Source organism: Ursus arctos, unplaced genomic scaffold (genome assembly GCF_023065955.2).
Source record: "Ursus arctos isolate Adak ecotype North America unplaced genomic scaffold, UrsArc2.0 scaffold_4, whole genome shotgun sequence".
In the NCBI taxonomy this organism is placed as follows: domain Eukaryota; kingdom Metazoa; phylum Chordata; class Mammalia; order Carnivora; family Ursidae; genus Ursus; species Ursus arctos.
The window spans coordinates 63998624-65152056 of NW_026623056.1; the positions used below are offsets into that span (position 1 = coordinate 63998624).

General features: G+C 36.3%; 1 protein-coding gene and 1 pseudogene across 1 annotated transcript; one reads left to right on the forward strand and one right to left on the reverse strand.

Annotated features, from left to right (window-relative positions):
* Window positions 1-47298: 47298 nt before the first annotated feature.
* Window positions 47299-811130, forward strand: ROBO1 (roundabout guidance receptor 1). Its single transcript, XM_057306889.1, has 31 exons — window positions 47299-47432; window positions 319853-319936; window positions 488493-488819; window positions 673310-673467; window positions 700562-700682; window positions 701033-701171; window positions 703775-703902; window positions 726673-726681; window positions 730745-730869; window positions 733463-733634; window positions 740480-740685; window positions 742198-742279; window positions 742449-742617; window positions 742705-742871; window positions 748663-748784; window positions 749440-749671; window positions 750645-750766; window positions 753855-754026; window positions 758496-758693; window positions 763191-763217; window positions 764681-764723; window positions 770889-771043; window positions 773600-773935; window positions 775762-775869; window positions 778528-778672; window positions 782018-782266; window positions 791458-791864; window positions 794938-795090; window positions 802322-802630; window positions 807960-808156; window positions 809453-811130. Exons 1-31 carry the CDS (start codon window positions 47324-47326, stop codon window positions 809465-809467), a joined length of 4986 nt encoding a protein of 1661 aa, XP_057162872.1. The 5' UTR covers window positions 47299-47323; the 3' UTR covers window positions 809468-811130.
* LOC113255561 (B-cell CLL/lymphoma 7 protein family member C-like) lies at window positions 112535-114900 on the reverse strand (annotated as a pseudogene).
* Window positions 811131-1153433: the final 342303 nt, after the last annotated feature.

Consider the following 1153433-nt stretch of genomic DNA (forward strand, 5'->3'; position numbering starts at 1 on the left):
CCTGGAGGAAAAGATGCACAGGTAGGGGGGAAAAAAGCCTCAAGTGAGGCAGGAACTTCCCTAGAGAAAAGTCTTTGTTTTCACGGCAATTTTGTGGTAAGATTTAGAAAATTGAGTGTTCTAAGTATTGAGGGGAGAGGATATTACAAGGATAAAATGGCATGTGCAATTGATTAAAAAAAACTGACTTCAGGAACTATCTATTGAATATTTCTTGAGTGATTAGTGGGCATTCGACCTAATTGTTTTTGAGTCTAGCACAAAGAATAAGAAGTAAATCTAAATGTGAACACTGGAAGTAGTTGTATCTCATTTAGGTAGAGAAAACTTCATGTCACCTCTTTTTGTACTTTCTGTGGAATAATCTTACTATACCTTTAAAGGAATCAACTAAAAATGGTTAGAAATAAGGAGAAAACAGATCCGAATACAACTAGTGATCACAGCATTCTTCCCTTTAAACTGAAAGCCACTTACCATGCTGTGACTCCACCTCCCCAAAATACTCTATTGTTGCCTGCAGAACTTTTGTTTGACACTCTGGGTTTGGGTAAAATAGTGACTTTCTTGTTTCTTAGTAAATGTTTTGATGTTTTCACCGAAGTAAGTTAAGCTCCCTATTAAGTCAACAGATTGAGTTAAAGGCTTTAGGAAAATGCTTAAAATCTGATCATCAAAGGTCTTCTGATTAAACTGTTCAAAGGACCAAATGCTTGATCACCTGTTAATCCTCAAAGCCACCTTACTTTTCCATTAGATACATTTTAATGTCTAATTAATATCTTATTTCAGTGAGGGTGGTAGAAGTTAAAGATAGCACATTAAGAGAATCAAACTGTAAAACTTCCGCTCAAGCAGACTTCAGAATGTCCGTACTGTGGCTGGAGCATCAGTGCAAAGTGAAGCTTAGGTAGAAGGAGCTTCATACAAACTGGAGCTGCTCAGCAGAGGCTGGCTTCAGGATGGCTAGAAAACTCATGTGGGCACGTGTAGCGCGATTCTGGAATTTTTCTTCTATCTAATATATAGATGGAAGCTTAATTATATGACATCTTCGAACATTTTAGAGTGTCATGTTTCGTATCCCATAATCATCCTTAAAACTCTATCTGTGTGACGCTCAAACGTGACCTCTTTTCTTAAATAATTGGAAATTATCAGTCATCACATAGGCATCATGGAAGGGAAAAAGCTCCTTATTGAGCCAAATGCTTCAAGCAGTTGTTTTGAGAGTGTAGAGAAGTAGCCAGTGCATCTCTATTTGTAGATTTTGGAGATTTGATTTGAGCAACTCATGAATCAAACAGCTCTCCACTGTATCTGCGTTTGAAATTCAGGAAAATTACTCAGAGCTTTACAATCAAAGTAATTATAATGATAGATATAAGGGAATTGCAGATGAGTGTGTCAGTGTTTTCATAAAACACTTCACTACTGAAATGTTTTACCTATGTTTTAGAAACTGTTTTTTAAATGCATTGAAAACTACTCGCAGCATCTCTTCTTGAAACGACTCACCTATTATGATATTTTATATTATTTTTTCAAAAAAGAGGTACATTTGTAGTCTTGTAAAAAAAATTACGCAGGAAATGGCAGAACCGTCAAGGCATCTGGTTCATAATGAGCTGGATTAACTGAAAACTAAAGATTGATGTTAAATGCTGCACCTCACCTGTTCCGCGGAGGTGAGCGCTAAATCTCAGGGTCTAGCTTCAGGCTCTGCTTTCTCTGCTGTAATGAGTCACTCTACAGAGCAACACTGCGTGTTCTGTTGCAAAAGTCTTCTGTGTGCATATTTTAGCCTTTTTTACAAGGTGTGAATTGAAACTCAACTCGCTGAGAAGTTTTTAATAACTTCAACCAATTAGGTAATAAGAAAAGATATTCAGAGTGAGCATATTAAACTGTAATCCCTCTTGAAAAAATAGGATACTTAGAATATGCCCTGAGAAACTTGTGCCAACCTCTGAAAGCCAGTTTTGCTGACTTTCCCCAGGGGTGTCTACAGGGCTGACTAAGTAGTCAAAGCAGAATAAGGGGCCGTTCTGATACCCACATGGTAATCAACAAATTCTGTGCTTTGCCCTGCATGCGATAGCCCACCAGAACGATCTGGGCTCTACTACTGCTTCAAGGACGTGTTTGGCTGGGAGAGCGGATCTTTTAGTGGAAACTGATGAAACAAATGTAAAAAAAGATGAAATGAATGGAGGTGAGACAATGGGAGTTTAAAATAAAAAGGATCACATAAGTGAGGGAGAATCATAGTTTAAGAACAAACAAAATATCCACTTTGGGATTTTCTTGGGCACTGGTTCATAGAGATCAGAGTTTTTGACCACTGTTTTTCTCCAAAGTTTTAAATCTTCCTTTACCTTTGAATGACATTCCCTTAATTCATGCTAGAATGTATTATGAGGAATTTGAAGCTGTCTGTCAAATGAAAGACAAGGTGAATTAATTGTTTATGTGTGTTTAGTGTTTGCATTTTTATTTTCTTCTTCAGTTTATAGCTATAAATCAAAGTTCACGTCAAGTATAGTAGGTTTCCCTTGTAATCATGGAGTACCTGAATGAACATCTAAAAATAGTATATCAAGTAAAAAAAAAATGCCTTACCAAATGAATAGAAAATGAACAGTTGCAGTACTCATTTCCCTGTCTTTATTTCTCAGTAATAATATGCTGTAATATTTAATTTTTCTTCCTTATGAAATGAAATCATTTCCAATTACTTTTCTGGTTTGTCCTAAATAGTATACTCTGTAAGGCAAGCTGTGTTTAATATTTTGATGAAATCAACTTAAATATAGTTATATAAACTAGGACATTTCTCACCCAAATACCTTCTTTTTGAAAAGCCAATGAGACCTTAGCTGAGAATCAGGCTTCTCTTTTCTTCACAAAGTCATATCTGACTCTAGTCATAGACTTTGGTTTATTTGCTCAGGCTGACCAAGTACTGAGAGGAGTTCCTGTCACAACAGAAAAGTCTAGAAGAGGCAGAGCTGTTGTGATCAACAATTACTACAAAATCTGTCTCTCGCAGTTGGTGTTGTCTGATCCTTCATCTTCCATGACTTTGTCCATTGCATGAAGATGCACTGGTTTCTGAGATTCGCTATAGTTTTTTGAAAAGCTACTTTGCCTTGTCCTTGGATGGTTATTTCCTCCAAATCTGTTATTCTGCTCTGGCCCTTTGACCACCGCATGTCTCCTGCTGTAATTTATTCTAGGCTTGCTGCTTCTCATTTTCCCAAGTTTTCAGCACTCTACTTTTGATGTGGGTCTTGCTTGAGGTCTGAATTTGGTCTGAATCCTGAACTAGTCTCTGAAGCTACTAATAGTGGCTCCCTCCCCCATGACTGCCCAACCTGCCTTTCTCACAATAAATTCTTCAACTTCATTACACTTAAGTGACACTTTTTAAAAACACATAGCTTAGAGCTACAACCCCACCCAAAGCTTCTGTGTTAGTTAGTCTCGGTTAGTTCTGGGATATTTGCATTTTGACAAAACTGCATGGTTCTGTGATCTGACGACCACCTTTTGATGTCTTTTATCCTTCTTTTTGTTGATGCTCCATTCCCTTAGGTCAGGAAAATGGAAGAAGGGTTTCAGTTACTCCGTCCATCATGGTGACTGTTGATATCCCATTTGGCAATGCCAATTAGTCTTTTGAAATTGATTGCAGATGTTTCGCTTTGTCTGGAAGCCCTATCCTTAGAATTAACTTCTGTAAGAGCATGATGCAGCTTTAAGGTCTTACCTCCCTTCCTTGACTGTTTGAGAGATGAGCATAGGTTCACAGCTTGATTCTGGCCACTCAGGGCACCTGCCCACCTCCTTTTTCTTTCTTTTCTTTGGGAAATCAAAGTCAACCTCTCTCGCTCCATATATGTATTTATATGTAAGTCTCCTTCTCCCCTGTTAATATCCTGCTCCTCTCTCTTTCTGTATCCCTTCCTTCTTTATAAAAAACATCAGGATTCTGGAAAACAATAGCCAGAAATGTATCTTGTCAGCGAATAACTTCTGTTTTATGCTTTACAACAAAAATGGAGAGATTCTCTCTTGCCCTGCATGGATTTCTCTTTGAAGACCCAGTGAAAGAAGTTTGACTTTCTCTCTCAACACTATCAGTAATAGTTTCTGGATTGTATTTATTAGCTCTCATTGGTCTGACTTGGACAAATGCCCATTTATAAACCAGTCATTTTTTTTTCAATAACTTTATGGACAAATCCATTGGTTTAAGAGTCAAGTCATAAAGTCACTTTTGGGAGAGTTTTTGCTTCTCTGCAAATAAATTTAAGGGGGGAAACTGTGGAATCATCTACTTGAGGTATTTATTCACAGTTCAGACTGTGAAGTCAACCTCCGTTCCTCATGTGAAAATGAGGACGATACTCGCACCTCACACATACAGTACGTGACACACCCAAACATCCTATGTTTGCACTGCTGAGAGACTTACATTCAGTAGCACATGGATTTTTGTTTAAAATGATTATTTCATTTTTAAAAAAATGTAGGTTTTAGGCTAAATGGGTTAACTGTTTATGTATTTATCTTCAGACTTCTGTGTGACTTTCTTTTTCCTATCTCATTCTAGAAAGAAGTAACAAATATTTTATATATAGTTTTATGAATACTTATTAAGACACTCGAACATACCATGATTGAAGAGACTAATGTGTTTGTATGAATATTTCTATTCTATCATCAATGTATGCCTTTAGTTGATTCTTGCTTTTTTACCAAATATATACAATATGGAGGCAAAGGAATTTTTCCTCCCATGTTCTAATTAGAGTACATATACTAATAGATTCTCTGTAATGAATTACTGTTCTTCAATTAATATTTAGTGAATTTTCTTTTGTAGTTCCCTCCTGAAATGAATGTTCTACCAATATATTTAATAAATCCAAAAAATCATTTTGGTGATTTTTCCCAATTTGATAAAATATTTGGAAAATACAAAAATAAAGGATTTTCTGCGGTGCCTCAGTGGCTCAGCTGTTAAGCGTCTGCCTTTGACTCAGGTCATGATCCCACGGTCCTGGGATTGAGCCCCACATTGGGCTCCCTGCTCGGCAGGAAGCCTGCTTCTCTCTCTCACTCCCCTTGTTTGTGTTCCCCCTCTCGCTGTCTCTCTCTGTCAAATAAATAAATAAAATCTTTAAAAAAAATACAAGATTTTCCCTACTTTATTCATGTCTAGGTATGCTCCCTACACATATTGTTGAACCTTGTAGGTAGAAATTGCCATTCTCTAGGCTTGGGTACACATGTGGGAAGAGAAGGAAGCAGTTATCATTGAACCAGGTATATGATGGCTAATTCGTTCAATCACAGGTTCTTTTTAATTTTTAATTTTTTAAAGATTTTATTTATTTGAGAGAGAGACAGATTGAGAGAAAGCACAAGCGGGGGGGGGGGGGGCGGCAGAAGGAAAAGCAGCGAATCCACTGAGCAGGGAGGCTGACGTGGGGCTATATCCTAGGACCATGAGATAATGACCTGAACTGAAGGCAGATGCTTAACCGACTGAGCCACCCAGGCTTCCCACAGTTTGTTGTTGTTTTCTTTTTTAATTGCATAATTTCCCAGGCTGTGAAATGTTGATACCCATGGAAGCTGCTACTTTTGTCCTGGCAACTGCAGTGCCTGGGTGGTTCAGTCCGTTAAGCGACTGACTCTTGATTTCGGCTCAGGTCATGATCTCAGGGCCTTGAGACTGAGCCCCACATGGAGCTCTGTGTTGAGTGTGGAGCCTGGTTAAGATTCTTTCTCTCCTTCTCCCTTTGTCCTTCCCCCAACTTGCTTGTGCATGCGTGTGCTCTCTTTCAAAAAAAAATTTAATTAATTAAAAATTAATTATATGGTAACCATGACTGATTTGTTAAAAGTCATTAATCTTCTTGATATTAATAAAAGAAGAAAAAGGTCCTTATCAACTTTGGTATTTAAATGACATCGAGCTCATATTATGGTAAAGAGAACTACTGTCCGCAGAAACATAAACTTGGGTTGTGTGGTGGGGGGGTCGCGGGTACCCTATCATAGGCAAGAAGACTAAAACATAGTGGAGGACAAATACAAAGCATGATCAACCAAATAATAGGACCTAATCATAACTGTTAAGACTATAAAAATACTAGGTTGCATAAAGGACACTTGCAAAGCATGAGAAAAATAAATGAACAGAATTAGCAAAGAGACTGTGTTTATAGTTGCTTAGTGTAAATTTGTGATTCGGATGATATGCTACATTTGGAGAAAACTTCCTGCTATAGATGCATATTACTTTTATGTTAAAAAATCACACTCATAGTTCATTTGAATCTTTTCTTTGATTAGCTTATAGATTAATAAGAGCATAAAGCCTGAAACCATTGCCTGATTTCAAATGTTGGTCCTGCCACTTTTAACCTATAAGATCTAGGGTACGTTGCTTACCTAAATTTGCTGGGATATAGTTATCTTTAAAATGGAGTGAAAAAATAAATAAACAAAATAAAATGGGGCTAATAATAGTACCTCCTTAATAGGCTAAATGGTTCAATTTATATAAAATTCCAAGAAGAGTACCTAGCATATGACATCATAACAACTGAATAAATGAAATTCTTGGCAGTAGTGTTAGTAGTAGTACTAGTTGTAATAGAAGCCACAGTCATAGCAGTAGCAGCAGTAGCAGTAATAAAAGTGGTCTTAGTAGTAATCACAGTACCACTATTAGTGGCTGCAACATCAGTAGTATGGTGGTACCGATGATCCCAATAACCTAAGCCCGTTGTTGTGTCACTGACAAAAGTTGAAAGAGCTCAACAAGCTGTTTCTTTTTTATTTCATACATTGTAATTATTATTACCTAGTGGTTAGGAATAATAAGCCACTCAACCCAATGTGTATATATAACATTAGCATACTTAAGAATTGGTTTTTGTTTTAAGGCTGGCTTTTATAGTTTTATATTTACCATCCTCAAGTATAATTGTTTGATTCAAATTAACTCAGGTTGTGGTCAAATCAATTTAATCTTTAAACTGATTGTCTAGATTCTAGAAGCTTATTGCTTTTGGTTAAGCCTTAAGCGAATAAGTCATATAACAATATCTGTCGTATAATGCAATGGATCTAAAGTCTGAAGAGAGGCGAACAGTTTATTCGTTGAATCCCTATACAACACTTGGATTCTTTTTACAGCGACATTAATTTTGTTCAGATGGAACATCCGTTGGTGGAGACAACATTATCCATTCCATTTTTAAACAGTTTGTTTTGTTAGGACATACTTTCTGTTGAACTTTCCCTGTAGAGCCACTTAAAACAAGTGCAGCATTCATCTGTAGGAGTGACTGCATTATTGGAAATCTTCTTTTGTGTCTGTCCCATCTCTCTGTCGTCCAGGTCACACAGTCTCATTTCTTCAGTGAGGCTTATAATGATCTTAAAATATTGTTTCATCTTATCACTTGTCTTTCTTTTTGGAAGTGGTCCATTTTGTCAACACTTATATTAAATCGTAAACTATCAGCTCCTGTTCTAGACGTGTTTCTTTCTGTTAATGAAACCCAAGATCACGTTAGTTTAATTTTCTTCTGTTTGTTTAATGATAATGTATGCATCTATGTTATGCTGTTTAACCAAAATTATATTTAAGTCTTTTCCTCTTGTGCTCATTTAACACACATTTGTGTTCCCTTTTATACTTGGGTAGTTAATATTTAGATTTATTTTCAGGATTTTATGTGACAAGTAGCCATTTGACTTTCCTCTTACTACATGCACCCACTTTGACCTGCTGATTAAGTCAGGGTAACTTTTAATTGATATCTCCCTCTACTCTGGTTGTCACTGAAATCATATTAGAGTTATCACAACAAGATTTTAAATTATGAAGTATATGATCAAGTTAAACATATTTTCCTGTTGATTTAAAATTTATATATTTTCTTTAAAAAATATATAGAACAGGTAAAAAAAAAGTGCTACATTTATATTCTTAAACCAAGAAGACTAGAGTAAAAGAGTAGAATGTCATCTAAAATATATGGATATGGTCCAAAATTTATATTTTTATAGCCATCATTGAATCTCTTATAAGTTCACTGTGATATATTGTAATATTATCATTAGCATGCACATCAAGAACAAGATATACACCATGGTTTGTAAATAAACAGATGTTCTCCAAAATAATGTGACATCTTGATGGGGGAAAATCCTCCATTTATCATATTTTAATTAAGTTTTGTACATATCTATTATAAGCAACACTAATTGCATCATGATCTTAATTATTTTAAAACACTAAAAATTGTCTATAATGTATATAGTGCCAAATTCAAGTGACTATTCGAATAATGTACTGAAATATTATTACACAGGACATGTTGCATAGTAAAATTTCATGCATTTATTTTAGGAAAGATAATTTGCAGTTATGGACTCATAATTTGATTTATGATAGATGAAATTTTAGAGCATTGTAGGAATTTGGAAAATTTGCTTTTGATGTTACCCAATGGAAATAAAAGCTTGCACTCACCACTTAGATTAGCTCAAGGTTTGTTTAGTGTAAGGAGATCCAAATGGTAAAATGAAAAGGCAAGATGGATATTTATGTCCTTGTAAGTAACAGAGAACAGGCCAAAATAATGAGGAAAAAAAATTCTATATCATTTAGGAAAACTAAGCAAATCAGAAGTGGAATATGATCTATGAAAATACTATGCACATAATTCTACTCATGAATTTTTAGGGATGAACAGACCACTGATGTATTTTTGGTGTAATCAATGTAATTTTTTTTTAATAAACATTTTAAAAGTTTACTCTGGGGTTAAATAATGAGGCTCAATATATTTATATGTGTATTATATACAGTATGTTAATATATAGAGATATGTATACATTAATTTGGATGTGACATGCATAACTGTATATATATGTATGTATATATATAATGTATTGTGTTGAGCAGAGTATGGTATACCAGTTATCAATCTGAAAGGAGTTAGGTACTTGCATCAGTTACCAATCCCAGGAAATGACTCTAAACACTCCTGCCCATTGGATCTTGGTAGTGGAGTCACCAAGGAAAACACAATGGAGTCAAGCACTGGATGGAACCATGCTTTACTTAGAGAAGAGACAAATCAAGATGAGCTTTAAAAATATGCTTTGGTCTAACATGGCCAGCGAGTCTCTTCCAGCAAATGTTGCAGGGCAGCTTGCCTGTGCACAGCCCTCTGGTGCTGCAGAGAAGGGACCCCGTGCACTCCCTGTGGAAGACAGACATAATAGTGGGGTTGGCCAGGTACCATATGATGCATGTGCTTCAAGGAGAGACAAAGGAACATTCACTGAACCTGAAACAAGTAAAGATATTCCCACACAAGGTGACTAGCCAGCATAGGCTGTGTGGGCTCATTATTAGTGAGGAAGTGTTGCAAGCCTATCCAGCACCTGTTTTTTTTTTTTTTTTTAATATTTTATTTATTTATTTGAAAGAGAGAGAGAGAGAGCACAAGCAGGGAGAGCGGCAGGCAGAAGGAGAGGGAGAAGCAGACTCCCGGCTGAGCAAGGAGCCCAATGTGGAGCTCGATCCCAGGACTCTGGGATCATGACCTGAGCTGGAGGCAGACTCTTAATGGACTGAGCCACCCAGGTGCCCAAGACCTGTTTTAACAGGCCAAGTTTTGGGAGCCAAGAGACTACATGCACAGGACTGCCTTTCCCAACATTTTGTATATCAATAAAAAAATAATGGGACTCCAAGCCTGAAATTAAACTAGATTATAGATGGGCATTTACCTGTGTGTAAGTAACTGGGATAATGCAAATGGGGTACAATAGGACTGACAATAATGAAATAGACACTGCTGAAGTTATCAACTACGGAGGTAAAAAAAACAAAACAAAAACAGAAAACAGTCGTTATCAGTAACTTAGGATCCTCCCTGCTCTAATCTTTCTCACTCACAGCCTTCCATCACAATTATGCCTTTGTGTCAATCTTTCTCCTGCCTTTCCTTATTGTTTTCTTTTTTTTCTTCTTATTCTTTATTTGAGAGAGAGAGAGAGAAGATGAATGGGGGGGGGGCAAAAGGAGAGGGAGAGAGAATCCTCAAGCAGACTCCCCGCTGAGCATGGGGCCTGACACAGGGCTCACTGGATCCCAGGACCCCAAGATGATCTCCTGAGCCAAAATTAAGAGTCCAAAACTTAACTGACTGAGCCACCCAAGCACCCCCTTATTGTTTTAATGTGTATGAATTGTTGACTTTGCTAGTTGTTAAACTTAACATGAATGTGCTCCTAGTGTATGTATTTTTTCATGACTCCTTCCTTTCAACGTTTTTTTTAATATTTATGTTGACACATGCAGCATTATTAAATTTCTGTCATTGCCATGTAGTTGTCTACTGAAAATACATTTTATGTATCTATCTTACCATTCATGGACATTTTATTTGACATTATTTTAAAATAATAAAATTTAAACAAAGCTTTTTTTATTTTTAACATATTTGTGTTGGTACTCATGTTCAAAGTTTTCTTTGGGATATAAATCTAGGAGTGAAATTGCTTGATTGTAGGACATATGAATGTTCAGATTTCTTAGGTAATGCAAAATCTTTCCAAAGCTATTTTTTAAGTTTACAGTCTTGCCAACAGTGGATGAGAGTGTCAGTTTCTCATTATCCTTGTAAACATTCGATATTGACTAGCTTTTACATTTTTGCTAATCTGGTAATTGTGAAATGGTATCCCATTATAGTTTTAATGTGCATTTTCTTAGCTGCTCTTTATATGTTTATGGGCATTTGGATGTCTTTTTAAATTAAATATCTATTCAAGACTTTTGCCCATTAAAAAAAATTCTTTTGTCTTTCATCTTATTTTAGATTGGTAGCAGTCTTTATAAAGCATCAGTATTAATCATATGCCTGTAATATCTTCTCTTCGTTTGTGATTTTACTTCTCATTCTTTTTACAATGCTTTTCATGAAAGGAAGTTATTAATACAGTTGAAACTAACAGTTTATTTCAACATAGTTTGTAATTGTGTGATCTTTAAAAAAGGCATTTCATCTCATGGTGATAAATATATTCTATGTGGTCTCCTAAAGTTCTATCATTTAGCTTTATATTCAAATTCTTAATCCATTTGGAATCAATCTTTGTTATTGGTGTTCAGTTTCACTTTCTTCATGCAGATTTGGGACTCGATTTAATTTTTTTCATGCAGACCACCAATTATCCTACCTTTATTTCCTGGAAAGTCCATCTTTTCCTTTACGGACTTGAAATGTCCACTGTTATAGATCAAGATTCCATATATGCTTAATTTTTCCTGCATTCGCTATCCCATTCCATATGTAAGTTTTTCTAAATTTAGTAGCAAAACCATCTTTTAAGATGCAATAAGTTTTTATTTTCAGTAGGGTAAATTCTCCATCTTGTTATATTTTTGGCCCTTTATCCATGTAAATTTCAGAACAAGTTTGTCAACTTCAGTGGAAAACATTGATGGGATTTTCAGTGATACAATATTGAATTTTAGATCAAATTGCAAGATTTCATATCATTGTAATATTTATTATTTTAACAAAAATTGTGTTGTATATTTCTCCATTTACTTAAGGCATCTTTAGTGTATTTCTATAAAGCATTTTTATTTTATCCATAAAGATCATGTATATCTTTTTTTAAAATTATATCTAGGTATGTATTGATTTCATTACTGTTGTAATTAGTGCTATTAATATCTTCGTTGACATCATAGATTTTTTTAAAGGTGGCTTTTTGGGGTGCCTGGGTGACACACTCCATCAAACTGCCGACCGTTTCGGCTCATAATGTGATCTCAAGGTCTTAGGACTTAGCCCTGTGCATGGGCCTCCGTGCTCAGCATGGAGTCGGCTTAAGACTGTCTCTCCCTCTGCTGCTCCCCCCACTAAAATAAATAAATAGATAGATAGATAGATAAATAAATAAATAAATAAATAAATAAATCTTAAAAGAAAGGTGGCATTTAAAAAATTCAGCAATATTACTGAGCTGCTATTCTATTCCAAGTATTTTATTATTATTCATAGATTCTTTTGGCTTTCAGCTTTTTGTAATATATTACTAGTACTAAACTTTTTGAATACACATATTTCTGTTTTACAAAAATATTAATTTTATGCTCTTTGATTTTTCTCACACTCTTGTCCCTCAAATGTATCTAATCCAATTTTCCTATTTTATGAAGAAAAATATTCTTTTTCATTAAACTTAGGAAATTCATAGTTAATATAACCTAATTCCATACATTATTTAAAAATCTAATTTAGTGCTTATAATTATAATATGAAAAAGAAATTAAAGGAAATTATATGTAACTATAAAGGCCCTCCTTTTGATATATAAATTCTCAAGCAAAATATATGAGACTATCTAATTTAGTAATAAGATACTTGCCCTAGGCTCACGAATCCAACGTCATTTATGTGACAGCTTAAAACACTGACAGATAAATGGTGCTTTGTATTGATGATTTAAATATGAAAAACTTTGTGGTCCTTGGCAATCTGATTGTCTGAAATGGTTAATTGTTCAGGATAAAGTTCAGGATAAAATTATAATCTTTCCCCATTTATGTATTATTGCAATTTAGTTCTGTTTAAACAATGCAAACTTCCTTGTATTGGTTAAGTGAAAGGAAGTTAATGTTCTAGACACTATTATTAAAGACAGGCTATTTTCCTGTCAGTGGTAGGTGGGACATTCTCAAGCCTTGCTTGGTACACATCACAGGACATCTATCCTCCTTGTTTTCCTTCTATTAAATTCTAATATGTCTCTGTGTTATTTAGTCACCACAAAGTGTTTCCCCCAAATTCTCAAAGAGCACCTTTCTATAGGAGGTATACCTGCCCCTGTTGGGAACAGCCACAATTCCCTACAGCTGGGATATGGACACACTTTGGGGAAAAAGGATTTGGGTGCAGCAAAAATAGGACCCACCATCAAAGTATATTCTGTTAAGTCTGAAAATCAGTAGTTGAAATTGACATCTTAGCAATCATATATATATATGTATAGGAATGTATGATTATTCTCTAAGTCTATGAGATAAATAGAAACCAGAAAAAAAACCTGAGAAATTTCCACCAGAAATCCTCATTAAAAAATACTCTGAAATATATGGGACTGTGTTTTCTATATTATCTCCACAGTAAGTGCAGCGATATATAATATATGAATTTTCTTATATCTCTACTCAGTACCGGTTGATAGTATTCTACCAAAATGCAGTTCAGGGAAAGAAAATCTATGAAAAGACTGGGAAATGGTACTTGAATAACTCTTAATGGTTTGAGTTGATCCAAGGGCGTCACCTAGAACATAAAAATAAGGACAGACTGCATATAGTCAGGCAATTCTCTATGAACATTATTTATTTATTTCTATTTCGCATCTGGGCAAAATCAAAAACAAGAATTGGGCCACTGAGAGGTTCTAACCTTCTATAAGGATTGCCATCATTCTATGTTGTTGTTGATTAAAAATATAATGATGAATAATGGAAAAGGGGTCCAATTACATTTTTTCTCCTCGTGGAGAAATCGGTCTTTTTATTTTCTTAGAAGTCAACCTCTGAAGCCACTATGTGATCGGCATAACTTACTTCCTAAAATCAAATTCTGATATGCCTACAGCAGATAAATTTATAGAACTATTGCTATGTTAAATACAAAATCATTTTATGTTGTGGTTATAAGTTCAGTCAATTTTGAAGTAATCTCTGGAGCACAGATTCATGCCTTTGGAGTGCCCTACCTATTACTACTTCTAAATCATTTTAGTTTTTTTTTAACCTTCCTTTACACTAGCAATCTGCAGACTCTGGGAAATGAGATTCATTTTTTTTTCCTTTTGACATACTATACATGTAGCCTCACCAGAGTCATATCATTATATCTAGGATGACCAATTGCTTTTTTCTGAGACTAGTAATTCAAGATGTGCCTCTTTGAAAGACTAAGGAGAGTAATGATGGATTTTTCACGTGTTCATATTCTATTTTCTTGCTGTGAAAATGTTTAAAACAGATCTATTCCAGCTCCATAGCCTATCCCATAGAATAGAATCACCAAAAGATGCTATTAAAATGATACTAAGCTATTGACTCTAAAACTGATTGGCCATGATTATAAGAGATGGTAATAGGGCTACCTTAAAGGAACACTAAGATAGTTGAAATCATAGAGATACAAATAAACATATACAAAATATCAGAGAAAAAGAACAAAATGTGGCCCAGTGTTTAGTATTTAGTAATTAATCTGTTTACTGTTTAATTAATTAGACTTCCATTTGCAGTTAAAATTGTCAGGGCTCATTGAATGCCATTTCATGTCAAGTAATTTGTTAACAACTGCCTTTTTAAAAATGGTTGAAGTTGTCTGTTACTAATAAATATAATATACTCTGACAAGTTTTATACTCTTTTGAAATTCAATCTCAGCATCTCTTATTGAGTGTCTAGGCTCTAGAGAGACTCTAACAACCATAATTAAAGAGACGTCCATGTAGCACATATGTGTTATGGGTGACAAAAAATATATAAGCATGACTTTAGTTAATAAAAGCAATATGAGTTGTTCTCTGCATAAAACTCTAATTTGATATGAATCTTCCCTATTTAAGATTTTAAAGTATAAGTTGGATCAATGATCTGCTGAAAACATTTGCCAGAATGCCCATGAAAATAGAATAGAGATCCAATTTCCTGTGATGGCATCCAAAGCCCTCCACATCAAACCACTGTTTCCACCAACCATTTTCTTCATCATTCTTAAGGCTCTTCATCCCTCTTCTGCACCTCGACCACAGAGGATCCCCAGACAATGTCTGCATTCTTTCATCTCCATATCTTTGCTCGATTCTGTCTAATTTAATATCAACCAAAACAAATGAATTCCTATCTTGTATTAGGTTCTAAATGAAGAAATTTCAGGTCACCCAGTAGCTAGGATCCTAGGGAGGAACAAACAAGCAGAAAATGTATTTACCATTAGAGCTAAAAAGTGTGCTTAGGGTAACATATGAACAGAACTTATTTGAGGACAAGGACTATTCTAGTCCTCACGGGGGCAGCTACATAAAGCTGGTGAGCTGATGAGTGATTTTAATCTTACTTTAGTTTATCTTTGGTTATCTTTGTCTTTAGTTATAGCTTCTTAGCATTTGTACTTTTAGTCAAGCTTGTTCTGAAAGATGAGTGAAAATCAGGGACATCAGTAATGAGCAAAGGTCATTGGAGAGAAAAAATGAAGCCTATGCCACAATATGGTGTCTCTGGGAAACTGCAAGTAGTTTGGTATGTCTGGGGTAAGTGCGGTGGGGGGAGGAAGAGCTAGTAATGGGAGAGGGGGCTGAAAAGAGAAACTGAGTCCAGTTGATGATAAACATTTTCATGACTTACTAAAGTGTTGTTATTGTACATTCAGCCAGTGGAGAGGGTGACCGGAGGCCCTTTGTCTCCTTGAGAGATCACTCTCACAGCAATGTGAGATGGAGTTCAGAGTTAAGACCTTGGCGGTATAGAGACAGAGTATTGAACAAATTTCCCAATTCTCTCTTCCATGCCTGAAATACCCTCTGTCGTTTAGCTCCGTATGTTGGAGTCCTATCTGTCTTTCAAAGTCTGACTCAAATGTTACCTCTCAATGAAGTGTCTTCCTAGATCTTTCTTCCATCAAATATTGTCACCCTCTTCCAGTTATTCCCACAACTTTCCCTCCCTCCCTCCCTCCTTTTCTCTCTAATCTTCATTTTAGCTCTTGAAGTAAAATTTACATAGTGCTATCTTTCCAACTAGGAATGAACATAAAAAGGGAGTAGCCACTCAATAAATATTTGCAGAACTGGCACTTTGAATGAAGTTTTAAAAGTCATATATTTACATTAAAATCTGAAAAGAATACACTGTTTAAAAGAGAAGAGAGGTTTTGGAAACTATATATGTAAAATTAATTGTAGGTGTTATTTATAGTATAGCTCTTAAGTTTGTTTCTGTTGTTACTTCATTAGCTCTCGGCTATATACCAGTTGGGGAACGAACTTCCTCTTCTGTCAAATAATTGTTGATTTAGAAGGCAAAGACAAAATCAAGTGTCCTCTCAATTTGCTTAGTACATTAAAAAGAATGTAGGCATGCCTAAAAATAGATTTAGTTAATAATGCTTTCTAGTAAATTCATTTCTGTCAGATATTTAAATTACTGTTTTCTTGAGAGGAGGAGGAAATGTGAATTCTATACCCAAAATAGATTCTCCACAAAAGGCTGCCTTACCTCTGAAGCATTTTCCCCTAAATCTAGGATCTTATTGACTTAAGCTAATTATCAATTGTCCTATTCTACAGGACCAGATCTGCCTGTCTTCACTTTGTAACACAGAATCATATTTTTATATAAGTGTTTTAGAGATATTTTTCTAAGTTATATTAGGTTCTATACTTAGAAGTAATTAATATTTATGAAGCCTAACCTGAACAACATACTTAATTTTTTCCAAAGTATTTAAAAACACAAAATAATTTTTTTTCTAACTCTTATCTAAACATTTAAGATCCTGATGGTGAAGTTGTAGAATATTGGGCAGATTTTCTCGTTTAACGCATCTGGAATACCCTTCGTCTTGCAGTCAGTCTACTGGAAGCCTGGCTATCCTAGCGACCCTCCACATTTCTAAGCTCCCTGGGACTGCAGTGATTTAACGAGGCAAAGGAATCAATGCTTAAAGTGAATGATTTCACTTTAGAATATTAGCTATTTAGAATATTAGCAAAGAGCTGGCGCACATCATTGGAATTTGCCAGACCTGTGAATTCATCGAGCCACTAATTGTTTACTCAGGTAGCACACTCAACAGCCAGCTCTTGCTTGTGGAAGGAAGGAAAAAATAACATTGATCTAATTGGTTTAAAATGGTTTTATATACCCAAATATTGTATTTTGATTTAAACGAAAATGAAGGATTCTGATCCACAGAGTGTACATGAACGCATGACGATAATTTTGGAGAAATAAGTAAGTCGCTACCATCCCTCTCTATAAAAAGGGAAATAAACGATTGAGTCGCATTCCCTGGTTTCCATGTGGGTACTTATGAATACACACCAAGCAATTTCACATCTATACTTATAAGTACCAATATCACAGTTCAGAATGTTTTAGTCTATATAAGTAAGAATATTTTAAAATAGAAATATTCCAATTTTTATTTTCTTGGTACACTTTATTTTCTCATCCAAATTTGACTTACGGGACATCATATCTTAATATCGTACATTTTAGATTTTTAAAAGTGCGTTGAGGGAAAAAAAGACATTGTTTTGTGATGATGTTTTTTGAATAATATATCACACTGTTCAACATAAATTGAAGTAGACATTTTGGTTGGCAATATCAAAAGTCTTAAAAGATCAAGACTCTTATAACTGTACATGTCTTTGATTCATAAATTATTCTTCCAAGAATAAAAAGGAAATAATAAAAATGCTGACATTTAAATTATGGTATATTGACATGATGGAATATTAAAAATTATACTTAAAAGACAAGTGTAAATAGTTCATACAGCATTAAGTGACATACACAGTGAGGGGAAGATAATAGATAGATAGCCCAATTTATGTCTCTGCATTGTATTAGCATTTATTTTATTTCAAAGACTAGATGGAAAAAATACCAGAAGGTTAATAACAATTATGTTTATGAGATTCTGATTTTTTTTTTACTTTTCTTATTTATTATCTAAATTTTCTATAGGTGTGTGTGTTTTTTTATGGAAGTATAATATACATAGGAAAGTAGGTAAACCCCGAATGTGCAAATTCATGAATTTTTGCACAGTAAAGACACGTTTTCTGTATTCAATAAAGAGAACATTATCAGATCCCCAGCAGTGCCTCTCACGCCCCACTGTAGCGACTGCCCCTCTCTAAACATAACCACTATCCTAACGTCTATCACTGTGGATCGTTTTGCTGTTTTTCAGTTCTGTAGAAATGGATGTACTTTTTGTTGTTGTTGTTTTTGGCTTATTTCATTCAACAATATGTGTGTAACAGTTGCCCATGTTTTTGTGTATAGTATCCCATTGTAAGAATGTATCACAATTTACATATTTTACTGTTGATAACCATTTGTATAGCTTTCAGGATTTGGCTAGGACCCATACAGCTTCTATGAACATTCTTGCAAATATACTTTGGCTAACACACGTATAGCTTTCTAAAGGGAGTATATTTGCTGGGTCATGGTATGTCTGTGCTTGGGAGAAACAGGAGGGAAGGGAAGGGGACAAGAGAGGAGGAGAGTGAGTGAGTGAGTGAGGGAGGGAGGGAGGAAGGAAGGAAGGAAGGAAGGAAGGAAGGAAAGAAGGAAGGAAAGAAGGAAGGAAAGAAGGATGGAAGGACAATCCAGAATTTGAAGGACAGACCATATACAGACAAGCTTGCCGTTCACATTAACTTGGGCAGTATTAATGGTCATTGGTCCTGGCTTATCAATTATCTCCATCTCTTTCATTTGGTTCTGCTCTGCTGGTAAGGTTGACGAAAGCTGATGGCCTTTTTTCTGTATTATTTATAAAGCGGATCTGTCTCTTTGATTCTCTGTACTCTGACCTCACCTTGACTTCTATTAGCAGTCACTAATATAAGAGGGACAGTCTGTGCCAGTATTATGATTTAAAAATTAATGACGACATGTAGATCAACCATTATAATGCATGTTTTAAATGCACAAAATTAGGTTTTTTGACACTAAGTCACAATTTAGAATCCAGAATGAGAAAACTCTGAGATTTACCTGATCAGGATATCAAGGCACAGGACAGAAGAGGTGAAGCCATATGCATGATGTGAGAGGAAAAAAAAAAACAACAACAAACACTCTAAACCTCACGTTAGGGGCACAAGATAATGTTTTAATCTCTAAAGCTAACTTTTAGAACCCCAAATGCTACAAGCATCTTTTTATAACCACACTCACTTTTCACAATGCTTCTTTTGATACCAAAAAGCCCAGCCTGAAGTTTTTGGAATGATCAAAATTAAGAACATGATCTTCATTTTTGTTGGCCCAGATATCTGCTTTAACACTTCAAACACTCTTTTAAAATATCTCACACTGTATCAAAAATAACTTTCCTTAGCCACAAGGAAATCTGAGAGCTCTGTCAGTCAGCAAGCCCATATGTAAGTGAGAGAGAAATGTGCTGCTTAGTTTACATGACAACCTGCAGATCAAAGCCCAATAAATAAATAACAGTGAGTTGCCTAAGCCTTCTCTTTCTTTGGGAATAAACATTGAATATAAATACTTTGAAATGGAAGACTGAAGACACTGTTGCTATCAGTATTGGAGGAAGATAGAAAATAAATCATTTTTAATATGGAATTATAATGGTCACCAAAAAATACAAATCAGACGTGGTATAGATAGGTAGACTAAAATTAAAAGGTTTTGTCCATCAGTAGAAATCTAAACATTGCTGTGGAAAAATAATTTGGGTTTCTAAATGCAAACTAACCATATGCAGTTTGTTTGGCTTCGTTTAATTATTTTTAAAAAATGGTATTATATTCATTAACACATATTATTGAGTTCAAATGAAACCATGATTTATAGGATGAAAATCTAAGTTGCCTCTTTTTATTTCTTTCTCTCTTTTGTTTCCTGAGGAGTTCCTACCCTTTCTTTACAAGGGTCCAACATGTTTTCCTGGAATACAGGGGTGTTACCCTTTGCACAGGGTTTTATGGCCACAGTGGTTTGAATTATTCATGAATGGCTCCAATTCTCATGGTAGTCTCTTCCTTTCTTTAGGCTTCAAACTTTAGGATTAATCAGCTTTCTCAAAGATGTATCGAAAGGAGCAATCTCCTCCCCTTAGAGAAATAAGCTCAAAAGAGTTAGTAGAGGTTATTTTCAGGAGGGCTCAATTATCTCCCATTCGGTCTGCTCTTGGCCTACTTAGGAGCTGTGAAAGGAAGGGTGGTCCTCATACATGTTTCACAGGAAGTCTGCTCAAATTAAGAGGATACCCACAATGTCAGAAATTTTACAAGGATTTTACAGAATTTTACAGAATTTTACAAGGAATGCCTCAAGGTGCTCTCAACAAAATCCCTTTATTTAATTTGATCAATATTTTACAAAACTCAAATTTAGGTTGTTCCTTCTAGAAACTCAGTGGTGTTGTTGGTGATTAATCCTGTGCAGAATGTGGTTATTCCTACATTGGATTCTCCTCGAGTACCATGAAAACTCCTCTTTGTTACCCAGGTAAAAGACAAGAATAAACTTGAAGAAGAGCGAGCCTGCCACTCTGGTAGGCTGAAAATTAAATAGGAGGCAGTCCAGATTTGTAGTGGAAAAACTGTATGTAGAAGTAAATACGATTCAAAACATTTTTAAAAACACAAAATTTTACTTTAGTTAAATTTAGTGTACCTAACTTTCCTATTAGAACATATTAACTCTTAGGAAACAGTTTTGGATTTAATATCAAGGATAGCGCTTTCCAGTATTTCAAAGCCAACGATAATATGGAGCTTACATACATTATACATGTGTTGGTAATATTTAATCAACCAGGATGTCATTAGTGACCCCTGGGCAAAGAGAAATATTTTAGCATTGATTAAGAAAAAAAAAAATAAGAAAGCATGGTCCATTAAGCAGTCTAACAGTAATCCGAACTTTGTGGGAGGGTCATGTAATTTGGGAGCAGACCTTAAGACAAATTCACTCTCTGTTTCTCTTACGTGGGCTGTGATTGTAGTTGGTGAAGATCTTTAAGAAGCACCAGATACTTCTTTGCAATAGAATGAAGTAGTTTAAAATAGTTATCATAGTTTTTTCATTGTTGTCTGTTATTTCCTAGGATATTTTTAAGTGCATTAAGATTAGGACTGTGCACCAAAGATGTGTAATATTACTTTTCATGGTAGAAACCTATTAATTTAATAATTAATTAACTAATTAATTTAAACTATTAATCTCCACTAAAGTGTGAAATCCCACTGAGTGATTCAGTGTCCTCAAGTTTATTCCCTATACTTTGGGCCAAAGTATCCCAATCCATTTCACACAGAACACATAAAAATATTTATATGGCAATCAAGAGCAAATTGGAGAGAATTTGGAGTATCTATATGCAGTTTGTTGAAAAACATAATGTTATGTTTTCTTGATACTATTAAGATAAAATGCAAAACATTAGAGAAATTGTAATAGTGAAATTGTATAAACTGTAAAAATAAAATATTTTCATTTTAATGAAAAATCAGCTTGCTTTTCTAAATATAATATTTCATAAATTCCATATCTTTGAAATAGTTATAATAAGTTCTAGATATAGAGTTTGTTTTTTTTTTTTTTTTTAAAGATTTTATTTATTTATTTGACAGAGATAGAGACAGCCAGCGAGAGAGGGAACACAAGCAGGGGGAGTGGGAGAGGAAGAAGCAGGCTCACAGCAGAGGAGCCTGATGTGGGGCTCGATCCCACAACGCCGGGATCACGCCCTGAGCCGAAGGCAGACGCTTAACCACTGTGCCACCCAGGCGCCCCTAGATATAGAGTTTTTGACAATGATCTTTCAAAGTCATCATAGTCAGTATGGACAAACTGAACAAATGAGTAAATGGTAGCAAATGTCAGGAAAATACCATCACTTCTTTTTTTTTTTTTTCTATCACTTCTTTTTTATTTAGCAAAAAGAATTTTCTTACTTTTAACAAGAATTCAGGTAATTTGATCTGCTTAAATGGGATTTGATATGTGACTACTTTTTAAGCTTAAGAACTCTTTTGTTTTCTTCTTGACAACTGCAACATTGAAATTAAAATTTGAATTTGAAATTTCCAGTGATAATGCAAAAGGACATTGAATTCAATCCAATTTTTTCCAAATGAAATATTGCCAGATAAAGAAGGTACTACTCTAAATAACTTTTTAAGATTCAGTAAGTTTATTTAGTATTTATAGCTGATAAACTATTTTTACCCTTGTTTTTCCAAAACTGAATTTTTACTTTGACTCCATAAACTTTGTTTGTACATGTTGATATAGTTTCACATGGGCATGGCAAATTTTTAATTAATTTTATTGTGCTGCTGGAAAATATCAAAATAAGCCTTTCTTCTAAAGCCAAAAGCTATCCTTCAAAAATTGTTTTCAAGTTATTTGCTCATAAATTCTTGACAAAGTTCTTCCTACAACAATGCACTTTGGTGTGAATCATCAGAGAGTTTTTTGGTCCCATTTCTTCATATCAAATTCAAAACAGAAATGAGTGCAGTGGCCTGGATTGCATTAGATTAACTATTGTGATGTTATCATTTAATGTGTAATTCGGGTGGACAGACTTTTTATTTGCAAGATTTTTTGTGAGAAAATATATGTTTATATGAATATCAAATTTCCTTTCTATCAATATCTAATTTATTACACCTCTATAATATTTCATATATTTTAAGATGTTCATTTACCATTTTGAATACTTGATCACTGATATTTTTATTTTGCTTCCTATTTGAAGAATAAATCATGTTACACTGAACTTAAATTCTAACTAGGGATATTAGCAAAGCATAGTTAATAACATCTACTGATATATCAATGTGTAGTGAAAACTTTCTTTACCAATGCAATAATTAAATTATCATCTTACACATTGTTGTTGTTTTTTTTTTTTATAAGAGTGTTATTCAAAAGTGACACCTTTTCTATTTACTTTGTTCTTAGTCCCAAACAGTGCAAGCTTGGAAAATGAGTAACTCTGTAATGGTGTAGCACATTCTGGCATCGACTATAAATTGTCAGAATTTGTGATGTGTCATGCTTGAACAGGTAATGTCAGAACTCACTCATAGAAGATACAGACATTTTCAGTTCACTGTTGTAAAAATGTGAAGTGCATCTTTCTGCAAAAACTATTTTGCTATAAGATGTCTGCATAGTACTTTACTTTCATTGTGTAATTTGTTACTTTCTATATTTCCTTACAAATTAAATATTTAGGCCAATTAGAAGAAGAAATATTCAGGTATAAAGTTTCAGTTATATAAGATGAGTGAGTTCTAGAGATCTGTGTGGCATAGTGCTTTGAGTTAACAATACTGTACTGTATACTTAAACATTTCTTACAGGGGTAGATCTTACATTAAGTGTTCTTATCACACACACACCTGAAAATAAAAATAATAATAAAATTAAAGCGAGTGAGTAAGAGATTTTGGAAGTGATGGATATGCTTTATGGCACAGGTGTGATAATGGTTTCATAGGTGTATACTTATCTTCAAATTCATCAAGTTGTACACATTACATGTATAGTTTTTTTTTTACGTCAGTCATACCTCAAAGTGGCTTTTAAAAAAAGAAGAAATATTTGTGCAAATAAATGCATACGTGATGTAATTTTATTACCCAGTAAGTGCTTTGTACTCCTTTTTCTGTACCATGTTTTGTCTTCTGCATCTCGTGAGTTTTCACCTTTAATTCTTTTTTTAAAAAAGTCTCCATTACTGTGGTATCCCGGTCAGGGCTCAATGCAGAAAACAGAAAATACTAGTATTCTTTGAAAAAGAAAAAAAAAAATTAACCCATGGACTAGAGTGCCTTACAAACTTGCTGGAAGAGCTGGAGCGGTGAAAATGGGGGCACACCTGTGAGATTGGAATAAAGGTGCCTCTTTAGCTGTGATCAGGGATTCAGAACCGAGTGCTGCTGTCTCTACCACAGTGGGCTCTCCTGCGAGGTTGCTGGTGACCAGACGGACGTGTGTAGCACAGAGAGCAGCAAATGCCTGCCACCTTCTTTTGCCTTTCGAAGGTCACGCAAGCACATCTACATGAGGGAAGCCTATTTATATCCAAAACCCTAGCTGCAAGGGAGTCTGGGAATGTGGCTTCTAGCTTTACACCATCTTCAACTGCAGATGGTCCCCAACTTATGATGGTCTGACTTATGATCTTTTGGCTTTATGATGCTACAAAAGCATATGTATTTGGTAGAAATTATACTTCAGGGCGCCTGGGTGGCTCAGTTGGTTAAGCGTCGGCCTTGGGCTCTGGTTACCATCTCAGGGTCCTGGGATCTAGTTTCGCATTGCGCTCCTGATCTGCGGAGAGTCTGCTTCTCCCTCTGCCTCTCTGTCTCTCCTGAATAAATAAAATCTTGGAAAAAAGGCAAATACTCTTTAAAAAAAAAGAAATTATACTTCAGATTTTGAATTTCAGTCTTTTCCAGAATAGCGGTAGGCATGCAGTAAGATCCTCTCTCGTGATGTGGGGCAGTGGCCACGAGCCACAGCTCCTAGTCAGTGTGGGTAAACAACTGATACATGGACAACCCTTCTGCACTCATAGAGCCATCCTGTGGTTCATGTCCAGTACAGTATTTGATGAGTTACATGAGACATTCAACCCTGTAGTATAAAATAAGCTTTATGTTGGATAATTTTGCCCAACTGTAGTCTAATGTTAAGTTTTCTGAGCACAATTAAGACAGGCTAGGTTAAGCTATGATGTTCAGTGGTCTACATGGAATAAGTGTTTTCAGCTTACAGTTTTTTCAACTTACAGTGGGTTTATCAGGATGTAACCCCACTATAAGTCAAGGAAGATCTGTAGAAGCAAGTTGGAATGGAAGTAGAGAGGGCTAACCCAGCATCTTCTACAGTCCATACCTTCAGCTATTTACATTCTTCTGCAAATAACTAAACTTCCAAATAGAAACGATAACAATTTGATCTAGTCTAAAATAAGGTAACTCTACCAGATATACGTGTTTCTTTCTCCTCTTGAAAATGGAGAGCCCAAATCCCATCAGTAACAGAATAAATCTCTGAGTTGTATTCAAGCTCTTACGGTTTAGTTGCAATCCCAATTTCCCATCCTGTAAAATCTTTAAAAATGTAGGGAACAGGGAAAGGAAGAAAGTTGGAAATTGGTTAATATATACAAATACATACAAAACAATGAAATGAAAATAATATGGAAATCAACCTCTTCTCATTTCTGCAACTTGTCACAAAATTGTAATCCATTTACAACTCTTGTACTCCTTCTTCTAGCACTTGAGCTTTTTGGTATTTTTACATGGTAGAATGACCAAAAGCTTGATTTCTTAGGGATTTCATCAACTAGGAGAAATATAATTTTCTATAAAATGAAATTTATTTAAGTTTAAAATCCCTAAAGGGATTCTAGGCATTTAGAACTTCAAAGATTTTTCATGTTTGTTTTCTTGCTTGTTGGTATATGTTGTCTGTTTTCTTAAAAATGTTTAAAATTAAATTATAGTAAAAAATGTCAAGAGTCAAGCACAAATTAAGCAGAATAAAATGGTTACTCATTTTTTACTAAATAAATTTCTGAAAATTTACAAATCTTCTATATTGCTTATAATTTAGTGACCACATATTTTGAAAAATCAATTTTCTTAAGTTTTATGATATGTAGTACCTTAATGAGTTGACTTATTTAAATTGTATTCATTTTTATTTGTTTCATAAAATTGTAGAACACTTTTAATCATTAAAAATTATAATGATCAGTTTTAAAGTTGCATCACAAGTCAGACTGGCTAGTTGTGAACATCAAATGCCAATAGGAAGGTAATAGAAAAAGAAAAAAAGTGTGACAAAAGAAAGAATGGTGTAACAATTCAGAAAATTTATAAAAGCACATACAGGAGCATCCTGTATATAATAACAGTCACCGTCATCATCATCACACGTATATTGTATTTAAGAAGAAAATGAAATAAGAACAAAATAAATCCAAAGAATGCTATATTGTTTGCTAATTGCTTGTAAAACAGATCTTCCAACTAAGAAAATAGAGAAGTTAACAGACATGAATCGGTAAGAAGGCCTAATTGGTGCTATATGGAGTAGTCCATTCAGAGAGGTATGTGACCCAAAAATTGTCTTTGAATTGCCACTGTGACAAGATTCATTGGCATGTTGCCAACAAAATTTTCTGGCTCCAAACTTGCATGGTTTATTAATTTAGTGACAACGGGCTGTTTTGTCGTTTGCTGCCATGAACTTACTTGCTTAGCTCAATGCCTGCTAACCACGAGTCTTTTGCCTCTTGAGGCTTTTAAACTCACCCTTGTCAATAATTCTATAAACTGGAATAAACTTTTCATCTTTCAGGATTCTTAATGAATCAAATTCTCTGACCCAGAGCGTGAGGATTGAGGTGGGTTTAGACTTCGAACAGAACTAGCTTTATAGTCTGGCTCAGGAAGGAATGTTTTAGGAACAGCTATAAACTTTGGGGACCTAGCTTGATGGTGACATAAAGTTTTAGGATAAACCAGAAACTCCAATCATGGCCTCGGCTTTAGCTCACAGGAGTGTATCTATGACCCTTGGAAGCCTACATTAATATTTGCACCTATTCCTGTGTGGTAACTTGACATGCACAAATTCCTGGTTTCAGTTTTTTATGTCAGATTATTGAGGTATAATTCATATGCATTAAAAGTCACTCTTTACAGTTACACATTTCTGTGAGTTTTGAACAATATAGTAATGTGACCATCACAGGAATGAAGATATAGAATATTTCCATCATGGCCAAAAGTTCCCTCATATCCCTTTGTTGTCAATCCCCCTGGAAAACTTAGATGACATTTCTGATAGTTCAACCTTTTCTACGGTATCATCTAAACCAAATTTTATAATATGTAACTTTTTCCTTCTGGATTCTTTCACTTAGCAGAATACTTTCGAGATCCATCCATTTCGTTGCATGTATCAGTAGCCATTCTTTTCTTGTTGATTAGTCTTCTGTCGTATGGATGTACTATCACTTTCTCATCTACTCACCAACTGATGGACAATTGGTTTGTTTCATGTTGCAGGTGGTTATGAATAAAGCTGATATAAATATTCACATAAAGTCTTTGTGTGGGCATACGTTTTTTTTTTTTCTCTTGGGTAAATACCTAGAAGTGGAATTGCCAAGTCTAGGATAAGAGTTGGTTTGATGTCAGGAAATGGTCCCATTATGTAAGCATACTGGCTTTAACATTTTGCATTTCGACCATAACGTTAATAAGTCAACCACAGCGATGATAGCAATATCAGCAACAAGACTGATCTTACTGAGCACCGATTCAGCCCCCCCATGTAACAGCTACTGTGCTAAATAAACACTTTGTATCTATTTCTGAGGTCACAAGAGCACAGGCACTGTAAGGGGCTTCTTATTGGAATGCACATTATCTCAGCCCTTCTGAAAGTCAATATAGGAACATGGTTCAAAAGACTTAAATATATGCACATACCTTGACCCTCAAAAAAATCTGTGGAAATTTGGGGGCATGTATAGTTCAATGAATTTTGATACATATGTAGATTCATGCAACCAACACAATAAGTATAAGTCAAAAAACTCTTTTGTGCTATTCTTTTATAGTTACCCTCCTCCCCCCACAATCTCTGGTCACCATTGATTTGTTCTTCAATCCCTATAGTTCGTCTTTTCCAGAATGCCCTATAACTGGAATCGCACAGTATGGGGCCGCCTTTCACTCAGCACGATGTATTTGAGATTCATCTCAGTTGTTGCATTTATCAATAATTTGTTTCATTACTGGTAGTGTATTCCATTGTATAGATGTGCTATTGTTTGCTTCTCTGTTTACCAATTAAATGAGATTTGGGTTATTTATAGTTGTTGGCAATCATTAACAGAGGTGCTACAAATATTTGTGTACAGGTTTTATGGGAACATAGGTCTTCAGTTCTCTAGACATCCAGGAGTGGGATTGCTGAGTGATAGAGTATGTACGGGTTTAGCTAAGAAACTATAGGATTCCAAACAGCCAAACTGTTTTCAAGATCTGCACTCCCACCAACAATGTAAAGACGTCCAGTTGCTTCACATCCTCACCAACACTCAGGATTATATTATTCATTTCGGTCTTCCAATAGATGTGTGGTGGTGTCTCAGCATGGTTTCAATGTGTGTTTAATAGTTAATGGTGTTGAATGTCTTTTCATGTGCTTATTTGCCGTCTGTATATTATTGCCAGGGAAATGTCTGCTCTTGAGTTTTGCTGATTTTTTATTGCTTTTTTATTGTTGAGTTTGAGAGTTCTTTATATATTTTGGATACAATTCCTTTGTCCGATATATGATTTGTAAATATGTTCTAGTCTGTAGCGCGCACGCGCACGCGTGCGTGCATGTGTGTACTAGTGTGACATGTGATGCTTACGGCCCTTTATTGAAACCAACTGGAAATATGCTTGTGTCCAAAGTGGTCCTTGTACAAAATGTATCAAAGCCAGTTTCTGGTGTGATTTGTGCTCTGCCTCTGCCTCTTAACATCCCAAAGCATCCCACCAATGGCTATAGATCCCCATTTTCCAGATCGGGACACTGAGGCACCAGCTATTGTACTGGTGGTTGCACAGTGTGGTGGCTCTTAGGAGTTGCCCATTTTTGCCTGGCCCATGGAGAGCGGCCAATGGGACTGTGGGGGCAGGTGTTTTGGTGCCTGCCTCAGTCCCTAAATAAGGGAGGGAAGATACGCAGGACAGGATGTCGGTGGATGTGGAAAATATCTTGGGGGCTGTTAAACGTCTGAAAGGGAAACCATCTTTAGGAGAGGCAAAGACTCTGCTGCCAAGTTGGGAGGTGGGTGACAATAGGCTGGTGCTGCCGGTGGGGAAGCCTGATCTGGAGGCTGAGTCAGAACGCTCACTGTGGCCATGCTTGTGGGCAGCTGGGGTCATCTTCCAGCCAGCTGCTTGGAATTTGATGATGTCTAGCAGCAGCAGCTGGGCCAGGGAGCTGAGGCCGGTTGCGAGTAGGAAGCCATACCAGATTAGGACAGAGAGCTCATCCATTCATGCATGTGCTTCTGTCCATCTTCAGCTGCACCCCCCACCCCGACACCTGATTCAAGTGCAGCCCCAGACAGTCTACCTCTTCCTCCTCCTCCTTTTCCTCCTCCTTGCTCAGACTATTGAGCAGGACCAGCCGGAAGAGGTAGGCACTATGCTAAGCACTTTGTATATTTCTAATTCATTTCATCATCACAGAGATGCATGAGGTAGATACTATTATTGTCATCTTTATTTTTAAAATGATGAAATTGAAAGCCAAAAAATGTCATGTAACTTGCCCAAATTGTCTCAGCCTACGAGTGGTAGACTGATATTCAAACCTGGATAATGTGGCTGTAGGATTGACTCCCCAAAACACAGTGTCTACTGCCTCTCCTTTTACTGGTAAAATAGACATTAGGGCTAATACAGAGTGGGCCAGCTTAAAGAAAAATAGAAGAATTCTAAGAATTGCATTTCTAAGGAGAGTGTTGAAAGGCATCTCAAGCAGAACATAAACTGAAAAGTTAGCATCCAGGAACCTGAGAAAATGCCATTAGTAAGTGTGTACAATAGCCATTCATATGTACAAGTTGCCCTATTTTTTCTGTATTTACACAATCCCTATTCATACAGGAGCTGTTCTCTGCAAACTGATGTGAGGTTTGGATTGAATATAAAAGACCTAAATTTATAATCAGAAAGAAAAATAACTTCAATCTTGGAGAATAAGAACAGAGGTTAAAAGAGTCAGACTCCAATAAACAAACAAAATTCTATTTAATCTGAGAAATAAATAGAACATGACATATTTTTATTAAAAGCAGGAGGAGGATTTAATGGAATAATTAAAATAGACTTTATATTTTTATTTGCAGATTACATAAAACTGCTCACGGCAATTGACAGACACTGAATAGTTTGGTTGGCAACTTCATGTTGCCCAGAATTATTTGTTTTCATATTTTGGTTAATTAGTTTGGAAAATGGTTAGGGCCTATTTTTTAACAATGTATACTTTAAACCATTTTTTTTTCTTAAACTGCATTAGATGGTTTTCTTGTAATTTAGTTGAATGCAAAGAGAAAAACAATGAAGCTGTTTCTGGCAGACCTGGCTGTAACAGCATCTTTGAAGATCAGCATGATAAAAATATATGAAGAAAGAGGAAAAGTGACAGTCATGTTGGCATCTGAGATTATGTGTCTTACATATATTATGTGTTAAGTGACAATATACAAAAAGGCATTACCTCTTCTCTCCTACTTGAATATTTTTGTATCAGGTATTGATGCGAGACTATTTTCACCCTCACTGTTTTTTAATAAAAATTCCGAGTGTAAGTTCCGATATGGTATTGATGTAACAATAGTATACCTAGACTGAATTAATCAACTGTGGCAGCTACTTATCTCGTCAGCTCATTCTGGGTGCTAAATGTATGTAGACAAGTAGGGGGCATTCTGCCTAGATTGCTGTAAAAACTCCTCAAATGATTTTCAAATCTTTGTGAAGATTTAAAAAAAACTGAGAATGGCTGATTCAAAAGTCATGGCATGCAACCAAAATATATACAGTTATCAGAGCACAAAACAGTGCACCCACAACAATCAAGATAGTGTGGAATCTAGGTTTTTATTTCTTATTTCCTGTTTATATGGATTTGAGGCTAGGAAAATGATCTCTAGAATTCTGGTCTGGTCTGTAGCATCCAAATTTTAGAACCTCTTGTGTGTGTGTGTGTATCCATGTGTCCCACACTGCTCTTATTCTATGCTTTTTTGAGACATGGTCTTAACTTTTTCAGGAGATTTCAAATCTGTGCTTTATGTAGAATTTATCAACATAAAACTTTGCATCTGTCATGGAATTTTTTGTTTGTTTGTTTCTGATGCTAACCAGGGGAAATCTGGAATCTCTAACCAGCCAGTGGTCTTCTTCACCTTTATTTCTGCTATGTGGTACTTACTATTGGGGGGCAAGTTGAAAAGAATCCTAAATCAGGTAGAAACCTGAACTGTCACAACATTTCAATATCTCCCCTGGTTTATGTAGATCAAGGATGTTTAAGCATTTTGTTCTTAGTGTCACTTGAACACCATTTATTTATAAAGCAGTTATGTTGGGCTCTTGAATAGACCAAGTGAAATAAATTATCATTAAAATGGATACCGCATTATCAAGGAAGCATTGTTCATTTTCTAACAAATTTTTTTCTAGGACTTTGTTCTCCATGTGATCCAGTATAAATGTACATCTTAATGAATGAATACAGTGTGCATGGGTACATAGTTGCAATGGAAGGGAAAAATTATATGCATCTTTAGCAGATATGCCCTTTGTTTAATTTAAGCTCTTTGTTGCAAGATGAAGAAGTCCAACCAGAGTTAACACCAATAATCAGAGTTTATTGTAAGGACACATACCCATGGCTTCCAAGGAATACTCCTCGGGAAAAGCAGAAATAGTATGAAGGTCACTCTTCAAGAAGTGTATGGGATGTTTTACACCTGGGTCAGGCAGAGCCTAGCTCTAGAATGCCAGGCCGTTTTAGAATGCTAGGACATTCCATCAGCTGGTTTCCCCAACTTCTACTCTTCTCCGTTTCATGGTTTATTCTTTCTGGGCTTTCTACTTCCTCCTAGCATGACCTCTGCTCTCTAAAAAATCTCTTCTTACTTCATTTCCTTTTAGTCTCTGTTCTTGTATTCTCTCAATTGCCTCTTTGTATTTTAATTCATATTCTTAAGAGTTAAAGTCTGACTAACCCAATACATCTTCACAGAACAGATCATTGGCCGAACTGGATTGGTTTCCCTTAGATCAAGTTCCTACCAGACGGTCAGAGGAAGTTACATAGTAAAAACATTGCCTCCTGAGTTACTCCTTCATCAGGGGCTGTGGTGTTGGGAAGCACCACTTTTGGATATTTTCACGAAAAGTCAAAGGAGAATCAAATATAAGCTCCATAAGAGCCAGGATTTTTTGTTTTTGTAACACACCGTTATGTCTCCTGTTCCAAGAACAGTATGTGATACAGTGTTAATACTCAAATATTTATTGAATGCATGAATAAAGGAATGACTAACAGATCATTTGGATTTGCTTAAAGATTGTGCAATGACCTCAGGATGGTGTGAAACCAGAAGATCCAACCTGGTCCAGGTCATGTTCACTGCGAATCAGCTTTAAATAGTTGCTTAGGTGTGGATCCAGTGAATAAATCTTCTTGATTAATGTGAGGGATATCTCAGACTAACCCAGACCAGAGAACAGAGTGCCTCCGTCACTTTCTTCCAGGTTATGTATATCTGAATATATCTTCCATATATTATCCGTATATTTAATTTGTTGTTTAGAATATCAGAAGATAATCAGGTCAAGAGCACAGAATGCAGGCACTGTCTCTTGAACCACATACAGCCCTAGCTACTAGAAATGTTGCTTCAGAGGCGTCTGTAAGAAAAGCAAATTCAAGAATAATGTTACTGAAGATGTATCCAAAGCATCATAATCACAGAGAAACAAAACTCTTCTACATCCCTATATTTGGAAGGTTCAAATGGAACTCTACCAAGAAGGAAGGGAAGTCATATGGACGAAACTGTATATTAATATGGCCACTTGGGAGAAATCTGAAAGAAGTATTTTTAGCATTCTTCATCTCATCCATGTCCATCCCTGTCCTTCTCACTCTTCTCTGCAGTTCTACTGAACAGAAGTTTCTATGCATTTGTGCCCATGAATCTCTACATTATATTTCCTGAAAGCTACTCTTTACATTTTTTCCCTCAAAATGCTAAATGCTAAACCATTCAATGCTCTGCTCTTAGGAAAACTAATACAAATAGTCCTGGCATGCTTATTTGCAGTCATAAATCCTATGCCCATGCATCATATCAATTGAGCCACACAAAAATGTGGTGAGCATTCTTAGCACACATCTCCCAGGTGAGAAAACAGAGGCTCTCCCAGGAGGGAAGATCTACCCAGATCTATTGATCCAAGAGTGGTATCATCACCATCTGAACGTAGGCCTTATAACACCATTAAAACTGTCTCTTGAGATTTCACAATTTATGGAAGTGTGAAAACAATTTAACATGTCACTACTTCCTATGAATATTTACACTTTAATGTGAAAGTAAAGACTGGCAATGTATAACCCAAAGTTTCCGTAGTGGTAAAAAATAAAATATTTTGACAACCCTAGAGATTTTATGTGTAGGGTGGGTTATCTTTCCATTTCCTAAGGGTGAGGTGGACTCAGCCCCGATTAATCCCACTTATTTCCAGATTCCTCTTTGTCTGCAAATGGTGAAACTGGAATTCTGATTTAATTTTCATTTAATCTCTTTTTATTTCTGCAATATTGTAGATTGATTCTGTTTGATTTTGAATGCTTCTTTCCATTGTAATTCATAAGTTTGTTTCAGAATATATCAGACACTTGAGCAGAACAGATAATTTTCTCATGTTATCTCAAGGTATTTTCTTCTGTGCAATGTACTAAGCAAATTGTGTTGAGAGACTGACTTGCACTGGGATAATATGAATTGAGCTCAAGGACGCACAACCAAAGAGGGAGAGGGAAGAATTCTTAGTGACTGGGAGTTTTACCATGTGCACACACACATGCATACACAGTGAACCAACCTAGAGAAGTCCTGATTGTACTTCATTATTACTTCCTCACACACTTATTTTGCTCTGTTTAAGAATTATACCAATAGCTTTAAGATGGTATGGGGACTTAGGTATGCCATCTGCCAAAACCCAAGCAAATTCTGATTTGGGCATCCAAGTAGGATTTAAATAGAGCCCTTACTTTTCATTATGTCATCCTATTTCTAAACTCATTGGAAAATCTCTGATTCCTTTTCACTGTTCTGTACCTTCACAAAGGTGCTAATTCAAGCATTTGGACAAACATGGCAATAAATGAATATTTTTATTTTCTATGGTGAAAGACTCAATGGTAGAGCCAGCAATCCTCCTGAAGATGGTTAGAATGAAGGAATTAGTACATTAGCTGAAGGGCTCAACACCGGTTTTGAATTTAAATGTTGTCATACACCCTTTGCCAAGGGTGATTACTCCGTCACTACCATAATCTCCAGTTCTTTGAAGTCCTTAATCAATTTAAAGCCAGAAATGCTCTGGCTACATTGTTGGATTGAAATGAAATAGGCACAATTTCTATTGCTGGTTCAAATGGTTTTAGTGACTCAAGTGCACGATTTGCTTTCTCACTCTCAGAAAGTGACCGCGGTAAAGGAGGCAAACCTAGTATAGAATTGAGTGCACGTACTCCCAAGAATGTTGATAGAAACATATTGTAGACATGAACTCAGATCATTATAATAAAAAAGTGTCATGCCTGCAGGAAATCATTCAATTATCAAGAAAATATCAAATAAATGCAGTAATTAAAGCAAACGAAGGTAAAGCATTATTTATCATTCTCTGCATTTGTGCGTGTGGTTTGCACGTTACGTGAACGTTTATATACTTCTCCAAAAATCAACATTGTATTTTTTATACAGGCTTCTTAAAATAAGCTACAAGTTCTAGTGTTAACTTTTATCTATAGTATTTATTTTCAAAGTGTTTTTCCATTTGGAGGAAAAAAAGTATCTTAAAATGTTTTGCAGTTTCAGCCATGTAGCTATTTTTTGAAGTTTAAAAGGATGCACAGATCTTTTTTAGATAGCTTGAGACACAAAATATTTGAAGAGGTGTACTGCTCTTTCTCCATACAGAGGCCTGAACCTTTAAAAAGGAACCCTGTTGGCTTCAATTGTATTGAACAAAGGCACTGAAATGTGATGTAGCTTAAATATTTGATCGAAATAGGGATGTAAAGGCTGTCTTAAGAGCAGGTAATAGGATGTATAAAGTGTCACCAAAGTAAGAGCTGTAAATATGAATGTAAGAGATGCAATAGAAATGGTATGCCTATATCAGTAAGCTAACGCAAATGATTTTCTTTTTTCATAAGCATAAATATTATGATTCAGTAATTCAATTTACAATTTGTGCAAAATATACACATACATAAACATATACATTTCCATATAGATACCTATATGCATATGCATATATATGTATACATAAATTTTAAATTCTCGTTATAGTGTATTTTTTTTTTCTTTACCCCTTTATCCATTTCACCTGTCCCCCACCCACATCCCTCCCTCTGGCAACCGCCAGTTCTGTATACTTAAGAGTCTGGGATTTTTTGTTTGTTTCTTTTTTCTCTTTGTTCATTTTTGGTTTTGTTTTCTTTGGGTAAATACCCAGTAGTGGAATTACCAGATCATATGGTGATTCTATTTTTAATAGGAAGAGTGGCTGTACCAGTTTGTATTCCCACTGACTGTGCATGAAGGTTCCTTTTTCTGCACATCCTACTAACACTTGTTATTTCCCATCTTTTGGATTTTAGCTGTTCTGACACGTGTGAGGTGATATCTCATTGTGGTTTTGATTTGCACTTCCCTGATGATGAGTGATGTTGAGCATGTTTTTATATGCCTGTAGGCCATTTGTATGTCTTCTTTGGAAAAATGTTTATTCAGGCCCCCTACTCATTTTTTAATCAGGTGATTTGGGGGATTTGGGGGCATTGAATTGTGTAAGTTCTTTATATGTTTTTAATATATGCCCTTTATCAGATATTTCCTTTGCAAAGATTTCTCCCACTCAGGAGGTTTCCTTGTCATTCTGTTGATGGTTTCCTTTGCTGGGCAAAAGCTTTTTATTTGATGAAGTCCCAATAGTTTAATTTTGCTTTTGTTTTCCTTGCCTGAGGAGACATATCTAGAAAAATGTTTCTATAACCAATGTCAATGAAATTACTACCTATGTTTTCTTCTAGGAGTTTTATGGTTTCAGGTCTCACATTTAGGTCTTTAGTCCATTTTGAATTTATTTTTGTTGATGGTGTAAGAACGTGATCCAGTTTCTTTCATTTGCACGTAGCTGTCCAGTTTCCCAGAACTGTTTGTTGAAGAGATTGTGTTTTCTCTATTGTATATTCTTGCTTCCTTTGTTGTAGATTAATTGACCATATATGCATGAGTTTATTACTGGACTCTATTCTGTTCCATTGACCTGTGTGCCTATTTTTATGCCAGTGCCATACTGTTTTGATTATTAAAGCTTCATAGTGTATCTTGAAATCTGGAATCGTGGTATCTCCAGCTTTGTTCTTCTTTCCCAGGATTGCTGTGGCTACTTGGGATTTTTGTGGTTCCATACACATTTTAGTATTGTTAGTTTTAGTTCTGTGAAAAATGTTATTGTTATATTGATATAGATTGCATTAAATCCGTAGATTGCTTTGGTTACTATGGACATTTTAATGATATTGTTTCTTGCAATCCATGAGCATGGAATATCCTTCCTTTGTTTGTATCTTCAATTTCTTACATCAGTATTTTATAGTTTTCAGAATACAGGTCTTTCACCTCCTTGGTTAAATTTATTCCTAGATGCTTTATTATTTTATTTCTATTTATAGTAACTTAACTTTTAAATTGACTGTATGCCATGTTCTTGAAATATCAGAACATTCAGGAACAAAATAATAATGATAATAATAACGACAGAGAAAATAAAATGCATTGTTTTAAGATTTATTTATTTATTTATTTATTTGAGAGAGAGAGAGAGTGGGCACAGGAGCTGGAGGAGGGGCAGAGGGAGAGGGGGAAGCAGACTCCCTGCTGAGCAGGGAGCCAGAGGCAGGGCTTGATCCTAGGACCCAGAGATCATGACCTGAGCTAAAGGCAGATATTTACCAGACTGAACCTCTCAGGTGTCCCCGGAAAGTAAAATTTAAACATACTTTGTAGATGGTGGCATTTGTTAGTTTCGGTCTTTTATAGATTTGCATTGTTCATAGTTGTACAGTCAGGAGTTTTTGTTTTGGTGTGCTTGTATTCTTTTTAAGATTGATTCATTCATTTGAGAGAGAGAGAAATCACATTCACGAGCAAGGGGCAGGGAGGACAGAGGGAAAGAACAGACTCCCCGCTGAAGGCAGAGCCAGATTTGGGGCTGGATCCCACCCTGAGATCATAACCTGAGCTGAAAGCCAGACTCAGTCGCCCAAACAACTGAGCCACCCAGGTGCCTCTTGGTGTGCTTATATTAATATGCATACTAAAAACTTAAGTCCTGGTTATAAAAAAATAAGTTTTATTAGTTTAAAGATTGATTGAATATATGTAGATGCTCGATTCTCCCATTTTCTCAGTCTTCTAACAGCTCATTTTTCTTATAAATGCTTGGACTCTCTAGTGAATGTACTATTATTAAAACTTAACTAATGTTCTTAGGACAACAGAACAAAACTTGACCTCTTTCATACATGTGAAAGCAATAAAGCAAAATGGTTTCATTCATAAAGTCTTCTTTAATGATAATAATTTCTACAGAAAATTAAGCCACTACATACTGAATGGACTTCACATACATCTATGCAATTCATCTTCACATTTACTTACACACACACACACACACACACACACACACATAAATGAATTCTGCAATATGTAGCTATTATTTTCCTTACTGTGCAGAAGTAAACTGAGGCATAGTGTTTATGCCACTCATCCCAGGCTGCAGTGCTAAGAATTGATGGAGTTGGTCTGAGCACAGTCTGACTCTTTAAACCGAGGTTTTAACATTAAACATGTACCCTCCTCTAGGATATCAAGTGGGAATTTTCACGATAGAATATCAAGATGAATTAACATACCAACACAAGAAAGAGGTATCTGAACCCAAATGGTATGGGTTGTACCATAAGAATGCACTCATCGAGTGGGTATTTATTGAGGTCCGTGAATATAAAAATAGGTAAGACACTGTCCTGCTTTCTGTGAGCTCACATTCTAATGGGAAACACATAAAAACTTTTGAAACACATATCATTTTGGCAATAATATGTTGATAATAACAATAAGAGCAGAGAGAATACTTAATAGCATTCAAAGAATGATGAATGGACCTTCACAGAGGAGGAAATTCAGGGCAGATCCAAGTAGTAAAGGTCACTGTCAGAGTTGCTGCAGGAACAGGAGGGCAAAGTCATCAGAACCAGAGAGAACAGCACACAGGGTTGGCACAGAAAATATGGGCTAACATGTGGGGCGAGTAGGAGGAGAGGAGGCAGAGAAGAAGACAGGTAGGGAGAGCCTGGCACGTCGGGCCAAGTCATATCAAAATGCTTGCTTTGTCACACTCAGCTAATTAAAATATGAACTATATTATCTATGTGAGCTCATCGAGCACAATGGCTGGACATTGTATCCTGAATAAATCAGAGTCACAGAGTGGATGCAGAGGTGTGTGGTAGTTAAGAACTTCGATCCTGGACCAAAAAGACTGGCTCTGGACTTTAGTTCCACAGCTCTGGGGCTTTGGGAAAAACATGTGATCTCTCTGAGCCTCAGTTTCTTTTTCTGTAAAAGACAAATAAAAATTGCCACAACAGCAATAATAACTGTAATGAAATTGCTTACTAGCATTTTATTAATGCTTGCTTTATCCCCCGTAATGTTTTAATATATTTCATTGCATTTACTCATTTAATACTTTAATATTCTCAACCACCTACAAGTAGATAGCATTGTTACCCTCATTTTACAGAGCAGAAAAATGAAGGCCAAAAGGGGGTCGAGTAAAAACACAGAGTTGAGCATGTATGGATTTAACTCAAAGAGTCCCAATGCAGAACACATACTGTGGCTAAGAAGTGGAAGTGGGTAGAGGGGTCCACGGCGCCTTGCCCTTATGTCTGGCAGCTGGTACCATCCGTCGGCCATAATGCCTCACTTATCTCCTCATGGCCCCTCAGCCTCCAGTAGAAGAGACTGGATGCTTTTTGTGGTAGTCCTCAGGCCACGTTCCAGAACAAAAGCAGAGGCACAACCTCAGAAGTCAGACATGTCACTTCCGCTCTATTCCACTGGTCAAGTCACAAGGCTAATCCAGCTTCGAGTCGGGTTGGAATAGACTCAACATCTCCATGGGGAGGTTTGCCGGAGCAACATGTAAATGAGCATTAGGACTGGGGGCAGCTGGTGCGTTCGTCTTTGCAAACACTACCACAGATTTTCCAGGGGTGCCCTCGATTTTGACCAGTGGACACATTCACCGTTCTGTGGGAGAACATTGATGACATTCAGATATCATGAGAGCCTCAGCTATTAATGGAAAATTAAATTTGGTATGCTGGCTTAAATATTTATTGGTTAGACATATTACAGAGAGGTTTTACTAACATGTTTGGAGATTCTCTAGTTTATTCTCATTTAACTGGAAAATTAAATTGAATAAGCATTATTTTTTATGAATATTCATTACTTAATATTCCTATGTATATAAACCTCTCTATTCTTCTGTCAGTGATAAAAATTAGAGCTTTGACTATTGCTATACTAAAAGTGCAGAATACTGTGAATTCTGAAACACCTGTACAGGTAGGAAAATACTGATACTTTTAGATTGAGTTAAATAAAATCTGATGTCATGCAAAGAAGCACATGGTTTTTAGTTTCATATTTGTGAGGATGTATTTTTAAGTTCTAGCAGAAATCTTCATTTTTCTGCCAATGCTGTCATGTGTTTCAATGGTTTATTAGAAGGCCTGTAGTACATTTTGTGGATAAGAATTGGAAATATTGGCAATACTGTGTATCTGATGGATAGTCAGCTCTCTATTATTTCAATGTTGGAATGATAGTAAGGCCAGACTCAAAAGGTTAGTATTCCAAAAGTTAGTCTTGCTAAGAATTACTCTATTTAAGAAAAATCTTAATCAGTGATACTCAAACTTGAATGTCAGATATGCTTTGACCATGGCGTAATCATGCCTCTCGCACAAGGATGACCTACAGACTCCTTTTCCCATGCATTTTCCAGAGCAGTGTCAAGATGTACATCAATTCCCTGTCATCAGTTCCCAATAAATGGGCCCGGACCCTCTCATAGCATTACATTTTTAGTAAATGAGATCACAGACTTGGAATTCAAAATAAGCCTTTTTCACTTTCACTAAACTCTGTGCAAAAAGGCCCCAGAGTTCTGGGGATGGAGCTCACCAGACACAAGCAAAGTAAAAGACACTCTTTAGTTTCTTACCAGGTTCCAATTGTAGTTTTTCATTTATAGAGACACAACCTCAGAATCTACTTGAAAACTTGACTTGTCACCCAACAGAGGGTGGAACTTGTAATACTCAGGAAAGGGAAACCTGATACTATGACCAGGTGATTAAAAACATGACAAAGAAAAAAAAATTAAATTTAGAAAAGGGGCACCTGGGCGGCTCAGTCAGTTAAGCGTCTGACTCTTGATCTCAGCTCAGGTCTTCTCAGGGTCGTGAGTGCAAGCCTCATATTAGGCTCCACACTGGGTGTGGAGTCTACTTAAAATTTTTTTAAAAAAATACATGACAAAGAGATCATCTTGTTTGTCTAATTAAACATTAAGGATCTATCAATTTGCTGGGACACTCCCTTTCCATTTATGATAGTGGTGGACTTATTTCTCACACTGCCTTGCTCAGAATTTGTAACATTTTCTCCTTGTTCTCAGACATAACTCCATGCTCCTTGAATCAGCATTGTTTGTTATATGACTGCTAACCTGCCCTTCACTGTGGCTTTCCTACAAATGGTGTCAGCCCCAGCCACAGGAGGCCCTCACATGGCCTTACGAATGCACATCTAAGACTCTTTTTCTCCTTTTTTCACTCCTGTACTACTTATTCTAACACTGGTCATCATTTGTCCTTGATGAATCTTTCATTTACTCCTGCTTATGTCAAACCTTCTTTACACATTTCCTTGATACGTACTCTATTTCCCAGACTCCTTTAGCATTGAATGTTTCTTTAATTCTTTAGAACATGATTCATTTGTGTTTTTACTTCTTTTTTCTAAGTTTTCTTGCTGTCTGGTTAACTAAATCATGAGTTAATGGGGATAGTTATGTCTAATACCTGTTTAGGACTCAACACAGTATCTCTGTACATCTATTAATGTATGTATATATCATTCTTGTATAGTTGCTAAAAGAATTTCAGGCTTGCTAGTAGCCTATTTTATATATCCATGTGTCCAATTAAAATTTGGTGTTAATGTTATTTGCATAAAACAGTTCTTTTTATTTGTTTGTTAATTTATTCATCCAATTAAACAATTATTGAGACTATGTATAAATAGCTGTTCTAATTACCGATGCAAAGAATGAGACACTGTCATGGCCAAATATTTTTCATTAATCATGGCATTAGGGACACAATGAAATCATTTTTGCAAAAGTATTTTTAGCCCACATATATCTTTATAGATCTAATTGGTGGACTCTGCTTCAGGTGATATAACTTTAATTGTGGTTGAATTTTAAGTTCATGTCCTTCTCTAATGTTCTACAATACATTGATTATTGTAATGTGATACCAAAAAAGCAGTGGGTGGAATGTTCTTTAAAAATGGGGAATCCTCTTTCATAAGACATAAAAAAAATTCACTGGTGTCCTTCTAAAAAGCAGGTGCCAGGGATGGATTTAGGGCTTCCAGGAGAAAGTAAAAATAAATAAATAAATAAATAAATAAATAAATAAATAAATAAATAAATAAATAAGAACACCACTACTCACAATTTTTATCCCATGTTGATGTTCTTCCCAGGGGAAAGCCATACCGATGGATCATTTATATGAGATTTTGAGGGTCTACGGTGTGTCTGATGCCGTCCTCAGGACCTGATAGGAAGAGATCCCTTAGAAACAGGGCATTTTTTCAAACCAGAATGATGGTTACCAGGGGCAGGAGAGGGAAAGAGAGATGTTGGTTAAAGTACACAAACTTTGAGTTACAAGGTGAATGAGTTCTAGGGATCTAATGTACAGCATAGTGATTATAGTTAATAATACTGTATTATGGACTTGGAAGTTGCCAAACGAGTAAATCTTACATATTCTCACCACCACAAAGAAATAGTAATTATGTAACATTATGCAGGTGTTAGCTAACTCAAGGGTGGTAATCTTTTTGTAACTTATAAGTGTATCAAATCAACACATTGTGCACCTTAAACATACCCAATGTTATATGCTAAGAATAGCTCAATAAAGCTGGGAAAGGTAATTTTTTAAAAAAGGAAATAGAGAATCTTATGTAAGAGAGTGACAACATTTTTGTAATAATGCAGTTACAAAATATGTTCTGAAACTAGACCTGTAGCCTAAATGTGCATGGCCATCTAGTTGGAGTGAAAAATTAGAAACAATTAGGAATTGTGACTCTATGCCTGCCTAAACAGATGCAAATGCAAATTTTCAAAAATACTTTACTAGTCAAACAAACAAAATAAAACACAAATCCAAATCGAGTTGTGATATTATCCTCTAGACAAGTTGTAGTTGTGATATTATCCTCTAGACAAGTTTCTTATCCTATAAAATATGTTACGGGGACATCTCACATGTTATTGATACTATTGTTGATTTATAGCTGAAGAAGCAATCACTAGTATTACTCATGGCTGGGCCATACTGTCTGTAACTGACTTTTATGGACACATGTTTCCTAACCATAAAGCAACTGTCTTTTCCATTTTATTTCTTACAACTCTACACATCTGTGCATCTCTATAGCCAGAAACCCTCGGCCATTATCATATCTTGCCTGGACTGCTGCAATAGCCTTTAACTGATTTTCCAGTAATAACTCTCACCTCTTCAGATATATTTACCACACTGTAGCCATTGTGCTTTATTTAATTCAAATCTGCCTTATATGAGAACTAAGACCTTTATATGTTGTGGACAAATAAGTCATTTCTCACTAGATGTAAGGTCTAGTTTTTTATACTGGTGTGTGTTTTTCTTCTTCTCACACAACTTTCAGTATTCCTTCCCTATTTGGTTTGAAATGATAGCGACATTTTGGAAAGTTATTTAACAAAAAGAAGTAGGAGGAAGAGGAGCAGAAGTTCGAAAGACCCTTCTCTTCACCTTTGATCCTAAGTCTGCTTAGATAGCTCCAGCCCTAGAAGTCCACCCCAGAAGCCAGCAGCAACCTTGGAACCCCTTTTCCCACAGTCTCTGTGTGCAGTTCACCAGCCAATTTTATTGATCCTGCCTTCAGAATGTGTTTCTAATCTATTTATTTTCTATTTATTTTTCTTTATTTCTATCACTGCTATCACTCACCAAGGAGATGGTCTCCTAACCAGTCCTCCCTCTTCCATCTTGACACCCTCCAACTTATTCTCTCTATTAAAAGGAGAGTAACCTTTTAATGCAAAAATCTGTTTTTTCTGAAAACCTTAGAATATGTTCAGAATCCTTAATGTAGCTCCCAGGGCCCAAACTGAAAAGGTCTCCCCCTACCTCCCTAGCTATTCTTTCGCCCTAGTATGTGCCAAGCTCTTTTATGCCTGAGAAATTTTTGCATAAGCTTTCTGTTTGGCTGGACCTATTTTCTGCTTTTCCAACTTTTGCCTTGTATGTGCATATTCGTCCTCTCTCTGCTTATGAGTTACTTCTTCAAATAACCTTTAATTCAAGTCTCCCTGTTATAATCTCTTTTTGAAATCTTCTTTTTCACTTCATTGCAGAAGCAATTTTAAAGTCTGTATCCTAAAAATAAAATAAAAGTATGTATCTACTGGTGGGATTGTATTATGTGGTGTCTATTTCCACTCACTAGAATATCAGCTCGATGAGAACAGTGACCGTAGCCATTGATTTATTGTAACTTCTCAGTAATTAGCCTAGCACCTGACACATGTTGGATGCTCAGAAAACATTTGTTGAATGAATGAATGATAGGAGTCTTTTGACTGCTCCCATTAACTTCCTTGAGTCAGGATTGATTTATTTGGTTAGTTGACTGATCACTTTCACTTAGGAAGAATGAAACAGCTCAACTCCATTGGCTAAGACCAGAGTGTGTGTTTGCATAGCTCAGTGGAGGCAGTGCTTGGAGAAGGAAGGAGGAGAAGGTGCAGAAATGCACTTTGCCTATTCGATGTCTTAAGTTGAAATAGCTGTGGACATGTGGAATTTAGGATGTGAGTGCCAAATAACTGGCTTTGTACCAGTTTGTAATTTTAGAGCAGACGAGGCCCATCTGCTGATAATCTTCAGTGCCTTTCTGTTAAAAAGTTTGCATATTTGAAAGCTGGTCTTAGAATGTGTCTGCAGATTAGAAAACTGGTCTTAGAATGTAACTAGGATTTCCTTTTATCTGTAACATCTTGTAACACTAATGGCCAAGGAAAGCAAATGATAGCATATAAATAAATGTGTATCGAATATTCATATTGCTCCCTTTTGATGATCTCCTGATTCTCACCACCTAAAAGTTAATACAGAATGTAAGTTTTAAGCTTTTACTAGTGCAGCGTAGATCATAGGAGACTAAGATGTGCTTTTATTTTAAGGTGAGAATTGACTATTTTTTTATTTTTAAGGTTTTGTTTTTGTTTTGTTTGGGGGGGGCAGAGGAAGAGGGAGAAAGGGAGAATCTTAAGCCAGTATGGGGCTCGATCTCACAACCCTGAGATCATGACCTGAGCCGAAATCAAGTGTCGGACGCTTAACTGACTGAACCACGCAGGCGCCCCTAGAATTGACTTTAATTGAGAGAGAATGCATATACGTACAGTTTCCTATTTATCTCTAATATTTTGTAATACTAATGCCCAAGGAAAGCAAATGACATCGTATAAATAAACACATGTCCAGAGCATGAAAGAAGTTATCCTGGCTGTTTTAAAGAGTTAAGGAGGGGACATGTGGTGATGAGCACTGGGTGTTATATGCAACTAATGAATCATTGAACACTACATCAAAAACTAATGATGTACTATGTGTTGGCTAATTGAACATAATAAAAAAATAAATTAAAAAAAGTTATGTTTTAATTTTAAAACTTACTAACTCAAATTAAAATCCATAACATGGGAAAATGTACCATCAGTTCAAACTTTTAGTGAGTTTCTTCTGTGTATAGCAATCATTCCTGAATTTAGGGATATAAAGAAAATATAATACAGTCAAGCTCACAATGAAGTATACACCTAGTATTGAACACACACACACACACACACACACGTGCTTTTAACCTTTAAAATAATTGCTGAGATCTCTACTTCCTGGTGAATAAGTCATGAGAGAAATGGACGGTTGTACCTGAGAAAGTCTGAGAAGATAAACTTGTATTAAGGTATTAAACATTAATAGGATTATACAAAGTAATGATGGGGAAAAGGTATTTTAAGTAGAAAGATAATATGTAAAAAAACTTGACAGTCTGGAAGTTCATGCTCTTTTGGAGAACAGGGAGTTTCCTAGTATGGCTAGATTTTATGGCTCATAACAGGAATGAGAAAAAATAGAAAGTCTTCCTTAATGCCCCCAGTCAGACTATTTTCTCTTCTGTGATTCCACAGAAATTGCATATGAGTTTTCACTGCATTTATCATACATATCAAATGAAAAATTATTCGCTTAAATATGTCTCTCCCAGAGGTGCCTGGGTGGTTCAGGAAGTTAAGTGTCTGCCTTCAGCTGGGGTCATGATCCCAGAGTCCTGGGATCAAGCCCCACGTCAGGCTCCCTGCTCAGCAGTGAGCCTCCTTCTCCCTCCCGCTCTCTCTCTCTGTGCTCTCTCTCAAACAAATAAATTTCAAAAAATATGTCTCTCCCTTTAAACTGTGAGCTTAGTATATGAATATTTTGTATTAATGTTATATTGGTATGTTATAGAAATTCGAAGAATATTTTTTGAATCGAGGAGTCTGGAAAATTTAAGTTAGAACCAAATTCAGAATGCTCTGTCTCTGTAACTAGTTAAAGTGTTTAGAGTCGTGTCATTTTTGCTTTAAAACTCAGGAGCTTCCTCATAATCTGAATTTCTATCATCTCATTAAATTTTGAAACACCTGGCACCCCAGCAGGTGGCAACGTGCTATTGAAGTTGAGTGGCGGCCACCGTCTTTCACGGGACTTTCTCTGCACGTGCCCCAATCCTCACTTTCCCCTCGTGTCTTCCGCTCAGCCTGTTGGCTCGATTTATGTTATCTGCTTGGTTGCTGTAGACTTTTATTTTCTTCCTTCTCCTTTGCGGCAGTGCAGGGGATAACAGTAAACAGCACATTCTCAGGTATGTGTTCTAGAAATATGTTTTGGCAGCTGTTGGAACTCTTTCACTGAAGATGTAGGTCAAGTTGTAGAATATTATTATGTGGTTAGCAGTATCCCAAAATAGCTTGATAGGCTTGTTAAAATAAATATAGGTAGATTATTATTCTGTAATGTTCTTAGGGGCACAAAATTATTTTTATTATTAAAAAAATATAAGTTTGGCCCCAAAGTGAAGGCAAGCTTTTTATGTCATTGCAGCAGAGTTGCAAAATAATCCACAGTATTGCAATTTGTCCACGGGAAATAACTTAATTGTAAAACAGAGAAGTATAATTTGCTGAAAAATCTGCTCAGCTTATGAGGTGATAAAAATCACTCTGCAAGAAACAGGGGAGACAGAATATACGAACATGTATTTACAAAGCGAACAAGTGTGTATGATACAATGCAGATGATCCTTGACTATTTTGCCCTGCTTCATGGATTTGAGATATTTTTGGCCAATTGTCTGTTGACGTTATTCTCTGAATAATAACACACACACACACACACACACACACACACACACACACAGTGCAAGCTAAGTTGGAAAGATGACTGTTTACCACTCCCTTTTTTCAGAGGTATTTTTATCATGTCTTAGCAGCAGATATTTATATACCTAATCCCTCCTTAAGACGCTAGATAGAGTTTTGAGAACAAGTGTTTTTCCCCCCTTTCCTTCACAACCACCGCTGTTTGAAATGAGGTGTGTTTGCAGTGCCAAAATTAAATATTCAGGTTTGTCAAGTACTATAATCTGCGGTACAGGAATGGGTAGGTGGGAAAATGCTGAAATCTCAGCTGCTTCTTGTTATCATGTTATGAAAAATGTTGACAAACACTTGGAAGAAGTGAGAGTTGGCAGGAGCAGGTTAGGAACTGGTAGCTGCAGAGAGACCAGAGAAAATTGTCAGCTTATCTCTCCTGACATTTTGCTTATGGATAGAGGAAGGGTTTACATCCCTTCTAATTTTTTTTAACATTCCTGCATAATTCAAATCGAGAGCCTGATGAGAACATACCTGCTTTTTCAAAATTTATGGGGAAAACAGCGTTTTTGCATTTCTGCTGAGTGAAATGACAGGATTGGCTCCAGGTTTCTAGTCCCAGGAAAAGCCTCAGGTTCGTCTGTGACAGGACTCTCCACAGAGGTTATTTTTACCTGGCATGGCTGTGCTGTTACTGACGCTGCTGCTCTCGATGGCAGAAATAACTTCTCCTGCGGGTGTCTCGGGCAGAATGAAAGCTGGGTCAAGGTGGAGAGGTGAAAAGAATCGTGAGTAACCAGGATTTTTTTACTCTTGGTGCATTTCTTATCTTTCTTCTTTATATTTAAGAATGCATCGGATATGCCTAGCTCTGCAGTTCACAGCATTTCCGAGAGGTTGTTTTAAGACTTAAAAATAATTTTACACATTAAATATGCATGCAGAATAAATGGGCTCCACCTTCTGTGGGCTCCACACATCTGCAATATTGTTCTGGATTTCACTGCAAGACTTTTGCTTGGCTTTCCTCATTAACTCTTACAATTCCTGACACTTGTAAAGACGGAGCAAATAGATCCAAAGGCCACGTATGTAAATTAACATCACCTCTTCCTAAAGTTCCAATATGTTGCTGACATTTGTGGAGGTTTGGGTGCTAACCGTGTAATAAAATTCTTACATATACGCATTTGGTTTTGAGGGTAACAAGAAAGGAAAATGAGAAATAGCAAATGTCATAGAGCTCTGATTTGAATGACTTAAAGAGTTGAATCTGCTTTACAGTTGGGAGTTGCAGGTTGATAAATGTATCGCTCTGCCGAGACATTTAGTTCTTCATTCTCTCAGTATGAAAATGCAAGACCTCCACAATTTCACTATTAAATTTGTTCATGTACTTAAGGTATATAGTGTTTAAATTATTATTGTAGTTTTTGAACTGAATCTCTTTCTGGTATCATTGGAGGAGAGAGAAATGGAGTTGATATTTGTTTCCGTCTGAGCTAATTGGCCAGACCCAGGCACTGCCCTTTCTCCCTTTTACCAAATCCTATTGGCCACCAGAGGTCCCACTTCTCTCTCTCTCTCTCTCTCTCTCTCTCTCTCTGTGTGTGTGTGTGTAGAAAGCTGACATGTAGATACATTCCTCTTCGCCAATTTTAGAAGAAGTTTTCCCCTTCTCGAAGTCTCTTTTCAAAAAAGAGATACAGAAACGGACCCAGAAATCTGTTTGGAGAAGAGGAATCCTTCTCTTCCATGTCACTGAATGTTCAGAGGAGGCATGCCAGTGAGCTTATTTCACTGGAACTCCCTCCAGAAGATTCTAAGTAACCTTAAAGCTAATTGCTAAGCTTATGTCTTCTGCTTCAATCGTGTCTTTGGCCAATTCATGGCTCTGTTTTACTGAGTTGAGTAGGAGTCGGAATGCTCTGATGGCTAGATCAGTGGGAACTGGAAGCCACTGAAGGTGGAAAAGTTGCCGATTTAACGACTCAGCTTCCAGTCAGATTTCTCAGTGATCAGTTGTGACTGATGTTTTGTCTTCCTTTCTCTTACTCCTTTTTTTCCCTTTAATCTGTCTCTTCGTTCTGCTTCTTGTGATTCAGAGAAGTCTTACCTGTAGGTCTGATATTTACAAATAAGTGATTGGTCTTATTGACCATTTCTTCTCTGCCCATGTAAGTTGCTTTAATGTTTCCTCCCAGTGTTCTAAGGTATGACCATGGAGTCTAAATTGTGTATCCCCAGGAGGAATTCATTTCTCCCCAAAGTCCAAGATTCACCCCTTTCACTACACACCTTGGACTAAAATCCAATCACTCTGGTCCATGATATTTGTTATAATTTTTGCCTGGGTAGCCTTATAAGTTCATAATATTTTCATATCCATTACAAGACAATATATATTCAATAATCTCATGATTAGCAAGGATAGATACAAATACTTTCATTTAACGAAGAGGAAATTAATACACCAAAAAGTTGAATGACTGGCTCCAGAATATTCACCCAGTTAACTTACAGACACAACTCTATAACCAAAGTGTTTAGACCTCTAATTCAGGGTCCTGTCCATTGTGCAAAGCTCCCGCAGAAAAAAAACTAACTGTGGAAAACCTATAACCAACCCCGAGAGAGCTTTGGGTCCCCCCGCTCTCAAAGTCTTCTTTCTGGTTGGACATGAATAAATATCTTTATAGGACCAGTAGCAAGCTACAAATAGCAATTTTGAAAATTTCCAAAGTTAAAAAAAAAACATTTTGAAGGAAAAAATGCTTGGAAAAATTAAGGATGAAGATGGGTTCAGAAGAAAGGGGATGGAATTATGATAAACTATTTTTACTGTAGAGGTACACTTTTCTGTCTTTAGATTGTTTGACTTCTCAGGGGGTTCCTACACTGTAATTTCCTGTATTATGATCACTATTGTGGCCTTCACTATGGTAGTTTTCAAAAGAAAGAAAGAGAGGAGAAATAAAACCAAAATACAAAACAAAACAAAATAAAACAAAAAAACAGGAGGCAATACAAAATCCTAAACTATGTTTCAGCCTTTTACTTTTAATTTTTTTATTTAAGTTTCTTTCTTTTTTTATATAATTTTTATTTTGTTATATTAGTCACCATACAGTACATCCCCAGTAGCCTTTTACTTTTTAGATAAACCACTGGGAAATACAAAATTGAATAATCCAAGCGCACCCTTGCTCTACATAGTTTGGGTAAGGAGAGCGGAGGGAATTTGTTGAGAATTTTTCAGCTAATAGAGTATCTCAGCAAAGAGAATACAGATCAGTTAATTCCCACCATTAAGTAAATTGTGATAGAAAGCTTATATTCAACTAAATAGATCTCTTCTGAGGGAATTAGTGACATATGTTTGGAGGGATATTACATTTTCTAATAAACTGAGAGTTATATACTTTATATGGCAGCAATGAAAGTTAAGGTAAGAAATCTCAGTCAGAATTTTTTATTTCCAGAGAACATCAATTCACAAGTTTGGGTATGGATCCGAATATCCTAGAATGTTTATATTCGTTGTTGCTTTTGTCAGAAACTGCAATTGTTTTGTAATATTCTTTTCATTGACTTCTTTTTTTTTTTTTTAATGTTACGTTAGCCACCATACAGTACATCATTAGTTTTTGATGTAGTGTTCCATGATTCATTGTTTGTGTATAACACCCAGTGCTCCATGCAATATGTGCCCTCCTTAATACCCATCACCAGGCTAGCCCATCCCCCCACCCCCCTCCCCTCTGAAGCCCTCAGTTTGTTTCCCAGAGTCCATAGTCTCTTGTGGGGGGTTCATACCAATCAAATTTAAGTGTATAAATTAGTATATATATATTATAAATTAAATTTATATATATAAATTAGTATTCTATATATATATAATTTAAGTAAATTCTTTAGAATAGGAATAATTATTGAATATGGTCTTATTCTTTGACAAAAAGTATTTATGTGCAAAAATATCCATCAAACTATTATTACAAAAGGTAATAATAGTTGACAAAAAGTAAAAAATAGTTTATAAAATAATAGTTTACAAAAAGTAAATAAATGTAAAATGTAAAATATAGAAAGAAAGATAAATAAATGTAGTAGATCTTGTAAAATATAATCATTTTCAGCCATTAAAAGTGAATTTTAAGAGGGGTGCCTGGCTGGCTCAGTCAATGGAGTGTGCAACTCTTGATCTCAGGGTTGTGGGTTCGAGCCCCATGTTGGGTGTAGAGATTACTTAAAAATAAAATCTTTTTTAAAAAGTGAGTTTTAAGACATAATGCATAGAAAAAATGCTTGAATGTAACATTTGGTGAAAAACTGTACAGATTTATATACATTATGATTCAAAACAGGAACTCAAATAGGCCTTCTTAGATTAGTAAGAACTACATGCCATCTAACTCCCAATCCTCTAGTTCGGTTTTTTTTATAGCACTTACTGTCTAACTTCATTTAATGTATTTATTTCTATGTTTCTTTCTCCACTAATAGAATATAACTTCCAACAAGCCAAGAACTCTCTCTTGTTACTGTTTCTTTCCTCAGCTTTAATATAGAATGTAGGAGAGACAGTTATTCAGCAAATATTTTTTGATTAAACAATGTTTCAAAAGAAATTCAATGAAAAAGAAATGCTCCAAGTTAAGGAGAATTTTCATTAGGTATTATTATTATGTAAAATCTCTACTTATTTTTAAAATGCTCTTTAAGGGGCCCCTGGGTGGCTCAGTCGTTAAGCGTCTGCCTTCAGCTCAGGGTGTGATCCCAGGGTCCTGGGATCGAGCCCCGCATGGGGCTCCCTGCTCTGCTGGGAGCCTGCTTCTTCCTCTTCCATTCCCCCTGCTGGTGTTCCCTCTCTCGCTGTGTCTCTCTGTCAAATAAATAAATAAAATTAAAAAAATAAATAAATAAAATGCTCTTTAAGGCTTTTCTCACCATTTTTAAAAATAAACATATCAGTTTTGGTTTTTTTTTAAGATTTCATATATTTATTTGAGAGAGAGAGAGAGAAAGCGAGTGAGAGAGCACCACGAGCTAGTGGGGGGTGGTGAGAGACAGAGGGAAAGGCAGAATCTCCTGGTGAGCAGGGAGCCTGCTGTGGGACTCGATCCCAGGACTCTGGGATCATGATCCGAGCCAAGGCAAAGGCTTAACCACCTGGGCCACCCAGGTGTCCCTTGTTTTTCTTTTTTATTTATTTTTTTTTTATTTTTTTTTTTAAAGATTTTATTTATTTATTTGACAGAGATAGAGACAGCCAGTGAGAGAGGGAACACAAGCAGGGGGAGTGGGAGAGGAAGAAGCAGGCTCATAGTAGAGGAGCCTGATGTGGGGCTCGATCCCGGAACTCCAGGATCACGCCCTGAGCCGAAGGCAGACGCCTTAACCGCTGTGCCACCCAGGCGCCCCTGTTTTTCTTTTTTAAAGCAGCCATATTATCCATGGAAAAGTCCATGGATCATAGTCATAGGATAGATAGATAGATAGATAGATAGATAGACAGATGGATTTGATCCTTTAGAATAATTTAACAAATATTTTTATAAAGGAAAAAGTAAGTCGCTATGTCATAGAACTGCAACAACAATATGACAAGGAAAAGAAATAGAACATTGGTAATAAAAAACACTAATTTTACTGTACATCGATGGTTAATAACATATATACCTTAATGGTATATATGTTATTTTAGTTTTATAGTTATTTTAGTTTATAAAATATGCTTATCTCTAGCTTCCTCAGTCTTTAAAGTAGATAACAATAAATCAAACATAATAAATACCCACTATTTTGCAAAGAAGAAAAACGAATGAGTTATTAGTATGTTTATCTTTTCTAAACAAACCATGTAGAAACTAAAACTACCACCAACAAGCACAACTACAAAAACTTTAGTAGTAGACTCTACTAGGAAAAGAATTTGAACCTCTTAAAATAGCATGTGTTAAATAATAGTCTAAGCGGGGAAGAACACAGAAAGGAAATCATTGCTAGAATGAAATGAAGTGTGCAACAATGACTTGGAAAGAATTTTATTAAGGAAGTGATATCTATTGTTCAGATTCATACAAGTGGAACTCAACACAATAAGTGCCATATTTGTAACATTTATTCTTTCCCCCAAAATTAGAAAGGCAGGCTTTCAATGTATTATAGGAAAATAAAGTTTCTAGGAGCTTTTCAAAAAGATGAAGCCTCAGAACTGTGAATCTATGTATACCATCTCTTCATTGCCACCTCTGAATGGCCATGTGAGAGATATGAGCATCCACATTGTCCTTTCTATTCTGTAATTTCATATTTTAAGAAATGTGCTAGTAATCTCATGTTTCTATCCAATTTGCAGATAGAATTCTACAAAACTATAATGAAAGAAAAAAGGATTATGGATAAAGAAAAAAGAGAGCTGGATCACATTATTAAATCTCTATCTTAATCAGACAATTCCCAAAATCTTTATACAAATGCTCCAAGTGTGAACTTTATTCTTGTCCCTAAACTTGTAAACCGAACACACATATTTCCAGAAACAACTTGCTGTGGCTGAAAACCCTTAAGCTTAATTTGTACCATTCATTTATGGAACTCTCTGCTATACAGACATGCACGCATGCCCACTGCAACTTCTCTTTAAGATTGCCAAAATTTCTATCCTCTAGGGGAAAAACAAAAAAAATTCCCCCCAAATATATCATGCATTTTTTTTTTTAAGATTTTATTTATTTGAGAGACAGAGAGTGAACCAGCGAGAGAGCACAAGCTGGAGGAGGGGCAGAGGGAGAGGAAGAAGCAGGCTCCCCGCTGAGCAGAGAACCTAATGCTGGGCTCGATCCCAGGACCCTGGGATCATGACCTGAGCCGAAGACACATGCTTAACTGACCTAGCCCCCCAGGCATCCCCCCCCACAATGCATTTCTTATTTTGATATTTTACTTTAACCTCCCATCTGAATATTTTCAAATTAACTCTTTTGAGTTATTTTTAACCATCTACTCCTTTTCTTCTACTAGTAGCTACAGGTCAAATGTTTATTACAGTAAAATTTTGAAATATTAGGATTATTCAGGGCAGGGTCCTTCAGAGATGTTCTGCAATCATTTAAAATAAAGTCTTAAAAGCTTAACACAAAACTTGCTACCATTACTCTTTCTCCAATTTTATGTTCATCTTTGCCCCTTTATTGGCAATATCAGATACAGCACAATCCCCCAAGTGCTTATGGCTGCAAAAACAGTTTCTAACTCTTCTTTAAGAGTACTAGTTTTGTAAAACTATGAGACATTTAAATAGGCTTATAATTTTTTCTACTGAAAAACAATGTTTCGCCATTTATTCTTTGTCTCTTTTCTTCCCCAGTTCTTCACATTTTACGAACTTTGGAGAAAACCCTCTTGTAAAGAAATACCATTTCAACAAGTTAAAATACCATCTAGCTTTAATCCACAATACAAAGTTCCAAGAATCTTACTATTTCTTGTTTCTTTTTTATACTCGAAGAGAAATTATTCTTGTAATGTTGATCAGATAATGAGGTTGATACCAAAAAATCAATAGATTTATGTTGAACTAAAGTGTACGTAGTGAGTTACCTCCAGTCAGAGATTAGTATCCCAGATAAACCGCAACAGGCTGAAACTGACAGTAGAATGCAGACAACTGGGAAACATGAGAAACCGATAGGATTTGCCAGTGAGGAGCCACAGGGGTGATTGGGCCCTATCAGAGAAAGAGCATAATGTGCTTCTTTGAAGATAAATAGGCAGACCTGGATGTCATAACATATAACTGACACTGTTCCTTTGCAAGCAGATCTTCCTTTCTGCAACCACGTGAACTACCAGTTGCACTAGAGATGATTTCTCAAGAGAATGACCTTTTATCATGATACTTTAAAAATATGCAGTGTATCACAGTGAAACTCTGGAAAGCGTGCCACATTTTGTTTTAAGGAGAACAATATAGTGTTCATGCCCACGGTCATTTGTGGTATGGCATTTCTGGAGGACGAGTGTGTTCTCTATCATTAATTCTTTGTAAATTAGAGCTGAAGTAAATATGATTTATGTCAGTGGGACGATTTCAGTGGGACAATTCAGGCACTTTCCATTCAACTCAAGGTGATACAGAGTAATTCAGATATTTAAGCTATTATTTTTTAATAGAAGAAAGATACAGTGAGCCTTCTTTAATAGTTATGGCTAAAACAGAACGAAATAAAATGAATTTGATTACACATATCAATTTTATTGCTTTGTTTCTTTAAGATATGTTTGAGCTGAAGCTGAGATACATTTGGGCTGAAGCTCAATTAATATTTTTTAAAAAATAATAAATTATTTTAATAATATGTAAAATAATATTTTTTAAAACACCAAGAATTTCGTTGAACTCTGGTTTTAGTAAAACAATAATAGACTTTATAGACAATGAAATTATTAATGTAGCACCACAGGCCTGTTCTACCTCTGTCCTTTCCCATTTGTTCAGAAAACCAAGTTTAACTGATGGCAGAATATGAGCGGCCTTCAGTGGCTGACACCAAATCATTTTATCTACTCCCGAGGAACTCAAGGACTGTAGCAACATAAAAGCAACTTTGTTTCATCCCATTTCTCCAGATTGCTTGCCTGTTGTCTGAAGATGAATACAAATACCAGATGACAGATAAAGACTTTACCCGTAGTTAAGTTTGTAAGACTGCTGTTTCAATTTGGAGCTTGCCTATTTTGTATTTTGTATTGCCCTGAGCCTCTAACACACCCCTATGGTGCAGATAGTTGCCAATATATATGTGGAGAAGGTGGGGAAACGAGAGTTATAGATGATTTTACCCATAGTTGTGCCACAGAGGTCAATAACTTAAAGCTGTAGCAGATGAAGAGAAAGTAAATTCCTTGATCATATGCATTCCAATGAACTTTGTCGCCTCAGGCTCCTTTAGTCTCAAATCTGGGGACCAGGAGAAAGAGCTCAGCTGTTTCATAGATGCTTAAGAAAACAGCTGAACTCAGCTGTCATGCACATGAATAGAAGAGCAATTTGCCAGGTAATCCGTTCTCAAACAGTTCCACACTGAAAGGTTAAAATTCTACAGAAGCAGAATTTCAAAATAATAAACAACAACAACTTTGATTTCATTTTGATACAAGTAATAGGAATTAAATGTGTACAGATATTATAAAATGGTGAGCAATCCAACAGGGTGAACAGGATGAGGAGACCTCAGTTTTGGTAAATCCAACATTCATCCTGGCCTTTGCCATAGAGAAATTACCCTAAACTTTCCACCATGATGATTTTTTTTTAAAAAGATTTTATGTATTTATTTGACAGAGATAGAGACAGCCAGCGAGAGAGGGAACACAAGCAGGGGGAGTGGGAGAGGAAGAAGCAGGCTTCCAGCAGAGGAGCCTGATGTGGGGCTCGATCCCACAACGCCAGGATCACGCCCTGAGCCGAACGCAGACGGTTAACCGCTGTGCCACCCAGGCACCATGATGATTTTAACCAACCCCTCTGTAATTTTTTCAAATATAATGTTTTGGTTCTAACATATTTATGAATAAATTTGAAGAGACTAAAAGAAAGGGAGACTATAAGATTTTTTTTCCTTATGGTACAAATGTGAGCCCACAAATTTGGCTATGTAGCTTATTTCTGTCAGTTGACTACTATTTTCCAACTGACTTTGATTTTAAAATTAGAGATTTGAAGTCATAAAAATTTAGCCCAAGGGTATAATAAAGCCACACCTAAGAATATAATGTCTTTGAAAACGTATTTTCAAAAAGAGAAAGATTCAAAATTTTACTGTTCACTAGTCCACCTTAGAAACCAACCACCTATTATTTGCTATTTGAAATTGTTCTTAGGTTACAGAAGTGTTAAACTTTTTTATGTGCTACAGCTTAGTTAGTTTTGGACAGTGTAACGAAGTAGAACAGTGTGCCTAAGGAAATGTGGTGATGAATATATCATTGCTGTAACTTGTCCAAAATCCCTGCCAGTGTAGCCACATTTTTTTCTATGAATCTGTTTAACACTCTCATCATTAAGATTTTCACACTATATGTCACTTTGGTGTTGTTTAATTAATGTAAGAAAATGCTGAGCATGCTCAAAAGTAATATGGTCTTGGTTCATCTCTCATTTTTTCTGTGAAGAAAAAAAATCCACGAAATTATTAGCATTAAAATCTCTAGCCTTGTTACAATCAGAGAGAAATAGAGACAGAGGGAAGAGATGGTGGTTCTTAAAAAAAGTAGAATTGAGAAGTGGATTGAGAGAGTGAGCTATAATGTGAAGACAATTAGGCAGCCCATTAACTTAAACCATTTTTTTGTTTGTTTGTTTGTTTTTGTTTTGTTTTGTTTTGAGATAGGGAGAAAGAGAGCTTGCTCATATGAGAGAGTGCAAGCAGGGGAGGGGCAGAGGAGAGGGAGAGTTAAGCAGGCTCCCCACTCACTGCAAAGCCCGAGGCAAGGCTCAATCTCACAATACTGAGATCATGACCTAAACTGAAATCAAGAGTCGGACACTTAACTGACCAAGCCAGCAGGTGCCCCTAACCTGAGCCATTTAATGGTTAAAACATCCTGGAGTGGCATGGTAACCTGAACAAAGTTTATGGGCAAGAAGGCTATGAGCACCACCTGACATTTCATCAGTCACTGCATGAAAGAAGGAAGTTTCTTCAATAAATGAAGTCATTATGAAAATAATTACCAAAAGCATTTCCCATGAGAAGTAATACATAAGTTAGAGTAAAACAATGGTCAGTGCAAACCCAAATTTAATTTTGAGGAAAGCAGTTAAGAAATCTCCAGTATGTTTCAAAATCATTATGTCGTATGGAGTCTATAAGAGCAGATACCCTGGAGACAGACATACCCAGGTCCAAATCTCATTCTTCCACCTAGAGGTTGTGAGAACTCGCATGATTTTTCTGAGTCTCTTTTTCTGTTAAACGGAGATAACACTATGTTCTCTCCCACAAGTTGTGAAAGTTTACCACACTGATCATAATGTTTTGGACATAAATATTCTAACACTGCTGATTCTGATTGTGGTGATTATAATTGATTATTGGTATGATTATTAATATTAAATTTTTCTTTTCATAAAAATGCCTATTAATCTGTTGTACATTCATCTCTGTAATATTTACCAACAGGAAGATAGCTGTTTCCTGAGAGCCTATTGCTGGGTTGGTACAGAACCCAGATCACTGTATGTAGTGGGAAAATGTAACATAAAGATGTCAGTGAAAGGAAGGGTGATATATATTTATTACAGTCTGTAACATCAAAAGATACATTGGCAAGAGACAAATATAATTAGAATATATTTTAATACAATAAGAAATTTTCTGTAGGCTGAAAAAAATAAAATTCAAATCAAACTACAAGTTTAATCTTATTTATGTTTATTTTCTCTAATTCTCACATAAATTCATATGGTACTGTGGGATAAACGCTAAGGAAAACAATTACCTTGTATTTTGAGATCTACACTCTCAAAACTTAATATAAAACACACTGACAAATAGGTGATATTTCATATCAAATAATTGTAAAAAGAAAAAAGAGTCAAGATGTGCTTAACAAATATAAATTGGTAATCAGTTAAATATGTTGCAAACATAGCACATACGTGCACACACACACACACACACACACACACATACATAAAATCTCTGAGTATTTCTCTCTGAAAAGTTGCTTGAAAGATCACATAAGATTCTCATAAATGATGCCAGGATTAAATCTAGAAAAAAATTAGAGAAATTTGTTCAGTCTTTGCCAAGAATTCATTTTATTTTTATTGCTACATATTTTCATTTTATATGCTAGAAATTATTGAAGATCTCTTGGTTTTATTTGCACAGTCCCCATATTTATCACCCCCCTTCTTTTTCTGATATTCATGATTAAAAAGTATACTGTACTTCACTGATCACTGACTCATGATGGGTCTATACTTATGTTTACAAACACACATTGAAGGGATAGGAGTATTCAAAGTCACTGAAATTCTTTACAGAACCTAATTGATTAAAATACCTCAAACATAAGGGATCCTATCTCTTCCTCTTCATTATCTAAAATATTCATCTAGGCAACATTAGCTGTTTGCTAAAGACCTTAATTTTCCCTCCTCTATTGTTAAACATTCCTTATGAGGAATAAAGCAGACTCCATTCACATTTATAATATCTACTCTCAGAAAACTTTGAGTGCTTCAATTAGGAACATGTAGAAGGAACATAAGTATCAATTCTTACACTTTTAGCCTTTAAATTGTAGCTAACTGTGGCATCTTCATATTAAAATCCAATTTAGCAACACATTTCAGAGACTGGTCCTTAATAAGTAAATAATAAATTAACCATTAGCAGATATTAGGGTACTTGCTTTAAAAAAAAAATTGATTCTTAGACTATGGACTCTGGGAAACAAACTGAGGACTTCAGAGGGGAGGGGGGTGGGGGAGTGGGATAGGCTGGTGATGGGTATTAAGGAGGGCACGTATTGCATGATGCACTGGGTGTTATACGCAAATAATGAATCATGGAACTTTACATCAAAAACTAAGGATATACTGTATGGTGACTAACATAACATAATAAAAAATTATTATAAAAAATTGATTCTTAAAACCTAGCCACTAATTTAAAAAAAATGTAATTTACAAGTGATTAACTTTTAACAAAAAAAGAAAACCAAGTGATTAACCTTTGACTTGAAACCCATTTTGAAATTTCTTCCTTATCTCAAATTTGAATATGGGTATATATATCCTCAGCTTTTAAGCCGTGCTCTGGTAAGGAATCAATAATATTCAGCAAGTAATAATTGATAACAGTCCTATTTCTTCTCCTTCTGTAAAACTGTAATTATAAAATTAAAATTATTACAAGATGAGTGGATTCAGAAAATTTGAGGAAAACTAAGAGGCTGTGTTAGAATTATCTTTTTTTTTTTTAAGATTTTATTTATTTATTTGACAGAGAGAGACAGCCAGCGAGAGAGGGAACACAAGCAGGGGGAGTGGGAGAGGAAGAAACAGGCTCCTAGCAGAGGAGCCTGATGTGGGGCTCGATCCCAGGTCTCCAGGATCACGCCCTGAGCCGAAGGCAGACGCTTAAAGACTGAGCCACCCAGGCGCCTCTTATCTTTACCAAATCATTGACTTACTAAATGAAACTCAGCCATTTAGAAACTTAGACAATAATTAGCCAAAATTTTAATACTGATATTTTATTTGTTTTAAGATTTTGTATTTATTTATTTGAGAGAGAGAGAGCACAAGCAGGGGGAGCAGCAGGCAGAGGGAGAGGGAGAAGGAGGCTCCCCCACGGACATGGAGCCCAATGTGGGGCTCGATCCAAGAACCTTGGGATCACTGACTAAGCCACCCAGGGGCCCCAATACTGGCTTTTTAAAAAAAAGAAGTTACTTTATGTTTCCATCAATATAATATACTTATTTTAAGAAATATCTATTTATACTATTTTGAATTGACATTTTTTGCCCATATGAGACCCATACTATATAAACTGACATATAGCATTCTAATATAAATGCTTTGAAATCAAGTTCTCATTCTTAAATACTAACTTATTAAACTTGGGAAAAATTGAAAATTACTCTCATTATGAAAGTTTGCCTTGAGGTTTGTAAAGTGAAAGCTTCAAAGTAGAAGTGCAAAATTTTAGTGTGTTGGAGTTGAGTAACATATTTTCACATTATAATTTTTATATAACCTAAAGTGTGAGGTTAGTTTTGGGGATTCACATACAAAATTTTATCAGATATTTGTCAAAAGAAATGCAATTGGAGCATATGTTTCCCTGATGTTATCAGTTGTTAAATATGCAGTCTGGGGTGTGTGTGTGTGTGTGTGTGTGTGTGTGTGTGTGTGTGTTGTGGGGGTTGTTACAGATGTATTTCTTATAGAGTGACTCAGGAAATTGATAGAAAAACTTGGAAAAATATTTTAACACTTTGGCTTTTATGTATAGGAAATAATGCAAACTGTCGAATTTATTTTAACTGATTGCAGTATTTTTCTAATTTAATAGTTTGGCTGAGAACTCACATTTACCATATTTTGACATAAATTTACATTTGGTGACATAATTTGGAGAACTGATCAGCACACACCAAGCTTTTCTGAATAAGTAATTAAATATATAAATGGGGTAAATGTGCACCCAATAAACTTAAGTATTATGAGTTCTGCTTGGTAACACAAGGATCCAGTGTGAGTGAATCAGCAACTTAGGTCTTTAATGTCATTTTGGATCCTGTTTGGAAAACACCTGTAAAAAGTCTATCACAATCTCAAGAATAAAGGACAATGTCAGTGTTTCACAGTCACATTCATGTAATGTTATATAAATAGAAAATGAAAATATCTACAGGTGGAAAAATATGAAACACCTTTTCATTTATGCTCAATGCAATGAGCCCGTGTTCTTCTGTCAACCTGAAATCGTCAGGGTTTTTTTCCTATTAAAAACAATCTTGATGTTTTAAAGGCAAATTTTATGGAGTGCTAGATATGTGGTCATTTTCAGTTTATAAGTATTTTAAGGTATTCTGGCAGTCCTCAAAGTAAATGTATGCATGCTAGAATAATCAATCACCTTTGATTTCAAAATATATGTTTAATCAGTATATATTCACTCATCAAACAAATTAACAGACCTAGAAGAAGTAAGCAAATAAGCTCTGCTCCTATCAGAGGGAAGAATGTTCCAAAAAGAGGGCTAAGTAAATGCAAAGCATTGACTATTGAATGTGTGCATGGCTTGTTCATGGGAGTGTGCTCAGAGATGAGAGGGAGAGTAAAGGAGGAATCCATCATGTAGAGCTGCATAGGCCAAGGTCAAGGTTTGAGGTTTTAATCTAAATAGAATGGGAAGCCAGTGGAAGGGTTTGAACAAAAGAGTGAAATGATCTGACACCATTACAGACCACTCTGGTTACATATGTGCACAAAATTATGGCATCTCTCATTTCTCTATTTAATCATGTGTCGGGGAGCTGCAGACCTAGGAATGTGTTATTGATCAGAAGACCCCAGTAGGCAGCCCAGACTGGACTCTGGCACTACAGAGTACTGGCTTTCTCAGCATGAGCTGTGGTTCTCAATCGGGGGTGTTCTAGTCCTCTTAAGACAGACATTCTTTATGGGGAAAATTTTGACCCCAAGAGGGAGAAATGTGATCACGTGATGTAAAAAAATCATACTTTTGTATGTAGAAAGTACAGTATATCTATGCTATTAAAATTTCATTGAGGAAACACCACTAGGATAAAAATGTTTAAAAGGCTTGGCGGTGGGGATGGGGGTGGTGGCAACAATAAATTAAAAAAAAAAACAGTTTGGAAATCTGCATGGACATTTGGTTTTTGTAATTATGAAAGAGTCATTGCTATCAGCATCCAGCTGGTAGAAACCAGAGTTGCTACATGTCCTGCAGTGCTTAGGGTGGTTCTCCCAAATAAAAAACTTTCAAATATCCCACTAAGAATTCCTGTAGGCAAAGTTCTGCCTGAAATTATCCAAGTATAGAGGTTAATTCTTTTTTTTTTTTTAAGTCTTACTTCAAAACTACCTTGTGAAAGGAGAGATTTACTTTATTTTGCATAGATCATCGCATCACAGACAAAGGTTTCATTTTCCGGGTTGGATTCAGCAATTGTCATATTCACAGTGTTTCTCTATGAATAGTCAGTGCAAACATCTGATTACTTCATTATACCTTCAGTATATGACTTTAATATATATTGAAATACACATGATTTTACTGGAATTCATTTTTCTTTTAATTTACATGATAGCTTATTACATACTTTATTTTCAGGACAAAAAAACAGTGTAATCGAAAGGGTGTACTGACCTGGAAGGAAGAAACAGAACAGGGGAGACAACCCTTGATTCTTCAAACTGTAGAAATTAAGTAATTGAAGAAAAGTTTTTTTAAAATCTTATTCTTGCACTATCAGATAGAAATTTGGCAGAAGATAATAATAATTGAAATCTAGTGATATACAGAAAATAACAATTGTTTCCTTTCTAAATATTAACTGGTAATTGCTAACTATGTATGATATTTTAAATTTTATTAAATGCTCATTCTGGACAAGTCCTGTTGTAAATACTTAATCTATTTTAATTTATTTAAATTCTTCAGTTAACCCAGGAGGTTTTTCTCATTTTCCAGATAGAGAATATGAGGCACAGAGAGATTAGGTAACATAGCTGAAAAACACATTGGTAGGAAGTGGTAGAGCTGGCATTTAATTAAGAGGGTCTTGGTTCAAGTTTTATCGTCGTCATTTGTCTGGTATTAAGCTTCCTTGGCCTCTGAATGTTTGTTGGGTTTTTACACAATATCTCAGGCATACCAATTCCATGGGTCATGGTTAATTTGTCCAAATCTTTGCCTGCTCATTTCTTTGGCTGCTTGTTTTGAATTTAAGGTTAAGTTGCTCATTTCTGTTTTATAAACAAGTGAGGATTTTTTGTCACATTGGATGTGTCTGATCACTTATTAAAGTTGGTCTTAGTGAATCTTCTCTGTCCAGTGTGCTGATCCTTCTCTGATGTTTCTCCAGAACTAGAGTATGGTAGGAAAGGTTTGTCCAACATCACAGATGGTGAAATGTTTGCCAACTGAAAAATAGTATTGATCATTGCAGCAAGACAGCTAATGAATGTGTCTAGCTTCTGAACTGCAAATTTAGCAGTAGTCTTTGGAATCTACTGACTAATAATATTAACAAATACAACAAATGTGTATGTACTTTAAGTCTTCCAATATCCTTCTAAAGTTTTATAAACTAGAAGTATTCTTATATAATATATTCGAATAAATTTGGATTTCATTAGATACATTTTTAGTCTGTTTTTCACAGAGAATTTTTTTTCCCTTTTTGGTCATCAGGGAATATTTTGAATGAATGGCAGGCAGATGGATTGATATCTCATGACAGAGGGTTAGTTAAATAAATTGGAACATAATTCTAGTGAATCCTATAGCAAGTAAAGTGACTACTTTATATGAAGATTTCTCTTTTCTTAATAGTACCAGAAAAATTCATATTATGTGATACCAGAAAGAAGATATGAAATTTTTTATTTAGTGTACTCTCTACCATATAAATAAAATATATGCCTGTGATTAGGATAGAAGAAATATTTTGAAGGACTTGTGTATAGATGTTAACAGTGATTGTAATTTTAAGAGTTTTACTTCCTACTTCATATCTTGAGACTTTATACAATGAGCATATTAAATATCATATTTGAAAAAAGTTAAATACTTTTAAGGTATTTCTGCATATGTATTTCTTTTCATTTACCCTCTCACCAGATCAAAAAATTCTTATCCAGTGGGGTCCTGAAAAGAATATGGAGATCTGTAATGCCAAAATTGAAACCCTTCTGCTTTAAAACACTAATATAAGACACTGAAGTCTTGTTTCTTATTATGTTAACTATCACAAATAGTAATGATATTCTACTGATGCAGATCCCATAAGTTCTTCTCGGACTGATTAACGTAGGTAAAACTGCATTTTGTGTCACCGTAAGATGTGCATTGTGCTAACAAAGGAGAATTTATATATATTAGAAAATACATACTAGCAGATCTGTTACGATAACTAATTAGGATTGTGAGTCCAATTTTAAAGTATTCTACGTTATTTTAATGCTCACTAGCACCTGCCTATTAATATCCTTAAAGATGATGGTAAGTTTAACTTTTGTAGATAGCATTTCTATCAGGAATAGGAGGTCCAACAGTAATTGCATATAGTTCACTAAGAAAGAATGACATTAAGGTTATTGTGTCTCATCAACATTATTAAAAATGAATAATAAATAAAACATAACACTTTATATATCTTCTTATATAATTGCTTTCTTATTTCTAGAATATTGTAGGTCAAAGAATATACTTATGAATTCTTATAAGAATACATGTGTGTGTGTGTGCCAATGGCATATATATAATATAGAAAGTATATACAATGTGTTATTTCATTTAATACATTTGATTCTTAAAAGAGCCCTGTAGTAGCAACTAGATATTTTGAGGGTATTTAAGTGTTTTGCTGAAGTTTACTTAGTTTATTTGTGCTTTCTGTTAAAATTAATTCATCTTACTGCATTTTTTAAAATGTGACTAGGAAGATCAAATGGTGAAAGCATTTTAACTGGACATACACACATCCTCAGCTCCTCAGTACATATAAGCTACTCTACTCTTTTCTGATCTGATTTTGCACTTATGAGCCAGGTCTCTTCCAAAATTTTTAATTAAAACAAGCAACAAAAACGACAACAAAATTCTAGGTGTTCTACCAAAACTGAGATCTTATTTGCGTCTAACCTCTTGATTTGCTTCATCGAGTATCCCCAGCCGTCTCATCTCTTCCCCCGTACTGAGATATCTGAGTTTGCAGACTCCCGTTCATTACCCTGTCATTTCTTTCCCCTGCAAAGTCCTAAAGCATTCAGTTTTACACAAGCTGCAAGGCTTTGTTTTGGTTTTGGATTTTTTTTTCTATTTGCTTAAGTTTCTATCATAACTGTGGCAGCGTCTTCACAGAGTTCCTCCACTTCATCCAGATGTTTAGGTTTTAGTGACCTTCCTACAACAGAAATCAATTACCCACCCCTTCCAGGCTGACGTTTGGTATTTCCCTTCCCTTTCTTGCTGATTGTAGTACATTTATCAGACACATCTATTGCCTGTTAAAAAGATATCCTCTTTATAATAAGACTCCACTTAAGTATAGTTCCCTTCGTACGGGTCCATTCCTTTCCCATCAGGTCTCCTGTGCCTACCATTTGCGATGGACATCTTGGCAGGTTGTAACAATCACTTTCCTTAATACATACCTACTCCATCATAATTGACAGTAATTCCCAAGATTTTAACTATATTCTCTCTTGTAAAGATTTCCAAATTTGTTTTTTAGTTCTCACCTCTATTTAATGTCAAACTAATGTTTTTTAAGAACCAAATATGTTTAGGGGTGCCTGGGTGGCTTGGTCAGTTAAGCATCTGCCTTGGGCTCAGGTCATGATCTCAGGGTCCTGGGATCAAGCCCTGGTCAGGCTCTCCCTTCGCCCCTCCCCCCAACTCTTGTGCTCTCTCTAGCTCTCTCTCAAATAAATAAAATCTTTTTTAAAAAGAACCAAAATATGTTTATTTTTTAATCTTCTTCCAGTTCTCCACAGATATCTCTTCCATGTCAAGCGGCTCTAAGCTGTTTTTTTTTTAATGTTTTTTTATTATATTATGTTTGTCACCATACAGTACATCCCTGGTTTTTGATGTAAAGTTCGATGATTCATTAGTTGTGTATAACACCCAGTGCACCATGCAATACGTGCCCTCCTTACTGCCCATCACCAGCCTATCCCATTCCCCCACCCCCTTCCCCTCTGAAGCCCTCAGTTTGTTTCTCAAAGTCCATAGTCTCTCATGCTTCATTCCCCCTTCTGATTACCCACCCTTTCTTTATCCCTTTCTTCCCCTACCGATCTTCCTAGTTCTTATGTTCCATAGATGAGAGAAATCATATGATAGTTATCTTTCTCTGCTTGACTTATTTCACTTAGCATTATCTCCTCCAATGCCGTCCATGTTGCAGCAAATGTTGAGAACTCGTTCTTTCTGATAGCTGAGTACTATTCCATCGTATATATGGACCACAACTTCTTAATCCAGTCATCTGTTGAAGGGCATCTCAGTTCCTTCAACGATTTAACTATTGTGGACAATGCTGCTATGAACATTGGGGTGCATATGGCCCTTCTCTTCACTACGTCTGTATCTTTGGGGTAAACACCCAGTAGTGCAATGGCTGGGTCATAGGGTAGCTCAATTTTTAACTTTTTAAGGGACCTCCACACTGTTTTCCAGAGTGGCTGTACGAACTTGCATTCCCACCAACAATGTAGGAGGGATCCCTTTTCTCCACATCCTCTCCAGCAATTGTTTCTTGCCTTGTCAATTTTGCCATTCTAACTGGCGTAAGGTGGTATCTTAGTGTGGTTTTGATTTGAATTTCCCTGATGGCTAATGATTTTGAACATTTTTTCATGTGTCCGTTAGTCATTTGTATGTCATCATTGGAAAAGTGTCTGTTCGCTAATTGAATAGTGTTTGCATTATATGCTACCATAGGCATTGTTCTTATGTTCTTTCTCTTAGGTTTGTGGACTTTAAAATATCCTTCTCTTGACCTACCTAAAAACTCTTTTCACGTCCCTTTTTGGCTTTTGTTTCTCTTTTCTTAACAGCATTGCTCTATACATCATTTCCTTAGTTACAATATTTTCTGTTCTTTTCATTGTTTTCTAACTATACACAAATCCCAATTTAATAGGTTTTCCAAGTTTGCCAACAGTTTACTCCAAACTTTTTTGTTCCTCTCATCTCTCATCACGGACATGTCCAGTTCTCCGCTGTGGTCACCACAGTCGGGTAAAATGATTCACCATGATTCTTTGGTGCTTTGATTTCATCCTTTTACCATGATGTTCCTTAGAAAACCTTCCATCAATTCAAATAGTATTCCCAAGTGATACTAAGACTTTTCAACCCATTATCTTTTATTGTAAGAGACAGAGAAAATACAAATAAGATATATTTTGAGACTCTCTTATAATCATAACTGCTGCTATGGATCACTTTATGTGGCATTTCAGTGTTACTATAAATTTCAAATGGCTTTAGATAGTGAAATATTAAGGAATTTCTCTGATTGAGAAATTCTTCATGGACTAAAATTTCAAACTGCATTAGGAAGTCATTGAATTGTCAAAATGAGTTTTAACTATTGAAACTAGAATGGATCAGTTCTTTTGAAGATTTGACATTCTAATAAATTTTGAATGAAGTTTATTAAAATGTAACTCTTTGCTCTGTGATAAATAAATCAGTCAATTCCATGATAAGACCTACAATGGAATTTTCTCTCTTTAGATAAAAGGTTAGTACAACAAGTCATTGCGTTAGAATGGTATTGTGTGTATTGTATAATGAATTGAAAACCAAAATATCTTATTTTTATTTTTTATTGCTTAAATGTCATTCAAACTTGCCATATGCCGAATTATAATAACTGCCATCTAAAAAGAACAGATTTTTTTTTTAAAGATTTTATTTATTTATTCGACATAGAGACAGCCAGCGAGAGAGGGAACACAAGCAGGGGGAGTGGGAGAGGAAGAAGCAGGCTCGCAGCGGAGGAGCCTGATGTGGGGCTCGATCCCATAGCACCGGGATCACGCCCTGAGCCGAAGGCAGACGCCCAACTGCTGTGCCACCCAGGCGCCCCTAAAAAGAACAGATTTTTACTCATTTTCCATTCGTGGTCTCATATTGCTATGTAGGACATTAGCTGTGGGTTATATGAAAATAATTGTCAAAATAATTTTAATTGTCAGACTTTTAATTTGATAAAACTTCTTGTTTTCTCAAAGCATCAGTAGGGTTTACTTTGCAAATTAGAGTTCATAAGGGATGAGTACAATTCTCCTTGGTCATTTCTTTGTCAAAGTAGTAACCTTATGGATATGTGCCATTATTATCATCCTAATTTTCAGATAAGGAAACGAAAGTGTAAAAGTTTAAATAACTTATCCATAATCACATACCATATTTGCCTACAGTAAATAATTGAACTTGACTTTAAACTCATGTCTTGTAACTTTTAATCTCATGTTCTTTTCTCTAAAACTCATTGCTGAAGATACAAGTAGCTACATTGCCTGATAACCAGTGCTACACCGTAGTGAGCTAAGGACCCTGTATATCTTAGAGACTTCAGAGAGACACAACTTGATGCCAAATGTAGAATTATCAGAGAGCTAAAAAATCACACACAAAGGGCTATTCAAAAAATAAGGTCTCGTCTTTGAAATAAGAAAAATAGTTTGAGAATTAGAACATTACTATAGAAGTCCTAAGATCTTACTTTTTAACCTCCACCCTTTAAAAATCAAACTACCAGGGAACCTGGGTGGCTCAGTCAATTAAGCTGCCAACTCTTGGTTTCAACTGAGGTTATGATCTCAAGGTCATGATTTCAGGGTCTTGAGATCCAGCGCCTCATTGCACTTGGCACGGAGTCTGCTTGTCCTTCTCCCTCCCTTTCTCCCTTTCCTCCCCTCTTCTCAGCTCATGCTCTCTCTCTCTAAAATAAATAAATAAAATCTTAAAATAAATAAAAAGTAAAACCAGGCTACCTTCCTGGGTCCTGGAAGGGAGGTGCAGTATTTGCGGTGGACACTCACAGTGATGGCAAACACTCGCCGGTCAGTGTGCTCTCTCTCCAGGAAAGGTTTCAGTTAGATGATCCCACTCTCTGAAAGATGCAAAAGTTATTAGGTTCAATGTGACCTTAAATTATGTGTCTGCACGACGTTATCTAAAAAGTTCAAAGTATAAGTATCAATAAAACATTAAACCCTTTAAGCTAGGCGTGGAAGGCCTATGTCCACGTAAGGCCAATATAATCAGTTAAAAAATAAATCCAGTCATCAAGAGAATTTCAGATTGAATTTGAAGAATTATTCTATTACCTTGGCACCTATTTATCTATTTATATGCGTATCATATTGCTATATATACCATCACTCCACCCATTGCCCTTTCAAGATCATGATATTGTCATTTATAGTATTCTCCTGGGTCTATCTATTGCATTACATAGTACCTGCCTCATAGGGTCAGTGTCCTGTCAAACAGTTCTCTTCTAAAAGTACTACTTGGTCCCATGCAGATATAGTTTTGGTCATATAAATATATCAGTTATCTTTTATCTTTTCTTTTCTTTCAGCTTCCTAATGACCAAAGTATTCTTTTAAGTCCTTTGACCTCAGTTTCTTTACCTATAAGAGACTTGGGTCTCCTGTTGACTGTTTAGATCTCCTCCAGCCTAATATTTTCATTCATTTCTTACTTTTTCAACTAGATATTCCACAAAATTGATTAACACTGAATATGAAAGGAATTCCCAGTTTGTTGTCTCTGAAATGGGTCTACTTTTCTTCTTAAAACATAGCAATGCAATTGAATGTTTCAAATAATTTACTTAAGTTTAAACCTAATTTTAAATTTCAAAATGAGTCATTTTAAATGGCCTTGTGTGACAGTCTGTCCCAAGATAAACAAATGTATCAAAGATGAAATGAACATGAATCTTAACATTATAATGCTCTAACAAATAATGCTCTGTTATATTCTCCAGTTGTGTACTCCCAGTTAAATATTTTATTAGCTTCTTTATCCCTAAAATGGAATTCTCCTAGGTTTTTATTTTAAAGTGTACACAAGTTGTTCTAATTTGCAAATAAAAGTATTTTATTTTTTATTGAAATATAATTGGCATGTAACATTATCATAGTTTCAGGTGTACAACATAATGGTTTGATATTTGTATATATTGCATAATGATCACAATAAGTCCAGTTAGCATCTATCAACAAACATAGCTACAAAATTGTTTTGTGTGTGATGAGAACATTTAAGATTTACTCTCTTAAGAACTTTCAAATATACAATACAGTATTATTAACGTCAGTCACTATGTTGTACTTTATATCCCCATGACTTATTGATTTTATAACTGGAAGTTTGTACCTTTTGACCCTTTTCACCCATTTTGCCCCACCCCCTGCCACTTGCAACCAATTTTCTTCTTTTTTGTTTCTTAGGTTCTGCATATAAGTGAAGTCATATGGCATTTCTCTTTCTTTGACTTACTTCACTCAGCCTGTTGTCCTCAAGATCCATGCATGTTGTCACAGATGGCAAGGTTTCCTTCTTTTTTATGGTTGAATTATATTCATAATATACATATACACATACCCACACATACAATGGAATTTTTAAGCATGATAGTTCCATCTTTTTTATCCATTCATTCACTGATGAACACTTAGGTTGCTTCCACGTCTTGGCTATGGCAAATGAAGTTTCAGTAAACATGGCAGTGCAGATATCTTCTCAAGTTAGTGATTTTGTTTCCTTTGGATAAATACCCAGAGGTGGAACACTGGTCATAGGGTAGTTCTATTTTTAATTTTTTGAGGAACCTCCAGACTCTTTTCCACAGTGGTTGTGCCAATTTACATTCCTACCAACAGTGCACAAGGGTTCCCGTTTCTCCACATCCTTGCCAACACTTGTTAATTCTTGTCTTTTGGATAAAAGTCACTCTAACAGGGTTGAGATGACATCTCATTGTGGTTTTGATTTGCATTTCCCTGATGATTAGTCATGTTGAGAATCTTTTCATGTACGTGTTGAACATCTGTGTTTTCTTTGAAAAAATGTCTATTCAGATCCTCTGCCTGTTTTTTTTAAATTGGGGTGTTTTGGAGTTTTTTGCTTGTTTTTTGCTATTGAGTTGTGTGATTTTTTTTTAATGTATTTTGAACACTAATCCCTTATCAGCTTTATGATTTGCAAGTATTTCTCCCATTCTGTAGGTTGTCTTCCCCCCCCCCCGTGGTTTCCTTTGCTATGCAGAAGTTTCTTAGTTTGATCTTACCCCACGTTTATTTTTGTTTATGTTGCCTTTGCTTCCAAATTTATTGCCAAGATCGATGATAAACTTACTGCCAATTTTTTTTCTTCCATAACTGTTATGATTTCAGGTCTTATGTTCAAGTTTTTAACCCATTTTGAGTTAGTTTTTATGTGGTATAAGATAGCATTCCAGTTCCATTTTTGGCATGTGGCTATCCAGTTTTTCCAGCACTTTTATTGAAGAGACTGCCCTTTCCTGGTTGTATATTCTTGGCTCCTTTGTCATAAATTAATTGACTGTATATGCATGAGTAAAATTATTTAAATGCTCTTAGCAAGTTCTCATTTGTGATTAAATTGAACCATAGGAAACTTGATATTCAACTAACCTTTTTTAAAAAGGCAATTTTGAATAGTTCAACATAATTCATGTATAAGTGCCTGGTCAATAACCCCTAAAATCCAACTTATGTATATAAGTTATATATAATTTAGATATAAATACCTAAAAGGGTAAGAATAAAAGTACAAAAATATTCAGATTTGTATTTTGGAGTATAGAATTAATATATTATATATATGTATATATATATATACACACACACATAATGTTTTACTGATTTTGCATTTTAATGTTTTTATTGATCTTTGTATCTTCTGTTTATGTCCATCCTTAGTCCTGTATTGCCAATGTTAGAGGGTAAGGACTGCACTTAATATACTCCACATGCATGGCTCTCTAGAGATAGTGGTGATTAAATTTGTATATAGGTTTAATGAGATATTGGCCCACCCAAATATAGTTTTAGAAATAGACTCTTAACTATAGAGAACAAACTGATGGTTACCAGAGGGGAGGTGGGTGGTGGGTTGGGTGAATTAGGTGATGGGGATTAAGGAGGGCACTTGTTGTGATGAGCCCGGTATTATATGGAAGTGTTGAATCACTACACTATACTGTTTGCCTGAAACTAATATTATATGGTATGTTAACTAACTGGAATTTAAATAAAAACTTTTAAAAATCAGGAAATTAATTATACTGTCTATAAATTTGTAAAATGTAGATCATTAAAAAGGTTATATTAAATTTTACAGGCTACAGCTTTAAGTATTTCAGTTGCTATTAAAAATGGAGAAACTGTAAGTACTAAATATATAGCTTTATATAGAAGAAAGAAAATTTCAATACTGGAATTTTCACAAAATTTATTTTTTGGAGAGTATATTTTCTCCTCCTTTGAATAGCAGACAAATTCATTTGGATATTTCTATTCTTGACCAAAACATTTATTAATAATAAATTAATTGGGTAGGAGAGAGAAAAATAGTAAGAAAAACAATAGTCACACACATTATATGGTGATTGAAACATGCTCACATGATCACATTTGAGTTTTACAGGTGCCTTAATGAGAGGTGCTAGATAGTGTCAAGAAATGGTGAAGTCCACTAACATTTATTTCATCAGTAATATTGTAGAAAACCAATACTCCATGTCTACTCTTTATTTAACTTACATTCTCTAATGTTAAGTCATTACCCTGCTTTTACCTAAAGGTAGCAGGGAAGAGGGATGCAAAAATGGAAAATAGTTAGAAGACTGTTGGACTCTGTGTTGTAGAAAACTGAGAAAGAATGAAAATTTTTATGAAGGTGAATAACAATACCAGGCTTGTTTTTAGGAAGATCATTTTAGTGGCCATTTGGAGATCCTCAAAGAGACTGTTGACATTGTCCAGAAAGGAAGAAAAAAAATGCCTGTGCTACAGAGGACAGAATGAAATATCAAGACTGATGACAATTGTGAAGTAGATTGGGTGCCTAACATGATTAGGATAATCATATAATTTATCACCCACATCATAACACTTTTGAGAGTAAAAGAGACTTCTATTAATAATGGAGACGAAATGGCAGGTATCAATTGGAACCATCCCGAGCAAACAGGAATGAATTGTCATTCAAGTCATGCTGGAAGGGAAGAATCAAAGAAGCCTTTGAGAATTTCAGTGGCATAGATGGAGATAAAATTTCTAAAGATAGGGAATCTAGGGAAGATAGTTCCAGGAAGATGTATTGAGTTCTGTTTTCTGGTCTCAGGCATTAAAATAAAAATATGCATAAGGCAGTTTGAAATTAGGCCTATCACTATCTCTGGATTAGTTAAATACTAGAAATGTACACCAGAATCCCTGGCATACTGGGTGGTTGCAAGCTTTGAAATAAAGTGTATCATCAGGAAAAAGGGTAGAGAGGATAGAAAACGATGGTCTAATACATAAAGTGCTGTGGAGAGCGGGGGTTCACAGAAGTCGAAAGAGGACAGAATTTGAAGACACTCAGAAAAATAAGCAGCATCAAGTGTTTGGAGCGTTGTTTGTTTGATTGTCTGTTTTAAAGATTTTATTTGTTTCTGAGAGAGAGCACAAGCAGGGCGAGCGGCAGGCAGAGGGAGAAGCAGGCTCCCCACTGAGCAAGGAGCCTGATGGGGACCTCGAGCCCAGGACCCTGGGATCATGACCTGAGCCGAAGGCAGATGCTTAACCGACTGAGTCACCCAGGTGTCCCTGTTTGGAGTATTGATATAGAAGAGGTATTAAAAATGGGCCACTGAATTTGTCATTTAGATGGCCATTAGTGGGGCACCTAGGTGGCTCAGTTGGTTAAGCATCTGCCTTGGGCTCAGGTCATGATCCCAGGGTCCTGGAATCGAGCCTCCCATCAGGCTCCTTGCTCCGTGCGGAGCCTGCTTCTCTTTCTCCCTCTGCCTGCTGCTCTGCCTACTTGCATGCTCTCTCTCTCTGTCAATAAACAAATAAAATCTTAAAAAAAAAAATAGATGGTCATTAGTGACCTTTACAAGAGCGGTTTAGTGGAATGACACAGAAGAAGCCAGATTTTAACAGGATGACAACAGATTAGGGACTTGAATAATGCCCAGTAAATATGTTATTAACAACCTAAAATTTACCTTTTGTTATGTGCTTATTCTTATTGTAAGTGCTTTACATAAATATTCTCACATAATCCTCAAACTGTCCTTGTGAAGCAGTAGTTGCCCAAGATCACTGCTAGTAAAAAGTGGAGCCTAGATTCAAACCGCACAGACTATTTTAGAACCTATTCTTTTAACCACTGAGTATTGGCTATTTTCTTATCCATTAAGAGGAACCAACACACAGCAGTTAAGAGACTATGCTCAAGATTCCCACTATTCCCTTGAATTGTTAGAAAGTCATCCTCTCCTTAGAAGGTGACTGTCAAAATTCCTGCATCCCTCAAAATAGAAAAACTCTAGTGTTCTACACCAACATCTCTCAGTTTCCAATTTACTGTGTCAGAGACGCACAAGGGCATTGGAAAAGCATATTAATTCTACCTGTAACCCATGATTTATGGGACAAGGATGGAAGACAGGCTAAACATGGAAGTGACTTCTGGGCAGAGAAGAAAGGTCTTGAGTAATTTGTCAGGGGTAGACACTGAAAGGGTAGGAAAGAGAAACAGTCCACTAGGAAGACTGGAGCAGATTATGTTTCAAAGGGAAAGGAAGAAACTTTTTCAGTCTTGACTACGTTAGGTTTGATGCTGACAGCTGTTCATAATTTGTGACCTTGAGCAAGTCATTTAATTTTTCAGTCTCAGTTTTTTTGTTTGTAAAATGAGAAGTTTGATCTGTAATGTGTCTTCCAGTTGTAACTTTTTAAAAATAGTTTAAAATATTTGCTTAGGCTTTGCATTATTGTATTTGATGATATACTCTCTGTGTAAAAAAACAAAAACAAAAAACCAAACCCCCTCCCAAAAGTCCTATAATTGCCTGGGGGAAAACCACATGAAAATATTGATTGGGAAGTGAAATGGGTCATGGTGTTTGAAGTTTCACGAGAGATCTTTTATTTAGTCATGCTATAGAAGCATATTTTTACATCTGATAAGCAGAAATGCCATTAGTACATCGCCTGTTGTAAAACAGTGCCACCCACTTTTGGAATATTTTCTCCCTGAAGTTACAACCCATTCAAATAATCTCCTCCATATTGTTCCTATTCTTCCTACTTTAATGTCTTTTTCTTGAAGTGCTGTCAAGAGAAATTTAAAGCAGCAACAGATTCATCTGACCTTGTAATTACGTGGCTTATAGCATTCTCTCCAAAACTGTAATTATTTCTTCCTAAAAGTAACTTGTTCTGGAAGCTTTATTCTTCTAGGAAGACACAAATGGTTTCTTTGACCAAGATCTGTTTGTCCAACCAATGTGGCAAAGCCACGAGGGGAAGATTAAAATTATCCATTTTGATGATTGGTAGGCCTGTGCCAGATTTTTGGGTGCTCATTCTGGGATTGTTTCTGTGGTACTTTCTCAGAGGATCAATTCCTTGGGTGATAAACAAGAAATGGACCACTTTTTTTTTTGGCTCTACTTTGTTTTCGCCCTTTCAGGGGGAGTTCTGAGGAATAGAAACCCGGGTTTCTGGTGTAGTGTTCTTGACTGCTTTGTAGTGATTCAGCCTTAAGATCGGAGGTAACACACCTTTATGTGTGGACACACCAACTGGGAAGCCAATTTGGATAAAGATTAAGGGGAAAATGATACTTTTTGGTTTGCCTTCTGGAAGCCACAGTTTCATTTGATTGTTGATTTCTCTTTCATCTTGTCATACTTTGTTTAAACCCAAACTGAAGTATCAGTTTGCAAACATGATAGCTAAGCATACAGAACAATTAAAATAATCCTTCCTAAGTGATTCTCAGTTACATCTTGTGGCCTTAATGACGTATCTCTCTGTCCCTCTTATGCTTCTAGGGATAACATCAGCAATGACCTTCACTCCTCAAAAGGTCATGCCTCAAACTAATTTAGAAGAATACCATATATGGTTTATATAAATAAGTATCTCTGCAAATTATAGTGAAAATTTCAGTTCTCTTCAGTTCTTTCTACATTTGCTAAGAGGAGCTATTACAATGGACTGCCACCCTGGGGTAAGAATGGGGGAGTGGGACGTTCTGGAAATTCATTGGCTGAAAACATCAGTGTATGATCAAAAGACATCATTCCTCACTTTATCATTGGATTAGGGGACCAAAGTAAGACTTATGCTATGGTCTCTTGCTGCTATTTTTAGTAATTCAATAAGAACTATCCTCTATCCTTAAAGAAGTGCTTTGGGGTAGTCTTAAAAATGTCTTTCTCCTTTTCCATCTTTGCATGTGTCACAACACAGCTGCCCAGCTATGATACTATGATACTACCATCCATTCCCTGCACGTATCAGAACTAAAAGTATTGCTTTGTGAGTCAGGCAAATATGTACTGAAAATTGGCTGCCAGTCCTATTGCTTTTTGTTCTGGTTTCATTTTCCATGTTCCCACTCTCTTTTCTCTCCACAGGCCTCCAAAACCTCCCTTCACCATTGCCCCTGCCTGAGGCATGTGTGCAATGGATGTATACACTCTCCTACTTTGAAAAGTAATCAGTAGGAATGATTTTCATCTTGCCATTGCCTAATCTGCTGAAGTACCTCCATATAGATCTCAGCTGTATCCGTATTTCATCCATGTTCTCTCCCTTCCTCCTTTCCACCCACAACAGTACAACTCTCTGTTTTGAAAGCTACATTGCTCCGGACTGATCGTCTCTTACCTGAATGAGAATATGTTTTCTGGAGCTCCAGTGGCACAATTGGTTAGCGCGTGGTACTTATACGAGAATATGTTTTCTTTAGTCATGTTTTTCCAACATCATTAATATCTCTCTTTCAAAAGGATCATTCTTGCCATGCTCTAGCATCCTCCCTTTAAAAAGGGAAAAAAAAAGTCTCTCTTAGAATGAGGTCTCTCTCCATGGTCTCTTTCCAGCAGAACTTCTTAAGAGCTGTTTCTGTGTCCTCTGCCCCTTCCTCACTACAGCCTCTCCTATTCATATCTGATAGGTGCCAACGCTAAGCACTTCACTGAAACCAGTTCTACTCAAAACATCTGCCTTCAACATATTGTCAAATATGATCATCACTTCTCATCTTACCATGACTTCTTAGCATCCTTTGACAGTTATCCACTTCTCTTTAAAACGTTTGCATCTCTTGGCTTCTACGACACCATACACACCTAGTTGTCATGCCTTCCTACCTTGTCCACTATTCTCGCTCAGTCTCCTTCCCATGTTTCTTCTCTTCCTGAATCTAAATGTTGGAGTGACCACAGGTTTGGAGGTTGTTTCTTCTTCTTTACAGTCTTTCTCTAAAAGATCTCTTATAGTCGTCACCTGCTCATAAATATCATTGTACGTGTTTGTAATTCCCAGTTTTTTGTCTCTAACTCTGGACTGACTTTCTTTCTTCCTCCCTCTCTTCTTTCCTCCTTCCCTCTTTCCAACCCTTCCTTCCTTCCTACGTTCCTTCCTTCCTTCCTTTTTTATTCTGTATTCCTTTTTGTTTTTGTTTGAGCTCTGTTATCTTATATCCAACTATGTTCCAGATCTCTCCAATTGAATGTAAAGTAGACATCACAAACACTATGCAGCCAAAATAAAATTTTTGATTCTTCTTCCACTCCATCTCAGCCCGGCCCTTCCTCTCTTCCATCCCAACGTTCAGGACTTCCATTCATCCAGTAGCTTAAGTGAAAAGTATTTAGTTTATCTTTGATACTTCTTACTCTCCTCCATCCAAATGTCAGCAGCCCTTGTATGACTCTATTTCCAAAATATACCCTAAATTAATCGACCTCTCTCCATCTCCACTATTATCATTCTAATCTGTGCTTGTACTCCTACAATCTGTTTCTCACACAAAAACAAAATGATTTTTTATAAAACCTAAATAAAATCACATCCCTCCCCTACTTAAAGCTGTCCAAGAGCTGTCCAAGAGCCTACTTATTTCACTCAGATGAAAATCCAAATTCCTCTTTTGGCCTCAGGATTCTTCCTAATCTGACCACGCCTACTGCTCTGAATCCAGCTTCCACTGCTGTCCTACGAACTAGACACACAGCACCCGCTCACCTCACAAGTCTGGTCTCATCTCAGGGCCTTCGTATTCACTATTTCCACTGTTCAGGGTGCTCATCTCTGAAACTGGATCGCAGATGGCTCTACTTAGATATTTAGAGCTCACCTCCAAAGTTGCCTTTTTTCAAGGTGACCTTTCCTGGTGGTAATATTGCCTTACTTATTATCATGTGACTCTGTTTTGTTTTCACATTAGATCTTATTGCTATTGGAAATTAAATTATGTGTTTCTGTTTTCTTATTTATTTTCTGTGCCCCCTAACCCCAATTCCATATTTGTAGCTCCATCTTCCGTAGTGAGAATCCTGGTCCCCAGCCACACTAATATATGCATTTATTTGTTCTACCCTACAATACACACAAAACATCTACTAACAACGACAAACCTACCAAGTGCAGTTCTCATTTCTTTGCAGTTCTTTTTGTCCTGAGATTCTGTGTTGTCGAAGGTGTCCGGTCAGGACTCCGTGTTCAGAAGTTCCATAAATTCTTTTTCTCTGTGGTTGTATTACCTGCTTGACATACAGTTACATTCATTTGTTGATAATTTCAATTCAAGTTTAAGAGTAGCTTTTCATTCTTTTTTATTGAATACTGTTTCTGAATATGGAAAACACTTAAATAGCACATAATTCAAAAGTTATGCTCAAAGAAAACTTGCTCCCATCCCAATTCTAGTATCTTAGAAATCATGGCAAACATATGATTACTAATCTTTTAGTTAAAACTTACCAATTCTCCCACTGTTGTACTTTCAGAAGTTTCTTGTCCTTTTTCTCTTTAAATTATGCTGGCATCAACAAATGTGTCTTTTAAAAAAATTCTTGATATTTTTCTGATCTTTTGTTCTAACTGTGATACAGAATATTTGCCATTATGAATGAAGTTTTTGCTATTTATTGTTTCTCTGTATCAGATATCTGCAATTATAATTAGTATAATGGTTAGTCCAAATGTAGGGGAATATTAGCCATTACAGATGATAGAATTTCTCTCTGTATATACACATAACAAATTCAGAGATTGAACTTAGGTTCCTTTCCCCCCATTTTACCTGTGCATATGGATTTCATTTAGCTTAGTGTAAAGTGGGCTTAATAGTACCTCCCTTTTGGAGTTCATTACACAGTCAATCATTCTCCTGACCTGAGTGATTTTTCCAGAAGTAGCCTATATTCTTTACTAGTGGTCCTTTGTTTAGATTCTTTCAAACTCACAGTCTTAGGCAATAATCTGTTTTCTATCACAGAGCTGTCTTAAAAGTGAAGATAATTCTGACAGACATGTTTTCCTCTCCACCTGCCCCTCTCACACCTCCCCCCAGAGAAGCTGATTAGAGGTTGTGGGAGAGAGAGAGAGAGAGAGAGATACCAATGTACTAGAGTCCCTGGATCCATCTATCTCTACAGATATCTCTATCCCTATTTAGTAATACAAACATATGAAGTCTCATTTAGGTAGTTATATTAATATTATATATTCCCCTCTCAGAGAGTTTACATTTTAAGTTTATCTAAAACTTAATCGTGTGTTACATGGCTAATTATAGCATAAGGCAGAACAGTACACGGACTGTAGAAATATCAAGTGTTCTGGAGAAGAGAGAAAAGATTTTAATTTGAGTATGAAGGATCAGTCAAAAGATGCTGTTAACAGTGGTTTCTTTAAGAGGTTAACCAAGAAATGAGTTTGGGAATATTTCATTCAGTTTAACAAGTATGTATCAGCCACGCCAATAGGCCTGTACATACCACATGGTGTGGGTTCACGGCACTATGGGAATCACTGGGCATACAGATATTAGGCAAAAAAATAGCATCTGCTTGCATAGAAGTGTAAGACTATCCATATAATAGGTCACATGGACTGTGCTTGAACATCAACTTCCAAAGCCATTATCCTACTCCTGATTTATCCTGCACACTGCAACCGGAATAATGTGGCTAATGCAAAGTTTTGAACATTTGGTTCTTTTACTTGAAAAGTTATAGTGGCTTTCCATTTTCTAGATATAGTCTAAAACAAGTATTATATCATCTTATAAATACTTTTTTTTTCAAGTTTGAGCACTTCCCATTGCACTTTTGTTTTTTATTTGTAAAATACCTATATATATCCTTGTGCTACTGGGCATAGTAAAATATACACAAACAATAGAGAAAAAAATAATGAGATAAAAAATGGGATCAACATGAAATAAGTCATCTAAAAATATCCTGTCAACCATGATGGTATTTTACTATAATTAGCTAATATTTGAAGGATATATAATATTTGAAGGCAATATACATATGTACACATACATACATACATACATGCAGGTAAAGTATTTTAAATAGCAGTCTGCACAGAATCTTCTTTTGATTTTTAGAAAGCAATTGTTTTTACTCAGTAATGTGATCGATGAAGAACTCAGTCAAGTATTAATAATGGTAGTAGCTATTAGTTAATTATTAGTAACTATTAGTAGTAAACTATTAGTATTAATAATCCTAATTAATAATATTAATACTAATATTAGTATTAACAAGTTACTACTATTATTAATACTAGATCATGAGATATACTATAATGCTATCATAATAACAGCAGTGGAAACAATACTACCATTGTTTCCACTGCTATTTTCTGGTTTACTTATACCAGAAAAAAAAATATAGGTCCATTATTATTTTTTTTTTTACCTTATTACCCCAAAACATCACCTTTCCTACTCAGTAAGATGTGTGTATTCTATCACACGAAGATTTAAGCCCAAAGTCCTTTATCCGGCTTCAGAATTCTCTGTGACAGGACTCTAATCTAGTCATCTTCATCCAGGCAGTAGTTATTTGGAAGGATTGCTCCCCATCTCATGACCGGCCAGCCTCCTCTGCCTCTGTGCTTTGATTCACGTTCGGCCTCCACTTGAATGACCCGTCAGTTGTGATGGGAGAAGAGTGAGCACCTCTCAGTTGGGTTTCACTGCCACGTATCTAGCACAATCGTGGACAAAGAACACAGACTCCATTAAGAACTCACTCTTGACCTTACTGTATTGGTTGATAGTAAGACCTCCATAATTTCAAATTAGTGAGCTTTTTACCCTCCTATTTGCTATTTCTTCTTCCATTCATGAATGGGTCAACCTCAGTATTACCATTATATCCGTAAAATTTCTTTTTTTTTCTCTTCCCTGTTTTTTTTTTTAATTCTCCATTATATGGTAAGTTTATATAAAATAGAAAGTATTTGGATAAATGAATCAGTAGGTGAACGCAGTCTCTGGAATTCTTATAAACTGATGTTTATAGCAGGATTTTTTTTCTATATATTTTTAGGTAAATCACACATTCTGATGTGCTGTGTTTCTTTCTCATTAAAATCTCCCCCAGTAGCTCATGTGAAAAGCAATTTTAGGCACTAATCATGGGTAAAAATTACTGTAAAGTTATAGTATCCAGGCATTTCGATACTGGGAGTCTTCAACTATTTTCCTAAAAATGTCAGAAACAAGAAATTCACATTGGCACATTGGATTCAATATCATGCCCTGTTCAATTATCTTACAAAAGAAAATAATTAAAAATTTAATTTGTAAAGAGCATTTTAATTATTGGTACATCTGTGCTATGGGTGCTGACTCCTTATTATAGCTTGTATCACTTGAAGATCTGTACTTCTGGAAGCTATCTCCTTGAAGTTTTCTATTTCTTTGCTAGAAAATTTTTATATCTGTTTTTTGTTTGTTTATTTGTTTGTTCTTTCATCTTCCAGTTAAGTCATTTTTATTTATTCTGTCTTTTAACATCTACCAACTCATTCACAAGGACCAAATGAGATTCTTTCTTTTACAGAAGTTCAGTGTCCAACCCAGGGAGGTTTCACAAGGAGTTACAAGCTCATGACTGATTATCGCATGAGAGTTGCGGGTTTCACATTTTTATCCAGCAAACTTTATGTCGCCTTTAGGATTAGCTGGTCTTGTGGAAAGATAACCCATGAAGACGCGGAGATATTCTATGCAGCCGGCTAACATTACAATGATGATACTACTTATTAAAAAAATCCTGTTTAGCGGGACTTTATCTTCACCAAATACCAGTCCCTATGCTCTTCAGCTCCAGGCGCCATGGCCATAAACTTCTTGAATTTGCAGTCCTAAAAAAAGCATTTTTCCAAACATTTGTGACAACACTTGCACATAAGGAGACATTGGATTTAGGATTTAGATATATACAGAAAACTTGAAAATAACTGAAACCATCTAATATTGATGAGTATGCATTGGGTTTTTTGTCTTTTTTAATTCAAACTTAACTTCAAGTGCCAAAATTTAAGAAACACGAACAGCCGAAGCCCTAATGAGTGAAAATTATTCTCACTCACTCATGGTTGGGATAGATCTTTCTGATCATAGGACTGGAGACAAACAAGCTTTTTTAGGCACCCTTCATTTCAGAGTAGCTGACCTTTATTTCAGAGCAACACTATTGTGATTGTCTCAGTATCATCAAATTGAAAATATTCTGTCAATAAAATTTAATACAGCAGTTTCTGTTTCACCCTCGCTGTGAAAGAAAGCAAGAGAAGATACTGAATTTTCCTGTATCAGACAAGGTTTCCCAAGTAATGACTAAAGCTCCTACCTTCTCTTCTTAAAATAGGTATTATGAGACCATCTTATTCTTAATTTAACAGATTCGTAACGCATACTTCCATGTAATCATGTATATGTCCGTAGATGCTTGAAAGAAATGTGTGTGCATGTGTAATTTTCCATAACCTAAACACACATAGATCTTAAAGCAACAGTAGGACTTAATGTCATATTTGACTTGCTAAAAGGGATTAGGCAAGTAAGCCTTAGAAGGAAGTATTCAAAATCAAACTCAGCTTTATTATTTGGTGATAAACTCTTGTATAGCTCGTAATACAATAATTTAAAAAGTCTTTTCTGTTCAGTGCCTAATTGAATTTTCTCAGATTTATGTGCTCTCTTCCTCATAATTTCTTAGTTTTTTCCAATTCTTATGTAATTGGCCTTTACTCCATGACATAAACTTCTAGATGAATGGCTATTTATATATTGTTTTCATCTCTGTGCATATTTGCTTTGGTATATGTTTTATATTTGTTTTTTCTATGTATTTTAAGACAGAGTTTCAGAAAATAATTTTGAACGTTATGTTTTCTATGCATATGTAGAATTCAAAAATAGAATTTTAAACCGAGAAGACACAATGTGATAAAAACTGAAGAATAGGGCACCTGGGTGGCGCAGTCATTAAGCATCTGCCTTCGGCTCAGGGAGTGATCCCGGTGTTCTGGGATCGAGCCCCACATCAGGCTCCTCCACTGGGAGCCTGCTTCTTCCTCTCCCACTCCCCTTGCTTGTGTTCCCTCTCTCGCTGGCTGTCTCTGTCAAATAAATAAATACAATCTTTAAAAAAAAAAAAACTGAAGAATAACACATTCAACTAACTAATCATGAGTTATAGAAATAGTCTTAGCTTTAAAAACAAAATAGTAAGAGTATATTTTCTCTAGCTCCGGAATATTATTAAATTGCTAGTTAACCCACCAATATTTTCTTTTTTGGCAGCAGTTGATTGCTCCCAATAGCTTGTTTTTAAGGAGATAAGATGTTTTGATGTACTGCATATGTGATAGATCCAGTCCATCTGTTATGAAAAAAAAATTGAAATTATCTCTATATTAGACCAACAAACCTCAAAATAAACAACTAAATAAATATATAAGGCATATGGCACAAACTATTACTTTGGTGTATTGGCTAATCTTTAAAAAAAACAAAAACAAAAAAACGTGATAACTAAGCATTTATATTGTAAATCACAAAGAACCACAGCTACTCACAGATAAAGTGGCAGTGAGCTGACCTGCCTCGTCTGTACTGGCAATTCATTTAATGAAACTTAACATGTGAAAGAAGGGGAAATTACTGGTATAAAAACTAAATGAGACATGGGCTAGCTGAGTACATGGATTTCGAAAGAGACTGGCAACTTCCATGCCTGCTTTTCCTTTCCAGGTTTGCTATAGGTTAATAGACTAGAAAACGTTTCTTTCTGGAGAAAGTTTGGCCAAGGAAGAGAAGGGGAAAAATGTGGCTTATTTCCAGCTCTTAAAGAAAAGCAGGGCTGAAAGGAACAAAGAGATGAGTCTGACTATCAGGACGTGTTTATAATATACCATCTCTAAGAACCACATTAAACTGAGCCACCTTGTCCATTGTTTACTTGGTTTCTAGCTGTTTGATGCTACTTACTGCATTTCAGTTAGAAAAAGTAGATGAAATTACTTATTCTCACATTGTTAAACATGGGCTATCTTACAGAAATTCTTTTCCCATTCTATTATCAACCTTTCAGAGTTAAAAGTGTGTGTGTGTACCCAGATACAGAAATAAATAAATAAATAAATAAATAAATAAATAAGCAAATAAATAAATAAATAAATAAGAATACTTAGAGCTCCCAAGTGGAAAAAATCAGTACAAAAGCTCTATGCAGCATTCGAAGTAGTCAAAAATAATGACATTTCATTGTATGGCATTGATCTTGCATACTTTAACTTTGATTTAAAAGGAAATCTTGGCAGGCAATTAACCTACATATAAAGATTTGTATAATAGGAAGCTCTTTTTGAATTGCTAATAGGTAATTCCTTTTCTCTCTAGCAGCCCATCGAGGACTCCTATTTTTTAATGTGAACTCTGTCTTCCATAGTATATTAGCATCAATTCTTTCAGCTGTCCTTGGTGTCTTCTATTACATGAGTCCTCCACAGAGCCGTCTCCTCTTTCTGTTTCTTAGGAGATAGATTCTGTGTAAGGGGAAAATAGTTGAAATACAAAGCCCTACTGGAAAATCCCAGCATCTGAATACGTATCTCATTGCCTATGCACCTTGTCAACTAAGAATTGATTAAAAGGAATTAGAGTAGAAGGAATATAATAAGATTTGAAAAACCACAGGAATTAGATGTCATTGTTTTAGAGAAACAGACATCATACACCAAGAAAGACCAGTTGTTAATCAAGAAATTTAAGAATATAAATTGAGACTGTGATGAAACTTGGTTCACATGTCTAAGAGAAAATGCTAGGAAAATATCAGTATCAGCCTTATTAAGAATCATACCTTTATAAAAAAAGAATCATACCTTCAAGTTAATCGTTAATAACATCTGGCCTAGGAAACATTAAATCTCTCCTTATATCCTGGGGCTATATTCAATATTATAAAATTATTCTATAAGAAAATTGTTCAATTCACAGCATCTATTAGTTTATAGTATCTTAATGTGTGCAGCATCTTAAGCCCTGTATTCAAAACCTTTGAAAATCTGGTCCTATCACAACTTTCAAAATTTATGTCCCAAATCTTTTCCTAGACAAATCTATCTTAGCCAAATGAGTCTACTGATTTTTCTTGAAGTATACCTCTATCATTATTCCTACCTCTATTTATTTCTTCTTGCCAAAAGTCATTGATTCTAAATTTTACAGTAAGTACATTGTTATTATTAAGTGCACTGCTTTCCAAATATATTCCTGATAAAGTTTACTTTTGATAGTTTTAATCATTACTCCAACTTTTCAATATTTAGGAGAAAGAGAAGGGGTATGGCTTCCTGATTGTGTCATTCAAAGTGCTCCCTATCTCTCCAACTTAACGTGAGATCTGATTTGATGGCTCTGTTCTTTCTGTCTCCATGCCGGTTGAAAGATGCAGTGATTCAGGTATGAAGTGATAAGAGTTAAACTAAACTGGTGATAGTAGAAATGGAGATTAAAGATATCAAAGTCAATATAAGAGATGAATTAAGGATTAAGAAATGGTTGTGAAACACGAGAAAATATGGCTGTGGGCAGACGGCTAGATCATATGGAAAAACAATGAGTTCTATTTGAACATATTAAATTTGAAGAGATGTACAAAACTACGTTTGGTACATGTATTCTTGATGACAAATACATTAACATATAGGGTTTCATATATAAAGCCATGAATTCTTCTATGTATAGGCAAAAGAATAAAGCTTCAAGTATGATTTTGATACTTCGCGATTTTGCCTCAAGTCCTGTTATTGGCCCCTGGTCATGATCTGAATGCACTTCCATCCTTTGAGACTAGAGATTAAGTAAGACATTAGAGCTAAAGATAATACTATAAAGTGATATTAAAATAGAAGTGGCAGTTGAATACCTTCAGGATAAATTGGCACAGTTAGTAAGGAGGGTGAAACAGTGATGGTGACACCTACAGCCAAGAATTACGCTATAAAAAAAACAAAAACAAAAAAACCCGAAACCTTCTACTTTTGTATCAGTTAACTATTATATCACAAATCGTAACAGGGGCGCCTGGGTGGCTCACTTGGTGAAGTAACCCACTCTTGATTTCAGCGCAGGCCATGATTTCAGGGTCCTGGGATCAAGCCCTGAGTCAGGTTCCTCATTCATTGGGGAGTCTGCTGGAGATTCTTTCCCTCTCCTTCTCCCTCTGCCCCCCCCCACCAACTCATGCTCACACTCTAAATAAATAAATAAATAAATAAATAAATAAATAAATAAATAAATAAAATCTTTCAAAAAAACAAATCATGCTAAAATTTATGGTTTATAGTAACCGAAATTTATTATTTCACAAAGGTCTAGAGTCATCTGGGTGTCTCTGCTGATGGAGGCCACACTCACCAGACCTCAGCTGAGCTCATTCATGCATGCACAATCGAATGCAGGGTCAGCCGAAGACTGGCTAGTCTAGCCAGGCCTTGTTGGAAAATCTGTCCTAGCTCCCCTTGGCCTCTCAGTCTCAGGCAGGCTGTCTTTGTCTTATTATTATAGTAGGGCCATCATTTCAAAAAGCAATGAGCAGAAGTGCTCAAGGCTTCTTAAAGCCTTGACACAGCCCTGGCACACGGCACATTGTTTTTGTTAAAGTAAGAGTCAAAAGGCCAGTCCAGATTAAAGGCATTCAAGTTTGCACAGGAAGAGAGAGAGCTGCAGCTAGATAGAGTTCAGGCCTTTCCCTGCTCCTTGGCTCTTCTCATGGTACTGTGCCCCAGAGTATCATGCCGCATTGCATTGAGGATGCAACAGTATGACAAATAGTTGTTTCTGCAACAGTTTTACTTTTCTTCTGAGAATAGAAAGTGTAAAGGCATGAAATTATCAAACTGAATGCATGCAATTTAAAAAATAAGAAAATAATAAAACAGGTCTCCCACGGCAGCATCTGATTAATTGCAGTAAGTAAGAATTCCACAGAGAAAGAGATTAAAATAGCTGGATGAAATGCCTTATTAATCAGTTTTTAGAATAAAATTTGGAACATTTTGTGGAAAAGAGAATACGAGAAGAATTTATGTATTCTCTGAATCAATCGGAGGTTCTTCACCCCACTGCATGAGCTTACATGTGAGATGAACACAGAGCAGGACGTTGAGGAATTCAGGGACAAAATGGGAAGTTTGGATGGGGTAAGGCATAACAGGGCAGATTAGAGGGACGCCTGGGTGGCTCAGTCAGCTAAGCGTCTGACTTCAGTTGAGGTCATGATCCCAGCGTCCTGCATCAGGCTCCTTGCTCAGCAGGAAGCCTGTTCCTCCCTCTGCCTCTGACCCTCCCCCTGCTTGTGCTCTTTCTCTATCTCTCTCTCTGACAAATAAATAAATAAAACCTTGAAAAACAGAAAAACCCAGTGCGGATTAGGAAGTGTTGCTAGGAAGGCATGCCTGTTGAGGGTGCTGCAATGGGGTGCACAGGACACCAAGACCTTGGACAAGGCTCGGGGCATGGGAAAAGAGATTTCCCAGACTAGTTACTCACTTCTGGATGGTTCTAAGGCAAGCCCAGATGAGGGGCTAAAGTGGACAGAGCTTCATGATGTGTGTGTGTGTGTGTGTGTGTGTGTGTGTGTGTGTATGAGAGAGAGAGAGAGAGAGAGAGAAGGAGGAAGGGAGGGACAAATAGGGGGGAGGTTGATTCCATATGTGCTTTAAACAAATATATAACTTAAAAGCATATTAAATATTTACTTTCTCTGCAATCAAAACTGTAAGTGCATGTCAGAGGCAATGCGGTAATGTGGGCCGGGGCGGGGGGGGGGGGGGTTAGGCAGGCACTGAGGTTGCTGCGTGGGAGAGAGGACATCAGAACCATCCTTCCAATTAGTCACTGTTTTTACCTTGTTACGGAATCCCCACTAATCTGCTTTGTTAAAATAGTCAAGTCCTTGGTCTATACTGTTGGGATTATCAAATTTTAAACCTTTGAAATGTTGCTCAGGTTTATCTTCTCTGATGTGCTAGCAAGAACACATTGCTCCATATGAAGTTAAGAGAACAGGAGAGGGTGGCTGGAGCACACAGGACCAGAGCAGTTGGGCTCTGATGAGCCAGAGGATATCAAGGGAAACGCACTTAGCTGTTCTTAATGACCACCTTTCTTCATTAGTGCAAACTATGATGAATTACTGAGTGATACATGGGACAAAATAATATATGACACCGAGATAATGAAGAGGATAAACATGCATGTGGAGCAAAAACTACGTCTAATAAATTAATCAGAAATAGGTAGTGATATTTTAAAATAAAAGTAGTACAGTTCTAATGCAAAGTGGTTCTGCAGTGGTTTTTCTGCTCATTGCTCAATTAGGTCCCCAACTACTACTAAAAATCATTTTGTATTAGAATAATTGTATAAGGAGAAACATTATCTAAATACCCTTGCTGTTTCCTTAAAGATATTTGGCAGGATTGGATTATTTGTACAATGTTATATTCTGTCAAGAAATTATTGGAGAAAAGCTGTTAAAATTTTAATTTCTGCCAGAACGTGTTAGGTGTCAGGAAAATGAACTTTTTAATACCTTGGCAAGAGATTAAATAACATCTTTAAATATGGCTTGACATTTATTTGAAAGAGTTGTGTATTTTTTCCTCTTTTTATTAAATTATGGCTGTCACCACATAAAGATGGAAAGAATATATTTTTTAAAAGACAGCAAATACAATAATCAGCCATCAGGTGTTTCTCAGTATATTGAAAAACTTGCTTGTCTCAGCGGGTTGGCTTCTTAATTATCTTACCATTTTAGGGCTCTGCTATGTATTTTGCTTAATGAACTAATCGTGTATTTTTATTTTCCCCAAACAACACAGTTGTTGACTATAGGTGTTTCTGCCATTTGATAAATTATCTTGGCTTCCTGTTCTTTATTTCCTTTGAGATAATCCCTTCATCTGTTCTTTTCTAACCAGGCTTCTTCATAAGTTTGAATAATAACTACTAAACTCATAATAAATAGCTATTAAACTAATAAGTTTAAAACACTACACATTACATATTGCCATTTTAATATGAAGTAAATGGATGAATTTAAATTCTAGAACTTGAGGTATCAATAAACATATCTTAAGAAGAGCTTCTGATAAAAGCTTCTGAAAGCAAGCGTTATAGGTACCTAAGTCATAACATTGGCTTCTGATGGACCCTTCATTAGTAACTAGATGTGAGCAGTGTTATATACAATACAGGGGTTTGGGAAAAAAGAAGAACTGTGTAGTTTCCACATGATTTCCAATAGATTGAGAGTCTCAAAAATGAATTAAGTGCAGTCTTGGAGAGGTGTAAGAAGTGTAAGAGTGCAGAAATATATTAAAATAGCATCCTCTCGTTATTGAAGCTTAAAATAGTCAAGTTACACGGATTGGAAATGATGTACAATATAGATACTGATTACCAGAGAAAAAATAACCCTCCAGAACATTTTTTTAATTGAGTATAGTTGAAAAATGTTGCATTAGTTTCAGGTGTACAACCTAATAATTCCACAAGTTTATACATTATGCTGTGCTCGCTGCAAGTGTAGCTCCCAGCTGTCCGTGTGCAAGGGTATTGCACTATCACTGACTGTATTCTTCATGCTGAGCCTTTCTTTCTGGTGAATTATTCACTCCGTAACTGGAAGCCAGTATCTCCCACCCCCTTCACTCGTTTTGCCCATTTCTCACCCCTTCTCCTCTGGCAACCATCAGTTTGTTCTCTGTATTTATCAGTCTGATTCTTTTTGTTTATTCATTTGTTTTTTTAGATGCCATGTATGAGTGAAATCGTTTGGTATTTGTCTTTCTCAATCTGACTTATTTCACTTAGCATCATACCCTCTAGGTCCATCCATGGTGTTGCAAATGGCAGGATCCCATCCTGTTTTACGACTGCATAATATTTCCGTTTGTGTGTGTGTATGTGTGTGCGCGACATCTTCCTTATCCATTTGTCTATTGATGGACACAGGCTGTTTCCATATCTTGGCTATTTTAAATAATTCTGCAACAAACATAGGAATGCATGTACCTTTTTCAAATTTGTGTTTTCATTTTCTTTGGGTAAATATCCAGGAGCAGAATTATTGCGTCATAAGGTATTTCTATTTTTGATAATTTGAGGAACCACATACTGTTTTCCACAGTTGTTGTCACAATTTATATTCTCAGCAATAGTGTATGAGGGTTCCTTTTCCTCCACATCCTTGCCAATTATTCTTATTTCTTGTCTTTTTTATTTAAACCATTGTGACAAGTATACAGTGATATCTCATTGCGGTTTTAATTTGCGTTTCCCTGATACTCTCATCAGTGATGTTAAACATCTTTTTATGTGTCTGTTGGCCGTTGAACACCATACACAAAAATAAACTCAGAATGGATTAAAGACCTCAGTGTGAGACCTGAAATCATAAAAACCCTGGAGGATTCTGAGCATAGGCAGAATTGCTCTGACATGGGCCATCAGAACATTTTTCTAGATATGTCTCCTAAGGCAAGGGAAACGAAAGCAAAAATAAGCTATTGGGACTATATCAAAATAAAAAGCTTTTCACGGCAAAAGTAACCATCAACAAAATAAAAAGGCAACTTACTGAATGGGAGGAGATATTTGCAAATGATATGTCTGTTAAGGGGTTAATATCAAAAATATATACAGAACTTATACAATTCGACACCAAAAAAAAACAAAAAAACACAAAAAAACACTTCAAAAATGAGATGACCCGAATAGACATTTTTCAGAGAAGACAAACCCTTCAGACCTTCTGATGTCACCTCACCTCTAACTTCTGTGAAAATTCACGGCACTCTGGCCCAAACCTGATCTATAATACAATGTATACTTGCTGTGCACTTCTGAGAAAGCTCTTAATTCTTTCATATGTATTTAGCCTCAAAAACAAGCAAAAATATCATAGTTTCACATTTTTCAGTAGTCCTTTTTGTAAAGGTACAAATCCCTGTCTTTCTAAATAAAATTCATAATACTATTATCATCTAGCGGAACTGAAGAGAAGCATCTCTGATGTCCATCAGTTTTCAGCTCTAGGCACTTCATTAAATCTCTGAGTTTTTCAGTGGCCAGCTGTTGCTTCATGTCTCAGACACTCTCAGTGTGGGTGAAAAATGCTGATTTAATAGGCACGTGCCTGTTAGTGGTCCTCTGCTCAAAGCCCTATCAGATCTTTCAAGCTATTCCAATGGCAGCTTTACATAAATAGATCATTTGATCTAAACTTCTAGTATTCTAACAGAGTTGTTTCACATTAGTTGGTTTCCAACATGCTACTGTATTTGGAACGAAACAGGATTTGGGAAATAGAAGACTTGGGTTTACGGTCTGGTTGTATCATTTCCTGGTTCTTTGATGGTAACCTCTTGCCTTGTTCTAGCTCTAGCTTCTTAATCTGCAAAATGTTACCACTGTCAGTGCTGTGGAGACTGAAGACCAATGCTATTCCATTTAACCATCTACGGACATCAGCTTTTCTTCTTCTGGTGTTATTATTCCCAGTTCACCGAAGTTTCCTCTTAGAAACTTCTGTCCTAGTCCCAACCTGAACTGCAGCCCTGGGGGCACCTAAGAAGCATGGAATTTCTCTCAAGGGAATAGACCGTGCCATTATCATCAGGGCCACTGGCTGGTGACTATTTCAACTCTGAGCCCTAGAACTGAAGTGTAGATGTTTCTGTTACTGGACTTTTTGCCCTTGTCCTGGAACTGGCAGGGAGGTGCTCTCTTCTGACTAATGAATGGTCACAATCCCATTGTTAAGAAGTAGGAATTTCAGGGGCGCCTGGGTGGCTCAGTCGGTTAGGCATCTGCCTTTGGTTTAGGTCACAATCCTGGGGTCTTTGGATCCAGCCCCACGTCAGGCTCCCTGCTTGGTGGGGAGACTGCTTCTCCTTCTTCCCCCCTCCTAGTGCACGCGCTCTCTCTTTCTCTTTCAAATAAATAAAATCTTAAAAAAAGAAAAAAAAAAGAGGTAGGGATTTCAGTTCACCGCATTGGGCCATAGATCACTCTGCTGCTTGGAGGCCATCACAGTAGGCTCCCTCCCTCCAGCACCACCCGCTTGCCTTCCCTTACCTCCTCAAACCTGTCTATCTTGCTTTCATCAGACTATGGAGTTGCCAACTGTTTTGAGCCTTAACAACCCATAGGATAGCATGAAGTTCCCTGACCCTCCAACTAAGAGGCATCTTTCACATATCTACACTCTAGATTCGTATCCCGTTTACACCACTTTACAATGCATTTGTTGACTATTTGAATTTCCATAATAGATTTGAAGACACAAATTTTTTCATCCTGCGATGTTTGGGACTATGTTTTAAATATAGTTAGCACTGAATAAATAAATGTTGAGTAAATGAATCAGAGAGTGAATGAATGAATAAATTATGTTGAACATACTCCTTAAATATGAATCTCTTCAGTAAGAATGAAGAACCATAAGGCAAAAGTTTACTGCCTAAAATTAATTTCTTGGTATATTTTAATTCTCCTGGTTGCATATGACCTTAAAATGTTGGTTCAGTAAAAGCTATTGGAGAGGATGACAGATTGTCTCCAGGGATTGAATTTAAACCATTTTTGACTACCAAGTAAAGCCCCCCAAAAACACATTAGGCATCCCTTCTATTAATATGAATAGGAAAAATGGGATACATGCCAAATCATTATTCCAACCAAAAGTTGGGTTCAAATTAACTTTTACAACGTCAAATTTTCAAGATGGAAAAAATTTTTAAAAAAATCTTGAGCTTGAGGTGCTGCATTCCTATGTAAGACAGTGATACCATTAAAGTATTTTACAAATGGTCAGTGCTTGTGTATCAAAGCCAGCTTCTAAGACAACCAATCATTTTATGCATGGCCATTTAAAATATGCACATATCTTAAGATTCAGAATAATATCAAATTAGACCAAAATTGTTTATATTTTAATGACTGCCCCTCCCCAAAAAGTGAAATATGATATTTTCCTTCTTTTTAAAAATTAATTGCTTATTTTCATTGGTCAATGTCACTAAGTAGCTTGGGGATAGGTATCCTCTTTCTAAAGGAGAGAGTCTTACATTTTAAAACATGTATTCATCATTTTATGTTTAAACATATCCATGTGAAAGAATGTCGGAGCTGTAAGATTATTTATTTTAATATTTTTTATCCAGGTGTCTGTGAAATTATTTTCAGAATCTTAACATGACAGTCATTTACATATTCCACAAGGGACTAACATATTTGGAACTGTCATTGGACTAGGGTGATAAATTAAATTCAGCTGAAACATTAGCCTCTATACCCTGAAGGAACAAGTTCCAAACTTCACCCCTAAGTGGCTCCATGACTGATACTTCTTTTTCTTTTTGAGTTCCACTTTTTAAAAAACCCTTTCCATCCCCATCACTTTTTTATGTAGTTCTTCAATTGTTACTAAGACTTGCTTTTGCTTTTAATATAATGTATGGCATAATTACTAAATAAAAAAATAAGAATGATGGTCCTATTAAAGAGTCAATATGAGATAAAAAGCCAATTAAAACCCCAGATGGAAGTGATGCATGAGAGAAAATAGTATAAATGGATAACGGTAATCAGTTGATTGGTTTATAGATCAAAGTTCCCCAGGGGATGTTTTAAATCCACAGAGTGGCCTAGAATGCTGAATTTTGCATTTGGGAGCTTTTATTGAACTAAAAGATCCTTAGAAGGCTATGTTCTCTCTTGGCTTCACATCCAGGGAAGACTCAAAAGTAAGTTAATTCAGTCAGGGTCTGCAATAAATTGCACACAATAAATTCACTTTAGAAGATCTTGTCAAATAAGCTGGAGGCTGCCCCATTATAAAATTCTAAAGATCAGATACAAAGCCACAATTTTAGGGAAATGGCAGAATTTCAGTGGCTCAATATTTGACAATTTATTTATTGTTCTCTGTAGAACTGTAGTCATTCTGTGTATTTCTGTAGACTGCAGGATGATACAGCTCCCCTGACTAGCTATGCTCACAAGCTTTGACAATAGAGAAACATTTGTGATCTGTTATTCCCCTTCTCTGTAAGCTATTCAAAATTAATAACACAGTCTCTCAAGTGTTGTAAAAGAGATCATAATCCATAGATCATTTGCCATCTGTATTCTGGGTCAGAAGTAAGGCAAAATAAAAGAATAAAGGGTAGACAGGGGACCCAGTCAAAAGACATATAGCTTACATATAGGAGGAAAAAAATTATATTTTAACAATGAAATACAATACTTGAAGTATGAAGCAAATTGAAGCAGACACTTAGCTTTGCCTCTTGCTAATTACAAATATTGAAGTTTTTTTTTTTGTTTTAATAAAGGTAAAGGAGTTAGGATTTCCTTGTCTATTAAGAAAAACCCTAAACCTTAGTATTAAACCTAACTTCAGCCTCTGCTTTAGTCTGTTCATGCTGCTATGACAAAATACCACAGACTGGGCAGTTTAAACAACAGATCCTTATTTCTTCACTGTCTGGAGACTGGGAAGTCCATGATCAAGGCGCTGGCAAATTCAGTTTCTAGTGATAGTTCGCTTCCTGGTTTGCAGATGACCGCCTTCTTCTCTGTGTGCAATCAGGAGGCAGAGAGAGAGCTCTCTGCTGTCTTTTTCTTTTTTAAATTTTATTTATTTATTTAAGAGAGAGAGTGCGCATAGAGAGAGCACAAACAGGGGGGAGGGGCAGAGGGAGAGGGAGAAACAGACTCCCCGTTGAGCAGGGAGCCCTGAAGTTGGACTCAGACCCCAGGACCCTGGGACCACCACCTGAGCCCAAGGCAGACACTTAACTGACTGAGCCACCCAAGGTGCCCCTCTGCTCTCTTTTTCTGTAAGGGTGTTGGATCAGGGCCTGACCTGTAAGATCTCATTTAACCTTACTTCCTCAGAAGCCCCATCTCCAAGTACAGCCCCTGGCGCTTGTGGTTCAACGTATGACTTTGGAGGGGACACAAACCTTCAGTTCATAACAGCCTCAAAATAAATAATTTAGTTCTCACGTACCTTCTCAATCTTCAGTGTTTATGTATTAGCCCTTCTTCCGCATATTCCTTCAAAATCCAACATATTTTGTTTATATTTGTGCATTTGTATTTTGGTATTCGATACCTTCATATGAATTTAAGCTTTCCTAAACCAGATTTATATTTATTAGGAATTATCATGGCTTTTTCTTATCTGCTTCATTTTTCTCTTGTACATCATTTTCTATCTTCTACATAAATGGAATATATCTACACAGTATCTTAACTTCTTTTACATGTCTTTAGATTCTCCAAAGGATACACTAGTTTATATTCATTTGAAACTTGAAATTCTATCTTCATGGAAATAGATATTCAAATATGTTTCCAGAAGACATATCTTGCAGGTTGGTTAAATATTTATTGTCACTGAATGTAAATCTTAACATTCTGTTGAAGAAATAGAGGAGGTGAGAAGAAATTAACATAGTACATTGGCAAGACTTGGTTTTCAATGTTAGGTTTGACACTTTGTGGATGTGTGATCTTGGGCTGGTCATTGAGCCCACCCACCAAATTTCTGTGTCCATTTCACAAAAATATGGACATTTTATAATAGTTGTCCTACCCATGCACAGGGTTGTTGCAAGGATAAAAAGAAACAATGCATATGAAAAATACCACACAAAAGTTGGTTATTATTCAGGGAAGCAGTTAAGCATAGGAACAGGTTTCATATATTTTTTCCTTTTCTTCAAAAGAAATATAAACAAGAAAAGTATAGAATATGAACTTGTATGCATTCAAAAAGTATAGCAGGATTCTCTCCCACTTCTATCAAGTTTTGAAATTTTCTCATATTTGTAACTTATATTTTACCTGTATTTTCACCTAACTTTTAAATTTAGCAACTATGTAAAATGTTTAGAACTGACAATTGGATGAATTATTTTTAGTAAAGAGTTCAGTTTTACTTGAACAAATTTAAGGAATATAAGTGACATACTTTTTCATATTACAGTGTCATTTCTACAATGGCATAATATTAGAAATACACCAGAAATCTGCACATGCATTTAAGACCCTGCCTACCCTCTTAAAAAACTAAAATTTGCAAGAAGGAACCATGCAAATGGTTGTATATTCAACACAATGTAATTGTACAATGAAAGATTTTTCTGAGAAGTTTGCTCACTGACCTACAGATGGCAGAACAATGTAGCAAATGGAAAATAGGTGTGTTCTCATTGTGCTTGCAAAAATCAAAGCAAGGGATTATATCTAAACTACCTTTGTGAGAATTGTATGAGGTCAGAAAAGGGAGAGTCAGGAAAGGGAAAGAGCCACTACCACTTATTTTCTGCTTTTTTGTGGATTTTGGTAGGCAAAATCCAGGGATCTTCTTTGTGTTGAAATATATTGAGAGTAACACTTAGACTGGAAGCTTGGTATTCAGTAAGTGCTATGAGCTGACTTTTCCTAAAATGTGTAAGGGAAGTTGCTTGTGTAAGTGGGCCAAAGGGACTTCACACATGGAACTTATTTGGGTTTTCCCATATTATAGTCTTTCTACATGGGGAGTTTAGATTTCTATGTGACTAAGGATTTGCAGATTTTCCACAGCTTGCCGTATTTTAAAGCAGGGAGGAGAAAAAGACAGTATATTCCTAAATGGGGTTTTGTGGATCTCTTATGTCTTTTCATTAACGAGTGCAATTGGTTTAAGACACATTAATTTTGGTGATGTATGCACAAAAAAAGATTTTCTAATTTGCTTCCCACTATTCAGATGGCCTTATAGATTGTGTAAACTCACTTCCATGAATGTTATGGTATGAATTCACAAGGTATTTGAAGGTATTAGTTTAAAAAAAAATGATGTGTTCTTGCAAAGTTTTGTGTAAATTAAACATGAATTAGTTAAATCAGATTTAAAAAAGCACAGAGGGGCTAGTATTACTTAAGGTATTGCTCTGAGTTCTCTGAAAAAAAATCAAACTTTTAATGGTATAAAATATTTACCAATATTTTTATCTGTTTGGGAGGTATCTAAGTGACTGAAAGTATGGCTTGCCTATATTTAGTAATTTCTTTCTGGGTGAGACGGGAGCAAAAACAGTGGAAGTGGATTTAAATGGCCAAAATCAGAACAGGTAGTTTAAACCACAGGCTGCAATCTGAGTCGGATGTGGGGGAGGAGTGAGGACAGCAGACAGACAAGCTGCAGAGGGTGCCTGGGGGAGAAAGGGAAGTGGATGTTTGCAGCAACAGAACACGTTCCTGTGGTTAGCGAGGGCAAGCCTGGTTCTCAAGCATAACAGCCTCACACCTGGCAAAATTTTAGGAGGTTGGTTTGTGGGAGCTCTGAGCCCCCAGAAAACTCCATCACCAACCCCTGAGCCCACTGAGTTTCAGTTTCCACAGATTGCAAATGCAGTCTATTCTCTTTCAACGTGCAGATGGTAGTAATAGTATCTATCCATCACTTGCATAATAATGTGCAGGTATTTTTAGAAAGTGATTTCCCACAAAGTCACGCTTGTGATCCTGGCAAAGAGGCTCTAGGACTTCAGTATTGAATGAGTTTATCAGGTACCTTTCGAAGCCACACTTGACTGTCTGGTTTGGGAAAAGACAAAGGAGAGGCAAAGAGACAAGCGCAGAAAAGAAATCGTTCATTCATCATTTGTTCATCCATTCGGCATTCTCTATGTGCCAGGCAGTGTGTCAGCACAAAGCAAACATCATCCCTGTCCACTTTTCATGAAATGCATAGCCTCGTACAACAGAGTAACATTGAACTAATAAACCCATAACACTCAATTACGAATTGTAAGAAGAGTGGTTAAGTGTTGATCAGGGAAGGCTTCCGAGGAAGCCATATTTAATCTAAGATTGAAATAGTAGTATGTACTCAAATCTACCCCAGGAGGTGCTGCTATGATCCACAGTCCTTGACTGTGATCATCATCTATCTGTATCTTAGAGTGGAAAAAACCAAGTTGCTGAGAGGTGGAACGAACGTCCCGGCGCACGGTTTAGCAAGCCGCGAATGTAAACCCGGTATCCCGGCTTCAGTGCACTTGCTTAACCGCGGCACGCTGCTCCTCGCCGCTGAGGAGGGACACACAGCACTCCGACAGGTCTCCAAAGCAGAGAAATCTGGAGATCAGCTTCCACCTCTCAGTCTTACGTAGGTCGCCTTGACGCTCAAGCTGTACAAAGTACCAGAGTCAGCATCCCTGCAGGTGATATTATTGGTTATAAGCTCAGGGACTCGAACTGCAGACGTCGTCTGAAAATATGCTTCCCGGAAGGAGAGCCTCGCTGTAGGTGGCCCCTGAGCCAGAAGTCACCTGAAAGCTGGAAATTCTCTTATCCCATTCAGACTGAGCCAGCCTTTATCTCCTTGTGATAGAGACCAAGGATAGTGAGTCAAGAGGGGGAAAAAAAAATTACTGTACCGTAGATGACACTTCCTGCGTGTAAGATTTTTTAATTGTGTTCAGCTATTTAGTATAATTACACCTAATCACATAATTTCTGTAAATTGGTGAAGTAACATAATTTAAGTGTTTAACAAGAAATGTAGATTAAATAATTATAATGTATAGCTGCAATTTATGGATAATGATGGGCAAATTTTAAACTTTGCAAAATTGTGTAATTTGAACCTTCATGAAACTATCTCACCATTTTGGTTTCCTATTTCTGACCAAGTGCAACAGCTTTGAAAGCTACATAATGTAAACTTCAGGGCTTCTCTCTTTCTAGGACATTCTTAGTATAGAGTATTCTTAAGAGACTAATGTGGTTTTAGCCTCTTCCCAGAAATCTAATATGAAATAAAGTGCCTCAGAAGGAATTCAGAACTCCAGCTGTTTCTTGAGTAGAATGACCATTCCAATGTCAGAAAACTGTAGAAATAAATGGTGACTTTGACCCTGGAGCTCTCATTCGTGTGTTAATTGTTAAGTCATGCAACATACATTTATCGGTGGCTATTATGAGTCATGTGCTGTTCCAGCTGAGTGCTGGACATCCTATAGAGAACAGAGTCTAAGGGAGCCAAGAAAAGAGAGAGGATGAGTCAACAGGGCATGTCCCTGCATTATCTTATCAAGAGAACAACGAAGATAAGGGTCTTTCAACAGCGACCTGATGTTGGTGACTTTTATGGGACTTTGCAGTAGCGTGGTGAATGTCAAAGCCAGAAGGAATAGCTTGCGAGGCAAGTTAGAGGTGAAAGGGAGAGACCATTTCTTTTAAGAAGTTTCATAGTGAAGCACAAGAGTGGAATCAGATAATAATTGAAAAGAGGGGAGGAACTTAAGGGAGACTGCTCTCCTCCCACACCCCCAATGGGACTGGTTTATTCAAATCGAGTTGGGAAATACAGTGATAGCAAGATTTTATCCAAAGCATTCATGCCAAATTTTTACCTGATCCATTATTTTCATTTATTCATCACTCCAACCCTGTGAGGTATTTGCTACTATTATCCCATTGCACAGGTGAAGAAACTGAGGTTGAAGAAGTTAAATATCTTACCCTGGATTGCTAGCTAGTAAGCAACAAGTCTATAAAGAGCGCCAGGTCTGATTCAGAGTCAGCATAAGCAGCTTTTCAATAGGTAGAGTTAAACATAAAAGGATGAGAGCTTATAATCAAAAGCTCCAGGTCCCTGGAAGTCTGGAGTAGATGTAATCCAATGGAGAAGGGGAGAGAGAAGACTCAATCATCTAAAGCAAAGCAGTACCATTTTAAAAGAAGGGAGAATTTAAAGTAGAAGTATAGATACAAGTTGATGGATTCAATGGAGGAAGTCAGTGATATTTTCATGTGATGGTTTCTACTTCTCTCTAGGTTAAAGGTGCTCTGATGATAGAACAGAGAGATAAAGGAGCTAAGATTTCAGACTGAGTGGAAAATAGTCTATAGTCTCAACCACTGGGAAGAGAAGAGGGCACTACTACAGAATTGCATTTGCTTGTTCTCCTTCAGGACCAAGTATAGGTTATTGACAATGAGTTTAGTATGGATGTGCAAATGTGAAGGCCACGAGTTGGACGGATATACGGTTGTCGCTTTGCCAAGCAAGTGACAAAGGAGATTAATGGCACAGGGAGAGCAAGAATACTGGTACAGTCTGGTTATGATCATAGATGAACCTTAGACTTTAATCATGAGAGGAGAGGAAGTGAAGCAAGGAGAGAGCCTATAGAAAAGATGGAAGTAGAAGATTCTAAGGACTGGAACTTCTGATGCAGTCCATATTTAGATATGTTCGGGAATTGAGTGAGAGAACTGAAACATTTGAGTCTGTAGTTACAGTGAAGCATGATTGAACTTTTTATTTCAGAACTCAGCCAGAATGGAAATTGCCTCCACGTATTAGGAGAGAAGATAGCCCCTACAGGGTACGATTTCTAAGAATATTTACTCTCATGGCTTCAGAGATACATCAGTACCACAGTATGTCCTCAGCCAATTCCTTGGAAAAGGAGTATGCATTCAGGAGATATCCATGCTTATTAACATGTTAAAACTAAAGTTTTCTGACATGTGCTTAACATGAGTAGCTGTAAAAAATGTTTTGTATGAGTTTTTGATGTCAGTAAGTTTTTGATAATGAAAGTATTTTAAGTAAAAAAGAAAAACGCTTGGTTAAGAGCCAAAACTATACAAAAACTGGATTGAGTAATCCCTGCTAATTGTGACCATATAATTTAAATTATGACAGAGTAATTAGCAATGACTTAAAATTTATGCTTTCTAGAATGTAATAATTCACCATATTTAAATTGAACTTAAACTCTATTTTTTAACTTTCATTATATTCTGATCCTTCAGAATTTGAACCATGGTCCATATGGTGAAAATTGCTTCTTGGAAGATGATCACTCAAATGATGATTTTTATAGTGAACTTGGTATTGGGGCTTTCAGCTTGTATGTCAGAAGGAAGAAGGGATATGAGGGGCAATATGTCTGTGTGTGCTTATGTATGCATAGGCGTTCACATGTGGGCATGAACAGGAGCACGTGTGTATGCCTTGTGTACGTGTGTGCGCGTGTCTATTTGTAGGCCCTCTGGTATCATTCTCTGTAAAGAATTAGCAGTCATGAATTAATTATACACATTTTATTTATATGGTCTTGCAGGTAAAATTTGTCGATAACCCTAACCATGTAACTCTGATTTGTGCCTGATTCATGAGGTGTAATCTTAAGATTGTCCACATAAAAGTAGCTTCACAAAAAGTTATAAAACCGTTGATATCAGTAATGAGGAGATGCACAATTATTTTACTTTAAAACGACAACATTACCACAGTTCCCCACATTTCTTTCTTTCTTTATATGTCACGGTCACGTTGAATACAAGGCAAGAAAGGAAAAAAAGGGCCTAACTGAAGAGAGTATTTTTTGAAAAGGAAAGAAATTGCAGCTGCTTCTGTGTTTCAGAGGCAGACCAAGGAAAGTCATCGCGGTTAAGATTGGGGCGAGAGAAGCTGCCTGAGTGGTCTTATTCATGGCTCTGTGTTTCACATAACCATATTGTTTCCTCTGAGTGGCTGAGGAAAAGAATGGCTCTCCCCTTTTCGGATAGCTCATTTGGAACATATAAAAGCCTTCTTCATCAGGTTGAGAAAATTACATCACTGATAAGTCAACCTTCTGTACCCTTTTGGATCCTAGTCTCTAGATAGAAAATGTGGCATTTTTAGGCATTAAGACTATTTTGGATTCTTTTGAATTCCTCTAAGAGCAATTGGATCTGATGCAATGGGTTTTTTCCCCTTGTCTCCTGGGCTATGAAGAGCTCTTTCATCATCACGGCATTTGAGTTGGCTGAGTCCCTGGAATAGGTCAGAAAAAGCTCCTACGGAGATTTTTATATTACAGCATTGTTAGCTAAATTAATCCTTTTGCCTAGATTTTCTTCACTGAAGAGAAATTTTGTAAAGTTAATTGGAGTCTCAGGAAGAGAACTAACAAAAGGCAGAACTTCAGTGGGGTCAAACAGGCATATTATCTCAAAACCAAAAAGATGAATTATAAGGGAGGATACTTGGCTTTTAACACAATTAAAGCCTGAAAGGAAACTTAATTTCATCTAGTCCATTCTTTTTTCCTCATGTTAAGAGAGTTCATGAGCATTTCTAGAGGAATACATTTTTATCTATTACTCAGGATCTACAGTAGAGAAATTATATAGCTTTTCATGAAGTCTCATGGTTTCAATATTTTGCTCCATAACTTCTTTTCTCCAGCTTAAATAATCATGTTTGAAATTCTGTCAAATTTTTGTCTAGTCTCTCCCAGACAAAAAACAAATTGTCGTTTTTATTGTGAATTATTAGCCATCTTATTTATGATAACCTTAAGCATACTCTTGACACTGAAAGCATACTTCATTCAACTGTTTTTAAAAACTGATAACCCTTTCTCCATATAAGGTCTTGTTTATCCATTAAAGCTACCTTCTTACATATTTCACACATTGATTGTCTATGTCTTAGATACACATAACTCCTCATTCTTTACTAAATCATTAAATATTAAACTTTTAGTGTAAGTATTGCATGTTTGTCTCATTATTATACACTGAACTAAATCTCTTGAGGAAGTAAATTTGCATTTTAAAATTTATACCTATATGTGTGTATGCTATCCATACATAAATATGATACCGTGTGTGTGTGTGTGTGTGTGTGTGTGTGTGTGTGTGTGTATGATACAGATTTGTATCATTGGCATCCTCTACCCTCTACTGAACTTGATCAGAAAAGATAATCTTAACGGGGCTGGTGGGCGGGGGGGGGGAGGGGGGAGATAATCTGTGAACTAGTTTTGCCACTAGATGGCACTGATCTGCCTTTGGAAGCTGCTAAGGACACTTGCCTAATTGAGAACAATTATTTTTTTTTTAATCAAGAACTATATCACCTTTCTTAACCAATAAGCTTTTAAGTTTGCAATGAGTTTTAGTATTCACAAATATCTGATATTGCTTAGAGCAACCATAAAAGTTAAGATATCAAACAGCAAACGAGTACTGCTCTTTTCTATACTAACATCTTTAATCCCTCCAGCTTTATAGTTTATGTCGAGAAAGTAGAGTTCAACATTGAATTTAAACATTTTCAGCCTTGCCAGTTTTTATTAGTATCTTCTAAAAAGTTACGCATTTCTTTCTCCTGGTTTAAAGTAACTATTGATCCAAGAGTTAAATTTTTAAGATATTTAATAGACTCTGGTTATGCAAGTGTGACTATCAACTTCTTTTTAGAGAAGATATTTGCTTGCTTTTTCTCCTTTAACTACCTATAACAAATCTCATATGATTGTTTGCTTCTGTCCTGTTTGCCTGAATTTTTTGGTTCAATTGGGATTACTTTTTAGATAGGAAGTTAATTTTTATCTAAGATGAAGATGCCTAAGAAGAAAATGCTGTCATTTTTAAAAGACAGACATTTTATCCCCTTCAAATTAAGATTCACTGTTCAGTATATCAAAAGAAATACTGGAAATACTTGTCTTGGTTCAACCTTAATTTGCCCTCATGTTGGAGTAAAAAAGGCTGGTAAATACGATATAGCAAATTAGCTTAGGGTAAGAAGTGTCCATTAGATACCACAATGCTTCAGACTAAAGAAAGAATCTATATCAAGGTTCTAAACCCTAGAAGTGTGCATCAAAATGACCTGTGGAACTTCTTAAAAGGATAGAAACACAATCTCCACCACAGATCTATTTATTAAATCAGAAACTGTTGGTTGGGAGCATGGCCATCTGTAGTGGTTAAAAGCTTAAAGACTGCTCTGGGATGCAAGCAGAGAGATAAGAACTACTGGACTTCAAAGAGGAGGTGTGATTCAAGAACATCATCTTATTTAAATATCCTGCACTGCGGTTTAGCACTCTGGAATCTAGAGCCAGCTTGCTCCCCCCATTTCTCCGTGTTATCTCTGTGGCCTAAAGCAAGTTACTTACAGCGCTATGCTTCAGGCTTCTTGATGATTATAATGATAATAGTAAGAGTATCCCTGTTAAATGAGGTCATCCTGAGGAATAATAGGTCTAATCCATGTAAAATGATGGAAACTTAGTCCTCAGTAGAGGAAAACTGTTATTATTATCATTAGTACTGTTATTATTATCATCATTATTATTATCATTAGTACTGTTGCAGACACATAGCTGCTCTATATGTTGATAAGCTATAAGTTTGTAATAAATTTACTTTTGCTACATTTATTTTTATTTTATTTATTTGTGTTATATTTTAATTTGTACTTTGGGTGAGAGTCACATGGATTAAAGTTTAAACAGACAAGGTTGGGGAAAATGAGGTAACAATTTTAAAAACACACAAAATATAAACTATTTCACATGCTTCTGGAGTTAGTAGAAAATTGGTCACAGAAAATTCATTTATGGATAGTCAAGAATTGATTTCATGTCTTTTTCTTTCTTTTTTTTCCCACTGTCATTTAAGATTTGCTCAGAACTCCCATTTATAAAAATTTTTAAAAAGTAAATATATTTCATGTCTTAAGGATTTACATTCTCATATGATCATCAAGACATTGGGTCAATATGTAATTAAGACATAACTAAACTCTTCTTAAAAGAAGAAATTAGTAAGTAAAACTTACTGAAACCTGAAGTTGGAAATGTTTGGATTCCATCCCAAACTTTTTCAGAGCACATACATTACAATATCGCATACTATTGTCTTGGGCGTCACTACCATAAATGGAATCCAAAGAGTATCCCACAATTTGCCTGAAATTATCTTTCTTTTTTTAATCTGGTGATTAAGGTTCCCCTCTTCCTCCAGGCTTAGCTCAAGTATCACCAACTGCAGAAATCCTCAGCGGGCCCCCAATCCACTTATTCTGAAGGCTCTCACTCCCACCATGTGTAGGTCTCTTAAGATATCCTACTTTACAGTGTTATTTAAGATCGTTATATGTAGCTGTGACATCCCAGTACACTTATTAAGAACAAAAAGCCATGACTGATGTAACTTGGTATTTCTAGCCCCAGTATAATGCGCTTTTTAATAAAAAATTATCATATTGGTAAGAATTTTTTAGGCTAGATGGGTGATGAGTATTAAGGAGGGCACTTGTTGTGATGAGAACTGGGTGTTGTATGTAAGTGATGAATCACTAAATTCTACTCTTGAAACCAATTATACTATATGTTAACTAACAGTAATGTAAATAAAAAATTGTCACACACACACAGAATAATTTTTTAGGATCTTTTTATAACTCTAGCTAGATATGTTTATATTAATAAAACTGGCAAATTCTAGGTTATTAAAATAACTGGGGCTTGGATAATCATTTTCATAGTTTACTTGATAGGTTGGGCAAAAAGTGAGCAAGTCTGGCATTTAGGATGAAACAAAATTTGAACCATCAGGATCATGGATATTTGATAATTAGAACCCTTGAAATAAGGTCAACATTAACCACCAATCCAGTAATAACAAAAACTATTTTGGAAACAATTCACATGCAGACCAAAAATGAACCAACTTCAATTTATGTATGTATATGTATTTGTAGCTATATAATTTTAATGATTGACTATATATTTTCTGTGATGTTACGTGTGATATGATGTCATATATCAAATATGGTGCCCTCTTGGTTTGGAAGTTTAACCAGTTATTGAGTTTTTTAAAAGATTTATTTATTTGAGAGAGACAGCGTGTGCAAGCTGTGGGGGGGGGGGCAGAGGGAGCAGGAGAGAGAGAATCTCAAGCAGACTCCCAGCTGAGCAAGGAGCCCAATATGGGGCTTGATCTCACAACCCTAAGATCATGACCTGAGCCAACCAACTGAGCCACCCAGGCACCCCTAACCAATCATTGAATTAAGTAGCTTTAAAAAAAAACCCAAAAAACTGTGTACAACCAAATACATTTCTTGATGTTTATTTTCCAGAATTTAGCCATTTTTTAAACGCAAAAAGAAAGTAGAAAGTCTTATTTTGACTTTATAAATTATAGGAGCAAAGTATGTTTTTGATATTTATCAAGGAGTTAATTGAGTGATTCATTTGCTGTTTCATCGTTATATTGTTATAGCACGTTGATGTGTGATTTAGTTTCCATTAAGTGTTGCTAGAAGATTAATCTAGTTTAAGATGCTGACTAGGCAAGCAAAATGTTTGCTCACTGCAAGCATTTTTATAATTAACTTAGCAGCACAGATAAATAAAGAGGTAATCTTGTAGTAACACAGAGGACATGGTATGACTGGTGTCTGAAGAAATACATTTTAAATTGCAATTCATTGATATATAAATGGATATTTGTAGGGGGAAGAAAGGGCTCTAGCTTGATGTTTAACGATGACATGTCAAAACATGCAGTATTTTTCAATTTACATGGCCAAAAAAGGTTGAAGGCAATAAAATACATGTTAAATAGTGCAATAAATTACTAATTTATAATGGCAAAATGTGCAAATGGGTATAATATTATATAATCATTTGTGCCTTTCCATATGCAGGAAGACTACTATTCCATCCTAAAAATTATAGATCAGGTTTGAAAAAAGGAGATATTTTATGTACATTCCTAAATTTCTGAAGTTTGTCTCCTTTTTTGAAGTGGAAACTAGGTCTCAAATATGCAAGTACTATTAAATGTATAGTGAGACTTCTATCATGGGAAACTGTAAGTAAAGCATACCCAGGCACACCTTGGATTCCAATTTATGTGTTGAAATCCCAAGACAGATTTACAGAAACAAAAAACATTATCTGGAGAATCAGCAAATTAAGGGGAGCTTCCCCAGTCACAAAACACTATTGGCTTCAAATGCTCCTAGGATAACCAGTTATGACCCCCTTGGGATATCAGTCTTCTGAAACCAGATGCAAAGTGGAGAGAGACTGTAGTCAAGTAGAATCTTTTTTCTGACCTTTGCTTATTCCTTTGGACCCCCTGATGACTAATGCTTACTCCTGAATTATATTTCATTTTCCCATACCAATACTAACAGTTGGCACTTATATAGTGCTTGGTTTGTGCCAAACACTGTTCTTAGTGTTTTACAGCTATTAGAACACTTAACTTTATAATGTTCACATGGATGGTATTATTTTCACACTCACATTTTACAGATAGACAAACTGAGGCAAAGAGAATAACCATTATGACGAAGATCACACAGCTGTCTAAGTGATACAGCCAGAATTCAAACCAAGGAAATCTGTTCTAGAGACTGCTCAAAGGGAATACTTGAAACCACCAAAACACACTAGCAAACAGATCCTAATCTTATTTATATTTGCTCTGTGAATGCAAAGAAGAAACCAAAGAAGTTTGTGTGCAGAATGCTATCTCCTCCTTTTAATTTCGTGTTTTATTCCTTGCTTGCATTGATCTATAAGTGAAATTTGAGTCCACTTATTCAGCTTTAGAAAATCAGGAACCAGATCTCATATTTTATATGTACAGAAATGCCTTCTGGCTCCACAACCAGAGGAGGTGAGCGCTGGGTGTTAGCAATTACACTTAAAGGAGGCTCGTTTCAAACAAAGTCAAAATTAAGGAATCTGATTTGGCAAAGTGTCGAGTTTTTAGAAGTCTTGTATTCTCTCCAAACCACCTTGTCCTCGGGGAATTCATTACCTTACAAGTAGGCTTGTGGCAGGTTGAGTTCAAATTGGTATTTTGACTGTGTAAACGTAGCCTCTCAGTAGTCGCAATTTTCAGTTAGGTAAATACAGTAGATAAACAGCTTCATTATTTTTTCTGTGTAACCGAGGATAATTGTATAAATTATAACTAAATTCTGTATAAACTATGATCTCCTTGTAATTACCTCAATTAATGTTTTTAATTGACATAATGATTCACTTTTTAGCTTACTACCTGAGGCATTTCCATTAACTTTCTGCCATGAAACGTATATTGCAATTGTTCATGGGATGTATGTCCAACAGACTTGTTCGTCTCTTAAGTAGATATAGAAGCCTCTTGACTTATAAACTGTGGGTTCTGAAAGCTTATTGTCATCCCTTTATAAACCCAAAGTAACATCATTTAAGTATGTACTTTCACTACCTGTTAGAGGCAAGGAAAGAAGACAAATAGAACATGTGTTTGAAGGTTATTCTTTAGGCTATAGAATTTTCTTAAATTTTGAAGGTAAAATTCCTCATTCATTCTATGTAGTGTTCTGATCTGATATTGAGGATCATGCAGACAAACTCCTCCAGAAGCAGGTATGAAAGGGAAAAATTAATGAATCTAGAAATTTAACAGATCCACCACCAGATCATGGCTTCCTGATTGCCCAACTCATGGGAATACATGAGAAAAGAAATCGGTTCCTTTTGGCCAAAATTGAAAGTACCTAGGAACAAAGAACCCTTTGTATTAATCCAGAAAAAAAAAAAAAAATGGCCTGAAGCCAGAGTGCAAATAGAGGAGTCTTGAAAAATTCTATTACTCAGAGAAATTCTAGTTTTCTGGTTGGTCTAAGGCAACTGCCCTGAATGCCCTGAAACTCTCTCCTGGTCATTGATTTCCTTTACAAATGGAAAGACAAACCTACAGACTAGCACATTGACTAGGAAATGTAAGAATTAGAAAAATAGAGGCAAATTCAGATATTGGTATATACAAGGACATAAATGACAGAGGAGAAACAGTGACATGAGAGGTTAAAAAAGTTGGGTGATACTGAATCATGAGTCTCCCAAGACATCTACAGTGGAAAATATATTATTTTCCTTGGGTGAATTCTATGCTGTCAACCTTCTGCTAACTTATGAGTCTTTTATATTCCTAAGAAGGACTAAACCCCAAGGAGAATACATTTATGGTTGAAAAGCCCATGCTAAAAATAAGGTGAGTAGTAAGAGGGTGATGTTTGCATTTTCATAAAAGCATCTAATGCTTTTCAAAAAGATGTTAGGTCTTTGTATTAAAACCTACTCTATTAACGAATCATGTCTAGCAATGGTTTAATCCTGAGATCAAAAGATTAATTTTATGAGCATTTCTTCTGAGATGATAAACATCTTCTCCCCATTAAATTAAAATTTAAATACTGTGGATGTTGAATGAGTGGGAAATGGATTTTCTGAACTCTTAAATTTAAAGTGTAGAACTGAACCTGTGCAATACTACTCTGATGGGGAGTATTTATGGAAATGCTATTTGTGGGTAGTGTTTTTGAAAATAAAATACATTTATGAAAATGGTGATTCCACTCACTCACATGCTTTCCACGGAGATCTATATGCCAATGACTCCAAAATTCACTCTGTTGCAGTGCTGTCCATTATCTGTTGGAGTAGATGACTCATGAGTTATTGCAAATGCGTCAAAACAGTCCAGGAAGTAAGAGGCAGAGCTGATGACAAAGGTATAAAGGGTGGTCAGCGGTGCTGAAAGCACTGCTATGATTGGAAACCTTGAATTGTTATTGTGCCAGTCAACATATTTAAGTGATATAAGCCAGCATACTCAGCTATATAAATTGCAGAGCAGAGATGGGGGATTTAGCACTGATCTAATGTTGAGATGCTACTAGGTGGCTCTAGTGGAATGACAGAGATGCAGAGTAATCAAGGATACTGGTATGAGAGCAGTACAGGTGGTAGATCAGGCCTCTGGAAGGCAGGGGATCAGAAAAGGTCTGGAGGAAGTTGACTGAGATAAGATGAAGAGGGCAAGAGCTTGGATATCTGGATGAGATCAAGTGGCAGGCAGTACAGGGTGCAGAAAAGAATGAGGAAAATAAGAAGTGCTAACTGTTCCCTGTCATTCTCCTTGCCATATAAACTGTGGTGAGGATCAAGTCTGATTGTACCTGTTAAAAGTGTAGAGGAGTCCCTGGCAGATGGTAAGTATTCACTCAGTTTTATTCACTAGTGGTGGTGGTTGTCGTCGTAGGAGCGATAGTAGTAAACAGAGGTTGGGGCAGCAACAGGTATGGTAGTGCCTTTCCTAGACTATGGCAATAACTGATTTTTTCTTCCTTTAGAACTTAACTTCTGGTGCATTCCCCACACTGCCACCATAACCCTCTCCCTAAAACCTCTCTGGGCTTCCTATTGATTGAATAAGTCAGAATTATTCAACTGGGTATAAAAGAACCCTCTGCCTTTACCCTCACACTTCTGTGTCCACACACGTTAATTGAGGGATTAAGCAGGTAAAAGATCATCAGACACAACGGTATTGGCACTTCCCATCACTTCATAATAGAGTAAGCGATCACGTGACTACTCCAAGTATGGTTTCTCAGATCAAAAATTATTTTGTGTGCCTGTGTGCATTGATATGTGGTGTGTATGCTTGCATATTCTTCTCTGTGAAATTAATTCTTTCAGATTCAACTAGTCAGAATTAATTTCCCTTCCTCTTTATGTCTACTTTAATCATGTATCTACTATAGCGTTTCTCCTAGAACTGAGCAATTTGGCTGTCTCTCCCACTAAATCCTTAACAACTTCTCTCAAGGACTCGGAACAGTACTTTGTATCTAATATCAACTAGCTAATATCAACAATGCTACAGTCTGAACATAAAGAAAACACATTCAGTTAGCTAGATTGTCTCAATGTCCTTTTGCTCTGGTCTCACATTTTTTTCCCTCAAACTTTTGTTATAGATAGACACGTAGGAAAATAGTTCATCGGTAAAAAAAAAACAAACAAACTGCCAACTTATGTTATTCAGTGGTACAAGCTGAAAAGTTAATATTGATTCTTAACTCTTTCTGCATAGTACAATTTCAGTAGATTGACTAATTTAGAAATAGCTTCAGTTCTCTTCAATCGTTATGTTCCGTGTATTTGAATTTAAAACGTGTATAAATGTGAAATTAATCTGTCAAATTTATAAGCAATGAGTATCCATAAATCTTTTTATTTGATGAATTACTTGGTAAAGGTAAGAGAACAGAAAAGGGAAATATGATTTGTCTAGACATGGTGCAGATTTTTTTTTTCTTCTTTGACTTTCTGGCATGATTAGAGTATTAAAGGAAAGTAAACCTAACAGTTTAATGGGATACTTCCATTTCTAGTTAGCAGTCCTGCAATTCAAAAGGAAGAAATGCAGCAAAAGGAAGATTTAAGCAGGAGGATGCTCTGTTCAAAATTACCTTCGTTGGGATTTTTGTGTAATGGAATTAACTCAGCAGGGGCAGAGGAATGCTTAAAATGGCAGCTAGCTGCTTCTTGTTGCAAAGACATATGTCTTGATTTGTAATTACCAGAAAAACAGGTTGCACATACTGTACTTTAAATCATTTTCCCGGCAATGGGAACTTGTACAGACATGCATGCAAAGGGCACACCATATCCTCCTTTTAATTTTCCACAAGTTTTTTCTTTTTTTTTTTTTTTTAAATCAGATCCCTTTAATTAGAAATAATCACTGGATAGTTAGTTAGCTTTTATATAGCTTTGTCTTTCATTGCAAAACATAAGTCAAGATGTCATAAAAATAGACCTTGTATTCAAACAGCTGAATTGAACAGGAATGAAATGAATACTCACCAAAAATTGTATATGGAAAAAAACTATGAGAAATGTTATCCTAAAATAATTAGGAATTTAAAGGAACCAAAAACTTGATTTTGTAAGAGTAAAATCTCTTTTTCGCCTTCACTTTACCATTATTCAAAATCAAACAAGCAAATTAAAAACAGCAACAACAAAAAGGCTTTTGCTTAATGTGAGGAGCTTAGCCAGAAATCTATGGCTGCTTAATTACTGTCCACCATATAGGTGATTAAATTTGAGTGAGATTTTGACATTTTAAAGAATATAAATTTGTGCAGTTGATCTTTTGTTTTTTTTAATTTATAGTTTTTTTGTTTTTTTTTTCACAAAAGGGTCTTTATATGAAAAAAGCCGAAGTGGCCTCTGGGGTAATAGGACAGGCAGGCCAGCTTCTCAGAGGTCAGGGACATTTGGGCACATGTGATGAGGTGATGAGTCCTCTGTGTCAACCTGGGCTGTTTCCAGGACAGGTGGCACTGGCTCAAAGATGGGGTAAGCTTTAGGGGCCTCAGCCTCCAGGTGTTCTAGAACAGGTTCCTCTTTGGTCAGCACTGGGAGTTCATCGCTGCTACCTGCACTTGGGAGCCCAGGATCTCTCTCTTGGCCCAGCCTCAGGGGCTGAGAACCCTGTGAGACGTCTTCCAATGGTCCCACAGGTAACACGGGGTAGCTGGGTAGGGGGGTGCCCCCAGGGCTGGGCTGGTTGCACTTCTGCAGGGAGCCTTCCAAATGGAAACTCTACTTACTGTTCTCGTCATTGAGATCCAGCAGGATGAGAAGGCCACCCCCTTAGGGACTGGCACCCTTCCCTTCCCCTCCAGGCCTCGGGATCTCTCTGTCCTGCCACCTCCCCTTTGTCACTCCTCCTCGTGGGGGTCTGCCACTGGCACCCACTTGAACATATATGAAGGGAAATGTCGCCCAGAGTCCCCCAGCGCTTCTCCCATTCCCAGACCTCCTCGATGGTCACCATCAGCTTCTAGATGTCATCCTCGGCCAGGCTCTGAGTCTAGGCCAGCAAGTCCGGCTGGCCATGCTGTAGAGGCCTGGGGTGGGTGCACCTCCGGTCCCTCGGACTCAGGCTCGGCGCCAGACCCAGGCGCCACTCTCTGGGCTTGCTGTCCCTCCTGCAGTTGGCCGAGCCCTCCCTTTACAGTTGATCTTTTAAAGTAAACCACTCCACAAAGTTGAGTGATCATTGGTGGCTCCCAAAACTACTTCACCTAGTTTAATTTTACTTCTCAGGGTTGTCTTTAAGATCACTTGAGATCATTATTTGAAATGCCCAAGGCAATATAAAACCGTAAAGCAAAATTATTTTATTTAACCACAATTTCCATTTGTCTGGTAGAGGCCTCAAATAGCACTTTTAAGAGGTTTTTTGAGATGTAATTCATATACCTTGTACTTCACCCGTCTGAAGTGTATAGTTTTCAGTGATTTTTAGAATACTCGTGTGCCACTTTTACCTTGATCAATTGAGAACATTTTCATCACTTCAAAAAAAAATTCCTATGTCCTTTAGCCATGACACATCTGTTTTCTAATCCCACCAGTCCGAAATAATCACCGATGTACTTTCTGTCTCCATAGAATTGCCTATTCTGGATATTTCATATAAATTCAATCTTAAAATAATGGTTTTGTTGTGTGTGTGTGTGTGTGTGTGTGTGTGTGTGTGTGGCTAGCCTCTTTCTTTCTCTTAACATCATGGTTTCAAAGTTCATATTGTAGTATGTATCTGTACTTTATTCCTTTTTTAAAAAAAATATTTATTTTAGAGAGAGAGCATGGTGGCGTGTGCTAGGCAGAGGGTGGTTGGAGCAAGGGAGAGAGAGAGAATATCCAGCAGACTCTCCGCTGAGTGGGGAACTGGAGGTGGGGCTCCATTCCACCACCCCTAGATCATGACCTGATCTGAAATCAAGAGTCGGTGGCCTAACCAACTGAGTTGCTCAGGTGCTTATCTCATGGAGTCAAGAAAAGGAACCTTGCTAGAGTATAAGTTTTACACTCCTTTTGTTAAATGTATTTCTAAATTTATTTTTCAATGTAAATGAAATATTTTCTTAATTTCATTTTTGGATTTATTGTAATTGTATAGGAACAGAATTGGGTTTTGTGTATTGGTCTTGTATTCTGCAGGTTTACTGAAGTCACTTACTTCTAATCATTTTTTAGTGGCTTGCTTAGGATTTTCTGTATATGAGATCATATCAACTGTAAATAGGATAATTTTGTATCTTCCTTTTCAATCTGGATGCCTTGGATTTCTTTTTCTTATGTAGATGTCCTGGCCGGAACCTCCATGACATTGTTGAATAGAAGTGAAGAGAGCAGACGTGTTTTTCTTTTTTCTGGTCTTAGGAAGAAAGCACTCAGCCTTTCACTATTAATCATGATGTGGATATTTTTGTGGATGTCCTTCATCAGTTTGAAGAACTCTTTTCTGTTCCTATTGTTTTCATTTTTTTATCATGAAAGAGTGTTGATTTTGTTCAAATGCTTTTTCTGTGTCTATAGACGTGATCATGGTTGTTTTATGTTTGTTTGTTTTGTCCCATTTATATGTTATATTACATTAATTGTTTTTTGGTTGCTAAACGAACCTTGCAGTCCTGAGATAAATCCCATTTAGTTATGGTGCTGCTTCTGTTTCTGCTGCTGCTGCAGCTTCTTCTTTCTTGGTGTGTTCCTGGATTCAGTTTGCTAGCATTTTGCTGAAGATTTTCACATCTACTTTTATAAGAGATGTTCATTTGTGATTTTCCTTTCTTATGATGTCTTAGTCTGGTAGTCTGGTTTTAGGTATCAGAGTTATGCTAACCTCATAGAATGAGTTAGAGTGTTTTACTTTCTTCTACAAAGGTTTTTCAGTGTTACCTTCTCAAGGACAGTCAGAATCTGAAACCTTAGGAAATCAAGACAGAGATTTCGGTAGGTTGTTGGCCAGCTATTGTGCTATACAGTATGTTGTTTGCATGTTATTAAAGCAGTGGAATGTTAATATTTAGACTCAATTGATACTGTTTTTCCAATGAGACTTTGGGGTTTAAATTGAATTATTATTCAGTCATAACCAGGCCTGTTTTGGAGAAGAGACTTGGAACTTTGGTTATAAGTCTCCTGTGTTCTGTCCCTTTGGAAATGGGAGGAAACATACAAACATTAGCTTTGCCATATGCACATGAAGTTTCTAAAGTATTTGTCTCTTTTCCCCTTTCAAACACATAAAATATAGGATTCACTGGTAACTTTTGCTGACAAACATGCCACACAGTATCAGCCAAATGCCTGTCTGAGATGGTTGTCATTAGAGATACAAAACTGTTTATAATTCAAAATCCAGAACAAACATGACCTCCAATGGGATGCCTTCTCCAAGCCCCAAGAATTACTTCATTAGTCCTCTGCTTCCAAATTACTATGTGCACACTTGTATTATGACACTTTTTCTACTGTTGTGTTTCCTATCTGCCTTCCCCACCTAAAAAAAAAAAAAAAAAAAAAAATGACTGGATGTTTGGAAGGAAAACTTTACCTCACAGGTAACAAGTACAAACAAATGCATACATTTTCATGTTGACACAATTTATTATCTTTATGGCCATGATAAAAGATGTTTCTGATATTTGTGTTATGAACTATGCATATCTCAATGTAACAAAAATATAGTCCCCACTCTTTCCTCCCGAACCCTCTACTCACAATCTACTACATTTGGTTTTAAGCTCATGGTTCACTCAGTACCTTTGTTGAAAAGCAACGTCTTTATTTCCTATTGGCGTGCTCAGGTGAGTGGGCCAACTGCTTTTCTTCCTTGACATGGGAATGTTATATGCTACGTTTATTATTACACTTTAGCAAGACTTGGAAGCCATTGTCTGCTTCTGCTTGTTGTGGCTCCCATAGATCGCCCCTTGGCAGTGTATTCTCTCATCTTGTCTCCTCCGCAAAGGTTCCAAAATGTTTTTGCCAATAATACTATGTTGCCATTTACTGTCTATAGTTGAATATATTGAAATTATTTGACATGTCAGATGTCACTTAGAAGTTAAATCCTTTATTAATTTAGTGACCAAAAGGTATTCTTTACCTATCACATCATCGCTATTTGGTACAGTTTGTTGAGAGGGTAATTTAGACTGTGCTGCATGCAGGCTAATACTTGACCTTGACTGTCATCAGAGGTATTTTAAGTCCAACAAACACGTTGACATATTAGAGAAGTTTAGGTTTTCCACAGAATCCTAATATCAAGCAGTGTAAGTGTTCAGTGTACTATTTAATGTATGTTTATCTAAATATTTAGAAAATAAAACTAAAAACAAAAGAAGAATTACAACACCCATCTATCCCTTCTGTATTATTAATCCTAGAATAAAAATATTGTTAAAGTTTGGGGTATCTTCCTTTTGAGACGTCTGTGTGTTTATCTGTCTGTATCTATTTATCTATAAGACTACACATCCACACATACTTTTGCTGCAAAAAAAAAAAAGCAAAAACAAAAAAAACAACCCATAATTATTTTGTGGAATTTTTTTTTTACTCATCACCATATTATGAATTCCAAGAAAACATTAAATTAAATTGAGTATTTTGACTGTCTACAACTTAAATTTCATAATGACCACAGCTGCAAATAAAGTATCTACTAGAAAACTGTTTCAACTCTAACTGTAAAGTGTAACCCAGCTCTTCTTTCTGAATAATTATTCAAAATAATCATTAATACAATAAATGTGCATATGATTCTAGAATATGTTTCATTTTGCAAAATGATAATTTTTTAATGATATGGATCAGTGATCTAAGATGGTGAACATATTTGTGTAGCTCTTTTTAAGAAATAAGGCTTTACATTGGAAACCTTTTAACTTTGGAAATTTTATTTAAAGAGTCAGACCTCATTTAGAAAGTTGATGCTCACATAACTTTGTAAAACTTCTAAGAAATGATTTGATCTCACACAGAAAAAAAAAAAAGCCTAGAAATATTTACTTAGATGTTAAGCATTTATGTAGACTACTGTTCAAAGCATATGTGTTCAGACATAAGAGAAAGAAATAGGACTTTTTTGAAGAGTTAAAAAAAGTGCTTCAGGTTTTGATAAGTCATATAAAGTGATACTGAGAACTGGCCCGCCTGTTTAAGACATAATTTTCTACCTCATCATAGCAGCAGAATTCAAAAGTAATTCCAACATACTTCTATTCATCCTACTGAGGTTTCAGACCTCTAAGAAATTGAAACTATGAGAAAACAGCATTTAGAGAGCCCTTTGTTTTGGTCAGAAAGATATACCCATAGTTTTGTCATCATCTGAAGCCACTTTCATTAAGCCACCATCAGCCCTATTTTGTAGAAGTGTATTATAATTTTAACTCAAAAATCAGATGACTGTATTTCTTTGTGAATATAAATAGTAACCAACATATAGCCATTTACATCAAACACAAGAAAGTAAATGCAACAAATTTCTATCAGTGCATCTATTTATCTAGGATTTGGGGAATATGAAACTGACTTTAATTAGGCTCTTCTCAAAAATTATTCTTGACCTAATTCCAAATGAATCCCCCCCCCCATCTTAACTTCTCATTAGTATTTGAATATTCCGGCTAGTCGTAGAATCTACCGTATTTCAAACCTGTGCTGTATTAAATCATCAAGTATCTACAAAGTGCCCCAGAATGCCAGGCCCTATGAAACACTGAAAAAGATTGGTAGATGTTTAATAACAGTGAAAAAGCAACAATAACCTTAATAAAAGTGGCAACAGCTTATAAACTGTCCAAAAGGGAAAGACTCGTTTCAGCAAAATTGCTGATGGCCTTGGAATGTATGGCAGGGCAAGGAGACAGCCAGAGAGGTTACAGCCTCGCCACAGTTGGAATGCGGTCACTCGAGTTATCATCTCACGATTAGGAAGTGGCTGTGGTAGGGTTTAGATAATTCCAGTGAAAGCAAAACGGTGTGGGTCTTTATCTCTTTTCCTATTTTGTGTGCCTGAAGGGACGGGTTTTGAAAGCCACTGAGTAGCCTCCTATTCACCGGTACCAGGCAGGTAATTAGACCCAACAGCAGAAGTGAGACTTTGCTCTAGTGAGGCAGTCTGGAGTCCTTGCCCCCAGAGAGCAAAAGTCTTTTAGATGAAACAAAGAGGGAAGAGAAGTGAAATAAGAGAAGACTGGCCCTAGCTGTCAGATTCTTCATTGAGTCACACGTCAGCTGTTTAAACCTCTGTTTCAGTCAGCAGACGCCTCACAGGGACTTTGAATGACTAAAAACAGGAAGTAGTGGGTATAGTCTCATGCAGTAGAAAGATGGCGGCCAAAAACGATTTCATGATCAAACAAAGCATAAGGAACCAATTGGCCCAGATCCCAAATATACACTGTTAAAATACTTAGAATACTTAAAATACTTTCCACACTTTTTTTATGAACAAATTTCAAACATACCAAAAAATTGAAAGAACAATAAATGAACATTTATGTTCTTCTTCCTATATTAAAATTTTTAATATTTTACCATAATTATGTCATCTCTCTTTAAAGTTATATATGCATATGTGTGACATTATTTTCTTTGCTCTGTCATTTGAAACTAGGTTCAGACTTCAACATGCATATCCTAAATAAAGCCTTTCATTTTTCTAACCATAATAAGATCGCACCTTAGAAAAATAACAATGATTCTGTTATATACTGGCTAGCCCATGCACAAATTGCCCAAAAGTGTCCTGAGAAGACCTTTTATAGCTGCTGCCAATGTTATTTTTAATTTTAAATTATAATCCAAACTAGATTCACTTATTGCATTTAACTATTATTCCTTTGTATTTTGTGGTTTCTGTCTGAGTACCATCAATGTATTGGGCCAATAATTCTTTGCTGTGGGAAGGTGAGGGCTATCCTCTGCATTGTGGGATGTATAGCAGCATTACTGCATTATACCCACTAGATGCAGATAGTACTTCCCCCTGCCCCAATTTGTAACAATCAGATTGTCTCCTGACGTTACCACCTGTCCTCTGGGGGCAAAATCACTTCGGACTAAGAACCATTGTTCTTTTAATCTAGGAGAGTACTTCTGTCTGCCCCTAATGTAATGTCATTTAGCCATGCCTAGAAACAGGTCTACCTATATTTTACATCTGTATTATCTCAACATATACCACATCCATCCCTCTGTGGACTGTTTTAGAATTATGAATCTCAATAGGAGACAGTTAGCCTCTGAGCAATCATAAAAATCACCTGAGAAATTTGCCAAATATCAATTCCTGCATTTTTCTCCTAGATATTCTGAGTCAGTTCTGGATTGGGACCTGGAAATCTGAGTTTTTTAATAAGCACTCCAAGGTTTCACTGTCCCATGTCAAGTCTGAGGAAACAAAACAAAACAAACAAACAAACAAACAGAAAAAAAACTATGTCTTCCGCACTTCTTTCCACTTAATGTGGGGATACCTATGTCTTAGACCCTATACTTTTGTGTAAAGCAACATCCAGTATTTAATGGTTTCAGATGTCATCAATAGTGCAATATTTTCAAAATATTTGTGTTTAATGTTGAACTCCCACTTGTCTCAAGTCTGTTTCTATGAGGATTTTTGTTCATTTTGATTCTAACATGTTGACAACACAATCTGATATCTTTTCTACCATGAATGCTTTTCTACCATGATTTCTATTATGATAAAAGGTTATTATTTTTTTTTTGGTAGAAGTTTACTTTAAATTTCTATTGTCATTCATTGCTAGTGGGAATGCAAAATGATGCCTTCACTCTGGAGGACAGCTTGGTGGTTTCTTAAAAAATGAAACATTTTTACCATGTAATCCAGCAGTCGTGCTCCTTAGTATTTACCCAAAGGATTTGAAAACATATATCCAAACAAAACCTGTGCATGTATGTTTATAGCAGCTTTATTCAAAGTTTCCAAAATTTGGAAGCAACCAAGGTAGCCTTATGTAAAGGAGTAATAAATAAACTGTAGTATATCCAGACAATAGAATGTTATTCAGCACCTAAAAGAAATGAGATATCCATTCTTAAATGCATATTACTAAGTGCAACAAGCCAAGCTGAAATGGCTGCATACTGTATGATTGCAACTATATGACACTCTGGAAAAGGCAAAACTTTGGGGACAGTAAAATATCAGTGGTTGCTAGGAGTTCAGGAAGAGGAAGGGGTGAATAAGTAAAGCACAGAGGATTTGTGAGGCTAGCCAACTCTGTATGTTACTAGAGTGGTGGACATATATCATCATAAATTTTTCTAAACCCATATTATGTACAACACCAACAGTGAGACCAGTGTCACGTAAGAATCTTGGGTGATAAGGATGTATCAAGGTAGGCTCACCAATTGAAACAAATGCACCGCTCTGTGGGGAATAATAACGGGGGAGGCTGTGGGTATGTAGGAGCAGGGGGTATATGTGAACTCTGTGTACCTTCTGCTCACTTTTGTGGTAGACCTAAAACTCCTCTAAAAAATAAGATCTATTAATTTTTTTTTTCTATTAATTGCCTTATCATGTTTCCTGAGTCCTAGACTGGCTGCCGTGTAATCATTGTACTCTCTCCCCCTCTGCACTCCCAGTAGAGTTACCATGTTCTCTGAATTCTTCTTCTAGAGCGGAGCATCTCAAACTCCCATGTGAAGCAGAAGAATCACACAGGCAACTTGTTAAGATGCCCATTCCCTTTCCTCCCCTGGGATAGGCTGGTGATGGCTAGTAAGGAGGGCACGTATTGCATGGTGCACTGGGTGTTATACACAAACAATGAATCATGGAACAGTACATCAAAAACTAAGGATATACTGTATGGTGACTAATATAATAACAAACTATTATTTTAAAAAAAGTTTGGGCATGTAGTATAGAAATATGAATTTTTAACAAATGTTCCAGGTGATTCTGAAATAGGTGACCCAAGAACCAAGATTTGAAACCTCCTGCCTTTTAGCATCTGACATAGTCACCATTTTGGCCTTTTTTTTTTTTTTTTCCTATGGCTTCAGGCTGATTTTTTTCAAACAAAGGTCACAATAATTTCTTTGCTGCCTAATTCCTGTCTCCTTTTGCTACAATTATGCCTTTGTAAGCTGCTGAAATAATCTCCTGCAAATGCCATTTTTATCACACCACCTTCCTGCTCAAGAATCAGCTACTCCTACTATATCAAGTCTAAACTCTTGGCTTTTAATTCAAGGTCTTCTGTCAACTGGCACTTTTGTACCTCTCTAATTTTATCTTTTCCCACTACAGACTGACTCTCCCCTCTAGCTAAATCTAGCCAACTTTCCATTCTTCCATGCTGCTTATTTGTGTGACTTTGAGTTTCCCATCAGTTGGAATGCTCTCCTGTTCATTTTACCCAACGTGGAATAAATACATTTGCTCCCAACTCACCTACTTCAGGAAAATTCCTTGATTAAATTTTTCCACCTAATTGTTATGCTGACTGAATAAAAATTAACAAGCTGGACTATAATTTCAATGGGTAGCAATAACAAAAGAAGCCTCTAATATTATAAAGGAGGAATGGTATGTTATCTTTCCAGTTATAAAAACAAAGGATTACTGCAATAAAAGTATCAATCAGAATTTTCATGGAAAAGTAGGTGCCACAAAGTATTAAAAATAAATGGGTTAAAAGTTGAATATAAGTGCAGTGGTTTGAGTAAACACTACAGTGAGACAAGAAGACAGAGCCAGTAGGAAATGAATGAATGGAGAAAAATAAGGTAAGAATAAGGTAAAATAGGTAAATAAGGTAAAATAAGGTACAAATAAGGTAATCATTTCACATTCTAAGATGTGAAATGATTGTGGTGACAAAGTACAGTGGAAATGCAACAGGAAAGCAAAGCCTCAGTTGCCTATCCAAATTAATCTAAATCTTTCCCAGAAGCACTTTTGGTAGCACATGGACATTCATTTTATTATTTTCTAGGAATAGCTGCTACACCCAACCAACTATTGGCCTCTTCAAAGCAGTCATTTCCTGAGCCTATGGAGCAAAAACACTTCTACCAGAAATTCCATTCCGGTGACATGCTGCATGCATACCTAATTCATTCAGTGCACCCAGATTTATTTCCAAATGGTTCTATGTGTTAGGAATTCATAAGAGTTACCGATTTTCCATGCCCTCACCAATACTTGGGTTTACCTATCTCCAAATTTTATTAATTGAATGGGTATATTATGATATCACATTGTGATTTTCCTTGCGTTTATATAATTACTAAGGAATCAGTGCATCCTCTAAAATACTTCAGAGCCATTTTGGACTCTCTATCTAGAAACGGTCTCATCAACTCTGCTTCAATCTTTCGTATTATGTCTAATAATGACTTCCCTGTATTCACTCTATATCAGCCGTGCTGAACTCCAGAAGTCACCCAGAAATACTAGATTTTGCTAGCCTTCTTTGGTTTGCACATGGTTTTGTTTTTTTTTTTCTTTTCCTGCCAAACTCCAATATACTTCCTGTTCACACTTCAATTATAACACTTCGCAGATTTCATGAAAAGCATTTATATCTATATTTTCCCCCACAAGACCTGGCCTTTAAAGAAAAGAAAAACAACTTTGCATTCCTAGTGTCTAAGAAATAGGAAGTACATAGTGAAAGGTGGTGCAAAGGTACATACCTGACTGAAATTTTCTTCTTAACATCCTAAGAGGAGAGATTTCCTCTCTCTTAAGGTGAAGAGAGGCAAGACAAACCATCATGAGGTGCACGCTCAAGGGAGTCTGTCAGACTCTTAGAACTACAACCCACAGTCACAGCTACCCTGAACCCAGAGGTCTCACATTTGCCTTTTCCTGGTAACATGAATTTTTGAGCTCCAGAAGTCTTCTTTTTCCTTATTCAGGCCAAGATCCAAGTTCACCTGAACTGGCTTGTACCTGAGAAAGTGAAAGGAAGATCACAAAAACAGGAATCAGGCACTTCACAAGCTCGGATCTTGCAAAATAGCTAGGGAAGATTGCAACAGAATGAAGCAGGCTGGAAAGAACAGAGAAATGGAATCAGACATGCCTTTGGGGGTGAGGCAGATACTATCTTTTGGGGTGCAACCAGATGCAAGATAGAGAAGTCCATTAAGGTGATGGCGAAAAGTCCAGCCAGACTCGTGTAAATTGGTGTCGAGAAACTCAAGTGATAGACATTGCTTGGGGGACAGCAAGTGACTTCATGCAAGACCCCAGAGCAGACAGGCTGTCCTCCCTGCCAAGCTGGTGGGTCCAAGATGCAGGGAATCAAGAAACTAGAATGTATAGATTTGGAGTTAGATGGGCCTCTCATTAAATTATAAGATCAAAGTCATTGGAGAGAATTAAAAGTCAGCCAAGAACAAGATGTATTCTAGACCTAGAGAGACCACAGTGGTAAAGACACAAAAGAGGGATCAAGATATGTTCCCTAAATAACTATACAACTTGTAAACTTTATTTACTCACTTATATAACAGATATTTCTGAGCCCCTTCTAGAGGTTGAGCATGGACATTGATCAAGGGTACAGCAATAAACAGACAAAAATCTTGGCCCTCAAAAAGCTTAACATTTTATTATTTTTTTAGGACTTGATTTGACACACAAAGAGGACCATAGGGGCGCCTGGGTGGCTCAGTCATTAAGCGTCTGCCTTCAGCTCAGGGCGTGATCCTGGGGTCCTGGGATCGAGCCCCACATCAGGTTCCTCCACTGGGCAGCCTGCTTCTTCCTCTTCCACTCCCCCTGCTTGTGTTCCCTCTCTCGCTGGCTGTCTCTCTCTCTGTCAAATAAATAAATAAAATCTTGAAAGAAAGAAAGAAAAAAGAAAGAAGGAAAGAAGGAAAGAAAGAAAGAAAGAAAGAAAGAAAGAGAAAAGAAAGAAAGAAAGAAAGAAAGAAAGAAAGAAAGAAAGAAAGAAAGAAAGAAAGAAAGAAAGAAAATGAACGAACAAAGGAACCACAGAGGGAGAGGGAGAAGCAGACTCCCCGCTGAGCAGGAACCCGATGTGGGACTCGATCCCAGAACCCTGGGATCATGACCTGAGCCAAAGACAGATGCCTAACTGAATGAGCCATCCAGGTGCCCCTCAAAAAGCTTAACATTTGAGTGGGAGAATATGGACAATACAAAAGTAAAAAGTAACATGTAATATGTCAGATTTTGGTAAGTGCCAAAGAGAAAAATCAAGCAGAAAAGAGAAATGGGGGTGTCCCCAGGCAGGGTAGGATTACATTGTGATTCCATATTTGTTGACTAGGGCGCAAGACCACTGAGCACATGCATGCATGGGGAGAGAGTGAGTGTGTGTTCACAGTGAGTGTGAAGACTGTGGCACACAGGTGCATTGCTGACGTTTTTGTGAAAAAGCAAGGAGGCCCGAGTGGCTGAAGAAGAATGAGTAAGGGGAAGAAGAGGCACACGAAGTCGGAGATGTAAGAGGACTGGGGAAGTTCAGCAAATTTCGTTTTATTTTTTATAAACTTTTTAAAAAATCTCAGTATAATTAATGTTCAGTGTTATATTAGTTTCAGGTGTACAATATAGTGATTCAGTAATTCCATGCATTAGTCAGTGCTCATCACAATAAGTGTACTCTTAAACCCTTTTGCCTATTTCACCCATCCCCCACCCTCCTCCCTTCTGGTAACTACCAGTTTGTACATTTTTCTTCTTTATTTGTTTTGTATCTTAAATTCTACATATGTATTAAATCATATGGTATTTGTCTTTCTCTGACTGACCTATTTCACTTACCATTATACCCTCTGGATCCATCCAGGCTTTTGCAAATGGCAAGCTTTCATTCTTTTTTATGGCTGAGTAATATTCCTTTGTGTATATATACCACATCATCTTTATGCATTCATCTATCGATGGATACTTGGGTTGCTTCCATATTTTGGCTATTGTAAGTAATGCTACAATAAACATAGGGTACACGTATTCTTTCCAATTAGTGTTTTCCTGTTCTTTGGGTAAATACTGGAATTACTGGATCATATGTTATATCTATTTTTAGGTTTTTGAGGAAACTTCATACTGTTTTCCACAGTGGCTGCACCAGTTTGCATTCCCACCAATAGTGCACAAGGGTTCCTTTTTCTCCATATCCTTGCCAACGCTTGTTTTTTTGTGTTTTTTATTTTAGCCATTTTGACAGGTGTGAGGGGATATTCATTGATTTTTTAAAATTTCCATTTCCCTGATGATTAGTGATATCAAGCATCTCTTCATGTGTTTATTGGCCATATGTATGTTTATTGGCCATATAAGTGTCTTCTTTGGAGGAATGTCTGTTTATGTGTTCTGCCCAAATTTTAATTGGATTATATGGTTTTCTGGGTGTTGAGTTGTATGAGTTCTTTACATATTTTGGATACTAACCCCTTATCAAATATATCACTTGCAAATATCCCATTCAGTCAGTTGTCTTTTTGTTTTGTTGATTGTTAGAAATTCAATGAATTTTAAATTGTAAAGTACTGAAAACAATCCAAATTGATAATTATAGTTGCTTTTGACCTTTTTACATGTAGAACTCAATTAATTTTTTATTACAATTTTTCTGATAACATCATAGACTACCATTTCCTTATATTTTATAAGCTATTTATTCAAACTATTAACTAATAACAGATCATTTTTCTAGTGTAGAAAGAAACTTGTAGTGTTTCTTGATTGTATTAAAATCCTTTTAATATAATAATTTATTGAAATAATTATGAAGATTTATATTCTTTTCTCTGGAATAACATCCCTTTATTGTTTTATAATTTAAAAGTTACAGCAAATATTTTAGCATATTATATGGCTATAAAATCATATTATTTGCCTTATATTTAATTTGGTTAAATAAATATTCTATATACATTTTGATAGAGTATTGTCATAAGAAAGCCATTTCGAGATCATTTCTATATCTATATGATTCCAGCATTCCCTGGTATGAGTTTCTTGAGTAAACATTTTTTTCTGTGGTATGACATACAAATATAGAAAATGATTATAAAAGTACTATACTTAGTGAATTGGTACTAAAAATCTTAAATATCTTTTGAATTCTGATACTTCTAAGATGGTTTCTTTAACTTTTTTTAACTTTTAATTTATAAAGGCAGACCCACCAACTTTAGTAAGATAGAGGAGAAAACAATTTTGCTTTTTTTCCCCCTTATGTAGCAGAAAATAAGTGAATTAAAGATTTGTTTCAAAGTTGAAAGGATTATTTGGATGCCACAGACCTTCTAACCTACTAATGTTTTTCAGTATATCTTTGGGTATGTGTAAACATTTTCAGGTCCACTCTGCTGAGTGTGCTCACTCATACATACATTTGTTCCATTATTAAACATAGATTTGTTGAGCGCCAACTACTGGCCAGGCCACTGGGACATAACAGTCACCCAGGCAGAAGTCCTACCATCATGGATCTAATATTTTAGTTGTAGAGAAGAGTTAACACCAAAGAAGAAAAAACAGATAATATGTTAGATGGGAACAGGACTTATGAAATACTATAAAAGATAGAAACGCAGATAAGAAGTGGTGGGGAGCCTGGAATATTATAGGAGAAGGTCACGGTTGGCCTCTTTATGTAAAAAAGAAGGCAAAAGGAGGAGAGTTGTGTGCCGGTCTGGAAAGACTTCTATAAATTTATCATGTACCAGGAACTATATAAAGCTTTGCATCCATGAACACATTTAATTCTCACATTGAGCTTGTGAGCTAGGTAATAACTCTGTTTTACAGAGGAGAAACTGAGGCGCAGAGAAGACTGCCATTTATCCAAGGTTGTAGGCTGTTAGCAAGATTAAACTCAGGCAGCTATTTCTGGATTCTGTGTTTAAACATGACTGAAACATGCCAGGTCTAGGAAACCACAAGGGCAAACGTCTGAGATGTGCAGGTGTTTGGTGTGTTGGTAAAGCAGCCCTGAGGACAGTGTGGGCGGAAGGAGTTGGCAAGGTGGAGGAAGGGGGGAGGATAATGTGAGGCTGGAGTGGGGGATGGGTGGGATGCAGATCATACAGGACCTTGTGGATATGAGGACTGTGTGAGAGGCAGTCATTTAAGGCTTGATAATTAATAAGGATTTATGCTATGAACTTGGCTAACGTGTGTGCTTCCAATCAAAGGCATTTCATAGGGCAGGGATTAAATGGTAAGAAAACAACAATAATCAAAAAGAAAGGAGAGGAGCCTGGGTGGCTCAGTTGCTTAAGCGACTGACTCTTGATTTTGGATCAGGTCATGATCTCAGAGTCCTGGGATTGAGCTCTGCATCTGCCTCCATGCTCAGTGGGGAGTCTGCTTGAGGAGTCTGTTTCCCTCTGTCCCTCCCCTCTCCCCTGGCTCTCTCTCTCTCTCTCAAATAAATAAATAAGCTTAAAAAAAAAAAAGGAAAATATATAAGAACTCTCAGGCTAATTTTTGCAATCATAATGTACTTTTTAAATATCCTCCCAATACATCCTATTCTCCTTATCCTGTTCTTTTTCCTCCAGTGTACTTATCACAGTCTAACTTAATATGTTTTTAATAGATTTTATTTTAAGAACAGTTTTACATTCGCAGCAAAACTGAATGGAAAATACAGAGTTCCTATGTACCCTTTCCTCCCCCCCCCACCCCCGCAATATGCACAGCCTGCCCCACTGTTAATATCCCCACACCAGAAGGTACACTGGTTACAACTGATTAACCTGATTGACACATTGTTGTTACCCTATGTCAACAGTTTACATTAGGGTGATATTTTATTCTTTATTTATCTCCTGACTTTCCCCACTAGAATATAAGATCCATGAGTTCAGAGAGTACATCTGGTTCACTGCCTTATCTGCAGTGCCTGGAAAAACACTTCTCAAATAATTGATACTCAAAAATTATTTAGGAATTAATTAATTCAAACAGGACCTTTGTTACCGGGAAAGATCATTTAAGGCAATCTGGCAAATGTGGCCATTTTCAAAACACTGACATGGAGATTTTTGAGGCTAGTTGAGTCTAATGTTGCACCAGTCCCTACTGAAGCCCGTGTTTATGCAGTAACTTTTTACGGATAATGAAGGATAGTTGGAAGAAAGGCAGGCAGGGAAAAGGGGCTCCCATCCTAAGGAAAAGACCCCATCCTGTTATTCTAGGATTTACTCAATGCCTCAGCTTCAAGTCTTCCTACTGGGAGGATATACAAACTTGTAGGTGACAGAAAGGAAGAGAATGGCCTTGGGTGTCCTAACCCAGGCCTGGGGGCCAGCCGAACAGGCGGTGGAATATTTAAACAGAGCTTGATCTGGTGGCCTGTGGCTGGCCAGCATGCCTTCCAGCAGTGGTGGCCTCCGCCCTCTTGGTCCCCGAGGCTTGGAAACACCACCTTGGACGGAGCCCTCCACCCATTTCCACCTGAACAATGACCTGATAGGTAGATGAGTGCGTGGAAAAAACCTGATTGGGTGACAGGCGCATGCAAGGTTAATCAGATTAAAGCAGTCCACACCAAAAAGCCCATAAAACTCTCTAGATTTAAACACCAAATTGGCAACCCTCTCGGGTCTCTTCCCTCTTTGGGAGCTTTGTACTATTGCTAAATAAACTTTGTTTTACTCTCAATAAACTTTGCTTTGCTGCCCACTTCTCTTCATCTGGTCCACCTCTTCATTCTTCGAAGCAGTGTGACCAAGAACCGTGGGCACTAAAGGAAAAGAAATCCTGCAACACAGAGTGCCTGCTGCAAGCCAGTCATGCTTCTAGAGGCATATCTAGAGGGACACAAAGGTAGAAAAAAGTAAAGCTGCACCCTCGAGTTGTGCGTTAGTATTCTAGCAGACTAGCTTTTACTCCGGAAGTTGGAACTTGTGTCAGCTCTCTCAGTCTCAATATTTTGGTGTTTGATGGCAAGCAATGAATTGTTCAACAGCAAGCCCTAGAATATTCGTTGGTGATATAAACTCATCTGTGCATTGGTATGCTCATTTTTAAGATTCATTTTTTATGCTTCCCCTAGATGTTGCAATTGCACATCTTGGATTTTCTGGGACACGCCTGGCACTGAATATCTTCCTCCCTGTGTTCTTAAATGTGGCAGTACTTGTTAGAACCTGCATGCTAATTTTTTTCTTCTGAAATTAGGTCACTACACAAATAGAGTCACAATCTCAATGTCTGAGAATGTCGTGCTCCTTCATTATCACCAACAAACTGTAGTCAGACAAGGACTCTCAAGCAGGAGAGAAACTGGTAACCTATTGTCCTCAAAGAATTTATTTAGATTCCAAATGCTTTTCACACAGAGGGGGGATTTCCTAGGCATCTGGAAAACCTCCCTCTGTTATTTGGCATACTTTTCCTGTAATACTTTTACAAGCTGTAACTGCTCTGGGTGAAAAAATTTCTTAATCACCGTTACATGCTTTCTACAATATTCGTTGCCACTGTGAATGAAACAATCGAGATAAATACTTCAGACGTTGAAATTAGCACACCTACTTACTAAAAAGACAAGGAATTTATTCCTATTTATTCAAAGAAAAATGCAGATCTCTTTTTAAATAGTTAGCTTTTTAAAATGTGTCTCATACTGCACTTGCTTATACAACTATTTTAGTCTTAATTATTTTTCAGAGTAAAAGCAACACTGAATGGGTGAAGCGGATAGTAAACTAGAAAGCTTTGGGGGGGAACTTGTAGGACTCTCTAAAAGGTGAAATAAACTTTATAATATCAAGATCAAATTGTTGACTTAATGGTAAATCCTAGGATATTTAATTCCTCATTAAATTTGGATTTACATTTTATGGTCTTGGAGGTCATAATTTATTTATGCTGAAGTGTTCGTTTTCCTAAATTGCCGTTCTGTCCTTTCAAGCATAACAATTTGAAAATGCACTTCTTAGCCCTACACTAAATGATGCCAACTGTTTTATCAGTGCTAAGATTTATTTTTATTATTACTATAGTTAGTTATTCCATCAGGTCTAGAAAGATTCTTTGAACCACGAGTCTGGTGCTCATTGTGATGCATTTGTATATTCATGGCACATTGCAGGAGTTGTAAAACTGAAGAACTTTGGAGCATAAAGGGCTCATTCAATGCAATGTCATTATTTTACAAATCTAGAATCAGAGGACCAGAAACTGAAGATAATTTCCAAGGCGCATGTAGCTAGTAAGAGCCAGAAGTAGGAGCCTAAGTCTCAAACTCTGAGGCCATTGCCCTGGCTACACAAGGTTGTATTTCCAATGACTGTTGCCATATTTCTGATACTTATTTCTCTGGTCTATGGCAGGGGTCACAAGTTTGTTCTTTTAAATGCCAGATAGTAAATGTTTTAAGCTTCTGGACCACACGATCTTTGCCACAAGCATTCATTTCTATAGTTGTAGCGTGAAAGCAGCCATAGACAAGACACACACAAAAAAAATGAGTAGGGCTGTGTTGCAATGAAACTTTATATAATTCGAGGGGTGCCCGGGTGGCTTAGTTGGGTAAGCGTCTGTCTTCTGCGCAGGCCAGGATCCCAGGATCCTGAGATCGAGTTTCTCATTGGGGTCCCTGCTCAGCGGGAAGCCTGCTTCTCCCTCTGCCTGCTGCTCCCTCTACTTGTGCTCTCTCTCTTGCTCGCTAGCTCTGACAGATAAATAAAGAAATAAATAATCTTTACAATAGTAAGAGCTGGTTCTATTAAAAAAATTAAAAAACAAAATTCGAATTTCATATAATGTTCATGTATTACAAAATAGTATTCTTCTTTGAGTTATCTCAGCTACTTGACAGTACAGAAATTAATAGTTCATGCACTGTACAAAAATAAGCCATGGGCCAGATTTGGCCCATGGACCTTAGTTTGCCAACCTCTGATATAGAACAAAAGTAGGGATTTTTTTAAATTTTATTTATTTTATTTTATTTTTGTAGTTTCAAGTTTTTATTTAAATTCCAGTTAGTAAACATATGGTGTAATATTAGTTTCAGGTATAGAATTTAGTGATTCATCACTTACATAGAACACCCAGTCTTCACCACAACAAGTGCCCTCCTCAATACCCATCATCTATTTAACTCATCTCTTTAACCACCTCCCCTCCAGAAACCCTCAGTTTGTTCTCTATAGTTAAAAGAGTCTGTTTCTTGGTTTGCCCCCCTCTCTCATTTTTCCCCCATGTTCATTTGTTATCTTTCTTAAATTCCACTATGAGCTGAAATCATATGGTATTTGTCTTCCTCTGACTGATCTATTTCTCTCAGCATAATACTCTCCAGCTCCATCCATATCGCTGCAAATGGCAAGATTTTATTTGATGGCTCAGTAATATTCCATAGGGTAGGGATTTTTAAAGCATGTTGCCTATAATCTGTAGACAAACAGGATATCCACTGGGGCGGGGGAATTTTTTTATTATTATGTTATGTTAGTCACCATACAGTACATCATTAGCTTTTGATGTAGTGTTCCATGATTCATTGTTTGCATACAACACTCAGTGCTCCATGCAATACGTGCCCTCCTTAATACCCATCACTGGGCTAACTCATCCCCGAAAGTTTTTAACTTCCATTTAAATTTAAATCATCCTTCTAAATTGCTAACTTTACTAATGCATATGTTAATATATTAGTACCTATAAATTTAATTTATAAACAAAAATATACACATTTATTGAAAGTTTCCTCAATTATTTTTAACAAATAAGGAGTTGCAATAAAAAATATTAAAAATCCATGGATTCAAACAAAACATATGAGCAAAGGGGAAAAAGAGAGAGAGAGAAAGGCAAATCAAGAAACATACCCTTAACTATAGAGAACAAACTGATAGTTACAGAGGGGAGGTGGGTGCAGGGATGGGGATTAAGGAGGGCACTTGTTGAAAATTTTTTTTTTTTTTAAAGATTTTATTTATTTATTTGACAGAGATAGAGACAGCCAGCGAGAGAGGGAACACAAGCAGGGGGAGTGGGAGAGGAAGAAGCAGGCTCGTAGCGGAAGAGCCTGATGTGGGACTTGATCCCGGAACACCGGGATCACGCCCTGAGCTGAAGGCAGACGATTAACCGCTGTGCCACCCAGGCGCCCCACTTGTTGAAATTTAAAATTAAAATTTAAAATTTAAATTTAAAAAAATTAAAAATAAATCAATAAAATCCCCTGGTCCAGATAACAGTAATCTGAAACTACCAAGGGAAATTTAGTAAGAATATGCATGTATAATCTTGCATGATTACAGGATGGGAAATCTCTGATATATAAAATAGAGTTAATTGTACTACTTCCATAAAGTTGTGTCAATTAAATAAAGTGTTAGAGGTCAAGCGCCAATATGGTGCTTGGGACTTACTAGATACTAAATAATAATTTGTACTATTATATTTCATGTGACAATAGTTCATAAGTAAAAAGTAAATACTCAGCCAGACATAATAAAAAAAGACTGAATTAATCTGTAAGAAAATACTGAAAAATAATAACATGTTTACTCCACATTTTTATAATGCTTTACAATTTTCAAAGCGCTAATCAATTATATTTATTGTAAATTTGGTCTTCTAACTTCCACTGGTTAAGGGAAATGATAAACCACAATTACACTTTTGGCTTGCTCCACCACTCATAATGAGAGGAATATTAAGAACCTGAGCACAAACAGGAGAGTGAGTTTTCTGTTTCTTAGTCACTTGAGAAAGAGGTGAGGGGCCTAAGGATATTTGACCTAGAAAAGAAGAGCTTTAGTGTAAAGGGGATAATTCTAAAAAATTTTCAAGATTGGCCACATGGAAGGGAGCATATAGACAGATTATTTTATTACCCTGAAGAGAGAACTGGAACCAAAAGGAAACAGCTTTAGACAAAATGCAAAGAAGGATTTGTAATGCTGGAATAGTGTAAGTATGGAATTGTCAATCCTTGATAGAATGAGTTTTTCTAGAACCTGTAAACCACCTGTTAAAGAGGAGATCCTCCTGAAAGAAGTAAAGTTGTACTGGGTCTCTTTTATGATCCTGTCTATCCCTGAAAAACAACCACCACCACCACCACCACAAAACTACTACTAATAATAATCCTGCATATTTTTAAGATCATGGGTTATAAAACTCTTATTTAGACACTGAATTTATGTACATATAATGTTACTATGATTTTCAAATGTTTTACTTTAAAATTCTGGCTCAATATAACTCTTCAGTTTTATTCCAACTCAAAAACCCTGCCAGTATCTTTGAACAAATCATAGTAAACAGATTTAAAATGTCTTTCACTTTAACCTTTTAAATTGTTCCTACATTTAAGATTGACAAGTAGGCAAAATAAGATTTGTTTTCTTATGAATTTTCTTACTAGAGCTGCCAAATGTCCTTTTAAAATATCGTTTTTCAAAAGATGATGATACAAATCGGGGCATATCACAGAGGGGCCTATGCATATTCACGCAGGTGATGCTACTTTTATGAGACATTTGCACTTAAAGTAAAGCCAATGCCAGGTCTAACTCCTCTGATCTCAAATAATTTATAATGTAGCTTTCACTCTGTAGAAGGGAGATTGTAATAATTAATCCACCAGTTTTTGATGTAAAATAAGGCAACACATTTAACCAATATACTGTATTTTAAGTGTTTTGCACAATTTGGATTAAATGTGTTCTGTAAAGGCTCTTAATTGTACAAATGATCTAATGGAACAATAAACCTTGGCTTTCTCATTAGGTCTACGTTTATTTAGATGGATTTATTATATGGAAAATTTACATCGTTCTAGCCTACCAATGCAAACGAAAATGTGAGCAGATCCGTGATACTCAGTTTCATGCAGGGTTGTGTTATTTTCATTGGTGCATTGCTGGCAGGAATTGAAAAGAAACAGATTTTGTCTGTTGGTTTTTGGCTGTCATATGAATCATTCCCAAAGAATGAGCCCTTAGCTAAGGATTGGTGAGGACTAGAGAAAGGATCGTGGGGACTCTGCTTTCTTCTTTACCTTTTCACTGTGAAATTTATTGCTTGCCACACAAAAAAGTAGCAAATGGTGATTTATTTCCACAGGATAGAGGACATTACATATTTTCCTGTTCTCCAGCCATATTTTTAAATTTATTTTGAGAAATCCATCTCTAGTTATAAAATATTGATTAATGGCAATGGTACATGTTTGTATGATTTGAGGATGATGACAAAGCTGAGGAGCTCAGGAGCTCTCTTCAAGTTTAAAATGAAATCAGACCGTCCGAGTACATTAGCTACTTTGTAACGAATGCTTGGTACATTTTCTCCAATATGTATACATATTCAAAGTATTTTTTAACAGAAAGAAATTTATATTTAAGTGTGTGTTTTTCTGAGAAAATATTTGATTACCAAAATTAATTTTCATGTTTATATATTTTATATTTATATATATTTTATATTTAATGATGGCCATGTTGGTCTCTTCTATTTTATTTGAGCCTATTTATAGTATTTCTCTTAGAATGAATTAAGTGACAATTTTTCAAAGAAAGCAAATATAAGTATTTCTCAAGAAAGGGCTGTGAAGTAGACCTCTAATACTTTTTGTGGTGACTAGATTGTCTTAAAAATTCCTCCTCATTTCATTTCTTTGTCTATCCTTTATATGTAATGCAAATAATGTTTCTAGCTTCTTTTTTTAAAGATTTTATTTATTTATTTATTTATTTATTTATTTGGATGGGGAGGGGCAAAGGGAGAGAGAGAACCTCCAGCAGACTCCAAGCTCAGGATGGAGACCCACACGGGTCTGGATCCCATGACCCTGAGATCATGGAGAGCAGAAATCAAGAGTCAGTTGTTCAACTGACTGAGCCACCCAGGCTCCCCTGTTTCTAGTTTCTTAATGCCAATTATGTATTAAGTATTGTACATAAGCGAACATGTTGGAACAGCACAATGACCGTCTTTACTGAGGAAGAATAGCAGGCTCAGAGAGGTTAAGTGACTTGCTAATAATCACACAGACAGTAAATGACAGAGCTGGAACTTGAACCAAAGAAGTCGGACTTCAAACACATCACTCTTCATCCCTAAACCATACTAATCACATACTGGAATCATTTTGTTGAGTTTGTCCCTGGGAGGCATAATCCCATATAATTTCCTTGTATCACAAAATCATGCAATAATCCAAAAAGGATAAATAAAATTTACTTTCAGTTTTAAAGAACTTCAAATAAATAATCTTTTTTCTCCATGAAGGAGAAAAATGGCCCACAGTCCTCCACAGGGGGAGACTCAATGTACCTGACACTTCAGAATGATTTTCCTCTTTAGGTTCCTCTCACAGTTATTTCTTATTTTTTTGTTTTGTTTTTCTTCAATTTCAAACATTTGAAACTCCTTCAAATTCCCTTTCATTATGCCACTTTTTAAACAAGAAGATACTGTTTAATGGTGAGAAGGTATTGTTTTACCTTATTAGAAATAGTTTTATATATATTATCATGATTCATTACTGTGGCTCATTGTACCTTCTCCAAAGTACAATGTGACACTCATCTTTTTTTGAAGGGTGGAAGATGAAATAAAATAATGTGTGGGGATACTGCCTGAGATTATTTGAGGCATCCTATTGGATTGACCAAACCTGACTATTCAAGCAGCATTCTAAGAATTTGAACATAGAGGGCCCGAGGGAAAGATTAAAATATTGTAATGCCCAACTTTGTACATACAATTACAAATTACCTTTGAACAAATCAAAGTCATAATAATTATTGAGCATGTACAATTTCTGGAATCTACATAGATGTTTTCATTTAGGTTCACATGAGTGATCCGAGGAGTAATCAGGAACAGTGGTCTCAACAGTTCTGTCTCATAAGGAGGTTCTCTGTCCACTTTTTTCTTTTCTAAGATTTTTATTTATTTATTTGACAGAAATGAGAGAGTGCAAACAGGGGGAGTGGCAGGCAAGGGAGAGGGAGAAGCGGGCTCCCCGCTGAGCAGGGAGCCCAAAGTGGGGCTGGATCCCAGGACCCAGGGATCATGACCTGAGCCGAAAGCAGACACTTAACCAAGTGAGCCACCAGGCGCCCCTGTCTGTCCACTTTTTACTCTCTCCACTGCTACCCCAGGTGCCCACACCACCACCAACTCTCAAGTCCCAGATACTTTCCTGTCTGATCTCCCTACTTGTACTCTTGTCTCCCTGAGAGCCATTTTCTGCATGGAAGCCAAAGCGTAATGCTTTCAAAAGCATAAATCAGAATACCTAACTCATTGATTCAAACACTCTGGAATTTCCCATTGAACAAAAATAGAAATTTACAGGTTTTAACTTGGACTACAAAGCACTGCATGCAACATGACCCTGACTTCCATTCCGGTTTTACCTGGTACTGTTCTCTCTTGTGTTCACTACACCCTGGCTCTGTGGCCACCTCTCTCTTTCCAACACTCAGAGCTTACCTTAAGGCTTCTGCACTTGTTCCCCGGCATGGGAACTCTTCCCCTGGAACTCTCTTCATTCAGGTTTTTAATTTAGTGTCACCACGAAGGGAGGCTCCTTTGCCCTCCAGGATCTAATACAGCTCTTCTTGGGGCACCTGCATGGCTCAGTGGGTGAAGTGGCTGCCTTCGGCTCAGGTCATGATCCCGGGGTCCTGGGATTGAGCCCCGCCTTGGGCTCCCTGCTCAGCGGGGAGTCTGCTCCTCCCTCTCCCTCTGTACCCCACCCCTGCTTGTACACTCTCTCTCTCTCCCTCTCTCTCTCTCTCTCAAATAAATAAACAAAATCTTAAAAAAAATAGAATAGCTATTCTTTCTCCCCCTTGTCCCCTCACACATCCTAGCATTTTTAGATCTTAGAGCATTAATCACTTTCCGCAGACATTGTCTTTATATATTGAGGATTTGCACGCTGGGGGGAGGTGGTCATTCCAATCTATAAGAGTTGTCTGTCTATCTCTATCAGACTGGAAATGTGCTCTCTGATTTGTTGTTGACGTTTCAGTGCTCAGCAGATAGAAGGTGCTAAATAACTATTCAGTGAACTGAACTGTTGAATCTTTTCCATTTCAAAACTCTCCACGTTAATTTCTGTGAAGTTGCAGGACAGGCATTATCAGAGTGGGGAAATGTCAAAATTGTTCTTTTACCTAAAGCTTGATGGTCAGTGTGGGGCCAGGCTGAGAAGAGGACAAGGCTGGTTGTAGTCAGTTTTTTTTCCATTAAGATACCATTTGTGGTGTTTTTTTTTTTTTAATTGGTTTGATTATTTAGGCAGCATCTGTTCGAATTTCATAGTTAAAAAATAATTTTTTTCTAGTGCTGGATTTTCACGCTTGTGCAGTTTTTGTAAGAAATTGTCTTCTCTGAAGAATTATGGTGGTTGGGCAAATGCTTGAGGATTTAGCAAAGCAATAAACAGATTAACACTACTGTGGAGGCACACATCTGTACTACTCGGTTAAGAAAAATGCATAATTTGGAACTTGAAGTACCTCTCCCTGTAACACGGATCAGCTACTACAGTTACCTCTGGCCTTTCTTACTGGAAGAAGAGCTTGAATTTCCTACAAGTTTATCCTAAAAACAGTTATCAAGAAGGGATTGCTATTTCTATATCAAAATAGATGGCAGTTGACAAACTCACACAAATGATGGTCAGTTCTGTACTGATTGACAGTAGGATAACCACCTCCTGTATCGTATGGTGCCGCTCTTTACAAATGGTATTTAGCAGTCTCATTTGTGCTTTGACTTTAGGATTGATGATATAATTAGTAAATATATGCATGGACAGATGCATGCATAGATAGCTTTCTGTGGAAATGAATGCTTAATAAACTAATGATATGTTTAATTCATCATTTTAATTGGAAGTTAGTACAGAAATACCACCTCAAAAAATGACAAAGCTATACTAACTTTAAAATCACCAGAATTTAAAGCAGGCAGACATATAGGTAGAACATTAGAAATCTGACAGACACAGACGTCTAAAATTATCATTGAAGGACATCCTAAAGCAGAGTGACCGAATTTTTTCCTCTTCATCTCATTTACCCCAGTTTGAATACATTTCAAGTAAGAAGAAATTGATGCCAATTTGAAATGCACATATAAGTACTTTTTGCTTGTTTTGTTTTTGCTTTGGGAATTGTTATAAAACAAGAATTATCTTAAATAGTGTATTTTTCGTATCCTTTCTTCCATTTCTTTATTCATGAGAGATTGCTTGAGTACCTTATGTCAACGCCCATCTGCAGGGATGTGATTAAAAAGATACACAGTGCTGGGAAAAATCTGACAGGCAAATGGACCAATACAGGGCTAAATGGTCACTATTACTATCCTGCTGTCAGTAAATAGAGAATACACTTTGAGCTGTTTTTTCTAGTGATGGGAATGGCTTTTTTGATGATCCCATTTATAATCTCGGACCTAATTTTCTTTGCCAGCAAATGTGGGCATTTGTCAGCAACAGTGTTTCAGTGTACGGCCTTTTTTCTAGTCTGTGTGATGCCTTCTTATCCTACAATTCCCCCAAGATTCATTTCCAGCATCCTGTCATTCTTGACATATTCCTGGACCTCCCAGAGTGGGCTCATTGTCTCCCATGTATGGGTTCCATAGAGCTCAGCACATTCATAGAATTTTAACATGCCACTTCACACTTGTTAGTTTCCAGTTTGGGTTTATGTTTATTCCCCGTCTAATTCTCAACAAGAGATTTCTGGTCTTCTTGAATCTGAGGGATTTTTCAGGAAGAGGACTGTGTCCATGTCATTTGCTTTCCCCCAATCCCTCATAAAATGCCTTGTATTCATGTGGCCTATGCAGAGCCGCCAGAGTACCTGGGTTAAATTAGATTGATAGCATATTTTGTTCAAGTAAACCACAGCCCCAACAGCTATTAATCCAAATTTTATGCACATTATCTAAATCAGTGGTTTTCAGATTGTGGTTCTTAGACCCGCAGCATTAGTAGGATCTTGGAAACTTTTAATAATGCAAATACTTTGACCCCAAACCCATCATACTGAATCTAAAGCTCTGGAGGTTGGACTCAAAAATCAGATGATTCTGACGTCTCCTGAAGTTTGAAACCACCAACCTAAGCTAATCAGAATGACTAATGATATATATAGTCAATATACCAGACTATGCCCACCTGTGGGTTTGGTTTGCATTTACTTATGCATATGACCCATTTCTATTAAGGAGAGCATCCCCAAATATCCAGCCCTTCTTTCTCTGCTTTGATCCACATAACACAGGAAGCAGTACTACTTGAGGAAACAAAATTACAGTTTAAGCTGAAATAGAATTTTCCTTGTCTCCAAACTTGCTTACCATGGGGTTCATACCATTCTAGGCTCTAATAACAGTGTTTTGCTTTCAAAGGAGGAAACCTCAGACCTCATCCTCTTGTAGTTCTTGCTGAATTGCAGTCTGCAACTTTTAATAAAGGAGTGAAGAGAAAAGGAACCGATGCGTCTTGAGTGCCCACTGCATGATATAAGTGTATACAAATTATGGTGTCCGGTTGCACATATAAACAAAATAATTCTCTAAGTAAGAGACTGGTGCTATCATGCACAAAAATAGAAATTCAGTAGGAGCACAGAAGATAGTATGTGTAAAATGCTTCAAACACTGTCTGGTACAGAGTAAGTGTTCAATATATATTAGCTATTATTATTACAGATCATTTCACTATTTAGAAGAGAATCTAAACTCATAGGAAAAGCTATGGATAAAGTCCAAAATAAATACCCGTCTAGCAAAATATATTAGCAGTATTAAACAATTTTTATCACTTCTGAACTGAAAGGGAGAAAATTGGAAAAAAAAAAAAAAAGAAAGGCTGTATTTATTCTGTCCTCACTTCAGTTAACGTTACAAATTGACCTGTAACAGAAGGATGAAAATGGCCATTACTTAATTTGCATCTGCAATTGGCAAAGTGAAAGCTTCTAAACATTCCTGTTTTGGAGGCTAGAATTTAACAAGTAGTCACATACTTGATTGGAGAGCAATCCTTAAGTGTAGCTTAATCAACATCTTTACCTTAATTCCTATAATAGTTTTTACACAGAGAATTTCAGTTCTCAGCTTTGAAATCCCAAATATCTGTGTGGTAGCAGATATACCCAACTTAAATAATGTCACTTAAATTTTATAAGGATAATCATGTGCACAATTTTGCATGAAGTTGACAGTCTTCAAAATCCTACTGCCTGTTGTCTGTAGAACACAAGTTCTGTGAGGGCAGTTCTTTATTTTGTGATATCCGTCATGTCTCCAGTATCTAGAAAAGAGTCTGACACATAATAGACTTGAAAAATATTTGATAAATAATTAATTTATTCGATGAAAGAATTTGTGTGAACCCCTGTTATTGTTATGACAGAGTAAATATTTAAAGTTTTATTTTTAATTTTTAAGGATGCATTCTTTATACTTTGTTGTCCAGGGTATTGTAATATTTAAAACATCTAAAATTTTAAGAAAACGGTACCACATATCTACTTCTATATTTTTGGAATCATGCTATTATGATCTCAAACAAGAATAAAAATATCACTCTTCTTTTTTAGAAAATGAAATAGTGCATTGCCTCTCCTTTCTCCCCATTATATACATTTCCTTTTATGTCTTCAATTTAAGACTTTCCTCAACTTAGGGTACTGGGGTCATGAAAAGAACACAGATGTGGAACCAAGAAAAAAATGGTAAAATCTCAGTTAGCTACTATAAGCAGGAGTCTTTGTAAGCCTGTGTCCTCATCTGTAAAGTAGGAATGATAATAACAATCTTGCTCTGTTATTTTAAAGATTAAATAGAAGCAAGTGGGAAAGCATCAATATTAAATGTACCTTTATTTATATAATATAATATCATAAGATAAATTAATACAATGCATATAAAAATAATATATTAAAACAGAAGGTTCTACTTTGGTTAAGCCTATGTTAGAAGCTTAAGCCATTGTTTCTGTCTTACCTCACAGAGGATGTAAAGAAACTTCAAAGGAATCTGAGATAAGAAAAGTACTTTTAATATTAAGTGAAGGGAGTCAAAAGGTACAAATTTATAAATAAATAAATAAATATTTATTTAATTTATAAGATAAATATTTACTTATTTATAAAAATTTACTTATTTATAAAATAAATAAGTCATAAGGATGTAATGTGCAGCATGGTGACTATAGTTAATAATTATTGTATATTTGAAAGTTGCTAAAAGAGGAGATCTTAAAAAGTCTTATCATAAAAAAAAGCTGTCACCATGTATGGTGACAGACGGTAACCAGACAAAAGTTATAAAAATTTAAAAATAAATGTTATATTCAGTATATATTAATATATTCTTTAGAACATTACATGTGTCTCTCCATGAAATCAATGAACTATTCCAAAGTTGGAAAATATATTAAGGGTCTACCTTGGTTACACATCTTATCAGCTCTTGACTTTGAACAAGTTATTTAACATCTCTGAGACTCTGTCATATATACACAGCATAATAATAACTACCTTATGGAGTTGCAGGAAGGATTAAAACTACTGCCTGGAGAGCACTTAGCAAACCCTTTATTTAAGTACTTATAGACAAAATTTTATGGATGGTGTTTGGTTGTCTTTTGACTATGCTCTGAATTCATGTCTGCCATAATTACAATAACAGGAAAAGGAAATCTCAGATCTTAATATTAGAACATCAGCATTTTAATGCATTAAGTTGTTTTTAATATTTTCACATAAGAAGCAGCTTCATTTCTACATCTGTTTCCATACCCACTCTTAGGCACAGTTTTCCTTTATTTCTAAATAAAAATAAACATTAGGGGAATATTTCTTTTGCCCTTAAGCCCTTAACTTATAATTCATTAATTATATCCAACTACTTCTCAGCAGTATCACAAGAAGCTTAAGAGATGAACTGACTTAATAAATGTCGGCCCTACTGTTAAGCCCAGGTATTCTGCTAAACCAGTATTTTCAGTTGAATAATTAAGATTTTCAGGTATATTCCAGAGCTATTTTCAGCGCAACTCTTTCGTTTTTTTCCATTAAGAAGATACATTGGTCAATATTGTTGGGCAGAGGAGAAGGAAACCATGTATTAGTCCCAGCCCGGGCGGTGCAGTGCGGTACCACGAATACCATGAGTCTGTCGAGCCATTTCAGAAGTGCAGTGCATGTAAAATACACATTGGTTTTCAAAGACATTAAATAGTCCATTAATAATTTTAAATTAATTTTATGTTGAAATAATACTTTGTGTATTTGTATATTATTAAAATTAACTATTTTTTTCTCCTGAAAATGTGACTTTTGGAAAAATTTAAAATATAGACGTAGTTCACATTTATGGCTCCCTGGCTTAGAATTTTACAAACAAAGAAAATCCGTCAAAAAGATCCCCTTAAATTAGGAAGGAGCCTTATGACTGCATGTGTGGGTGGTACATGTGTAATGACCCTAGATAAAACAGTAATACACATTACTAGCAGGGTAGAAAAAATGCATACATATACATATATATTCATGTATGTGAATGAGAATCCTGTTGCTCAACTCATCATATCAGAAGTTGACTACTTATTATGGGATTTGTAATTTGATTAGATATGTAACTCATTAGGAATTAACTGAGTAAGACATTAGAATGGCTGGGGCGCCTGGGTAGCGCAGTCGTTAGGCATCTGCCTTTGGCTCAGGGCGTGATCCCGACGTTGTGGGATCGAGTCCCACATCGGGCTCCTCCGCTGGGAGCCTGCTTCTTCCCCTCCCACACCCCCTGCTAAGTTCCCTCTCTCGCTGGCTGTCTCTCTGTCACATAAATAAATAAAATCTTTAAAAACAAAAAAAAAGACATTAGAATAGCTTTTCTTGGAAATGGCAGAAACCCCACTCAAACTTAGTTAAATGAGGACAGAAAACACATGTCCTGTCCGCCATTGACCACGGACACAAATGAGTGGAAAGACTAGGATAAATTTTCTATAGTTTGATCAAGTAGGTAAAATCTTGTCCTTAGGGCCTGCACACTCTCTCACTTTGGGGGATATAAATGGCAACTTTGGTCTTATTGAACAATTTTTCTTTCACCTGTATTATGTATGTCTGTGTACATATATGTATCTTAATATTAATCTGAAATTAAATAAAGATCACACTCAAAAGATTATGTAATACTTAAGGGTGGTTCTTCTGTGTGATTCTTTTTCTTTTCTTTGTTTTGCTTTGCTTTGCTTTTAATTCCCAGTTAGCACAGTTACAAAAAGCATGTGAAATAAATGAGTAATGAATGAAGGGATACACTTGGACAAATACCCATTACCAAGCATGGATTTTCCATGTTCCTCACGAAAGCTGACTTTCTCACCAGATCCCATTTCCTCTCTGGGAATACTCTGACAATTCTCCCCACCCTGTTGCCTGCATCATCAAAATTTTCTTCTCAAACATCTCCTTAATATGAAAACATGCTTCCCGCATAGTTTTTCCCCTATCTTAAACAAACAAGAAAACCTTGTTTTGTTCCCACATCTCTATCTAGCCACTGTCATTTTCAGCCAAACTCCTTGAAAGTGTGGTGTACAATTGTTTCCAGATTCTGTATTTTCATTCTTTCCAGAACCCATATTCCAACCAAACTTTTCACCCTACCACTCTAACACGTCTGCTCCCATCGGGAACGCCAGTAATCTCACTATTGCTGAATCAAATCTCATCTTAGATTTAACGTAAAGCTTGTCTCAGTCATCATCTTACTTGAAATGGTTGATGACTGTTCCTTTTAAACACTTTCTTCACTTGCCTTCTGGTTTTCCTCCACCTTTTTTCACAACTTTTCTGTCTTTGTTACCTCCTTTTTCTGCCAGCCTTTAAAATTTCGAGTCCCTCAGGCTCATTCCGTGGTTCTCTTCTCGCTCTATCATCACTCTTTCGAAAATCTAATCCAGACTCAGGATTGTAAATACAATCGTTTTATTTGCCAAAAAGTGTACCTCCAGCCTGAACCTCTCCTCAGACCTCCAGACTTCTACGTCTAACTATCCACTTGACATCTGCACGTGGAGGCTGACAGATATCTAAGGTCTAATATATTCCAAATTGAGTTTCTTTTAACCTCTCTATCTCAGAACTTGAAATGCCATTCTGTCTTGTCACTGAGGCAAAAAAATCAGAGCCAGTCTTGTTTACTCTCTTCCTCTTCTCTCCCCTCCCTCCCTTTCTCTCATGCTCCACGTCCTATCTGTCAGCAAATTCTGTGTGCTCAACCTTCAAAACATATCCAGAGTGTCATCATTCTCACCTTCAATGCTGCTACTATTCTGACTGGGGTCACCATAATCTCTTACCTGGTTTATTCCATCCACTACCAAACTGGTCTCCTGCTTTCATCCTTACTTTTAATATATTTTTCAATATAGTCTGGCATATCTTTTTCAAATGTTGTCACTTCATGTCATTAGTCTTTTCAAAACCACCATAGCCTTCCTTCATTTCCAGATTAAACAATAAAATCCTTATGGTGACCCATAAGGTCCTCTATGATCTGTCCCTTATCACCTCTCTGTTCTCATCTTTACTCAAAGACACCTTCTCAGTGAGGACATCCTTACCCATCCTCTCTAAAATTGCATTTGCCAACTCTGTTATTTCTTATTCTTCTGCCTGGTTGAATTTTACTTTTCTCTTTAACATTCATCACTGTCTAACTTACAATACATTTTCTTGTTTTTCTTGTGTATGCCTGCTGCCTCCACTAAAACGGAAGCTGTGTGAGGTCGGGGATTTCTTCTGTGTTCACTGCTCTGTTACAGCACCTAGAAGAGTGTGTGACACAGGAGAGTATATGGCTGCACTCTTCTATGTCACAATTAGTGACTCATGCCACACAATTGGTGTTTTTTTTTTTTTAATAAATGAGCAGAAACTTCAGAAGCTTGTATAGTTTCTTCTCACTGGAAGCCCATCATCTAAATTCAAAATAAAATAAAAAATGTAAGTCTGAGGAGAAATGCACACACACGCAATCCAAGTATAGATAATATGGCCTCAACTTTAAGCTTTTATGGAAGAGTATGAGACTTGGTAGGATCAGAAAGTCATAGAAGGTCAGTCCACAAATTTAAATGTATACGAGATACCAAAGCTTCTTAGCTTTCTATGGCATCAGCCTAAAACCTGAGGTTTGGGCTGTATCTTATTCTAATTTTAGGTAGAGACAAAAGGAACTAAGACCTTTACAAATAATGCCTGTGAATTTAAACTGCCAAATTTAACACACTTCTATAGCCTTACATCTTCTTTCATGTATCTTTATTTATTGTCTTCAAGTGTCTTGTTTTCTGAAGTAACTTTAAGTAGCCACTACATGACTCAAAAATACATATTGCAGGTGATATACTGCAAAAGCACTTCTTTCTTTCTTATTTATCTAGTTTTCACTAACTGGTTAGTAACTTAGCAACATGTGAAATGAGTTGTCTCAGGGGCCTATTTCCCACCTACGTATGAACTGGGTTGTCAGAATTTAGTTAAATGGGGCTAAACGAGAAGATTGTTTTATCTACATAATGACCATAGGATTCTTTCTATCTCTCTGCACGTTATAATCTCGGAAAGATTAGCCATATGCGATCATTCTGTTTATGGGGAGATCAGACATTAAGGAATACTAGAATCTGGCTGTCTTTTCTATTTGAACTACATAGAAAGGGATTTGTAAAGTTTTGGAAGAAAGCTCCCAAAAGCACTAAAAGAAAGAATACAATTTTTTTGGCTTCATACAGTAAATCCCTTTTCTGCAGACAATCCATTGGCCTTAATCGCAAGAAACGTTGCACACCAAAAGTAGAGATAAAAGTTTGTGCAATAGAATGGTGCTTTTAAATCTGGGCCCTTGTCAAATTGTCTAGTGAGAAGGCTTAAACAGTATGGAGAGTCTCTTTTCTGCCAGTGTTTTAAAATCTCCGTGGAATATTATTAACACTTTAATTATGTGATATTTTCTTCAACTACTGCATTGGGAATACACAAACATTTTTCATGATCCATTTTATTTTGAAAATTAAACAGTATTCTTGGGGATATAAATGACAACTTCGGTCCTTTTATCTCTGTTATGTACGTATGTATGTATGTGTGGAATATTAAATCTGCTGAAATTAAGTAAAGATGGTCACACTCAAATTATTGTTAAGGGTGGTATTCTTTGAGATTCTTTTTTCATTTTCCTTTTTTAGATCCCAGTTAGTACAGTTAAAAATGGATGTTAAATGAATGAATGAATGAATTAATGGATATACCTTTACAAATATGTATGTGATGAAACTGGGGACAGGTTGCGCTATCAGTGTTTCAGCATGAATCTAAATTACTCCTATTCCAAGTTCAGAAAGGCCTGAACACACACAAAGTATGATTGATGGTTTGGCCTGAATGCCATTGGTATAGGTCTATTTACATGAAGTAGATTGGTCTGAGTATATTATCTTAGCTTTGAAGAAGAGTTACAATATCGAGTATAATATCTTTCATTTAGGTATTTATTCAACAAATAATATTTGAACAATTGTTATTGGTCAATAGCTGCTCTAAGCACTGGAATTGACCTCAACGAACTCATATCCCATTGGGAATATATACAATAAACTAATAAATAAAATATATTATTCCTGGTGGGGATTGTTTCATTGAAATAAATAAAGCAGAGAAATGAAATTTAAAATGGGTCTACATCTAAATATAAAGGTCAGGGAAAACCTCATTCTGGAGATCACAATTGACTTGAGAGGAGACTATTGGGAAGATTAGTCTATTAGTCCAAATGGGCAGTGATGATTGTTCAAACCTTGGTTATGTGAATGGAAATAGTAAGCAGTGGTTGAATTTGACTAATATTTTGGAAATAGAGTTTATAGGACGTAAGATAATATTTTCTAAATTAAGCTTGGCGGGTCTGGGAATATGGGGAAGGATGTCGGTAAAGGTCTAAGGGGACAAAATTATGTTTGAAATTTAATTTTTCTTTGTGAAAATGAGTGGGGATTTCATAACTGGATCTGAAGTTAAGGGGATGAGTTTGGGATGGATACAGGGATTTTTAAAAAATTATTTTTATGTTCAATTAGCCAGCATATAGTAATATAGGGATTTGGAGACATTCACAGATGGTTTTTAAATACGCATGATCAGAAGAAGGTATCTATTAAGATAATTTATACAAAGGATTGTGGATCTGGATCAACTATGGAGTCCCGAAGTATAGGAATATTTAAATATTAAGTAGGGGAGGAAAAGTAAGGAGTATGTGAAATTCAGGCAGTCTGGTTAGCAGTTATCACCAAAATGTGTAACATAAAATATCTAGATCCTAATCTGGTGTTGATGCTCCGCAGCGGTACTTCAATACCCCGTTAAGGGGGTTAGTGGAAGGTTGGGGTGGGGGGCATTGGGGAGTTGGGGAATGGAAATAAGTTACGTACTTGCCCTAAATCACTTGGTGTACTAAGAAGTTTCCAAGGCTAGGTCTCAGGCTCTGAGAAATGAGACTGGAAACCACATGTCCAGCTTGGGTTGCACGCTGGAGACTATGCCTCAAAAATAAGGCAGACAAGTTAGAGATCTGGTCACTACTTTTCCTCAGTGTGAGGTTACTGGAGTTCAGTGAATAAGCCAACTTTACTGTATGTACTCTTAGAGTTTGGCTAAATGACTGCTTGGCTACAATTCTTCAGATATTCTCTTGGATAATATTATCAGCTTTTAATGTTTCATCTGATTCTGCATATACTGGTATTTAATGAGCCTACCTGTGCCAAATACCTTACTAAGTTCAGAGGATACAACCATGAGCAAAATCAATAACTCTTTGCTTCCATGGGCCTTATCAGACTCCATTAAAGGAATAAATAGGATAATTGAAGATAGTATTAGCTGTGGTGAGGAGAAAAATGTGAGATTAATGGCTGGGGAGATGCTCTTTTGGGCAAGGAGGTCAGAGAAAGTCTTTCTGAAGAAGTGAGGTGTAAACTGGGATTGGTGATAAGAGGTGCCAGAGAAGGGCACCCTGTAAATATTCAGGGTTCTAGCTCTCCACGCAGAGGGAACAGCTAGGGCCACAGTTCTTAGGTTGACATGAACTTGATATGTGTTAGAAATCAAAAGAAGGCTGATAAAAGCTTAATGAGCAAGGAGGTGGTGTGTATAAAAGGAGGCCAACGATGTAGTTACACTTTCTATTTAACAAGTTAATCCTAATATAAGTGAGAAAAAGTCATTTTTCTCTCCTTAGAATTCTAAGATCCAAGCTAAACAAATCTTGCATAAGGCCAGCTCATTATGATAGAAAGAGATTCAAATCCTATCTCTGCAATTTCATAAGTGGGTGTTTGAACAATTCATTTAATCATAAATTCTATTTTATTAGCTCATTTTAAAATTGGAATTATGCTAGAAACTCCATAGAGTTAAATAGTGATCGATCGATCGATCGATCGATCTATCTGTCTATCTAATAGAGTGGCTATTGGGATTAAGTTAAATATGTAAAAACACTTAAACTGAATCCAACATAGTTCAAGTCCACAGTATATGTTACTATTATTACTACTGAAGACCAGTAAAGCTGATATCCCTCAGCTATTACTCACAACTAAATGAGAAATCACATTAACAATAGATAAAGATGTCAATGCCCAGTATTAATTCAATCATTATCAAAATGTTGCCCAGATACAAAGCAGAGTAAATGAGGATGTCCTGATAGCTGTGAGCCATTAGTCATGAAACAAGCTTGGTGTATCAAATAAAAAAAAAATCAATATAGACATTTTCATCTGGTAGCTTCTGGAAACAAATTAAAAATGCCAAAGAGGGGGAAAAAAAAAAAACAATGGATGTCACCACACAGTCTGGTCAAGAGTATAAATTCTTTTTTATTATACCAATAAAACTGATAACATACGCTGGTTATATTTGAAAATGGATTTCTTAACATGGATGACAATGATTATTTCGTATAGTCTTACTTGTAATACAAACTTAACAGAATACATGGCATGAATAAATCAATCTCCAAAAAACTTAAAACTTAAACGAGTTATAAAGAATTACACTGATTGGGAGAGCAAGACAAGCTTATAGAGTTTCCAGTAGTAGCCCCATGAGCAACTGAGGTTTCTCTTCCCCTTTTCACCGTACTGCCTGTGATAAGTGAGGTGCATTATTTGGCTGATCTCTGGAACTATGGAATATCAAAAGGCCCAGCATCCCAGGAGAGGAAGGTGAGGGAACATACTCTCTTGCAGCATGATGAATAAGGTTCTTCCATGCCAGCAGCTGCCAAACAGATGAGCAGCTTTAACAGAGTTGGGGTATACAATGCAAGCCGGGCCAGAACTAATCAGATCTAATTAAGACAGACATGTTATGGTCCAGTAGTGTTGACAGGGTCGGGATTCCTGTAGCTTTAAATGAGGCATGTTGTAATTAGGATCTAATTGAAAATCTGGAAGTGATACAAAACCTTTACCCTTCAGGGGCTAAGAGGAGGTCTGTTTGGGTCCTGGTGTGCACCTTATTAGATTGTGAATGCTCAATTAGACAGTTATGTACAAAAATTAAGCAAGTAGGACAACAGTTAAATATGGTCCAAAGGAGCACAATTTAAATTCATGTCTGTTTCAGTATGATTCGGAGTTGTCCCTGAATTTCATATTTACAATTTGTCTCTATTTTATATATGCTATTATTTTATGTATAATTTAGTATATATAAGGTATATATACTTTATTTTATATATACTATTATGTTGCGTCTATTATACATGTCCAAAAGAAAATGTTTGAGCAATTTCCTAGATACAATAGATTTCCTTAAATGCTCCTGATTTATTTGGAGAGGGGTGCTCCTCCGAAGTATCTTCTAATAATTATGTAAAAGACTCATATTTCACAATCGCTTCTAACATTATAAAAATATATTTGTCCCATACAGACTGCCACAACTTCACTATTAGGCCTTTTCCTTGCTCAAATTGCTTAATTAAAAAAATATATTTGGTGTGTTTAGAGTGCGACTTATATTTTAAGTTCATTGTAGTCACTTTAGTTCTGAGTTACCCGCTTTGGCTTGCTGCCACACCTGCAGATAAACATTAAAAAACCTAAGTGGGTCTGCTTGTTCCCTTTCACAAACTTTCACGTGGTCCTTTAGATCACTCTGGTTATTACTTAATAATATTATCCTTGTTTTGTTTTGTGTTTGTTGGTTTTCAAGCATTGAATCTCCAACTTAGAGTTGGGACAGTGGCCCCCGTGGACATGTTTTAGCTGCATATCCATCAGGAAATATCTCCTAAAGATATGTCTTCAGATTTAAAAGTTGTTCTCTAAATGCATATTCTCCAGTTCCTCTTCTGTGTTAGGTCTGGCAGTGGATCTGGTTGCTATACAGAAATCCTAGTGAAAAATTCAAGATCACATTGACTACCTATGAAATGTCATTTTGTTGATTTGCCGTCTTATCAATTTGCAGTTTAATCTCACAGAGAAACAACACCAAATAACAGGTTCAGAGACAAATACAATGCTGGCCTTCTCCTTGCATTCAGGGCTCCATTCAAATCTCATTTCATCAGAGGAGACTTCTCAAACCAGAGTATATAAAATACCACTTCAGTCCCTTGCCTGACCCTACTTTCTTCCTTTTCATAAAACTTTCACGAGATGACAAGTATGTTAATAGTTTACCGTCCTAGTGTCTGTTTCTCAAACAAAGCAAAGGAACTTTGTTTTTCTCACTGCCGTTTCCATACTGACTCACACAGCACTGGGCACAGAGTAGGCAAACTGGTAAATTTATTGAATGAATGAATGAATGAATGAATGAGTAAAAGGAATACAATCAGTCAGTGCTTGCCTTTGGTGGTTCATCCTGAAAATTAAATTTGAGCTCGCAGATGGAGAATTTTACATTTTCAACACAAATAAATGTGCAAGTTTTCCATGCCTACGTGATTTCGTTTTTGTCCCAGCTGTAGTTTCTAACCTAAGTTCTTCAAAGGGTGGAGTGATTTGATGTGTTGGCTTTTATTTGTCCTTTGAATTTTAATTTGTCCTATAACTGTACTCTTTACACTGCAAACCAAAATTATGCAGTTTCTACTTTACCAATTAATTAGTGCATGCATTTTTCAGTGAAAAAAAAACCTTGTTACAATTACTTATAAAAAAATAGTGTAGCATGTTTTAAGGAGACAGAACATTTGTTGCTCTTGTAACCTGATACAGAGATGGTGTCCTCCATGTAGCTGTTAGCTTGTGGGAATTTGTAGGTGTGAAATTAGCCACAGATTCTAGAAATATTTTACCTATAAAAATGACACTCATTGTTATTAGGAAGATAAAAAAAAGTTCATTTAAATTAGGCTTATTGCTTTCAAATATAAGGTTGTGTTTGTTTCTAGTACATATGAACATGGATTACTTAACATAATTTCTATCTTTTTTCTGTTTTTTGTTACTGTAATGTTATTCAGATCAACATAGACATTACTTCCAAAGTGGATCAATTCACTAAATGGATTTTTCCTAATGCAATTAACCCAAACCAGCAAACAAATCTATTTTATTTCTACTGTTCACTGGCTTCCCAGCTGTCCACCTGACATATTAACAAGAGATTCCCTTCCTTTGTGAATACATCATTGAAATAATTATCAAAAAGTATAAGAACCATAACATTTAATAGATTATTTTATAGTAATTCTGTGATTTTACCCAATAAAAATAATTTTAACAAGTTTGGATTTATCAGATAAATAAATTAAAAGAAGTGTTAAGAAATTAAATCACCCGTTAAAATCCTGAAACATAGAGTTTATTTCAGTTTATATTCCAGTGATATTTTAAAAGTTCTTGCACTATTTTCTGAGCAGTACACTTTAGAGTTGTTTTTACAGAATGGCAGCTTGAATTTCACCAGATGTGAAATCATTTGGTTGTGTAAACACATTTTTTTTTTTCCTAAAATGCATAGGGTTTTTTTTTCACTTAAAAAAAAAAAAAAAGGCCTGTAAATGGATAATGTCTATAGGTTGAACTGGACATCTCAGAGGGGTCCAGGGCTCAGATACACTGAGGTGATTTACAATCCGAGGTAAACAGATTGGCTCAGATAACACTGGCTGATCGATGCTCCCCATCTCTCCAGCAGGAAATGTCTTGGGGAGGCAGGGGAATGACTTTTGCAAGCCCTTCTTCAAATTCTGAGCTTCCCTGACCCTACTCTCCCCTTTTTCTGAAGAATTAAGAAGTAGGGGAATAAAGATTCTCTTTCCTTTGCTTTGCAAAACTTCCTAGTTTCTCTATATTGGAGAAAAGAACAACTGACTGAACCGTTTGACACATTTATGTTGAATAATCGTTCATAATAAATATTGAGCTATCTGTCCCAACAGTACAGGCAAATGTGCAAATACTCCTTTTACATTTTTATGGGGTGTTATAAGTAATTGAAAATGATGTTTGCAGTAAAGGTTCCATTTTACCCTTTAATTGGTTCTGGTAAATGAAAATTGCTTCACTATTTAACCAATTTTTCCATCCCTTCTGGGGACCTGTTTCAAGAATTTCAAAACTACCTTATCACATAGATGAAATATGTTGTTGAATGCTGTGATTGTCCTGGGAGTGAAAGAGTACTGTACATTGATATCTTGAGAAGGAAAGAGCTCAGAAAATGTTGCTTGCCAGATTGAAATCTGAGCTTCTGAATTCTAGGGTCAGTGTTATTTATTTTGCTTATTTACCACCTATCCTCTTCCCCTCCCAGCACCACATTCTGTCAAGAAGGTGTAATAGAATTTTTACAACTGTCATGAAAGAGTCATTTTAAAAACATATTTAAAAACATTTTAAAAACATATTTAAAAACATTTTAAAAACATATTCTTTTAAAAAGGCTGGATTGATAAAAAGAAACCCCCCCCAAAATGAGTAAACTCTTTACAAATACATCTTGTATTATTTTTATGTAGTTTACTATTCAAAGGGTCTAGGCAGTATCAACTTGCTTATCCCTCTGAGAAAAACTATCTCAGATTTATATCCTGTTACTAATTTTAAGCATCTGCATTTCTGTTTCAGTAGCCTTTTGGAGATTAAATACTCTGCAAAACTGATTCTGATTTTAACACTCGCTTCCAGCTGCTGTCCTAAGGTTTTTCCATTTTCCCAACCTTCATCTACATACATTTACAATTTTAACAGACAAAGAAATTATTTCTATTTTTTATGAGCTAGTAGTACATAATCTTTATCTTCCCTAATATTGGCGTAAGCGTGTTCTTTTCATGTCAACCTTAACAGGACAGTTTGTTTATACTCTTCTATCACTACTGCTGAATCTTGGGGCAAGTTTAACCCTTCTTAGCCACAACTTCCTTATGATCTTCCAATAACAATAACCTCCATCTCACAAAATTGTATATATCAAAATAAATGAATGTATTGGAATCCTCTGAATTTTAAAACAATAGAGTGAAATATTCACTACTACACAATCCAGTCATTCCACTTCTAAGTATTTACTCAACAGAAATTAAAGCATTTGTCCACATAAAGACATGTGCTTGAGTGTTCATAGCAGCTTTAATTATAATAATCCAAATCTGGAAACACTTCAAGTGTATATCAACATAAGAACGGATCGAATGTGATATATTCATACAATGGAATAGTACTCAGCAACTAAAAAGAATGACATCTTAATACATGCTAAATTATAGATTAATCTCACAAAATTCTTATGATGAGTAGAAGAAGCTAAAAAAGAGAGCACCTGGGTGATGCAGTTGGTTAAGCATCCAACTCTTGGTGTTGGCTCAGTCATGATCTCAGGGGCATGAGACCAAGCCCTTTGTGGAGCCGTTTGCCCAGCTCCGAGCTCTTGAGTCAGCTAAAGTTTCTCTCTCCCTCTATCCCTGTCTCTGTCTGTCTCGTTCTCTCTTGAGCTGACCCTCTTGACCATCTCTTGACCCTCTCCAGGGTCAGCTCCATTGGAAAATAAATAAATCTTTTTTAAAAAGAAGTGAGGAAAATAATATATATATATAATTATATATTATGTAATTTAATTTAAATAAAATTCTAGGAATTCCAATCTAATGTAATAGAAAGTAGGTGGATGGTCCCTTGGAGGGACAAGAAATAGGAGATAAGGGATACAAAGAAGCACAGAGAAACACTTGGAGGTAATGGATATGTTCATTATCTTGATGATGATGATGAGAATTTCACAGGTAGATACATATGTCAAAAATTATCAAATTATACATTTTAAATGTATACAGTTTATAGTATGTCAACTATACATCAATAACCCTCCTGTGTGTTTGTGTGTGTGTGTTTACTGAAGGTAGGCTTGCTATGTAGATTCTTGCCAGTTTTCTATGACACACATGTACCATTATCACTCCTTCTAAATTAAATAGTGTAACCCATAATTAATCCAGTCACTAACAAGTTAGTTTCTTATTGGATATTATCCACTTTCAGGATAGAATAAAGTCATCAAAAATAATTTGGATTACTGATTCTATCTTCTTTTGTTTTAATTAGCTAATAACCCCTTGCATCTGTTTAATGCTTTACATTATCAAAAGGATTTTACAACTAAAGTTTCATTTTATTGTTTAAGACAAGTGAGACATTTAAAAAAAAATGACAACTGAGGTCTATCAAGAAGTTTTTGTTCACCATCCTTTTAGAAGCATTGTGTGGTTCTCATCAGAACATAGGACAGAACCTTATTTTTCCTTTCCTGCCCTGCTCCCAACTTTCAGAGTTAAATTGAACTATGAACTTTCTTGGGTAGTTCTTTCACACTTAGCAAAAAGCGATTATATTCTCCATATTTATGGGTGAAGGAAAGCATCCTCATGATTGGGCTCAGTTTCTCTTTAGTTAACGTAAAAAGAGAATTGCAAATCAAATCCAGTACCACATGTAGCCACCCATTCTCTTTTCCCAAGTTGCTTGTAATTCCTTCTTGTAATGCCAGCTGAGATGCAACAGGTGATATGGATGAAATATTCTCTCTCTCCTTATGATAAATTATTGTAACTTCCACTATACAAGATCGCACAGTGTTGTAGATAAAAATTACACCTCGAAGAACACAGGGAAACTCTAGTTTCTCTTCTTCTAGTATTAATGGTTTTAAAACAATGTTTTCTTTTTAATGTCTAAATATATAGTATTTGGTTTGTTCTATCAAAACAGACAAAATGAGTTTAAAGGGGAATTTAATTGCGTCTTTGGCACCACTGATTACAATTTGGTCCAAGGGGCTAGCCCTACACAGAAAGAGTTCCGAATGAGTGAATTAGGGAGATATTTCATAATTCAGTGAAATAATTTTTTATATTGTGCTCCTCATAAATTTAGCTCTTAAAAGCAGCATGAACTAAGTAGGAATAAGTACTATAGTTCAGTATTCTAAAGCATCTTGACTTTTTCGGGGTTGCGCTCCAAAGCAGAGTATAAATTGGAGAGAATACCGTTCTCAACTCTCTTCACTTTATTTGGACTTAATGAACCCTATCAGGTGGCGAGCAGTGTAAATGTGGAAATACTCAGAAGGAAGCAGAGTTGTGTATGCAAAGGAGAGCAGAGGTTGATTAGATTACACAGACATGTGTATGGTGTATATAGTTCCTGTACTAACATTCAGTTCCTGGAATTTTGTCTGGCCCCTTCATTTTACTCTGGACAAAAATAAACCCTGGGTGGTGTATCTGTTCTCATTAACCATTTTACTTATCTCCTGATTGGAGTATTGTGGAATGTAACTTTGTAAGACAATATTGTAGCTGGTGGGTGAGTGGGTAGAACTCATACAATCAACAGAGATAACATTCTATGTACCCGTTCTAAAGTATCACACTTGTATGCTGGGATTCTGTTATTTAGTTTAATGAAGTTAGAAGTCTTTTCTTCTTGTAAGTTTGTTTCCAGGATCACCTCCATAGCCCAGTATTGCCCATTTCTTATTTTCTTTAGGTATATGCCTTTATTTTAAATTATTAAAGAACAGTTATCAGCTGTTGAAGATAAAAGGGAAAAAATCCTTCTTTTTATGGTTGTTTTAGGACATTTATTATATATTTCCACTCATTGGAATAATCATTTGTTTTTTGTTGTTTTGGAAAATTTATTAGATGTTTCCATCCATCGGAATGCATATGTTGTTTTAAGTGAACTAATGAAGCATGCCGAGGTCAAATAGCAACTCACAGCATAAGTTTTCTACAGTGGGTGAAAAACTACAAATAGGTATTTACCTTTAGGCCTAGAATTTTAAGTTATTACAAATAAGGAGTGTTCCTTAGCACAAAGGATTTGCTTGAAGAAAAGTATAAGCACAGGCCTTCTGGTAGGAAGTAATTAATTCGTAATGCATCTTGCTACTTTTATTAACAATTCTAAACTCTCCCAAAACGTACAGATGGAGTCCATTGAATTGGCAAAAATTCATGTAAATATGTAAAAAAAACAAAATCTCTCGTTTTCTCATTTTAATTTCTTCCAATTAAAAAATACTTTTTTTTACCTCAGGTATAACATTTCCTTCTCAAAAGAGCATATTCATTAGCAAGCACTTTATAGTTTCAATTACTTTATTTTCAAATCATATCAAGCAAGCAATGGTAACAGTACTAATTTAAAAATTTTTTTGAATTTAAAAATTTGGAGCGCATATATTATAACATGTATGACTTATTTCTGTAAGAAATGATAATGACACCACCTTCACCAAGTGTTAGGAGTTCAGCCAAGTGCTTTACATATCTTCACAGTTCCCCATAAGCCACATATTAATCCCCTTTCTTGGTGAGGAATTTGGGACCCAGAGAATTAAATAATTTACTGAATATCAGACGAGTCAATTTTATAGTCAGGATTCAAACTTGGTCTCTATAATTCCAAAGCTCCGGCTATTTCCTCTAAATTACATTTATATTTAAAGAAATTTATTGAGAGCATGAAGACTGATCTTTGCTTATGTGATCTAAACTTCAGTTTACCTGATGATATATATTTGGTAATTAAAAAAAATATAGCTGTGTAACCTCAAATGACATACTATGAAGTCATAATGCACAGGAATGGAAAGTTCAATTGTGCCAAAAGAAGGTATCTAGATTCTTTGTGTGTATTTATTAAATCTGTTAGATTTACATGAAGATGTATTCTTAATACAGTGAATTCAAATGAACTGCTCACATTCAATTTATGCCCTTGAGATCTTTGTAGTACTCAGATATTTGGGTAGTAACAGGCTTTAACCTCTAATTTCCTTATTCGAAAGAGTTGAAAATGGAAATTTTCAAGTAAAATTCTTCATAGAGTACACAATTAGTGGAATTTTTTCAGTAGTATAATCAAAATCCAAGTTATCTTCCTGCTTATTATTTTTTAAAAGATCTTCTTTAATGAAGAACTTTCATAAATCTGTTAATTTAATAATTTAAAACTTGTTTTACATACTTTTAACCCATTAAGAGAAACAAACAACAACAAAAAAACTTTTGGCTGATGATTTTAAAGCTATTTTAGAGGATGCTTAAAGGTAAGCTGGCATTCCGTTTCAGAACATCCCAAAATTAAACAAAGAAATTCTACTCCCATCCTAAAGTAATATTTCATTACTATTTGATAAAAAGAATGGTTCAGTCTTTTCAGAGGGACCATAAAATAGAGAAATAGACAACAAGGACTACTGAAAAATTCTCACTCTTTAAACCCTGCTTCCTGAGGGGAGGCATATTATCATTTATAATGTGCTTGATCCTTCACGATCTCACCAGGGTCAGGGACCATTTTAGGAAAAACAAACAAGCAAAAAAAACAAAAAAAACAAAAAAAACAAAACGAATAAAGAGTATAGAAGGAACTAGGTGGGGAAGGAGGGAAATGTACCTTTAAACCCAAAGGCTTTTTGTTCCTGTGTTGCCGATCAATCATGCCAGCTGGTGTGGTTATAGGTTGCTCTTGATGATCTGTTTTCACGAGATCCTAAGAGAATTCTGATCGTAAAAGGACCTACTCCTCCCCCCAAGAGGTGTATAAAGTAACCTGATATATTTTTAAAAATATATACATATCACAGAAGTGAATTTTAGTGAACTTAATTATCAGTATTAGAACAATATTTCTTTATTTCACTAATCCTTGTACAAACGATTTCACAAACAGTAAAACAAGGAAGTCGAAGACATGGGACTTTCTCTTCTGAGAATTCCTATAGAAAAGAGAAATTGATTTTTTTCAGGCTTTCCTAAGAGTGCATCACTTTAACGACCTTCATTGCTGGTTCCCTTCTATTACATCACACCCACATTATGCAGACTTGGATTTCAGAGGTGGGACACTAAAGTTGTACCACCAGAACACTGTTGATTAAAAGAAAATCCTAGCAGTTGGTTTATTCGAATATTGTTAGTCATCCTCCCTTCTCACAATATAGTAACAGGGTCTCACTATATTTCAGTAAACGAAATATGTCAGTAAACTTAGAACAATTTCTTTATACAGCTTGAAGAAATGGTATTTTGTTTACATGAAGCATCCATTTTTCATTTCTCTCTTCCCATGGGAGCTAACATAAATCAAAACAACTCAAATGTTTTTAATTTCAGTGTGAGATCAGCAGCTGTTCCCCAGAACTCCAGTTGCCGCAAAAGGATTTTTTTGTGAGTCACAAGTTAGATAGACAATGTAGCAAGATCTAGTTACATACTATGATATGTACTGTGCATATGCCCATTAGAGATCATAATAACAAAGAACTGTGTTTACTTAAACTCACAGTTTTGCAGAAGTCAAACAGTTATGTAATTGTCCCTATAGCACTGTGAATCATGGCAGTAGAGAAATGTAATCAATTAGTGACAAGCCCCTTTGATGTACTCTACAGTGGGTTGACATAACAAATGACCCATTGAAGAGCACTGGGCTCAACTAGACTGCTTAAAAGGAAATTGAGTTCAAGTGAATATTTCCAACAGTTTATTTTGAATGTTTATACTGTATGCAGTTCCAAAAAAATGTGTAATTAGGCTATCTGCTTAGTTTTTCAGAAGAAAGCGAAGTAAATTCGAGAGTTTCATCTGAACACCAACCGCATCTTTTATTTGAAAATAAAGAAATCAAAAGCAAACTGGTTAAAGCCAAAACAGAATTGAGAATTAGACTTTGGGATTTTGTGAGTCTTAAGAATTTAATTTGCCTTGAAGGACTATGATAACAACATTTTCAAGTCTGTTGTAAACACATGACATTAAAGGCTAGTTTTCGTAAGATTAAATGGACCAAAAGGAATATGTGATGTTTTACATTTTAAACACCTTTTGGAGTAGGTACAAAAGATGGGGAATGATAACTAGTAAAAAGATACGGTTCTGATTCAAAGTCAGTGATTCTATAAGCACTTAGCATTAGTTTCTGAGCCCCTTTTAGAATTTAAAGTCTCTCTGAAGAGACTGGTCTGACCCCCCATGGCCCACAGTCTCTTTTGGTAGAACATAAACTCCTAGTGGAAATTTGGCCTGGAACTAAGCTAGTCTCCTTAAATTGCCTTAAAATAAGATCTATCCATTTCAATTGGAAATCTATGTAACTTCTGCTTCCTAAGAATCCCACAGAACATGTTCAGGATTTGGCAAGTGTGATTTAAACATAAAGTCTTGGTTCAGCAAATAATGGGCATCAGGTGATCCCAATAACTCAATGCTCCTTTTCTTCTAGAAACTAAATTGCACCTTAAAATGGAAATTTCTATTGCTGAGTCTACACACAGAATGCTACCTGTAACCATTTACATCTTGTGTATGTGGTAATTGGCCCAACTCTGCTACTATAAGTGTGAAGTTATGTAAAAGATGATTCATTTCCATATATTCTATTTTCTAATCTAAGGAAAATTGATTATTGATGAATCATCAAGTTTCATTTTAACTTTTAAATGAGGTAATAAATGAATGTTTCTGTGTCAGCACTCACGTGCCTTAACCAATGCTTCTCATAAGGGAGTTTTGACACAGTCAGATAGGAGGGACCTTTGCCCCTTCCCCCCATGGAATGAATTTGAAAATATGATTCCATTCTTTAACTTGATTGCCAAAAACTGGGTTTAACGTTCAGTTATAGCTACTGGATTTGCACGTAGGGATTTCATACTTGCCAGTGTCTATTTTGTCAATCTTGTTTTCAATTTTTTTTACTTCTATATATGCGTATGTTAACAGAATCATTTTGATTTTAAAACATGAAACTTAGATTCAGACATATACAATTTTAGTTTTGCCTTTATCTAAATCCACCATACCCATAGCCTTCAGATTTTATGCATTTTATTCTTTTTATTATTGTTTTGGGAGAGTGGGACAGAAAGGATTCCACTTCATTAAAAGAGCTCTTTAAGGACTGCCTACTTTTTTCTTCTGAATTAGGTTGGCATATTGCTACCTTACTGGTTGTAAATAGTAACTGTATGACAATAAACATTAAAATATCTGTAGCTGTACAAACTTCAAGTGAATTATATTTTTTAAAGCCCGGTACTGGCCATTCATTCATCCTTCATTTTCTGATAAGCACTTTTCAAAGCACAAGGGTATACAGAATGTTCAGCCCCAAATTATCTGAACTATTTTCTTATATCACAATTTGAATTTCTGATTAAAAGATCATAATTTGTTGTAGATACCATTCTGAATCCAAGAAAATAAGATCTCAGAATCAACTGTTCTTAATTGCCCCTAATCAGCTTTGCGGAGTAGATAAGTATCTTGCCCTTTTAAATGTTTGGTGACACTGATCAGATGTGTTGCTTCCATGTGGAAAACTTACTGTGATTTGTGGTGAGCCGTCATAGGCATGTATGTAAGTATGGAGAACCTAGTTGATTTTAACCCAAAAAATCTTTCCAGAGGTTTATAGTAGTCTATCTAAAGGTGACCAGAATTCATGAGCATTTATTTAATAGTAATATATTTGCAATCTACAGTAAGCCTGGTACCATGCTGGACACTAAAGTATGAATATAATTAGATAGTCCTTGTCACTGGGAACTTACATCCTACTAAGGAATCCCAAGGGGTGGGGGTTTGGGAAAGTATATAATTAGAGAAATTACCATATCTGATAAGTATTATAGCATTTTGTTGAAGAAGTACCAAATCTTTGACAGAAACACAGAAAACTTAATAAGGGGGTAGGCTTAAGGTAGATCTTGGGAGATGGGTTTGGAGGTAACTGGGCATGGGAAGGGGAAGAGTGTCTGGTATAGCTGAAAAATAGTATGCGAGCTGGAAAATATCACTGAGGAATGTCAAGAGGGAGGTGAAATTTGGCATGGATTATATTGCGAAAGTCCCAGTATGTGATTAGGTACCCATAAGGTACCAATAATGGTGAAAGTTTTCATCATGGGGACCTCAAAAGGAACCAACAAGAGAAAAACTCAAAGGATTGCTAAGCAGTGTTGTGGTTCAGTTGAACTTTGAAACTAAGCAATTGGGAGAATTTTGAACAGTTAGGAGCTCAGTTTTCATTGTGGACAAAATGGAATAACATTATGGAGTAACAAACCAATATACTGAGATCATAGAATTTAGATAAGATGGAATTATGTCTGATGACAAAGTTCAAATTTAGTTTAGACTCATATTTTTTGGAACTCAGAGTTGTGGATAGCTTTTCCACATGGATGTTGAAATCCCCCAGGACAATGACAGGGAATAAATAGAATAGCTCAATATCTTTTGTTAATGTGGGGAGTGATGAGGAGAGAAATCAGATGACAGCACAGAGAAAATGTCACTTAATTGTATGGGCTGTGCCCCAGAAAAAGAAAAATATCGTTGCATAAAAGAGGGAAGGTACTGTTCTAGAAGTAAACGTATGGAACATGAAGAAGGTGGACCCTACCTCTAAGACACAAGAACCAAAGAATAAAGAAAATTAAGTATTCTTTCTTGAAGAATGTTACAAGATTGAGTGTTCTTTGAAAAGAATTGGATTTCAGTTGATGATAAGATTAAGATAACATTCTAAGAAAAGCCTGAGGATATGTGTAAGCAAGAGAGTTCATAGTAGAGAGAGATGTATAGAAGACAATACCAAAGGACTTTAAGACTCATTAAGGATGCAGGGCCCTGAAATAAACAGATTAAGGGGAAAATTCTGGGTTATATAGAAAGACAGTACTATTGAGATGAACATATCTGAGGTTAAGGAAATAGGACAGAGGGGCTTAAGAATTTTAGGGATCAGTTTTACCCTCAGAGAGGCCATTTAACTATTTAATCTGTGTCTCTCCCCATTGACTGGCATTAGTGGAAAATGAAATCTCAGCCTTTAAGTAAACGACAGACTGCTTATTACAATGTTTTTTGATAATAAGAAGCATTTTTTACCCTAGCAAAACATGTTATTTGGTTAACATGTCGTAAAAGAAAAGTCTGAGCTGACATAAGTAATTGTAAATTTACTATAAGCTGTGGTTCTGGAAGTTACCTCCCTGCAGTCATAATAATTATTCTTTATATGTTATTTCTGCCCTTCATAAAATTTATATTATTTTAAGCAAGAGATGGAGAGAAAGATCAGATACTCAGCTACTGAGCGTTACCTACATTTTACCAACACAGCCACACACCAAATCCAATCCAAGCTTGCATCTTCGCGGGTGGGAGGAGCTACAATCATGCCTGAAAGTCTAGATTGAAACAGCGGAAGTGGTCACAGATTTTAGACCAAGGGAAAAATAAGAGGTGGCAATTGGTTTAAAGTTATCCTCCACTGAAGAAACCCTCAAAACAAATCTGATTTTGAACATCTCTCTCTGTCTCTGTCTCTGTCTCTCTCTTTGGCTCACATACATACACACGCACCCCACATAACTTTGTCTAGCGGTGTGCTATTTTACTGGTTTAATGCTGATCATTACGGTCTTCACTAACTCTAGTATTGAACTAACTCTAGTTTCATGAAAAATGAAATTTATCTGCTTCAAGACTATATCCTCAAATGTAGTCTTGAAATTGAGACAAGTAATACTATTATCAAAGGCTTTGGAATTTTCATTTTCTATTACTATCTTAATAAGGAAGGGCATTTTTTAAAAGATTTTATTTATTTATTGGAGGGAGAGAGAGAGCACAAGCAGGGGAAGAGGCAGAGGGAGAAGCATACCCGCCCCCCGCCCCCCCTTGCTGAGCAAGGAGCCTGATGCAGGGCTCGGTCCCAGGACGCTGGGATCCTTACCGGAGCTGAAGGCAGATGCTTAACCACTGAACCACCCAGTTGCCCCTGGGAAGGGCATTTTTGGGGGGGAGGGGGCAAGAATTTATTTGGTCAGCGTAATCAGCTGATTCTCTCAAGTGTAAATTCCTCTATATCATTACCAATCATGTTACCTATTCTCTTTTATCTTTTTTATTTTAATGTTTTTTTATTATATCATGTTAGTCACCATACAGTACATCCCTGGTTTCTGATGTAAAGTTCATTGATTCATTAGTTGCATATAACACCCAGTGCACCATGCAATACATGCCCTCCTTACTACCCATCACCAGCCTATCCCATTCCCCCACCCCCTCCCCTCTGAAGCCCTCAGTTTGTTTCTCAGAGTCCATAGTCTCTCATGTTTCATTCCCCCTTCTGATTACCCACCCTTTCTTTATCGCTTTCTTCCCCTACCGATCTTCCTAGTTCTTATGTTCCATAGATGAGAGACAATCATCATAATTGTCTTTCTCTGCTTGACTTATTTCACTTAGCATTATCTCCTCCAATGCCGTCCATGTTGCAGCAAATGCTGAGAACTCGTTCTTTCTGATAGCTGAGTACTATTCCACTGTATATATGGACCACAACTTCTTAATCCAGTCATTTGTTGAAGGGCATCTCGGTTCCTTCCACGATATGGCTATTGTGGACAATGCTGCTATGAACATTGGGGTGCATAGGACCCTTCTCTTCACTACGTCTGTATCTTTGGGGTAAATACCCAGTAGTGCAATGGCTGGGTCATAGGGTAGCTCAATTTTTAACTTTTTAAGGGACCTCCACACTGTTTTCCAGAGTAGCTGTACCAACTTGCATTCCCACCAACAATGTAGGAGGGATCCCCTTTCTCCACATCCTCTCCAACAATTGTTGTTTCTTGCCTTGTCAATTTTTGCCATTCTAACTGGCGTAAGGTGGTATCTTAGTGTGGTTTTGATTTGAATTTCCCTGATGGCTAATGATTTTGAACATTTTTTCATGTGTCTGTTAGCCATTTGTATGTCTTCATTGGAAAAGTGTCTGTTCATATCTTCTGCCCATTTTATGATTGTTTATTTGTTTCTCGCGTATTGAGTTTGAGAAGCTCTTTGTAGATCTTGGATACCAGTCTTTTATCTGTAGTGTCATTTGCAAATATGTTCTCCCATTCCGTGGGCTGCCTCTTAGTTTTTTTGACTGTTTCCTTGGCTGTGCAGAAGCTTTTTATCTTGATAAAGTCCCACAAGTTCATTTTATCTTTTGTTTCTCTTGCCTTTGGAGATGTGTCATGAAAAAGGTTGCTTTGGCCGATGTTGTAGAGGTTGCTGCCTATGTTCTCCTCTAGGATTTTGATGGATTCCTGTCTCACATCGAGATCTTTCATCCATTTGGAGTTTATCTTTGTGTGTGGTGTGAGAGAGTGGTCAAGTTTCATTCTTTTGCATGTAGCTGTCCAATTTTCCCAGCACCATTTATTGAAGAGACTTTTTTCCACCGGATGTTTTTTCCTGCTTTATCAAAGATTAGTTGCCCAAAGAGCCGAGGGTCAATTTCTGGGTTCTCTATTCTGTTCCATTGGTCTATGTGTCTGTTTTTGTGCCAGTACCATGCTGTCTTTGTGATCACAGCTTTGTAGTACAGCTCGAAATCCGGCATTGTGATGCCCCCAGCTTTGTTTTTCCTTTTCAACAGTTCCTTGGCGATTCGGGGCCTTTTCTGTTTCCATACAAATTTAAGGACTATTTGTTCTAGTTCTTTGAAAAATGTCATTGGTATTTTGATCGGGATAGCATTGAAAGTGTAGATTGCTCTGGGTAGCATGGACATTTTAACTATGTTAATTCTTCCGATCCATGAGCATGGAATATTTTTCCATCTTTTTGTGTCTTCCTCAATGTCTTTCAAGAGTGATTTATAGTTTCTAGAATATAGATCCTTTACGTCTCTGGTTAATTCCAAGGTAACGTATAGTTTTTGGTGCTATTGTAAATGGGATGGATTCCCTAATTTCTCTTTCTTCAGTCTCATTGAAGGGCATTTTTAATGTTCCTTTGTACCTCTAACACTTGTGAGGAGGCACTTACATTCCAAAGGAGCTTCTGATTATCCAGAAAAATAATTTCACATGGACTTAGATTAAACATTCTAGATATTTCTAACTTTTTCAAGTAAAATCTTCAAGCAAAACCCACTGAGAGTCAGGGAGTCCCAATTTGCATTTCATAGAAAGGCAAATGTTGTTTGTTACTGGATTACAACAGCATCAGATGTCCTTGTCAAAATTTAATATCATTTCCAAAAGGGTATAAAAAGCCTAATAAAGCATTTCCTTTTGGTGTAATAAAATGGTTCTACCATACAAATGTGAATAACACAAATTCATTTTATTGGGGTTCTGCACACTTTAAGTACTATCTAAAATGAGTAGAAATCAGAAAAAAATGTGGGGATGTAAAAAGACAATAACAGGTGAGGAGAAAGAAAATACTCGATGTTAATAATAGCAATATATATTGGAACAGAAGGGTGAAGGTCATTTTACTGGGCAGCTGTAGAATACTAGAGGAAGCTGGTCCAATAACAGAGGTTTTGAAAGTAAGGAAAGATTGATTGTTCAACAGCGTTTCTGCATCTGGCCTCCTTGATTTCAAACATTTCCAGATTGTTATTCAAGATTGCAACTGGGCAAACTCTGTACTCAAGTTTGCAATTAGGAAAACACAAACACACAGCAAAACACACATTAAAAGAAATTATAAGTTTCAAGTATTCTGAAGTAAGAATGCTAAATGTCGAGTTGCATGAGTGTGTGTTTTTTTCTCTAGTCACTATAACTGTGGCTTATGCTTTAACTTTGTAAGTATTGTCTTTAAATTTACCATTAGGAATTACGACACCCCATCAAAGTGGGTCATTCGGAAAATAATAAAAAATGAGGTCATTCCAAAGGATTTCCTTAATTTCAGAAGTGGAGTAATAATAATAGTAAATTACAAGTATCAGGAGAATATACTTTTAGGACTTTTAAACCTTTCACTAGGAAAAAGGAAATAGTGGGGTTTTTTTTCTATTATTATCAGGTGCAAAACTTGAAAATTGAGAAAGATAGAATTTTTGTACTTTCAATGAAAAGTACTTAGAAATCTTTAAAACAATTTAATGTGTCATACAGAGTTAGCTGAATCTTTAAAAAAATAAGTGTTTATGTTATATCATCTTACTTAGACACACAAAATAAACAGTTGGATGTTCCTTTGTTTCATGTTGAGTGACCAAGATGTTCTCATTTATGTCCATCTGAGTTCAATTTAAGTCAACAATATGTATAAAACATGACTACATACACAAGAGACAAAATGACTGCAACTAGATGTAAAAGTCACTACCCCGGGAGTTGTCCCTTAAGTTAACAAAATAGAAACATTTATATCTTACTACGTGTAACTTACTTTCCCTTTCTTTTGAAATTTAGTCCACATGATAAAGTGAGGAGTGCCCGAATAAAAATTAGTGAGGGGTGGTGGGTGGGGGAAGACTGAAATAGGTAAAGAAGAGAAATAAACAGGATTACGGGTCATAAACGCTGGAGTAAGATATTTTAACATGAAATTTTGGTGGTATCACTTTCATAATATTTAAAGAAGGGGAACCATCTGGAAGATAGGGTTAACTCTTTCATCTTTGTGTTTCTTATTTCTCTAGAGCCTATAAAACACACTTGTGAATGGAAATGCAAATGACTGGTATGTTCTTTCAATATACATGTGATAGCATTTTTCAATATCCTCATCGACATGGGAATATACAATGATAGAAGTAAAGGAGAATCAAAGAGTATGCATATGTCTGGGAATGACTAGGGACTTGCTTCGTGTGCCATCTGTGACTCAAACTATTCTTGTTACCCAGGCAATAGCCATAGCAGAGAGATTGATTGGTTATGCTATCAGATTGAATGTCAGCATCCTAGACACAGGACAGAGGATACATCTGCAACCATGAAGAACAAACCTAGAAATTTTTATGTAAATAATTTAATTCAGATGTTGAACTAGTCTCATATATATCTTCTTCAACACTGAAGAATTTAGTGTTACGGTTTACATGATGATGTCATAATCCTAAATTTTTATGAGATTGAGTGACTTGTTGTGCTCTGGAAATCTTCCTGAAATTGGCATGCAAAAGGATATATATGGACAGTGATGTCACTGCTTGCATGCAAAACATGGTGGAGAAATGTTTGGAAAAATAACTTATGTCTTATGTTCATTGTGATTGAACTTTATGTAGCAGAGTATAAAGTGGTTTATACCCATCTTTAAAAGTCATGTGGATTTGAAAAATAATATACCATATAATGAAATCCTTGTGTTTATCTGGAATTTATAAAATGAAGATCAACTCTAATTATTTTCTGTTTATGTATGAGTTGTGGTATTATTAGTCTAATTACACTATATATATATATATATATATATATATATATATGTTCATTCAAATATATATAGTGTGTGTGTGCACGCACGTGTGCACGCACGTGTGATTGCACACTCCTTCCTCAGGCAGCCTTTTGGAAAATCCCTCAAGATTTTAAAATCCATTCATTTCTCATACCTCTATCCTGTTTCCCCACAGTTCCAGAACAAACACATAGGAGTTTAAATTCAGATAAAAAATTGAAATCTGTGTGCATAGGACTCCAAGGAGTTTTACTATGGTTATAAAAAAGTTTCCAGTCTTTTGCTATTATATCTTATTTTCCTCTGCTTCTGTGTGGCATTTAATGGGGAAGGGGGGAGTTGATATCTTTTAGTGGAATTTAGGATAACTGTCTCCATGAACTATTCCTTCAAAATGTGAATAAAGTAAAGAAAATGGTTGGACATTCGGAAGTAGGTGTCATTGGGAAGTAAGGAACTTTTACTCTGGGGAGTGTTTATTGATTCAGCTTTCATATTTCATTCTCTTGCTTATATTTTAGGGGCACCAGGTTTATAGTAAAGTATTGATGACTTAAATTTAAAAATAGCTGGCATTGAATTCACTTGCCAGAATTATCCCCAGATAATGCAGTGAAATTGGCATATCTCCCCTCATTTTGTCCTATTTCTTCATCATGTCTCATCTTTTCCTTTGTCTTTAATCTTTTTTTTAATTTCATGAAACCGTATTTCCAAATGTTATTATCTTAAGTGTAAACTATTATGAATAATGAAGTTTAAACATATTTACCTGTTTCAAAGATCTGATATATTAAGTGTGTATTATCTGACTTCTTAGAATTGTCGGCCTTATATGCTCTAGGCTACTCAGGCACACAAGGCTATAATGGTCTTTGCAAAATATTACCCAATTTCCTGTATCCTCTCCCTTAGGATGAATTGCACAAAACGTCTGCAAAGCTAAGAAAAATCCAGGGCTTTGATATTTTTCCCTGGCCCTGCTTCCTGTTGTACTGTTCAGCTTCCCTGACTGGTCCTGTGATCAAGACTTCTTTTATGCCTCTGGGTACCACACAAGACATGACCATGACGGACCAGATAACATTCCTTGCATTGCTAATCGTAGGCACAGGTTGAGTGTATGGTTAAAATGAGACACTAGCATTTTGCGTTTAAAGGGCTATTCATTGTGAAGTAACACTACAACCTTTGGCCTATTTAGTAATGCTTTGGGAAATTAAAATTATGTACAGGTGCAGACAATATGTTAAGAAAACACTGCAGAGGTTTGTTTGCTTTCCACAATTTCACATTCTTCCATGGGGGCTATAGATTTTAAGTCAAGTGAGTGTGAGATTTAATAACTCTTCTCCCCCTTGCTGTTTTTTTTTATAGCTAAAATATTACCTTTAATCAGTTAGCCATACATAGACTTTTGAATAAATGCTTTTGAAAAACATGTTGATTTAGAAATCATGAGGAATGTGAAAATATAATTTTCAATATGTTCAGTTATTCAACAGTACCTAATATAATTATCTGAAAATCAAATCAACTAGTGAAACCAGCTTCATAGATATAAGTAGGCATGGAAATATTTAAAAATTGGGAATAACATGAAACAAACTTACATGGTAAAATATGTGAATAGAGTTCTTTTTTCAAACTTGTTTTTTCACCTGTTCTAAATGTTTTGAACAATTAAATTGATTTAAAAGTTGTATTTTATTCCCTTTATCCATAGTTTCACTTTTTTATCACCTTATTTCTATTACAAGTGAAGATTCATGTACTTAGATGATTAATCAATAGCTGTAGTTTTGCATTTGTTTTAGACACAATCTCCCTTCCATCAAATATAGAAATTCTTCTAGGTATAGCTACACTGTTTCCTAGCCTTTGTTAATTTTACACTTGGCTTGACAATATTTTTATACCAATTTTTAATATTTTCTAATCAAAATTATACTTTCAAACTTACCACTATTATTTTCTCAATTCACTTTTATGGAGTAACTATGTTACAACAATTACCAAAATTGAGACACAAGTTTATATTGTATACTACAAAGTATTTTTACTAGAAGGAACACTTGCACCCTGATATTTATAGCAGCATTATCAACAATAACCAAATTATGAAAAGAGACCAAATGTCCAACAACTGATGAATGGATAACGAAGATGTGGTACACACACACACACACACACACACACACAAACACACACACACACACACATATACACGCCATGGAATATTGCTCAGCCATAAAAAAGAATGAAATCTTGCCATTTGCAATGACATGGGTGGAGCTAGAGTGTATTATGCTAAGCGAAATAAGTCAGAGTCAGACAAATACCATATGATTTCACTCATATGTGGAATTTAAAAAACAAAACAGATGAACATAGGGGAAGGGGAAAAAAGAGAGAGAGGCAAACCATAAGAGACTCTTAACTGCAGAGAATAAACTGAGGGTTGATAGAGGGAAGATGGGTGGGGGATGGGCTAAATGAGTGATGGGCATTAAGGAGGGCACTTGTTGTGGTGAGCACTGGGTGTTATATGTAAGTGATGAATCACTAAATTCTATACCTGAAACCAGTATTACATTATGTTAACTAGAATTTAAATAAAAACTTGAAACAAAAAAGATTTTAAAAAATGAAGATATAATTATTATAAATAATAAAGAATAGTTTCTCAATAATTTACCTGTGGTCTTTTACAGGATAAATTTAAGAAATACTTTATATTATCATATAATTACCTTATAGCAATGATTATTTATACCAAGAAGAAATAGAAACATATGCTGAGTATTTATTTAGACTCTTTTCCTTCTTCTACTATTCTCAGGCCTTCAGTTCATCAAAAATCAGAAAATAAAGTGCCTTCATAGATTTAGGAAGCAATTTGGCTACATTCAAGAGAAATATTTATTCCCAGTTTGACCTCGTGTGTGTGTGTGTGTGTGTGTGTTTGTGTGTGTGTGTGTGTGTTGGTGGATATATCACATGAAAAAACTCATCGTGAGAGCAGAATGCCTCTTTGATAACTTCAGAGCATAGCCTCATTAATAACTCATGGATAAAGGTGGACCTTCCTAGATGCCCATTCTTTTTCAAAGTGAGAAATTCAAATCAAAACCACCTTGAGATACCACCTTACACCCGTTAGAATGGCAAAAATTGACAAGGCAGGAAACAACAAATATTGGAGAGGATGTGGAGAAAGGGGATCCCTCTTATACTGTTGCTGGGAATGCAATTTGGTACAGCCACTTTGGAAAACAGTGTGGAGGTCCCTTAAAAAGTTAAAAAATTGAGCTATCCTATGGTCCAGCAATTGCACTACTAGGTATTTACCCCAAAGATACAGACGTAGTGAAGAGAAGGGCCATATGCACCCCAATGTTCATAGCAGCAATGTCTACGATTTAGCTAAATCGTGGAAGGAGCCGAGATGCCCTTCAACAGATGACTGGATTAAGAAGATGTGGTCCATTTATACAATGGAATATTACTCAGCCATCAGAAAGAATGATTACACAACATTTACAGCAACATGGACGGGACTGGAGGAGATTATGCTAAGTGAAATAAGTCAAGCAGAGAAAAACAATTATGGTTTCACTCATGTATGGAACATAAGAAATAGGAAGATCGGTAGGAGAAGGCAGGGAAGAATGAAGGGTGGTTAAACAGAAGGGGGAATGAACCATGAGAGACTGTGGACTCTGGGAAACAAACTGAGGGCTTCAGAGGGTAGGGGGGTAGGGGATTGGGATAGGCTGGTGATGGGTATTAAGGAGGGCACATATTGCATGGAGCACTGGGTATTATATGCAAATAATGAATCATGGAACATTACATCGAAAACTGGGGGTGTACTGTATGGTGACTAATATAACAAAATAAAAATTATTTAAAAAAACAAACAAACAAAGTGAGAAGATTGTCTACTCAGAGGTTGCAGATTGAATGGAAATATGGGAGAGACTAAAAGAACAATCCTGAAAGTTTCTTACATTATAAAACCAAATCTTCACCATACCCCTAAAGTAATTGGATTGGGCCTGAAAAGATGTAATATACTGAACTGTATTGTTTCATTTAATCAAGATTGTCAGGACTCTGAGATGGAAGTGGGTGAAAAATACAGCACAGATTTTTGTCAGCTTAAAGGATATAGACTTTTAAAAGTCTGAAAGAGAATTATGGATGGGATGATTAAGGCATGTACCTGTAATTGGGTATGATGATTGTTTAGAATCATCCTAGAACTTATTCAAACAGCATCAAGTTTATATGGATTTTAATAGACACATGTTCAAGATTTCCAATTTTAATAAGATCATTCCTGTTCCTTTCTGTATATGGATTTCCCTTTAGAAAAATACTAAAATATTAAAATTAATCTGGATTGTCTCACATGTATATAACTTTATTTTTTGAAAAGGTAGGGGTGCCTAGGTGGCTCAGTCGATTAAGCATCTGACTTTGGTTCAGGTCATGATCCCAGAGTCCTGGGATTTGAGCCCTGTGTTGGGCTCCCTGCTCAGCAGGGAGTCTGCTTCTCCCTCTGCTCCTCCCCCCTACTCGTGTGTTCACTCTCTCACTCTCTCTCAAATAAATAAATAAAATCTTATAAAAAAAGAAATCATAATTATTAGTTGACTATTCTTCATAGTTCAATGATACCATATCTTCTTTTGCTTGGGGATGCTCTCTATGGTTTTGAATTATGGAGAGACCATTGATCATAGTGCAGAAGGTCTGCATTTGAGCCGTGGTTCTTCCTCTTGCTAGCTGAGTTAATATATCCCCTTGTCTGCTACCGTATCCACTGGAGACACAGCAAAAACTCAGTGTGTCTAAAATTGACCTCATCTTTCTTAAGTCCAAATCTCATTTAATAGTAAAACATCCATCTAATTCCCCAAGCCAGAGCCTATGACTTGTAAGCTTCTCAATCTCCTTTGTCCCATATACCCAATCAGTCAAGAGGTCTACACATTTTGCCTTCTAAATATTTTTCAAATTCATTCCGTATCTCCCACTACTGTCACTTCTCTTATCCAGGCTCTCATCACATCTTTCCTGGACATTGTTCTTACTATTTGCCATCATGAAGGTGTTGTGAGAGCAGCATCTTATCTGTCTCATTCACTTAGATCAGTCACTGGTACAAAGACAAAAAATCTTGGTTGAATGAACAATTGCATAGATAGAGAAGAGGGTTCTATTTTTGGTGCTCACACACAGCTTGTTCATTCTGTATTCTTTATCTTGAATGTCCTTTTCTCTTTTCTTCACCTTTATACTACCTTCAAAACTTAGTTAAGATTTCATCACCCACAAAATATTCTCCCTGAATATGTTGTGCTAAGTGTCTGTATTCCCTGTAGCACTCTGTGATTATTTTATCTTAGCCAGTACTGTGTTTTATTGAATTTCTTACTTCATGTGTCTGTCTCTACTTCTAGACCACTAAATCATTGAAAACACTCTTGTTCACTTCTGTATTCCAGCTCTAGTGCAGGGTCAAACTTGAATAAATAATGAACTAATGAATGGTTACAAAGAACACTATTGTTTATTTTGTTGCCTAGAACAGTACCATACGCATAAAAATATATTTTAGGGTATTTGACTTAATTGGCTTGAACCATGTTACTATGGGCATCTTCTTGGATATCTCCAAGGCTCAGTTTTCTCATCTACAAAATAAGGTGTTTGCTTCCTCCGATAACTGCACAGTCACATACATAAATGAATGGTTGCAATAACTTTCTTCTCAATGGTAGAAAGTTGAACAGATCCAGTTATTATCGATTTAAATAGAGTGCAAAGAGTATAAGATATTCATTAGCAATATTCTTGACTAAATAAAAGAAAATTCAGTTAAATTAATTGGAACATCACAATGCAAACTTCCATATGTTCCATAGAATGTTTTCCCCCTCCCAGGCTTACATTATTTTTCATAGTCACCTCATTTATTGAATTTTTTAATTTATCTTAATTTGAAAAAAAAGATTAAAAAGTATTTTCATCACCTGATATAAGTGAAATGGAAAAATATGTCAACAAAATAAATACATTTTATTTATTTATTCTTATTTTTTTAGATTTATTTATTTGAGGGGGGAGGGGCAGCTAGGGAGAGAGAAACCCAAGCCGACTCCACTCTGAGCACAGAGCCTGACACAGGGCTTGATCCTGAGATGATGGACCTGAGCTAAAACTAAGAGTCAGCTGCTTAACTGACTCCACCGCCCAGGCACCCCAAAAGAAATACATTTTAATTTTCAAATGCATACACTCTTTTTTAATGAATTTCTTATAAGTTTCATATTAGCCCCCAAACAGATGCCTTCTATTTTACCTAATCAAAGCTTTGCTACTACAAAACAACATAACCAGTAGCACCAATTGAGCTTTTTAACACAGGAACTCAGTATTTGCCTATTGCCCTTGGCATCTGTTTTTAGAAAGAGCACTTAATTAGAGATTTGGTATTTACAAGCTATTGTTTGGTATATCATTTTTGTGAGTTGGACTATTGTCTGAGAAAACAGTTCAGAAGTCAGATTAAAATGAAGGGATGGTGAGTATAATGTTAAAATATAAGGAAATCTTACCTATTTCCACGTTAATCCTAGTTTAAATCATGCGTCCTTTCTGAACAGTAGTTAGATAGATGTATTTTGTCCGCTTTCTCTGTTTGTCCTGTGGGTCTTGAAAGTAAGTAACAAGAGTTTTTCTACTGAGCTGTGTATGTGCTACCTTCAGTGTATTAGAGTTTGACGTGTAGATATAGATTAGGCATAATCTGTAGGTAAAACAATCACTGAATTACACTCATAGCTCTCAAGGTCTTTCTCGTTAGCTAATGACTATTGGATGCGAGGATTCTATATACAGTAGTGTTCCCTTATCTGCGGGTTTGCTTTCCGGTGGTTTCAGTTACCCAGGATCAACCACGGTCTGGAACAGATCCGTTGATCCTCCTTCTGATGAAGGGGCAGCAGGTCAGTAGTAGTGTAACACAATGTCACAATGCCTGTGTCACTCACCTCACTTCATTTCATCACGTAGGCATTTTATCATCTCACATCATCGCAAGAAGAAGGGTGAGTACAGTACAATAAGATATTTGAGAGAGAAGTACCACTTTCATGGAACTTTTATTACAGTAAATACTTACAGTTTTTTTCCATGTCATTAGTTTTGTTTTAAATTTCTTCGTCTCCCTAATTTTTGCACTTCACTATCAGTATATTCCTACAGGGAAGAGAGCACATATTCAGTACTCTTGGCAGTTTCAGGCAGCCACTGGGGTCTTGGAATGTACTTGCTCCAGATAAGGGGAACCATTCTATTCCAAGGGTTCTATCTTTACTGTTTTGCGTTACAAATCTTATTTATTAATGCTCTCAATACTTTTCTCCTCTTTTTCCAGTACATATTAGAGTGCTCAGTTAATTTTCTTTTTTTTTTTTTTTTAGATCTGAGGGGTAATTTTTTCCCAAGCCTTTATTTAAATTCTAGTTAGTTAATATACAGTGTAATATTAATATCAAGTATAGAATTTAGTGATTCAACACGTACATATAACACCTAGGGCTCACCACAACAAGTGCTCTCCTTAATCTCCACCACCTATCTAACCCATCCCCCTACTCACCTCCCTTCAATATTTTTTTTAATGCTGAGATACTTGCCCTTTATTTTTTTGAAAAGATTTTATTTATTTGAGGGAGAGAGACAGCATGCTACAGAGATAGCATGAGTGGGAGGAGGGGCAGAAGGAAGGGGAGAAGCAGTCTCCCTACTGAGCAAGGAGCACAGCCAGGGTCATGATCCCAGGACCCTCAGATGATGACCTGAGTCAAACGCAGACACTTAACCAACTGAGCCAACCAGGCACCCAGATATTTAACCTTTAAAAAATATAGTCTTTTATTTCTCCTATATTGCTTAAAATCTTAATTGCAGTTATAGGGGTACACAAAACTCTGACATTCATTTCTCTTTACATTTCTGTATTATATATTAGGGAAGTTTCCATGCCATCAATTTTACGTGATAATTTATTCCCAAATCCATACTTCCAAATACACTGTAAAATAAGGTGTTTAATTTTTAAAGTTTGATAATTAAGGACTTAAGTTGTACTTGTTATTTATCCACCCATCAACAAATATTAATTTAATGACTCCAATGTGCCAGATGTTGTTACAAATACTGGAAATCTTATATAAAGATAAAGTTTCCAGGCCCAGATAAAACTAGCGGGAGAAGAGTAAAAGACACACATACATATGTACATACCTGCATGTGTGCATATGTACCTACGTGCCTGTGTACATTTGTACATTTGTATGCACATGAATACATAGCATCGTGATCTCACTGAGGAGGAAGGTACTAGTATTCTCGGGGGATTAAGAAAGACTTTGCACAGGAGGCAATCAGTAACTTGAAGGAACAGGAGTTTGCCTGGCAGGAAAGAGAGGGAAGCCATCGTAGGCAGAGGGAAACTGAGCACTATACCTTTAAGAAGAATAGTTGCCACCCGCAGTTTTCTTTTAAATGTCCTAATATTTTCCATTTGAAAAATTTATGTAAGCCCATTTATTACGTCAAAGAGGTTCAACCACCAGTTGGACTAATTCGTTTGGTCAATTCTGTATCAAAGCCAGCTGTAGGGTTCGCAACAAGAAAAAGAGGCTGGTCTCAGTGTTGAATCATTTGCGGTAGGACCAGCGGTTATGATCAAACAGATATGAGGGGACTTGAAAAATAAGAATAACCTTGACAGGTTTGGTCATATATTTGCTTCCTAATAATAAATTTTGATAATAATTTGTTTACAAATGCTGGGTTTTCTTTAGAGGTGAGGTGAAGAATGCATGGACACACAATTGCCGAGTAATTTGCTTTGAAAACACGTTTACAGCTTTTTTTCTATCTTATGCTAAATAATAAACTGATCAGTTAATTGGCTATTTCATGATAATAGTATTTCTTCTGGATCTAACACTCCATTATTCCTATAGTCACTTTAAATGTTAATAATACAGCAGTAGGGATTTTATTTTTAGAGTAAAGGATAGTAGCTATTTGCTATTAAATATTATTATTTCCCTTATGTTGAAGAAGGAATACTTATACAAAATAAGTAGTATTATATAATATCAGAGCTCAGAAAATACCTTTAAACCCTTGTCCAGGCCAAAATCACCCTCTTGCTGCATTGTGGCAAGCCTGATAGAAACAGATCCAGTACACCACATTGCAAATGGCTCGAACTGACTGGCTTAACCAGAGGTCATAAACTGGCAGCCCCGTAGCAAAATCCGGCTGGCAGGTGAATTTTGTTTTGCCTGAAACATTGATGAATGGAGAGGAAAAGGCAGGAATTTAACAATTAGAAGATTTGAAGCTAAAATTCTGATTCTCTTGCAACATGGAAAGATCTAATAGCCCTGGCCTTCCTTCCTTCATGGCAAAGATTCAGGTGCAGCTGAGTAAAAAAGCTGCCTGCCTGCCTCTCAGTGTTGCATACCTCTTACGTTTTCCTTAGTTTTTACTGGGCCACTACCCAAATTTACCTCGTTTGTTTATTTATTTGGAATTTTTGACGCTTTCCTTCATGTTAAAGTCATAAATATTGACAAGTAAATTATTTCCCCAGGTGTACTAATTGCAGAGCCCATTGTTATTAGCACTAAAACCATATACTCGTGCCACAATTTAATATGCTAAAATTCTCTTATAAAATAAAACAAAAAGGAAAAACCCCTCTCATAATTTTGCAACTTTGCAAAATCATGTGTGCACGTAGGTGACACGTTGAGCTTTGAACCAAACCCCTAGGAAGCATCATCGCTTTTTGTGCGTTAATTTCTCTTGCCCCGTGAGGTGATGGCTAACCTGTGGGCAGCAGACAGGAAACTGCGATTGGCCAGTGTTATCTCTGCAGCCTCAGACCTTCTATATCCTGATGTATCAGACGCTGTTTCTTCCCAGCCTTCTTGACGGCAGAGGGATTTTCAACTACTCTTCTAGGAAACAATTTGAATAAAATTTTATCTGTATCACTTGAAGTAGTAAAGACTGCAGTGGTACACTGAAAGTCTCATTTGTAAAGAAACGCGAGCTATGGAATATAGGATTTTAGGGTGGAAATGGTTTTTTCACTCTCTGTTTATGGGAACTGTTTTGATCTTGAGTCTTTTGCCAGAGTAAACACATCTGCAGCTCATATTCCACGGTATCTCAGGGAAGAACAGTCTCAAATTTTGTTAAAATACAGCGCTAATTACGTTTTTAGCTTCCATGTGTTCCTTTGAGATTTTACAGACCCATTTTTAATTTTTAGCCAAATCTAGAAGCTCACCTTTAATAAACTGGAGAGGTACAAAGAATGGACCTGAATAAATGTATGAGAAGCCAGTGTTCTCAGAGCTATTGCATTATTGATGTTAATCTTCATCAGTGAAATTGTTCTAACTCAATTGGGTTGCTAGTTCTACATATATTTCTTCCTTTTGTCTCCAAACAGTAAATCTTTTGTGTGGCCATATTACACAAAGGCTGTAAGAAGGAAAGTGGCAATGTAGTGATATAGTATAAGTAAAATTAATCTCATTCATTCATTAAGATATTAGGCTTACTCTGAGATAGACCCTATGCTATACACTTAAAGTAACTAAGACAAATGTGACACTGACATTGTCCTCCAGGAAAAACAATATAATCTGGTGTAACTTCTTGTATTATTTCCCTTTGTATTTTTATATCATAGAACATGAATATATAAATAAAAACAGTAAAAACGAAGGCCAGAAAATTTAAATACTGCAAACACATGTATTTGGAAGGAAACTATAGATGTTAGCCTATTTTTACACACACCTGCTTTCTCTAGTTGGGAGAAAAATGCATCTCCTACTGACTATGCAGGGTATTATTGAATAAATGCAACTCTGTAGAAAGTGGTCAGTATTCTAGAGAAAGGACTAGAAAAAATATTGTACTTTATATCTATAAAGATAAGGGTACGTGTTATACCACAATTTTTATTACGAAGTATTTGAAATGCATTAAAATGCCCAAAAGATAAAATAGCAAACATTTGTATAAGCAAGCATATCTAATGCTGGTATTTTGGAATCAGAATAGTATTGTTTTGACCTATGCTCAGAACGTTTGTCAGTAAATTGATTTCCCATTGCAAAGGTGGTTTGAACAAGAATGATGCAGGTGGTGTCAGCCAAGCAGAGTGAAACAAGTTTAGGAACCGAGGAACTGGGGAAATAGTTGGGCTATATGATTATCTAATGTCACCAAAAAGAGGTGGAGTCAAGTGGTCAATGCAAACCAGGATACACTGCAGTTAATCAAAACAAGAAAACACCTTGACCTTGGGTCAAGCATGAGCTTGAGACCAAAAGATAAATCTGAAACCAAATGATATGTAAAATGAGAAGTGAAACTATACAACTTAAAACTGTCAACTAGGCTGATGTGACCATCCCAATGTTAATATCTTCATTAAGTGCCACAGACAGGAGCAGAATATAACCCAATTAGTTAAATGCTAATGTTTTTCATTTTGATATCTTTTTTAAAAAGTTTGGAAACTGTAAATATCATTTTCAATGCAACTTCAAACTTACGGCATTATTATTTGTTATTGTAGTAAGGGTGGATTTTGTTTTCTTGTTTACATCCATATTTTTGGTGTAAATGAACCCTGACGCATCAAAAAACAGGAACATGATGACATGATAGCATTTATTTTATGGCTTGTTGCCGATTAGGTGAAGGATGGCATTTCTTTCAGAACTCATAGCCACTAGAAAGGAAACTTTCTTCATAATGTACCTTCGCTCATTGTTCTTTGCTCATAATCATTTGCAAGAGAACTTGGCAATGACTTTTTCTGGTTGTTTTCCTTTTCAATTCATGGGTAGTGAATGATTACAAATATATCATTCTCCTATTTTAATCTGAAATCTGATTTTTCCAAACATCATGGATGACTCATAATTTGCTTAAATCCCTAAACACCATGTTGAAGGTCATCAGATTTCTGTTTCACTAATTTTAGTGTTCTTGGGCCAGATAAGAAACATTCTTAACATTTTAACAAAATAGATCTATTGAGAATTATTATTCAAAATAATAAACACTTGTAGAAAGCTGATGAAGTTACAGGAGTTGCTAGGCTTTAGGAACAAGACTTAAGATACCACAAAGCAGACCTGTGACAGAAATCTTCTAAAAGTCATACTACATAAGTTGGATTGACATTTTAAATTATGACTGTAAAAACTAAGAATAAAGGCTTCAAATAGATTAATTTCTCTCCAGTGTTCATAAGTGGGTCTTTTGGGGGGAAGTTTTAAACAATTCAGCCAGGGAGTGGCAAAAACTAAAAGAAAGATTGATTCAAAGCTTAAGATTCCCACCATCATCCTCTCACTCCCACATCAGCCTAGACCAGTTTACTCTTCTTCTGCTGTTTCTCAGCCTTTGTAGCATGTTGGCCACTGAGTAGGACAGTAAAGTGTTGCAAGACGTGGGACAATTTTAAAACTTCTGAAAATTTAGGGGCGCCTGGGTGGCTCAGTCATTAAGCGTCTGCCTTCGGCTCAGGGCGTGATCCCAGCGTTCCGGGATCGAGTCCCACATCAGGCTCCCTGCTGGGAGCCTGCTTCTTCCTCTCCCACTCCCCCTGCTTGTGTTCTCTCTCGCGCGGGCTGTGTCTCTCTGTCAAATAAATAAATAAAATCTTAAAAACAAACAAAAAACTTCTGAAAATTTAGATTCATCTTGCCTGGATCTAGGTCACTTTATTTTTAGAAGCCACTTCTGGAGTTCTGCTCTAGAACAGGCCCGACTCCGACTAAGGAGTGGCAAGGTTAGTCCAGAGCACTTTCAAGAATGGAGTCATGCAAGCTGGACTTAGGCTTCTAAGTAGCAGAGAATATATTTTTATATATTTCTCTATTTTATATGTAGCTTTCAGAACAGCAGGGTCCTGTAAAACCTTTTGTGGTGATGGAAATGTTTTATTGTAGCTTTCAAGCACTTGATATATAGCTGGCGTGACTGAGAAACTGATTTTTAAATTTTATTTTATTTTTGCAAATTTAAATTTAAATAGCCATATATGGATAGTAACTGCCATTTCAGATAGTACTCTTTGATTATATAGAGTTCACATCTTACTCTACTAACACTGAGAAGAACAAAATATGCAAACAAAAAGCATAAGTGAAAGGCAGAATGATGGGAGAAACTTCAAAGTACATGAAAACTCTATTTTTCTATACAACATGGGAGAGAAAACTTCTAAATAGTTACTCTTTGTGTCAGTGTTTGGAAAGGATTTTTAAATGGTGACATGTTGAGCCAAATAAGTACAAAGTTTATATCCACTTAGATTAGTATAAAATGGATTGGGCACTTATTCAAACAGAAGGCTATGAAGCCGTTTGGTTATGACTTCATGCAGCTGTAACCATCCATTGTCATTGGACACCGACCAAACCAGCCTACTCAGGGTTTGGGCATCAATTTGTTTTATATCGGATAACTATGTGCTTTAAGATTTCTGTTAGTACTCAATATCATTAATAGGAAAATGATCCTCAGGCTAGAATGTGAATTCCATGCTTAAATGCATCATCTATGTTCTCATACACCATGAAATATTTGGGATTCTTGAAGCAGCTATAGCAATCACCACCCACAGAGAAGAAAATGGATCCACGCGTCAGTGTTCAGTAGCCAAGAAGGATATTTTCCATCTCCTGCAGGTTTGTTCTCACTTTTTGGAGGCTTAAAACTGAGTATTCATGATTTTCACATTACCGCTTTGGTTTTGACCAGATCATCCCTTTCATTTTGCTGCCCTTTTAGTCTTTACACAATTATATATCCTTTAACTAAGACCTCTTAACCAAAATTACTGCAGATAGAAAAGACATGTTTATGAGCTTTCATTGGGTTTTATTCTGATTGACACACAACTTAAATCATTCATCATCTTGAAGAATATCTGTAGAAAGAAACAGATGTGTGGGGGAAGCTTCCAAGAAAAGAAACAGAAGATTGATTTATATACACGTGCATATAATAGCTCATCAATGAGCGTACTGATTTACAATAGCATTAACTTTCACAAATCCATCCTAAATTTTGGAAAGAAAGAAAAGTACATAAAATTATAGGTACTCTTTACAATGTAGTTATTACAGTCTGTTACAATTTTGAACCTGATTTTTTTGGATGCTTTGCTCTTTTTTCATGCATTAGTGCTATTGTAAATTATGTTTTCTCATTCATAAAATATGTTTCACAATATTAAAATTTGTACCATTGTATCATAAGACTTTTGTAAATGCATTAAAATTATTCAGAACAAATGACTTAAAATATTTAATATGGCAAAATGAAAAATCATAAAAAATGATTATTGTAAAAGGTAAAAGTTATCTTATATATGTTATATATTATATACAATATATATAACATATACATAAACATTTATATAATATGTATATATATAATAACATACATTATAGAAACTATTATATATTGGTTTCCACATTTTAGTACATTTGAAAGAATAATAAAATTGTGTTATTATATTTTCATTATTAATATTGTAAAAAACTAACTCTCTAAAAGCTCTTTCCTGGGGCTGCTGGGTGGCTCAATCGGTTAACTGTCTGCCTTGGGCTCAGGTCATGATCTCAGGGTCCTGGGATTAAACCCGTATGGGGCTCCCTGCTCAGTGGAGGGCCTGCTTCTCCCTCTCCCTCTGCCACTCCGCCTGCTTGTGCTCACTCTCTCTCTGTCAAATAAATAGATAAAATCTTTAAAAAACTAAATAAAATAAAAGCGTCTTCCTTACCCACTGTAACTTTTCCTTATTTAAACTTATTCCTTTCCTTCATACAACTTAAAATATTTATAAGTAATCATTTATATGTGATTTTATATACTTGTTCTCTCTCTCTCCTCTAGATATTAAACTCCGCCTGCCCTATTCTTATTGTGTAATTGTGCTTCATACAGCATTTAGCATATGGTCGATTCCCAAAAACAATTTATTAAATATATGGATGAGGGTGGAATTTATAAGTATATAAGGAGTATAATTTGCTAAGCTCTCACCTAGATATCTCAAAAAAATCTATTTTTCCAATGTTGAAATTAAACGCTAATTATCTTTCCATAAAAAAATAGAGATGTTGGGGCGCCTGGGTGGCACAGCGGTTAAGCGTCTGCCTTTGGCTCAGGGCGTGATCCCGGCGTTCTGGGATCGAGCCCCACATCAGGCTCTTCCGCTATGAGCCTGCTTCTTCCTCTCCCACTCCCCCTGCTTGTGTTCCCTCTCTCGCTGGCTGTCTCTATCTCTGTCGAATAAATAAATAAAATCTTTAAAAAAAAATAAATAGAGATGTTCATTTCTGTCATGATGAGAAAGATTATACAAACGATTATATGTTACATTTGGTTCACATAGCTTAGGACACAACATGTTATCTGATGTGATAATCTCCAAAACACCTGTGAAGTAATTTTGGTTTGATATGATTTTGGATGTTATTTCCAATAAGAAATACCTTTCATAGACTTCATGGTTAAAAGAAAACAAAACAAAACAAAAGCACCAACATCCAATTCAAGCTATTCTGATTCTAAGATGATTTTCTCCACACTCTTCTGCTAATATAACCCTGAAACCTTCAATTTCGAATAAAATTAAACTAATGTAAAAATAAAAATTCCTGGCAGAGACATAAAATAAATCCTGAGTATATTATCTTACATAATAACTGAGATTATTGCTAAGTGCTGAATAGCTCTACAGATTGATTTTTGGTGTGGTAACAATGTCAGTCCCTACGTATTCCAACCCTAGCTATCAGCAAGTAGTAACGTTACTCAGTACCTTCGATCTGAAGTCTCAAAATGTTCTTAGAAAACTTTAACCAGTCCTATTTATCAGGAATCCCATCATCAACATCAAGGAACTCTGCGACTAGGCTTTCTGATTTAAGTTGAGTATCCTATTCCCGGCTTGAGGGACATATTTTTTTAGAGGCAGTTATTTCAACAGACCATTAGTAAGTACCTACATACCCAGCATCATAGTAGGTATGGCTATAGAAAACTAAATTAAAAGGCTCAGCTCCTCTCTTTTAGGGACCTTGTAATGTAGTAAAGGGAAAGATAATAAAAAGTTAACATATCAATAGTTGAATGGATGAATGGGTGGAGAGAATGAATAAGAGAGAGAGATGAAACAGGGATAAATTGTGATAAAGAAAATTAAGTAACATATGGTAGCAAGGAGATGAACCAGATAAAGAGGTTCTTAAATCCTTTATTTAAGTTGAGAGAGTCGAGCCATGTGAGAGATTGAGGAAGGAAAGGATACTGTTTCACTTAGAAACAACCTTATGTACAAAGGAACTGTGGTGGAAAATATTTGGCCTGCTAAACTGTCTCCATTAGTTTCGGATGGCCAGACCCTAGTGGGTTGAAAAGCAAGGTGAATAGGTCCTGCATATTCAAATAACACCATGGTGTAAAGCTTGAAATAACATATTCTTATGTTTGCCATTACTAAATTTAGAATCATTATTTCTAATAGGGCATATATAAAAGCCTAGAGACCCATTAAGTGTTTACAGTTGTTGTATGGGCTAAAGATGGTATGAGAATGGGGAGAATTGTATGGTTTGGAGGTAGATTTTAAGGTGGAAATACACTAACTTGAAAACTAATATAAGGAGTTAGGGAAGTGGAATATATAAGAGCACCAAAAGGTTTTTTAGTTTTAGTAATTTAGTGTATGGTATATAATTATACCATGTACCAATATTATACCGGTTATATTACTATAATACCAATATAATAATTAGCTATATTTTCCATTAGACCTAGAAGATGTTTGTACATTATTTGTAATGTTTTTGGTGAGAAAGAGAAGGAAACAAAATGAAGAGAGGGAGAGAAGAAATAAGACATCAAGAAGGGAGATGGTAAATAGGATAATCTGATGATGAGAAGACAGAGTGAAATACAAAATAAGCAAAGTGCTTGAGAAAGCAAGAAGAATGGAGTCCAGTGCATGTATGGAGGGATTGGTCTGTGTTGGCAGGAGGTCCCTTTGTTTTGTTGTAACAGGGAGACAGATGAAGAGATTGGAGTACATAGATCGGTGGATTTAGTTGCAAGAAAATAAAGATGTTCTCTAATTGATGGCTTCCATTGTCTTAAAAAGGTTGAAAACTGCATTCTAAACTGAGAGTGCAGATTAAAAGTAGCAGTAGGAAAATTAAAGGAAGAAAAGAATAGATGATATTAAAGTGTAGGAAAGCAGTCCTTGTGGAAAAGTGAAGCAAGATTGCTTGACAATGGTGAGTGCCTATGTGAAAACTTGGATTTTTAATTCACTAAAGCTGATAATCCTATTATCTTTTCTATCATCAGTGAACATTTCTGGTTCAAGTTTGGATATAGGATTGTTAATTTCATCCACTACTAGGGATTCCCACATCTCAAACACATCTTGTAAGAGCTCACCATATAAATCCCAATTTAGCAAACAACTTTACACCTTATTGTCTTATATTCTGCCAATGCTACTTCATTTTATCATTTACATGTGAAGTATATATATATTTCAATACAATATATATTGTATATTTTTATAGTAAAGATGAACAAGATTTTCACGTAGAATACTTTTTTAAAAACTGTTGTCTTTGTCCTGTAAATCAGCAACTTTTAATGCCATAAAATTTGTTAATATAATTGCAGAATATTTTCTTACCCTGTCTTTTCATTTCCCACTGATTCGATCCAAGTTCTGTCTTCTTTCATTTCTTATCTAGAGAATTTTTTTTTTTAGTAATGATGCCTTAGTGATACTGTAATAACAAGTCACCTTAAGAGTTTTAAAACAACAAGAGTTTGAAACAAGAAACGTTTATCTTTTTCTTGCACTGCATATCAAATACAGGTCAGAGATGTGACTGTGCATTTCAGCTCCTCAAGTCGGTTGAGATTCTAGCACCAGTGTTAAGAATATGAAAATTATCTACAAAAATACCTTTTGTTTTTTCCTGACTTTTACTTAGGTAGGCTTAGAGAGAGTCGATGAGAATGTGGAACTAATGTCAAGAGTCCCTGACTTCCTGATCATTTCCCAGAGCAAAAGGATTTGAGTGGTTAAAAGATACCCCTTAGAGGAAATACTTCAAAGGTCATATTGTTTGATAAAGGTCAAATGGGTTACCTTGGGAATTCTATCCATCAGAGCACTTTTGTGTTTTTGTTTTGTTTTACTTTGCTTTAGTTGTTTTGTTCACTCTCAGATCAGAGATGACTTGGCCTTTCAACAAAGAAAACATTCTGTTTAGATCTGAGCAGATCCACTTAGAGAAGATCCTTAATCAACTTTGCCTCACTTGAGTACCTCGGATAAAGTACAAACTTCACATTTGTCCAGAAAGCTCTTTTCTAATCTTGAGTAAACCATAGCATTCATCTCGTCGGTCAATTAAAATGTGGAACAACTCTAGGAAATAGCCCCTGATTCCTGACTATTTTCAAACTCGACAGGAGAGCAGTTTTTCTTCCTTCGGTTACATAGACATGAAATTATATGGTGCTCCATTGACTTATAGTGGATTCCCTTTCAGATGTGATACAATATCTTTTGTGTCTTATACAAAAGAGGTTTATAAATATCTTTTGCAAGTAAATTAAATTTTTTTTAATACCAGGGAGGCCTGACAAATTATATAAGCAACTTAGGTCATGCAGCCAGAAAGTACTTTGGGGGGCGAGGGTGGACATTGTTGCAAAAAAGTAGACTTAATATCAGCTCCCGAAGAAAATGGACATAAAAATGCATGATGGAAGAAAAACTTTTTTCCCTCTATTTGCTCACAATATGTTTGAAAATCATTATGCTGAATATATACAACCTACTTTTATAGTATCTAGTTTACATCCACTAGATGTGTAGTCCTGAAAATAAAAGGAAAATAGAATGAATATTTTTGCACCTGTTCTACATGATATGAAAATGAGAATCTGCAAAGAAATATTCACATTTTTACTTTCTTTAGTTTGAAATGTAGCCAAATTAGCAAGCTAACATATATGACAAATGCTATGTTCCTTCAAAGTCAGATAATCCTTAAAATCAACTATAATGCCAATGAATTGGTTTAGTATTTACCAGGGTCTTATCTATAGAGAAAATTCTTCTTTATAATATTACTTGTGTGTAATAGTTAAAAGCAAGAAAAAAATAGTTTCTGAGATGGGCTTTATAAGTTTTATGGATCTAGCTTGGTTTCTGTTGTTTCTCTTCTGTAGGAGAAAATTCATATTAAATTAAATATAAATTGATCAGAGTTCATTGTCTATTTAGTAGAATATTATATGCCATTTTAAGAGACTTGTGATTGTCGCTATCAGAATTTGAAGTTCTTTATAACTCTTCACTGATACTATTTATAATAGAGTGAAAAACAGCATTGTCCTCAATCCTGCTCAGGTAGCAATTTCATTCATTGGAATATCTCTGTTCTCTGATTTAACATTATAAGACTTTCTGTAAAACTCCTTGTAAAGACAAGAAGAAAAATTACACTGTAATAACTAAATTTCCTTATATTTAAGGAAAGGTTTAAGCTAAACTCAGTTAAAACTTGTAATAAGATCCTTTATAAATCATAATTTATGTATTTCTTTTTTTCCCTTTTTTTGAGAGAGAGAGAGTGCACAAGTGGGGGGAAGGGGAAGGGAAGGAGGGAATCTTAAGCAGGCTGCACACCCCATGAGGAGCCTGACACAAGGCTCAATCTCATGACCTTGAGATCGTGACTTGAGCTGAAATCAAGAGCCAGAGGCTTATCCTGCTGAGCCACCCAGGTGCCCCAGTTTATGTATTTCTATAAACATTTGAATTCTAAGTTTGTGTCACTCAAGGTTATTATAAAATTCATTTTCCATATATCCGTGGGGTCCCAGTCAATACACATACATGCATACATACGTTCATATGACATATAGTGCATATATTTATATTTAAAATATATTAAAAATATAAAAAACACTAGATTCTTACATCTCTAATATAATGATTCTGAGCTCTACCACAAAATACCAAGTAGAGCATTTCCAAACACATTTCAAATGGCTTATTTGTGATGATGAAGCTAGAGTGATTTTATACCTAATTCCCAAGGATACTTTGGTCGTGTACCTAGGATGGCTTTAAATGAGATTTAACGAAGTCAGCCAGCTTTTTCAATAAAATTGCAAAACGTAGACAAATATAGATATAAATATAGATAAAGTTAAGTACAGTACATTCCTTGAAGTTTTTTGTCCATTCTTTCTTACTGTATATTTTTAACATCCCTTTAAAGCTTGAGAAACTGGTGAAGGAAGAGTGAAGTTAGATTTGTATCTGGCCTCAGAAGCGTAAAAAATACCTGCTGATAAAGTACAATTTACAAAATGCATTTTAAGATTGAAAAGCTCCTCTTGGACACTTTTCTCTTATTTGATTATCCGAAACTTGGGTGTAGAAGATTATTATACTTTATGAACAGAAGTAAATGGGAGTATACAAAGTGGGGAATTTTAAAACAAATTGTGCTTAAAAATGAAGGTTTAGGGCCAACATCCAAGGTTCACAAATTTTTACCTATACATCTTTTTTTCTGTGCTGTTCAATGAAAGCATCTCTATGCAAATTTACATCTTTTAAATGGCATATACTGGCATGGACGTTACGACAAACTGTGTGGTGAATACCCTTTTTTAAATAGATTTTTAGGTGACAGCCTAATGTTCTCAGCAGCCTTTACCTGCAGTTGGTTGGCCGATGTTAGAATATCGCTCTTAACACACACGATCTTAGAAGAAAGTTTTGAGCCTGAGGTCTTTGACAGTCTGAAATGACAAACTCTATGGTCATCTGCATTTGGTGTCTCCCACTGGAAATGGGATATCTAAGAGATTAACAAGAGCTTCAGAGTCGAATAACTGAATCCCAAACTGTACTTCAGGCCAAGGTTGTGATGAATTTCGGGAGGAATTCACGCTGAAGCTCTGTTTCTCCCTTGGGACCTGCTGTGACACAGTGTGCAAAATAATAACCTTGGCCTGAGCAGCACTAAACAGACACGTGTGTGTGATCTGTGGTATTCAAAAACAAACTGAGACATGTACGGTATGCCTCATGCAGGTTAAGATGGGGTGAAGGAGAAAGACCAATAAATAAATGATATTTTTAACTTTTTAAATGGAGAAACTACAATGAAAGCCAATAAATATCACTGGCATATTTTCATACTTTGTCCTAATTTTAAAATGTAAATATATACTTAGTGTGTGTTTATGAATTAAAACATTTCACGTGTGTACACTATATTCTTTCTGAGGAGAAAACACTTGATGTTCAAGTTAAAAATTAAGTGGTTAAAATAACAAAAAAGGTAAAGTACAAAAGGAAGTCAAATTGTAGGTGTAAAAAGTAAAGTAAGGGCATGAAATTAGATAAGCAGTAGGAGGGGAATACCATATTTCAATTTTCTTCCTTTTGCTTACCATTGGGTTGAAGATATTGTAGCTAAATGTTTAAAGATGGCTAGTGCATTTCAAGGGAGAAAAATGCACAACTTAGTCAGAATAAAAGCCCATAGACTCAAAATCATCTAGCATCTAGTTGGGGTTTCAGGTATGTCTCTGTTGCTAAATATGATTTTAATTTATGTGAGAAGTTTTAGCCCAAATTGGGCAGAAGCCTGTATCTATAGTGGCTGCTTTCTTGCCCGAAGTTCTTCTTCTAGTTATTATTTGTGGTTTAGGAGAACGACTCTGGTTATCATCCCTAGGTGAAAAGAAACACTCAGGCATGTCATGGTGTAGCAAGATCATAGTAAAACATTGTTCTGTTATCAGTCCAACCAGTGTCTTGCCAGACGACCTTGGGGAGTCAACCTGATCCTTTCAAGCCTCTCTTATTTTTTAAAATGAAAGCAATGTTCCCTTTCCAGCTTACTTCAAATAATCATTATGGGACCAAATGAATAAATGGGATATGAACAATTTGTGTGAACCATGAGCTGCAGTAAATGAAAAGATAGCATCCAATGCCGGACTAACTGAATCAGACCATCAGGGAGTTCCGTGATGGAATGGTATAAACCAGGTATTCATTGCAGTCCGATTTATCAGGCTGGCTAACAGAGTGGCAGTTCTAGTTTATATGAGTATTTCAGTATCTGCTAATTTACTCAGTCCCTGGCCCAGAGAGTCAACTTTAATTTGTATTTTTGGGTTCCAGTTGATATTTTTAGCAAGTGGAAAGGCCTTCAGGAATTTTTTTCCCTGAATGTATGATAAATTCCTTCTTTCTCTATCATATACTAGAGTTAATAGGAATCAATCATGAGTCCAAAAATTGAGTTTATACCCCACTTCACTAAGTGGCCAAAATTCTCAGACTGACAGTCTAAAAATATGCTTAAATAAACTCTACCTCTTTCACCTCACTTTTAGCATTTGTTTCTTAATGGATCATTTCCCGCTAGTGTTTAACAACATTGCAAAAGGTTTACAATCTCAAGCTTATTTTCTGGAAAGTAACAGTATATGTGATAAGCATTTAACTAATGTCCTTCTGAGAATATCACCTATTTATGAGAAAACCAATTGTACCCTAAAAGTAGCACTATGTCTACGTCCATTAACTGATTTAATTAAAACTACTGAATACCGAGTACTGAGCTGTAAGTTAGAATCTAGAGATTTAGAAGAGACGAAGAGACATTCTAATTACATAAAGAAGTTCCCTGAACACTAAGAGATACATCTGGAGCTCCTGCATCAGAATAATCTGGAATGTTTACTAAAAATGGGACGTGTTTATTTCCTCTTTTAGAAATTAAGATACTGATATCTGCTTGACCTTGCTCACATGGTTGTCATAAGAGTAAAAAGTCACAGAAATGAGTCAACATAGGTGGTTTTTAACTTGTAAGGCATTTTGCAAAGTAGCCTTTATTATAAGTTGGTCAAATATCTTGGAGACAGAAATATAGGTGAGTTCATAAAGTTAGTGTGACTCCAAGGTCCTAATACTGTTTTCTTAGTTTTTACCAATTTATCTGTCTTATTAATGAAAGTTCTGTCCCAAGTATCAATAAAATGTTATTGACGTTCTTATTTTTCTTCATTCTTCTTTTATTGAGGATCTACTCCTTTCAATCACATAATGCACAAAGTTTGTTAATTCTAACCTGTAACTAGTTCCCGTTGGTTTTAATCAACTGGATTAGCATGGGCAGAATGTTTCCATTTGTTACACCCTCAAGCCCTGTCTACTGAAAATGCTTAAAAATGTGAGGTTGGTAATGAGCATATGTGCCATGTGTCTACAGGCTGTGAGGAAAGGGCGACTTTTTCTGATTAGAAAGTATTATTTTGCTTTGAGACAAAGTTTAAAAAAATCTAGAGAGACATTATTTAAATGTGTGGATGGAAGAACCCCTGTTCATCGGTGTTTTGTTTGTTTGTTTGTTTGTTTAATCAATCATTATTCACAGAGTTAAAAGGTGGGGGGGGGGAACCAGAATGGAAACTGTATTATGAATTTTACACTCAGTAGTCTTTACTCAATGCAGATTACTAGTGTGCCAAACTCTGCTTACTTTATTACAGTTTCTACCAAATTGTGCATTCCAATTCCTGCAAGAGCCCTCAGGCAAAACTGAATGCCTCTGTTATATTCCACATGAACAGATCTTGCAAGGGAGATGGTCCAGACTCTATCCTAACCCAGGTTTGAGGCAGATGTTACCTCACTTATGGAGAAGTAATTCTCTTAATGTACTTCTTCCTGCTGTCAGTGGGGGTGGGGGGAGGAGGGCTGACAAATGATTAATATTTGACATTATGCAGTGTCTGAGCCTAAATTCTGACTACTGAAATCTCCCTTCATATACTACCACTACAGAAGATTGTGTGTGTGTGTGTGTGTGTGTGTGTGTGTGTGTGTGTGTGTGTGTGTGTTTGCCTATATTCCAGGGTGGTCATTTGTTTTTACTGTTCAAGTGGGAAAACACAGTGACACTAATGATTAGAATGCAGATTTTTTCTGTATAAGTACTACGTTGTTGACAATCCACACAGATTGCCTGATGTAGCCGTTGCATGTTGATTCAGAAAATTACTTAGCTCAGGGGTAAAATCAACTATAAGGACAATACCATTTTGTCTTAAGGCTAAACTGCATTTTGGGGTTTGAAAAAGAGAGTGGTAGGAGAGGACAAACTTGTTTTTCCATCTTGGCTGTATATGGGTGATGGGCACACAAAGTCAATTACTCTGGTTTCCTTATTTGATTATGAGACAGATGATAGCTTTGCTCAACAAATGTGGAGGTTCTTTTTCAATTTCCTATTTAAAAAAGTATACTCGTTCTCTATTTATTACATGCTAGTTATTATTTTAGATGTTTTTCCATATGTCATTTGATTATTGTAACAACCCCTGCGAGTAAACATTATAATATCCATTTGCAGATGAAGAAATGAAGTTTGTTCACTCATTCTCTGACTCTACACGTATTTATGAAGTTATAGATGAATCTAGGTATGGGTCTGGACACCATAGAACACCTTGCAGAAAATGTACGATAATCTTGGTTTATATGAACTTACTCCTTAATTATACAGGCTTACATCCCATGAGAGGAGGACTTTCCCAAGTGAGGGGGCTTTCCCAAGATTATGTAGTCAACGGCAGAGCTGGTATTTCAAATTAAATCTTTCTCCCAGTTCATTGCTATTTTCATAACATGGGACAGTAGTTTATATCAGAAAAATGTTTGTCTCTCCTGATTGCCCAGGTTTACTGGACCAAATATCATCTTTGTTAATTCCTCTCTTGTTTCAGTCATCCATTCATGCTAGAGCGCCCGCGCGTGCGTGGGTATGTGCGTGCGTGTGCGTGTTTCTTTCTGTGAGGGAAAAATGTCAGTTAAGGAGTGGAGCGAGTAAAAGTACATTCAGAAGTACGAAATACACTGAAAATACTAAATAACTAATTTATTTAGTATTTAGGGGGGGAAAAGCCAGAGAGACAGCCTTGTAAGTTCCTGTTACGCAGAACAGTAGTTAGGGCTAACGTGGGCCGGTAGTAAGTGTTCATGCTCATAGCAGAAATACTGATATTGATCTCGTGCTCTGTGAATAAAAGTATAGTTAAGTGGTCAGATGTTTCAATAATAATCTACTCCATGTTAATTGCAGATGTAGCTGTTCTGAACATATATTGAAATGATTTCCCAGGGCCGTATGCCACTTTAGACTCAAAGAGAGCATTTCAAGAAAATTAATAAATAAAACAAGAAGTCAATCCAGAGCTTTCTTTCCAGGTGGATAAGTATTCCTTTCAAGGCATACTAGAAAATTGAACTGCAGGGAGGTTAAACCACAATACAGCCCAAACCACATAATGAGACAAGTGGCAGAACTGGAATTACTATACAGTCCCACTCTCCTTTAATCACCTGAAAAAAATCCATATGGCTTACACATGAGAGTCACCCAGTTATAGTAAGAATGTTCATAATTATGGAAGAGTGAGGAAATCTGTCTTAGAGGGAAGCTGTTCTATTCATTGTCTACTCTCTTTCCTTTTTCCACTATTCAGATTTAGCACTTACAGGAAGGAGTTCGGTATCTTATGAAGACCTAGCCCCAAGACCAGATTGATTTTTGTCTTTTGTTTGCCTTGTGCCTATCACTTTTAATGTTATTTTTGTTTACCTTTGTTCTAACTGGTGTGGTAGAGATCCTGCAGGCCTTGGAGGGCATCTTAAAGTGAAGGCACGTAAATAGGTATTCATTATTTTGTCACCAAGGCAAAAGTAGCCAAAAGTCCAGCAAGTCGCCACAGTCCAACAGCTCCTTCACGCATCTTCAATGCCATTGTCTTAAAAAGGTTTAGATGATGAATTGCAGCACATTCTTACTATTGTAAGAACTAAAATGTGCCCTCGTGAGTGCAGATGATAGCCTCTCATTCATTCCAGAGCATGTTTACCTTAGCTTAGTGTCCCTCTTAATGCCCAAGCTAGTGGGAGCTTTCCTTGGGGCCTTCTAATGACATATTTGGAGTCTGTTAGCGACTGTGTTACCATACAAACATTTTTTGGACTCTGTGTACTTTGTCACTAGTGTGGATTAATAAAATATTTAAGGAATTTACCTCAACAATTTCTTTTTGGTCTACATACCAATAATCTATTTGTTTAATGGTTATTTTGGTACTTCATAGATAGAAACAAATATTATGCATATTTTTGCACAGTGTATAAACAAAGGAAATCCATTTTTTAGTTTAGGAAGCATTCAGTATATGATAATTACCAGTGTCCTGACATAAGTTGCCTCGCACATGTAAGGTCAGCTTAGTCTTATAGACCAGTTTCATGATCCAGTAGGTTTGATAGAACAGGAATATAATTTAGTGGAAGACATCTACCTGGGGAGAAGTATGGAAAGTTGTGGATTAATGGAATGCTTGAGTATGTGTGACTATGTACTTCTTTGCGGGGTATATTTTATGGTTTATAAATGGATGATAAAAATTCTGAATAAGACAGCCATTTGGGAATATATTTATGATGTGAATAGAATCATAAGTAATCATTTTTTTAAAGATTTTATTTATTTATTTGATGGAGAGGGAGACAGCCAGCGAGAGAGGGAACACAGGCAGGGGGAGTGGGAGAGGAAGAAGCAGCTCCCAGCAGAGGAGCCTGATGTGGGGCTCGATCCCAGAATGCCGGGATCACGCCCTGAGCCGAAGGCAGACGTTTAATGACTGAGCCACCCAGGCGCCCCAGAATCATAAGTAATCTTGATAAGAAATTTTGCTCACAAACATTCCTTTAACACAATACCTGATGCATAATGATTATTGGAAAGACGCAGCCTGCTATTTTAATTATTGCTACATGCTGTATTAGCTGCCATTACAAATTACTAAAAACTAGGTGGCTTAAAACAACAGAATTTTTTTCTCTCACACTTCTGAAGGCAAGAAGTTCAAAATCAAGGTATCAATAGGCCATGCTCCCTCTGAAGGCTCTAGGAAAGTGTACTTCCTTGACTTTCTAGCTTTTCAGGATTGCTAGTAATCCTTGACATTCCTTGTTTTGTGATGACAACGTAAATGCAATCTCTCCCTTCAACGTCACATGGCCTTCTCCCTTGTATGTCTTGTGTATGTGTCCAAATTTCTCCCTTCGAAAAGGACACCAGTCATAAGGATATCTACCCTAATTCAGTGTGACTTCATTTTAACTTGCTTCCATATATTAGACCCCGTATCCAAATAGTATCATATTCACAGATTCCAAGTGGACATGAATTCTGGGGGGATTCTGTTCAACCCAGTAACCATACACAGTTGTATAATTACTTAATGTTTAATGTTATGAGAGATGTGACCATAAATTAATGAAATACTTGTTAACCAATAAGCTTCAAAATTCTAATATTCACTGTCCATCGAGTATATTGTGAGATACAATACATAATATAGTCACCATCTAACAAAATATTTGTTCTTTTTTTTCCTTTATAATTTCCCTGAGATTCTTTCTCAATAAAATGAATTTTTGGTCACATGATTTTTTTTTTTTTTTTGTAGGACTAGGATGGGTTTTTTTTTTTTTTCCTTTTTCAAGTTTTTATTTAAATTCCAGTTAGTTAACATATAGTATGATATTAGTTTCAGGTGTAGAATATAGTGATTCAACAGTTACATACGACACCCAGGACTCATCACAAGTGCCTTGCTTAATACCCACCACCCATTTAGCACAGCCCCCACCCACCTTTCCTCCAGCAATCCTTTGTTCTCTGTAGTTAAGAGTCTGTTTTTTGGGTTTTGGTCACATGAATTTTTAACACAAAATGTTATTACCCAACCTGCTGACCAGCATAACTCAACAGACATATTTCTGAACTTCTGCATTAAAAAACAAATATGTAAATACATAAATAAATACACCTTAGCAGCAGTGACAGTAGTTTGAATACTTTGCAACCACAACAAAATAAGTAAGAAAAACAATCTGAGTAATGGATAGCTTCCTAATAGTAGTCGATATATATATAAACATATTTACTTTCTCTACTATTCATAAGAGTCTGAGATAGAACACTTTCTCTCCCCCTTCTTCCCAACCCTGACCCCCCCCCCCCACACACACACCTTAAAATCTTATACCCTTCAATACACAGAACAGAACCCTTTCTTTCAGTTATAGTATGAATAAGGTCTGGGGCTGTAATAGAAAATCAAAACCAAATACTATAGATGCCGTTATATCTAGGGATCATCTAAGATTCTTGCAATGCCCACAAGCAGTTCCTCAGCAGCAAGGCCTACTGCCTCTCTAAAATATTGCTTGAACTTGAAGTTTGATCTTGCCCTATTGTCATCTCCTTGCAGAAACCATCTTGTCTTTTTGTCTAGATCATTGCAACAAAAGCCTCCCTGGCTTCCCTGCTTCTTGCACTCCTGCTTCCCACCCCTTATTACACATCCGCACGTGATAGCGAACAACAGTTCTCTTTTTAAAACCTTTCAGTGACTTCCTATCAGACCTAGAACAAAATCCAAACTTCCTGCCACGTGTCTACTCCTACGTAAAGCATAATTCTGTTATCCTTTCTGTCAGCCCTTTGTTTGATGCGTCCGTGTTCCTTACTGAAAATTGCAATTATCTTTCTGTTTTACTTCCTTTTGTCTGACTTATTTTCTAGGATCTTTATCTAAACTCTTAGGCATAAACTCTGTCATCTTTACCCTTGCGCCCCAACTTTTCCACGATGTCTGGCACACGGTGGGCATCTAGTAAACATTTGTTAAATGAATGAATCAATCTGCTAACCATCACAAACGTAAGCAAGAGATCACTTATCTCAGAGTGGCACTAAGAGTGCCTAAAAATGCTTTCCTTCTTACTAGAAAAAATAAAGCGGGAAGCCGATGGCAATATCATTTATTTTTTTTCCAAATTCTATTCAAAGTTTCCTCCCAATTGCTTCTTTAACTAACGTAGACCACAGCTTTCCCTCTCTTCTTTAAACATCAGGAGAACATCATTAATGTTTAATATTTGAGCACAGGCCAAGGTTTCTGTTTGTAAGTCTCAGGGGGAAAGAATTTTGATAATTGAATGATTTCCGGCAGGGAAGCACATTCCCAAATCCACATACACTCATGTCTGTCCCAGTCTCCTCTGCCAAAATGCTTATTTATTCTGTGTCTGGGGCTTTCCAGTTTAAATAAGTCCTTCTGCCTCATTACTGTGTCCACTTGTATTTGCTGTACAAATTATTTCCTCGTTGATTCTGTGCCATCATATATTACTTGAGGAGTATATCTTGCAGCTCACAGAAGTTCCAAGGTGGCTGTGAGCATTGTCACAGAGAATACTGAACAATTTTTTCTTGTTGTGGACTGAAGCTTAAAGTAAGCTTTTTGGCTATTTATGATCAGCAGCTGAAAGGTTTCTGTTGTCAGCAAAGCTCAAAATAGTAAAGAAAGTTGGGGAAATTCTGTTATTGCTTTCCTTCTCTCACCGCCTTAAAAAAAATGTTTATATTTTGTTGCTTAAACAGATGACTCTTAGTAAATGTACCTCCCTAGACACCTTTGTAAGAGCAATGGCTGCCAAGCCTTAAATTTCATTGTCTCGAATAAACCAACTTTGTCTTTCTTCTGTTGTTTAAACCTTTCAAGTCATCTGAAAGGGATGAAATTAATAAGCTGCTACTGATGATTCTGGTATGGGGGTTGGCTGTCAGGACAGTAGAAAGTTCTTTTTAAAAAAAAAATTAGAAGTTGGAAATTTTGTAGTACATGGGGACTGTTTAACTATTTGGAGAGAGAAAAAGATGCCGCAGTTATGTTACAGTGTCTTTAAAGTTCTATGTTATAGTTTTTCCCAATTTTATCTATCCTGGTCCTTGCAAAAGGTAAGCAGAGCTTCGTTGTTTTTCTCCAAAGTGTTAAGCACTAGTAGGAATGTAAGGTCCACAGAGTGTTTGAGGAATGAATGAGATGACAGGACTAGCTGACAACCATGATAATTCTAAGAACTGGCATTCCTATAGTGCTTACTCCAGGCCAAACACTGTTCTGAGTGCTTTATATGAATTAACTGGTTGGTGTGCTATAGAGTTTTCTTGGTTCTAGTTATGTGTGGGATACTGTTATGATCCCTATTTTACAAGTGAAACAATGAGGCAGAAAGGACATAAGCAGCAGCTAGAGTCACACAGATTTTAAGGGACAAGGCCAGGATTTGGGACATTGACACGGTGGCTCTAGACCTTGCAGTGCAGACCACAGTGAGGGGAGGAAATGGGTATTAAGCTGGTGTATGATGAAGGCAATGGAGAAACCATCAGTAGAAACACTTCTCAGCAGGCTTTCCAATCAAACAATACATTAGGAGGGTTAGGATGCTCTTTAATATTCATCATCATGAAGACAAATGTTCACAATAGCAAAACTTATGTATATTGTTTTCCTGGCACAGAAGCAAGAATGAGGTCAGTTACCAGCTGTCCAACCAATGAGCCGTGGAATGTCACTTTGTCTTAGTTTTCTCATCTGTAGACTGGGCATTTTATTAGCACCTACCTCACAGGCTTGTTGATAAAATTGAATGACATATACATAGAATTATAGAAGATGGCATGACATATTGTAAGTTAGGTGTTAGTTATATTCTAACTCCTTAGGATTTTCTTTGCAAGTTTAAAATTGTAAGCCATCCAAAATAAAATGTGACATCTCTACACACAAATTAGTGTCAACAATGTTAATCATCTGTTTTAAAAGAGCATAGTGTATACACTTTAAATATCTGATACCAGAGAGACAATTGAATTCAACATTTTATTTCTAACCTGTCATTGGGCTATCCTTAACTGCAGGGACAGATTGAGTCAGAGACACAGCCAGACCCCACTCAAAGAAAAACATATTTGATGTGTGACCCCTAATGGAATTAAAATTCTGTGAGTCTGTGTTCCTTAGGGAACATACTGCTCAGTGATAAAACGTAAGATTCTTTCATTATTGTTTCAATCAATGTAGGATAAGCCTTTCTCATTTAGTTTTGACTCTGCGTAGGTTACTTGTCGTTAGGCAGAATAAAACATTTTTCCCAAGGTCTCCAGTGAAAGGAACTGGCAGATTTCCTAATGACTATTCCTTTGTTCCCTTTTACTTGCCACTTTGTACCTTTGCCTTTTTCCCTTTGCACTTTTTTCTCTGGTGCACTCACCACCTAATTTTCTTTACTTCGTTTTTCTGTGTAATAACTTTCTCAGGGCTCATACTACCCCACTCCCAGATCTGGAAAGACCTCAGAGCTAGCCAGCTGGTTGCCTAATCAAATCAGATTCCAGGTTAGTTGAAAGTCTGCAATACTCAGGTGGCTGAATGTATAAATGAACACTAGGAAGGACGCGAATGTCTGACTTTGCAGTTTCTAGCCACATTCACATTCGTGTAATTGTCCGGGATACATTGCAAATCCTATATGTAGTATAAATTCAGAGGAATATGTAGATGCCTCCCAGTAGTTTTCCATGTGAAAATATTTTGTTTGAAATACAGTACTCAAGAGTATCTGGAGTTAATAAAAAGAAATTTTTTATTCTGTCCAGATGAATGAATTTAAAACCAAATTTTCTTACTGAAGAATAACAGACTATATGATCTTTTGGAAGCAATGTTAAATAGATCCAGTGGTTTAAAAAAATATGTATGTTATGACTAGATTAATTTTCTTGCATTTTTAACTTCTAAGCAGTGAACCAAATTCAGACATTTTAATCATGTATGGTAGTTAATTTGAATTTCAACTTGGTGGGCAAATCTCTTGATATTCTTTTATGCCACTTCTGACTTCTTGTAACCAGACTGTTTCAGCTGTTAACATTCTATTTTCAGAATGCTCTTATGTCTTAAAGGCAGAACAAGAAGGAAAAAAAGAAACAAGGCATAATCTAAGAAAAAACAGAAAACCAGTATGCTGAACATTTTCTATAATATACACTTATATTATATTATATTATATTATATTATATTATATTATATATAATGTTTTATTCAAATACAAAAATACAGTAAGAGAATAATTTTTAAGCCCAGGATGATGCTAAGTTTCATAAATAGAGTTAGAGCAGAGATACTAAATTCTTCCCATTGTCTGATCTAAATATGCCTCTGCTATCGGCTTTGACCACAGGTGTACAGCCGTGGATTTAGCTACATGATGCCATCACAGAAAACATTTTATCAAAACATATTTGACAACTCTTTTTCACAAAAGCAAAGCATGATAAATTTAGGACACATGGAAAATTTTGCAGGAGACATTCTGTGTGCTGAAAGTGTTTTCTAAAGACAATATTTACAAGATTATCCTGAGGGTATTTATGTACATGGTTTAAAGATGGATTCTATTTGCAGAGGCATCCTTTCCTTTCAAGGACTATCTGAGTGAAATTGTCTTTGGTACATGTCATCCTATTGTTTATTACATAAAATGGAGCACCTACTTGAGTAATAAATGGATCCAAGCATTAAGAAGCTAACAGACAAAGGGAGAGAAGAGAACAGTTAAGGATATTTTTATTGTTACCCTGCCTAAGTGGGAAGTTCTTTAGACTTTGTAGGGCGATGAGTTCTTACTATGCAGTATGACCAGTGGTATAATAAGAAAACAAACCAAAGAGGAAGACTACCTAATGGAAAGACCATGGGCGATGGAGTCTAATAAACATAGATTCAAATCCTTGCTTAGATACTTCTCATCCATCATATGTCAGTAAGAGTAACACTTGCCTCATGAGGTTATTGGTAGAAGCAAAAGAAATAGTGTTAAGTGCCTGGGACATTGTAGATACTTAATGCATAGTAGCTATTAGTAACAGTGTTATGAGAACACTGGACTGAGCAAACATGTTTATCCTTCTTATAGAAAAGAAGTCTGTCAACCAGCACTGGATAATCAGTAAAAATTAAAGTGTAGATCAAAGGAAAGTTATATATGGCGAATGTGGTAAGCAATTCAGTTTGTGGTTTTTGTTGAGGTTTAAAGAATCCATTGCTCCCTTTATGGCACTTTGTGATGCCTTTATTAGCACCTGCCTTCCTATGTGTAAATTTCTGCATATGGTGGTAACTTTCTTGAGCTCCTTTTTCTTCAAGTGAAGGAACACATACTATCTATTCGTCTTGTGTTCTCACTATTTGTCTCATAGCAAGTGTCTTATAATCTCTGTTATTTGTTGAATTCAAAAATGAAATGTTGTGAATTTCTTAAATCATCAAATTTACAATCTATCCCTCATGAAATTTCAGACCCTTTTGGAATTGTCATTTAAATACACCAAGTGCTTCCCACTTAGGGAGGGTAACAATAAAAGTATCCTTAACTTTAAAAATACCTGCATTCTTAAAAGTCTGATTTCTAAATATTTTAAAATTTTATGTATTTTAATCTGCTTTAAAACGACATCTGTCATTAGTTTACATTTTAAAATTTGAGAATTATAGTCACAAGAATTATTTTTTCTCATTGAGGCTAAATTAATATCACACTCAAAAAGGAACTATACTCTTGGGGCACCTAATGGCTCAGTCAGTTAAGGGTCCAACTCTTGATATCAACTCAGGCTGATCTCAGGGTTGTGAGTCCAACCCCATGTTGGGCTACATGCTTGGTGTGGAGCCTACTTAAAAAAAGAAAAGAAAAGAAAAAAGAAAAGAAAAGAAGGATGCGTACTCTTAAAGCTATGTATTTAAAATAAAATGAAAATAATTGAATACACACTAATGGATATCATTTTTAAGGCACTAAATTTAAAACACAAAAACACTACCCTAACATGTTTATGTGGGTTGGAAGAAAATTTTACAGGTAGCTGTAAAATTAATACATTAATTCTTTAATGTCTTCTTTAATATCCTTAAATACTGGATTTTTAAGTGGAAAATATAAGCATAGTTACCATAGCAAAAATCTGATAATGTCTTAAATAAATGAAAAGTTTGGTTTTTCTTCATATGACTATCTGAGCATAATTGGTATAGGTCTGTTATGGTTTCATGGGATCAAGAAACACAGGCCCTTTTTATCTTGGTCTTCAGCCATTCTTACCACACAGCTTTCACATCGTGTTCCAAAATGGCTGCTCCAACTCCTGCCATCATGTTCACTTTCCAGTCACGTCAGGGGGAAAAAGAAGGGAAAGGGGGATCCTCACTTTAAGGCAACCATACAGAGTTTGCACAGCATTTTACTTCATATCACAATGCCCAAATGTATTTACATTTCACACTTAGCTGCAAAGGAGTCTAGGAAATGTATTTTTCATATTAAAAAAAAAGAAAAGGAAAAAATAAACCTAAAACTCACAGGATTTATTACCAAAAGAATGAAGGAGAAATTGGATAATAGAGGACATCAAAATGTCCCTGATACAAGAGTTTAAGTCAAAAGGGATTTTACATGGAATTTACATCATTACTCTAATTCTTGCCTTTCAAAATTACCCCAAAGCACATCATGTTAAATTTTCGGGGAAAATATATGTGAATCATATCATCCTGAGTGATTATTAAAGTATCTATCTAAGGTGAATTCAAAAATCCGGTATTGCAAGCTAAACATATATCAAAATTTTATTGTTGATTATAAAATAATAGCTTATAATAACTAACAGTCATGAAAATTGATTATATTCCAGGCACTGTCCTTAAACATATTAATGTATTCACTTACTTAATTTCACCACATCTCTTTGAGGTAAGTTACTATTATTATCCCAGCTTTGAAGATTAAAAAAAATAAGGATAAAATGCATTTTTCACTTTTCAAAGAATACTTAATACTTGCATTTTCTTGACATTTGAGGTAATGAATATGTGAGTGAATAACTGAATGAATGGCAAGCCAAAACTCCTATACAGAAACATAGATATTCAAATATTTGTACCCTTTGAGTACATCTTCTAGTGGCATTTCTAGTGATCAGAACATTCTTGACACTCCACTTATGGAGCTCTCTAGAAAGTTTGTTGCATAGTCTTTTGAAAATGGGGAACATAAGGAATAGTGCGGAGGACAATAGGGGAAGGGAGGGAAAACTAAATGGGAAGAAATCAGAGAGGGAGACAAACCATGAGACACTCTGGACTCCAGGAAACAAACTGAGGGTTTCAGAAGGGAGTGGGATGGGGGGACGGGGTAGCCGGGTGATGGGTATGAAGGAGGGCACATGCTGTGATGAGCACTGGGTGTTATACACAATTAATGAATCGTTGAACACTACATCAAAAACTAATGATGTACTAAATGTTGGCTAACTGAACATAATAAAAAATATGGAATAAGAAAGTTTTAAAAAAGAAAATGCAAAATGATAAGAGATAAGGTCTTCAGAGGATGATTTTGGTTTCATTTTATGTTCGGAAACAATTAGGTTATTTAGGAAAAGTCTGTTGGGAAATTAAGCTAGAAGAAACCAATTTTAGTCAAAAATGAAGTGTCCTTCTAAATCAATAAGAATGCTTCTCTCCTTTGGCAGATGAACTGATTATTTTTGTATGATTCTCATATATTTGGATTAAAAATAAAAATTAAACTTAAATATCTTTAAAGTAAAAAAAGAGTTATGTCCATACAAATGATAGCCATACAAACATTTTCAGAGGCCAAGACATTCTTTGGCGCGTATGTATACAGTGAAAAGCTTGGCTTCCTATTTCTCCCCCCCAGTTTAAAATAAAATTGTAAGATCAAGAAAAAACTAAAAACTTAGCAAGGTCAAACAGATTTAAATATTTAACATATTCTTTGTTAATTGAGGTTTGCTCATTAGTCTTGGTTTGTATAGTGCTGAAAAGAGTGGCAAGAAGGAGGCTGGAAACTACCCAGCAGCTTGATCCCAAAGGGCCCTTGTGCTGTGTTAGTGTTTTTGCAGCTTAAGGGAGGTGATATGAGCTGATTTCTGTATGACTAAATCATTCTATAGGACCAAACTACAATATGGAAATTAGATTTGGAGCAGAGACCTTGAAACTAGAGATGGGGAGACAGTCGAGACAGTTGCTTGGGACAGACAGCAGAATCTAAAGCAAAGCACAGATGTTGGGCAGGGAAAGAGGAAATAGCTTTGAAAGATATTCAGGAGTTAAAATCCGTGAGGCTTGGAGACGCTGATGGGGAGGAGTCAAACGCGACCCCTCAGTCTCTGCCTTGGCCTTTACTACAGCATCATGATGGCTCCTGTATGGAGCAGGCAGACTACGCCAGGCAGTTGGCTGAACTCTTCATTTTGTTGCCTTCTTTAGTGCTCAAACAAAAAGCCATGCCTTTGTAAATTAAGAAAGTTGGAACCGAAAGACATTTTCCTCGGTCATAAAGCCAGAGGGTCAAGAACATTGAACCCTTAGAAAAGAGTTATTCACTTTGCCTTAGGAGCAATCAGGGAGCCAGACTAGAAAGGGCTCATGAAAACAGGACTTTTTACAGAAAATCATTATAGAAGTATTACTTTGACAGTCATAGGAAGGGATTAAGTTTCCAGAAGTTTTGAAGATATGGATTTTTTTGTTTAAAAAATTGGGGACGTTGGGGGTGCCTGGGTGGCACAGTTACACCTGTCTCTTGGCTTGAGCTCAGGTTGTGATCTCAGAGTTGTGAGATTGAGCCCCGCATTGGGCTCTGCACTGAGCATGGAGTCTGCTTGAGTTTCTCTCTTCCTCTGCCTCTCCCCCCACAGTTACGCGCACACACGTGCGTGCTCTCTCTCTCTCTCTCATTCTCTAAAATAAATAAATCTTTAAAAAAAAAACTTGGGGATGTTGGAGGCAAAGTATACATCTACAATCTTATTTGTAGCTAATGATCAAAATATGGTACACACAAATTGCTCAGTTGAGAAATTGTTCTATTCCGTTTCAAAACTAGATACAACTCTGGGGCGCCTGGGTGGCACAGTGGTTAGGCGTCTGCCTTCCGCTCGGGGCGTGATCCCGGCGTTATGGGATCGAGCTCCATATCAGGCTCCTCTGCTGGGAGCCTGCTTCTTCCTCTCCCACTTCCCCTGCTTGTGTTCCCTCTCTCGCTGGCTGTCTCTGTCGAATAAATAAATAAAAAATCTAAAAAAAAAAAAAAAAAAGACCTAGATACAACTCAAAGATCAAGATTTACTTACATTTATTTCGACACAGCTTCATAGTTATTTCTTCATATGATATGACTGTTTTTAGACATAGACCAATTTTATTTTCTTAAGTAACAGGGAAGCCTAAGCAAGGTAAAAAGCAAAGGGAATCGAAGAGCATATTGTGCCAAGACCGAATGGCGTGATTCTTGCAGGTCATGCTTGGCGAAAGGCCACACTACATTCTTGGTACAAATTCTTGATAATGTTCTCTGTTTTACAACATGTGGTGGTGTCTTTACAATATCAGCTCCCGAGTGGGCTGCTTTTGTCATAATCAGGTAAATTCGATCGTGGTGATGCTATTAATGGAATTTTTTGGATCCAAGTACTGCGGTTGATAAAACTTTTCTTAGTAAGATTTTTCACTTTAATTTCTTCTGTACTTAAAAGCAGGAACAGACTGCTAAAGAACAGATGATTTTTCTGCACCATTTGGCAGAGTATTTGACAAATTGCAGTGTGTGATTCTGATAGAATGAATACTGAAGAAACTGACGCTAGAATTTTCTGCAATTTCTGCCGTTAAAACCAAGGGTCATTCTCATCAAGCATACTACTCTCTTTATCTCTGGGTATTTTGATTCGCAATGGCTTCTATTTCCTCAAGATGTCTCAGAATTTTTAGTACATTTTCAGGAGTATTATTACCAATAAATAACATTATTTTATAAAATCCCCATATTTCATTGTTCTATTTGCTTGTTTCTCTTCTCCAGCCTGTTGAGAACAATTATATTTTTAATAATCTGGAATACTTTATAACCTCTTTTTCTTTTCTACCATTCTTTGAGAGTGCTCAAACTCATAATATTTTTATTTTTTTTATTTTTTTTTTTAAAGATTTTATTTATTTGACAGAGAGAGAGACAGCCAGCGAGAGAGGGAACACAAGCAGGGGGAGTGGGAGAGGAAGAAGCAGGCTTATAGCGGAGGATCACGCCCTGAGCCCAAGGCAAACGCTTAACCGCTGTGCCACCCAGGCGCCCCCATAATATTTTTAATAATCAAGTTTAAGCAATAGAACATCACTCCTACTGTAGTCAAAGTTTAATAGCTAGCCAATAGTTTTTCCTCATCTGTTTTCATTTAACTTGCAACATCCGCCAGCAAGTTCAATCTGTACTGTTCACTATCTTTATCTAATTTCAAATAATTTTTTAAATGCACAATGGTCTATCTACTCTGTCCTTGTTAGTATTAAAAAAAAAAGATTGATCCCATGCATACCACAGAACCAACGCTTTCTTTTTCTTTTAGATGCATCTCTGCAAATACCACATATCTGGTGATTCATTAGGGCACAGTACACATTCAAATTCTGATTCGAAGGAGTAATTTCATTAAATATATCTAATAGACTAATAAAAAAATTGCATCTTCATTCAAACATCCCCTATCCAAATGAAATTTAACTTTCTGGCAGTCCAAAAAAAAAAAAAAATGTTCTTGGAAGATCCGAATCTGTGTATGTCTCTTGAAGCCAGTGAGAGTTAGGGGTATATACAGAAGAGAAATAAAAACTGGAAAGGATCTCTGTCCATTTTGTACTTAGCAGTAAGAAGCCATTGGTGACTGGCAAACACTGTGTCATGAAAATATTGGGACCGAAGCTGGATTGCGATGACTAGTAAGGGAGATAAGGAAGTGGAGAAGGGTAGGTGGAGGGGGCAAGTAGAGGTGATATGTGTGGTTTCTTTTATTTTTATTTTTTTTTTAAGGATGGAAATGTCTTGGGTGTGTGCAAATGTGGCTAGAAAAGATCTAGTATTGAAGAAGTGGTTGAATAGACCTGTGATTTCTGTGGTAAATGAATGTCCATACTAGTATGTCTTGGGATACAGCATATTATTATCACTATTGTTATTAATCCCAAACCTTTCTTTTATATACTGTACCATATGTATAATATGGTTTGGTCTTATAATGATTTTAAGAGGTAATCTCAGCAAATTTTTTGTATTTTTTAACATACTAATATATAAAATAAGTTTCAAAATTTAAATATTGGTTCCTGAAAAGCAGACTCTGAGTTGGAGAATTCTGCACAAGAGATAAATTGGGAAGAACCCTCAGATCAAAACTGGGAAGGTGTGGGGATTGGGACAAAAGGAAACAGGGTTGGACACAGGGCAAGTTGAACTATATTGTAGTTGAAACAGAAGCCATGGTTAATCCTACAGGGAACTATAAATATGGACAGCCCTTGAGATTTTTCCCATCTGGGTGAAGGAATCTCCATTGACTATTCATTTAAGATAGGCTGTCCTCAGAGAAGGAGGGGTGACCTTGGATATGGTGGTTCTTTTTAGTCAAGGTCATGGCCTTCCCGTGGAACTCAGCTGACAACTGTTTCTGCCAACACTCCCTGTAGCTGAGGTATGTATTTTGGAGAGAGAATGTGCATAGGACAACACAACACCTTGTACAATAACAAAGGAATTTATTATAAAAATACTCTGCCTTATTTCTCTCCAGCCCCACTATAATTCTCCAAATGCAACCACTACTATTTTTTAAAAATCTTTCCTAATGATTAATATCTCAGTGCTAACTAATGTGTTTAATGACTTTAATTTTAACATTTTGAAATATTATTCAAAAACATAAGGTATTTTTTCTTCGTGTATTTTAATTTCATTTCTTTCCCTTTATTCTCAATATAATTACAGCACTATTTGTATTTCCTGGAGGTAGGTCTAATGCTAACGCCTAATCAAGGTTCAAAGATGGGTGAGAATAAGGATTTGCACTTTGTTCAAATTTGCCTTTATTTGGGTTTCTTTTTAAAGCCTCAAATAGAGCAAAAGCTAAGAGTGTAATAAGGATGTAGATAGGTGGATGTGATTTCCTGTTGCCTTGCTGGTTTCTGAGAGTGCTGCACCTGAATTCAGTTCCGTGCCTATAGCCCTCCTGAGAGGAAGGAGTTTTTCAGCAGTGAGAGCCAAGAACTTTGGGTTCTCTGCATTTGATACCCTCAGTTACTTCTAGACCCTTCCACAGGTCCACCTCTCAACTTCTGGGTCAACTATACTTTTACTTTTACCATAGTTATTTTCTGTGCTTCATAGGTTGTAATCTAGAAGTTACAAACCATTAAGTAGTGTTTATACCATTATTTTTGGTAAATATTATTTAAAGCATAGTCAACTGTTGGTATATGTTACACTTCCTTGTCTATGTTTCACGTGTTATCCTTATGCCATTTTTACACTTCACCAACAGATAGAAATCAAATCCCCTTTGGGAGGCTTTATATGCTTTATTATGTCAGCCTTGCCTTTCTTATAAATTTTGAATTTCGCATTACTCCCTTCCCTTCTCTTTTTCTTTCATTTTAGTTCCTCTTAATTTTGCCTTAATTCTTCCCTTTTCTTTTATTTATTTATTTATTTATTTATTTATTTATTTTTAAGATTTTGTTTATTTATTTGACAGAGATAGAGACAGCCAGTGAGAGAGGGAACACAAGCAGGGGGAGTGGGAGAGGAAGAAGCAGGCTCCCAGCGGAGGAGCCTGATGTGGGGCTCGATCCCACAACGCCGGGATCACGCCCTGAGCCGAAGGCAGACGCTTAACCGCTGTGCCACCCAGGCGCCCCTTCCCTTTTTTTTTAATTATTAGAAGGCATTGGGGCGCCTGGGTGGCACAGCGGTTAGGGCGTCTGCCTTCGGCTCAGGGCATAATCCCGGCGTTGTGGGATCGAGCCCCACATCAGGCTCTTCCACTATGAGCCTGCTTCTTCCTCTCCCACTCCCCCTGCTTGTGTTAATAAATAAATAAAATCTTAAAAAAAAAAAAAAAAAAAAAAAAAAGCATTTACTTTTCAGAAAAAATAATTTTTAGGATATTGCCACTTTGTCATTCTGTTACTTCCTTTTCTTTTATTCTTTTTTTTCTTATGGAATACTTTACTACAACTCCGTGTGTTGTGGAGACTTCCCATCTGAAGCCTTTCTTCTTGTTGCAAAGAGTTGATTGTTTCCTATGTCAGCTAAGCTGTTTTCAGAGTTATCACTCCAAAATGTATCCTTCTTTTGTTCCATTTATGGCTTCCTGTTTCTTGATTTCTTCCTTTATTTTTCTGTATTATACTCTCAAGTAACTTTTTGCCAAAGGGTGAGTGGCAAGCAAGCTCTGAGTTCTCCTGTATCTTAAAATTTCCATCACATTTGACAGGTGGCTTTGACTATATCTTGTTCCAGGCCCAAAATATTTCCCGCATAACTTTGAAGACATTGCTTCATTGTCTTCTGGCACTAAGCTTGCTGATGGAAAGCTGAATTACCTTGTATTTGTAAATGGCATTTTTTTTCTCTTCTTCTTCCCCTGTGGAAGTTTTAAGGATCTTCTATGGTTCTCTAGAATGTGTTTGGAATTCAATCTTTTCCCTTTAATCCTGCTGTGCACTTGATTGGCCCTTTCAATCTATTTAAAGATCCATGTTCATCCTCTCTAGAAAACTCATCTCCAGTGTTTGTTGATTTCTTCTTCTAAGCTTTCTCTCTTCTCTGTAAGAAAATCTTGTTTGTCAAATATTAAATATATTGGTTTGACTTACTATGTCTTTTATGCTTTCTCTCCTATTTCCACCTTATATTTTGTACTGTGTACTGGGAAATTGCCTATACTTCATCTTCTTTTCTACTTCTTCGTATATATTTTTTGTTTTAAAATCTAGGAGATTGCCTTCACTTCCTTTTTTTATCAACGTTCTATTCTGCAGGAGGAAGGGCAAATCATATCACTAATGACTCAGAGTCTCTTTTGCTCTCTGGTTGTCCTTCTTTCATTGAAAAGAGTGAAAAAAGACATAATTTCTGCCCCATTGGAGTTTAATATTTAGTTGGAACAATACATCAGTTATTATTGCTATAAAGCTAACTGCTCAAAACTTAGTGACTTGAGACACTAACCTTTTATTTGGCTCCTGACTCGGCAGGTTAGACACTTGGCTGAGTGGTATTCATTGTCTGGGTGAGGTCCAGTTGACCTCTGCTAAGGTCACTCAAGTGTCTTCCGTTAGTTTGGGGGTCAACAGAGGCTAGGCAGTTTCTGTTCATCTTGGCTGGTCGGTCTGGGATGGCTGGGAAGGCAGAAGCTTGTCTGCATTTGTTACCTTATCGTTCAGCACCTTCACTTGGGCTTATTCACAAAATTAAGAGCAAGGGTTCCAAGAGTGGCTTAAAAGGCCAGACCCAGAGTATAAGCATTTTTCCTGTCTCTACTTACTTCACATTTGCTGATTGTCCCACTGGCCAAAGCAAGTTACGTGGCCAACCCCAGAGTGAACATGGGAGGGGTCCAAGTAAACGTGTGGATGAAAGCGGGCACGCAGAAAGTGGACCTTCCACTACAAGAGGTAAAATGTAAGACCGGAAATTAAAGACGGCACAATTTTGAAACACTCTAAAAAATGTAAAATTAAAACCATAATTTTTATGTTACAGTATGGTATATGCTGTAAGAGTTCAGTGAAACAAAGATAGACATTGAACTCCCTAGAAAAGCTTCATGAAAAGGTTGGGTTTTACCAGGTTATTAAAAATTATGGGTGAATTCAGATCGGCCAAAAGTGACATGCAGACGCGTGGGCAGATTGAAGGTGTGAAGGGTTGGAGGGGAGTGGGGAAATGGGCATGTTATTTCACTGAATTTGAGGATTTCCTCTGCTAGAGATCATGCTACGTATTCAAATTAAGGTTAGCTGCCAGAAGGCCACGAGTGGATGATTGGAAGAGTCTATTTTTGATGACATTTTAATATCAGGTAAAATGAAAGAAAAAATCCTTGCTGGCGATAATATACTTTTTGAAAAAAAAAAAAACCTAAATTATTTTCCAGAATGATCTTTGATAAGGAAAATTATGACAAGAATTAAGAACATCAGATATTTTGTGTAAATATAATCTAAGATTTATACAGGAATAAAAGAGCCGAAAATTTACTTTCATGTTGGAAGGTATCTTTCAAAGATAAGCATTAAGCTATTTAGCATATTATTAACATTCACCAGCATCCTAATTTTCTTTTTTTAATTTTAATTCCAGTATGGTTAACATACAGTGTTAGATTAGTTCCATGTATACAATGTAGTGATTCAACACTCCCATACGACACCCGGTGCTCATCACAAGTGCCCTCCTTAGTCCCCATCACTATTTAACCCATCCCCCTACCCCCCACCCCTCTGGTAATCATCAGTTTGTTCCCTATAGTTAAGAGTCTGTTTCTATTTCTTTTTTTTTTTTTTTAATATTTAGTTATTTAGTTATTTATTTGAGTGAGAGAGCATGCACACAAGCAGGGGGAGGGACGAAGGGAGTGGAATAGAGAATCCTCAGGCAGACTCCCTGCTAAGCTCAGAGCTGGACACGGGGCTCGATCCCAGGACCCTGTGAGCCAAAATCAACAGTCAGCCACCTAACTGTCTGAGCCACCCAGGGCTCCAAGAGTCTTTCTTGGTTTGTCTCTTTCTTTCTCTTTTTCCTTTGCTCATATGTTCTGTTTCTTAAATTCCACATATGAGCGAAACCATATGTTGTCTTTTTCTGACTGACTGACTTCATTTAGCATTATACTTTGTAGCTCCATCCATGTTGTTGCAGATGGCAAGATTTCGTTCCTTTTTATAGCTGAATAATATTCTGTTGTATATATTCATACACGCATATCTTCTTTATCCATTCCTCTATCAGTGGACGTGGGCTGCTTCCATAATTTGGCTATTGTAAATAATGCTGCAATAAACATAGGGGTATATATATCCCTTTGAATTGGTTTTTTGTATTTTGGGGGTAAATTCCCAGTAGTGTGATTACTGGACCATCGTGTAGTTCTATTTTTAACTTTTTGAAGAACTCCGTACTGTTTTCCACAGTGGCTGCACCACTTTGCATTCCCACCAGCAGTGCACGAGGGTTCCTTTTTCTGCACATCCTTGACAACTCTTGTTGTTTCTTGCGTTTTTGATTTTAGCCATTCTGACAGGTGTGAGATGATATCTCGTTGTTTTTATTGGCATTTCCCTGATGATGAGTGATGTTGGGCATCTTTTCATGTGCCTATTGGCCATCTGTACATCTTCCTTGGAAAAATGTCTGTGTATGTCTTCTGCCCATTTTTAAATTGGATTATTTGTTTTTTGGGTGTTGAGTAATATCAGGTTTTTTAAAATATATTTTGGATAGGAGCCCTTTATCTGATATGTCATCTGCATATATCTTCTCCCATTCCATAAGTTGCCTTTTCGTTTTGTTGATGGTTTCCTTCACTGTGCAGAAGCTTTTTATTTTGATGGAGTCCCGATAGTTTATTTTTGCTTTTGTTGCCCTTGCCTCAGGAGACACATCTCGAATACTGCGATGGCCCATGTCAGAAAAATTACTGCCTGTGCTCTCTATTAGCATTTCACATTTCAGTCCTCTACCCATTTCAAGTTTCTTTTTGTGTATAGTATAAGAAAGTGGTCCAGTTTCATTGTTTTGCATGTAGATGTCCAGTTTTCCCAGCAGCATTTGTTGAAGAGACTATCTTTTTCCCATTGTATATTCTTTCACATCCTAATTTTTGAAGGCACTTGTGAAACAAACCCAAGTAACTTTCTACAACGCATCCAATTTTAGTCTTTGTTGATGCCAGTCGTATGACTAACGCTTCTTCTTCATCGTGGTTAGTCCAATTTATTTAGGATTGTTAGCCAAAGAATTATTGTTCAAAAAGGCAAAAAAAAAGTAGTTGGAATTTTCTACCAAAGGTTACTAATATAAAATAATGCATTGGGAATTATTTAAATCACATACTTAATTCCCATTAATGTAATAAATGATCCATTTAACTTTTTTTTCCAGAGGAAATATATAATTTATTACAATGAATTATAAACATTTTTCTTATAGCTATTTGAGTATCTTCAGTTTAAATAACATTATTGAAACACTTATGTATATATATATTATATATAATGCTATCTATTATATATAAGTAATGTTAACTATCTCTACTGATATTAAATTACTTTAAGAAACTAAAGTGTCTTGCAAATTTTATCATTTGCTGTACATCCTAAACTCATCTTTAAAAGGATGTGTGGTCTAAGAAATTTGAGATTAAAGAATGTCTCCATATTTAGCCTGAGCTGTATGTATTAGTAAATCATATAAATTACATGACCATTTAATACAGTCTGTCTGTAGACATGAACCTCAGTTCTCTCCTAATTTGGGGAAATATTTGCAGCCATTCATGCCAATGGAAGCATTGGTCTTTCCACATAAACATATGAAAGAAAGAAGTCACTTAGACAACTGAAAATAATACTGATCTCTTGTACTAAATTTTAAGTATATCAAAGTCAGATCTCATAGTCTGATTGTTCCAAATATACCCTCAAATGGCTTCTCATCTTGTTTATTATCCTTATCACAAGGTGCAGGATACTTCACATTTACATTAATTACAAAGCTGTCAGAGGCTATTGATGTTTCACACAATTTTGAATGGCCCTTAATCTTTTTCTGCATTTGGAGAACCTTGATTAACCCTTCACAAGATAGAAATAATCATAACTATATACTAAAAGTATCTGTTTTTGTACCTGAGTTGAGCTGTTTCTCTCTTCTACACTCCAATGATCTCTTCTCTTCTTTTTCTTCTTATTTTTCTAATTCTTTTTCTTTCCCTCCATTTTCTCCTCCCCTTTTCCTGGCCCTGCTGTGCTTTTCCTGATCCCTCTATAAGCACATAGAGATGTAGAGAGCTTCTATGAATGAACACTGATTTCTCCTCCTATCACTTTCAGTAAAAATGAAATTTAATACAAAATTCTACAGCAACCTATTTCAATTTTCTTAAAATCAGTAAACCAATCTTGTACCATAGGTCATGATGATTTTTTAGTTTTAATAACCATGAAAGACCATTATTTAAAGCATCATCAGTAGCAAACTTACTTTGAATTAAATCTGCAATGTTGAATTTAAAGGAATCCCATGTAGGTTAATTTCAAGAAAGAATTTTGATATGTATTGTTATTCTTATTTCCTTTAAAGTATGAAAGCAAATAATAATAAAAATGATAACATTACGAACAACTAACACTTAGTGTATGTGTGTGTTTGTGTCAAGTATTCTAAACGCACTACATTCAACAATGAATTTAATCTGCAAAACAACTCTATGAACAAGTGTTCGTTCTACAGTTAGAAAAATGAAGCACAATGAAAATACACAGGAAGTGGTAGAGCCAGGGCTTTGTTTTGTTTGGGTTTGGGTTTGGGTTTTTCCCTGATATGCAGTTAATAGAGTCACTTATGGGACTGAGAAATTTTTAAACTTTTTTAAAAGTATAGTATAGTCGGGGTGTCCGGGTGGCTCATTCTGTTGGGCTACCAGCCCTTGATTTCGGCTTGGGTGGTGTCTAGGGGTCTGGGATCCATCTCCCTTCTCGGGCTCTGTGCTCAGTGGGGGTAGGGGAGCCTGCTTGGGATTCTCTTCCTCTCGCTCTGCCCCTCTCCCTGCTTGTGTGCTTTCTCTTTCTCTCTCTCTCTCTCAAATAAATAAATTGTTTAAAAAAAAGTATATATAGTCAGGAATAGTGCAAAGTATATTATAATACCAGCCATAATTTTATTCATCTATTAACATCTTACCCTATATTCCTTTTTTCTTACAATATCTTGATTTGCATTTCTAAGAATAGTAATATTCTCTTACATAACTACAAAAGAGAACTTAACTTTAGTAAACTTAACATGGATACAACAACTTTTATCTAATCCATATTTTAATTTTTTTCAACTGACCCAACAATGTCCTCTATGGTATTTTTTACCAACAGTACAGGACTCAGTCCAGGATCAGGTATTGCATCTAGTTTTCATGTCTCTTTAGTCTCCTTCAATCTGAACATATCTACAGCATGTTTTTTCTTTTACATTTTTTGAAGAATATAGTGAGACTGAGGTCTTTCATACCAACAAGTGATTACTTGAAAGGCTGGTAGTGAAAGTAACAAATCTTAAAGAAAACTTGGACATAAGGGAAATGTCTGTGAAATTTTTGCCAGATATTTTAGAGAGGTATCCAGAATAGTTGAAGCTATATTTATTCTGATCTTTCAAGGAAATCAAAACACAACGTAAGAAAATAGAGCTATTACTGCACACATTTCCAGTTTTCCACTAAATTGAAGTCTCAAATTCAGCTAAGTCCCTATATCTCTGAATCTCTGTAGCAGAAATGACACAGTATATAAAAGGAATAGATTAATTAATTACTAATTAATTCATTAAAATGATCCACCTACAAGTTTATATTGATTTGTTTGTTTCTTGAGATCCAGATTGAGCTTTTATGGAATTCACCCTGTGAGATCAAATAGTTAATTAAGATAATGACAGCTTAAGCTAAACTGCTGACAGTGGAGATAGAGAGAAGTGGATGAATTTAAGTACAATTTGGAGAGTGGAACTGACAAGATTCTGTGATCAATTGAACATAGGAGGTGAGCTGGAGAGCAGGGCCAGGTATAATTCTTAAGCTCCAGGTTTGCATATCTGACTCAGTGATGTCATTCACTGAGCCAACCAAAGAAGGGACAGGGGCAGGCTATGGGTGAGAAGGTCAAAAGATCAGTTTGGGACCTCCTGTCTTCTTAGATATTTGGATAGTGATACAGAAATATAAATACAGATCTGAAGCTTAGCAAGAAGGGTTGAAGTGAAAAAAAGATCCTGGGCATCACCTGTATATAGGTGATAGTAGAAATGCTGAATGTGGAAGAAGCCTAGGATGACTCCAGAGAGAGTGAAGAAAAGAAGGCCAATGGCATGGCCTTGAATAATGCCCGCTTGAAAGAGCATGGCGAGGGTGGTTACATTGTTAAGGAGATTGGAGGAATATCTCCTCCAAGATTTTAGGCAGGTAGAAGTCATACCAGAAAGGTTGTGTCACAAAAGACTAGAAATGCATATTTGAAAGAATTAAGAGCTAGTCACCATTGTCAAAGGTTGCCAAGAGGGAAAAGAAGTTAAATGTTGAAAAATAATCTTTGACTTTGGAAGCATCATGGGACTGGTGACTTTATCCAGAACTTCTACTGTGGAGTGATGAGTGTAGACTCCAGACTGGACTGAGTGGTCATGGAAAAGGTGACAGTAAGGAAAATGAATGAACAGACAGTGTTTTAATTAGTGACTGAAGAAATAGGAGCAGTGGTAACTGGAGGGGTTTGTAAAGTCAAGAGAGGTTTGAGTCCTGCTTTCTTTAAAGAAAACAATAGCCATTGGAAGACATTTAGCTGTCATAGGAAAGAATCAAGTTGAGAAGGTATGTTGAATGTATAGACTCACGAAAAGATAACAGAAAGTATAACTTCTTTGAGAAGGTGGGAAAGGTTCATGATTCAAAATGAAGGATGTGGAATCGGCCTTAGATGGAGAAACAACCCCTTTGCTCACATAGCAGGGAAGAAGGTAAGGAGAAACACAAATGTAGGAGTTCTAGGTTTGGAAGCAGAAAGTCAAAGAGTCCCTGTGGAAAAAAAAATGGATTTTTATTATGAGGTAGGAACTGGAGTCATTTATAGAGGGAGGACATAAACGTAAATAGATGATTTCAGCAGCTCAAAGAAGACTTGAGTGTCATTCAGGAGAGTGGGAGAGGACTTCTCTGTCCCATAGACAGCATGTCGGGCCTCTTGAGGTTGAAGACCATACATTTATTTTGTTGTTTTTTTTTTTAAGTTTTTATTTTAATTCCAATTAGTTAACATGAAGTGTTAGTTTCAGGTATAGAATATAGTGATTCAACACTTCTATACATCACCCGGTGCTCATCACAACAAGTGCCCTCCTTAATTCCCATCACCTCCTTAGCCCATCCCCTTCCCCTCCTCCCTCTGGTAACCATCAATTTGTTCTCTATAATTATACAATGGAATATTATTCAGGCATATAAAAGAATGAAATCCTGCTGTTTGCAATGATGTGGATGGAGCTAGGGAGTATAATGCTAAGCAAAATAAGTCAGAGAAAGACAAATATCATATGACTCATGGAATTTAATAAACAAAACAAATGAGCAAGGGGAAAAAGAGACAGAGAATTCAAGAAACAGACTCATACATTTATTTTGAGTATCTGCCCTATTGGGTGACATTTCTTAGCATTAAATGGCTATTCCTGAGGAAGCTGGAGAAAGTAGTTTATGTAGGATTTAGTTTTTTCTTTTCTTTTTTTTTTAAATATTTTATTTATTTATTCGACAGAGATAGAGACAGCCAGCGAGAGAAGGAACACAGCAGGGGAGTGGGAGAGGAAGAAGCAGGCTCATAGCAGAAGAGCCTGATGTGGGGCTCGATCCCATAACGCCGGGATCACGCCCTGAGCTGAAGGCAGACGCTTAACCGCTGTGCCACCCAGGCGCCCCAGGATTTGGTTTTTTCAAGGCAGGTTTAACGAAAAAACAAAGGAGTTTGGATGTTCCATAAGAATTATTGAAATAAAGGGTCAGAAAATCTATGCTGGTGGCTCAGTCAGTTAAGCATCCAACTCTTGATTTCGGCTCAGGTCGTGATCTCAGGGTTGTGGCATTGAGCCCCTCATCTGGCTCCATGCTCAGCTGCATAAGATTCTCTCTCTCCCTCTCTCTCTGCCTCTCCCTCCACCCCCACTCAATCTCTCTCTCTGAAAGAAAGAAAAAAGAAAGAAAGCGAAGAGAAGAGAAGGAAGAGAAGAGAAGAGGGAAGAGAAGAGAAGAGAAGAGAAGAGAAGAGAAGAGAAGAGAAGAGAAGAAAAATCTATGCTAAATATTAAGAGAAGTGAATGAAGGTTAGGAATGGTGGTCTGGATGAGGGGAAGCAGGCTGTGTTCTAGAGATTCTGATGAGGTTAAAACATCACTCTTCTTACAAGCAAACTGTAGGAAGAGGAGGTGGTGCTTGAATTTGTGATTTTAGATGTGGAGCAATGTCAGGTGATACTAAGTACCTTCATGTGACATTGAGAGAGTGACCGAGAGGTAGGACAGGAGAAGTTCTGCCCCAGTGGGGAGATCAAGGATCTGAGAGATCAGGGTCCATAATGTTGAAAACGGCCTAGATAGCGAGCACCACTGGTGATTCAGGGAAGTCTGGGAGCCATTGCCAGAGATGTTAATTAATAAAGGGCAACAGCAGGGAGGCTGGATGGCAGTCAGTAAGAGGAGAGCATGACCTATTAGAAGCAGGAAGAAGACTTTTGTTTTATTTTTGCCTTGTTTGCTTTTAACAAGAGGGCAGAGAAGTAGTGGTTTGGAAATGGTAAAGGTGGAGGAATCAACCACAGCCAGCCCGTGAAATACCGAGAGTATGAGAAAATAAATAGAAAGCACTTGAGAATGCTGCTAGCATCGTGATATCTCCAGAGATGAGCCACGCTTCAGCAAGGGAGGTGGGGAAGAAGCATCAAGGCATTGACAGTAAGTTGGAATTTTCTAATTCAGACATTTTGCTTCTAAACACACAGCAAAAGGGTATGACAGTGAGGAGAATCATAGGACTGGTAGGAAAGAGAGCTTCTAGGCACTGAAGAGAGCTTCTAGGCACTGGAGCCCAGCAATTGGCAACTGCCTCAGAACAAAATTCTGACCTACAGTGTTTGATTGGGATTTATATTTTTTGTTACTCTCCAAAATAATGATTAAACTTAGTTTCTATTTCTACATTCAATTTACCTCAAGAAAGTCCCACAAAGGACAGTTTTGCATGTGTTATTCCTTCTGTCTGGAATCTTGTTTCCTAAGATACCTACATGGCTCTCTTCCTCACCATCTTTAGATCTTAGCTCAAATGACGCCCTTGCCATGGAATTTCTACAGAAAGGTCTACCTTTCATCTAAGTTGTCGATCTCCTCCTTCTCCCAGCTTCATTTCCATCCTCTGACAGGCCCTGTGATTTTCTTATTTATTTTTGCGTCTCTCTTCTCACACTAAGATCCAAAGTCCTGGAGGGCAGGCTTTTCGTCCATCCTGTTCACTCACAGCTCTCTCACCAGCAGCTAGAACCATACCTGAAACGTAGCTGGATTCAATAATTACTTGCTGAATAAATAATTGCTGAATGAATTCATACATGAATTAATAGGCATAGAAAGGCAATGGGGTCTGAGGACCATTCCGAAAGAGTAGTTACAAAAATATTTGGATCAATGAATACATTGTTGGAACGAATGTGGGGCCCTTCAGGGTGAGAGGGTCCAGCACACATGTGGATGAATAAATTGTGCTACGAGCGTTTTAAAGTGGGTTCTTTATTTCAGAATCACCTCCGGATTACAGGATGATTTTAATGTCATTTGAGAACTTAATTCCCTATCAAATAGCCCACTGAATAGTCTCCTTTTGGTTTAATTTTCAAACCAAATAAAGCATAGTGCTGTTACCCTGCATGAGGCTAACTCTGCAGCTGAGCGCCTCCGGGCATGTCAAGGACCAGACTAAGATTAACTGCCAGTTTCTGCAACTGCAAAAATCAAGCTACAGGAACTTTGAAAGCGTGAGGATAGTTGAAGAAAGCAGGGCTCTATTCCACTGTTATAAGCTTCCCAACATCCCTCTCATAAAGTAGTTAAGATCCTGCTTGATTAAATGGAGGATATATTTTGGTGATTTTAAAACTTATTTATTTTTTTGGTTGAAAAAATTGTCAAGACTTTTTTTTTTTCCTATGTCTACTGAGTGCGATCTTCAAACCTGCTAATCACAGTGACTAATCCTGATTTTTAAAATTGATTTTTCATCTAGATTTTGTATTTATCTTTCATTTTGCCTGTTTTCTTTTTTAAAATGAACCTTAGTAAAACTCTCTTTTAATACATATAAATACATACGTATACTATATGGGTAAGATAAACTTATACACATATTTTTCCTAAAACAAAACAAGGTTATTTTTAAACATCTTTTATATGTAGTAAATATATTAACATTATTTCAGGTGTATGTGTTTTGTGCATTACGTGTGCTTACACACGTCATTGTGAAGGCATATATATATATATATATATATATATGCATTTTCCCAGAAATGATTTTCTATCAAGAAAACATTGGCTATATGAACAGCTTACAGTCTTTAAAATGTTCCTTTAACTAGACAAGCTCTGTGTTTCCCATCTTTTAGCGTCTTCTGTGTAAGGCTGACTGACATTAAATGAGGGAAGAGTGTAGTGATGTCAAATAGAGTAATGCTTGACTACCCATCTTGTGCCCTAGGCACAGACCTGCAAGAAGATCCATCACTAATTTCAAATTTCCTTTTGAACTGGATGGTACTGGATTGTTAACATGTTGTGTAATGACCTGTACGAATCAATAGGATGTCTGTCCAATCCTGGGAAGATAAATATGGATGAGTCCCATGCCATCAGTCATTTGACCTGCTGATGTTAATGCATATTCGTACTCATTGAAGTCATTCAGGGGAGGGAATTGGTCCCAGAATAATCCTATTGCTGCCTTTGGGTCTCAAGTATCAGGAGATAGATCGGATTTTTTTATATTTGCATATGGAGAGACCGAGAATGCAGCTGGACAATCTCCTTCTGGCTTTTACTGGAATAAGATAGATATTGTTGTTCATCAACAGTGACTGCAAGGTTAAAGGAAAAGTTAAAAAGAGAAAGCAAGAGAGAGAGGAGGGAAACCTACCTTTTTCAGATACAATTCAGATGTTTTAGAAATATATTTTTCCATGGTTCTGTTAAATGTTCTCTGATCCTCTGGTATTCATTGTTCCTTTTGTGTCCCTTGCTTCGTGGTTTCTAAGTGTGTGCTATCCAAGGGAATTGGATTTAAAGTTTAAAGAAACTTGGCTTTTGAGCAAAATTGAGCAGGAACGTCAGAAGGCAGGCATGAAACAGATAATTTGCTTCCAAATGTCTTTGTCCCTCTTCCATTCAGTACCCATAGGAGAACTTAGGCTCAATTTTATACCATTTGTATAAAACATCTCTGAGTGGTTTGGTCACTAATTCCTGTAAGACTCTGTTGACAGATAATAGCTGTGACATACGGAATACCAGAAGGAAAATCTAGCTAACAAGAACAGCTTCCAAGGCTTAGAAAAATCCTATCTGATCTAAACACATTTCTCATTTTTTAACAAAATAAGGAATTTAGCTAGGATATTTTAAATTGTTCACCAGACATATGCAATATTTTTGGAATACATATTATGGTAACTTCATTCAAATGTAGAATATAATCATATTGTGTTTTGAAACAATAAATTTTAGCGCTCAACAAATTTTTAGAAAATCTGAGGGTTATTCTGATAATAATCAAATGCAAACCGGTCCTTATGGTCCTTTTTTATTCTTTTTAGGTCTTTTACAATCCACAGATACAATCACTTCAAGAGACAGAAAAATGATAGAAAGGAGAGAATTAAGATCCATAGTAAATTGTACCTGTCCCTAAATTTATAATAAGAGGCATTTTATGGTATATTAGATTTCCTCAATGTTTTATTTTATATACTGTATAAGAGTATGTATACTATAATACTCTTTTCCCAAAGAGACAAAATAGTTCTGAATTTTCAGCCTAGTGTAGAAGAATATTTATGCTTTATGGGGAGTCTTCTGATTGACCAAAAATATCCTAATCATAAGAGGTAACTGCACTTTACACATGAAAAAAAAAAAAAACTGAGACTCCAGGCAATTAATTAGGTGGCCAAGTTCACATATCTGATTTTAGAAACTGTGTTCTTTCCATTGACATCACACATGCAGTATTTTTTTGGTTTTGCCTGGGAAAGCAGAGGCAAAAAGCAGTAATAACTGGAAAAGAAGATGGTATCTATGATAGGAGAAGAGTGATAAAAAGAGACGTTGATGTCATAGAAACAGGAAGAGCATAGTGAATGAAAGAATTTGTGAGGAAGGCAAGGGCATCACAGTACATTCATTGTAGACTCAAACTCCATTTAAGAACTACTTCCCACATTATTGGATGCCCCGGAATTGTTGTAAGCCTCCATTTTATAAACAAGATGTTTTCAACATAACAAAGCTGAACTTAATGTATAAAATTCTATACATTTGAACATTATTAATGTACATCTATAAGGACATTTTCTACCTGTGTCCTAAACTCAGAGAGCTACCTTCTTATTTCCACAAAAATATAATTAAGTTGACATAATTAAATAATAGTAAGATCTACTAATGTTTGTTTGAATTTTTAAGGAGTCCTTATAGTTTTTCATTCTAGCTTGGAAAGGTTGCTTTAAACATTAGTAAGTAGCAATTTGTTTTCCTTCCCTTCATTCAAACTCTCATTTTTGCTTTACATGTAAAATGGTATGATGACAAATTCTTCATTATTATTTGGAAATGAGAAAGCTATTCTTCAGTTTAATTATACTTTTTAAAAATGAAGTGAATTCACCCAGACACTAGGCTTTGAACTAGGATCCATAAAACTATGATAATTTAAGAAAAATAATTGACTAATTTAGAATAGTTAAGCCAGCCATTTGAGTATGTTAAACAGATGCATTAAATGTGACAGTGTGTCCCCTTTGGATGGGCTCATTCTGAGTTAAAACTTGAAAAAAGAACTGGGTCTGCTTCTCATCAGTGTCGAAAATATATAATTTTCTATAAAGTGTGTTTTCTTCAATTACTGACCCAGGTTCTCCCTCTTTCCCCATCCCAGGGGTGCCCACATTCTGGGAACGATTTAAAATGATGATGTATATAACGTGCTTGGAACTGGGAATTACTTTTTTCTCTTTTTACTGATTATCTCCTCCTTGTCTGGAGGACATTACTATTTGCTCTCCCTGGAGGAGAAAATATTCCTTCCTTTCCGTAATTGTGTGTGTTTGGGTGTGTGTTAGGAATGGGGGTGGTTGGCCTAAGTTTCTCACTTCAGAATGTTAATCTGAAGTTACGGTTCGCAACTCAGGGTGATTTTGCCCCCATCTCCCCAGGGGACATTTGCTAATGTCTGGAGGCATTTTTTGGTTGTCCCAACTCACAGGGTTACTGCTGGCATTTCGTGGGTAGAAGCCAGGCATTATGTTACACACCCTACAATCGGCAGATCATGTCCCTACAAAGAATTATCCAGCATATAATGTCAGCAGTGCTGAGATTAAGAAATCCTGATCTACAATGAAGAAAACCTGAAGAAACCATTTGAAAATATTGGTCAATTGCTTAGTTTTTTTTTTTAATGATTTTTTTATTATATTATGTTAGTCACCATACAGTACATCCGCAGTTTCCAATGTAAAGTTCGATGATTCATTAGTTGCGTATAACACCCAGTGCACCATGCAATACGTGCCCTTCTTACTACCCATCACCAGAATATCCCATTCCCCCACCCCCCTCCCCTCTGAGGCCCTCAGTTTATTTCTCAGAGTCCATAGTCTCTCATGTTTCATTCCCCCTTCTTATTACCCTCCCTTTCTTTATCCCTTTCTTCCCCTACCGATCTTCCTAGTTCTTATGTTCCATAGATGAGAGACAATCATCATAATTGTCTTTCTCTGCTTGACTTATTTCACTTAGCATTATCTCCTCCAGTGCTGTCCATGTTGCAGCAAATGTTGAGAATTCATTCTTTCTGATAGCTGAGTAATATTCCATTGTATATATGGACCACAACTTCTTAATCCAGTCATCTGTTGAAGGGCATCTCGGCTCCTTCCACGATTTAGCTATTGTGGACAATGCTGCTATGAACATTGGGGTGCATATGGCCCTTCTCTTCACTATGTCTGTATCTTTGGGGTAAACACCCAGTAGTGCAATGGCTGGGTCATAGGGTAGCTCAATTTTTAACTTTTTAAGGGACCTCCACACTGTTTTCCAGAGTGGCTGTACCAACTTGCATTCCCACCAACAATGTAGGAGGGATCCCCTTTCTCCACATTCTCTCCAACATTTGTTTCTTGCCTTGTCAATAGCTTAGTTTTATCTAAAAATTTTTCATATAAGGAGGCAAAGGAAGGTCTATTTTTTATCATGATTTATTTAGCAAATAATTCACAGTTATTCAGTAGTAGCATTAAGAATAGATCATAGCCAATCTTACTGTGCAATGTAAAGCTAGGCCCTTATCAACCAACTTCTCAGGGAGAACACACACACAAATGCACACACATACACAACACATGCACCATTGAAGTTAGAAATATATCTTGTGTCCATTGACTTAAAGAATGCTCCCACACACTGTGTCATTGACTTCATTTCTGTGCTGTGTCAGGAAATGCAGGTGATAAATAATTGACTATCATAATGAATTAGAAGTAGAAATGACTATTTCAACTATTTAACTCATTGGGTTTTTTTGTTTATTTACTATACTTTAGAATCTGATCTCATTCAGATTCTGTTGCAAAAGCAGCAGAAACTCAAGCTGGCAAACAGACACAAACACTAAGAAAATGAGTGAGTGAATGAGTGACAGAGAGAGAAAGAGAGAGAGACAGGGAAAGAGGGAGGGGAGGGACAGGGAGAGAGAGGAGAAAGGAAATCCTGCAGATAAATTCTGGGGCCAAATATTTTGGGGATTTTTTTTCTTCTTGCTTTACCTAGCTATTGTTCGTTTTCTCGTTCATAAAATAAATTCCTAATTGAGCATGCAGAAGAAATGTATATAATAATACATTGGAATTTTTACATTAGAATAAGTTCATTGCAAGAAATATGTTCTATTTTCTCTGATAACAGAAGGGCATCCACTCCCTTTCCCTTCTCTCACTGTGCACCCACATGAAATTGAAATCTTGCACTGTATTCAAGCTGAATAAATGAATATATTTGTTTCATCATTTCTATTCTTTCTAGATTAGTCTTCACCATACCATAGATATGACTAGCTTTTAAACTGCTAAATACTTTTACAATTTTAAAGATATGGCTTACATTTGTATCACATGAATAAGTGGAGAAGGAAATGTTTTTGTATTAGGACATTAGGTGATCAAAAATATTTATCGCTGCTCTAAAGAAATAGCTGCTGTTAACATTGTCTTTTGGATGCTTTTATGGGACTCCTATAAAAGAATCATTCATGTCAAGATTGAAAGTAGTGTTTGATGGGAAAGTGGAAAGTGGCCATCAGACCAGTTAATGTGCAATTCTGGTCATTCCCATAAGAATCAGCAAGGGCATATCATCATGCGATTACTAGAAAAATGAACAGCACTGTTCACAAGAGCTTGGCAATTAATTAAATGATATGCTTGTTCATCTTGCAGGTCAAGCAGATAATTGTGCTGAGAATTGCTTTGAAATCATGCATGGTTCAACTTAGCCCTTTTGAATCCCAGGAGAGATTTACAGGTCACACTGCATATCACACTTCTTGTGGATGGGAGACTAATACTAGCTAATCCTGTTAGCATACACAATGGAATAAGAGATAGCTGAAGATCCACATTTACATGGTACAAGTTAACAGGCCCATTAAAGAGCCTTTGCATGCTTTCATTTACTTTTTTGGTATGCAACTGTAGTATAATAATTATGTCAAATTTCACTGGACATATTTCTCTATGAATGTCTATGATGGCGTCAACATCATTGGATCTTTATATAACTTTGTATACACCCATCACACAGGTAAAATTTAGCACCTTTTTCCCCTCCAAAACAACTAGCAATTGAAAAATAACAGCAGAATATAGATTTGTTCCTTTCCTAGGCATCTTTAAATATAGTATATTAAGTCAATATTGAAATCTTATTTTCAACTACCTTAAGGGAAAAGTAATACCTAGACTAGTAAGAAGCTATTTAACAATTTAACTGTGTACTTTTGGTCAATAATATATATTGTAGCTTCTTCCTTACTTTGGAGCAGAATTTTTATTTATTAAGTGCTTTTAAAGCAAGTATAAACAAAAACCCCAATCTCCCTGTCTTAATTATTTTCAATATAATGTAGAAAATTATTTACCTTAGCTAAATTCAATTTTAGAACTGAATGATCAGAAAGTTGAAGATAAAAGAAACCTATAGAAGATTATCTAATCCAGCCATCTTTGTTTTTAAGTTAGGAAACAAAGGTCCAGGGGGGTTAAGCAACTTGCGTAAGATCACACAGTTATTCAGTGGTAGCATTAAGAATGAGCCTCAGGTCTTTTGACCCCCAAGGCATTTTCTATGAAGCTACGATTAGGTGCTGATACAAGTTACTTAATAGCCATTTCTGAACTGAATCCAAGCCTATCTGCTTGGCTACACAGAAATTAATGCTCAAAACCACCAAATGAAAAAATGTAGAGAGACTACTGGATGAGGGAAAAATAAAAGGCCAGAGTGGCAGCAACCAACCTTTTGGAAAAAAAGTATTCTCAGAAAACCTGCTGAATAATCATAGTTGATGGATTATAGGTTGAGTTAATTTGTATTTGGGAAACTTAGACATTATTCTGTATAAATACCTGCACAATTGGGCAATTCTTGGTCTATAATGACAAACAGCCCTTTACTTATCTTGTTCTTGATAGCTATAGCATCAAATGAAATGGATTTAGGCCCTACTTAAATAGGAATATCTGGGTAAAACTGTACTGGTCAACATATTAATTTATTTATTCATTCATTTTTAATTTTTTAAAAAAAATTAATTAATTTAATCTTAGGGTTCACGCCAACCTAGGGCTTGAACTCACAACCCTGACATTAAGAGTCACATGCTCTACTGACTGAGCCAGCCAAGTGCCCCTCAGTAATATTCTTTTAAAACCAAGACCATATCACTTCAAGATGAAGGGAGTCCCCTTGTCTATTATATTCTGAAAATAAAAATATTATTATCTAGAGAGCCCATGAATTATAACACTCAACAGCTAGTATAGTATAGTTTTATCCTGATTTTCTGGAATACTCTTGTAAACAATTTATTTGCAATCATGTTGGAACATGGATATTTAATCCTATGCTATAAATTTTTCATCTCTCTCTTTGTAATAAAATAGGATTCAATATAAGAAAGATACGTTTTGGACTCTATCCTAGAGAATTTATTTATTATGGTTGGCACAAAGAGTAAAGACTTTCAAACACAGAGATCCACAGGATCCAGGCAGGTACTGTACATGCAGGAAATGTTCTAGATGTAAGAACATAAGTGGTGGGATGCTTTAGGGAGCATCTGCTTCCTAAAGCCTATTCTTTCCAGATGGGAATTCCAGCCCATTGTTGACAAAACTTCAGATTTCTCAAGGGACAATAGTAAATAAGATTTATATTTGAAATTTCCCGATTTGTAAATACTGGGTTATATCACTCATCATACAGAACAAATAAACATACTTGGGAAGCATGTGCAAGGTGCTGAATGCCAGTTTACAGCCCTTTGGGAAAATTTCACAGAAAGAAACTTAAATCATAGATTTCAGTATCTAATGAACATTTTATTTTCTGCTTGTACTACTTTCTTTTGTTTATATAATCTTCTAAGGAAGAAGGTTTCCTGCTATTTCCCATCTCCAGTGTTTGTAACTCTATCTTCTGTAAAATAAGAATTTTTCTAGTTCAGAGTTTAAATGAGTTTTTATTAATGCCAAGGCATACCTTGCTACCAATAGAATCATAAATTGTTTACCATTAGAGTTGATTTGATTTGAAATCCCATCAAGTATGATTACTTAAAAAATATTTATGCAAATAGCTTTTCTTTAAATATATAGCTACGAAACCTAAAATAGTAGATTGATGGATTGATTTTAGAAACATTTATTTTAAACTCTAAATTTCTCAGCACAAATAAAAATAAGATCTCCTGCCCTTCCCCCCTCCAAAACCCTCTCTTTTTAAATAGACTTTATATACTTATGTTTTATCCATGTGGCTACTTCTATAATGATGATCCATGGCTCAAGCAAGAATGTACAAATGCAGAAGCAGTCTAAGGGTAAAGCAATGTAATCTACCACCCAAGACGCCAGTCCAGAGGAAGTTGATATAATAGTGCCTGTGCTGGGCTAAACAAAGAATAATGAAGAATGCTTTAAGAACCATGAGTTAGGCAAAGCTAATCTAAGAATGTGTCAGAGGATAAGTTCCTTGGAAAGAATTTGTTAAAATGTCAAGTTTGAGGTATGACAGTCAGAGACTTTGCTAATTCTTTTTTCTGAAATTGTAGGTCCTCTTACAATAAAGGTATATCTGACACCAAAGTCTAATCCTGTAGTTAATTTTAGTTAAATAGAAAGTTTAAAAAAATCAGGTGGAATCTTTAAAAAATATATTTTATCTTATATCAGCTTAGGGGATCTTGCAGCTGTTCATATTTTCACTTCATAGCACGTGTCACTGTGACAAATGAAAAATATTTTCATCCACTAGGATTACTGGGTTGCTAAAAAGCAATAAACAAACTGTAACAAGAATTATGTATGTAACTGACAGTTAATCAGACTATTCAGAGTGGTAATGAAGAGAATGAGAAGATTGGATAAAGTGTTTTCTGCTGACAAATGGTCTACATTACATTAATAATTTATTAGCCAAAATTTGTGATTATTACTGGTTAATGTGGTTAGCACTGACTTATTTTAATGATTTCTCAAAAAAATACAGGGTGAGACTATTAGATACGGCTCCCTTTGAAATTTTCTTTCCACCTTTTTCATCTCTAAGGTGGGTTTCTAACAGTGGTCCTCTTTCAGAAAGGAAAATATGGTTGCTTAAAATCCTAAAATGCCCCAATATTTTTTACCTTATTCCAGCTGAATATAATGGGGGGAGTTGCTTTTAAATCTGTTTTTTTTCTTTCTAACTCTTAATATTAACGTAGTGAATAATTATTTTGAATGCAGTTACTTCTTGAAAAGAGAGCCTTAGTGAGATTTAAAAAAAAAAAAAGTGGTATCATTTGGTAAAATGAATGTAAAGTTCCCATTTATGATGTATATTAATGAATCCTATAAAATATTACTCTTTGGAGACAATTGATTGGGGAGGGATTCCTTGGTCAAATACGTTTGAAAAATTCTATGTAACATTCCTCACCATTACAACCGATAGTCCTAAAATAATGTGTTTAATTTCACTTTAGACCTTCAACATCACTTCTTTAAGCAAAACACATAAAAACAAGAATAAATCATTTATGCATAATTCATATTACTATAAGTAAATATTAGGCATAGAATTAGAAATTTTTAAAAACTTGAAAGATGTCCCTCTTTCTGGCCTTGAAGCGTATCTGTGACCTGAATTGCCCCCAGACAGGTATGAATCATTTCCATTCTGGTAATTAGCTTTCTAATTAGCTTTCTGGAATAAGTTGTCTGAGGCTTTAAAACACAAGTTGCCTTAAAAATCTATTTGATCAAAATCTTTAAAAAGAGTTCATATTATGGTCTTTCATTATCAATGCTTACTTCATTAATTAAAAAAAAAAAAAAAAAACTTAAACAAACACCTAACAGAGGATTTGTGATGCTCCCTGCTTGATAAGGTATAGGGAAAGAGAAAATCAGCAAAAAGTTAAATTACTATTTACATTCCAAGGGTATGTGCTGGCACAAAATACTTCTCTCTGAATTTCTAGCGATATATAGTATGGGTTTTATTTTTCCTTTAACATCCAAATAGTAGTTTTTTCTCTTAAAGAGCATGAGGATTTCATTTCTTCAACATAATGTACTTCTGTGTGGCTATATGGCATAAGTAAAGATATAAAAATTATTAATGTCTGCCATATATGACAGTTAAGTTATGGAATTAATGCAAATTGAGCTGTCCAAGGGGGGAGATATTTTAATAAGTGGTTCCAAAGCAGGAAGAAAGAATGAAAGTCTTCTGTACATACAGTGATCCTGCACACATGCTCTCCAATCAGACTTTAATTTCTCTGTATGTAAATGGCTGGACTGAGACTTCATGTCTATTATGCAAACAGTCCTTTGTCCTGTCAGGCAGTTGAGGGAAAAGACCATCATCTTTGGTGTCCTGGAGAATGTTCGCTGGTCCTCAGGGACTGACTGTCATTTAATTTAGGCAAGTTCGTGTCTGCCTTAGCTCTGTATTTACATATAAATTGTTAGTTGGGGGTGGGGCAGAGAGGAAAGCTGTATTAGGAAGTGTTTTCCCCAATTATTTTACGATGCCTGCTTTCATATGGGGTGTGTCCTTAGCAAATGAGCAGGATAGGGGGAGAAAAGGATGTTGCGGATCTATATTCCCCTACGTGTAGGAAATGAGAATCAGCAAAAAAGGAGACTTTGCACGTGATCTGTTTCTACACATAATGAAAGAGGATTGATTTAATATGGAGACTTATTGCTGTTTTAGGCATGAGAGCACATGACCTGCAGAGCTAATATATTCTTTTGCCAACCAGGACTCATGGATTGCTCTTGGATCCTGTGGTTCTGCCCTGATTCATTAGCATCCAGTGATGCACCTACAGGTTGTCACCTGCGTAGGCCTGCAGGAAGGAAGATACACACGTATTTTAGGAGAGGGAGGGTGTATTTATTTGACAAGGCTTTTTTACAGATACTATCGTCACTTTCTAAGATACGGGATTTGAGGTATAGCAGTTCAAAGATTGCTATGTTGGAGGAAGAGGAAATTTATACAGCATGCATAAGCCACATGCCTTTCATTGTAGAGGCCGGGGCTCAGGGCAGTTATGGGAGGGAAGAGACTATTAATCAAAAGAAAACACTGTTCTCCAAAACTGCAAAAATAATTATATAGCCACTAGTAATAGAAAGTGCAGTCAAAATAAAAGTACTAGAATTGGACCTTAGTGCATCCTAACATATATAAACCACCTCCTTCATTTTTTTTCTTTTCCCAAAGTTAACATTTATTGAGCACTTACTGTATGTCAGGCAGTGTACTGAATATGTGCATTCGCATATTGGATTCTCCCTCCAATTTTATAGGGTCAATCATTTCATTTTTCCCATTGTCCAGATTAACCTAAGGAGGTTAAGCAACATGACCAAAGTCACACAGTGAAGGAGGAGAGTCCAACCCAAATGGATCCACCTTCCACATTTTTTACTATTATGTTATAGGGCCTAACACTTAGCTATTGAGAAGTGGAAAGGAGTTTTCCCAAACTGGGAATTCTTACTCCTATACTTGCCTTTTATTTATTTATTTTCTTTATTACTGTTATTGTACACATGTGGGTGAATTGAAAATACCTGAACCTAGAACTTTCAGCCACAGCAATGACCATTGCCATGGTATTACCTGGAACACACCCAGCAACTCTATTGATCCCTGTCACCACATAATATATGAAGGGTTGTCCCTGTCACCACATAATATATGAAGGGTTGCTAAAGCTTACCAAGCTTTACTGGACAAAAAAGGTTTAGAAATGTTTCACACTCCAGGGTGCCTGGGTGGCTAAGTCAGTTAAACGCCCAACTCTTGATTTCGACTCAGGTCATGATTCATGATCTCAGGGTTGTGCTTAAGATTCTCTCTTTCCCTCTCCTTCTTTCCCTCCCCCCACCTCTAAAAAAAAAGAAAAGAAAGAAGGAAAGGAAGAAGAGGAAGGAGAGGAAGAGAGAGGAAGGAAGGAAGGAAGGAAGGAAGGAAGGAAGGAAGGAAGGGAGGAAGGAAGGAAGGAAAGAAGAAAGAAAGAAAGAAAGAAAGAAAGAAAGAAAGAAAGAAAGAAAGAAAAGAAAGAAAAAGAAAAAGAAAGAAAGAAAAAGATTTCACACTCAGGATAGGACAGGAGTTGCAATGGAGGAATGCTAAGATGCTACAGAAATTGCCATCTAGAAAGATCAAGAGAGAGAGAACGACTTCTCACAGAAAAATGAATTTCCTCGGTATCTCAAGGCATCAGAAAAATTTAAAGCTTTCTTTGATGCCATATCAAATCTTTGCAGCCAATTTACTGACCTATTTTAGTATCATCTGACTTATTTAGGACTTACATCATTTCTACCTTCAAAGTGGTTGGAGATAGAGACAAAATTAAATGTAAACAAAAATTGTCATTAGAGATTAGACAATAGAAGAGGAAATTACTTAATTTTGATAATTGAATCATGAATTTGACACTAAACCTGTTGAAAGTTTAGCCCAAAAAATAGAAGATGTGCTAAATATTTATACTTTACAACTCAGATGCAATTTTAAGTTCAAATAAAATAATTCATGAGTTTGTACACTGATCTGTCATGATATAATCTGGTTTGATGCTGAATTTAGCTTGAACATATGTCTTTAAGGAATCGTTATTTTTTTAGGATTTAACAAGAAGAGAAATATTGGTTGCCAGACCTCAAGTAAGAAAAGTGCCCCCTGCCAAAAAAGGAAAAAGAAAGGTGCCCCCAACTCATTCAACCCCAGAATGAGTTCATCTTCAAGAGACGGATCCATGTTGTCTCACATAGTAGTTGTGTGATCTTGGGGGAGTTGTGTAAGCATTCCCAACTTCAGGCTATTCATCCAAAGTGAACTTAATGTCAACCTCACAATTTTTCATGTTATTGAAAATGTGACACCTGAAAAAACTGTTTAGCACAGTTCCTAACACATAATAAGCCTTGAATAAGTAGCTCTTACTATTATTAGTTGGAAAACTTGAGGGAAAAAACGTACCTAAGAAACCACAGAAAATAACTGTGGAACTGATGAAGGCACACTATGGTATGATGTAAGACATACGCATATACATTTCTATATGTATATTTCTTTCCAATGTATATGTAAAATATAATATAATAGTAAAAATAATACTCTGCAAGGCAGGTATAAGGTGAGCTAATTAATTCTGGCTCAGTTACACAAGAGCACAGGTAGGAAACAAGCCAAACTTTACTTTTGGATTTTTACGTGTTGCAAGTTTAAAACTTTATTTTCTAACATAAAAGTGAGTTCAAATTTGTTATGTCTTAACTTACACACGTATGATGGGCTAGTTGTGAATTTCAAGACAGGCTTAGATTTACTAGGGAAAATTGAATTTAATAAACCTATTTACACTAGGCTTATTTAGTTTTACTTGAATAAAACATGTTGGTAGTAGTACTTCCTCAGCCTGCTTTTTTTCAGCACTGAGTTTTGTAGCACATGTGCACAAAATATTTTAAAGAGTTACAGAAGCATTGAATTACACTTGAACCTGGTCTTTGAAATGCTGCAAAGAGGTATTGTGAAACTTCTATTTGTTTAGACTGGTTTATTTATTTTTATATCCCACTTTCTTCCCAAGTGAATTTGAAGTGAATCACAGTGAAAAGGCTTAGCTATAACAGGGATGTACACACAGACACGCGAGCGCACGCACACACACGCACACAAACACACAGGAGCTCTGAGGTGAGTTTAGGTTACTAAAAGAAAGGAGAATGTGGGATGTGGAGAAACCCAAAATGAAGGCTGAAGTACCTGTGGCTGCTGGGCATGCAGTGAAGCTCAGAGTCGTCCAATTATAAACGTGAACATGGTGAATTGCAGGATCATCCTTACCAGGTAAAGACAAATGTCTCCCTAAACTCCATGAGGAATAAACCCATCACCATGTTTCCTCTATAAATGACTTTGGACGCCTATGGACAATGTCTTCTTCAATCACGACTTTTTAGAGATGTGGGATGTTTTAAGTATTAATTTTTACATATAATTCAAATTTAATTAGAAACCAGAATACTGTAATATTTACTAATACTCGTAACATTTGGCTTTTATCCATTTGCTAGTACTCTCCTAGAGATAATATTACTAGGTTTTTATTTTTCTGCATAAAATATTCTGATATACTGATACTCTGATATACACACACAGTATTTCCAAAAACCTCCTGTACCTGCAACCGCCATCATTCTCCGCACCACGTTTTAAGATATTTTTCATATTTGGGGTGCCTGGGTGGTTCAGTGGGTTAAGCGTCTGCCCTCTGCTCAAGTCATGATCCCAGGGTCCTGGGATCAAGCCCTGCGTTGGGCTCCCTGCTCGGCAGGGAGTCTGCTTCTCCCTCTGCCTCCCCCTGCACATGCTCACTCTCTCTCTCTCTGTCTCTCTCTCTCTCTTGCTTCGCTCTTACTCTCTCTCTCTCAAACAAAATATTTTAAAAATATTTTCCATATTCAACAATTTAAATATTCATAATAATTCTTTTAAAAAAATCAGTTTATTTCATGTTTGCAGGAAAGCATTTTCCAAATGGCCCCTTAACTCTAGCCTGTATTGTCAGATATCTGCTTAAAACATACATAGAATGATACTTTTGCATGAGTGAAAACTCGAATGAGACGTAGAGGAGGGAGGTGGGAAGCATTTTGTGCTTTTGATCAGTCAAGCAAGAAAAGGAAGCAGCTGATATTGATCCAGAACCAAACTGAATAGCTCTGGAGCTTTCTGAAGCAATTCAGAAGGCCTTTGGGAAAGTTATTTTTCAAAAGTGTCTTCCCATCTCATTTCCTCAGTTGGCACTTCTGCCCCACAGGCATTCCTCCTTCAGAGAGCTGCTGATACCCAGATTGTGTCTACAAAGGAAACAATGTTTTCCTTCTTAATAGAATCCCAGAGAAAATGTCTCAAGTTACCCACTCTGCTGTTCAAGCTCGTAGTTACCTTTCTATACCCTGAATGAGGGCCGGGTCATCTCACAACTCTCAGTAGAAAAAAAAAGAAGTTTTGATTGGTTGTTCCTTTCATAGAACATATGTTTTAAATTCTATTTCTTTCAAATATAAAATAATTTTCATTATATTATAAGGAATATATTCTACCCAGTAAACCACATATGCTACAAATGTATTATTTAAGTCTGAAAATTGAGTCTAGAACATTGAAAAATAACAGCCACACAAAATACCGATATGGCCCTCCAGTACCACTTGGCTGTTACACCTTGATTGATTTTCTCATATTTTTCAGAACTAGCAAAAAAACCACACTCCTTTTACACAAAACATAGCAAAAAAGAAAATAGGCTTTACTTATTAATGTTAAAATGAAGTGCTACCTCCTTTAACAAAATGTCTTTTTCCTATATTTTCTCTTATAGTCATGATATTCAGTGTTTCATATAAAAATTCTGCAGCAAAACAGAGCTTGATACATTGTTTTCGGTGTTGGTCTTATATGCTTGCTTTTTTTCTCCAAGTTTTTATTTAAATTCTAATTAGCTAGCATACAGTGTAATATTAGTTGCAGGTATGCAGTGTAGTGATTTGTCACTCAGATACAACACCCGGTTTTATGCTTCCTCTCTAGAAAGGAAAGCACATTTTAATTCTAGCGATAGTGTATTTAAAATTGTTTACATGGAATCACAGTAACCAAAAATAAAAATAAAATTAAGATGCCGATTTAGACTCGCTGCCTATATCTTTTTATATCTTTACAAACCAATAGTTACATGTATAACTATAATTCCTTTCCAGTTATATTGCATAAATCATCTAATATAGTATTTTGAGCTAATAAAAATCATTGCTAGGTTATTTTTGTTTTGAAACCTTGAAAGCCTTGAAAAAAAGCCTTAATTTATTAATTCTCATCTAGGATTAAAAGGTTGTCCTTTCACTCCTATCCTTCATGACTTGGTGGGTTATATGCTGTATATTATATGTAATCCCTGAATCTTCCTTTTCTCATGTAAAGATGATTGCTCCAGTGAGATTATGTCTGTGAAAATTGTACTTCCTCAACTACATTACTCAGGAAGGCTTGAAGACCTATAGATATCGGGTACCTTAAAAGAGCAATTTATAAGAGATTGTGGCAATTTGAAACCATCCCTCCCTACATAATCAGAGTGAGTGGACTTTGTTATGACTCCTTTGCTTGAAACCCTTTGGTGATGTCTCCTTGTCCTCTAAGCATGGCAGAAACTTCTTTGCAAGATTCACCAAATCCATTGAGAGCTGGCTCTGGCTTGGCTCTCAACGTCATCTCACGCATCTCTGACCTCATCCCTAACCAACAACAGCGCCTCTACAACTGCGCCTGCACCCACACCACAATATTAACTTTCTTGCAAAGGCTTGCTTTCTTTATGTGTTTCCTTCTGTTTGGGGGCCCCTGTATAGAGGCATTTCTCCGCTATCCCACTCTCTTCCTCTTTTTGGTCCAGCCGAGCATTCACCTCCTTCTACAGAAAATCTTCTTATACTCCCTCCTGAGTTAAGTGTTCTTGCAGTGAGTCACAGATGTTATTATCTTCAAGCTTATCCAATCATATGGAATATACCTTTTTGTTTATCTGACCGCGAAACAGGCTCTTGATAGCAGTTCCCGCAGCTTGTTCACCATTGTGTCCTTATACACATTGTGGCACAGTAAGCATTAAATCAGCAATCTTTGCAAAAATGAAAGGGATAGAGAGAAGCAAAGGAGGAGGGAAAAATGGAATCTGTCAGTCAGTGCCAAGCAAGGCAAGAAATCAAAATAAAACGTAAGAGTAGAGAGGACAGGTAACTTAGTTTTAAACTATGCCCACAATTTGAAGTTATATACGGTAGAGAGAAGGCTGAGGGATAGCACAGGCACTTCTCAGAGGCTTGAAAAACTCTTCTAAGTATTATGGATAACCACATTCCAATTTTAAAAAGATTACTCGATTTGAGCATGGAGATCTTAAAATATTTACCTATCGTCTGATATTAAGATAGTTTAATTTTTTACAGGCAAACTTTCTGTTGGAGAATTTCTTTTATTAATTATCCCTAATGTGTGTGTGTGTGTGTACATATATATATGTATAAAATATATTTATACACATATATAGGTTAGATTTTTTTCTTCCTCTTGAATCATCAAGGAAAGAGTGGGTGATTAATTAGTTGATGTCTCAAGGTATATTCAAGCCTCTGAATGACATATGTACCTCTAATTATATCTGATTTCTAATGATATATACATTAAAAATTAAATATGAAAATAAGTCAATAAGTCAATTTTTTTCAGTTTTAAAGCTCAAGAATTCAATATATATGAATCTTCATATAAAAGAAGTTATGTGGATTCTTTAGTAGGGCTAAGTCATGGATTTTCTGATTGCAAGGAACACAGAACAATTCAACTAGCTCAAGTAAATATGGTTTATCAAAAAATAGAGAAGTGGCATTAGCTTTTCACGTGTCTAACACCAGACTGAACTCTATTCAACCTGAAAACTAAGCATTCCCTGTCATCTGACTGACTCGGCTTCTCCTTATCAAAACTCCGAATTTTTTGAGGACAGAATCTGAATCATCCAAATTAGGCAGTGCACCTTACTCCAGTCAATCAGTACAAATTCTAAGAAGAATTTCTAGATTGTCTGGCCATGACTGGCCTCCCTCAAAAGAGGTTGACAAATAGCAAGAAGCACTATTTTAGGAGACTGCAAAAGCTCTTTTACTAATGATTTTCTAAAATGAGATTTTTTTTTTTTCCCTTTTCAGCTGGTAGAAAAAAGACAGCTTATTTCTTCTAATTAAATTAGCTATTTACTCAATGTTTTCCCCACCTCCCATTTTCTGGCTCAGGATTCTATACTTACAGCAAATTTGAATTTTTTTCTTGTGGTTCATTTGCTTTAAGTGAGATTTAAATGTAATGCAATAGTGTAAAGTTTAAAGTGACTCCAATTCAATCTTCCTGAATATCACCATGCAAATGCAGTTTACATGAATGTTCTTGAAACCTTTATATGTTTTTGTAAATTGAGCTCTTGTAGGGGTGTCATTTTGAGAAATATAACTGCTTGATTTCTTATGACTTCAGATTGTAACATATTTTATGAATCAAGTATTCTTTAATATGCAGCTAATGGAATTATCTCTAAAATAGTTTTTTATAACAGTTAAAATTAAATTATTTTCTCAAAACTAATTTATTTATTCAGCCCTTCTAGAAAGACATACAGAGATCCTGATAATTTATCTCCATTGTCATTTTTTCCCCTAGAGAATCAAAGTTATTTTCACTATTTCTTAGGGGAAGTTAAATGTTACCATTTTTTTTTTCCTTTTGGTATTGTTTTACTTAGGCCTCTTTCAGTGTCAAGTAACAGAGAACAAAAGCTAAGTTAGCAACGTCCAAAAGTGAATTTATTAGTTCACATGCCGGGGAAATCATTCTTATGTCTGGCTTCAGGTTGGGCTCTGCATTGAACTCAACATTGTTACAAGGGCCCAATTTCCTTCTTTCTACTTTTTCAAAAAAGCTCTCCTTTTATGGTGGTAAAATGGCAGCTATACCCCATTCTTTCATGTATTTCCCTGCTAGCACCAACGAGTGTCCCAGAATAAAGTCTTACAGACTTCGCTTGGTCTAAAATGGATCTTGTATTCAACTCTGAATCAGTCACTATGCCAGGGGATTGCTGATTTCTCCTGAGTATAATTCACATCAATTCCACTCAAGCAGATAGAAGCACATAGTGCTCTACCAAATACATGCCCAGAGAGTGAAAGAGTAGCAGTTGTTTAAGCAAATTTAGGGCTGTAAATGGAGGGGGTGCGGGAGTATGGTCTACATAGCTATTGACTAATAATGTAATTATTCAACAGTGAAAGTTAAAATTTACCTAGTACCCTCTTATTCAGGCCCAATATTAGGTATTTCCCATATTTTGACAAAAGGTAGATATTATTATCTACATGTTATGGGGGTGATGAAATGGGTACATGGAAAAGTTAATTATCTAATACAAGATCTTACAGTTGATAAGTGAAATTGCTAGGCTTTGGGTCCTACCTCCATATCTCCTAATTAAATCATGTATCCTCTAAGGACTATGGTCCTTAATTCCAAAAAGAGGAGGTTGGGCCTGATGATGTCTAACTGGCTTTTCATCTCAAAAATTCAATGATTCTATAATTATAAATTGTTAAGGGTTGTTTCTAACAAAGAAATGGCTTTGCATTCTGACCATGCTTTTCAGCCCCACTGCCAAACTGTGATCTAGGCACTCAGCATCTTTGACCCTAATCTCTGAGCATTTTCATATTTGATTGTGCTGCTCCCAGCTTTTTTTCTCCCCATGGTTCTGAGATATTGTGCAATAATAATTAATTTGATGATATTCTTCTCTTCTGTTTTTTTCTATTGATTATTGGATTAAGTTTAGACTCCTTAGCTTGATATACAAATCCAGTAAGCTGACTTCAACATACAGTTCGAAGCCATATTGTTCCCCTTCTCTTGAAACCCTTACGCATATTTAACTTTCCCCTGATTCCCAACAATCCATGTCCTTTAAAATTTTCATTCTCCCTAAGTTCTCTTTTCTGGCTAACTCCCTCTGGTCTTTCAAAGGAAGATGAAACATGATGTGTTTCTGTGTAGTTTTTCCCGACTCCCCCAGGAAGGGCTAGTCAAATGTTCCTGTGTGTACCATCAGCATTTACATGGAGGAGCATAAAGAGCTTTGACAAATAGGTCTGTGTTAGGAAATTTCCTGCAGGGGCGCCTGAGTGTGCAGTACGTTGAGCATTGACTCTTGGTTTCTAATCAGGTCATGATCTCAAGGTCATAATCTCAGGGTCCTGAGATGGAGGCCCGTGCTGGGCTCCGCACACAGTGGAGAGATTCTCTCTCCCTCTTCCTCTGCCCCTCCAGTTCATGTGTGCAAGCTTGCTCTCTCGCTCTCTCTCTCTCTCTCTCTCTCACATAAATAAATAAATTTTTAAGAACATAAGAAAAGAAAAGAAAGAAAACTTCCTGCCAGTTATGGTAAAAAAAAACAAAAAACAAAACCAACTTTGAGTAAAATAAGCATGTTCTGTTACTTTGCTCACCTCTAAACTCAGCATAATCAGTAATCTCTGCCATTTATATCCTAACATGATAAAAGTGTCATCTGTGGAGGACACTTACCTATTGGTGGGAGCAGACAAGTGTCAGTAAATTGATGTCTTTGTATTTTAAGATGGAGTCTTCAACTTTTTCATTGGACCCAAATGTAATTTTTAAAAGGTTTATTTATTTATTTATTTATTTATTTATTTATTTATTTAAGAGAGAGATTACAAGGAGGGGAAGTGTCAGGGAGAGGGAGAAGCAGGTTCCTGCTGAGCAGAGAGCCTGACGTGGGGCTCAATCCTAGGACTCTGGGATCATGACCCCAGCTGAAGGCAGACGCTTAACCAACTGAGCCACCCAGGCACCCCCAAATGTAATTTTTAAAAACTAACTAAATACGTTCACACACATGTAACCTGTACTTTAAATTTTATCAAGAACTTTAACCGCCAGACGATATTGAGGAGATACCATAATTGAGTCTTACGTATCATCTTTCCCTGTGACATTTCTAGAAAGACAACTGATAACCCAAAGGCTGTTGGATGAAGATAGAATCAGAATAAGACCATAGAGATGTGTGATCTAACTGGTTAGCGTAATAGGACTAGTTAGTCTAATGTTTCATGTCACCTGATCTAAGCGGGACTAGGGTCAGATTTACCCATAATACATAGACAGTAGTGGCAGAGCAAGTGAACGATTGGCCTAAGGTGATTCTTCAGTGGGTAAAATAACTAGATAAAGGTGGAAAGAAGTTAACAGCAGCCTAGAAGATTTTTTTTTTTTAAATAGAGGAATGAGGTAAGAGTCTGACTTACAACTACTACTAAGGACATTGATTCCTTCATTCTAAAATATTTCCTCCTCACTGTTACACCCTACACAGACTAGAATCTACGGCCATGGGAATATGACAACTGGAAAATATTAGAAGAAAAAGCCTTTTTATATTTTGCCGGATTTGGGGAAACATAAACCAGAGGACTTTAAGAGACTGAAAGTATATTGTTGTGTGTATACAATGGTGTATAAATTAAGGAGCAGGCAGGACTTTGAGGGAGAGAATGAAGAGGAGATGAATTGAAGGCAGTTTTTTCAGGGCCATGTTGGCTTCTGGTAAGATTGGACATGGTCTGTGAGAGCCAGAAGTTATTGGTGAAGGAAGTGCCTACTTTCCTGTGATTTATATTAATTTGTAGCATTATAACTTGAAGAGACAAATCAAACCACTCCCTGGTAAATGAAAACTTTAATTGGAAGTTCTTTCAGCAAGTAAATCCTCAAAAGCCCACCTTCCTTTTAGGCAATGGATTAATAGCCCATTCACTTGCTGAGTCTGAGGGTTAGTTTTACGGAAATCTTGACTCTTAGATCATATGAAAGCTTACGAGTGTTAAAAACAGAATTTTGTCTTTCCTCGTGAATGTATTACTCTTTATTCTTATCAAAATTTTTTTCTCTGGTGTTTTCTTTTCCAGATACTTTTTTAATGGGTAAAAGAGGATAGCACAAGAATAATGTTTTATGCTGAATTTCTGTAGGCTAAAACATTAATTTTTGTAAGTCTGATAAATTTAAAATTTCAAACTGTCATGTTTATTGGCTGTCAGTGATTGTGCATGTATGTGTGTATGTGTGTGTTTACTATCTTACTTCATTTTCAATATGTAAAGATGGGAATTCATACGGCAAATATTTCTGAAAATATTGTAGCTTTTATTAATTACTAAAAGTATTTAATTTATAAAGACAGTATTTCATATGCTCTAATTTTAGATGTACACCGTAAAGATAAATATATGTATATGTAACTAAGTTAGTTTGTACTTTAGTTAATGTTCTAGCCAGTAAGCAGCGTAATTTGGCAGTAACTTATTATTACCAAAAAAGGCAAGTATCATCATCTCAGCCATCTTTGGGCTAATTGTCACTCTGTCATACTTCCTTTTATTTCTTTAAATAATATATTCCCTCTTACATGTATGTCCCAGAGAAAAGTCGTCTGCAAACATCAGTATTTCCTGTATCCTTTAAGCTAATGATTCTGTTTGCTGTTCGAGAGCAATTACTGTAACCTAAAGATTCTGTTCAAGGAAGGAGTCCATGAGAAAAGTTAAGAGAGATGAAAGATTACAAGAAGACACACTAAGAAAGTCAAAAACCCACAGGGGATTTAGATCTAGAATATAAAAGTAATCTTTCCAAATTGGGGGGGAAAATAAAGAAGAAGAACAAGAACAAGAAGAAAGGTCAGGAACCAGAAGAAACATATGGGCAAAGTTATAAAAAAGCAATTTGCGTGTTGTAAACCCAAAAGGCTAACAAATATGAAATATGCTCAAACCCATTAGGAATTAGAGGCACGCTAATTATAACAACAATAACATATCACTCTCCACTCACGAGATTAGCACAGTTTAGAGAGCCAGATCATGCCAAGTGTTGGAAGGAAAGCAGGAAGTAGAAAATCTCCCGTACGGAGTGTATAACGGCACCCGTCATCCTGAAAAGCAATCTGTGGCAGTTTTAATCCAATTAAGTCCACCTACCTATGGTAAGCCCACAACCCACCACATAACACATGCTGGAGGACAGCTCATAGAGGCTGAAATAGAACACACATAGACATGTTCTTCACGGTGCTATTCGTGCTAGCAAGGAGTTGGAGATCACCTAGGTGCCTATCACTGGGGGCTGGGCAAGGAAAGGACGGAGGTTGCCCAGGATTAAATGCTGCATGAGAATTAGAGACAACATAGTAGACATTCCTACAGCAATAGGGACAGATCTTTAAAACATAATGCTGAGCGAAAGGGAATTGAAAAAAACAGAAATGTAATTTCTGTTTATTAAAGTATATGAACACAATATCACCACGTTTTATGAGAACACATTAAAATAAAAGGCTAGCCATCAAACACATTAGGATGACTGCCTTAGTGAGGGGAAGGATATGACAATGGGGAGTGGGGATAGAAAGAACGAAACAAACAAATGAGCCAAATACAAGGTGCGTTTCACACTACCAATGATGTATTGTGCTAGGGACTGTGAAATATGATTGCCCCAACTGTCTGCACCTTTGGTCAAAAAACAAAACAAATACCCCAACAACAATTTGTACTGGTACACACACTGAAGTGCAAATATAAGGGGACCACGTAGTTTTGGGTCCACCGGTTTCACTGATATTCAAATCTCCTACCATATACATTTCTGTATCTGAGTTAAAATGAATTTCTTGAAACAATAGGTCTGCACACATCTAAAATCGACATTTTTTTCCAGACAAAAATCCTGCTAAGATTCACTTGGGAGCACTAACCCGACTTCAATATCCCTTTCACTGAGACTTCTCAAGTTTCAAGGAATTTGTGACCCACTTGACTACATAAAGAGGCCGTCCGATGGAAGCTGGTCATTTATAATTTTGAGTTATCTGTTTAAAGGGAAGTTCTCTTTGATTTCTAATAGAGATAAACTCTTTCCTGGGAATAGTGTTGCTTGCGGTTATAAAGTCTTAATGATTCAGGGCTGTTGCCTTTTGTTGTGCCAATTCGAGGGCTTTATGTGTCCAGACAAAATCTCTCTCAGCAAGATGGCTTTGATATAAAACCACTGATATTTAAATATCAAAATGTAACTCTTTGGCCCAGCAATAACCCTCCATGTGGGAGGCTCGGATGAGATTTCCAGACCTGCTCTCTTTGTCCTTGAAGCTGCGGCATCTGGAAATGATACTTGTGGTCATGGTAATACTTCAGTGTGTCAGAGTATATTTTATCCAAATTTTTCAGTGTGCTTTGCAATTTATTAATCCTTGCAACACCTCTAGGAGGTAGGCAGATATTTTTTTCCCTTGAGGAACTGAGGCAATGGAGAGTGGAAATGAGAAGTGAATAAGGCCAGGCAGCTGGATGAGTCGGTGGAAGGAAGTCCTTTGTACTTGGGAGAACAGCCAATCCTATTAAATGGTGAACTCATTCGACACTACCATTAAACAAGTCTTAAAGGAAATTTTATCGCTTGTGAATGAAGAACGAGGTTGGGGAAGCCAAAATTAAGGCTTAAGAAACTGAAAAATAAATTGTGACATTCAAAATATGCTTCTTAAATATTCTACTGCACATTCCAATTTATTGAGTTTAATCAATGGAACTAGAAGAAAACACCAAACATTGAATTAAAAGTTTGCGAGTGTGTGGGCCATGGTAGTATCTGTGTTTTGGGAATATAACAGCTTCTTTGAAAGCATTTATCTTTGTGCGTATGTGTGAATAGAGTCACTTTTTGATGTGTTATCTCTTTCCTCTTTCTGATTTCTTAGTTGGTCTCCGTTCCATTTTTGATGTCTCATGTAGATTAATAGAATTTTCCTGGTAGTTAGTTCATGCACCCCTTGTCCATGCTCTCTGATGGCTTGTGGAAGTGATAATATAAAGGTCAAAGGGTGGATTTTTAAATTTCTTTATTGCTAACCTTCCCTATGAATTTGTGTTTGTTCCAGATCCATTTTTGGTTCTATTAGATTCCATTAGATGATATTTAGGTCTCATGTGCAAATGCAGGGATTTATAACGATAGTCTCTAAAGTGGCTCGTTCTCAGTCATCCATTTATTCCACATTTATACCACAAGTAAATACCAAATCTACTTGTATTTCAAGCAGTGTTCAAAAACTGAACATACCGACAGTGACCAGGGAGAAATTCTATTTAAAAAAAAAAAAAGTTTAGTTACTGAGGACTTGGGGAAAAAACAAACAGTAAAGAAGAGTAAATGTGAATAGCACAGGATTCTATTAACTTAAAAGGGCTACTACTCTAGACTTAAGAAATCATCGAGGGCTTCATGGAAGAAGGGGTATCTAAACTGAGACCTGAAGAGCAAATAAGAGTTAGCCAGACAAAAGGAGGGAAGTTGAAAGATAAAACATTTCTGGCAAGGGAACAGCATTTGCGAAGTTGCATAGGTATTTTTTTTTTTTTAAAGATTTTTTATTTATTTATTTGACAGAGATAGAGACAGCCAGCGAGAGAGGGAACACAAGCAGGGGGAGTGGGAGAGGAAGAGGCAGGCTCATAGCAGAGGAGCCTGATGTGGGGCTCGATCCCACAACGCCGGGATCACGCCCCGAGCCGAAGGCAGACGCTTTAACCGCTGTGCCACCCAGGCGCCCCAAAGTTGCATAGGTATTATACACTGTACTCAACTAGGGGATGGAAAGGAATAATGATAGTTATTATGATAATAACACTGCCTAGTATTTATGAATGTTTATTAGGTGCTGAGAACTGTGATTTATACTTAAATCAGTTGAGGAAAGTGGACACTAGAGTTTTTAATAATTTTTCCAGTATCACCATCTAGTCAAGAGGATAATTTGGCATTTAACGCTTGATCTGGTGTGGTGCCTGGGTGGCTCAGTCAGTTAAGTGTCTAAATCTTTATTTCAGCTCAAGTCATGATCTCAGGGTCCTAAGATGGAGCCCTGTGTCAGGCTCTCCGCTCAGGAGGGGAGTCTGCTTCTCTCCCCCTCCCTTTCCCCGCTGTGTATCCCCCCACTCGTGCTTTCTAAAATAAATAATTTAAAAAAAAGAATACGTGGTATACATAGCACTATAAAAGTGTTTGGTGTTGTGTCCAACCATATTGCCTCTCCTAACAGAACTATAAAATGTGAAGGTGACAGTGGCAAGTGATTAGGCCGGGGTCATTTGAAAGATTTGCAGTTTTCTCACAAGAACCATGGAAACCCATTAAGATTTTAAATAGTGGAGTTGGAGACCACCTAAATACTTTTAAATATCATTTTGTCTTTATTTTGTTTAAGATTTTATTTATTTATTTATTTATTTATTTATTTATTTATTTGAGAGAGAGAGAGATGGAGACAGAGAGAGCACAAGTGGGGTGAGGGGCAGAGGAAGAAGCAGGTTCTCTGCTGAGCTGAAGGCAGATGTTTAACTGACTGAGCCACCCAGGCGCCCCTCATTTTGTCTTTAGAAAAAGAAAGCAATTAAATGGCTTTTCCAAGAATCCAGAATGTCTTAGTCTGCTTGGGCTGTTGTAACAAAATACCATAGGTCGAGTGGCTTCAACTCCAGACATTTGCTTCAATCAGTCCAAAGGCTGCCAGCCCGATTGGGTTCTGGTGAGAGCCAGCTTCCTGGCTTGCAAAGGACAGCTGCCTTCTTGCTGTGTCCTCTCATGCCAAAGAGAGGAAGCTCCGGTGTCTGTTGCTCATTTTATAAGGGCACTAATCCCACCATGGGGCTCCACCCATCTAAACCTAGTTACCTCCAAATACCCTACCTCCTAATATCATCATGCTGGAGGTTAGTGCTTCAACATAGGAGTTGGCAGGGGACACAGGCACCCAATCCATAGCACAGGACTATGATGACAGTCTACTGAGGTAAGGTATTAAGAATGGGATAGAGAGAATAGATAAACCATAGATTTGGTAGGTAGAGAATAGAAATTCATAACTGTCTGGGTTTGGGGAATGCACAAAGGAAGGGATCCATTATGGTGCCTGAAAGGCATGAAAAAAACTCAGCTGACTGAGAAGATAGATATGTGTTCAGTTTTGGATAGGTTTAACTTGAGATGCCTGCTTCATTATTCAAGTAGAATTGTCCATTAGACAACTGGGTAAGTCTATTTAGATTTCAAGAAATTGATCTGGGTTGAATCCGGAGGGCAACACACTGAGAATAATTAAAACCATGGGATTATAAGAGATTGTTCCAGCACTGTGTGGAGTGAGAGAGGAATGCTGAGGTGAGAACATTGAAGAACCTTTTACAACTTGAGCCAAAAGAGAGAAACCTCAAAGCTGTGGCTAGAGAAGGGAGAAATCATGGTACCATTCATTGACAGAATCATGGAAAGAGAAGGGGATCAGCAGCATAGAATACTTTCATGAACACAGGTTAGAATGAAAATATCTACTAGGTTGAGCAGTAGGTAGGTAATTGGTAGTATGGAAAATGTGACTAAGGGGCAGAAGTGACAGCAAAGTTTGACTGCAGATTACTCAAATACTATACAATTTTCATGTTCAATTTGAAATAAATGTCTTGATTTTTAAACTTTTCCTTGGGCTTCCAAAACATACACCATTCCTGGAGATACACAAGACAGAGTGAATACTTGAGGTTGTTTTAGTGATTAAAGTAATTAATAATGGTGGGTTACATAGGATCTCTGTTTAATTGTGAAGAGAATGCAAAAGAATTCCCTCAAATATACATGTGACTAGATATCTACCTTTTAGGAGTTACAACAGAGTACAGGTTTACTAATAATATTACTGTCGTTCTTTACAGTACATGCAGGCCATCATATTAAAATAGTAGATACCATGCTCTTGGCAGAGCGTAGTCCTCTTCTTATTAATATTTTAAAGTTTAGGAGAAAAACATACATTTTATTAATCAATACATTGCTCTTATATTTAATGTTCTTTCATTCAAGAGTCATATTAAAAATTGACTTTTCTCAGTGATTATCGTATTTGCAAGGGTTGCAGAACCTTTTACATATTGTAATAGACTCACCTTCTTTAATATTAGATTGCTTTATTATTAATGTTAGTATAATAGTATTGCAATATTAACATTAATATTAATGCTACAGTAACATATGACTGTTGTGTATGTTAATACTATTTTTTAAATGTTAAAGATTTTCTAAAAACAGACTCTCTTTTCTTTTAATAAATAAGTCTTTAAAGTTTGTATCATGTTCCTTATGTATACTTGCAAGTTACCCTTCTAGACAAAATGATGACATTCAGTTTCACGCATTTAAGTTCAGTTTAGCTATCACAGACTGCATATAGCACGGAGATGGTGACATAACACAGTTCTGTCACATGTCTCTCCTGATGTTAAACGGACGTATCATATGTATATCCTTCGTGGCCATGCAAATAATGTAGCAATCAGCCAAATAGTCAATGCAAAGTATTTCCTACGGGATCCAGAATTTGCTGTTTTCATTTATAAGAAAATGTCAGCTATCTAGAACCTCCAGCATATGAATTCTTTTATGTAACAAGGCATAATTTAACAAGAAATAAGAATGTAAAAGTGCTTCACAATTGCAAAGCATCATTTTCCTGAGACCTAAGGATTTCGCTTTAAAAATCAAAGATTTTTGTTTAAACTGTTTTGGAAGTAACCCTTTCAAAACGCATTTCCCTCTTTTTTTTTTTTTTAAACACATATAAGAATATGATGAACATAGTTGTTTAGTTACATTGTGGCTAATGGACTTTTCATGCTACATTAAATTACTTGTCATTCCTTGGCCAACCACTGCACATTCAAGTTCTGTGCTTTTGCTCAAATTGTTCTTTCGGGAAAACCCTTTGCTCCCTTTGACCCATTTAAACTTAAAGCTTAATTCAAAACTTAAAACTTAAACTCAAAATGTAAACTTAATTGGTACATTTTTTGTGATGCTGTCCAGGGTGTGTTTTCTTATTATAATATATAACATTTCATCTTTCTTCTTTCATGCCTTTTACCCCACTGTGTAATGCATCTGGACTCTTGTGATAAGAGTTAGCAAAATTAGGATACCAAGAATACATGACTATGTTTTTAATCTTAGGTGGTGTTCTCTCATGTCACTGTTTGTTTTCGATCCAAAACAAAAACAAAACCAAATACCTTGTTTCCATAAACACATTGTTACCTAGTGATATATGTCAAGAGCAGTCCTTTAATTGAGAACTATGTCCTATGAGTTCAACTGACCCTTCCTCATCTTCTTCAACACACACATGAAATAACCACAAGATTGCATTGAATTCAAATGACGGCTAATCCCTTTCTGTTTCCACTCATGACAGTACTTTTGACTCCTTTACTTCACCTGCTTGACCCTTTATGTGATTATTTCTCTGCTTTCTTTCACATAAATGGCTCTGCTTTTTGTCTTCCTACAGTTACAACATTGACGGTCCTCCTTAGTTTTTCTGTCTCCTTTGATATTTATACTCTCTACTTCCATTCTGTCCCATCCCTACAATAGAATACCCATTCACATTTAATAAAACATCCTTAGAGTTGAAAGAAATATAGAACATTTTACTTCAGTCATTCTCATTTTATGCACAAATGAACAAAATCTCTTTTTCTTTTGACATAAAAAGTTTATGTAAATAAAACAAGTAGCTGAGTTTTAACTAAAATTTTATAACAACTGTGACAATAAAACACTTCAGTTGAATCCTCAAGCCACAAAGCAAATGTGTCATTAGATTACAGTCACATCCTAAAATGTGTATGTCATGGAAATATTATTTTAACTACTTTGGCATCTGAGAAAAAAGGACAAAAAATTCTTTAAATGGTAATTAGGTTTTAAAGGTATACAACTCTTGATCCCAATACACATCAAAGATTACACCACTCAGACTGAGATAAAGTCAGGACAAATACACTGAGGAAGATGAAGTAATACATTTATCTGAACAAGATAATTTGTGACATTATACTTTGAACCACCTCATCGTTATTAAGGAGTAGGAGTCAATTTTCCCAAACATCACAGCACCTGTATTGGTTAAAAATTGCAACTGGTTTTAAATGGTTAGTTTAGCCATTTCTGTCCTTAGGAGTGTCTTGAGTCTTCTGTTTAGTAAAAAGACTTTAAAATAATAAATTACAAATTATCAACATTAAGGGATGTTTAAATACTCTAGTGCTTTAAACCTAATCAGCAAGAGCAATAGACAACAACATGAATTCGTGCCTGGATTTCTTACAGGCCACTCAAGGATTACTTCATGCACTCATTCATTCACTGATTCACTCATTCATCCGTTCGTTCATTCATTCATTCATTCATTCTTTCATTCCCATTCTTCATGATTATCATAACATCTCTATGAGAAAGGTAAGTATATATTTACTAGTTTATCATATGGAGATATGGAAAAGAAGCACAATTTAATTAAGGTACATAGTCACACCACTGAAAAATAAGCCATCAAAATAAGGATATTTAAAAGCATGACATTATCTAATTAACTCAAACTCAGAGAAAAGCCCTCTCTGAAGCATAGAAATGCGAGAAATAGACTGAAATATTTCCTAGATCTGGATATCACATATTGGGTAGTCAGTATCCTTAAAACAAAAAGAGTTAACTTGTAGAAACTAATAAATTGCCATGAGTGTTGCCAGTGGATGATCCCAAAGGCACTAGATGTAAAAGTAGAGAGAACAAGTTAAAAGCAAGTTGTTTATTAGGAGCAAATCCCGAACTTTTCTCCTATAAGGCTGAAACTCATTAGTTTGTGTTGTGCATCTTAGAAGACTTCCCTCCCCGACTGCTCTTAATAATCCATATAACTAAAAATTGGATAAATGTTGTCATTACTTTAAGTCTGGGGAATAACTCTGTATGACCTCCTGCGGGTAACATTATTGATTCCTAACCACTCATTCCTTTGTTTCCATGTCCTTAATTTTATAGGGGGGTGTGTGTGTGTGTGTTGGATTCATCTTGCAGGAATGACCTTCTTTCCGCCCCACCTTTTCCCTCCCTTTTCTCCAACTGCATAAGATCCTCCTCATCCTTCTAATACTAGCTAGATGCCACCTTTTCTGAGAAAACTTCAGTTCTGTTGGAAACATTTAATCACCTTTCCCACAATGTATTCTTACCCCACTGTTTGTGCTTATTGCATTCTGGCTTATACTGTTGTTTGCAAACGTATGTTGATAGTACAAATATACTACATAAATACATATTGTATACATGCAGGCACATTGTATGTTTGCATATATATGTAGAAACTCTTGGAGGTAGAGGCTATGACTTTTGCCTTTAAGTCTTTAAGTCTTATGGTTTATGCAATGTCTGACATAAAGTAGGTGCTCAATAAGCTTTTAATTAATGAATAGCAAAGTGAATGTAATTAATTAATTAATATACTTAACATTCTAGAGATGAAAAATTTGTAATAATATTTCTGTCTCTGATATTTGGAGTTCATAATAAATAAGAAGGACATAAATTAATAAATAAACTATAATGGAATATAACCTGAATTATTATAAAAGAGATATTAGCATCTAATTCACTGTATAACTTTTCTGAGTAAGCCTTTGGATTTTCTGAAAAACAGAGGAGCAAATTCTAAATGTCATTGAATCTATCAATTACTCAAGTGTTTATTATTGTAGGAACTCCTAGCAATATTATGAACTGAATTTCTATTTACATTTTGCTGCCAATGTGTAATGGAAACTGCAAAAATGTCCTTGATATCAGGATATCACTTATTGAAAAGAGTTTTTATTTTACATGTCTTTATTTTTAATAATATAGAAACAAATATATTTCTATATAACTTTCAAAAAGTAAAAAAATATATATAAAAATGAAAGAACAGTAAAAAAAAAAAAAAAGAAAAAAGAAAAGAAGGGAAAAATAGTGTGGTAAAGATGTCAGTCAGTGTTTCCCAGCTTTTGACATCAGTCCATATCAATCTCTAACATATATTTTATTGGTGTCACTTATATAGTCTAGTCCCTCATTCTTCACAGCATCACTCTGCAATGTTGGGACAACTCTAATAATAGCAGTAGTAAAATGGTAATGAAAACAGCTACCAAGAACTGAGAACTTCCTATAGGCCCAGCACTCTATTTAGAATTTCATGTACAGTGTTTTGTTTAATTCTCTTAGCAAGCCTATGTGTTAGGTATTATTTTTTTCATTCTAATGATAACCACACCAATACTTGGAGAAGTCAAGTAACCTGCCAAAACCCACACAACTGGTATATGGTAGATCCAGGAAGTTAAACCCAAAGCAATCTGGACCATAATCACTATACTGGGTCTTCTATATCTGTAGGAAAATTAACAGGGGCCCAATGGCTTCTTATCTGTGTATCCAGCCAGTCCTCTAGCATAACACTGCCTTGCCCTCTGACTCACAATCTTTATAACTGTGAACATCAAACTCATTTAATATTCATAACTCAAGATATTGAGCTCACTTATTAAGGCAGAACAGGGGGTCACATAAGTTGTCCTCATTTACTTGGATGGCAACCAATCCCTCACATTCCTGTAAAGAATAAGATGATTTTTTGTTTTCATCATACCAATATATTGATAAAAGAATAAGTGCAGATGCATGAAGACAGGAGGATATAATAAAATGCGAATGCCATTTGGAATTGCAGATAAGTATACGTTGTCCAGCAAATACAAGTTTACATGTTTATACACATGCCAATGTCAAACCCACAAATACAGGAGGAACTTGACAAACTGAACAACTTTTGAAGAGTAAGAGCCAGACCTTGAGAACCTTCTAAGCTCCCCTGTGTATAAATATTTTGTATGTTGATAGCGAAGATGATACATTAGGGTAGGAAGAAAGTAATGTACCATGCAGAAATTTGAAACTATTCTATCATGATCTAATCTTCATGTAACTTCCACCACCAATAAAAGAGATTTTTTTTTGCATGACATCTGTGTGTAAGCTGATTTCCCATACTGGGAGTGTGCTGATCATTGCAAGTCATTTATGAATGTGAGCAAAATAAATGTTTGCTCAGAAAGAGACCTCTTAACAACAGTAACAAAAAATCATTATTGTAAAAATATTGATAAACTAAATAATAAAAAGCATTTGGGGAAAGGAAGGACCCATTAAGACTCTTTTGTCCATATTTATTTTATAGTAGGGTAGGATTCTGAAATCTGGAGAGATTAAGGGACCTGCCTCATATTACTCATTGAAGAAATGTCAGAACTGGGATTAGAATAAGATCTCAACTGTGCATAGCTATTCCAACATTCTTTCCTTCTCAAATTAGTATATATTTATGAGGAGCTCTTGTTTTATAATGAATTTAACTAGATCTTTTAACAGCAGTGGACACAGTAGACTCCTTCCCTCCTTTTGAAGCTCTTTTTCCTTGGCTCCTTGCTTGTATGATTGACATTTTCCTGATTTTCTCCTTGTGTGTCTGGCTAACCTTCCAGTCTCATGGCCAGATTCTCCTCTCAAGCAAACTGTAGTTTGAAATTGTTCCAAGAATCAGTTCTGGGGTGTCTTTTCTCACTGTGTACTTTATTGCAATCAGTTCCACATTGATTATCATCACATGTGAACATGGACTGAGATGACTCTCATATTCTAAAATCAGAAGAGGGTAGGGGACAATTTCTACTTTTTTCATAGTTTTCCAAACACCTGGTCTTTCTGCAATGGAAAATTAAAGCTATGTCTTTGATATAAAGGACAGGGTGAATATATCTAGGCTTTTCTTTCTTTCTTTCTTTCTTTCTTTCTTTCTTTCTTTCTTTCTTTCTTTCTTTCTTTCTTTCAAGAACAACATACTGCCGTAGTTCTAACCTTTGCTCTGCACTTCCTGGCTGGTGATCGTCAAGCCTCAGTTTTTCCACCTTTAAAATAATAGTAACTACTTCATAAAATCATTTTGAGCATTAAATGAGATAATATTAAGTGCTTCAAATAATGATTGGAAAAAAATATGTTCTATGTTTACTATCCTCCTTCTTGTCCTCCTCATCATCATCATCATACATATTTGAAGAGTCACAATTTCTCTTCATTCAACCCAGACTCTCATCTGAACTTCACACTTCCCATATGCAGCTATCTACCTGAGGGACCTACTTTTTTGTTTCATAGATATCTCAAGCTTAGCATGTCCCAAACTTTTACTATATTCAGTTCTAAACAATTTCCACAAACCTGCAACTTGCTAGTTTTTTTTTTTTTTTCTATTTTACCAGTGTCACTTCCAACCACCATCGTGCACAAGCCAGAACACTGGCAATCATTCTTAAAACTTCCTTCTCCGTACCCCTCCCATACCATCCCATGGGTATCTTGAATCCATCTCTTGTTTATTCCATCTCCACTGCCACCACACTAGTTCATGACGACATTGTTTATACCTCTGCCAAGGTCATATTCTGAAATCTAGGTGCACTCTTGCCTACATATATACCATCTTCCACTGAATAGACAGAATGCTCCTTTTCAAAAATATGGACAACTTGGTTTAAAACTCTTCAGTGGCATTCTGTCACTCTAAAGTCAAAGATGAGATTCTTTCCCTCATGGCCTACATGGTCTTGGATGTTCTAGTAGATGCCCTCTTCTAACTCATCTAGTCATTCATTATATTCCAGCCACTGGTCTCTGAGAGTTCCTCCAACATGAGATTTGTCATGCCTATAGTGCTTTTAGACTTGCCAGTTCAGCTGCTGTTCTTTCATACCTGCCACCTAACACACACCACTCTTGCCCTCCACAGATACTTCCAATGAATGGCTCCTACTAATTCTTTGTATCTCAGCTCATACACCATTTCCTTAGAGCCTCCTTCCCTGATAAACCCTTCATCAATCTAAATTACTCCTATCTTTCTTTTCCTCCTATCACTTATTATAATTATTAATTACATATTACCTGAATGTTGGTTTAATATCAGTTACTTCCCTTAGAATGTAATATCAATGAGAGGAAGAACCACTCTCTACCCACACATAGTAATGCTTCTGGCACAGAGTATAGACCCGGCCAATATCTGTTAAATAATGAGCATGATTAGTGAACAATGAAATATTTTTTAATTGGTTTATCAGAATGAGAAATGCAATCCAAAGCCATTCGGCAAAGGTTACTGATAGAGTTGAGAAAATTGATTTTGGCAAACCATGAGGACTTGCTCCTAAGCTTAACTTTTGGACAAATATTTTTTTCAAGAGTCCAATCAATTCCAGAAAGAGTATAGTATCAACCTATTAACATAAAAATAAGGAAGATGGCAAATATTAAGTATTATCTGTTCTCCTGCTATCGGTATTGAGACTGTTCTTTGATTTTCTTTATTAAAGGAGTCTTTCTGAAGAATAAGATATTATATTATTGAAGCCTCTTTAAAAATAAAGTAATCATCAACTTGTAAAGTTTTACTCAAGTGTAAATTCGTCTCCTGGGTCATATTTACAGAAATTTTTGCACCAAGAAATGTCAAAACTAAAAGAATGTGACATTTCAGTGAATGTAATCATTTTATTGTTAAATGTGCAAAAAAAGATCCCCTTTTATTTTTTTTAGAAAAATTAAAGTACATTAATCAAAGCATAATACCTTTCATAACTGTTCCCATTAATCAAATTCCTCCCAGGAGGTGGGTCTACGTGAAGCAAGGTTAGAGCAGGTTGTTCTTTTGCACATTAATTTCCAAGGGAAATTAATAAATACATATCCTTATGCTCAGAATTCACTCACACAATATGTGTGGCGTATTAATAATTTATATTTTATGTTAATATTTTATTATTGGAATCTTTAATGTGGGCTTCACATAGTTAATTACCTACAGCAAACCTGTTCTCATAAGTGAAATATAACCTAAATACCACGAAGAGTGTTAGAAGCTTGTGAACCATCTTGTCATGGGTGATCACATTTCCCCCAGGAGCCATCCTTGTGTATGCACTAACCTTGATGTCTTGGTGCTTCCGATGTTGAAATAGTAAGGGTTCACGTCTTCCTTACTCCCCAGGTAATTCATATCTACTCAATCTGATGCTATGTCCTATACAAGGATCAATTTAATAAATCATATTAAATTTCAAAACAATTAATAATATAAAACTAGAAATGAAAGAAAGTATGCCAAGGCAAATAATTTTTTTTCAGGATAATAGCAGTAAATCTTCAGTCCAGCTAGGTAAAATAAGATGATTTACTCAGAAGCCACTTGTACTTAAGAAGGATTAGCCAACATTTAGTTAATATTTTCTATGTATCTCAAATTATTCTTAGCAGATAGAGTTTCTAATCCCTTACTACAGAGTTGTGTACTATAGCTCACTTTATGACCTTAAGAGTATATCCTAAAAATATCTGTGGGCAGATCACAGAGAAAATAGGGGAAAACATTTATGTCTAGGTCTACCTTTATTATGAACTCCTTGAGGGAAGAATCTATGATACTTTCATTCACTCATTCATTCATTCAGATAGTTGTTAATCACTGGCTATACTAGAAACAATGTAATGTTGAAGAATAAGATCTGCCTGAGATAAAATTTGACAGACATCTTTTCAAAAAGGTTATAGGTGTGAGACATTCTATGACATAGGTTTTAATTTCTATATTTGAAAAGGACATAGTAATTGAGTCAAGTGGAACATTAGAAAGGAAACACTTGAGTTGGGTCTTGAAAATAGAGTAGACTAGCTCCAGATCTGGGAAAAAGAGAGAGCAAAGCAAAAAGGGAAATTGGTTTGACAATGCCGATTCGTTTGTAGACAGTGAGTTTGCACGATGCCTAAAGCCGTGCTATGCTATCCCATCATCGTGGCGAACAAATAAGGGTAGTCTACTCCTCCACCCTGCTCCGATATTAGTTTGTAACAAAACGCCTTAGAAACATGAGTTAGAGATGCTGTCCAACAAGGAAACTGCTAGCCACATGTGGCTACTGTATTAAATGAATACCTCCATTTTACTAGCCACAGCCAGACACATGTGGGTCTTATAGAATATTTCCATCAACACAATAAGTTCTACTAGATGGTATTGCATTAGCACATCGTCATTTGTGTTGCCTGAAGAGAGAGAGACATTTCTAGTATTTTATGTAGAATTCAAAATGCATTCTTCAATGATGTATAAATAGGGAGTTAATTTTAGATAAAATAGATTATATTATCAGTAGTATTGTTTTACCTTAGAAGTCTTTCTGACTCTTGTAGGAAGAGGGCCATTATTTAAAACATTCCTTTATGCAAAGTGTACTCCAGATAAAATAATCAATGAATACATAAAATTCCATAACATAATTTATTTATAAATAGGAGATATCTAGTAGAAAAACATGCCCTAATTTTTGCTTCCTTATAATTAAGTTGTAAAGGACTATAAAATCCTTTAGGGTATTTCTGAACATATTTTTCCATAACATTCTCATGTGCCTATCTATTTTACCAATTTCTCTATCATGTATTTGTACTTTTGAAAAAAAAAAAGTTGCTGTATTTACGTTTTTTTTAATTATTCATCTTAAACTAAGATCTCAAATTGAGTTTAAGACTCAGATCTCAAGTTCAAATATGTAACAAACACATGATATTACATTTCTTATCATTCTCCCGAAGCAGTATGGTCAACGTCAACTGCTTAGTATATGAAACTGCCATTTTATTTTGAGAGCTTTTCATGTTATCATATTTTTACACAGAGGTATGGATTTATTGGCATAACAGACTTGCTTCTCTTTTGAAAACATGGATAAATATTCCTTAAATTGAAGACACAGGTTTTTGCTTTTAATGTTTGGGTTTTATAGCTATGCCAAAAACACCCACATAAACACACACACACACACACACACACACACACACACACACACATACACCCACAAAGTATTACCTTTTCTTAGGAGCAGTAACATAAGTAACATAAGGAATAGCCATTCCTTTTTCATATTTACTGTTGTTCAAAGAAAGTTGTCATTCTGGATTGGCATGCGGGTGGGTCTCTAGTCTTTATTAATTTATGTATTTAACATATTTATAGGAGTCAATCAAAAATCAATTGAGATATTTATTAATAGCTTTAAAGAATTCCTGTGCAACTGTATTCCTAATTTTAACAAATTTCTGAGTTTATAAGTACATTTTCCAAATTCTTCCTTTCATGTACTTATTCAGCACATATTTAATGAGTAAATGACTATAGATTCTACTGCGTTTAAGGAATACGGGGGAGAACAGGATAGATAAGGTCTCATAGAGCATGTGACTTGAAAACATTAGCGAAAAAACTATGTCTTTCTCTGCTTGACTTATTTCACTTAGCATTATGGTGACTAACATAACATAATAAAAAATTATTATAAAAAATAAAATAAAATTAGAAATTAAAAAAACAAACTATAGTCAGCTTCTATGAAATTTGTTGGCTCGATAAAAGCATATTAAAAACAAAAGCATGTTTAAAAATGAATAAAATAAAATTCTTTTTTTACCAACAGAATGATGGTATGTGAGTGTATATGTATATACAAAATACATTCCCAACACAGTAGAGGTAAACATACATGTACAGCATACAGACATATCTTCAAGAGTCCAGGGAAGTATATACAAAGTGTCAACAAAATACTGTTATTTTCTGTAATTTCTTATTTTTCCATGATGCTAATATCTTACTATTGTAGTAACAATAACAACGACAACAACAACAAAAGATCCGGTCCTCCCCAAAGTGTTTAATTTAACCTGACGCTAATTTTTGTGTTTATGCAGTAAATTGAAGAAGCAACAGTCTTTCTTGTCTACATGAAGAAGTCAAACATACACACAAAGGTATTTACACACAAAGGTATTGCAAATATAAGTGTAAAACAGTAATAATGTCTCTAAGAAGCTAAACACAATTTCTTTTTCTTATTAAGGTTTTTTATTTAGATTTCAGTGTAGTTAAAATACAGTGTCTTATTAGTTTTAGGTGTGCAATATAATGATCCAACAATTCTATGTATTTCTCAGTGGTCATTGTGATAAGTGTACTCGTTACTCCCTGTCACCAATTTCACCCATCCGCCCACCCACCTTCTCTCTGCTAACCCTCAGTTTGTTCTCTACAGTTAAGAGTCTGTTTTTTGGTTTGTCCTTTTTTTTTTTTTTTTCTTGTTTTGTTTCTTAAATTCCACATATGGGTGAAATCACATGGCATTTGTGTTTCTCTGACTGACTTATTTCAACTTAGCATTATACCCTCTAAATCTCATGTTGCTGCAAATGGCAAGATTTCATTGTTTTTTATAGAACTGATGACCCAGTAATTGCACTACCGAGTATTTACCCCCAAAATACAAAAACACCAATTCAAAAGGATACAGCACCCCTAAGTTTATTGTAGCATTATTTACAATAGCCAAATTATAGAAGCTGGCCTAGTGTCCATCAATAGTTGAATGGATAAAGAAGATGTGAGATAGATATATATATATAGATATAGATATAGATATATATATATATATATATAGATATAGATATATATATATATATATATATATATACACACACACATACACACACACACAATGGAATACTAAACATAATTTCTTAACACTTGTTTGTATTCACATTTTATTACTATTTATCCATCACACTTGTTACAGAGCAGCAGCAATTTGGGACTGACTGGTTTCCATTGTAATATGTAAGCATTTTTCACTCAGTGTTAAAATAGAAGAAGATAAAATTTTCCTTTTATCAAAAAAATAACACATCCACATAATGTTAACATTTGGTGGACCTTTTAGCTCAGACAGGATCAGTGACTTGCCTGAGATCACATAGGAATGAGTGTTAGAAGTAAAGTTATAAACTGGGTTCCCTGACTTCTTAGTTTAATTTTCAATTCATCGCTTAAATAGCATGAACTAAACTGAGTTGAATACAATGCATGAGAAGAGCTTAAAATAAATTCAGGTTTGTTTCTGCATATACTAGAATGAGTCTCAATTATTTTCGTGGGATCTACCTATTGCTGGGCTTGAAGCCCAACTTTATTTTACAGATCAGATTACTATCTGGATTAAAAATGTGTCCTGAAAATCTTGGCAGAGAAAGCTAATCCCAGGGCCATCTGTTTTCTGGATTGCTTTTAGAACTTTTGTTGAAATCAGTTCTGCTAACACTATGAATCTCAGTGTCTCTTCTTCAAGGGACTGAATTATTCAGTGTTGGACAAAAATTATTCTCAGCACCAGGTTTTAAATTCTACAGTAATTGAGAAAAAAAATTCCTTTAGAGATGGTCATGCTCTAGAGGGTGAGTCTCAATATCAAGTCATATTTAAGAAATGCTCATATGGGGGTGCCTGGGTGGCACAGCGGTTGGGCGTCTGCCTTCGGCTCAGGGAGTGATCCCGGCGTTGTGGGATCGAGCCCCACATCAGGCTCCTCCGCTATGAGGCTGCTTCTTCCTCTCCCACTCCCCCTGCTTGTGTTCCCTCTCTCGCTGGCTGTCTCTATCTCTGTCAAATAAATAAATAAAATCTTTAAAAAAAAAAAAAAAGAAATGCTCATATGAGTGTGATCCATATAGCTCCAGAGAAAACCTAGACTTATGTAGAGTAGAGAGAGAAGATGACAGAGTCTCGACATTTGAAGAAAATTTAGACTGTCTAGGAAGTCAGAGGGTCACCTGGCCTTTTACAAAAGAGCCGGTTCCATCCGGGGGTGTCTCTACTCGGTAGAAAGCTCTTCCACATATCACATCTTCTTCTGACCTCTGTGTAGTACAGCATTACATCCTTTTCTATGAACATTGGTGTTTGATAGAGATACAAGAAAAAAGAGGCATATTTATAGACTGACTCCACAACTTTGGAGCTCCCCTATGCTGAAGGGAATTCATTATTTTCAGGGTTGAGGGATGCTGAGGCGACTCTCCATCTTTCTACTCACATCAGAAGGCCTTACACTTTATACTTTTCGTTTTCATACAGATGGCAGAGCCCAGGTTATAACCCACTTCAAGCTGAAGCCTTCCCAGAGAGATCATTACTTTCCCTTACTCTCTCTGTCATTTATTTAGCAGAGAACGTTCCCTCCGTTTATTATTTTTTATTATCATTTTTACTACCATGCAATATTATGTCCTAATTCAAGGCAACAGAGAGTAGTTTATTTCATGCTTATTTTACTTGAGAGTTAGAAAGGGGTTCTGCTCAGTGTTGTCATTCAGAAACCCAGAATGAGGGAGACCTCATCTCACGTAAGTCCATGACAATTGCAAGTAGTGGGAAAGGGTGGTGATGAATTACATACAAGCTCTTAAATTGTCTACTCACATTTCATTGAATACATGTCAGCTGTCCACACCAGACTTAAAAGAAGGGTGGGATGGTCCAATCCTGTCATGTGTCCATAATGCAGCCATTAGGATATGTGAATAGTACCAGTGATTAGCAAAGTGGGCATAAGGATGTTGGGGGGTGGAAGGGAACACTAAGATGAGAGGCTTATGACCTAAACAGCAGGTTTGTATAACAGAAAAGATGAACATATGAAGAGGCTTGGCTATTCTATATATGTATATATATAACTATTCTATATATGTATATACATAGAATAGATATAGATATCTATCTATAGATATAGATACAGATATATAGAATAGCCAAGCTTCTCTCTCTCATATGTGTGTGTGTGTGTGTGTGTATGGAGAGGCTTGGCTGAAAACACAAGATATATCAGAGAGAGAAGAATCAGGTTCATTCAGAAGAGAAGAATACTTGAGCACCAAACATGTGTAATGAAAAGCACATATGCCCACATATGTGAATGAGCAAATAACATTATATTGGGTAGTAGTCTCCAACCCAAGATTTGTATTAAGACAGAATATAGGGCTTAGGCTGCAAGATAACAGTACAAAAACTCATTAACTACCTTGGTCATTTAGAATATAGGTCAATTTCTTTGGTCCTTGTGTTCCTCATTTTAAAAATAAAAAGCTTGAGGCAGCTAGATTCTAATATTTCTTTCTAGAGCTAATCTTTTAAGATTCTCTATCTTAAGTCTGTTCCTTATTCTAAGAAACATTTGGTGAAATTTGAGACTCAAGTGAAAAGTATTTAGAATTTCTGGTGACATAGAATTCAAATATTATATATATTATAAATAAATATGAAATACATAATAAACATAAAAAATGTTTTATACAATGTTTGGATTCTATGTTATATTCATAATAAGTCATGTCATATAAGACATATATATATAAATATATATTTTATATATGTGTGTGTATGTGGGTGTGTGTGTGTGTGTGAGATTAGGAATTCTATAATCTGAAATCCATTTTGGGAAGATTCATTTGAGAAAAGTTAGCTGTCCTCATCATAAGATGAAACATTTAGTGCATGTCTTCCCCAAGATGGCCAACCAAAATAACAAGATGGCTTTAAATGGAACTAGATACTGAGGTACGGCAACAAATTAATTTCCAATTTGCTAAACATCCTTCATGGGCCTATACTGACTTCCTGTCATCACTGATCTAACAGGATTTAAACGGTACTCTGAGGACAGAAATCTCCATTGACTGTTTCTAATCTCCTCAATTGTTTTACCCAGTTATTATCTAGGACATAGATATAACAGCATTTTCAGAATGATGAGCAAAGTTTCTGATTAGGGAGTATTACTAAAGATTAAATGTTGTAAGAGTCATCTGACAATTTAAATGTCATCTCACTGTATTAGTGCAATAAAGAGACACTTACGAGTGAAAGAGTAGAAATAAAACTTTTGTCATAAGTCTCTCAATTGACTAGTGCCTGAAATTCCATCATGAGAATAATCCCCTTGGCTAAATATATAGCTTCTACAATTATCTTCTTATAAAAATAAATGGTCCTGAAAAAAAAAATTAATTATTGTAATCAGCATAAAGCCCCAAGACGCTAGAGAGATAGAGACAAGAGAGAGTACAACCCCAAGAGGTCTTTCCTTTCTCAGACTGTTGCCTGAGTTATTTTTAAGGTTAGGAGTTTGGGTGAGTAGTTATTTTTACAACTTCATTGTCTAATTAGCACTGTGTCATTAGTGCTTCTTTTGGTGGGTACTGTGGTTCTAGCAGCAACACAATGAAATAAATGTCATCATTAACCACATTCTACAAAGAAAGAAAGTTTCATTGAAGTTGAGTAGCTTACCCAAAATGGACACAGCTAGAATTCTGTGAAATGGGAGCCTGGCTGACTCAAATCACTGCTCTGTCCACTAAGAAAGAGGGAGAGGAGGACCGTCCGTGCGTTTTGCTCTAAGTAAATTGGGAGATGCTGTCGATTGTGCTGATTATTGGTCTGGCTTTCCCGAAGCCATTCATAGAAGGAGATCATAGAAGGAAACTCTTAGAAGGAAAAGTTAGAAGCTAAGGGCTTCTGCAATTCCCTCCACCTTTCCGGGAAATTTTCCAGTGCTCTGAGTCTGTCTGGGAGCCTTTACAAGACTGGAAAGAGGCTGTCCCTTAAAGCACCAGCTTTGGCATGAAACCCCTTTCCCAGTAATTCAGCCCTACTCCAGCTTGGGTCTTTTTGGAGACAGGACCCAAACCGACTCGCCTAATGTTAAGTCTTGACCCTGACCCTGCTCCACTGTCTACACTGGTCAAAAGAAGCAGACACGGCTTCAGCCAGATGTAATCTCTCTCTGAGCAACACCTTCTCTAAAGCACAAGCAACCATAAATTGTGTGACAACTCTGTAAAATTCCTGGGATGTTCTGTAACAGTTCACATGGCAGCGTGTTGGTGTCTGCGGCACTGGAAATCCATATATCGTCTTAAGTGAGAACAGAGCTCTTTCCCAAGCCCAGAAAGACCGACATTTCACATTTCTGTTGATAGGATTATTGTCTTTAGAAAAGAGGACCGATTAAGCGAACTAATGTGAGCAAACAGCATGGCATTAACGGTCTGTAGACTATCCTTTCAATAATGTGCAGCCTAATCCTTTCTCATTTGGGGCATTTAAAAGTCATACGTTTATTCTGCTCCCTGCATCCTGCCAATACACTAATTTTTTTTTTCTCCCTTGATGCGACTAGCAATTGGGTAAAACCAGCAAATGTTAAAGAGTCAAATTCCGGGGGGCGGGGGGTGGGTGGGTGGAATAGTTACAGAATTTAAACAATACATTTTATTAAACTCGAAGCATAGTAAAGCATTAACTGTCATATTAATAATAATTGAATAACAAGTTTGTATTGGCTGAAGCACCAAAGATGCTTGTATTTATTAATAGCAGATGTTTTAATATCCCGTCAAGTCAACCTCTTTAGGAACTGCCTTAGGTTCTGATGTGGTTTTTTTCCTACAAATCCGATTACATCCTAGTCAGGAACAAAGCAGGATGACAACTAACTAGCAATCTTTTAGGAGTATTTTGTCATACAATGCATAAAAAGCCAAAGCGACAATGACAGCAAAAGGAATCCTGCTAATGTATACTGTAAGAACAAAAACGTATTTATGAGTATTAAATGATCATACGGCCTGTTTTCCAGGATTGTGCTAGTGAGCTTCAGATTCACTTGGTGAAAATATTCACATTTTTAAATGCTTTTAAAACATTGTCCAAATAATGCACTTTTATCATAGACAGATTAGAGAACATATCCCACTTCTAGTGACATCAGCCAGAGCCATTCTTTTGTTATATAATCTAGGCTGAGCTACTTTGTGTCCTGTGCAAGTATTTTTAACATTTAAAGTTTTTCTCTTTCATCCCACTTTACCCTCTTAGAAAAGATGGAATGTTACCTTGTATTTCAAAGTAAAATCCCCATTGAAAAAGATGCACATAAACTCCCCACAAAATGCGAGTGCTCCTGCCACCAATGTTACAAAAACTTTCACTATATTGGAGTTTCTCCTTTGAGGGAGCTCTCTGTTCTCTCTGTTTCAATAGTATCACCTACAAGTATTTTCAAGTGCTATTCATGGAGTAGATTTCCTGATACAAAAATACCAAAAGGTGGTTCTTGGCTTTTCTCCCTAGTGTTGTTATCAAGTGACTGAAGCCATGGCCCTTGTTCTCTTTAAACTATCAGGATTTCTTGCTTATTTGAGCATATAAAGGAAATGCTGGTTTTCCAGCACAATCTTAAAGAGGAAATTAAATGACACTTGATTCTCCAGTTCTTTCTGCAAAAGAAAAATAAATAATCCTCAATATTGTCCCCTTTTGTACATACAGAAGCAATGATTAGATATCTGTGTGTGTGTGTGTGTGTGTGTGTGTGTCTCTGTGTGTGTGTGTGTGTGTGTGTGTGTGTGTGTTAAAATCCTGGTAGAATAAACTTTTATTTGCTTAGGTCTTTGTCAACTAAAGATGAAAGATCAGTCCTATTTTTTTAGGCTATAACACCACTTGAAATGTTTAAAGGATGTGGTTGAACATTAAAGTTATCAGCACCTAAAAGCTAATGGGATTTTTCAAAAGCCTTCAGTAAATATCCAAACATCACTGATGATCTAAAGACCCTTTACCAATGGGAATAAGCATGAGTTTTCCTGAGCTGAATTAATGTAAGTACAATATCCAAACACCTTCCAGAATACCAATAAAATACATTGTAATTTGTAAAACATGGGTTTAGTTTACTATAAATCAGTCTTCTTAGTTATTGACAAAGTTACATATCCAGTATTTATTCAACATAGGTACCTAGAGATTGTACAGATTCTATTAAGGAAAGAGGACAGTCTTACTAACTTTAGGTTAAAAGAAAGAATAAACCAACACCCCCTGTATAGAAATGGTGAAATTTGAAACCAGGGAGAGAACACAGAGAGGGAAATTAAGCCAAACTCACCCTTCTTTGTTCTTAAATCATGACTTAATCCCTTAGGGGGATTTTAGTTGTTTTTGCTTCATAGACAGGATCAGGACATTCTCTCATGTTGACATGTAACTGGAATACTCTCACTCCAGTAACCTCCACCATCAGTTGAGCCAAGTGTCTCTGTTCAGCGGCTGGATTGCTTTGGGAATGATTTGGGACCCAGCTCTGGCTTGGCCATGAACCAGCTGCACCATCCGAAACAGAGTCCCTTCTCATTCTACCCATCTTAACCCAGTAGTCCCCCAAACCACAGAAGTCAGTTCTGCTCATATTTTCTCCCGCTTCTGCCCGCTGTAGCTGGAGAATGTTTCTTTCTTTTTTTTTTTTTTTTAATATTTTATTTATTCATTTAACAGAGATAGAGACAGCCAGCGAGAGAGGGAACACAAGCAGGGGGAGTGGGAGAGGAAGAAGCAGGCTCAAAGCAGAGGAGCCTGATGTGGGGCTCGATCCCGTAACGCTGGGATCACGCCCTGAGCCGAAGGCAGACGCTTAACCGCTGTGCCACCCAGGTGCCCCTGGAGAATGTTTCTTAACAAGGAGGCTCATCCATTTCTAATTTCTCTTCCCATTTGGGCTCCTACCTGAATTTATGAAACCCAACTAGATGCTTGTAGCCAGCTTTATTTGCCATTCCTAAGAGGCTAGTCCAAACCTGGATAGTGTCTTGATTCTACTGAGCCACTACTGACAGTGTTGCTCTCTGCAGATAACCTTGCCCTCGACCTACAGCTTCTCCACGTTCATTTTCATACACCTACTGTGAGAGTTCTCTTCTTCATGTATTTCAGAGGAAGCACTGGAGCCCTCTAAGTCTAACATATTCTACTTCACCCCATTTTCATGGTGGATCTAGTTTTTTTGGACATGAAGCTTATAAAAATTTGCAGGACTTTATTTAAGATAAGGAAATACAAATAACAAAATATTCCTTAATGGATTAAAGTTAAAAAAATCACACTTTGGCATATGTACAAAGCATATGATCATGTGATGGCGTTGCTAGAGCCTCTCCCCTGACCTTGGCAGGGGTCTGTGCAAGGGAAGCCTGTGAGTTTAGCTACCTTGTCTTCACAGCCTTGCCCTTGTCAACTAGAGTTCACTAAGCCCTAGAGTTCTAAGGCAGCCTTTGTAAGTAGTGAATTAACTTCTCTCCTTTGTTTCTATAATGAATTAACTTCTTTCCCATGTATCTAAATGTATCTTTGGGAGAATGGAGATAATAGGCACTACAAACTTTTTCTCTTTTAGGACTTACACTTCCTGTTTATCCCCTATTGAGAATGGCTGTACCTGCTTTTATCTTCTTTAGGATTTAGCTCCTGTTACCTCACTGAACCTAACTTAGGTTTTCAGCCTTACCTTCTACCTACTCTCTCGCCGTTGTACGTACACACACACACACACACACACACACACACACACACACACACCTGTGCTCCAGCACCGGTAGAGGCAGTTGGCAGATTTATGTAATTATGTGTCATAGACCAACCCCTTTTCACCACTTAGGGGAGTCTGAATATTCAGTTCATATTCATAGGCTAGAATCACTGACAAGACTTTTCTTCCGCAGTCCTCTGCACTGAAGCGCACAAGACAGATGCAAAGAGGATAACGTGCATTTCCAGTCTCAGGAGCTTGGCAGTGAGTCAGTGGCCATCCCTGTGCAGGCTCTGGCCAGGCGAGCAGCATTTGGCTCTAGACAGAAAATAGGATGGGAAGAAAGTGGAGGGAAGGAGATGTTGGAGCAAGTTATCACCACAGCTCCAGCATCTGCTTTCAAAATCCGATGATATTGCTAATGAGTATCAACTGTGACTTAGTAATTTTAGGGCTAGAAAGAAGGAGAAAGTAAAGGTAAATAAAAACAAAAAGGGTGCCTGGGTGGCTCAGTCGGTTGAGCATCTGCCTTTGGCTCAGGTCATGATCCTGGGATTCTGGGATCCACCCTGTGGCTGGCTCCCTGCTCAGTGGGGAGTCTGCTTCTCCCTCTGGCCCTCCCCTGCTTGCGCTTTCTCTCTCTCTCTCTCGCTCACTCTCTCTCTCAAATAAATAAATAAAATCTTTAAAAAACTTAATATAGCTCAGCATATAGGAAGAAAATATGAGGTAACTTTTATTTTCAATAAAGGTGTCTTTAAAAAATAAATATAATCAGGGGCTCCTGGGTGGCTCAGTCGTTAGGTGTCTGCCTTCGGCTCAGGGCGTGATCCCGGTGTTCTGGGATCAAGCCCCACATCAGGCTCCTCCGCTATGAGCCTGCTTCTTCCTCTCCCACTCCCCTTGCTTGTGTTCCCTCTCTCGCTGACTGTCTCTATCTCTGTCAAATAAATAGATAAAATCTTTTAAAAAAATAAAATAAAAATAAAAAAATAAAAATAAAAAGTGAATATAATGTTTTCTGAATAGGTTGATTGTGGTGATAAATTTGAAATTCGATGAAGATTTCTTGTATTTATCTTAAATTTAAGGTAAAAGAGTCAGTGTAAGAGTTGATAATGAGAGTTAACACTATATACACCAGGAAAATCCTTGATTTCAGAGGACAAGTAACTTCCAATGGATCCCTCCCTGAACTCTTGGTCATCTAATAATGTTCATTTGCTATCTAGGCTATACAGTTTCAACATTTAAGGTGTGCTGTAAGGATATATATTTTCATTCTGCTACTCACTTGACAAACATGTATACTTTGACACGTGTTCTGTGCAAGGGCCCTTCTATGTGCCAGGCCAGCATCAATCCAAAGATAAATATGGCGGAGGCCTGGTGATCAGGTCACTCCTCATCCAGTAGCAAACAAGCAGAATGTAGAAGAGTGAATGCTCTGATGTGGCTTTACACCGAGTAGAAGCGCCTGATCCAGCAAGGGAAGGAGCAGGGGTGCTGGGAGGGTGGGATCCAGGGGAGGCTTCCTGAAGAAAATGCTATGTATGCATAGTGAAGAACGAGCAGGCATTGGAGAAGACTGGCCGACAGACGGCCTGGGGATACTGAAGTGGAGAGAATTTAGAAGTAATAGAAAATACAGCACTCTGCTATAAATGAGAGCGGCAGACATCTATCACGCATTCCTCTGTGGACAGCCTCACTGGCTTTCTCTCAGGCCAGAAGATGCTCCAGGCTACTGGACCCCTCAGGATCTCCACAAGAAAGTGCTTTGTGAAAGAAAAATACTTCGCTTCACCTGCACCCCCTTCGACTGCCCATCCTCAGAAATCGGCTTAATACTTACTCCCTCATAGAAGCGGCTGTTCACTCCCCAGGCTAGGTTAGACCCCCACTCAGGCACGGGCAGTCCTAACTCCGATTCCCCCTTTATGTAGGACTACTACCCTGACAATAATAAGAGCCACAGTGATTATGTGCCAGGTTGTATTTATTTCTTGAATCCTCACCGCAGCCCTTTGAGATATGGTGAGGTAGGTGTGGTGGGTAACTTGCCTACATTCACACTGTCATTAAGTACTGGGGCTAAGATAGGAACGAGGACCCAGAAACTATGCTCTTAGTCACTAGGGGAGACCACCCGTCGGCTTGCAGCTGGATGGTGGAAAACTACGTACATACATGTGTGTACACGTGCTGGTGCATAGAGGCGAGAAAGAGAGAAATTTGAATTTATTTAGTTATTTCTCAGCCACTAAGTTGTAATCTCTATTAAGGTGGGGAGTTACATTTCTTTGTTAGATATTTATCCCTGGTGGCTGTTTCAGTACCTAATGCGTAGGTGTTCAGAGAACGTTTGTAGGAAGAAAGACGGAAGGGGGGGGGGGGTTGGAGGGAGGTGAGAGAGGGAGCAAGGAGAGGATTAACCGGAAATGAACATTGGGAGGTCAATGCGGACAGTTGTCATGGCCTTGTCATGGCCTTGGATGCTGCACTGAGGAATTTGGGCATCATTCTGAAAGCTAGTCATCAAGGGAGGGAAATTAAACAGCATGCACATATTTGTGTTCCAAATCACTCTGAAGAATAGGTTAGTGAGAGGTAAGACTGGAGGGAGTAGAAAAATTAAAACAAAAACACTGTTTTGGGGTGCCAAGGGGGCTCAGTTGGTTGAGTGTCTGACTCTTGGTCTCAGCTCAAGTCCTGATCTCATGGCTCCTGAGATCGAGTCCTCCATCCGGGCTCCATGCTTAGCAGGGGTCGGCTTGGGTATTCTCTCCCTCTGCCCCTCCCCCCTGCTCACACGCCCATGCGCGCTCTCTCTCTCTCTCAAATAAATAAATATATCTATTTTTTTTTTTTTTTTTAAGAAAGACACTGCTTAGATAAAGGAGGCAAGTTGAAACTTTGGTTAACATTTTTGGTTAATGATAAAAATCTTTAAAATATAGGATAAGGCACATCAAAAACATTTCCACGTGTGAACCAATGAAATTAAAGTATACCTGGTTTTGCAATCTCTATAAGCAGCTACTGTAAGCTAAATACATAAACACTTTACTCTAATTCAAGATCAACCCATTTCTAAATATTTTACCAAGTATTTAATACTTATTTAAAAACAGTTTATTTATAATACTTCCCATCATCAGACTTAACTTTTTAATCCTTTATTCAGAGTCAAAAATGAGCTTCAAAAATATTTATTAACGAGCAACTTTATTACCTGTGAAGATAATGTTAGCTTTCGTGATCACATTTTTTCTGAAGAAGTTCTGTGATTCACTGATAAACTAACTGAGTTTAGGCAAGGCAACACATGGAAATAACCATTATAGCTGCTGATTTGGCTTTTCACAAATGATTTAAGAAAGCTAAAAAATAAATAAACTGCAATACGATCTAAACTGAAGTACTCCTATTAATACTGATGTCCGTAAGAGTGGAGAGATACGGTATTTAGCAAACTATTGTATCTTTATCCTTATCATGAAACTAAGCTAACTGAATTCTAAATTATACAGAACTGTTCATTAGGCCAATACAGTAAGAATGCATTCAGATTTTTATCAATGCGATGGGTGGAGGTGGACAGAAGGTACAAACTTCAAGTTATAAAACAATTAAGTCCTGGATGTGTAATGTACACAGTAGTGACTATACTTAATGATATTGTATTGTATATTTGAACGTCGCAAAGAGAGTAGATCTTAAAAGTTCTTATCACATGAAAAAGATTGCAACTATGTGTGATGATGGATGTTAACTAGACTTACTGTGGTGGTCATTTTACGATATATACAAATACTGAAATGTTACATTGTACATCTGAAACTAACATGTTATATCGCAGTTCTACCTCAATAAAAAAAATTAGAAATATCAACTCTATACTTACATGTTTTATAATTCAGATTTTTTGAAAGAAGGAATTCCATATTTTTTTAAATGGAATTTCTCGTGCATTGTAAACTTTAAGTTTACCTAAAGTAGCTTTTATAACCCCGAACAATTCTTTCCTTCAACTTCATTTTACACTGAGTGGTTACTATTCTTGCTTCTAAGAGGTTGGGGCCTCTTTTGTTTGTTTGTTTATTTTTCATGGGCTTTGAAATATCATTTGAGGGAAAAGCCCATCTGATGTCAATGCTTTCTTTGTTGAACTTCCACTGAGTCAGCCTGAGATAAATGGAATTTTCTTCTTCAATCCAAGGCTTAATTATGGTAATTAGTCTGTGCAATTTGTAAAGTTTGGCAGCCAGTTCAGGTCCTAATATGCATAAGCTTCTTTCTGCTACAAATTGAGTAGGTTTTAATCAGTTTTTAAAAGACAGTGTCTTACTCTGCCTGCGTGCCGGACTCTTAGATTTTGAGATTGAATGTTATTTCAAACTCTGCTACATCATTAGCAGTTTTGATATTTTTAATATTCATGAAGCTTTCATCTTAGCATTAATCCCCCAGCATCTGTGATTATGATGGGCACTTTGGGGATCTGTCTATTGTGTGTCTGTAGAGAATGAAAAGCCCAGCAGCTTCTGGCAGTAAATTAACCCTCACAATGCCACTTGGTGCCAAATGCCTTTTGAAATGTTGCCTTCTGCTCCGTGCCTTTCTGTTCAGATTTCACACTCATGTTTGATTCCCTCAACAGACTCATGCTTCATTTTATTCTGACAGCCATCTGTGACACTATGGATTTTGTCCCCCTCTTTTTCATTCAAAAGCCGTATCTTTCACCAGTGTTTTTTTCCCCCCAAAATGGGCATGTTAATCAAATGAGGAAAAAGAGCCCAGGGTACTAATTCTTATTTCATTATGTGGATGTTTATGCACATTGGGGGAATTTATAGAAACATACACACTTTTTTTGACAATGCTTCTTCAGAATGAATTCTTATATCACTAAGAATTTCTTCACTTACTGCTATTTTTAAACATGCACCAGATTCTCTAAAATATACTACTCGTTTAAGAATTAGTTTCATTCATTAGATTTTCACATTCTAAATAGATAAATTGGAATTTGTGAAAAAGGAATGAATAGAAAGTGTGCAGTTATATTGAGCACACATCTTTTACCAGCCAATATTTGTCTTTAAATATGTGGTATACAGATGGATAGGTTACCAAATTCAACTGCCAGAAATTGAGGTGAAAATTGATACTTCCTTTCCAATTTCTAGCAATATTTTATCTTTTTACTCTAAAATATTTCTGACCCTTGCAGGTAAAAGAGGGCTTCTAATTAGCCACATGGCCTGTATACAGTAGGACAAATATATTTTACTTTACAATTTTTCAAAAAAACAATCTTACTTCTGGGGAAAAAATCAGAGATGCTGTTTCTTAAATTACAAGTGAGATCAGAACTAAAATAAAAAAAGAGTCACCATGTTTAAATATAATTTTAGAGAATAAGCTTCATATTGTGAAGACTGAAAAGAGAGTAATTCAGAGAGAACCTCAGGCAGTCAAACCCAGTAATCCTTTATAGAAAACCAACAAGGGTGAGGAGCAAGTCCCTTGGTAAACTGGGGAGTGTTCTCAAAAAGCCGTGTTCAATTTATGTGAAAGAAATAGCCTCAGTAATCAAAGCCGTTCTTACTTTCTGAAATCTCCTAGATTTCTTTTAAATGTAAGATAAGATAGCTCATTTGTAATGTTGTCCTTTAGTCTATGTGAGGAAATGATTCTCTGTAGCCTTCTAAAGTGGGGGAGGTGTGCAATGGGACCCCTTGAGTGACAGGAGTGGAGGGTGGCAGGGGAAAGGTTGGAGTAGGAGGGTCCGCCCATCCTATATGCCCTACCTAGCCCCTTGACCTTGTAGGGAGGAGAAGGTTATTAGAAAGGAGAGTGGTCTGTGCTGGAAGAATGTTCCACTTGAGGCAATACACTTGGCAGCAAAAGCATTAAGAATTCTGGCTCCAAAATTCAAGCAGTTAATGAAGACCAATAATGGTAGTCCTAAAAATTTCAGGACATGTTAAATGCATATCTGACTTAGAAAAATATAAAATGTGGTGGACACAACTTTGTATGTTTACAGTCATTGAGACCTAAGCTTATTATTCTGGTGAATTGAAAGAAGAGTTTCAGCTTCCCTTTGAAGCCAGTCTTCTACCAAGAGATGCTAAGAGTGGCTAGAGTAGGAATAGGGAAATGGAAAATTTTATAGAAAAACAAATTTTTGTAGAAGTAATTATTTTTTTAAAAAAACTGAAACTCTATGAAAACATCTAATTCAAACTTTTCCATAGTCGCTTCTTTAATAATACAATAAAAATCAGTAATATTATCATATTTATAATATTCTTCTTTATATTAATAATATAATGAAACCTACATTTTCCCCAAAACATAGGTTATTTGCCCTAATTCTGTGAAGCCCGGAGATAACTTAAATTTGTATTAACTCACTAGATAAGTAATAAGTGACATTATAACCCAACATGTTTTATAGAATTTGAGGTTTACATTTACTAATGCCAAGATTTTAAATTATATCATGGAAAATAAAATATAATATTTAGGTGAATCCCAAAATAGAGATTGTAACATTCTGAATAAGGAGGAAGAAAATGCTGGCTAAAATTAAAGCCTTCAAATATGCTTAAGTCTAAAATAAATAAATTGTTTTAAATAAATAATTGGAGGAAACCACTAGGGTGGATGATTTTGTTGCCAGAACATTACACACTAGCTATTTCTTAATATTATTTGGGAAGTTTAATGAAATGGATATGGATAACTTTTCTTTTAAGTCATGATCTTAACCAGAGATCAGACATCTTCTGTTGCTTTATCCCTGGATATAAGGAATGATATAAATATGCATTGGAGACTATTCAGGCAAAAGCTACGTGTGCTTTGTGAAAGTATGTTATTTGAACATACCCTCAAACTTCAGGAACTTCCTTGACAACCTATAGCCTGGAAGACTTTGGGCAGCTAGCTGTCCTATGGGCTTAGCGATCTGTCTCAGTTCCATTTTTTTTCACTGTTCTTTTAGATATAAACCAGAATGACCCCAACCCCATGGTAGCCAGTGGATTAGCCTTGCCTTCAAGGGGTTGAGTATGGAGGTATAAGAAAGGAAGAGAAGATAACCAGAACGCTGCCAGACATCCCTTTGTTTATTATTTTATAAAATCGTAATTTTCACCTTGTAAAGGGAATGATATAATCCATATAACATGTATTTAACATTGTAACATTTTATCTGCAGTTTTGAGGGGCAAATAGGACAGGAATAAGTTAGTGATTATCTTCCTTAATCATCGTGGCTGAAAATGACAAACATTACATGGTTAAATGAAAAGAAACACAAATGACACTTTTTTTTTTAAATGCATTAAAAATAGCCCTCTTCTCCCTGGTTTTAATAATCCAGATGGTAATATCCAGCCTTATCTGACAATATAGCCTTTAAAAGTGAGCAGTAAAACATTTTATCAAAAAATCAGTTTTGTCCTAAATTGGGAAATAAGCTTTCTTAAAATCTGATTATTGGCAAGTGTATTCACTAACCATTCTCATTATGAGGAAGATGAATTTCCAAGTATTGCTACTTGCCTATGCCATTATAGTTGACTTTTAATTATAGGCTATGAAATAAAATTCTAATAGTGATTATAAAGGTAGTGATTGTCTTCACCAGTCATTGTGCATGGAAGTGTAATTGGGACTCATTTGTGAGTATCTGACTATGTGACACACCTCCCCTACTTTTAGTGTTCATCATCAAGACACAGACCGCACCTCCAAGAGTCTTCAGTTGTACGAAGGCAGATATGAAAACGGCTGAATTGTTGAGGTTCACAAAATTTTTAAGAACAGATACATAAGAAATATCTTTTAGGAACAGAGGAAAAAAAAAAAAAAAGCTATTAACTCCTCTTGGGAGGATCAAGAGTTAGCATCTAGGCCAGAGTCTTGTAGGGTGAACAGAAATTCTGTGATCCTAAATAAGAAAAGTATTTCTGACCGAAAGAGTAAATTTCATAAGCAAAATAAAGTGTATGGCATATCCTAGAAATGGTGAGCCTTGCAGTATAATCAGTTAAAATTCAGAGGGTAGATATAGTGGGAAGTATAGCTGGAGAGATACAGTTTAGGATTAAAACAATGAAAATAATGAGATGCACATAATTAGGAGCAATGCAGTTCTGTACTTATTTTTAATACAACTGTATATCAAGTCTGGGATCGCTTGAAATTAATAAAAATGAGGACAGTCTGTGATAACCCCACTTTCAGAGCACTGTGTAATCAACACTGTCCTGTTGAACATGCCAGATCCTTAGAGGGTAGGTCTGGGAAAAGCATGTTTTCAGTGGTGCTGTCTCCTGAGGGAACCATTAAATACAGAATATTGGACATTGTAGTTTAATAGAATGAGGATGTTTTAGTTAATAGAACGAAGAGATTTGATTAAAGGATAAGGATGTTTTTCTTTTAAAGATACATGATGATGATTTATTTGGTTTATTTATTTGTTTGGACACTTTTGTTGTCATTCATAGTAACCTGCAATGATCACAATTTGAGCCAAGTTCCTACACACATGTAAGATCCAAAATAGTTAATCCTAAGTAACCAATATGCTTACATTTAATAAGCAGCAGGAATTAGTGCTCCACTGGGTCTTGTTTTTCACAGTGACTACTAAGAAATTTGGAGCAAATTTAGGTGATCCACAGAAACTTAGTAGGCTTGGGTGGCTTTCTTACTGTTCTTGTTATTGTTTAAAAGTCTTGCTCTGGGTCCACCTTTATGTCTATTCGTTGCTTTTACTCTAGCACGTACTGTTAATTTATATATTGCCTTGTTATATTTTATATATTCATATAAGCACTGATATAGTTATAAATATTTTAACAATGGACTCTCCAGAGGGAAGGGATGTAACTGTGTGTGTGTTAGTGTAGTGCTAATATCATAATGTATAGTACATAATTTATAAGTAATAATACTATACATATCAAGTTTTTATTGTAGATTTAATACAGAGTCAGTTGATTCTTGGAGAATTTTTTATTTCTCCCTAACTTTTAGTCAGCCTATTGTTGCATTTTTATTTTTATTTTTTTTTAATATTTTATTTATGTATTTGACAGAGAGAGAGACAGCGAGAGAGGGAAACGGGGAGTGGGAGAGGGAGAAGCAGGCTCCCCACTCAGCAAGGAGCCTGATGTGGGGCCCGATCCCAGAAGCCTGGGATCATGACCTGAGCTGAAAGCAGACACTTAACCAACTGAGCCACCCAGGCTCCCCATGGTTGCATTTTTTTGTTCTGACATGAATGTTGGTTGGTATTTTCATTTACACTAATGAGTCAAAGTGTAATGATAAAGATGAGATGTAGGCCAGAACTTCACTTGTTCATCAGGAAGCTGAATGACTTCTGCTGAAACAACAAGTAGTTTTTAAATAATGGAAGAATATTTTTTCTTTTTTTAAAAATGCATACTATTTACAATGTAATGGCTACTGATATGACATGAGTTTAAGCTGCATCGTTAATATTTTCTTCATCACTTTCTTTGGATGACCAACAAAACAATAAGTAAATCCCTGAGGGGTAGGGTTTCTTTCCAACTTCCATGGCATAAATACTTACACCATGTCCGGAGTCAAGCTACTAATGTGATGTCCCTGAATGTGAAATTGAAAAGAGTCGCTCAGTAACACACGGTTATGTAGTATTTCTACCATGCAGATAAAATACATGCGAATAACATCAAGGTCATGATCATAGAAAAATTAGAAAATTAGGAAACAAGGAGTTTTTAGTATCTATCAGCTTTGTTTTAACATATTTAAGTGTAAATTTGTATGATTTAATTTTTAATAATAAATTTGTTAAATAATGGATTTTGCTAACTGGCTTAAAAAAATCCCTGAAAATGTATCAGTTGGCTCTGGTGAATGAGTACATCTGGATCCAGCACACAACTGCAAAATATAAACCACATAAAATCTTTCCAAATGATGGGAAGTTATATATAAAGCAAATTCTTTGTTAAAAGGAAATGAACACAAGTATAAAAAATAACTTGTTTCAGATGGAGGCAACTGCCCAGCAGGAAAACCAAACTGATGAAAACTCAACTCTATTTACTTGCTAACGTATTTATCCTGTAGCCTTCTTTGACTTTTGACTGGCAGGCTTGTTTAATATGTATTTAAACTCCTGAGAGAGAAAAGAGAACTTGTTAAATTCACTGGTAATAACAACATTTGTGTCCAAAAGTACATATAAGGCAACAGTTTTTCCCCCTCTAAAATAGATATGCAGGAAATCAACAAAAATTTGCATTGCCTTAGTTAAGTTCAGACATGGAAAGGAGATTGGATTTCGATTGCTGTACAAAAAAGAGACTAATTTTCAGCATAGGCACAAAGCCATCTGAACATTTCAGATCTTTTCCTGTCTAAAGTTGCAAAATATTTACGAATAGAATTCTTAGATACCTAAGTAATGGGCCCTACTGGTGATTACAGAGATTGAGGTTGGTGTGTTTACTTGACTTGGATTATTTTAAGAAGAGAAGAGTGACCTTTAATTGTTAACCAAACTGGAAACACATTTAAATTTTCTGACAAAGAGCAACCTAAGTCGCACACCCCGACCTCTGACAGCGTTCACGTGTTAACAGAAATGAGTGGTGTGTTAACTGATGGAGGCCTGTAATGATTTCATCAGTAATTAGTAGGTAAATGAGGCCCTGGAATGAAAGCTTGAAGGTTCCATTTGCCCCTTCACTCTTGATTGGCACAATGGCCCTGAACTCTAATCTAGCGAGAATATTTTATGAAAGAGCTGGACTCTGGGATGTGCAGATAGCTAAGGCCCTCACACTTATGATTTCCTTTGTTATTAAAGATCACTTTCCTCTGTCTCTCTCTCTCTCTCTGAGCACTTATACTTTAGAGTTTTTAAAACCCGTTATTTATGTTCTTATAAGTTAAAACTATGACAAATATTAATGTTCAAATCTTTATGTAATTTCCCCCTAAACTTTAAGATAAGAGATTTGTAAACCCTGTCCTGATTTTTGTATACTCAGGAAACCTAGGATACTCTCCTTGCTTATTATGTTAAGACAGTGAGACTTATATAACTTGTGAAATTTAAATTGAGGTAAGGAAAAACGCTTAGGCTGTTTATTTCTCGTCTCTCTTTCCTAACATTTACTCTGGTCCCAAAATGGTAATGCCAGAGCCAAATCATTTTTATGTGGTTTTGTTGCATGGTTAAGTACTTACATAATTGACCAACCCTAAAGAGTCTGATTACAATGCCTATGTCAGAGGATTTTTTTTTTAGGTTTCAGACACTTAGAATCTTTAGTCATAGAGGAGGGTTATCTTCTACGTTGATTAAAATCAAGTAGTCTAAGTAATATTCTGGTATTTGGATTTTATTTGAAAGCTTTCCTATACACATAATATTAAAAACTTGTGTGTGTGGTTGTGTCTTTTTTTCCTACAAACAAAAAAGGTAAAGATGAACAGCATGAAAACGGTGTCCTATAATCTCTACAAGTACTTAACTGTCTGCCTACACTGTATCTGTTGGACAAAACCAGAAATAAATGACAAGATCCCGACACTTCTACCTTAGAGTCTTGTGTGAAATCTCTGTATGGCTGGTATGGAGAAATAGAAAACTAATGGATTATAATAAAATAATAAAATGAATATTTGTCTGTTGTACGGCACACTGCTGAATCCAGATGCTTGGCACTAATAAGTACTCTTCAGGTGACCCAGATCATTACTAGCCTGACGTCCGTCACAGCCACGTGCCGCTGGCTATGTAGGCTGTAGCTGGACTGGACTGCCTTCAGTTCTTCAACAGCTCCACTCTCCTTCTCATTCTGTGACCTTCAGTGCTTTCTGCCCCCACCCAAATCATTCTTTAACGTGCTACCAATGTCTTCTTCTTCATCCATTGGGCTTCGCTTAACTAACTCATCTTTATTTTTCAAGCCTCAGCTTCCTCATTGAAGCTTCCCAAAATAAATGCTCTTAAATATCTCCTGGTATACTTTCATAACATCTATAACTAATTATTTGTATAAATACTGATAATATAGTTTTTATTTTTTTTCTTAACGTCAGCTCCTTTGAGAATGAGAACCCTTGTTATCCACTCCTATATCCTCAGCTCCTAGCACAGTGCCTGAAACATAGAGGGCAGTGAGTCAATATTGGCTAAATAAGTAAATGAATGAATGCTCATGAATGGAGAGTTTGCTAGTGGCTAGAGATATTGAAGAATTTTTGACACACAGAACTTGAACTTGACCTCCAAACATTAGAGAGAAAGATTTCTACAAAGGAGGGGCAACATGAGTGAAATAGTAGTGGCAGAGATTAGCATGCGAGTTTGGAAGATAGTAAAATGAGCTGGCCAGAGCAGTAGTCTTGAGGATTAAAAGAAGAGAGATAAAATGTGTATGCACTTCACTGTTTTGGGATGAAGGCCATTTTCAGAAAGTAAAGGAGTTCCTGCCCAAATTTACTTTTAGCTTCACAGTATCTCTCTCTCTCTCTCTCTCTCTCTCTATCTCTCTTTCTCTCTCTCATATTCTTTCTCTCCCCATCTCTGTCTCTCTCTCTTTTCCTTTGAACCCCTTAAGGATTTCTGAGAACAGAAATAATCTCCCTAGAAGAAATAACATTTATTATATTGCATAAAACAAAAGGTCATGACTCAACATCAAAGTATTTCTTTTGGTAGGGTGATGATTAAAGCTGAGTGTTTCCTCTGATGAGGTAAACTGTCTCCATTGGCTCTTCTTTGGATGTTCTGTTAACCAAATCACAAACAGGCTGGTATGGTTGTACCAGCAAAGCTATGGAGAGATGCTTCTACATCTAGTTTCTCTAAGTTCCTAGCTGCACGATTTGCCTCTTTTTATATTTTTATACAAATATATTCTACTTATATTTTCATATTAAATTTAAATTACAGTATAAATATCCTATTTATATTTTATATTAAAATACATTCCCCTGAATAGTAGGTTCTGCTTGACCAACATGTGGTACCAGTTCTAAATAATCGTTATAACACTGATGAGGACGATAGCTAACATGTACTCAGCAGTTACCGTTTGGCAGGGGCATTCTAAATTCTTTCCATGTATTAATTCATTGAATCCTCTTGACCTCATAAAGTGACTTCTATTACTTACCTTCATTTTACAGATGAAGACGATGAAGTACAATGCCTTTAAATAATTTAACTGAGTCATACAGCTAATAAACAGCAAAACCACAATTCAAACACAGATATTCTGACATCAGAGCTGTTTTTAAAAGGTTTCGAGGGTCAGGTGAGAATTCTAAGATTGCATTAGTAGAAAGGGAGGGGTCATTATGAGATCTGAAACGAAGGTGTGAGATGATGAAAGTGGTTTTTGTGTTTGCTTTTTAAGAAAAAAATTGAAGAAATAGTGATGTGAAGGGAAGTTACTAGTCAGGGCAGATGAGAGGTAAAATAACCTACGAGAAGGCTACTGCATCGTTCCATGGTTGATATAAACAGGGTTTCCCCAAAATGATAACTGTCACTTCTCAGCAGTCAACTGATGTTGTGAAGTTATAAGTCATTAGGAACTGAGAAGAACAGAATTGTGTAATTGATTTTTTGATGAAGATACAGTGTGTGGATGTATACAAAGCAGTTTAATAGAGTTCACAATGGGCCAAATTCTATATGTTGCTCTTGCTAAGGAATAAATTGCTGTCTTGTACTTTCTGGAATTGTATTGATACAAGCAACCAGAAGTGGTTAAGAATAAACAAATGAAAACACACAAACAAATAAATAAATACACTTCAAGGAAATTACCAGCATGAGTTCAGATGCTCTGGATGGATAAGGAAACGCCTTTGTGCTGTTGATTTTATGCCTAAAAACATGTGTTCAATGTGATCATCAGTAAAGTCAGCATTCACCTTGACCAGCAGAAAATGATGTGTTTCAGCACTCATTGCCTCTGTTAGGACACATGATTTGAAAACGATTAGAAATTGAGTATCCTGAATTTTGACAGCATTTATTCTTAACATTGGAGACTCATGGAAGTGTTAATATCATCTCAGGCAGAGTGAATACCAGTAGGATTAATTTATTTTTTAAAAGATTGTATTTATTTATTTGTCAGAGAGAGAGAAAGAGAGCACAAGCAGGGGGAGCAGCAGGCAGAGGGAGAAGTGGGCTCCCCACTGAGCAGGGAGCCTGATGTGGAACTCGATCCCAGGACCCTGAGATCATGACCTGAGCTGAAGGCAGACACTTAACTGACTGAGCCACCCAGGCATCCCAGTAGCATTAATTTAGGAGCCTAGGATATCCCTGGAAAATTTTTTATTCCATAGAGTTCAAATGACTCATTCACACAAAAAATACTTAACTATTTACTGATTTGGGCACTGAGGATATATTAGTGAACACTTTTTTTCTTCTCATTTTCTTCTATTTTTTAAGTAGTTTTTGTTCTTTACAACATGTTATCACACTCACGCACACACACATACACAGGACCTGAGATGAATAGAGAAACAAGGACAGGCTCTAAACATAAGCCTGTTTGTTTGTTGCTAGAAAGTAATGTGATAATTAGGTCATATACTACAAAGGACAGAATATTCAAAGGGAACTTAGTCAACCACTACTTTGACCCAAAGGGAAGGGAAAAGACATTAAGGCACAACAGGGCCTTAGATAACAGGAGAAAAAGGCTGAGGAGTGAAAAGACTTGTGCACACACATGCATTAAGTCTCTGCCTCACGTAATGCAGCATACATTCTAGTGGGAGAGTTAGAGAATTCTTTATGTCATAATGAGATACGACCATATCATTTCATAAACCTAAAATCATAAAAGAGAGGGTTTCCTGAATACAAACTGGAATAAAATAAAATGGGGAATAAGAATTCCAAATGAAGGCGCTGGTTGAATGATGCGTATCCAGCCCCTGCAATGCCATCGTAAACAATCATTGGGACAAACTTCACTCAAGGGCAAGTTTGTAAAGATTTTCCAATTTCTACTTATTTCTAACAGCAGTGGACTGGCGATAGGCCCTGGATGAAATGTGCGGTGGCTATGCCTTTGTGATCTCCATCAAGTCCTTTGTCACCTTTGGGCATTAGTAGCTCTGTCAGTCAGGATTCAGTCAAAGAGGTAGATATACACTGGAAGATATGCATTAAGAAATTTATTGCAAGGAATTGATTTGCTTAATTTCAGGGTCTGGCTAGGTAAGCCCATCACCTGCGGAGCAGACCCTCGGGAGAGCAGGCTGGAAGGCACCAGTGGGTTGAAGCTACTGTCCACAGGTGGAATTTCTTGTACCCTCAGGGAAGCCCCAGCTCTGTTTTGAAGGCCTTTCAATTTATTAAATCAGGTCCATCCAGATTATTCAGTCAGGATAATCTCCTTTAATTAATATCAACTGACCATAGACTTTAATCACATCCACAAAGTATCTTCATAGCGACATGGTAGTCTTGCCAAGATGATACATCAAAAGGACTATCCCAGTGGATTAGATATGTAACTGGTTTAATGCACATTGTTCAGTTATAAATACCCAAATTCGGCAGTTTTGGGGCAGCTAATATTGGAATTCTTGCAATTGATGGATCCAGGATAGTCTTTCAAGCCTTGGAATATGGGACTCCCGAGGTAACTTAGAGCTTCTATTTATTTGAAAATAACAAGAATGTTTTCACACTAACTCCTAGGGATTGGAATTGGCTCCTTCCCAAAAAGCTTTGTGGACAATCTCCTTATGATAAGGAATTGAAAATTCTCTGGGAGGGTTTTTGGAGTTCGTGCATAACATCCCAACAACCTCAAACAGATGAAATGTTCTATCTGAAAGACAGTCAATAACTTTGTAAAGTGCTTCCTAAGAACGTATTCAGATTTTTGAGGTGCCTTAACTGATTATTGACAATGCCATAACTACACCTGATAGCCATGGGTACAGAAAGCATTACCGCCGCAAATGCTACAGCAGAATAAGGGCTCCCACCAAAACATGGCTCGTACAGTTACTGAGCTTGGACGTTCTGTGAACTTTGATGTTCCGTGCCTGATGCTCATTGAGCATCTCCTTATGTGCCCGGTATTATTCTAGGCTCTGGGGAAGCACTAGTTTAAACAGTAATGCAGAAGCCCAGCTCACATGCTAAGAATGTGGAGGGAGAGTAGCATCAAATAAGCAGTACGTACACAACTTAACTTCAAAGCCAATTAGGATTTGATAAGTGTCATGGACATGTGATCGGGTGTGTTCTAAATGAGGTGTCAGATTTGTGAAGGTCATAGCCTAGCGAAAGTTCAACGGATTTAAGAAAGTAAGCCACGGGTCTCTCCCAAGAAAGTGTTCTAGCAGAGGGAACTCGCCCGGTGTGTGAGAAGACCGCTAGGTATTCCCAGAAAGAAGGGTAGGGAGTGACACTGGAGTGCTAATAGGCCAGACTGTGAAAGTCCTTGCAGGCCACTGTCAGAACTATGTCTCTTTCATTCTGACTTAAAAGGGGCATTAAAAGGGGAACCACTGGATACATCTGAGCAGAGCAGAAGCATGATGCGACTTATATTTTAGTGCCATCATTGAGGATGTTGTTTTGAAAGAAGACTATCAGGAAGCAAGAGTGTAGCAGGGAAGAGCAGTTGAAGCTATTGTAATAATACAGGCAAGAGATAATGGTGGGCTGGCCCAGTGTAGCAGCGGTGGCCGCCGGGGAGGAGAGGTGCTTGTATTCTGCTTACACTAGAGAAACGGTGGCTATTGGATTTTGTATTGTCTCCGGGTACCAGATGTTAGGTAACATGAACCTCTGCTCTAAATGTCTTTCAAATATGCATTCTTCTGATGTATTTCCTTCTAAAGAGACTGTGCTACGTTCCTTTGAAACCACAAATTAGTACTGTAATTTTTTTTTTTTTTTTTTTTTTTTTTTTTGCTCTTTAGTATTGTCTGCAGATACTAGAGACCATGCAAAGACTCTTGCTAAATTTGTTAAAGGATTTGGACCACATTTATGTTAACAGGTGCTTCTTTAATAATCTATACTTACGTAATGTTGATGACTTCTTGGGTTTTTGTTTTATTTTTTCCACCCATGGGAATTTCATTTGATCTCCCTTTATGAAACAAAACCATACAGTGTCTTCTAAGAATTTTTTGAATCGCCGGGGATGTGTCTTACTGGTATACTTCTGCAGTGTAATCAGCACGGTCATTGCCAGGCCAATGCTATTTGTAAAATGTGAATACCTGAGAATTATGTATTCTGTATTCCTTTAAGATTTAGTCAAGGGGATGCAGGAAAAATAAGCCTCATAATGGCATTCTTTCATGTGTTTGAACTGTACAAACAAATAAGTATACTACTTTTCTATATAGGATTCTTTTCATTGTTTCAGGACAGTGAAAGCCTCTCAAAATATGAGTCCCAGGAAGCAAGATGACTGAAAATGCTTTAAAACCACTTGAAATCATCCATTTAAATATATTATTTCTCTATTTGTTCTAGAAATTTAATTTTTTACCAGTGATTCATGATGCTCATGGCCCATAGTACCCAGCTTTATTATTTTATTTTATTATTTTATTTTACGTTTTAAATCTCATGCTTGCCACTACAAATATATGTCTGATTACTTTAAAATAAGTGAAATATGAATAGACTGAAAAGTAACACAATGTTCCACTGATACCAAAACCATTCTGGGCTAATCCCATTTTGAATGAATAAAATACAGATCTTACTCAACTTATGCTGGAATTACATCCCCATGAATCCATCATAAATTGAAAATATTGTAAGTCAAACATGAATTTAATACACTTAACCTACCAAACATCACAGATGAACCTGACTTACCTTAACTGTGCTCAGAACACTTACATTAGCCTATAGATGAACAAAATCATCTAACCAAAGCCTATTTTATACTGCAGTGTCAAATGAGTTCATGCAATTTATTGAAAATGAAAAACAGAATGGTTGTATGTGTATTAATTATTTACCTTCATGATCCTAGGGCTGACTGGGAGCTGTGGTTCACTGCCACTGTCCTGTGTCAAGGAGGGGTGGGGAGCGTACCACACATCACTAGCCTGGGGAAAGTTCAAAATTCAAAATTCAAAGTACAGTTTTTGCTGAGTATGTATCACTTTTGCAACATCAGAAAGTTGAAATTCTGTGAGTCAAACCATCATAAATCAGGGGCTCTCTGTATTTCACTTCAGAAATTTCTAAAACCCTAACACATTATTAATGTGAACTCTAGGATTTAGGATCTACAGATAGGATAGATGATTGGCTGATGTTTGACACATAATAACACCTCTCCAAAAAGAAAGACACTTTTTTTTCACTTCACCTGTGATACTGCTATTTTAAGTAGAGAATATTTTATGAACATACAAAAATTAAGGCCAAAATACTAGTGAAGGGCTTCCCTCAACCCACATTTTCTACCAGCAATTCCACCTTAATTTAGTTTATAGTCTAATTCTAAATCACTACTACTACATATTCCTGTCTCTTGCTCTTCTTTTCCCCTATTCTTCAATTCTTGGCAATTATGCTGTATCTTCCAACCTGTTCAGGAATTTTCTCTGACCTATTAAAATACATTTTTACCAGGACCCTATGTGGAGTCTCAAACTGGCAAACGATCAGGGCACTCCTTTCAAATTTTGCTCTTTCAGAAGCAGGGAATGACTTTCGTGCCTATTACAGACTAGAATACATTGAGAGTTAAATTTCACTGACAGGATGCTAAAACATGCCACTACTCTACCTCATTCCAAACAGTAGTAAAGTAAATACATTTTGAGAGAAGGAACGAAGTTATTCAAATAAATTTATTTTGCCTCCCGTAAAGTCATGTCCATAATGAATATAATGGAAAATATAGCTAAGATATGTCTATTGCTTCACCAGGGACCAAATCTACCATTTTGAAGTTATGAGATTACTGGATTCTGCACAGATATTTTCCATTGTCTCAGGAGAGCAGCAGCTGCCTGTGGGTGTTAGGTTAGGAAAACAAGGTGTAGGAGCAATGGGGAACTCCAAGCCATTGCATATCAGAGCCCAAGATGAGAGCAGTGTTTCTAGAGGCTAGCTCTGGCTTAAAGAGGTCTCAATGCAAGCACAAGAATAGATGAATTTTAAAGTAGTTGCTTATAAAGAGCATTTTAAGACATTTTAAGATATATACAAAATCATGGTAAAAAATGAAACATTAATTTCCTGTATAGTTTGTTTCTTTGTCTGATGTATTAAAAGGCAACTTGTATTTATTTTTTAATGAGTTATTTTTTTTTTTTTGCATAGCCTTCGTCTAATGTATAAAGATTGTTTTTCATGAAGAACTATGCAGCAGACTTATCTTCCATACAAATGTATACACTAATTATTATTTGGGTTTCTTCTGGTGTCTTTAAACCTATGATTAAAAAAATTTAATAATGTGCATAAAAAAACTTTATTAATGATGCTGTTGGAGATACTTACTCACACCAAAAACATAAATTTAACTTGTTTTAGTAAATCAACAGATTTCTTTCTTCCACAAAAGTATTTTGGCAATGTGGAAGGAGACGCAGCAGTCAGGATCACAGAGTGAGCGCCTTTCTCCATTGAAGCCAGCTTGTTGACTTGGCAGTCAGCCTTGGTCAAGAAATACAACCATCCTTCTGCCATTTGTTAAATTTGCATAATTAAGAACCAATTATACATGGTATTGTTTTGTAGCAGGCTCCTCAGCTGGCTTTCCCTTATTATGGCTTCATGCTACTTTCCCATTTTGATTACCAAAAATTACTTTGACTTTTTGTTATTCTAATGAGGAGGTTAAAAGGAAAGCATACTTTCCAGAATGATGCATAATTATTGAACTTGAAGAATGATCTCATGAGTGAAATATATTTAATGGATGTTTTCATTTAATTCCATTAACATGCACAGTAAAAATGGCTTAGAGTAACATTCACTGTTACCTGGTAGGGGTGTGTGTGTGTGTGTGTGTGTGTGTGTGTGTGTGTGATACTTATGTGTAGTTGGCTGCTTTTAATTAAAAGTATGAAGCTTCTTAGAAAGTTTGGTATTATCAAGTGCTCTTAATTTTTCTTTTGTTTGAAGTATTATGTGATTGTTCTTTTAATATTTCCCACTGATGATTCTGTCAATCCACACTGTGATTAGAGTGTGATCACATGAAGTTTCTGAAAGTAGTTTATCTGGGCAACTAGTTGCATGACATAATAGACTAGTCAATCATGTAAAAATTAGCAAGATACTAGGTGTTAACTTTAAATTTTGCAAGTTTATGTCTCAATACATTGACAATTAGAGTCAGTCAACAGTTCCCTTCACAAGCTGCTCCTGACAATGTTTTTGAAATGTTTGTAGAATCTACAATATGCCTTTAGTTAATACTGAGCTTCTGAACTGTTTTACGTGAAGACACTAGCATATACTAATGAGAAATTTATGAGCTAATAATCATTGGCTTCCAATGAAAATTTTTGAAAAAAATAGAAATCCCTTACTTTGAAAGAGGATTTTAAAGCCTCACATAACAAAATTGGCATTGATAAATTGTATCTTTATTAAGAGACCTTATTGGAAAACAAGTTTAATGCCTGGTTGATACTCACACTACAATTTATGTATACATTTTTTTAATTTGCAAAAGAAAAATTCATAGAATAATATTGTGAATGTGAATACTTGAGCAAACAATTATCATGGCATAACATACAGTATTGCTAAGTAACCCTAAATTCTTCATAGAATTTTGTAAGTAAGAATGGCCTTAACTGATCTAAGTTCAATAGGGAATAGTTTGCATCACATATGGCTAGATTCCAGGATTAAAAAAAAAAAAAAAAGTCTTTAGGAAATGTGCTCCTATTTCTTGACATTTCTGTGTGGTTTTTTCTTAGATATTATAGTGTTGCCAAGTAAATCTATCGTTTATATCCACTCATATTCAAGAACAACAATAAATAGTTTCTTTTCCAGAAAAGTCAATAAAAGCCTCATTATGCTTAGTTGGCTTTGATTGGTGACATACGAATCTGTGAACTACTCACTGTGGTCAAGAAACACAGAGCTGATGGCCAGACTGAATCAAGTGCCCACCCGTGGACTCAAAGGATAATTGTAATATAGAGAAGGCATGAAAAGTACAAATGATCAAATTAGGAAGAATTTTCTCAAGTTGACAGAAGGACTTGACTTGGATTGAGTATAAAGGGTATTGATTTGGAAGTTGGTAATCAGTACAATTGTAAACCTTATAAAGTTAGTAGACCCAGTCACTTACACACCTGCTCCAGTAACTAAATGATAGCTTCCTTCAAATATTAGATCTAAATTTAGGCATTTATATGGACCAGCGTATCTAGCAGATACCTATCCTGTTTTAGATAACTGGAGAAAGTAGAACTGGCCCCTGATACCTAAATTCCTTTAGAGCATAATTAAACCTGGATAGTAATGGCTAAATGAAGATTCTCATAGAAGACCCCTATTGATGCCACAAACTCCATTGGATAGGCTGCACAATTTAGAATGATTCTAAGAACAATTGAAATGATTCCAGTGGTAATTTGCCCTTTGAAGATTAAATCCACATTATTGCATATGGTTCTGACAATGATCCCAGGAGACAGACTGAGAGTATTTTTGCTATTCAACAGTTAACTAGAGTTTGTAGTGGCCAAATGGCTTACTAGAGTTGTATAGCTATGTTGTGTTAGATCTTGGACAATGAAATACATCTTATGACATTGAATTAGGTACGTTGATATTCTATTTTGTCTTTCACAAGAATACCAGTTTTAATGAACAATGTGAGGGAATGATATTTATTCCAAAAATATTTCTTATTTTCAATGCCAATTTAGTCATCCATCAATGTCTTATCTTCATTCTTAAGAAGTGGGTGGCACATAATCGAGATTTAATACCTATTTTTGAATAATTACATGGATGCAGAATTCTTAAATATAGAGACTTTCTGTACAATCTTCACAACCAAAAATGTCAACCTCACATGGTAGAATACCAGAATATCATTGTAAATAAATATTAGCATCAAAAAATACATATTAAACATAGAATAAGCATAGGGTAGTGTTGGTTCCTGAATAAACAGACTAATACAATAAAATAGAGAGATGGCCCTTGAAACATAGGGAAAGAAAGATTATGCATGAAATAGTGTTGGCATGGGTGTTTAATATCTTGAAAGAAAGGAAGCTGACTCTTACTTTAGTCCTTATTACAAAACACATTTCAAGTGGACTAAAACTTTTAAATAATAGCAATGAAGAGAATAAAATGTCTAGAAGAAATAAAACAACATGGTTAATAACTTGGAGTAGGGATTGCCCTTCTGAGAAACACAGAAAACCCAGAAGTATTAAAAGAAATTGCTAAGATATGTTACAATATAAGAAATAAAATATCTACATAGAATTAAGAAAATACAAGGGAAATTAGAAAAATATTTGTAGCATATGTCACATAAATAGTATTATACAGGTTACACACATATGTAAATATTGTAACACTATATGATATATTTTGTCATTAACATACAAATGAATAACTTAAAGAGAAATTCAGTGTACCATTTTGCCAACTACATGAGCAGGCAAATCAGGGGAAAACAAGAAACAATGCTTAATTTTACTCAGAATCAACAAAACTACAGCATCAAAGAAATTCCATTTTTCAGCTGTAATGTGACTAAAATTTTAGTGTTGTTGGCAAGAGTATTTATGTTCTCGTGAAGTCTTGGTAGAAATGTAAGAGACATATAGTATTTGACTTAAATGTTACTTTTTTTTGGAATTAAACTAAAAGTATCCTCACATATTTGCCAAACTACTTACATGCAAATATGTTCATTCTAGCATTGTCTATTTACCAAACAAGAATCAGTTAAGTAAACTCTGATATACCCATATAATGAGCCACTGCGAAAATAAGTGAAGTAAATTTAAGTGAACGGATACAGAACATCGCTCACAACTTAGAGTTGTGGAGCCATAAGCAACAGTTACTGTATTTGTGGTTACCCAGATTATTCATTCGTAACGTCATCATTAAATTTTTTACCATACATATATATTACTTTATCAAATAAGTAAAATTACTTCTTAAAACAAATTATTCTGGCAAACGTAGATTCATATTTCTTTTATTATACACTTATAATTCTTAGTCAAGAACCTAATTGACTCTTAACTTCCTCCTAAACTTTCTGTGGAATAACTCTAAAAATGTGTTAAGGAAATGATGCTTCGTTGAAGCTGAGGACGGTGTAAGCTACTCGAACTGTATGGTTGTTTGATTTTTTTTTCCTTCCAATTCATCCCTAGACAGATCTTTGGCCTGAGCTGAGTTCTGCAAACAAGACCACACGGTCTCATTACTGAATGCCCAGTTGGTTTCTAAACAAGGATCTGTAACTGGTGTGCCCGCGTCCACCACTCTGCTTTAGTTCTCACTGCTCATCAATAAACCATGATGTGCTACACGGAACCCTGTGCCTTGGGGCCAGCCTGTCAATGATGGTGGACCATAAAAAATTGCATGTGTTCACCAAATCATTGCAGAGAAAATCCAGGGACAAAGCTCAAAAAAAAAAAAAAAAAAAAAAGTCCCCAGAGGACTATTCCTAACTTAAAAGCAGCAACAAAAATAAACAGAGAGAGAAAACAAAACAAAACAGACCCACACGTAAACATAAAAATATACACAGTTTTAAATGGTGATAATGGAAATGGGTATTTTGGGTTCCGCCTGCAGTTTGCTGCATTCCCCCATTGCAGTTAACAGCATAAACAAAAGTCTAAAGCATGCTCTCTGAACAAATCCATAACTAGATAATGCTTTCTGTCTCTAAGTGGATGGTTGTGGCACTATTAGAACTTAATAATTATAAGAAGCTTAGAAAGTCAAGGACTCTGTGGGTACACTAATCAGGATACTGCTCAGCAACCCCAGTACTTTAGTTTCTTTGTTTCAACAAGAAAGTCACATGTTCCTATGAACCTGACTATATTTAACTACTTAAATATAGAAATTGGTTATGTGATTTTTAACTTACAATTTTTAATATTGTATCTTCTCTATTCAGATGCTTCTCCTATATTTTTCAATCATTGTATCTTTTGTCTAGACCATCCCCACTGGAAATATTGCTCAAGAAGCAATTAGAGAATTTTCTCTGATTTGATAGATGAATTTTCTACCGCTTAACCAAACTGAATGACTGCCAGATAAGAAAATAATGCTAAACTGTACTAATGAAGTAAAAGTATACCAAATAGAAAGATTTTTCTTTATAATTGTCTATTTAAATAGAATGCTATTTATTTCATACAATCAATTTGCATGTATTGGTCACTTATTAGGTAACAATATGAAAAGTGAAAGGGGCACTAGAATAAGAAGTTTTCTCTACCTGATGAGTTTACCCTATAGCCATGGATATTTTAAATTCCAAAAGCTTAGGAGCCGATGCATTATTATTACAATAGCTGTTTATATGGCCTGCTTGGGAGTGGCTATGAAGAGAATGTTCGATTCCGTGTGGGGGTTAGGAAGGAAGTAGTAAGGCAGAGCTAGGCAGAATGAATGGAATTCCACCAGGGACACAAGTTGAAAGGGATGTTAAGTGGAATATGAATAGTATGGGCAAAGGAGTAAAGGTGTTTGCTGAACAGTGGTAAGGAATTATAACTAGTACTAAGGGTGTTCAGGAGTCAGTGACCACCTAGAAAGGCTGGAAGTTGTCAGGTGGGCCAGAGCTTTTCATACCTGCCTGAGAAACTGAAAATTAATTTCGGAGACATGTGAGTTGGGAAGTGAATTATTAGGTGTGCACTTATTAGTTCTAGGAGCGTGGTGAATGGTGGATTGTAGTGGAAACGCTTGGAATCCAGTTTGGAAATGACGAAGGCCTGACTCATGGTCATTTTTGTAAGGCAAATTTGGTGAGGAGACTCTCGTTCAAGTTCTGACCCTGCCACTTCGTAGCTGTGCAACCTTGACAGTTTTCTAATCTCCTGAAATCTCTTTTTCTTCACTTAAAATAGGAGTAACATTTGGACCCGCCTTGCAGGGTTATTATGAGGAGTGAATGAACTCATGCATGGAAAATGCTCGGCCCAGTTTCTGGCACAGGATACTAGGTACTCAACTGTAACAGAGAGAAGAGATTGGTTTTCCTTAGCATTGCCATAAACTGGGGAAGTTAAACTGTCACTTCTAGATAGGAACAGATATGTTCTTGCCATATTGGAAGTAAGTGTTCGATTCACTAAGGAATTTCTGGCAAGGGGATAAACTCTTATCTTTGGAAAAAAAGAAAGTTTTCCTTTGTAGATATGAATGCTCTTGACTTTTCATGTTTTAGTATTTGTTTATTGATGATTTTAATTCAAAGAAGCAAATACAGCTTGATGTAGGAATACTTACATTGACTCCCAAATACCTGTATCAACTTACACACACTGCTTAGCCCTCCCTCTGCAAAAGGCGTCCTATTTTCTTTTCTTTGTAGAATGTGACTTAGCAAACAATAAAGCAAGTCCAAAAAAGGAGGAGGGAAAAAAAAGGATCTTTTAAAATCTGCCTTGTGCGTTGAGCAGCGCGACCTAGTGCCACGCGGTGTTTGAGATGTGGATGGTGGCTCCTATCTTTGTTTGTGGACCGCATGCATCAGTGGCAGTGGGAGGCGGTGTGTCCTTTGAGAGGCACTCATGTGTACACCCGGGCAGCGCTGTACCGAAGTCTAGTTTCATCCTCGCCTCTGGAGCAGCTGTCACAGAATTCAACCTCAGAAAATGGAGACCAAATAAAAAAGGGAGGTGGTTGCTGTTTTATTCTTCTTACACAGTTTTGTGCTAGAGACACTGATGGCAGATATCAATTGTAGGTAAAACAACTTTCAGCCTTATCGTGAATGTTCAAGGAATTTATTTCTCAAGCTAACTTTGGAAAAATTAGAGTTTATTTTCTAAATGTTATTTAGCCTACTTACAGGATTAATAAGGAGTGTATTATTTTAAACCCCCCCCCCTTTTTTTTTTCCTATGAAGTTCAATGGCAATACCAATTGCTTAGAAAAAATAAAACCGCCTATGGAAAAGATGCCCATGTGAATTAATGCTGAAACCAGAAAGAGGCTGATATCTGCATCAAGGGACAATATTTTAAGAATTCATGAATTTCCCTTTATTTATTCATTTGCAAAGGTTGAATGTGAGTTGTTTTATGCGATACTTATGCTTTGATCAGTCTCAAGTGACTGTGTTGACTGATCTCATCTCCCTCATTTGAAATGCAACTGAGAAAAACAAAGGAAGAAAAAAAAACTATTGCCAAGATGTATAACTGGTCAATTTGAAATAAAAATTTACCTATCTGAAATTGCTTTTGAAATGTGAAATGCCATTTCATTTATTGGTTGGTGAGTTTACATGATCTCAAGTGACCATGATCTGAAATGATGGCACGGTGTGATAGGATAAGCGTTAAAGATTCTAAAGATTTTCATTCTAATCCAGGTTTGCCATTTTTTAATCAGTGTTGTGTGTTTTAAAGCCCTGGTCACCCAACAAATGTTTACTCTGAACCCACTATGTGTCAAACAATCTGAGGTGCTAGGTAATAAGACAATTAAAGTCGCTCATCTCATTGGCCTTAAATTTTAATGAGGGAAACGGAAAAATAAATTGCTAAAGTCAAGATAATTTGGGGTGATGATAAATGCTGTGCAGACAGTAAAATAAGGAATGACTAGTGTGTGGCTTAGAGAAGGTTTCTAGATCCAGCCTATCTGAGGAGCATATATTTGATAATGTCCTTGGATGCACCCCCAGCAAAATGGGACTGCTTTTTAAGAAGTAAGAGGGACAAAACAGCATTTATCATGCATAACGCACAGAATATTTTTAAGGATAAAACGTGATGATATGTAAGTTAAAACTTAGTTCAGTATATTTATATATTATTTATAACCAATATAAATAATATATTATATAATATATATTTATTCAAATAAATGAATCTGTAAAGAATTATAGAAATAGAACAGCGCTATTCAGCAGACAAGCAGATTTCTAGAAGAGGAATTTATTTATCTTTGTCAAATTGTTACACCTTTCACCATTTTTTGTAATAAGCCTTTAGACCAGCACATAAATATCACATAGCGTGTCCGTTCTCTAATCTTGGTTAAGAATGAGAGCTCTGATTCAGAGAACAGAGATGAAATCCAAGCTTCACTGGTTAGTATCTGTGCGTCCTTGGGAAAGTTAACTTCTTCATGCAGCAACTCTTAGACAAGTCTTTGAATTATAATTTTTTAAGAGCGTAAAACATAGAACTGGCATTTGACTAGCTCTGTCTCATATTCAGAGTTAGCACAAAATAAAGATACATGTTATTGTTGCTATTGTCGAAGGTTTATTGTCAGAGACCCAACCATTTGTTCGCTGGTAAAGAGAGGGCCGACTGATGGAGCTTTAGCTACTTGTTGCCACGTGGCTCTGCTATGAAGAAGTCTTGAGTTTGAATTATCGTTTCTCCTGAACTTTGCTTTCCAAATCTGTAAGATGTGGATCACAAAATACCACCACTACGATCGCCTGCGCACTCTTGGAGAACACACATGCATCCTCCCCACAACAGCCAGGCTAGCATTTCAAAACTATAAGTTAGATTACCTGCCAGTGCAGCGGGGAGACAATCTAAACTTTTACAGACGTCTACGTAGAGCTACACCATTAGGCCCTTGCCAGAGTTGACCCTTACTCATTTTTCAAAACGTGCTACTCTTTTTGTTTATATCTGTGAAAACACCTAAGGCTTTTCCATCTCAGGACCTTTGTACATGCTCTGTCTTCTGTTGAAACATTGAGGCAGTTTTATCCCATTCTTCTGATATCAGCTTAAATATCACTCAGAGAAGCCTTTACTTCCAGACTGCCCCCCTCCCAACAAATGAATCCCTTGTTACCTAGTTTCCTAAATGCCATGAATGAATGATCTATCACACAATGTAGATATGATAAACATGCCTTTCCTTGTATTGGCAAATAGATAACTTAAAATAGTGTTATTTTTCTTCTCTCAAGAGTTCAATTAAAAATGATTGTGCTCTTTTTTGTTTGTTTTAAAGTAGAAATACAGTGGAGAGTAACACGGTCCTGCACCACACTAGCTCTTTTCACTGTCCCCATGCTCTACTCTACCCTTCCACCTTCTTTTCTCCCTTTTTATCTATCAGTTTTCTTTCTCATTCATCCTATGTCCGGTGATGGAAACAAAGCTATGCATGTGTTCCTTCTTTTACTGCAACTCAAAGCTCTGGCTTTATATTCATTTACGTTGTGTTTTGGCACTATGATAGACCCCCTGAGACCTTCAAGCATATCAGGAGATTGTGAGTTCTGAAATGTTTGGGATGCTGTTTTATTTAAGTTTGCATTTACTCTATTGCTTAGCACAATGATTAAAATATCTTAGGAATACATCATTTTCATTTGAATTAGAAGGCATCAAGAATATTCATGAAAATGAACCCATCTATTTACATCAAGAAAAACATACACTAGACTAAATAGTAAATGCTGAGATTTCAGGTTAAGAAAATTTCTCCAGGAATGATATTACAAGTTGCATTAAGTTGTACCATTTCCATATTTTAATGGTAGACCAAAAGGGAGATGTAAAAAATTAAAAGTGGAAAGTAGAGGATAATAGAGAATGAAGTTGAAATAAAAAAAAATTCTGTATGATTTGCCCCACAAATCTACCCTTCAAATTCTTGAAGAGCATACAGATTTTACTTAGTTCCTTTTTTGGATAATTATGTGAGAATTGAAGGACTACTCGACTTTTCTGTACAGTATTTGAAGGAAGGACTTTTTTCAGTTCGAGGTACTTTCTTCCTCTTCAAAATGTATTCTTCAGAGAAGCAGCCACAATTGTGTGCCAGCCCCGGAGCGAAGCGTCCTCTCCAGAGGCTGGAGGGCACCTGTGAACCTCTAGCAGCTCTTAGTCTCTGCTGCCTTGGGTTCAAGGTCAGTTGTGGGGACTGGGTGTTCTGAGTGATGGTGGAAGGTCAGTGTATGCCACTGCCTGATTAGTAAAATCAACCCCCTGGAGCCTTCTTCAGCTTGTTTAGGATCCTGACATTTTCAGAGAGCAATTCTCCTAGAAGATTAGGTTAAGAAAAATGATGACCTTTTCATTCCATTTCATTCATTAAAAGAGGCCTTTGGCGAGAAGGCCCTCAATTACCACTTCGAGGAAGATGCGGAAATCAGAGTTTATCTGTCCATCTGCAGCTTGCCTTAGCAAATTGACCTCTGGATTCCGGAGAAAGTTATTTGGAACACAGCCACCTCTACTGAATCATCAGAATTGTTCTTTCTGCTTGTTTTCTTCCATGCTCCCTAAATCTAATCGAGATTCTTTATGAATAAGTGCCAAGAAGTGTCATGAAATATCAAGAATTTTACTACTCAAACAGAGATGTAAACAATCAACTAATTGTTGTGATGAGCACTGGGTATTGTATGGAAGTGGTGAACCACTATATTGTACACACGAAACTAATATTAGACTGTATGTTAACTAACTAGAATTTAAATAAAAACTTAAAACAAACAAAAAAACTCCAGAAATAAACACCTATATGGTCCTTACTGTTTTCTAAGTACTATTTTCTCTACACAAGCCTTTTGTGAATTACGTGTTAATATCATCCCCATTTTATAGGTGAGGAAACTGAGGTTCAGGTTGTTATTTGTCCAAAATAACACAATTATTAAGTGACAGATTTAGGATTTGAAGGAAGCAGAGTGACCCAGAGTTCTCTAACTACTCCACTATACCAAACTAGGGAACAGAGAGTCTAGAGGGAAACAAAAACTTATTTGTAAATTAAGAATTCATAGTCAAAAAAGATAATCATTTTTTTTTACTTCATTCCTTAATTGTGGGCTTGAACACTGAAGATAATTATATTGAGGAAAATGGACTTCTGTTTTTTCTTTTGTTTTCCTGTCACTCTCAAGTAAGTTTAAGGTTTGTCCCTGGAATGAGATTTATTTTGTTAGAAGTCAATAGTCCTGGGAGTTATACATGTATATAATGCTAGTCTTATAAAAGTTTTTCTTCATATCTTCTCTTTGGAGTTATTTCCATTAACATATCCCCATGTCCTCTGGAAGGTGAAAGCTTTATTGTATGGAAATTCACCTTGAACATAGACATCTATCGTATTTACATTTCAAAATGTGTATGCTCTATTTGTTTATTCATGTCACAAATAAGAGTTGTGTATCACTAAACACATTTATTGACTATCTATTGAACATATATTAAACACTGTTCTAGATGGTAGGAAATAAAGAAAAGCTGAGACATACAAGCCATGTTCTCATGAAGTTTATATTCCAATGAAGAGAGACAACACTTAACATACATGCAAATAAATATGCAAAGCAATTTCAGATTATAAAAAGTGCTAAAACAAACAAAAAAGATGTGAGTAAAGTTAGGTTCAAGCCAAGGCTATGATTATTAGATAAGGCTAGGGAAGGGGGCAGGGAAGAACTTTGTAGTGCAGCAACATTTGAGGTAAGATCTAAGATGTGTTGGAACTAGCTCAGCAGACACAGGAATAGTGAATTTAAGGCATAGAAAGTGCTATGTGCAGAGGCAAGGTGAACTTGGTCTGTTGTTTGAAGAGAGAGTCCAGTGTGACCAAAGGGAAGACAGGTACAAATTGTGGTTTAAGACAAAGATGTGAGGGATGTTGTAGGCTGTGTAAAAGGATGCTCACTGTGTTCTAAATACAATGGAAAGTCATTTACAGTTCTAAGTAGAAAACTTAAGTCTGATTTATATTGTTAACCAAACACCCTGTTTGCTTTCTGAAGAACAGATTACAGAGGAAGACCAGCAAAGAATCAGGGAAAGAGGTTCTGGTCCAAGATGCAGGGAACTTGGAGAACAGTGGTAGCAATAAGCATGAAGAGAAGTAGAGGTGTATTTTGTTCATTGGACCAACAATATTTGTTGATTGAATGGATGTGGGAAATGTGGAAGTCAGAGGGTGGGGTGGAGGATAACAAATGACTTCAAGTTGTTGGGTTTTTTTTTTTTTTTTACGTTCTTTGATCTTTGTTGTTGTTGTTGTTGTTGATGATGTAAAGTTCCATGATTCATTGTTTGCGTATAACATCCAGTGCTCCATGCAATACGTGCCCTCCTTAATACCCTCAGCGGGCTAGCCCATCCCCCACCCCCTCCCCCTAAAATCCTTAGTCTGTTTCCAGGAGTCCATAATCTCTCATGGTTCTTCTCCCCCTGTTTCCCCCGCTTTCATTTTTCCCTTCCTTCTCCTAATGTCCTCCCTGCTATGCCTAATGTTCCACAAATAAGTGAAACCATATAATTGTCTTTCTCTGCTTGACTTACTCAAGTTTCGGGCTATGAGGATTAGGTAGAGAATGATACTCATTGGCATGTATATATATTGGTGATGGGAATGGAAGTCAAGATTTCCCTTTTTTAGACATGGTAAGCTTGAAAGACCAATTAGGCATCAAAGTGCATATAGAAAGTATTTATATGTGAATCTGAAGTTCTTTTCAAAAAAAATATAATGCAAGTGTTTATAGTTTGCTTTTTACATTGAGTGATTTTTTTTTCCTTAGAAGCTTTTTAGTGGTTAAGTATTAATTTAAGTGCTTATGCCTTTGAATTATCTAAATACTCTAAAAATATCCTTTATAACTAACGGTAAATATTTAATTTTATAATTTATAGTCATGATTTCTGGGATATTAAATATTGGAATACTACTATATGTAATTCCTAGCTACCATAATATTATCTTTAAAATACTACTACTGACATTTATTATATGTAGTTGAAAATAACTGAGCATATAAGTTTTCATGAAATCTGCAAAATTCTAAATACGTGTATACATGAAGTGTTCCTTCATATTCAGTGTGTAGCACTTTGAGGGAGGGGGAGGTAGATGGAAAAGAGGCTTGAATTCCAGTTTTTGGTCCAGCATGTAAGGAGTTTAGAGATTATCACTCCATCCTGACATGTAAAAAACCAAACAAAAAATCAACAATTCCTCTAAAATCTATTGGAGAAATGAAGTCACAGTCTGGGAGTTAAAAACTCCATGGGGACTCAATCATAGGGGAACTTCCCACAGCGTTGTAAGATTTACCTCCAGGAGCTTGGCCAGGTTCCCAGTTAAGATGAGAGAAAAATCCCCTCAGTCTTCCAGCAGGGGGTTGGGGGAGAGGAACTATTTTGAAATAAGTGGGAGCACTCTGTTCTTCTTAAAGAGGACGGCCTTCAGAGGTGGCTATTTTACCAGAGCCTAACCTTCTGGAGTTATGTAAGAGCCTAACTGACATGGGTGGAGGGAAATACCCAACTCCAGCCCCTTCCAGCCCTCCTGTTCCACCCAAGGGGAGAAAAACCCTGAGAAGTAGTGGTGAAGTTCAGTCCTGGAGCATGGGCTCACCAAAAGCCTGAAACCTAATCACTGGAGAAGAAAATGCTTCCCCTCCCCCACACCTTACTACCACATTACTAAAGGTTATTTACGTGAGTTTCTTTCACTCCTTACATCATATCTGATTATGACAAACAATTACAAGGCATACTAAAAGGCAAAAAAAAAAAAAAATAGAGTTTGAAGAGATTGGACAAACATCAAAACCAGAATCAGATATAACTTAAGGGATGCTGGAATTACCAGACTGGAAATTTAAAGCAACTGTGATTAAGAAGCTAAGAGCTCTAACAGAGAACTTGCAAGAACAGATGGGCAATGTAAACAGAAAGACTGGAAAATCTAAGAAATGATTAAAAGAAATTCTAGAGATAAATACATTATAACAGAATGTAGATAGAATACCAAGTAGAATAAATGCAAAACCAAAATCAAATAAACAAAAAACTACGCCTAGCCATATCATATTCAAACCACAGAACATCAAAGATAAAGAAAAAAACATTGAAAGAAGTTAAAGGGGAAAAAATAAACCTTTCCCATAGAGAAGTAAAGATAAAAATTATATCTGATTTCTTTCAGAAAGAAAATAGTGGAATGAAATATTTAATAGGTTGAGAAATAAAAAATCCCTCAAAAACCTAGAATTCTGTACCCTAAAAATTATCCTTCCAAAGTGAAGGAGAAATAAAGATTTTTTTTAGACAAACAAAAATTGTGAAATCTGTTGCCAGTAGATCTGCCTTGCTAGAAAGGTTAAAGGAATTCTTCAGAGAGAAGGGAAATTATATAGGTCAGAAACTCTGATCTATGTAAAGAACAAGGATTGGAGAAGGAATACGTAAAATAAAAACTTTAATTTCTTAATCTTAACTGATCTAACAGATAACAATTTATTCAAAAAAATCTCAGTAAGGGGCACCTTTCTGGCTCAGTGGGTAGGGTATGTGACTCTTGATCTTGGGGTTGTGAGTGCAGCCCCCATGTTGGGTGTAGAGATCACTTAAAAATAAAAACTTTAGGGGCGCCTGGGTGGCACAACGGTTAAGCATCTGCCTTCGGCTCAGGGCGTGATCCTGGCGTTATGGGATCGAGCCCCACATCAGGCTCTTCCGCTATGAGCCTGCTTCTTCCTCTCCCACTCCCCCTGCTTGTGTTCCCTCTTTCGCTGGCTGTCTCTATCTCTGTTGAATAAATAAATAAAATCTTTAAAAAAAAAAAATAAATAAAAAAATAAAAACTTTAAAAAATAATAGTAACAGTAATAATAATATCAGATTATGTACTGTCATATATAAGTGTATATATATTTGCTTCCGTATAAGTGAAATGAATGCCAGCAATGATATAAGTGATAGGAAGGAGAAATTAGAAATGTATTGCCAGTGGGGCAACTGGGTGGCTCAGTCGGTTAAACAGCTGCCTTCAGCTCAAATCATGATTCTAGGGTCCTGGGATCCAGCCCTGCATTGGGCTCCCTGCTTAGCAGGGAGTCTGTTTCTTTTGCTCCCCTGCCCCTCACCCTGCTTGTGCACTCTCTCTCTCTCTGTCTCAAATAAATAAATAAAATATTTTTAAAAGAAATATATTGCTATTATAATGTACTTGTATTACCTGTGAAGCCGTATAGTATTATTTGAAAAACAGACTTGGATTAGTTGTAAATGTATATTGCAAACTGTAGAGCAACCACTAAGAAAAAGGAAAAATAAAAAAAATAGAAGTGTAACTGATATAGAATGAAAGGAGAGAACATGGAATCATATAATGTTCAATTAAAACTGCAAAATAACAGCAAAAAAAGGCTATCATGGATATATTAAATGATGAAATGTATTTTGCAACTGTTTCCTAGTGGAATATTGGGAAATTAGGGAAACTGGCAACTAGTTGGTTTGGATTCTCACTGATTAAGTCTAGAGTTTGTAATAAATGTGATATACTTATCCAAAGGCAATGGTATGCTGGTAGATGGTTAACAAGTGATTCCCAGGCAGAAAGACATTGACTTAGAGTGTGTGCTGATGTCCATGGTGTAAATATCCCCACCATGGACAATTTCAGGGTACCGACACAGACACGGAGCTGGGGACAGATGTGAAGGATTGACTCTGGGGGAGCCAACTCATGAGACTGCAATTCACCACTGTCGAAACAGATCTTTGATTTTGCTCTTCTGAGCACTTTCTTTCTAAAGTTATGTTCATGACATGTCTAAACTTTAGTTATTGACAATATCGACGTTATCCAGCTCTTTTAATCAACCATTCGCCCTAGGCAGTGTATTTTAAGAACTCAGTATTACAGTGAGTGCTTTTTAGGAATGGGTGTCAGTGTTAAAACTGATTTTTCTGGTATTGTTTGGGTTCTCATTTCATTCAGTTGTGATTTCAGACAGCCTCAGAGTTTAACTAACTTACCTTATGTTTACTAATCTGTTAGACGTACGCGTGAATACTCGCACGTAGAAAACATATATATTGGCTAAACTGACCCATGGAGCTCAGTTTAGAAACAAGCTTTGTCTATTTCTCATATAATACCGGAGTCATTTTGATCTGTTTTGTTCTTGCGATGGCATGCTCTTTTAGACCTCGCCTTGCACCCAGACTTGCTGGTATTTTTTTTTTTTTTTAATTTCTAAGTAGCCATTTGTTGTAACTGTAAATCCCCTTCACCTTTGTGACTGTGACGCCATCTGACCACATTTGCAGCTTCTGCGTGTCTTTTGTGCTGCCTCTTCTTCTTCTTCTTTTTTTTTTTTTTTTGTCTTTTTGTCTTTTTTGTAAAGACAGATAGCTTTCCAGAAATGGCCCCGTATGACCCTCAAAGAAGAGGTAGAAATCAGAGGATAATTACAATGACCTACATAAATGAACAGTGAGGATATGAAAAAGGCAGGTGAGGAAAGAGAAAGAGAAATAAGAAAAAAGCTGTTTCTCAAATTCTGTAATCAACATTCTTGACAAATTTCCAATTTTTTTTTTCTTCTTAGTAAAGGGACTTCTGAAGGTAACCGTAGGCCTAGGAAAAAAGCTAAAGTTTAAAAAAGAAACTCTGAAAATTAAAATACAGTTTAAGAAAAGGGTACTACCTGAAGCCCTTTTGAAACTCCTTTTAAATTCAGTGCCTACAGAGATAAATAAAGATAATTGAAGGGCATCAATAACAAATGGAAAACAAATCTCATATTAAGTTTCACATTGGTTAAATGTTGTATATAAAACTAAGCACCAAAAAGAATCAATAGAGTCATTAACTATCTCACCCACTGGGTATGATAAATGATAGATTAGCTTAAATGTGATCAAACTCTTTTTTCTCTCCATTTAAAAGAAAAGCACTTTCCTGTTCAAGGACCACTTAATTGAATGGTGCTGGCTGGTCTCCCTAACACCCAATTTCCTAAAGTCATTTGAAGTATGGGATTACTTAACGCAGATTCTAAGCAACTAATTTCAGCCTGGGACAACAGCTGTGTATGGAATACAGCTGCCTCCCGAAGACCACCTCCATATACTATTGGGTATCTTCAGCCTCTTTGATCTCTTAAAAAATGATTCATTTACTGAAAAGAAAACTCACCCACTCAGTTTATGTTTCTTTTTTCATGAACAAATAGCCAGCTTTGTGGGCAGCACATCTTGTTTTTTGCCAAAGAGAAAGTATATTCTGAATTTTGTGATTGACAAAGTGTACCTCTCAGGCACGCGCAACTGGGAATTTAAGATGGAGTAAAATCAGCTTCGAAACCATTGATGAACCAATTGTTAACTGTCGACTACGTTCAATTTAAGTTCCTATGTGACAGAGGATATAGTGATGCCCCCTCTAAAAATGAAAAATAGAATCTAAACCCAAATTATTAGTGTTATCTTTACTTACTATTTGAAAAGTAAATCAGAACCTATCTACTATGCATCTCTTAGTTTTAACCAGGGATACTTTTATGTTGTTTTTTGTGGATATGTGAACATTTATTTGCATTTCTTTCCAAAAATCCATTCCTACATTCCTTCCTACATTTTAGAAATATCCATTACACTATGTTAATGTATAACTAAAGCAATTATTGAAAAATTATTTTCACCATTTCCTTTTGCCTAGAGCAATCTGTCTTTTGCCTGAATTTAAGGCCTCCTCATTCCTTTTTCTCCCCTTGAATAATCAGAGTGTACTAAGATCTATGTTAACTTTTTTAGATACTTGATATTGGGTATATTCACCTATTCCTTGTAATATTCTTCTTTATTTCTTCCATTACTCTTCATATTTTTTCTGTGTTTCTAATTTCGGTTGTAATTCTCTAAAGCATACATTTAATTCTGTAAAGCCCCAAATAGCAATGCAAAAAAATAATAATCATAACCATATCATAATTTTGATATAAGATATCTGCATACTCCATACAGGTCCAGGATAGATATACATATATGTGTGTATGTGTATACACACACATATACATATACTGTGTTCCTACTTCTGACATTCTGTATTTAGCTCTACAAATGTATAATAATAAACATTTTATTCTGCAATTATGTTCACAAAAATGACAAGAAATCAATATAGTTCATAGTATTAATGGGCTCTATTTTTATGGACCATTTCCTTTTCTTAAAGTTTTCAATGGTTTATTCTTCTCCATCTTTATTCCTCTTGGATCTACCCTGATGCCTTAAACATCCATTCACAGGCCACTCCTGAAAAGTGACTGATGACAGGTGGACCTTAAGTGGGGGTGGGGACAGTTCTAAGCAATGGGACATTATTGCCTTTGTACATTTAAGATTGCTTTTTGTTGGTATAAATGTCTATTATTTTTAAGGAAATAACAGAAATGTTTTATTATAATAAATATTTATAAATAGAAATAGTCCATGAAAATTTCTGAGGCAATTTATTTAACTAGCCTCTTCTTTCTTTATGTTTAAAAAGAACTTGTCCGTTTGAAGTATTCTCAAAGGTTTAAGAAGTTGAGCACAACACACCAAATATGATTTCTTACCAATTAAATGATCTCTAATTGCATCATCCAAAGCAGAATTATCCACATATCATTATCTCAGTCATTGTCCATTTCATTCAAGGAACACCATGAGGATGATCATTTTATTTGATTTCCTTTTAGTTTACTGTGCTTTATTTCATTTTATACAATTCTTAGGGAAATAATGCCAGTGTGATTTGAACTTCATATCTCCTAAGCTGTCAGAGTTTATCAAATAAAAGTTGTGGTTTAAATTCAGGACAATCCACTCCCTGACCCCCATCAATATTCTTTCAATCTCTATCACAGAAATTAATCAGGTCAGTTGGGAAACATGTTTTTTTGTTCTTACTTCATCCTTTATGGTGGTAACTTGACAAACATTTATTAATCAATATAAGGTCTGTTATAAAATCTTATAACATGATTTTTCAAGTATGGTAGATATACTCATTTTAAATGACCAGCTTAGTTTGATAAGTAATCCTCCCTTCCTTATCTTTTTCATATAAAAACATTAAAAGAATATAGTTTTTTTAATGAGATGAGCATTTATATCTGTATGTTTCTGGAATCAGAAAACTTCATTCAAGTCTTACCAGTTCCGTAAGCTCAAAAGTTTGAAACTACAAATGATTTTTATTTATTTATGAAGACTACCTCTTGCTCTTGTATTTGCTTTTCTAGTGCATTTCCTGAGATTGTTGTTGTCCTTGTCAATGTGACTTTACCTGTAACTTCTAACAACTGATTTTTTTTTTCTAAAATAGTGGCAACTGGTTATTATAGTTTCACAATAACAAAACAAACCAACTTGGTCATTTTTTAGTAAGTTGATATAATCACACCAGTTTTTTAACAGTATGTGAGATATCTATGATGTATGAAAGCAACAAGCTTTTTTGAGAACATCATTTTATATAAGCAGTTTCGTTCAGGACTTTATCTACAATTACATATTAGCCTAGGATGTAAATCTTTTGGTTAGATTACATAGTTCCAAACATGCTTTATTCAGAACTACGTAATAAACTACAAGGTATTATTTTTTTGCCCTTTGAAGGTAGACTGCTCTTCACAGTGACAATATAACAAATTTCTGTCTTGTGATTTTTTTATATGTTTAAGTGACTTTTATTTGGCTATTGATTGATAGCTTGTCACTCTCAATAGAAAAAGGGGACCAAAAAGATTATTCTGCATTTTCTTTGTTTTTACTGTCAGATATAAATCTTTCCTTTTAATATAAGAAGAATAAGATGATATTATCAAATGTTTAAAAACCTATAAAACTAATCAAACTAAGTTTCAATGCTTTTAAAGGACCTACAAAGCTTTAACATTACTTATCTTTCTTGATCTCAGATTAGGTTCACATAGTCATTCCTTCTATCACAATTTCAAACATACATACATAGGAAGGAAGGAAGGAAGAAAGGAAAGAAGGAAAAGAAGGAAGGGAGGAAGGAAGGAGGGAGGGAGAGAGGGAAGAAACTAGAGTGGGAAGAGGAGAGGAGATGGCAGTAAAGTAGGACAGGAAGGGGAGGGGAGAGAGTCAGGATGGGAGAGGGAGGAACGAAAAGAACTCTCAGAAGTTTAACTTCAACCTAATCCTAATGCCACTGAGACATTTATTCCTTGTGAATACATGCAAGCCTTTTAAAACTGATAGCCTGGATGTGCAGCTACAATGGAAAACAGTTCGGCAGTTTCTTAAAAAACTAAATGCGACTTACCATACAGCCCAGCAATTGCACTCCTGGGCTTCCATTTCAGAGACGTGAAAACGTAGTTTACACTAAAACCTGTACACAAATCTTTAAGGCAGCTCTATTCATAATCGGCAAACGCTGGAAACAACCAAAATATACCTCACCTGATCAGTGGTGAAACAAACTAGTATAGCCATACCATGGAATACTACCCAGCAACTAAAAAGGGTGAGCTCTTGACACATGTGACAACTTGGATGAATTTTAAGAGAATTATGCTGATTGAAAAAGTCATTCCAAGAAGGTTATATATTGTACGATTTCATTTATAGAACATTCTTAAAATGATAAAATTGTATATATGGAGAGCAGATTAGTGGTTGCCAAAGGCGAAGGAGGGAGTGGGAGAGAAGAAAGTGGATGTGGTTAGAAAAGGTCTACATGGAGGACTCTTATAGTGATGGAGATGCTTTTTATCTTGCCTGTATCAATGTCCATATCCTGTTTATGACATTGCACTATAGTTTAGCAAGATGCTATCACTGGGAGAAGCTAAGTTAAAAGATAGAATAGATCTTCCTACATTATTTCCTCAAACTGCATGTGAACACACAATTATCTCAAAATAAAAATTTTAACTTAAAAATATTACTGAAGATAAAATTAGAAGCCTCCAAGCTTCTCGAACTCCACCAACGAAAGCAGTAGAGCTTTGAGCTTTTACAGTGGGAGTCAGGATGACATTTGTTACGACTTAATAGCCTACTGAATACAATATTTTTATGAGAAGAATATATAACACATCTCATAATGGCATAGTAAATTAACTATACATGTGATTAATGGAAAGTTTGACGATATCTTTATTCTCAAATTGTGAAACACAATATACTATTATCATTTCTATAATGATCAGTGAATTACCTGTATTGTATAATTACTTTGGCATATATTCCATTTTGTGTGTTTCTCATTTACCATGATACTTTATACCTACTTGTTTTTGCCAGAATTATGTACAATTAAAGAGACTTTTTTTTCCCCCCTGGAAGGTACAGAATTATAAGTAAGCAATTTTATAACCCATAGAAGGATTATATTCACTGGCAATTTTGGTTACCAGGTAATAGGCTGTCAGGTAATTTTTATAATCATATTTAAGCACTGGAATACACAGTCCAAAAATAAAAATTTGACATTAATATTAATAAATAGTTGAGTCGTATTCTTCAAAAATCTAAGAATAAAGGTACATATTTTCAGAAATTTGATTTCTTTACATTAATTTATTACTAATGCAAGACTGGCCATCTATTAGTTAAATATGAATTGTGAATCTTAAGGCTATTTGTGACTCTCCTATTAGGGCTTGAAGGTTTATGTTGAAGCCTTAGGACACATTTTCAAATGCCAAATATTGCAGATTACAGATTACAGAGATTTTCCTCTAGTTATTTTTCCTTTTCTCCATCAGCAAGAGTAAAGTATGTATTTATGATTTCTATAATATTTCCCTATGGTTATTTATGCATACTTACCATAATTCTGGCAAATATGTAAAACTCAGCAGATTTTTATTCCCTATCTATGCACTTCAGTTCCCTTTCCCATTTTGCAAGGAAATGTGTTTCTTTAAAAATTCTGGCCTCTGTTAAAAAATGGTCAAAAGCCCAATGGAAAGGGTACTGGTTACTATATAAAGCTTTCCATCCGTTTCCCACACATGTGTTGACCAAAAGTATCCACATAGAAGCTGCCTCATTGAAACAAAAATCAAATATTTGCTTGTCAACTAGGCTGTCTCCCCTCTTTCTTAATGGAAAGTTTGAAGAATTAAGCTTGAAAATGTTAAATGAGGCAATATTGCAGAGACCACTGAATCTACAAATGGGCATATTTCCACATGTACAGACAAACGTACTATGAATTGAATGATAAAACAGGGACTGCTGAAGGAGGAAGTTCATCGATACAATATCTTCATATTTGAATGTGAATGTGCAGTAGTTTCTGGAAAGCATTTCTACTGATGAGGTCATATTACTTAATAAGCAAGATCATAATTCATTATATCTGTCTTCTGAGCCAAGCAGGTAATCTCACCAACTAGAAAGTCACTAGTCGCTTGACTCCTAGCAAGATGGAAAAAGTAGGGAGGACTGCTTCCTACTGTGTTTTAAACTGTTGACCACAGTAATGAATGGATTTCTTCATGAGCCAAGAGCATTCGTGTCCAGAAAATATTTTTACATAATAAATGCTCCCCACTATCACTTAAATACGAATAATGATATGAATAACCTAATGTCTTTTAAAGTATTGGGGGTTATTTGGGGTTTACTCTTCAAGATCCTCACTCCCGCTCACAGATATACATACACACGTTCCTTTAAAATAGCTACTTTTATTGTCTTAGGTTTCAAGCATTTACATTAATTTAAAATAAGAATGTCTGTTTTGGAACAACACTAGTAAGTGAAACATATCTCACAGTGAAAGTGCTAGCATGAATAAAAGCTGGCAGTGTTTCCCATAAAACAACACAAGTGCAAATCAAAATATTCTACTGTTGTAATGGTGGTATGTAGAAAACACAAAGCTAAGTCAGAATCAGCAAAGTAAAATAGAGGCGGGGAAAAAAACCATAGTATATATATTATAATGTATATAATTATCAAAGAATGAATGTAATGTGTGTGTTTGTGATTGATGACACTCAGTGACAAATAGCAAGGAAAGGGAGTGCTCTTTCAAAGTGCAGTTGGACTTTATAAAATGAAAATGTTGAATGGCCCTGAGCTAACTAAACGGAAACAATAATAAGAACCAAGTGCAAGCTGATTTGTTCAGCAGCACCCTATGCTTGCACCGTCCCTGCTTTCCGCGTGGATTTGCTTCAGTGAAACCTCTTCTGGCACAAGGAGAGCTACGAACAGACTTGCTCTAAGGAGAAGTGGGGGAGGGGTGCAAGGAAAATACCAAATAAGAGTAAAAAAAAAAAAAAAGAAAAGAAAAGAAAGAAAAGTAACTACCGTGGCCACTCTCACACGGAGGGGAAATCAATGGAGGTGGATGAATGGGGGGTAAGCCTGCACACTGTCCCTAGTCCGTGATTGGACACAGCTAATCCCTGTGACCTTTGAGAAAGCTGAAGGCATAAAATGACCCTAATAATCAAAAGCACAATTAGAATGAAGAGCGCAAAACCGTGACTGTGGTTAGAAAAAGCAGACAATGAAGAGACTATGGAGGAAATTTGTCTCTAGCAGTCGAGTGAATGCTGCCTTGGAGAAGGCTGTAATGGCTGCAGATGGACAGCAGCCCCGACTTCCAGGACACTTAGGGGAAGGCGGGGTGGGAGGACCTGGAGGGACCACGTGACTCGGGCCCAATTTGCAGACGCTTCAGACTTTTCGCCATCTTTCCCCAAAGCACCGCGGCGTTCCTGCCCCTCTATGGGAAGTGGCAAGAGAAAGGCAGAGATTGAAACAACATTGGGCATGAAGGGGGTGGGGCGGGGGGTGGGCACTTTACCCCAAGAGTGAAGAAATCTGTAGTAATTTCAACATGAAGTGGTTTTTTGTTGTTGTTGTTTTGTTGTTTTCCCTCAAGAAATAAAATGGAGTAAATCCATCCTTGTCAGCACAAACGAGACAATTCGGAAAACTGAAGTGTGCAGTTCAAGGAGTTTGCCACGAGGATAAAATTGCATGGAAATACTTCTTGAATGGTTTAGTGGGGTATTCTGCTCAAATGAGTTCTGAAGAAATTCAGTGGCAAGACGTAATGTAACATGGCTGGACAGAAACGAAGTTTACAAAATCAGTTTTTCTCTTTAATTTAACTGATACTTTCTTCACCCTTTCTCCTAAAGAAACTCCAAACTGGCATTTAAAACAGAAACAGAATGTGTCTTTTCTCATTTCAAGAGGCAAATTCGTAGGACTTTATTTTCACTAAGAATTACTAAATGATCATTTTAAAGTGGACTTCTAATTTGAATTAATTATAATAATAGCCAACATTTACTAACTTCTTAGGTGTCTGGGACCCTAGTAACTTCTTTATAAATATTTGCTTGTTTAATCCTCATTACATTCCCGTGAAATACATAGTATGACTCCACTTTTTTAGATGAAGAAACTGAGACCAAAAAAATACATAAATAAAATAAAAAAATAAAGATGAAATAACTTGTCCAAGGTGACAGAGTTAGCTCGTTGCTCTTAAACATTATACTATATCGAACATCTAAATAAGTAATAATATACAATTAGCTGCAGTAATTCCAAAATGCTAAGTAGATTATTCGATAATTTAAATTTAATGAATCATGTGGATCTTACTTGAATATCATTTAACACGTGAACTAGCAGCAGTGATCAGAAACATGCTTTATTAACATACCTGGAGGAAGTGGTAATAAATAATGAAAAAAAATAGCACTAGTTAAAAGGTAAGAGTCCTGAGGTTTTACCCAGAATCTCAAATGGGACCATATACTCCAAAACCCGAATTCTTCCTCTCCAAAAGAAAGATCCTGTTTCTTTTTGATCCCCCAACATCAGCTTAGTGCTACGGAAGGAGTACTCCATGAATTCAGGTATTTCTATTGTGCCGTTTCTGCCCTTTAAAATGCGAGATGATCTGTTCATGCAACGAGGGCAGCTGGGGGGCACCACCTGTTAACTAACTTCAAGCACCATTTAATTAGCCTGTGTTGAAGTTGCCGTGTGCTTTGACTGGAAGGGAGTGGAACAGTAGCAGATGCTAAGCACAATAAAAGAAAAGCGGTTGAATACCAGGGCGAAGTGGGTGGAGAGAATAACAACCGAAGTCAACAGACGGAGAGAGCCAAAATACCAGGAAAATGGACCGGAAATTAACTCTCACAGATAAAGTTCAAGGGAGCAAATCTCTGCAGATTGAATTCCATCCCACCAAGGTATCTGTCCCATCAGATGTTATTGAAGATTTGATCTGAGCATTTTGAATAAATGCAGACTTCAGCTGGACAAATGGCTAAGTTTCTGATTATATAGAAGAATAGTCATCACTTAACTATTTCCATGAAAACTTTCATGACTTTCTTAGACCAAACATTTAGGCATCAAATGAAAAACCATGTTGTCATGATGAAGCATAATTTTCCCAATTATTTTGAAGAACTTTACTTTGTCAGTGTTTTCACTGGAAGAGGTCTGGAAACAAATGGTTTTAAAATTATGAGCATTTCTCCATCAATAGAATGATTTCCATACCGAAGGCACTTTATCTTATTTTGTCAAATTAAGTTGAATTTAAATGAGTTAAAAGCTTCTTCTGTGACATTTGTATTCTTCTGAGTTACTGGCTTATCCATTAATGCATTTACCTTCCTAACATTCAGTAGAATATTTATATTATTAGAAATATATATATATATATATATATATATATATATATATATATATATATATTTCTTTGTTTTTTAATGTTATTGTTTAGGTCTCTATTATTTAGTCACATTTTATCGGCTTGTATAACTGGATGTACCCCAAATTAGCTCAAACGAAATTGTACTTGAGAATTTTCATGTAGCTATTCTCCTTTTTCTTCAGAATTACATTTTTGTAAATTGAAACATAGAATGTGGTATTGCCAAATATTAATTCCCAATTTATGTTATTTACTTCAGTTTCAAGAGCAGCCTCTCAGAAAAATGCATTTCATTCATTCATCAGGATATACCTATATTTATATCTATATCTGAAATGCTCAAATCAGAGAGTCCATAGAACCAAAATACAGCTCACCTACCTGGCAGTATTTAGATACTTATCTTGTTTATTTATATTATGACTTCTTTTGATTTCAAAAATTATCACTATTTATTACACTTTCCTTTATATCCAGTTTATTGGGGGGGGATATTTGTAAATCATCTCTTTTTAACATACAAGAAAGAAAGCTTTCACTACTAAGTCCTTCACTTGATTTAAGTTAAACAAAATTCTATTTCCTAGAGTATATATTTATATGGGGAAGGGTGGAGGGAGAAATATATTATTCTATCAGCAATAGTGACTTGCCATAATATAGTTTTCACTTAGACATAATTTTAGGTAGATATGTAGACAATATCTAATGACAATTATTTTAATTTTAGATAAGTATATAACAAAGTCCTAAATAAGGAAATAATTGATATTCATCGATTGAGAAAAATTGCCTCCTTCTTAAACTCTTGACTCCAGCAAAACTGTGCCTCAATGTTTCATTCAGTCATTTAACAAATATGTATTGATTAGCTACTCTGTGCTTAGCACTGTGCTAGGGCAGCATATGAAGATGAGGAAGACATGCCCCTGTCCTAAGTTCCCTTAAACTTATACCAAAAGTTGAAGGGAAAAAGTTGTTGTTGAAGAATAATTTTTAAAAAGTAATTGTCAAAAAAATCTGAATTTATCTCACTTTTATTTAATCAGTAGTTTGATCCCCAAATTTACATATTTAAAAATATGTGGGAGGAGCGCCTGAGTGGCACAGTCAGTTAAACACCCAACTGTTGGTTTGGGCTCGGGTCTTGATCTCCGGGTCATGAGATCAAGCCCTGCCTCGGTTCTGTGCTCAGCATGGAGTCTGCTTGAGACTCTTTCTTCTTCTCCCTCCGTCCTTCCCTACTCCCTCCTGCATGTGTGTGTTCTCTCTCTCTGTCTCGCTAAAATAAATAAATAAAATAGTTAAAAATCAATAAAAATAAAAATATGTGGGGAAAGCTTTATTTTAATAATAAACCACTATTTTAATAGTATTTTATGGTGTATTTCTACCTTAAACACATCTGACTATGTTATTAACTACATGCTTTATTTTTTATTGTCTGTAAAAGGAGATAGTGAAGAAGCCACGGTGATATGCTTAACAGAGCTCAGAAATAGATTTGTGAAATTATTCAATCTTATTGTTCAGTGACTGGGAAAGAATCACTAACCTGGTGTACCATTGCTTATATACCATTAAAATTCCATCCAGTTCCTAGAATTGGATTGATGTGTTAAGAAAGGACATGGGCCAAAGTGAAAAGAGGAGGTGCTTTGGAGTCAGAAATCATTTGGAATAGAATTCCAAATCCACTGTTTACTGGTTGCATGACAGAGGCAAAAGAATTTCTCCGAGTTTTGTTTCAGCATCTCCAAAATGGGAATGCAGATGGTGCAGATAGTGATGAGGACTATGATTGTGATAGACCTGTAAGAACTGCATGAAAAAATACATACCTAAAAAATAATGTAGTTTATATTTTTTAAAAAACTAAAGCATCATGTAAATATTAGTTATGACTATAATCAGTACAGTTTTTACTTCTCATTATTCACATATGATTCATTCGGTTATCTAATCACCTAAAGCAGAAAATGAGAAAAAGCACTAAAATATATTTCGAAATCATTGTATGAAATCTACTTTTTCATTTAATACAATCCTGGCATCTCAGGTCATGGGTTACAGCTACCTACTCTATCATGGAGACTATTTTAGTTTAGGCAAATATCAAACCGTTCTGAATTTGTTGTTTCTTTTCTCAACAGTGTTGGATGATAAAGTCTTCAAATATAGGAAGAATAATCATCCACTCACCAAAAAATTTATGTGAATACATATATATGTCAATTTTAACATTTTGGTTTATTTTATCTAGAGACATTTTTACATGGTCATTATACACATAGGTTATTATAATCATGGTTCTTTTATTTTTGAAAGAAACATAAGGAAGCAACTTGATTTTCCTTATAATAGCAACATTGGAAATAGTTGTAATACATTGTTTTCTATCTGTTATCATATTGCTGCTCTAAAAAATAGGTTTCATTCAACATTTTGTAGCACAGTTTTAGAACTTGATACATATTATATTTAATGTTCTGTACCATATAGATTTCTGAAAAAGTCATTCAGTCCTCATTATAAATGAATTTTTTATTTACTTGATTTTCTGGATTATTTTAAGGAGGTACTACCTAGAAGCACAGACTGATTTTTTTTTCCTGTCCATCTCTGTAACATAGTTCTTATTTCTTCCCTTATTCCCAGTTCAGAAAAATGGGGCAAATAATATTGTAGTCTCCACAATTATGTTAACCACATATGATTAAAGCAGAAGTTTGAATTTAACTTTAGTTTGATCTTATAAAATTGTGACACAGCTATAAAGCTTCACAAACATAGTTTTTTGTATTTAATCCTATAATTCATTGCCTGGGTTTCTAATTAAATGTTCTCAGTACTCCATTTAAAGTACCCATTGCCTGCATTCCTCTTGATTAGTAGGAAAGAATCAATGAGAATTGATCCAATTTGTAGAACACAATTCTCATATTGATAGTAGTTTATATTCATTTGCTTTTCCCTAATCTTTTATTAATGGTCATCTTCAAAATGTCAATTAATGCCAAAACCCCGCACAGTGATAATGCAAATCTATAAAGAAACCAGCTTGACACTTTACAGTAGGGCAGAAGGAAGACACTATTTTTGACATATATTTACATAGCTGAATACGACAGAAAGAAAGGATACAGATGAAAACTCCAGTGATTTGACTGTGAATTTAAAACTCAACTTAAAAATGAATGAATGAAATTGAATTTAAGCAACAGAGTCTTCTCTTAGGCCTCTATATTTCCACAATGTAACACTGGCTATCATAGCATGACGAACAATTTAGAGAAATGTGGTTTGACTGGTAGTACAACTGTGAGTATTGATGCTATTGTAATGATGTTGGTAGTGAAAGTGAAGCATCATCACCTAAATTGCTGCTGCGCATTGTAGAGAAAGCTTTAGACCACTCAGTCTTCATCTATCATCCTCTAAACTTTTTGGAATGTTTTTCATAACAGAATGAGCAATTGTTAATATTATGCCATATTTGCTTTAATCCTCTCAATATACTTTTTCTGAACCATTTGAAAGTAAGTTAAAGATAATTCACTAATTGATTATTATACATGTGTATGGTAAGGGATATATATTTTCTTTTTTGGTAGATTTTAAGTTGGGTCTTACGTCTTGTTTGAATTCAGAACAAGCCTTGTCAGCATGGAATTTTCATGGTTGATGCCGTATTTTGTATCACATGATTGGTTTCCCACTAAGTTTGATTACTGAGTTCAAGTGGGGACTGCTAGATCTACCCATTATAAAAGTACATTTTCCCCTTTGCAGTTAGCAAATAATCTCTGGGGTGATACTTTGACATTGTGAAGTATGCTGTCCCCTACCTACCATTTATCACCTAATAGATTTAGTACCCATTGATGATGACTGTCTGAATGAATGTTCTATTAGAGGTTGCAATACAGTGAATTTCTAAATCAGAGTTTCCATTATAATTTGATATAGGTGTTGGGGAAATCTCAATCAAAGTAGTATTATGCAGATTAACAAATTTCAAATTTATACTTCATTTACCGTTAAGTAAAGTTTTATCACCTTTAATAAATGTTATATTTTAGGATAAAGTTTCCTAAAAGACATAATTTCCATTGTAAAGGAAGCTATTGATTTTCTTTTTGGAAGCTATAGACCTGTATTCTTTTTTGTTATTGTTGTCACTTTTATTAAATCTGTGAAAGACTGTTACAAGGTGGCCCACTCGTACATTATATGTCTTATATAAATAATATGTATAGTATATGGTTATGCATAATTTTCTAAACATATAATATAAAATCTTATATATGATAGGTTTAAGTTTGGCATACAACCCACTCCAAAAAGATAAATAAGAATAAAAATTAAAGTAAATCATGTAGCAAAATCTATAACAACAAGTCTGTGGGCAAGAGTTCAGTTTTAACCCCCGATACTAACATCTCACTGAATTGTAAATTATTAAAAATATAGTACAAGGATGACTTCCTTAATATACATAGGGAATACAGGAAAGGAGTTGGCTGAAAGAAAAGAGGACAAGTTCAGTGTTTAGTGAAAGAAGGTAGGAGGTTTCTTGGAATCCTCATGAAGTCAGTAAGCAGTGAGCATAATATTCGTTCATTGGTAGAACATCCAATTAAGAAATGTGGAAGTTGCATCATCTTATTAAAAAAAAAAAAGAGTTTTAGTCATGAGCCTCAATGAAGATATCTACACAGAGTATGTTGAGCAACAAAAGGATAATCTGGAACTCTATGAAACACAAGTATTTAAGGAGGGTTGGGAGGGAAACAGGCTTTCATAGATAAGATACCAGTTCCTTTGGGCCCCACACATTAGAATTAGAATCTAGAAAACAGCTTTTTTTAAAATCTAACATAAAATAAAGGTCTTAATTGTCAAATTGGAATTGGTTGCCTTAAAAGCATTAAAGGCCAAATGACCACTAAATTCAGAAGAATTTGTATATCTGATGGAAGGTTGTAGTGAAGGTCCATCTGACACATTTCCAACCCTGAATGTCTACAGTTTTAGGATTTAAGATTTCCTTTTATATTGAAAAAAAAAATGCTTTCTATGCCTTTACAGATATTGGGTAAGGAGTATATTAGCATTTAAGTTAATCTATAACAAGTTTTTTGTATTTTCAAGTTGTTTCAGATTGAGAGCCTATTACTTAAGTGAGATCTGCATTCCTGCTTACCATCTGTTCATTAATTCATTTATTATCTTAAAGGGAAAAAACAAAAACAAAACCTGTCTAAGCCTGTAGAATGTTGCAGGTCCAGTGTAAGGTGATGGGTGTACCAATGTGATGCAGACAGATTACCTGACCCTTGGGAATTCAGTCTATTGGGGGTGTCAGGCACATAGAACCCAGAACCCTCAGTGACAAGTGCATTTCTAGATGTGATGGTGGCTTTCATCAATTGCAGCCACACCTACATTAATTCAAGTCTGGATGGCCCTAAATTCAATCTTGGGGTACAAGAAGGCCTCCCTCCTTCAGACACTGTAAACACTAAATAATCTCCTGCCTCATTGTGTTCTATTCCATGGTTCACATAATCGATACTATTTAACAAAACGTTTAAATAAATATCTTTTGGACTCTCTTTGAATTAGTCCTAAAGCTCACGTGCCATGAGGAAAGTGGTTATTTCCTGTTATAATTATCTTTTGACCTGAAGGGAGAAGAAAAAGTGAGTGCAGTTAGCAAAAATGGCATCTTTTGTTCCTTAGGTCTAGCATATTCTTAATTAAAGGCAATACCGGGTAGATAGAATGTGCTTTATAGATACGGTAAGATTCATTGATTAATGCAAAGTCTATTTTTCCCTGAGCCTAAGAAGGGGTCAGAAGGGTGATGGGTGGGGACAGGAAAGCGAATTTTGAAAACACTCAGGATAAGTTAGACATAGCGGAAAAATTCTACTTTATACAGATCTAAGTATCTAGCTTGAAATGACAGTGAACTCATCTCCTCATCTCTATTTCTTTCATAATAATATCCTTATTATCAAGGAACATTCAATAACAAAGCATGCAAAAGTCTTATGATACTGTATAGTCAAACTGAGTTCACGTTGTGGATGTGGATAGATTTTTATTTTATTTTTAACAGAGTGATTACAAATGTATGCATCTACATTAAATAAAATATTCCATCTTAAATTAAAGGTAGTATTTCCTTCAAAAAGCTGCATTTGTAACTGAAAGTAATTGCTCTGAAAAATTAAGGTGACAATGCTTCTTATCTTTTAACACAGTATTGTGGGTAAGCAGGGGAGGTCTCCTTAAAAGCCTTTTAATACATTTGAACCAGAACCTTCTATTTATCTTCCTGTATCAACCTCTTTTATTTGGTTAGTTTGCTTGAGTAAGTTTACTTAGTTTGTGGCAGAACATTGTGCTACCACTGGGGAAAAATACACAAAAAAATTCCTGTTTCCCACCCTCTCTTATTGATGTGACTTAAAAGTGCCTTAAACAATTAATGCATACAAATAAGTTAACAGGCTTGGGAGGGGCGGCGGGGGGGGGGGCGGAGGCGGGCAGAAAGTGGTCCCTTTGCCTGATGTACCACTTCCAGACTTGATTTTAAGGATAAATATGACAACAGCCATCCCTGGAAAGGCAAGGATGAATAGAGCAATAATGAGCATTTCCTTTTAGTCTGCACAGAACCGAACCTTTTTTTTTTCTTCATGTGAGTCACATCAGGTTAATTAGATGACACACAAGCTGGGGAGGAGAACGGGGAGATAGAGTGCATAAATCGCTACATGCAAAAGCCACGAAGTGACTCACGTTAGATTTTGTATCCTCTTTTTAAAATTTCTAAATCATCCCTGAAGAGCTGTGTGGAAGACAAAATGTGTCAATGTAGCTAAAAAAAACTAGCAGGGGCACATAATTAATGACCCCTGTGATGTTTCTAGAGGGGCATTACCTGCGTGTACTCACTGCCTCGTTCGTAAGTGACATACTTTTTTCCTCGAGTAAACAGCTGTGCTCCTTCAGTGCTCAGACCAAGAATTCGCTGTAGATGCTGTTTAAGGTGATAAAAAGCCTGCAGAACACCTCGACATGAATGACCTACGACTCTACGCTATTCGATTTAGGGGGTACACACTTGGCTTTTATTGTGTCTGTGTCTGCTTATCAACTGCAAAGCTAGATACTCTGCTATATTTATCGAACACGCATAGATACGACATACACAGTGAGCACTCGTGAAATGAGAAGTGGTGTCGTTGGGCTTCTGTATATATTTATGCTGCAACTCAACTTCTGGATATTAGAACTTGAGTGTCACCGCGCTTAGCCTCATTTCTAAAATTCTGCATAGGAAAATTCACGTGCAATGTGAAAAGCATAAAAAGCATTCCTTTTATTCAAGACAAACAAGAATAAAGGAATGAAAATGCTTATCTGGACGATTGTGATACAGAATCTCGAGCAATTTGGAAGGTTTTAAAATATCCAGCCCGAAATGTCCGAAGTTAAGTGTTGTTTTACTTATGCATTCGTTTCAGTAAATTTAACTCCGTCCTTTAAGATGACAAATTGTTGCCTTCCGGAGGATACGATGTTGCACACTGCTTTCTTTACTGTTGCTCAGGAGAAGTATGACATTTTTATCATCCACCCTGTTATTTGACAAGACCCTATTTTTCCCCACCCCCTCCCCCCCACCCATATGAGGTACAGTCCCTTGAGTCTGTAATTGGCAGGAGATGAAGCGATGATGGGGAGTGATCACAGTCAATAGCTTTGATTAACAATAAGGTGGAAAATTAGCAATGCTAGCATTCAGCCACCCTGCCCTCTCCCTCCTCCATATGCTCCCTCAGTCCGTGCTGGCCGCCTCGCAGAGGGCAGTCAGAGCCCTCCGCCAGCTTTGAAGTGCAGCAAAGGTGCAGGCAGAGCAGAGAATTAGGGAAATTAAGGAGAAGGAATAGAAACTGGAAGCCAGGATGCTGAGACCTCCGTGCAGCTTAGCACACTGCAGGAGGGGCAAGGAGGAAGTGTGCTGTGTGTTGTCCCTGTGTGTTTTTCTGTCACATGTGGATTTACTTGTGTCTGGACATGCTGTGATCGAAATGGCAACTACCCTTAGTACTGTGACCCCATCAGCAGCTCTGGTGTTGTTTCCGACAGACCCTGAAGACCTAGAGAGGGGGAACGACAACGGGACGCCAATCCCCACCTCTGATAATGATGACAATTCGCTGGGCTATACAGGTAGAGTGTTTTCTTTCCCAAATACTAACTGTCCATGCCTCCTAAAATGCCTCCCCTCCATCAATCATCAACCACCTGTGTAAAATTATCTCCTCATCCCTGTTTCCCGCTAACAACCACTACAACTTCTGGTCCTCATTTTCCAGACTTCATTCTTCTGCTGGGAGGTCATATTGCTAAAGTCAACTCTTTGGGGAGAAGAAATTTAACATAAACACTGCATGCTTTCTTATTGTCTATTTTTAATAGAAAAGAATCCTTCTCGGATATTGCTAACTTATGTAGGCAGATAATGTCATATGATCTTAGAGATTTAATATTTGACTAAATTGCTCTCTAAAGAAATGACTATCTGCAAGTAATTGGATTTCAAAATTATTGTAGCTTTTGTTTGTTCATTTGTTTTGGTTACACTTGTAGACTTATAAACAACAGAAAGCAAACTCTTAACAAGAGTAATGCAATCATAATTACCAACTTACATCTTAAGATTGTGTTTGCATGGGCTTATTGTTACCTTACCTATGAACCATATTTTAAGTAGATGCATGTGTACACCGGCATTAGAGTAAAAATTAACTAATTGGATGTGTTGGAAATAATTCACATTATGAATGTCTAAGAATGATTGCCTTGGAAATATATAAATGTTTCATGCTGCATTTGTAAGTGTAGTTCTAAATATAATCACATAAGTTACACATCTAACTGAGAGAATCTGACTACAACTTTAGATAAAGGCAAAGAATAAAACACATCACTTATAGCCCATTGAATCAGATAATGATGTAATAGAGGTCTTGTTGTAATAGCAGCTATTTATTATGTTCTTTTCATTAGTTCTTATTAGCACAGTTCTCCATAGATTGCTAGGTTGTGAGCTGTGGTTTGTGGGGTGCGTGTGTGTGTGTGTGTGTGTGTGCGTGTGTTGAAGCAACTAGAGAAGTCTTCTGTATCATTACAATCTTAGATGACTGTGTTAGGAAGAGACTAATCCAACAGACATTTCACATTATAAAAGATAATAAACTGCTACTTTAGAAGCATCCTCGCTATTTTCATAGACATAATTTTCTCCAATATTATCTTCCCTTTAAACAATTTCATGTTTTAAACAGTTGGAATAAGTACCAAAATTAATAACATCTTTATAAACAATTTAATATTTATTTTATTTATTTTAGTCTTATGGATAACTCATTCTCATTTTTCTCTTCTCTTCTACCCGAGAACTGAGATTAAAGGACAAATCAAAGCCCATTGGTGGTTAGATGGTGAGGGAGCTGGTATGATACTTTTCCAGAAACTTAGCTATAGCACAAGAGTTGTAAATGTCATTTCTTAATACCATAGATACCAAGGAAGTTCACCGTCTGAAAGGAGGAATTAGAGGTAGTGTCCTTTCTCATGGGTCTCCTCATTTGCCAGTGAATCCTACTTGTAGTCCCATGTGCTCACCCAGTCTGAACAACTGCATTGTTTAGATACACTAATAGGGTTTGCTCTTTGTCTTTTATGGATTTCCTGAAAATTATGTATCTCCAATGCATAAATCATGTTGGAGCATTGAATTAAGAGAACTTAAATAACAATACACTTGAGATTAAATGTAGCATTTAAAACATTTTTTATTTCTATTTATTTTTCCTCCTTAGGTTAATCAGTAATCAGATTTCTGCTATTAAACATAAGAGATGAATTATTATGAGGTAATGAACTCATAAAATTATCTTTATATTCTACAAGGGAACTAATTAAAGCAGCACATTAACGTGATGTGACTGGAAAACAATCTTCTGAATAATTTTGTTCCTGAGACTATAACTGTTTGTGAACTCTAGTATCAAAGGAAGTCATTCTGGATATTTTGTTTCAGTAAATTCTTGATTAGTCAGGAACATTTTTTCTACTGTATGAATTAAACATGTTATTTGTCTCTTTCACTTGCATATTGGCCATTTCTTTGCTCATTAAAACCTCCACTGGAAGTGATAAGAAAAAATTAAATAAGAAAAAATGGTTTTTGTTTGCTTGATAACAATTATAAAGATCCCAGTAGCTCTGAGGTGGAAGTAATTGTGCAAAGTATTACTTGAAACTACCAATAGATTTATTTTGTGTGCATATGTGCGGGTATGTGTGAGTGTGTGTGTATGTGTGTGTGTGTGAATTCCCTTTAGTCTAATCACATGAAATTGAGTTGATAAAATCTTTATATTAAAGGAAATTCAGTTCAGAAGGAAGTGAGATGGTCTATCTGCTCAGGAACATTTTTACATATTTAATGTAAATCGTCTATGGTATATCTGGGGTTTAGTAACTCTGGATAGAGCAGCAAGAACATTGTTAGAAATAAAATAGAAATATTAAGGAACATAGAGAATACACAAAGCGGTTATCAAATAAATCATTGATATGAGTTAGTTGCAGGATAAATGTTTATGAGAGTTAACAAGTCAGTACACCAGGTATTATCTGAAGGATCTATATTTTGCACAATATCACGAAATGACTGGGAAAATTGTATGTACCAGATGTTTATTTTTTGTACATGTTGTTTCACTTCATTGAGCTGACAAGTGAGACTGTTCTCTCTTCCCCTAACACTCATGTATATAAAGAAGAAATCTTCCCAGAGGAATCTGTACAATTCTGGGAAACATTTTGGAGGGAACATGAAACAGTCCCAAAAGGAAAGCACCGGTTCACTAAAATTCATATTCACACCCCCCCAATTCTCTTGTTTGACCACTACATAGAGTATAATTTCCACTGCAAGCTAATTTGTCACTACATCTGTTCTACTATTCAAACCATTTGGTACCATCACTATCAAATTGGCCCATCAAAGTAGAATCCATGGATCTCAGATCATACACATAAATTAATATTTTTATTCATGATCTAGTCAATGAATGGTAATCTCTTATTAATAGTACTTGCTGCTTAAACCATATGCCATACCGACCTAAAGAGTATAAGTGTTCCTCTTCAGTTCCTTTTCTCCTTACCATCATCAGTCACAATATTATAAAGCCAGGTAAGATTTGAAAACATTTCTGTCTCTCTTTTACTAATTTATGAATGCAGAACAATTTCTGAGGCAGCATGGTGATGTGTTATTAAAGTGGACTTGTGCATTATTTAGACAAGTAGACCATTTCCTGTTTAACAAAGCCTGTCATAAATATTGGGGATTATTTAGCAGTTCACAGTGTATATAGCCTTTGTTGCAAGAACAATAGGATGGGGTTTCAAATCAGCACTTTGTGGGGTCAGACACACATCATTCCAAAGCTGTTGAATATGTAATCAATGATTTTTTTTTAAAGGGGCACCTGAAAAGAGTACATTGTTTTTGACCTCTGGAAGTGCATATGGTATTTCACAAATATGAAAAAAATTAAGTAATATGTTTAAGAATATTTAAATGTCTGAAATATACATATAATCCGTGTAGATCTTTAGTTAGTGACAGAAAATTGGAAGAAAAGTTTATCGATACATAAAAAGTCAGGGAATAAGTAGGAGCTACTGACTTCCTAGTAGCATTCTTAATCTTTTAGAAAGTAGTAATCATTAATTAGAAAAGAAATAAACTTCATCCATTTTTTTCTGAGTACCAAAAAGTCTGTAAATTTTATTTATAATACCTAAAATATATCATTTGTCCCCATTTTATGTATAAAAATAAAATACTGTGCCTTATCTCCATAGGTCTGTTTTAAGGATTAGACTTCTATATTTACAGTAGTGCAATGGAAGCAAAGCTAAATGCAAATTTAAAAATCCTAAAACTGAATAATTATCAGAGTCATAGCAGTAGGAGTTGAAGTAAAAATCTAGCCATGGAATGTCAGAAATTCCAGACTCATTTCTAATGGGCATAACAGAGTCTTCTACCCCTTAATACTACTTCCAAGTAAAGTTTGGTTATAACTCTGTTTGAAAGGAAACAAAATATATGCTCTCCTATTAAGAAAGAAAATCTTGGACAAATTAGTGTGTTTGCCCATATGCATGCCGGTAGCAATCCCCAAAACATATTTTGCCTCATGTTTTGAAATCTTGACAAATAACTATGAATTGATGGCAACATTGATTCTTCTGTCCCTCTACATTCTTAATTGCACAGTTTCACAATTAAGATCAAACAAAATTTTCATCATGGCATGTGCATTTTTACGAATGTACGTATTGATACTAATAACCAGCCCTTATTATGACGTCATGGATGCAGTGCAATTTTCTGAACACTTTACGTACAGTAGTTCATTTAATCCTCATCACCACTTTCTCAGGAAGGGGCCATTATTAAGAGCAACAGTGCCTAGCATCTGCCTGCGTACTCTAGAACAGAACTAGTCCCAGATTAACTATGCTTTCTCCAACATTACAGAGGTTATGAGAAGTTGAGGTTGTGGCTACAAGCTAGATTTGAGCACACAGTTAGAAATTAAAGAGCTCAGCTGCTGTCGTATGCAACACCACCATTCTGGTCACCAACATTTTAGGGCTCTGCTGATTCTTACCCTAGGTTCATTATTATCACACTAACTAATGCACATGTTTTCTTAAAAAAAATCAAATAGGACAAAAGCTTTAAACAAAAGAAGGGGGTCCTAATTCACCTTCCTATCCTTGAACCTGCTTCCATTAACTGCTTTTCTTTCTCTTTTGGATGTGTCTTCTGATAGTTTTCTATTTTTAAATAATATACATCCACAAATGATTCTTGATTTGTCAGTTTTAGACATTTTCTTTTACCCATTCTCTTGCTAGCACATTCTTTGTGAAATTAAGTTTATATTGGTATGACAAAGCAAATTTTCCCTGGGTGAATCTTATACAGAGCCAAGTAAAATACTATAATTGCAATTATATATTATTCTTCCTTTGTATGAGATTGTTTACTTTCTGCAGTTAATTGCATTTTTAAACTTCCGAAATGCTTAATCCTATCTAATATTCCACCAGCCTGAGGTTTTTCCAGACATCTTCCTCATTGAGTACTCTGTGCTTTTTGTCCCAAAATGAATGGTTTCTCTCTAGACCTGGAAATTTTTTTTTCATCATTTGTTTTTGGTGGATCTCCTATTTCCTAGATCTCATGTCTTCCTCTTTTCTGGCTTATCTCCTTGTTAACAGAAGCCTTGTATCCAGAAAGCACATCATAATAGAACTTTAAAAACATCAAAAATAAAGAAGTTTTATTCTGATGTGCTTTGTTGTGGCTTGTCCATTTTTGCTTGTTGTTTATTTGCTTTTCTTCCTTATGCTGGGTACTTGAGGGGCCTTGCAAATAAATAGGAGAATCATTTATTTCCATTTGGGAAATTTTCTTAAATTATTTTTTGAGAATGCTAAATCTCTGCATTGTCTGCTGCCCTTTGGAATTGCTGTTAGGCCGTGGACCTCTTAGGTTGATTCATTAAGTCTCTTTTCTTTCCTAATTTCTAATTATTTGTCATTTTCCTTCCAACTTTCTGGGAATCATTCTTTTTTTTAAGTTTTTTATTTAAATTCCAGTTAGTTATCATAGTGTAGTATTAGTTTCAGGTATACAATATAGTGATTCAGCACTTCCATACATCACCTGGTGCTCATCACAAATGTCCTCCTTAATCTCCATCACCAAGTTCACCCATCCGACCCCCCCCCCTCCCCATAACCATCAGGTTCTTCTCTATAGTTAAGAGTCTATTTCTTGGTTTGCCTCTCCCTTTTTCTTTCTGGGAAACATCCTTGATATTTATTATCTACCAATACTTTTAGAAATATTTTGTATTTGTTTATTACCTGTTAAATTTCTTTTTTTTTTTTTTAAAGATTTTATTTATTTATTTGACAGAGATAGAGACAGCCAGCGAGAGAGGGAACACAAGCAGGGGGAGTGGGAGAGGAAGAAGCAGGCTCATAGCGGAGGAACCTGATGTGGGGCTCGATCCCATAACGCCGGGATCACGCCCTGAGCCGAAGGCAGACGCCCAACCGCTGTGCTACCCAGGCGCCCCTACCTGTTAAATTTCTGAAAGCTCTTCCTCATTCTCTGATATTCAGAGCTTCATAAATTAAGATTTCAAGCCAATTTTTCTGATTCTAGTCAATTGCATTTTCTACTATATGTCTGCAGCTCCCAAAATATGGATAAAGTGTTAGAAATCTACACAAAAATCATCAGTTTACAAGTGAGGAAATGAAAACCCTTATAGCTATCATGATTTAACCAAGATAATACAGATATTTAGCAGTAAAGACTTAAGGTCTCCCAAATCCAACTTTTAGTGTTTTTTCTAACTTAAAATATTTCACAGAATTGCTAGGAATTGAGAGAGTGCAGGAAAATAAACTGCAGAATAAAATAAAACTAACACTACTTTAGTGGTTACATGTACTTTTTTTTTAAAAAAAGATTTTATTTATTAGAGAGAGAGAGAGCAGGAGAGGGGAAAGGGGCAGAGGGGAGGGGGAAGCAGACTCCCCACTGAGCAGGGAGCCTGAAGAAGGGTTCATCCCAGGACCCTAAGATCACCACCTGAACCAAAGTCAGACGCTTAACTGACTGAGCCAGTCAGGTTCCCCTAAAGTACCTTATATTTGGCTCTAGAAAAGAACATGCTAATTTACAAGTTCATGTAAGATGCCCATTTTACTCTCTATGAAATTCCTGGATAATCATTTATTCACTTACTTAAACAAAATTCACATATTGAGTATCCGTTCTGGGGAGAACCTTGTACTAGGTACGTGGAAGTGTATGAGATCTAATCTCTGCTGAGATCAACATCACACATGACTCCTCTCTGGATCATCGTATATGGTGGCCCCATCATTAACATGCTGTTTGCCTGCTTGTGCATTAATTGTGGATTAATTTATGTATAGTAGGAAATTTAAAAACATTTCTTGAGGAGCCTGGTGGCTCAGTCAGTTAAGTGTCTGACTCTTGGTTGTGGCTTAAGTCATAATCTCAGGGTGGTGGGATCAAGCCCCACATGGGGGCCCCATGCTCAGTGGGGAGTCTGCTTGTCCCTTTCCCTCTGCTCCTTCTCCCCACAAATAAATAAATAAAACCTTTATAAAATAAAAAATAAGTAAAAATAAAAACATTTCTTAAAATAATAAATAATCCATTTCTACTTGCTATAGACGCATACTGGGAATAATATATAACATCAATTTAACCACTGAGTTAGTCGTAAGTAGTTAAGGAAAAGAGATACATGCTTTTTTTCCCCCAGAATTATAAAACCATCAAATTTGTGATTTAAGTGACGTCGACTATTAGACAATTTTGCCAATTCTCAAAAATGTGAAAGGAAGCAAATGAGACAGAAGATTAGGATCATGGGCTAAATTTATGTGTAATACTCCAGAAGTCTTCTTGAATTGAGAGAAAAAGGGAAAAAAATGGTTTCATTTTCACAATTATTGACAATAGAGAGCAGATACGCCTACATCTGTCTTTCCAAAGCTTAAGGGACGTGGGACATGGAAGCTTCAAGTAGATTTGAGCATTAAAAAGTAAGCTGAGGGGCACCTGGGTGGCTCAGTCCTTAAGCATCTGCCTTCGGCTTGGGGCATGATCCCAGGGTCCTGGGATCGAGCCCCGCATCAGGCTCCCTGCTCCACTGGGAGCATGCTTCTTCCTCTCCCACTCCCCCTGCTTGTGTTCTCTCTCTCGCTGGCTATCTCTCTCTGTCAAATAAATAAATAAAATCTTTAAAAAGTAATAATAAAAATAAAAAATAAATAAAAAGTAAGCTGAGCTCTAATGACAACAGGATTCTCTGAAAGAACAGTTTAAAGCAATTTATCTCAATTATTTTTTTTTTTAATTAAGCAAATTACAGGGTGCCTGGGTGGCTCAGTAGGTTGGGAGTCCAACTCTTAGTTTCAGCTCAGGTCATGATCTCAGGGTGGTGACATCGAGTCCCACATAGGGCTCTGCACTCAGTGTGGAGTCTGCTTGAGATGCTCTCTCTCCTCTGCCCTCCCCCCCAATTATGCTCTGTCTCTCTCTAAAATAAGTAAATAAATCTTTTTTAAGAATTAAGCAATTTTTATGTTGTCCTCATATTGGTGACACTAATTCTAATTCTAGAATTTTTCATGAACATTTTGGAAATTTAAATCATTCCAAAAAGATGTTGACTAAGGCATGTACTATTTACTGTACTTAGTATTTGATAATATTTTCAGTATGGAGAACTTTGCAGTTAAATATTTTTATTTTCTACGGTGTGGGAAGAAAGAGTACAGTGTCTGAGCTTATATAAAATGGAAAAGCCTTGATTTTTATAGGAAAATTGCATTTCATTTTACTTCAATTAGAAATTTGAGTGGAAAAAATACTTTTTACGAATAGTTTTGATTTGAATTTTTGAAAGAATGCTTTGATTTTTAAAATATACCCAAAGTGGCAAATTTTAGTCATATAGAGATAAGTGAACATACTCAGAAAAATAAAGTAGGCAGGCATTCTTTAAGTATGCTGATGTCCTGAAGACAGAAGAAATTCAGATTAAAAGTTTTTTAAAGAAATTTAAAAAAAATTTTTTAAATCCATCTGTCGTAGCAGCTACGTAAAGCAAATACCTTATTATCTGGATAATTCAATAAGAATCTTTATTTAACCAGCAATTTATGCAAGACGATTAGTATTTTAGCTTAACTATTCTCCACAATGCTTATAGGGGCCTGGTTTTCGAAATGACTCCCTAGTAACTCAGAAAGACATGCCACAGGCTTGAAGCCTTCTCAGCTGTACATGTCAATGTTGTGACACTCGACTTCCCGTCAAAAGCTGTCAGAACACAGTCAAGGGTGGAATCTCATTCCTGCACTACTTTCACATTCCTGCACTACTTTCACTTTCACTATGCAAATCATCCCCCTGTTTTTTTGTTTTGGATTTTTCTGATTCATAAAAAGGAAATAATATTGGGTGACTGACTAATTTTTTGGAAACTGAAAGATAATTGGCTAACTCTTCCTAATCTCTAATTTTTAGAGATAATTTTAGGCAATGACCATTTTTATTTTTTTTTTATTTTATTTTTTTTAAAGATTTTATTTATTTATTTGACAGAGATAGAGACAGCCAGCGAGAGAGGGAACACAAGCAGGGGGAGTGGGAGAAGAAGAAGCAGGCTCATAGTGGAGGAGCCTGATGTGGGGCTCGATCCCATAACGCCGGGATCACGCCCTGAGCCGAAGGCAGACGCCCAACCACTGTGCCACCCAGGTGCCCCAAGGCAATGACCATTTTTAATTCTTACATTTATTCCTATAGAATTTTTCTTGCGTAGTTCATGAACATCAGTCTAACTTCAGCTCATTGCAAAAAGTTAATACTTAGAGGGCTATGCGATCAGTACATAAGTGTTTGCTATAAAAGTAAAACATTCTACTATTATTGTACATTGCTGCAAAGAAACTTTTGAATCAGCTATGTGTTGGTATCACAGCTGTAGGGGAGTACTATAGCAAGTAATACTGTAATAACAAGCAAAAAAAAAAAAAATTCCCAAGGCAACGCAACAAAAACGTATGTTTCACTAAGGCATGACACAGCGGAGGGGACTCTTCAACGTAATCATTCAGATTCCCCAGGCTAACAGATATGCCACCATGACACAGGCTTCCATGATTACAGTAGCAATCCGAACAGTCATGAACTGACTTCAACAGTTTGTCCATAGGAGTGACTTCTGCTCTTTATTTATCCAGAGAAAGTCACATGGACACACCTAACCAACAGAATAGGAAAGTGCAATCTTATAATGGCACTTGGAGGAGGGAGAACTGGAAATACTTGGAGAACAACACTAATCACTACCAGACTAGCAATGAAGAAACAAGGAATTTGTCATTGGTTCAGAACATTCGCCCCTTCCTTGAGGAAGGAAACGTAACTTCATAAGGCACCCAAATGGTTCCATAACTAAATATACTGAATATTCAGTTTGATCATTCCACTGTTACAGAAGCCTATAGTCAGTCCTTTCTTTCAATTCATTGCTGAAAAATAGTTTCTTTGTTCAAAAGCCATGTTATGCATGATAAACTGTTACAGAACAAGGCATACGGTGATTGCACAGATGGCGGGTCTGGCAAAAGCATGGTGGAAAGGAAAGAATTCATTCATAGATCTATACCAGTGAAGATATATCACTTCTCCCTCCCCCATGAGGAAAGTTCAATATAACTATCCTACCACCAGGTTGGCAGGATGGACCTCATATGCTGTGGTCTCATATTGATGGTTCAGCGTTACTCTATGGGCATATTGGGCTGTCAGAATGGTGACCATTCAGTTTTGTTGAGAGTAATACTATGTCTTTAAACCCACACAAAACTTCCCTTTATGCTACCTGAACACAGAATTCATGAGCCAATTGTGCAAGCAGTGGGACGGTGGAGGAAGGAGCTGAATGACATCTGGGTCAACATTGCTATTAAAAGACCCTTATGTAACACATGCTCATTTCTAAGTGTTCGCTGAAATCAATTCTGAATTCATTTCAAAGCATTCATCTCTTAAGTCTTTTGCCCAGATTTTCTTGTTTTGTATTCTTCAAACTTCTCCTTTCTAACACCCCAAACATCCATTCAACCTTTTAGCTACTATTCCTGAATCAGTCTAGGTCCATATCTCTCATCATCTCTCCTTCCAGGGAATGGATGACCAGTCATATCACTGAAGTTCTTCCCACAGTAAGGATTTACTTTCCCTATTGTCCTTCATGGCACCCCTGTATGGGATACAAGGCAGCAGCAGTCCACTTCCAACCAATGCCAACATATCATGCAGAGCTGAATGAGTATCCAGCTTAGTTATTTCCCCTGTCAGCTGATAATGAGAAACACCCTAGGTAGCCATGTGTATGGATCAAGGAAAAGGTGGCAGTTAGCAGGAACACATGCATCACAAATGGAAGCTAATTGCACATGCAATATTTTGTGCTTTCAGAAACTAATTGAGCCTCATCTTGCTCTGTCAATGTCAACTCCCCTTGATGATGTTATGCTGCTGTGCGTACCCAGTTTCTGACTTAGAGGATCAAACATCACCCAGTTGATGATGGTTGCATGAACTGGGGAGGAATTTAGGTTCCCCTAATCAGAAAAGCAATCACTCCTAGAACCCAAGTTGCCAATCAGAAACTGGATTTCAAAAGAAAATTAATTGTTTTCCAAAGAGGTCATTGCTTTTCTCTAAAGTCATAGGTGTTCTATGCTGTGATTCTACTATCAGAATACCAGAAGCACTGTACAACATCCCATCATGGCACAATTGGATTTACTCAGTCAAATAAGAGAGCTGTTTTGCAGTGCAAGCTGGATTAGTGGAACAGCCTTCTCTTGCTCTGGGTCACACTCAAAAGGAAGAGCATTATGGGTCGTTGGCAAATAGGAAGGGATAGCTCACCCAAATATGGTATATGTTTCCTCCATTATCCAAAGATACCCAGCAAGAAGACACTTTGCTGAAAAATGTGGGTCAAGGAGTAGCAATTTATCTTTCACTTTGGTGAGAATATCCTGACATGACCCCCACAAATTCACAGGGATAGTATGCATAAGGTAAATTTTTAAGGGGTACATCTCCCATCCTTTGAAATGTGTATACCTTACAAAGACATATCAAGTAACTGCTGCTTACTGTTCACCAAGATCTATGAGCAAAATTTCAACAATCTAGTGGATCAGGATATTGGTTTGGGGAGAGTGTTGTGGTAAAGATTCCAGAGACACAAAGAGAGAGAGTTGATGTAGCCCTTACATAAGACAGTGAACATGCAGTACCATGCCTACCAAAGTAAAAGCAAGATTATTCTGATATTGTTCATTTACTGGGGAGAGAGAAATGCATTTACCATAATAGTAGCTGCATTTTTTGTGTGAGGGTCTCTGTTGATTTTCTCTAGTAAATAGACTTTAACACTTAAATCTTCATCTAATTAAATATACAATAATCATTGTCATTCTCAGGGACTTCTCATTTGAACAGGACAAAGGAAACTCTAATTGGACTAAGATAAATACAAATACCCACTATATATTTTAAGTCCTTGAAATTGACACTGACTGGCTTATGTTTTGATAGAGGATATGGTACTTCACTTATTTTTTTGATTTTATATACAGTGGCGATTCTAAGGTCTTCCTACTATTTAAAAAAGGTGTTCATTCAATGGATCAGGGAAACAATGTGCTATTCTGCTAATTGTTAATTCAGCCATGTATTCAATAACTGGGAAGATTGCCACAGATGAATTTTCAGGCACACCAGCTGATGAACTTTGGATAAAACTAAGTCATATGACTAAGGAAACAAAATAGTGTTCTGGGTCTGTAGATTTTTTTTTTTTTTAAGATTTATTTATTCATTTGAGAGAGAGAGAGAGCATGTGCATGGGCAGTGGGGAGGGGCAGAGAGAGGGAGAGGGACAATCAGACTCTGTGCTGAGCATGGAGCCTGACAAGGTGCTTGATCCCATGTCCCTGGGATCATGAACTGAGCCAAAATCAAGAGCCCAAAGCTTGACCAACTGAGCCACCCAGGTGCCCCTTGATCTGTGGGTATTAACATATCAAATAGTCTGCATTTCCCTTTCTTTAAATCCGACTTCTTGATAAATAGGCTTCTTTTAGGGAAGTCTGGAAAGAAGCTTTTAGCACATAAATTTGTGTCACATGGTCCCTTTTCACAACTATCTGGACTCTCCTATGGTTATGGGGTTCCCAGACTGTGCATGGGGCAAGAGCTCAGGATCTGCTCATTGGGTGATGGGCCCTAACTATCTAACACATCTAACACGTGACTCAAGTCAGGTCTTTTTCACCACACCTAGGATTTTTTAAATTTAGACTCAATTATACTTTGGTAACTTCACAACTATTTCAGTTCTAAGGAATCATCATTTATAATCCACAGCAAAATATCACTGGGAGTCCATTGACTACTGAAAAACCATACACACTTTGTCTTTGGTAGTTAACCGCTACCATTTGGCCTTGGCCACTCCATAACCATATCATCCACACTAAGATCAGAGCTAATTACAATGGCAGCACTTCCTGACTTCATTACTAGCCTACAGAACGAACACCAAGCTTGTTAAGGATACAGGAGCTCCTCTCTCAAGTATAATACCGAATGCCTTGTTAAAGGGATTGTCTTCTGGGCCCTTTTTTTAAAAGATCGAGTAAGAAGATGAGTATGTCACAAATGATAAATCCACTCAAACATTTGAATCCCTCTGCAGCAGCACAATAGAAATAAAATGCCCACCACAGATGTAAAGCACATGTTACTTTTAAATATTCTAGAAGCCATATTTTAAAACACAGTAAAAAGAAATAAATGAAATTGTTTTTAACATTCTATTTTGTTTAACTTAATATTAAAAGATATTATTTCAATATGTAATCCATATAAAAATTATTATTGAGATAGTTTACATATTTTTGCACAATTTTACACTTAAAGGACATCTTGATTTGGATTAGCCACATGTCAAGTGCTTGATAGCCACATGCATTCTTCCCTCTCCATTATGCCAAAGAATTTCTGGCATCTAAATTTTATTTACTAAACACGTCATTTGAGTATAAGTTTCAGTCCATACCAAGCATACAGCTAGAACCACTTCCAGCTGTTCAAACTAGCCCTTTGATTCTAGAACTCTGTTAAATCCAACCATATTAATAAATGCAGCCACTTTAAAATTATTTTTCTCCTTTTTTTTTTTTTTTTTTTTGGTCTAGCACATTAGAATCATATCCCATAGAGATTCCCCAGGTTTCTGTTGGTATAAATTAGCAAAATCCAGTAAATCTTCTCTTTCTAGGCTAAGTATTGTGGCTGTGACCTGTTGGGAATCTGATCTTTGCTTTTGAGATAATTAGGATTAGAGTGGGGTACGAGGCGAATGGGTATCCTTCAGCGTCTCCAAGCATCCAGCCTTATCTGATGAGAAGAAAGGGCTCTACCTGCTGGCAAGGAAAGATGAGTGGAATTTGAGGGGTTTGGAGTGCTCAGGTAATCTGAACCCAACCATATAATTCCACTCCATTTTCAGGTTCCTGCACTTTCCCCAGTCAGTGCTCTACATTTTCACGTGAAAGACCGCACTCCAGCAACACTGAGTCAGAATTTTAGATTTAATGGCCCCAAAGCTACAAGTCAACAGACATTCTTTATGCCCCTGATTGTGCCTTGAGCCAAGAATTTAAAATGCTGCATGTATCACTTCGCTAAATGATTCTATGAATCAGAAGCAGACAGCCCACCTGCAAAGTCCTTGTATTCTTTATTACTGTTATAATAGCCTACTGCAAGAATCATTCAGGTCACCAAAGCCTTGCCCCAGCTGGCACTCCATGCCAGGTGCCCACAGGTGACGCATCACAGTACTCACATGTCACTTTATCTTACAAACAGCCAGGGTCTCATTTCCCTTTTTTATTTGTATTTGTCTTTTTATTTATTTAATAATTAATGGAGATATGATTGACATATAACATTGTTAGTTTCAGGTGTACAATATAATGATCCAATATTTGTACATATCGCAAATGCTCACTGCAATAGGTCTAGTTAACATCCATCACCACAGGTAGTTTTTGTTTTTTGTGACGAGAACTTCTAAGATTTACTCAAAGGTCTCATTTCCTGCTTGTATTCAGGTTTCAGTCACTTGGAATCACAAATCACATTTCAAATCATACAGGTAATAAATCCCAGATTCTCATCCTGAAGGTCCTATGGCCAACGTTAGCCTGCACTGGATGGTGAGTTGAAGATAAAGAAGTCAAAAATTATTCTAGACACTTTAGTAAGAAAGGATTTAATACAGGCAATTAGGTGCTTACAAAATCACTAGGAAAAGAGATTCTGGGCCTTTAAAATCATGATTAAACGGAGGACTCCTGATTTTGGCTCAGGTCATAATCTCAGGGTCCTGGGATGGAGCCCTGCGTTGGGCTCCCAGGGGAGCACAAAGTGGGCTTCAGGATTCTCCTTCTCCCTCTGCCCCTCCCCCTACTTCTGTGTGTGTGCTCTCTTTCTCTCTCTCTCTCTCTCTCTCACACACACACACACACACACACACACAAATAAACACATAAATCTCTAAAAAATAAAATAAAAGAACCCACAGGAGAGATTCACTCAGGAAGTCCACAAGTGAGGCTGTTATGCCTCAACCAAGAAATGGGATATCAAGAGGCACCATGGCAATGAAAATTCTTATATTTAACGTTTCCAAGTCTGTAGGTGAGCCAGTAACTTACATATTATTTCTGAAAGTATAAAGTGTACCCAACCCACATTCACTGGGATAACTTACATCTAATGGGCACTTAGTGTGGTTTATTTGGCAGCCTCTCCTAGAATCCTCATGAAAGCTGACAGAGTGCATTGTATTATCTCTATTTTGTGAATGAGGAAACTGAGTCAGAAACAGCTTATGGCAATTTTTCTGATTTGCCACAAGAATCAAATCCAGGGAAGCTAGTCTCTATTGTCAGTTGCTTCCCATACCAAGGTAGGGGTTATCCGTAGTAAGCTTCATGTATTATTAATAATTGCGAAGTCAGCATGTATAAGCTTTCAAATTACCACAGTTATCCAATTAACCCGTGGTTACTTATATAGCCTTTAGTGCTTCTCTTCAGGAGCAGGCTAATGAATTTCGGTATAAATAATTATACAAGTGGGAAACAAAGGTCATGAAAAAAAATGGAACACTTCATAATAACTGTTACATAAAGGGCTTTTTATTCCCCCCATATCAATTTTAAAGATTGAAGTCTAGGCAACAGCTTAGGCGATTTTTATTCTAGTGCTCTTCAGTTGGTTCTATAAAATTTTTAAAAACTACTAATAATGATCTCTCTATTTCTTAAGTATAACACTTCAATTTTACAGACAAAATAAGAGAACCATATATATCCAGTAAAAATATACAGACAGGCCTGGGAATGATTTCCATCAACTTTAAGATGCTAGTTATCTCTGGGAAAGTGACCAGTGGAAAGGGTCAGGAGTACAGCTAAAGCCGTATCTGCACACATTGGTTTTTATTTTAAAATTGATGTAATACAAAGGTGGCAAAAATTGAATAGTTGTTTATGTGATATGTAAATGAGTGTCTATTCTACTTGTGTTGTTTTCTGCATGCAGGAAATATTTCATAATGTGAGGTTACAGAGTTTAAAATAATTATTAACATTGATTTTTAAAGAATGATTGCAGTTCTACCAGATTCCATTACGTAACATGCCTACTTTGTTTTACGTTTTATGCTAGCATCTGCATTTTAAGAACAATATGTATTAAAACTTGGTGAAAGCTCTCTAAATTGACACAGCTATGTTAAAATACAACCAAAAGAAAGAAGAAAAGATCTTTTGTCCAAGATTTAAATCTTGTAAAATATCTGTTTGATGTGCTGGGATTTTATGTCCTTTCAGGTCAGACATGATCTCAGTTTTTAATGACTTAATCCAGGAACAAATGCCTAAAACTGATTTTTCTATTAAAAAAAAAATGAGACACTCCGATATACCTTAAGATCAAGAATATGAAGAGCTACATAAAACACTGTCATTCTATTTATGATTTAAAATATATACAGTGTATGATTATTATGAGCACATGTTCATTCATTATCCTTTTTCAAATGCAATTTTAGATGTTTTCAACTTAAAAAGAATGAATGGAGACACACAAAGCCCTTTCACAAAGAACTGTAGGGGACAAAATGACCATTTCCAGAATAGGGATTTGCCGCCGAAATCCTCATTAGTGACAGTGTTCTGAAGAGAATCCTTCAGACCATTCACTCTATAATTTAACCAAGACACTATTCTGAACTAACTAGAGATGAGACACCCACATCTTTTTGTGTACTTGTAGTTCCTTTTAGTTTTAACCTATTTTTTAAATCTATTTCTATCTTAAGTTTCTATTAACAATAGTAGTTGTACAAGGAGAAAAAGTGGTATAAGGAGAAATTCAGAATTGAACCCAATAATTATTGACTGTCTTTAAGATAAAAAATGAGATTAAAAAGAAGCTTCTAGAAACAAATTGTTATTGTAATTTAATACATTTCTCTGGTACTTAATTCAAATGGAAGTAATAGAATAACCACAGTAACTTTGTAAAGTTGAATGGGTGTTGGGATTTTGTTATCAGTGCTTAAAAGTGACTAGGTGAACAAATGAAATGCTGAGAAAAGTTAAAACAAGGTCACCTTTCAGTTACCGAAGTGTATTTTTTGACACAAGTAGCTGTAACGTTCTCATTACTTTCCTGCCTTACAAAAATGAGACATTTATACAGATGTATCTTGGAGTTTTCAAAGCATGAAAGAAAAAATAGTTTATAAAATTAGTAATTTTAATCATTTATACTATATTCACTTAAATTTGCTTTGCAGGCAACTATCGGAATAAACCAATTTGACTAAAACCAAAGTTTTAGGGATTACTTAAACAGAACATGAAATAAAAACTCTATGGTATATTTTTATATCAAGCTAGCATTCTCACATATAGTAAGGAATTATTTGATTGTTTTATCAGGAGTAAGTTACTTTGCCTTTTAATAGACACCTGTATTCTACAGCTGAAACAAATTTTTTGGCAAGTTCAAGGAAAATTTAAGTTTTTATTTTGATTCTAGTTAACATACAGTGTAATATTAGTTTTAGGTGTACAATATAGTGATTCAACACTTCCATACAACACCTGGTGCTCATCACAAGTGCCCTCCTTAGTCCCCATCACCTAGTTCACCCATCCCTCCACTCACCTCCTCTCTGGTAACCATCCGTTTGTTCTCTAAGTTAAGAGTCTGTTTCTTGATCTCTCTCTCTTTTCCATTTATTCATTTGTTTTGTTTCTTAAATTCCACGTATAAGTGAAATCATATCTTATTTGTCTTTCTTTGACTTATTTTGCTTAGCATTATACTCTGTAGCTCCATCCATGTCATTGCAAATGGCAAGATTTCATTCCTTTTTTATGGTTGAATAATATCCCATGGTATATATATTTAACAATAATATATATATATATATATATATATACCACATCTTCTTTATCCATTCATCAGTCAATGGACACTTGAGCTGCTTTTATAATTTAGCTATTGTAAACAATGCTCTAATAAGCATAGGGGTGCATATATTCCTTTGAATTAGTGTTTTTATAGTCTTTGGGTAAATACCCAGTAGTATGATTACGGGATCATAGGGAAGTTATATTTTTAACCTTTTGAGGAACCTCCATACTGTTTTCCAGAGTGGCTGCACCAATTTGCATTCCCACCAGCAGTGCATGAGGGTTCCCCTTTCTTCACATCCTCAGCAACACCTGTTGTTTCTTGTGTTGTTGATTTTGGCCATTCTGGCAGGTGTGAGGTGATATCTCATTGTAGTTTTGATTTGCATATCCCAAATAGTAAGTGATGATGAATATCTTTTCATGTCTGTTAGCCATCTAGATGTCTTCTTTACAAAAATGTCTAGTCATGTCTTCTGCCCATTTTTTAATTGGATTCTTTGCTTTTGGGGGTGCTGAGTTTTTATCAGTTTTTTATATATTTTGGATACGAAGCCTTTATCAGATATGTCATTTGTAAATATCCTCTCCCATTACATAGGTTGCCTTTTAGTTGTGTTGTTTCCTTTACTGTGCAGAGTTTTTTATTTTGATGTAGTCCCAATATTTTATTTTTCCTTTTGTTTCTTTTGCCTCGAGACATATCTAGAAAAAAGTTCCTTCAAAATATGTCAAAGAAGTTACTGCTTGTGTTCTCTTTTAGAATTTTTATAGTTTTAGGCCTCAAATTTAAGTCTTTAATCCATTTTGAATTTATTTTTTGTGTATGGTGTCAGAAAGTGGTCCAGTTTCATTCTTCTGCATGTTGCTCTCCAGTTTCCCAACACTATTTGTTGAAGAGACTCTCTTTTTCCCATTGGAAATTCTTTTTTGCTTTATTAAAGATTAATTGACCATGTAGTTGTGGGTTCATTTCTGGGTTTTCTAATCTGTCCCATTGATCTACCTGTCTAATTTTTGTGCCAGTACCATACTGTCTTGATCATTACAGCTTTGTTATACAACTTGCACTCCAGAGTTGTGATGCCTCCATGTTTGCTTTACTTTTTCAAGATTGCTTTACTAGGGACACCTGGGTGGCTCAGTCGGTTAAGCATCTGCCTTCAGCTTGGGTCATGATCCTGGGGTCCTGGGATTGAGTCCCATGTCAGGCTCCCTGCTCAGCGGGGAGTCTGCTTCTCCCTCTCCCTCTGCTCTTCCCCCCAGCTTGTGCTCTCTCTCAAATAAATAAATAAAAATCCTTAAAAAAAATAAAAGAAAGAAAAGAAAGGAAAGGAAAGGAGAAAGGAAAGGAGAAAGGAAAGGAAAGGAAAGAAAGGAAAGGAGGGAAGGGAAGGGAAGGGAAGGGAAGGGAAGGGAAGGGAAGGGAAGGGAAGGGAAAGGAGAAAGAAAAGGGAAGGGAAGGGAAGGAATGTGTTCCCTCCCAAAAAAAGATTGCTTTGAGTATTTGGGTCTTTTGTGGTTCCATACAAACTTTAGGATTGTTTGTTCTAGTTCTGGAGAAAATGCTGTTAAGTTTTAATTTCTGAATTTAAAATTGCTTTAGCTCTTCATTTTGGCCAAATGATAATTTATAAAGAAATGTTAAAAACTACTCAGAGTGCAACAAATGTGTGGATTAATAAGCTTCCTTAAATTAAGCAATTCAAAACTGTCACCCGTTTTCTAAAAATTACTTATATTGAAGGTTTTAATGATTACATAAGTAATAAACTCCCAATATAAGTCATTTAGAAAAAAAAACACAAAATAAAAATAGAATCAACACCCAACATTAAGATGCAAGTAGTTCTCATTATCCACCTGTAGCTACCTATAACCATAATGAACAAGTCACTTAAACAGAATTCAGCCATACACAAATACACAAAAGACAACTGTTAAAATAGCATTAAAATTGAAAAAGTGATTAAGACTTTTAAAAAAATAAACTACAACTTGGAAAAAGTAATTTGTGTTATGTTGAATAAAATATGTTTTATGTTTGCAACTCTGTTCTAACTTGTACGATGCATCAAGCACCAAGTCCGACACATTTCTCTGAAAAACATTGTGATGACAAGATATGAAATTCATCACTTCACATTTTATTTTACCAGAATTTTCATATTCTTTGTGTAGAATCCATCCAGTCATACTTTCTTCATCCTCAACCTTTAACTTGTTGATCTCTGAAAAAAAAAATCTCATCTGTCAGTGTTTTTCTGTGAACCAAAAGCAGTTCTCCAACAACACTTTCATGGAAATCCCTTCTTTTGTGAGGTCCTGTATCTGTGGTTAGATATGTGCTGTGTTTGCTTTGGATTATTGGATTGGCTGAGGCCAATCTTTAAAGATTGGCTCAATGAGTGGATATAAATGCTAGATGCAAGTAGGGAGGGATATTTGAGAGGAATAATCTATAACTGATGACTTTGTAAGTAGATATATCGCTGTTATAACAACATTCACTTTCTTAAGCAACTTCAGTACTTCAGGTACTCAGGTGATGAATATGAGGATGATAAGTACTTGCAATCTGCCCTTCTTGTGTTTTGGTGTGTATATACTATGTTTTAATTTACATTATTTTTTAATCCATGCGTACTGTTTGTGACCAGATTTTTCTACATTAAGTATCATGAACCTTTTAATGATACAGTACATCATTCATACCAGTACTTACTCAGAAGTGGTATCATTAAAATTGAACATGGTTTTAGGATTTAGCACTTGTTGAAGACTTTAGGTCTTTGCAAAAATAATTCATCTTAAGTAATGAATGTGCTAAACCCAGTTCATTGTTGACTTAAGTTCATTATGAAAAAAATGCTAATAGAAATCCAGTTCGTTCTGTAGTTAGAGACCATCCCATATTATCGAAATGGAGTTATCTGTCTTAGTTTTTCATGCAATGTTAGTGGACTGAAAGAAAAACTCTTCAAAGCAATTAAGGTTCATTAAAAATGTTAATTTAATGAAACTCTGAGAATGTGACATCACAATAATAAAAATGAGCTATACTAGGAGTTTCTAATAAAAAATATACAGCTTTATGTTTTCCAGAGGGAACTCATAAATGGTAAATATAGTAAATCTCTGATTTATAGGCTTTAGGAAATCTCTTAACCAGCAAAACAAGGATACTATCTTTTCCTTTAAATGGCAAGTGTTTTATTTTTTATTTTTAAAGTAGAATATTTGCTTTTTTAAAAAAGAAACAATTGTTAGAACTGTATTTTCTTCAGCTAGTCAAGTTGCTTTAATTTTAAGCAATGCATCCATTTATGTGAATAGCAACTCTGTTACCATAACTAGATTTATGAGATTTCCCAGGATAACCAAGGACTTTCCATATATATATATAACCTTACTTCAGATTTAACAGGAACAAAACAAGTAGAAATTAGAATCCAAACTAAGACTTCTAGATACCCTCAGCAACTGGCAGAAACAATCCAGGCTACAAAAATAAATGTTTCCCAGAGCCATATACACAGCAGGAGCTCCATAAATACCAACTGATGGCCATAACCAACATCACTGAGATTGGTTGACATCTTTCAGGCTAATGGTATGTAACTGTGGGGTGTACTCTTTCCACCACATAAATGTTACACTGAGACTTTTTCAATCCACTTTAATCGCTCTTCCACAAATCTTGTTTCCAAGTTGGACCAAAAAATGAATAAATATAATTATTTTAACAATATCAATACTAATACAAATTTAGAAAGCATGCTTTCTTTCTCTTTTCTACTCACAGTAGGCATGGAATTCAGAAGATAAAATTAATATGTGAAATCCAAATTGGATCTAATACTTGGGTTTTTCACCTAGAGGTAAATTGGACTTGCCAGATTGCCAGATTGCTCTCCAGAATGGCTACACCAAGGTAGTTCATGAGGTTGCCAGTCTACTAGGTGAATAACCATATTATATCATTCAATTTTCATTTCTTCAATTATTAACGAGTTGGAGCATCACTTTGTATGCAAGGCCTTTTGGGATTCCTCTTCTGTAAATTGACTAATAATGTGCATTGTTCATTTTTTTCTTGTAGTCAACACCCTTTCCCTGTTGATTTTGAGTTCTTTGTTGATTTTACATATTTCAGGTATCTTTTCCCTTTAGTCATTTGTCTGTTTTCTTTACCCGTGGTGTCTTAAACAGAAATCCACGGGTGCCTGGGTGGCTCAGTCGGTTAAGCATTTGCCTTCGGCTCATGTCAGATCCCAGGGTCCTGGGATTGAGCCCTGAGTCTAGCTTCCTGCTCAGCAAGGAGTCTGCTTGTCTCTCTCCCTCTGCCCCTCCCCAAGTCCCCACCTGTGTGTGCTCTCTCTCTCTCTCAAATAAATAATAAAATATTTTTTTAAAAAAAGAAATCCTTCATTTTCATATAAATCACATCGCATTTTATCTTATGGTTTTGCTTTTAAATTAGTCACAAAAATAAACTTCTACATTTTTTTCTAATAATAGGTTTGCTTTTAAATTTTGCTTTTCAATGCATGTTAAGGCTACTTTTTACATAGTGTTTTGTTTTTCTTCATACAGTAAATCAGTTTTCTCCATACCATCTATGAAAGCCATCTACTCTTTCTCCATTGGTAGCAACTTTTCACAGATCATATCCCCATATATACATGGGTCTGCCTCTAGGCTGTTTTGTTATATTAATTTATACATCTGTTCTTGTACCAGTACTACCCTGATTTCATTAATACAGCTTTGTAGCAGTCCTTCAGATTAGACAGGGCTAGGGTGTGATTGTAGGTCATCCCATCCAAGAGCATGGATTGTGTCTATATTAATTAAGATAATCTAGTAATGTGACTTTGAGCTAATGACTTCTCTAAGGCTTAGAATGATGTTAATAGTACCTAATTCGTGTGGTTGTGTGAGAATTAAAGGATGTTCGCGGAGGCCTATCACTGAACAAGTGACAGGTGCCTCATAAATATCAAATAAATGTTAACAATAAGAATTGATCATTTAAAAAAATTAGAAGGTACTAAAAAATAAATTTAAAAAAACTTTAAAAAACCAGAAGATACTATCAACTAGGTTTCTGCTCTTGTTAGGAGACAGAGATCGTCTATACGACATTGCAATTACACATTTATTTTACTTTAATAATATCCAGTACAAACATTGAATTTATTTATCAGTGAAGAACAACTTGAAAAAATAAATTTTCAAGTGTTATGTCCCTATTTATTACTTCTGGAAATAGCCCAACTTCGTGTTAAATGGCTTCAACCAGTTCTGTTTTACAACTTGACCAGCATTAGCTTGGCATACTTTTAAAATTGAATATTACTTTATTTTTCAAATAACATGACCATGAAAGAGTTTAGGATTCTTCAATGAGACAATCCAGATTTCCACAAATTTGAGAGGACAAACCTCACCTAGTCTCACTCTTCTTTTCAAATGAGTGATTCTTGACCTGGGATTCCATACCCAGGACCTGCTCCAGGCCAATCAATCAGAATCCCCAGGGGTGGAAGACATACACTGATATTCTTGTTTTAAAATGTCTCCTAGATGATTCTAATGTGCTGAAAGAGTAGAGAACCACTGTTTTTGCGGAGGGTTCAGGCCACAGTCTCCCCTCTTCTCACATCAGGGGCTTAGGATTGCAACCACTGTGAGTTACCAACCAACGTCCTATTTGTTAAATTAAAATGCAATTTGATTTATTCTTGTCCTCCATCATCTCTAAATAAGGCAGAATGCCTTTGTTAAAACGGATAAATAATAGTCAAAGTCAGAGAAAGCCTGATCCTCTTATTTACTAAATGTGATTATTAACTATATAATTTGAATATATATGTGAATATGTTTGTTAGTATATATACATATATTCTTTCATCTTGGATGACTTTTTGTGAAAGATTTCAAGTGTGATAAAGGTGATAGAACTTATATTTAATAATTCTGGATATTTCATACTATGGGGGTAAATAATGTGTACTCTGAGTTCACTGTTTTTTTGGGAGGATTTGGGTGTAGATAAAAATGTATAAAGATGGAAGAATATTTAGCAAATTCATAGGGCTATTTCTATTTGTAAACTGCTGAGTCAACAAAAAACATCCTTTTGTATAAACTAAAGTCAGTCTTCATTTATTATAGTAATTACTGCTTTTCAACTGGAGATACTGTGCTTGATTTCCCAAGTATGTGGGAACTCTATCTCTTAGAAGTCAATAGTATAAAAACTGACCAAAGACCAGGGCCTAAAGTCTATTTATGAATTTTCTAGTAGCTCATTCCATTTTATGGGCATTAGTCCATATTTGCTTTTCAGCTACGTCTTATTTTCTTTTTTCTTTTTTGATATTCAGATTAAAGGATGTATACGCAAACGTGAAAGCTTAACTTTGCTAAGTCCAATAAACTGATACTAGTATATGCAAACCACGCAGCAATGTAATTAGATTTAATTAGAGTTATTTGTTTTCCATTGAATTCAGTCAAACATGTGCTCTGTTTTGACTAAGTGACAAATAATTTGTTTGACTGAATCTTTCACTTTCTATCTTCTGGCTTGAGGATCATGTTAGGATGACCTCTCTGGTAATTTACTTCCAAGTTTTCCTGTTGTTTTAGCATCAAACACACATATTTTATCCCAAGCCACTAGGAGTTTATAGCTAATAATTTTATATACAGTTATAGTTAACCATTCTTAATTAGAAGAATCATAAAAAGCTTCTTGAAAGAAAACCTGAAAATGATACTCACCATAAATAATGAAATAATGTTAATAATTTATCAAGAGCAAAATAGCACAAATAACTTTTATGTGCTTGTCTCTTTGGACATACATATCCATGTTAGTGACATTGGTTCACTAATAAGACCCAAGGATAATAAAGTTCTATCAAAGTGGAAGAAAAACACTAAAGACCTGCCAACTCTTGCTTAAATTTTATTATTTGGGTCAACCAACCATTGCCACAAATTTGCAACTGTCGTATTTTTAATAGTTTGCTTTTTAATCTTAAAAGTGATACAATTAAAAGTGATTCATATTAATTGACAAGCAGAATGTTTGGAATATCTAGTGATTACTTCCTAGAAGGGTTAAATAACATCTTTGCCTCGTCCATGTGTTTTATGGCTGTAATTTATGATGTTTAATCAGCTTGATTCTACTCTTGGTGATTGAAAATCTTGGACTCTCAGAGCTTCCTGCTGATGTTGTTTGAGCCATGGTCACATCACATAAGCATGACACTGTGATTAGTTACAACCTTATATTTGCAGACTTTCAGGTAAAACACAGTCTCTCAGTTGAAAATTGGTAGGTTTGAAAACAGTGAAAAGAGAAGAAAATCATCGGGGTTACAAAAGTGTTCACACTTTGCATCTGAAAACGGTACCTATTTTTTACTTGGCATCGTACACTCTCATATGAAAAGCACTAATTCCTGAGGAGTGAATGTTGAAATATTATCTTTTCATATACACTTTTATACACCATTACTATATATATATATCTATATATATATATATACATATATATATACACACACACACACACACAGGCACACACAAATACTGATAAACATTACTACGGAAAGAAAATTCAATAATGGTGTTGACGTTAGGTAGGTCAAAGCTCTGACTACATTCCCTAGAGTATAATGAGATCAGCTTCAATTAAATGCAAGCTTTGTGAGCTGAGCAATATATTGGTTCACATGAAACTTGTTTTACAAACCTCATTTGCATTTATTGACGTTTTGTTGAATCATGCTTTAAAACTTAAATCCTAACGTGACTGTCTGCACTCTTCTAAAATATTTAGATTCAAGCAAATAAATCTTACCTGGAAATCCTGCTACATCAAATTCCCTACGTATTTTTTGTGTTCGTACAGCCTAGACAACATTGTGGGAATATTTACCATTCTTGACATTATACGATTTACAGATCTCCAACTTTAAAATACACACATACTAAAGCCATTCCTGTACTTTCAGATTCTTGTGATTCTCAGATTAGCAGAGCTCTGCCAAGAGTAAAACCCTAAAGAATAACTCTGAGGATCAGAGCCTTAAGCAGAAGCAAGTGGGATAGCATGAAGTTCCCAGGCAAAAAACCAGTGAGGATCTCGGAGGTTCTGGTGGGAGAGGCAACCTCTAGGCAGGTGGCAGATTCATGATTAATTCAGTTACAGTTAATCATGCTCTCATTCAGTAACTCCTTCAAGTTACCATAATATCATATCGTGTTTATGAATTTAAAATTTTGTTGACGGTGGCTCAATAACACAGGTACGCCATCATGATTTGCTAATAGAGTTTGCACGGTCTACCCTTGGGATTTAGCAGGACCCATTTTATTGCTATCTTTGTTCCCAAACATGGCTCCGCCACCAAATTTGTCTCTTAATTCATGAATGTCATTAGGCCTCTTTCTTATGAGCTGTATTGATCTCAATTCTCCAAAGTGTTCTCAGGTGCCAGAGTAGCTATGTCTGCATTTTAAAAAGAGTTTTGGTTTCTAATCATGGTGCAGCTCTTTCTTCCATTGACCCTGGAAGCCGCTCTACCCACTTAATATACAAACACCTTCAATATATACCTCAACCATCTGCTAGGTTGGCATGGTGCCTGATAACAAAAGTAAAGGACCACCCCCTCTTCTTTGTCATAGGTGCTGAACCTTCAGTTTATCCAATCAGCTTTCAAAATCCTGTAAATTATAGATTACCCTGGAAGTAATCTCTCTTCTGTTCAAGAAGAAAAACAGTGGTGCCTCCAGCTTCTTTTCAAAGGGACCCATCTGCTAATTAAGAGTTCAAACAACAGTCTTACCTCGAAGTCTTCCCTTCAAACTGGCCTTCCGCTTAAACCCAGGAAATATCTTTATTACGGACCTTCCCAGAATACATAAGGATCAGATGATCACAAAAGCCCACAATCCCCAGAACATGGTTTCAAATAGATGTTTGAAGACTTAGTGAACACTTCTTATTTGTCACTTACCATAAATTATTTCCGCTTACTGAGCAAAAGTCAGGCTTAATTTAGATAGGATCATGTGAATTCACATCATGGATCCTTTCAAGAAGAAAGAGATTTATTCACCCTGCAGTTTTTTTATTGATTCTTGTGCTCTTGGGCCAGCTATTACATCCTTAAATTTAGCTTCCTAAGCTATTCACTCATCTCCATCTGGATGAGAGCAGTGTGGAAAAAATGGGAATGTGGCTTAGGAAAAAAAAGGGGGGGGATGAAATTTTGGTGAGAGACCTACATTTAAATTGATTACACTACCAATAGATGACACTGGGGAAATTGTATATCTTCTCTGTGAAAGGGTATCAACAATCTCAAAAAGATAGTATATGTGTGTTAACTAAAATCATATTTTTAAAGTATCCTGTATAGTGCCCAGAAGTTATTAGACAATCAAGAAATGTTAGTAATTATCCATCACCTTTAGACTAAAAATGATCTTGGTGCCTAAATGTGTATGGTGGTGTTCTTCAGTTTTTGTATTTCCCTGATCATCAGTGCCTATTTCTCAACGTTGGAACAGCAAAGCTGTATAACATAGAATAAATTCCCTTTGGCCACACATTCATCTTTCCCTTTCAGACTTTTTTAAATATATTTTTTATTTGTATTTCTTTTTATCAGTTTTATTGAGATATGATGACACACAGTACAGTAGAAGATGCAGGTGGGCAACATAATGATTTGTCTTACGTATGTTGCAATGAGACAAGTCTGGTAACTTTCGTTAACATCCATCATCTCATAAGGATACAAAATAAAGGAAAAGTAACCTCTTTTTCCTTTTGATGAGAACTCTAGGATGACCACTTTCATATATCCCACACAACAGTGTTGCTGTAGCAGTCTATAGTCATCATGGCCTACGTTATATCTCTAGTATTTATTTATCTTGTAACTGCAAGTTTGTACCTTTTGACCAGCTTCATCCAATTTTCTCTCCCCTTACCCCCAACTTTGGTATCCACAGATCTGGTCTCTTTCCATGAGCTTTTTTTTTTTTTTCCTAAGATTTTCTTAATTTTTATTTATTTGACTGAAACAGCCAGCGAGAGAGGGAACACAAGCAGGGGGAGTGGAAGAGGAAGAAGCAGGCTCCTAGTGGAAGAGCCTGATGTGGGGCTCGATCCCAGAATGCTGGGATCACGCCCTGAGCCAAAGGCAGACATTTAACACCTGCGCCACCCAGGCGCCCTTTTTTTTTTTTTTTTAAGATACCACATATAAATAAGATCATACAGTATTTGTCTTTCTCTGTCTGACTTATTTCACTTAGCATAATGCCTTTAAGATCCATCCATGTTATCACAAATGACAGGATCTCCTCCTTTTTTAATGGCTGGATAATATTTTGTACAGGTCTTCTGTGAATTACAATGGGATAACGTCCCAATAAACCCATCATAAGTTCGAAATTTGATAAGTTGAAAATGTACTTAATACCTCTAACTTACTGAGCATCATGGATTAGCCTAGCCCACCTTAAGTGTGCTCAGGACACTTGCATTAGCCTGTAGTTGGGCAGAATGATCTAACACAAAGCCTACCTTGTAACAAAGTGTTGACCATCTCATGTAATTTATTGAATACTGTACTGAAAATGAAAAACAGAATGGTTGTATGGGTACAGAATGATTGCAAGTGTATCAGTTGTTTACTCTCATGATCCTGTGCCTGGCTGGGACGTGCAGCTTGTTGCCAGTACCCAACATCATGAAAAAGGATGGTACCAAATGTCACTAGCCCAGGAGAAGATCAAAATTCAAAATTTCTACTGAATGCATATTGCCACTTTACATCACAAAGTTGAAAAATTCCAAGTTGGACTATCATAAATTGGGACCATCTGTATATACAGACCACATATTCTCTACCAATTCATCCATTGGTGGACACTTAAGGTGTTTCCATGTTTAAAACTTTAAATTCGTGGTATTTTTTCCCCCTGGGCTTCATGCAGCAACCCAGCAGCCCAGAATCTAGTATAGGGTCTAGCTCACCCGCCATCATATTTACTTACCTCTTTCTAATTCATTCCCTGTCCTCTGCAGGGAGAGAGTCAAGAATACATGCAGCTGAGTTATTTCTTTCTCTCAGAATACATGATGATGCCCAGTCAAGACTACCTTCAACAGATATTCTGGGAGTTAGGGTAGCAATTGAGTTTCAGGATGATGAATGGTATACACACACTCACACGTCAGATTTCAGTCTGCCGACTCCTATTCCAGTATTATCTCCATTAGATTACAACATTTTATTATATGAAATACACTTATAATCCCCATTTGTAGAAATTATTAATTCTCATTATCAGATGACAAAAATATATCCATCTTCTTCAAAAGTAGTTACAATATGGTGACCTGTACAAATCCAAAATTAATCTTCCAAGCTACAAACCACGGCAGAAACTGAGTTACACATTTTCAAACTTCTATCCCTTTTATCCTTCTGATTTCTTGTCTACAACGGCCTTTCTCTGCAAGTCTGTGTCAATGTCATCCCATCTGGGACTTCACCTGCCTTCCTCCAGAAGATCCTGTTTTGCCTTGTATAGGGCCCTTAAGTACTTCTTATTTATAGCACATATCACGTAATTGTTAAGTTCCTTAACTGTATCCTTTACATTTCCTGATTGTTACACCTCTGGGATAAGGTTAGGTCTTATTTTTTTGTGTGCCCAACATATAAGACAGTGATGGGTGCTGAGTGCTTCTTTTATTTAATTGAATCTAAAGAAAAAAAAAAAAGTGCAAGTATACCTTGAAAAGAACAAAACAATATAGAGGCAAAAAAAAGATGTTTTCTTGTACGTGTATAAGAGTATTTTTAATGAAAATGTCAAGTAATCTTTTTTAAAGTTAAGAAAAAGATAAGTGTTTGGAAGAGAAAGCAAGCGTTGTGTTTGTGGTTTTCTTTCTGTCCCATAAAAAGGAAAATTAGCCACATATTATAAGGAAATATTCTTATTGTTTTCCTGTGGTGCATAATCATCTATAGAGAGAAAATGTAAGATATTGATTGTCCATTATCAGGGGGAAATTTCACAGTCATTGTTAGAGAACTTCTATGGAGGCAGAAAATTGGGAGACCGGACCTTTTTTGTATCTTTGTTTATGGTTGCCATTTTGGACAATGACAATATGAAAAAAGTATGAAACAAAGAGAAATAAATATGAAAAAACAAATTAGTTAATTAAAAAGGAAGCCAAAGGACTCTCTGTGCCCTTCTAAAAAGTTATTCTTTCAAATGTAATATTTTTTCTGGTTTACTATATATTAACAACTGTATGGAATGTTGTGTAATCTGCTATAGGCCACATAAAATATTTCATCTGTTTCTTATATATAGTCATGCTACATAGTTTAGAAATTTATTCCCACTGGGTGTAACCTTTGTCGTCTAGATTCAGTAAATGCTTAACAGGCATAGGCCAGGACCATGTGTGTTTTGCTTTAAGGGTAAATAATCTACACTGAGACAGACAACCCCTGAGAATATTCCTCCCATATGTCAATATCATGGTTCTTTTTTAGCATGCCTAATATATCATGTCATCAGCATGGTCACAGCAAGACAATGGCAATGAGAACCCAGTGTTGGAAGAATTGCTCCTAAAGTTCCTCTTAGAATATAATACTACTGTCAAGCTATTCAAATTCTGTACAAGGATTGCTGTCTCTAATAAAGCCCCATTTGGAACCCCAATTCAACAGAGGGACAGCAAAAAGTAAGGAATTTACATGTTAACCTGTCCACAATTGTAAGAGCCTGTAAGATTGGAAAGTGAGCCAACATATGGGTCATTTTTCAGCCTATAAATCTCATCTGTGTTGTCACAAAAGAATATGAGAATGAACAGGCATTCTTTCTAGTTCTCGGTCATCAAACCAATTTTTCTAACTTTATTGTCTTCACCTCTCTGTAGTAACTAACTCTTCTAAGTATACTGAGGGAGAGACAACTGGCCTCTGTTCTCTGGACAATACACAAATTAATTTATCATTCTTTATTAGGGATTTCTAAGTGAAAACAGCAAAAATATTTTAGTATAAGACTCTCAAGTAGAACTATCCTTTATTCCACAGCTAATCGGGATCAAGAAAAATCTGAATTCAAGTAGTTTATCTCTTCTGACTGCTGGTTATATAATAACATATGAAGTAGAATGTGAAGGATTTAGAAGGATATGAGAAAGGAAATATCGAAAAATGAATTAGTAGTAGATTTCAAGGTACATTCTTGTTTAACAGTGCTTTTTCTCACAGGCTCCTGACCATGCTTTTTTTTACAAAACACTGAAAACATTCTTTGACCTCTTGATCAGTACTTAAATGGTATATAGCTTAGTGGATTAATGCACTGGTCTTTTGTCTCTAAGACATAGTTTTAAACTGACTTGACAAATAGTCAATTTAATTATAAATACTAACATCACAAGTGGAAATAGGTTAGTTTTCCATAAACAAAGCACCACATGTCCCACAATTATCAAAGATATTCAGCACTTTCTTACTTTGTGTTGTTTTTGATGATCATATGAATTACACTACTTGAAACAAAGCATATTTTCACCTTCAGTGACCATCTATTCTCCGAATCAGCAGCAATTTTTAAAAACTGGAAATCCATGAAGAATCCAGATTTTCTATTTAGAGATGCCCATACTTTATAAGTGAGATGTTTCTCTAAAAATAAACGAGTGATTTGGAAATTACCTACTTGTGAGTTTGCTTCACTTTTTTAAAATTCTTACAAGACTTTGTATAGATGTTTATAAATATGCCCTTATGTGGACTCCCATAGCTGATTTCTACATTACGCCATGTTTTTATTATTCATTGTGTCTCTTCTTATTAATGTCTGTTACATCCATATTCCAGTTCTTTAGGGTAAGATTTGTTCTTTAAGATCAACTTTCAAAGACCAGTAATGGAAAACTGACCTTCATTTTTAGAACAAAAATGAAATATTTCTGTAACTAAATTGTATTTTGTAAAGAAATAAGGGAACAAAGCAGTGTGAATCCCATGTCTTTTGCCATGCTTGTAATTGCTCTAAGTCCTTTACATTCTACAGTGTCAAACTCAAAACTCATTTTTTTTTTTCCTGCAAAAGGTGTTCTTTTCCCATTCAGGCCCTTGTTGTTTTCTGGATTGTCTGAACTCAAACATATTTACAATACAATTGTTCAGTTTTCCTTTAAGGAGAATCCATGTTTACGTCTCCAAAGCCTTAAGGTTGCCTGGATTGTGAACACTGATGAACAGGTGTGGGTAGGAGCAGGAGATGGTGCAATGTCTTCAAAGGCAAGCTCTCCTTTTCCACTGAGAGCCCAGACCAGCCTTGAGAATGGCAGTAGAAACAGGAACACAGGTAACAACCAGCTCTAAGATCTGCTAGGTAAGGCTCTGAAAGGGAGTCGAGGATTCCAGTCCACTCAGGATCCTACACTACAGAGTAAAGCAATCAAATCTATGTCTTATTAATATTAATTTTTACTTCTCCAAAACGAATGTAAGGTCTTTGTGATCAAAGACAGTATTTTATGTACTCATCTCTTCTACTTACAGCACCTAGTGTGATACTAAAATGATACTAAGAATATGTAGATTATTAATAAATGTTTATATGAATAATTAAACACCATCAGCTTTCCTTTAGATGACGACCTAAAATTTTTAAACTATTTTCATTAGATCTAGGTAGTCAGTCATCAGGACAAAAGAAACTCCGTATCACTCTTAGTGAGAATTACTGTTTTCACGTATTTTTAACAATCCTTATTTAGTAAAAATATCATAGATTTATATTTTAAAAAATAGCTTCAGGAGTTCCAGTGAAAACTAATATCAACAAGGCATCTTAAAACTAGATGAAAGGAAAGTAAGAACGTATTTCCCTCTTGTATCACTTTATAAGAATTTAACAATTGTAAAACAATTAACAGAGCTTTTAATCACTGATTTCTATAAGACCTGATCTTCTATAATTCAGATGGAAAATTTTAATATGACTTTGGTTTCAGACTGTATTGCACTCCTGAAAAATATAAAGCACCAGATTTACATTGGGGTGTGGGTAGCTCAGTCAGTTAGACGTCTGACTCTGGCTCAAGTCATGATCTTGAGGTCCCCGGATTGAACTCCGCATCAGGCTCCCTGCTCAGTGGGGAGTCTGCTTGACCCTCCCCTTTTGCCACTCCCCCAACTTGTGCTCTCTCTCTCTCTCAAATAAATAAATAAGATCTTGAAAAAAGAAAAAAGAAAAAAAATTCTTTCTTGCCCAATTTATCTCAGTCTCTCCTCCTGAGGAGTAGAATAACCCACCACAGTGAGAGAAGAATGAATCAAGGGAGAATAGATAATTTCGAATGAATTCTTCCAATCGCCAAACATATATACATAAAGCACAAATATGTAGAAAATATACAAATATCTCGAATTCACTTTAAATAAGTTAAATTTTAGCTAGACATCATACTCTAAAGTTAGGAAGTTGGTGGAATCTTTAGGAAGATATCCAGTACTATGCATTTGTCCTTCGGCCTGAAATGGGAGCTATAATTCTTCTGTTGGAATACTAAGGTTACATACTGAGTTACTCTACTCGAATAATATATTTAGATAAATTATGAAGGGGTGCCCAACTGAAATGCATATTCATATATTCATATATGATCTTCAGATTGATTATACATAGTAACTATCAACACTGCATGTCAATTTCTCAGTTGCTATATCTATGCTTTTACTTTGCCTAAAAATTATATTTTCTATATTCTTTTTTCTTCTTCTTCAGAAATTAAAGAAAAATGGAGCACCTGGCTGGCTTAGTAGGAGGAGCATGTGACTCTTGATCTTGGGGCTGTGAGTTCTAGCCCCATATTGGGTGGAGAGATTATATAAATAATTAAACAAATTAAAAGAAAAGAAATTAAAGAAAAGTGAGCTTGCAATCTTTTTTAGATCATGTACTCAATCTAAGACTATATGCCTCTGTAAAGCAGGATCAGGCAGAAGGCATATATTTAAAGGGAAATGATGGCATCTTGTTCAGGTATGGGAAAATAGGATCTTCCATATTGCTTCTTGGAGTATTAATGAACATTGCCAAAGTGCAATATTTATCCAAATTCAAAACGAACACAAGCTTGACCTAGATTTTCTGATTCTAGGTATTCATCTTGCAGATACTTTCCACATACGTGCAAAGATGTTTGTACGTGAGTGTTCATCACAGCATTTTCTGTGATTGTAAAAAACTGAAAATAAAACCAAAAAGTATATCTAAGATAAACGGTTAAAAACTACTGAATAAAAAGTGGTAAATACATAAATTAGACCTATAGAATATGTTTAATGCTGTGTGGGTATTAAAAAGAATCGAATACATCTACCTGCGAAAATTAGGGGGAAACTCCAAGATACACTTAAAGAGAAAAAAAGCATGATCCCGGACATTGTTTTAGGATGCTACAATTTGTATAAAAAATGAAACATGTACATATACATCCATATGAATTGAAAGATTGTGAACAAATTATAGTATATCCTTCCCAACTCATTCAGTGGCGATGCCTGTATTCCAATTGCTCAGAAGAACGAACAAAATACAAACAAAAAAACCCAAAACCATAACAAAAAACCTTGAAATCATTTTTGACTGTGTGTGTGTGTGTGTGTGTGTGTGTGTGTGTGTGTCTGCTTCTGTCTCTTTCATTCAGTGCATTAACAAATGTGGCTTTACCCTCAGAATACATACATAATCCAACCACTTTCTACTTCCACTGCTCCTTGATCTAAGACACCATCATCTCTTTCTTTGATTATTGTAATAACTCTCAACTGTTCAGCCTGCTATAAAATGTCTTTTTTCTTTTTTAATGTTTTTTTTAAGTAATCTGCACACCCAACTTGGGGCTTGAACTCATGACCCCCAAGATCAAGTGTCACATGCTCTACCGACTGAGCCAGCTAGGTGCCCAATATCTTTTCTGCCGAAGATACCTGTTGAGTCCTAGTACCCTGGTTATGGGCAAGGTGGAACTCTAGAATTGTATCAGGTTCAAAACAAGAATGTTTGATTATTTTAAAACGTGGGCCACATTCTGAGAGCGTGGGTATCAAGGTCAGCTTAGCGTACTCACACAGGAAGCACCAAGACTAACTCCAAAGAGTTAGGAATCAGAATCCATGTGGTAAGTATTACACTGAGTGGTTAGACATTGAATAAACAAGAAAAAAAGCATCAGTCCTAAGGTTACGTTAATGAATTTTGCTATCTCAGGGAATCCTTTGCCACTTTAGTTGTTCGTTGTTGTTTTTTTTTAATATGTAACGGGTAACAACTTTTTGCCTTGGGCGTGTGAAATGCTTTCTGCTGGCTATGACAACCGATCTTATTTTGGAGGTAACCATCTAATCAGAAAAATCCATGCAGATACAATTTTTTACCTGACACCCTCTTCACACCTCAAGGCAAATGCCACCAAGAATCCTGCATAACCATACAACATAGATGGTTGTTTCGAAACAATTTTTAGCAATTAAAACCTCATCGAATGGAACCTTATATATTGAATTTTATATATACATCTATATCTTCACTGTTATAAATATTCGTATATGAGTATGTCTCTGTAATATAGTATATATCATATATTTACGAGAGAGACTATTTTCTGTAAAGACAAGATTCTGCCTGCTCAGGCTTCCCTTGTCTATTCCTTTGCTCATCTAAAAGGAGGGATTGATCGTGACACATCTTCATAAAACCTTAGTATGTTATGAATAACACATAAATTGGAACAATTCTTTGTATACATTGATGTTTCACTTTTTTTTTGAAAACCAGATGAACTCTATGAACTTTCCATGTCCTAGAAAAATATATACGGCCATGTGCCTACAAAATTTTCTACGATTCAGTGACTTACAGACCTAACACTTCAAGATTCTCAGTAAAGTCCTTGTGAAGGCGTGAGCAGGGCAGAGATTTCTCAGGCTTTTGAGAAAGCTTAAAAGGGTTAAGTGTAAAAGGGAAGGAATTTAACACCTTGCCTAATACATAAAATATGGCAGGTTGTCTATATTCAAGCCCACCTTTTTCTAGTTCTGAGACCCAGGCTGTTCTTACTATACATAGGCAAGGTGAACATAATTATAAATGCACATAATTAGTAATAGACATAATTCTCCAGCTTATTTCTCCAGTCAAAGCAAAAATTCAAGTTTTCTATTTTGTTGCTAAGGTTTTAATTATATTTTTTTCCAATCAAAAAGATTCTAGAAACAAAGCATCATTTTACTAAAATGGCATTTATTCCATTAAATTGAGATGCATTTCTGCCCCCCAAAAATATTATTTGAGGCATTGTGAATAAATTTTGAAGCAACTTAGTTGTCTTAGAGAAAAAAGTATTTATTTCAGAGTTTAATTAAAGAACAAATTATTGTAAAGTGAGTCTCTGTTGGAGAGTATGCAAAACGGAAATATTATATATAGTTATTATGTGAAATACATACTATGTGAAAATTTTTGAAAGAATGGAGAATTAATTGTGTTATGTTGGTTGTAATACAGAGTGTGTTCAGGAGATAGAGAAATCCTATGTTGTACAACACATTAGTAAATAGATAAATGCATTAGTAATCTATTGTTGTACAACAAATCATCCCCAAACTTAACAGCTTTATTTTTTTAATTTCTTTTTTTATGTTATTTTTTCAAGTGTTTATTTAAATTCCAGCTAGTTAACATGCAGTGTAATATTAGTTTCAGGTATAGAATTAGTGACTCAACACTTCCATACATCACCTGGTGCTCATCACAAGGGCCCTCCTTAATCCCCATCACCTGTTTAACCCATCCCCCCCCACCCACTTCCCCTCTGGTAACCAGCCGTTCGTTCTCTGTAGTTAAGAGTCTAAAACTTAGCTGCTTTCAACAACAACTATTTATTTCTTGCACAGTTTCTGAAGGTAAGGAATTCAGGAGCAACTTAGCAGTATGGTTCTGGCTCGGATTTCACATGAGGTTGCAGTCAATGCGTCAGTGGGGGCTTCAGTCACCTGACAGCTTGACTAGGGCTAAGGGTTTGTCTTCCAAGATGGCTCACTCACGTGGCCATTGCTGGAAGCTGCAGCTCCTTGCCACATGAACTTTCCACAAAACTGCTTGAATATGTTTACGATATGGCAGCTAACTTCTCCAGAGTGTGTAATCCAAGAGATATAGAGCAAGAAGAAAGCTACAATGTCTTTTAAGCCCCCTCATCTCTGAAGGCACATACCATCACTTCCTCTGTATTCTATTTGTAACCAATATATAACTAATCCAGCTCAAACTCAAAGGGAAGAATATTAAACAGCACCTCTCAAAGGAAGGAGTATCAAAATATTTATATTTTTAAATTATCACAACACATATAAAACAGATGACATCGTTGAACATGCATTTTGAACTTTAAAATGTTCATGATAATTTTGCATGAAATTCACTTGACTATGAGCCCTGTGAAGCTGGAGGAAGTACTTATGATCATCCTCCTTTGAATACCTCAGTGTATCACAAAATGACTTGTTTATGATGGGTACTTCCTATTTGTTGATTGAATGAATCAGTCAATGAAGCATGCTAATCTATGGTTCCCCATCCAAAAAAGAGTCCCTTGGAGATAACCTCTGCTATGTTCATTTCTGCATATTTGCTAAGTCTGGAGTTCTTCCCCTACCACCCCCAAAATCATATTCATAGTTTAACAAATTTTGAGATAAAAATTTCTTTAAGGAACATTATTGTTTAAAACTAGGTATTTTTCATAATGTTGATAAACAATAAAAACTGATTGTTCTTGAGCATTTAAAGTAATAATTTTGGCAATATCAATATTTTTTAATTTTCTCTAGAAGGATGTAGCTTGATAATTCAAATTCAGCGACTTCTAATTTGAACTGTCACATGCAATGAACAAGATGAGACCTGGAGGTTCTTTGCTGTTTGCATATCAAAGAATGTCCATGGAGTACTGATGATTTGCAAGATAATTAATCTTTCTGACTTCTACTCCCACCACTGTGCTGAAATTGCTCTCGCTAATGCACCATTGACCTTCTCACTGACAAATTCATTAGACATTCTTCCATCTTCTTTACCTTATTTGAACTTTATTTTAAATTTGCAGTTTTTTTCTTACTCCATCCTTCTTCAAGTAATTTATACCAGCCATAAAGTGTTGGATTATGCTGCAGTAATAACACCCACATCGCTGTGGTTCCTAACAAGGCTGTTTATTCCTCACTTACATAAGCCTGGTTCTTCTCTACATCATTGCACTTCAGGCCCCAAGCTGATGGAGAAACTTCTCTGTGTTGCATTTGTCAGTCATTATGGCAGGAGAAGAGGAGAATTTGGTGACACACATCCTGCCCCGGAAGCTACAGCCCAGACATGACCCATCTCATTTCTATTTACGTTTATTAACCAAAGCAAATCAGATAGTCAAGCCTCATTTCAGGGAGGTATGATTATTGCCCTAGGATTCTTCTAGCTGTCCTCCTTTCACTCAGATCCTTTCTTCTCTGCTTTCTTGTTTTCTATTCAACCTTAAATCCAGTGCTTTATCTGTATATAGGATTCATCTGGGGAGCTGGTTGAAAATGTAGCTTCCATTTCCTATTTCAGTTTCTATTCTGTATTTTATTTGGAGGCACTTTCAATTAAAAAAAAGTTACCCAAAATAGAACGATGGATGTCATCTTTGAGATTGGCATACTAAGGGCACAGTAATAGGAGTATCTGCCCCGTGGACAGACAATAAGGGGGCAGACACTGTAGAAAATTTTTAAATGATGATAAAACTGATTTAAATTTAGTCTCCTTTTTATTTTCATGTACTATCAATTCTAAACAATATCAATGATAAAATATTTTTCCCCTAAAAAATATCTTACTTGGCAGGGTGTGGGCGCCAGGGTGGCTTAGTTGGTTAAGTGTATGACTTCTACTCAGGGTCCTGGGATTAAGCGTCAAGGCGGGGCAGGCTTTCTGCTCAGCTTCTCCCTCTCCCTCTGCCCCTCCCCCCGTACTCTCACACTCTCTCTCTCTAATAAATTCTTAAAAAAAGACTATCTTATTGGTGTAAGCTGTAGGCAGTTGTGCTTCCTGTCAAGTTTTAATGAAATTTTCAAATTAGCACATTTATTATCTATATGTTATAAAATGGTATGTTTTACATGAAAATTCATTAAGAGAATTCCCAAGTTATACAGTCAGCCATTGACACACATGGACTCCGTCACACAGGTTCATTTCCAGAGTCAACTCTTAGGGCTCAGAATCGTTTCGAATTCCCTTTGAGATTTGTGTCTCCAAACTTTGTGGTATCATATATTCTTGCATTTAAAGTTGATAGCGTCTTAATTATAAAGGTAAAGAAATAGAATTTGAGTTACTTGAGTTCCCGTTCTATGTGATAGAATAAATATTGGAGTGTGTGTGTGTGTGTGCGTGTTTAAAATTGAAAACTGCTGAAGAGTGAACTGCAAAGTATATTTGTTTGGCAAGAGTAAATTTTAGTTTATACATGAAATATTTTACTCAATTTGATTAGCATCTTATTTTGAAGTTAATTCTTTTCAATTATTAACTGTCATTTTACAACTAAAGAATGAATCAAGAAAATAATGATAATTATTAATTATCATGATTATGACTTAAAATAATTTTGTCATATGGAAGAGCAGGGTATTAAAAAATTATTCACTCTGGGTTTTAATTATGCTATGTAGGCACTGATCATTGATTTCTCCCTCTGTTACTGCCTTCCACATCCGAACAATCATAGCATTCTAAATTTCATTTTCATAATTTTCTCCACTTGGATGTCTAACAGGCTCTAAAAATCCAATATCCAATAAAAACAAAACTTTGAACTTCCATTCCCCAGCAAACCTCTTCTGAGTGTTCCCCATCTCAGTAAACATCAATCTATTTATTCTTTTTGATGCTGAGGACAGAAATCTCTAAAATTATCTTTAACTCTAATCTCATTCTTATTCCCAACATTCAAACCAAAATGAAACAAATCCTTCACACATATGTAAGAATTTATATCCTTCCCCCATCTCTGCCACACTGACCCATCCTGCTGTCATCTCTCATGTAGGGCAATGCAGGTACCTTTCCACTGTTTTCCCTCTATCCATATTTGCCTCCATACAGTCTATTCTCAACCCAGCACACAAGCTGACCCCCTTCATATTAAATCAGGTTAGGTTATTATTATTTATTTATTTTGCCCCAAATGCCCCCAGTGTCTTCTCAGCTCATTCGCCCTACGAGAATGGCAGGATGTTTCTCTGACCTCTTTCTTTTTGAACTCTTCCGCTATTATTTTTTTCCTCATTCGCTCAGGTTGAGTCCCACTGAAATTCCTAATGTCCCTCAAACACTCCAGAAATGTTCCCACCTGAAAGCCTCAGCACTTGTGGATCCCTTTGCCCAGAATGTTCTTCCCACGAACTCACGTAGTCTGCTCCCTCGAGTTTGTCAGGGCTTGGCTGAAGACCCTATAAGCAAGATCTAATTAAACTACTTCGCTACTTTCCTTTTTCCATATTCCTTATCACCATATAATACGGTATATATTGTTATATTTGTTTATCTCCCCTACTAAAATTTGAGCTTCATAAAGGTAGGAATTATTGTCTGTTTTGCTTACTTGACTACTTCTCAGACTTGAATATTGTCTGGTACCTAGTAGACACTCACTAAACACATAGTTCAGTGACTATATGAATGTAAGGAAGATGTGACAGCATTATTATATCTAGAATGTAACAGGAGAATAACCTACAGATCGTTTCTTAAAAACAGATCTCTTGATCTTTCAGAAATCTAATAGCATAAAATTACAGTTACGAAAACCATGTGTTATTACTGTCAAAGATAAATAGAAAGATAAAACATGTGAGAATCCAGAAATAAAATTAATTATAAATTGGAATCTCAAAAGACTTTATGTTAGACAAATGACTTTGGGACTCATGGCTAGCAAGACAACTAATAAAAACAAGAACCATCATTCATCGAGTGTTTCCAATATGATGTCACTGTGTTTCATTCAAGCATCCCAAGAGCCATGTGAACTGGATATTATAATCATCAGCTACGTTTTATAGCTAAGGAAACAAAGTTTCAGAGAGATTAGGCTCAAAGGCATAGAGATGCCGAATGGCAGAACCGAGATTTGAACTAAAATGTGTGGTACTCCAAAGCCTATGTTTTTAAATTCTAACTCAATTGTAATTTGTTAAGCAAAAATTATATTGAAATACCTACCTCAATCCTTAAGCACACACACACACACACACACACACACACACACACACACATTTCTATTTAAAGCAATAAAAGTAGTAGAAGAAAATTTAGAATGGTATCTTTTAAAAAATATTTGGGATATAAAGGCCTTTCTCATTATATATTAGCCAAACATGATACAAGAAAAATATTACCTGGCTTGAATGACAAAATAATAATAATAATAATAATAATAATAATAATAATAATAAATTTTTTTAAAAAGAGTAACTGCCAGATACATAGCAAACACTGATTTTCCCTAATGTACAAGGAATTCAATTGATTACTAAAAAGGTGTACAATGCCAAGAGAAAAATAGACAAAAGATTGGAACAGAGAATTCATGAAAGAAGAAATAACTTTGTCTGATAATTACATGCTAATACAGTCATGTTTATTTGCAACAAAGGAAATGCAAATTTAAAAAGTGATGAATACAGTTATCTTCTAGATTGGCAAATACTATGATGGTTTAAAGCATGATTCTTATTGAGAATGTCATGACTGTTAGTGAGAAAATGAATCAGAAATACTCATTAGGTGCATAGATTGGTAATGGTTACCAACTTTTTAAAACTGTGTTCCCTTTGACTAAGCTAATTTCATTTCTAACTTTTAATGTCAACAAGATAGCAGTTCAATGCAAAAATACTCTACAGCATTGTTCACTGAAGTTTTTTATAATAGTGACAAACTGGAAATGAACTAAATTTCCGTGAGTGAAAACAGGTAAATAAATACATATTACAGGTTTGGTTCCTCACTACCACAATAAAGCGTATATTGCAATAAAGCAAACTAAATGAATCTTTGGCTTCCCAATGCATACAAAAGTTATATTCACATTACAGTGTAGTCTATTAAGTGTGTAATAGCATCATGTCTAAAAAATGCACATACCTCAATTAAAAATTACTTTATTACTAAAAATGCTAACAATCATCTGAGCTTTCAGTGAGTTGATCTTTTTGCTGATGGAGTGGGGGAGGTCTTGCCTGAGTGTTGACGGCTGCTTACTGGGTGGGTGCTGAAGGTTGGGGGTGGCTGTGGCAATTTCTTAAAATAAGATGACGGTGAAGTTTACTGCATGGATGGACTCTGCCTTTCATAAATGCTTTCTCTGTAGCATGCAAGCTGTTCAATAGCATTTTACCCACAGTAGAATTTCTTTCAGTCCTCTCACACCCTGCCGCTGCTTTACCAACTGTTTCTGTAATATTCTAAATCCTTTGTTCTCATTTCAATGATCTTCACAGCTTTTTCTCCAGGAGTAGTTTCCATCTCAAGAACTATTTTCTTTGCTCATCCAGAAAAAGCAACTCCTCATTCATTAAAATTCTATCCTGTGAGTGCAGTAATTCAGTCCCAGCTTCAGACTCCACTTCTCACTCTAGTTCTTCTGCTGTTTCCACCACATCTGCAGTTACATCCTGCACTGAAGTCTGGAACCCCTCAAAGTCATGCATGAGGGTTAGAATCAACTTCTTTCAAACTTCTGTTCATATTGATTTTTTTTTTTAAGATTTTATTTATTTATTTGAGAGAGCGAAAGACAGCCAGCGAGAGAGGGAACACAAGCAGGGGGAGTGGGAGAGGAAGAAGTAGGCTCCCAGTGGAGGAGCCTGATGTGGGGCTCGATCCCAGGACTCTGAGATCACGCCCTGAGCCAAAGGCAGATGCTTAATGACTGAGCCACCTAGGCACCCCATATTGATATTTCTACCTCTTCCCATGAATCATGAATATTCTTAATGACATCCAGAATGCTGAATCCTTTCCAGAAGATTTTCAATTGACTTTGCCCAGATCCATCAGAGGAATCGCTGTGTGTGGCAGCTATAGCCTTACAAAATGTATTTCCTAAATAATGAGATTTGAAAGTTGAAATGACTCCTTGATCCATGGGCTGCAGATTGGATGTTGTGTTAACAGCCTTGAAAACAGCATTCATCTCATTGTCCATCTCCATGAGTGCTCTTGGATGACCAGGTGCATTGACAATGAGCAGTCCTATTTTGGAAGAAAAAAAAATATTTTTGGAGTAGTAAGTCTCAACAGTGGGCTTAAAATATTCAGTAAACCATGTGGTAAACAGGTGTGCTGTCCTCCAGGCTTTGTTGTTGCATTTATAGAGACAGGCACAGTACATGCGGCATCACCCTTGAAGGTCCTAGTAAATGATCATTGGCTTCAACTTAAATTCACCAGCTGCGTTAGGCCCTTAACAAGAGGGTCACCCTGTCCTTTGAAGCTCTGAAGCCAGACACTGACTTCCTCTCTCAAGCTATGAAAGTCCTAGATCACACCTTCTTCCAGTAGAAGGTGATTTTATCTACCCTGAAAATCTGCGTTTAGTATTGCCACCTGCATGAGTGATCTTCGCTGGATCTTCCGGAGAACTTTCTGCAGCTTCTCCATCAGCACTTGCTGCTTCACCTGGCACTTTTATGTTATGGAGATGACTTTTCCTTAAATCTCATGAGCCAATTTCTGCAAGCGCCGAACGTTCCTTCTGCAGCTTCCTCAGCTCTCTCAGCCTTCACAGAATTGAAGAGAATTAGGGCCTTGCTCTGGATGAGGCTTTGGTTTAAGGGGATGTTATGGCTGGTTTGATCTTCTATCCAGACCATTAAAAATTTCTCCTTATCAGCAATTGGGCTGTTTTACTTCCTTATGATTTGTGAGTTCACTGGACTAGGACTTTTAATTTCCTTCAAGAACTTTTCCTTTGCATTCACAGGTTGGCTAACTGGCACAAGAGCCTATCTTCTGTTTTGACATGCCCTCCTCACTGAGCAGAGTCTTTTCTCGGTCTGATTTAAAGTGAGAAATGTATGACTTCTCCTTTCACTTGAACACTTAGAGGCCACTGCAAGGTCATTCACTGGCCCAGTTTCAAAATTGTTGCATCTCAGGGACTAGGGAGGCCTAAGGAGAGAGAGAGAGAGAGAGAGAGAGAGAGAGAGGCAAACAGTGGTCAGTGAAGCAATCAGAACACACACTAACATTTATTAAGTTTGACATTTTATTTGGTCATGGTTTTTGGCACCCCAAAACAATTACAGTGATAACACCATAGATCACTGATTACAGACCACCACAACAAATATAATAATAATGAAAAGGTTTGAAATATTGTGAAATTACTCAAATGTGACACAGAGACATGAAGTGAGTAAATGTTATTGGAAAAATGGTGCCCATTAGACATGCTCAACTCAGGGCCACAAACGTTCTATTTGTTAAAAAACACAATATCTGCAAAGTGCAATAAAGAAAAATGCAAGAAAACAAAATAGGACTATAATGATATGTCAATAAAATTGATTAGTGAGCTATTAAAAAGGATGACATACATTTTAATCTATTAACATGGGAAGTGTCATATTTTTTGGAGAAAAAAAGAGATAAGTAGCTGTTCATCTAATGCTAACAGTGGTGATCACTGGGTTTAGGAATTTTCAGTGACAAGTTTCTGTGTCTCTACCAATTGAATTTTCTATGTGAAAAAGCAAGCATTGGATATATATTTCACTCATGGGTGGAATTTAAGAAACAAAACAAATGGATAAAGAAAAAAAGAGACAAATAACAACAACAATAGAAACAGACTCTTAGAATCAGATAACAAACTCATGGTTGCCAGAGGGGAGGTGGGTAATAGGGGGGTGGGATAGGTGAAAACAAAGGGGATTAAAAAGTACATATTTCCAGTTAAATAAATAAGTCACCAAGATAAAAAATATAGCATAGGAAATACAGTTAATAAGATTGTAATAATGTTGTTTGGCAACAGATGATGACTACATTTATTATAGTGAGCACTGGGAGATGTATAGTGAATCATCATGTCATATTGTACACCTGACACTGAATAACACTGCATGTTAATTATACTTCAATTAAAAATGTCTAATTAAAAAGGAAGGGAGGGAGAGAGAGAGAGAGGAAGGGAGGGAGGAAGGGAAGAAGGGAGGGAGGGATGGAGGGAAAGAGGCAGACAAAGCAAGCAAGCAAGCAAGAAAGAAAGAAAGAAAGAGAAAGAAGAAATAAAAAGAAAAGAAAGAGAAAGAAAGAAAGAAGAAAGAAAGAAAGAAAAAAAAACGAACTTAAACAATTTGTTAATTTGTGGTAATTTCTAAGAGAGAATTTAGATGAAATTTAGATTTCTTCATCAGGATCTATGTTCTCTTTTGCTAACAGGTAATTAATACATTTTGCCTTTTATAAAAGAAATTGAGTATGTTAAAAATAAAATCAACTTCAGTAAAAGTGACAAATAAATATTATCCTAAAATTTTATTTTGGAAAATAAATGAGTCCTACTACAGTTCATATCCAGTTATATGCTTAAATGCTTTCACTCTAATTTTTCTCAATTTTGCCAGATTGACTTCTCAATTGTGCCCCCCTTAAATTTATTAAGTGAATATCATTACAAAAATGTACCACTCAGACATATATATCAATCTAAGGGATTCAAGAAGTTAATTTTATATTACAAGCATTCTTAAAAATAAGAAGTCGATAGTATGATTAGTTTTCATTAACAATTGATCATTAATAATTATAAGCCAAATAACTTTTCTCCACAAAGGAAAAAGATAAAATTTACAACCTTTAAATATCCAAACTTGTTCAGAATATTGAGTCTTCTGCTGATGGCAAAAGAAAGATCCTTTGTTTTTAAGTAAATCAAGTTAATTGTAGTTAAAGGCATCCATCTTACCTTTCCTGTGACCCTCTTCACAATGTGCTCACTGTGTTTATTTCAAAAGTAATTAAACCTAACAATCCAGAATATACAGTGTAACCTTGTGTTATTTTTACAACACTGGTAAGAATTTGTATATTTTGAAAAAACCTGAACTCAAAGAATTACAATTTAACTTCTGTATGGCTTATTAGATAAAATAAGCTTTAAGTCTTTCTACATTCTGGTATTTTCTCTGACCAAAGTTACAGTCCAATGTGCCTTAAGATAGTAGATTAAACTCTGCCTAATTTTTATGAGAAAATTTAATCCCATCCAATTTAACAAGATAGTGGATGCTTAGAATGAATAATTCTAAATCAATTTAAAAGTCATTCTGTTACACATGGATCACATGGCAGGTATTATAGCAACAGAGTGCTTTCCCATATCATATAACTGGCGGAATCAGAGTCTTGCCCCATGAGAAAGAGACCAAATTTAGTGTGAAATTGAACACAACAGTCATGAACACTAGTTGAGTTTAGTATTGTGATGCTATTGTTTGCCATGACAGAAGGCAACAGAAAGAATCTTTTTCCTCTCCAGAATCGTTGAACTCCCACCAACAATCACAGTAAATAAGTTTTAAACATATGTAAATGGGGATACCCTTGGTACCAGGAAATCACAAAAATGTCCACTTAATTAACAAGTCTTTAGAAAGATGTGTTTCAGGAGTATTTCAACACTTCATAAACACAGTTATCGATACTGTCTGGGGTGGGTTAAAATGAGATGGGTTACTCAAACTCTCTTTATTACACTTTTTTTCCTCCAACAAAATATACAGTTTTCTGTAAAAATTACCCCATTTTTTTGGTCATTAGTCACTCAAATTTGAAAAACCAACAGCCTACTTTAGCATCCATTTCCACATGATCATGATAGAAAAGAAACAAAGAAAAAAAGAAGGGACAATGGGAGGAGGAAGAAGGAAAGGAAGGAGGGAAGACAGGAACATGGCAGAATGGAAAGAGGGAAAGAAGGAGCAGGCTGAAGTAATCCATGTCACTTAATTTGAGAGAAAGAAGAACTAGTTAGGGTTATTATATTTTAATCTCATCATTAAAGTTTTGGAAACCTGTTTCTATGCAATTTAGAAATTTTAATAGCTTTGAATTCACAGGAAATAACCTAGAAACAATACTGTTTATATTTAATCAATGAATTTTAGGTTTATATTAAAACATTGGAATTTCTAAAATGGAAGTCTTATGCTTAAAATTAAGGGCTATAGCCTTTTTTAAACTAGTATTTATTACAAAGAATTGTGTCTCTGACGGACTTCTCATACAGATCAATGCCTGGAATTCCTTCTATGCTTTAATACACATCAATTCTTCTGGTCCTCAAAATGATTACACTTTTCCACAAACATTGATACTTTATAAATATGATTTTTAAAAAATAATGTCTATTAATGTTATTTGCAGCCACAGAGATTATTAAAGGTAGACATCAAGCTGTTTGATAATTTTAGTGAATTACTCCGCACATTCCCTTTAAAATTCTTGAAAATCTGTAGGAAATATGATCCAACACTAGTTCCTGAAATGTTCCTAGAGGAATCTCTTCAATGTTCATGATTATAAGACGTGGTTCATCGTGGCCTAAGAATCAATTCTTAAATTAAGTATGTTTTAATATATGTGGGTAGATTTTTTTTTTTTTTTTTTAATTTGCTTCTTTCTACTCACAAACGTGTATGAGTACGGAGGGAGAAAAGCCTGATTCTACGGAAATGAGGATTCCACCTCTTGCTTTCCCCTTGCGTGTAGGAAAACGTCCCGGCATTTCCTAATGATCTCCCTCTAGTGGAGAGCCGGCAGTCTGCATACGAAGACCGGTAAGGACGGTTCCTCACCAGCAGCCCGGCAGCAGCTTAGCTTTCTGAAGCATTCTTATGAAAAATCTAATATGCCCTGTAGAGATTTGTCCATCTTTTCATAGACCAGTTAAATCTATTTCTTGCGTTATAGCAGCAATGTAAAATATGCACTCTAGTAGTAATCAGCTGATGTTAATATAATTGCACATTCATGATGCACATGTTTAATTTTCAAAAGACATGAGTTTCTAAATATATAATTTAATATTCATTTCTGCTTTTCCATGCGAGTTATAAAAAGACTATTAAAATTGTTCAAACTCTGCAAAGAGCTATTATCAAACCCCTACTTGAAAGGTCTGCTTTAATACATTTCAAGTTTATCCATTATGTTGCTAAAGTAAGCCATAAACGTAAATCTGTGTTTTAATTAGTGTGTGTCTTTTATCAATTTATTTGAGTTCTTGCCTTTCATGTAGTAATGAATTTAATAATATTTATTCCTTGCGTGCCTATATAAAGCATTCTGAGAATTATTTATACCTAGCCATAGGCGCTCCTGTGAGATTGAGGAGAGAGACAACAAGGGTCCTACTTAGGGGTCGCCATAGCCATGTCACTTCACAGAGTGTTTGAAAAATAGTGCCATTACATTTAACTATTAGGATCCAGATGACACAGTAACTTTCTTTTAGGCAATCTGATGCTTTCTAGAGGAGTTTGATTTTTTCAGTGGCGTGTTCTAAGGAAAAAAGAAATACCAACAGGACTCGAGTTGAATAAAAATGGTATCTTGCAGAACGGCCATGTGGTCACCACCCAATCTGTTGTGCACATCAGTATGACTACCTTTGATTCTTTGTTACTAGAAAGCTTTTGAAGGATTTCTTTGGGCATAAAATCATTGTCCTTTGGATCTGGATAAAACTCCACATAATAACTTAGACAAGAGAAAATCCACTTGTTCATTACCTAATTGTGAGGTAGCAGAGGGCTACAAGGGTCCTCTATTGATCTTTGTACTCCCAGGGCCCAGAACATTAGCTGGCCGATAATAAGCTCTTACCAGACGTTTGTATAATGAATACATTAACTAATGAATATAGAAGTTATGAAAGTTTTCTTCTTCATCGCCTTAGTTAAAATTAGAGACATGCCCCTGGTTACATACTGCGTTCACTATTAATTAATCAAATGGCTGAAACTTAGAGTAATCAAGTTACTTCCTGAGGCTGTAAGATACGAATTTTTGTCTTTATGCATAGTCCTTAGCATTTGGCTAAGCATAGTTTCTCTTGTCTTCTTCCAGATGATAAAGATCATCATATCTTACTACTTCCTAGTCAGAAAATCAGAATTGTTATCATTCTCTGAATCAGGAAAAGATTAGTTATCCAGTGTTTTAGTGCTATTTACAGAAAGTCTCTTGTCTCTCTCTCAGAGCTCAAAAGTTCATCCCCGTCTTATGTATTGTGATCTCATATCCTTGTTCTCTCACTTTGATTCTACTTATGAATCTTGCCTGAAATTTTTTTTGTTCCTACACTGCCAAACATTGCCCATCAGTCCTTTAAACTGAACCTTGGGTCAGATCTCCTTCGTGAAACCACGTGAGGCTAAAACTTAACTATGCCCAAACAACATAAATTAAATCCGTATAACTCACCATGTTCCAATCATGTATATTAGTGTTTCTCAATTTTTGTGGGTTAAGATACCTTGCAAAGACCATATCAGAGCAAATACCTTCAACAGAAATGTTCGGAATCACCAAAATTAGAGAGAGAAATAGAGTTTAATTCTAAGCATTCAAATTATGTTATATCAATGATTTAAGTGCTCCCTTTGTTTAAATATACAACTAATAGGATGTTGAATTTGGAAGATATTATTAAATTACTTGTGTTTATGCTTTTGTTAAACTATACTATTGAAAAACTCTTGAAGGCGGGGATGTACTGTATGGTGACTAACATAATATAATAAAAAATCATTATTAAAAAAAAAAAAAAGAAAAACTCTTGAAGGGCATATTTCTAAAACCGTGCCTTTGTATCTATACAAAGAAGTATATCTTCAAATAATATTTCTAAGTAGAGATGAAATATATTGGCAACCAATACTATTTGCTATCAATAAATTAATATTTGTTATAGTAAGGGCATAATTTTAAATTAAATTTAAATTAATTTACAGTTAGTGTTCACTGCTGTTTCTCTTATGAGAAAATAAATTAAGAAATATTTCCTATCTCATCTTAGCAGGATTGCAGCTGTTTTAGATCTTTCTGATCGAAATCTCACTAGCTGACTCGTACTGAGTTCTGTTGTGTACTAGATACTCTGCTGAGACGTTGGCACATGTTCCCTTATGCAAAGCATCTCATTTAGTGGTTAAGAGTATGGATTCTGGAATCCAGATTCCTGGGTTCAAACCTCAGTTCCACAATTTAATAATTGTGTGATTTCGGGCAAATTACCTAATATAACTTAACTATAATAATAGAATCTACTTCAAAAATGCATTGTAAGAATATATAAAAAGCATTTAGAAAAATCCCCAGCACCTAGAAAGCATTCACTAAATGTTAGCTAATGTTAACATTCACAATAACCTGATAAATGTTATTATTCTTATTTTATGGATCAGGGAACTGAAACAAAGGAAAATTAAATGACCTGACCATCGCAACACAACTAACATATGGTAAAATCAGAATTCAAATTCAACAACTAACTGTGCATTCAGACAAGAACGTAGCCTGCCTCACAACAATCCAGAAATGTTAAAGTTATTAGGTTTTGCTTCTGGAGTCAGTTGGGACAATCAAATGAATAGTGTTGTAAAGCTCGGGCTTTCAAGGTGAAAAACACTGGATTTCTCCAGACTAATATGAAGATTAGAATGAGCCAAGGAAAGATTTATGGCAGCAAAATGCTCTTCTGTAAGATTAAGACACATTCCTAGAGTTCAGCTCGGGACCAGAATTGAAATTTCCTTCATGAAAATCTTTATTGGGTAAATTCTCTCCAAAGATACATCTCACTCCAGATAAGAAGCTTGAGAGAATTCTCCATCACAGAATTAAGCAATACCTGCGAATTAAAGGGTGTTCAGTTGCACAGTCAAAATCTCTTCTTTTCCCATATAGTAGTTTGCTTGTCCACTGATGGGCTCATGGGGAATAAATTAGAGCATTGACTTTCACCTGGATTGGGCTATAGTTCCTACCATTTCCTAATGAGAACTTTTTTCAGTTAAGAATGAAATTGGATAGGGGCACCTGGGATGGCTCAGTCAGTTAAGCGACTGACTCTTGATTTCAGCTTAGGTCATGATCTCAGGGTTGTGAGATCGAGCCCTATGTCGGACTCTGCACTGGGCATGGAGCCTGCTTGAGATTCTCGCTCTCTACCTCTCCCTCTCCCTGTGCCCCTCTACTCCCCTTGCACTCTCTCTCTCTCAAAAAAAAAAAAAAAATTGGATATATCACAAAGAATAAAATTGGCTGGTTTGAGCGTGGTGCTTAAAAAAAAAAATAATGGTTAAATGTTTATTTTTGGTTGGCCCCAGATTGTTATCCTTTCAGACATAAGCTGCTTTCTAGCTAGTTTATTTTCAATTCATAAGGAGAAAGCAATGGAATGCTGTAGATAGATAAAAGTAGGATCTTTATCAATCCACACATAGATACATAGTAAAATGATAAATTATTTGCAAAATCTTCACAAACTCCTATGTTTGAAAATATCATCAAAACATAACTTTACCTTGGACTATTTCTATTTCCTGCCTAAGAGCCAAATATCTTAAACCCTTTCACTTTTTTTTTCATGTCCTTCACCAGCTCTTTTCCAATCACTATTCACAAATAATTATTTAAATCACTCAAATTAAGCCAGGTGCACTTCCTTAACATGCGTATAAAGCATTCCTAAAAGCCCCATTAGAAGTCAACTATATGACAATAGAACAATTTGCTATATGAAGCAAGGGAGATGTCATTCCCATTGAGCAAAAATAAGTTCAATATGACTCTTTCCAGACAGTGGACAAAGAGGAACAGAAATGAGAAGGTGTCAAGGAGGGGCCAAGAATTGGTTGGGCCAGCCAAGATGGCAACTCTCAGGGACGTCTACTCTCTGTGAGCTGGGATTTGGGATTTAGAATCACACTGTGAGGATCAGGGCCCTTTTCTTTTATCCACTGTGAACATTTCTACCTATGGTTTCATCTATTCATCTCATGAATCCAAAACTCTGTTAGATATGTATTGCCTTTATTTTAACAAACTTCAACGCCATCATTTGGTTTTTATCATGTAGTGAATTTAGATGCATCCAGAATTACAAAATTCATTAGATGTTATGCTTGTAAAAATACAGCTTTACTTCACACTCAAGGTTTCTACTTTGCACTGGCTTGTACATATGATGTGTGTAACCTTTAATGAGCATAATAAGTGTAGAAGTAGAAAAAGATCTCCTGTAGCCAACATGTGACTTCTCTGGATGGCAAAATTCCAGTAGATTGATGATTGGCTCATGTAAATTTAGTAAATCTTCAAGTAGGAAATGCTGGTTGAATGGTTAGAACAGTTAGCTCTTCCAGCTGTGGTTTTCTTTTAGGCATCTTAGGTATATTCTTGAGTGAGATAAATTATTTTTTAAACATGAAATAGTATTACAAATATCATTACTTAAAAGCCTTCGAATTTTAAAAGTTTTGCTGAGATTAGCTTTCCGTGTAATGTTTTCTTTGTATATCTATAACATTGAATGATAATAGAAATATAAAATTGCCCTTCACCAAAACTTCAAAATGATATTAACAGACTCTAAAAGTGGTTTAAACTTGAGTAAATGATCAACATGGGTAATTATTAACATACTGTTAAATGTCAGTGTTGTTACTAGTCTTGTTAATTTGATCCTTCATATTATTTTATATATCACACATTTTCTTAACTTTACGTCAGGTTACCCATTTTTCTCCCCAACTCCATGAAGAAGCTATCCTTTCCACACTGTCACAAAAGCTAGATTCCTATGAAATGAGCCAGAGAATTAGATCTTTCATCAAGGCATGACATGAAACTTCAGCCAGGCAGTTTGCACAAACAGCTCAAGGTCCCCTTTGTGTTTGTTACCACCAGTGTGTCAGGTCTCTTGTGTTGGCAGCTTTGGGCTTTTCCGAGGAAAGCCCCAAAGAAAGTTGTTACCAGCATATATTCTACAGTTCACAGACTCTCAAAAAGGACACATTAAAACAGTTAGAATCCCCAGGGCAAATAGGGAGATTAAGTAGCCTTCTCCTTAACAGAAGCCCCCATCAGACAAAGCTCGGTATTGTGTATTCAGTACACTATCTCTTTCCAGCACTGAACTTTACTATTGTGCGCCAAGATTTGAGTTTACAAAGTGTTTGGGGGGCTTTGCATAACGGTTCACTGGCACCACCATTGACAGCCATCTGAGTGTGGGAATCTTTTAAAAAGACATGATGCCCACCAAGTGATTGACCTATTGTATTAATGCAATGGCAGCATCTTAACACGGAGGGGGAGGACGGAAGAAGTCTACACCAAAAAAAAAAAAAAAAAAAAAGTTCCTGATCAGAAAAAAAATGTCTACTTTTATAGTCATAATACAGGGTCATGTGTGCCTATCTGATAATAAATGTGCATGAGTTTTTGGTAAAAGGTTTTCTGGGACTCCAGAATTTTCTGTTCAGAAAATCTCCTGTTGTCCTCTTTTGAAAATGTGTTCACATTAAATGAAGTGTATCGCTTCCACTCTTAGATTTAGATACATGTTCTGAACTGTGGCCTCGAATTTGATTTGCCGTATCAGAAAGCCTCATTCTTTGGAAGTGGTATACCAGAATACATCCCAAGGGAAACTGTGGGTTCATGGTCAATAATCTAGAAAAGGTTAAGAAAAACCTGAATCTTTAAATAAACATAAATCCTTAATTGCTCTAACCAACTGGGGAGAAATTGTACTTATTTGGGTCAGAGAAGGTTTCATCTAAAGCTTTTTAATATACCACATTGAAAACATGAAGGGTGTATGCAGTAGCATAGCCATGACCTTTCCTAATGTTTACATACTACTTATTCATTTCATTGAAGGATCAAACATATTGTAATAGGCATTAATAGCAATAATACTTTATGCAAATGTTGTTTTTCATAACTCTTGTCCATTTTTATATATTTTATGCTTAGTCTTTAAACTTTAGTTTAAACCCATATAATTTAAGGGAGGGTTTTGAATTTTGAGAAACCAACTAAGAAACTGAGAAATATTCTAATTCTTTTAATTGAAAGAATATAATGTAATTCTATGTTTCTGGATTTTATAGAGTCTATGTTAGTATATTTCAGGTCCCTGACTCATAGAAAATATGAACATGCAGCAAAATGTTTTATTACGTGAATGGCTAAAAACACTTTGCTGGAAAACGAAGAGCTAGCTCTCAATTTCTCACTATTTCATATAATAGTAATCTAACTGAAAGTTAATATTAAGAAAAGAAAGGCTTCTTGAAAATAAACTTGTTTTCCTTAAAGAATGCTTATTTACATGATGGTTTTAACAATATGTATGGAATGTATCAACAAATAATATATTTTCCATTTTAAATATACACTTGATGTCAAGTCAGCATATCGCTTTCATTATCGTGTTGCTTATAATCACGTTCCGATTTTTCTACGATATATGTAACCTTTAGAAACAGGAAAATGCATCATTAAAAATCATCATTATCTGAGGCTTTGATCCTGAGTAGTGTTTTCCATAATATATTTATCTTGACATTATGAAATTTTCCCTGTGGTCATTTTGAATTAAAAAAATAGACTCTACAATTTTGGCCATCTTTTAAACAGGTTAAGCACTCTGGTGCCTTTGACAAAAAGTATATAATCTTTATAAATTGCAAAATTACTCGAGATTAATTTAGGCATTGTAGGTTTTATTTTTGTCTGACACTTCATTTAAATTTAGGTTTAACTTCATTGGTGATGTTTAATTTTTACCAGATCACAAAACAATTAAGTGGATATTGAACACATTTGACTAAAAATGTGTAGCTCCCATAGGGAATTATTGACAAGCATTGTTCTCTGTTTGCCTTATTGTAGACACAGCAAACATCACTTGTTCAATCATTTTCTAAATTGACAGTATTCTTTCAGTCCACTTCTCTTGTAACTGTTTTAGATTTATTCATTAGAAACTTTAGAACAGCCTTATGAAATAGATTAGAGATTGTAAACATCATTCCTTAGAAAATATTCTTGTTGCATTGAGTGATTCTTGTATAAATTAAAACAATTTTTGTGTCTAGGAAGTTCAGATAGTATTTTTATTTTTATAAAGTTCTACAATTTAGGTTTTAAGTTCTAGAATTATATTTAAGAATTACCATGTATTACCATGAATGGCATATATATATAGATATATATCTATGTATATAGATATATATGCCTTTTAAAGAAAATATGATTTTTTTAAAGTATGGGTAAGATCTACATTTTTGTAATAAACAGTTTTATTATCTGCTTCAGGATTGTGATATTGTACAAAACAGTTCATTATCTATTAACTCCAGATCAAATGCTCTTTTCTCATTTTCTCTGAATATTAGCTTAATATATACACAGTCTCCCACTTACATAATACTGTGAGCTCACAGTTTTATTTTGAGGATATATGTATGTTTATACCCATGATTTCTAAGGTTATTTCCAACTCAAAGAATCTGCAGCTTGTCGGATATGTAAATTCAATATAACAGAGTTAGAAAGACAATGTAGTAAAGAGGAAGAAAAAAATGTGAACTAGGAACCAAAACACCTGTTTTTGTGTCTATTTATGTATTATTAAATGGTTGATCTTGAATCTAACTGCACTGATTCTTAATTTCCCTTTTGCAAGATAAGCTCTGTCTATAAGATAAGACAGCTCTGTCTCCTGTCCCAGGGTTGCTCTTAGGATTAAATGTGAGGATGTATAGGAAATGCTTTGTAAGCTATCTAATACTAGCTTCACAAGTGTAGACTATTATTCTTATTTGAGATGACATTTTACCACAGTGTTTTCACTCCTACTTCTGACTGTTACATGTTACTAAATGTATTGTTTAATTGTGAACCCCAGGAACTATTATGCTTTGGAATTCTAGGGGCAGTAGTGCATGTTGGGACATCTCATTGCCCTCTGTTGGTTGGAATGTGTAAAATCCATTTGCAACTTTAGAGCTTTTGTTCTTAATCATCTAAAATAAGAAGGTTTTGAAACTCAATGGCTGAAGTTCTCCAGAACGAACAGAATGACAAAAACATGCCCATTGTATCTATCAACTCTATTTGAAGGTCAGTGCCTGTTGCAGCCACGAGAGGGCACCACCTACATATTTTGAACAGTCCTACTTTCTATCCAAGAATAGTTCTTTTTACAAATCTGTAGCCTCTCATTCTTTAATCTTATTTACATTCAATTAACATTTTAAATTGGGAAATGAATTAACATCCACCTAATCATATCCATGTGGAGTTGATATGTTTAGACCAAATATGTTGACCAAACAACGCAGAAAATGCGCTTTGCCTTCATTTTAGTCCCTTCTTTGTGAGGGTTCACGTTGTTTTCAACTTTTTACTTTATTTTGAAAATGTATTTTCCATCTTCATACAGTCATTGGAATCCTGGCTTAGAAAAAACTTGCAAAATCATCTATTCTGGCCCTCTCAACTAAACTTGAATTTCCCTCTTTAAATTATCTAATAAAAATCTTCCGACTTTGGCTTGAGTGTCTACTAGAACAAGGGAGGCACTATGTCTTCATTACAGCCTGTTCTAGTTTTGAGACCCCTAATTGCTTCATTGCTCTTTCACCTATTTAACGAATTCATCCTTCTTTGAAAGAGGGCCATTTGGCTCTCATTTTTCATTCTAGTGCAACGTATAGTATCGGCAAGTCACTCCACTAGGTGCTAGAATGTATAGTTCTTCTTCCACTCTTTTAATAAATCCCCTGACAAAATTTATGAAAGGATACGGAACTATTACACCATATTCCAGATGTTCCATGGATGTAATTATTCTCTTATACATGAAATTAACCAATTTATACTATTTTTACTGTAAATTGGACTTTTCACATTCTGATTTAATTAGTGTAGTCAACTAATACACTACTGAGTTCGACCTTCATATGGAAAGATTTAGTTTCTTAATAATTTAAAGTCTCCTTTTTTCTTATGAGATGACTAATTTGCACTTAACACAAAAAATAATAAAATTATTTAATTTAATAAATTATATATAAAATAATAGGAATAAATAAAAAACAAATAATAAAAAAATTTATATTTATTATATATATGCATATATATGACCTGCATTTATTTATTTGTTTTAGTTACTTAAAAAGACTCACATGGTCCATGCACAATTCTAAGCACTCTGTAAGTATAAAAGTATTTATTTCTCGTGACAACTTAATCAGGGAGCTATTACTATTATCCAATTTTTTATAGATGAGTAACTGAGGCACAGAGAGGTTATATTACTTTCCCAAGTCCACATAGCTAGTGAGTGGTGGTTTTGACCACTGGCTATCTCATTCCAAAGTCTAAGTTCTTAACCTTTACCACGCCACCTGTTATTAGTGATATCTCTCAAAAACAAACATTTTTGGGGCATCTGGGTGGCTCCGTTGATTAAGCATCCAAGTTTTGGTTTCAGCTTAGGTCATGATCTCATGGGTCTTGGGATCAAGCCAGGCTCTGCTCTCAATGGGGAGTCTGCTTGAAGATTCTCTCCCTCTGCCCCTCCCCCACTTATGTGCAGGCACACTTCTCTCTCTCTCGAATAAATAAATAAATCTTTAAAAAAAATTTCTAATGATATCACTTGTTTGAGTCTCCCTTTCCATTTCTTTCATTATGAACATATGTTATTATACTATAGGATAATCAGTGAAACAATAATTTTTCCCTTGCTCCAAATACTCTAGTGTGTGGTGAAATAGAATGGACTTAAATATGTTAATTCCTATCATGTATTTCTAGATAACTCTAGAATTCTTTCAGAACTCTTTGTGAACTCTGAAACTGTCTTTCAGGTTCACGTGAAATGTTCTTAGATCTTATTTATCTCCTGGGGCGTCCCCTCCATTTCTGCCCGAATGCACCACTCAGTTCCACTCTTTAGCGCTGCTACAAAACTGGTGTTGACTCTGACAGGATCTGTGACTAACTTGCCTTATACACCATTATTAGTCGTGACACCAGAAAACTGTCTCAGCCTTTCCTCCTTGAGTAGTTTTATGTACCTTCACATTAGTGGAAAAGTATATATTTTATCACTACTTCATATAAACATTTTGCCTGACCCCTCCCTTTCATATGGTAAAATTGATTTAAAAATGATTCAAGAGGGTACCTGGCATGGCTGAGATGGTTGGCATCTGCCTTCAGCTCAGGTCATGATCCTAGGGTCCTGGATCGAGCCCCGCATCGGGCTCCCTGCTCAGAGAAGAGTCTGCCTCTCCCTCACCCTCTTCATCTCCCCTTGCTTGTGCTCTCTCTTTCTCTCTCTCAAATGAATAAATAAAATCTTTAAAAAAAAGATTAAAGATCCGTATTTATAAAATTAGAAATGTTTATTTTCTTTCAAATCTGTATGTATACGCAAAGCTATACGCTAATGCCAGTACTCTGAAGGCTAGTACACAACAGGGAACCCTTGACACATTTTCAGTGCACCTCTCCACCATGGCAGGTTTTGCTATGTAAATATTTATCATGGCATGATGTTGATTTTGAGTACAAAGGTGTTACCAAATGTAAAGTTAACAGGGCACCTCATTAAAGCCCCCCCATCCAAATCTATGATGAAGAATCAAGTCAATCCAGAGTAATGTCTTCATTGATCACCAGCAAAGTTCTTAAAATGTTATGGAAATTTCTGCAAATGGTTCTATGTTAACATTTTCTACCTTGTGTTTGAAGGGGAAAATTCACAACATTTGGTCTATATGATATCCACTTTTACTTTTAACAAAATACACTAAATACAATAGAAAATGAAATGTCTTAAACTAGTAATGTTTTTATATTTTTGCATTAGAAAAAATATTTTTTTTGATGAGTAGACTTCTGCAGTATTTGGTAGATTGTGAGCAAACAGCCAAGAGTATACTTTCTTTTTCAATATTGGCTTAAAATAAAACAGCATATGTTTTGAACTTGATAAACCATGCTAACTTATCTTGCTAAACTCTCTTCGCTGAAAAAAAAATTCACATACACAAAACCACTTTCTCGGATTATGTATAATTTTGCCTTATCAATATCAGTGCTGAGAACCAAGAATTTATGAAACAGAATAAAGATGGTAAATCTGTGAAGCAACTGATCCCCCCTAACTCCAAGGTGCTGAATTTGGAAATTGTTCAAAGCTTGAGGAAAAGGAAAAGAAAAGTATAGGACTTCTTTTTTTTTTTTTTTAATCATTTCCAAACCTGATAAAGATCTCAAAGAATACAGTTCTATGTGTCTTCTTATTTCTAGCTTGAAATGTTTACATGGACACCATCAATTAATGGCAATGAGACTATTTTTGAAGAGTAATTGCTCAATAAGGATATCTATGGATTACTATGTGGAAGCATTTTTCACAACGCTTTCTCATCTGTTTCAGAGAAGAGAAATATTAGCATTATCCATGCTCATTGCTCCCATATATCTAAGAAGTATGGTTGTAGAAAAGAAAGAGCTGTGTGGCAAAATGGCACTTGCAGACCTTTTGTTGAGGATAATCATGATCTAACCAGGGAGCAAACATATTGTCGTCGTCACTGTCCCCCTGTCATTTTGGGTGGTCTACCTTTGCAAAGCATTAAAAGCACAAATGTGTGCAGACAGGGTTAGACCACATAAAGTGAACTATGTTTTTGAATGCTAAGGACTATCCTCTTTGTTCTCCTTTTATAAAGCTCTCCAGAGAGAGGTAGCATGAACTGAGATCATATATTTTTTAAAATCTATGTTCTGCCTGAATATTGATTATGTTCTTTCAGTAGTGTCTATAATCTCATCCTGTATCAAAGTCTGCATGGTAGATGAAGGGCTCCCTGTGGCACTGGCCTAAGGAAACCATCACCACATAATTGGAAAATATAACTATAGAGGTCCCGAGACTGGGGTTTTAAGATTTCATTTGTTATTATTCTTGATGGCTCGCATATCCATTTAAAGCTCTCCCACAGATCTGAATCTCAAGTGTTGCACGATCCAGCCTCTATAAACACTATAGCATCCATGCAACGAGGAAATTTAAAACTTACTAAGAAGTAGAATGTACATCATTCTCTAATATCTTATATGCTACCTTATATAACTTTGTTTTTAATCAAATGGCAGACACTATGAATATAAACATTAATAAGTTTAAGTTTAACATAAGACTGGGCTCTTTTTCCTTCAAACAAACAAAACTAGTAATCAGACTGTTTGTTTAGAATCTAAAAGTTATCTTGCCGCACAGTTGGCCCAGTGCCACTATTTAGATGACTACCAGGCAACATTTCAGGTTCATTATTTTGTCAGTTGTTAACAGACTCTGCAGTAACCTAATCAGTTTGTCATCATGCAGTTGTTATCAAAATCCCCATCTCTCCCCATGAATATGCATCCTATTTGGTTGTGGTGCATAGATACTTACTGAGTTAACAAATACATCTAGTAATCTCCAAGGCAGATTTAGGCCATCTTGTCTTATGGTTAACTTGCATGTGTGTGTAAAATCATGTGCTTCTATAATAATAACTGTATGATTTTCCATAGCAGAGAAAAATAGAAAAAAATAATAGTTAGCAATATAATTAAGTTAAAATATAGATCATTATATTTATAACTTAATGTTTATTAATTCTTGTATTTCTAATGAGCTGATTGCAAATGGGTAGTATATAAATTTTTTTTTTTATCTTGTGGCCTAAGTCTATAATGATGGATAACACCGAGCTCTGAAGATTGTTTCACATCCATGTCCCAGAACTTTAAATATTTGCAGAAGCCAGGTAGAAATATAACTAAGTGAAACTGACAAAATCGAAAGCAAAACCAAACAAAAAAATGGGCACCGTGGTGGACTTGATAAAACATAACCCATCTAAATAGTGTAGCTGCAACTCAGTTTTAACCAACAAAACCAAACAAGTAGATCGTGGATTTGCACAAATAAGCAAAAATGAAACAAAAACTAACCAATTGCCCCCCCAACAAAAGACAGATTATCCAACTGACAATTAGGTCCTTTCAATATACATCTTATTAGCAACAGTATCCGAAAACAGTAGAATAATACCTTCAACACGCTAACTAAAAAACAAAACAAATATAAACTTAGAATTTCCTACCTAAGAAAACTATTGTTCAATATAAGGGTAAGTAAATATTGTTTTCAGGCAAGACAAAATTTACCATTGAGTCATTTAAAGAATGAACTACAAAAAAAGATAGTCTTTACTTAGAAGAAAATTGAAGGATTAGATTCAAGGAGAATTAATTGTGAGAAATTAAGTGGGTAGGGACACCTGGATGGCTCAGTTGGTTAAGCGGTTGCCTTCAGCCCAGGTCATGATCCCCGGGGTCCTGGGATCGAGCCCCACATTGGGCTCCCTGCTCAGCGGGGAGCTTGCTTCACCCTCTACCTGCTGCTCCTTCTGCTTGTGCTCTCTCTCTGACAGATAAGTAAATAAAATCTTAAAAAAGAAAAAAGAAATTAAGTGGGTAAATATTGGTATGTCAAAATACACATTTCAGATAATAACAACAAATTATTGGGGGTGGTAAAACCAGAGGGGTGCAAACACACTCGATAATAATAATATGGAAAACGAGTGGTGATCAGGGTTTAGAAGTTCAAAAAGATTTTTCTCTTTTTCAGAAGGAAGTTAGAGACATTGGTTATCAAGGATTTTATTAAATCAAATTTGCATCTTTAAATAGTAGTTAACAAATAAATAGAAATAAAAACAGCCAATAGATAAGTAGAAATACTGTGAAAAACTCTAAAACCATTTGAGGAAAAGGGTTTGGAGGGAGGTTGAAGAAACTTGATGAATTTACTAAAATATCAGAAAAAGGAGGGAGGAAAAAAAAAGAAAGAAAAATAATAGAAAATAAAATATAAGATTGCAGGCTTATGATCAAGTAGTAATAACAAATATTATAGGTTTTATTATTTCCCAAGGAACTGTTTAATATACAAATTAATTTTGTAAGTAGCTACCGTTGTTATCAGACTGTCATTTCCCTATTAGGAAACTGAGGCACAAAAGGATTGAAGAGAGTTGCTCAAAGTCACTACTAACTTGTAGAAGTGGGTTTGATCCAACTACCGTGTGGAGTCAGAGGCTGTTTCATAATCACATATTACCTATCTTAACAAAGATAAAAGCAAAGAATAGTTTGAGATGAAATTTAAGTGGTGGTATCAGGGAGATTTCGAAGGACTTTGTTGATATGTCAAGAATTGTGGTCTTAATCTGAGAACAATAAGAAGTCATTGAAAGGTTATAGATAGCAAATACTCTGAGGAAGACAGAGAGAAAGTGAAGACCGTGAAGGGAAAGTCCCAAACAGAGGAGAGAATTAGAGGTCTGAATCCAAACAAAGAAGTGTAGAGAAAGAATGGGATGAGATTAATTCACATATATCAAAATGTTAAATGCTATACAATCTGAATTGGCAGGTCACGGGTGAAAGATGATTGATTGATGATAGGTAGGTAGGTAATCACTTTTCAACCTTTTGGCTAAGATCAAGTGTGATGATAGGTAAGTAGGTAGATGATAGATAGATAGATTAGATAGATAGATAGATAGATAGATAGATAGATACTTTAGTACTCCAAGTTTGTATAATTTAAGGAATAGAAATATTACTAACAGAAATAGAAATAAAAGACCCTCTCTACACCTGCTAAATGGAGATATGGGTATATTTTGAATCTGTCTAATTTGGTATATTAGTTGTAAATTCAGATACAGACAGTTTTTGGTAAATTAAATGGAATTTTAATATCTGAAAAGGGTTAAAAGTAACAACTGATCTTAGTTATATTGATGTGATATTTATAAGATGAGAAAAATGAAGAAATGAAGGACTCGAAAAGCAAGGAGCCCAAAGATATTAAAAACTTCAGGTAGGGTGCGTGGGTGCCTCAGTCACTTAAGCTGCTGACTCTAGGTTTTGGGATCATGATCTCGGGGTCCTGGGATCGGGCCCCATGTAGAGCTCTGTGCTTGGTGGGGAGTCTACTTCAGTATTCTCTCTCTCCCTCTCTGCTCCTTTTCCCACTCACTCACTCTTTCTCTTTCTAAAATTAAAAAAAAAAAAAAAAACACTTAGGGTAAAGGGAAGAAAGAATATATGATAACAGGAAGAAAAAGGAAGTTTTAAGAAGGGAAGTGAAGTTGGCGCTGCTGAATATTCCAGACATTGAGGAAGATTTGAATAGCCAATAGATGAGACAAATAGGGAGACTGGCTCTTTTCAGAACAATGATTGGGAAAGTTAGACCGAGAAAGTCTACAAAGCTATTAAGGAGAAAGTGTAGACTATTACTAGAAGTTTTGAAATGAATTAGAAAGCTATAGGGTAAATAGAAAGTCATGAAAATAACTTAACCTGAGAGAAGAGAGCAAATGGAGAATGTGAGATAAAGATAGATTAATTGATGAGATATGATCATGGAGAAAGGAATAGACTTAAGACCACTGATGAAATTAATCTATACAGGAAACAGGCTTTCTGAAGGAGCTTTATGAAGAGAGGGTATGAAGGTATAATGAAATAACCAGCTATATAAGGGACAAATTGAAAATACATTGCACAACCACATTTCATAAATACACAACTAAAGTTGTTTGCTGAAAAAGAAGGTAAGATACTTTTTGAAAATAAAGTTTTCCTATGTTAATGGTTAAGAATACAGAAAAGAACTCTATGTTTCAACAATGTCCTTAGCAATGCCCACATCCCTCACTGTATAGGAGGTTTGTCTAACTGGGCAGAGGGAAGGTTGGGGAAAAGGTATCTGGGCCTTAATTTATATATTTAGTGTAGGCACTTGGTAGCCAGCCTCCAAGATTACCTCCGAGGATCAACACATTGTAGTATCCAGGGATGGTCCATGTGGCCAATAGGATATGACAAGTGATGCTATTGTCACTTCATATTTTTTTAAAGATTTTATTTATTTGACAGAGAGAGAGAGAGAGAAAGAGAGCTAGCATGAGCAGGGGGAGGGGCAGGCAGAGGGAGAGGAAGAAGCAGACTCCCCACTGAGCAAGGAGCCCAATGTGGGTTTCGATCCCAGCACCCTAGAATCATTACCTGAGCTGAACGCAGATGCTTAACTGACTGAGCCACCCAGGTGCCCCTGTTACCTCATATTTTTGCTTATGAATGACTCACAGTCTCCGTCTTTGGATCTCTGGCTGCCATGTTGTGAGCAGCCCGACAGAGACAGAGAGGCTGATGATATCAGGGACCAAAGTCTTCGGTCAATAGCTAGTGAAGAATTGAGAGCTGTCAATAGTTGTTGAATAAGTGAACTTAGAAATGGATCTTCCAGCACTATCCAGGCCTTCAGATGACTGCAGTCTGAGCCTAAATCTTGACCACACCTCATGACAGACTTTAAGCAGAGTCAGTCTGCAAAACCCCCTCCAGATTCCTGACCCTCAGAAATTCTGTACGATAACAAATGTTTGTTTTATTAAGCCGCTAAGTTTTAGGGTAATTTGTTACACAGCAATAAATAACTAACATGGGCATTATAACTTTTGGTTGTTCAGTCTTTACTAAATATATTTTGCCCCCAAGACAAATTGAAAATAAATCGGTGTTGATTAACTTGAGAATAGTGATACTGGAAAGGACCTTAGATTTATGTAAGTCAACTGTGTCATTTCTTAGAAAGCGATCTGAGATTCAGACAATTTGAATGAGCTGCCCAAAGTCACATAGTCCGTAATTGATAGAATCAGTATTTTACCCCACATCTTCTGTCTTCCAATTCAGTATGATTTTGCTACTCCATGTAATAATTATGAAACTAATTTCATGACAAATACCTCTTTAAAAGCCTCATTAAGTTGTAGATTTAAAATTTCTCTCTGGGAGATTTACTGAATAAAAAAGTGATCTTATCTTACTTCAGTGACTGAGTTTTATTTGTCTTAATACAGTTTATATAGAGTTTAACACTCATTAAGGGAACTCTTTGCAACAGAATAATCGACATTTTCCTATACGAGTATTATATGCTTTGCTGACTCCTTAAAATCACAAGACGTATCTTTGTAATTGGGAAAACAGCGTAGTGTCACAGCACATTTGAAATTAAAATTGATTTTACTTTCCTGCCTTGCGCGTCCTCTAAATTTTTTTCCACATATAAAAGACTTGTAATTCACAGCAAGGAAGACACAATTATTTTTCTAATAGTATCTAGTCAGCTCTGGAAACCTTTTATGTTCTCGCTGGCAATATTAAAGAAATCATAAAGGCTTTATAGTTGCTACTGCCCCTCTACGGCTCACGGTTCTTTATCATGCTTAAATCATACCTTCACTGATCCAACTTTGGGGCAGAGCTTCCCCTTTAAACGTATTCCAGCCAAATCATCAGTTATCCGCTGAGAATGATTACAGGTTTTCTAGACATGCTAGGGCTTCCTCTAAAATAGTGTCTTTGCCTTATATCTTCTTGAATGATATTTCTTCAAATGTGACCTGTGAGCTTCAAGTGTCTTCCAAGAGCTCATTATTATGGTAAAAAGAAGAACAAAGAGAAAAAGGATGGTAAGGGGAAACCTCCTGCTTGCATTTTTCACTGATAAAATCAGGCTTCCTTAGTTTACTCTGAGAAACATTTTTTTTTTTTACATGTTGAAAAGAAATATTTTGGCAATTTTTATTTTTACTATCACTGCAATGAGAGTGTTCTCATCACAAAGTGATTCTCTATTTCGTTTTTCAGTCATTTGGTTAAAAGTACCAGAAGAGCATTTTAACCTGTTTTTGTAAAATAAAACGCAAGTACCGAAAACCAAACCAAATATATGCATAGCTTAGTGAGTAAGTACAAGGACAACACCCATGTAATCCAGGTCAAGAAATAGTATCAAGCCAGCCACCGTAGAAATCCCTCCATGTTTCTCCCATCCGAGTTACAAATCCCTCATTCCAGCCAAAAATAAAACACTATTTTGGCTTCTATACCAATCACTTCCCTGCTTTTCCTTATTTTTTATCATGCAAGTAAGCATCATTAGACACTTCAGCTTAGTGTTACTCATTTTCTTAACATGTCTTGTAGGGCTCGTTTAATCTATAGGTTTCCCTGCGTTGGTTGAGAGACTCAAAACGCTTGACCTGCAGGCTTTCAGTATGTTCCTTTCAACTCTGTATTTTCTGTAAATTGGCCACTGGATCTAGTGGCTTGATTAAACTCAAATTACATACATTTGGTAAGACTTGCAAACAGAAGATACATAACCTCTGCTTTTTACTGTTTATTAATTCTTTAGGAGTTGCAAAATAGTAATATTCTAATTCTATATTTTTTAACTTACTGGCTGGAATAAACCATCATTTATCATTTGGTTATCCAGGAGTACAGTTCATATGGGAAAACAGGATAAATGCTAGATCCTTTCTCTTTTTTTTCTCCAACATTTTATTTACTTATGTGAGAGAAAGAGCACTTGAGTGACAGAGTGAGAGAGCTCATGAGCAGGGAGAGGGGCAGACTTCCCGCTGAGAAGGGAACCCGACAAAGGCTCAATCCCAGGACCCCAGGATCATGACCTGAGCTGAAGGCAGATGCTTAACCAACTGAGCCACCCAGGTGCCCCTAGATCCTTTCTTTTTATCTGACTAATTTTTAAGAAAATGAATTGGTTCACAGTCATCGCCAAAGGGTGACAGCTAGACTTTAAAATATAAATATTAATTCATAAACTGAAGCATATTTGTTGAGTGTCAATTCATTGTAAATCTTTTCCTTATCAAGGATTAAATTGTTTCATCTTTGGCCAATAGTCTTTGCAAACTGACTCCCAAAACCTTTTCAGAGTACCTTGGTAACTTAACTTTGATACATTCCTCGCTCTCTGTTACACTAAGGTGTTCGGATTCATCTTGTACATTTCCTGCCCTACACCTAGAAACAGCTATTTTTCCAAGAAGCCCTAACTCTCCTTTAATGGACAGGGTATTTCAGAACAACCTCTTGAGTCTAGGGATGCTGCTGATTCGTGATTGTTTCTGGGCCTTTTCAGTGGGCAGAGCAGGTATACATCCAGGGTTTTTGCTTAGTCTCCACCACAGCACAGTTGTATCTCCTTCCTTCCATGCTGAGTATAATGTTCTCCAGGACATAGGGAATGACAGAATTATAATATTTCATAGATATGTATTTGCTTTTGTACACGCAAACGACTACCTCTTCTATATCTCTTACGACATTATCTGTTGTGTTTATTCACTCTTGTGTTTCTTCTATTTTAGTGTTCAGTCAAAAAAAAGGTGTTTTTTTTTTATTCAATCTTTTAGAAATTTTCATGCTAGCTCACTAGTTTACCATATAGTGAGTAATTTCCCTGGGACTCTACCAACGTCCCATGGGGGAAAGCATCTGTTCATTTGGAGGTCCTCAAGTCACATTAGCTCCACATGACCATAGAAAGCTTTGATAGTGTCCCTTTCCTAATACTTCAGAATTGTTTCTGGTCCTCAGACTTGTTTCTGGTCAGACTTGTTTTTGACTCCCTCACCATTGAGTATTTCAAAGTGAAACAAAGTGAAATAATGTTCCAAGGAGGAGGAAGCGATCAACTGTGTCAAAGACTAAGTACAATGAGAATTGAAATTTACCACTGGGTTTAGCAATGTGAAGGTCATTGATAAATTTAAGTAGAGCATTTTGGTGGACCAGTGGAAGCTAAGGCTTATTGAAATGAGGTTAAGAACAATAGGACATTATTATTTTAAGATGGGGGAATAATAGTATGCTTGTAATCTAATGAGAATGATGCAGTTTCTTTTTTTTATGTTCAGTTAGCAGATTCTTTTGAAAAAATATGGGATAGAGGGAAGGGTGCAGGGAGAGAGAGGGAGAAGGACAAGAAGAAGGAGAGAGAGAGGGAGAGGGCAAAGAGAGCGGGAGTGAGGGTAGAGAGGAAGGGGGCAAAAGAGAGAGAGAGAGAGAGAGGAAGAAAGGAAGGGAGGGAGGGAATGAATGGTGGGTAAATATTGCTGAAGCTATGTTCTTGACCAGACAAAACGAGAATGGAGTTAGGGGTCAGAGTAGGGGTCAACAGATTACAGCTCCTGGACCAGATTAAGCTCACCACTGCTTTTGTAAGTAAAGTTTTATTGGAACATATTACCCATCTATTTGTGTGTTTATATACCCATCTATTTATGTGTCCCCTATGGCTAGTTTTGTGGTTCAATGACAGTTGAGGAGCTGCAATGGAATCCACACAGCCCACAATGTCTAAAATGTTTATTTTCTGGCTCTTCACAGAAGCAGTTTCCTGACCACTAGTCTAGAGGACAAGTGGAGGTCTTTTTCTTAGCTAGGACCATGGAGAATTCATCCCGGGTCAGGATGGAAAACAGAGTCTATGACACAGATGGAATAGGTTTATGTGTGTGTTGGTAGATATTTGTCAAAACTTTCTTCTATCTGCACCTATTATCTCACTGCAGTAAAAATCAAGGCATCTTCGTAGCGTGAGGACAAAGGAAGAGATTGTGGAGGTATGAGGAGAGAGGAATGCACAGTTTGGTCATATGGAAGTGTGAATATGCCATTTAAAGTTAGTGGTCATGAGTTTAAAGTAAGGGCAGTCAGCGTGGTTGTGTATGCCTCTCCCTTCACACTCAGCCGCATGGACGCCAGTGGTGATAGGTGAGGGCTCCATGAGAATGAAATGCCAAGACAGGATCAGATAGGCAGGAGCATAGGGGAAATACCTGTTACAGTAAAAGAACTGGGTGCCAGAAGATGTGGTAGAAGTCTGCGGACCATGATGCAGGTCCCTCTCTGTGAACGAGTGAGTGAAAGGAGGGTGGGATGACGGTGTTCTCAGACTGGAGCACAGTTCTAATATGTTTTGGTCAAGATGAAACTCACCATCAGAGGCTTGAATTAGTTTTTGCCTCTATTCTCAGCTTGTAGAGAGCAGCTTGTAGAAATTATGTCCCTGTTGCAAATTCAGTGATGAGTATGTAAATTACAACCACTGAGGCCATCACTCAACTACCTCCCTGCAGCAGGAAATCTGATTGGTGGGTGGTGGGAGAGAGTAAAGTTTAACCAGAGGTCGATCCTTACTAGAGAGTAAAGTTTAACCAGAGGTCGATTCTTACTAGAGGAATAAGGTAAAGGAGAAGGAGACAAGGGTTTTGAGACCCTTGCAAGGAAATATGCAGGAAATTATTATAGTGGAGGACCATGAAATAGAAAGGGGAAGAAGTACATAAGATGAGACAAGAATAATAAATATTATCTTGGGGGCAGCGGTAATAGACTACAGTTCAAACCAGAATCAAGGGCATATTGGGGTAATTGAGGGGGGGCACTGGGAAGATGGCAAGATGGCAAGAAAAGGAATCACTCAAATTGAGGTTATGGGGCTGTTGAAGTTACTGGGGATGGCAAGGTCTAGTCTTGGAAGTAAACAGTTGAGATAAATGAGATATAAACATTTTTATGGGTGTCTGGCTGGCTCAGTTGGTAGAGTATGTGACTCTTGATCTTGGGATTGTCAGATAGAGCCCTACGTTGGGTGTAGAGATTACTTAAAAATAAAATCTAAACACACACACACACAACTTTTTTTTTCAAAGCAGGGGAGGAGTAACCAGAAATCAGTAGGTAGCTGCCACAGGATAGCATGGTCAGCAGTAGAAATACCTTATAATCAAAGCCAGGGGCATAACTGGAAGAATGAGTGGATGGAAGCATGAGGATACCTAGCTGACACTAAGGCCAAACAGTACCAGGGGTGTGGAAGTTATTTTCATAACTGTGTCTTAGGGTTACAAACCAACCATATAGCCAGGAAAGACTCAGGTTTCAGCTATAACCAGAATTGAAGAGAATGTTTAGAAACAAGGTTATTTCTCTCTATCTAGAGGATTCATCTCAAGACCACATTTTCCTGGCAGTGCCCTGGATCTGATCTATACTCTGGAGACTTTGCATAATCTTAACATCATTTGCCATCTTGATAGGCTGAGAATTTTTTAAAGTCCTGGCACCTTTAAAAAAAAAAAAAAACAGTTTCCCTTTCAATTTACCACTTTCCGTTCACATTTTTATTATCAGCAGCAAGAAAGAAAAAAAAAAAACAAAAAACAAATACCTTAACCAGTTTTCTCGGAAATCTTACTAAGATCACCCAAAGTCTCCAGCTCCAGTTTCCAACCCCACACTTCCCACTTCTCCCTGAGCCCTCACTAGCAGCGTCCTCAAAGTTGAGATGTCTAACAGTCTGTTTAAGGCAATTTAGGTATTCCCCGTCATGCTCCTCGATGTTCTTCTGGCTTCTAGCCTTTACCTAACTAGGAGCTCCAAAGCCACTTCCAGATTTTTAATTACTTGTGAGGCTAGAACCCTAGTACTAGGTAGGAAAATCTGTATTAGGGATCTATTGCTTAAACAGCAAACACATATTATCCTTCGGCCTCTCTGAGTGGGAAATCTGGGTACAACTTAGCTGAGTGCCTGGGTCTCAGGGAGGCTGTCACAAGGTTGCACTCGAGGTGTTGACTGAGGCTAAAATCATCTCACCACTTGCGTGTGGGAAGACTGCTTGGCAAGCTCCTTTGTGAGACAATAGGCCCCTTAGGCCCTCATTCACAGTTGGCGGGAGACGTGAGTCCCATGTTGTAGAGAGCTTCTCCACAGAGCAGCTGACAGGGTCCTGAGATCCAGCTCCACATCGGGCTCCTCGTTCAGTGGGGAGCCTGCTGGAGATTCTCTCTCTCTCCCTCTGCCCCTCCCTACCGCCTGCTCTCTCTCTCCCCCCTCTCTCTGCCAAATAAATGAAGAAATCTTTAAAAGTATGTATAAAAAGAAAATGCCAACTTTTACTTAAGTTAGTGAAAATAAGATTTATTTTTTTCCTCATCCAAATTCAGAGGCTTCTTGTATTGAGAATCCCCACATTAGAGAAAGCTTCTGTTTCTATGTCAACAGAGAATTATTTGGAGAAATTGAGGAAGTTTGACAAATATTGGCCACACCACAAAGACTAGTTTATGAGGATCAAATACCCACTCTTACATAAAATTGCTGTTTTGTTGATATATTTGTGGAGCATGTTCTAGCCCCTCATGAAGAGATTGTCTCTCACAAAATAGCTAAAAGGTTGCAAATTAGGGAGCAAGAAAGCTATTTTCAAACTATAGGATTTTAAGTAATTGTTATTTCTCCATATTTAGTAATTTATATAGTGCTCTTCTTTTCATTGCATTTCAATGCATTTTATTTCTTGAGTTAATGATTTTGATAATTCTAAACTAATGGCAACAGTTCACCAATGTCCCCCCATTTTCATTTTCATTCTTTAAAAAAAAGGAACTTTAAGATGCAGTTATTAACTTCTGTTTGCACCAAAAGTTAATATCTTTCATTTTTTGTCATAATTATAATGATGAAAATTAGGAAAAATCCAAAAAAAAAATTTTTTCATTTTTATCTTTCCTGGGTTGCTTTATAGTATTTCTTTTTTTTTTAACTCCTATTTTTTTGTTTGTTTGTTTTTTATCCTGGCATCTCTCTGTATACCTTAGCTTTCCTTCCTTTCTTTCTTTCTTTCTTTCTTTCTTTCTTTCTTTCTTTCTTTCTTTCTCTTTCTTTCTCCATTTCTCTCTTTCTCTTTCTTTCTTTTTCTTTTTTTTTTTTAAGATTTATTTTTTTGGGGCGCCTGGGTGGCACAGCGGTTGGGCGTCTGCCTTTGGCTCAGGGCGTGATACCGGCGTTACGGGATCAAGCCCCACATCAGGCTCCTCCACTATGAGCCTGCTTCTTCCTCTCCCACTCCCGCTGCTTGTGTTCCCTCTCTCACTGGCTGTCTCTATCTCTGTCAAATAAATAAATAAAATCTTTAAAAAAAAAGATTTATTTTTTTATCTGAGAGAGAGAGATGTTGGGGGGGGGGGGCGTGGGGAGAGACAGAGGGAGAGGGAGGGAGGAAATCTCAAGCAGACTCCCCACAGAGGACAGAGCCCCACATGGGGCTCTGTGTCAGGACCCTGAGATCACGACCTGAGCTGAAATCAGGAGTGGGATGCTTAACCAACTGAGCCGCCCAAGCACCCCTCTCTATGTTTCAAGAATTCAAATCATTTTTTTCCCCATAGCATTTCATTTAAAGAACTATCATTTACTGAGAGCCTAGTGGGGCATGCTGAATTAGGTGTAGGTAGTAGAAAGTAAAAAATATTTATGTTTCAGAAGGGGTACACAATATACAAACAATTTGTTTCATTTATTAAGTGTTGATCAAATGTTGCTATCCTCAGTTTGCATAAAAGGAAACCGACTTAATTATTTTTTCAGACAGCAAACAACTAACTGAGGATTAAATCTTGGTCTCTTTCTTCTCTTCCTCCAAATTCCATGCTAACTGCCACAGTTAGGTCTTGAACATCAGAAGATAATGATACAAAGCCCCTTCCTTCAAATATCTCACTGCACTTTTGTGACACTTATATTATCATTTTTTTGCATTATTAGTTGATGAATTATTCCTGACACCAAATTATAAATGTCTTGTGTGGAGGAACCAAACCTGTTTGTATCCCTTAGAATATTGGGCATGTAATATATTCTTTTTTTTTTTAAGATTTTATTTATTTATTCGACAGAGATAGAGACAGCCAGCGAGGGAGGGAACACAAGCAGGGGGAGTGGGAGAGGAAGAATCAGGCTTATAGCGGAGGAGCCTGATGTGGGGCTCGATCCCAGAACGCGGGGATCACGCCCTGAGCCGAAAGCAGACGCTTAACCGCTGTGCCACCCAGGCACCCCGGGCATGTAATATATTCTTTAATAAATGTAATTGTTTTTTCATGAGCTATTAAAGTAAATGAAAGAAATATTATCCTAATGAAATGGAAATAACATAGTTTCACATGTCTTTCATTTGAATTAATTTACTTAACCAAAATGTGAGAACAAAGACACAAATTACTTTCTCCACATTAAGCAGTAGAAAGTTAAGCATTTTTTTAAATGTATGCTTTATCTCAAGTATTATTTCTCAAGGGAAGTTTCAATTCAGCCCTGCAAGAATCACATTTGTAGAGCTGTTTTGTAGGTGAATCATTGTGCAGAATCCCACTGCAAAATGTATCCACCCTGGTCTGCTGTGCAAATGTGAGCGGTTTTAAAGAAATCATTCAATTAGAGATAAAAAGCAAACTTTTCCCTAAAAATATTACCTTGCATTTAACTTTGGAATTCGTAACCTTCTGACAAGAGTTCTTTGTTTGCCTGATTTGGCAGTAGGCTGGTTGCTGTATACATTTCTATACTTAACATTTGTTATCAACTTAGTTTGACAGCTTAAATCTAGCATAATGATGTGGAAATATAAACAAATGTTAAATGCACTTTTGCATTCCAACAGGTTTTTCCTCCCAGAACTTACCCTTAAAACTAGTTCTTCACAAGGAATGTAGAATCGGAGAAGAGTTTTGGAAAAAAAATATATGATGTCATTTTATATAGTAGTCCAATTTGACACACTATTTAGGTTACCCTAAGCTTAAACCAACTTAGATATGGATTTTGACCCGAAGTGACCTCCTTGGCTTTGCAAAGGATTGTTTCTGTAAACAGATGGATCATTTTCCAAAGAGAATTTTTTAAAAATTAAAAATAGTTACTAAGACCCACATATGACTTCTGTGCCTGAGAACAGCAAATTCAAAGAGCATAAAGCATCAAACCATTCGAAAATGGAATTCCATGTTAAATCAGCTTATTACTGTCTTTTTATTTTCCGCGATTTATTTTTGTAATCCATTAAGATGGATACCCACAAACCTCCAATTAGAGGGCTCTTGGAGACATGTGGTGTGCATCTAGTGTGTCTTACTGACAGTCTTCTTGAGCATTAGGCAATTGTGTTTATTTGCGGAAAGTGTTACATTAGCATAAAGTTTTGTATCTCTTTGTATGATGGTCTCAAGGACAGAGAGGAGCTAAAAGATAGGAGTGTAAGAATTACATTTGGCAGCTTTTATATGATGGAGAAAAAAAAATTAAAGGTATGATAAATACAACTTTATTGTCTGAACTAGCATATTAAGAGAATGGGAAAACCCAGTGGGGAGAAAAATCCAGATTTAGCAGTGAAATGGAGCACCAGGAAGCCGTTACAGTGAATTCAGATTTCATTATGGAATTTATTGCAGTAGCGCTCTTTTGGTGCGTCTAAAATATGGGTTGATTTGTTCATTTTGGGAAGCATCTATCATTTCAATCACAGAATAGAAATAAGTCATTATCTTAATTCATATTTGCCTAGAGATTCAATGGCCAACTTCACACTTTTCACATATAGAAAGTTTGGATCTTGTAACTCAACTGGTAAAAGAAAATGTGTGCCTGGAACTCTGCAGAATTATTTTTCAGAAATCTCATATAATCTACCATTAGATTCAGATCATCAGTGCCCTTGCCTTATTATTATATTTGACTTGTTCTTTTAGCAACTACAATGTTAAATTATTATTTTCATTTAGGGACCTTAGGAAGTAGAAAGAGTACTTTTCACAGCATATTTGAGTTTAAAAGCAGACTCTGTTCTTAATTAGTTGAATTAGTTGTGTGCCTATAATCAAAGTATTTACCTTTCTGCACCTCGGTTTCCTAAGTCTCAGTTCTTCATCTTTAAAGGGATAAAGATACGTTAGATTGTTACAAATATCAAATTGGTATGTGTGTGTATAGTATTAGCTGGCATATTTTAGCAACTCAAAATGTTTTTGAATAAGTGGATGAATGAATGAGTGTGGGGGGGGGAGTGTTTACATAGATAGCTGGATTCTCTGTGTATGTGTGTCTAGTACCTAGGTAATAGAAGTACTTAGTAAGTGGTAGCGATCATCCTTTTTTTATGATTCTGGGAAATGATAAAACAGTGACCTCAAAATGTTTCAAGAGCTCAGTGCTGTGAAGGTTGTCTGCCTCGAGGGTTATAGAACAGAGCCAAAGGGAAGGGGAAATGTCTAAGCTGCAGTCCCATCCTGTCAGGGTTGTTTACTCCTTCTGTCACAGATGTGAATGAAGAACTGAAGGTAACACTTGGCCATTCTTCACTTCCACCAGCACAAGGACTATGAATATGTGACCACACCTTGGGTCACAATGGGGTTTCACATTTCCAATCCCAGTCGGTGGGCAGCGGCATGTGTAACATTTGCTCATAGAGCACAGGGAGATTGCCAGCACTCAAGCTCCCATTCACAGAAGCTGAAATGTTAAAGGCTGCCTGTGTGGGATGACCATATGAACCCATCCAGAGCAGCTTCTTTTGGAAAAAAGCAGATCTGTCCTTGCAGAATTTAGCCAAGCTGTACTTTGACATCAGGATCTGGTAGGAGAAGTTTGTAAAAACTAGTGGAAAACAAAGCGTTCTGATTGGCATTCTCATGTCCATGGTTGATGCTGTCTGTTATTATTCTAGCCTCATTCTAGTTTTTACTTGTATCTTTTGCTCTTTGACTGTCATGGCATCAGGAGTAGAAGAGAAACTCATTGAAAAATATATCCAATAATTTGATATACATAGATGGGTGAAAATCATCCTCTGGGATATGTAAAAAGATGAATGCTTCTTACAATGTTGAGAGTAATCATTACTTTTAGAGGTTCCTATTTCAACTTTAAGATATAAGCCATGGCTCACAAATACTTATGTCGCTAAGATTTCGTTGAGGATGTAGAAGAGAAATCCCAAACTCTTAGGCACATGAAGGTGAACAAGGCATTGTCTTGGTGATTAAAGGCTTGACTTTATAAGTGAAAGAAACAGTCATACAAGTAACAACCAAAAACAGAGATAAAGAAACAGGAAGATATGACTAGTGCTAGATAATGAACATATAAAAGGATATAGGACATAAAATCCTGACTTCCCCAAGCAGATCTATTCCTTCTAGAGGCGTGGGGATGGTGAAGGAAGAGGGGCATCTAAGCTATTGTCCAGTGCTCAACAGGAAATTGACAGAAAAGCCATGAGAAAAAGACACCTTTCCAGTATGGGATGTGGGTGGTATCTGAGAAGATTTGGGGACCTGGTAGTTCTGTCCAGGCACATGAGAAAGTCAAAAGAAGGAAAGGGTTAAGGAGTGAGCTGGAGTGTGAGGAGCCTTTGGGGCTCTCCGAAAGTGTCTGGAATGTTTCTTGTAAGCAGTTAGAGAGATATCGAAGTTTAAAGGGAAGTATCACATAATTGAATGCTTTATGTTGAGAAAGAGATGACTCTGACTCATGGGATCCGAGCTAGGAATTATAGTTAACCGCTGAAATGGCAAAGTAAAAATTAAAAGCTAGCATAATTTTAGGTTGCTTTATGTCCACATCAAGGAGTATAGAGTAATGCTCTAATAACAGCAGCCAATAAATATTAAATATATATTATGTCAAGAGAGAGAAGAGTGGAAAAGCTAGGTGATGTGTGTAGTAGTCAAAGACCTGGTGTGTTTATATCGGAAAAGCAAAAATAAAATGAGAATTGTGCTTTTGCTTCGGAGATAAAGTAATAGACCTTTGGTATTACCTTTTTCATAGATATGCAATTTCATCCTTTTTAGTAAATAATTCCTTTTAGTTTTAAACCATGAAAAGTTTACTTTTCATCCTTTCTAGTAAATGATTCTTTTTATTAGTTCTTAACGGTTATATCTGGCATATTGAAATGGTATCAATAATAGAGAATTTGGTGATTTAGCATTTGGGGGATGTTAGACTCATGAAATGGTAGGAATAAGAGAAAACTCAGTGATGACTTAACTTTTTTTTTATATTAAAGCTTACAAAACATATTTTGACCTATTATCTCATTTGATCTGCCCCACTGGTATGAGGTACATCCCCACTCATGGAGACACCTTGAGAGAAAAGATTTGCTGCCAATAACGGGAAAGATTGAGGAGAATCCTGAGCCCCATTTAGTTTTTAGTTGACATTATCGTACTCCCTTTACTCAGGGAGTCTATTTCTAAATGGAAGTCCTTTGTGAGCCTAGATCAGAAAGAAATTTTTATATTTCTGTGGTTGATTACAACTTGTTATTAATATTAATCTACTCAAATTAATATCAGTCATAAAAACAACCATGTAAAATAATGGTGGTTATTCATTGGGCATCTACCACATCTCAGCTATTTTCTAGGTATTGAGTGTCTTACTTCACCTTTCAGCACTCCTGAAAGGAAGCTATTGTTATCCTCATTCTACAAATGTAGAAACAGAGTGAAGTTAAAAAAACTGCCTCTAGTTACACAGTCCTTAAGTAGATGATCAGATTTTTACACCCATGCCTGTCTTAGTCCAAAGCCATGGCTTTTCCATAGCCCAACTTTTCCTCCGGGGGACGTAGTACAATACTCCCTAATCTCCTGACCCACAGAGGGCACTGGTTGACAATTCATTTCTAAAATTACATAACACTTCAGCTCCAAGGCTGACTTTCACAGGAAAAATAAAGGGGCTTTTTTTTAGGGGAAGTTACATTCCCCGGAAAGCAATAGAGATTGAATTCCCAAATAAGAAATAAAAAGAAAGAAAGAAAGTACCTCCGTTGGTATTTACTGTAAGAAGAACAATGATCTCTGTTTTTTGAAACGGGTATTAAAGCTCATTCTCTTTAAACCTTTTCTACCTAAGATTACCAAAATATACAGAACATGAGGTCAAGACTCTTTCTGTACATCGGTTCAGAGCCGTTGTCTAACAAAGTCTTCAATCATCTTTCTTCCCCACTGCAGCACCTTCCCACGCAGCAAACTTGCTGCTCTCCTGGTTGTCTTTCTCTACGTGATATATCTACTAACAGAGGGATGCTTTTCTTCTTCATGAAGGGAAAGGAGCAGCCTCTCTGCGGAGGCTGTATTTATTAAGGGCTTAGAGACTACAGGCCAATTCTGCTCTTGATCTGAGTATTTGCTTGTGAGTGTCTGCTTGGCCACAGGAAGTGTTACCATCTGGACCTGAGAGGAAGAAATGTAGGATTTGACCCTGTGATCACATGTGACATTGGGAAGGTCATTAGAATTTAATTTATAATACCAGGTGTGACAATGCTCTCTTTAGGGTTTTTGTTTGTTGGTTTTGTTTTTGTTTTTGAGCTCTGCATCTAGTTTTCATATTTTATAGATGACAGTGTTTATTGAATCTTAAAATCCACCTAGGTTTCAGTTTACAGCAGTGAGATGAGATAGAGGAAAGAAAATTGCAAGATCAGCAAGTATACAAATAAAAGTTGACCTCACCTTTCGAGTGAGAAATGTACTGAAAACTTATCTGAGAAGTTTATTTCTGTAAAGCAAGGTGTGCTTCTTGATTTCCAGAGCTACGCTTGCTAATTTGTGCTGATTGTGGAACATAAAGATGACAGTGCAAGGATCAGAGGGTTAACTCTTTGCGAGATTCAAAATCTAGACCAAATCACGGAAAGAAAAGGCTCACAGTTCTCCAATAGCTGTGGGCAGGGCACCACCATCCAAGGGTGTACTGTGTAAGATACCACCACACATAGGTTTACAACTTCCCTGAGTAATTCAGTAAATGTGAGTTTTCCTGGAGAATATGCCAAATGTGTTCTTGTTTCCATTCTGTTGCATAAATCACCGTAAGATAGAGATGTCTCTACTCCACTTAGTTTTAGATGCTCCATGCTTTAAGATTCCAATGTGTGATTTTCCCACCTTCAATTGTGTTATTATGGATAGGTATAAAATTGTTGAGAGCTATGAAATTTAAGAAAGCACCATCATACAACAATTTTTTGGTTCAGAAGAACTTAAATCTCAGCTGTTTTAGCTTTTTAATAAATTCTTTCTTGGATCATAAGGAAGGGACAATAGAGAGATAATTGAACTTGTATCCACTTTCATTTTTCCAAAAAACAGTATTTAAAAGAACTATCACTCCTTGTCGAAGAAATAAACATTAAAAGGACAGTTAAGTAGCACAAAGAAACACATTTGTAAAAATGTTTAGTTCCCATTCAGTCAGCTTCCTCAGTTAAAAGCTAAATTCTAACATAAAATGAAAAGTAAAAATACATACTTTTAATTAACTTTGAATAACTTCACAAACTTGTATGATATCCTTTACCAAAAATTCAAGGTTTTACTGAAGATATTTTTCTTGAGGTTAAATGCGTGCATACATACACACTTCCTCACGCACTTAGACATATTAAAAACAGACTCTATCTAGCAGCATAGATGCTAAAGAATTTACTCGGTAAATATAAACCCCTTAGCAATGTATACAAATTCTGTAACAAATTTTATCAATATTTATTCCTTCTGGCATGAAAGAAGCATATTTTGTTTGAGTAAACAATGGAATCCTTCCATAATGCTCCTCTTGGAGTTACATGGTTAAATCGACAATACCTACATACCCTCCGTGATCCACAAACTGGTCATTTTTAATTAGATGTTGGTTGTATTTATGAGGAGGGATGGTTCAGAGGCAAATAAATAGGAAATGGAAGAGAAATTTTATTAAAATCTACGAAATAAAAGCTGAAGAAATTATGCAGTGTTCATACAAACATTCCCTGTATTCTACAAAATGCCTAGAATACTTAAAAGACACACTAAAGGTTAATTAAAGTGAATCCTGACAGCATTAACAAATGTTTCAAAAGATATTACAGGAGAAAATAAGTGAAATAGCCGACTATACCCACCCGACTTTCTGGCCTGATTGAAACTGAGATACGTTTAATTTCTTAACTTTGTTATGTATTTGTTTTCACTCATCAGATTTAATTTTCATTCCCATGAGAACTAAAAGAAATTTTATATACTCTATAGAGCCATCTTGATGTTTCCTCAGAAACACTTTATCGATTTACGGACACAATTTGCTGCAAGAACCCGAGAATCTGCAACATTCCTCTTGATGTGCTGCTCTGGAATCTAAAATTCAATCCCACAGGCCTTTTTAATCACTGCAAAGTTTTCACCCCTTTTGTGTTCAACTTTTCATATCCAACATACTGTAATGTGAGCCATCCCCGAGATTCTGCCCTGGATAATTCAGTAATTCTTAACAGCTGACTTCAACTTAAAATATCAAATTTGAGGCACACAGAGGCCTTCTTTCCTTTGGGCCATTATAAAACTCCCAGTCAATGTCATTTTTTTTTTCCACAAAGGAAGAATAAAGGAAACTGATAATTTTGTTATACTTGTATCCTTTAATAACATCATTATCTGATTAATATTTTAGTCATAAATGCTTTTAAGTTTTGCAGGCTTTTTTTTTTTTAATTTGTACAAGGCCATCTACTGTAGAGTTGGGAATATATATATATATATATATATATACATACACACATACATATACATAAATACACACACACACACACACACACACCCTTTATATATGCTTACTTTATTCCTGCACATAAAGATTCCTTCTAAAAGCGAAGTATTTCTTTGGGCATGAGGTCTAAAAGATGTTTACACATGAAAGGCAATATACATTCAATGCTGTCTGACATGATGTTAGAATTAAAGCAAGTTTCCATTTAGCTCTTTCTGCTATAGAGAACCCAAAGGCATGGGTTTCAAGTAAAAAGGAGATGAGCAAAATCATATCTCTACATTTTTTATTCAAGGTAACATTTACCCCCTGAAACTTAAAATATATTGATTGTATAAATGATTATTTATCTTTATGCTTATAATGAAAAGAGAGAAAGAGAAGAGAGAGGGAGAAAAAAAGACTAATAACGTTTCTCATTTTTCATAAACATTTGGAAGGCATTCTCTCAGTAACATGAAGAGGTCAATGTTGATACTACCTGGTGCTAGTTCTTACAAGAAACTCCTGTTAATTTCGATTAATTGGTAACCCAGGTCAAGATATGCCACGTTTTCTAACTATTATGCTGATATTACGAGGGGAAGAAGGTATTGCCTCATAACTTTAAAAAGGATGTTTTTAAAATACAGAAAAAATTTTTTGAAGAAAAGTAATTACAAATAAACAGGTATCTCTGAAGTACTCGAGATGCACAAGACCTATGAGGTCCCTTAGTTAAATGCGTCAGGAGCCATGGCAGTTTTGTTTGTACTATTCAAGTCGTTTAACAAAAACTAAATTTCAGGTTACCACTTTTGGGAGTTGAGGAATTCTGAGTCAATAGAATAGTATAGTACTGATTTTCTTTTTATCCTTCATGGACATCAGCAATTATTCAGTAAAGCTGACTTTCAATTTTAACATTTTTTCATAGAAATTAACTAAGTAAGTTAGTTCTTTCAGAGTAACCAACCTACCCAAGGCTGTTACTTGTTGGGAGAACCTAGCTTACTCCTTAAAGCACCGCAAAACAAAATAACATTTCTCATAAAAATGCATGAGATTGAGAAATAGAAAAAAGGAACTTCATAGTTGGAAAGAGTTTTAATTATTTTTATAATGCTTGTTTTCTATTTTTTCAATAAGACAAATATAAACATGTTGTTTTTAAACGTAAATATGTATTTATCACCTTAAAATACTAACTATTGTCATTTTGTTGTATTTCAACCTACCCATAATCGTACTGTTAATATTATCTTTATTCTTTTTATAATTCTAAAAGTAATATGTTCTAGATTTAAATAGTATAAAAATATATACTTTATAAATTAATAGTTTTTTTTTTTTTAAGATTTTATTCACTCATTTGGTAGAGACATAGAGAACACAAGCTGGCAGAGCGGCAGGCAGAGGGGGAGGGAGAAGCAGGCTCCCCACTGAGCAGGGAGCCCGATGAGGGACTCCATCCCAGGACCCTGGAATCATGACCTGAGCCGAGGGCAGATGCTTAATGGACTGAGCCATCCAGCAGGCCTTCAAATTACTAACAGTTTTTGTCTCCTAGATCATCAATAGCTTGATATATAATACACAGGAATAGTGGGAGGAGGGGAAATTTTTTTTAATTTACATATGGCAGGACATTCATATTGTTATTATTTTTCAATGTATAACTAGCTTTCTTCACTCAACAATGTACAGGGTACCGTTCTCCGTTGTTACCTACAAACCCATCTTTTCCAGTTTAATTACATAGCATATAAACTTCTGTTTGCCAATTTTATCCTAAGCGACTCATAGCTTTCCAAGTAACTCATAACTATTATTTTTAATGACTAGTATTCTGTTAAATGACACCATCATTTACTTACTTGTCCATTATTTTTCTATTAGAAATTTAGCCCTTTTGGGGGCACCTGGCTGGCTCAGTTAGTGGAGCATAAGACTCTTGATCTTGGGGTTGTGAGTTCAAGCCCCACATTGGGTGTAGAGATTACTTAAAAATAAAATCTTAAAAAAAGAAAAAGAAAGAAAGAAATTTAGTTAGCCGTTTTCTATTTTTCCCCTTTTTCCTGCATTATTTTAATTCATGCTGTCAAGGACATAGACTATTTCCTTATCGTCCCAGAGTTAGGATTACTGGATCAAAGGTCATGATCGTTTCAAAACCCTGATACAAATGGATTCCCAGCTTTGTTTGCACCCTTAGAGGCTGTGAGAGGTGTCATAAAAAGACCATGCATTTAACGGTGGGCAGACAAGCCTACAGGCCATTGTGTGAATATGGACAAGTCTCCTGTCTTTCTGCATTTCATTTTCCGATGTTCCTAAATCGTACAATAGAAGTGTGTAAAAAAAAAAAAAATCTTTTTAGTGTTTTTACAAGGACTAAATGTTAAAAACTGAACAGTGCATCTTTTTTTTTTTTTTAATCTCACTCGTGAACTGGAAAGTACAAAATTTATTTTCCATCTTATTGCTGTAATTATATTTTTTAGGATGAAACTTTTTCTCTCAATTTATGGACAACCAAAGACTTAAGTGACTTAAATATTGGACTGAAAATATGTTCTTGGAAAATTGGAGATGTGAATCCATTCTAGAACAGAGGTAGTTAGAGTAAGTTATAAAACATTATTTGCTCCAGAAAAGTTTAAAAGAATTGACAGTTGTTTTGGCAGGCAAGCCATGGGGAAAAATTATCCTCTTGATTCATAATAGATACTGGTTGTGAGGATAAAATGGGAAAGCAGAGCTCATGGAATAAAGCCTGTTTCAAAAAACCATGACCCAAGTTTTATAAATGTTCCAAAGAAATATACTCAGAGAAATGAAAACCAGATTATTTCAACTTATATTGTAGCTGAGAGAAACTATTGAAAATACAAAATAAATCCCAGATTCAAAATCCCAGCCAAAATTCTGAAAAAAACAGTGACAGCTTTGTTTTAAACTTTTAACCCATGTGTATTTTAGAAAAACCAGCATGGTCCCCTTAATAATAAAGTCTGACTCTTCTGCCATGGATGGTAAGGTTACTTTTTAGAAATGTTTTTGAAATAAATGTAATCAAGCATTAAAGCAGCGTGCAGTGTGAAAATGAAACCAGGTAAATTCATCAGTCTATGCCTTTTATGTTCCTTGGGGCATTGCCACTCTTATTTTTATTAAAAAATTTACACACCATTATACACTGATGTTAGTTTTTCCTCAGTGAGATATGAATAACATACGAAGAATGCTTTAGAAGAGAAGGAAATGTGCACATTAAATCACTCGTCTAATTAGTACAGGAGAACTTTAATATCCAGCTATTCACACCCTTACTAAAAATATGTTGAGAATATTTTTTCAACTAGATAAAAAAATATTTCTTTAAAAAAATAAACTCATACTAGATATATCATAATATCACTATAAAAATATTACACAAATGTGCCAACAATTGGTTAATACATCATATACATTTTGTTGGTAAACCCCAAGAATTCCAAGACATCTATGAGTCTTATAATTATCACTTTAAAATAAGGAAATAGAGCATATTTTTTAGAATCAGTGAGTGTTGAGGGTTATATAAAATAATCACATTATTCAGTTAATACAAAAACTAATTTAAAATAACCAAAATTTAGGGAGTTTTTGAAACATGCTAAGAATGTTCTAGAATTTCTTTTCTTTTTTAAATTTCCTGTCACTCTATCGTACTGTTTTATAGCTGAACTGTGTGTTTATTTTTCATGTTGTTTTCTAAGGCCCCCCTATAGTTAAGGGCAGATGGGAAGTTTTTATTTATCATTTTCTAGCCAGCAGAGGGCAACAGAGCATTGTAAACTAAACACCCTCAGCCAATTGAAACAGTTCATGGAGAAGGTATTTTCCTTTATGGACTAAGTTACAAAAATAAAATACAAGACCTACTGTCAACTTCTTCATCAAAATGTGTGTGTGTGTGTTGTGTGTGTGTGTGACTTGAATTTTGAATTATGTTTTTGATAATTTGCTATAACTATAGTGAAGTTACAATCTGAAATTTGTCCAAGGGAACATTCATGAACTAAGAAATATCCTAGTAGAAAATGTTATCCCGTCTTTGAAGGGAATTTCCAACACCACAAATTCCCAATATTCGTAAAGAGGTTTGTACTGGGAGATTCTTCTACCCATTTCACAGTGGCAGGATATGAAGAGAATTATCCTTGAGCAAAAAGAATGACTCAGGTTATTTCTGTTTTACAAAAAAATGGCTTTCCATGCTAGTACTAAGTCTCATGTTCTAAGCTCAGTTTATTATATTATTATATTATTGTTTTAAAATAATTTTGTGATGGACTAAGGAAATCTCAAAGAATGTATGAGGATTATTTATATAACATGCAATATGATGAAAATCTTGACAAAATCTAATTTAAATACAAAGTAATATTTTCTCTCAAGGTTAAGTTGGTTCCGAAGGGTTTTTTTTTTTTGTACCCCTTACTAGGTATTGGAAGGTTAATTTATTCAATACATATATATCACTATTATATCATCAGAGAAAATACCTCTGAAACTTCAGCCTTAAATAACTGATTCTTTGATTCTAGAAGCTACTGTTTTCTGCCCTGAAGTCTCACCTACTCACAAATAAATAAGCATTAGAAAGCTCATTTCATGACATGGAAATATAGACATTGAAAATTTTCTTTTCATTTTCTTGGCTTTGTGCCCTCTATGAGTCAGCTTGTACATTTCTGAACTTGTAATGAAATACTATTCTGAACAGGTTTTATCATTTTGTCACAGAATAAAATAGAAAATTATACATCTTTTAAATTCCAAATTTCTAATTTAGAACATTTAGTTCTTGATTGCTTTAAAAATCATATTTACTGATTTTCATAGCATTTAAGAGGGGATATACTTTGAGCATATTACATTAATAACCTCTCAGCACCATAGGACCGTTGCATTTCAGATATACCATGAAAAGTTTAATTTTAGCATATACCCAGTTGGGGTATTCAAAAATAAATCATCACTAACGTTCCATTGTTTAAGAATATTGGTTCTCAAATACTATATTAATTTCAAATTCCCTTGATAAAGCCAAATTTGAGTTATTTTAAAACTTATTCTGTATAGATGCCTTTTAAGCTATACTTATGGCTTTTTGAACACTCTTTTTTTAGCAACAACCCTTTTACACTTTGCCTAATTATTAAAGAAAAGAAAAAATGTTTTAAAAAATATTTTAAAAATTAAAAAAAATGAATATTTGTGGTCTTCTACTAACTGTAAACTTAATCCTGAGGTTCTCAGGATAGTACTCTTTTTTTCACAGTGAATCATAACAATAATGATGAATTGATATGTAACCTTTGCCTACTATATTCCAAGAACTATGCTAAGCACTTTATGCATATTATCTGTTTCAATCCTCACAACCCTCCTATAGGGTAAGAACCATTATTCTTTTTACTTAATATAAAAGACAACAGGTCTTAGAGATATTAAGAAACATGTCCAAGGTCACCCAGCTAGTCAGTGACAGAGATCTCTTTATGTATTTTAGAAACAAATATTGTGCCTCATCATTGTCCTAAGTATGCACCGAACTATCACTTTACCTGCTCCAAAGAGCAAAGTTTAAATAAACACTAAATACTCTCAACTTTGAATTTTCCTTGGACATGCCCTTATCTTGTAGTTCGCTGGAAGATGAGTAGTCTAAGCTTTTCTTCTTATCAAAGAAATATAAATAAAAGTATATTTATGTGCTTTGAAACATAATAGATATGTTTACCGTATGCTCACTGAACATTTACTATATGCTCAAAGTCATGTCCACACAAAAGCAAAATTTTAGTGGTACTCTGCATCATGTCAAGTTTGATAGCAGTTAGGAATTATTACCATAACAGTTTTCTGATCCCTCTCAATAGCACATATCTGGTGAAGTCCACACCAATTCAACTTTACAGTGTGCCTTACTTTCACATATCATCTTTCTCACACCATTCAGTATACACAGAAGTAACATATTATTGAATAAATATGCCTCTTTAAATAGGTGAGATTGCAATTTATCAGAAAACTGTAATTAAATTGTCTATTTTAAGGTATATAAGCATTCAATAATGCTCTGGCTATGTTTGCACTGAATTTTACATTATTTACAATATTTTCCTTTACAGTTGGTACACAGCATAGCTTGCCTGATAACGTTAGAACCTAACTTACCCCATCTATAAGACACATGTGTCCTATCTTATTTAAGCCTCATAAGAAAAAAAATCCCCTCCAAATGTATTGCAGTTAGGGGCACCTGGGTAGCTCAGTCGGTTAAGCGTCTGCCTTTGTCTCAGGTCCTGATCCCAGAGTCCTGGGATGAAGCCCCATATAGCATAGGGCTCCCTGCTCCACAGGGAGCCTGTTTTTCCCTCTGCCTCTGCCCGCCATTCCCCCTGCTTGTGCTCTCAATCTGTGTCAAATAAATAAATAAAATCTTTTTAAAAATGTATTGAAGCTAGACTGGAACAGTGTTTATCAATCTTGATACTACTGACATATTGGCCCAGATTGTTCTTTGTTGGGGGTGAAGGACTGTCCTATATAATATAAGCTGTTTAGTAGATTCCTTGCCTCTATACACTAGATGCCAGTATGGCTTTTTTCTCTTCTCCACCCAGTGTGACAACGACAAATGTTTCCAGACATTGTCAGATACTCTCTGGGCTGGGGAGGAGGGGGAACGAAATGAGACCACCACCACCTACAATTAAACCTTCTAGTAATTGTCCATTTCCATGGGAATTGTATAGTTAGATTTACTGCAAAAGGCCTGAATTCCCAGATACCTGCATTTAGACTTCCTTCTTATTCTTCCTCTGAGTCTAGCTAAGTATTTTTCAAAACCTAGTATATTATACAGAAGTGTAAGCACAAAGTCATGGTCAACAAACTTTGATAAGAGCTGAAATGCTATCGGTGAACCACTCAGAAGTCCTTACTGCCACCGTGGAGTTGATCTGACTTGTAGAGGAGGCGAGCTTAAAAGACCTATTTCCACAGCAATTATTTGTGATCAGCGCTATGAAGACATTGTCAAAATTTTTATAAGCACTTTACAGAGACAGCTGACCTATCGGGGAAGGTGGGGAATGGCAGGTCTGGGAAATCTTTTCTGGGGAAGAGACTTTCATCTGACTTAAAGAATGAGGAGTTACCGAGGCGAAGTCTAAGCTAAAAGACAAGACCTCCAGACTGTGTTCTGGTCCCTTAATCACATAGTTTCCACCTGGCAAACACCTTTAATGATGTTCTAGGATGTATAAACATGTTGAACAAAACGTCTCTATATTCATGATCGCCTTTTCAAGTATTCTTATTGTGAAATAGTAATGGGAGCAAGATCAGCAAAAGCTAGAGTAGTGGTTAATCTGGTTTATTAATTAGATTTTGCCAAGTGTTCTGTCCATTGCTCTATGAGTTACACAGAATTGACAAAAATTCACAATTATTTCACACAGATAGATTTGCCATATAAGGATCTAACATTTAAAAAGTGAGACAACTGGGGTGCCTAAATGGCTTAGTCAATTAAGCAGCCAACTCTTGATTTCAGCTCAGGTCATGATCTCAGGGTCCTGAGATAGAGCCCCGCATTAGGTTCCACTGTGGGCATAGAGCCTGCATAAAGATTCTCTCTCTCACTTTCCCTCTGCCCCCGCCCCCACCTCCATGTTGTATGCACTCTCACTCTCCCTCTCTCTCCAAAAATAAATAAGTAGTGATAAAATTACTACCCTCAAGAAATAATGGCATTTTATCTTCAAATATTAAAGCATCCAATATGAGAATTGGTGCCTTTTCTCTAATTATTCTAATTTTATGGTTTATATTTCACCAGGGAAGGGAGGATAGTTACATTTTTCAAACTCCAATCCACAATGAGCCACATGTGGAATTCACAGGAAAATGAATAAATAGGTGACCAAAATATTAACCAAAATGTTAACCAAAATAATATGATTTGGATAAACTAGGCTGCACATAATCCACCTCGTTTGATCCTATCTAGACTAGTGTATTTATGTGTGGTCACATTACGGTCATTGTTAGTAATTACGATAGCCAAATGTTAAACAATATACACTCCTAGCTGGAAAGAGCAATTAGCAAAATAATGAATAGTCTCTAAGTTTACACTTTTTCTCAAAGGTAATTGTTATGTCTTGATTTATTGCCCTTGCTAAAAGAAAAAATGTTTACTTTCTGGTGTGAGATACAAAACCTGTGAAATCAAGCATACTTGTGAAACACAAACACTTTCAATTATTAATCAGTTGTAATAAAAACAAAAGGCACTCCTTGAACAAACAAATAATAATCCTATTGGGAAAAAGTGAAAATTTTAGATGGTAAGTATTGTCTAATAGTTCTTTATTGTTTGTGATCTTTAACTCTTATATATGTTGGATCTAAGACCATTTGAACAAACTGCATAGAACTCCAAACAATGAGTCACTAAAATTGTGAGAAGTATGTATTGCTTCAGTAGACTATCTGTGATTAAAATGAAATGCATTAACAATTTCACTAGCAAGACAATATCCTAATATGATTTTTTTTTAAGAGTCAGATTCTATACAGCTTAGTGGCAATTGGAAATAACTTAAATATCTAACCATCGGAGATTAGCTACATGTATTTTAGTACCATTCATGTGATGGAATTCTATTTTGCCCTCTTAATGATGGTGTTAAAGAATATTTTATGACATGGAAAAAATTGTTATGACATATTGTTGAGTGAAAATGTAGGTTACATAGCAGTTTTTAGAATATTATTCCATATTGTAAGAAGAAAAGTCTCTACATGCAGAATAAAAAAAAAAAGACAATACAATAAAATGTTGATAGTGTATGTGATGATATTTGAGTGAATTATTGCAAATTTGGGTTTTTGGGGGGTATTTTCCAAATCATCTAAAAACATTTTACTCCCATAATTTGAAGAAAGTTAAAAGAAATCTCATTAGAATCAATTAGTATCTGAACATGCAGATGTAAACCATGTTACTTTTAGTATGTAATCTAAGAATATTTGTGGCAAAACATTGACATGCTAAATTCATAAAATATTTTTTTTTACTTTGTAGTTGAAGCATTGAAAGTAAAAATTAATGTTTAGAAATCTTTGAATAATTTTTATATGATGTTTTGTTGGTAAGGTTGTTTTACTGACTTCAGCAAACATCTGTTTTGTTTCAAAGATACTGATATGATACATAAATGCAACAAGATACGTACTGTACCAGTGAAATTCTACCTGCTAGGTGTAATAAAGCAGCTTTTAAGTAGGATATAGTGATAGGAAATTGAGAAGATGCGATTAGATCAAATCAACAAAGACTTTTAGTTAGAATAATGGAATTGGATGATTTTGTTGGAATGTGGCCAGGGCACTGGAGAGGAGGTGATTAAACTCTTGGGAAAATATATAATTATCCTTGTTGTTAAGACACTAGGTTTACATTTCATGTCAATTTCAACAGCAGATTGTTTCTCAACGACAATTGTGGGATATGGATTCAGTATTTATCCACAAGAATGAGCACCTCCAGATTTAGAATCCTGGGCCTCAGTCACACCAGGCAGCTATTAAATCCCAAAGCCCCTATTTAGCTTTCCAAATGAGAAGTCATTTTTCCATAAACCATAAGAGAGAAATATATTAATAGGCTGTAAAATAAATAACATAAAACTTTCCAAATGATGTATAATACTACAATTTAATTAATTCCTTATTATTAATGTTATTAGTAGTAGTAGTATTTATAATAAACTCAGATACTTTTTTTCTTCTGGTTAGTATAACATTAAATATGTAGGCCTACTTTTAATTTACTGACCTGGAAAATAACCTCTAAGTAGGAAACTCTAATAGAATTTCAAGGTGTTTTTCAAATCAACATAATACTTCATTAATGAACTGATTAAAATAACTGTTAGAACCTAGGTAAAACATTATTCAGAATAAACAAAGCAGCAGGTGGGGCTAAACATAATAAATGTACAAAATGAGACAAATCCCAACATATGTACCTCAATCTTCTAAATATTTCTTGAAAGGATTTTTTAAAACCAATGAAAACCAAAAACTTTAAACAGTTTTGTAAAACACATCTGCAGAATTAAATATAATGTAAATTACTTACAAAATAGTCAGTTCGTGTTCAGATTGTAGGCCTATAGAGTGTTTCATTCAGCTGTGCAGCTGTTAACTATGATCCCAATTTAAGAGAATTTTAATTCATGATTAGTATAGTATATGCTTTGTACCAGATATGTCTGGAAATAAGAATCAAAAGATAGCAAAATTCTATGATAAGTTATAAATATATATTCATCTTTATGTTTTTCAATATACTTTGAAGTTCTTAAGAAACTTGTGCTATATATCTTTCTGTGCCTTCTCATCAGAGTTAAGAGAAACAAAAAACCCCTTTGAACATTTTGTACATAAAATAAAAAAGATTTAAATATCTAAATTCCATATAGAAGTAGAACTACAGATGCATATATTTCAGAGTCACTTTCTTGTACTTATTCCCAAAATAAAAGTAGATCTCTAAACAAACAAAACAAAACTTACACATTGATAGCTTTCTCCAGCTAGAACCAAATCTGTAAGAATAACAAAGCTGTAATAACAGCTTTTATTTGCACCTCATAATCTGGTATAGAGATAAATTCAAGTAGCCAAGGTTTAAATATGTGTTCGTCCTCATTTTAGCTGAACATCCTCCATCTCTTCGTGTATAAAATAGGAGAATAATAGTAACTGATCAAATAATGTATTTCTGAGGATTAGGAGTATGTAAATGAGTTAGAATATATAAAATGCTTAGAATAGTACCTCTAGCATATAATGCAATACAAATGTTGGTTGTTATTAGTTTATGCTGTTAGAAGCTGAAGATTTTTTTTTTTAAAGTCATGGTTCCTACATGCCTGAAGATAAGTCAGAAATATGCAAACTTCACTATATAATATAGAATAATATCATATGTATTCTACTGTATCACATCTACCGATGAAAGTATTCTAAAGGTAGAGAATCTTGTCCAAGAATTTCTAATTAACTTGGTCCAGTGGAAAGAAATCTCTAGTGATTTATTAAATTTATTTATTTGGGGGGGGCAGAGGGAAAGAGCGTTGAGCAGACTTTGTGCTGAGCGCAGAGCCCGACTCCTAGATCAGGGCCCTGAGGTCACAACCTGAGCCAAAACTGAAGATATGCCATTTAACCGACTGTGCTACCCAGGAGCCCCTCTACTAACTTAGAGGACTGGGTTCTGGTTTTTAATAAAGTACAACTAAAGGAATATCCTGGGGAAACTCAGTTTCTTTAGACTTCAGGTTTCTCAGTTATGATAAGTTAATGATTGAATAAATAATGGGACTATATATTAGAGAAAATATACTTTAGAACTACAGAAATAGGTTCTTTAAAGAAGCATTTTCCCAAAAGATATATTAACCATGAAAAATGACCCATTCATTCATTTATTCATTCATTCAACCAACATTTGAGTGTCTATGAGGTGCCCGGCTCTGTTGATACTGGAAATATACAAGTGACTGAAACAGTCAAGAATTCCTGACTCCGGGGTGCATCAGTTGGTTAAGTGACTGCCTTCAGCTCAGGTCATGATCCCAGGGTCCTGGGATCGAGTCCCGCATCGGGCTCCCCCTGCTCTGCTGGGAGCCTGCTTCTCCCTCTCCCTCTGCTTGCCACTCTCCCTGCTTGTGTGCTCTCTCTCTCTCTCCCCATCAAATAAATAAATAAAATCTTAAAAAAAAAAAAAAAGAATTCCTGACTCCATATCTTTTTTTAAGAGGAATGAAACAGTTAACATAAGTAAAGAAATATGTAGTATCCTAGATATGGTAAATGCTCTGGTGAGAAAACCAGAACAAAACAAAAATAAAGTATGAAATGGGTTATGAAAGTATTGTATAAAGATGTAATTTTATAACTGGTGGTCAGAAAAAGACCCTCCGAGAAGGTTTGATTTTATTAAAACCTGAGATTTTTGTAGATTTATAGAAGTGAGAACTCAATCCAGAGGAAGAACAAAATCATTCGGGGCAGGTGGTTGCCTGGGAACACTCTAGAATAGCACAGAGGCCCTTGCCACGAAGCAAAGTGAGCACCGACAAGTAAATGGGGAAAGAGATGCTGGCAGGGAAGAGTGAGCTCTCACTCCCAGTGAGATGGGAAACCACTGTAGGTTTTCAAGCGGAGCAGAGACAGGGTCTGACTCAGGTTTCAACAGGATCCCTCTGGCTGCTCTTTATAGTGTAGCCTAGAAGTGCAGTTACTTCCATTTACAGCCTTTCTCAGTAAGGAATACTGTGTTGCCCATTTCAAGACAAATACATTTTCCCCACATAAGTAACATTAGCAATTTAGCCAGGGAGAGCTGAAGATCTTGACCTTCAGGTGGGGAGCATTGGAGATACTACTATGTTGTAGTGTGGGGTAGAGGGGCAGTGTTCATGAAAAAGACAGGGCTTCTCTGGGCTCTCTTCCCTTGGGGACTCACATGCTCATTTGCATATTAAAGGCTTTGAGAAATCCTTAAAAGTGTGGACTTCAAAGTCTCCCAAGCCTATCCTACCATGAAGCCTATCCTATCCCCCCCCCCAACACAAACAATGCCCCGCCATGTGCTTTGGTTCAAAAAAGCTGGGTTTAAATATAAGATCCATGTCTCCCAGACCCCTGAACCTTCAGTTAATGATTTACTGTCTCAACCTCATCTCTAAGTGAGGGTAATAATACCACCTCACATAGTCACGGTGAGAATTAGATCAAGATAATGTCTATAAAGGGCCCAAAATGTTGCCCTCAATCAGTGTTACTTCCCAGTGTCCTCTCCTTCATCTTCAAAAAGAAATTGTTCACTTTAGAGGAGTAAATTCTAGTGAGACCTACATCACTAATAGTTAAGGCCCCAGGTTCTACCGAAAGGACTTAGCAATGTAGCACCTAGGTTTGGAACATCTCCAGTGTCCCCAGGATCCTGAGATGCTAAAAGGCAAGCACCTTTACAGTTATTCCACAGACTCGCGTGCATCATAGTTGAGATTTTTAATGAGGTTTCGCGACAGTGAGACTAATGGAGTTCTATCCCACTCTTTCCTGTAGTGAAGAAATTGGCCCAAGTGACAGTGCCTTAAGTCTTTAAGTAAGTGAAGACAGATCACCCAGGAAGTCTCTTCTCCCTATGGTTCCCGGTTTGGGGCCCATAATTACACATTCTAAAAGGCAGAGAAGCAAACAAACAAAAGTAATGCTGTTAAAATGTGCCCCATGTACACTAAAAAGAAAGCATCATGGTAAACTTGATTCTTTCTTGAAAAACGTAACGCATATTTTAAAAACCCTACCTACCATTCTTTTCTTTCATTTTTTTAAGTACTCTAACACTTAATTATTTCTCTCTTCCTTGAACTGCCATTGCATGTTAAATCTGTACCCCACCGCATGTGATTTATTACATGTGACTTGATGCTATCACATATGGCAGCTAGAATCTGTAAGCAATACTATATTTTTTAAAGAAAAAATAAGTTTCCCCCAAAGTAACAACCATATGCAGTTTAGTGAGGAAAGCTGAAGTTCTTAATCGTTAGGAATGGAGGATTAGAGAGACTGCTGCACGAGCAGCATGGCATAGAGTGAGCAATGTTTACTAAAGAGACACGGCTTCTCAAAACAGTCGATGTTTCCGACAGATGTGTTTAATCTCCCTTTATTAGGGTTACTTTAGGTCACTTTATTGAATGGAACTTCTCTCTCTCTCTTTTTTTTAAAGTAGATGCCACACCCAGTGTGGAGCCCAATGCTGGGCTTGAACTTACGACCTTGAGATCAAGACCTGAGCTGATATCACGAGTCTGTAGCTTAACCACCTGAGCCACCCATGCACCTCTGAGTGGAACTACTCTTATGTATCCAGACTTAGAAAAAATATTCAGATATGAAATTACTCAAATATTCAACCTAGTTCATTAAGTTAGATACCAAAGATTTCACAAATAAGTCAGCAGTTTCATGTGAAAATTGCTAAGCTGGCTGTTGGACCTTGAGAGATAGTATCTTGGAATATGCAGCACAGCCTTTGTATGTACTGTATGTATTACGCTGCCTCCCACCAGATCTTCTGGAACTTTCCACAGTATCCCAGACTGTGGCCTGATCTGATTTTAAGGCTTCTTCCTAAGAGGTGAAGACAGAGCAATGTTCTGGTTTGTGGTTTCCTTAGGAACTCTACTCCACTCCTCCTGATCTGGGTAAGTGATATCTGGAATCTCTGGAGGGACTCTGGGAGTTTTGTTATTTCCTGAATTCCTGTAACTACCCCCATGAAAGATAAAATCAGATCAGACCAACCTAAGAGATATCACAGCTCCAGAATCTTTACTGTCAACGGAGCCCCATTCACATAACTATTTGAGTGTATTATTTTTGGATTTCCTCAAAATTCTCAAAGAGACATTTCAGGGATCCTGAATTTCATAAGCTCCAAATGAGATCAGAATTTTCTAAATGGAACTTTAGAATTTGCAACTTATTCAGATCATAGTGATCAGAATAGTTTCTGAGTGCAAATTAGGACATGTTCTCCTTTCCTTGTTCTTTGTCAGAGTTCGATTGCACATGGCAGAATCGCCTGCAGACCTGACATAGGTAGAGGTCCTATCCATGCGTACACACTCACACTTGCACGGATAGTCATACAGACACACTCAACGTTTTATGCTTTCTACTAGTAATTAAATCTCCAGGAGCAGAAGTGGAAAGGTAACAAGTTGCTATGATTCATCCATGTCCAGGAATGACTGAACTATCATTTAACCCTAATGACACATTGTTTCTACTTCTTCTGATGGGTTCCACTCTGGAGCTTGTGCAGCTGGCTCCGAGGGCCTGGTGATTGAGTTTCCATTTGCGTCTTGTCACTATAGAGCCTTTTACTGGTTCTTGCACATAGATGATCTTTATGAAGTGTTTGTTTGCACGGGTAAGAGTAAGTAAGTGAGTGGAAGGAAGGTATTGCAAAAGGTCTCAGGTACATCGAGTTTCACTTGTTATAGATCCCTAATACTTTCTGACTACAAATGCTTGTCTTCAAATGCCACCTTTACTGATATAATTGACAGAAAAGTACACTTTGCATGAGACAAGGGAAGAAGAAAGAGCCAGCATATGAGTTGGTGATGATGGTCCTCATCAGGGGCTGGTCAAAAGTTAACTCCTTGAGGATTCTTACTGCTGACTCCTAGGTAATATAATCTCTAAGGATAAGATAGAGGAGATGGAGGGGGCAGGGGGTTGTTGTTAACTGAGGTTGAAAAATAAAAGGATTGGATTAAAAGTATTCATATAGTTTCCATTCAATGATAATGAGATCAATAAAGGAGATCTTGAGAAAGTTTAGCAGACTTCTAGAGACCAGGAGATCCACTTTGGAAAACAATGCAGTAGGGATTCTCATACATATTTCAGTTTATATTTAAAAATATATACTTTTTACTAAGTGAATGTTCTAAATTTTTATTTAAAATGCACTCAGATGAAATGAGGATTTGAAGGATTTTCTCCTCTCTCTTTCTCAAGTACCACGCTTTACCTTATATATTTTCTGTTAGTGGGTAAGCTTATCTTAACAAGCATGTTTTATCCGAAGAAGGAAAAAGATATATTCTAAGTTTCTCACTAAATATCCTTTCACAAAGACAAAATCAATGTATGTTTTCTAGCAGTTACTGCACATTCTTGTTTTTATTGCTGGAAAGATTTTGGTTGGAGTCTTTGAATTCTTATCTCTAGTCTGTTTACTGAATTTTCAGTTAGCTTTTCCAGGATTAAACTATCTTTCACTTTCAGAGATAGGGCTATTAACCAGAGTTTCTTTCTACAAAATGCTGCTCCATGGTCATTGGTTGTACCAACAACCACCTAAATGAATATATGATTTGCTTTTAAAATTTTATCTTTTGTTAGGTAATGCATGTGCTCAGTTAAATAAAATAGAAAATTCTAACAGCATAAAGAGCCAATCTATCCCCCGCCTCAAAAACAAAAACAAAAACAGACTAGTGTGCGTTTCTCCTCTCCAGGGACAACTACTGAAAGCAGGGCTGGCACATTCAGATAGATACCAAAGAATAATTTTGAAGTTATTGTACATAATTTTGTGGGTCATAATCAATTTGAAAGAAGAGTAGTTCTAAACACCAGTGTTTACCATTTATGGGGCACTCACCATGTCTCAGGTGTTTTATACACACAGTGTCTTACTTAATAGGAAAAAAAAACAGTGATTGAATGCAAGATTGCTCCTCAGATATGCCAGGTTTAGTTTGCTTTGGGTATGGTTTATTAATATTTGTTAATATCTCAGGCATCTCTATTTTTGAGAAGAGAAAACTGAGATTTGGCATGATAGCAGAAAGAGTAACTGGTAGGTTGGGGTTTCAGGGAGGGTGTAAGGGTATCAAAGGCCAGGCCCTCTAATTTAGAAAATGCTGAATGATGGCTTCTCTTATACAAACTTTGGGATAGTCAGGGTTTTTTTTGTTTGTTTGTTTTTTGTTTTTTGTGGTTTTTTTTGTCCCTTTTTAAGAATCACTTCCCCGTTGTTAACATTCTAATACCTAGAGTCAGTGAAGTTGAAGGAGAGGCTCTTGGTGAAACAGAAAGACCCCATGGCTCACCCCTGTGCCCTTCGAGTTGGAAGGACTGTCTACATGACTGTCACCAACTGCAATTTACAAGAAAGTGCTTTTTGTAATAGGTGCCCATCTGTTATGCAATAGATTGTAATCGTTAATATATTCCAGATAGTCATCACTCTACCTCCTGTCCTACAGGTTTGTTTGCCCACATTTGATTAAAAAACAAAAATGGGAATGTAGAGTCATGTAGGGTAGACTTATTTTGAGAGTTTATTCCAACTCCTGGAAGCGGTAAGGAAGAGGTTAAACTGGACCAGGAGGATTTTTGAAGTCTTTGGCTGGGAGGTTCCATTTGGAAAAAGGTGCAGGGGAGCCAGGGGTAGCCAGAGAAATAAGGCAAGTTCCCATTCGTTTGGATTTCTGATCCTGAGCAGCTGGATTCTCACCTGAGGGCGCAGTCGGGCACCCCGGGTTGCGGATGGAAATATTAACGAGCAGAACTTGCCAGACCAGCGTCTGGAGAGTGTAGAGTGAAGCGCGAAAAGGACTGCGCGGCCCCTTTAAGTATTCGCGGGCCGGGGAAGAGAGGGAGGAAACTGGGCGCCGCGGGGACGGTGGGGAAACCCACAAGCAATTGAGCCGGAGAGGAGGCAGCGTGAGAGCAGAAACTTCAGACGCTGCTGATCCCGGCGGAGCTCGGGTGAGCCGCGGCGGCCGTCGCTCCCACCCGCAGCAGCATCCTCCTCGCCCCTCTCCGCCACCCCGGGGAAGTCTAGGAGCTGCCTCTCTACACCTACCGCGAACCAGGACTGCGGGCAGCTATCCTCAGGAAGTTTGGGCTGCCGCGTCCCAACCGCGGAGAGTTCGGGGTGCCTTGAGCGCGCGCCCCAGCGGGCGAGGGACCCGGGGCGATGGTGAGCGCTGCGCGGGGCTGGGGGCACCGGGGAGGCGCGCGTCTGTCCGCGGACCTGCTGCTGTCCCCAGTGCCCTCCGCATCCCCCAAGTGATGGGAACAAGGGCCGGCTCGGGCAACCACTGTCGCCTCACCGCCCCCTCGTTCGGCCCCAGCGCGCGGAGTCACCCAGGCACACCCCCAGCACCCTTTGCCCGTCCTCCAGAGCTGCTGCCGCTGCCTTGGCTGCCTTCCTCGCCGCCGCTGGTGGCCAGCTGTTGACTGGGCTAGACTGTGGAACGGAGAAGCACTTTTCTGGCCCTCCCTAATCCGTTCTCACACCCCAAGTTTGCCGCTGCCACGCCTGCCCTCGCCGCGGCGCTCGGGCGCACAGTGTGGGGGCGCACGCCGGGAGGCTCGGCGAGACCCGGAGGCAGGAAACCGCACAACTGGTCTTCTGCCTCGGCTCTTTGTTGTTCGCTTTGGATGGTTCTTGGAAGTGGCCGAGCCTCCTCGGAAACACTGGAGCCAGAGGAGGCAAACCTTGGAATTCTTAGTCTGCAAAGGGCTCTGAGGTATTGACAAGCGTCCGGAAAGGTCGACAAGTAATTGCCCTGAAAACTCTTGGCGGATTGACCCACGTTGCTTATATTAAGCCTTTGTGTGTAGTGTGTGTGCTGTGTGGCTTCATAAATTTGGGGACCCCATTTCTACTCCCTCCTCTTGGCATGAGACTGTATGCAGGATCCACCCGAGGACAATGATCGCGGAGCCTGCTCACTTTTACCTCTTTGGATTAATATGTCTCTGTTCAGGTAACCTCGCGTCTTCTTTCTTCACCCTTCATCTCCCTTGCACGCCCCCTCCCCACTTTTCAGAATCAAACCCCGAACTGCATTTCTGCGACCGCTCCCTTCTAAGGCTAGAGGGGTTCTATCCCTGTAGGAGTTTTAAGCGGAAAGGTTCTTAGTTTGCACTTTGGGTCGGTCCTTTCCCCCCATCCCCCAAGACCCCCAAGCCTCATCGCAGACCTCGGCCTTTTGCCAAGTTCAGGGCACGCCCAGATCACTCTGGGCAAACGCACGGTCTGAGCTCAGGGGTGGGAGGAGGCAGCGGTTGGCGGTGAGCTTGGGGCCTCAGGATGAGCCAAAATGAGTTTCATCCTTCGGCTGCTTCCTTCGGAGAGGGAGATGTGCGCCCGGGGAACTTGGGGCCCAGAGACCCGCCAGGATTCCTGAACCTGGTCGTCCAATTCGCCCCACCTCTTCCGAGTACAAGGGGTTATTAGTAGTTGTTTTATGTAACCAGAGTCTGTAATTAAATTCGATTCTGAAGAAACTTCAGGAAATAACTCCTTCTTACGGTAGGATATCAACTAGCCACTCTGCCTGGCTGGATTTAGAAGGAAAACAGGCAGTTGCAGTTATCTGAAGGGGAACAGTTAGTTGCCTGGGAATTTTCCTTGGCAAGGGAAAACAAGGCTGAATTTAGGATTTTGGCCATTAATTAAATGGTACCCAAACTCTCTATACGAAGTGTTGGAAGGATGCTGCAATGAGGTCCTTCTGATGAGTATATACTTAAAATAGTTTTCTTCACACTCCCTAAGAAACTTTTACTGAGCCACAACTCAACTTTTCTTTCTTTCCCTTTTGTAGATTCTGGTTTCAATCAAGGCTCCAATTTCAGGCCCTAACACACACACACACACACACACACACACACACACACACACACACACAGAGTACACCTCAGGGGATTTTTTTTTAACAGTCGAATACTGACCTTCAAGTTGCATCAGGGCCTATAACTTGAAAGTCACTCAATTTTCATGATTATGAAACAGTTTTGAAAGGTTAGTTTTAGCTTTTTGCGGTCCATGGGTATGGTTTATATTTTGACCAAGGATTTTACTCAAGTTAATGAAATATGAAAAAGAAAAAAAATGCGCATCAGCTGAACGATAGCAGATCCCTAAAAGAATTAGCCTACTTAATATGCTTTCTGACTAAAAGGAACATTTGCAGCTAAACTAAGAACTTCATTAAATTGTTATTCCTTTGAAAAAAACAGAAAACTGAAGTTTTCATATATGAAATGGATAGATGGATAGATTAAACCAACTCCTTGGGACTGCCTCTTCTTACTTCCAGCTTCCCTTTTCTGTAATGTAGATTTTTTTCCCTTAGTTTGCAGATCTGTAGGACTGAATAGTTTCCCCACCCCCACACCCAGCCATGGATGCAAATCAAAACATTAAGATCTGATCTCTCTATTTGTCTCTCTTGGCTGTGTCTCCCCCTAGTTTAATTTACAGCTTCAGATACCTTTGAGATTTTTGTTGATTCACCTTCTCAGTTAAAGTTTATTCACGTGTGTAAAGTGAAGTGTCAGTGTGATAAATGACTAGAGGGGCAGATTACTGAAGATAGGGGGATTAATGATCATTAGTCACTGTTTGAGCTGAGTTTGTATATGTTGGGACATTTTATCACGTCTGTAGATTAAAGATAGGGTCACACTAATAGGGTATCACTGAAGGCTGGTCGCGTCAGTGTGCAAATTCTGTCTTCACTTGGAGAAATATCCGGGGTGGGGGGTGTGTACCGTCCTTTCAGATTTAATAATTTGATTAATTAGTGTCTGAGATTTGCAGTTTAAGTAGACAGGAGGCATTTCTAATCTTAAAGTTTAACTGATTTCTGGCTTTGCTTTTTCTAATTTAATTTTCCATTTAAGTCACTGATGATTTTGAATAAGCCCGAGTTTCCCCCACAGGGGTGTCTGTCTGCTTCGTTCACCAGGTTGCAGGTCAGAGACGCCTTTGTGAGGTGCTTTCTCGTATTTAACCTGCCGCTCTTTATCAGTCCTCTGATGACTTTCACTCCTGCTATGAATCTGAACTTGGAAGGCCAAATTGCTGGGCTGCTGGGGTGATTTCCTGACAGTGTGCTGTTCTAGGCCACACTAGTGATTTGAATAAAACTTCACAGAACTCAGATAAGTAACTAGAGTCGGGGGTGCTCAAGACACCTGGACAGAGAATGAATGAAGTTCTTGAAAGATTGTGTTTCATATCTTGCCTCAAGCCTAAAATCACAGTCTATCACTTGTTAATGGAGTGTATTTAAGAGAAATGTGGTGAGCTTAAATAAATCAAAGTGTACTGAGTGGTAAGGTACCTTCAACAAGATTTAACCTGTAAAAGTATCTATTGGTTGTCAGTTCTTTTTTTCTTTCTTTTCTTTTTCTTCTTCTTTTTTTTTTCTTCTCTTTTTTTAAAATCTGGTTGCCAACCTAACAAAGTCCTACAATTTTCTTCAAAAAGACTAAAAACTCCATTTTTATGTGTTGATGTCATACTTAATATCAAATATTCTTTTTGAGTTTATGTTTGCTTTTTTGTAGCCTTTTATTTATTAATCAAATGCTACAACTGTTATTATTTTAGGAAACATTTTGGAAAAAATGGATATTCAGAAACTCATTTTTTAAGGTGAATTTCTCTAGTGAGCTTATATATCTGAGTATTCTTTTCTGTGGATAGCTAGACTTTTGGTGAGGGGAGCAGTTGGGGTAGCACTGAAGAAAAAGAATCTGTGTGATCTCTCAGGGACTGATTCTAAACATTCTTCCCTGATAGATTTCCTCTCCTCAACTCCATTTTCTAAAACCTGATTTTAAGAAGAAAAAGTAATTGACTTTCAGTTCAAATTTAGGATGAGTTCCGAATTTCACATAAAGTGAAAATTTGCAGTGCTATCTTCCTTCCTTCTTTTTTTTTGGGGGGGGTATCTTTTTCTCTTGGAAAGAGGGACATTTTTTAGATAAGTTTCACTGTGCAAGCCACTTATCTGGGTCTCTGGTCTTCCTCGACCCTAAACCTCTACACAAGATTCTTTGGTAATTCCAACAATTTATTAGTTTCTTTATAAACTTTTTGACATTTAAATATACTTACAAGAATACTGTGACATCTTTAAGTATCCTTATTTCTTGATAATGGGCCCTCTCACACATAAGGTATTTACGGTTAAAATCTGGAACAGAAAGTTGACCTGAAGTTTTCCCTTAGTCTTCACTATGACAAATGAAGTATTCCTGTGTGAGTTAAAGTGGTGCAAAATGCTAAATTTCAAACCTACAATGACAGTTGTTTGTTTATTTTACATTGAGTAGGTATCTAAAATTAAAAATGCTGGTAACAGGGATAAGATGGGGAGGAAACGTGGAATGGCAGCTTGCCAGGGAAGATCATAAGTAGTTGAGTCTTCATGTGTCATCCCTGTTAATAAAAGTTGCTAAGGTAATTCTTATGTTAATTTCTGGCCCTTTTAAAAATGTTTATTTCTTAAAAGTATAACTGCCTTTCAGGCTTGATTTCTTATAGGAAAATAAAAGGAAACCAAAGTTGTTCTTCAATTTAAAATTAGACCTAAGGTAATCTGTGGAATAAATAAAGAAATTTGGTAATAAGAAAGGAAAAAAAAAAAAGTGAAACAGCAGAAGTCTAGAGAAATATAGTAGAAATAGATCCAGAATTAAGCTCGTTTTAAAATATGGGAAGAGGTGGAGCAGAGCAGACAGAGTGGCCATATCTAACCACACGCACTGACCACACACAGTATGAAAAGCAAATCTGAGAAGTGGATTTCTGAAAATTTGATGTCAGTGTGTACATTCCATATACAACAACTATATAAAGAACTAGACATTTTGTATTTTTTTTTAAATTTTTGAAACATTTAAATCTTTAATAAATTCATAGAATAGTTTTCTTAAGGTATGTTTAATGAAAGTTCAGAATACTGACTACCTCGATTTATACAGAGGAGCGAAAAACTAAGTGGTTACCTTCTATAGCATAACACTTTTGGTTAGAGGAGACCAGTAAAGTGAAAAAAGGAAATAAAAAAATGGAATGGAGTTTGATCTTTGGGGTACCATGAGAAAGTCTACAATGACTATTTCTATTGCTGTGAAGACATGTTATCATTTATTGAGCATTCACCCTTATCTTATTAATGCTTATAAGAACCTGATGACATAGGTATTATTATTAATAAAATATCATTTTATCCCTATTTTATAGTTGGGGAAACTATATCGTGGAGAGGTTAGGAGATCTGGAAGAGCAAGGATGTGAACCAAGCTGATTCCAAAACTCTTACCCACCATGTACTCTCTCAGTTGAAAGAGAGAATGAAAAATTTAAAGAAGAAAGATGATGGTTCAATACTTTTTTTTTAATGTTAAAACTCACCCAAAAAACCCACCTCAATAAGGTTGTGGTTCGAACACTTGAAAATCTGGAAGGGAGTCATTCCTTTTCCTGCCGTTAAGTAAATGGTCTTTAAATTTTTAGATCACCAGGCAAGGCAATCAGTTCTTTGCGTTGAACTGATTCACATCTAGCCTTTATCATGTCTGCATTTTGGGGGCATGCTTAAAAGAAGTGATGAACGGAAGTCAAGAGTGACCGCTGGTGATTCAGAGCACATAGATTCCAAGTTGTATTTTGGAAAATGAATGCCATTCTCATTCATGCACACTAGAAGAAAGATTTCCCTCAGAGGCCCAAGGCAAATAATTGGCACTCGTCAAGGAAGAGCCTGTGGCGAGACCATCATTTCCCCTGGGGTCGCTCTTCCCCTCTCTGTTGGGCAAGGGCTGGCAGTCAGTTAGTAGTAGATGAGCCTTCTGCTTGACTGCTGTTCACAGATGACTCACTTCATGGTTACTGATCATGGAAGGGTTGAGCATTAATACCTGGTTGATCAGCTGGTTGGAAACTGCTTATGCATAGCCAATAAAGTTGCCATCCTGTGGAGATCAAAGACCACCTCCTTTCTTTACAATTCTGGATTAGCATGGTTTCCTTTTCCCCTTTTCCCTCCACCTTCAGCCCTTGCCTTCAATCTTACTGTGGAAGAAGAGGAAGAAAAAAGATTATCTGTAGTGTACAGGGAGATAGCTTTGATCTTCACTTCCTTGCCTTTCTCTCTCTCTCTCTCTCTCTGCCTTTTTTTTTTTTTTTTTTTTAAAACTATCCAAAAGGCTGTTTCTAACACTGGAAGGTGTCATGTTGCTTACTTCATGGGAGATCTCGGTCTCATTTCCCTTCAGCCAAAACAGGCTGCTACAGATTCCCTTACTTCTGAGATTTTACTTGGCTTCCAAACATCTTATGACAATGTTGTTCCACACATAAAACAATATTTTGAACAGCTTGACTGTGCATTATCTTTCTGATTTCATTCACTGAGAGAAGTACGTCTACAGTGTTCACAGCTGTCCAGGGCTTAGAGCCGAAAAAGAATATCTGTTTATTTTATTTGATTAATTTATCTTATTATTTTAGGGAGAATGTATAGAAGGTAAACAATTGTAGAAAGTATTCTTCAGCCACTAGTTTGATGTGGAATAATCTATAGGCTTAATGCCTGTCACCTAGTTTGACACTTAAATGAAGCGTTAAAAGCACCATCAATAGATACAAGCAAATGTCAACAGAGCAGTGTGGTTCTGTTAAGTGGGAATATGTTCTTTTTATGTCAAGTGATTGATTTGTATGCAGCATATAAGAATGAGTAGATGTTGATTCCTAATAATATCTTGTGTTTGGGGAATCTATTTTTTAGTTCATGTTAGGTTTTTTTTGCTAGAAAACTTTTTTTTTTTTTTTTTAAAGCACTTCTGGCAATAGCAGCTGCTGGTTACACTTTCTCAAAATGCTCTTGATTGGATTTCAGAAAGTATCAAGTTCAAAGTATGGGCCACCTATGCCTGTGTTCAACGTATCCGCACATGGCCTGAGAACCATGTACAGACAGCTTAGCCACAGTCAGACATGACAGCAGCTTCGAGTCCTTGGAACTTTCCCCTAAAATTATCTGCAAGAGATTCTACTTGAGACTCTTAGAGACTCAGTTTGTATCCCTAACACCGTAGATTATTTGACAGAGAGAGCGCGGGAGAGCACAGGCAGGGGGAGCAGCAGAGGGAGAGGGAGAAGCAGGCTCCCCGCTGAGCAGGAAGCCTGATGTGGGGCCCCATCCCAGAGCCCTGGGATCATGACCTGAGCAGAAGGCAGTGGCTTGGGGCGCCTGGGTGGCACAGCGGTTAAGCGTCTGCCTTCGGCTCAGGGCGTGATCCTGGCGTTATAGGATCGAGCCCCACATCAGGCTCTTCTGCTATGAGCCTGCTTCTTCCTCTCCCACTCCCCCTGCTTGTGTACCCTCTCTCGCTGGCTGTCTCTATCTCTGTCGAATAAATAAATAAAATCTTAAAAAAAAAAAAAAAAAAAAAAGAAGGCAGTGGCTTACCAACTGAGCCACCCAGGTGTCCATAGATTCCTCTTTCTTTGTCTATTCTTTTAATGTGAGGAAAAGTATTTTGAAAGAAATAAAAGTGTCACATGTGACCATTTAATACTTTAAAAATCATTTTAGATAAGTGTTATCTCTTGATTTAACTTAAAATTTCTATAAGCATAACAATACAATGTTTATATGACCATAAAGTTCTTGGTAGCATGTTATGTATGGTCATAATTTATGCACGATTGTGGAAAAATACATCAACTTGGTGAACTCATTCCTCAGTGTTAACAGAAGAGGAAACAGAGGTCCTGTTTTAGTTTCTCCCCTCTGACGTGACTGAGGCCTTTTTGTGTTATTGGCAATCCCGGGTAGAGTTTGAAAGGAAAATGGGACCAAAGAATAAGCGAATCAGGCCACACATATCTGTTTCAAGATCATATGGTGCTAATGAGATATACTCAGTCTCATAATTTGATCTCCAAATTTAAATAACCTGTATACTAATTATATTTTTTTGTTTTAGCTCACGAAATCTTTTCCACTTTTCCAATGACGTACTAACCCTTAGTTTGGCTGAAAGTGTCTGCCTGCGATCCCTTTCCTATATAAAGGAGTTATAAAATGTATACTTTTTTAGTTTCAGAGATCTAAAGTGGATTTTGTTTACTCAGGCTTACTTTAAAAGGCAGTCTTTATTACTCTGAAACTTCCCTAAAATGGTGCTCACTCATGTAACAAAGTGAGTTAAGGCACATTTGTATGTGTTAACTGCACACCTCTGGGTAGCTTTAAGCGACTTTAGTTGGGGGAAGTCATTTTAGTGTCTGCAGACCATTCAATTAACAAGTCGTCTGAACAAAGTAAACTGGCTTGTACAGGCTGTGGAAGAGAAACTCTTTGGTATTTCTCCCTCATATTCGAAGAGAAGTGAAAATTTCCTTAGCAATCTGGTATCAAGTTTGAACCTAGAAGTTGTTTAAATTAACGAACTTAGTAATATACTGCTCAAACCTAAATACGTAGAAGGAAAATAGGAGAGAGTCAGAGTCTTCCCCCGGTACTGTGCAGAGAAGGGAGTCACCCGCTGACAACATCATCGCTATTAATCTCAGTGAATTGGGGTGGAATAGAACGATCGTGAGGGCAGCTTGTAGTTAGGCTTAGGGGGGCCAGAGGGAAAACGAAAGTCATTGCATCCTTTGGGCTTTTCTCCTATTATGGGTCATTCAATCTGAGGAGCTCATCGTTTCCTAGGATTTCATATTCAAAATTATCCTTTCACCATTTTCCATTTCACGTATTGACATATTTAGCATGTTTTAAATATACATGGTTATTGATATATAGATTGTGTGTGTGTGTATACACACATACACATCCATCCTGATGAGGAAAAAAAATGAAGTGATTAATTAATTAAATAATGGCTTGAGGTAGTATAGGCCCAGTTGCATGCACTGAACCTGAAGGACTAGGGATCAGTAAGAATAATTGTAGAGCCTAAAATTTATAAAGTGTTTACTATCTGCCCCCCAGCAAAGTGCTAACATGCTTATCTTATTGAATACCACATTAGGAATGAATGCATTGCCATCATCCCTGTTTATCAATATGGAAAACGAGTTTTAGAAAAGTTGGTTTCTTGACTATGATCAATCAGCTAGTTCAGTAGAGTGAGGATTTGAAACCAGCATGTCTGATCCCAGAATTTTTGTTCTTCACCATTCTGCAGACACACTGTACTATTCCCTTTAAAGGAAAATGATTGTAGATGAAACGGTGTGAAATGTATAGAGTAAATTTGTGGTAGTAAAAACCAAGTAAGTCTTGTGAGAGCTCAACTGTCTAAGTAAATAGAAATTTCCTTATATATAGAAGGAAAAAAAAAAAAAACTATAATTGGGATCTAACTTCCCTAAGGAACTGGTGTTGAATTTTGGTTTTTTGAGTTTGAAAATAGATAGTTTACTTGATGATAAGTTTTTACAGATAATAAGTTACTACAGATGATGCGGATAATAACGCATTAAGCAGAAGCTTAGTTAGAATCTGTGATTGCTATTCTTTTAAAGGCGTATCCTTCTTAGATGACAAGTTTTGTAGGAAACAAAGAATGTGACATTGGTTAACGTGATATCTGTGAATGAAACCTATCAGAAACGGTACTGTAATCAGTAGCTTTTCAGAAGTAACGTGGCTGGTTTTTAAAATATTGTTATTTTATGTTTTCTTACTCTTTTAAATGCATGTATCTAACTAAGATTCTTCTAAAGTTTCTAAGGTATGGTTTTCTCAGTTGAACTCACTGGTCTTCCAGAGTTATTTCCAAATGTGCAGATGATAGGTACTTTCATACTCTTCATTATTTCCATAGGTTGTTACTTTACATAAGGCTTAAGGGAAGATTGAAGCTTTTCCAGTTCCTTACTCTATGCTGCTAATCAAAATGGTATCCTATTCAAAACCTTCCTTTATTTGGGAGTTGGGGTTTTAGCCCTAAGGTTTTACTCTTTGTCTCAAAATATAGTTCAAAATATATTTCGGTATACTCATTGTTTTGCAGTTTGCCATTCATTTGTGTTTGATAATGCTATTTGTTTATTATTAGTGGGGCTTAATAACATACTTTAATCCTCAGCAAACTACTATAAATCTTGATGACAATCAAAAATTATTATTAACCAGCTGTCAACTTTTGTTGCTATTAGACACTTTAAAGAACGTGTCAGACGTATCTGATAATGTATAAGAGCTTTTAATAAAAGATCTGGGCTGTATCTATATGGTTCCCATATAGATAGGGAAATTAATGTTACGTCATGTCAGTGAATTGTTAGCAGTATAGATGTTTGATATGGTGAGAGCAGGGAGAAATGCCTTTTGGGAACTGATAGATCAAGGGGATTTATTAGGTCAGGGAAAACATCTTGTAATAAGTGGATTCTTGGAGAATGTTGAGAGAAAGAATGGAATATCTTGTTAGGTGAAGGGAAGGTGCATCCAAGAGTGTGATCTGAAAAACTAACGTAATATATTTGAAGAGGTATCTTTTACAACAGTGCATTATTATAGATTTTCACTTATGATAATGTCCTATTTTACTATTTAGTAATTCCATACATTTATTTCACTTATTTAATCAACCTTACCAGACAACAAAATGTTTAAAAAAAAAAAAAGCTTATTCCTTGCACTTACGAAATTGATGATGAATGGTTGATTACCATATAGATAATTTAATAGATGTATGTGTGACTGCTCTGGGAGCCTATGTTTAGACCATAAAAAGCTTCCACCAAGTGAAGAAGTGTAAGATAAATGTAAATGTGATGATTGAATTCTTAGAGATTAAGACATTTATTTTTTGGCATTTTCCTGTGGATAGCCATCTACAGATGAACAGATTTAGATAAAATACTGTCTGTATTATTGTTACTAACCTGTCAGAGAATCATTAGAACTACCTCTTTATGCATATGCCCTGTCTGCAGTACCCAGAATGCATACTCTTTATCCTACTGTCATTACTTTCTGTGACAGGACCTGTCTACCCATAGTCTAGAAAATTTCATTTATAATTCTTTTTTTTTTTTTTTTAATTTTATTTATTTATTCGACAGAGATAGAGACAGCCAGCGAGAGAGGGAACACAAGCAGGGGGAGTGGGAGAGGAAGAAGGAGGCTCATAGCGGAAGAGCCTGATGTGGGGCTTGATCCCATAATGCCGGGATCACGCCCCAAGCTGAAGGCAGACGCTTAACCGCTGTGCCACCCAGGCGCCCCTATTTATAGTTCTTATAAACATTTTTCTTATATTAAGCTGAAGTCCAGCTTCATTCCCTGTGTTACTGGCCCTGGTTTTTATCCTCCAATGTTATCCGTGGTAAATCTAGTTTAGTTTCTACATGAAACTGTTTCAGTATTTGAAGACCGCTATATTCTTTCTAAATCTGCTCTTCTCCAGGTACAGTTTCTTCCAATTTTCCTCACTTGCTGAAGAGTCATTTCCCTTGGTTGCATTGTTTTTGTTGTTATTGTTTTTATTAACATTTTGTTCATGTCTTAAAATGTAACATGAAGTGTGAGGAACCTGCCTTTTTTTGCTGTTAAAAATGTGGATAGCTTTTAACTTTTTCCCATTCTTCTAATAAATCTTTCATTTTATCTTAAATTCTCTCGGCGTTTCTGGGATGTGATGCTTTTCTGGATCAGGAGATTTAAAATGTATTAAGGAGCTAGATACTTCTCTCCCCACCTTGATTTCCCACTGAACCAACTTAGAATTGCTCTTCCTGAAGTCACAATTCTTGGTGGGAAGAAAAACAAAATAGAATTTGTAAGATTCTGTTTTTCTTCTCTGATAATATTTTGTGATGGTTGAAAACAGAAATGCCTCCTCAGGGCTTGTAAGGAAGGTCCTGAGTTAGGTCTAAGGGGTGGTTGGCTGGATGCTGCCATGGAGAGATACAGGCTCAATGTAGACAGACTTACAGAGTTTTCAAGAGAAGGCATAGATCCATATTTTTAAATAAAATCTCCTAACGAATAAATGGGAGCAATCAAAACTACATTAATAATAATAAGAATAACAATAATACGTCTTCATCCCACATGTGACCCCACAGGTCAACTGTTGGCTGCAGTATTACATTGTACTGCGATGGTACCTTATATAGGACTGTCCTATCTGTTGCTGCTTATTCCTACTCTAAACACATAAGGATACCCTCAGTTTCTGTTATGTTTGGTGTTTTAGAAGCTTTCACTTTTCTGATGTTTGGCCTTCCTTCCTGTATTGTTACTAGTTAAATGGTTACATAATTGCTTATTTATTTAACCAAAAGCTTTTGCCTTTATTAAGAGCTATTTACATTTTACAAATTGTATTTGCTGAACCAGGCAAAGCGATCAGTTTGACTGTTTATGTTTATTCTTTTGTCCTAAAGCTAACAAACAAAGAAAACAAACCGACAAGCCCTTTGATGAGCTAAGAGTCCCTGATGAACTGAATAAATAAATATATCCTTGAAAAGGAAGAGAAATTATCAACACAGACAGTCTAAAGGTTTACTGATTGCTATTAAGAGGCACACCACTGTGCTGCATTTGAATTACAGGTTGAGAAAATACAGTAAGGGAATTTGAAGAAATAATAGAAAGAGAATTTAGGCTGTGGTTGAATTGCAGGGGAGCCTTTCACTTCTGCAAGAATTTATTGCAGGATTCTTTTAAAAATCTAGTTTCCCTTATTTGTTTTATTGTTTATAGGTCATTAGGTATTTGACAGAAATATCATCAAGAGAGAAGCTTAATCTAAAGGGTCAGTAATCATTGCCAATTGAATATTAGCCAGAAATGAAAATGAAACATCTTTGAAATAATTTGTCAATGAAAAATGTGATATAATTTACAAAATATTGACGTATGCACAGCTTTCAAGAGCATATCTAGCATTTCTGTGAGGAAACCTTGTACATAATTCATAAATGGTTCCAAAACAACATTTGGAGGATTTCTTTAGGCCATGGTATAATTTGCTCAGGTGTTCAAGATGAACGGCAAAGCTAAATATATATGAAGAAACTTTTGTTAACTCTTTAAAAAAAAAAAACCTGATCATTTCTTACCAAATCTAAGTAAAACGTTCCTTTACATAGAAATTTCTATTTTTCATTATGTTTTACTCTAAGGTGCGTGGGATTTCTTTCTGTCTTCAAACGACTCATCTGGTTGGAAGAATATGGCAGAGTCCCATTGGGGATCATTAGGAGTATTACTCATGTTAGACATCTATCAGGGGCAGCCCTCCTCATGCTAAATTCTGGAGCCACAGCTCACAAATAATATGAGATGCTCACAGGCACAAGGCAGGGAATAATGTCTGAGTGGGAGAAGGTCAAGGCACGGGCAGGGGAAGAGGTCAGAAGCAGTAATGTGCCCTGAGCAAGGAGTGCTGATTCATTTGAAGCTGGAAACCACCAGCAGCAGTTCATTGTCCATAGGAGGCATGTTTAAAGATGAGCATTATTTGATGCTCTGACAAAATGGCTTGTCAATAGTAGATTCCTCATCACCTAAAAGGGTAGCCGTGATTTCCATGCTTATATGGAAATTATTTCTATAGCTAATAACTGCAGCCTTTAGAAGAATGCAATGAGAATATATTAATTAATTTGCCTAAGTCTGGTTGATCTTTATTGCCCTCGACTGTAACTCTTATGTCATTTCCCTATTTCCTTCCAAATAAAGACTCTTTCTTCCTTCTTTGTGAACCACAGAAACGTTATGTTTGATTTATTTTCTCACGAGGAAGTACTTTGTGTTTAAGATGTATTGGTATTATTGATGTGATCTAATTGTACTCTGCCTAATTAGGGTTCCCTGCCTGTAAGCCAGCTTCAGCCAGGTGAATAACCTCTTACTCCTCTGGCTTCTCTAGATGCTTTCCCTCTTCTCAGGGAATGCTCCGTCTAGAGCCATTCCTTTCTTTTCTTCTTCTCCTGCTGCTTCCATTCCAATTCCTGTTTCCCCTGATGAATCAATACAGGTGTTTCCTCCTCCAGAAAGCTGTAGCTACCCCTCCCACTGACCCATTGTAGATTTGATGTCTTCCATATGTATTTCTCCAGCACCCTATAAAAGAGTATGCAGCCTTGCTGGCAATCATGCTGTATTGCACTTACTTGTCTAGGTCTCCTTTCCAACTATGAGGGTATATGTTTAATTAACTATCACAGCTAGCACTTTCAGTGAATTACTGAGTGATTCAGTACATAAATTACTTTGCTTTGACAGGGATTATATAAGGGATTAATGCTCCTTTTTATTCTTAGGTACAGTTTTATTCTTCTAGAAACAGAGAAGTGAAAAATTGGAAAGAATAAACACCAGAATTACCAAACACCACAAATCTTCATCTCAGTGTTTATTTAAAAAAAAAAATTTTTTTTTCTGGAATAACTTGTGGTAGAAATGTTGTAAAGCACCAAATTTGAAAGTAATGTATGAATGGGGCGCTCTCAATAGTTATGTATTTACTGGAACCCACAAAATGGATTAGATAGGACTTTGGGTGTCTACCTTTGTTTGAAGTTCATAGATCTTCCTATGATTTTTCTATGGACTATGACTTATCTGTGGATGGTGAGGGAAAAACATGACTTGGATTCAGACATGGTTGCTGTCGGCTTTGAATCTGCCACTACTTAGCTTTTTACCGTGCTGGAGTGAGTTGGTTTCTTCATCTCTAAAGCACAGAAATTGAAAGAGTTGATATTTAGGCCACTTCCAGAATTTCAGTTCTGTAGATTTTAGCCCAGGAATACAATGAACTGGATTATTTATCAGTGAGCTTTTTCTGGTCATTTCGTCTCTCAATAGCGTGTAATGATTGCAAGAGTATGGGCTTCAGACCAGCCGTGTCACTGCAGGGGGGTATACACATCTTTTCAGTTTCCTTATCAGGAAAATGGAAATAATTTTGATAGTTATCCCATAAGGGATGCTGTGAAGGTTAATTAAGTTAATGTATGTGAAGTGTTCAAAACTGGTGTTCGGCATGTTCTAACATCTATTTAAGTGTTCATTATTTTGTTGCTTTTATTATTATTTTGCCGATTGGTAGTCTTTGCCAAGTTTTTTTTTTCCTTTATAGAAACTACTTTATGATAGTGGCTTGGTATAGGCCCTGAGTTACAAACCCTAAACATAAAAGTTATCCCCTACAGAGAATCCAAACCTTAAGGCCTCTTGCCAGAGATTCAAAAAGCAACAAACAAACAAAAGCAGAAAAAGTGTGAAGGTTCTTAAGAGAAAATTCAGGGTTAATTTGACAGGTTGGAGACAGATTTCTGGGCAGATTGCCATGCCAATGTGATAGCCATTTCTGTCTGAATAAAGCAAAAGATATTATTGTTTATGCTGCACAAAAATGCCAACAATTAGAGGTTATAGCCGGTTGTTCCACGGACCCCCCCCCCCAATTTAAAAAAAATGTTAATGCCTCTAAGAGGATTAAGAGATTTGCAATTTACTGTGAATTATTTTAATCAGATTATAAGTCCTCTTTTACTTGGAGTTCAGCTTTTAGCACTTGGGGAATGGAAGTTTTCATTTGGCAGTCGGATGGTGACACATTGGGAAGAGCCAAGGATGGAGAAGGATGAGGCCACTGGGATCCTGGAATGATACGGGGACCAGGCATGGAGAGTGGCACTGGAGGGGATGGTAGAGAAGTACCAGTAACAAACCTCCCATGCTAAAAATGTTCTTTGAATCTAGAAACATTGTAGCTAGCCCCCTTCTGTTTCTTCAGGAAACCCAAAGTCAAATGAGAAGCAATACTGCTATGGTACACAGAAGCTGATTTTTAGGTGAGTCATGGACATAGGTTTGGGAAAATGTGTCTTTTGTGGAATAATATGGTGAGTCAGATTTCAGCCTCCAGAGTAATTCATTTATTTAATCAATAATTACTTATCACATTCTGTGTGTCTGGCTGGCTGCACTCTAATCTTGGTACTATTACTGGCTGTTGGAAGATGTACCCGGGATTTATTGTCATCAGGAGTAGCAAGACACGCAGATATGATAATGACTGTCATGAAGTTTTTACTTAACAGTTTCCAAGAAACAGGAGACACAGAATGCCATGCAGGGCCACACAGGGAAGCAGCAGGGTTGGGTGAGAGGCAGGAGGAGGGAGAGGATAGCTCGGGCGAAAGCCTTTCGTCGTGGTATTCATGGGAAAGACGGAGTGAGGCAGGGTATGAGAGGCAAACAGATTGATGGTTGGAGAGCTTCAATAATTTCAGCTGGCTGTGAGCTACAGGAAGGTCCCTAGTTGTTCAGTGCCTGGACTTGGGGTGATAAGAGCCAGAGAGAAGTGGCACAGTGTGTGGGCTCTGGATAGATTGGTTTGTATTTGAAAGGTGTGCTCTTCAGTGAGTGTTTGCCATTGCTAGGAATTATCTGGCCCTGGGAAAGGCAGTGCCCCCCAAGTCAGCAAGGCCCCAGATGCCAGAGCATCAACAACACAAGAAAATAAGAAAGTGCCTTAGTGAGGTACGTGAAGTGGGTTATATCACTTAAGTTTTTTTAATTTTAAGCCTTAGTTTCCTCATCTGTGAATTGGGGATTGTAATGATACCTACCTTGAAGAATTTTGAGATCAAAATGGAAAAAGACATTATTTTTCTCAGAAGAAATATTTAATAAGTGGTAGAAGTTTAAAGTCCAAAAAGATGGTATGGAAATGAATTCAGAGTTGAAACCAATACTGAGATTCTGAGATTGTGTGTGTGTGTGTGTGTTTTAATAAGATGAGAAATTGTGTGTCGGTTGATGGAGACAAGTTATAAATGATGGTACTACTTAGATTATTAACTAAAGACATCAATTTAGTCTCAAAAGAGGTAAAATTTGCATATAGGACTTTTACTTCCAAGTCTTCATACACAAAAATATTATGGGTGTTATTTCATTTTATCTCTTTATATGAGAACGTATTTTCTGGAAAAGCAGCAGAATATTGGAGTGGTGGCAGTTAATGCTAATTAAGTATTAATAATACTAATATCAGAAGAACTTTGGAGAGGGTAGGGACAGTTGTCGATTTAAGAATTCATGGCTAAAGGAACAGCCTATTTTGTAATAGTGCCCTTGGTTTGAGTGTGGCACACCTGCCTTTATGCTGCTGTCTGTATTTAATCCCAGGCTAGTAGTTCCAGTATGCCTGTCACATCTGCTTGCCTGCCATGTGTTCCTGGTCACTTTTTAATTTTTTTATCCCCCTTACTCTCAGACTCTGTTAAAGGCACTGCATACTGTTATTCAAAGTACTGTGTCAACTTCACTATTAATTAGTGTCCATCATTATTTAAATTCTGCTTTTTACAATAGTCTCACATCTCTGTGAGGGATGATCCATGCCTGTTTTAGAGAATTAAGTATCCTCAATAGTTGCCAAACACATAGCACATCGTGGGTTCTCAGTAAATTATTTGTCGAATGAACAGTCTAAACCGATCATTTTAGCATTCTGAAAATATTAAGTGTATCTAATGAAAAAAATAATAAATCCTCCCATGAAGAAAGATAAAAGAGACTATATTGTTTAACATTTTAACTATCTTTTAGGTTTATTTTTTTCCCATAAATGTACTGGTAAAGACTTTACAGTGTTTAGGTTTGCCTTGAGTATTGTTGGGGAGAGAGATTTAAAGGTTTAACTGTTTCTTTTAGGAACAGCTAAACATAGTTACAATGGGTAAGCTCTATAGTTGAGGTTGCAGGGAAACAGCTAGAGAATTCAAGAACCTCGGTTATTAAAAAAAGAAAGTTAGAAAAACTTCCTGGTGCTTTACCGAAACTCGCTCATAAGAAGATGAGCATAAAACACACCATGTAATGTTCTCCTATTCTTTAAGATATTTACCATTTAAAGTAACTTCTACTGGGCACTTCCCATAGGTGAGAGATTTGTGGGCACTGAGGATATGAAGATGAATTTAGTTATGGTCCCTACATGCAAAATTCACATTGCCTGATAATTGAGGAAGGTACATTCCCAATAAGAAAAAAATATATATATTTATATATGTATATATAAACACACACACACACATATGCAAGAAGGAAAAATGTTCTTCCTACCCAGGGTCAGGGAATATATGAAGAATAATTCAAGTAAATATCCTTCCCTCCGCTTGTTTGCCCATCAGATGAAACAGAAGAAACATGTATGTATAGGCAAAGAGAGAAGAAACTGTGTGAGATACTGAGAAACCAGAAATTGTTTGGACTTGCTTACTGATTGGATACTCCTGAGGATAAACCTGTGGTCAGAATATAAAGGTTCTATTCCTCCATGCTCGCTGTAATGAAGTTCATTACGTGGCAAACGAAAACCAGGAAAGTTGTTCAGGTAGGGAGAAACTCGAGTGGGTTAGAAAGATCTCTCAACCAGTGGCATGGATGATGGATTGAACTGGCAGTATACCACAGGCAATGAGAAGACTTAGAAGACTATCAATAAAGGGGTTGAATGACGAATAAATACAGTGTTGATGGAAATAAAGGGGAAGATAAAGAGTTTTTGGATGGTAGAATGATTAGATAGACTTGATAGAATATATGCAGTATGGAGGGATTCCATGTGGTACAGATGACTCCATGAGCAAAAGGAACTTCAGTAATAATGGAGGAACAATATTTGTAGAAGACATGGTGTGACTTCTCCTTTGGTAGGCTGAGTTTATGGTGCCAGTGAGTGGTCCACATGAGCATTCTGCAGTGCCCGAAATCCTGAAAAATTCCATCTGGATTTTAAGAGAATTTTACAGAGGTAAAACCTCGGGAGACATTTTAGTGGAAGGGATAAGAGAAGTTTCTGCAGTGAGAAGCTTGAGGTTGGTAAAGAGGGAGACAGAGGGCAGGACTTAAAATAAGTTCACCTTCCCTGCTTTTGTTATTATGATTACAATTTAGATTGCAATAATATGAGCCTGTACCTAAGATTAGAGGCATGTATTATTAAAGAAGGGAGAATTAAAGGCAATGGTTGTTTCTGAGTCAGTTTCAGCTGCATCCACCTCAGTTTCAAACATGTTTATGCTTTGATAAGTACATTGCAATTTCAATATGTACTATCGATTTAGGAAAAACGTGGGGTCTGGAGTAGATTCAAGTTATGATTCAATTCTACAAATATCTGCTGAGTAATTACTATGTAACATTATTTGGGATAAACACTGGAAATGTAAAAAAAATGATTCGGACGAAGCCCTGGTCTAGAGGACCCAATGGTGCATGAATGCCGGTTTGGTCTTCGATAAATTTTGTTCTTTGAAATTACAAGCTTTTCTACTTTTGAAATTAAAGTGGTAATTTATGATCATTGTATATAAGTTCAAAGAGACTTTCTGTAAACAAATGTGGCAAATCAGGTTATGAAGAAAGATGTTTAAGGGCAGGTCTATAATGAGGTGACTGAAGAAATTTTAGGCACATGGAATCTCCAAATGGGAAGGGAACAGAGAGGTCTGGCCCAATGTATACTAAGACAGAAATTTCATTTATGTTCTCATATTAAGGCCTTCATGTGGCCCTCCTCTTATTTCCAGGGAGAAACCAGCCACTTACCCCAGCAATGCTAAATCACTTGCTCTTTCCAACTTCTCTTGTCTGATCTTTCAAAATGCTGTTTCTTCCTCCTACTCGTCTGCCTAATTAGTACTCAACACACTTGCGGCAGGTCAGACATCCTGTCTAGGAGGACATTTGGGACTCCTATCTCCTCCATCCTGTCATCCAATTCTTCAGGTTCAGGTACTGTGGCCCTTCCATGCACTGCTATAATAATGTGTACGTCTTTACTGTGAGGCTATGAATTATGTTGTGCCCTATTGTTGGTTCGTTTCCATCATCAAATTTTGAATAATTTGAGGGCAAGGAGACTTTCTTCTTGATGTACATATGCCTCGAACCCAACACAGTATCTTACACTTCAACTTTGTTTGCTTCATTTATTAAATAAACATTTAGAGACAAGGCCAATGTGAAGCATAAAATAATAAATCAGTGCTATTAGATTCATTTGTTCACTTATTCAAGGCTGAGAATGGGCCAGGGATTGTACTAGGTACAAACCCAAATCAAAACAACACAACAGGGTTTGTTTTTGTTTGTTTGTTTGCTTGTTTGTTTTGAGTCCCTTATAGAATGACATGCTGTCGGTCAGAGAAACAATCAAACTTTTTTCTTTTCTTTTTTTTTTGAAACTATCAAACTTTTTAAACAAATTAATTCACAGTAATGTTGAGGAACACATTTAAAATTATTCCCTACCTCCCCCAAGACAAAAATTTGGGATGGCTATTCCTTTATTTCAGCAAAGTTGGAGTGAGGGAAAGAGAAGACCTCATATTAACCAGTGTTTCTTAAACTTGGTACCAAGAACATTTTGGGGCCAGACGATTCTTTCTTTTGGTGGCTGGCCTGTGCCGTGGCGATGTTTAGCAGCCTGATTGGCCTGTATCACTGGATGTCAGTAGCATCCCCCTCATTCTGACATGCACAAATGTCTCCAGGTATTGCCACGCCTCTCAGAGGATATTGCTTCAAATTGAGAACCACTGCTTTACATCTACATGAAATTTTCCTCAAAAAGAGTCCATCTGGCCAAACTATATTGAGTTAGATTAATATCTTTTTTCATATTAACCCATTTCTATACAAATAATACACACATATGTCTGTGTATACACACACACGGTATTTTTTCTCTATTACAAAAAACTTATTGTAGATATTTTTAAATTTTTGTTTTTAAATTTATTTATTTGACAGAGAGACAAATAGAGAGCTCAAGCAGGGGGAGTGGCAGAGGGAGAGGGAGAAGCAGGCTCCCCGCTGAGCAGGGAGCCTGATACAGAGCCTGACCCCAGGACCCTGGGATCATGACCTGAGCCAAAGGCAGACGCTTAACTGACTGAGCCACCCAGGCGCCCCCGAATGTAGATATTTAGTGAACAAACAACAACCCATCATCCTGCCAATATGCATTTATGAAGTAATGAAGCTTGAAAGTTGTGTGTATGTTTGTGTGGGGGTGTGTGTGTTAGTTATTGGCTCAGTTGAGGATATTCTGTATTGATTTTTAGTAAAAGTAGGTTATATTAATACATCAAGAAAGTCATTGCTTACAGACTGAATTTACTAGTGGGAACTGGTCAAGTCTTCTTCCATGGGGATGCTGTGCTATCAGAAAAATCAAACAGGCTGATGGGGTAGATTTGTGGGGAGGACTTACATTAGCTAGAACAGTCAGGGCAAGATTTGACGGGGGGACATTGGAGTTCGGATCCAAAGGATAAGAATGAAGGCAAAAAATGATAGGGTAAGTGTATGCTAAGGTTGAGGTAGGACAATCTTGGTGAATTAGAGGGACAGAAGGGTCCGTTTGTCTAAGTACGGTGATAAATGGAGATTGTCGTCAAGTGTCATCGCCCAACAGCCTCTTTTGCCAATTTGCAGAGGTATTTGGTTTTTTTCATATTGTTTTAAAAATTTCAAGCAACATTAAAAACCCAGATGTCTGGCTTCTCCTGAGAAACTAGATGATCTGATAATTTTAGATTCTCCCTCACATGTGGAAGCTGTCACTTGGAGCTGGATGGGGACGACCCCTGTAGGCAGTCTCCCCGGTTTGCTGGGATCCCTCACTCATACCATGGATGCTCAGGTCTTACTGCCCAGCCTCTGTTGCCCTGTTAATGAACTACATGGCCCTTTTCTGTCTCTCATTTAGGGACTTCAAGGGCCTACTAAGGACTTTTCTTTTTTATTTCAAGTGAATTAAGATTGTAGCAGGCACACGAATACCATGCTCTGCTGTAAAAAACTGAAAAGATTACTCAGCATGCTCTGGAAGGATAGATTACAGAGGCAGGAGTGGAAATGGGGAGAACATTCAAGAGGATGCTGAGGTAGGGGTCGATGGTGGCTTTCTCTGAGGCGGTACCAGGGCGATGGAAGAAAAGTGGTCTCAGCCTCTGTTCTAGTTTCAGTTGCATGGTTCACACTGACCTGAATGACCAACCCCTGGAGTGCAGACCCCACAGATGATGGGAACAGAGGCCCCTGGACTTGTGCCGTGTAGCAGTCTTGAAGGAAGGATTTGGGATAGAAATCCAAAGGTAGAAATGAAAGATCTCGCTTATGGATTTGCCTTGTGTGGGAAGCAACGGTAGTTAGGGAGAGAAAATAATATCGTTAATCACCCAACTCTGATTTGGATTGTCTCCGTTTAGTTACGAATGAAATAATTTATGCCAGTATTACAAGTATAAGGCGCCCTATGTAAGACAACAGAATAGACACTTCTGGGTAAAGCGTACAGCAGTCATTATTTTCCATCTGGTTCTCTAAACAAGTGCCATATGAAAAGTGTCCTGGTAGCTTGAATGTATGGATTCATGTCTGTGAGGTATTTATAAACACACAATGTGAATTCTTGCCCCTTCTAGCATTTTAATGGTTTCACATTAAATGGTAGGTCATTATACTTTTCACTGAGACAGTGAAGGGTGATTAACTCCGTCTGGGTTCAACCAGTGTAATTTTAGAGGCTACAAATATTGTTCCAAGTCAGGTTAAGGTTTAAGGGTGAAAGTATAGTGAAGCCTGACTGAATGACTTTTACAGCATCGAGTTAATGTACACAAACAAAGAAACTCTTGTTTTCTTTCCATTATGAGTGTAGAGAACAAATGACTTGCTTGTTACAGAGAGGAAAATGTGAAAATTAGGTTGGTTTCCAATAAAATTCGCGCTGTGTGAACCCATTTACTCGGTATTTTGAATTGCAAGTTCTTTTTAAAGCCCTGTTTAACATTGCTGAGATTCGGAAACTTTAGACCCCCAATGCATGGCCATTGTTGAGATAAGACTATCCCAACAAATGGCATCAACAGATTTACTATCTTTTACATAAAGAAGGCAATTTACCACCATAAAATGCACAAGCACACTCTTAGAAGGGAAAATTGCCTTTTTCTCTCCACTGACTGTTTTTAATAGATCCAACTACCCCCAAATGCTTCCATTTCTCTCCATTTCTCCCAGTGAGTACTTGAGGTAATTTGATATGGCCTTTTCCTTTTCACTAGTTGGATTCAAATCTTGGAGACTGGATTTCAGTTAAAAAAGGGAGGTTGAGGGCAGAAGGTTGCTTATTATGACCCAGGAATGGGATTAGAAGGCTAAAGCTTCCTTTCAAAGCTGTGTTTAGTATTTACATCCATCTTAAAGACAGATTTAGAAATGAAGTCTGACACTTAAGTGGGTCAATTTTGCTTGAAAGGCTAGATATTTTGAGGCTGCTCCATGGAACTTAAGGTATGTGCTGGAAAACTATAATACCCTGGGCATTAAAAAAAAAGTCCTAATATATAATGAATTAGCCATTCTCTTCTCCTTTAATATTTAACACTTTTTACTTATAGTATAGCTTTTGCTTTGGTTTGAATTTCTGTCAGAATATGACAGGATTTTGTGGGGAAAAAAACATTTTGGCTTAACAGATTTTAGATGTAAACCTTAAGGAATTTAGAGAACATTTTGTTTTTACAGAAGTAGAATAGATTTGATGAGTTTCTGGAAAAAAAAACTGAGGAATTAATAACAACAGGCAAAGTAAATAAATTTCATTTGGGCTAACTGATCCTTTAAAAAACATAGCAGCCTTGATCTGACATCATTCAAGTTGTAAAAGTTGCCATGAGATGCTTGGGTCTAGTCCCTGAGGTCCCAGCGGAAGTGCAAAGGTCAAGGCTTACACTTAGCCTTGTGTCAACAGTGTCATGCCCTAATAAGTCCAAGAACTGACTTGACTGGGTTCAACTCCATATATAAGTATATTATGCTCTTTCCTGAACTTAAGTAAGGAGGTGAGTAAATGCAGGCTTTTAGGCCTTTGTGTTGCTATCTAGACTTGACTCAATTCAAAAAATTAACAACTATGAGGGAGAAGAATAAATTCTCCTTAAAATACACTTTACTCAGGATGAGAGTCTGCTTGTGAAGTCATTTTTTTGTTAGAAACATTTCAAAAATATGTGCATACATATTTATGAATGCACATGTGAGCATCTTCTTAAAATCAGTCCTTTTACAACACACACATCATGGAACATGCTTGATTCAAGAGCATGAACTAATTTCACCTTATTTGGTTTGAATTTAGGCCTCCTGTGTCAGAGATAATTTACTGATGACATTGATGATTTTAAATTTAGTTGGGTTCTATAATGATGGAGATTAGTAGAGGAGAACTTCCCCAACCTAATGACTAAGTTCTTCCCTTCAGTCTGTTTGAGGCATCTTCAGATAATCATTACCTTGGGAACCAATGAATGTACCAGGGAAATGACATGTGGAGGTTGACTTAGGCACCTGGAGCCAGGATTGGGATTACCTTCACCTGAGACATGCTGGTGAGAGGTGGATTCCTGAACAACAAAATGGTTATCAGGAAGAAGGAGTATTCCTGCCACATTCTTTGTCAAATAAATTTTCTCTCGTACCCACCACTGTAAACTACACTACGAGAGCAATCCACCATTGTATTCCAACCTGGGCTGTTTTCTCTGTAAACCTACTGAAGTCTTCATTTTTAATTTTAGCCAAATTTTAAATTTAGTTGTAATTTTAAGCTCCACAAACATGCTCTTGTTTTCTAATTATTCCTTTTTCATGGCATTGTTTTTCTTGTTTTGTGGATGTAATCACTTCCCAAATGTTCCCGAGTTTATTCAGAAATAGGAGTTTATTGTTAGTCTCTCCCCCTGATTTCTATGATGCTTGAGTTATCTTAGTTTCCTCTGGAGTCAACTTTTAGTTTCTTAAATTTGACCCTTCTACCTCATTCTGTAGCTTTTTTGTGGTCTGATAATCCTTCCTCTAGAAAAGGGGACTGCATAGTTAATTAATGAACGGCCTCAGAGTTACAACTGACTATTACTTGGAAATCTCACTATGAGTTCTGTGTGAGTTAAGTAAAAGGGAGGCTTTGCTTTGGCGGGGGGGAGTGTGGGATGGGGGAACAGCTAGGAAGCCAGCTATAGACTATAGGAGCACTCAAAATGAAGAAAAGGATTATGCTGGGTTTCACCTTATAGGTTGTTCACTTTCACTGAGAAAGGGTCAGCTGTTTTTGCTGAAGGTAAATGCCAGCTGCCTGGTTTTGCCTGCCTTTGGGAAGGAGGGAGTTTCAAGTAAAAGAATTGCCCTTATACAGACCTTTAATTAAGCCCCCTTTCTTAAGTGTCCTTTTCACAGCCATCTTCCACAGTACCTGCTGACTGGGTCTTGATTTCCAAGGGCTGCCTCTGCAGACTTGGACATTTTCTAGAACCACGTCACAGCAGATTTTAAGTTGCAACTCTGTTAGATTCCTGAACACATTCTCATTCTTTCTCTTATCTCCAGAAATGTGTTCATTGGTGATACCAGTCCCTCAAATCCATCTCAGAACTTTTGTGTCAGTGGCTTCAGAAAGAGTGGACGCCATTGTGTGTGCTCGATCTGCCATTTCAATCAGTTGCTAATACTGTGCATAATATAATGCATATTTAGATTTTTTAATGTAAATTATTGTGTAATAATAACACAATATTTCTAGCTTTCCATAAATAATTTGTGTTTTAATACTTAATAAATCTAATTAAAGGACAAGAACTGACTGAGGTTTGAGAAAGAATATAAATAACATTTCTCATGTTAGAATGAGCTAAATGTACATTTGGAAGGGGAAGGGAGATGTTTACCATTTTGTTTATGATTTCTCCTGAGCCAAATATATTTACAAATGGCTTGTAAATAACAGCCATTCTGTAAGTATGTATTGAAAATATGAATGCAATTCCATTGCTTTGTTATTATCTATGTGTCAGTGCTATTCTAATGGACTCATTTTTGTTTTTACTTATATTTAGCTAAAAAACAAAACAAAACAAAAAAAACCAACTGGAGCGCCTGTCTGGCTCCGTTGGTGGAGCTACGTGACTCTTGATTTTGGGGTTGTGTGTTTGAGCCCCACATTGAGAGTGGAGAGATTCTTAAAAAAAAAAAAAAAAAGAAAGAAAACTGACTTGTTTGCCAGAAAACCGACTCAGATTCATTAAAATATACGCTAATGTGTGGGGTGGTAAACTTTTGGCAGGGACCTTCTGCCCTCCTATTTAAATTCTGGTAGAGGAAATACACAACTTATAAAATTCTGAAGTAGTTGCTGAAAAATGGTTTCTTCATGTTTTTATGTATTCAACATGACTGAAATGGCATACTGCCAATCAAAAATGATTGTAAGAGTATTAAGGGGGGGAATCTAGGGTATCAGAAAAAATATAATGTATTTAAATATTTTCTTAGGAAACTCAAAAAAGGTATTATTTAGTTCAAAAGGGAGAAATCCAATGTTGGCAGATAATTTCTCCTTTCTTTTCTTTTCCTTTTTTTTTCTATAGTGGTTATTGTTATTATCAAATACCATAAAAGTATAAACATTTTTAAACAAAAGACAAATACTTCATTTTTATACTCATTATGCATTAACTTTTATTTTGGTTTTCTGTAGTAAAATTAGGCTTCCACTTAAACTATTACATTCAGTTATAATTAAACAATCTAAAAGACAACTTTTTTAGAAGATACATAGATTTTTAAGTAAATTAGTGAATAATCAACAGTGATGATTAATTTATACAGCAGAAGGTGAACCCAGGCAGCTGCTTTCTGTTTCCATACCCCCTGAGGCAGCTAAAACCCAGTGTTACATCCTAAAAAAAAAAGGAGAGTTTTTTTTTTTTTAAAGAGAAATCTGTTTTTTGAAGCTCTTACCTCTGCATCATTTTTCCTTGTATATAATAAAAAATATGCACTACATTCCTCATAACTCAAGAAATATGATGTATGATCTTTCCGTACCAATGTCTTTCCTAAGGACCACAATTTGACTATTATCCAACTATCATCTACTTCCATCGTTTTCTTTGCAAAATAATTGCCTGACAATTTTGATGAAATGTAATGGCCAACTTTAAAAGAAATAGACAAGAAAAATAAACCTTGTAACAATCACAAAACAAAGGGTTTTAGGTTTGTGAATCAATCAATGACAGAAATAATGTACCAAAGACTATAGTTTAAAATGGGTGATTTTAAATCTAATTTGTACAAATGTTTTTTTTTTTCTTCCTGAAATATGTCAGTGATTATCTTGGACCCAGATATGTTTCATGCTTCCAGCAGGTGGAGATAAAAGGTTTCTGTCAATGATGCTCGTAATCTTGTATGTTCTGTAAGGAAAAAGACCTCAGAAATGCGAGACTCCAGCATTACGCTGTGGAAGTTAGAGCAGGCAACAGTCTTTTTCTATCTTCACAGCTTGTTTGCTTCCAACTTTGTCTAATTAAAATGAATGTTTCCCCAAACTGGACCAAATAGAAGAGTCTGCCAGTCTTACGAGATAAACACAATTACCTTCATAAAAAGTTGCTGTTCAGTTCTTAGCTCTGTTTAATGGATATGAAAACTCTGACAAAAAGGGAACTTAGAAGTAAATTACAAACATATGAGAAAAATACACAGACAGCAAGATTCAAAATTTCACTCTCAAGAGGAAATAGCATTTGGACAGTTTGTTCTTCATATGCTCACAATTTTTCCCCAAGATTTATTTCAGTATCCTTGATGCTAAAGAAGACATTGCAGTATCTACTTACCAGATTTTAGAAATAGAATATGCAGGCTGTATAGAAACAAGTGTGAGTTCACTTGTCATCTTAGTTGATCAATTATTTAGTATGTGTCTTTGGATACAGTTCTACATATTTAGTGACTTTAAATATATAATATCTTTATAGCATGACTCTCGCCTCACAGGCCTTTATTAAGGCCAAGCCCAGAGATGATTAAAATGTTTTGAAACTATAAATGTTCTAACAAGATTCCCTTCACTTCTTCGAAAACAAATAGCTACCCAAAAGGAAGCTTGCTAGTCTACCTAAGAGGCTACAGAATTTATCACCCAGCAGTTATCTTTTCTTTATTCTTATGGCCTCTATTTCATTACCAATAGAATTTTGTGAGGGGTGAGAGTTATCCTTCCCCAATCTGTCATGCTGTGTTGTTTCATTTATTTTATTGGGAGGTAGGGTGCAGTCACTTAATTTTGTACTGTAGGTGGCTCTATGGGAAATATATATATATATGAAATCTTTCTCTATATATAATATTTAATATAGAATATACAAGAATTATATAGAATATAATATATTAGTTCTTTCTAATTTTCTCTCTCTTTTCTTCCCATCTCCTCGCCCTGTGTTGTGGCAAGAAGCAAAAAGAAAGCAGCTTTGTTCCTTCTAAACACTCAGAGTACTTTATCATGTTTTGGGGGAAGAGGTTAACATTCTGAAACACTGCTGTGTTTTATTGCCAGTAAATGTTTTTACTCACCAGTGAAAAGTTTGTAAATAGGCACTGTTTAAGAAAACAAAGAGATAATAAGTACTCAGACTTTTCCCTTCAAATTCTCTATACCTAGGAAAATGCATTGGTGATCTCAGCCCTTCTGAACAATAGTTGGGATCACAAAACCACTACTCATCATTCAGCCTGCCTGGCATAATTAGCGGCTTTGACTCAAAGGAGACTAAGGCGTGTTTAGAATAGAGGGGAAAGCTTTTTTTCCCCCTCCTTATCCCCCGTTATTCAGAACCAAGACTGCATGTATCCCAAAAGGCCAGGGTTGCCGCTGAACAAGTAGCTGCTTCTAGATGTGTTCTGTAGATGAAATGTTCTCTCTGATGTGCCATTTGGAGGGCACTCTGTTAAAAGTCTAAAAGAAACAGTGGAGTTTGTGTGCCAGGCTGATGGTTGGGAAAATGTTCCTGTTTGTTCAGGAAAGGCACGTAGTGCCGGACCATCACTGTGGCCTGCATTTGATGATTTGGGATACATGAATAACTGTCATTGAGGACTTCTGCCTGGCTGAATAGTATATATTACAAAGAGATTTGAGAGGCAGGATTTGGCCAGCATGGTTGACTGCTTAGCACCCACAACTCAGAAGGACTGGGATTTAGTCTGTCTTTCCTCATTGAATGCTGCCATGGAAGTATAACCTATGTTGCTAGTAATTGCTAGCAACCCAAGCCTATAAGAATATACATTAACCAACAAAGGGTGAGGTGGTGGCTGGAAATGCTCTTTTTTTAGAGCCCTTTGGCTGACATAGCCAGCCACTCAGTCCCTTTTGGTTCAAAGCAACATCAACTGGGTTCTTATTTTCTTGGATCTTCCTGTGAACTCTGTCTGTGATTACTGTCTTATTCAGGCTCCTTACGGCTTTGGAGAAGATGGCGTGCCCTAAGCCTTGTGCTCTTCTCTCAACAGCCTTTTCGCTGATGTCTTCGGCATGATCATTAACTTCATGTTACCTGTTCAAGGTTTAATCCCGGACCCTCTGCTGTCCTTCCTTCTTTTCACTGTTGATGTTGTCACTGTCCCTATAACTGGAATCTTAACTCTGCAGAGTTGATACTCGAATAGGTGGAATTTCCATAAATTCTTAGCAGCATACATTTCCCAGGGTTTGTTTGAAAGCCCACCTTTGTTAGTGCCTGCACATCTTCTTTTGAACACACCATACCAATAATAGTTTAACTTAATAATCAAAACAAACAGGGCAGAACAAAGAAGAAAAACTTAAATATGTCTACAGTGGTTGTCCTGGACATTTGGCAATGTTGGTTGCAATCACTGGAGGCATCTAGTGAGCAGGAGCGAATGGTGCTGCTTAACGTCCTAGGGTAACCGGGACAGCCCCTCATGACACGGAACAGCCCTGTGCAGAATGTCAGTCTGAGCCAAGTTTGAGAAACCCTGCTCTGAGATAAAATTCTCTCTCTTCCCCATTCAATCTTTACACCTTTACAAAATTGTCTTTTATATCACCACTTCCTTTCACTTTTGGGACCAAGATTGGTGTAGTCACCTGTGACGTGTAATCTGTTAATCAGCTGCTCTGAATGGTCCATTCTTCCTCATCCTCATCAAGAATAGGGAGTAAGAACAGAGATCAGGGGAAAACTAATTTGGGGGCAGAGAAGAAAGACAGGGGCCTGTATTGTGCTCACTCAGCAAGGAGCTCTGAGAGGTGAATGTGCATAGAAAAACACGATGGAAATGCACAAGATGGTCCTGAACGGAGGAAGACAAATGCTACATGATATCACTTATATGTGGAATCTAAAAAAGCTGAACTCAGGGGCGCCTGGGTGGCTCAGCTGGTTAAGCGTCTGACTTTTGATTTTGGCTCAGGTCATGATCTCAGGGTTGTGAGATTGAGCCTAGCATCAGCATGGAGCCTGCTTGGGATTCTCTCTCTCCCTCTCCCTCTCAAAAAACTGAACTCCTAGAAACAGAGGGTAGAATGATGGTTACCAGGGGCTGGGAGGTGGGGGAATTGGAGAGATGTACTTTTTTTGGAGGGGGGGGTAGGGAAGATTTTTTTTAAGGGTACTAACTTGCAACTAATAGATACATTCAGGATATCAGTGCACAGCATAGTGATTATAGTCAACAATACTGTGTTGTAAATGTCTAAGTTGCTAAGAGACTAGATCTTAATTGTTCTCACCACTAAAAAAGAAATGATAATTATGTGAAGTGATAGAGGTGTTAGCTAACCCTGTGATGGCAATCATATTGCAGTATATAAGTGTATCAAATCAATACACCATATACTTTAAACTTACACAATGTTATATGTCAATTATATCACAATTAAATACAAAACAAACAAAAATGATGGTCCTAGAAGGCACCAAAAGATTTCAATACCTTTTACACTTGACTTATAGTTAATCTTTTTTTCAGTATAATTACTACTCATCTTATGTCTATATACTTCTCACATCATTCTTTAGTGAACCCGGTGTTGATTCAGACAGACTCCCGACTTGTTTCCATCCCTCTAATCTCTCTTTTCTTGATTTACCTTATGAATCAATCATCTCAGCTGTGCTTTAGGGAAGGCGAGCTTAGCAGGGATTCCTGATTTTCCTCATCTTCTGACTCAGCATAGAATAATGGTAAACAGTACAGACTCTGGGGTCAGACTGCCTCGGGTCATGTCGCTGAGATCTACCAACCTCAGTTCCCCTTTCTGTAAAATGGATCTGTCAAATCATCATTGTCATCATCCTCACAGTCCACTTATAAGGTTATTAGAAGAATAAAGTGACATATTAATAAAGCATAGCACAGTGTCTGCCACAAATCTTTGGTAATTTATTACATATATTGTTCCATTGTTATTAATCTTTTTATTGTTATGCACTGCTAATATGCATGCATTGCATGGATTCTCGTATGTTTATGTGTTTCCCCGGATTTGAGTTTGCCAGCTCTAGATTACAAACTGCTTGTACCACCTTGGGGCCAACTGCCCTTAAAAGTTTTTTTTTTTTTCTTTTCAGTAAACTTATTAGTGCCTTCACCCCCCTACCCCATTTGCTTTCCAATTTAACCCAAGATGATATTGACTTCCCAATTACTTAAATACTCAAATACTTAAATTTATACTTGACTTTGGTCACATGTCTTTACCCCTTTCTCCTCATCTGTATGCTCCTTCATATTGAAGATTTGGATTTTTGTTGCTCTACTTTTTGTAATTTCCTGTATTATTCTCTACAATGCCAATATTATTCAGTCACTGAAGAAAAGGCTACGACATGAGTTCTGACAGACTGTTCTCCCTTTTTCTTATACTGAGTTTGAGTATTTGAGTCTTGTGGCAATTTGAATAAAAAATGCCTTTTTGATTAGCATTCGTATCAAATGTCCTGACCTCTGGGATTAAGAAACAGATTCCGTAAATGTCTTCCAGGGTTCTTTGTGTTTTCATTTAACAACTAAGAAGGAAAGATAGTGTAAGTGGTAATTTAGTTTAAAATGGTGTCTTTGTTCCTGTTAGGAAATTGGTCTGTGGATGTGTATGGCAGCATAGGTGATAAGGTGGAAAGAAGGGGGAGATGTAAATTTGCCTTTTAGTTGCCACTTTTTAATTTCAAATTTTCCTGCATCAGTCATTTGATTCTGATAACTGCGATTAGTGTATTGAAACCTTTCAAAGTGACCTCAACTGTTTTTCTTGTCTGAAAATATAGCAAAAAGATAACCATTGAACTCTCTCTCACTTGGAACTTGATAGAAAGGCTCATCTCTCACTGTGTAAATGCTTTCAAGTCTATGTTATTTTCATAACTTTAAAGTAAAAAAAATCATTTCTTTAAAATCTAGTTACTATCATTTGTGTGTGTGGGGAGTGTGCTTACAGCTGTTTATAATGATACCCAAACTCTCAGTGTTTGACTGCTTTAGGGGGTGGGGAGAGAGAGACGTTGTTTAAGGAGTATAGAATTCAGTTTTGCAAGATGGAAAAGTTCTGGAGATCTGTTTCAGAAAAAAAAAATGTGACTATACTTAACACTGCTGAAATGTATTTTTAAAAATGGTTAAGATAGTATATTTCGTATTATATATTTTTTTTACCATAATTCAAAGAAAAAAGCTCAATATTGAATCTAGGCAAAAATGCTATTGCTTACTGAGTTTTTGGTAGCAGAGTTGGGGCATCTGTTTTTTGTTTAAGAGGTTGATCTGTAGTCCCTGAAGGGTGAAATGGTAATAGGACCTACCTCATTATTATGGAGAGATTTAAATGAGGTAGTTTGTGTGAGGTGCTTAACATTGTCTATCTCTTTATAAATGTGGGACCATGGCTATTGTATAGAGTATAATAAAGTGAACTATAATCTGCTGTAATTTATTTAATTGTATAGAATGCCATAATAATTAAGTTCACAAACTCAGTGCCTAATTACAAGTTACGTGTACTTGGAAAATTTGAATTCCTTACACTCTCTGTGCTCATGAGGTTTCTCACTTCTATAAGAATAAGGCAGTGAGATCTATTTCATACAGTTGTTGAAAGGATTGACTAAGTTAATACAAAAAACACGTATACTCCGTTTATGTAAGTGTCATTATTATCTTTGGTGAAATAGAAGGTAATGATAGTTTGGATGTTACTGGGTTTATAGTTTAAAGTAATACGTATTTTAAACTCACTAATTACTCCCAATTACTATTTCTTTTTATTTAATATTATCTCCCTGAATGGGTCACTTTAAAGCTGTAGCTACACATTCCCATAGACTGAAGTGTTTTGTGGAGTTTCTAGCCTTAACTATAACTAAGCAGAGGTGGGGGGGGGGGCGGACACCAAAGCAGCTAAGTTCTGTGCAGTGAGGAACATTTTTTACTGTGTATCTTTCAGCCAGTTGCAGGTGCTACAAATCCTAGTAGTTATCGTTATGGTGTTTGTTTCAAGTGAACACCAGGCTGCAGAGAAACGGGTTGTGCATGCAAGACCCTAGGGTGAAGATAGTCAAGAAGAAGTTTAGATTCTTGAAATACAGAATATTCCTCTGTTGAAAAATAATGCTTTATTAATTATCCTTATCCATTTACATTTAGGGTATTTAGAGATTTTGGTGTAACTTCAAAAGAAGCCCCTGGTGCCCTCTGAAGTTTTCACATGGTTAGGGCATAGTGGCGTGCGCCAAGCGGAGAGGAAAATATGCAGGTTCTTTGTGTCCAGGTTTTTGGGGTATGTGTGGTGGGCAGGAGGTGGTGATTGTAATCCTCACTCTGTCCAGACATCTCACATCCTGCCCAATCTCAGGGAGGCAGGTCACTTTCTTATAATTACAGTTTGGGGCTAATACGCCTCTTTGAACATGTTGGATTCTTACTTAATGTATTGATTTTTAAATATAATTATAATGTGAATTTAATTTGGTATATGTGTTAGGAACATGTGCTATTCCTTGGCAAACGTTTCCTTAAATTATATGCTTGTGCATGTATTAAAGTGTAGGAAATTATTGTTTTACTTGTAACATGCTCAAGGTGTATTTTAATAAATGTAAAGGAATACCCTGAGGCTGGGGAACAATGAGATCAAAAGCTTACTCTATCTTAGAAGGTAGTTTTATTAAGGTTGATTATTAATTTAAGGATTTATTTTTGGTGGGGAAAATGACTAGGGAAGGGTCTGAGCCCAAGTAGATCACTTGAGTGTATGTGTGTGTGTGTGTTTTCATTTTCTTTCTTTTTGTCTGCATCCTGTCTTATCCCACTCCCCCCTCCCACCTTTTTGTTTATTATGCCAGTGGGCTTTCATAGCCACTTTTAAAACAGCAGAGGCCCAGGGTACTCTGGGGGCAGATTTTAGTCAAAAGAACATGGTGTTGTTTTAACTCTTTGGTTAGTAAAGTAGATTAAAAGCCAAATAAGTAAAAAAAGAAAAAAGAAAAATCAACAAAAACAGTCATCAATTATGGGATCCTAATCCTCCCTTAGATCTCTGTGATTCTTAATATAAATGTGAGAGGAGATGTTGGTGCTACTTTATCAGAATGTGATCTACATTGCTGAGGAGACAGAAATCTTTTAACAGTTGCCTTTAAGGAACTGTAAATTTCAACAATTATTCAGCCCATTGCTTTCAGCACCTTTTGTTGGCTTATTAGTGTATAGAACAGCAGGGTTGTAACAGGAGGAAGAGCCTGTGCATTTTAATTAGCTCCAAAGACAGTGTGAGATAAAAGCCAGGATTTTTGCCTCATTTTTATTTCACATTGGCTGATTAAGGATGCTATTGTGGGCTGAGCTGGCTTGACCTAATCTCAGTGACCACCCATTTATGGAAGGGGAATGGCAAAAACTTGCTCCAGTTTTCTGAATGGGATTAGGAAAGCACTAATTAGCAAACCCTGAAAGCCATGAGGCATGGATAGAACACAGCACCCTTCCATAAGAAACAAATGCAGTCTGGGGAAACATTCCCCAATTGAACCAATTAATGCTTGCATATATTAGGCACTTGGTGATGTGTTTTCCGGTTTTAATTACTTAACCATGAATAAGAGCCTGATGTTCCTCAAGCTGTACTTGTTGATTAAATAAATACTTCTGGCCTGAAGAGAGATGTCAGAACTTGGAGAGTACTAACATTGATAAAGAGGTCTGTAAATAGTTGAAGAATAGATTCAAGTTCCATGTGACCTCAGCTGCAAGGGAGGCGACTGGGAATACAATCTGCAGAACTTTAAAATCTGCTTTTTCAGCTTAAGTACAGATTTTAATTATTAGGAAGAAAAACAATCTATTTGCGGATCAACAGCTCTTTCTTTGTCTCTTAATGCACAACACAGAATACTGCGGAAAGAGCACAGGCTTTGGAAAGGCAGAACTAGACCTGGGTGTGAATCCCTTTGCTGCTAAATAGTGTGGAATTTAGGAGGGGCCCCTGGTTGGTTCAGTTGGAAGAGTATGGGACTCTTGATCTCAGGGTCATGAGTTCAAGCCCCGCATTGGGTGTGGAGATCAGTAAAAAATAAAAAATAAATTTAAAAAAGGTACAGAAATTAGGAAAGGCACTTCACGTCTTTGAGTTTCAATTTTGCTACTTTCAAACTGAGGGTAGTATTATCTATTTTTAAAGTCATTGTTAGGTGTGACACAATATGTGTAATGCCCTGGGTGATACTTGGCATTCAATAGGGACTCCAGAAGTGGCTGTTGTCTTTCCTGTTATTATAATACTACTGTTATTACCTCTCAACATGTCAAACAAGTGGAAAGCAACTGTATATGGAAGAAGTGAAAACTGAAGACACCTTGTCTAGAAACATTGGTCCAAAAGAGACAAAACTAGGGTTAGTTGGCTGAAATGGTATTGCAAGTTTCATGGGGATTTCACGTATCCATTTTTCCACCCTACCTTGGTTGACTGAATTGGCCACTAGATGGAAGCATACATTTTTATTGGTTTTCTATCTGTAAATATATAGGTCTTTTTATGAATATATATGCATATCTAAAATTTAAAAATCAGATTTAGTCAGTGCAATTGATAACTTTTGAAATCTGTAGAGTTTAACTGAGATTATATAGGAAACGAAAGCAAAAATAACGTAAGATCCTGGAAATGTGTATGTGGGACTTGCATACGTGCTATTTATTTATTTATTTATTTAGTATTTTTTTATTATGTTAGTCACCATACAGTACATCCCTGGTTTTTGATGTAAAGTTTGATGGTTCATCAGTTGCGTATAACACCTAGTGCACCATGCAATACGTGCCCTCCTTACTACCCATCACCAGCCTATCCATACATGCAATTTATGATGAATATACTGATAATATTTAAAAATAATTGGCAAAGTATTCTGTTCTCCCAGTTTAGATAGCACAGTGGTTATTTTTATTCATTTATGTACATTAGAACAGCTTACTATATAGATATTTAAAAAGTTATACAATGCTAAGTACATTCTTTCAGCCTAGAGGGACTGGCTGTATTTTCAATAAGGTCCTAAGTGATCATAATCACTAGTTTGAGCAGGATTGCATGCATATGTGAATAAGTAGGACTTAAGATTTCAGATATGATGCCAATATTGTGGTACATATTTTTTAAAGGATTTTTGTTTTCTCAAGATTAGTTTCTTTTACACTTTATTTCTTTTCACTGTAGCTTATGAATTTTTTTAAACTATTGATTGACTGCTTGAATTGAGATCCTTTGCTAGATGCTCTGGTTAGAATAAGAAAATATAAAAATTTCTGTCCCTGTCCTCAAGGAGCTTATGTTGCACTTTGACTACAAAAACATAAATAGTTAAATAATATATGCGTTTAAGTTATTATTCCAGAGAACAAAGAAATAGGATTGAAATCTTTGCAGGGAGAAATAGTTTCATGCTGCAGTAAGTACTTTAAATTAATGAAATATTTTGGAGAAGATAGAGGGGAGGGGAGGGGAGCGGGAAAGAAAAAGGCGTTTTAGGAAGAGAAGAGTATGTGGATATAGAACAAAGCATGTTTGCACGCCAGTGAATAATCTGATTTTTCTAGATCTGAGGGGAATTGTGGGAATTGGGGTTTGAAAACGTAGACTGAGGTCAGGTTGTGGAAGGTTTTAACTGACAGGCTAAGTGGTTTGGAATTTATCTTATAGTCGAGAGGGAATAGTCAGCTTAAATGGCCACCATCACTTTAGCAGAGAAAAGAAATAGTTTTATACCAATTTCTCTGCTTTATAGCCTAGTTGAATCCACTTTTCAAATTATGTGAAGAAATTTAGGAAAAAAAGGGATTTGGTGTTAAGCAAAGTTCAGATTTTCATTGTTATAACGTAATGGAGTATATCTTCTATTTGTCATAATTTATGAAATTTACAAGGCATCCATATATTGTGGTCTTGAAGAAAATTTGGGGAAGAATTAATCTGTTTTGCCTGTTCTTTTACAAAAAACATTACCCTGTACATTTTTCTGACCTCATTTTTATTTATCTTCCAATACAAGAATAGATTTCTTTTGTTGGTCACTTTAAGTGAAGAAAGGCTTCCAAAATGTATAATTGTATATGTAGTAAAATATATAGGTTCAGTTACATGCTAATGAGAAAGAGTCATCATAGGATTTGAGCAGAACTAAAATCGAACAAATGCTGATATGAAGAGGAGAGACAGGAAAGGGCCAAGAGTTGGTTACAATTGGTGAGGGATTTGGGGTCTCATGAAGATAGGTATAGGTGCTGTATATGCTTTAAGTAGGAAGTTCCGTCAAAGAGAGTAGGCTGCATGAAAATCCAGGCAGACGGACTATTGGAATCCTCAGGGAATCCTGAATCAGTCAGGGTTCTGGCGCCTGGTCATCTATGTACAGGAAGGTCTCAGCCAGAGTGGAGGCAGGCAAAATTGGGCTCTAAGATGGACATGGGCACCAATTCTAATGAAACTTCATGATTGAGTAGTCTTTCCTTCTTTTTCCTCCACTTTTTGGTGGCTCTTCAGGTCTCCACTTTGGGGATCAGGGAAACACTGAGTCCAGGTTGCATAGTGTAAGATGGAGACCCATGATTTCGCTGTCACTGCTGTTTCTCAGCATTCTGCCTTAACCCTTTGCTCTTGGTTTTGAGACCCTACCCCCTGCTGGAGCAGTTCTAATGTGTTTACTATGTTGAATCTGTTCTGTTTAGAACTTAATGCCTGTCGTATCCCAGTGCAATGAACCAGTTCGGATTAAATTTGGGATTAAAAAACCACCACCACAATAAAACAAGCCAAAGAACAAAATTAGGCTGACCTATATTTGTTTATATAATTTAAGGATTCGTTACATAGAGGTCTTTATGCTACTTTAAAGCAGACAGAGTTTTCTGAATCAAAGTTGAATATTAGGGTGTATTGGTCTGCAATGTGGAGATAGAGGAACCATGTTCCCCACTTAAGTGCTGGGACTTCTGTGTTCTCTTTTACCGCTGAACACCTTGGGCTATGGAAGAGGTTGACAAATTGCTTTCAGTGTTCATATAATGGCATCTTCAATGATTCCATTTTTCCTTGATCCCAATTTTGCTGACTAGGAAGACATGATCTAAAAGTTTTAGCTTTTAGAATACACTTATTGAAGGCTTTAGTGTCGGACTAGATAAAGTACTTTTCACATTATATTTCATTGAATTCTCTCAATAGTTATTCTTTTTTAATTTTATTTATTTATTTATTTATTTATTTATTTATTTATTTATTTATTTATTTTTGTGGTCAGGAGGCTCAGGTTTAAAGTTAAGAAACTGGTGGCCCAAATTTACACAACTAGTTAAAGGACAGAGGTGGGACTCTGAAGTCCAAATCTAATTCTCTTTGTCCATTGTACCAGCAGACTCCCTAAAGAGGACAGGAAGTCAGGTTGGTTTTATCTTTATGAAATCACTAGCAAAATTGTCACAAAAATTATTGTTTTACCTGATCCAATTCCCTTTCTATACCAAGTCATGAAAATAGGAGATAATCTTTCAAGTGCTTGTTTATGATACATTCAGAGGAAATGAAAATGTTCATGTAACTGGCTTTTATTATCAGAGCTAGCTGAAAAGAGATTTGATTTAAATATAATTTACTGCACTCTATCTTTTTTTTTTTTTAAGATTTTATTTATTTATTTGACATATATATAGAGAGATAGTACAAGCAAGGAGAGCAGCAGGCAGAGGGAGAAGCAGGGAACAGGGAGCCACCGAGGAGGGAGCCTGAGCGGAGTTCGATCCTAGGTCTCTGGGATCATGACCTAAGCTGAAGGCAGACACTTAACTGACTGAGCCACCTGGTGCCCCTGCAGTCTCTTTATCTTGTGGCTAAAGATTTAAGAGTGAGCTGAGTCTAAAAGACTTATCAAAGACACCTCACTTTTTAGAAGCAAAGTCAGCTTCCTGGATTCTCAAACCAGCTCTTTTTTTCTGCAGGACCCCACACCCTGGTCTCATTCCCATGTTAGTGAAAATTTAATTTACTTTAGAAGGACCCCATGCTCATGGAGAAAATTACTAATCAAATTGAACTTTCTGGTTCTGATTTAATTTGGTGGCATTAGTTGACATGGTCTTAGGCTCCTGGGAAAGAATTATTGAAAGCTAATTTTAACTTGATGAAATATAATCTAATACAAAATTTACCTTGAGCGGCAAAATATTAAATTATTGTATTTGTAAATAGGGACTTTAAATTTGGGGTAAAATATTTGTTTATCTTAAGTTATGAGTAAATTCCCAAATGATGTATCTTAAAAAAAATAGGAATAGATACTGCAAGCTTATATTAAGTAGAAAAGAAGAAAGAAAATCAGCGGTGGGGCTTTGATAGGAAAACCATTAGACGTGATCTCTTCACCTGTTAAACCCAGCTGTCCCTTCTGGGATTTGGCTTTTGTGTGCTGAGAACCATTTCTATGAAAATCTAATGAGGAAACTCTAAACTGCTGGTGACAAGACTAGCCTATTTTACAAACCATGCAGTAACCGGGATCAAGTATCAGAGTTCAAATTCAAGCCTCTTTCTATTTTTCATATATTGAGTTTGGTGGTATTTTGTAAAACTATCTATCCTTCTTCCATTGCCAAGCTGACTAATCGACTGGTCTGTTGACACCATCTGTCTAAGGAATCCACAGCCGCCACCATGACTTTTGGTTCAGCTTTCAATAGAGACACATTCCATCAAGAAATAAATCTTTTTTTTTTTTTTTTACTTTTAATTTCCTAAGTTGTGAATCACATGGAATTTCCCTTTCTTTCAGTTTTCAGTCTTTTTTTCTTTCTCTTTTTCTTTTTCTCTTCCTTTTTTTTTTTGTCTTTCTTTTTTTTCATTTTCCAAACACATTCATTTAATGTGTTTCAAGAGAGTTGCATATTGTGGGTTTTAATGATACATTAATAGGAATTGATACATTGGCCTGTGATATAAATATACTATAGGATGCATATAATGTTTGAAAAGAATTTATGTAGAATTCACTTTTTAAAAAAATCCTTCTGGTAAATGATTGCATGTTTCTTATTAAGCAGCAAGAGTATTTTGGAATGAACACAGCAAGAGTATTTTAAGAAAATGCTTTTGGTTTGCTGAATACTTATGGTTTCATTTATGTAGCTCATCTATTCAGTCTTCTAAGTTCTCTTTAGACCTGAGTAGTATAGTGCTGATTATATATTTTATGAGAAAAATGTAATTGGCACCGATTGGTCTTTGAAAATGAAATTTTTAAAAAGAGATGAAATTTCAGTGTACTTCATGTCCATCTCAGACGATATTATTCGGAATAAACACTTCAGAAGTATGCAGGGAACTCTTAAATGTCGGTGTTTATGTGGCATCTTTTATTTGAGTGAATCAAATTCTTTAACTAGTAGTACATTCTCAGTTCCCACTGTAAAATATGAAAAGTAAATCAGAACTCATTCCCTTGCCTTTGCTCTATGTTATATGCATGCTTGGAAATATATAAAAACCTATGGTGATTACAAATAAATTTAAGACATATTTTTTACCTTAAGCTGTTAAAACTTAAGTTAAAGGAAAAGAAATACACTTGCAAAAGGTTAAATAATAATAGACAATTTAAATATTAGGGTATAGATGACAAAATGACATATCGTATTCTTTTTTTGAGAATTAAGAGGGCATGGGTTATACTGGTCTGGCAAGACTTCATGGAAGAAGAGGAGATAATAGAAACTTGAAGGCATTGGAGAAGTGGAGAGGTGATAAGTGTGAAATTCCTCACAGGGTCTCCATAGTGACACAGTCCAAGGGAGAAAAAGCTTCATTTAATATAGGGAAATTAGTGGATTAGGACTATTTGGTAGCAAGTGAAAGAAACCCATTCAATAACAAAAGGAAAATTCATTGATTCATATGCTCGAGCCATAGAAAATGCCTGGGTGGGATCAGATTGAAGGGGGAAATAGCACAAATAATGAAATACCATCAGTACGTTTTGGTTTTCTCTCCTCTATTTCCTCTTGTGTAGTTGGTTCATTTTTCTACTTTATAGACAAATCTTTTCGGTGCAAGAGCAAACATGATCCTTGGCAGCTCACAGTCTGATAGCTTTTCCCTGCCAACTCTAGGTAGGAAAATCCCAAGGAAGGGTTCCAGTCGTCCCAGCATTAGTCATGTGTACATTCCTGGGCCAGTAATTAGTCACCAGCCCGGAGCTCATGCTCACCACTGTGGTCCATGAATGAAGCCTGTTAGCTGAAGAAGGAGGGACGAGAGTATACTAGCTAAAGACTTTCCCAGTCTCACAAAAGAAATGGCCAACATGGACAATTGACATGTAGCTGAAGAAACTTTCTATTTGTTACTTAACAGCTAGGACAGAATGAATAATTTTAATAATCAGCAAATGATAATGAATCATGAATAAAATTAGTAATGCCATTTGGTGTCAAATTCCTTTACATGTTAGTGAGCTTATAATATAATTCTAGCACGCCCCTGACCAGTACCATGTATGTTGTTTCTTAATTATAGCATTGCCATAATTACTGCTTTTTAAAATTTTGACTATGGAAATTCTAAGCTATTTTAAGGTACACATGCCGATCCATTCTTCGTGTTCATGCAAGAGATGTTACGATTACACTATGTGGTATTGACTTGTTTTTCAAAGTACAAATGTTGAAGTGACGGTACTATTTGTTTAGTAGACCTTTGAAGATAAGCTTCTGACATTACTTGGAAAATATTCAAACTAAGGCTTTGTTGATGCAAGAGGAATTCTAAAAAGGAATTCTAAAAATTACACTGTGGACTCAACAGTCAGCTATGCGATAACTAACTCATATGACCAACGGCCACATCCTTGCAATGAATATTCATAAAAAGAAATGGGTTTGCTAGCTTTTTAGATACTAAAGAATTTAAAATGTCACTACAAAGCATTAGATTTTTACCTGTCTATCCAATTTTATTGTCCTAGGAACTTTTCTATTTGTCCGTTGGATCTGCAGGTTTCTGAGTTTATTTTGTGTTAGATAGGTTAGAGGGCTGCTGGGATTGCTGCTGTTGACCTGACCTCTTGAACTACCCATTTCAGGTTTTGATGGCTAGCCCATTTGCCTGCATTGGGATCTCCTTCTCTGCGTATCACTAGGTCTGTGTTCATTTTTTATGTTATGAACTGGTGGTTCTCAAACTTCAGTGTCTGACCCAGACCTCAGTTCGGAAGCACAAAGCCAAGTCCTGGGCATTTTTTATATCACACTTTCCAGGTGATTCTGCTCTACACCAAATCTGAGAATTGAACTTTTCCTCTTAATTTTGTTGTTGCTGCTTCTGAGAAAATAGTGACATACTTTCTGCAAATCTGTTGTAACCAAAAACACTCAGCAGCATCATATATGGTAGGGAGAACTTAGCAATTAAATGACATAGTTTCAAATCCTATCTCAATTACTAATTGATTAAATAACCTTGAATGAGACATTTGACTCTATTGTTCTTAGTTTTCCCTGGGTAAACTGGGAATGATAAAAGCATCCATTGACAATAGATACAAATACCAAATCATTATGTTGTACATCTGAAACTAATATAATGTTATGTCAGTTATATAATGCTTGATTTTTTAAAAAATGGCCGTTATAAAGAATCAGTTAAAAGGAAGTTATCATCCATAAATAAATAAATAAATAAATAAATAAATAAATAAATGCATACCTTGGTGGTGGATTAAATGAGACAAATAATAATATTTCTGGAAGCCAATTTCCTCATTACTGATGCAAGGATTTTTCTGTCATTGTAGTAATTACATGATCATTCTATTACCATGGTTATTTTATGTGGTAGATAATATTAAGATTAAATTCCCTGAACAAGTGATCTGGACTTCTTAATTTATTCTGTTTTCAGATTTTGGGGAAGTGATATTTAAGCAATAGTTATGCTCAGTTTAATTCATTAAAAGTATAAAGGAATGTCAGTTCAATGTACCTTAAACTTTAGAAGGGGGGGTGGATACAGTTAAAGCTTGAAGATTGAGCCTTAATGATAAAAGTCATCCATATTATCATGTAATGTAGCATTATTATTAACCAGAAAATCCTTTGGTCTCTTTATCCAACATCAAAGAAGGAAAGCAGGAGGGAGCCAGTATTATGTGAGTATGTATTATGTTTGAGGCACTGGGTTTAGTATTCTCTCCTAAATCATATAATCTGGTATTACTACCAGTTCCTCAAAATCGTTGACACTTGAATTTTGTTCATTCAAGCATTATTTACCATATTCTAAGTGAATATAAAAAGAGAATAACATTCGTGAATTAGGGGAAATGAGTGAAATAGGGGAAGGTAATTAAGAAGTACAAAACATTGAGATATAAAATAAATAAGTAATGGAGATGAAAAGTACAGCATAGGGGATATAGTCAATAATACTGTAATAATGTATGAGAACAGGTGGTGACTACGCTTCCTGGTGTGAGCATAGACTAATGTATAGAACTGTCAAGTCACTACATTGTACACTTGGAACTAATGTAACATTGTATGTCAATTATACCACAAACAGAGAGAGAGGGAAGGAGAGAAATATTCTTTTGAGGTAACTAGTGTATAGTTTACTATTTCTGTTTTCCTTTACCTTTACTTAGGCTTTTGTCTCCTCTCTATACCGCTATTTTGAGAAATAAAATATGCTCTAAAAAATAAAGTGACCTAATAACCATTAAAAATTCAGAAGTTTCCAATGAAAAGCATACTTAACTATCTTCTTGTTTTTTGTGCGAAATGTCTCACTCGTAACTCAATGGATCTTTAGCAATGTTTAATAATAGTAATTTAATTCTGTCTGCAACCACCAAATTCTTCAGTTGTTTATTTTTAATTTTATGCACAATGGAAAATTAAGTTTGTGCCCATATGATTTTTATGTAAAATAATCATTTTCATATGTTTGGCTTCAGGTTTTTTGAAAGACAAACTTTAGAAAATGGGAGGGCTTAAAATCTCCATGTAGTATACTGCCAGACACAACACAATGGACTGCCCTTTCAGTACAACACATGTGTCATGGAATATACAGACTAAAATGATACTGTGCTTCCCTCGTGCATCGACTGAGAATGTCCAGGAAGTGGAACTCACCATAGATGTATTTGATTCTACTGCTATTATAGGCATTTTCAAATACCCTGATACAGAGTTAGGATAACATATGTTATGGTCAACCTTACTTTGGCTGTCATGTTTCCTGCATTCCTGTCCAGATGATTAGCAATTTAACCCGCATGTGAGTCATAATAATTGCTAGGAGGACGTAAGAGTTGGGTATTGTATCTATTTGTAGAGTTGTGTGCTGTGCTGTACAGCATTCTCTTCATCCTTTATGAATGTAGCAGCCTGATTTTAATAGCTGAGCTTCTGTAGTGATACCAGTTACATAGTAGCATTTGATGTGGGGGGACAAAGCTGCTGGGAATTCATAATGTTTTAAAGATTTTTAAATTTATTTGAGAGAGAGAGAGAGAGAATGAGCAGGGGGGAGGGACAGAGGGAGAGGGAAAGAGAGAGGATCCTCAAGCAGACTCCCCATTGAGCATGGAGCCCCATGCTGGGCTCCATCTCAGTACCCTGAGATCATGGCCTGAGCCCAAATCAAGAATTAGCTACTTAACCGACGGAGTCCTCCAGGTATCTCAAATTCAGTAATGTTTTAAGGAAAATGTATGTTGTATTGATCACAACAACTATTTTCTTATATTTTAGAAGAGTACATTTGTGTGTATAACAAGTTCTTTAGGTTATAGTATAGTGCTTGATACAGATTAGGTTTTGCGATCCACTGATGTACACACTGACTTTACAAAATTCAGGTGATTCCAGCGTATTGGAGTAGGGTTAGACAGTCTCAAGTAATTTACCAAAAATTAGATCTCAAAAATGATACTCAGCTGTTTTGAGACTTCCTTTATTCATCTGTGGATATTTTATTTATTTTAATTTTTTTAAAGATTTTATTTTATTTGTTTACTTGAGAGAGAAAGAGAGCACACGCGTGTGCATTCACATGCACACAAGCTGGGGGAGGGCAGAGGGGAAGGGAGAGGGAGAGAGAGAATCAAGCAGACTCCATTCTGAGTGTGGAACCCGACATAGATAGGACTTGATCCCATGACCCTGAGATCATGACCTGAGCTGAAACCAGGAGTCAAATGCTTAACCGACTGAGCCACCCAGGCGCCCTCATCTGTGAATATTTTAAAATAAGGATGTCATCGATATTCATTAAGATATCATACATAAAGACTGGCACCTACTTATACCTATCATAAAATTAATTTTTATTTACCCTAGCAGTAATGAACTGTAATCTAAAATTTACTGGTATATCATGTGAAGTAAACTTGTCGGACAATGAACTGCACCCCACATAATGTAAAAACTTGTACTTTGTTAATATTGAATTGACCTAGAAACATCTCCTAAGAAATAAAACTGAAAGTCAGCCAAACTCAATTCTTTAGTTTCTTCTTAGTAACTTAATTATTTTTAAAAAGTCAAAGGGTTATTTTGTCGTTTTAAAAACCCGTATTTTATTTAAAATTGCATTTCTGCAGTTACCGTAAAGCTTCATGCTTTCTATTTTATGGCTCCTGAGACTTCCAGCTGAGTAAGTTGCCTAGTATTCTTTGAGACCCTTATGAAGTTGTCATATCAAAGTGGCTTGTCATCAAATTAAATCTCATGGCTTCCCAAATGAGATAACAAGTAAAACTTTTAGAAAGTCTTTTGACATTTTTGTAATAGGACTTTAAAAATAAACTGTATTTAATAGATAGATTGATTTCTCTCCTCCTTAAGTTTCTTCGATTTAAAATAAGAAAGTTGATTTGGTTACCGTTCTAATTTCAAAATGATTTGCAAGTGTGTGATATGTTCACCTTTGGAAGACTAAAAGCAAATAAGCCTCAGAAGAATTTTGTATGTAATTGTAGTCAGTTTGAGAAAATAAAATTTTTTTTTCTGTTGTTGCTGTTGTTTTTAGAGAGCATTCAATTTTACCCTATTGCAAGAAGTTATATTTTCTTCTAAGATGAAGAAATCATTTTATATAATGTTGAAATGCTTTTATTAGATTTAATTTTTTTTAATTTTAGGATTTTTTTTTCAAATTGATATGAGGGATTCACTTTTTAAAATGAAAATATACTAAAAACATGGACCAACCCTAGAGCTATGTAACACCACTAAAAAGATAACAAAGAGGGGAGCCTGGGTGGCTTAGTCCTTAGGTGTCTGCGTTTGGCTCAGGTCATGATCCCGGGGTCCTGGGATGGGGCACTGCATTAGGCTCCCTGCTCAGTGGGAAGCCTGCTTCTCCCTCTCCCACTCCCCCTGCTTGTGTTCTCTTTCTCACTGTCTCTCTCTCTGTCAAATAAATGAATAAAATCTTTAAATTTTTTTTTAAAAATAAAAACAAAGAAAGAGGATCATCATTGCCTTTTTGCTTCTAAACAAGATACATCAAGTGCTGTATGTTCAGATTGAGGACACTCTACTCCCAAGTCCTGTCTAATTAATGAGGGAGAGTTTTATTGCCTAGTTTTCTTATCCTGTGGGAAGGGGGTGAGAAGAGGGAAGGTTGGGTGTAAGACAAAACCAAGTCACGAGGAGGGAAGCAAGGTTTTAGTTACAGGAACTAGGTTTGGCTGAAAGTAATAAAACCATAGCCGGCTTTGAGGATGGGGTGGGGGTGGAGGTGGCAAGGGTGACCAGGTCATAGGGGAACAACCATATAAAGCTGTCACATGTCCTTGGATTTCCCCTGCCCACTGGAGGCAGACCTCTAGGGCTCTTTGTGACCCTAAAACAGTAAGTAGGGGTTAAGTGATTTGGGGCAGCTATCAACAGTATTGACAGGTAAGCGAATTTAAAGGAAAATAAATAGATAAACAGTCATTGGGAAGAGGAAGAAAACTGGATACCCAGCCACTATTGCCTATGTGCCAGACACTGCTAAGCACTTCACATTTGGCCTTGAGAACAATCCTGTGAGGTAGGAGTTTTCATTCCAGTTGTACTTCATTTTACAGATAAGTAAGTTGATAATCAGAGAATGGCATTGATAAGATTTCCATAACAAACATTAGGGCATGGGTTTAAAGATGTAGAATAAAAAGAGAGTGGTGTGTAATAATCAAGGCAGGTAATTCAGTTACTGTGGGATCTACAGAAGGACAAGATCTGATGAAGTGTAGCATTTGTCCAGGGAAATTAGCTGATACTTAGTGGTATTTTAGAATGTGAAAATAATTTACTCTCCAGTTGTTTCGAAAAAGAAGGAGCTCTTAAAAAAAATGTTGGTTAGAAGGTGCCAGTGTCGGGGCTCCTGGGTAGCGCAGTCGTTAGGCGTCTGCCTTCGACTCAGGGCGTGATCCCAGCGTTCTGGGATCGAGCCCCACATCAGGCTCTTCTGCTGGGAGCCTGCTTCTTCCTCTCCCACTCCCCCTGCTTGTGTTCCCTCTCTCACTGGCTGTCTCTATGTCAAATAAATAAATAAAAAATCTTAAAAAAAAAAAAAAAAGAAGGTGCCAGTGTTATCTAAATTAAAATGATATGTATATATTTTTAAAGATTTTATTTATTTATTTGACAGAGAGAGACAGTCAGCGAGAGAGGGAACACAGCAGGGGGAGTGGGAGAGGAAGAAGCAGGCTTCCAGCGGAGCAGGGAGCCCGATGCGGGGCTCGATCCCAGGACCCTGGGATCACACCCTGAGCCGAAGGCAGACGCTTAACAACTGAGCCACCCAGGCGCCCCAAAATGATATGTTTTAATATTAGAACTCAGTAGTTAAACTGTACAAATTCATATGTCCTATTGGAGAAACACATTGACTCAACTTTGTAATGAAAGCAGAAATAGATCAGGTGTTCTCAAACCTTACCGTGCATCAGAGAATTACTTCTGATGCTTGTTAAAAATAGATTTTTTAAAGAATTGATTCAGTAGATCAGGAGTGGGGGCCCCTGACATCTGAATTTTTAAGGTCCCCCTTCTGTAGGGATCTCTGCTGCTCCCCAGCAGTGAAGACCCACGGATATAAATGACGATGTTCGTTGTGATAGATCCTGGTGTTTAAGAGCTGCAGGTGTAGCTTTTGATTTTTTTCTTTTGCATTTTTTTTTCACTTACCAGTTGATTAGAACTGTGTTCTCTAACACAGTAGCCACCAATTATATGTGACTATTTAAGTGATATTAATTAAAGTAAAATGAAATAAAAGCTGAGTTCAAGTGCTCAAAAGCCTCCTGTGGCTGGTGGCTACTGTATCAGAGGGAGCACATAATAGGACATTGTAATCATTATTGCAGAAAGTTCTCTTGGACAGCACTGGAGTAGAATGTAAGAATAATGAAATTTGGCCCCAATGTAGTTTTTATGATATTGAGAATTATTTTTTCAAGTTGTCCTTATTAAATATCACTTTCTTTAAGGAGGAGGAGACATTTTCTTTACAAAGGTAGCTTCCAGGGACATCTGGGTGGGTGGTTTAGTTGGTTAAGTGTCTGCCTTCAGCTCAGGTCATGATCCCAGGGTCCTGGGATCAAGTCCCTTGTCAGGCCTCTTGCTCAGCGGGGAGCCTGCTTCTCCCTCTGCCTGCTGCTCCCTCTGCTTGTGTGCGCGCTCTCTCTCTCTGACAAATAAATAAATAAAATCTTTGAAAAAAACAAAGTAGCTTCCATATTAAAAACTACTTATAACTGGGGAACCTGGGTAGCTCAGTCGGTTAAGCAAGTGGTCTTGCCAGGTCGTGACCTTGAGGTTGTCCAGTGGAGCCCCATGTCGGGCCTTGCGCTCAGCATGGAGTCCACTTCAGGTTCTCTCCCTGTCCCTCCCACTCTCACACACTGTCTCTCAAATAAATAAATAAAATCTTTTTAAAAAAGTACTTCTACTTAAATAACGAACATTGCCTGCTTTATTCTCTCTTTGAATGGAATTAACATGCTTACAGAAGATAAATTACTTTGATGGCTTCAACTTATATTTGGAACGGTGATCATCTGAAGACTTTTTTGATATACATGAGATTTTCCCATTAAAAAACTTTTCCCAAAGGACACTTCTTACTGTGCTCAAAGAAGTAGGAGTGGCCTCAGTATTTTGCCATTTTATAAAAGGGGTTTAAAGATGATCTGCAAAAATGAAACTGTGGTCTAAGCAGCCTTCGGGATTTGTCCTTATTTGCTACATTACATCAGCACGTGGAGTGTATCATCAAAGGAGTTCCTGTATAAAATGTGCATGGAATTTAACATTAAATCTTTAAATAAACCTGTTAGATAGCATATTCCTGAACATATTGACTGTAATTTACAAATTATCAAGTGCAGTTATCTTAGGAGATATATAGTATAACTCTAAATTATAACTTGAAACATATAGCTCTTGAAATAAAAAATTCTGGGAATGGGATGGAAGGAAATTCTCCTTTTCACTCTTAAAAATATCATCTGTTGAGCTTCAAGTTGGTTTTTAAAGTCTTAGAGTTATGCCATACTTAATGTATGAAAAAAATGATATTTACAGTGTTGGTTTCTTTCTCAAACTAAAACACAAGTTTAAAATGAAAACAGCCCTAAGCTAGCTTTCATCTTGTCTCTTAGATCCCAAACCTCAGAGCTGTTGGACTGAATTGTGTGAATTCTTCCTTCAGAATGCTTCTTGGATTTTTTTCGTTTCTTTTTTTATTCCCCTTACCCTCCTTGTGTCACATCTGTGTTATGGGGGTGATTAAGGGAGTCCTCGGGCTCCTTTCTCTACTCTGCATCCTGCCCAGTCCTGTGAGTTTAATGGTCCTAAACATAATGTTATTTTACTTTTTAAAATCCTACAGGAATTTCTTTGTAGCTATTAGGCTAGAATCCAAAAGATTTTTTGGGTTTGTTTGTTTTTTTTTTTTTTTTAAGTAGGCTTCATACCCTATGTGGAGCCCAAAATGGGGCTTGAACTCATGACCCTGATATCAAGACCTGAGCTGAGATCAAGAATCCAACACTTAACTGATTGAGCCACCCAGGTGTCCCGTAAAAGCCTGTTTTGAATATTTTTAGGTCTCAACAGTTTGGCTACAGCCAGCATTTCAACTCCTATTTTCTATTCGTCTTAGACCAAACCCTTTATACAAATCATTCTGGGCTTCTGATTATCACAGTAATCTGTTCCTCCCTTGTATACCCTGATTTAAAGCATCCTTCCCACACATCTGTGCATCTCCCACGCTGTTTTGTCCCATAAAATGTTTAAGTTTTAATCTGTGAATGTGAGGTTATTTGGAAATATGGTCTTTGGAGATGAGCAAGATGAAGTCATTAGGGTGGGCATTAATCCACTATGACTGTGTCCTTATAAGAAGGTGAAATTTGGACACGGAAGCCGAGACACAGGACAAAGCCATGTGAGGGTGAAGGCAGTTTGGGGTGAGTGATGCAGCAAAAACCAAGGAACTTCAGTAAACTCCTAGAAACTAGGAAAGAGGCTTGGAACAAATCCTCCCTCACCGCCCTTAGAACGAACTACCCCTGCTGACAACTTAAACTTGGACTTCTAGCCTCCAGCACTGTGAAACAATACATCTCTGTTTTTTTAAAGCTACCCTGTTTGTGACACTTCGTGAGAGCAAAAAATGGATACCCCATTATCTTGTTGTTTATTTAAAAAATGTTTGCGTCAATGCCCCTCTTCAAGAATATGATGGTCTTTCCTGTGGATGGATCTTCTCGGTAGATAATGTAAATATATTCATAAACACAAAACTCCAAATAATTTGAGGAGCAAAGAACCTCTGACCAACCCCAAATCATATGCAGCCCTCTGTTTCCAACCAGAACCTCATCTCTGAGAAAGCAAACTGCCTGCTTTACTTAACTTCTACCCCTTATTTCTCCTTTCGCATTTACCGTATCGATTTTGCTTTTGGTACTTGATCACCATGTACTTCTTGGAGTCTGAGCTTTTCAACGTATGTAAGCCCCTCCCAGCTAGGAAACACTAATCCTTCTAGGCCCTGAACTCCTAGATTGTAGGGTTTTGAGGGATAGATTTCCTTCGCCAGCACTGCAAGGTGATTATATACCTAAGGTATGAGGACATCATTAGTTCACCATTCCCAGTAAATGCCTGGAAGATACTGAGTGCTCAGTACTGAAGTGTCAGCTCTTGCTATTTACCCTGGTATTAATGTCTGCTAAAATACTTAACAGAAAATAACTTGAACTTCCTGCTTCAGCAGGGGCATAATGATAGCAGGTGTTACTTCACTCAGCCTTTGCTGAGTCCAGCATCAAGTGGAGAGTAGGTGTGAAAAGAGGTTTAAAATGAGAAGTCAGAGAAGCAGGGCAGTGTTGCATGGCAACACCAAGCAGGGACTGCAGGCTCTGGAGTCTAGCATAGAGCTTGATTCCCAGCTTCCTGTGAATTATTTGGGAGATCCTATGTAATATGATATGATCTTGTACAAATGTGAGGTATGTGTAAATATCTCTCTATGAATTATTTAGGAGATATTTACCCCTCTGAGCTTTTCTTTATTCACCTAAAACAAAGTAAAGATAATTACCCTTCTATTTCTTGTGGTGATTAGAACCTCTTCTAATGCTATGTTATTTTTTGTATTTCTGTGCATGGCCAGAGAAATTTGCATCCACTTTCAAAAATTCACATACACTTTAGAAACACATCCTGAACAGGCTAAGAACACCTCTTCTTTAGTCTTCTTTTACAAAAAAGGTTTTACTTCTACTCTCATGTTAATGGGATTCAGAAGAACAGGGTCCTGGTTCTGGCTACCAAAGATCTGTCAACCTTAATAAAATATTTGCAATCTGTTGATGAGTTTTCCTTTGTTTGGAAGATGGGAGGGTTGACAGATTGATCTGTTCTTATTCTAGCTTTAACATGGTATATTAACCTCATTTTATGGATGAAGAAACTGACCCAGTAACTGAGGATGGAGAGGTAGAAATTTATGGGCCTAGGAGAAAGCCCAAGTATTCTGATGTGAATCCAATCCATTCTCTTCTCCCAACTGCCACGTGGAACCAAAGTATTTTTTTTTTTTTTAAGATTTATTTATTTTAGAGAGACAGAGCACCAGCGAGGGTAGGGGAAAAGGGCAGGGGAGAGAGAGGATCTCAAGCAGACTCCCCGCCAAGTATGCAGCCTGATGCTGGGCTCAATCATAGGACCCTGAGATCATGACCTGAGGTGAAATCAAGAGTTGGCCGGTTAACCAACTGAGCCACCCAGGCTCCTCCAAAATTTTTTTTCTCTAGTTTTTCTTACATTAACTTGAGAGTTAAAAAATAAATCTTTGGGTTTGTGAAGTTTATTCTTATACAAGGTAAATTCTTAAACAATTGTGCTGATTTACAGCATAGTTCAGTGGTTAAACGTCCACATTCTGGAGCTGACTATGTGGATCTTAATCTTTATTAGTAAGTACCTGTTAAATTTTGGACTAGTTACTTAATTTCTGTTGCCTCAATTTCCTCATCTATAAATTATGGGTACTAATAGTGCCCACTTAGGAACATTTTGGGGGAGAGTGAGAATTAATATAGCTAATGAGTTCGCTGAATACCTCTTAGCTATTGTTCTATTCTGACATTGAAGATCAATGAGATAATTATAAAAATCTTATCTGTGTCCTTTTGAGACTTTTGGAGAAAGTACCATTTGTTTTTTACTAACTCTTAGACACACCAGTAGAACTAAGCAACCATATTAGAACCAAGTCAAACCGAGGAAAGATTCTGTTATATAAGGAGGCAGTGTCACTCTGACCATCTCCTATGCATCTGATGTTTATGCATCCATAAACATTTTGATTCATCTTTTTCTTTTCAAAAGCATTTTCATATGCAAAATCTACAATTCTTGTAGTTCTGTAGGGTTTTTGCACTCTTTTTTTGGGTGTCAGGTTTGCAAAGAAAGATGAACATCTTGAATCTTGAAGGCCACGAGAGTATTGCTTATATGTGTATGACGGTAATAACTCAAAGAAGGGGCTTGCTGTAGGTTATAGTCAAGATGGTGTTTTGTGTATTATGGAACAAAAGTTTTATGAAGTGAAAAGAAAACCCCAGGAATTGGCATAAGCTCCATTTCGGTTATGCATGTGAACATAGAGCGCATTGCAATGGTTAGAGTAAAGCAAAAGCAAAACACTAGAAATAATAGTCTGCTCACACTTTGCCAAAAGAAAACTTTATGAAGGGAAAAGCCAGGAAAAATACTTTATTCCTTGAGTATTTTCTTTATTATTTGAGTATATACTTTATTCCTTGAGTATTTACTTTTCTCTTGTTAGAATCTCATTTTAGTCATGCAAGTCATCATTTTAAATTTATATATGCATATCTATATATAGATAGATATGTATGCAGATATGTATATGTGTGCATATATATATATATCTAATTGCATTTGCAGATATTTCTTTTTAAGAGCATTACATTAATGATTAGATACCTTTTTAAAATTAAGACTTTTCACATATATATACATATGTGTGTATATATATATATATATATATATATATATATATATGATTTCATGTTGTTCCTTGTCTTCGTGCTTACAAGCTTAGTATGTGCTGTCAGTTTTTAGCTTCCATCTACAATCTATAGGCCTAGGAACAGGGTAATTGCTCAGTAAGCATTTGTTGAATTGAAATAATTTTACTTATTTTTTTTTAATGATTTTTTATTATATTATGTTAGTCACCATACAGTACATCCCCGGTTTCCGATGTAAGGCTCGATGATTCATTAGTTGTGTATAACACCCAGTGCACCATGCAAGACGTGCCCTCCTTACTACCCATCACCAGCCTATCCCATTCCCCCACCCCCCTCCCCTCTGAGGCCCTCAGTTTGTTTCTCATAGTCCATAGTCTCTCATGTTTCATTCCCCCTTCTGATTACCCCCCCTTTCTTTATCCCTTTCTTCCCCTACCGATCATCCTAGTTCTTATGTTCCATAGATGAGAGAAATCATATGATAGTTGTCTTTCTCTGCTTGACTTATTTCACTTAGCATTATCTCCTCCAGTGCCGTCCATGTTGTAGCAAATGTTGAGAGCTCGTTCTTTCTGATAGCTGAGTAATATTCCATTGTATATATGGACCACAACTTCTTAATCCAGTCATCTGTTGAAGGGCATCTCGGCTCCTTCCACGATTTAGCTATTGTGGACATTGCTGCTATGAATATTGGGGTGCATATGGCCCTTCTCTTCACTACGTCTGTATCTTTGGGGTAAACACCCAGTAGTACAATGGCTGGATCATAGGGTAGCTCAATTTTTAACTTTTTAAGGGACCTCCACACTGTTTTCCAGAGTGGCTGTACCAACTTGCATTCCCACCAACAATGTAGGAGGGATCCCCTTTCTCCACATCCTCTCCAACAATTGTTGTTTCTTGCCTTGTCTATTTTTGCCATTCTAACTGGCGTAAGGTGGTATCTCAGTGTGGTTTTGATTTGAATTTCCTTGATGGCTAATGATTTTGAACATTTTTTCATGTGTCTGTTAGCCATTTGTATGTCTTCATTGGAAAAGTGTCTGTTCATATCTTCTGCCCATTTTTTGATTTGTTTATTTGTTTCTCGTGTATTGAGTTTGAGAAGTTCTTTGTAGATCTTGGATACCAGTCCTTTATCTGTAGTGTCATTTGCAAATATCTTCTCCCATTCCGTGGGCTGCCTCTTAGTTTTTCTGACTGTTTCCTTTGCTGTGCAGAAACTTTTAATCTTGATGAAGTCCCATAAATTCATTTTATCTTTTGTTTCTCTTGCCTTTGGGGATGTGTCATGAAAAAGGTTGCTTTGGCCGATGTCGTAGAGGTTGCTGCCTATGTTCTCCTCTAGAATTTTGATGGATTCCTGTCTCACATCGAGGTCTTTCATCCATTTGGAGTTTATTTTTGTGTATGGTGTGAGATACTGGTCAAGTTTCATTCTTTTGCATGTAGCTGTCCAATTTTCCCAGCACCATTTATTGAAGAGACTTCTTTTTTCCCACCGGATGTTTTTTCCTGCTTTATCAAAGATTAGTTGCCCAAAGAGCCGAGGGTCCATTTCTGGGCTCTCTATTCTGTTCTCTTGGTCTATGTGTCTGTTTTTGTGCCAGTACCATGCTGTCTTTGTGATCACAGCTTTGTAGTACAGCTCGAAATCCGGCATTGTGATGCCCCCAGCTTTGTTTTTCCTTTTCAACAGTTCCTTGGAAGAAATAATTTTACTTCTGTGCATTACATTGGATTATTCTCTTCTGGACCTCTGCTGTTTACCAGTCATCATTCTCTTGGTTTTATAATTAAACCAGGTAAAGAAAACAAACAAATAGAGAGATTACTATAGGTTTCCTCTTTGCATTGGATTTCTGTCTGTATTTCCACATTGGGTAGACAATTTATATTTGTATTCAAACTAAAAACATCAAATCTGACAGTAATATGGCAATTCCTTTCTTTCATATACTTTGTCTCACAGCCAACTTTTTTCTTACCTGTCTAATGAGTTGACCAAGAACTGATTCTTTTTTTTTCTGTCCACGATGTTTATAATATAATGCATTCTCAGTCTTAAAAAAACAAGTTTGTATCTTAGGACAACTTGAACATACTTTTTATTTCATTTGATCAGTAATTTTGGCACCAATTACCATGATGGATATTTTGGGTAGATATTTTATCTGCCTTTTTAAGGGGAAAGGGTATCCAAGGCCCTAATTTACCTGGAAATGACTGAAGGGGATTTTCAGTAGTAAATTTGAAAAGGTCACAGTTGAAACAGGTTGAGCTGGTCAACCTAAGAGAGGATTTCTGTATTTAAAAAGAATGAGTTAATTTCATCTTACTAATTTTGTCTTCATCAATAAACTAGAAATACATGAATTTTTCCATATACTTTTATTGGGACATTGTGTTCAAAAAAAGCGATATTACTGCTTTCATACTGAGAGTACTTATTGGTAAGAAGTTCTTGGGACTTGGTCCTAAAATGATGCTGTATATCTGATTGTCTAATACATTAAAACTTATAATTATTTATGCTTCCATATTATATGTTTAAACATGGAGTTGTTGGGTTAATGGATAAATAAGAATTAAAATTTGGAGATTTCTATGAACATTCTTAAAGTTGTTTTGAGAATTAACAAATGTTTAAATTCCTTAAGGAATATAATCCAAAATGATAATAGGGGATTTCACTAGAAATCAGTATATTAGTAAGTTTTGATCAGCGTGAACCAAATTGAAGGTACAAATAAGCAGAATTTAAAAGGTATAACTGAGAATATGACATGAAGGAAAAAAATCAGATATTTAATGGTATTTTCATACCCATTTTCCAAAGTTATACCTTAAAGGATTATAGAGAATTTTAAGGTATTTTAGAAGGGCAGTAATAATCAAAGTACCAAAGAACTTTAATTTACAAATAAAAAAAATGGAATTTAGCATTTTTAACAAGGTGTCAAAACTTTTTTTGAATTATTGGAATTTTTTAAAAAGATATCTTTAGAACAATTTATTTTTGAAGATATGTATCAACTCTTAAAATTTTTTAAGCACATGGGTCTGCAAATTCCATGACTAAATATGTTATATTAAAGAAATAATACATGGATAAGGATGTATGCTGAATGTAATGATACTAAACTTCAGATTTTAATAATCCTTAAAATCTGAGAATAAACTTCCCATAAGGAAGTTCAATTAATTGTAATACATCCATAAGACATATTGTTCATATATTTAAAAATATATTTTTCATAACTTATTAGTGAAAGGGTAAAATGTTTAAAATAAGCAAAGAGTAGTCATAGTATATTTCGTGTTAAAAATTGATAGAATAACACTGAAGGAAAGATGTTAAAATCCTAGCCTTGGTATTCCCTGTAAGTATAAAGAAGAATAAGTAAGGATTTAATTATTTATTTTACTCCACACTTTACACATTTCTCTAATGCACTTTTTACTACCTATTTTAATATGTAAGAATTTTGTGTATTTTTATTTATGAAAGTAATTTATAAAAGGAAGCCATAACATATTTTTCTGTTGATTTTGAGGTGCTTGTTTATAGTGTAAGTTAATGTATCAGTTGAGTAAAGTTGGGACGGTAGCTCAAGTTAACCTAAGTTATACGTCCTACCCCTACAGCAGAATTTGAAATTTTCTTTTTATTTCTCAACTCATTTTGCAAAGGGAGAATATATGAAAAGCGTTGTATTTCCTATTCTCTTTGAATAGCGTATTCTTGCAAGTGTACGTTAGTCACATTTATTTTTAATCTTTTGAATACATGGTCATATTAAGAAATATGTGAGAGAACGCAGGATATAAACATAAACTCCTGGAATCAGATTACCTGAGGCCATGGCTCACATCTCTCATATATTAGGTATGTGAACTCAGGTGAATTATCTCTTTGCTGTCCTTCAATTTTGTCACTTGTAAGAGGAGGTTAATCATAATATTGCAGTTACTCAGTTATTTTGTTTTGGCAAGAATTAAATGAGTTAATATATTTAAAACGAAAAATGTATGATGCATGGTAAGTGCTATAGAACTGTGCTGGTATTAGCAGTGCTTGGAATATTTAATAAAGGGTAGAATTTCAGAATATTCAATGTGAGAGATAGGTGTCAAAATAGTTCTTAGTTCAGTGGCTCTCAAACTGTAGTGTGCATTAAAATCACACTGTGTACCTGTGAAGTACCAGTATCAAATCCTTATGTCCAAAGAATATGACTGAATAGGTCAGGGACCACTTACCTGTACTTTTAACCTCATGCGAAGTCTTTCTAAAGTAGAGAAGTAAAGAAAGTAAAGAATACTTTGAAATTAGAGAAACCTCATAAACCTATAAAGAAGGATCGCATAGTTAGAGATATTGCTTTCAGTTGCTTTTCATATTTAAAAAAAATATTTAAAGGTTACCTATTGAATGCATTATTTTTAAAAAAGATTTTATTTATTTGAGAGAGGGAGAGCACAGGGTGAGGGGCAGAGGGAGAAGCAGGCTGTCTGCTGAGCAGGGAGCCCAATGCGGGGCTCTATGCTAGGACCCTGAGATCATGACCTGAGCCAAAGGCAGACACTTAACTGACTGAGCCACCCAGGTGCCCCTTGAATGGGGTATTATTTCAGTTTCTCATGCCTGTGCGGGATATTTCAGGAGGATTTATTTTGATGAGACTGTATTTGCCTCTGAAAACATCTATATGCAATTTTATGCATACATCTAGTACATAAAATACTTATTCAAAGGAAAATTACTCTTACTTTTTTCAAAAGACCATATTATATAAATATAGTTCTTTTTTTTAAAAAAAGATTTTATTTACTTATTTGAGAGAAAGAATGAGAGAGAGCATGATTGGGGTGGGGTGGGGGAGGTTGCGGTGGGAGAGTGGCAGAGAGAGAGGGAGAAGCAGGCTCCCCACTTAGCAGAGAACCCTACATGGGACGAGATCCCAGGACCCTGGGATCATGACTGAACTGAAGGCAGACACTTAACTGACTAAGCCACCCAGGTGCCCCATAAATATAATTCTTGAATTAATAAAAAATCAACCAGACAAAAACCAAACTTAAACTTCATTGCTCCCTATCTCGGTTCTTGTTTCAGTGCTAGCAGAAAGCTAGGGCAATACCCATTTTATTGAGGTATTCTACCAGTTATTACAGTCAAGTTAGGGAAAGTATAAGCATATTTTGATAATGTAATTGGGGCTTAGTTTAATATTAAGAATTGCTACAAATTGTCAAATGTGAAGTGAAAATCATTTAAGGTTTAAATAACATGATTTTTCCCGGGGGAGCATAGATCAGGAATTACCCTGTTGTAATGGTATGGAAGATAAATAAAATAATTAAGCCTTTTTGCTTTTGAAAGAGAAGAGTCAACTGATACCCGTTATTTGGTTTAAATCTATTTCCAGTCTTTGAACTTGTAGAGATCACACAAGGCATGAGGGAGCAGGTGCTCAGAGTGTATGGCCTCTCTTCATTTATGTCATACAGGTTTTCAACTTTCCTGGAAAGTTTGTTTTTAGTCAAAGAGGTTTGCTTCCACACATTCTGTTGCTTGCCATTGTGCATATACAACTCTTTCCAGTTAGTTTCCTCGTGTTTTTGTGTGCCCACAAAGATAGTTTAATGTTGTCTCAGAGGTGCGTAAGTACACGTACTTGTTTAAGTGCACAGTGTTACTTCTATATCACTCACATTAACTTTGCATCTTTACTACCTGGAGAGAGAGCGAGAGCTACTAATGATTTTGTCTGCACTCTGTGTCACCTATATCTAGCACAGACCTGGTGCAATGTGAGTTGAGTGAGTAAAGAGTTCTAAAGAGCTCGCCAAAGCTGAATTTTATTTTCTCCATATTTTTCAAAAAATTTTGTTGGCTTTCACACGTGTAAAACAAAAACATTTTATTATGAAAATAACACCAGACTAGAGAAAGTTGAAGGAAACAAAAACCGTCTATTTTTCCATGGTCCCTAAGATATCAACATTAAGATTTTTTTTTTAGATCTTTTTTTTCTAGCTCTCTTTCTCCCTCTGTCTCTTTCCCTCAGTGTTTCTTCTGCTGGAATTGGATAGCTTACATCTCTGTTAATCACTACACATGACACTCTCTAAAGGTTTCAGTGGCCTTAGGATTAATTGACTTTGAGTGGACCTAATGTCTTGAATCTCCCAATGCCTTCCCGGAGGCCTTGGCTCTCAGAGCTCCTTTCCTCTGTGGGTGTCTGCTCCCTAGAAGCACAAAGAAGGATTGCTCGTACTTTCTCTTGAACTCAGGGCCATGCTGACCGCCTCCAGGCATGGATGTTTGCCCATCCTGTGATCCACACTGTTTATAAATACACATGAGGTCTCCCATCATTTTCTCTCCATTATCTGTTCATTCATTCAGCAACTGTTTATCAAGTACCGGCTGAGTGTCAGGTGCTATTGTAGGCCCTGGAAATGTAGAAGTATTTCAGTAATTGTGTAACTATTTAATAACTAAACATAAGTATTTCAATATTGTAAGTGCTTTCTAAGCAAAACTGATTGTATGGCTTTTTCCCTTTAAAATTAAACCACCATCAAAATAATGACTAAAAGTATTATATTTCCCTTTTAAGTTGCATTATGATACAAAAGGATAAATGCAAATACACATCATATGATCACAATTAGAGAAAAATTTAAAATCTCAGGAAAAAGTGACACTATAACTCTATTCCAAAAAGAAAAGAAAAAAAAAAAAAAAAGAAAAGAAAAAAAAAGCCAAACTTACTTTCAGAAGAAAAGAGAGAAAGCAACAAATCTCAAATCAGAAAAAAAAAAAAAAAGGATGCTTTTAGAGTTACAAGTTTTTTTCCTTATCTTTTGAAATCAAAAGTTGTATATATTGATATTTCATGCATGGTGGATCTTCCCATTAGATCAACCACACACATAGCTTTGTTTTGCACTGATGAATTATTTACTTACCCCTTTAGAAAATAAAGACTACTGAGTAGATTTTAAGTTACTATTTGGAATACCCTGTATGTCACGTCTCCATATTTTGTAAGTCAGGTAACAGAGTCAGCATCTCTGTATCCATCGTTAGGGCGCCTGCTAGAGTCTGTAAGGTCTAAATCCAAGATACAGTGAGTGAGAAACAGGGTAAGTACAGGGGAGGTAAAAATGACAGTATGCTAATATATAAACAAGATTCCTTAGAAATTCTTGTTCATGTCAGAAGTACTGACTAGGTTTAAAAATAAGTGAAGTTGACTGCATTCCTACAGGGATTTCTTAGTAATCCTTTAAAAGGCTATTTTAAGTATTTTGTTTTCCTAAAGTGTAATTGTCTTTAGATAATTATCCTTAAAATTACAATTCTATACTCCATCTCAAAGGCATTAATAACTCACCTAGATTCAAGGGTTCTCTAAATATAGTTTAAGTATGATTACCTAATTTAAGAAGTAAAGTCAAAAGCCTTATTTTTAGTACTTTAATTGATTTTAGGTTATTGACTCAGTAAATTATATCTATGATGTGAAGATTCTATGAAAATCTAATGCAAGTCTTAGAAAAAATTAGTAAATTCTACTTTACATAATAATTAAAAAAAGCTTCATGTGGTTAACAAATTGTATCATATCCCTATTTATTTTTACATACTTTTAACTTATGACTTAAAAACATGATCTTAAACACAAAAATAAGATTAATTTCAGGATAAAATTTTTTCCCTTGGAAATTTAAATTCAGGACAGAGGAAGTTTGGTAAGCAAGGTTTTTGTGTTTTTTTGGTTTGTTTGTTTTAGTTAGAGGAGTACTGTTGAGTTGTAATTTCAATAAGGACGTCGGCTTGTGTTCTCTATGTTGAGGTCATAGTTGGGTCAAATTTATCACCATGCGCAATTTCCATAGTATATATAAAAAAGGGAGATGTAGATTAATGTTGATTGCAATTCATGTAATTTCTCCTAATATGTTGAAAATCTAATATTAGGATGAACTATTTTTACCCAGCAATAAAAAAAACATTCATAGGGCCACCCAAATACTGTTTTTCACAGTTCAAAATACTATTCAAATTTGGTCATCTGTGAAAAATGGTTCTAATAACTGAAATAAGTTATTGTATCTTCAGGCCTAAATATTTGAGTCCATTATGATAGGCATTAAGAAATAAAGGAGTATTTGTGAATTTTAATACCTTAGTGTATCTATAGGAAGTTGTTTTGAAATGTAATTGTGCACAATTACAAACTTGATCAATAGGATGAACACATAGGGTTTTTATATTTGTAAGGAAAAGGAAAAGAAAGATAATATGACTATACATGTAGTAATATGTAAAATGCATTAGTGTGTCTTTCAAATTTTGAAAGTAATAAATTTAATCAATGGATATGTATGGATTATTTTCCACAAGGAACAAAGATGCTTTATTATAGATGGCTTTGGAGAGACTCACCCTCTGATGATTCTTAGTAAAACAATAAGTTGGGTGGGCTAAGTGCTCTAGCTTTGTTTTATTTTGTTTTTCTTCTCTTTTGATAGATGTTTTGCTGGAGTTGTGCCAGATCCTGCTAAGAACTGTGTAAATGAAAAATAATTTTGGGTTGAATTCTCAACTAAAAGTAGATTCTTGCTTAGTTTGTAACTTTTCTTACAAATTTAGAAAAAACAGTAGCTGATTTCTGGTTAGTAGGGATCCTAATATAATTCCAGGAGAGGGTGGAGAGAAAAATCGTAAAATTAAACAATGGTGCTTATGCCAACTTCCAAATACTACATCAGCGGTTCCAATCAGGGGTCAATGTAATATTTTATGCACCAGGGATTATGTTAACCTATAAAATATAGATATTATTTTTATATGCATTTTACAGATGATGAAACAAGCATTCAGAGAGGTTAAGGACTTCACCTGAGTTTACACAGCTAACAAGTAGCAGAGGTTGGATTTGAACATAGGCACACTGAAACCATTCTCTAGACTAAATAAACTTTCCCCACAAATGCTACATTAGTTTTTGTGTGTGTGTGTGTGTGTTTTTTGTCTTTTCCCCTCACCTATGCTATTTCACTTGGGGAACTTAAGGCAGTTAAGTTCAAGGATTTTATTTCATACTACTTTTGTGTTGCTAATGCTTAGCACAGTTCTTAATACAGTATATGTTCGATATAGAGGTAAACCAATGAAAAGGAGAGTGAGAAAATTTGGACTTTAAGATATGCAAATATTTTTGTTTGAAATTTTACAGAAGGTAGAATTCTTCTACTCGTACATTGATTGGAAATTTTACTTCAAGGGCAAATAGGAAGCATGAACTCAGCTAACCAACTTCAACCCTACAACCTCTTTAGTTACAGCTCCGAGTGAAATCCTGCCTGATTTGAGTCCGCTGAGGCAATTCCTGGAGCTAATGCCTAGTACCTTCTGTAATATTTGGGTACCATGACAGAAAAGTCTATTCTACTTAGACTCCATATTATTAAAAATGGGGGGGGGGAAGCAAGCAATATTGTTTTTAAAATTTAACTTATTCTACTGTCAGTCTTTCTCATATCTTTTGGGACACAGCCATATGATATTAGATTCTACAGGAATATTACAAAAACACCAGGGATTCACTTCTAGAATTCTATTTGGACAATTTTGATAATCATTTCAGATCATAACAGATACTATCAATTACCCTCAACTAATTTGGGGGATTATTCTGAATTTTGGCTAGAACCCCCATGCCATCTTTAGGGGGAATTATAATCACAGGAAATTAGGATGAAACAAAGTACCTAAAGAAAATGACATGATTCCTTAATCAGGTAGTTGTTTTAAAATGTGCTGTTTCCCTTGTATTCCTATACTCTGTGTAATTTCAGGTGAAGCTATGTGTTTTTTCCATGGTACGGTCTGTTTTTATACTTATTCCAATAATGTGTGAGTATTTGGGAAATGTGTGTGATTCAGTAGAGGGTATTTCAGTCTACTTTCTACACAGTGAGTAATTAATGGATGCTGTCTTCTTATTTTTAACAAATATCTCCTTGTAGGATGAAATTCTGACAGGAAAATTACTGGATTGGCGCCCCTGGTTGGATTTATGTTAATAATTGGAGGCCGTATGCTCCTTAAAATGTAAATGGAGCTTAAATAAAAAGGTTAAGAGGCAAGGCTCTTTTAAGAATATAGGTGTTCTTTTACAAATATAGGTTTGTTGTCGAGGCAGATATAAACCTCCCCCAACCCCCACCTAGGACAGATGTCACTAATTTTCTATTCATATTCATTATGCATCTGTCAACTACTCCCTGAACTTGTTACTCTTGTGCTTTTAGTAATTTTACAAGCATTTCTGTGCTGCAAGATGTTTTCATATGATATATGAGACAAATGGATATTTTAATCATTTAATGTTTTCTAATTTTAACCTGCCAAAGAATATGAGAGAGAAATTCAGATCAAAATAAGACTTTGTTAATAAAATAAATACTGTTTCACTCAATCTACTAAGAAAAAGACTTGAAAACATAAACAAACAAAACCCCGAGACAAATGTTACTGCTGTGCAAGACAAAAAAAAGAGTAAAATCATATATATGAAAAATAAAAAAGTTATATATGTGTGTGTTTTGTACCCCAGTAGAATATTACCAAGATCCGTCTCTTAAATGGTTACTTGCTTGTGTGCCTATAGAAGTGATATTTTAAAGGGGGGAACAGTTTGCAGCCAACTAGGAGTTTGGTTTCCTCATCATAAATCTCATGTGACTTTGATATATTTTCTTGAAATACTTAGCACTTACGTGTATATCTTTTTCCAGCTGCGGTTGTGTAAATATTTAGATATTTCAGTCACTCATGTTTATATTTTATCTTCCAACCGGCCAGTTGTTGAAGGAATTCTGCCCTGCCCTTTTTTCTGATGTTGACCATGCCTAAAGTCAACTGTGTTCTCTTCGCAAGGTTCTACCAGGATTCTTGCTGAGGGCAGCTGACGTTATCATCCTTGTTCCTTGTCAAAGCCTCACTCTGACCATCCCTTTCTTCTTTGACCCTCTCTTCTTTGTTACTTTTCTGTTTCCTGTGCAGAGTTTGGTTAAAACCAGGAAGTTGGTCTTACCAAGTGTAATAGAAACCTTATACCTTATAACATAAAAATAAGTAAATAAAAACAAATTAGCATAACTAGAATGGTGATTGTCAGGTGGCTTACAGAAACTCAGAATTTATGGTGGAAGAGAGAAGGCTTTTTATGAATGAGTCAGGAATATTAGAGAGAGAGCCTTTGTGACCCAGTGGAGGTGAACACCATCTGCTCTAGGGAGGAAGACTATATGTAATCTATACTCTTCTGAGAGCTATTATATGCTTTTCTCTATATGATCTTGGCATAACTCTCTCAAAGTTTCCATTTGAGAAAGTGAGTCAACAATTACTGATAGAAGATGAGAGAATTTTCCCTCAAAGTATGTTGGTGAAAAAAATTGGGGAACCAGTGATACTGAATTTTTTAAGAAGATTTTTTAATTTTTTAAAAAATTTTTAAGTAATCTCTACACCCAACATGGGGCTGGAACTCACAACCCTGAGATCAGGAGTGTCATGTTCCATCGACTGAACCAACCAGGTACCCCAGCGATCCTGAATTTTAACTGTGTAAACGGTTGCGTAGGAATTGAGGTTCTCAGTATTAAAAACTGACAATATAAGCTATTTACTCAAAAATTCAAGCTCATAATTAGAGAAGATGACACAGTATAAGAAAAACTTCGTACCTCCATTTGTTCATTGTCAAATTCTTCACTGAGTAGTGGGAATGTGACATCATGCGGTTTACAGTCAGGTACTCTCTGTATGTGTGGGCCAGGAACAAGAGATGCCCCAGATGGGGCTGCTTCTTGTTTTTATCATCCACATTTTAAAACTAAGCAATCAAAATGAACACTTCCGGTTTGGAAACAAGGACAGACAAAGTATGTTTCGCTGTGGATTTTAACAAATTACTCCTAGCAGTGTTTATGGAATAGTTGGGAAGAGCAAGGGTCTTGAGTTTGACTCGGGCTGAATCCCAGCTCTGCCACCTTCCAGCTGACTGACAGCTGAGCGTCTCACTTCTCCCATATGGACACCAGCTATAACAGCACCCCCACCTCATAAAGATGTTGCTGTGATGAAGGAAATGATGGATAATTAATGTTAGTTGTTTTCTCTTTTATTCCTTTCCTTCCTGCTTAGACTTGATAATAAAGAATAATTTATTATAGTTTTCCTGGAGATGGTGATTGCCATTTATAATTTTTATTGTGGAGGTTAGCCAATTACTCATTATAAAGATCACTCGGGAATTGGAAAGTACCTTTTCTGAAAGTTATACATTATGAGGAATGTGAGATTTCTATGTCTTTTTGTTATGATTTTCAAAGGTATGGGCTCTACATACAAATAACTCTTTTTTTTTTTTTTTTTAGCCAACCCTATTCATTTTCTTCAGATTATTACAGGCTTACAGTATATTTTCTCTGGAAATGTGTTCTTCAGAAGCAAAGTTCAGTGGGATATCCTGGAAAAAGAAAACTGAAGAGTTCAGTAACCAAATAAGTTTGAGAAATGTTGCATAGAATACCTTTCTTCTGGTGCATCGTAGTGTGCTTCAACAAGACAAAAGACCCTGAGAACGGCAGCTCTTTTTTTTTTTTTTTTTTTCTAGCAATATATGTTAACAATCTGAGAAGAGTATTCCACGGAGCAGGACAATTTAGCCTTTAGTAATACAGACACCATTTTTATTGCTGAAACTCATTTACTGAATACTGCTGTACAAACATTCTGGGGAAAGCTTAGGCCTGAGTTTTCCGTTCCCAAAAGTCAAGCTAGCTGGGGTCCAGCTACATGGGCTTGCAGGTTAGGGATGGAGACAGTCTTGAGCTCCACTGTACTTTAGTGGAGGCCGGGTCATCTCCAGGTTCTGTGATTGGCCGTTATTTCCTCTATACACTCTCCCTCAACAGTTTTATTCCCCGTGGTTTCAGTCTCCAGCTTGCTTCTCATCTATGGCTCCAGCTGAGATTTTTTTCTGAGGTCACACTTGGATATTCAGTTGGCAACTTGTCCTCTCCACTTGGATATTCAAGAAGTACCTCAAGCCCTCCATGTCTCAGACTGAATCACTCATCTCCTCTGTCCTTCCTCTCACCAAATTTCACTCTTTGATTCTCCACCTTCACTGGGACTGCCATTCACCCTTTGGTCAGATCACAGACTTGGAATCTTCTGCCTTGTTCTTCTCCTCCATCCTGTGCATTTTCCATTTCTTGTTTACCCCATATTGCCAGTGACCAGATCCTGTTGGTTTTATAACTAAATATCTTTAGATTCTTTCCCCTATTTTCTCTTCTGTCAAAGTCCCAAGTTTTCAGAATTTATTGCTTGAAGAGTACAAAAGTTTCCTGACCAATTACTCCTAATTTAGCCTGCTTTATACTCCAGTGTCATACTACCAGTGGTGAGCTCTTTAAACCAAGCATGACTGTGCCCATGCCTTGCGTAAAATATTTAAGTGTTCTGTTGCCTTCAGGTAAGTTCTAGAACTTTGACTTGATGTACAAAGCCCGTCACATTATTGCTTCTGACTACTTGTTCAGACACATACTTGCTAATCCCTGACATGCACCTTTTACTCAGGCCGCACTAACTCCCCGCAGGTCCCACAAGTGTACCATATTCTTTTGTAGCTGTGCCTCTGGATGAAGTCAACTCCTTTCTTTTATTCTTGACTTATTTTTCAAGACTCATCTTCAAGTTTATGTCTCAGTATGCCTACCCTCCCTTGTTCAGGCAGTCTTAACGGTCCTTTCTTTGTTTTCTCATAGCAAACTATGCTTCCGTATTTCCTAACTAAAATGGATGTTCAGAATTTAAAATAATGTGTGCTTTAATTAAATATCTATTACCTCAGTAGTTGATCCTTATTAACATCCACCTTTCATAATTACAGCCAAAGTCAAGGCCGGTCGTATATAATGTGGGTTTTTTTTTTTTTAATTGTATAGCATTTGCAATTGAGTAATCCAAAATCTAATTTAAATTTCATTTGACTTCAGTATAGCCTTTGTGAGAAAGTATGAGTTTCCAAGTTATTTTTTCCCGATGTTGATGGTTTATTTCTTCCTCCTTTAGAGGCTGGTTTCATTTAAAGAATTTATAGTATGTTGTATACCATGCATTGAACTAAAGCTGTTTCTCAGTATTTCAGATTATAAAACTATTACTCAACATTTCAGATGACAGTTTTTGTTACTTCATGGTTGATATAAGCTAATGCTCTTTAAGTTTCATCATTCATCTGTTCATTGCATTCATTAAGAAAAAACATTGATTATAGTAGTTACAAATTAAAGATATATAAATCAGTCCATGCAGAGCTTACCGTCTAGGAAAGGTTGAAGAGAATGCACATTGGTTATCATTTAAACAATAAAATCTTTTAATGTCTCTTTATAGAATATATGATTATTAAGCTTCAGATCATTCTACTCAAATAGGTCTTCCCCATTTAGGACTTCATTCATTTTTTCATTTATTCAGCACATATTTATTGAGCACCTATAGTGTGCTCAGCGCTCTGCCAGTCATAAGAGAAGCAACCATGAACAAAATCAGACCCATAGATCTTGCAATGGAATGGGAAAGACAGGATTCCCAAGCATCAAACAAAAAAATTAAATTATAATTCTGATCATTCTTACCAAATGTAGGTATGCAGTGCCATTTAGGTTTATGAAAGGAGCATTTAACTTTTTTTGAAAGATCAGGGAGGGCAGAGATTTGAAAGGAAAGTGGATATTGGCTAGGGTAAGATCATTTCGAGCACAGCCTCTATGGCAGTTGTAGGCCTGTGGCAGGAGGAAGCATATTGTATATGTGAACAAGCACAAGGTGAGGTGAAGAAAGCAGAAAAAGAAGTGGAACAGGAAGAGAGTCTGGAGAGCTAGAGGGGGAAATGAGTGCACTCTTGTAGATCTTGTTAAGGACTTTATCTTAAGAGCAATGAGTTTATTTTAAGAGCCGCTGAAGTAGGGGGGAACCCAGATTGTATTTGCATTTCAAAGCCTTCATCTGGCTATACTGAAGTGAAGTGATTTAAGAGCTTTCCTAAATCCCGGTGGGAATTGATAGGAGTTTGACCTGGGTCGGTAGTTGGCTGTAGAGGTGGAGATGAGTAGATTGATTTGAGAAATATCGGGGAGGAGGAGGGGAAAGAGAGGGAGGGGTCAAGGAAGTCTGGTTTCTACTTTGCATTATTCATTGAGGTTGCATGGCTAGATAAGAACAAGGTTTGGGGCTAAACTAAATTAAGCCTTGGGCTGTAGCATTTGAGAAATCTTTAAGAAATTTACATGTTAAATTTACCCACAGCAGCAGTGTGGTAGAAATATTTAAAAAAATACGAATCTTGATCCCTGTTTTAGAAGTTATGATCACATTGAAAAAAATAAGGTACAGGCACAGGACATATTTAAATGACACACACACTCAAGACCTACTTATTATGTAATACAGAATGCAGTCCCTTACCCAATATCCTTTTTCATCTTATATTATATTTAATTATTTAAACTTAATTATATAACATTTCATCTTTGAAGCATATTAAATATTAACATATAATTATTGGCAACTAATGAAATTAATTTATTCATTCAAATTCTGGGAAAGTACATACACACACTTTTTTTAGGACTACTCAAATATATATAAAGAGTAGTTTCATCATATATTTGAATATGCTGTTCATTGGTCTACAGACTAGGTTTTTTTTAAAGTGTTAACTGATGTTAGTTACAAAGGGATTCTAAAAAGCCATACTATTAGTTGTAACTCTCTACAATTCTCTCACACATTCCTCTGCAAAAACAGGCAAATATGTGGTGAATACAGACAGGGTGATGGCTTCTGAAAGGCTTTGTGGACAAGGGATTTGAAGAGCAGACAGGATTTGTACAGTCAAAGTTTAAGTAAGAGCACTTTCTTAGTGGAGGGTCAAAAGGATTCAAGAATTGGAAGGTGTGGTTGAGGTGGACACCAGTAGGATTCATTAGTAAGTCGGGCTGGGAGGACATACAGGGTCAGTATTATGCCCTGTTTACATAGTAGTGCTTACACCTAGGCTTTTGAAGTAAGACTTTTAATTGTTTTCCATGTGATAATATGAAGCTATTTCGTCCATCCTTTTGCAGGCTCCCGTCTTCGTCAGGAAGATTTTCCACCTCGCATTGTTGAACACCCTTCCGACCTAATTGTGTCAAAAGGAGAACCTGCAACTTTGAACTGTAAAGCTGAAGGCCGCCCCACACCCACTATCGAATGGTACAAAGGGGGGGAGAGAGTGGAGACAGACAAAGATGACCCTCGCTCACACCGAATGTTGCTGCCAAGTGGATCTTTATTTTTCTTACGCATAGTTCATGGACGAAAAAGCAGGCCTGATGAAGGGGTCTACGTCTGTGTAGCAAGGAATTACCTCGGAGAGGCTGTGAGCCATAATGCATCGCTGGAGGTGGCTAGTAAGTAAAATGGGCTTTCAGCTTTTGACAGCGGGAATGGGACAGTGGGATCATTTGCCTGGAGAACGGTAATAAAAAGTCAAACCTGTATCCCAGGCTTTACTTGAGAAAATGCCTAGCGTTTTGTATGAATACAATCCTCTATCTATTCGTTTTTCTTTTTTTTTAAATATTTCTCATCATACCTAGTTATTCAAGCTAATTTGGGATTTGCACATGGTTGTTGAACCATTTTACTTTGGATTTGGAGCTGTTTCCTCTTGAACATTTTCATTGAAATTGATTTATTGAATTGACTTATCCTTCTTTGTTGCTTTCAAATATATTGAAGACAAGTATGTTTCTGTGAAAAGAATAGCATGGGGTATTTTTCATTTGTCTTCATTTGGAGAAATACTTTCAACTGGTAGTATAAGATATGGGTTTAAACTGTTTCTAATTCTTAGAAATATATTGTACTTTTGGTAAAGCTATAATTTTATAGATGAAATAAATGTATGTGCCGCATACTTTAAATCTTGGCTGCGGTGGGGCACTCTGGGAGGGAAACCTGTCTATGTAATGCTCGGGTAGTTGATGGTTTAGTTTATTTACACAAATACCAAATGCAGCTCATTTGCAATCACCTCAAGAAGGATCTGTTGACTAATGATTAAATTATTGGGTGTGTAATGTATTTGAATACAAATTGGGCTTCTCTTATTTTCAGTAAACATCCACAGAGGGTAGCCAGAAAGTTTCATTTCCTTGCAAGAATCGTTCTGTGTTTCATAGGTACAGTTGAGACTTGCATAGGGATTGGTTGGAAAGACAAATGAAATTTAGATGTCTAATACACTTTACGTAAAATTACGGATGAAACTGCGTACATAACTATGTATATATGGATATATAACGTTTTCCAAGACGATTGGTATTTTGATACAATTTATGTTCAAAATTTTAACGATATAATCAGCTTCACAATCTCTAACATCATCTCTAATATTCAACTAGAACTGAATATATAGATCCACAGTTATGCAATTATAGACATAGAGAGGAATTTAGAAAAAGATTTTCCAACTTGATGAGGTTACTAGTGTGGAATCAGTCCCCAAGAATCTAGATGAGTTGATTGCCCTCATAGACCATGTAGTACTTAGGGTAAGAGAGAATGCCAAAGATGTCTAACGTGAGCATAAAACTTAGATAAAAAATGAAAGTAACCATTTAAAACTATGCCAGAACTAGCCACTCACCTTTTTAAAACATCTACTTGAAACTCAAATTTATATTTCTCTTCACATTTAATTGATCACAAACTTATTGTACTTCCTCTTATTGCCTTGATTCTCAGTGAAAATCTTAGAACTACATAAGTGAGATGTATAAAAGCTGTAATCACAGCAGCAGGCTACTTTTCTCTCCCTCCCTCTCTCCCTTTCTCCCTTCCTTCCTTTCTCCCTCCCTCCCTTCATCTATCTATCTTTCTTTCTCTCTTTCTTTCTTTCTTTCTTTCTTTCTTTTTCTTTCTTTCTTTCTTTCTTTCTTTCTTTCTTTCTTTCTTTCTTTCTCTCTCTCTCTCTCTCTCTCTCTCTGTCTCCAAATTTAGATGTGGTGCAGGCAAAAGAAGCTTAAATGTTTTTATTGAAGAATATATATATTTTGGTGCAGTCTTCTTTCAGGGTATGATATTAATACCTTTCTACCTTTTGACCCGTTTATATTTAAGATACTGATTTCCTATGGAGATAAAATTAACATTTGAAAACAAACATAAAGAATCAAGAAAAATGATGTAGGTGACCTAGGCCAACTCTTATTTTTGGTAGATAAGAAATTGCAGATCCAAAGGAAAAACAGAGTAATTGTTTATTCTCTGAAATTATAATTCCTTATAAATGAAATGTGTACCAATAGAAATATATATCTGAGATCATATTGTGTTTCTGTGTTATTTCTTACTCTACTTGCATTCTGATCATTGCCAGAATTTTTAGAAAAGGTTATAGACTTGAATAGAACATCTAAATGCTTACCCTCTAGATCTCACCTTTCAAAACACCTTTAGTTTTACTTTAGATGATCAAGATACCCTTAATGCACTGGGATTTAGAGAGCTGTGTTTTTCTGATCTGGCTTTTGTGTAGCTATTTTAAAAGACATTATTAGTTTCCAGTTAAATTCTTTTTCTAAGCAAGACATTCCATTACCTTGTGAGTCCATTATGGGAAAAGCTTTTCCAGTCTTAGTCAACAAATACACCTTCAAGGAACTGAAGCCAGACATAAGATCATTATATAACTTTTATCAGTAAATATTCTAATACATAGTCCCTGAATGCATAAATCTCAAATTATAGTGTGATATTTCTCATTATGTCTCCAAAACGTTTCAAGCTCCGGAGAAAAGGGAATATTATAATTTGCTGAATAAAATTCAGCTAAGGTACTTGAAACAATACTTTAAGATCATAGTCATTAACAATTCATATATGTAGAAAGGCAGAATGTATATTGTATATTTATCACACATATTTTGATATTCATAAGGATAGTTTGATAATAAAGATTTTTTATTAGTGATGATAATAATTATTCTAAACCCTGAGAAAAGTTTGAGTAGTGTTTGTTTTCAACAGTTTTTATACTTGTTAGATTACAATAAACAGTGTGTTTTTATTTGGATAAATCATATTATTTTGTAACCTAAGTTATATGGGAAAAATTCAGTGCTCTGGAGTTAAAATGGGTTTTGTGTGTTTAAAAAATTATTTAGTAAATTCAGGCTTTAATGCACTACAAATAGAAATGTAGTGATATAGTTAACCTGTATTTCAGGTATTTATTTTAGGCAATGGTTACTGTTAATTCACCATTTTAAAATATGTTTGTGTCCTAAAATGGAAAGTTGCCTTTTGGGTGTTACATGAATAACCAGATTGTGTGTGTTGGTTGGGAGGTGGGGGTTGAGGGTGGAGGTCCAGGGAAACATGTGCCATATTTGCTGTGGGTTAAATCTGTAAAGTATGGTTCTAGTTTGGTTTTATTTTGTCCTGGAAAATATTACTACATTTTTTTTTTCACATTTTCTGAGTTTAGGTACCAGAAGTTCAATAAGAACTATTCTTATCCTTCCCAAAGACACAGGAAGACAAAGATTGCATCTAATTTCCTAGTGACACTGTAGCCCAAAGTAAAAGCATTAACAAAAGTGTCTAGAGGCAACACAGATTTCACAGCACAGTTGTTGGTAATGCTTTTAAAAACATTTATCTGTGTTTTATTTGCCTTTAAACCAAGTTTTACAGCTGTAACAACAACTGGATTTCCCGGTTCCTAACAATTGTCAATCTCTCAAACACTGGAAAAAAAAAAAAAAAAAAAAAAGACATTGAATGTCATTGAAAACCTTAGTTTCTGTGCAGAAATGATAATAACTGTGTCTTTTGTGTCTTTAATATTTATTGAAATTGAAAAAGTACACCAAAAGGATAGCATTTATTGGCTATTTTTAGGATTGTTTATTTTTTATTTCCATTTAAATCCCAGTTATAACCAGGTTAGACCCAGTGAAAAGCACTGGCCAGCCTTTTGGTGCTGATCCTTGCCATGTAGTAAAAGCTGCATTCCTTGTTCTTGAAATCTCAGTTTCAATGCAATGACAAAGTTATCTCACACAATTATAAAGTCTAAAAATTGGAATGCTGAGAAATATATGATGGTCCTTACTAGAGTTTCCTGGAATTTTTGGAAGTTTATCTCTGTAAAGGAAAAGAATTTTTAATCACAGATGTATTTTTTAAATTTATTTTTTAATTCTTATTTCTCTTTGCAAACCAAGAATGCTATATCTTGATGGGGACATTAAATTGGAAAATTTCGGAGATATTGCTCATTGTTTCTAAGATTTATGAAAACTTTACTCTTTATCTAATTCAGTTTCAAACTAAGCTTTCTAAAATGGTCTTACAAGTGGTATTTTCTTGTTTGTCTTGTATTAGCTCTATTCAAGAGTCTACTAAATGTTTAGGAAAATATTTTATGGGTCTATTCTCCATTCTCCTGTACCCAACATTATCCCTTACTAAATTTAGAACTCCATTTTGTGCCTGGCACAAATTGATAGCACAGTTCTTAGACACAACTTATATTTAATAAGTAATTTGATCTTGGGTAATTGCATTGAATTTTAAGGAAAATTAATCTGAACCCTGACCCTCATGCTTTCCATTGTAGAACATGGCCCTCTACGTCATCTGCTAAGCAGTGCCCAGTTAGCATATGGCTATTTGTTTCCTATTTAAGCTGTTTTCTCTTGAGGAAAAGAAATTCCCTTCAGACTAGGCAGACATCTGCTAGCTGTCTTAGCAGCAAAACCGGGGAACTATCTTTCCTGGAAAAAAAACAAAACAAAACAAACATTTTGTCCAATTAATCAAAGATTAAGTATTCTCAGATTTTATTAACTGGAGTACATTTTAATAGTAATTACTCTGGGGTAAATGTTTATATTTTGAGGTAATATTTTCCTACTACTTTCAATATAGCATGATCTTTTATTGTTATTAAATGATACACATCAAAGTGATTTAGAATTTGATTTATCCAATTTTCCTCCTTTGGGTAAAATTACAAAGTACACTAACCATGGATGCTAAGTAGCCATGTGTTTACCTAGGGACAATAGAATGTATTCCTAAAATCTGGACCTTGGAAGATGGAAGGATTACTCCTAGAGGTGAAATGGTTCAGATGAGCAGGTGGAAGTAGCATATGCCATTATATTTTAAAATATTGATTGATCGATTGATTGATTGTGTGCACACACATAATCAATCTGACCTCTATTATGATCAGACACTAGAATTATTTATACAGTTTATATGCACACACACATACACATTGTTTCCTGATAGACTTTTTATCTTTGAAATGGAATTTGCTTTATATTGCATATTTAAAAATATTATTTCCTCTACTTCATTTGCTTTATTTTTTTAACTAGCCATTTTCAAGTGCTTTTACCACATTCTAAAACCTTTTTTATATCTTATTTTTGTTTTCAGTACTCAAAGGAAGAATGTTAGTCATTTAGTTTAATGATTTAAAAATCTTTCGACTTCCTGGTACACTTATATTCTAAAATGAAATGATTCTTTGTTCCAAAATTGATTCATGATTAAATGAAATTATGCATATAAAGTGTGTAACACAGTGACTGGCACATAATTATAAATCATAAATTATAAATCATAAATTTAATCATTGGTGCTATTATTTTCATTACTTTTTCCCTCTTTATCTTGTTTCATCAAACACCAAGATTAATTTTTGTATAAAGGGGATTTGATGTTTCTGATTGGGAAGTGGACTCACTTCATTTAAAATTTTAAGATATGTGCATTAATATACTAAAATATAAGTACACTGCTTCAGTAAGTAAATTTTCTTAAATTAATTTCTGGTTAAGTAAAAAATGTGTTGAATATATTAAATTCCACCTTGAATTTGGAAATCAGTGGTATGAGAAATTTAGCTTTACCTGAAAGTCTTCAGTACTAATGCAGGACATGCAATAGTGTGAATTCAAATCATTTTTCTTTCAGGGACAAATGAAAAAATTCAGTTTTATAACTTTCACAGTTGGGATAACATTCATATTTTTTCTGATTAAATTTATGTATTTGTTCATGTAAGTAAAGAGGCAGCATTGCTAAGTTCTATGACATGATTATGGTTACTAAACTCTTGAGTTTTTACTATCAGTCGAATATATTCTTTTGTTGTTGTCTATCTTCCTCGGCTTGTGCTGCTATAGAAAGAATACCATGTACTTGATGGCTTAACAAACATTTCTTTATTTCTGGAGGCTGGGAAGTTGGAGATCAGGGTGCCAACATGGTCAGGTTCTGGTGAAAGTTCTTTTCTTGGTTTCCTCCCATGGTAAAGAGAGGGCTCTGGTCTTTTTATCCCAGTGTAAGGACACCAGTCCCATCCTGGGGGCTCCATGCCCATGAACACATCCAACCCAAATTACCACTTAAAGTCCCCATCTCCAAATCCCATCCCACTGGGGATTAAGACTTAAACATATTTATTTGGGGGAGGGAGACACAATAATCCATACCTGCCTTTAATGATTATCTTTAGATTTTTGTTATTGGGTTTATAGTTATTTTATCGTATTAAGTCACTGAGAAATAAAAATCAGAAAATCAGGGGAAAAAGTTCTGTAATCTCCATGATTACAGAAGTAGCAGGCCCGTCAGATCACTCGTTGCATCCAGATGTTAGGTTTAAATTGTGTCATAAATCAAGTATAGACACATTATACCTTCAAGTGAATATCATGTGTGTGTGGAATTCTTTATTTGTTGGGAAAAGTAAAAGCAGCATCCTTTAGTTATTACATTAAGAGAAGATAGTGGCCATTTTCTTTTGAAAGAACATAACAATTCTTTCTCTCTCTCTCTCTCTCTCTCTCTCTCTCTCTTTGGTTTTGTCTTTTCAAAGAGTATTAGTATGAACTATGAAGGCAGAAACCTGTATTTCATAATCCATGAAGAGATGGACCCCTGAGAGATAACAGTGACGATAGGCATAAAGAGAAATTTTGAGTTTCAATGGGCATTTTAGTAGAAGACAGGGCAAAGTTTGCAGACCATTTGAGTGTGGGTGTTAGGGGAGTTGGCTCTGTTAGAGAATGTATTATTTATTCACAAATAACCAACAGGTTATATTCTGCCTTAAAACCCCTACTAGTTAAACACTGTTCAAGGTCTATGTTCAGTTGACTTCTCCAGCAAACTTTTTATGTTTTTCCTTTTTCTCACGTAACTGTTATCTATTAATCTTTAGTAGATTTGTGGAATGATCGTAAGAGTAGAGGCACATTATGCATTTCTTTTCCTTTACTACCAACCGCAGGTTAATGAAGGTGATTAATAAGCTTACAGAGATCATTTTTATATAACTTCAGAAAATTGAATTTTACTTGTGATAATACTGTACATGTTCTTGTAATCTCATCACCAAGAGTTAACTACTGTTGAAAGTTGGGTAGATATCCTTTTAGATACTTTAAGGTCCCTATACATGCTCTGGGGAAAACTATTCACTATTCAATCATTATTCAATCTTAGGTGGACAAAAAAGGCATTGGATATATCTACGTCATAAAGACTAATAGGAAAAGTTTAGCTCTTCAGATTGGATGCTACAAAACAACTTACTTCTGCTGAATATTACTAGAGACACCATCCTGGACAAGATTCAGGCTAGTAATTATGGGGTTAGAGGTTACATATACCATTACCAGTCTCATGAGCCACTCCTTTTATTTTCTCAAAAAGTAGATGGTGTTCATATGTGTTGAAAAATACTAAGATGATTATTTCAACACTAGTTGATGCTTAGATATAAAGCCCCTTAAGGCTTCCAGAAAATAAATTCAATATTTAGTTATTTATGGGAAATTCTTGGCAGTGTCTCCTCCTTTCAACAGTACTGTTTGTCAAAAATATTAAAATAACAAAATAGTTCTGCTTACTTCTCTAATCTTATCATCATATCACTCCTCCTTTTAATCCTCCTAATTTACTTTTGACTTAAATGCTAGAAGTTTTTCCTGCATACACAGACCAGCTTGAGAATCATTTGTATGTATTTTAAAACAAGTGACAAATTTATTTAATAAAACATACCTAAAACTTCTTAGTATAATTAATTTTAAGATTTTTTATTTTTATTTATTTATTTTTTAAAGTAAGCTCCACACTGGGTGTGGAGCCCCTTGCAGGGCTTGAACTCATGACCCTGGGATCAAGACTTGAGCTGAGATCAAGGGTTGGACATGCAACTGACTTGAGTCACTCAGGTGTCCCTAATTTTAATTAATACAATATAAATTAGCTTAAGCTGTCATTAATTATCAATTTAAACTTTTTTTGTCAGGTTAAAATAAAATTCTGTTGAATGTTTTTGGGGGTGTAAACGTTCTCTGTTTCTTTGTTACCCAAAGTGGACATTAAAAATGTTGTTTTTAAAGCCGGAAATTAAATAAATATGTGAAAAATACCAAAATACAGTTTATAAAAAAAAGATTTTATTTTCCTTTCCAAAATGACTCTTTCTAGGGGCGCCTGAGTGGCACAGCGGTCGGGCGCCTGCCTTCGGCTCAGGGCGTGATCCCGGTGTTATGGGATCGAGCCCCACATCAGGCTCCTCCGCTATGAGCCTGCTTCTTCCTCTCCCACTCCCCCTGCTTGTGTTCCCTCTCTCGCTGGCTATCTCTGTCAAATAAATAAATAAAATCTTAAAAAAAAAAAATGACTCTTTCTAGGCATTCTGCTTAGTTCTAGCTATTCAGTGGTGAAAAAAAAAAAGAACTGGTTTCTGCCTTCATGGAAATTACAATACAATGGGGAGAAAGAATGAGGACAGAAAATAAGCAACTAATATACAAATAACGTTATGGTTAAAAATTGTGACAAATGCCAGGAAGAATTGGGGTCAAACTGAGAACTGAAGTACAAGATGTTACCAAAACACAGAGTAAAAGAAAAAGCATTTCAGGTAGATAGAACAGTACATTTAAAAGGCCATAAGAAAATGATGGACTTGGGCATATTTGAGAAAATGAAAGATGGTTGGTATGGCATATGAGTAAGGGAGACAGCTAAGGAAATAGGTGGGGTCTGGATCATGCAGGGTCCCGTTACCAGGTTAATAATGTTGGATTGTATGTTCAGTGCAATGAGAACCACAGAAGGTTTTGGGGCAATAGTGGAGGTGGCATAATCTGATTTATACTTTATGACTCATGTGATACTTGAATACTGTATGCATAGCGAATGAGTTGTGGAATGACTGGGGGAGACCAATTAGGAAGCTCCTGCAGTATTCCAGGCAGAAGATGATGCCAGTGAAGCAGGTGGTAGTAATGGAGATGAAGAGAAAAGCAAGGAATCAATTTAGGATTGAAGGATTGAAGGATCCAAGGTTTGAAGACTTGGCTTAATTCTGAAGGGTGAGACAGTAGAGGTTGAAATTTTGCGAGATACAGTTACTGGTAATTGCAAAGTTAAGGTCAAGTCTATGACCATGCAGATGGGATTGAGAGTTTAGGTGATGTTATCTTTGAGTGGCTGACTATAGATCAGTATGCTGCAGCCCATCACGATCCCTAGAAATTGTATTTTCCTCTTTTATCTCAGCCTGCAATATGCTTACTTTCCTGTTCCACTGGTCACTACCTTACAGTCATCTCAAGATGGAACCATGCCATGACCCAAGTGCCTAGTACCATTCCTGGCACATTGCAGGTGAAGTGGTCTGGTGTGTAACTCAGAAGGGTTTTATTCCATGTGTGATGAACATGATAGAGTGTCATAATGCCACTTCAAGGTGCAGTCTAATCTATCATTTTCACTCATTCCCCACACAATTTCTTTGTAAAGTCAAGCAGTTCACAGGATCTCCAACACTCATTTGAAAGCACAGTTCTTAGAATGCAGTCATCAGGTACTATTTCCCTGGGAGTTTTTCTTTCTTTCAAGGTTCTGGAATATTTAAGAAGCTCTTCTGGGGATAACATTACTTAGGAAATTTAGCAGTACCTGAAGGGGTTTTCTGAAGTTCCCTCAAGAAAATCTACAAATGCAGAATAAGACCTAAGTATCTTTACTTTCTCTGTTTCTTTCTGGATAGGGAAAAAATACACAAAATAAGTATTCTGTAACAGAAATATTTGCATTCTTGTACCTTACCGGTAATCTATATATTCTCTGTAAAGCTATTATAGTCCAGTAGATTTATATTTAAATTAGAAACAAATTTGATGAGAAATCGAAGGGAAATTACAGCATAATGTTTCAAGTTTCTTATTACAATCTTAGGCTTTAGTTTGTGGTTAATCAATTTTTTTAAAAAAAGCTTAGTTAAAATTAAGATGTAAAAACCAATGGAAATCTTGACACTGCAATATGTAGGCAAGAGAGTGATAAGAAAGAGAAGAAACCCATATGGATAGTAATGTTGTGTCTAGCCATGTGAGAGAAGCAAACTCGGGTGAGGGAAGGATTGGGTGGGTTATGGGCAGCAGCTGGAGGCTTCTCCTCAAAGCGTGGCTGGGAACCAGCAGTGTGGGCATTACCTGGAAGCAAGTGAGAGATGCTGAATCAGACCCTGTATTTTAATAGTATTACAATGTAACTCATGCAAATTCAAATTTGAGAGGCAGTGGTATACATCGTGCTAGACTGGAGTTCATAGACCCCTACTCATCCCCTAGAACCAAGAAAACCTTTTGGAATGCAAACCTAATGTGGGTGATTTTTTAAAAAAGAGAAATAACTAAGAACAAGATTTTTGGTGAATTTGAATTACCCTGGGTTTCTAAACCAGGAGTGAGGGCAGGGGAAAGTGGAGAAGGATATATAGGAGACTAGTAGAAATAGCAAGTCAAGGGGCAGATGGAGAGACGGAAATACACAGAAAGAAAAGTGCAGGAGGACACAAAGGAGGCACATCCAGAGTAACTTGGAGAGAAACTCAGAGACAGAGACAGAGAGGGTGAGGGAGAGGGGAGAAGGTAGAGGAGAGAGAGAAAGCAAGACAAACAAGGGGAAAGGGCAAGAGAGATGCAGACAGAAGAGAAGTAGAGAGAGAATGTGCTGAGGGTTGCGGGGGTGTAGTTATGGTAAGGATTAAACTTGAAAGAGTAGAGAAATATACATTAGCCTGGGTGGAGAAGGAAGACAATGTTTACTATGTACGAGTATTTGCAGATAGTGGGATATGAAGCAAAGAACAGAATAATCAAAACTTTATCAGTATGCATAACATTGTTGATCAAGAAAAGTAGTACACAAACTCTATCTTAGGTGTTTTTATATAAATTCATGGAAGGCTGTATTTACTTAACATAATCCAAAAGTGAAATGCTATATTTATAGCTACTTTAACTTTACATTTTCTAAAATGAAAACTATGGAAACTCTGAAATTTATTAATAAGAATAGAACCATGCTGGAAGGGTCTTTTGCAAGTCATTTAATCCATTCCTCTGACTTTCAGTCTACAATTATCTAAAGACCATTTGTTGTATTAAAAGAGGTTCAGAGCCAAAGATTATCTACCCTCTATCATCAGTACCCCTTACATGCAGCAGCATGTGTTAACACAAGTTGTTACTTTAATTTACTTAAATCCTATGCTGTGGAAGTCTTTCCTTCATTTTATATGCTAAATGATAATAGAAAAGCCATTTTTTTTAGTATAGCAGCTCATATGTTTGAAGATAGTTATTAAGTGGGGCCTAATTTTTAATAAATTATACCTGATGTTTAATTTAGGTTTCTGAGTATAAAACAGTTTCTAATCTCAGTCCCTTAGTATTTCCAAAGTGGAAATTGTAGCTATAGTAACATTTTAAGTCGTATTTAACCTAAGGTCTAAATTGAAGTTTTAATAGCGCCTATGACATTTTGCACTTGTCAAGAGAAATAAAAGTTTATGACCAAGTTATTTAGTATGCCTGAATGGGGACATTTTTAATCTTATCCAGTAAATGATGGAGTAAAACTTAGAAGAAAAGCCAGAAAGTTAAAATGAAAATGGGAAAGGACATCCCTCCCCCCCCCCAAGGATTTATATTCTTTCTCAGTCTCTTCCTCTCCATCACCCTGTATATCTTTTCCACATAATACTATACTTTATCTAGATTGAGTCACATTAAGTTACCACTTTATCAGATTCTTATCTCTGTCAGACACCAGAAAATGGATTCGGAGTCTGTGATGTGGAAGGGTACTGAGAGCATTTTGACCACATAACTCAGCGCTTGTCATAGCTTACCCAAGTGACTTCCCTTAGTTCTAAAATGAGAGTGTAGGACAGGTTGTAACCTTGTTGAATCTTGCTTAAGGGAATTCTTGGAAAATATGATTATAGTGTATTTTCCTTTGGGAGCATCTCAGGAAAGAAAGTAGCAAAGAGCCAAAATTCCACAGGAGAGGAGAAAATATTTTTTGTGGTCAGTGGACTGAGAACATGTTGACAGCTGCCTTTAACTCCTGTCCTCTCATCTTTTGCCTAAATCATCAGAAACTAAAATCTTGAAGAAACTCAGAATTCTGTGGTCATACTCTGTAACACTGGGAGGCAATAAAAATTCCTTAACAGTTTTCTGTTCTTTCTTTCCTTCTTTTCTTTCTTTCTTTCTCTCCCTCCCTTCCTTCAACTAGTCACCACTGAAGTCTCTGTTCTTTCTGAATTATGTTGATTAATTAAGCCTTCTTCAAAATTTTAATCATCAACCCCAGGTGAATAACCATACATTTCTTATGATCTATTCCAAGAAGAGTTTGTGTTGTCTGAATGTAATGGGCTCTCTTAACCTTGTACAATGGTTTTTATCCACAGAGTACATTATGGACACTCTTTACAAGTTACAAATAACATTTGCACATATGTACTTTGTATATATGTATACATATATGTATTTTGTATATAGATATATATATTTGTACATATATAATTTGTACATTTATAATTTGTTCTCAACAAATTCAATTGAATTCATGTAGCATAGCTCTATGACCTTGATGAATTTACTTAACCTCTTTATGCCTCAGTTTACCTCACCTGTGAAAAGGGGATATTAATTCTACTTACCTTAGAGAGGTTTAAGAAGGATTAAATAAGTTGATATATACAAAGTACTTAGAAGTGTGGCTGGTCGATAAAGCAGTATATACATGGTATCTGTTGTATCATGAGCTATTTGCTCTGCTAGGCACATTATTAGGTAGGGGTGCTCCTGCCTTTTCTATGGTTCCAAAGGATGCCTCTCTCTATTGCAGGTAAGTGAAGGCTGACAAACTCATGCCATAAATGGTTACATTCAGAATGAGTTTTTCATTCCCAGAGTCAGCCATCCTCTCATACATAAATGTACTTAAAATCCATATAAATATTTGTAAAATGATGTATCGTCTTCATATATCAGTGCATGGTATGTCGTTTATGATAAATATATTTTTGAGGGTTTATAAAGTTATTTTCATTGGCGTGGTTAGCATTTAAATATTTCATTGTGGCTTTTCTCAACATATGTTCCAGTGAAGTATTTCTGTAAGCTGTTAAATAATAATTTGTAAAATAAGTCCTTAAACAAACTTCTACACATATCTCTTTTCTGTAAGACTTTAGAGGTTTTAAAATATTAATGAATTCTATGAAGCATGAGTAGGGGATCTAAATTACTACAGTTCCCACATTTATATGGAATGCCAAAATATTTTTTTAGAAAATAAATTGTTTTATCAGAATGCATTTTGGGTAAAAATTAGTATTTGGCATCTTATGGGTGGACATACAATTGCAAAAGTGTCTGTGTATCTCCCGTCCAGGTTGGTGGTTATTTATCTACATGGTCCTTTGTTTCAAGAACATAAGAGTAAGAATATAATGTACTATTCCATTTCTATTTTTGTTTCTTCCAGCAATGTTTTCTTCTACATCAGTATGTTGAAGCCTATAACAGGGATCCAGTCAATACTCCAAACATAGACAATTCAAATATGGTGCTTTCCCAAAACTCTGCAAAGAGGCGCTTAGCACTGTGTGTGGCCTTACCCTTCTCTCTCACTAATATCCTGTTACTGTTAATAGTCTTGACCTCAGCTTTCTAAACTTTGCTTTCCATAATGGATATAATTTACCTTGCAAGCATTTGACACAATTGACCTCTTTTGCGAAATGTTCGCTTTCCCAGAATTTCATGGCACCCAGCTAGATCTGCATTACATCCTACTGCGTGTAACTAAAGTCAGGCAATTTAACAGACAGGTTTAAATTTGATTCTGGAAGAAGGATGTACAGTAAAAGTATGGCAGCTCCAAGAAGCCATCAAGAATCTAGCCTCCTTCTATTTTTCTGTTCTGTCAGCCTTAGTATGTGGTTTTCTTCCTTGTGGTTACAAGGTGATGGCTGTACCTCTCAATGTCATCTTTCTGTGCTGTCGTAGACGGAGGAATGTAGAAAATCAGCAGCTCCCCTCCCCCTTTTAAAAAAAATCAGGACAACAATAAATTTCTGGAAATCTCACCCAATAGAATTCTATTACATTTCCTTGCCTAGAACTATGTCACATGGCTACCTTTAGTTTCAAAGATGGCTAGTGTTAAAAAACAAAACTCAAAGGAGTAAATGTGAAGATCTAATTGACTTTATTAAGTGATTTATGAATCAGGAAGCATCCCACATGGTGAGTAGAAAGATGCACCTAAGAGTTGGAACAACAAATGGAAGGTTTTTATAGGAAAGAGGGTGAGGCCAGTAGTTATCAGCAAAAGAAAAGAAAGGATTGTTTCTGGCAAGGTCACCTTCCATTAGGGGGGGAAGGACAAGGGGTCTCATCATACACACTACCTCATCTTCCTTTGGGGGAATGGAGAGGGTCCCTGTGCCAGATTACCTCACTGGTGCTGACCAGAAAATTTCAGATTTATTGACTTAGAATTCCATTCCTGGAGAGGTTGAAACTGTAGTTAAGTCTTGGTTTGCTGTCCTGGGGGCACCTTGAAGACTATAGCTTTCTTTTTAGCAAGAGAGATGTTTTTAACCAATGCACTTCTTCCCCAAACAAAATCTGGTATTTGTTGAAAGGAAGAACAGAGAATAGATGTTTAGTAGGCAATTAGCAAGATCCACCACCTACGTGCTAATATTTTCTTCTTACTTGCCTGGCTGAGTCTTGGCTTATAGTTGAAATGTTAACATTCCAGGAAGATATCTTCTTCTTCTTTCTTCTTTCTTCTTTCTTCTTTCTTCTTTCTTCCTTCTTCCTCCTTTTCTTTTTTTTTCTTTCTTCTTTCTTCTTCTTTTTTCTTTTTTTTTTTTTTACTCTTACTCTGTGGCTTACCCTGGATGATCACACCTACCTCTTCGGATTCAGGCAGAACTATCGTCCAGATTTAGTCCCTGTTTTCTTCTCCCCAGACTGGACCTCTATACCCAGCTCCATTTGGAGGTCCTGGTAGTACCTCCAGCTCAAATGTCCAATATGAGACTTTCCGTCTTCCATTCCATCCCTGCCTTTCCTCTATTTTTTTCTGACTATGAAAGGGATACTGCTTTCCATCCTGCCTTCCAGACCAGAAACCGGAGCTTAATTCTTAATTCTTTCTTCCTTTCTTTCTGTCTGTTCACATCAGTTGATCCTCAGGTCTTGCTGATGATTTGTCCAATAGCTTTAGAATTTTTCCACTTATCTCTGCCCCCCCCACTAGTCTTCTAATTAGTGTCATCATCATTTCTTACCTAGATGACTGTAATACTCTTTTGCAAGTAAAAATCTGTTCTGTCCCTCTTGATTGTTCACTCAGAGATTCTCAATGCCCTTAAAGTCTACACTTTTTATTATTTTTTAAAGATTTTATTTATTTATTTGAGAGAGTATGAGACAGAGAGAGAGCTCGAGTGGGTGGGGAGGGGCAGAAGGAGAAGGAGAAGCAGACTCCCCACTGAGCAGGGAGCCCAGCCCAGGGCTTGATCCCAGGACCCAGCTCTATCCTAGGAGCCCAGGATCATGACCTGAGCCAAAGGCAGACACTTAACCAACTGCACCACCCAGGTGCCACTAGTCTAAACTCTTTAAAATGCCTTGCAAGAATCACTCTTTGTTGCTCACTCAGGTTCTTGAATGTCCCTAAAGTCTACACTCTAAAATGATTTGCAGGGATCAGTGTGATCCTGGCCTTGTGGCCTAGAACTCACATTCTCCTTACCCCATCCCTTTGGTCTGGAAAAAAGTATTTATTGTTTCAGAGCTCAGAAGAGGCATCATTTACTCTTGGCCTCCTTTTCTGTGTATCTTACCTTTCCACTATCACATCAAGGATAACCTTACTCACACCTCTCTATATTCCTCTATCACAGTATATTACTCCTGTATTGTAGTTAGATTGTCAGTATTTACCACTTAATTGTAAACACTGTGTAACTTGTATCTAGTACAGGTCAAGATGGTGTGTTATTACTAAATCGCCATCAGGACACAATTCTATATAATGATCCCCACCAACCAACCAACAATAATGAAAAAAATGTTTTCTTTATATCCAAAGGTGCTAATGTGCAATTATTTTGGCATTTTGTTTCCCCAGCAGAAACAAGAGATTATCTGTATTTTTTAACTTGGTGTGTTTTATGACTCTCTCTTTTTTTTTCCTCTCCCTATTTTGAAACTTTTTTTCCCTAGAATCAACTCCAATGACAAGTCAAGTCTATGATTATACATCTCAGCTAATTTTTTGGAAAAGTTTCAAGTACAACATTCATTTATTTAATACCATATTCTGATCATTAGCTCCGACTACGAAATTTAATATATCCTCAATAGAATGAAATTAAGTTTCAGAATTTATACTAAGTAGTGAATACTGTGCAGGGATATTGAAAAAGAAATGGCTATGAATATTCTTCAGTAGAAATAAGCATCATTTTCCCCCTACATTGTTAGATAATTTTTGTGGAACATTTGTATTTAAATGTATAGCGTAAAATTTTATTCCAGTGTTTGCATTACTAATCTAATATATACTGCTTGAACATCAGTTATGACGCATGATCACAGAGAATCTTTCCAAAAACTTCAGAATTCAGATTTTTCTCTTATAATGTTAGATTTAAAAATTAATGAAATAAAAACATTGCTATGAAGATTTAATATGAATATTTAAAAATATACGTAATTTTCATGTAAGTATAAGAGACATGTTAAATATTTTAAAATTTGAGAACATTCTTTCTGCTTCTTCTTAAAGTAAGACAGAAAGCCGAGAGTATAGAAGGACACAGTCCTTTATGTTGGTACTTCTTTTAACTGACTCAGTTATGCTGATAACCACTTTCTAAGCCTATAACAGTGGATGGAAAGAGTTAATTTGAGTGAAATGGTTTCAATTTAACTAACTAATTAATTTTATTGAGATATAATGGACGTATAAAATTTTATTGCTTTTAGGTATACAACATAATGATTTGATACATGTATATATTGCAAAATGTTTACCACAGTAAGTTTAGCTAACATCTTTCACTACATATAGTATTTTTTCTTGTGATGAGAACTTTTTTTTAAAAGATTTTGTTTATTTGAAGGAGAGAGAGAGAGCACAAGCAGTGGGGAGAGGCAGAGAGAGAGGGAGAAACAGCTTCCCTGCTGAGCATGGAGAGGGAGAAGCAGGGAGCTGGATGCGGGGCTCAATCCCAGGACCCTGAGATCATGACCTGAGTGGAAGGCAGACGCTTAACTGAATGAGCCACCCAGGCACCCCACTTATGATGAGAACTTTTAAGATCTACTCCCTCAGCAACTTTCAAATAGGCAATACAGTGTTGGTCACTATAGTCACCATGCTGTACCTTGCACTCCTAGGACTTATTTATCTAATAACTGGAGGTTTATAGTTTTTGACCAGCTTTATCTAACTCCCCCACCCCTCTCATCACCCCACCTCTAGTACCCCTTAATCTGTTCCACTTCTAGTATCCCTTAATCTCTTCCCTGTATCTGTGAATTTGATTTGTCTTTCTCTGTCTGATTTATTTCACTTAACATAATGCCCTCAAGATCTATCCAGGCTGTTCCGTACGACAGGATTTCCCTCCTTTTTATGGCTGAACAATATTCCATTGCATGTGTGTGGAAATACACAAACACACACACCACACATACACACACTCATACAAACATACCCTGTATTTATTTTACTTGTTCATTCATAGTTTTTTCCCATGTCTTGGCCATTGTAAATCATGCTGAAGTGAACATAGGAATGCAGGTATTTTTTCGAGGTAGCAATTTCATTTCCTTCATAAATACCTGGAATTTGAATTGCTGTTGTTCTATTTTTAATTTTTTGAGGAACCTCCATACTGTTTTCCATAGTGGCTGCACTGAAAGTGGTTCCAATTTTAAAAGGATTTTTACTGAAGTCAGAAAGTATACACACATAGTCAAACTCATACACACACACACACACAAATTGAGGAAATATTTTTATATGCTATTATGGATTCAGTTAAAGCTCTTTCTTAATGTTTAAAAAATGTCAGATTCAAATCTTCTTTAGATTCTTAAAAATAGGGTTGAAGCATATGATTTATTCATGAAATTTTGGCTAGGAAAAATATGAACAAAGAAATCCTCTTCCTCTATTCTTGCCCTGAAATGCTACAGTTACTGTGTTAATTAGCTCAATGTTATTGTGGCTTATTTTTTCTTATAAATAATTTATACTTCAGTTTGCCTTCATCCTTCAAAATGGCAATGCATGAAATTGATTTGGTAGAATTGTACCTTTGATTAATATTTAATTTGAAATTATTTTACAGATTCAAGTTTAGACGTAACAGTGTCACATCTTAAGATGCTAAGTGTACATTAGAAAACTTGAGTATACACATCTTTATAATCACTCCCTATTTTATTATTCCAAGCACCATTTCCTCAGTTTATGAAATAATATATTTTATAATGTGTAAATAAAATTTCTTTTTTTGGCTTAGGAACAGAGTGGATTAAATTAAAAATCACCTCCTCCTCCCAGCTTCCTATAATATGAAATATATAACATGTAGCTGTTGTAAATATTTACCAATTTGAAAATACAGGACACTAAAACCCCAGAAAACAGGTCAAGCCCCTACTTCATGGGACTATTTCTGTCAGTCACATATTGGACGACCTTGGGCAGTCAGTTCACAATGAAAGCTATTGAGTTCCTGATGCTTATGGAGGTGAAGAAGCCAAGGACCTAGAAGAACATATTTCTTAGGCAACTTGAGTTGATGAGCAGAAGAGATGGCTTGAAAGAGGGTTAATTTCTTCTAGAACAAGGGATTCTGTCTTATCGCCCTATTCCCAATCCCATGATCTCTTCTCCCCTTAATAGGCTTTTGATTTGGTACAAAGGAGGGGGCTACTTTAGAGTAGAGTTACACACATCTCCCAGAACTTGTTTGCTCTTTCAGCTCAAGAACATGGAATCTGTCCATTGATAACCTACAATGCTATGTGCACCATCTGGGAAAAGGGGATCTTGATCCAGTCCTTTTCCATTTTAACAATAAATGACTGGCAAAAAACCCAAACAAAGAAACAAACAGACAAAAAACAAGACAGGGCTGGGCTCATGTGACTAATGATATATATTTACCATTGATTTCCCTTCTTGCTATCTGTGCTGCATGAGGACAAGGAGCTTGTCACTATCACTGCTGATCAAAAACAATGCCTGGCAAGTCTCTGAAATGTTTGGTGAATGAATGTTATGTAAGTTTAATGCTCAGAATTGATTTTCTGGGACTTGCCTCAGGACTGATACTACCTCCTGTCCTCTGTGACTTAATAGGCAATGCTACTTGCTATCTTACATAATAATTGCATAATTGGTTAACTATTGGAAAGCAATTTGGACTGGTCAGAGATAAGCATTGTACAGATAAAAGGGGGTTATTTTTATTAACTAATCAATGATGTCTTCAGAATTTCTGATATTTCTTATGCTTTTGCTAAACTGTACAATCTTAGTATCTGAAAGAAAGAAATAGAGGAGAGGAAGAGGAGGGTGATGGAGAGGGTTTTAAATTTAATTAGTTCTGATGACCATTTCTATGACCCTTTCTTCAGGATTATGCTTTTTCATGAGACTTTGTGTATTTTTTTTTTTAATTGACATTTTCCAGTTTTTTAGCCTGGGGTTGTGGATTTGCGTGCCCAGGGCACATTAGTGAGTATGTGTAGGCCATTATCATGTTTGGCAGGGATGATAAGCTCGCTTTCAGAAGGGGCATTCCTGGGGTGCCTGGCTGGCTCAGCTGGAGGAGTGTGCGACTCTTGATCTTGGGGTTGTGAGTTTGATCCCCACATTGGGTGTAGAGATTACTTAAAAATAAAATCTTAAAAAAAAAAAAAAAAAGCATTTCCTCAGACATTTCTGCTTGGTGATGTGGAGATGAAAAAGCGGTTTCTGTCAGAGATGGTATTTTGGTCTTTATTCCTGAAGGACAACATTAGCCCGAGTTTGGGATTATAGTCTCACAGCATTTATTCTGCTGACTAGCCTTTTATGCCTTTAATTCTATGGAAACCTCATTTGTCTTTTATATATTTAATTCATTAGATGGCTAAAACTCTTTTCTGCTTTTTTATGTGTGCTGTGTCTTCCCTTTACGTAAATCTGTTACATAACTGTTTATGCCAGATTTTAACTGTTTATGCCAGATTTTGTTCCTTGTTTAAAACTGTGCAAGTGAATGGTTACAAATTTTGCATGTAAACATGCCCATTTGTATTCTGCCACTGATAACCTTTTTCTTTTTATACTTATGTCCCGAAAATTCTGACTTCTTAAAAGGTGGAGTTACCATGAGAACAAAATCCTATTATTTTAGAGACCTTCCATTTGGGACATTTATTATACTACAGAGAATCTCTCATTTCAGAATGACCCGTATTTCACTTAATGTTTACAAAAACTGTTCATTTATCTGACATAAGGGGCTAATCAAACTGCGTAAGTACATTCCTGGCTGTTTGGAAGCTTTTTAAGCACCATAGAGAGAGTACTTAGCGATGGAAATTGTGTTTATGGATATGGAATTTCGCCACTGAAATTCTGAACAGACCCAGAGGAAGAAGAATATTGAATTTTAATATTCAAGCTAACATAACTTATTTCTACTTTATATTTAACTTAGTGGGATAAATTGGCCCTTAGTAAAACTGTATAATCCAAGTTGTGTTTTTTTTTTTTTTTTTAATTTGTGGAAGAAGTTGAGGTGGAAGGCCATGTTAGTTAAAGTAATAACCAGTAATTCTGAGTATGTGATATGTGTCAAACACTGTTTTACATTTATTAATTTACTTAATCCTCACAAAAAACTCAGTGAAGTAGGTATTGCTATTACCCTTACTTTTTAGATGAAATCAAGGCCTACGTAGTTTAAAGAACTTTGCCCATGCTTATAATCCTTATGCTATTTTGCTTCTCACACTTAATGAGACTTCTTAATCATGAGAGAGTCTTAATCATGAATGTGAAACTTCAGACAAATGCATTCTCTATGGAAGGCAATCACCTCCTCATATAATAATGCCAAAGCATGATATGCACTTACTTCCTTTGGTAAAGTAACTGTTAATGTGGCAGTCCGTAGGCCCGAAAATGTACATTTTCAGTTTCTATTTTTCTATTTGTTCTCATGATCTCTAGTTATAGACAAGAACTAGTAAATTGTTAAGTTTTACATGCAAATCCTTTTCACACATGAAATCTTACATTTTTAATCTGTCAAAATCAACTGGTTCATTATCAGTACATTTTGCTTTCAGAATTAAGCTGTGGCTTTAATATCTATGTGTTATTGAGAACCCAAACTATTACAAGATTAGCATACTTAAAAATCTGCTCCCCCCCCCCAAAATTGAAATGGGCTAAAAGGAGGTGGTAAATTGATAGTTGGTTAGTGTTCTTTCTTTTTGTCTTTACTATTTTTTAATAAGGTTAAGAAATTTAACCTATACCTTCCTCAAGTTATTGTGATGTATAAAATGACTTTGTCATTTAGAGAAAGAGAAATACCATATGATTTCACTCATATGTGGACTTTAAGAAAGAAAACAGATGAGGGGCGCCTGGGTGGCACAGCGGTTAAGCGTCTGCCTTCGGCTCAGGGCATGATCCCGGCGTTCTGGGATCGAGCCCCACATCAGGCTCCTCCGCTATGAGCCTGCTTCTTCCTCTCCCACTCCCCCTGCTTGTGTTCCCTCTCTCGCTGGCTGCCTCTATCTCTGTTGAATAAATAAAAATAAAATCTTTAAAAAAAAAAAAAAAGAAAAGAAAGAAAACAGATGAGAAAAAAAACCCAAACAGATGAAAAAAAAAAAAAAAAAAAAAAGAAGGGAGAGAGGGAGGCAAACCAGAAACAAGACTCTTAACTATAGAGAACAAACCGAGGGCTGCTGGAGGGGAAGTGGGGATGGGTTAAATGGATGGACGGGTATTAAGGAGGGCACTTGTGATGAGCACTGGGTGTGACATGTAAGTGATGAATCACTACATTCTACTTCTGAAATTAATATTACGCTGTATGTTAACTCACTGGAATTTAAATAAAAACTTGAAGGAAAAAAAAAGATAAAATGACTTCGAGTAAAGAAGCCATTCCTAATACGACCCCTTAAAAGAACATGTCTGGTATGTCCAGGAGAAATCAATACGTGGGATCTTCTGACATGACATAGGTAATCTTCTAAAGCCTAGATATTGACAAGGCAATCCACTAAGTAAATAGCTGGGAAGCAGTAAAGCTTGAGTTGGCTTACATTGTGTTACATTGTGAACACATACTGCTTCCCTTTCTCTTGTATTGATGAGATTGTTCTTGGGATGTGTTCAGCTTTCTGCGAGGGTCCTTTACTTTGATTCTACTTAATTTATACCTAATTTTGTTGTTTTATGTTATCGAAGTCAACATGTAATTCTTCAACTTAAAAAATGGGAGTTGCTCACCTCTGGCTAATAAGCTTCAGTGATGTGAAAGTCTCAGTATTTCAGTCTGACCTTGCACTACCTGACCTAGAAAATGTGTGAATTCCCCTGCTCAGTGGATGCGTAGAAGCTTCACTACTGAGGACTCACTTGGCGCTGCTCGAAGCTCAGGGGACCATGATCTCCTGAGGTCAGATATAATAGCCACTGAGAAAACCAAACACAAATTGACAGTATTGAAGGACATAAATTTTGTGTCAGAGGGCAGTAGTCATAGTGTCCTTTGATGTGATAGTTTCAGAGATAACATGTTGCCAGTGTACCATTGACCTTTCCACTGAAATTGGTAAAGTATTTTGTAAGTATATGAAGAATCGTGTCAGTGTGGTAATGTTCCTCTGCTCCCGAAAGAACCAGAAGAAATGAGGGGTAAATTGGTTGCACAAACACGTGGTGGAGAATTAGGTATATATCCCCAAAGTAGGACACTTGCCGGATACCTGCTATTTTCATATCTGAATGTTTTATGGTCCTAGGCTCAGGATCCCTGAGAATTCTTTTCTGCGTCAGGTTTCCATAAAACTATGAAGGATGTATAGGTGTGTTGTACCCAACTTCACAGCTAAACTCTCTGGCACCTGAGAACACAAATGACAATCAGCAGTCTGAACTTGTGAAGTTCAAGAAAGAAAGCCGGATCTAATGGAGCCCAGCTGATGTTTTATTTCCTTTGGCCGCCCTACCACAGACTACTTGGGGATTTTTTTATACCCTGAAGAGTAAGCCCACAGTGAATTAGGAAGGATGGCTGCAAATTTACATGAAACAAGACCCAGAAATTGCCAAATAAGGGATAATGGTTTATCTTTAATTGTTAAAAGCATCAAATTTATAGCTAATTTTAGTTCTCTAAATTGAACCATATTTAATAAGCAAGAAATTAGCATATTTTCCATGCTAGAACTTTTTCTGGTTAATAGCTTTTCCAAGCTATTCTTCCATCATTGGTTTTCACACGTATCTCTCATCACTTTTAATGTTCTGCCTCTTTAATGGACCATAGGCATTCCAAAATATTTACATATTTCTCTTTGCAAAATGGGGTGTTCACTGATTTCTTTTCCATTTATAGATGTATATCTCATTAACATAATTTAAATGTATATCATAGGAGAAGGAATAAATTAGAATTATTTTATATTTTTTTCTATAAACGGTTTACTGTATATATGTGTTCTTTTCGTAGTTGTGTAAAAATCTGCTACCAACAGACTTTGGTACTCACAACATGATGCTTTAATATTTAATTTATTATCACATGTTACTCAACATCAGTTAATATGTGCTTGAAAGCCTCTGTGCTGCGTACCTGAAGAAATCCAACAATCACAAAACAATTCTAGGCTCTGTCTTGTGGTAGCTTCTGCTCTTTAATGACATTAGTAACAACTCGCATAGAAAAGGATAAAGAGAAGGAAGGTATTTTTCGAATGGAAGCTGAGAGTTGGGGTTGAAAAAAAAGCCCTGGGTTCCTTCCTTTTTGCTTGCTTTCTTGTTTGGATTCTTTGAATTAGAATTAATAGGCCAGATGAATCAGATGAATCTGTCTAAGAGGAATCCTTCAAAGCTGAGTGAATGATATGTCCCCAGAGAAATTATCTTACTGGGACATGATCTGAGTTTATGCCAAAGGTCTGTTTAAAGGTGCAGGATGACTAAGGACTTCTTCAGACTGGAGTTCTAACAGTCTTTCCTTAAATAGGTTTGCTTTTTTCTTTATTGCAGCTGAAAAATGATGATGGAAATTCAGATTTTATAAAGTTAATCATATGTCTAGGTATAAAACAAGTTAATTGACCGCCCTCAACAAATTACATTTATATTTAATACATCAAAGGAAAATAAACAGCCGAAATTTGTGTAATTTAGCATAATCTTTTCTTACTTGAGACATACTTACCATTTTTCTAAGAAGTAATACACTTTTTGATACAGAATACTTCAGATTTACTTTTAAAAGAGAAATTCTGACTATTGACATTATCATTATTGATTGGGATATGAATATTTAATGTTGCAGCCTCAGAACTCAAGGTGAACATTTTCAATTTTAGAGTTTTAACTGGTTTGCTAATGCTCAAGTCATTCTACTCTTGGTATACTTATAATAAAAGTTCACAGTGGAGGCTTTCTTGTTCTGACTAGTTCAAAGAAGATGAATATAAATAAACTTTTATTTGTACATTTGTCTTTTTTCTTTGTCTTTTTTTTTTCAAAAAGAGAATACCTGAACCCAACCGGTAATGCCTGGTCAGGCTCTGAATAATCTGGACAGTAACTCCTGGAAACCACACTATTTTTTTTTTTAAAGATTTTATTTATTTATTTGACAGAGAGATACAGCCAGCGAGAGAGGGAACACAAGCAGGGTGAGTGGGAGAGAAAGAGGCAGGCTCCCAGCGGAGCAGGGAGCCTGATGCGGGCCGATCCCAGGACCCTGGGATAACGCCCTGAGCCGAAGGCAGACGCTTAACACCTGAGCCACCCAGGCGCCCCTGGAAACTACACTATTGAACTAGACTGGAAATTGTGGTGCCAGTTGTTATAATCCCATACCCCTTCGTAGTCACAACTGTTATAAGACAGATATCTAAGAAAATTAGATAGTGTTCCCTGCGTAAGGATGATACATGAATTTGTGACGCATTCCATATTTTACTCTTCTCTGATATCCACGGGTGGGGAAACAGACCCTGTAGGGGAAGTGACCTACCCAATTCAACACCCATTCGCAATTCCTACTTAAAAAAAAAAAAAAAAAAAAGAGAGAGAGAGAGAGATTAAACAATGTTATAGATCCAATTCTAAACTTTTTCATTTAGCAAAGATCACTTTGGCAAAAGAAGAATTTGAATGTATTCCCACTTGATATTCTACAAATTAAGATTTTCCCATAGACAAATATTTAAAAGCATATTTTGGATATAGTCTAAATTTTACTTTAGTAATTAAACCCCGTCTCTCAATAAGGGTTATACTGTACAAAAATATTTTTAAAAATCTGTCATAAAGAAAAGAAAGATGTGGGAGAGAAAAGTAATGAGTCAGCATGTAGAAATATTGGAAATATGTTATAATAGGCAAAAACCAATACTAATCTGATCTATATTTTTCATTGTAGTTTTGCTTGGAAATAAGCATGAGGATTGTAAAGTTACTTTTAAATAAAATTTAATATAAAAATCTTTGAGCCTTTGATAGAAGTGGGTTAAAATCAAATCAGAAACACCTAATGCTATTTTTTTCTTTTATCTTCCCCAAATTTCAAGTATTTTTAGAATTGTGAAAATCCTGTAGAAAATTCTAGGTGTTTCTTATTATTTGGCACCTTTATGATTTTGAGTAAATCTGTATTTAGGCCACTGTCAATTCTATATTTTTGAGCATTATGTTTCCAGGAGTCCAAAGTGTAAAGGCTAATTTTGACTTTGTTAGAAGAGATAATAGTCATTCTTTTTTTTTTTTTTTTTTAATGTACCATGTGCAGTGGTGGGACCCCTATTTCCGATACCCCTTTTGCGCTTCCAGTTTGTCACTGTTTTGTCTTGTTTCAACCAAACACCCAGCAAAAATAATGAAAAAAGGGAACAGGCTTAATTGCAAGTTTTTTGCATTAATGCTTTAAGAGAAAGTATTTTCAGGTAGAACAGATGATTAATTTGGCATTTTTCATAAAAATTGCCATTTTTAAACACTATGTATCTTGTCTTTAAAATGCATTTTCTCCATTTTTACCTAAGGTTTTAGTTCAGTTTAAATAGGTAACATTAAATGGCTATTGTAACCCATTGCACCTACTTCCAAGGTTAGTGTTGAAAAACCAAGCCAAGTTATATCTAATAAAGACATTGATGCATATTATTGATTCTTCTGGTCATCCATTTAGAATTGTATTAGTGTCAGAGAAACAACTAGAGAGGATGAAGGCCATTGGAGTCTAAATAGTATGTCAAATGGACCTGGGATAAATATGTATATTAAATATATACAGCTTTTCCATCTGGCTCTTAAGCCCCCTCCCTTTTTTTTTTTTTTTTTCCTACAGATTTTATTTATTTTAGGGAGAGAGAGAGAGAAAATGAGGGGTGGAGAGGCAGAGGGAGAGGGAGAAACAGACTCCCTTCTGAGCAGGGAGCCCGACTTGGGGCTGGATCCCAGGACCCAAATATCATGACCTGAGCCAAAGGCAGGCGCTTAACCGACTGAGCCACCCAGGCGCCCCTTAAGCCCCGTCTAACATTAAACTTTTCAACAAAACTTCTTGCATGCACTGAGTGAAGTGTTATTTGAAAAAAATAATGTGACTGTTACCTTTAAATGTGCATACATTTTCTTGTATTGTGAATGTTGATGTTAAAAATATTTGGTAAATTTCTACACTTACCGTATCTTTTTCAATTTTTGACACGAGTAGTTTTTATCCTTTGTGATTTTTGAAGATTGTGAAACTGTTGTTGGAAATTGTCAAGCACGGTGTATGTTTCTGGATTATTATATAGTCAGTTTGTACAAAATGAAATTTAAAAGTAAATAAATAAGGGACCCCACATTTACAAATTTCAGCCATATGGGAGATTCCATTTTCTTCCTGCCATTTGTTTCCTTTGAATTGCTAGTCACTTGTCCTTATAGAAGATGAAAATCACACCCTTGTCCTCATACTTTGATTACTGAGTCTTAGTGCTCAATGAATGAATTGTTCTCACCACCAAACTCCAGGCCTGGGGCAGTTAAGTTTTCTTGGTCTTTAGCCTAAGGAAATATGACCCCTCTAGGAGTACTTCTCATCTGCACACATAAAAGGGCTCTGTCTTGAACCATTACAATAGCTTTCTGCTTTCCTTTAAGAAAAGTTTTGTAAATCAAGAAAGCTTTTGTGATGTATTCCTTTAATCTCTATTTGCTTCTCCCTATTCTTTTTATTTCAAAGTTTAATTAGAAATTCTAGCATTTCACAAGTTGAAAGAAATAAAATATTTGACTAATATAAATCAGAACTCAATAAGATAAGACTAAATACAGCTGCAAATATCAATTTATTATTCCCTCCAACAGGACTGGAATTTATGACTATTTACCGTGGAGACATTATATTTGAGGGTATTTTATCTTTCTAGTTAGTCTAATATGAAGCAATGGGATTTTAAATATACTTTGTAGGGTGTTTTTGTAAATTATTTTTTGCATTGTTTTAGATTATTAGTTAATATTTAGGATCATATCCTACTGAGTTGAGGTCTTAGATATTGATTACAATAGAAAACAGCTGCTAGCGGCCCTCTTGTTCTGTCCATTGCTCAGTTCACTCCGGCATGTACTATAAACTTAGTAGGGCCGCAACTTTGTGTTTGATTTTTATGTAGCTGAAGTGAGGCCTGCACTCACTAAAACAGAACTCAGGATCTGATCATCACATTTCATGTGCTATTGGTTACCTATTAAGCTGACCAGATAAATAAATGCATTTGATAATGGAGCACCTTTTTTACTCCAGTTATCCCGCAGTAGAAATCCTATGTATCCGTCCCCATTTGTTGTCTAAAGACTTAGTAGAGTAACTGACATCCTTCTAAATATACATTTTATTTTTCAAATAAAGGTAACTTTTTTCAGCTATAATATTTTAAAAATCTGTGCTTCTTTTCATATCCTATTTTCTGTCAAGTATGTTCAATAATGTAACATTTTGATGAGAAAAGGAGGAAATTTCTAGCAAAATTGCTTCTAGCAAATTATGTATGTGATCATTTTCAAGGTTAATGAATGTGTTGGTTTTTTTTTTTTTTTTAATGGCAACATATGGTTTAATTTATTGTGACATGTAGCCTGAACTTCCTATGCCTTAAAAAAAAAAAATGCACATGCAACTCTGTTTTCCATTTATGCTTGGATGCTTTACTAGTTACCTAAAATTAATGATATTATCACAAATATTTTCTCTTGTACAGGTTTCAAGAACAAGGAAGGAGGTTTAATAAAACAGAGGCTTAGACTCTGCTTAAACACCCTGTCTCCCATGCTAATCTCCTATTTACAATGATCCATTACGAATATTTAATGGTAGGCAGCATGCAGACCAGAATTAAAGAACATATGGGTACAGTTATCCTGGTTAAAATGGCCAGCGTGCCTTGTATTGTGTATGGAAGATAACAGGACAGGTGTTAATCCGTCTTCACAGAGTGGAGACAGCTGGTATTTTCCGTAAGCTGAAGCAGTCTTTTTCAACGTAGTCTCACCTCGCAGCTGATATGTTGCTTGTTAGTATAATTCAAAACACACATTGATGTTAAAAAGCATTCTGTTTTTCTGTCCACTACAGAAAGCCCCTCGTGGGCCAGGCATAAATAAAAACAAACAAACACACACACAAAAAGCCATATACTTTAGTTTTTGAAACTGAGAAGTTTAAGCTTCAATTTAATTGTGTTTTAAATGGAAAATAAAGATTATCTTTCACTAGGTTCTCCTGTAAAATATTTTTCCTTTGAACTAGGTAAGAGAACTCTCTTCCCTATGTTCCATATTCTGCAAAATTATGGAGTTTTCAGGGAAAATCGTCAGTTCACACTATCAGGAGATATTTGTTAATGTCATTTTTTAATAAGTTATTTACCTCCCACCATTTCATCTATTATTGAAAGAATTGCTGGACATATATTGTAATAATACTAGTAGAATCCCTCAGTATCTGCTTGGAAATTGTTGTTTAACATTTTTGCTTGCTTCCTGTTATTCAGTGTAAAGAAGAATTCAAAGTCTGTTGGATTCCTGGCATATGAGAACTGGAGTTCCATGTTGCTTACAGTCCATTTCAGATTCCAATTACCCCTTTCAAATACTGTAAAAATTTTGACAGGGCCTCCAATTGTAATGGCCATATCAATTGATTTAGTCTGTCTCAAAATTCCCGAAAGGCAGGCTCAGGTTAAAGGTCAGATTACTGGTGCATGACACTCTTACTCACTTTCGTAAGATCAGGATCAGCAGTTTCTAGGAGCACACGGGGCATCATTTTAAGCTCTCGGTCCAAGTATTGCAGAGTCAATATCGCTAATACAGCCCCTATCTGTGAAAGAGGTAAGGGTGCTCACCGAATAACTGAATGAGATAGGATAGGGGGAGTTCACATGCGCGCAATTCCTGTTTATTACGGTGAATGCTCTTTTACTCCATTTCAGTTGAGTAAATTTTGTGGCTGGTGCTCTTGTATGTCGGTTTCATTAAAAAGATTATGCTATGCTCTACAAAAGTAGACTTCAAAACTACAAATGTGAAATCAATAATTATTTCCCAGAGATTGGATTTCAGAACTTCTCAAAGTATGGGTTTAATTATCTATTACTTCCTTCAAGTACTTTCATGTCTGTGGTTCTATGTTTTCTAATGGCCAACTTCTTCTATTTACATGGTTTTGCAATCGTTGGCATTATTTAGTGCAATAACAAACTGAATGATCTCTGACCCAACTTTCTCCCTGGGGTGTAATTCAAGGGTAGAACAGGAATTATCAAACTGTAGTGTGTATCCGATCAGCTGGCTTGCTTGTTCAAACCTGGATTGCTGGGTTAGCAGATAGTTAGCAGGACTGGGATTGGGCCTGAGAATTTGCTTTTCTGGCAAGTTCCCAGGTGTGGGTGATGAAGCTAGGCCGGAGAGGACACACTGGGAATGTCTGCTCTATAAAATACTTTGAAACCTTGCTTTCAGCCTATTTCAGTTAGTTAATAACTTTCAAAACTATGGTCTCTAATGAAGAAATTACCCAGAGGAATACTTAGAATATTTGCCATAGCATATGAGCAAACCATTGTAAAAACATTTGCTTGGTGGATTTGGGAGGGGCTTTAGGGAAACCACCAACGTTTCCTCCCACTTGTCATTTCTCTCTTCTCCCCATTTCTCTCTGTCCTAATCTTCTTCTTCCACAGTGGAGTCGTCCTCAAGATTTCTTTAATATTTGACTCAACTCTCTTATGAATTACCTAATAACGTTTCATATTCTCATTGATTCCTTCTAGGAGTTGTATCAGTTTTGTTATTAGTGGGATTGGAAAGAGTGAAACTTTCTCCTGCTTCCTTAGGATAAACTCTACAAAAGTGCCATTTCTTAGGTGAATGTAGGTCTGATTTAAAGTAATCTTTTACCGAGGAGTAAAAAAAAAGCTATAGAAATTTAAAACACACACACACAGAAACATATCCATACATACACACATACCTCTTGACATTTGCACATATTATGTATATAAACAATAAATATGTGACACCTTTGAAATATATAAAATGGTTTGAAATTTCAGTTTATGAAGACTTTACTCTATAGGGCCATGAAGAATCTTTTATAAACATATACCCACTATTGATTGTCTAATACATTAAAGATGTGTGAATGTAGTATTACTCATTTATTCTCTCTTTCAAAACAAAGAAGTCCTTTAATATTAAGTAGTATGGGGCACCTGGGTAGCTCGGTTGGTTAAGCATCTGACTCTTGATTTCTGCTCAGGTCATGATCTCATGGGTCCTGGGATCAAGTTCTGTGTCAGGCTCCTGGCTCAGCGGGGAGTCTGCTGCTTTCCTTCTCCCTCTCCCTCTGCCCCTCTGCATGTACTTTCTCTCTCTAATAAATAAATAAATCTTTAAAAAATATTAAGTAGTATAATAGGCTCAGGAGTATTTTGATACCCATATTTTCTCTTAATGTCTTCGTGAAATGCTGCTATGGATGTCTAGCTTTATATTAAATTTTGGAGAGTTTCAGGGTCATATAATTTTATTATTTTATTGTGGCATCATCGGTTTTTATAATTGAAAATATTAGAATCAGTTTAGGATACCTAATGGTTAAGCAGCGATAACTATTGATCGTTATTACAGTTACTTTATAAATTATTTTAATTGCATCATGCCTGATATTAAAATTAAGTAACTATTTACCAAAATATACTGGTGCTGTAAGAAAATGACTAGGTCTTTCTCTTGGAATTGCTCTTTTATCCTTGATATATCGTTGATAAAAATGTCAAATGAATACCTTCTTTCAAGAAAAAAAAAGGAAATGAGAGTAACAATTTATTTATTTTCAGTTTGATGATATATTGAGTTAATTAGAAGACCATAATATTCATAACCACAGATAAATTCTTTTGCTGTCAGGAAATCAAATTACAAGGTTTCTTTGTGAACATGCAATTAGAAAAAAGGTGTTTGTTATTCTTAAGACACTTCATTGGGCTTAATATATGTATGTCTTGGGGCAGCTGAGTGGCTCAGCTGGTTAAGGGTCCAACTCTTAATTTCAGCTCAGGTCATGATCTCAGGGTCGTGAGTTCAAGCCCTGTGTTGGGCTCTGTGCTGGGTGTGGAGCCTGCTTAGGATTCTCTCTCGCCCTCTCCCCCTCCCCCACCCCATTTCCACCCCTGCCCCACGCACACTCTCTCTCTAGAAAATAAACATATAAATAATATATGTACCTTTTATCTCCTAGAGGGATAACCTTTGGGTTTGCAACTTTTAGGTAAAACTTGTATCCTATTAATAGTATAGAACTCACATTGGCTACATTTTTCTTTCTTTCTTTCTTTCTTTCTTTCTTTCTTTCTTTCTTTCTTTCTTTCTTTTTTTCTAGTTTTTATTTATTCATTTATTTAAGTTATCTCTATACCCAACATGGGGCTCGAACTGCTCTTCTGACGCAGCCAGTCAGGCACCCCTATATTTTGCTTTTTGAGTCAAGTAGATAGATACTTCTAAACAGCTTGGAATTTATAACTTAATCCTTTGTGTGAATATGAAAATGATTTTATATATAATTTTCAGTTTGATTTTATGAACAATTTCAAAGTTAATGTGAATGTAGTTTTTCGTTTAAGGAAGAATATATTTGTAATACACCTGGGGCCAGCTGGAATTTGACTTCACAGGGCATTAGTGAAATCTAGTAGAGATACTCATGGTAAACACCAGTTTCCTGTCCTGAAATGCAGAGTTCCATAATTCATCATTACGAGGAAAAGCATGTCTCATGGTAGATTTTCTTTCTGCCTTACCACCTATAGCCCTGTAATTTAAATTGTTTTTGTAATTAAAATAAATCTTTGAATTATTTTAAGCTTCATGTTTAGATTTTTGGGTTTTAATGCTCATTTTCAGTAAAACTCTAAAATTGACTTTTTAGAGTACAGTATGGAATGCATCTTACATTTTTATTGTATCTATGTTGAAAGGCTGACCAAAAAAGTCTGCTAGAAGGATTTTAGCAAGCTCTAGGGTGCAGATTAATGTTCAGTACAGCTCATGCATGCTTTTCATTTGTGGAATAGAAACTGTCCTTACCACTGCTACAGTGTGTACTTTCAATGCCCATAGCTTCTTGGTACAGTGAAGCTTAACGTTAACGGATGGCATAAGGGAGGCGATAGAGTCTGACTTTCCAAAGGGGAGAGATTTGCACAGCCTGTGATTCTAATGTGCTCAGACAGTGGTAAAGGAAAAAAGAACCACAATTAGTACCAAATATAGTAATTTTTCTACTCATGACTAGCATTTAATATATTCATTTTAAATGGCAACTCAGACTTATTGGTAAACTCCAGTACATATGAGTCATTACTCATAAACCCTCTGTTTTGCAAACTTGCATATTTGCCACACAGCACAAGTGTCTGAAGACATTGATGTTTAGCAGTTACTGTAGTTGCAGAACTGTGCCCTCTGGTCACCAGATATAGTAGGCAGTAGCTAGTTGTTTTTGATAGCAAGTTATATTGGTAAAAGTCAAATTTTCATTGTAACTACATATAAGTAAATTGAATAAGGGAGTATTCTGAATCTTATAATGGTTGCTGCATGACATGACAATTTATTATTATTATTATTATTATTATTATTATTGCAGGTGGCATGATAATTTAAAGAGCAATAAGATAGAAATTAATTTTTGCTGAAAATTAATTTAGTTATAAATATCTTTCTTCACTGATGCACCTACTTGATGCAAATGAGCTAAAATTAGTGGTCTCAAAATTTTAAAGGAAAAAGTTTTAAACTATTTCAGTTTCTATAAAATTTGTTATTTTAAAATCTCTTATTCCATTTTATTCTCACTATAGTCTTGTTAAAGTGACCGAAAGTCACTCTCTTTGGGTGGCATGTACCTTTTTTTATGAAAAAAAATACCTAGCAGTTTTCATTTTTATTGCTTTTAAGTGAAGGGAATTGTTCACTTTTTTTAAAAAAGCTCTTACTATTACAATTTAAAAATTGGGTTTCTTTCTTTTTCAATGTTTTCTCTGTACCTAATTTCTCCCACCCAATACCCACATCATAAAATAAAAGCCATGTACTGGGACATCATGAACTTTTAACTGTCACACTTGTCATGAATTAACTGCAGAAGTGAAGGAATAAAAGAGAATAACATGAACTTTATCAGCCACTGTCGTGGCTCACAAGTGCAAATTTGTTTTTCTTCTATTTTTTCTACTCTGTGTGGATTGCTGTCCCTTGTCCGTTAATGTAACTAGGACCGCCACATATGGTTGTATAGTTTGTTCACTGCGAAAGATCAATCTGGCCAAGGGAGCAAATGGAGGCTATAGTCCAAAGGATTCCTTAATCTCTAAGCCAAGTTTGTAAGGCTGGGTCTCCAAGAGGGCCTCTTTTCTAATCTTCACAAATCTACTACTATGAAGTAAATGAAATCTTGAATCCTCTTATAAGGTTCTTTGCACAATCGCTGTGTCTTCCTTTGTCACTATGCTAAGTTCACTCATTCATACTTTTTTCAGAGGTGTGTTTTTTTTGTTTTGTTTTGTTTTGCTTTGTTTTTGTTTTGGTTTTTGGTTTTTTTTGCATCAGTGATTCCCAAAGTTTGGTCCAGAGGTCCTCTTAGGGAGTCCACAAAATCATGCATGGTAAAAGATTCACGCAGAGGGCAAGGCAAAACAATATAGTTATACCATAGATTACCAAAAGTTCGCTGATGTGTTTTCAGATTCCACATTGCCACTAACATTTAAGGAACTACTAAACATTGACTGTTGGTATAGTATGAGAGAAGACTATCCACAATTATTTGAAAAGGCTTTTAAGATACTTCTCCCTTTTCTACCTAGATGTCTTTGTGAGGCTTACTTTTCTTCATATATTTCAACAAAATAATGTATTGCAACAGACTGAACGTGGAAATAGACAGATAGCATCGAGCTGTCTATTCGTTAAACCAGACATTAAAAACAAATCTGAGAAAATGTAAAATGCTGCCATTCTTTTCACTGTACTTATTTGTCTGAGAAAATATAGTTAGTTTTCATGAAAATGTTATTCATATTGACATTTAATAAGGTTATCTTTATTTTAAAGTAGGTTAGTAAGTATCTTAAATTTTTCTCCATTTAAATTTCTAACATACTGCATCAATGGATAGGATTCCCATAAATAAAAACACTTTGGGGTCCTCAGTAATTTTTAAGAGTGCAAAAGTCTCCTGACCCCAGAGCATTTGAGAACAGCTGCTTTAAGGTATCAGAATGTCTAACGTTCCTTTGTTAGCAATAATAGTGATGTTCCAAAGATTGGACTGAATGCACACATACACATTTGGTAGAGGAGAATTGCTTATCTTAGGAAAAAGGAGTCCGACCCTCTTGTTTTTCAAGGATCACTTCAGTTTTCACATTTGATTCATCTTGAGCCAGCCTACAGGTGCAGATGTGTTGACTCAACTCAGCAAACATGGAGAGAAGCTGATCATAAAGGCCAAGTCTGTGGCTGTCAGGATGGTTTTAATTAACAGTAAGGCACTATTGGTCCCACTTTGTGTGCACTTCAGAATGTTAGTTGTCCGTTGAGATGGCTCACAGATGAGGCACTCCTTGAGCCTAGTTGAAATGCAGCTATGACATATGCTTTTTAAAGAAGACAGGAGAGAGGGGTTCAGGGCAAGTGATTCTGTGTGAATTAGGAACTATTTTATGAGCGATGTTGGACAGCTGGTCTGTTCATAATGATTGTCAGAGAAGACCTAATATGGCAGGGAGGACCTCAGGATTCAAGAATAAGAATGTTCTTGTTAGTGATACCTAAATAATATGTATCCAAAACAGGGAAACAAGCAGAAAACAAAAACAAAGTAAAAAAATCCCTCCCCTCCACATTTATACCATTTTTCCACTTTGATTAAAATGTTGACTTGTTCAACAAGCATACGTAGTCTTGAGAGTCATGCCATCAGCTGTAGAAGGCGATCTATCACAGTTGGTAAAGCACAAACTCAAATCCCAATCTTGTCTCCAACATTTACTATTTGTGTGAGTGTTGGCTAGTTGTCTTACTTCACCAGGGCTCAGTCTCTTCTCCTAAAAATGAGTAATACTACTTCTCTTGAAGATTTATGTGAATTTTAGAACACATTTAAGTATGAAATATTGGACCTTTTCATAGTGCATCTGTGCACACTTTTTATCTATTTATCTATAAATAAATAAAATATATATATATATATATATATATATATATATATATATATATATATATATATATTACCCCCACTCCTCCTGCCCCAGGTATACTCAGTTATCCATTTATTTAGTGCTAGCTAGCAACAACAGAGTTTTAATGTTTGAGATCTCTTTCTCTCATCCCCGCTGTCCCACTCCACCCCGTTTAAATATCTCAGTGTTGCCTTGGATTTCAGAGCTAGAGTGCATGAAGGGGGAAAGAGAAGTGTTCGTGTAGTGGCTACCTAATCATTTTCAGGGAAAATAAAAATAGTCCCTTAGGGCTCCTTAGACAGAAGTACTAAAGTCAATTCAGTTCAATTCATAATTAATGACAAAGTATAATCTCCTAACTTTGATATGTTTAGTTTAATCAGAAACTTGTATTCTTCTTTCTGCATCATCCTTATGCTTTAATTACTTTTAAATGTGCAGAAGCAATTTAGGGGATTATATAGAAATAAGACCCTAGTCAAATATGGCTTTAGTATTTGTATCATAGTAATGGATTCCTCAGTTGAAAAGAATGGGATTGGGCTTATTTAAAAGCAAACTTGAGATACAGTTCCTGTTATAATAGGGGATCATTTTTATTAGTTTAGTACCTGAGAGAATGAATTGGTGAATAACTAGAGATGACCACATTTACATAAAATAGAAATTCCTCTATTAATTGTTGTGGTCTATCGTTTCTCTGAATTCTAATATGAGGGAAGCCACAAGATATAGGGTGTGTGTATGTCCATGGGTCTGTGTGTTTGTGTGACTAGGTAGGCACCGAAGCCCATACTACTTGAGTTCTCTCGGATGATTGTCATTTTCCAGTTTGCGCCAACATTTGCTAAGAGCGTGGCCATCTGAGCTACTTTGGGAGCTTATTCGTCCAGCCCCAATTCCTCATGGATATAAATAAGGTTTGGGTAAAGGATGAGCTACTGATATTTGGGGACTTTTGTTGGCTTGTTTGGTTTTCGCCCTAGTTACAGCTTTGCCAGGGATAGGGTCTTAAGGGCTAGAAGAAAAACTAGCTGTGGTGAATATTTACAGTGGATTAATGTCATAGTACATAAAAGTTTGTCAAATGGATTATATGTTCCATTCAGTATCGCTATTTAATTAATTATAGCAGCACTTAAGAATTTTGGGAGAGTGAAGTTAAACCTACTGAACTGATTCATGCTCTTTAGTTATGAGATATATATACATACACACATCCAAGCACATAAATAAATATATATGACTATATAATGTGTATATACACTAATAATTGTAGTTATCTGACCAATATAATTATATTGACATCACCTAACATTTATTGAGTGCTCTGTGTCAGGCCCTGTTATAAATGCTTCATATGGGATCGCTGTTATTTCATAAACAATCCCTGAGGTAAATAAAATCTTTGCTCCCATTTTATAGATGAGGTAAGTACCTTCAGCGTGATAAGTTAACTTACCCAAACATCACCGTGATGGGTATATGACAGAGCCTGAATTTCAACCAAGACAATATAGCCTATTTTCTCATATTTAATTTGTTTATCATATGGTCTAAGATAATCAAGAGTCATTGCAAGATACACTTCTAAACTTTTTTTTGATTGCCTCATTCTTTTAAGAAATAAATATACATTTGCTTATTTTATACTTTTTTTCTTTTTTTTTTAATGGAGACTCAAACAAGTGTGGTGTCAGATTTTTCCCCTCTCAGATGCTTTTATATGAAATATCCCTTTGAAGTTAAGCTGGAAGGCAGGTGTTGGGGATGGGTGTGTTGCTGGACAAACTTCCAAAAGTAAAACAGACATTTGGAGAAAGTATTTAATTGTTCAGAAGCTAACACTTTCTGTTGGCTAAATTGAAAAACAATAATATTTATGGTATATAATGTGTGTGGGATTTGAAATTCTAAAAGAGGACTCAAAAGAAGGTACCTCGGTAAAGATTATGTTAATATAAAGCAGCAAACATTAATTATATTTATGATTTTTACTTATTTATTTGTATATAATAGAAGACAGTTATGTTTCTGCCTCATTAAATTGTGGCTACCTCTTTCTTGTGAGAGTAGTCCTTGAACCCTGTATGTATAAATGAGCAATTTTCAAAATCTTCTTCTACTTGACCATAATTCCATCTTTCTGTGATTTAGGAGTAAAAGAAAATTAACTACAGGAAAAATAAAGCTCTATAGGTTGGAATATAAGACTAGATGAGACAATGTGTCTGTACTAATAAATTTGTGTTTAATATTTTTCCCTTCGACAGAAATTTTGTATTGTTTGCCTTCTTAAGGAAACACAAAAGGAAAATTTTGTTACATGAAAAGTTATTCTTTGTGCTCTGAAGCCAGCAAAGGATACAGCAAAAGAGATCAGTTTAGATTTTAAAAATCCTTATCACCTAATCTTTGCAAATGAGGGAGGGATTTATTTTCTATGGAGATAGTACTATGGTTAAGATAATTCTTTGACCTAAAATAGGGCTTAAAATTATTCTTGGATTTCAAATATCATTTGCATGTTTAAACACAGCTCTAGTTCACCATGTATTAAAAATGTTAGAAGCATTTTATTTCAGTTATTTAAGGCTTTTTATAAAATTCTAATTATTTATTTCATTGAGCATAGAAAATATTTTACCCTTATAAAATAGCTTTGAAAATCATCAAAGATACCAGAATATCAAGTGGTCATGGATTAGTGGGACTAAGTGATTGCCTGAGTTCTCTTGCTTTCTAGGCTGGTGTTTATCAAAGATTCTAGAATGTGAGACGGACTTGGAGTCTAGTGTAAGAAAAGAAGCTGTAATTTTTTGGAGAGAACTATAAAGGTCCCTTATATTTCATCAAAACGATTTTTCTCTCCCCCCAGTAGTAAATGACAGAAAGAAAACAATGGAAAAAGTGGCCACTTGTAATGGAAAGATGGGCAATCACAAATGTTATTAGTGTAGACATTTGATGGGGTCTAATCTACCTATGGAATACTGTATTCTGTCAAGAAGAGAGAGCTAATGCATCTTCTAAATATCAAAAGACAGGAGCCAATTTATGCCTGTCAGGCCTCACTTTTCACAGATTTAAATCATTCCTGTTAGAGAAGGATACATTACTCCCATTGTAGTCAAATTTCCCTCTTGATTTTAGTCAAAAATAATTTTAAAAGCTTTCTGACAATTTAAAAGAGCATTTTAAAATAAATGGCATTATTTAAAAAATCCCTACTGGATACCAGAAATTATCTATAATTAGTAAGTTTTAATATTTTACATTGCTTCTCTTTTATATTTACTATATTTTAAAGTAAAATCTCTTCAGAGTGTATTCCCATCCATTATTAATTTTTTTTCTTGGTAAATGTTGAGGAGTTGTATAAAACTTTTGCTGTCTCCAGCCTGAGTGAACTTTACATTATTATTTTTGTTGGCTGAATGGAAGTCCCTGATGATATTCCATTGGTTAATTAACTTCCTAATATTTTCAGGTGTGGCATCTGCTGTGTTCTTGATTGTAATGGCATAATGAAATTGTGGGCTGGAAGACATGAATGTGGATATCTCCCCTCCCCATTATATTTCTTATGCAAGCAATATATCCTAGTTACTTCAAGTCAGCATGACATTGTGTGCAAAATTGCATACTGCATTGGACCAGATGAGACATTGCCATACATTGCTCATGAGGATGCAAATTGCCACTTATCTGAAAAAGATTCTCACAATAAATGAACAAGCAATTTCTCTCTCTGTAGTGAGGCTGTTGTTAATGTCTCCATGGTGGATAATGAGAAAGAGACAGATGAGATGAATAAAGGTGCTACATTTCATTTTCTATTTTATCTTTCTCTTTTTTGTAATTTCTATAAAATTTATACTATAAAAGGATTTGTTCCCAATTTCTTTTTTTTTTTTTTTTTTTCCCATTTCATTCTAGGCCATGAGATTTCTTTTGGAGAAAAAGATAACATTTTTATTTTAAGCTGGAAATTGGTTAACATACTCTGTAACTCAAATAATATTTTTTTGTTTTTAAAGATAATATAAAAGATCAATTTAGAAACATTTCATTTTCAACACTCAGGAATCATAGAACATCCGCATGCTTAAGGATTTGCCCATATACACTCATGTTTTAAAGCAAGCATGTAGGCAAGTAGAAACCGTCTTCCCTGAGACTTTTTTTGGGGGGGTGCTATTGAAAAATATTTAACAAGATTTAATTTTAAAACACAAATGCACATATTAATACAGATATTTTAGTTAATTTGGCAGCCAACATTTTCATTGAGAACATCATTCAAGTTCTTTTATCAGATCTACAGTTCAAGAACTTTAGAAGTTTATGTTCTTAGGCCTACCACAATATTCTGAATGTTTAATACAATAACTTGAGACCCATGAATCTATACCTTTATTTTTTGAGAATTAAATAATCAAAAATGATTTTCTAGTTTACATTCTATATTTATATAAATATTGAAGAATGATAGGAATTATGCAATAATCTTAAAGGTATTGAGAATTTTATTGGTGAGTCAACTTAAATATTAATTTAACAACTGCTTGTTAATATGCTGGTATTGATTCTATCTTAGAAAAGTGCAATTATGTGTAACTGAACTTTCTGTTTTCTTGTGGTCAAGCCTTAAACTACCACGTCTTCCGGTTCCAGTGTTTTTCCTGGGGCACAGATCATATTTCTTACTGCCAAAGCCCAGAAATAATAGCCTCACACATCCAGGGTCCCAAAGGTTTTCCTGCCTAGTACCCGGAGAGAAACTGCAGGGCTCCAGACTGGGTTTGAGAACAAGAAATCCTAACGATGCTATTGAAGGCAATTTCATTTCATAATACAATTCATAATTATCTGCATCTGTCTCATTGTCTAAATTCCCACGGCTAACCTCTCGTATTGACGAATTCATAGAGGTTGCCTTTATCCTATAGGATGTTGGCTTTTCTAAACGATGTTATCTTTAAGGGAGCAAACACTGTAACAAATAGGTAAAAAAGGAAGAAAAATGGTTATTAAAAATCTGTAAATATATGCTATGTTTGCATTTCTTCAACCATCGAAATGAATGTGTGATGTTAGTAGAAGCTTTCGAATGTAAGTTCTTTGTTGATTTTTCAAGTGTGTCTCTTTTTGTTGTTGCCTTATAGCAATGCCATATTTACGGTTGTTAAAATTTATGTTCAGAGAGTAAACATCCTCAGTGTCCCTGGCTCCTAGATATTGTCTAATACAAAAACAGGAGTATATTAACCCAAACTAGGGTCATCTTACCTGTAGTGGCGCATAACCCTGCATTCTGCTATTGACTGTTGACTTGCGTATTACCATTGAATGATAATCGCTTCTATAAGTTGCTTAATGAGACTATGATAGTCTGTCTCCTCTGCAGTGAAAGCGACCTACAATTTTAATAGCTGCCAGGTATAGGAAGTCATATAGCATGGCATTTTTATAGGAGCCCAGATTGCCATCTTTGGAAAATGTAATCACCCCTTTTCAGTTGTCCTTCTACCTCTAATTGCTTTATCTTTTCAAAAAGAAACAAAAAGACTAGTCTATTAATTCTATGATAAGTCTAGATCAAAAGGATACTTAATATTTTAAATATTGAAATTTTATTAAGTTTATTTAAAAAATGGAGCCAGTTAATGATTCCAGAATTGGGTGAACACTGGGGTACTAGTCCTGGCACAGGACTCTGGCAATAAATTAGATGAAAGTGAGAGAAAGAACAAATGCACTGACTCCAGGATGATGCCTAGGGATTTGGGGCATGCTGCACTCTTGGTGCCTCCGGGCTTCCTATTCTCGCTCTCTCTGCCAATACCCAGGCTGTGCCCGTTTCAGCTTCTGTTTTTTTTTTTTTTCTATTTACAAAGTACCTGAGGGCAGACATGACATTTATTTAAAAAGATAAATCACTTTTGGGATATCAGTATATCTATAGATACAGATAATAGATATGAAGTATAAAAAAGGATGACCCGGCTCTTTGGTGTTTTTGTTTACTAACTATGTCACATATCAGTTCTGCCATTCACTATGTAAGTTGTATATGAACAAGCATTTGATAAATGCAAGTCACAAATCTGAACACCACCTCCTTATTATATCTTTTTGCTCCTAGTCAAGAATGAGGATCCATCAGTGATGCACTACCTTTTTCCCCCTAAGATTTTATTTATTTATTTATTTAAGATTTTTTTATTTTTAAGTAACCTTTACACCCAGGATGGGGCTCAAACTCACAACCCTGAGATCCAGAGTCACATGCTTCACCAACTGACCCAGCCAGGAGCCCTGATGTACTACTTTTTAAATTTTAGCTATGGCCATAAGGTTTTCTTCTTGTGTCTCATGTGCAATTATGAATTAGCAATTTTACTGAAAAGGAATGATATAAATGTTGATTCATTTTACAAATCTGTTGAAAAATATATTCGGTTTAAATAAATGTTATAGCGTACTATAATAAGTATAAAAAGAATACAATGATAGCTCTTTAAAAATGTGTTCTTGGTAATCCAGGCTGCTTTCAAAATAACACAAGTGCACCACACAAATTCTCACTCAAAAGTATCTCATTAATTTAAGGTTTTAATTAAACATTTTAAAAATTTCGATGACGTGAACTGATGAAAAAATAACCCAAAAGACAAGTATGCTAACTACTTGGGATATACAAAGATACATCAGGGCTATTCTCAGTCCTGACTTTTAAACATGGTACCTGCCTAGAAATTGCTTTTGATACATTTATGGTTCCCAGACTTGTCTGCACACTGGACTCACCTGGAGGGCTTCTAAAAATATTGATGTTCTTGTCAGTCGCTCCCCTTCCTCCATCCCTGATGTGGCCTGGGTTTTGGAATTTTTAAAAGATCCCAGGTGATTCCATTGTTCAGAGAAGTTTTGGAATCCCTAGCCTAGACCTTTGAAGTACAGAATAGTAAGGGTAAGATACTGGTCATTTTCACAACTACACCAAATTGTTCCCTTCTACAAATATCCCTGTGGATAGATAGGAGAACCTAATGTGTGTGGGGGAGTGTACGTGCACACATGCTCATTCCATTCACAACAGATAGGAGTAAATCAGGCCGTATTCCTGCTTTTTCTTACCTTTGCTATTCTGACTCCATCCGATTATGAACGAAGAATTATTTTTGTGTAGGCGGACTCGTTCATTGTTGGGATTGGTGGTATATCTAGTGGCTAATTCAAGTCCTAGAAATTCCTCTCCCTTGTTCCTCCCCTTCATCTTTTTTTCTTTTATGAATACAGGATGCGTAAAAATAAGAAATTGCGAATGCATTTTTTTAAATGTTTGAAGAAATTATTACATCACTCAATATTTTAAAATTCAAACAAGTGGAAACATTTATTGGGCACTTCCCAAAACAACCCTGTTGTTTAGTACTGTTATCCCATTTTACGGCTTAGGAAACTAAAGCAAAGAAAGGGAAATACAATCCTCTTTGGATGCATTCTTTCATTTCAGTCAAGATAAAATTCCTACTATAGTCAACATACCTATTTGAATAATCTTCCCTGTTTTAATAGGGAGAAGGAACTCTGAGTATTATGAATCTTGACAGCCCAGAACATAATTGGCCAAAAGCAGCTGTTTCTTATAGTGTTAAGTCTCTGAAGGTTTTGATGTCTTGAGCAGTTAAGATATGTGAATGGTGATGAATAATTACTTTTATCTAACAGGACTAATTAAACATGCATTCTTCCCATCTTTGAAATTTTGAGGATTGCTCTTAAACCTGTGACAAAAGCATGCTCCTTATTTTCTAGGAGGGTCCCAATTCCGAAAAATTCAGTCCTATTGCCAAATAGGTCATCTGAAACACATCAAATGTTGTATCCAGATTTTTGTTTCAAAATATGTGATTGTTATTGCTAAAAATGGCTTTTGGTTCAAAAGAAATTATGTTGAGAATTAAGACGACTACCACAACACAACCACTGTTTCCTCCTCAAGTGAAACTTACTTGATCAACTTTTGTGACGATAATGCCAAAAGCACATTTTTCACCCAAGGAAAATGTTGGTTTTTTTAAACTGATATACTCAAGTTTCTGGTCATTTAGTTTAACAAGAGAATATTCAATTAGTGCAACATGACTTATTTTTAAATTTATACTACATTTTATACTTTATAATTTGTGTCACCTAATAAGGCAGTTGGATGTATATGGTTTTCTTTCCACTGAAAGCATTTTAAAATATATATCCCATAAACAAGAATTAAATTTAACAGCTTAAACCATTCTGAAAAACAAGGACACCCTTTTTCATTGATTGTAATCCTCCTCACCTTGAATTTCTACCCCTCCCCCATTTCCTTCCCTTTCTTTTTCAATTTTAAAGTCTCAGCATTTCCCTAATTCTGCTGATCGGAATAATACATGTGGCCTTCAATGAAGAAAGCACGGATGTTTGTAACCATAATTGTCAGCAGCAGTATTTTTCTGACTGCTGGAGGGAACTGATTTGTGTCTGCATTAGCACCCCTCAACCTTCAAACCGTTCCTCTCCACCCCCCTCCGCCGGCAGCTTCCAAACTACCAACTTGTTTCATGTCAAAGGCATGTTGGGCTCTGTAATAAATCACTGAGGAACAGCCAACTCTATTTCGGAGGTGCAGCTCTGAACATTGATTAATGTGATTCTTCAAGAAGGGAACAATGGCCCGCGTGCATATGCACAAGAAAAGCTCATCCACTGCAATAGATAGCTTTGTTCCCTGTGGCCCAGCCTCCCACCTTACAGTGTTCCCTTTCTGGGCTGAGCTTGAACCAGCTAATTGATTAACAGAACCTTTAGGCTGCCTGAGGTGGGCCTAAAACAGGGGTGTAATCAGAGGTTTTGAAAGACTCCATTCTTGTCTTTGGGGATTCCTGCAGGCACATATGGCAGCCACAATAGGCAGAATAGCGAGGCTTCTTATTTTTGGAAATTTTGGTGAATTTCAATGGCATTTCGCTTCTGCTGTATTATTCTTTTCCTTTAACCTAACTGGTTGTTCTTCTGTAATTGACAGATATTTCTAAGACAAAAACTTCATGGTAGATTCCTCTTTCCTCTTTGTTTCCTCTGTGTTATCTTTCTTATTATTGAGGTGCTGGGAAACCCATTTTCTATTTTAACAGTTGTTCATAAATACTGAATATCCGCGGACAGTTAAAAATATAATCACAAAAGTTTGATCACAAAATGCAGCTTCATTTATCCTTTGTATAATATCTAAATAATCTTTATAATTGATCAGAAGAATGAACAAGTATTAGGTAAACATTGATGAGTATTCAGTATTGTTTTCAGTATTGTTTATTTCAAAAACATAAATCTCTAAGGTTTTTTTGTGTATTTAATTTTTTTAAATAGTCAAGGCATATGTATAATAGTAATAATAATAGCACATTAATTGCCATTTTCACATTTTTCATAGCTTTGAATTTTTGTGGTTGTCAGATTATCTTGAAAATGAATGGTGTTTTGGCTGAGGGCAATATTAACGTAGGTTCCATTTTGGTCTGTTTTCTTTCACAGTTAAGATAATACATTCTTTTAATTTGACGTTTGAATTTTATAGGTAAATGAACTGTTATTTTATAGGCAAAGAAATTGAGATTCACATAAGTGACAAAACCTTATCTGCGAGTATTCAGAAATCTTACTAGAAGTTTTAGAGATCTATTCTCCCTTTTTTAAGAATAGGAAAGCAAGTATGCCAAAGTTCAGAATAGGTGAGTCTTAAGAAAAAAGCAAAAGCCCTTTTGTGGTCTTTCATATACTAATTCATGATCATCAAGCTTCTAGTTTCTAATACCAGATCCTAGAGAAAAATCTGTCATAAAGTAATGTTTTAGAGAAGTCCATCATTGTACTATATGAAAGAGTTTGCTTGAACGAAAGAGGGGGACAAAGGTAATTTTTAATTTACATAGAAGTCCTCCCCCCCCCCCCCACAGTGTAATACATTGTTTTTTCAACCTTTAAATTATTTTCTCATTAAAACTCATGGTGGTTAATTCTTAAACCTACTCAAGAAAATTATAATTTATAAATAATAGTATTTATACAGAGGCATGGAATTTATGTTTATAAATAGCTTATACATGAGACCCAGCAGGGGTCCTATGACAAATGCATTCAGAATTTTAACTTGAGATGTCAAGAATACATCTCCCAGAGACCTGTGCTTACCACAGTGTGAGTGGCAATGGGCAAGAGTGGATGGGGGAAGGGATAGATGTTGCAGGTATTCTTTGCTTGTGGGGAATGAGGTTTCCTTTTCATGAAATCCGGGGAACTAAGGTGCGGGGAGAAACATAGGGCAATTCCTGATGGAATACAGGACTGGGTGAAACTCCCCTTCTTGAGAGTGAAGCAGCAAGAAGAATTTTATGACTAGGTAGTGGATTTTATACAAGGGATATAAGAAAACTCAGACTAATGTAAACTAGGATGAGACTAGTATAATCGAAAGATCTGAGATAAATGGTCCAGTTAGGCATAAAAATTAAGAGAACTAAACTCTTCAGAAACATGAACTAAACACTCTACTATTCCACTCACTGCAAATATTATAGGTTTTTTTTTTTTTTTAAGATTTTATTTATTTATTTGACAGAGAGAGAGACAGCCAGTGAGAGAGGGAACACAAGCAGGGGGAGTGGGAAAGGAAGAAACAGGCTCATAGCGGAGGAGCCTGATGTGGGGCTCGATCCCATAATGCCGGGATCACGCCCTGAGCCAAAGGCAGACACGTAACTGCTGTGCCACCCAGACGCCCCAATATTATAGCTTTTTAATCCAATTGATTTAAAGAGAGATGTTTTAGTCTTTCATTTTGGCATTCGGGGTAATGGCGATGATGATAATGATTGGCACTTGAAATAGCAGGTGAGGATGACGATGATGATAAAACATTAATTGAGCAGTTACTATTACCACTCCCAGTGCTTAACACTTTAGATAGATTCCTATGATAACTCCACTTAATATAATGTAGTATATATTATTATCGCCATTTTAGACGAGGCTTAGAGAGATAAAATAGCTTGCCCAAGTTGATTATGTGGCCAATGTCATCACACCAGGTCTTTCTTCCAGAGACGACACTCTAACCATTATCTACTACCTAAGCAAATAAATTTACATTTCTTTTCCCCATCAAGGTATGACTTATATCACATCTAATTAGAAATGTCAATCTCCATGAATTGGTAATGAACTGATTTTTTACCCGTTTTTTTTTTCTTAATTTCATTCGTTCTTTTTATTTATCAATATTTATTGAACTCCTCTGCATGCCAGGTATTCTCCTCCTGGTCAAGTGCACAGTATGATGAAAGCCAAAACTCATTCCAGCATCTTCTATTCATGTGCTTTCAAGTTTTTAGGATTCAGCTATATTGATTATTAATGAAGAACTCTGACAAAATTTTTCCCATGAGAAATCTATCCCTAGAACACATCTTTCCTGAAATGACCGAATATTGGCGTTTACCTTCAATGCAACAAAGCAGTTAATTTCAGTGGAGCAGCCCTATCCTTACCTTTATTTCTGATGTGTCACTCTTTGATCTCATGTGCTGAAGGCATAACAGTTGAAGCATGTAGGTGGCCCTAAGGGTGTACTACAGACTTTGGTAGAATTGCAGTGTTCATATATTTTAGAGGAAAGGAAACTCTTCTCTTCATGTCTTTATCATCTTTGTGGCTCAGAAATGCAGCTTCATAGCACAGGGATCTGTATTAAATCTTAATTGAATTTAAACTATGTAATACAATGAAATTTTTGCATATAGAATAAGGATCTTGTGCTGTCTCTGAACAATTCAACATTATTTTTTTTAATCTAGAAAAAATTAGAAATCTTACTAATCATTTAGGCTTAGACTTAAAATTGTCATTGTATTTAAAATTACAATTACCAGTGATTTTCTTTTCTTTTTTTTTTTTTGAGATTTTATTGATTTATTTGTGAAAGAGAGAGAGAACGCACATGTGCGTGAGTGGGGGTAGGCGAGGGGAGAGAATATTGAGCAGACACTGAGCACGGAGCCTGAGGCAGGACTCAGTCTCCCAACCCTGAAATCATGACCTGAGCCAAAACCAGGAATCAGACATTTGACCAACTGAGCCACCCAGGCAGCCCCGGTGATTTTCTTTTCTATAATTTTCTATTTTTTTTAGACCTAAATTTCAGTTTCATGACATCCCAGAATATTCTAATTAAAATGCTTATCACTGGGAATGGCTCTAGCAAGAATTATAAAAAGTGCCTGAAAACAGTCTATATTGCAACCTCATATAAATATCATTGTAACAAGAATGAAGAAGAGATGCCGACAGTTAAATATACTTGTATGAGTTGAAACATTAGTGGCGGTTTGGAGTTGATGGATATGTTTATTGCATAGTTTGTGGTTTCACGGTTATACTTATCTCCCAGCCTGTCAAGTTGTGTACATTCTATATAGATACAGCTTTTTATGACAAAAAATTTATACAGTGATTATAGCTTTTGTCATGAGATTATTTTCCCCATGTCATACAACTGACATTATTTTTAACTGAAGCATAGTTGATATATCATATGATGTTAGTTTCAGGTATAGAACGTAGTGATTCGATATTTATGTGCATTATGAAATGTATTGCACACGATGATAAGTGTAGTCACCTTCTGTCACCATACAGTTATTACAGCAGTATTGACTCCATTCCCTATGCTGTACTTTGTATACCCATGACTTATTTTATAAGTGCAAGTTTGCTCTTCTTAATCCTCTTCACCTATTTTGCCCATCCCCCCAACGCCCTCTCCTCTGGCAACCACCAGTTTGTTATCTGTTCTTATGAGTCTGTTCCTGTTTTGTTTCGTTTGTTCATTTGTTTAGCTTTTTAAATTCCACATGTTAGTGAAATCATCAGTATTTGTCTTTCCCTGTCTGATTTATTTCAATTAGTATAATACCCTTTGGGTCTATCCATGTGGTCACAGATGGCAAGATTCCATTCTTTTTTATGACCGAGTAATATTTCATTATGTATATGTATGTGTGTGTATGCATATATGTATACATGATACAGGTATTGTATATACATATACATACCATTTCTTCTCTATCCATTCATCTGTCAGTGCACACTCAGGTTACTTTCACATCTTGGCTACTGTAAATAATACTGCAATGAACTTAGGGGTGCATTTATCTTTTTGATAAATTTTTGCTTTTGTCTCTGTTGCCTGAGGAGACAGATCCGAAAAATATTGCTAATAAGACTGATGTCCAACAGTTTACTGTCTTGTGTTTTCTTTCGGGAGTTTTATGGTTTCAGGTTTTTTGAGTCTATTTTTGTATATGGTATGAGAAAGTGGAACAGTTTCATTCTTTTGTATGTAGCCATCCACTTATTGAAGAAACTATCTTTTCCCTGTTGTATATTCTTGCCATCTTTGATGTAGATTAATTGACCATTAAGCGTGGGGCTATTTATGAGCTCTAGCATTTTTCACAGAACTAGGACAAGTAATGCTAAAATTGTATTGAACTACAAAAGACCCCAAATAGCCAAAGCAGTTTTGAAAAAGAAGAACAAAACTGGAGGTATCACACCGACAGATTTCAAACTATACTACAAAGCTACAGTAATCAAAACAGTATGGTACTGGCACAAAACCACAAGTATTTAAAAAATTTTATTGATTTATTTGACACAGAGAGAGAGAGAGTGAGTGAGCAAGTGCTGTTGGGGGGAGGGGCAAGGAGAGGGAGAAGCAGATTCCCCACTGAGGAGGGAGCCTGACTTGGGGCTTGATCCCAGGACCCTGGGATCATGACCTGGGCCGAAGGCAGATGCTTAACTGACTGAGCCACCTAGGCGCCCCCAAAACCACAAGTATTTTAGATTTAAAAAAACCTTCCTATGATGTCAAGAAAGAATACTTTTAAATTACAGAAGACTGCTAAAGTGTTAGGAGTTCTTTCTTACTCTGTTTCAATGATATAGAAAGGACCATTCTAGAGTCAGCAATTAGTTTTTAATGAAGTTTGTTGTGAACACAAAAGCTGAATAACATAGGAATACTTTAGTGCTGATTGTAATGTCAAATTCTGGAAAAACAGATCTCATATTTTTTGGTATTTCAAATTAGCTGATCATGAGTTATTTGATAATTAGTACTTGATAAATTTTATGTTTTAAAAGTTAGTTTTGGGGGCGCCTGGGTGGCACAGCGGTTAAGCGTCTGCCTTCAGCTCAGGGCATGATCCTAGCATTATGGGATTGAGCCCCACATCAGGCTCTTCTGCTATGAGCCTGCTTCTTCCTCTCCCACTCCCCCTGCTTGTGTTCCCTCTCTCGCTGGCTGTCTCTATCTCTGTCAAATAAATAAATAAAATCTAAACAAACAAACAAACAAACAAACAAATAAATAATAAAAAGTTAGTTTTGAGGGGTGCCTGGGTGGCTCAATCAGTTAAGCATCTGACTCTTGATTTAGGCTCAGGTCATGATCTCCGGATCATGAGACTGAGACCTGAGACAGGCTCCACGCTGAGCATGGAGCCTGCTTAAAGATTCTCTCTCTTCCTCCCCTCTCCCCCAGACATGCACTGGTGCGCACATGGACGTGCACACTCTCTCTAAAAAAAATAAAAATAAAAAAAAGGGAAGTTAGTTTTGAAGTAAATATCAAGCTAGGAAATAGACCATCATATCTTTTACTGTGGTAAAATTTACCTAGAGTGAAATGTATAGATCTCTACCCAATCTGATGAATAATGATTAATGTAGACATCCATGGAACTATAACTCTGATCAAGATATAGAACATGTCCATCATTTCAGAAGTTTTCTGTCTTTTCCAGTCAATCTCTATCATCATAGACGACTGCTGTTAAGATATTTATCTTAATAGATTAGTTTATCCTGCTCTTTAACTTTATATAAATGAAACTGTTCAGCATGTACTCTTTTGTTATGGCTTCTTTCATTTCATATGTTTGTGAAATGCATCCACCGGTTTACACACATGAGTAGTTCATTTCTTTTTTATTACTGAGTAGAATTCCGCTGTATGAATATATGACAGTTTGCCCATTCTCCCATTAATGGACACTTAGGTTATTTCTGATTTTGTGCTACTATGAATGTGCTGCTAGAAATGTTATTTACAAGTGTTTTTATGGACTTATGTTTTCATTTGAGGGGGTAAATAGTTTGGAATTTGCTGGGTTATATATTTAACTTTATAAAAGGCAGCTAATTTTCCAAGGTGATTGTACCATTTTATATTCCCACCAGTGGTGTGACTATTCCAGATGTTTAACATCCTCACTATCTTCTGTGTCTTCAGTCTTTTTATTGCAGGCTTTCTAGTGAATATGAGATCTCTCTCAATGTGGTGTCGTTTGATTTTTCTTTCTTTTTTTTTTTTTAAAGATTTTATTTATTTATTTGACAGAGAGAGAGACAGGGGGAGAGGGAACACAAGCGAGGGGAGTGGGAGAGGAAGAAGCAGGCTTCCTGCTGAGCAGGGAGCCTGATGGGGGCTCAATCCCAAGACTCTGGGGTCATGACCCGAGCCAAAGGAAGATGCTTAATGACTGAGCCACCCAGGCGCCCCTCGTTTGATTTTTCTAATGTCTCATGATGTTGGACTTCTTTTCGTGTGCTTATAAAACATTTGTATATCTTCTTTTGTGAATTTTCTGTCCAAGTCTTTTGCCCGCTTAGGGGGCCTTTTTGTCTTCCTATTATTTATTTGTAGAAGTTTTTAAAACCTATTTTTGGGGGCACCCGGCTGCTCAATTTGTAGATAATGTTACTTTTGATCTTGGGATTATGAGTTTGAGCCCCACATTGTGGAAATTACTTAAAAAATAAAATCTTAGAAAAACAACAACACCTATTTTAGATACTAATCCTTTGGCAAATATCTATCTATCTATCTATCTATCTATCTATCTATCTATCTATCCTCTATCTCTTCATATAAATGGAATCATGTAAATATAGAGATAAAATATTTTCTCTCAGTCTGTGGCTTCCCTTTGCATTTCATTAATAGTATCTTCAGATCAGTGAAAGGCTTTAATTTTGATGAAGTCCAGTTTACCCATTAAAAAAAAATATGTTTAGTGTTGTCTTTGTCCAAAAAATTCTGCCTACTCCAAGGTCATGAATAGGGTGCTTATGTGTTCTTCCAGATAGTTTATTGTTTTAGTTGTTACATTTAAATCAATGATGTATGTCAAATTGATCTTTGTGTGTAGTGTGAAGAAGGAGGCAAAATTTATTTTTCGTATGTTTCCTATGTTTATCCAGGAGTTACAGCATGATCTGTTCAACAGTCTTTCCTTTCCCAACGTAATTGCCCTGGTGCTGTCACTGAAATGAATTGGTTGTGTATGTGTGCATTTATGTCCAGACTTTCTCTTCTGTCCCACTGATATATTTGTCCTTGGTTATGCCAAAAACAAATACATAAACATTTTTGATTACTATCTCATGAAGAACTTAAAATCATGATGTTATTCCTCCATCTTTTTCCTTTCTAAATTATTCTGACTTTTCTAGGCTCTTTAAAATTTTCAAAAAATTTAGAATAAACTTTGTTAATGTCTACCAAAGAATAAACCAGTTTTGATTTTATTAGGACTATATTGAATCTATAGATCATTTGTGCAAAATGGACATCTGAACAATACGAAGATTTTCTAAGACAGGATGTTAAAATCTTCAAATATAATTGTAGGTTAATCTGGGGGCGCCTGGGTGGCACAGCGGTTAAGCGTCTGCCTTCGGCTCAGGGCGTGATCCCGGCATTATGGGATCGAGCCCCACATCAGGCTCCTCCGCTATAAGCCTGCTTCTTCTTCTCCCACTCCCCCTGCTTGTGTTCCCTCCCTCGCTGGCTGTCTCTATCTCTGTCGAATAAATAAATAAAATCTTAAAAAAAAAAAAAAAACTGGGTTGCCTGTTAAAAAAAAAATAATTGTAGGTTAATCTGTTCTCCATTTAGTTCTGTTAACTTTTTAAAACTTTTTTCTCTTATTAAGCACATACAAATTAAGATTATTATTGACACTGTTATTGTGAAATATCCCATTATTCCTTGGTTCTTTGTCTTGAATTCTACAGTGTCTGGTATTAATATAGACACACTAGCTTTATTATATTTATTGTTTGCATGGTATATCATTTGTCCATCCATGTACTTGTAACCTGTATGTATATCCATATTTGCAGTCCATCTCTCAAAGCTAGGTAGTCTTGCTTTTTAATTTTAATCTAATTTTACCAATATAATAATCTAATAACACCTATGCCTATCAAATAGAATACTTAGTTTACAGTTAATGTAATTAACTGTAATAATATGTTTGGGTTTGGGTTTTTACTTTGTCATTCAGTTTCTCTTTTCCCCATGTTACTGTGTTCTTCTGTGCTTTCTTTCCCACCTTCTGGGTTAAATATATATGCATATATTCAAACATATATATCAAATATATATGCATATATTCAAACATATATATCAAATATATGTTAGTATTCCATTTTAATTTCTTTATTGGCTTTTTAGCCATATTCTTTTTAATTGTACTATTATTTTTAAAATTACTGTTTTAGGTATAAATATATGCGTACTTAAATGATAATAGTTTACTTAGCATCAATGTTGTACTGCTTCAGGTAAAAGGTCAGAACTTTGTACCAGCATAATTGTGTTTACCTTCACTATCCTTTGTGTAGTGCTGTTTCGGAATTTATATTGACTTGTTATAAACCCTACAATATTTTAGAATTTTTGCTTAAAGAATTAGTTTTTAAATGAAATTATGCAAAAAAAAAATCACCTTCAGTTATCCACATGTCTACCATTTCTAGTGCTTTTCATTCCTTTGTAGTTTAGGGTTTCCATCTGGTGTAATTTCTCTTTGGCCCAAAGAAGTTCACTTAGCATTTCTGTGGCGCAATTCTCTTGGCAGTACATTCTCACAGGCTTTATCTGAATATGGCCTTATTTCACCTCATTTTTGAAGGATATATTCACTAGATATAGAGTTCCGTGGAATATTTTAAAATGTTGTTGTTTTGTTTTTACCTTTCAGCGCTTTTAACAATCTTTATCTCCTGATTTTTATTGATTCTGAGGAGAAATTAGATATAATTTATGTCCATCTTTTCCTCTGGTTTCTTTAAGGCTTTCTCTTTAATTTTGTGTTCCCGAAGTTTGACTGTGATGTGTTTAGGTGTGGTTTTCTTTTGATTTATCATGCTGATGTTCATAACGTTCCTTGGAACTTTTAAGGTTACTTTTACTTTAGAAAATTTCGCCATTATTCCATAAAATACTTTTCCATCCATTTTCACTGACCTCTGCTTTTGTAGTTTTTATTTACATGTATATTAGGCCATTCTGTTGTGTCTCACCTGCCCATGAGGCTCTGCTCATTTTACTTCAATACTTTCTCTTTGTGTTCCTCAGATGGATAGTTTCTAGAGACCATTTTTGAGGTTCACCAACCTTTCCTTTTCCCATCTCCAATCTGCTGTTAGGCTAATGCAATGAATTTCATTTTAGGTAGTTATTTATTTTCAGATGTACAATGTAATTTTTATTCTTTTTAACATTTTCAATTTGTCTGCTGAATTTCTCCATCTGCTCAATTATTATAACCATCTTTTCCATAAGTCACTGTTCTTACTTACACTAACTGTTTTCAAGCCCTTGTCTTCTGAGTCCACTGTTAGAGCTATGTTGAGGTCTGTTTCTTTTTTTTAAATTATTTTTTTAAAAGATTTTATTAATTTGAGAGACAGAGAAAGAGAGAGAGCACAGAGGGAGAGGGAGAGGGAGAAGCAGATTCCTTGCTAAGCAGAGAGCCCGATGTGGGGCTGGATCTCAGAACCCTGAGATCATGACCTAAGCAGAAGGCAGACTCTTAACCCGTGGAGCCACCCAGGCATCCCGTTGAGGTCTGTTTCTAGGGAATTTTTTTTTTTTCGTTCATCAGCATATTCCTGTGTATTAGTTACATGTCTAGAAATTTTGGTTGTGTGCCAGACATTTCAAATTAGACATTGGAGAGACTCTATGTTCTGTTATCTTTTCCTGAAGAGTGTTAATTTTCCTCCCAGCAGACAATTAGACTATATTTTGACACCTTAAACATTGTGGTGGCTTGGTTTTACTTTCCTTTAGTATGAATTTTTGTTTGTTTGGTTGATTGGTTTTGTACTTAGTCCAAGATGAATCCCTTCTGTGTAGGACATGGTTTTATTCATAAGATGTGGCTCTTCCAACATAGCATGACTTCAACTCCACCTTTTGTTCATCTCAGCTCTTTTGGTCTTTTAGCTTATGCTTCCCATTGGGATCTATGGGGTCTCCACTGCACATGTGCTATTTGGGTCATTCAAGGATGTGAGGGGAGGGTATATGCAGATTTGGAGCTCCTTCATAAGTGACTCTCATTGCTGAGATATTTTTCTCCTTCAATTTCTAGCTACTGTGGCAGTTGTGAGCTTCATTCTCTTACATCTCAGGCCAATAAAACTGTGGCTTTCTGCTTGAGTTCTGTGATTGAGTTCTAACACATTGTTTCTGCCTGGCAAGTGCCTTAGTGGAAGAGTGTACTAATCTGCATTAATACCCAGTGCGGTTTCCTTGTCTCAAGGTCAAATCTTCTCCATTTTATGCCTGTTTTTAGTCACTCCCCAGTGCCTTCAAAGAGCTGTTCCTTATTTTTTGTTCAAAGTATATAATAGTTATCTGTGGGTGGGTTAGTTTAATTTAAGCTGCTCAGCCATTACTGAAGCTGCAACTGTAATCACATATCTTTGACTCATTTTTTATTATTGTCTGAACTGGTTCCCACCTTGATTTTTTCTAATATTCTTGTGGTATAATTCTTTCTTTATCAGATTGGGAAATATCATTCCATATAAAAAGGAACGAGAAAAAAATATTTTAAAAAACCACTTATTTAGATTGCACAGGAAAAAAAAATTAACATAACTGTTATCAACAGATAAAGTATCCTGATAACTAAAAATAAGACTGAAAAAATAAGTTTAGAGTATATCTTAGTGGACAGCAAAATATGCTGCTGCTGTTCCCCACTATCCTAATTTCTCTAATGGGAATTCTTTGTTTATTTACAAATGGTTATGAAACCCCTAGTCTATTAAAAAATGTTCTGAATCCTGGAGATACAGTAGTGAACAAAACTGAAAACATTCCTGACCCTCACAGATTTTATATTCTAGTGGAAAAAGATGCACCTGAGGTTTTGGTGCTGCGGAACAAAATAAGGGAGTGAATGGGATATAGGGAGAGCAATGGGGATAGAGAGGGTTTCCTTTAGAATAGCACAGGAAGGTGTACTGAGAGGGAGACATTTGAGTAAAATTTGACAGCACTCGGGGAGTCAGTCAGACAGAAGGAAGAGGAAGAACAAATGAATAATGCCCTAGTATCATTAGCTTGGAACATTGTACTTTTATTAAAAATTGTATTTCTTCCCATCTTGTTTCTTTAGATCCTGTATTGTAATTGTTAATTTTTAAATTGTGTTCATTTCTAAATATATCCTTTTCTACTGACTGACTTTCCCCACTGGTCTTTTTCCTTGGAGTTATTTTCTCTGTTCCTTCAATCCAAATGAGACTTGTGCTATTATGAACACACAGTTCCCGAGCAGGATTCAAAACCCCATATTGTCAAGCTGCCCAGCTGGCAATATACATGGCAGTCTCCGTTTCCACCAAATTGCTGACTTCTAACATTTCTGCCTAACTGGGAAGAAACATCATGGGTGCATCAATCACTAGAAGACGGTGTCCACCCTCATTAGAATCATGTTTATGTTGTATGTACCCTCATGCACACGCGTGCTTCCTTCCTCGTCATGGCTCTCTGAAAAAGTCAAGTTGGTGGATCTCGTTTAATTTTAGGGTTCTATGTATGGTAAACTTGGAAATGTAATTCAATTTGGAAAGAAAGAGTGCTGTAGCCTGTAGCGTTCCCCTAATATGTTGCTCCAGCATATGTGAAAAAATGTGCCGTCCTGGCTCATCTTTAATTCTTTTTGAAATTTATGAAATAAACACAAACTGGCATGTTTTGAAAAAAAAAATGCTTAATGTAAATATAGAACAAGGAAAGCAAAAACACTGTTTTACTTCGTGCTAGAAATATTAATACATTTTATTTATATAGTGAACGTGTTTCTGATCAGTTTTAAGAGCTTCCTAACAGTTTAACTCTTGAAATCGCAGCATTGAATAAGGTCAGATCTCTTTCTCAGAAGCCTGCTTTCTGTTATCTGTAGATACGGGCTTCAACATGGACTTTGAGAGAAGGTATCTCTGTGTAGAATGCATCATCTCATCATAAAAAGGATGGCAGTATTGTATTTTTTTAAGGACCCGTTGTTAACTTCTGCTGATAATCTAGTGTAACGCAAGAGAAACATCAAACCAATGGGTGAACAGTTTTTTTTTTTGAATGACTTACAGGTTTCAACCAATCTTAATGTAATAGCTAGCTATTTCATGGCACCACTAAGGGGAATTTTTATAAAACTTGTACAGTTGTTAGCATTTTTGGAGGTTGGTTCACCATGACCTGACACGGAGTCAGGCTCATTTCTCATCATGCTGTATGCCACTGCAAAATTGATCTAAGCTTTATAGATCTCTTTGAAGTCAAGACAAGAAAGCAACCCAGAGGGCTTTATGAAATGTAAAGAACTACTGTTTCAAGGTGGAGAAAGGACTTCTGTAATCTTGTTTGTTTGCTGACAGTGTTCATTTTAGGGTCAAAATGGTTACTTAATTTTAACTGGACTAACATTCTAAAAATGGGGTGTTGTTTTTGAGCAAGAAAAGGGATATTTGAAATAAGACTTGTTTTATGACTATTATCATTAGATGTTTCAAGTCTGTTACCTCAAAAGGCTGGAAATTGCTGCTTTGTTGTAGCACATAGCATAGCTGACATTTTCTTACCATGATCAGACAAGATGTTAAAAACCCACATACCTATAAAAATTCCAAATTGGTCAATCAGTGACTTGCCAGTAATAAATTGCTAACAGCATTCAGAAAAAGATGAACAGGAAAGAATGTCTCCGTCCCAGATCCCCTTTGTTGTGAGGCATCACTTTAAGAAATGTAATACCTATTGTTGAAGTTATATGCATTTGTGCAACACAGTCTTCTCATTATCTTCTCACTGAAGACAGGAGGACTAAAGTCACAAATGCTGTCTGGAAAGGACTTTTTTGTTGTTGAGGGTGGGGTCATGTGAAAACCGCGAAGAGTCTCAGTCTCATATTCAGTAATACAATGTGACACAAATCGTTGTTGAAAAACAGCATTCAGGGATTTGGCCTAAAGTTTGAGGAGGTGTTTGAACCGCCAAGGATTCGGAAGGGAGATTTGGACATTCTTATTCAGACCTCAAGAAACCAGGTGAGCCTGGTATTTATGTTCGACCACATAATTATAGGATAAAAGCAAACCAAGCAAAACACTCCTGCATTAGCTTACAAGGCCCTTCACAACATAGTTTAAACACAACCTGGTTTAAACACAACCTGGTTTAAACATATCAGCTTCTCCTTTTGTCTCTCTCCACTCGTCTCCTGTATGCGCACACACGCACTGAACTACTAAGTCTTACTGGACTTGAATAGTGTGGTATCTGGGTGTGCTTTTGTTTTTTGGGAAATATGCTTTTCCCTGGGTCCTCTTGGTCATGTTTAGCTCCTGCTTCAGGAGCCTGCTCAGTTGTCATTTCTGGGAAGTCTTAAATCTTGTAACTGTTCTCTAACCTTATAGCTTAAATGAATCACTTTCTGTGTTTGCATGCAACTTTATAAAACATTATAAGGACAGGAGAAATAAGGTTGATTGAAGTCCATTAATGAATTTCACTGTGTCTGCTCAAAAGTCCATCTTAACAGGTAAGTCCCAAACTAAGAAGTGATAGAACAAATTTTTGAGCTGAGGCCCTTTTGACTCTAAAATTCACGTAATTCTTAACCTAACTTTTTGCCATTATGCCACACAATGTATTTTTGGGTCTTTTTTCTTTCCCTTACTCTATGAGATCTGTTTCTAATTGTTTTGCAACCATATTTTCTTCTTGAATGCTGGGAACTCCATTGATCTAATGAAATGGTCAAAAATGCTTACCAAATTAATAATGAATGTTTTATAGAATGCAAATTTAATTTAAATATGCATACAGAAAACTTTATGAATTATAAGTATGTAGCTAGATAAGTTATAACAAATTAAGCATAGCCATGGAACCCCTATGCAGATCAATATATCGGATTTTACCAGCATCTCAGAATCTTTCTGAAGCTCCTCTTAATCTTTTGCCTTTGCCTTCTTTCCTATAGTACCACTATCTTGACTTCTAATATCTTATTTTTTAGTACCATTTTACAGAAATCATTCTTCCACTGTATTGCTGTTAATAACTGATATCTACAGTACAGGTCTTTTGTCACCATTTCCTATGTTGTAATCCTATAGTGACTCCTCATTGAATATATAATAAAATTTAAGCTCCTTTACTTGGCGTCAAAATGTTAGTTAATGAAATGTGTATTGAGTGGTTACCGTGTGCCAGCCATATAGAGGAAGAGTCCTTCATGGTCTAACCCTTGTCTTACTTTTCTTTTTTTGAAGATTTATTTATTTATTTTGGGGAGAGAGTGCAGTGGGAGAGGGGGCAGAGGGAAAGGGAGCCTCAAGCAGACTCACCCTGAGCATGGAGCCCCTTCATGTGTTGGATCGCACCACTTGAGCCAACACCAGGAGTCAGTGGCTTAACTGACAGTGCCACCCAGGCACCCCTTCCCACCCTTGCCTTCCTTTTTGTCTCCATTCTTCTTACTCCTTCCACCCGCAGTCTTGGACTACCCAGTGCAGTCAGGCTGTCTCACTTTACACAGGCAGTTTAAAATTTCCCTGTCCTAGGTTTGCTGTGAAATGTTGGGCCAACCCTTTCATTCTTTGGGCTTCAGGCCCCTCATTCATAAAATCGAAAGGTTGTACTCTGAACTCTTTTCCAGATCTAAATGCTGTGAATCTAAGAAGCTTGAGGCATTAGGTGTGGGAGAGAGAGTTTTAAATGATGGCTGGATTGAGTGAACCCAAAAAAGTATATGCTATAGTGAGAGGTACTGCATAATAACAAATCATTAATAATGCCGTGGAATAGGACAGAAAATTGTAGTCATTTAAAAATCTTATGCTTGAACATAACCAGGGGTAATCATAGCAGTGATTGTCTCTCTAAGAGAACACCTAGAAGTTATGGCAAAATATTGCATTTTATTGACGTGCTAAATTCCATCATGCCACCTACGTACTTTTTTTTTTAACCAACAGAAAGTAGAAAATTAAAAACTTGAACACAAATGTCCCAGAAAAAAAAAAAAAAAGTTTAGTAGAATGAACCCAATGGCTTATTTCAATGAGTTTACTTTGGAAAAGAGCAGGTGGGAGAAAAGGGTGGGAAAACAGAGGTTCCCTCTGAACATAGAGAGACTGAGTAGTATGTCCTCCAAATTTTTGACAAAGAGAAATAAATGGATAAAATAGATGAAGTAATTAGATAAAGGGAGACTGGGGGGGGGGGGCAAAAAAATGGAGAAGACCTGAGGACATAGATTGATAACTCAGTGGTAGATGTTGGGAAACATGGAAAAAAAGTGTGTGCAGTCCCTGAGGTGACAGAAAGATGCAGAGGAGAAGAAACATTTGGAAGATATTTCACCATGATGGCCGTATGCTCGAAATGTCAGCTCAAAACAGCTTGTTGTATTTTGAAGTAAAAAAGGGTAAGATGTAGCAGATGAGAACAGAAACATAAGGGAAGGCAGGACACAATGGTGTTTGGAACATGCAGGATGTTCGTATGGTCTTTGTTTGTAAAGCAGATGAATATGTCATTCACTTTCATTGTTTTAGCCAAAAAGTATTTACTACCTTTCAGTTTGGCGGAGACCTTTCTCACATATCAATACCTTACCCCCCCCCCCTTTTTTTACCTTTATAAAAAGTCAAGAAATTGAACACAAAACTTAGTACTTACACTAGGTACAACTAACACTATTGCAGTGCACACTTTCTCCAAAGGTAGTCATTTCTATAACCTTTTTAAATTTAAAAAATTGCCCTAAAATTAAACTATAATATTTACTGCTTGGAAACTCTAAAATCAAAGTTAAGAAATGTCTAAAATTCACATTTTCGTTATCTTTTATTTATTTATTTATTTTTTAAGGGTTTTTGTTGTTGTTTTTTTTGTTTTGTTTTGTTTTGTTTTGTTTTGTTTTGTTTTGGTGGTGGTGGTTTAGTTTTTGTTTAAGTGAGCTCTACACCCAGCATGGGGCTCAAACTCACGACCCTGAGATCAAGAGTCACCTACTCCGACCAAACCAGTCAGGCACTCCTATACCATTATCTTTTGAAGAGATGGGAAACAAGGCTGAAATGCACATACACATCAAATCTAACATAAAATTTACTCCCAAATTCATGTGTTACTTATTTACTATCCCTCTAACAGTAACTAAAGGGTTAAAAATCCGTAACCTCTGTTTGTGTGTTTATTTCCATTTAATCTAATACAGTGTCCCTTAAAAGTATGTTAAATTAGTAGCTCTTATTAAAAAATTAGTAGCTTTACTCTTATTGGATGCCCATAAACTAATGTTAAAGGAATTTCTTATTAAAAGACTGGAAAGTATTTCTCTTTTTATCCTTGCCTATTCCTTTACTATGAGTGTTTGCTGTGCTAGGCCATGAACTCAGATGCAGTTGTTCGTAAAATCTGTTAGTTTTTATTCCTGGGGAGAAAGGATTCTCAATAGGAAATAAGAGAAGAATAAAGAAAATAGTGTCTCCGTTAGAAAATTATCTCGTCAAAGTTAAATTCTGAGAAGCAGAATACTTGCATAAGATGAGGAGTGTCTAAAAATAATCAGACTTTTCAACATTAGACAATGAAAGAAAAATGCTTTTAGTTGTTGCTGTTTACAATTTTTAGTGGCACTTTTATTATCTCCAAGAATGTGTAGTGCCAGATAGAAATGCATCTGTACAGGAGACGAACCCTTCCCACTGTGAGCACAGGAGAACAAAGAGCTGTACGTGTGATGTGAAAAGAGGAGTCTGGGAGGTGAATGCCCTACTGGTCCTGCAGACTGAGCCCCTCCCCTACCTTCCCACCAAATTGGAGATGCTACATTGAGTTGGTGAGATCTTCAGCAGCCTCTCCTCCTTAGTAGGGCTCAGAATGTGCTCATCAGTATTTCTTCCCACTATTAGAGAAACAAATAAAACTCATCTCTGCTGGGATTAATTTGCTTCAGCCCGAAGCTATGAGCCTCCACTGGCACCACTCCTGAGCTGAATAAGCGGCATCACGGCATCTGTGGACAATATGAGATTGTTCCAGCAGCCAGTATTCGTAAGAACTGGCCTCCAGAATGTGAAGAGAATGTACTAGTCAGTAACTCGCAGAGTCTGACCACTGAAAGAACAGCGTGTAATTCTGGATTTTATAAGCTATGTTTAAATTGGGGCTTTTTCTCTTTGGATCAGAATGTGGAGAATCTGTGTAGACCTAATTTTACTTGAAAAGACCTAGTTACATAGCTGGCTTGGGCTGAAAATGCCTGCACTTTAGTTCCAGCAGGACATAGATCTGTCTTATGAACCCAGGACATAAAGAGCTGGTCTTTAGCAGACTGGTCACTCCTCTTATGGAGTGCTGTGATGGAATAGAAATTAAAAAAAAAAAAAAAAAAAGATAAAAATTTGGGTCTCAAGTTGCCATGAGGGTCAAAAGAGCAGTGGCCTGGTGGTAGCACCATTTAATTTGCATTTCTGTTGATAATGCATTTTATTTTAAATGTAAAAAAAAAAAAAAAGAAATTATGGTTGTAACAATTGAGGTTTTAACTGATTTATTCCTTTCCTTCAACTACTGAGTCTGTGATTATTCTTACCATTTTTACGGTGTTTTATTTATTAATTTATTTTTACCCTATGTTGTATGGAGAAGACGTAAGGTGCCCATTTCAATAAGCCATCGCAGCTTTGTGCTAACCCATCATCCACATTTTCTAAGGTGAAAACCTTTGTAATCTACAAAGTTACATTTCTTTATGGTTATGAAATACAACAAAATTTCACTGCTCTTTTTTTTTTTCTTTTTGCAGAATGTATTTAATTGTTGACATCTTAAATAGCTGTGTGGGATTCAATCTCCTGATCCTAGCTGGTGGGACTCGTCGGACATATATCAAATTTGATTGTATGATCTTCATAGTTTAAAATGCTTCTAGTGCAATAATTTTACTAGAATTTAGGGTAAGGAAGAAGAGCAGCCCTAATTAAAAGAAAGATGATGCCCCTTGACTTTTCTATATGAACTCATTTTACCAGTTGAGCTTCTATAATTCACAGACCCTAAAATTAATGTGAAGCTTGAATAGGTATTACAAGTTCTATTACACATCTTTATAGGGTCATGTATACATTATACATTACTCTTGAGTAATGATTATAGGTCATTTATTTTCTCTCAGAACAATTTAGTATTATCATTTGATTTTTCTATTGTGGATACCAAATCCAGAAAAATTGGTCCCTGTAGGATGTTGCAGACTGTAACTACCAGTCTTCTGTAAAATGTTGTTTGAACTTATTAAAACCTGATTCATGTGATGCCAAGTTTATTCTAAGGCTTGTGCTGGGGCAGGCACGCACATGAAGGGGAAAAAAAGTCAATTTCCAGTGGGAGTGCTAGACAGCTAAATTCCATGGGGTTCGTTAATTCTAGTAGCCAAAGCTAAATCTAAAGGGATGCTCCTGACTACATTTCTATTGTTCACTTTTATTTTCTTTTCTGAAATGGTCAAGGGGGCATGTGCTTGAACGTGTGAGCCAGCAAAGCGTCTGTGATTCTAATCCCCTAATTAGACTATTGTGCACAGATGGTATTTAGGTGTTTTTTTTTTTTTAAATGAATGAAAGCATGTGGTAATGATGTTCATGAATTTTTTATAAGGTAAAAAAAAATGCTACTTGAGTTTTGCTTATATTTGCCTAACCTTCTGTATAGGTCAGACCATGGGTAGAAAGATCTGTGAAATTTATAGAAAGAGATGATGCCGTTTTACCTATCCGGCTCGTAGGCATGATGTATGTAGACACACACACACACACGCTCCCTCTCCCACGTGTGCCAATGCGGATGGAGTATGTGCCATTTGAAATTGTGGGCTCTTTTGTTGGGGAAAATGAGAATTTTTCTCATCAGTCTTCTCTCCTGCCTGTAATTCCTTAGTTAGATTCTTTAGTAATTTTTATTAAGTCCAACTTAACAGAGGAAATTTGTTACACATGCTATTCGGTTTAGTTTAAAATGCTTTTGGCAGAACCATATTGGAGCACAGTGACTTAGGGAAGAATAAACCACTGCAGGGGTAAGACAATGAACAGTTTAAATAGGAGCAACCATCTTATGATGGGAACACAGTCACTGGTTTTCCTCCACGTATAAGGGAGAGCTTAGAAGCTCTCCCAACAATGGACAACTATGAGCTTTAAGATTTTTGTTTCGTAATTGCAGTGTTTTTATCTTTTTGTCATCTGCATGCTATGAAGGAAAACAGGTGTTTTTTACCTGGACTGTAAAAGGTAATATTTAGCCTTTGGTCTACAGAACACCGTATGAATTTTCTATTGCATTCTTTAGAGCTTTTCAAAGTAAAGAAGTATGTAAGTAGATAGATAGATAGATAGATAGATAGATAGATAGATAGATAGATGGATGACTGGCAAATCATAGGTGGCTGACTGATTGATGATAGATAAAATTTGGTTCCACATATTCAGTTTAGCTTAAATATGTGATACTGTTACTGTTATATCATTGAGAAAGTAATTTGTCCATTTTATTTTGGCTGGTTATTTCCAAAGTAGTTTAAAATACAGAGGTCCACTATGCAGTAGTCTAAAAGTATACATTTCACAGGTTATTAGTGTCTTCCAATGAACATGGCATATAGACATGGCAGTTTTGCTGAGGATGGGTTTGAAGCTGGAGTTGAAGGGTGGATTTGGCAGTAAATTATTTGGGTTGTGACTAGGCCCGAATTAGTCAGTGTTAAAGTATTGTTTGCTTCTCAGTGTTTTAAACAAAAATTTTCCTTAAAGTAATATAGCATTTCTCATTAAGAGCAATGGCCCGAAGTCAAAAATCTTCACTGAAAGTTTATAAGGAGTATGAGGATATGCATAGGAGAAGTCCTTCACTAGGTATGTGATTCAAGAATCTGTTGAAGCCAGAAGGCTATACACATACAGGCTATGTCCCAGTTGGGAGATCCTCAGTAAGATGCATTTTTAGTTTTGAATAGATGCAAATCTTTTTTCAATCTGGTAAAAATTCAGCAGGTATTCAGATAAGGGGCCCCTGGGTGGCTTAGTCAGTTAAGCGTCCAACTCTTGACTTCAGCTCAGATCTTGATCTCAGTGTCATGAGATTGAACCCTGCATTGGGCTCTGTGCTGGGCATGGAGCCTGCTTAAGATTCCCCCCCCCCCCCCCCCCCGCTTACGCTTCCTATCTCTCTAAAACAAAACAAAACCAGTGGATTCAGATAATTTTATACAAATTTTACTGTTTTATATGCCCTGTTTTCACTGTGCGTTTTGTTTTTAACACAGCACCTCATAGGGATTCCTCTGTGAATGCATTATTTTTAGTCCCTTATATGAATGAAAAGGAGGTGGTGGCTATACTTTCAAAGATGTATTTGAACGATTCAAAAATCGTTCAAAGACGATTTTTAACTCTGTTTATAGATATCATTTAGGAATGGTCTGAGGGATATTGAAATTAAGAATGCAGTTAGAAGTGGCAAGAATGCTCATTTTACCTTAAAACTATTTAAAAAATTAAATCTAAACTATTTTTTTATAATATACCAGAATTATTTTTAAGCCCTTATTGGGCTTAAAATTAAATTATGGATTTTTTTTGTATTTAAATTTAGTATAAGCCAATGTGCTATTTATATATTGTTCTTTAGATTTATTTTGATGATGTTTTCATGCCTTTTAGTACTTTATATCAGTGAATTCTTCTAATGAATAGCATAGTTCTCATTGACTTTATGTTGTTACTCTGTCTTCTTTATCATTCTCTTTCATGTGGAAGTTTTACTTTTATATCAATATTTATTGATCTCAGTAGATGTATGCTTTTCCCCCCCTAATAGTTGTATTCTTAGAGGTCTTAATGTTCTCCACAAGAATTTCTTTCTTCTATTCTTTTATGTTTATTATACTTTAAAATGTATAGAATATAAGTATACCCCAAGTTATCAGCTAGTTTTATAAAATGTTAGTATCATCATTTGCTTTTGTGTTGATCTTTTGCATTCATTCTCGGTAAATTGTATATAGTGGTTACTATGTGCTAAACACTGTTGTAGGCTCTTGGATCCAGCAGTGGACTGAGTGGATGAAAATCCTTGCCTTGATAGAACTTAACATCCTATTGGAGGTACAGGGAATGGCATTGACACCATGTTGCAGAATTCAGTGGTCTCTAAAGTGTGATACAGTCACAACAAGTGAATCCCAAATGATATTATATATACTATGAATAAAGTTTCTCAGTAGTTAGAGTACAAAAAGTGATGGGATTTTATTTTACTTTTTTTAAAAAGTTTTTTTTTTATTTATTTGAGTGAGAGAGAGAGCATGTGAGCTGGAGGGAAGGGCAGAGGGAGAGGGAGAGAAAGAATCCTCGAGCAGACTCTGTGTTGAGTGTGCAGCCCAATGTGGGGCTAGATCCCAAGACCCACAGGTCATGACCTGAGCCGAAACCAGGAGTCGGTCACAACTGACTGAGCCACCAGGTGTCCCAAAATGGTGGGATTTTAAAGATACTTTTTTGTTTCAAAGTCAGAGCTTTACAATAAATATACCTTAAGAGTACATTCTAGTAGGTTCTTCAACATGGTGCTCATATTGGCCTTGCGTGGAGCTAATCGGGTATTTGTATTAGTGATTGGCTCATTTCCGAGTATCTTGACTTTCTGTTCATTCAAATAGTGAAATTTTCATGTCTTAGTGCTTGGTTTGAATTTTTCCCATATTGGGTCAAATGACATTATTTCTAACAATTATTGATTATATAAGTTGAAGTACACTATGTGTAACACCAGTATTTGAAAGCCAATTCCTAGTTTCCTTACTATCACTGTTAAGCCTATTGACATATATTTATCTGAATTGATCAACAGACTGCATAACACAGTGAATAAGTGCAGCAAACTCTAGTATAATCAGGTAACTTGATCCTAAGAAGAATAAAATATAATTATGGCTAAGCTGATATGGGTTCTTTACCTTTTACTTCTTTTTTGTTAAATATTTTTATTTATTTATTTGTCAGAGAGAGACGGAGAGCACAAGAAGGGGGAACAGGAGGCAGAGGGAGAAGCAGGCTCCTTGTTGAGCAAGGAGACTGACACAGGACCTGATCCTGGGACTCCAGGATCATGACCTGAGCTGAAGGCAGACACTTAACCCACGGAGCCTCCCAGGGGTCCCTAGCTTTTATTTCTATAAGTAAATCTGTATTTGATCCCTTGGACGATTTTACGTGTGGTTACACTATATAGAGCTATTTTGAATTATATGAAATTTATTTTTATTATTGAAAGCTTTACTTAGATTACCATTTAACTTATTTGATGATACTTTTTAAAAAAATGAAAACAGTGAATTTTGTACTCAAGAAATGACAGCTTTCATCCTCAGAATTCATTATTATCTGTCATCGATTACTCAATTTTGACTAACCTTTCCTTTTCATTCCTGAGACTTTGTGCTCTCCAGTCCTTGCGCTGTACTTACAATGTGAATCAGTCTTGTACGCCAATACTGAATTCTTAATTGCTAGGTCTTCAGTAACGATGCTCTGGCCTATATTTATATGTAGTGTATTGTTCTTTTGGTAAATGGTGATTGATTGCAGGTAATAAAATCTGTCACTAAAGAAAAGTAGCGTTTAAATTGCAAAGATTATATATGTGAAGCATTTATTAATCGCTCCTCTTTCCCCACTGAGTTGTTAGTTTCTAACTTTGACAGGTAAGGGCTTGATGTTTTTCACTTTGATTCCTCTTTTAATCTCCATGTGGGACAGATTTTCATGATTCTCTCTGTAACGTTTTGTCTTCCTAAAACCAAATTGTCTGAATGTTCTGATGTTTGGAGACTGCCAGAATACTTGGCCTGAATTCTGATAATTTTTCAATTGGTAACATACCCCTCTCTTTAGTCTCTTTTGGACTGGCAGACACTTTGCAAATATTTCCATAAGCTATTCTGAGTGCATGTATTTTGATTTTTTTTTCTATCCTAGCTTTATTATAATGTTAGTAATCAGAGAAACTAAGTCGCTTTAGCTATTAGATTAAAGCTTTTTTCAATTTACCATTATAAGTCATTTATATGACTTCACAATCCTAGTGCCCTTATGATTTATTTCTTTATTTTAACTGTGTTTGGTTTACTTTTGCTTTTAAAGCATACTCATTTTCTGTCCTAGTATTTTTTTATAAAAATATCATATTTAATTTCTATCACATTTTCCCAATCCTCCACTCCAGAAAAACTAGAAGGTTGTATGGCTTTTTTTTTTTAGTGAACCCACACTGATTCCTTTTGATTGCCTTTCCCTTTCTAATCTTCCCTAATTGATTTATTGTTTAAATGAATCATTTCATAATAACTCTGAAATTGCTGCTAAGATCATTTGCCAGCCAGTTGAAGACTCAAATTTTACTCCTTTTTTTAAATTTTAAAATGAAACTTTAAATTTCCAAATTTTGTCATTTTTCATCTTGCCATGACTTTTCTGGAGGCTGATAATACTTTGTTTTAGCATTTCAGTACAGTTCTACTCAACTCATACATTAAAAATTCCTATTTTTTAAAATATAGGTTGGTGTTCTGATCTATTATTAGTGAATAATTTATTCATTTTGAAGTAAAACAGGTGGGTATAGAATTATTTCTTCAGATCTAAAGTAAATTTCAGTAGAATAGAAGGATTTAGTTTGAAGTAACTTGTTACAGTAAGCAGCAGTTTATGTTATGAAAGTGACAATAATTTGAGACAACATTGTAGTTTCAGATTTTATCTAATTTTTTATCTATCATATGGTAAAATCACATACAATGATTGATACTGTCTAATACTAAAATTAATTAGTATTTCTTATAGTATGAAATTCTGTACTTCATTTTTTTCTAATTAAATGTTTTTTGAGCTTTATCATATAATTAGTAATGAAGCAAAAAAAAAAAAAAAAACAAAACAAAAAGCCCCAGGAAATATTGAATACTTGACAATATATGGTTTTTCAAAGATTCCTTTGCCCCTATACTTTTAACTTCTATAGCGTTCATTGTTAATGCTTCATATTCTAACTATGTAATATATATTATTAAAATACATGTTACTGTGCGCACAACACAAATATTTGAAAGCCAAATGCTAATTTCCTTACAATATATGTATTACATATATATTATAATGCACATTATGAAATAAAGTATTTCGACATATTTTAAAGTTAGTTTTATGATGTCTTTAGAAAAGTATTTTAAAGGCTTATAAATTTGAAAGAAAATTAACTACCTAACCATCTTTCACATCACAGAATTTTATGGATATACAATTGTGAGGAAACAAGTGTATTTTAATATGTAATGACCCAGTAAACATTTATTTCGTGCCTACTGTATACTAGTTATTACTAATTATAGGGGATATAAGTAATTTCTTCTTTAAAGTGCTGCAAGTTGAGTGATTAAATATATTTTAAAGCCTCATCTAATGTAATATTTTAGCGCACATTTCCTTCAGAATATTTCTTTGAAAACTGAGCTTATACTGACTACTGGTACTTTAAAGTTAGCAATGGAGGTCATATATCTTAAAGACTGTTTCCTCTGCATTTCCACAGGGGCATAGGGTATCATGGAAATCTGGGTTACAGAGACAGACAAATTGAGTTTGAGTGTAAGCTATTGTACCTTAGGTTATTTGATTTCCAAAGTCTTAGTTTCCTTATCTGTAAAATTGAAATAAAAATATCTGTATTAGTCACAGTGTTGATGCATATATTCAATGAGATAGATCATTGAAATGTAAAATATGCAGCGGAAGATATGGCCCATAGAAGTCACCTGAAAACAAACAAATGAACATAAAAAAGGGTATTTATTAACATTTCAACTTTTCTCTTCTTCCCTGGAAAGCATTTATAAAAAATTCCCTATTCCTCTCAGGAATATACATGATAGTAAATTTAGATTTTTGAAGAAACATTCCTTTATTTTTATATTGGACCCTTTACATGACTCAAATATTAGAAATATCTATTTTGGAGTATTTTCCAAATTGATATCCTATTTTTTAATTTACTCACATGTAAGAAGAAGTCTCCTTAGTCCCAAGCATATGACAAGTAATAAAACACTTGGGCAGACTATCACTCTGGGAAAATATTGGAATTCATGTCTTTGATGTTGTTTCAGCTAGGGTTTCAATTCATGGACAGAAATCTGTGGAGAATCCAGAAGTAAGATCTAACAGTTTAGCCAGCTCATCTATTTTCCTTTCGAAGGAAGAGATAGGGCAAAATTGGATATCTCCAGAGGGAGATCTAAGTGCAGTGGCACAATAAATCCCCTTTCGACTGACAGAGCTACCTGAGTTCCTTTGGAGAGCTAAAGGAGGGGGAAAGGAGAGGAAACTGAGGCTGACTGATTTAGGGACTAAACATAGCCCTTTAATATATAGAGGAGAGTTCCCAGTATTTCCCCTTAGACTGTTTTGGGGAGGGGAAAGAATTTTAAGTAAATATGCTAGCATATTAGTATTCTTAATATGTATTCCATAAAAGAAAAGAAAGGAAAGAACATTATCAAGTCGGTCTTATCCAATCTGTGCTTTTTTCTGCTCTTCAACAACAACGAGAGAAAGATCTGTTTCTCCTGAGTTGGGAAATATGAGCATTTTCAGTGTTCTCTTTCCTAACTTTCAAATGAAGCCTAAATTAGAATTTGTAAACCTTGTAATGATGCGGTCTCTCAAAACATCCCTTAATACTTCACATTTTAAATATTTCTTCACTTAGGAGTTTCTGAAGTGAAAAACAGTATTTGTGGGTTATCAATATCATGGGAATTTCTGAAACGCTTATACTTGGGCTATTGCATTAAATAAGACTTTTGGACAGACGAATACTTTGATTCATCTAGGGAACTTACTGATAATGTGAGTGTTACGACCTGAAAACTAGCCTGCTTTTTAAATCCCACACACCCCCAGACTGCCACCCCTTTATGTTGTATTTAATTTTGGATATCCAATCAGAAGAATTTGTCCTTCAGTGTGCTTGTTTAATATAACGCTGGGGTCTCCAAGGCAGTTGCTGACTGTTAGGAAAAGAGAATAATCCTTCTCAACTGTCAAACATCAAATGGAAGGTCATAAACCTTATAACAATAAAAAGAAATTTCTTTTGTCCTTTTGTAGTCCTCTAGGATTCCAGAATAGATTCAGATTGCAGTAGAGGAAGTTGAAACAAGAGTAGAGTTGGAAGGTCCAGACCAGATTTATCAAAGCAGACATTGTGCCTTCCCCCAAACTCAGCATAGTTTGCAGTTACTTCCTTACCAAAGCACACAGGCAGTTCTGGGAAAGCTGACTGTGTTCCCCCCGGAGTGGTTCTCCTTACCATCACATCAGGCAAGTTTGGTAGGGAAAGGGGTGAGAAGGAACGGAGGGCGTTGGGCCCAACAAGGAATCCTTGAAGAGAGTATTTGTTAAAAGTCAGAAAATTCCTTAGGCTGAAGCGTATGTAGTCACCAGTCTCAGAAAACAGTGAAATGGCTGGCAACTTAGACTCACATCTTATAAAATAGCTGCAATAAAATACGGCCCAGGGAGACCTAGACTCAATCATAAGTCTCCTATTATTGATAACATAGCAAGTGACGAAGAAAAGCTCCTCTGCCCAGAATTGATAGGTCATGAATTTAAAGCAAAGGGGGATGGGTGTCTGTCATTCTTTGTCTCTTTTTAATACAACTGAACATTAGAAGCATATTATGGTGACAGAGGATTTATTCCACATTCAGGTAGGTGGAGGTTGAAAGTCTTAAGTGGGTCTGTTTCAGACTCTGGTTTTTACACACTTTTTTTTTAAACCCAAAACTTTGCTTTACAAATTCCTTTTTTGCTGTAAAAGCATGTACCACAAAGAATTTTTTTCTAATACTTAGCTTTACGAAAGAATAGTCGATTCCCAAATTTCACTTACTTTTCTTTCACACACTGTAAAATTAAAATGAGAAAAAATAAGGCCCACTGATACAAAGAAGGAAAAGAATGCAAAAGTAGCAACCTTCAAAACATCACATGCAGAGTGAAAATTGTATAGCTTGGTCAAAACAGTAGTGCTGTGAGTGAAAAAAATAAATCGTACTTTAGTGAAATCGAGTGGTGCCATGTGAAGTTAAAGCTAAGGACATGGAAAGTTGTGTTGTCGTTGTTGTTTTTCTTAAAGGGAATTTAATAAATTATAAGAAAAGATGAAAAGCTGAAGTTCAATATATTTTAAATTATGTGATAAAAATGAAACGGACTCACATGAAAAGTACAGAGGTTCTTCATCCTTAACTCTCAAAGGTTTGGAATCCTATCTAATGTCACAAACTGCATCAGGCTTTATGCCCCTGACTTCCATATGGGAGTCCTTCCCTCCTACCTCACACTCACATGGACACCGGTGTCTTTATGTGACTCCCCCCAACCCACCCCCCCCCTCCCGCTTCCAGAAGGTTACTCTTAGAAGAAAACAAGGAAATGCAGCTTTCCTGAAAACAGGCAATGCAAGATCTCATATTTTTGGTAGCACCATAACAGCTAACAACAAATGGCATTTACTGGGTGCTTTCCACATTCCAGGAATTATCCCTACACTTTACACATATGATGTCACTTAATCTTTAACATAATCTCAGGAAGCACGTGCTATTATTTTAATTCCTGTTTTAGAGGTGTGGAAACAGGTCTAGAAAGGAGACTCCTTCACTGGCATGTAGTTAGTAGGTGGAGGCCCGGGTCCCAAGATTGTCTAGATACTCTTGCCTGGGACTCTTTTCATTCTCTTCCATCAGCTGTTTTTCTCTTGCTCACAGTATCTTGATATTACCTGGGAAGCCAAGTGCCCAGCCTGAGAGGCTGAGTCCTGATTTTGGCAATCTCTTTTATGCCTTGTCTTTGATGGTGGGCTCCGCCATGTCTCCAGAGGTTTGCAAGAATCGGTTTGCACCAGAGTGCTCCTGGGAAACATTTCCTCCATGTAAGGCAGTACAAGAGAAAAGCCTTTTTATTCTGACTCATTTCTGTCCCTTTGAGGACATTGTTGTATGAGAATCATTTCTTTCCTGTAAGGCAATGCAAGGGAAAGATTTGTATCCCTAACCATTTCTGTCCTTCTGAAGATAGTGTTGTGTGAGAATGAGATGCTGGCACTTGGGGGAGTCCTGATTTGATCGAAAGGGAGAAACATGGCCAACGCCCTTACATGTAGAACTAAAAATGAGAGTTTGGGACCTTGAAGGCATCACTGAACCTCAGACACCCTAATATCAGCAACCTCCAGACTTATTGTCAACTTATTGTCATTGCAGTATCCTGTCACCTGCAGGCAAATAGATGGAGTTGGCCAGGCCCCCTAACACCAAACAAGTGAACAAACCCAGCAGAGGCAAAGTGGTACCCGAAGTCAGTGCAGATAAAAAATAAGAACTATGAATACAATGAGTGACGAAAATACCCATTAAAAAGTAAAGTTCTTTGCTTTTAAATTCATGACCCATATTCTACACAAAGTTCTTTTTGTTTTCTGTTACCATGGTATCATCTTATTTTAAACAGCTATAGAAAGCATCTTAATCTTTGAAAGGGTGACCAAGTGCTGGTGACCTGTATGTTGAAGTAACTCCTCATTATATTGTTTACATATACCAGACACGAAACCCTAACTTTCTTGCTTAAAGCTTATTAATTGTGGGTGTGAAGCAGAATGTAAATTTTTGAAACCTTTATCACGCACAAAAAATGTTGATTTAAATGGAAAAGATTCAACCCCCAAAATATTACATGCGAGTTTAATTACTGGGTTAAGTTGAGCAATTAAAGAGGCAGATGGATTCAAAATTTTTAACTTTAAAAATACTGAGACTGTAGCTTTGGTTAAAAAAGATAATACCATTTAAATAGGAGCGTTATTAAAGATCAATTTCATCGAATCATTTGTTGCAACAGAAAAGTTAAAAAAAAAACTATGATGCTTATTTTTAGTTGATTTTCAGCCTTAAAATTTTATATAAATAATGTGTTCATTTTCAATAAACACTTTAAACAGAAATAACTTTATAATTTACTGTTGGATAGCCAAAATTCATTCTTGCACAACACTTCTAACATCATTCTATATGCAAGCTTGCAAAGTAAAACAAAGTTCGCCCCACAGAAACAGGTTGCTCGTCTGCCTATACTTCTTCAAAAAATTAAAAAATAATATAAAAAGCTACATAGTTGAACAGAAGTAGTACCTTTTGACATCTACATACTCATTGTTCTTTCTAAGCTTTTGTTCCTCAGCTCAGGCTGAGAATGGATAATTATATGTAATGGAAGACAGCTGTGATGTACCAAGTGTATTTTTTCCCCTTTTTATCTCGTGCTTGAGTGCATAATTCCCTTCCTGCTTCAGTGTTATATAATGCTCAATTTCCCTATGTTTACTTTATCCTGAAATTTTAGCGTGAGGACTTTAACAATGAAATTCAATAGTTTTGTTGCTACCTTTGGATGATGCCTTAAATTATAGATTAAAGCACAAGATTTCTAATAGGAGACGATTTTGTGGAGCAGGATGGTAATTGCTCTGTGTATCTAAGAAATAATGCCATTATCAAAAGAAGAGACACTTTTTAAAGTGTCATTACATTCACTCCAATTTCTTTTTAGGTGTTTCATTGGATGATATCATCAACTTTTTGGCCATTGCTTTCTTTTTCAGTTCTAACTCAGAACGTGACTCTGCGTGTGTGTGTGTGTGTGTGTGTGTGTGTGTGTGTGTGTGTGTGTGTGTGTGTCTGGGATCTCCCAGGCTTGCCTTCACATCCTCTCTAAAATTTGGTGATAATCCTGTTACTGAGTATGTTGCGGTTTATATTATAATCATTTTCCTCTGTGCTCTGCTTCTTCTGGCGCATTGCTCAAAGAGGAATCTAGTCTTATCAAGTCCTGGTGGCTCCACGTGTTCCCTTCCCTTGTGTCCCAAATCCTCTCCACATACCTTTTATCAGCGGTAATTGGGTAATTAGCCAGAAATGCTGTCGCCTGAGCAAGGGAGTAAGAAATGTCTCATTGAACAAAATAATCTTTCTTTGTACTCATGATTCATTTTTGATATGCTACAACTCTATCAGCAGGGAAACTTTCCTCCCCATCGGGAGTCTAACAAGCCTTTAAGACCCGAAGAGACAGAGCGGGTCTGCTATTAGTCTCAATTCTAAGGCAAATCGGTTACTCTGCTGTAGTCGCATTTGTGCCTGCACAGCGGGAGCTCTTAGGAGATGGCAGAAATCTCCTGTGGAAGATTTGATGAATAACAAGATAAGAGTTCTATTGTGGGCCACTTGAAGAAAATTTGTAGCCAATTTGGCTTTTAAAACAAGCTTGAAGGCATCTCTGGAAGTCTGAAGAGCCCACTGGGTTATTTGGTTTCAACTTTATTTTGATGCCGTGTGTAGATATCCGGAGCAAAATGCCCTTCAGTGAAGAAAAATTTCTGTTTCTGGCTATCAGTTGCATCATGATTCCCAAGCAAATAGCTGAGTAAAAGAAAACATCCCTTAAAGACTCCACTGCATTCTTGTAATAAATCACAAAAACATTGGTATCAGCTTTCTTAGTCATTCTGCAAGACTATAGTTAAGAATATTTCCAGATGTGTCTTACTGAAGGGAAGGTAATTTTCTTTCACGCACAAGAGATCCTTTCTTAGGATTGAAGGGGGAAAAAAATCAAACACTTTTTTAGTCCTCTGCAGGTGACAAGATTTCAATTTCCTGTATCCTCAGACTGCTAGCATTTTGCTTCTATCCCATGGGAATGAAGAGATATAATCATAAGGCTACACATACCACTAAGGTAATATAAATGAAGAAGGCAATTTTCTGGTTTCCTGACAAGGTAGCTTCATGGACCAATAATCGGAAGAAAAGAAAAGAGTGCACAGGAATGGAACTGATTGCTTGGGTTTGTGGTAAAGGAACCATCCCTTGAAATATTCGAGTTAAGAGCAGAGATTTTCTTAATGAGGTACTGAATTGTTCTCCAGGATAAACAGAAAGTTCAATGAAAATAATGTCTCAATTTGTCAAAATTAATGGTAGACCAAACCTTTCAAATAAGAACTACAAACCTAGTGGGCAATTTTGTCTTCTTATTCTAATCACATTCTTGGTTGGTGGTAACTGAAGCACTAAAGGATCTATTACAGTCTAAACTCTCCTGTGTAAATTGCTGCTATGCGTAGTATCGCAGTTTGATACTAGTGCAGATCTTTCATGGTCTGGTATTATAGACTGTATTTCTTTTTTCTCTCTCCCATCATCCACTATTCTCAAGAGATAAATGCAGTGTAGATAAAGCCCTGTATGAACTGTAATTATACATAGCAATTTTAAAACCATGTCAGTTAAATTGTTTCTACATTCACCAGTGCAAAATAAGAATTATGTGGATGAATATTTAACAAACAAATTTTAATAGTTCTCAGATCCTCAAGTGTATTTTACTTTAGTCACCTGGGTTGTTATGTGAATTTATGCCTCAGCAGTGCATTATTACAAAATATATTTCTTGTTCTAGGTCAACATAATAGTGGTTTCTTTATTTAAGAAAATATGTGCATAAGAAAATTAAAAAGAAGATATGCATGTGTGTGTTGAAGGAAATGGCATGGGGTGGGGATGGAAAGCAGGGTTCTACAGTCTATAAATTTAGTAAACAGAGACAAACAGCTTTCTTTAAGGGAAGGAGTTAGCAGTCTCCATCTTCCCTATGTTATTTTTTCAAAAAAACAGATTTTATTTATTTATTTATTTATTTGAGAGAGAGAGAGAGAGCACATGCGCACAAGAGAAAGCATGAGCCAGGGGAGGAGCAGAAGATGGGGGTCAGGGAGGGGAAAAGAACCTCAAGCAAACTACGCACTGAGTGTGGAGCCACAGGCTCCTCGAGGGGCTGGATGTCAGGACCCTGTGATCATGACCCTGAGATTAGGACTCTGAGATCATGACCTGAGACGAAACCAAGAGTGGGACACTTAACAGACTGAGCCACCCAGGCACCCTTTCCCTACCTTATTTTAAGTGAAGCATCTGTCTTTGGGCACAGGTAGTTCAAGGAATACTTGTGGGAAATGCTGTTCTCAAGAAGAGCATTTCCCTTTCCTTCTTTTTTTTTTCCCCACACAGCATTGTTAATAATAAATAGAAAATATTTTTAAAATTTTTATTTCTTTTAGTTGGCAAATGTTTGTATTTGTTAATAATTTTTAATACTTTGTCTAAGCAAAATGTAATCTAAATTAATTAAATCTTAATTTAATTATAAGGAGACACTTTTGTTTTGTTTTGTTAAGATATTATTTTTTAAGTAATCTCTACACCTAATGAGGGTCTCCAACTTGCAATGCTGAGATCAGGAATCACGTACTCCACCTACTGAGCCAGCCAGGCGCCCCAAAAAAAGACAGTTTTAATGAGCACACAAATAATAGTCATGTAAAAATAATGCAAGGAAGAGAGCATTGAAATGTGTTTGTTTCCAAAATGCATAATATTTTGTGCCTGTTTGGTGAACATAAGAGAATTTCCAAGAAGTACTTTTGTTACAGTTGAATTTGGGTGAAGATTTTAACCCATTTATTTGGGAGAGAGAAAGAGAGAGCATGAGTATGAGTGGGGGGTGGAGGCAGGGGCAGAAAGAGAGAGAGAGGCAGACTCCTCACTGAGCAGGGAGCCCAACTTGGGGCTCTGTCCCAAGACCTGGAGATCATGACCTGAGCTGAAAACAGATGCTTAACGAACTGAACCACCCAGGTGCCCCTCATGTCCCAACATTTTAATGTAAAGCTGAATGTATTTTATATTGGAATGTTGACTTGTCAGCCAAAGAGTCTTGTCCTTTTCCCCCATGAACCACAAGCAAATGGAACTTGATGTGTCTTTTTAATATCTTTTTAAAAATCATAGTAAATGTTGAGCTTCTTTCTTTCACTATCAGAACCATGTCCTAAAAATACTACCATAAGGTAATCTTTAATTGTAGAATTTTATTTCTGTGACCTTCCAAATAAATTTCCATTCCATAGTTTGTATTAAACCTAAGAAATGCAAAGGTAAGTTATATGTTTGCACAAATACATTTAACTCACAGACCTTATTGTCAGATGAGGTGACTATAAATTGGTAGTAAAATTAACCCATAGTAACTTAATTTATGAAGCATATTGAATGATTCTCTTTTCATGGCAACTTTCATTATTCCTTGTGTTGTGTGAGTTGTGAAACTTGAGAAATCACTCTAATAAGAATGATGGGTAAACATTTGAGCTTTTCTGTAAATTTAAAATATTGACTAGGGGACCAAACACCATGGCCCTAGATATAACGAGTGAGGCTGGCATGTAGTGTGGGGAGTTCTGAGGGTACATAGAGACTGTTAAGCAGGAGGAATATCAGATAAAAGTAGAATTTTTTTTCCACAGAGGTACCCATTTTGGAGTATGGGAGTTGTTTTCTAGAACTAACAAGCTAGATTTGAAATGTAGATCTGTATGAGATCATTAAGAAAAATTGAGGTCTTCCTGTGAAGACAAAATTATTCTGGATAATAACTGGCATTACGTGTATCTAGCCATCAAGATTATAATAGATAGCATTATTTGATAGTAGCTAACTACTGTCTCTCAAACCATAATAAAGTTTAATTGAACATTTACTATCATGCCTTCCCTTGTCTCAAAAACAACAATTATAGTTTACATAACTTTGAAACATATTTAATTTAATGCATATATTTAGAATGTATGCTCTGTGCAAAGCATACCTCTGTTCTAGGTACTAGTGGAGAGTACAGGCATAAAACACTTTTTTTTTTTTTTTTTTTTAAGATTTTATTTATTTGACAGAGAGAGAGAGACAGCCAGTGAGAGAGGGAACACAAGCAGGGGGAGTGGGAGAGGAAGAAGCAGGCTCCTAGCGGAGGAGCCCGATGCAGGGCTCGATCCCATAATGCCGGGATCATGCCCTGAGCCGAAGGCAGACACTTAACGACTGAGCCACCCAGGCGCCCCATAAAACACTCTTTCTGACATTAATAGTGTTCAAATACTTTTCTCAAAAAGTCAGACAAATCAATAACTATTATACATGATAGTATGTGGTATGTGCATAAAAAAGATTCATCAAGCAATTAGGTTTTTGTATAATCTTTTTTTAGCAACTTTATTTTTAAGAGAAAGAAAGAGTGAATGAGTTTGCTAGGGTGGGGGGTAGGCAGCTGGGAGAGGGAGAGAGAGAATCTTAAGCAGGCTCCATGCCCAGCGCAGAGCCCGACATGGGGCCCAATTTCACAACCCTGAGGTCATGACCGGAGCTGAAATTAAGAGTTGGACACTTAACTGACTGAGCCACACAGGCACCCCTGAACTATTAAGTTAAAAATGGGACATCAGATATATTTAACTGCAAACAAGTAGAGAGTATGGTGGTGAAAAAAAAATTTTTTTTTGGCCATTTTGGTATAATACTGTATTTGCCAGTTGCAAAGAAAAATCAAAACAATGTAACATTTCACCACAGAAGTGTCGCTGTGGAATTTATGGCAATTTTGATAGTACCTTGTTATTTTGCTTTGTACATTTTGTTCCAATTATTTGTTTTCCCCTAAGTCCTGCACAGAGGAACTGTGCTTGATTTATCCAGTTCAAATTAGTAAGTAAAATGTGCAGACGCACATCCTGAGCTCAACAGTTCCTTACAAGCCTGGCAACACAGTAGTGTAGTATCACAGGTACAAAACAATAATATATCACATTCTAAAGTAAATAAATGGGGGGCACCTGGGTGGCTCAGTCAGTTAAGCATCTGCCTTCGGCTCAGGTCATGATCCCAGGGTCCTGGGATTGAGCCGCACATCGCACATCGGGCTCCCGGCTCAGCGGGGAACCTGCTTCTCCCTCTCCCTCTGCCTCACCCCCCCTCTACCCGCTGCTTGTGCTCGCACTCTTGTGCTTTCTCTCTCAAATAAATAAATAAAATCTTAAAAAAATTAAATGAATAAATGGTAATGCAAAAAATTGGAGGTCTGTTTTAGTAAAGATATCGTTCTCCATTACAATAGTGTTAAAATATGAATATTTATCAGATAAAACAAAAAACAATTTTTTTACTATTTATAATCATAAATGTCTTATAATAATTAAACAATATCATCTGTTTTTTTTTAAATTGTCTTTTGTCTTTTTCTCTTATTCTCCTCTGGGAAAAAAAAATTGTGTGTGTGTGTGTGTGTGTGTGTGTGTATTTTCTTATTTATTCAGATGGTTATATTAGAGAGGTAAGGTTTAGAAAAATATATACAAGAGAGATTTTCTATATGTGTTAAAAAGTTACCATGAAAAGCATGAGATCTTTTTGCTAAGAACTTTAGATCCTAAAAATGGTTACATTTAATTCAAAATATATCTGTTTATGCAAGCTAATTTTTGAAAATGAATTTTGAGGTTAATTTAGCTTTAAGTAATTAATTTAGTTGTTAGGGAATAAATCAACTTTCAAACTATGCATTGCTATGTAAAAAATACCTTTCTTAGTAACTTTTTTGTCCCTGAAAAATTTATTTGCAAGTATAAAATCTTATTTAAAAATTTATTAAATTTACAAAGGTATAGGCTATTCATGTGTAGACCTCCCAGGGGAAATGCTATATCAGTTTATATCCGAATTCTCTCAAATTACAATGCTTACAATAGGCAATTAATTTGTTTTCACTCTCATAAACATTGTGGATACCAGGGTTATTTCTTTTGGCTAAGAGCTAGCAAACTGATCATCCAAGGCAAAGAAAAGAGTTCAGAAGGTAAATGACATTCCTTCATAAGCCATGAAGCCAATTGTTTGTTTTGTTTGCTTCTTTTTAGGAGAAGGAGGGATAAATAAGGTGGATTAGTGTAGTCTGGAAGATAAGTTAACATATTCTTCTTGATGAGGAAGGAGGAAATCTCATTATGTTCCTAGTAAGATGGGAAAAAGGTGGTCAATGAATTTGTGAACTATATAAGTAGCAGGGAATGCAGCAAGCCAACTATCTGAAGGACCTTAGGCTGTTATGATGGCCATAATCTTATAGCACCGTAGAGGCAACAGGTTGTTGTACAATAAATTTTAATTACAGGACGTAAAAAGTTATGTTATTCTCAGCTGAATCAGTGTGCCATGGATTCTTCCATACTATCCCAGATGAGACATTTGTCTAGCTAACATTTGCCAAAATGATCTTGCCGGTCAACAGACCCTCCCATCCCTCATTCTTTCGCTCCCAGTAGTTGGACCAGAAATAGCACGCAGTGCAACGGTGACTGCATTTGGGTATATTTTGGCATATTTCCCTAGCCTACTAACTGAAAGCAGCTGACATTTAACTGAAAGAACATGGTGGATTGAAACCAAGCATATGAAATTTCAGATCCAAAGAATCCCCTGAAATGAAGAAACTATAAAACAAGTGTAATTTTTGGCCTTGCTCCTGCAGTAACTGGGAGGAACCGTTGGCTCAGTGGTAGGGAGACTACTTTCCCCAGATCCCTGTACACTCTCCACTACTAAAATTTCCCACTAGTGAATGATACCAGGCTGCAGTTGGCAGTCCCTCTGCCATGGCCTCCCCTGCTGGCTTACCACTGGCTCCCATTCTGCACTCACACTGTTTCTTCTCACATAGTTTGCATATTTTCTGATGGCTGCTGCTTCTTGCCCTTAATCCTAAAAATCTAAAGTTTTGTAGTGAAAAATGTAAGTATGGTCCATAAAATCTGAGAGGGTTTCAGTGAATGCTGAAGATGCTGTTACAGTTCCAAACAGATGGGATGTTGAGAATATGATGGCTCTAGATTAATTACGACCTGTACCACTTCTTATTTGTTACACACAGGACAACTTAGTTCACATGTTTCCCCTCAATTTCTTCATCTGAACAATAGAGAATTATAGAGATTATCCTATAGATTCTTTGATTGAATTAAGTGATGTACACCATTAAGAACAATTTCTTGGCTCAAAGTAAACATTCAGGAAGTACTTTCATAATTACTATATTGTTTTTTATTGATATTACCCTGGTATGGATGTGGTTAGGTATTTCATCTGAAAACTGGATCTTTTAGGGGCAGTTGAAGATCCAGTTTTCAGAAGATTAAAATTATTTTAAACTTCATTAAGAGTCTTTAAGAGTACAGGCTTGGTCCTTGGCATTTCCAGTATTTCTTAACCAGCTGGACTAGAGGAGGTTTGGAAGGGATTTGGGGAATGAGGTGTATTAGAATGTCAAGAGGACATGACACCCAGCAAATTCTGATGTAAACGTCCTCCACCCAAACACTGTCCTCTGGTAATTGCTGAGAGGTTTACATCATATCTCTCAAGTATGTTCAGAGTAGGAGAGAAGCTAGGACCATATTTATAAGCTATTTAAAAAATATTTTTACTTATGTAAATTTAGTCAGTTTCCATGAGTAAAAGTGACTTTTTGAAGACTAATTGTTTAGGAACACCTGGGTGGCTCAGTCGGTTAAGCGTCTGCCTTCAGTCCAGGTCATGATCCTGCAATTCCTGGGATCGAGTCCTGTGTCGGGCTCCTTGCTAAGTGGGGAGCCTGCTTCACCCTCTCCCTCTGCCTGCCTTCTCCTCCCATCCCCCGCTTGTGCTCTCTCTCTCGTGCTCTCTCTCTGTCAAATAAATAATAAAAATAAAAAATATATAAAAGAAATAAATATTAATCATTTAGATATTCTCAGATACTCAGATCCTTGACAAAAACTGCTGCCTTAAATTTGTTGTATTCATTTCCTCTTGCTGCTTTAACAAATCACCACAAACTTAGCAGTTATTTTAAACCATCACACACTTATCTCACTGTGATTCAGCTCAGAAATCTGAGTGGGCTCAGCTAGGCCCTTTACTTGGGATCCCATGAGCTAGAATGAAGATGTTGATTAAGGCTATGTTCCTTACCAAAGATTCTAGAAAAAAAAGACACTTCAAGTGGCATTCAGGTTGTTGGCCAAATTCAGTTCATTGTGGTTGTGGTTGTAGAAATGGGGTCCCTTTTATCTTGTTGCCTGTCAAACAGAGGCCAGTCTTTGCTCCTATAGGTTAACTTTATTTTAGCAAGGGCTGGCTGAGTCTCTCTCAGCTTTATAGCCTCTTTGGCTTTTGCTGCCTCTCCCTGATACAGATCAGAGAAAGCTCTCTTCTTGCAAGGTTTCCTGTAATTACATCAGACCCACCTGGATAATCCAGTATGTCCTCTGTGTCTTAAGACGTATTGCCTTAATTACATCTGCAAAGCCCCTTTTGCCATGAGAGGTAACAGTATTCACAGACTCGAGGGAGTAGGGTATGAATTTGGAGAGCTAGTCTGTCTACCACCCTTGGGTTGCTCTAAATCCAAATATTCTAACATGTGAAAGTCTTAGGGAACCTTTTTCTGTCTCCCTTTTACTTGTTCAACAGCTTCTATTAAATATCTAGGAAGTCTAAGAAACTTACTCTAGTTGAGAAATAAAGTCAATATACACCTACTTAGATATAAGTGGCTCAAGACAGCTACAAAAAAAAAAAAAAAGGTACATAAAGGAAATTGCAGTTATTTCTAACAGGAAGAAAAAAAGATCAAGGAAAGCTTCTTTGAAGAGGTAGCTTTTGAAACATATCCTGAAGGATGAGCAAGGGAAAGGTATTTTTTTGTCTTACAGATGATAAGACATAAAAGCAGAGACATATGCTATATTCAGGATGTGGCAGCAGCTAGGTAGGATTCATGGCAACACGTAATGAAAATGGAACTTTGTATGGCCATGCTAAGAAGTTAGAACTTTAGTCTATAATAGGAGTCAGTGAAGCTTTTAGGCTGTGGGAAGTAATAGACTAAAAGCCATGTTTTAGAAAATACAAGCCTACTGTCACTGTGGAGGATGGATTGCAGGCAGAAGCCCCATTGGAAAGAGAATCTGAAGACGGAACGTGACAGTAGAATGGTAGAAATTACGCAATTATGTTGAGAAATTCTTTCAGGGTGATTGACTGAAGGGCAGAAGGTAAACGTAGAGTCCAGATGGGACATTTTCTAGCCTTGGAAACTGAGGAAAGGGATGCTATTTTCTGAAGATAAGGGACAGGAAGAACAACAGGGTTCCTGAGTGAGCAGATAGATTTGGATATGCATTTAGCATTCTCATGCGATCTGAGAAGGAAATTAGGAGAGTTGCAGGCCAGAGATATCTTTAGGAAATGCATCATCAATAGGATAGTGAAGGCAGAAGAAGAGGTCAGCTCATTTAGGAAAAAAATGCAGAAGAGGGGTGCCTGACCAGCTCAGTCAGTAGAATATGTGACTCTTGATATCGGGATTGTGAGTTCAAGCCCCATGTTAGGTGGAGAGAGGACGTAGAAATAAAATCTTAAAGAAAATTGCAGAAGGACCCTCAGACTCCCTTGCGAGACTAAGGATAATCCACATATGAGAAGGAGGTAGCAGGAATTTAATTGAAGGAAGTTCACATGCAACCACCTGGGCTGCTCGAGAAAAAGTTACAGCAGGGCAGCTGCAAAACTAGATAAGGAAAGCGTGTACTCTTTTGCCAGTCTTTTCTCTCCCTGGTTCCCTCATGAATAAGGTCTGAGAATCTCATATAAAACATGGGGACTATAGGTGACAACACTGCATTGTATAACGAAATTTGCTGAGAGTAGAACTTAAATGTTCTCGCGAACACACACAGTTAAATAATGTGACATGCCAGGTGTGCTGATTAACTAGATGAGGACTTTTTCCACAATGTATACACATATCAAATCATGATATCCACTTGAAATATCTTACAATTTTATTTGCCTGTGATACCTCAATAAAGCTGAAATTTAGGGGCACCTGGATGGCTCAGGTCATGATCCCAGAGTCCCTGGATTGAGCCCAGGCTCCCTGCTCAGTAGGGAGTCTGATTCTCCCTCTGACCCTACCCCCTCTCGTGCTCTCTCTTTCACTCTCTCTCTCTCTCTCAAATAAGTAAATAAAATCTTTTAAAAAATTTAAAAATAAGGTGAAATTTAAAACAACAAAAGCGGCTGAGACAGTTTTTGGGACAAGGTGGGAAAATGCCTCTTCCAAGAAGAGATCGTTTGCTGAAGTGAGGGAAGCTTCGAGTAGTAGAGGGCAGCCAAAGAGAATACCTTGAGGGCTGGTGGCTGGGAGGTCCTGGCAGAAGTTACAGGTTGAGTTGAGTTGAAGCCACTTCACTTGGCAGGCAAACCTCATGGGTTCTGGGTGAGGAAAATGAATCGGGGCTGACTGTTCAGTCCTGGTTCCAGGCAATTCAGCCTGTGCTTAGATGAGTTATTTATACTGAGGAATCCCTTTTTTAAGCTGATTCATTTCTGTGCCTTTCTACTCTTGTTTTGTTCATCTTCTTTAGTTTCCTGGTAATGATTCTTTTTGGGAGAAAAAAAAATCCATCATCATTTCCTCTGAGCCAAGGAGAAAGTCTTTAACCATAGTTAGACCAGAATAACTAGAGGTACCATTATGTTCTTGAAGCAATGGTTCTCAATTTTTTTTCTATTCAAAACACCCCGTGGGGTAACAAAAGTATGATTTCTCTTCCCTTCTTTTCCAAAAATCCCTGTTTCTTTGAAGTTCACTTAAGCAGACTCTACCTCTCAATATCCTTTCTCACTGCAATCATATACTGATACCCTACATTTTTTTCTTTCAGCAATAACTTTAACACCATATTTATTGCCTTTTTTTTTTATTCCGATATCTGTCACCATCTTGGAGAGTTGGCCTTTAGTTCCCTGACCTTCTTATCTACACTGATTTTTTCCTCTACATTTCCTTGGTTCTATCCTAGACCTTATCACCTCCGAAATCATACTTTCTCCAAAGCCTATACTTCAAACTTTCTTTTTTTAAAAATTATTAACATATAATGTATTATTTGTTTCAGGGGTACAGGCCTGTGATTCATCAGTCTTACACGATACACAGCGCTCACCACAACACATACCCTCCCCAGTGTCCCCGCCACCCCATCCCTTCCACCGCCCTCCACCCCAGCAACCCTGTTTGTTTTCTGAGATGAAGAGTCTCTTGTGGTACCTATACTTCAAACTTTCTGTCATTACATCTAACTCATCAGTAAGAGTCTACTTCCAAACACACCCCAACTCCATGTATAATACTTCTCTCCATCTCCACTAGAACCACCCTGACAGGAGTTACTTTCTACTGTACTACTTCAGGGGTCTGTCACGGGTCTTCCCGCCTCCCTACATTCCACCTAGACCCTGCATGGTACAGAACAGGAGTTCAGCAGATAGTTGTTGAACGAATGGGTGATTGATGCATGTTGAGGAGAAAGGAAACATTTGGGATTTTTAAAAGCAGTTCCCAGAATATGTCCTGAGGTAATGACAATCTGTCTCTTCATCACTATTATTATTTAAGTTGTGAAAAACTTGACCTCTAGACTTGGCCTTATATACGTATTCCGTTAAACAAGGTGCTTTGGACACGCACCCACAGTACGTTTCCCCTTCCTAAGGATCTGCCGGTACTGAGACTCTGGCTAGCACTGGTTGGTCCCCTTGTCAAGGTTTGTTTGTGGTAACAACTTGGGTGTAGCTTAGTTCATCAAATGTCTGCTTGTGGTCCTGGTGAAGGAGGGATCTGAGCTGGATGAAGAGGTACACAAGAGAGCTGTTTTAGAGGTGTGGGCCTGTATGTCTTCTGGTTTCCTCTGGTGTGACCTCTGAGAGGAAGGATGTCCCCTGTTCTGCTGGCTTCCCAGCATTAAATAACAATCTCCTTTGTAAGAGCGCCTGCCCAAAAACACTGCCCCCTCCCTGTTAATGAAGAAGACCTGCCTAGAGTCTGAAAAGGTGGGATGGAAGGTTCGTCTGGCCAGATCAACAGCTGGGAGCTGGAGGCATTATATGTTTCAATCTCAAATCTTGATAATGTATCGGGAATGTTTCCTGTGTTTTACATGACAGTTGAACATTCGTCAGAATGCTGACCTTGAGGCGTTTTAAGATTCTGTAACATCAAAGTTTTCATTATGTTCAGCATATACGTTTTATCAGACGGAACCCAGTTTAGAAAGAAACACAGATTTGAAACAAAAAGGGTCGCCTTTAACTGAAGGCCATATATAAGGTACTGGCTTAAAGCTTGGGCCTTAAAAGAGGAAGGCTGACCTGGTTCCCCTCAGACTTCACCGATTACTAGATGTATAACCTTAGGCAAATTACCTCAACCCATGGTGGTTCTAAGTTTTTGCAAGTATCACCATTACCTGAAGGTCTTGATAAAATACAGATTGCTGACCCTACCCCCAGAGTTTCTGATTCAGCAAGTCTGGAGTTGGGTCTGAGAGTATGCATTTCTAAAATGTTCCCGTATGATGCTGATGTTGCTGGTCCAGAGGCAACACTTTGAGAACCACTGTCTTAGCCTCTCCAAGTCTGTTTTCTAATATAAAAAAAATAGGCGTATTTAGAGCTGATTTCCTTGGGGCTACTGTAAGAATAGGGCGCAATTCAGAACATCAGGCTCACAATCAGGACTGGACTGATTCTTAACTCTTAGAAGTTAACCATTTAGGTTCATTGCCAAAAGCTTACAAAATTTAGATTTTCAATATTTCAAGTTTTTTACATCTGCCTATTAACCTATTACAATTGCAGAAACACATTTCCTCCTGTCATTTGCACGCATGTCCAATAGTTACAAAATGTAGCTTGCCTATGAGACTACAGTCTGTTTTTATGTACACATTCTCAGTACTTGTCGCATTCATTTGTTTCTACAAATTTGTTACCTAATGATTATACCAACCATTTGGCACCTTGAAAAATAGCTTTTAGAAGGTTGAGTTTTGTGTGAATAAATATAATAAATAATATTTAGCACCTGAGCTCTATTGGAGATTTTTTAAATGGATTTAAATATGAATAAAACTGATAAACTCACTTTTAAATGTAAGTAATCTTTAGTTAACTAACACTGTAAACTTTGTTCTAAAAAGTCAATAGAATAATTTGGAATGGGATTTTTAAAGGATTAAGAGGATGAAGTTTAGGAGTGGCTCTTGAGGACTAGAGAAGATAATGCTGACAATTTTCAAATGTCTATCATTTTTATAGATTACAGTGACAATCCAGATTGTAAAATACATTTTGGTCAAATGCAGATTATTTATGTAATTGTACAAAATATGATTTTTAAAGAGGATTTTTTTGGGTCAGTATGCTGTAAACATAAAATATATCAAAGGAGATTGGATAATTTAGTTTATTTTTATTAAGTTGAACTGTACCTAAAGGTCAGGGCACATAAGTAGATATAGACTTTATGAGACATAGCTGGGGCTCTTGCAATTATTGGTTATACACTAACTGTTGGGAGAATTAATTGTATGTTCTTACAATGTTTGGGTTACCTTGAAAAATTCAGTGACCTTTAAATTTATGGTACTATATTTTATCTCCCAAGATGACATCCTTGTAATAAGCATAGGGAAGTTATTCAGCTTTAGATAGCTTCTATATTCTTCTGGTGACATGTTTATTCACTTTGTTTATGTGCTATTCTTGGCCTTTTCCCCTGGACTTTTTATACTGTTTTTTGCTACGTTATGATATTTACTACAGGTTAAGTATACTTCTCAAGTTTAGCTGAAGTTTTGTTCTTCTAAAAAATTAACAGTAAGTTCTGGAAACAGCCATTTACATTTCCTATTCAAAACCTGTTTTCTGATGTTCAAACCTGTAAAGAAATTAGAACCATTATGTAGATTAATTAGAAAATCGATCATTCTTTTAGAATACACTTTGTGACCCATGAAGCTTAAAAAAAGAATAGAAGTTTCTGGTAGTGTATCATTTCTGAATATTTCCTTGGAACTAACTCTGTTTTAACTTTTAAATGTTTTCTCTTCTTAGAATAAGAAAAACAACATGCGAAAGTACTTTTTGATTTGGGTGTAGTTTCCCACTTTTATCTCCCTTAGTGTTTAAAAAGGGGGAAGGGAGGAAGCTTCTCCCAGGTTTTCACCATTTTCTGTTGAGTGAGCAGTTTGTGATACTGTAGGTTTCTGCAGTACTTTTTTTGTTTCTACTAGGATGTTTGTTTAAATCAAAATATTTTTTTCTGCTTAATGATATTTACAATAGACTTTTCTTCCTTTTTGTACTCTTGTGTGTGACCTAGTTTTAAAAGTTAAGCTTAAAGAAATGCTAGTTGTAGCAGTAATAACAGTGCATGAAGCCTGAGCAGAGAATTTAAAAGACACATAATAATATGTAAAGCATAGTTTAATGAGGTTATCTGAACCACTTGAAGTTTCAAGGACCATATAATTTGAATAATTACGGTGTAAAATGTTAATGAAAAAGCTCACGTTGCCTGGCAATGTAGAGATGTGACAATTGTTGAAGGCAAATTATCTACCCAGGTAGCTCTCACAGGGCGGCATTAGCAAATTTGCTTTGCTGAATCTCCCTTTGCCTGCATTCTGCCTGACTTCGCAGGTTCGCAACCCGGGTTTGTTAGCACTCCAAGAGTAAATCCGTTTCTCAGAGACATTCACGGTAATCAAGCTCAAGGAGACTTTACTAGAACATAAACCAGATGCTAAATCAGACATTTCATGTTCTCCAAAACACCAACTTTTCTTTTCATGGCCACAGTGCAGAGACATATACCCTTTGGGCCGCCGCTGGGTGAGCATGAAATCAAAGTGATCAAGGTGTGATTCAGATGTTTAGTGGCATCAGGCTTAGTGCATTTAATAATGTCATCTTCAAAAGAGGCACTCTGTGTGCTCCCAGGACGAGGTAAATCACGTTCTTGTGCATTGGCACTTTTCTCAATGGACAGTGGTTGGATGGTTAATCCCAAACAAACTTCTGTTTTATTACCCTCTTTTTATCTATTATTTTGTTGATCAGTTGCACCCTTTCTAGTTATAACCTTCTTTTTAGATACGTTAGACCATCCTTTTAGAATATGAGCAAATTTTGGTCCTCTGGAAAATATCCCATCCATTTGGCCAAGACCCTTTAAAATGTTTAATATTTTGGCAAACTATAAAAGTTAGTTGAAATATGTGAAAGGAACCTATAATCTTCATCGCACTTTTATTAGACAAATTTCTGTATTAAAATTGTATACAATTTCCAACATGTATACAATTTGGGAAGATTTTTAATAGTTGCCATACAATATTTATTTGGGGGTTGTAATGTGAGTTTCTAATTCTTACTTTAAGTTAAAAGAATTTATGGCTCATTTCTGATTATAAAAGTAAAACTAATATATGCTCTTCTAAGAAAAACCATAGAATACAGAAGTGAATAGAGAAGAAAGTAGAATTCATCCATAATCCTGACATGTAGAGAAAGCTACTTTTCATATTTTGGCATATGTATTTTTTAATACAAATGTATTCCTTGACTTTGAAGTAATTACATTAGTGAGGCTTCTCCAGAGAAACAGAAATAATACTAAGTCAACTTGGAGGAGAGATTATAGAAAAAGTAGGAGGGGGGGGCAAATAAAAAACAACTTCTGCAAGGCATGCTCACAGGCTGGAGACTGAGAGAAGAGTTGATGCTGCTGTCTTGAGTGTGCAGGTGGAATTCCTTCTGGTGTATGTGGAAGGAGGAGGGATGGGAAGGGATGTCAGCCTTTTCCCCTCAGGACTTCAACTATTTGATGAAGACTTCCCACATTATGTAGGGTATTCTGATTTACTTAAAGTGTACTGATTTAGATTACCTCCCCCAGTACCAGTCACCTTTTATTGGATGTTAGTTATGAATTAGGATATGAAAGGCTTGAGGGGTGCCAGGCGAAGGTCATGGTCAGGAATGCCGAATGTGCCTCCACAATGGGTCCTCTTCAGTGGTACTTGTGTAGCTGCTCATGTTTGAGTTCCTTGTCATAATGACAGTAATTGAAAAGCCCATAAGCTGCCAGCAACATAGAAACCCCAGCAATGCCCCCTTTCTTCCCACTGACATACTTGTTGTAGTACCGGTCATAGCGTCTTTGAAATTCTCCGGCAATGCCTTTAGGGGTGAAATCCGCATCATGTCCAGCTTGGCAGCTCTCCTAGTTTCACAACCACGAGCTGCTTCTCCTTCACTTCATTTTGGAATCCTGGGTGTCCACTCTGCCGGACCTGATTTAGATGTTAATCCCATCTGAAAAATAACTTTACAGGAACATCTAGACTGCTGTTTGACCAAACAACTGGGTAGCATTGCCTTGCCAAGTTGACATATAAAATTAACCATTACAGTGATCTTCATATGCTATATTTATATGTAATATAAAGTGCATCCTATATGCACACACGTCCTATACATGCACGATACACACACACACATACAATGTATAATACATATTATTACCTATACTGTGTATAGTATGTATACTATATATATAGGTATTATATATATGAGTAGTGTGTATGTGTGATGTTCCCTACTTTTTTCATCTCCTTTGTGTGCGACTTTTGCTTAACTCCTCTCCTCTCCTTTCCCATCACCTCCCCTCCATTCTTTCATTCCCATTCTTCTTCATCCCTTCCCCTGCTTTTCTAGTCACCTAAGTGATGTCTCTGAGAACTTTGCTCTAAACTGCAAACTCATAAGTACCAAATGCTTACTATGGTCTTCACTTGAGCCTCCTACAATCGCCTCAAAAAGTATCTGAAACTGAATTTATTATCTCTTAAAATCTGTTCCTTTTAATTTTTTTTCCAATGAATTTAATTGGCCCAAGCCATTTTTAGTGTCACCATCTTCTTTCCTATCTATTAATCATCATATTCCCAATCATTGGCCACCATGAGTGGAATCTGTTGACCACATATCTGATAATCCATTGCTGTCACTTGGCATTTCTTAACTGTGCCTCTGCCTATGGCCTCCATCCACTTGAAACTGCTTTCCACTTTGCCACTGAAAAATTTGTTTGATATGCAAACCCCATCTCATCATTTATTTTCTACAAATCTCTCAAAAGGTCATTGTCTTCATGGCAAAATCAAATTTCTTAGCCTGTTGCTCAAAGTCCTTTATGATTTGATCCCTATCTAATTCTCTTGTTTCATTTATAGATGTCTTCCTTCTTATTGCTAAAATAACAGGGCATTGAATAGTCATGACAAAGAATTAAACAATGGGTGAGCATTAAGTATTTTTATGAAAAGTTATGGTAAGAAGGAATTAAATCATAATCCTGACCACAATTTTTCCTAATTTTTGTTGGTAACTTTTAAAAAATAGTATTTTTTATATTATTATTATTATTTTAAATAAACTGTACACCCAACAGGGGCTTGAACACCACCCCAAGAGCAAGAGTCGCGTGCTCTACCCACTGAGCCAGCCAGGTGCCCTTTGTTGGTAACTTCTTAATGTTTTCTGAATCGCTAGTCTCCAGTTAAAGAGTTTTGTCATTGGTAGTATTATTTAGTAAGAGTTGTTGTAACATACTACAGAGAGTAGAATTGGCATTACCATAGAGAAAAGAGAAATCTGTTATAATGATAAAGATTCGTGCTTAATTGGAGTCAGATATATTTCAGAGTGTTTAAGTACTCTTTCCCACAAATCATCTTTGTACTTCTATTTAACATGTATTAAAGTGCTTTACTTAATTATAAATATCCTACAATACTAAGTGAAATTCTTAAATCTCTTTAGAGATTGATAGAAACCATGAAAAATGAATGCATGCTAGATGTTATGCTTCATTTCCCAGGAACTGATTCTAAATTAAAACATGGTTTAAATTTCTGGGAAGCTAAATACATTGCCTTAATGTATTGCTTAAATTTATACTATAGAGAGATTACTATTCATAACATTATTGATAACTAGCATAAGCATCCCATAAATGTTTATGTTATGCTATGTTATGTTATACTAAAAGTAGTAAATTTTAGTATTTTTAAATAAGAAATCAATATGTTGGTTGACAGCCTGTAAATTATTTTGGGTTAAATGAGGAGGATTAATCTGAAAAATAAAATCTCAATAGCAAAGGCTGCTTTACATTTTCAAAAAAGTTACCTCTGCTGTTTGTTGTTTAATTTTAAAATAATTCTCTTAACTTACTTTTTGTATTTTCCATACCTTACATTGTTGCGTATCAGTCAACCATCATTTGATACTGATGCACACTTTATAAAACTGATTTGTATATTTTCAAGTGCTTTTCAGGTGCCCTTTCCAAATAAATTCTTATATTTTATCTGTGAGAATTATTAGCTATAATTTATAGATAAGCATATAGTAGCAAAAAGCCAACAATTATTGAGTGTTCTTTGTGTAGCAGGTAGATAATATTTAATCTCCACAGCTGCCTTATAACAAGGAAAGTGAGACCTAGTGATGGTCCCAATTTACCCAAATGTCAAACATTCTTATTCTCTTAACTTTAGAATGGACAACAAATGGATTTTCTTGCCAATACTTATAAGTAAGCTAATAGACATGTCATGTTTTTTTTTTTTTATAGATTTTTTTATTTATTTGAGAGAGAGTGCGTGCACGCACGTGCAAGCACACGAGTGGCAGGGGGTGGGGGTGCAGAAAGAGAGGGAAAGAATCCTCAAGCAGACTCCCTTCTGAGTGTGGCGTGGCACCCATGCTGGGCTCCATCCCAGGACTCTGAGATCAGGACTTGAGCCAAAATCAAGAGTTGGTCACTTAAGCCAGCTGTGGCACGCAGGTGCCCCTTGGATGTGTATTTTTTATTTTTTTAATTTATTATTTTTTTAAGATTTTATTCATTTATTCGACAGAGATAGAGACAGCCAGCTAGAGAGGGAACACAAGCAGGGGGAGTGGGAGAGGAAGAAGCAGGCTCATAGCGGAGGAGCCTGATGTGGGGCTCGATCCCATAATGCCGGGATCATGCCCTGAGCCGAAGGCAGACGCTTAACCCCTGTGCCACCCAGGCACCCCATGGATGTGTATTTTTTAAATGTAATCTTATTGGTTTTAAAAATTATTTAAAAGATGTATAGGAAAGAGTAAAAGGTAATAAAGATTGTTATCCCTCAGTGAGATGTTTCCCAGACCAGAAATGGACTTTCCAGGGACAGAACAATCTTATGTTTCTCTTCTAGAATCTTTCGTAATTGTGTTCTCTATCTAGCGCTCTATGTAGACCAGCAAGCAGGACAATAAATAAAGAACTGCCCTGAGAAAATGAAGGGATAGCTTATTGCAACAATCGCGTATGCCAGTCCCCGCACCAGCACTTCTGCCTGAGGCGTTGCGCCCTGCTGCATCATTGCTGGCCCTTGTCCCCACCTGCACTGTTCTTGTTCCTATAGCCCTTCTCCCTGTAGGACTTCCTGACAGACTTTTTTGTTCTTTAAAATTCGTGAAAGATTTTGTTTTATTCTGTATCACATATTTGCTTCAATGTTCTGCCTATGACTTGCATAACAGAAGGGAATGGAAAAGGATGAGCTCTTCACCTTTTTTTTTTTTTTTTTTTTTTTGCAGATATGGCCTTAACCTTCAGTGTGATTTCTTTAATCCTTTCTCTTTAAACTTGTTATATGGTTTCAAATTTAGTATTAAAATGTACTAGTAATATTTAAAATATAGAGTGACATAAGTATGTTTTTTGGCTACCTTTTTTTTCTATTCAAAAAATGTTATCATCATACTCTGAAATAAAGCTTATTAACCCACATTTGAAAACATAATTTTGCAGCCAAACTCAATGCCCAATGCTACTCCAAAAAGGGGAATTAAAATATGTGTATTTGTCTGTATGTGTATATATATATGATATATGAGAGAGAGTTTGATTGAAAAACAACATAAAGGGCCTATCTCAGCCTCATCTGTCTGAAAGACATGTGGAAACTAGGAATGAAACAGTGAAAATTAGGTGTCCCTCAAAGAAGGGTGCTTTGAACCCCCCTTCAAATCCTTTTATATCTTCCATCCTTGCTCTTGAAAGGCATACTGATGATAGCTAGAAAAGGAAGATGATATGAGAGATATAAATTATTTTAAAAATCAAACAAAAACAGGCCTGGGTATTTACTTTCAACTTCATGTATTTATTGATATTCTCATAATAACTGAACTATTCAAAAGATACTAAATTTCTCTTTGAGCATTCTCAAAAAGGAGACACGTAAAATCACTTTAGCTTACTCAAAGATTTGAAAGTGCAGTCCTTTCCTTAAAGATCCTTCAAAAAACTGACCATTTTTTCACATTTAGTTATAACATGATATATTGAAGTCAGAGATAAACTGGGATTCAGGAGACCCTGGTTCCTGCCAAAGCTTCTAGTGAACATGTGTTTCTGAGAACATTCCCTGTACTTCTCTACAAAGTAAGTGAAAGTTGTTGGTTAAGATCCCTTAAACCTCTATAATTTTAAAGCATTGCTCCACTAAACTCTACTGAATTGCCAACTCAACATCTCTACTAGAAGATCTATGAGATGCCCCAACCTCACTGTGTCCAAAACAAATATCTAAAGACTGATCCACTCCCAGCCTTCCCAGCTCAGTGCATAGAAATTCCATTTTCTGATTGCTCAACTTAAAGGCCATAAAGTCGTGCTTGACTCCTCTCTTCCTTTCATACCCCTCATCCAGTCCATCAGCAAGTCTTGTCATCTGCGCCTTCAACATGTATCCAGGCTCTCATCCTGTTTTTGGGTCACCATTACTGTGGCAGACCAAGCCACCACTGTCTTCACCTGTATTACTGCAGTCACCACCCAAGTGGGCTCCTGCTTCCACCCTGCTCAATACCCACTTTCTCTCTCCTCAAGGCCGCTGGAATGACCCTTTTAAGGTGTAATTCATGGGGTGCCTGGGTGGCTCAGTCAGTTAAGCATCTGACTTTGGTTCAGGTCATGATCTCAAGGACCTGGAATCAAGTCCCATATCTGGCCCCATGCTCAGCAGGAAGTCTGCTTGTCCCTCTCCCTCTCTCTCTGCTCCTCTCCCGACTTGTACACGTGCTCTCTCTCTCTCTCATTTTTAAAAAATCTTTTTAAAAAAATAAAATGTAATTCACTTCGTGCTCTGCTCTAAACTCTTGGATGTTTTTGCTCTCACTTCGTGTCAAAGCCAGGGTTTCCACAGGAACTATGAACCTGACGTGATGTTTATCATCCCCTACCCCACCCCCACCCCAAGTCTCTCTCTGACCTCATGTTCTCCACCGAGGCTCATTACTCCCCAGGCTTGAAGGATACCTTCAGCCGGGACAGTTCTATCTACTACATGCCCCTTGGTTTGCTTCTGCATTTCCTTTAAATCTGTGTGCACAGCGGTCGTGAAAAACAGACTGCTCCGATTTCCTATGTAATAGGGCAACCTGCACCTCCCTCCATACTCTCAGTCCCTTTACCCTGCTTTAGTTTTCCTACTTAGCACTTATCACCATGAGGGCAAAGACTCCATCTTCTTTGTTCCCTGCTTCATCCTCAGGACTCAGAACAAATTCAGTTGAATGAATGAGTGATTGAATGGAAATATTTCCTACTGAAGTTGTGATATAACTGTTAAAAAAATTTCTGCTTTTAGTGGAGGGATAAAGAAGTAATATCTACAAATCTGTCCTTTTCCTTTAAAACAGCTAAGAGGCCAACTTGAACTAACACATTTATTTGGTTGTAGAGAAAACATAAAATCATGGAATGTGTCTTGCATCCAAAAAATTAATAAGGTTCTTACCATGCAGAATATACAGCTTGGGGCACCAGGCTGGCTCAGTTGGTATCGCATGTGATTCTTGACTCCTGGGTTGTGAGTTCAAGCCCCGCATCGGGTGTAGGGATTACTTATTAAAAAAAAAAAAAAGTCTCTAAACAGAATGTACAGGTTAGTTTTATGTTGCTGTTTGTCAAGAATAAGTGTAGGGGAGAACATATCAGAAGGCTGCTTAGTTATCTGGTAATTTTTATAATCATTTGTCAGGTTGTCCTTTTCCCAAATGTACTGTTGTTATACAAACAAAACAATTATATATATAAAATATAATGTGTTTAATTGTCTTAACTTTTCTTTTTACCTGAAAGCAGAATTTACCGTAAATGAACAGGGAAGAATTTCTAGACCAAGAGGATCTGGCCTCGTTTTATTTCCTCTTTAACTTAGTGTGTGGCCTTGGAGAAGTTACATGCCCTTACCAAGCCAGGGCCCTTATCTTTAAAATAGGTGTAATAATAGGTATAATAATGCTACTGTCTTACCTGCCTGACGGGTTGTTAAGGTTAATAAGATAATGGCTGTTTAGAACTTTGAAGTCCTTGGAAGAAAGATGTTATTAATATGAGAAGAGCAGTCTTACACTTTTCTGATATTTATAATTATTTTGAAAAAAAACAAAAACAAAAACACGCCATATCCAGATATTTTGCCATAGCTTCCCTGACAGATTCACAGAAGCTTGTTTGCCCTCCGTAGACAACTGTTTTGAGGTACAGCTTCGGGTACTTCACGTGTTGGCACAGTTAATCTCCAAGACAGACCAGCTTTACACATGTGTTCTGCAGTGTAACTATTCAGAGCAAACAAGCTGTGGCCCAAGACATATTTCTAGCACCTATTATGGAAGATACACATTTGTCAAACTCCCATTTTCTATTATATTAATTCAAAACTCTTTAGAAGGACCTGTCCAAAGTAAACTTGGCTTTTCTCTTTCTTTCTTTCTTTCTTTCTTTCTTTCTTTCTTTCTTTCTTTCTTTCTTCCTTTTTTTTAAAGATTTTATTTTTAAGTAATCTCTATACCCAATGTGGGGGCCAAATTTACAACCCTGAGATCAAGAGTCACGTGCTCTACTGACTGAGCCCGCCAGGCGCCCCTAAACTTGGTTTCTTAAGAAGTTATATTCCATCCTGTATATGATGTCTTTGAGGCAAGATGATGTCTCAAAAGCAGATATCTCTAAAAATCTAAGAGGATTTCCCCTTCACTTGCCTTTTTTTTTTTTTTTAAATCATTTTGTTTTTCAGCCTGGAGCCTAGATTTGATTAATCGATTTCCCTGTTTTGTTTAAGGATTGTTTTTATTAATGCACTTTTCAAGCCGAGACACGACATTATCGCCTTCTCGATCATTGTACTAAGTGTTGAGATCTTAGCAGGCCAGCTGCAGCAGCTGTGTTTCCCCTTGGATCTCAGAGCTAAAAACTTTCATCTCCTTTGCTGTCTCAGCTGCTGGTCGAAGGCTACGGCCTTCCCATAACTCAAACCAGTTTCAAAGCAACGTAAGTAACCTCTCTGGAATGCTTTTGGAGAAACCACAGAAAGGTTCTTTAAAAGTACACCACTTATATACTTTAAATGAATGTTTCCATTTTAAGGTAATAACAGCATAATGTCAGGAGTCAACACATGGCATTTAACTACACTATGAACATAGTGTGGGCTTGTCTAGATAGACCAATTAAAAACAAGAAAAGAAACACCAAAGTCAATTGGAATCCTTAAATTGATCTCATTGTTGTGGAATCTATGAATACCAGATTATATTTTCTAAGATATATTTCTAAGATGTATTTATAAAGTAACATTTTCTGTAGACTTTTTTCCCTATCTGAAACATGTGAAAAGATACCGTCATCAAATGAAAATGGTATTGATTGCTTTCACAGGAGAGATGTTTGATATTTACAGGAAAACATTTCAGATTGGACTTCGGGTACTTGGGAGTGAGGAGGATCAAATTTGCATGCATTTTAATAGCAGTTTGTTATATCAGAACATCAATGCAATAAAATGTGATTGATGAGTTATAAGATTAAAGGTCGTTTTAGTGAAATTTGACATTTACCTCCATGTCTGAACAAGAAGAGCTTGTGGCTTTTATATTTGTCTTGCCTTCACAGAGGAAATTTTCAGTCCGACCTCACTTACTCTGACTTTGCGGTGACTGAAGTAAAGAAGGAGTCCTTGATGCAGTTCGTTTGTAATTACAAAAGAGATTACAAATTAGATTTTACATTTATATCTTTCTTACCATCTCCCTAGTGTTTAGTGGCAGGAAGAAGCCTCATTCTAGGACTTTGGCAGAGAAAAAGAAGTCTTTGAGGCTTATTTAAGCATCTAGTTTGATGTTCTATAAAAATAAGCTAAATTCCAAGACTTCAGAGTCTGCAAGGGCCACCTTTACAAACCAGCAAAGTAGAGCACGCCACCACAGTCCAGGAAGAATAATTTACTCGCCTCAAGAATTCTGAACATTGTTTTTTTTAGTGATTTACTGCATGGATTTTAAAGCTTTTCTTCATAATCACTTGTATTACCTTATCTGGAAAGGCAGCTTATTGCTTTCCTCCAGAGTGACTGCGTGTGCTACTGGGGGATTAAAACATGTAGACATGCTATCACTTTCCCCTCTGGAGGCTCCCCAGACATTATGGGCATTATGCTTCGCCTCTGCTGACCTATTCTTGAACTTGTGCTGTTCAAAGCCAATATTTCTTTGTGGAGTATTTAGAGTGGCCTTTACAAAAAAATCTACAGGTTTCACAAAAGTTATTTTCTATCGTTTAGTCAATACGTTTCCAACAAGTTTTTTTTTTTCTTTTCCTTTAGGAAATATATACATCTTTCTCCCTCTCTATAAACCTGTAAGATTGATATCTAATTTATCTATAATGCTTTTCTTTTTGAAATATACTTATCTCTCTATATAAATATATATAAAATATGAAAACATCTGTATATGTATGTGCACATGCGTACACGTGCTCATACTTTTCACAACACACTAAAGCGCGTGCCCATCAAGGACAATGGAAAAATGCTGTAAGGTATAACTGTGAACCACATACATAATTTTTTTATTCTATAGAACCCATGTTAAAAGGAAAAAAAAAAAGTAAAATGAATCTTTTTTTTTTTTTTAAGATTTTTGTTTATTTGAGAGAGAGAGAGAGAGACAGAGATAAGCAAGGGAAGGGGCAGAGGCAGAGGCTAGAAGCAGACACCCGCTGAGCAGGGAGCCTGAGGTAGGGCTTGATCCCAGGACTCTGGGATCATGACCTGAGCTGAAAGCAGAAGCTTTACTGACTGAGCCTCCCGGGTGCCCCAAACTAATCTTAATAATAGATTTGACTTACAGTATCCAAACTCATAGCATTTCAAGGTGTAATCAATAAAAAAATATTGAGATCTACATTCTTTTTTCATGATAAGTGTTCAAACTCTGTGAATTTTACACTTCTGGAACATCTTAATTCCTCATAGTCCCAAATGGTTAGTTGCTGCCTTATTGGACAGAGCAAGTACACATCACAGATTTACTAAAATGCTCTTTTGAAATAAATCCTTAGGTGGACTCTTAGAATTTTAACAGTGCCAAATTTTGGCCATTTTCTCCTTCGACCTCTTCAAGTATAACAGTATTAAGAAAGTGTTTTTTTTTTTTTTTTTTAATTACTTTAGCTGTGGACCTATCATTTAAAATATTTGACACGTTAAGATACTACCCATGCTTATTTGGTGGTGCACTTCCTTCTATACCCGCCATTTTCCAGAGACCGGTTTAGAGGAATCTCAAGGCATTACCCGTACCCAGGTGGAAGCTAGAATTCATTAATAATTAAACCATGAGGCCATCCTAACTTCCATATTACTTGCTGAATGTATGCTCTCTTGATTTAATTGAAAATAGATGGAAAACTTGCATTTAAAATATTTTAAATGTTAGAACCTGACTTTGAACGTGTTGTTTGTTATATTTATACTGAGAACTCTGGTGCAAGAAGGGCGGATTTTCAGGGGAGACCAAAGTGCAGGGGGAGAGATCTTGCCCGAGCACAAGGTTTCCCTGAACCCTCTAAATGATTTGCCCTTTGCTCATAACCCTTCTGTCATGGTCAACATAGAGCCTAATACTGATTTATCAGTGAACTATCTCGTCATCTCTGTGCTTGGATCCTTTGACCTTTTATTTGTTCCTGCAAAATTATGGTGTATCACAATCTTCTTTTCTAATAGATCCTTTTAAACTTTGAAAGGCCAAGAGACTCTGTGTGAATATATTAAACAGTTGGATAATCCAGAAAAGGAGGTGAAAAAAAAAATAACTGCAGACAGCTAAAGGTCAGAAAAATCTTTACTGAGTCCAAAAACACAAACAAGTTCTCTCTGGAAGAAAGGACTGAGAAAGAGAAGGCTTGAGTTTAGTTTGATCCTAGCTAAATTCACTTTGCCTTTCTTTGTAAAACATGTCAAATATGCATTTCCTTCAGTAGAGCTGACTGGGGGACAAAGTGAATTTTAAAATGTGACTCCTTCTAAGCAATGTAAAGGGAACACAAATAGCAATTTAAACAGTGTAACGCATGTAAATGGAATAATTACAAATTACTTTTTCCCCCAAATACTGGTGTTTACATAAAGTAATGTCAGTAGAGCTGGTATGGTCCTCTTAATGCTATTTGTCATAGGCACATGTAGATAAGCTGTATATACTGTGATTTACAGATGAGCTAAAGATAGGTTCAGTAGACGAAATCTTAATGAAACAAATGTGGACTCAGGATTTAAACTTTCATTCAATTCATTTCGTATCCTTTCATTCAATTTATTGAGAGTGTAATTTATTATACTGGCCCACCGCCTGATAGTTCCTCTGCTACGTATATATTTCATTCCTTGCAAAAGGATTCTTTCTAAACTGTAGTTTCTGGAATTATTTTTTGTTAGAAATCTATCTATAAAAAAGAATGAAAGTTAGCTTTGCATTTCATATCATTTAATTTATTTCCAGCTCGTGATATAGTTTTTACTAAAACTCCTGGAGAAATATATTATTATTGGAATATTCTTTCTCTGAGACATGTTTACCTAGTACCTGTTTGTCCCTGGTGTTTTCTGTGCAAGTATAACTGATTAAGGGAACATCAGAGAGCTCCTGGAGAGTTCAATTATATAAAACAAGAATTTTGTGTAAAGTTTATTAAAAAAAAGATGCACTCTTTAACAAACTTTTGCTAAGATGTAAAGCACTACTAGAAATGGAACTATGAACTTAAATTTGGCCTCATGGAGGGTGAATCTCTTCTCTCCTAATCAGTGAACGAATGAAGCACTGATTTTTGTTCTGAAAGTCAGATTATTATTTGTCTAATTAAGTTATTAAGTTAAGATATTCACATAGTTCAATATACAGAAACTTTACAAATGATCTATAGGAAAAGTCTCCCTGTTTCCAAGTTCTTATCCATAAGAAACCCCCAAATTGTGAGGTTTAAGGGATCCTTCGAGACACAATTTTTAAAATATGAAAGTGAAGACATGCTTATCACACAAACAGTAGCGTGTTATATGTATTGATACCAGTACATAAAGAACTTCCTCATTTTTTGTTATAGATGGGAACTGGATAAAGACACCTATAGGCGTCTGAATAGGGTCTACTTTATCCAGTTCCATCTTAATGTACATTTATATGGTATCCAATCTCTTTACTGTGGCAAACACTGCTACAATGAATAATCCTGTAGAAATGTCATTTTGCTAGTGTGAAAAATTATCAGTAGGATTAATTCCTAGAGTGAAGTCACTGTGTCAACAAGTATATACATCTATAATCTTGTTAGATATTGCCAAGTTTTTTTTTTTACCACCAGCTAATAGAAATTATTGTACGCTCACTAAGCCAAGATAGTTTGTTTCTCCAAAATCTACACTAATAGCATAAAATCATTTTTTGTTTTGTTGAATTTTTGTCTGATATATCAGTATTTGCAGTCCCCTTGTTGTGGGTGATGTGGGGTATTACTTCATGTGTTTAAAAGCCATTTATGTATGTGTGTGTGAGAGCAATTTGTTCATATGCTTTTCATGCTTCTCTTTGTTAGTCTTTTCCTTATTGATTTGTCTAACTTCTTTATATATTAGGGAAATAAGCTATTCTCTATAGTGTGTCATAAGAATTGTAAATACCTTCACGGTTTACCATTTGTCTTTTCATTTTGTTTATGGTGGTTTTGCCGGACAGAAAATTGGGGTTTAAGTAATTGACTATATTGATTTTTTTTCTTCTTTTATGACTCTGGCTTTTGTGACATTGTTAGAAAGCCTTTCCCTACTCCTAGGGTATAAATTAGTTCTCCCATCATTACTTCCACTCCATTTATGGTCAAAATTAGGTAATTGGGCTGAGGCAATTGTCAGCAGTTCTGAACATCATACTGCTTTGCATTGGGTTAATTATGGCCAGCACACTGCAGAGACCTTCTACTTGTTGTAACTGAGGAAAGGAGGGGTTCCTTTATGTTTCCCATGGAACCCAGTCCCGACACTTGACTGAACCTCCTTTAAGCCCAAAGAATATAGCAATAAGGAGCTAATTTCAAGTCCTGCTGGGGAGATAAGAGAATGCCTGGTGTCGCTTATGCTTTATCTATGGTTTGTGTATGCTCTGATGATCAAGAGTTATAGTTTAGCTTTTCCTGTGATTTAGGTATATCCAGGACGCTTACTCCTCATTATTTTACATAATCTGAGTTGACTATGTGTTATTAGTGTCTATTATTGTATTAATAGATAACATTGCCTTATTTGCGTTATAAATAATGAACTGTTATAAATTATTGCATTATAAATTATTTACTTTTCATAATTATTAAAATTCAAAAGCTTGTCAGTTTTTTAAACTTATTTTTTCTTCTTCTTCTATTTACATCAATATAAATATAAATTGACTCTCTACCTTAACTTCTCATTTGATATTCATTTTAACTGAGTGTTTTAATCGTATTACTGTGGAGGGATTAAGGTTTGACAGTAGATTGACTCAATTACCAGATAAGCAATTTTGTGCAATTATTACCTATGTGACCTCTTGCAAATGTGACCTCATACATTGGTTTCCTCATCTTTAAAATGTGGTTAATAACAGTACTCATCTCAGAGGATTGTTGTGAGGATGAATGAATTAAGACTTATGAAGCACTTAAACTAATTTATGGCATACATTAAGCCTTCAGTAAACGTTAGTGATCATTTTTTTATATCATTACATTCCAATTATGAAATCCAAATTCAGATAATTTGATAGAAGGTGAATATGACTGGTAGACTGGTTATAATCTATACCCTATTTGTTCCATATGAAGGTACGATTTTAGTCATTTTCAGATATCACCAGATCACAGCAACTTTTTTTTGTTTTTTTTTTTAACTCTCAGACTGTATCTATTTCCTTTGGATGATCAAGACAGCTGAACATCTAATCCATTCATTTTGGCCCTCATTGTGATTGAAACAGCTGAATCAATCATGCAATGATTTGCTTTGATCATTAAGACAGCCAAAATGAAAGCATTGGCCATGCTGCCTAAGGTCCATTTATTTTGGGAATTACTTTTGACAGGTAAGACATAGTCCCATATTGCCTTCTTGACATTTCATTGATATCTTGTGTGGCTTCTGGTAGCATATTCATCATTTAGCTAATACACTTTTTGTTATCATTTGTTCTCTGTTATCTTAATCAATGTAAACAGATGATTCATGGGGGTGATTCATTCAGAGCCATTTTGCTACAGATGGCCTGAAAGGCAGTGGACGAGGTGGCATTTTGTGCTTTTGTTGCTGATGGGCGTGATCTAAGGGATGGACATAGTTCAAAGGAGAGCGAACTGAAGTGGTTCAAGAGAAGAAACGGTTTTCATATGCTTACATCGTGACAAGTCTAAGCTTTTCAGTCTAGAAAGATTTGTTTGAAGTGGGTATGATTAAAGGTGATAAAATCATGCTGTTGCTAGGATGAACATGAACTTGGTCCTAATGAAGGGACTTTCGTAAATTTTTTAAAGAATTAGTTTCAGGAAGTAATTGTTTATTTAATAAATATTGTTTATCTTTTACTATCCTGGTAAATGTTTACTGCAATATTCCATTAATGTTATTGACAGGTGTTACTAGAAAAAAAAAAAATCAGTGCAAACCAACAGGAATTCCTAGACTAGGTAGACCACCAAGTTTATACACATATACACAGAAAAGATCAAGTGCTCAAAAATGCTGGCAATCAAAATTTTGTTTTGAAAGTTGGACAACTGTAAGAATGAAATACAATGAATCTTAGCTTTTAACTCTTTAATATCTTCTGAAGAATTCCACATCTGAGATAGATCAGTAGGTCTGGGGAGTGATTCTTAGCTAAGGACAGATTTTAGAAAAAAGATAAGCCCATAGAGAAAATGTTTCAGGATCTCTGAAGAAATATTTTTTGTTTGTTTGTTATGCAAGGTCATGGTTTGAAACAATTGAAGAGCATGACACTAGTCCATATTAAGTAACCCTTAGTATTTAGTTTTGGTTAAAGGAATACTAGAAATGTCTATGTTGGGAACTGTGGGATAAGAAGTAAGGTTGAGAATCCTTTGACTCTTTGAGCAATGACTGATGTCTCAGTGGGAGAATTAAAAACAGTGATGGGCTTTGCAAGTAGTCAAATCACATAGCAACCCAGAAAGAGACTAGACAAGACTGTTGGTCATGTATTGATCCTTAAGTACACATAGCTTGTGATCACTGTCAACATGACCTTTAATTATGATGGACCCTTTTTTTTTTTTTTTTGTAGTTTCTTTCATAATGGCCATTAATGGAATCAGTGAAAAGGGGGCATAAAAAGGTTAACTTGTACTTTCTTATCAGTTTGAATTAAACTTTTAGAAATTGGAGTTAAAGATGTTAGCATATTAGCTGAATTTATGATCACAGTAGATGTCCTTATATGTAAAAATGTGTTTGGCACTATTAAGAATCTTGAGGTCACTTAGAATTTTAATATAGTTTTTATTTATTTTTTTTTAGGATTTATTCATTCCTTTGAGAGGGAGAGAGCACGTGAAAGTGCACATGTGGGGGCGGGAGAGAGGGCAGAGAGAGAGCAAGAGAGAGTCCCAGGCAGACTTGTGCTGAGTGCATAGAGCCTGTCCTGGGGCTTGATCCTACAACCTTGAGATCAGGACCTGAGTCAAAACCAAGGTTTGGACGTCCAACCCAACTGTGCCACCCAGGTGCCCCAGAATTTTAGCATAGTTTTTAAAGATAAAAATCAAATGCTGAAAAATGTTAAGATATATTTGCAAAATTGGGAATATAATTGGGTAATATTTGGTTAATAGGTTGAAGAGATTTACCATATTCATAGTCAGGAGTCATCTCATGCATAGCATGGTACTTGTTTTTTTATTTAGTGCCCTGATATTTGATGTTGCTCTTTATTGATTGTGTGTGTGTGTGTACACGCACATGCATGTGGATGTGTTGCTTTGCTTTGTAGTGGCCCTGCACTTTTTTTGTTAATTTTATTTCTGTATATTTTACATTTTTGTGGGTATAGTGAATTATTGTCTTTGTATTCTTGACTGGTGATATATAGGAGAGAAGACATTTTCATTATTTGGTTTGAACACTCTCTTATATATTCTTACAGATGTCAGCTGATTCTTTTAGGTTGCCACTTAAGTGCTCATATCATCAAAAAGTGATGGTTTTGTCATTCTTTTCCCAATATCTATACTTGATATATTCTTTCCTATAAAATTGCATCGGATAGCACATTCAGAAGAGCATAAAATAATAATTGTGATAACATTTTTTTCTTTCCGAATAATACTTCCTCACTGTTAAGTACGATGTTGCCTATTGCTATAATAGGAAATAGCCATTTTAAATCATATTAAGTGACTTTTTTTTAACTTCTTTCAGCAATGTTATATTAACCAGAATACATATTCAATAAAAATCCCTGTCGTTTGGCAGTGTCATAGAAGGGAGTTTTTAGCCAGATTCTCCATTATTTGAAATTTTTACTCATATATTTTTCTGTTAATTCAATAAAACTACCAATAATTTTTCCTTACTGAACTTCAGGTTTGGAGCTGGATATAGCCAACATTATAAGCAATATATAGGACATCATTGTGACTTAATGTTTTTTAATTGTAAAGAACTTAGATAAGCCCACATTTGTTTTAAGTAATTGTTCTATGTTGTTTAACATCTGTTTAGATTCATTTGTGAAATATAATTCCTTTTGCAATATTTAGTATATATTTTTATTTTTCATCTTTCCCCATTATAACAATAATATGTTTAAGTTCTGTTCTTTAATAAATTAACAGAAAATTGGACAGATGCCATAGTGACTTCTCTTAGTGTCATTGCTCTGTGGGTTACAACAGATGCTTATGCCCTTCCCTTTTCTTTTGGTATAAAAAATAATATTACAAATTAGTAGATCTGAGTGCTATAATTTAAAATAGTTACTTTAAAATGCTTCTGTCTCAGGGCACCTGGGTGGCTCAGTCACTTAAGCAAGTGTTTTTCTTTGGCTCAGGTCATGATCCAGGAGTCCTGGGATAGAGCCCCGAGTAGGGCTCTCTGCTCAGAGGAGAGTCTGCTTCTCCCTCTGCCTCTGTTCCTCCTCCTGCTTGTGCTCTCTCTCTCACTCACTCTCTCAAATAAATAAATAAAATCTTAAAAAATAAAATGCTTCTGTCTCATTCTTACATCAAAAAGAAACTTTGTTTACAACTAAATTTTATGGTAGAAAGAAAAAAATTTGGACTCGTATGATGCTTTCTTTTATCATGCAGGCCAGTTCCCCCTCTAATACCATTTAATTTACAATTTTAATCAGCAAACAGTTATTTTACTGTGTTTTCTTGGCTTCGCCTCAGCAGTAAGTTGTTATGATTATTTATCATAGTCAGTAATCATCAGTGTTAGAGTTTTCAGTTGACACTATTAAATATGAGTGTTTTCCATGCTTTTTAAAGGAATCCTTAAATGATAAATTTTATAGAGAAATTTGGAGAAAGCCCTGAAAGAGAACCAAACTCTTTTACAGGTGAAACAGGGAAAATAGAAGCATTTCTAGGTGATGGTTTACACAGATGAGTCATAAAATACATCTCACTGATATTTCACAGGGTAAACGGGATCAGTTGGGTTAGACATCATTGTTCATTCAATATGTATTTTATCTTTTGATCCTACCAGATCACGTTAATTTCACAACACTAATTTCTCTCAAGTAAGTTTGGTCTAACCTAATTGGAATGATTTCGTTCCACTACAAAAATAGGTGAAGTAATTTAAAATTTTCAAGTGCTTAAGAAAGGTATTAAGACACAGTATGGAAAATGTCATCCCTAAGATTGTAATTAATTAGACTCTTGCTTCTCTAAGACAGGAATAATTTTAGTTTAAAACCTGAATATATGACTATGGCTTTAAAAATGTTTAATTTGGCTGTCTTACTACATTGAGATGTAGAAGATTAATATAGCAGTTAGAAATACAATGAAATGTGCATTTCCCAGTCAATTAAATGTGGGAATTTATAATTTGTTAAGTTGATACAATTTCTTAGACATATTGTCTGCATAAAACTAGGAGTGTATCATTTCCCGGTAGGATTTTTACCTAGAAATTACTGTTTTATAATGCAGTCTCAAGTGCTCGTTGTAGGAAATTTAGCAGACAGTATTGTAATGTGAAGAATATAGGCTACTGTGTCATAGCAGTTTCTTAGTTTTTTTTTTTTTTATTATTATTTGGAGGCATTAATACTGTTGCTTATAATCCCATGGTACTGAATCACTGTCTCTTAAAAACGTCATGTTCAGGTGTTTTGTCTGCCAAGTTATAAATCTCATCTCTGAGTGCTTTTCTGTGTCTTTACTATCAAGTGCTCATGTTGGTGTTTTCTTGGGGTAATTTACTTTTCTATTGATTGCCCTTTGCTTCATCTAGAAAAGCAAAATAAGACAACATTTGGAGATATTATTAAATACATAATTTTTTATGACATTACTCACGGAGAAAACACTCTTTCAGTTCCTTGAAATGTGGGACTTGAGGGGATGATTCTAATGGAGGTTTCTGTACTATAAGAAATGAAAAAGTGGATGACAAAAACATCTGTTTAATATAGAATAGGCTTTGATTCATCTTTTGGCTTCTCTCTGCTACAATAGTCTCAAGACTGATGAATCCCACTAGTAAAACAAGTTGAATGTATTGTTTTTAAAGCATTAGTTTGGGGGGTGGGCAGTGCTTGGCTGGCTCAGTCCATAGAGCATGTGACTCTTGCTCTCACGGTTGTGAGTTTGAACCCCACGTTGGGTGTAGAGATTACTTAAAAAAAATAACATCTAAAGCTTTAGTTAGGGACAAAAGCCTTACTTTAGCCTTTTTAATGCTGTTATTATATACACAAACACTTACATTTTGGGGAAAATACTTATTTCCGTTATTAATATAGGAGAGGAAAATTTATTCTGTACTAACCATTCATTACCGAGCGATTATAATATTCTTATACAGCTCTTTAAAATATTTTCAGGGCATGTTTTTAAACATCAAGTCCAACTATGACTACAATGAATTTAGCTACCTCAGTTGAAAACCAGGCCAGTCCCTTAGATCAGCTCAGTTTGGCAGTTCATGGATAGTCATTCAAGGCCAGAAAAAGAAGAATGTGAATACATTTAATAATTTTTGCCTTTTAATCATCGGGTTGTATTTTTCAAAGAAATTATCTTCTCTCAGCGTTAATAATAATTTTGATCATTAAATAGTTTAAGCTCCTGGATGAAGAAATTAATACAAATTAGAGATTATGATATGATTGTGGAGGTGCTGGAGATATATTTCAAATAACCAAATACGAAAAACCTCGCTATGTTGTTGTTTTGTTTTCTACATTCATCTGCCTTCTCAAACTGTTTTGTCGTCTGTTTCCTCTCCCTCACTCCATCGAGTTATTCCTTCTGCCCCCTCAAACTCTCATTTCCTGCTAACTTCCTTCTGTCAATATACCTAAGCTTTCCGCATCCGAAATCACTACTTCAACGACAAAATACATCCCGAGATCCTGTAATCCATTCTCTCTTTCTCGCTTTCCCTCCCCGCCCTCTCTTTCCTCTTTCACTAGGACCTTTTGAATGTTTGTTGTACCCTAATTATTTCTCGTTACTCACCTTCCATTCTCAGTGACAAACTGCTATAATGTGCTTTCACTCACCATCACACCATTGTAACTTTCCTTCAGTAGCTCACTAGTGTCCTTCTATACGTGGTATGTAAGCAGCCACGTTCCACTCATCTTTCTGGACCTCTCTACTCTATTTTGCACTTCCATAATATTATTTCCTTAGGTCCTGTGAAATTCATCCTCTCATCTAAGCTTACTGTTCCTTCTTTCTGCTTACCCCAGAACTGGTGGTTGCTAAAGCTCAGAGCTTCCTGTTGTTTTGTTGTTACTTTACTTTGTTTTATGTGTTTACGTTTTACTCTACACGTTCTCCCTGGTTCAGCGTATTTAGGATCATACTGTCACATATGATTCTGAGTTCCCAATTTCTCTCTTCCTCAGTCCTTTCCAAGTGATCTCAGAATTTTTGCAGCCAGCTGCCTAGTAGTCATCTCTACCTTTATTTACCTAAATCATAGGTAGCATTTATGGGACATTTACTGTATACCCAGCCCAGTACTATGTCTGTATGTTTTACTTCATTCATCCCAAAAAACAATCCTATGACTATCCCCCAAACTGAGCTCATCTATATAATTAAAGAGACATATTTTCCCTCCAGTATTCTCTTTATTAGTTGTTAGCACAATCATTTACCTGGTCAACTAAACGAAAAAACTGGGAGTAATTCTTTGCTTTTCCCTCACTGCACTCTTATCTAATGCCCCACATCTAATTAAATATTAAAATCTGCTTAATATCTGAATTAATTTTTTAAACAATTTCACCCGTTTTTTCCTCCTTATTTTTCACTGTCCTACATTAAGCCCTTAGGATCTCTCATCTGGACTATGATAACACCACTTTCATCGATATCCCTTTGAAATCAACCCTGCGTAGAGTGTTCATCTGTCTATCTAGAATGGAAATCTGATCACATCTTTAATTGTTTAAACATTTGGTTTCTAGTTACCCACAGGATAAAGTCCAAGATCCTTAACATATGATATGAAGCTGTCTGTTATCTTGCCTCAGCTAGACCTATGGCCTCGTCACTAGTCACCCCATCCCTCCCATCTCATGCTGTAGCAAATGTGAACTGTTTACCATTCTCTGAATACACTACCTTGTTTGTCTGTTTTATGCTTTTCCTAGGGTAGTACTCTGTGCCTAGAGGTCCTCCTCCTACTTTATCTTCGTTTTTTTTTACTACTATGCTCAGGAAGGACTGCCCCCAAGATGTTTTCCTGCCTAATTTTCAGTTCATCTGAGTAGCTTTGGTATCACCCTTCTCTGCTTCAAGAATTATACAAAATACTGAAACACACCTGTGTTCTTGACTGCTACCTAGTGTTGTGTGGTAAAGACAAAGACTGTGTCCTATTTTTCTTTGTGTACCTAGCTCTTACTACAATGTTAACATTTACTTCATAGTCAACAAACATTAGTTAAGTAAGTAAATGAATGAAACCATGAGTGATTTAGTTATCCTCAAGCATCACTGTTTAGCAATTAAAGGACGATGCCAGACAGCTCATGAGGTTAGCCCTTCTCTGAATAAGGGAGAAGGAGTAAGAGAAACTGAGGTCTGTGTTGCTCAGTAATTTTGGCAGACATCTGCTTTAAAGGTGGAACCCGTATGCACCTGCATAAATATCTGTGTTTGTACAAAGGAACAAAGGATGAGTTAAAGAAAATATTTTGCGTTTAGAGAGGAAAAAGACTGCAGAGAAAGGTTAGTAAGTGAGACCAGAAATTTAAGAAGTATCTAACACTGAGTTATCTCTGAGCTTTTGAATGGGAAAATATGAATCTATTTGAACTGTAGAGAGGGATGGATGAGAGTCAATGAGTGAATTTTTTTTTATTATTTTGAAAACTTAAAACAACCTCAGAGGTAGAAAAAGTAGTAAAATTAACTCTTGTGTATCTACTACAAAACTTTCACAATTATCAGTATTTTACCAAAGTAGTTTCATTTATCATCACCTGCCTCCCTTACCCCCTGACACATTCCACACACATTTAGTGAGTGGTTTTGAGTGGTGAGTTCTTGGAGGACATTATGATAAGTTAAATAAACCAGTCACAGAGGAAAAATACTGCATGTTTTCACTTACATGAAGTATCTAAAATAGTCAAACTCATCAGAACAGAGTAGAGTAGGGGTTGCCAGGGACTGGGAAAGGGGGAGATGGGGAGTACTTGTTTAACAAGTATAAAGTTTCAGCTATACAAGATGAACGAGTTCTAGAGATCTGTTGTACGACATCGTGCCTATAGTTAACAATTCAGTATTATACACTTAAAATTTTGTTTAGAGGGTAGATCTCATATTGACTGTTCTTGCCACAAGAAAACAACAATGCAGGGACAGGAGGAAACTTTTGAAGGTGATAGGTATGTTTATTACCTTGATTTCATGGGTATCTGCTAACGCCCAACTCGTCCAATTGTATACACTAAGTACGTCCAGGTTTTTTGGTGGATCAATTATACCTCAGTAAAGCTACTTAAAAACAAGTAAACAAAATACTGCCTGGTAGTCTTTTTCTGATGGGTAGGACAATCTGGTATCTCCTCTGTCTATTATGCACAACTGAAAACTGGTGTTGTGTATTTTCTTAGCTATTTAATGAATATAGTAGGAAACACTGAGAAATAGCAGGCAATTTCATTTGGTTGTCTCTTTTACATGCAGTTTACATTCAAAATAAATATAAAAGAAAAACAAGCTATTACTTGCAGAATGTTTTTACTCATCTATCTAAATATTTATAGAAGGACTTTTAATATCATTTTCAGTGTGAGTCAGCTTTTGGTATTTGTGTTACCAAGGCTGTAGAAGTAATTACTGTTGTTTATAATCCGATTTGCTCGTGTGTCTGAGAAGTGTTTTGTCAATGAATGTAGCTTTAAAATTAGAATCCAAGGTTGTCAATTAGGAGTTGTGGGCTGTTGTTCCATCAGTAAATAGTCCAGCATGTTCTAAATCTATTTCTGGATTTATATTCTGGAAATGTCCTGACAGAAATTCGTGAGAACTGACTTCTATCCATTATGCCGCCCTTAATTACAAGAATGACCAACTGAGTCATTCAGTCTGGGCTTCCTTTTTTTTTTAAATCAGAAATTGTGAATTATGACCATCAAGGTTTCTTCTAGCATAGGAGCAGGTAGCATGCATCTGTGTTCAACTGAAGAAGTAATATAATAAGCAATGTCTGCATTGTTAGTGAGGACAGCAATATCAGGAGAGCAGTGTTCTGGCAATGGGAATGGGCCATTGTTCTGTCATAATCTGATGCTGAGAAATGTAGGGGCAGACCTTTTAATCATTTAACAAGGACCAAGAGACAGTGAGATATATAGAAAGAAAAATAGGACTGGATGCGTGACTGAGTTAGTCACTAGCCACCATGGGTGGATTTGTTTTTCCAGACTTTTAGTGGAAGCTGGCTGATGATTAACAAGTCTACACTCAGGCTTGGATCACCTTTATTTGATACAGCTATACCATGTTTCTGGAGATTGGGTAGAAAACTGTAAAATCTACCCATAACTTTCTGTTTATTCATCCTGCCCAGTTCCTCCTTTTTAAAATGTTTTTAAAGCCCTAAGTAAAGGACAGTCTTCAATCATTAAATGATGATAACTGATATTTCTATATTTCCATCGTGAAATATGTTCACACAGGTAACTACCTAGCCCTGATTTACACATAAAAACAAGTCACACAATCAACTTCTAAATAGAATCTTTCCTTCCACGGGAGGTTAGAACTCTTCTTGAATCTACAACCCTCTTCTTATCTCAAGAGGGATCTTTATGGTCTTTTTTAGAAGTGAAAACAGGTACAAATTCCACCCTAGGAAGATGATAGAGGCCAAAATCATTAGCTCTCGATGACATAGCCATATTCATGTTGTCACAGATCTCTCTTCATGTTGGGAGGAGGGACATGCAAACACTGTTAGCTCTTATTACCTACACAGATGTTTGCAGGGCAGAAAAAATGGACTAGAAGCACAAAACAAAACAAAACAAAACAAAAGTAAGAAAAGATTATAGAGTTAATACTGACCTGTTTACTTAGATTGTGAGTCATGCTACTAGTAGGGAAAGAATAAATCAATTAAATTTAATAAGTGTATCTTTAATATATTTGCCTTTCTAGGTCTATTAAGCATTATATTTGTTTCTTGAAAACCATAGTGTAATCATAACTCTGTAATTGTTTAAAAACCTTTTCTACCCCATCAGGTTATTTATTGAGGACTACGGTATCTCTATTTCTGTTCTTTATTTTTAAAAGGGAATTATACAATATAATTACAAATTTGTTATTTAACATATTGTATGTAGATAGCAGCTAATATTATGTTTTCATTACATTGGGAAACACACTAGAATATCAGTGTGCTTTCCAGCGAGTGATGCCTTATACTTCCCCTGATTGCAAACCACTGGGCCCTTGTGTTGTTGAACTATCTTTAATGCTATTCCATGATCTATAAAATGAGTCCCTGAGAAATAGTCCACATTTTTTCTGTCATTAAAACATTTATTTTGAGAATATATGAAAGTTCTTTTTCTAAGGTTAGCTGATGAACTCCCAGATTGCATGATTTTTACTAGTTTCTGCAAACTTGATTTAATGTAATATTGGATCAAGAACCTTCCCCACTGGAAACCACCTATTATAGTGACAAGAACAAAAGACACCCAGTTTTCTGACATGGTTCATGACTAACAAGCTGTTTGACCTTTGTCGAGGAAAGCAGTTTGCTCATCTAGAAAATAAGTAACATAATTTAGAAATACTCTGAGATCCCTTTAAAGTTACTATATTCCATGATTCTTACATACCCAAGAGATCAAAATCACGAAGTGATGTATTTAGGATTCAAAAAAATTTTAATTTCTTTGTAATTAAATTCATACACCTATTTTTTTCCCCCTTATGTACCTGATGGAGGCATTTGTTTTAGGGTTAGTATGGTAGTATGAAACTTGTCTGCCAGTAAATTATTGTTCTTATGCTTGGATGCATGCGACATTTTCCTAGGTCATTAAACAACACATTTTCAAGTGAAGACTACAGGAATAAATTAATGTATTCTAGCAGTGCAGTCTGTTCCACTGACCACCTTTTGCCCTATTAGAAATTCTCTGGAGCTTGTTAAAAAATTGGCCTCTTAGACAAGATAAAACTACATTCTGGAAGACTTAATATGCATAACGTGGAACTGAAAAATGCAACATCAGTGAAAATCAACTTGCAGAAAATGAATTTTATGCTGAGGAGAAAAATAAGTAAAATTAATGTTGTAGTCAGATTTTTAGCTATTGGATAAGCTAACCTACCTTCCGATTTTCCATACTTAACCTTCTCTGACGACAAAGCAAAATAACCTAGCTACAGAGTATGGGTTTAATTTAAACCTTTGGATGGTTGTACACCAAAATGTTGATAGCATCTGGTTTGATTTTTTTCCTAAATCGAGTCTTTCAGCACCATTTGATGGTTAATTTTATGTGTCAACTTGGCTAGGCCATGATACCCAGATATTTGGTCCAACACCCATCTAGACATGGCTGTGAAGGTAATTTTTAGATGAGATTAACATTTAAATCAGTAGACTTGGAGTAAATCAGATTCTCCTTTCTAATGTGGGTGAGTTTCATCAAATCAGTTAGTGGCCTTAAAAAAAAAAGATGGAGGTCCCCTAAGGAAAAAGGAATTCTGCTTCTAGGCTCCCTTTGGACTCAAGCTGCAGCATCAACTATTTCCTGGGTATCCAGCCTGCCGCCTGTCCTGCAAATTTCAGAGTTGCCAACTTCCATGTTTTCATGAGCCAATTCCTTAGGATCTCTCTCTTCCCATCAGTCCTTCCCACCATACCTCCCTCCCTGTCTTCCTAAACACACACACACACACACACACACACACACACACAGACTCGTACACACATATGCATGCATGCACTATTGGTTTTGTTCTCTGGAGAACCCCAACTAATATACAGGAGAAAGACATGATTCCATGAATATAGGTTGTGACGTATTAAAAAGACCACTGTCATTTACCTGCTATACGAACTTAGATTAGTCTCTTAAACTTTTTGGGCTTCAGCTTTCTTAATTATTACTGCCGGGGATTGGAATAGTGTGCCATTTGTAACTTTTTTTTAATCCTTAGAAACAAAATATTATAGCACAGCATAATAGACAACCCCTATATTCTCAGTGGAAAAATTAAATAATATATTTATATAGAAATATAAGAAGTTCCACTCTAAGAAATCTAAGACATGTAATTATCAATTCTCTCTTACTGGTCAAACACAATATTGACAGTATTTTCTCAGTTTCATACATGTTCTTTTCATACCAAAGTGAAACATCCATTGAAGTCTTCAGTTGAAATTAAAGTGATCTTTCCCTATATGTCTAGTTTGGATTTATAATTATATTATATTTGAGACCTATGCTTACTACTAGTGTCAGCATTTCATTTTTCCATTTCCTTTTTATTTTTGATAAAATAAGAGTAAAACTTAAAAATACATACATTTGTACATGCACAGTCATATATTAAAATGGAGATACATTGCTGCCCAGGGAAAGATGGCAGCTGCCAAATTTGAAATGTCAGCTGCCAGGCGGTGTCACCATACAGTTACTGTAGCTGAAGGTGCTCGTAATACAAAGAATAATTTGAGGGTGTCAACATATGATGTCTGAATGTGTAGGTTCCATGAGGCATGAACATATCAAAGTTGACGACTATAACAGAACTGCTCTGATTGAAGCAGGATTTGGTGAATGAGAGCCCACTGTTGATGTCTTCATCCCTTCTCCTACATAGTAGCACTTGCGGTGATTTACTGGAACATTCTGGTGTCCAAGAAGTGAAGATTCTATATGGCCTCAATAGTCAACTTCAGCTCATGATTCCAACAGGGTTGCTGGGGAGGGACATATTTCTTACACAACCATCTCTTCCCTTTTACACTAAGCACAGGCTTATATGTCGCTGATGGAATTCTAGCAACCTCAGTTCTTCCACAAATGTTGAAATGTCACAAAAGGAATCACTCCCCCCCGCCCCAGGAACTGTTCATTTCCATTGAAAACTCATGGCATACTATGGCTTCAAAATGAGACAAATTACAGAGTTAAAACCATTTTTGAGAAAGATGTTTCTGTAAAGGTTCAATAAACAAAAAGCTCATTGAAGCAATAATAGGCTAGTACACACTGATTATTTTACAAAATATAATGGGCAGTGTATCTTCATCACAGGATTACATGAGATTAAAGGAGTAATGCTTAAAAACCAACTAGCCTTTCCTGAATCTGTTACTAAAGCAGAATTCCTTGATGTCCGATGAAGCAGTTTCTGGAAAATTTAATTTGGCCTGAACAACTTCCTTAATGAATTACAGCTGACTTAGGACTTATCAGAGAAAATAGAAAATGTTACAGCTCTGTGGCAGTATTACAAACAGCGACATGAGTATGCTGATTCAGAGATTTTTAACTCTCCTTGATGGCAGGCGTTATTTGCTGAATGTAGAATGTTTTCTTGCAGTAGCAACCATAACCAAGTAATCTTTGTGGATACTTCACATTTTTCAGACCCTTAGCAGGAGTCATCATTCCTTTTATTTAATAAAAATCCTTGGGATATGACAGATTTAATTAAGGCATCTAGATTGAACAGTATCAGCACATTTTATAGGAGATGATTGTCCCAGAGAGAATATCACTTTTGCAGTTGATATCCAAATCAGATTTGCATGAAGCTACAGTCTCGAATTTGAAACAGAGCTGACATTTTGTCAGGTAGGGTCTCTGTTAAACATCCTCATGTGAAGACATCTTCTAGGGGTGCATGTACCCAGTCTCTTTCTTCTTGATGATACATACCAAGAGTCAGAAGAAAATTGACAACAGAAAATGCATTTTGCTTCTCTCCTTGTTTTCTAGAAAATTGATCGCCAAGCCTTTATGAACACTGTCTTTTGGAAGAAAGACATATGTGGCTGTCTTAGAATAAACTTCTGTTGGGCCTGAGACACATCTAATTTCTCTCCTGAGAAAGATTTTGGTCAACTTGTCATCAGCTACTCTGGTTTACATATTTTGCTTCTGGACTCTTCCTTTCCTTTTTGAGTTCAGCAGCTATTCTAAATCTGGGCTCATTTGATGAGTAATATCATCTGGCTAGAGACCATTTTGCTACAGGGCATATTTTCTGCTGACATCAGACTGGTTTGACTTTCTCGTTCTTACTATTAGGCTGGTAGTTTTTAAGTGTTAGAAATGCCTCTGTACGTGTGAATGGAAATTGTACGAGTCTGCTATTTTTAAACTATAAAATGGTTATCTGTAGACAAAGACGAGTATTTGTACCTAATTCACTGTATATGTATTTGAAGAAACTCTTGTCTTGTTAGAATGATAGCCTTAAATGGAATTAACTTGGGTTTTACAGGGGAAAAAAAGTTGTTCAGAAAAGAATTTTAATAGAGGGTGAAAAGAAAGTGAGATGCAGAATTTAGGTGAAAGGAAGAGCTTTGTGAAGGAATAGAAACTCATTTCTGAGAGGAACAAGTATGAGGCAATAAGTGTGTGATCAGAGATAAAGGGAGAAAAAAACAGATTAAGGGATTTATATGTGTTGCCTAATAAAACAATAATGAATAAAAATAATTACTATAATTATAGCTGTTCTTTCTTAAGAGGTTACTATATGCATGCGTATGTGTACCATTATATTATTTGCTTAACTTAGGCTCTCCCGATCCTTACAAAATATATGGAGGTACTATTATCCCCATTAAATCTTCTTTCAGGGAGACTTAATGATTTACCCAAAGTCATATAACTTTTAAGTAGCTAAATCAGGACTTGAATCTGGCTTTATTTTATCTCAAGCTTGTTTTCTCATAACTTCTATTACATCTTGACTTCCATCATTATAAACTGCAATTCCAAATAGTGTCATAAGCCAACCTTTGCCATTTAGCATTACCAGTCTTTGTTGTTGTTGTTCAAAAACCAGAAAAAGTTTACAATCTGCTTTGAATCATGCAAAAATCCCAAACAATGAATCCTTCGTAGCTAGACCTTTCCTGTTGACTTTATCTCAAACAGGGTAAAAGAAATCTCAAAAACAAATATAATTGTTTTTAGAGAGTGGAAAATAAAGAGCGTTGATAATATATACCTTTTGTCACAGACTAATATACTCCTTGCGGCTGAATAATGTGAAAATTTGGGAACTCTATCATATCATGCTCCTTGATGTACTTAACTCAACAAGCCTTTTTTCTAATGTCCCTACAATAGGCCAGACACTGTTCCAGGAATAAGGAAACAAAAATGAATAATTTCTAGTTCATGCTCTTGAGAAGCTAGTGTAATGGAGCTTCATGGAATTCAGCAAGTCGTATCTTTCATTGATATCAGTGAATAATTGATGTGCAGATTTCTACTTATTCCAAAGTTTTGAATACAAATTCATTGTATCCACTTGCTCATTCAGTTGATTCCTATTCATCGGGTAGTCACAAAATGTAACAGATGATGGGTATCTGAGATAGAAGTGCTTCCTGGCCTCACAGCCGTACTTACTGTGAGGTACATCTGAGCGCACACACTCACACGTATCGTGACATGCTTGTGAGCATCAGGAGGGATACTCTGAGAGTGGATGCTGGTAGGTGTCTACTTTAAATTCGGTGGTTAGGGAAAAAAGTCTCGAAGGAGGTGACACATCGGAGATGGAGGATGGGTGTGGGTTAGGCAGGTGTGGCTGGAGCTTAAGAGTGTGCTACACAGATGGTTAAAAGTCTGGAGGTAGGAAAGAGCTGTTCACGTTTAAAGACCGTGGAAATGGTGTGAGCTGAGGCTGGAAATGTAGGCAGGGCCAGGCCTTAAAGATCTGTATAGACCATATCCTTTTGGAGGTTTTTATTGCCTGGATGACAATTTAAAAGAGTAACAGCCTTTCTGCTGCTTAATTATGTATGGATGGTCTTGACAATTTGTTAACGAATGACTGGACTTAACCTGTTTGCTCTCCGGTACTTCATGAGGGTATTTGTTCAATATTTTTTTCCCTCTGTTTCTTATTTTACTCTGTGATCTCAGGCTTGTTAATGAAGATGTAGGATAGTAAGTTATCTTAAATTTCTAGGTACATTATATGTTAAAAATATTTGCTTGTCCAGTGAGAAATCTTTAAAATAAGTAGTGATTGTCTAGCGTTAAAAAATAAGGGGCAAAAGAATTGCAGAAACTGATGGGAAAATGTAGTAATGAGGATCTGAAGAGCTGAAAATGCATCAGCAAAAAATCATTTTAAATCATTGTAATTATTTTTTAAAGTTTCCCTTTAACACAAAAGGCTAAATCTTCACAATTGAAGACATGTCAAAAGTAGCTTGATTAAAGACAGCAGTATTGCGTTTTTGCCATTAGAATAAAAAGACTGAATTGTTACTGAAAAGCCATGAAGTGCAGAACTCTGGAATTTGTGGTGAAAGGAAATTGAAAAAGAACAGAACATTTGGATTCATGTTTCATGAAATAATTTGTGTGACAGAATAGGAAGGCAGTCTGAAGGAAAATTGACATAATTTTTTCCTAAGACTAGGAAAGGCCAGATAAATATGTCACTGTTACAAATGCACTATTGTACATGAACAAAGTATATTCTATTAAATTTGTAAATATTAATTTTCAATCACTGGAAAATATTTACTTGTATATGCAACTACTTGAGCTCCCCTCCCTTTTCCCCTCTTTTCCACTGGCTTCCTTTTAATTTTGGACAGACTTATTAAATTGGACAGAATGAGCAAGGCAGAAAAGATTTTTAACCCATGGGAATGTTGATTCCTCAGGGGAAACCACGTATTGTGATGTGCATTGTGGAATATGCTATATGTAGTCTGCCCATAGTCTTTTTGCAATGTCTAAAGTCTAGTTTCTTTCAGTGTAGGGAGTGAGAATAGAACTTTTTCACCAGATTACAGAGTCATGAAAGCTCTCTACTAGGCCCTTGGGTGTTCAGGGACTAGGTCTTTCTATCTTCATTGTCCCCCACAGTGTCCAATATAGATTTTGTGTATAAAAGATGCAAAGAATATTTGGTTGATCCAGGGCAACAGGCACAAACAGAACCTAGACTCGAGAAACAGAATCTCTAGATTTTTCTTTTTCTGCAGGTTAAAGATGTTGTGGTAGATGCTGCTGGCTCACCACCCACATCTCCTTTGTACTCACTGCTTCTGTACCTACCCAGGGTTTTCTTCGAAAATTTCTGTGACTCTTCCTCTGGCCCCATGCTTGGGCTGTGTATGTAGAGACCCTGAAACTTCTTGAAATTAGCATGTCCAGAAGTAGCCCTCAACTAATGCTAGGGATTTTTTTGTTAGATGGGATTTGATGCATAATTGTACCTCGGTTTCCTTTCTTCTCTGGTAGAGTAACTCTGAGGTTTGTGCCACATCATGTCCTGGGGGCCCCCGGTGGGACTGACAAATTGTCTACAGTGACACTATCTACTCATGGAAACACCTTGTATTGTCTTCCTTTCTATCTTTAACTGAATTCCCCATTCACCTAAACATGGTGGCCCTTGAAAACTTGTCTCAGGATCTGCTTCTGGAGCACGGGACAAGGACCTAGATTCCTGGAGTATTAGACGAGGCACTGATGTTTGCAAACATTTGTTAAAAGAAGTTGAATTATGTAGAATTGAATTGAATTGAATTAAATTAAATTACCCTACAAACTCATTTCTCTGGGCCAAATCCAAATACTCATTATATGCTATCATGAGAGCTGAGGAGGACAGGGTGTGACATTTTATTATTAAGAGTCTGTTAACAGTTATAAACAATATTAACTATATTGTAGTCTGGTATCTAAAACCTATGATGTGAAAAGCTACTGATTGAGAGAAAAGAAGTGAAATTTTAAGAACAGGCTCATCTGAACAGGCAAAATGACTTTACAAATGGAATGTAATAGGATAAAACAGAAATAACATAAAACGCATATATAAGCAATTATCTATACTTCCACAAAATTTGAAATTTCCACTATATATTAATTTACATTTACAGATTAAAAAACTAAATTCTGCTTCACATAATTGGTACAAAAGAAAAAAAAAAAGGCACAGGGGTGAATTAGCTAACAAGCCTGAATCATTTTCTTAGTGGGCCAGATAGATGAAGTTTTGCTATATTAAAATATATATTATTTTATAAATAAATATTTATATTTATTTTTAAATAAATGTTTATTTTTATTTATTTTAAATAAAATTTAAACATTTTTATAAATAAAAATATAATTAAAATCATATTTTAAGTAAAGAAAGATCAGAAAGTAGTTTCGATTATATGTAAGTGTGTGTATGAGAGAGAATGTGAGACAATATTTTTTGTATTCTCAAAAAGAAAGGATGCTAGAGCAAATTTTGTAGCTACCAGATCAAAAAATTGTTGAGGTGGCATGTTGCCACTGAACTTCTGGTTTGAATGATACAAGAGACAGTCTGTTCAGCAGTTATTTGTAGCAGTTTTATTATAGTTATAGACCAATATGTGAGGCTCCCTGGGCTAGCTGAGGTTCTTGGCAAGACAAGCAATGCATAGATCCAGCCACAGCTGAATGGAATAATTCCAGGGTAGGGCTCACAAGGCCTGGTGTAGACTCAATCTATCACCAATGAATGATTTGCATAAATAAAAACTCAATTAATATCATACATCTTTAATCACTTCTAGTGTATCCACACTGGGCTCTTCCAAATCTGAGTTCTATTACCATTTTTTACACATCTAACAAACATTTATCCAACATACTTTAAAGTTAGAAAAACGAGTTTCAATCCAGGTTGTGCCATTTTTGGAGCAAGTTATTTAGCCTCTGTAAAATTCAGTTTGTGTAGCTATAAAGTGGAAATAATGGTGTCCAACCAATAGGATTATTGTAAACATGAATGATTAAATACAAAATCCTTAGTTTTTGGCAAGGCATGACCTACAGAGATACTCAGAAAATTAAAAAGCATCAAACACAACAGAGCGAAGATAAGCACTGAAGAGTTTCCCTGGAGTGAACAAGTTGTTCTCTGCCTTAAAGGGATTTACCTCTAATCATACTGATAGTATGTACACTAAAATAATACATGAGTAGACCCGACCTGACAGAAAATAAAGAAATTGCTGAGTACGGGCTAACTATGAAATCCCTTAGCTTTCATACTGGATCACTTTATGTTTTCATTAGATTGTTCTCTTTCAGTTCTGTTCCAGCAATTTGGGTACGATACAAAGACCTGTTTATAGAGATGGAAGGATGGACTGAATCCAAAAGTTATAAAAATTCTGTCTCATTAGGCAGTGGGTAGCTATAGTGGATCTTAGCTGGGAATCATTTTCTCTCATTGAGAATAAGGATTCTGTTTTATTTCCTTTCAATTTGAAAAAATATCTCAACAGGCTTGTGTGTTTATGTGTGTGTGTGTGTGTGTGCACGCGCGTGCATAAGAGAGGAGGCTGACAAGTTGATAAAAAATTTTAATAGGGCAAGAAACCAGAAATAACCAGGATAAGTGTGAGAATAAGAATTAGGTGGGAGGCCTTGCCTTGTCAGGTATAAACACTTCCTGTAATGCTATAGAAATGAAGACTGGTATGGTAATGGGCAAATGGATCAAGGGGCAGAACTGAGAGCCCAGAATAAAATTCAAAGATAAATGAAACTTGATTTATGGCAGAGCTGATATTACAGGAAGAAAAGATAATCTTTTCAGTAAAAGTGCTAGCACAATGGGCGCTATATGAGAAAAAGAAAAAAAAAAAAAAGGAAGACACTTATTCCACATTTTACAAAGACAAAAGTTTCGGACAGATTAAAGTCCTAAATGTGAAAAGAAAAACTATAAATCTATAAAATAATATAGGAGTAAATCTTTATGACTTTGGGGGTAATTAAAGATAAAGAAGATATAAACAGCACTAATCATAAAGAAAAATATCACTGAATTTGACATTAATATTAAGATCTTCAGTGCATCAGAAAGACACTGTTAGAAAATATGATAGCAATCAGAGATCATAACACATGATAAAGCATTAACATCCAGTATATATTAAAGTGCCCCATGTGAAGGGCAGGGGCACAAATAGGCCAATAAAAAAAATGAGCAAGAGAGTTGAGCAAGCCCTTAATGGAAACCAAAACCCAAATGGTCAAGAAACATGCAGACGAATCCTCCAGTTCATTCACTCTCTGTGGCAGCCGCCATATTCCCAGCAACGCTTGTGGGCTTGAGACAGGAATGCTTCAAAGTGGCCTTAGGTACTTAGGACCTGTCCCGCCACTTGGGCATCCAAGTCACTGACTGCCCCTAATTCCCCTGGGTGGGGACCACGGTCACAGGTCCTTGCCCTGCATCTCATGGCACTGTGCATGAATGATTGCAGCCCTAGGAACAGCAGGTTGTGGGACTTTGGAACCTGGGTCAGCTCTGCCCCACACTCTGCAGAGTCCTGGTCTCCTAAACTCCATAGTGGAGCCTGTCATTCACCTGCCAGCTGAGAGTCTGACAGCCTGAGGCTTCCTTCATTTGAGGAGTTCTGTTCCCTCTCTACATGAACAGTCATCCTGGCCTAATGCGCTCCGGTGATGGTTTCCTTGGACTTTCCTGGTCCTAGATTGAGGGAGAAGAGATGGGAAGAAGACACAGCATGTTACTGTTGGACTCTTTACTTAGCCTCACCTGTTCTGGCTGGTTTTTGTTCTTGCTTTTAAAAAAAAATTTATTTATTTGAGAGAGAGAGAGTGAGAGAGAGTGCATAAGCGGGGAGAGGGGCAGAAGGAGAGAGAGGGAGAAGGAGACTCTCCACTGAGCAGGGAGCCCAATGTGGGACTCAGTCGCAGGGTCCTGGGATCATGACCTGAGCCAGTCAGACATTTAACTGACTGAGCAGCCCAGGTACCCCTGTAGCTGTTGAAGCAGTTTTGGTTTGAAGTTTTGTGCAGTTTGCTTAGCTATATTTTAATTGAGCCATAGCGAGACTGTTTTCTCCAATGCTGAATTTTTCAAAACTTTGGGATGTGATCTGAAAAAAATTTCAATAGCAGGCAGCCTTACGCCTGTAGGTCTGAGAGGTCTGCCTTGGACTTCTACTTTTAACCTCATTTACCACTATCTAGTTAACATGGTTCCATCACTTAGGAACCATGATAGTAGGAACTCTGATCATGAAAACTATGACTGTAAACTCTTAAGGTTAGATTTGGGGGCACAACTTTTGCCAACTTTATTTTTCAGGACCTCTAGAATGAGAGGAAATGGTGAATGGGAAGGGTGATACCAAACTTCCTTGTCTTATTACTGATTCAAAATGGACTGCTTCGAATGTTTCCCTATTAAATGTAATAATTGGTCTAAAACTTTAATATATACCCCCTTCTTAATTTTCTGAGTTTTTTTTTCCATGAGTGAGTTTTGAACTGCATGAAATGGTTTTCATGGATCTGTTGAGCACATCATCTGTATTTTACCCACTTTATCTCTTGATGTAGTGAATTCATATATACATTTTCTAATGTTAAACTAACCTTGAATTTCTGGATTTTTTGCAGTTTGACATGAATTTTTTTGTATTTTCATGTATTTCAAAATATTTCTGTTCTCAGAATCAAAGGCAAAAATCATAAATTCACTTTTTCATCTATTAATGAAGAGTAAAAATGGTCCATCATTAGTGGAATAGCTAATAGTGGAATACCTAAAGGACCCTACATCCTATTTTAAGTATTTGCCTCAGAAAACCACACTTGCCATTTGCTAAGAAAAAAAAAAAGGCATACACTTAAGTGAACAGCCTGGTATGCTAACAGGGTCAAGGATTTGGGAGGAATAGAATTTACTCAAATATGAATAAATGAACAGATGGATGGATCTGTCTACTTTCAACCCAGCCTATAGTGGATATTCAATAAATGATAACTACTACTATGAAAGAGGTGAGAGCAGAAATGAATGTTGAATAGCCGTAGACCAGTGCTATAGAGAGACAGTATAGAGTAGTGATTAAGAAGGAGCTCTGTAGTCACACTGCCTGGGTTAAGTATCTGACTCACCAGCTATGCAGTCTTGAGATGGGAGGCACAGGTGTGCATGGCATAATATATAACTTTCTTTTTTAATGTGGTTGACAAAAATGTATTTGATTAGATGGAATTTTTCGAGAATTCTCTTTAACTGATTTCTGATTAACTGGGAGCCCAGTATATTAATTCTTAACTTTAAATTGGAACCATATATATTCATTTTTGGTCCAGGTGAATAAAGACACATCCACATTTATGTCTTTATACACATATTTGTCCCTTGTAAAAACGGGCAAAATCAAGAAATGATTTTCAACTTGACAGATGTTTTACAAACATGAGCTTCCAGCTCAGTCATGATGTGAATTTCAAACTTTATGATTTTAAAGACTTTCTGTATTCATTTTGTTATTAAATTTTGATGTGTGAATGTGTGTGTGTGCACGCACACATGTGTTTAAAGCTTCTAGATGAGTAATATTTGGTATAATAACTATTTCCTTTCCAATTATTTGAAATTCGGTTAAATTGTAGTTTTATTTTTCCAAAGATTAGATCATATAATGATTGCAAAACAGCAGTGTGTTTTAGTTTGGTTAAAGATTCTGGAACAGTTCATAGTTTATGTTTTTCTATAATCTAAAGAAAATATTTTTACTGAAACTTTTCTATCAATTTCTGTAAGACTACAAAAATAATCAAAATACTTTTAGACATTAGCTCTAAGTTGTTAATATTTTATTGTCATCAGTTTTTAAATTCTACCATGTGAATAATTGCAATAATGCAATTAAAGATAATAATTAAGTTCAGGATTTTAGTTTATTTTAGCATAGCAAGATACCATTTTTTTTAAAGATTTTATTTATTTATTCGACAGAGATAGAGACAGTCAGCGAGAGAGGGAACACAAGCAGGGGGAGTGGGAGAGGAAGAAGCAGGCTCATAGCGGAGGAGCCTGATGTGGGGCTTGATCCCATAACACCAGGATCACGCCCTGAGCCGAAGGCAGACGCTTAACCGCTGTGCCACCCAGGTGCCCCAGCAAGATACCATTCTTAGAACTAAAAATATGTAGTTCAACTTTACCATATTTATCATATGCCATTTAATTAATATTAATTTAGTATATCTCCTTAGTGGCAGGCACTAGGTACAGGGATGAGGGAACAAAATAAAACAAAACACAATTTCAAATCCCTACTCTCATAGAGTTTGTAGTGCAGAAGGGGGAGGGGTATACAATAAGCAATAAAAGTAAAATATAGGGTTTGTTAGATGATGAAAGACTGAAATAAAACAGGAAGAGGGGCTAGGGAATGCCAAGTGTGAGGATATTCATTCAGTATTAAATATGGGAACTGGGATAGACCTCACTAAGTGCCATTTGGCTGAGAATCTGAATGAAGTGAGGGCGGGAGCTTGGAGTGTATCTAATATCCAGGCAGTGGGAATAGTAACTGCAAGATCCTAAGGGAGGAAATGTGCATGAGGCATTTAAGGAATGGCCAAGACCCCAGCGTGGCTGGGACAAAGTAAGATAGTCATATATTTTTAAAAAGCAACAAAAGATAATGGTGTGAGCACGTGTCTGATAGCCCACTGTAAAAATTTTGGTTTTCCTCTGAGATGGGAGAATTGGAGAGTTTTTGAGGCAAGGTTGAATGTGGGAGAAATATGATTTGGTAGGAGGGTTAGAAGAGGGTTGAGGGAGGAGTCTCAGTTTGGGACAAGGGAAGTTTAGAAACCCATTCTTGATCTTAGCAGAATCCAGAAATTGAGATGCGTGGCCTCTACCTAACAAGGTATGTGCTGGTGTTGTAGGGATACTAGACAGTAGTCAATTCCAAGGTTATTATCAGATGGCTTCTAAAATTTAATGACCTTGCTAGGAAAAGATTTCATGGTAACACTAAAGAGTTCCTCCTCTCAGGAAGCTTGAGTGGGATTGACAAGGGCAGTGTCTTTGCTCTCACAGAGGTAATAGCTGTGTTCTATGTCAGCACATACAAATGAGATTCTTTCCTCCTCGTGTTGGGGAGGCAGTCATGGCCAGGTAGATGCTGTGGGAAGAAAGGAATTAGGAAACAATTGGTAGGTGAACAACAACAACAAAAATCTCAGAGTAGGTAACTAGTTAAAACTTCGGATGTAGAAAATAATATAGTAGCATCTGAACAGTAGTTAGAGAGCTAGTAACTAGTTTAGGGAGTGAAATGAGTTCTGTCCACATGGACCATAGAGTGGTGGAGGAAGTCAAGAGCAGCAGCAGATGAGGTGAGCAGGAGAAGGGCCAGGTCATGAAGGTGCTCATCAAACAAGAACATGGATGCTGTTCTCAGGACCACTGAAAGGTATTGTAGGATTTCCCTGTTTCCGCAGGCCTGGAAGAACGGCTACAATGTCAAAAGATCAGAGTAGATGCATGCAGAGAAAGAATCTTATAAGGTACTTTGCTTTGTTAGTTGGCTCTTATATCATGGAAACATTTCCAAGTAGCGAACGTTTTCCAATTAAGGGGAGAATTATAGAAAATTCCATTAGGGCTTTAAAACTTTCTTGTCTCTAATTACACTAGAATGTGCAGACTTTTTGAACTGGAACCAACTTTAGTTGAATTTGTTAATGATACTTTATTACATTTGTTTTAGAAACAAAACTGAAATCCAAATAATTTTGGCACTTTAGTCAGAAGCCCAAGTAATTTTATAGAGTAATAGGCTTTAGGGCTTCCATTTGAATCCCATTAAAGATTTCTGTATAATCTTGAAAGATATTAATAAACCTGTATGGACTGAGAATGATCCTTAAAGGGGAATTCTCAGTTTTACCAGCCAGAAAGTATAATTTCATGTAAAGCAAACTGCTCAGTGACAGAGGAACAGTGTTAGGAGTGAACACATTTGGGCCTCCCTGAAAGAATCAGCTGGATGTGCTGTTTTTTTCTCACTTATGCTGGGAAAGAGGGATGAATATGTAATTGGGAAAATGACTAAATTCAAGCCTTTAATTTTTAAAAATCTCCTTTGTTTTCTTTCTGAAAGGAAAACATGTTCAATATTTTAATAGAATCAACAAGAGCTCTTTTTACATGCAAAGAAAGGTGATCTCTGCAGATCTTTGGGGCAGCAAGAATGGATTACAAGGTTGGGAGAAGGGGAAAGAAAGTGAATGATCTCTGATAGTGTGAACATTGACAAGGGGATGATCTTTTTCTCATGTAATTAGCACCAGAATAAATCCTGATCAGCTACATCCCTATAAGCAGGTTTAGAAAGAAAGAAGTCGGGATTTGTTTCATTTTAAATGAAGCCTGTTCCATGTTCCTCAAAATATGTTTACCCACCATGGCATACTTCATTTTTACTTCAGCGGTTCCTTGGCTGCATGATTCCTGCCTGCACCTCCTGTAGTAAAAAAGCACCTTTTATCATTTTCTCAGGGCATTCAGAAAAAGGAAAAAAAGAAACAAAACAAAACACAAGCGCTGGCATTCATTTTTCCCATGAATACAGCAAATTGGTGCAATGTCTATTGCAAAGGCAAAGCTTCCTTTCACCCTTTCTCCCTGTGTAGAAGAGACATGAATGCTGCAGTTGTCGGACAGGAATAACAGTTGATTTGAAATGAACCAGCCAAAAATGTCCCAAACAAATTAATAGCATAGAAACATCTGCTGCTGTTTTATTAGAGTTTCACATAAAAACCTAGTTTGCAAGCTGGCGTTTGGAAAGCTTTTCTTTACACTGAACTCTTAACGTAGCTGCGAAAGGCAATCAAGACCATATGTCTTACATTTTTAGGTCCAAATTTTCCTGCATCTCTCTCCAACCTGGGACAGTTGCTTGTAACATGAGTGCTGAATTATAAAACTCATTTTTAACATAGGGATTTATATATATATATATAGAGAGAGAGAGAGAGAGAGAGAGAGTCATTGAGGCTATGGCATTTCCATTTCTCTGCTTTGGTTGTTATGACACTGTAATTGAAAGATCTTTGTACTTTATTGTTACCCAGATTATTTCAGTGATGTTGGCTTTCGCTTGGCATACCATTTAAAATATACATTACGACATTAATTTTGGATGTTTCGAACCCAGTCATTGGTCAGGAAAAGGAGTTCTGATTTTTGCCGAGAAAAAGCCATAGAATAGTCTATGAAATAGATTATCTTATACAACAAGTTCCCTCATTCTTGTTATAAGGTGTTTTTCTCATTTTACTTATTTAATAAATTGTCACAAAACCCCCATGAGGAAAATGGACATGTTTTAGTTTCCACATCATGAAAGCATCATTATTCAACGCTGTTCTGTCACTGTTAGGTGACAAATCTTGTAATGACAAATCTTGTTACTGTGCTTACAAGGTTTTAGTTAATGTGTGTTAGGTATTAATTCTGTTAAGAATGCCACAGCTCATTTTCCTTTTGTAGGATGGCATGCCAGCTATGTAGTGCCCTCGTTTTGTTCCCTCTTTCCTTCATTTTTTCTCCTTTTGGAGCTATAGTCTACACACACACACACACACACACACACACACACACACGGGCGTGCATATACTCTATGTATGCATGTAAATGTTTACATTAGAGTTTAAGAGGGTGCAACCATATGTTCACGTAAGTTTTTATTTGTATACAACAAACTCTTCATTCTTGTTTGATTCTGACAGGAATGTAAGAAAGTTCCCTGGTAACTTCACCCTTTCTGTCACTTGAATGTTCGTCATCGTTTGCAATACTATCCCTTTTTCTCCACGTGTAACAGCTCTAAAAGCAGGGTAAGCTTTTTAGCTGAAGGCACTTAAGTTTCAATGAAATATGGCCACAATTTGCACTAAAAGGGAAAGAAATAACAAAACCTCATTTTGTCTATGGGAGGGAAATTCCTTTTGCCTTGAAAGCCAGTTCTTGTTATTTCTCATCATATGCAGCTTTTTAGTTTCTTTGGAAAATACCTTAGGTTATAAAAAGAACTGGAGGTTCAAAGACAGGTAAAATGTCATTTGGGTTTCTTTATGAGATTGTTTAAACTGTAAGATGTTATTTTCATAAGAGAAAAATAGACGAATACCATTTCTTTTTTTCTCTTCTACATTCCAGAGTTCTTAACCCTACCACTGTTTGTACATTCTTTTTTATACACGGCTCTGTGAGAAACTCTTGGAAAAGAAATACAATATCCTATTGATTTCCTGGTTAAAGGATTTTTTTTTTTTTTTTAAGTAGCCTTTCTACACAGACCAAGGCCCAGTAGAAAATTTCGTTGTCCTTTTCTAGGAGATCTAAATCATTGAGTATGTAAAAGACTTTAATAACTATAAAGCACTATATAAATGAGCAATAATATTATTTTCATCTGTAAAACTACCATATACAGGAATCCCATCTTGGAATTCATGATATGTCAATGGCTAATTGAAAGGTCACATTATACAGAGTTTATAATATCAAATTCATATCTTTTAGTATAAAGTGTTTGTTTAAACTCATTGTCTGTTGTGAGCTTTCACAAGTTTTTAATATACAAAAATATGCATGTCATTGGAATGGATTTCTAGATAGCTTCTGCCAAAATAATCTTTCCGTAATGCAAATCTGGTTATGGGACACGCCTGCTTAAAACAAAACAAAGATTTCAGAGGCTTTTCAATTCCTAAAATATAAAGTCCAGACTCCTTAATTTGTTTTTTTTTTTTTTTTTTTTTAAGATTTTATTTATTTATTTGACAGAGCTAGAGACAGCCAGCGAGAGAGGGAACACAAGCAGGGGGAGTGGGAGAGGAAGAAGCAGGCTCATAGCGGAAGAGCCTGATGTGGGGCTTGATCCCATAACGCCGGGATCGCGCCCTGAGCCGAAGGCAGACGCTTAACCGCTGTGCCACCCAGGCGCCCCTCCTTAATTTGGTTTTTAAGTCCTACTTGATCTGTCCTTATTTATAATCTACAGTTTTATCTCCTGAATCTCCTTCCCACTTCCACAAACACTCCTTTTCAAACATTTCTTAGTACATAGCAGGCAACACTCTGTCCTCCCCTATTGTATATCCTGCTTCTTCATCATGAAACCCCCTCACCACCGCTTATCCCAACTCTCTCCCCTCACCTGTTAGTTCTCCACTTCTTTCCAGGAAATCTTCACTGGTACCTCAAGTGTGAGTCAGGTGCTCTGTTGGTGAGGGTTAGAGTCAGTGACAAATAATGCCAAAGCTGGAGGTAGCAAATTACTATTGTTTTAATTTCTTTTAAAAGTCCTTCAAAAGTATCATACTGTGAAACTATATAATACTTACAATTTTAGAACAAATATACCACTGGCTACAATAAAGTGTGATTACACTATACTACATATGTACTTTTTTCTTTAATTTATGGTATAATGTACTGATTGGTAAATCAAAATCTATTATATCTCTAGGGTGTATGGTTGTTTGAACTGTGCAGCTCCACTTATGAGTGGATTCTTTTTTTTTAAATAAATACAGTACAGTACTATAAATGTATTTTCTCTTCCTTATGATTTTCTTAACATTTTATTTTCTCTAACTTACTTTATTATAAAAATACGGTATAGAGGTACGCCTGGGTGGCTCAGTCAGTTAAGTGTTTGGGTCTTGATTTCAGCTCAGGTCTTGATCTCAGGGTCACAAGTTCAAGCCTCACACTGGACTCCATGCTGGGCGTGGAGCCTACTTGAGAAAAAAGGGTGCCTGGGGGGCTCAGTCAGTTAACCATCAGCCTCTTGATTTTGGCACAGGTCATGATTTCAGGATTATGAAATTGAGCCCCGTGACGGGCTCCACTCTCGGCCTGGAACCTGCTTAAGATTCTCTCTCTCTCCCTCTCCCTCTGCCCCCCGACTCTCTCTCTCTCTCAAAAAAAGGGGGGGGAACACAGTATAGAATACATATAACATACAAAATATGTGTTACTTAATCATTTTTGTATCGGTAAGTCTCCTAGTCAACAGTAGGCTTAGTAGTTAAGTTTTGGGGAAAAAAAGGTTATAGATGGATATTTGATTGTACAGGGGATTGGTGCCCCTCACCCCTGTGTTGTTCAAGGGTCAACTGTATTTCCAAATACAGAAAGCACAAGATTTCGGTTTAAAATAGTGTGAGTTAAACATACAATAATATTAGGTGGTAGCAATGAAAGTTTACTTATTATCATCTAATTGGTATATTTTTCTCCAGTAGACCTAGTCAGTTACTCTAAAAACAAGATGCCATAATAATTATTAAAATTAATTTATTCTCAAATGCTAAACTATGTTCATAGTTAGGAACCATTGTAATTATAAAAAGAACCAAGTAATGGAAATTTTAAGTCCAGGTTAAGAGTTAGAAAAAAAGATAAATTTATTTATTCAAAGTCAATCAGAGGATTATGTCCGTAGATTTAAATATGGTTAACAGACAATTATTTGGGGCACATGTGTGGCTCAGTTGGTTTGGCGTCTGCCTTTGGCTCAGGTCATGATCTCAGGGTCCTGGGAATGAGTCCTGCCTCAGGCACCCTGCTCAGTGAGGAGTCTGCTTTTCCCTCTCCTTCTCCCTCTGCCCCTGTTCGTGTTCTCTCTCTCTCACCCTCTCTCTTGCTCCATCTCTTTCAAATAAATAAATAAAATCTTAAAAAAAAGCCCCAGACAATTATTTTTGTATAAGTAATTTAAATATATGCTTTAGGGAGAGATTTATAATTCTGCATTTCTTAGTGACTTTCTCATGTGGTTTGTGTCATTAAGAAATAATAGGGGGAAGGACACTAAATTAGTCACAAGAAATCTGGCAAGTATATTTCTCAACATTTGAAAGCATAAATACTTGGAAAGAAAACAATGTACATAAATTCTAAATTTTCTTAATTTGGTGGAGATTTTCCCACAGAAAGCCCTAGTAGTGCATGAATGAGAATGTGTTGATTGGCTGACAGACTTTCAAGTGGTAGAAAATGGATAGGACCAACACTGATTCCGTCCAAGCATTTGAAGTCCAAGTGAATCACTATGAATCCTGTACAAGTTCCAACAACCAATAGTTACTTGGAAAAAGGGCATTTAATAAACAAGCACAAACAGGAAGCTGTGTAAAAGACCAAGCAGAAGGAGCTCTTGTGACCAAAAGAGGCTTTTGAAACAACCTTTGAGGAGCTCTTACTAGCCGGAGAAGTGCTGAGCTTAAAAGGGAAATGCCTGAAGCAGACGAAACCAGCCATTGGACATTGGAACTCTTAATGGATGTACAGCGGTTCTGCCACAAGCCAGTGGAATACGTCCAGAGCAGAAGGTTTTTTTGCCAAACCCCGAGCGTTCTCTCTTTTTCCTTTTGCTCCAGTGAGTTGAGTCAAGGAAGAGATACTCAATTTCCCATCCAATTGCTAGATTCCAGATGGTTCCTTAGACCTTTTTTTCCCCCTCAGCATGAGTTTTTTCAGAGTAAGAAGTGAGGGGTGGGGGGATGATTGAGAAGTGCGGTGGGTTTAATAAAAGACTTCTTTGCCAAAAAAATGGGGGAAAGAAAGGAAGCCACTTTGAAGTAATAGTTTTTGAAACATTCTCACTGGCAAATAACAACTGTTGTGGTTTTCCTTAATTATGTTGTATACACAGAAGATGTTTTAGTGGAAGAAAGAAGAAATCTAAGCTAAAACGCTTGGGAAATAAAACTAGCTTAGCTTCATTTTTAATATGAGAATAAAACTGATTGCATATTTGAGGGGAAAAGTCAGAGCTTTGCTTCATATTTCATTTCTATTAATTCTCAGATTTAGAACAGAATTAATAGCAGAAACCCTGAATGATAAACATATAAGTCTCCAAATAATAGTCCAACTATTTACCACGTGGAAATGTAAGCATTTATGTGGAAAGATGAATTAATATCATTAGTTTTAAAAGAGTATTTCAAAGTGTTGAAGGGTGGGGGTTTGTTTGTTGGCTTCAGTGAAATCTGAAGAACGTGGGCTTTGAAGGAAGATGGCCTGGGGCTCTCTTAAAGACACCATACTTCATGGCACAAGAGACACATACGGCTTAGATGCAGATGCTTCTGTGGAGGGAAAATCTTTTAAGTACACCTTGCAATATAGTGTCGCTGTATAATTTCAAATCTTTTGAAATATACATGCACATGTAGGAGGTGATCACTCTGAAAATAGAGTACCAAGGCTTGCCTTGATTAGACAGACCCAATAGCCTTCTTCCTTCTTATTCCCTTTTGGTTTTCTAGTGTGGCTAGTTTCCTAAACCATAGTTGAGTCCATTGGCTGACCTATTCCTGTCAGTCTGTGTAGCCAACAGCAACCCTTTTGTAGCTTACAGGGGAAAAATGAGGAGGACATTTTCATGAATTTCTTGTGTTTTGTGAGGATATCTCAAAAAGGAGGCAGATACAATGGCCTTTAAAAACTGATGTGTAGAAGAAGATTAAAAGATTGCTAGCTGAAATTGGAACTATTAGCAGAGAATAACTAGCGGAAAGTGATTAATCTAGACCACTTTATTTTCTCTCTGGTCTGACATTCTGTAATAAGAGCATTGTTGTCTCATTTTTATAATCTATCATTTTTTTTTTTTTAGTATATGGTTGTCTATTTAAAAAATTTTTCTTCTCAGTGATGAAAATTTCCTCAAGATCAAGAACTGTATAAAATGTTCTCCTCGGCATAGCATCAGGCTCATGGTATGGAGTGTTCATAACATATAAGAAAGGAATGTTTTTTGTGTTTGTGTGCACATAGTATGTTCTAGACATTATTATATGTATTTCATTGAATGTTCATGGTAACGCTATGAAGGACAGAAAGAGAGGCATTATTTCCAGTATGCAGATGAGGAAGTTTAAGGTCAAGAAGGTGGATTCGTTTACCAAAGATACGTAACTAGTAAGTAGAAAGAGGGAATTTAAACTTGTATGTCTAATGCTCAAGACCTTGCTGTTTCTACAAGAGCATATTTTCTCCTACTAGAGCTGGCTGAGGCATAGATCACATGCTACCTGTTCTTTTCAATATAGATACAGTGTAAGTACTTCTTAGTATGAAGTAAAAAGAGCTTTTATTTTAGGCAGCATATACTGAGATTACTTACTAGCTATGTTTCCTTGGTCAGGTCATCATGAAAAGTTTATATGCCTTTTCTACACTTCAGTTTTCATATCTACAAAATTATGTATATGTATATTTATACAAGATCTGCTTACTTATGGAGACATTGTAACTTAAAAAGGATAAATGAATACATTGGAAAGTACTCTGCAGAATGCTTTAAAGTGTAAAGGATTGTTGCTTGTTGCTGAGGATGATGATGATCATGAGAATGAGGATGATGACATTATAGTCCATGGATTCCTTCTATAGCTTCCTTTCTACAAAAGTCTTCTATAGGACTGAAATCACTTATTTGTTTAATCAAAATTAACTAAGTAGGTTTAATTTAAAAAAAACACACTTGTATCTCTGAATTGTGGTCTAGTCTTGTTGTTTTTGGTTTTTATTTTTGGGGTTTTTTGTTTGTTTGTTTGTTTAGTTTGGTTTTTATACTAGATCATTTGATGACCTGTCCAAATCTTTTGATGTATCTTAGTTATATACTTGGAGTATTCTTGCTGTAACTTACTAAAGAGATATTTTGGTGCTGTGTTGCCTTGCACTGATTAGGAAGGACCCTACAACATGCTTCTTCATGTACTGGAGATCTTGATGTGTAGCTGGTGCTTATTTCTTAACTTGGGTGGTTGTGTCTTGAAGAGCTCTTTGTTTTTATGTTCTTTCGACTAGTATTGCAAATGGCAATGTGTCACTGCAGGGATGTTCTTTCATACACCATGCATTGTTCAGTAAGAGATAGTAGAATTGGTTCGATATAGAAAAATGTACTTTTGTAGAAAATTAACTAGAGAATGTTTATCGTAAAGAAATTCTTTTGAATCTAGCTGATACACCCCTTACTGCTTGTAAAACTGCTTCTCCTGAAAATCTCTCCATAGTTTAATTTATTAGCCTGTTGAATCATCTGATCTTATTTGCAAAGTAACGGAAATAATGACCAGAAAACTGCCTTCTGTTTAGAAGGACCTGACATTTATGAGACCTCTTTAGGGAAAAAAGATCAGCATGGGAAAATATTTTTTAAATGTGGTCTAATATAATCACACTAAAAAGTGAATACATCGATTACTCCAGTGACATCAAACACTAAAAAAATCACCACAAATCCACAGGAAGCATTTCCTTTTCCTGGTTTTGTCATGCCATATATATATATATATATATATATATATATATATATATATATATGTATATGTATATCACATTTGTAAATGTACCACCAAATGTTTCCAGAATATCTCTGTTCTTAAATTACCTAGAGGCATTTCATTTTCAAGCCAGTTTCATTTCCACTGATTGTAAGATATTATATGGAGAAATACAAATTAGTTAAAACACTCATTTGTTAAGCAAACTTTTTATTATAGTTGCAACACTTGAATTACTTATAAGTTTATTTAATTATCTACAACTAGCCGCTTGGTTTGCATTTACATTTTATATAGCACATTTAAGGATTATTTTTTTCTGTCTAAATAACTTTAACTCAAATATAACATTTTCAGTTTGCCTACATGCATTTTGCTAGTATCAGAATTAGGATAAAATTATAAAGAGAATTAATAGAAAAGGTAGCACTGCAATTATACATTTTTCATATCTGAACGTTTTTTGATACAAACTTTGTATATTGAAATATCAAATATATCTGATATTGTAGTAGGTTCAAGATTAAAAAGATGAAAAGAGTATCCTCCATTTTAATCTCAGAGAATTAGAAAACTCTTTCATAACTGAATGTGTCCTGAACAGATTTTCAGCAAAAACCAAAGAAATGTTAAGCACTAATTTATGTTATCCAGAATTCTTTCCATGGCAATTGTAGCGATGGACACATTGACAAATAGATTGGAAAAGTCCGTCACTTCCTTTCATAGTATTTTCTGGATCTATTGTTTATGTGCCCTCAACCTTATGTGAGTTGTTTATTATTCCCCGTACCATGTCTCACAATAGGGAGTACTCTAAGTTTGTGTAACTAAGTGAAATCATGAGTAAACTGAGTGAAAGAATCCACTGTGTGTTCTTCTACCCGAAGTGGTGTGGCATTGAGTCTGTGATGAAGCTTGCAGGATCGGGACAATCACTGTCCATCCTGTTCATGAACTCTTTCATAATTCCTCGATTAGAGTCCTTGCCTTTTAATTTCTAGATTGAATTCATTTTTTTAAAAAGCTTCATTATACCTTCTTTACATGAGGTTAACATCATTCTGAGCATTACATATGAGGGCAAGTCATCCTATTCTGAGATTGAGAGCTGATGGCTTCTGTGGACCCCTTTTGATTGCAAATTCATTGCAAATTAAATTTCCCCTGCATACCCTTTGAAATTATTATCTTTCTTCCAGTTTTTATATTTAGGCACAAATCTTTTTAAGATTTAATAAGGGATCTAAAAATCACTGTGGTTATCATTGCTTGCCACTGAACAAGTCTTGCTGAATGACTTAGCTATCTTTTGTTGTTATTTGTTTCTGGGTTGCTTTCTAAATCTATTTTTTGTCCCAGAAATATTGCAGGATTTTACAACGTATTTGATGAGAAAAATAAACAAAACACACTTCCCTGTGAGGATAGATGAGAACTGTTAATGCCAACTGTTAGGAATGCCATTACCAGATCCTTTTGGAACATCAAAAATACACTTCTGCTGTGAGCAAAGCATCTGTCCAGAGCTCCTACTTCAGAACCGATCACTAAAAAGGAGATAGTGTTCGATGAGGTGCTTCAAGAGAGCATTCAGGTGAATTGACGCCAGTATTTGTCAGGCTAGGGTGATCAGGACTCAGAACCCAGACATGTTCATCAGAGGAAAACAGGATAAGAGTGAATCCTTGAGCAGAAAATAAGATGGAGTTCTGCATGAGTGACTCAAAGTAGTGTCAAAGAGGAAGCAATGCATCGTATCAGGAGAGTCTGACATAGTGCAGTAGGTGGGAGTCTAGACAGATGAAGGATTAGCCCAAGGGCAGCTTGAATTCAGAAAATGGTAATCCAATCACGGTGCTGAGGGTGGAAGAAATCCAGAAGATCAGTGAAAGGAAGACCAGAATTGGTGTGCTAGACAGAGACACAAGATAGGGATAAAAATGGTAGAGTAAAATAACTCAGGTTCTAAAACCAGAGTAGAAAATAGGTTTGGGTGGAACTAGGCCAAACTTAGTTATTGCATTGAATATTTCAGGTAAGATTAGGACAAATAGTAAGATTGATTTGGTCTTTATCCACTAAAGAATGAATCCTACATATCCTTACATTTCTCCTATTAACAAAATAAGGTTTAACAAAAGCTGTGAGAATTCATGGCAGGCAGAGAAGAATTTTAGGAATGTTCTTTAGACCTCACTCTATAATACTAATCTACCACTTTATCACTCTCATAAGTACAGGATAAAATCATGCAAGCTGATTTTCTCATGGCCTCAAACATAACATGTTCTCTTCCTCCTGCTTGCTTTGTTTTGTGATTTTCTATCTGCCCGGAAAGCCAAATCTCTCTTCCCAGCTTATCTATGATCTAGTCTTCATCTTGGTCCCTACTCAAGACTTACCCCCACATAAACTTAAAGAAGTTTCCATGAATAGCTTCACCTGTAAGACGTCAGTAAGGAAAGTATGAAAGTACACTAAACTACTCTTCAGGAGTTTCATTGAACCGAAAATTTCCAAATTGTTTTACCTTTGGATTACTTGATGTTTTGACATGTCTGTGTTCCTGTAGGTTTGACTGGTCAGAGATCTAAAAATATATGATGAAATCTCTTTTGATCTCCTTTGCTGAACATCTGAAAAAGTTTATTTAGCATGTGGTAACAATTTTAATTTGGGAGCATGCTGATAATAAAAAGATGTGTGTGCATGCATGCAGCCACGAGTTAAAAATGAGTTCACATGTATTTGTTCTTAGCATTCAGCTTGCCTAACTTTGCTTTTATAAACAGCACTATTAAGCTTGTGGCTTTGGTAACTAAATGCAGAGTAAATAAAGTATGAGTCAATCAAAACTTTCGATAGTATCTATACATACTACCTGGTAATTTTATGTATTTTGTGCATCTGTTCTAACTTGCTCACTTGACACTTCGGTGAAAATATCATATGCAGGACCCGTTAATTAACCATTTAAGAAAGATAACTTTTTATGTTTTTCTGAAGAAAAGGGATTTTTTTAAAGGTGTAACAGTTACTGAAATGCTAATATACTATATTCTGCACTTAAAAATCCTGCATTCATCATACTCATCTGGATTTTATGGTATGTTTCTAAATAACATGTATCTTCTTTATAAATTCCATATATGAAATGTGATGAAACTAACACATATATTTCAAAAGTTGTGGTTGATTTGAATTATTCAATGGTTTTTTAGAGAAGGAAAAGTAAAAAATATATATATATATAGCATATTACACTGTTCTTCTCCGTTTCTTCATATCATGAAGCATAGTCATTATGTATGCAAACAGAGGTCAGATTTTGGTTCGCTTTGTGATCTCATGCCAAGCATTGCACGATTTCAAGAGGTTGTTCATCACCCCTAACTACCTGATTTTCAGGTTTTTCCCTTACATATATATTTATTCATTTCAAGTGTATTTTCAAGATATATGGTTCTAGTGTGTCATAATGGTGGTCTTTGGAACAAACTAAGAAAGTCCCATTTTGATATAGAATCAAACTTTTCACTATGCCAACGATTACTTGATTACTGTTATCACTATCCCCTGAAATCTCTCTGCTTTTAGAAAAGTGACTAAAGAACGATTTCTAGTTATTCCTGATTAACTACATATCCTCTTGAGACATACTCAATTTTGCCTTTGGGTAACTATGGCTCAGAAGCAGACTGAAATATGTCTAGGTAATAAAGGCTCTAAGCGGTAATGCTTCTCCATTATACCCATAGTGGGTCCCAGAACCATGATTATAGTTGCCCTTCCCGTTACATATATGTATTTATAACCACATGGAGCTTTAAAGTAAAGATAATAAGACGATTAATTGAAAACAACGAATACCGTGGAATAAGAACATTATAATAATGTTCAATCCCATTGATACTCATTTTCCATTTCTGTGTGATTGGCACAGGACCAGGTGTTAAGAATATGCCTCTGAACAGTGACAACATCCCTGACTTCTGAGAGCTTTTGGTCTCGTGGGAGACTCATTTAAACACGCGGATTCAGTGATGAGATATAAACTTAGGAAGGGAGATATAAGCTGAACCCCTAGTACAAAGCACAGAAGGGGTACCCGTCCCAGACTTTCAGAGAATGAGGGCAAGATCTGATCGGGCGAGCTCTCAAAGCTGTGGACAGAGATACGTGGTGGGAGCTAGCTTAAGCAAAAGAACCACATGAGATGAAAAGTAGTTCAGTGGGTTGGAGAGATTAGAGTGCAAAGGGGTAAAAAGAAGAGAGATTGAGTTGCAATAAAAAGGGTCACTGTATGAATTATAAACTTGGACTTTCTTCTAAAAGAAATGAAAGTTTACTTGGTTTTTAACCAAGGTAGTGACATGTTTCAACTCTGCATTTAACAGGCACACTCTTGTAGCAGAGGGAAGGTGAATGTAGCGAGGGGAAGTTTGGAGACACAGGGACTCAGCTGCTGTAAACCAGAGAAAGGACAGAGGATGGAAGAAAGAGTGGCTGTGGAATTTCAGCAAAGTGGACAGAGTTGAAGGTTGGATGAAAATGAAAAGTGACAAGACTCGACAGCAGATGGAAGGGACTTACAAGTAGATTGGCAGGGGAGCAGGATTTGGTGCAATAGAGTTCGTGGAAATTAGGGGGAATTGGAAGAGAAGGGTGGAAGAGATTAGACGTTTAGTTTTGGATACAGTAGGTTTGAGAACATTGAAATGAGAGTGGCTAACAGGGCCTGAGATCATGGGCTTGGGATATTTATGTTCTATATTTGGTTATAGTTTGTCACACTGTAAACCTCAGCAAGGAACACAAGTGCGTGTGAGCACAACACGTGCAGTGTGCGTACGCTAATAACTAGAAGGTGTCTGGGGTTGAATTTCAGTCTCTCGATAGTCCTATCTTTTCGCCAGATGTGACTAAGGGGAATGTCTCTTCCCTTCCTCTGTAGAAAGATGTTTTTTATTATTTTGATGTGCTCTACTCTAATAATTAGAGAAATAATAATAAATGGCCAACACGAGTATCTGCCAGGCAACAAGCCTTATCTCAAGCACTTCACCTAAATTATTTCTTTTACCCCTCATGACTGCCACATTTTGCTACTATTCTTATCATCCACATTTTGTAGTGATGAAAAGATAGAGGAAGACAGTGTAACTTGCCCAAGATCACATGACTAATACGTGGTGGGGGTGGGATTCAAACGTAGACCACTTGTGTCCAAGTCTATCTCAAGGATTTGAAGTTCAGTTGCTTCTCGACAACAGCCTTTCCTTTCATTTGCGAAGGGCCAGAGGTCTGTCTGGTGCTCAGATGTCTCTTCCCCAGCTTCTTGGATTCTGTCTTTCTGCCAGTTCCCACTATTCCCTTTGGTGATAAGTGTAACTTCCATATGAGCTTGGATTGAAAGTCCTCTCCCGTTTGCAAAATCATAGGCTCCAGAAAAGACCCTGTATAGAGCTTTTAAGGTCAGCAGCTATCGATTGGCTTTTCCTCCTTTTTTGGTTCAGGATTATTATTTCGTGTTCTAACTCCCTTTTATATGCTTTTATAGATAATTGTCAATCGACTTCATGTTTACATTTGGGTCTTCCACCAAACATGTTATACTTAAAGGAAGTGACCTTAGCATTTTCTCTTATATCTTGACATAATATCTTGTTCTTCGAGATCTCAATAAAGATGGTGTCTGGTTCCTGGTCATCGTGTTACTTATATATGCAAAGCTGTTTATGAAGGCTGTGAAGTCTTCAAAAGCTTTCTATCAAAAAATATGGTCCTTAGGGTGCCTGGCTGGCTCATTTGGTAGATCATGGGACTCTTCCTCTCAGGGTTGCGAGTTCAAGCCCCACAGTGGGTGTAGAGCTTACTTGAAAAAAAAAAAAAAAGAAAAGAAAATAAAGACTTCTTTCCCTTTGGAAAAAAAATATGGTCCTTAAACCAGGATGTTACACATTTTCAAATTGTTATAGAGGGGAGCAGTAATTTTAGTCCTTGAGATGATGTTAAGAAAGAGTTTATTATTTCCTTTGAGAAATAGCTTCTTATTTACTAATGGGGATAATTAGAAGGATACCTGGAGTATGAGTTGATGCTCTGACTTTTATTGTGCTTCATTATTTTCCTTGTGTAATTTGTCAACTTTGTAGTTGAAGAACAAAGGTTAGCCCAGTAAAGTGTTCCCTAGGGTAGGTATTGGAAGGAAATATTATCATTTTATAGGCCATTCTTTTTTCTGCAAAGAAAGTATAAATGAGTAGTTTGAACACGACATAATTTCAGTTAAGTATTTTTTCAGTATAGTTTGCTTTCTGTTAAATCTAATTATAACCCAAGGCTACTCATAAGATACTTCATTGAAAAATACTTAAAATGAGTCATTTATAGTTATTACTATTTAAAACTCCCAGAATACAATCACTGGTAAAAAATGTCATTGCTGTAAACCTACTGTTTTTCTCTTGTCAGCATACTATGTACTAGTTCTGACCATGCCTTGTAACTGGCTTTTGCAAGTGACTTAGGCTTTCATTTCCTTCATGTAAATGAACTCATCCCAACTCTAAGGCACCATACTCCTTCATTAGAAATTGGATTTTTAAGATTGAAAATAAGATAACAGTGATAACAGTAAATATGAACATAGTGCTTATTACATATTAGGTACTGTTCTGTTTTATATATTTTAATTATATAATCCTAATAATAATCAAATTCAGTAAGCATTATGGTTATTATCTGCATTCTGTTGATAGGGAAATTGAGGCATGGAGAAGAAAGTGACCTGCCAAGGATGACACAACCAGGTCAGGCCAAAGCCAAGAGTCCAGTCTAAACACTTGGGTTCTATGATCAATTCTCTTATCCAGTACACTAGAGTACTTTGTATTGTATTTCTATTTGCTATGTTTTTATTTATTTAAGATTAAGAATTGGGTGCCAGTCTTTGATAACATATGGATAATTTGACTAAATATTAATTTTTAAGAAGTCACAATGATGGGGCGCCTGGGTAGCGCAGCAGTTAAGCATCTGCCTTCGGCTCAGGGCGTGATCCCATCGTTCTGGGTTCGAGCCCCACATCAGGCTCCTCCACTAAGAGCCTGCTTCTTCCTCTCCCACTCCCCCTGCTTGTGTTCCCTCTCTTCTCTCTCTGTCAAATAAATAAATAAAATCTTTAAAAAAAAAAAAAAGAAGTCACAATGATAATTAATATGACTCTCCTTGGGATGCCTGGGTGTCTCAGTCAGTAAAGCATCAGATTCTTGGTTTTGGCTCTGATCACGATCTCAGAGTCTTGAGATCAAACCCCACGTTGGGCTCCATGCTTAGTGTGGAGTCTGCTTGTTCCTCTCCATCTCCCTCTGCTTCTTCCTGTGCACACTTGTTCTCTCTCTCTTTCAAATAAATAAATAAGAATCTTAAGGGAAAAAAAGGATTTTCCTTTAAGATGAGGAGTTAGTTAAAAACAATTCTATAATAAGTATAATTTAAATTAAAAAATTTAAAATAATCCAATCAATATTTCCTTCTTGATGAAAAAAAATGTTTCTGTGATTTTTTTTTTTTTTTTTTTAGTCATAGAGAATTGCCTGTATTTATGGGGAAACAAATTATATTTGAATATCAGCTGACACATTGTATAAAACTGAGGACCTTGAAAATTTTTTATAAAACCAATTTTGGGGGCGCCTGGGTGGCACAGAGGTTAAGCGTCTGCCTTCGGCTCAGGGCGTGATCCTGGCATTGTGGGATCGAGCCCCACATCAGGCTCCTCCGCTATGAACCTGCTTCTTCCTCTCCCACTCCCCCTGCTTGTGTTCCCTCTCTCGCTGGCTGTCTCTATCCTGTCGAATAAATAAATAAAATCTTTAAATAAATAAATAAATAAATAAATAAATAAATAAATAAAACCAATTTTGTTTCTCAGTTTTTATTTCCCCTCTACCACCTGATCTAAAGTATAATATGTCTTTAGCATTGGCATGTTCACATACTTTTTCTAATATCCCACGGTAGGGTTTAGTAATTACACCATTTACTACTGATGACTTACTTGTCGCCAGGTCAGGGAGAAACTGTGATCTGCCATATTTCAGTGGGCAAACAAAGGTGGATCACACACCTGCATTTAGACTCCACTGTTAGCAAGTTTCTTTCCTCCTACTCACCGTCAAACTTTAGATGACATTTGATGATTTATTCTTTGTAAGACAAAGTATAATCGGAGGCTCCAACCAAACCGTGCGTGAGAATTATCTATAGACTATATATACATATATATATATTTTTTAATGTAGGAATGTATATATATTTTTAATGTAGGAATCAGATTCCAAGCCCAACTTAGTGAATTTTATAGGCATGAGTTCCTTCCTCCCTCCCTCCCTTCCTTCCTTCCCTTCCTTCCTTCCCTCCTTCCTTCCTTCTTCTCTCCCTTCCTTCCTTCCTTTCTCTTTTTCTCTCTCTCCCTTTCTTGTTTTCTTTCTCTAAACTTCAGAAAAGATTCCATTTTGTACACATGGCTAAAACACAAGGAATTAAAATTTAGTCTTTGGGATGTGATGGACTCGTGTTTATAGTCTACCTCCATGAGTTACTAACTGTAATTTGTAAGCTAACTTACCACCTATAAGCCTCTGTTTCTTCATATATAAAACATCGATATTATTATTTACCTCATAAGATTGTTATAAGGATTAATACAGTAAGAACTTAGCAATGCGAAGTATACAGTAAATGCTCAATTAGTGGTAGATATTACTATTGATTTTAACTTGTTTTAATTGATATAAAATGTGGAGAGGAGGGAAATGAGGCCACTATAGGATTTGTCCTGGGTAGAATCCTCAGTACACGATTGTTCTCATCAGTGCTATAGTGATATATCCAGGACAGGAATATTCATTTCTCTTTGAAACCCAGGCTGCTTATCCCTGTACACCTTGATAGCTTTCTACGTGTGTTATTGTCCATTCAGCCCTTGCAGTGCTCAGATGCACTCAACTCATGACGGCATAATTACTTGTGAAATTGCTTGTTATCAAATTCTGCTACTTCAGCAGCTCTCTACCTAATAATGGCACATTGGTGGGCAAAGTAATAAATCATATTTTAAAACTCATAACATATGCAAAGAATGACAGGATGATGAAAACAAAGAAACACATTCCAGGCCGAAATTAAAGTCTACAAAGCTATTGTGCTGTCCAGTCTTGTTTGTGGAAATGACACCTACCATCACCACATTCAATGATGAGACAGATTCTATCAGCATCTCTAAGTCCCACGCTTCACACCAGATGGGAGGGCACAATTTCCTACAACGAGGTCCCAGGACTCAGGCGATCCTGGGAAGTGGAAACTACTCTACATAAAAGTAAGCTCCCCAGGGCTGAAGAGGAGTGGAGCACATGGTAGGCAGATGAAACCCTACGAGGGTCCCCTGTAGCACAGCCTGAAGCAATGTAACATCACAGGAGAGTTTGGAGAACACCTGCAGCTGAACGCGGATTCCGGACAGCAAACAGGGATGGCTCAGCTCAGTTACAGCTTGGCTCTTGGAACATCCTGGAAACAACCTGGCAGGAGCAGATGCAACAGCAACCTCATGCTGGGAGACAGCAGCTACAAGAGAACACTGTATACTGGTGATTATAATAATTACACAGAACATTGCTACATAGTGCTTTTGTATACGTATTTCCGATCCTTGTCGCCGATTTGCAAGCAAGGTAGGGCTCTTTCTATTCAAGCAATTTTGAGAATAAGGAAAACGATGGATAAAGAGGGCAGTGCCACGCTTAGTAGACCACAGGTAGAAGAGGTTGAGATAGCAGCAGAGGCAGATACAGATTTTTAGAAGTTTGAAGCCCATAAAAATTTCAGAGTCTTTATAAAAGAACACAATAGAAGAATGCATAATTAGGGGTGTCTAAGGAGCCCTTTGTCAAGGCGGGGGGCTTAAATCTTAAATTTAATTAGATTGAGGATAAATACACCTGTGCATACTAGTTTTTAAAGTTGGTGGCTTTCCCAAGGTGAAGATATCAGAGTCAGGGCTTGAATTGTGCGATTACAGAGATTTGGTTGTTTTATTTTATTTGAAGCAAAGGACTCTTTCTGCTATGCCATGCTGTTCTTTTTATTAGATCATCTAGCAAATTGGCATGCATTCCTATATTAATCTACAGGGTAGGATCATAGACAGCCATTAATATTATAACAGTTCTTTTGATTTCGTGCCTGATCCATTAGTGTGCCTATAATGAAGGAATGTAGGAAGAAAAAGTGGCAACAGGCGAATGGATATTGGCAAGCAAACAGAGAAGCAGACCTTGGCTGGTTGTGTATTTGGCAGCTTCTCTCCCCTTCATTCTTGCTGGCGGAGCTTCAGTTTTCATCTACTGTGTCCATCCCTTCACTATAAGACTTAAGGAAGGGTGGTCCTCTCGCTAGCTACAGGATAAACCCTTATTCCTATTATCTTACTTCCTTAACAATAATTGGCTTCAAAAATGGTAGATGACCCATTCCTTGACAACGAAATAGGAAGAGAAGTCTGATGAGACTTCTTCAGAAGGTTGAGATAGAATTTCCCTCCCCCGCTGTACCCCTTCGGATTGTTTCTACTTATGAGACCTAGAGTTACAGCAGCCATCTTTCAATTATAATGGGGAAGCAAGTGCAAAAGGTGAATAATTGGAAAGCAGAAAGGTGGAAGAACCTGGATTCTTAAGGACGTGGCTGACCAGAGAATGGACTAGTCCCAGAGTTTCCTTACATCAGGACTTCATGTTTGGTGGGATAGTACCCTTAATACAGTTGACTGAGAATGCTGGTGACCTGGAGGTGAGTGTTCTTGCTGATACAGATATTTAAAACAATGGATCAGGGATTCTCAGCTGGATAGGAGAAGCTGCAAATCTAGGGAAAGAATGCTAGAAAAGGACAGTGAGGGTTGGGGTGGGAACTAAACCTGGATGCTTAGATACCTTTAGTGTCTGACAACAGGTATAATAAGAGGAAGAAAACTGGAAGAATAGGCTGTCAGAGATTTGAGAATTTATCTTTTTGAGTTCAAACAGTCTCTAGTTTATATCAAGGTTATAGCTTGTGGACAATGGAGGAAAAGGCTGCAATGGAGTAGAGATTAGTTATTATAAAAGTTAAAAAAACAGCAACAACCAAGGTTTGGCATGAGTCATTTATATAGATGTTGAGCTAGAACAAGATGTTGGAAGAATTTGGGAAGGTGTGGAGAGGGTATATGGAATTGAATTGTCCAACTTCTTGATTCAGCAGAGGTGGTGGCTGAAAGTGATGATGACATGGGATAGCTAGGTTTATATATAAATGGCTGGAGCTGTAAAGACCGGGGGGGGGGGGGTGTGCTGGAGGAGGTTTTCTCTTGAGAGTGTAAGATCAATGAATTAAAATTCTCCGTGAGCTTGAAAAGGAAAAGTTAGCATTCCTTCCGAGCACTGGAAAACAGTAAATGAGAGCCTTCTGGTGTTCTCTCAGGTTTAAGACAAAAGGGTGTAAAGGTGATGAGATTGCAGATAAAGGGCAGACCATTTATAATTTTCCAAAAGATGCAGTAAAAACAGAAGGTATGGAATTTCTGATACCGTACAAAGACACCCATCATTTATAATTTAAAGCCATTTTTATTTTTACTTGAAATATGATCCATGCTGCTCAAACATCCGTCACAAATCATTACTGTGAGGAAACCCACTTTTTTTTTTTTAAGGTGCTGAGAGATTATGAAAATGTACTCATTCTTATTCATTAAAAGATTAGTTCATACTTGAGCCCTAATTTCATTTGCAAATTTGAGCCAAAAGTTGAAGTGAAATCCCAATTAATGCTTTTGAAATGAGAATGCTATTATCAATATCTTAGCTTCAATTTTTCTCTTTATTTTCATCATTAAACATGATAATCTTATTCTTATTCACTCTAGTTCCCTGGGACACAAAACCAGTGATGACTTGTTGAATTTTATTTATGTGTGGTCTACTTCTCTAGATTTGCCAAGATCAGTCAACACTTATTAGAAATAAATTTCAGCACTTTATTCAGACTTACTAAGTAGGTTTGTTATTTTGGATGACAATACTGATCTTTCATATCGTAGTGTTTGGCCCAGCTCATTTTAGATTAGTGAAATGAGTCCATTCATAAATCTTTTCCTCTAAGGGGCAGGGCATTGACATATTCTGAATATTATAACTAGTTGTGGTTTTGTTAAAGTTTTATAGTGTGAAATCTTGTCTGATTCTCAGTACAATGTATTTATAGGATGATGAAATTATAGAGTACCATAGAGCTATCTTTTTTCCTAATTCCTCAATTAATTTTTAACATTTTATAAATGTTTAGTAGTTTAAGGTTTAGGTTTAGCTGTCAGTTTTGCCAATTCAAATAAGAAGTCCTAACGTTTTATAATTGTACAACCGAACGTACTGATGACTTCAATTGCTTGTTTTGTTTTTGTTTTTTTAAACAAAGCAAAATACACCATCAAGAAATTGTAAACAATTAGATAATTTAGAATTATTACAGATTGTAACGGTGACCGGACTGCTTTCAGAAGAAATGAATGTGGTAAAACCCTCATAACGTAAGCGATATAATTGGACTCAAGGTGGGGAACTGATTTTGGATATCAGAGATCTAATTATTTTATTTGTTAAGACTGGATGTTCCAGGTCCAAAGAGTGACTTTTTGAATTCTGTTTTTTTAACTTGTTCTGAAATCATTATGCATGAATATTAGTAGATGAAACCACACATAGGAGATAGCTTGTATTAAATCAGATTTTACTTAGAACAATATGAATCAACAGAAAAAACTACACCCCATCAAAATGAAAGTAGTTGAATATTATGTATTTTGGATGAACTCATTCCCTTTAATAAATCAGTAACATCTTGCTTCCAGAAATCAGTATGGGATTACTAAAAAAAATTCTGACTTCAACTAAATAAACGGTACTTGGATTTGACTATGTTAAATATTACATTTTCCATATTTTATTCCAGGCAATCATTGAAGTACATTTGCTCTCTTTAATTTCAATCAACAGAGTTAATTTTTAAGTTCTGAATCACATAAAGTTATAACATTATGAATAGCCCTATTACAACAAACTTGAAATACTGGTCAGTGACTACACAATTGCTAATTAGTTTTTTATAGGTTACTTAATTAAACAATCAAATCAGCATGTTTAATCATTTAAGTCAGTGATTCTCAAAGTCTAGTTCCTTGGCTAGCAGCATCTGTGTCACCTGGGAGCTTGTTGGGATCAAATTCTCAGGTCCTACAATAGAAGTAACTGAATCAAAATCCCTGCACATGGGTCCCAGCAATCTGCATTTTATCCAGGCATCTAGGGGATTCTGATGTAAACTACAGAGTTTGAGAGCCACTAGTTTATAGGAGTTCCAGCTCTGGAATTCTACAAACAAACCCAGGTTCAAATTCTGGCTTATTTCCTTATGAACCATGTGACTTGGGGTGAGTTGCTTCGTTTCTCTAAGATTTGGATCTCACATTTGTAAAATGGTAAAATAATGCCTGCATCTTAGGGATGTCATGGGGATGAAATTACATGATAATATGACAAATGTAGCATCATCCTGCAACATAGTAACCACTCAAATAATGATAATGTTAAGAATAGTATCTAGAAGCGATTCTGGAAATTCACTGACACCTGTTTTATAAAAACATTTTCATAAATGTATTCTTCCTATCATAAATAAATATAATATTGCCCATATTAAATGTAGTTACATAATATGAATGGCCATAATAATAGTGTCCCTTTTCTAAGACACACACGCACCTCACGCTTATATGACAGAAACTAGTATTAATCCTACTTTTCAAAACAGGAAAAGGACAAGTGGTCAACCTTATCTTAAAGTAAGAGGGAAAAAGCAGAGCAAAGCAGTTAAGTAGGAACTCATGGAACCGATTTCAAATCTGTAAGTCTGACCCTAGGATTTGTGCTCTTATCTGTTTCCCTCTAACTTTGAGATTTTTTTTAAATAAATGTAGTTCACATTCATTTAATTTATGTACCCTTGCTGAATTGAAATTTTTATAATGAGAACTTGCTGTTTTCATTGGCACCTTTAAAAAATACCGATCCTCATTTTGATTTGCTTGAAAACCAACAGCCCATTTTGGAGTACTGCCTGCTGTGAACTGTGGTGAGCTAAGAAGGAAGCTAAAGAAAATATGTGTGATTTGAAAAGTGCATTTATAAACTCATTATTATTTGCAAAACAAAGCTAAATGAATGCAGGTGCACAGAGAATAAATACCCAGTGTTGCATGACTGCGCTACAATGGAAACGTAAGGTGGACAGATGTGGAAGTTACTCAGGAGAAGAAATTGTTGCAATCATCAGAGCAGCTTAATCTCAAGCCAGATCGAAGAAGGGAAGGTAGTAAATGATAAAGGATTTCTTTATTTTTAAGTAAGGAGGCATTGAATTATAGGCAGAATTTTGTAAGGAGATTTATCTAACTGGCAAGTACACAAGACAGATCTGTATGAGAAATAGGAGGAATAGAAGACACAGACAAAAAAACAAGTATCAAATAAGCAACCCACAATTCAGTGTTTTGAGGGGAGTGAAATAGTAAAGGGATAAATGATAGCCAGTTTATGGGGGAAGGTAGGCAGTTGATAAGAGCTTAGGCCCTCACCAAGATGTCCATTTATAGGTGATTAAGGTCTTCATTGCACTGTTTTCAAATTATAAGGAAGTAAGTACAGAAATTAAAGAAAAAGAGAAGAGTTTTTTAACAGATAAAAACAATGAGAAATATACCTTTAAATGTCAGTTTATTGCAATGTATTTATAATGTACCTCATACACTTAAATATAGGATTATAATCTCAGACTATATATTTTTGAAATTTATGCAGAGACACTTTCTGGGTAGTCACATCCCTCAGCACAGCTTGGCAAGTGGACCTCAAACTACATTTCATATGCATTCGCCCTCTTTGCTGGGTGTACTTGTGCAGTGTGTAATGTCTGCAACTGTACATGTCATCCTGTAGTATTATAGGATGGAAAGAAAACTCAGTAATTATCTAGATAAATACGTTCACATTGTACGTGAGAAAATGAAGCCTATGGACAAGAAAAAGCTTTCTCTTATTGAATAAGTAACCCTGATAGTTGCCAATGGCTGATGGCATCCAGAATTACTCTATAAAGAATTAAAGCATAAATATAATTTAATATGTACGACCATTTGTAACCCTTGCAAAATAAGTTTTATAAGAATTTTTTTGCCGCTATTCTTTGAATGAATCCAACTCACATTTATTTTATTCCCCATTCTGTAAGAATTACCACCTTATTTTATTCCAATTCATTTTTACAAACTAACTTATTTAAAATGTATTTCCTTTGTACTGGATACTAATCAAAGTGCTGCATATATTAATTCTTGTAATCCGTGCAACAAGGCACTATTTTTTTTTTAGAGAGGGAGAGACAGAAGGAAAGGCAAGGGAGGGGCAGAAGGAGAGGGAGACAGAGAGAATCTTAAGCAGGCTCCACACCCAGCATGGAGCCCAGTGTGGGACTTGATCTCACAACCCTGAGATCGTGAGCTGAAATCAAGAGCTGCCCAGCTGCCCCAGCAAGGTACTATTTTAAACTCTATTTTGCGCAAGAGTAAATACAGCGTAGAAAAGTTAAATGATGTTTCCTAAGTCACATACTTAGTAAGAGGTGGAGCTAGAATTTGGTGACAGCCTTATCCAAAATCTATGCTGCTGAATATTCTAATAAATATTGTGTCTTGTACCAATGAAGAGGTTCTTTTGTTGAGTGAAAATTACAGAACTTTAGAATGTATTTATTACCAAAAATTAAAAACAGACAAACTATCGGTTCTTTTAAGGCAAACAATACATGACTTATGGTCTTCGTATACACTTTAAAAAATGTTTTGACAGACTTTCACACTCAGTAGACCATGTATACTAAACGCAAACACCGGCGATACTATTCCATGATGTGGTTGAATCCCTTTTATCCATATACTTTTTACACTTCAATTTATAAAATACGAATAGATATTTTGGGGAAAATAAGTTTGAAAATGAACAAGTGGAAATAAACTCTAAGAAATTGTTTGGCCACCTCTGGTAGCTTCTGTCTCAAACTCTCACAAAATAAATATTTACTCAAGAAAAAAATAGTTTAAGTATCACAATTAGAGATTATGTTTTCCTTTCAAAATTTGGCTGGTTTTAGAGAAAAAAAAGGGTAATAATTTGAAACTCAAAGATGTGATCTTGCTTGGTTAGTTTCCAGAATAACAGAGCCAAGTGACTTAAGTATTTACAGTGAAACTTAGATCTCAGAATATTGTGTTCATGCACAGTTATACCTGTGTGCAGTTTTCAGTCTAATGGAAGGAATTAAACAGGATCTGTCGTACTGAAAAAGCTCTAGTATAATATGCTGTCATGAAGAGTATTGTACTGCAATGATATACAAGTATGAAAAATAAGATGCTAATTCTATAAAATGCATATTTCATAGCATGTCTTCTGGTACAAAAAGTTCTAACAGTCTCAAGCTGTAAAAGTTCTACAAACTAAGGAAATGAAAAATACTGATATTCATAGAATTTGTGTTTTAGGCCAAGAAATGTTACTTTAATCTTTCAAAGTCAATCCTTTCTAATTTCTGAACAGAATGTTACTATTGCAATAAAGTGTGACCTGAGGAGCCTGAATTCTAATGTATATGTATGTGTCATTGATATATATATATATATATATATATATATATATATATATATATATCCAGTTCACTTTTAAGTTGCTTGTTAAATTTCCCCAGATTAATTCAATGCATCGTTATTACCATTTAGTAATTTACGGGTGTGTAGTCATCATGCCTTCTGTATCTAGACTGTATTATGTTTCCTTAAGGTATACAGCTGAACATTCTGAACTAGAAATTGAACTGTTGTCTGTCTGAAACTAACGCCTGTGCTCTTAACCAGTTGTCTATACTGACTCCTTGTGTGTTTGGTAATAAAAATGATTATTGCTAACCTCCATTAAGTGTTTTGGAATGTGCCAGCAATAATATTTGAGCTTTACATGGGTAATCTCACTTGGTTGTAACAGTTCATAGTCACTATTCTTATCCCTATTCTGCAGATGAGGAAGTAGAGACATTGAGTAGAAAATGGGTGGTTTGAATCCCCATTGAATACACTCTCAATCTCAACTAATCTAAGCTACAACTCTTCTCCGTGTATGACTAACGGTTAAAGTTTTAGTTACAATTGTTATACAGTGATAATGTTAGCATATTTAAGGAATTATAAACCTATTACTTAAATATCTTTTTTCCCTTTTTAATGAGGCATCATTTCCTAGCAATCAGTCTTCCTTTAAATGCTTAAAAACCTGAGTTAGTTCAAAGCCACTTAACATTTTATAGAGCAATAATAATAATATCTTATAGTTCTCAAGTTTTACCACGTTTAAACAATGAAGAGCAATGTTTTATTCATAATAGCCTTCTCTTCCTTGGACAGTGAGTATAATTCAGCATGATTTAGTCTGGGACAGATATCCTGGTTCACCAAGAGAGTTCACTTGGTAGGATCGAAGAAGTACAATCTTAGAAAATGGGATTGATACCAGTGGTTCAGTTCGTTCTTTCTTCCTTTCTTTCTTTCTTTCTTTCTTTCTTTCTTTCTTTCTTTCTTTCTTTCTTTCTAGATATTTATATATTTATTTATTTGAGAACAAGAAAGAGCTGGGGGGAGGGGCATAGGGAGAGGGGGAGACAGAATTTCAAGCTGCCTCCCTGCTGAGTGTGGAGCTGATGTTGGGGCTCGACCCCCGTGACCCTGAGATCGTGACCTGAGCCGAAATCAAGAGTGGGACAACACTCAACTGACTGAGCCACCCAGGCGTCCCCACTGTAGTTCAGTTCTTAACTAGTTGTGTGACCTAAGGCAAAGTATTTTATGAATCTGTTTTTCTAGCTGTAAAGTTGCGCACTTCTTATTATCTTCTAGCACTGTTATTCCATTAAGTTGGAAATTTTCCTGCAGTAAGAATATCACCAAAAGCAGTAGAACCTAAGAGTGCAATGGACATAATTTAATCTTAGATTAAGATAACACTTTAAAATCTTGAATTTCTTTAGGATTACTGATCTGAAAATGAGGCATCATTGTGCAGTAGATGTTTAAAGTTGTAATTAATAGTGAATTCCTACTAAGAAAAAAACACAGAATTAATTGTATGTGTGAGGAAATCCTGGGTCTCTGGTAAATGTTGAGCTGCTTTTGTTTACTTGTTTTAGTAATGGCTACTTGTCTGTTGAGTTTTCTTGTAACAAACAACATTCATTTATTTAGTTAGGAATTAATTTTTTCATTGTTATTGTCACAGTCCTATAGAGTAGCACATAGGAGTCAATAAATATTTACTGAAAAACTGAAGGAATTTTTTCAACAGATGTACATTAAACCACAAATATCAGCTTAGCTCAGTCAGTGCCACATTTTGGGAAAATATAGAAATGAGTAAGTCGATTTCGGTCTTTGAGGATTTCATTATTTATTTATTTATTATTTTTTTAAAAGATGTTATTTATTTATTTGACAGAGACAGAGACAGCCAGCGAGAGAGGGAACACAAGCAGGGGGAGTGGGAGAGGAAGAAGCAGGCTCATAGCAGAGGAGCCTGATGTGGGGCTCGATCCCATAATGCCGGGATCACGCCCTGAGCCGAAGGCAGACGCTTAACCGCTGTGCCACCCAGGCACCCCGAGGATTTCATTATTTAATAGGAATAAACAAAAATGTATGATTATAATTGCAGTGTAATGTGATAAATACTATATAATAGACATTTAATTAAATACTGTCTAGAAGACTCCTGAAATATTTGAGGGAAGATATCTATTTTAATTGCTTTTTTGCAAATCAAGAAGAGGTTTAAGAGGCAGAAAATAAGGAAAAAACCGTTGTAAGACTAAAGAAAGCAAATGCGCACTGAGACAAGGCATATTGAGGTAACAGAGAAAATGGTGCTGGGTAGGCTGTGGGGGTGGAGGGCGGGGAAATGGGGCTGGATGGAGAGCTTGAAGGCGTAACTGTGAGGGTGTTTGCAGCCATATGAAGAATTTCTACTTTTTTTTTAAATAAAAATTGTTTAGTTAAACAATCAGCTGGGAGATAAACAAGGTAACTTGGAAACAATAAAAAAAATTTTTTCAGTAAAGATTTTAAAGCAAGGCAATGACAGGATCATATTTGGTGTTTCAAAGGTAAATCCACTGGAATAATTATATGGCCCAGGAGGACGGAGAGCCTGGATAAAGGAGACCAGTTTGCAGACAGTTGCGTTGAGAGATGGGGAGCTAAAGTTTACAGTGAAGAATTTCGAATGTTTTGGTCTTCGCTTGTCTATTTGGTAGCAAAAATTGCAAGTACACTACAGTTTTTGTGAGTTTATTTCTTATGTACTACTATATACCAATGCTAAGGTATATATGTACATTTTTAAAAATATTTTATTTATTTATTTACCAGAGAGAGAGAGAAAAAAAAAAACAACTAGGGGGAGCAGCAGGCAGAGGGAGAAGCTGGCTCCCTGCTGAGCAAGGAGCCAGATGTGGGACTCCATCCCAGACCTCTGGGATCATGACCTGAGACGAAGGCAGACACTTAACTAACTGAGCCACCCAGGAGCCCTTATATGTACATTTTAAAATATCATGTGAAATTTTATTAAAAAGTTTAAGTATTATATTTAAAAATACACATCAATAGAATTTCTCTTAGTATCCCATGCCAGAGGGCTGTTTACGCAGCCAGGGAATGTTGCTCACCCACTTCAGATACTCTTGGTTTAGAATGGTGGTTCTCAACATTGGCTGTATCTTGGGAATACCAAGCTGCATCCTAGAACGATTATCCTGAATCCCTGGGTATATGATCCAGACCTCGGAACTCTCCTATCCCCCGAGGGGCTTCCAGTTGCGGCCAAGGATAAGAACCATTTTAAGAGAGTAGAAGAACGATTTCAATTTTGAGCACAGAGAAAACAGGGGAGAGGAGTGGTGTCTTACGTTGGAATCACGTGGAAAACTATTTCAAACTACAGCCATCCCTTCACCTTTCCAGAGATTTTTTATCTCCACCTGGGGTTATATTGTATGCTTTGAGTCTGCGTAGATTGAATTAAACTCTAGAAGTTAATCTAGACAAACAAATTGGCTAGGATCTTATTTAATACAGGAATTTGGGGTTGGAGAGAGAATCGTTGGTTTGGGAGGAAATTTTGTGATATGTTTGACTGTTTGAATATAGAGCCAGAATTCCAGGTGGACTCTAGAATTTCTCGGTGTACTCATATACTGAGATAGGAAACACACAAGGAATAAAAATAGTTATTGTTATCTACTTTCTTAGAGGTGTAGTGGTGTTGGCGAAGTCCATGCATGTGTTGGATTCAGTCCTGTAAGGCATGCAAGTGGTTATGTATGAAGAAGTGGGGACCATTGATTTGGACTTGGGATGGAAATCTGGGCTTCCCACATAAAGACAGCAGAAAACATCGCGTGACCAAATAATATCATTCAGCCAGGAAGAGTATTTAGCACAAAGAAAAGGGGAAAAAAAAGATTGGAACCTTAAAAAACCACCAATCAAAAGGACAGGATGTGGAGAAAAATCAGTAGAGAAGACCATCGAGGAACAGCTAGAGACATGGAAACAAAAACAGCAAAAGTGAATGGGGTGGGCACCAGGAATGAGTTGAATGCCAAGAAGGGGCAGTGGTCAGCAAAAACACATTCTCCAAAACAGTCAAGTAGGATAGAACCTGAGGGGGGAAAAGTTTTTCTAATCAGACAATTAGGAGATTTGAAAATGTGAATTGAGAAGAGTTTTGGTGGGAAGACAAAGAAGCCGAGGCAGTGTGTCTCAACCTGAAACAGTTTGGGCAGAGAAGGAAGGAGTAAGATTCGAAAGTGGCCTCAGGGAGTTTGAGGGGATGTTTTCATTTAATGGAGAAATGGGGGCATATGTGCAATATGGAGTGGGGAAGTAGAAAGATAGAAAGACAAAATGACACAATGGAAAATCAGACTGTGCCTTGTTCTAAGTCTGGATTATTTTTTACAGTTTATTTTTTTGTTTGTTTGTTTTTCTTTATCTCCTCCCCCCCCCCCACACAGTTAAGGTATTTCACATTTTGGAAATTGTATCTTTTTTTAATGTGTTGCTTTACCATCAGCTGTGGATTTCAATCTCAGTTAATGATCAGTCAGAAGTACACATGAGCATAAATGTTTTTGTAGAAATTAAGCACAAGTTTTTATTTGGACTTTCTCTTAAGCATTCACTGTTAAAAAGAAATAATCACTAAAGAAGATTAGATATGTACTCCAAAAGCAGCAAATTTCCTGGGGCCATCTTTGATTTGGTTACAACTATCCCACATGACTTTGAATTACAAACAAAAAAAGGAATGCTGGTTAAAATAATATCTATGTATTTAAATAAAATAGTAAAAACAATATGGAACCAGATGGTGATTGTGTATATATGTACTGGGGAAAATAATGAAGGAGACAGACTATGGCTTCATGGGCGTTCCATTTCTTCTATTTCAGTATACACTTTGACCCTAATTTTCAAATCCTCCTCAAACTGACATTGCTGTACACTTTCTCTTGAAAATTCCCTTTCCTTCATTGGAAGTTAATCTTAGTAGAATCAATTAGGGTAGTTTATTTATGTTAAGATGTTATTGACATTGTTTTAATTAATAACTGAAAGTGACTACATAGTTTATCTGTATTCTAATCAGGTAGTTTATCTGTATTCTAATCAGGTTAGTGTTTGTCAGAAGTTTGATAGTCAACTTTGCATAATCAGTCAACAATTTCTACTAACTACCTAAGGGTAGTCAGCATCTTAAGGTCCAGTTCAATCTAACCAAACCCCCAATGGAATTAATAAGAATAGTAATTATTCTTTTTTTTTATTTTTTTTTTATTTTTTTTATTTATTTTATTTTTTTTATTTATTTTTTTATTTATTTATTTATTTATTTATTTATTTGACAGAGAGAGATTGAGAGCACAAGCAGGTGGAGTAGCAGAGGGAGAGGAAGAACAGACTCCCTGCTGAGCAGGGAGCCTGATGCTGGGCTCTGTTCCAGGATCCTGGGATCACGACCTGACCTGAAAGCAGACGCTTAATGGACTGAGCCACCCAGGCACCCCAAGAATAGTAATTATTCTAGAATTAGCGTCCACTAACATGCAACTATGTTAATATTAACCGTAATAGCTAATATTTCTAGCTATTATTCAATGTACTGGACATAATTTTAAGTGTGTCACATGTAGTAACTTATTTAATCCTCAAAACAATTCAATCTTTATTTTATTATTATTCTTTTTTTAAAAAAGATTTTATTTATTTACTTAAGAGAGAGAGAGAGAAAGAGAGATAGCAAGAGAGAGCATGACACAGGGCTTGATCCCAGGACCTTAGGATCATGACCTGAGCCAAAGGCAGACACTTAACCCACTGAGCCATCCAGGCACCCCTATTCTTCTTTTATAATGAGGAAATTCAAGCTCAAAGCAGTTAAGCCACTTGTCCAAAGTCATATACTAAGTGGCAGAACCAAGTTTCTCACCCATACAGTCTGACTCCAGAGTCTCTGCTCTTAAACACACTGTACTATCCAGACTTATTCATTCTAGTTTAACATAAATAATTTTTCAGAGAAAACTAGCCTATGTCAGCAAATGAGTTTTTGTTTGTTTGTTTGTTTTTGCTAGTAACAACCAAAGGTTTCCTTGTTGTTTATGGAGTAATATTAAAGACCACCGAGGGCTTATTCCTCATTGACACTCTATTAAAGGATTTCTTCACACGGGAGTACCTACTGGGGAATAAGAATTTCATTTATTTAGTCATTCATTGAACGATGTTTACTCAGTGTCTACTATATCCTCGGCTCTATGTGTTGTGAAAAACAGCTTTCTTGGGACCCATAGATGGGTGGAGAAAAGACACAACTAAAACATACGCAGATAGAACGTGCTGTACTAGAGCATGAAGTAATATACCATATAACTGCAGCATAAGATTCCGACCCCACAAGTGGGCTTTAGTTCAGAAGGGTCGAATTGCACGTAAGTGGAAAGCTTATGGAAGGAAGCTGTGCTGTGTTCTGTACTTGGCTAGTCCCTCGGTTCTGTGCAGTAAGATGCTAAGCTCTCAACCATCATAAGAGCTATTGGAGCAATCTGTCCACAGACCTCAGCAGAAACTGGCTAAAGCAGTAGCTAAGACAGTTAAGGAAGAAACAGAACAAAACACTTTTCAGTATAAGGCCAAAAATGGTTCCCAGACAATAATTCTGCGGTAAACAACAGAGCAGAAGCGGGGCCAGAAGACGAAAGTCTAGCAAAGTAGCATGAAGGAACACCGCAGTAAACAAGGCAAGCTTGCTAGAGAGCCAGTACCGAGTGTTTCAAAGCCAGAGGAGTCTGTATTTTGCTCCCAGCAAGTTGAAGAACGATTGTTGCACGTACATAAAGGCAGGTGCCGCTCTTCCTCGGACTGTAACTGTGGCTGTTTGTGCACGTAGTGTCCACGTTATTGGATGCTGAGTGAAGTGCTAATTCAAAGAAAATAACTAGTCCCGAATGGTGTGATTTAATACTCCCACCTGTCTCGTTTTAATTATTTTACTTATATTTCCGAAATACAAAGAGGTGTCTCTAATAGAGAAGTGTGAATAGAGCAAAATATATAGAAAACAGTGTGGAAGAAAACCCCATTGTCCCCCTATTTTGTTTGGTCATGTGAAAATGAACATCTGTACCTTCCTACATGCTGCAATTTTCCACCCTAGCAATTACTCACACGAGCTAGTGGGATATAATTGTCCAAGATTTGTGTTCATTTGGGTAATTTAGTGGAAAAACTCCTATTAGGGTAAGCTGGCCAGAAGATAGAATTTTATTGGATGGTTTACCATTTAATCAGCTTTGTTTTATGATCGGTACAAATTGGTATCCTGCACGAAGGGATATGGACACATAATCATTTCTTTGAAGTGTATGATGCATTAGAGTCAGAAATGTCAAATACTAAGTGTAGGAAAATCGGAAAACATCCACTCTTCAGTTAATTAAAATTATAAGTAGAGTGTAAATTTCATGATTTGCTTTAAAGGGTATTTTCAAATTACCAGTAAATATAGACTAAGGATTTGGTAGAAGTTTAATAAATGGTAAATACTGAGTATATTTCCAAGTCATTACTACCCATTCACCAAGGTGAACAGAAGATCATTTCTGAATGCTTTTACCTATGCAGAGTAAATAGAGACACTTTAGAGTCTATTGGTTTTAACTGTTGTTGTTTTTTAAACTTTTGTGGAACAAGGGGCAATATTGAACTACATAATCCTTTTCTTCTTTGTTTTATAAGTTAATGTATTGGTATAATGAAGTTAAAGGGATCTTCCTGTGAGACTTTCAAATGAGAGATTATAAATTTCTATTGAAGTCTGTTTCAGCACGTATCTTGGTTACAATAAAGAATGAAACATTGAAAGGAGTTTCCTATTTAAATGTAGCTTAAAGGATTATCATGACCCTTGAAAATGTTAAAAATGGTGGGAATATTTAGGTCGTGCAATTACTTTTGGTGAGTGTGTTTCTCATGACCACGTGTGTATAGTTTCAGAGCTGATCTAAATGACAGTAGATAAATGGAAAGGACTTGCTTCTGGAAGCTGAAACACCCATGGGGCCTGGTCTGCCACACAGTAGCTACAATTCCTTGGGCAAAATTCTTAACCTAGAAAATGAGCAATGAAATGACCACATCTCCCAGAATAGTTTTATGGAATATATGGTATTATTTTGTTCATTCAAAAAAATATCTACTTCAGTTCTTCCTGTGGAAGAAACAGTGCCAGACCCCAGCTACCCAGAGATAAACAGACATTGAAGCTTAACTTCCTAGGTTCCCTGGCTGGAGCCCTATAAATGGAACAGACAAAAGATAGATTAACAGGAGAAAAGCAAACAGATTATTTAATGTAAGTTTTATGTGACATAGGAGCCTTCGTAAGGAAATAAAGCCCTGAAGAAGTGGGTAAACCTGGGTGTTCTTATGCTAGGTTTGATGAAGAGTGGAAAGTTATGGGACAAAGTCATAGGACAGGAGTGTATGAGCTAAGGATCGTGAACTGGGTGACAATCGGCAAGACGCCCTTGCTCAGATTCCTCTTGGGTGGCCCTCCATCTTCGGAGATAAGGATGCTCCTTTCCTCTCTGTGTAGGAAAGCATTTCTCCCATGAGAATCTTAGGAGCTGCTTTAGGGGAAGGTCAGAGAGTCCTTCCTCTACCTCTGTTTCCCAAGTTCCTTCAGCTGGAAATATGCAATGTGCCATATTTTGGAGTAATGTGTTCTGTAATAAAGATATTTAGCAACTGCCATTTTTGTGCACCTACTATGTGCCAGATCCAGTTTGTTAAGGGTAAGTACAGGGAGGACGACATAGCTAATGAAAAAGGATGAGTTTGGGGCGTTATCTAGTTCACTACACTGAGTATAGTGTAAACCCACCCATCATGAAATTGTTTTTCTTTTTGTCCAAATCTGTAAGTTATAAAATCATAGAATATTAATGCTACAAAATATTTTTTTTTACCATTTTATTTTGGAAACGTAAGTTTCTTTAAAGTGATTAAACATTTATCAAAATCTATCAAGATTTAGGATATGGATTTTTCCTCATTTTTACTAACAGTTTAATTTCAACATTTTAACAAGTATGAGTAGAATGAATAAATATCTATGTTTATCTTATGATGTAAGAAAGTTCAACTAAATTTGCCTTCTAAGCTTTTTATTTTCCCCTAAAGAAAGAACACGTAATAGCTGCGTATTTGGATAGCAGTCCCTCCTGTGATAATACACTGATTTAGTGAGTAAAAGCACTGATTTTAGAATTCAACTGTTATGGTTTGTATCTCTTATTTTTCTCACCAATAAATAGGGTTCATAATAGTAGTAAGCTTATATGGTTTGGGTAGGAATTAATGAAATTAATGTATAATAAATCCTTAGCCCAGTTCCTAGCACAGCATAAAATTCTCAGTAAATGTGTTATTATTTTAAAACATATCCACATACCTTGCACCTAAAAACAAATGAATACGTGTTAAGTATTAATTTTATTTGGTTATTATTGTATGATGCAATGATGGTGTGCTTTGGGAATATCTAATATGAAGAATAATTCTTGTCCCAGGGTTTTATTAGTGTAGTGGATAAAAATGTGGGATTAGACATCAGACTGACCTAGGATGGAATCTTGGCTCCCCCATGTACTAAGCATAATGTCAGTTTCTCCATTTGTAAAATAGTGAAAACTTGTCATCAGGCTTTGTGAGGATTAAATAAGATTCAGTTCGTAATACCCTTCCACCAACTAAATGCCAGACTTTTAGCTATTTGTAGTAGAGGGATGAGAAATGATCATATGTGTAATTATGTAATATATGAAATAAGATGGTACTTAGTACAATGTATGCTTTTGTCTTTTATAAAAACAACATAAATTCACTATATAACAAACCAGACACTTAGAAATGTACAAAGGAGAAGATTAAAATCATTCATAATCTCACTTCTCAGAAATGACTACTTCTAGCAGTTATCTTTTCTTTATGCCTCTGCTTTCTACAGATATATCTATGTTAGTTATGTGTTCTTACAAAATTAGAAACATATTTTACACTAACCTTTCCTGAAGTGTATTACTAAGGATTATATTTCAGAAAGAGGTCAATGATGTTCCTCAAATAATTTATAGAAATTAATGAAGTAAAGTTGGCATCGTCAAATGTGCTTAGAAAAACTTTTGCAACAAATTTAAATGAGTTTGTTTTTATTTTTGTTTTTATTTTTGTTTTTTAATCTGGGACTTCTCAATACTTTTAATATGCTAATGAATGTTATAATTGTCCAAAGGGTGGCCATAACATATACAGTTTTCCAAACAGAAATGTCTTACTTATTTTAACAAACACATATTAAGGCCACTTTAATCTAGTGGTTTCTGGAACTTAATTTTGGAAACTCTGTCATACTTATTTTTATGTATTTTTTTTCCAGTTAACATTTCATCTTGAGTATTTTACTACTTTATTATAAAAAGAACTTTATATTTAATGCCTGTATAATATTCACTTTAATAACAAGGCATAACGTTCATTTTAGAATTAGTAGTGTGGCTATTGAAAGTTTAAAATTCAGAAAGAGCAAGCCTAGAATAGCCTAACAAAACTTCAGGTAGGTATATATGAACAGAGGGTGAGGGAGTGCTGAAGAAACACTGTCAAAATGATGTCAAGGGTGGGGCACTTGGCTGGCTCAGTGAGTAGAGCTTGTGACTCTTAACTCAAGAGTTATGAGTTTGAGCCCCATGTTGGGTATGGAGATTACTTAAAAAATTAAAAATCTTTTAGAAAAAAAAAAGATGTCAAGGGAAGCCATTTTGAAGTTATTATTTCAAGTAATTTCATGGCTGCCTGTCACTCTGAAGCAAAGACTGATCTTTCCTATATAAATGATAGACTGACTGCTACTTGCCTTTTCCCTTTGTTCAAGATAATTTTGTTTAAAAATTATCTCAACTAAGAAGTTGCAAGGAGGAGGTTAAGAAAATTTATTCAGGCAGGCATTTTTAATCAAAGAGGTATTTGTTGGAAATGTGGTTGAAAGTGTAGTTGGCCAAGTCATACAAATAGTAACTTTTTCTCCCTTTGAGCTCTAGCCCAAGGCTTTAGAACTGAGTTATGAATGTAAATAAATACAAATCAATAGGAGTTCTGTTTTTATTATTTCACTGGGAATTTCTGTACAATTTGAGAGCAACTTGCTGCAAGTTCAGCAGATGATTAAGTTTAACCTTGATCCTGAGCCAGCAAGATTGGCTTGCTTTCTATCAGCGAGGGATGTAAATTTACTCGGACACATTTTAATTGGCATTTATGCAACATGTACACACAGATGCTGAATTCATTGAGAAATCCTGAGTGCCATCTGTTTAGCTAGCTTTGCCCTCTATTAAAAACATGATAAAATGAAACTGTATCTCCTTGGCTTGCTCATTTATTTATCTTACACTAGAGAACATTTCCAGTGAGTACCTTATCAGTGTGATACTGTGGTAGATATTAATGCTAACTATAACAATATGAAAATATACTTTATTTTCTCTTTCCCTTTATGAGGACTATTTAAAACACTTTTCCTCTTGTGCTTTCGTAAAATGATTATCTTCAGGAAGTGGCTTTTTTTATGTAAATTTTTTTTTTTTAAGTTTGGGGTAACTGTTAGTAAAACAACTGAGATTGCTATTATGTCGAATTGTAAGTACTTTCTTACCAATGCAAATTATTTTCATAACAAATTTAATATTTCTGAATTTAAAAAATGATTTTTAAAATGATCACTTTAATCCCTCCCCTGTGAAGTTTAATTTACAAATGACTAACATTTTAATATTAGTCCTGTCTTTCACATTTAACCAAAAACTTTAGATTGGACCCACTTCCAAGTCCCTGCAAGACTTGGCAAGGACCATATCCTATCATGATTTACATATGCAGACCTTGAAAAAAGGTCTGAAATTATCATGAAAATTAAGGGGGAAGTTCTCTTTTTTAACCATGCAGTATCTTAATTAAAATAAATAAATAATAATAATCATAAAACCACAGGTCCAAAATTCACATTTGAAAAAAAATCTGAAACATACATTGATTCATTGATGCCCTTTTAAGTTTCCAGTCAAACTACAACTACACTTTCCTGGTATATTAAGTTGTTTCCTTTAAAAAAAAATCACCCAAACCATCAAATTATTTTTTGTACGTTTTCCTGTTAAACTAAAGTTAGTATTCAGTCATAAGAGAGCTGTCACTTTTTATAGCTGTCATGCTGACAGAATGAACCATTTATTTTATAAGTAGAGGGCTTATGTCTCTGTGACAGGTAGAGATTATGATGACATTGTCTTCAACCTAAATTCATGAGCCCAAGAATGAAATTCCTGAGCTTGAAAGGTTTTTAAAACTGAAAGTAAACTAACAGGTATAGTATCAGATTTAAGTGGCTGTTACAGGAATGGATTTAGTTAATTTCCTCATGTGGTTAATGCTTAAAACAGTGATATTACTTAATATATTAATATAATTATCTTCTAAGTGTTGGGTTTCTGGGGCTGACCTACAGGGAAAACTATGAAATAAGCAACCCCTCCCCAGGGAACCACCTTAAGCAAATCTTGTACTTGCCAAGGACTTTCCATGAAAGCCCTAGTTGGAGCTGCTTAGAAATACTCTCAATTCCATCTCAAATTAAAAAAAAAAAATTAATTGAAAGCTTTTTGTTACCTCTGGATTCTGTTCTAGTCGTCAGTGGATAACAATGATCTAACTGGAAATCAATGGACTTTCTTAACCTGTTTGGGTTATTATAGCATTAAACAAATTACCTAACTTCGATGAACTCAGTTTTCCCATCTATGAAATGAAGGAGACTTGGACTGAAAAGGTCTCTAAGTTCTTGGGGCACCTGGGTGACTCAGTGGGTTAAGCAGCTGACTCTTAATTTCGGCTCAGGTCATTATCTCAGGGTCATGAGATCGAGCCCCATGTGGGGCTCTGCTTAAGGGTCTTTCCCTCTCCCTCTGCCCCTCTCACACCCCTACACCCCACTGGTGCTCTCTCACTCTCTCTCTCTCTCAAAAAAAATCTATGTTCCTTTTAACTAAAAATGTTATTACATTCCAAAATAATAAACATAAAATAAGATCATAGAATATAGATTGGGCTGCTTATTTTTATCTATTTTATGCCTCCAAAGTATAAAACTTTAGAACATATAAGTAAATCCTTCTCTGCTGAATTATACTGAAAGTCTATTAAAATTTTTTTCCTTTACTTTTATGGTGAAGCATAGTATCTTTTGAAAATCCACATCCATTTGCGACATATGAATGGACCTTGAGTACATTATACTAAGTGAGATAAGTCAGAGGACAAAGACAAGTACTGTATGATATCACCTTTGTGGAACTGGAAGAAGTCATTGTCCTAAAAAATGGAGTAAAATGATGGTTATCACAGGGTGGGGTGTAGGGAGATAAAAGTGATCTTGTTTAAGGATACAAACAGAAATGAGTAGTAAATAAACAATGGTGATTTAATGTACAATATAATAAATATAGATAACAGTATTCTACAAGTATGTAATATGATAAATTTTGCTACCATGGCAATCATATTACAAGATAGAACAATATAGAAATATATCGAAGTAACATATGGTACACCTTAAATTTGCATCATGTTATAGGTCAAATATATTCAATTAAAAAAATAAGGAATTCCAAAGAGAAAAAGAAAAGAAAATCCACATCCCAATCAGCTTCTAGTTTCAGTTCCTAACTAAAATTAGATGCTTTAACACATAATAATCTCTTACACCTATGTGCTATAAAACTGAAGGGTGCCTGGATGGCTCCGTTGATAGAGCATGTGACGTTTGATGTTGGGGTTGTGAGTTCGAGCCCCACCTTGGGAGTGGAGATTACTTAGAAGAAAAAAAAAAAAAAATCCAAAACTTTTTGCTTTACATTCTAAACTTAATTGATTAAACTGCTCACACTGCCTCTGTGGATTTTAAATTCCTTTATGTACAGAGTTCCAACCTTTGAGGTCTAAGGAAGGAATGGAAAATGGGGTTGCCAGGGGGAAATGTGGGACCTGAAGAGAGTGTGGGAAGGAAGGTAGGCCAAGGATTCTGGGGGACTAAAGTCTTGTAGGTGATTTTAGCATTGGCAAAATCATAGTTAGAGACTTCATCTTTAAACGGCTCCCACATAGTAGGAACTCAAGTGTTTGCCTATGAAATAAAATAAATATGAATAAATAAAAAGGCTGGAGATCAGTGATGTGGGTTAGTGGATGAAGAGAAAATAGTGTAATTCTGTAACATCCGTTTGTAGGCATGTATTGTCATGGCTCATGGGATGAAGATATGCAAACATGGTTAGCTAAAGGTTACAGTTCCTTCAGGATGCCTGGCTGGCTCAGGCGGGAGAATATGTATATACCCCTTGATTTCGGGGATCATGAGTTTGACCCCCATGTTGGGCATAGAGATTACTTAAAAAAGAAAAGTTGCAGTTGCTTCAAAATATGTTTACATTTTGATTATAATTTGGAAGATTAAGGTATGGATATATTTTTTTTGATGGTAAAGGTGATAAAGCACCACATATTTTAAATTACTTTAAAATTACAGGCAGGGTTCATGGATTAAAATATTATGGACAGCTTCAGAGTACAGAGACCTTATGTTACTTGCTATAAATGTTTCCAGTGGTTCATTTTCTAGCTGTTAGGTTTCCAAAGGAAACCTACTAGAAATGCATTTATTAATTTGGTTTTCTTCTCTTTATTTTTATTTGTTATTTTGCTAGCAAGCCTGAATTTATATGACCACGAAATGCCATCTAGGCTATTTTAATTGCCAGTCTTATCGCCAGCTCTTACCCTTGTTAGGAATGTGGTAATATGTTTCTTTTAAGTATTACTTAGATCAATTAATTATGATTGTAGGAGTTGTCAATTATTTATACTGCTTGGGAGTAAAATGCATGTCTCTTGTGCCATTTATCATGTAGTATGGTGCTTATTTCATATTCTCTTCCATATTTAATTACTTTTTCAACATGTCTATGATCCCCTCAAATCTTAGAACATTCCATGATTACTGGTTGTGGTTTTTCCTTTACTGGTCATGAAGCTGTAAATGCCTTTCCTTTGATTCTTTTGTTTCTAAGCAAAGAGAAATAGCATTACTTTTGTTACTTACATGTTTCAGCATAAATAGTTTGATTAGCAAAGACAGTAAAGTTAGTAATCCTTCAAATGTTTTACTTTCATTCAGAAAAATTAAACATAGTTGATTTTCCTCATATGAAAACCTTTTATTTTTTTGAAAGCTAAAGAGAAAATTGGTATGCATAACACAAGCAAAAATTTTTCTCTAGTTCTGACCTTGAGAGGATAAAAGAAAAAATTAACTTGAGAAATGTGTGATTCAGAAATGCTGCCACATCATTTGTTTAGTGACATCATTGCATTAGGTGATATGTATCTCAGATTATATGTTCACACAAACTTCTCTTTTGAAACAGTGAACTTAAAATGGTTAAGCAAACAAAAACAAAATAGCAAGTAGAAATATGATCCAGAGTAAGAGCAACAATGTGTTTTTAATTTCATTATTTCTTCCCTTTTAGTATTTAGGTCAAAGGGGCATTTGATGTTTTGTCACGCCTTTTTTTTTAAACTAATAAATAATCCTTTATATGACTCTTTTTTTTTTTTTTTTTTTTTTGCTCATTATGACCATGGGATTACTCCGTGATGCCTGTAAGTTCAGGACTTCATCTCTGCTAAATCATAGGTCATTGTCAATTAAAAATAATCATGCACTTAAAGGGGGCCCATTATTACCTTTCCCAAAGATATCTGTAAAAAGAGTCAGGAAAGCATTTTTAGACCTAGGAAAAACATGTTTTATGATTTCTTTAGCAGGAAAATGTATTCTTGAATTATTATTTATAAAGTAAATATTCCCATTTTGATAATAAATGTAAATTTTGATTATGAGAGTTTGTTTATGAATTTGAGCTCTTTGAGATTAAATACACACAATTAAGGATAAAAACATCAAATTAACTTAGCATGAAGCTTACTCTAAAAGTCCTGAATACAAAGTGAAAAAGTACTTATTTTTTTGTCCATAGGAAGTAATATTGATTTTAGAAATCAAAATTTAATGAGTATTTTAAATTGTAACGTCACTTGAGTATGCCTTCTTTTGTCAAAATGAATTATCGTTAATTGCAAGTTAGAAGGTTATGCACCATGAATATCAACCAGTTTTTGTATGTCCTTACAATAGTTGACAAAGTATACAAACTTAAAAACTGATAGCTGAAATTGTCATTTTTTTGTCTGGTTCGTATTGCAACTCTTAAAGAAATGTTGATGTTGACAGGGAACTTGTAAGTGTGAAGGAATCTAGCAAATGTTTAGAAAACAGGTTTATCAACATATTTAAAATACAGACAAAAGTTTTATGATACTCAGATTTTATTGGCCAGCTATAAACTACTTGGTTCAATAAATATAGTAACAACAGTCAGCACTTAGAAAATAAAAAGATTAAAAAACAGTCAAAAAAGCAGAAGTTACAGCTGCTCCTTGTGGAAAAGCAAAACCTTGTGCATTTGTTTAACTTATAAGAAATGTTACTGTTCCAACTGGGAAATGTTAAAGAGCAGTAATCCAAAGCCCGTCAGCATGGCAGAGGAACTCAGAGGATTCTTTGTTTTTATTTGAGTTCCTTAAAGTTACTAATGACTTTTTAGTTCTTTAAGTTGGTTTAGGATCTTTTCAAAGACCAGGCAGCTAACTGGTCCTGAGAACCATTTGTTCCTCATTATAAGCAGAGGTCTTTCTTAAAATCTCCAGAGGAAGCATTTGGCCCTCTTTACCCGTTAAGACTGAGTGTGGGTTTGATTCCGTTTTGACTCTTGATCATTTAAGATTGGACTTTGATCTATTCGACCTTAGATCATTTATTGAACTCAGTAAAGTTAATAATAACATTTAGCTTGATTTTCTTTAAATTTTACAATCACAAACATGAAACCCAGAAGCATCAGCTCAAATTCATGGTAAATTTCATAAACTTCCAAAATTTTCCTCAGAGACGTTAATTCATGTTCATTTCTGAGGTCCTATGCATGCTGGGCCTTTAGGGCGTGGCTCCAATTGGACTAGAGATGAGCAGCTAGCTTCTTCAGAGCAGAGGAATAGATTAAGTGGGAGTGGGGGCTTTATTTAGGGTACTGGTCTTCCAAACAGAATACCTGTACATTTTAAAAGTGTATGGGGGTGTGGTGGTTTTGCATTTTCTAGATTCTCACTCCCTCTATGGAGCATTCCTAAAACTGATAATGCTGGAAATGCCCTTTCTGTGAAATTCCCCTTTCTCTCCTGGTCTTTCCTATTTGCCCTTCTTACACTTTATAAACAACAACAACAACAACAACAACAACAACAAAAACCATGCTGTTCAGACATCTAGAATCCTTCTGTGGTGCACCTGCAGAGTGTAGAAAGCTCCCCGGCAGCACACACAGGACGAGGTCCACAGTGCCTGATTTCAGAGCTGAGGAATATGGTAGACTACCAGTAAGCAGCAAGGACCAATCTGTCAAGCATAAAAGCATTTGCATGAGGACAAGATGGGGTAGGAATTGGAATAGAGATACAAATTCAAAGAGATGTAAAAGTGAGTAAAGTAAAATTTACAACTTAAAAAGTGTATTTATATATTTAATGTGTATTTCAGTGGACCCTGGTGGACATCAACTCATGTGGGTGTTTATGGTTCCTCAGATGTCCTTAAAATAGGCAAGAACAGTTTTCTTTTGAATTTCATGTTTATGAAAAGCCAGAAATTTTAAATACTGCAACCACTTAAAACTTTAAGTATCCATTTTGAAGTCTGAGAAGAGTACATGGTCTTTTGAATTATTGGAGGCGACACCAGTAAAAGGGTTTGTGAGAACCAATGAATTAGGCCTTCTCAGGTAGAGTAAGCTGACAACACGTGAAATGTTTCTAAATATCTAAAAGAGTTATGATCTTATAAAAGGAGTTACAAGGCAATTTTTAGCTGCTCCGGACTAGGACCTTTGGGAGGCATCTTTTGTCAGAGTTTCTAATTGCTTCACTGGCTCATTGCCCTAGGAGCTCTCCAGGACTTGGGTTAGTCTCCTGGATTGTTGACTGCAGGTGATTTGTACAGTAAACTCACCTGAGATTTACACTGGGTTCAGGTGAAGAGCCATGGAACATGGACCTTTCTTAGCACAGAATCAACTTCCATGATAAACAGTTTCCATTTCCATTATCTGATATAAAAATAGGACCAGGGGCGCCTGGGTGGCTCAGTCGGTAAAGCGTCTGCCTTCAACTCAGGTCATGATCCCAGGATCCTGGGATCCAGCCCCACATTGGGCTCCCTGCTCAGTGGGGAGTCTGCTCCTCCCTCTCCCTCTCTCTCTGTCCCTCCTACCTTGTGCTGATGCTCGCTCTCTCTCTCAAATAAATAAATAAATAAAATATTTTAAAAAATAGGGCCACATACACAAATAACATTTAGCAATGATTCATAATTTGAGATTTTTATTTTGATAGAGCATTATTGTTTTGAATTATTTTTATCGTGTTCAGTATTTTTCTCTTCTATAACTTCTTTAAGCATAAATTTTATATTTCACAAAACACTAAGTGTAACTGGTAATGATAGCATCCTTAATAGAAGTTATAGGATGATTTACTCTTCTACTAATTGAGTGTCTAGTAACATTTAATCAGGGTTTGTTAGCATGACTCCAGATATCAGCAAAAGGAGGTCTTAAACTTTGCCAAGGAGCTGAAGGCTGATTGAACTCTCCCAAGGGCTACATAGTTTGTTAGGAAAGGCAGCTCACACAGCTACACAATTGCATATTTGTTATGTTCCTTGGAGATTGAAAGCTTTGTTAGATACTTGGCATTGTTATTCTGAAACCCCCAGACAGCCTGTGATCGGGAAGATACAAGGAATTAACAGATCTGAAAGTTATTATGTTGGGAAATAGTCACAGTGATTTAGGGCAGCTTGTCACCAATTAAAGACCCTTTTTGTTTAGTTGATGTGTCTCTGTGTGTGCTGTTTAGACTTAGTTTCTTCCTATCACTATTCCTTTCAGTTGAGGGGGGTGATGTTGTAATTGGCAATCTTAATTATGCTGCACAAAGATATATTAGTGAGAATAGTGTGTGTGTGTGTGTGTGTGTGTGTGTGTGAGAGAGAGAGAGAGAGAGAGAGAGAGAGAGAGTGTTTTCATCCAATAGCTATTTTCTCTGGCTCTTCCCAATTACTAGGGAGGTTTTAACAAGATCATTTTAAACTGTGAGGATTTTTCTCCCTTGAGACTGTTAACCATTAGACTTTCCATAAAATGTGAAAACTCCCTTTTTAGTTCTTCTGTTTAGCTGCTGGTATTTTGGGCTTGAGAGGGTAAAGAAACACCTGGTTTTTTGTTTGTTTTTTACAATCACCTTTGCTTCCCAGCAAATATTTTAATTAGAAAACATCCCAGTTTTTCTCAGGTACTTCCAAAAAAATGTGTCTTTATGAAAAGAGTTGTTTCAAGACTTAGTATTACTATGTCCACTAACTCACTGTACAGACTTGAGTCCTTTTAGCTCCTGGACTTTGGGTCTTGATTTGTAATTGGTGGTGGGGCGGGAATGGGGGAGTTTGTACTTAGGTTATATGAAGTTTGCTTTTATAAGCTATAGAATATAGGCCTATTTTAAGGCATTATTTTAAATGCAAGGGATGCAGACCTCTTCCACGTTTCACTTCAGTGTGATGGGGAAGCCTGGGTGTATTTTGAAGCAGCACCAAAGTGGAGTTCTCTTACCCATCAACAAGGAGACAAACTCAGATCTGAGGGTCCCTCTCCTAGAAGGCCAGTCATGTTTAGGGCTAAAAATGCAGGCTTTGGTATCCAACTGAATCCAGGTCCAAATCCTATATTTATCGCTTACTCGCTGCATACAATACCAGTACAGGAGCTAGGGAAATGTATTTAACCACTCGGATGTCAGTTTAACACTAGACCTGGATTCTTCTGCAGGACAACCCCAGATGGGGAAGTGCAACCATATCCCCTTTATCTGTTTTGCATATTAAACTTTCATCTAAGGTTTCCAATGAACAAAGCATTCTGTGATGAAGGAAAAAATGAGAGAGAAAAACACTGAAATAAGGGCTTTGAAAGCAGAGATCAACTATGTCTTGTTTATCCTGTTAGTCACCACCTCCAAACACAATGCCTAGCACTTTTATTGAATGAATTAATGAATGAATCACAAATCCTTAAGAGTTTGATGACTCAGCATTTTCCCAGGGAACCAATTTATTATGCTTTAGAGATTTCTTAAACTTCTGATAAATGTGAACTCTCTTATTATTCTAATCATGTAATTAACATTTAATATGCTATTGATTCTCTTATACTTAAATAGTAAATTGAGCTTAATTTATGGCAGTCCTGAGAAGTACCCTATGTTTTGAGTTGTTTTATTCTGTGAACAAAATAACCAAATGAGTTTTTACTATGATTTGCTACTAAGTGTGGATATCATCACAATATAACAGTTATTTTTGGTCATATATATCATACATGTACATGCATATATAAATTTGTTTATATATCTCTATATGATAAAAATATGTTTTGTTTCCGATTTCAGTCAGTTGAAATGATATAATGTACATCAAGCTAACTTAAAATTGTCATTGTAAAAATTATAGATTGATTGATCAAGGGATATTATCAGTTAGCAATTCAGATTTGGAATATAGTAGTGTAAAGGTCTGAACAGGTAAAAATCGATCCTGTGTTAAATAGTATGGGGCAGAATTTGAAACCATAGTATTTTTTAATCAATAAAACAGTTTTTGTATTACCCTCTACTCTCGAGTTCTCACACTCACACACACACACACACACACACACATACACACACACACACACACAGGTTTCCTATTCCTTCTCAAGGAAAGCTGTATTTGTATATTATATCTTAAAAATGCCATGTTCAGGGACACTCGGCTGGCTTAGTTGGTTGAGTGTGTGACTCTTGGTCTTAGGGTTGTGGGTTCAGGTCTTGCATTAGGTATAGACGTTATTTAAAAAAACAAAATCTTAAAATTAAATATAATAAATAAAGATGGCATGTTCAAGTACTCAAATCAGAAACCTGAGTATTATTGTTGACATCTTTATTTCTGTCAACTTCAACGACTCAAGAGGTCATTTTGATTTTTACCTCCAATATACACTTCAATTCTCCCCATTGTACCAAATCCAGTGTCATCATAATAGTATCAAACCATCATTTTTCCCTTAATTACTGCAGTAGTCTGCTAATTGGTCTCTCCACTTCCATTCTTATTTTCCTCTCCATTTCATTCACAGAGTGGCTATAATGAATATTTAAATATGATAATTCCATCATGAGACAGCTCTGCTTAAAAGCCGCTGAAGTGCTTCCCATGGGAATTGAAATAAAAGCTGACCCTTTATCTTGGCTGCTTCATACAGCAAACCTGACCCCTGGCTCCCCTTCCAACCTCGTGTTACATCGCTGCCAACCTGCCCTACCACACAGGGTCTGAGTCTTTTCAAGTTCATTGACTGTACCAAGTTTTTTCTTCAACCTGCGTTATTTCTGCCTGCAGTGCATTTTCCCGGCACCTGTTTTACTCCTTTTTTTGGCATCCGCTTCACTGTGACTTCCTCAGTGTTCCCTTACCTCCAATCTAAATTACGTTCCTCATTCGTTTCTCACATGGCATCCTATCCTGTCCCTTTAAGGCATGTACTATAATTATAGTTGTATATTTATGTTTGTGCTTATTCGAATATTATCTGTTTATCCTCCAATACCTTGAGCATCACGAGTGCAGGACTCATGCCAACTTTGGTACCGCTTCATATATAATACCTAGCACTTCATATGGAATACCTATCGTAAACATTTATAGAATGCCCACTATATCTTGGGCATTGTTCTGGGCACTGGGTATATAGAATGATAAAAGACAAATCCCCTATTCTCTTGGGGGTGACATTTTCATACAAAGAGCCAGACAGTAAATATATAAGCATATTCCTTTGATCAAGGACTGTCTCCGTGCAGGGCGCTAAATACAAAGTTGGATTTTATCAAAGAAAGAACACATGCCTGTCTTGCCCCAATCAGGGTCCCATAGCTCAGATAGCCTCATTCTGTCTGTGTTTTTTTAACCCTGCCAAGCTACTCCTGAGTGTGACTTTCACTCTGGCACTTAGAAGCCCTCATCAATGGCATCCTTTGTCCTCCTTTGCATTTCTACTGGCAGCTGAGAAATTTGGCAATTCCTTACGTAGTGACTAACAGTAATACCTCTTTGCAGATGTAATGCACCAAGTATTACGGCAAGTCCTGTACAAACACTAAATAATTAGTCTTCATAATAACTCTAAAAAGATAGAGTGTAAAACTCTCTGTTTTGTATGGAAATAACCGAGTCATTGTGAATATACCTATTGAAATCACAGCATAGTAGAAGAATGTGTGTTGTGATTCTGAAATTTTTGACTTCTGGTTTTTTTGTGATGGCTAAAATAAACACATCTACAAATGGTACCATATAAGAGGCTGTTTTCAAATACTGTATTTTCTTCATTCATAAATTAATTTAATTTAGAGTTGAGTTTAAAGTATGTGAAATGCAAACATCTAGTAAGCGAGAACCTGTGATTTTGGCAAACTAACTTACTTTGGCAGTGCATTTGGTTTTTATGATACCCCTGATTCAAGTCTGCTGAATATTAACTATTTAAATGTTGATCTTTATTGATGTAGACCTTTCTCTAAAACACGTTACAGATTTCACTTCAATCTAGAATGCTAAACTTGCCTTTCCTTTGTCTTGATGACTTAGTGCATAGTAATAAGTGCTGGAAAATATCTTGTCCTGTTTTTGATTCCCGAAGTTAAATAATTAAACCACGAGGCGTGGACTGCAGAGAGCCATGAGGGCTTTTCATAGGAGGGGTCATTATGGTGTGCATGTTTCTGCAAAATGGGAATGTGGCTTCAGCTTGGACCCAACCTGAAAGTAATTCTTCTAACCATCAAAAGACCAGGAATGGGGTGCCCCCTTTGCTGCAGCCCAGCAAAACACAGCGGAATGCAACTGTGTTTACAGAAGCTTCGCTCTTCCATCTTATGTTGTATAAACAAGCTACTTAACTTTTGTATTCCGGTAATAGCTTCTTCTGTTTGCCATGTTCTGTATTCATTGTTAGTTAAAGTTGAATGGTGTTTGAAATCCATCCATATTATATAACTTCTTCAGAATGTATAATTTGTTTTACCAAAATGTACCATTTAAAAAAAATGTACTGTTTCATAGGGTATAGCATAAGAGGTTTGTGAAATCTTCAAAAGCTCCAGTAGTTAAGAAAATAAGTGCTTTTACCAGCATATTTTCTTCCAGAATCTTAACCAAAGCATAATTTAAGTTTTAAAAATAAAGTTGTGTGCTATAAAAAAACACAAGTAGAAGATGATGTAATTATTGAAGAGCATTCATAGATGTATTCAGTGCCAAATCTTAAAGTGAATATGTATCCCTTCAGAAAGTTATGATTAAATCCTGATTTTGTACAGAATTGAGGTTTGCTTGCATCGGTTTAAAAATCAAACTCCTTAGCTTTAGAAGATGATGGTATAAGGTGGATACTACCTCATGGACTAATTTTACATGTTATCATTTTAGTTTTCCTCTTTGATGTGTTATCTTTCTGTAAATTCATCCTTTTTGTTGGAATGTTTTTAAAAGTTTGGAATTATTCTTTTAAGAAATGTTAAAGTGTTTTGGGGTGCCTGGCTGGCTCAGTTGCTAGAGCGCACAACTCCTGATCTCAGAGTTGTGAGTTCAAGTTCCACATCGGGTATAGAGCTTACTTAAAAAAAAATTAAAAGTAATAAATGTTAAAGTGTTTTGAACACATTTATATCTCAGATAACAGTTAGTTCTTCTGGGTAATGCCGTGAGTTACTAAGTAAGAATGCAAGGCATTTTGTAAAAGCCATATTTATGATGTACTTTCTTATCTAGCTCCTAAAACATATATCTTAATATAAAATAACTTGCAATAAAACCCTATTGTATTGTCATTTTCGGAGAAGATGAAGATTAATGTTCTTTCTTGACAGACATCAGCGTTTATGTAGACGTTACTTTATAGAAGGAAAATACCAAAGTTACAGTAGAAATGCCAAGCACAAAATATGTGTTCAGTAGAGATATGTTAAATGGAAGGATATTTATTTTGAAATTAGATAACACTTATTAGCAAGTAGGTGGGCATTTAGATAGAGAACTAGAAGTATCATAGAAGAGAGTAATATATACTCTCTTTGAAAGTATAGATTAGGTAGGTGATAGGGAATTTTGAAAGCAAGGAAGGTGAACAATTATAACAGGCGTGCTGTGACTAAACACCTGTATAGTTCTTGTCTTTGAGAATATCCTTCCTCTTTTATGTTTTCCTCTAATATATCCTAATTTTAAAGGATTTTATCGATATATTATTTTATTTTCCCAATCAACAGCTTACTACTCTTTGCTGCAATGTTTAATTGACAAAGTAGTCTTTGAAGTAGAAAAGAAAATCCCAGAACTGCATATTATTGTCCTCTCTTTTCCCCAAGATACCTACTTCTAATTAAAATGCTTATATTTAATTAAAAACACTTATTATTGTATGGGTTTTTTAGTCCTTCTGTTGTTAAAAAGCAAATTACTGAGAAGAGTTAGCACAACATACTCCTCTGAAGGGCGAGTTCTAATTCTCAACATACCACTGAAAGTTTGAAGTGGTGTCTTCCAAACATGGAAAAATCTAAGAAAGCACAAGAACGCAGGAAATATTCAAAGAGAGTCCGTTGACTGTCAGAAGAGAATTTTCCCATTCAACTTCTTTTCCAATGGAAAGAGGCTGGATATTAAATATGTCATGATAGCTATGTGGTCAGAACTGTGAACATTGTATTCAGGTGAGACCAGATAGGTGGGCAAATTGATAGAGCAGAGCCCTCGGCGGACGAAGGGATCTGTATTCTAGCACTGCTGGTACATCTTTACAGATTACTTATTCTTAAAATGAAGTGAGTAAATTCACATTGTCCTAGCTTTATTGTGGGGACTAAGTGAGTGGATATTTGGTGTGGTTCCTTATGTGGCAAATGTTCAATAAATGTCGGCCATTGCTAGCATTGTTATTTCATTGCTCACATTGTCATTGTTATTATTTATGTGGCATGCTCCTCTCCTCTCTGAGGAGCCTTAGATTATTTAATTTCTAAAAGAAAAAGTTTGGATCACCCATCTCTCAGGCCCCTAACTGCACCAGGATTCCATGATTCCTGGAGCAGAAGGCGTTGTAGTTCACAGATGTTCACCACGTGATTAGGGAGCAAAGTTAATTCTAGGAGCACTTGAGCCTTACCAAAATTGGGTAGTCATGAGACGGCAGTACACTGAAGTACAATCACTGTCAGGCCTTCTGCAATAACAGAGCGGGTTTGTTGGAAATATAATTGGTGAGATAGGTAAATGGCATTTTGTAGTAAAATGTTGACATGTTAAAAAAAAAATGCACCACACTGGAAATGGGGATCTCTGTTTTTGTCTCGTCTCTTCCTGACAAATAACACAAGCTAGTGACAACGTTTCTTGGGACTCAGTTGCCTCTCTTTATGGGATAGATTAGATGTTGTTGAAGACCAGTGACTGTTCTATAATTTTATGTCTTACTCAGTTCTAAAATTTCCCAGAGGGTTCTAAAAGAGTTTTATAAATATTAAAGTCCCCATAATACTTGAAACAGTTTCTGCTTAACATTTTTTTCTTGTTGCCCCATTTCCTCACCATTACCCAAATAGATTACAATGTCAACACTAAATTTTAGAATCCTTTTCTGAAAACATGTCTACCTATTTTGAGAATTACATTGAAATTGGTGTATCACTTTTCGAAAGACCGGTGACTATATGTTTTGTTTTGTTTCAAAGGATAAATCTTAGTCAATTATTTTTTTAGACAGAAAAAATTCAGGGAGATTCAAAGATTCAGTGAAGCTTATGTTTGTGGTGGGTTGTTGTTGTTGTTGTTTTTTTTCCTAGTGTAACAGAATGAAGAGAGTGAAAAGTTGTTGAGCCAAATTCTGTGTACCAACCTGTAAACATAAAACATCACATAAATGTAGAAGAAATGTAATGTGAGGATGAACAGTGGTTTGTTTAATAACTTTTTAGGTGATATCTACTTGGATACATTTATATATATATATATATAGTTTGTTTTCAAATCAATATTAAATCTTCTTTTCAAAAGTTAGTTCCAGATTTTAGAATTTCATACTATTCACACTATTTCATACTATCAAAATATGCATTTTGATTAATAGCAATGTTAGAGAAGGAAAGTTTTTTTTTTTAAGAGAAATGAACTGCATTTGAGAATACTTATGGATACCATTAGTTTTTTTGCCAAAATGCTGCCAATCATTTGAACTCAATTTTTAATTACTTAAATATATACATGAATTAAGAAAATTGGAGGGATGCCTGAGTGGGTTAGTCGGTTAAGTGTCTGCCTTCAGCTCAGGTCATGATCCTGGATTCATGGGATCAAGCCCCACGTTGGGCTCTCTGCTCAACAAGGAGCCTGCTTCTCCCTCTCGCTCTGCACTTCCCCCCATTCTTGCTCTCTCTTGCTCTCTCTCATGCTCTCTTTTTCTCTCTCTCTCTCAAATAAATAAATAAAATCTTAAAAAAAAGAAAATTGGATAATTTAACTCAAAGTTCATGCCATTTTATAATGTGACACATACTATTTTCCCCCAAAAGACAATGTTCAGGACAAGTACTTGGAAGAAAGTTGTTTTTATAGAAGGGAGAAAAAAGTATTCAATTCATAACTCTGCAGGGCTGCCTGTAGCCATAGGCAATACTAGAGTTTTATGCTTTACAGCTGCAAAAGTAATTGCATGAACATTATCTAAGCAACGATCTTTAATGGATTACATTTTGTTAGCTTTTCATTCTATACTGTAAAAACCCAAATAACATAGAAATGAAAAAAAAAAACAAACAAACTTGATTTATCTGACTTAGACCTTTGATATTTCTGAAAGACATTTTATTATTCATTGGTTTATTTGAGATACAATCTCAGTTTGTAAATAAGATATAATGTTACTAAGTTGGGTTTAAGCTTACCAAGTAGAAAAATTGTACAAATGGCTTATTTTTATTTGGAAAAGTATTTTCCTTTTGCGTGTTCCGAGGGTGTTAAAATTTTTCAGAGGTGTTGTCTTAGATTAATAATATAATCCAGTACAGGCGCATACTGTTTGTTAAGGTCCATTCATTTGCTTTTCCTATAAACCTTACATTTTATTTGTAGTACATTCTTAACACCTAATCATAACACGATTTTATAAATAGAGAAAGTCTTCAAACCCTGTTGTTTTACTCTGTGGTAACAGTAGCTGGAGTTTTCAGTTCAACAAGGTTTACTTTTGTGTTGTGTATTTTATTAATAAATAACGTACAGTATTAAAATTAGAATTATGACAGCGTGGGACAACTATATTGACTTTTCTTTTTCCTTTTACCATTCTTCCTAAGAGGAGGACCAAGTCTCCTCTTTGAAGTCTTACTGTCCAAGTGTGAACGTAGTCATGTTGTGCCCAAATTGTCTCAAAATTCAGATTAAAAAAACGGTTTTGTTTGAGTGGATGTTCAGGCTTACGCAGATGTGCACACATACTCAGCTGGTAGAGAGGAAGGAAAAGTAGAGAATTAGAAGAGGAAAATACAGGATTTTGTAAGCCTGTAAGCTTGTTTGAGGTTCCGAAACCAAAATTTAAGCGTGCCTTTTGAAATGATAATTCGAACATGAGCTTTCTACAGTGTAGTACTTCATCCATGAAAGTATTTTTCAGTGTCCTTGGAGTAGAAAGTCACCTCTTCCAGTACAAAATCGTTGTACCAAATGTTCAGTTTGATAGATTTCAAAAGATAAATAACATTTATCACTTCACCAATGAACATTTTAAGTACCATCTTAAATAAGATTACGAAAATTGTTCACATTTTATTACACACTGGGAGAAAATGGAGTGGGAGGCAAATAACATTTTTCGGGTTTGTATTGAAGACACGTCTCCATGCCTCCTTCGTAAATGTGGAAAGAGAGGTTATGTTCAAGCAAACAGTGGAGTTGCGATTTAAGACTAACTGATGCCGAAGAATTCATGATTTCTTGATGTTTACAAGAGACAGAGGACAATTTTGCTGTATGGACTGTTTCTGAAATACAGACGTGGTTTATTTTCCACATTTTATTCTGATAGTTACAAAGTGAATGATACTGCTAGTTTTATAGTATGTTGATATTACATTAGTATCCAGTTGAGATCATTGTAATAAACTTTTCCTCCTCTAAAATATAGGGTTAATAACATAAACAGGGTTAATAATATCTCTCATCCTGAATAGGTTTAAGGATTCAGTGAAATAATATTTACCATAAAATAACTAAAAACACAAAATGCAGAAGCTACAAAGTGACATAGTTGGTAGCAACGCTGTTCTCATCATTGGCTCCTTCTTTTTTTTTTTTTTAAGATTTTATTTATTTATTCGACAGAGAGAGAGACAGCCAGCGAGAGAGGGAACACAAGCAGGGGGAGTGGGAGAGGAAGAAGCAGGCTCCTAGCGGAGGAGCCTGATGTGGGACTCGATCCCACAACGCCGGGATCATGCCCCGAGCCGAAGGCAGATGCTTAACCGCTGTGCCACCCAGGCGCCCCATCATTGGCTCCTTCTAACGTTTGCTTCACTCAGTGATAACGGAAAAATATAGTATTTTGAGTGTAGTCATTTTGCAGATATGTCCAAAGTTTCTATAAGAAGCATATTTAAATTGTAATGGCTATATGCTTTTTTACACTAATATGAAATATCTTTAAAATAACTCTCAATTGAATGCATGTTTGGAAGTCTGTTTTGGTTTGCAGGTGTATGTAATTCACTTAATAATAGAAAGCATCATCCCACTCTGTCATGTAAGTCAAATGAGGGTTTAGTTTTATTCATTAGCACGTGGATGGGAAAATGTGGGCAGTAGTCAGAGAAGAAATACCAAACACTAACTGTGAGGGTATGAAATAGCAAAATACACTTGTCCACTGGCCCATAGAAATATCAAATTATCCCTGTTGTATATGCTTAAGGCCAGATATCTTTATTAAGTTGCATATGTCTCTAAGTAGATAGAGGTCCTCCAAGATATACTGAGATGGCTGTTACTAATAGTTTATTATAATAAACATCTCTCTGTCTGGAGTTCAGAGATAAGGACTGTATCTATCACAACTGAGTATAATGATTTCCTCTTGTTTCTGCAGTCCTACGGGATGACTTCAGACAAAATCCTTCCGATGTCATGGTGGCAGTGGGGGAGCCCGCTGTGATGGAATGCCAGCCACCACGAGGCCATCCTGAACCCACCATTTCATGGAAGAAAGATGGCTCTCCACTGGATGACAAAGACGAAAGAATAACTGTGAGTATTTAATTCAGCAGTGGGGGCATTTGTAGATCTCACTGTACGTATCTTCACCAAAGAAAAGAGAAGAGTGAAGTAGGTGTTTTTTTTGTTTGTGTGTTTTTTATAAAGGGTTACATTATCTCCCATTTTCACTTCTTCTTTTAAAATAAACCTCTTTCCATTTTCCCTGTATTGACATGAAAATGAGTGAGGAAAACACATGTTGCTTCGTTTGGAGATTAGTAAGAGAAAACTATAATTTTTACTTTAATGTCGTAGACTTAACACATTTATGTCTGATTTAGTTGTTATTATAATTCAGGGCATATCACATCTTCATATGCTACAGTAAAAATTGTTAAAAAATTCAATAATATACTATGTTTCCAAAGGCCTCCTATGTCACTTCAGGGTGTGTTTTGGTTTTTTTGCTTGTTTGTTTTTTTGGATTTTTTTAAAATCTCTTTCTCCTTTTCAAATGGCTTTTGTGTTCTGTAGAATTTAATATTGTTTCTGAAAACTATAATCTTATTCTGAATGGTTGTTAATGATGGATTTATCTCATTCCAAAATAAAATCATGTGACTAGATTATTAGATTTCAAATTCCTGCTGTGATACAAGTAGAGAAATATGCTATCTGGAATAAGGATGCATTTTCTTTTGACATCAGTGATTCCATATGATTTCTTTGTTTTTTCTTTGCTTTTTCTATCTTGTAAGGTGTTAACTAAAATACCAAAATAACTGAGCTCTCATTGACTCTATGTTGGGACAGTATTGCCCTTTATAAGTGTCTTTGTTTTGCTGATACTCTGTGTCCATTATGAATTCATTGGCCAAGATTTAAAGGTATTCAGAAGAATATACGTACAAGGAAAAGTCATTGCTAAATGTGTAGAAGAACAATGTTATAACACGGACCACATAACCCTAGTAAATGTTTGCACTATTTCTGAACAGCCAGTTAGCAGATTAGCATGAGGATTAAATAGTGAAAAATAAAATCGAGAAGGTTATGGTAGGCAGGTTTTAGGGACCTTGAAGAAAAAAAAACAAGCATTTTTTTCCTGCAGTGATCTGAATTAGAATGAATCTCTCAAAGGATTTTTATAATTCTAGCAGTTGGGGTGAGAATAGCTTGGCTGTACTTTTAAGAGGTGCTGAAAAGTCACATGGCAAAGTGAACTGTATGGGAAACACTGGTTTGGGGAAGTGAAGTCGAGAGCACAGGGGAGTAGAGACTCTAGGAACAAATGCTTTTCTTATTGGTGATGACAGATTCCTTTTAGATTTATGTACAATTAAGATAATATCTGTGCCTTAAAAACATATTTTAAGTCATCTAATGACCACTATCTGTAATTTCCATTTCTCTGCATGAGTGATTCGAACACATTGAAACCATTATTACCCATTTCCTCCTTCAGATCTTTCCTGATTAATTACCCATTTGTGTTTAATATAAATTAACGTTAGAATTCTCAGCATTGGAGATACAGCATTAAGCAGAAATCAGTGAGTGCCCTTCTGTAGTTTATATTCTGTGAGTGTACAGGTAAAACCAAAATAGATGGTATAATATACAACATGCTATATTATAATCAGTCCTATAAAAAATACTAAAGGGGTAGACAGATTAATTAAGATAGGGTAGGATTTCAGTTTTGAATAGGATGACCAGAGAATGCTTCCCAAAAAGACCTGAAAAGATTGAAAAAGGAAACTACACAAGTACCTGGAAAAGTAAAGTAAGTTTAAAGACCCTGACATGGGGACCACTTAACACATTTTTTTTTTTTAAAGAGCAAAGTGGTCAGTGGGGGTTGAGCAAAGGCGAGATTGGTAGGAGATAATATTGTGGGAACAAGTAGCCAAACTATAGGAATAGGGATGTGTGTGTGTGTGTGTGTGTGTGTGTGTGTGTGTGTGTTTTAACTGTAGAACCTTATAGATCTTGTAAATAGGTTGGCTTTTCCCCCTTGAGTGAAGTGGAAAGCATCAGAGGTTTCTCAGCAGAATCTTCTGCTGTCTTGAGAACACACTGAAGGATAATAATGATTAAGCAGAGAGACTAGTTGAGAGCTTTTGCAATAATCTAGGCAAGATGGAAATAGTGTTTGGGATCAGTGTGTTAGGAGGGGAAGTAGGAGTGGTTAAATTCTGGATCTGCTGTGAAGCAATAGCCAACAGAATTTCTAACAGATTGGATGTGGCTTACAAACAAAGAGAAGAGTCAAGGCTTGCCTTAATTGATTGGTCTGTGCAATTGAAAATATTGAGATGTCATTAATTGTAGAAAGAGAGGATTTGGGGTTGGAAGTATCAGCAGCTCAGTTTTGGACATTGTCATTTTGAAATTCTTATTAGATATCCACGTATAAATGTCAAATAGGCAGTTGGAAACATGAGTCAGAAATTCAGAGTTGAGGTTGAGGCTGGAGAAAAAATTGAGTTGTGGTGGACATAGCAAGTACTCATTACCATGCAATCCTCCCCTCCTTCTGGACAGATGAAAGACTCTCCTTCCCAGTTTCCTTGCTGTTGGGCAGACCAATTTGACTGGTTCAGCTTCATGGGCTGTGAGTGGAAATTAAATGAATTAAATACTAGTGAGTGAGCCTCCAGCACTTTCCTTCTTTGCCGTGTGGCAGCCAAGGAGGACACATGTCCCAAGTAGTACAGCTACAACATGGACACTCAAAGAGCCTGGGTCCCTGAGTTATGGGTACCAAAACTTTCCACCCCACACCTCTGTCTTTCCATGATGGACACATCGAATGAGTGAGCAATCTTTGTTGTATTAAGTCACAGAATATTTGTTACCACTGACTGAAGTAGCTTATCCTGATGGATATGGGAATCATCATCATGTCCATATTATTTAAAAACAGGAGACTGAAATCACCAAGGGAGTGATTTTATGTAGAAAGGAAAAGAGGTCCAATGTTTAGCCCTCAGGGAGAAGAGGCAAAAAGAGCAGTGGAGACTGGGAGTGAGCAGTGAGAAAGGAGGGAAAGCAGAGGGCAGCCAAGCAAAGACAGTGTTTTTGGGAGGTGGCAAAGATGAGACACTTGCAGCTGGTTCATCACATAATAGAAGGACTGAGAATTGACCATTGAATTGAACAACTTAGTGGTCATTCACAGATGACCTTCACAAGAGCACTATCAGTGGAATAGAGGGGTTGAAATCTCACTGACCTGGTTCAGGAGAGATTGGAAAGATCGAAATCAGACACAGAATATGAACATTTTTTTTTACATTGTATCTAATATAGAAGATAAAAAATAAAGGTGATTGTAGTCTCACATTTTGAAAGGTCAGACTTCCTCTTAATACATGTGTGTCCTTGTATTTTCTGTGATAGTCACAGTTTAAAACTGCTATGGTAAATTTGATTTTTTATAAATCTCGGAACTTCCTGTTGTATCATATATTGAATTTGAAGAGATGCCATGGTTTATGCCATAATGTTTAATTTATTATTGGGTCTTCATTTATCCTTTGCTGCCCAGAGGGTGCTATCCTGTGAATACAGGGCACCATTTCTCCTACACGTTAGTAGTTTAGAGTCAATATAAGAACGATCTCTAATCAGGAATCAAACAATTTAAAGTTGCAGTAACTATGACTGTGAAAAAATGCCAAGATGTTAATGTATAAATAATTTTAAAATCATTTAAATGCTGCCAAAATGATGATCCACGATAGTGTTCCATATGCTAGGAAGTTGTAACATCTGAAACTTTTACTATTTCTAAGACCATCTGTGTGTTTTGGATAAATTATGACTGTTAAACTGATAAAACACTAGAGGTAAAAAAACATATTTATACATGCAGGGAGATGAATAGATTGAAATCAGCAGCTTGGGTTCAAAATCCCTGTTCTTATTTAGATGATAATTGTTTTTGTTTTTGTTTTCCTTTAGGCAAGACTAAAATTAAGTAATTAAAACAAAAATTTCAAACAGAAACACAATGTCTGACGTTTTTTCCAGTTCTTTTTTTTCCCCCAACTGAAAGTAGATTCTTAAGAGATATTGGTTATTAGATATTTTATGTGATTCTTCTTTCCTAAGCTTTGTTTTCAAATAATTGTTTTCATTTCTGTTGTTAAAGTACTTTGCCAAATGTGTTGAGTACAGATGAACAGGAGATTAAAGCACATAATATCTTTATGAAAGGCAAGTAAAGATGGCACAGTTATTGCTACAGTTTTGGTTATAGGCATTTCTAGAGTTCTTTAATGTGGTGGCTTTCTTTGTTGAAAATGTAAAGTACAACTCTCCCAGCTGTGAGAACAAAGACACACCCTACAAAAAAGGGCAAATATGTAATTGAATTGTAGCTGCACCTGTATTTTTGATGTTCTTAAGTCATTTCTTTTTACATTGAGCTGGATTCTGAGCCAAATTTTAGATCTATGATGATTATAAACCAGCAATATATAAATAGCATTTTCTTATTTTCCTACCTGACAGGAGAATCTTTTAGAACTCTTTTGGCACTTCTTTCTTAGAATAATTTGAAGGAGGACTTAGACAATGTTTAGTCTTTCTTCCTTTCTTTTGCTTTTTTTCTAGACATGAGTATTTATACTTAGAGTTAGAAATAGAAGTAGTTAAACTGGCAGGCTGGATTAAATAGATTTACTTCATATGCCTGAGAATTAGTCATAACCATTATTATTAATAAATGAAATTTTCTCATAAAGATGAATCAGAGGACCAAAACCTTTTTTTTTTTTTTTTTGGTGATGTAGAACATTTGGATATACCTTACAAAAAGTGATATATTTATTTTATTTCATTATATTTTGGAAATTTTTGCTTAAATTCACAATTGTTTTGTAAATGTGAAAAATTGATAATGTTAAAATTAGGGGAAAAAAGTATTGAGCACCTGCCTTGTCCCTGCCTGCTACTCTATATTATCTCATTTAATTCCCTTAAAATCTCAATAAATAAGCTTCCCCCCCACCCCTTTATGGCACACAGACTTGCCAATTAGTCTCCTGGAGAAGGTGATGGTGATGACGATGATGATGATAGTAAACACTTTCTGTATAGCACTTGCCATGTGCCAGGCCCTATTCTAAATACTTTATATATGTTGACACATTTATTCTTGACAATAACCTTGTCAGATAAATACTAAAATTTCACTAATGCAGCAATTAACTCTGAATTGGCTAGGGAACAATTATGTGAGCGTCTGTCTTTTACTCACTAATAACATTTTCTATAGGGTCCTATAGATTTTGCTACTGATTTGCTATCAATGTAGATTTCAACTTAGAATGACAGGAACCTTTAGCTTCTGCTGTAAAATATTATCTTTAGGGGGCGCCTGTTTAGCTCTGTCCAAAGAACACACAACTGTTGATCTCGGGGTTGTGAGTTCGAACCCCATGTTGGGTGCAGAGATTACTTAAAAATAGATCTTGGGAAAAAATGAAATAAAACATTATCTTTATGTTTATAAGGGTCTGGAGAGGTAGTTCACACAGTAAAGGTTATGGTGGTCTTGAAACTGGGACTGGTACAGTTAAGAATTGGTACAGGGGCACTAGGGTGGCTCAGTCAATTAAGCGGCCAACCCTTGATTTCAGCTCAGTTCATGATCTCAGGGTTGTGGGATCGAGCCCCGCATCGGGCTCAGCACTCAGGGTAGATTCTGCTTTAGATTCTCTCCTCTCCTTCTGCTCCCCACCCCCAACTGCCCCTCTCACGTGCTCTCTTTCTCTGGGCTCTAGAAACCCTACCTCAAAAGATACAAAGATGAGAAATAACTGTTCACACTTGACATTTAGGGAAAGAAGGATTTATATTAAAAAGGATATTATGAATCAGTGAATTTTTCAACTGAATGTGTTTTATAATGAACTGTCCAAATTGTGGATTAGCCAGGTTCGAATAGATCAGCTCTACACATTTCAAAACTCATTGCTGAATAACTAAACAGTTACAAGAAATTATATGATGAATAGGAAATTGAGTTAAAGAAAATATTGTTCATGTAGTGGCTTGGCAATTTTGTGTAGATAACAATAATGTATAATAAAACTAATACTGTAACAGTACAGTGTAAATTGTGAGATCTACCTGGACTCAATTCTGAAATATCAGCTAGTTAGTTTCTTCATAGTAACCTTTGGCTGTCATTTATCTTGAATGATTTCATTTTACTAGTTAAAAGAAAAGCTTAAAAGACATTCATCTTTTCATGTTTGAAATTCTTAGCTTTTGAGCTAAAATTTACAGATGAATAAAACATGCTTTTTCTATTCTCTTTGTATGTGGCTTTGTGACATAAACATTTTTTAATGACTTGTGTTATTCTTTGTGATAAGCTGTGCCTTGAATTTTTAATTTTTCTTCCTACCTGTTCTGTATGCTCTAGTAGCATGCTGTAAATACTCTGTATGTCTTAAAAGGTATTTTTTTTTTTTACTTAACTGAAAAAATAATTTAGATGATGGAGAAATAGTTTTATTATAAATTGTTTCTATCAAAGCCACAGTCAGTTGAAACTACTTTATTGTCAATTTCATCTACTTATCACTTAACTATAGGAAGATTTTTTTATTATTCTTTGACAAATGTAAAAAAAAATTTACAGCATTTATTATTTTAACATGATGAACAAGCGTATTAATAAGTCTTTCTTAAGGTGACTTAGATGGGATGGCTGGCCATGCCGGCTTGCTGGAGACTGTCCTGGTATCTGCTTTAAAAATCCCTAGTCTTAGGAAAACCAGGACAGTTGGTCACCCTGAGCCTAGATTGTTTAAAGGAATTGATTTATATATGAATGAAAAATCATATTCATGCAAAGTAAGTTAAAAAATAGAAAGTCAATAGAAGGGTCTTAATCTATATCATTTCTTTCATAAACCAATTAAGGATTTGAAAATCATGAATGAAGTTAGGGAAAAAAGTCAGTTATAAATTGAAAAAAGTATTTAGTGCTTCCCATTCCCATGCTGGGGAGGTACAGTTATTAGAATGCCGGATGTCATCAGTTCTTTTTCTAGTCCTTTTCTGCTTCCTGTGTGTCTTGGTAGGTTTCTTTGATTTCGCTCATTGGTGTGATATTTTGGTGAAAAGCAGCTGACTCACATCCCATCCAAATCCCCAGTGTCCTCCAGATCCTTTACAAATTTGGCATTCGGCCTCTCCTTGCCAATTACTTCCTTTCCCCCAATTCCCACATGTCTCCTTCCTAAGCCATCTGCCCCCTTCTCCCTTCCTCCGATTAGTGCTTTCCTCTGGTCTTCCGATTTCTTTTCTTGTTCTGTGTCTGCTGTTTCCTTTTCCCCTCACCTCCCCTAGAGGAAATCAGCAGACTTAATGCAGCTGATGTCATTGAGCCCCCTTTCCCTGAGAAGTTAAGTTTGTGTTTCTGCAAAATAAATACATAGTTCTGTGGTACGGAGGTCAGAGGAAACTGGTAGAGTCAACTAGAATTTTTTTCCTGTCCATCTTACATAGAGAGTCATGCATATTACATAGTTTATATTTTTTAGACATAAAAAGGTTATTCATGATTTAAATCTGAGTTACATCAGTATAAATCTATAATATGAATCGTGGTACTAAAGAAGGAAGAAATGAGTTCAAAAGTAAATTTATGTACTATCTTACTGTCTTAAATTTCACATTTAACAATTGAAACACAGTGGATTAGTAGAATAAGACACGGTCTTCAGTATTACAATACCACATTATAACTTTGGTTTCCAACAGGTATTAAATGCATGATCTTACCGACATTTGATCTCTATAAATGCCATTGTTTCCACCTGTGACATGAATTGTATAATAATACCTCTATTGGTTCAGTGGTGTTGTGGGAATCCAGTGAGAAACTACATGTTAAATGTCAATGTAAATGGTGACATACTCCCTCTCTCTATATTAGTAATGGACATTCTAGTTATTATTGTTGTTGGTATACCTGCCTGAACTCTGGGTATATTTAGTTATCAAAAACTCCATAGAAAAGGAAAATCAGGAATTGTTTGCGCCATAGCAATTTTAACTTTTCTGAATAAACAAAAAAAAATATAAATATATCTGAAAAGAAATCTAGAATTAATATCTCGTCTAAATTTCTATATATATCTGATTCAACATTGTGAGAAAATTCCATTTTCTACAGAATCACCAAGAATATTCAGTTTAGGTGAGTATCATGAGTAAAGAATTTAGATGAATTCTGATACTAAGAAACAAATTTAAGTCCTCTGTACATTTTTATTGTGAAATGCAGTGATCAACAGGGGATTCCACAAGAGAATTTAAGCCCTAATGCCCTAAGGCATTCACTATGTGTAACAAATTGACTTTTCTTTCATGCATCTAGTTATGTACAATTCTCCGGGGAGTTGAGAAATGCCGTGATTCAGATGAGGTATGCCGGTTGAGCAAGGCTGGTTTATCTTCCCAAGGAACATCCTGCATCCTTCCCGAAACTTATAATTCTATTTAAATAGTTATACATATAGTCATGTTTGGACACTGAAACTAGAGAAAAGAAAGCCAGGATTTCAGACCCACTTGTGCAGTCTAAGTCCTCTTATGAAAGAATTGTAATAAACAAAGACATTCTCAGTTCTAGCAGGCAAATTAGTTTAGGTGACAGTATGATTACAAACATAATTCTGGTGAGCATGTCGTTATTGCTCTAGTTTTTCATTATATATGTGTTAGAGATGCATTTAAAACCTTGGATGTCAAGGGCTTGAAGGAACAAATGATGAGGTCTTTGCATATGCTCTTCCCTCTGCCTGGAATGTCCTGACCCCCATATCCTCTTTGTCTAACTCACTCATTTTTTCAGGTTCCAACTTAAATGCAACTTCTACAGACGAGTCTTCTACAAAACCCCACTCTGCACATCTGCACTAGACTTATCTCCCAGCTATCCTGACCTTTGCCTTTTACTAAGTATTCTTCTTTTAATCTGTTAGCAATCCTTATTTGCAAATTACTCCTCTAACATACAGAAGATACTTGAGGGCCAGCGATATTCCCTGTCTGTCTTCTGATAGGAGCTCAATATGTATTTCTTGGGAAAAAATTAAATGAATGAAATATAAATCAGAATAATGTTTTCTAGCACACCTAGAATTGATAAGTTGCTCATCTGAACATACTTGATTTTATATCCCTACATACTTTATGTGTTTATTTTCTTATTCCCCTATAAAATGGAAAGGAGGTATCATTGACGCTATTTCTTTTTCTAAAAGCATGGTTTTCATCAGCTTAACAGGAAGTGAAGGAAGAGCTACTATGCAAGTTAGTTCTGTGCGTAACTGTATTTCTCTAAGTGTGACTGACAGATACAGAATTTTACAGATGGAGCTGACTTGCGAGATTGTGAATAGGCAAACTCCTTTATGTTTAAGAAGAAAGGGGGAGCCAGGGGATTTGATTTGCCCCAAATCTCTTCATGAATCTGTGTTGTGAGTCAGGAGGAAGAGCCAGACCTCTCAACACCAGATCTCTTCCTGTTCTGATTTTTCCTGTGACAGACTAGACCTGATCAACTCTTCTAAAATAACACTTATACCTGACTAAGACAAGTCCTAACACAAAATCCACAGGTAAAGTGTTTTACTGGATTCATTTCATATAATTTTGCCACTTGTTTTATGTCTCAAATTCAGTATTTCCTATCTTGGTAAGTATAGAAAGTAGTATCTTCAATATATAGGGTTTAAAAAATGCCTCAGCTTATTTATCCATTGGGCACAAACATCACCTTGTGTCAATTTGATTAATAATTCTGAACATCTTCTGGCTTTATCAGGTGTGTTAATGAGGATGTATCCAAGTTAGGGGCACCTGGGTGGCTCAGTCGTTAAGCGTCTGCCTTTGGCTTAGGTTATGATCCCAGGGTCCTGGGATCGAGTCCCACATCCGGCTCCCTGCTCAATGGGAAGCCTGCTTCTCCCTCTCCCACCCCCCCCCCCCCCCCGCTTGTGTTCCCTCTCTTGCTGTCTCCCTCTGTCAAATAAATAAATAAAACTTTAAAAAAAATTAAAAAAGAATGTATCCACGTTCACCTTAAGTGATTGTGGTTGCCTCTGAATCTCATTAAAAAGATAAAAAATTGGGGCGCCTGGGTGGCTCAGCCATTAACTGTCTGCCTTTGGCTCAGGTCATGATCCCAGGGTCCTGGGATCAAGCTCTCCATGGGGCTCCCTGCTCGGCGGGAAGCCTGCTTCTCTCTCTCACACTCCCCTTGCTTGTGTTCCCTCTCTCGCTGTTTCTCTCTGTCAAATAAATAAATAAAACCTAAAATAAATAAATAAAAATTAAAATTATAAAATAACAATTTAAATAGTAAGTTAAGCCTAACTTATGGCTATCTTGGGAAATTCTCTTCTGTCTGAAGTTCCTTTTTTTTTTAATTTTAATTTAATTTAATTTTATTTTAAGTAAGCTCCACACCCAATGCAGTGCTTGAACTCATGGCCCTGAGGTTAAGAGTTGCATGCTGTACCAACTGAGCCAGCCAGGTGCCCCCGAAGCTCCTCTTTGAAGATACACTAACAACTAGACCTTGACCAAGTCCTTTAATTATCAACACTATTAAGATAATTAAATCCTCCCCGATTGCTTATTAGGATTATTATGAGAATCAAACCAGAGCAATGAAAGTGTTTTGAGGACTATGAATGATAGCCTTATTGTAAGGTGTTATTTTAAGTACTTCTGTCTTGATTTTCAGTTAATGTTCATTCTGCATTGGTATTTAAAACTTGGAGAGGTAAGAGACCAGTGATTTTTAACTTCAGAATGAAAAAGAGCCCTTTTGAATTAGATATTCAGTGGACAAAACAGAACAGAAAACAAGAAAAAACACTGATTAAACTGTGCTATGCCTTGTTTTGATCAGTTTTTAAGTGTGCATCAAATATATGAGTCGCCTTCTCTGGCATCTACGTTTAAGGGGCTCTACAATTTATGGACTGCTTGCCCATTTTTGTCTAGGTCCCTTAAGACACCTTGTTGTAATTCCTAATAAAGTCCTCATACGTCTATGTAAACTCATTCAACCATCACAGAGAGGGCGCAAGTAGGTTTGGAAGCAAAGTTACTGTAGCAGAGGCTAAAGACTGCCAGATAATGTATTTTCTACTTCAACAAATAGTCTTTGGTTCAGGAAACAGGAAATGATACACTATAAAATTTTCAAGTTTCCTCCAAGTAATGTAATGAACGTCCCTATGAGTACAAGTCCTAACATATGTGAAAAATCAGAATAATCTTGAACAATTTTGTTATTGTACAATGTTGATGTTTTATCCTGTTTTGCGTTTCATGCTGATTGTCAGAACTCTTTTAAGTCTCTTGAGATGATTCTGGCTTTCTGATTTTTTTTCCAAACAGGTTTCCTTAAAAACAGTTGTGAATATTTTTCTAAAATCTAATCCCACCCAAATGTTGGTTTCAGCCAAAGCAACATTAGAAGACATAGTGGAGGACCTAGCAGATCTGCCCAAGCCACTTTCCGTACGGAAATCTGCCAACTGCTGAACTCACTGGGCTGAAACCTAATGTGGATGTACGCTGCTGGTTAGCATCCATGATCCTTCAGTCAGAGTAGACCTTCCAGAAAGTAATGGCTGAGACATTTGAGTCATCAGCTAAAGAAAAGTTGTACCTCATAATTCAAAGTAATTATCAATTGTGTATACTAACCAGAAGTATTATAACTTTATGAAATGGACACACGTGGTCAGATGACAAAGCCCATAATAAGAATTTCAGATTAGTTGGGTATAGTAATCGAGAAAGCAGACTTAAAATGTTGTCCCTCCCCCTCCCCCACCTGCCTTTTTTCTCCCCTTATAATACATGCTTACTCAAGCAGCTGTGTTTCTTCATTTTCCAAGACTTTGATATACTTGATCGGGCTGTTTCGTTCCTCCAAATAGCCAAGGACTAGTGAAATTTTACTACTGTCTGGGAGCACTTTCTTTAATTTTGGGTTAGTGTAGTTTGCCAAATTAAAGGTTTAATCTTTTGTGGCTTCAAGGATGGTGCTCTAACCAGCTTTTTTATATATATATATATATATATATATATATATATATATATATATATATATATATATTTGATATTCTATTAATCACAGATGAAATGCTTCTCTAAAGATACAGTTTTAAAATTTATCTTAAAGCATTGCTTATAAATCTTATCTGTAATTTGGAAAACATTTAAATGATAGCAAAATACATTTTTGTAAATTCTCTGTTTTAAAAAAAGTTGACTTTTCTTATTGCTTATTATTTTTGTGTTTGCGCAGGATGACCCAGACTTCACTTGTTTTCTGTGTACCATAGGCAGAATGAATTGTAATCTTAAAAGCAAAGTAGTAGATTGAGAAGTGCACTTGATTGTACAAGGCATTCTTTCCGTGTTTTAACATGGTCCAAGATGCAGAAAGCAAAGAAATTATTTTAAGCCTTAATCCCCCCTTAAAAGGGAGTTGGGATTTCTTTTTCATTATTTGTAACTGGCTAAGATTGACTCTATCTATTTCTCAATCTTGTGCGTGTTATCACTTTTATTTAAGGATACTCTCTCAAAGAAGAATCCCAAATCTTATGCTGAGGCTGATATCTAAACTAATGCTGCTTTTGCATTTCTTTTGTTTGAAGGATAGATGCTTTCAAAGCACTAATATTCTCTTGGTAACATCTGACCACTTCAATTTTATCTCCTTAAACCCGAAGAATTTGATAATATGATAAATAGTACACTTGTAAAATAATCTGGTATGCATTAACAAAATTACTAACAGATGGCACAGGTTTTCTCTTCTTAAATCTTACAAATCTAGGTGATCATGAGTCTTTAAAGGCTGATCACAGTAGAAACAGGCTCCTGTTAAGAGCATCATCTTGTGGGAAAATTTCAAGAGCAGTTGAACTCAATATGGGTAAAACTGGTTGAAAATAATGGAAATTTGTTTCCTTGGGTGGATAACGTGTAATTTGCTCAGGAACCCAGCATTTCATATTTCTTTGTCTTTGAACATTCATGGTGTCATTCTTTTCTCACCTAGACATATTACACCACCATATTGCCCCACGCATCATGCTTATAAAAGATTATGTCAGATTTCCTCATCTTTATTAGGAGAGCTTATAAATATTCTGTTTAAATTATAAACATGCCATGATAGTAAGTGCATGTTTATATGGGGAAAGAAGAACCATTCCTCTGTGTAGGAACTAATATAAAATATTTACCTAACTACACTTTACTTGCAAAGAACACATGCAGATGTCAAGTGTAAACATGCACATTTTCCCCCCGGCAGCCAGATGGATTAAGGGCAATTAGGTTGGATACCAGATCAGTCAGGTTGAAATACGGAGTCAGATGGAAGGAGGGCCATCAGTCTAACACGCTCAGGCAGTCCACCAATAACACCTATTTCTTTGCCATGCCATTAAATCGTGGGCTCTATGCATTTGCAAGATATTGCTAATTTATAGTTTGTGGTGTGGGATGCAAAGAAAATATGAATTCCTGCTTTTTGTTCAAAACCTTTATTTTGGACCTGTGGAGAATAAGCTCCAATCCACTTACTAAATGGTGTAGAACAAGTCTCTGATATTCTCAGAGCCTTAGTTTTCTCGTCGCCAAATAGGAAAATATATTTTCCTTTGTGAGACTGTTGTAAAAATCAAAGATGATGAATGCAACAGTGTCGTGTATATAGCACCAGTTGATACATCACTATTTTCATTACCTACAATAATAATAATCCAGATTGCTGTTTAAATACATTCATACATTTATGAAATGTACCACAGATTCACTGATACAATTTTCATGTGCTTTTGGAGAAAACCATCAAAGGCATTTACATTTAGGGCTTAAATTTTTTTCAGGGTTTAAGTTTTTGCAGGTGATTTTTTTTTTTTTTTTTTTTTTGGAGGGGGCATAGAGAGAGAGAGAATCTGAACCAGGCTCCATGTCTGCATGGAGTCCAAAGCAGGGCTTGATCTCACAACCCTGAGATTATAACCTGAGCCGAAATCAAGGGTCAAACACTTAACCGACTGAGCCACCCAGTTGCCCCTAGGTTTTTGCAGTTGGTAAGTCCTTTAAAACCTGTTTTGAATCATCAGAAAATTTAAATTTATTTATTACCTTGATATTAAGTCATTGGAATTTGAATTTGTCCTCTGCAAGGCAATAGAAAATAGTGTACTTCTAACTTAAATTCTAAAATATCAAACCTCTTTCTGAAGTCATGAGTGAAATCAAGGAATTCTAGGTATCTGCTTTTTTAGGTCTTGAAAAGTCTGATATCGTCTGTTATGTAGGTGTTGTGCTACATACTAGGGATATGAAAAGTTCTTTATCATTGTAGAATTTATATTTCACGTGGAAGAGAGGCAAGAAACATGGGATCAAGTTTGTTGTTGTTGTTGTTTTTTAATTGACTTTATCTTATTCCTTAATCTTTGCACTGGCTGACATCACTTCCACCAGAATCTTTCCCACCACCTATGTTTGGAACCTCCTGCTATTAGGATTTAACAATTAATATTAAACAGAATAATAGAATAGAATCATAGACTATTACTATTTACTTAATAGACTAGCCACTCATTAGGTTTGTGTGGATGCAATCTAGAAGTTACAAATTCTGAATTTCAACTCAAAGTTCAAATACTTACAGACATGGGGTTAGGAGCAGTTCAGAACACTGAGATCGTTAACATCATTCGTACTTTTTGCACCACATTGTCTGTTCGGGACACTGTTGCCTTGAACAGAGAACTAAAGTACTTATAACCGAGAAAGATTGTCCTAAACAAATACCAGTCCTCTTTAATTTCTTTTTTCACGGATACCTATAGAAATATAAGGGGTCAGGATACCTTTGTTTTTATTTCTTATTTGTCCGTGCCTTAATCATTAGTTCTCAGGAAATTGTGGGAAATGTGCGTGGGTGACTCTGAAGCTTAACATAAACCATCGAGAAGAGTTCATTTAAGCCCTCGCTCCAACGTTTTTTCTTTATGAATTTAATGGCTTTTTCACATCCACAAAATACCCTACTTGCTTCCTTAGGCAGTGCTTAGACATGTTTTCATTCGTCTTAACATGAGCAGTGTTGGGGGAGAAGAGGGTTATTATTTTTATCTTATCATAGAGGAGGCACACATTTGCGAAATAACGGAGCTGGGTTCTGACATAGTCTTGTGATCAATAAAAGAGAGTGAAGCAACTGGCCATATGGCTATTGAGTCTCTGACCCTGGTCTGATGAGCCCTGACTTCTGATTAATCAATTAAGCTTGTCACTTGAAGTCTCCTCTTGCTGTCCTTTGACTCTGGGATTAAAATCCCACAGAATGGGAATGGGTGTTTATTTCAGTGTGTAGCTGCTTTAGGGATGTTCGTATTTGTGGAGAATCCCAATAAATAGGATGAAAGGATTTTATTGCTTTATACTTTTTCCAAATTATAAATGTTTCCATTAAGTACTACTCCTTACTTAATTTCCATAAAGTCATTCTGAATTTCTGAATCCAAGAATGCCTTGCATACTCAACCTTGATTTGACTTTTTCTGCCATGGCTATGTATCTTCTTCGGAATACAAGTGCATTTAAATTTCAAGAGTGACAAATTATGCACAGTCTCTGGAAAAGGCATTATCTTAGCAAGGCATTTGGTGGTGAGGGAAATTCTCACACTGGACCAAAACTGTAGAGAAGACCTAAGTGTAAGAACTGATGGAGAGAAAAAGGGATTTACTGTTTGAAAAGTATTTTCAGCTGGTGCGCTTGTAACTCGAAAGAGCCAAGTGTTTGAAAATGAGCTTTTTCTTCCCTCAAATAGTATGAGCATTTGTCATCTTTATTTCTATAGTATAGTCATAATTCCTCCATAGATTTTTATTTCAGGCTGTCCTAACAGTGACTGTATGTAAATTCAGAATTATAGCCAGATGGTTGGTTGAGGTGATAAAAAGCAAACCTGGTTTTGTAGAAAAGTGAAAATTGCCTGTAAGACTTTGTTTTTACCTTTAAAACAGCAGGACATTGTTTCATGAGACCTGTGAAGGAACTAATACATTAACTTTAATAGCTATGAGCTAAATTAATTTTTCATATGCATGTAAAATACTACCACGTAACACCTATAATTTTCATAGAGGTAAAAATCAATCAACTTGCTTACTTTTAGGAGATAGCTAGCAAAGGCTATTTTCTTCCCAAAGCACCCTTTGTATTCCTTTTTATAGGATTTACTTTTGGGTTCTGATCTTAATGATGGGGGAACCAGACACCTGGGAAATCAGCTAAAAGCCTTCCCTGTCTATCTGCTCTCCATTTCACCAGCACCAAGCAGTTGTCTGCCCCTGGTTTGAAATACAGTAAATTAAAGAGGGCTTTCTTGGTGGATTGCTTTAGGCTACATAACTGTTCGCTCAAGAAAATGGGTGTCTGAGAGAAAATGCCAAACCCAAGTCTTCATATTGACTTTGAGTCACACGTAAGGAAAAGAGATGGGTTTTTAAGGAGACTGTGTTTCTTTTCTATTATTCCTTGTTAAAATGAGGATTCACGGGAAGGTCCTCTGGTGATATAAACTCGATAGACAGAAAGGTAATAATTTATACCTTCACAAAGAAAATCCTCCTCTCCCTATAACTTAACTGTGTCTCTCTGTAGGGTGGCTTCCCCTTGCCTGCAATTAGCAATACAGCGCTTCCTGACGGGGTCTATAATCAAATTATCAGAGGTGTGCCTCTGCGGCAGCAAACAGTCAACTACCAATTCATAAACTGCTATGAAGGAGAAATGAAAAGTTGAGTAGGGGAAATGGAAATAACAGAGCAATGCAGCTGCCATAGGCCTAGGCAGCAATTCTCCCAGGCCTGTGTTCTCAGCGGGCAGTTCCCCAAGCTGTGGCGAGCCACGTGCTCCCACTGGGATAATTGCTTTTTCTGCACGAGTCTCTTGTTGCTTCCCTCTGATGACCGAGTGTATTTAAACTCCTGGCTGAAACCGTGTTGGTTTTTAAATGGTATTGTAAAGTGTACCGGCAAACAAATGAAATTGGATCATGTTCTCTTCTATGCATGCAGCCTAAGCAAATATGGGACACCAATAGAGAGATCCCAATTGCCTGGTTTTCCTCTCTATTCTACTCCTAAGAGAACAGTTGAAAGACCTACAAGTTATGGTTTTCTCCTTGTAATGCTGCCCCTTTTAATGTCCGCAAGAAAAAGGCAAAATGGTCATTTGATTGCTTTTGATTTGTCATTTTCATAATTTTTTAATAATGAATATGTACTTTACCCAGTCATCTTTTTATTATGTAAGATGTTTTGTGCAAATCCCATGGGCATTATTTACACTTTAAGTAGACTGTAGAACAGGAAATGGGCTTTGCATAAGAATGGCTGATGAGTCAATGGATGAGTCCTACCCAGGCGAAAACTTTTTGCAGTGCGATGAAAATCTGAATTAATTTTCTAAATAATCTACAGTAAAAGGAATATTGTGAATACTACTCCATAATCTGTTTTTCTCAGTTTAACCCATCTCTGGGTTACAGCTGCTCTCATTGTGTCACGAGTCCGTATCGAACTGGTGATGAGTACAAGGCCGCTTTACCTAACAACCTTTCCTGAGCAGCATGAAACCAGGTCACATCTGAGCAAGGGACTTGAGTGGGAAATATTTAAAACAATGCATTTTTTTCTTCCTTCTCCTCTCTCTCTCTCTCTCTCTCTAAGGTCTCTGTGAACTGAAATGATAAAGGAATAGGGAGAGGTGAACACTTTTCAGAAAATGAATTGAGAGATAGTATCTTTATGAAAAGTAGAAAGAGTAAGTAGACTTGGTTAGCCAGGAAGAACCATGGTTTGGCTGATCCTGTTGTATTGTTTATATGTTTATTTAAAATAAAACATAAGTTTGAGACTTAAATATGAAATTGTGTTGTCATGGGTACCTGAATTTTAAAAAGCATTACTTTTGTGTGACAAGAGTAGTACAAATAAGCAGAATAAATAAAAAATTTTCTTGAAATTTGCGTATATACTAAGAAAAGTGTTTATGGTGACTAGAGTATTAGATACAAATTGTTTTAGGTCAGTGATTTTTTGATAGTGGAAATTTATCAAACATTTATGTTTGTATCTGATTACTAACTACATTAAAATTTAGGTTCCAAAGAGTGAAACAAGAACACAATCATTAACATGTGTATTCAGAAATGTAAAGTACCTAAATATGATATTAAAGAAGAACTAGTAAAAACATGAAATGATCTAATTCTAAACATGACTTTTTTATCATCTATTCTTTTTGAACTACTTAAAGGTATAAGAAATATTGTCAAATAAGAAATCCAGCAATTTCTTTGATATTGTGTACCATCTGAATTACATGAATTGTCTTTTGCTGCTTGATTGTATTTTTTTTTAGATTGCTACGAGACATGTATTTTATCCAATCCTTTGTCTGTCATTTGTACATTTAATTCTACTACCCCCAGTCTTTTCGCTTAATTTCGAATGCGGTAAAGCATGGTTGTTTTTGAAAGATGCTATTGTAGTGTATGTTGTAGAAAACATGGACGCGTGAATCTGAATTGTTTGCATTAAAGCAACAAAAAAAGTGTTACTGCTTTTGCAGCCAGATGGGGAAGTTATTTTAATGACCCCCCCCCCCCCCGGACTCCCTGCTCAAGCAAGATATCTTTTTGGTTTATTTTTGTTGTTGTCGTTGTTGAATAAATGCTAAATTTGAAAACAAAAACAAAACAAAACAAAAAACTTAAAACCTGTTCGCATGACTCTTCTCTACATGTCTCTGTTGAAAGGGGTCCATAGGGACCGTCCAAAACTGTCCTGCAGTTCCTTTCACCAAGGAGAATGTCTGGGGGCCAGGGCTGGCCATCTGGGGTACCTGCATCTCATTGTCACTAAGAAGTCTTAAACCCATGCAAAGTACTTCTCCTCGAGTTCACAACGGCTTGATATCCGTGCTGTAGGTCAAAGATCCAGGCAGAATTGACAACATGGTTGGGAACAAATATTCTACCCAAAGAGAGCTAGTAGTAAATTGTTTAAGGATGATCTATAGTAGACTAGACTGTAATTCAAAGCCTCTTCTCTTATTTACTTTGCAAAAATAGTATAAGAACAGTGGTAAAGAGTCAAGTTTTTCAGAAAAAAATAATTTCTAAGCCCGGGTGCCTTAAAAATGTCACTCTTCACGTTAACCCTGCTTATCAAGGCTTTACTACCATAAATGAGTATTTCTGAGCCTTTAAAACTTTTTGAAAATTGTGAAAATTCAGTACTGCACAATTTTTCACTTGTATGACGACACCTGTATATGTCTGATAGGTATTATTTAAACATATTTCTCCTTCAGCATTCTAAGTCATTTTTCTTTTAATCTATTGTTATGATGTAGTTTAAAAATAGTATTTCTAGTAAGCAACACAGATATTAAATGCAAAATCTATTAAAGGAAATGAGATAAATTATATGACAGTTTGGTGGTTAGCAATTCGAAATCGTCTTTGAAGCCCTTAATATAATTAGTGGTTTCATTTTTGGTCTGCTGAATTCGAGTCACATTAAGTTAATGTAATTAAAAGCAGAAAAGATTTTGTGTAGCCAAACTAGTTAATTAGCCCCAGTTGGGTTAGTATGTTAACCTAGAGGTGTATGGCTAACGTTGTGAGGGTGATGCCTGAAAAAAAAATTCCTGTGTAACAGATACTGCAAATCATCTGACTTGCTTTAGGGTAGAAAATGAAGACATACCAAGAAGTTCATTTTAAGTTCATCTTTATTTCTGATTGTAAGTACTGATTGCAGGGTACGCTATATACTTCACTGAATAACCAGACAAAAAGCTTACTTAATTTACCTTTTTAAAGGAAACATGTTTCTATGTGTACAAAGATAATCAGTTTTTCTTCTTGTATTCTGGAAATAAGAATTCTGATTGAAGTTCTAATTCTGATTTTTTCATGCTTACTGGAAATATAAAATGATTCTCTTTTCAGTTAAAAGCTACACCTTATACCTGATTTTTCTATATTATCTTGGTATTTAGTAAATAGTCTAGTAAAGATGAAAACATTCTGCTAAGGGATTTTCAACAGCTTTAGAGAAATCTTTAAGTACTAGGAGAGAAGACGTTTCACCCTTAGGGAAAATGACCATGTATTATGTTTTAAACAGAAAAATGCTAGTTCGTAACAACCCTGTATATCAAATATATTGATGTATTCTATACCTTAATGTCTCTGAAACACTTTTTTAAAAAAATTCAGAGGCTGACACTTAAAACTTTAAAAGTCACTCATATGTGGTATATAATAGTGCTGAGGACCATACAGGAAGGGAGGGAAAAGTAAATGGGAAGAAATCAGAGAGGGAGAAAAACCATGAGAGACCCTGGACTCTGGGAACCAAACAGAGGGTTACAGAAGGGAGGGGGGTGGGGGAATGGGGTAACCGGGTGCTTAAAAAAGAAAAATGTAAATAACGCTCACCAAAAAAATAAACAAATAAAATAAATAAATAAAAATAAAATAAAATTCTTTACCACTTTCTTCTTTTTTTCCTCTTCTGTCTCCTTCCCAAAAAAGAGCGAGTCCTCTGCGAGACCTTTGTTTTGTTTTGTTTTTTTCAAGTATGTAGATAGCTGAGGCCCCCCTTTAAGCACTGTCTAGAGCTTATGGAAATGTGGGTTTCTAATGTGGCTACCACCGTGGTCTGGTAAGGTATATGGTAATGAGGAGGTAGGACCTCTGCCTTAGATTTTTGACATGGGCTAGATGCCAGCATATTGTCTGAAAGCTTAACGCTGTTCTGCTTCTCCAGCACCCGGATTATGTTAATTGAAGAAGTGTTGCTGCAGTGCAGTGTTTAACATTGTGTCTGTTCATTATACAAACTCGTTTTTGATAGGTTTACAATTTGGCTGTCAGATCCAGTTGTAGGAAGAGACCTGCCAAGACATATTTCTTAGCTTGTTTTAAATATGGCTATTTTCACATTTATAGTGTTTTGTATGTGTTAGACATATTTTTCCTTTCTATGTAGAGAGGAAATGTCAATTTTTGATTTACAAAGGGGCACTGAGATTTAGAATGTACAAAGTCACCTTGTACAGTCAATATTATTATATGATTCAACATAAAATGGTGATGATTAATAATAGGTCCTGCTTGAGAGTCGGTATGTTATATTTGATCAGGGTTATAGTACTGTGTTTTCCCTGTTCTTTTGTTTATTGAAGAAAACAGGCCCCCGTGTAGTGTACAATTGTGACCATAGAGAATAAAATGATGGCTTTTGCTTAGCTCTGTTTCCATTCAGCCATTGACATAATGTCAGAATCAACTTGAATTTATAGAAATTGAAGACTACCATTTCCACCCATTATTATTATTATTATTATTATTATTATTATTATTATTTCTCTGTTTGCAGCACTTTGTTGTTTCTTCCTTCACCTTTGTCAGTTTCGGTCTCTGACATGTCTAAGGAGATAAGTTTTTCCAGGCTTGGTAAGGCTTGTTTAGTTTTCCATTTAAGTTGTCATGTCTGCTTGGAGACTATTAACCATTACTGCCAGTGAGTACAGAATGGAATGCAGTATTTTACAATGAAATTGTCTTATTAACAGGGTAGAAGGTGTGTGCGTGGAGCGGGGGGGTTATTTATACTAATCTCAGAAGTCGTAGCACTGATTTCCCGAATAGAATAAATACTTATTATTTTGTCTAATTTTAACTCCTCCTTCCTGTTGTCCTTTTAATCGAGCATTTATCCTTAGGCCAGAGCCAGGCCTTTAGAACAAAATTTCTCAACCTCAGCACCATTGACATTTTGGGTGTGATAATTCCTTACTTGTGGAGGACTCCTCTGTGCATTGTAGGCTGTTCCAAAGCCTCCCTGGCCTCTAACCCCCAGGGGTTAGTAACACCCCTGCTCCCCCCTTAATGATGACAAACGCAAATATCTTAAGACATTGCCGTATATTTCCTGGGAGAGGGCAAGTGATTGCCCTCATAAAGAATCCCTGTTTTGGAGGAAATAAGAACATATTTGGCCTGAGAATTACTTGTTTCTAAGGCTTTGCTATGTTGATGCAAATAAACATTTTTTCTGACAAAAGCAATGGAAGATGTGTTACTAATTAATTTTAATAAAAAGCTTCTGGATGTAGCCTTACAAAGGAAGATTGGTTTTGATTAGGCAAATGTCTCTTTAATCATTAAATCCATAAACATAATATATAATTACGATAATATGCAGGCATTTTTCTAAGTACTTTATATTATTTATTTCATGTAACTAACTCTCCATATCCTTGGAGATGCGTGTTAAGAGAATCCCTATCTTAGAGATGAAAAACCGAGTACAGAGAAGTGAACGTCTTGCCTGACCTCACATGTAGATACTAAGAGGAGGTGATTCCAGGGCCCATGCTCACTTTGCTTTCCTATGTGAATGTATCTACTTTTGATCAATTTGAAAGATTATCTGGGATTTAGAAATATTCTCTTTTTTTCTTCCCCTAAGTTTTTGTATATATTTTCATTTTGAGTTTGGTTCCAACCAGATAATGTTGGTAAAGAGCACCTTGGGGGGGTGCAATTTAGTTGACTTCATGTAGCCATTGTTGATTAATCTCTCTGCTGTTATTCAAGAAAAATACGCATTTTTCAAAAAATGCCTTAGAAAGTTAATATTTTTATTTTGGGCTTCAGTTATTTTAGTTTATTTTTTCATTGATACAGAGATTATATATAAATGAACAGGTATGATAAATGTATGCTGTAGTCATATTATGATTCTAATGAAGAGAGCCTCTTGAGATACCTGATTCATTTAAAAACGTTTCTTGTGGAAATACATGTCATAGTGGTCCATACAACTAGTATTTACTTACAAAGGACAGAGAAAATATTTCATAAAATGCCTGGTGGGTTATTTTTAATTTGAACAGTAAACATGGTTTAGCAAAGCAGTCTGTAAAATGAAATCTTATAGAAGAAGAAGGGCTTCTCTCTTTATATTTAGTAGCAAAACATAGCTATGTGTCACCAAAGCATAAGTCCCCTGGCAGATGGGTTTAGAAAAGTTTTCCAGAATTGAGCCAAGTGTGAACACAGTAGACTCTTAGCATCATAAAGGTTAGGAGTCGCTGCACAGTCGAAACTCTGTGTGTAACTTTTGATTCCCCCCAAACTTAACCAATAGCCTGCTGTTGACTGGATGTCTTACCCGTAACAGAAACATAGTATTTTGTATGTTATATGTATTCTATACTGTAGTCTTATGATAAAGTAAGCTAGAGAAAAGAAAATGCTATTAAGAAAATCATAAGGAAAATACATTACAGTACTATACTGTATTTATTGAAAAAATCTGCATGGAAGTGGACCTGCACATTCACACTCATGTTGTTCAAGGTCAAGGGTATAGCTAGAGCTGTAGGAAGAGGGTGTGAGTACTTGATGGCTTCTTTGGATGGATTCTTCAGTATTGATGGCTTTCTTTGAATTTGTAGTTCACCTTAGTTATTGCTTCCTCCCATTCACCGCAACACTGGAATTTCCCCCTGTCTGAGAATCCCCTGGCAGCCCCCTCATAACTCATGTTAACGAAATTTCCCTTCTTCTCGATGTATAGGGATCCTTTCAGAATAGAACAGTGTTGGGCTGCAATATATAATGTTAATTGGTGCCCCACGTGCACATCAGCAAGTTGATTTAAAACTCTACCTTCCCAAGTATTTAAGATTTGTAAAAGTAAATTAGTACTATGTTCTATTGAAGCTGTAAAAATGTCTGTACTGTTGAAAATTATTTACACTTCATCATTCTTTGACTCTCATTTTCCTCCACGTTTGAATGTATTTTTAAAATTATTCATAAAGCCTTATATTTTATTGTGGATATGACTCATTGATTTAACCTTTAAAGCAAAAAGAATACTTAAGAGCATTTGTTGACTTCCTCTTATTTTGCTGTAACTTTTACTAACTAACGTACAATCCCTTCAGAAATGAAGCAACCACCTAAATATGCAAAAACATTTCAAGTTAGATTGCGAGGCCTAGGAGGAGGCTCAATGCCTTGACCAAAATTAAAGAACCAGTAATGGAACATCCTCTAGGACCACATCTCAGATCATTGAACTTTCCAATCAGGAATAGAATTTGTCACCTTCATTCTTGCTGGAATGATTTTTGTTTCCTCAAGATTTTAGAAATGTTTATGGAAAGTGTTTCAAAGTAAGTACATGATAAAAGGTAACAGCGGATCTTAATAGTATGGATCTTGATATGATTCTCAGATTTTCTGAACCTCAAGAAGTCAAGCTTATTAAACTCAAGTTCATTAAATCGCAATTATAACAGTGCTGTGGGCTGTGTGTTTCCTGTCATTTGCACATCTCATGTAGTGAAAGACATATCTTGGCTAAAACCTGTTCCCACTTCCTAAGTGACATTGTCAAGTCACTTTCCTTCCACAATTTTTTTTTTTTTTTTTTTTTTTTTTTACTATTGATTACCTATTGTGACAAGTCCTGGGGCTAAAAGACAAATAAGATATGCTTCCCTGCCTCAGAGTTCACAGTCAGGGTGGAAAGCTGGCACTGAAAGGCAAAATTAAATATACTGTGATGATGGGCATAGTTGGAGCTTTATGGGAGAGGAGATTACACTCTGCAGAGCTGCTTGTTCCTTAAGTGAAAAATGAAGCAGTAGAACACTTGCCCTAACAGTCTCACAGCAGGGTTATGATAAAGACCAAAATTTAAATGATACAGTCACACAAAAGCCACTTTATGAAACATAAAGTAGCACTGTGAACCAATAGCCTGAAGGTTGGGTGTACATTTGAATTAAGACTCCCACTTTGAGACTTTCTAATGGGATAATTGCACACGAGAGAAAAGATGCCGATTTAGAAGAGGAAATATGAAATATCTTCAACATTTGTCAATAGGGGAATAGTTTGGTAAAATATGATAAATCTGTACAATGAATACTGTGTGTCATGGAATACTATTTAGTCATTGAAATGGTTGGGGAGGATCTGTCTAAAGGTCTTCAACATTTAAAATGTAAAAATACTCTCAACGTATTATTGAGTTGAAAATGCATACAGAAGAACATATACCAGATTATTCTACTTTAGTAAAAGTGTGTGTGTATAGATGTAGAGATAGAGGTCAATCTATAGCTATGTCTGTATATTGTGTGTGAGAGAGAGAGACTGCATACAAAATATTGACAATTGTTAACTTTTGGAAGATTTGTTTGTTTTTGCATCACATTTATTTCTTTGTGTTATTCAGTGTGAAATTTAGTTAAGTATATGTGTAAATAATATATCTATCTTGTAACTGCTATAAACCTTTATAGAAATGCTTCCTTGGATGACAGACTAGATTTTGTGTATAAAAGCAGTTTGTATTCAACAAAAATCATTCAAGTGGTGACTATGTGTAGGCTTATTCTAGGTGTGAGGGAGAGAGTCATGAGCAATACAGTGTAAAGTCCTTGTGTGGTTTTTGTAAAGGTACCTAGAGAATCATGATTATTATTTTAATAAAATGACTGAAAAAATACTAAGTTCTAAAAACCACAGAAATTAAACCTGCACTGTTAATATTTGGTTTGTCCTCACACATAAAGTCCTAACACATCTAGTTTGGGTGTCTAGATTGAAACTAAGGAATTTAGGCACTCCAAGACACTACGACCCCGCCTTTATAAATTAGTGGTTTCAATAAACTCCAAGTTTATGATGGAAAAAAAATCCATTTGAATAATTCTTTCCTGCCTGCCTTTGCTTTGCTTTTTCTTCTCTCCGTGTCTCTCTCTCTCTCTCTCTCTCTCTTTCTCTCTCTCTCATGAGTACACTAGACAGAATAACTGTGAGGTTGAGGTCAAACCTACATGAAGAAACATTCTAGAAGTTATCCCTGACAAAACCTTTCCAGGGTCCAGAGCATTATAGATATTCCTGGGTAATTGAACCCAACTCTCCACCAAAAGCCTATTAAATTAAGTAAAGGTAGTTCAATTTCGCAACCTGATCTTAATTCATGGTTAACTTCAGTCTATTTATTGTACTGGAAGTCTTCTCACATTTGTAATTAATTCTTCTTCAAATAATTAAATGTTCAAGAGTGTGTCCAAATGACTTTCAAGATGATTTATTGGGATCTGTTCAGTCTCTGCCTCCTAAGTCCCTGGGAAACTACTTGGGCAGAGGCAACACCTATGTTTTTTTAGATCATGTCAGTTTCTGCACTGTTTGAGATCTTTAACGATATATTCCTTTAAAGCAACTCTGACCAATGAAGTAATTAGGGACGTTTTTGTTTCCACATCTTCTAGTATTAGAATATGCTTTCTTGAAATCACTTATAGCTAATCGGAATTTACATATTAATTATACTCATATGGTATTAAGAATTTCCTTTTTTTTCCCCTGCTTGCTAACCAAATTATTCACGCACTTGTTTGGTTTTCATATAACTAAATAATATGAAAGAACTTGGCCAGTTTAGAAATACAAATTTCTAGTTGTACAGAATGTAATAACTAGGGGCGCCTGGGTGGCACAGCGGTTAAGCGTCTGCCTTCGGCTCAGGGCGTGATCCCGGCGTTATGGGATCGAGCCCCACATCAGGCTCTTCCGCTATGAGCCTGCTTCTTCCTCTCCCACTCCCCCTGCTTGTGTTCCCGCTCTCGCTGGCTGTCTCTATCTCTGTCGAATAAATAAATAAAATCTTTAAAAAAAAAAAAAAGAATGTAATAACTGTATAAGAAGGTGTAGGTAAGTAAAAGTGTTTGGCCCCTTTCATATGGCATATTTGGTATTAATTTTGTCTAAAGTTACTACCTATAAATACAGCAAATACTGCACATCAGCTTTTTGGCATAATTATGCTTTGTTCTTTGTTTGGAAAGTAGACTTCACTTATGAAGACTTCTGTCATGTCAACATGGCTAAAATAATTTTAATCGTATTCCTGTAAAACTTTTTTTTAAGATACGAGGCGGAAAGCTCATGATTACTTACACCCGCAAAAGTGATGCTGGCAAATACGTTTGTGTTGGTACCAACATGGTTGGGGAACGTGAGAGTGAAGTAGCCGAGCTAACTGTTTTGGGTAAGTGAAATTTTATCTAATCTGCTCACTGTAAAGTAGATCTCTTATCATTTTTCAGTTTCTTTATGGCAGGGGGAAAGAAGTCACATTTTTAGACGGTAAACGAATATTTTCGCAGGGTGGGAGAGGAGACAAGAAAGTAATCAAGTAACCGGCACTAAAGTAGCCAAGAGATGGGAAGAAAACTAGGAGAAAACTCAAAAACTAGGGCGGGGCTTCTAGAAGAAAGGAGCTATGTGAAATAATTTTCTAAATAATATTTGAAATTATAAATGTCTTTATGAACATCTAAAATGGTTTTTAGTCTGTTCATTTTTATTTGTTCTTGAGATGGCTTTTTCTAATTTTAGAGAGACCATCGTTTGTGAAGAGACCTAGTAACTTGGCCGTAACTGTGGATGACAGTGCAGAATTTAAATGTGAGGCCCGAGGTGACCCTGTGCCTACAGTACGATGGAGAAAAGACGATGGAGAACTGCCCAAATCCAGGTACAGATCGGAATTTGGTGATATGATTCATCCACTCGGAATTTCTACTGTTCTCATTGGACCATCGCTTACATATGTGCCATTAGACTAGTCTACTCTAGACTTTTTGATCAGGGACCAGATGTAATATTAGAAATAATTAGAGTCAGGAGGAGGCTGTCATGCTTTCTTTCAGGGTTTCACATAAGAACTATAGATTCATGACCCCTGGCTTGCCCAGAGAACTCTTGTAGAATGTGATAGTCCTTCAACAGGTTTCTCTTCTGTCCAACCAGAGCACAATTAATAGCCATTTCTTTTATGAGGGTAGATAGGAAAGGGAAGGGAGGTATAGCAGTAAAGACATAGGTAGGAGCCAATTAAAAAGCAGGTTTCTATTTCCTTAGCTACAAAATCACCAGGGAAGGGCAGGAGAAGTTAGAGTTTCTTGATATCTGTCAAGTGTTTAAATTGGTTAAGAGCAGAGGTATACTTGCAGCCTCAGGGAATGAGACAGTGAAATGAAGCTTTCAGGTGTTGTCTTTAAGCTGTCTGTCCGTTCATTCGGCAAACATGTGTTGAGCTCTTGCTAGGTTTTGGGGTTATGGTGGCTTAGACAATAGTTTCTGCTCTCAAGGAGCTCCCAAAAGGTTTGAGTTGCTGGATACAGAGTAACATGGCAAACCTTTGTCACATAGATGGAGATGGGGGGGAGTAGGAAATCAGGAGATGGTTCTTACAGGAAAGTGACATGTAAGCAATGCCTTGAAAAATATGTATAAATTTGAAAAGCAAGAAAGAAGAGAAGAGTATTCTGGGAAAAAAGACATTACAACATAGACACAAATCTGAGAAAGAACATCACACGCTTTGAGTGGTGGAAAGTTTAGCATGGCTAGCTTATAGGGCAGATGGCAAGAAGTTATATCAGGTTGGAGATACTGGGGCCAAATGATCAGGGGCTTTGTATAATAGACTGAAAAAGCTTGAATCATATTGCATGCACACCGATCAGTCGAAAGGGATTAGTATGAACAGGATTCATTTTTTTTTTTTAAGATCTTATTTTTAGGGGCACCTGGGTGGCATAGTCGGTTGAGCGTCTGACTCTTGGTTTCAGCTCAGGTCGTGATCTCAAGGTCATGAGACCAAGCCTCCCGTCAGGCTCCACACTCGATGAGGAGCCTGCTTTAAGAATTTCCCTCTCCTTCTGCCCTTCCTCCCAATGCACACACACTCTCTCTCTGTCTAAAAAATAAATAAGTCTTTTAAAAAAGATACTGTTTTTGAGTAACCTTTACAGCCAATGTGGGCCTCCGACTTACAACCCTGAGTTCAAGAGTCACATGCTCTACCTACTGAGCCAGCCAGACACCCCAAACAGGATTACTTTTTAGAGAAAATAATTTTTAGCACTGTGGATATTACATTAATGTAGGGCAAGGCTAATGGCAGGTCTCCATTGTTGTTTTTGTCCAGATGAGAGATGTGGATTGCCTGAACTGGGGCAGGAGATAGGGGTAGGGGTCCATAGTAGAGAGAAATTTCTGAGACTAAACTGATGAATTGGATGATTTGTTAGATATAGAGAGCTGCTGGAGGAAGGTATTGGGAGATTGTATTAGGAGAAGTTCGTTTTATGATGGGGAAAGAAAGAAAAGAAAGTTGTATTTGACATATGAAATATTAGGTACCTGTGGGATATGCTGTCTGACTATCAGTCAGTTGGGATTATGAATTTGGAGCTTCAGTGAAATAGGGGTTGGGAATGTTTGTGCGGCTGATCAATATATAACCTACAGTAGCTAATATAACTCAGGAATATTACGTAGAGTAAAAAGAGGACTAAAGTGAAACTTCGAAGGAAACCCAACATTGAAGGGGAGAGAAGATGAGGCAAGGCAAGTAAACTCTGGGATGAGAGCCTGGGTTCAGGTAGCAGCTCTGCCACTAAACTAGTGGGAACCAAAGCCAGGCCACCTTACTTTCTTATGCCTCCAATTTCTCTCTGCAAAATGGAGATGAGTACAGTACTTCGTACAATTGTTTGTTTGTTTTTAATTTGTTTGTTTGCTTGAGAGAGAGCGCACAAGCGGGAGGAGCGGAGGGAGCAGGAGAGAGAAACTCAAGCGGACTCTGCCCTGAGCACAGAGCCCGATGTGGGGCTTAATCTCACGACCCTGAGATCACAACCTGAGCTCAAACCAAGAGTCAGATGCTCAACTGACTGTGCCACCCGGGCGCCCCAATACTTCATGTAGTTGTAAGAATTTTAAAAGGTGAAACCTATAAAACAAAGTCCAGCATAGAATAAGAATTTATTTAATGGTCCCCATCTTTTAATTTTAGTATGAGGACAGTATGAGGAAAGAAATGAAGAAGTGCCAACCTTGCCCAAAAATATCCTTTTAGAAAATAGTTTGATTGTTTAGCTAACATAATTGGGAAAACAGGTTCTTTCTATCTACATGCTTCCATAGAGGGACGCCACATTTCACCTTTTGTTTTACATTTTCTGAAGAGAATGTTGCACATTATTGATTTGCAGCCTTAGCATATTGCTAATGATGGGATTTTTTAAGTAGAAAGTCACTTACCTGTGCATTGGTTTGTTATGTCACTAGATACGAGATCAGAGATGATCATACCTTGAAGATTCGGAAAGTGATGGCTGGTGACATGGGGTCATACACTTGTGTTGCAGAAAATATGGTTGGAAAAGCTGAAGCATCAGCTACTTTGACTGTCCAAGGTAGGGTTTGTGATTGCTTTATCATATGAAGTATAATGTGGATATTAGAAGAAAATATGATTTATTCGAGTAGTTTACATGAAATATAGACTTCAAATAGTGCTATAAATATTTCATTCCAATATAATTTAGAGAAATTATCATTTTGCCTATGGGAGCTCTGTAAGTGTTTATTACAGGAAATTGCATCAAGTTGTTAAAATTATGGAGAGTTCTGTCTTGGTGAAGTAGAGGAGGAGAGTGTGCTTTAATCTCTGGGCCTTCAGACATAGAGCCCTTCTAATCTTTTAATTAAATGACAGCTATTACCATGAAAACTTTGTCTTTAAATGGAAAAAAATCTACCGGCCCTTCAGACTGTGCACTTTCAAGGGTCTGTACAATTCAGAACACCAAAATAAGAAAATTCCATTTCCCTCTAAAATGTACAATTCATCCACAGAGTAGGGACTTCCATCTTTTTTTTTTTTTATTCGTACAGTCCTGTGAAACAACAGACATTCAGCAAATATTCGTTGAATGAGTTAATTGCCTCTGCACTTCGCTAATTCTGATACAGATTAATTATCTGATGTTATATGAACCCAAATGGATGTCTCATTCTATGGCTACAAGTTTTTGAATGTCAGACTCATGCAGAAATGGTTCTTTCACCTCCTTTGTATCCATTATCCAGATGTTTTTCATTTTCATAATCCCTTTTCCCCTTTCTTCATGATGTCACACCGATTATTTCTCACTATGGCTCATCTGAGAACTCTCTCATTTTTTTTTTTTTTTTTGCTTTTTAGGGACAAATTCTTTATTGTGGAATTTCAGAGACAATGACCTTTGAAAAACATTTTGCTCATGAAAAAAAACTCCCCTATTTTGACAAGTATATAGAGTACACAGGGATTTGGGTCCTAAACCACTTAGGTTGTTTCTGGGTCTGACATTAGCAACACTTGACACTGTCATCCTTTCTGAACAGTGTCTCCTCTAAGGCTATTATGAAGAAAAAGGTGGCTTTTGAGGAGTGCTTCTACTGTGGGCTTTCTATAAAAGAGCCTTGTGGGCTTTTTACAGTTTAAAAAAAAAAAAAAGAAGAAAAAGAAGAATATTTTCTTTCTTTCTGTAAAGCCATTACATCCCACTTTGGGGTTTTTAGCTCAACCTCATAAAAACAAAAGAAAAAAAAAAAAGAAAGAAAGAGAAGATCAAGAACAAACATTGAATTTCTAAGGCCTAGACTACTTCTCTTTAATCTAAGTTAGACCTGAACTCCATATAAGACTAAAACTGTAAGAAAAGGAAACCCCTTTACGTTTAGAGAAAGCGCAAATTTAAGAGATGTCAAATCCCAGTTCAAAAGCCCTCCAGAGGGAGTAAAAGGAGCCCAGACAAGACATGAAAAGGTGTGTCTGTCTTTAGGCAGTTGTGACAGGGAGGCTGATTGTCTATCACATTAGTCAAAGAGATATGTTTCACTTTATGTTTGAAGTCCTTTACTTTGCGAGTCTGATGCTTTTATTAATAACAGCCATTCCTCTGTGTCTACAGTGGACATTGAAATCAAAATAGAATTTCTTCCTACAATTTTATTTATTTTTTAATTTTTTTCCTTCAATTTTAAACTCCTCCTGCAATTTTAAACTGAATCCAAAGCTAATTCAGCCTTAAGTTTTCCATTTGAAATTTTTACTCCCTAAGCCTGAATTTCAATGGAAATTGGGTACAAATGATCAAATCTGGAAACTACCTTAAGATTTTAGAATTTTTTATTTCAACTGCATTGGGTTTTCCATAAATCTATGAAAGATCTGTATATTGGTGAGAAGGTATTCTTTTATCCAAATATTAAAATAAGATTTGCATTTTAATATCACTGTTAAAATATCTTTAATATTTTAGGATAATATGCATACTATGCCAAAGAAAGTAGCATGATTCCCAACTGCAGAAGATAACTAAGAAAAAAATATGAAAGTTTACAAAGGAAACTTGAGAAGTTGTATTTTTTTTTTCTTCATTTGAGATTGAATACAGAAAAATACTGCTTACTACAAGGAAAACTAATTTGAAATGAATCCTTTTGATAGCAGGAAACCGTTATAATAAATTCAGTAGTGTATTAATTTCTGTATTTTATTCGTGTTCAATTTTTAAAAGAAAATATTGGAGTCAGAATGGGCTCAAATAATCTTCCTTTCCTTCACCCCTCATACAAAAAATACTTAGTTTTGGGAGTTGATGTTGGGCAACAAAACTCTGTGCTCCAGGTAGAAGTTACTGGAAAAAAAAACACTCTTCAATGAGGGTGTCCATTGGATTTTCATACCCAGTACAGACATAATTAGTTCTAATATTTAAAAAATAAACTTGATTTGAAAATCACATCTTTTTTTCCATTTTTTTCCTTTGAAATCCCAATTCTCCTTTGTTGGAGACTCTACCTGTACATTTTTCTTTCGATATTCCTTCTAAGGATTTTCTTACTTTTCATACTTGTGTAGTCTTCACAGTGCTCAGCATCATACGGGTCATAGAGTTGGCACATTATTTAATAAATACTTGTTACAATTTGAAATACGAATATGGATTCCAACCTTCTGCTTGATTGGTGAAAATATCATGGGGACATCCTAAGAGAAATTCAAGCAACTTCTGGTGGCTTTGATTCTGAATGCCAATAATTAGGTTCTGTTGGATCAAAGTTGAAGAGACTGCCATCTTATGACAGCTGCCTGGTGGTCTGTGTTTGAAAGGGACTAGAGCCAAACCTAGAACTAGGCAGAGTGTCCTAAACTTATCTGAAGTTTGTTATCTGAATGTATCTGAACTTACATTATCTATACTTATCTGAAACTTATTAAATATGCCGATTATCTGGGATGCCCCAACACAGAAATTTGTTTTTATTTTTGTTTTTGTTTGTTTGTTTTTTTTTTTAAGATTTTGTTTATTTATTTGAGAGAGAGAGAGAGAGAAAGCATGAGCAGAGAGGGGGGCAGAGGGAGAAGCAGACTCCCCGCTGAGCAGGGAGCCTGATGTGGAGCTCGATACTAGAATCCTGAGATCATGACCTGAGCCAAAGGCAGACACCGACTGAGCCACCCAGGCGACCCTGTTTTTGTTTGTTTGTTTGTTTTGTTTTTAAAAAGTAAGCCCCATGCTGTCTCCACCCTCAGCGTGGAGTCTGCTTGAGATTCTCTCTCCATCTCCCTGTGCCCCCCGACTTGTGTGCACTCTCTTTCTCTCTCCAATAAATAAATAAATCTTTAAAAAAATAAAGAAGCCCCATACTCAATTCGCAACCCCAAGATCAATAGTCACATGCTCTACCGACTGATTCAACCAAGTGCCCCTTTATTTTTGATTTTTAACAAGCAAGTTCATGAATCCCTGGAGTGAGGACTTACTTGAACTGGTAGAAAAAGTAAAGGACTTTAAAATTTTTCTTTGGAGTTTAGGTATAATCAGAGCTGGAAGAAATGTACTACAGAGAATTGTGTAGCTAAGAGCATGGACGTTGGAGTCAGAATTTAGTTGAATCTTGTTTCTTGCATTGACTGACTGCGTGACCTAGAAAAGGTGATTTAAACTTCTTGAACCTCAGTTCAAGCCCCATGTGTAAAATGAGTATGGTAATACCAACCTCAGAGCTTATATTTATAAGGATTAAATTAAATTTTATATATTTAAAATTTTAACATACTGTCTGATACAGAGTAAATGTTTCATAACTAAGGAACGTTATACTCATATTAGTATTATTATTGATAGCTTTATTGCTTAATTTTAATAATTATTGGCTACTTAGTAAAAAAAAAAAAAAATGGTACCAGTCAGATAATTCTAGACAGGGAGGTTTGTTCTTTGCTATTGTAAATGAGAAATGTGAACTACTAATATAGTCATGATAATTTATAATCCAAAAATTATTCAAAACTCTCCCTAAATATAAAGTTTTACATTTTCATTACAAAAGAAGCTTTAGTGGCTTTTAGAGTAAATGTGTTGGGGGGGTTGTGTGTGTGTGCTTCAGAGCTCTAGGGCTAGACTTACATTTTGCAAAATAACCACATAAATTAATGAAAATAATGACCATTTGGGAATAGAAATGATCAAAAAGAGTACCTTTTATGTTCAGTGGAGTGTTACTGTTATGGAAGAACACTCAGCAGAGGGTATTTGACCTTAATTCTGATTCCGTTGCCTTGAAGAGTGGCTGCTTTGCAATAATTTTGATTCTGAGCACCTCAGGTCATCTTTCCTCAAAACAGGGTGTTTCCACGTAATTCTTTCTAAGACTGGTAAGATGATCCATGAGCAGATGTTCTCAAAAACTGTTTCTTGTCCTTTATGACCACTTGGAAGCTTCAATTAATCAGTCCAAGCCATGAAATATGAGGCCACACCCTGTTATTAGCGAGTAACTGCACTTCTAAAACCTATACCACTCACATATCACACGTGACATTGGACGGATGACTTCTTGAGCAGCCAAACACAAAGCCGTTGAGCCAAATCAAAATATTGATTATTTGTAACACAGATTTTATTTAATCCTGAAAAGAGGCAAATTTTAATAAAATTTGGCAATGTTAAGAAGTTTTTGATGAAAAATATGTGCATCCTGGGCTCCGTAAATATTTAGGCAGTTCTTCAAAAAGACTATCCATAGTCCTGTAACTTGCATGTCAGTGTTGGGGTAGCACCAAAACTGAATGAGACTCAAAGGCTCTGCAGTTCTTTGACCTATTGAAAAATAATCAATGTCTATTACATGACCAATACAAAATGGTGAAATAAAGTTGTTTGGAATGATTACAACAGAAACATCTTTCGGCTGAAACTCCCAGTTAACCTGAAAATTCAGTTAACGTAACTTAACATTAACATTATTAATGTAACTTAACATTATTCTCTGGAATATTTTTTTGAAGATTTTATTTATTTATTTATTTATTTATTTATTTATTTGAGAGACAGACAGAGAGAGAGGGAGGGAGCAGAGAGGGGCAGAGAGGGAGGGAGAGAATCTCAAGCAGAGTCTTCACTGAGCGTGGAGCCTCATGTGGGGGGCTTGATCTTACAACCCTGAGATCATGGCCTGAGCTGAAACCAAGTATTGGATGCATAACGCAATGAGCCATCTAGTCACCCTTCTCAGGAGCAATTTAAGTTTTGTTACTTATAAATTTAAACCATCAATGTTACTATATTTATAGTGGGTGTCTGCCCTTGTTTTCTCTGCATGTGTGTAACATCTCCAGACCTCCTCAAGAATTCTCTTTGTGAACCTAAAATACACATGAAAAATAAGGCATCTTTTTAATGTCATCTCAGTTTTGATTGATTACATTGTTATATTTGCACTTTAGTGTCTCAATTTGGCAAGTGATAGGATTGCTGGTTCTGTGTTGGGTAGGAATGAATTCTCTTCTGAACTTGCATTTTATATTGTCTAATGACCGCATCTTTTAAGGCACAAGATACGTAGTGTGGTATTTATAACCATTTTATAGGTCGTGACATACCTATAAAGTATGAAATCTAACCAAAACAAAATAGATGCAGAGAGGCTCCCTGCCAGGTTTTTAAACAGTGTGCCATTGAAAGTGCTAGAATTTATGCCTCTGCTCGGTGTTCTGAGAATGGTCACAGGTTTGTTTCATAGTATTTTACTATCCTAATCTCAACCTATTAGGCCTTTATTAGATGTTTGCCAGGTGGACCTTGACGTTCTTCTTGGAATCACATGATAGCTAACTTAAATTTTTTACTGGTTTTTATTTGTGAACCAACTCATGGTTAATTTAAAAAGTGAAGGTTTTTGTTTTGGTTTGGTTTGGTTTGGTTTGGTTGAAGTTTGGTGCATGGTGAATGCAGCTTCAAAGAATTAAATGAAAAATAAAGGAAGAAAAAGAATTTTATTTACTAACAGTATTAGTAACAAACCCTTTGAAATGAGTAATTATGCATTTATGATGACAGTCATGTTGACAGCTTTTTAAATCATTCCATTTTTGAGGAGTGCTATCCAGAAGGAAAGATAGAGCATGAGGCCTCAGAGAGTTTAGTTTAAACTCTGAATTTCTCCCATTTCCCGGTCTATGCACTGCCTCTAAGAGTTGGTAGGATTCTTTGCTTCAGTGATCCTCATTGCTTAAACAAGGCAAACTTGAGGGCATTATTAATCTTTCTACTCCCTTTGCAACTTTACAGAGAAAGTGGCTATTATTACTGTCACAATTTTATTTCCAAAGTGAATTTGTGACTCTGTCACCAGAATGATCATGTTCCCGTCCCTGTGTCTGTCACAGGAAACCAGACTGAAAACAGACTTCCGTACCCCAGCCATTCCCCAAGCCATCACATTTTATCTTTGCTGAGTTGAACCATTAAGAAAATCTAATCCCACTTTTGTTTGTCTGTCTTACAATAGGAACTAAAAAGACATTTAGTCCTCTCGTTTCCCTCAGCCCTGAGTGCTGGGCCAGTCCAACACAGGAAGCTGGACATTTAGATCTTAGTTCATACCTCACTGCACTCCTCTGCAGGCCACTCACAGAGACCAGTTATTCTTTGAAGCTCAAGACACAGTTGCTTTTCTGCCCTTTTAGCAACAGCTCTGTTAAAAGAAAAGGCAGATACCAAACATCTCTAAACCAGGTGATGCTCTGTTACCAGACGAGTGGGATTTCTGTGAAATCCCAGCTCTTTTCTGATAAATGCTTGTCCATTTTTCTTCCTTTGATGTCAAATTACTCCATTTTCTCAATTTCATCACCTGTTTTATTTTTTTAATTATAAAACATTGTATCATGAATGATGTTGCTATCTCTTTAAATTTATTATTGGCGTACAATAGGAATTGTTCAAATGAATCATCAAAAGGATGTGCATTCTCTTCTGTTCTGAAGAATTGTTATTTTGTCTGGTACTTCCCATAAGTATTTATGCCTACTATGCAATGAAGGAGCAGAGTGCTTCCTCATTAGGATTGATTAGCCACTGACAGCTTCTGGAAGGCTGAGCCTTAAAGTCTGAGATTGACGTGAGACCAAGGAGACACAAAGGCAGAAAAAAAAAGACGGGTGCTGTCTTTTGGCTGACTTAATTGCTGCTAATGGGATGTTTCCTAGAGCCTCTCTCCTTGCTGCTGGAGAACCACATGCTTCAAACAAGGGGCTTTGCTGAAATATCTCGGGCACTACAGTTTGTGATTCACCCCTATTTAATGTCCCAATGAACTAGGAGTTGAAGAGCAGTTATAACTTTCAGTGAAACAAGACGCAGCTGTCAGAGGCTTGTCGAAGCTTTTAGGTTTCTACAGACCCGGAGTGTGAATATTAATTCACAGGAAGTGATAGCGATGCAGTGAACGTGGGAGGAGTGTGGAGTGTAGGAGGCAGATGCTGAGTTCTCTCGTATTCTCTGCATCAGTGGAAAGCAGGGTAACCCACAGACACACACCAGTACACAGCCTGGGTGGTGGGGCTCATGCTTTACTCTTGCACTTCTCCCAGGTCAACCGTCACAAAATCCTACTTATTTTTGCCTTTTAAATATTTCTTAACCCTCCCCCACCTCTCTTACCCTTGCCTCACTGCTTTCATCAGGCCTTTGTCGTCTGTCAATCTGCCTCTATCTTGTCCGATAGAACCAGTTCTCCACGCAACGGGTTCAGCTCCCTAAAACACGAATCTGAACATCTTACCCCATCTCTCCAGGGTAAGATCTAGAATACTCAACAGTGCTCCTCCTGGCCACTCGGTCCCCTCTCACTACTCCCTTCAGTGCAGTACCACTGTATTGTTTATATATATTTTCTTCATGCACATCCCACCATGTTGCTTACCTCTGGGCTTTTCTTAATGTTGGTCCCTTGGTCTAAAATGCCCCATCCCCCACCTGCCCTATCTTCTACTTGCTAATTATGCCTTCTGAGACTCAGCTCAGGTGAGCGTCCTCAAGGAAGCTTGGCACACTGTCCTCACCCAAGCACAGGTTGGGGATTTCCCCATTCATGTACCTTGTTGGATGCTATTTACTGCCCTTACTGCATTTTAATGTCTGCCCCACTTGCCTCTGAGTTCCTTAGAGGAGCACTTTGTTTGCTTTGCCTTCTCCGTGTTTGGGGCACATCCTTGGCGCCCAGGTAACATCTTCTGTGTGGACGAATCAGGGGCTGCCCTGATACATACTGGCTGTGGGATCCCGGGCAAGTCCCTCAACTTGTCTGGGTTTCAGTGTTCTCATCTGTTGAAAAATAAATGCATGTGTCATGTAAACATCAGTGAGCTGGTAGGAAATCAAATAAGATAATTAACTCAATATTTATATTCTCATAAAAGTGGTTTGAGGATTATGAAGTGCCTATGCAAGAGCGTTGGTCATTATGATTATTTTTCTCGTCAGCTCCTTCCAAAACGATTAAAAATTCATCAGATTCTCAGTGGTATTTATTTTGTCCATAGAGATTTGAATGTTTTGGTCGCTGATTAACGTAGTTTGGTCAGTGTTTCCTTTTTCTCCAAAGGTAACTTTCTATGGCTCCTTAATATTGAGATCTGTCTTTAAAAATTGGTCCTTAATATTTCTTTGGAAAGTCTTTTAGGGAGACTTCTTTTTGTTTTCCTGCTACTATTAGGAAACAGTCCATAGAGTAGAATTAATAGCACATTCTTTTCTGGCAGACTCACTTGGATTTAAATGCTGAATGTTAAGCTATTAAATCTTCGATTCTCAGTTTTCTTATTAGTAAAATGGGGGTGAAATAGCTCCCTCACAGGATTGCCGTGGGTATTGAATGAGCTAATCAATATGAAATGCTGAACACATTGTGTGAGCATTAAAAAAATGCTCAATAAAAGTAGAAGGAATGAAGGTGATATGAAGAAGGAGGATGAGGCGTTCACTTCAGTGATATACCTTTATATGTGTCAGAATCAAAAATCCACGTAGCTTCAGTGCTCTTAGCTGCCCCTCACTAGCTCTGAAAGGCTTAAGCTCTGAGTCATGTGTGCATCTCCTAAAATATTTTACATAGTCACGTAATAAACACTTTTCAATAAACAATGATATCAAAGCTTCTATAATTGTGGTTAAAAATTGTTAATTTGAGGGGATGTCTGGGTGGCTCAGTTAGTTAACATCTGAGTCATGATTTCAGCTCAGGTCATGATCTCATGGGTTGTGAGATCGAATCCCGCATCGCACTGGGCTCTGGGCTCACCAGGAAGCCTGCTTGGGATTCTCTCTTTCCCTCTGCCCCTCTCCCATCTCCCACTGTCTCTCTGTGTCTCTCTTTCTCCCTCACTCCCTCTAAAATAAATAAATAAATCTTTAAAAGATGTTAATTTTTATTCTAGTTGCTTTAGGCAGCAATGGACCAGTGAAGTATAATACAAAAAAATTCTATATTTTGTTAAAAATACTTTGTTTGTAGTAATTATGTATACTTGATAAGTATTTGAGACCCAAATAATTAGTTTGGCTTTTTTCTGTTAAACAGCTCCATAATTAAACATGATACCCTTAGATCTTTAAACATAGTTATTATCACTCCTGGTATGTTCAATGCTGCTGAATTTCCTGATAGAACAGATAATATTGAAAACCTTCACTATTCCTTCCATAAATATCATCTGTATATTGGAATAATTAAATCAACTAGATTTTAAAAATTGGATAAATGGTCTCCACTAACAACTTCCGTATGATTTGTAACTATGATAATCTTGATAATAGATCCGAAGCCCTAACCCATTAAAGGAAAGGCGTCTTTGTGGGCACCTGTGCAGTTCACCGTTTTCTGAGATGCAAAATAACAACTTTGAAGATAACCAAACCACATGTTACTCTCACACAATGCAACATACTGTGTGTATGGGACATTTTTTTAATGGACCAGTAGATAATTATTGCAGAATGTAAAATTAAAACGTAGGTAAAAGTAAAGCAATATAGCTTTCTGTGGATTTTACTGCCAGTAGTAGGGTATAAACTTTAATAAACTTGCATTCAAAAACAAACTCTGGGGGAAAAGGCCTATTTTGTAAATTTGTGGTTTCCTTAAATAGGGTTCACTATGTTTAGCTTTCTATCAGCATACAAGATCTTTGTGCAAGAGTCATATGACTCTTCAGAGCTCCTATGATATCTAGGCATAAAAGAAGTAATGAGAGAAAAAACTGGCCCTTCAGTCCTGAATTTCCCTTCTTTGAAGTAGACTTCATTTAAATCATTCGTTGGAACAGTTTGCTTAAATTGCTGATTTCAGAAAACCTGGCAACATAATAGTACATTGTTTCTGACCATTAACGTGGTTATTTGAGTCAAAGCCAAAGCTAACAGTGTCAGGGGGGCTTTTTGCAGGTTCAAGTTCGGTTTACGATAACCCAAGATCCTGGTTAAGAACTGTGAGTTCATCAACATTTTGATGAAACACATATTATAAGACCCCCAAAGCTTTACTTGATGACTTTGAGAACCTTGATATGTGTGTGCCGTGTTTGCCGGACTCTGACAAGGGATAGCAGCCTGGTTCTTTGGGGAATGATTCTTCATGCCATAGGGTAATAATCCACGGAGGGCCAGAAAAATCAGTGGTACCACAGTAAATAGTACATCAAGGCTGGGGGAACATTGTGTGTGTGTGTGTGACACACACGTATATAAAGCACATACATCATTATACAACATATATATAAAACACACACACATTACAATGTTATATTTATTTACCATCTCCTGTATATATGTATCTTCTTTTTACTGCTTAAGTCAAAAGTCTTACTCAAAATGCCTCCCTTAGAGGATTTGTCATGGTATTTTTGTGATTTGTTGTTGTTGTTTATTTTGTAGTTAAAATAATGATTTAAAAAAAAAAACTATCGAAGATTTGAGGGGCTGATGAGGAAGAGAGATTTGCGATTATAAAACGCAATCCCAAGAAAGACAATGTGTGAGTGGAGACTTTTAAAGAATCAGTATTGCCCGCTGAGCTCTTTGTGAACAGGCTGAAAGTAAAATGCCATCAGCCAAGAGGTTTAATGAAGTCCCACTACAGAATTTAACAAGAGAGTGATTTGTGAGAATGGCTTCCTTTCCTAACTGTTCTGATCCAGTGGCGTAAATAGGATGCCGAACTCCACTCCTGCTGGTTTTTTTATGCTGTTGGATTTGATTGAGACCTAGCAGCATTATGGCCTATGATCCCCCCCCTTTTCTTTTTTTTCTTTCTTTTTTTTTTTTGGTAGGAAGGATAAAGTAAAGAACTTCTTGTGTTCTCATAGCCTTTCAGAAATAGCCATTTTAACCCTAATGACTGTTGAAGATGTGACATCCTCTTAGATTTCTTTTATTTACTCACGAAGATTTTGGATTACATTCCGTTATTTCAAACAAAGTGATATAAAATCTTAAACATTAACCTAAAGGGAAAGCAGTCACCGCATGGCCTTCCTACGGAGAGTTTGAAACACTGTCTTAAGGTGCGTGCCAAGCGAGTATTTGAGGAAATAAGTACAGCAGTCAGATTCAAGAAATAATTGATACGTAAGATGATTCTGTGACAAATAATGACACAGCACCACACTGGTAAATAGCACATCGTGGACCTTCCATTATCTTCTGAGCTTTCCCGTGATTTATTCATCTCCGTATCCATTGGTGAGGTGGATTCGTCACCCAGTTATATAGATATAAAACTTAGCAACTCTCTTTAGCAACCTACATTCTGACATAATGGCATCAATTTGGAAAAATGTAATAGAGTTTGTGTGAATCTATACCATTTGAACTGCTCACCCTGAGAATGAAATTTAGAGAAATAGTTTTTTGCTCAGTCATTGAGGAGTAGCTCATTTTACAACGTTAGATTCATTGCAAACAATCTCACCTAACTTTAAGACATGGAATTATTGTGTGATATTGTGTATGATACTGTGTATCATTTAATGTTAAGTAATTAACTGTAAGTCAGTTTATATTGATATATTCTGTTTTAGCTAGAGCTATTAGGACATAAAATGATTGCGATTCTTGTTTAAAAGAGAATAATCATATAAAGAAGAACTGTAGACTATTTGACATTAGGGCACCTTTTTTAAACATGATGAACCCAGTGATAAATTAAATATGCGAGATAATTGAAAATTTGACTTTTTATGCATTTGTATATACTGATTTTTTGTTATTTGCTATCACATTAAATATCTTCTAGGTATACACAGTGTTAATTATGCTGAACAATCTTCATTCTTGTAGATTCACAAATCATTTTAACATATTCCAAACATCAGGGTCATCATTAGAATCATTACATTTACCATTATGTGGCAGCTGGAGTCCTTTAAATCTTATTTCAATAATTTGAATATACAATAGGCTTCCTTTTGTTTTATTGTTTTAAGGATTTGTATAAATTGGAAGTTATTACTTTATAATATCACGCCCGGAATTTGCAAAACTGATTAAAATACCATGAGCACTTTAATTTGCTTTTAAACTATTATTCTCAGGACTTGATAAATAATGTGCCAGTATAAACACACCTGTAGAAAATACTAAAATAGGTATAAGACAAAATACAGCTGAGTAATTGCTTTATAACAGATTTATGAGGGTAGGAAAATCCATAAATGGTTGTTAAAGAGAGCTTTAGCTGTAGGACATTTATTTTGTGTGGTCAGTGTTATTAGGAGAGAATTTAGAGCATTGCACAATTAAAACTGATAGATATGGCCATTTTACAAAGGTGCTTTTAAAGTTAACTTTGTGGATGGTGGAATAGCCATTTCAGTGTAACGTTAGGTCATTAGTAAAGAGATGAGTTGTCCTCTTAGGTTTTTCCTTATGCTTTTTATTCCCCTAAAAAGTACTAAATTACTAAATATAATTGATAGCAAGTAATTTTGGCCCCATTTTAAGTTTCTTGGGAATAAATGTTATATATATAAATAATATATTAATAATATATATAATAATATATTATATAATTTCTGTGCCAGATTGAAGAGATTTTGGATGTTAGACGTGGATGGAGAATTAGAAATCATTTATTTCAGCTCCATTTTGCAGAGAAGGAGACTGAGGTCAGAGATGTCTTGATATCCTATAGCAAACTTTGTGTGCATTTGATGCTTGACTACATACATTGACATGTATAGTAGTTGTCCTAAAAGACTGCATCACATTACTTTTCAGAGCTGGTATTGGCTGCTTTAACATTGTTTTTCCATGAGAATGTAAAATATAACATGATTTGTTTCCTCCTCCAACCTTTTTATATGTATGAACCCTGCTCACATATGAGTAATTATATATCCATGTTAATTTAATATACTAATACATGGATTGTGCATTTAAATAATTTTGAACTGAAGGGAAATTGACATCTGACACAGCAGTGTCAGTGTACAACATGATGATTTGATATTTGTCTATACTGCAAAACAATCACGATGAGAAGTCCAAATAACATCTGTCACCGTACATAATGGCATATGTTTATTGTTATTATTAATACATAATTTTTTCTTCTAATGTTGATTTTTAAGATTTACTCTTTTAGCAACTTTTACCTATGCAGTATTATTAACTATTATTGCCATGCTATACATTACAGTCCTATGACTTATTTATCTTATGGAAATTTAGACCTTTTGACCCCCCATCACCTTTTCTTACTACCCCTTCCCCCTGCCTCAGGCAAACACCAAGCTATTCTGTGTGTCTATGAGCTTGGTATTTTTTGTTGCATGTTTGCTTTAAATTCCACATATAAGTAAGATCATAGAATATTTGTCTTGTTCTCTCTGACTTATTTCACTTAGCATAATGCACTCAAGTTCCATCCATGGTGTCTCACATGGCAGGATATCCTTCCCTTTTTTTATGGCTGAATAATACTCTATTGTGTATATACCACAATTTATCTATTCATCTTGGTCACTTAGGTTCTTTGCATATCGTGGCCACTGTAAATAATGCTGCCAATGAACACGGGGATTCATATATATTTTCAAATTAGTGTTTTTGTTTTCTTTGGGTAAATGCCCAGAAGTGAAATTGCTGGATCGTGGGTAGTTCTACTTTTAATTTTTTGAGGAGCCTCCATACTGTTTTCCACAGTGGCTGCACCAATTTACATTCCCACCAACAGTGCCCAAGGGTTCCCTTTTCTTTACATCCTTGCCAACACTTGTTATTTCTTGTCTTTTTGATAATAGCCATTTTAACAGGATGAGGTGATATCTCATTGTGACTTGGATTTGCATTTCCTTGATGATGAGTGATGTTGAGTATCTTTTCAGGTGTCTGTTTGCCATCTGTAGGTCTTCTTTTGAAACTTCTGCCCATTTTTTAATCAGATTTTTTCTATTAAGTTGTATAAATTCCTTATATATTTTAGAAATTAACCCCTTATCAGGTATATGATTTGCAAATATTCCCCTCCCCCCTTCAGTAGTTGCCTTTTCATGTTTTGATAATTTCCTTTGTAAATAATTTCTATCAAAAGGTGTTTGGTTTAGGTCATGGGGCCAAAACAGAACCAAAATTACATTGGAATAAGGTTTATTAACCCTTTTACCACAGAAGTCATAACATGTAGTAAAAAGAGGAAGGATTTTAAGGGCTGGACAGACCTGAATTTCAATCCTCTATTTCTTACCTGATGTATGACCTTAAGAAAGTTACTTAATCTTAAAAAAAAAAAGAAGAAGAAAAGAAAGTTACTTAGTCTTCACTTTCCTCCGTTTTCATATTGGCATATTGAACACTTTCCTACAGAGTTGCTGGGAGGGTTTCTAGTGTATGAACTGACACATAGTTCGCTAACACTGATGGCTCTGTATTTAACTGAGCTGTAGAAAGTTTATGTGATTTATGCAGGATAGACCTGATTAATTCTGGAGAGGATCTTGATCAGGTCAGTTGAGTAATTGTATCTTTATTCCATCATGTACCTCAACTCTAGACCCTTTACAAAATATGCCTTTGGAAGGTCTGCTTCCAGATTTTCAAATAAACAAGTTCATGAGCAATTTTGATACACAAAACAGTATGCTGGGTGCTATAAGGATGCCCAGATAACTAAGACTTGGATCCTGCGTTCCTGAGCTGATCACAGCTAGTGAAGAAGAGAGATGGACACAAATGGTAGCAGTATTAGCAGAATGTGAAAAGTGGATTTGTAAAGACATAGCTATTCCAGGGAGGGCGAAAGGACTTTCAGATGCACAATGGGAACGTGATTGTCATTTGTTTACTCTTTCAACAGATATTTACAATGTAAGTAATATTCTCAACCTGGTAAATTCTGGAGAAAGAGTGGCAAAGAAAATAATTAAATCCTTACCCTCATGGAGCTTATAGGCTAGCTTGGGAGATAGACATTTATAGAATAATTATGTAAATGTGTAATTTTTTAAGCTATCAGGAGTCCTGTGGGAGAAAAATTTAGGTTGCTATGAGAATATATGGCATTTCGGATAAGATTTAGTATCAGATTTAGAGGGAGTTCCTTGGAGATCGGTTTTTTGAGCTGAGAGCTTAGGTAAGTAGGAATTAACTAGGTGAAGCATGGGCAGGGCTGGGGGGATCCCTTAGATACATCATAAACAGAACCAGAGGTAAGATGATGCGTGGTAAACTCAAGGACACAACGAAGTCTTCTGGGGCGAAGTTAGGGGGGTGAAAGGGGACAGATGATCTGAGAAGACACTGAAGAGCAGTGGCCATGGTAAGGATTTTGCTCTCTATTTGAAGAGCAGTGGAACCATACTGAAGGATTTTAAGCAAAAACATATTACAGTCAGGTTAGTTTACTTTGGTTTTGTTTTTAAATGTTCTGGCCACATTGTGAGATTGGATTGGAAAAAAGCAAAACAGTAGTTCAGCTGAGCACTGTTGCATCCCTTGGGCCAAAGTGGTGGCAGTAGAGCCAGAAAGAGGGAAATGAAATGCACGAGGAGTTCGGAAATAAAAACTATGACATTTGGTAATGAATTGTACATCTCAAGGAGGAGGGAGAAAAGAGAGCCAGGTTTCTGGCTTTCTAAATTGATTTAGGGAATATTAACATCAAAATTATGATCCTGAGGTCCTGTGTCAGGTGGCACACACGTGGTCATAGATTGCCAGGTAGTTGCATTTCAGTTTCAGGCTCTTTAGTAGGCAGATAACTAAGTTGCACCACTTCATAAGTGCTTTCCGAACGGGCGCCTGGGTGGCTTAGTTCATTCAGTGTCTGCCTTTGGCTCAGATCATGATCTCAGGGTCCTGGGTTCCAGCCCCACTTCGGGATTCCTCCTCAGCCGGGAGTCTGCTTCTCTCGTGTTCTTTCCCTCTACCCCTTCCCCTGCTCACACTCTCCCTCTGTCTCTCTCATAAATAAATAACAAATATTTTAAAAAAAGAAAAGTGGGGCCTTTGTTAGAAGTGGAAGGAAAAGGGGAAAATATTAACTTTTTCTGAGTGTCTTTGATACATCAGGCATTGTACAAATTATTTTGTGTATATTTATGGGAAAATAATTCTTCCTTACTATTCTGTTAAACTTTCAATTGAACAGCTAATCTGTAGCAAGTCCTGGCACTATTAACATGTGGGGTTGGATCATTCCTGTTGCCAGCAGCTGTCTTGGGCTTTGTAGGATGTTTATCAGCCTCCCTGGCCTCCCTCCATTAGATGCCAGTGGCACTCCCCTTCAGTTGTGACAACCAGACTTGTCTCAGAACCAGTGATCCACAAGAAGTGGGAGACATTTGAGTGGAGGGGAAAAGTTCATAGTATTTTATGTATCTATTAAATATATTCTAAAGATGCGCCTCTTAATCACTCTATTTTTATGTCTGAAAAGTTGAAAGACATAATGACAGGCTTTTAAGTTAAACTCAGTCTTTTCCCCCAAAAGAAATCACACCTAGTATTAAAAAATCCTAAGTGTTTTTAATTGTTAGAGATATTATCATTCATGAGGATGTATGCGTATAATTTCTCTGGCTAACAGTGACTGGGTTCTGTCAGTTCAAAGGTAGCTAGCTTCACTACTTGAAAATTTGAGTATTCCTCTGTTTTAATAAAAATGTATTTCTTCTCCAAAGAGTCTTGTAACTCACTATTTTATTTCATTCACCTTCTTCTGGAAAGTGGTGTTTACAGTCCGAGTCTGTTGGATTTATTAATTGAGCCCTACTAGTCAATGAAAAAAATGATATGAGAATGAAAAAGAATCACATCAATTTAAAGATTCATTAGAATTTAGTTACTAATAATGAATACTAATATCTGTGAATTAACAGAATTCCATAGTCATGGTGATTTCACTTATAGTTCTCTGATGTTTACTAATAGGATTGATTTTGCCATAGATAAATTCAGTTAACTACAACATTTTTTATAGAGTTATTCTAGGAGTTTAGAATACTTAAATTATTTTAGACTCACATACTGTGGCAGTCCTCTGTTGTCACATTTCAAAATAATTATATCGCCCATTGCTAACAGTGAAGAATCTTAATACTTTATTTAATAAGGATAAACTGAATATATTTGCCATTATTCTGCAAAAGTTGAGATCTTGGTGTAAAAATATCAAAATTTTAATCATTGTTGTGTTAATTGTGCAAATATTTTCTTGGAATTTTCTTATACCTTCTGTATTTATCATACGAGCTATGTGTAAAAATATCAAAATTTTAATCATTGTTGTGTTAATTGTGCAAATATTTTCTTGGAATTTTCTTATATCTTCTGTATTTATCATACGAGCTATGTGTATAAAGTACTTCATCAACGTAAGGTAATATTAACTGAAAAGAATATTTTTGAGGACGTTTTCTAGTAGAGTATATGTTTGTATAAGAATACATAATCTGAAGGGAAAATATTGGGAATATTTCCCAGAGGGATGTATCCATTATCCTGCTTTGCCTCTGAATTTCTATACTCTTAAAATCATAGCGGACAAAGCACTTCAAGAGTCAACTACTCTATTCCTTTACCAGACAGGGTTATAGCTAAACTGTTGTGCCCAAATGGAAATAAATCCCATTTTTAAAGACCTCTGGAGACATCACAGTTGGCAACCAATTCATGGTTCAGTGACCTTTACTGTTAACTGCTTCTTCTCTGTACTTTTCCTAAGTCACTCATGCTATTATTTAGGCCCATTATCTTCTTCTCTTCTGGCCTAAGTAGTTATCAAGATTGGCTGCTCCCAGTATTTATTAGACCTAATCTGAAGACTTAAGTATCTGTACAGCTACCTTATTTTCTCAGATAAAAAAAAAAAAAAGCCTCTTTCTCTAGCTTCTGCATATTTTTTCAGACATTTGTCATCTTTCTGACTCTTGTCTCCGTATATGACAAGCGAATAGAAGAAAGCTTCCCTCTTTCCTTCCTTCCTTCCTTCCTCCCTCCCTCCCTTCCTTCCTTCTTTCCTTCCATTTTTGCTTCTCTTAGCTTCTTATTTATACCTAAAGATTATTGTCTGAACAATGTATATTCTTAGAAGATTTTAAAGTAATTAAACAACTGGGGGTCCTTTGATGTCACAGTCAAAAGATTAAGAAAGTTTCTTATTCTAAGTGCGTGTGAGAGAGTGAGTGAGTGTGTGTATGTGTGTGTGAGAGAGAGAGAGAGATAGGGGAGGAGGGAGGAGAGAAGGAAAAAGGAAGGAAAGGAGGAAAGGAGGGAGAAAGGGAAAGAGAAAGGCTAAATTCTTCCATTTTAAACTTTTAAAAAAAGTATTAGTCAAGTATGTAATATTTGTATGTCTCCAAATATTTTAAAGAAAGCTTTTTTCTTTTTGACAATCAGGAACCAGAATGTAATAATTATATAAACTAATTATATAGTTTATATGTATTATATAAATGTGTGTGTGTGTGTGTGTATATATATATATATATTTAGACTTCGCATAATTCCCCTCCATCCCACCAAGATAATATAATCTAGGTGAAAGCAGTGTGTTTTTTATGCAAACTCAGTTTTGTGGCAAATTTTCTGATCCCTCACCCCTTTCTAAACTCCCTCAGATATAAAAAAATTTAGAGATGTTACTAAAGTTGGATTGTAATCTGCATAATGTTGACATGTTAAAAAAATAGCAAGTTTTACTCTCTTAAAAATACATAGTTACTTTTTTAGTTTATTTTACTTCCTACTTAACATATTTACTATAAAAGTAATTATGTGGAAATATGATTTGTTCTTACCTTTCAAAAGAGTATTATTCAGTTTATAATGATTTCAAGTGATGAAATGATGAAAATTGGTTCACCCTTAAAAAAGATCACCTTTTTTTTCCAAAAGGTGAACTTTTCAAGAAGTTTTAAGCCTCCTGTTTTCTAATCTGTTAATTTTCCATGTCTTTTTAAAACTATAGCTAATTATTTTTAAAAGATTTTTAATATCATGAGCAGTTATTTTAGTAAGTTTTTATATGTAGGTAGTAATTATTTTAATGGTAAGGGTTTTAGGGTAAACATTTTATGACAGTTTAAATGTAAAACCAAATACCTTTTATGTCCTGTTGCATACAGTTCCTCGCAAACTGGCTAACCAGTAGGAAAATGTATACAGAGACTCAAATTTAGTCAAAAAGCCTTGAATTTAGTTGAAAAAGCAGTCTTTGGTTAGTCATCTGTGACCTTGAGGAAGTTATTGAACAATTTAGGTTCCCATTTTCTCATGCAAAAAGGATAGGATTAGACTGGTAAGTTCTAAGGTCACTTCCAGCGCTAACATTTTATAGTTTTATTGTTTTATTAGAGACAGAGACAGACAGGCTTTTCCTCTTTCTTAACAAGAAAAGGGAGTTGTGGTAGAGGTGCTCTTAGCCTTTAAAGTGGAAAGAAAAGGAGTGGACAAGAGTTAGGGGAGTGTAGGAGTGAGGCCACCCATAAACCACAGACTTCTGGGGATAATGAATGAACATGATCCAAATTACTCTGCTTTTCTTGGCTTCTTTCTGGACATACCTAACTGGGCAATAATGGGCCCTGATTGTTGTATAGAAGGTCCCTACTGTCTGTATGGAAAGCAAATTATTTGACCTGACCCTGAGAGATGTATGGTAAAAAGGGAAATCTGAGAAAAACTTAAAGAAATTTCTATCATTTAGTGAGTAAAAGGATTTTATATGGAGGATATTAATGGCATGTATTTGCTTCCTGAAACTAGAAAAAATAAAAAGGGGGGTTAAATTGTGACAGGCAGGTTTTCATTTAGATAAGAGACATCATTTCCTGATAATCATGGTTGTTAAAAGCTTAAATGATCATGCAAGATAGGGTAGTCTCAAAAAGCTCGGATGCTTTGGAAGCTTCTGTGTTAGATGTTGTTCTTAGATAACTTTATGAAATATTTTCCACTTGTCGTTTGTCATTGATGTGATAGGCAAATACATCAGCCAGAAGTCTTGAACACATTGGGTTTTAATTAATGAAAGATTCAACTCCTCTGGCTTGATCACTGGATAAACCTCGAAGCAGGGAAAAGCACTTTTAAAACTTTAAATGATCTGCTTCTTAGTAATTTTCTTGTTTCTAACATGTTGAATATTTTTTGAGATGTTTCAGGAATTTTAAATTACTAAAAATGTATGACTAGAAAATCTTTAAGAATCATTCCTGTAGTCTCTTGACTTTAAATAAGGCTTACTCTTAAAATAAATAAATAAATAAATAAATAAGGCTTACTCTTAACTGTATCTATCTAATATCAAATTTATTTTCACAGGTTATTCCAAAAGATAATTCTATCACCTTTTGCTTTTTCAAAGCAAAATTCTATTGCTGCAGTTTGTCAGGTTCTTTTTCTGATAGTTTCTAAATATTTCTTCCTGTTACTTAAAAGAGAGTATCTTGAAGGATTCAAAAAGTCTGTTTTTAAATCTAGGTAGCATTGCCTAGATCATGCCTAACTAAGTTGAGAAAAGCTTTTTTTTTTTCCTTTTTTTTTTTTTTTGTTTTGTTTTATATTTTAACTTTCCTTGCCTGAGCCCACGAAATATTACACTTAAAGTTTTTTTTTTCTTTAGAGTAAAAAAGAAAGACAAATTTTTTTACTCACGAAGGGAACATGTGAGTTGAAATGTATTTTTGCGTTACCTTTAAATTTTGCTCACATGGTAACAATTGGCAAGAGAATGTTTGTCTATGTTTTATTTCGCTTTTCATTTTTTTTATTATTCTGTATTTTATTTAAAGCATACATTTTTATCCTTCTGCGTGGATTACTGAGCATACCCATAAAGCAAAAGCAAAGCGACATAAATCGAGCTTGAAAACATTACTTCAGACCATACATTGTACCAGAATGTCCTGTGATCCCATCAGACACCTGAGCTTTCCGCACTCCCTTGTGTTGTATTTTTCCCTGGTGGCGGGCATTAAGGAAATGTAATTTCTGATTCAGCCCGGGAAATAACTTGAGAAGGCTGTTCATAGTCTGATGGAAGTTTTTTGTTGTGTTCTGTCTTGTTGTAGTCTCAGTATTTTAAAATTGTACCATTTCACAGCAGCAGTGTTTGGCATAGTTTATTTATTTAAACTACAGTTTAAATAACTACAAGTTAAATTAATTTTAATTTGCTTAAAGATGTGGGAGTGATTTATTGAGTCGAATATATTGAGTCTGTATATGGGGCTATTATGGAAAACTTCTGCATTCGGCAGTTATCACCTTTGTTTCTAAAAGAGCAAAACAAAACAGTCATTTTCTGGTATTTAAAGTATGTGTTACTTGAGCTTTCTGTATTAAAATGTTTCAACCTTGGGGGCGCCTGGGCGGCTCAGTCATTAAGTGTCTGCCTTTGGCTCAGGGCATGATCCCAGCGCCCTGGGATCGAGCCCCACATCAGGGTCCTCTGCTGGGAGCCTGCTTCTTCCTCTCCCACTCCCCCTGCTTGTGTTCCCTTTCTCGCTGGCTGTCTCTCTCTGTTAAATAAATAAATAAAATCTTTAAAATAAAAATAAAAAATAAAATGTTTCAGCCTTGAAAGCAGGTAATGTGATTATGACTTCATTAAATAGGTTTATTAAGTTTTATCTGTTTTCATGGGTTCACATTTTTTCAGTGTGTCTTCTCAATTAAAATTCTGCAAGCATTTAGGTGTAACACCTTTTAGTAACCTTGCTACTCGGCCTACAGTCCTGGACCAGCAGGACCTGAGTGCTTGTTAGAAATGCAAAATCTCAGGCCACACTCCTGACCTATGGAATTATAATTTGTATTTTAACCAGGTCTTAGGGTGACTTATGTGCTTATTCAAGTATGAGAAACATGGATTTAATAGAATATCATTGGTAGCACGAACCTTTTAAAAATTAATCTGATGGTGGAGTTGTATGATTTAACACTACTTTATCTTTGATTAAGATGCTTGATTTCTATTCTAAGTAGCATTAGCAGTTAAGATTTATAGTGTTTTTAAACCCATTACATATGTAGTTATTTAACCCTGCCATCTGATAGCAAAATGTAGTCATTGAAATGTGTTTTATAATTGTATGGCTATCATCCATTGTAGCTCTGTCATTTAATCATAGTAGAGATTTTAAGATTCATTTCTATTTTTCTTAAGTTACTCATGATTATACTTAAAATGCTAACAAATATTCATTCATGGACCGTATGAGCCAAATATTAACGTGTTCTTTATTTTACTTTAAAAGAAATATCATTGTTAAGTCAAATCTTATTACTTTTTCTGTTTCGTTTCTGTTTATTTTTTATTTATTTCATGTTTTCTTTTTTTTGTTTTAGTTGGGTCTGGTAAGTTGACATTTTATTGGCCATCTTCTAATCACCGTGTCACTGTGACTGGAACTTCTCTTCCCCTTTCCATCCATACCCTTCCATGTCCTTCAACCAATCAGCCTCCATGTTTCACTTGTCATTGGCCACAAAGACAGACTGCACAGAATAAAGTCTGCAGGAAGTATGGGTAACTGTGACAAAGAGTAAAGGTAACGGGGTTGCTAACTTTGTCTTATTAAATGATATGTGATCTGCATCCTTTTATTTTTTTCTCTCCTTAATTGAGTGATAAAATAAGTGACAGGACTATATTATGGTTAAGTACTATTTCAGTTTATATTTCACAAGATAAACAACAATAGGTGCCCAGAGAATGATTTGGGTTTTTTTTTAATCCAAACTATGTTTATGAATTCATGTTTGTCAACCTGAGCTTTTGTAACTAGTCTTCGGTAATGGTGATTCAAAGTCCTACTGATGAATAAATAACCTTGCACTTAGGGCTGTATGCATTCATTTTCATTTCTATGTGTCAGGTTCATTTCATTTTATGTAAGAAATAATTGCATGATGTTCCCAAAATTTATTGAAGTTTGCTCAGATAAACACTTGTCCTTATATAAGTAGTCACTAGGTTTCTAAGTACTCTCATGATCAGTACGTTGGGGAAGGTACATTCACCCTTTAAAAATGCTGGAACACCATTTTTGGAGAATTTTGCATGAGGGTACTAAGTGGTATGCCAGGAAACAATTTGACCCTAAGAGAAGCTCCCTATTTTTTAAGTTTAAGAGCTATACAAATAATCTAACAGTGTTCATACTAATACAGATAGAATGGATTGTTCAATAATGGGGATGCAATAAGGGACTGTTTGAAAAAAATAGCTTTCCAGATGCTACCGTATATGTAAAAATATATATGGATTAATATTTAAACATAAAGAAGTAAAGACAAAAAATAGGATGAAAATGGATGTGAATGTTTACATAATTTATTACATATTATATAATCTACATTTTATTGATAGAATGAATACCAAAAAATGGTTAACCAGATTAGAAAGACTGTCGACAAAATGAAAAAATATATCTACAACATATACGAGAAATGGATAAAATTTTTGCCTATCAATAGTTCTTAGAAATAAAAAAGATAAGCATAGGAATACAATATTCACAACAAATAGGGTATCACTGACAGGGTAATGTGAAGATAAATGTTTAATTTCACAAACATAAAAAGGCTAATTAATAGGAGGCTGTATTCTCAGTTCGGCAAAGATGTTACTGTTCAGTGTTAGTGAAGTTAGGAAAAGTGCCCTATGGGGAGGCATCAGTTGAAATCATCTTGAATATAATTGGGAAAGATGTTAATGTCACTACTGTTTCTAGTAGTGAAAATTGGAAACAAACCCAGATTTTAAAACAATATTTTGGTTAAGTAATTTAAGTAATTTGTATATCGATTATTAAGCAGTTATTGAAATGATATTATAGAAGAATATTTTAAAACACTATGTTCCAATTTGCATGGTTGAATTATGGGTAGCTCTTCTTTTTTTCTTCGTTTGTCTAATTTTCTAAATTTTCAACAGTGACTAATATATGACATTAGTGAGATGGTTGTATATTTTTAATTATAGCGAGTTTAAATGTAGCCTTTGAAAAATGTCCCAACATTCTATCATAAACATCAAATAGATGGATGTGATGAATGGCCTTCTCAATCCAAAAAGGTAGATGATGGTGATAAATTGATAGAGGCCCATTTAATCTATTTACATTTTCATAGAGATATATTTATATCAAATATTTAACATACATGTAGAAAAGGATTTTTTACAGTTATATTTCTAAGACATATCTTGTGGCTGATGTCACTGTTGATGTTGGCTCGAGAATATGCCTGCAAAATATAGTAAATTCATTTCCAGGCAGATATCCTGTGTGGAAGGATTGCTGCAGGATAAATGTAGTTAGCATAAGGGTTTGTATCCCTTGTTCCCAAATAAGTCTTTGAGGTTGGAGGAGAGCTGGCATTTTATAAAAGAAACATGGGTTCTGGCACACGTTATTAGACATGCTTCTGAGATTTAGGAAAGAGACCACCCGAAGTTTATACTTCTCTGAGTGGTTTGAACATTTACATTTTCCTACTCAAATTCCCTGCATATTGGAAAGTCATATTCTCACAGTCATTTAATTAATCATTTGTTTTTCTTTTATTGAAACAAACCAAACCCTCTTCTGGATTTAGTTTATTAGCCAGTCAATCCTTTCAATTTCTTGATCTGATTTCTACCTCAATTATTCCAGCCCCTAACTAAGGAATCCAATGCTCCTATATGGATGTATATGGAGGAAAATCCCCAGGCGATGATATACATGTCTGTTATTATACCTGGATAATGATAGTGTTTGCTAAATGCATGAGTAAACCACTCAATTACAATCAGAGTTTAAAAAAATTATAAGCTAGAACTTCAACGTTACCAAATTGAACCTAAACTATATCTCCTAACTTCGTATTTTCTTCCCTATAAGTTACAGGACATTTGAAGGCATTTGACCTGATTTTTCAGGTCTCCTATAATTTTCTAGTCAAATGGTATAATTTTTACTAAACCTCAATTAAAAATAAAAAGGGAGTATGGAAGAAATCACACTAATCTAGAAGTTAGGAGATCTAATTGCTTTCTTCAGTTTTGCCACAATGCAATCTGTAGCAAGTTCTATTACTCTCTCTCTCTCTCTTTTTAAGAGGTTTATATTTCACATGAGAGATTTACAAAATTTATATATAATATATATTATGAATATTTGTATATCTGTCTTAGATGCAGTTGCCTAGACAGTATTGATCAAGAGGAAAGTACCTTTTCAAACCCTCACCTTCCTTAACAAAGAAATCATATTCTTGTGAGCAGGGTGGTAGCCTTTGTGGACATAATCTGAATATAATTTTTGGTTCACGTTCCCTTGAAGGCGTTATCCCAAGTGACTGATATAAGTAACTAAAAGTAATTTTAATAATGGAACAGTCTTAAAAGTGGATTGGGAGAACCCTGTCCTGTATAAACTGTTAGATGCCTGGCTTGAAAAGTTCACTTCCGTGTGAACTGAGACAAGAGAGGAGAATAATTAGGTGTTTCAGACAGCTGATAAGAAATGCATTTGAAAAGTGTAAACAGTAGGTAAAAAGACTTACATTCAGTGCACATTTTCCTAAGCATAAAGCATGGCCCCCAAACAAACTCCCCCCCCCCCAGTGACTCCATCAGCACACCAAATGTTTTCAGCTGCCATTGCTCTCAATGTAACTGACACAATTTTCTGACACTCTATTTACTGCTGGATGAAGTGGCCATTTAAGTCTGTATAAATCAAACAGTTTGGACAAAGCTGGCAGTATTTATAATGTCAGGATGAGCAGATGTTTCAAATTTGCCCTCATTTCCATATATATTCTGTTCGAACATGCCCTTGCCTATGTAAATGAAGGAGGCATTTGACTCTACTATTGCTTTAAATTCATTTCTATTCAAGTAATTGGACTGAAGATTCTAAATGGTGATAATTTTCATGGTAGCATTTCAGGAGCTTTCGAGTTAAATTAAAGTAATTTTAGGGCCTACTTACATCAGGAGGTCCTTGGGTATATGATTAAAGTCCATTCACCTTTAAGCAGCTCTAAATGAGAAAAGATATTTATTCATACAAATTTCAGGTATACTTTGAAAGTAAAGGGACAAATGGCAGCTCAAGAATTCTTTTTAATGTGGAGGTTAATCTTAAAAGGTCAGCAGATTAAAGAAAAACAAAAACCTCTTCACACAAAAAAGTTCTATTCCTTTCTATAACTACGCACTTAATTTAGTTTCAATTAAATTAAGGATGAGAACGGGTACATTACATCTTACAGTGCATAATGAGTTGTATAAAATAACGGCAGCACCTGGGATACCAGCAAATTTTCTCAATTAGGATAATAACTACATGGTTTTGATTCGGATAATTTGTTTCATCTCCTTTAGAACCTTGGTTTTGATTTGGATAATTTGTCTCATCTCCTTTAGAACCTCCACACTTCGTTGTGAAACCCCGTGACCAGGTTGTTGCCTTGGGACGAACTGTAACGTTCCAGTGTGAAGCAACCGGAAATCCTCAACCAGCTATTTTTTGGAGAAGAGAGGGGAGTCAGGTAAGACCTTATTCTAATATTTCAGTCAGGAAAGGTGGGTGCCAGATATATACGAAAAACCAAAACATTATTTAGTCGTATAGCTGATACTTGAAGAGAATTGAAAAAAAAATCTCTGAATGCCCTAGAAAATTTCAACTATGAGAGAGAAGACAAAATTTCCTTCATTCTTATAAATCTAAAAGCAAATTTCCCTTCCTAGCTTTTGTACATGGGGTGGTGTATTGCATAGTAATTATCACATTAAATTTACCTTTATTTCCAATTCAGCCACATTAAAAAAAATACACTTTTTCTCAACATAATTTAATTATTTATATTATTCAGATATCTGTAATTGTGGGTTTTTTTGAAGATGTATGTATTTATTTTAGTCAGAGAGCACTTGCACACACGTGGGGTGGAAGGGCAGAGGTAGAGGAGGAGAGGGTCTTAAGCAGACCTTGTGCTGAGTGCAGAGCTGATTTGGGACTTAATCTCAGAACCGTGAGATCATGACCTGAGCTGAAAGCAAGAGTCCCACGCTTAACAGTGCCACCCAGGCGCCCCTGTAATTATATGTTAAAAGAGATTTACACATATTTAAAAGAGATGATAATTACTCAGTGCAATTTCTCTGAAAACACCAGGAATCTCAAATGTCTTCTTCACTTCTTTATGTATGTCTGTATGTCTATGTCTGTGTGTGTATAGATAAATAGATATCAATTATATATATATATATACATATATATATCAATTTATATATGTCAATAAAAGATTCATCAAACTATGTGGTAGTCTATTTAGTACAGATGTCATGTTAAATATAGTTCAGTATATTCTAATTCTTTGAAAACTATCATATGTGATTGCCATTTGCTATCAAATAACTAAACATTTTATAAACCAGATTTTTCTATATACATTGAGCTACAATATAAAGCTCTATGCTCTTACAGACTCTAAGTTCACTATTGGGGTTCAGCTTAATAAAAAGGAAATTTTGAAATAATTTCACTTTGAAGATAATAAGAAACTTTAAAATCGTTTTTATATGCCCTTTTTTCTCATCTTTTATTAACTTGCCTTCTTCAACAAGAGAAGCGTTTCCCTTTACTTGTTTTTGATATGTGTAAAAAAGACTCTCATTCATTTTTAATACAGTTATTCCTAACCTTTTTTATTTTTTGCTTAAATCAGTCTTGGGCGAGTTGTTTCATGGTCTTGCTTCTAATGTGTTACAATAGGTAATATATAAGTAGGTTACTGACTGCACTCACTAACCTTTTGTAGGCAATGCATCAAGTTCACATTTGTTTTCACTTTGGTAGGCAAATATAACTTGATTATGGTATGTAGACCCTCATTTGAGATATAGAACCTTCGTTGATTCTAACACATTCCATTTGGCCTCAAAGACTTAATTTGCTGATAGCAAACTATAGACAAGAAAAAATGAAATATTTTAGTACAACAGAAAGAATTAGAAGTGTATTATATAAGAAAACCTACATAGTGGTAATAGTAAATCCACTAAAGTTCTTAGAAGAGTAATATTTAAATGTTTTACTTAGTTATTAAATAAATTATTCATTAAATTATTTGAACTATGTTAAGTCTTGAAATAATTTTGACTTGGTTTGGCTTGGTTTAATGATACAACTTACTTTTTCCTACAATTTTGTCATTGGACACGTATTCATGGAATAGTAGATAAGCCTTTATAAAATTATATATGTTAAAAAGCAATTAAACTTTTAAAAAGGAACAACTTAATTTGGTTAGAAGAAATCTTGACTTTATTTCATGAAAAACAATGAACGAAGTGTTATTTCCCATGAAATATACACTCTCTCTAACAAGGGAACAAATTTTGACTCATAGTGAGAAATTTGTACCTGAAAACAAATCATATCTTGTGTTGACTTTGTATACAGGTTAACTTATATAGAAAGATAAATAAAACTCCATTATGAATGCTTAAATTTAATATTTGATTTTCAAAATAATCCACAACGGATATGTTCACCATCTAACAGGAGAAATAAGAAACTGTTTACAGTTTGATAGAAGCTTCTGAACTTTCATAGCAGACAGATAACAGAGACACTTGTTATGGTGCCAAAATGATATTTTTGAACTTCATTTGTTAGAATGTGTCTAAATTTTGCCTTTGTTTATATATGAAAAGATTTAGTGTTTATAATCCTAATAGTCATACATATGTAAAGCAAAGCTTTTGACTTTGTGTCGATTAGTATGTAAAACTTTTAACTCTGTTGATACCAAATATTTTTCTATATCTGGTATTGTTTGAAATTGATAATTATAAAAGTACAGATCAATATTTAGAATTTACTTAAATTTTAAGATGATCCTATTTAAGGCTAGATCATTAGACTTTGTGTTTATGTGTATGTGTGCATCTATACATGGGGGTATGTGATGAAAGAATATTTAGCTTATTTGTGTATGTATGCGTGTGTGGTATGTATATGTGTTTGTATACATTTATATACCTATTTATAAATATATATGTATACATGCCAAAAATATTAGAACCTAGCAATTAACCTAATGTTATTTTTTCCTCCCAAATACTGCGTTCTAGAATCTGCTTTTCTCATATCAGCCACCACAGTCAACCAGCCGCTTTTCAGTCTCCCAGACTGGTGATCTCACAATCACTAACGTCCAACGATCTGATGTTGGTTATTATATCTGCCAGACTTTAAATGTTGCCGGAAGTATCATCACAAAAGCCTATTTGGAAGTTACTGATGGTAAAGTAGAGCATTTTTATTTCAAAATGTTCAAATTTGGCTTAGGATCTAAAGAGAGTGTCAGTAAACGTGTTTATTTTCTACTGTGTATCCTTTCTGACAGCAGCAGCTAAAAAGGATGTCGATACAATGACATAAGTCTAAAATTATTCTTATTTTAACTTGGCTGTACTATAAATTTCTAGCATCAAGTCAGATCCATAAAAGCACAAATTAAACAAGGAGAAGTTTATACTGAATAGGTGTACATGGGAATGTTCCCACATTTTAGAAAATGAAATTATTTAAAATCTCTTAGTGTAAAAAAATCCTTTTTTTCCTCACCAAGTTGAGGAGATAAAATAAATTGCTGATATGTCCTACTCAAAACTCATTATAATAAACAAGTTTTCCATTAATAATGTGATTTTGTCCTGTTTATCAACTCCCTTAAACCTGATCAATTAATACCAAATAAATTATGAAGACACAGTGATGGAAAGAACCTTCAAACCATGAGATGGAGAGTAGTCATAATTTGAGAAGAAAAGAAAAAAAATGTGTACATATAAATATTGAAAAATGTACATACACATCTGTATATACATATATACCTAAAATAAATATATACATATAATATTCATTCTTTATGTTGCTGTATAGTATTCTATTGTATAAATTGCTCACAGTTTATTTATGTACTCTTCCATTGATAGATTGCTTTCAGTTTAGGGCTTTTATTAACAAAGTAAATATTCCTGTACAAATCTATAGATGGGCATGTGCACTCGATTATCTTGCTTTGCTTTTTGGCAGAAGAATGTACCCATTTTTTTTCTTTTTCTCATATATTCCAGATATAAATTTTTATCAGATATGTATTATAAGTATTCTCCTAATGATGATTTTAAGGCTTAAATCGCTAATTTTGATTAGGACTAATGTATTTATTATTTTTCTTTTGTAGTTGGTGCTTTTAATTTTCTGTCCTACCTTAAGGCCATGTAGATGTTCTCCTATGTCTTTTTTTAGAAGTTTCATAGTCTATACTTCTAAGATATAAGTTTGTAATCCATTTTAAATTATTTTTTGTGTATGGTATAAAACAAGGATCAAAATTCCTTTTCCCCTCTATATGGATACTAATGGTTCCAGCATCATTTATGGCAAAAACAGTATTTTCCATACTGAATTACAGTGGCATCTTAATCATAATTCAGATAAACATAAATGTGAGAGTCTGCTTCTATTCTATTCTAGTCCATTTATATATTTATGCCAGTATGTATGTTCTTAGTTATTGTAGCTTTATGGTAAGTCTTATAAACAGGTAATGTAAGTCTCCAACTTTGTTTTTCTTGTTTTGAGTTGGCTATTAGAGGTCCTCTGCATTTTCTTATAAATTTTAAAATGACCTTGTTAATTTACAGACACACACACACACACACCACACAACCCTAAACAATAACAACAAAAAATCTGAGGTTTTAATTTTGATTTCACAGAAATTATTGAAAAGTTTAGGAAGAAATAACATCTTAACAGTCTTAGTCTTCCAGTTTAGGGGAATGATATATATTCCTATACATCTCTCAATTTATTTAGATCTTTAATTGTCCCAACAATGTTTTGTAGTTTTCAGGGTAGATACCTTCCATATATTTTGAAAAACCTATACCTATGATATTTTATGATTTTTGATATGACTACATTCATATAATATAAATATATATATTTCATTATTGTATTGAGGCCAGATGTACAATTAATTCTTTGTATATTAACCCTGTATCCAGCAACTCGCTAAATATACTCTTATATAAGAGTTTGTAGGTATATTATTTTGACATTTTTATGAACAAAATGTGTTAACTGCAAATAAAATCAGTTTTACTTCTTCTTTCCAATATTTATACATTTTATATCTCTTACTTGTCCTGCACTGTGATCTCTAATGTAATGAATAGAATTGATGATAGTGGAAATATTTTTCCTGATCCTAACCTCAGGGGAAAAAGTAAGTGTAATGTTAGCAAAGATTTTAAAGATAGAATTTTGAAATAAAAAAAAAGAATTCTGGAGGAAATTTTTAACACATTAATCTGATTATTTTGTTTCTTAGTGCTCTCAGGATAAAGTTTATATTCCTTAATATGCTTTACAATTTATGATCTGACCTCTACAGGCTCAGCTCTGAATACTTTGTTTGCTTACATGCCCTCATTTCATTGTGTTTGCTCTCCTTTTCTTTTATCTGAAGACTTCTGCACATGCTGTTTCTACTGGCTTGAAATTTCATTTACTTTAAGAAGCATTCCCCCGTTCCTCAAATATCAGCATTCTCCACCCTGCCATCTGTAGAAAGATAACATCCTATACTTTTCTGTGTTCTCTATTTATTTTCTTGTATTCTTCATTAGACATGAAGTTCCGTGATTGTAGGGCCCATGTCTATCCAATAAATACATACTCAGTATCATACTATACCAAAGTCTGACACATGGTACACATGCAATAGATAATTTTTGAATGAATGGATGAAATGAACCACTGTTAGTTAGGTCAGAATTCAAAATTATGACTGTCTCATTCAAAAGCCCCAACTCTTACCTCTGTCTATGATACATATTATATATTACTGGCTCCAATTAGTTAAAATGACCTAAAATGTTTTTACAATTTCTTCCATATATTAAAGCTATTAAGTGATGGCTATGAAGACCATGTATGAATTTGATAATGATCAATATAATCAATAGGTAGAAATGGAACACAGAATTGCACAACAATTTATAATGGCAACGTTATAAGAAAACTTTATATATACAAGCAACTTATATATGCAGGTGTACATGAAAAATGGCCAAAGAAAACTATGGTAAAATATTTTCAAGTATTTCGTATTATTCTAATTAATAATTGAAAGCAAAGCTTCCTACATGCCATCTGATACTGCATTGTCATAAATTGCTATATTTGTGAGAATAGATCAAGGGTAGTAATTTTTGCTAAACTAACACAAGATAAAAAACCTAACATTAAATGTCCTAATTCATTTTACAGTCTCTGGGGTGATTTAAGATGGTTTTGTGTTTGCTGTCCTGGTACTGTATTTTTAGTTTTGTTTTCTTTCTTTTGGAATTCATTGATATTGTACACACAACTTAACAAGTACGTACTCATTCTTCACAGGTAAACTGTTATTACTGTGAGTGCTGACAACATCAGCTTTTGCACATTATCAGGTCAAGTCGAGACGATAGCTAGTAGGCAGAATACTACTGCTATTTGACGTCAGTTTCTCAACCTTTCTTTATTGTTTGCAAACAGAACAAAGGCAAAGAATAAAACACGAGGCACCGATGATAGTGGAGTAGGAGCTGTCTTTGAAATGTTGTTTTTTGTCGCTGTGGCCTACCCCAAATAGCATTTGACCCAGGAACATAGAAATTCGTATCACCTATTTAATTGGAAATGTTTCTTTTATTACTGGAATGTAATAAAATTAGTATAAAATGTAAAATCACTTGCATTCGTCTTTCGAAAGTTATTGACATACAACGAAATGAGTGTTAACTTTTATTCAGAAAACAGAGACCTGACAATTATCAACTAGTTAATTTGGACAGGTGACTTGTACTTCCCTAACTAACTCATAAGTTTGTAAGATACATTTGCGAACTGATAGCAAGTATGGTACGTAATTCTGATATTTGTTGGTATATAAATATGAGCTTTTCATACATAAACTGGTCAATTGTGTACATGTTATTTTCTTTCTTTTTTAAATATATATATTGAAATTTTATTTTATTTTTTAATTTTTTTATTATTAACATATAATGTATTATTTGTTTCAGGAGTACAGGTCTGTGATTCATCAGTCTTACACAACACCCAGTGCTCACAACACATACCCTCCCCGGTGTCCATCACCCAGCCATCCCATCCCTCCACACACACACACACACACACACACACACACACACCCCTTCAGCAACCCTCAGTTAGTTTCCTGAGATTAAGAGTCTCCTATATTTTTTTTCACTTAAAATTATTTCATGAATGTATTTATATGTATTAACATAGTCTTCATGATCATTGTTTTTGAGGTAACAAAAGATGACTTCTGATGATATACTCTCATTTTTTTTAGGATCTTCATATATTTCATGAATGTGAGACAAAGATAGGAAACTTTCATAAACTCTGCTGTAATGGATTATACCACCTGTGGACTGCCCACACCAGCCCCATACCACTGCTAACACCACTGTACTGGTACCCGTTCATACTAAGTTACAGTGACTCAGGGCTTCCCTTGTGCCAGGCACTATTGCTAAGAACTGTTCATATCGACAGTTTTAAATTTGACAACATCTCATTTACAGATAAGGAAATGGAGGCACAGACTGGTGAGAAAGTATGCCCAAATCATACAGATCATAAGTAACAGAACTGAGATTTACAACAAAAGTTTGTGCTGTCCAGGATGGTAGCCAGCTGCCCCGTGAGATTATTTTAATTAGAATTTCAATTACTTACAGCTTATTAAAATTACACATCCAGTTTCTCTGTCACACCAGCCAGATTCAGATGCTCGGCGTCCACGCGACGCTCTTGGCTTCTGTGTCGGTAGCACAGCTACGGAACGTTTTCATTTTAGGGCCACATCTTTCCCCAAGATGCGCTTACTCACTTTGTTAAAATTCATTCTAATTATGATAATTCATTCTAACGGTACCAGTGTAAAATATGAGACCCAAATTTGAGGTTCTTCTTAAAATCCTAAATTTAGGTTTGACTCAGAAATGTACTACACTTTTTAGTTTGTGAGAACGTAAATAGTGTATCAGTATTTTATTCTATCCTGTGATAACAACAAAGTGTTTCATGTTTTTCTACCTAAAAATGTGAAATTGCTTTAATGAACTCCTTCAGCTCTGGTTTACCTATCAGTTTTTTACAGAAAAGGGTAAGTGGCAAGATCACAATTCATACACATGTCTAGCTTTTTGCAGCTAGCAAAGCACCTTCATATGTATTATACCATTTAAATCTTCATAGCAATCCCTTGAGCTGGCTAGATCATTATTATATTCCAATTAGAGATTAAAAAAAATAAAAAAACAAAACAAAACTAAGGCTTAGAGAATTTAAGAAGCAGCCCAAAGACACATGACAGATGGAGTTGATAATCAACCCTACTCCTCTTCTCTTGCCTTATTTTTGTAAACTACCCAGTGTAAACCAGGGAGAAATCAATGAGAGAGCAACAACAGCATTAAACTGGGTCAGGATAGGATGGGGAGGTGTGAATGACGCTAAATATGATGCAAACATCAAAGCACTGTAAAGATGCAGAAAACTGGAGAAGTCCCCAGATACTGGATTGTTTCTCAATGTAACAAGACTACAAAATGTAAGCCACTCTGTTCCTGGATTTAATTATAATCCTTTATAAAGAAACACTGTTACTAATTTAATTAATGTCTAGAAATAAATATTCATTCATTCTTATGATCAAGGGAACACAGGTGGTAGAATGTTCTAAAACCCCAAAGCAATAAAACGTTTTCATTCTTTTTTTCACACTTATCGGGTGGGGCCTCTAATTAGATTTTAGCCAATCTCAACAGAAAATGTACAAAAGATTAAACAATCCTAAACAAAGGAATCATTGGCTTACATTTGTCATCCATGCAGTATGTGAAACACTCCTGCCAGGTTACAAACTCCAGCCTTCTACCATGCCTCCCTGGTATTTGCAAATTTCATACCAGTAATCAAGCATGGTAGGGAATCAAAAAGGTGGGTGAAAATGCAGTTGCTGATTTCACTCTCTTGCTTTCTTATTTTTGCTTAAGCTGAATGCACAAAACTAATAACTATTGCATGGTAAGTGAGGAACAAATTGAAGTGTGAGTCCAGTTTGTGAAAATCTTTGGTGCATAAAACCTTGAACATGACACATCTCGCTTTGCAAATTGTTGCATCCAAAATTTAGTTACTCTAGCAAATGTATTTGAGCGGTTTTCCAGTTTTTCCTAAATTCACCGAGACTGGGAAAAATTTTCCCCGTGTAATTCTGTTAATAGAATTCCAAGATAGAAAGAGCTCAATCATATTGACTTGTAATTTCTGAAAGTTCAAAGCCCCTTTTTGAATCCAAAATTGTCAGACGTGTTGGTAAGATACCATATTTTTTTCTGTTGGACACAAAACCGTTATCAGATATCAAATTGGCTTTAGTTCATTTGTGGAAATGTGTCTCCTAAGTTTCCTTGGGGTAGGTGGTTTTTTGTTGTCATTGTGTTTGATTTTTACATACTTTAAAGTTTAAAAAGTACACATTCCACTTCTCACCACTAGACAGCGACTTCACCATCCACAATTCTTTTTTTTTTTTTTTTTTTAAGATTTATTTATTTGACAGAGAGAGAGAGAGTGAGGACAGTGGGGGAGCAGCAGGCTCCCCACTGAGCAGAGAGCCCGATGCAGGGCTCTCGATCCTAGGACCCTGGGATCATGACCCCAGCCCAAGGCAGATGCTTAACCGACTGAGCAACCCAGGCACCCCACCATCCACAATTCTTATTTCCTCCTCGGACTCTTAAGTTAAATAGGTCCCTCGGCAGGACAGCAAGCTCAGTCAGGGCTTGGTCATTTGAAAGGAGTACATGGTATCTCATTTTAACATCCTGAATCAGAGCATCGCATAAATGCATTCTGAATAATGCATGTCTCCTACTTTAATTACTTGTTTAATTAGTTTGTTTCAAAGCCTAGAGCAACTGCTGTTGCTTGGATGATTAGAAAATTGCTTCCAGTTGTAGAAATCTATTTCCTGTTGTTTCTTTTGGCAGTGATTGCGGACCGGCCTCCCCCCGTCATTCGACAAGGTCCTGTGAATCAGACGGTAGCAGTGGATGGTACTTTAGTGCTCAGCTGTGTGGCCACAGGCAGTCCGGTGCCCACGATTCTGTGGAGAAAGGATGGAGTCCTTGTTTCAACCCAAGATTCTCGAATCAAGCAGCTGGAGACGGGAGTCCTGCAGATCCGATACGCTAAGGTAACTTGAATTGACACCCTGGCTTTCCCATTTTGCTCCATTTTGTGTTTGCCTCCAGCAACCAGGGCTGACGTCTCAAGTTTTAGAATCAATGAAACGCTAAATAACGGTATTGATATATTTTTAATTGACGCTTTATTCTTTCAGACATTCCACTGTGTATATTTAAGATGATTTGACTCATAACTTAGCTCATAGCAAGTAATTTAAGGTCTTAGATGGAGGAGAAAAAAAGATTTTTGAGACCTACTGAGGGAAGTCAATGAGGATTTGTGGGAGAAAAAAAATACCTTCCAGGTAGCGGTATGATGCACTCATTCCATAAAAGCATTTTTCAAAGAGATTTTTCCAGTACCGTGTTATCTACAATGCCCTTGGACAGGTCTTCTGTTGTGAATATTTGGTTCAACATTTTGTAATTACAGAATACTGTACGTGCAAACAAAACCCAGATAGCAATGTACGCGCCGAGTGTACATTGCAAATCAGCATGTTAAATGATGAAAAGCCCGCAAGTTTGTGAGAACAATTTAGGGATTTACCTTCCCAGGGCATCACATCCCATACCTGTTCTTTCAGGACTGTGTTGTTTTGTTTGGATTTTTCCTTTTCTTTTAGGTCAAGATCAGACAGGCTCACAAGGCATATGAAAGAATAGCTTTGACAGCAATAAACATAAATTTCAATCGCTTTATTGCCTATTGTGGGTGGCTTCTTGGGAGTTTTGGATCAGCATAACAGTTCATTGTACATGCCATGAAAGTTAATATGTTGTACTTCTTTGTGACAACGATTGCAATTTTGTTATTACAGTTGCCAGAGAGAGATGGCAACATTCTTGCTTTATCAAACATTACTTGAAGATCGAGTTGTTACCTTAGGCAGAGGTGTATGGGTTCATTGTGCTCGTGATGATATTAAAGCTGTTGGTTTTCTGGCATTTAGTCTTTAGAAGGGAAAGAGAGCCTTCATTCCAGCTGAGGTTTGACTTATTAAACAGGTTCGAAAAAAATGGGAGAAAAAGAGTGAGTACTTTGAGAAGAGATCATTTTGTGTTTATCCTTTGTATTCTGTAAATCTGTTTATCTCAGCTATCCATATGCATGTAATTCTGACGAAATAGGAAATAGCAAGAATAGTCATTGGCTAAATGTTATCAGCCTTACTGTGTGCCATTAAATGGGAAGATATAAGTTAGTAATAAAGATTATCCCTTTGAATTTGAATACCTCATTGTTTATTTTCCCTGACACTAAAAAATAGTGGTATGGTAACAAATTAAATATATTTTATTATACAATTAAAATAACCATATAAAATCATTTTTTCTCTATTCCTGCAGTATTTTCCTTCATAGTCAATAAAAATATATTCAATTAAGAGGACGTTTCTGGTTATTGAATTTTAATGCAGTTATCCATATTCATGGGACATATACAAAATTATAATTGCTTTTCCAGGCCATTGAGCTCTCGATTGTTCCAAATACTTATTTTCTGTCTGTCTTCTCAGCTGGGTGACACAGGTCGGTACACCTGCATTGCATCGACCCCCAGTGGTGAAGCAACATGGAGTGCTTACATTGAAGTCCAAGGTAAATTAGCTAGCATTTTAACTTAAAGCTTAACGTGTGGTCATTTACTTGCTGGTGAATGAATGAAGTAGATATCCTGATGCCTGAGTAGGTATATAAATGTGTAATCTACCTTTATGTGCTTAACTGTATATATGTAAACATCTTTCCTTTTTATCCCGTTTATTAGAATTTGGAGTTCCAGTTCAGCCTCCAAGACCCACCGACCCAAATTTAATCCCTAGTGCCCCCTCAAAACCCGAAGTTACAGATGTCAGCAGAAATACAGTTACATTGTCATGGCAACCAAATTTGAATTCAGGTGCAACTCCAACATCTTATATTATAGAAGCCTTCAGGTAGAGTAAAGACGATATTTCCTAGTTGGTCTTTTTTTTTTTTAAACCATTAAATATGCATGTTCTAACTTGTGTATCTGTCCTTAGCCATGCATCTGGTAGCAGCTGGCAGACCGTAGCAGAGAATGTGAAAACAGAAACATTTGCCATTAAAGGACTCAAACCTAATGCAATTTACCTTTTCCTTGTGAGGGCAGCAAATGCATATGGAATTAGTGATCCAAGCCAGATATCAGATCCAGTGAAAACACAAGGTAAATACGGATTTACTCAACCTTGTGACACCTACTTATTCTTAGATGTTATAATTTTACAAGTCAGTAATTTGTACTGCATACATGCTACGATTGTATATGTAATACAGATCTGTTCTTCCAGTTGCTCCATTAATTTTTAATACACAAACACAATGTCTGCAAACTTTATTGTTTTCTGGACTAAGTACTCCAAGATAAGATTAATAACAAAGAGCAGTATCTCTCATTTTATAAAATCACAATCCAATCAGGCAAAAATATTGTGTATTTTTGTATTGTATTTGATTTCTCCCCCTACAAAGCATGGGGAAAAATACTTTAGGATCGGTATGTTGTTTGGTCTGTCTTTCATTGTCAGTTATATGAGCCATGATATATTAAACTTTTACATGAAAGTCATGTATATTTTGGTCAAAGCTGGGTTAAAGAAACAGATAAAAAGGAAAAATGAGGGGCGCCTGGGTGGCGCAGTCGTTAAGCGTCTGCCTTCGGCTCAGGGCGTGATCCCGGCGTTCTGGGATCGAGCCCCACATCAGGCTCCTCCGCTATGAGCCTGCTTCTTCCTCTCCCACTCCCCCTGCTTGTGTTCCCTCTCTCGCTGGCTGTCTCTGTCAAATAAATAAATAAAATCTTTTCAAAAAAAAAAAAAAAAGGAAAAATGAATATGATGTGGAGGCTAATGAATACGTGGAACAAATTAGAAATTTGCTCACTTGGGCCACATTCTGGATATACTGCTTTTCATTGTCCTTTGTGAGTAAAAATTACATCTAGCTTTCGACAGACTACCTCCTGTCCACCACCATGCCCCACTTATTATTTTAAAGTTTTAATAAGGAATGAAATTCGCATATTGAATAAAAAGGTGATTTGAATCAATCCTTACCCTTTTTTAACATACTATCATTGCCATTAAAATATGCTTGTTTTTATATTAATAAAGAAAGAAAATTCTAGATGGTAGTGATAGAAATATACCATTATTTCCTCAACATTCAGAAGAATCACAGTATCTCAATCTCGAGTTTGCCTTTCCAAAGTGGGGGGACGTAACTTACAGTGACAGAAACAAGTTGTGCATACAAGGATTGAAAGACTTAAGCTATGTTTTAGAGAGGGTCTGACAGCCATTTTTCTTGTTTTGTCTTCTCTGATGAGTATACAAAGAATCTTGCTGGAAGGACCTTTTGCTTCAGAATTCACACAGAAAGCAAACTGAGTTATAGAACATGTTCGTGTTTGTCTCCTGCTGTGTGAGTTCAACACACCCAGGCGCCTATATTTGCTATCATGAGTCACCTCATCAGGAACGCTAATATTCTTGGAGCCTGCCTTAACACAGTTTGAGGTTTTCAATATTAGATACACAGTTGTAAAGAATGCAGACACAATGACAGCTGTAATGTGAATTTGACTTTTTGTCCCGAGTACGGTGGTCTCTAGCTAGGAGACTCCTCAGTTTTGAGTGACTGCTCTTCTGTTAAATACTCCTATGAATGATTTTGTAGCCTACATCCTCATTTGTAAATAAGGAGGTAGTTCACACTTACTGTGAAGATTAATTTACGTCTTTTTACCTTTTAACTGACTTAATTTTATACATGAATAGCTAGCGGAACAACCTAAGTGAAATAAATCCATGTCATTTGGAAGACTGGAAATATGGTGAACGAGGGCTGCCATTTTGAAATCAAAGGATTTTTAATCTCACCTCCCGAATCTACGAGCTATGTCACCCTGAGCAAGTTAGTTTGTCCTGAGCTTCAGCTTCTTCACTTATAAAATGGGGCTAAAAATAGGCACTCTGCAGGTTTGGACAAGGATTAATTAATTTATGAGACTCAGATTTCTTTTCTGTTTTCTGCCATAAGAATTTGTTATTGGATTCATGTTTCTTTCACTGTCTAGACTAAAAATAAAGGGAGTTGATAAACTTTGCAGATACCATGAAACTGAGAAAGACAGGCTGAGGGATGAGAGCATCAGAACTAAATCTATCTCAGTAGACTGAAAGGATGGGTCAGCACTAATAAGATTAAATTAATGGAGCAAATTCAAATGTGTGCACTTAAACTGAAGGTTTAAAACTTCCCTGTGGAAGGACAGACTAAGGATACCAGGCTTGAAGGGGGAGCATATGCATGTGTCAGGGTGCTGGGGGCAGACTGATCTCAGTATTTGAAGTCAATTAAAACACCAGTTTGAGCCAACTGAGTGATGTCATTGCCAAAAGAACAAATGTAGTCTTAGCTGGCATTAGCAGAATTATGTCTGAATCAAGTAAGCCCCTCCCTTTACTCTGAACTGGTCAGGTTATGAATGGAATAATGTGTTCTTTTCTGAGCACTGCCTTTTCAGGTAGACTTTTAAGAAGAGGACAATGAGGTTAGTTGGTGGGGCTGCACTGAAGGCTGAAAATCACATCATTAGAAAAGAAATTCAGGGATCTTGGCATGCCCCCCCCCCCAAATAATAGAGTAGACATGACATTTGTTTTTTCCTTAAGATTTTAAGAAACCATCATGTGAAAAGGGTATGTGTATTTTAAGTCCAGGCAACAAAAATAGGACCAAGGAGTAGAAGTAACATTGAGGAAGATTTCATTGTCTAGTTCTTGGACTGCTTTTGAGATGCTATGAAGCTCAACTGAAGGTTAGGCTAATACCAGTTGTAGCAGGAACTTGGGGAAAGACCTGGAAGAAAGTAGAAAACGTTTGTGTAGTAAGGATAAGGAGAAGAGCCAGGGGTGGAGGGCATTCAGGAGAGACTTGTTGGAAATGAATTCATAAGAGAGCAGCCATAATTTCTATAGCCATTTCTGTAACATGACTGCAAAAAAAGTCTTCCCCAAGTAGAGATTCCTATGAAGGAGTTGGGTCAGAGATAAAGGTACAAGGCACAGTTTCCACTTCACAATGCAGGTAGACCCATGTCACAGTTGGAGTTAGAGCCCCGTCGCAGGGTAATCCAGATGTTTTTCCCCAAAACAAGATTCGATAATGCAAGGAAGATGAAGTGAGTCGCGGGCAAGTGGGGGGCGTGTTGGCCATTTCTGGGATGGTGGGGTTGTTGCCAGTGTAACTGCTGGGTTTCCTCCATGCATCCTACTTGCGTAGCATTCTGAGCCCTATCCTTGAAGAATATGTACACAGCACAGAATGCATAGCCTATGTATGGTATGAATAATAGGAACTCGGTCATTGTAAATAATGAAGTGCAGCCTGGATACTCTCTCTTCAGAGACTGTGAATAGGGAATTCCAACACTGGGCAAGCAGCTGGGTAGAATTACAATCTGAAATTTCCTCTAGGTTAATTCTGAATGTCCGGAAGGACCTTTTACATTATAATACATTTTTTTTTCAAGAGGAGGAAAAGGACAAGAACGATATTAAAGAACCAGTTCATAAACTTTTCAATGCTAGTAGATATTACTTTTCATTTTTCTCCCCGATGGGCCATTTTCTGAATATTCTAGGCTGCCGTTGCCAAAATAGTTACACCAGGCCAGGGATTATTTTTAATTTTTAGTTTTCATGAAGGGATTGACTGACAAGTTTATCTCAAACCAAAGAAATTAGAGATTGTGGTGAAAATCATAGTAGTTACCATTTACAATGGTTATTTACATGTTCAAGGATACTTGCTAAAAGGCAGAAGGTTGCCTGAGGATAGGAGCTTACATATGAGAGGACCTGTGTTTTTCATACAGTAATTCCCTTTCAGTCAACCAGTGTTTGTTAAGCACATTCTAAATGCCTGGCACAAGCCTGGATGTTCTGGGTTCACAAAGATTAACCCAATCCTTGTCTTCAAGACAAGGACTTCCTATGACTTCCAAAATGCAGTTCTCACAGCAGCCCTCAGAAATATCTGCCATTTGTACTGCCGTTTGCCAGATGAGAAAACAGAAAAATAGTGAGGTTAGGAAATCTTCCCCATGTTTCATGGCTGATAAGTTGCTGAGTTGGGGTGCAAACCCAAGTCTGTCTTGTTGCAAGGACTTCATTCTTACCCCAGAGATAGATGGTAGCTGGAGTCGTAGGAGCATAGAAACCAATAGGGAAGGAAGAACATCTGAGATGGGAGGATGACAGGCAAGTGCTTTCCACCTCTAGGCTGTGGTAATAGGTTGCCTGAGGGCCAGTGTCAGCCAAGGATATTTGTGAGGGATGCTAAAGTGTGAGAAACCAAAATTATCTGTTGTTTTTGACATTTTGCTTATTTATAGGCTTAATTGATGGGTGCAGTATATGTGCCGTCAGGGGTATTATATCGGAGTGTTAGATAGCACTCTTGATCCATCTTCTCTTTGCCTGCCTTCCGTGGAGTCCCTCAAAGCTTAACAACCTCATTTTTGTTTGTTTGTTTCAAGTTTTTAATTTAAATTCTAGTTAGTTAACATATAACATTGGACGACCTCATTTTTAATAAACATATTTTTTTGCTTCTTGTTCAGAATATCTTTAAAGATATTTAGTCATTCAGAAACTAAAATTCTCATTTCTGCTGTTCCTGGGATGGCAAATACTCTAGAGTATGTATGCCGACATATAAATCTCTGAGATAGAGAATTCTGGCCACAAAAATCTCTGTATTTTCTTCCCTACTTCACCCTCTCTTCCCTTTTATTATTTATTTATCTGTTAAGATTTTATTTATTTATTTGAGAGAGAGAGGAGCAGAGGGAGAGGGACAAGCAGACTCTGTGCTGAGCGCGGAGCCTGACACAGGGCTCAATCCCATGACCCTGACATCACGACCTGAACTGAAATCAAGAGTCGGACTCTTAACCGACTGAGCCACCCACGCCCCCCCCCTTATTACTGTAAGCAAAGCAAAATATCTGTATTTAGAAAACCTCCCTAGAAATGGGCAATTTTTACTGAGTACAGACTTTAGGATTTTAACAAAATCCCTCCTTATTGGGGAGAAAAAGGTGCAACATAAATGAACACTAGTAATAGTTTAATTCTTACTTTGTTATTGGTCTCCTTTCTTAAATTTTGGTGTTCTTGAGATTAAGAACTTTTTATTTAACCTTCTTTACAGTGATGCAATAACTGAACTAAAAAGCAAACCATTAAATAGATGGTTAGGTGCTCTTTTCTCATCAGTTTTATTTTGTTCTGTTCTATTCTATTCTATTCTATTCTATTCCATTCCATTCCATTCCATTCCATTCCATTCCATTCTAATGGTGGCTTCTGTATCCCTCATGGTAGCTGCTACTAACTTACCGTATACCTTATTTGGGAAGATAGCCAAGTTCATCTTATAAGATACAAGGTGTCTAAATTCTTTTTGTGCTTGCTTTTCACCTATTATATGTCTCCCTTCTTTTCATTACTCATCCACTCTGTTGCAATTTCTGGCTCTTTTCTTTCTTGCATAGTCAGGATCATTACCAAATTTTATAACAAACTCGGAGGGGAATGCACTGGGCTTCTCATCCTTGGTGAGAAAGCGATCATTACATGGTAGGAGGCACCCTCAGATGCTGCTTTTTGGCCATTGTTACCTTTGCTTCCTGCTCTTTTCTGCTTTCTACATGCCCTCTGCTTGTTCTCTCTCTCTCTCTCTCTCTCTCTGTATGTCGCCACCTTCCCTATGCTAATAAAAAGGTTAAGTTGTTCCCATTTCATTCTGTATCACAGGTTGGCTTCCCCGTTGGAATGATTCTTCTTTTCTGAGAGTTGCCATGAATGCGAGGATTGTTTCACCATACTTTCATTCAAGTCAGTTACATTGCGTAGGATGGTTAACATGGTCTTCTTGGATTGTTGCAGATGTCCCCCCAACGAGTCAGGGCGTAGATCACAAGCAGGTCCAGAGAGAACTGGGAAATGTTGTACTGCACCTCCACAACCCTACCATCCTTTCTTCCTCTTCGATCGAAGTGCACTGGACAGTGAGTCATTATTGTTGCAATATTTGATTTCAGTTTCAATAAGCCGATGACTTCTGGGAGATCATTATATGAAAAAAAATTCATGGAACAGATAGTTTATGTATATGTGTTGCCCACTTGTCCACCAATGACAACTTTATAGTGTAAGCATTGTTTATTATGATAGCTGTGCACTGGCTTTCAACAAGAAAAGTTTTATGTTGTGTGTATTTTCTATTATACTGCAATAGTAAACTTTACCATTACCAAAGGAAACAAACACATAGCTTTAACTATAAATATATAACTTGTGACAGGATCATTATCACATAAGTTTTTTTAGACTTTAGAAATATTTGAGTAGTATTAAATTGGCATTTAAAATTAGAAAGTTTTCTGATCCTTTTGATCCTGGATGTCTGTCACAGAATTGCCATGATGCCGAACGTTTCTGCATGAACCATAGAAATTAGTATCTAATATTATATATTAAGCTGAAAAAGTGACTGCATTACAAAGGATAGTGATTCGTGTTTTGTATTCTATTTTATATAAACTAGAAAACTATAGAGTGAAGCTAGATAGAATTTTTTGCATTTTGTCACATTTAATTTTCATAATTTTAAAATAATAAAAAGATATAAATGGTTGCATTTTTTATCTGTCATTTCAATAGGTGGACCAACAGTCTCAGTATATTCAAGGATATAAAATTCTTTATCGGCCATCTGGAGCCAACCACGGTGAATCGGAGTGGTTAGTTTTTGAAGTGAGGACCCCAACCAAAAACAGCGTGGTTATCCCTGATCTCAGAAAGGGAGTCAACTATGAAATTAAAGCTCGTCCTTTTTTTAATGAATTTCAAGGAGCAGATAGTGAAATTAAATTTGCCAAAACCTTAGAAGAAGGCAAGTATAATGGAATGTGTGATTACTGTGCATTGTAGTACATTTGTTAGGTTTTTATTAGCTTAATTGAAAAAAATTAATTAATTGTGATATTATTAACTGTCTTGATATTGAACATTGTATTTTGCTAAAAGGATTTGTTCAATTAGAACTGCTAAAAATCAAAATTCTGTAATACTCGACTTGCTTTAATAGCCTATATAAAAATGTGCAAATGTGAACCATGTATTACTTAATGGCATATGTCAGATATATCCAATTGTTGAGAACTAAAATTCGCATTTAAAGATGAATTTGTTCTCAATTTGCTTGACTTTCCATTAATTATTTTCCATTCACTTATTGAATGTTACCTTGAGTAATGATTTATAAATAAAGTGAGTAATGTTTTGGTTTGCCCAGGACTTCCTGGGGTTAGCATTTTATGCTTATTCCTCATGTCTGTGGAAACCCCTCAGCTCCAGAAAAACCAGTATGATTGGCCATCCTATAGCTGGAATTCCAATCTTAGTATTTACATAAAAGTAAAAAAGGTTACATGTCACAAGTATACTCTGTAAAAATAACCAGAATTTTTCCTAAAATCTGATGATTATTTTGATGACAGAAATGATAGGATATAGTTAATGTCGTGGATGATTAATATATATCTTTATTCTTTGGAACACTTGTAGGGAGAACATGGCACTGAGGTTACAGGGTAGGAGGAATAAGAATTTTTCTGGGATGTTTTATGGAGATAATCGGTGTAACTTTGGTTATGGAATATTTGCAATAACAAAAGGTTTAGCAATTTTGAGGAGAAACTTAAATCGTTTGGGACTATTCAGACTTGAATGAGATACATCTTTAAAACATATGGGTATATTGACATCGATTTTACATAGTTATTACTTGGCTTTAAATGTTGTGTCTGCTTTCAGTGTTCTCTAATAGACTCATAATGTGTCTACTTTTTAAAACAATTTAATAGCACCCAGTGCCCCACCCCAAAGTGTAACTGTATCAAAGAATGATGGAAATGGAACAGCAATTCTTGTTACTTGGCAGCCTCCTCCCGAAGACACTCAAAATGGAATGGTCCAAGAGTATAAGGTAATACATTTATAGTAATTACTGATCACACCCTTCTCCCCCTTACAAAGAAAAAGCTTGTCTAAATTGTGGGTATTTGGCGCCATCTGCTGGTCCATGTAGCAACATGTAAAATCACTTCAAAAATACTTGCCCGATTATTCAGTAATTGTGGAGTAATTCTTTCTGAAACCATTTGAAAAAACAATTAATTTACAAGTAGTAATCGATATGGTAGCAAAATCTATAGGTCCATATAATTTCATACAAACAACAAATATGAATGCTAATAAAAAAGGTTTTTGTTTTTTCTTACCTTAAAAAAATAGTTTGAATCTATTTTGCAGGGTTGGGTTGTGCCATGGAATTGGCTACGAGTCAAAATACTATCAAATAGGGTTTGCTTGCTTGCTTGTTTTCTTTCTTTCTTTCTTTTCTTTTTTCTTTCTTTCTTTTTTTTTTTTGACATGTTCGAAGTTTTGGAACTTTGGAGCTAAGTTGGAAAACTTATTTTAATGTGCACAAATTGTTTTTTTTCCCATTAACTTTGTTTTAGTGTCTAAACAAAATTTCATGTCTCAGTGAAGATTCAATTATAAATTTATGAATGTTTAAATGAATTTTATAAACATAAGATGTCAAGTGAATCAATCTGATAATTCTGATAATTATTTTGACCTGTGAAGTCATCAGCTCTAGTGATTAAATTTAGAGTCTTACATAGATTTGTTTTGAGCAAATACTTTCAGTCATGCCAAGATACAGTTAAAAACAAAGTTAGACTCAGGAGATGTAGCCTATCAATGACTCTTTATTATAGGAAATTCTTAATGATCTATGATAAATGAATAATTGATAAATGAATCAGGGAAATCTCAATAGAAAATAGATTTTACATGTCCTTTTTTTCAACATGTGTGTAAACACACTGCATACTAGAAGAATTTTGACTGTAAAACATTTTTTTTCTAGATACTGCTCTATATTTCCATGATACCTGAGTATTTTTCTAGTTACTAGCTAGTGATACTTAGTAGTTTATCTCATATATGTGAATATTTTAGACTGTGTCTATTGATACGAAACTGATATTAAAAAGGTAACCACATTTATCTTCTACAGGTAAGTACATACTAACATCAAAATCACCTGTGGACTCATTTTCCAAACGTAGGTACTTGACCACAGTTTTTAGAGATTCTGACTCAGTCGGTGTGTCGGGGGGTTTGCATACGTGTTGAGGCAGATCTTTCCAAGGTGATTCTGATGTGCTCCCTTGGCAAGCTTGCCAAATAAAGACCATCAGTGTTCTTTTGAGTAGCAAATTGATTTGGACAATAACCAGATATACTGAGCTTGATTTTAGGCCTAATATTTTCTTTAAATGATTTTTAAAAACAAATTGAAAGCCTCTTTATGAAATTTGCCAGAATTTTAAAAGGGTGACATTTTAAAGTATTTAAAATAGTGCCGTGAATGCCCTGTGAATGTTCTAAGGTATTTCAAACGCGATCTTCTGTGTCACTGAGTCATTAAAAGGTAAGAGTGTCTACCATTTAAGCGTTTTCTTGTGAATTTCAAGGTTGTCTCAGGACTGGGGAGTGACAGGATGCTATGGTTCAGTCCAGAGAAATGAACTGTTGTAGAGATTTTTAAGGATTTAAAATGAGGTGATGTCTCAGCTCTCAAGCAAAATTGTGTAATGTAGGCATTTTCCCCTAAGAGTCAAAACTCATTTCTCTCCAGAAGAAATGCAAAAGGGTGGATTTCACTTAACTTCATGGTCAATTTAAAATAATAAAATGCCTTTCAGGACCTGATTGACTGGTACAAAATCAGTTTGTGGCTTTGGTTCAGCTGCGTAATGTAATTGGGGGAAAAAAAATCACAAAGGACTCTTTATTTCCAAATGGTCAGGACCTGGTATAGAGTCTGACCATTTGCTGGTGTTATGCATTGAAACTATATTAAAATAATATTAACTTCCAAAGGAAAAAAATGAAAGGTTATTGCTCACGTGATAGGGGACACTGATACTCCTAGATTTATTTTAAATCTCATTTCCTATTACAGTTTAGACAATAGGCTACTTGAGGCTAATCCTGCATTTTGCTTGAGGACATCATAAAGAATATAGGGCATGTTTTACTACTCCCTGGCTCATTTTCTTATAGTAACTGAGTCCAGATACTGTCATGCGCCATATCTAACTTCTTAAACATCACAGAAGATCACTCCATGATTAAATAATCCTTTAGTGAAATTTAAATTAAGGATTGCAGTGGAGTTCAGAAATCCTAATTTCCCAAAGATCATTTCCTGTCCCAAATATCCTTATCAAAGTTAATGAGCTATATACACTAATTTTCTTATTAGATGAACATTTTTCTTTCAAGTCAAATATGTATTGTTATCCTTTATGATCTCATCTATGTTATCAAACACAAACTAATATTCCCATTTAAATACAAGATCAGAGTGCTAATTTTCTCTTATTGATAGTAGTGCAACATGCCACAGGCTGAGGAGACTCCTAGGAAGATCCTAATTCCTTGTGTCCAGTTTTATTTATTTATTTTTAAGTAAACTCTACACGCAACATGGAGCTCGAACTCAGGACCTGGAGATCAAGAGCTGTATGTTCCACCGACTGAGCCAGCTGGTCACCCCTGTCCAGTTTTATTTTTAATAACCATATTTTTACAAAAGTACTTTAGATTAAGTTCTTTCTCTGGATATACACAGTGTTTTGCAAAGCCCTTTTTTTTCGAGCAAATAATTTCTAGGTGTTTAAAAAAAACAAACAAACCCTGATGATTTGGGCTGATAAGAGCCTGTGTCTCTAAGCACAGATTTGTACTTTCCTGATAGAATCCTTGAGAAGTATATGAGAAAATCCCAAAAGGTCTTGAACGTACTGCCAACCTTAGGTTTGACTGGACGAGTCCTCTCAGAACTAGATCCTGGGGAAAAATGACTTTTGCAGCATCCTATATCAGGTCCATGATAAGTCTGCACTCGGTTTAGGTCTAAAACCGAAATACTATGTTGATCTTTGCATTAACTTAAATAATTTACCAGCTTGAAATTCCTTGTGCTCTCCTTACAGGTTTGGTGTCTGGGCAATGAAACTCGCTATCATATAAACAAGACGGTGGATGGTTCCACCTTTTCTGTGGTCATTCCTTCTCTGGTTCCTGGGATCCGATACAGAGTGGAGGTGGCGGCCAGCACTGGGGCCGGGGCTGGGGTGAAGAGCGAGCCACAGTTTATCCAGTTAGGTGAGTGCGCGGATCTGGGCTGAGTCTGTCACTGCACCCATGGTCCTGCCTTTGTTGTTTTTTGGAAAGAGAGTGACAAAAATGATGTTAGCTTTATTTAAACTATATGTATAATTTATTGTATAAAATATATAATAAATAAATATGTAAATATATAATATGATTATATAAATACATAATATATATTACAACTAAACTTAAACTTAGCCAAGCACACATTTTAAATTATATTTCAAGCAAAGGTTGTCAGCATTCATTGTCATCCTAATTCCATCCTATTGAATTTTCTTTCTTTTTTTTTTTTTTTGTCTATTCAAAAAATACTATTAATTGAATATCAAGGATACCTCAGTGAACAAGAAAGACACAGTCTGAACCTTCATGGAATTTACAGTTATTTGGATTTAAAAAAAAAAAAAAACTTCCATGAAAGACTTAAACTAGGTATTAGAAGTTTAAGCAATATGCAATTTATATTTACCATTTTGATGTCTATTTAAAACTGTAATTACTTTTTATTTAAAAAGGTAGATTCCAGTGTCAGGGAGAATTGGAATATAGTTCTATGCTAATTACTTAGAAAGGTAAATACGATGTGTGCTTCGGAAGTGGTTAGAGGAATTAAAAAAGGAAAAACATTTAAAAAAAAAAAAAACCTAAAGGAGAAGCCTTGTTACTACAGGTTTCCTATGGAATGTGGCATGAATATGAAATACAAATTAGTAAGTGGTTACTAGTAAAATCTAAAGCAAACAACAACAAAAACAATTATAAATGGAAAGGGGAGAGAAAAGCGTCGCTATTAAGAGGCTACATTTAAATTATGAAAAATGCTGAAATATAGTCAACTTTGGTTTATTCCTTTTGGATCAGAAGTTAAGCATTAGTAAGACTTTATGTCAGTTGCTAAATATGGAAAAGGATCAGACAAATGCATTTTTATACTTCACAGACAAGTACATAGTATTTTTGCATTTGGATGATAATTGATGACATCCTAGAAATTAGTTCAAAACAGGGGCACCTGGGTGGCACAGCGGTTAAGCGTCTGCCTTTGACTCAGGGCGTGATCCCTCAGGGCGTGATCCCTCAGGGCGTTACGGGATCGAGCCCCACATCAAGCTCCTCCGCTATGAGCCTGCTTCTAACTCTCCCACTCCCCCTGCTTGTGTTCCTTCTCTCGCTGACTGTCTCTATCTCTGTCGAATAAATAAATAAAACCTTAAAAAAAAAAAAAAGAAAAAAAGAAATTAGTTCAAAACAAAATTAAGAAACATTTGGCTTTAAATAAACTTTATTGCTATATAAACTTTACATTCAGTTTGGAAACTCTTATCCTTGTTGCATTGTTAAGACAGTGCTATCTGCTCTAACAGATGTCTTTGCCGAACTTCTGTGGTGTAACTCGCTAAAGTTCACCAGAAGTGTCATAACGGTGGGGTGGGACTCTGTTCCATGTAGACACGGAGGGTCACGGGCTGATGAGGCTTACCTTTTTTAACATGGAGTTTCCAAGGCTGACCCAAGGCCAGCAGAAAGAAAGAAAAGAAACCCCCAGGGTGGGGGAGGATTTAATGGTGCAGGTCTAGAAATAGCGCGCATCACTCCTGCGCGGAACTCAGTCAGGGATTCCAAATAGATGAATGGGAACACCGCCAGATGAACTCACTGGCTAGGGAGTTACCTCCTGAAAACTCTCTCGTATGACAGTAACGTTCAAACCTTTAGAGGGGAGCTTGCACCGTCTGCCACAGCCATGGTCCAGAATTTGATTTGGGGATTATCTTTTTAAACAGTAATCACATATGCAACTTTTAAGCAAAAAGAGTTTCATGGTTTATTTCAGGTTCATTTATTACAACATTATAAAATAGGGAACTATTTACAAGAATTGCTTGATGTATCTGTTACAGCGTTAGGTTAGGTATGGGGAAAAATAGTCTAAAGATAGTGAAGATTTTACTCAACTAGTTGCCCTGTCTTGTGAAACATCAGTACTAACTTATTAAAATTGATATTATAAGTTACACTGTGATGATCTATACACTGTTGATGTCATTTACCTATTTTATTTTAGTCCTTTTTCAAAGATGAATTGGAAAAGGACCGTGTGTAATTTTATTTATTTAAGATTTAAATCAGGGGATTTAAGGGTCCAATTGGTTTTCTTGAAATTATAAATGTGCTCCAGTTTTCCATATCTTAATATAGCCTCAGCTGCAGGGAGACAAAGACTGAGATAGAGAGTGGCCGTTTTAATTCATTAGTCACACCACACTTGATTCTGTTAAGCCCATCTGGTCGCTTGCATGGAACCTCGCTTGGCTGTCTCCATAAAATCTGAAGCTACCCAACTTAACTTTGCACAAATAGCCATGAAATCTATAAACTTAGGAGATACAAAGAGTATATCAGGGGAAAAAAAAAAAAAAAAGAATAGGTCTGCTTGGTAAAGTCTCAGAGGATGAAGTGCTTTTAGGAAAACCATAGATAAAAGAGCCTGGAACATGAAATAAAACTTTCAGTCAACAAACAGTTGAAGGCAGGTGACCGAGACAGTTTATAAAAATAGGTTTTTCAGGCTTGACCCTCCATATAATAAAGTCTGGAATTCTGTTCAAGAAAAAAAAGCAAATAAAACACACACACCCACACACCCACACCCACACCCCCCCCCACACACACACGAGTAGCAATGTAGCTACCATTTTACATAGGAAGAGGTCCTATTTTCCCAAGGTTATTTCCTTAGCCATTGAACGCTTATTTTTCCTACCAATGTCTTATTGAGGCACTATTTATCATTTAATAAGAAAAAAATAATCTGCAGAATTTTTTTCTGTTTGAGAAATGTTCTTCATATATAATGAGCTATACCAGTTTTGTTTTGTTTTTTATTTTCTGAAAAAAAGGGAATTTTTGACTAGAACAAATGTTTCTATTTTAAAACAGGTTGATTAGCAGAACATTTTCAGAGTCAAATAAAATTAGACAACTGTAAGAAAGCACCATTCCTAATGAAATGGGCAAACACCTTCTTGTTTCACCAGATGTTGTGGGGGAAGAACATTCAAACCGCAGGCGCTAATGGGAATTGTGCCCACTGGGCAACCTCAGTGTTGGCATCACTCAGTGCCAACAAAGTAGGATATTGCTTTGATCATAGAACAAGGGTTTGCAGTTTTCTGCAGACGTTACTGACTGTTCTGTATGACTTGATGAAATGGTGGGCTTGAAAAAGGAGCCCCTTAGTAGGTTTCAACAAAACAGATTTTCATTGCCAGAAATTCCATCAATTTTAAATTAGTGAATCAAAAGAACAGAAAACATAAGCCTTTTAGACTATTCATAACACTCAATAGTTCTTATCCATATTTAATGTCCTTCTCTCTATTGCTGGTCATGGCTATTATTTTAGAAGAAAGAGATTACTTAAAAAAACAAACAGATAAACTTTGGGGTGCCTGGCTGCCTCAGTTGGTATAGGATCTGACTCTTGATCTCGGGGTCATGAGTTCAAGCCCCACCTTGGGTGTGGAGATTACTTAAAAAAAAAAAAAAAGAAAAGAAAAAAAGAAAGATTATTCATAGTTATTTCAGTGGTAACCTTATCTTAATTTTTCTTTGGTTTTACGTTATACTGAATTGTATAGACCCTGTGAACAAAGGCTCAAATGATGCATTTCTACGGCATTTTAGAGTCTTAGAATATAGTCATATAGTTGGTGGGTTTGGGGAGAAGGAAAACACACACTCCCCCCCCCCCCCCCCAGTATCTACCTTAAATAGAGAAAATAAAGTTTTATTTATTATCATTTTAGAACATATAATTGAGGGTTTCCATAGAAGTCTGAGAAAGTTTATGTCTTCTCTATACAACTTATTTGGTACCCCTTATTTGTATACTCCTGTTTAAGTATTTCATTTTTTAGAATTATAGGTTTGTATTTATCTCAGAACTGTCCTGTGAAAAAACATTTTTTTTAAAGAGTTTTTATTTATTTGACAGAGATAAAGATGGCCAGCGAGAGAGGGAACACAAGCAGGGGGAGTGGGAGAGGAAGAAGCAGGCTCCCAGCAGAGGAGCCTGATGTGGGGCTCGATCCCAGAACGCCGGGATCATGCCCTGAGCGGAAGGCAGACGCTTAACGATGTCCTGTGAAATTTAATCCAAGCAATGAGAATTTTGTGGAGTAAAAAATAGAACTTGTGTGCCATCATCTTTGTTTTTAAATATATTCCATAAAATTATTGTGTCATATTTGTTTTGCATTAAAACAGAGTGAATATAATTTTGCTGAAAACCTCATGGACTATTTTAATTAACAAAGGTGGCTGTCACAGAATAAAAGACAGAAATGATTGTCTAAAAATTAACAAAGTAATGATAGCCGTCTTATAGGACACAAGTCTGCATTCATGATCTCGTTGAGTTTTAAACCCACATTGATCCAAAGATGGCTTTTCAGATTCTCACGGAAACCCTGTGTCGCCTGAAGACCAGGTCAGCCTCGCTCAGCAGATCTCAGACGTGGTCAAGCAGCCAGCCTTCATCGCTGGGATCGGCGCGGCCTGTTGGATCATCCTCATGGTCTTCAGCATCTGGCTCTATCGACACCGGAAGAAGAGAAATGGACTGACTAGTACTTACGCGGGTATCAGAAAAGGTATTACCCTTCCTGAGTTTCTCCTGATTTTCCTCTATGACTCCAAAATATTCATGGTTATATATCTCACATATTAAATCATCTTAACATATAAAGATTTCCAAAAGTGCTTTTATTTTATGCTGATCTCTATATATTGACTTCTCTTGAGTCGCAGTACTTCAAACAGGGCTTATCTGTTTCAGGCTCAATTCCTTTAAAATATATTTCGCCAAGGCAGGTCTACACTTGGTTGTTATATCTCGTGTGCTCTTAGGGAATTACTTCATTGCTTTATATGCGCAAAAAATTTTTTACATCTCCTTGTCACAGGAATTATAAATACAAGCTTTGCCCTGAGTCACATACCTTTAGAGGGAGTGCTGTAGTCTTTGTGATGCTAAAGAGATTACTTATAAAATACCTATTTTATAAGTATTCTGATTAGTTATAAAATAGTCATTTCTTAGCAAATATGGAATGCCCAACTCAATGATGTGCCTCCATTTGCAGAGAGGAGGTTTAGTACTTTTTTATTGTTTTTAAAGTTGCAGATTTGACTATGCATATGCTGTTAATTAGTGATGGGGGTTCCCTTAACAAATGTGTTTGTAGTGTTAGAAGAGAAAGTTTGCTTGGCTGCTATTATTTACAATTTTATGGATGAACCAAGCATGCCAAGGTTCATAGACACTTTTGCCACAGATCCTTGAAGTCTATAGATTGGTTATTTGTATTTTTTACTCTTTGAGGAGATTTGTTAACACTGTCAGACAGATAATCCTCCCTGCCTCCAACTCCCAACAAAAATCTTAATCAATTCTGGGCCTCTGATGTGAACTACAGGTAAGGTAACTAAAAGTCCTGGTTTTCAGGGGAGAGCCCCAATTTATGTCTTTCATCCAGCAAGTTTCCTAGAGTACTCCTTTTTCTCTCAAATTGCTCTGGTTTAGATGGGAAGTTATACATTCACCCTAGTTCTCACTTTTGCTTGGCTGGAAAACAAATTTAAAGAGAATTAGCAATGAACACATCTCCTCCTGCACCACCACCACCCTTAAAAAAAAAAATCTAGGGGCACCTGGGTGGCACAGTGGTTAAGTGTCTGCCTTCGGCTCAGGGCGTGATCCCGGCGTTATGGGATCGAGCCCCACATCAGGCTCCTCCGCTATGAGCCTGCTTCTTCCTCTCCCACTCTCGCTGCTTGTGTTCCCTCTCTCGCTGGCTGTCTCTCTCTGTCAAATAAATAAATAAAATATAAAAAAAAAATCTAGATATTCTCTAAAGATTTTATTTATTTTAAAGAGAGAGCATGCAAGTGAGTGTGTGCTAGCAGGGAAAAGGGTAGAGGGAGAGAGAATCCCAAGCAGACTCCACTCAGCACAGGAAGCCGGATGTGGGGCTCGATCCCATGACCCTGAGATTATGACCTGAGCTGAAATCAAGAGTCACTCACTTAACTGACTGAGCCACTCAAGCACCCCAAGTCTACATATTTCCTTTTTTTCCCCCCAAGTTTACATATTTTCTAAGCGAACATTTCCTACATGCCTTGGCCAAGCCCTTTCTCTAATCAGTTTATAGGCAAAGTCAGAATTTGTAGTGCTAGCTAGAACTTTTCTAAATGTGAAGTTCTCTTGACTGTCCCTATATGCTTATAAAACAGTCTGGGACAGCAGTCTAAAATATTTGTGCTGTCAGTCACAAGGGGTCTTGGCAAGAAAGAGTCAATGCAAATTCATCACCCATACAGTAAAAATAAATTAATGTGCCTCCCCGCTGTGGGCATGCAGCCGTCCCTTCATGTACATGCATACATTTGCCGTGGCATTATCATCCTTAAAAATGTTTTTTGCAGATATGTGTTCTGTCTAGAGATGAAGCAAAATGTCAGTGTCCCTGCCTGTGAAATGGAAAACGAGGGCTTGGAGGTGACTGCCAAGAGAGCTGGTGCTCGTTATGTCTACAGAGTAGAACAATGCTGGGCACATGTGTGACCATCTAAAACCTTTGACTTAAAATCCCGTGCAGGGAAGGGGTCTGTGGGCGTCCCCGAGTCGTGGAGCGGGGGAGGGGCAGGGCGTTGGGAGCTGTGTTTTGAAAGTGACTTTGAAGAGGAAAAGCAACTAATTAACGTATAGATGTCCAGTGTCTTGAATGCTCCAGGAATCTTGTATTTCTTGGTGCCGTGAAGCCCTGCAGCTACGTAGTTGTAACAATTTAATGCTCTATAGTGTCTTGAAATCTGAATGTGTGACATGAAACCCCCTTCCTTTCTGAAATGTCTTTTCTTTCACTAATGTACTTTCAGCATGCTGGCATATGCCTATGAGCTCTTTGTGCAAAACCTATGAAACTAATATCATTGTCCTTTTAACTAGCTTGTGTTTAAGCAGAAATCATAGAACATAATTACAAATGTAATTGGTGAGCATTCGATTCTGCTTTCCTCACTTTGCCTCGTTGGCACTTTTTCATAATTCTGTTTCCATGCAATTAAAAGAAAAAAGTGCATCCCGAAACCTTTAATTGTCTATGCCAGAAACAATGCCAGTAATTACAAGAAAGAATGAAGTGAAAGATTTTAAAGAAATAGATATAAAAGAGCCTCTTGACCTATAAACCAACAAACCAGAGTGTGACTTTGGGTAATAAGTGAGCATTTTTAACCTTCCCCCCCCACGTATTTCTGTAGATATACTGTAGATAAACTTCTGCTTAGAACATTCAGGATCCTTTTCCACATAACGTCCACACAAAGCACCAGCATCACTGGGTAAAAAGAGGTGATGATATTATTGGAAGCTTTGAAAATTAAGTTGTTCTTTGTGTACAAGCTGTAAAAATTTCATTTAGATGAACTTCTTTTCATGTCTTCTTCAATACCTTTAACTGGGTTAGCTAGCAGTTAGCTAGGAGGACTGACAAGGACCTTTCCTATTTTTTTCCTTACGTCCTTGTGATTGCAAATGAACGTTCAGGCGCTCTGTTCTTGCTCGAATAGCTTTATTTTCACATGTACCTTTTCATTTATTTATTTATGAAGACTTGTTACCCTGACTCGGAATTTTCGATCGTGGCTAAATGACATTGACTCTGAAAAGACCTAACTGAAGGAAAACACAATGGAATTCTTAAGACAGGGAGGGCCTGCTGTGATGCCAGCGTATCAGTTGGGCATACACGCGCTGAGGTTTTTGTTTTCGTTCCTTCTAGTGTGTTCTGTGATAAAACGGTTTGGTACGAAGTGACCATTGTACCCAAGGCTCCAGCACTGGGCTCTGATCCTAAAGGAAATTTCTTGGAGACATTCAAGTGTGACGTGGAAAACACAGTTTTGGGAGCTTGTCGATCCACGATACGTAATCAGTATCCTAGTTTGTGTGTATTAAGGATTTCTTAAACGCCAACTTGAGTCTTCAAGGGAGCAGCGAAGGTTCCCTGGCTTTCTTGACCAGGGAGCTGTTTACTTTAAATGAATGCGAAGAGCTTGCGAAGTCAGTCAGCCTCCTCCCACCAAGAAAGGACGTGGAAATAGTCTGTGGCATTATTCAGTGGGAGGAATGGGAGGAGATAGGAAAAAGTGGGGGAGGCGAGGCTGCTACTTTTGAGGTCTGCAGTTCAATTTCAGGCATTATTGATTAGATTAAGATTTATAACTGCAGAGAGAGGGAGGGTTTTCAGTAGGGTGTTATTGTTCTATTGTTTAGCTTCCAGTGTGACATTTAAAAACTGCTCAGCCTACTCAGAGAAAGCTTCTCAACGTAAACTATAATAGAGAAATTAAAGTTTAAAACTCCCCATTTTTTCCTGTCCATTCACAAATTTCTGTCACAATAAAAACATAGCATTACACTGTTTATATGATAAGGTGTCAGGCACTTCTCGTCAGTGAAACAGTTCAGTTTTATGGTTCCCTTTGTTCTAGTTGTTTCTTTCCTTCTTTCTTCCCTCCCTCCATCCTCCATCCCTCCCTTCCTTGCTCACTTCCCTCCTTCTTTCTTTCCTTGCCTTCTTCCTCCCTTCCTTCCTCTTTTCCTTCCCTCCCTCTGTCCTTCCTGTCTCTGTCTCTCTCTTTCTCTGAATGACGAATACTGAAGTTACCTATTAGTCCACTTTAATAAGCATTTACTTTCAGATTTCTAGATAAGGTTCAAGCGAGCCCCTGATAACACTTGTTTCAGGATCCATCAACCAGTGTTTGGAGATGATTAATAGTAGCCGAATCCTGTTTGTCCTCAAGCCGGGAGCCAAATCTAGGTGACTAAATGCAGGGTCATTCCCAGGCTAACCCAGCCCGACTCCCATGCCAGACACTTCAGAACGGTGCCTGCAGAGACAAGCCTCTTCTTTTCACCTTAGATTTGGTTTTATTCATATCTCAGGGTGTCAGAACTACTGGCTTAGTTATTTACATTTGTTTTATGTTCAGCTGTCTGCTTGATTTATACTAATGTGATATGTTCCCTTTCTCTCTTCAGCTTAATAACTGGTTTATATTTTGTTTTGATTTTTCAGTCCCGTCTTTTACCTTCACACCAACAGGTACATATTTGCACTTACCCTCCTCCTCTCCTTTGTTAGTTGGCACGTGTTGTACTATTGTGTTTCTGTTTGTATTTCATTTTCTGCAGTTAGTTGGGGGAAAGGACTTGAGATGGAATACAATACTTCATTCACTCATGTCAGGCATGTGTTTGAAGTAGAAATGGTTGGTGTTGCTTTTCATCCATTTAACGCAGTTATTTATTCATGACTCCACGCTGCATCCCGGCCTTGCGCGCACGTGCTTCGTTAGATAGCCGCGGTTTCCACCCTCGGCATGATTTAACATGCTAATGACCCTATTGATTATTTCATACTTGGCAGTGCATTTTCCCCCTTCACTTAAGCTTTCACGTTTTCCAATGAAAATTTCTCTCCCTTGCAATTCTCTGTCCATAGAATCAACATTTTTAAAGGGAACCAAAATATCCAGCACATGTGAAAGAAGAAAAACTTTATTTTCCTGAAGTCAGAATCCTAATATTTTGTTCTATTCGGTTTCTTTCAAAGTGGGTCCTCTTCTTTCACATCACCTTTACTAGAAGATGTACCTGTAATCTTGCCTCCTCGGTTTTAATCCAGTTACTGTAATCACTGGAAGCAGTTATCTCTCCGCAACACACTCCCCGTTTGGAGTTCTTCTAAGTAGCAGAATTTGGCAGCTTTTAGAAACATATTTCTTCTGAGAAAATGCGCCTGTATTTACAGAAAAGCTAATCTTCTTAACCCCTTGCCTCACTGTGTGCAAATCTTTATTTGTTATTGCTAAATGTTTACACCCATAATTCATTAGGCTGAGAATGCTTTCAAGAGCATTAAAATATATTGTCACTGTATATACACATGTCTGATGAAAATATAATGGGAAGGGGTTCAGTAAGCCACAATAAAAAAATAGGTCGTATTAATTAATAGCCACAACTTGACATACATCTTTGTGCGTGGAGAGAGAGAAGGTTTATTTTAACATTTATCTTTGTCTTAGTGGTACTTATTCTTCTGGAAAATAGTCTTGCCATTTTTCCCCCAAATTTAAGATTCCAGTTATATATATATATATATATATATATATATATATATATATATATAATCATGCAATTATAGGATCTAATAATAAAGTCAAAAGAGAAAACTATGGGTATGCAAATGTAACAATGCATAATATATATTTAATAAGAGTGTACGCAAGTTTGCTTTTACTTAGTTCTCAACCTTATTGGCACATTGAGAAAATAAGAGTTACATATTTAATTCTATAGAATCTTAAAAAAATTCTAGTTGAATCAGAAATCTGCCACTTTCTGTGATGGTTTTGCAATGCTAAGTAGAAAGTGAGAAAACATTCCATTTTAGAAAGATGCTCATGGATGTAATGGATGTAATAGCTTTTGATTTATAAATGTAAACATGTCTATTAATTGTTTCTTTTTCTTCTTTTTTTTTTTTTTCTTGTAACATTCTAGTAACTTATCAGAGAGGAGGTGAAGCTGTGAGCAGTGGAGGGAGGTAATTATCCTGCTTGTTTTGTAGATCCTAAAGGGAATTCCAGGTATCTCATCTTGTCTTCCTCAATGACATCACTTTCTTTGCATAAAAGGTTTAAGGATGAAATTTGTTCCAATCTTTTAGAAATACTCCATTCTGCCGTGCGGTAGAGCCAAGCTTGTTTGTACACAAATGCTGTTGATGGAAGCTGTTGCATCTTAGGGAATGAACACCAGAGGGCGCACTTTAACCGGGAAAGGCAAACCTGCTGATTTAGTGGATGATTAAAAGGAGTTAAAGTAATTAAGCAATGGCATTTATGAAGATTAAGAAATATAGCTAGTTAACAGATACTATCAAAGAAAAAGTGTTCATTTGAAAACCTGCTGAACACAGCATTTGCTCATAAGTTGTCGTACGTTAGGTTTGTTTGTTCTTGTGAATTCAACACAGTTCAGGTCTCCATTTGCAAGGGAATATGTTGAAATGCAAGAAGCCTAGGTAGCTTTTCTTTTCTCTCTAATTAAAATGAACCTCATTCCTATATGTATTTTTTTTTTTTGTAATTATGATTCAGTGAACTTTAATATATTCACAGAGAAATCACAAATTGATGTGGCAGGCAGCTTAAAAGAGCTGAAAAAAGGTATAGGTTATGTGAACCAAGCTTCTGGATTTTCTATAATAAGATAATTTTTCCCCCTCAAACCAGCAACATCTAGCTTAAGGTGGAAAAACAAAAAAACTTCCAATTAAAACCATTTGATAATTCATATTCGATTAACTTATTGAGTGGTCTGCTTTGCACAGCTGGGTAGTATGTTTGTAACTGGAAAAGACAAAAATGAGTAAGGTGTTATTTCTGAATCCAAGGAGCATACCGTGTGGTGACACAATGACTGAATTCGGCATACAACAGTGATTTTAAGAAACTGTTGACCGCCTTCAACCAAGGCTGTATACATTTGGCAACAAGCACTAATCTTTTCTTCCTGCACACCGGTGCTAGTTTACGGTTTTCATACCTGTGTAACAAAGCCAGCCGCTGAAAGACCCAAAAGCGAGGGAGGTCTTCATAAGGAATAAATTCACTTGATTCAGAAATTAAACCAGAGCCTGTTTTTACATCCAGGGGAATTCCATCTAAATTATAGCCCAGGTATTCATGAAACAGCCTCTGGCGTAACAACGTTCTCGCGTGGATAAATCTGGAATGCCTGACTGTATAACCACCTCTCTCCATGTATAGGTTCATGACTGTAGCCTCTGCTTTCACTTGAATCAAAGCTGGTTGAGCATCTTCTATGTGTCCTGTGCTAGCCTCTGTGGGTGGGCCCGTGTACACACTCTCTCTCTCTCACACGCACGTACGTATGCACACACATAAAACATCTCCAGTTCTTGCTCTAAATGGACTTACAACCTACGTAGAGCAAGTGATTGTATAGAACCTAATGGGAGGAGTGCATGGGTACCCAGTGCAAGTTTCTAGAGCAGGACCGAAAAATTACAAACGACAATCTGAAAATTATAAACGGCACTATTTTTTGGAAAGCTTGCTGCACTGCCACACAGAGTTAACCTTCTAAATTCAAGAAGACACTAACAGTGAAACTTCTGTGTTTTGAATACCAAATAGGAAAGATCTTTGAAATATGAAAGATGCTGGCATGTTACAGAGGCAACAGTTAAATAAAGATCTTAGAGTCCATGCTCAAAAGGACAGTTATATACGCAACTTTCAATTTATTTATTTGTCAGGCATATTTATCGAATGTCTACCATGGGACAGGCACCATTCTAGTTGCTTGGGATGCATCAGTGAGCAAGTCAATAAAAACTCCCGTCCTTGTATACCTTACATAAAGTGTGGGAGATATAAGATAAATAATAAGCATTAAAAAAGTCAACTCTAGCATCAGCAGTCGATGAGTGCTTTAGAGTAAATAAAGCAGGATAAGAGGGATCAGGAGTGTATCAGGAACAGGTCTCACTTACTAGCCAGAGAATGCATTTGGGCTGGGGGGGGGGAGGGGGTCTGGGTGTGTGTGTGTGTGTGTGTGTGTGTGCACGTGTGCATCTGTGTTCTACAATTCCATGTGGTAAGAGAAGGGGCAGTCACCCAATCTCCTGCACTCTCTCCTCTCGCGTCCATCCCTGAAACACTGGTGTCCCTCAGAGATCTCAGACACGGTGAGCCTGCTCTGGCTCCCCCGCCTCATTTGGTTGATGATACCTAAGTCAGAATTTCAAGTCTTCCTTTCTTCCGCATCCATCACTGCCTTTGTTGATCCTCCTTTTTAGCCCCTTCACCATCCCGCACTGTTTCATGTCAAGCCCTCTCCCACCTCATCTCTCACATAAGCTCCCAGCAGTCCTACCTTTATCTATGTTCATCAGCACTCCTTCCTGTTAATTCCCTTTGGCCACTGGAGCCAGAATGGTATTCTGAAATGCATATCGATCACGTCTCTCAGTTGCTCTAGATCCCATTTCTAATAGAACCCCCCCTGTTTAAAATATTAAGTCCAAATTCAGCATAGCCTGTGAAGCCAGCAGCCTGCAGGGTGTTGTGGGTCCGTCCCCCACCTCTAAGTGCCACACCTACAATCCACTGCGTCAGCCCACCTGCCACTCGCCAATACTGGATTTGCTTATAGGTCCTTATTCCATCAGCCAGGAATGTGCTCCTCCTCCCCTATCAGTTTGCTGAGCTTCTCCCACTGTGTCCTCCATGAACTTTCCATGCTGTGTGAATACCACAGTTAAGCACCTAGCGTAAGGTAATGCAATTATCTCCTGTTTATATCAGGTGTCAGGAAATTATGGCTCCTGGGCCAAGTCCAGTCTGCCACCTGTTTTGTAAATAAAGTTTTATAAGAATAGAACCCAGACTTATTTGTTAATGTATTGCCCATGGCTGCTTTCCCACCACAATGGCCGAGGTGAGTCGGTGCAACCAAAAATACAATAAAGGAGAAGGCTGAGCTGGAAATCATTTCTAGTCCACAAAATTGTGAATTTAACTATTCCCAGAAAGGGGGACGTGAGGATTGTGGTAAGCAAAGAGACCTCTTTCCCACTTGGAAAGGGCAAAGGGCTTGTGATACAATCCAGGGGAAGATCATGGAAGAAGCAGGAAGTAGCTGTTCCTATCCATTTGTTTTCCTTACCTCAAACATTCCAGTCACCTCTTCCAAAAACCCTACTTACAATCCAAACCACAGGATAAACCTGGGAACAGCAGAGAAGTCCTGAAGAAGGGAGTAAGAAAATCAGGCCAGAAAGAATGCCAATAAATCATTTCCTCGCAGTGGGAGGTGACAGAGAAGCAGAGCTCAGGCCTTGCTTCTCTCTAAAATACTGGTCTCTCTTCACACCTATCCCTTGCTCCTTCCTGGACTTCAGAACTCTTTCAGGCTCTCATTAAAGATAGGAGGAGACAGTCTATGGGAAACCCTTACTGCCAGGTCCCCTTACCATTTTCTCCAGCCCTGGAAACCTCTAATATTTTATTTTGTGGTTTAGGATTTCAGCTAGGTCTCTTTGTTTTGTTTTGCTTTATTTTGTTTGAGTGAGTGATTGGAGTATCTGGAGTAAGAGGAGCAGAGGAAATGGAAGTAATTGCTACATAATTATTTAAATGCAGTGTCCTCTTTTCCTTTGTGATACAAATTTATCCCCTTAGTAGGAACTGGAAGAGAAGTTTGGGTTTTATGAGCCCTACTGTCTTCTTTTCCCTAATAATATTGTCTTTTAAAAGACAAAGAAGAAATAAGCAAAACTCATATATTAGTATGAAAATACCACCTCTAATATTATATGGTAAAAATATATTTTAGACACATGTTAATTACTATAACCCACACTGAGCTTTACTTCTGCTTAATTTCTTATTGTTGGGCAGCTCAATCTGTTTCATATACACTAGATCATCTTAAATGTAGAAAAATAGCCTACGTGATTGGTAGTTTCAAAAAGCCCCTAACACCCTTATCAGGCTAGCTGCATACGACCTTGACTTCCTCAGAGACCTCTAAAATACACGCATGACATTTTAAGATTCATTATGGGTCAATAATGTATGGTGCACCTTCTTCCCCAAATAATTAGTATTCCAAATATAAGTCTAAACCAAAGCCAGGATGTGAATTGTTAATCGTACTTCCTGTTGGAAATCACCCATACATATGGAAAGTTCTTTCAGTTTATGATATCAAAACATTCACTTTCAAAGTGCTTTTCTGAGAGAATCATGGTAGCAGAAAAATATTGTCTATTCCTTTTGAAACATGTAAGTCAGACTGAAAATTTTCCACTTGACCCATACTTTAGACCCATAATATCTCTACACGTCAAATATGGAAATTTATTTTTAATAACTTCTACAGTGATAACACACTTGGTTTACGTTCAAGAGAAAATAAAATGAGGAAAGCTAAAGACAACTAGATGCAGAATTTCTCGAACCAACATCTATTCAAAGGCTCCAGATATCTGTGATACAGCTTGCATTTAAATGTTTTAAATTTCAACGGTTCAGCAGAATTGCTCTTCAAAGCACATTTTTATCAACAATGTTAATAATAAATTTGCTCAGTTTTAACAGCATTATTCTGAATTTTGAGACTGTAGACATCCCCCCCCCCGCCACTCTTTCTTTTATACAAATGTTGAATGACTTTAGGAAATGTCAGCACTCCCCAATATGTACGTTTATAACACCCTGGATTCGAGTGTGGATTCCAGAGCTAGAGAACGTGGTCTTGAATCCCACCCTCTGCCTCTCACTGGCTTTGCATAACCATGCACACGTTTCTTAACCTTCTGTCTGAGGAGTCCGTTTCCTTATCTGTGAAGTCTGGATAATAGTAGTAACTACTTGGTGGAATTGTGCTAAGAATTAAATGAGTTGATACATATAAAGAACTCAGAACAATGCCTCACATGTTGTAAGTAAAAGTAAATATTCATTTTTATTACAGATACATATACACATATGTACATCTACCTATGTACAGACATAAAAATTATAAATCCATATTCTTCCTTTGAAGAGTGCACGATTCTTCGAATAACCATCATTTGCATGAGTGGGTTTCCTGTGGGCGTCGCGGAACCCTGGAGGTGAAGTGTCAGGTTCTTGCTTCCCGGGGAAAGGAGAATGGTTATCGCACTTCAACAAAGAAAATGACACCGTGAAGAAAATCTTTGCCGAATCTGCAGCCCCCGTCTGTTTGCTGTGAATCTGACAGCACACCATGCATCATCAGCTCTTTTGCTAAATTATCAAATGGAGCCCCTGTTGGAGAAGGACACGAGGAGCGCCGTGCTTGGACTCTAGTCTGCGTCTCTGGTGCTAGAGGTTCAGGGTTCCCGCTAAGAGCCACGAGGCGCTGTGCGTTCCCAACACCCAGTGAAAGGGCACGAGCATGTGCTGTGCCAGAAAAGACAGGAACACTCGTATTTCTTATAGTGGACATGTTTTGTTCTACCAGATTTAATTCAGTAGCTTTCCTTTGTTTATGTCGGGATTTATGGCGTTTACATTGTCACCGTCAGAAAGTCCTGACAAGCTTGCAGAGCTGTGCACAGAAACATTGATGCGGCTCAGAGCCCCCAACTCACAGTTTCTGAAACATGGCTTTGAAGAAAATGGCGCAAATATGCTTACTGTGAAGGGTCTGTTGTCTGAGTAGAGGAGCGAGTTCCCTTTTTTTTTAATGAAGTTGTAAGAAGAAGACTGATTTTTTTTTTTTTAAATGGGTCAAAAATGAAGGAATGCCAACTGTCTCCACTGTGGTATCTTTTCAGCAACTAAAATACTACAAAATATAGGTATCCATATGTTTAGATTCCATGTTTGAGTTTTAGTCACTGGGACTAAAGTAAAGCATTGCAAACAGTACAGCGTTTTAAGTCTGAAGCTCGACTGTGCCCGTTTACAAAGTTATGGCCCTATGCATGGAGGGACGTCCCCAAGACATTATGCTGCATTACAGTTATCTTGCCAAAAAGTTATTGTAAAATAACAGGAATAATAATATCATTCAGCATAGCTGACCAAGTCGTTTGTGAGAACAATGAGATGAAGAATTTGTTGGAAGTCTGAATGGGAAATATTTGCTACTTATAAAACATGTGCTTATATATATTTTTTTTTTCTTTTTTTTTTTTTTTCTTTAGGCCAGGCCTTCTGAACATCAGCGAACCTGCCACACAGCCGTGGCTGGCAGACACGTGGCCCAATACTGGCAACAACCACAATGACTGCTCCATCAATTGCTGCACGGCAGGCAATGGTAACAGTGATAGCAACCTGACCACCTACAGTCGCCCAGGTTAGAGATGCTGAGACAGCTCCCTAAGTCTAAGCACCAGGAGTGGCCACAGGAGGATACATTTCTTCTAGTCTCCCAACCTTGGAAAGGAAAATGTGGTCAACGTTCTCATAAAATGTTGACTATTGCCTGGCAGATTACCCTGATTCTGTATTTTTTTTATCCGTCTACCTCCACACTTGGCCTTCCACCAGAGTTTCCCAGAATGCAATGGGAGAAGGGAGAGTATGAACTCTAGAATAGATAGCAAACAAGGAAAAATGAAATTGCAAAAAAAAGCATTCCTCTTTATGAGGATGTATGTATTTATAATTTATGTTTGTAATTAATTATTTTCAGGATTTGGGGAATAGAACAGATCAAAAAGTTTTTAAATCTCTAGTTGGAGTGAACCAAATTCTTTAATAGCAGTAGCAAAAATAATAGCAACTGTACAACAGTAATAAAAAATTGTAAAGAAAATTAACTGAAATTCCAAATCAGATTTTTATTGTGTAGAAGTAAATCCCGAGGATAATAAGACATGACATATATATCTTTTGCAGGTGTGTATACATGTATTTGTTTTATATTGTGTTTTTTGGTTCAGAAATATGTGTGAGTGAATTACTTCATTAAGATTTCGTGTTAAAGCATGACATGAAAGTAATGGATGTAGAGTATGAAATATTGAAAGGAATAAACAAAATTATTCATGATTTCTTGCAAAAAGCACAACAAAATGAAAACCTTCAACATTCCCAATTGGGAAATATTAAAAGAATCAAAAGATATGAGTAGAGAAGTAAAATAATCCATGGAACTAAGAAACAGGGAAATGAAGAGAGCATTTAAGTGAAGATGTTATGCATCATAACAAATCATAGAGCAGTCTGTATGTCTAGCCTTAAAACAAGTCCAGGGTCTCCACTGGATATGGATATAGATAGGACATCTCCATGTGACTACATCCCTGTTCTCCAGAGATCCATATTCTAGTTGTACAGATAGGTGCTCACATGATTACAAAAAAAAAAAAAACTAAAAAAGACTGTTGAGCCCTGCAGAAGACAAAAGATGGCAATACCCATTTAAACTAATATGTAGAGCTGTGTTGTGCAATATGGTAGCCTCTGGCTACAGGTGGCTATTTATGGTTAAACAAAACAAAATACAATTTAAAGTTCAGCTCCTCATTTTCACTAGCCGCATTTCAAGTGTAGCCACATAGTCTGGTGGCTTCCAAATTGGACAATACAGAATAGAACATGTCCATCATCTCAGAAAATTCTATGGAATCACAATCGTTCAGAAAGACCGGTGAAGAAAAATGAAATTGGCAAAACCATATGGCCTTCAACAATATTTCTTCACCACTGTTAAACAAAACTTGATACCTAGAAATTAGAAATCAGAATTACTAAAGGCCAGGTGAGTCAAATATTCCTGTTCCCTGATCACTTAGTGTTAAGATGCAGAGTAGTCGAGTTCAGTATTACAGAGAAGTTGCATATTTCTCTTAAGATTATATTCACATTTACATCTTCAGTTAATTTTTCATCAACATACCCAGCTGAAAACCAATCATCAAGGTGAGCTGTTAATGTGAGTGTCACTATGAACTACGTGAATAAAATAATGGTATTTTTAACCACTGTAACTTGGAAAATTATTTTATTTGAAAAATGTTTTCATTTTAAATTATGATTTTAGCTCTTCCTGCTGTTTTAATATTTTCAACTGCAGGCTTTAAATATTTCTATTTATTTAATTTTAAATATTCTATCAGTTACTTCATTCCCTAATACTTCAATGAGGAGCAAATTAGAGGGAAATTGAAATAGTAGACAAATTAGATACTATTTCAGGCTTTCTTTGATTAAATTACTCAGGCTACTTATGATTCATTTTATCATCATTATTGTCATTTTATACTTCTTGGGGTGTCTTTATGAAACCATGAAAAAAAGATTATATAGCATCCTTTCCTGATAATGATTATCCTACATGACCAAGGGAAGAACCAATAAAATTACCTTAAACACTATTTACTATCCCTTTACCTCTGTTCCTCATATCTTTTGAATAGAGTTACTTTATAAAATATTAGAATCTCAAGTTCTTTGATGTGTAGGCAGAGTTTTGGTTTTTTTCTTTTCCTTTGGTTTGGATTCTCAACATACATGCTTTGTTCCGTTGCTTCAACAACTAACTAGTAGCTTCAGAGAGGTCAGTAACTCCAGACTAGAAAATATAAGTTTGGCACATAAAGATATTCGTGTGTATATTATTTAAGTGCAATTCCTTTTAATGGGGTTCTTAAAGGAAAATCATCTTAAATTCAAATTCAAAATTCATCTCTATATAATTTCTCTATGTCCTCTCTCATTTCCTCAATTTCAAATTACCTTCTTCAGGAAGTACATATGAATACCTAACCCTTTTTATTGATCGCATTTAAGCCCATTTTTACTTTACATAACCCTTTTATTGTGACTCACGAAGCTACTTACAGAGAAATTTAAGACGAATAACCATGCAGAATGACTTTTTCCTTTTCCTCTCCGTTGCACATAGCTGATTGTATAGCCAATTATAACAACCAACTGGATAACAAACAAACAAATCTGATGCTCCCTGAGTCAACTGTTTATGGTGATGTGGACCTTAGTAACAAAATCAATGAGATGAAAACCTTCCATAGCCCAAATCTGAAGGACGGGCGTTTTGTCAATCCATCAGGGCAGCCCACTCCTTACGCCACCACCCAGCTCATCCAGTCAAGCCTCAGCAACAACATGAACAATGGCAGTGGGGACTCCAGCGAGAAGCACTGGAAACCGCCGGCACAGCAGAAACAGGAAGTGGCCCCAATTCAGTATAACATCATGGAGCAAAACAAACTGAACAAAGGTGAAGAGCTTTGCCTTTATTCCCAGTCTTTTCTGTCTTGGTACCCTTAACCCTTCAGACTTCTCTGGGATGAGCAAATGAAATCTTTCTTTTGTTACTCACGTTTCCTTATGTCTTTGTTTTCGAAATTTCCAGTGTCAAGGAGTTAATTAGCACAACAATAACCCGGAAAATTGATTTTATAATAATATATAACTATCTTCAAATGGTTTTGAGATTAATTTAAATTTAATCGTAGGTGAGGGATTGCTTAGCGCAATCTTTTATTCATAAGGCAGATGTACCACCGTCACAATACCTCACATTTTAAATAAATAGACTATCCCATTCTTTCCACTCGATAATGGAAGATAATTGCTTCGACGTGGTCATATAAACGAATGGCATTTTTGTATCAAACTGAGGAAAAATAATTAAATTAAGCTTGAACTGGAGAAGTGGTTCAATTTGTTGTATTTCTCCTACCTCATGTGGTCCCTAAGACTGCTGCAATGTTATGATTTTAGAACCTAAATTTTTTTGGTTGACTTCATTGAAATCTGTCAGGATAGAACCTCAAGTAAATTGTTAACTGGTAGCAGTGGAATGGTATTTTATAGCCTGAGGAGAATGTTTCTCTATTATAATATGTGTGAGTTGGACAAGGTAAGTATTTGATTTCTTTGTAGTCCTTTAGGCTACTGCTTTACTAACATGATTTGCAAAGTTGCACCTATGGAGATAAAAAAAAGAAAAGCATCCTCTAATATGAATAGATCAGGGCAATTTGGCACAAGTGTCCAGATAAATGGCACATCTTATCGTAGATAATTAGAGACCTAGATTATTTTCTTTAGGCTTGAGTTGTGACCATTTTCTTCAAAAATAAAATGTATTACAGTTGGAGATGACAAACATCCCATTTGATTAAGTTAGTGTGACATATGTTAATTTAACAATACAGTCATCCAGCTTTTTTCGAAGTTTGAGAAAACCCTTGATTGGCATAAAACCCAGTTCAGTCAATGTTTGTTAAGACTCTTGCGCAAGCTCATGACAGAGGCTGACCATGATGAAGAGAGGACAGTTTCTGCAGCCCTGTAGTTTGCAGTGGGAATTCCAACTGCTGTTACATCTTTCCTCTTCAGTATGTATGGCTTTAGTGCAGACTTTGGAAACCTCTGACAGGCCTCTAAGAAATATTTCAGAGCTCTTATTTATTGTTTATATTGCTTGTAACAGAGTCAGTATGTCAGCTGTAAGAAAGGCCTGGAATGCAACTAAACTGATGGATTATTACCCAGTACATTCCAGGGGCAAGTTTTTCATTTGGATTTTTACCTTTGCTTAATAAGTAAGCAGCAGCATTTCCATGGCAGATTGAGAGCCTTTGTTTTCTTATCATGGATATGTTTTTGTTAGAGATCATCTTGTTGACAAGTTTCAGGGCTTTTTATTTTAATTTCTTAAAATGATTTGCAGACATATTTTCCTGATTTCTTATGGTTAAAATTATTTTGCTGTTACATTTTTCAAGTTAAGAATTCAAGCAATTCCGATTTCTGTCTTAGCTGATTTATAAATATTTAAAGAGAAGAAATAGTCCCTCATATGATTTGTACATATCAATGCTTAGTCTGATCATATAAAGGAGATGATGCAAAGAATTTGTATTTTATAAATCTTAAAGGAGACGTGCCTATCTTTTCTTGACTTTTCCTCCTTTACACTTCCGTACGTCTTAGCAAGTGATCAACACGGTAAATTAAAAGCCTGATTGCTGGTAAATGATTAAGGCATCGAGGAGAAAATAAAAGTTTGGTTTTTTTTCCATCTGAAATGTCTAGATTATCGAGCAAATGACACAGTTCCTCCAACTATCCCATACAACCAATCATACGACCAGAACACAGGAGGATCCTACAACAGTTCGGACCGGGGCAGTAGTACATCTGGTAAGTATGGGGAACCAAAGAGAAAGTCAATCTCTCCTTTAAAAAGACGGTATAGTCCACAATTACAGATTGAATGCTAATGAACTGAGATACACATACAGCATATCTACGCATTTGATATAATTTGAATTTTTCTAGACATGGGTCTTCTCTCTGCAATTTGAGAGACAGTCCACTCACTAAACCATTTTCTGTTCTACTTAGTAACAAAGATTAAAGATCTTATTCTCCTCCTTGTTAATGAGCTTTTATAAAGCCAGAAGCATGGACTAGACTTTAAAGGCAGTTGAAACTTCTTTTTCCCCTTGACCAAAATAAAACTAAAAATGTTGGGCATATACTTAATCTGCTAAATTTGTTACCATTTGAAACAGGCTATAAAGCACATAAAATCTGAGTACTCTTGAGCAGAACCACAGGCCTAGGAGATGATAACATGAGATCTAGAGACAATAGGAACCTGCCTCCATTGATAAGCTTTCTACTCTCCCTCAGTTCTTGCCCTAAAACCTCAGAAAGCAACCTCCCAAATTGGGTTTGTAAGAGCCTTCGAAGCCACAGTGAGGCCTCTTCCCTTCATGCTGTCGCAGCTGTTTGCCACCTGTTTTCCTGATAGGAGCTGCAGATGGGACTTTGCTGGTACTTAAGTCCTGTTTTTCTAATTAAAGGCAGTTCATTATTGGAACTAACATGTGGCGAGTCACACCACGATGGAGAACAGAACCAATTGATCTTGCCTCTAGTATGTTTCTCCAGGAGAGGGTAGAAATATCACATCTCAATAGCTGGTTTGAAGGTGCTGCTAGGTGCGTTTAGCCAGGGTCTCTACCCCTTTTCTGTAATGAAGATGGCATTTGCATTTTATCATCTCCCCTTGACGAAGGCTGCTGATTTGGCATTTTTAAGCCTACATTTGGTCACTGATTAAAACTATTCTTATCGGAATTAAAGGAGCTTAAAAATACCTCTTTGCCTTTTAGATCTCTTATTCTACTGTATGTTGATTTTTTTTTTTTTAAACAACTAAAATCTTACTAAGGACTTTGGTTTGAAGTAAGGAAATTCTGAGTTAACAGGAATTTTTTAAAGGATCTACTCCTGGGAAAACCGCGGAAAATATTTTAGTATTTGATATCCCATGCCATTTCCTCTTTGTATTCTTAAGCACTTAGAAAAATCGTGTCTTCGTGAGGAAAATGATTCTGTGTTGTTAATTTTGAATTGACTTTCTCCATTCCTCAACTTAGAGACCTAGATCTTGGTGTTCTGCTGCTATTTATTGTTTGGTAGTCTGTGAAGATTTGGTAAAAAGACAAATGTATAGTCTGGTGGTAATTAGGGGAACGAATGAAGCAAGCAAGTGATGTGTAAGAGAGATTTATAATGATAGGCCTCTTAGGACAGATGGAGTTAGGGTAGATGCATGCCAAGAGGTCAAGAGGAAGGCGCTGGGTATGGTCAAGTCCGTGACTCTTGCCTAGGCTTTCCATACCGGACAACTGAGTGAAGGAAGAGAGAATGCAGACATACAGGTAGAGGCCTGAAAATCATAATTTATTACTAACAGCCATGCCTTTGGCCCATACTTGGTGCAGTGACATACTAGTTCAAGAACGTCTGGCTTAACAAACACTGTGACTGGGCCAAAAATTCCCAAGCAACTAAAAAAAAAAAAAAATAAGGGTCATTGAATATACCAAAACCTGTTTCATGCACCATGTAACTTGGAGCTGTTTCAGAGAGGTTAAAAATGAAAAGACCAAGAAAATTCACTGCTTTTAGGGGATCATATGAGAAAAACAATTATAGGCTCATCGCCTATAATTTCCATAAGAATCTGAAATGTATCATATTGGAGGAAGAAAATAAAGATGATTTTATCCCCAAATATCTTTTGACCCCAAATTATTTTAAAATGAATACTCTAAAATGTGCAGTTACCTGCATTTAAAGAATATTCCAAATCTAAAATCAGAACACTGGGGCGCTTGAATAATTGGGCTATTTCAAACTACTAAAAATGCTCAAGCAACATCATTTTACTATAAGCCATAATTTTGTAGAAACTGGGGATAAAAACACTTCTATCCCTTTTTAAAAATCATTTCTCTGCTTCTTTTGTTGTTAGTTATATTAGTTCTTCCAGCAATAATTTTCATCTGCACCTGCCTTTCTGACGAAAACTAGTAATTTCATTGTGCCTAAAACATTTCAATGGACAAGTACAAATTATGTATATTCGGTGATTTAATGCAACAGTGGAACTCTAATAGATCGTATCTGTATCATATTGTATTTTAGGTTCCAGCAATTAAATAATAGAAAGGCACTTCAGAAAATATGTCTACAGCTCATTTGTTTTAGGTGATAATCCATAATGCAATTAATTGCTGTAAAAGGATCACTATTAATGATATGACTTGTAAAATTCATTTGCGGTTTAATTGCGTTTTCGCTATTTATTTTGCAGTTAAACTTGGCAATACGTTGCATCTTCTATTGTACAAAGTTCTGTTAAGATTAATGAAGAAAAGCGTATTTATCTGCTTCTGCATATATGAATTATACGATTATATTTAAAGGAAATAATTCACCTGTGGATAATAGAAAAACCTTGAAGGCCAGAAATAAAAGACTTGGATTTTATTTCTTTTTAAGGGAGCCAAGGGCACAAGAAAGGGGCACGGACACCCAAAGTACCAAAACAGGGTGGCATGAACTGGGCAGACCTGCTTCCTCCTCCCCCGGCACACCCTCCTCCTCACAGCAATAGTGAAGAGTACAGTATTTCTGTAGATGAAAGGTAAGAAGAATGAACTGATGTAAGTGGAATAGTATTATGCCTTAAACCCACATGAAGCAATTACTAAACTAGATCACCAAGGGGAGACATTCCTAAGGTCCACAAACATTTGTCTCTGAAAAAAAAAAGTATTGCTATGTCAGAAAGACTTGAAAAACATCCTCAGTGTTGCCCCCAAAAAAGGAATTTGTGCCTTGGAAGCTTCTTTTGGAGTGAAGAATTATGAATCCGAATATACACACACAATTTACATAACTTTTTATGTTCTATACATGTAATTTACATATATAACCATATATAAAAATATATACAAGATCATAGATGTATCATGATATATATAATCATACATATATATGATTTATGATTTTCAAATCAGAATTTCTATTTTATATTCTTGAATTTCCATAAAGTAAATGTGTGAATTTATACCACAGCTAGGGTATCCTGAAAACTTTTGTTTGTTCTTAGATATTATCACATTATGCTGAAAACTGTGGGACTTTAAACTCCCTGAATTGTCTCTCACAAGGATTAAAATAGTGTAAATAATCATACCATAGGACAGCAATAAGAAAGTTAATGTGTTTCGCTCTCACCCCAGATTCTATAGAACTGAACCAACAAAGCGAAACAGATGTTTCACTGGTATGATCAATGGAGGCGAACTCATTTGCTATAGAGAATTAACAAAAAATACATAAAATCTACCTGAAAACACGGTCTTTTTAGTGACTATTGTAAAAATAAAGACAATGTTCTTTCATTCTCCACACACAAAAAATAGTTTTACAGATCCAAGTATGGCAGGAAACAAAGCTCTCTACCTTTGTTCTTCCAGTCATTTAATTAGGGAATACTGAGCCATTACTCCCAGGGGAAACACAGGGGTAGGTTCCTGCAAGTCTCTGGTCACACATTTTTGTTATCTGATCCATGCATAATCTTGTTCTATGTGTGTTTTTGTTTAAAGACACCTTATGCAATATGCATTGTTGATTCATTTACGTTTACAGCCAGTAGTGCCGTAGGTCATTCCTGAGCAAAGCTTATCTAAGGTACGTATTTTCTGTGTTACGGCACATCCTAGCCTTTTTGCACGTGGAAACACTAGATTGCACGAAAGCTCTATCCTCAGGGGGCTACTTTAAACAGGGAAATTATCAATAGAAAGAAAACAATTGAGAACAATGTGGCACTATGTAGGCTTAGAAAAGGACACTTGTTGACCGTATGAAAGCTGACACAAGAAGGGGGAGTGACTCAAATTCTTTACCGTGAGTATTAACCTTGGGTTACAAATAAATGTTAGCAAGTGGGTGAATTTGTAGGGAGAGAATCCGCACAAATTGAGGATTGACTGTATTTTTTAAAAATTCATTTTCTAGGCTCTATTAACATTTATTGCTATTTTAGTCTGCCAGAAAAGGGACTAAAATGAAATAAGTGGATATTGTTTTTTAAAAGCCTATAGGAGATGCAACTGTGCCCCGAAGGGAGAGACGGATTCTAAGTGGGGAGAAGGAAGGTTTCCTGATCCATTGGCTTTTGTTCTTAACTTTGACAAATGATACAGTTCACCATCAAGAGGAAGAGGGCTTTTATGGACATCGTGACCACGCAGAGATGTGACCTCCTGGAGGACTAAAAGGGATCAATGGGAGGGAGGGAGAGGAAGCTGGGAAGGCAGGTGTAAGCCAGGTTATGTCCTTGAAGGTCTTATTTAGGTATTTGTATATTTCCCTCTAGTCAATTAGAGAGCCATGTATTACTTTGCAGTGAATGAATGATCGGAGAGCAATGCGTTTTATAATAAAGTGATTTTGGAAGCAATGTGAGGATTCAGAAGGGTAGAGTGACTGGGGGCAAAGAGCTCAATTAAAAGGTTATTGCAGTAGCACGCACCACACATTTTAGAAAGGTAATAGATTTTGGAGATTTTTTAGAGAGGAAACAGAGATCAGCCAGAGAACAGTTCAGGGTAGAAGAGAGAGGAGTAAGTCAAGATGACTCAAGATTTCTAGTTTAGAGGAGTGCACAAATTGCTGTTATTTTGTTGAGACAGGAGACAGAAAAAGTGTCAAAGGGAGGTAGTGGGATTGGTAAAGTAAAGGGAGACACAAAGAAATCACGTTATATGAGCATCACGTTTCCCGAGTTCAGGTGAACAAGGCAGGGGGTGAAGAATGAATGAGAGAGAGGGGTAACATGAACACAGTTTATATAATGCAGTAAATTACTGCCATTCGAATCAATAACCATCTGCCCTGGGGTGGGAGAAAAGAGAAAGGCATGAGTGTTTCCCAGATCCATCTAGAGTTTCCACACAGCTCTAGCAGAGGAGTAGTGGGGCATTTTATTGCTTATTGACTGTTTTATTTACTGTGTGTTTTATTCAACATTCCAAACGCAAGCCAACGACTTCATTTTGTGCTCAATCGAAGAAATAGTGATCTATTATAATTTCAGAGAAAAGGTGGATTTTTAAGAAAGGATTTTCAAGAGTAATTTTTCTCAGAGGTTAGCATATCATCTCTGAGTCATCTGTAGGACCACCCCTGAGTCATCTTTTAGACATCATGTTGAAGAGGAAGGTTACACACTATGCAACACATTTAGGAAGTAGTAATTTAAACCCCATTAAATAGGGGCGCCTGGGTGGCACAGCGGTTAAGCGTCTGCCTTCGGCTCAGGGCGTGATCCCGGCGTTGTGGGATCGAGCCCCACATCAGGCTCCTCTGCTATGAGCCTGCTTCTTCCTCTCCCACTCCCCCTGCTTGTGTTCCCTCTTTCGCTGGCTGTCTCTATCTCTGTCAAATAAATAAATAAATAAAATCTTAAAAAATAAATAAATAAATAAATAAACCCCATTAAATAGATGTCTTTATTGAATGACTTCTCAGAGCCAACAATATACTAATGTAAACTGTAATCACTCAGAGAAAAAATATTATACATAGCACTCAACAACCTTGGGGATAGTGAACTATTTTTCCTAAAGATTATTTATTTGAGAGAGAGAGAGAGTACAAGCAGCAGGGAGGGTTAGAGGGAGAGGGAGAGGGAGAAGCAGACTCCCTGCTGAGCAGGGAGCCCAAGGCGGGGCTCTATCCCAGGACCAGAGATCATGACCTGAGCTAAAGTCAGCCTTAACCGAATGAGCCACCCAGGCACCCGGTGAATGTTTTTTTGTTTTTTGTTTTTTGTTTTTTTTTAACAGTACTCCCTAAACGTGTCTCAGAACATTCAGGTTAAAAAAGCAGCTCAAAGCTGATATTCCGCTAACTATACGAATAGTTTCTTTGCATAACCTGTAGCAAATCTAAGTGTGCTTATCATTTGTTTCAGCTATGACCAAGAAATGCCATGTCCCGTGCCACCAGCAAGAATGTATTTGCAACAGGATGAACTAGAAGAGGAGGAAGATGAACGAGGCCCCACTCCCCCTGTGCGGGGAGCCGCTTCTTCTCCAGCTGCTGTGTCTTACAGCCATCAGTCCACTGCCACTCTGACCCCTTCCCCACAAGAAGAACTCCAGCCCATGTTACAGGACGGCCCGGAGGAGATTGGCCACATGCAGCACCAACCCGATCGGAGGTACACTGTCCGTAGCCTTTTGCTGACAAATCAGATAATCTCCACTCTTAAGTGGCATTTGTAGAATGCTAGTATATGAGCTAATTTTCATGTCACATTGCCTTTTTTCCGGGATCATCATGCAGTAAGCCTCAGTAATTAACATATCAAGTAATATTGTTGACCAGAACATGAGATTAATTGATCCCAGTGAACTTGCAACCATAAAATAATCTGCATTAATACTCACCCACTTATGATAATTGCATTCATAAACACATGGAGATCATGTAGTAAATATATGGGTTGCTACTCTTGTAGCAGTTTATTGATGATGCCTGTTTTTGCATCTTAGTTTTCCTTATGTGTGGGTAAGTCACTGTTTTGGTCTGTGGAAAGTAGATTTTCTCCTGTCTTTTGAAATGAAGTCTGCAGAATGATTTCTCGCCTTGTAGCTGCAGTGTTGCAAAAGAATGAGCTTGGCATATTTATTTTGCTTTGACCTCAGCTACCTTTATTTTGGTTGAGATATTAGATCGGAGTCCTTTTGTCCAATTTACTAAATAATGTGTGTGTAACCAAAAATTCAGCATTGCCAACCAATACGTTTCTGTTAGACACAAATAAGTACTTCACTTGTCATTTCTACCACGTAAAAGCTATTATTGCATCAAGTTAGCTCCTCTCTCTTTTTTGATGATTTTGTTTGCACTATTTCATTACCCTTGACATATTATATTTCACCATATAAATTTACACATATACAAAACTTTCTATGTTCGTAATATCATTTGAAACTGAGTATGTTATTTGCATCAGAAGATCGTCCTTCAATTTTCTTGAATGAATAACATATTCTCATTTATACTGCTTGAATTCTGTCGATTAAAATAGAACTTGCAATGTTTATTAATTATTCTATCAGTAAGAGGTTCTTACCAAATCCAAATTACGTACTCTCTAAAATGAAGGAGGTAGTTAAACCTTCCTCTGTGGGACAAGGGGCAATTTGGATTCCATACATTTATCTTTAATAGCGTTGACCCATGAAAATTCACGGAGATTGAGAACAAATAAGACATCTATGTCTTTTCCCTGTTAAGGTTCACAGACCATCTCCGTTGCTCTTATTTGAAGCAAATGAGGGGCTAATAGAGGCTCTTACCTCTGAAATGTGTCAGCATTCTCCTTTCACTCTCTCACATTACCTATTTTCCCACCATTCCCCTCTGTGTTGTAAGTGGCACACAGTATTTTCTTCCTGGGAAACCCCTACTGTGTTCCTCGTGTCATCCTTTCCACCTCCTTCAGATCAATCCAGATCAGTTCACCTTTATCTATCCTGACTTTCCAGCCTCTTCCTCTTCCTTTGTGGTTCTTTTTCTTCACCGTTAATACTACTGCTGTTAAATGTTCTCCTTTCTTAGCCTTTCATTCTAGTTACCATGCTCTCCTTCTCTCCTACTCCTTGGGGCTGTTTAATCAACACTGTCTTACTAATTCCCAATCACACCTCAGCCCACTGCATTCTGACTCCGACCATTTTGCTTGCATTAGTCTACTGAAGGTAACCTCCTAATGGTCGATGTAAAGACGTGTCCGTCTTTATCATATGTAAGCTTTCTGCAGTGTTGGCAATTTTATAACTTATTGTGGGAATCAAATGAGATAATGTGTGTAAAGTATCTGAAGTAGGGTAAATATTCAAAAAATATGAGTTGCCTATTGTCCTCACCCTTATGCCATCACCCCATTGCTTGGTTTGACAATTACTTACATTCTGATGGCTTTCAAATTTACTTAGCCAGCCCACCCTTCTTCCTGAGCACCACCATGATATTTGCACTTGGCCATCTCACACTCTACTTGTCCAAAACCAAATTCTTTGTCTTTGCACTTGACCTTTCAAACTTGTTTCATTCCCTTCTTTGTTGGCTATCATGTTTAGAATCATTAATCCTTATTTATTTGAATAACATATTAAATAGAAAATAACCAGGGCACCTGTGTGACCCTGTTGGTTAAGCGTCTGACTTCAGCTCAGAGCATGATCTCATGGTCCTGGGATCAAGTCCCTAGTCAGGATCACCACTCAGCGGGGAACCTGCTTCTCCCTCTCCCTCTGCTTCTCTCTATGCTTGTGGTCTCTCTCTCTCTCTTTCTCTCTCCCCCCCCTCTCTCTAAATGAATAAATTAAATCTTAATATATATAGTAAAATAAAATAGCCAAAAATTATAAAAAACGCTTTGTCATTTTGCCATCAGCTTAATTATCCTGTTGCTTAATTTCTTCTGCTGTCTTCCTACCATTCCCCAAATTAAATTATTCACAGTCCCTTCATTTCTGACTTCAAAATATCTTTGGTTTTTGTTCCTTTGTTTCCATTCCTATAGCTGCTAAGGCAGGCCCTCCATCCCTAGCTCTTGAAATTCTGCCATATCCTTGATCTGATCTCCACTTTTCTTGTTTCCCCTTTCCTGTCCAGCCTCTGCATTACCTTTCTTGACACACAACAAGCCTGGGAATGTTCCCCCTCACGCAGAGTCAGGTCCTGCTCTTCAGCGCAGTGCTCGAAGCCTTTCACAGTCCTCCCCCCTTTACGAACCGCTTCCTTCCCAGTCTCTCCATACACCTTCTTCTCTAGCTACTTGGTTTGAAATTCCCTGACTTTGCCTTAAATTCACCAATATCTGGTCAGCACTGCCACTTCCGGGCCCAGAGAGGACTTCTCTGGAGCTGGCAGGAAGGGCAGGCCACTCTTGTGTCTCGCGGCCATCCCCCACATTTTTAGTGTCCTCACTGGGCACCCGTGTCTTAGCACGTGCTGTTTCTTTGATTGCAGGGGCAGGCGTGTCTCATCCTTCCAGGCCCTGATAAAATGCAACCCATCTGTGGAACTTTCATTTGATTACCTGACAAAATTCAACCAATTCTTTTCTTTTCTCTTCACAACAGTCTGTTCACAGCTCTGCTACCCTGCTAATCAGTTTTCATGTTGCATTAGTGTTTGCTCTTGGTATGTCTGTTTCCCTCTTTAAAGCAAAAGCCCTTTGAGGGCAGAGCTCACATCTTACTCATGTCATTGAGGTGGCACAAAGCTAACCTCTGTAAGTATTTGATGAAAGGAATTGGATACCACAGAATTAAAACACCCTTGCTGTCTTAGGGGAATGAATACTCATATGAACTTAAAATGAACTCAAATGCTTTGGTTACCTGAACTTAAAATCCTGTTCAATTATATATAGCCCTTTTGAAATGATGATTTTCTGTCTGTGAAGGTATTAAGAATTTTAGTTCCAGGATTGTTGCTGGAAATAACACTGGCCTCTAATAAGTAAATGAAGTCCATTAAACAACAACAACAATAAAATACTATTATTGCTCTTTTATGATGATGGTATATTCTACATGTTTACGGTAGAAATATTTGAAAATACAGATAAAATGAAAATACAAAAGTACGAATGATCTGTGTAATCAGAGAGTCACTGTTAAGATCTCAGTGAAGGTCTTTTCAGTCTTTCATCTCTGCATATACTCACATTGCTTTGAATTTGTGATATGCGATATGTGATAATTGCTTTTTTCACTGAATGGTGTATTTTTCCATGTCAGTAACTTTTTATTTAGATATTCATGTTAAACAAAAGTATACTGTGATTTACTTGAACAATTCCTTAATGTTGGACATTTACGTTATGTCTACGTTTTTGATACTATATACAATATTGTAATTCTCATCTCTAGTTAAGTCTTTGAGCAAAGCCTGTTCTCAAACCCTTGACCTAGTCAGATGCCTGGCCCATCAGCAGATGGCTTCTGTTTCTCATCATCCTGCCGTGCCCCTAATGATGCACTCATTAAAGATAGCCATTTCTCTGCAGATTTCGTTCTCAGCATCAGACCCTTATATCCAAGTACTCTTTTCTGTAGATTTCAGCTGCTTAAATATCACTCAGAACAATACACATATCTCCAGCCATAAAGGCACTTTCCTACTTCCGACAGCCATTTTCTCTTGCCTGTATTACTGTAATGGTCCATAAGTGGTCTGGTTGCCTTTAGCCTTGCCCCTTCTTCAATCTAATCTTTCTGCTGCAGCCTGTGCAGAGGCATTTTCCTAAAACGCAACACTGATCAAGTCGCTCCATTGCTTAAAATCTCTCAATGGCTTCCCATTTCCCTTAGAATAAAGGCAAGATTCCTTAATGTAGCAATCAAGGCCCTTTGTGATCTGACCCCTGCGTGCCTTCCCATCCGTATTCATTGCCACTCACCTCTTCTCTGCTCATGGTGCTTTCACTCTACGATTCTTCCAGTTCCTGGAATGAATACTTGGTCATCCACCTTAAGGTCTTTCCCCCATGCCATCCTGTTTTCCTGGAACACCATTACCCCTCTCTTTTTTGGAACACTTATGTATCTTTGAAAAGCAAGGTGAAATGGTAGATACTCTCTATAGAATCTTTTTCTGCTGTCCCAGTATTGAGATAGGAGCCAATTCTATGTGTTCCCATAACACGTAGACATCCTCTGTTTGTGGATACCACGTTATCATTGCACACTTGATTCATTGTTTGTCTCCTTTACTGGATTATAAGTCCCTTCAGGCAAGGAACAAATCTATTTTATTTAGCTGAATTTCTAACACGGTGCTTGAGTTTCTCTTTCTATTGCTGCCTAACAAACTACTTTAAAACTTAGTTACCTAAAACAACCATTTTCTTTTACTCACAATTCCATGAATTGGGAATTCAGAAAGGATTCACCTGGGCAATTCATCTCTAATCCACATGGCTTCATTCGGTCTGTTGGGGCTGGAAGATTTACTGTCAGGTTAGTTTCTTTACTCATGTATTTGGTGTCTCAATACTCTGTGGCTTCTCTGTGCCATCATATCGAGTCTCATCCTCTGGGGTCTCTTCAATATAGCCCAGACTTCTCATGACATGGGGATCTCAGGGTAGTGGCACTTCTTACATGGCAGGAGACTTCCAAGAAGGCAGGAGGTGGAAGTTTCCAGGCCAGTTAAGAGCTCCACTCAGAACTGACATGGTCCCCTTTTGCCAGATTCTGTTGGTCAGAGCAGTCCCAGGGTCCACTGAGATTCCTGAGTATAGAACTAAACTCCCTCTCTTGATGGGAGAGTGGCAAGTTCTCATCCCAGGAGAGCGTTGGGATGGGAGATATTGTCATGGACATTTTTGCAAAATATACTCTGCTGTGTCCTGATATATAGTGAGCTTTATTAAGTATATGTGCATTAAAATCAAATCCTTTTATGACTTAAAGTATAAAGTATTCCCCAAGCTCTTTTTGCTTGTGATTCCTTTGGTCTCAGAACCTAGCAGTCTCACCATAATAGGGACAGTGTAAATGTTTAAAGAATGAATACATTTGTTTACTATATACATTTTTTTACTGTTGTGTCTATTGATCAAAGGCATAAATAAACAGTGTTGTTTATATTAAAAAGAAATTACTGAACTAAAACCATTATATATCTGCAATATTTAATTAAACATTTTAGACTGCTTTAATATGGATATTGCAATTTTGGCATTCTAATGAGCTTCTAGATATTCTCTCTTTGTCTTAAACCAGATAAACTAGGTGTCCAACATAATAGGAATTTTTCTTCTCTCTTTTCAAACAATAACTATGAAAATAATATAATTAAACTTATTTGCATATATTGTTTCAAAAAGTGTCTGGTGCTATTGAGTTTCCCATAGTTAATATTTAGCAAAAATTTCTTGAAAAATAAAAGTAGATTTCATTTATGGGATAGGAAATTAACTGATGTCTTATTAATATAGACAAACTGAATATGGTCCATTTGGAAAGAAAAGACTATAAAAAGGCAAAGGAAAATTAAATATCTTGTCTATTTACAAACCAGGTGATGGTTAACAGTACAAAGTATTGAAGCTATACCAGTATCAGAAAAAAATCTCCAAGGTATACATTTCCCCCTTTGTCTTTTGTCTGGTAAATGGTATGTGGTGAACTATATAAATATCTGCTTTCATAAATTAATGGCATTGTTCCTGTCTTCTCTTGAACATGTTTATGAAGACATCATTTTTGCTGGAGCCTGCAGTGTTGTGATTTGTAGTCGTATCCTTGTACATTATTTCAGAAGATGTTGAAACCCCTCAGGGAGAAAAATCTAGAGGGCTGAGGTTCATTTGTGGCAAGTCCCACTTGAGTGCAGCATCTTGAAATAGCTTTTTGTTTTCAAATAGAATATATTACATATTTCAAACTGTACATGTTTATCACACATTCCCTGGGCTTGCCTTATTTACAGATGGTTTGAATAAATTTTTCCCTCTTTCCCCAGCATTTGCACAGGGTGATAGTAGTTAAAAGTCAGCCCTTCAAAAACATGAAGATGTTTTTGCTCTACAGAATGGGAATTATCCAAATACAACAACGCTGGCTTCCTTTCATAGAGAAGTTGGCTGTTCTGCATCCTTTATTGATGGTCAGAATAGTCCCCTTTGTGCTAGAAAGTCTTGCATGTCTTTAAAAAAAGAAACTTCTTGTGGTATTTTGGGTGTGCATGCTGACAAAGACTGTAAATTGACTTCTAAGTACGGTATTTTATTGCAACCCAAATTAAACAAAGGTTTTCCTCCTATGTGTATAACACACTCCATATTGAGACAATTATCCATTTTAATCTCTTAAATAACTTCAGCTTTGGCATATTCTTCATGTTTCTTCTATTGCCACACACAGATGCATTAGAAAACACCCAGAAATAAAAATAGTACATTATATTAAAGAACTGTCCATGTGTATATACATATGTACATATATGTATAAATTATTCCAGTACATATATGCATATGTATAATATATGTGTGTATGTGTATATATGTGTGCATAATAACACCATTCCTAGAAGAAAGGTCGTGACCTGGGAAATGAAATGTGAGATTAAAGTCTACATCTGATACCTACTAATTGTGGGAACTTTGGCAAGGTCCTTAATTTCTCTGAATTTTAGTATCTTCATCTATAGAATGATAATAAAAGCAGTACCTTGGAAAGCTGTTAAAAGAATCAAACGAGTTCATATTGTAAAATATACTTAGTTACAAAATAGATGCTCAATAAATTAGTTAAATGTAGTATTTTAATAATCATTTATTTTTAATGCTTTCCATTTGTGTTAACAAAATGTGTTTATTGACGTGTCTCAATTCGTTGAATTAAACAGCACAAAACTTCCATCTTTGAGCCACTGGCATCTCACCCTCAAAGCTATATTGCTATATTAAACTTCCCTATTCTTCTCTGTAGTAAGTCCCTGTGTTAGATTTTGACCAGATCCTCCATGGTTTTGTTTGTATGCTTTTAATTTGAGGCTCAGTTCTATTAATTTTTTATTCTAATTCTATATTAGTTTCAGGTGTACAATATAGTGACTTGACACTTCCATACAATACTTCCAGTGCTCATCACAACAAGTGCCCTCCTGAATCCCCAACACCCATCCTCCCCCACCTCCCTGCTGATAACCATCCATTTGTTCTCTGTAGTTAAGAGTCTGTTTTTTGTTTTGAATCTTTTTTTTCCTTTAATTGTTTGATTTGTTCTTAAAATGCAATTCTGCTCATTGTAAAACTATAATCATGCACTTGGAGATATCCTTTGCAGATTGTACCTGTCTGTGGCTATGATGGCATGGAGTAAGAGGGCATTCTCTGCTTTAACCACTTTGTCCTCCTCCCTCTTGTCCTAAGTGCTAAGGCATGGCAAACTAGATGAGGATCCAGTCTTCTCCTCGGTTAGCCCCCATGACTATTCTATCTCATCTTGCTCTGTGAGTCTGATAAGGATGGTGAGGGAGATGGGCTGGAACCGACTTACTCACTGATGAAGGACTCAATTCTGGGCAGCGTCTCTAGGCTTTTGTAGTCCTTGAAAAATTTAGCCACATCTTCAGGTGGATTACCAGTCAGTGGCATTCATGCTGTATCTTTCCTAGCCTCCTAAACCATGGAAGGGGCTGGATGAGTCTAGAACCTGATCTCACTACCGTCTGGTGCTTGTGCTCAGGTTGGCATGCTTATGTGGTATCCATCCTCCTTACTTCTCGAAGGCACAGAATTTGAAGAGCTGATGTTATCAGTCTTCCAAATGGCCTTCCCCTTATATCATCTCTTTAATCTTGCTTAGAGAGCATCTTGCTTAGAGAGCATTGGGACTGTTGAGCAGGTCACTGACTGACTAAGCAGTCCCTCAACTAGAAATCACTGTATCTCTTCCTTTTCGTCAGGCACTTTCCTAAATTAGGAGTTAATCTCTTCTCATTCTCCCCTGTTGGGAATAACTTCTTTCCACCAACGTCTCTTTACACTGAGGTCAAAACACTATCTTCTCAGTCATCTTATCTTCACTGTGGGTGATGGTGTTGGATGGTAGTAGAAGGACTGCTCCTAGCTGATATTGTCCTCTGGATCTGTGAAGAGATGGCTGAAAGTAGTTATTGGTAACTCTTTGAACTTACATTGTAGAATACCACTCACATTGTCCTCAGCCTTGGTCCTTAATTAATTTCAAGATATGAGGAAAAATACCTTTAAGCATTTTATTTAACAGATAGGTGGAATAATGGTAAAAGTGATAGGTTTGAAAATAGCTAATAACCTTTGGTGAATAATTCAGAGAAAAAAATGCTCTTGGCTCCCATAGCCTTTTATCTTAATAAAATAAAATCTAAAGGAAATTTTATCATATGCTGAATATATAATTGTTCCATCCTATGAAATTCTACTCTCTATAGTCACCACACATGAGTCCATTTGCTTGGAATGGTAGGTGTGAAAATGAAATAAAGGGAAAGAAACATTTATGGAGCATGTGTTCCAGAACTGATGTCTGTTGTCTTTGGCAATAATAATCTATCATTAATATTTAATAAGCTTTAAGACAAGTACATAGGCATATGTTTCCAAAGTATGTTACTTCTCCTTTCTTAGCCGAATATAATCCAAATGATGAAACCTAAGGAGACTTACAGGCAACTGAGTATATTTCTGTCAAACTTGAATCAAAAGGAAGCTTCACTTGGTTAAATTAGCCCCACAGAAGCAATGATCAAATCAGTGTACTTGTGAGTTTCTTGGTTAATGTATTCTGTGTGGGTCCTAATGATGAGCTGAGCCAAACCTGTTTATCCGTCTTCCTGCAGACGGCAGCCGGTGAGCCCCCCTCCACCACCAAGACCGATTTCCCCACCACACACCTATGGCTACATTTCAGGACCTCTTGTCTCAGACATGGATACGGATGCACCAGAAGAGGAAGAAGATGAAGCAGACATGGAAGTTGCCAAGATGCAGACCAGACGGCTTTTGCTACGTGGCCTTGAGCAGACCCCCGCCTCCAGTGTGGGGGACCTGGAGAGCTCTGTCACTGGGTCCATGATCAATGGCTGGGGCTCAGCCTCAGAGGAGGACAACATTTCCAGTGGACGCTCCAGCGTGAGTTCTTCTGATGGCTCCTTCTTCACCGACGCCGATTTTGCCCAGGCAGTCGCAGCAGCCGCGGAGTATGCTGGTCTGAAGGTGGCACGCCGTCAAATGCAGGATGCTTCTGGTAAGTTGTGCCTTGTCACCAAGCTGGAAAAGAAGACTCGATGCCTGCGTGTCAGTTGATGATTATCGCCTGGGACCTCGTGTCCAATGTGAAATGCAGCTATTACTGTCTTTTATTTGCTGCCTGAGGAAACCAAGATCCAAGCATATGACATAGCTTGGTTATTCCCTTTTTCTGGACAAGGCTTTTTAAATCTTCTAGTTTTTTTTTTTTAATATAATAAATCCTACATAATGTAAGTGAAGCCTCCTGGGAGGTCCTTGTTTTTACAAAAGTCATAAGAGATATATGTACAGTTTCTTTAGGTATGCCTGCAGTCAGGTGAGGTTTGCATTACGTTATTTTTTTGAGGTGTAGAAAGTCATCAAAGTAAAATTCACTGTGATAGTTCTCTTATTCTATTTAATTAGAAATTCTCTAGGAGAAATAAATAAATATCCGGGGGGGGGGGAGGGGACATTCAACCATTGGAAAATGGACTATTTCACCTTAACCCCCATTCTCTTCATGCCTTCTCCATGAGAATATTAATTTAATTTGGAAGATAGATGTCTGTGATATGCATACATTTTCAAGCATAGACATTTTGTGTTTAAAGTAAACATTTCTAATCTAGTAATTTGGAGAGCAAGTTAATCCAAATGTTTATATATTTTTCTGTTTTCCCTTATCATTGCCAGTACCCTGTTTATTAATGATCATTTATCTGTTCTTATGTTTGAACCCATTTTTATTTATCACCTATTCCCAACCTTGTTTTTAGAGAGTAAAGAGTATGAAAAAGGAAAGAATTTAAATTTAAGTCATACATTTATCACATGACATTTATTCCCGCAGGATGGGATATATACATAGTATACATTCATATACACATTGTATATATGAAAAATACAAATAGTAGAGTAAAATAATGTGGCCAGCAAAAGATACATTTCTGAGAAATAAAAGACTATCACAACACAGCAGTAATTGCTATCTTGTTTTTGTTGTTTTGCTTTTCTTAGTTTAGTAACTATCGTATTGGTACTTTTCCCTGTTCTCTTCAGATACTGGATTGGTCATTATTTTTTATCATTTGTAGAATGTATTCAGAGAAAATAAAGCTATTTCTATATGTTATTTATCAAGAGCATGTTATAGGAAAAAAGAAGTCTAGTACCCCCTCGACCTTTTATTGTAAAACATATATTTATTTCGGCCACCCCGATATTTTATGAAATTCAACCAAATTCCTTTTTTTCCCCTCAGTCGCTACTGAATGTAATAAAATAACTATCCAAACTACCTTTCTTAATAAATAACATCTAACTGTGTACATAGCTTTTATTTCTCTTTATTTTTTAATTTTCTGTTAAAAAAATAAGAAAGTGAAATTAAGCATATTAAACCACTGCTTTCTAATTTCAGTAAAGGTGCGCTGCAGTTCATTAAACCAACAAAACATAGAAATAACATTGAAATTTCATCTGTAAACGACCCGGTGCCTCAGGGTCCGTGAACAGTAGATGGCTTTACACAGTAGAATGGATACCGTGCTCAGTCTCAGCCCTAATTCTCTCCTTTCATGGATATGTAACTTTAATTGTAACAGTCTCCATCATAGCTAAGGAGAGTTTGGTTTACTATTTGATTGTATTGTAATTTAGTGGCACCTCTGATTTTCGTTTGACTCATAATTATCATGAACTAAACATGCACTGGCCTCTGCCTATTAAAATGTTCTCCTCAAGAAACGGTGGTGCTGATTGTATGACTTGAAGTTAATACGAATGAATAACCCAATCCAATTGCTTCTCACTTGGCCGCCTTAATGAATATTATTTAATATGTGTCAATTAGCATTTTCAAATATGTTGATTCCACTACATGTGGCTTCTCCTGTCTCTAGCCAAAGACATGTTGTGTAGATATGTTTGAAGCTTCTTACGGGACAACAAAAAGTTTCAGCTTTGTGTGTCTGGAATTTCTAGAAACCAGAGTAATGAAAGTCAGGTATAGGGTCAAGATTTCCCTTGCCTTTATGGATTAAATATGTTGTGCCATTGCGATACAACATCTGTGTAAGACAGCCCGAAAACTGGGGAGCTCTGAGATATACTGTGTCTAATTAGCGCATTCAGTTATTACTGGTACTTGCAAATACTGTTGAGAAAAACGAGAAAACGAGAAAACCAAAACCGCCTCTGCTACCACCAAAAAATGTAGAAGTTTCTGGAGAGATCGCTTTATCCAAAATCAGCAAGTAAACATCTAGTGAAAGAAAAGGGGTATAAGTAATTTTGGACAGCTCTAAATATGTGGGCTAGCTTTAATTTCAGGCCTCCTGAGGATGTACCTCAGAATGTATTGATATTAGGTGTCTGCCTTCAATGAGCAGCATAAAATATATATTTAATTAAAATAAGGGACATATTTAGTACTGTTCATTCTTAGAACATGAATTTCTTAAGGACTCTGGCAATTCCCTTGAGAAAACAACATACATTGAATATGCTGGGCAAAAATCTAATTAATATTTTTTGTTTACTAATAACACTTTAGTGAAGTTAGTTGCAAAAGTAATTGGGATGTTTGGGCACCTGGGTGGCTCAGTTGGTTAAGCGTCTGCCTTCGGATTGGGTCATGATCTCAGGGTCCTGGGGCGGAGTCCCGCATTGGGCTCCCTGCTCAGCGGGGAGCCTGCTTCTCCCTCTGCCTGCTGCTCCCCCTGCTTGTGTGTGCACGCACGCTCTCTCTGTTAAATAAATAAAATAAAATCTTTTTTAAAAAAGTAATTGGGTTGTTTTTCTTTAATAAGTGGTGTCAAGAACTTTAACAGAATAAAAGTACTATGGGTTTAAAAAAAAAAAAAAAGAGCTAGAAAAAACTTTCAGTGTATTTTTTTTCCCAGTGGTTGGGTCAGGCAGAATGACAAAAATCCTAGTATTTGCTAGAATAGTTTATTTAAAGCTATTTTTAGGAAATTAGGGATGCTTCTAGTTCTAATGTTTTCTTTTTCTTATTTAATGTTATAATTAAAATTCATTGAAGAGTTTGGCTCTGATTTTTTTTTTTTTTTTTTTTTTTTACCCAGGCCGCCGACATTTTCATGCGTCCCAGTGCCCTAGACCCACAAGTCCTGTTTCTACAGACAGCAACATGAGTGCTGCTGTAATACAGAAGGCCAGACCAGCCAAGAAGCAGAAACACCAGCCAGGACATCTGCGCAGAGAAGCCTACACAGATGGTAGGTCCATTGAAACACATGAAAACATCTATGAATCTCGCCTAGTTACCCTGGCTTTCCAGGGCTAGAAAATGCGTCCACTGGTGTTAGAAATTACATTAAAAATTCATTAACAGTAAGCCTCCTATTACTTAATAAAAATGATTGACTTTCATACCTTGCGAAGCATCTTCAGTACTTCTAAAAAGAGGGTTATTTAAGAAGATAAGAACAGTAGATATGTTTACCATTTTTAAAAGGTTATTTTGTTGTTGCAAACAGACATCACTGTAGTTGGAGTAATGACAGAGAAGTAACCTTCATCGCATTCCCTGAGAAGTCTTCCAGAGCGTCCTTTTTGTTTCCTTTTGGAATTTTGCATTCAAATAGAAGACGATAAACTTGTCTGAATATTAATTCTAACTATGGTGATGTTACAGTTATTTTGTGCACCAAAAGGCAAATCGAATCGTCTTCCCTCAGCCTTCACATACAATATCGACTCTCACTGAAGAGGTAGCGCTTGTATTCTCAAGGGATCCCAGGAGAATAATGCAAACATTGTGATGTTGTCTAGAGAAAGCCTTTAATGAAAGTGCCTCAGGTGGCCCAGCATTTATTAAACCGCCACCTTCTCGTTTTATAAACAACCCCAAGGGCTTTGTTGGAAATTCACGTAAGATAAATTCTCTCAGACTCACCCATCTTGTCAGGTTTGCTAAATTTGCTAACAGGGTGGGGGAAGAAGGGTGTCACAGACACTGTCCCCCACCTCCTGGTCCTCTCCAACCACAATCTGATTAGGACTTTCATTACCAGTCAGCAATTTTTCAAAAAGGGCATCATTTGCCATTATCATATGAAAGCCTCATATTATAGATCCTTATCCAAGGTTACAAGGAGGGTTTTCTGAGGCACTTCTCCCTGTGATTCCTGCCACTTGACGGAAAAATTTAATACAAAGCTCACAGCAGGATGAGCACAAGTAATTTTGCAATGAGTGGCTGTCCATGCTATTATCTGTACTTTATTCAGAGTATTTTCTCTCACTCACATCTATCTGATATTAGACTACATTAAATACTGGCATGACACAGCGCACCTGGGCCTCCTGGCTTCTGCCCAGGACTCTTTTGTCAGTGAAACTGAGCTGTCAGAATATTATCTGATTTTGAGGGGTTATTACAATGGCTTTGTGCATGTTTGCCTCTGTGAAGGGACAAACACTAGGTGTAAATCCCCCAAACTCGACCGGCAGTTTTACATTTATGGGACCCCTGTAATGGCATTTTACGAGTGTTAATAGCTGTCCTATCAGTTTTTATTATCTAGAGGAGAGTGCTCCTCACCGAAAAACGGGTCAAATAGCAAACCTGGATGTAAACACATTTAGTTGAATACGTAAGGGAGAAAATCTGGCCTCAAGCTTTGTGTAATTTCCAACTCTTATTTATACTTGTTTTGGAGGACCTCTAGCATTGAGGGATGCTTTTTGAAAATGCTTTAAATAATGTACACATGCCAAGTTAAAGGACGTGGTATCACAGCTACAAATTGTGCTGTGCTTGAAAATTGTGATCTCTATTTATTGTACCACATTCTGCAGTCCTTTTTTCAATGGATTTAATAAATATAAATTCTAACTAATGCTTGCAGAGTAACTATGAAACCAAATGATGAAACACCGAGGTTTGTTTTTAACGTTAATTTTAGAAATACCAAAGAAATATATTGAAATAAGTAAAGCCAACAAGTTAATTTGAATTATTATTTGGATTTTTCGTTATTTCACAAAAGAGATTATGCAGAATTGTCATTGGATATAAAGTAATGTGGAAGTCAATAATCATTTTCTTGAAGTCATAAAAATAGACAAAATGGAAATCTGACTAAATTTATTTTTAAAATTTTAGCTTTAACTTCCTTTCAGCATTTTGATAACCATCTGTCTTTTAGTTATGCTTATTGTACTAAAAAGTCTTGAGTTTAATTCTGGACACTTTCTGATTTGATAAAGAAAAAATACCAAAATACGTGTCATTTTTTACATATCTGGCAATGCATATTGATGAAGTAAAATCAAGTAAATGCAAATACTTCTTCATGCATCAAATAAGAGAAATGCATATACTCTTGCCAGCAGTGATTATGACATGGGAACACTGGGTCATTTTGTCAGAAATCGTTTTCTCAAAATACTATACTGCATTGTTTGAAAAAAAAATTCCTAGACCATTTCATAAAGAAACTCAGTGGCAGACACAATTTGTACAATTTATTAAGAAAGAGAAAGAAGAGGGGGAAAGAATGAATTTAAAGAGCTGCCAACTGTTCAAATGTGTATTAAACATAGTAGTAAGACATGAAGGTTTTTTTTTTTTTAATTTTTGCTTTTTGATGATTAAAATGTTAACTATGATGGATGAGTGATTATTATCAGTAGACTTCCTTTGCGAACTAATTTCAGAATATAGTGTCAGTCTTGAGTTTATAGTGTCTTTAGTTTGTAAATTTTGTTTGACTTCTGTATTTGCTTCATAGAACTTTTGTAGCGATATGAAGAAGGCTAAACAGTGGTTGTGTCTGACCCGATGAAGAGTAGTATGTGACGATCCTTGTCAGTCAGCAGCTGTATTCGTTCTCCAGGGCTGACGTAACAAAGTGCTATAAACTAGGTGGCTTAGATGACAGAAATTTATCTTCTCACAGCTCTGGAGGCTAGAAGTCCAAGAGCAAAGTGTTGGCAGGCTTGGTTTCTTCTGAGGCGTCTCTCATTGGCTTGTCGATGGCAGTCGTCTCCTCGTGTATTTACTCAGTCCTTCTTCCATCTGTGTGTGTGTCCTAATCTCCTCTTCCTGTAAGGAAACCAGGTAGATTGGATTAAGGCCCACCCCAAGGACTTATTTTACCTTAATTACTTCTTCAAAGACCCTGTATCCAAATACCATCTCTTTCTGAGGTACAGGGGGTTAGGACTTTAACATGTGAACTTTGAGGGGACACAGTTCAGCCCATAACAGCCCTCGAGCACCTGATCCGTGGCATTGTGACCGTATCTTATTCTGTGGGTAAATCCTAGGCCTCAGAGAGACCCAGGGAGTACTCAGTGCACAGTGGAGTACTGTATACTTAGTCACCATGACAGGCAGAATCTGTTTATTTATCTCGTATTTGCCGCTTACAAGTTTAACCCAGATGAAGGGTAGGATTAAAATATATGAATATTTATTAATCAGAGTCTTAGCGAGTTAAAGCCAAGCATAAGTGCATTTCTAGGACCTTCTAATAGATTCTTCCCACCCCCTCTTTTCAACCCTTTCGATACATTTACATACTTGATTTAAAAACCAAATCTACATTATTTCTCCAGCCCTACTTTTCATAAATTATAAATTCACCAGCCTCTTTGGAATGATGTTATTTTGACTTGATTTATCATTAATTACAAGGTCTTGGGACTTTAAGCAGCTAAGTAAATAGAGTGCTGGATCTCCATAGTGAGTTAATGCTGGCTGAATTGTCTGCATGCACGTGCTCTGACATTTTACTTTATATACGTTATACTGGTATTTGGAAAGCATTGTATAAAGAATGATGTTTATATGATTATATAAATTGTCTGTACGTATATGTAAAACAGGTCCATGATCCTATTTGTTAAATCCAATTTGAGCTATGGTTGGTATGTACTGGGTGAAAGTATTATTTATCACTATGTGAAATACAGAATTGTTCATACTATAATGATCCCTGCTTTGACTCAGTAATTATTTTATAACACCTAAAAAAATTATTTGGTAACCTATTTGGGTGAGAAATAAAACCTATAAGCATTTGCCTCTCATCGTCAACTAGATACAGAAGCAATTATAAACAGGAAGTTAGAACTCTTAAAATTACTGCTGGGTTCTTTTCTTGTTTTCTACCTGTGTTATAGAGCATCTGGAAATAGATTTTGTCTTGAGAGTCACAGATTCCCAAGATTTTGTATGCTCTTGTAATAGTGGTGATCATCAGCTTTGGTAATCTGATGAACCCAGACATTTTATGATTTGTTGATAGTGGCACTTACTTTCTGCCTGTCTGATAATCTGTGTTTGCTCTTCGGGGTTGATGTCTATAGCAAGGGGGTAGTGCGGAAAAGAGCCTGCAGGCGCTCACTCCGTCTGCTGCCAGGTATGTTCTGAATTAGATTTTTCTCCTTTCATTGCCAGTCCCAGGCTCAGTCTGAACTTAGAACTGCTCTGCCGTGGGTCACTTGGCTTTAAGCCACTCAGTACGGTGTGTTTTTTAACTACCTCTTTTTGGTTATTTTTAATAAACAAGTAGCAGATGAGGGAGGACTCTCATGATAGTACCTTTTTTTAAAGTATTGTTTTTTTTTTTTTAATCCATTAAAGTAGTAAAGAGGAAAACCAGGCACAGTGACAATGGTAATATATGTTGTAAGGCAAAAAAAAAAAAAAAAAAAAAAAATTGATTTCGTAAAATCAGGAGAAAATTAATGCCATTGGCTATACTTTGGTCATCATTTTAGGTAATGTTAAGAGGCTGTTTATATGAAACTAGAACATGATGAGCCATGAGAACGAACAACAACAAAAAATGCAAGTAAAAGTTGGACTGCTTTTAATAATGGAGTCCTAAGTAAAATAGCTGGTAAGAAGATAGAACCTCAGGCCCTCTGCTTTCCAAGACCAATGAAATGAGTTCTAATGCCTTAGTTTTAGCACATAATGTCAAATGAACATTGGTTTGAAAAAGACTTACACCTATTTATAGGACAAAACTAATTAATTCTTGGGGTGCCTGGGTGGCTCAGTCGGTTAAACGTCCACCTCCGGCTCAGGTCATGATCTCAGGGTCCTGGGATCGAGCCCCGCTGTTGGGCTCTCTGCTCAGTGATGAGTGTGCTTCTCCCTCTGCCTCTCCCTCTGATCTCTCTCGCTCTCACTCTCTCTCAAATAAATAGATAAAATCTTTTTAAAAATGATTATTTTTAAAAAGTATATAAGCATGAAAACACTAGATTAAAACCGATGTTTCCTAGAACCCCTAATTTGCTATTATATTAAGAACTTCGAAGGCATGGAGCTTCTGGGTGGCTCAGTTGGTTGGGCATCGAACTCTTGGTTTCGACTCAGGTTGTGATCCTGAGGTGGTGTTATGGAGCCCCACATCTGGCTCTGCGCTGAGTGCAAAGTCGGCTTCAGATTCCCTCTCCCTTTGCCCCTCCCCCACTCTTTCACACTCGCTCTCTCAAATAAATAAATAAAACCTTAAAAAAATAACTACTAAGTCATAATTTTAATATTCAAGAATTTCTTACTCTGGTATATGTAAATGATAGTGGAAACATTGTCAGTAATAGCAAACTATATAGAAACAACCTAAATATTCCTCTGTAAGGATTGGCTAAATAAATAATGATATATTCATTCAACAGAGCATTATACAAACTTCTCAAAAAAAAGCAGATCCCAGGAATTATGCAATTTGGTAGGCCTGATTTTTTCTGTGTATAAATCATTTCTGGAATGATCTATAGAAAAGTATTCAAACTGATTACCTCCACATTATTAATATTGAGGATTGGAAATGGAGATGGAAAGGTATGAGGGGTAGTACTTTCAAGTTCTTACGTACTTTTGATTTATTTTTAGCATGTAAATTTTTTTGTTGTTGAAAGTGTTAATTTTTTAATACTAAGCATTTAATACATGTTTTATAAATGCTTTTTAGTTGATTTATTCTATCACCTAGATACTGCTCTCCAAATATGAAAGCATTACCATTTTTTGGAGTCATGGCTGAAAAAAAAAGTGCTGATAATTCCCAAATCTCTGTATTTCTGGTCTTGACCTCTCTTGAAACTCAGATTTTATGTACAAAAACCTGTTAGACATCTCCGTCTGGGTACGTCAAAGGTGCCTCCTACTCACTTTTCTAAGACTGAATTCACACTCTTCCTCTGCAGCCCATCCATGTCTTCCTCATCCCCTCCTTCCTTATCTTCAGTGAAGTTTCTCTCATCCACCTGGTCAACTACAGCAAAATTCCTAAAAGTCATCTTAGACTCTTTCCTTTCCTTCCTCTACTATATTCCATTGATCATTAAATAAAAATTGATTTTTCTTCCCTCCCTCCTTCCTTCCTCAAATACATCTCCTCATCTGAACAGCCACCAATACAATTCCGTCCCCTATCATTACTTATCTGCGCTATAACAATAACTTCTTGTCCTCCTGGATTCAAGCCTTTTCTTTTAATTCATCCTCCATACTGAAGGCAAAACAACCTGAAACTAAAATCTCTTCATATTCTTCTACTAAGTTACAAACTATTATTAGGATATCTATTTCTGCTCCCTGGAATGTACATAGGAGTCAAGGATAGCACCCCTTATATATATAAAAAAATAATTTTTTTAGATATCAAATTTTTACCTACTTTTATCCTTAAATATGTCTATAAGAAGTTGAATCATATATAATGTCCAGTTATATATATATATGTATATATACACATTTTATATATATATACATTATATAGATATACATTAACATATATATAATGTATAATGAAAGATACACAGATAACATTAACTTATATTTATGCCAGAGATTATTTGGTTTAAAACCTCTGGGTGCAGATACAGAGCACAGAGATCCCATCAATGGATGGGAAATTATAAATACAAAATAAAATGAAATAGTATAAAGAATACTGAACCAGAAATTAAGAGTCTAAGGGCATTGGTCCTGGTTCTGATCATATCTAGATTTGAGACTGAAAAATAACTTAAGGTCTGTGTGTTTGAGTTTCCCTTCTTACAGAACAAGAAGGGATTTAGGCTAGATTAGAGATGGCAAATAGGTCTCAACTCAAGTACCAACCTCAATCAATTTGAAGTGGTTGCTTGAAGAGTAAGACTATGCATCTGGGACCAGCAACATTATGCTGAAATCAATTAGGAAGGTCTGTTATGATCAGGGGAGAGAAAGTTATAGCATATATGCCATATTAGCTATCCCAAGAGTAGATAATCTTTAAGTCCCAGCTCTATGATTCAATATTTTTCTGCCATATGACAATGAGAATATGTTGAAATTGTTCATCTTCTTGTTCCTTGGATGCCTTCAATTGTTCCAGTTCATTTAAGATATATTATCTCACAACTGAATGTGACTCCAATGCTAATACTAATATTTAACAATTTTATAAGTGGCATATTTTCAATATTTCTTTCTAGATCTTCCACCCCCTCCAGTGCCACCACCTGCTATAAAGTCACCCACTGTCCAATCCAAGGCACAGCTGGAGGTGCGACCTGTAGTGGTGCCAAAACTCCCTTCTATAGAAGCAAGAACAGACAGATCATCAGATAGAAAAGTAGGCAGTTACAAGGGGAGAGAAGTATTGGATGGAAGACAAGTTACTGATATGAGAACCAATCCGGGTGATACCAGAGAAGCACAGGAACAGCAAAATGATGGGAAAGGACGAGGAAACAAGGCATCAAAACGAGACCTTCCACCAGCAAAGACTCACCTCATCCAAGGTACTGGTTTATTCAAACAGCTAATAAACACAGATTGAACATATGTTTGCAAGTTGCAATGTTGGGTTCTCTTAGGCCTTATGAAAAGTGGTAAGGTTTAGAAATTTACTCTCTAATGGAGGAGACAAGCATGTACTCAAATAATTTTAACATAATTAAATTAAATACATAACATTATATAAGACTTCCTTGGACAGGTGCCAGTTGAGTTGGGTTTTAAAGGAAAACATGATTCCAACAGGTTAAACAGAGAGAAGGGGATAACAGGTAAAGGAAGTAGGTGGAGAAAAAATGTGTGAGTGTAAAAACAAATGTTCGGTGAACATTGATTTCTAGTTTGGCCAGACACTAATAGTGAAAGATAAAACTAGAAAGGTGGTTGGGCCAGACTGGGAAGGCTGGGAGTATGATCTAGAGTGTGGGATTTATGATATAGGCGGTGGTGAGCCAGCAAAGAATTTTGAGCAAGAAATGGCAGAATCAGAATTGTAGGAGAATAACTGGCAGCACTCTATAGTGAAGGAAGAGACATTGAACTTGGGTAGATGAAGATATCAGATCATTGTAAAATAGCTAGGTATAAGCTATGAAAACACTGAATTAAAATAGTTGTGTGGAAAAAAGGAGAAAAGAGCCTACGTTGGCATTTCAGAGATAGAACCAGTGGTTAATAATTGAAAGTAGAAAAGTAGAATGAAATTATGGAGTAAAGCAAAAGTTACTCAAATGTTAATTAAATGACCCTGCTGGCTAGTGGAACCTAATTGTGCTAGCCAATGTAGAAAAAAACAAAAACAAAAACAGAAAAGATGTCTTAGGGAAAAGAATTTCAATTCTGAATGGATTAAGGTGCTGATAAGAGCACAGATACAAAGAAAATCAGTAAGACTTTAGAAAACTAAGTTTAAAGATCAGGAGAAAGGTTGTGAGTAGAGAGTAGGTTTTAGAAACAGCAACACAGAGGGGAAAATTGTATGAATTACAAAGGCTAAATTATCAGCAGTGATACACTGGTTATTGTTGAACAATCAATTCTCTGGGAGGAAAGCAAAGCAAAACCCTAATTTGTGGCCATTTACTCACTTCTATTGGGTAGTTACTTCCAAGATGACTGGTTTCAAGCTACTAATACGAAGTCAGTAAATGTGGAGTTGGGAAGACTTGAGTACTGTTCTTCTGAGAACATGTGAGCCAGCTTCAACACACCAATCATCTGCAGTGATTATATTCAAAGCTTAGGCACAAGAATCACTTTCTACAATGGAAATTGAAATGGATCTACCAAGAGATAGAAAATAATCAAGATCTCCAAGCCGGAGAGAATAGTATCCTAGAAAGAATGGTGGAGGAAATTTTAAAATAGAAAGAAGTCTAAAATGCCACCCAGAAGTAAAAGTTGGGTGTCAACAGTAGGTGGGGGCTGGAGGAAGAACACAAGAGGATTTTGCAATATGTTATTTGTGGGTGGTATTCAAAAGAATTGTTTTTAGTACTGTAGTCAGAATAGAAGCCAGACTGTTGGGGTTGTAAAGTAAATGGAAATTGTGTAATGGAAGCGATGAGCTCTTTTCAGAAGGTTGGGAAGAGGAGAGGTTGGAAATGAGTTTGCCAGGAAGGCAGAATTTGTGGAAATGCTTTAGTTATAGGATTATTATAGATGAAGGAGGAGAAACCATTTAGGAGAAAGAAATACAAAAAAGGGGAAGGTTGATGAAAGAGTCTGCAAAGAGTGTTAGGGAAAGGAATCTTAGAAGCCTGTAGGGGACACTTCAACTACTACTGTATTTTAATAGATATATTGCAGTAAGATTAGACATCAGTCTCTTGTTATATTTATTATGAGCTCCTGGTCATAAGCAACTTTCTTTCAAAATGGGAGTCAATTTCACTCTGGTTTGTGACAGGAAGCCTGAACTCCTAATCTAGGCATGGACCCAGCCATAAAGTGATAAGTAAAAGTATCTTTCGGGCAGATGCCTTTACTATGTGACCACAAAGTACTTGGTGTTATCACCACAATCCAAAATTTGAAAAACTTAGCCTAGTTTTTATCAGTTAAGCAAAAGGTGATTTAGCTCTGAACTTTTGACCCATACTATACTCCCAGTAGTGATTTATAAATATAATGTCATGATATAAATTACAAAGTTTATATGTGGCCTGAAAGTATAGACCAATTTGCTGCTACAAGGGATTCTTCAGGAGAAGATTTTGCAAACCTGGAAAGATCCTGGTATATGTAGAATTAGAACAAAGTGATGAAATTATTATATCAATCGTTAGAGATTTAATAAGTTGTCCTTTGTGTTATAAAAATATTTCTAACTAAAGAATATTACTGGAACCATTAATCTAGAAATGAGGAACCCTATTTCATGGAAAGCACTGAGATACACTGACCAGATTATTATTTTATAGGTCTTGCTTTCCCAAATTCTTATTTGAACCATAACCCTGTGTATATGTGTCATTAAATGATCATTTCTATGATTGCTATAATTTTCACCTTCATAATTCAGTTGACATTATTTAAAATGAAAGAGGCACCCTGATTTACATGTGTTATGAATGGTCATTTTTAATTAAAGAGAGTGGTCTTCTAGACTTGAATGACTGATCTTTTTGCTGACATTTACCTCAATTAGTTCAATTTATTTCTACATATATCAAACATCCACTGTGTTATAAAGCATTGTACTGGTCCTGAGATTTATGTGTAAACATGAACCTTGACCTCAAGAAGCTTATAGTCAGAGACAGAGATAGGTAATCTATAGACTCATAGATATATTCATAGTTAGTATAATGTTTATGATGCCATTCTTGAGAGTCCAAAGAAGAGACAGTTAGCCCAGTCTTGTGGGGTATGTAAGGTAAAGAAAGACTTCTTGATCTTTCCTGGTGGAAATGACACTAAGCTAAGTGTTCAGGATGGGGGAATTTAACTTGCATAAGAAAAGTGGATAGGTTATTCTGACAGAGAAACTCAGCATGAAAAGCTCTGAGGTACATTGAGAAGATTGTAAGAAATTCAGTGTTACTAGATAGTAAAGGTGGTCAAAGGGGAAGCTCTTGAGGTAAATGTGAGCTTAAGTCATTGAGTGCCCATAGTTCCTGTAAGAAGGTGGCAGAGTGAATATGGTTTAGAAAGTAATGACTCAAGGCAGGGATGTATTAGTAGATATTTACAACCCCTGGACAAGAGATGTGGAGAATACAAACCAGGCCATAGGAGAGGAAATGACTGAGTGGGAAAATGCAAAATTTAACATTTTTTAGTGTTAAAAATCAGGCTCACCTGTGTATATTTGAATGTGTGGAAAAAGTACATTTAAGGAGTACTGGAAAATTGTTGGAAGGGAGGGAAGACTCTAAAATAATTTGGTTTCTATCTTTATTGTCTTAATGATTAATGTTTTCATTAACTATATTAGGGAATACAGAGAGGAAAGAAAAAAGTGGACATGATGAAGTCAATGTTTGACATATTGAGTTTGAGGGATACTTAAGAGGAAGTGTTCACCATAGATCAGGAGTTGCAAATATAAATTAATTATTTATCATGATAAAATATTAATTAAATTACTCATTCATTCACTCAAAACGATATGTCAGATTGAGAGTATATAAAAACACAAAACACAGAAAAATACCTGCCCCCATGACAGTTATAATCGAGAAGAGGTTACGGTCTGTAAGAATGGATGAAATTGCCCAAGGTTAGCAGGAAAAAGAATGTATGTATCCACTAGGCTAAGTGTTGAAACCTGCAACATGTAAGATGCACTGCATTAAGAAGAGCCCACAGGAGACTGGCCAGGAAGGAGGAGAACTAGAAGCTGTGAATAGTGATGTTAAACTGATGGTGGTTTCCAGATGAAGGGCAGTGACAGGTCCAGAGACATAAGGGCTGAAACACAATTAGCATTATCAAAGTCAACAATGAATTTTCTCTTTCGTTGTAGTAACGTGAGCATGGATAGATTTCTGTGGGATTCAGAGTAAATGGGAGTTGTGTCTACCAGTATTGAGTCTAAATTGCTTTAGGAAGCTTTGCTGAGCTGTAAGGACAGGAAGAAGGTACTCATTTATGTAAATCACAGGCTTAAGGGGAAAGTTTTGAGCAAGAGAGAGATTTTATATTGTAGTCTGACAAAAACTAAAGTCAGTGGAGAGAAAAAGATTGGTGGAACAGGGACAGAAGATGATGGTCACAGGATTCCCAATGCTGTGAAGCAAAGGTGCAGGAACAGTGGTGTTCATGGACTATGAGACCCTAGTGAGTCTGAATCTGGTTGAGGGGTAGAAATCGTGATGAGTAGAATGGAAGGAGAAAGGTGCCATCAAGGAAGACTAAACAGGTGACATAGGTAGATTGGGTTGGCCCTCCCAGGAAGAGAAAGTTTTGTGCAAAGGGCGGGGGGAATTGACTTAGAACTGGTGCCGTTGGGCTAGAGGCAAGCCTTCCTCATTCTACTAGAGAGAAGTTCAGTGGAAACCTCAGGGGAAATCAGATTTCATTCAGGCAGCGTGGACATTAGAGGAAGCATTTGCAGGAAGCAAAAAATCCATGTAGGAGAGTTGGTTTTTCATGTGTTTGGTGTCCAAAGGGTAGAGTGGACAGGCTTTGGAGAGAAGTGAGCAGCTGGAGGACGCATCAGTATAAGCAGCACCAAATTAAAGGCAACATAGAGCTAGAAACCCAGGAGATGGCATTTAATTAGAGTGGCTTTATGTTTTGAGCTAGCAATGATGGCAAGCTTCAGGGCTCCACAATGTAAATATGTTGAAATGGAGGTTGACGTCCAGGTGTCTGGAAAGTGAACCTGGGCTTGGTTCTGTTTTGGTAGTTTGAAGAAACAGCTTTGTTTCTTTCAATGCCTTGAAATAATCCTTCATAGTTTGCATAGAGATTTCACTATCCCCTCTGTTTTTACATCAATACTAGGAGCTCCTCTGGGTGTAGATACTATTAATGCTCGTTTAGAAAAGTGGAAACTAAAGCCTAAAATAATTGGAGATCACATAGTGAAGGATAGAACTAGAAGCTAAGTCTGACTCCAGATGTTGGTCCCAAGTGAGTTTGAGGTGGACAAGAGCTTGTGAGCAAAATCAACTCGAATGCCAACCGCTACCAGGAAAGGCAAAGCTTGTTACTTTGTTTTTCAGGACAGTGCTGTCTTTTTAATTATTGTTATAAAATGTCCTCACTTATTCCTCAAAAACATTGATGCTGCCACATTCAGAATCACAGACATAAGTGATGTTACATTATGCAATGAAAATGTAGACTGGTGTTCATATGCACTTATTATATTTCATTACACAGAGGATATTCTGCCTTACTGTAGACCTACTTTTCCGACGTCAAATAATCCCAGAGATCCTAGTTCTTCAAGCTCAATGTCATCAAGAGGATCAGGAAGCAGACAAAGAGAACAAGGAAATGTAGGTCGAAGAAATATTGCAGAAATGCAAGTTCTTGGAGGATATGAAAGAGGAGAAGATAATAATGAAGAATTAGAGGTATCTATAACTTTTTTCCAAGTTTCTCAGCATTATATTGGTTGCTATATCAGCCTCAAAGTCAGAAATATTTATCAGTCCACAGAAATGTTACTGTTTTACCACAAACCCCAATGTTAATGATGTCAGAGACTGAAAGTCTGTGAATTTGGTGATTTTTTGAAATGTGTTCCAAAGTTGTAAATGATGATAACAGTTTCTTTTTAGATCTAGAGGAAATATTCATCTGCAGATATCCAGGTAAGAAATTTATATGGCAAACATGTTGTTAGGAAATAAGAACTATTTATCCAGGTAAGATACATATTGCATAGTATTGTATTACAGTAGGTTATAAAAACCAGTAAGGTGACAGAGTTATAGGGATTTGAATGAGGGTGCTTAGCCTGTGTTATCGGCCACCCTAGTAATCACTGGGGTTAATCTGACTGATTTGACCAAATATCTTCCACCTTCTTTCTTCTGACGTGGGAACCTGATCCTTGACTCTAACCTTCCCTGATGGAGGAGAACACTTCTTGAGTCAAATAGATACTCCTTTGTTGGAATTTATAGATAATGATACGAGATAGAATTGGCAGTATATCATATCATATCATAAAACCACCTCCTATTTCTAAGACCCTGTTTTCTCCAGTTAATAATAATAATAATAATAATAATAATAATAATAAAGTTGAGGGCAAACTTCTTACAAATATATTTAATCCCAAGTAGATTGTTAAATGAATGTTAAACTGAACTTTTAAAACTAGAAGATGAAACATTTTAAGGAATGATGTCTAATTGAGTTCTGTGTAATACCCAAAGCATTTTGATTTTGACATTTGGAATAAGAAGACTTTCTTCCTACAGTTGTTACGAGAAGTTGTTTTATAAGTTCTTCTGTTTATTTGTGTTTTTTTTTTTTTTAAGTAAGAGAACCTTTCTCGGGGACAAAAAGTCATCATACAAAACTCTAATACTTAAAACCAATAAAATTTGAACTGCAATGTTGAGTTGGGGCTGGGGGGAGTAGAGAAATCCACTTTATACTGCTCCTCTCTCCCCTACACCACACACCCCAATACCCAGACATCGCACAGAACACAGTTTGTTAGACACAGAGAACTATTGGATTTTCTATCAAAACCAACTAACAACAAATGAATGAGTTGCCATGAGCACTTTCTAACATATGCCAGGGAATGAATGAAGAAATACCAACTGTAAGGTTGAAAACATATAAATCAACAAAATTCTAAAACTGCACTCTAAGCTTTATTTTCAAATTTAACAAACACTTTTCTCTTACAGGAAACTGAAAGCTGAAGACAACCAGAGAGGCTTGTGAGATCTAATGTGAAAATTATCACTCAAGATGCCTCATGTCTGATGACACATGACGCCAGATAAAATGTTCAGTGCAATCGGAGTGTAAAAATTGTCATTTTTATTCCTCTTATTGGAATACCATTTTTAAAAATTTTATTGGAGTTTTATTGTTGTTGTTTGCTCCTTATCCCTAATGAAGAACGTCCCTATTCCCCTCGCTGTTGGAACAAACCATTACACCTTACTTCCAGCAAGGGAAGTACTTGACTTCTTGCTTCAGTCATCAGCCAGCAAGAGAGAATGACACAGTTCCTTTGCATTTTGCCCCTGAGATATGGCATTGCACTGCTTATATACCAAGCCAATTTTCAGCAAAGTTTTGATCAAAGATACAAAATTGATTAATCAACCTCATGCCAAGGGCTCTCAAGATATAATCTTTCTATAACCAACTGCTAATGCAAATTAAAACATACTTCATTTTAACATGATTTTTCAAATCAGTCTTTCATACCACCCTCTGCTGGGAGAAAATAAAATATAACAAATGCAGAACAACACAAATCAATTTGAATGGGGTAGAAACATTGTAAATATATGCTCTTTGCAACCCCTGGTGGTACTTTATTTTGTCTTCATTTCAATCATTGAAGTATATTCTTCTTGGAAATATACTTTTGGATAAGTAGAGGTAAGCCAGTTGGATCTCTGGTTGTCTAGTCATTGTCATAAGTAAGCCTAGCAAAAAAACGTGTTCTATTTTTCAATCAAATGCAATTATAAATGCATATTACAAACAAATGGATGTTTTTAATGACCAATTGAATAAGGACATCCCTATCTTAACTGGCCTAAATTTCTTCTGGTAGTGTCAGTTCAACTTTCAGAAGTGCCACTTAAGAAAGTTTGATTTTTGTTTTTGTAATGCACTGTTTTTAATCTTTTTTTTTTTTTTTTTGGTTTTAAAAGCACAATCACTAAACTTTATTTGTAAACCATTGTAACTATTAACCTTTTTTGTCTTATTGAAAAAAAAAATGTTGAGAAGCGTTTTTAACCTGTTTTGTTTATGCTCTATGTTTGTATTTGGGATATTTGAATGATGACAGATGGTGAAGTAATGTGCGTACTTTATTGTGGGCCATGAACCCAATGGTTCTTACTTTTCCTGGACTTAAAGAAAAAAGGTTTAAGTTTGTTGTGGCCAATGTTGAAACTTATAAGATTTTCTTATAAGCTCAAAGAGAGGCATTACGTGCTTTGAATTGCCAAATGATGCCCTCTGACTGTAGATTTTTATGATCCTTTTTTGTCGTTATATGAATTTCATTGACTTGATAATTGGTGCTATTTGAGGAAAAAAAATGTACATGTATTCATGCACAGGTATCAGGCCTGACCCCCCCGGAAAACAAAGCCAAACAAAACTGAACCACAAAAAAAAAGCTGGTGTTCACCAAAAACTAAATGTGTTCACTTAGATAATTTGAAAGTTACATAGAAAGGGTATGCAGTACTAAGGGAACAATCCATGTGATTAATGTTTTCATTATGTTCATGTAAGAAACCTCTTATTTTTAGCCATAATTTTGCATACTGAAAACCAATAATCAGAAAAGTAATTTTGTCACATTATTTATTAAAAATGTTCTCAAATACATCATTCTTTCTTGTGTTGATTTCTCTTTTTTTTTTCATTGTGTGATCAGATTTATTCCATTTAATCACAAAGTTGTGCTGTCTTAACATTTCACCACTATATTATCAGCTGAGTGAAAATTTTAAACAACCAGGATTTACTTAGAAGGAAAAATTCTCATTTTACTCTATGGAAATTGAAGATATAAGGTCAATCAAAACCTAGAAGTCATTTGATCATAGAATACCATTTTAATATTAAGGAAGCTCTAAAATGTTTATTTGTGTGTATCTGAATTTCAAGTAACCTATTTCTGACATAGTTAGGATTCAGGTATGATAAATAATTTGTAAAGTTTGGACCACTTAAGTTCCATCAGAAAGAAAATTATATTACCCAAAATATTTGTTAGTAACTATCTGCTTTCTTGTTTACAAATTCATGTGAAATTTTAACAGTTCTATACCTATCATATACTGGGTGGAACATTGGTGTTTATTAGATTAAGGTCACCATATTCAAATATTAACTTTGGATGGATGAGGTGAGTAATAGAATCTAGGGAAGGTTTTTTTCCTATGATAACTATATATATATAGAGAGAGAGAGAGTTAAATTTTGTGTTGATCACGATTTTCAAAACTGGGAAATTTTGGACAAAGACAAAGAAGGGGATGTATTTTGAAGGTTAATTTTACAAAAATGAAGTAATCACCAGCATCTATTTGGGTCCATAGGTCAAGAAGTCACTTTCCAACTATTTCAAGGGAAACATTGGAGAAACATGTTTCATGGCTTAATTTTTCTCTTCCCTGGTTGAGGTGACTGTAAGTTAGTCCCTATTTATTTATATCATGTGATATACATATCAGAGGGCCTGGGTTTGAGTCCAGTTTTGTCACGAGGTCTGTTTCCCCGGATATATTATTTAACCTCTTAAGTCTCAGGTTTCTCCACCTGTGAATTCAGTAATGCCTACCTCATGGAGCTGTTGTCATGATTTAGTGAGTTAATGTATATGACATGGACTCTGTAAACCCTCAAACAATATAAGGTATTGTATTTATAGACTGAAATTCATGCACACATTCTGTCCTCACTTATCACATGTAGTTTGTTCCTAAAACCTTGCAGAGTTAAAAACCTATCCAAGTATAAGTGTGGTGCGGGGATGGGGGTGGTTCCATTTCCGGTGAGCAAAATTCACTGTGAAATTCCTAATCGTGGAATAAATTCTTGGAGTTTTTGTTTGTTTCCTTGCTTCTGAATTTCTGAGGGCCACACAGTGGCTGGTGATGTGGCGTTTTCAGTACATCTGTCATAATTCAGGTGTGCAAGAATGTCGCTTAACTTCAGAATAACTATTTACTGTGTTTGGGGCTGCTGTTCTGCTTAGTGGCAGAGAATATCATTTTCAATCTAGATGAGCTCAATCATATCAGACTTTCGTGGTCATTTCAGATATAAAGTCTGGATTTTCTCTTCCCTGCCCTCTCTACAGGGTGGCATCAAGAGTCCAGAGGCTGTCTCCTTGTGTTGAAAGTGTGTGTGTGTTGAAGGGAAGGGTGGCAGTAGGGACTTTTGACATTTTGCTGTTGTCGAAGTTTCCAATGGTCTTCATTTCTCAGAACCTTTATGCTGCAATGTTCCTTATTCATTGACACTCTCCTGATACTTCTAAGCTCTGTGATTTAGCTTGGGTGCAGGGAGCAGGGAATGGGACTGTCATATGCTCTTCCATATCATGCTGAAGCTCTGGAGACTTGAGTATGAAGCCCCTTCCTTGGGCCTCGCAAGATACTACTATGTCTCTTTAACTGCTTACCATTTAGGCTGTGTGGGGGCTGGGGGGCTGGCTACTCCTGAAGTTTAAATTAGACTTGGTTCTGGATCCTGACTATCTGTACTTGAATCCTGGCTCCGGGAATTACTAGCTGTGTAGCCAGGGGAAAATTACTTAGTGAATCTGTCTTAATCTTTGAGTGATGTATTAAGAATACCCACTTTGCAAGGTTGTTTGGATTAAATGAATTCATATGTGCAAAGTACATAGCAAATGCTCAAGTATTTATTGGGTCATACCTCCTCCCTCTCTGGTTTTGAACTAGAAAGTGCTGCATAGGTTGCTCTACTTTCACACTCCTAAAACTCTACTTGACCAGGAGATAGGCGGGCACAAGAATCAGAAACCATATCTAATCACACACTCACTATATCTAATGTTCTCACCTCATGTTTAACTTCTCTCTTCTCAGTAAGATGGAACATGAAGAAGAGGAAGAGGATGAGGAGGAGAGAGAAAGAGAAAAGGGAAGAGAGAGACTATCATGTATATTGCTTGCATCCCTAGTCTTTTGTTTGCAAGACCTTAGTTCTTGCAACTCAGCCTTCATTCTGCTACAGATTTCAAGAATCTATTTTGAAATCCCAAAGGGAATGTTGAATTGCTTTTCTATGGTAACCATTCCTTTGCATTTCTCTGGTAACCATCTGAGGGCAGTGTACATAGAAAGCCCTCTCATCTGCTGGAAGTAGGAAGTGGGATGGTAGAGCAGGAAATAGCTTGTAGCAGGTGCAATGTCTGTTAATATTTCAATATACGATCTTGCTACAAAAGGATAAAATTAAACATTAAAAAGAGGTTACTCTTTAAAAATAGAAATATCTTTTCTCGAATTCTAGTTTTCTCAGCTTATGTCAAGAGAATTTAGCAGAAATTTAAAAGAAAAAAACCTAGGGAGTTGGCACCAGACCAAACTAAATATTGAGCATGAGAGTATAAAGATTACTTTAGTGTTAACAAGTTTTAAAGACCTTTTTTTCCTAGAAAACTATGGGCATTGACATTTTCTTTTCATAAAAGAGTCTGTCGCAGGACTCCCAACCAAGAACCTTAAGGACCTTCTGTTTTTGGATCCCAAAAATTGGTTCCTGTTTTGGTATTGATGCTCAAGGTTTTTCCCACATGTGAACACACCCCAACCGTAGAATCCAGTGTCTGCTCATTAAGGTTAAATTTTGTCTGTAACACATCAAATGACTGCCATCTCTACCCCAAATATATCATTCTCATCAGCAGTTATATTTTTATTTCCTCATTTTTATAAAATGACCAAAAAATGAAATAGAAAATGCTGCAGAGACAAGTGACAACGATGCCAAAACCGAGTTGTTGTTTGCTTCACCCGCATGTGCTTCCACTGTAACATGTGGAATTTAGTGGCTTAAACAAATGAATACCCAATGAACAAAAATGTAGACTATGTTGGAAATGGAATGTAAGAAATTCTAGATCTTGGGCTTAAAAATAAATATTTACTCACATGAGGATTATGAATACATGAAGTTATTTTGAGTTAGCAAGTTGGTTTTTAACCAAATGCCCAACCTTTTTTTTTTAGATGTATCAGGGTGTATGAGAAAACAAATGTTGCTTTATTTTTCAAAGAGTAGATAATCTTTTGTCCTTAAAATTTCTTGTCATTCTTAAGAACACACTAGACTAATTAGCACTTTAGGTGCTATTAGTTTAGAAAGTTGAATTCTTTGTCTTTCTCTTTCCCTTATTCCCTGTTTTGAATACTACTGAGAGAGAGGACAACAAATGAGTATTTTAAAAAATATATTTTCGAAGATACTTGTTCTCTAGAGGCTCTAAACCTGGGTTTCCCAAAGTGATGTCCGTGAACATCTGTCTTGTAGTTATAAATATAAATTCCTGATTCCTGTCCTGATCCAGCTGAATCAGAATCCCAGGAGGCAAGGCCTAATAATTTGCATTTTGGAGACAATCCCAGGTAATTCTATGTTTAAAAAAAATAAAGTTCGAAAACCACTCCCTTAACAAATTAATATATGGTTCATAGTGATGTACCTGAAACTGGAGTGAACCTTTGAGTTGGCAGTGTCTTGCGATCACTTTCAGCCAGGCAAGAGTCGTGATGTTGTTTTGATTGTCTGCTATTAAAAAACAGGTCTCATATAAACAGAAAGTAAGCATTTGTCAAATTTTATTTACCTCAATAACAAGGGACCCAGCAGGGAGATAAAGAGCATTTGAAGAACAGTTGTGGAAGGAACAAATATGATTGCTAAGTTAGTTAACTTTCTACAGGGCAGTGCAAGCAAACATTAATATTTCTGCTGAACTAGAGAATCATGACGCCTGTCTTTCTCTTTAGATCAAATACTCACTAACCTTCAAAGCTGCATAAAATCTGCACCTAATTATTTGCGATTAGTCAAAAATGTACTTTGGTAATTTGCATTCCCCCAAAAGAATCAGTGAGGGTCAAACAGTGACTTGGTCTTGTTTGTTTCCCCAGAGGCAGAATCTGAAACAAAGACATGCGTGCAAATAATTTATTTGGGAGGTGATCCCAGGAAGTGAGTTGGAGAGCGTGAGGGGAATGGGAGGGGATGTCAACAGGTACTTTAAAGTTGGTGAAGGTGCCTCCAGTGGGGACTCTCCTGGCTCCTCTGAGAAGCATACGGAATACCTCCCTGAGTCCTTCCCCAAAGGACAGGGGCCTGGAACATTATCAGTTTACTCCTACTTCCGCATTGGTTGAAAGCTGTGGGTAGGGTAGGGGTGGGGTAGGTGCGGGATTTCTCTCTCAGGCCCTGGTGAGAATAGAAGAGCCTGAGGCAGAGAGTGGACATGCTTACAGCAGGTGTCTGAGATGAGAAGGTGCCAAGAAGAGGTAAGTCTGATCTCAAAGGGCGTTGTCTGCCACCACAGAGCCCTCAAAGCCATATACTATAAGCAGGATTATGGGGAGATGCTTTAGCATGGTATCAAGAATCAATCATCAGACTACCTTTTTCAAATTTAAGATAGATTTCCTTTCACGCCTGCACGGACGAAATTAGTCATGTGTATTCATATCACTATCACACTGGTGGGATTCTTGCCAGTTATCAATTGTTGGTACTATGTGTGTTGAGTTTAACTGCCATTTAACGTATTTTGAAAATATTTATACCATCAGCGTTGAAGCAACACCAAAGCAAAAAAGATACAGAAATAGCAGCTTGGTGTGAGTCGGATCATTAGAATAACTACAATCATGGATTTTCTAGCAGAGCAATAAGCTTTATAGTACCTATGAAAGAAAAGTATCTCTAATTAAATAATTAAGGTTGTGCTTTATAACACGCACACACAAACAATGCAAACGAGTGCTGGAAAAATTATCAAATCCCTCAGAAGAACATGAAAGAAATTCCAAGCAAACTTGAGGATGGTGCCGCCCATTTTGTGTCCTGCAAGACTCTTACTGAGGCATTGCCCTACAACTGACGTTGGCAACATTTACACAATGGCATGTAAAATAAAGCGCTTTCAATAGAGTCTTATATTTGATAAAATATTGCAACATTTATACAAGTCCATCACCTTAAATAAGTTGGGCTCAAAATTTTTACATCGTTTCAGCACTTTTTTTTTTTTTTTTAATTCAGATCTTGGGCACCATTGCGAACTCCACATATTAAGACTGAAGCGAGAGTTGGAGGTTTTATTTATTTATTTATTTTTAAAGAATTTATTTATGTATTTGTGAGAGAGAGCATGAGAGAGCACAAGCAAGGGGAGCGGCAGAGGGAGAGGGAGAAGGAGGCTCCCTGCTGAGCAGGGAGCCCCATGCAGGGCTCCATCCCAGGACCCTGGGATCATGACCTGAGCCAAAGATCGACATTTAACCAACTGAGCCACCCAGGTGCCCTGAGAGTTGGAGGTTTTAGACATTCTTTTTCCATTTGGGGAAAGGTCTGAGCTCTTCAGTCTTGCGTAAAACAAAGTTTTCCATGCTTCCAGCTTGAGTGATTTCTACTGCCCAGTCAGTGAAGGAAGTCACGAAAGGAACTTAGGTGACTAGGGTTTCTGTGCCCATCCAGTACTTCAGGGGCCCCCCACACGTTGGAGTGTCTTCCTGGAACTCTTTAAAATCCTCTTCTGCCGGCTGATCGTGCCAGGGTGGGTATGCCTGCAGAGCCAAGTGCCAGAGCCCAGACAGGGACCGATGCGGGCCTGGACCCCTGCATGTGGGATCCATAAGCCAAGGAGCTCCAGAATTCAGATAATTGTCTGTGGGATTGTCCGGGGGCCCTGTAAACTGCCCCCCTGGTTCCAGGAGGGTGGCCTGGTTAGTGGATTGCGCACCCTGGCTGGCATATTTCTTTCATAAAATCGAGTCAGGTCGTGCTTTCACAGTGATGCTCACGTGTTTGATTTGGAATGACTTCTGTTGTTTATATCAGCAGAGGCCCTGCAGAAGTAGTTACCCTGGCTGCCACACCAGGGTAGCCCTGAACATAGGGAAAACTTCTAAGCCAGCTTAATAAAGCATATATATGATATAAAATTCCATATTAAAAGAGTTTTAACAATTCGACTTAAACTTTCAAATATGCATACCTTTGTTTTATCAGAAAAGGACTTGAGAAGCTGCTCAAGGTCATACAACATTGTTTGCTAAGTCAGAATTTTTAATTGCTTTGTCTCACCCAGAAATCCCATTGCTCCTACTTCTGCCTCTCTATGGGGAAGAGGGATCTTTTGGAGAGGTTTGAAGATTTTTTTAACCTGTCTTTAGGCTATGACATTTATAGTAAGCAATACCTTACCATTTTGAATGCTTGAATACTTTGGGGAAGAATAAGTCAAGGAAAATAATAAATTCCTTAGACTAATAATATACCTATGCATAGGATTAGCATATGTTTGGAAGCCAATTTATTTTATCTGGATGATTTACTATCAACCATTGTTAATTAAGCCTCACATGTTTCAAGTGTGCATTTAATTAAACAGTAATTTTGAATAAACGATTTCTTATCTTGCTATATAAAATGGTGCCAAAAATATGGCCACTGGACTATCTTAAAAATCTTTGTCACCCTCTCTAAGGTCATCAAAAGTATTTGATGAAGTTACTTAAAAAGTTTTACTCAAACTCCCTACCCTGATTTCAAGCAAAGCATTCACACATTGATTCAGCATTCTACTGAGCTTCTATTCTGTGCTCGGAACAAAGATGAATAAACTCCAGAATTGCTCACAATACAAGGGGAGGCAGACACACACAGCCGAGTGCAAACGATATAATAGCAGTATTTACACAGCGTCTTAGTCCTTTCAGCCTGCTTTGACACAAATACCTTGAACTCGGTAGCTTAAAAGCAACAGAAATTTATTTCTCACAGTTCTGGAGGCTATAAAAGTTCAAGAACAAGGCACCTGCAGATTCAGGTGTCTGGTGAGAGCCTGCTTCCCGGATCATAGACAGCCGTCTTTCCATTGTGTACTCACGGGGCAGAAGAGGAAAGCTCGCTCTCTGAGGTCTTTTTCATAAGGAAACTAATCCCATTCGTGAGGTTCCACCCTTATGACCTAGTTACCTCCTGAAGCCCCACCTCTTACCACCATCTCACTGGGTTTAGGTTTCAACATATGACTTTCAGGGGGACACAAATGTTCATATGGTAGTACATGGCAATAAAGGAGTTTGTTAAAACTCTGACCAGGAACTGAAGAGGTATTTTGTCTGGATTACGGAAGGTTGTAAACGAAGTTGTCAATTCATTTACAACATATGAAGCTTGGGTTCTCTCAAAATCGTACTCTTCTTCTTGAAAAAGTATTAAATATGTTTTAAAATTAAAATATATTTGGGTGAGCCCTAAAGACAAATTCTTGATTATGTTTAAAAAAGGTAATTTGAAGATTATTTCTTTTGTTTTGGCCAGTTTCTATCATTCTCCAACTAAAATAATTTTAGAATCACACAAACTTCACAAATCAATCAACAAAAACATGAAAGAATTAACTGATAAAAATATTAAGAGGATTTGAGATTAAATTGTTTCTTTCATGCGGAGAGTCAGTAATGATGCTTCCTAACACAGGTTATATACATAAAACACATAAAATCCAACTCAATGTGGTTAAGCAATGAAAGAAATTTATGGTGTAATGGAACTGAAAAAGTACAAGCAGACATGGTTCAATCAAGGCTCTGATTCCATTTGTCTTTGAATCTCTTTGCTCTGCTTTGTTCCACATGTTGCTTCTCTCTCCAGCTGTTATCAAGATGACCATAACAAACCAGCCTCAAGCCACACATGATACTATTCAGAGGCCAAGAGACAAAAACAAGAAAACACAATACTCTGTAAAAATGCATCCCAGTGATCCAAATTGTTTCACGTGCTCTTTCCAGAACCAAGCCTATCTCCAGAGAAATACCGTGTACTATTTGACTGAAGCCTGGATTCCCATGGACTTATCAGGTGTTCTGCTGGAGTGTATCAGTCTGTTACCTCTGACATACAGGGTTGTCTGTTGAAGGGAATGGATGATGGAACACACCCAACAATGAGTAACACACACACATTCTTACATTTAGCAATTAGTCTGTTTTCTATCCAACTCACATACATAGTTTATGCAGTGATTTTTAAAAAAGAGTACAAATTTTTTGACATTCTTCTCAGCAGGACACAAAGTGGATGACCCATCCCTTTGCATCAAGGTAAGATTGTGACTGCTTCAACAATAAAATAGGTTTATTGACTTCTGAGGTTAAGTCATTAAAACCCAAGAAGCATCTTCTTGGATCTTTGAACATTTGCTCTGCAGAAGCTCATTTGTGGAATCCAGTTCCTATGCTGTAAAAAGCCTAGCCACCTCGAAAGGTCTTGTGTGGGTCAATAGTCTCAACTGAGCCCAGCTTTAGTGCCTGTCATGGGAGTCTGATGATTCCAACCATTTGAGTCACCCCCAGCCGCTCATAACTTCCCAGCCGAGACCCCAGATTTCATGGAGCAGCTGTGAAGACATCCCAGGACAAGCCCTCCCAGCTGTGCTTTGAATTTCTGACCCACAGAACCCACGAGCATCATAAAATTGATGTTACTTTATGCCAGTACGTTTGAGGTGGTTTGCTACATAGCAGTATATAACCAGAACTGCTTGAATGTCTTTAGTGAAAAGGAAATCCATACACTTGGAAACAGGAAGAAAGAAAATCTGAAAACAAAGGGAGTTGCCAGGCATTTAAGCGACAGCATATGTTTTGAGAGGGGAGGATGCTGTTTTTGACATAGATTGATGGTAAACAAAAGCGTCGTGGTACACATCTACCATCGCCCCTAATGATCCTAGCTGTACATACTCCAGCTGTGAAGACTCTGCCGCCCTAACATTCACATCAAGTCACTGCTTCTCAGGTTTTACTTTATAAACCAGAAATGTGATGATTCTTTTCCTTTGATTGTGTGTGCCAGAGAAGCTAGAGAAATTTTTGAAGTAAACTCGAAAGTCCAGGCGAGAAGTCTGCTGAGAAGCACGACCTGAATCATTCACTTAGACCATTACAATCATCTTTCCTCTTGCTTTCTCTTCCTACTTGTAATCTTTTTGTTTATTCCTTATTTGTAATTTCATCAAGGTAAGGGAAATGAATAGAAATAGAAAATATTTTAATTTTTATTTCCATATAGTAGGGATAAAAGCTTAATAGAGAAAATAGAAAATTGACAACTTGGAGAGTATTTCCCTGCTTCTTTATGATTTTTATGGAATTTTGTGATTTACAAATATTTTCAAGTACGTTTTAAGACATGATCTGAACCACAACAGCTAATATATTAGTTTGCATATGAGATAATGGAGGGTCATGGTGGGTATGTCTTGCCCAAGGTTACAAATCTAGCCTAGGACTCAAACACAGATAAAAGTCCTTTGTTCTAGATTTGACTATAATAAGTCTTATACTAAGCTCCTGCTTTTATCTATTTATTATTGATATTTCAATATCTTTATTTGAATGCTTTATATATATAAAAGTAGAAATTTGACAGAATAATGAAATGCATTATAATACACTGCCTGACTTTACTGCATTACTTATTTAAAAAAATAGATATATTTCAATATTTTTCCCAATTAACGTCTCAAGGACCCCATCCCCTTGCAGGTAGTTTAATTTCTAGTCTTTCACCACCTAAAATATCTAAGAGTTACTGGAGATTATTTAGTTCACAGGGGATTTAGTCAAGCATAAAATTCCCAGAGAGAAAATAGGAACCTGAAGAATTTAATATCACCATTTATTCTTGGCATATGGTATCAGTTTTGTACTAGTCTCGCACAGTTGTTTATGAATTATCAGGTGTTCCTGCCCTTCTAGGAACCCACCCAAGACATGCCACACTCTCATGTTCAGTGTCAAGGAAACAAGTCATTTTTAAAACTTGAGATGTAACTGACATATGGTATGATAATAATTTCAGGTGTACAGCATGATTGAATGTTTGTCTATATGACAAAATGATCACCACAATAAGTCTAATTCATATGCATCACCACACATAGTCACAATTTTTTTCATGTGATAAGAACTTTTAAGATCTACTCTCTTAGAAACTTTCAAATATGCAATACGGTATTATTGACTATAGTTACTATGCTATACATTACATTCCCAGGACTTCTGTATTTTATAACTGGAAGTTTGTACCTTTTGACCACCTTCACCTATGTTGTGCCCCCCACCCCTCTGCCTCTGGCAACCACCAGTCTGTTCTATGCGTCTATGAGCTCTTCACTGTTGCTGTTGTTTTAAATTCCACGTATACATGAGATCATAGAGTATTAGCTCTCAAGGGGCTAGGCAGGTGAGGGTGACACGTATAGTTTGTGTAGGTGTAGAGGTGGTGTGTCGAGGGAGTATGTGGAGGGCCCCTACAAAGGCCTGTGGGAAGATGAGAAAGAGGAAGTTGGCTGTTTAGGGGCAGTGGAAAGTGGCCAAAGCTGACAGCACCGGATATTATGAGGAGGGCCTCCATTCAGGTCTGCTGGACTATTCTCTTCTCTTCTCTTCTCTTCTCTTCTCTTCTCTTCTCTTCTCTTCTCTTCTTTCTCTTCTCTTCTCTTCTCTTCTCTTCTCTTCTCTTCTCTTCTCCTCTCCTCTCCTCTCCTCTCCTCTCCTCTCTTCTCCTCTTCTTTCTCTTCTTTTTTTTTTAAAGATTTTATTTATTTATTTGACAGAGAGAGAGACAGCCAGCAAGAGAGGGAACACAAGCAGGGGGAGTGGGAGAGGAAGAAGCAGGCTCCCAGCAGAGGAGCCCGATGCGGCACTTGATCCCAGGACTCCAGGATCACACCCTGAGCGAAGGCAGACGCTTAAAGACTGAGCCACCCAGGCGTCCCACTATTCTTCTCTTCTGATTTCAGAATGGAATGGCGCAATCAAGTTGTTGGACCTTGGCAGAAGTCTGATTGAACCCCTGGGTTCTGTACTAGAAGCCTGCCTCCGGGCCTACCTTCTAGGAGCCTATCCCAAACATGGTACATTCTTACATTCAGTATTAAAGAAATAGGGGTGTGTTTTTTTTTTTTTGTTTGTTTTTGTTTTTTTTACCAGATTACGTGGAGCTTCCAGAATTAGTAACATGTTGACCTAAAAATGGCTCACTTCCAAGAACGATTAGTGATTGAACCAACATCTCCCACCCAGATTTCCCAAATTATCAAGGGTCTTGTTTTCCTTTATTATTACACTTTTGTCTGGAGCTACTTTAGCCTACAAAAAAACAAAACAAAACAAAAAAACAAACGAAAACAACAAACTCATGACCTTCTAACGTAAGGGAACATGTGCTCTCAGTACAGCAGCCACAGTGATCCTTTTAAAAACACAGTTTTGATCATCATTCCTCTCTTTCTTTTTTTCCTTTTTTTATAATGATTTTTTTATGTTATGTTAGCCACCATACAGTATATCCTTAGTTTTTGACGTAATGTTCCATGATTCATTATTTGCATATAACACCCAGTGCACCATGCAATACATTCCTCTCTTTCATCATTTCCTCACTTCCCTGGCTTGTCCCATGCATAGTTAGAAAACAATGCAACTTAAGTTCTCCTCCCCTTTACTTCTTTTTACCTACAATTGGTCTCTAGTCCCCTGGGCTGCTGAGGGCCCTGAGAATAAATCTGGCAGACTCCCACCTCTGGATATTTACATTTGATATTCTTTGAGCTGGATGCACTCTCCTAGCTATCTCCATAACCCACTCCCTTCCTTCAGGTCTTTGTTTTCTAAATAAGAGCTTTATGAACACCTTATTTAAAATTGCACTTCACCCACCATACTCTTTTTCTTTCATGCCACCTCCAATTCATGCCAGAATTATCCCTTTGGGATTTTCTTTGTTAATCATATGCAGTCCCCAAAACAAAGCTCCTTGAAGGCAAGGATTATTGTTTTGTTCACAGTGCCCAAACAAAGCCAAGTATAGAATAAATCCTCAGAAAAAATATATGTTATGTAAGTTGAATTGAGTTGGAGCCATATTCGCTATAGGCTGTAACAAAAAGATATTCAGGAGAAAATGCTTTATTCTGGGACTGCTCTTTGGAGTGGGTCTCTTAATTACTCCAGCATAGAATAAATAGACATCCATCCTGCTAGGTGAAGAATAAGGGGTTGTTTCTGTGGAACCAAAAACAATAAACCAAAAACGAACTATCACACTTCTGAAGAGATTCGGGAAGGGTAGAAACAATGTTTAATAATATTTAAGCTCATTAACCCTCAGGGCAGGAAAGAACAGAGACTCGGCTCTGCTACCTCAAATAAGAGGTCAGTAATACCTACTCAAATGGACCCTCACCCCTTCACATTCTTTTTTCTTGCATAGCACACTTGGCTTCCACGATCTATCATTGCAATCACTTTTGGAAACCCTACTATAATTCCTTTGTCCTTTCACTTCTCTCTCTCTTCAAGACAAGTATCTGCCTTCCCAAACCTCCAGCTCATCCTTCCCAAGGATGAGGAGACCACAGCTAATGATTTGCTTATTTCATTAAAAAAACCAGAAAAGCATCTCCCCCACACTCTTTACCAACTACTAGCATAGTTGCATCAGTATCTACTTATTTTATTTACAGTCCTGTGAAAATGGATGAATTGTCCAAGTATCGTCATCCTTGATATTTTCTATAGGATCCGTATCTCCCTCCATTGCCTCATTTCTGTGCTTCCAAGTATTTGTATTTGCTTTCTCCAATTCACCCCATTCATTATCTCTTCAATCCACTTCAATCAAGTTTTTATCTCCACCACCTGAAGCAACTCTTACCAAAGTCACTCTTGCAGAAAAATTATTCTGACACATGTTAAAGACGGTAAGGCAGACTTTATTCAGGGGGACCATTACAGTGGGGTCTTGCAATAGGAGAAAGAGGATGAGTTCTGCCACCAATAAGGACAAGTGAGGATTTATAGGCAAGGATCAGAGTAGAGGGTCAGTGGGCGGAAAATTACTAAAAGGAAACAGCTACTGGGATTCTAGCTAAACTGACTTGAAGGATTTTTACTGAAAGCAGGTCAGGGTGTTAAGATATCCAGGGTGAAGGATGGGAACTGATCAGCTCTAAAGGGTAGGGGACTCTCACCAACCCGAACCAGCAGAATTCTTGCTAAAACTGGGCTAAAAGGGCCAACGACAGATCTGGAGGTCAGGAGCCTGGTCAGGAAGAGGACTCAAGAGAATCCTGATTCAAATTGTAACAGGGAGAAACTTAGCATATCTAGCTCCATAGTGCTTCCATTTCCCTTGCTGCTGTGACACGTGGCTTCAAAACTTCTGCTTAGGGGCGCCTGGGTGGCTCAGTCGGTTAAGTGTCTGACTCTTGATATCCTCCGGGTCATGATCTCAGGGTCCTCGGATGGAGGTCCCAGTGGGGATCCCTGCTCAGTGGGGAGTCTGCTTCTCCCTCTCCTTGTGCCCCTCTCTCCCTCTCTCTCCCTCTCAAATAACTAAATAAATAAAATCTTAAAAAAAAAAAAAGTTCTGCTTAGCCCCGCACGTAGGTATATTACAGTTAAGATTTGCAAACACTGTTTTTTACCCAAAACCTACCTCACCCAAGGAGATAAGGAAGTGTGTACAGAAATGACTACCCTATGTTTGAGATTCACAGGAATGACAGGACCAGATTCCTGTACATGAAGATCGGCTGACCAAGGACAAAGAAGTTACAAGACCGTCCTCAGATGTGTACAGATGTCAGTCACCGTTGGACCAGCAGCCCCCTCGCATGGTCCTCTTAACATAAAAGATGCTCAAATCTCACGTCGGAGTGGAGTGGGGCGGGGCCGGGGCGGGTGTGGGGAGACTGTTCTGGGACAATAGTCCACCATCCCCTTGGTTTGCTGACTTTCCGAATAAAGTCACTTTCTTTGCCCCAATGTCTTGCCTCTCGACCTACTGGTCTGCCATGGGGTGAGCAGAACGAGCTCCACCTCCCTTACAATTTTGCCCGCTGGGCGGAAGCAGCCCGCCCCGCCCCAGAGAAGCTTCCGGGAAATCCCTGGTACGTGTGGGTTCCACCTGTTCCGGGGCTGCTGCTTTCACTTCCTGCAGTCGCGAGGACTCCCCCTGCACCTGGCTGTTGGGCAAGGAATCCCCGAAGCTCTGCGAGTGGACCACCCGGACAGTAGGGTAAGTGACTCCGGCGCGCAAAACCGGAACTCCCTTTCCGCCGTTTGGGCTTTTCCTTGGGTGGAAACCACTTTGCGTTTGTCCGGGGTGCAAATGGAGAAAGGGGTAGTTGGGCTTTGCCAGTTTGTTTGTGAACCGGTTCGTTTGCTTTTGGTTTCTTTATTGTTGCAGCTTTTGGTATCTTTGGGCAAAATCGGCCGCATTACATTTATTTTGTAAAAGGGAGATACTTGGAAACTGGGCCTTTAATGTTCGCTCCACAAATATTAGTGATTCTTGGCTTCCTTCCTCTCATTCGTGTGCCTCCAAATAGGGGGTTTTGGCTTGGCTCTCTTGGCTGGTTACTTGGTTCAGTCAGTGAAGCTCCGACTTTTAGGGAGAAATCAGAAACTAGGAAGCCACTTGGTTCAGTTGGTGAAACTCGGACTTTTGGGGAAGAACAAACGCCAGCAGAGGTACTCTGGGCTTCGTCTAGTTATAATTTTGTTTCTTCTATGTGTTTTCTGAATTTCTGCCTAGGAAGATAGGGAATACTCCTGCTGTTCCCAAACAGAGTCTATTACGACCTATTTTGAATAAATGGTACAGATGGCTGAAAGGCAACCAGAGAAAAAAGCCTATTTTGCAGGAGGGAGAGAGTGGAGACAGAGATAAAGGAATGTTCAAACGTAGAGTCCTCGGTTCTTGCGGGCGGCACCTCTGCTTCCGCCTCCCCCTCCCCCTCCTCCTCCTCCTGTTTCCACCCCACCATCTGCGCGGCACCTGCGCCGGCTCCCGCATGCTCAGGGGCTCCAGCGCCCTTGGCTCCTGCTCCTCCTGCCCTCACCATCCAGGAGAAAAGCACCCCAATCTTTTGGGGCACCTCCTTATGAGGTTCAAACTGAATCACCTCCCAAATCTAGGGCCCCAGGGGCTCCCCTGAACTAAAGCCACCCACTTCAGATTTCCCCCACGGGAGCCCCATGTAAAATTGGCAATTCGGAACAAATCAACTTCTCAGTGGACACGGGTACAACATATTTGGGATGAAGGCTAATTCAAGGTTGTTAGTTTAAATATAATAAGCATGTCTTTAAAGTTATCAGCATTAAATAGAAAATTTTTATTCCACCAAGGTTCACTAAAGGTCAGATAAGCTCCTGCTATCTCTGTTGCAGTTTAGTAGCAAAAAAGACTTACAATGATGGTGGAAGATAAATGATCAATTGGGTTACATTTATTGAATATCTAAGTTTTTTACAAATAAGATAAAATACTGGAGCCTTAATTGCTAAGCATAGGTTTATCTGCTTTTGACTTCTCATTACAGATTAAGGATAAATTTGGATCTGCTATTTTATGCTTCACTGAAAGTTGTACTATGAAAAAATACTGTGTTTCTAGAAATTATAAAATATACTCATAAATTTTCCACTCTAGCAAATTTTGGTGTAATAGTTCGCAGTTGGTTACTACTTAGTTTTCACTGGAGACTCAGGTTTCTAAAAGTCAAAATTCTGCTAAATGTACTTGAGACTGCTAAAAATGATAAGGAAAACAACCCTGCATTAGGAAATAGGAGATATGTAAGAAAGGTATAAGGAATGAGAAAAACTTTTTGTTGAGGGAAAAGAAAGTAATTTTCTCCTAAAATGAGACTGGTTGTTTACAGAGGGAAAACTTAGGGCAAAATAGATGAAGCAAAGTTGTAGAAGGTTCATGAAGGAGAATCTTTGGAAAAGAATTTTATGCATGGTCACGACTAAGAGTGGAATGAATAAGTTTTAAAAGTACGCTGGTGTAAGATTGGAATTTGGTTGTTCTCTTTGTTAAAAAGACAAAGTTTTCTTGGATTGTTGGTCTGCTCTTGATAAGAGATTGTAAACAAAGTTTTGTTCTTTATCTGTCCGGAAGAACAAAGTTTCTGTGTTTCATCTTCATCAGGTCTTTGATTACTTACGGAAGTTGAAACTTACTAATATTGAAGGAGCTGAGTTTTGCTAACAAGTATATAACCTTCTGTAGAATCTCTTACTGCCCCCTTGGTTAAACAGATAATTAAATATTAAGAGTTATAATAATCTGTATTCCTATTTAGGCATGTGCTTTAGAACCTTCTGAGGTTTTTAACGACCCAAAATTCAAATTCTAAATGAAGTCTTTTTGATTAATTAGACTTGTTTATTTTGTGTGCTAAGTTACATGGAAGTATTGTCAAACAAATGATGATAAACCTTCTTAGGTTATATTGTATGGGTGAATGCTATAACTGTTCCAGAACTTATGTAAAATTCCTCTGCTTCTAATATGTCCTGGATTAATGTCATCACATGAATTCTAATTATTGAAATGTTGTTTGTCACAAAAATAACCAAATTTCCTTGTCAACTACATTATAGTGAATTCTCATCATCTCTTTAAATAGTAAAGTTTTACTAATGAAGACAACGGAATGGTAATGTCATATTAATGTAGGCAATAAGCTATGTGGGAGGTAAGTAGTTTCAAGCTGTGGGTAGGGATAGATTGTGTGGTTCTCACATCAGCTGACAAATTCCTTTAGGGCAGGGATTTTCTGTTTTTTTTTATTTGTATATTCTCACTAGAATATAGCCTCCACAAGGGCAAAAAAAAGTTATTCATTACACTTAAAAGGTAATTTGGCAGGGGCGGGTCGGCGGGGCACCTGGGTGGCTCAGTCAGTTAAGCATTCAACTCTTGATTTTGGCTCAGGTCATGATCTCAGGATCCTTAGATTGAGCCCCACGTAGGGCTCTGTGTTCAGCACGGAATCTGTTTGTCCCTCTTCCTCTGCTCTTCTCTCCACTCTCTCTCTCTCTCATAAATAAATAAAATCTAACTTAAAAGAAGATAATTTGAGGCATATGAAACATTTTAAAGTTTATTTGAGCAAAAAATCTATTTGAACAGGCAGCACAAAACCAGAAGTGGTTAGAAGCGCTCCAGGAAAAGGAGCTAGGGACAACACTTTTATAAGGAAGACACAGAAGCAAAGCAAGGAAATTGCTGTAACTTAAGAGGTTGCCTTATTTGGGAAAGTCTCATTGGCTCTTTGTAGTTGGTTGTCCTTAGAATTTGATTTTGTAACCTCAAGGCATTTGCATCCTTCATTTTTGGTTCACTTACATGGACCACCCAGGCATTAGAGTCACCTCAATCTATTGGCCTCCTTGTTTAGTTAATTTAACACTACTGTATGCACGACACCTAGAACAGTGCCTGTGTAATATGTGGTAGGCCTTCACAAAGTATTTGTTGAATTAATGAGTGAAATTGTTAATAGTAAAAGTCAGTGTTTCTTCTGGTTTTCATCAGAGCATTGTGTCACATGTATTCTTACTTAATCCTCTCACAATCCCATGGACTAGGTACGATTTGCCATATTTTATAAATGCAGAAAGAGCTTTAGAGATGTTCAGGGGCTTGTTCTAGGTCATAAGATTAGGTTATAGCCTAAGTAGGGTTTGAAGCAAGACCATTTGTCTACATGGCTCATGCTCTTACCTACTACTCTACGCAGGTCCTTATGCCTAAAATATTCTCTTTCTTTTAACAACTATCATAATCTGCATTTCATGTATTAAGCAGAACTGCACCTCTCTTAAACCAGGTTAACTTTCTCTCATCACCTTTGACAGTAGATCATTTTGAATTTCAATCTAACTAGACAAAGAAGACGATGGGTAACTCCAATTCTGTCTGTCTCTCAGTATTTAAAAAATAGGTCTGCCTGATATTAGCAGTGTTTCTTAGATAAGAAAATCAGAGAGAAGCAATCACTTTTCATTTGGTGTGCCAACCTTCCCAAATTACTTATTAATGTATTCCAAGAAGGCAGTTTACTAGGTCTGCTGCTAGAACATTTTTGGGTGATGAGTCCAAAACCATGGAAAACAAAATTAGATTATAAAATTATCCTGGATGATTAAAAGGTAAAAAAAAAAAAAAATACAAGATCATGTTTTACTGGTATTGTAATTTGTCTTCCATTTTCATATTATAAAATTCTTTCAACTGGAGCCATAAAATAGAATAAATGGAATAACAGTGTGGGAGCCTCTATTTCTGATGAATATACCTTTTTCTTTTAATTCAAATTATCTTCGTATTTGAAGAGGAAGTGTTTTCTCCTAAACATGGAGATGAAGTTTTTATAAACACTTCAGGATTTGAGCTTCATGTAGTGATACAAAAACAAGTTCTTGCATGCTTGTTTTTTATAAAAGCTGGTGCTGCTATATCAAAAGAGAAGCTGTAAAGAAAATTTTTATTTAATACTTTCTGTTCTCCTTTAACATAATTGCCAACAATTTCACTAAACAGCAGAATAATTTATCCTGCTGAAACTCGGCTCAATGGCAAATTGACTAAAAATCAAATAAGCTTAGTTGTTTTATGTTAGAAAAGAGGAAAGTCCCTTTTCCATATAGTTTGTCATGAAGCATTTAAAAATCCCAAATTTATTTTGAAAATATATAAAATGTAAGTATTAAAACAAATGCAACTTTTAAAGGAAATGGTTTTGCTTTGGACTCTACCTAATTCATTAAGAAGGACTCTTTCTGCTACCAGCCCTCTCATTTTTTACATTTCAGATTCTAGGAATGGCAGGATGAATTGGTTGACTGCTGCATTGATTGCCAACAATAAGAATTTATCAAGTGGCTATTCTGCTAAATGTGGTGTGTTCAATACAAATGTAGATTCAAAGATAATATAAAATAAGCTCTCTGCTCCATGTTGTAAAAGCATAACAAATTATCATACAAAACAACATTATATGCTGCCGTGGTGAGTGCTAAATTACGTGCTAAAGACAATTTCAGGGTATACCGGGCTTGTGATTAAACACAGCTGGTTGAAAACACATTTATCCTAACCTCTCCTCAAAACCCCACTAAAATAAAAAGGATAGAAGATAGATATATTTATATATTTATATATAAAACCTCATGGGCAAAGAGAATAGGGAAGAGATGAGGGCCAATAATAGATCTCAAGCAATTCTGTAAACACAGAAGGCAGACGTTGCAGATGCTAGCTGACGGTTCAGATCTGAGAAATACAAAGACTGTATGATCACAGAGTGAAACCAAAGCAAACAACATACTGCACAATAATATATAGAAAATGAAAAAAGTGATAATTATTAATAACCGTTAGTTACAGGAAAACTATAAAAAATTATATAAGAAAAGAGAATGTTGTTCTAGAATACCATATGATTGGTCTTATTGAATTTGTGAGCAATATTTTTCTCTGTGAGCAATATTTTTCGTGTGGAAATAAGGTAAGTATCCCTTTAAAAGTTTCATCTACACATAGACGATGGAAGAAAAGTATACATTTAAGGGAATGGTAAATGTAAAAGGGCTGAACTCTTTATACGGCAAAATAAATAAATTCTAAGTTTTGCAAGGTCAAAAATATATATGGTATTATTTAGAAATATGGATCTACATGTGAAAAGAAACAATTATGGTGAGACTTGGATGGGAAGGGGTGAGTAAGGAACTGCTTTTTGACGGTTTTTATAGCTTTGTAGTGTCATTCAAGTACTGAAACATTATACATGTATTCATTTGAATAAAAACTAGGGAGAAGTAATGAAATACAAGTTATCAGTACCATCATGTAAAAAATAATTTTTAAAGGGAGAAATAAAAAAAAAATTCTGGTTCAGGCTTTGGCTAGCTAAAGGAGAAAGTGTGGTGTGATGGAAACGTATGGTTTGTATAGTCTCTAATGCCTGGGTTCCAATGTAGGCACTTCTACCTACCTGTGTTGACTGGGTTTGTTATTTGAGTTGTCTGATTTCAGTTTCTTGTTGTATAAAACACAGAATGACAAAATCTACCTCATATGGTTATAGAATATTAATATGTTGAAGGTTAAAATGTCTAATACAATAGCTGGTATATTGTTTGATGCGTAAAATATGGGAAATGCTTTAAAAAGAATTCATGATCTGTCTGAGCCTATGACTCAATTTTTCAGGATCTTCCTGGAATTAATTTTCTAACAAATAATAAATATGATCTCTTCCAAGGCACACAGCAATGATATTCCAAGTTATTTAACCAAATTTTGTAGCTGTTATTCTTTATAGTCACTAATCACAATATTTAATGTCTTTAGAATTAAAAAAAAAATCAATTCTTCTTGACCTTAAAATCCTTCATATAGTGATAATGGATTCCTCACAGTTTTAATATTAACTCTGAGCATTACAAATCTAAAAACAATAGTTAGTACCAGGTGTTTTGTGGCAAATTTTAGTGTTATCTATATGGCCTTCAGTTTAGAAAAATGAGACTAGGAAAACATTACACTTTAGGGGGTCTCCCTAAATCACTGAATAATTCAATAAACATTAGCTAGCAATAGAAGGAACAATGGGTGAGAAAGATGAAAGGAAAAACCAAATGTAGTGTGTATGAATAATTTGTGAAACTAAAGGGCAACTGGTGAAATAGAAAGGTGATCAAAGGCTAAAAAGTCCCAGTAGTAAATGAAAGAACAAGAAGCCAAATGTTAATCATTGCACTCATGGACCGGTAAGCAATTGGGATTGCAAGCCCACTGCTCTGCCAAAATCTGCTCATTTCTTCAGGAAGCTTGTTTAGTCCTGTCTCTAGTCTGCGGGAGACAGTGCCAAATAGGCTTATTTCCAGACACCAGAATGAAAGAGAAAAAATATATTGTACTTACCTCAGCACTCAAAACATGTAGAATGAAGCCACTCAACCCGGATTAAGAGGAACTATTTGGAATAAATAAATGCGTGTGGTTCTACATTTTCTTCATATTCTACATTGTAATGAGGAGATCTACTGTATTTGTTCTAATGACTTCCTCTATTATTTGCCTGTGCTTCCTTCTCTTATTGCCCCCTTCATATAATTTTAGGTTGGATTTGGGGATTTTCCATCATTAGAACACAATAAGTCTTCTGTCAAGTTCGAATGTAAAAAGAATAAAACCAAATCCATAAAATTACAGCCACTCATGGTAGCTCACAATCCTTCTCTTGGAATTATATTTAGATTTTATATATATATATGCAAAGGAGGTGATAAAGTCACCAAAAAGTTCAAAGTTAAATTTTCTAAGAATAAACACTAATGTAGAAAATTATGTGTTTGATCTTTGCTCACATACATATACATACAGCCACCTATAATCAGGCTGACCTGGTTCTTTTAAAAAATTGCTTTAGCTGTGATTCCTTTGTTAGTTATTTGGAGGATAGAAACTTGATTTCATATTAAAAATACATAGAATCACAGTGTCTGCCTCCCAGATGACTTTGACCTTCAAGTATATACTTCAGTATAGAGTTAAACAAGATCAGTCATGGAATATTTTAGGCATGTTGAAACCTATAGATCAAGATAATTATCTCCGAAGCTAAAGGATATATACACATTTTCTGTAATTTGGATTGTCACCTAGGACATAGGAAAAGAAGGTTTGCACTTCCTTCTTTGAAAAAAATAAAACGTCAAACATTTATTTCCCTTATCCTAGGATAGTTGTGAGTCCTAGAGTCTCTAACCTGGAGAAGGAGAGACAGGGAGAGGGAGTAAAGGGAAAATTTCACTGGGCTTGTGCTCAGGGGTAAGAAATTTTAAATGACTATCTTTGCTCCAAGGAATTGCCTTTACTCCTTTGTCAAAGATAAGTTGATTATATTTATGGGGGTCTCTCTCTGGGCTCTCTGTTTTGTTATATTGATCTATTTGTCTATTCTTTCACCAGTGCCAACTATTGTGATTACTGTAGCTTTTTTTTTTTTTTAATATTTATTTATTTGACAGAGAGGCAGCGAGAGAGGGAACACAAGAGGGGGAGTGAGAGAGGGAGAAGCAGGCTTCCTGCTGAGCGGGGAGCTCGATGAGGGGCTTGATCCCAGCACACTGAGATCATGACCTGAGCTGAAGGCAGCCACGTAAAGACTGAGTCACCCAGGCATCCCTGTGGTTACTGTAGCTTTATACTAAATCTTGAGGTCAGCTAGTGACAGTCCTACAACTTTGTACATCTCCTTCACTATCAGGATTAGCTATCCTAGGTCTTTTTTCTCTTCTTATAAATTTAGAATCAGTTTGTCAATATCCACAAAATAGCTTGCTGGGATTTTTTGATTGAGATCACGTTAAGTCTACAGATCAAGTTGGGAAGAACTGGTAATATTGAGAGTTCCTATCCATGAACATGGAATATCTCTCCTTTTAACTTAATTCTTCTTTGATTTCATTCATCAGTTTTATAGCTTTTCTCATATAGATTTTGTACATATTTTCTTATGTTTATACCTAAATATTTTATTTTTTGAGTGCTAATATAAGTGGTATGATGTTTTTAATTTCAAATTCCACTTGTTTACTGCTAATTTATGGAAAAGAGATTGACATTTATATATTAACCTTGTAGCCTACAACCATGATATAATTGCTTATTAACAGCATTTTTTGTTGATTCTTTTAGATATTCTATATAGGCGATTATGTCATCTATAAACAAAGATAGGTTTAATTCTTCCTTCCCAATATGTATAGTTTTTTTTTTTCCTTTTCTTATTGAGTGAGCTGGAACTTCTAGTGGGATGATGAAAAAGAGTAGTAAGAGGAGTAAATAAATTTGCTTGGTACCTGACCTTAGTGGGAAAGCTTAAAGTTTCTTGCCATTAAAGTATGATATCGGCTGTAGGTTTTTTGTCGATATTCTTTATCAAGTTTGCCCCATTCCTAGTTTACTGATAGTTTTTATCATGAATGGGTATTGGATTTTGTCAATTGATTTTTCTACATCTATTGATATGATCATGTAAATTTTCTTTTTTGGTTTGTTGATGTGATGGATTACATTATTTGGTTTTTCTAATGTTGAACCAGCCTTGCATACATGGGCACCTTTCAGTTTTGTTGTTGTTTTTCTAAGCTGGTAAATGGGAATAATGGTATTTATTTTCTAGAATAATGGAGAATTAAATAAATTAGTATCATAAAGTCTTATAAGAGAGGAAGAAATATATTTTCCTTCACCTTTTTAAGTTCTCATTTGGGGCTTCTGTAACCAAAGACAGATTAACAAGAGAAAAGCATACAAATTAATATAAAAACATACAAATTAATATAAGTTTCGCATAAAACAGGAGCCTTCATAAAAAGATTAGGACCCAAAGAAGCAGTTGAACCTGAGCATTTTTGTGCTAGGTTTGATGGAGTGGAAAGTTGTGGAAATATGTGATAGGAAAAAGGGTGTGAGCTGAGTTTAGTAAGCAGGGTGAAATTTAACAAGGCCTATTGGTTCAGATTCCTCTTGGAATCCCTCTGACTTCCCTCAATATTCAGAAATAAGGATATTCCTTTCCTCCAGCACCTCTTCCATGAGGGCCCCAAGACTTGCTTCAAGGGAAGGTCAGAAAGTCCTTCCTGTTCCTACTCTTTCTCAATTTTCTTCAGCTTAAAATATTCGGTGTTCTAAGGTGCCATATTTTGGGCTATGCCTTGAACCCTATTAGACCTTAATATAAGGCTTAACACATCCAAAGAACCCTGTAAATGGCAGTTTTTACTCTTGGACAAATTCATACTAACTAATCCCCTAAAAGATCTACAAATCAGAATAAAGATTTGTTAACATATAATGGGGAATAGTTGGTGAACCCTTTGGTTTGCTATTCTTTCCCATTAAGAAAATCACACGGCAATTCTAAGAGATCTTTTTTTATGAATGTAGTTTAAAAGCTAAGAGAGTTAGTTCTAGGAGTCAAATGTCAGCATAGCTGTAGTGGAAGCATTAATTTCCTGGTAAAGACAGGTCTGGCTAGGGTCACTCTGCCATGGGCAATGCTCGAGGTGGTTCTGCCAATTCTCTAACTTTTTTTCTTTATTTTCCAACTGCTGGTAGAGGAGACCTTCTTTCCTTTAGAAATGTTAATGAATTCAACTAGACTGCTTTAGACTGATACTATTTTGCTTCTTTGAGGTTATTTTGCATATACCTGCTCAGATGCTTTGAATTACTTTTAAAGTTCAATATTTCCAGAACAGCCTTGTTTCCAAGTTCTTGTTCACACCCCTCCAGTCACTTGCTTTGCATATTTCTAGGTACTCTATAAAATGTAGATGTTTAAGCCCTTGTTATTTTAATCAGATTAACTACATGCCTCAGTTGCCCTTCTTAACCAATTTCCCAGTTTTCTACAAAATAGTGTCTAAATTCTTCAGTTTTGCCTGTGTCTTTTAATATGCCCAGTTCTGATGATCCAGTTGTGTCCTCTGTGTCTGCTCAACAGGAAAGCTAGGCTCCTCAAGACCAATGAATGCACAATAGTGCTTTGTTACCAGTCTTCCTCTTTATCATTCCTCTTGGCTTTTCCTCCATACTGTTAGCCAATTACTTTCCTTTCTAGAACTCTTAGACACTTACTTTATGTCCACCATTTTCCATGCTTATTCACTTATTGTTTAAAAAAAAAAATCAGGTTTAGTTCCAGATTCTGTTCTGCTTCCCACAGAGCTGAGTACAAGAGTAATCCACATATGTTAGGTGTCCAATAAATATTTACCAGTAAATTCGTTCAGAAGTGGGGGTATGTTCGAATTCCTAAAACAAAAGAAAAAACAAAAACCCCCCAAAAACCCTTACTTCTGCTGTTAGGGAAATAATCTGTTTTGAAATATTTAAAATAAATTTCCTAAAATAAAAGTAATTATGGATTCGATAAACAATTTGAGGTTTTTAATCTCAAGGAGCTGGATTTTTAAAAGGACTTTTCCGCTTTCTAACGTCAAGTTTTAGGGGTGATGTGTTAAGAAATTGCTTTTCAGCTCTAACTCATTTTGGCCTAAAGAGCTTTGGGGAGAGATGAAATCAAGCAGATTTTAAGAGCGCCCTCTTGTAGAGAGGATGGCCAGGTTGGGAGGTTCAGTTAGGATTTGGGGGACTCTGAATCAGACCACCAGCTGTGTATACCTTGAATACAGAAAGTCCTGGGGAATCAGCATTTTGAATGTTTCCTAAGTGATTCTAGTGGGAAATAGCACTGCGAATCACTCTTGGGAAAAGAAAAGAAACAAACATTTGCTTAGCGTAGGGATGGTTTAAGATCCACTGCTGTGGTTACAACTAAAGCCAGCTGCACAGCCAATCAACTGTACTGTGAGCTGTATCCCTGGAGCAGCATCTGGCCCCTCCCTAAATGCTTTTGAGCTCCAGCACATCCACCCAGCAAAACTCATCACAGGTATTTATTTACCTTTACAAGAGGAGATATACATGAGGCGCAGCATTGAGGTGAGCTTGAGACGCAAGATTTACGTCAGCAAATCTAATTGATGAAGGCATTTTACCTACAATGTTTTTACTTGGAGGAGAGAGATGTATTCCGTGTCTAGAAGAAAATTACCCCTAATTCATGTGTGTGATACTGAAAATGTTTTTATGTGAAAAATTGTAATTTGAAAGGAGAAAATTATAATGAATTCCATAAAACCCTTCATGATCACATGTGACATTTAGTTGCATAGGTAGGTTTCATTTTTAGTATTCTGGCATGTTTGACCTTTGGTTTTTTGCTAAGTATCTTTTTCGTGTTTTATTCACTTTCTACTTACATTCCCACAATGTTGTGCAGATGTTCTTAAATTCACACATAGGTTCTCTAGCCTATACCCTCATTTTTAAGAAAGTTCATTTTTATAAAATGTCAGAAAAAAAGAATATAAGTGTTTCTTCTGGGTAAGCTATTCAGTGTAAAGCCATAGATAACCAAAAAAGTAAAAAGAATGGCTTTAAAGAGGCATCTCTGAGAGCTATATGTCCATTATATTTGTATGTATTTGTATATTTATGTACAAATATACAGATTTTGAAGCACTTTAATATGGTAATAAAAGGTTTCCTAATTTTTTTCAATTTATCTTGAAGCTTTGTGACTTTTTTCTCCATAGTTTCTTATCTGCTCCTACCTGTCCTAAATAATATAATCAGAAGAATAGAATTATGGGCAGATCCATGGAAAAATTAAACAATCATGAAGAGACTTGATAGGCTAGGATCAGATGTAGCATTAGCTTATGAAGGAGTTTTTAGACATTAGATGAAGAAAGTACGATGCCATCAAAGGATGTTAATGGAGGATTCCACTCTGAGTCACATAATGGATTATGGAACTTGTTTATGAATTGATGCCCTAAACTCCTACCCTTCTCAAGTCTCCCAGAAATATGGGGGAAGAAAGGAGAGAGGAAATTAGTATATTACTGAGGGATCATATGCATGAATGTGGTCAAGGTAATAGCTTTATTCATCTTGAAAAATCTTCTAGAAAAGATGGGCTTTGAGTCCTGTTTTAAGGATGTAGGGATTAGGGTTTGATAGAAAAATAAAGGAAGTATATCCAGATGGAGTAAATTGAAATGACCTATGAAAAGGCATAGTAAATAGGACTGGTGGGCAGAAAGTAAATTAGTTTGGATGACAAGGAAGGTCTTTGCAGGGCATAATGAGAAATTAATTTGTTAAGATTGAGGTGGGAATTGATGCTGAGCTTAAGTCTCTGAAACCTGAATTTAATATCCTGGCAAGTCAAATGAATAAGATAGTTTTCTTTTTTTAAAGTTAAAGGCTAATTGTCACAGAATAGCAAGTGCACTAGCTATATAATAAACCCATTTACAGCCAAACCACACTTCCAGTCTTCTCTACAGTTAGGGGGGGTTGAAGGACTGTATCTGGGCCAGTTAGAGCAGAAGCGATATATTGGCTCTTTCACGCTTGGCACCCAAATCCTCCACCCATGTGAGATCTGTTCACTCTTCCACTCTTGCCTATTGGATAGTGATTCTCAGAATGATCTTGGAAGTAGAATGTTGAAGGTCATCCAATATCTGAGGCCTGAATCCCTGAATGAAATGAGCACGTGAAGCTGACTCCTCCTCCCATAGCAAAGAACACAGAGCATTGAACGTATATGAACAAAAAATAATCTTCTGTAATAAAGCCACAGAAATTGTGGGTTTATTTGTTATGGGAGGGTAGCCAGCCTAGCTGATGCACGTAGAATACATTACACACTTGTTCTCTTGCTAAAGGAAATATTTAGGGGTATGAAGAGAAACTGAGAAAAGGGATAGAGTAGAATTTTTAATTAATTAATTTACTTCTGCATAGGAGAGGCTTCTATAAAGGCATCCATATGTTGTCATCTATCCCTGGCAGTGTAACCACTGACATGTTGAAAGATGAACAAATGTTGACATTAAAAACTTGGATTGGTAATTTCCCTATTTGGTACCTGAAGAACTGCATCATGGTTCTTGGTTTCCCTGTCAAGGGCTGTGAGTTCCCCTGATGAGATGAACAGAAATGCATTGTGACAGAGATCAGGGTTCCAGAGTAGCTAAATGATGAAGGGAAGTGGGTGAGCAGGGGATGATTGATGGACAGAGGCAATCTAAAGAGGAAAGAAACCAGAGTGGTGCCATGCTAACACAAATGGTAAACGGAGAAAAATGAAGTGTCAGAAATGGAGTTGAGCCTAATCCACAACGATTGAGTACCTGGAGGAATTAGAAGTTTGAAAGTCACGAAGCAGACAAATTTCAAGTCCATGGGTACCAGTGACTTATGCCTTAGATTGAGACTTTTCAAACTTTACATTGTGCTCTACACTGAAAGTCAAGATGTTTAAAACCATTTGAATAAATGGTTATATTTGCTCATGGCTGAAAATGACGAGCTAATGGCTCAAGCCCCTGTGGCAAAGCTGGCTAACTTGAGTTTTCCATTTCCCTTCCATAGGGTAGTTGTTTCTGGAAAAGTGGGTGCCCAGCTAGGGACTTGATGTCCCAGCATTCTTTCTATCTAAGTGTGGTCATGTGAAAGTAGTTCCCACCAACAAAATGTAGATAGAAATAATATCTGGTGCTTCGGAGTGAGGTTGGTTAGAAAGTAGGTGATGAATTCCAAATAAATGATTACCGTGTTTATTATATGACATATATAATAATATATAATATTATAGGTATATATAATATATATAATTCCAATGGAATGTTGGGTCTTATTGCAGCTTCTAGCAATGTCTTAACTAAAACCTTAAGGACTAAAATGATCAATATTTCACCTCACCTGTAACCCATTCACAGTAAATGCTGTGTCCGAGTTAGAAAGCTTGGCTTTAGATTACCTGGGTAATTCATTAACTAAATGAATGCAAAGAGCATGGGGAGCAGCCCTCTTTTACTTTCTCAGTAAGTGCTTCTAGTTCATTAAGAGGTCATATTTCAAGAAAGAGACTAGAACTAACATTTATTTAATCCCTGTTATTAGAACCCTGGTATTTTATTAGCACCATCCTGAGATTCTTCTCATACATGTTTCATGTGATTTTATGCAAAAATTTAGGCCTAATTTTCTGATACTATGTCTGTCCCTTTCCCCATGTTTTTACTTTGTCCATCTCTATCAATACACAATTCTGAAGAACTGCTCTTGTCTCAGGGCATATCAGTTAGGTAGCTTTAATTAGAACTATCAGATAATGCAACTTGACATCATAATAAATAGAAGATTTATTTGATCTAATAGTCCAAATTCAGGTATGCTTACATTTCTTGATCCAAGGCTTCAAAGATGTCACCATTTTTCAGTTCTGCTTTCCCTACTTTAGCCCAATTCTAAATCTCTTTGTAGTAGTAACCGTCAACTTTAATTTCACATCATTTTACACACATTGCATTAAAGGAGAAGCCACCACTCACATTGATCCTACAAAAGCCCAATGTTAGCTCTTTTTGATTTTGTTGTTCCAGTTTGGACCCTGTGCCAATCTTTGTACCAGTTGCTTTGGCAAGGGGATGGGAAGCATTGTGTAGCTTACCATCAGTTGTCTGAGTCAGTGCTGGAGCCTTGGGTAGATTCAGCTTTACTAGAAGCATATGGTCTAAGAATGGGGAAGGAAAGTTACCCTAAAGGTACCCTAAGAGCAAAGTATGAAACAAAAATCCAAGGCCTTCTCTTGTTTCCCCTCTTTTATCTAACTAGCCATAATCTCTGAGTTTCCCATATCTGAGATAAGATAGGTGGGTATTCCACTTTGTCCATCAGTCTGTCCAAATAGCTTTTCATTCCAGGAGGGAAATATTTTATCAAACGCTAGCTTCATGCACATATTCCCGACACAAGGAAACACTTTTGAAAAAAGTTTGATTTTCTTTCATGTACAAGGAAGAGTTTGCAATGCTCATGAGCAAAGTGCAAGGGTAAGTGTTGCACAGCAGTACAAAATTGGTAAAAGTAAGAAATTAAAGAATTCTTCTAAAGGGGCTGTGTTGTTTACTAGACTAGAGCAGACTTTGGAGAAAATAAGTTTTTAAAAAGTGGATTTTAAGACCTAGGATCAAACTTAGCCCCATCACCAATTAATATGGTGACTTTGAAGATGTCAGTTCATCCTTTTGAGTCTTTTCAAACTCTATAATGTAGGGGGTGTTGTACTGGCTGCACAGAACTGTGGTAATGATCAAATTTGATAGGTTATTTGTGGCGTCTTCTGAAGTACTAGACAAATATTAAGTAACACTGGATAATATTTAAGTCAGCAAAGAACTGTTAATATATGCTCTCAACCAGCTTTTGCCTAATCATTCAAATAGTTCTTTGAACTGAATGACTTGCCAGGAAGTAAGAACATAAAGATGAATGAAACTCATGCTTAGCCTACAAAGAGTTCTTTGTTTAGTGGTAGAGACAGACAGATAAACAAACATTGATAGTACAACATGATTCATGCAACAACAGATATAGTCACAGGGAGTTATGAAAGCAGAGATGAGAGAACACAGTTTTTGGGGAAACAGGATATAGAAAAAGTATTATTAGTACCTGGATACTACAGTATTATAATACTTGAAGTGGGCTTCATCGTTAGTTTTTCATGAAGGATACAGAACATACTACAATAAATTAATAAAGAAAATGGTTGCTTTGATTGTTGAGAAAGAGTTGGGGTTTGAGGAATATTTTTGGCATCTATCTGTGGGACAGAGACGGCAGACAAGAGGAACAGCTAGACATTCTCAAAATTTTAGGTGATTTACATCTTTCCTAGGCATATGTTAAATGGACAAAACCTTGTCCAAGAAAGAATTTGAAGAACATGATGATTATTAGAATGGGAGAAAGAGGTATGATTTTGTTAAATTAACATTTGTTAAGTAGAGTGTCAGATGGTGAGCCACAGATCAACAAAAGATCAAGAGGGAAAGTGAAATAGAAAAGTTTATTACTTTCAAATCCTGGACGAGGTACATGGCATGTCTCCTGGGGCCCGTAGGGAGGTCAAAGAAGGGTGCAGGCCCAGGGAACAGGGAATCACCTAGGGCACATGCTTTTATTAATGTCCTCAGGGGGAGTACTTTGGGGTTTCCAGGCTAAGTCTGGATTAGTCAATTCAAATAAAAAACACTGGGGTTTTGGTAAGCCACATGGATGTCTTATCTAGGTATGCACAAGGGTCAGACCCTGGCATGCAGGGAAGACTTTATCATAGGGGTGGTTGGGGCCTCATATCAGGAATTTACCTCTACTTGTGACTCTGTGAACTATTGTCTAGGGCATGTCCTTGGGGGAGGCACTGGTACGTGTCCAGAGGCAGCAATATTATGCAATAGTTTAGTTAAGTTCTCAGCAAGGTGGTATACAAATAAGGGATGTTGCAGGCGACGATGCCCTGGTTGATGATGGGTGGAAATTTGAACAGGATGTCTCCTGCCTACTGTTTGGGAGGGAACAATAGGCCAGATGTGGGATATATTTTGGATCCCTGTACAGTAGGAGCTTAAATAAAATAACTTAAGAAAATCTCTTTCCTGGAAACATGTCTGAAGAAAAGAAAAGAGACATCAAGGGAAGCAAGGATGGCCCTTGCTGCCTCCACTGTGCATCAACTTCCACTCTGCGGCTAATCCTGACCCTAGAACTTCTAATCCAGGCGAAGGAGTTGCTGCCGAAATGTGGCACAGACTTCCATGTTTTAACAAATTGTGGCTCAACAGTGAGGAGTTGCAAGATTAGAAAAAGGGTCAATCTGGGAAAATAAGAAATAGGTCAAAGTGAGAGCCCTGATTGACAAATTATAGGAGAGGGTTTTCTCATGACTCTTGCATTGTTTTTTTAATTAACTGTGAAATGTTCATTTTATTTTACCTGCATGATTTTTGCCAAAATTCCTTCATATAATACTTGCTTCTGCTTCCTTGTTTATTTTATTTTTTTTCAACTTGAAATATATGCAAGATAAGTGATAAAGGCTAGTGATTTGGGTGGAGAATTGCTGAGCATTAAAAAGACTTCCTTTGATTTTTGAGGACATGAGGGAATTTGTAAATTACTATTTCTGTCAAAATTCATATTTTTTTCATTTAGGTATATCTCAATAGAACAGGAGCATTGACACAATGTATTTGTGTATAAAATGCAAGACACAATGTATTTGTGTATAAAAGGCAACATTGTAGGAAAGGAAATTTAGAAATAATAAATGAAGGTGTAGGGAAGTCTTCCTAGCAGATCATAGCTATTCTGTAACAGGATGTGGGCAACTTTTGGTCCATGTAAGCCGCAATCCAATGGAGGGCCAGATGTATGTTATAATGTAATTGCTGGCATTGTGGAAAGTTTTCCCTGCTTGCATCTAGTTGTTTTAGTAGCCAGATAATTTTAAATAATTACTTTGGGCTTACTGGCTAGTTATTTTATAAAAATGAGTTATTTTAACGTAGAAATTTTCTGTAGCCCACCAAGTTCTGAAGAAAACAAAAATATTTATTCCATATATACACATATTTTTGGTTATTCTCCCCTTTATGGGGCCATTCCACCTTTCTTTTTGAGTAGACCTCTCATCTCCATGCCACAAATCACAAACATTAATTTCCCCTTGTCTTTGATTAATTGTCTGCTTTATTATTCAGGCATTCCATCAACATGAATCATTAAGAATTCCTTAACAATTTCCTCCTTGTGTTTAATCTCCTCCAACACACTTATTAAATGTGTTTACAATTATTCTTCTACTTTCATCATACTACTGGCTTATTGCATTTGACTTTACTGATTTATGGCTTCTTCCTAAAGGGCTTCTCCCTCCTTAAGCCTCTGTTGAATTAAATGCTTTCAGATATAATCAACCTGTTCATACGTTGGGTCTTTATTGAAGGACTCTGTAGTTAGGATGGGGTTACTGAAAAGATGTACTAAAAAACACCTTTCTGATATTTTCTGAATGCCTTGTTGCATTACACATACTAGAGACTGCATTAATTATTATATAATAAAATTGAAGTATATTAGATGCATGCTTTAGGCCACTAAAGCATGTCAATAGCATATGGATCTAAAGATTTTCTAGACAGGAACTTAGAAGGCTAAGGTTCTAGTTTGGGATCTAGTATTCCTTAGCTCCATGACTTGTCAGGTCATGTAAAAAATTAGCATATTTTGGCTTGGTTATGATAATGAGGATGATAGCAACAGTTACTTAGCCTTCTTTTGTTAACATACGATAAATACTTTACATAGGTCATCTTTAAGTTTCAAAAACCTCTAAAGTAGATATTTATCATGATCTTTGGCATGTCGCTGTTGTCATTAGTTTCACTATTATACTTTCTCCTGTGTACAGATGGCAGACTGGCTTGACCAACATGAAATCACTCCTAGGTGGTTCATTTACTATTTTAAATCTTACTCCAAGCCTTTATACATTTCCGTGGAAAGAGGGATTCAACTCTAGTGTCAATTCTACTAATAGTACTATCAAAGTAGGAGGAGCTTGCATCCTTCAAAATCCTAGAGAGAGATTATATAGGTCTTTCCAGTGTTTACTGTCCGTGGGAGGTATCATCTTGAAACCGTACATTAACTTCCCTATGCAGAGTCATCCCCAGGGTTGCACAAGGCTAGTTGATATTTTAGCAATTAAATAGATCCGTTCCATGTGCCATTAGTCAACATACTGCAGGTTCTTATCACCTGGTTCTCACCAGTAGTTTACTAGCCATTCCTTTTTGTTTCAGTCATTGTCATAAGTCCACATTAAAAAGAACTCAGGACTTAGAACCAAATAATTATATTTTAATTCATTCTATTTGGGTTTGGTCCTCTTCCTCTTCTTCCTCCTCCAAATGTTTATAGGTAGTCAAGCATATTTGTCATAAGTGCACCTTGAATCCCCTTCACCTATTTCACCCAGCTCTCAGCCCCCCTCCCTTCTGGTAACAGTCAGTTCTCTATAGTGAAGAGTCTGGTTTTTGGTTTTTCTCTTTTCATCTTTGTTCATTTGTTTTGTTTCTTAAATTTCCAGATGTGAATGAAATCATATGGTATCTGTCTTTCTCTGACTTATTTCACTTAGTATTATACTCTCTAGCTTCATCCGTGCTGTTGCAAATGGCAGGATTTCATTCTTTTTTATGGCTCAATAATATTACATTGTATATATATACCACCTCTTCTTTATTCATTCATCTGTGGATGGATACTTGGGCTGCTTCCATAATTTGGGTATTGTAAATAATGCTGCAATAAACATAGCAATGCTGCACATATCTTTTCAGATTAGTGTTTTTGTATTCTTCGGGTAAATACCCAGTAGTGGAATTACCGGATCATATAGTAATTCTATTTTTAATTTTTTGAGAAACCTCCATACTGTTTTCCAGAGTGGCTACACCAGTTTGCGTTTCACCAACAGAGTATGAGAGTTCATTTCTCTCCACATCCTCACCAATACTTGATGTTTCTTGTGTTTTTGATTTTAGCCATTCTGACAGGTGTGAGGTGATATCTCATTGTGGTTTTGACTTACATTTCCCTGAGATGAGTGATGTTGAACATCTTTTCATGTTTCTGTTGGCCATCTGTATATATTCTTTGGAGAAATGTCCTGTTCATATCTTCTGCCCATTTTTAAATTGGATTATTTGGGTTTTTTGGGCTTTGAGTTGTAGAAGTTCTTTGTATATTTTGGATACTAACCCTTTATCAGAAATGTCATATGGAAATATCTTCTCCCATCCAGTAGGTTGTCTTTAGTTTTGTTTATTGTTTCCTTTGCTGTACAGAAGCTTTTTGTTTTGACGTAGTCCCAAGAGTTTATTTTTGCTGTTATTTCTCTTGCCTCAGGAGACATATCTAGAAAAATGCTATAGCTGATGTCAGAGACATTACTGCCTGTACTCTTTTCTAGGATTTTTATGGTTTCAGGTCTCATGTTTAGGTCTTTAATTCATTTTAAGTTTATTTTTGTATATAGTGAGAAAGAGCTCTAGCTTCCTTCTTTTGCATGAATCTGTTCTAGTTTTCCCAACACCGTTTTTTGAAGAGACTGTCTTTTCCCCATTGCATATTCCTGCCTCCTTTGTTGAAGATTAATTGACCTTATAATCATGGGTTTATTTCTGGGCTCTCTGTTCTGTTCTGTTGAGTAATATGTCTATTTTTATGTCAACTTTTTAGTATACCTTGAAATCTGGGGTTGTGATACCTGTAGTTTTGTTCTTCTTTTTCAAGATTGCTTTGGCTATTTGGAGTCTTTTGCAGTTCCATACAAATTTTAGGATTATTTGTTCTAGTTTTGTGAAAAATGCTATTGATATTTTGATAGGGATTACATTAAATTTGTAGATTGCTTTCAGTTATATAGATATTTTAACAATATTTGTTCTTCCAATCCATGAGCATGGAATATCTTTCCATTTGTGTCATCTTCAGTTTCTTTTCTTTTCTTTTTTTTTTTTTAAAGATTTTATTTATTTATTTGACACAGAGAGAGAAACAGCCAGTGAGAGAGGGAACGCAAGCAGGGGGAGTGGGAGAGGAAGAAGCAGGCTCCCAGCGGAGGAGCCTGATGTGGGGCTCGATCCCAGAACGCCGGGATCACGCCCTGAGCCGAAGGCAGACGCTTAATGACTACGCCACCCAGGTGCCCCTTCAGTTTCTTTTATCAGTGTTTTATAGTTTTCAGAATACAGGCTTTTCACGTTTTTGGTTTATTCCTTGGCATTTTATTATTTTTGGTGCAATTGTGAATGGGATTGTTCTGTTAATTTCTCTTGTTGCTGCTTCATTATCAGTGTCAAGAAATGCAACAAATTTCTATATATTGATTTTATACCCTGCAATTTTACTGAATTCATTTATCAGTTCTAGTAATTTCTTTCTAGAGTCTTTAGGGTTTCTCTCTCTATATATAGTATCATGCCATCTGCAAATAGTGAAAGTTTTATTTCTTCCTTATCAAATTGGATGCCTTTTATTTCTTTTTGTTGTCTGATTGCTGTGGGTAGGACTTCCAACACTATGTTGAATAAAAGTGGTGAGAGTGGATGTCCTTGTCTTGTTCCTGACCTTAGTGGAAAAGCTCTCAGTTTTTTCCCTTGAGTATGATGTTTGGTATGTGTTTTTCGTGTAAGGCCTTTATTTTGTTGAAGTATGTTCCCTCTAAACCTACTTTGTTGAGGCTTTTTATCATCAATGGATATTGTACTTTGTCAAATGCTTTTTCTGCAACTATTGAAATGATCGTGTGGTTTTTATCATTTTTCTTATTGATGTAGTGTATCAAGTTGATTGATTTGTGAATATTGAACCACTCTTGCATCCTGGGAATAAATCCCACTTGATTGTGTGGCGAATAATTTTTTTTAAATGTATTGTTGGGTCCAGTTTGCTATTTTGTTGAGGATTTTTGTGTCTATGCTCATCAGAGATATTGGCCTGAAGTTCTCTCTCTCTCTCTCTCTCTCTGTGGTGTCTTTATCTATTTTGGTATAAGGGTGAACTGGCTTCATAGAATGATTTGGAAGCTTTCCCTCCTCTTCTTTTTTTTTCAAATAGTTTGAGAAGAATAGATATTAATCCTTCTTTAAATGTTTGGTAGAATTCTCCTGTGAAGCCGTCTGGTCCTGGACTTTTTTTTTTTTTTTTTAAGGTTTTATTTATTTATTTGAGGGAGAGAGAGAGAGTGCACAAGCAGGGGGAGCAACAGAGGCAGAGGGAGAAGCCACCTCCCCACCTAGCAGGGAGCCTGATGTGGGACTCGATCCCAGGACCCTGGGATCATGACCTAAGCCAAAGGCAGACGCTTAAGCATATGAGCCACCCAGGCACCCTGGTCCTGGACTTTTGTGTGTTGGGAGTTTTTTGAATAATGATTCAAGTTCATTGCTGGTAATTGTGAAAATTTTCTATTTCTTCCTGATTCAGTTTTGGGAGGTTATATGTTTCTAGATATTTATCCATTTCTTCTCGGTTTCCCAATTTGTTGACATATAATTTTCATAATATTCTCTTATAATCCTTTTTTATTTCTATGGTGTCAGTTGTTATTTCTCCTTTTTCATTTCTGATTTTGTTTATTTGAGTATCTCTTCCCCCCCTCTTTTTATGAGTATGACTAAAGGTTTATCAATTTTGTTGCTCTTTTCAAAGAACCAGTTCCTGGTATTATTGATCTCTTCTATTGTTTTTTTTTTTTTTTTTTTTAGCTTCTATTGTGTTTATTTCTGCTCTAATCTTTACTATTTCCTTCCTTTACTGGTTTGGGGTTTTGTTTGTTCTTTTTCTATCTCCTTTTGGTGTAAGGTTAGTTTATTTGAGATTTTCTCGCTTCTTGAGGTAGGGCTGTATTGCTGTCAACTTCTTTCTTAGAACAGCTTTTGCTGCATTCCAAAGATTTTGAACTGCTGTTTTTTCATTTTCATTTATCTCCATGTATTTTTTTTATTTTGTCTTTGGTTTCTTGGTGGACCATTCATTGTTTAGTAGCATGTTATTTGACCTCCATATATTTGTGATCTTTCCAGATTTTCTTTTGTGGTTGATTTCTAGTTTCGTAGCACTGTGGTCAGAAAAGATACATGTGTGACTTCATTTTGAATTTGCTGAGACTTGTTTTTTGGCCTAATATGCGATCTGTTTTGGGGTATATTGCATGTGCACTTGAAAAGAGTATGTATTCTGCTGTTTTTTTTTTTTTTTAATATATCTATTTATTTTACAGAGAGAATGTGTGCACACGAGCAGGGGGAGAGGCAGAAGGGGAGGGAGAGAATCTCAAGCACGTTCCAACTCCCTGCTCAGCCTGATGTGGGGCTTGATCCCACCACCCTGAGATCAGGAGCTGAGCAGAAATCCAGAGTTGGCCACTTAACTCACTGAGCCACCCAGGTGCCCCTGCTGGCTTTTTTTTTTTTTTTCAAGATTGTATTCATTTATTTGAAAGAGAGAGAGAAAGCACAAGTAGGCAGAGCAGCAGGCAGAGGGAGAGGGAGAAGCATGCTCCCTGCTGAGCAAAAAGCCCAACACAGGGCTTGATCCCAGAAACCTGGGATCATGACCTGAGCCAAAGGCAGACACTTAACCGATAGCCACCCATGCGCCCTGTATGCTGCTGTTTTAGAGTGGAATGCTCTGATATATCTGTGAGATTCCATTTCATCCAATATATCATTCAAAGCCACTGTTTCCTTGTCGATTTTCTGTGTGGGTGATCTATCCATTGATGTAAGTGGGATATTAAAGTCCCCTACTATTGTCGTACTGCTATTGTTTAAAACCTTCCATTATGTTTGTTATTAGTTGCTTTATGTATCTGAGCGTGCCCATGTTGGGTGCAGAAATATTTACAATTGCTTTATCTTTTTGTTGTATTGCTCCCTTTATGATTATATAGTGTCCTTCTTGGTTTCTTGTTAGAGTCTTTGTTTTAAAGTCTATTTTTTTCTGATACAAGTATTGCTACCTCAGCTTTCTTCTCACTTGCATTTGCATGATAAATGCTTTTCCATCCCTTGACTTTTAATCTGCATGTGTCTTTAAATCTAAAATGAGTCTCTTGTAGGCAACCTATAGGTAGATCTTGCTTTTTTATCCGTTCCACAAGACACTGCAGTCTGAGCAGAGACTTGGCTACTTAATAGCTGTGTGATTTAAAACAAGTTAGTTAACCTGAGTCGTCTTCTTTTCATGGACTTAATAAAATCTCAAGGGTGTGGGAGGCAGTATTTCTATATGAACTTCTATTTGTTTTGGTAATGAATCATCATTTTGAAAGAGAACACATTCTTGACTTTGAACACTAGCCAACTCAGCTCTCATAGTTTTTATTTTCTGATTTGATGAAAGAAGTTAGAATTTTTACATAATCACACACAAATATAACTTATATTTCACATTTTATGTAGCTGTGTGTAGTTTTGTCAGATCCATCAGGTGTACAACAGTTATATCCCACCACCAACCAGGAAGTTGGAATGTAAGTTAGTGTCTCTCTTATTCTTTTCAAAGTGCCTTCCTGTTATTACTGATGTATGTCTGTAGCTTTGGCCCATCCCCTTCAAGTCCTTACACTCGTAAAATCTCAAGCCACAGGTCACATAGCTAGACTGTATTGTCCCTGCCAATATTTCTTTCCTTTCCTTTCCTTTCCTTTCCTTTCCTTTCCTTTCCTTTTCCTTTTCCTTTTCCTTTTTCTTTTTCTTTTTCTTTTTCTTTTTCTTTTTCTTTTCTTTTCTTTTCTTTTCTTTCTTCTTCTTCTTCTTCTTCTTCTTCTTTTTCTTTTTCTTTTTCAATGAGATTATTAAATGAGAGCTTTGCTTTCTAGAGATTTTCTTTGTGATCAGGACAGAATATCCAAGGAAAGATACAATGAGATACAAAAATGAGAAGGATTCTCTGCTTTTTCCTGTACTCTATTTAGATATGAGTAAACATAGCCCTTCCTTTTATAGAGGTATTTTTTTATCCCCTCTCTATTGACTTACACCTCATCTGTTGGTATCTGAAATCTGAAGGCTGGCACATCTGCAAGCCTGGCAAAATGGACTTCTAGAATGACTTAGTGGAAACACAGTGTCTCTTTCCTTCAGTTCAGCGGGAAAATGTACTCTGGTAACTGTTGCTTAGTTGTAACAAGTGACAAATCAGAAACAGTGGAGTTGGTGGTGCTGAGGCTCTTCCTAAGTATTCTAGTTAACACTGTGGGCACAAAATAGGTTGGCATGTCCCTATTCTTGCATCTTGCTTTGACTACTGATATGAAGTGTCAGACAGTGTTCTCTTTTCTCTGCCATGATGCTCATGGAGGTTTGTGTAGGTAGAACCTCTGTCAGCCCCAGTTCTTAAGAGAATATGAGGAACCACCCCTCCACTCATCCACTTGAGCATGTGGAATGAGAGAGAAATAACTGTTTTGTTAATACTGAGATCCAGGTTTTGGTTTTTACTGCAGTATAACCTAGACTGTGCTGACTGATAAAGGCATAGGTCAAATTAGTAAAAAAAATAAAAATAAAAATAAAAAATCCTTTTTCATCTATGAAGTTCCATGGATGAACTGGACTAGATGATTACCAAGATTATTTCTAATATTCAATGAGTATATGAACAAGAAAAATAGATAAAATATAGTGGAAATAATTTAAAGATCTTTTCTTTTTTTTTTCCAAACTCAGCCATAGGCAGAGTTTTCTGATTTCCTTGTCATCCTGAAATATCCCAAGTTTTCTGCTTCTTGAGAGCACTGCATCTAAAAAGTGAGATGCTTAGGTTTGATTTATTATTAGCCAGCTCTGAGCTACATTTCTGTGTCCTTCTCCACACTTCCGGGAGAAGTTTCTTCTCCATGTATCCTGGAGAAATAAGAAAGAGTAAAATGCCTGGTCCCCAACAAAATAAAACCATCTGAAATTTAGTTTTGATTTAAAAAAATCAAATATGACTTTAAAAATTTCATAAGAACCAAAAATAATAAACACAATTACAAAAGTAATTTTTAGATGAGCAGCAGCAGAATAATTGGCAGAACAATAGAAATCTACTCAGAAGACTGCTTGTCATTTAGCTAAAAAAACTAACTGATCTCTAGTAACAAACACATACACACACACTCACACATACAAGGCATAAATAATAGAGGCATGGAGAAAAGGGTCAAACCAGATTTCAGATGCTATGTAGTTTTTTAATTATAGAAGCCCATCCATCTCCAATTTGTTATTTCCATAATAGAATGCCAACAGAAAGGCACTTTTCTTGGATTTATCCCTTTTTCTCTGCTTGAGTTGTATCTTTCAGGGTTCCTGTTTTTTGTTATGTAGAACGAAGTAAGTATTGTGAGTTCCTTAGGCATTTAGATTTGACATATAATTTAAAAAGTTTGTGGCTTCCATCTTGATAAGGCATTAGCAAATATTTTGTATTTGAATTTGAATACATGTATTCATTATGAATACATGTATTCATCTGCTAGGGCTACCATAACAGAATATCACAGATTCAGTGGCTCAAACCACAGAAATTTATTTTCTCACAGTTCTGGAGGCTGGAAGTGTGATGTCAAGGTGCCTATACAATTGGTTTCTCTCTTGCTGGCTTGCAGACAGCTGTCTTCTTCCTTACTCTCTTTTCACATGGCCTTTTCCCTATGTGTGTGTACTCTTGGTGTCTTTCTTCTTATGAAGATACCGAATCTATTGCATTAGGGCCCCACCCTTATAACATCATTTAACCTTACTTACTTCCTAAAATTCCCTGTCTTCAAGTACAGTCACATTGAGCATTAGGGCTTTAACATACGAATTTTAGGAGGACACAATTGAGTATAACAGGCCGGATAATAACTTTTTTAGCCTTGGGAACCACAAGGTCTCTGTTACAAGTACTCAACTCTTCCATTATATTATAAAAATAATCAGCCATAGCTAATACACAAATGAAGCTGCATTTCAATAAAACATCTTTTATGGACACTGAAATTTGAATATTATATATTTTTCACATATCATAAAATATTATATTTTGTTATATTGTTACCACTTAAAAATGTAAAAAAAAAATCTTAGTTTTCGGGCAATACAAAAAAAGTTGGCAACTGGATCTGGCTCACAGGCTGAAGATTACCAACCTCCAATATTGGTCATACTGGTAATTCATTATCACGTTGGTTTTAACCTTCCAAGATATGTTTGGTTGATAAAACAAGAGCACTACTCCTTGATCTGTAGTAATGGATATTCTTGAAAGCATCCTATTCAGGGAAGGAAAGAAGAAGACATACCACAGTTTCTTGAATGTTCCACACAATCAAATCTGGACCTACAGTCTCAGATGCACAGTTGTAAGCAAGAAATATCAGCTCTGATATTCTGAGTTCTTTATAATGTTGTAATTTTAGCTCTTTATGAAGCAATTATTCTAGGCAAAAAAAGCCGAAGAGTACAGAATCAATATTTTTTAAGTTAAGAAACTCCCAAAGGAGGCCAATCAGATATACTTATTTTTAAGTAATTTTACTGCATAGAAGAAGATTTTTCAAGGTCTCTTAATAAATGCTGAAATCAAGTCTCAGAAGTCTATTTTAGGTTTTCTATTTTTATCTTGTGTCCCTTGTTACATTTTCACACTTGGCAGTATTTTTTTTTCTTTTATTCTGCAGTGAACAGTGCTGGCAGAAAAGATAAGTGATAATTGTTCATTGCTTGCATTATTCAGCTACATGCACAATGAGTTTCAAAATTATTTGGAAAATTATTAAAGACAACATATTTTCTGATTTTTTCTTTTTCTTTCCTTTTTTTTCTTGTTTTCTTTTTTCCCTTTCTTTTCTTTCCTCCCCCTCCCCTTCCTCCTCCTCCTTCTTCTTCCTTCTTCTCCTTCTCCTTCTTCTTTCTTCTTTCTTCTTCCTTCTTTTTGGTATGATAGCCTTTCTAATCATTTCCCAACATTACTATTTAGCCTTAGTTGCAAGAATTTAGTTTAAGAAAACAACTATGACTTTAGAGTTGTGAGCAACTCTGACATTAGGTTCTATCCATATTCTTTTACTAAATTTTAAGGCCATAAGATTCCTCCAAAGGTGTACCATAATCAGGAGACGAAGGAGAAAAAGAGCTTCATTTGTCATGAGATAGTAGCTATCTCTTGACATAATCTGCTTTTGGAAGTTCCTTTTTTCCTTTTTGCTGAGAATTGTAGCAGAAACCTCTGGTAGAGTAAAACAGAGTTCTAATTGCTTATGGTTACATGAATTAAAGTATCACTTTCAGAAATGCACATGGGAGCAAATGGCTAGCCAGTGCAGGCTGTTGTACGGATTATATCCAATCTGCCTAATTTTAGGAAGGGGAACTGTTAACTATCAGACCAAATGATCATTCCAAATGGTCTTTAGTAAGGGTAGTCCTAGATTAGCAAAATTGAGGGAAAAAATTACAGAGGTCTACACCACAGCAAAATCAAGTCTCCAATAGTGATATGGATCATAGGAAATTATCTAAAATTTCTTATCTCTTATATGAGGTAAATGACATTGGGGGCACACTTGAGTGGGAAGAGTCTGCCATGAAGGGTATCAATGTGTGTTCACTTTACTCCCACCATCATACTGAATTGGTTTCAAAATAGACTCGCCTTGAGTGAATTCAAATTAATTACAAAATGTTAATGTTTTAAGATTATGAAGTTAATACATACACAGTCTAGACAATTTGGAAAAAGGAAAAAAAAAACAGAAGAAAAAAAGAATCGACCTACTTTCACAATTCAGTGGCAACTGTTAACATTTTGGCACAGTTACTTTGAGTCATATATGTTTGTGTGGTTTTTTTTAAATTTATCTCAGTTTTTTTTTTAATGTATCCCTTTTCTTATCATATTTCTTTGCCTTTCTCCGTCTGAATTGTGTTTAACTTCCATTCAGAGTCAAGTATTTTGAATACTATAGACTATAAATATCTTAGGGTAATTAAATGTGTTTTTGTCTAAGGAAATGAACATTAAAAATAAAAAGTTAATGGTCATTGGGTCATACTGTACATCCTGAAATGTGCCTACTCATAATTAATCCCTGAGAAAATTTATTTATTTATTTATTTATTTATTCATTCATTCATTCATTCATTCATTCATCCACCTTTCCAACAAATACTTACCAGGAGCCTATTATATGCAAGATACGATTGATGCTGTAGATTCATATTCAGAAAGCGGAAAAGTTTACAGAAAAAAAATAGCTTTTAATCCTACACAACCATTCTTCGTCATTAAAACCTTAACCAAACCGAAATCAAATTAAAAAGTTAACCTCTTGAATTGTTACTTGATACCTATCTGCACTAAGAAACATGTGATCTTCCAGATGTATAAACAACCTAATTCAATGGCTGCCTCATTTATTTCTGATATCGTCCCTTTCAGATGATTGTTCTTCTATCTTAAGATGGAGAAATGTTTATTCTCTTTGCTACCATATTTCAGATATCTTTACTGTGTACGATTTCATCATTCCCAGCATACCCACTGGTGATTTCCTATAATAGACCCCAAGTAGAAAGCCTAGTCTTTATTATGCAGCTTCACTGGCAAAGCACAGGGGAGAATAGGGACACTTATAATATTAAAGTTAAAAACTTTTCTTGTCATTGCTAAAGCATGGCCACATCAGCATAGGGTCTTCCCCAGAAGAAAATTATTGAATCAAAACATATTGAATCAAAACAAATAATGACAATTATTGACTCAAAATGTATATAGTGCTATGAACAATTCTAGGTTATGGAGATTAAGAACTAGTCATGTTCACTGAGCCAACAAATGGATGACAACACACAACGCAAGAGTTGACCAGCCACAGGAATGAGCAAAGTGCTGTGGAAAATCAGAAGAGGGAATGGATGTTGTGTTCCCTGTAGCCTAAAGTCAGGGCTATGCCTTAAACAATTAGACTTTCCTAGGTAGAGAATAGAATGGGGTGAGGTGGGGGAAGAGCAAAGTATCTAAACAGGATTCTTCATAATGAGATGCCATGTTAAATCTTGCAGACATAAGCATACAAAGGATATTGTGGAATAGTCTAGTATTCTGGTGATGAGAAGGAAGATTGCATGTGAGAGAAAAGGCAGTTGGTAGTTGTTAAGGATGGATGAGCAGGTAGCCCATGGAGGCCTGGAATGTCTGCTAGAGTTTGGACTTGAGCCTAGGAAAAATAGCAAGCCTTTAGATTATGAGAAGCAGGAAAGCTACTTTGTCAGATTTATCTCTCTTTTCCTGCTTTCATTCTAGATTCTTCCCTTGAACATCCAGCCCCCTCACTGTGCCTCTGCCCGCCTATGGCTGGTAACTGTTTTGTCACACACTTTCCTGCTGTGCCCCTACATCTCTACATTAAATTTTTTCTCAGCCATGGTGCTGAAAAACAAGTTCATGTTAAGAGTGGCAAATAGATTTTGACTTCCGTATCAGATATTGCACATTCGTAGTGGTTTAGTGGAGCACGGTGTTGAAGGGAGTTTTGTTTACAATTACCAGGGAAGAGTTCCATGATCCGTTATGATTGACAGGTATGCTTGTAAGAGAGGGACAAGACTGAGAGGTCGTAGCCACTTTAAGATGATAACAGCTATCTATGGCTTATTTTTCTACAATCTCCTGAAAATAGCTATTAAAAAAAAAAAAAGTTTCCCAAGCTTTGGCCATTCCTGTAACACAGAATATTTGCTATCTTCAAGTACCATGCACACTTCTGTTTAGTTAATAATTCGTTTTATTTTTAAATAAATTTATTAAGCCAAGAAATAGTGATATATAGATATATCTATATATATCTATATATCTTTGCATATTTATATATATGCAATATATAATAACCATGCATGTGGAAGATGAAAATCAACTTCAGAATAGTTGAGCAGGGAGGCAGGGAAAGGATGAGAGGCGTTAGGTGAGCATGTTCATCTTATTTATTTTTTAAAGTGATTTGAAGGAAGAATAAGGAAAGTTTCACATCTTTTAAATCAAGGCGGTGGAAGCATAGATCCTTGTTATGTTTATATATCTCTATAGTTGTGATATATTTTGTAGTGCAAAAAGCTACAAACTTGTGGGTGATAGGAAAAAAAGGACAGGCTGAAAATGGCAGCAGCATCATGGCTTCTAGAATAAAAGCAGAACTCAGTAAGAGGCACGTCAGAAATGCCAGAGCAGGGGCAGGGCACAGAACAGAGCATCTGGGCACTCCTGAGTTAGATTCCCAAGGGCAGAGAACAACACTGAGTGTCTAGATAATGAAAATGAGTGAGGGCTACTGGAATTAGGGTTTCCACATCACATGTCCCCACTGCTGCACAGGGGGTTCCCCTGACACTAAACTGTGTGATGGAGCCATGATTGGTGGTGAGGTGGATTTCTACCACCTGATTATCTAGTTCACCCCTGGAAGTCACTTTGAGTGTGGTAGTGGCAATCAGTCACTCTAATGTGGACTTAGATGGACTTGTACAACCTGCTTACCACACATGCCACCCTTTTCTCCATAGACTTAATTTGTCATGGTGTTTTTAGGCATCAGCCACTTGGTACAAGGGAAAGAAACTTTGAGATAGGGAGGATTTTTGGTTGCAAGATACATGAGACTTTTCATTTGGTTACATCTAAAGATAGTGTTTCTTGCAATTACTCAGATTATGGAAGTTCATTTATGAACATGAGTAACAGATAAAATGTTTTTGAAATATTGTTTGAAGAAATGGCTACTGCAATATTTTTGGTTCCGGGTTTCCTTCCAGGACTGGGTCTCGTCCCTGTTACTGAATTTGTGTGAGATAGTGACTGCCTTGATGAATAGTGGCAGAAGTGAGCTGTGTGTTATAGGAAGCAAGGACATAAAAACATGATATCACCTCTACTTGTCCCTATTTCTCAGAAATCTTGCCTTTGGAACCCATCCACCATATAGTGAGGAAGACCAGGTCACATGGTGAGGCCTGTGTAGGTGTATTTTCTTCCCCCTGATGCTGTGACAAATTACCACAAATTTCGTAGCTTCAAACAACATATATTTATTGTCTTCTATTTCTGGAGGTTGGGAGTCTGAAACGGGACTCGCTGTGCTAACATGAAGGTGTCAGCAGGGCTTTGCCTTCCTGGAGGCTCTTGTTCTTCCAGCTTCCAGAAGCTGCCCACATTCCTTGTCTCCTGCTTGACTTCCTCTGTCGTCAAAACCATTAATGGCAGGGCAGTTTTTTCACATGGCGTAGCTCTCCTGACTGAGTCAGGAGAATGACTCTCCTGCCATTTCATCTTCCATTTTAAGGACTCATGCAATTAGATACTGCTCAGGACCCTTTAAGATAATCTCTCCATCTCAGGATCAGCTGATTAGCAACCGTAATTGCATCTGCCACTTTAATTCCTTTTGCCATGTGTCTTAGTTGATGTAGGCTGCTGTAACAGGATGTTATATGTAACAGGATGTCGGCTGGATGGTTTATACAACAAACATGCATTTCTCACAGTTCTGGAGGCCGGGAATTTGAGGTCAGAGTGCCCGCCTGGCTTACAGATGGTGTCTTTTTGCTGTAGCCTCACGTGGTACATTTCTCTCTTAACTTTTTCTGTAAGACACTATTCCCATTTTCCACTATTCCCATTTAGGAAGGCTCCATCCTCCTGACTTAATTACCTCCCAAACGGTCCCCCTTCCAAATACTATCGATCTGAGGATTTAGGCTTCAACATATAAATTTTGAGGGGACACAAACACCTACATAACCTAAGATATTTAAGGTTCCAGGGATTAGGATGCACACATCTATTTGGAGGCCACTGTAGGTTTTGGCTGACAGCTTGAGCTAAGGTCAGACCTGGCAACTAGCATTAACTACCAGGTTTGTGAGCTAACCAACCTTCAGCTGATTCTAAACCCAGCTGCCAAACCACTCCAGCTGATGCCAGTCGAGCAGAGCAGATAATCTGTCATTTCTACGCCCTGCCCTAATTGCAGATTTGTGAGTAAAATAAATGCCACTCATTTTGGGGATTGTATGTTGCATTATAATAGATTACCAGAATGCTACTTAATAATAATATGGGCAAGTAAATTTTGCAATATTTAAAAATGTAAATATCAGCAATAAAGTAAAAGTAACCTTAACAGTGTCATTCTAAGAATACATTTTTTTCTAGCAAGTTAACTCCCATACATAATTAAAAATGTGCACAAATGCTTGATTATCATTTGATCATTTGCCCAAGTTTAATTTATAGCTAAAAAAAGCTCTAATTTTGTAGCTTTCTTAATGATGATTCCTCACAAGAAACAGATTTTCAAGAATTTGTTACTTGTAACAAACTATGTAACTTTATGGCTTTACTGAGAGAATTTTTTGCAGAAACATTTAATGACTACATTGCATGCCAAACTCAGTAACAGGTTATTGCCCATAGGGAGAAAAGATTGTAATTATTTCCTTAGTAGGACAAGTTTAGTTTCTTATGTAGGTTTAGTTCCATATATTGTGGCATTCATCTGCAAATTTGGAATTTGCATGCTTGTATTAATATCTCAACCTCAGTATTCTCATGTTTAAATCACATTCCACTGAAGAAAAATTTTTCTTTGAATATGAAGCACTTATATTAATAATTAAATAAAACAAACAAAAATCTTAGCTGTAAATTCTTCTCATTGGTTGGGGTAAATCTTAACTACTGTTAAGTAACAATGAAAATGCTACAAATAAATGAAGATTAATTTTCTAATGATTTTTGCTATTCTTATAATTAATATAGAGCTGTTTTAATTTTTCATCCTTCTAATAAAGCCCTTTTATATAAAATTTTGTCATTTTACTATTTGCGGTGATAAAACATGTCTGCTGCTATTTACTTGGAAGAACTTGATGCGGACATGCCGATAAGGACAGCAGGTCAATTGCACATCAACATCTGTAGTTTGAAGAACTAAGCTTATGATGTAGTAAAGGACATACAAAATGGAAACTCAAAACGAAAGCCATTTAAAAGCAAATGGACAATTCTAAGGAGTCTATGGTATTGGTTTTGGAGGGACAAATGTGCATCCTCTCTATTTCATACCATTGGAATCTGTTGTGATAGACTCTAAAGCATTATTTTAATTGCCTCAATTTCGCATGTTGCTCTGATAATAAGTATCTAAAGCCCTTAGGGAGCTCAGTGTGGCAGGCTATAAAAATGGCCACGATCCTTTGCAGCTACACCTTTCAAGAGAGAGTTTCTTTCCTCATCCCTTGACTTGGGGCTAGCTTTGTGACTTGCGTTTGATCAAGAGAATGCAGTGGAAGTGACGTTTGTGTCTTTTAAGCCTTAGCCTCAAATGCCCTTGCAGTTTTTGCTCTCATGCTACTGGAATCCCTTAACTGCCCTATGAACAAGTGTGGGGATCCTGCTGGACGATGAGGGATCATGTGGAGAGAAGCTCTAATTGTCACAGCTGCCCTAGACAAGTCTGTCATAAACCACTATTCCCAGATAAGCTCTCGGACATATAGTAAGCCCAACTAAGAACAGTCAAACTTGGCCCGGATCAGAACTGTCTACCTGAGTCTAGTCCCAATTATTGACCCCCAGGACCATGAGCAATGAATGATGATTTTTTTTTTTTCAGTCATTGAAGTTCTGGAGTGGTTTGTTATGTAGCAAAAGCTGACTGATGCACTCTACAGCGGGATCAATATAACCTTTCTGTCCTACAGTCCAGAGGTTAAAACCAACCCATCACTGGTTTTTGTATGGCTAAGAATTAAGAATGTTTTTTTACATTTTTAAATGGTTGAAGAAATCCAAAGAATAATTCATGAAATGTGAAAAAAAATATCTGCAATTCAAATTTAAGTGTGCATAAACAAAATTTTATTACAACACAGCCATTGACAGAAACTGTATGTCCTGCAAATCCTAAAGCATTTACTGTCTGGACCTTTATGGAAAAAATTTACTAACTCCTGACTTAGGCATACATTTCTGCTTTAAAACAAAACGAAAGTGATGAATTCAGATACTAAGCTAAGGGCTCATATTTGAAACTCTGTTTTCTCTTCCAGGGCACCTTAACACATGGCATGTTTTGCATTAGCAGTAGCCTAGCAGACTTCATGCTGTACTTTGGTTTCAGTTTAAGTACAGTAGCTTGCCCTGTTGGACATCTTGAATTTTGTTTTCAGTGGTTCTGAAAGATGACTGATGGTTTCTCATGGTGCTTAGTCATTCTGGGCATTTTGCAGCCAGTCCTGGTTATCTTTGAGAACACATGCCTTTCCCTGTTGACTGCCAAATTGTCCTCATGTTGAACATCAATTTCATTTGCCCTTAATTGAGCTTTTCAACATTTGTTGCTCTCAACCTGTTTTTTCTTTCAGACTATCTTTGGACTCTTGAAATTGTTATTTAAAAATTTTTAGCTTAGTATATTTGTTATCAAGGTGTAACAGGCACAAAAAAGGATAGATTGTTCTGAAATAATACATATTTGGAATTAATTATGGCAATTAAAGTAGAGCAAAATTTAAAATGGGTGTATATTTCAAACTTTAGCTTGCTGAAAGCTTTTAAATGATGTGCCATCTTATTCTGTAGGAGGGGAGAAAACACCCTAAAGCCTGTAGAAACTCTTAATGTGAGTTCCTCCAGTGCCACAGAACTGATATATTAAGGGAACCATCCCATATATGCCATTGATTTGGATAAAAGGCATCCAGCCATTTTTAATGTGAAATGTGTATGTGTTAAACACAGATACATACAGCTTAATTCTATTTGCAGAGATGAGAGTGTTGCATGCTTTTATTTTCTACTAACAAGAACATTTTTACTCATGAACATTTCTTTCATTCACTTTTTAAAAAATATTTATTTATTTGAGAGAGAGAGAGAGAGAAAGCAGGTGGAAGGGCAGATGGAGAGGGGGAGGGAGAGAATCTCAAGCAGACTCCCCACTGAGTGCTGAGGTGAGGGGATGCGGGGCTGGATCCCATGATCCTGAGATCATGACCTGAGCAAAAATCAAGAGTTGGTTGCTTAACCGACTGAGGTGCCAACAATCCCTCTTTCATTAACTTTATGTTTAACTTTCTTTAGGGAAAATTTCAAAGTTAATGTTCTTCATGAAACTTTGTGAATAGTTTTTCTTTTGATGTTTCCTACTTAGATGCCTTTATAAATATACGAATTTCTCTATTTTAAGCAAAATGTCAAAGAAAAGTGGAAAAAACATCATTTATATTGGAATTCTTTTCTTTCCCCAAAGACTCACATATTTCATATGAAATGAAGAAAACAAAACAAAACAAAACAAAAAAGCCCAAAACAAAAAGAATTTCCTATGAAACCCAAAACAGTTAAAAACAATGTTCTACTTAATAACATGCTTGTGCTAAAAATTACATACATTAATTATATGTATAAATTCGAAATTTGTGTAAAAATGAAATTTGGGAGATATACCAGTAAGAAGGGCAAAAGAAAATGCTAAAATATCATTTCCCCAAATATGAAACCACCATCGGTTTTCTCTATCAGATCCTCAAAAACCACTTGCTTGGTGTTCTGAAAGTCCTTCCATAAAAGCAAAATTGGAGGAAGGCACAGTTTTTGAAAGCTCTGCTTAGAAACATGAAAATATTGGCTTTCATGCAATGTTTTTTGGCATTATTTAATAGATAAGTGAAGACACTGAATTGCATTTGGAATTAAAGAGAGAGTTGGAATACAGACTTCTTAACAGGTGTTCCAGTTTATTATAATAACTGTTAACACACACCTGCATTTTGTGTAGACTGAAGATTTTGGCTAGTCTTCAAAAGTCCCTCTTATGGAGAAAACTGCAGTGGTTTACCAAGGCCAAATCTATTCGGCATTAGTGACTTTGCATAAGAGTGGGTTGATACACCAGCTGTGGCTAGAAGAAGGAATCCAACTTTGGTGGAGGGCTGAAAAAAATTATCTTTATAGAGAATGTCATAACTTGATTATGGAAGACATTGTTTTTGTTCGGTGAAACACCATAACAAGTCAGTTCAAATTGGAAAATGAGTACCTGGGAGCACTGGTTGGAAAGAGATGATAAAATGGATAAAATAAAAAATTAGTGGCACTTCTTTTTGATAAACAGCAGAAAAGGGAGGACCAGAGGAGAAAGATAAAGAAGCATTAAAAAGAGTCACGTTCAATTTTAAGTTATTTGAATGTTGTACCATTGTCAATTTTTCCACGGTCTCTTGCAAACCCAAAAGCATTTTTGTACATATGCTATTTTGTGTGTGTGCAAATCACAAAAGTGAACACAGAGTTTCTTGATTTAGGCGATATGGTAGGTGCAAGGAGGGGGAATGACCTGTGTACCAAACCAGTTAAGTCTACATGTGGAAAAAGATATACTTAGGAAAAAATAATAGGGTAATTTTCCTCTTACGATATCGCCATCTTCCAGAAGATCTTGGGAGGTATTCAAAGACTTGCCCTGAACTTAGGTGGGGTTCAAAGAAACTGTATTTGGACAATATTCAACAGCTATTAAAGTACTCATAGAATAAAAAAGATACGTCTTCCTCACTAGCAACTGGGAGCAACAGGCGAATTCTCTTCCAGTCATTTTCTCTCTCTCTCTTCCTCTCCTCCCCACTCTCTTTCCCTCTCTTTCTCTCTCCTTGTGATCCTCTAAAAACCATGGTCTAGTATCTCACATTAAAAACAAACCCCAGGGGCACCTGGGTGGCTCAGTCGCTGAGTCTGCCTTTGGCTCAGGGCATGATCCCGGGATCCTGGGATTGAGCCCCGCATTGGGCTCCTCTGCTGGGAGCCTGCATCTCCCTCTCCCACTCTCCCTGCTTGTGTTCCCTCTCTCGCTGGCTGTCTCTCTCTCTGTCAAATAAATAAAACCTTAAAAAAATAAAAACAAACCCCAAACTAAAAAATATAAAAATCATATCTCCTTCACTTCCAATCTTCCTTCAGATACCAGATTATTATTATTATTTTTTTGATATCAGATTGTTTTTATGTTCCTTTTCAGAGAAGGGCTTTCTAAAGTGGTGTGTAGCAATAGCTAAATTGTGGAAGGAGCCGAGATGCCCTTCAACAGATGACTGGATTAAGAAGTTGTGGTCCATATATACAATGGAATATTACTCAGCTATCAGAAAGAACGAGTTCTCAACATTTGCTACAACATGGACAGCACTGGAGGAGATAATGCTAAGTGAAATAAGTCAAGCAGAGAAAGACAACTATCATATGATTTCTCTCATCTATGGAACATAAGAACTAGGATGATCGGTAGGGGAAGAAAGGGATAAAGAAAGGGGGGGTAATCAGAAGGGGGAATGAAACATGAGAGACTATGGACTATGAGAAACAAACTGAGGACTTCAGAGGGGAGGGGGGTGGGGGAATGGGATAGACCGGTGATGGGTAGTAAGGAGGGCACGTATTGCATGGTGCACTGGGTGTTATACACAACTAATGAATCATCGAGCCTTACATCGGAAACCGGGGATGTACTGTATGGTGACTAACATAATATAATAAAAAATCATTTAAAAAAAATAAAAAATAAAAAATAAAGTGGTGTGTAGGCCCATGGTCTCACCTCCTATTCACTCATCACTCTTAAGCACGAGCTAGCTCCTATCATACTCGTCCTGCTGAAATGGCTCTAATTAATGTCATTAGCAATCTTCCTGTTATCCAACGCAACAGACATCATCTTTATCACAGGCAGTCGCTCAGTGGTACTGACACAGTGCACAACTCCCACGTCATGTTGGTCTGTACTCTGGCTGGGTGATCCTCACAGGATCAAAGCTTTAATACTCAGGGGTTCAAAATCCTTTCTCCCTGTTTCATCCCCAAGCATTTGGATGTCACATGGCCTCTGAAACTTGTCCAAAAGAAAATGCTGTTCTCCCCTGCCCCACACCCAGCCTCGCCACCCCCACTCTTCCCCATCTCGATGTAGGTAAAAACAACAACCAAACCTAGAAGTACCTCCCAACTTTTTTTTTTTTTTTGAAAAATTTCAAAACGGCAGAACTGTTCCAAGAATAATAAAATAAACACGGAATGGTTAATATATACTTCCAACAGTTACTTTCTACTAAGATTCCTTTTTATTTTGACTGAACCATTTGAAAATCAGTTGCAATCATCACACTGTGCTTGTAAATACTATGAACAAGAATATTTGCCCACAAAAATGCAAGGAACTTTACCATTGATAGGATAATATTAACTAATGTAAAGTTCATATCAGAATTTCCTTAAATGATCCCAAGCTGTCCTTTGTAGCTCTTTCTTTGTTTTAAAAACTAAGGTTCAGTTTTTATACCATAACAACCATCCATTGTAAAATAGACAATTTGATGCCTTCTGTTAGTTTTTTTAGAGTTCTGCAACCATCACCGTGTTATTTATTTATTTATTTATTTATTTATTTATTTATTTATTTAAAAGACTTTATTTATTTGAGAGTGTGAGAGAGTGAGAGCCAGAGGGCAAGAGCACAAACATAGGGAGGGGCAGAGGCAGAGGGAGAAGCAGACTCCCCGCTGAGCAGGGAGCCCCATGTGTGGCTCCATCGCAGGACCCTGGGATCAGGACCTGAGCCGGAGGCAGACGCCTAACCAGCTGAGCCACCCAGGCGTCCCGGTGTTCCAGTTTTAGAACATTACCATCACCTTAAAAAATTCCGTCATATGTGTTTGCATTCTATCCCTGTTCCCACCCTAGCACCAAACAACCATTAATCTGATTTCAATCTTTATATATTTGCTTTTCTTTATATATTTGCTTTCATATAAATAGAATCATAAACTATGCAATCTTTTGTGTCTGGCTTTTTTCACTTAGCATCATGCTTTTGAGGTACATCCCTGTTGTTACATGAACCATTAGTTTATTCATTTTTATTGCTGGGTTATATTCCATTGCACAAATGTACAGTCTCACTAGAAATCCAATTTCCCCACATCCTCATGAATTCTTGTTCTTCTGAATATAGCAGTTTGAGTGGATATCTAGTGGTATCTTATGATTTCAATTTTCACTTCCCTAAAGACTAATTATATTGGTCATCTTTTCATGATTATCAGCTATTCATATATATCCTTTGATAAAATGTATATTCAGATATTTTGCTCATTTTAAATTGAATTTTACATTTTAATATTATTAAATGATAAAAGTGCTTTATATTTTGTATACAAATCTTTTATCAGATATGTGACTTCACATTTTTTTCAACCTGTGGCTTGTGCTTATTTTCTTAATTTTAATGAAGCTCATCTTTTCTATTTTTTCCTTTATAAATCATGCTTTTGGTGTCATATCTAAGAAATCTCTGCCTAACACAAAGTCACAAAATATTCACCTAAATTTTCTTCTAAAAGTTCTATAGTTTTACCTCTTACATATAAGCCAATCATACACTTTGAATTAATACTTAAGCATGGTGTAGGCTAAGGGGGGAACATGACCTTAGATTCATCTCACACCATGCATAAATACTAAATAGTTTTGAAAAAGGACAAATTTGAAAAACAAAAAAAATGTTAGGAGAATTCAATTTTTTAAATAGTCCTTTCTGCATTTCATTGCCCTCTGTTGAAATCAATCGACCACAAATGTGTTTTTCCTAGTCTCTAAATTCTGTTCTACTGATCTATATGTCTGTCTTTATGCCAGTATCACACAGTCTTGATTGGTATAGCTTTATAGTAAGTTTTGAAAGTGGGTTGTGTTCGACCTTCACACTTGTTCTTCTTTGAAATTATCTCTTCTAAAATTGTATGTATTTCACAAAAATTTTTATAAAAGACATTTGTTGAGATTTTGATAGAGGTTGCATTAAATTTATTAATTTGGTGAGAATTTCCGTCTTACCAATATTGAATCTTCTACTCCATGAACATAGAAAGTCTCTGCGTTTATTCAGACTTTGAGTAATTTCTCTCAACCATGTTTTGTAGATTTCAGTGTACAGATCTTATATTTCTCTTACTAAAATGACTTCAAATAATAAGTTTATATTATGGTTAAGTAACAAAGTTTACATTATGCTTCACTCTTGATGTGCATTCCGTGGGTTTGGACAAATTATAATGATATATATCCATTATTGTAATATCATATAAAGTATTTCCACTGTCCTAAAAGTCCTCTGTGCTCCATCTATTCATCTCTCCTCTTCCCCTCAACCCCTGGAACCTCTAATCCTTTCATTGTCTCCATAATTTTGGCTTTTCCAGAATGTTAGATAGTTGAAATCATACAGTAGGTAATCTTTTTAGATTGACCTCTTTTACTTAGTAATATGAGTTTAAGTTTCCTCCATTTTTTTTTTAAGACTTGACGGCTCATTTCTTTTTAGCACTGAATATATTTCATTGTCCAGATGGAGCACAGATTATTTAATCATTCACCTACTGAAGGACATGTTGGTGACTTCTAAGTTTTGGCAGTTATGAATAAAGCAGCTATAAACATTCATTGTGTAGGTTTTTGTGTAACATAAGTTTTCAGCTCCTTTGGGTAAATACCAAGGAACATGATTGCTGGATTGTATGGTAAGAGTATGTTTAGTTTTGTAAGAAGCTATTACATTGTCTTCCAAAGTGGCTGTGCCATTTTGCATACACACCAGCAATCAATGAGAGTTCCTGTTGCTTTTCATCCTTGCCAGCATTTGGTATTGTCATTAATTTTATTTTTTAGCCTGGATTCCTAGAGTAGCCTCTATATCTGCAAATTTGCATAGGTAACCAGTGTTTAGTCAGAGGTTGAGCTCAAACACTTTGAGCCAGTTAGCCTTCCACCTTCTGCCGATGAATCTGTGTGTAGGTCGGAGAGCATAGTTTTCTAGACCCTGTCCTGTTTTCTGTATGTGTGTGAAGATTTCCAGTTATTCAGGGTTGTATAGAGAGTTTGGGCCTTTTCAGGTCTCCTCTGTATTAGGCACACAGTCTTCCAGTCAGCTAGGGATGTGTAGACAGCCTATCCAGCTCCTCCATGGTGCTTTCATTTTCCAGATCTCTATCTTAAATTTAAGTCTATGCACTGGTCTCCTACTGACCTCAACCAATTCCAAAACCTTCAGTTTGCAGAGCTATGTGCCATTCCCATTTGTTTACTACTAAGTGTTCTCCTTTTACTAACAAGTCTCCTTGATTTTTTCCCCCTTTGGTACAAATCAAGTCACCCCCCACCAGCAGCTCATTCCCACCCTCGTAGAACTCCAGCGCCATCTGAGTTGGGGGTCATAGGAGGGGATGGCAGCAACCCCAAGCAAGAAAGCCACAGACTCCCACTGTTCTTTCTCAAAGTTTAGAATTTTTTCATAAGTAAATATTTCTCAAATGTTTTGGGTTGATTTTCAGAATCCAGAAATGCTTGTTTTGATAACTGAGTCAAGTTATAGGCTTTTTGTGGGAGAAAATTTGCCAACTTCTTACTATTGCTAGAAATCCCACTCCTTTTGCTTTTTGATCCAGTATTCAATTCTGGATGACTGCTAATCATGGGTCTGTAGTCTTCTTTGATCTCTAATAGTCATCTGACCATCCCACCATTTTTTATTCTTTTTGGCAATGATACTTTGAATAAAGCATAATTTTGATTCTCCCCCTTTCCTTTCATTCATTCGCCAAATATCTTTCATATTTTATCCATTCATCAAATATCTTTTGGGTTTCTCCCCCCCTCCCCACCCACCCCAGCCACCATAGGTCCTGAATCCATCCACTTCCATCCATTCTTATTGTTCCCACAATTATTCAACTCGCTGTTATTTCTTTTCTGGGTCACTGCAATAACACGTCTCTCTGCTTCTACTCATTCTCTCCCAGAGTCTATTCTCAAAACAACAGTGATTTTTTTTAAAATGGTGCAGTATTTTCTGTTTTTATTTTATTTTCAATATTTGTTCGTTTTATTTTTTATTTTATTTTTATAATAATTTTTATTATGTTATGTCACCATACAGTACATCCCTAGTTTTTGATGTAATGTTCCATGATTCATTACTTGCGTATAACACCCAGTGCACCACGCAATACGTGCCCTCCTTAATACCCATCACCAGCCTATCCCAATCCCCCACCCCCCGCCGAAGCTCTCAGTTTGTTTCCCAGAGTCCATAGTCTCTCATGGTTCATTCCCCCTTCTGTTTACCCCTACTTCATTCTTCCCTTTCTTCTCCTACCAATCTTCCTATTTCTTATGTTCCATAAATGAGTGAAACCATATGATAATTGTCTTTCTCTGCTTGACTTATTTCACTTATCATTATCTCCTCCAGTCCTGTACATGTTGCTGCAAATGTTGTGAAATCGTTCTTTTTGATGGCTGAGTAATATTCCATTGTATATATGGACCACATCTTCTTAATCCAGTCATCTGTTGAAGGGCATCTCGGGTCCTTCCACAATTTAGCTATTGTGGACAATGCTCTATGAACATCGGGGTGCATATGGCCCTTCTCTTGACTACGTCTCTATCTTTGGGATAAATACCCAGTAATGACACTACAGATAAAAGATTAGTATCCAAGATCTACAAAGAACTTCTCAAACTCAATACACGGGAAACAAATAATCAAATCAAAAAATGGGCAGAAGATATGAACAGACACTTTTCTGTTTTTAAACAAATTTTTCAGAAGGCAAAATATTTTTTATCATTTAATAATTTTTAAGTGTACAGTTCAGTTCTGTTACGTATATTAACATTTTTGTGATGCATGTCTTCAAAGTGACTTTTAAATCATGAAGCATGTCCTATCATTTCCTTTCTTAATATCATTTTACTTTTATTTATAACTGTTTTTGGTGGGGGAGTGTTGTACTACTTTTATTTTTTTTTACTCTTAGAATAAAATCCAAACATAATGTCATGGCCTAGAGGCCAGTATCTTAATCTGTTCAGACTGCTGTAACAAAATGCCACAGACTGGGAGACATGAACAACAGAAATTTATTTCTCACTTTTCTGGAGGCTGGAAGCCCAAGATCAAGATGCCCGCATGGTGAGGTGAGGGCCCTCTTCTGGGTTCAGTCTTGTATTTTCACATGGCAGCAGGAGTTGAAAGCTTTCTCTTGGGTCTCTGTTATAAGGACACTAAACCCATTCTTGAGGTCCTTTTTTTATGATGCTTATTATAATTGGTAATTATATTATCTGTTTTTTTACTTATTTATTATTACCTCCTCTAATCAGTGCACTCTGTGAAGAAAAAAAATGTCTTACTCACCACTGAATATCCAGTCTCTTAACAGTGCCTAGCCTATAGCAGTAGCCTCTTACCCGCCTTGGGAAGAAATCAGAGAGGGAGACAAACCATGAGAGACTCTGGACTCCGGGAAACAAATTGAGGGTTACAGAAGGGAGGGGGGCAGGGGAATGGGGTAGCTGGGTGATGGGGATTAAGGAGGGCACATATTGTGATGAGCACCAGGTGTTATACGTAACTAATGAATCGTTGAACACTACCTCAAAAACTAATGATGTATTATATGTTGGCTAACTGAACATAATAATAAGAAAAAGAAGATTACTGAAAGAGAAAAACTATTATTCTCAAATTCCATTCTTAAAAAATATTAAATGAGGAGACCAACAAATATGCCACAATGAACAACTGAAATACTGATGAAGATAATTTCTCTTGGTGTTTTTTCCTCGTGTTTTTCAACAGCATGAACATTAGTTATTTAAAGTGGTTTCAGATGTTCATTTTGTATAAATAAGGTATCAAGCCAGAATGGTTTAATAAAAAGAACTTCAAATAAGAAAACAGAAGCATGGACTTGGCTTTGTCTCTTATTTAAACAAGTTGTATAATTTAAAGTTCAAATTATCCATTTAAAAATCGAGATAATATAGGCATTGCAACCTGGGAACATTGTTTTAAACTCAAGAGACTCATAAAACAGATGCCATTTCCACAAATAAAATACATTTATTTCACATGTTACATGTGAAAAAGGACTATTTAATGTTATTCATCATGTGGAAAACCAAAGCATTAGGGCTATGTCTGCAAGTCTACATTCTTGGTGATTCTGTCATTTTCTTCTAAGGAAATTTTCAGCATTTTAATCAGTTTATCTCTTGTCTCTTGAAAACTTTCCCTTTAGACATTTTTTTTTTTTAAATCTTGGCTTCTAAGAAAAAAAAATATGAAGCTGCAACTTAGTGACTACTAATTCATTTAACCTATAAATCAGCAGAAACAGAAAAATAATACGCATCATTTCTAGAGCTTACAACTTCCATAAATAAAAATTTCATTTTCTGGTACTGACAACCTGAGTTTCCACTGTGCCAGTGAGTCCTCAGCACGTCACTCGCTCTTTATGACTAAAGTAAATATTAAAGCCCACACACTGGAGAGATCTGCAGCAGCCCTCTTTTCCTTTCAGCTTTTGAAATGAAATAAGAGTTCAATAAAATGGTGCACTACACGTCTTTTGTTCAGATACATACAGTATATCTTTCGATATGTACAGCATATTCATTTCTTCCCAATGTTTTATTTCCTTGGTGCTTGCTGTTGGTGAAAAAACAAAAAAACTGAAGTGTGACATATTTACAGAGGGATTCAGAGTGTATAGAGTTTATTGGACACCATTATCAGGAATAGCATTTAATCTGGTTGGAACTTTCTTTTCTTTTCTCTCTTTCTTTCCTTTTTTTTTTTTTCATTGTCACAACTAGGACAGGACCAAATAGGTTCTGAAAACGTTCAAGTCGTTTTTACCAGAAAACAGAATTGAAGTCTAAAAGACACTTAGTCTTGGAGATTTAATTCCAAGCAGTCCCTCTCTGAAATTTGAACCTGGATCCCATCCAGGTTTTTCCCTGTCTCCTTTTAAATCACATTATATATTGTGGTAGCAGCCATGCCAATTAACACATTCCTATATGTTCAGGGCATTCAACAAAGCCTGCAAAGAAAAAATGGTAAAGACGTTCCCTTTTCTTTTTCTTGTATTTAATTTTTGTTCAAATTTCCAGTCCATTGTGCTCAGGAGGAAAAAGCTGGATTTACTTGTAATCAGCAAGGATCCCTGTATTCATAATGTAGTGAAACAGAAAACTGGTGTTAATTTCAGGAGAGGAAAAGAAACTTGATAGGGCAATGGTGGATGAATTACCAGGACTCTTTCTGTTGTAGAAGATAGAAACTCAAATCAATGGACTTAGGCATGAAATAGGCTTACTAATACATTTAATTTGGTAGTCGAGAAATTGTCTGACTTCAGACAAGCTTAGATCCAAGGCCCAAACGGGCTATCTTTTTTTGCTGCATCTCTTCATCTGGCTTCTCTTGGTCCCTTGGTCTCTTTTTTTCCTACTGCAGACAAGCACTCATGATACGGTGGAGAAGCTGGCTACCTGGAGACATCTACGCATCATCTATTTATTTTATGATCAAAAAAAAAAAACACCTTTCAGTATTAAGTCACTCACGCTTAAACTCTTTAGTGCACACTTCGTATGTGCCAGAGCTCTCATGAAGATTACATTCTGCTGGGGAGGGACAGAAAATAAACTATAGTATAACAGATAGAGATAACCATGTGCCCAAATCCCTTTTCTTCTTTCTCTGGCAAAATAACTTCGGCTACTACCAGATGATCTTTGAGAGTCCTTCCAATCACGAGGTATTATTTGATGTTTATTTCTTATCTTATAAACCCCCAGCCATTAATGGCTTTCAAGGTAAAGTGGGACCAGGTGCCAAAAACATGGGCAGCTTCTAAAAGCTGAAAAAAAGCAAACAGATTCTCCCCTGGAGTCTCCAGAAGGAATGCAGCCTTATTGGCATCTTGACTTGAGCTTAGTAATATCCATTTAAGATTGCTCATCTACAGAACCGTAAGATAATAAATTTTGTTCTGTTTTAAGCCACTAAGTTTAGAGTAATTTCTTGCAACAGCAGCAGGAAACTGATGTACCGTCTATGTGCTACCATTGCGGGCAGTGTGTGCATCGCCATTAACTCCTGCCTTCTTGTTCCTTCTCATGTCTTCTTTCCATCTTTTACTTCTCTTTCTCATGGAAATGGTTCTTTTCTATGGCAATTTAGCCACTGTAATTCTAATCTGCCTTTCTCTGCACTGAACTTGTGGTCCTAAGGGGAAGCAGTTCTTACCAATCCTAGACACATCATTTAGGGATTAATGCTGAACGTTAGCTATTTAAAAAATATTCCTTTCTATTTTCTGCTTCTAGGTGTAATATTCCAATTATGTCTCTAGGATGGAAGCCTTCTGTTTTCCTGTGGCTTAAGAAAAAAGGTATTTTCTAGATATTGTCTAACATCCTTCATTCAAGAAATTATCAAGAGCCCACTATGTTATATACTGCTACAGATAAATGCATAAGAAATAGTATCGAGATTGTAGAACTGATAGAAATGCCATCTTTCTAGAACATATAAACCTAACTGATAGGTTTTAATAAACAAAATCTAGGCAATGGTATATATGTTTTGAAGGCATTTGTTAGACGTAGTTGTTATTTAGTAAGTGTTTAGTAAAAGTAATACAACAGAGATTTCCCTATTGCCCCAATTTGTTTGGGACTATCTACACAAATTAAATTCTGATTTCATTGTATCTTTTAAAGAAACAAATATATAGTCTTCTAGGCTTCCCTGCATTGAAAGAAAAATCAATATAAAGAAATGATTTCATTCTTTTGCTGGCATCACAGTTGCTCTGAAATTGTTGGCATATTATAAAATCTCATGTGCATTGCTTTTAAATCCTAGTAACGCAAGTATTACATTGCTTTGTTATAAATTCCAGAAGCCTATGTTTTTGTTTTTTGTTTTTTGTTTTTTTTTGCTATACATAATGAAATACAAACGCATCTCTAAGTGATCAAACAAAGGGGACATTTTGGAGCATGTACTGTCCATTTATTCACAATCCACCCCCTTCACCCCCCGGATGCCTAAAAGCAAGCATTATTTGAGGCTTGTTTTAAATCAGCCTTACTATTAAACATTCGGCTCCTGCCTGTGTTTCAAAGCAGTTCTTTGAACAGCTTGAAATCATTAGGGAAGGAGGGGTGGCAAAAAGTGGAGCTTCAAAGACCTTGTCCAACTGAAACAATACACCACGCTCAGAGCTAACAAATCAACAGGGAAGATGCTGCAAGCAAGGTCAAAGCTTACAATAAGGTCATTTACTTTTTCAAGGTTGTAGAGACCTATTTGCTGGCCTGCAACAATGATTCAACCAGGCATAACTAGGAGAAAAAAGTAATAATTTGAAATATCAGTCACTTATAGTTCAGTTAAATAAGAAAATGTCAAGGAAAAATGGAGTGATTTGATTGTCTGATGAGTGTTGAGTCTTGCCTGCAATCAACTCCATTCAGGCTCTGAACTTTAAAGCCTTGAATGGGGCTGATTGCCGTCTTAGTACAAAACATCCTTTTCCTATTACTTAATTAACAACATAAATATATATTTTCCCAAGTTGGCATTTTGTTAGTGCAATGAGAAAATCGCTCTACTTGACCAGTGTCCTTTTTTTTTTTTTTTTTTGAGAAATTTGATAATGTGCTTTGGCAAGGGATGAACAGTCATTATGCATATGGACTCTAATATCAAACTGCCTGAGTTAACCTATCAAATTTGCTGCAAACAGTACAATTTTGGCCAATTAATCTGGGAATATCTCCTTTTCCTTTTCTGTAAAGTGGAGCCACCATTGACCGCTATCTAACTAACCACCTCTTAGGCGTTGTGAGGATTAACTCTGACAATACTCGTAAAATGATTGGAAAAGTACTGGTCACATAATAGATGCTCAATAAATATTAGGATTGTAGTAGTTAGCCGTTTTCACCGAAACAGAACTCATAGGATGTGCATATGTATATAGATTTATTTTGAGGAATTAGTTCACAGGGTTGGGAAGGCTTGGTAAGTCCAGTCTGCAGGGTAAGTTGGCAGACTGGAGACCCAGGGAAGAGTTGCAGTTCAAATCCAAACGCAGGTTACTGGCAGAATTCTTTTCTGCTCAGGGAAGGCGAGTCTTTGTTCTATTAAGGCCTTCAACTGTTTGTATGAGGTCTTTCCTCCACACATTATGGAGAGTACAACGCTCTGAATATTTGTGTCCTCCCAAAATTCATATGTGGAAACCCTAATCCCTAGTGGGGTGGTATTAGGAAGTGGGGCCTTTGAGAGGTGATTAGGTCACAAGGGTGGAGTCCCTATCAATGGGAACAGTGCCCTTCTAAGAAGAGGCTTGAGAATACTCTGCTGTCTACCATGTGAGGATATGAGAAGTTGCAGTCCACAACCCAGAAGAGGGCCTTCACCAGAACCCCACCATCTTGGCAGCTGATCTTGGACTTCTAGCCTCCAAATTGTGAGAAATAGATTTCTGTTGGTTTTAAGCCACCTACTCTGTGGTATTCTGTTATAACTCCCTGAAATGACTGAAAGAGAGGATAATCTGATTTACTCCAAGTTCACCAATTTCAATGTCAATTTTCTCTTAAACACTCCTTCAGAGAAGCATTCAGAGAAATGCTCAAATATCTGAGAACCACAGCCCGGACAAGTTGACATATAAAATTAACTGTCACACTGTTATTATTGATACATAATCTCATTCTCAATATATTTTCTCGTCTGGGTAACAGAATGGGGGAAAAGGAAGACTTCAGAGAGGACCTATATCTGTGCTCATGTCCTACCTGAATAAGCCGTAGCCCTCAGTCATGGGAGTTTGAGCAAGAGAGAGGTCAGTTTGAATGTAATGTATTTCAAAACTTTCAATGCTACCTGGGTATAAAATAGACAATTGTAAGTATAATATACCTGATGATAATAAAGGCTTTATCCCTGTCAAGTCAAACTTCTATGACACTTTTCCACCCTCTCTGTTAGATCAAAATTTCTTGCCATTCTTCTCATAAATGGTAAGGTAAGCGGTCAGAATTATTTCTGAGAAGGAGTTTTTGAAATGTGTATGCTTTCTAAAAAGAAGTAGAGAGGGCTTTAGATTGCTTCTTTATTGTTTTTTTTTATTTGTTTCTTTTCAAAAAATTTTGTTTGAGTATAGTTGACACACGTTACTTTTAGGTGTACAACATAGTGATTCAACAAGTCTGTACATTATGCTGTGCTCACCACGAATGTAGCTCCCATCTGTCACCATACAATATCATTGACTATATTCCTTATGCTATGCCTTTTATTTCCACGACTTACACATACCATAACTGGAATCCTATCTCTCCCACTCCCCTTCACCCTTTACACCCATCCCACCACTCCCTCCCCTCTGGCAGCCATCAGTTTGTTCTCTGTATTACATCATTTGTTTAGATCGCTGTATCTTTAGCATATCAAACAATAGTTGTCTATCAGATGGTTTCACCTAGCTGTAAACATTTCTCTTAACCACCTTTTTAATTTAGTGTTTATTTTAACATTTTCCCCCAAAGAATTAATTTATTTCCATGTCCTCATTTTTAGGTGTCATAGTCAGTAACATCCTTTGATCCCAGCAAGATTTGGGGTAAGGGGGACACTGACCCACCCTACTCCTCAGCAGACTTAACATTTTAGAGGGCTTCCTTAAAATTTTGTAAGTCTCCTTCCAGAAAGTGGGCCAGCTGGAGGGCAACAATGCTTTCTGGCCAAAGTATCCTGAGCTGGGACAAGGACTTGTGTGGGCATTTGTCCCTGTACACCGCTTTTGGGATACCTTACCCTTCATGGCTATCAAATGCCTTCTAGAGGAGTTCTAGGAGTTGAGCTTCTAGGGATTATCCAGGGCCCTGTAGCTTGGCCCTACCTAGTTCAAGAAGAGTGGTCTAGTGAACAGATCGGTCCTATTGGCTTGCAAGATATTTCTCTCCAGAATAGCACATGATTAGGCTGTCATAATGGGGATGGCATGCTGATTTTTTATGACTCAATTTTTCTTTTATATAGAGGCCTCTCCAAAAAAAATTTACCTAGGAGGGGTCCTGCATACAATTATCCTCAAGATGGTCGTCTAAGTATAAACTGGATTATTGAAAGTATTCCTACAGAAATGGGCATTTTCATCCACTCCTGCTGGCAACATATACTGATGCATGTTTTGGGGGGGAGATAAATTGCCAGTATCTGCCAAAATTTTAAATTCACATCATATGGCCTAGAAATGCAACTTCTAAGAATTTTTCTTATAGATGCAAAGTGTGATAAGATTTATGTACATGAATGACTGATTATATGGTATTAATTATGATAGCATGCAGTTGGAAAGTGTCATTTATAAAAGTTACATAAAGTTTTACACACACACACACACACACAGACATAGTATGTATTCACTGGGAACAATGAGGCACACATACATGTATGGCATAGTAAACGTTTCAATTCAGTTTACAATAAATAAGAAAAAAATATGTTGCTAAAACTTTGGAAAGATATTCAGGAAAATGATTAAGAGGTTACTTCCAGCAACTGTTAGAACTGAGCAGTAATGAGAAATTTTGTTTCTATTCTTTCATTCTTCAAATAAACAAAAGTGTTCCAAAAACGGTAGCACACAAATGGGTTGATCAAGCCCATGTTTCTTAATCCTGGTTCAGGTCTTATACTCTGTAGGGAATCGGGCCAGCCCAGGCGGCATGAAACTGGATTTAAATCCTGGCTCTGTCACTTATTAGTTGCGTGGCCTTGGATAACTTATGTTAAATTCTTTTCCTCTGTAAAATGAGAACAGTAACACCTATCATAGAGTTTCTGTGAACATGGCATGAAATACAACCAGTGATGTTCTTATTTAGACCCAGGCTTATTATAGGCACACTCAGAATTTTTTAGCTATTGCTCTTGGCTTCTTATGCCTTGATACCCATCCAAATATGTATGTTACGAGAACTTCTGAATCCAGACTGTGGCAGACTTTTATGCTCACTTACACATCTCGTCATCACCTTAGATGAAATGCATTCAAGACCAAATATTATCTTCTGTCTTGAAAAACTTTCCCCTCGTCTTCCCTGCCTGTTAAAGTCTCTGCCATTCTCCTAATAATGCAGACTTAAAACTGTGGAATATTTTTGATTCATCCTTTCTCGTCATATTTTGGAAGGTCATAGGTACTATCAATTGAATATGAATGTCCTTTCATTCCAATTCAACTATCATTTATCAAATGCTTACTATGGTTTCAGGTACTATAAGAAACTCTAGGATACGAACAGGATAAATACAATGCATTTTAATAAACAGGTCAATGTTAAGGAGTACAGCTAAACAAATTAAAGTACAATGTAATCAATGTCTTAATAAAAAATAAGAGCATATGGTTACTTAGGTGGCAAGTCAATAACTGCCCTTATAAAGGATACGAATGTTCTGGAGTTAAAGAAGGAGAAAAATTGAGGGGTGTGATCAATTCTGGGAAAGTGTAGCATCCTAAGTGATATGAGAACTAAAAATTTATGTTATTAAAATAGTGAATGGAAGGCAAAATTCACACTTAAATAAGTGAATAAGTTACAAAAATTAAGAGAGCAGGAAATAGTTTTTTTTTTTTTTTTCCTCCAAGAAGTAGCATCATGGATCTAGCAGGCTTTGGGTGGGTTTGGAATCAAAAGGAATTGTGGCAACATCACTTTATAAATACCTATTTTCTGTCAGACCCTGTTTAAAATCATTAATTTCTCAGAACCTCAGTTTGTTCAATGTAAATGGAACATTGGGATGATTAACAGAACTTCTGTAGTTGTTGTAAGAATGAGATGCAACAAATGGAGTGTCTAGCCCCAGTAATGTTACATAGAAGACTCAATAAAAGTAAAACATTCTCTTATCTTCCTTATTCAATAATTGGGCAATAAATAAAAAGAAGTGGGGCAATTGCTTAATGGGAGAGGAACAATTGAGGGCATGTTTTTATTTTGTTTCTTCACAGAATTAAAAAGCACGAATCCAAGAAGAGATGAACTGTAGGAGAAGAACGGGGCTGTATATTTCAGATCAGTACAGTTCAGTAGAAACAAAGTGAAAGCCATAGATGCAAGCCACCTCGGCTAGAAGCTACACTAAAAATAAAAGAAAAACTAAAATTAATTTTGGTAGTATAGTTTAACTCAATACATCCAAAATATTAGCATTTCAACATATAATCAATGTAAAAATCACTAATGAGATGTTTAAAATTATTTGATGTAAAGCACTTAGAGCCTGGTGTGTAATAAGAGCTCAATAAATCTAGTTATTTTTATTACCATCTTCCCAAATAAATTGTAGCTCTTTGAAAGTCAGTATCATGTTCCTTGAATATCTCTCTTGCACCATTGCTTTGCTAATAGTATACCCACTAATAGTATATGATCTACTTCTGACCTGGATTATTAGAAGAGCTTCCTCACTGGTGGTCTCCTTGCTCCTAAGATGATCTTTCCTCTACTACCTTTAGCTTTATCTCCCCATACCCAAATGCAATTATAGTAGTCATCTGCTTAAAACCTTGTGATAGCTCCCCATTGCTGTGAGAAAATCTATAAACTCCGTGAGTCTTTGATTTATATTGTTTTCCTCTTTATTTCGCCAAGTGTTTTCCCCAACTCCAGTGAGGAGAACTGCTTGGTGCATCACTGCTTTGGGGAAGCCACATAGCCAGAATGGAAGCAGAGGTGGTCAGGAAGACTTCTGGGTTTGTGTCTAAACTGCTGGGTCTTCAGGAGCTTTCAGATCATTTTCCTGGAAGTAATATGAAGGAAGGGATTTGAAAACATTAGCAGAGTGTCTCAGAAAAGCAAAAGGGGGAAGGAGGCTCTTCTCTCAAAGGAGACAGACTTATCAAATGCAAGAAGAAGAAGGAGAGAATCTGTGAATATTAAGAGGGTAGTAACCTGGTGTATCATCCTAGTGGGGGCTTGTACAAGTGCTGAGACCCAGGAGAAGAGTGACTGTAATGTGACTGGAGATGTATGATCATATGTTTTTAAAGTAATTCCTACGTATATGGCTTTTTGAATGAAGAATCCTATTTCCACATTTCGGGAATGCAGACATAAGCTGCACATTGCCTCTTCTGTTCCACTTCACATGTTCCAGTTCCTCGATGCCTCGTATTCTACAGTTATTTGTACGTACACCTTGTTACACACAGAGAGACATTACATTATCGTAGATAACAAGATGAACTTTGGAGCCAAACCACCGGGGTTCAGAACCTAACTGTTTCACTTACAAATGATATATCCTGGGCAAATTATTATGCCACTTTGATCAAGCAGTTATAAACCTTTCCAGGTCTCTTTTTTCTTCTCTGTAAAATGGAGATAATAGTATCTACTTGTATCTACCTAATTGGGTTATTGTAAAGATCAAATGTATTACATGTCAAGTACTTAGAATAGTAACTGGCATACTGAAAACACTATATAGTCGTAGATTATTTATTATTGTTTTATCAGTAATTTATTATGATAAAAACAACCATTAGTCATTTCCATGCCTGTCCTCCCCATTAGTCTATAAGCTGTCTGAAGCCAAAGACCCGGGCATTATTACAAAGCCTTCCAAAACAAAACTAAATGATTGTTGAGTAAATAAGTGACTGCTGTATGGTCTCTTTGTATCCCCGGCACAGTCCTTTGTAGAGCCTGATTCAGATCATACCTTCAGAAAAGAGAGCTTTCATAGTCTAGAAGACAAACTTCTGGGGGCAGTGTGTTGTGTTCCCGTGCAGGCTGCTGGGGATCCAAGGGGCAGCATAATGTTGGTACATGCAGCAGACACCACTGCTTGCCTTCCCTGCAACAACTCTCAGCTTCTTCCTTTCCAACACACGCCTTGTCTTGTTTAATTATGCGCTGGCCTCAGTTGGAGCTGCGTGGGATGGTGGGGTGGGAGGTGGGGCAGCAGTCACACAGCCCCAGGCAGAGTCACCTTATAAGAATAAACTAATTCTGATTGCATCCTTCCCTCCACCGGGGACTGGACGAGGCATGGCCTGTAACCTTTCCTCCTCTTTCCACTGGACATGGCTGTGTGGTAGCCATCCTACGACCATAGCAGCTCACGTGCTGAATTCAGTGGAATAATTGCCAGAAACCACATACCTGATGACATTCTGTTGATCTTCAAAATTGCACAATCTGGGGATGATTTTCTTTTAAGACTTCTCTTTATAGGAAAAGATAAATATTCTTTGTTCATGTTCAGTTAGAGGGATTTTTGTTTTGTTTTGTACTGTGCAAGAAAAATCATTATTAACAACCCACTGGACCAAAGAGGGCATATCTGTCGATCAACCAAGAGATTTTCATGTCATTATAAGGAATTATTAGGTTTCTGGCAAGAAGTTGTTGAAATAACTATATTAAAACTAAAATAACAGTTCTGTAATCATTTTTTTCTTAGGGCTGCCTTTTACTGGTTGGTGAGTCGACCCTAACTATTTGCTTCAGGAAGGAATTTAGAATATAGAGAACAAAATTGCTGCCTGAGAGAAAGGCTTTCTTCATACATGTATTTGTTTATTTTACTAGACGCTAGAATCAAATTAGTTTTGTCATTTTTAATTTAGGTGTAATTTTTTTCTGTGATCAAACTTTCTATTAGTTTGATACTGAGCAGTAACTGCAATTCCCTTGTCTGATGTTGAGGATGATGAATGACAAAGTAATAAAGTATGTGAAAGTTATTGCTTTTTGGTAGACACATATTCTAATGCGCATAGTTTTTTTTTTTTCTAATACTTCATTTGGTGACTTTAGATGTCATAGAAAGCATAGCTTATAAAAGTAACATTTTGTTTTTATTTATTTTTATTTTTTTTTTAAGATTTTTTTTTAAATTTATTTATGTGACAGAGAGACAGCCAGCGAGAGAGGGAACACAGCAGGGGAGTGGGAAAGGAAGAAGCAGGCTCCCAGCGGAAGCGCCCGATGTGGGGCTCGATCCCGGAACGCTGGGATCATGCCCTGAGCCGAAGGCAGACGCTTAACGACTGCGCTACCCAGGCGCCCCACATTTTGTTTTTATTTTTAAAAAATACCCAAGCACTGGGGCGCCTGGGTGGCTCAGTTGGTTAAGCATCTACCTTTGGCTTGGTCATGATCTCAGGGTCCTGGGATCGAGCCCCATGTTGGGCTCCCTGCTCAGTGGGGAGTCTGCATGTCCCTTTCTCTTTGCCGCTCCCCCCTTGCTCATGCACTTGTGCCCTCTCTCTGAAATAAATAAAGCTGGTCAGAAGCATCGACCTAATGAATTAACTTAAAAAGTGGGGGGTAGAGTTGTTCTTAGGATTATCATGTCTGCTTGTCAGGAAAAAGGCTGAGGGAGACATATGTAAACCTAAATTAAACAGGCTCACTGAGTCTATGTGGGTGACTAAGGTCCATTCTTTCTAGACTGCGGTGTGGATAGTCTTGATATATGTCTGTTGTGTTTTGGAAACAAGATAGGACTGAACTTGTATGTGGGGGGGTGGGGTTTAAGTCTGAGACTGGGGATGGGGGCTGGACATTAGTAGGATTAATTGCTGAATAGCTGGGAAATTTAAAGGCAAAAATTAGGGAAATTTCCATCAAGTAGCATCTCATCAAAATTTTATAGCTCCCTTACAGAGAGTGAAAAGTTTTGTCACTAGCCTTAGGTTGCAAAATAAGTCAAGGTCAAAATTAAACATATCTTCAGGAGTGCCAGTTTTAGATCTAGTTTCTTTTAAATCTTATTTCCGTTCCCCAAAAGAATCATTAGGATATTCAACCCTGAATATCCCTGCTGTTAACATCTCTCCATTTAAAATTATCATAATCACCGCAGTGAAGGAATATGTATTTAATAATGTTCATATGCACTTCAGATTGTCCCAACTGAATTAGTGACTAATTCTGAGACCAGGTCATAGGCCCTGGGAGGGCTTTTTGAGGCTGTGTGTCAGACTTTCTGTGCAGGTATCAGTCCAGCAGGACAGAACTGCCTGTGGCCGTAGCCCCCAAGTCCCAGTGGAAGGGAGGACATTTGCATTCACACTGTGTATTTGCTTACGGCTGAGCTTCAGTTCTTCTGTCATTCACTAGCATTCCCAGGGAAGTTGTATAATGGAAGATGAAAGTGAATCTGAGGGAACCCCAGGGAAGAAACATAGTGCTTGGGCCCCTCGGAGTAGTTTCTCTAACTAGCTTCCCCCATTCTTAAGTGGCACTTTCACACCAGTGTGGGTCTAGAAGTTGCCATTTCTCTTGGTTGGAGGCTAACTTTTGCCACATTTTGATCTCTCTCTTCTAGAGCATTTTGTTTGACTAAATGTTCAGTAGCTGCTGGTCCTGTTTCCACACTTGCTGAATTGGCTCAGCTCTCTGACAGCCCTGTCTCACTTTGATTGGCAGTCACAGGGGACAGGCAGTGTTTCAGGTCAGTGCAGCCGGAGACTGTAAAGGCTGGCGTGGTGACAATTTATTATTTCTGAGGACTAATTATTGGGAGGTTTGTGTTTCATGGGTATTTTGATGGGTGGCTTTGGCAGAGCTCTCACCTTACTGAAATACTTCAGTGCTTCAACCTTTGTGAACACTTCAAAGATATTACTTCTCTCTGCGGGTTAAGGAAGATAAGGAAGCAGAAAATGTTCATATGGTCAATTTCATGATTTCCTAGAGAGAAATTAAGAAGGTTTAGACGGGAGATGACTGATCTCAAGGTTTGAAGGATTAAGGACCAGTCCCAGAGAAAGGTTTGCTAGGCATTAGAAGGAGCTTATTTGGAGGAAGTTGGTAGAAAACATATATCCTAAGAATGTAATGTGAGTGTTTTATCTTGATTGAGTTAAATACCTCAAATATTATATGCCTGGAATTTAACATTGTCTCAAAGGCTCATAAAGCAAACTCATCTCCTTGAACACTGGATTGTTAAAAAAAAAAAAAAAAAAAAGACCTGTATCAGGCCTACTTGAAAAGAATGGGTATACCGCTAACCAACCCAAATTATGTGTGAAGTTTATATGAGGAAAATGGCTTGAATGAAGCATAGCAAATTATCTAATTAGATTAGCAGATTTAAAAAAATAGACCATCGTAACTGTTTTTGCTGTAGTAACAAACAATTCTAAAATCTTAGTGGTTTATAACAACATTTATTTGTCACTCAAGTTTCATGAAAGCCTTGGGTCAGCTATGACACCGCTGGGCTCAGCTGGGTTCCACTGGTCTTGGCAGGCTTGGCAGGACTTGACTGAGTGGGCTTGGTTCCACAAACTTTTATTCTGGAACTCAGAGTGAAGGGACAGCGATTATCTGGGTCATGGTTGTTTTTTTTTTTTTTTTTTTTTTTTTTTTTACAGCAGAGGACAGAAGCTCTAGAAGGTAAAGCTGCACCACAAAGGTAAATTTAAAGTTTCTGTTTGAAAGTGGTGTCTCATCCATTCATAGTCTATTGACCAAAGTCACGTGACCAAGCCCAAAGCCAGTGAGGTAGCCAAGCATATTCCAAGTAAAAGGAAGCATGATTAAGTCAGGGATGAAACAAATCATTGTGAACAAATAATACCATCTACCATAATGATCCAAGATCTTAAAGTAGCAAAAAGTTGATCTTAGAAATTAAACAACAAAAGGAAAATTCGAGGACAAATAACAGAAGTGGGATAGCTGTGAGTGAAGTGTATTTAGTTTGTAAATTCTGAGAAATATTTGTGTTCCCTAGAAGATACTGGATTAATGAAGAAACTCTCAACTTGGTATCTGGCAACTCCCTGATAACATTCTTCTGCCTTGCACCTACCAAAACTTGTTGTGAAGAGCAGTTTAGAGAATAATAATGATCATTTGCTCATCACTTATTAAGAGCTAAGCTTTATGCTAAAATCCATGAATCTCATGAAGCCATCCATGGATTCTCTTTCTACATGGAATTCAGGTTAAGAAACCCTTATTGGATAGAAGTTCACCCACTTCGTAAGCTTTTAGATGTGATTGAGCACTCAGATTATTTCCATATTTCTTATTAGACTTTCTTCAGTATGTAGGCATTTGCTCTGAGCCTTGTCCCCTCGTGGGTCAGATAGCTATAACAACCCTAAGTATCATATCATCACACAATATCCAGAGGGCAGAAGAATGTCCCTTCCTTCCTTCCTCCCTCCCTCCCCCCCCTCCTTTTCTCCCTCCCTTGCTCCGTCCCTCCCTCCCCATTTTCTTCCTTCCTCCCTCCCTTCCTTCCTTCCTTCCTTCCTTCCTTCCTTCCTTCCTCCCTCCCTCCCTCCCTCCCTCCCTCCCTCCCTCCCTTCCTTCCTCCCTCCCTCCCTCCCTCCCTCCCTCCCTCCCTTCCTTCCTTCCTTCCTTCCTTCCTTTTTCTTTTTCTCTTCTTTCCTTTCCTTTCCTTTCCTTTTTTCCTTTTCCCTTTCCTTTTCTTTCTTTCTTTCTTTCTTTCTTTCTTTCTTTCTTTCTTTCTTTCTTTCTTTCTTTCTTTTTCTTTCTAAGGAGACATTTGTAGAAGTCCTCTTTCAGACTCTTTCTCATCACTAGCCATGATTCTGTCAAATGATTTGTGCATGAATGGATACAATTAAATACAACTAAAAAATCAGTACATCATTTGCTTTAGGCACAATTCAAGTGCTTTATAGTCACACCTGGTCAGTGGCTACCATGTTGAATATTGCACATTGTAAGTCATGTCCATCATTGCAGGAAATCCTATTATATAGTACTGGTTTAGGTAAACCAAGACTCACGTCTTAGAGCCCAGGAGGGACCTGGCCTTTCTTGAAGCACATGACCTTTAACCTGAACAAAATCATGGTTTTATTGGAAAGATCAAGGGGGCAAAGGGATGCATATTAGGTGAAAAATCTAACAGTGCTGCCTAAATGTCTGAGTGGTGAGGGAGAATGTGTGATATGACTTGAGGGGCTAGAAGCAATAGGTCTTGTGGACTGATCAGTGAGGCAAGAAAGAGGAAGAATTACAGGATGGCAATAGTTTTCTGGCTTGGAAAACTTGATAAAAGCTGGTCCCATTCACTGAAGAGGAATGAACAGAAGGAGTGGTATTGGAGGGAAACAATAATAGATTTTAGTCACATAGAATGCAAGGTATACCTGTGGGAGAAGATAATGAAGACTTCCGTAGGCAGTTGGCAATCCAGGAATACAGTCATTTGGGTTATCAGCAGTGGGAGAATTTCTATGGCTCTACTGAAACCTACAGCAGCATAAAATGAGGAACTGAAGATGATTTGGCTTAAGATTAAGTGGTTCTTCCTAATATGAATTTAAATATGGAGAAAGAGGGTGGCTGGCTGGCTCAGTCAGTAGAGCATGTGACTCTTGATCTTGGGGTCATGAGTTCAAGCCCTACATTGGGGGTAGAGTTAACTTTAAAAAAAAACAACAACACTTTTTTAAAATAAGTAAATAGATATGGGGAAAAGAAAGTAGAATCGTAACAGTTTTTTTCTTTTGATAAGAGCCAGTATTAAGTGGTAAAGAGATAAATAGTGCTTACTATTCCAGAACAACCCTTCTTCTCTACTGAGACCAGAAGTACAGATCTTCTTCAACTTAAAATGAGACTGTGTTCCCATAAACTCATTGTAAATTGAAAATATCAGAAGTCAAAAATGCATTTAATAAACCTAACCTATTGAATGCCATAGCTTAGCCTAGCCTACCTTAACCATGTTTAGAACACTTACATTAGCCTACTGGGCAATGTAATCATTGGACAAAATCACCTAACACAAGCCTGTCTTATAATGAACTGTTCGATATCTCATGCAATTTATTGAATGCTGGACTGAATGTAAAAAATAGAGCCATTGTATGGCTACAGAACAGTTGTAACTATATCTGTTGTTTACCCTTGGTATCGCATGACTAACTGGGAGCTCCGGCTCACTGCCCCTGCCCTCTACCACAGGAGAGGGGAGGACGGCACCATATATCCATAGCCCAGGAGAAAGTCCACATTCAAAATCCGAAGTACAATCTGCTGAGTGCCTATCACTTTTGTGCCATAGTAAGGTTGAAAAACAGAACCATTGTGTCTATATTTTCGCTGATTAAGTAAAAGTATCACAGATTGCAGTAGACTAAAAACCATTTAATCATATATTTGTTCCGTTTGTATACAACACAATTGTGTATTGAATATGAGTCACAATAGTGTATGTTTGTTTTCAAACTAAATGTATGTCATCTTCTTAGTTTGTCATTCACTAGAATGGTTTTGCTCAGAATATTAAAAAGATTAAGGGAACAGCTAGCCAGTAGTATCTGATTCACTTTCCTCCAGTCTGCCGTTGAAATTGTCTTAAAAGACAGAAATAAGGATTAGCATCATGAAATGTGAAGGTTATGGGATCTTCAGTTATGAGGAAGGGTGCGACAATTTCCCCTCTCTGAAGGCTGAATGAAAAGGAAAACGTAGCAAAAGAGTAGCGTTGCATCAATATCCAATATGCATCCTGCCACATAGATCAACAGGGAAGGTCAAGTAGGAGGATCAAAGGTTGGCCTTTTCCTTTCCCACAATTCCTCACTTCCCCCTCAACATAGTACAGGAGATGTGCTTTCTGAGAAAACCAGGCGTGTCGTGTCCTGCTGTGCCCTTGAAATTTCTCTGTAGATGATTTACTGCAATCTAATACATACGTATGTGTGTGTATACACTAAACAAAAACTAATACTGGCTCTGAGAAAACTTACTGGTAAACAAAACACTATTTGAAAATTCAGGACTTTATACTGTAAAGACACTTGAGATGTGAAATATAGATATGCATATACATGTTATGTATGCATGTGTATGACATGAACTTATGCATATGTATATATCATATGTGTTTGCATATGTATGTACACAATATGTGCGTGCATATGTACTCTACAACGTGCATGGCTGCATACTGTCTAGTGCATATGCATGCACACATTGTGTAGATACATATGTATACACATACATTGATATTTATTGTCTGTCTCCCCTGTGAGCATATAAACCCCATGAGAGCAAGAACCTTGCTTATATTTATGCTGAAAGGTAAAAAGATTAATAATTGGCGCAGACGTTTTTAAAAATTTATCTTCAACTTATTTATTTTTCTTCTCAGTTTGTCTGGTAATATGCATAAGAAGAGATGTATTATTTCCTGATTACTTCTGCAGATGCGTAATGTGACCTTCATGGATTACAGCGGAGAGACCCGTGATTCTAACAGGATGGGGCAATCGCAGTTTCTTTGAAAAGTTGACAAACACTAACACCAGCTCTGAGAAAACCTATTGGCAGACTAAGTGCTATTTGAAAATTCAGGACTTTATGTTGTAAAGGCACTTGAAATAGAGGCCAAAGGGATTTTATGATTATTGCTGGGAGGTTTCGTGAAATGATTAACGTTCCTCAGGTTCTTAATACAAAGGCACATATTTGACGATCTTTCTAGAAGCTAATTTATTTTTATTTCTTTAATCATAGAAGGTCGTGTGCCCATAACAAAAGTGTTTTTATTTAGTTATTTTATCCATGGAATAAATAATAGATACAAAAATAACTAAGTGGAAATTTAGATCTCAAAAGTTAATGCAGGAGATAAGCTAGTACAGTTGTGGTTAAGGAAACAACACCAAATACGTAAGTTATACTTATTACCCAGTCTTTTAATACAAGTGGGGAAATCACAGGAAAATAGGGTCTGTGTGTTTGATGTGAATACTCTTTATAGGAAGGCAAATAGGCAAGTGTGAATGGAATGGGGGAGAACGCAGGTGTAAGGTAGGCTAGTACAGAATTCTGTTGAGTTGAAAGAAACCAGCCTCCAGAATTATCAAAGTGCGAGCATCATGAATTTACAGCCTCTTGAAAATTAGATTGACATTTTAAAATGTGAAATCTTTTGCTTCTTCTCGGTTCCATATGCATTTAATATTTTTGACTTTTTTGCTTTCAATCTGTTCATGTCTAGACAACATGAATAGAGGATAAATGATAAAAAGTTAAAAGCAAATATTTCAAATCAAGCAAACATTTCAACTTACTAATTTATTGACCATTCTTAGACAGGTGTGTTTGTGTGTGTGTGTGAGAGAGAGAGAGAGAGCGAGCATGAGAGAGTTGGTTTGTGTGCATTTAAGGCATAACTGAAGACATCTTTCATAAGTGCTTGTGAAAAGATGTTTCTAGGTAAGAGGTCTCCGTGTGGCTAATTGTGCAAGAGCTACAGATCGATACAGGTGTCTTCACAAACTTTTTATGAGGATAGCACCTCAGAGAAGGGAATAGGTTTGATATTTGTTGTATAAATAGTATTAAACCTATTTTTCTTTGTATGTTCAGGTCAATATTATTTATGGATAGTTCAGAACCTGCATATAAAAAAGTTATCTATATTTGTATGAAAGTTATATAGCCTTCTATAACTTAAAAAAGGATATTTGGAATACAGAATGGTGGCATATTCCAGAATAATAAAATTGAAACTTTAGTAATCAGAACAAAGCAATTTCAAAAAAGTTAAACAAAAGGTACAAGATCAGTAATATGAGTCAATCTAATAGAATTTGAAGAGTAAAATAGCCATTTTTGATCAGATACTGGGGGAAATAAATAATAGGATCTAACCAAGTCCTCACTTGCTTTTGTGTGCTCTGGTCCAGTTTCAGCGTGAGGGTTGAACGGCTCCATGATCTGTGCCGGGGGTTGGGGGGGGGGTGTTGGCAGTGTGTATGAATGGTGGGAAATTGTCCGCATAAAAAGGTTAGTAGGAAAACAATTCTTTTCCAGAAATAAAAAGAGAGTGATGATGATTCCTCTTGTCGCAATCAAGTGGACCAAAGACAAATTAGAATAAACAAGATTTTCAAGGAGGACAAATTCCTGATAGCCTTTCCAAAGAAGGGATATTTCATTTTCAGTAGAGCTGTAGATCTTAAACAGATGATTCTAATCTTCTGGATTTTTTAAAATTAAAAATTCCATATGTTCCAGGTGACTTTTTATATATTACAGCTTTGGCCAAGGGGTGGGTATTTGTGAGTAGTGCCATGAGCTTGTTTTTATATCTGTGGTTTTTGTGCATTGCAGACAGGTACAAAATTTTCAAAATTTCAGAATTTCCCAGTGAAAGCCTCCGTGTCCCTCCCTGCCAAAACAGTCTTTGTTAGCTTGCACTCTCTCTTCTACTTTCACTGATCCCTGAGCCAATACAAAGTCACAGCTATTGCTTTTTACAGCATATGTCTGTGAAGGTCTCTCACTGCACATGTCAAGACAGAGCTCTTGAGCATATGTGAGTTATTTATCATCAAACAGATTTCATAGTAACAGGTGCATCCACGGGACCCAAATGTATAAAAAAGACTAATTTCCTTTCTCCTCCTAAAAGACAGTGACTAAAAGTGATAAGATAATGGCTGGAATCCTAGACAACTAAAAGCTTCCAGCAGATGTAGCTCTTGAAGCTTTTACTAAACACTGGAAAAGCGTTATGCAATCATTGCAGGCAAATCATTGCAGACAAATGGGGGAGATGACTGAAGATGTTAATAAACTCATGCTCCTGTCTTAGAACAATGGAATGTTTAGACGTGACAGCACCCTTAGAGGTGCTCTCATCCAACCTCCTCATTTAGAAGGCCAAAAATAGGATGGATGGTTTGCATAAACTCAGAAGTTGTTCCTACAGAACCCTGGTGTTAATGACAACTAGCCCAGGGTTCTCTGATCCTGACACCTTTCCACCTTTCTGTTAAAATCAGCAGACATCTCATCGTTTTGATCCCGTAACTGAGTACTTTCTGAAATACAGCTTTCTCTACCCTATAGCCGTATTTATTACTCCCCTTTTTCTTACCCCGGATTCGTGAAATGCTCTTTATGCTTGTGTGAAAAAAATGTTCAGTACGCTACAAGGAATGATTTGAAAAGAATATTATCAAGCAGAACTTCTGTGCTGTGCATGTCACACCTGCAGTGTGATAGTATTTCCTCCTGGCAGCATCCATATGATCACTTGACACAGAATTAAAAATTAGCGGCTCCATGAGAAGGGCTGGGCAGCCCCCACCAGACCCCCGTCACTGGTGGCTGAGCTTGGAAACACTTCCTTACGGTGAGTGCAAAAATCAGCTCTGAACCTGGCCACTCTGCTGTGTTGTGTCACTTGCTCAGACCGTGCATGACAAATCCTCAAATGCGTTTGGTGACATTTAGAGAGCACTATGGACTCTGCCAATATGCCAAGCAATCAGAGTGTGCATGACAAATTATGAAACACACACTGTGAAAATTATGGACCCTGTCACGGGTCCAATCTGCTGCTGAAAACCTACTGCTGCTAGAAGTAATGTTGGCACAAATTTGCTGCTAAATTCAGTCGTATTTCTAATTCAGTAATGGATTGATCCTAATAGTGACTTGCTGTACCTGTTTAGGTTTCAAACAAGTACTGTGGGGCTAATGACCTCACCCGCTATTATAGGTTCAGAGAAGACCAATACTTTTCTGCCACTCTTCTCTCTTGATGGCTTTTATTTACCTCTCTGTATCACCGAGGTAAAACACAAGGTTTGCCTACGACCCTCAAATCTTGGTCTCCTCGAGGATTTTTCAGTACGTACTAAAAGGAAAAAAAATGGGGGTATTTACATCCCCACTGCATCTTAACACAGACAACACAATCTCCACCTCCAAGACATTTCCTGAAAAGCCAAGAGCAGCAGGAGATTATGAGCAGGAGTAGGAGCAGCACTAAAGACCTCCACTGGAGAAGCGGACAGTTAGAACCTTGACCACGTTAGTGTTGACACTCAGTGAATCATTGCATAAGATCATTTAAAAAAAGGTGCTAGGAAAGCTACTTCACACACACAAAAGAACAACAAAATTTCAGCAATCCGGGGCACCTGGGTGGCTCAGTCATTAAGCATCTGCCTTCGGCTCAGGGCATGATCCCGGCGTTATGGGATCGAGCCCCACATCAGGCTCTTCTGCTATGAGCCTGCTTCTTCCTCTCCCACTCCCCCTGCTTGTGTTCCCTCTCTCACTGGCTGTCTCTATCTCTGTCATATAAATAAATAAAATCTTAAAAAAAAATTTCAGCAATCCATTTAAAGTATAAGAATATAGTAGCTGGATAGTCATAAAAATATGGCCAAGGGCACAGTCCCACAGCCTGATAGAAATCAGTCTCATAATTTCTATCTTTAGAGTGTGCACTTTCTAGAGATCATCTCTATGGATCAATATGCAAATAATGTGATAATATTTAAATATGAAATATAACTAGTATGATATTAAGTTTTCCGTAACAGAGCTGAGAGCTAAACCTTTTTATTCTGTGCATTTCCTTTTAACTTCATAATCACTGCTTTAATTTTATTTCCTTACTTTTGTTTGGATTAGTCCACATTTTATTTATTCCATGGAACATGGAATTTGTACAATAATATCATGAAGGTTTCTTTTCTAAATATCGTATTTTTGCAGAGTAATCTTTAGTAAAACAGACGTCAAATCATGTTGAGCATTAGATGGATTAAAATAATCATGACATTTACTCTTATCACACCAAAAAGAAAGCGAATAGTGATCCCCAAAGCAAGCCTATTTATATCAGATTTATTATGGTATGTATGTATCCCTTGTCTGTTTTTTTTTTTTTTAATTTTCTGGGATTTAGCTCATTAGCTGTTATGTTTGCTTATGGAATCTACCTATAATTTAGAATTGCATTAATTCTGTGTGGATTATTAAAAAATAATTATGGTCAAACTCTGTATTTTTTTCCCTGTTGAATTGACTTTTGTGTGGAGCTTTTTCCATAGAAATCATGGGGCCTTAGAAGGCATATTAACATTTTTGGCTGGTTTTAGTATAAAAAAATAAAGGTCCTGGTCTACAAGAGATTTGGCAAAATCTAATAATTTCTGGATCTAGAGCTACCATATCCATATGGCTCATTGTGAATAATATGAAAGAAAACAACAAAAAAAGAGGGATGGAAGGAGAAGTCTTTCCAGGACTTTCCCTGCATGGGACATGCTGAGGCTCTGATTTTCAGCTTCTGTCAATACCAGACGTCTTGAGAATGAAGCCAAGATATGCCCCGTGACTTAGTGCTCCTTCCTCCGACGAGAAGAGAAGTTGACAAGGCAGCTACCAGCTAGGCTGTCCCAGACTTCAAGGAGTCTGTCTAAATGGTCAGTTAGCAACTCTTCCTTCAAATGATATGGATGAGGAATTCCAAAAATGGAAGAAGGCTAGAGCAAGGATTTAAAATAAGCACAAATCTTTCATCTAGGAAATAGTGATAGAAATAGTGAAATGGTTGTGCAATCTGAATCTGAACTTTAATCTTTAATTCTCCTCAATATGAGAGCAGGGTTTTTGTTTTTTTTCATTTTGGCCAAAAAGAGAGTCCAGGAGGCTGGCCAGTGCCAAGTGGAAAAATGGCAGCACTCCCTCCATCTATGTCTCTGATTATAAAACAGCAGGAGACATCATTAGGGTAGCATACACGTTCTGCTTTAGGGCATATGTCAGGTTCAATACTGGGAGCAGATTTAAGCTTTGCCAAGGATGCCAAGTACTTCTTCCCATGACTTCTCCAACAGTGGGATGCTGGGCTTGTGCTGCTGGCAGTTTTGCAGAGAGCTGTGGTGGTGAGTGACACAGATGGTGTGGAGGGTCTGACATTGCATGTTATTTACCAATCAGAAAATGACTCACTTATTTTATGCACACAATTATAAAGGGCCACCTGTACCAACGTGTGCCGCCTGCTCGTGGGCCACAGCAGGAAGAGGACATGCATCCGTGTAAAAGATAAAACTCTTTTGTTCTTTGTTATATATTTTTGTAGCTTTGACACTACCTTTATTCAGATTCAGTTTGTGAGAATTTAATAAGATGCCTTCTCCCATTAAGACTCTGTCTCATGCCTTTTGTACAGAGAGAATTCAATGTTAAGTCTACCATCTTGGATCTAATTTTCTAGATATAGTTCCTGAAATATCAAAAGGCTATATTGTAAGGTGATTTCCTTGTCTACCCTAAAATATAACTTTCTAAGAAAGTTCCAGCGTATCATTCAGACATTTCTGGGGTGTGCTGTGGATATTTTGGAAATACCCTAATTATTTAAAGATTTGACAATGACATTAAGTGGTATCCTCTTGGCATTAAAAATAAGAAAACTAGCATTTCTTGAACACTTGTGGTGGATACTTTATAGATACTGTCTCATGTAAACTTCTCAATAACTCTCTAAGGCAGGTGGTACTATTCCTCTATAGATTAAGAATTTGAGACTCAGAGAATTTAAATAAAATTTGTAGTTCACACAGCTGGTATATGGTAGAGAGAAGATTCCAACTCAGTATGTGATTCTAAATTCTGTTCTATTTTCACAAAGACTGATCAAGCACATTCTGCCAAAAGGGCTATCTTTTTTAAAAAATTTTATTTATTCATTTATTTGAGAGAGAGAGAGAGAATCAGAAGCATACTCCATGGAACTCCATCCCACGACCATGAGATCATGACTTGAGCCGAAACCAAAAGTCAGATGCTCAACAGACTGAGCCACTCAGGCGCCGTTCCCAAAAGATCTGTCTTATTCTATATCTTTATTAGACTGTCGGACTGGTTTTTGTATTTTTGCTTTTTTTTTAATGAAAATATTTTTAAGTCTTTATGTACCTGTACATTGTAAAACATTACGTATAAAGAAATATGTAAAAAGTGAAAAATCTCCTTGTTATGCAGTTTAACCCTTCCTGCCACCAACCTTCTTCCTACCTCTAAGAATTAGCCACAGTTAGGCTTGGAAAATATGTATATATTCCAAATTTATTAATGTGTATACATGAATATATATATATACACATATATATATTCCAAATTTATTAATGTATATACATGAATATATCCTAAATGAAATCATGAAATATATGCTATTTTTAAAACTATTCACTAAATAGTATATTTTGGATATATAGATCTAGACCCAGATTATTCCCTTCTTTTTGTAACAATCTGTAGTATCCCATATTAAGGATAGAGGAATATTTCCTATTGTTATGTCTTCAAGTTTGTTAGTCTTATGACCTTATCTATACTGTTATTTATATTCAGTGTATTTTTCATAGCAGATTTTATAGTTTCATTCTAGAAGTTTGATATCAGTGCTATTTATATCTTCCATGTTCATACGTAACTTCTAGAATATATGAAATATGATTCTAGTAACTTCTAATTTTCCTGTTTCCTAATTCTTACATGTGTGTCCTTTCTAGCTTGGTTTCAGCTAACTGATGATTCTCATTATGTATTGTGTTTCCCTGCTTCCTCGTATGCCTGGTAATATTGGTTAAATGGCAGACATTGTGAATTTAATTTTGTTGAGTGGTAGATATTCTTGTATTCCTATAAATATTCTTTAACTCTGTTCTGGAGTGTAGGTAAGTTTCTAGAAAAGAGTTTGATCCTTTCAAGTCTTACTTTTATGGTGTCTTAGGCAGTTCCAGAGCAGTGCTTGGTTGAGGTCTAATTATTTCCCACTTCCGAGATAAGATTTCATAGTACTCTACTCAACCCTCCATGAATTATGAGTTATTTTAGTCTGGACAGTGGGAAAAGTCACCACTCCTGATCTTGCGTGATATTTGGTCACCAACCCTTCTAATGCTTTTGAGTTGTTTTTTTCCCAACCTTGAGTGGTTTCTTCATATGCATATGCATGCAATGATCAATATTCTGCTGGAGACTCAAAAGGGATTCTGCAGATCTCTTGATTCTTGGATCTGTGTACAGTTCTCTTCTATCCAGCACTCTCTTGGAAATTCTAGCTGCTTTGGTCTCCCTAAATAGACAGCATCAACTCCTCAATTCAAGGAATCTACTTGCCTTCCTCCTCTCTCCGTTGCAGCCTAGACTCTCACTTATGGTAGTAAGCTAGAGATAAGGTAAAATTTGTTTCCTGTGTCTTAGGGATCACTGTCCTTCATTTCCTCATGTCTGTTGCCTTGGAAGCTGTTGATTCATATATTTTGACACTTTTTTCCCCCTTCCAGTTATTTCAGGCAGGAAGCTATATCCAATCCTTGCTTTTCCAATTTGGCCAGAAGTAGAATTCATGCAATTTTCTTTTAAAATTTTAAGTCAGATTATATCAGTCTCTTCTTAAATCCTTCTTGTAGCTTATTTTTGTCCTTAATGTATTCTCTAAGTTCATTAATGCCACAAAACTATGTATAATCTGGCTCCTGTCTGCTTTCTGGCTGCATATCTCATTCTTCCTGTAAATTTGTAAATGTGGTAGAAGTAAAATCCTCTTTCTCTTCTCTCTTTTTCTTTAAAACCAGAAACATAATAGCTTTATATATATTGTTCAACAGTCTGCCTTTTTTTTAACTTACGTATCCTATAGATATTTGTATCTCAGTACATAAAAATCTAACTTTTCTTTTTAATGGCTGCATTTTATTTCATGGAAGAAAATCTAATTGGCTAAATTCTAATAAGTTATGGTGTACCCTTTCAATCTACACAGACCACTATGGCCTTTTCCTGACTTATGATTATATTATATTTGAAACTCTTAATTGTACAAATCGGGACTTCACAAAGGTTCTAATTTTTGGCTCTCTGAACATAGTGTCAGCTATTGCAACTAAGGTGGAATTTTTTGTTTGTTTGTTTCCAATTTCTAAGTCTAGTGTAAAGACAAGAGTCTGACTTTCTTACTCTAAATTTCTGTATGAACAACAATTGCTGCCTTTTAGAAGGAGCACATCCAAGAGACTAATCCTTTTGGAAATTCCTCTGTAAGAGCTTTGCATGCCAATGTTTCTCCTAGCACCTCTGTTTCCATATGTACTGCATATGGATACACAGTGGTTTAGAGAAAGGGGGATGGGGCTGGTTTGTGAATAGTTGAAGCAACACCTTCATAAAAAAGTGACCCACAAGCTTAAAATATCTACGTATCTATTCCCTATTATATATAAAAATACATTATATATATATATATATCATATAATACAATACTAATAATACAATTTCAGTTTTTCAGACTGTCAATTACTTTCTGAGAAATTAAAAACTAATATTTCAGCAAATAAAATTACTTTTAAAAAGATTTGCGATATATATTTTTCTTTTGACCAGTTATTATTGGGAAAGAATGCATTGATACTTGCTCACCTTTGTTTCCTTAGGGCCTGGCAGAGTGTTTGAACTCACAGTAAGTCTGAAATGTTATTTGTTAGGAGAATGGATAAATAAAAAAACCCCAAAACACTCAGTTTTAATAGGGAGAATTTACTAACAAAATTAGTAGTATATGCTAAATGACTGCCCATCTTTAATAAGCTCATTATAATTTTAGATTTTTGTATTATGATACTTGCGTCAAAACAGTGAAGTCATTTATTAGAATATGAGCCTTGCCATAGAGATAAGCTCTATGAGGATAGGGATATTTTGTTTTGTTCACCACTTTTATCTGTGCCACTGATAATAGTGAATGACATATAGTAGGTGCTCAATAAATATTTGATAAATTAATAATTTTGAACATACATTGTTTAAAAAATATAAGATGCTTTTGGCTGTAAAAAGTCTGTGTTGGCTGTAAAAAGTCCAGCCAACAAATGTAATTAGGATTTCATGTTGCTATACACACAATGGAATATTTTTGATAAAAGAGACTTGAATATAAATTTTATATTATTCTGTCATATATTTAAAATGATTCTTCTGTTATATGTTTATAATGGCTATATATTCTAGAAGCAGGTAAACTTAATCTCAAATATTATAAATAATTATTGTCTTCTATTATTTTTTCTTTTTTTAATTTATCTTTTTCTTTTTTTCTTTTTCTTTTTTCTTTTTTTATTTTTGAGAGAGAGACAGAGTGTGCAGGGTGGAGAGGCAGAGGGAGAGGGAGAGAGAATCTTAAGCAGGCTTCTTACTGGGTGTGGAGCCCAGTGTGGGGCTTGATTTCATGACCCTGAGATCATGACCTGAGATGAAATCAACAGTTGAATCTTAACCAACTGAGTCTCCCAGGTGCCACTATTTTTTTTTTCTTTTTTTAGAACCAATACAATTTGTGGTAGGTTGAACCCAAACAAACACTAGGCATGGGTTATTATTGACTCCAGCCAATTAACAATGACAGATCCTGGCTAAAGTGACTTTTTCCCCCCAGAAATAGGACTCTACAACATGGGGCAATGAGAAGCAAGAAGAACTCTATAGAGAATCCTGGGAAAGAGAAAATTTCCACTTTTTTCAGAGATTGTTAGAAGACATTTTTTTTCTTCCTTGGGATAGGATTGCAGGATGTGAGGTTATGAAGTATGGCATTATTATAGCCATTTTAATTCTTTTTTTTTTTTTTTAAGATTTTATTTATTTATTTGACAGAGACAGCGAAAGAGGGACCACAAGCAAGGGGAGTGTGAGAGGGAGAAGCAGGCTTCCCTCTGAGCAGGGAGGCCGATGCAGGGCTTGATCCCCGGACCCTGGGATCATAACCTGAGCCGAAGACAGACAGACGCTTAACAGCTGAGCCACCCAGGTGCCCCAGCCATTTTAATTCTAATCAGAGGGGGCACCTAGAACTTTTGGGGAGGGCATATTACAGAGCCTATGGACAAGATAAAATTACGAAAAGCCATATGGAGACTTAGAGAATTTGGTCTGTGGTAACATTGCTGAACTGCGAGGTCATGCATGATACAAGGCTTGTGCGACCTCTTAAATTTAATCTTATAAATCAACAAAAATTGAACTTAAATCCAGTTTATCTGTCCTTATGACACAAAAAGCACTAAATATTACAGGTGAAAAATGCTTTCTCCTGTTTTGCCGTATACAATTTTATAATATCTTTGGAAAATATAATACCATATGTAAGTAAGGAATTCAGAGGTAATTATTTTGATCTAGTTTTTATTTCTGGATTCCGTTTTGCCAATAGCATGCTTCAAAACTCATCTGTAGAAATCCATAATTGTAAGTAAAATTTAATGTTGAATGAAACATTATTAGAGGATATAAAATTTGAAACTGTAATTTCACCAGCTTATTTGTGTGCTGATTTTACAGACTATGGCAAGATATGTATTAAATTCAGCTCCAGGGTGAGTAAAAATAGCAGTTTTAAGTAATTCTCCAGCCCATATTTACAGTAAGTTGACCATTTAACTGTCATGTTCACCAGTGAGGTTTTTTAAATTATTTATCATAATTCTCAACCCTGTAAGTCACATTTTAACCCTGAAGGTTTATTGAGAAAAACCTGAAAGAATTATTTGCTCAACATTAAAGGATACTGCTATTTATTATTAATAAGATTGAAGATAAAAAACTTTGAAGAGTCAAGGAAAGAAATCTGTGGTAATAAATGAAAAATAGGCATTCATCCATATTTTGAAGCTATGGAAAAAGAGAAACCATAAAACAGTGCAGTTAACTTATCCATATAGAAACTCTTCCCAGTTCTGAACACGTATTTCTAATACTGTAATCGTGGTTCAGAATGATGTCTTGGGAAGAAAAAAACCACACAAAACACCTAGATGAAACTATTTATTATTGGTTACATCTCTTCATAGAGCTGGAGCATATTTTATTAATCTCTACCACACCTGTGGTCATACAAACTTCAGACTGGGCAGTTATCATTTAAAGTTATTCATAGCCATTTGGCAAAACATCCTTATTTTAACTTTCTTTGAAATAGAACAACAGTGTGTTCCTTCAAGTAAGTGTCGGTGAGTCTTACTGGCTAAGATTTAAATATAAGGTTTTCAGATAAGTTAGGAATATTCAAGTCAATTTCTTGAGTAGTAGAACGTGGTAAAATCTCATTCAAAAGGGTACTGTTTAATCAGCTGTGTTTATCACAGCTGTTAAGTGGAGAGTGGTACTATCCCTGCCTTTAGAGAGACAGAAAGCTCAGAGGAGTGAAAGAATTGCAGAAAGCTTCTAAAGTTAGTAATTTGAAAGCCAACATTTGAATAGAGAATTAAGATCATATATTACATTTATAAATTTCTCATATCTCCTCTTAAACTGAATTAATACGTTAACAAAGATTTTTAAAGTAATATTATTTTTACATTTGTTTTAAACATTAACATACAGTGAAGCTGAGATTTTTGGCATACGTTCCCATGAAACGTAGTACATGTAAAGATTTGTGTAACCACCCCCTCAGTCAGGATACAGAAGGGTTCCATCATCTTCCAAAACTCCCTTGTACTATCCCTTTGTAGTTACACGCTCCCCATCCCTAACCACTGGCAACCACGGGTCTATTCATTACAGTGGTTTTGTTTTTTGAGAATGTTATGTGAATGGAATCATACAGGCACCTACTTTATTTCTGCTCTATCTATATTATTTCCTTTCTTCTGCTTTCCGTAAATTTATCTTCTTCTTTTTTGGTTCCTTGAAGTGGAATCTTAGGTTATTAATTTGAGGTGTTTCTTCTTTTGTAAGATTAAGCTTTTTGTCATTTTTGCTATGGTTAAATTATTTCTGAATAGATATATAAAATGTAAAGCCTTTGTGAAATGTCATTAAATTATTAGAGTTATAGGCCAAACACATCAATTTTAAACTTAAATCAGACTAAAGTAATTTTGATAATGTGTAAAACAAAACTGAGTTGGCCGTAAAAGACCCTGTGCAACATAGGCTGGTCTTTGCTGGACCAGTAAACTTCTGTGTTTTGACAAGGAAAAGTCAATTTTTTTCCTCTCACTTAATTCAGTAGTTTTCTTTTTTTAAAGATTTTATTTATTTATTTATTTATTTATTTATTTATTTATTTATTTAACAGAGAGAGAGACAGCCAGTGAGAGGGAACTCAAGCAGGGGGAATGGGAGAGAAAGAAGCAGGCTCCTAGCAGAGGAGCCTGACGTGGGGCTCGATCCCAGAACACCGGGATCACACCCTGAAGGCAGACGCTTAACGATTGTGCCACCCAGGCGCCCCAATTCAGTAGTTTTCATTTAAGATTTGAGATTGGTTTGTCCATATGAGTTACCATGGAATGGAAATCATCAAATTAAATCTGTGGTGAGGTTTTAAATAGCATCTCTGTTTTTCAAATGCTGAAGCACAACTCCGATGTGGCTGCCGAGTGTCACCTCCAAACGCAGTCTTTAATCACGTGACTATCTTTACCCTTTGCCAGGAGCCATTAGAGCAATGTAGGCAATGCTAGGGCAAAGTCTGTCGCCACCAACTTAGGTAAGATTCCACGTCCAGATGTTGCCCTCTGCAGTTGCCACGTAATTTTAACGGACTCCCCAGGGAATCTCAGCTTGAGCTCCGGGCAGCCCAGCTCAGCTTTGGAGCTGTGAGTGAGTAACTGATGACAGAGGTGGATGCAGTATGTTTGTGTAGGTGGATGTGTTGAGAGTAGAAGGTTATGAAAAGGCCACCGTCATTACTTCTAAGGTCCTGAGGAATTTACACCTTGGTTACCAGCCTTTACCTTTAGCACAATTAAATATTTTGAAATATGAAGGCACCTGAAACTTATTAACCAACAGTCAATAATTCTTTCAAAAACAAAATAAAGAAGGCGTGTATATATGTATATACATGTAACATAGAATATATGTAGTACACACACATTCACAATTATATACATGCATATATTTGAAAGTATACAAAGTTTTTCAAGTATATGTAAATATATTACCTGCAAATAGTGGCATCCTTTCTAGAGATTCCCATAGTTAACATTTTTAGAGCTGTGCCAAATAATTGGTTGTGCTGTTGGGTACTCTAATTTTCTCTTTGTTCTTGAATACAGCTTGAAATATGTATTCGCTGTTAAGAAATTAGTCTACTTTCAAATCCTTTAGCTTATTCTAATTAAATTCTCAATTAAAGGGAAATGTATTCTTAAATTTCTGTAGGAGAATGACAAAAAGAGTATCTAGGGATTTATTTTTCCTGCGTAAGTCATCCTCACAAATTTTAAGTTGGAAATGACCCAACTCTAAAATTACAGCACTCTATGATGCATAAATTCTGACTTCTTAAAAAATTCTTTTTTTAGTTTAAAAATAACTCAATTGTTTTATAATAGAGAAAGAAAGCAGATGAATACTTGGACTTAAGTTGAATAGCACCTTGTATTTTATCTTAGTAATTAAAGAGAACCATTCTTAAAACATAATTTAAATCTGAATAATCTGGTGTCACTCTGGAGAGATAGCCTAATGTGAATGGAAAATATAAAGAACTGAAAATAAATCCATGGAAAGATGCAGAGTTGTCGAAATCTTAGAGAATCTACCTAAGGAAAAAAGGCTCATAAGCAGAAGATAGGCAGTAGTTTGCTCTCAAAAGACTGATCTAAATTAAAATGAATGTTAAAAACTGCTGATTAAAAAAAAAAAAGATTATTCTTTTGCTCTGAATTCACTTAGGGAGTCTTTTTCCTGTAATTCACCGTACACATGTATACAACATTTGTTAAGGTGAGACTTTAAATAAGAGAACGTTATAGGTGTAGTTTTAAGCTGTTTGTATGACTATAGTTTCTTTTGGAAGTAGTTATACTGTTAATTTGCATATGTACATTCATTGAGAGAAAAATATCTCAAAAATATCTTAATATTTAATCTCAGTAATATCAACTGACTTACTGAATGCTTTCTGAGACAGATGACTATTTCATATTTGATTAAAATATTCACAATACGATATCAATTACATGAAATGAAGTGTACCATTTATTATTTGACAAATACCTTTATCAATAAGACAAACTAATAAACTTTCCTCTCACATTTGTGTGTAATAATCACTTTGTGTTGTCAAAGATAATGCATTCTTCAGCCATATATTTTGTGAGTTGGAATCTTGATTCACATTGAGAATGTGTCTGTTGTGTTACTTAAGATAGTTTTTCATGAACGTTGTTGTAACTGGTTTGTTTTAGTACTTTGTTAACAATAGTTAGAAGTAGTGAGGATAGAAAGTTGGAATGGAAAAGGAAATTTCAGTGTTTCAGTTTTGGAGTTTTTATATGAATAAAAGTAATATGGTAATATGTCAGAAAATTAAACAATAATTTAGAGAATGTTAACAGTAAGATAAAATGCAGTGTTGACCTAGAACATCACCCTATGGGGAAATGAAACATAATTCTGTTGTATTGAAAAGTGTGGTTTGTTCATAATGAGTTTTTAAGGAATTATAAACAATTTAGAAAATGTTGAACTCTTTATTATATTTTTCAACATTAGTAATTCCCACTTCCATCATTCACTGTTTTTCCTTTAAAAAAATAATATTCCTTCATACTTTATAAGTTTCCTTTATTGATCTTAGTGTTTTTCAAACTGCGTTGAAATTCACAAATCAGTCACAGGGACTTTTTAAAAAATACATAACTACGGAATATAAAATAGTAGAGTGCCTTGCATACATTAGTCTAAGGATAAGTTTCTTGGAAAGATTTACTTATGTATACTGGGCTGCAATGAAAACTGAATTTCTTACTGTAGATGTTGGTAAAATATTACTGAAAAGCTACTAGAACATATGAAAGCAACTGAAGAATACTCTGTATATGTAAACACACATACACACATATGTGTGTATATATACTCTTGTTGTTTATGTCAGTGGTTCATTTACTGTTTTATCTATATTTTTGAATACATACAATGAATATGATCAAGTGGCCAACTTTCATTGTTGCATTCAAGGCTTCTCTGATGGTTGATGAATTGCCCATAGGGATGAAAAACAAAGTGTTAGACTTAATCATTTTACTGTCAGAGTTCTATGTATCAATCGCTGGTGAAAAACATCCTCGAGAAGAAACTGGCTATTACTTAATTAGCAGTGGAATATTACAGGCACAGATTTTCATTTCCCAACCATATTTCAAATGAATTATGAAACTAAACAGAAGTCAAAGACGTAATACAGGCTGTAGATACTGCAAAATTAAGATCGGTTTGGCCATATATAACCAACATAACTGAAGTATATTCCTGTGAATTTGCAAAAGCAATCTCCGCACTTAACTGAACTAGGTTCCTGTAAATTTGAAAAAAAAAAAAAAATCCCTGAGCATAGAGAGACTCAGAATATTGATTCATTGGTAAAAATCTTGTACTCACATTGGATGCAATATTTGATATTACACTGGAAGTATGTGACATTAAGCTCGGAATTTTTTGTGTGTGAGATGAAAAGCTGGTAGTTATAAGCTATTAGAAACAATTACAACAATTTCAGATATTGGGGTATTTACAATAGAATTGTTTAAGAGTCAGAATGTAAAAGAAGGAACTAGAGAAGTCATTCTGATACTGCTCAGTACCATTAAAGTCTTAGGTTACACCACTTTTAAAAATTAACTTTTATGGTTATTTCTATAAACTAGTATTCTATGTAATTTCTTTTATTTCATTCATCATTTCTTTTTTTCAGTTTTAACACTAAGTTCACATTATTTTAATTTTAACCTTTAGTAAAATTGTTAATGCAGCATAACACAACAGTATTAAATAATTCTTTAATGAAAGAGGTCTTAGTCCAGATTTGACTCTGGCATACAATTGCTTTCATTTATCCATCTGTATTACTCTTATAATCAGGGATAAAAGAAGGACAATTGGATGGTCATAGAAATAACCATTTTCTGCACAGCAAAGGAAACAGTCATCAAAACAAAAAGGCAACCCACAGAATGCAAGAAGATATCTGCAAATGAAACTACAGATAAAAGGCTGGTATCCAAGATCTATAAAGAACTTCTTAAACTCAATACACGAGAAACAAATAATCAAATCAGAAATTGGGCAGAAGGTATGAACAGACACTTTTCCAATGGAGACATACAAATGGCTAACAGACACATGAAAAAATGTTTAAAATCATTAGCCATCGGGGAAATTCAAATCAAAACCACCTTGAGATACCACCTTACGCCAGTTAGAATGGCAAAAATTGACAAGGCAAGAAACAACAATTGTTGGAGAGGATGTGGAGAAAGGGGATCCCTCCTACATTGTTGGTGGGAATGCAAGTTGGTACAGCCACTCTGGAAAACAGTGTGGAGGTCCCTTAAAAAGTTAAAAATTGAGCTACCCTATGATCTAGCCATTGCACTACTGGGTGTTTACCCCAAAGATACAGACGTAGTGAAGAGAAGGGCCATATGCACCCCAATGTTCATAGCAGCATTGTCCACAATAGCTAAATCGTGGAAGGAGCCGAGATGCCCTTCAACAGATGACTGGATTAAGAAGTTGTGGTCCATATATACAATGGAATATTACTCAGCTATCAGAAAGAATGAATTCTCAACATTTGCTGCAACATGGACGGCCCTGGAGGAGATAATGCTAAGTGAAATAAGTCAAGCAGAGAAAGACAACTATCATTTCTCTCATCTATGGAACATAAGAACTAGGATGATCGGTAGGGGAAGAAAGGGATAAAGAAAGGGGGGGTAATCAGAAGGGGGAATGAAACATGAGAGACTATGGACTATGAGAAACAAACTGAGGGCCTCAGAGGGGAGGGGGATGGGGGAATGGGATAGACCGGTGATGGGTAGTAAGGAGGGCACGTATTGCATGGTGCACTGGGTGTTACACGCAACTAATGAATCATCGAGCTTTACATCAGAAACCGGGGATGTACTGTAAGGTAACTAACATAATATAATAAAAAATCATAAAAAAAAAAAAAGAAATTCAGATGTACATTAAAAAAAAAAAAGAAATTGGGCAGAAGGTATGAACAGACACTTTTCCAATGGAGACATACAAATGGCTAACAGACACATGAAAAAATATTTAAAATCATTAGCCATCGGGGAAATTCAAATCAAAACCACCTTGAGATACCACCTTACGCCAGTTAGAATGGCAAAAATTGACAAGGCAAGAAACAACAAATGTTGGAGAGGATGTGGAGAAAGGGGAACCCTCTTGCACTGTTGGTGGGAATGCAAGTTGGTACAGCCACTTTGGAAAACGGTGTGCAGGTCCCTCAAAAATTTAAAAATAGAGCTACCCTATGACCCAGCAATTGCACTACTGGGTATTTACCCCAAAGATACAGATGTAGTGAAGAGAAGGGCCATATGCACCCCAATGTTCATAGTATTGTCCACAATAGCTAAACTGTGGAAGGAGCCAAGATGCCCTTCAACAGACGAATGGATAAAGAAGATGTGATCCATATATACAATGGAATATTACTCAGCCATCAAAAAGAACAATTACCCAACATTTGCAGCAACATGGATGGACTGGAGGAGATTATGCTAAGTGAAATTAGTCAAGCAGAGAAAGACAATTATCATATGGTTTCACTCATTTGTGGAACATAAGGAATAGCAGAGAGATCGGTAGGAGAAGGAAGAGAAGAATGAAGAGGGGTAAACAGAAGAGGGAATGAACCATGAGAGACTATGGACTCTGGGAAACAGAGTTTTCAGAGGGTTTCAGAGGGGAGGGGGTGGGAGGATGGGCTAGCCCGGTGATGGGTATTAAGGAGGGCATGTATTGCATGGAGCACTGGGTGTTATATGCAAACAATGAATCATGGAACACTACATCAAAAACTAATGATGTACTGTATGGTGACTAACATAACATAATAAAAAAATTAAGAAAGAAAGAAAGAAAGAACCATAAATCTACAAATATAGGTATATTAGCAGACATACATTAAATAATTTTTAAAAGATCCTCCAACACCTTCAAGTTATTAAAGTTATTGTGATGCTCTATCGTGATTCTTGAACTTCTTTTTTTGACATGTACCATAGTTTCTTCAACAACCTTTCCTTACTTTCTTCGCTTTTTACCTTGGGATTAATTCTGTCACATAAAGCCCTCTCTTGGATCTGATTCTTAGCCCACTTCTCTGTTTGTACCTTTTGGCTTCCTTCCTTGATTCTGGTGTAGACTCTCTTTTGGCCATCCCAGGGCAATTCTCCAACAGCCTGTCCTCCAGAATCAAGGGTTATGCTTGCCTCAGCAGGTCTTGACTTGGCTGATAATTGGGGTACTTTCAGATATGTGTGGGCCCCATTCAAGAACTCTTATATTGGAATTTCTGGGGATGGAGTCCAGTTATAGGGACTGTTTGGAAATTCCCCATTTCATCCTAAAGTGCAGGTAGGGTTAAAATCCTTGCTCTAGAGTAGACTGTCTCAGCTTTGGCACTATTAACATTTTGTGTTAGATAATCTTTTGTGTGGAGATCTGTACTTTCTGTTCATTATAGGATGTTTAATAGTATCCCCTGCCTCTACTTACTAGATGTCAGTAGCAGGTATACCCACTCAGTCATTCTGATGACAAAAAGTATCTCTAGACATTGCCAAATATTTTAATGGGGGCAAAATCACCCCGATTTGGGAACCACTGCTTGATAGCTAGAAAACAATCAGATGAAAGGGTTATTGATGAAACTAGAGTTCTAGAGTAGAGCAATAAGGAGGACCAAGCAATTGAGTCAAAGACTGACATCTTTCAGGAGATATCATTCACGGCTCAGTTGGAATACACTCCAGGAAACTTGACCCTGGCCACTTGTATGGGGCAACTATTAGGGAAGCTGGCCTAGCTTCTGGTGCTTGAAGGAGAGGCACCCAATGTGTGCCAAGTCAGGTGACTGGAAAGCAACTGGTGTAATGCAGCAATAGAGATGCATTGCAGGAAAATGATGTACAACAGTGGCGGCAACAAAAATGGGAGATACATTCCTTGCTGAATAGACCAGGGTTAGGTCACAACACAGGGAAATCATGGACCAGTTAGGGACTGTACTAATTTTGTGACAGATACCATGTAGAATATAAACTGAGGAGGGGCCATTTTTCTCACATAACAAAGGATCTGCTGTAAACAGTCCAGAACTGGTTCAACTGTTCAAGATTTTGCAAGGATCCAGAGACTTCCTATCGGCCTTTGTGTCATCCTTACATTTAGTTCTCGTGCTTATGATTGCAGGGTGTCTGCTATGCCTCCATGCATTGCATTAACATTTTGAACTGGAAGAAAGAAACATAGGTTAAGGGCAAGAGCCAAAACACCAAAGGACTTCCTCTTAGAAAGAAAAAAAAAAGGAAGATTGTATACCTTCTCCAAAGAAATCAATTATATCTTACTGACCTGTATTCTGCTAATAGGTATCCTAGCTTCCAGGGAATGCTGAGAGATAGAACATTTTAACTGGACTCATTGCCATTCTGGAAAAAAAAAGTCCATGATATAGAAGAAGAGGGGAGAAGGAACAGTGGATGTTGGGCAGGCCACTAGTGCTGTCTGCAACAAGCAGTCTGGAATCTAATCTTGTAATCTGAAAGACAATAATTCAGGAGAATTCAGGGAAATAGACTAAGCAGCAGACATGAGAAAAGAGGAAAGAAGTTGCCCTGTAACCAAGCCAAATATCTGTCTCAGGAGGATTTTGTGTATTTTCTCCTGAGCAGTGGGCCAATTTTATGGCACAATCAATCCCACACCTGTAAATTGACACAATTAAACCACTTTACAGAACTGGCAATTGGTTAATCTGACCCGAGGGGAGAATGGCAAGACAGTGAGTAAAATCTGACTTATATACAACATAATGTAATTTGCAGTATGCCGTCCATTTTCTCAAAGCATGAAAAAAGGAACTGTTATGAAGTTAAATTTCATAGAATTATGAGATTCTAGGCTTCTTGGGGTTAATTTCTTCCTTAAAATGTACCCTTGCCTGTTTTCTAAAGACCTAGTTTAAAAGTTTTAAGCATTTAAAAACTACCACTTGATATGTAGTTGGCATTGAGACTCATTTTTTTCCACTTGAATTTTATCTTTTTTCAACAAACCAGGTCTTTACTGTATGGGCCTTAGTGTGTGCTTTTTAATGTATACTCTCGTTAGCCACAGGAGGAGAAGGGCTAGGTGTTACTCAGTACTTAATAAGGTATCTCTTTCTATGGAGAAAAGTTTTATATTTCACAGTTGTCCAATCGATGACATACTTATTTGTTTATATGCCTCTTCTTACAGTGTTTTAGAGTCATAATATTGTTGGAGGAGGGCATCAAGAAGACATGACTACCAGGTGGCCTGAGAGCTGGAACCTGGCAATTGAAGCCCCCCCCACCCCCACCCCACCCATGTCTTTGAAATGTGTGTTCTGTTTGTCTGCCCTATTTCCAGAAGCTGCTCCAAGGATAGAGCCTTGAGATAGAAGTGTGGTGTTGAGCTATCTAGACTGGCTGTATAACTGAATTAAGGTCCGTGTGTAATGAGTGACCAGTTAAGGTCTCTATATAAACTTTTAAGATTCTGGTAGGTGCATGCAGAGACCTACCTGTCTTGTGGCCACCCACGACAAGCCTCTTAAGGAAGATCCCTAGCTTACTGAACTTGCCACCTGTCAATCTGGAGTGACCTGCCTCTTTCTTCAGTCTCTCCTTGCCCTCCTCTCCTGGGGCCAGTCCCAGATTTCACTGGAGAAGCTCCACAGGAAACCATGAGCCAACAAATACTGAAGATACTATGTCTATTGATCCAGCATTCCTTAAATATTTTGGATTGTAATTCATGTTCTAAGAGAAAGCACAGAAATTATAGTAATAGATTCAGAAGAGGTTTCGATGACTTTTTTTTTTTCCAAGAAGGGTATGAGTTTTATTTGTACAACATATGTTTGTGTTCTGTATTCATTTTCCAGACTCTCATAAAATAATTAATATAATTATTTCAATAGGAAGTTGTGAATATTAGTTATAATTTGATTGTAAAGATTGGTGTGGCAGGGGTGACTAATTTTCACTTTGAAATTGGATTAAAAAAGAAGAATTATACTGAAGTTGAATATTTCATTGGGAAAGTAGTATTTTGTTTGTTTTAATCAATTGATATTTGTGAGTCCTCTAGGGAATTAAATGACTTCTTGTAAGTCTCGGGGGTCCATTTAATAGTTCTCAAGCTTAATCTTATGCAATAAATGTCCAATAGAAATATAATGTGAGCCACATGTGTGATTTAAAATTTTCTAGTGGACATATTAAAAAAGCAAAAAAAAAAAATAACATACTTGATTTAAGCTAATATATCCAAAATATTAAAATATCAACATTTATAAACAATGTAAATGCTATTATAATGGTAGTTTAACATTACAAATGTTAAATGTTAAAAATATAATTTAATATTCTTTTTTTATTCATACTAATTCTTTGAAATCCAGTGTACATTTTACATATGTAGAGTATCTGAATTGTACTTTCTTGTGGCCATTGGTGGCTAGTGGCTCCTATATGCTTTGATTCTCAGGTTTCAAGGCAGCCGAAAACTATATTGTTCAATAAAGGGTAAACCAAAATATAAATTATTTCCCCAGAAATGATTTTATTCAGGCTTTACCTACCTATCTCATCCCTAGAGTCCTCTAACCAGTTTCTGGAGCACATAAACTTTACTATGGCTGAGATGATGGAGCTATAGCTCTTTTTGAATTTGTATATCGTACTTCATGCTGTCACTGCAAATTTTAACTCCAGTCACAATATTTATTCATGTAACTTTAGGGCAGTAGTTCTCAAGGGAGTGTATGTGGGATTTTGCCCCCAACCAAGGGAACATTTGGTAATATCCGGACACATTTTTGGTCATCAAATCACAACTGAGGGCAGGGCGTTACTGGCTTCTGGTGGACGGAGCCCAGGAAACTCCTAAACATATTACCGTGCACGGGGCAGTGCCTCACAATGAAGTATCTGGCCCCAAATGTCAATAGATCCAAGGCTGAGAAACTTTGGATTAGGACAATTGTTTGTAGTATTTATCTAGTAGGTATATATTTTCGATCTTTTCACTGTAACCCTCACAGTGGTACTTTTGAAAGTGATCTTTAATTTGTTTGTAATATGGTCTAACATTTCCAATTCTGAACTGGAACATACAGGAAAAATTAATAAACCTGTATTAACCCTTTGACCTTCTTTCTTATTTATTCCGTGAGTTGATTTCTAAAGCATCTCAAATAAACACAGATTTAGGTCATTTGAAGCTATTGTATTAAAATGGGTGCATTCTTTTTATGAAAAGGATTTGAAAACAAGATAGTTTTCTTATTCCTGAGAAGTAATATTTTGAGGGGGAAAGCCTTTAACTTTATTCTCCAATGTTCCCAGACTGGTGGTATAGCCTGCAGTTAGCATGAGACAAAGTCTAGATAATTATTACTTTTAACTTTTTTAAAACAATTTGTTTTTTAGACAGTTTTAGGTTCCCAGCAAAACTGAGGGGAGGGTTCAGAGTTTTCCATATCCCCTGCCCTCACACATGTATCGTCTCCCCCATGGTCAATATCCCCCACCAGACTGGTACATTCGTTCCAATTGATAAACCTACATTGACTCCTTGGTTTACATTAGGATTCACTCTTGGTGCCATACACTCTACCATACACTCTATGGGTTTGGACAAATGCATCGGCCATTATAGTATCATACAGAGCAGTTTCACTGCCTTAAAAAGTCTCTGTGCTCTATTTATCTCTCCCCTTCTCCCCCCCCCCACCAGGAAACACTGATCTTTTTACCATTTCCATAATTTTGCCTTTTCTAGAATGTCATGTACTTGGAATCGTACAGTATGTAGCCTTTTCAGATTGGCCCCTTTCACTTAAGAATATGCAATTAAGTTCTTTCATGTCTTTTCATGGCTTGATAGCTCATTCCTTATTACACTGAATAATATTTCACTGCCTGGATTACTACAGTTTATTTACCCATTCATCTACTGAAGAACACTGTGGTTACTTCCAAGTTTTGGCAATTACAAATAAAGCTGCTGGGAACATCTGTGTGCTGGTTTTTGCATAGACATAAGTTTCCAGCTCCTTTGGATAATTACTAAGGAGTGCAATTGCTGGATCCTACAGTAAGAGTATGTTTAACTTTGGAAGAAGCCATCAAAGTGTCTTCCAAAGTGGCTGTACCATTTTGCATTTCCATCAGCAATGAATGAGAGTTCCTGTTGCTCCATATCCTCATCAGCATTTGGTGTTGACAGTGTTTTGGATTTTAGCCATTCTAATAGTACGTAGTGGTAGCTCATTGCTGTTTTAATATGCATTTCCCTGATGACATATGATGTGGAGTATCTTTTAATATGCTGTTTGCCATCATGATGACTTTTTTTGTATGTGTGAGATCTCCTTAAGATCTTTGTTCCATTTTTTAATCTTTTTCTTATTGTTGAGTTTAAGTATTCTTTGTATGTTTGGTTAACAGAACTTTACCAGATATGTATTTTGTAATTATTTCTCCCAATCTGTGGTTTGTATCTATGGTTTGTCTTTTTATTCTCCTTTATTTTATTTCCTTTACTTTGGAAGTGTGTCTAGCATGTCCCAGACCATTGAAGTCCTATAAATTTCAGCGATCTTATGGGTTCTCAAATTGTTTTAGGGTTTATCTCCTACTCTGTGGAGTACATGTGTCTTACAAAGATCACAGACATACTTGCCACTTCTTGCTTTCCACTCTAATTAACATGATATGATCAACATATCACATTTAATATGTGGCCATTAAAATTTTCTGAAGAATACCCAGGTGGTTCAAACTATATTGTAATAGAGGTTAACAGGATTAACATAGCCATGATGAAAGACGGTAAATGTGTGCTTTTGTTTGACCTAAACAAATTCATACTATCTCTGATCCTGCTTTTGAGAGGAATAGAAGAGGATGTATTCACCAGACCAATGGCCACGTACTAGAGACCTTGTTAATCTGCTCTAGCAAATATATTACTTTGAGTGCCATAACTTCGGTTGGATTTCTTATTTTGTTGAGTTTCAGGTAGTTTGTTATCATCCTACTAGATCTGTTTGGTTTTTATAGGGTCCAAGTTTGTAGATTAAATGCATATATATTGAAAATTACCATATCTGCATTATTCAGATCTTATTAAATAACAATAATCTCTCTCATTTTCCCTAGGATACAGTATTGTCTTTAATATACTCTTGTGGCCAGAGGCAGGATGGGCAGTGACAGAGGCTTTCATTTGGCTTTTCTCACTATGGCAGTTCTTACCACAGAGGTCAAGAGGCCAATACTGGGGGCTCTATCAGTTCCCAAGTATCTGTCTCAGTGTTTTATTTTGAAACTGGGGGAATGAACACTGGGTCCGTGGAACTAGTAGAGCCACTGTAAATTGGATATAGAACTCATTAGTTTATTATCCAGATCCTGTATGCTCCTAAGAAAAGGGCCAGTGATGATGCTTCAAATCCTACAAACAAAAAATATCAGTGTCAAAGAAAATCTGTGTCCAGTTGTTCTCAAAATAGCTAGTTAGTCCCTTTTCCCCCAGTGTGAAGCTATGAGTAGATGACTTTGGACCTTTTGGGGATGGACTGTAGAAATCATTACGGGTATCAAAGTCAATTCCAATGATGGACATTGTGACATGTTATGCAGATCCCCTGTTATAAATGGCTTGTTGCCCCACTGCTGGGTGTCTCTTCAGGAATACTCTTAGCTACGGAAAGCCTCTTAGCCCAAAGTTATGCCCCTTCTCAAAGTGACCCACTTCTAGTGGCTCATTAATTAAGTGTAAAAGTATGAAGACCCCACCATATTAGCAAAATTTAGGACAACTCTGAAGGGATATTCTAGCTTTAGAACTCCCTGTAGAGTTGACCAAGTCTGTCTTTAGGTCATCCTCACACTCTGCTTCTAACACTTTTGCTTCTTCCCTCTCATTTCCATAGGTTTAGATTTTAAGTATCCCTACATATCCTGCACATTAAATACCAGCTTAAAGTCTGGGCTTTTTTGGGGGAAAGCCCACCTGCAATGATTCAGATTTTATGTCCAACAGTCTTTACAATGTATCAGTATATCCCTTTCCCCAGTATGGTTACTTGCCCTTTGGAATAAGACTGGGGAAATAATTACTAGTATACACATTGCAGTGGTACAGGGTCCTTCCTCCCAGGGACAGAGTCTGTTTCATTCAGTGGGTCTTGGTGTGAAAGTGGCTCAGATCTCGGTATTGAGAAAGGATTATGAATTTTTAATAAGATGTCTTCCTTTAACCTTCTGACCTATACTTGAATTCTTGTGTTTGTACAAATTGAGCAAACATTTATTGGGCATCCTAGGTTCCTTTAGTCCTATTAAGCATCTCCATAGCAATCTGTGGGTCAGGCCCCCATGAGACCACTGTAACCTTATCATTTATTAGGAAAACTGCACACACCTGCTTTCTGAAACAAGGTCCACCATTTGGCCTCTGTTATTCTGAGGACTTAGAAATCCAATTGAATCTAGTTTTGTAAAAGCATCTCATACTGTTAGTTTTGCCCTCCAGTGGAGCACCATAACTGTGTTTCTAGGTGACACTGGTGCCCATCTCACCAGAGCATTCCTTATTATTTTGATGAACAGTGTAATCTGGTGCCAACCAGGGAAAATAATCATTTGGCTGCGTAAGATGAGTCTCTTTCTATCCTGCCAGAAATTTCCTCTGTCTTTCACAGACAAACTTTAATTGGTTATTAATCACCCTCAGTCTTTTATTGTCTTTCCCCAGCACATTGATTACCCTCTGCAATAGTGCTCCCAGGCCATTGTTCTTATAATTACTAATCTTTCCCGCACTTCTTAAACACCAGGGGCATTGTAGCCATCAGCCCTTTTCTTTTCACTGGCATCAATTCCCAGTTACCACTGGTGAAAATTTTACTTGTTGTACTAGTATTACATGCCAGATGGTCTCAATGCTCCACCTGGTTGGAGAGGTCCGCATAACATCCAGGATGTAGATGCTCTGACACCGAGACCCTTCTTCAGCGTCTGCTTCCTGGGACGACTTTTGGGACCCACTGTTGTAGGTCGGGTTCCTGAGGAAAAAGACTCTGGGACACTAAGATTGGAATGCAGGTGGCTTATCAGGGAGTTCCTTTGGGAATAATATGTGATGGACTAGATGTTAAAAATCTAACCTTTCCTTTGTGTTTTCTTTCTTATTATTTTATTTTTAACTTCTGTCTATACTTTTGGCATTTTCCCCAAGAGCTGAAAAGGGTCTTTTTTTCTTTTTTCCAAAGACACACTGAACAATAGAAATCCTTTATAAAATGTTTAGAAAGGAGTTAATACTTATATCAGAATAACAGAGATCTCCCTTTTCTCAGTTTGGTGGTTTATTTTATCATTGCTCTGTGGGCACATGTGTCTTCATGGAGTCATGTCAATCTGGTTGGGTGTCAGGAGTCCTTGAACATACATGGTTATGACTCAAGTTCGCATGGTTTCTGGTAGTGGTGCTGGAGACTGGTGGGAAATAATAGACAGTGCATTTGACAAGGGTCCAGAAGTCAGAGGACAATACAGTACTAGGAAATCTTCAGCGGGGCCTGAAAGTCAGGGCAATACTGGGAAATGAAGCTACCCTTACTTAGAGCAATGGCTTCTAAATTTACTTTTTCTGACATTTCCACTTGTGCTTAATAGATTTTGGACACTTATTCTTCTGTATTTGTCTGCTTCCATTTTTTTTTTCTTTGTTCCCAGGAGGTCTCATGACTAATCTCCAAGCAGGTAAAAAAGCAATCTCAGTCATATGCACTTAAGTTAGAAAGATTATGCTATAGCTATTTCTCCTCCAGCCATGAACTCCTAACTGCCTTGCTCCTTTGTTCGCCATTCATTTCCTTCTTTTAGTCTTGGTGACTTCATTTCAGGCAATTCACCCTCACTTGGATCTGGCTTTCTCTTAAAATGCAAATGTTGGTCTGGCCCCTCAGTGAAACATCTTCAGGACATGTCCTGTCAGCAGATCATGTCCAGGCACTTGGACACTGTGCTTGCTGGGCTCACAGCAGCCCTTAGCAGTCTTCATCAGAGTGATGGCATCAGCCTCCTCAGCCCTGGGATGAGCGGTTATGCATACTCTGTTTTATTCCCACAAATGTGTGTGTATTTCAACAGTGGAGGACAAATGGTTTTCTACTTCTATTGAACAGTTATGAAAGATGAAGGCATTTTTTTGAGGATTAGGAAAACTCAATTGTGCTGCTGATTTGGAATGATATGTGTAGTGTTAATATTTAAATCAACATTGCTATTTGTGCTGACGTAGTTTATTAATACTTGTGATAATAGGAATGATAGCAACTATGTGACCGGCCATAAAAATAGTTATATTAGTATTATATTTGTTTATTAGTGTTGTAAGCACTTTTTCCAGTCATGACTTAGATAACAATTTCATTTTAAAGTATCTACCAGAAAAGTGAATTTGAGAGGGGTGAGGGTGTATATGAATGTAGAAAGTAAACAGAAAACAGAAAACGTCAAAGCGGTACTTTAATACTCTGGAGCTCCTGTTCCTTCAAAGAATGTTGCTGAGATTCACACCCATGAGACAAGTAGGACCAGCTGGCAAGCTACTAGACCTAGTGCTGTCATCCAATAGATAAAGGACTCTTGCATCAAGGTTAGGATGTATAATGCGGTAGAGACAATAGGTATACGCATTAGGGCACAAGGAGGCCCTTAAGGAACACGTAGCATCTCTGCGCATAAGGCCAGCTTGTGCAATCCCCTCATGACTGCATATAGAAGACCCAGGAAAATGAACCATCTCAAAGGTATTATGTTGAAACTACAACAGGCTGTCTCTTGCCTTTTGCCTGAAATAGAGCAGGCCACTTTGGGCAGCATATAGGAACAGTAAATCACACGTATGCATGTGTATGTGAATGTGTGTGCACGTACAAGAGAAAGAAACTGAAATGAGAGAGAAGCAAAGGTGAAATTTAGTGATTAATTTATTAAAATATACACAGAGTACCTTTTAAAACTTTTCTATTTTATTTTTTAAAGATTTTATTTGACAGAGTGAGACACAGTGAGAGAGGGTATACAAGCAGGGGGAGTGAAAGAGGGAGAAGCAAGCTTCCCGCTGAGCAGGGAGCCCAATGTGGGGCTCCGGGGCTCCATCCCAGGACCCTGGGATCATGACCTGAGCTGAAGGCAGTCGCATCATGACTGAGCCACCCAGGCGCTGCTGAAAACTTCTCTTTAAAAATCAGCTTTTTTTTTTTTTTCTTTCCTCTTTAAGGCTATGTTGCTGATGGGTCACCAAATTCTCATCTTTTATTAAAACGTAAAGAATTTCAAATTTGAAAAAGTGGTTATAGTTTTGATAGATTATTTCAATATGTGGTTTTCAAACTGCGTTCCACCCAGCTGTAGGGCTTCTAAAACTGGGTTCTGCCTAGCCATAGGGTTCCTAAAATGTTCTTTGGGGAGAGATTTTCCTATAAATATCTCACTTAATGTTTACAGGAACCTACAAAGTAAGTGCTAGTATCATTCTCACTGATAGACTCTGCAGCTAAGAGGCCCACAACTGGCAAGAAGCAGAGCCAGAACTCAAAGCCAATTTTCTTTCTTCAAATACTCTGTTCTTTTTTCTGTACAATCATTACTCCTGGGATGACAATAATAACTAATGTTGGTATGGTAATTTAGAGTTTCCAAAGCTATTTCATTACATTATCATATGCATTTAAAAAATTCTGCCACCTAGGAACTATTTTTATTCCCTGTCATATTTCTTTCAGATAAAGCAATTGTATTTCAAATAAAGTGACTGACATACTGAAGGTAGACAAAAAGCAGGTGCTGAGCCAAGGTGATCTTACTCTGGAAGTGATGCTCCTTCCACCATGTCATGCTGCCGATCTTGATGTGAAGGCTTAATTATTAGAAAGAATAATGAAATAATTCTGAAATGTGTAGATGTGTGTTTTTTTAAAGAGGGCTTGCATATGAAAACAGAAGCTTAGTCTCCTGTTAAGATTTCAAAGTGGTAAAACTTTAATTCTGAAACCCTAAACCACAGACAGAAACAAGACTGGCTAATCAAATTTAGCATGGCGATAATATAACTTTGCATCCTTCTGTACCTTTCAAGAAAGAGACTGATGTTCTAATATTTGTCTTAGTAGATGTAATTTTATTGCATAAGTCATATTCTGTCATTTGTTATTTCTGTATTTTTTAAATTCACACCTTATATTTTATTATACTTCTATCCCCAGGAAACATCACCAGGCATATCATTCAAAGTACTGCTTTTTTAAATTCATATAAGGTCTCCATTTTCTCTCTCTCTCTATTTCTCTCTCTCTCTCATTCTCTGTCTTTCTCTTTGTAATGTAAGTGAAAACAGGCCATACTAGGGCACAGAACAGGCAGCACTTTGCAAAATATTTCAAATCAAAATCATTCTCTCAATAACAGGACAGGGTCATTTTATAAAAATGAGGTTTTCAATAGAGGAAAACTAGAAAATCCACTTTTGGTTAATAGCCAGCAAATATCAAGTATCAAAGACATGAATCTCTTAGGTTATTTGGATGGTATTTCCTAATGATAGAATGTAAAATAAAAGAAGGATCACTTGATAAATTTAATTTGATAAATTACTCAAAAAACTCTTCTAGAGATGTTAATAGATGAGCTTTGAAAATCAAGTTGGAATGATAAAGAGGTTATTTATTGCATTTTTTGCAACCTTTAGGCAAATTACTTATTTCGGGGGTTGACTATTTAATCATAACTGAGCTTCTGAGCCCCGATTACTCCCAGAACTTCCATTAACATCTTCTTAAGCAAAATCCCATAGAAGAATTGATCAGTGCTGTATTAGAGCTATAGATAGAATTATTGACATAATATATATAAAATGTGATCAAAGATAATTGAATTTATTTTATCCATTTTGTAGAATCTCTTATAGTTCTCAAAATCCCAATAAAGCATGTTTTTGGCCAAAAACATTTTTTATTGGAAAAAATATAATTTCTTTATGTGTGAAAAATCTTGCTATAGGTTCATAATAATCATACTTCAATAATCAATCAGGTGGGAGATTTTGAAATTTAGGAAGAAATAATATTCCCCCTTTTGTTATAGACCTATGTCTTGGAGGAAAAGGTACTCAGTTAACTCTCTATTTACTTTTTTCCCCTGGGCCTCCTAATTGCCCCAGAGACTTTGCACTCTCCTGTCCAATACCATCAGGCTCTCCTTTCCATTCAAAAACGTTTCTTTTCTCCCCAAATTCAGCATGCCTTAAAGCAATTGTGTTAGCTTCAAGTCAGTACCAACCCTTAATTTCTTCATTTCTTTCAAAACTACCATCTCTTCCAATTTCACAGGCTTTACATTTATGTTTATTTATTTGAACACATTCCTTTTGTCATCCTGCTATTTCAAAGTTTAAAGAATCCCTTGGAGCTTTATTGAATGACTCTCATTGACACATATTGTGCTAGGTATTCTAAGTCAAATGTTGAATAATACAAATTCCTAGCCTCAAGGTGCCATTTAGCTGGAAAAGACACATAAATAAATCAGTACAATGCAGCACCACAAGAGAAATGTATATTTGGTGTGATGGAAGACTGAAGGAAGAGAGTGTTGCTTACTGCCTGGCAAAAAGGCAGGGTGCAGGAAATACTCCACAGGTAGGAGGAGGTCCTATCAGCAAGTCTTAAGTGGTGGTGCGGGTGTTTACCAACATTTGGAGTGAAGAGTGAAGGTGATCTAGCTGGAGAGAGCATTGGAAAGTGAAGACATGGGAAAAAGAAAGAAGAGTCTATTAGATAGGAACACATTTGGTTTGGAGTCTTCAATGGCATGCTAATGGATTTGGACTTTTTCCTGTAGGTAAACAATGTAGGTTTTTTTTTTTTTTAAAGATTTTATTTATTTATTCGACAGAGACAGCCAGTGAGAGAGGGAACACAAGCAGGGGGAGTGGGAGAGGAAGAAGCAGGCTCATAGCGGAGGAGCCCGATGTGGGGCTCGATCCCACAACGCCGGGATCACGCCCTGAGCCGAAGGCAGACGCCTGTGCCACCCAGGCGCCCCACAATGTAGGTTTTTAATCAGGAATAAAGTAAATGATCGGGTTTTAGAAAGATCACAGAAAAGCTATGTAGAAGATGGATTGGAGGTGGGTAAGTCAGAAGTCCGGAATACTAGTGAGGATAAAGTGTCAGATTAAAGTGAAAGCTTATGAGGGCTTGAACTAAAGCTGTAATGATGGGACAGGAGAGGCAAAGGATGTAAGTTGCTAAGGTGATAACATGACTAGTTATCAAAAGAATCTGTGGATGATCATCATGTTCCTGGGGTTGACCGATCCAACATCCCAGTTTCTTAACAGCCTTTTAACTGACAACAAATTTTATTTTGTTCTAATCATTTGTTTACTCTGAGGTTCACAACCTTGTATCCCAGGAAACTGCTGCATCTTTGAAATGTTAAAGCCCCCCTTCTTGCTCTATAGAAGAAACTCCTTTATTCCCAGCAGTTACGCTCAACCAGTCCTATGACCCTTGTTTTTTGACTTCACTGAACTCTTCTAGTCAATGACCCCTTTCCTATATTTACTTTTCCTCTGAATTATCTCCCAGATTCATGTATTTTTCTATACATCTGAACATTCTCATGCTGTGTCCTTACATCTCATATTCTAGAAAAAAAAAAGAAAAAGAAAAAACAAAACAAAAAAACAAAACCAAAAAAAACCCAAATCAGATATCTGTCTTCTCTGTGCTTGCCCCGATCAGATAAATAGTGTTGTGGGTAGGGGGAGGGAATCACAATGGAGCAACTGAAAATGTATTGTCAATAATGTCAACCAGCTCCTCATCAGAGTACACAATAGTACAATGATTTTCTATTCAGCTTTCTCTCTTGCTCTTCACAAAGCATATTGGAGGTTTTCTGTGAAATTTTCCAACTTCTCATCCATTTCTGCTCCTCAGGGTCATTTAGTACAATCAAGGCAGCCAAGGCCATGTTGCTGGGATTGGGATGCAGTTCTCAGTGCCACTTAGGGGAAGGATGGGCATGGGTTATGGACGGGAATCACACTTCTAAAAGGGGTCTAATCCACAAGGAGTCTACATTCTAGAAACATTTCCAGTCACAATAGCTGAAGCAAGTTTAGTTTAAAAAGTTTACTGGAATATTGTACTTCACAAGAATTACAGCTAATTTAAGAAGGTATCATTTATCATATCACACTCATTATCTGCCTAATTAATCAATGAAGTAACATAGGGAAGAGAAAAAACTACTTGCTCTCATCAAAAATAAATGCATGCACTTCTACGACTGTTAGATATAAGTCCACTCTCATCGTGACTCATGAGTCAGAGTATTGTAGCTGTTTCAAAGTATCTCAGTGCCTTATCAAAATGGTAGTATTTTAGAAAGGAGGAGAGCTGTCCCTGTTTAAGAAAATGATGAAGTCTAAGAATCTTATAATTAATTGTACTCTCATATGCAAGATATCACCCCAGTGATGTCTCAACATCTAAAAATGTGATTTGCTTATCATTATTGATCCAGAGAGTAGTTCATCTAGGTACTTCCACTAAACAAGAAGAGTGTATTTCCAGTAATAGAGATTACTTAACTAAAAATACTCACTATCTGCCAATACAGTAATGATAAATTGCACAATGAAAAATATAATAATAATAATATATTTATAAAATCTCAATTAAAAATATAAAATTGTAAAATGCAGTCCTATTTTTGGCCAAACCCCACTGATTCATCAGTTTCCTAAGAAGTAAGCATAAGCAAATACTTGCTTGAATAGAGTAAATGTACATGTAATATATCTTAAAGTCAGATAAGAATACATTTAATTTAAAAAATTCTTATATGAATAGTCAGTGTAAGAGGTAGATTTTAATAACAAACAAGAGCAATCTTTTAGTGTTTCCTGTCTTAAAGTTCTGTTCAATGAATTGTTTGATGTAGATTGAGTTTCCTATCATATTGAAGATTCACAACATAAAGATATTTTTAATATGTATCAAGCTGCAAGTTTGTTTTTATAACTTTAATTCTAAATATACATAAAAATTATGTTGAAAGAGATTAAAACTTTCTTGATCGAAACCAGGACAGCTTACAGTAATGTTTTTAGAGTTGAAAGAAAACATGTAAAACCCAGATAAATATTTTTGTTCTTGTTTTCAAAATTTATTAAGAAATAATTGACATATATCACGGTATACATTTAAGGCATACAGCATGATGGTTTGATGTACCTTTATTGTGAAATGATCATTGTCATAGGTTCAGCTAACATATATCATCTCATAAATATAATAGAAAAAAGAAAAAAATTTCCCTTTGTGATGAGAATTCTTAGTATTTATTCTCTTAACAACTTTCTTTATACAGCAGTGTTAACTATAGTCATCACGATGTACATTGCATCTCTAGTACTTATTTATCTTATAACTGAAAGTTTGTACCTTTTGATCACTTTTCTCCAATTCCAATGCCCTACTCTCTGCATCTGGCAACCACTTCTGATCTCTTTTTCTCTGTTTTGTGTACATGTATGTGTTGTTTTGTTGTTGTCCTTTTGTTTTTGTTTTTGTTTTTTTTTAGATTTCACATATAAAAGAGGTCATACAGTATTTATTTGTCTTTCTCTGTCTGACTTATCTCACTTAGCATAATGCTGTCAAGGTCTATCCATGTCGTCCTGAATGAGAGGATTTCCCTATTTTTTATGGCTGGATAACATTCATATATATATATTCCTATATATTCCTATAGGATAACATTCATATATATATATATATATATATTCCAATATATATCTATCTATCTCACAAATTCCTTACCCTTTCATCCATTGGTGGACTGTTTCCATGCCTTGGCTTTTGTAAATAATGCTGCTACAAACATAGGAATGCAGGTATCTTTTCAAGTTAATATTTCATTTATTTTGGATATATACCCAAAAGTGGAATTGGTAGATCATGTGATAGGTCTATTTTTAATGTTTTAAGGATCCTCCATGCTGTTTTCCATAGTGGCTGCAGCAATTTACAGCTTTGCCAACAGTGTGCACGGGTTCCCTTTTCTCTACATCGATGCCAGTATCTTCTGTCTTTTGTCTTTTTGATGATGGCCATTTTAACAGGGGGGATGTGATTTCTCATTGTGGCTTTAATTTGTGTTTTCCTAGTGACTAGTGATGTTGAACATCTTTTCATGTATCTCTTGGCCTTTTGTGTATCTTTTTGGGAAGAATGTCTATTCAAGTTCTTTGCCCATTTTTAATCAGGTTATTTACTTATTTTTATTTTTTGCTATTGAGTTATATGAGTTCTTTGTGTATTTTAGATATTAACCTTAACAGATATATGGTTTGCAAATTTTTTTGTTCATTCTGTAAGTTGTCTTTTCACTTTGTTGATAGTTTTGGTTATAGGAACTATTTAGTTTAATGCAGTTCCATTACATCATATCCAAAAAATCATTACCAAGGCCCATGTCAAGGACCTTTATTTCTGTTTTCTTCTAGGAGTTTTTGGCTTCAAGTCTTATATTTAAGTCTTTAATCCTTTTGAAGTTAGTTTTTGTGAGTGGTGTAAGGTAAGAGTCTGGTTTCATCATTTCACATGTGAATGTCCAATTTCCCAGCACCACTTATTAAAAAGATTATCTTTTCTCCATTAAGTATTTTTGGCTCCCTTGTCAAGTATTAATTGACCATACATGCTTGTTTTATGTCTGGGTTCTTGATACTGTTCCACTGGTCCCTTTGTCTGTCCGTATGCCAGTATCATATTATTTTGATTACTACAGCTTTTTAGTATAACTTGAAATCAGGAAGTGTGATGCTTCCTGCTTTCCTCATCTTTCTTAGGATTTCTTTGGCTACTCAGCCATTGGTTCCACATAAATTTTAGGAGTGCTTCTGTCTACTTCTGTAAGAAATACCATTGGAATCTTGATAGAGAGTTCATTAAATCTATAGATGGCCTTTGGTAGTAATGATATTTTAACAATATTCTTTCAATCTATGAACACAGAATAACTTTCCATTTATTTGTGTCCTCTTCAATTTCTTCTCTTTTCTTTTCTTCTTCTTCCTCCTCCTCCTCCTCCTCCTCCTCCTCCTCCTCCTCCTCCTCCTCCTCTTCTTCTTCTTCTTCTTCTTCTTCTTCTTCTTCTTCTTTTGAGAGAGAGGGCATGAGTCAGGGGGCAGTGGTGTAGGGACAGAGGAAGAGGGAGAGAGAGAATCTTAAGCAGGCTCCATGCCCAGCATAATGCCCAGCATGATCCTGAGATTATAACATGAGTCAAAATTAAGAGTCAGCCGCTTAACCAACTGAGCTACCCAGGCAACCCTTCTTCAGTTTCTTTCATCAGTGTCTTGTAGTTTTCTTTCACTGCCTTCGTCAAATTTATTCTTAAGTAGTTTATTGTTGTTAATGCTATTGTAAATGGGATCAATTTCTTTATTTCTGTTTCAGAGAACTCATTAGTAGTGTATAGAAATGCTACTGACTTTTATATGTTAATTTTGTATTTTGCAACTTTACTGAATTTATTGACTAAGTATCATTTTTTTTTGGTTGAGTCTTTAGGGTTTTCTATGTATAAAATTATGTCATCTGCAAATTGAAACTATTTTACTTCTTCCTTTCCAATTGTGATACCTTTTATTTTTCTTTCTTGCCTGATTGCTCTAGCTAGGAATTTCAGTACTATGCTGAACAGGAATGGTGAGAGTGGGTACCCTTGTCTTGTTCCTGATCTTAGAGGAAAATCTTCCATCTTTCACCATTGAGTGTGATATTAGCTGTGGGTTTATCATCTGTGGCCTTTATTATGTTGATATATGTTTCTTCTGTACCTAGTTTGTTAAGAGTTTTTATCATTAATGAATGTTCAATTTTGTCAAATGTTTTTTTCCACATCTCTTGAGATATCATATGATTCTTTTCTTTCATTTTGTTAATGTGATATATCACATTGATGAATTTGTGTATGTTGAACTATTCTTGTATTCCAGGGATAAATCCCACTTGGTCATGTTGAATGATCCTTTGAGTGTGCTGCTGAATTTGGTTTGTTAGTAGTTTATTTAGAACTTTTGTATCTATATTCATCAGAGGTATTGGCCCGTAGTTTTCTATTCCAGTAGTGCCCTTTTCTGGTTTTAGTATCCGGATAATGTTGGCCTTATAAAATGAGTTTAGAAATGTTCCTTCCTGTTCAGTTGTTCGGAAGAGTTTGAGAAGATGTGCTGTTAATTCTTCTTTAAATGTTTGATAACCAGTGAAACCATCTGGTTCTGGACTTTTCATTGTTATGAGATATTTGATTATTGATTCAATCCCTTTACTAGTAATTGGTCTATTCAGATTTTCTGTTTCTTCTTGACTCAGACTTAGTAAGTTATAGGTTTCTAAGAATTTTTCCATTTCTTCTAGGTTGTCTAATTTCTTGGCATATAGTTGTTCATAGTAGCCTCTTATCTCTGTGTTATCAGTTGTAGTGTCTCCTTTTCCATATTTATATAAAATTTATAATTTTATTGATTTGGGTTTTCTCTTTTGTCCTTAGTCTAGCTCAGGATTTGTCAATTTTGTTTATTTTTCCAAAGAAGTAACTCTTATTTTGTTTAATCTTTTATATTGCTTTTCTGTTCTCTATTTCATTTATTTTTACTCTAATCTTTATTATTTCATTTCTTCTGGCAACTTTGGTCAACATGCATACATTACAAAAATCTTTTCAAGGCATTCACTGAGAATCTAGGAATTGGGAGGGGTTTACAGAAAATACCATTTATTATACAAAACAGTATCTTTTATCTATTATATACATATTTTATAAAATTATCCTATCAACTACGTGAGGTTAAGCATGATTACACTGATTTTGGAGACAAAGAAACTGGGAGACTAAACCCACAATGAATTGCAGCAAAGACAGAACTTAAAGCCCATACAGTCTGATGTCAAAAGTATGGCTTTTTCTACCCTCGTTTCCTTCCAGAATATTATCTCTGCTGTTTTTCTGGTCTTGCCTCAGATAAAAAGGAATAACAACAGCAAAACCAATGTAATTGTTTCAAGTTTCTTATTTCCATGAAGTCAAAATCACAAATGCTGCATTTTTTATAGCCAAACAGTAACTTACATAGTTTAAGAGGAAAGAACTGATTTCGTCACTGTTTTCCCCTCCACTAAGAACGTATCTTGTCTAACTTTGTCAAAGGCAAAGGCAAATGCAAAAATAAAAGAAGGTGCTGACTTGGCCCTTAATTCAGTGGTGGCAATTGGCATAGTGAGCAAGATGTGACTTGGGATATCTTGACTCTTAATTGTGATTTTAAAGAAAAAGTTTGAGAGTTTTTATTTCATTTTATTCTAAGTCTTAATTTATATGCAACATGTGTGAACACCTGCTTTTATGACTGCATGCACCTTCTACCTTATATTTTGCACTTTTTCTCTTGGACAGCTCTTCTGGGAAGGGGGAGGGCTTTTTTATAAACCATGCTTGCCTGGGAGAGGCTGAGAGTAAGATACAGTGCAGAAGTCCATGCTGTGTAGTGGAAAACTGGATTCTTACATTGAAACATGGATGCTTACTTGTCTTTCTACTGCCATAACTCTTATTTTTAATCATGGAATAGGGCATTTCTTGAAGAATAACTGGGTCATTATCCAGTTAATTCAGTCACTGTGAAAATACTAACAAGAAGCACAACTTCAGAGTTTCTCTAGGATAGAGGTTTCTCTGTTGAATGGAGATAGCTTTTGGAACTATATTTAACAGTAATAATAATAATTAATGCTGTTCTCCTGTCAGTGCATAGAAACTGTGGAGTGAAAATAGCTCAAAATTTACAGTCAAGATCTGAGATCTAGTACAACCCCACACTTTTCAGGTTGGATGATTTCTCAACTTCATTTTCTCATACTCAAAATGGGAAAACTAAAACCCACCCCTCAAATCAGATAGTGTATGCTCCAGTGTATTTTATAAAAATGAAATCTAATATCATTTCTCCCATAAATTATGGGCTATTATTCTGCCAAATATTAAAGACTGCTATTGACTGTTTTTCCCTCAAAAATGAAAGGATTCTGCAACCTGAACTCTGAGAACAACTGCAAACCTATTCCTATAATCCTACTTTGCTAAAAGTGGAAATTTAGTATAATAAGGACAGTAATGTTTTATTAGGGCATAGAAGAGAGAACTTAGATTCTTTTATTTTTTTTCTTACCGTGTTCTTTCGTGATAAATTACAGCCAGATGTAACAGTTCAGATGCACCTGAAAAATCAAATAATTTGGAATGAATTTACAATTGATTCTCCTACTGTCTTTTAAAAAGTTGTGCACACCATTTAAAACTAGCCTCATTCTCTACCAAGTTTAATTGCCTTACATACTACATTTTTCAGAGAGTGTGATACCAAGAAGGTGAAACTACAGTGTTGCAACAGAAGAGAGCCATGCTGAGAAGCAATATGAATAATGCCTCCTTGAGATACTGATGGATAGATGGTGGGGGATCTGAGGATCAGTCATGGTTATTAATCATGTGTGGTAATGTGACTGATTGTTATTACTTCATACACTAGGTGGCTAGGAATGCAGCCAGTTCAATAAAATCATTTTAACTTCCTTTTCATGGTGGTCATTTTTCTTGTGTCTCCTTTCCTCCTTTGGTGTTCTTCAATTAAGGAAGAAAAGGCCTTCCTTTCATTTTATTGTAAGTGACCCACGAATGGGGTTCACTTGGGAAAAAAAAAATATGGCCATGCTATTCAGAACACGTCTTTTCCTGTGGGTGAGAGGCCTCTGCAAGGCTGGCTGTAAACCTTGGAAAGAATCGGACCAGTTGATCCTTCTCATCCTGACTCTTCACCTGTGTTCCATGGTCTTATTGCTAAGGAGGGTAAAGAAGTACAAATTTGTCCTTTCTTTCTGTAGAATAAGTATATTCAGATATTGTACATATTTGATGTAGACAAATTCCTCTGGAAATGAAAAGAAAGAGAACTTCTAAATGTGGAGCAGACCATATGGTTTGCTATTTGAAGTATCCCCATTTGAATTTTGTAGGAAATATAACATAGCTAATAAAATGTGGTCTTAAGTGTTAAATGTTCTGAACTAAAGATATTTTAAAGACAACTTATGGCCTTTGAGATTCCCCAGAATTCTAGACTGTCGGGATTTTATTTTGCCTTTGTTGAGCTCAGTGTTAACTTTTAGAATTATTAAAAACCATCCAGATGGAAATGACTATTTTTTAGTTAAAGTGGAAAACATTAGTGAAACCATTTAATCTATGGGCACAATGTCATCTGTGCATGACTAGGTATTTTTGGCCCATGTTAAGCTAAAACACATTTAAGACTAGAGTTTGATTGCACAGTATGTTTGTAGAGCTATGCTTTAAATACTAGAATTTTGTTACATCTATGCACAAATACAAAACTGTTGAAAACACTTCTTACAAAAACTGCAATGGGAAAAAAAAAAAAGAAAAGAAAAGGAATGTGAATGTAATGCCACTGATCATAAATAGTCCTTTGGTTCCTGATTTTAAGTTCAAGTAGCCTTTTCCCCCATTCACTGTTGCTGTGAATCCAGAATTTGAGTTATTTTAAAAGGAGCTTTCAAATACTGTTGCCCATCTTCATGTGTGGGTAAAGGATAATCCTTTTGATTGCAAAATTTTCCAGGCATTGACAGTGAGAGATTAACTAAAACAGTATTTTATTCCCTGCTATAATGGTAAATACATCGCATTAGATATATTATTAATCCAACAAAATATTTTCATACTAAGCCATTTGGATCCATCAGTAGCCCCATTGTAATTGATGGATTACTGCATTACCATTTAATTTAGTTTTGTTTTAAAGGCATAACACTTACTATCATTTTAGTTAATTGTATAACCAAATAAGGAGAAAAATTGCTCCAGGAAAATGAGTAATGTAGAAGAGGATTCTTGTTGTTAAGAGAATTATTAAGAGTTGTTTTCTTAAAGGCTCTCCACAGAGAACTGCTTACACTCTCAACATTTACCTTTATTGCAACTGAGGAAAAAAATGAAGGAGAAGGAAAAATCAAATAGATTTAATTTGGGTGTTCTACCTGCCTGTTAAAATATCAGTGACAATATGTCAGGTCTGCTTCTGGCTTTAGTTTTCCTCTTAGAGCAATTTTCAAATACAAAACGAACTCTGCTCGGAGGGAGAATTACTGGAAATCAATTGCAGTTTCATTTGTGATACTTAAAATTGTAGCCCCTGCCATTTCTGCTCAATTATACCACACTCAAATAATTTGTTAAATATCTTTGTGTCATGGAGTCAATATATGGAAGTGAATTCTACATATATCTCTGTGTGCTTTTAGAAAACGACAGAAAAATTTTCCTTTGATGAAAATTGCTTAAATTTGAAACTCATGAAATTCATACTAAATTGCTTAAATATAACTCAAGTGGGTCTTTTAAAAAACAGCCTTTTATTTTAGAACATTTCAGATTTGCGGAATTATTGTGAAGATAGTACAGAGAGTTCCTGTATATGCCAGACCCAGTTTCCCCTATCGTTAACATCTTACATTAGTATGGCATATTTGTCATGATTACTGGATGGATATTGATATATTATTACATTCATAGTTTATTCAGATTTCTCAGTTGTTCCCTAATGTCCTTTTTCTGTTTTCAGGATCCCATCTAGATTACCACATTACATTTATAAGTCATGTCTCCTTAAGCTCCTAGTTGGCTCTGACAGTTTCTCACTTTCCTTGTTCTTGATAATGTTGATGGTTTCAAGGAGTACTGGACATATGTTTTTTAGAATGTCCCTCACTTGGAAATTTTCTAATGTTTTTGTTATGATTAGACTTGGGTTGTGGGTTTTAGGGAGGAAGACTACAGCCATTCTGATCATATCATATCAGGGGAACATATTATCAGCTTGACTAATCACTCTTGTTCTTGGCCGTGATCACCTGGCTGAAGTAGTTTTGTAAAATTTCTCCATTGCGAAGTTATTCTTTTTTTCTTTCTTCCCATATTGTACTCTTAGGAAAAACATTACTATAAGCAGCCCATACTTAAAGAGTGGGAAGTTATGCTCCCTCTTCTTAAGGGTAGAATAGCTACATAAATAATTTAGAATTCTTCTGCACTAGTGATTTGTCTCTTCTTCCCATTTACCTTTTTATTTATTAATTTATATTATATTAATATATTTATATTAATATATTTATGTCAATGCATTAATTAATTAATGTCTGGATACTTATTTTATATCTTAAGATATAATCCAATACTCTTTCCTTCCTCCCCCCCTCCCTCCCTCTTTTAACTGAAATTGTTCCAGTTTGGCCATTGGGAGGTATTTAGTTGGTAACTATATCCATTTTACACATCCCATTATTATTTCGGTTTGCTGTTTCTGTTTTGCACTTCCTTACTTTCTGAAACTACAAAATGCTTCAGGCTTTTCTTGTACATTTTCTACCCAATCAGACATTTCTGCAAGGAGACCTGGTTTCTTGTATTGGAAAATTTTTGAAACTAAGCTCTGGGTGCTAAGTATTCTCAATGTTTTTTTGCGTGTGTGTTTATCTTTTCCTTTCCCTTTGTGCACATCTTTGGTAAGATAACGAGATGTTTATTCATATTTAATCAAGAAAAAGTGAAAATACCAATGCATTTAAAAATACTAAAGCAGATATTTTAGAACATGAACAGAACTAAAAGGACTTTTGAGAGTCACCTAAACATAGCCCACGAATTTCTGACTTTTTCCTTTGGTCTTTGTAAGATAAGGAATTTGTGCTGGTTGGATCAATAGAGGGTAAATATTTCAAAGCTGGGAACTATTGTATACTTTGAGATCTGAAAGCACTTGCAAAAGTGAATCAAAATATAAGGATAGTTCTGAGATTTAGATAAACCAGTTTTCTAAAAGAAAGGTTCATTTCTACATCCAGGCACTTCTTATGATCAAAAAATTACTCTGAAATTAAGCAACTATTCTGACACTGACCAAAAAATTTTTACTTAATATTGACTATCATGACAATGCTGAAAATGCTTTCTTTTCCAATTTTGAAGTGACAGTTACTCAGAATGAATTTGTTCATGAGAACAATAAAATGTGTGATCTTTTCTGTATAGTAGATTTGCGCTGATTTCGACTCTTTTATTATCCCATAAGTGTTTAATGAGCACTTTAAAATGTTTAAAGAGCACTCTGTGCTCTTCAGCAGCTCTTGCAAACTTGGTATTTATCTGTTCTGTTAGTCAATGAACAATAAGAGTATCATGTGTGACCATGGTAGAGAGAGGGGAGAAATCTGTCACATTGGCTTCAGTAGGAACTGGCTATTGCTGAGCCAACTAAACTTAACATATATGTTAAGCAAAATTCTGTGGTATCTAAAAGAACAAGGTTTATAGGTTTCTAGTTTATATGGTAGCTATATGAGTTGTTACACAGAGCTGGTCCTTAAAGAAAATAAACTAGTACACCTTCAGCACTACACTGGGATCAATGGCCAGGATAACTGGCTAATATATAACTCAAGCCGTATTTTTACTGTATTTATTCTAATAATAATAATAATTACTACTAATACTACTATTAATAATTCAGTAATATTAAAGACCATATACCAGGCATTAAGTTATAGCTTTATGTATAAAATGGATTTGATACCTAAAATCAGGTCATATGTTTGATACTTGCTTCAAAGTTTGAGCAAGGAACAAGGCTGGTTTTTAACACAAGAACTTCTGATTTATGTTCCTTATCGCTGGACTCTACCACCTCATTAAAAATGATTAGATTTGGTGACATAAATCCATTTACAGTTAGAGTAAAAATCTTTTTGACTACATTATGAGAAGTCTAATCAGTCCATATTAAGATATACAGTGTATTGTTTTTATAGAGCTATGTGTAAGTGCATACATATATTGTATACATATGCGTGAATATACAGAGAGAAGGAGAAAATGAGTATATTTAAATTTAATTTTCTATTAAATTAGTAATTTGACACATAGCATTTGGAGATTTTACTAATTGTTGTGGATTTCAAAGTGTAAATTTCACTATGATTCTAATGATCTTCCCTTATCATTGTTAAGAACTCAGAGATAAGAGAAAAAAGTAAAGGCGGCCTAACGTAGATGAAAAATTACTCATGTTGCAGAAACATAGTTCATTTGCTTCTGGCGTAAGTTGAGGGAAGAGACCATATATTTATGTCACAGTGTAATGGCATACTGTAGGCTATTTCTATATGCATTCTCATTCCAGACTAATTTGTCAATTGTCGGTAAATTCAACATCTTCCACATCCGGATAAATATAGATTTCTTTCTCAGTTAACGGTAAATACATTGCAGCTGCTCTATAGCAGGCAGTAGATAGATGAAGGCATTAAGGTGCCTTTCTTGCTGAGTGTAATGTAGGAAAGTCAGGCACTCTGTAGAGGGTGTATTGAGAATGTCTTTAAAAAATGATACCAGAGAGTAGAGTTGTCTCACCATCATCATCATGATTCTTGCCTTGGCCACTGTGGTTTCTTGAGTTGTAGGAAGGTAATTAGAATCAGGATGACTTAGTCCAGAAAAAGGGGCTGAGGAAATCAGGTTCTGGTGTCAATAATTCTAATTAGCTTGCTTTTGATCTATCTGTCTCAAATCTTTTTGGAAAAAGGTGGAAAATATGGAAATGTCTAAATAAATAAGCGCATAATGCAGACTTTGATCCATAGTCATCTTTGATCTGCTGTATGGTAAACACCGTATAGTAAACAAAAATGTTATAAAGGGGGATCAGGTAAGAAATGGGTGAATATTTTTTTTTTTTAAAAAGGAAAAGAACAAAAAGGAAAAGCGCTAATCTTTGAATAATGGAGTCTTAGGTGTTATATTCAAATAAAAAGTATAGCACTATAAAAGAAATAATTCAGGGAGGTTCAAGAATGCTAAAAATAAAATTTTAAAAATAATGCATGTAGTGGGGCGCCTGGGTGGCTCAGCTGTTAAACGTCTGCCATCGGCTCAGGTTATGATCCCAGGGTCCTGGGATCGAGCCCCTCATCAGGTTCCCTGCTTGGCAGGAAGCCTGCTGCTCCCTCTCCCACTCCCCTTCCTTGTGTTCCCTCTCTTGCCATCTCTCTCTGTCAAATAAATAAATAAAATCTTAAAAACAAAACAAAACAACCCGCCCCCCCCAAATGCACGTAGTACCGCAGTGGTTCTCAAAGTGTGACACCAGGAACAGTAACATCAGCAATACTTCAAAACATGTTAAAAGGCATATTTTTTTAAAAGATTTTTTATTTATTTATTCGACAGAGATAGAGACAGCCAGCGAGAGAGGGAACACAAGCAGGGGGAGTGGGAGAGGAAGAAGCAGGCTCATAGTGGAGGAGCCTGATGTGGGGCTCGATCCCGTAACACCAGGATCACGCCCTGAGCCGAAGGCAGACGCTCAACCGCTGTGCCACCCAGGCGCCCCTAAAAGGCATATTTTTGAGTCCTAACCCAAATTTACTGAATCTGAAACTCTGAGAATTTGGCCCAGCAATTTGTATTTCAGTAAGCTCTCCAGGTGACTCCATATGAGAATCACTGGTAAAGTCACATTTACTAAGGCTCCAAAGAGAAGAGTAACGCTTTGGAGTCACTTGAAAGGAACAACTTAAAAAGAACAACTCTGGAGTGGGTTAGCCATTATTGTCACTCATCTGGATTTTCTTTTTCGTCAAACAAATTCTTTGTCCAACATATTGGACATATCGGGGAAAAATAACCTTCCAGCTACTCAGAAGTAATTTCAGGAATATTTTCCTGATTGGTCTCTTCTGCCTCAGATTTGTAAAAGCTGTTATAGTGATGCATGTAGACATGTAAAGTACTAACAGTTGACCTTGCTAACTCGACAGCCCTGGGGGGAAGAGCTCAGGAATCTAGAACATGTGGGCACTGTTTGGCGGGCTAATTCTAACAGAATTTAATTCAGTAGGTACTTATTAAAGGGTGACCATGAATATGTTAATGAAATTAGTGATGTGGAAAATATACATATAAACCATGACTCCTGATCGCAGATTGCTTACCATTTTTATTTACCAAGGTAAATCTTCCAACAGACGTATTTTACTAGCAGATATTTACATCCATATAAATTATCCAGCTTAGTTTGTGCCTGTGTTCTCTAAAATTTGAGCTCTAATTATTTTAGATGCCCAGTCCAGGTAAATCCATACAGCGATGATTGGTCTCTGTGATGAGTCCCTTCATGAATATAAGTTTATGACCTTCTCTTGGAATTTATTAATTGTTGAGACACAGAATTTAGTGATAATAACTTTATAAGCATCTTAGTCTCCAGCGACAAAGCAGAAGGTCATGAATTCTCAACCTCGTTACTGCAAATATAAATTGTTTTTGGTACAACATTTAAAAGCATAAAATGGGGGATCTATTTTTTTTATGTAAGAGTGGAAAATAGAGTTTAGCATGAAGGAATAAGACATTTTATATTGTTATGTAAAAAACAGGAGACAGGAAACCAAGAAGTGGAAATAAAATGGCCAAATTGCTTAAGTAGTGATGAGTATACTTTCAAAAGGGCAAACTCAATCAGATAATAGCATACAAATAACTAGAAAGACTTATAACAGTAAGGACAATGTGCTTAAGGAGAAAATTAGGCCTAAGGGAGTAAATTGGAATGCAAAGGTAGTCAAACGTATCTGGAAAATAGTTCATTTTTGTTACATATGAATGAAAAGGTGATGCTGGAACTAAAATATAAAATCTGATGAATTTATTAAAACTCTGGTAGTGATTGAGAATAACTAATTAGAACTGAGCTAGCCTTAATTTGTGATCTAATAAACTAAGGTGGGAATGAAATATATTTTATGAAGTATATTTAAGTGGTCAGGCCTGACTACTTGTGTTTCAGTGAATCTATGAAAAATGTCCAAGTCAAAACAAGGTCATCTACTGTTTTGGGGAAAGAGGAAGCCTGAGAAAATATCTTGATGGAAAGAAAAATGTAGGGCTCCTATTTAAGGTAGCAATGACAAATTTCTGCAAATGAAATATCTGTGGTATTAATTATAGATCTGTGATTAATATTAATTATTTACATGTTTCAATTTACAATATGGGAAAATGCAACATGGAAAAATAGGTGTAAAGGAATAATGTATTACCTCTGATCAGTTTTCTTTAAATTATTCAATAAATAAGCTGTAGAATTAAAAAAAACCTGACAAATTGATTGTAAAATTGATACGGAAGAGTTAATATGTAAGAGGTTCCAGGATACATAACAGGTTATAAAGACATAGTGGAGTAAGAAAACTTCAAAATTCTTTTAGTACAAATATGTAGAATTTCTGGATAGAATATAGTCAAAACTTAAATTTAATACCTGCTAATCTCGGAAGGATAAAAGGAACACAGTATCTAGGTGCTGGGAACAAAGAAAAGTATCAGCCAATTGAAAACCAAATGCATGAGCTGACGCTTCAGTAGTTTGGTGGTGGGCAGTATACAGTGAGAAGGGGGAGTATTGTCGTGGCAACCAGCCGGCTTTGGTTTTAATACTGACATGGAGACAAGAGATGGGCCTTCTAGCAACATAGGAGGGAAATCAAAGAAAAGATTTGTACATACATTAGAGCACTGGAAAGAATACACATTGTATGAAATATAAATTAGAAAAAAATATGTGCAGGTACAGAAAGATGACAAGGAAGTTTTCTATTTCTGCCTGAGTTTTGAAAGAAACAAAATGTTTCCTCCAACAAAAAGTTTCTGCACAACTGATGAATAACTGAATTCTACCTCTGAAACTCATGATTAAAAAAAAAAAAGTTTCTCACGGTTTTTCCAAACTGTGATTTTAACATAAAAAGTGGTCCCAAGTAGTTTACATATGTGAACAACTGGGAAAAAAAAACGTAAAAGTGCATTGAAAGACACGGTCTCACCCCAGGTTAATTTAAAAAAACCTCAGTTAAATTCCCACTAAAGATGAGGTCATAGTCCAAAATCACAGAGCCTATGGGAAACCAATCTACTGTGACTGTCACTCGACAAAACCAACAGGAGGATTAATGTGCTGAAAAGTTCAAAACAGAACTATAAAATAAGTATATTTATTTAAACAAACAAACCCCTATTTAAGTAAAGGGGGTAATGATCTTTAAACCAAAAGCATCTGACTTCAGCTCAGGTCATGATCTCTGGGTCCTGGGAGCAAGCCCCCGCATTGGCTCCCTACTCACCAGGGAGTCTGCTTGTCCCTCACCCTCTGCCCCTCTCCCCACTAGTGCATGCTCTCTCTCTCTCTTTCTCCCTCTCCAATAAGTAAATAAAATCTTTAAAAAATATATATAAACATAGAATTAAAACACAATAAAAGACAAGTCAACATTAAAAAAGCCAGACATGTTTTTATAGACATTATACAAATTATAATATGCATACATTATTTTCTTATTGACTTCAATCCTTTTTAAATATAAAGAGGTAGAGGAAAACACGTGTCTAAATAAAAAAGCAACTTCCCACATCATGTATTAAATAGTCAATGCCATAACAATGAGTTTTCCAGTTTCTGCTTCTTTTTCTCTGTAAAAACAATCTTTTTTTCCTTTGGTAGGAGAAAATGTTAAGATGTTTAAAATTGTGATTAGGTTTTCAGACTAACTCTGGTTCAGATTAATTTACAATGTAGTCAGAATATTACATATTTAAAAACCACATAGTTCTCTACTTTTTTCCAGTTCAATTCACTTTAAGTTAAATAAGAATATATGATAATCAAGATATCCTTTTGCACATTATGTCTATTAAATATGGGAAAAATGGGCAGATTTTCAAAAGCCCAATATCATTTTTAAAAATGAAAAATACAGTTGATAAAATTAAACGCCGAAGAGGTCTACTATAGTAGATTAGACACAAGTGAAGAGATGATTAATGAACTGAAAGATAGAGCTGAGAAAATTCCCCAGAAGGCAGTGAAAAGAAGTAAGCAGGTGGTTAATGTGGCAAAGTAGTTAAGATTAAGAAATGTAGACAATAGAATAAGATCATCGAGGGAGACAAACTATATGAGACTCTTGAGTCCAGGGGACAAACTGGGGGTTGTGGAAAGGGAAGTGGGTGGGGGGATGGGTAACTGGGTGATGTGAATTAAAGAGGGCACATGATATGATAAGCACTGGGTGATACACTCAAAAAATGAATCATTGAACATTATATCAAAAACTAATGATGTACTATACCTTGGCTAATTGAATTTAAATTTAATAAAAGGAAGATTCAAAGTGTTACAGAAAGAATAGAAATATACTCTACAAATGTACAGTATCTGTTGCCAAAGTGGAAAAGAAGTGGTAGCATAGTTGTTACACCACAATGTACGTAAACTAATAAAGTGTGCATATGCAATGTATATAGTAAGATACTTCAAAAGCAATGTACAAGATACCCAAGACAGTGCTGAGAGTGGCTGATTTTGGGGAGGAGGCCTATGAGTCAGGAGTAAGAGAGAAAATGTCATTTTTATATGTATTATAATTTTATTTTTTTTATCTCTAAAAATTGTTTTTCCATACCACATATTTTTCAGGGTTAAAAATTCATGGACAAGAATATGAAAACTAAAGCAAAATGAGTATAAGAAGATAAAGCCAGTAATAAAGTTACATAAATTATGCATCCGTTATTATTTTCTAGTGATGAAATTTTGGTTCTTTTATTTTTCATTACAAAGAGGAAGACACAGAAATTTTTATGATTCACAATTTTCAAAGACAAAGGCAGACTGATAGCCCTGAAGAATAGTTTAACTGTGCTGTATATCTTCAAGACCCTGGGAAATACAGTTATTAAAGGTACTCATTTTCCCCATTAGGTCAAACCCAGAAAGTTGTTAGTGCCAACACCAGGATCTCATGTTTTGATATCATTCATTTATTGACTCTTATTGAACACCTACTATACCCCAGGCACTGCAGATACATTAGCCAAAGTGGTTTCTGTTTCATAGGCTAAAGGAAAAAGCAGACTTGCAAATCTTTGTGCTGTAATAATTAATATGGCAAAGATATTCAGGAAGCACCACAGGTTTACGGGGAAACATAGGAAGAAGCAGCATAATTTGAGTGAAATTTTTTCCAAAAAAGTAAAATTTTATGAGAAGATAGAAGTTATCTAGTCAGACAAGTAAGACAGTAGCTGGGGGAGTGTCAAGAATAGGAAACACATCCTTTTCTCTTCTCTAGGGTTCCTAATTGACTTGCTTATTAATAAGTTCATTTGTTGATTACTTCATTGATATCTATAGCTATTTATTGATTATTTTCTAGGCTTCTGGCACCATCTGGCATTTGGAATGCAATAGTGATAAGATACATATCTTTCTAAAACACTAATATTATGAAGTCACTTCTATGTTTAAAAATCTGTCATGGGTCTTTCTTATCAATGGAAGTGGTTTGTAAACTGAGACACATGTACCTCTTGGCCACAGGAAGACTTCGTAGGGATATAAAGTCATACTTTCAATGAGATTCATTTTCATGTCTTCAAATTCCATGTATATTTTTTCCTAAAATGGATCTTCCTGAGAATGATCCTGCTGTTCACAGGTCCTCATTTCCCAACACTCCTTTCATAATCACCCTTGTCCTTTTTTCTCATCCATCCTGGGTGATGTTTTGCACATTCCATAGCTACAAAAACCTACAGGGTGGGGTGCCTGAGTGGCTCAGTTGGTTAAGCATCTGACTCTTGATCTCAGTTCTGGTCTTGATCTCAGGGTCGTGAGTTTAAGCCCAGTGTTGTGCTCCACCGACACTGGGCATGGAATCTACTTTAAAAAAAAAAAAAATCTCCAGGGTTAAAAACAAAAAAGCATTTCAAAAATGCATAGCTTCTAAGAGTGATTTCCCTGAGAATAAAGCCAAAATAAAGGGCTTCATTAAGAAATTTTGAAGGGGGGAAGGAGGTGCCTGGACGACTCAGTTGGTTAAGTGTCTGCCTTCGGCTCAGGTCATGATCCCAGGGTCTTGGGATCAAGTCCCATGTCCGGCTCCCTGCTCAGTGGGGAGTCTGCTTCTCCCTCTACCTCTCCCCGCTGCTTGTGATCTCTCATGCTGTCTCTCAAATAAATAAAATCTTTAAAAAAAATTTTTTTTGAAGGGGGTTGTATCTTATTTCAACCAGGTGATTTATTTTCATCAAGGCTTCATTTTATAATCACTTTATCTATGTGGTTATTTATCTGTCTACCTCTACCTATTTGCCTAAATACCTACTTACTTATCTAGAAGTAACATTCTGATATGGACGATGGGTTTTAATGAGAGAACTCGTTTCGTCATTTAGCTAGCATAGAGGATATTTTCCTTAAATGAGCTATTCTAGAGCTCAAAAATTTGCAAATTTAACTAAGTTTTATATACATATATATATACACCTATATATTATATATAATACATACATATAATACATATATTATATATACGCATAATATATATAATATGTATGTATGTGTGTATTATATAATACACATATATATAATATATATATTATGTATATATACACACACACACATACACACACACACCCCAGAAATTTATACTTTGGAACTATTTAAAATTACTATAAAATTGTTTAGATTCAATTTGGAAATATAAAACAGGTATCTAATTTTTCAACAGTGTAGTATATATCTTGCAGCATATATAGTGTATAGTATACATATACATGTTACAAGGGATAAATAATTTTTAACCTTTTTAACTGTACGTAAATAAAAATGCATGGTTGCCACTGGTATGAAGTTAAGCCTCATCTCCTTGACATGGTAAGTGAGTTGTACAATCTGAGCAAATTCCCTTTTTTCAACATATGGCTCTCCCCTGCCCTTTCTTCTTCTCCTACACCCTATGCTCTTAGCCTCATGGAATGATTTGCTTTCACAGAGTAAGTTAGGTTTTTATACCCCTTAATATTACCTCTTTATTTTCATCTTGAAAGTATTTCTTTTTTTCTCACCCCATCCCTTTCCAGAGTCTTACCTGATACCATATTGGTTACTTCCTCCTCTGTTCTCTTTAAGTCAGCGTAAGGGCTGTTACGGTTGCCGTGTATTACAAGGCAGTTATTTGATCATAGCTATGTCTCTTTTCCTTAATGCACCTCTAGGAGGGAGGGGAATGTGTTTTTATGTGTATATGTACAAAGCTGTGACCACTTGCATCATGTCAAACACAGAACGATAAACAGAAAATGAAAAAGCTGCAGTTTGTCATTGTTGCAATTTCACTTCTCGTCAAGGTAGTCATTATTGACAGTTTGATGAACACCTTTGCATGTTTTTTTCATTCACAGACACACACACAGATATGCTAATAATTATCTTTTTATTTTTTCCTTTCCAGGGTCTGTACCCTTGTTTGTTCATTGCTTCCTTTTTTAAATTTACAATGTCTAGGCTGTTGAATAGTAATGGCAATATAAGGTAGCTTGTTTCTGACTTGAATGAGATTCTTTCTAGTGATTCACCCTTTTAGCAGAATCTCTATAATTATTTCTAATTTATACTTTTTGTGTCAAGAATATTTTCTCTCCTGTTTGCCAACACAAATGCTAAAAATATTTGGATATTGTCAAAAGACTTTTTGTCATTTATTCCTATGACTGTGTTTTTTCCCTTTTAATTACAATATAATTAGCAAAAAAAAAGTCTTATTGTTATACCATCTTATATTTATGAGATAAACTTTATTGCTCAGGTTGTATTTTAGTGTATATTGAGATTATTTGCTATGATTCCATGTAATCTACAACATTTTTCTCCATGTTCATAAGCAAGCAATGCCTATATCTTAATTTTCTTTTTATTCTTAGTATTTAACAGAAGATGTTTCAATAACTATTCCCTAAGTAAATGGATGAACAGATGTTAGTGTTTGATAATTTTATTTGTACATACTTTTAATATGTGATTCACTTCATTTACTGAGTAGTCCCTCATCTATGTCTGTCTTCATGTATTCATTTGCTCACCCAATCATTCATGTATTCAGCAAATAATTTGCAGCCTATGGTGTGGTAAGGCCTCTACTAGGAGCTGGTTATACACTGGTGATAAAAGCAAACGTGATTTTGGTCCTTGTGGAACTCTCAGTCTAGTGTCTATACCACCATAAAAATCTTAACGACCTGAAGAAGTCTGTAGTTTTTTTTTTTTTTTATTGTAAGCTCCTAGGAGACAGAGGCTATGTTTATTTCTGCAGAAAGTAACAAATCAAGCGTGACACTAAATATACATCCAAACATGTTTTACTAGCATGCCAAATTAGCATATAATTATTTCAATGTTATCTTCTTGCTATACTCAACGTTTTATCTTTACTAGAGGAAGTGTCCAATTTGAAGCTCCTGAAGGAGTTAAATGAACTTTGTGTAGGATTCATTGGAGAGCCACATAAATGGAAGAGCTGGAAAATTATACTTAGGAGGAGAAATTAAAGGAATTGAAGTGATTCTGTCTTACAAATGAGAGACTGAGACCAGTTTCAAAATAATCCTTCAGGGCTCATTCAAAAAATTGATCAGCTCTTCTAAATCTCTACTGAGGATGGGATTCTACTAAGCAAATGTTCAGTTCAGCAAAATATTTCATTTATTGCATCCAGATTACAAAAATGTATGATGGTCAGAATGGTTTAGCTTTGGAATATACCATCAAAAGAAGATACAAAAGAAGCAAAAGTGGGATAATAACTACACTGTCCTGGATGGTTTATTTTCTCAGTAGGGTGATACCTACCAGAGAGCAAAGGTGACTCACAAGTTTTCCTAGGTCAAAAATATCATAAAACAGTATTAATAACAATAATCTAACATTTATTGAAGATCTACAGTTCTGTGTTCTAGTCTTCATGTTTTTTGTGTGTTTTCTCATTTAATAATGTTAGGTACTATTATTAGTAGAGTGATCATATATCCTGGATTCTTTTGAATGGTGGAGATTTATGCCTATTTTCCTAGAGTAAAATTATTATTAGCATTCTCTACCATTCACAATAGTGTCTCTGTTTGGAAAATAAATTACATGGTTATTCTAGCTGATATATATATTTCGGTATTGAATCTAAGCTGCATAGAAGTTAAAAAATTTGCTGAGGAAGGGGCGCCTGGGTGGCACAGCAGTTGGGCGTCTGCCTTGGGCTCAGGGCATGATCCCGGCGTTATGGGATCGAGCCCCACATCGGGCTCCTCTGCTATGAGCCTGCTTCTTCCTCTCCCACTCCCCCTGCTTGTGTTCCCTCTCTCGCTGGCTGTCTCTATCTCTGTCAAATAAATAAATAAAATCTTTAAAAAAAAAATTTGCTGAGGTCACCCAGGTAGTAATTGGAAAGCTGTGAATTTATGATTAAATGGCAAATATTCCTAACCTGCATTGAGGACTCTGAAAATAAGGAACAAGACCTAATCTCTGACCTCCTGCAAGTCACACTGTATCTACACATGGGTATGACAAGTGCAACTGTAGACATAGTGAGGAAGCCATTACAACTCAGAAATGAGACCAAGTAATCTTTAAAATATATTTAAAAGTCTGTGTTCAATGCATTAGCATCTGTATATGAAGATTACAGTTCTCTTAGTCCTCAAAGGACAGACTCTTCCAGTAAATCTTAGATGTAAGCAATTGAGAATGGTGTTTGAAACTGAAGTAGAAAGGACCTTTGACTGTAAAGAGGAATGTAAGAAAGGTGACCTTGAAATAAAATATGTAGCAAAAAGGGCATCATCAGGAGGAAGCAAGCAGTGGAACTGGAGAAGGTGAGAAAGCTCATGGGATGAAACGTAGCTCTGCTAGAGGCCTCCAAGCTTCTTCATGTAAGACTCGTCCCCCCTTTCCAAAAAAAGGGAACATGAGGGCTGCCTCTGAGACACAAAGGAACTTCCTAGAAAAGTACGTTTCTTTAATCATCTGAAGGCTACTTGCTGTCTACCTGACCAGCTCCTTTTCCCTCACCCCTGATCCAGTACACTCACAAAATTAACACTCAACAGGAACAAAGGGACATTTTAATAAAATGCATTAATTGGCATGTTCAGTGTGGATGATTTACTGTTCAGTTTTCCTGGCTCCTGACTTCTGAAATTGGTAAAGCGTGGATCATTATTTTTAGAAACTGTATCTTTTTAAGATGGACCCTCAATTGAAATGGGAAACCTAGCATTTTAATTCGTTCTGCCCCTTTACTCCCTCACTTGCTGAACACCGAATGAACAGCTGTTATGTTCCAAGCATCAAACTATATGCCGAGCATGCAAGACGAAGATGCTGTGTCTCTTTCTTCAAGGCGCTCATAGTCAAGTGAGGGAAGCATATATGTGAACCCACAAGACAATTTTGAAAACACCGTGAGTGCAAATATGAAAAAAAATTGGGGAAAGGTAAAATCAATTGAAACATCAGGAATTTTATTTGTCATAAATAGTCCCAAAAAACCTCACCCCACACCATGTTGTTGATTCACCTGAAATTAAATCCATTAATGGACACAGTTGCTCACTGCCTACTTTATACATTTTCTTCACTTGAATTCCAGCACATAACTCTCTCCTGTTTTTCCTCTTCTCTTTGTGGTGGCTCCTAGGTCGTTGCTGCTTCCTACTGTTCCCCTGCCTCTGGTATTCCTTCATGGTAGGGCTCTCCTGAGTTCCTCCTTGCTCACTCACGCCTTTTCTGTGGATATCTACACCTCATCCTGAAATGCCTCTCCATTTTACTCAAAGCAAGGATAGATTTGGGGATTTGGGGATTGAAGCTTATAAAATATGGCTCTGTCTTAGAAAAAACAAAAACAACAAAAAGATTTGTCTTCAGCAGTTAATATAAATGAAAAAAATCACAACCAAATTATAAACAAAAAAAATCTGACAATACTACAAATATCACCAAATTAGAAAAACTAATACAAGATGAAATCAGAGAGGGAAACAAACCATAGGAGACTCTTAATCATAGGAAACAAAACTGAGGGTTGCTGGAGGGGAGGGGATTGGAGAGATGGGGTAACTGGGTGATGGGCATTAAGGAGGGCACATGATGTAATGAGCACTGGGTGTTATATAAAACTGATGAATCACTGACCTCTACCTCTGAAACTAATAACACATTATATGTTAATTAATTGAATTTAAATTAAAAAAATAAATATGACATCTAAAAAAAGACTACATGTTTTTATTAGCTGTTTAATACATTTCCCCCTATATTTTGGCTGCATATTCTTTCATCTCTTCATATGAGAATAATCTTATACTACCATGTTTTATAGAACAACGAAAAAGTTCATTTAGTCTTTTGTATGGCAGAATTTTGTTTTTTATTATTATTTTAATTTTCGTTCAGCTTCACAGTTATTTACTGGTAATTGCATATAATTTTCTCAGATTGTTTTCCGGTTTGAGAAAACTTCTGCTAACTTTCTTTCATATCTGAGCTGTAAGACTAACCTTCATAGATTAGCTTCTAGCTGCATATATTTCAAATTTTATCTCACCTCCTGGAGCCAAAGCACACTTTCATGTTATGATATAACCTCCTCTTTCAAAGCATGATGGGCCAACTGAGTCACCATGGTGGGGACAGGAATATTCCTGAATACCATTCTTATATGCAGAAGAGACTAGAACATACATAAATATATCCACTAAACGCAAACTTAATGTGCCCCCAACTCAATTTTGGGGGTCTTAATAGGAGCCAGTGAAAGAGAGGGAGGCTTGATTATCTTTGTGATAAAACCAAGGTCCTTATAAAGATCTTCATAGACTTGGATCACACTTCCCAATTTACACTTCCCAATTTCCCAGTACCTCTCTGACCTCCTGTCCCCTCTTGCCAGTCTCTCCTTGCACCCTGCTTCTACTACACTGGCCTTCCTGCTGTTTCTTGAACATCACAAGACTTTTGTCTCCTTTACCTGGAATGCTCTTCCCCAGCTATCCTCTTGCCTTACTTTTCTTGTATCCTTCCTCCTTTAAGTCTTGGGCCAAGTTCACCTCCCCATGATACCTACCCTGACCATCTATTTAAGACTACACTCTGCCTTCCTACCCCATTTTCCATACTCTGCTCTACTTTTTCTTTCATCCAAAGCTTCTACCACCTTCTACTATTCTACTACAATATATACTCGTTTGTTCATTGTGCTAATTGCTTAAATCTGTTTCCCTGGGAAATAAGCTCTATAAGGTTAGGGATCTCTGTTTTTGTTCATTGATATATTCCAAGCACCTGGAACAATGCCTGGCATAAAGCAAGCTTGTAATAAATCCTTAAATGAGTGAATAATGCCTGTTAAATATACAAAATATACTTTTATTTCAACTTTAACAACTGTTTGGGCCTGTACATATATTAAAATGTACATATTTGAAATTAAGTGTAAATTTTTATCTTGTAAGTATTTCCAAAATAACTTACTAGGTGTTTTTTTTTTTTTTTTTCCTGTAATTTCTAGTCAGGGGTGAAAAAAAATTATTTACTAATAAATTTCAAGGGGCGCCTGGGTGGCTCAGTCGTTAAGTGTCTGCCTTCGGCTCAGGGCGTGATCCTGGCATTCTGGGATCGAGCCCCACATCAGGCTTTTTTGCTGGGAGCCTGCTTCTTCCTCTCCCACTCCCCCTTCTTGTGTTCCCTCTTTCACTGGCTGTCTCTCTCTCTGTTGAAAGGAATAAATAAAATCTTTAGAAAATAATACATTTCAAACTTTTAGTTTCCATGTATCATATATCCTATATTGCTTATAATTAAGTATAAATTTTCAGAAAATTAGAATTTTTATTCACTCCTGGCAGATACATAATATGCTCTTCATTAATGCAAAAATAGCTCATAAAGTTCAATGGTAAAGTTCTCTTCTGTCTCAATGAAGGATCACAGAATAAGGGAAATAAGTATCATGACTCTGTCATTAGAGATACTGTAAACATCACCAACACCCCATCACTATCCACAACCAGACTAGGTGTATTCTGTGCACTGACTTGACTTTTGGAAAATTTGATCTAATTTCTTACTAAAGGGTAAAGTACTATAATGTGTATATAATATTTTATTTCCATTCTTTGCCCAAATCCTTTAATAGGGACTCTAAAACTACTGTTTTGGACAATATCCTCTTGTAAATCTCACTGTATGTGGTTAAACTTCTACTTCTGTATTGAAATTAATTTCTCTAATGTCATCCACAACCTTTGAATTTAATTAACCTTCTTCAGTGCTACTTGACCTGTCTATGGCATGTAGTGTCATTAAGCCTTTATTCCTTGAACTATTTTTTTCCTTGCCTTCCGTGACTCTGCATTTTCTGATTTTCTTACCTCTAGCCACTGCTTCTACTTCTTTCCGTCATTTTTTTTTCCTTTCCCCAATCCTTAAATGTGCTGTTACTCAAGCCTCCAGCACTTGTCCTTTGAACCTCTCTTTTCACACCTTGACTGTAGTCATATATGTTCAAAGCTATAAATCTCACTCTGACTAGCGAGTCTCCAACCTTCATCCCAGTTGTGGTCTTTTTGCTGTTTTCTTATTTATTTTTACTTTGCAGGTAATAACTTTAGTTAACTGTTCTCTATTCCCGCCAACAGATGAGATCTGTGTTTTCAAGGACCTATTTTCAAGGTAGGAAACAAATATTAATAAATTCCTAAATGTGTAAAAGTGTTAATTTTAAGAAATATAGCAAAGAAGACAGAGATGTCTAGTGTAGTTAAGTGAGAGAGTGAAGTTTCCCCTAGGAGTTACATAAAAGAAATAATAATTAGTTATTTGTAGCAGTTCATTCATTTATTCATTCACCAAAGACCTAGGACTGACAAACTTAAGGGACCAAACCACTGAGACATAATTCCTTACCATGCAACATTATCATCTAGTGTGAGAAATAATCATCTAAACAAATAAACACAATGCAGAATGTTACAACTGTGATATGTATAAGTTGTAACAGAATATTAAGGTGGAAGTTACTAATTCTACTTGAAAGTATTCAGTAGGGCTGAACTTCAATGAAAAAATAAATGAACCATCTATGCGATACATGAAATAATTGAAAATGTAAAGAGAAATGACTGTTAGAATATTTGAAAAAATCTCCTTTAAAAATATTCTGCTTATAAAACGGTTATCATTGCAATGACAAAGAAATATAAATGGAAATTTTGAAGCTAGAGCATATGGTAAGGCTAAGGCCCATGAAAATTCAGTCATTTTCCTCTTTTAATAAGTATGTATCTTCAGTTGAGATGTGACATGCTAGGCGTTACTGGTCAATTCTTAGCATAACTTGTCAACTGCAGCCAGTCAAAATATGCAAACTCTTAGACTGACTAGTTAGCCAGACTTGTAGATGGACTACCAGCATCACTGAACAGACAAAACCAAACATCCTGTTTGCCTGCCTCTTTCAACAGACAGTAAGTTTCTCAAAAGACATTTTTGTGTTATTCACCTCTGTGATTCTCAACCCAAGAGATTGCCTGGCATAATTTTTTTTTTTCAAAACTAAAATTAGGTAAGAAGTGGTATGAAAGAATCAAAATGATTTTTTCCCAGTACAATCATGACGTGACTATACATATATATTTTTCCCCTTCCTTCCTTCCTTCCTTCCTTCCTTCCTTCCTTCCTTCCTTCCTTCCTTCCTTCCTTCTTTCCTTCCTTTTTCTTTCTTTCTTTCTTTCTTTCTTTCTTTCTTTCTTTCTTTCTTTCTTTCTTTCTTTCTTTCTTCTTTTCTTTCTTTCTTTCTTTCTTTCTTTCTTTCTTTCTTTCTTTCTTTCTTTCTTTCTATCATGTTCAGTTAGCCAACATATAGTACATCATTAGTTTTTGGTGTAGTGTTCCACGATTCATTAGTTGTGTATAACACCTAACGCTCATCATAACACGTGCCCTCCTTAATACCTGTCACCCGGCTATGCCATTCCCCACCCCCCTCCCTTCTGTAACTGTTTGTTTCATGGAGTCCAGAGTCTCTCATGGTTTGTCTCCCTCTCTGATTTCTTCTCATTCATATATATATTTTGCTTTGTAGCCTTACATTTATTTTTGGCTTTACTTGACATCTTCGGTGTGTTTAACATTTTAAGCAACATGTGCGAAACAAATTTTTCTCCGCAGATTAAAATCATCCAAATAGATATTATTATTATAGCTATTACTTTTAGATCTGGTTTAATTCAATGCTATATGGAATTCAACACTTGAAAAGATTTGAAAATTGGCCTACACACATTCGTATGAAACAGACTCTCTATATATTTTTCTAAATGGGACATTAGATGTTATAGCGTGATTTTGTAAGATAGGCACCTTATATTTTCAAGCTACTGTAGGCTGCTAATGAATCAGGAAAAATTGTGATTAGATGTTTAAAACTTATAGCAAAAGATATGCTTTGACTCATTGCAGAGTCATTGCAGAGAACACCATTTCATAGTAACATAAGACATTACATGGAAAGTTAGCCTAATTCAATTTATAAGGACATGAATATTTTTATTTGGGAAAAAATGGACTTTTAGTGTTCTGTAGCATCTCCTGGTTCTCACTCTGATGCTACGAAAGCCTTTTGAGAGTTAACTATTTCCTTGTGACATCATTTATATATTTCATACATATCACTATCAAAAAATCACTAGAATACTTTCTTCTCTAGATTTATACAGTGTTGTCCAATAGAACTTGCACCAGTGATGGAAATGCACTGACAATGTGGTAACCACTAGCTGCACATGGCTATTGAGTATTTAAAATGTGGCTAGTGTAACAGAGGAATTGAATTCATAATTTTATCTAATTTTAAGTATTTTAATTTTTAATTTAAATAACCATGTATGGCTGGTGGCTACTGTATTAAACAGTACAGCAGCAAAGGTTAAAGCTTCTCTTAAGATTATTGACCTTTTACCCCTGGATAAATTAAGTCAATTTTTTAAAAATAATCAATTTATAAAAATAAGAAAAAAATTACAACTAAACACAAGGTTCTCACTCTTCGTAAGATATGTATGATGAGAAAATCTCAATTTTCTGATTTCCAAAATACCCCTAGAGCAAATAATAGAGTCTCTAAATTGCAGGAAAGTATTTCTGCACAACATGCTACCCCTCACACGTTAACAAGAGTTGCTGCACACACACTGTATGTGTATCAGAGAACCATAAAATCATGCTGAGATGCTGAGGATGGGCAGTCAGTTCGATTTATGTGCATCATAGGGTCTATGACTCAGAAAAAGTACAAATTACTGTGTGTTATTTTCAAGTTGTTCACAATTAGTTCAGAGAAGGTTAAATTCATCATTGGATACAATTTCTATGTGGAAAAAGCATAGATCTTTCTTTGAGGATAGAGAGAATTGTCACTTTCTGCTCCTGATTCTGTTTGCTGAGTTATCTAATTGTGGTTCCTGCTCCACTAACAGCAGCTATTTTTATGAAACACAATGCTAAAAGTTGCAGTTATAAAATCCACCCCCCTCCCCCTGACTATCAGAATGGACTACTCCTCAGGAGTAGTCATGAGTCATCATCCCGTGGGTGTTGCATGTTTCGGGGCATTTTTTACACGGAGGAGGAACTGCAGCACCTATGTGAAGGCAGGGGGTGAGGCATTCAGACTTGACTGGGCACACTGTGTAGTCACAGTGGGCCCGCTTGCTGGGAAAAGACATGACCTGGGAAAAATAGATGTAGCTGCAGGAAGTTTATGATGGCAAGTAGCCATGGCTTTTGAAAGATAGATAAGGAGTAACAGACAGGGGGCTGGTTTGTGGTGAGGGTGAATGCGAAGGACTGGCACTGGCAAAGGCAATGGGGAGATCAAAGGGATCAAGTCTGCCCAAACATGTTGGCAAGTATTCGGCATCTGGGAAGTCTGTCATTAAGAAGTGGGTGACAGTGCAAGAGGGAGGTAGAGCTGTAGTACTGAAGGGACTGAAGAACTAAAATTGTCACCTGGAGTTTAGGGGACCAAGGCAGGAGCCCTCTTACAGGATCAGTACTGGACTAGCAGCACGATTAATATGTTGGTAAAATTGGTTGTGCTGACTTAGAGTTCTGTACACCTTCTTGTCTAAAATAGGGTTTGGTTCTAAAGATGTGGCCTGGGGGAGCTGTAGATAAGGATTAATTGGCCTCAGCTGGGTAGAGATGGAAGGGTAAAGGCTGGGGAATAGGCAGGGCCTGGCATGCCCCAACTGAATATGATTGCTCCCCCCTCTAAATTCTTATCACTGTCCTCACTAGGAACTTTTGTATTAATTTTCTTAAAAACTTACTTACAAAAAGCAAATCACTTTTATTGTTTTCTTTCCAATTTGGAATCAACTAACCCAAAGTTACAGAAAGAGTACAAAGAATTCCTGTGTACCTTTCACCCAGCTTCTCTGAATGTTAACACCCTGTATAACCACAGGACAGTTACAGTAACCAAAACCAGGAAATTAATATTCATACAATACCATTAACTAACCTTTAGATCTTATTCATATTTTTCTAAGTGTTAAAAAAATAATCCTATTTCTGATTCAAGAGCTAATCTAGGTCACATATTGTATTTAGTTGTTGTCACCTTAGTTTCTCCTGATCTGTCACATTTTTTCAGTCTTTATGACATTTTTACTTTTAAAGAGTACTGGAAATACATTTTGTTGAATGTCCCTCAATTTTCACCAGTGTGAGTTTTTCTTGTGTTGAAAATCATGTTATATATTTTTTGGCAGTAATACTACAAGAAGTGATGTTTACTTTTTCTTACTCTTTCATATCTGAGTGGTTCATAATATCAGAATGTCCTATTACTGGTAATGTTAATCTTGGCCAGTTGGTGATGGTATAGTGTCTACCTGGTTTCTCTTCTGTAATTGTAATTTAAAAACATTTTGTGAAGAGGTGTTTTGGGATAATGCAAGTATTTGTTTCTCATTTTGCTTTAACCACTAATTTTATACTTGTTATGATTCTGAATCATAAATTAAAAATTATCACTACTGATGATGTGTTTACCAAATAGTGATTTTCTATTAACATCATTTTCTCTACATTTGTATATCAGAATTAAGTAAGGAAGCAACATCCCTATCTGTCTGTCATCTATCTATCTACCTATCATATTTACTTTAACTGGATTCAAGAATAGTTATATTATTCTAAGGGTTATACTATATTACAACCACTATTTGCTTTCAGTATTTATCCTGTTCAAATTGCCCTAATTTCACTATTGGGAACTCCTTCAGTCTGACTCCTATGTGTACATACTCTCATCATTTTCTGAACACTTCCTTATTTTCTAATATTACAGAGTGTCAAAAATTAAATTTTAAAATTTCAGTTTTTATAATAAAGTAACTGAATATAACAAAAATATATATGATCTTGTGTACATCAATCAAAAACATCTGGCTAAGGAAAAAATTGATTTTCCCATTTCTTCCCCATGTTTAAGACATAGTCTATATAGGATGTTTTAGATTAATGTCACTTAGTAATTGATAATTGGAAATAAAATTCTATGGTGTTGAGTGAAATAAGTCAAGCAGAGAAAGACAATTATCATATGGTTTCACTCATTTATGGAACATAAGAAATAGGAAGATCAGTAGGAGAAGGAAGGGAAGAATGAAGAGGGGGGTAAACAGAAGGGGAGAATAACCATGAGAGACTATGGACTCTGGGAAACAAACTGAGGGCTTCAGAGGGGAGGGGGTTGGGGGATTGGGATAGGCCAGTGATGGGTATTAAGGAGGGCACGTATTGCATGGTGCACTGGGTGTTATATGCAAGTAATGAATCATGGAACATTACATCAAAAACTAGGGATGAACTGTATGGTGACTAACATAACATAATAAAAAATTATTATAATTAAAAAATTCTATGGTGTTGGAAAATATATTTAATGTTTTTATGTCCATTTTGTCAATTCTCAAATCATTATACCTTAAAAATGTTTATAAATCAAAGGTCAGTAGATATGGTGTTTAAATAATATTTATAAAATGAGGGTGCCCAACATGGCCTGTAAATTTATGTCGAAAGTAGTATATGGAGACATTGCTGCTTACCAACTAGATTGACTAGATATACATCATTTGTTTAGTGACTCTCTATATATCATTTTTTTTTTCAATGAGTTATTGATGAGGTTATAACTCAGGAGTGGTAGAGCAAAACAAAGTTAGAAAATCATGATGAAAGGTCATCAATAACTTTGTGAACATATTCACAGCCTGCCAATTGAATATATTATTTATGCAACATTGGTTTCAATATATATTATGTCATCATTGGGGGGGTTCAGCAGAGATTTATTTTACTTGATCTGGAGGAATCTGTTTCAAACAATTGTTTCCTACTGCCCAGATGACTGGTAGTTTTACTTTGAAACATTATTACTGACTTCGCATAGAATAATTCAGTCCTCCAGTTCTGTACCTTTTTTTTTTTTTCTGTGATGCCATTGAGTTCTCTAGGATACATTTGAAGTTTACAGCATAATGCGTTTGTGGTGTGAGTTCATGTATATGTGTACATAAACATTGAAAACCACTACAAGGTTATCAGTTTTTATTTTGCACAGCAAGAACTATTTTGGCAACAACTAGTATCCCCCCCCCCCCCTAAAAAAAGTCACGGTAAGACTAAAATGTAGGAAGACCATCATCCCAGAATCCTGCACTGTCCTTTAAATTCAATATTCAGCTTTCTGACAACTCACTATATTGCTGGGGTTTTTTCCCCATTTCACTGTGGACTGCTAAAAAGAAGATGTGAATGAAATATGTCTGATAGCAATCACAACACTAGCAAATTAGTAATATATAATAGCAGTAGGTACACTACTAGTCAACTCTTAACCATTCAGAGAGAAGCTAAATGGTTCATTTTGTGGAAAGTATATCTCCTCATACCTTCTACTTTTACTGTGGGTACACTTACTTTTCACAAACTGTAGGAGAGCTGTGAGATAAACTATTGTGATTCTAATTCTAATCCAAAAGGAAGAATGATCTAGAGCTCAGGGTAATTGTGCAAACTTGCTAGCTGCTCCCAGAGCATAGGTGTGGTCTCAAATTCTCAAAATTCTCTGCATCCATATTTAAGAGATTTAAGGATCTGCCTTCCACTAGCTGTACCTTACCAGCTTTCTACATCTTGATGGTTCCTCTTGCTTTTCTATAACTTCAAATCTAGCTTGGTCTTACTATCTAGTCTTTGGATTGATTTTTCTTTTGGATGGTTTTGTTCTTAAACTTTTTACCAAACTGTCTTTCATAACACCTGGCTCCAAGTTTTAAAATCCATGGGTTAGTTCCGCCTCCACTTCCTTGTCTAATCTCAGTTCTCAGACATACACATCAGAGCCAAAAACTTCTAGTTCTCTGAAAATGTGCTTCATGCTTGGCAGGCTCTGCTCCTGCTGCATAACAGGACTGCACACTGGTTCTGTCCTCAAAGTTTCCGAGTCTTAAAGAAGTAGTATTTCTGAGTAGAACTCTCTAGTGGGTAGAATCTTGATTTCAAGTAGAGGAATATATAAACTTGTAGATTTTTGGAAGCTCTAAAGAGTAAGTTTTAATTTGGCGTGTTTGGTCCAACAATGGATATTAATAAATGTCCCCTGTCGGAGTTACACATGATCATGGTCATGGACATTCTTTTGAGAGGTGATGTTGAATGTCGCTTGCTCTACATTCTCTTCTGTGGGTAAAATCTCCTCCAGCTGAATGCTCATGAGTTGACTCTTTTTGGAAATCCTACAGCTTCCATCCAGCTTAGGTCTTCTAAAATAGCTATTTTGGGGGACCACCAACAATTCACTCACTTCTTACTACCTCCTATGCTGAAGATAATAGACAAATTTGTCACCAATGAAAGAGTATTATTAACACTGAAGCAAAGGAGCTGTTTCTCATCTAAATGTAATTTGGCAGGCAGCCAAAATTACATGCAGTCTCCTTCTCTCCAGACCTCTCCACAAGGGGCATGACAAATAGAACATCACTCTGAGAGATCCTTCACTCAGAAAATTGTAACCATCCAACCATGTCTGAAACTAACATTGGTTGTTGGCACTGCTTTGAAGCAAACAACTACATGCCATGTTACCTTTGAGTAAGTCAGTGTCAGGGCACTTTGAGGTATAATTGACAGAAAATCTAACTTAGCTTGAATTAAGAAGTAAAAGGAAATTTATGGTTCATAAATTGGGAAAGGTTAGGGTAACTCTAATTTCAGTGGTAGCTAGACTCATAGGTCAAATGATGTGATCAGAACTTGGTTATTCTTGGCTATGAATTATGTAGTGTCAGCAGTATTGGTTCATTGTGGGTCCAGGCTGAATTTTCCCAATCTATTTTCAAAACCATGTTCCAGTGGCTTGGATATGAGCACATACATTGGACGAAGAATGAAGACATTGGAATGTGACGGACTGACTAACCAGGCTTGATTCACATTCTGTACCTTTAGAACTAGAGGTAAAACCTCACTCAAACACATGGATAAAAAGTGGGAAGCATGTCAGTTTCCAGAGAAAATTTTAGTTATTAATGCAAAGAGAAGGATGGATGGATGCTAGTGGCAAAAACAACTGCTGTCCAGGAAGAAATAGAATAATCAGATTGAAAAATGAGAGTGATTTCACATGAGTTATGAAACGGGATGTGCCATAAAAAACTGAAGTTTAGTGTCGGTGGATTTGTTGACTGGGAATTATCCAGCTCTTCCCAGCCAAAAAGACCGTTGTTAAAGTGTTATTACTCTCCCATCTTTTTTTGTTGTTTTTGGATACACATAATTTCTATGGAAAAATTAAATTTGATGTTCTATGTTCTTATTAGTTCGTATCAGCGAGAAACGATTAGTATGGAAATGCCCATAATTTTATGGCCTTAAGTAAAACAAGAAGTGAAAGTAACCCTGTCCTTGGCAAGTTCAAAATAGATAAAACAGTTTTGTTTTGAAATAATTAAAACTCATTTTTTCTGAAGTTCATGCTCAGATATACTCACTCAATTCCTTCTTAAATTTTCTTCCAAGGAATCTGTGACATTGCCAGTTATTCATTCTATATGTGTATTTTAAAGCCATGATTTGTGAGGCACAAAGCTAGAAGCTATTCGAGATACAATATATAAAATATGATCTTTGCCCTTCAGATGTTTGCAATTTAATTAGATTTCCAGTGCTGTCAACGGACCAACCAAGAAGAAAGTCAACAGATGTTTGGAAGTGTTCTTTGTCAGTCTTTAGGCCTTCTTCATGTGAGCTAATTTAATGCCTATAAAGGGACTATTATAAAATTAAATAATTTGAGTGTTCCATTTAGAATTTCTAGACTGTGTGAGCAACCATCTACACAACCTCAATGCCAGAGAGAACTGCATAGTACATCAGAATTGTACAAGGAGCTTAGGCATGAAATAGAATAAAATTGTAGGGGTATGAATAGTTAGCCTTCTGAATCACAAAACCTTTCAACACAGGTTGTGCCTTTAGTCTCCATAGTAAAGAGGTCAATGATCAAATTATGTTCTTTCAGTTCAAACTTACTTTTCAGATCTCTGTTCTATTTCAAATTTCCATAATGAGCATGTTGTGCTTGTCAGAAGTTAACTTCATCACTAAAACTTTCACGTTGATTTCATTCACTTTTATCCCCAAAGTCTTAAACTTCTAGTCACTTTCTGTAATTAATTCTCCCAGTCACACCTGTCATTAATCATCTCAGAAAAGCCCATGCACAGTCACAAAATTTGAAGAGTAGAAAAAGGAAGAAAAGCTTCTGATGGCACTGCCTTTATTGGCCTACTTAATTTGAACTGGGAAAATATTGAGCTTTCCTCCAGAGGACGATTACTGACCCAGCTGGGACCTCAAACAACAAGGCAGTAGTCTGAACTAGAAGAATTATATTTTCTGTGCACGTTTATTCTTATATTTTGGTATTAGATTTTTAAAATTTTTTGATTAAAGCAGGAGAAAAAAATTAAAGCATCCTTAAATTTACTCTGTCAAATACTTCTTGCCAGTTAAAGTTTTAAAATATCTCAAATTACTGGGTGCCTGGGTGGCTCAGTAGTTAAGCATCAGACTTTTGATTTCAGTTCAGGTCATGATCTCACAGTCCTAGGATTGAAGCTTCTGTAGGGCTCCATGCTCAGCAGGGAGTCTGCTTGGGATTCTTCCTCTTCTTCTGCTGCTGCTCCCCCTGCTCAGGTTCTCTCTCTCTCCCCCCTCCCCCCACCTCATGGGCGCGCGTGCACATGGTCTCTCTCAAATGAAATTTTTAAATCTCAAAATACCACTTTATTCTCTAGGCACTGGCCACTTTAGATGAATATAACAAAAATTTGACATATATTTATAAAAAACAAACTCAACGAACATTTTAATCTCAGGCCCCTAAGCAAATATTTGTGGTAATTTACCCCCTGAGTACCTATAACCCCAACTGACAGAACAACCTACTAAATACAGAAACATGCTGGTAATAAATTTGTCAGTAACTGTCAAGGTGAGTGGTGCTTGATATAGGTTCTGTGCTTTTGTAGAATAAGGGCCAAAGGAGCAATAGCTGTGATACGGCTATCAATTGATTTTCATACATTCTCCAATCTACAAGATCACTTCCCAAGATAACACAGGGCTCTCAGTCAATGCCCAGCTTTCAAAGCTAGACTGGAATTTTGATTGAATATTAATTCGATGGTATACTTTATGTTGAAAGCTTAGAAATTGGTTAAGATACAAGAATTCAGTTTTAAGTAATTGGAAGGTGATCAATCCTTTAAAGTCTCTTTAGTACATAGTTTTTGCACTACTATCCTATAATTTTTCTTAACCCTATTTATGTAGATATTAATTGACACAACAAGATAACAAAAATCACTAGTTTATTACAAATGCTAGGAAATCTAGATCATTTTAGATAATAATGTCCAAAAAATTTAAGGCTGATAAAATTGTTTCAACAAAGATTGAACCAGGCAAATAAGTAGTAGTTAGACTAAGCAACGTGTATGTGTCTGTGTATATAAACACACACACACACACACACACACTGTTGTCTATGATGTTTCTTTAAATCATGTAACATTGTGATGAGAAGTCCTTGATAATATGTTCCTATCCCTTGGGAAGTAGAGTACATAATTCCAAGAATTCTTAGACCTAACTCCTGACTGTAGTTAAGCATTAGTAAATATTTTAGCTAAAGGTAATAAGACCTTATGTTGCTCATTATTATTTTGGAGATATGAGGAACTCAGATTCTTATTGAACTAAATCCTTTCCCAGTAAAGATGCATCTGACCTTCTCAAACTTTATGTCTGGCAATAATTTTACACTTCCCTTTATTCTACTTCATGTGATAACAAATATGTCTTTCTAAACTTTATGTGATTGAAATTAAATTTTGTTTGGGGTTTTCTTCTTATATTTCTCATCAAATGCTTAATTTGTGTGCTTTCTAATATTTCTTGGATCCTGTGAAAACAATGAAACATTAAAAAAGCAGAAAATCACACATATAAATATATGGTACTGTAATCATATAAAACTTATATCAGGATTCTTCTGAAATTTAATATGAACCTTGGTGCCATGGTCCTCAGCTGTCAGCCTCCTGTGTTTATATCAGCATTCTTCTGGTACATGCTAGTGACATATATACTGGTGGGATGGTATTTTGGTTTCACAAATGAATCATTTTTTCCCAGCCTCCTTCACTACATTAAATGAAACCACTATGCACCCAGTTTCTTAAGCCTGAAATGTGAGTCAGTCTTTACTTTTCCTCACTTCCCCACATCTGGCATATTAATAAGCTCTGGCTATCAAATTCCCCAGAGGAAACAGAATTCATCCCAAAAGGTTCAAATAAAAATATTTCGATAAAGGGATTACTTGCAGTAATGTGAGTAGAGAGAACAAGGATGCTGAGACAACCAGAGACTAACGATAGTAGGGAGCCATTAATATCCCTACTAAAGAGATATTAGGGATAAAGAGAGAAATGAATGTTATCCACCTGAGAAGGTGGAGTAGAGCCCACATGGAAGGAACCATAGTAATGGAGAAATGGAGGTACCCTCAAATATTTAAGCCTGAAATAGGGAGTTGGGGGGTGGAGAAAACACTTCACACCTTCCAATTTCCTACTAGCATCTCCTTGGCTGAACCCACCTGTAAGACACCTGGGAAGGAAGCATGGATGATACAATAGGGATGATTAGCCTCCCAACTGCAGGATAGAGCAAAGAAGGATGGAAAAGACTTGAAGGTTGATAGGACAAATTGGAAATAAAGGGATGAACAGAGTTAGTTCTGTTCATCTTGCTGAAACTACTCTAAGCCACTGTCACCTGTCACCCAGCGTACTCCTTCCATAACTATGCATGCCTATCTCTCAACATCAGACAATCTTTAAGCCAATGAAATGATAAACTTCTCCTGCTTAAAGCTTTTTTTAATAGTTCTGCATTACACTCAGGTTAAACCCAACTTCCTTACTATATGGTGGGCTCAAGTCATAGAGCTGAGAAAAAACAAAGCGGCGGCAGATTCAGAATTCTTTTCCTGAGGCTTTCCATGGTGCTGATGGTAACTATACTGCATTTTCACTTTTAAGCCTATCACTAACAGTCATAGCCATAGTTCTTGACTAGGCTACTTACTTATTCACATGGAAATGAAAGTAGTGCAGATCAGCTCTTCCCTTGACCTGATGAAGGGAAGAAAAATACATTTGATCACTCTAATGCTTTATTAAACAGGTTTATAATGGCATTTCACCTTTTCTTTTTCTCTTCACCTGTTTCTCCTCACATCATCTCTTTTCAAATGCCGTGTGAATGCAGTGAGAAGGCAGTATATACAATTTTCAGGATTCTCATGAAATTATGAAATTTGAAGTTCAAAATATATTTGAGAAAGCTGTTGGCCCAACTCTATGTAAAGAAAAAAATGAGGCTCAGAAATACACACGAATTTTTTCCATGTCAATGGAGGTAAAAAATGGTAGATTCTGTTTTAGAATCCAGTTCCTCCAACTCCTAAGTCAGTTTTCCAATAATTATGTTAATTTTCTTCATATTTACAACATCTTTCTTTCCTCTTTCTTTCTTTCCTTCTTCCTTCCTGAGACAGAGAGAGAGAGTGAGCTAGAGGGAGGAGGGGCAGAGGGAGAGGGGGAAAGACAATGTCAAGCAGGCTCCACACCCAGCACTGAGCCCAACATGAGCTCAATCTCATGACTCTGAGATCATGACCTGAGCCAAAATCAAGAGTCAGATGCCACCCAGGTAATTTAATACCATTTAGAACAGCTAATCCTCAGAAATCCTTTTCAACATTTGATGTTTATTTGATTTACTTTGTTCCTGCTCAAAAAACGATATAATAAAATACTTCTTCCCTTTTACTTTTATTAAATACATCCCAAATTAAAATAGTTTGGTCACCAGAAATACAATCCTGACGATCACTAGCTACTGTTTGGAAAAGTCAGGGATGAGACCAGTACATTGCCATTATGTTTGTCAGTGCTGTGGCAGCAAATAACACACCTCTGGGTTTCAGAATCATCTCGGCCATGTGCAATGAAGCTTCCCATGGCAATCAGCTTATAAGAGTACACTGTTGCTACAATGAGTTTTTATCAAGTTTGGTGCAAATTTTGTCTTTAACTTTATTGTTTTTCATGGCAGATGCATATGTGTTGACAATATTGAATATGTCTGGTTTGGAGGCAGTAGAATCTGCCAGTGTTTTCTTATAGAAAACCAAATACCTAATAGTTATCTACCTATCTAAAAGTCACCCCCCCTCAAGAGAGCGACTTTATAATTCAGTTTTATTTTGAGTGAAGACATCTTCATGATTTATTTAAGCTCTCTTCATTATAATCAGAACAATGGAGTTATTTTTAGAATATAATTGAATACTGACTTCAAATAATTATTATCCCAACTAAAATCACTTACTTTTTGTCAGTGTTTTACTTTTCCTTTTTTCAGAGGTAAGTTTTCTTTTCCATTCAGTATCCTGTCAGTTGTCATGCAATACTTTTGATTCTCATCCACAACTTTTCATGGAACAAGAATTTACTGAGAGTCTGCTGTGTACCTGTCGCTGTACTGGTACAAAATATAAAGATAAATGGGGCATGGTTCATGTACTCAAGGAACTAACATAGTAGAGAAAATAATATTATGAAAGATTAGTTACATTCAGGTACTCATTTCTTCAATTATAACCTATTAAACAGTGCATGCTAAGCACTTCTGGCTTCTAGAGATACAAAGGTGAATAAAATATAGCCTTTGTCCTCAATCCCCTCACCAGCTATTGGGATAATAGACTTACACAGAAATCAGTTTAATGTATTATGATTATGTGTAAATATAAATATAGCCAAACAGTGTTAGGAATACAGAGAGAGGGAGCCGCTATTTCAAACTTGGAGAGACAGGAACACAAGTTGTAAAGATATCAAAGTGAGAAACAGTATGGTGCACATGGGGTTCTATTAGCAACTGTGGTTGGCATAGTGTAAAATTCAGCACAGAAATAGTGAGAGATAAGATCAAAGTTAAGCAGGGCCAGGTTTAAAGGACATTGAATGTCATATCAGAGTCATTGACATTTGTCTTTTGGTCAAAAATAGAATAATAACATAGTTTTGAACAGATGAGCAGCATAGCTGTATTTGCATTTTTGTACACCGTTTTGCCAGTGTATTAGATACTGGTTTGTTTTTGTTTGGTACAAGATGAAGGACAGAGAACTGAATTATAAGACTGATACATTAGAGCAGGCCAGTGATGACCATCGACTAAATAAGGAGAGCGGTACTAGGTATAAATAAAAGGTTAAGAAATCATAAAGCAATCATGTTGATATGGCAAGAGTTTGTGATTGATTGCATTGGATGAGGGGAATAAGAAAGAGCAAGGAACCACTTTCATGCTTCCCTCTAGGGAAAAGTTTCAAGAAATGAAACAGATTTACAGAAAAGAATGATAAGTTTGATTTTAGATGTAGATTGTAACTTCCAGGAGGGCAAGACAGATTAAGTCTATTTTGTTATCAACCATATACCTGTTGTCTAGCATAATTCATGGTACATTATAAATATTTAATGTATATATTAAGGTATATATATAACAAGGAATGGATATAAAAGTGCATTTGAAATACTCATTTAAAATATTTACCATCATATTCACATATGATTCTGAAACTTAGAAGCAATTTGATATATAAATGTGAAACTTAGAAGTCTGTGCTGTACTTGTACTGGGAGCCACTGACATATAGGTGGTAACTGAAAACGAGAGAATGGATGGTAAAAGAGAAAGTGAATTACAATAATTTTAATGGGCTAAAGGAGGGGGAGTCCACCAGTATACCAATATTTAAGGGGTAGGCAAAAGAACCTAGTAGGGAGAAGAAGGGGGAAAGGAGAGAAGTCACAAAGTTATAGGGAGACCCACGGTAGTCTGATGTCCTAAATATGAAGGACTGAGTGTTTCAGCAGACTTTGATAATATCAAATGCAATAGAGAGAAATTTGTTTTGAAATTTGTTTTTGATATGGAGATTAGGAAAAGTCAAGTTCAGTGGAATTGAGGGGAAAGCCAGATCAAGTAATATGTGCTCAATCATAAACAGGAGGTCAGGAAGTAAAATCAGAAAGTTTACATTACTCTTCTGGAAAGAAAAGAGCTTGAAGGTGAGCTAGATGGTAAATTTGTACCAAGGTGAGGAGTGATTTTTCTTTTCAAAGTAATAGTCTTGATGCAAATGGGTTGGAAAAAAGTTGCATGTAAAAAGATTAAGAAAAGAGGGAAAGAGAAATAGAGAAAGAAAATACACAAAAAGATTAAAAGATGAAAGCACTGTGGAAAGCTGGAGATGAAACATATTTGTGTTAAAATGTTGGAGGGAAATTTTGTCCTCTAAAACTGGAAGGAGGATGAGGATGACTGAAGATATCAATAAATGTTTGGATAGTGGAGTGGAGATTGAGTGTGGAATCCTCAGAAAAAAAGGGGCAAATTTGGCTTCTGAGAGTTCTGGAATTAGAGACTGCATAAAGAGTTTGGGGAGCAATGTGAACATTTGTTATTGGAGAACATCTGAAAGACACATAAGTGAGGAAAAATGAAAGGATTGGGAGTACTATGAAACTCAACTCCAGCTGAAGAACAGACAGTTGGAATGTTAGTTTTTTGTGATTTTTTTCTCAGTCTCAGCCATTCTAGGCTGTGGAAAGTAGATAATGTCAGCCAATGAGAGAATTTTGCTGGGTGAATACATTTTAGGATAAAAAGAAAAATATTAGGATGTGGTGAAAAAGTGATTTATTTATTTTTTTTAAAAGATTTTATTTATTTATTTGACAGAGATAGAGACAGCCAGCAAGAGAGGGAACACAAGCAGGGGGAGTAGGAGAGGAAGAAGCAGGCTCCCAGCGGAGGAGCCTGTTGTGGGGCCTGATTCCATAACACTGGGATCACGCCCTGAGCCGAAGGCGGATGCTTAACCGCTGTGCCACCCAGGCACTCCTGAAAAAGTAATTTAATGTTCATAAGATTTAGGATAAGTCAGAAAAAAACAGATGCTTTAAAGAAAGAGTATTGAAAAATCAAGGGATTATAAATCTATAAAATTAAAGAGCAGGAGCAATGTGATTGATAAAATAAGGGTTAGAAAATGTAGAAAGTTTTGGTCGCTGTGCAGTGAGTTCAGGATTTCAGAAGTAATTATTATAGGTGAAAAAAATGTTAGGAAAGCCATGAGAGTGGATGACCCAAATATAGTGAAGAGGTCGTCAAACTTTGGGGCTAATGTTTTGGGTAAAAATATCCATGTGAATTTTGGAACCACCCAGATGACCTCTGGATTTAGGGTGGAGAACTGTGATATAGGTATCAAGGTCTTTGATTAACATGGTGGTATGAATAGGTCTTTAGGATATGGCAGAGGTAAGTATGGATAGAGCACAAAATAAGATTTTTTTACATAGATATATGAAAGCTGTCCTGGAGAGCTAGAATAATGTTCACACGTCTCCCCACTCAGACATCCACAGTGTGTAGAATGATGAACAAACTACCTTTGAAAGCATTGATGGAAGCTATGTGATATGAGAAAGAGCTAAAGTGTACTTAAAATCTGGGATATGGACCCATTTGAAAACAGATTGCAGATACGAATTATTTTCTTTAATGTTCCATGGGCTGAAGTGGAAATATTTGAAGGGTAACAGTAAGAGATTTGGTGAAAGGAAAGGAAGCACAGAAAATAACGGAAATGGGAATATAGTATTGCAAGAGAAATAGGTGAGGAAGCAAGTAGTGAGACTAAAGCCGCAAGGAAATACCTTCTTACTTATTAGTTAACAGAGGAGGAGCCATTGTTCAAGAGGCTACTATAATTCTGACTGAACAGTAGGGAAAAAGGCAGAAGAGAAAAGGGACTACAGTGAGAATAGTGAGATGGCTGTTGTGACTTGTGAGGTGTCATGTATACTACATGGTGAGTTCACGGGTGTGCACACTTATGGATGTGTGGGTACCAATCAATAAGACCATGATGTCAAAGTGATTTGAAGTGAAATTGAAAAATTATAATGAGGAATGTTATGAAGCATCTGTGCTGCCATTAAAGGCCATTCTTATTTAATCTATAGGCAATAGGGAGACTGATGGTAATATATTTAAGTCCGCATTTAAGGAAAACAACCTCGGGAGAATTTTGGAGTGTGAAATATACAGGGGAATAAATAATGTGAGGAAAACTGGCCAGGAGTTAAAAAAATACATTCAGGAGAGAGAAATGACCCTGAAAGAAAAGATGAGGTTAAGACACTTAGCTGTGTGATAGATAAAATTGTCAGGAAGGTAGAAGATGACTCCATTATTTTCCACTTTGGAACATGAGTTAATGGTGATTACTTTAAATGAGATTAAGTTTTGATGGGTCTATAGCATCTTAAGGCGTTGAACAAGGAAGAAGTTGAACAAGGAAGTCTGAAACTAAAGAAGGAGATGGATTTGGGGGAATATATGCTTGAAAATCATCGAAGTACAAATAGAGCGTTGGAAATAATGGGTAAAGATATTGTCAAGGTGAGGGTATGAAATAAAAGTAAAACAGGACCATGGACAGAGAGCCCTATATTGTATTACCATTTCAGAAATGGCCTAGGTAGAATATCAGATGAAAGAGGGAGGGGAGGAGCAGAGAGATAAATAAAAATATAAGAGCATTTTCATAGAAATGTACTGAGAGAGTGGCAACAACTATGAAGGATTTGACATTTTTACCTTACTTGCAAGCTAATAAGATAGCCTTCTACTATTTTCTGGATGTTGACAGAAGATACAAGGCTCCTGGGTCAGAGACAAAAGATTTTATTTTTTTTTCATATCAAAAGCTATAGCCAGATTGTCCGTATGATCTCGTGTCAGGTCTGTGATCACCAGAGTGATGTGAGGGGGTCTAGATGGATGTCTGCACACTCAGTGAGCTGCATTACAGTAGAGGAATGGTGGACTTGCCACTTTATAGCAATCTGTAAGCAATCCTGTATTTTTATCTGAGGTGGAAACATTTCCTCATCCCTTAAGGTTGCTGGCTGCAAATATAAACCCGAAAAATGGTTCCTGTAAAGAGTAGTCAGGTCCTTCCATTCTCTGCAAACCCAGCAAGATGTGTAAAAGGCCAATGGAAGGCTATCTCCCAACAGAGAGTTTCAAGGAATGTATGGTCTTGTATCACATGATGCAAGAAGGTAGGATGACTTCAGGAAAAAGCTCATAGATTTGGTCATTAGAGGTTCTTGGTAATCTTTCAAAGTGAACGTGCTTCCTATTTGGTGTCATTTAGGTAAATATTCCACAAATTAGAGGTAACTGATTTCTCAGGGTTTTGGACAGATCCCTTGGGATGTGAGAGTTCTCTCTATAAATTTTTAATTTTCTAATTTAATTTTGATGTATTATAGAAAAGATGATGTAAACATATGCTGAATTAGTTGTATGACCATTACATATACTTATCTCAGTCTCTGTATTGCACATTTCATCATCTTAAATGTCTCAAATGCTATTACCTTAGTTGCCCTAGGCTGAAGAGAAAATAATCGAGCCAGTGCTGATATGTAAAAGATTTGTTTACTAAAATTAAAGTAAATAATATAATGTTTTGCAGGAGATTAAACACAGAGTAGTGGTACACCTATGCCATAACAATAACATTATAACTTTTTTAATAAAAAGACAGTGAACTTGAAAGAACTCTAACACATCTCTCAGTTTCATGTATACTTTGCCAATGTAAATTTGATTGCAGCAAAATAAAATATTTTAAATATGATTTGACTGGTTCTGTTCTGCTTTAAAAATCTAACATGTTGAGGTGCCTGGGTGGCTCAGTCGGTTAAGCATCTGCCTTCAGCTCGAGTCATGATCTCAGAGTCCTGGGATCGAGCCCTGTGTCAGGCTCCCTGCTCAGCGGGAAACCTGCTTCTCCCTTTGCCTCTCCCCCTGCTCCTGCTCTCCCTCTCTCTCTGTCAAATAAATAAATAAATAAATAAATAAATAAATAAATAAATAAATAACATCTTTTAAAAAAAATCTGATGTGTTAGGGGCCCTGGGTGGCTCAGTTGAGCATCTAGCTCTTGATCTCAATTTGGGTCTTGATCTTAGGGTTGTGATACATACACACCCAGGTAGCCACTGTTACTATACTCATATATTTTTCCAGAGTTTCCTTTTTCATATAAAAGAAAATAAGAATATATTTGTGGATAGACAGAAATCTAAAGATGTCACACCAAGGTTCCTGTTTCTAGGTTGTTTAACCAAATGCTAACCTAGGTACTAGTATGGGGACTTTGCCAATGTAATTACGGTTACTAATCAACTCACCTTAAAATGGAAAGCTTAGTTTCTATTATCCTGCTTATTTTGATCATATTTTTTTTTTTGATGAAACCCTTTGAAAGCAGAAGAGAAAGGCAGAAGAGTAAATCAGAGAAAAGGAGGCGGGAAAGTGAGGCAGTGGGGAAATCAGAGAGATTTGGTAAGTGAGAAGGATTGGACCAGCTGTTACTTGTTTGAAGATAAGACACCGCTAAGCCTGGGAATGTATGTGCCCTCTGGAGCTGAAAACAATTCCTGGCCAAACACTAGCAAAGAAACCGAGACCTCAGTCCTGCAATCACATGAAACTGAATTTTGCCAACAACCTGAATAAACTTAGAGTACTTTTGCCCCAGAAGCTCCACAAAAGAGGCCACAACAGCCAACACATTGATTTCATCTTTATGGGACTTGATCAAGAGTAATTAGCTAAGACAACACAGATTTCTGACTTACAGAAGCCATGAAGTAATAAATTTGTGTTGTTTTAACCTGCTGAGTTTGTGATAATTTACATGGCAGTAGTAGAAAATGGATATGATGTTTTATTTTTATCTGTATTATATTAGTGTAGAATTTTATTATCATACAGTTTGAATTTTCCTTTTTTTTCACTAAACACTGTATATTGGGACTCTTTAAATAACAATAATAAAGAGTTTTGAATTCTTTTTACAGCTGCATATTACTTTACTGTATTAATATGTATTGATGGACATTTGGGTTGTTTTTAATCTTCTGCTACTATGCTGGGATAAATAATCTTACTCAAACTTCATTCGCATATTTGCTAGTACATCTTAGAGGTATATATTGCTAGATCAAAGAATATATAAGTATAATTTTGATTGATATTGCTCTAAGGGTTGCTTAGAGCAACCCTATTAATTCCCCTCATAGAGTCATAAACTCTACCCTGGAGTTAAATAGACTAGGACAGAATTTGCCAAGCATGAGGACAATGAAGATACAGGTTATGGACAACCCTGATGACATCATGAAACTTGAAGTTCATCCTGTGGACAGGAAGTATCTGTGACAATTTTAAACATGGGAGCAACAATATGAAATGATTCTAAAGATCTCTATCTTTAAAGTGAGCAGGAAGAAATAGCAGACTCTATCATGGCATTAGGTATTGTGTATGTCAAGCATGTAATTAGTATAAAAAAAAAACTTAAGAAATTTTCTTCTTGATTTCCAAGACTTTTGTGTTGGATTTTTGGTGTCATTAGATAGAGAAAATGTATAGGTTCTCGATGGTCTATTGGTTCTATTAGTGTGTTGTAGGCGTGTAAATGTCAATTATTACAACTTTCATAAGATGTATTTATTCTATCAAGGGATTATGAGAACTCATTCTTAAGATATTCACTTGTTAATATCTCAACCTACTTATAATGTTACTGCTACTTTTTAATTAACTCATTAAAAATAAAAACAAGGCTTAAAAGGAATTTGTGAAGCAAAGAAAAAAGTTGATAGTCATGTTTATTTTCAAACTTCAGAGAAAAATGAAAAATTTTTGTTTACTTCAATATAGAATTTTAAATGATTGATAGTACATAGTAGAGTAAGATACTATGACCTTGGAATTTTTAACAAGAAAGATACAGTATACGGGATATAGGTTGCTTTTTAAAAGGAAGTCTAAATTTTAAAAGGAAGTCAAAATTCAGTCTAATTTTTTCTAAAAATTGTGTGAATACTTTCAGTTATGGCACTTATTTATTGAAGCAGTTTGATACTTTCAGAAAAACTAATGGACATGAAAGGGTCATTGATGACATGACACGTAACTACTTTTAGACTCTAAAGAAATGACAGCAGCTGTGGAGAACTTTTAGTGTCACAGTTCAGGATGGATTTGACAAAGGAACTTCTCTGGAGAAACATAATTTTTAAAGTATTGACCTTCTCTGTAGAAAATATTTGAGGGACAAGTGAAGAATAAAATATTAGGGTTTGGCACTTCCATAAGTGAGACTGTGTCTGTAGATAAAGGTGAAGAGATTAAATATAAGACCCAAATTTCCCGTTCTTCAACTTGTAGTTGTTTAAATGTTCTCAAACACGTTTTTATACTTAAAATAAAAATACCATAATAGAGATAAACATTTTATAGTATGCCTGATCCTGTCCAATTAATGAGTTTCCACAGTCAATTCGACCACTGAAAGGTTGAGTTCCTCCCACCCTAAACACACATACACACATCAAAATGCCTCTATGTGGACCAGTGCTACCTTTAGTTGAGAACTGCTAGACCAGATAGACTAATCTGCTCCGCATCTGTGATTCAAGGGAAGAGGAGCAAGATGAGAATCAGGCTCAAGTAGATAATGACAATGAGGAGGAAGAATTAATGAGGTTGAGTTTTAGCTATGTATACAAAAACAAATATTATTATGCCGGAAGGCATAGTGTATCATCAACTTGCAGAATTAAAATTAAATTTATAAGTAAAAAGTATTTCATCTTCAAAATTTTAAATATTAAAAAAGTTCATTTTTTCTTAAAGGTAAATAGTATTGTGTTCCATTTGATGAAAGAGTTGAAAGATTGTGTACTTTGTGGTGCCATTTTATTAACTCTGGCTGGGCAAGACTGTATTTTATTTATTTAAGAGAGCGAGAAAGAGAGCACAGCGGTGGGAAGGGGCAGAGAGAGAGGGAGAGGGAGAAGCAGACTCCCTTCTGAGCAGGGAACCTGAGATGGGGCTCAATCCCGGGACTCCGACTGAGATCATGACCTGAGCTGAAGGCAGACGCTTAACCATCTGAGCTACGCAGGTGCCCTTGGGTAAGACTGTATTTTAAACAAATAGGCTGAGAATCAAGCTGAGAAGCAATGATTAAAAGCACTTTAGAAGTCTAACCAAATGCTGGTGTTGTGGGGTCAGACTAATGCCTGTGTTGCAAAGGGCTTTAAAATAGAATTTTCCAGCCCCTAGAAACTGTGAGAACCAAACATTTCTAGTGATACAGTATTTAACTATACACAAAGTAAAGTGTTAAATGCAGGCAGTCATTCATATAATTTAAACCAAAACATAGGTTTGCCTCAATAGGCTTTTCAGCTGACATACTTTTAACTTGAATTATTCATATTAATTGCAGCAATTCTACATGTATCTTTGCATTCATAGACAATTTTGTGTTCACAAAAAGTTTTGGTCTGCTTCTTGACATTCTATCACACAGCAGTGCTCTAAGCATCCCCAAAACTTTGAAATTCTTGAGTGAAATGGTTAAGTGAGTTGCATCTCAATTGCACTCAGAGGGGAGCAAAAGGATTAGAAGAGAGTATGGAAAATTGCTTAGCTGGTCCTTTCGATTATTGATGAGAAGGCAGAATAATCCAGAAAGGGACTGTCTACCTCCCACAGCAATGTATGCTCTGATTAACTCAAAGAAGCTGATATCAGAGTGAACTTGGGTTCAATGGATTGCACCAGAAAAATCTGCAAAAGGATTATCTTATTAGCAGAGGGAGGACACATAAAGAAAATTGATATACACAAGAGTTAGGAGTACATGACAAATCCTTAAGCTGTGTAGCCTCAACGAAATATTAAAGTCAAATGTATGTACATCTAAGATGAAAGGTGGAATATTGAAGTTGTTAAGATAGGTGCTTTACAAAAAGATGGGGGAATATAAAACAGAGAAATGTAAGGTGGGGAAACCTGGAAACTGACAGAGTATACTTTGCAACAAGAAATTTGTTGACATGTATTTGGAAACAAATGAAGAACTATAAAGGGCAGAAATAGATTCTTGGATATTGCTGTAGGTCACCGGGGCCTTAACAAAAGAAGATGAGGAAATGTTTTTATAGATTGGCAAAGGCTGTAGCAAGGCACGTTCTTTGATCCTGGCAGGATTTTAATTGCTTTGCTGTTGATTGGCATGCAACTATGTTCAAATGAAGGAAGAGAACATATTTCGAGAGCTATTTCAAGGATTGCTTTCTGATACACTTCATTGAACAGCTTAGGTGGTTAGAGGCTATTTTGGACGATAGCCTAGAAATGACTCTGAGTAGGATAAATAAGGCTGAAATAGAAGAAAGTTGCTATCTCACCCTGTAATCACGATAACCTTCATTTTAAAATACTCTTGAGAGGTCAGGAAAGAAACAAGCATATTACAGAGAGAAGTATACAAAATCTTAATTGGAAGAATGTCTGAAATGCTTGAATAAATTTTGATTGTACTCTTAATAGAAATGAATAGCAACAGTAGACCTAACTCTTTAGGGGTTCAAAGCACCTGTGTGTGTGTGTGTGTGTGTGTGTGTGTGTGTGTGTGTGTGTGTGTTTATATCCACATAAAGGTCTGAGCAAATAAAATGAACAAAGAGTTTCTGTAGGTTGCTCTTTCTGGACTCCCTTTTAAAGGATGATCTAAGGTATGGTATGACAAGACATGACAATAGCAATAGACCACTGTGAATTCTTGAAAAAATACCTTGTGTACTGTTATTTTCCCTGGGAATTCATGACCCCGCATCATGGGTCTGAACAGGGGTCTGCTTAGGAACCAGGATCCTCCATGAAAATTCTGTGTGTTTTTTTTTTTTTTCCTCTATCTATGTCTGCAAGGCTAAGGTATATTGAAAAATTGAATCTGATAGAGTATTCCAAACCAGGAATTTTTTTTTTTTGAAGTATGTATTTTGTAGTTTTGTGTAGATTTTGCTTAATATTTGCTTCCACTTTTCATTTGGATCTAACCATGGGGAGTCCTATATTAAGTACAGACTCATGGTTTAATTTTTGAAAGTTATTCCTACAGCCACCCAGAAGAAGCATTTAAGGTCACCATGATCTAGGCTGATTGTTTCTTCCCACTACCCATCAGGGAGAAGGGGGAAGCCTGATAGATGCTAATGACAATTCTTGCACCTGAATGAAAGCACACAAATAATTTTGCTAGTAAATTTCCTTTAATGCCAAGAGGAAACTATACATTAATTTTTTTCACAAATTCCAGTCCTGTCTGCATCATAAATCACACTGAGATGAAAATGGAAAAAGTCGGTCGTTTATCTGTGAATTGCCTATATATATATATATATACGGTGTCAAACACCCAGCTAAACAGAGAAAATTGAACAGTAAGTATGTTTTCAACTTCAACCTGGGTGTTTTCTTGGAACCTTTGGTGGTTTTATTAGCCTCATGCTCCCTAAGAAGAAACATTCCAACTATTGTTTAGTTAGAGGACCCAAACTAAACTGTTGTTTAGTTGGAGGACCCCAAACTCTCTGGCTTTGAATTTCAATGCATTCCCTGGCTTCCCTGCTTTGTGTCATGTTGTCTTTCACTATGGTTCTTTGTCTGTAGCCTCTTCAGATTATTCCCACCTGGGTGATTGCCCTGGCTTCTCGTGTTGCTTCTCAAGATTCTGCTTCTTGGACTGCTCCTTGTCCTCTTTACACTACAACCATTGGTCCAGTAATACCTCTATTAATCATCTGACTGCTGCTTCAATATCTCAATCCAAACAGGAGCTGAAGGGCCTTGCTTCTCTGGGAAAAGGTATTTGATATTCTCCTGACCAAGCTGTTTTGGGGGCAGTGGGACTTGAAAAGGATGGTTCTTTCTGTGCAAGAACTGTATCTGCTCCTTAGAGAGAGCTATCCCTATAGCAGAAGGAACAAGGGTCATAGTCCTAGCCTCAGGTTGTTGGTGGAGGCATAATGACCCTGGAAGGGAGAGTAGCTCAATGTAATCAGAAACCCCCACCCCCCAACACCAGGATAAAATGATGAAATTGCCCCCTCCCACGACCATCACCAGTATACACATAGTTCAAGTCCTCCTTCTGTGACTTCCTTCTCACCGTGCCTTGGGATTTCTCTGCTTCAAAAATGGCCCTGAAAAGAATCTTGGTAAGGAGTGTATCATTGCAATCAGTGACTGAGTGTGAAGATACCACTATTTTATTAAATGTTTCTTCTAAACTAGGCTATCCTATTTCAGGGTGGTTTCAGGTCAGCCTCACTGTAAACTAAATGTGCATCATAAGGGAAAAGGAAGTGGTAAACAGTCTCTCCCACCCTCCAAAATTCAGGGTGTAGAAGGTGGGTTCAAGAAAGAAGGTTACATAAATCCATCTGGTATAAGCGCCAATAACTAAGCAGCTCATACTTTTCCTCTGTGAAGCTCTTTACTCTCTCCACACCCTTGTCTAGTGAGATTTGCAGATTAGCCATAAATGGGAGGGTATATCTCTTTCTCCTTCCCCCCATATCAGGGGAAGCAGTGTCTCCAAACCTGAAGCATTGCTTTGGGTCCAGTACCTCCCTGCCTACTTCGGTGTTTTTCTCCAGCAAATAGCCTCCCTCTTTTCTAGATCTTTACTTTTCTCTTCTTTACCAGTAAGTACAAAAACAATTCTAACTAAATGACCAATGACCTCCTTAATGTTAAATCTAGAATTTTTAAACTGCAAATCTACTTTTCTAATTCCCTCCCTTATTTTCCTTTTTTTTTTTCATGTAACTTCCACCACAATGTCTTCCACAAGATCTTTTTCTTCATACCATGTCAATTAATATTCTTTTATCACAATCCTGTTGATTGTTTTCCCTCCTAAGTATTCCACTTCATCTCATGCTTTGGCCACCATTTATATTCTTATCGGATCTCAGATTTGTACTGTAAATCTCTGGATTTGTCTGAAGAACATCTCTAAATGGAGTTTCTGTGAACACTTCAAACTCATATATCCAAGACTGAATTCATCATACTCCCCTTCAAACCTAATCTTCCTCCTGTGTTCTCTACCTCAACTTCCCAGAATCCTGAGCTAGAAACATGGCAATCATTCTGGACACCAACTTTCTTTACTGTCCCCACCAAGCTACGCATTCACCAGGGACTGAGGACTCAACATCTTAAATCGCTCTCTAAACCATGCTTGTTCTCAGCTGCCACACTGCAATCTTAGAATGCAATCTCCTGAATCCAGTATAATGCTCTTTGTCCAATGTATCTTCCATATTGCAGTCAAAATGTAAATATTTAGTCATATAATGTGCCTTCTTAAAACTGCTGCATTTTTCCTCTGAGCTCTCAGGGTAAAGATAAATAGCTTAACTAAGGATTTTAAGTCCTTTTTTCGTCTAGTATCTGTCAGCTTGGTGTATTTCTTGCCTCTCCCCTAGTACTTCATTTACTTGAAATAGTGAGCCCTTAGGTTTCCCTAAGTTCACCTCTGTTCTGCCTGGAATGTTCTATGGCATTTGTTCTCATGCAGTACAAACCACACACAAGCACATGCACAGATACATATAGTTTATCTTACAGATTCCTAATTGCTTTCAGAATGACACCTCCAAGAATCCATTCCTAACCTCACCATCTGATTTAGGCTCGTCTCCTGTGTTACTTGGTCATTTGTTATCATGATGTCCTATCATCAGGGACAACTATTCCACATCAGACTGGGAGTTTCTTTCTTTCTTTTTTTTTTTTTTTAAGATTATTTATTTATTTATTTGGCAGAAAGAGACACAGCCAGCAAGAGAGGGAACACAAGCAGGGGGAATGGGAGAAGAAGAAGCAGGCTCTGAGCGGAGCAGGGAGCCAAATGCGGGGCTCGATCCAAGGACCCTGGGATCATACCCTGGGCTGAGGGCAGACGCTTAACGAGTGAGCCACCCAGGTGCCCCTAGACTGGGAGTTTCTTGATGGCAGAGACTGTGTCTAAATTTAGAGGCTCTTCACCTGAAAAATGTTGAGTGTTACTTGAATATGTAACTTACACATTGTTTAAAATTAAGTTTACTCTCTGTTTCTCAACTTGTGGACACCCTGAATTATATAAACATTATAGATTACACAATTTTAAGGATGTGAGAAAGTTCATAGTATATATACATAGTGAAAAAATCAGGATCTAGACACAAATTTGATATGTTACACTATCAAATTTATGAATATATTTGGGAGAAAACATGATATGTTAAGAGTGATTATCTCTACTAGTGTGATCTCCTGAATTTATAAAGTTTTTTAAAGGAATATCTCTTATCCTTTTAACTAGGAAATTTTTTTTTAAAATGTTGTTTTCCTAATGGTTTTCACAGAACTATAGAATAGAATAAGTCCTTGAGATCATTTTAGCAAGTTGGAGAAGGCGACCCGGGAGTTTTAGTATCGGGTGATTTTCAGCACTCCTCTGGTTATCAGTCTGAATTAATGATATTTGACTTAATCCTGCTTTTGAATGGTTACTTTTGATCATAGTCAAGAGCATCTATTTCACAGTTACAATCCCAAAACCTGTTTGACCATGTTTACTGACAATTACAGGCTTAGCTAAGAAGTAACAACAGGGAGTAAAGCAGTCTTTGAATAAAGTTGGCCTCAAAATGAACAACAGTAGGAGACTGATTGGCTCAGTTTCATTTAACATTTTTAAGTCTGATCTTTGACATTTTCATTAGTGAGCAAAAATAGCACATGATGCAATTCTCAGGTGGTTCACGGGGAAAATGCTAAACATACCAGAAACCACTAAATAATTCAGAGGATCCCACTATGTTTAAAAATGGAGATATATGTGGAGAAATTTTAGGTTATGATAAAAATAGAAAGCTAGGCAATATATCTTTCCCCCACCCCATTATTTAGGAGACAACATAGTATTTCTGGAAATCAACTATTCTGTTGCCAAAATTTTGGATATTTGTTGGTATTATGGCTGTGTATTATAGAAAAAGAACTGTGAAAGTTTAGTGACTTATTGGAACGATTGCGTTCTGTTTTCTGAACTTACTGTCGAAAAGATTTATGGATAGAGTAAGAAATCTTTCAATACCCTTTCCATCGACTACAAAGAAACAAACTGAAATGGAAAACAAAAATTAACCGGATAAATTATGTCCAAGCAATTATATATGCTAATATATATTACTACATCATTATGTAGTAGTAGTTCATTTCTACTGTAAGTAGAAAGGACTTTTTTCACTGAGCCTTCACCAGGTTCTGTCCTTGCTACTTTGGTTGCCCATTCCTTCACAAAGGAACCAGGAACACAGGATTATGTGACAGTATTCAGGTAGTTGTAATATAAGGTCATAGACTGAAGGTGGGGCATTTCCTAAAATATCAGTTATTAAGATGTTAACAATATCTTAATATTAATGGAGGCATTAATATTGTTGGAAAAAGATCTGTCAAAGTTGTTGAAGTCAGTGTTTAGGTAAGAGGTGGAGAACCATCTCCCTATGTCATCAAAGCCATATGTCAGCCCCTGCAGATAAAGTTTCTGTATGAAAATGGATTTGAAGTTCAAATAACAGAGTTATTACTGAACATTAAGAACTGAATCTGTTTTGAAAATAAGAAGTGACTGTACAGAGCTCACTTCTTCCTTCAATTATTAATTTAGCCATTTTTATTGAGTGCAACTATTTTCAAGTAATTATAGAAATGAAATTTGGTGACCTCCCATTACTCTTGGATCCTGAAGGACTTAAAGGAAATTTATCTTGCCGTTCTTTTTATATCTTTTCCTCCAGCTTTTCATTAGACATAGTATGTTTGTTAAATAAGGCATGGTGATACTGAGAGATTTTGGAATCAGACTTCCTAAATTCAAAGGCTAGCCTGAAAATTTACTCTCTGTGGTAGAGTAAGTTCCTCAACATCTCTGAGCTTCAACTCCTCATCTTTAAATGAAAGGAGTACACTTAGGCTCTTAGCAACATGTCTTGTAATGATAAGGACATCAAAATACTAGCTACTGGGTTTTTAGAGTTTTTTTCTTTTTTTAGGAGAGCCTGAAAAAATTCCTATTATTCAAGTAATTTTCAATCATTGCCTATAACTTTATTAATCTCATATTGTGTGTGTGTGTGCATATATGTGGTGGAAGAAAAATTAAATGTGTTATAGAAAATGGCACAGTCATGTTACAGTGACAAGAAAACGGATTTAAAGGTTAAAGGCCAAAAGTCCCTGAAGCCATCAGTCCTCCATACTGCAAGATTGAAAAGACAAATAGGTTAGGGGGGTTCATCAACTGAGAAATTGAAACACAGTATAAATCTGGTGAAATGCTGTCTCTAAATTCCAGAAACATCTCAGCTAGAACACTCTATTCAATATCAGAGAAATTATGCATGATTGTGCACTGTTATTGTAGATTGGGAACATTTTCTGGTAGATTTCTAAATAGGCAGAAAGGGATAATACTGGTAATACAGTGTGGAGTAATCATTTAAAACAAATGAGATATTTTCTTGTATTAATGTTTATCAATTAAGATAATGCTGTTGTCTCACTGAGATTTTTTTCAATTTATTTGAAAACTCAATAATGTATACTCAGCATTTCAGACCAAAGGGATAATTGATTTTAGGGCCAATCCTATCAACTTTTAATTAATTCTTTGAAAGTAATGAAACAGAAGAAAGAGCATAAAGTAATACTACAGATGGGTTGTCTGACGCTTACTTCATTCAAAGCCACGTTTCAAAAGTAAATGTATTTATGCAATACCTGTAAACTTCAACTAAAAATAGTTTTAATGACCAAAAATTCTTGAAGTTGAAATAGAAAAAGAAATATGCTCATTCCTTGTCATTGAAATGCTTCAGGAAAAAAAAATCTCAAAAATTAAAATGAATTAATCAAGTTCCTATTCCCAAGAAAACTCATGAAGGGGAAAAAAGGAAATGATGATCTCAAATTCTCCTGAGAATGAATAATGAAGGCAGATGTAGATCAAGTTCATAATTGCACCTAATGCATTCATCTTCTTCACAGAAATGGTAGAGTCTTAAAAAAAAAAGTGCTCATATATTTATACAACTGTGGCCATCTTAATGACACTTTTAGACAATAAAAAAATAGTGCAAACCAATTTATGTCATCTTAACTTGAAAAACTGAATTTGTGACAGGATATTGACTTGAATTACATAAACCGAAGGACAAACTATATATTTAATATATGCTTTGTGTTGAAGATAGAAAAAAGTCAACACACACACGCACACACACACTCGCACAAGATTCTCACTCAGAATCACCTTTTTTCCTTATAAGATTTTGATGTAGACTTTTGACACATTAAGAAGATTTCTTTCCTATGAAAGACGTTACTTATATATACAGGCTTCTTCAAAATTTGGTTGTGCTTTGGGAGTACAGTGTTTGTTCCAGCTGTATTATTTTCAATAACCTCCCTATCTTCAATCCTCTTGGCCCCCTTACCAAGGGAGAGGGGTTGAAAAGGAAGAATATCCTACCCTTGTGAAACTGAGGCAGGCTCAATCCAGATTGTACATACAGTTAAAGCACTGGCCATAAGGCATGTGTGTTACGAGAGAGAAGGGAAGGGTCAGATCCCGCGTCTGCATCGCTTGTATTTACTCATGTTAAAGAGCCGTACTTTGCCTTGCTCCAAAAAAAAGATTTAGTGGCTTTTGGTCTTCATTAAATAGCTTGGTCAGATTAGTGGTTGTTACCTTTGGAAAGTGAGGAATAGATACAAAACATGGAGTGATTTGATTGCACTATGGGAGTTAAGAGAGGTTAGAAGATCAAGATGTCTTCTTGAGAAGTTGTATAACAAAGCAAATTTAAACATCTGGGGAACATCATGAAGTCATCAAACACCTGTGTGGGGCACTATTCTTTAACCATCAGCTTCTGTAGTTGACCATGAATCAGTCATATCTGTCCATACCCAGTTATGCACCAGAATTCCTGTTGTTTAAAGAAAAATGCTTTAACTTGGTTCTTTTTCCAGAGAAATATGCAAACGTATTGGTCAATAACATAAAGCAAATAGTTCCGGATAATGGTGTTGAAAGTAAAAATTCTCCATATTTTGTTTCACTTTTAATTCCAAATATTTACTTCTGTGCTACTAAGGGGTGATTTCAGAACAAATCCTTTGAAAGCATCTGCTTTCATTGTGCATTATCTGAAGCTGTAGATAAATAGATGAATAATAAAATATATGTTAAGTTGGGGAGTAAGGTGGGTCTAGAAAGACGAGGTGGGGAGTGGAATGTTTGGGGCTAAGAATAAAATAAAGCCAAGCTCCCAATTTGGGAATGATTGATTAGATATTAAAATATCATATTAGAGGCAAACTATATTAAAAATTTCATCAGCTTATCAAAGAGGAACGCTGCACTGCTTATTTTTGTTTGTTTATGTAAGTCAGATTCTAAATTATAACAGAGTCATACAGTACAAATAATACAAAGGTAATAACAGTCTAGACATATAAGGAAATTGGAGGGTTTGATTTCTTCCTTGCTTTAATCTCACTATCTCTTACTATCTCCGTAAAATTTTCTTTGATTTTCTTCTTTAGTTTTACTCTATTCCAAAGTCCGTTAGAACTATCACTGTTGCCTCTACTGATCCATGCAAAAATATTCTTTTTCAGAATGTTTTTAAAAAAATTTTTTTAATTTTAATTTTAAATAATCTGTACACCCAATGTGGGGTTTGAACTCACAACCCTGAGATCAAGAATTGCATGCTCCACCTAGCAAGCCGGTTGGGTGCCCCACAGAGCACTTTTTCTAAACAAAGATGCCAGAAAAACTCCAAATGTAATTTTCCAAGTTGTTTTTTAGCTTCCTGTTGAGCCTCTTAGTGAAAAAGATCTCCAGTGTTCTTTTTCCTAAGCAAAGAGATGAGATTAACTTCCCAAAAAACTATTTTTCTGATTTTGTAATGTGAAGTGTGTGTTTTTTGTTGTTATTTGGTTTGGTTTCCAATTTCCTTTTACCGAGATCTCTTTTCTTAGAGTTTGGAGCTATTACTTCTAGACGTTTCCCCCCAGCTTTATGGAAGTATAATTGATAAATGAATACAGCTTAATGTTTTGATATATGTATACGTTGCAAAATATTCACCACAGTCAAGCTAATTAATATATCCATCACCTCACATAGTTACCTTTTTCTTCTTTTTTTAATAGATGTTCTCTTTTGATCATGTATCTAGGTAAGGTGGGCAGAGGAAGAAAAACTAGCAAATGTGACTAAGAATAAATGGGCTGAGAGAAAGAGGCAACCCAAAGAGACACATTAGAAGTCATGCAAGGGGGAAATGTCACTGCAGGGAGGATGCAGGTTGTCTCCTAGTCTGAGTACCTTTGAGGCCACAGATTAAGTAGAACTCTAAGATTGGAAAGGAGTTTGCAGGGAGTTGGATGAGAGATGCAAACATCATGTTTAGAATACTACTTGGAAAATACCTTAGTAAAGAAAACTAAAGATGGGATTGCAGTGCAAATGTAAAACTGGATTGTTGATAATAGGCGCGCCTGGGTGGCTCAGTCAGTTAAGCGTCCAACTCTTGATTTCGGCTCAGGCCATGATCTCAGGGTCCTGAGACTGAGCTGCACATCGGGCTCTGTGCTCAGTGCAGAGTCTGCTATCCCCGCCCCGCCCCCCCCCCCCCCCCCCGCCGCCACTTGCTCTCACTTTCTCTCTCAAATAAATAAATAAATAAAATCTTAAGGAAAAAAAAAACTAATAGACAATAGCAATGTTCCAAATGTATTTGCTTCCCTGAACTTCTCCTGCGATACTGTTCTTTCTCTTTCTTTTAAATCTTGTTCAGTGATCATTTTTCTTCTATGAGATTATTTTTTTTCCTTCAGACGTTTTATATTTCTATATATTTACTTATATAATTTAATATAAGGATATCAACGTATCGCTGCTGATTTTGTCAGTATAGATACTCTCTTAAAAATCTTTTCCTATTTTGCCTGTTCTCCTTTTCTCGGTTTTTCTTCTTCCCCCACATCATGATCCTAACACATAATCCGTGTTAACAGACTGTTATTGGGGTTGCATTTCTTCCATGCTCATGTGATCATAAACACACATGCATAGGTACAAATATGGGTTTTTTTGGCCATTAATAGTTTTAAAAGAAATGATATAGTCATGCTTTTCTGCTTTTTTTCCCCCCTTCAGCTCTAGTGGAAATCCTTCCAAGTCAATTAGTAGAGCTTTGACTCCCTCTCTCTTTTTTTATCTGCATAAAATTCCATAACATCAATGTATAGAAATTTTCCCACGTTTTTCCAGTTGATATGCATTGCTGTCTTTTCTTTCTCCTTTTTATACTTACCGGTAATGCTACCTTAAACATGTCCCTTGTGTGTGCATTCTTACACAGCTGTGCTCATTTCTCTAGGATAGGAATTCACGAGCAAGATTGCAGTGCCTAATTTTAACAGTGATTATGATATTGCTTTCTAAAATGACTGCAATAATTCACATTTTTTAACAATGTGAAGAATATCATTTCTTCCACATTCTAGTCAACAGTAGATATATATATATTTATATATTTTATTATATATGTAATATATATTTTAATTTTATTAGTGGCGATTATATTACCTTTATGTTCAGCTTTTATATACACATATTTTATATATATATATTAATTTTATCAGTTTGTGGGGATTATATTACCTTTATGTTCAACCTTCTTCTGTTCCTCCTGTATATCATATATGATCACTGAAAGCAGTGAGCAGGACACAAGACATGTTCTCATGGAGCTTACATTCTAGGAAGGACATACAAATAATTAACAGGTAAACAAATATACTCAGATGATGTTATGTACTATGACAGAAAAAAGAGTGATTCAGCCCCAGCCATCCTTTTTTATTTCATCATACCTTAATTTATATATTCTCAACTTTTAATGAGCTTGAGTGACTTTTCATACATTTATTGACATTTGAGCTAGTCATCAATGAACTACTAAGCTCTTTATATTTTGTAGGTATTAATCCTAAGTCATTGCATTATAAAACATTTCTCTAAATGTTTTTGTCTATTGACTCATGAGCTCCTCTGACAAATCCAGTATCTTTTTCTTTTAAAACTTCTGGTTTGCCAGTCTTATTTGAGCAGATTTTCTCTACCATTAGGTCCCAAAGGTAGACTCTAGACTTTTTCCAATTATTTCTAATGAATTAATAAGTATTAGAATTTTTAAATAAAAGAAATCTAGATGATCAGAAAGAGAATAACCAATGTTGGCTGAAAAATATTGAAAATGTGTCATGAAGGAGGTGAAACCCAATGCTAATATTTGAAGAATGAATAAAATTTGAATGTGTAAAGAAAACTTGTAACTTTTATTTTTAATTTGGAGTCATGTCTTAGAAAATGCAATGCATATGTATTACTTTGTCTTGTAGAGCTGAATCACTAAAATCTTGGGGAGTTCATGATATGACAATTTGAATTACTCATTAAGCTAGACAATTACATGATTACTGCAAGTTACATATAAATAAGGTGTCAACCACTTCATAACATATATGAATAATTATGATGACAAAGTACAGTTAGTGATGTGTTGAATATCTTGATATAGTACATTGTTTTTCTAATTATGATCCATGGAGAAAATGATTCCAACTACCTGATTGATCTAGAAAATTCTTGCATTCTTGCATGTGTTTTCTAGTCTGGTTTAGAAGATACCAGTGGTTTGTTTTTCAACATCTTTTCTGGATGAGTTAGACTGCATAGCTACAAATTATGGAGAATTTTTTGCATCTATCACAAAATAAATATGATATCTGAAGCTCTTTTGAAATCAGGAAATAAAATTTGCTGAAAATGAAATTAACCTATGAATATCCACCCACCCAGCCCTTCTGCTATAAGTAAAACCATTCTAAGTATGGCTGTCTATGAATTTTTTTCCATCCATCTTTTTATGTCTAGGTTGACTAGCTTCCATTGTAACGCAAAGCACTTACTATATTAAAAGTGGTTTCACACCATCATCTTCATACAGGCAGAATAACAGATTTATTTGTTCCACAAATGTGTATTCACGGTCACATAGAAGAATAAAATTACTTCCACAATGCATTATTTTTTTCCTGATTTTGCCATGCAAAGTATTATATTTTATAGCACCTTATATTTGCATAACACTTTAGATTTCAAAGAATGTTGTATATTTTACCTGACCATATTGAGCCCATCCTGGAATAATAGGGCTTCCATGACTTTTTGAAATTTCTAAACTTTATTTGCTTTCCATTTCTTTTAAATGCTGGCATATGGTTAAAATATGGCTTTTAATATCATGTAGCTAAATGGTATAAATACACACAAATGTGTGCACACATGTATTCTAATTTTCTACGATCAAGTTATTCAACCCTTACTGCATTTCCATAGCTCTGTTATGAGTTCTCATAAAAGAACGCAACTGAGTGGCTTGTTTGAGATAACTCTGTACAAACCTAAATCTCACTGAATTTTATTTTCTGCCTTATTGCATGCAATTTGCTTCTTCTCCTATATATTTTTTCACATCATTACTCCTTTTCAAGTTTAATCCATTAAGTGTTTTGTAGAATTTTCTTTCAGTGTAATAGCCTTGTGCATTTAGAATACAAATTGTATACCACACCCATTTTCCTTACCACCTACTGTGTATTTAAAAGTTGTTTTTATGTGCCACTAATGCTTTTTAGATGAATCAGGTATGTAACTAGATTGACCACCTAAATGGTTTCGCAGAGTTCTCTAAATATAAGGTCCATATTTTTCTAGCTTAAAGAGAATCGAGACACTTTGTTCCTATACAAAGTGGAAACTCCAAATTTTGACTCTTTTGATTCTAGCCAATTGCATGATAAAATATTATTAGATGAGATAGTTCTGGGGACAGAGTTTTTAGGTAAGGGCAACATTCAGGTTACTTCTTCACATCGGTTTGGTTCCAGCTTAAACAGAAATAATTCGAAACCACAATTTTAATAGCGTCTTTCTGTAATTCCTGAATTCATTAGAAGAGCTCGTTCTTATTTGCCGCCTCTATTTGTCTACCCCAGACACTCCCCTCTCCTTTATAATTTTAGCAGTTTCAACCCTGATAATGGAGGCTCAATGTTTCTTCTTTTTTAATTAGAAAATTATGAGACATCATTTTCTAAAATTTTACACCAATTCAGTGCTACTGTAAGTTGTGTAAATCCGATGTACAGTATATTTCACGCTTTACTAACCTTGAGAAAATTAGCACAAATTAAATTTCACATTAACCAGCCTAAAGCCATGAAGAAGAAAGTAGGCTCGAGGGTATTTGGTTAATTGTGCTAAAAATATATTCATGCTATTTGTGTAGAGCACAAACGTAGCAAAAGTATTTTTTTAAATAAAATGCTATGAGTTTGATTTCTTCTGTTTTCCTATTTATCTGTAGATGGGAATAATAATGATTACTTTGATCTCTTGAAATATGGTAGGTAACTGCTCACCAAGCTATTAACCTTGTATTACTTTGTGAATGTTTAAGAAAAAATCATTTAATGTAATCAAATTTATGTTTTTATTCAAGCTCTTTGTTGCTATTGTTTTATTAATTTTTAACCGTTCGGTATAGGCGCAGACTCAAAAATAAAGGAAAATCATTAGACCAATAATATGTATATAAATTATAGTCATTATTAAGGACTTAAAGTGTAAAGTTATTACACTTTAATTCCACTTTTTAAATTTAATGATTAAAAAGAGAACTACTAAGTTGTTTGCATGAATAGATGTGTATTTCTCTGAGGATTGCACTGAGAAGGTATAAGGATTTCATTAGATTTTACAAGGGAATTATGTCTCAAAATATTATCATATAAAATGTTTAATGTTTTCATATACTACACCAGGCTTTCAGGAGATTTTAAAATAATTGTGATTCTGAAGATTGGTCTGGAATAATTTACCAGTTCTTCCTTAAGGTTATCAGGCAATTCCCTAACATACCCAAAAATATCTGTCAGGCGAGTGTGCTCAAGTTTTACTTCTGTTCCTTTTTAACTTTTATTAATGACTATATTGAAAAGAATATAAGCAGTGTTTAAACAAATTGAAAAGCTTTAACCCTAAAAATCAACATATTCTGTCATTCAGTATCACTTTGACATTATCTGCAGCATATTTTTTTCATGCTACTCACATTTGCTAGTAGACCATTAGCCAGGAAAGTTTGCCTTCTTCATTGTTTTATTCCCTTTTGGTTGTTTAGCCAGTCTATGACATGGATGATGCTTCCCTTTTGCACCCTCTATCTTGTATGTTTAATTTAGGATTTGAATTGTTAATATGTCTTGATTATTACAAGCTCTAACTCATTCGATTCCATTTCCAAGCCTGGAAATAGACAACCCACTCAGTGAAAGAGAAATCAGTGGTCCATTTGAATGCTAATTACTACACAAGTCCTGTATACTGTATCAAAACTTAGCATAAACATGGTCATCAGGGGAGGCGGGGAAAAAACCATTAAAATGCTCCCTGGGAGACTGAGCTCATTAAAACCTACAATGATATCCAACAAAGAAGGAAAAGAGTTGCTTAGCTGGACTGGTTCCTTTCTTGTATGTGCAATTCATATATTTTCTAAGGCTGAGGGGTATGTGTGAAAGGTAAAGAGGTAAAGTTGTATGAAGTACTGAGTTTTCTTTTCATGGAAAAGGAAACTACTCTTCTACATTTTACACCAAACGCTTTTCTAAAACAAAACAAACAAAAAACAAAACAAAAATGGTAGTTATTAATAAAACACTTCATTTCACTATCTTATATCTGTCATACACTTAAGTGTAAATAGTAGTTATCTCATTGGGATTGCATCATGCAGTTTTAACCAAGAGTTAATTTAAACATTTCAAATAGCATTATTTCTAGAAAGTCTTCAAAAAGTTTTAGCTGTTATTCATGTACTAGGAAAAGGAGCAGGTTAACACGGGGCAGAAGCAGATACCAAGGCAATAATATCACCAAGTAAATTTTTTCTTGATTCTCACATTTTATTCAATGATAATTTAAGTATAAGATATTCTTTCTAGTATAATTCAGTTTCATCTGTACCAGTTTATCTAGCATACAATCTGTGTTGTTATTATCAGTTCCTTCTATCGATAGCTTTAAACTTTTTGTGTATCAGATTACCTGGGACACTGGTGAAACCAAGATTTTTGGGACACAATGCCCCTGGGAATCTTCATGGTTAACAAGCACTCCAGGTAATCATGATACAATTAGGACCACATTACCTCAAATAAATAGCATTAATTAAATGGTGTTATCTGATCATTCTATCTGTGCTTCACTGGGAGATCTATGAATTTAATTTATCTTTGCTTCACTGGGAGATCTGGATGATATATTGTTGGAACTACATATCTTTTTTGAAAAGAAATCAGAAGAAGAATGTTTTTAAATGTCTATAGCGTCTAGGTCTCAAACGACTATCTTTTCACTTTGATTGGATTTTACCTGATGTTAGGGTTATTTTATAGTTAATTTTTATGTATCGTATCATAGGCTTTAATTATCATGTATCACTCCACATATAATATGATATAGCATATGTAATATATAATTTGATACAATATCAAGTTGTTTTCTTACATGCCTGTTTAAAAAAGCTTGAGTTGTGATATAATAAGAAATATATTTGCTCTTTTTCCCTGATTCTTGACAGAGCTACTACAACTCTTGGAATTTCCTCAGGGATAGGAATATCTTCTGTTATTCATAGAAACACATTTTGATCAAATCTGATTTTATGCTAATGGGGTAACTTAGGATGAGGCTCCTAGGCTGAGCTCAAGGTGGGGCTTATCACCAGAAAGACCAAGTGATTAGAAGGTTTGAACTTCTAGTTCCAATTACCGACTTCTAAGATGGAGAAATTGGGGGTGGAAACTCACCCTATAAAAACTCTTGAACAACCAGATTTGATGAGCTTCTGGGTGAGGGAACACATTGAGGTTCTGGGAGAATGGCGTACCCAGAGAGAACATGGAAGCTCTGTGCACCCACACTCCATACCTTGCCCTAAGCATGTCTTCTTTCTGGCTGTTCCTGAGTTGCATCCCTGTATAATATAGGTACAGTGTTTTCCTGAGTTCTGTGAGCCATTATAGCAAATTCTCCTACCCAAGGAGAGGGTTGTAGGCACCCCTAATTTATAGCCAATTGATCAGAAGTACTGGTTACAACCTCGGGCTTGCGATTGGCATCTGAAGTAGGGGGCAGTCTTGTGTGATTGAGTCCTTCACCTGTAGGATCTGATGCTATCTTCAAATAGGTAGTGTCAGAATTGAGTTAATTTGTAGGATGACCAGTCATTTGGAGAATTGCTTGGTATTGAGAAAAACCTCACACATTTGGTGGCCAGAAAAATTATATCTGAGAGTATGGAAAGAGTTTTTCCTTTTAGTGATAAAGTGAACAGCATCATTAAAAATGTTGAGACATGACTTCCTTATCCAAGGAATTCTATGAGAAGTCAAACTTCAGCAGGTTAACTTCCCTTCATAAAACAAGTTTTGAGGACCTAAAATAAAATATGCTGGAAAATGTGCTAAGCACTGGGTGTACAAAGGGCTGGCCCTGGACAGGACTGGTTATCTTGTCTTTTGCTTCTTTTCTCTTTTAACAGATTAGTCACAACTGATCTGGTTAAATACAGCTGATGAATTAAACCATATTCCTAAATATTAATAGAATAACAATATTTATATATTCAATTTGTGTGCTTTTGAAATGGAAATTGTAATTTACATGCTCCTCACTCTTTAAGAATGATTTTTTAGAGGTCAGTAAAAAAAAAGAAAACTTAACCTGTTAGAAACACTGTCAGAAGTATTTTGGAGAAAGGGAACTCTAGAATAATAAAGGGCAGGCATTCCCTTTTGTATTCAATAACTATTCATTGACTACCTAATACTTAAGTGGCACTGGTCACTGCATGAACCTAAGCTGTATTTACTGTTAGATTCACACATGTTCAGGCATAATTTAGAGGACTGGTGAAGAGCAGCCGAGGGTATGTTTACATGGAGGATCAAAAAAAAGCTCCTAGAAAAATAAAAATTCATCCTAGGGGAAAAGAGGGTCAAGATGGGTAAGATTGGTTGAAGGATTGTTGGCAAATATTGAACACAGAAGGGAAGGATGATTCTGAGCATCGTTTGTGTCCCTAAGATTATTGCATAGCACAGATCCCATTATCTCACACACAAATCCTTGGGCTAGAGGGCTGAAATATAAACTAAAAAGTGGCAGTTAGAAGAGTTATTGCTTTATAATTGCTGTGGGACATGAAGAGTGTGAGGCATTGGCAGCGTTGGTGCCGATGGTGGCAGCAGCACTGTTGGGGCATGACACTGGCAGTGATTGCTATGTAAATGCCAGCAACAATGTTGGCAGCAACATCGGTGACCGTGGAATCAGGAAAGATACAAACACTGGCAATGCCAATGTGTTGGCCAGGGTGTCTTTCAGGTCCTGCACACTAGAGAATGATACTGGGCATGAAGAAGAAGGAATGGTCAAGGAAGGTTTCTTTCTTAAATGATTGTGTAATTTTCTAAAACAAAAAAGACCTTGCCTAAGAAGCAAGGTGGGGGAAACTTTTACTCCTGTACACATTGATCTTGAGCTGTCCATTCTATATATAGTTGCAATTGAATATATTTGTAATTTCAGAATGAAGGATTATATCTCCCCACTTTGGGAGTCTATAATTGAAGATATAAGTGGTTGAGATAATCCAGGGAGAAAGCGTCTAATGCTAAAAAAGAGAAAAAGGTTTAGGACAGAGAACTGAAGATCAAGAGTATTTAATGTCTATCTTCCTGGATGAAATCAACCTGGTCCAGGTTCGAAGGATAAAAGTGCTTAATAGATAGATTGGGATATAAGTTGTAAAGACCAATCCAGGCAAAGGCATAGCATGTTAAAACACAGAGAGAGAGAGAGAGAGGGAGAGAGAGAGAAATGAGTGAATTGTAATTATGCATTTGAAGAACCAAAGGAGGTTCAGTATCGTGAGAGAGTAAAATTCAGTATTGCTGATAGGAGGAGATCGCTAAAGTGTGTAGGAGATGAGACAGGATCTGATCATTAAATGCTTTATACAGCATATCCAGAAACATATGGAAATGGAGAACATTATAATGGTTTTAAATAGGGACAGGATACAATTCGATTTGCATATTACAAAGATGACTTTGTTGTCTAAGTTAAGGGAAAATTCAGAGGCTTTGGGGTAGATAGGGAGAACGGTTAGGAGGCTATTGCGACAGCCCAAGAGAATGCTAACAATGGTCTAAAGAAGTGAAGGTGGCACTAGACAGGACCTAACGCATGGCTCAGAAGAAAAGGATGGCTCCACATGGTATACAGCTTATCTTGTCTTTAGACATTTGAGGTTGTGTTCATCACGTATTGTTCCCATTATTTTTGATTTAAAAAATATTTTATTGAGTAGTATTTATCTCAGGAAAAATTTTTAAAAAGGTAAGGAGCTGTTAAGGGTACCCCTGTTTCTGGCTTAAGAAAATGGACAAATTGGCTTGCTCTAAAATAGAAACACAGAAGGAAGAAGATCTTTGAGGAAACAGAATATGATGATGGTATGAATATGATGTGAAGCTGTTCAGATAGCAGTTGGCTTGAAACGTGGCTCCTCAAGACAACTTAAAGTAACAGAGGAGAAGGGATTACTTAGGAGAAAGTTGTGTATGGGAGGGACCCTTGAGCCTCTTAAAAGTGCTTCTGTTATGTTTTATTATTATGTTCAGTTAGCCACTGTATAGTACATCATTAGTTTTTGATGTAGTGTTCAAAGATTCATTAGTTACGTATAACACTCAGTGCACATCACAACATGTGCTCTCCTTAATACCCATCGCCCTGTTACCCCCTCCCCTTTGAGAACCTCAGTTCGTTTCCTGGGGTCCATAGTCTCTCATGGTTCATCTCCCTGTCTGATTTCTCCCCTTCAGATTTCCCTCCCTTCCCCTGTGGTCCTCTGTGCTATTGCTTATGTTGCACATATGAGTGAAACCATATGATAATTGTCTTTTCTCTGCTTGTCTTACTTCACTTAGCATAATCTCCTCCAGTTCCAGCCTTGTCGATGCAAAAACAAAACAAAACAAAACAAGACAAAAAGCAAAACAAAGCAAAGTGCTTCTGTTAGATAATACATGAATCTGATTCAAATTAGATTATCCGAAAAGAAAATTTTGTGGGGTTTTTCCTAAGAGCTTCAGGGATGAGAATAAGCCTAAACCAGTGGGATAATTGGAGACAGGGACCGAAAACACCATTGAGGCTCTTTATCCCTGCTACCTATTCTTCTATGCATAACCCTCCCTTTCTCTCTCTATCTCTCTGTCTCTGTCTCTCTTCCCCCTTTTCCGACCAAACTCCTCCATCTTGTTGATCCATGTGGATGTGATGATTCTGAAGCAGTTTCATTGCTCAATTCTAGTTCTACATATCCACGGAAGATTCTGATTGGCCGGGTCTCAATTATCCTTCCCCTGAAACATTTTCAGGCAACAGGACAGAATCATGTAGTAGAAAATGCCTATTCGACGTATAACAATGTGAATCTCAGAAATGAAGTTTTTAGAAAAGTGTGTGAACTTATGGTGTGGTTGGGGAGAGAAATGTTTAGATGAAGGTAGGTATATAAAATGTGTGTTAGGTGACAAAACATTCTGATGAAAACCATCATTTAATCAGATGGAGAGAAATGTGAAAAGGGTGCCTGTCAAGGAGGTTGAGAAGCAATGTTCAGAGTGAGAAGAGAAAGTGTTATGAAGAGCAAAAGAGAAGGTAAGAGAAGGAATACATATGGAAAGATCAAGACATATTGAGAACAGAGGTTTTCTTTGTAAAGGCTATGGCCTGGATTAGAATGGAAGTGACTAATGTATAGGGAAATTTGGTCCCTAAAATGAGGGATTATTTTCTCTATTTTCAAATGCAGTTTCAAACTTGAAAATATTTCCATGTGTCCTCATCTTGTTTCTTTTGATAGCCAAATCCTATTTACTCCAGAAGAGGCCTTGTAAATTATACAGGAGTACCTCAGAAGGTTATTTTTTTTTAAAGATTTTATTTATTTATTTGACAGAGAGAGAGACAGCCAGTGAGAGAGGGAACACAGCAGGGGGAGTGGGAGAGGAGAAACAGGCTCCTAGTGGAGGAGCCTGATGTGGGGCTCGATCCCAGAACTCTGGAGCCGAAGGCAGACGCTTAACAACTGAGCCACCCAGGCGCCCCATCAGAAGGTTATTTTTAAATATGCACAGCTTCAGGGTGACTCTTAATTTTATATTAGTTGTCCCCTTCCAAGTCAGTGCACTGTAATTATCAATTTTTAATACTTATTTTCATTAAAGATTTTTTTTTGGATTGCCTCAAACTCATTTGTTGAGTCAAAACTGTCCATTGAGATTCTGAAAAATGCCAAGTATTGTGTTCTATGTAGGGTTTAACAGTAAGCAAAACATAAAATAATACTAAAAATTTAAAGATATACCATTTACACACAAGGATCTCATTCTCCAATTTAGTGTTCAGTGCTAATCTTCAATTGCCACCCTGCATAACCCATCTTTCGTATATGCTAACTCACACAACAAAGAGGTTCACTGAGCCATTTTTCCAGCTGTAAAGCCGGTGTATGTGGCTTCAACTATGCTTTCCTACATAATTGACCTTATAGCCAAATACACACTGTAGGATATCTAATACATTACATCTAATACATCTCCCCAACACACACATATACACAGATGCAAATTACTGAAAGATCCAGACAATGGTGCCCAGGATAGGAGCTTTCAATAGCTAAGGCTAGAAATAAACAAAACAAAATCAACAAAAAAACTATTACATCCAAGTGTACATTCTATTTCATGCTTCCTCAATCTCATCACAGTTGACATTTTTGGGTCGATAATTGGTTTTGGTGGGGGGTTGTCCTATGCATTGTAGGATGTTTAGCAGCATCTCTGGCCTTTACCTAATAGATGACAGTAGTAATTCCAATCCCGGTTGTGACAAACATGTCTCCACATACTGTCATAGGTTCTAGAAGCAAGGGGAGGTGGGGAGAGGAAGGGGACAAAATTGTCCTAGTTGAGAACCATTGTTCTATTTAGATTCACCTTCTTTGGACTATTCTCTTGCATTCTTCTTGGGAATACCTTTTCTCTGTGCTCTTTGTCTTTTTGAAATGTCGTTGCTGTAAGTGCTACATCTGATTTGGAGTCAAACTCAGTTTAACTACAAATGTATACTTTTATTCATCATGTTATGTTGCCTATCCTAGAGGCCAAGACAAGTATGATGAATTATTATTCTTTAATATACATATACACGTGTATATAATTAACTGTCCTTTGTGTTATATGCAATATTGACATAATTTTCATGAAACATTTTTAAATCTTCATGTGGGTGTGAATTATAGATAGATTAAAATGGAAGATTACCCATCTGAAATGGAAAGAGGACATCACCATGCACAGATGCATCGTAAAAAATTATAGCAAAAATAGTTAAATGACATATCCACATGCACGCAAGAACTTGATTGTCTATAAATATCCACACATATTACTTCCGCTTGAATATTTTCAATTCTGTTTTCCACTGATGTTTCTGAATGGGTAATGGCCAGGTTGTAGATCTCTAGATGCTTACATATGATAACACAATTTATCAGTCTGAAAATGACTTTCTACAGGAGAAAAACCTATCTGATGGAGGTAAAGTGTGATAAAGAAAATGTACCTTTTGAGTGTTTCTGATACTAATGACTTTTCTAACAAGCCTTTCTGGGGTGAGCAAATTGGGAAAAAATGGAATTTTCAGAAGTGTATGCTTGGAAAAAAAAATATCAAATTTAGTCCCTAAGAAAAATCTGTGAACAAGACAGCCTCCAACGTTATCCTGATGGTGAATGAGAATACAGCATGTGACATGTTTAACCACTGCTGTGATCTTGCATGGGCTGGCATTCCATCCTCAGGTTTTGTATTACCAAACAAACGTACAGTGTTTGTGACCTTGCAAAATCTCTTTTAGCCTCACAGAGTTTTAAAGCCTTAAATCAAGATCCTGCCAGGATGAGATGATTCTTGCAAGAATGATAACCTGTAGATAAGACAAAATGAAATTTAGTTGGATCTTGAAATGAATTGGGTTAACTCTAGCAATGGAAATGTCAATCAAAGGGCCTCAAGTCAAAGCTAAATCCAAACTTGTATTTGACTCCTAAGATACCTTAGTTATTATTGCTTCTATTATATTTATACATTTTCAACCTCAAATATAAAAATGAAAAACCATAAGCTTTAAGTGAACAAATATCAGGGTACGAGTATACCAGTAATTTAATTTGAAGTAAGAAAAAGGAGGTCGATTCTAAATCCGTAGCATTTGTACCTCGTAAACAAGTCTGGGCTTTAAGGGCTCTAGTGACTCCTTTCTATTTTATTGTGTTTTGTTCTGTTCTGGGTTTTTTTGTTGTTGTTTGTTTGTTTTCTTTTTGAGCTGAATCTGATGATAAAGTGGTTTGGTTAGCTCTCTAGAGTCACTGAGGAAAAACAGCAAACACATTCTTCATATAGTCATATTTCAATATTGAAACATTATTTCTGGCCATTAGATTCTGAAATATTTTATTATGATAAAAGTATCTAGAAAATATACCTATTCTGTTCAACCAATAGCTATAACTTTAGCCTTTCTCTCTATGTAAGGAATAGGGAATTTTCTATTTAAAACTATACTGGTATGAATTATTTTTATATGTGTCATGGCCATGGCAAGAAATCTTATACTATAAGTCCAGCTTTCTTTTAGTCTAATTATTATTCCTGAACTGAAAAGATCAGGTTCTACTTTTTAGCAAAATACTTATCAATTACCTTCTGTAGGAAAAACAGCTAATTGTCTTCCTTCGTCCATTCTCTCCTTCCTGTTGGTAATAGAATCTCCTGAATTTTAAAGGGCTACGTGGGTGCCTGACCTGTGTTATTTTTCCTGGTCTCTTTAGTTAACTGTGGCCATGTGACCAAGTTCTAGGCACTGAGATGTAAGCAGAAGTGATGTGTACATGCAACTGCCTTGGTTATGTTCTTTAAAGAGGAAAGGGTTTGCCTTTAGTTCCTTCATTTTCACCTTCCTAAAGGCTAGGACGGAGAAATGTTGCTGATCAACCAAGTTCAACTGTGTAAGCTAGATCATATCATGAGCACCGCAGAGCACGGCACGTCTAGAATATTCCTGGAACACCTCACAGAGCCGTCACTTACCTGCCCCAAACCACTTGCCTCCTCCTGAGTGTTCAGTGACAGAAATACCTTGAGCCATATTTTATTTTTTAGGTGAAAGTCACATAAAATGAACTATTTTAAAGTGCGTGATTCAGTGGCATTTAGTGTATTCACACTGTTCTGCAACAGCTACCTCTATTGAGTTCCAAAACATGTTTATCACCCCAAAAAGTGACTCCATACCCAATAAGCAGTAATTCCCTATTTTCACCTCCCACCAACTCCTGGAAACCACCAGTCTGCTTTCTGCTTATTTAAGTATTCTGCATTTTTTTATATAGATGGAATCACATAATATATATCTTTTGTGTCCAACTTCTTTCACCAAGCATAATGTTTTGAGGTTTGTCCACATTTTAGTATGTATCATTCCTTTTTTGACTCAATGTTTGCATGTGTGTAGGTGTGGACGTGTATATGTACTATTTTTTGCTTACCTATTCATGTGTTGCTGGACATTTCAGCATTTCAAATAGTTTTGGCTATTAACAATGCTGCTATGAACATCCCTGTACAATTGGGTTTTTTAAATACATTTTCTGAATATGTATATTTGAATTATTTTTGATATATACCTGGCAATGGAATTGCTGAATTGTATGGTAATTCTGTGCTTAATTTTTGAAGAACTGTCAACTGTTTTCCACAATGTGAATCCTATTTTTAGATCTCTACCCTAACCTGTACCCTGATCATTAAACTTACTCAATGTTGGGCACCGCTATTATAAACATGGAGCTTTCTGTCTCTCAGTGGATATAGAGAGTAAGAACTATCACAGAAACATGACAAATATTTAAAAGATAATAACATAAAAATCTCAATCTCTCTGGAAATTAGATATTAAAATACAATAAGATAATTAAAAGAAAGGGTTAACAATGATTTTCATGGTTTCCTTTTTTATCTGTGGAGCCCAAGGACAAGAGACATCAGTATATATCTTCCCTAAGGTAGGATTCCTTCATTCACTTAATTGTTTGCAAAATAGTCACTGAGTGCTATGGATTATAATGGGTGCACAATGGATGCAGGGGCTAGTAAGGTATGGGTTCTTACTCTCAGGAATTTGGAACACAAGAACAACCTAAATACATATATCACATCTTCCTGTGATATTTTATCCCAAAGGAGCTGCAAACAGAATCTATAGTAATTGTTTTGCAAGAGCATCGGTCTTTTCTTGGAGAGGGGATCAGAAAATGACAGATTGAGTGTATTTTGGACATTTTAATTTTTTTTAAAGATGTTATTTATTTATTTATTTGACAGAGAGAGAGACAACCAGTGAGAGAGGGAACACAAGCAGGGGGAGTGGGAGAGGAAGAACTAGGCTCCCAGCGGAAGAGCCTGACGTGGGGCTCGATCCCAGAACTCTGGGATCACGCCCTGAGCCGAAGGCAGATGCTTAACAACTGAGCCACCTAGGCGCCCCTGGACATTTTAATTTTTTGATTCCTATTTTATTTGCTAGTGGCGATATCAACTAGGCATGTAAGTGTTTCTAGCTTGAGTCTGGAGACCAATGGAGAAGTCTGAGCTGGAATCAGAGCTGAAATTATAAATTTAGAGTCATCACATAAAGATGGTATTTAAAGTCATAAAGTTTTATGAGATTACCTAGGATGAGTTTGCATGTATATAGAGAAGGAAGTCTAGGAATGAGTCCTATAGCATTCAAATATTTATTGCTGGGAAGAAGGAGTAAGAAGTGACTTAGATGAAAGTGTCACTGAACAAGATGGAACCCAGGAAATGTGATCTCCTAGAAGTAAAGAAAATAAAATGTTTTAATGAGTAGTCAGTAATTAAAAGTATTAAATGTTAGTAATACAAGAATTACAAATGGCTTTAGGCTTTGGCAATATGATGGTCACTGGTGACTGACAAATGCAGTTTCAGTGTTTTGGTATTATGGAAAACAAAACAAGCTGGGTTGGGGATAAAACCGAGAAAAGGAAATAAAGACAATCAGTATTGATCGTTCTTTCAATCTTTCAAGATTCTTAAAGGGATTGACGTGAAGGAGTAACAATGACAGCAGCAGCCAACATTTATAAAGCACAACCCTGTGTAGGCGTCGCTTTAATTTTGTTTACATGTATTGACTCATTTCATTCTTACTTCAACCCTACTAGATAGATATGCTATTGTTTCCATTTTACAAACAAGGAAACTGAGGCAGTGAGTATTCAGGTCATTTGTCTAAGATCATTTGCTAGGTGGCAGAGCTAAAATTCAAATATAACCAGTGTTTTACTCCAGAGTCCATACTCTTACTTAATTTTGTTGGTTTTGGCAGACTATTAAGAATCTTTGCTGCCCACTTTTTATTCCATTGCCTTTTTCATGATTTTCCTTTTTTTTTAACATTTAAATTCAATCAGCCAATGTATAGTACATAATGAGTTTTTGATATAATGTTCAATGATTCATTCATTAGTTGCCCTTTAGATGACAAGGACCCAGTTCCTAGACCTTGGAGTGCAGCTAAGAGGTGGAACTTCAAAGCTGTTGGTTTGATAATGACATGACATTCAGATCTATATTATATTCAGATCTATAATCTTTGGTCTTGGCAACTTTGTTGTTGTTTGTTTTGGCCAGCTGTATGGTTTTTATAAAAGCTGTATTTTGGGGGACCTGTTTTATAATTTTAGAGAAGAACTGACATAATGGCCTTAACCCCTTATTCATTTGTCATTTGAAGATTGTGATAACATTATTCTTCCAATAACTAGCAGGAAAGAAGGAGATAGTGAGGCCAACTGTTTAAGTGTCTTCACGCAGTAGGAAGAGCCAAGTATTGGCTACTACCAAAATGATATTTACGGGCATAGAGGAAACTTATGGAGAACCTCAAATCATGATTAAAAATCATGAATATCCAATCTAGAGTGCTTTTAAATCTTATGTTAAAACATCCCCTCACTGTTGCTTGGGTCTGAGAAACAAGCATTTTCCCCGAATACAAAACATCCATTTTTGCAGGTCAAAAGCTGGATGAATTAATCCTGTTTAAATATGTCATGACAAATACCATGTTTGTGTGTGTTTCTATGTGTGAAATGTATTTGGAGGAGCACTGACACACTGCTATAGAAGATACCTTATTTATCATTATTGAATCAGTTCTTCTACTTACTAGCTATGTGGCCTTGGGCAGGTTACTTAAATTTTCAATGCCTCAGATTCTTCATCTGTAAAATGAGAATAATAATGGGTATTTATTTATTGAATGCAGAACATAGCATTCTAAATTTGTATTGAATGAACCAAAGATTGCACTAACCACCAACTACCAGATACACACACACACACACACACACACACACACACACACACACACAACATACACCATGAGCCTGACCTTTCCCTGACATTCCCTGACTTGGCAGATTTAGCTTATTTGAACCAATTCCAAGTGTCTCTTTCTTTAAAGCATATACTAACTTACCAGTTTTTCTAAAAACACTCTTAACATCTTACTTCTTCACTCAAGAATAGATAAAAGCTTTCTTATTTATCATTTACATCAAATCCCATGTATTCTACCTATATTTTAAGACCATCTCAAATTTGGTGGGTTACTCTCTTTGTTTCATAGTCTTTAACTTCTTTTAATCCATTCTGATATTGTCATTTTCCTGCATGTATTTCTTTCTCATTTTACTACCAATGTATTCCAGTCTTTTCTCAAATGTGTCCTGGAATCCCCATGGGTTTAAATCTTTGTCCCCTCCCATATTCTACAAGATGAAGTTCACATTTCATACTTATCGTTTCAGTAAATCTGCTGGATTGAACCCACATTTATTTCAATCTCCTTCTATTGTAACTCCTGTCCTGTAGAGATTGGAGAATTAATAACTTTGTCTTCCAGTTTCCTTGGGGCTAGGCTTCTGGATGCAAATTCAGTTTCTCCAGTTAGAAACACTTGCCTGAGATTTGGAATGAGGGCGCAGTAGTGCTTAGAAGATAGATTGGACTAAAGAGCAACCAGCAGGTGCAGAAGTGAGGACAATCTTTTCTGATTACTCATATTTCTGTTGCCATGGTATGTTTTCTATGCCATGCATGGAAGTAAAGACAATTAGGTTTTCTTTAGTGGTGTCACAATTTTCCTGAGTGCTGAGGCGATCATGGTGGCTCAACAATGGCTTTCTCAGCCCTTTATTGAAGCTGTGTTGATATTGTTTTGGGACTCATTTCTGGAAATAGCCTAGAGTCTGTTCCAGTCCATTTTGTAAACTCTTAAATCTGCTTATAATTGCTAAAGTACTTGGTGCTGTTTTTGTTTTGTTTTGTTTTCCTTCCCGCGACAAGTCCTTGACTGATTCATATAAATATAAACCTTTACAAATGTTCCCAATCTCAGTTTCCTGCCTAATTACCTGTAATTGCCCTTCCTCCTTTCGTTTTCTCAAACGGTATATACTCTAGACGACTGCCATGTCTCAAACAATCCAAAGATCTAGATAGTTATGTGTATCTATTTATTCTATTCCTTCTGAATAACATTCACTCTTTACTTGTATAGGAAAATTCTACTCTCTTTTCCAGGTTTATCGATAATGCCTTCCTAGACCTTTCAGACCAAACCAATTTGTCCTTCCACTAGATTTCAGTAACGACTCTTACATGTATCTCTCATAAGCTAGCACTGATCACACTGAGTTCTGATTATTTGTTTAAATACCAGACCCATCAATCTCTGAGCTCCAGGAAAGTTGAAAGGGGGGGGGGGGGGTCACACCCATCTGTGCATTATATGCTATGTGTTAGATCTGGAAAGTTCTATCTAATTTTTGTTCTTTTAAAAAGCCTATTTCACATCACAGATCCACTTGGAAACTTTGTCATTAAATCTAGCCACAATAATCTTATTGCTTTTGTACTAAATAGAAAAGCTGATGAATTTTATAACTGGGAAGAAACTGAGATACCCTTTGGTCCAACCCATTTATGTGCTAAGACATTTCAAAATTCTATAGTGAGATAACAATAGATCTTAAATTTTATTGTTTCTGAACTAATTCCCCAAACACTGCCTCATATCCAGTTTCTTAAAGTCTGGCTCATTATTTCATGAAAATAGTATTAATATTAACTAGTAAGGGCTAATATTGATGGATCATTGTTTTAAATGTTTTACATCTATTAACTTCTTTAATCCTGGCAACAACCCTAGAATCTGTTGGTAAGCCCACTTTCAAGGACAGTAACCATTTTATTTAATCATTTATGTTTTCAATAAAAATTGAGCACCTACAATGAACCAGGCAGCCACCATGTGCCAGAGGATATAATACTGACTAGATAGGGTCCCTGCCCTCATGAAGCTTAATTCTAGATAAGGAGAAAAAAAATAATGAATGTGTAGGTGAAGTATTGCCAGATTTGCTAAGTGCTGTGACACTAATAATAATAAGGTACGCTTTAGGTAAGATAGTTTAGGATGACTAATCTTGGGACAGCTGGGGGAGATGTGATCCTGAGCTCTGGTGGAAACTCTGGCATTTCGGAGAGGAAAGGACACTGTTCTATTGTAACTCTAGTGAGAAAAGGAAGAAGTAAATATAGGTGGATTTGTTGCTTTGATTGTAGAAAAGTAAACAATTCCATATTAATAGCTATCGTATTCAAGGCAGAATTACGGGTCAATGGATATATAGGGCAGTGTGTGAGATCAGACCAAAACAACAACAAAAAAGTCCTTCTTTAGCCTTTACCAAATGTCTATATGCTTTTTCCTATTAAAAACGCCTCACATGCTGTATATCAGAATCTCATATCTAAATTATCATCCTATTTAATTCTGAGCACATTTTGGCAAACAATACAAAAAGTACAATCACAAGAGCTGCTAATAACATTCTTGTTACTCGGATTTAACAACCATTAAACTGGTTGGCATTGTGCTATGGAGAGAGATGGGTGGTCTTTGATGGATGTTTATACCTATACAAATAACTCAATTCTGACTGTCCAAAACGGAAAGCTTTTTCAAGGCTTTGTACATTTATACAAAAGCACAGCCTTTGTTTGCTGTGAGTTAATAGCTTTAGCAAACATGTAGCCAAGATGGTTTTTGAATGGAAGGTGACCCTTGAAGTTAAGTCACCTTGCTTGGCATATCAGAAGGGAAATAACTAATTATGTGTGGGCACTGAAGAACAACTGTTGTTATTTTGTGCATGGGAGATATAATGCACTTGGGACATAATGCTCCTTGATTGAAGTTTGGATAAGGATAACCACTACTCTTTTCTGGTTATCTCGGAAGATATAACATGCTTTTCTGCATATGCCCAGCCACTTGTCTAACTCCCACTACTGACTCATAGTAAAACATTAGCTTTTATAATAATTGCTATAAAAATGGGGAAAAACTACAGCACAATTTAAGACCAATTAGAGAACTTTACAATGCTCTGTGAAAATGTACAGAAAGGAGTGACTTATTCTATCGATTACATTATGTCATCCCTGCACTGTTCTATGTGCTGTTAAATGTTTTGTAATCTAGCATATGACACTAGCAGTGCTACATTATTTGCATTCCAGGTAAAGATGAGAAATCACCACAAAATATTATACCTATTTACTGCTTTATTCAAATCATTTTATGAACATAAAATGTGTAAGATGAATTTTTAATATATTGCTGTTTTCCCACCCCACCCCTTTATGTAGAAAATGTATATTTTACAATGAATGAGATATATAATAATCAGTTTAAATAAAAACCATATACAGAATCAGTTCATGTGACCAATAATTATAATGCACTCACACACACTTTTCAGTTTACTAAATGCTTTCATAGCCCCGTTTTAAAAATGGAAAAAGTCAGGGAAGATAAGAAATTGACCGAAACCACCCAACTGAAAAGGTTTTTAGTACAGTTTGCCTCAATTCTTGTTCTGTGTTTGGTCCACATTGTCTCTCTCCTTTTATAATTTGTATAAAATCAGGTAACTCTGATTTTATAATTTTTGTATCAGATAATTCATCTGATAAGATGAGGTAAACTGATTTTGAAAATTTTAGTATATGTTAGTTTATGTGTAAAATTAAAAATGAAAATGAAACAACATTAGATAGAGGAATTTAGTGTCTTTTTATGCTGATGCCTCTTTGTTTACTCCTAGATAACAAGGCAGTAAATGTAAGTGTTGGTAGCATTGCACTGCATTCAATCAGATTATAAAACAAGCCACTCATTAGGACCATGTAAATAGTCCTAATGAAATTTTACAGACGTTATCAGAATCTGTTACTTTCTCCTTCTATTTTTCCTTTTCTCGATTGCTCTACTGGTATTGCTCTTATATCTTACATCAAGTAATTTATGTGCAAAACTTACTCAATAGATTTTAAGTTTCTCTGGGACCGACAAAGCAAGGGACAAGCCAGCCTAAATTTAAATCAAATGGCTAAAGGGTTAGATGTGCTGAAATCGGCCTACAACTTTTGTTCTTAGGGAGAAATAGAAGGAGATAGGGCACCCAGACAATGTATTATTCATCCTTATCCATTCGGTCATTCAACAAATATTTACAGAGTTCCTATTACATGCCAGGGACTGTGCCAGGTGCTTGATATATGATAATGAACAAAAGAGACATGGCCTCTGCCCCCATGATCCTCAGAGGGATACTCAGCCAATAAACAAGTACACACGCCTACAAACCGTGACTTGCAGGAAGAAAGATTTCTGTGAGATGAATGAATATAACACAGTTTATATTCAAGTATTTGCTCTAGGAGTGCATTCTGGAATTTTACCAGGCACATGCCATCCACTATATGCTACAAATACAACCCTTAATTCTTCTGGCTATATTTGATTTTCTCTTGTTTTGTGAGAAAAACTAATATTTGAAAATGTTCATGGCAACTCAAGCAATAATGAAACATATATTGTAGCAGGGATATTTTCCTTAAATCCAGTCAAAATTTAGATATTTAAGAACAAGATGAACAAGATAATAGAATTAATATTTTAAGGGAAGCAAAACTACTAATGGAGATTTTTTAAAAAATGGGACCAGTATATCTTAGATAAAATTTCAAATAGTTAAATTATTATTCAATTTCTTAAATTTAAAAATTCAATATATTATTTATCTTTCTGTTATTTTTTTCTTTATCTCATCTCAGCTTCTTCTCTGAAAATAAATGGGATGGTTAATTCTGTGTGTCAATTTGACTAGGCCATGGTGTTTGGTCAAACATTATTTTGACAAAGATTATTCTGGTGTGTCTGTGAGGGTGTTTCTGGATGAGATTCACATTCAATTGAGTGGATGGAGTAAAGTAGATTGCCCTCCGTAGTGTAGATGGGCCTCATTCAATCAACTGAAGACCTGAATTTAAAAAACCTAAGTAAGAGGAAACTTCTGCATGACTGCATGAGATGGAAGATTGGTCTTTTCTGGGCTTTGGACTGGGACTGGAACTGAAACATTGACTCTTAGTTCTTGAACTCGCTGTCATGTGGACTGGGATTTATATGACCTGGGACTTATACCATCAGCGTTCTAAATGGGCAGCAAACTAGACTCAAAGGATCAGGCTACTCAGTATTACCAATTAAAGAGAATGTCATATGAAAAAAAAAGTGTAAGAGAACGGGATTTTGCAACTGGAAAGTGTGAGAAGTCGAACTGGTCAGGAAGGTCAATAAAGAATGAAGACCCTTTGGATTCCATATGGTTAGTCAGCATTGCAAAACTCATTTGTTCATAGAAATATTTTTTTAAAAAATCATAACATATTGGAGGAAAACATCCCAACATATGGAATAATATGCATGCTTGGAATACAGTAGACAGCAAAAAAATAAAGAATAAAAAGAGTCTTTGGGACTAATTACCCTGAGAATTAACAAATGTTTGAGTCATATGCTTTCATATACAATGTAATGTAAATATTTAAAATATTTTTTGAAATATTAAAATACAAAATACAAACAGTTATAACCAAATAGTCAATGTAATATGTAACAGCTACTGAGACATTGCTGCCTCTGTCATCAGTGCATAGACCTCACGCATAAAATGATCTCCCATGCAACTTCCTAATGTTCTCTACTCTGGAAAGCCCTTTTCTAAGGTCAATTATAGCATGATTGTAATTTTCTAACACATATGCTTTATATGTTTTCTAACACAAAAATACTATAAATATTAATCTTCTTCATAGAGCACGTATTAATATCTCACAGGGCAAATTATCCTGCCAAGGAATCTGGGAAATGCTACCATAGGCAATGGGAAACCTTAGTCCGGGGAATAATATTATCAAATTATTATTTTAAAGAGTTCAGGGCAATGACTGTGTTTAGAAAGGATAAGAGGCAGCTGAGACTTAACCCTTGGGAAATTAGCAAGAAAAAACTTGGGCAAATCCAAGGAAAGCAAGATGAGCATCTGGATTTTTTTGGTTGTAGCAGAGGAATAAGGCAAGGAAAGATATTAGAGAGATACTAACAAGTTAGAATAAAAGTAATTTGATAACCAGTTGGATCTGCTAATAGAAAAAAAAGGAACCAAGAAAATTTACCCTCAGGTTTCTGTTTTGGAAGATAGATTGTGTTGTGTTACCCTGTTTCTTTGTTGATGGTGATGTTTATTTTGAGTTTTGGGGAGGTGAATGTTGAAAGCAGGAAGAGGAAACACAATTAATTGGTGTATGGATACGTAGAGTCTGTGGCCCTTGTGGGTTGTCCAGCAAATTGTAAAAGCTCAATATATGTTCTTTGAATACGTGAATATTTTGTTTAGTGCCCAGACAGGAAGTTGAGTTAGAGATGCAAGTTTTGGAATTGTAAACACTCAATTGATAGCTGAAATCATGACTCTAGGTGGTTGAGAATATAAAAATCAATTGATACTTTATAGTTATAGGTAGGATGTCCATTGTGTTTGGTAACTTAAAGTAAGACCTTGAACAGAAGACTTTTAATGGAGTGATGAAGTAGGAGCGGATTGCAGTTGAATGAGGAATGCGTAGATAGAAATGAGGGGCCAGTGACAAGAATGTTGACCCGCATCTCTCAAAATATTCTCCCAGGTTCTCATCCTGAGAGACTGTGGTTTAATGGGTGTGGCAGAGCAGTGAAACTCAATCATGGTGTCATCCACACTGGTGTGTTATCAGGAGTAGTATGAGTAATCTTAGCTACAGCTCTGAAGTTTGTGAGTGATTTACTTTTTTTTTTCTTTGCTGTTTAGATCAGAGAGCACTGATTTTTCTGGGCATGTCAAGGAGAAGAATATGCCCATGAGGAATGAAATACAATGTCCTATTATAGTGCTTCCTGTTTCTCTACTTTAATGTGGACTTTAATGTTAAAATTTTAATGTTTTAATATTAAAATTATCTCTGTAATATATTTTTCACTCTCTTCCATTCCAAAGTGCTCTTGTGAATAATAAAAGGAGCCCATGTAATAGGGACTATGCACAAGCTTATACCGTGCCTGCGAAGATCAGCCACTATATAAGACCTAGTCAATGAAAGTTCAAGTACTATGAGTTAAGACAGGTGGAGGAGGAGACTATTGTGCAGGTGAAGATCTCTTTCCATTGGCAAAGGAAAGAAGGAAATGAAAATAAACATTTTTGTTGATAAGTAAAAAATTCAATAAACAAATGGCTTCATAAATAAAATACATTTTACATACCTAAATGAATAAAATCATGAACCTATACAGAGTGCTGAAAATAATATATTTACTAAGGAGTTTATGTAATAAATATAAATGATTTGTATTTTTATATTTAAAGGAAAAATGTTATTTTCAGTTAAAAGTTTTAATAGTTTTATATTTTTACTCACTGCTAAAAGTGCTAAATGTGTTTCTTTAATAAATCATGCCCAGTTATGACCTACCTTCAAGATTCTGTGCCAGAGTTTCTAAATGTGAGAAGTTTTTGCATTGGTTGCTTATTGAACAATTGAAATAAAACTTTGTTCTTATTGGAGAACACAAGGCCTTGAGGACATTTCACCTAAAAAGAAAAACTTCAGGAAGAGTAACAGCAAAATACTATTCTATTCTGAGGCCTCCTTAAGAACATTTTCTAGGTTCGTTAGGTAGGGTGCAAGAGGACCTGCGGAAAAGAGTGAGGGGGAATAGAAATTTGCAGAATCCTCTATTATTGATGTGAAACAGTATAGAAAAAGTTTTAAAGAGACAGTAAAAGAAGAATAAAGGAAGGAAAAGAGAAATGACAGGGTTCAGAACATGCCACCCTATAATATGGAGCCTTGGCATAGTGAATACTTTAAGTGGAAGGATTTGAAGGATGTCAGGTACATGGAGGATTCTGACTTCCCCCTTTCTCCGGTGAAACAGGTGAAGGGGTTCAGGACAAGTCTCCAAAATATGCCACTTTGGCATGTGGGCTATTTTGTGCTAAAGGCAATTGAAGCCCCTGTGGGCTTCAGAGAAACTTTTGCACCTCCCTTAACTACCTGGAAAAATCTAAAAATTGGGAGTCTTTCCAAGAATAAGAGTTATTACCCGAGATACACTTTATCTGATTGACACATCTGTACGGCAGAGCAAGCATCTAATTACCGTGCATCTGCTCTTCCTCTATTGCCCTGTGATTTGCCCTCCTCCCCTTTGAAGGCCCAGGCCCCTAACCCATTCCTTGGCTCATGATGGCATGTGTATTTCATTTTACCTTTTTGTCTTTGAACCTCTCAAATATGGTGGGGTTCCTGCATGTACGAAATTAAATGTGATTTTTGCCTGTTAATCTGTCTCGTCGATTTAAGACTAGCCAGAAGAACCTTTGGAAGAAGTTTTGAAGAGTAAATAAAATTTTTTCCTCTTCAACACAAGTCAAAAGATCCTTAAGTGAGAGCTGTCCCTATTCCCAGTGGGAAGAAGTGTCCCTATCTTCAAAGGTGGAGAGACACCAAGAGGAATCAGAATAAATTTGTGAAATTTCTCTGGTTTATTTCCCTTAGCTCATATCCTTTTGCTCTATCACATTTTCCCATGACTTTCCTCTCTTCATCAAACCAAGTATCAAAAACCCTCAAGTTTAATTGTTCTTTTGGATCTTAATTTCCCTATGGAGGTTCCTGTCACATAAAACATATTAAATAAATGTGTATTTTTCTTTTCTTCTTAATCTGTCTTTTGTCAGTCTAATTTACAGGGCCCAAATCAGATAATTTAGAAGGGGAGAGAGCAAAAGATTTTTTTTTTCCTTCCACACAGGAAAACAAAACAAAACAAAACAAAAACTACAAACGATTGTGTACAAATGTAAAGACTGGAAGTGAAAAGGGCCAGAATATGCTACCCCAAAATATGCCACTTTGGCATAAGGATTGTTTGGAGCTGAAGGCAATTGAGAAATAGCAGAGATAGGAAAAGCTAGAAAAACAGAGAATGAGTTTCCCTTCTGTTAAAAAATCTACACATAAGAAGGAAATTTCCATTTGTAGAGATATCTTCTCCCATAGCAGAAAGAGAAGGACTCTTAATAACTCTTTATCAGCAGAGGAGACATCACCTTGAATCTGCCTACTGAACTTTCTACACAACCCTTATTCTTCAAACCTTCTCATAACTCACTTCTTCCTCTAGAAGCCCCAAATCCCTTTCCTTCATCCAGACTCTTCTCCACACTTTGTCCCTCTTTTAGGATATTATATAAAACCCAAATTCTGGCTGCCTCTTTGAGTCTCATTTCTTTGTGAACTCCTGTGTATATGTACAGAATTAAAACTGCTTTTCCCCCCTCTTGTTAGTCTGTCTTTTGTCAGTTTAATCTACAGGGCCCCCAACCACTGAACCTGGCAATGCTGTTGTTGTTATCATACTGTTCTTATTCATTCTCATCAGCAGGTTATCTATATTTTTGTCTGTTGAAGACACGTTTATTATGCTCTTGCAAGCCCTTTAAAAGGTGAAAATAATTATTTTCTAGTACGATCAGGAAATTTATCAAATTTCTGTGTCGTATATTTTAAATATATTTTACTTTAAACATAGGAAATGGGACCTAGGAATAAAATGTCAAAAAGAAGATCAACTACAATCTTAAAAAGCTCTGTCTTTGGCATTGTCTATATATTGCTTGATGGCATTTTAAGCTTTTTATCTAATGGGTTTGGGGTAATAGAGTCATAATGTATTTTCAGATTTGTTTCTTTCTAGCAAAAACCTAGTTGAACCAATTATCCACCCTCCCACACCCCGGTCATGTATTGAGATGGCGGGCAATTATGGGAGGTTACTAGGAAAAGCACAACATATAAGAGTAAAGTTTGTTATTCAGGTTTATGTGGTAACTTCTCCATTGCTAAGAGTTTCCTATGATTTACAGCCTTTATAGTTGTCTTTGTTAAAGAAAAGGAGGCACCTTACAAATGAAGATCTCCTTTATAAATTAAGTTTCCCTAATAAAAGGTTGATTTCCACTCTGTTTTCAGATATTCTCTTGTATCTGCAGTTTTTAAAGATATTTAGCTCAAAATAATCCTTATACTAGAGAGGCATATTTTGGGGTGGCACATTCTGCTATCCATCATTAGTTTGGGAGGGGGAAAACACCCCAAAATAAAACATTCTTCTACTCACAGTTTCCTCTTGGGATGGGGAGGGGGCGGTGAAAGCTTGTTCATGCCATTTTGAATTAAGCTAAAAACAAATAAGCCCAAACACACCTCTTTAGGAGAAATATATTAAGTTGACAAGTTACAGCTGTTCTATGTCCTAATCAAAGAGTACCAGAAATAATCACAGTACATAATGTTTAGATAAACTGACTAGGCACAGTGAAGTTTTGTAATAGAACCAAGTCGGCAAAGAGTGGCCTAGAATTTGATGACTGTAAAGAAAGAATTAGAAAACAATTGTGTCTCTATAGTGTTTGTTATGACTGACTTACTGGCGTATATGTGTGTATGAGTGTATGTGTATGTGCCTAAGTTTGAATGTGTTGTTTCAATTCTGGGTGACAGTGTACTGTAAAAAATAAGACAGACAACTAATAATTGTATATAATTCAGTTCTTAAGAGTTCATAGCTTTGTATGTCTTAATAGTCCAAATATATTAATTTAGGTATGTTTGGCATTGGGGTGGAGAAAAACAATAGTAAAAAAATTAAGCCAAATTTTTTTTTTTCCCGGGGGAGGCTGAAACAATTGTGAGACCTGTGGGATAACCAGCAAAAGATTAGAACAATTACTCTCTGTCATTGCAAGGCCGATGTATACCTGTGGTTAGAAGAGGTCAGGTTCCCTGGAGGGAAGTCATTTGTCCACTTCCGTGCAAACTGGTCTTCCAGAAAGTGATGGAAGTTCTTTGAAATTAAGTATAATTTCAATGAATTGGCACAACCCGAAATCAATGCCTGAACATGAGCAATCAACAATTCAAAGGCCTAGAGCAAGATTGAGGCTGTTCAGAAACCAAACCACTCAAGTGAAGAAAATGAGAAAGAAAAATAAACTTTCTGTGGGTTGTAAATGCACAACTGAGAATTTCATATTTTTAAGGATTCTCCCTTGTTAAAAGAAACAACCCCACATTATTAAAGGATTTGATATACTTTGGTCAGGAGCCTTCATTCTTTCCAAAGCATACTTGAGCCAACTCACATGCCCAAGTGGCCAGATGTGACTGGAAGTGGTTCCATGTGTCTAAACGGTAGCACTTGCAGTCACAAGTCAATGATTGGACTAATGGCTCTTGGCATGATGTCATCTAATCCAATTGAATGGGTGTTCTTGTCCTGCTGTGAAAAGAAGACCTGCCTTATTATTTCACTTGTTGGAGTATCTTCCCATGAATTCTCACCAACTGCCATTTCCTAAATAAACATCTAGCTTTTTATATTGAAGCCAAGATAAGTTGTCATATATATGTATATATGCATATATATATATGTATATCTATATAATTTTATTTATTAGATTTAAGAACTCCTATGATGCATTAGATAATTTTTAATATTAGTAATTAGGATTCATTAACATTCTAAGTGTTTTACTGACCCTAGATACCGAATTGTCTTTTATAATATGAAATCATTTTAGAAAAAAAACAATTATTATATCACCACGATTAGAAATAGCTGAACAATTACTAATTTTCACATCAGTTCCTGGAAAAAAAGGGGGTTAGGATTGGGACAACCACTGAAATTTTTTAGATTAGTTAGTGACAATAAACTTTACACATAAAATTTTTTTTTGGAATACCAACAGAAATACCCACAAAAATGTTGGGTCCATTTTTCTCTCTCCTTTCCTCCCTCCCTCTCTCCCCTCTTCCTCCCTTCCTCCTTTTGTTTCTTTCCTCCTTAGTATATATATATACTGCCTTTGAGAGTGCTATTATTGATTGAAAAAATAATTCCTATTACAAATATTGTGCCCATATGCTCATTTGATAATTAAAGAAAATATAACACAATTTAATTCCTTGCCTGAATTTCCAAAGAATGTCATCAACTAAATAATGACTAATATTGGAATATCTGTCTTTTTAGTCATGATCATATGATCTGTGGAAGACTACATTCTAGTGACAGATTGTTAATTTGTTTTTTCAGTTTGGTTTTTAGTGACACATTCTAAAGGGTTAAAGTACTTTTATAATCAGAGAACCTCATTATTAAGAAGATTGTTTTAACTAATTTTATCCACTTATTCTATTTTTGTGGATCTTCATACTTGGGCTTCATAGCAATTATAGATATTTCTAGTTGTTATAATGTTTCTTCTAGATTTTGCTAGCACCAGGAAATCACCTATATTCTATGAAAACAGCTGGACACTTTTGACATAGCTTTTGAACACTCCTTGTCTCTCCTCACTTTTAGTGGAATGTTTTTCCTTTCCTGAAAATGATTAGGACTTGATTGTGCACAGCATCCTCACTGGCAAACGCGTCCTTAGCATTTTATGTAATTACAAGTGCATGAATGTATACAAAAAAATATTGCTATAAACATCACACATGTAAAGCCCATACCTACTGCTTTCACTCTGTGTCTGATTAAAATACATATTGCCATTCCAATCAGCTTTGGAAAGTTTCAAAGATACTTTATAAGATCAAAATTTGGTGGTTGATTTCTCAAAAAAAAGATAAAAAGTCTCCCTTTTGCTCACCCTGTGTATGAAGAAAATGTCATTATAAAAACTTCATTAATATGTAAATTGCAGCATTTTGATTAGCACTTGCAGACCCCTTTTGTTAAGAAAAAAGACGGAAGGAGCTAACCAGATTGCAATAATTTACATAATAAAAACTCAGTGGTGGCAATGCCACCAAGTAGAGAACCTAAAGAAGGCTAGAATGTCTTTTTTAAACAGCTTAATAAAGTATTAGAATCGCAAAGTACAAAAGGAGAGAAAATATTTTTCTTTTAACTGACAAACTCTATTTTAGGGGAAAATTACAGGTACTACAGATTGTATTAAGATGATATCAATGAACATGTAGCCAACAATGTCAACACATGTGCATTTTTTCAATTTAGAAGTGCGTGTTTCCATCATGTGGTGTAGGGCTTTAAATATAAAATACAGGCATCTACTCATTAATTGGGATTGATAAAGAGAAGACAGACTAGGATGAGGCTTCAGTTTGTGGTGAAAATAACCAATTCATTGAAGTGATCAAAAGTTATATTTCAGTTTGATGTGAGAAATTTAAAGACACTACATTTTTTTAAAACACTAGAAAAATTAAGCTATTTGACTGTTCAGCTTGTGGTCTGAATTCTTCAGTATTTTATAACCCAAGGGACAGTTTATGATTAGGTCATCTAAATTGAGAAAGCCTAAAAGAAATACTGAAACAATATTCTTGGTACTTGGATAGAAAATAACTTTTCTTAGAAATACATAGATGGTATTGTAGAAAAGGATAAAAATTCCTTTCTCTCTACCCCATCTTAGGGTCATTGATTGGGGCCCTATGAATTAAACCAATAAAAAACAGATTGACAAGAGGAAAATGAACAAAAGTTTATGAACGTGTGCATCTTTAATATACATGGGAGTGCTTAGTGATGTGTAACTCAAAGTGGTGGTGAGAACTTGGGCTTTTATATCCTCTTAACAAAAGAACAATGCATTTTTAGTGAAATAAACAAGACAAAGGTGAAAGGACTTTGAGTTTTTTGAGTGACAAATTGTGAAAGCAAATATGTGAGGAAATTACTGAAAGATAAGGGCTAGTTAGTAAGGTTTATTATGTAGATTCTTCTGGTGCCATCTTTGGTCACATGAAGGTCTAGAATTATCTCCAGTGATTAACTCGTGTTCTTCCTGGTAGGAAGGGGAGGGGGGACATCTTTTCAAATTTATGTCCTGATTTTAGACAAATAAAAGGTGGGGAGGCAGAAAGCTTTTCTTTTATCAACTTCTTCTCTATGGCTTTTAGAGCTCAAAATAATCCTTATGACAAAATGGCATATTTTGGGGTGGCATATTCTGCTACCCTACAGCACAAATAGGATTAATGCATGGATTTTTCAAATTACTGCCTTTTTTCCACTCCATTTGTTATTTGTTAAATACATCTACACATACATTTGATGTACATCAAACAAAAATTTGAGACTATGGCACATGTGGAAATACATTGCTATATGGAAGTGAAATATAAAAATATTATTTAGAGTTTTTTTTTAAAGGATTTTCTTTCTGGAGACATTTGATAAGAGAAACTGTGGAAAATTAGAAAACAGTTAGCTGAGTGTGAAGACTTGTTAATGAGACTGTCTTCTAGTTGAATCCAGCAAGGCAAAAACCATACATGGTGGCAGTAATTTGTTTATTGTTCAAAGAAGTTCAAGAATTTCCTTTAACAGCTGATTGCTACCTAGAAGGGAGGTAATTCTGGTCTCAATGCTTTATCTTCTGTAATGTTCTTGTCTTTAGTGTCATAGCAATTAGGTTAGCATCAGAGAAACCTATTAATCATTTCTGTTACTGCTAAATTGCATAAGTGTGTCGATTTGGAATCTTGGGGTGAAAATAGAAGATTAATGAGCTGACTTCAGTTCAGTGTGATAATCCAAGAACTAAATACCTGGTGCCTGTCTTGTTTTACAGAGTTGATAATATAAATTTTATTCTCTCCAAACTCTAATGTCAGTTAGGAAATGGGGTGGGAGATTGGTTTAGAGTAGGAAAATAAAGAGAGATAAAGGAGGCATTAAACCAAGCAGCACCCAATCAGTAGAGATATATATTTTTGGTAGAGACTAAAATTAATAATAGCTTAATGGGTTATGGGAACTGCAAAAGTTCTTCCCTTCCATGTTTACTGAGGCAATTTGATGAATTTTCTGAGCAAGGCTGTCTCCTGCATCTGTGACGTGATTACTTTCATGTGGTATTCGTGGCTCACTTGGATTCTGAGTCTTCATTAGCTTCAGTCAAGTGCAACCTACAGGTTCCAAAATCAGAATGTTCAATTTTCAGAAAAGTTCTTTATGATTCTTTTACATCTCAGTGCTAATGACAATTTCTAGCTCTGTTATATACTACAGTGCCAAAAAATTCCAACTCCTTATTTAGAAAACCATTCAAAACAAGAGAAAAAATAAAATATTTGACAGACAGAAGTCAGTTGCCTAATTTATTATATTATTATTATTATTATTATTATTGAGATTATTCTGAATGTATCTCTGCTCAAATGCATAGGTATCTTTAAAAATAAATAGCTTTGGAGAGATTTTTATTTTGTTACAATTTTAATTTTTTTCCTCAACTGGTTTCTATAAAAGAAATTCTGTTATAGTACAAAGCATATATTAGGTGTATTATCTAAGAATAATAATAATAACATCTTTTAATTTCCTTGAGCCAAATTCTACTTCAGTGGAAAAATAGTCCATATGAAGTTGTGCAGCCATGTGAAACTTGATATAGATTTAATAATAAAATTTAAAAAGAAAGGGAAAAAGAAGGAAAGAAAGACAGAAACCTGTAGAAAGGTTTGTGTTTTAATGAAACCCTCAGACTATTTACCAGCATTTTTGACATTATAGTCATACCAGAACATTGACAAACCTTTTGTTCAGAGAAAATTACTTGTAGCGTGATTTAAAACAAGACAGACAGACAGAAAGAAAGAAAAGGCCCCGCCACCTCCAACATCCTAAAGTCTGATACATAAATCAAATGTTACTCTGCAACCATACAGTAGGAAGGTAAAATATGAATGTCACTGTTTATTTAAAAAATGTTTAAGGGACCACCTGGCTGGCAGAGTTGGTTAAGTGGTTAAGAGTCAGACTCTTGATTTCAGCTCAGGTTATCATCTCAGGGTTGTGAAATTGAGTCCTGCATCAGGCTCTGCACTGGGCATGGAGCCTGCTTAAGATTCTCTCTCTCCCTCTGCCCCTCCTCTCTTTCAACCTCTTTCTCTCTCCCCCCACCCCCAAATGTTTAACGATAAATAAAGTTGGACGTTTCATTCGCACGATTCTGTGTTCTCAAAGAAGAGGTCAGATTAAAGTACTTGAAATAGCTAACACTAAGAGTCAAAACAAAAAAAATAAATAAATAAAAATCCCTCCTCTTCCTGGTTGTTGAAATAGTTCTCTGATCTTTATATTTGTGACAGAATTAATTGGATGTGTGTTTCTGTTCTAAACTTCAGCTTGCATATTTAAGCACAAGCCATGACATTTATGATGATTAAGTACAGAGTGAATATATAAGAAGCAGTGCTAACATTTTGTTCTACATCTTTGCTTCAAATTGTGTATTTCTTTGGGAGCATGAGCTCTTGATATATTTAGAAAATTAAGGAAACAAGTTATGATTTTACATCAGTCTTTTGCAAACTGCAGGCTATGAATCATTACATACATCAAATAACAACTAGTGTCCTCCATTATAGCATAGCTGGAAGGCAGTAGCTAAACTTTGAAACCAGGTGTCTCTAACTCCAAAGGGTCTCATCGTAACTCCTGTATCTCTACTGCCCACCAGTGCAGCTCAGTGTTGGGCTATTAGGAAAGAAAGAGTACCCCTTCCTCTTGTCAGTTTCTTGGTTTGTTATCAAGTTCTTAAAAGTATGCAGCTGATGAGAATGAGAAGTTTTTTATGTATTTGGAATGCATTTGTAATTTGCAGGTATGTTTGTTTTTAGGTTGAATCATTTGATAATTGTGTATTATAGATTGAGACCAAGTGATTTGCTCCTGACAGTTGTTCTATAATGTACATTATCTCTGGAATGCTGTGGTCAAAAGCTCTTACCAACGATTTCTTAATACTTTACACCTGTTGTAGATATAGAACGGCACATACAATTTGCAGTTTAAAAAGTAGAGTACAATAGGTAAGTCCAGTAATAGAAGCTGAAATAAATGAAATGAGCTGATTCAATTTGCAGTACTTTCCAGGGTGATAGGGCATAATTTCTGGAGCAGATCGTGTTGAGCTGGGCCCTGAAGGGTGGGTACGATGGGAATAGGCAGAGGTGCAGAAACAGCATTACAAAAGTAGAGGCAGCAATAGTGAGTAATGAGAAGGGTGTTTAGGTAGTAAACCCTTTTTGGAATTGAGTGGCTAACAGAGTTTGTGAAGACCAGTTTGAAAAAAATGGAATTTTTGGAAATTATACTGTAGATAATTGAAGAACCATTGAAAATTTCTAGCAGGGCAAAAATGAGATGATGGCTATGTGCAAGAATATTCTAAAACTTTGTATGAGGTATATTGCTGTAGGAGGACAGAAGTGTAAAGGAAACCAGCATACTAACTCAGAATTCAAAGTTTGCATCCAGAATATCCTCCTAAACCAGTTATTTATCTAGAAAGCACATAATTTGTACACACTTTTAAAAATAAATGCTGTTATCACTTTAATGATGGCTAATTATCATAAAGTCCATTGTAACAACACAAATATATACAGTGCATGCCTTCCTTTTGCGTGATTCCTCGATTCTTAAAAGTATATATTTAGGATCTCAGGAAAGTGCTAAAGAAGGAGGAAGAGACTGTTCATTTTGGATTTATTATAACAGATCCATCATTAAACACAGGAAATATTTTGTAGTTATTTCATTAAAATATATTAGTTTCCATATCTGGAATAATTATACTCAGTGAATAGAAAAACAATAACAACACTGCAATATTCACACGAAGGCAAAAAATCTAGTTTTCTTGATTTCACAGAAAATTTGTAGAAATGAAAAACAAAAGCAAAAAGCCCTGAGTATTAGCTTTAGGTATAGAAATGCACATTCCTTCACTCAGTCGTGGAGTTGAACTGTTCTGACCTGGGAAAGAGAAATAATAAGCTGGAGTAACAATGTGTTCAGAAAAATTGGAGTCAGCTAATCAATTTTCAGTAACTCTCTGATTTATGTGTCTAATAACATGACTGGCAATTTATAGTCCCTATCACTAAATCTCAAAACACAATTTGCTGCAGCCATAAGCAATTTGTTTAGTGTAAATGGCCTTTAATCCCATTGATGATTGATTAATCTATAAATCACCAAAAGAGCCACAAGAGCCTGAAAAAAAAGGATGCCCTAGCTTTCTTATTTATTTTTAATTTTTAAGTTCATTACCAGTAAAAAAAAGGTCACGTTTTTCCAAACATCCAAGATAAAAATGTTAATTAGTAAAATATGAAAACTCTAGTTATTATAACTATTAAATCATTTTGAAATAAACTCAGCAAAACACATAGGGTTGTTTGAAGGTTTAATAATACTTTAAGATGATTTAATCTTCTTGAAAATCCAACAGAAGTGTATGTGATTAGCTAGGCCATAAAAAATCATCTTATTTCTTCTCTAAAATCTGTAAGGTTTTTTTTGTCATTTTGGTGGGGGTATTCAACTTAAGATACAATTTTTTTAAGATAAAAATATTTTTGAGGAAAACAAACACAAAACTAGGATATTCATTTAGAAATATGGAAGGTGGTCATTTGTATATCTAGTGACAACATGTAATGACTTAACTCAGTTTATTATATTTAGAGAAAAAAGGTAACTGAAAGTACAGTGTGACTAAAAGTAGGAAAAACACATTTAATGACATTCTATTTCCTTCCAAAGGGATGTAAAGCACAGAGAGTGGTGTGTACATGGATTTTCTAATGGTTTTGAAGAATGAGCTTGTAGGTAAAGACTGTTGTTAAGAGGAGTGACCATAATAAAATACATTCATCAACTTTTCTCCATATTGAAAATCCCATTGTCTTGTCACTATCTTTCTTAGGGTAATCTGCACGGACAATTTACCTTCCCATCTTATATTCCAGTACTGGATCAAGGACATTTCCAACTTTACCCAACAAAAGAAAAAAATGTATCTGTGTGAAACATGACTTGTACAATTGTTGTCTCTTTCAGTGGTCAACACCCAATGTTTGTGCCTTCATCTTTTCCTCTCTCCATCAAAGTGGCTTCAAGTTAATGTCGGACTTTCAGTGATACTTAAAACCTGGTGAGTTTGGTTATCGTACTTTTCCTTTCTGCTGAAAGCAAGTTGGAAAGAAATTTGATTCTGTTGCTTCCTGTTAGAACATTTCAAAATACTCAGATGTCAAATGGGAGAAATTGATTCTGATAGAGTTCTGGGCTCAGCTTGCGTAGGCATACTCTTACAGGGTTGTATTTACTCCCATTCTAATCTTTCCGGTGTGCTGCCTGCTAAGGCATTATTCATGCATGTCAAAGGAAGTTGGTAGTTCCATTTAGTGATTTACTGGCTTGGTTGCTTTTTGTTGAAGCCTGAATAAAGTGACAGGAATCTTTTTTACTTGGGATTGTTCGTGGCATAGCAAATGGAAGATATTCAGCTAAAATAAATACCCGTGAGAGTCATAAATGCCATTAAGGACTTGGATTCAAAAGAAATGCTGAAGTTTGGCTTGAATAAAGAGAAAAAGAGGATTTCATTGTTACAATTGCTGAAGTTGGCAGGTATAATTGTGTTCTCATATACATTCCCTTTACCATCTACACATTGTCAGTTCAAGAGTGAGGGAGGAAAAGAAGGGAAAGGTTTTGACCCTTCCTCACCCCCATCACCCACCCCCTGCTGAGAGAAAAATATCTGAAACCTAAACATGGTGGGAGGCATAGGCTTCACTGGGGGCCCTGGGGAATAGGCAGAGCTTTAGAGACTCATCTCTTCTTCCCCCCCCCCACCCCTTTTTCTCCCCCTCAGAGTCAGTTGGCAGAGTACATTTTACTGTGTAATTATTCACTGGTTTCTTGTGTCTTCATGTGCTTTTAAAAAAGAGAAACAAAATATTATTTTCTAGCAGGTGGTGACAGATTTTCGACAAGGCAATGAGGAAAGTGACAAGATAGAAAAAGTTTTTTTTTTCTTTTTCTTTTTCTTTTTTTGGCCTGCAGAACCAAGACTTTGGGCCCTTTGTGAATATATTAGGTTGGCTGGCAGAACATTATATCTAGGACGCCAAACCAGTGTAAAGACCTAGTCCATAACCTCTAATCTTACAGACATGAACTCTATTATTTCCCATTAAAATTAGAGGTTACCAAATTGTAACAGATGTCCTTAATAGACATGTCTTTATTACTGGGGAACATTAGGTAAATGAAAATTGAACCCCGTATTTTAAGTTGCAGCTCATGAAAATACAAAGCTCCATGGCTGGATCTGGCATTTTAAGCCTAAATTATAGAAGCCTTTATACAATTTGCATTAATTGATGCATCAGCAATTTTTCTAAATCACAGCAAGTATGAAATAGTAGGAATTAAAAAAAAAAAACAATTGAATCCTAGCTACTCTAAGCAAACTACAATATCTGACATCCCCTAATTCATAGAGACCATATAGTGCATTTCAATAGCAAGAATAATTAATTAACTGCTAGGAGAATAGGGCTGAGGGTGGAAATCTTCCAATAGACCTATAATGAAAACAAGCTGAGGGATGAATAACTTGATATAAAAGAGCTTTATGACTGTGTGTTGTTGCAGGTGTCTGAATATTTTAAAATAGAGAGATTAAGATGATGTCTATGTGTAGGACAGTTAAGCTACAAACACACAAAATGGACAAAAAATAGACAAAACCGCTTTGCTAAAGTCATTGAAATTAGATATTATGTCACTAGGAAATTACTCTCATTGACTAGTGAAATTGAAATACATTAATATTCTATATTACTTGCATTAAACCTTATGAACCTCCAGAGATTTTAATTTCACAGTTTAGTTTTCCTCTGCTTAACAAACTGCTTTTTAAAAATAGTTGAGAGTAGAACTAACTTTATCATGATGCCTATGTATAGGTAGGTATAGCATTTAAAGAGATGGAAAGTAGTCTGTGCCTGTGAATAAGAAGAAATGGTTTTTAAGTACATAGATTTTTTTTTTTCACTTTGACAGCTTTTTTGGGGGAAAATGGGCTGTATTTGTAACATTTTTCCATTAGTAATAGTATTCTTATGGTATTCAATATAATGAAAAAGATAGCATGTTTAGGAAAAAAGAAGTGTTTGCCAGTTCTAAAAATGGCATTGGCAGTTCTGGGTCTTTCTGGAGAAAATGCAGGGACAACATACAAGTGGCAAAGTTTGACAGTAAAATCATAGTAAAAACCATGGGGGTGTCCAGTTGAGCACATAAGGAACTTGGAAGTCGTCACTCTGTTCTAACAAGTAAAAAGCTAAACAAACTGGAAAAGGAGCAGCTCTTCTTGGATTTAGCAGATAAGTGATGTCATAGGGCAAACTGCCCTATGGAGAGTTGGAGAGACAGATAGGCAGATAGAATCACAATTTACCAGAGCGGAAACTTGGGAGCAGAAGCCTCTGTGGGAACTGGTGTCAGAGTAAACAAAACAAAACAACACAAAATCCAGAGCTGTGGTTGACAAATTGCAGGGGCTCCTTGTACACAAGTCTAAAGATAAAAACTCCAAGGAGACTTCGTCAATAGGGGCCACACAGTTTTGTGAATTTTGCCTCCACGAGCCCTACCAAGTTCTCAGAGTGAATATTGGAGGAAAAAAATGCCCTTTTGCTTCCAGCAGAAGGAGGGGACAAAGAACCAATTGAAATATGTCAGAGCATTCTGTTCTTCTTAAAAAGGCTTGCACTCAAAAGAAGCTGCTTTGCCAGAGCCTATAAACTATTGGGGTTTTATCAGAGCTTAACTTCCCTGAGGAAAGGGAAATACATACCCAACCCCAGGCCCCTTGAGTCATCCTGTTCCACCTAAGGAGAGGAAAAACAGAGAAGTACAGAGGCACAGGCTGACTAATGGCTTGGGGCCTAATTATAAGACTACAGAATACTTCCCCTGCCCTCCTTCACCACCACATTACTTAAAACCTACTTACAGTGGTTCCTTTTACCTAGTATATCATATCTGGCTAATAAGAAAAACAGGGCATATAAAAGGCAAAACCAAAACAAAACAGAACCCAAAATGAAAAACAAACAAACAAAAAACAGTTTGGAGAGATAGAGAAAGTATCAGATCAGAATCAGACTCAAATATGGCAGGAATGTTGGAATTATCAGACCAGAAATTTTTAAAAAACTGTAATTAATGTTAGGACTCTATAATGATGGTAAGGGCTCTAATGGATAAAGTAGACACCATGCAAGAACATAGGGGCAAAGTAAGCAGAGATTTGAAAATTCGAAGAAAAAATGACCAAAGAAATACTAGAGATTAAAAAAAAAAAAAAAAAAACAGTGACAAAAATGAATGCCTATGATGGACTCACAAGTAGACTGAATACAGCTGAAGAAAGAATCTCTGAGCCTCATGATATGTCAGTAGAAGCTTCCAAAAGAAAAGCAAAGAGGAAGACAAAAAACAGAACAAAACCAAATCCAGGAAAGAGTAGCCAAGAACCATGGGACAACTACAAAAGGTATCTTATACACCAGGATGGAGAATTTTATGTGTCAACTTGACTGGAATTATGTATCAGTTTGACTGGTGTCCAGATATTTGGCTAAACATTGTTTCTGAGCATGTCTGTGAGTGTTTCTGGATAAGATTAACATCTGAATGAAGTGAAGCTGATTATGGCCCTCTCCCGTGTGGGCAGGCAGCATCTAATCATTGAGGGCCTAAATAGGACATAAAGGCAGAAGAAAGGAGAATTTACCCTCTGTGCCTGACTACTTCTGGGACATTGGTCATCACCTGTCTGTGGAATGAGACTTGAATCATCAGCTCTCCTAGTTCCCAGCCCTTCAGACTCAGACTGAACTACAACATTGACCTCCCTGGGTCTCCAGCCTACAGAGGCTAGATTGTGGAAATTCTCACCTTCCCAATTGCATGAGTCAGTTCCTCCTAATTATATCTATTGGTTCTGATTCTCCAGGGAATTCTGACTAATACGTATGCTTAATGGAAATGCCAGAGGGAGAAGAAAGAGGGGGAAAAAAGACAAGAAGAATTTGAAGCAACAATGACTGAAAATTTCCCCAAACTAATGTCAGACACCAAACCACACATACAGATAGTTCAGGATAAATGAAAATAAAAACAAAACACAAACAAACAAAAAACTATGCCTAGGCATATCATATTCAAACTTCAGAAAAATCAAAGATAAAGAAAAAAAAACATTGAAAGAAGCTAAAGAAGAAAAACACTTTACCTGTAAAGGAACAAAGACAAAAATTACATCAGACTTCTCCTCAGGAACCATGCAAACAGAAAGAGAATGGAATAAAATATTTAAAATTTTGAAAGAAAAAGATCCACTCACCTAGCGTTCTGAAGGATAAAATTATCCTTCAAAGGTAAAGGAAAAATAAAGATGTTGTGAGACAAACAGAAGTTGAGGGAATTTGTTGCCAGTAGACCTCCCTTGCAAGAAACATTACAGCTCCGGGACACCTGGGTGCCTCAGTCGTTAAGCATCTGCCTTCGGCTCAGGGCGTGATCCCAGATACCTGGGATCCAGCCCCGCATCGGGCTCCCTGCTTTGCTATGAGCCTGCTTCTTCCTCTCCCACTACCCCTGCTTGTGTTCCCTCTCTCGCTGGCTGTCTCTCTCTCCGTCAAATAAATAAATAAAATCTTAAAAAAAAGAAAAAGAAAAAAAAAAAGAAAAGAAAACGTTATAGCTCTTTGGTGAGAAGGAAATGATACAGGTCAGAAATTCAGGTCTACTTAAATTAAGGGAGACCATTGGAAAAGGATGCGGTGAAGGTAAAATAAAAACTTCCATTTTTCCTGAGGCACCTGGCTGGCTCGGTTGGAAGAGCATGCGACTCTTGATCTTGGGGGCATGAGTTTGAGCTCCACGTTGGGTGTAGAGATTATTGCAATAAAAAAATAAGTAAACTTTTTAAAAGAAAAACTTTAACTTTTCTTACTCTTAATTGATCTAACAGATAACAGTTTGGTCAAAATAATAACAGCAGTATTTAATCATAGACACATTTAGGTATAAGCGAAATGAATAACAACAATGATACGAGGGACAAGAAGGTGGAATTAGGATTGTTTTGTTATTATAAGGTCCTCACGCTATTTGTGAAGCAGTATAATGTTATTTAAAAGTGGATTTGCATTCGTTGTAAGTGTATACTGCAAATTTTAGGGCACTCAATTAAACAAATAAAAAAGGACGTTTAATATGCGAGAAAGGAGAAAATGCAATCACTTAAATGTGGCAACTTAAAACCTTTTACAAAAGGCAGGAAGAAGTGAAAGATAAAAAATAGGAACAAAGAACAAGACAGCAAATAGAAAATAGTTGGCAAAAGCATAATAATGATAATAATTGATACCTACTGAGTACTTACTATGAACTACAGATTTTACATACTTTGTCTATTTACTCTTTCACAACTGTGTAAGACAATGACGATTTTAGCCCCATTTTGTAGATAATAGTTATAATTTATTACAGTGAAGATGATGATGATAGCAGCTAACATATGCTGAGATCTTACTCTATGCCTAGCATTGCTCTGAGTGCTTTATCTCTATTATCTCATTTAATCCCTGCAACAGTCTCATTAGGTTGATGTAAAGATTATTCCGGTTTAACAGATGAAAGAACTGAAACAGAGAGTAAACCAGTAACTTGTCTGACCATAGGGTCAGGCAGATAGTTCTGGAATTCATCCCTAGAGGAATGCAATGCCCATGTTCTTTCCAAAAAGTATGATGCTTCCTAATACCATGTCATTTGTGAAACGCTCAATGTCATTTCCAATTTCTATTATTACATGCATTTTTCCGAAGGAATGTCTCCATTACTTTTATTATATCCCCCATAAGATATGGGATCCCAACATAAATGTGTGATGCTATATGCTATATAGCTATATAGGCACCATTCTTCCTGTCCTTCACAAAAAAATAATACGTTGGGGAAAAAAACTATGAAATTTTTGTCTATTATAAAATTTCACAAAAAGAATGTAAATATAATTCACCTACATGTTTCTTAGATTGACAATTGCATGCAAAACAGAGTATTTGTGACTTGTGGAAAAGTCTGAAATAGTGGTAATTTGGCAGTTATAACGGGAGCAGTTTTTGGACATCAAGGGACAAACTATAGTTACAATTGATAGATAGAGGTATCTATCTTGCCATGCTTTTTAAATAAAATTTCAATCTCTTGCAATGCTGATTCCTTTCTAACTTGGATATGTAATTAGCTTTCTATTTTATAATATGGTACTAGAAGCTGACATGGGAAGGGGCAGAAAAAAGGACAGATGGATAGACAGTAGGGAGGGAGGAAGGGAGGAAGGAAAGAAGGAAGGAAGAAAGGAAGGAAGGAAGGAAGGAAGGAAGGAAGGAAGGAAGGAAGGGAGGGAGGGAGGGAGGAAGGAAGGAAAACTGAAGTATAGTTCACTGGGTAAATATGCAGTAATTTTCTAGGGAAATCCAGTATTGCTTTCCTAACTGAATAAGCCCCTATCTGTTGTAATAAATATTGTTTCTGCTATATCTGCTTGCATTTTTAAGTGAAGATGCATCTGAATTTAAATATTTTTTCAGTTAAGTAATCAGTTAATTTGGTCAAAGCAACTAAATGAATAGTACATTCATTTATATTAACTTCTGATCTCCTGACCAATACAGATGCTATTCTTTTATCATTGCTCAAAGTCCGTTGTTCCTTGGGTTTACTACAGCATTCTTTTGTTATACAAAACTCCTCCATGTTCTGCCATGTTAATTCTTATTTTTCTTTCACCAAACTTTATCCAGTCCTCTAGGAAGCGCTTCCTGTCATTGTTCTGTCTTTACTAAATCCCTTCTTTTTTTCAGCTTTTGAAACTCTTATCACATTACTGCACATCAGTTATTTAATATATGTTTCCCATAACAAAATAGTGAGCCTTTGGATTTCAGGGCTGTATCTTATGTATCTGTTTATCCCTGGTACACAATGCTAATCACATAGTAGGTGCTAATTAATTGTGTTATAGAACTTGTTTATTATTTATGTTGAATGAGTAAACCACCAGTTTTAAAGCATTGTACATTTACAAACAATATGCTTTGATGCAAAAATATACACGTACTAGCCTCATTACTGGGATTCCAATTTAGTAATTCTGGAATGGAGTTGAGCACCTATGTTTATATTAAGCTCAGACAATTCAGAGGCACATCGACTTAGAGAAAAACTGGGCTATCTGTTCTCAAAGTCTCTCACAATATTATGAATAGGTTTTTCTTCTATGATTTTAAACATGTATATAGTATATTGAATGCCTTTTTATTTCTCAGCCTCTTTAATTTGCCTAGGTCATTATGAGTTTCAGTATTTGGTTCTTCAACATCCTAATTTTCAGTCTGGGAACATTATTATATTAAGTACGTTCTTTTATCCATCCTAATTATTTAAAAATATTTTAAAATAGATCACTGTGTGACTATGCCGTAGAGCAGCAAGACTTAACAATCATTTTCTACTGGGGACAGAACTGTCCCCTACAGATACGTTGGGTAGTTGTAAGTTTAGAGACCTCCTGGCATTTAGTGGGCGTCAGTGATGATAAATTCCTGCTATGCTTAGGACGATCCTGTACAAAAAAGACTTGTCCTACCCAAAGTACCAATAACACTGCTTTGAGAAACAATATTAGAATGAGCTCTGATCAGAAAGGAGAAATGATGATTTGATATGTCAACAGAAGTGGATTAAAGGAGTCAGAAGTGTGATTGAAAAGCCATTGGTTATTTTTTATTAAACTCTACATGTACCCTCAGGAAAGGAAATATTAAAACAAAGCAAGTATGATGCCCTGTTGCCTGTATTCACCCACATGAATCTTAGAGTCCATTTATTTCTGAAGTGGGCTTTTTAATGGCCATATCTCAAATCCATTGACAGCATACAGACATTGTGCCGAGTTTTTATGCATTATTTCACTTGATCCTCACAACAGAATTCCCAACATACAGATGACTAAACTCAGACCCAAGAGACAATTACTACTAGTAGTAATAGTATGTGAGATAATTTGTCTGTTTACACAGTTTGTACATAGCAGACTAAAATGAAATGCCCAACTCTACCTAAGTAGCCAGAATTTGTAGGGTTCTGGTGGCAAACCACAAGAAACCAATCCTGGCTAAATAAGCGGGGAAGAAGTTAACTAGTTGGGTAGAAAGTAACTTGCAGCATCTACAGGTAAGCTATAGAATCAGACTCAGCATTTGGACTTGAACTAAAGGAGGGTAGGCTAATGAGGACAGAGCCAAGATCATGTCTTTGACATTAAAGCTACTATTACTGGGGGCGCCTGGGTGGCTCAGTTGGTTAAGCTTCTGCCTTCAGCTCAGATCATGATCCTGGGGTTCTGGGACTGAGCCCCGCATTGGGCACCCTGCTCAGTAGGGAGACTGCTCCCTCTCCTTCTGACCCTCCCCACTGCTCATGCTCTTGCTCGCCCTCTCTCTCTCAAATGAATAAATAAAAAATCTTCTAAAGAAATAAAGCTACTATTACTAGACACACATTACTACCACAGCTCGTATCACGTACAGGGCAGACACTGGGACACAGCTGGATTCTCAACCCTGCCATCACTGCTATGAGTCATCTGTCTCTCTTTGTGACTTTGCTTTGTTGTTTTAGGATTCAAAACCCTAGGTATGAGTACCCAGTCTGCTGGCCCAATGTTCCCAAGCTCCCAGAGCAAGAGGGGCAGGGAATAAATACTCCATTCTTCACCCTTTAGCCTCTTTCAGTGTCTGACAAGAATTTACTTGCCACAAATATGGCATTTTCCCCAGACGGAGTGTTGCGATAATGGTAGTCTTAACATCCTGAATAATGCAGTAGCATTGGGTTAGTTATGGAGACATGATTTTCATTTATACTCTTCTACCATTATATAAGGTCATCACATTAGTTTTTAAATACACATAAATACGCCAGGAGCCCCCTATGTAAGAACAGGTGTATCTCTGAAACTTTGGTACTGAAATGGGTTGTTTGGAACACAAAGTAGGAAAGAGCTAGTAAATTATACAGGTCAATTCCCAAATATTCTACTTAGTTCTAATGCAGCGATTATTTCAACAATTTTTGTGTATGTGATGCTTCGCAGTTACAAAGCTCCTTTTCATATATTATTTTAGCTACGCAGTCTTCTAACTTCTCTGCCTCATGACCATTTCAACTCTTAAAAAATGTGGAGAATCCCAAGGAGCTTGTATATATGTAGGTTATATTTATCAATAATAACTCTCTTAGAAATTTAAATTGAGAAATTTAAAAAATAGTGTTTCAGTCAAAAGAAATAATACTAAAAACTTATGATGTGTGAATGTAAACATAAATAAATAATAAACTCATTAAATGTTTTTGTTACTTTGAATAATTTTGAATAATTTTCCAAAACAAAACAAAAAATAATTCCTGAGGAATTTTTAATATTTTGGAAAAATTCTTTAATATCTGGCTTAAAAATGACACTGTCTGGATTATCATCTCTTCTGCACTTAATCTGTTGTGATATCATGTGTCAGATAGCTTCTAGGAAAATCTACCAGACACTCATGAGTGAATGAGGGAATAAGATAAACGACTCTTAGTAGTATTGTTATCAAAATAGTTTTAACCTCATGGTCCCCTACAGGGGATAGAGAGCCACCAAGGTTTCCTGGACCACACTTTGAAAACTGCTGTGTTAGCTGAACAATTATGCTGGGAAGATTATAAGCATTGTTATTTCCAGTTTTTTAGAATGAAAGCATGGTGATTTTTAAATGCTTTATATTTATGTACTATTGTTTAATTTTCAAATTAATTTCATATATATATTTAGACCTTTATTAACACTATTAAATGAACAAGAGATAGTATCATCCCTATTTTACAGATGAGGGAAATGAAAGCTAGAGAAGTTTAAAACTTCTGTTTTAATGAGCCTGTTACTCATTAGCTGTTAAGTGCAAGAGCAGGAATCAGAACTCAGAGCTTTTTGGCTCCTGATTTAAGATATTTTCTACATAGCATATTAAAATTTTTAAGGGTACTTCAAGGATACCCAAGAATAATTCTTAACTGATTCTATGCAAAAGTGTAGGTTCCTGTGAAATCCACATTCTATTTTGGGATAGTGGTAATAGGAAGATATTGGTGGTGGCTCCTTCAAAGGGGAATTTGGGGACATAGATGGGGAAAGCTGCTGTCTTATTGGTGGTATGAGCTGTCCTTATGAGGAGTTTTTTCATTCTTTAGCCTAAGTGAAGGTGGACCACCTCCTTCTGGGTCTTCAGAAATAGGAGACAAAGCAACCTAGGCTTCAAAAGCCTTTGGACTTAGAATCTTCTGACATATTCTACAATTAGTTCCGCTTTATTAATTACTTGTAAATTGGGACATGATTGGCATTTTCTCATAAGAAGAGAATGTAAGCTTCATGAGGCAATGCCTGTCTTTGTTTACCATGGGGTTGCCAGGCCTTGGAGCTCAAACCGGAGAATCAATAGGTATTTGCTTCATCAAGAAATGAATAGTAAATGTAGTAGTCCATCCTTTTTCTCCTGTGGATGGAAAGCAAAAGTGAACCTCTCTAGCCAACCCAACTGCTGAGTATAAAATGTGTCAATTAGAGGGCTGTTTGAACCTGCTGTGAGCTAAGCCACACCTCCCTTTTACTCTGAAAGGCTTCACAAAAGGTGGTGACCCCAGGATAATTAACAATTCTGTTGACACCTAATTGGTTTCGAGTGGTTTGCATACACCTAGAGAGAGTGAATAGGCTACCCTGTTCCTTTCTTTTTAAAATACAGGTTTCACTCACATTATGAATTAACTGAATAAAAGTGAAAATGAATGAAGATTAAAGTGACACCCTCCTTCTCCCTCACCCCCGACTATTGGGAGTATGGCTGAAACTTCTAATGGGGTGGCAAATAGACTTTGGCATCTGAAATTCTGGATTGATTCATTCACCAGTAGAGTGTGTGTGTGTGTGTGTGTGTGTATAATAACATACCCAATAACCCAGTATATCTTGAGTTAATGTTGTCTTTCAGATGATATCAAATCATACTACTGGGGACTATATTCTTATCTCAATCTTGTACCTATTGCCAGATGCTGACAAATAAATTGACAAATAAAAAATATAATAAAATGTTTTAAATCTATAACAAAAAATTCATATTGACATTAAGGAAGGAAAGCTCTACAGGAAGAGAAACCATTTTCTTATAAAATTCTATCAGAAGAGTAGAAGTAGGAGAAGAATCTGGGAGTTGCTATATGAAAGTAAAAATATCCTATGAGAATTGTTCTTATGAATTGAAGATTTTATCACTTATTGCACCCTAAAAACAAAATTAATATTGTGAAGAATCTTGATTGTAAGGTAAAAAAAAAATCCAACATTTTTAGACAGTCAACCTTATGTTAAATCACTTTTCATACCCACATAAACACCAGAAATGTTAGTGCTGGAAGGGAGATCCTTGGGTCCACTACACTGTATCTTTTATATAGCGCATTGGTTGAAAGTGGAACTCTGGTACTAGACCATCTGGGTTTTAATCCAAACTCCAGTACAAAGTATGTTTGGACTCAGAACATTAAAATTGTTTCCCAGTACCAATGATCCCTAATCTGTAATTCATATTAATACTCATCACACTGTTTGGATTATTAAAGAGTTTAATAAATATAAAGAACTTATGGTAAGTATTCAATATATGCTAGACATTATTATTATTACTCACACAGAGTCCCACAGAAACAAGATTTGTTCCACTCATTTAGTGGCAAAGGCAGATTCAGACACAGTTTTTCTAACACTTTTGCAAGAGACATCCCATCACTCCAGGGCCACAAGAACCTGGATCAATTTTACACAACTTTATTGGTCTTATTGTTAAGATATAAACAAATTTTTCAAGGCCAAAATGTTTCTTTTGCCTATCCTATCTTTCTTGTCTTCTCTTCCTCTTATATGTATTCTTCTTGAATTAGCCTAATTTGAAAACATACTCATATGCACACACTGATATCTTAAAAAAAAGAATCATATATACATTCAATAAATATTGTTCATTGAATCCAAACAAGGTAAATTCAGTCTTTCTGGTCTTGACATATGATATGAAAAAAGTAAGATCTTTTTTATTTTTTCTTTTCATGAGCAAAAAGTCCTGGATGATTTTCTATTCATTTATTTTCATATAATCTACAAAACCCAGATGGAATTCATAAGCAGTTTGGTCAATAATAATTATGTCTTTAATAAGTTATGTCTATAATTTCTTGTTAATCATCTCTGGGTTTCAGTGTTATAGAAAATCAAAATCATTTGATCCAAAATTATGTATTATGTCTTTCACTAGTAGAATGGGAAAGATGAAAACAGAATTTCATAATGCCAACTCGTTTAATCTTCCAAATAACCCTACAAAGTACCAATAATAACACATACCATTTTGTGTGCATATAACATGTCCTGGCACTATGCTAAGTACACCGTCCTCATGACAATCCACATACCAACGCTATGAAGGAGGTCCAACTGTCATTTCCATTTTATAGAAGAACCAAGACTCTGAAAGCTTCCATGACCAGTCCATTGTCTGTAGTGGTTGGGCAAGCCGCAGAACCTAAATTTAAATTCAAGTTTGCCTGCTGGCAAAATGCATACTTTTTGGCATAGGGCCCGTCTCCTTCACTTCTAGCACCTAACATAGTACCTAGCTCCTAACACAATGTCTGATTCATACGAGACAAACCATGAATGTTGTGGAATAAGTAATTGGAGAAGCAATATGGTGTGAAAAGAACAGGGGGTTTGGTGTCAGAGAACATTGGTTAAAATTCCTGCTTCAGTGCTTTCTAATTAACTGACATTGTGTTGTTTTATCATTTCTGCAACTTGGTTTCTGTTTCTCTAAAATGGGCTTACCAGTAACTGATATGTTATATTGTGAGGATTAGAGTGTATTTATAGTACTTAGCCTTGCGCCTCTATATTCTGTGGTAGACACTCAATTGTAGGTCCCATTACGCATGCGTATAAAACATCAATGTCAAGTGAACTCAGTATATTTTATGTGTTACTGCAGTGATGCAAAGAGGCGAGTAAGAATTGATCAGCATTAAGTTTCTATTGTTTCTCTTTTATTGTATTATAACCACTGAGTTTTTACTCTAAAGTTACATCATTCCATACATGAACCTTTATTTTCATCTAATCAAAAACGTCCTTCTTTAATTTTGAACTTTCTTCTCTGTGCAGTTTTTTCTATATAAAGCACTACCAAATATATCAAGTACATAACATGTATTTTAATGGCTTTTTATGGGAAGAGGATGTGAGGCTTCATAGAAATGTGTGGGGAAAAATGTGTTTTACTTATAAATATAAATATATTTATATTAAAATATATTGATAGGGGCTCCTGGGTGGCACAGCGGTTAAGCGTCTGCCTTCTGCTCAGGGCGTGATCCCGGCGATCTGGGATCGAGCCCTACATCAGGCTCTTCTGCTATGAGCCTGCTTCTTCCTCTCCCACTCCCCCTGCTTGTGTTCCCTCTCTTGCTGGCTGTCTCTATCTCTGTCGAATAAATAAATAAAATCTTTAAAAAAAAAAAAATAAATAAATAAATAAAATATATTGATAAATTAGAAGTAAGATTTAGATATGCAAGGTATTGATGATGGAAATATTTCCTAGAACTAATCTATACATTTTGTAATAAATATGGTCAATAATCACTTGATTGACTTGATTCATTCTGATTTATGGCATTTAAATTACTAATAGTTTGCAAATCATAGAGTGTATTATATACTCCCTATATTTTCTTCTCTCATTTAAACTAATAATGTTGTTTATTGATTTTGCCAGCTAAGAATAATTATTTCAGAACTTACATACTTATTGGCATAAATGCGGATCTCATGTTGAGGTGGTTTAAGTGGAAGCATCCTGTGAACTAGCTAGGTGCAAGACAGCAACTCTAGCATAGGTGGGTATTGGAAGTTAATTCCCATAGAAATGTCCTTTAGACAAGCATCTTCTAATTCATTTCTGTAACATATGAATCTGAGTTTCCCTTCATCCCCCTGGCAACCCCAGCAAGTGTTCTAACACCTACATTTATTTTTTACTATTTTCTCCTTCTCATTAATGAACAGTTCTCTATATATCACAGTACATGGAATATTTTGTACTGAGTGGCTCTTGTTACCAAGTCCTCTGAGGATTTTTGACATTCAAAATGATGTTCCACTACAACACTGAAATCTTTTTCTTTATGTCAAATTCCCAGTGTATAAATTACATAGTTAAAAACAAGATCTCCAATATATTAAGGCCCCATTCATTACAGACATTTTGTACATTAAAAGAAAAAAACTTTTAGGATGCAGTGTTCAATGTCTGATACATATTGTCTTTCAAAAACTAAGCTTAGGAGAAAATAATTTCATTCAGCTCTGATACAGTGTTTGATATTTTAAAAAGCCTTTGCTATAATTAAACTCTTTTCTCATGCTGAGTGTAACCTTCATTCGATTATTTGTAGATTTATTCACTTGATTCATTTGCTCAAGGTGATATTATGGCATTAAAACAAAATTTTTAAAAAACAAAACAAAACCTAAGAAGAAAACATTCCCTGTTCTATACCACATTATTTTCCTTATCTATAGAGACATCAAAAATTTTCATAGCTTTACTTAACATAGTTTTGAAATCCCTGTGCAAATGCATCCATATTTGATCTTAATTAATGAAAGAATATTCTGAAATACTTAGAAAAGTTTATCAGATTTCATTAGGTGCTTGCTAAGTAAATCCTTTTGTATTTCTGCACCATTTTCATTTGGTCCACTTATGCCCGGGTTCTTAGGCTAAAGGAATTTCTTCCAGTTAAGGTGGAAATTAATAGAAAGGTAGGCACAAAAGGGAACCACTACCTGCCAAGGGCAAGTAAAGAACAGAGAGGGTGAAATGAAGGTTCCTATGAAGGAAGTAAATCAAATTAGAATTAAGGTCAGATATGTATTTCGGAGTATTTTGTTGATTTTTTATTTGTTCCTGTTGTGATAGATTTAAATTGTAAAACTGATGCAGCAGGTGAATCCCCAAATAAAGCAATGGCTATTTAAGTTTTCAAAACTGTTGTTGATCTCTTTTAACTCAATTTGATCTGCAGTGTCTCAGGACCAGATGAGGTGAGCACTTATCCGTCTTAGGTTCTTTTGCTATTTTTGCTCATTTTGCGTATCTACTATTTTTTTTTAGAAACCAGGTGGATGCTCTGGGTATGCCTGCTTTATTATTAAGACATTTTTGAGCTACTTTAAAAAGTTAGGGCATGTAGAAAGATATAAACTGAAATTTTCCTGACTCTCACTAACAGAGCTACAGACGGCTGCAAGGCCATCCCCAACACTTTCAACTAAAAACTTAAAAAAGAAAAACAAACAAAAAACCACTTATTTTAGTGACATGTAAAGAATTAATATCTATTAGGGAATTTATTAGTATACAATGATCATGTGAAGAGAATTATTTTTTAAGAATAAATGTTAGCCATTAACTCTTTAATGTACCTTTTAAAGCAATGATTTAAATCTAATACAGAAGTTTTAGATTCTGCAATATTCTGTGTCAAAGGAGAGTTCATACAATGTTATTATCAGGAAGAGTTTTTTCTGTAGAATGAAATATAAATATTTGTCCAGAGAGAAAAGGCATTTCAGTATTCCAAATTTATTTTAAATCCCATGAAAATAAAAGAGTATAAATGACCTTAACATAGGAAGAGCAGTGGCTGTAATCTGTAGGCACCTATTTCGGCAATAACTTTGATAGTCTTCTTGCTATTTCGGCAGCATTCTTGATCCGTAGGATCATCTCCCTTTCTAAGTGTTTGGAAATTTAGACTCTGGCTAATTTTTTACCAGACTTTGGTTATGTATGTTGTGTTCTCAAAAAGGCAAGGGGGTGATGTTGGGAAAATAGATTTTAAAAATATAATTTTACTTAGTTGAGAAACTGCACCAATCCTTTGGTACCCAAACTGTATACTTGTGTGTAAAACCAGAATAAATATAGTTTCTACACATTTTTTTTAAAAAGCCTAATTTACTTATTACATTTGCTTAAGCATGTATGTAATTACTTGAACTCATATAAAAACCTTTATACTAAAAGCAAAGTCATCCACAATTAAAACTCTGTAGTTGCTGTAAGTCATCCCCTCCAGGCCTCCTTTCATTTCTGTGCTATATTCTCCCTTGCATAATGGTGCCACCAGAGAATTAGTTTCCATTTCCTCATCCATGAGAAGAGATCATCACATCTACAACGTAAAGTTGCTCTGAGGATTAAATTAGACAATGCATATAAAATACTTAGTGCAATGCCTGGTGTTCAGTACAGTGGAATACAATAAATGATAGATTTTATCCTCTGTTCTCCTACTTCATTTTAAGGCATAATCCACCGTTTTTTATTAAGAATATGTGGAGAGACATTCCTTTTGCCATCTAAGAATTCTATTCTTTACCTATAAGAATAAAAAATATTGTGATGCTGTAGAGATGTAGCTTTTAAATAGGAGTGAGTATTTCAGTAGGACTTGGGGAAGCAGGACATAACTTCTGGGGATATGATCAGTTATTTACATTAAAAAAGCAGCATCATAAATAGCAACTGCCATTCAGAATTAGACTAAAACTGTGCTTCTTGCATTGTCAATTCAGACGTGTGCTACAGCAGCACAGCTTGTGTTATTTTTGCATTTTCTAAAAAAAGACCTTTTCAAGAGCAGCATTTCAATAGTATCTTAAAACTAGATACCTGTTTCTTATGAAATTGAATTAGCATTTCTACAGAGATGATAATATTAGAAAAAACAGAAAATTAAATCCAAATTCTGGGAAATCTATTGTATCAGTACCAGTAATAAGATATCTTGATTTAACTTCAGATATTGTATAAGACAAATCAGGGATTGTATTTTTATCTATAATGGTATCAAGGTGGCTAATCATCACTATTAAATTGAGGGCAGATGAGTCATGTGTGTGAAATGAACATGTGGACTCATTCCAGTTCCTCTGAGAAAGACCCTATAATTGGCATCAATTAGTCCTCTTGTTGGCAGTTTTAGTAAACCATCTGAAATTTAATAAACAGAGACTGAAATGCATTCTTGATGAAAGACAGTCATCTTGGACATTGATGAGAGCTGATTAGCAAATTGGCAGTTGGTATTCACCCTCCCTCTTCAAATATTGACTTAGTTGACTTAATGTTTTTCCCCCTTTATCACTGTAAGACTTCATTTCTATCGCCTTCAAAAAAAAATTAAGTTCTCCTAAATAAATATTTATGTGACAGTTTTACTTGGCCCCTGTGCATATACACTGATATTAATACATGTGCTGCAGAGAAATGGAGAAACCCCAGGGTACCACCTGCTACATCGATGTTTTATATACATTAAACAAAACTAGGACTTTAAAGTGTTGATGCATTATCTCACATACTTAATTTAGTCATGGAGAATAGGGCTATTCACTGAGAAGTTCAGAGCAGCATTTCACGTTAAACTCGCAACTTTGTAAAGTAAGAGATGATGATGGCTCCCTAACCCACGTGATGTAATATGAGGTGTCAGCCCTAAGAGAAATTAGATAAAGAAAATGCAGCAAGCTATTTGTTTTAAAATTTTTTTTTTTTAACTTCACAACCACCCAGTCTGTTTTCAGACTTGACTAAGGTTCTTTAACTTAATATTAAGGATAAATACACGTATATTGTATCAGTTTGAAAAGAATCATAATAATAAGAGGGTGAGCATGTAGTAAAAAGTGTTAAGGAAAGTAGTAAAACAGCTGTCATGTTTTCTATTTTCATAATGTTGATTATTGGATAATTTAAAAATCTTTCTCTTTTGACTATCCCATGTCTCATTTATTTATTTATTTATTTATTTATTTATTTAATAATAATTTTTTATTATGTTATGTTAGTCACCATACAGTATATCCTTAGTTTTTGATGTAGTGTTCCACGTCTCTTTTAATAATAATGTGGTTTATGATTTTCTACATGTTTTGTTTGAGTTCCCTGAAAGTTTTATTCCCTCTTCTAGGAAGTACAGATACCAACACCAAATCTGTTGAAATTCATATTTAGTATTCACTTTTTGAAATATCAACTGAGGGTTTTAGAGGGAAGGGGGGTAGGGGGATAGGCTAGCCCGGTGAAGGGTATTAAGGAGGGCACGTATTGCATGGAGCACTGGGTGTTATATGCAAACAATGAATCATGGATGTACTGTATGGTGTACTAATGTACTAATGATGTACTGTATGGTGACTAACATAACATAATAATTAATAATAAATAAATTAATAAATAAAGTATCTGCTGAATAATGAACATTGAAAAATATGGTATAATGTGAACTAATTTGGGATTCATTGGCTTCATATATTTTTAATAAGGTATCATGCTGTCCATCAGTGGGTAACATTTATCAAAGTCTATATTAGATATAGTATCTAATCTATAGATACTTGTATTTATATTAATCGTATTCCAGAAAATTCTTCCGTTTGCTCACTAGCCAGCAATGAGACCCAGGATACAGAACATGCGAGTTGAAGTCCCGTTGAGGAGCTACCTTCATTAAGTGGTTTTGGCCACATAAGTACTTGAAGTTTGACATGTAGGATAGTGACAAACAAAACAAAACAAAAACAAAAAACAAAAAACACAACCACATGCAAACCAAAAAGTAGCACAAAATGTATAAAATATGATTCCCAATAAGGCAATGATATCCCAACTTAGTTAAAATTTTCAAGAGTGAAGTAACTCTTTAGGAAGCTTGTAACATAGTATGGTAACCTAGATATCACTTGAAGTCATCTTATCCTGTGAAACCTGAATAAAATGAGCTGGACCCACTGTCCTAGTACCATGGGAAGGTACTCCCAAAATATATGTGATTTCTAGAGGTTCATGGTCACAAGGACCGTTTTGACTTCTAATCCACTCCGTTTTATTTCCATGTTATCCTCCAGGCTGTTAGCACTTCTTTCCATGAATGCAGATATGGTAGATCACCTGTGTTTTGATTCTGCCCCAGTATCTGGCCTCATCCTTAAATCTCCCAACCTTCTTCTCTGAGATCTGTCTCGATTTAATTTGCAAAGTTCTTTAATTATCCCACCATATAAAGCCATAGATTCAGTGTTTTGCTCTGCTAAACTAAAAGATCTCCCCCAGGGCCACTCTTTCTCAGAGAAGAAATAAAAATGTTGATCTTTCATTGCTTAATTTCTCCACCAGTAACTGGAAATGGTACAGGAGAGAATTATAAGGCAGAGTGACCTCATCAACTTTAGTTTTAAACGGTGTGCCCCCCCACCAAAATATCACACTGATCTTCAGAAGTTTCATTGCTGTACTATAGAGGTCAGATTTCATAATAAATAGCATTTCTGTGGAGGGTGTATTACCCTTTCCAATGACAAAATCAATGCTTCCTGTATTGTAGCTTTGGTGGTAAGAACACACACACACACACACACACACACACACACAAATGGTTGATACAGTAGCTTCTACAAGATAGAAGAAATCCGAGGACTAATATATTCATGGTTTCACCAACAGTAAGATCCTGGAACTGGAGGAGATAATATTACATTGTTTTAAGTTACTAAGGTTTTGGTGATAGTATATATAGCACTAGAAAATCATTTTCTGTTTTATTGTTCATCAATATAATAGTTAAGTCATTAGGGAGGGCATGTGTTGTAATGAGCACTGGGTATTATATGCAAATAATGAATCATGGGACACTACATCGAAAACTAATGTACTGTTTGGTGACTAACATAATAAAAAAATAGTTATTTCTCATTGAACAAATATTTCCCAAATTATACCTCCATTTCCTGGGTCAGCAGCTTTCTTATCTATAGCTTTAGTTCTAGTTCTTTTCATATTATGTCGGGTTTTTTTCTTTATCTCCATGTGCTCCTGTTCTTCTCTCTGGAAATGCCTCTCTTGTTCCTCGCAATTTTCTCTTCTTCAGAAACATGAGCTTCTGTTTCTGAATGTATTCCATCTCCTGCTTCTTTGTTCTCTCTCTTCTGCTTGCCTCTGCAGTTGTCCTTCCTTCTCTCTGGCTTCCTCAGCTTCTAGCCATCAGGATTCTTCCTCACCATGAGTCTTCTCTTGCCACCTTTGAGCAGGGGCAGTCACATTGGCTGACCCAGCTGGGGCCCAGTTGCGGCCCTGCTGTGTGTAGAGCACAGGGGTGGTCTGTGATTTGATGGGTGATCACTCTTCAATTCTGGCTTCTTTTGCCTTCACTTAAGAGCTGCTCTGTTCTTTAGAGAGAGCTCACTGGCAACTTTCTTCATTTCTTTCTCTCAGTTTTATATCTCAGGCAACACTGACTTCTCTCTTGTTAGGGCAGATGCCTGGGGATGGGGCCAGGCCTGAGAAGAAACAGTTTTAGCTGAGTTCAGGGCCAGGAGAAAGTTGGTCTGGGTGTGCCAGGCAAAGGAGAAAAGGACTTCGATGGGAGGCAGCTGGTCATCTAGCTTTGGGATTAAGTGGGATTAGATAGAGCACATCCGATGCCAGATGTCAAATGGAAGGGTTTTCTCTCTCTCTCTCTCTCTCTCTCTCTCTCTCTCTGTCTCAGTCCTCCTACTCACAGAGCCCTCAGGTCCTGTTAACAAAGAAATCAGTTACATTTGGGGCCATGAGATCAGAACTACTGTGAGGTGCTGCGTTCCCAGGAAAGGTGGTGTGTGTTTACTTCTGTCTGGAAACCAATCTGTGGGCATCAGGAGTGTGTTAACAAAGCCAGAGGAGGAAAACATGGGGTCATGGAGTCAGAAGTGATGGAAGGAAGGATACCGAACATGGACAGAAAGTGGTGATTTTTTTAATTCCTCCTCTCATGTTCTCATAAGGTTTTTGTGAAGACCGAAGATAATGTGTGTCTCTTAGAACAGTGCCCAGCATGTAGTAAGGGCTCAAATATGTTAGATGTTAATACTTAGTGTTACCTACTAATTACTGTGGGAAAACAGAAAATCATAAGTAGCACCCCCCAAAAAGTGAAAGTTTAATAATTTCTTACGGAAGAGATTCCAGGGACTAGAGTTCTTTCACTTGCATGAAGGTGGTAGTTGGAAACTTCTGGGTTTCTGGTCTGGGCTTTTATTACTGAAGATGAGATTTCTGAATCCATACCCATCACCTTTATGACACCACTTACTGGGGTCAGAACAATGGATGTGGCTTTGTTTTGAGAAGGGAATTTGGATTTCTTTCATCCAGCGGTATCCTATTCATCAAACCTGGGATAAGACCAGGAATGAATTATACTCAGTACTTAACTTACTTTAACTGAGCAAGTGATGTGTTTAATTAAAACAAACAAACAACTTAAAGATATTTAAAATAGTTTTTGATTTTTTTACTCTTCTATTACTTTTTCTCATTCTTTTTTGGGGTGTGCTGTGTGTTTGCACTACTACTAGTGGATATTGTTTGGATAAGTCAAGGGAGGAATGCACTAGAAAAAGTTCACTCTAGATTAAGTGTTCCCTCAGTGACAGGAAATCAACTATCATTCAAAAAAAGTCTCTGTATATTTTGTGCTTTCAGCCAATTCAGCTCAATTCAAAGAGCTGTTTGGATCCTATGAAATGTCATGCACGAAACCAGATGCTATTCAGCCTTTTTATTAACTATTACATTAAAGAACTGGTTTGGATGTGGAGTATGCTTATAACTTGGCAAATGTTTTTCTGCCTTGTATATAGCTTAAAATGGAGTCACATTGTTACTGGTAAAATATAGTACAAATTAAGTTCATATGATTTATTCATTCTGAAAGTAAATGTATCATTTTTTCCTTTACCTAAGGACATGGGCAGTGGGCACTTTATTATAAAATAAATAAATAATCCCATAGTAAATATTAAACCATTTTCACTTTTTAAATGTATCAGAGCTTCCATAGACTGAACACTCCAAATAGTAAAATATCAACATCAGAAATTCATGTTACTGAGTTAATGTGCAGGGTAAGACTTTGGAAGGGACTGGCATGTGCTATTTATTTTTATTAAAAATGAATGTTATTTATTACTGCAATCCTTAAGACCTTCCTTTGGGTTAGAGCTATAAATCGAGTAAATAAAACTGCAGGTAGCCCTGACTCTCAAAGATTTTGCAGTTCATTTTTCATCTTGTTCCAGGCTGCAGAGCAGATCAGACCTGAAGCCTACAAAAGTACACCACACAGAATCCAGCCTCAGAGGAATCAGGCTGACCAACAAAAGATAAGCAGCTTTCGGAAATGAGATTCACCTAAAAGCTTAGATTCACCTTAAAGCTTAGATTGTTGATAAAAAACCTGAGTACATTTTAAAACTGCACCTAGTTAGAGGAGACAGCAGTAGTCATCCCATTTTTAATAAATACTTACAACAATGTACTTTTTATTTTAAAGCTGTATAAGTTAGCACACATATATCATATACCTGCCATTACTAAACTGTGAACTCCCGGCAAAGGGGAAGAGCTCATTGCCAAGTCTTTGGATGCTGACAGTAGGGCTGTTGTGACAATTGATCATGTCAACTAAAGAAAACCTAGTAACTTAAGGCAAGCTCTCAATTTCCACCCTGACTAGGAGTGGAATGCTGGCTGAGACCTAGAAGATAATTGGCTCAGTTCTGAAATTCAAGTGCTTGGAATCTTACCATGGGAAGTAATAATTCTAAATAATCAAGTAGATGCTTTGTTTTTCTGGCAGGGTAAACATGACCCTAATTAGCAAGTTGGCTAATAACAGGTCTCATTTTATAAAAGATTAGGTAAGTCTGTACAGGAAAACACACACACACCCACACACACCCCCCCCCAACGATAAAGTTTTTTGACTGGGTGGCTTAGGGGAATTTTAAACGAAAAACCTGAATAAATGCCCATCTCTTTTTAGGTTCCAAATTAATTGATTCTTGCGCTGAGGCCATGGGTGAAAGGTAGTCAGACATGTTTTTCAATAAAGCCTATTTTATTCTCAAGAATTAATTAATAATAACAATTTTATTAATCAATGTATATATCTTAAGGATCTACAATGCTGTGATTATAGCACAGACTCTGGGGCCACAATTTTTGGGTTCAGATTGCAGCTCTACCAAGTCTAGCTGTATGATCTTAGACAAAGTACCTTACCACTCTGGGCTCAGGTGTCTCATATCTGAAATAGAGAAGCTAGTAGTATCTGTTTCATTGCAAAATTAGTCAATGAATGATGCAGTAAGAACTCTTTAAGTGTTAGTTTTTGTAAGTAACATGTGCCAGGCAAAATGTTTGACCCTATCAAGGTAACATTCTCTTAGAGACAAAATAAGCAAATAAACAAGTACTAATAAAATGTAGGTTGTGATAATCTCTAAAGGAAAATAAAACAGGGATGAGTATGTGGTATGGTGTGTATGTTGTGTGTGTGGTGGAGGGGTATGGCTCTAAGTTATTTAGAGTGGGGAATGAAGTCTTCTCTGGAAAGATGGTATTTGGGAGACATAAATGGAGAAGGTGAGTCTTATCAATACTCAGGTTAAGATATTCTTTACTTCTTCTTCCCTATCATCTTTGCCCATCTTGCACAATATTTTTTAAAAAGTTGATAATTGATTTCTAAGTTGATTTATACCACAAATTGAATGAAGATTGTTAGGTATCAATGGAATATGCACAAATTATACTTGAGAACTCAAGGGAAAAGGCATGTGAACTTTGTCATCTAATAATAATTAAGGGAGAGCTGATAGTTCTTAATACCTCAGACATGTAATGGTTAAGAAAATATTGAATAAGATCTATTTATAGAATCTCTCTGGGAGTTTAGAAGAACTGTGCAGATTTGCTGATGGAGGGAGAGCCAATTAGAGCTGCCATGGTAGTTCAGTTCCCCTATGAAGGACTTAAGGAAAAGTATACTTGTCATGAGTACCCGGATTCTGTTAATGTTCCTATGACTTTGCTTTAGTTTTAGTGAAAATGAAGTAAAATTAAAATTGTGAAGGCACTTTACAAATCAGGATGTGTTCGTATTAAAGTTATTTATTTTAAAAATGGAAGATCGGTTATTCTTACTTATAAAATGAAGAAGAAAAAGGAGATAGAAATCTTTTCATTTCATGCATCATTCAAGCTTGGGATAAATTATCATAATGCCCTGCAGGTGGAGAAAATGTATAGTTCTTCCTGAAGGATAAAATAAATATCATCTCTTTTGTGTTCCTTTTCATGGCCAGAAAAAAAAAAAAATTACAAATCAGGGTACAATGTGCCCTATAATCATTCTTTCCTCTCTGAATCATTTTTGTTTCACTCCTACATCCTCGATAAAGCTGTAACCACGACAGGATATATTAGCCACTGAAATCTGAACAGAAGGGCAATTCCTAATCAAATTGGCACTAATTTCTTTCAGTACAAATTATCATCATTCACAGCAAATTTGCTTTCAGTGAGCTGTGCCAGCTTGAGGTACGGCTCTCAGCACTTTTATCTCTGCCCATCAATACAGGCCATCAGACCATTCTTGAACAGCTATGTCTTTTTTTCCTCCTCATTTCTTATGATGACTGATAAGGTGGAATATCAGTATTTTCCCCCATTCATTCCGACCTTGTTCCACTTAAAAGAAAACTACTAAAAGTGGAGCTCTTATTCGTTATTATATTTTTTATTTAAACAGATTTGGGTGAAATATGAAAAGTTAGAAATACATACTGCAGATATTGCAATAATATTAAGAAATACATTTGATTACTTACCTACTGAGTCCTTGAAATATTATCTAGTCTAGCCTAACACTTTTATCCAAAAAGATGTGTGTGTGTGTGTGTGTGTGTGTGTGTGTATCCGTCAGACTACAGATTCGTATGTTCCCAAATGTTATGCTTCTTTATATAAATTGTACAGACTTCCACGTGTCATCCTAATATTTATATATAGTTCTCTGATTCTTCATCATCTACACTGTTGTAGTTTGCTGTGCCATCTGCTCAAAATATACATTTTTGTAGGTTTATAATAATGCCATCATCGAAATCGCTTGCCAAATTGCGAATATTGTTAAAATATACGAGAAAGATAGAAATACTAGGCGGTGCTCTCTGATTCTGCAGTCTCATCCTCGTCTGCATTTTATTACCTTTTGTTGTTGCTCAGGTGTGGAGCAGTCCCGTGTGCAAACTTGTGGCGAGGAAATTTTCGTAATTATGGTTTTATTCTTTCAGTTTTGTAGTTTCAACCACAACAAGATGAAACACTTCATCTGAAAACAACCATCTTTACCAGTAAAAAGTGTTAATTACAACATAAATGATGTCAGTAAAAATATTGGAAAATTTCAGGTTTAATTAGGTCTACCACAGAAATAGAACTGTCACAGACTTGGCATTTTGGCAGTTCTAATTCCTGTATGAGTTTTCTTCTTTAAGAGGATCTCATATAGAGGGTGAGAAAATGAACGTGTCATTTGTTTAAAACATATTGTTCAAGCATGTACCCAAGCTGAAGTGTAATATCCATTCACAATATGTTATAGTGACAAAATATTTTCAACCAAGGTTTCCACAGAGATACATACTCATTCCTTATGCATTGCTGACTTTTCTTTCCGTTTCCCATGGTATGATAAGAATCTGAGCCCCTCTAGATAAAAACAGTTCCTCAGACATATTTTGAAGAATTGTGCCTTCTGTATATTACTTATCTATGTTCAATAACCGTGGGATGGGAATAACCACAACCAAAAGAGTAGGATATATTCTAAGCCCAGTGGAATCACAGATGCAAAACCTCAAGACTGCAAAGCAGTAGTCTTCCTGCCAATAAGAAGATCTTAATTGCTATAATTAAAAATAAGAGTCACTTTTATTAAAAACTGAACCCCCCGTTGTGCAGATCATTCTAGTAATGCTTTGCATAACACTCAGGAATTTATAATGCCTGAGGATAATACAAAATGTAGCTTTCCCTGACTGCTTGCAACTGTAAATACATGGTTTGCCAGTGACAGTTTCAAATCACCAAGTTGAGATATTAATTAATAAGTTAAATAATAAAAGCCCCAAATAAGGATGAAGGAAAAAAGGGAAATTGGAATGTGATTATATAAGTATATTTTAAAAATATATCAGATTTTATTTTGCCTCCATTCCTAACAACAAAGCAGTTCTAGCAGAAAAACTTGTACAATGCTACCATTGCCACAACACCAGCATTCTGCGGGAGCCATGCCAACAATTAAATGAGTAACCAGCAGGATTCCCCAAACAAAGCCACTGAAGTGATGAAGAAAGTCCCTTCTGTGACATGGAATCCATGTCTTCATGATGCAAAAGGGAATAAAATGTTGCATATGGATTTTGGTGATATTCCTTAACTCTAAAATGGCATTGCTATATTGTATACAAAATGGAGCAGCCTTGGGAAAATTAGGTATTGACAGCCCACACAAGTAGCTGGTACAGATTATTAAGGCAGTATGCTCCCCAGCTCCCCTTTAGTTATTTGGTTTTTTTTACCCTAATTCTGATGTGAGTCACCGCTTTAGCTCAAAACATTCAACCTACTCCTTTCTGTTCTATTCCAGTGTACAAATGATAGCTTCTTTATCTTTTCTCCACATCCTAGATTATTCTATTTCCAGGTGAGGAAGTAGCCCAGTTCCTTCCAAATGACCGGGAGGAATCCTCCATATTCTCATCAAAATAAGGCAGAACTGGCCCTGCTCTTCTTATGGTCCAACCCTCCTAAGTCAGATAAGCAGGCACCTGGGAGTGGGGATGAAGAGAGGAGAACCAGAGCCTAGGAACATCTGCTTTGAGGGGAGCAAACTGTTCAGGGGAAAGTATCTAACCTCTCTGACCCCTACACTTTCACTAGTCAGGAGAAGTTATGCTGGGAGAGAATCATGGGGCTGGATCTTGCAGTCAAGTTACAGCATGGAGAAGCAGGATGAAGAAGTTCTTGAGCAAGTTGATAGCTTTCCCCAGAGTTGTGTGTGTGTGTGTGTGTGTGTGTGTGTGTGTGTGAATTTAGAATATGATTTGTACATCTCACCCAAATATCTCACAGCTAGGGAGTTGCAGGGAAATTTTTCCCCTCTTATTTGTAACTTGGTATAGAGTGCTTGGGGAGAAAAGAATGCCTTTCCCACATCAGGTTTCTTAAAAAGATCTTAGCAGCTGACGTGTTTCTACAGGAAAAGAGCATAGTGCATAAAGAAGGAGGCAAAAGCTTTTGAACTCTCTTGGTGGCAGAGAACAAAGCAGCATAATATCCATGGAAGGCTTGGGGGTAGACTATTGTAAGGTCACACAGAGATGTGGTTGCCATTCTCTGAGTGAATAACCAATTTGCAAGGGGATTGAAAAGAAAATGAATCATCCCCAAAAAGCCACCCACAGTCTACATGAGGCTACCATATTGGTAGAGCCCACCAGAGGTAGATAAAAACAGAGCCAGTGTGAGACCAGGAATTGCCATCCCAATACAGACAGATGCCCAGGAATGCAAGCCAACATCTATCTTCCCTCTCCCTAACCACCTCCAATAGCAGAGGATATAGGTCTTGGTAGGAGAGAGCTTGTTTCCATCTTAAAACCAGACCAGGATGGACTGTGTATTGCAATGCAATGAAATAGGAGGAAGAATGAAGTCATTGCCCTCTTCCCACTCCAGATCCTCTTCAACCATCCATGGTTCATTTTTATATAGTATGCACTTCTAAATAAACTGTTGAACTGGATCTATTATAGGTGTGTGTCAATTAGGTGTCAGGTACTGTACTAAATCATTGACATTTGCTTTATTCTCATCATAATCTAATGGAGTAGTTACTTTATTCTGTCTGTTGTAGAGATGAGGGAACTGTGTGGAAGTGAAGTTGTATTTGAACCCAGGTTTGTTTTCTCATTTCAAATGACTTTTCCATGATTTCCCATTGTTTGTAGGAACAGCCCCAAATCCTTATAAAGGCTTAGAGGATTCTTCCTAGTCAGTCCCATCTTGTCCTCTATGACTCAACAAGTGCCCCTGTCTTGTTTTGCTTTTTTTTGATTCTAAAAATCTGGTACAAATATATAAAGAAAACCCAGGTACATTTTTTATTTTTTACCATGTATAAAAGAAGAATATAAAATTCATGACACTGTAGGGATAATGATTTCTCTTCAATCCTGTGATCATACAAGATACTTTAGAGGTCAAAATATGAGCAGAAACATTTGTATGCTTAAAGTCATCTGCACAAGTTGAGAAGGGGACAAAGACAAAGTGTCATTGGAAACCATTAAGGATCATTAATTCGTTTTTGGATGAGATAATGAGATCCTCTTAGGAATCTAAATGAATATGCATGAAACATTTTAGGTTATGAAGGGAACATCATCTGTTTTGAAAAAGTTCTTACCCAAAATACAACCAAGATTAGTACAATTTTTTTTTAATAAGGAGAGGTTTCTAATTTTACATTTTAATTTTTAAGATTGAGGCTCATTCTTTGACATCAGGTAAATAGCATGTTTCAGTTTCATTCAAGCTTTTTTGGGGTCATGATCAAATTTCTCCCTTTGCTCCTTACAAAAAAAAAAAAAAATGTCTGTGTTCACTATTGTGCTTTTTTAAAATAACCTGAACCATATGTCCTCATCTCAATTTTCAAAATAACAGATATACATCCTATATACAGCCTTTTGATTTTTTTCATCTTTTACTTCTATTTACATTTGTATATTAAAAAATCAACCAGGTGGAAATTGTTGAAGCATAGATAATTAATAAATTAGTGAATATGTTTTGAGGCCTGACCTACGCCAGGTACTTTAGCGTAAAGGAATGACAGTCTAGTGTGGCATATGGACATTGATCACATAATTAGAATACAAACTGGTAAGTGTGTTAGTGGGACATGTGCAGAGAGCTGTGGACATAGAAACTTCAGCTGAATCAAACTGCCAATATCTTGAACAAAAACTCTGCTTTTTCTGTGAATATAATAGTAAACCATTCAGTAGATTTAGTGATTAGCCAAATCTGTTTGTTTCATTGAGAATTTTGTTTAAAAACTTCAATTCATTGAAAAATTGTGCAAAGAACTTGGAAATAAGCAATTATTTAAGGTATTCCCTTAAATGACTGAATCAGTCAGTCTGAATAACTTCCAGTCTTTGATCGGCCTGAAAAAGTTCCAGGTTAATATTTGACTAAAAAAAGAAAAAAAAAAAAAAGGAATTGAAGCTTTTATTGCTCTAAATAATGCTGCTTTAGTCAGTGATTCTAGATTACTGTGCCCAATTGTGTAAAGTCAATGCTATCTATATTTAATCCAAATATTCACTTTTATAGGAGTGCTCTGTTACTGCAGCTGTATCTGAGAATTGTTACTTTAAAGTCACTGTTAGTTTTGACCTTCTGCACATCTGTAAATGTGATTTGTAAAAGGATTTTTCTTGTGATCCATCCTCACAGTTTCTTTCTGAAGTGATCGCATATGCTTTGTCATCATGATTTTTTTTTTTTTAAGAATTTATTTATTTGTTTGTCAGGAGTGGGGACGCACAAGCAGGGGGAGAGGCAGGCAGAGGGAGAAGCAGGCTCCTCCTCCCTGAGCAAGGAGTCTGATGCGGGACTCGATCCTAGGACCCTGGGATCATGACCTGAGCTGAAGGCAGACGCTTAACCAACTGAGGTACCAAGGCGTCTCTGTCACCATGATCTTTATTGAGAATTATTATTCATTTGAGGAAATCAGTATTTCTTTTTTTTAACAATAGCCGTTTGCTTCTATATGTTCTGAATTGTTATCTAATGAAAGAGGCCTTTCTTGGGGTTGGGAGCATTCGAGTGAGTCTATGAGACAACCAGAAGACTCTGCCAGATGAACTGAAAAGACCGTTCCTAGACTGGAAACCAGTTTCCGCTTTGAAAATGACCTGAGAATTGCAGTCAGTCCTCATGCTGTAAACAGAAATTCTGCAGGAGGTATCACTGGAATAAAAGGGAAGGAGATGGCATTGGGGCTGCTCTGCTGGAAAGAAATGTTACAATTACATTGGCTTCTGGGATCAGAACCCCGTGACCTCTAGGAAAGACTATAATATTACTGTGGAACAATAGGCAAAGAAAACTGATATTTTCAAGAGCAAAACTACTGGTGGTTATGCTAAAAAATGAACAGGTCAATGAAAATCAGTAATAGAAAAAAGTTTACTTCCAAGGAACCAGCACTGTAGTTTCTTGGAGTGATGGATTTGGCAATAATAATTAATAATAATAATAATAATAATAATAATAATACTACCATTTATTGGCATTGGCACTCAGTATGTGCCAGCTGTGCTGAGAATTTTGCATACAATATGTCATTTAATTCTCACAACAAGCTTTTGCTGTAGATACTGTTATTATTGTTTTTAATTATGGTCAGAAAACTAGGCTGTAAGAGATTACATAACTTGCCCACAGTAATACTCCTAATCAAGGTTAAAACCAGGTTAAAAATCCAAGGTGGATTTTAGAACCTGCAATCTTACTTGATATTAGACAATAAGAGTAGTTTGATTTAAAATTTAGGGCACAGATATCAATGCCTCTATCAAACAGAAAGCTCAAGAATAAGAATTTAATGTCTAGCAACCAAACCAGTGATTTTCAAGTGTGGTGGACCCCACACTCCCCCTTTCAGGGAGCATTTGGAAATGTCTAGAGAACATTTTTGGTTGCCACACTGAGAGGAGGTGCCTCTAGTGGGTATGGGATAAGGATGCTTCTAAACACCGTACAACTCAGAGGATCGTAACTCATGGCTAATCATTACCTGGTTCAAAATGTCAAAAGTGCTGAAGTTGAGAAATCTTGAACTAAAGTACCAGAGCCAGCTACATAATTTGTAGGGCGCAATACAAAATGAAAATGCATGGAATGGCCAAAAAGCAGGGAAAATTTCTTTTCCTTTCTTTCTTTTTGCAATCTCTTTCTGTAGCTGTCATGGTTATTTTTTATTTGCTAATTAATGTCATGTTTCCTTGGGCAGGATTAGTGACTGGGCAACCCAGATCCTCAAAGGTGTCCAGGGCTCCACCCTGCAATGAGGCACTGACTTTGGCTCTCTCTTTATCCACTTCCAGGCTCTGCCAAGGGAGAAAGATGGTACAAGTCACTGAGCAGGGATGGGGAAGCAGTTGGCAGAGAACCGATCTCAGAGAGGTAGAGAAGCAAGAGAAATCAAGATGACATTGAATCGAGGCTCTAAGCCACCAGTGCATGCTTCTATTGTTCCATCAGATTTTACTAACAGATCACAAATTCAAAGGTAGAGTTATGAAGAATTTCAAGATAGTAACCACACAGCATTAAACCTCTAGCACAGGGTCCTCTTCTTAGTGTGGAGCCCTCTGTGGCCACATTGGTCAATCATCCATGAAGTTAGCCCTGTAGATAATGACAACTGGGAGGTATTAAATAAATGGCTACATGGCTCATGTAGGAATCTCAAGAGAGAATGTTTAGAGGGCAAGGTAAGAATTGCCTTTTTTAAGCAAGAGTTTAGAAACCAGAGGAGGAAGCCAAAATTCAAGTGTCAAGATTTGTCTTCATCAGGGGTATACAGTAGGTCACCAGAGAGCAGCTGCTGCTTAGAGTGACCAAAAAAATCGAAGGAGAAGAAACCAATAATGGAAAGCTAAACAGGGATGTTGACAAGCTAGTCAGAAGGAGGCAATCATTGTAATACATGTAGCCACAAGCTGTGAGTCCAAGCAGGGACAACAAAGATGCAGAACAGTTCCAGGAAGGAATGGGGGTTCTTGGAAGATCTAATCTAAAAGATAGTGTGGTGATGGCTTCAGAAGTGGATATCCCAGGTATTAATAGTTTGAGGTTGAGTTGGGTCTCTCCAGGATGCTGTCTGAAACAAGAAAAGCAAGAAAAGAAGCAGAAATATCTGATGACTTTGTGTCGATCTGGTGCTCCCAGACATAAAATGCTTGTGTGAGTCAGTAATAAGTGGTAGGCAGAATAATGGTCCCCCAAGATGTGCACATCCTGTCAATCAACTACCTTATGTGGCAAAAGGGATATTACAGAAGTGATTACATTTACATTGTCATCAGGAGATTATCCTGAATTATCCAGACATGCCCAATCTGACCACATGAGTTCTTGGAAGTAGAGAACCTTTTCTGGCTAAAGTTGCTCAGAGAGATGCAAAGAGTGGAGGACTTCACCTGCTCTTTTCTGACTGGACTGGAGGAAAGGAGCAGGAACCAAGGGATACAGTTTCCCTCCAAAGCTGGAAAAGGCAAGGCTACCGATCCTTCCCTAAAGTCTCCAGAAAGGCCCCCAGCCCTGCTGGTACCTTGATTTTAGCCCAGTGACATCATGTTGGACTTCTATGTAGTACTGTAACGTAATCGATCAGTCTTGTTTTAGGCCATTGCATTTGTGGTGATTTGTTACAGCAGTAACAGGAGACTAATGGTCGACTTGCATGGTCGACTGAGTACTGTGGGAACATGTGGGATCAGGGGAAATTAGAGCTGGGATCATCACTGAGATAGTTGAACCTAACACCGCATTTTAAAGAGAAGGCACCTATTGTGTAAAGGAGTTGATTAATGTGCCAAAGGTCACACAGTCGGATCCCTGTCAGTCAAATCCCCACCCTTATGACTCTACTACACATTTCCTGATAAAGTGGTTCCTAGGCAGGAGGTGAGCACCGATGAAAATAGATGCAGCATTCACATTATGAAGAGAAAAGCTGTAAGAGTCAGGGAGACAATAAACAGAAATGAGGGGGGAAAAAAAAACACACACACAAAAAAAACAAGAGAGAAGTAAATCTTTTAGGTTCAAAGTCAAGTTCCACCTAGAACTGGAAACACTTAAAGCATAGCATGTGGAGGGAAAAAGACCAATCGGCCCCTAGAAGCAGAGGAAAAGCATGAAAAACGATCAAATGAGACAGGAGGGAGAAGCCCTCGCCTGCATTCCTACACCATCTAAATCAGAATAGCTCCTTTTTGTAGTTGCTCCCGGAGTCAACTTCTCCTTGATAAACTAGGTGACCAGTCCACGAGGTGGCTGGCGTGGCAGACCTGTATATCTCATTAGTCCCATGAAGGGCGGCCGGGGAAGATGTACCTTCCCTCAGAGAAACAGTGCTGCCCTTGGAGAGTAATTCCACCCGAGTGGCTGACCCGAAAACAGACCTTTTCTTATAATACCACGTCTCAGAGGAGAGCTGCCTTTCTCATGACATTCTTTATGGGCCTTCTCTCAGTTAGAAATTAAAGAGAAATATGTCAGGTAGAGTCTAGGAACAAAGTATAAAACATGACTCTACGAGGTTACTAATAGCAATCGTGCCATTGGAAATACCCAGACACGAGCAAATTGTCAGGATTTAAAAGGTCACCAGGATCTTCAATCATGTAAGTCTTGCTCTCATTTGCTAATTAATTTCTTTCACAGGGAAGAGTACACCTGAAATCCAGTAGTGGGCATTTTTTCCAGGGAAGGTTCAGTTTGTGTAGAAGGGTATTTGTAGCCACACAGTTGGTTTTCTAAAACAGCCAGAGCGTCAGTATATAAGTGGATGTAGAGCCTGAGTGAAGAAAGAAAAGTAATTTTCGTGATAGGTTATTTTGTGTTGTTTGTTTTCGGTTATTTTATTTTTAAAATTTTAATGCCAGTATAGTTAACATACAGTGTTATATTAGTTTTGGGTGTACAATATAGTGATTCAGCAGTTCCATATACTACTCAGTGCTCATGCAAACAAATGTACTCCTTTTTTTAAAGATTTTATTTATTTATTTTGAGAGAGAAAGAGGACAAGTGGGAGGGACAGAGGGAGAGAGAGAGAGATAATCCTCAAGCGGACTCTGCCTTGAATGTGGAGCCTGACTCAGGGCTCGGGGCTCAATTTCACAACCCTGAGATCATGACCTTAGCCAAAACCAAGAGTCACCACCCAGGCATCCCAAGATAAGTATACTCTTAATCCTCTTTACCTATGTCACCCATTCACTAACCTCCCCTCCCCTCTGGTAACCATCTGGTTGTTCTGTATAGTTAAAAATCTGTTTTTGAGGGGGGCACTTGGGTGGCTCAGTCGGTTGAGCATCTGCCTTCAGCTCAGATCATAATCCCAGGGTCCTGAGATAGAGCCCCGCATCAGGCTCTCTCCTCAGCGGGGAATCTACTTCTCCCTCTCCCTCTGCCCCTCCCCCCACCCCCTCTGGTGCGCGCTCTCTCTCTCTCTCTCTCTCTCAAATAAATAAAATCTTTAAACAAAAAAAGAGTGTTTTTTGGGTTGTCTCTCTCTTTCTTTCTTTCTTTTTTTCCCTTTGTTTTGTTTTTTAAATTCTACATATGAGTGAAATCATGGTATTTGTTTTTCTCTGGCTTATTTTGCTTAGCATTATACTTTCTAGCTCCATCTGTGTTGTTGCAAATGGCAAGATTTCATTCTTTTTTATAGCTGAATAATATTCCATTGTATGTATATACCACTCCTTCTTTATCCATTCATCCAGTGGACACTTGAGCTGCTTCCATAGTTTGGCTATTGTAAATAATGCTGCAATAAACATAGGGGTGCATATATCCCTTCAAATTAGTGTTTTTGTATTCTTTGGGTAAATACCCAGTAGTGTGATTACTGGATCGTAGGGTAGTTCTATTTCTAACTTTTTGAGGAACCTCCATACTGTCTTCCACAGTGGCTGTACTGTACCAGTTTGCATTCCCATCAGCAGGGTGTGAGGTTTCCTTTTTCTCCACATCTTGATTATTCATCATGATAGATTATTTTGGTTACACTTAACATAGTACTTGTACCTGGAAAAGCCAATTATGCAAACTTTTAACATAGCATTTGTCTTTGAATGTGTCTATCTTGTCTCGTTTTAGTTTGGTGATCTTATTTGCCACATGTCACATGTCTTCCTTTTACTCTTTTCCATAACTTCTCTTTAGAATGCTACTCTGGATTTTCCCCATCCCACCCAATTGTGGTAGCAGAGAACCTGTGGTCTAAAACTCTCTCTGTAATTGCAATACAACATCTAGAAAATTTACGGCAGTCTGCTCAGAGAAGAAATGCTTTCTTCTGATGGGTTTTCCTCCCGCTCCCCACAACACCAAAAACCTCCGTTCCCAAGCCAGAGCTGCTGAATTTTAACGTGGTGTTGACAAACTATCAATCAGACAAGTGAATCATCTCTTCTCCATGACATTCTGGGATTCAGATTTTAGATAGGAGTAAAACTCTTTCTATTCCTTCCCAGCTTCTCCCTGGATTTCCAGTGTAGGAGTTGAAGGCAGGCCACCCCAAGCTGGGCCACTTTGGCATGAAGATAATTCTAAGCTGAAGTCTATCGAGACCCTCTGGTCTTAAGAGAAACATTTGCCCCACCCTTAACTACATAGAAGAATGTAAATGGGAGGGGGAGTCTTTCCCAGAATAAGGGTTATTAGCAGAGATCGATTTCATCTAAACGACCTATCTGTATGGCAGGGCAAACATCTAATTACCAAACACCTACTCTTCGTACTGCCCTGGGAAGTACATTCCTTTCCCCTGAAGTCTCCGATTCCTACCCCCTTCTTAGTTCAGGATGACATACTTGCCCCATTTTGCCTATCTTTGGTGTTTCCGTGTCTACGTGGAGTCCCCATACATACGCTATTAAATTTGATTTTCTCCTGTTAGCCTGTCTCATGACAGTTTGATTCTTAGTTCAGCTACAAGAATCCTTGAGGGGGACAGGAATTCTGGCTCCCTGACACCATTTAATTCCTCCATTGTAGGATTCTCTCTGATGTAAATAGAGAAAGTGTAAACCTTTATTCGACACTGTTTCTTTTCACTCATTTTGGTGGTTGATTTTAGGCCTCCCGTATATTGTTGAACTTGATGAAGTTGTCTTTTATTATTATTACCCTTAATCAAAATAGGAGTTTTTTGAGAAAAAAATTGTGGTTTTGTTTATGCTAATTTGCTTCTGAGATTGTTTTTAGGATAATGTATTTGGTGAAGCTTTAAAAAAAATTGTTTGCCCATGATTTCAAGGATTAAGTTAATTTCATTCTCTCAATTTACTTTCAATTTTACCCAGATAATGACTAAATCCATCTCATTTAGTTATGGTGTTTATCTGACACCCTATCTTTGTTTGGTATAAGGTAGAAATCGGAGTCTAAGGTATGACATTTCAAAGGCGGGAGAGGCAATCTGAAGTTATACAAGGCTCCCATTCCTTCTTCCTACCTTCTGAACCCTCTCTTAGGGGATCATATCCCACACCTCCTACCATTTGAGACACATTGGTCTATAGCTATCCACATCTCTTTTTTATATCGGTGAATATAATTCTTGGCATGATCCTAAGAGGCCAGGATTGTTTTTATTCCCATTTGAGGTTTAGAAACCTAGGTATAAAGAAGTTAAGAAATTTGCCCGTAAAAACTAGAATCATCTCTCAAATACATGGCCATTTGACTAGAAAGACTTTGCACTTAACCACTCTACCATGCAGCTCATTCATCCCTTAAAACCTACAACCTTACTCTTAACGCTTTTAGAAATAACACATAAATTTTGTAACAGGTACTGAAACAATATAAAGAGCCAAGAGTCAGGAAACAAAAGCAAGGTGATAAAAGAAAAAAAAGGAAATATAAATCTTTATGGTTTAAAGACAAATTCAGCTTAGATCCTCCTCTCTAGGTTTTCTTTTCCACTTGTCTATTACTGCTGATAAAGAAGCTACTCGGAGAAGCTCATGCTGCCACTGACCTTATTAGGTGCATGCGTTTGTCCCAGGTCATTGCAGGCATATTCTTACACACGGCAGGTATTGGTATTGACTTGACTCTCTTCCTTTGCCCATATATATCAGCCTTTCTTTAGGGGAAGTGTCAAGAAGGGTTCTCTCTACTTATTGTGAATTTGGAAGCTGGTAAACTCATTTACTACATTTACCATAATAAAGAAAGCAAATGAATTAATAGAAACAGGGAAAAGGAGAGAGACTATGGAATAAATTACTCAAGTCCCTGTGATGGTTACTTTTATATGTCAACTTGACTGGCCGTAGGGTATCCAGTTTAAACATTATTTCTGGGTGTGTTTGTGAGTATGTTTCCAGATGAGATTAGCATTTGAATCAGTGAACTCAGTAAAGTAGACTGTCTTCCCCAAAGTGGCTGGGTACCATCCAATCCATTGATAGACTGAATAAAACAAAAGACAGAGGAAAGGGGAATTCACCTCCTTCTTTTCTGCCTAGCTCTTGACCTGGGATATCTCATTTTCTCTTCTGCCCTCAGACTGGGATTAATACCATCAGTTCCCCTGGTTCACAGAGTTGCAGACTCATACTTACACCATTAGCTCTCCTATTTCTCTAGCTGCAGGCGCAGATGGTAGGAGTTCTCAGCCACAATAATGATGTGTGCCAATTCCTTGTAAAAAGGCTTATTTTAGATGTAAAAATCTGAATATATATGCTAGATAGATGTTGTATATGCGTGTGTATGTATATATCATATAGAGACTCTTATTTCCCTTTATTTTCCCATTTCCTAGTACAGGGCTCCATAACTATGTATTAACCTGTAGTTATCGATCTACAATCGTATAGGTAGGGCAGATAATTAATAGACAATCAATAGCTACAAAAACTCTGAAGTACATTAGAGCAAAACTCTCACTATGTTTTCCTTGAGTTAATAGCAAAAACTGTTTTTGCACGTCCTGAAAGCCCTTGAGTTTGATAGAAAAAAGAAAGAAAATCTGATGGAAGTGGGATGCCAAAAAGAAGCTAAACGTTCAATAAAATCTTTACGTGAGGTAATCTGCAATGTGTTCTAAGCTATAATGTGCTTTCCCAAATAAAAATCTCATTATCAGATAAAATCCAAATGAATTAAGCTCGCATTTGGAAACAGGAAGCTGTTTTACCTCAAATTACTTGATAAAGGAAAATTCTTCTATGTGACACATTTATTTAAATGCATCTTTAACCTACCAGTCAGCATTCTCTAAAGAAATAGAACCAACAAGATACATGTTTTAAAAGGATAAAATATATAAGTATAAATTTTAGTAATTATATTATTGAATTACTATTTACTTATTATATAAGGAAATATATACAGTAAGATATGAATATATGTTATAAGGAATTAGTTCATTTCATTGTGGAGGCCGAGAAGTTCCAAAATCTGCAGTTGGCAAGCAGGAAACCCAGGAGAGCCAATAGTGTGTCAGAATCCAAATCTTGAGAGCTAAGAGAGCTAATGGTATTGCTCTACTCTGAAAGATAACAGGCTTGTGGGACGCCTGGGTGGCTCAGGCAGGTAAGCATTTGCCTTCGTCTCAGGTCATGATCTCTGGGTCCTGGGATTAAGCCCCCTGCTTCCGGCTCCCTGCAGAGCAGGGAGCCTACTTTTCCATCTCCCCCTGCCCCTCCCCCCTGCTTGTGTGCTCTTTCTCAAATAAATAAAAATGAAATCTTAAAAAAAAAAAAAAGATAACAGGCTTGAGAGCTGAGAAGAGCTGATATTTCATTTCAAGTCCAAAAACAGAAGACTGATGTGTCAGCTTCGTAGTTAGGCAGGAGGGTCAGCCTTATTGTTCTAGTTAGGCCTTCAACTGATTGGATGAGGACCACCCATATGGGGCCGGTGGCCGGGGTGATCTGCTTTCTCAGGCTCCTAATCTAAATGTTAATCTCATCAAACACACCTCATTGACATACCCGAATAATGTTTGAACAAATATCTGGGCACTCTGTGGCCCATTCAAGCTGACACATAAAATTAACTATCACACTTACTAATAGGAGTGAAAGGTGAGGAAGGATCTTTAGAGAGAAATTGATCACCAGGGTACTCCTGCAAAAACTACTTTTCAGGACTACAAAAGAAGGCATAATTGGTGGGAGAGGAAATGATATTTCTTGAGGAAAATGCCCCTAAGTAACGATGGATTCTTTTTATAACTTCAATTATGTATTAGTTTGCTTCAGGCTTCACATCTTTCTGGAAATCAGGAAACCTGAACTATATTGATGTATTGATCCAGCACTCATCTTAGTAACTATATTTAACATTTCCTTCCACAAGGAAGAAACTGTTTCTATTTCTGGGGCATTTTGTGAATATATATGCTGTGGAAAACCTGGCTGAACAACAGCTTCCTGTTTAGAGTTAAAGCCCATTTTAATGTGGATTCAGTATGCCAAAGAGAAGTGTGCTCAGTAGTGGTCCTTCAACTGAACTTGTACGTTTCACAGATTTAAATTACAGTTTTTGTGCCTATAAGAGCAAGCATTCCTTTCATCAATTCCTTTGTTCAAAAAATTAATATTATAGAATCATAATTCTGCAGGGAATCGTTTCTTACCTTGTTCTTCTTTTTATAAGAAAAATAGATATATTTTTCAATCATCCTCAAATTATCAAACACTTGAAGATGATAAGGACTCAGGGTTAATCTTAATTTGGTCCTAGGTCAGCCTTGTTAGCACAGAAACTCTTTTACAAACAGAAGCTGTCACTTGTATCAGATATTGGACCATATGCTTCACATACAGCTGAGGCCAAGGGAGAAAATGTAAGTCCTTCAAGATCACACAACTGCAGCCCAAGCATGAGATAGCTCTCATCTCAACCACATCTCACATTCTGATTACTGCAGATTAACTGGGAGCTGTGAGGGGATCTCTGACCTTCTCCAACCTGACGAAGGTTGTCAAGAATCTCATGAAGAGGCGATTTGTTTTGTTTTTTCATGTTCTAGCATCCCAAAATATTTGCTGTGCAGAAGGAGGAGCTTGAACATAGTATTTGCAGACAATTGAAGTCCAGAAAGGCAGAATACGGACTCTGATGAACAGAGGGCTGGATGACTTGAGCGTGTAGGATGGTCTAACCCTGCAAGCAGTGACTGGTGCAATTTATTCAAGACAGGCAGTGTCAGAGTGTGTTCACAAGTATGCACCCTGAAGCCAGAGGCAAATGCTCGTTCTGCCACATTCTGGCTCTTATTTAAGCTCCCTTTGAACTGAATACTGTTAGGTATTCTTAGAAATATAATATTTATTCGTGTAAAATATAAAATGTGCACAACTTTACTAACTGCAAGGGTGGATAGTTCGACCTGCCCTCCTGAGCACCTTCAAGTTCAACCCACTTATGCATGATGTCCAGGTCAACTGGACCACAGCCGTGGAGATCACAAATTGTATGCATCTGCTAGGCAGTGTACTGGGGGCCTGGTAAATCTAATCCATTAGTCATATGGATTAAAAAAAATTGTCTCTTCTTGAAAAAAAAAATTGTTCTCCCTTGGGTGTATACATTCATTTTATAATGAGGTACAGTCAATTTATTGAAAACTATTGAACTGGTTGTTGTCTGTTCAGACATTTCTTAATTCTAACAATGGCAAGGTCAAATAAAATCGGTAAGTGATATCATGAGGAATGTCATACGGTATGATTTGAAAATCAAATTTACTTGCACCCATTGCAAATAATCCCTTTGCCTGTCTCATTAAATAATCTTCATTCTATATCACTATGTTATATTTATGGGGGAAACATTGAAGAAAAAAGTTGGACGTATGTTGATACTTTCATCATAGTCATCCATCACCATAATGAGTAACCAAAGCCCCTTTGAAAGTAATATATCTGGTGTTGCATAGATTTCAAAGCATTGACTTCTTGTGTAACACGCTTCGAGAGGCATTAATATGAATGTTATGCTAATTTGTCTGCTTTTGACCTAGAGTTTATTTAAAATCCTAGAGGATTTTCAAGAGGCTATTGCTTCATTAAATTAACTCACAAAGCAAAGCTAACTTCAGCCTCTTATTTTATTAGGATGAATTAATCTAAAAAAATTATTTGAAGAGTGACTCAACACAAGCTCTTCAAGAAGTGTAGTTTAATTTAAGCACGAATTGGGATCTGCAGTAGTAGTTTAAGCCTAGAGTTAAACGTCCTGAATTTAATTCCCAACTTTACCACTACTAGCTCTGTGTCCTTATGTATGTTATTTACACTATTTGAGTCCATAGTATACTCAACCGTAAATTTCAGTAAATAATAATACTTATCTCACTGATTGTTATAAGGATTAGGTATAATAATTATATAAAGATTTAAGAACAATCTCTGGCACCATAGTAAGCACTCAATATATAGTTATTACTAACTGTCCCTTTATCATTGTTTTCAGAACCTGAATACGTAACAGGAATTGTGTGGAGCAAAATACAAACCATTATTAAATTCAGAAATTTTCCTCTGAGAGCAATCATAATGCTTTAGCAGTCTGAGGATATGGTTTCTTTATGACATTCTTTAAATATGAAATGATTAAATATAAAATTCAGCATATAAGCATTTTAAGATAAATATTTATGGTAGCCATTTACTGAGTGAGTTCTATAAGTCCTGTAGATAAGATGACATTAGTCCCGTCAGACATCATGGTCCAGTTTTGCAGGCTAGAAATGTATAGAACATGAGAAACAACCCAAATCAATGGGTAGCAAGTGATAAGTGATAAAGAATCAGAAAGGATAAATCCGTTGCGGATTCATGGAGATGGTAAACCATAAACTTAACTTTTAAGAAAGGATAGAATTTAAACTCAGAGTATTTCATAAAAATCATAAAAATTTAGATTCATGATGGAAACAAAGAATGGATTTTCACTTAGAATTAAGTTCTTATTGGAGAGAAGAAGCTGAACACCTTTGGGAATTCTTAGATGGTAGGAAAGGAACATACCAGGCAATACCGTGTCAATTTGCTAAGATATTTAAATTACAACATAATAAAATAAGCAGAGAAATAAATGTAAATATATATACTTACAAACATCCACCTTATAGACTTTCTTGGATGGGCTTGTATGTATTTGATATCAGATAAATAAATTATACTATGTCCATTCCTTTTCCAGATCTCAGTTCCCTGCCCATACATATGGCTATCATTTTTCCTGCATCTCACCAATCCCTCTACCAGCTTCCATAACAAATTAATCACTTAAAGTACATCATGTTATTTTCAGTTTTGCTTCACGGGACCTATGACTTTCTGAAAGGTCCCATTAAACATGTCTCTTCTTTCTTCTCTGCCACATCTCCACTTGGGAGGAGAGGTCTTCTTTGTATACTACCCCTCCCAATACACACACACACACACACACACACACACATACACACCCTTAGCTCTGCCAGCTCCTTCCTCTTTGCTTCTGGGCTTTTCCAATCTTCTTAAGAATATCCATATCCTCTTCTTGTCTCAGGGGGAGAAGAGATACCCACTTTCTTTGAATATCCAGTTGCAGGCTGACACCAGGGATGCCACTCTCCATCTTACGGTGGGGTTATCACAGCATTTGCTTAACAAAGGCTGCCTTCTCTCCCTTTCTAGGATTCTTGAACTGGTTATTTAAAAAATTCCCTAAATTAGGTTATAAACACAAATAAGTGCTCAGTTGCTATTAAAGATGGCTGGTTGACTAGGGGAAAAGATTTATTAAAAATTAAGTGGGGGCGCCTGGGTGGCACAGCGGTTAAGCGTCTGCCTTCGGCTCAGGGCATGATCCTGGCGTTATGGGATCGAGCCCCACATGAGGCTCCTCTGCTATGAGCCTGCTTCTTCCTCTCCCACTCCTCCTGTTTGTGTTCCCTCTCTCGCTGGCTGTCTCTATCTCTGTCGAATAAATAAATAAAATCTTTAAAAAAAAATTAAGTGGAAAACAGTTATAGAACAATATATATAATTAAACTACCTTTTTGGAAAAAAATACACTCATAAAAATATCTGACAGCATTTATAGCAAATAATAATAACTATCATCTTCAGAATGATATGTGGGATTTTCTCTTATTATTCTTACTTCTAAATTGTGTAAAAATTTTACAATATGCATATATTAATTTTATGAGAAAATAATAGTGTTTTCATTTGAAAAATAAATCAGATTATACAGTGTAAATACAGTATGTATTTATATTTTGAGCAAATTATAAAGACCCTGCTATTTTATTGTGTATATAATAAATACCAGTCTCTGTAGTAGGCACTTAAGCTACACATTTACATTTGCTCCATGCCACCCTAAAATTAAATATTCTTTTCCATTTTATTAATAAATATAAACTCAGAGCATTTAAGTAACTTGTCAAGTCACACAGCTAGTAAAAAGTAAATCCAGGATTCAAATCAAGTTCTTGTTATTATTGTTCAACGTTATACCCACCTCTTCTTCAAGAAAATTCTCTCGGCTAGAAATAAAAGATTTCTTTTGTGTGAGAATTTGGTAGCTAAGCAGTATTTATTATTCAAATTATAGGAATATACTATGGCTGAGGAAGGTAGTAATCAATTTAAGAAGTTTTAAGATCCAGGGTAAATTATATGAAATTTAATTTATTCAGTTCGTTGTGGCTCTTGGTTGTGTCACATAGAAAACTCATCTTGCTATATATGCAACTGATTCAGCCCCAAGGAGATTAATGCAACTAAATGTTACAATTATTTTCTAATTTGCCGATTCCATAAACCCCAGTGGACTGTGTTAAAAATCCATGAAGAGGTCATTGGCATTACCAGGATCTGCTGTGCTGCACATTGTGCCAAGATGGCATCCTTGTCCACACTGGAGAAGTTGTTGGTGAAGTGGGAATGTTGAACATATCAAGAAAGCAGATTTTTTTCATCCTATTGTTTGGAAGACATTGATTCTATCACCTTTAGGTTTATAATTTTCTGAGTGTTGAGAGGACAGATCATTAGGAGCTAGAGCTAAAGAATTTTTTAAACTGTAGTCAGTTGGTCCCTACCTTCCAAGCTGGAGTTTCATTCTGGAATTCAGATTCAGTGGGGAGGTAAAGGCAGAACACAGTCACATTAGCTGGCTCAAAAACTCACTTAGTTTCCTTAAGTAGCTGGTATGTGTCAGTTGCTAGCCATACATGGTTTTCCTTCTCCAGGAGATTATAGGAAAATCAGGTTAATAATCACAGCATACCTGGTATAAGAAAAATTACATCGGAGTCAGGAGTTGTTTTACGGAGACATGACACTGAATTTGCAACCTAAAGATGAGCTAGGAATTATTCTGTAAACAAGTCCAACTAACCGTTGGGACAGAGAAACACCCCCCAAAGAAGGAGTCGTTAGAAGAAATGTCAAGAGTAGTTTGGAGAATTGATGAGGAATGGAGTTAGTTGAAAGCAAATTCATGAAGACATTTGAAGGCTATACAAAAAAATGTAAAATTATGTCCAAAATGAGTCCTCTCCTTTTTTTCATAAAACTATCAGTACTATTTATTGAGATGATTAGGAAGAAAAAACAGACTGATTTTTGCCCTCACCCCAAATTGGTCATTTACTGATTGCCAAATTCTGTTGATTCTTCAACATGTTTTTAAGATTTTTTTTTCAGTCTTCATTGTTAAGGTCCTATTTTGGGACATTATTCTCCTATGATCTGTTTTAAAACTATCCTGACACGTGTTCATTCCTTTCCAAGTTCTGTGATCTGAATAAACATGATGAAGGAAAGGAACTAGCAAGGAAAGAAGCGACAGGATAAGAAAAAAGTAAAATAGCAAGATTCCAGGGGAAATAGGAAGAAATGAAATATAGAACAGATGTGAACAAATTTGTCTGATACAGAAGAAGTACCCCGTTCTTTGAAATGGCTGGAAAACAGTTAAGAATGTGTTTAGGGGTATAGTCTTGTCACGGTAATATGACATATATGTTTCTAAAAATCATCAGCTGTTTTAACCCGGATTCTTCAGGAAAACAGAACCAATAGAATCTCTGTCTTTCATCCATCTAACGAGAAAGTAAGAGAGAAAAAGAGAGAGATTTTCAGTAATTGGCTTACATAGTTATGGAAGCTGGCAAGGCCATAATTTGCAGGGCAGGTCCGTAGGATGGAGACCCAGGGAAGAGTCGGCGTTGCAGTTTGAATCCAAAGATAGTCTGGAGGCTGAATTCCCTCTTCCTCCATGAATCAGTCCGTTTTCTTCTAAGGCCTTCAACTGATTGATTGATGCCCATTCACATTATGGAGGGTGATTTTCTTTACTAAAAGTCTTCAGATTTAAATATTGTTCTTGTATAAAATATACCTTTAGAGCAACATCCAGACTGGTGTTTGACCAAGGAGACACCCACCAGGCTATGCAAAGGCATGCAGTCAAAATGACAGAGGTCATGGGAACAGTGGGATTAGGAGGACCACATTCAAAACCTTCATCAGTGACACACAATCGATGTGTGTGTGTATGTGTGTTTTTAAATTGATGCCATTGTTATTAAGTGCTAGCACAGTTTTATACCTTCTTTAAATGGGTAAAGAGGACACTTTGAAAAAACAGTGGTTTACCTGTAGAAGTAGGTGTTGGAAGGATTGTAGTTTGTGTGTTACTAGAAAGTGGTGGAAGAAGGGTTAGCTAAAATTGGCCAGAAAGTAGCAATGCCAGGTGTGGATGGGTGTGGCTTTTAACACACTGGGGGACTGAGCTGGTAGATGTTTGTGGGTGTGTTTTGTTTATTTCTGGGCAGCTCAGTTCAATTTAGTTCAGCTTTCTGATGAAAGTATGGCTAAACCAATATCAAATTTGAGTTATGCTTAAATTGTTTCATAATGTATCAGTCATGTTGAAAGAAACTCCCATTTTATTTTTTTATTTTTTATTTTATTATTTGTTAGAGAGGGAGAAGAGGAGAGAGAGAGAGAGAGAGAGAGGGAGAGGGAAAGAGAGAATCTTAAGCAGACTTTATTCCTAGTGTGGAGCCCAATGCAGGGCTTGATCTCACAACCCTGAGATCATGACCTGAGCCAAAATCAAGAGTCAGACACTTAACCAACTGAGCCACCCAGGTGCCCCAAAACAAATTCCCATTTTAAAAACAGAAATGACTGTGTTTAAATTTATGGCAAGAGGGGCGCCTGGGTGACACAGCGGTTAAGTGTCTGCCTTCGGCTCAGGGCGTGATCCCGGCGTTATGGGATCGAGCCCCACATCAGGCTCCTCCACTATGGGCCTGCTTCTTCCTCTCCCACTCCCCCTGCTTGTGTTCCCTCTCTCGCTGGCTGTCTCTATCTCTGTCGAATAAATAAATAAAAAATCTTTAAAAAAAATTTATGGCAAGAGGTAGATAGAATTGCAATTCCTGCTATCATTGATGTCCTTTGCAAAGATCTGTCTCATCTGCTGAAAAGGAAAGTAATGGATAGGAGAATCTGAGAATGCATAGAGGTCTGCATCAGATGCTTTAGGTACTAAGTAGATAGTCTGTAAAGATTTACTGAGTGAGTGAATAAATGAGTAAACAATGGGGTTTCTATGGTGTATGGAAATGGGAGCAATTTTTGCATCAGTAGAATTCTAATTGGCATTGATTGCTTATCTGAGTTAAAAGGAAGATTGTTGGATTGATTCAAAGTAGGGAATCGTGAATATCCTGGCAAGAGAAAAAATTGGTGCACTGTATAGGTCCAGTTTGGATAAGAAAAGAAGTAGGGGCGCCTGGGTGGCACAGCGGTTAAAGCGTCTGCCTTCGGCTCAGGGCGTGATCCCGGCGTTATGGGATCGAGCCCCACATCAGGCTCCTCTGCTATGAGCCTGCTTCTTCCTCTCCCACTCCCCCTGCTTGTGTTCCCTCTCTCGCTGGCTGTCTCTATCTCTGTCAAATAAATAAATAAAATCTTAAAAAAAAAAAAAAAAGAAAAGAAGTAAACTCAGAAGGAAGAATACAAGAGAGGAGGACAGAAAGGATAAAGTATCAATGCAACAGACATCTGTTATTTGAGGACGCAAGAAGCTTCAGTGATGATAAAAAAGAATGGTGAGCTAAAATGGTTGGAATGAGTGACCTTGGATCTCTTGGAGTCATTACATTCTCACAGCTATAGCTCTAACACTAATGTTAGACCTCTGGTGGCGACTGTGGCTGTTATCATTTCTGATTCTCGGTCAGTATAGTCTGGGAGATTGGGTAGAAAGCTGGGTGGGAATGAGCCCGTGGTGAAAACACTTCAGCTGAGAAGTGATGAGGAAAGTAGCATGTTTTCATTTCCCATGAAAGTACTGTGAAAGTACTAAGCAATCAGATTTAAGTTAGTATAACGAAACATTTCCTAATAATTTGAACTGTAAAACAGGGCAATGGGCTGCATTGTGAAGTGTGATAGGCTTTCTTTATATAAAACTAAGTTACACATGAGTGTTACTTTTGCTATTTTGGTTATTAGCTCTTACTAAGATTCACGTGTTGTCAAAGGTATTCTCGAATTACTGGGGAAATTAGATTGGATGTTCCCTAAGGAACAAGTGAAATCATTTTCGACTTTTACATTTTGTGGTGTTATTTAATAGTCGAAGCACAAACAATAGAATGTTTTTATTTTTTTATTTTTATTTTTTTAAAGATTTTATTTATTTATTTGACAGAGAGAGACAGCCAGTGAGAGAGGGAACACAGGCAGGGGGAGTGGGAGAGGAAGAAGCAGGCTCACAGCGGAGGAGCCTGACATGGGGCTCGATCCCAGAACACTGTGATCACGCCCTGAGCCGAAGACAGATGCTTAACGACTGAGCCACCCAGGTGCCCCAGAATGTTTTTATTTTTCCTTATATTTATGTACACCACCGTTTGGCTACTTGGGGATGAGTTTTTATATCTGTAAAATCAAAATAGAGAAGATTTTCAGACTTCTTTAGGTAAATGCATGCAGGGCTGCATTTTATGTCTGAAAGAACATCTAGAATTATTAAACCTTTAGCAAGCTCCACTCCACTCCTCCATGGCTTAGCATCAAGGATCTCCACCTGTCTGGAGGCCAGACCTCCAGTGTTATTTATTATGTTACTTCCCCAAAATGTGAAGTTCAGGAAGCACCTCGATTGCACCTCACTAACATTGCCTACCGCCGACTATAGTTTTCCAACTGTGCCGTGCATGAGAATCACGCGGAATACTTATTTGACATGCCCTAGCCTGAGAAATTCTCATATTGCAGATTTGGGATTAGAAGCAGAATGTGTACTTTTATTCAGCATTGTGGAGATTCCAATGCAGACACTTTGTGGGTCACAGTTTGAGAAACACCAGTCTGGAATGATCAATCCTAATGGCTGGTCAATTTGATCACATGTCAGTTTGACTGATTAATTTTTCATTCAATCAACGCATTTGAACTGAAAGATAAGTTAAATCAAATGACACTCTGGTTATAAGCATAAGCATAACCTCATTGTAAGGTCTTAGATCGATATTTCAACTTTCCGACAGCCCAATTGCTTGATCTATAAAATGGTAACTATATTTCCTCACTGTGTTGTTTAAAGAAAGAACTATTAAAACATTACAAAACAAGTTTTAAATGTGAACACTTAATGGCAGAACACTGTCAGTGTATTATGGAAATTAAATAATTAGTATGAGGGGAATTGATTTCAGTGTTATATAAAAGTACACGTTTCTGCTCAACAAGGAGTAGCTTGAATTCGGATATGATTTGATCTACTATTTTTATACTGAATATGCATTACTGGAAATAGGTCACAGCAGGAAGACAGATTAAGGCAGTTTAAAGGAGAATAGAAACTGTAGAAACTATAAAAAATAAATTTGCAATTACAATAAGAGAGCAGAGCTGTCTCCTTTTCTTTGTTTACTCAGAGGCCAATATAATCATCCTCGATTTCACATACATGATTACCCCTTGCTTTACCTGACATCTTCTTCCACATTTTCAAAAGGAAGTGGGCATTTTCCTTCTGGCCTCACTATTAGAATGAAATGTGTATAGCACTCTGGGAGCAAACATGGGGCCAAATGCTCCATATTCAACTTAATAAAGCATAATACCCTACCAATGTAATTTAGAAGAGAGATGATTGAAAACCAACACCAACAGCAACAACAAGGAGCAGAGAGGGCAAGACATGTACATGCATGTGAGGGGCTGTATGTGGGAGAGTATGGGAAGACATACAGTGTTAAGACTTTTTGATGGATGAATATTGAAGTATAATCATGAATTATAGGATTATTATATTTTAACAGTTCTTCCTTTAAATGCTGTATTTGAAATAACAACTCCCTACCACTTTCACCCCACTCCAGTCTTCCTGGTTTCTTTACTGTTCCTGTAATATACCCATCAGGCTCTTCCCTCAGGTCCATCAGGTCCTTGAACTTGTTGTCTTTTTACTGAACAATTTCCCCAAATACCTACATGGCTCACTCTTATACTTTAATCAGAATGTGTACTTTTATTCAGCATTGTGATGTCATCTCCTTGGCCAAGCCTTCCCTGACCTCTCTATCTGAAATAATGTTTCAGGGTTTTCTTTCTTTTTTTTTTTTTTTAATGATTTTTTATTATATTGTGTTAGTCACCATACAGTACATCCCCAGGTTCCGATGTAAAGTTCGATGCTTCATTAGTTGCGTATAATACCCAGTGCTCCATGCAATACGTGCCCTCCTTACTACCCATCACCAGTCTATCCCATTCCCCCACCCCCCTCCCCTCTGAGGCCCTCAGTTTGTTTCTCATAGTCCATAGTCTCTCATGTTTCATTCCCCCTTCTGATTGCCCCCCCTTTTTTTATCCCTTTCTTCCCCTACCGATCATCCTAGTTCTTATGTTCCATAGATGAGAGAAATCATATGATAATTGTCTTTCTCTGCTTGACTTATTTCACTTAGCATTATCTCCTCCAGTGTTGTCCATGTTGCAGCAAATGTTGAGAATTCGTTCTTTCTGATAGCTGAGTAATATTCCATTGTATATATGGACCACAACTTCTTAATCCAGTCATCTGTTGAAGGGCATCTCGGCTCCTTTCACGGTTTAGCTATTGTGGACAATGCTGCTATGAACATTAGGGTTCATGTGGCCCTTCTCTTCACTACGTCTGTATCTTTGGGGTAAACACCCAGTAGTGCAATGGCTAGATCATAGGGTAGCTCAATTTTTAACTTTTTAAGGGACCTCCACACTGTTTTCCAGAGTGGCTGTACTAACTTGTATTCCCACCAACAATGTAGGCGGGATCCCTTCTCCACATCCTCTCCAACAATTGTTGTTTCTTGCCTTGTCTATTTTTGCCATTCTAACTGGTGTAAGGTGGTATCTCAGTGTGGTTTTGATTTGAATTTCCCTGATGGCTAATGATTTTGAACATTTTTTCATGTGTCTGTTAGCCATTTGTATGTCTTCATTGGAAAAGTGTCTGTTCATATCTTCTGCCCATTTTTTGATTTGTTTATTTGTTTCTCGTGTATTGAGTTTGAGAAGTTCTTTGTAGATCTTGGATACCAGTCCTTTATCTGTAGTGTCCTTTGCAAATATATTCTCCCATTCCGTGGGCTGCCTCTTAGTTTTTTTGATTGTTTCCTTGGCTGTGCAGAAGCTTTTTATCTTGATGAAGTCCCATATGTTCATTTTATCTTTTGTTTCTCTTGCCTTTGGAGATGTGTCATGAAAAAGGTTGCTTTGGCCGATGTCGTAGAGTTCTCCTATGTTCTCCTCTAGAATTTTGATGGATTCCTGTCTCACATCAAGGTCTTTCATCCATTTGGAGTTTATTTTTGTGTATGGTGTGAGAGAGTGGCCAAGTTTCATTCTTTTGCATGTAGCTGTCCAATTTTCCCAGCACCATTTATTGAAGAGACTGTCTTTTTTCCACCAGATGTTTTTTCCTGCTTTATCAAAGATTAGTTGCCCAAAGCCGAGGGTCCATTTCTGTGTTCTCTATTCTGTTCCATTGGTCTATGTGTCTGTTTTTGTGCCAGTACCATGCTGTCTTTGTGATCACAGCTTTGTAGTACAGCTCGAAATCTGGTATTGTGATGCCCCCAGCATTGTTTTTCCTTTTCAACAGTTCCTTGGAAATTCGGGGCTTTTCGTTTCAGGGTTTCTGCAGTGAATCCTACATGCTGTAAGGGAGCTTTGGTCTTCTTAGAGAGACTTTCCTGAGACACATGGTGTTTCATCCATAAATGAAATTCTGCCCAGTATTCTGATACTACCAGGAGCGTTGGGTCTGTAATGTTGCCGAAAGTCACTCACTAGAGGTTGAGAAATGACCCAAATATATCTGGATAAATTCTTATGGTCAGCATTGCCACCCTGGAAAATCCCACTAGATTTTACATGAAAATTGGGTGAGATCGAAGAGATGTTATCATGATGATGTGGCAGCAAATACCCTCAATTAAGGTAGACTCCCTGAGAAAAAGTATGAGTCAAGCTTGAGTCAGCCAAAAGGGGTAAACGCCGCAGTCCAACAGAAAGTAGTGTGGCTGTAGCTGTTGAGTCCGAGTTGACGGACTCAACAGGGCTGACAAAAAGGGTGGCAATAACAATGACTGTGGGCTTTGGGTGGACAGACAGTATGGGAAGTTTTTTAGATTGAGCCACAAGCTGTCCCAGCTTAGCTTGACACTACGAATAAATGTTCCTCATTGTCTTAGTCCATTTGGGCTGAGATAATAAAATACCACAGATAAATAACACCAGAAATTCGTTTTGCACAGTTCTGGAGGCTGGAGGTATGAGGTCAGGTGCCAGTGTGGCTAGATGAGGGCCTCTTTTGTTGCAGACTTTTTGATGTGTCTTCACACAGTGGGAGGGGTGAGGCAGCTCTGTGAGATCTCTTAAAACAGCACCATTCATGAAGTTCCACCTCCAAGATTTAAAACACCTCTGAGTAACTTCTCATATCTCCTAATATCTTCACATTGGGCATTAGGCTTTCAACATAGGAACTTGGGGAGGACACAAACATTCAGACAATAGTACTTGCTTGCTAGCAAGGCCACTTTCTCCCTCCTTTGCTCTCTAATCCGCTTTAGCAGCTTTAAGGAGGAAGACCATTGGAGTGAGGCCAAGATCTCCCTGTCTCAAAAGGGCAACAAGGCCATAATCACCCATCCAAATATGTTGGAAAACTTCTATGATTCTTGTGGATACGAGTACCAAAGTCATCATCCTACCTTGCCCTGTGGACGAGTACCCTCTTTCAGCTGTTGGAAAAGAGAGGCTAAAGAGACCTTTGGGCAAAGCCATTTGGCTTATTCAGTGTCCGCATGTGGCTTCCACTGCTGAGTGTATAATGCTTCTCCCAATCTGAAGAGCTGCATGTAGGAAGTGGTAGTTGGATATATACATCATTTCCCAACCCATCTTTCAGTCCTTTCCTGAGTGGTACAACAGAAGCTATGTAGAATCCTAGGTAGAGAAAGGAAAATCAGAACTCTAATTAAGGACATAAAAGTAGCAGAGATTTTGCATCTACTACCGCGTATGGAAGGAAAGAAGGAAAGGAAAGAAAGAAGGAAGGAAGGGGAGGAAGGAAGGAAAGGAAAGGAAGAAGGAAGGAAGGGGGGGAAGGAAGGAAGGGAAAGGAAGAAGGGAGAAAGAAGGAAAAAAAGAAATGGGAAGGAAAGGAAAGGAGGGGAGGGGAGGGGAAGGGAGAGAAGAAGAGGGAAGGGAAGGGGAGAGGAGAGGAGAGGGGAAGAGAGGGGAGGGGAGGGGAGGGGAAAAAGGAAAAGTAGTAGAAGTAATAGGAGATGAAGTGTGTTAACACAACCACCCTGCATGGCCAGTAGAAGGAAGCCATAGGGTTATGGTCAGTTGAATTCAGTTGTTTCTCCCATAGACTTGGCTTTTCCAAACGTAGTGATTGTAACTGAAGCTGTTGCATACTCTGATGGCGTTTCATATACTTACCATCTTGGACGTTGCTGATGCCTTCTTTTCTATTTCACTGTCACCAAAGTATCAAGATCAGTTAATGGTCATTAGCATGACTGTCATGCTGAGCATGGCTATTAGAAAGCCACTGGAAGGTCTTAAGTGATCACTGAGGAAAAAGACTTTTAGTAATGTGGAGAATTTGTTTTGTTTTGTTTTTCCAACTTGAGCCCGGCATTTTCTTTCTAAACAAATGCTTTCTTTGTTTGTGTTGTTTTTCGTTGTTTTGTTTTTGTTTTCATTTTGTCATTTACCCTCTAGCTCACAAACATCCGTGTTTGCTCTTGCAGGCCTCTGTCTCTAGTGGTAGAATTAGACAAAGAAGAGATGATGATGGCTGAATTAAGGCAATCGATGTAGAATGGAAAGAAATGGTTGGTGAAGATGCTGCTGCTTCCAAGCTGATGTGCTGAAATGGCAGGAGCACACTTAGAAAATGGGCATGAGGAAGGAGGGAAATGGAAGGGTTTAAGGTAGCTTCCCAGATTCTAGCTTCAGTGCCTGCTACACCATGGTGCCATTTTCCGAGACTGGAAATACGGAAGAAAGAGCAGATTTAGGAGGGGGAAGATGGTTCGTTTAGGTTTGACCTATGAGAATACATGGGCTTGCATAGGCTCCCACCTCAGCTACAATTGTCCCTGTCACTGAATGTACTAAGAACTATATATTTGCTGCAGGAGCATTGTTATTTTTTAACACAGAAAAAACTGCAAAAGAAACTCACTTGGGAAGACTCTCCTTGACCTACTCTATGCCCAGAGCTTTGCTCCTTGAGGTAATCTGCTTATGTGCATTTTATGAAGCTATGTGTTCCTTGAGCTTAGAAATATAGCAAGGTTACCCAAGATAAACTATTCATTATGCCTTTTATTCTCCCAAAAGAACTTTATGTAGGGCAGGAATGGTCACTCCTAAAACAATAACTCATGATGAGATACTTCCTTGACTTTGATATCTTTGTAGCACATTCCCTTAGCACCTACAACACTGACCTAAACAAGCTCACTTGAAATCGGGAATAGCACTTGTAAAATGGAAGGTTTTTCCTCTGTATTCTTTTCTCTCCATGAAAACAGTTTAATGACTTTGAAAGAAAACCAGATAATTTGCTCTTAAATCAAGTTTTCAGGTTTTATTTATTAATTCAATAGCTATTAATTATTACATTTCGTGTGTTTCTCCATGTTTAAACTTGAACTTTTATCCAGAGATCTATAATTCCTCTATTCTAAATAATCAATTCTTCTCTGGGCTCTCAATGCATTTTATGTGCTGCTTTGTATAGCCCATTGCATAACATTGTGTGTGCTCTTCTGCTCCATTGCCAGTGGTCTAAAACTGCCTCGAGAGCAGGGCTCTGGCTTTTGAGATCCATGCATATTAATCAGCGCTTGTACAGTTGGAAGGGAAAAGCCAAAATGCAATTACAATTATTTTGAGAAAGAAGAATAAATTAGCAAGTATTGCCTCACTTAAGGTGAAGACCAAGGTGTATGAACTTTTTCTGCAAAGATAGAATTAAGTGTTCAAGGGATTATAAATTTCTGTATTTTCCTAACTTGACTCTGCCTCTACCTGGGTTCACATTCATATCAGTACCTCCATGTGATAAACGTACACCTAGCAATACCAGTCGGACAAAAAGATGGCATTCTGATAGCTTGGAAGGAGGTTTCATGTCATTGCCTACTATTTGGGCTAGGTTCACTTCCACTAGGGTTGCCTCCAGTTAAACCACTTATTCTGGGCAGATTGACTCTGAATGATGAATAGGGGCTGTGTGATTCCTGAAAGGAAGGGATGTTGGACATACAAACATTAAACATGTAAAATCTTCCTCAAACTGTTAGCAACTCTAACCCTGATGTAAGCATCGTAGATAGTCAATAAATGTTGCTAACTGGGTAGACGTGAACAGTCTTTTGACTTTTCAACAATTACATAAACTAGTTCTTTGGGACAGGCCAAAAGAGTAAAACATGTCTTTAAAAAGAATGTAATCCAACCGAGGTGAAGTATAAACATATGTATTTGGTATATACTATAGGTGGTATTTGGAAGAAAAAAAAGAGAGAGAAAGAGAGAGCCTTAATCATTATGTATGAATGCCGAAAAGAAAAAAAAAAAAAAGATTGAGAGAACCCAGAGTATGTTATGTATGGTAGGCCAGTAAGTTTAGAGAAGAGCTAGGGATCAACGCATGCTTTGAATGATGTTCTAGACGTCACTCTCACTTTAAAGTATCAATGACAGACTCAGTTAGCTTAAGGAATTGTATTGGCTTATATAGCAGAGAGGTTCCAGGGTGGGATACAGTTTCAGACACACCTGGTTTTAGGGTTCATACAAGATAATCAGGACTCTCATCATTTCTCATCTTCTGCCTTTCCTATCTCCTTCTACAAACAGATTTCCTCCATGTGGCTAGTGGTGGTAGCTACTACCATCAACCTCAGATTGACATTCCTCCAACTCAGCAACCCATATGGAAAAGAATGCCTCACTCTTACAATCGTATCTCAAGCCTAGGGAAAAATTCAGAGTGGCCTTGCTCTGCTAAAGCAGCCATCTCCAAACCAAACATTGTGTCCAAAGCAGTGGGCTCCATGACTGGCCAGGCTGAAATCATCTTCAACCTTGGGAACAAAAGAGTTAAAATAGGGGATAAAACATGCCAAGCAGTCCAAAATTTACCAAAATGTGTAGGATATTCATTGAGAGAGAAAAGTTAGACTGTCCAGATAAAATATTGGAATGTTCAGAAGTATAAAATAGTTCAATAAATATTTTTAAAAACCTACTTTTTCCAGATTTTATGCTAAGTGCTGAGACTACAAAGTTGAATAAGAAACAGTACCTACCCTTAAGTAATGAATTTTCTACGTAGATATTTAGAGATAAACAGATGTTTATAGGACAGTGGCGAATGCAGAAACAAACATATACTTAGGACACTGAGAGTACCAGTTGGTCACCTAATCTCTGTGGCAGAGACAAAGCCATAGAGAAGTCAAGGAAGATGTCTTGGAGAAGATGATTTCTGAGGTGAGTTAGAAAGTCTAAATCAGAATTTTCCAGGAGAACTGGACTGGAGAGGGTATGTGGTTATATAAAATAACACTCCTGAAATAGATTTTGTAGTGTACAAGGTTAGAACAAGAGAACAAAGGGTCTGGAAAGTTAGGCAAATATGATGTGTGGCATTTTACCACATAGGGATTGTATTAAGAGGAGAGATGACTGGGACAGACTGTTCTTCCCATATGTCATTTTGACAATTCTGAACAAAGAGAAGTAGTTACAGTTTGCCAAGCCAGAGGAGAAAAAGGCCCAAGACAGTAGGGAGGCAGCAGGGATGGGCAAGACAAAGATTAGGGGAATATTTGTGGGAATCATTCAATAGGACTTACTGATTTTTTGGATATGGGAGGTGAGGGAGAAGAAAGAATCAGAAATGTAATGTCTACAGGTTACCAACTAGGAATATTGGACAGATATTGGAGGAGTAACCAGATAAAGTATGTTAAGTTTCAGGCAGTACAGAATTTCTAGATGAAACTAGATATCCAGCATGCTCTTGGATGTATGAGTCTGAAACTCAGGGACAAATCTCATTTGGAAATAGAGATCTATGACTTGCCGTTATGTAAAAAATGAATGAGTTTGCTCAGGGAGAACCTATACAATTAGTAGAACAGTGAACTGAAGAAGTAAGAAATACTATCATTGAAAGTATGGATAAAATTATAGAAGTCTGCCAAACAAATAGTAGGAAGAGTTGGAAGTCACAAAGAAAATCTGAAGAATAAAATATCAAATGTCCATAGAATAGAAAATTTGAAGAGTCGAAGGACCCAGAAAGATAAGATTGGTACAATATGTCTAGGATTAACAATTTAAAACCCTGTTAGGGCCCCATTGAGGTTGGATTAGAGGCCAAGAATGTATATAGGTCCATATCTTCAGAGCTGTGTGATTTCTCAGCAGTGTTAGTCACCTTGGTTGCAGTTTTTCTGAGAGGATGAAAAAAAAAAAAAAAAAGATGTAGGAAGGCATAAAAAATCAAACTAAACCAACACCTCCACCACCAACAAAATAATAGACATGCGTACTTGTAGCTTAGTTCACCATTTATATGATCAGATTGAGGTCCAGGCTGACTAGGGATGGGACAAGGGCTAAAATAAACATGAGAGATCATAGACACATAGAGGGATCACAGAAGAGGATAAGATGGAGGGGTCAAAACACTAAAGGTCCCTATGAGGTCGAAGCTTGGGTGGAGGAACTCAGGTGGAGAACAGGAAGACAAATGAATAGCAGCCCGGGAGTCAGCTACTGGAGTTTCAGATTTTGTATTAGAACAGCTTCTTACATGAAGGCAGCCCAGGGGATTGATGTGATTGATGGAGAGGGCAGATGAGGTCACTGAATTTAATAAGGTCCAGAAATATCAAGGTGAGTTTATCAGATTTTGTATACATGGAAATAGAAATCTCTACGAGAGATAGTAGAAAGGATTTAGCAGGCTGTGTGCTGGTTCCAAAGTCTTCAATGAATGAAAAGGAGAGAACAGAAGTTTTGTTGGTTAGTAGCAGTGAGAAAGGCTCTGTACAGATGGCATAAACCCCAAAGAAATATGTTTTGTGTACTGTGAGTTGAAAAAGTAATCAGAAAAAAAAAGAAACAACTTATGCACAAGAGTCACTGGGGGGAAAAGATGGAATGATGAAATCAAGACGTATTTAGTGTCAGATTAAACTCTTATGAGAGACTTTGAGCCTGAATTTATAAGTGATACTACATTTGGATTTATTTTCCCACTTCTTAGCATTGTTGTGGGAGGAAAAACACCCTCTGTGCTATTTGTTAACTGTCTAGTTCAACAATTTCACAGATGAAGAGGGTAAAATGAATTTCTGAAATGAGGTTTTTGGATAATTCATTAGTCATTCATTTACCCTTCGTTGAACAAGTATTTATTGAGCAGCTACGATATATAAGGAAGGCATGTGCTTGATGCTGTATGATGGGAAAGTCAAGATTGATTTCGTCTTAATTTTTCCCATTCAGCCTTGACCTTGGGCCTTTTTCAGAGGTCAAATGCAAGAAACACTAAAAATTTCTTTCTGTCCAGGCATAGAGATTAATGGATTAACCTTAACAGAATCATGGTATCATCGTACTTTAAAAGATTTTTTATAAGACCTCACATTAGACAAAATATTTTCATCATTTCTTTGCATATATAATTTGTAGTTTCAGGAAAATTATACAATTCTTGTAGTTTTTAACTACCTGTTCAACCCCTAACTTGTTGTCTTTTTGTGTTTTGGTGAGTTATTTGAATCGTTTTTGTTAAAGATATATATTAATAAATTTGGCATTTAGTAGAATTTTTCTGCCTTTATCCTCCATTAAAAGAATATTAAAATAGTACGGTAAGACATTCTATTTGTATGGATTAAATTAAATAAAATCTGCCACTACTATATTTTCATCTCTTGGAGTACTTATTGAATACTAACTGAAATTGAGAATTAATAAAATTGTTAATCATTAAATATATATCTGGAGTAAAGAAACTAACATAGGCAGCAGTTTCTCTATGATTTTGAGCTATTCTATTTTCCCAGCAGGTGTATTTATAGCCAACAGTGCTGTGAATACTAAGTCAAGAGATTAATAAACTCAGAGGCTTAGGGAATGAGTAAATGTTTCTTCATTATTTGCACTTAGAGAATTTGTAAATTTAACACAGGATGCATTTGTGATGGAGAAATTTCCATCACAGATATTTGAGTGTCTCTTACATGCCAAGCACTGTTTTAGACACTGCAGATATGGAAATGAATAAGACAAGGACTCTGTCTTCATAAACCTTCCATTCTAGTTGATGGAGGAAAAACACTATACATGTAGACAAATACTTGCATTCTGCAAAGAGGATAAGAAAGGATAACATAACAAATCATGGCTGGGGAGGCTGTTGGGAAAGGCCTGAGACAGTAACATTAGAATTCAGACCTTAATATTATCTGAGAGTGAGCAATGTGGAGTTTTGAGGGGAAAGTGTTACATGCAGAAGTGCAAGGGCCCTAAAGGGAGAATGAATTCAGTAGGTTTGAAGGAAAAGCAAGCAAGCAGTCAGTCAATCAATCTCAGTATGTCTAGCCCAGGAAAAAATGTGGCAGAATGGAAAATTTTAGATCAGAGACAGAGAAAAGGGCAAAATAGTGTAGAACTCTAGGTGATGTGAGAGGTTTCAATTTTATTATAAAGTAAAATGGGAAGCCTTTGGATGAATTTCTTCAGGGGTGTAAATTTTTTGTAAATTCATGAGTCATCTATCAGGCATATATTAGAGAGTACTTTTCAGGTCTAATAATCTTTCTAGATTTTCTTAAGGTCCATTTTATGACCCCCCTAATTCTACTTTATATAACTTTGATCAGCTCATCCAGTAATGAAGAAAGACAATATTGCATTGACTGCTCCAGCTTTACTCCTTTTGCCATTATGCAAGATATAAATAAATAAGCCAAAATGGGACCTTTGAAGTGTTTCTGTGATTTTTGTCACAATCTGATGACACATGGAAAAATGTAACGGTCAATCATTTTAGATTAACGAGAAGAGCATTGGCTGTACCGGATGAGACAAGGCTAGGATGAACTTCTGGTTTTCCTCATTACTGGCTCTGTGTTCCCACTTTGGTAGATTGACATTTGTTAGGTGGAGCACAGGGTGCTGCGTGGTAAGTCAGTTCAGCAGCAGACCACGAGGGACGTTGAAATAGCGAAGTTTGCTGGCGAGACCTGGAGGAAGTGCACAGCACGCCTTGAGGAGCCACATGGGAAGCTCAAGTCAGAACACAGACAGACAGAGGCAGAACTGGATGCACATGTTTTTCTTAGAGTCCAGTGGGTGGAGTGCTTTGGGGTTCCTGGGCGAAGGCCAGATGGGTCAGTTCAAACCAAAAGAGCAGGGTTTTGGTCAGCTTCATGTGGGTCTTAACTAAGGGGCACATAGAGAAAGCAGGCATTGGATGGTACTGGAGACTTGATCACAGGGGCTGTTGGGGAGTCATATCAGGGCCGTACATTTGCTTGTGGCTCTGTGGCTACTTTCTAGTCCATGGGCTTGCATGACGGACTGGTGTCAGTTTAAGGCCCCATGGGCTGCTTGGCGAAACAAAATGGATGCCAAGGTAGCAATACAATGGAGTAGCTTGGCTGAACTCTCGGCGCTGTGATTGCGGGGACAGTTCTTACCTGTTTGAGTGTTTGTTTTCTCATATGTAAAATGTGGGTAGTCATCTTTATATCCTATCACTGCTGTAAAGATCAGAAAAGATGTATGTAAAGCACCTACTATGTTATTCAAATACGAGACTCATTATAGATACTGAAATTGCTCTTCAACTAGTCTCCACAATTTCTAAAACTTTTATGACTAGAAGCATAGATCAACAGTTGAGGTTTGTAAAGATGGCCAGCGGTTTTTCCTCATTTCCCTATATTGATGGATGCATTACAAATTCATCTTCGGAAGAAAGGTTACACTCTTTTTTAGCGGGGAAAGAAACAAACACTTTATGGTTTCCTTCATCTGTGAAAATAAAGCAAAATTTGAAATTTGAAAATGAGAGTTTTCAGATAAACCATATTCACTTTTGCTGTAGTAGCAAATGACTCCAAATCTCGGTGGTTTTTAAGAGCAAATTCTATTTCGTATTCATGTTGCACGCAGCCTGAGATGCTAATCCAGACGTGTATTTTCTCCTAAAACCCAGGCTCGTGCTTTCAAGTGTTGATACAATAAACATCATGTCTGCTCACATTTCAGTGGCCAGAGCACATCACATGTCCAAGTACACGTCCGCAGGTTCAGGACATTCTTCTCTCACACAGAGGAAGGGCCTGAACATTGGAAGCCCATTGTAATCTGTCTTCTGAGTCACAAGTATTCACTTTCCTCCCTTCTGCGCTCCAAACACACCCACACTTTCCTGAAAGAAAAATTCCCAAAAGTTTCATCTAATTCCAAACTCAAGCTCCAGTTCTTGGATCTTGTGACATCCTCTACATCAAGTATCACAATCTAGAATCCCATGACCCCAAAACACAAGTTATTTCCTTCCTCCCATTCCAACAGCAGATCCAGTGGTGGAACAGAGAGAGGTTAACTATAGGAAGTAGAGGAAGAAAGGAAGATGCGTAGCAATCACTGAGGCATGGCCATTGTAGAAAATGCCCCTAGGGAAACTTATAGGGACCATTTCCTGTGGCAGTGTGTGATATTTCTTGAGTGCGTCCTGATTCTCTCAGCTAAGAGTGGGCCCCTGGTCCATTGATGTCCATGGGGCTTGGTTCTACCCTATAGCAGTTTCTAATATGATTTTCCTTGGCCACATCTTAAGAAGGTTTAGTAGAATACGCTCTCTCTTTACGGGTTGAGCAATTGTCCAAGGCTACTTCTTGCCTAAGGAAATTTAGAAACCAAAGATCATTTTACATTTCAAGCAGCTACTATCTCTCTTTGTTTTGTTTCATTTATCTATTTGATTCCAGTCAGTTTCATGGCCAGTGGCCAATCCACAGGCTCTTTGGAACATTCTTCTTTTTAAAGGTAATTACAGGTACTTTGAATTTGTTCTGCTTCTGTAGGGCCACATCCTTTGTCTCTTTTCACTCAACCATACTACCCACCTGAAAGAATTTCCTGGAGGCCGCCTAATCCAAGCAGAGGCTTTAACAAAGGCCCTGAAGATTTCACCCGTGATTTAGCTTTTGTCCAAGGACTGAATCTAAACTAGCCTTTATTGCTCAGAAGATGAATATTTGCATCTTTTAACAGGTCCTGAAATAACCTAGATTCTCTTTCTTTTTTACTCCTTCCTCAAAAATGATGGGTGCATGAATACATTTCTTTTTTTCCCCCTTTTTTAAAGATTGGGAGAAGCAGGCTTCCCATGGAGCAGGGGCTTGATCCACCCTGGGATCATGACTTGAGCCGGCAGACACTTAACTGACTGAGCCACCCAGGTGCCCCGAGAATACCTTTTTCTTGTCATGCTTCCTGAAATGCAACACATAGCAACCAAGAGATATTAACAATATTGCAAACTCCTTGCCTCAAGCCACAGATTTTTTACACATGTCATTTGCCATCAGAGTCATTTTGCCATGTGTATTCTGAGTTACTATTTTTCCAGATTCCAATAACAGTTTTCTCAATACAGACACCCAAAGCCAAAGCCACACAGTTTAGAGTTTTCATATGTCCCTTCCTTTTAGGTATCAGTTTCTGTAGTAGTTATCCCGAAATAACAGATAAACCCCAAATCTCAGCGGCTTATAATGCAAACATTTATTTTTCATTCACATAAATTATGTGCTGACTGCTGCACTTTGCTTGCTGCTTCTCTCTGGCTCTGCTTTGCTCGGCTGGGCTTCAGGACTCAGGCTGAAGGAGTCCCTGTACGGGGCACATGCTAGTTCTCATGTCTGAAGGAAAGATCTAGAGAACTCATGCTAACTTTGACCCCTCTTCAAGCTTCTGCTGGAAAGTAGTTTAAGTCATTTCTATTCCTATTCATTGGCCTAAGTATGTCAAGTGACCTAACCCCAATTCTATGGGGTGAGGACATATTCTTCTAAAGAGAAGAGGCAAGTGAATTTTTTCAAGCCATATACAATCTGATACACAAAGTTGACTTGCTGTGTTTAATATCACCTAAAATTATTTCCATCATGGACAGAGTTGCTCTTCAGAGATTATTCAATGCCATAGACAGTTGAGGCAAATTAAAATAAGAAGAGCTAACATTATGTTTTCTAAATTTTAGGGCTATTCTGAGAAATTTACAAATATTAATTCACTAATGAGTTAGGTAAGAGTATACCTATTATATAGAAAAGGAAACAAGCTCAGAGTGGTTTAATGACTTACTCTCTGTGGCATAGCTAGTTAGGGGGAGACTTAGGATCTAAGCCTAGGTGTGTTTTGACAACAGAAATTATGCATTTTAACCACTGTGTAACCACATCTGTCAAAGTCACTCTCATACAAAATGGGTTTCAGTTGGGAAACCACTGCAGAAAGAACTATGATATGGGTAATGTTGATAAAATAGGCCGTGACAACTAATATTACAATCCTAGAATGTGTGTACAAATTAAGAAATGAAAAAGAAAGAATGAGTGGAATTTTTTGGTTCAAATTAGGTGGCTTATATATCTATAGAGCTCTTACTATTTGGAAAATTGCAGATTTATGGTGAGTAAGCATAGCTATAAATCCAACCTATCTGCAGTTATCAGTATCCTATTTTGACCAGGAAAGAAAGAAAAGACAAGACAAGACATTGAATCACTTAACAGCAAAATTATTCAATAAAATTACCAATTTTTTATTTCCTTTTGGTCACTTACTGCCTGCAGCACTTGTTTTTACATTTAATGTTTGTACTTCTTGATAGAAAATAACTGTTTAATTAATCAAGTAGCTCTGTAAAGAGATGGCATAATCTGTTTTCATTCTTTTATTCCTGGGGAAACCTTGGATAAATGGCATTTTCACTGCTCTCAATGTCTATTTGTATATTTCAGTCTATTGTAAGTGAAAGCAAGCACTTAAATGCACTATCAAATTGAAGATAGAGCCTCAGGAAAAGTGGGCTCATTTACATGCAGCTTATAGTGCTTTTTGTAAAAACATGTTTGACTTTGCACTTTTCCTTGGTAGCAAATGGGAACAGAGTAGTGTGGTGTGCAGAATTCGGTTGACAGCTTAAAAACCTTAATAGCATTTGGATTCTTTTTGTGCTATATATCCCTAACAATGCAAATTTTACAGAAGAGTAAAATCTCTGGTATTTTAAAGAAAGGCATTTGCATGATTTCAGATTTCAAAAAAAAAAAAAAAAAAAAGTTCATGTGGCATAACCAGAATATAGCAAAGGTATTTTAAAATAAAGGTTCCACTTATTTAGTTATCATTAAATTACATTCAGATATTAATTGATTATTGGAAATGTGTATGCTAAAGGTAGAAATACAGTTTTTATAATACAGGAACATTGACTTATTGGATGGAAAGTTATTAAGGGATTATATAAGAAAATAAAAAGTGATGACATTTTCTTTATTTGAAATGGACCTATAAGGGGCATATGGGTGGCTCAGTCAGTTAAGCGACCCACTCTTGGTTTCAACTCAGGTCACGATCTCACGGGTTGCGGGATTGAGCCCGTGTTGGGCTCCACACTCTGTGGGGAATCTGCTTGAAGATTCTCTGCCTCTACCCCTCCCCCACCTCTGTCTCTGAAATAAATAAATCTTTTTAAAAAATTGACCTATAAGCTGTTCATTTATAAATAAAATCAGAGCAAAAAAACAATTCCTTTTTAAAATATAGGAAACAATTACAAATTAACTTCAGCTCCCTGTCATGAAATAAGTTATGAGTAAGTCCAAGCTCACTATGAATTCCAGTCTTCATCCTCCGTATATGATCTAGAGACACTGACATGAAATCATATATATGGTTACATGTAAATGTCTCTCTGTTATCTTAATTGAAGCCAGACATCACTATACAGCAGGCATTTTGGCATACCTATGAATGCCCTGAAATCAGTGGGACTATCCTTAGCATACCTGGGAAAGCCAACACTGGATATTCAAACTAAACCCAGTGCCCTTGTCAGTCTCACAGTTGACATCAGAATTGATCTTTTCAGATCCTTTTCCATGAAAGTTGACTGCAATCACACATATATGCAATTCTTGGCTTCCTGTGGAAGATAATCTGCTTATTTTGAGGACAGATGACCCATAGCTTTGGTGTGATCCGTGGTACACAAAAGCAACTTTGTCTTTGGAGCCACTGTAATTTCTTTGTGAATTGGAAGTGGGGAAGGAGATGTCTCAATAGTTTAAAACTAATAAAATAGTCTTAACTTTTGGACAGCCTCTAGTAACTTTCATCAATTCTAATTTCCCTTTCATCAACTCCCTTTACTATCAAAAGTTGCTGGTCGCACCCCTAAATTTGAAAATGTTATCGCCTGGGTTTGCATAGATTGTCTTCTCAAAGGAACTGTGGTATTCTGCCTCAAGTTTATTTCAGTCTTGTCAACACAGTCAGATCCTGGCTTTTTTTCATTGAATGCATTCACAATAATTCTACCGTTTTTATACTTGACCTCATAGAAGTGAGTGACATAAGGAAGTGTTCTTAAACATCTTAAGTAGTCATCATAATATTGCCCCCAGAGTTGGCAACTTTTGGTTATGAAAGAAAAATGACTTTGTTATTATTATGGCAGCAGACATTTATTTTATTTTATCTTATTTTATTTTATTTATAAGATTTATTTATTGGACAGAGAGAGAGAAAGAGAGCTTGTGAGTGTCAGAGGGGAGAGGCAGAGGGAGAGAGAGAGAAAGACTCTCCAGCAGACTCCCTGCTGAGCACGGAACCACTCCAACTCCAGGCTCAATCTCATGACCCTGAGATCACTACCTGAGCCTAAATCAAGAGTCGGTCACTTCACTGACTAAGCTACCCAGGCACCACTAGACATTTAAAAAAAAAAAAACTTTTTATTTGAGATCATTGTAAATTCACATGCAGTTGTGAGGAATAATACAGAGAGTTTCTGTGACCCCTTACCCAGTTTCCCTCAATAATAATATCTTATAAAACTACAGTACAATATCACAACCAGAATATTGTTATTGATAAAATCCATCCGTCTTTGTAGGATTTCCCCAATTTTACTTGTACAGTTGACCCTTGGACAACATGGCTTTGAACTGCATGGATTCACTTATACACAGATATGTTTCAATAAATATACAGATAATGTAAGTATAGTACTGTGAATGTATTTTCTCATCCTTATGATTTTCTTAATATTTTCTTTTCCCTAGCTTATTTTATGATACAAATACAGTATATAATACATACACAAAATATGTGTTAATCTACTGTTTATGTTATAGATAAGGCTGCTGGTCAACAGTAGGCTATTAGTAATTGAGTTTTGTGGGAGTCAAAAGTTATATGCAGATTTTTGACTGCAGACGGATTGGTGCCTCTAATCCCCACATTGTTCAAGGGTCAACGTACTCATTTGTGTTCTTCTGTGTGTATTTGGTTCTATGCAATTTTATCACATATATAAGTTTGTATCCATCACCACAGTAAAGATACAGAACAGTTTATCATCACAAAGATTACTCATGTTACTCACCCCAATCCTGAACCCTTGGCAATCACTTAATCTGTCTGCATTACTAAATTTTCATTTCAAATAGTCATTTCAAAACTATAATGTAAATGAAATCACAGAGTATGTAAACCTATGGGTTTCTCTTTCTTCACTTAGCATAATTCCCTGGAGATATATCCAAGCTTTTTGCATGTACCAATAGTTTGTCTCTTTTTATAACTGAGTAATACACCAGGACATGGGTGTACTACAGTTTGTTTAACCGTTCACCCATTAAGGAAATACGGAATCTTTCCAGCTTGGGGCTATTACAGCTCTCTGTGTGAACATAAATTTCCATTTCTCTGGTATAAATGCCCAAGAATATAATGAGTTATATGGTAATTACATATTTAGTTCTATAAGAAACAGACATACTGATTTCCTTGGTGACTGTACCATTTTACATTCCCACTAGAATTGTATGGATGGTCCAGTTACCCTGCATCTTCATGGGCATTTTGTTTTGTCACTGTTCTTCATTTGAGCCATTTGAAAGGTATCTAGTGATAGATATCTCATTGTAGTTTGAATTTGCATTTTCCCAATGGCTAATGGTCATGAAACTTTTTTCTCATGCTTATTTGCCATCTTATATCCTCTTTGGTGAAATACCTACTTGTGTCTTTTCCTTTGCCTATTTTCTATTTGAATTTCTTTTTTTTTTTTTTTTTTTATGGTGAGTTCTGACTTTTCTATATATTAGTCCTTTTTTGGACATGTATTTTGCAAATATCATTTCTCAGTCTGTAGCTTGTCTTTTTACACTATTAAATTTTTTTTTTAAGAGCAAAAGTATTTAATTTTGATAAAATCCAATTTGTCAATTTTTTTGTTTCATTGTGCTTTGGTTTCAAGTTTAAAACACTTTAGGGGCGCCTGGGTGGCTCAGTCGTTAAGCGTCTGCCTTCGGCTCAGGGCGTGATCCCAGAGTCCTGGGATCGAGCCCCACATCAGGCTTCTCCGCTGGGAGCCTGCTTCTTCCTCTCCCTCTCCCCCCACCTGTGTTCCCTCTCTCGCTGGCTCTCTCTCTCTCTGTCAAATAAATAAATAAAATCTTAAAAAAAAACAACAGCACACTTTGGGTAGCCCTTGAGTCTGAAGATTATTATTTTTTTCCTAAAAGTTTTATAGTTTTATTTTATATTTAAGTTCATGATTAATATTAAATTAATTTTTGTATGAAGTGCAAAGTACAGGTTTATATTCATTTTTTTTGCATATAAGGAAGTCCAATTTTTCCAGCATAATTTGTTAAAAAACTATTCTTCCTCCATTGAATAGTTTTTTGCATATTTGTCAAAAATCATTTGGTCATATTTGTGTATGTCTATTTATAGATTCTCTATTTTGTTTCATTGATCTGTATGTCTATCCTGCCAATATCATCTTGTTTTTGATTACTTTAGTTTTATAGTAGGCCTTAGTATATAAGGTCAACTGATTTCTCCCATTTTATTCTTCTCATCAAGGGCATGTACCCTCCCATATAAATTTTAGAATAAACATGTAAATGTCTATAAAAACTTATGTAATAACATAAAACACATAACTTTGTTTTAAGGAGATAGGATGACAAAAGAAATGAAAATTATTTGGAGAGAAAGCAAAGGGAAAAATAGGAAAATAAAATAGTGGAGAGAGAGTTCTCTTTTGTTTATAAATTACTGATAACAATAAGTAATGGGACTCAGTGTTGGGGAGATGACAGGTGTCCCTGGGAAGGTCATTTTAACTGTCACAGTTGTAATGCAGCCAATTAATTTGTTATTGTCATCTGCTTCAATTGTCTCAAGAGTCATCCTTCTGGAAGCAGTTCTGGAGATTCCCCTTCTATCTGAGATCTGTGAGCTTGGAACTCAAGCAATGTTTTTTCTTAAATATTTCTGTTTATTTTCTTTTATTTTGTCTTTCAAGAAATATGGCGCAGATCCTATTGCTGACACTGCTAAGCTTTATCTAACCCAAATTAAAAGTGTGTTGTATGTCATAGAAATGAAGTTTGAGCCATCAAAACTTTGCACCAAATAACTTCTAAATTTTCACATGCCATAAAATAATCACTTGCCCTTAGGCATGTATCTCAGTGATCCCTTACCCTTATTATGTATTCTGCCCCAAACATCCTTATTTAAAGTAGATATTTTCAAAGAGGAATCCAGCATTGCAAGTTACTGGAGTTTCTGGGCTCTATGATATATTGATTGACCCAACATGAAAATTAGTGAACTTACTTGTGTTTATTAAACTACATCACTTTCTAAAAAATGGAGAAAAAAATGGACCGTGGTTGGTGAAGTGATAAAAGAGAGTAATTTTTACCATCTAGAAGCACCTAATCTAACAAAATCTTGAGAGCCAATAGACAAAAACAAACAAACAAAAAACCATTTTTTCATAGTCTAGGAACTACAAATAGAGAAGCAATAAAAGACCAAAAAATTGATGCATATAATTCCCTAAAATAATTGTGACATCATTTTCATAATGAAGACCTTATGCAAAAGTAATAAACATTTTCAAGCATTAAGAAGGTATACAAGTGATACAACTACCACGTAAATCTTTCGCCAGCCTGTTTTGCTGACTTACTATTTTGTCATACTTGCTTCAGATTTTTTCCTCCACGAACACCTTTACAAGCAGAATGAAAATTTCTGTGTCCCTTCCTCCCCTCCTCTCTATCTCTTCAGATAACTAATATTCTGAGTCATTCTTATAAATGTTTGTATGCCCTTACTATATGCATATACTACATACTATGTGTATATTTGAAAAAAAAATGTAGTCTTTTTTGTATTTTAATACTTTATATAAATGATCTAACCCGCACATATGTATCTACACATGATATTTTTGAATTTTTGTTTCGATACGTATAGCTCTAGTTCATGCATTTTAACTACATCATGTAATTCCATTGTATGAATATCCTTATATTAATTTATCCTGTTGCATGTTAGTGGACATTTAGGTTGTTTCTAGCTTTTCCTTAGTACAGTGGTCATGCAAAACAGATTCTTGTCCACAGACCTTTGTGTACACGTACATGAATTCTATACAGTATATACCTAGATGTAAATGTGCTGAGTTGTAAAGTCAAGTTAATCTCAGATTGCTGAGTAATATAATGATTAATACAATTAATTTATATTTTTATAGTTTCAATTTCTCCACATTCTGTATTTTTTCTCCACATTCTATTTTTTTAAAGATTTATTTATTTATTTTACAGAGAGAGAACACGTGAGTGAGTAGGAGGGAGAGGCAGAATGAGAAGGAGAGAGAGAGAATCAGACTGTCCACTGAGAGTGATGAGGTTGTGGAATATGGGTGAGGTTCAGCGGGGTGGAGTCTGGAGCTGAGGACCAAGAAAGAATTCTTGGGATGTCTTTGGTGCAAAATGGTGGTTTATTAAAGCATTAAAGCACAGGGACAGGACCCGTGGGCAGAAAGAGCTGCAATGCAGCTGTGAGGGGCGGCTGATTACATACTATGCGGTTGGGGGAGGTAAGGAAAAGGGAGGTTGAGAAAGCACTTTCATATGACAAAGAAGACTCGCAGGACACTGGAGGCCTTATTATTGTCAAGTTAAGGTTGTTTACAGTACTTTCCTCCTATCTCCTGTCCTTATCAATGGGCTGAAGGTTTAAAAGAAATTCGTTTTATTTACATTTATTTACATTTATTTACAAGCCTCAGCTTCCTTCAGTTTTATGGTGGGGGTGGTAATGTTAGGGCTTCAGGAAACTGAATTATGGGTCTCTGGAAGTTAGGCTATTGATAAGAAAGCTTCTTCCTTGTAAATTACTAGGACATGTGTAAACTGAGGGAGACTCAGTTCTTGCAGGATTGTGATCTGTTAGTTAACTATTTGTTTTTCCTTTCCTTGGCTTTAGGGCAGCCAGGAGTGCCTGAGGAATGTTGCATACATGGGGGGGGGGGGGCGTTTGCAGGATGTCAGCTTCTGCTTTGTTCTCAGCTTGTCTTCTGTTCCCTCATCAAGCATGGGGGCCTTGATCTCATAACCAGAGATCATCACCGGAGCCAAAATCAAGTGTCAGATGCTTAACCAACTGAGCCATCCAGGCACCCCTCTCCACATTCTAGTTTTTTTTTTTTTTTTTTTTAAGATTTATTTATTTATTTGAGAGAGAGAGAGAGAGAGAGAGAGAGAGCCTGAGCCCAGGGTTGGGGAGGGGCAAAAGGAGATGGAGAAAGAGAATGCTCAAGCAGACTCCCTGTTGAGCGTGGAGCCCAACGTGGGGCTCGAGCTCAGGACCCTGAGATCATGATCTGAGCCAAAATCAAGAGTTGGCTAGTTAAAAATGACTGAGCCACCCAGGTGCCCCCACATTCTATTTTTAACTTGAAATTGTCACACTTTAATTTTCCCAACATGTGGTTGTGAAATGGTATCTTGTTTTAATTTACATTTCCCTGATTCTTAGAAAATCTTATTTATAAATCTTTTGTTTCTTGATTTATATTGTTGCTTTTGACACATCTATTACGGTTGAATTGTGCATGCTCCTAGCTAAGACCAAACTTTCCACCTGATCAGTAGAGCCTATCTCCTCTTGCCTACTCAAGGATATGGCCTTAGCAATTGCTCATGTTCCTACTGATTGATCAGCTTTTCTTTATCTTTATCTAAATCATTTCTATCAACATAGAAACATTCTACAATTTATTTCATTATAAGGAAGCGTCTCTTTGACCCATAATTCTTTCCAACTACTGCCCCATTTCTCTCTTTTCAGTAAAAGTTCTTGAAAGATTTGTTGACATTTATTTTTTTTTAATTTGTCTCCAGATTTCTTTAGATCCTATTCTGATAAGGGTTTCTGCCCCATCAATCTAAAGCAACAGCTCTTGTGAAGGTTATCAATTGCTTTCACATTGCTAAATACAGTTATCTGTTTTCAGTACCCATTTTTACTTGGCTAATATCATTTCTTCTTCCCTCCAAGGCTCCAAAATCTGATGTTCCCCCCCCCCTTCCGCTTTTCTGGCTACTTACCACGGATTAGTCTTTTATCTACCTTTATTTATTCCTAGATAATCTCATTCAGACTTCAAATATGGCTTGTATGTTGACAACTCCCCAAATTAATATCTCCAGCCTTAGCTTCTGCATCTAATTCTAAAATTTGCTTATCTAAATGCTTATTCAAGATCTTTATTGGAAGACACTGAGCAACCCAAATGTAGTATTTCTGAAACTCAGTTCTATTTTCCTTAAATCTGCTTTCCCCCGTCCTCTACATTCAAGTGAATGTTTAATTTTTTGTGACTTTTTGTTCAAGTCAAAAATCTTGACTTCATCTTTAAATAATTTCTCTCATGTTCTGCATATGATAACAAATGAATCCCATTGTCTCTACATTTAAAATATTTTCCAAGATTATACTATTACCAATCTGTTCCAAACCATCTTCTTTCTTTTGGCATATTGAAATAACCCCTAATTTATCTCTCCTCTTGTCCTGTTTCTCTCCAGTCTATTTTGGACATAAAATGTAGGGCCTTTTTTTTTTTTTAATGATCATTATTTTAAAATCACATTTATTATTTATTTTCTTATAACTATAAATAGAGACAGGCTCAAACTTGGAACACATAAAAGTAGAAAAATAAAATATAAAAATATTCACAATATAGGCAGAATATTTTAAAATAAAAGATCAGTTTATTCCATGAGGACTGATTGCTGGTCTACTTTGTTCATTGTATATTCCCAATACAAGCACAGTGTATGGGACTAAATTAATGTATACTCTTCTAAGTGGGACTTTATCTGTTGAAATTCACAAATTTGGGTTGAGGGCATATTCCTTCAAAGAGTTTTGTCTTGGTTTCTGCTAAGTTGCCCTTGAGGTATTACCAGATGAAGACTTTTCTTTTTTTCTTTAGGTTACTATCTTGGGGGAATATCTGAATTATGTAGATAACATAAATTTTAACCCTGAACCCTTGTATGATACCAGATCTCTGGTTATAGCATCCCAACTGAGAAACCTTTTTTCATTATGAGCCCAGGTTAATACTGACAAACTCCTCTGATGCAAACTAACTTTCTTCCCTCCCTTCATCCTTCCCTCCCTTTCTACTCTCTCTCTCTCTCTCTCTATCTTTCCACACCCCCCCCACGTCCCCCTCACACACACAAATTGTAAAATCAGTCTCATATATATGATCATTGGAATAAATACAAATTTAATACAATAAAAGATCTCTCTAGGAGATAAATCTGAGTTAAGAGAAGATCTCTAAAAATGGTTCTTAAACTGGAATATCCTTTAAACCTATGTCAATGGAATATGATACGTAGGGTATTTAGAAAATAGAATCAAATTTCAGAAAGAGACAGGTTTTAATTTAGAATTTTAGGGAATACACTTGAACTGTGCAACCCTTAAAGAGTCCAGTACTGTTGGGGCACCTGGGTGGCACAGCAGTTAAGCGTCTGCCTTCAGCTCGGGGCGTGATCCCGGCGTTCTGGGATCGAGCCCCACATCAGGCTCCTCCGCTATGAGCCTGCTTCTTCCTCTCCCACCTCCCCTGCTTGTGTTCCCTCTCTCGCTGGCTGTCTCTATCTCTGTTGAATAAATAAATAAAATCTTTAAAAAAAAAAAAAAGAGTCCAATACTGTTTTATCTAACTTAATAAAAAGACCAAATGCGGTAGGACTTACAAGCATCTTGTAGAAAAGAGGGTGGGAATAAGTATAGTTGCAATTATAATCAGTGTTCCAGATGATGAAAATAATATCTAGATTCAACTATAATGTCATATTCATATTTGTATATCATATTGAGGGATACCAGAATATGCCACTCCAAATATGTCTTAGTTGGCATACAATTATTTTGAGCTGAAGGCCACTGAGAATCAGAAGATACAAGAAAATCTCTAAAAACAAAAATAAGTTTTCCTTTTGTAAAGTAAATTGAATTTCATAAAGAAAATTTCCATTTATAAAGGAAATTTCCCTTTGTAAAGATGTCTTCCTCTCCCACAACAGAAAGAGGAGAATTCTTAGCAACTCTTATCAATGAAGAATTCAATGACTTTAATCTATATAACAAATCTTACTATACAACTCTTGTTTACCATACTTGTCCTGGTCTTCTTTCTTTAATGTGCCTCTTATGCCCAGAAGCTCAAAACATCTTTTCCTTTGTTTAACCTAACATGATACGCAAGTGACAATTCTATCCATCCCTTTACTCATCACTGTGTATATACATTTGTATATACACGATTCTACAATATTAGTAAATTTCTGTTTTTCTCTTGTTAATCTGTCTTTGCTGTTCTAATTTATAGGACCCAGTCAGAGAACCTAAGATGGGTAGAGAAAAAATATTTTTTTTCTTTTCCTATAATAACATAGAAAAATAGAAATTATAGATCTATACATGCTAGAGTGGAAGGAACAGATTTTTTTTATGTCAATCTTAACTCTAATTTGTTTAATCTGCTATTCTACCTTTAAAAATAGAGATGATCAATCTATATAATAAGGTGGTTGGTAAAATTAACCAAGAAAACCTACGTAAATTGTTTATCCTCCAAAACCTAGTACAGAGCTAGGATTTTGTATCTTTGAACAATTTCAACTTTTGAAATTGATTAAGAAGGATACTCAACAAATTCATGCATCTAAGATGTTAAAAGATACCTGAATATGCCACCACAAAATGTGTCAATTCGGCACAAGGATTATTTTGAACTAAAAGCAATAGATAATGAGGATACAGAAATATCTCTTTATCTTCCCCCTAACTGCCTAAAAAAAAGTATGAATTTCCCTTTTGTAAAGGAAATTTACATTTATAAAGGAATTTTACATTTGTAAAGCTGCCTTCTTGCCTGGAAGAGAGATACTCCTGAGACTACTCCGATCACCTAAGAGACTCTTATCTGCAAATTGAGACACCCTTATTGACCTTACATTTCCTCCCTTACTTTTCCCGTAACTTGCCTCTCTGACCCAGAAGCCCCCAAACCATTTCTCTTTATGTAGCTTAAGATGATACGTAAGCCTCAATCATTTTACCATATCCTTGAATCTCATTTCTCTTTGTGAAATGTCCATGTGTGTGTAATAATTAAAGTTTTTTTTTTCCTTTTGTTAATCTGTCTTTTATCAGTAGGATTCATGGGTTTAGCCAGTTAGCTAGAAGGATAGAGAAAGATGTCCTCCTTACAACATGAAGAGACTGTTTGCTCTATAATAAAAGGCTAATGGGTTTAGAAGTCCTATGTTCTCAACCTAGCTCTGGAAACACTTAATGTGGCCACACAGACATCCCAGCATAGATCAATACTGTTATAAAAATGAGTCAAAAGAAAGATGACAAAGAAATTATATTTGTAGCTATAAAAATGCTGTCCAGACTGTACTTCTGAAGGACATACACTAATATAGACACACATTTAGACAGGACACTTTTGGTTGCAATTGACAGAAACTCATTACAAAGTTGCACAAATTAATAAAGAACTAATGGACTTTAACACTTGCAAGTTTCAGGTTGAATCTGACTTTAAGCATAGCAGGACTCAAGGACAAAAAATGGAAAACAAAAAACAACAAAAAATGTTTTAGGCTTATCCTTATTACAAGTGAGTTACCTCTTGTGATTAGGGATTTAAGAATACTGACAGATCCAAGATTATAACCCAAGGGAAAAGACCTTCTTTTTTTCAGTGTTCAAAGTGAGAGCGCAGGAAAGTTCTGATTGATTTTTATGGGATATTTGGACCATTGCTACATCCAGGGGAATGCGGCATTGCTATAAATGCGGGTCAGAATCAGAAGTCAGGAGGAAGTAAGTCATGGAAAGAGAATGTTCTAGAACAAGCAAACAACAACTTCCACAGCCTATCTATGCAAGTAACTTCAGTTTTAAATAATTAAATTTCTCATTTGCAAAAGAGTCTAAACTAGTTCAAGTTCCTTTTAGGTCTGAAATTTGCTGTTTTTGATTATAACTTGTTTGCCTTAAAAGCATTAGATACATTTGAAATTGAAAGAAATAAATCAGATATTTAGTATTCTCCAAACTTTTAAAAACTCGGTTTTTTTGTTCATAGACAACTTCTTCATCTCAAAATGGTTTTTAAAAGCACATTTTGTTCTCAGCTTTTACTGTGTCTATTGCTTTCTGAGCATTTTCTCATTCTTTTTCTTTTATGTTTCCTCTCTGTCTTATTCATTTTCTTTTTGAAAGCGTTAGCTCTGCAAGGTCACTCAGGGATTTCAGAAGTCTGCTAATATAGGACTTAATTTTTCAAATGTAAATGGAGCTCAGGACTAGCTTTGTAATTGGTTTATTTTGCTTCTGTTCTTTCTACCTACATCCTGACTCCATATGTTCCACACAGTTTTAGGTGTTAGTGATGTCATGAACTACAAACTGAAATTTTGGCAGCAATACAAAGAAAGAGCTAATTCTCTAATATACCTTGAATGTATTTGCAATTGCTGAACTAATATTTGGTAGGTAACTTGAGATCTAAAACTATAAAATATATTTATTTTGGAATGGACTCATTTAACCTTTAATTTACCTTTTGTAAAAAAATAAAATTAAATTAAATAAAGGCAATGTGCATGTGAATTTAGATATTACATGGTGGCAGTTGAAGTCAGCAGAATATTTGCACGGCCTTGATGAGATCTACCATATTATGGGGTGTGAGGTTCTCAGTCCTATTTTTAAGAGAAAAAAAATAGACTTGGATGATCAGCATATTATATATGTATGGCAATGTAAGATATAATTGGAAATTTACTCTGAGCAATATAAAATGTTGGCTGGCAGCTGTATGTAAGCATTCTTACATCAGAAATGTGACCAGAAATACATATGGTGAGGATTGTAATAGAAACCAAGAAGTCCCTGTTTGGACAAAGACAGTTATGAAGTCACAGCCTGGGTGGCCCAGATCCTCATGTCAACAACACTATTCATCCCAGGATAAATCAATACCGTCATAAAAACTGGTCAAATAGGAAGGACAATGACAAAGAGTAATACTTGAAGCAATTAAAATACTGTCCACACTGCAATTCTGAAGGACAGTATTAGGATTCCATGACCTAGATGTTTTAATTACTGATAATAAATGCCATTAGATGGTCCCACTGTGTGCCAGGCTTTTGGCTCTGTATGCCTTAACTAATTTTCCTCTTATAACCACTCTATAATATAGGTATAAGCTGATAGATGAAGAACCTGAAACACTGGTGGTTAAGTAGTTGTCCCACACACGTATAATGTAGAAGTGTGAAATTATAAATCTGGGACTGATTTCAAAGCTGAGATGTTAAATATTCAACAATAGGTCCTATATTTTTAATGATATATCTATAAAGTCTTGATCAACAAGTTTGATAATAAGTACAAGTATTTCACATTCCTAATACTTGAGTTATCCACTGGAATCCTATTTAAAATTACCTCTTTATATAACAAATAATTTGAAACACAGTAGTACCTCTCCATCCAAACAAGTTACAACTAATCCAGAATCTTTTTAGGCAAATAGTAGAAGCTCTAAAGAGAAAGATGGCTGAGATGTCAGAAAGGGTCAAAAGATAGCTGAACAAAAGATCAGACAGCAACTCAGAACTGACTGTGGTTTACTGTTCAGCACCATTAGGATGTGGATTATCTCTTTCAAACACTTAATGGGATGGAAATTGCATATAAGATTTCTTTGCATCAGTAAAAAGCTGCTCAACAATGAGGTCTTGTACAAAAAAAGAGACAGAGAGAATGTGATAAAAGAAATACCTTGACAGATCAGCTAAACATCACGTACTACTGAGGGAGAAAGATTTAATGTATATAAAGAGATTTCAGTCCTGGTGCTAATGGACCACAGTTGTGAATCAAGAAGCATCTAATCTATATGGTGTCTTGATCTATGATGGAGACATTTATGGAAGGAATGAATATCAAACTCCTATCTTCCAATTTTGGATGAAATTGTTCGATATATGAATAGAAAAAACTAACTGAAGTCATTAAAGAAATAAAGCAAGACTGTTACTATCCAAATACACAGAAACAGCAATATAAAAGATGTAGACAAGGAGTAGGCTACTGACAAGACAGTTGTCCAATAATGAGAAACAACCTTCATGTTAGGGCATCCAAAAGGTCAGAAAGGGCCATTCCAGCTCTAAACATCTTGATTCATAAATGAGTGAATATAATAGTCTAATAAAAAAACGAAACTATTCTATTGCAATATGTAACTGGATGATTATTAGCCTTGTTTTTCTTTCTTTAAAGAATGGGCGAGATAATGATATGTTACAATTTGTGGGAATGTTGTAATTTACATTTATATCAAGGGTTGCTTTCCAACATGCCTCTCTCTTAAAGGCTCCCTTACCCTTTCACCAACAAAATAAACAAAAGAAAAAAAGTACTTGCTTTAGAATTGGAGCAATCAAAGCTCTACCAGTTTTCTTTTCATTATATGAAAAGTGCTGGGTAGAGAGAATGAGGTTGCAGATTATACATAATATTCAAAGCATCAATCTGCATTTTACATATACATATATAATTTTTTTTTCCTTTAGGCTGTTTGCTTATCCTTTATTATACTGAGAAATTTGCAGTGGAATTTAGTATCAATAATTGCCCTTTTGGGAAATTGGTCACGTCAGGGCATGATCTTATATTTCCATTTGATTGAACTGAGTGTCCAATTTTTTGGTTTGTTTTTGATCACAATAATGTCAGTAATATTTCATTTTTATGAGTGACAATGGGAAGATGGACCAAGAGGGAAGATAGGAAAGAAATAAATGAGAAGATGGGTCAAGATAGAAGACGGAGCACCTGGATGGCTCAGTTGGTTGAGCTTCTGACTCTTGGTTTCTGCCCAAGTCATGGTCTCAGGGTCATGGGGTTGTGGGGTCAAGGCCCATATGGGGCTCTGCGCTCAGGGGGAGTCTGCTTGGAATTCTCTCTCTCTCCTTTTGCCCCTCCCCTGACTCATGTGTGCACTCTCTCTCTTTCAAATAAATAAATGCAATCTTTTTTTTTAAAAAAAGGAGGGAAAACAGGAAAGAAATAAAGCAAAAATAATTCTTGACACTTTCACAAACCCTTTGAAATATTTACAAAATCTCTTTGCTTTAGTTTCATTTACAAAGGGAGACTCATCATAGAGAAGTGACTCCGTTAGTAATAAATCATTGTCTAAAGTACTTTACCATTTCATTTTCAAGGTACTTACATTAAGTATTTCAGCAGGGGTTACCTACTGGAAGAGAAAACATCCATGTACGTAGCCCAAGACTCCCCCATTAGGAGGTTATGGAGAAGAGGAGAGATGTGTAAATGAGATTGAGAAAGAGTAGTTATTAAGGAAGGAGAAATACAAAAAGAATGGAAGTAAATTAAAGAAAAGGTTTAGAGGATGAAAAGATCAATCAACTCTGTATAATGCTACTAACAGGTAGGGTGACTATACAATTAACATCCAAATCAGGTTGCTTTGAGAATGAAATTAGACGCCAAAGATTATACTAGGGGGAAAAAAACAGCAACAACATGTAAACCAGGATTCTCCAGTGCACATCAGATTATTCTACTGATAAGTAAGGAGAGGATTGAGAAGTTACTCCTAACTTTAACAATATGAAGTACACTTACAATGTTAATGAGAACAGTGTTGGTGGAGGGGCAGGATTGAACACATGACTGGAGTGCATTTAGGAGAGGAGGAGACAATTTGGAGACAACAAAATTAGGCAACTCTTTAGAGGAAGTATTCTGAGATGGTGACTTAAGAAATCAAAATATAGCTTTTGGGGAAGCAGGAGAAAAGAGAATATATGTATGTTTTTTTAAGATGGGAGAACTAACAGTAGGTTTGTGTGGTGGTACATAATCCAAAAGAGGAAGAAAAATTGTTGATTAGAAGAGAGAGTAGAGAGAGGAGAGAACTGCTAAAGCAAAGTCCTTGAGTAACTTGAGAGAGGTTGGGACATAGAACACAAGTCAAGGGACTTATTTTAGAAACAGACATGAATACAGAATCCAAATAAGACCAGGAGAGATTGTATGTGGGTATAGATACTGCTTGGTGGGTAGACATGGTGATATCAATTTGTAGAAGTCCCCTTTTGATGCCTTCTATTTTTCTGGGTGATACAGAATGTTTTTGGCCAACAGTAAGCATGAAGGAGAAGATGTTTTGGGTTTGAAAAGAGAAGGAGGGTATAAAACAATTTTTTAAACAGTAGGAGATTGGATGGACTAGTTGATTGCTCACCAGCATTAAGGGTATACAAGATGTTCGTCATCATGAATTTATAGAACTAGCAGTCAGGGTGGTTGTGAATTTCCCTATAATTCATGAAAGCCTGAAAAAAATGAAAAATTTGTTTGGCCATGCGAGAATGAAGAAGAAGGATAGGGTCAAATAAGTGGAGGATATATGCAGGGGGTAGATCCCAGAATTTAAGTTATTTGAGGAGATGAGTGTTATTAAGGGTAAGTGACAGTGAAAACATCATAGATCAATTAAATTCAGGTCTCTGTGTAGTTGAAAGATCCTTAGTGTTAGATTATTGGAGGGAATGAGCTCAAAGAGAAGGCATGATATTGAAAGAGTAGGATTCATGAAATTCAGACTGTGGAAAGGTTGCAGTTATTTGTAAAAACAAGATTAAGGATATGCCTATTAAAGTATATGCCTGATATAGAGTGAAAAGCAAGGTCATTGAACAAATGAGTTTCATAAAACTAAGAAGTCAATGTGTTGGAAGACCATATGTGCATGCTGAAATGGCCAGGATTTAAGACTGCAGTAGTATTGGAGAAATTAGGAAAAATAAATTGAAGATCAGTCGATGTCAGTGATATGAAGTGATGATTCAGAGGATAAATTGAGGAAGAAGAAAGATGAATGATCTAACAGTAGCAAAGGAGAACATTTCAATGCTTAGTGGTACGAAGATAGGAGACAGATCAGTGACCACTTGAGAAGACTGTGGGAAATCAATGCTCTTAATAGATAGCCATGTTTCCATTAGAGCAGAAAGGTAAATGGGATGTTCAAAACAAAGACCAAATATAGACAAGAAATTGCTGATAACAATTCGCGGATTCCAGAAGGCAGTGTGGAAGTCTTGTAGAGGTTGTGGAGGATGGAAGAAAGAAGCAGAAGTGAGGGGCAGATGTTCTATGTTATAGAACATAGGAGAGGCAGGGTGAGTTGCGAGTCTGAGGGTTTTTGCGATGAATGACGTAAATGAGAATAAAGGACATAATATGTTTAGTGGTAGAATGAAAAATGTCCCCCAAAATATCAGGCCCTAATTCTTGGAACCTGTAAATGTTACCTTTTATGGCAAAATATGTTATTAAATTAAGGATTTTGAGGTACAGAGATTATTCTGGATTATCTGAGTGGGCCCTAAATGTAATTACATGGGTCCTTATCAGAGAGGGACTGAGGCGATTTCACACAGACACATGTAGAGAGAAGGTGTTGTAAAGACGGAGGCAGAAATTGGAGTGATATGACCATAAGCCAAGGAACACTGGTTGTTCTGTGGAGCAGGAAGAGGCAAGGAAGGAGGCAGAGTATGGCCCAGCTGACACCCTGATTTTGTCTCTGTTATGCTGCTTTCACACTTATGGCCTCCAGAATTGTGCGAGAATACATTTCTATTGTTTTAAGCCACGAAGTTTGTGATAATTTGTTACAACAACCACAGGAAACTCATATACTATGGATTCAAATGAGATATTTGTGGTAAGATTATGAATCTTTGATTCTGTCACTTGGGCTCCTTGGTTTTCCAGGTTGCATATCTTACAGCTAGAGGTCCAAGATGGCTCTTCCATGCATGTCTTAATCTGGACCTAGGTGGCTGAAAGCTGGGATTGTCTGGGCATTTTTCACTCTTTATGAGGTCTTGCTTAGATTTCCTCATAGCATGCCAGTTTCGTGGAGGTTGGACTTTTCACATGGCAGTTGGCTTCCCCTATGGTGCTCATTCCAAGAGGAATTAGCAGAAGCCTTCTCATGACTAAAGCTTGGAAGTTTAAAAAAAAAAAAAAACACAATAAAAACATTTCTACTGCATTTTGTTGGTCAAACAATTAAGGCTGGCCAAAAGGAAGTAGAATTAGACTCCATCTCTCAATGGAAGGGGTAGAAAATGATATAGTTTTTAATCTAGCACAAGTACCAAGGTGAAGAATAGGAGATACACTTATACTTTAAAGATAGGATAAATATGAGAAAACAGAATAAAATAACAGCATTTCTGAAGTAAATGGAAGGAGTTTTCAGGAGCAGTTAGGTTTGTGTTGGGAAGTTTAACTGAGTATCTTCAGTTAAGTCTGTCTACCTGAATTGAGGGATAGTAGAGAGAATTTTAATACTGAAGATAGTTGATGGACTTAGTTCTTTTTCCCTGAGAATGTAAACTTCTACTTATTTATCAGATACTTGAGGAATCAATTTATGTGATTGGTTAATTTTTATGAGATTTAATATCTGTAGCCATTGCAATATGTATAGCTTTTTAATTTTATTAATTTAATTAAGTTAACCTTATTTTATCTTTATAGGTCAGTTTGAGTATAAAGGACAAGTGAGGGGCACCTAGGTGGCTCAGCTGGTTAAGCATCCGACTGTTGATTTAGGTTAGGTCATGATCTCAGGGTTGTGAGACCAAGCCCTGCATCCGGCTCCACGCTCAGCAGAGAGTGTGCTTGAGGTTCTGTCTCTCTCCCTCTTCCTCTGCCCCTCCCCCACTATGCACTATCTCTCTCCAAAAATAAATAAATAAACCTTTAAAAAAAGACAAGTGAGAGTCCTTACTCAGAAAAATCTTTAGGGATACTTAGGTCGCTCAGCTGATTGAGCGTCTGCTTTTGGCCTGGGTCATGATCCCAGGGTCCTGGGAGAGAGTTCCGCATTGGGAATCCTTGCTCAGCAGGGAGTCTGCTTCTCCCTCTGCCTGTCCCTCCCTCTGCTTGCCACTCCCCCTGCTTGTGCTCTCTCTTTTTCTCTCTGACAAATAAATAAATAAAATCTTAAAAAAAAAAAAAAAGTCTTTAGGGACTCAGGCACGGTTTCACCCATGGAACCTCCTGGTATGTAAAACATATATATGTGGGGGGGGGGGGGGGAGGTAGTGGAAAAGTGGATCAGATTCGCATAGGAACACAACAGTTTTCTGGGATAAGAGGTTCAAGATCCCTGTATCTGTTAGGTTCAAAATCATGGAAACCTCTCAGACATACTAGGGGTCCGGAAAATGCCTGTGAGCACTTTGAAATAAAATTACTTAGAAGCAAACAAACAAACAGACCTGGGAGTCTGGGCTGATGAGCAGATTACAAGAGATGAAGGCTGAAGACTTAAGGGCCAAATAAGATAAGATGCCTTTGGCCTACAGTGTGCCTGATGTTGAAGGTTCTCCCAGACACAGCTGTCCAAGTGCAGTGCTTATCGTTTTCTGGGGGGATCCTTCTTGACCACAGGCATGTAATTGGGCAAACAAACCCGAATGTCCAATAACTGTGACCCCAGGAGAGTAAGAAGGTCTTCCTTTTAAAGATCCCAGGCTGTGTAGGAACTTGGACAAGTAAGGCACCACGGCAAAGAAAACGGGGGTTCCGGGGGAGCATCACCATCCGCAGGGCAGTGGAGACCCTTAGGAAGCCCAGAGACCTGCCTGCTTGGTGTTGAAAGTCAGAGGATCCTGCATCTTTGGGATATTTAACCCCAGTGCTTTAGAAAACTGGAGAATATGGGAGTCTTAGAATACAAAGAGTTTTCTAGCTTAGAAGTATTTTAGTATGTGCCACTCAGGATCGTCAGGTTTTGTTGCTGTTACTTTGAAGTCTACTCTTAGACACATGATCTCATTTGAACTCAGTTTGTGGATATCTAATTAACACAGAGAGAGAGAGAGAGGGAGAGAGAAACTACAAATAATTCTTTTTCAGAATTGTAAAGAAAAACATGTTGCACCATCTTTAAGCTTGATCTAGAGCAGTACCATTTGAAACGTATGTTTGAAGGAAAAAGTTAGAATTTCTTAATATTCCTTTTTATTTCCAATATATTATTCCTGAGTTCTTCTTAAATTATAATAAAGGAGAGCATGGTGAGGAAAGCAAGGGAGCTGGTTGGTACTTTATCCTAAATTAACTTGTGATGTTCTTGGGACTGTTACTCAATTTTAAAATATATGTAAGTCTTGCCTCTGTTGATCATGAGTGTTTCGAGGGCAGTGAATTCTTTCCCTACAGTTCCTAGTACAGATCTCAGTAAATATCTATGCAGTGACAAACTGGAAAAAATGACCTTGAATATTTGATTGGTAGTTTGAAGCTATAATAACTGTTTTGACATGGACTTAAGTAGAATTAATGCAGTTTGTACCCACGAAACGACCAAACGATGACAGCATGGTATTATTCTTTGTGTTGTGTTAAGGATAAATATGTTCTTAGCAGTCAGTTCAGTTTCTATGCTAGACTTTTGAAGTTAGATCAATGTCTTCGATGCACAATGAACTGGCAAATACTATAAATATTTAAATATGAAATAAAGCCTCCCCTTGATAAAGTATGCATTCATCTTTGACTCCTCTGAATTTAGAATTAAAATGAAATTGGTACCAATATCAACCAAGACCATAGTGTCAGTATTCCTTGAATGCAAATACAATAAATACGCATTAAGCTTTACGCAAAAACATGGAGTTGACATTTCTACATTATAAATAGGGCATCAGATGGAACAGAGCAATTCCCTTAGGCTTGAACAGTTCAGACCTTTGATCTCTCTATGCCCCTCCTCAGGACTCACAGAACCTTCTCTCTTCTCCCAGAATCATCTGACCAGCAGCCAAATGAACATCAGATTTGTTTAAGGTCTAACTAGACACCAGGGTTTATTGCTGATTTCATTTTGCATTTTAGCAGCATTGATCCTGCTTTTCTGTTGTAACTCTCCCTTGCTTATTTATTTGTATCAGCTGAATGTTGAATGATTGATTTCAGATTCTGCACTTTAGCTTTGTTATTATTTGCCTCTCTAGATAATCCTAACAACATATTCTCCCTTGCTCACTCCACAGACCCAGTTGCCTAACTGTGAAGTATATAGTGTTTTATATATGTGGTTTTTTAGAACATGGAAAGAAGATTGAAAAGTGTAATTAAATCCTTGGCAAGTTTCTTCACTAGCATTGTCACTTCTGATTTCTTCATTTTCTCACTTACCATGAGTTTGTCCTATATGCAAAGCCCTACGCTCTGGTGAAGAACACCAGGAAGATTGATAGTATTCTAGTCCTCTAGGAGTTTATGTTGCTTTGAGAAAGATTAGAGTATCTCCATAAAACTCACAGTGTAAGGACACTGAGGAAATGAAAGAAGGGAAAAAAATGAAAACAAACTCATGACAGTAAACAAAGGAGGAAATCTTTTGCTGGTGTTGGTGGAGTTCATGAGCAGTGACCCCTCGTGTTTTAGCTGGAGTGCAATGCTGACAAGCTCTCTCCCCTTATGGTTCACTTATTTAATATATAAAACCATCTCTACCTAATTATGGTAATTAAATAGTATTTGAGGCTTTAAAACAAAATGAAAGAGTTCCCTGTCTCACTCATCACACCCAGTTTTGCACTCTAGTTACAGCTTTTTAAAAATATTTATTTTAACCAAATTAAAAGATTTATTTATTATAAATAAATTCACCTTCCACACTGTTAGACTGAATTTTCTCCTACTAAATTCATATGCTGAATCCCTAACCCCCAATGTAACTGTATCTGAAAACAGAGCCTTTAAATAAGTAATTAATGTTAAATGAGGTAATAAGAGTGGGGCCCTGATCCAATATGACTGCTGTCCTTATAAGAAGAAGAGACACCAGAAATGAGTTTGCACAGAGCAAGGCCAAGTGAGGACACAGTGAGAAGGCAGTAATTTGAAAGCCAAGGAGTGAGACCTCAGAAGAAACCAACCCTGCTGGCATCTTGATCTTGACTTCTAGCCTCCAGAACTGTGGACAATGAATTTCTGTTGTTTAAGGGACCCACTCAGTCTGCAGTATTTTGTTCTGGTAGCCCTAGCAAACTAATATACACATGTTAAACTAGTCGATCACTACAGAGTGTGTATGGAGAAAAAGAGAAGTCTTTCCAACCCCTGTTTCTTGGTTTTCTTCCAAAGGAAACAATCTTATCAGATAATTATGCATCTTGTGGAGGCAGCCACTTCTACATATTTCTATATTTGGTCCTCTAGTCACCAAATCCATATTTCTAAATAGTGTGCTTGTCTTGCAGTTTCTTGATTTATCAATTTTAGACTTTTTATATTGATTTTCTACTATGACTTATGAGGCTTAGTTTATTTATACTGCCCTCTGCTCTCCTCCTTTCTCTCTTACCAAATAATTATATCACTATTCTAAGTTCTTCTACTAATCCACTCTGCAACTGGATACAGCATGCCTCAATGTCTTTATTATTCATCATGTGTTTGAAGGTGTCAGTGGTTCCAATCTCCACTGTACCTTCTTTACTCTGTTTTACCTCCAAACTCTGACAGCTACGTCTGTTGTGGTACCATAGTTCAATTCCTATGATTTTTCTACAAGTTTGTTCTAAAATTTGAAAAGCAATCATCAGTGTCTAGTTTATTATGAGACCGCACATAATGTTTGCTGTACAGTCAAGTAGTGCGCTAGGCTTACATTTCCTTTCCAAGGGGTCTGTATTAACCTAATTTGAATTAGAGAAGCCGATCTACTATGAGTATTATTAAATAAAGGGACTCATTACAGAAATTAGAATTTATACAATTGTTGAAGGAGCTAAGGGAATGGGGTCTGGAAAGGGCGTGGGATGATTATAGAACAATTCCTGGCCAGCTTACCTAGAGCACCTGCATGGGTGGACAGATTGGACCTTGCAGAGAATTTAGGAAGCCAGCCATGTGCTGCAGCTTTCAGGGGAGGGTCATAAAGGTGAACCAATAGAGAAGTCTATGGAAGGAAGGCACTGCTTCCACATCTTTGCGGTGGGACTATGGTGGCTGTGCGTCAGCAGGACTTACTATCAGGAAGAAGAAGTGGGTTGGAACAGGAGAGAGTAAGGACAGTGTGAAGGCCTTTCTTTGACTACTCTCCTGGGTTTTTTGGGGTTTTTTTCCTGTATTTTTTTCTTTTTTCACTACCTTGATTTGCTTAAGGATCCTTATTTAACTTTGTAAGCAAAGCGGTAAGTTTTTAGAGACCTAAGAGTCTGAAAATGTCATTATTCTGCCTTGCTCTTTACTGATAGCTTGGCTGTATATATTATTTACTGAAAAACATGTTCTTTTATAGCTTTGAAGATACTGCTTTATGGTCTTTGAAAGTATTATATCCTGAAAGTCTGAAATCTGACATCAGTTTGCTGTTTGTTTCTCTGTGAGTGAGCTCTAGCTGCTTATTCCAAAATCATGTTTCATGCTTTACTCTAAAGTCTGGTTAGCCTTTGTTGTTTATTTATGTTTAAGTATAAAGTCAGTAGAAAGGTGTAGTGGGGTTCTATATGACAGGGAAGAACTTGTTAAATTACTTTGGGGTAAGTTGGTAAGGTGCCAGATATGATTCTGAGCAAAACCTAAATGCCAAGATAAAGAAGCCTTTCCTTCAAGCTGCCCTATTTTTACCTAGAAAGTGTATTCAATTTACTTAGGGAAGAACAGTACAGTTTTGGGGTTGCAGCTGAGTGTCTGTCTCGTATCTGGGAGATAGGAGGGGATGAAGATTAAAGAAAATTATTCCCTGTGGGGACCTTCAACTCTTCCCATGTTTTCAATCCCACTTCTCCTTTCTCATCCATTAATGCCTTAACTCTGATCTTTGCGTTTAATAACATTTACAATAATCTTGCCTAGTTTTACAGAAGTTTATGTGAGAAAGAAAATGTGTATGTGGGTCAGTGTGTGTGCACTTAATTTGTCATATAAACCAAACTTGCCTATGTAATTTTAAGATCTGTTAAAAAAAAAAAAGACATATATCTTTGTGGTCTAGCAAGAGGTGATTAGGAGTTCCAACAGCAAAATAGGTTGAATAGCACAACTGAAATTTGAAACATTTATTGAGAACCTATTATGTGACGTTTCATATGAATGTAAGAGCTGAAAATATGAATAAAGCATAGTCTATGTACAGAAGAATTCACCATCCAGAGTAAAGAGAAGAAAATATAAACAAAGTGAAAAAATGGTACAAATTTTATGACAAAAGTTACATAGTTTAGCCATGTCATAGACTAGAACTGCTAAGTTTTACTTAAAATAATCAGGACTGGGGCGCCTGGGTGGCGCGGTCGTTAAGCGTCTGCCTTCGGCTCAGGGCGTGATCCCAGCGTTCTGGGATCGAGCCCCACATCAGGCTCCTCTGCTAGGAGCCTGCTTCTTCCTCTCCCACTCCCCCTGCTTGTGTTCTCTCTCTCACTGGCTGTCTCTGTCAAATAAATAAATAAAATCTTTAAAAAAAAAATAATCAGGACTGCATAGAGGAGTGACTGTAAGATGAAGATATTTATTGGCCCCAATGGGTGTGCAAGTAGGTGGCTGTGATAGGAAAAATCTGTCACTCTGGTACACAAATTATTTTTTTTAAAGATTTTATTTTACTTATTTGTCAGAGATTGAACAAGCCATGGAAGCAGGAGGTAGAGGGATAAGCAGGCTCCCCGCTGAGCAAGGCACCCGATGAGGGACTTGATCCCAGGACTCTGGGATCATGAACTAAGCTGAAGGCAGACCCTTAACTCACTGAGCCACCCAGGCGTCCCTACACAAATTCTTTAAATCCACTCTCAAATGCCTCTTCCTTCCTATCTTCTCCATCTCCCACTCCTATCTGGGCTCCATACTCTAACCAACATAAACAAACCATTGTAAAGTAGTAAAATAACATTTATTGAGCATCCAAGGATGATAGGCATATTATTTGCCAAAAACTGACAAGTATCAAGTGACTAGTCAAGTTGCCCTGTGCTCCAAATGATAGCATTTTTGCAAAACAGTATAGACACCTACCAATACAAACAAAACACACAGAATTATAGGTTGTGGTAAGTCATCAATAGTCAACACACTCTTCAAGGAGCATTATCCCTGTAAGTTATACCCACTGGCATTTCCCCCACCAACTGTGTGATTGTTAGAAATAAATTAACTTAACAATTTCTTATTTTTATTTTTTAAAGTCCTTGCATATGGAAGGTTCTTTGACTATTTTACTTAATTTTATAAAAGATGTTATCATCAATGTTTTTCCACTTTGTAGGTGAAGAAAGTGAGGGACTATAGGTGTAAGAAAACACAGAAGGTAAGTTGCAGATATAAAGTAGAAATTGACTTCAAAATTCTTATAAAAGCCACTGAATATTCTTGACTCTTCTCTTCCCAACTCTCAAAACCTTTGCAGATGCCATTCTTGAAATGAATCCCATGACCCCACCCTTCAGTCCTACCCATCATTCAAAGCTCAGCTCAAGGCTGGGTCCTCCCTGAAGCATTTTGTGGTCATCCCAGTCCAAATCCCTCTATCCTGTATAGAACTTTGTCATATCCTTGAGGAGTTTAGAACAAATACTTTTAATTTGGTTTTTCATTTACTGTTCTCATCCACTGAGGCACTTTTTAGATTCTTTGGAAGAGGAACATGTTGTTCTCCGGTTTTATTCTCCCGAAGCAATTAAGAGGTTCCTTAGAGAGACTGCATCGTAATTGCCAGAAGCATGTAGCACTTGCAGGTCGGAGAGGCAGTGAAAGTGCTCATGTCGTGCCTGGCATATAGATGACGCTCAGTAAATAGAAGCTGCCATGGTCAGTATTCATTTGGCTTGTTCTCCGTCTCAAGACACATACGAAGGATTTCCTAACGTGATATTTGACAAGGATTTTCAAGGAAGCACAATAAAACCAATGGTTTACTTTCTAAATCTGAGGGTCACTGGCGAGTCTTCATATTCTTTCTTTCCTAAATCATTGTTTGCATTTACATTCTCCACATCTTTTCCTCATTGGACTGAGAACTCCTTAAAAGGAAGGACCTTTAAATCTTTTAATCTTCTGCAATGTCTAGCATGCTTCTTTATACATTGCAGAAGAGAAATGCATTCATTTGAAAGATGTTTTTAAATTTAATGAGTGTATTTAGCAAATGCTACTACCTTCCTCTGTTCTTTATCTTGTTATTTTTTCTTACCTCCCTAACTAGATTATCAGCAAGTTGAGTGCAAAGATGTTTAAAGCCCTGCACACAACAGGCTCTCGACTTCTTTATGAAGATAATGGGCTTTTAGAGGTTTATTGGTTCCTCTGCAATACAAATTGACCATGAATATATGAAGTTTTTTTCCCCCTGAATGAAATCTATGGGGCCTATGTGGAGGGCAGCAAAACCAAAGTCACTTGAAACAATAAAGAAATAAAAAGTTCAAATGGAAAATACATTTGTATGGCTCAAATGCTCATTCATCAGTTGAGTTGAAAGGATGTGATTTTCTTGTCAGATGACATGTCATAAAAATAAAATGGTAGCAATACTGACACTTTATATTTTGAATAAGCACAATAGCATGAGCCCAATTTCTGTTTGCATATCCCACGTATGCAACTATGGTGAACCCTTGAACAATGCAGGGGTTAGACGTACTGACCACCTCCCGACCACACAGTCAAAAATTTGGGTATATCGTTTGATTCCCACAAAACTTACCTACTAATGGCTTACTATTGACCAGAGCCTTACCAATAACATAAACAGTTGATTAACACATATTTTGTATGTTATATGAATTATATACTGTATTTGTATCATAAAGTAAGCTAGAGAAAAGAAAATGCTGTTAAGAAAACCATAAAGAAGAGAAAATACATTTGCAGCACTGTACTGTATTTATTGAAAAAAATAGTGTGTATACGGGCACCTGGGTGGCTCAGTCGTTAAGGATCTGCCCCCGGCTCAGGGGGTGATCCCAGGGTCCTGGGATCGAGTCCCGCATCGGGCTCCCTGCTCCGCTGGAGCCTGCTTCTTCCTCTTCCGCTCCCCCAGCTTGTGTTCCCTCTCTCGCTGGCTGTCTCTCTCTCTGTCAAATAAATAAATAAAATCTTCAAAAAAAAAATTCTGTGTATAATTGGACGTGTGCAGTTCCAACCCATGTTGTCCAAGGGTCAACTATACTTCTTCACAGCTGACCCCCTGGCTTACCTAGGCATTCCTAAGGAAAGTAACCCATTGTGGACCAGCCTCTTTGAGTAGTTGTATCTTTGATTCCAAAGTACTATACAAGATTTGGGATTTTTTAAAGAGACGGAAATATTGTATATTTAACGTATTTATTTTTCAGCCCTGTAATCCTTTCCCATCACCTTCAAAGGTAATCTTTCTTGAGTATATTTGGAAAGGAGGGGCCTTTGAAAGCCTGTTTCTGACTCGCCACATGGCAATAGTTGCTGTATGTGGGATTCTCCCAGATATTTCCAGGTGGATAATGGGCTATTCCTGCCTCCTCTGTTATTGATAAACTATGGAAATTTTCTTTACATTTCTTTAAATTTCCCCAGTGGGTGGGCAAAAGTGGAGTAACCCACACTTGCCTTCACTGCCTTAATTCCACACACCACCACTGTACAAGACTAGACAAGTACATCAGGCGCAGCTGAAGAATTGGGAGTTGCTGGAGGACAAAGACAATGTAAAAGTGAAGATAATCATACACCAAGTGAGTCTGCTTCTGTAATCCAAGGGGGGAATAGTTAAACCAAGTGGAAGTGACCATTTCGAAGACACATACCTGAGATCCTCGCCTTGCCCAGGTCCACTCACCCCCTGCCTTCAAAGCTCTGTGTTATAAATATCCATCTCTCCCTTGTAAGATTTAAGGGACTATACAGGGGCTGATTTTGCTCTAGGTTTAATCTTCCTTCCTCCACCTAAAATCTCTGAACAAAATAACCATCAGCAGTATATAAGACAAAGTCTAAGTTATTAAATTTAGGATACATGGGATAGAGTAGGGGTGGTGATATCTATATCTGTCTATATAGATATCTCATATGGTCCAGCATGAAATTTAGTAGTCTGAGTTCTGACCTCATTAATTTATTCTAGTCAATGCAAATTTCATATAGTCCTCTTTATTTCTAGTAGCCTGGAACACACACACACACACACACACACTCACACAATCTAACTATCCCAACAACAAACACTAAATCCCAGAGACAGTAAAATATAGACCCAGGTTAAGCAGAATCCTTTTTTTTAAATACAGTGTAATCCTTACAAATTCTTGCCACATAGAGGATAAGACTTTATATATTTTTTAAAGGGAATGTTGGATACACCTCCCACCTTTTTCTTGTTGTTATCCTCCCATTTCCAAACAATGCATAGAAATCTACAGGTGCATAAAAAATAAGGCCTAATGCTGCACTTTGTTTTCAAGCAGCAGGACCATCTGCTCTTTGATGGCCTTCCTTTGGCTAAATGAAGACACATCCCAGGCTTTAAAATGACCATTTTCTATGTTTAAAGCAGGACCACATCTAAAAGCAGTGGCTTTCACACATTCTTATTTCAAAAGTAAATAGAAGACAATATGAGGAACTATTATTCTCCCATCAAAGCAGCCCCTGCTGTTGTGTATCTGTATATGTACATGGGTGTGTGTGTGTGTGTGTGTGTGTGTGTGTGTGTGTGTACATGTGCATGTCTAGGGAGATCTTTGCATTTTCAGTAAAAATCACAGTAAGGAAGAAAATAAAATGTTCTTTATAAATTATTGGAAATTATTTTCACCCCAAAATTAATGTGGACCAGCCTCTTTGAGTAGTTGTATCTTTGATATTGGTTACTATGAAAATATAAAAATATTTCCTGTTAATACTTTATTCACCAGCTAAAAAATAGATAAACTTGAATAAAAAGATACCAAAAATATAAAATGTATTCTCCCTTCCCTTAGGTATCATCTTTCTCTATGAGTTTATATATAACTATGCACTGTTGGGGAAGAAAGTTAAACTGCTGTTGGGAAGTTCATTCTGGAAAAAGAGCCATACGTATTGAAAAAACCTTGAGAACATAAGTAAACACTAACCTCAAACTCAGTGTCACTGCAGTATTAAACTAGTAAGATAACAATTATTTTGGATAACTACTAGGAATTCTTGGGGTAAACAAACCAAGTAGTATAAAGAAAAAAAGTTTTGGAAGGATATATTTTATATACAATGGAATGCACAAGTTTTAAGTGTACATTTTGACAAAGAAGTATAGAAATTCTAACTGTACTGTTTGATAAATTTTGACAAATATATATGCCATGTAACCACCACCCCAATCAAAATGCATATAAATTTCATTAAAAAGTAGCAGAATATGCCATGCCAAATTATGACTGTAGGATTTAGGACATGCCACCCCAAAATATGTCACTCTAGGATATTGATTATTTTTAGCTATGGGCATTTGCAAAACAGAAAATGTAGAGAGGGTTTCTGCTTAAAGACAGATTCTCCAAAAGGAACTCAGTTGTCATAAATTCTCTCCCAGGGAATTTCGTTACGTAGGAAATTTGACTCTTACCACAGGAGTGGAGACAAGAAGGTGATACCACACCCCTAGACAAACTGTCACAAACTATCATACATCCTATCTGTCCTTTTAAGGGCCCATTCATCTTTCCTAAAAATCACTTGCTCCCCCCATTCCCAATTAAGATAGTATGTAGACCTGAATTCTAAGCCACCTTGGGAAGTTACTCATTTTCCCCTGGGTATCTTTCATGTGTATATGCAAGGTTTACATGCTAATGAACTTCTGTCTTTCTTTTGTTAATCTTTTACTAGGGGGTCTCAGCTAAGAACTCAGGAGGGGACAGGGAAAATTATTTTTCTTCCTCTACATCATTAACCCAGTAAGTTTCCTCTTACTCCTTTCTAGCCAATTCGGTCCTTCTTCCACCTCTTGCAGGCCACTGCTATTCTGATTTCATCACCATAGCTTAGTTTAAGAGCAGAGGTTTTTGCATTTAAAGAAGAAATAATACCTATTCTACTGAAGCTATTTCAAAAAATAGAAATAGAAGGAAAACTTCCAAACTTGTTCTGTGAGGCCAGCATTACCTTGATCCCAAAACCATCCAAAGACCCCATCAAAAAGGAGAATTACAGACCAGTTATCCCTGATGAACATAGATGCCAAAATACTCACCAAGATACCAGTCACTAGGATCCAACAGTACATTAAAAGGATTATTCACCACAACCAAGTGGGATTTATTCCTGGGTTGCAAGGTGGTTCAACATTTGCAAATCAATCAATGTGAAACATCACATTAATAAAAGGAAGGACAAAAGCCATATGATCCTCTCAACTGATGTGGAAAAAGCATTTGACAAAAATACAACATCCTTTCTTGATTAAAACTCTCCACAGTGTAGGGATAGAAGAAGCATACTTCAGTATCATAAAAGCCATCTATGAAAAGCCCACAGCAAATATCATTCTCAATGGGGAAAAACTGAGAGCTTTTCCCCTAAGGTCAGGAACACAACAGGGGTGCCCACTCTCACCACTGTTGTTCAACACGGGACTAGAAATCCTAGCCTTAGCAATCAGACAACAAAAAGAAATAAAAGGCATTCAGACTGGCAAAGAAGAAGTCAAACTCTCTCTCTCTTTGCGGATGACATGATACTTTCCTTATGTGGAAAACCAAAAAACTCTACCCCAAATTTACTAGAACTCATACAGCAATTCAGCAATGTGGCAGGATATAAAATCAATGCACAAAATCAGTTGCATTTCTATACACTAACAATGACACAGAAGAAAGAGAAATTAAGGAATCTATTTCATTTACAATTGCATCAAAAACCATTAGATACCTAGGAAAAAACCTAACCAAAGAGGTCAAGGATCTGTACTGAAAAACTACAGAACACTCATGAAAGAAACTGAGGAAGACACAAAGAGATGGAAAAACTTTCCATGCTCATGGATTGGAAGAACAAATATTGTTAAAATGTTTATGCTACCCAGGGCAATCTACACATTCAGTGCAGTCCCTATCAAAATACCGTCAACATTTTTCCACAGAGCTGGAACAAATAATCCTAAAATTTGTGTGAAACCAGAAAAGACCCTGAATAGCCAGAGGAATATTGAAAAAGAAAACCAAAACTGGCGGCACCACAATGCCAGACTTCAAGCTATATTACAAAGCTGTAATCATCAAGAGAGTATGGTACTGACACAAAAACAGACACATCAATCAATGGAACATAATAAAGAACCCAGAAATGGAGTCTCAACTCTATGGTCAACTAATCTTTGACAAAGCAGGAAAGAATATCCAATGAAAAAAAGACAGTGTTTTCAATAAATGGTGCTGGGAAAATTGGACAGCCACATATAGAAGAATGAAACCGGACCTTTTTCTTACACCATACACAAAGATAAAATGGATGAAAGACCTCAAAGTAAGACAGAATCCATCAAAATCCTAGAGGACACCACAGGCAGCAACCTGTTCGACCTCGGCCACAGCAACTTCTTGCTAGACACATCTCCAAAGGCAAGGGAAATAAAAGCAAAAATGAACTATTGGGACTTCATCAAGATAACAAGCTTCTGCACAGCAAAGGAAACATTCAACAAAACTAAGACATGTAAATGGCCAACAGACACATGAAAAAATGTTCCATTTCACTTGGCATCAGGGAAATGCAAATCAAAACCATGATGAGACACCACCTCACAACTGTCAAAATGGCTAAAATTAGTAAGACAGGAAACAACAAATGTTGGCGAGGGTGCGGGGAAAGGGGAACCCTCTTACTCTGTTGGTGGCAATGCAAGCTGGGACAGCCACTCTGGAAAATGGTATGGAGGTTCCTCAAGAAATTAAAAATAGAGCTGCCCTATGACCCAGAAATTGCGCTATTAGGAATTTATCCCAAAGATACAAATGTAGTGATCTGAAGGGGCTCCTGTACCCCAATGTTCATAGCAGCAAAGAGCTGATATGTCCATCGACAGATGGATGAATAAGGAATATAAGGTACATGTACAATGGAGTATTACTCAACCATCAGAAAGGATGAATACTTACCATTTACATTGATGTGGATGCGACTGGAGGGTATTATGCTGAGTGAAATAAGTCAGACAGAGAAAGATAATTATATGGTTTCACTCATATGTGGAATATAAGAAACAGCACAGAGGATCACAGTGTAAGGGAGGAAAAACTGAAGGGGAAGTCATCAGAGAGGGAGAGAAACCATGAGAGACTCTTAACTATAGGAAACAAACTGAGGGTTGATGGGGGGAGGTGGGTGGGAGGATGGGGTAACTGGGTAATGGGCATTTAGGAAGGCACGTGATGTGATGAGCACTGGGTGTTAATATGTAACTGATAAATTATTAAACACTACATCAGAAACTAATGACGTACTGTATGTTGGCTAATTAAAGAAAAAAATTTTTAAAAAGAGCATAGGTTTGGAATAGTCTGATCTGGGGTCTAATTCCAGCTTTACACACACCGCACATATGACTACGAGCAAGTTACTTAAACTCGGCCTCCTTTTCTTCTTTCTGTAACAGGGACAATAATGTACCTACATTACAGATATTTGTGAAGATTAAATTATGTCATATTTGTAAACTATTAGTACAGTGTTTGGTAGGCTTATACTGCTTAGGTAAGGGGTAAATCTAAAGACTAAGTAAACAAAAAGCGTGAAGACAGGGGATACAGAGTGTTAGACCACTGTCTGCATGAATGTATCTTTCTGGAGAATGGGGTCGGGGGTCATGCTGGAGGAGTGCAGAAGAGGAGGTGGCATTAGCATTTCATTACAGTAACAACATAAATAATGCAATATATGCTATATGCTGTTCTAGGTGCTTTGCATAACTGAACCCATGTAATCCTCATGACGCTATGCACAAGGTATTATTATACTTGTTATCCTCATTCTGTAGGTAAGGAACCTGAGGCACAGAGAGATTAGGCACGTTGCTCAAAGCCACACATCTAGCAAGTGGTGGAGCTATGACTTGGACTTGGACAGTCTGACTCTAGAATCTGTGATAATGTGCTTTTAACCACTTTGCAACATCATCACTCAATTAAAAGTAACTACTTAAAAGGTTAAGAGAGCAGCTTTTCTTTTAAGAATATTATGTAAATACACTACTTGTGGCTTTTGTTACCAGTGTAAGACTATTAATTTACCTGTATTAGCTTTTCTTTACGTTATTGGTTTCTTGGCCAGTAGATTAAGATGAATTTCACAATTAATTAGAGCTACTAACTGTCACCAAGTAAGATGTTCCCTTAGGATATAAATATCTTTCCATTGGGATTTTGAGCACTTTGATCGGAACCTTAAAAAATCTAAGAAATTAATTGTTCTTAATTAATTCAATATGCTGTGTGATTTACTTGGAAATCTTAAAATTATTAGTACCAACTTCTTATAAGTTAATACTCTTTCCTCTGAATTCTACCAGTTTGCAATTCAGGGAATAGATATTTCAAAATCTTACAATTTTAAAACTAAGAAGAATATGAAAGGTCATTGTGCTTTCCTCATTCCTTCTGTCAGAGATTTAACTCAACCAATGCATATAGATGGTTTAGGATATTTATTTTTAAATAATGAAAAGATACCCATATTATTGGTAGTAAGCTTCATAATAATAATAATAATGCCTTTTAAAATTTTGATTTGCATTTTAGAATATGATTATGCAAATATTCTCTAATTCAGTCCTCGAGATAAGCTTGAAGGTAAAGATAACGTATTTTTCTGCTAGTTCTCAGATATTTTATTAAAGTTAATGACTATATGATTTATCCACAAGTCACAATATATGGTGACCAGTTAAGACCAAAACTGGGGTTTTCTGATTCCAAATCTGGCAGATTTTTACCTGACCAAGCTTCACGAAGATAAGACTCAGATTTTCTCTTTTATGTATATTTTGTATATTTAAATTTAAAATATAATTGTGCATTTAGTTGAAGCTTAGTGTTTAATACATATATACCATTGACAAAATTTTGCAGGCATTGTTATCTAATTAAACTGTATATGAGCCTTTCCGATTTTTAATACCCAATTCAAGGCTGTCCTGTGTAGAGACAGTTATGGGCTGTAATGTGAGGGTTATTAGGAAGGCATAATTAACCTCTCAAAATGTTGTCCAATTTGAAATGCTGTCATTATCAGTGTAATTAATTAGGTAAAGGTTATTGTCCCTCATGAAAATAAACATATTCTGAAGGAATAGCAGAAATTAGGAGAAATATATGTCAGCAAAAGATCTAGGGAGAAAACAGATAACAATTAATGTATTTTCCCAATAATACTCTGAAATGGGGTCTATCATTATCACTGTACCCATTTTTCAGTTGAGGAAACTGAGGTCCAAATGGCCACCCAGGATTAAATACAATTATTTTTCAGTCAGGAATTCCTGAGAACACAGTCATGTTGAGCAGACAGTCAGGTAACAGTCATGTGGAAATACCCACAGTTATTAGAAATCAAAGTCAACTTGTCCACATTTACTTGTATTACAAGTCCTGCTCTGATTTAGTCTGCAAGTCTGGTCCATGAGTTCCTTGTTGATTTTCTTAGTTATTGATGAGTTTGGCTTAGCACTCCTGGTTTTATATCCCTGGCTGTGTTACTGTGTTCTCTGTTTTATCTTCTTTATCCAAATTTAGATGTTGATTTCCTATTTTAATACTCATTCCTTACCAATAACCTGCTCATTGCAGTGATGTAGCACGTTTTAGAGGAAATTTCTTCAATTTATTTTAGTATCGAGCTCATTTGCTGACGTACAAATGAAGTAAAATGTATATTTATGGCTGTGTAGAATTTTTTTCAAAAGCAAGTGTAATGAAATTATTAGGAAAAACACACATACACATACGCACAGACCTGAGGATATCTATCAAGTGGACTGGGGGAAGATGGCTGGCACACAGTAGATGAATGGGAAAAATAGTTTCTGGGAAGGAGCCAGTAAACAGAAGTTCAGCTGAGGGCCAAAGATCCACTCCAGAAAAAGAAGAAAAATGATAGAAGGAAGCAGATTATGTGATCCCAAAATGTGTCACTTTGGCATGTGGATTAATTTTGAGCTGAAAGCGATCAAGATCCAGCAGACTCAAAACACACAAGCAAACAAACTTTTACCTCTCCCTTAGCTGAATTTAGGGAGGGGGTCTGGCCCAGAAAGAGCTATTACCAGAGATAACTTTTTTTTTTTTAAAAGATTTATTTATTTATTTATTTGACAGAGACAGCCAGCGAGAGAGGGAACACAGCAGGGGGAGTGGGAGAGGAAGAAGCAGGCTCATAGCGGAGGAGCCTGATGTGGGGCTCGATCCCGGAACGCCAGGATCACGCCCTGAGCCGAAGGCAGACGCTTTAACGACTGTGCTACCCAGGTGCCCCTAGAGATAACTTTTGTATCCAAAAGACTTACCTGTGTGGCAGGGCAAACATTTAGTTATAACATCTGCTTTTCTTATTGCCCTGGGAATTGCCCTCCACCCCTTTGAAGCCCCAGATCCTTATCTCCCTCCGTAGCTGAGGACGACCTATAAGCCTCAATCGCCTAACTACCTTGGGTCTCATATTTTTGTGGGGCTTTCATAATTCTAAAATTAATTTTTTTTCTCCAGTCAATCTGTCTTAGCTAACTTCATTATTAGAGTACCTGAAGAACCTGGAAGGGAAGAAGGGAATAATTTTCTGCCCCTACAAAGACATGAGAAATAAATTTGCAAGAGCGCAGGAGGCCTAGGGTTAATGTCCTGTGTTTATAGCTTTTCTTTTGAATAATTTCCCTCCCCGTTCTAGTGCACCTTTTTTAGCTCTGAGTCTCTTCATACTTGTATGAAAAGGCTTTGGGGTGGGGGGGAATCCAAGCTGCTATTTGAAATTTGCACATTTCTGCCTGTCAGTTGTCAGTCATTATCTATTGAGTACATGTTAACTATGCATTTGAGGTGTTCAATAAAGGATAGGTACAGTCTCTACCTTAGTGAATTCACCCTGGAATGACAAGGAAGGGACACACATTGTTGCAGTGAAAATCATAATTATAAATATCGAAACACCAATGGATGGATGGGTCGGAGGTAGTCTTGTTTGCATAAAGAAGGGATTGGGTGAGGTTGTGGGTTCTTACAAAAGAGATGATCCATGAGTTGTAATTTAAAGGAAAGAAAAATATTGTGTAATACGCCCAGCAGGAGGGAGATGTGGCAGTGGAGAAGCCCCAGACTGTGGCATTGTAATTGGGAGGGTCTGTCTTTGCTGTTTTTGACCTCAGACCTTTAAGGCTTTCCAATGGGAGTGGGGCTAGTGGTGAGGGTGGAAAGTCCTACTGGCTGCACGGCCTTACCAAATGAAAAAAAAAAAAATCTTAGAAATCGATCACTGTGGCTCACATAAAGCAATTCAACATTTGATTTTAGTGTCATGACCCCAGAATAGGATTTATAATCCCAAAATATACACTTACCAGGGACAATTATCTACCATTGGGCTTGAAGGGTGCCAGAATATGCCGTCCCAGAATACACCACTGGCACACGGATTGTTTTGAGCTAAAAGCTGTTGAGACCTAGTAGACACAGAAAAAACTCTTTACCACCCTCTAACTGCCTTAAAATAAAGTATACATTTTCCTTTTGTGAAGGAAATTTACATTTATAAAAGAAATTTCCTATATAAAGATGTCCACTTTCAGGAAGAAAGCTGCTCTGAGGCAATGCTTATTACCTGAGAGACTCATCAGCAAATAAGGCATCCCTATCTACTATAAATTTCTGGCCCTCACCTTCCCAAAATTTGTCCCACCCAGAAGCTCAAAACCCCTTTTCCTTTGTTTATCCTAAGATGGCATTTAGGCCTCCCTCATCTGACTGCCTCTTGGAGCTACATTTTCCTTTGTGAATTCCTACGCACACTTCTGTAATTAAAACTGTTTTTTTTCCCCTCTTGTTAATTTGTCTTTTATCAGTTTGATTCATAGGCCCCAGCTGTGGAACCTAAGAGAGTAGAGGAAAAAATACAAAGTTCAAAGTTTTTATTATAATAATGTAATATGTGATAATGTTATATTCTAAAACAAAAATATTGCAAAGATATAATTCTGTTTCATTTGTCAAATTGTGTAAATCAAATATAGGTGAACTTAAGCAGATATTTAAAGAAATGAGCAGTTTATAGTTCCTACGAAATGTAAAACATTAAGTCCAGTATTCTCTTTTGCTTTTTAAATAATAGCCATCTTACCACATGTAAGGTAATATTGTGTTTTTGATTTGCATTTCCCTGAAGATTAGTGATTTTGAGCATATTTTCACGTACTGGCGTGCCATTTGTATGTCTTCTTTGGCGAAATGTCTGTTCAAGTCCTTTGTTTTGTAATGAGCTTATTTTTTATTTATTTTTATTTTTTGCTATTGAGATAGATGAGTTCTTTATATATTTTGGATATTAATCCCTTATCAGATATATGGTGTGCAAATACTTTCTCCTATTCTGTGGATTACCTTTTCATTCTCTTGTTACTTTGCTCTGCAGAAACTTTAATTTGATGTAGTCCTACTTGTCTAATTTTGCTTTTGTTACCTCTGATTTTGGTGTCATATCCAAGAAATCATTGCCAAAGCAATGATTTTCTCCTCTTTTCTTCTCTAATAAGAGTTTTACAGTTTCTTTCTTTCTTTCTTTCTTTCTTTCTTTCTTTCTTTCTTTCTTTCCTTCTCTTTCTTTCTTTCTTTCTTTCTTTCTTTCTTTCTTTCTTTCTCTCTCTCTCTTTCTTTCTTTTTAGATTTTATTTATTTATTTGACAGAGAGAGAGATAGCCAGCTAGAGAGGGACCACAAGCAGGGGGAGTGGGAGAGGAAGAAGCAGGCTCCCAGTAGAGCAGGGACCCCGATGTGGGGCTGATCCCAGGACCCTGGGATCGTGCCCTGGGCCGAAGGCAGACGCTTAATGACTGAGCCACCCAGGTGCCCCGAGTTTTACTGTTTCAGATCTTAAATTTAAGTCTTTAATCCATTTTAATTTGTTTTTTGTGTATGGTGTAAGATAGGGTTCAATTAAATTCTTTTGCATATGGATATCCAGTTTTCTCAACACCTGTTGTTGAAGATCTTAGATAGAACCTAGATATGGACAGTGGTGGGAATGGCCTCAGGCAGAGTCCCAAGTCCATGAGGGGGGAATGATAGCGATGTGAGCTGGAGGCAAGGATGGTGGTGATAAATAGGTTGTACTTCAGAAGCCCAGGGAAGCAACATCTTGACTCCGTGGCTTCCAAGACCTTGGGGAGGACAGCCCACGAGCCATACGTGCAGAGCATGCGCTCTCCTCTTCTACCGCTGCCCCAGAGCGACTCCTACTATAATACATTTGCGTTGTAGATACGGCCTCCCACCGCGGAGAAAGGCCACCACGATGGTTCTGGTACAAACCTTATAGGGTCAAAAACTCCCCCTCCCAGCCTGTGGGAGGAGTCCCCCCAAGTGATTGGAAGCAGCCTCCATTAGAGACCAACCCACTGAATGTCACCGCTTCTCTTGCTTCTCTTCTCACATCCCAGAAAGACCCAACAAATATCCAATCCCAAAACAACTTAGGGGCTGGTTCCACCTTGAAGAACCTGCCTGCTCTCCCACATGGAAAGTGTACTTTCCTTTAGTAAACTGCTTTGTGCTTGCTACTTTCCTTTGTGTGTGTGTGTTTGGGTGTGCTTGCTCCTTTCCTTTGTGTGTGTGTGTTTGGGTGTGCTTGCTACTTTCCTTTGTGTGTGTGTGTTTGGGTGTGCTTGCTACTTTCCTTTGTGTGTGTGTGTGTTTGGGTGTGCTTGCTCCTTTCCTTTGTGTGTGTGTTTGGGTGTGCTTGCTCCTTTCCTTTGTGTGTGTGTGTTTGGGTGTGCTTGCTACTTTCCTTTGTGTGTGTGTGTGTTTGGGTGTGCTTGCTACTTTCCTTCTTTCTGGCTGTCTTTATTCTGAGCACAGATCCTCATGTAAATCTTTTCATGGGGAATCCAAGAACCGAGACCTCCGTTCACACAACACAGACTCTCCCACCGGTAACAAAGAGACTTATCTTTTCCCCATTATGTATTCTTGCCACTCTTGTTGAAAATCAGTTGACCATATATATTTTTTTATTTCTGAGTTCCTTATTCCGTTCTGTCTGTATGACAGTACTATACTAAAGCAAATTTTTTTTAAAACAGTTTTAGCCTGTTATTTTACAGTCCTACAATGACAGTGTGTGTACATTAAATCAAGTTTTTACTTTACTGTGTATTAATGCTGTCTAATTCTATTAGACAGTAGTCAATTTCTAAGGGGAAAAATGAAAAATAATTTAAAGCAAAGGAATTTAAAATTGTGGACAATGTTTGAAAGAGCAATGCACAAGAAAATATTTTTTCTTTCCTTTTAAAAAAAATTTTTATCACTGAATCTACCAAGATTTGATTAAATAAAACCATGAACCTCCCTTCAAATTACTAGTAAGTAGAAAATTCCCATCAGATCTTAAGCAAAAAGTGCCCAGTAGTAGCATCATCAATTATGGATATGCTATTTAAATTAAAAAGCAGATAAATCCAAAGGGAAAAATAGCAATTATTTAGAAGGAAGGAAGGAAGGAAGGAAGGAAGGAAGGAAGGAAGGAAGGAAGGAAGGAAGGAAGGAAGGAAGGAGGGGAGGAACGAAAAGGAAAGGAAGAAACCATTTCAGTCTTCAGTCCTGCTGGGTTGAGTGATGTGAGGTGGAGCTGAATTATGAACAATTTACACCATTCTTGGTTTCCTTATGCCAGTGTTGGTTTTTGCACTCTCTTTTGTGGTTGTAAATTTTGTTTTCTTTTTCATAGTATAACCCAAATCAACTTTCCCATCCTTGTGAAAACCACACTGAGACTCCATTCAAATGATTTATTTTTTTTAGACCAAAAAAGAACTTTTAGTTTAATCCATCTAGCTCACCAGCCTCCAAAGCGTTTTGCACCTCCAGTGGGGTCCATGATAAAGAGCTCTTGAAGGATTAGTGTTTCCACTTCTTCCTATTTCTTTCTTTTCCAAATTCTTTGGTAATTTTCAAAAACAAATTTGATTCTTTTCTTTGATCCCAAGAGGGCACTAGTTACACATAATCTTGGCTACTTGCCCTTTCCATATTCGTCACTCTAGTCAGGCTTAGCTGGCCCCAAGTAGAGAAGCATGCCTGTATTGCTAGCAGCTTCTGTGAATACTAACATCTCAATAACTGGTTAGCAGTTATTGAATGCTCTTCCCGTACAGCTCGCTTAATTTCACCATAACCCTAGGAGGAGAGCTGTAATCTCATCCTCACTTTATGGATGAAGAAAAAAGCTGAGAGAGATACAATAACGTGCCTAAGGCAACATGGTTAGCAAAAGATGGAGCCAAGATTCCACCCTGATTAGTCTGATTAAAGATGCCCTGTTTTTAAGTACCACCATGTTTTCTTATAGTACTGGAGAAATGGTAACAGCAACAATAATAACAAAGCAAAGACACACTTTTTACATATAAAGAACAAAACCGTTTACACACATTGCTTCATATAGAATTTCCATAATTATCCAAAGAATGTGTTTTTATCTTCATTTTAAAGATAAAAAGCCCTCAGAGTGTTGCTGTGAGGTGTGTACATTCTAAGGACAAATTTAGGGGGAAATGGCATGGTATCTTTGAAAATTATTATAGAGAGTAAGAGAGGCAAAAAACTATTTTTTCCTATCCATCTTAGGTTCTCTGGCTATTGATTACCAAAAGACAGATTAATGAGAGAAAAACAAAAGTTTATTACCCTGTACATATTTGCATATACACAAGACTACCCAGTGATGAGCACCTCAATGGGCTGGTTAGAACTTGGAGTCTCTGTATTAAACTTAGTAGGGGGAGTGGAGGAGGCAAAAGGGCACTTATGAAAATGCAAATGACTTTTTGGAAAGATTAATCATCCTTTAGGAAAATATATGGGAGATACGATTCTTTGTGACAATGTCTGCCTGGGTGTGGCTCAGTCTTCTCTGATAAGATTAGAATTGCTCCTGGGAAGGAGATTTATGACAACTGAGTTCTGTTGGGAGGCTCAGATTTTATGCAGGTAAGGAATTCCAGGAACTCAAATGACTTCAGCTCAAAATAATTCTATGTCAAAGTGGCATATTTTTGGGTAGCTTGTTCCGATCCCCTTCAAGAGCTTTGAAACTGCTTTTTCGGTGAGCAAAACTTCCCCCTGGGTCTGTAAAGCTTGGGGTGTGGGTGTGAGAACCATGCCTTTTGTGTGTAAACATTTCCTACAGCCACTTTCACTCAACCAGCTATATTGCTGTTTGGTGACTCCCTGTCCCACCCAGCAGGCTCTTTTGAGTTTAACTGATTTGGAAAGCCCTGGTTGTTTTCTGTTAGAAGAAAAGGCAGATAAGTCATGAGGTTTGAAGTAGGTTGAGCTTGAGGTCAAACGGGAATAGTGACCTCGTCACCTGACAATGCACATTGAAGCTGTTTTGACTTATCTGAGTTGCTAGCAACATTTCTGAGAAATAGAGAATATTCTGGCAAAATCCTATATACTATAGTTACTAATAAAATTTAGAAATCATCCCCATTGATACCTTTGAATAAACTAATTTTACCTTACAGATTGATTATTGATACAGTTTTCACTGGGGTTTTGAATATTATATATATATTATATATATAATATATATATTATACAATTTATGTATACATTTTATGTGTACATTTTATGTGTACAATTTATGTATACGTCTGTATGCACATTCTTTAACAGTGGGTACTTTGCAATACAAAGAATTATTATTACTCCCATTTAAACTGTTAGTGAAAACCACTTCCCATTCCTGGCATTTCTAGGTAATGAGTATTTATTTTATATATTAGATATGATATATATTATATTATATACTCATTATTCATATATATTTTATATTTAATTTCAATATTCACAGACCACATAAATCTCAAGTACATGTGGTAAAATTATAACACTTCCATCAATGTCTTTGTATTAAACTACATAACTTTTACTTATTTTGAATTTGATTGATATGAAATAGGTAGTGGAAATGGATATGAAAACATTTTTAAATGTGATATTCCTTTTGAATACAACTAATTGTAAAGTAGAGAAAATGTACTCTATTGGAAAGTAAAGTTAACCCTTGAACAGCGCAGGTTTGGACTGTGTGGGTCCGCTTATACGTACGTGTTTTTTGACAACTAATATTACAGTACTGTAAGTATATTTTCTCATCCCTATGATTTTAACATTTTCTTTTCTTTAGACTACTTTATCATAAGAATGCAGTATTAGTATATACAACATATAAAATATGTATTAATACACTATTTATGCTATCAGTAGGTCTACTAGTCTAGAGTAGACTACTAGCAGCTAAGTATTTGGAGAGTCAGAAGTTATTTCGGACTGTGGAGGTGGTCAGCACCCCACCCTTCACATTGTGCAAGGGTCAATTGTACATTAATTTAGATTTAGAAGGTCTTTGTTTATATCCTGTTCTCACTCTGGTAGATTTATTTACCTTCTCTGAACCTATATGTAAATGACATGGTGTTATTTATCCTGCATACCTTAAAGAATTGTTATAAAGCTGGAATAAGATACTTTATGTGAAATTTCTTTTTTGTACACTATTAAGTATCTTAAAAATATAATCCTTTATATTATAAAGGATAATGTTGGGAAATAACCCAAATATCATAAAGAAAATTGTAGAAATTGGGAAATGGCTCAAAACAGTTCACAAACCCTGGATCAACTTTCTTTTTTTTTTTAAAGATTTTATTTATTCATTCGACAGAGAGAGAGATAGCCAGCGAGAGAGGGAACACAAGCAGGGGGAGTGGGAGAGGAAGAAGCAGGCTCATAGCGGAGGAGCCTGATGTGGGGCTCGATCCCAGAACGCCGGGATCACGCCCTGAGCTGAAGGCAGACGCTTAACCGCTGTGCCACCCAGGCGCCCCCTGGATCAACTTTCTAAGTGCAGGTACTTTAAAATTATATTTTAGAAAGAATAGAATTACCATATGATCCTATAATTCCATGAGTATTTTACTCAAAGAAAACAAAAACACTAAATCAAAAATATATAGACACCCATATACTTACTCTAGCATTATTACAGTAGCCAAGATATGGAAACAACTCAAGTGTCCATCAATAGATGAATGGATAAAGATGTGGTGTATAAATATATACAATTGGATATTACTCTGTCATAAGAAAGAATGCAGTCTTGCCATTTGCAACAACATGGATGCATCTAGAGTGTATAATGCTACATGAAATAAGTTAAACAGAGAAAGACAAATACCATATAATTTCACTCATGTGTGTAATTTAAGATACAGAACAAAACAAAGAAAAAAAGAGATAATCCAAAAAAACACTCTTAAATACAGAGAACAAACTGGTGGTTATGGCAAGTGAGGTAGAAGGGGTGGAGTGAAATAGATAAAGGGGATTAAGATTACAATTATCTTGATGAGCACTAAGAAATGTATGGAATTGTTAAATCATTACATTGTACACCTGAAACTGTTAATTATACTTCAACAAAAAACTGTAAAAACAGGGGCGCCTGGGTGGCACAGTGGTTAAGCGTCTGCCTTCAGCTCAGGGCGTGATCCCGGCGTTCTGGGATCGAGCCCCACATCAGGCTCTTCCGCTATGAGCCTGCTTCTTCCTCTCCCACTCCCCCTGCTGTGTTCCCTCTCTCGCTGGCTGTCTCTATCTCTGTCGAATAAATAAATAAAATCTTAAAAAAAAAACTGTAAAAACAATAAATAAATACAATTTTTTTAAAAAAAAGTGTAAAAAATGTTATTTTCCTTACAATTATACAAAAGTTCGGTGCCAATAATTTAGAATATACATGTAAACAAAATAATATAGCAGTGTTATCTATTATAAATATTCTGGTATTCATTTAACAAAGAATCATATTATTTTAACTTTGTATGGGAGAAAGTTATGTTCTGTCTATGCTTCTAGTTTCTTTTTTCTTCCTTCCTTCCTTCCTTCCTTCCTTCCTTCCTTCCTTCCTTCCTTCCTTCCTCCCTTCCCTTCCCTTCCCTTCCCTTCCCTTCCCTTCCCTTCCCTTCCCTTCCCTTCCCTTCCTTCCCTTCCCTTCCTTCCCTTCCCTTCCTTCCCTTCCCTTCCTTCCCTTCCTTCCCTTTCTTCGTCTTTCTTTCTTTCTTTCTTTCTTTCTTTCTTTCTTTCTTTCTTTCTTTCTGAGAGAGAGAGAGAAAGAGTACGAACTGGAGGGGTAGAGGGAGAGGTAAAGAGAATCTCAAGCATACTCTGCGCTGAGCATGGAGCCGTTATGGGCTCCATCCCACCTCCCTGAGATCATGACCTGGGCAGAAATCAAGAGTCAGTTGCCTAACCAACTGCACCATCCAAGTGCCCCTCTACTCTTCTAGTTTCAATAGCTGGGGCCCATATATCAAATGGATAAAAGGTTAACAAGAGGGGGGAAACCATTTTAATTATGTATATGTACCCAAAAGAATTTCACAAAGAAACAAGACCAGAGGAGGTGGCTAAATGATTGAGGCTTATATACTGTCTTAGGCTGAACAAGGAAGAGGGATTTGGGGGTTTTGAGTGGAGGAAGCAAGTTATGGAAAGATGAGAGAAGGAAATATATGGCAAACAAGGGATGTTTTGTTATGCAGTTAAGAGACTCTCGGGTGAGAAGAGATGTCTCTGAATAGCTCTCTTCCTGGTAAGGGCATCTTTACAAATGGAAATGGCTTTTATAAATGCAAACTTCCTTTAAAAAGGAGAAATTTTTTATTCTATTTTAACGAAGTTAGGGGGAGTTAAACAGCTTTTCCTGGGGCACCTGGGTGGCTCAGTCCTTTAAGCGTCTACCTTTGGCCCAGGGCATGATCCCAGGGTCCTGGGATCCAGCCCTGCATCTGGCTCCTTGCTGGGGGGGGGGGGGGGGTGGCTGCTTCTCCCTCTCACACTCCCCTTGCTTGTGTTCACTCTCTCGCTGGCTGTCTCTCTCTCTATCAAATAAATAAATAAAATCTTTAAAAAACAAAACAAAAAAAACAGCTTTTCCTATGCCTGCTGATTCTCAACTGCCTTTAGCTCAGAAAAATATATATGCCAAAGAGGCATATTTTGGAATGGCGTATTCTCATACCCTTCAACTTACTTTTTCTGTAATTTAAGAAAAGCTTTGAGCATTTTTCCATACCATTACATAATTTTTTTCGAGATTTTTGCGAGGGGGATATAGTATCTTATTGAGAACCATTGGACAAACATGATTCATGTAATAAGAAAAACACAACTTTATTTTTGCTCTTATCATTCCTTTAACCTTGATCCAGTGAGGGTGACCTTTCCCTGGCCCTACAAGAAAATTCGGGCAGGACACTGGCTTATCTCTCTCTGAAGAAATATCAGACCTAGATTCTTCTCTCACTTTAAATTGTAAACAGTTACAATTTCCATTTATATCAATCAAAATTTTGGACTTGATTTAAAATTAAATCTCTCCTTCAGCTCAGGGATGCTTCCATCCAAAAGACTTCACTGAATGAGCAGGTGGGGTATAGAGGGTGTTTGGTGTCCTTTCTGTTCCTCATATTTTCATTTAGATAAATAGATAAAAGGGTCATGAAATCCTTTCTTGGAAGAGCACTGTTGGCTTCATGAGCCTGGTCTATGTTTCAATTTTGACTCCTTTCTTTGAAAGACTTTTGAGGATCTTTACAATTTCTTGCTGGCCTTTTTCTCTTTTTCAGTCTTTCTAATATTAGTATATATTTGTCTGTTGATTATGTGCAACTGCTTCCTCAGTCCCGGAGTTTCTTCCAGGATCATGCGGTTGTGGGTCCATCTGTCCGTCAGGTGTCCTATCGGAGAAGTATTAGGATGTCCTTAATCAAGCTCTCTCATTCACATGGAATATCTCATCTATGGGCAACATTTACACATCTGTTGTTCTAATAAACTTTGAGAGAACAGGATGATCCCAACCTAACTGTATGCTACTGGTTCCATTTCCGAAACAGTTGGTGAGTGAATCTCTGCTCTTTTCCATTTCCCATGATGGTTTCAAATTTCGCACTGTGGAACGGAGCGGATTAAGCTCCTCTCATTTTCCCTGGAGGCACTCTTCACAGCCCCTCTTTCTCCTCACAGTATGTTCTGTGTATTCTCCTCACAGTATCCTTTCTCCAGAAGAAGCAAAGCTAGAGACAGACTGCAGATTATTGGTAGCCTAAGACCATGGGTTAGTCGGAAATGGAAAGTGATTACTAATGGGTACAGGGTAACTTTTCAGGGAATGCAAATGTTTTAAAATTGACCGTGGGGATAGTTGCACAACTCTGAATATACTGAAAACCCTTGAATTGTATACTCAAGGTGGTAAAATATATGGTATTTGAATTAATTTTAATAAAGCTATTATATATTTCAAAATAATGAAGACAAAGTAGATCCTGTGACCACAGAACTATGTATCTAGTTCTGATCTTTCACTTGAACACTGGATTGGCCACACATTTATAATCTGTTTGATACTTTACATATTTTTATCTGTTCTTTAAAATGGCTAACCTAAGAGAATTTAATATATTAGACATGAGATTTTAATTATGTTCAGGAGCTTTAAAAATTATTAATATTTAAATATTTTGAAAGAGTTTGACTCTGTAAGGTTTTATTAATTACTCTGATGTATGTAAAAATTTAGGAAAATATTGATTGAAGTTAAAAGACATTAACTTTCACAGGCTTATAAGATTAATAAATTACACATTGAACAGCCACAGAATATATAAGGTAGTAAGATATGACAGTATCCAATTGAGACATAAATGAAAATATAGTCAAGATATAAATAGTTTAGGGGCACCTGGGTGGCACAGCGGTTAAGCATCTGCCTTCGGCTCAGGGCGTGATCCCGGCGTTATGGGATCGAGCCCCACATCAGGCTCCTCCGCTGTGAGCCTGCTTCTTCCTCTCCCACTCCCCCTGCTTGTGTTCCCTCTCTCACTGGCTGTCTCTATCTCTGTTGAATAAATAAATAAAATCTTTAAAAAAAAAGATATAAATAGTTTATAATCCAGCTGTTAGTCTTCTAATTTTGTTTTTTAAAAAATCTGGCTGGAATTTGTATTGATATATAGGTTAAATTGGGAGGGGCAGAAATTGACATCTTTTCAACACTCATTTTTCCAGACCATAAACATTATGTAACTTATCATTTTTATTAGCTTGTCTTTAATACTATTTACAATAGTCCCCTCTTATCCACAGGGGATCATTGCACAAAACCTATATATACTATGTATTTTTTATACATACACTTAAGACAAATTTTAATTTATAAATTAGGCACATAAAGAGATTAGCCATAATAAGAATACAATAGAATAATTATAATGATATATTGTAATAAGAGTTATGTGAATGTGGTCTCTCTCTCTCTCTCAAAATCTAATTGTACTGTACTCATCCTTCTTCCTCTTGGATGTTGTGAGATGATAAAATGCCTCTGTGATGAGATGAAGTGAGGTGAATGGCAAAGACATTGTGACATAGTGTCAGGCTGCTGTTGACCTTCTGATCCGGGATGAGGAGGAGGATCATGTGCTTCCAAATTCAGATTGGCAGTGGTCCCTGAAACCACAGAAAGAGAAACTGTCAGGGCGTCTGGGTAGCGCAGTCGTTGAGCGTCTGCCTTCGGCTCAGGGCATGATCCCCGCGTTATGGGATTGAGCCCCACATCAGGCTCCTCCGCTCTGAGCCTGCTTCTTCCTCTCCCACTCCCCCTGCTTGTGTTCCCTATCTGGCTGGCTGTCTCTCTGTCAAATAAATAAATAAAATCTTAAAAAAAAAAAAAGAGAGAAACTGTCACAAGTAAAGGGAACTACTGTAATTGAATCTTCTTTAATTCTCTCAGCAATGTTTGGTGTTCTCTAGGTAGAAGTCTTGCACATTTTTTGTTAGATTTATTTTTAAATGTTTGATGAATTTTGGTGCCATTAAAATGGTGTAAATTTCATAATTTGCTTTGCTAATTGTCTGCTGCTGCTTTAAAGAAATAGCGTTTTCCATGATTTTGAATCTAGCAGCTCTGATAAATACACTTATGAATTCTGAGAGTCTGAATTCTTGTGGGTAGTCTAAATCCTCAGTCATATCGTTTGCAAATACTATCACATTTGTTTCTTTGCAATTCTTACGGGTTTTGTTTTTTTCTTTGCACTATTAGACAATCTAGGCTTTTCCATTCCATGTAAATACAGACCCAAGAGGAAGCATTCTTGTCTTGTTCCCAAACCAAGGGTAAGTTTGTCATATATCGTTGAGAGTGTGTTTGCTGGCAAATTTTTGCAGTGCCATTTATTACATTCGAAATGTTTTGTAAAAGTTGTTGTTTTTCATCATGAATAGACTTTGGGTTTTATTCACTTTTTCTGAATATTTTGAGATGACTCTTTTTTTCTTTATTCTTTTAACGTAGGGAATTACATCATTAGAATTTTGAAACTTTGCATGTTAAACTGACCTTACATTTTTTGAATAAACCCATTTGGCTTTGATGTGTTTACACACACACACACACACACACACACACACACACACACTCACTCCACTCATATGGTTTATCAAATTTTTGTCTAGGATTTTTGCATCTGTATTTATGATAAAGATCATCTTGCAACTTTCCTCTTTGTGATGTTACTTTTAGGTTTTGGGGAAAAGGTTGTCCTGGCCTCATAAAAAAGAGTACAGTAGAGTTGCATAAAATTTGTGTTATTTCTTTATTAAGTATTTGGTACAATTCACAAGTAAATGAACCTGGATCTGAAGATATCTTTGTGGGACGATTTTTAACTAGAATTAATTTTAAAAATAGTTACAGCAGTATTCAAAATTTTCATTTCTTTTCATATTTTGTATAATGGGTTTTTAAAAAGAATTCTTGATTTCATCTAAATTTGCAAATTAATTAGCATAGCATGTTTCAAATATCTTATTTTAAAATGTGTCATTTCTTTAGTTATGTCTTTCTTCTTATTTCTGATGTTATTTCCTCTCTCTCTTTCTGTGTGGTGTATGTTTCTTCCCTTGATCAGTCTTGCTGATAGATGTAACTTACGTTTTTCAAATAACCAATTTTTAGATTTGTTATATTCTCTGTCATACATTCTTGTACTTAATTACCTTCTCTTTTTATGTTTGTTTATTATTTCCGTCCTTTTATTTCCATTGTGTTTAATTTGCTGTTCTTTTTCTAACTTCTTGTAATAGATACTTAAAACATTGACTTTTCATCCTTGTTTTTTTTTCCTAAGTATTTAAGGGTATACATTTCTTTTCATCATAATTCCGTAAGTTTTTGATATGTCTAATTTTTATTAACATTCCATTTAAAATACTTTCTTTTATTTTGGTTTCTTCTTTAAATCAAAATTGTTTAGAAAAGTGTATTATGTCCAAAATTTTGGAGTTTTCTGGTTATTTTTGCTCTGTTGACACAACATATGGTCATTTTTGTTCAATGTTGTATGTGAATTTGAAGAGAAATTGAATTCTTTTATGAATTGGGTGTGTTATTCTATACATGTTGATAAAGATATGCTAATCAATTTTGATTGTCAGACCGTATCCTTAATGATATCTTTACCTGCATGTTCTAACAGTTATTGAGTGATACATGTAAAAATTGTATACTATGATCATAGGAGCTTTATAGACTTGTGTGTTTTTCTTTTCGGTTCTGCCAACTTTTACTTTATATATATATCAAGATTATGTTATTATTTTTTATGTCTTTCTGATTGCTTGACTCAATTATTATTACAATATAACTATTTTTATCTGGTAATTCTTCTTCACTTAAAACCTACTTCTCTGTATTCATACAGCTACCCCATCTTCTATTGGCAAGTATTTAATATTTCACTCTTTATCTTTTTACTTTTAATTTTTCTTCACCCTTATTTTTAAAGTATGTCTCTTGTAAGCAGCTTATATATTTTAAATCCAGTCTTTTCTTCTTTGTATTTTAATTGGAAAAATTAATGTTTATATTTAACGTAATTAATAATTGGTTTTATATCTTATTTTTTTTCTTATTTGTCCACTTGCTCTATTTTCTTTTTCCCCTATATTTTCCACCTTTTTCTGGATTTAATTCTTTATTATTTAATTTATTATTTTCTTTAATATTAGACATGGTTGGTACCCCACCCAGCTATCCCTTTCTGGTGCATTAAACGCCCATCTATAGTTAGCGTAGGTTTCCAATGGCTTAGAGCTGCACACTTCTCAAAAGAATTGCTCTCTGCCACCAGAGTGTATGTGGCATTCCCAGCCACATTATCTTGGACATTATCTAATGCCTCCAAGGCAGTGACAACTAACCACTGACTGAAATGACAGGGTACAAAAACCTGGTCCCCTTGCCTAACGGTGGAAAAAGACTGTTACCATTAATGCTTAGGAACACCCTGTGGGATCAAGTGTAGGCTAGAGTATTTCTGAAACTAACCTTTGCTTTGCATTCTCCCCTGTCCAATCCTGCTTTCCTTATTTTCTCACATGGTTACTTGAATTGACTTCTCAATAAGTCACTTGCTCAAAATCCCCACTGCAGGCTCTATTTCTAGGACTTCCAACCTAAGACCTCTCTTAGGGTACATGTTAGTTACACAGCCTTTTACTCTTTGTGGCTATCTAGAGATTTTTAGATATGTTAATAATTTGGGGCATTTGACATTTTTTATAAATTAATTTTATTAAATAAATTAGTAACTTTAAAATATACTGAACAATGTACATAATTTAGAACATGTGTTAACTGACTAACCACTCTTATTCTTTTGGTCTTATTTTTGTCATGCACGTTAGTACTATTTGTTATTCGGATGTCTATCCCTATCCATATCATTGTATGGCTTGTTCTATTAGATAGTGACAGAGGCATGTTAAAGTTTTCTTCAATAAATTACTTCCATAGGAATCTCCATTTCTGGTGCTACTTCTATAAAATCTGACATGAGATATGCTTTGTCAATAGATCTGCAAGGTATTATATTTTTATACAGTCAACATTCCTATTGATTTAGTTCCCTATTTATCCTTTCCAGGAAGGCTCTCAGACTTGCAGTAAGGATTCCAGAAGGTAGGATTCATAATTTAGCCCTTTGACTGACCGGTTCTGTGTAGCCACAAGTTTATTTTGCAGAGAACTTTTCCATGCTCGTTGAAAGGCACAGGTGGGTGTGCACTAAGGAGTAGAATAATGAATACTCTCTTTTGTTTTGGCTCTGGCGTTCCCTGTTCATGCCTTCGGGTGATTGTGTTCTTTTGGTTGCAGCAGCTTACGATTCACTGGGCATTGATGTCCCATTTAAATTTTTGTCGGATGAATCAGTGTCCTTTCTTTGCAACAGGAACATTCTATTTCAGAGAATTTGTAAGCATCTACCCAAGACCCTTAGGATAACCTACATCTTTCACAATTTCCCAGAGTTGAAAAGGGCAGCAATGATCTACCAGAAATATGGTTAATAGGTCCTGGCCTCATGAAAATTTGCTGAGTCTGTTTTGTTGGGAATCATTCTACTCTGCACGTCCATTTCATCAGCTCACTCCTCCAGACATGTGAAACGGTGGAAAAGGAAAAAAAAGTGGCCTGGCCTGAGTGCATATCATAAAGATTTCCACCATATGCCTTGTTACAGAGTTCACTAAGAATAGGAGGCTGAACTCAGACTCAGAACCATCCTACTGTTGTGAAGAAACCAAGAAAATATGAACATTTCTGAAAGCTATGTAAGTCAGTATTAATTATCCATAAGGTATCAATTGTGGACAATGGATATTGTAAAAAAATAATAATAAGACAGCATAGAAATATTGAGACGGTATGAATTGAGTTTTTGTAAAAACAAACAATAAATGAATTTGAAAAGATATTTCTGGAAACGAAAAATCCGTGTTTGCTGATTTTTAAATGTCTGGAGTAGAGAGAAATGAAGCTAGCAATCCCATGAAATATAAATTATTCCTATATTAATGAATAATTGCACCTACTTTAGGTGTTTAGAGAGTTAATAAACATTAATGTGCATGTGATGTACTTTGAAATTCTTGTACTGTTTTCCCAATTGTTTTGCTTCCAACTTGATGATATGTAATTTTGATTAAAAAGAAGAAATAATCAGGTTGCTTTCTATGCCAAATTTGTTCTTATCTGGTTGCTATGACGATCTCCTTCGACAGTTTTTTTTTTCTCCCTCTTTTGTGGATTTATCTCTTTTTGATATTATAAAAAGAGTTTTCCTAGGTAAGGAATTTATTTCTTTATGCTTAAGGGATTTTTTAAGAAATAAAAAAAGCTTCTGGTGAAAGCCTCTGCATTCCAGGGTGTCATGTCTTATTTAAGACTTAAAATGAAAAAGTTGATATCTCTTGTAAAAAAACAAAACAAAACAAAACAATGAAGAAGCAGGTCTTTTGTGGAGAGTCTGAATTTTTTTGTCTTCCATATTGCATGGACTAATTGCATTCTCTGCCATTATTCTGTGCACATAAAGGTTTATTTCTCTACTTGATTTTTGTCTTATTATTTTGTCATAGATGGTGTTAAACAGTAAAATACTCCCATAGATCTCTCATTCATCTGGAGGGGTGGGTTTTAAAAAAAAGAGAATACTAGACTTTCAATTAGAAACCTAGGTTCCCATTCTGATTTTGTCACTAAAAATTGGTCTGACTTTGGAAAATTCTCCTGATGCCCTGTGAGCTTTGGCTTCTTTCTTTCTAAAAAGAGATTGGTAAACTATATGGTTCTCCCCAGTTTGAAAACAATGTAACTCTTTGTACTGTGCCTTTTTCCTTGGACTATGTATCTTCTTAAAACAGTTTTGTAAAGTCCCTTTGTATCTTCTATGAAGTTATAACAAATGAAGTAACAAATATTTGTTGGGCTTCTCTTATATAGCAAGAACATGTCATGTTCTCTTGATGAAGTTAAGTCACATGAATTCTTCCAGAGAATCCTAATGTGAACCGAGATGTCATTCATGTAGCCGAGGTAACTTTTGTTGATATACTTAAGGCAGAAAAGAGCAATAATTACATGGCAGGATAATGAGTTTGTTCTATTCTGTCTCCAAGTTGACTGCCTAGATGATTTATTAGGGAATGTTGGCTAGTCCAGTGGTTCTGAAACCTTAGGGTGCACCCCCCTCTCCTATAAGGCTTGTTGAAATATCAGGGTCCTCTCAGTTTCTGAGTCAGTGTGTCTGAGGTGTGGCTGGAGAATTATCATGCGAAACAAATTCATAGGCCATATTTATGCTGCTGGTCCTGGTCCTAGGATCACACTTTGATAATCACTGGGCTGGTCAGTCTGTAGAGTTCTTTACAATTTTGTGGTGAGCTATGTAGTGATAGGGACCACATCCTAATGCCACAGTCACTGTTGTGTTGCTGTCATCTTTGTGGATTCTATAACACTTCTTCTTGAATTAAGAAATTACTTTTCATCCTAGTGTTTGTTTTGAAGAAGTAACATGAATCAGTGTTTGATACCTAGGGCCCCCATGGTGTGAGGGAAGAAAGATAGTTTTGGTTTTTTCTTTAAGATTTTATTTATTTGAGAGAGAGAGAGAGAGAGAAAGGGAGAGAGCAAGAGCAGGGAGAGGAACAGAGGGAGAGGGAGAAGCAGGCTCCCAGCTGAGCAGGGAGCCCCATGCGGGGCTCAAGCCCAGGACCCTGGGATCAGGCCTAAGCGGAAGGCAGACACTTAGTGGACTGAGTCACCCAGGCTCACTGAGGAAAAAAAAATCTTATCTAAGTTTATGTAGCCTGAAAATATGAAAACATAAGATCATATGTAGAGATCAATTATTATGTTTTAATTACGAAACAAATTCACTTAAGATTCTATATCATATTCTTCTAGATCTATATTTACATTTTAATTGTGATTGTTATGGAATTATTTGCCATGCATAAATCAACAATTGGTCTCTTTTGAAGAAAAAATTATCTGTGTAGTTGGCTTGCAATCAGATATATTTTTCAACTTTGCTTCTACAAACATAATTTAGATAGGTATCTGAACGTTTCCAAATATATTGATAATTGGCACTAAGTATTTCCCTTTTGGTTCGCGTATTCACAGTTCTGTCATCATTTGAACAAACAAGGCTCTTTTTGTCATTCTTAGTGACCCAAACACCAATCAAAATGAGGAAGGATATCAAATTTAATTTAGTCCAGTCTTTTCCAATTATACACGTGAATCCCAGCTCGAACTAGAACTCAGTTACCCTGCTACCCAGGCTAATTTCTCTCAGCACTGATTGGTGATGTGTACCTGACTTATTTTGTCCTCAGATGGTATCATGTTTTCTTTCCTCTCCCTCAGATCACTGGAGAGTGACTGACAGCCACCAAAACAGAGATCAGCTACCGCTCACACATGGCTTGGGTGTGAAGTGTAGAAGGTCTCAATCTAATTTAAATGGCATGTGCATGCGTCCCTAACTATGTGTGACTTAGGAACCTAACATTTGTCTCTCTCTCCTTTCACTTGGCAGTTTAATCTGTCTCAAATGAACGTCACATATTTTACAATAGGAATGATCTTTCGTATTTATACTACAGTAAATTTATGAATAGTACCTCCAATTTGACTATCCTCAGTGGTGGATTGCAGAAATGGCAGCAAATTCCTCCCCTCCCTATATTGTGAATGTTAACTCCTCCCCATCGTAGGCAGAATTTATTTCCCCACCTTTTAAGTCCATGCTGGCCTTGTGATTTTCTTTGACCAACGGAATGGAGCAGAAGTGACACCGTGCAAGTCGTGAGGCTGGATCTCAAAGGGTCTTCCGTAGACGCTGGGCAAACCCACCGCGTAGAGCCTGCTGGAGGACAAGAGGAGGGTTGAAGCACTCCAGCTACCAGCCCGGCCTGCCCCCCAGTATAACCTTGCAGCTGATCTCTGCCATATGGCCAGCTAAACCCACCCAACAGAGCCGTTTCACTTTTCAATCCTTACAATCATGAGCTAACTAAATGGCTTTCGCTTTAGCCCTCCAAGCCGTGGGATGGTTTGCTAGGCAGCAATGGATAACTGATGCATATACCTTTGGAAATAAATCCATAATTGTCTTCCAAATTGTTTTAGCAATTTGGCTTACTGAGTTTTGACTGGGTCTATTGCAGTGAGTTGTAAAGAACATTTTCCAGATGCTCTTGTGGCTAGGTGTGCTTAGGTAATCGGGTTAATAGGATGTAAGCTGAAGGGAAATGAAACATTTTTAGGTAGTGCCCTTTAAGAGAAGCTACTTGGCATTCATTCATTTATTTATTTATTTATTTTTATCTATTTATTTATTTGAGAGAGTGAGAGCGATCACGAGCAGGGGGGCACTGGGATCATAACCTGAGCCGAAGGTAGACGCTAGCCAGGCATCCGGTTTCTGTTTCTTCTTGCATCCTGCTGGCCAGAGCATAGACAGGGAGACGGTGATTCCTTCGATCATGTGGGTGAGGGTGATAGTCTAGGCACAATGGGATCAAACACGTCTGAACTCCTCAGTGGTCTCATAGACCAGAGCCACTGTCACTCTTTGGTCAGCCAGACTCAGACTTCTACGGAAGGACAGAAGTTCTATCTTACTTGTCACTGCTATGTTTGTCTCTTTTAAAGCAAACTAATATTCTCTCCTTATTGATTAAAAAAAAATCAAACTATATTTATCCTAGAAAGAAAAATCATTTGTACAAAAGCATGTGAATGAATATGGTAAAAATGCACTAAGATATACCCTAGTTCTTTATGTGCAGTACTCACATTAGAGCAGAATTCCCTGAAAATAGTTTCATAGCCACAATTTATCATTTGATGCAGCAGGCACAGAGCTAAGCACAAATATACATTATTTCTCTTAATGCTCAAAACACACTTACAGGAATCCGATGTATAAATTGAGGCTTATACCAGATGAGTAACTTATCTGATGTCACACACATACTAACTGGTAGAATATAATTTGAACCCAGATCTTTCTGGGTTGAACCCAGATGATAACCTAGGTGGTCAGTGAGGTCCAAACTTTGCACAACTTCCTTTGCTACAGATATTTGAACAGGGAAGCCCAAGAGGAACATTCTAGGCTGGGTGATAGCTAAAGCAGTTTTCTAGAAAATAATCAATTAAGTTGCTATTTTATTTCTTTTTTCTTTTTTAAGTAGGTTCCACGCCCAGCGTGGAGCCCAACACAGGCTATGAACCCATGACCCTGAGATTAAGACCTGAGCTGAGATCAAGAGTCAGATGCTTAATCAACTGAACCATCCAGGCGTCCCTAAACTGCTGTTTTTTATTTCTTATTTGCATATTCACTTTGGCAGTCTTCACTGGCCTATGTTTTCCAAGTAATTGTCTTAATTCTCCTTTTTCTCTGAACTGTGCATATCAGATATGACCTAATTTTGCAACCAGTATTTTCTACCATCTCAATGAGCAGCTTGACGTAGTGGTAGTAGTGATGAAAGGGAAAAACCTGGATACACAACTGTTGAGATGGTTAAGTCAATTGTACAAAAAAACTCTGAATATTGAGAAAGTAAGTTGGATACTTCACAGTCACGGCTAAGTCAGAACATTCTCGTCAAACTGCACTGCAGTCTCGTGAGAACATCTCAAGAGCCACCGGGTTTTGAGATAGGAGTCTGAGCCAGGCATTATCATGGGGACCATGTGTGTGTGTGTGTGTGTATACAGAAATATAATATATCCACCCACACATACCCAGACACATCCATTTATCTAGTCTATCAGTATAAAATCAAACCATAAGAATCTGTTGTGTTTGCCTGTTAAGTGTCACAATGGAATTGCACAATCTGGCACAATTAACTATTCGGTAAGGGCCTTCTATTGTGGGAATAACAGGGTTGTGGCAGGTCAGGTTTCTGGAACATTGTCAGAGCTAGGACAGAAGGCTTTAACAACACCTGCCGGTGCTGTGAACAAAGGCGCATTGCATTTATACAGTGGTTTTCATCACAGGGTATCCGTTAGCCTCAAAGGGGGATGCGGAGCTCCTATTCACAGCCCAGAAGAATGCTTCTCTTTTCAAAGCTCAGCGTGTGACTCACCTATATTCAATGTCATAGGGACCACCCTCTTATTTCAATCCCAGAGGGCCGGAAAAAGTGATTTTCTATGTAACATCTCCGAACCCCCTTTGCCCATGCCATTGTCAACATGAGGGAGAGTTCCACATAATCACATCTGGAAGGGATTGTCGAATGTGCAGTGTGACTGAGTCCAAAAATTACTTTCATTTAGAAGGATATTAGACAGTTCTTATTCAGTTAAGATAAGGACAAGCAACGATGCAAGCCAAATGGAGCTATTTAAAGGGAGCATGTAGCTTCTTCTCTGGAGAAGCTGTATTTTTAGCAGGACGGCCCTTAGAAAACATGATTATTATTTTGACAAAATAGCCTCATTTACTTTACAAGGATCTGCATGGAAGGCTGACTGAGTTATTAATTGAATATTTTTTTTCTTTTCGGTTCCTGATCTCTCTAAGGGCATTTCTCCAAGGCAGCTAGTGCTCCTGTGTCTAATTCCTCGTCACCGTATCTATCTCCCTCGCCTCAGAAGTGTCGAAGTGGCTTGCATGTATGGTGGTAGTGTCGTGCAAAATGCGATGCAGCAGGAATGTTGAAAATGGTGCGGGGGCGGCCCACCGGGCGCCCGCGTGACGGGTATGGGCTGTCTGCATTGCAGTGTGCGGGTTTTCATACTCCTGTTGAGGATGACGTCGAGGGCTCAGGCATTGCAGGTGGACTTGGTAGGTTCCTCCTGGCCATTGCAGTGCGGACAAACAGAGACCAGTAACGAGGAGGAGGACACTCGTCCGGGCTGTTCCGCATTGCTGGGAAATCCGCACAGCTGCGAGGCTTTGTTTCACAGCGCAGAGCAAATCTGGGAAATTTCCTCCTAAAAGACAAAGGACGAGCACAGGGGAGTCTTAAATAAGAGGAACAGACTCTGAAAGGTGTCAGTGTAAGTGCTTTTGAACAAAGGAAAATGAAACAATGTTCGTTCACCTTAAGAATCTGAATTACCTCTTGTTTTGCTAATTGAGTGAATGGAAAAAAAAGAGAGAGACAAGAATAAAATAAGTACTTCAGGGTACAGAGAAAATGAAGTTAGGAGACCATGAACACTGGGAAAGACAGGAATGAAAAGAGAAATTTTGATTCGGTGTTCAGTAATCTGAAATCATATGCACAAAATGCTACCATTTTCAGTAAGTGATGGTACTTTTGTCTTTCATTTTATGAATAGTTCTCAGAAAATTAATATTTAATGCATACATTTAATGCATATAAGTCTCTAATGTGCACGAAATGCTTCACTGCCAGGGTATATGTCGTTAAGGTCCCTCCTGTAATTCAAACAGACCTCAGAATTTGTATAATAAGAGTTGCAGGCCTGGGGGCGCCTGGGTGGCACAGCAGTTAAGCGTCTGCCTTCGGCTCAGGGCGTGATCCCGGTGTTCTGGGATCGAGCCCCACATCAGGCTCCTCCGCTATGAGCCTGCTTCTTCCTCTCCCACTCCCCCTGCTTGTGTTCCCTCTCTCGCTGGCTGTCTCTATCTCTGTCGAATAAATAAATAAAATCTTAAAAAAAAAAAAAAAAGAGTTGCAGGCCTGATTCTGTCAAGTTTACCGTGGACTTCAAATGAATTACCTAACTACCTTCATGTCAGCTTTCTCATGTTAGAGGAAGGAGGGACAAAACTATGTTGGATGTCCTTCCCAGCTTTACGGATTGATGATTTACTATAATAAATACTGGCATCACAGCAGATCCAGATTTCTCTCTCAGCCAGGCAGTATGTCTGTATTCACCCTTCTGTTTGAAACATACCTAATCTATCAATCTTTATAGTCTTTTTTGATACTTCTAAGCCAAATAATATTATCTGGTTTTTATTCTCACTCTGTCCCCTCAACTGATGTGTTTCTAATGTGTCTGCAATGAAAAGACTTGCAAAGTCAGGGTATGTTCAATAGTGAAACTACAAAGAAAATAACAATGTGCATGTTCCATCAATGGCAGGTCAGTTGCACCCTATTTGTACTCATTTTATGAATACATCTGCGGACCAGAATATTTTATGAATCATGTACATGCTGGATGCATACGTATTGTATTGTATAGTACGTAATATGTTTCTCAATATAAAACAAATCAGATATAATATAGTAGCTGATGGTTTAATTTGCATACCTCTGACCTGAACGGATTTGGATTAATGGATTTTTTGAAATGTAAATTACTTAACTCGGAAAGATTAAATGATTGAAACAGCACTGAAACAGCATTCCACATCTAGCAAAGCTGTCTCAATATTTTCTCTTGATTTTTTTCCTTCCACTTTCTACATTAAAAAATGGTATATCTATCTATATCTATATGTAGATGTCACAGGAGAAATTAAACTCTTTAAATAAAAATAAAAAAATACCCTGACAAAATTTATAAATAATGAAGAACCACCAAAATCTGTATACCACCAGTGAGGATACCATAGCATCATTACTAACTTCTATTACGATAAAAATATTCTATCCTGTCTCCTAGATTCAGGCTGTTAAGACATCACACCCTAGTCACTTGCAACCCAGTGGATTATTATACATTGTTTCAAAACATTCCTCAATTTTTAGATTAGTCTACTTTTATTTTTTTGTTTGTTTGGGTTTTTATTATTTACTTATTTATTTTTATTGTGATATGTTAGTCACCATACAGTACATCATTAGCTTTTGCTGTAGTGTTCCATGATTCACTGTTTGCGTATAACACCCAGTGCTCCATGCAATACGTGCCCTCCTTAATACCCATCAGCGGGCTCGCCCATTCCCCACGCTCTCCCCTCTGAAACCCTTAGTTTGTTTCCCAGAGTCCATAGTCTCTCATGGTTCGTCTCCCCCTCTGATTGGTCTACTTTTAAAAATACATGCTTTTTTCCCCCCAAAAAACCTATTAGAATAATTCCATTGTTTAGGTGTGTCTGGGTAGACTTCTGGGTAAATATTTGCTCTATCACTGATAACTGTATTTTATGTCAGCAACACTGTTTAGAGTACACACTCATGAATAAGATTTCATCACCACATTTAGTGTAGGTCTTTATACAAAATGGATGCTAATAAATGTTGCTGGTGCGAAAAATAGTTTCCAAAATTTTATTTTTTGACACTGCAAAGTTTTTATTTTCTTTTTCCTTCTCAATTTTCCTCTCCCTTGTATCTAGATGAGACTTGAAATGTAGATAACTAGTCCTTTTTCACCAATTGAGAGTGAGTCCAGAAGTTTAGCTTAATGGAAGTTTTAATAATCTGATCTGAAAACTACTCTGTGAATATCCAAAATACATTATGTGTACATTTGAGAGACTCAGTCAATTTATAAAACAGTGAGTGATTCTTATAATAGTTACAAAGTTCTGTCGGAGAAGCTGAAGCTAGTGGTTAAACTGAAGAGTGTATCTATAGTCAAGAAATGTTATTGCCTACATAGGAAACCAGCAACAGTGGTGACCAACATTATTCTGCAGTTATTCCTTCTTTAATAGAGCAGACTATTATCACAGAAATCCCTCATCAAATTAAGGAAGTGTTTCCGATTTAAGTTTCAGAGAGGAGTAGGTATAAATGTCGTACAAAGGGAACTACTGAATCCTTTTTCTCTCTCCAACCCTTAAAGGATGAATACCCAACCCTGGTTTATTATCACGTAAACACTGACACAGATATTACCGTATTAGCTGTATAGATGGCAGAGAGAAGCATCAGGTGAAAGGTGAATCAATAGAATGATCTATTACGTTCTTTACAGGGAAATAACATGTGCTCATTAGAGGTAAATGACCTAAAATGCCACTGGTGAAGAATTAGTTTTTGAGATGTTAGTTTATATTTGTCTTTTCTCTATTTTTTTTCCTCTTCAAGCAAGTAACTAGGCATGGAAGGCTTGAGACAGAACAGAAAAAAGGAAGCTGCTGAAAATTAATTCTTCTTCCTATTGAGGAGATTATGCCAGTTCTACTGAGAGGAGGGGAGAAGAAGGAAATTGTGGGTAGCAAACTTCTGTAGAGAAGCTGATGGTCAGACTGGTTTCACGAGTAACAGAGACTTCTGCTCCATTTGGTGATAATCAGTCCTCTAGTGAGATCGAGGCATTGGGTGTTGTTATGTATTTGAGTGCATTGGGAGGCAGAGCCCTAAGAGTAGTGACGAGCATTATTTAAAAAGCTCATGTCATAAGCATAGAGGCAGCAGAATCACCAGAAGAAATCAGCAGGGGCACAGGGCATTGTAATCACACCACTGAAGACAGAGGAGTCACCATGAGCATGGGGGGGTGGTTGCTGTTACGCTTTAAGGCTGTGTGAATCCAGGGAAGCTTTGCACAACCATTAGTGGAAACTTGAATCTTATGAGAGTCTTTATATTGATAGAAAGAATAAAATAAAAATGTTATGTATTAAACACTTGAGTACGTAGACCAAGATTCCCATCTGCTACCATACTTGTGGAAATCAAGGAATTGCACAATTTACATATTTCAGACTGGACTTGATGAGTTAAAACTAAAGTGTTTGAAAAAGCTGTATGGAGAAGTTGTCACTTAAATTGGAATTAACATATCATGGAGCTTCCTGACCATGGGGGTATTCAAAGTGCAGGTAAATATCTTCTGTAGGGAATATTAAATTAATGGAAGCTCAACCTTAGGATCATGATGGTTTATATAAACTGAAGATTCTATAAAGCTGTTATTCTACGAAGACAAAACAATTCATTTACTCGTCTGCATTGTGTAGCCACAGTCTTCATGTGCTCTGACAAAAACATGCATTATTTAGAGCAAAGTTATAGGTCCCCAAAGTTCGAAAGGAACTTAAAAGATGTTATAGGTCCCCAAAGTTCGAAAGGAACTTAAAAGATGTCTAGTTCCACTCACAACCAGTGCAGAGATACTCTGGACAATGTCCCGGGTGGGTAGTTACCTAGTATCACTTTGACTATTTTCAGGGATGGGGAGCTTGGGAGTAAGACCAGCAAGTGAATGGGAACAAGCTAGAAGATCCTAGCAGCACAGCCATTTCATACCATTTCAAAGAGAAGCATTCAAGTCCTCTGGTACACGGAGTAGTTGAGTCTTGCACATGTCAGATCGCAGACATTTTCCATTCTAGGGATTCCCTAACTCTGCATGACTCGGTTTTGTTTAAGTCTTTACACCGTCTGACAGAATTGTGCTATGTTATACACAAATGTGCCAGCTTAAAAATTCTTTATTCAAGATCTCCACTTTTATAAACTGAAGTCCTGCTTTACTTCATAAATTCTAAAGTTAGAAATTCTTTGCAGAAATTATTCAGTGAAAGGGTGTTTATTTTTGACTTTCTCCTTATTCATTCCATGCTCTTCTCATTTATTTGGGCCAGTCTATCAAGTGGCTCACAAATATATCAGCAAATGCCATTAATTTTTACGTCACTTTGGGGTCATCCTAAGATTTCACTACCTGTAATCAAAAATATCCCATATAATTTTCTTCTTATTTTCTTCTCTAATGTACGTGGGAGAACATGATTTTCCTGTCACTGCATATGCATATAATTGGCTTAAGTACTATTATAATTGTGTGGTTAAGCTGTTGGTCTAACTGGAAAGAGGTCACTCCCCTGAACCATTATTGTTATATTGTTGTATACGGGAGGCAGGCCCTGCTTGACAAGTGAAATAATTTATTGGTCATTATACTTCCTATACAATCTGTTGCACTTGATTAAGATCAGGCATTCAGATGAAAGACTGGAAAAGAGGAGATTTGAAATGGGTCTTTGGGCTTGGTGTTGGTCACAAAGGAAATGGTGAAACCAAAGAATAGCTCCGAATGGTGAGAAAATGTTTACTGCTCTCTGCAGATAGGCGGGCAGCCACACTGGAAGAGAGGGGCCTATGAAGTTGCAACAGACTTTCAGGGCAGGAGGGCAACTGATGTTGGACCAGAGCTTGTTCTTTGAAAACAAGACTGCAGGTTTTTAGCAATTTTGATGATTAGCTGGTGCTATTTGCTATTTGTTTATTGAGTTTCTGGGATTCCTATTAACTATAGCATTAAAATAAATCTTTTTAAATGTCTAGAATTACCAACAGGAAGTTTATAGCCTCAGTGTTTGAATATGTTTTGGTTTTGATTTTTACTTTATGGAGAAATTACCCTTTTTTTTCATTGTTGAGAATTTTTCTTTTTCTGGCTTCAAATATGTTCCTCGATATAGAACCGTATGTCCATCAAAGAGACAACATTAAGATGTAAAAGTCTATCTCCTGTGGTATCTGTCAAAAGGTTATGTCCACGTGTCAGAAGATTGTAAATCTATAATGTCATTTTTCAAGGTTCAAATGGCTTAAGGACTTCTTGATTACTGAATGAAATCATTCAATGACAGTTTATAACATCGAGTAAAATAGAACATGTAAGATGCTCAACACAGTGCTTGACACAAGTGTTAACATGTTATTGCTGTTACTTTTATTATTATTATATTAATCAAAAGACAACAGACCAGAGGAGAATACTTGCATACTTAATCAGAAAGCAGCAACACGTTTCATTTGCATTTCAGGAAATTATGAGAGCCATTTAAAAATAATGAAATAATGACAAGAAATGTTCATTGCTCTGTTGGAAACAACTATATTATAGTATAAATAAATTGGCTAATGTGGACTCATGGGCTCTGGGTTCAAAAGTGAATACCATTACCACTAACTAGTTATGGAGACTTTGAAATACATCTCTAAACTGCCTTGAGCCTGTTTTCTCACTTATATGATGTGGAGATGCCTCTTGTGGCCATGGTGAATGGGTACGGAGGGAATACAGGAGTTCGGTAAGTAGTACATGATTCAATCTGCTTGTACATATTGTCTTAAATTTTGGAGTTGCCAAAGATGAGAAAAAGAGTATCGATTGAACTCATGTTAAGAGATAATTAAACACCTTTATTGTTAGTTACCGTAGAGGTCTAATCTAAGCTAGAAATTGAGATTTGAATTTTAATTCATAGCATATAAAAAAATGAATGTATACCTGAGGACATAGCTGAGAAAAGCATCACTAAATAATTATAAAAGTCTTCATACAAACTTTCTAAGCTTGAAACAAAAATTACGTTTCAGAGTGGAGGAGCTGGTCTCCCAAGCCAGGGGTTGGAGAGCTTAACCAACCCAACAAGGAGTCAAGGGAAATCCCTCAATGCTGAAAGGAGGCAGGGCTACAGGTGCAGATAAGATACAGGATACCCAACAAATCTGAATTTCAGACAAACAGCAATTTTTTTAAAAATATAAGTTATGTCCCATACAATAATTGGGACATACTAAAAAAGTGCACATGCTTTTTGTTCCGTGCAATATTTTGGAAATTATTATACTAAAAAAAAGTATTCAGTGATGATAGGAAATCTGAACTTCCCTGGGCCTCTTGCTTTTATTTGTTTTATTTTTTTGTGAAACCTGGTTAGCCTTGGCAGGAGCTACTTGATACTGTGGGAGATTACGGTGTGTCCCCAAATGATTCCTCTTCCTTCCACATATTCAGAATAGAAGAATAGTCATCAAAACACACTTTGGAAAAACAAAACCTATGGGTTTTTCAGGAGAAAGCCAAGAGGACCAAATCGAGAAGGCTAGATCTCCAGTGTACTTTTATTTGCAGTTCGCAATACAGAAAAGGCCTCATTGCACAAAATGCTCCTTCATCCAGCCTATTAATTTCCATGCTTCAGTTTTGTCCCTTTGCATATACTCTTTACCTGTCTCAGATTTCCAGAAACATTCACTTCTGCTTATTTGAATTCTACCTCTCTTTCAAGGCCACACTTGCATATTTGCTTCTGTGGTAGACTGAACATATAATTATCATTTAAATTGAAACTCTTCTGAGAGTGACAGCGGGTCACATTAATTATCACACCAGCTATATAGGCAGAAAGTAGAATTCTTCCATTCAAATCAGCACATATGGTCACTCTATCTTATGGAAATTGCCCAACATCTTCCCCTCATGGCCATCTCTCTCCACCATTGGTTATGTATAGAGCACTGATCACCTATAGGATGCATTTTTTTTTTAAGATTTGTTTATTTATTTGACAGAGAGAGCGAGCACAAGAAGGGGGAGGGGCAGGCAGAGGGAGAGGGAGAAGCAGGCTCCCCCACAGAGCATGGAGCCCAACGTGGGGCTCGATCCCAGGACTCTGGGATCATGGCCTGAGCCAAAGGCAGATGCTTAACCGACTGAGCCACCCAGGTGCCCCAAGCATTTTGCCATCTTGCATACATTTTCTTATATTTCTGGTGATCTTCTTTTATGTGGATATTTGTCTCATTTCTCATTTCAAACTAAAGTGAGAATTTTGAAATCAGAGACTGTTTTACATTCTTATAACTGAACCTTTCCCAGAGAACCTCATGTAAAGGAAACATACAATGAATATTTGTTGACTAAAATATTTTTAAAACCAAAGCCTACTGATGAATTTTAGTAAGTATAAAATTCATTATAACACAGCTCTAAAGATATGGTGGGTTTGATCATGCTATATAACTTGTGAAGATAAATATTTGATATATATGGTCATATGCTGTGGCACCAAGAGCCCCAATTTTTATTCTCAGCTTTTTAATGTATCACATGATACAGTAGAACAATTTCTATTATTTCCATTTAAGCATGTTTAGGGCTGTGATTAACACACATAGGTTTATGTTGTACATATCATTAGTAAATAGTGGCTTGAAGCTTTGCAGTTGATAATTTATAGCGTGGGTTCTATTTTAAGGAAAGATTGACTTATATTATCCTATTTTTATAAGTTTTTTTGACTTTTAAATATTAAGTGTCTCTTAATGCATGCTGTTTAGGATTTGAGTATGAGTATTTTATATTTTTTATTATTTCAGTAATAAATTTGAGAAAATGAATATAAAAAGCTGATGAGAATTTTGGAATGTCCTGTTTGTACAGTTAGTATAATTGCCATGAATTTGGCCAGGTGTAGCTAAACGATATTTCAGGCAAAGAACTAATAGCAAAGCTTTTTACACAGTAATTTCCTGGGTAAGGTTCAACAAAATGAAAACTCATCAGAAGCCCTGCTGGGATTCCATCAGCAAGCATTTATTTGTAGTCGCATGTACACCTGCTTACATAGTAATAATACACCAGTGAGTTAAGTCACTATGCCAATGCAAATTAGCTTTATTTTGAATCTAACACTGGAATCTAGCAGGTATACTAACCAGACAAATGAATTGCCACTAGATGGATAGAATAAACTGAAAAAAAATTCTATAGTATTTGCCTGTTTCTCTTGTTACTTTTGCTTGTAGAAAACTCTTAATGAAAAAACCTTTCCTTCGCGAGCTCCTACCATTTAGATGAAGAATTTGCAGCATATGCCTTGCTCCATTGGTGCAGCGATATTGAGCAATACAAGCATGCCATCTGTAATGTGATTCTTCAACCCAAGAGATCCCATGCTGCTTAATTCAAACTTAAAATCAATTCAGCAAACATTTATAGAGGACGAACTCTGCATAAGGCATTATGCTAGGTGCTGGAGGTAGGCACAGAGCATACAAGATGAGTAGGAATACCACCTGATCCAAGAGATTTCTGAAAAAGTAATGGAGGTAAGATCAACAATACTGTCTGGCAAAGCACACAACTGGAAAAGTCACACAAGACTCACAAATTGCTTGCAGAGAAGAATAGCGAAACCCCAAAGGCACGGTAATTAGTAAAGAATTATCACAAGAGATATCTTATCATCTTATCAGATAGTCTCAATGCCTAGTAGGATTTAACTATGCTGAGGGAATGAATAGGGAAGAGGAGCAGACCTTTAATATGATGGCCCAGCATGACTAAACGGAAGAACGTGGAAAGGAGGAAGGCCTGTTTGGGCAAATAGACAGGAATTCCATTTAGCTAGAGCACTGGGTGGCTCTATGGAAGCAGGGAAGACAAGTCCAGAAAAGAAGGCGAATCCATACGTCTAATTACCAGACATCGTTAAGAGTCTATTTCATGCAAGGCACTGCCAGTTTGAGAAGTTAGGAATCCATTCTATAGGTAATGGAATCTCCTTTATTGAAAAAAAAATTATTTTTTTGAGTAAGGCAGTTACATGGTCAGAATTTTTAGAATGGAACACAAAATAATAACGTTGTGAGAGCCTCTTTCTAACCCAGATATTATCTTTTTCTGTCGGAAATATTCTACCAATGTTTACCTAAAGAAACCTAAAAGATATCCAGCAGCATCATCTGAATTTACCTAATATAAAAAATTAACTTCTCTACAGTAATTTTCTCTCTCCTTTATTGAGTGATATATTAGTTTCTAGGGCTTCCACCAACTAGTGGCTTAAAACAATAGAAATTTATTCTCTCACAGTGTAGAGCCCAGAAATCCAAAGCAAGGTGTTGGCAGGGTTGGTTCCTACTGAGGGCTCTGAGAAAGAAATCTCTCCCCTGCCTCTCTCCTGGCTTCTGGTGATGGCCAGCGCTACTTGGCTTTCCTTGCATTTTATATGTATCACTCCAGTCTGCCTCCATCCTTTCGTGGCACTCTCCCGATCTCTGTGTCTATGTCCAAATTTCCCTCTTTAATTTTTTTTTTAAATTTTATTTATTTTGAGAGAGAGAGAGAAAGAGAGGGTGCATGTATGAGCTGGGGGAGGGGCAGAGGGAGAGAGAGAATCTCAAGTGGACTCCACACGGAGCCTGACAGGGGCTCCATCTCAAAACTCTGAGATCATGACCTGAGCCGAAATCAAGAGTCGATCACCTAACTGACTGAGCCACCCAGGCGTCCCTCCCTCTTTTTATAAGGACGTTCATTATTTTGAATTAAGCCCCATCCCAATGACATCATCTTACCTTGATTAAACCTGCAAAGACCCTATTTTCAAATAAGGTCATATTCATAGGTTCAGAGGGTTAGGACTTCAGAGTATCTTTTTGGGGGGACACAATTCAACCCATAATAGGTGGTTTCATCTGTATCTGTATCTATCCGTATCTATCCACCAAATATATAAATAACCAAACTAATATATATATACCAAAGAATTAATATTCTTAAAAATAAGCCTCTTTATATATGCAATAGATGTAATAATACTGTGCTCATAAAATTGCTGAAAAGATGTAATGTGTGAAAGAGCCTAGCGTGGGGCAGGCTTAGATATGTGGTTGGTGCATGTATCAATACACTTAATTCAGGTACCTATTTCCAGAAATAACTTTAGAAAAGAATCTTTGTTATGTTCTATACAAGCGATTCCAAATACTAGATTTCACCAGTTTAAAACAAAGCCATAAGTGTCATGTATATGGCCAAAAGAAGTACATGAGTCAGAAAGGATATTCAATTGTTCTAGAACTTTCTTTAACCTTGGAGTATTCTATTAGGAAGCAAATATATAGAAAACGGGCAAAGTGAGAGTTTTCCCACTTTCCAATAATCCTAACTATCTTTATATGATAAGGCAGCCCTGGATTTTGGCTAATTGCTGAATTAGATCGATCTGGTTTCTTGAGACTTTCTCTTCTCTTTTTTTCCTCTCACTGTTTCTTGGCCCTTTGGCACTAGCACATGGAAAGTTAAATAATGCAAGGACATCATCTGGGAGATTTTCCCAATCCCAAAAAGGTAAATTCCCAAACCTCAGTTGAAGTACTTCTATTTTAGCCTGAATTTGCAAGATAATTGCCTCCTCATGTCTCCACCTCATTTGGTTTCTGCAGATACAATCATACGAACAAATACGTGTTCATGGAAAGCCTTCCTAGCTGTCAGTGAGCTGGGCATCCATAAGGGATAGTATATGGGAATTCTGGAATTTATAATCCTCTTCACTCTGCCATTAATTAAAAGTGCCCCAGAGACAGATTGGGAGTGACCCAGGGTGAAGGGGCTGGAGGTTAAGCCTTTTAGCTTTGAGCCTCCCATTTGAATCTGATCTAAGCTGGTAATAAGCAAGAGCTATTGCTATTTGGTATCAGTTTGGTGACCCATGTGAAATGAATTAGTATCTCAGGCTTGCTCAGGTGGACAGGTGTCCTGACACAGCCTGAGTTGATGCCTCAGCAGAAGAACCCAACAACCTAAAAATGATGGAAATAAAATGGCTTCACAAATGTTCTCTTGCCCTACCAGGATTGATGTTCAGCAACATGGAAAAGTGTGAGGCCTAGGATTCCATATGCCCAGCTTGTAAAAAGGCAATGGGAATAAAAGAGATCAGGGTGGGCTTAATAAGACCCAGACAGTGGGTCAAACGAGAATCAGGTGGTGGGTCTCAGAGAAATTTAAGATTGAGATTTTGAAGCAATTTCCAGTAATCAGATGCACCAGGTGTGGTATTATCTGCATTTTGAAAATGAACAAATTCAAGTTAAATAGGTAACTTGCCCAGGGACCTAGCCAATATTGCCAGAAATGTCCAGTTTCAAACTGGAATGAAACTGGACTCGACACACCTTCTTTCACTGAGCCACAGTGTAAACTTTCTTCTGGTGACACTGCATTACATTTTCTGCTTTAATTGCTCTGACCGGTATAACTAACACATCACTGAAAATCACAATGCTACCTCTATTTACAGTATATGTTAAAACTGATATAGTGAAATGCACTTCTCAACTGATTAAGCTAATCAGAATTGATTTTTGCTTTAATCCTGTGGCTAGAAGTTTTCTGAAACTTATTTGCTTGTTTCCCAACCTTAAATTCTACAGTTTTATTTATTGTTTGTTTGTTTATACAATTTATTTATTAATACATTCACTCATGAAATATTTACTGAACATCTACTATGCACACCGAGTGCTTTATGACAGGGACGATCAATACTATTTGTGATGTGACGTGTTCATGTGAAGCATGGGAGGTTGAGGGTATAATGGTATCCAGATTATAATTAATCTTTTCCATCTGAAGAAATTGTATATCTCAAGAGTGTTATCATAGGAGTCAGTTGTCATTTATATTAAATATTAAAACATACAAAGAAATGAATGACTAGAAGGTGTGAAGAGCCATCCTAGAAAAGTAAAAGATTTGGTGATAAAGCTAATGGCAATGTGACAATAACTAATATAAGTAGAGTGGTCTAAGTTAATGAGGAGCTAACATTTACTCTGAGACCCGAAGATAGAGAAGGGAATCAAGGACCCAAAAATTAGTGAAGACATTCCAGGCAGAGGGAACAGCTTTGCCAAAAGTCTGAGCTAGATCAGAGCACAGCATGATGCAGAAATAAAAAGAAGGACACTGAGCTGGAGCAGAATTCAGGAGAATAAGAAGGGGATTCAACAGGGTTACTGAATTGAAGCAGATATGAACAGGTACCTAAATTCCAGTCATTTAAAATTGTACTCAACGTTTGCAACTAGATACAGGAAGAAATGTTTTACTAAGGCCTGGGAAGAATGCCCTGGGGCCTGTAATTCCCATTTGTCATGGAGAAGAAGGGTGTCACAAACTAGCCCATTTCTGCCTACAGTATTTTTTAAAGTTAAAAACTGAATTGCCTATGACTCGGTAAGCAAATATATTTGTTTTTTTACTTCTATGATGACAATACACTATAAGGGGTTGATATATTATGTAACATCATCTATACTAGTATTTCCTACCAAAATAAATTACAAGAATGAACTCTGTTTTATCCACCCATTATAGAAATCACTTTCATTAAATCCTTAGTTTTAGCCAAGAAAGTAGATTAGCATAAATCCCTTTGGACTAGCTATTAATGCTATTCCATGAACCATTTAAAAGGAGTTTTAAATTTAATCTCTTCTCTGCTCCCTGAACACACCTTTAAAAAAAAATTATTATTTTCTGGCCTCATAGACACATCCTACTTTTAGGTCAATACAATTGCTTTTTCTAGGCCTCACTTAAGGGGGAAAATGTATGTTGGCATACATCGGCTTGCCTTTTTACCAATGAAGATAACTAAGGGTTATATTTTGCAATGGATTTCCAAAACTACAGTCTCCATGGACCTATGTTTGTAGCTGCATTTTCAATTGCCAATTAGATAAAGAGCCTATCATCACAGCTACACTGTCATCCCTTTGTAAATACAGTATTAGAAGGGATTTTGTAGGCTGAATCCAGCTTCAGTTGCAGTTGGCCTATTTCAGAGTTATGGTTTGATGGTGGTACACACATCAACATTGTAATGTAATTTTCCAATATATAAAACATTTGTAATAATTAAAATTTTTAAAATAGAGGTGAGAAAACAGAATAAAGATAAAATTATTAAATATAACAATCAATGATATAAAAATTTCAAGTAACTCAAGCAAAATCCCTCAAGAAACACAAGTTTTATGTTTTTCTTTTATAAAGCATATAATTTGAAGATTAATAGACATAATGGAATTCGTTATGCCTTCAGTTTCTTGGATGTAATAATGTTAAGGTCTGGGGCATCCATCCACTCAATTGTTTAACAAACAACTTTGGGGCCCATGATACATGCCAGAGAGTAATCTAGAGAATGAGCCTGGGAGAATTCACAAAGTGTAATGTTAAAAATGAAAGGGTAAGAAAAATAATTTCATGTATTTATTTTTGACTATTAAATGTTAGATAATTATTTCACGTTGCTATTTAAAACTTTCATGTTGAAGATACAAAGAAACAGCAATCTGATTATATAGTGTGTAGCTAATCTTTCAAATAATTTATCATTCATTCCAGTGAAGAGTAGCCAGTGTCCAGGAATATAGATAAAATATTAATTAAATGTGTGTATGTATGTGTGTGTGTGACTTAATTTGAAGATCTCGGCTAAAATTATAACCTTAATACTCACTAGTCTATGAAATTAAGAAAATGACTTAAGCTTTCTGAACTATTTAATCTGAGACAGTTCCTCAGCTTTTCTTTGTCTTTTTATAATCTTAAAACAATTGACAAGCCCTGGAAAGTTACTTTGTAAAGTGTTTTCTGATTGACAAATATAAGTATTATTTTCTTACCCACTGGTTAAGGTTATCATTAGAAGTAAGGTCATATTGGGGGCGCCTAGGTGACTCAGTTGGTTAAGCGTCCAACTCCTGATCTCAGCTCAGAATTTGATCACAGGGTTGTGAGTTCAAGTTCCACGCTGGGCTCCACAGTGTGGAGCCTACTTAAATAAAGAAAAAATAATAAAATAAAAGAAAATAAAAGAAGTGAAGTAATATGTGTGAAATCCACATGAAATGTTATAAGAATTATTGTTATAAATCATAAGTCTATTTGTGCACCTTTCCACATTGCAGCCTAGTGTGTAATGAAAGTCTGCACCTCCATTTAAAGCTAACTAGGTAACATTCACCTTTTTATTCTTAGCACCTAGAGATGTACCTCATGCCTGATAAATATACAATAAATGCTTAATTAAAAACTTAGTCTGTTGATCATTGTTTCTATGTAAGCTTGCATTTAAAAGTGAAAATCCACAATTTATCCAAATATTTAATGTTTTTTTAGAGGAAGAGAAAGCTTACTATTTGAAAAATAGTTGTATTTTTACTGGAACATTGAAACCATCCAGATATATCTCCCCATATAGCTTAAGTATTCAATTAATTTTAACCAACATTAAGGCTTTGCTTTTTATTTTGAATTCTTTAAGAGTATAAAATTCCATGGAAAAATATATGTTAGCCAAGCAGAAATACTCAATTTTAGACTCACATCTTTGTAGAGGTTATTCTGAGGAAATAGGCACATATACACACTTCAAAAGTGTACTCATATTCTACATGTTATTTTAAATTTTGATATTCTTACTAAACAGAAAATAGTCAACAATATTTCTATATCAACAATTATAATATGCATTTTAAAAACGTTGTATAGGATTCCACTATGTGGCTGTACTATACTGATCGACAATTTTCTTTCTTAAAAGTTGTGATTATAATAAAATTGCATTTTCTGCCTTTTATTGGATTATTCCCACTAGCAAACAAATATGTTCTAATGTCTCTCATATTTAAAAAATAAATCTCTCTTGACTACATCTTCCTGCATCCAATTTCACTCTTTCTCGTAATTCAACATTTCAATACACTTGTCTACATAAATGTTCTTAAAACATTTTTTTAAAAAATTTGAAAAACTGCATATCCTCTTGTAGATATTTCAACTGACTTTTTTTTCACTAAGTACTTGCAGAGAATATAATATTTGCATATGGACATTTAAAATAAATCACTAGTAATTCGATATATCAACATCATGTTGATATATCCTGGTATGATGCCTTAAGAAGGGCACATCACTTCTGTTATATTCTTGCCTAAAATGTATAACCTGAATTTACTTATGAAGAAATATCATACAACCCAGAGTGAGAGATACTTTACAAAATAACTATCCAGGGCTTGTCAGTGGTCTCAAAATTATGAAAGGAAAGGAAGATGGAAGAATACTTTCAAATTAGATGACTAGGGACACATGACAACTGAATGCAACGTGTGATCAGGAATTGGATCCTGGACGAGGAGAAGGACATGAGCCAGACAATTGGAATTACTTGAATAAGATCTGTTGATTAGCACTAAATCAATGTTAATTTCTTAATTTTTACTACTGTATTTGTGGTTATGTATGAGGTTAACATTTACAGAAGCTTCAAGAAGGATATATAGGATTTATACTTCCTATTTTTAATATTTTTATGTTTAATAAAATTGTTTAAAAATAGTCTAAAAATTTTAAAATTCTTAATTGTTTTATTTCAATTAATATTTATATATAATTGACTAAAAACTGTAAATATATTAGTAATTTTGATAAATATATATTAAGAGTATTTGAACTGTATCTCTTGATAAGACAAAAGAGGATTATTTTTCAAGTAGTTTGTGTTTATCAATGGATATTACTTAAATCTAGAATGAGATAAATTCAGCATCAGTTTTTTCCTTTCGGTTTTGTTTTTATTTTGTTGCTGTCTATAAAGGTAAGTGCTGAAATATCTTGTTTAAATAAATAAAAATATGATAAAGAAATTTTGCTAACAATAGGAAATCTTTAAACTCTTTTTATTTATTATGTCCAAAATAAAAACGTGTTACTTATAAAAATTATTTTTAATGACCTAATAGTTGAAGCAGGGAGCCTGAAGTGGGGCTCCATCCCAGGACCCAGAGATCATGACCTGAGCCCAAGGCAGACACTTAACCGACTGAGCCCCCCGGCACCCACTCTTTACTGATCTTTCAAATAATCCAATGCTATATGAAGCTAAAACTATCAGTTATTTAAGAGGCAAAAATTATGATAAAATTATGATATTTCTTTCATATGTACATACATATTTTGAATTCTGGTGTTAAGTTTTGGGGAACAGTTAAGAAATAATCATATATAAGACATTCAGAAATATCTCTATTAATTTCATTAAACATAACAACTGATCTTTTAATGAAAAAGAAAGGTATATACTAATAAAATTACTGATTATCAGCTAGCATGTAATTTTAGTTTGCAATTATAAGAAGTAAAATATTACAGTTCAAAGATTGAATAGGATGAGTATTGACTA

Bases quoted from the DNA above. Each gene is read 5' to 3' on its own strand.
- ROBO1 (XM_057306889.1), top strand. From the start codon at position 47,324: ATGGCTGTGCTGTTACTGACGCTGCTGCTCTCGATGGCAGAAATAACT. The intron at 673,468-700,561 runs GTGAGTATTTAA...CTTTTTTTTAAG, and splicing joins ACAAAGACGAAAGAATAACT to ATACGAGGCGGAAAGCTCAT. The intron at 740,686-742,197 runs GTAACTTGAATT...CTGTCTTCTCAG, and splicing joins TGCAGATCCGATACGCTAAG to CTGGGTGACACAGGTCGGTA.